At 44.6% G+C, this 1,073,606-nt stretch overlaps 19 protein-coding genes and 2 long non-coding RNA genes across 56 annotated transcripts; 10 read left to right on the top strand and 11 right to left on the bottom strand.

Moving 5' to 3' along the window:
* The first annotated feature begins 12,887 nt into the window (after nucleotides 1-12,887).
* On the top strand, nucleotides 12,888-21,634 carry LOC306808031. The gene is made up of 4 exons (XR_013775884.1): nucleotides 12,888-13,060; nucleotides 14,896-14,985; nucleotides 15,089-15,207; nucleotides 18,112-21,634. It is a non-coding gene; the product is annotated as an uncharacterized lncRNA (long non-coding RNA).
* A 149,685-nt stretch (nucleotides 21,635-171,319) lies between these two features.
* Nucleotides 171,320-187,594, top strand: LINGO1 (leucine rich repeat and Ig domain containing 1). 4 transcript variants are annotated; one of them, XM_079318375.1, is made up of 2 exons: nucleotides 171,320-171,812; nucleotides 185,693-187,594. In XM_079318375.1, exons 1-2 carry the CDS (start codon nucleotides 171,807-171,809, stop codon nucleotides 187,544-187,546), a joined length of 1,860 nt encoding a protein of 619 aa, XP_079174501.1. In that variant the 5' UTR covers nucleotides 171,320-171,806; the 3' UTR covers nucleotides 187,547-187,594. The 4 variants fall into 4 exon arrangements, with proteins under 4 accessions (XP_079174501.1, XP_079174503.1, XP_079174502.1 ...); XM_079318377.1 differs by lacking the exon at nucleotides 171,320-171,812 and adding an exon at nucleotides 172,044-172,308; XM_079318376.1 differs by lacking the exon at nucleotides 171,320-171,812 and adding an exon at nucleotides 172,436-172,591.
* Nucleotides 187,595-187,602: 8 nt separating this feature from the next.
* HMG20A (high mobility group 20A) lies at nucleotides 187,603-357,328 on the bottom strand. Of its 9 annotated transcripts, none has more exons than XM_079318427.1 (12): nucleotides 356,997-357,328; nucleotides 356,561-356,628; nucleotides 355,650-355,752; nucleotides 337,308-337,400; nucleotides 335,112-335,259; nucleotides 333,554-333,769; nucleotides 331,396-331,528; nucleotides 330,998-331,029; nucleotides 326,829-326,904; nucleotides 325,741-325,956; nucleotides 324,641-324,784; nucleotides 319,605-322,342 (listed from the first exon to the last, which is right to left on the bottom strand). In XM_079318427.1, the coding sequence occupies exons 4-11, from the start codon at nucleotides 337,394-337,396 to the stop codon at nucleotides 324,648-324,650; spliced, it is 1,047 nt and encodes a 348-aa protein (XP_079174553.1). In that variant the 5' UTR covers nucleotides 337,397-337,400; nucleotides 355,650-355,752; nucleotides 356,561-356,628; nucleotides 356,997-357,328; the 3' UTR covers nucleotides 319,605-322,342; nucleotides 324,641-324,647. The 9 variants fall into 9 exon arrangements, with proteins under 9 accessions (XP_079174554.1, XP_079174553.1, XP_079174552.1 ...); XM_079318426.1 differs by having other exon boundaries at nucleotides 356,525-356,628; nucleotides 356,997-357,286; XM_079318424.1 differs by having other exon boundaries at nucleotides 356,525-356,628; nucleotides 356,885-357,180.
* A 73-nt stretch (nucleotides 357,329-357,401) lies between these two features.
* PEAK1 (pseudopodium enriched atypical kinase 1) lies at nucleotides 357,402-461,643 on the top strand. 5 transcript variants are annotated; one of them, XM_079318352.1, is made up of 9 exons: nucleotides 357,402-357,560; nucleotides 403,231-403,398; nucleotides 410,546-410,615; nucleotides 418,894-418,983; nucleotides 428,206-431,469; nucleotides 437,717-437,833; nucleotides 439,642-439,838; nucleotides 446,931-447,679; nucleotides 456,801-461,643. In XM_079318352.1, exons 5-9 carry the CDS (start codon nucleotides 428,318-428,320, stop codon nucleotides 457,950-457,952), a joined length of 5,367 nt encoding a protein of 1,788 aa, XP_079174478.1. In that variant the 5' UTR covers nucleotides 357,402-357,560; nucleotides 403,231-403,398; nucleotides 410,546-410,615; nucleotides 418,894-418,983; nucleotides 428,206-428,317; the 3' UTR covers nucleotides 457,953-461,643. The 5 variants fall into 5 exon arrangements, with proteins under 5 accessions (XP_079174478.1, XP_079174477.1, XP_079174480.1 ...); XM_079318351.1 differs by lacking the exon at nucleotides 410,546-410,615; XM_079318354.1 differs by lacking the exon at nucleotides 418,894-418,983.
* Nucleotides 461,644-480,613: 18,970 nt separating this feature from the next.
* TSPAN3 (tetraspanin 3) lies at nucleotides 480,614-501,789 on the top strand. The gene is made up of 7 exons (XM_079318244.1): nucleotides 480,614-480,783; nucleotides 491,002-491,193; nucleotides 492,199-492,273; nucleotides 495,794-495,895; nucleotides 496,207-496,359; nucleotides 496,604-496,687; nucleotides 500,831-501,789. Exons 1-7 carry the CDS (start codon nucleotides 480,721-480,723, stop codon nucleotides 500,921-500,923), a joined length of 762 nt encoding a protein of 253 aa, XP_079174370.1. The 5' UTR covers nucleotides 480,614-480,720; the 3' UTR covers nucleotides 500,924-501,789.
* A 9,382-nt stretch (nucleotides 501,790-511,171) lies between these two features.
* On the bottom strand, nucleotides 511,172-555,263 carry PSTPIP1 (proline-serine-threonine phosphatase interacting protein 1). Of its 5 annotated transcripts, none has more exons than XM_079318406.1 (16): nucleotides 555,087-555,263; nucleotides 553,674-553,908; nucleotides 541,047-541,147; nucleotides 537,448-537,522; nucleotides 528,579-528,613; nucleotides 527,613-527,719; nucleotides 525,691-525,753; nucleotides 524,613-524,711; nucleotides 522,924-522,969; nucleotides 522,048-522,127; nucleotides 519,702-519,800; nucleotides 518,506-518,602; nucleotides 516,144-516,216; nucleotides 514,568-514,638; nucleotides 513,282-513,373; nucleotides 511,172-511,756 (listed from the first exon to the last, which is right to left on the bottom strand). In XM_079318406.1, exons 2-16 carry the CDS (start codon nucleotides 553,704-553,706, stop codon nucleotides 511,625-511,627), a joined length of 1,203 nt encoding a protein of 400 aa, XP_079174532.1. In that variant the 5' UTR covers nucleotides 553,707-553,908; nucleotides 555,087-555,263; the 3' UTR covers nucleotides 511,172-511,624. The 5 variants fall into 5 exon arrangements, with proteins under 5 accessions (XP_079174532.1, XP_079174533.1, XP_079174534.1 ...); XM_079318407.1 differs by lacking the exon at nucleotides 555,087-555,263 and adding an exon at nucleotides 554,417-555,051; XM_079318408.1 differs by lacking the exon at nucleotides 555,087-555,263 and adding an exon at nucleotides 554,275-554,360.
* A 3,891-nt stretch (nucleotides 555,264-559,154) lies between these two features.
* Nucleotides 559,155-569,634, bottom strand: RCN2 (reticulocalbin 2). Of its 2 annotated transcripts, none has more exons than XM_079318432.1 (7): nucleotides 569,426-569,634; nucleotides 569,207-569,312; nucleotides 566,340-566,536; nucleotides 563,828-563,929; nucleotides 563,019-563,115; nucleotides 561,206-561,348; nucleotides 559,155-559,957 (listed from the first exon to the last, which is right to left on the bottom strand). In XM_079318432.1, the coding sequence occupies exons 1-7, from the start codon at nucleotides 569,525-569,527 to the stop codon at nucleotides 559,805-559,807; spliced, it is 900 nt and encodes a 299-aa protein (XP_079174558.1). In that variant the 5' UTR covers nucleotides 569,528-569,634; the 3' UTR covers nucleotides 559,155-559,804. The 2 variants fall into 2 exon arrangements, with proteins under 2 accessions (XP_079174558.1, XP_079174557.1); XM_079318431.1 differs by having other exon boundaries at nucleotides 563,828-563,941; nucleotides 569,426-569,584.
* Nucleotides 569,635-574,070: 4,436 nt separating this feature from the next.
* Nucleotides 574,071-705,357, top strand: SCAPER (S-phase cyclin A associated protein in the ER). Of its 2 annotated transcripts, none has more exons than XM_079317865.1 (32): nucleotides 574,071-574,145; nucleotides 575,936-576,011; nucleotides 577,437-577,554; nucleotides 583,613-583,683; nucleotides 587,391-587,585; nucleotides 594,940-595,040; nucleotides 595,486-595,602; nucleotides 597,510-597,670; nucleotides 603,458-603,720; nucleotides 604,119-604,337; nucleotides 605,887-606,057; nucleotides 606,486-606,561; nucleotides 606,839-606,956; nucleotides 607,258-607,369; nucleotides 607,812-607,952; nucleotides 610,232-610,387; nucleotides 610,532-610,674; nucleotides 614,107-614,188; nucleotides 614,302-614,454; nucleotides 615,584-615,691; nucleotides 628,506-628,642; nucleotides 631,790-631,855; nucleotides 640,324-640,450; nucleotides 657,193-657,308; nucleotides 664,032-664,155; nucleotides 669,728-669,957; nucleotides 673,546-673,701; nucleotides 682,927-683,161; nucleotides 686,066-686,215; nucleotides 700,562-700,753; nucleotides 703,222-703,273; nucleotides 704,923-705,357. In XM_079317865.1, the coding sequence occupies exons 1-32, from the start codon at nucleotides 574,090-574,092 to the stop codon at nucleotides 705,015-705,017; spliced, it is 4,317 nt and encodes a 1,438-aa protein (XP_079173991.1). In that variant the 5' UTR covers nucleotides 574,071-574,089; the 3' UTR covers nucleotides 705,018-705,357. The 2 variants fall into 2 exon arrangements, with proteins under 2 accessions (XP_079173991.1, XP_079173990.1); XM_079317864.1 differs by lacking the exon at nucleotides 574,071-574,145 and adding an exon at nucleotides 574,163-574,332.
* Nucleotides 705,358-706,798: 1,441 nt separating this feature from the next.
* ISL2 (ISL LIM homeobox 2) lies at nucleotides 706,799-710,060 on the bottom strand. Its single transcript, XM_079318146.1, has 6 exons — nucleotides 709,965-710,060; nucleotides 708,740-708,929; nucleotides 708,286-708,539; nucleotides 707,887-708,170; nucleotides 707,631-707,801; nucleotides 706,799-707,507 (listed from the first exon to the last, which is right to left on the bottom strand). The coding sequence occupies exons 1-6, from the start codon at nucleotides 710,020-710,022 to the stop codon at nucleotides 707,391-707,393; spliced, it is 1,074 nt and encodes a 357-aa protein (XP_079174272.1). The 5' UTR covers nucleotides 710,023-710,060; the 3' UTR covers nucleotides 706,799-707,390.
* A 9,421-nt stretch (nucleotides 710,061-719,481) lies between these two features.
* ETFA (electron transfer flavoprotein subunit alpha) lies at nucleotides 719,482-748,693 on the top strand. The gene is made up of 12 exons (XM_079318281.1): nucleotides 719,482-719,592; nucleotides 725,739-725,888; nucleotides 727,580-727,661; nucleotides 727,766-727,848; nucleotides 729,284-729,383; nucleotides 730,624-730,734; nucleotides 731,868-731,969; nucleotides 732,750-732,818; nucleotides 733,784-733,866; nucleotides 744,400-744,465; nucleotides 747,697-747,777; nucleotides 748,580-748,693. Exons 1-12 carry the CDS (start codon nucleotides 719,491-719,493, stop codon nucleotides 748,616-748,618), a joined length of 1,068 nt encoding a protein of 355 aa, XP_079174407.1. The 5' UTR covers nucleotides 719,482-719,490; the 3' UTR covers nucleotides 748,619-748,693.
* Nucleotides 748,694-749,251: 558 nt separating this feature from the next.
* Nucleotides 749,252-801,805, bottom strand: TMEM266 (transmembrane protein 266). Of its 4 annotated transcripts, none has more exons than XM_079317871.1 (12): nucleotides 801,691-801,805; nucleotides 800,520-800,620; nucleotides 799,415-799,520; nucleotides 797,205-797,393; nucleotides 786,955-787,109; nucleotides 783,475-783,548; nucleotides 777,142-777,198; nucleotides 775,337-775,475; nucleotides 773,761-773,876; nucleotides 765,782-765,968; nucleotides 755,099-755,149; nucleotides 749,252-749,823 (listed from the first exon to the last, which is right to left on the bottom strand). In XM_079317871.1, the coding sequence occupies exons 3-12, from the start codon at nucleotides 799,426-799,428 to the stop codon at nucleotides 749,273-749,275; spliced, it is 1,533 nt and encodes a 510-aa protein (XP_079173997.1). In that variant the 5' UTR covers nucleotides 799,429-799,520; nucleotides 800,520-800,620; nucleotides 801,691-801,805; the 3' UTR covers nucleotides 749,252-749,272. The 4 variants fall into 4 exon arrangements, with proteins under 4 accessions (XP_079173997.1, XP_079173998.1, XP_079173999.1 ...); XM_079317872.1 differs by having other exon boundaries at nucleotides 800,520-800,558; nucleotides 801,691-801,757; XM_079317873.1 differs by lacking the exon at nucleotides 800,520-800,620 and having other exon boundaries at nucleotides 801,691-801,773.
* Nucleotides 801,670-845,970, top strand: NRG4 (neuregulin 4). 4 transcript variants are annotated; one of them, XM_079317895.1, is made up of 8 exons: nucleotides 801,670-801,791; nucleotides 829,078-829,251; nucleotides 830,234-830,288; nucleotides 834,218-834,311; nucleotides 841,751-841,821; nucleotides 843,282-843,359; nucleotides 845,556-845,635; nucleotides 845,732-845,970. In XM_079317895.1, exons 3-7 carry the CDS (start codon nucleotides 830,279-830,281, stop codon nucleotides 845,603-845,605), a joined length of 303 nt encoding a protein of 100 aa, XP_079174021.1. In that variant the 5' UTR covers nucleotides 801,670-801,791; nucleotides 829,078-829,251; nucleotides 830,234-830,278; the 3' UTR covers nucleotides 845,606-845,635; nucleotides 845,732-845,970. The 4 variants fall into 4 exon arrangements, with proteins under 4 accessions (XP_079174021.1, XP_079174018.1, XP_079174020.1 ...); XM_079317892.1 differs by lacking the exon at nucleotides 843,282-843,359 and having other exon boundaries at nucleotides 841,751-841,900; XM_079317894.1 differs by lacking the exons at nucleotides 801,670-801,791; nucleotides 843,282-843,359 and adding an exon at nucleotides 825,362-825,410 and having other exon boundaries at nucleotides 841,751-841,900.
* Nucleotides 845,971-852,386: 6,416 nt separating this feature from the next.
* FBXO22 (F-box protein 22) lies at nucleotides 852,387-857,494 on the bottom strand. Its single transcript, XM_079317881.1, has 7 exons — nucleotides 857,320-857,494; nucleotides 857,098-857,230; nucleotides 856,273-856,360; nucleotides 855,779-855,874; nucleotides 854,775-854,939; nucleotides 854,318-854,483; nucleotides 852,387-853,270 (listed from the first exon to the last, which is right to left on the bottom strand). Exons 1-7 carry the CDS (start codon nucleotides 857,421-857,423, stop codon nucleotides 852,841-852,843), a joined length of 1,182 nt encoding a protein of 393 aa, XP_079174007.1. The 5' UTR covers nucleotides 857,424-857,494; the 3' UTR covers nucleotides 852,387-852,840.
* A 106-nt stretch (nucleotides 857,495-857,600) lies between these two features.
* On the bottom strand, nucleotides 857,601-901,453 carry UBE2Q2 (ubiquitin conjugating enzyme E2 Q2). 3 transcript variants are annotated; one of them, XM_079317884.1, is made up of 14 exons: nucleotides 901,049-901,453; nucleotides 886,789-886,893; nucleotides 880,211-880,315; nucleotides 878,553-878,609; nucleotides 878,263-878,349; nucleotides 876,616-876,756; nucleotides 870,283-870,367; nucleotides 866,019-866,079; nucleotides 863,960-864,050; nucleotides 863,573-863,631; nucleotides 862,277-862,325; nucleotides 861,322-861,417; nucleotides 860,823-860,889; nucleotides 857,601-859,189 (listed from the first exon to the last, which is right to left on the bottom strand). In XM_079317884.1, exons 1-14 carry the CDS (start codon nucleotides 901,232-901,234, stop codon nucleotides 859,158-859,160), a joined length of 1,221 nt encoding a protein of 406 aa, XP_079174010.1. In that variant the 5' UTR covers nucleotides 901,235-901,453; the 3' UTR covers nucleotides 857,601-859,157. The 3 variants fall into 3 exon arrangements, 2 of the variants coding, with proteins under 2 accessions (XP_079174010.1, XP_079174009.1); XM_079317883.1 differs by lacking the exon at nucleotides 878,263-878,349 and having other exon boundaries at nucleotides 901,049-901,450; XR_013775844.1 differs by lacking the exons at nucleotides 857,601-859,189; nucleotides 862,277-862,325; nucleotides 878,263-878,349 and having other exon boundaries at nucleotides 860,852-860,889; nucleotides 901,049-901,452.
* A 186-nt stretch (nucleotides 901,454-901,639) lies between these two features.
* LOC306807888 lies at nucleotides 901,640-904,756 on the top strand. The gene is made up of 3 exons (XR_013775845.1): nucleotides 901,640-902,897; nucleotides 903,470-903,587; nucleotides 904,596-904,756. It is a non-coding gene; the product is annotated as an uncharacterized lncRNA (long non-coding RNA).
* A 64,780-nt stretch (nucleotides 904,757-969,536) lies between these two features.
* Nucleotides 969,537-982,937, top strand: CHRNB4 (cholinergic receptor nicotinic beta 4 subunit). The gene is made up of 6 exons (XM_079317876.1): nucleotides 969,537-969,793; nucleotides 974,489-974,634; nucleotides 976,382-976,426; nucleotides 976,549-976,658; nucleotides 979,091-980,063; nucleotides 982,111-982,937. Exons 1-6 carry the CDS (start codon nucleotides 969,739-969,741, stop codon nucleotides 982,249-982,251), a joined length of 1,470 nt encoding a protein of 489 aa, XP_079174002.1. The 5' UTR covers nucleotides 969,537-969,738; the 3' UTR covers nucleotides 982,252-982,937.
* Nucleotides 982,938-987,372: 4,435 nt separating this feature from the next.
* CHRNA3 (cholinergic receptor nicotinic alpha 3 subunit) lies at nucleotides 987,373-995,930 on the top strand. Of its 2 annotated transcripts, XM_079317870.1 has the most exons (6): nucleotides 987,373-987,719; nucleotides 989,636-989,775; nucleotides 989,843-989,887; nucleotides 991,108-991,217; nucleotides 992,317-993,328; nucleotides 994,744-995,930. In XM_079317870.1, the coding sequence occupies exons 1-6, from the start codon at nucleotides 987,455-987,457 to the stop codon at nucleotides 994,870-994,872; spliced, it is 1,701 nt and encodes a 566-aa protein (XP_079173996.1). In that variant the 5' UTR covers nucleotides 987,373-987,454; the 3' UTR covers nucleotides 994,873-995,930. The 2 variants fall into 2 exon arrangements, with proteins under 2 accessions (XP_079173996.1, XP_079173995.1); XM_079317869.1 differs by lacking the exon at nucleotides 994,744-995,930 and having other exon boundaries at nucleotides 992,317-994,084.
* A 1,905-nt stretch (nucleotides 995,931-997,835) lies between these two features.
* Nucleotides 997,836-1,012,700, bottom strand: CHRNA5 (cholinergic receptor nicotinic alpha 5 subunit). 3 transcript variants are annotated; one of them, XM_079317878.1, is made up of 7 exons: nucleotides 1,012,445-1,012,700; nucleotides 1,003,735-1,003,886; nucleotides 1,003,411-1,003,455; nucleotides 1,002,047-1,002,156; nucleotides 1,000,814-1,001,107; nucleotides 1,000,276-1,000,595; nucleotides 997,836-998,380 (listed from the first exon to the last, which is right to left on the bottom strand). In XM_079317878.1, exons 1-7 carry the CDS (start codon nucleotides 1,012,548-1,012,550, stop codon nucleotides 998,373-998,375), a joined length of 1,035 nt encoding a protein of 344 aa, XP_079174004.1. In that variant the 5' UTR covers nucleotides 1,012,551-1,012,700; the 3' UTR covers nucleotides 997,836-998,372. The 3 variants fall into 3 exon arrangements, with proteins under 3 accessions (XP_079174004.1, XP_079174003.1, XP_079174005.1); XM_079317877.1 differs by having other exon boundaries at nucleotides 1,000,276-1,001,107; XM_079317879.1 differs by lacking the exon at nucleotides 997,836-998,380 and having other exon boundaries at nucleotides 1,000,492-1,000,619.
* Nucleotides 1,012,701-1,018,519: 5,819 nt separating this feature from the next.
* PSMA4 (proteasome 20S subunit alpha 4) lies at nucleotides 1,018,520-1,023,838 on the bottom strand. Of its 2 annotated transcripts, none has more exons than XM_079317888.1 (9): nucleotides 1,023,685-1,023,838; nucleotides 1,023,402-1,023,479; nucleotides 1,023,182-1,023,224; nucleotides 1,022,309-1,022,471; nucleotides 1,020,940-1,021,017; nucleotides 1,020,623-1,020,711; nucleotides 1,019,638-1,019,768; nucleotides 1,019,304-1,019,427; nucleotides 1,018,520-1,018,923 (listed from the first exon to the last, which is right to left on the bottom strand). In XM_079317888.1, the coding sequence occupies exons 2-9, from the start codon at nucleotides 1,023,402-1,023,404 to the stop codon at nucleotides 1,018,769-1,018,771; spliced, it is 786 nt and encodes a 261-aa protein (XP_079174014.1). In that variant the 5' UTR covers nucleotides 1,023,405-1,023,479; nucleotides 1,023,685-1,023,838; the 3' UTR covers nucleotides 1,018,520-1,018,768. The 2 variants fall into 2 exon arrangements, with proteins under 2 accessions (XP_079174014.1, XP_079174015.1); XM_079317889.1 differs by having other exon boundaries at nucleotides 1,023,681-1,023,803.
* Nucleotides 1,023,839-1,024,493: 655 nt separating this feature from the next.
* HYKK (hydroxylysine kinase) lies at nucleotides 1,024,494-1,028,881 on the bottom strand (the record flags this gene model as incomplete). The annotated part of the gene is made up of 4 exons (XM_079317882.1): nucleotides 1,024,494-1,025,013; nucleotides 1,025,602-1,025,785; nucleotides 1,027,649-1,027,791; nucleotides 1,028,551-1,028,881. The coding sequence occupies 4 exons, from the start codon at nucleotides 1,028,879-1,028,881 to the stop codon at nucleotides 1,024,535-1,024,537; spliced, it is 1,137 nt and encodes a 378-aa protein (XP_079174008.1). The 3' UTR covers nucleotides 1,024,494-1,024,534.
* A 5,536-nt stretch (nucleotides 1,028,882-1,034,417) lies between these two features.
* Nucleotides 1,034,418-1,054,856, bottom strand: IREB2 (iron responsive element binding protein 2). Of its 3 annotated transcripts, XM_079317866.1 has the most exons (22): nucleotides 1,054,570-1,054,856; nucleotides 1,053,876-1,053,965; nucleotides 1,050,689-1,050,854; nucleotides 1,049,594-1,049,731; nucleotides 1,047,387-1,047,620; nucleotides 1,045,749-1,045,818; nucleotides 1,044,539-1,044,722; nucleotides 1,043,851-1,043,990; nucleotides 1,043,296-1,043,467; nucleotides 1,042,104-1,042,204; nucleotides 1,041,561-1,041,677; nucleotides 1,040,819-1,040,978; nucleotides 1,039,879-1,040,014; nucleotides 1,039,205-1,039,289; nucleotides 1,038,449-1,038,605; nucleotides 1,037,622-1,037,746; nucleotides 1,037,212-1,037,316; nucleotides 1,036,858-1,037,000; nucleotides 1,036,239-1,036,386; nucleotides 1,036,027-1,036,149; nucleotides 1,035,327-1,035,512; nucleotides 1,034,418-1,034,826 (listed from the first exon to the last, which is right to left on the bottom strand). In XM_079317866.1, exons 1-22 carry the CDS (start codon nucleotides 1,054,838-1,054,840, stop codon nucleotides 1,034,716-1,034,718), a joined length of 3,162 nt encoding a protein of 1,053 aa, XP_079173992.1. In that variant the 5' UTR covers nucleotides 1,054,841-1,054,856; the 3' UTR covers nucleotides 1,034,418-1,034,715. The 3 variants fall into 3 exon arrangements, with proteins under 3 accessions (XP_079173992.1, XP_079173993.1, XP_079173994.1); XM_079317867.1 differs by lacking the exon at nucleotides 1,041,561-1,041,677; XM_079317868.1 differs by lacking the exon at nucleotides 1,047,387-1,047,620 and having other exon boundaries at nucleotides 1,054,570-1,054,800.
* Nucleotides 1,054,857-1,073,606: the final 18,750 nt, after the last annotated feature.

Below are 1,073,606 nucleotides of genomic sequence, written 5' to 3'. Positions count from 1 at the left end.
ATGGATGGATGGACGGACGGACGGACGGACGGGTGGATGGATGGATGGATGGATGGATGGATGGATGGATGGATGGATGGATGGATGGATGGATGGATGGATGGATGGAGGGTGGGGATGCTCCACTCCCTGCCCTCCGGGGCCGTGCAGGTCCCACTGCCAGCTCGGGCTGTCGTCTCTCCCAAGGTCTAAGCAGGCGGGGACACCCTGGGGACCGATCCCTCTGCTCCTGGTCTGGCACTCCTGCTAATTTGGGAGGGTTTTACCTTGCTGCTACGTGGCCCCGTGTTGTCCATCTCTGCTATCCCTAAACCAGATTGGGAAGGTGTGCAGGAGCCTTCCCAAACACACATTTTCAGGAGAACAGCAGCAGCTCAAAGCCCTGGCTGCTGCTTCTCAGAGGAAGATGAAGGTGCCTTCATTACCTGGGAAGGTGCTGGTTGCTCCAGGTGCAGGTCAAGGAAGGTGCTTGTACTCCCTCTCTCCATCCCCAGCAAAGCTCATGGTGCCTGAAGCCCCCAAATCTCTTTTTCATCCCCATCTAATGTGTGGATAAACAAGCAGTGAAAGATGCAATGACACCACCTGATCCCCCCTTCCCTCCTTTCACATTGCTCCAGCTTCCAGTGCTGTGGTTTCCCTCCCAGCCAGGTTTAACCTGGGATTTCTCTCCCAGCAGAGGAGCCCATCTGTCTTGGAGCAGATTAGAAAGATGTCACTTGGCCAGCACAGCCATTTATCATGGCGGCTGGGGAAATTAGCAGGGAGCAGGGAAATTGGGCTTATCCTGCAGCTCTAACTAGAGCTTGTGGGGAATTCTAGCTGGACTATTTCTAGCTTGGCATTAGTTTGTCCTGGGAAGAACACCAGAGCCTTGGATTTCCACCTTCAGGTCTTGATGTGGCAGAGAGCAATAAATTCTATCAAAATTTACAGGGCAGAATAGCTGGGGTCTCTCAAGCATTGAGGTTTTATCCAAGACCTAATATCCTCCTTCCAGTTAACAATTCCAGGAGCCAGGGTGTAAATGAAGCCATAATAACAATGAGGGTGGGACAAACCACATCACCCTGTTGGGGTTTGTACCTGTACCTCTCTCTGGGATCAGCCTGGGGAGCAGCAGTGGGACAAGGGGCCTCAGTCACTATTTGCCAGCTGGAAACGTGACAAACCTCAAGAAAGGGAATAAAAACTTTATAAAAATGCGATTTTTTTCAGCCACAGTGCCGCAAACAAATGAAGAGTAAAATGCAAATTAAAACAGATAAAAATTCCTTGGCAGTGTCCCCTTTAAGCGTCATATATTTTTATCTTGCTCTGGTTTTATTTGCTGGAAAGAGAAACATAAAGAGAGAAACATTCAATTAAACCTGCTTGTCAGCTGGAGCCCCAGGCTGTGTCACTGGAGGAGGGGTCTGCTCTGCACTGTCCCCATCAGGAAGGCTGGGGGTGCCTGGGACAGCTCCCGGCTGTCTGCTCCCACTGCTGTCACCAGCAGCTGGTGGCACAGGGTGTATCTGCAAGGCAGCACTCATCACCATGGAAACAAGGCTTTATTCTGGCAGGATTTGTCCCCCTGGCTGCGTGGCACAGTGGGGCTGTGTCCTGCACGGAGCAAGGATGTGCTCGGGGATGCTCCTGTGCTCTGCCCCCTCCCTCGGTGTGACACAGCCTCACCTTGCCCATCACCTGCTGCCTTCTGTCCTGGCTCCTCTCTGTGCCCTTCCCCAGAGCACCTGGGCTGCTGCTAGAAGCACCCAGTCCTGCTGTGAGGAGCCCCAGGGGTCAAAGCTGAGTTTTTTGGGGCAGCAGATGCCTCTTCAGTTGCATTTGGGGACTGTGATGTCCACACTCCACTGACACACACAAGAGGGAGGTGCTTACAGGATCCTTTCTGCTTGGGTCATTGGCTTTTCCTTCTGCAGGGTGAAATGCTGGATTTTCCCTGAGCTGTTTCAATCCACAAAGATGAGCAGCAGATTCTGGGTGGAAGGAATGAGGATGAGGGCCAGCTGTGAATCCCAGCATGTGAAAGGAGTCAGAGAGAAGGTCCTGGGCATAAGTTTCTCCCCAAACCAGGCAGGGCTTGTGTGAACATTCCCTGCCCATCCAGGCAGAGCTGATTCCCGATAAAAACTGGTGATGTGCAGGATCCAGGTCATGTGCAGGTGGGAAGGAACCAGCCACTGGCTTTTTAAAGCACAAGGCAGTGGAGAAGATGCTTCCAGAAATAATCCCCTTGTGGGTACTTAGACTTGTCTTGGTGGGAAGGAGCCTTTGGGCCTGGGCAGAAGGTGCTGGTTAGCAGTGACAGCAGCAGCTGCAATGTGGACATCTGTCTCCTCATAACTAGAGTGAGACCAATGCTATATTCCCTGCATGAATTCATCAGCTGGCAATGACTTTCTGTCTCTATTGACCCTGGGCTGGAGCTGAGCCAGTGACATGGATGGAAAAGGGGCTGTTTGCCCATGAAAAATACTCCTGAGGTATCTGGAGCCTCTTCAAGTTTAAATACTGGTGAGACCATGGATGTTGTGCATGGGAAGGTGCAGGTGGCACTGGGGCACCCAGAAAGGTGCATGGAAACCTCAGGTGATACCAAAAATCTCAGGGAGAGTGGCAGCTGAGCTCAGCTCACCTCCTGCCAGGCCCAGCAGCAGCTTCACGGAGCCCCTGGAAAGCTGTCAGGCACTGACATGGCACAAATAGAGCTGTTTCACTGGAAAAAGCCAGACAAAGCCTCCTCTGCTGTGTCTCCACTTGGTGGGCTCCTGGTGACCCCCCTGTGTGCACTCAGGTCACACTGCAGATGGAGAGAGGGAAATAGGGATGACAGAAATGGGGCAGGAGCCACCAAAGACTGATCAGCTGGAGAAGGAAGTGGGGTGAAAGGTGAAAGAAGAGCCCCATCCCTGAGGCATGGGTTTGCCTCAGCCCTTCCATCACCTCCTCAGCCTTCTCCAGTCCATGTCCCCCCCTATTCCTGCATCCTCTGGATCTCTCCAGCTGGCCCCATGCATGTTCCCACCCTCTCTTACCCCCATCAGAGCCCCCAGTTAAGGGGCTGTGCCTGCTTCCACTAAATCATGCATCCCTCTCCTCATCCTGTCTCCTTAAATGAATGAAAATTCCCCATTGTGGCTGACTTTGCTCATTCCACAGACTCTCAGGGAGGCATATCAAATTTAATTCCTGTACAGATGATCATAGTTTTTATTTTCCAGCTTGTTAGAAGGGCCAGGTACATCCCAGAAGACTTTCCTGTGAAAGCCAAGGCTGCCAGGATGTGTGTGGAGAAAGGATCAAGAAATTTTTGTCTGGATGCTGATGATCCCCAGACCCTGGGGGAATTAACTACAAGAGGAAGAGCTCAAGTTGAGGGAGGATGAAGAAAGGTTGAGCCAGCTGTAAGGAAAGGAGGAGAGAGCATGGAGGCTGTGAGGATGGATTTTAGGAGTAGCTTTGGGTTGTGTTTGTTGGAAATTGCTCCTTTGTCAAACCAAGAGTGTGTGGGGAAGGTCAGGCTCAATAAATCTCCCCAGTTTGAAAGCAGGCACCCAGAAACGCTCCAGAATGTCCATTCCTGTGATTTGTAAGCATCCAAAACACTGAAGAGTTGGTTCAAAAGACTTCTTGCCTAGGAAATGTGAGTTTGCTGTGCAGCATCTAAAGAGAAAAAATGAAGCAAGCCCTGATGACTGAATCCAGTCAGGAATTCTGGTGGAGATTTTTGGCTCCCATTCTTTCCTTGCAGCTCTTCCTGTCTGCCTCTGTGTTTGCAGTGAGGACAGCATCCCTTTCTTATCATTTCTAGCAAAAAGGTGTCTGAAATCCAGACACCTGAAAAGGTGATTCAGGAAACCAGAAATTCAATCCTATTGAAAACTCAGTCTTGCCCAAATTCTGGTTTTGGGAGTGCTGTCTGTGATGCCCAACCCTGATTTTCCAGCAAGGCTCCATCCCTGGGATGTAGGGAACATCCTCAGTCTGGCACTGACACAAGGTAAGTCACTGAATTTGGGCAATCTTTAAATAATATTCTGTACCAGAGTGACTTGTGAGTGTTGTGTGGTTAATGGGGATTAAATGAGAATGGTGGAGAAGGCTGAGAGGACTAAACTGCATTGGGAATAGGCTGTAAGGGAGAAGTGTTACCTGGAAAGGAGGTGGCTGCTCCAGGGATGGAGTTGGGGATGGATGGTGAGAGCAGCTGGGGGATGATAAGAGAGAACCTCACCCTGCAAAATCCCTGGGGGCAGGGCAGGGATGCAGGAGCAGCCCCACAGTCCCTTGTTCCCAGAGGGGCTCAGCTCACCTCCAAGCTTGGCTTGTGGGGTTTTGTGTTTATGTTTTTTCATCTGGAAAAGTCTCATGGGGCGGCTGCTGAGAGGTAAAGAAGCTGAATTGGATTTTTGTGCCTGCATGAAGTAGGCTCTGGTTACATAGTCCAAGAGAATAGGATCCTAAATTGGATTTTGCTGTTCACTTGGAATGGGCTCCAGTCGTGTGGGATTATTGGGGATTTAAAGCTAACATATAGGAAATGATAATGAAACCATCACCCAGCCAAGAAGCTGGGGAGCTGCTGCATTCACAAATGAGGAGGAATCTCCCAATTAACACCAGAGCCATGAACAGAGCATTGCTTGGGATGCTGGAGTGTAAATCAAAATTTACAGGATCACAGGTGGTTATTATCTCCTCCTCTGATGTGAAGCACAGGCACATGTGCCAGCATGGCCAGCTCCATCCCCCTCATTTCCCTTCCACCCCTTTCCCAGCCAGCCAGGCCCTCTTGGGGTCTCAAGGGTTTTGCAGATCCATGGATGGGTCCTTCCAGCACCTGTCCATGGGTCTGACAAATCCCTGTGTTCTCTAGTAAAGTCAAGAATAGATTTTTTTTTGTTTGTTTGTTTAAAAGTGGAATTTGACATGTTTTACTGGCTTTGACACAGTGCTGAGATTTAATGTCTGATTTGTTTCCTCTGCCTCACCCTTGTTTTGGCCCCAGAAAGGTGAAGGCTGGCTCCTGGTGTGCTGGGTGTGAGGAAGGAGGCCAGGGGTCCCTCCTGCCAGAGGGGGCTGCCCAGGGACTCCAGCCCCAGGTTTTGGGGCTTGGATTGGGAGGGGGAGGAGGGCTGGGAGCAGAATTGGCAGTTTGCTTTCTGTGCCTTGGCTGGTAGGCTCTCACCTCTGCCTCAAATTACAAGTCATGTCACATCTTGGGAGGCTTGAAATTGTGTTTCTCAGCAATGTTCCCAAAGAGATTAGAAGCACTGAGATGGCTGAAATACCCTCTGAGCCTGGAGCAGAACAAGCCACTGAACAAGGAGTGGGATGGGGAAAGCTGCAGCATCCTCAGCAGGTGGAGGGCTGGGCTCAGTCCCCAAATCCCTCCTGGCTGGGCATTGTCTTTTCAGTGCTGGCTCATCCTGCTGCTCATGGGATGTGGGAAGAGCTGGGGTAGCCACCTGCCCTCTGTCACAGGATGGAGAGGCCCAACCACCACTCCAATTAGTTTCTGGTGTTCTTTTAACCCATGGAGCACGAGGTGCTGCCCCCCAAATGTACAGGTGGAAAGTGAGGAGCTGTGATTTATGGGAATGAAGAAAGGCCAAGCAGCCAGGCAGCAGCTGACCCTGAGCATGGAAGGATTTGTTTGCAGAGCTGAGAGGAGAAGGCAGAGATTCAACACTTCCTGATGTGAGGCAGAAGCTGCCTGTCTTTCTGAAGCTCAGCTGCTTATTCCTATGGGTGCCCAACTCCAGCACTTCACATCCTTTTTTTCTTTTTTTTCCTTTTGCTGCTGGAGCCCCTGCACAGCAGAGAGCTGTGGGTCTGCATCCTGGTCCCCACTGTCCCTCCCTCCCTCCTCCCCATTCCTGGGGCTGTGTGGAGCTGTCTGAGATGTCACCAGAGAGAATTGGTCCCAAGGTGCTGCTTGGAGGGCCTGGCTGCCAGAGTGATTTGTGATCAGCCAGCTGAACCAGCACATCACACAGCAATTATAGACCTCCTGGAAGGGGACACATCCAGCCAGGCAGGGATGGAACAGGATACAAACACTGGAGGAGCTGTTAAAGATGCAAACTTGTTATCTCCCAGGCAATCCAGAGCATCTCACAAGGAAATCAGTGCCAGGGCAGCACATGGGGATGATAGATGCAGCCATAGGAGTGGGTCTTGTGTTAGGGATTGGATGGAAAGATGAGCCCCATGACAGACATGTCTGCAAACATCCCAGTGATGGCCTGGGAAGTGCTACAGCAGGGGATGTTTGCACCATTTAATTAATCAGTGGTTTGTCTGGAGTCTCTTCTGTCTTCACTCAGAGCCAGAATTAAAATACATGAAGGAAACAGATTTTCTCATGTTTGGGCTTGGTTGTTTATTAAATCTTATCTGAAGTACAGAAAGTTCAGTGACACTTCCAGCCACCAGCTAGAAGTGAGCACAAATGGAGAGAGATCCAGCTGCTGCAAGGTCTCTTAAAGCTAAGCAGTCTAATAGAGAATTAACACCTATATTAGTTATACTTTTAACCCAATAACCAAATTCCCATTACCCTCAGTGCAGCACTGTCCAAGCAGAAACTACTGCCTGAAACCATGAAGAAGAGGAAGATGAGCACTGAAAAAGTCACCACCCCAAATCCTCCATCTTGTCCCATACCTATTACTGTACTATAAAACTCTCAAATTCAAAACCCTGCACCATGTGAAATCACACACTTTAATTTAACTGCACACCCATGATTTTAACTCCATCACTCAAATTTGGAAGCCTTCAGGTCCAAAGCAGTGTTCTCCAGGGGTCAGTGCCAGAAAGCTCAAAAATCTCAGGTTTCTGGGATCCAACAGAAGCTGCAGGGTGTGAGGAATGGGAATGGGGGTGTCAACAGTGGGACAAACTTGGGTTTGCTGCATGGAGAGGTTGGGGGAAAATCCAGAGGCTTGGTGAAGGAAGAGCTGGGATTGGAGGAGAAGCTTGAGTGGCTGGGTTTATTTGGTGAAGATCTGCCCCACACTGGGATTTACTGTCTGATTGTGCTGCCTTGTGACCTGTGAGATTCAGCTAAAGCCTTGCCTCTGAGGTCAGCAAAGCTAATTGAGCTGAATGTCCAGCGAGAGCATTTACGTGGCTCTTTTCAGAGTTGGCTTTTTCCACACCTCTGGAAAAATGCAAGCTGAGAGGGAATTGCCCTCTCCTCTGAGCCTGGTGGGACCTGCTGCTGCAGTCCTGGCTGAGCTGTGCTGAGGGGGAAGAAAATCCTTCAGCGCATGAAGAGGAGGAGTTGCAGGGCAGCACAACCCTAAAATTTTCCTGTCCTGGTGAGAGACCCCCAAACCTATTTTTATCTGCTTGTGCAGCTTTCTGTCTGCAATAACAATGTGCTCAGTGTGCAGAGTGAAATTAATACAGAGCCACGTTTACCTTGGGAATATCTGAGCAAGTTTTTAAATGAATATTCATTGGAATCTTCCTGCTCTTACATCTTGCTTGGCCCATCACTGGGCAGCTGGGTCAGCACTTTCCAGGGCACCACTTGCCATGTCAGGAATGTCCCAAAAGGCACCATCCACCTCTGATTTTCTCTGCAGCCTTTGAAGCTGAGGATGTGATGCAAAAGCTGATGTTGACAGCTGTACTGTGAAGGAAGAGGAGCTGTGCCTGGGGTGCAGCTCCTGTGTCCCATCCCAACAGTGCTGGATGGAGCAGAGGGAATCTGCAGCTCCTGTGTCCCATCCCAGCAGTGCTGGATGGAGCAGAGGGAATCTGCAGCTCCTGTGTTCCACCCCAGCAGTGCTGGCTGGCTGGACCAGAGGGAATTTGCAGCTCCTGTGTCCCACCCCAGCAGTGCTGGATGGAGCAGAGGGAATTTGCAGCTCCTGTATCCCATCCCAGCAGTGCTGGCTGGAGCAGAGGGAATTTGCAGCTCCTGTGTCCCACCCCAGCAGTGCTGGCTGGAGCAGAGGGAATTTGCAGCTCCTGTGTCCCATCCCAGCAGTGCTGGATGGATGGAGCAGAGGGAATTTGCAGCTCTGAGAGGGAAGGTGTCCAACATCCAGGAGCCAGGTCAGAGCTGCAGGATATGCTGGATTCTGCAACTGTAATAAAAGTATGTGAGCTGACCTGTGGCCAGCTCCATAGAGAGCTCTCAGACTGCAGCTAAATGAGCTGGTGGCAGATTTGGGCAAGACTAAAATTAAACCAGGTCAGGTACAGGCAGTTTTGTGGAGCCAGGAGCCAGAGTTTCAAAGCACACTTGCTCTGAGAGAGTGAGAGCAGGGAAAAAAAACCTTCCTGTGTATGCAGAGGACATTTCCAGAGCTCTAATACTTTGATTATAACAGATCTTAGGAGAAACTGTGCTACTCCTTGAAGATGGGAAGGGAAAAAAAACCCGTACCTATTCCAAACTGATGGAAGTGGAGCTGCTAATCAGAGGAGAATAATGATCTATTTATTGGATGTGAGACATTTAATAATGAAACACCGTCTCCCCTAATTCCTGTTACTAATGGAGAAGGACATGGTAAAAAGTGCTGGAAGACAGACTGAGGTGGGGCAGTGGGTGTTTAGATAAAGACAAAGAGAAAACATGAACCGAGGGCTGCCAGCAGCTTCAGGAGGGAGTGGGGGTTTCCAGGCTGTATTTCAGGAGAGGGAAATAAAAACACAGCCATGGATCCATCCCTTAGGCAGCCAGGGGAGCTGGTGCAGAGGAGAGGAGGAGAGATCCTGTCTGGGAATCTGAGTGGGGAGTGTGGGAATGGCTTGGATGGCTCAGGGGGGCCGTGCTTGGACAGATGAGGGGTGACAAGTGTGTTCTGCTCCATTGCTGGAGCTGCACGTGCCTGCCCCAGTGCAGTGGCAGAGCCTGTAGCTAGGTGCCACTCAGCACCAGGGCGCTGTTATTTTTTATGAGCCAGGAGAACGTTCCCTAATGCGCCTGGGAACATTATCGTAAATAATTAAATCTGAACTGCAGTTGTCACAGTAAATGAACAAAAGATTGTTCCGCTCCCCATGTGCAAAGTACAAATCACAGACTTCCAGTCGCCCTCAGTTTTTAATGCCAATTTAAGGAAAACGGCAAAGAACTGATATAAAGTTTCCAGGTTGGGAGAGAGTCCAAAATCCCTCCTAAAAAGCTAGAATTTGGGCAGATCCAAGCTGTTTTTCTTCCTGCAAGGGCTGAGGAGACTGGGAAGCTCGTTGTGATGGCTCAGATCATAGAATTTCAGACTGCCTTGGGTTGGAAGGGACTTCACAAATTGCCCAGTTCAAATCCCCCTGCAGGGACACCTTCCACTAGACCAGGGTGCTCAGGCTTCCTGGGATTTGCAAGTCCTGTCTTAAAGTAAGGCTCAAGTTGTTTTCTAGTTGAGGAAACTCTTCCCTTAAGTAAAAGGATGTGTCAGGGCACAATTAGGGGGTTGTTAATGAAACAAATTTAGCTCCTGGGCCATCCCACCACTTGGGTCTGCTCCTAAATCAGCTGCTAGAGCCAAGCAGAAAAGAGATGTTCCCAAAAGGTGGCACCAATAGCCTGGCATGGGCAGGACTTGGGGAGAGCAGAATAGAGCCTGCGTGTGGAAAGAAGGCTCCTGTACATCACAGAGACCCCTGTGGCCACCCAGGCTGTGCTTTGGAGAGTGTCTCCTGCCCCCTTGCCTTGCCTTGATTTAAGGCTGCTGTGTCCAGGGCATGGTTTGATGATCTGTGGTATCTATCCCAGGCACATCCCACCTCCTTAAATCTCCCTGCAGGTGTCACTGAGGCTGGGTGCTGGCTTAGATGGGATCCCCAAGCTGTGGCCACAGCCCTGGCCTCCAGCAAGTGAGAGCCAGTGGCAGAGTAATCACCTTCCTCTGCTCCATTCCAGGTTTATGATGCAAAACGTTTTAAAAGGGTGAATAATTGAGTGCTGCTCATAAAAAGGGCTGCTTGGCACTGCTGCCAGACTCCTCTGGCTCCAGGATCCCTGATCCAGATGGGGCTCTGCTGGGCTGGGACCCATTCTCTGCTGGGCACTGGGCTCATCCCATGGGCAGAGGGGGCCTAAACATCCCAATTTCCTCTGGAAAGAAAGGCAGAAACTTTCCATGTGCTGAACAGTCCCCCAGGGCTGAATCCATTCCCAGGCTGTCCAGTGCAGGGGGTGTTTCTCTTGGCAACATGCAGCAGTGGTAAATAATCCAGAATTTGTGCTTGATGGATGTTCCTTCCACACCAGTCTGTCTCCTGAGAGTTATATAATTCCCTTTCCTGCAACTCAGCTGTAAATCCAGAGTGATTCATGGCGGGTCCCTCCACCAAAAGCACTTACAGCCCTGCCACCCCTGAGCAGGCAAGGACAGGGCAGAGGACACAGGTGGCACTGGGCACCCTGGGTCTCCACGGGCTGGAATTCCTGAGAAAGGTGGCTCTGAGTGCCATCCATTAGGATGGGACATCCTCTTCCTCTGGCCAGCAGCAGCTTGTTTCTTTTTCCTGGTGTTGTGGTGTAGGTGAACCAACCTCTGTGCCTCTGGCAGGGTCTCATCAGCTCTGAAAGTCCCAGGGAGGAGGAGAAGCCAAATTATTGATGGGTTTTTGGGGGAACCATCCCTTATTCTGCCGTGTAAGCTCCTGCCTGGCCATAAGAAGGTTGAGGTGGTGGAGGCCTTTGGGATCCTGTGGGATTTATGGTCAGGTACTGCTGGAGGGGCTGTGGCACCCCAGGGATTGGGGAATGAAGAAGCAGCTCTGTAAATATTCCTGTTGCAATGTGTTCAGTGCTCAGGGGTGATATCCCCTCTGCAATATTAGCACAAGTGTAATGTGTATATCCCTGTTCCCCCCTTAAATCAGATGGACTCAATGGTGGAGGGAGCTGAAAAATTCCCCAGGCAGTTGCAAAGGCAGGGAAATTTAATTCATTCTTATCTCTGACAGAGGCAGCAAACAGCAGGCAGGAAAAGGCATCTTTCTGGCTTCTTTTCCATGCTGAGGAGAGTAAGGGAGGCTGCTGAAATCTGCCCAGCAGAGGGGCTCCCCATTCCCATCCTGATACCTGGATCTGCTGGGAGGAAACAGAAACCTGCCAGCCTGCTGCTCACAGGTTTGATCCATCAAAATCCAGGCACCAACCACGTCAGAGCACTGGGACATACAAACAGCTATTTCCAGGTACTGGAAGTATGTCTAAATAAAACCAGCTCAGCTCAACTGCTCATCCCAGACAATAAACACCTGGAAATTGTGAGGTGTCTGTGATGCACTGCTGGAGCACACCCATTCCTACTTGGAAAAATATTTTGGAATGGTATTTGGCTCTGGGGTTGGGAAATCATGGTGCAGTGAGGGGCAGAGGGGGAGCCAAGAGCAGGGCAGGGGTGGTTCTGGGGAAGAGCTGTCTGATGGTGGGATAGACACCCACTGAAAGGGTCACTTGCTGCAGCTGGTCCAGAAGCTTCAGAGCAGCCTGAGCAGGAGGTTTTGAGCAGATGCAGGCAGTGTGCTGCAAGAGGAGAGCTGCTCTGAGCACCCCAGCTGCTCACCTGCCCTGGGAAATGCTTTTTACCTTGGCAGAGGTGGGGAAGGGGGGAACCAGGTCTCAAGGACAAACCCCAGTCACGGTCAGGCTGTGCAGCTCTGGTGTGGGCAGGAGAAAAAGGTCCCTGCCCCGTGCAGGGTGTTTGAACTCCATCCAACTTCACCAACACTGATCAATTCCTCAGTTTTTAATGTTCCTGTCCTCCCAAGAAGCCTGGCTTTCTTTTCTCTCTTCTTCTCCTCCCTGTCACCGGCCATTGCGTTTTCATCTTCTCCTGCCGATAGTTCATTTTCATTTGACGTATTAATCTGTGCTTCTTTCTGTAAAGATAACTCATCCCTGCATGAAGGCAGGAGTGCATAACTAGCACCACGCCAGGAATATTTTACTCCCTTGGAAAAGACGGTGGAATAACAAGTAACCAGAGCTGAGCTGGTATCACCCATCCATTTTAAGGAGCCAGAGGTCCCTGGTGTAAGAGCTTTGAAGGTGGGTGAAATCTGGGACAGGTAGGGCTGGATGCTGGGCCCCCCTCTTCCCTACACATGCTGGAATGTTGGCACTGGATTCATTTATTTGCTGCTGTTAATCAGGCTTGTGGCTGGCTGGCAGCTTTAATGCTGTTTATATAAGGAACGGTAGCAGTGTACAAGAGCAATTATTCCCACCAATCTGCCCAGGGGTGGGAGCTGTGCTGATTCCACCACCCCATCCCTGACAGCAGGGGCATGGGAGGCACCACACAGGGTGGCAAATGTCACCCAGAGGAAGATTTGACAGCAAAAGCTGCCCAGCTTCTCCTGCACCCATCTGCATAAACCACACAGTTCTGGGGATGCTCCCGGTGCTGCTCCCTTAAATGCTTAAAAAGGACTCCATCTGGTTTTAATTATTCAAATGAGCTGACAGGGTAATCAATATAAATGGTTAAATGTGGCCAGCACTGGTGTCAGCTCTGCTGCAGCACCTATAAAAGCTCTGGAGTGGGGTGCTGGGGTTCCCCTTATCTGTGGCTGGGGATCCTAGGAAGGGTGTGTGTCCACAGCTACCCTGTCAGATGCAGGATTGAATCCCATAACCTGCAGTACTTCTGGCTCTGGCTGCTTTTTTATTGCTAATATACTGCTAATTGCACTCTGCTGTGTGGTGATACTAATAAAGAGAGATTTAGAAAGCAGGAGGCTGGAGAGAGTAAATCAAGGGCATGGCACAGCCTCAGCTCTCTGCATCACAATTCCCCACAGCATGGGGAAGGGGTGAGGGACCCCACCCCAGGACCTGCACCTGGGGTCCCCACAGCACCCCGAGGTGCTGGGGTGGGAACCTCAATTCCTCCCTGGAGTGCTTTGTGCCCTCCATGGCAACAGAGTTTGTCCTGACCCCTTTCTCCTCTTGGAGCTGTGGCCCTGCTGCTTTTTTTGTTGTGCTGCCATGGGAGTTCTGCCTGCATCCATCCCTGCTCCTGCCTGTGTCCTGTCTGCATCTCAGCCTGGTCCTGCAGCCTGTGACTGCCAGGTTTGTCCAGCCCTGGGTGATGGCAGAGCTGAGGCTGGGCTGTTCCTGCTCCTTCTGTTCCCAAACCCTCATTTTTGCCTCCTGTTATGACATGGAAATGTTTGACTTTACAGCCTTAGTTTATATTGCCAGGAAGTAACTTAACCGTGCTCTCTAAGTGTTGAAGCTGCATTTCTTTTTGATGATTTCAAAGATTTATTAAGTTCTCTCAGGGAGAAAGAAAAAAAAAAATCAAACCCAAACCACGCCAGCAAATAAGATTCAGTGGTAAGCCCAGCAAATAAACCCAAAATATATGTGCAGTGTTTAGAGATTTTGCTGGAGCATTCACTTGCTGCCAGCTCCTGTCTACAATAGGATGTAGATGTTCAATGCTGTCCTGGGCTGCAGAAGCTTTGATGCCTGGGGATGCTGTTTTCAGGGTTCCCCTTTATTTTGGGGGGTCAGATGCAGGAGGTAATTTAAGGTTTGCTGTTTGCTGACAGCTGGAGCACTGGGAATTGATCATCCAAAGCACTCAGCTGAAATTAAAACATAGTAAGTGCTTCCTGAGCTGGAATCTGGAGCAGTTCCTGGGCAGCCTGGGAACATGAGAGATGGGTCCAGTTCACCGCACAAGTTAGTTGCAATTAATTAATGAACTGGTTCTATTAATTTACTCCAAAATCCAATCACTGGGGGATGAGGTCACAGCTGGCAGAGACGTGCCAGCAGGTTGCAGAGTTTTCTGCAAAATAAATTAGCAGCATTTAATTTCAAGAATCCAGAGGAAAAAAATAAAAAGTGTTAAGAAGTGATGGAGGCTGGTAAATCAGCTGGGGCTGCAGCCAGGAGAGGCATGGCCAGCTGTGAGGTGGGTGAGACACACAGCCAGGCTTCCATCCAAGGGTGTTTATGAACCTGCTCCATCAGCCTGCTGCTCCCAGGACTGAGCCATGCACCTCCAGAGGAGAAATTCCTGGGGGAAGCCAGTCTAAATTACTGTCTCTCCCCCAAATAGATGTGATTTGAAGCAATTTTCTGAAGTGTGGGATTATTACAGGTAAGTTATATATTGATTTTGAAGGCTTTCAGGTGAGCAGAAACATTCTTGCCCCATCACAGAAAAGATGAAGGGTTGGGGTGAGTTTTTTTTTTTGAGGGAAGCAGAGGAAATGCACCATAGTGAGACCCAGGAAGACAGAGATGGGTTTGAGATCTCCAAAAGAGCTGAATTATCCTCAGTGAGAGGTAAAAAGCAGTGAATTGTGGTTCTCAAGGTCCCATGACGGTTTGCCTTCCTCCCTTCTCCCTGCACCCAGCATCTCTCCAGCCCAGAGAGGGGGCTGCTGCTTATCAGGGGAGTGCTGAGATAAATCCCTGTTAATCCATGCTCTCTGCATGTGGAGGGCAGTGGCTCTGCATGTTCTTTTCTCGCCTGTTTGGTGAGCTGATGGAAAATCAAGTCATTCTCTCTCCCAGCCCCTGCTCTGACAGAGGCCAAGCTGCTGTGTTTGGGGGTGGGATGCTGCAGGCAGCAGTGGGAGGATGTACTGGAGTAGTTACCCACAACATACCAGCAATCCACCTGCTCTGAGAGCTGCAAAAATTGCAGCTTTCCTCAATAAAAACTGCCCTTTGATGGGACCTGGGCTGCTCAGATCCTCCCCAGTGCTGCTGAAAAGAGAGTGGCTAACACCTAACCCGTGCCTTCTTCTCCTCTGGATGCAGGGACCAGGTTTCTCTCTCCCACTTTGCAGCCATCACCAGGTGTATTTGCAGACTCAGCTTTGCCCTTGACACTCTCTTCTCTGGGTTAAGCAACTCAAATTCATTCAACCTTTTGTGTTTCCCAGATCTTCTGGACTGACTTCATTGAATTCATTAGTGGGTTCTTCGGCCAGGAGGAGGGAAGGTCCTGCCTGAGCCCCAGGCTTGTCACTGAAGTGAGTATTCTTCCCCTGCCATGATGCCTTGGGGCTCTTTGGGAAGATACAGGGGACATTTTAAGAAGTTTTGGGGATGTTTTTGCCCTTACCTCTTTTGCAGAAAGCTGGCAGCACCACTTGCAGCTCTCAGCGTCTTTATCTCAGCACATCAATTTGGCTTTTCCTGAACTCAGTCCTGCAGGAGCACCTCGCTGCTTCTCCCTCCATGGATATATTTAGGTATTTTCCCATATCCAATTAATCCAGCCCCTGCCTCGATCCATCCTGCCTTTCATCCTCCTGCAATAAAGCATCTTTTGTTAGCAGCGTGCTGGTGAAACATCCCCAGACCCTGCGAGGCAGCGACATTCATTACCCTCTTCTGCAAACCTTGGTGCTGGCAAGGGCAAGGGAACAGGTTCATTATATCCTGAGCCCCCTAGATGAGAGGCAGCCAGAGGGGAGGAGAGCTCAAGCATTGCTGTGGTTAGTCAGAAAAAGTTGGGGCTGCAACCCAGGAACTGGCACTGATCTTGCCAGTGTCACACCAGGGAATTTTTAGCCCTGGACACTGTATTGTTGTGGTTGCATCTCAGTTTGGCTACCCAAACTGGGCCTGAGAGAATCTGAACCTTTTTCTCCCCTTCTTTTCCCCATCAAAACCCCTTTTGAGGTAATGGATGTTTTTTCCACTGATGACATTTTCATTTCCATTCTCTCCTCTCCTTTCCCCTCCCAGCCCAGGGATAATGAGCTCAGCCTGGCTGGAATGCTCAGGTGCCTTCAGGGAAGGAGAAGATTCTGCAGAGCTCTTCCTGTACCTGGTGAGGCTGAGGGTGTCCTGCCAGTGGGGTGTCATTCCCAGAGATTTAGGGAGATGGTATTTGGAAATACAGTTCTTTGCTGGCTCCTCCTGCCAGCAGCACAGAGGTGTTTTTGGGAAAGGTGCCACTGGGATTGCAATCACCCTAACTCTGCCCCATTTGAGATGTGTTTCACAGAGAGGGGACATTTTAGGGCATTTGAAGATGGCACAGCTTCTCCAAAGCCCTGAGGGATGCAACTCTTCTCCCTTCCCCTTTCCCAGCAGAGGCTTGTGAGCAGGTCATTGCCATCCCTCTCCTTTCCCTCCTGATGGATGCTGTGCTGTTCCAAGTTTAGCGTCAATGAGTCTGTCAGAAAAATTAATTTTTTAATTAAAAACATTTTTTTTGGTAGTTCTTTAATGTCTAGATCTGGAGTAATTATTAGTAGCTCCAGGGAGACTGTGCTTTAGAAAAATTGTTGGTGCTACTGCAAAGGAATTTATCTGATTAACGTCAGCCTTCACACGTGGCTGTCGGGGGGGATGGATGAGGGTGGGAGTCCTGCTGCTCTCAAGCAAACTGATTAATCATGGAAAATGAGGCAGGGCTCTGCAGGTGCTGATTTTCCACCTCAGAGGTGGGAGCATCAGCATGGAGCTCCCTTGCCATCCCTACTCTGCACACAGGTCTTGGGGTGTGGCTGGAATGACTGGAGAGGTGAGCAATGGGTTTGTCCCTGGCTGGAATGAAGAGGAAAGAAAACACAAAAAGAGAGTCTGAGCAAAATCTTGGATATTCTGGGTGGGAATCGAGGGGCTGCTGCCACCCCAGGGCTGGGGATGCTTGGTGATATCCCCCTGCTGCCCATTTTCCATGGCCAAATCCTCCTCCCAGCCAAAGATTCCCTGAGGGAACCAGCTTTTCTCCCAGCTTTCCCTTCCCAACTCCTTATTACAAGTTTATTCCTGTGTTGAAGTGTAAGCATTTAGATTGTTCTCAAAACTCAAAGTGGCTCTGGAGGTTTTTGCTGCTTTAATCTCTGCAGCCCTGGCTGTGCTGGCTGGTCCAGCTTTGGATTCTCTTGGCTGGGGGAGATTAATTGGGGAAAGTGGTGTGAGGGCACCTGTTTGCTCATCCCTCCCCTTCTGCAAGCACCTCCTGCTCATAGAGATGGAGGGATGGATGGATGGATGCAACAGGAGTCCAGAAGCAGGAGGGTCCAACCCCTGCCCTGCTCAGGACCCCCTTCCCCTCACAGAACCTGTTTGCCCAATTCCATCATAACATTACCAGCTGCTTCCCTAATGGGCTCTGCAGGCTCCAGGCAGATCCTACCCTTTGTGCCCAATTAACAGGCTGTACCCTGGAGAGTGGGAGGCAATACAAATATTTTCCATGTAGTAATAGGACTATTTTTTTAATTTCCTATTTTTAAAATTTTTTGGGCTGTGGTGCTGTCATTATAATATTGATTTGACATCCAGGTGTCAGGAACAGCTGGATGGCAGAAAAAATGGCAACTTTAATTCATTTTGCAGGCAGGGGAGTGGGGGGAAGAGTTTCCTCGAGGCTTTTCCTCCTCCCCAGCACCTTCCCTCTGCGATGCTCCATGTTCCACCCTGACAGGAACATTTATAAACTGCCACTGTGGGGAGTATTATTAACAGCTCGATTCCTTAAAGATGCAATTAATTATTCACCTGCTTCCAAATCAGTTTAAGCAGCTTCTAAGCTGCAGTGTAAATAAAACCTTCCCAACTCTCCTCTCCTCTTTTGCACACGAATTCCTGGTATTCATAAAGCCGAGCTATTTAAATTGAGCCAAACTAGCAGTTATTGTAAATTACTGCAGCTCCATTGGCTTCCCGGGCTCTCTGCTGAGTTACACCAGCCAGGATTTTAACTCATCCTTGTGGGGACGGCAACTGTCGCTATTTTCTCATTTGCCATATTTTTTAGGCTATTTTTACCTCGTTGCTAAATTCCTCCTGTTTGTCGTGCCTGTCCCCCCTTAGCCCCATCTCTCTTTTACCTGTTTGCTGCTCAATAAATCATCCCCTAAATGATCCCCTGACTTGAGCATCAGCTACAATGCCTTGGTGCAGGGTTTATTTATATTTTTTTTTTCTTCCCTCTTTGGAAAGACGTTGATTAGGTCTCAGCTGACTGCTGCCTTCAAAGGAGGAAATGCCGACTGTGCTCCGGGGGGGTCTGCAAGCAAAAGGCTCATTTATTGTGGTTAAGTTTCTGGGCTGAAATTTAGGTTTGGCAAATGGTAGATATTTGGGGAGAAAACATTTTAAAAAGAGGTTTGGACTTTTTTTTTTTTTCCTGTCAGGGAATGCTGAGACCTGTGGTGGATTTTAATGGGAGTGGATGGGGCACAGCTCCTGAAATACCTTGGTATCACCACCTTGAAATGTTGAGCACCCAGAGCTGAAGGGGCAAGGGAGTGAGCACGAATGCCTGGGGGTTGCTCACCTCCATAAATAGACTCTGAAAAGAAAAAAAAAAAAAACAAACTTAAAAATAATATTAAATGGATAAAAATCCCCTTTCTGCTTGCTGGGTCCATCTCCAGCATGAACACAGCAGCCGCCTCCTATGTTTCAAAGAGGCCAGGCCAAATCTTTGCATAGATTAGTCGTTAACAATGGAGTTAATAATGATAATGGCACAAACGTCCTGTGCCTGCGTGAGCTACACTTAGGAAAATCTGCCAGCACCAGGTAATCACCATGTTTCACACTGTCAATGAGATCAATCATGTCGAGAGCCCATTCATCAATCAGCTGTGCCTGGGGCTTAGCAAGCAAGGGGGGAGTGCAGGCAGCTCTCAATGCCTCAAATCCCAGCTCCTGCGGGAAAAGGGATGGAACACCGGCATTAGGGTGGGGTGGGGAGGTGGCAAAGTCCCGGTGGGCTCCAAACCTAGCTGGGTGCCAGGCAAAGCCCGTGCTCCACTCTCTGAGGTGGCTGTCGGGGCTCCTCTGCCGGAGACAGATTGTTTGTTGCTGGTTCTCCATCTGGCTGGAATCACGTCTGTCCTGCACTGCGTTATTTGTTGCCCCATTGCCACCTGTGAGCTGTCCTTTCTTTCTTGGCTTCCTGGCAAGGGGATGTCCTGGGCTGCATGGCCTCAGCATCGCCCTCAGCTCCCTCCACCCCACCTGGCATCCCACTCCACTAGTGCTGGAAATCCTGCCCCGAGGAGCTTTCTGCTCTGAAAAATAGACCTCAAAAATCCTGCCTGAGCCTGTAGTGCTGGCAGAAAGGAGCCGGCAGGCAGGGAATAGGCAGCTGTCCCTTCGCGGCTTCGCTCCAGCAAACAGCGAGAGCTATGGAGAGCCTGCCCCCAAGGCTGGACCCTGCCCCAGGGCAGTCAGCCAAGCACAGCCCTGCAGAAGGGACGAGAACAAGCTGCAAAGCGCAGGTTACAGCAGTCTGGGCTCTGCAAACCCTGCTGGACATTCCCTTATGGCTGCTCTGTTGTTAAGGGAGGGACCCCAGAAGGTCGATCTCAACCCCAAACTTTGTGGCACAGGGACACCCCGGTTCTGGGTGGTTCTGGGGTGGGCAGTCTTGCCCTGCCTGTGCCTCCACCCTGCCGGCTGATGGCTGAGCACTTCGGGAGTTGGGAAAGGGCTCCAGGTGCTGCCAGCTCGGAGCTGCCATGTCTGGCAAGGCTGTCACTCCTGGTCTGCATGAATTAGACAGCTGAAGGCACGGGGGCATGGAGGGGACACAGCCCTGCCTGTCACTGCTCTGGCCTCTCCATCCAGCCCCAAACCCTGCTGCTGCCAGCTCTTCCTGCTGGTCTCCAGCCTCTGTGCTAGACAGGGATGCAGCCTGGGGCCCCCTTGGCCGAGGGGCTTCTGGCTCACTGCCAGAGTAGGATTTTGAGCAGAGGACCATACCCCTTATTCTGCATCTTGGCGAGAAGAGAGCAAACTGTCCTACACACCTGACTTTTGTGCCAGGTAAGTAGAAGTGTTAAACTCACCACAGGCATTGCTGATGCCACCTCCAGGCAGCCAAGAGAATGTCGTGAAGGACCTGACACTCAATTTGAACTCTGTTACCTGCATGGAGCCCTTGTTTGTGCAGCACTTCTATAACTTCTGTAAATACTATTATTATATATAATTCCTGCAAATATTATTATTATATATAATTCCTGCAAATACTATTGCAGAGCACAGCCCATGAGCCCAGGCTCAGCACTGTGCTCTCCAGAGGTTGAGCTGAGTTTTCTCAGAAGCCAAAAACCTTCCTTGCAGTGCTGTGAACAGCATCCTCATCTTCCTCAATGTGGTACCCAGCTACCTCAGCATCTCTGTCGAGGATGCTGCAGATGTTTCCCAGCAGGTAACAGCAGTAACAGCATCTCTCTCCTCACAGCTGCACCAGGAAGGGATGCAGGGCTGGCAGTGGGGCAGAGTGAATCCCAGGAGCCCCCCATGTGGTTCTCCCCTCCCTTCTCCCAGCCTTGCCTGTCCCATTCCCTTCTTTTTCCCGGCAGCAGCCCCTTTCTTCCTTCTCTCTACTTTTCCCCTCTTCTGGGAGGCTGCTTGATTGCCTGGCTCCCTTCATTAGCATGATATCTCCTGGAAAATTGGTAAACAGAGGCGTATGAATGAGGTGTTGATTGCAATCAGCGGGGGAGAAGGGGGACTGAGAGCGCTGGAGAGCCAACGACGCTTCTCAATCACCCAGGGGTCCGGGCCGGCTGCTGGGGGGGATCCCAGCACACGCACCCCGGGCTGGGGAGCGGATCCTCCGCGGCAGCCACCCGAGCATCCATGCCTCTCCAGGAGGGTGCTCCCGCTCTGCTGCTTCCCTCTTGGGAATGTGGGACGCGGTCTGGAAGAGCCCATCCTTGCCGCGGGGATGGGTGGGGTGGGAGGGAGGGAGGGTGCCAGGACACGCTGCCCCGTGCGGAGCTCAGCGGGGAAGAACTTCGAGGGATAAACCCATCACCCATCCTGGCAGTGTCTGATTCACCCTGGGCTGCTGCCAACAGCTCACCCACAAGTGTCTGTCATTAAGCATCTATTTAGGCGTGCAGAAGTTGCCTAATTTTTCAAGGGTGCTGAAAGCCCCCAATGTCCTTGAAGTGAGTTGTTGCTGAAAGTACCTGATATACCTCCAAAAATGAGTCATGGGGCACGTGCATCCGATGGCCAGCAGAAATAGGTGGGTAAAGGGCCAGGCTGTGTTTGGAATGGACATTTTCCTATTAATAAAGGGGGTGTCAGTGCATATCAGAACCCTCCTGGGTGTTGGGGAGTGACCCCCTGATTGATGCCAAGGCAGACTGCAGCCCTGCATTGCTGGAGAAACCCGAAACCCCTATGGGAATGTGCCTTTCCCTGTGGAGCATCCTACTGCCACCCAGGCCACCTCTGCTCCCTGTCCCCAGCCCTGCTGCTCCCCAAAGGTGGCCTTGGCTCATGGGAGCCAAACTGCTTGTAAAGCCCTGCCTAGAAAAGGCAGCCAAAATAGGATGCCAGAGGACTATTCCCCAGTCACCCTCAGCAGGAAACACAACCACCAAGAACAAAGGCAGGAACTACAGGAGGACACCTGAAGGCAGGAGCTCAGGCTGGGAGAAGAATCCCTGCAGAAGGAGGTAAAATGTTAGTAGTACTTTTTTACTCCCCTGCATCTATTATTTGACCTTATAAAACTCTATTTGTGGAGGTGGTTGTTATTTTTTGTTAAAACTTTTAATCTAAAATCCCATTAGGCTCAGCGGTGTGTTCATTTGTGAGCAGAAGCAAAACAGTTCAGTGTTTGCTCATTCCTGTATCTTCCTCGCTTCAAACAGATGTAATAAAGTATTTTCTCTTTCCTTCTTGTTTTCCTTTGTGGTTTGGCTTTCTTTAGGAGCCTTCGAGGCAGTTCAGCCTGGTTTTCCCCATTCCCTGCACCGCACGTCTCTTCCAGCTCTGCTGCTTTCAGGTCTGCTGAAATCAAATAAATTCACAGGATGTCCTCTGAAGCAGGGACTTTTTCTTTGCCTGGCTCTCCTGCCAGTGGGGTTAAACCAGCCCATCCAGACTAAATTGTCTGACTTTAGGATAAAAGAACTTTAAAAGATACATCCAGGGTGTATTTTTGTGTGTATGCCCATCTCTACCAGGCAGCAGCACCCTGTGGAGGGGACAGCCTGGTCCCCACACCTAGGGAGGCATCACAGTGGCTCTTTACAGGGTTTTTTTTTTTTGTTTTTTTTTTTTTTTTTGTTTTTTTTTTTTCCCTTCACCCCCATTTCTCTGTCATCTTTATTTCAGGAATTGCTTTAAAACCAGGCTTTGAATAATTCACTGGGAGTACATGGCAGTCCACCCTGATTGCTTCGTCACAGCTTCCCTTGGCTTCAATAATTCACTTTCCCACCAGGAGCTGATGTGCTTTCCTTGTACGTGGGTTTGCTGCTGAGCACACCCAGCTCCCAGAGCAAAGCTGGTCACGAGGAGGAGTAAAAGGGGATTTAAGGCCAAATGCCTTTGTTTTAAGAAGGGCTACATTTCAGGTGAGGCAGAGAAGTCTCAGAGAGGCTTTTCCAGCTGTGGAAAAGGAAATACCAGGTTCCCCTGGGAGCAGAGGCTGTTGGTCATGCAGCCTCTTCCTTGATGTGAGGCTTTGGGGGCTGCACCTCCAGTGGGTCAGCATTCACCCCCCAAGAGCATCCCAGACCCCAAAACCAGGGATGTCCCCCAGCCCCACTGCCTCAACTATGTGAAAGCTGTGAAATCACACCTCAGTCTTCTTATGGGGTGTCTAGGGTTGTGTTTTCCCCCAGAAAAATCAAGTCAAACAGGCCAGTTAGTTGCCAATGACCAGGAACAGCAAATAAGAGTGGGAATGGGAACAAACCATGGGGTTTCAGCAGCCTCTGTATCCAGGTCCTGGTTATTTGGGTAATTTAGGGTTTAAGTTAAAGAAAGCACGAAGTTCCCTGTGGCAGTGCATTGAGAATGCACTGAGATGGGAGAAGGTATGATAGAGATGGGGAGTAAATATAAAATACATAATGCACAACTGTCTTGGTTTGCAAGACAGGTGGGAATCTCCCTTGGAACGGAGAATATGACCCTCTTCTGTCCGAATTACTGTAACTCTGAACTTAAGGGGCTTTCAGGCAAAGCTGTGAGGAAAGGAATGTCAGTTCCTTACTGGTGTGCCCCAGGACAGACAGATAGACATGGACACAGAGCCCAGGAGTGTGTGTGCCAGGACAGACAGACACACAGACAGACATACATAGACGGACAGACACACACACAAGCCCCCCCAGCCCCCAGCTCCCCCCGTGCCGCAGTTCCCGGCCCGGCCGCAGGGGGCGCCGCTGGCTCCGGGCCGGGCGGGCTCCCGGCCGGCAGGGGGCGCTGTGCCGCCGGCGCAGCCGCGCCTCCCTCACGCGGCGATGGCGCCGGGCGGGACCCGAGCGGGGCGGCGGCGGCGGCGGGGAGCGGGAGGCACAGAACCCGGGCAGCGGGGCCGGGAGCCGCGGGTGTGCGGCAGGCAGGGCTGTGCGGCCACAGGGTAGCAAAAACCCGGAGCAGCGGCAGAGAAACGGCGGCCGGGCAGCGGCAGCTCCCGAGCAGGGCCGGGAGAGGCTCCCCGGAGGGGGAAGGGGCCCGGGGTTCCGGAGTGTCCCCTGAGGCACCCCAGCAATGGGGAAGGGCCTTTTTTACAGAGGCCGGGTGTTGATAAGGCTGCAGCGCCCCAAGCGCAGCTTCGCTCCCGCTCGGAGCCTGGCAGTGCTGTGAGCTGTGCCCGCGGTGACCGCAGCCTGGGGCCGTGCGGCACCGAGAGAGCGGGAGCGGCACCCAGACAGAGCCGGACAGAGCCAGTGCCTGCCCTGCAAGAGAAACTCCCCAGCCAAGAGAGCAGCCAGCCGCACCCTTCCCGTGGCAACTTCTTTTGTCTCTCTTAAGTACTGGTCGTTATGAGTTCTCCGGACGCAAATCCATAAGAGAAAGGAACACGAGGAAAATTCCTAAACCCCAACAACAAGCTCTATGCACTGTTTCTTCCGTGGGTTTCTTTTCCTGCCATCTCAGGAGCAAGGCTGGCAAGGCTGCCAGAAGCCACGGCTATGAATAACCAGCAAACTCCTGGGAGGAGAGCTGTGTTCCTGATCCTGCAGGTGCTGCGGGATGTGTCTTTGCAGTGATGCAGGCTGAGGTAGGTGATGGTAAAGATACTCTGGTGCCTGTGTAAGAGTGTGGCATGAAGGAAAGAGCTTACACTGGTGCTAAGTGCAGAGGATTTAATTTCCTCACAGTAGCACTTTGATATTACAAGGCGCTCCAGAAAAATCAGAGAGGGCCTGGAGCGAAATGCAGCCGAGTCAATTGAAGTTAACTTCCCTGGGCACAGGGCCAGACCCCTCTTTAAAGGCTATTTTTCCAGAAAGGCTGCAAAAATGTATTTTGAGTTGCTTTTGATTCAGCTGCCTTGAGCCTGCTTGAGTGAACTGTGTGCAGAAAGAACCCTGAAAGCCTGGGCTTGAAGGAGGGGGTGCAGACTGAGAGGAGCTGTCCTCACATCCCCCCTGGATCCCTTGAAGGAGCCCCGTGAGTGCTATAGGGCACTGTAAGGGCCCCCAGCCCTTAGGGGGCTGCATCCCTGAGGAAGGCTGGAGGGAGGTGGGGGATACCTTACAGCCCACAGGGCTTGGAGAAGGGTTTGTCATCAGGAAAGGCAAAAGTCTCTCTGTGCCCAATGCTGACGGGGGGCAGATGGATCCCCAGAGCCGAGACACCCCTGGCTGGGAAGGGAGGCACCAGGAGAGCCGAGATTTAGGGACTGAGGGCCTGAACAGATGTGCTGCAGGTCGGGGCTGAGCTGAACTTGTCCAAGGTTGCTTGGGGCGGGGGGGATTGGGGGGGCTGATGAGACAGACCATCCTCCAGCTCAACTTGCAGTTTCTCTTCCTTAAGGTGTGGAGCAGGAGGGGTTTCCACAGCTTTTCTCCCCCTCCTCACTCCCCCTGCCTGCTGCTGCCGCTCCCAATGGCTGCCGCCTCTCTAATTGCGTTACAGCCAATGAGGGGAAGCAAATGCTGCTTCGGCTTCAAATAACGACGCCCTAACCCAGCTCATTAGCCACCTGACTGGCTCCCCAACCTCCTGTGACACTCCCGTATTTGTCACGCTGTTTTAGCACCACTAATGAGCACAACAGCCGAGGCTGTGGCCGGCGGCTGCCCCAGCACTGGAGCTGGGCTCTGGCAATGAGCTTGTGTCCAGAACCCCAAGGGGATGCTCTGCCTCTGCCGTGCTCATCCTTCTCTTTGCCGTCATCCTTTTTATCCACAGGCGCTTCTTCTGGCCTACTTGCATTCAGTTCATTTTCCTTTTGTTAAATAAAATCTGACTCCAGGCCTTATTTGGCAAATAGAGCTGGGAGAAGCTGGGCTTGCTCTTTCTTCTCCTGACAAGCCTTTCAGGGTGGAGGAGCTGAGATGGAAAGAAGGGCAGATGAATAGGATGCAAAAGCAGTGAAGAAAAATAAACAGGAGATAAAGGGGGTGTGGGAGAGAGAGAAATGAGGCAGATCTATAGCTTGGATGGGAAGCAGAGGGAAGGCAAGAGGGAGCCTGCTAAACCCCAACCAGCCTGGCTCCTGTGCATGAAGCAGGGGACCAGGGAGTTCCTCACACTAGTATAATACATCCATCCCCAGCTCCTCCTGGCCATGCTCACCTGGGGAATTTGGGGAGGGGGACCTGCTCTGATGGAGAAATGTCCATGTTTCCATCCAGGTGCTCTCCTCTCCTCTCCTCCAGTATCCCCTAACAATTTCCCCCTGAGGTGCAGGCCGTTCATGGAAGCAGATGAGCACTTTAGCCTGACTCTGTCTCCTGCTGTCAAATGCTGTAAATATCTGGGAGGTGGTTAAAGCTGGGAAAACACAGAGATGCTTTAAACACAGCCCAGAGCCAACCCCACTGCTGGTAGGGCTCATAAATATCCCCTCTGTGTTCCTGCTCTGTCAGGAGGCAGCAATAACAGGGAACAAAAGCCAAAACCCCTCTGGGGTGGCTTCAGCATTTCTGATGCCTCCTTACCCCTTCCAGGGCATGCTGAATAGCAACGAGGAGTAAAACTCAGCTGGGGGGAGATGGTGGCACAGGGGTGTCCTCCAGGCATGAGATGGTGAGGTTGGGAGTCAGTACAAGCAGCTCAGCATGGAAGTCATTGTTTTTCCTATTATTTCCCCATTTTCAGCCGGCTGAGTAGCACAGAACATCTGCCTTAAGGCAAGTCACCTGGCTCAGCTCTTGAAACCACCAGCTTCATTGGCAGCAAATGGAATCCTTGGCTGAAGAGAGAAATTGAGGACTTAAAACTGTCTGTGCAGGAAACAGGTAAGAGTGAATGCTGTTAAACAGGGCATGAGACAGGAAACAGGTATTTGCCAGCACAGAGCAAACCCTGGGCATTGCTGGGAAAGCCAGGGAAATGTCTCTCCTTTATCACCAGGCCACATCACCCCATCAGCCCTGCAAGCACAGGACCTGCAGGGCAGCAGGACCCGCTCTCGGGGAAGGTGGGAGCCTCATCTAGAGGCAGCACTGGCAGCATAGCTCTGCCCTAGTTGTGATTTTTATAATAAGCCGAATTCTCAGTTGGACCCAGCAGAAAATCAATAGTGGGACTTGAGAAAGCAGTCAAAATCCATGGAGCTAAATTGGCCACCCCGCAGGCAGCCGGGCCTTCTCGGGCATTGTGATGTTCAGCCACACTGAAAGGGGAAAAAATAGGACAATTTCAAAAATCCTTTGAAATAATTGCCTAAGATTATTGAATTCTCTTGAAATACCAGGGCAAGATGCAGAAGTGCTTTTTAAAAAGTTGGCAGTGGGAGCCGGAGGAGTGAGGGAAGCCACCTTCCTGCTGCCAAAGGCATTTGGGGACAGCTGAAGGTGGGTTTTTCCCTTTCCCAATTAGATCCAAAGAGTGCCTGCCACCCCACCTGTGGAGCCTTATCTGCAGAGCAGCACATCAGCTTTAGCAGAAAGCCTGTCTTTCTCCAAAGTCTCTTTAATTCCATCCTTTTAGATCTGCCTTTTCAAGCGCAGCCCCAGCGCCTTCCATCTGCCCTTACAATAGAGACGCTGGCCTGAATCGTTTTATTTTTGGCAGCTTTGCTTCCGCTCCTCGTTGGCAGGGGAGCAGGGAGCAGATATCCCCCTCACTGCAGCCTCTGAGGATGCTCTTGGGTTTGGGGATGGCTATTTCAGTCCTAAGCTCCTCTTCCAGCAGTGCATGCAGGACAGACAGAAGCTGCTGGGCTGTGTGAGCCTGTCCATGAATTACTCACAGCACATGGCTTTTGCTGGTTTATGGCCTGGTGACTCTAGGGACACCTGGCTATGCCATGTGCATCCTGTATCCCACCCCATGGTACCCCAGGGCTGGGCTCGCCTTTGAACATTGCCCCCTTGGGGTTGTGGGGGGCATGGGAAGCCTTGACCAGCATTTTCCATGCCTATTAATCTCTTCCAAGCTATAGGAAAAAAGGGCAGGAAAGTGAGGAAGAGCATAAAGAAATAATTTTCCTCTGACATTTTTCTTTTCTTTTTCGATGTGAGCCCTTACAGGAGGAGGTCTTTAAAATTAATAATGTTCTTTCTTTTCCTCTCTCTATTCCCGACACTCATGGTTTAAATTAATGAGATGTCAAATATTATTAAGTTCCAATGATGTGTTTGTGATAATGAAGGGACTGATTTTCAGCCAGTTTACAACTCTGATCTGTTCTCTCACTCCCTTCTCTTGGCTCTGATTAAAACTCCCTTTATTAGATTTGCTCTTTCATGGGCTCCCTCTGATTTCTAACCTTTGTGGTCCAAGGCTGGGGAAAGCCTTTTCATTGAGCAGATTTGAAGGCTTTTTAGTATTCTGGTATTTTCCTGCCATGTCTGCTCAGGAGTTGGTGGGTACTCCCAGGGATGTCACCTGGGGTGCTGCAGGGCACATCAGGACTGTACCCTGCCACTGGGATGTGGCTTTCAAAGCAGCAGGGATGCCAAGCTGGGTTTTCCCCTGATAGTGACTACTGGGACATTGTGAAAAGGTAAAAAACCAAACCTCTGATGGCCACAAACTGCCTTGGGGAAGGCCAGACAGGGATCTCCAGACACCCAAGTGCCTGAACAGCCTCACTAGGAACTGAAGCAGTCCTTGCTTCACTTGCTTCCCTGCCAAGGTCATATGGTAAGGGTTGTACAGCTGGTAGCATGTCTAGAGGGATGAATTAGGGAAGGACAAATGGATGAACTAACAGCTAGATGGGCCCATCCTCTAATGGATGGCCAACAAAGTGACAAGGTGCTCTTGCCAAGGGCTTCATTAGTCACCTGTCTGGCTGTGCTCCCTGGCAAACTGGAAGAGCTTGAAGGGTTAATCTGTAATTTAGGACTCAACACCAAAGATACAGTTGTTGGGAGAGAAGAAAGCCTGTCGAAGGCTTTGGGAAATAATTTGCCTTGGCACTTTCTTATAAGAGTGAATTGATTTTTGCTGGGCTGTGTCAGGCTGAATTATGAATGAGGGAAAGTAGGGCTGGTGCTCCTGGAGCTGAAGGTGTGATAATTAGAGGCACGTGTGGAGGGGGCTTGGGGGCTGCCTCCTTCCAGGATTTCCCACGTGAATCCAGGACTCAAAGGCCCTCAGAGTCCTTGGAGAGATGGGTTTGCTTCAGCCTGGACACAGAGGTGGCCCCCATTTTCGTGCCCCCCAGACTGAACCATAAGAAGCCTTTTCTGTGCCATCTGGGACCATCTCCTCTCCCTGTCCAGGCAATAGAGCAGCAGATCCTCCTTGCTGGAGGGTGAAACAAAGCCTCACCCTGGGAGGAGGTGGGAGTGTGCAAGGAGTGATCCTGTCACCCTGCCTTCAGTCCTGCCCTGCCCACCGCACTGCTGGGAAGGAACCGTGCCCCCAAGCCCCACTCCTGCTCTTAAAACTCCTGATGCTGTGTCACTGCCTGCATCTACCTCCATCAGTCAGCACACAGCCTGCTGCCCCTCAGGTGCATTATCCTGACCTGCTCAGATGCTGCTTTCCAAGGCAAAGGCATACAATTCCTGCAGGCTGCTGGGAACTGTAGTGCAGTAAAGCCAGCAGGCAGGAGTGGGGACAAAGCCAGGCTGCCAGCTGGCTGCTGGCTTGGCCTGTGCTGCTCCCCTGAGCAGAGCCAGCACCTTGCCCCTGGCACGCAGGGACCCCAGGAAACTTGCATCTGCCTCCAGCACCAGGCACCTCTCCAGAGCCCGGAGCATCCTGCCATGCAGCTTGGCTTTTGTTTGACAGCTCAAGAGGAGTCACTGGGTAGAGAATGAGGTCTGGGCTTTTTCTTTTTTCTGCTTGCCCTTTTATTTATTCTCCTGTATTAAGAAGCAGCTCCAGCTCATCAGTAAGACCTGGGAACAGCAATTCCTGAATGAGAGAGACGCTGTAGAAAAGCCTTGCCTGATCACAGCTACTTCCCAAACAAAGGGGCTCCCACTATTCACTTCCTTCCCTGCCTCTTTTCCCAGAAAATCCACCCCAAAGAACAGCTTGCTCAATAAGCTGTCTGCTCCGTAATCAGACTAACCCAGTAATAGCAGCGGGCTCATCCAGCTCGGCACAGCATCCCTGGTTCCTGGGAGGATGGAAATGCCCTGCTCCCCAGGGAAACAGGCAGGCACTGAGAGGAGGCAGCTCTCACACCGCCCATCCAGCACTCGGGGAGGGGGAGAAAGGGGGGACCTATCTCTGTTGCCTCCCGGAGCCGTGGTTTAGCCCTCCCCAGGTAATTGTGCATGGAAATGGATTCCCATTTCTCTGCTCAATGGTGCTGTTTGCTGTCACAGCCGAACGTTTTGCATGTGCAATTACCCGTCCCCACACATCTCTGCGGGCACGCTCAGGTGTCGCCCGCCAGCCTCGGGCGGCCGCCACGTTGCTGCCTCTGGGCTCTGATAGCAGTCAAGCAGAAGCCATTTTCCATATGAAGCTGCAGGACCTATGGGATAAATAAATGGGTTGGAAAACCAGGCTGTATAATGAGTTAATTTAAAACCTGCCTTCCCTTCTTGTATATTAATTTACTTGGCATTATGTTTAATCTTTCACTTTACTGGGTTGCATTAGTTTCTTTGTCTGCTTCCCCCTCCGGCAGATCCCTGGGATGCTCTGCCTTTGGCTGGAGCAGAAGGAAGCTAAGCCAGGGCTGGAGAGTGGGGACCAGACCTGGGCCAAGAGGAGCTACTGAGGAGCTCAGAGTGCCACCTTGAAGGCTTTTGTTCTTGTGGGTGCCCAGCAGGTGTGGGTGAATTCCCTGTGATGGAGGGGAGACCACTGCTGGGTATCCATGGTGTCATTCCCAGGGTGCTAATTCCTTTAACCAACTGGGAGGGTGGCACAGGGAATTAATCAGCTGTAATAAGGACAACTGGAGCTGACAAGGCAGCAGGAAGTGGAAGCAGAGGACTGGGTGGAGGAGCTGAAATTTGGCTGGGGATGGTCCTGCCCAAGCATCCATCATGCTTCTCCCATCCTCCTAGCAGCAGCCACGAAGCCTCGGGTGTGAGTGGATGACACTTCACATGAGCACCTCTCTGAAGGGCACGGGAGGCCAGCACAATGAATAAAAGGCTGCTGCAGCCAGGGAAAGCAGGGAAGAGCCGACAGCAGCAGGTCTGCAGTGAGAATGAGCAAGTGAACACTGATCTAGGGCTTTGTGTCACCATAAGGAAGGTTTGATGCTGCTCCATGCCCATGGCTGGTCTGGATCCCCACCGGATCGCTCGCTGATCTGGTTGGAGAGAAACTTGAGGGTGGGTGTTGCAGGCAGGGAGAGGTGGGGAGGGAGGGAGCAGCAGGCAGGGCTAGGCAGGGCTCACTAGCAACCCAGTGATGCTGCAGCAGTGAGTACCAGAAAGTGTGGCAGGCACGTTGATGGCATCAGGACGCCTCAGTGGGAGTATCCCCAGCCATTCCCATCACCTGTCTCAGCGGGGGATTACTTAAACTGTCTTTTAGAAGGACTGACCAAACATCTAAAAGAAAAAGAGACCATTGTGGAGCTTATTTAAGATAGGCTGACCGGAGAAACTGTCCCTGAGGCCATACCAGAGAGAGAAAGACGGATGCAGACCCTGGGGCTGCATCCAACCCAGGGAGCATGGGGTCACAGGCAGGAGGTTTGATCTGTGCCTTCTGCCTCTTCCGTGCTGGGGAGCATGGGGAGCATCACAGCAGCTGTTGCTGGGAACATCCCCTTCCCTCCCCTCTTGCTAACGAACGTAGGTGAAACTTGCTGTGCCATGACTTTAATCAGCAAAGAAAACTGCTAAGCTTTTTTTTTTTTTTTTTTTTCCCTTTCCCCACCTGCTGAATTCAGCACCGAATGCGAATTAGGCGGCGTTTGGGCTTGGCTGCGCGCCCGCTTCCCGTGCTAATGCAGGGAGCCAGACTCTCCCGCACCCCGAGCCTCCCGGGCTAATCCGAGGCGCGCCTGGATCAGCCTCTGGCATTTCACACTGTGCGCGTAACACCCGGAGCTTAAAGGCTGCTCGCTGCCGGTGCAGCCCGTGCCGGGAGCGGGACTGGCCCCTGGCACCCGTGGCTTGACTCCAGCAAGACCGCGTCTCACCAGCCTTGGGAGCCAAGTGCGGCTCTGGGGAGCGCGCGCTTGGATCATGCAGCGGCCGGTGTGCTCAGCGGCAACGGGCTGCCTGCCCCAGGGAGGGATGCAGGAGTCAGCGTCCTGGAGCTCTGCGTGGGTGGGGTGCCGAGCTGTACCTCCAGGCTCACACCTATGGGTCCACCAGCGTGGCAGGAGTAATTTGTGGCTCCATTAGCACTGGGAGTCAGCATAGCAGCCCTGCAGTGTGTCCATTTGATAAGAAGTAAGTTCCACTGAATAATGAGCAGTAATTGGATTTCAGGGTTAACCAGCTTGCAGCAAAAATAGAAAAGAACAGAAAGCCATTGGATATTTCTGTTCTGGCTCATCAGGCACTGGAAGTTTATCTCTGCTGAGAATAGCGCAGGAGAGGTGAAGTTATTAGTGACCATCAGAGCATAGGGATACCATCTCCCTCTTGCATTTAGTGGGATGAGTCTGTGTGTCCTCTGTGAGTTTCATTTAAGGCTATGGAAGTTTATAACCCCCTGCAGGAGAGCTCCACCCGTTCACCAATGCAGTGTGGCAGAGAGGGGAGAAACCAGCGCTCCTCAGTGTGCAGGAACACAATGGCAATATCTCCTGCCACTGTCACCTCATCCAGGTGACAGTCAGGTGGGGTGAAGGCCAGTAGATGATGGTGCAGCACCACCACGCCTGGAGCTGTGGCTGCCTGCTTTGGGGTGGCACTGGTGTAGGCAGGGTGGCACTGGTGGCTGTGCCAAGCACTGGGAGGTGCACACTGCCATGGTGGCCCATCTTCCAGCCAGATGAATTCATGCTGGGAGTGGTGCAGAGAAAGGCTGGATGGGGCAGAATGGAGAGCCTGTCTTGTAAGATGAAGCTGAAAGCACTTGGCTTGTTTAGCCCAGCAAAGAAAGGCAAAACAGGAATATGATTACTCTTCATAAATATATCAAGCCAGTAAACACCAGGTACAGAAAGCTAAAAGACTGCATTTAAGCTGAAAGACTGTTCTGGCACAAGAGCAAATAGGCTTAAACTGGTTAATGTAGGCTGGAAATTAGGAGACAGTTTTTAACCATGAGAAGCAGAGGAGAAAAAAATACTTAATTGCTTTTCCAAATGGAGCTGGACCACCATGTGAAGGAAGCAGAAAGCCAGCTGCCTACAACTGCAGGGGTCTGGGGTGAGAGCCAGCAGGGTCCTGCTATGCCAGGCTCCATCCAGGGTGCACAGTGCACAGCCAGCAACTTCAGAGGTCCCAGTTTCCCAAGGCAGGGAGCACTGTTCCTGCAGGCAGGGCCTGCTAACACCAGTCTGCCTCTGTTCAGGGGCTGGCAGGCACCTGGCACTTTGGACAGCCCCCCAAAGTGCTCAGGGTGGAAGGGGTACTGAACCAGAGGCAGCCAGCAGTGTCTACCAGCTTGGAAGATGCCACAGGAATTAAATCTTCACTGATCAGAGCAGGGCAGCTCAGAGCACCTGGATTAGGGCTGGGAAGCTGCTGCCATCACTGCTTGGTCTGGATTTTCACTGGGAATGGCACACAGCTGAGCTACCAGCTCCAGATTTTACCTCCTGCATGAAATTATTCTCAATTCCTTGTATATTCTAGGGCCTGCCTAAAGGATGGGTGAAGAATCTGCTGATGAGGGCTCTAATCAGTTTTGAGAGCAGGTAATTTCTCAGCTAGAGATCATCTCCAAACAGGAAATCAGATTCAGGAGATACCTGCTTTATGCAGCACATCATGGTGGACTCAAGCAAAGCTTGTGGTAATAAGCAGAGCTGGAATAAGAAGATCATTATTAACATCATGCATTAATTATTTTACAATCCTCCACCAGGTGTGTTTTCCTATCTCACTTATCTCCAGTATTAATGGAACAGGAATAATTCTAGACCCAATCCTGGCATCTGGGTGGGGTTTTTTTGGTGATGTTTCTCCATTCTGAAACTAGAGGAAAGATGTTCCCTGCCTTCATTGTGCATTTAGAGTTTGGCAGCGTGCCTGGGATCGTAGTAAGACACAAAAGCAACTGAAGGAAGCGGCCACTGGATGGAGCCTTAAAGGTCATAACAATTGCCGGCTCTGGTACAGATGGTGCTCGCTGATGAAAAACACCAAGCGGGAAAGCAGCGAGCACCAGGGCTGCGGGATGCTGCAGAGCCCAAATCCACCGCCCTGATCCCAGCTCTAGACACCTGAGGCAGCTGCCAGCACATCTGCCTGCCCCTGCCCCCGTGTCCTGCCCTCACTGCGATTGCACGGGGCAGGGACGCACTCACACCCAGGGATGCTCTGAAACACCTCACCAAACACCTTGCTTCATTCCGGCAAGACGAGTAGAGCTAAGTGACTGTGTGAAGAGAATTCCAGTTTTGATTAAAACTCACAGACCTGCAAGCCTCGGCTCCCGCTTGAATAAGGATGAGGATAATATTGGCAGGAGAAAATGAAAACATCTGATGATATCTGAAGCAGAAGCGTGGCGGGGTGTCAGCTTTGGGGAAGGGATTCACAGCTTTCTCCTGGACAGGGTCTGATGTGCCGAGCTCCGATCCTTGCAGCCCTGGGAAGGGGTAAGGCAAACTCAGCCGGTGGGATAAGAATTTTCTGGATGAGTGGACGAACGTGCTCACTAAAACAGGCTCTGCAGGGGGGAACGAGGGCCATCACTGGGTCCAGCTGTTGGGACTCATCCTCATGGCACAGCCATCCGCTCAGGGAGTGATGGAGAGCTGCGGGGACATGGGTACATCTTGGAGGGGATGTCAAACAGCGCTCGCTCTGTGCAGGCGCTCTCCCTTTAAAGCAATCCCGGGGCCGAGAGCGGGGAGGAGGCGGGGGCGGGCGGGGGGCGCGGCGCCTCGGTTCGGCGGCGGCTGCTGCGGGAGGTGGCCGGCGCCGCGGCGGCGAGCGGAGCCCGGCAGTAGCCGCCAGCCCCGGGGTATGCGGGTGAGCGGGAGAGGAAGGCGGAGGAAGGCGGAGAGCGGCGGGGAGCGGGGCGAGGGAGCCCGGCCGAGCCCTCCCGAGCGGCGGAGGATGCGCCGAGCCCCGGGGAGTCGAGCCCAGCTGCAGCGCGGCGCGTCCCGCCCGGCCGCCGCCCCAGCCCGCGCAGGTAACGGCGCGGAGGGGATCGGGGCACCGGAATGCGATTTTGGCGGGGGAGAATATCCATTCCCCCGGAGGCAGGTGGGACACCCATGGTCCCTGGGGAACTGCGGCTCTGCAGCGCGTCACTCGGCAAATGGGACTCGATCCCCTCGCAGCGGGGCTGAGATGAGGGAAGGGTCCCCCCGCGGAGTGAAGGGGTCCCCCGGCGCGAAGAGCTCCGTGGGGCAGGCAGAGACAGCGTCGCCGTGGTCTGGCCCCCCCCCAGTGCCCCGAGGGGCTGGAGGCCCAGCTCGGAGCGACGGCAGATGCTCAGTGCCAACCTCAAAACCGCCCCGATCGAAGCTCGGCTTTGAGGTTGGATGCATCCAGCAACCTCAAGCAGCTGGCGCGGGAGATGGGCAGAGTGTACCGTGAGGTGGCAGGTTCCCATCTCGCCTGCTCCCCGAAACCAGCCAACTTTGGGCTGATGCTGTGGGGCACCTGCCCCCAGCGGTGCTGGTGGGGGCAATGGGAGGCAGTCCTTACTCGAACTGTTGCTAGAGGAGGTGACAAGGGTGCCTGGAACATCTCAGCTGGGTCCCTAGGGACTGCTGGCTCCATGACTGATACCCCAGATTTAGCAACGACAGGGGGTCAATTTGATTTCAGACACTTTTCAGCTCTCTGTTCATTAGAGGATCTGCCCGGCTAGGGGAGCTGCCTGCGTGCTTCTTACATCTTGCTCCCCTGCTAAATTAGGGCAAATTTCCAAGCTGCCCCCTGCTCCCTTGCTTATGTCTCTATTGAGAAACTGAGTCTCATCTCATGTTACTCGACTTGTACAGGAGCAACCCACCACAACAGCGACTCGAGGGCCCCAGGGCTCTCCTTTTATCTGCTGCACTGCTAACGGGGGAGAGAGAGGTTTAATTATCCTCAAGTGTCAGTTCAAGAGAGATCTGCTGGGACACAGCTCTTGGCAGGTGCAAAATAACAGGACGTTTTCATGCATGGGAGGCTGAGCTGGGAACAGTTCAGTGGTTTAATTGGAAGGGTTCATATCAGGGTACAGAAAATGGGACGGTGCAGGCTCCAGCAGTGATCCCGGTGCTGCAGCTGTGGGAAGGGAAGATGGATGCTGAAGGCTATGAACTTTCTCTGGTGCATTGTTTTGTGGGCTTGGAGCACAGCGGGTGCTCTGGGCTGGTAACACAACCTCAAGTCCGTGCAGACCTGTGAGGTGCTGATGTGTTTTCAGTCCCACAGGTTTCTCAGCTTTTCAGGTGGCTCCCATGAGAGTCTTTGCAGGGTCACCGGGAGATGTGCCCTGTTTTATGGGGCATCTGAGAGCTGAGAATGAGTGAATTGCTGCAGAACCAGGGCACTCTGGGCTGTCTCCTAGGCAAGTGAGGTGTGATGGCCTCAGGGCTCATGGAACAGCTTCTCCTCCCTTCTCCTGCCAAAATCCCTGCAATGGTTACAGGAACTCTGGAGCATGTGAAGAGTTTCAGTTCTCTGAATCCATAGAGAAAAGCCCCTTCCCTCACCGAACAGCTGTGGCATGGGGATGTCTCCACCCTGCCTGGGCTGCAGTGCTGCTTGCACAGAGCATCTGTCTCCTCATCTCTTGTCCAATCCGTGCTATGGTTGTTGGTCCCTGGAGCCAGATTTGGATCAGAAAGCAGGTGTGGCATCCCACATTGCTACCACAAAATGAGACCTCTCTATGTCCAGAGCTTGTCATCAGCCTGGTGTGGGACACTCCAGCATGAGGAAGAATGATATTTTATTTTATCTATTTTATTTTTTATCCAGATTTGCTGAGCTCTTCTCTGTGCTCATTCCCAGGGGACCATGGGACAGATGTTGTAAAGAAACAGTGCCCTCGTCTTTGCTGGGTCCTTGGAGTGGATGTGGTATCTTGATTTTCTGGTGAAGTCACAGTGTTGTGCTATTGTAGTTAGGTTCCTTGTTTTAGGGTCCAAGATAATGGCTTGCTGCTTCATTTCAGTGCTGAGTACAACAAGCCAGCCCTCATGCAGTTCCTGCAGGCACGAAACAGCAGTTGGCATTAGAGGTCTGGGGTTGGTCCTGTCTCATCCACAGCAATCATGTTCTAGCTCCCTTGCTAATTGCTGTGTCTTTTTCTGACACTGTGAGAGGACATTCAGTAAACAAAACACGAGTTTTGTAGTTATGCTGAGATGGTGTTTTCAGGAAGACCCAGTTATTAAATGTCATTTTGGCACCATCCCCTCCATGCTTGTGCTTGGTGAATGCTGCCATTTGTTTGTAGCCATGCTCCAGTCCTGCCAGAGTCACATCCTTCCTTTGCAAATCTGCATTAGTGAAACTTGTTGGTTGTTGTTTGGGTGAAAACCTTGTGGATACTCCTGGTGCTGTGACCTGTGTGGTGCTGGCCCTGATGCAGAAGTGCTGGGTACCTGGCTAGTGATGGCTTGAGGGAGAGCAGCTCTGAGAGGAGGCTTTCTGTCCTTTGAAATAGTTAACTGTGCCTGAGTCTCTGACAAAGGTGTTTTGGAGGTGAGATTGAAGAGCAGAGGCTCCTCCTCACTTCTCCTTGGAGGTCAAGCATCTGGGAGATGGGCTGGACCAAGTAAGAGCAGAACCCTCGCTCATTTCAACTACAACAATCTTTGGTGCCATCTGTGTCAGGAACATATTTAGACTTGATATATATCCCCTGCCTTGACTTTGGGCTTTGGATCAAGGCATAAGAGCTTTTGATGCTTGCATACACAGTAAGGGGAAAAAAAAAATAAAACCACACTCCTCAAACTGTTTGCAAATCCAAGAGCTTATCCTCACCCTGGGTAAGCAAAACTAACCAAAGGTAGGATCAGTAAATCACAGAATCAGCCACTTTCATCATCAAACATCAGGACTGGGACACAGCTAGAGCACGGAGCAGCATAACCACGCTGAGTCCTCGGGAGGGTGCTCAGGATCTGGCACCATGGGTTTTTCCTGTAATACCTTTCCAGTGAGCAGCTTGGCAATCAGCAGGGATCCCAGCCATATGTGCATGGGGTTGGGCTTCAGATGGGTGTGATGAAGAAACAAAGGCTGCTTGTGGTACGGAATACATTCACTGAATGAACCTTTGCTGGGCCTCTGCGAAGGACAGTGGCTTGTTCAGGACCAAATGGGCTGAGCTAATGCAGCCCCCACCTTTTTCAAAGGGGTCTGATAACTTCAGCCAATAACTGAAGTGCTGAGAAGGGAAAACACCCACACTTTTAGTACAGGGAGGAGATTTAGGCCATCCCTGCAAAACTGAGAACATCCTATCTGCAGATCTGCACATCAGTGCCAGCAGTAATAACAGTAAAGGGGCTGGTTGTACAGCATCCTATCACTTTAGCCACTCTCCTACATCCACTTGCCACCAAAGCTCATCTCCAGTGAGGCCAGTCCCTGCTGCTGATGAGCAGGGGCTGTCCTCTCTCTGTACTTGGTGTGGTAGGGAGGTGGAGTTTTGTGGTGATGTGTGAAGGGGTCAGGCTGTCCTGGCATGTCCGAGTGCATGACACCCCAAGGCAGCCGCTGCTGAAGCTGGCTATGTGGAGTGTGTGTAGCAGCAGTGAGGAGAAGATGGGCTGGCATCTGGCCTTCAGATCTGTCCTTCTGCCCTGCTGAGAGCCAACTCAGAGCCTGAAGCAGGGCAGGTGGCATCTCCCTCACTTGTGTTGTGCCAGGCTGGTGTGTGCTCCATGGCAGCAGTGAGCCCAGGCTGCCCTGAGGAAAAGTGCCAGTGGACCAGGAGAGCACATCTCTTGGTAAAGTCAGCAGGGACTCAGAAACCCAGCCCACAGGGAGCTCTGCAAGGCTGGAGGGTTTTCCCAGTGTGTTTGGACCTGGGACATCAGCTGCAACAGCATAGCCCGAGCAGCCCAGTGGTGTCAGTCTGGGGTCAGGCCAGTCCATCTGGAGTTTCATGGCATTATCTCTTAAATGCCTTTAACTGCAATAGGATGGCCTGACTGATTGGATTGTGCTCTGTAATTAATTAGCTGGGTGCTCTGTATGGGAAGCAGCATCAGAGGGGAAGAATCTGCTGGCAAGAGTTGTTAAGCTTCAAATGTCCATTTCCCATTAAACCAGCCTTGTGGAGCATTTGTCCCTGGGCACAGGGGGATAGTTCTGGGGTCACAGCCCTTTTCCATATGAGAAAGGGTTGTTTTGCTGCCTGACCATTCCCCAGAACCTGTATCCTGAGAGCCCCAACCAACTTGCCTGCCTTGGGGACCACTAGGAGTGAAGAGCTTGTTTGGGCTGGGATGTTTTGGGGGTGGTGAGGGGATGCCCAGGTTTAGGATGGCTCCAGGAGTTAGGAGCTGCTGGGCATGGCTGGCAGAATTCCCATTGCTCTTCCTTCCTGCACCAGAGCCTCCCCACTCCCCTCCTGCTCCCAAACCTGCCATGCTTCTGCTCAGTTTCTTTGTCTACTTTTAGCATCCATTTGTGTCTTGAAACACACAGCATCCCCCTTAGGGTGTGCTTTTTCCTTTATGTTTACTGTGGGGATTAATCAGGACCTGCAGTGTAAGGGAAACCTGCAGCCTTGTTTATTGTTTGATTTGGGAAATACTGCATGTTTCAGGTGTGTGCTGTTTTATTTAAGGGGTGCATTTTGGGAGTGTTGTGGGAAGAGGGGGTGTCCCTGGGCAGGCATCCTTTAGGCCTGAGGTGGCTCACTCCTTCATTAGGTCCTGTAGGGGTGGAGGAGAGAGGGCTCTTCTCAGGGTGCCTCTCCTGGGAGGTGAAACCTGTTTTCTGCTCAGGTGCACCCACCAATCCATCCAACACCCATGGGTCTGTCTGCAGCTCCTGGGTTCCTCCAGCCCCCATTTGGAATGTGCTGAGCTAGGATGTCTGCTGCTAACAGGCATCTCTGTGCTCTTGTAAAATTTCAAGCTTGCTTGTGATGGGGAAACTGAATTTTGCCCATAAGTGCCTGCCCAAAATGGTCCCTTCACCTGTGTTTGGGGGTCTGGGATGGGCTCTCCTGCTCCTGGATGCTGCAAGGAGGTGGGCGTGGAGGAGGGCAGTGTAAAACTCCAGAGGGTTGTTGTTGCTGCCAAGCTGGAGTTGTAATGCCCTCTGCTCCAGAGGCTGATAAATCTTGGAGAAAAAAAAAAAAAGAAAGAAAAATCAACAAAAAAAGTCATGTGTCTGCTCAGCTTAATCCTCAAAGGAAAACCACGTCATTTAAAAAAAGAAAAGTTGTTAAAAATAGAATTTTTTAGCAGAGAATGACACTCAGAGGAGTCAATGAGCTCTGTTTCAAGAGCTGGGAAGCAAAATGCTCCAGGGGCTGTGAAAGGAAGTCTTTCCTTTTCCAGCTCCCTGAGTGTCAGGTGTGGCTCCTCATGCTTGCTGTTTTCCATCTGGCTGTGCCAGATCCAGCCAGGCTGTGGTGGTTGTTGGCTGCTCCCAGCTGCTGCTGCTCGCTGCAAGTGGGGAATTCACCATCTTGGGAAGGGGAGAAGCTGTGACTCAGACTTGTGTTACATCTTACCTTGGGTTTCCCATTCGGCAGCAGGGCTGAAAGGGAGGTGGTGAGCCCCACAGAGCATCCCTCCCTGGTTTATTTAATTTTTAATTGGCTAAGGAGCTCTCTCATTTGCTTGGGCTCTGACTAATGAGACGCGCCTTGCTTTGACAGCGTGTCACAAGCAATACATTTCTCAGGAGCTCCTGGGCTGTGTGGATGCCCTCCTGCTCTCCCCTGGCTCCCCCTCCTCCACATCACCCTGTGCTGCTGCCCCAGCCCGGCCCTGCAGTGAAGGAGGGTCGGGATGAAGGGGTCTGGGCGTGGAATTGGTGATCTCTTTGGGCTGGCCTCAAGGCTGGGCATTTGGGGGCTTCCTTATTGTTTGTCTGGGCTGGAAATTGGAAAGTAGAAATCTCAAGGACCCGGACAAGCTGTTGTTTAGCAGCATGACCTCTGTTGTGTTTTCCCAAGACCTCAGCTGTGCCTCAAGGTGTGAGCATTGTGCCAGGCTCCAGCTAATCTCACCAGGGGCTTGGGCTGGCTGGCAGTGAACCAGCATGCCAGTGAAAATCCTATGGAAGACTTTCATCCCCCTTAAAAATGCATTTTTTTAATTGGAGGTTTTGCAGGAGCATGTCTCCTTTGGTGAGGAAAGAAGGGGATGGTCTCCAACAGGAACATTTTGATTTTCAATGTATTTCCTACAAGGCTTTGCCAAAAGAGGCTTGGTTGCTGCAGGGGGGGGGGGTGCAGAGATGGAATTCTCCTTCCTTGCCATCCTGCTGAGGTCAGGATGTGGGGTGCAGCCCTCCTGGGATCCTTGCTCTGGAGCATCCTTGTGTGCATTAGGAGCATATAGCATAGGTGTTATGTGATGCTGATACAGGTGGGGAGAAGGGTCATGGATGAGCTGGGGGCTGCCACCCTGGGGCAGAGATGCTCAGCCACATCTGACCAGAGCAGAAGAGGTTGGGATGCTGCTTTGTTTGAGGGCATGGAGCCTTGGTGCTGCTTGTCACCTCTGGCTGGGTGACACTAACCTTCGCTCTCCTGGAGTCGTTAAGGAGTGCTTGAGGTTTCAAATCATTGATGGGAAGCACTAACTATTAGCACTTCTTCTCTTTGTATTCGTGATGGATTCTCTTTAGGCGTTGCTCTTAGTGGCTCTCCACTGTTAGCTTTTGTTTTCTCCTCAATAGCTTGTCTAATAAACGCCATTATCTTGGGCACAAATCTACTTCATGTCTCAATTCCACTTGGCGAGAGTTGGTAATAACAGCTGAACAACATCCTTTGAAAAGGGACTCTGTCACCAGCAGCCCTGGATGCCACTTCTCCGCTTCCCACACTTGTCCCCAGAGCAGATAAAGACAAGGGGAAGGCGCGTGGCCAGAAAGCAAAAGGGACATCCTCCTGATAAATTGGATGTCTGAGCAGTGCCGGCAGCAGTCAGTGCAGCAGCTCTGGGGATCAGGGCAGCTCGGGCCCTGCCACCTTGGTCATTAGAGGAGATGTGCTTGTGGCCTGGGATCCTTCCTAATTCCAGCAGATTAGAGGAGAAGGACAGTGGTGAAAGGTGATGGCCTGCAGGGAGGATCAGGAGTATCTCTTACAGCCTGAAGGAGCTTCTTATCTGAGGCCAAATCAAGCTGCTGCCTCCCAGTCTGAATCTGGTTCTGAGAAGGCTTTAACCGGTAGCTGCTGGGTGCTCAGTGGGTTTTGGGTGAGCCTGCAGGTCTGTGAGGGGAAGTATTAAGGCAACTCTGGGTTTTGGCTGAGGGCAGCACATTCCCAGCCCATGGAGATCTGACCCTGGTATCGCTGCAGTGACTTTTGTTACTGTCCCTACTGCATGAGCAGATGAAGCAGAGGGTGAACAGTGTTTTAATTAGAACAAACTATTTATTTCTGCTGGACCAGGCTGTGCTCAGCTGCTGTGTTTTCAGAGCTTCCCAAGGAGGATTTCCCATTCTCAGGGCAAAGGGGACCACTGATAGGAGCAAGCTGCCCCCCCTCCTCTCAGTTGTCCCATTGTTAGGATGTCTGGCTGCTTCTAGTATCTGTCCCCTCCTTGAGTTATAAATACTTTATCCTCTCAGTGCCTACTGCATCGAATATTTTTTTTAATGGCATTTTCTTTTTCTTCTTTTTCCTGACTCGGTTCTTGTATTTCAAAACATGCCTGCCACGCGCGTAGCACTCAGACATGCTCTCGGCTTCCCCCCAAATGTAATTGCTTTAAAACTGCAGATAGTTGGCGAAAGCAATTTTCTCTCCATTACGGAAGACTCCAGCTCCTCTCATCCTTCATGCAAGTCACTCTCCCCCAGCCCTGCTGTCTCTGTGCCACTGTGCAATGCTCAGCACTGGGGCTGCTGGTAGCTTCGCTTTCCCGAGTGAAGCTCTCGCTTCTCCGGGCTCCAGCAGTGCACGGTGGGGACCTCTCTGGGGGAAAGTGGCTTCTACCAGAGCTTCTGCTGAGCAAGGGCAACGCTGGCTGGCAGCAAAGCCCTTCCCCTGGCCGTGCTGATGTCCCTGGTGGGATGGGTACTTGTGCCAGGCACGTGTTCAGCGCGGTTTTGCAGCTCCACCGCGCGCACGTTTAACATGCTCCTTCTGTCCGCAGGACGTGTTGGGCTTTCAAAGACATTAATGATGGAAAATAAATTGGAATCTGAGGGAAATAATCTTTAGGCATTCTCTGTAGGCCTTGTCTTGCCTTGCCTTCCTCAGCCATGTTGAAGGCTGTGGCTGGAGGGGAATATAAATGAGGAGGAGCCCCAGGCCTCTCTGATCTGTTTTGATGCCTTGTGCTCAGTGGGTCTCACTGCAGGGAGTGTGTCCGCTCACTGGGGTGATAAACCCAAGGGGGGCTGGAGATGGTGGAAGTCATGAGAGGTGGCTGGACCTTCCTGGAGAGTTTGAGGTCCTGAGTTAAAGGAGGTTGAGGCACAGCAGGTTTTCTGAGGGTCTGTGGCCTGCTTGGGGGGTTTTAGTGTCACTGTGGCATGGGGCAGCGGTTGTCTTTGGTTCTGCACCCACCTGTCCTGGAGAGCCAGGCCCTTGTGTCAGCTGCCCACACTGCAAATGGCGTTAGGTCACAGGTAAACAAACTGGAACATGCTCCATGCACACTATGGCTGCAGTATCCCCTGCCCTGTGCTCAGATTCCCTAAGGTGCAGATCTCCTGCTTGGAGGGGAAGATCTGATCCCCCAGGACCACTGCCCACAGGAGGTAGGGATTGTGCTGATCATCATCCCTGAGATGTTCCTACTTAGGCCAGCAGCATCTCCAGAAGCACCCAGAAATGTCTTGTCTGGGCACCCTCTCAGCAGGAGAAGGTGCTTTGTCAGCATGAAAGCTTTTGGTCCCTGGAGGAGAGCCAATATGCCATAAAACCTGCTCATTTCTCCTGGCCTGCTCCTGCAAAGTGAGTGTGCAGCTGGCATGGGCTGAGAGTCCACAGGGAGCCACAGTTCACACTGGCCTCTGGGAAGAGGCTGTTAAAGCACCACTGCCTATCTTAGCTGGCCTCTGGGCTGCTCTTGGACATGAACCAGCCTTGTAATGAATGCTTTCTCTATGTCTCTTTGTTTGCTGAGCCAGTTTAATGTCTGAAAAATCCTGTTGCAGCAGAGCCCTGAGCACTTTAAAGATGCTTCAGAGAGGAGGGGGCTCTATAGGGAACCCTGCCTATGCTGGGTGTGGAGAGAAACCTGGCCAGCCACCTCAGCCACCTTCCTGCTTCCAAGGGATTTGGCTTGGTGTGTTGAAGGAGACACTGAGCTCTGCTCCCACAGCACAGACCCAGTGCTGTGAGAGCCTGGTACAATGTCCTTTCGGCCTTGGATATTTGGAGATGCCTATATGAAGAGCTGAGGCTTTGGGTGGGGAGGATTCATGCTCTGAAACCTGCTGTAGTTGTCACATTAGCGTGTTGAGTGGTGCTTGTGCATCCCTCTCTTCGGGAATAATGCTGGTGCCTTCCACTTCTCACTAGGATGGAGTCAAGGCTGCCTGGCTGCTCCAAGGTGCTCCACAGCTCCCCAAAGTGGCACTTCATGCAGTGGTATCCTCCCAGTCACATAGTTCTGTGTTGTCTTAATGGTGTCAAGCTCTGAATGAGCTTGGGCAATTTGCTTTATAAAGCAATGCACTAAATATGTCAACACTCAGTGCATGTTTTTAATATAATATTTCAGATTGTTTTGAAAGAAGCCAAGATCCTGCTTTCCCTCTTCATTAGGAACGTTTTATGTGAAAGAGATGAACAATAGAGAGAGTTTGCCAGAGAGAAAGCTTTCTCCAGTATTTGTAGCTGCTGAGAAATCAGCTGCTTTTTTAAAAAAAACCAAAAAAACCAAAACCCTCAATGCATAACTATCAGGGCAATTAAGCAGCTTGTAAGCTGCCAAGGAGGGTTGTAGAATTGGCTTTGCTGGAGATGTTGGAGGCCAGGCTGACCATTACCATTGGGTGTGCTTTAGGCACAGTAAATCCCAGTTTCCAGAGGGGGAATGGAACCGAATGACCCACCAGTAGCCCCTGGCCTCCAGGGAGTTTCACACAGACAGTCTGAGCTGCTCTGGCATGAGCAATTGCAGGCGGGTGGAGTGAGTGGGTTTGTGAATCTCATGCTGTTTCAGCCCAGAATTGATGGCTTTGGCTTTTAACTCCCTTCCTGGCAGGACCAGGGGTGGGTTCTGTCCTGGTTTCCAGCTGGAATACTTGGTCTCCTGCCATGGAAAGGGTAAGACCTTCTCCCTGCCTGGTGGCAAAGCTCTGTTCTGGCTGGTCCTACACAAAAGAAAAGAAACCAAAAAAATCCCACTGCCATACTTTCATCAGGGAAACTGGGTTTCTGTCTGTTCTCCAAAGAGTTTCTCTTTCATCACAAGTTAGAGGAAACTTAGAGGGAACTGAAAACTTCCCTGTTCAATGAGGACACACCTGGAGAGATGATGGGAGGAAGCTATTTCCAAAGCCCCTGCCAGCCCTAGCTCTCTTTCCATCAGACCTCCTCAGCTGAGGTCCCAAGAGGGGTTCTGAGATGACTTCCTCATGAAAGGGAAGGCAGCCAAGAGCCTGGAGCCTTCCTATCATGGAAAAGCCTGTCTGAAAGGCAGGGAGCCCCAGCCTCATTAGCTGGGGTGGTTGGCACTGGGGAAGTGGGCCCTGGAGAGGGATTTGAGTGAAGAGGGCAGTCCTACAGCCAGAATCAGCCCGGGAGAAAAGCTTCAGAGGCGAGACCGTGCAGATGCTGGCATGACAGCTGGCTGTGCTGGCATGTGGGCTGTGGTGGGATGCTCTGAGCCAGGGCAGGAGGGTGTCTGTGAGGTGAGACCTGGCTCAGGCCTGGTTTTGTGTGTGTGCAAGATGCTCCTGGGCCAGGGGAGAGGGTCCCTGGGGATGCTGCTGCCCTGCTGCACCCAGGACAGGCAGGATCTGGTTTTGCTTCACCTCCTGGGAGTCCTGTACTCAAATACTCTTTCTGCAGATCTGTTTGGGTTTTTTTTTTTTTTTTTTATTATTATTATTTTTTTTTTACCACTTCTAAATGGAGTGTTTAAGCCTATTCTTTTGTTTTCTATGAAAGGAGCAGTAAATCCTTTATCCTGCCTGGCTATTTCTGTGTGCATTTTCTCATTGTGCTCCAGCTTGTCAGCTGTGTCAAAGCCCGGAAACCTTGGCCTCTGTTGGACTTCAGGCTTGGATTTCTCTGTATTTAACAACACAGGCCTAACAGTTCTTTTTTCTCCCCTTGGTGTCCTTTTTTTTTTTTTCCTGCAAAAAATACCTGGTTAAAATAATCCCTGACAAGAGGGAGAGAGCAGAGTGGTTGTTGGGTTAATTCCCAGTACATCATGCCAGTGCTGGCAAGGAGTCACAGCCACCATGTCCTCCTGTCCCCCCCGTGCCTCTGGGGTACCAGGGCTGCCCAGGGAAGGGGAACCCCCCTGGGTGAGGGAGCTTTCTGGAGATTAGCTTGGGTGCCTCCTGCTCAGGCAGTGGATGTGATGAGCACAAAGGCAGGATTTCAGCTGGATTAGCCAGGGGAAAGGCAGATGGATGAATGGATGGATGGCTGCCTTTGTGCCGGGGCTGTGTGCCAGCTCCAGCTGCCTGCCCACTCCTGGGAGCACGTGTGGGGTGTCTCCCTGGGGGGATCTAATGGAGTGACAGCCACTCACCATGGCTGGAGAGAGGAAGAATGGGCTGTGGCACTGATGGCTGCAGGAGCCAAGTGAACTGCTGCCCACTCTGTGCCCCGACAGTGGTGGCAGCAGCCTCAGGAAGCCAAGGGAGGCTGTAGAATTTGATTTGCTGGAGATGTTGGAGGCCAAGCTTGATGACTAGGCATGCTTTAGGCACAGTAAATCCCAGTTCCTAAAGGGAGAATGGACTAAATGACTTTACAGCAGCTCCTGGCCTCCTGGAAGTTCCAGAAATATGGTCTGAGCTGTGCTGGCATGACCAATTCCAGGCTGGAAGAGTGAGAGGGGTTGTGAATCTTGTACTGTTTTGGGCCAGAACTGATGGCTTTGGCTTTTAACTCACTTACAGCAGGACCAGGGATGGGTTCTGCTCTGGTCTCCAGCTGGGAGCCCAGCAGCTAGTGACCCACATTCCCTGGGGTCAGCTCCACCAGCTGTGCTGGTGCTCCATGAATGCCATGGCAGCTCTCCACACCAGGCAGCATGGGTGTTTGTGCCAGAACAAAAGAGTAAACAATGGAAACTGTGATTAATTAGTGCAGCTAATTAGCAATGTGCTTGGCCTGGGCTGGAACTTGGTGAGGTGCCAAAATCAGAGGAGAAGCCACAGGAGAAACTCTGGAAACACTCTGGGGAGGAAGCAGGGAAAGCAGGATGCTTTCCCAGCACCTCTTTGCAACTTGCCACACAGACAAGCCAGCCTGGGACTATCAGTGGCCTTACACCCTGCAGGTGCTGCTGTTGCCATCCCCAGCAGCATCCTCCCATTCCCTGGTGCTGCCTGTGCTGGGAGATCACTTCCCCAGCCACAGTCAGCATCAGGAGCTGGGTGTTGCACCGTGCTGCAGTGTTAATAGCTGAGCCCTCGTTAGGGTTTGTGGGGTTGCCTTCCCCCTGGAATACGATCCTGCTTGCCCATCTTTCCCTACACTGTACAGCTGCCTTTTTCTTTGCTCTCCATTTGCAAATTAGTGCAAGGACCACGATCAGCAAACAAATTTGCAGCGATCTCATGGCGGGCTTGGAGATTTGGAAGAATCCTTGGCAAATATTTGCCAGCTTCCACTGCAAACCTTGTGAATACTTTTCATGACAGAAAGATGCTGAGCTTAGCTGCCAACTTGGGTAGGATGGCAGACCTTGGATAGGGGATGGCTGCTAAAAAATACCTGAGCTAAGAGGTATTTTTTACTTGCTTCCACCCCTCCTTCCCCTGCCCTCATGATGTGCCTAAATGCCATTTGCTCAGCAAGGTCTGAAGCACTGCCTTTTGGAGTAATTGGGAAGCATGGCCCCTTTTCTATTTTCAAGGTGCCATCACATAATTATTAATTTGTTAAACACTGACTGCTCAAAACTGCTTGAGATGCAAAAAGAGGATGTGAGTTCTGCCTTGGGGACCTCACCACTAAATAAATGTATTAAATCAAACTCCTGCTGGAGAGGAGAGTGCTGTATGTGAAGGTGAAGCTGGTTAGAGAGTGGGTGAATGTACCACCTCCATCAGCAAAGGGTCTTGCTTCCCTCTCAGTTTTGAATTCAGGAGTGATCACAGATCAGGAGGTCAAGGACCTGCTTTCTCTTAGCATTTCCCAGGTGCCAGTGGAACCCCTTGACTTGTGTGCAATGGAGAGAGCTTTGCTTGTCTTGTGAGACCCTTGGCTGGGCCTGTGGAGCTGGGGGTCCTTCCCTTGCATGTTCATGGTTGTGTGCATCAGTATGGGCCAGGTGAGCTTGTGCCTTCTCTCCTTCCCCACTAGACATACTGGAATCATGTAGCACCCCCTGGGAAATTACTCCCAAGAATCACCCTATGCCTGGCAGGAGCCTCTGGGGAGGGTGCTGGATCTCTTCAGGTATCCACATCTGCTTAGTGTCCAGATCTAAGCACATCCCACTGGTTTCCTCTCTTTGATGATGGGGAGGAGGAGAAATAAGAGTAATACAGAAAAATATCAATATAGTAAGTTCTTGTGTGCTTGAGGCTGTGTGTTTCCAGACTGACACCTTCTGTGCTTCCCCCCACAGCCCCCTGTGCCCAGGAGCCATGAGCTGCCCCCAGTGCCTGCAGAGCCGCCGGAGCAGCGCCCCAGCCGCAGCCCCCCGGCTCTCTTAGGCTTCCTGCTGCCCTGGAAGGTGCTCATCACTGGTGAGGAGAGCCAGCTGCTCCTGCACCCAGCTTCCTGCAGCCCTCCCAAGGTAAGGATGTCCTTGAAAAGCAAAGGCAACCCAATTTCACTTGCCAAATTCAAGTGAAATGGGGTTGTTGCTTGTGTTGTTCCATCTCCTACCTACTCCTCTCCCCCTCGTTGTGCTGGGAGGAAAGGTGCTGGCATGGGAATCAGAACTTCTCTTGCAATAAGAAAGATTAGCAAGAGATTAAAAAATCCCTTTGCACAAAAAAAGGTGATTTTGAAGGCAGGGTAGCTACTGGTGAAACCTGTTGCTTGCAGACTATATCCCATTGGAATCTGCTCATAGTTTTAGAAACTATTCTGCTGCTGCAAGGAGCCAGGCTTGGGTGGGACTGGCACTTTGTGACTGCCTCTGCTTCCCAGATGTATTTCTGATGATAATTGTCTATAATTTTCCTCTTAATGATGCTCTGGAGGCTTCCCAAGTATGAGCTGCCTTTCCTCCCAACTGTAAAAGGCCTTTGGGGTATTGGAGGCTTCCTGCAATAGGGGAGTAAAGGATGGCTGGGGAAAGGGGCCAAGTCCCTGCCCCAGCTCCTTGCACTTGGAGAGGGTAGGGTTTTTTTAAGGTTAAAAAAACAGGGCTTATCTTGTTGGGAGTGAGCAGGGGCCTAGGCTGATGTGGCCCAGCTGCCCTCCTGATGGGTCCAAAATCAGTATTCATAGCTGAGGAGTGGAAATCGGGATTAGAAACCAAAATTTCTGAGGTGGTTTTGGAGTTTGAGACTTTTTGGGCCTCTTGTTTTCAAGCTTCTCCATGCAAACAGATGTCAGCTGTGTGCAATAGCATATGAGAATAGCAGCTTCTCCATGTGTGATCCCCAGGGCAAGGGAGCTGGGGCCTGGAGAAAGCTGAGGATGCCACCAGCTTATCACAGGATGGACATGGGCATGAGACTCCTGTTCTGAGAGGTCTGTGAGAAAGTCAGAGTGGACCCAGAGAGCTAAAAGTACAAATCAGAACTATGATCTGCCTTGTCCTGGTTCACTTTGGGAGCTCCCTATCTGGAGCTGGGATCAGCTGGGATGCTCCAGCTGGAAAGCAGAGGCCAGTTAGCACTGGGAAGACTGATATCCTCAGGCTGTAAATATCCAGCCAGCTCTAATCCTCCCAGTAGCTCCACCACTGCTGTTTTCCTAAGAGTTATTTGACTCTTTGTGTTGCACTTCTCAGACAAATGGCTTTTAAATAAAACCTCTGCTAACTCGTTAGGCCTCCTGTCCAGGTCACTTCCTGCATGGGTGATTTATAGGGCTGCTTTTAACATTTTATTAACTTTCAATCGCTGGGGCCAGTCAATCAGAGCCTGTCCCATTAGCTGTGGTGAGTGGCTGCCCGGGGCATCAGCCTCTCCTGCTGCCTCCATCGCTTCTGGAGAAACTGTGGTGCTCTGAGACCAGCCCTGGTGAGAAATGGGAAAGAGCAGGAGGAGAATTTAGATAAGGAGAAGTAGATCTGGGATGGATAAGTGAATGCATAAGGGTTAAGGAGATAATGGGGCTTGTGATCATATCTGGAAGGTGGCTTATCTCCTGCTGTTGGTACGTGATTTCTGGGCTGCATCTCCCGCAGCGTGTGCTGAACCATGTGGTGATGGGAGAGGAGTGCCAGGGCTTGGTAAGGAGGTGGCTGCCCCAGATCCTGGCAAGGCATCACAGCTGGGTAGGATGTGCCTGTATTAAACTCCTCCTGTGACACTGCTAGAGACAGAGCCTTCCTCCTTGCCTAGTGCATTTGCAAGTCCCTTTAGGTCCTGGCATCCTGTTTCATTCAGTGGGCTGCCTTGAGCCCAGCTCCCTGCCATCTCAAACTCTCCTCTGCATCTTCTTCCCCCTTGGAGCCCAGCAGAGCCAAGCCCTACAGCCCTGGTGCAAAGGAGAGTGGGGCTGAGCAAGCAGAGACCAGTCCAGCTGGGAAATCTGAAGGAGATGGAGATTGTAAGTGATGTGAGGCTGCAGCAATAGCTATTATCTCTGGTTTAGTTGCTCCTCTCCCCACATGCCCTGTCTTTGTTCCACCTGTGCTCAGAGATGTTTTTCAGTGGAGTTTTCCAGCTCTTGGTAACAGGGAGAAAAAAACCCTGAACTCCTGCACAAGCAGAACTAATGAGCTCTCCCTGGAAATAAAAGCATCCTAAGGACAGCCTTGTGATACAGAACATCCCGTTCTCTGTAGCTGCTCTGGCCACTGCCTCTGAGCAGTGGCCCTGCACAGGGCTGTTGGGAGCTGAGCAGAGCTGTCACCTCCCATCCTTCCCCTCAGCCATTGCTCATGTGAGGCATTGAGAAAGCTGAGCCATGGTTTGCTCCTCTGGCAGAGCTCTGTTGTGGGGACAGGGATTTGGGAACGTTTCTCCAATACTGTGATGCAGAGCCCATCACCGTTGTACATCCCTGCAGGACAGGGCAAGGAGGGGTCAGTGTCTCCACAGGTCAGGACCAGCTCTTACTGGTTTGGAAAGGGATTTGGGGAGCAGCCTGGCTCCCCATCCCTGGCTGGAGTAAAGGGGTATAAGAAGGTAGACTCACTGCAGCCCCATGTGTCTGAGGGGACACAGACCTGCAGTCCCCGAGGGCTGTCAGGGTTGTCAGCCATTGCTTCTGATGTGCCCGTGATTTGCTGAAACCTGTGTCTCCTTTGTCATTTTTCTGTCTCTGTCTCAAATCCCAGAGCAAAGACAGAGAACTTGCTCACAGAGACAAGCAGGGTTTTTTTCCCTCCATCTTTAAATATTTATTCTGAGCTCTCAAGACACACACACTATGATCTCGGGGGTCTGCCTGTGTGCTGGCAGTGTCTCCTGCCTGGCAGAGCAGGGCTGGCTGCCCTTCCCTCTGATAAGCACAGGCAGAGTCTACTCCCCCTCCTAACTGCCCCATGCTGGGTCCCAGAGGAGTGACATGAGGTGTTCACCTCTTCCTACACACGTACTCCCATGAGAACAAACCCAAGACCCACAAAATGCTGTCCAAAGCAGGTGTAGGTTGTGAGCTGCCTTTTTGGGGCTGAGACAGAGGTAAAAGCAGCCTGGTCCATCTGGCGTGCTCTGTTTCTGGGGTGGCACATCCCAAAAGGCACCCATCCCTCCTGCCTGACTTCCCCTGTCTCTATTAGCACACAGAGCTGCCACTGGAGGCTTTCCTCTTCCTTCCTGCAGCTTGTCCAGGGCTCTCGAGGTCGTGCAGGCAACTGGAGCAACACTGCTAGCCTTGGCTTTGCAGCCTAAGCTGCACTGCTGTGCTCAGCTGTGGCTTTGGGCCCCCTTCCCTCCTTTTCTCCACTCTTGTCCTTCTCCTTGGTGCTGCTGCTTGAGTACACAGATTGTGGGAAGAGCAGCCCCATGCCACTGGCATGCATGTGCCTGGCATGCCAATGAGGAGTGAGGCTGGTGCTGGCTGCTCAGCCTGGGATGTGCCAAAGCAGAGCCACACTGCAGGCACTGTCCCATGGTTCCCTTGAAAACAAGAGATGCAATCCCATCTGGCTGCAACTGCCACCTTCCAAGCATTTTTTCTGGAAGTGACTCTCCTGCAGAGCTGTCCCACCTCTGCCCCTGCTATGGGGTTGTCTGGACCCAAGGGAGGGGGGATTTTGCATCTGCTCCTAGTAGCTGGATTATGGTGATGTTAAACTCCTAGGAAAAAAGCCAGGAGCTGGTTTCTCAGCAGCTCTGCAAGGGATGAGAGAATGTCTGCCTTTCCAGGTGAGCACACAAATCGCTACCTCTGCCCCCAGCTGCCTACAGCAGCCCAGGCATCCTACTCAGCAGCTGGCACTCATCAGCACAAAAGTCTGTCCCCAGCTGCCCCTGGCACTGCCAGCCACGGGCTCCCTAGGACTTGTATGGGTGTGGGCACAGATGCAGAAAGAAAATCCTTTGCAGAAGCCTAGGACTGGATGGCAGGTGCAGCTCTACCAGGAGGTGCCTTGAAACCAGCATGTAGCCAAAGGCAAGAGGAGGCAGAGCTGACAATAGCTGATGTAGTGGGATTTTTTTGTTGTTGTTGTTTTTGAAGAGAAATAAATTAAATCCAGCTCAGGAATACTGAGCTCCAGTAAAGCTGCAAAGTGATGAGGTTGGAACCATGGTGGTGGCTTCCTGCGCTGCTTTTCCCACCCCTGCCTGCCCTCTCTGCCTGCATCCACCATGGGCTGGCAGCAGCACCAGCTCTCTCAACCCTTGCTAAATGTCTGAACAGAATGGCCTCATTAGCAGGGAAACTTTCCCCAAGATAAGTTACTGCTACTGTAAGACGTGCAATTATCTCTCTTTTCTGCTCTTGCAACTATGGGCATTGAAGTTTCCTGCTCTTACACCATGTCATGGCCGAGCTCTTGTGCACAGGAGGGTGCCATCAGGAGAAGGAGATTATAACAAGGACATTTTTTTGAAAGAAAAAGAGATTTTTTTTCATTAAGGATTTGTTACTGCTTGGCTGTCTCACTGGGTCAGAGCTGCTGTGCCCATGCAGAGGGATGCCAGCCCCTGGCTCCCCTTCCTGGCACTTGCCTGTGTGTGGCTTGGTTGGGATGGTGGCAGAGAGTGTTTTGTATGGAAGGCAGAGGACCTGTGCTGTATGTGTTTGTCAGCTCCTACTCTGCCTGTGCCCTCACCTCCCTGTGGTGTCACCCCTTGCCCAGGGCTGCAACACCCTAGGGCTCCTCAGCTCCAGTGGGATTTTTCACTGAGCAACACATTTGCAGGAACAGCCAGTGCCAGAATTGTCTCCCAGGAGTGAAAATCTGTGGTCTGAGACTTGTAGGAAATATTCCTTCTAGATTCAAGCTTTTTCAGTCATTGGTCATTTGACCTAAGAGAGCTGCTTGTCACTCTGTGAGCCATGAGGAAGGCTGCCAGAGCACACACAGAGGATGTTTGCAGCTGGATAATGTAACAACTTGGTAGTGAATGGTTGGGATAAGTCATATTTCATAAAATTGGACAGGAAAAAGATTGGTGATTAATTCTTTTTAATAAACAATGGTGAGTAGTGTGGCTTGCTTTGAGCCTGACTGACTTTTACAGTGATTCATGGATTTTTCCACAGGAAAAACCACCTTTATGGTGATTGCTGTTGTGTGGGGTGCCTGCCTGCCTTCATGAGTAATTCCCCCCAGCTCTGAAAGCACCAGGGTGTGGAAAAACGATGAAGTTCCCTGCAGGAGCTGAGAGGGAGGAAGGGTATGCGTGGCTCCACCGCTGCAGCCAATGAGTGTGTCCCTTCAAAGAGCACCGGAGCACGTGGGAGAGTGGGAATGTCACTGCCAGAAGTGCTGAAGGAGGCGAATCTTGTGGAGAAATGAGTGGAGCTGAGGTGTCCGTGTGTGCTGTGGTGAGCTGGCCAAGAGGTCAGGTGGGGCTGCTAATGGCCCTCTTTTGCTCCGTGCTGCCCCACTCCTCCAGCAAAGCAAACACCTGAGCAGAGGTGCGTCCCAGCAGCCCATCCCTAGTTAAACTGGTGAAGCTGCTGTTCATCTTAGCCTGGATATTGGGATCGGTGGCTTCACGGAACTCGGTGACTGTGCAGGAAGAAAACCTGACCTGACTGTTTGGGAACTAAAAAGCTTTAATAGTACAAAAACAACAAACTGCAACTTGAACGGATTATATTGAATGAACTGAGAAAGGTGGTACAGGGAGGCTAATTCCATGCACAAGGGTGATGGCAAAAAGCAGAGACTAGGGCAAAACATGGATATTTATAAACTTGGAGGAGGGGAGAAGTTAGAGCAGAGTTTAGGGAGGGTATCCCATAGGGACGGGCGATTAGGAATATTAAAATTTTTGTACCAAGATAAAACTATTTACAACAAGGACAACAGGGAACTTTCTGGCAATGATTAACATACTGAACAGGAGAATTCTGGGGGTGATTTTTCTACTCACCCTTAAAGGGTTTTCCCATGGCCTTAAGCTGTGGTCATCTACTCTTTCGTTTGATCCAACCCCAACAAATTGGAGTTCGTTGTTTCCAGCCCCTGTGCTGGAAGCTGGCCAGGCTCCGTGGCCGCGGTGCGGCTGCGATTCGTGGCTCTGGGGCGGGAGCGTGCGGCCGGGGGCGTGCTGCGCGTCTGTGTGATGCTGCTTTTTAAAGCCCGCCGCGGTGGGCTGGGGAAATGCCGGGCGAGGCACTGTCAGAGGTGTGAGCAGTGCCTGCGCCTCGCGGGCGGGGCCGGGGGCGGCGGCAGCCCTTGCTGCGGCGTCGGGCTTGTTTTCTAGTTGGGAGATGAAGGGGAAAAAAAGCTGTAGTTCTGCTGAGACTAAACTTGAAACATGATTTGGTTCCTTGGTGAGGTTTTTTTTTGACTCTTGGTGAAAAATATAGATATTTGGCTGAAACTTCGAATTTCAGAGCAAGGGAAAAGAAAGGTGGCACAATGGTGGGAGAGGTTTGTGTAGAGATGCAGCTGTGAAGGAGGAAGAAGGAGCCTAGAGGTTGGTCCAGCCTCTGGCAGCAGCAGCCAGGCTGACACATCCCTCCGTGCAGTAGCACCCCATGGCAGTGTGACTGTGCCCACCAAATGCCCAGCCTGATCCCCTGTCCCTTCAGTCACTCTCCAGCACTAGAGGGGCTGCATTCTCCAGCCACCATCCCACTCCCTCCTCATCCTCCTTCAGGAAGATCCATCCCTCCACCGCAGTGCCCATCCCACATTCATTACGCTGCCCATGTACTTCTCTCAGCCCAATATACTTTGAATTACTGCTCATCTATTCCTCTTGACATCCTCATGCTCATAACTAGGGAGCCTACATTACCCGTTTGCACATCTGTCAAGCTGCGTGTTCCTTGGCCATTTCCAGAGATACATAAAATTGCCCGTGGTTATGACATTATTGACAACCCAGCCCGTCTCCTTCCCCCTCCCCGAGCCCAAATGGCTGCCTGGCTTTATGAGGATTGATATTTGGGCAGTAAATATTTTAGAGCCTCATCTGATGAGTGTGTCTGTGCGGGTGAATACATTTGTGGCTGAGGACAGATGTTGAAGCTGTCTTCATTGGAAATGCAGGGCCTTGTCTTCCTCCCTCCTGCCTTTGCAGCATCTCTGTCATCTCTCTGCAGCCTCTCAGTGCTGCCTGAGTCCAGTGGGAAGAAGGAGAAATTAAGGGAAAAGCCAAGCAGAGGAAGGACAGGGGCTGGCAGAGCTCTGTGAAGGTCGCATTGCTGCTGGGTTCCCATGCTCCCATGTACCTCAGCAGTGGGATTGCATTTCTGTGGCAAGGTGTTTTCATTCCTTGAACCCAGGGAATCCTCCAATTCCTGTTGTGCTGGAAAAGTAGCTTCAGCTCTTTTGAAAAGAGGACTACAAGTATCAGACTGTCTGTGGTTTCCAAAGGATATATTCTGACTCCTGTTCTGAAAAGCTGCTTCATCTCCCAAAGTTTCAAAATGTACTTCAGTAAATGCCAGTAAAGAGGAAACAACTTAGGAACAGCACAGCCTGGGTGATGTGAACTATTTTTTTAATCTTTCTGAGAAAAGCAAAGGAGCCCATTTTCAGTTCCTCAAAACAATTTGCTCTCTTTACTTTCAATCAGCAAAACAAAGAGTGATGCCTGATTCCTAGGGAAGAGAGCAAGCACACTCAACTCCTGCAGGGTGAACTGGGGCTGGGCTGAGCTGAGGTTTTGGGAGTCAAAGCTCTCCTTGGGCTGGATCTAAGCTGTGTGCACCAGGATCCATGGAGCTTTCAAAAATGTGTCTGCACTCTAACTCTCTGGGAATTTTGCTTGAGCTACCAAGCAGAGTTGTCCTTGTACAGAGATCCAAGCCTGGGATGGGACTCTGGTCTCTTGCCTTCAGGGAGTACAATGGCACAGGGATCTGGCCACAAGTCCTCTCTGCACACAGAATGGTTGGAGCATGTGCAAGGCAAGTCAGCCCTGCTCCATGATTTCTTCTTGCCATTTTGCTGCTTTTTTTCCTGTCCAAGCCTGGAGCAAGTGCATCCAAATGTGTAAAAATCAGCTGCCTGGGGTTGGCTTTGCAACCATTCAGTCCTTGCAATCCCTTGGAGTCTTTGTCAGGAGAGCAGGAGCTTCCTGGCTGGGTTCAATCCCTGAGTCTTTGTCAGGAGAGCAGGAGCTTCCTGGCTGGGTTCAATCCCTGAGTCTTTGTCAGGAGAGCAGGAGCTTCCTGGCTCAGTTCAATCCCTGAGTCTTTGTCAGGAGAGCAGGAGCTTCCTGGCTGGGTTCAATCCCTGAGTCTTTGTCAGGAGAGCAGGAGCTTCCTGGCTGGGTTCAATCCCTGAGTCTTTGTCAGGAGAGCAGGAGCTTCCTGGCTGGGTTCAATCCCTTGGAGGCTTTGTCAGGAGAGCAGGAGCTTCCTGGCTCTGCAGTGGGTGCTGTGCTGGGCTGGTCCCTACTGGCTGGCTGTGGGGTCCCACCCTGAGGGGTGTGGAGGCTGCTGGGCTGGCAGTCACCCCCTCCAGTCACCCTCTCCCTTGTGTCACCCAACGCCAGCTGTTCGCAGGTTGTGGGAGTCCCTTTCCTGACGGAGGGGGAGTGATGTGTTTCGGGGCAGGGAGTAGGAGGGAGTGTTTCTGGCTGCTGCAGCTTGAGGTTTGAAGCTGTTGAGTAGGCAGTGGGGGTCCCCAAGAGGACACATGGATTTCTACGGGTGGCCCATGGGCCAGAGAATGCCACCTGCTTTCTGGATGGCAGCTGTGTGGGCAGTTGAGTGGACCGTGGAATCCATTGTACCTTTTCTATCCAGTTTGCTCACTCAAGGAGATATCTGTGTCATCAAGGAGCTGTTCAGAGCAGCTTTGTGAAGGTGCTGGGAGAGTAGGAGGTGCCCAGCTCCATTTGCAAGGGCTGGGTGTCTCCATCTCCACAAAGCCTGGCTGCAGGAGCCACGTGCCGAGGGGAGGGGTTCAGTGGCCTCACTGAGCTCAGCGATGAAGGATGCTGCCCTGGCCCTGGCCAGTCTGCTCTTTTACAGCACTGTAGTATCTATTTATTTATGATTTCCGTGGGTGGTGTTTTGGATGATCTATTGAGCCAGAGTGAGATATTTTGAGGCACAGTGAGATATTTTAAAAACATCTCATCACTCTGGAAATATCCATGGTGCGATAGCTGTGTATTAGTCATTCGGAAAGGGAGTGATTTCAATGAAAGAAAAAACATTTCATCTTGTCAGAGCATTTTCACTCACTGTCTGCCAGGCAGCTCCTGTCAGTCTTCAGTCTCTGTGGCTGGTTTTACTCCTCTCAGCCTCTGCCTTTTTATTTTCTAACAAGAAATCAAATAAACCCTCTAATGGGTATTGGTAGCTATGAACTCATCAATTGTCAGTGAGAAAGAGCCTGTGAAAAGATGCAATAAACCCTCTTTGTACAGGATGATTTCCTGTGGGATTATTTCTCTCAGGGACTATCTGCATTTGGAAGGAGAAACTGCTTCTTCAGGTATTGGACCTTGGAAAAAAAAAAACAACCCTGCCCTCCAAAGTGATTTATCCCCCTGAAAAGTGAGAGTAACTCCAAAATGCCTGAATGTCAGCTGGAGATGCAGAATTTAGCTCACAGAGAGCAGGAGGAGAGATGGTTTTCTCCTAGGAGAAAAAAAAAAAAACAAACAACCCTGTTAGAAAACACAAATGATGAGGCCTTGTCTTGCAAGGGAGAGCAGAACAAAGCCGTTCAGCAAATGAAAAGCCAAATGAGCTGTGAAAACCTTACCACCATGGTAGGAGAGATTTTCTCTTGGAGGAAATCTGCCACAAATCACCTAATATTCAGCTTTGCACTGCCATTTGGGAAAATGCTCATCATATTCCACTGGTCTCTGCTCCAGTTTCTGGGGTTTCCCTTGTGCAGCCTGCACGCCCTGGGGAGGAGGTGATGGGGCTGAGATGCTCCCATACTTGGATCATTCTCCATAATCAGGCTAAGAGTAGTTGCACTGTGGTTACACTGTGAGTGCTGTTCACTGTTGCTTTGAGTGGCACAGTTGCCATTGCCTCGTGCAACAAGTAGATATCTGCTTCGATGACTCAAAATGATCCCTTTGTGGATAAATCATAGTGTTGTTATTCCAAGTTTTTCCAGGGTACACAATAATAGAATCATAAAATCACTTTGGGTTGGAAGGAATCTCAGAGCTCATCTAGTGCCACCCCCTGCCATGGGCAGGGACACCTTCCACTCCAAGCCCTGTCCAGCCTGGTCTTGGACACTTCCAGAGATCCAGGGACAGCCACAGCTGCTCTGGGAACCCTGTGCCACAGCCTCCCCCCCCTCAAGCACATCTAAGGACACCTCCCTGGTGGGCATGAGCTTGCTCTAAATGTTTTGGGGGATGTTTCTCTGCTACTGTGGCAGCCCCTTGGCCATCTCCTTTGACACTGGGAGTCTTGGCTGGGTTTTCACTGCACCACTGCTGAGCTCTGGCTGTATCCCTGTGCAGGCCCACCCTGCTTCCTGCCACTGTGGCCAGAGGAACTCCAGCCAGGGCTGTAAAATAGAAACTCTTAACTAAAGAGTTAAGGAGAGGAGAGGGCAGGAGAGAAGTAGCCCTGGATTCCCTTGATGCCTTTGAGCCTTTTCCCCAGCTCTGCCAGGACAAAAGGGGCATCACTCCCCATGAAAGCAGGAACTGGGGGATCAGGGTGCTGACTGCCCTGGAACAAGTGCCCATAAACCCCATCTTGCTGAAATCTGGACTTGCAGCAGTGACCTGTAACCTTTACACAGTAGCCTATTTTTTCCTGGCCAAATGAAATTTAAATGGCCAACCAGTGCCATTTGTTTCCTTTAACCTTTTCCCTTTCATGTCTACGCTTGACCCAAAATAATATTCTTTTGGTTTGCACTTGGTGCTCCCTTCTGGACACTAATTCAATTAATTCAGTTAATTAATTAACACAAGCTGACCTCTTGCATTTCTTGGCCAGGGGCAGGACTTACCACCCACATGGTGAATCCTCTGCTCTCCTGCCCATGTGGCATGGCATCTTCTGCATCCCTTTGCTGGTGGTGAGCATGTCCTCGTCCCGTGCCCCTGAGTCAGCACTCTGCTGCTGGTATGCTATTTCAGCTTGGAAAGAAAAAAAAAAAAAAAAAAGAAAAGAAAAAATAAAGAAGAAAGTTTCGGTATTTAAAGTATTTAAGCAGATGGAAAGCCACAAACTACAGTCGGTGGAGGGAGCGTGTTTCATGACTAACAAAATATGCCAGGTAGGCCGTTCCACTTGAGATATTTTCAGGAATATAATCACTTTCACACATCCTCATAAATTTGCCAAAGTGTTAGTTTTCCCCCATATGGATGGGGAGGATGCAGCATGTCATGACTGTTGCATGGCATCTTGAATGCTGTGTCTTCGTGGTGTATTTTTTTTTTCCTTTATTCCCCCCACCCTGGCTATAATTGCAATTAAAGTTTGATTCACCCTTCTTCATAATTAGTGTAGGCAGAAGGTCATCCTTGAACATTGTGCTGAGAGAGCTCCTTGGATAAAGCAAGGCAGAGGAAGCAGCAATTAAATCTCTAATAATACCCCCAAAAACAGACTGGGGTTGGACTGGAGCAGTGCCAGGGATGGTGTCCCCAGTGGGGTACCAGCAGGTGATAAAGGGATGCTCTAGGGGAGCCCCAAATGCTGTGTCCTTCCCACTGAGTTCCTCTGAATAGATGCTTCAGCATTGCACTGGGATAAACAAATGCAAAATATTTTGAAGTCATTCAGTCTCAGCATTGGATTCTTTCTTTTCTTTCTGGTATCATGGCAAAATTAAATAAAAGGACCCGTTTTCTGCATGTTATTGATCTTTCACTCAAAATCTGGGCCCTTTTCCAGGAAAAATGAGCCCTTTTGTGAACAAAGAGACAGGCACCTTCCCAACAAAAGTCAGCTTTCAAATCCAATGTTTTGTGTGTTTGAAATTTCATGTTTCTGATAGGAAAATATCAATTTCACTCAAATTTGCAGAGCAGTGATGTGATGGGGGGGAGACAGCCCTGAATGGATTGATGAGCACTCGAAGGCCAGATTGCTAGAGGGATTTAAAAGCAAAAGAAAAAACAGCCTTGTCACTGATTTTGAGCAGCTTGTGTTTGAATCCAGAGCCAGGCTGTTGAGCTGGAGCTGGCCCTGCTGTCCTTTTCCCTTGGGGAAAGGAGCCTTCATCGTACACTGTGCATGTGTGGGGCAGGAGGGCTCAGCCCATCTCTCCTGACCAAATCCCAACCTCAGTGGTTTCTATACCCTTTTTTTTTAACATGCTGCTGGCTGGAGCCAAGCTCTGAATTGGTGAGCGTTGGCCTTGCTCTGTTACCTTGCTTGGGTGCCCCACTGAAAGCTGCCTGCTGGTGTCTCAGACAAGCTGGGCTTTGCCAGCAATGTTTTACAGGTTAATTTGTCAAATCTCTGTAGCTCGATTATTTGCTGGTGGAGCCCTTGAGAATTGCTGGGGAGGAGATGTGTTACGCTCCCTTGGTCTGTGCTGCCACACGATGCTCAGCTGTCGGGCAGGGCTGCTGAGCTGGGTGTCCTAAATGTGTTCATAGTGCAGCCCATGACATTTCCCCCATGGTAATGAGGGTGTTCCCCTGCTGCTGCATCCTTCAAGAGCAAGTAAATTGGATTTTTTCATGTCTTCTCCCCGTGCCAGCAGTGGTGCTCCATCCTGGCTGTGATGCATGGAGGTAGTGCTGGTTCAAGGGCATTATTCCCAGGGCTGTCCATTATAGAATCATGGAATTGTTTGTGTTGGAAGGGACCTTAAAGATCATCTCACTTCACCCCCCCCAGCACCTTCCACTAGACCTGACATCCTGCTCCTTGTCCCCTGCTCCATGGGAAGTTTGCCTGGTGCCTGAGCAGAGAGGCTCCCCCCGTGCCCCGCTAGGAGTTGCTCCCAGGCTGCATGTGTAAGCTTGCTTATCTTTGGAAAGGCACGGTGGCGCTGACAAGCGGTGCAGGGGATGGGGGCAGTAGGTGGATCGTTTTTAGCAGCACGCACGCACGGAGCAGACAGCTTGGGCATGTTCCAAAACACTTCCCACGCCCCCAGGCTGAATTTTAAGAAGCTGGGGCATCTGCACGTTCAAAATGCTACGGGGTGGAAGGGAAAAAAGGAAAAAAATCCCCAAGGCAGGCAGAGCAGCCAGCGCGTGGAAGGTGCAGGCAGCACCCAAGGGCTGATGTCTTGCTGCGGAAGGGAGTTTGTTGCAAAGGCTGAGCAGCTCCAAGCCACTCTCCGGAGGGGCAGAGCACAGGTGAGCGTGGAGCAGCGGGTGCTGGCTGCAAGCTGGTCTCGCTCTTGGTTGAGTGGGGGGAATGGGAAGAGGAGCTTGAGTTTCCCAGGAACGGCGCCCGGGTGAGTGCCTGTTCCTCCCATCCATCTGGGGTGTTGCAGCCTTTGAGGAGCTCCACACATCTGGGGGCCCAGAGCCTTGCAGTGAGAGGGGGGATAGTGCGGGGTACTTCTGTCTTCCTTATGGTGATGGCAATGAGTCCTGTGCTCATCCCACTTTTGGTGTTTCCAGGGGCTTCCTGGGATCCTGCCCATTAATAGCAGGAGATGCTCCACTGATTTCTTTTTGTGGGGCAGCCCTGGTATGCAGGACCAGCCTCATCCCCTTCTGCATCTCCTGGGGAAGCTGAAACAAGCAGGCAGTGGGCAGGGATTGACATTGGCAACATACAGGCTCTGGACTTGCACCAGCTGGCTGAGGGCTATTTCAGCCCTTCCCGGGGCTCCCTGAGGCAAGGTGGGATATCCAGCCCGAGCAAGGAACCTCTCGGGGATGGAGGACAATCTGTGTGTACAATCCAGTGGAGTCTTGGATGCCCTGGAGTGATAATCTGAAGTTCCTTTCTGAGTCCTGGTGTCGCTTTGGATAAGTAGCTTCAGGCTGTGAAGGTTGGGAGGTTTCGGTGCTGGGTGACCAGCTTACATGCTGAGAACAGCCACAGTTCTTGCTGATGCTGCACTCTTGGGATCCAAGGTCCCTGCTCCTGGTGGCATGGGGTCTCAGGTGTCTCATGCTGAAGCATCAGGAAGTGATGGGTGTAAATCTGGAGAGCCCAAGCTGCTGTCCGCGTTCCGCAGATCAGCGATCCTGTGTGCGCTCTGTGATCCGAGGGTGGGGAGCGCGCCCGTCCGCACGTCCCAGCGAGCTCCCGTTGGCGCTGCTGGCGAGGAGGATGATGGCGTGTTATCCTGGCAGCCTGAAAGCCATCCTGCTAGGGTGCCTGGGCTCTGACAGCTCCCTCCCATCCCGCTGGGCCAGGCACTGGGGGATGCTCCTCCCGACGCATCACGTGCACGAGGGGCATCTTCCCAGCGCTCCCATGGCTGCTCCTGTGCTTCTCCTGCTTCCCATGGCAGCCTCTTGTGCCGCTCCTGCTTCCCATGGCCGCCTCCTGTGCTGCTCCTCCTTCCCATGACTGCCTCCTGTGCTGCTCCTGCTTTCTGTGCTGCTCCCGTGCCGCTCAGCAGACGCTCGCTCTGGCAGCGCACAGCTCTGCCCTTCTCCTGGCAAAGCCGGTGGCTTATTGAAATGTGACTTTTGCCTGGTGAGGAGCGAAAACTAAAGAAGTCCAAGGGGCGAGATGTAAATGCTTCCAAGACCAGAGCTTTTTTCCTTTAATTTTTGGAAGAGAAGACTTCTTAGGAAGCCTCCACTTCCTAAGTATCCCTCCAGAAGAGGCTGAACAGATTCTAAGTTATGCACTTTAAGTCTCTTGGTACCAGCAGGAGTAGTGCTCTCCACGGTGTCCTCATCTGCCTGGTAGCCTCATGGCAAGGAACATCCTCTTGGCAACGCGTGTTTCTGGGGGCCTTCTCTCCCTCGTCCCTTGGATGAGCAGGAGTACCTTTGCACCTCTGGCGCCCAGGGGAGGAGTACTAGGCCCTCCCAGTGCTAAACACAAGATGCTCTGCTGTGTCCCCCAGGGCAAGGAGGAGGAGGAAGAAGGCAGAGAGGGATGGGATCGACCTAGGGTGCCCTGGGGGACTGGCTTGTTTCTGCTAATTAGCAGTGTAACCAGCCGTGGCGCAGCCCGGGGCTCCTGGAAGATAATTACCTTGCTAGGTGTTGGGAAGGGAGCAGAAAGACTTGCTGTCCACAGGGACTTGAAAACTTCCCCATTCTTGAACAGATTTGGGAAAGGCAACTCAAAAAGAATAATATGGATATTTATTTTAACGGAGCAATTTCTGCCAGGCAGGCAGGCCAATTTGTTACTGAGGTGACACATTTGGTTTTAGCTGTAAGAATCAAGATTTTTTTGGCTTTTCTCCTTTTTCAGTCCCTAGAGCAGGGGTTGGCTAAGTCATAGGGAAGCTGGGAGTTTGCATGGGAAATGATTTGGATTTCTGGCGTCCTCCTGACTGAGCATTTATAAGGTTATGGGTGTTTCATAGAGCAGGGGGAGAAAAATAAATGTGGTAGTGCCCCCAGTCAGCTCACTGCAGCTCGGTGGGGTTTCCATTGGGTCGGGGTATCCTGCCTTTCCTGTGCTGTGTGTGGCTGTGCAGACACCGCCCCAGGGCTGCTGGGGGTCCTGGCCCCAGGGCTGGCTGCTCTGCTGTCCTGGGGACGGCTCCTGGAGCTGCCTGCGGGTCCCTGCCAGCAGTGCCAGGGCTGTGCCGGGCAGTGCTGTCCCTTGTGTGCTCCCTGTGCCCGACGGGGGGGATCGCTGCTGGCCAAGGAGCATCTGTGCTCTCCTCGCACCTCTCGTTGAGGCCAGGGACCTCATTAGCTGCCTCCATCTCCTCTCTTCTCTGTTTATCTCCAGTTTTTCAAACGTTTGCCTGATTTTTTTTTTTTATTATGTTTTTTTTTTTCCTGGCTTGAAGGGAGAAATGATTGTGTGAGTCATGATAGGGCCTGACAGTTCCCTGTGTGCCCCGCCAGGCTCTGTTGAAATCGGGGCTGGGGGGCAGGGCTGCAGTGACTGCTGCCCAGACAGGTCCTATTGCAGGGGGACACGGGGTGGGGAGTGGGGAACAGCAATCACAGTCTTTCCCCCTCAATCACCCATTAACCCTTTGGTCTGTGCTGCTTGGCAGAGGGTCTGGCAAAGTTCAGGCCTCCATGGAGGGATTGCAGGCAGATCTGTGATTCTCCTTGACAGAGTAGAGGGAGTGTCATGACCCTGGGTGGCAGGAAAGCAACAGGGTGGGAACAGCTTGAGCTGAAGGCCCAGTAGCCAGCCCTGCTTCTGTCCACTGTCTGTAGGGAATTTGGGGCTGTGCTGAGCTAGAGGAAAGCTCTTGGCCATATACATGTACCTTGTCCAGGAATAGGCTGAGATGACAGGTTTGTCCCCATTCCAGTGCACCCAGGATATCTGCTTCCATACGGAGTGGGGTCCCAGGCTGGTGCTCCCCATGGCATCTCCCTACTGAAAGAGCACAACCATTTTGTACTGAGCACAGAAGGATGCAGGGCATGGCAACTACACCTCCTTGGTCAGGGCTGGGGGTGCCAAACTGCGTCTCTCCATCTGCCAGCCCTGCCTTGTTGGCAGCCTCAGTCCCCCTTCCTCCACACCCCATCTCCCTCTGGAAAACCAGCAGTAACTCTTAGTCACTGCTGTCTCACGGACCATTACTTTGGAAATTCCAAGGAGAAGGGTGCTTGCCCATGGTTCTGTGTGGCCAGTGCCATCTTCTGCAGCCCATCATCACCCTAGCACTGCTGACGGAGAGGGCAGGGCCATCCTCACCTCTTCCTCGCTGCTCTGGGATGATCCACGGCTTTTTATAGCCCATGCTTCCCAGCAGGCTCACCAGCTGACCTGGATACAGCCATAACGCATTTGGGCTGAGCTCCCCTGCTCCCTCCTTGTGTTGGGGTGGGCTGGTTTGTCAGTGCTCCTCGGCACCCCGGGTTGCTCTCACAAAGACAGAAGCATCCGTCATCCTGCTCTTGCATCAAGCATTTCCAGTCCAGGCTGGGTAATGGGGATTGCTGCGAGCCCGCGCCGCCGGATCTCTGCTCCACGGGGATCCCTTCTCTTTAGCAGGTGCTTTTTCTCCCAGATGCTGTTCTGCAGAAAGGAAACAGGGACAAATTAGCATCCCTGGCATTTCTGGCTTTCCCCACTCCTTGCCTGCCAGCTTCCCCTCCCTTCTGTTTTTAAAGAGATTCAGGTCATGCCTGGAATTAGGGCTCCCTGAACTGCAGTGAAAGAGCATTTAAACTGCTTACCATCGATTAGATGGAGTAGTTGGGGTTTGGTTTGTGCCTATCCCTGTCCTCAGTTTTGGATGGGTGTTCACAGCACATTATTCCTCCTTTCAAGCCTTTTGCCATCATGGGCTGCTCTTCCCTGCACAGGGGTGGGTCTGGGGACCCTGGGGGCTGCTCCCCACTTTGCACTCCACCAGCAGCCAGCTGCTCTCGACACAGAGACCTTGCAGGAAAGCGTTCTATTTAGCTGGCTGCGTTTATCGCAGCTCTCTGGCTGGGATTAGACACAGATAAGACGATCAATAAATCCTCTTCTTGGCTGAGAAGTGCCATGAATTTTTTGGGAAAGGATAGGGAAAGGAGGGCACCCATTCAAAGGCAATAAGACTGGCTGGAGGTGAGGGAGGGGACAGCCAGTGCTTCAAGGTGGTGGCACAGAGGGGACCCCGCCATCATCCTGCTGACAGTTTGTAAGAAGACATCTGTGTGTGGTAGAGGAGAAAAGAAACCCCGCACTGCCTCTGCGGCTGGTGGATTGTACTGCCCGAGAAAGTAGGTCAGGCTGTGCTGCAGAGCCCCCAGCACAGCGGGACTCCCACCTCTCCCCAGATCCCCTCAGCTCTGCTCACAGCCTGCCTGGCACCAAAGGCAGCCGCTGTGGGGCTGGGTTGGCAGCAGCCCCTCACCCCGGTGAATGGGCGGCTCTTGGGTCCTGCTCTGGTCACTCTGGGTGAGGATGGCAGTGTGGGCTCTGTGCAAGAGGAGAGGCAGAGCTGGTGGGAGGACAATGGGAGGGAGGGAAAGCTATGCTGTGTCAACCCTGCCTGCATCCTTCAGCTGCTTTCCTGTTTCCAGTAAAGATTTGACTGCAGGAGGGAGGTAGGATGTAACCCTGGCATCAGAAAGGAGCAGCAAGAGTTTTGGGGTCTCCCAGTACCTGCATTTAGCTGGCTCTTGGGCCTTTCCTATACTCATTTCCACTCCCAGCAAGGTTGGCCAGAGGGCAGCACCCCCAGCCTGTGCCCCTGTGGGCAGTGTCCAGAAATGTCCTTGCAGCAGAAAGTGCTGGAGAGAGCCCAGGCCCAAAGAGTCTCTCCCCTTCAGGCACTGCTTCTTCAGTGCATTGAAATATTTCCAGTACTGCAGTGGCCCACGGGTGTTTCCTCATGCCACCCAAAAAGGAGCGGATGGTTGGATATTATTTGGGAATTGTTCTCAAGTTGAGCCTGGCAGGGGGTTATTTACAGGGAGAAGCTGCCTCAATAAATACCCCAATGCCTCCCCCAGGGTCCGTGTGTGTTTCAACACTCTTGGGCTTTCCTGACCCTTCTCAAATGAAAAGGAACCCCTAGGCAATCCTTTCCTTGCTGGAAGCTGGAGTTGCAGCCCGTTGCAGAGTGTGCCATGGATCTCAGAGGCCATTCCTGAGGCTGCCAGGGTGCTGCTGCTGCTGCTGTGCCTCCCAAGGCAGCTGTGCAGGGCCAGGGTCAAGGGCCAGCAGCTGGGTGGGCCCCCCGAGCACACAGCAAAGGTTGCTTTGCTGCATGTTCTCCAGCTGGAAGCAGAGGGAAGTAGGGAAGGGAGTCCCTGACAGAATCCTGGAGTGCTTCTGGCAGGAGCCTGCCCCTGGTTCCATCAGGGTCAGGATGAGGGAGAGGCGCCTCTGCTCCACTGAGGGTGCAAATGAGACCACAGGAGAACAACAAACGGATTTTATTGAACAAGAAATGGGTGCTAGGGACGTAGAAATATTTACTATTTTGTCATCTTCATCTAAGTCTTCTTTTTTCCCTTCTTCTCTATCTTCTTCTTCTTCTTACTTGCTTCTACTACTCTTCTTCAACTTATTCTTCTTATTCCTATTCTTCTTATTCTTATTTTATTTTTATTCTTATTTAGTACTACTATTTCTTCTTCTTTATCATATTCTTCTTATTCTTCTAATTCTTCTTCTAATTAACCTTAATCACTTGTTCTGCTTGCCGTCCTTTCTATCCTTTTCTGTATTCTTATATTAATAACTATTTTTTCATTTACCACAACTACTATTTCTTCTTCTCCGTCTTCTTATTCTTATTCCTATACTCTTATACCTACTTTTTATATTTAACTACTGCTATTTCTAAACTCTTCTTCCATTTGTTTTGGAAGAATGAGTCCAAGTCCAGTAGCAGCTCCTGTCGGTGCCTGTCTGATTCAATATCAGAAGCCCTTTTCCCTGGCAGAGGCATGAGGCGCTGCTAGCATTGTCCAGGGAGGTGCTGGCTGTCTGTCGAGCGTCGAGGAGTTGTGCAGATGTGGCCCTTGGGGACGAGGCGCTGTGGTGACGGCGGTGCTGCAGGGTGCAGTGGCACTGGGTGACCATCAGGGTCCCTTGGCACGTCGATGGCTCCATGGCATTGAGTGCTGAGCCCCCGGCACCCAGAGCGCCCCAGGGCTGCCGCTCGGGGCTGGGCACAGCGGTGACTCTGGGTGCTGGCAGAGGCCGTGGGCAGCTGAGGCTGCGGGGCCGCGTCAGGCCAAGGCGGGCCGTGCGTGTCCCTGGGGCCCCGCGCAGGCCCCGGGCAGCCGCCATCTGCAGCCGGCCTGGCGCCGGCACAGCCACTAGTGCTGCGGCCGTGGGCTCAGGCAGGGCCAGCAGAGCAGCGCCCGCAGCGCCCGCAGCGCCCGGCTGAGGCGGCCGGGCCGTGCGCTGGGGGCAGCCGGCTGCTGCCGGGGGGCCTGCGCGGCCCAGGGGCCAGGGGGGCTCCCCGGCCCTGCCCCGGGCCCCTGCTGGCCCGCGGAGCCTCGGGGCTGCGGGGAGGGAAGGGAGGCGAGCGGCGACTGCGCTGCCGGGCCCTCGGCCCAGGCCTCCCGAGGGGCCGGCACGGTCAGGCCGTGTGCCGCCAGAGCTGCCAGCCTCTGGGCCCTGCCGCCTTCTTCACACAGCTCCAGCTCGCTGATTGCGTCCCACTCATCCTCCTCCCGCGCCAAGGGACTGGCCCCGAAGCTGAAGATGCTCAGCTGGGACTCTGGGGTGCTCCTGTTGTCTCCCTCCTGCAGCTCTTGGCTGAGGGCGTCCCAGTTCAGGAGCGCTTCCGGGCACAGCTCGGGCTCGAAGCAGTCTTCCCACTTGGAGAGCTCTTGGCTGCTGGCTTCTCCTTGGGACAGCTCTGCTTCGGCCTCACCTTGCCACTCCTGCTGGTATTCCCAGCCTTCATCATCCCCAGCTGGGGCCCCCTCCTCACTCTCTTCCTGGAGTGACTCCCACTCTGCCTCCTCCAGCTGCTCACCGCGGCTCTGCTTTCCCCGTGGGCTGGCTGCGGGGCTGGGGGGACAGCTGGAGCTGTACGGGGCAGGGACTGGGCTCTGTGCCCCTGCTGATGGCAGCTTTTCTTCTTGGGGCAGCTCTCCCAGTGCCACATCTCCCCGCTGCTCCCTCTCAGCCACCAGGCTCTGGTGCAAATCCCCCGCTCTGCACGGAGACGCTTCCTTCCCGGGCTCCACATCCGCGCCTTGACACCTGCTGTTGTCTTCCTCCTCGATGACAAACAGCCCCTCCTTGTCCTCAGGCTGTGACTGTGGCCAGGGCGAGGCACCCACTGCCCCCACCCAGGGCCCATTGAGGGCCAGGTCTGGCCCCCAGCTGGGCAGGGGCCTGCGTGGCCGCGAGGACTTGGGCCTTGCCTTGCCACCCTCCATGGCTGAGGTCACGAAGCACCGAGAGATGGCGGGAGCTGCTTCCCTCTGTGAGAGTGGCTCTCACGGGACTGGGCAGCCCAGGGCTCTGCACCCCTTATATACCCCTCAGCCAGGGCGGGGCTCTGCCATGTCACAAAGGTCTCTGGACAGCACGTGTCCCGCATCACCGGGTGTCACAAAGGGCCACGCCCGTGCCCCTCCAGCAGCCCTCCCTGCACCTGGGCACTTGTAGCCCTTGGTGTGCCCAGCCCCCTCCCCCAGTGCCCACTGTGCCACGGGGCCAGTGGACAGCCTGACCCCCACCCTGCCGAGCCCTGCCCTTGGACAGTGGGCCACTCTGGGCACCAGCCATTGGCCAGCTGGATGCAGCCAGGGACTCGTGGCCAGTGGCTCCATGTGCAGCTGCAGGCTGGGGATGAGGGGTGTCCCTCAGGGCTCTGCTTTGGCCCTTTTGGGGCTCTTGTGGCTTCCCCAAGGACACAGGCAGAGCATCAAGCTCCCCCTCAGCACGTCCCCTGAGCCAGGGCCATGCACAGGGACCTGGGCAAACCTCAGAAGTGGAACCAGGAGAACCTCACAGGGGCCACAAGGCTGAGTGCCAGGTGCTGCTCTTGGCCCAGGGCAATTCCTGACTCCTGCATTCATCCAGGCCAGGAGTGGCCTTCAGACCTGTCAATTTGGTGCCACCTGCCTGGCTGCTCCCATTCCTCCAGAACAGCATTTGGCTGGCTCCTGGGCCTTTCCTGTGCCCATGCTCACTCCCAGGCAAAGCTCAGGGACATGCTCACTCCACCCCTCCTTCCCTTTTCGACTCTTTTCTGCATTGTCAGAAAGAATTTGGGAGGACAAGAAAATGGTGAAAGGCAGAGGGTAATGCCTAAATTTGCAGGGATTTTGGGTGTCTTACATGGGTTTCAAAGCCTCCTCAGAGGGGAAGGGGGCCAGGACAGGACAAATGACGGGGCTCCTGTGGACCAGGCTCAGACAGTGCTGTAGGATTTCTTAGCTTGGCTCTGGAGAAAGGCTCGTTCCATTATCACTTCCAGGGAAGTTTTTGGCTTTTGGGGAGCGGGAAAAGTAGGATGTGTTTTCAAGACAGAGGTGTTCCAAGCACAAATCCACAGTGATTCTCTTTCACAGAACTGTGCTGTAGCTGTAGGAACCCACTGGGAGATGGATGGGAACTTTGGAATTGCCTTTACCACTGGACACAGCTGCTCCTGGGCACTCTGTGGGGAGGGATGCTGTGGGGCTGGATCACTACCACAGGAGCATGGCTTGCTGTAGGTGTGGGCTTGGGACTACCAGGCTCAGGGAGGTGACAGCCCCACAGTAACATGGCTCTGGTGACACCAGTGTCACAACCCAGAGGTGAGCAGGGACACTGTGTCCTCCAGCAAGAACGTGACTGATCTGAGAGGGCTGGTGGTGAAGATGCAGTGAGCTGAGTGAGGAATAAATTGAGTGTGTACATCACAGGCAGGTCTGGGCTTTATTGATTTTCAATGAAAGGCTGTGTCATGAATTTTTCTTTCCCACTGTATTTGCTGGAAAGTTGCATCTCGTCTCCAAGCATTAACCACTAACTAGAGAGCTCATTTTTCGCCCCCCAGGAGATGACCTGGGGGGAGGCAGGTTTGCACATGGTCTTTTTAAGCGTGTGATGGATGCAGCAGCTTTACTAATCCAACAGCAGAAGAGAAAGCCGGAATTAGCAGTGGAAAATGTTATGTCCAGCAGTTCAAGTGACTTATTGCCAAGGGGATGCACATGAGATGCATCTTATTTGATGGGCAGCTCCAGGATCCATCTGGGAATGGTGTCCTGCTGTCCCCGAGAGGGACAGGGCATCATCTGGGTGTTGTCACTGCTTTTGCTGATTTGTCTTTCCTCTCAATGACAGGAGGACTCTCAAAGATAGGGAACATATTGCCTATGGTTAAACCCTTTTGGAAACTCCTGTTGCATCCTGCTTTTAAACTGGTGTTCAGAATTTGGAGCATCTCTTTAATCTTGACGTCATTGTTTTTAAACATTAAAGATCATTTGGGAATGAGTATAGCATGAAATGTTTTAGGAGACATTTCTCTCTATGTTCAGAAAATCTTACAGATCTTCTTTGCTTCCTTATGAATGTGTTGAGGACTTTGGGGAAAACATTGAAACCAACTGAGGGATTTAAAAACAGATAACCAATGGAGAAAGCTGGAGAGGCTTAGGATGGGTTTGTCTGGAAAAAAGGTAATAGGAACTGTTTGGCTAGAAAAGAGGTGATGGAGAAATGTTTTACCAGGTTTTGGGCAGCACTGTGCAGAAAGATGTGCAGCGGCAGCAGCTTGTGTCCTCACAGGGAGAGGCTGGGAAGCCTTGCAGGGTTGAGAACTTGGCTAGAAATGCCTTGGAAGGGTTAACTCTGGTGCTTGGATATGACTGGATGCACTGAAGCTGAAGTGGAGCAGTATGCAAATCTATCCACTTTCATAAACTGCTTAATTAGGCGAATGTTAATGAGACGTTAATTACTGTTGTGCCGGCGAATCCCACGGAACGGAGATTATGTTTCTCTTCAAACATCCAGTCTTAATTATAACTTGCACTTAATTCCACTGTCTTGCTTGGGCCGGAGCTGGGTGGGGAGGATGAGAGCCAGCTCCCATGGCTGCCCGCCTGCAGAGCATCCCCCATCCTTGCCTGTGCCATGGTGCTGGCTCTGGGAGATGGGGGATGGAGCCAAGGGTGGCTTGGGGACAGTGGCTGCCAATCCTTTGCTCACAGCCATCTCCTCGTGCTCGGGTCCAGCCTGGCAGCAAACCTTTTGTGGACAAAACCCTTTGTCCTTTGTGGGCTCGAGAAACCTTTGTGAAGTTCCCCATGCATTCCAGGGACACCACACTGCACTGCTCTGGAGGTGCTGCCCCAGACTGGTCAGACTGGGGTAGGGAACATCACCATCCAGCATGTGCCTTGTCCCCTCCGTCCTCACCTTCTGTTTCTACCTGTCTTGCTCTTCCCAGTAGGACTGCAAATGCATTCAGTTGTCTGTGATTTCTAGTTCCTGTATGGGTTTCTGTGGCAAATTGCCAGAGGTCTTGCTTCCAGAGTGCCTGGCACTCGAGTATTTTAAAGTACGGATTCTACGTGGATATCAGCAAGAGATCACAGCAGCGATGAGCAGAGAAATGGCATCCCATTTCAATTTGATCACCTATTATTATTATTATTATTATTATTATTATTATTATTATTATTATTATTATTATTATTATTATTATTATTATTATTTTACATGGGTTTTATGAAAGTTCAGGATTATATAACACCTTCAAATGAGGTATTACTGAGCCATGGAATCTGCATCCTCAGGGATTTTGGCTGGTTTTTCTCTGTGCTCTGGGCTAACCACAGTGCTCTGTAGCCCGTTGCTCATTGCTGCCGGCGGGGTGGCAGACAGGACAGCATCCTACGGCTGAAACATGAGATTTGGGCTCCATTAGAGCTTTTTTGGTACCCCTACAGAAGATTTCTTCCAGTGGCCAGGCCCTTTTTCCCCAGGGAGGTGTTTGCCACTGCTGGTGGTGGGAGAGCCCACGGGCTGCCTGCTCCGCTCCTGGCACGAGCTTCACAGGGTTTTAATCGCACTCACAGTGGCATCTGCGTGCTCAGGGCTTGTCGCCAGAAACCTGCGGTTGAGAGCAGTGACAGTCCTCATGCCAGGCCCTCTCTGGTGGCCAGCGGTGTCTGGGGAAGCTGCCCCGGGGTCGGAGTCACTTGGATTTCCTCTGCAGAACGCGTGTTGTCCCCCGAGCAATGATTCTCCGCATTGGGTGTTTTCAGTTACAAAGGGTGTCAGTTTAGGTTTCGTTTCCTGTGGTTTTTTTTCTTTTCTTCCCTCTGTTCTGAGTCTGCTGCTTGATTTCTAGACAGGTTTGATATTTCCTCTCCCAGCAACCCGGCAAGCCCTGGGGACTTTTGTGGGCGGCTCCTTTGATGGCAGGCAGTGTCCCTGTGAGAGGGATGGGCTGGAGGAGCTGATGGACAGGACAGGGGCTGTACCCATGGCAGCACCCTTGGGGGCGGCACCACCAGGGCTCTTGCATGCCTCCTCCAAAATCATCTAAACGGGAATTTTTTCATCTCCTAAAAAGCTTTTCTACCAGAAGAAATGTGTCCAGCAGCCAGGGAGTTTTGCCTTTTTTCTTCTCCTCTGCATTCTACATCTCTCAGTATTGAAGCCTCTGTTAATTCATTAAGAATTAATTAATGGCAATTTCTTCAATTTTTAAAAATGGTAGGATCTAGCCACGTACCCACTAGCAGAGCTGCCTGCTGCTTCCTCCTCCCCTCTTGCAAATCTCGAGCAAACAGAGCCCTGCTGCACAATCAACAGCTGCGTGGGAGGCAGAGCCAGCGCCGTGCATACGATTCCAACCAAATACAGCGTGTTTGGGAAACATGGGGACACCGAGGCCAATCCGAGGGGGACCCAGAGAGGTCCTTGCCTGTGTTGAGCCCTCACTGCTAAGATGCCCTCGTGTGTTGGTGGCTCCTGTGCTGCTTTTCAGAGCCCAGAAAATGCCGCAAGCAGGACCAGGGGCTCCAGTGCAGCACCCAGGGTGCCAGGGTGGGTGCCCAAGGGGAACATCACAGACAGACAAGCAGGCAGGAGAGGAGAAGCTTTCACTCAATGTTCTGCCTGCAGGTGCTTGTCCCTTCCAATTGCTGAGCCCAGCACCTGCTGGCTTTAAAATAAAATAAAAGGGGGACAGAGGAGAAACGAGGATTTGGCTAAACATCTAAATTAGCCTTATTGTGCTGGGAGCTGAACTGGGCATGGGGTAAATCCATTCCAGTGTGTGTGTACTAAGTGAGATGTTGAGGGATAAATGACTGTTTTTTATACATTATCATGGCCTGACAGCCATGAGGCAGATAGAGGCAGCTCAGAGGTGATAAATGAGAAAGTTTGAGTTAACAAAGTGTAGTTGTCTCTCATTAGGGGGAAATGAGTTCCCTTTACTGCCAGTCCTTGGGCTTGTGCAGTTGGGATCATTCCTGCCCTTAATTTTGCTTTTTAAAAAATGCTTGATACTTTTTTTCTTATTTCCCTTTGCTTGCCAGGTCAATAGTGTGATACATGGGTTGTGTGCTGGATGTGGGGCTCTCTTGCTAGTGCTGGGTGTGTGCTTGGGAATGCTGATGGGGGATGATGATGCTCCTGGGGATGTCAAGGCAGGGAGATGTGCAAAAGGGGCTGCTTGGGGCTGTGGGAGCAAATCTCTGCTCCTCTAGGCAGGGCAGGGGGAAGAAGTGTCTCTCTGGCAATCAGCCAGAACCAAGAAAGCTGGTCTTCAGCAGGAACCTGCAATATTAAATAGTCTTTTAATGAAAAATACATCTGCTGTTGAGCTGCCTCAGAGCCCGAGATGCGGGCGTGCTCTTTGGTTCTGCAGTAGTTGCTGCAGGACCTTTTATTCTACAATATTTGAAACAAAACTGGAATCTATTTTTAATCCTTTCCCTTTCCCCCCTTCAGTCTTCTCTTGTCACTCAGCCATCGTGCTAACCCTGCAAAAGCTCAGTAAGGGTTTGGGAGAGGCCAAGGGCCAGGTTGCATGCCCAATTTAGAGCAGGAGGACATCCCTGCATGGTCCCTCTGCCCAGTGACCCCGGCTGAGGCTGTTCTGCTCAGGGCTGCTTTGCAAAGACAGACAGAGCTTTGCCTGGCTGCCGTGTAGTAGCTCTAGTTTTTCAAGGAGGAGGGGATTTTGTTTTTAGTGCCAGATTTGGGGCAGACCAGGCAGGATCTCCTCAGCCTGGATTTCAGGTTGTCTTACAGCAATCCTGCCCAGAGGCAGAGGTAAAGGCTGGGTCACAACTTAGTTTGCTCTTTGCTAATGCTTTTCATGCTGGAATTTCTTAGACAAACCAGCCATTGCAAAGCCCATCCTGCTGGCGAGGAGCAGAAGGGGCTGGGGAAGTGGGCTGAGGTCCTGTGCAGGGTATTTGCTGCCATATACCTGCTGATGGGACATTTTAACATCCCTATTGGTGGTGTTTGTGTGTTTTGGCAGTGTCTGGCCCTGCCAGTGCCATGGGCAGCCCCCCAGAGCTGCTTTGCCTTTCCTGCCACCCACTGCCTGCGGCTAAAGGGGCCCCATTTACCTAGAGCAATGAGCAGCTTTAGAAAAATAACAATAAAGAAAAGGTATATGAGAAACATCTGTGAAATAATAACAAGATCCTGGGTATGGAGCTGCTTTCATCTGGGAGTTCTTTGTGAACTGCAGGTTGTTCCTGTCCCTTGTTAGAGAGGGAGCTGGGCAGCGATGCCCGCTCAGATCTTTTTTCCTTTCAAGATCTCCCATGGCATTCCACAGGCTGGCGAGCCTGGGCCTTGCCAGCACATCCCTCCTGCTGCCCACTGTGGAACTGGTTTTTAATCCTTTTAATCAGCCCCACATCCAAGCCCAGTGGCAGTGGGAGAGCTGGGTTCATCCGAGGCTGTCGTGCCTCGCTGCCATCATACATCTCGAGTGAGGAGAGCTGGCAGGGCTGGGAGCTGTGGAATGTGGAAACCCTGTGTCTGGCCTAGCTTTGTAAGGCTGAGCTGCCAGCTTTGCAGCCAGTCTCCTCCCAGCCAGAGTAGATGCTGCTTTATGCTTGTTCCAGGTCTGGTCCAGACCCTTGGGGAACACCCAAGCAGTGCAAGTGCTGGCAGGCACTGTGTGCCTTTCTAGTTGGCTGGAAAATGTCCATCAAAACTTCATTTCCTGGGAAAAATCTGGTTTGGCCAAGCTGAAACACTTGTGGGACTCTGTCTCAAAACCTGTGGAGGCTTTTGATGCTCCCACATTGGTGCAGAGGAGTGTGGACTCTCAGGGCTGGTCTAGAGAGAGCTGCCCCCATGAACAGCTCTGTGAGAAGTCCCAGAGCAAAGTAAAATATAAAATATGTATAAGTAAAAGATAAAATATATTTTATATATTTTATATATAAAATATATAACATATATAACATATATAAAATATACCACTGGCCGGTGCTGGGGAGCAGGAAGGAGGATGGGGGGTTTAGGATTACACATGGAAAGCCCAGTGCCAGCCATGCCTTGAGCAGAGCTGCTATTTCCACATGAAGCCCATGTTGCTCTACCCTGCTCCAGTGCCTGACAGGCTCTTAATGTGTGGTTATTTGCAGATGGCTTGTGAGGGCTTTCAGTGTGGTCCCTGGTTGGACTTTTCCTATAATAAAATAATTTGCTGCTCTGGAGAGAGGTGCTTCTGTGAGTGAGGATTAAGGTGTATTTCTGTGTTTGCCTCTTGGTCTGTGGCATGCAGGGATGTGTGGGTAAAAGGTGCTGTGTCTGGTTTTGAGGTTCAGGAGTTGAGATTCCTCATATTGAGCTCAGGAAAGAAGGGATTTCTGCAGATTGCTGGAGGAGGAATTGTGTCAGGCCCAGGTTACATCTGCAAGGTGGGCTGGGGGTCTTGCAGGCTTGTTGTCACCTTGGAATTGAAAGGAGTGCTGCTCTTCTGAGCCTCCAAGGGCATGTTTGGACAGCAGTGAAACATCCATTATGTGATTTCAGGTGTGGATACACGAGAGCAGGATGTGGCCCAGGGCCTCTGGTGGAGATGCAGGAGGCCCGAAGCAGAGTGCTTTAAGGCTAATGGAGACACCCTAGAAGATGACAGGCTTTGCAAGCAGCATTCCTGTGTGCTGGAAACAGGGGTATTACAAAGTTCACACTAAGCCCTTGGAGACCTCTGGAGCAGGAGTGATTTGTGTGTCACAGCTATTATTGGAAAGGGTGGCTTCTTTGCCATCATCTGGCTTTGCTGACTTAGCTCCAAACACAAAGCATCTTCTCCTTGGCCGTAGCCAACCCACCCACTTGGAGTGGGTGATGATTTGTTTGTTCCTCAGCTCAGCTGGAAAAATTAGTGTCCTTGTGGGAGGGTGGGAAGAGAGAGCATTGCAGGGTGGCATCTCCTGGCGAAAGAAGCGGGTTGCTGGGCTCGGGATTCAGCTGGAGCAATGTGTGCCACTGCCATCTCAGAGTGGTCCTTTTGGGCTCCTGCATAGCTGTGTGGGGCTGGGGCAGCACTGCCTGTCAGGTTTAGTCAGCTCATCCCCTCCCTGAGGGAGCTGCACACAATGGCAAAGTCCCCATCTTCATTCCTGGGGGATGTGGGGGTGCTCTTGCTTGGCCTGAAGCTGCCCAGAGCAGCCAAGCTCTCTCAGTGTGCTGCCACTTCCCCAGGCTCAGCCCAGCTCGGCTTTCCCAGTGCTGGTGTGCACAGAATGAGGCACAGTTCCCTTCTTGGCTTCTGTCAGGGCGAGAAGTGCTTGTCATGTCCCTGCTTGGGATGGAAACATCCTTTGGGCTTGGCAGTGTATCCGTGCATCCCTGCAGAGCTGTTCTCTCATGGGGTGGCTCCCCAGGGCTCCAGCAGCAGCCGTGCTGCCAATGCCTGTGGCTGCACATTCCCCTGGTGCCGGCACTAACATAAATCCCTGAGTCCCTCCTGTGTCAGACACAGACATGCAGTGGTTGCTTTGCAATGAATTTGGTTTTAGGGGCTTTTTAAAGAAAAAAGCTGAAAATCGTGCTTTGGCCCCACAACTGCTGCCCTAAGAACAGGAGCAGGAAGGAGGGGGAAGGTGCTGTGCAGGGAGAGAAGAGATTCAAATGGAGATGAGGGGTGTGGGAGGGAAAGGCTGCCCTGGCTGCCTCCCCTAGCAGCGAGCATCCCTCCCCTTGTGCCAGCAGCCTCACCACTTCCAAGGCTGAGAGGAGATTTGCATTAGGGTTGCTATGCTGCTGCCCTGCTGCCTCTCCCTGGTGGGAAAGCTGTGGAGCAACTGGAATTCTGATTCCCTGGGGAGCTGTGAGAGCAGCATCAGTCCAGGTCAAGGATTAAATCCATTACAGAGAAGCACTTGGGGGAAAGCCCTGGATGCTGATGCATTAAAACCATTTCCTGCAGAGATCTTCCACAAGACAAGCAGGGAGAAAGGGTCGGGCACAAACCTGTCCCTGGAACTGCTTCAGCACTAATGGATTGCCCAGCAAGCTGGGGGCATCCTGGTCATCAGCCTGGTGCTGGCTGGAGGGAAAAAACCCTCCAGCCCTCAGCCTGCAGCCCCTCTGAGGCCAGAGGTGGCTGAGACCCTTCCCCTACTGGCAGGTATCAGACCTGAGGAGGTTTTTCCAGCCCTTTCTGTTTCAGCCACAAGTGTGGCACAAGTGAAAAAAAAATCCATTTAGAGGGATCCGAGCCAGCTCTGACCACAAATGATATCTGGGTCCCTGGAAGGTCGTGCTTCTTTCCAGCTGGGATGGCTGCCTGCACACGAGGAACAGGCAGGCGTGCTGTGCCACTTTCTTCCTAGGTGTTGCCTAACAACTGAGGATGCAGAGAGCCTTAGAAACTTCCCAGATTATCAGCCCTTTCCCAGAATGGGTTCTGAAGTCGAAGCAATCAGCCATTCTGATTTGCTTTGAAAAACATGTATTTTCAGTATTCATGTATTTTTCCCTTCTCTTCCCTTCCATCTTGCATCCCCACACACTTCCTTTCATTCCCCTCCTTCCTCCTCCTTTTCATGAGCTATTTTCAAATGCCAGGAAGGGCGAGATCTGAGGGGAGGAGGAGTAACTGAAAGGAAAAAAAAAAAAGAGTGGTAAAATTATTTCACACTTTTATGGGAAAAAAAAAAAAAAAAAAAAAAGAAGGTGTGGGTGTGGGGAAAGAGAACAGCTCCATTTCCCAGAAGACAAAAAGCAACTTCATTCATTTCCCAAAGTAATTTTATAAGGTAGGAAAGCTTGGTTACATTTCTGCTGCCCTGCAGTTCCCAGAGATAGTCCAAGTTGTCCTTCCTGCTGTATTGTCCTGACCTGGCACAGGTTTGGTACTGGGGCTTTGGTACTGGGAAATTGGGGTAGGAGGATGCCAAATGGGGGAAAAGAGAGGATGAGCTGCTGGAAAACATGGCTTTGGTTAAGCCAAACCAGACCTGGGAAGGGTAGGGGAGATGTTGCAAATATCACCAACTTCATAGGAAGCATTTTTTCACACAAGGACAGTATGTTGGATGATTTCCCATGTTTAAGAAATAGGATTAAACCCAACAACAACAGCTTTTGCTGGGAACGAGGAGTTCGGGTTGTGATAAACTTTTCAGATGGCAAAATCTCCTTATGCTCAATTGTTTTTTCATCTCACTGGTAAAACTGAAAATAACTATTTTGGCTCGTCCAACCCTTTTTAAAACGTGATTTGTTTGTCTTACTGGCCCTCTGACTCACAGCTACTGGAAAAGGGAAATAACCCAAATCCTCAAGAAAGCTTTTCTGAGTAGCTCACTGCTGAGATGCTGGAGGTAATGCTGGAGGACTGATGCTCTGTCTGTCCCACATTGGAGTTCTGTCCCCTTTATGCCATGGAGCTTTGGAGAAGGCCCTGGCCAGGAGGAATTGGGAGATCCAGCAGCAGGCACTAGCCTGCCATCTCCCCATGGGTGAGCCTGGGATCTTGGAGTAAGCTGGCATTTCACACCTTGGCGAGGGTGACATTTTCTTTGCAGCTTTTCCATGCTCAGAAGATGGCATTTCACCCCAAGAGGAAGCTGGTATTTATAAGGCAGGGCACTGGCATTTCATTCATTGTTACCATCCAGTGATTCAGACAAGGTCTCTTAGCCGGAAAGGTCAGCTGGGTCTCTGCTGTTCTTTGCTGCTTTTCTTCCTTTTTCCTTTTTTTTTTTTTTCCCTAAGGGGAAGAGGGAAAAACAAAGGCAAGTCACATGCCAGAACTGCTGATTGCCATTTTTCTTGCCTTGAAAATTAAGGTGTGCTAAAGCTACATAAAAGATAGGACTTTCCAAAGTCCATCTTGCAAGGGTGTCTTTGGAAAGATCCTTATTTTGCTTCGAGTTCCAGAGGTTCCAGAGCCTGGTGCTGGGTTGATGTGAGTGTGTGGCAGCAGCATTTGCCCCAGTGCTGTGCCAGTGCTCACCATCACCACACTTGTCCTGCATCATCCTCCTCCTTGGAGCTGAAGCCCGCGTGAGCCTAAAACTCTATCATTTCTGGCCAAACACGAGGTTTTGCCCCCAGGGCTGAGGAGCAGGATGGGAAAATCAAGTGCAAGTTCCCTCTGTGATATGGGGTTCTTGTTGGACTGGGGCAATCTAGACACTACCAGGGCCTGGGAAACATAAATAAAATCAATAAGAAGCTGTTAAATTGTGCCTGAACCTCGCAAGGAACAGTGTAGGGAATGCTGGCTGCAGAGATGTATCTGCTGCCACTCTGCAGGCTGTGGCACATTCATTAAGCATCTTTAAGATGGATACACCCCCCAGTTCACCTCCTGCAAAAGCCTGGGAATTTATTTCCTCCTGAGCCGTGCCATCAATCACCGATGACGGCACCGCCTCAGCACCGCGTGGCTCAGCCGTGGAGCAGCCAGAGAGGCATCGGGCTGGCTGCCCTGCCCGCCTTGAGGGGCTGCCTCAGACCCTCATACCCTGCCTCTGAGGAGAGGGATCCCATTCCCTTGTTCTCCCCACAGCTGCTGGGGCAAAGGCTCTCACACCACAAATGCATTCGTGCACCTTTTCTGTGCTGTTCTGACCCCGCTGCCTTGTGCCACAGCAGCCTGCCCCTGCTTCTCTTGGTCATCCAGCACTGACTGCATCCATCTCTGACCACCAGGGGCCAATGGCTCAGAGAGGACTTGATGGTTGTAATGGTTTGAAAGCAAAACCAGGAAGAGAGTTCAAGTCAGAAATACAATTTAATAGGAAAAAAAAAAGAGAAAAATAAAATACATGCAATAGCACAAAAGAAAACCACTGACAGAGTCAGAAAACAACCTGATACCCCTCTTATTAGGGTGATGGTAGCAGTCCAAATGAAGTGATCTTGTTGAAGTAGTGATCCTGTAGAATGGTCTGGTAGTTCTTATCCTCTGGAAACCAGTGGGTAAAAGCTGCCTTGGTGTTCCAAAACTCATTTTTTATCTAGGTGGAAAATATTTGGTTCCTCCCCTCTGGGTGGAGCATCTCCCAATGGGATGATGTAATTTAATCAGTCATGCAGTGGGACTGAATGGCCCATTAACAGAAGATATCTTCCTGGAAGAAGGATGGGTTGTGGAAAGGATAAGGAACATTGCCCCATCGGTTTTTTAACAGATGGCCCGTTAGCAGAGGATATCTCCACAGAGATAAGAATGACTGCCCCACCTGGTTTCAGCAGATGGTCATAGAATACATACTTTTGGGCACATCTTAGGACTATGGTCTCACCTCCTTTCTCCCTGTGCATGTCCCTGTGATCCTGGCCCCTTCCTTGGCACACTGGCTCTGCTCCCAGCCAGTGCTTGCTGGGTGAATACTGGGAACTCCCAGGGCCCTGCACTGTGGTGTGTAAATGTGAGAGCCTGAAGTCTGAGCACAAAAAATGTGCTGTGCCTAACTTGATGCCTGTAGCTTTTATCACAGCAGCCAGACAGGAGCAGGACAAATCCAGCGATCAGGGGCAGTATGGGGGATGCCGGCTGATGGCTGAGCTGCTTTGCTTCCCCTCTCTTCTCCACCTGCTCTGTTAGTGATGTTCTGGACTGGAAGATGTGACAGGCCCACTTAGCAGGAGGAAAGACCAGCTGGAGGGGGCTGAGGGACCCTCCTGCCCTGCACCCTCTGTTCAGCCCTGCCCTAACCCTGTGGCTGTCCCTTTCCTTCCTGGTGCTGACATTTCACCCTCCAGTGCTTTCAGCTGTCAGACAAGCTGTACATTTCTTCAATTTATGCAGAGGCCTCAGTTTTACTTCTTCCTAAAATTTCTTCTGATGCTTTTAATTTTTTCCCTTCTATCAGCTGGGAACCTACAGATTATCCCATAAGAGCAGAATAAAGACTTGTCAACCTTTCTTAGGTGTTCCTTGAGATGAAAATAACTTCCTGAACCCCTTATAATGCTTTATTTTCTGCCACTTCTGCTACTCTGAGTGTGATTTGACTGACTAAAGGATCTTGAAGCTAAAGGTAAAAAAAAAGATAAACTAGACTAATAATAATAAATAGTAAAAACTTCTCCTGAGAGGCTGATAAGGGCCTGGAGATTCACACATTGGCATTGCCTGCCAGGGCAGGTGTGAGCCCAGCTTTTGTTCCCCAGCTCCATAAGCCAGTGCTGGGGGTGGGGACAGCTGGTCTCTGCAAAAATGGGATGTTTTTCAAGAGAAGAAAGGTATTGTGTCCCCTGTGATATGGAAATGAGCGGGGAGGTAAGGGCAGGGAGAGAGGATTTCTGATGGTAATGAGGTTTTACACTGGCTTTCTTGCCTTGCCTCCATCCCTCCCTTTCAACTGGAGGATGTTTTCAAAGGCTGTTGTATTCTTTTCCTTGGATTATTTGTCATGTTTTTTTTTTTTTAACCTTGCCTGTTGAGGTTTTTAAAGATAAAAGGTGGGAGCCACAATAAAGGAGAATTTTCCTTCCTCTTCATTGGACGGGCTGGGAGATCCTGCAGGAGTTAAGGTTACTGATGTAAGGATGCTATGAGCTCTTATAGGTAGGTTAGGGGCTTGAGAATGCATTTCCTCTCCCATCCTGTCCCACAGCCTCAGCATGGCCAGAGAGGGATGTGACCTGCTGGCTGGAGCAAAGGCTGGTGCCAAACCTGAGGCCATGGTGGCTGTGCCCTCCCCAGGCACCGTGTCACAGCTCTGTAGCACTGGTGGAAACCAGCCCCTTCACAGCTGTATTCCACTTTAACTCCTGCTGCTGCTTGTGGCACCTCCTTTGGGGAAACAGCCTCACTTTCCCTTGGCACAGCTGAAGGCTGAGCATTGCTCTTGTTCCTAACTCAGCTGCTGCAATATTCCTTCTGACTGTCCAGCAGTCAGGCTTTATTTTAGTCCAAGTTTGCCTAGAGTCTGTCCTCCACCCACTAACTATGGTCCAGCATTTATCTGCTGCCTTGAGGAATGCTCTGTTTTCTAAAGCCTTTCCTCATGTAGGAAGCTGTGCCTCTTGATGGAATGGACTGGACACAAACTTCCTGTGCAGACAGTTTCTGGTGGAATACTAAGGCTTGGGCTGAGTTCAATCTGTTGTGTAAAACACAGGCTCTTTGCTGAAAAGGTGAACTTTTCCTCTGCAAAACCAGTGCTGTGAGCCCATGGATGTAGCTCCTGGGGAACAGGGTGGGGAGCAGACAGCTCGGGTCAAGGGGAGGAGGGGGCATGGATGGATCTGAAGCTGTTTGTGGGCAGTGGCAGGGTTGCTGTTGGCTCTGTGGTGCCACTGAATTCCTGCACAGCCAGCAGCACAGCAAGGGCTGCCGGGCTGAGCTCCACTGTCAGTGCTTTTCATCTCTTGTTGATCTGGGGAACTTGACTGGACCTCCCAGGGGAGCTGCCTGCCCCTCCTGCCCCTCCTGTCTCTCGTGCCCTGCAGTGAAGGACCACTGAAATGTGGCTGCTGATTCAAATGAGCTCTACCAGGCTGCCGTGGGTCAGGAGGGCTCCCAGGTCAGCTCCACTCTTCAGGCAAGAGCTGCAAGCAAAGATGCCTCATGGGGAGCTGTGCTGGTGTTAATTCCCTTTCTAGCCAAAGCCCTTGAGCTGTTCTGGTGTTGCTCCCCCCCTGCCCAGCAGACATTGCTGCTCAGCTGTTTGGTTTTATCCCTTCCTAATTTTACAAGAAGTGACAGTAAATCTATTCCGTATGCACAGGACTGTGTGGGGTGTTTAAACAATCATTTGCATCCAGATGTGGTGATGGCTTTGGGGTATCTCCTGGCAATGTGGGTTGGTTCAGGGTATATTTTGGTGTAAAAGTTAACATTCAGAGTCTGATATTCAATGACAAGAGCAGGAGAGCATCTGGCCATGAGCTGTGCTGTGTGGGGCAGTCCCATCACCTATGGGTGCCTGGGCTGTCACCAAGGGGTGTCTCCTGTCAGACCTTCCTGCAGACACTGCCATTGAATGGCTCCTGAGCATAGCCAAGGGAACCTATAAAGCTTGTCTACACATCCAAAAAGACCAATAGCCTGGGAGGAGGAGGAGGGGGAGCATGAGGATGTGGCAGAGGATGATAAGGCTGTGGAGCAGAGGATTTGTGGGAAGTTAATGGACGTTGAATTGTCATTATGCCCCAGCAAGTTCTCATTTCCCTGGCTCTGTGCTGGCTCATCCCCACCCCAGAGCAGGGAGGGAGCAGGATGCACCCACAGCTGAGGGCTGTGCCCCAGAACATCATGGCCAGGGAGTGCAGGTAGGCAGAGTCTGCAGCCCTGGGACCTTGGGCACACAGCAGGTGGCAAAAGGAATAAAGCAGAGGAAAATGAGGTTGCTCACTGCTGCCCCGTGGGCGATGCTGAGGGAGATGCTCCATTTTAAATCAAACTCAGATCAAAGTGGAGATGGCTCCTCTGCTGCTTGGGGATGCATAAGGTTGTGTCTGAGCTCATAACGTAAGGGCAGCTTTTACCACTCAAAGCTGTCTCCTTGCTCTGCTTCACTCCTCAATGCCCTCACAACAGCCCAGTACTTGCTCTGCTTCACGTTCCATTGGCTTGGATGAGCTGGAGTGAGATTGCCACGGCTTCCCCTCCAGGCAGGAGTGGCACAGGGCTTGGCCTCTGCCTGCTCTGAACTGGGCAGGATGCTGTTTTTTTTGAAGTTTCCTTTTTTCTAGCACTGGGGTAGGGTATTCCCCCCTTTAGCTCAGTCTGCACCCCCAGGGTAGGTCTCTGATGAGGAGCCAAGGTGCAGCAGGGCTGGGGACTGGCAGCACAGTCCAGCCCTGTGGGAAGCACTGCACCTTCCCTTTCCATGGGGCAGAGAGGCCATCACCTTGGCCAAAGCAGAAATGCTCCAGAGTTGTTATTAGGTCTCTGGCTCAGGGATAACAGCTCTTCACTTGTGCCTCCTGAGAACTCTCAGAAGCAGCACTGATACCTTGGGTTTTAGCTTTTGTATTTTTCAGAATCTCTGCTGCTTAGTGTGTAACTCTGAAATTTGATATTAGTTGTTAGTAGGTTCTCTAGACAGGGTAGTCAGACAAAACAATTCCTTTCTACTTAGGAAAACAAGTAGAACTGGTACCCAAAAAGCAGAAACAACAGTGAGGGAATAGGGGCAAAGCCAGGGGCTGAGACTTCATAGCCTGGGGCTATTACACCCAATATGTAATGAACCAAAACTTATAAAAGTGTAAAACTGGTGACCAGAGTCCATCTTGGGTTTGATTTGGGTGTAGCCCTGGCTGGGCTCTTGCACTGCCCAAGGTGAATCCTTTCAATAAATAATGATTTTATTCCTTTTGCTCTGTCTAGTCACTGTTCCAGGTCAGCCTTTCCAGGCAACAGCACCATGACTGCTTAAGACCTTCCCTCTGTCCCCTGTGTCCTTGACACACCACCCTGGGGAGGGCTCAGCAGTCCAGGAACGTGACAGCAGTGCTTGGCATAGTGTCAGGAGCATCCTTGATGGGGCATGCTGGGTTTGGGAGTCAGTAGTGCTGGGTCAGCCCTGGGCATGTGGCTGCAGGTGCTTTGACCCCAAGCATCTGCATTTACTCTCCCTCCTGTCCCCCACAGAGCTCAGAGCTGCCTGGAGGAGGTCTGAGAGCAGCAGGGGGATGTGGTGAGATGGTCACCTGCAGGCCACACCCTGCTTGGTCCAGCAGTTTCTGCAAGACTTTTTCCCTGCTCTCATTGCCTTGCTCAGGCCTGGATGGATGAAATGGACTTTACAGCCCCAAATCCCTTAATCTCCAGTATACTTAGCAGTATTAGCCAGACTACAGGAGTCATATACACAGTAATTGCACTCAGTGGAGGGCACTCTCACAATTTCATGCTGGAAGAAAATGTGTTATTCATTTTCCCCTGTCTCCCACCCATCTATGCAGAAGTATGTTGGAGCCATGATGGGGATACGTTAAACATGCAGAGAAATGTCACAGCAAAAATACAACCTGCTCTCCTGGCAATTAACCCAGGCAGCTTTGCAAAAGCTGTGCAGGGTGAAATCTGCTCAAAGTGGGGCCTAAAGCTTCAGCACATCTTAGCTACTAATGCTAAGCAAGTTATGCTAAGCAATTAATATCCTTTACTTCTTCACATCCCTTCCTTTGTTTTTATTAAGCATCCCTGCTAATGCATTTAGCAAAGCTCGCAAAGCCTTTCAAAAAAGCATGATCAGCTTCCATAATCTTATATACAGAATGATCACAAGCACCAGACCTAATAGACTCAGAGCTAGTACGATTACCACTGGGTGGAGCAGGAGGTTATAAATTCCTGTGGCTGTAGGTGACCACCCCAGGAGAGTTTCCCACCAGTGGTGTTCTCCATCTCCTTTTCCTCTTTTGAACACACACTGCAGTTCATCCCCATTACGGTGGACAGTGATTATAGTTTTCTTCTATCAATTCATATATGTTTTAATACTTGATGTAAGTCATCATGTTGTGATAATTTCCTTACCAGCATTAAGATTAATTCCAGTTGAAGTAGGTAACAAGTCTTTAACTAGTGTATAATTAGACTGTAACAACTGGCGGGACGTAACAGGAGCTGTATAATTAAAATCATACCCTATAATTCCACTAAAGTTACGAATGCAAATATTCAAATGATTACTTGTATCTACAATAATATCACCTACCAACATAAAACCACAAAGAGTTCTTAAGAAAACATATCCTTTTCCAATATATACAAGTGCAGTTGCAGGGATTTCCTTGGCATGTGTTTCAAAATGACAAACATTTTGCTCAGTGTCAAGACATGTCTTGGGGTTAACAGTGTTACTTTTACAGTTGAATCCTTGTTGTTCCCATACACCCTTTGCCACTTTATGTTCTATGGGAAAGAGGATGATTGTATTGTGATTTAGTGTAACAACTGGCTATGTGCTGTATAATGAAGCATTATGTTATTAAGACAGAAATGGTGACCTTATTGTTTATGGGCTCATAATTGGCCAAATACCAGCAGGACTGAAATGGTCTTCCAGTTGTGTCATCCCAAGCTACTTTTCAAACCTCTGTGGGCAAGGTGCTGTGTTTGCCTACCTTGTATTTGCTGCCACTGTGGAGTGCATCCACAGTTGATTGTGGATGCATCTAAGAGCTGGTGAAAGCTTGCCCTGGACCATTCCAAGTGCCTCTACAATCATTAATTTTCTCCCACACACAGAGGCAATATATCAGATAAGAGCCATTGATTAGTCCCCAATGCTAACAGAGAGGATCTCTGTGGGTGTTCTAATTTGCTTAAATCATTTGTTGTTGCACTTAGTTTATTTAGGAGCACTTCAACATCTATACCATTTAGGACTCCCAATCCTGTCCCTGTAATACCAGTTGCATCCCTCTTTGTTTGCTTTGAAGGGGGATGAGCAGGAAAAGGGCAATCAGTCCTGGGTCAACACTTGACAAGTGATGTTAATTGTATACTCTTACTTCTTGAACTATTATCTGTCATCACACAACAACTGGTATTAAATCTTGAGCAGCAGCTGGTATTATCAAGGCAATGAGACCTGTCCTTCTGCTTACCTCTGCCCAGGCTAAATTATAAACCTTATGGGATGGACACCAAAAAGCAAGAGCCTTCCTGTCAGGTGTTTCAGGAATTGGGAGCCTTGTTCCTATACAATCTAGGAAAACTATCTTCCCTTTGGATTTGTTAACTATCCACTAATCCGGATCATCCATCATTTTTATCCTTAGCTATGCTGTAGCAGTAACAGAGTCAATAATACCAAAAGTACTGAGATGTCCCATTCATTCTTAGCTGATGTGAGAGTTTTTCCAGGAGTCACTCATTTGTCAGCTGGCTGGCTAGTTACCACCTGCTCGATGGCAGAATGGTGTATCCATCTTTCTTCTCCTAAACTTTCTAAAATAGAAACAAGATGTAAGTAAGATGGTATATGGTGCTTCCCACTTCAGTTCCAGTTTGTATTTTCATGAGAACATGTTAATTAAAATGTTATGTCCAGGTTGTATGTCATGGACCTGTATTTCCAGAGGTGTGGGCTGATAGTATTGAGTATATTCTGTTATTTTCAAACCCCTCCTTCATATATATGGTGTATTGTGTCAACCATTCATCAGATGAGACCAGTAGGTGCCTTAACTGGGTATTACCTTTTTTAATGAGGCCCTGTGTCAACCTTTCTTGTGGGAAAGGCTCCTACCCAGCCGGGTAACTGATGTATTATCACTAACAAGTGTATTCATTGCTGCTACATCAGCCAAGGCACTTCCTTCCTTAATTTCTGTAGTGGCCTTGGCATGTGGCTGGACAATACATTGCAGCAATTTCTCTGAGTACCTGGGCTGATTCCAGCACTTGTGTATTTCTTCTCTACTTGATACTTTTTCCCCCCATGATGTAAAAAATCCTCATTTTTTCCATAGCTTTGCCACTGTGTATCATACCCTGAGAGCATACCAAGAGTTTTTTGGCTCGTTTCCCTTTCCTCAATTGCTCTGTACATGTCAGGGCTACCAGTTCACCCTATCTTCGTTGGGAGTGTGCTGTGATTGCACTAAACAATTAATACCCTTCATTTCTTCACAAGGTGAGGAGCCAGTCCCTCATCTTTACAGCTGGGTGTTTGTACGTCCCACGCCTGGTGCTGCTCCTGTTTGCAGAGCCGATAACTGATGGCAGAGAGACTTTACTGCCTGAGGAATACTTATGCAAACAGGCACAATGGCTTAATAGGGAACACCCGGAGAAGTCTCCAAAGAAAGCGCTGTAAATTCCCCTTCCTGTGGATTTATGGGGAGATTTTTCACAGATATTTATGGTTTCCCAGGTGTGTTGTTGTGACTTCTTAGTGCAGATTTGCATGGCGTGCTCCTGGAGCTGATGAGAGGGGAACATTGATGGGGCAGCCCAGTGCTCATACCAGCATTGTAATGATGGAAATGGCTCCTTAATCCCTTGCTGAATTCCTCTTGTGTGTGGCAGCTGTAGCTCTGCCAGCACCAGCTGAACACCTGGAGAGTGGGGCTGGGGGGATTTAGGTGGCCCTGATCAATTTAAGATGGTCCTGATGCGATGCAAGGGTGGATCACCTGCCACAGTCCTGTCTGAATGTGCTGCCCCATGCACCCTGCAGGGCTAGGCCACACCAACACGCCCCTGCTGCTGTGCACAGCCAGCCCATTGAACCCCATCTCTTTTTCTCCTCCTTTCCAGGTTCCTTGCCTCAGCAGCAGGTCCTTGTAGGATTTCAGCTCTGGTAAGTGAAGTTGTGTTTTCTTCTCGCTGAGTCCATGTCTGTTGCAAAAGTGTTGTGTGGGGTTGGAGGTACACTGGGCTGGGCACCACCACTGCTCCACAGGCAGGTGGAAGAGCCTGAGTGTGCCCCTGTTAGGGCACCAGTTCCTGCTGCACCCAGAATTATTTCCCCTGTGTCTGAAAATACACTGAGATATGTCTATCAGTGCCCTCTCATAATCCATGAAGGGAAACAGTGTGGACATCTTTAATCCTTTCTGGATAAACTTTGTTGGATGGGAACTGAAAACTTTGGTGATTGGCATGATAATTGTAATAAAAACTGGGAGGTATTGCCCTCTTGATGTGTTCTCTTTAAAAAGTACACAGTTATCAAAAAAGCAGCCTCTTTGATGCAATCTGTTGGTTTGATAATTAAGTCCCATGGAAGGCACTGACATCAGCCTTGTGCTCAAGGATTTGCCATCAATGTCCCAGGTTGCATGGCCCCACTGAACTTGAGGGGTTTTCTTTTCTTTAGCTGCAAATGAGGCCTAACATTATTGAAGGGAGGGTTGTTATGGTGATCTCAGGGTTTTGGGGTGCTGCTGGCATGACCTTGCTCTGAGACAGAGCTGTTCTATGGCAGGCACAGCACTGTCTGGGGCATATCTAACCATGGCAGGGGCAAACGAAGGTTGTGGATCCTGGTGCCTAGGGAACTGCCCTGATGTCCTCTCCTTGTGCATCCATCTCACTGGAGGGCATCAGGCATAGTGTGAGCTTACCCCAAAAGCTATTCCTCACTGCAGAACTGTGCAGAGACTCCTGATGCGTGATGCTTTGCTCGTGACCTTGGCAGCCTCAGCTGGGAGCAGCTCAGGCCCTTGGGAGAAGCAGCACTGCCATACTCCAGCACATGGAGAAACTCCAGGCAAGAGATGAACCAATCAAGAGATTTTTCTGTGTCAGGGCTGTGTAACATTGGGAAGTGAACATACAGCTCTGTCTTCCCAGACAATTCCTGCGGGAGCAGCTCAGGCCACACTCCCTCCAGCAGCAAAAAGCAAGTGTCTGTAGCTGCAGAGTGGGGACAGGCAAGACAGGACCCATTGGTTCTCTGAAAAGGGGAGAAAGTGGAAAATGGCCTGGAGGAGGGGACAGTGGCCACGGTGGTAGAATTGCCTCCCCCGACACAACGTAATCAGCTCACGGCTGCTTCTCCTCAATCCTCTTACACCCCTCCCGTTGCACATCTCTCCCCAGACGTGGCCATGTGTGTTAGCAGAGATAAAAGCTCTCTTCCCATGCGGGCTCTTCTCCCCCAGCATGCTTAATCATGAGCCAAGGTGGCAAGCAGCATTGCCGAGAGAAGCCCCGGGCTCGGCTCTTCCCTGTGCCTCCTGCCGTGTGCCCGGGCTCCCGCTGTGCCCCGCACCCGGGCTCCCCGCACAGCCTGCGCAGCCGTCACGTGCCTCTGAAAAACGAGCTTCATCTGCACCCACAATTAATCACATTGTCATGCTGGCAGAGGATGAGGCAGCTGCGCCGAAATGCCTGAATCCCTGGCTAATTTATCACCGGGGCTGACTGCAGAGCTGCTCCTGCTGCACGGGGACACGCTCCCGAGAGGCAGATGGTGACAAGGAGCTCCGAGGCCCGGCAGTGAATGCTCGGGAGGACACATTCTCCTCCTCCCCAGAGCTCAGCCACTGATTTTTCAACCAGGAGAAGCTGGTGGGTGATTGCCTGTGCCCAGGAGGGCTGATGCTGCTGGTGACAGCCTGGCTCCTCGGTGCCACCTCAGACCTGGAAGCTGATGTGTCCTCCCGTGCTGGAGCGTGCTCGGGAACCCAGAGCAGAAGACTAATGAGGGAAATGAATATGAGGGAATTATTCCAGGATTTCCAAAGCCATGGTCTTTGTGGATGGTGGAAGCAGGAGGCACCCTGCCATGCTGATTTGTCTTGTTCACTTCCTTGCTCCAGTTTTGCTCATCAGAAGCAAAGTCTTCACCAGCTGTGCCCGTGCTGCCTCTGATGGGCTGGGATTAGCATGGAGAACCAGCTCCAGGGCCAAGGGCCTCCACTGGGCTGGTTCCTGCTCCAGGATGTCAAGGATGGGGACAAGTTGTGATGTTTGCTCCTGGTGTTCTGCATCTTTTTGGGATCCACATCATCCTGCTTGCTTGTTGGTTGCCAGCTCTCCCTCTCCACTTCACTGTGGGTTTGCTGGGCAAACTCTCATCTCCTAAATCCATACCTAGGACAGACGTGGATTTCTCCATTATATATTCACTCTTGCTTGTCTTGTGGTAATTAATTACTAATTCCAGACCAGACTCAGCTCTGGAGTGCTCGTTAACTAACTGGATGCCTTCCAGCAAATCCCAGCAGTCCCTCCACGATGGGAAAGTCATGTGTTCCTTGTCTGCTTCCTGATTGCTTCGTCCCCTCATAGTCGATGGGAGCACCTTGGAAGAGATCCACTGGAGCTGCTCCCCTGGAACTAGCAGGGGGCTGCTGACAACACAGCAGGTGCTTCCCTGGGGCTGCATAATAATGGACAGCAAAGCAAACCAACACATAGATGCCCCACACAGTGACTGGTGGCATCCTTTGCTGAGCTCCCAGCTGCTGGAAGCTGCTGGACTCTTTGTTTCACACTGACTCTCTTTGGAGATGTTGTCAGATGTGGGTTTTTTCCTCATAGCCTGGCAGAAATGCTGGAAAAGATTTGTCCTGTGCAGTCTGAAGCTCTGCATTGCTCACACTTTGCTATCATGGGGGGAACCGAGCCCATGTTTTTAGAGAAAAAAGGCTTTTATCAATAAAATTGAGCTGCTGCTGCGCCCAGCAGTTTGACCAGACAAAACAGTGAATGGCTTTTGTTAAAACTTTAAATCTTAACTTAGAAGGGCATGGGCCCTTAGATCAGCCATAAGCTGGTGTTCAGATAAACATGGTGCTTATTTTGAGGAGACAGAAGGGGTATTTTGGTCTCCTGTACCTGTACCCATGGAGTCTCTGGCCACCAGCAGTCACAGGCAGCTGAGCAAGGGACAGTGGAAAGCTCAGTCTGAGCATCTCTGAGCCTCCTGCTCAGACCCTGCAGCCTGCTGGGCTGACCCAGGAGCCCTCCTCCCTCCTCCCCTTACATGCTTCTGAGTGGATTTTGGGCTGGGCTGTTCTTGTGATTCTGTTTCCAAGCTCTTTGGAGAGGCAGATGTGTGCACGGCTGTGAGCAGGAGACATGTCTGACCTGATGTTCATCCTTATTTCAACTCCCCAGGGCCTTTGGGGGATGATGCAGCCTTCAGTCAGCACAGAGAATTACAGTTCTCTTGGCTCAGTTGCATGTTCAGAGTGAGCTGCTGCCAAGGCAAGACTCCCATGGGTGCCACCCCTAACCCTGGTGGCTTGGTGATGGGTCTTGGTGGTTAGCATTGCTCAGCATTGCTGGCATTGCCTTGTTTTTTCTCTGTGCTATTTTTTTTTTTTTTTAAGTCAGGGCTACAGCTGTGGTTCTGTAGGCACCCCTTTGCCAAAACATGACTGGCTTGTGCCCACTGTTGAGTGGAGAGGCCAGGGAGGAGCCAGGAAGCAGCTGTGATGTGACATGGGGAATTGGAGATTTGAGGTGACACCAGAGCAAGAATTGGTCACACAGCCTAGGAAGTAACAGCTCGGGTTTCCAGAGGGTGTGTTGGGAGCTTGGCAACAGAGGACAATTGATGCTGAAACCTCCAAGAGGTGCCTTTGCTTGGGCTGTGTGAGGAGCAGTGCTGGGGGTCAGACCCAGGTTTCACAGGGGTGGCTGGGCTGCTGCTGGTGCTGGGACAGGGCAGGACCTCCAGCCAAAGTGAGGCTCTGCTCAGCATTTACCATCCCTGGGCTGGGAGGGAGCCCAAACACCGCTCCAGGAACAGCAGAGAGGCATCCCTGGGGCACACAGGATGCTCCAGGGATGCTGAGACACCTCAGCAGAGGGAAACGCTTGTCTGCCCAAAGAAAAGGCTTTTCCAGACTCTGTCAGAGCGTGGGGAAAGCCTCTCGTGGGTATTTTGAAACACTTTGCAGTTGGAGGTGCCCAAGTCTTTTGGGACTTGGAGTACAGTTTCTGAAAGGACCTGTTCCCTAGAAATTCAAAGGAGCTGACTCTGCAGATCCCTGTGTACCAGCAGGCAGGGCAACACTCAGTGTGTCATGGCAGGGCTGACACCAGCCTGCTTCTTCCTAGGCACAAATAACTGTGCCACAAATTACGTCAGACTTTGCTATCCATTAACAATCTGCTCCTTTGATCTTCTGTCAGTGTGAAGGAACTGGAAGTGTTTCTTTAGGTTTAGTCCAGCCCCAGGGTAGTAAATTGGACATCTCCTGTCCCTCTGTCTCTTGTAGAATCCATATGCATGTAATGGATCTAGTGGCATCTTGCATTTTCCCCTGTCAAGGCACAAGTAATGGTATTTCACCCTGGCACCCAGTGGTGCAAAACCCTTGCATGCACAATTTGGAGAGGGCTGTGCTGTGAATCCCTAGCTGTGCTCCTCTGAGCTCAACCTTTGGGAGTTGGGCATGGTTTCAGAGGGGTTGTGCATGGTTTGTGTGGGGGTTTGGCATGGTTTGTGTTTCCTTGAACCACCACACTTTTGAACAGAGCTGGAAGCACCAGCCTCCCTGGCATGCTCCAAACACGGCTCCAGGGAGCTGAAATAACCTGGTGTGACTCTGCAAAGCCTGATTTCTAGTCCCTGTCATTAAACACACAGCTGTTGAGATCTTTTATATGTATTCAAATTGAGACTTGGCAGGCTTAGGTAGCAGGGAACTCGCCTGGTGACCAGGAAGATCTGTTAAGCTCTTAAAGCAAACTCCACCATAGCTCAGCCAGGATGGGCAGGGATCTGAGCACACCAGAGATGCTTTCAGGGGCTGAGCTGGTGAAACTGGGAGGGGAGCTCTGCTGTGTTACTGCTGGTACCCAGCCCATGGGCAAGGGAGTGGGGGCTTCCTTAGAGATGGAGTCTCCAGAACCAAAAGAATTACCCAGAGCCCCCTAAGGCACAGAGGGGCTACATTTTGTGCTGAGGTCTTGAAGGGAGAAGAGGGCTCAGCATCTGGAGATTTTCCAGGCAATGTCTGAGCTGAGCCTAAGGATAACTGTCTCATCACACTGGAGCTGGCAGGAGAAGATGGCTGCTCCCCTAAATTCCAGATTTGTCCATCACTTGCGATAATGCACCGAGAAATAAATGTCACTTACAAAATTTATGGGAGAGCTGCTTTGCTAGTCTCCTTTTTTTAAGGTTATACTAAAAATTAAACCACATTTTCCCCCAAGGGGGAGCGGCAGGCTGTCACTGTAACAAACGTCCTGGTGTGTCACAGAGCAGAGCACATGTGTGCGCACACAGCGAGAGGCAGGGCGGTGCAAGTGGCTGCTTAGCTGAGGAAAATCCTTATTTTTACACTTACACTTTAAATGGCAATTTCCTGGACACGAAAAAAAAAAAACAACCCCACAAACAAACGAACAAACAAAAACCCCCACCAAAAAGAAAAAAAACCAAAACACTGAGAGAAATGTCGAATTTGTCTTTACAAACGAGCTGTGGGTCTGCTGGTAGATAAAACCAGCATTGAGAGGGAAAAGAAACAATGGGATGGATTCCATTGATTGATGAATGGGAAAAGGTATTTGCCTTTACAAATAAACTGTAGGTTTGCTGATAAATGAAACTGGATATTAAAAGATGAAAGAAGCAATGGGAAAAAAACCACGAATTTTGTAAGAATTAAAAATTAAAAGGGAGGGTTGTACATTAGAGGGGATTCTCAGGTGTCAGGTGTTCTGGGAGGTCTGTGCCTCTCAAGTACCTCAGCCAGTGGGCAAAGAGAGAGGGAAAAGCGGCCGGGAAATTGGGATAAAAAGGAGGCTGTGTCCTCCAAAAATTTGCGACATCCCACGGGAATACCCCATGGCCTCTCCCTTTATTGGAATAAAGCAAAAAGGACTCCTCTGTCTCCTTTTAGGACATAAACCTCGGATGTTTGTGGATTAATTTTTCTGACACCGAAAAAAAACCCAAACAAAACCCTCAAACACCAAACCAAAAACAAAACAAAAAAAGCATGTGAGAGTTACACAAGCTCAAAAGCGAGTTCCCAGTATAAAATCTGGCGCGTTCCTTCTTTTAGCCGGTGCGAGGAGCAAAGCACCCGCTCATGTCGAGCATCCCGTCCGGGCGGGATGGCGGCCGGAGCCGCGGGGCGCAGCAGCACCAGCTGGCAGGAGGTGGTTTAAGGCTGAGCAGGGCTCGCTGTGCCTGTGGGGGCTGTTTCCCCCTCTCCCGAGCGCTGGGGCGCAGTTTGAGTGCGGCTCCCCCCGGCCGTGCCGTGCCGTGCCGTGCCGTGCCGTGCCGTGCCGTGCCGTGCCGTGCCGTGCCGCGCCGTGCCGTGCCGCGCCGCCCGTCTGGCCGGGGCGCTCCGGCTGGGGACGTTCATCAGCTCTGGCAGCGGAGCTAATGCGATTAAGGGCTTTTCTCACCCTGCTCAGTGCTCATTAACATTGCCCTGCTAAGGAGCTCTGGAGCGTCGCTCGTCTCGCCGCAGCTTTGGTTTGTGCCGGGCCGGGCGGTGCCGGGGAAGGCTCCCCGACCCTCCGGGTTCTGTCCCGACAGCGACAGGGCCACACAGGGGAGCCCTGCAATGCAGTGCACTGCCACCGGCAGCGATGCTTCCAGCAAGGAGTCCTATTTCTGCCAGGAATTGGGAGCTGGGGAAGGCAGATGCCCTGCCTGCCTGGTAACCTGCAAAAGGAGACCTACAAACAGCTTCTGTGTGGTGTCACATGTCACAGCCCCGTCCCCTGCGCAAGCAGAGAGAGAACCCGGTTTTGGAAGCCTCCTTCCCAGATCTCGCATGGAGAACCAAGAGAGATATTTTTATTTGGTCTTACAAGTAGGTCTTGAGACGTCTCTGAGTGGGTGCTTCATAGTCTGTGTAGAGATAAAACCCTCCCATGCGCCACACAAAGCCCTTCACAGCAGCCAGCCCGAGGCTTTGCCCTGCTGCCTGTGCTCTCCTCTTGCTCCGTGTCCCTGGCCAGCTCTCCTGGGGATACCTGGAGCAGGCTGACACGAGTTCTGACCCCTGCCCAGCAACATTTGATGCAGAAGATGCTTCTAGACTTTCTGTGGTGGGTCCCAGATGTCTTTTTAGTCACCTGAAATGTGTCAGTCTGTGTTGAACCAAAGAAGAAAAGTGTGTTTGATGATTTTTTTTTTCTCCCTGAATATTTTAATTCTTCCATCCAGAAAACCTGATTCTCCCATGGAAATTGTGTTTCCTGTTTGAAAACAGGTTGTTAACACACCACTCAGCACTTCAGAAGGTTGCTTTTCCAGGGGCTCATACTTGAAGATTGACTGATTTCAATATCTAGCATGCTACATCCTCTGATTCAGCCTTTTCCCTGCATCACCGGGGTTTTTGTGCTTTTCCTTTCTCCCATGTGGATGCTCGGTGTCTGGCAAGACCCAGGCTCCTGCTGCAGCCTGGCTCAGCTGAGCCGAGAAAGACCTTTCCACTCTGTCAGCCTGGCTATTTCCATGAAACCTCCAGGAATTTAATAACTCTGAGATTTTCAGCTGTCACTCACAAGCTGTTGAATTTGACTGCTGAGTCGGAGAGTAATTAGGGTAGACAGACAACACGTGGAGCACGTGATGGCACAAGATTTGTTTTCTTAAGGAAACCATGCCAACCAAAAAAAAAAAAAAGGATCTAAAAATACCTCTTTTCAAATTTTTTGCCCTGTTCCACTTGCAGATAGCTCTTGACTGGCAGTGAGGGAACGTGGGCTGCCTTAGGGTGGTGACACCCAGCAGTGGGTTCTGTGTGGGCAGGATGGGTGTTCTTGTCCCTGAGAACTCAGCATGGTGGCTTTGGTCCCTTTGAGATGACACTGGGTGTGAATGAAGGATGTGACACGAGCATCTCCAGCAGTGCTATTTCAGGGCAAACCCATCAACTCACAACCATCTTTTATAAATAAAGGAGATTTTAATTAAAACCACAAATTGTCAACAGTCTATTACACTGCACATTCTGCCAAATAGCAGAACATTCTCTAAAGTACCTGTTCAAATGCTGAATGGTGCTGTCATTGAGGGATTTGGGCTGGTTGCTGAAGGTGCTGCCTTCAGCCCTAGGGCTGTGTCCTGCTCCTGGTGGTGCAGGAGGTCTCAGCTGAAGCAGCCAACATCAGGTTTGGAGGTGATGCCTGATTGCATTGTGTGCCCCATCTTGCTCTTTGGAAGGGGAACATCAGCATCAGGAGCAAAGGGTGGGCAGGGCTGTGCCAAGGGAGCTACTGAGCCTCTTGCTCAGTGTGTTGGGAGGAATGGGAGATGCTGCCTGAGGCTTGTAGTGGAGCCTCATGCTGCAGGCAGAATCAGGCAGGAGAAGGACGAGGGCTGCTGCTGAAGGCTGCAGTTCCTGGTCAAATCACTGCCCTCCAGGATCTGGCTTTGTGTGGGATGCTCAGAGAAACCCAGACCCACAGAGCTGCCTGCCTGTGCCAGCTTTTACTCCCTTTACCCACTCCTCTCTCTCAGTGCTGGCGGGCAGCCCAGTGCCAGGCTTTTTATGGTTTTCTTTTTGTCTTTTTCAATGAGAATAAATCTTTTATCTGTTGACTGTGAGACTGTGCTGCAAACAGAGTCGTACAGATCTTGTGGTTTTTTTATAGCCACCTCCATCTTCCAGGTTGATGGTTTGCAGCTTGGTCAGTGCTCAGGGCTGGCAGCGCTGGCTTGGATGGAGATTAACCCCAGCTGCTCCATGCTGGAGACTGAGATGCAGGGATGGAGACCTGCCCTGCCACCCCCATGGCATGATGTTGTCTCTGCTTGCCTTGTACTGAGTGTAAGAGGAAAGGGGAAGCATGTGGCTGGAAGGAGGCAGACATAGAGCAAGGAAAACCAGCTCATTTTGCTTAATTATGACTGACTGTGACAGCCCTCATCTTTAGTTTGAAAAGTAACTGTGAGGTACGGGCTGCTTCTCTCAAACAGGATAATTATGTTAATTAAAATGCTTTCTTTATGGCAGTTCTGATTAATAAAAACAGTTCCAGTGCTCTCTTTAAACACGCTAACCTTCTGTTGTGCAGGAAAACTGGCTTTTCTCAGCAATTTATGACTTTTAAAACAGATTAGAGTGGGACAGCCTGCTGCTTTCACACAGTAACGCTTCCTCCCCGGGGGAGCCAGGCAGCCCACCAGCACAGTGCCCTGCTCGTGGGAACAGACGGAGCAGAGCACCCGGGCAGCCACGCCGGAGCAGGCAGCAGCATGTGCCCGTGTGGGAGCTGGGGATGGGAGGCACCAGAGAGCTCTGCCAGAGTGCCAGGGAATAAAAATACCACTTATTTCTCTAATTGCTGTTTATTTCCTCTGCAAAGTATTGCGATAATTAACAAGCTCCCAATTAAGAAAAAATTGTGTGAGGAGGAAAAGCAGGTACGGGTGCCAAGAGAGCTGGGTTTGTGCCAGAGCGTGGGGAGGGGCAGTGGTGGTGGTCCCTCTTGCTGACCACACGTGGGATGGGGCCCTTTGAGGACTCCAGCACTCTGGAGGATGTGGTAATTTCCCAGTTCCTCACCAGAGACCTCTCCTAAGTTGTGCTGGTTAGTTGTGCTTCCAGAGATTTGAAAGCTTAGGAGCTCATGTGACCACTGGTGTGGCTGCCTCATGTTTTGTCCTTTGGCTGATTTGCTGGTCTTTGAAGGGGTTTGTTTCCTGCCTGTGGAGGTTCAAGGCCCTTGAGCACAGTCTCTTGTGGATTTGGAGAGGGGCTGAGTATCCACCACCCTCCTGAGAAGCAGTGGCAAATTAAGAGGGCTTGGTATCTCTACAGGTAGCTCTGAAAATATAATCAGCAGGCAGTCTGGTGTTCATCAGGAGCCACCACTTGGTGTTAATAAGGAGGATGGATTTGCTACACACTTGCTCACAAATGCCAGTCCCCAGCTTGTTCTCACCGTGGCAAGGAGGGTTTGTGTCCTTCCCACCCTCCCTTTTCTTTTTTCCACATCTTTCCCCTGGCTTGCCACCCCTGATGGCAGATGGTGCCTTAAGCTGGGCCAGATGTTGGAGCAACATGTGAAGCAGTTCTTAGCTCCCACTTTCCAGGCCCAGCAAGGGATTCTTACACAGGGGTAGAGACTTATTTTGGGTCCCTTCCTCTGTGCCCAGGAAGGGACCAGCACCTGCAGCAGCCCATCCTCAGGTTCGGGGTGTGCTGCTGAGCACTCTGCTTTGGCAGGTGCTTTGGGCAGGGTGACTCCATCCTTCTGTCCTGCAGGTAGTTGCTCAGAGGAGTTTGGGTCAGTTCTGCTCCTCTAGGAGAGGAGGAAAGTGAGTGTTTGTCCCTGACTCTTGAAATGCTGCATGTGACCAGGAGCCCCTGCCTAAAGCATTATTTGCCATAGAGCTGCTTGACTTCATTGGGTTTGCTCAACCTGGTGAACTGTTGGCAGGCAGCCCCACTCCCCCTCTCTTGCCATGTCTGGAGTTTTTTGGGAAGGATTGGTGTGGGAGAAGGGGAGTAAACACCCCTAGAGGCTTTAGGATATGGAGTGCAGGCCAGGGGAGGGGCTGTGGAGTGAGGTTCCTGCACACATCCAGCAAGGCAGCTTTGCCCTTTGGTGTATTTGCAGCCTGCAGGTCTTGGTGAGCAGTGAGTCATTCAGGGAAGCTATCCAGAGCTTCCCTGCAGGTTATCCCCCCAACCTGGGGGGCTGCAGCCACCCCAGCATGGCTGCAGGCCCCTGGCACAGCCCTTTCCTTGCCCTGCAGGCTCAGCTGAGGTTGGCTCCTCTCCTCACTGCCCCGTTTACCTCTGCTATATTTACATGTCTATTTTATGATTTCAATTTTTAATGCTTCTGCTCTTTGAAGATGCTTAATGCTTTGGAGTGGAACATTTTCTTCTGAGTCCTGAGTGCCAACTGAGGACAGACCAATAAATCAACTAATAACTGGAACCTCATTTTCTGCTCCCATGGCTGTGAGTTAACCCTCCTTGTGCCTCTAAGGCTCTCCTGGTGCTTCCCATCTCCCTGGGCAGGAGAGCTGTCCGTGCCAGCTATGAACATCCTTTTGCTGGGGAATTGAGATTCCCATGCTGGGCTGTACCTGAAGTGATGGTTTCTGGGTATGTCTTAAGTCATGGTTTCCAGCTGCCACCTTCTTTCCCTTTCTGTCACCACTGGTCCCAACACCTCGTTGGGTCAGCAGAGCTGGAGATTAGGAAGGCAGCCTGTAGAGAGTGGGGATGCAGCATGGTGGGTGGGTCTGGCAAGTCACCCAGTGAGACCCAGGCTGTTCCAAAGCTCCTCAGGATGGGACAGCCAAGTGCTTGCTTTGTGATGCCACAAAATCCAGTTCCTCTAACTGTGCTCTGCAGGAATGACCTCCAGAGAAAGCCACTTCTTTGCTGCTTGCACAGGGAACTCTTGCTCTGCCAACAACTTGTATCAGAACTGGAGGAGCACCTCAGGAAGGCATCCCATCTCCCTTTCACTGGCAGCTGGAGCTGATGAATCCCCAGCGCAGGAGAACGTGCTCTGCACTACGAGTCTAACAGAAAGTGGCAGATTTTAGGTAAATCTTCTTTCCAGCTATTCAGCCTAGCTCCCAAGGGCTAAGGACTTTCCACACTGCTGCCTTCATTAGTCCAATTCTTATTTCCTGTTCTCATTCATCTCAATAACATCTAACCTGTTAAAGAAGCACCTGCTTTTACCTGATCCTGCAGCGAGGTCTGCAGGATGCTTGCAGGGCATCTGTTTCCCCCCTGCATGTCCACACCTGCAGGTTTGAGGATTCAGGTGCTAGCCCTGCTCTCATGATACCTTCCCTGAGACAGGCTGCTGGCCTTACCTTGCTTTGATACTTTATTGCCTGTTGAATTATGAAAGCACTGCTTGTATCACCTGGCAGATGGCCACAGAGCTGCCTCTCAGCTGCTCTTTAACTTCTGACTCCGAGGTGTTGCATGCATTAGTGTTGTCTGCTCTGCATCTGGAGCCTGTGGGTTGTGCTAATGTGGGGTGCCCAGGGCCCTGGGCTGGCAGAAATCAGCCATGGGCTCTGCTCCCCTCGGGGGGCTGTGGTACTGTTCTGCTGTACAGTGGGCAGGGGGCAGGCAGAAGAGGCAGGGAGGTCCCTGGGTCAGCAGCACATGGGGCTGGACACACCAGGGTCCTGTGGTGAGCCCTGCCAGGCAGGAGGGCTTGGCATCCCCATGTCCTGGTCCCCAACCAGGGGGCTAGAGGCTCTCTGGTCTCTCCACACCCTGCAACCAGCCAGGTGCCCTTGGCACTATGGATCTAGAGTGGGAATGGGCTTCACAGGGCTCCATGGCTGCCTAATGGAGTGCTAGACCTTCATTAAATGCTCTGTGAGCCAGGCACATCTCCTGGTGCCCTTCCTCTGCTGCAGAAGCACAGGGCTGCACAGCAGGACACCAAGGCCATGCTACTCCCCACCTTGTCTTTTGTCTCTTTGATGCTGTGGGTTTGCTCTGGGGGCTGGAGCCCCACAGATAGATCTGCAGGGGCTGGGGCTGCACTGCAGGTGCCCAGTAAACCAGGAAAGGGCTCAGCCAGAGTTTGACTCCCTCTTGCTGTCAAGTGATTTGTCCCTGGGGAGCTCTCACAGTCCTTGCCTTGGCACAGCCTGGTCCCCAGCCAGGAGTTTTGGACTCCTCCCCGAGCCAGGACTTGGTTTTGTCAAGCCAGGAGTGCCCAGGGCTGGTTGGCAGAGCTGCTCTGGTGCACAGCTGATGGCTCAGGCTGCCCAGTGCCATCTCCTTTGTTCCCAGTGAGTGCTAGGAGAGGCTGGGGAAGGGAACAGTGCCCTTCCTCCAGCCTTGTGCTGCTCTCTGATGGCCTGCCTTGTGTTTATCCAGAATTATATTGTGGTGACATGGCTACGGTTTCCAAACCCATACACAAATGCTTAATAACCCATGGGAATGCTTTCCCATTCGTTAAGGGGCGCAGGCTGGGTCCATTTCCCCTGCTCCTGCACAAGCCAAGCGTGGGGCAGCATCTCCAGGCTGGCCCCTCTCTGCTGGGGACCTGCCCTGAAGTGACACCACCTCTGTCCCCTGCATCATCCATCAGACACTCTGGAAATGGAGGCAGAGGGTATCAGGGGTAAAATTTTCCATTGGAAAATGTATTTTTTATCAAACTGCATAATCAGAATCGGCATGTAGCCATGGAGCCAACATTCAGGTGGGAGAATATTGAAGCAAATCATTCTAGCTTCTGTCTGTTGACAGTGTCCAGGAAATTCAAATGTGTCTCTTTGATTTGATGTGTTTTGACTTTTATGTTTTAATTTAATATCCAGGTTGTATTTAACATTTTATTATGGTTCGTGCTTGAGAAATTAAATACTTTTCCCCTTACTGCGGCAAAATTCCTGAATATTTCCCAGTGAAATGCCAGGACTTGGGTTTTTCCTGAGTCCTGTCCTGCAGGTGATTTTGATTCACTGAGTTCAGTGCAAGACAAAACTTCTCATTTAGGAGCCTTGCACAAATCAGATATTGGTTTCTATTAGGGAGTTCCTGAAAATTCCTGTCTTTTTGGTTACATGTGCCCTGGAAATACCCTGGAGCAGATTTGGGGATCTGAGGAAGTGCTATGTATCCTTGTCTGGTATTTGCAGGTGCTGCTGAGGCAATGTAGAGGTAGATTTATTTATTTGACCAGACCACCAAGAGTGGAGGTGCCTGGGGAGCTCCATCTCCTGTGCTGTTATGGGGATGGTGCTGGGAGCTGGCACTTCCCTCTGGTGGGATGCCATGGGTGCACGTGGGGCAGACAGACCACTCAGCTCTCACTGAGACCATACCAGAGTGGGGGTGGCACCCAAAGCCTCCTCTGCACCCCCAGTGACTCCCTGAGGGAAGGGGAGCTGCAGGCAGAGCTCAGGGTGAGCAGAAAAGCTGCAGCCGCCGGTGCTCTTGGCTGCTCCACGCACGTGAGCGGCTGTTTGTGCATGCATGTGGGGATAAAGCCACTTTCCAGGCAGTTCTTTTAACAACCAAATGACAGCTTGTTTGCTGCTAGGATTGCAGGCCTGCCTGGCAGAGGCTCCACAGTAGAACTTTGGAAGCTGCTGCCAGAGAATAGCCAAACATTTGTATGGGATCAGTTGACAGCGTGTTCCAGCCTCCAGCTCGGGTGGGGGGGGAAAAATCATCTCCCTGATATATGTGTTTCAGCACCAATTATCCAAGCCTCATTTGCTCTAGACTCACAAGACCATGTCCCATGACATCTATTAATTGCATTAAAGATCTCTCATTATGCTAAATCTCCAGGATGCCGGGTTGGAGTGGCTCAGGCCCAGGTTTTCAGGAGGGCACACGTGTGTGAGCCGGGGGTGCGGAGGAGGCACCTCATCCAAGGCAGGCAGCAGTGGTGTGTTCCTCCCAGGCCTCAGTCCCTGTTTATTCCCAGCTGGGCTGTGGCTGCTCCCTGGGGCTGGAGCAGCCTGGCAGAGCCTTTCCTGTGCTCCCTGAGGTGTGGGCTCTGGGAGGGAGCGATGCTGCCAGCACTCCGCACCACACGCTGCCAAGCACGAGCCCACTGCCCCTTCTTTGCCAAATACTTACTGTTCCTGCTTTGAACTTCTGCAGAGAGAGGTTTGCCAAGGCTCCAACATGAATCATTAATTAATTCCTGGAGGGCTTTTTTTTAATGTTGTTTGTTTGTTTTGAGGTTTTTTGGTTTTGTTTTTTTTTTTTGGTCTGTGTTGTTTTGCTTTCATAATTGAAAAGGGGGAGAGGAAAGCAGTGTAGGTGCAGGATAGCATCATTTCACCATCCATGGTCAGGAGGGTGCCCTGCTTGCCCTTTCTCCTTGGGCTGGGCTGTAGTTGCTGCTGGGGCTGTGGGCACCCAGATTCCTGCCCCTCAGCCCTGGCTCTCATCCTGCCTGCCAGGTTCTGTGTGAGCATCCCTCTCCCCTTGTCACCTTCCTCCTTTATGCCATATGTCATCTCCTCTGGTATTCACAGTTTTGGGGGTGCCATTTGCCAAGAGCCTTGTTGGGTGCAGTGACTCTGAGGTTCAGTATGGAATTGCATTGCTTCCTTTGGAAACATCATTCCTTGATGAGGCCCCTGGAGGGGCTGGTGGAGGCAGAAAGCTCAGCAGGGCACCAAAGAAAGGCTTGGAAAGGAAAAGGCAAAAGTAAAAAGGACAGAAGGGTCTCATTAAAAGAGAAAAATACATTTTTATTTAGTGGGGCAGCCTCAGGATTACGGAGAGCGGAGGAGGGCAGCGAGTCTCCTTGGGGGCTGACAGCCCAACTCCTTGTACACTGTGTGCTCCAGTCCCCAAACATCCTGGTTTATTCCAGTGCCTGTTGGACTGGGGACCACCTGCTGGGCTGCTCTCATGGTGCTGAAGGGAGGGATGGGCCTGATCCCAGAGCTCAGGGAGCACAGCAGGAATGGGCAGCATTTGCAGCAGTGCCCAGGCCCTCGAGCCTGCAAGAGCTCTTGCCATTTCCACCCTCTTTCTGGTGTAATAACTTGTTCCTTATTGACATTTTTATTCCGAACACAGGGAAAATGCCAGAATGGTAATTGCTGTACATGTAAAGCAAGGCACCGTGCCATATCCTCCAGATCATTTCCTTCCCCCTTCTCCCAGCTTGTAAGGTCTAGGTGGAAATGAGCAGTGGCTTGGCTGGAGGGTGGGGTACGGGACCCTGGTGCCGTGGAGCTGCCACCAGGTGGGTGGGGCTGCGGGCACTGTCCCCTCCTCCGCAGTGACTCACAGGGCAGCGGCTGGGCTGGGAATAGCACCGGGGCTAATTTCTCTGCTAAGAGCCAGAGCCTCTGCCTCCAGGAACACTTACATCTGCAGGTATCTTGTGGTTTCTAATACCATCAGAAATCTCTCTTGCTCTCATGTTTACCAGCAGGCAATTGCGACCCTTGATGTCTGCATAACAGCTTTCCATCTCCTGGTTCCCCACAAACAGTGACAGAGCTACGACAATCAGGAAGGAGGCAAACAAGAAGCAAAAACCCACTGGGATCCAGGGAAAATGCTGTGTCCTGCAGGATGTAAATCGAAAATAGAAATGCTCTTCCCTCCCTCCACCCCAAAAGCATTTGATAAAAGGATAATGTAGAAAATGTGGAATTTTGCAAAACCATGGTAGCCACATTTTTTTTCATGCAATAAGCCAGAAAATGTTTACTGCATGAGCAGAGCAGAAGCTGTAATGTTGTAAAATGATAGTGCTGGGGAGCCATCTGCTTATTGACTGAAGTCTGGAGCATGGGCTTTCTGCTACCGTGCCTTGCAGAGCTGGGTGTGCCCACGTGTGCCAGGGATGCACAGTGAGTGTGTGCTGCCAGCATGGTTCCTGGGGCCTAGGGGCTGGAGAGACCTTGGGGTGTTGTTGGGTTACACCAGGATGGGTGCTGGCTGGAGATGGCAGCCTCTGGGGAGCATCTGGTTCTCAAAGCAGGTAGAAAAGCAAACCTGGGGCGAACAAGCAGCTCCCTGGGGCTCTCAGGATGGCTTTGGAGGGGGATTTCACTGCCACAGCACCACCCAGGGGCACAGCAGAGGGCTCAGCATGGCCCTCCCATGGACCTCAGGCTCCTCTGCACGGCCTCTGGGCCACACCAGCACGTGGTGACTGTAGTGAAGTGGGGGATTATGCATGTCTGAACAGCTGGCATTGAACTCCTAAACTCTGGCAATCAAATTGTGCCCTGCAGAGCAGCCGCCCTGCTGCTGCCGAGGTCAGGGGGATTTGTGGCTGCCTGTAAGAGAGCCAAAGCTGCCTTTTCTTCCCCTGCTGAAGGTCGTGCCACGATGCCCTCAGCATCTGGCTCCTCCAGCTGGTGCCCTTCACCCACACACAGACCTGCCCATCTCCAGTGCCCGCCGAGACCACCCCAGCTCACAGGGGAGCAGCAGGGACCCCCAACACCCCTAGGTGCAACAGCCTGGCTGGGAGAATCAGTCTGCGAGTCTCCAGTGCTGTGAATTTGGTCTGTAGCATTGTTTTGATGACAGGAGTGGTGAAATAACACCCAGGGGACAGAAGGGATACCAAAATTATGATATTGTCCTTTGGAATTATTTCACGGTCAATGTAGCTTTCCTGTCCTCACGGTGATATTTTACCCAGCCATTGCTCAGAGGATCCCTGTCTTATATTAATCCATTTCTGTTGATGCACAGAATGAAATGCTATATTCCCCCCAGCCCTCCTGCTGGCCGTTTTGTTTCCAAGCAGCAGCTCGGGCAGCAGTGCTTGCCTGCTGCTGGGAATTCTGATGGGCTGTGGCAGAGCGGGGCTGGGGCAGGGATTCATTCATCCGCCTGCTCTCTCACAAACTCGTGTATTATTGATAACCCAGGGCTGAGGGATTATTACATCTATAAATTTGTTTTAATTTCTTATGATTGCTGCTGTGATTAAAGGATGTGCCAGGTTGTACGTAGCCTGGTAGTGATTAGGCACTACAAGCCATGGCAGAGATAATGTGCAGGGCCTGGCTCAGTGAGGCTGATAGATGAGACAGGACTGGTTTTTCCACTCAGGGCTTTGTCCCAGACCTGCAGAGGGATTTCAGTGCCTACAGTTCCTTGATTTCAGTTCTGGTGTGTCTGAGTGCCAGGATGTCCCCATGCCCTGGGATTGTCTGCTCCAAGCCAGGCAGGAGCACGTGGCTTTTCCTGGGCATCCAGAAACAAAAACAAACTTTACTGTTGCTTTTTTTTTTTTTTTTTTTTTCAGCCTCTCCCATTTTTCATAGAATGATGAACTTTGGGCTGGAAATATAAAGGTATCATACAACACCTTAGAGTATTCTGAGCTGGAAGGGACCTCTGGGTATCAAGTCCAGTGATCTTAGGTACTTAGGCAGTTAAGGATGGAGAGAGAAGCTTAGGCTTTTCAGTGGTCGTGCCCTCTTCACTTGCTCCATAGACAGTGGCCTGCATTTTAAATGTCTCAATATCTGGCCATTAGGGCCAAGTCAAGCTAATTGTGTGAGTAATTCTGTTGACTTAGTTATTCCTGTAAACATTGACAGAATCAGCTCTCCTATTCCTCAACAGAAAACACTTCCCAGCAGAAAATACAAACAAATTGCTCTTCATATCATAGCATTTAAAAATAAAAATATCAATAAGGAGCTAAGTCAAAACTGCATTTTAGATTCAACAGATTATTCAGCAGAAAACACGAAAACAATGAAGCTCCTCTGAGGATGGTAATCAGCACACACAGACGTATTGCTTTTTCAGATCACAAAATCTCAATACCCGAGATCAGTAGAAAACTAAGTAGAAAATGCTTTTTATAGGATTCAAATTCCAATTAAATTAGAGCAGATTATTCAACAAGAAAGCCTACAAAATGAAGTCTCGGTTTATGTATTGGAAAGCAAAATGCAAATATGTTGCTTTCCGGCTCGCAGGATTTCAAACCAAAAGACAAACTTACTTAAAGTAAAAATTATTTCATTCAAATTCTGGGGGAATCGACTCAAGTAACTGATCCTCAACTGAATTATTCAGCTTTTTTATCAACAGACTTATTTCTTCCCTCTTTATTCTTAATTTGCCTATTCATAAATCCCACTGCTTTGTCAGTCATAAGAAATACTTTCCAGTGGCTTTGACAAAGCAGAAATTAGCAGGGAAGGGAGCTGGCACATCACCGCCTCACTGCAGAACGCTTCCTTGCAGCGTAAGGTATTTTTCTCTTCCTGGAGCTTTAATGCCAGCAGAAATCAATGGGAGATCTCAGCTCAGCCTCCTGCCTGATGCTCACTGCAGGGCTTCAGCCAGGCCCCGTGGTGCCTGTGCTGGGTCTGTGGTCCCCAGGATGTGTGTTGGGTGCTGCTGCAATCCCCAGGGTCCCCGTGGCATCCTCAGGGGAAGAGCTTTGCTTTTGGCAGTGCTGTGTTGGCCAAGAGCTCCTGCAGGGCAGGAGATCCTGCTCTTCACTCAACAGCTCTGGTTTCCTTTGCTCTTAACCACTGGTATGTTCTTCCCACCTGGAATTGCCTGGCTTTGACTTGGAGTCACTGGATCTCATTCCGTGAGCCTGTGAGGGTAGTGGGTGTTCCTAAAGGAAACACCAGTGATGATAAATATTTCCTTTTGATCTGCAGGCATCAACCTCTGGTGATCTGAGGAAGATTACAGCAAGAGTTTGAATCAGAGCGGTAGAGCTAGATTAAAATCTTAGTTCTGTACTTTTACTAGGAAATGGGAAATATTTTAACAGGAAGATTAAATGTATCTTTAAATACAGAACTGAAAAAGAAGAAAGGGAGTTGTTCAAGTGACACACTGGAGGAGTTGTAGGAACCTTAGAAACAATTTGTAAAACCTCATTAAATAGGAGAATGTGCTGCAAATTATCCATTTTTCCTGAAGAACTTTGAACCTTCCTTCTCCCTCTAGTCTGCAGTGATTTATTGCTGTGTCCATAGGGCAGGAGCTGGCCTGAAGCCCCCAGAAGCTGCACCCTAGCACCCTGCTGATGTGATGTGGGATACAAAAGCAGTCAGGGTCCCTCCTCATAACCAACCCTGATTCTCCCAGTTCCCCCAGTTTTGCCCTGAGGCTCGTGTTAGTGGAAGGAATGGAGTGAGCAGTGGATGCCTTGGGTCAGAGGAGTGGCTTTGAGGGTGATGTTCCTTCTGCTCTGGAAACACCACCTTGTGTCTCTGCTGCAAAGCAGCTTATTTTCCTCACCTCCTTGTTTCACGGTGCCACTGGGATGGTTTTGCCATTTTCCCCTCTCAGGAGTAGTCTGGGAGAGCACAGTGAGGAGCTGCAGGGGCTGGGGGTGGTTGCCAGGGGAGGGGGTGACAGCTTGGACGTGGCACCCTGCAGTGGGAGCGTGTCCCCCCCTGCCCAGCCTGCAGCCCTGAGCCTCCTGGGATGTGAGAGGAACACGGGAGCTTTTGGAAGCAGCCCAGAGAGCAGCTGGGGTTTTTGGCACCTGGGAAGCTCTTGAAGATGGTTTACATGCTTGACAGGCACTTGGATGTGAGCTACTAGAACGGGGATGTCCCTCCACCTTTCCTCTCCCTTATTTCTTGTGTGGGGATGAGGGTTCCCCACTCTTTGGTGCTCCAGCTGTGAGGGAGACTCCCTGCACAAGGAGCCTGGGGAATGGCACAGCTCCAGGGTTTTCCTGGCAGCTTCCCAGCCTTCCCCAGCAGGCTGGCAAGGCGACCTTGACTCATCTCATGGAGCAGTCAGACCCTGTAGCTGCTTCTGCTGCTGCTTACACTGGCTTCATGCTTCTCAAGGCTCCTTCTCTCTGGTGGCAGAGGATATAGATTTGGGGGAGAAGGTTTCTTATTGACCCCCCTACAGACTGCAGTGTCCACCTGACACTGAGGGTGGCAGCAGGATGGAACCCCAGCCCATATCCTCTTTCTCATGTGGCCTCTGCCTTGTGCCCATCAGGAAAGGGCTGTTGCAGGTACCACACAGCAGAGGGGCTGGGATTCTCTGAGGATGGAGCTTTATCAAACCCTCAGCACTGCTGAACTGGTGGCTTTTAGGTCTTGTTTTGGGCACAGCTGGGAGACAGCTCAACTTTTGCTATAAGGAAGGGACAAAGCTGAGGACAGGGGCTGCCCATGGTCTGGGGGGTCTGGGGAGGGAGAGAGAAGGAAAGGGAGGGGAGATAAAAGAGCTTCTTCCTCCATCTCATTCCCCATGAGGGTGGCTGGAGCAGCCCACAGTGTCCCCTCCCTGCAGAGGGTTTTCTGCAGAGCTCCCTGCTCCAGCAGGAGGGAATGAGAAAGCAATGTCAAATGTATGTTTGAAATGTCAACAGAAGGGCCCTGCAAAATTGACTACAGTCTCGTGAAATATTTAATTCTTTCTCTCTTTATGAAGAGAGATGTTATTCTGGATGAGAGATAAATTCAGGGGGAACAGGGCAAGGGAGGAGGGGGGCGGGGGGGAAGAAGTGTGCAGGGAGAGGGAGGGACAGGCTGTCTCCCTCTCTCACTGAGCCCTAACAGGGCTCTTCTTACTCACCACATGAAATACAGGTTGTTGCTTCATAATCTTTGTTTCTTTTCTTTGTATCAGCTTATTTTCCCTTTCTGCTGCCTTTATCTCTGCATAGATGCTTATTGCAAAGCCCACCTACCCTCTGCCCCCAGCCCCAGACAGCCCTGGCACAGCCCAGCCCAAAGCACAGGGACACCAGTTGTGGCACAGGGATGTGACAGAGGGGTGGTGACCAGGACACCCTTCTTCTAGGACTGCAGTTTTTATGCTGCCTGGGAGTTTGGTCTTGCTTTCTGGTGTGGGGTCTGATGCTGCAGATCCAGGGGGACAGCCAGGCTGAGGGGGATGGGGAGGGCGAGAAGAGCATTCCCCTTATCTGCAGCAGAGATGAAGAATTCCAATAGCAGTAAAAAAAAAAAAAAAAGAAAAAAATCTTCAAAACCCCCCTTTTGATTCCACTGAATAAGAGGTTTTTATGCTTTCAAAACATTGTGATAGTTGCTTTTAGTTTCTAGTTCTTTTTTGCAAACTATAAATTACCTTAAGATTTATTAACCTAAAAAATTGATTCTTTCTTATTTCAAATGTGTCAAAAATTGGACATTTTGACTTTTTGAGCCTTTTCCCAGGATTTTTGTGAAGTGGGTAATTTGTCACAATTGATCCTTTTTTTTTGAGAGGCTTTGAATTTCAACAAACTGGTATTTACTGCTGAAAACACAGTGAGTTGACAAATTCCCACACCAGCTACTGTGATTTCAGGTTTCCAGAGCAGAGTAGAGGAAGGTTTAAGTATATGACAAGGAGCTCTAGACCCTGGGTGGAGATGAGAATGGGCCCTTAGACTTTTCCAGCTCTCTGTGCAGAGACCTGGATCTGAGAAAGGTGCCAGTGTCCCCTCCTGAGACCCCTGGGCCACCAGTGTCCCTGCTGTGGAGCAGAACAGCTCCAGGACTCCACTTGCAGCTCCCCACAGAAACCACAAGCACTGGCATCACTGGCATCCTTGCTGTTGGACTCACTGCAGCGTTAAACCTTGATAAATGCCTTTAATATTTAATTGGTCTTTAAAAAACATAAATAGGCAGGATATTAAATGCAACTCCTCAGGCAGAGTAAAGCGAGTAATGAATGTTACCCACGACTGGTGGCATCTGCAAAATGCACTTTTAGTGTGGTTTGAAACCAAGGGCTTGGGAGATGTTTCCTGCTCTTGTTTCCCAGTCTGTAGGTGCTCAAACATGGGACTTTCACTTTGGAAATGGGATTCCTTACACACCACCAGAGGTTCTCCTGCTCCAACCTCTGCCAAGCAGGAGCTGGGAGTTCCAGCCACTACAAACTGTTTCCTAAGGGCCCAACAGTTTTGGTGGAGTAGATAGGGGCAAAAAGCACTGGGAAGTTCAGACTGGAGTAAGGACACAGAGCCAGTTTAGGGGTCAGAGTCCCACAGCACAGTGCAGCACTGTGAAGTTGCATCTGCTCAGAATGTTGCAGGATTTGCCCACAAATTCCCATCTCCAGCTGTGCCAGGTTTTCAAAGGACTGCAACACCACGTGTCCTGGAGTCAGTCCATGCCTTAGGAAGTCAATTCCACTGCCCCACTGTGACACGAGATCATAGTCAAGAGCTTCAGCCTGGCCATGGGCAAGTTATGGACTCTGCAGTGGGTGTATGGGCAGGCAAGCCTTGGGGGAACTAAAACAAAGCCCCACTCAAATACCTTTTGAAGGTCACTGGAGGTTCAGCTGTGCAGGAACAGCACATTTAGGTTTTAGGGGAAGCTGGGGTTCAGTCCTGCTCCCCTAACCAGCAGTGCTCCTAGGGAAGGTGCAATGATGCAAAGAGCATCCTGCCCTGCCATCTCCAGCACACTTGTACGACCACTCCAGTGTCACCAGCACAAGTGGTGGGTGAACCTCTGCACGTCTTCAGGCCGATTTTTCAATCAGAGGAGCACTCAAGCTGCCCAGAGTTCAGGTACTTGTCTCTCTGATGCCACTCCAGTGTGATTAAGTGGGCTGCAGATCCCAAAGGAAGAAGATTTGCTGTGGAGTTGCTATTGCCTGGGGCTCTTGGGCTGGGGGTGGCACCAAAATAGCCACTCTTCTAGCTCAGCTCCCTGTTGTTCACCCACAGCAGTGTCTGAGCCACCATCAGCTGCTTCTAAATATGGAGAAATGCTGCAGGCCTTCAGCAGCTACACTGGGGAGCTGCTGCTAAACGCCCTGGAATAATGATCCTGCTGCTGGGAGCCCTGGAAGAACAGAGGAGACAGGAGGGAGCGGAAGCAGCAGCAACAGCAGTAATAACTGAGGAGCAATCCAGCAGGGAAGGGCTTTGATCTGAGGGCTGGGAGACAGGTCTGCTGTCTGCAGGGGATTTTTCCTGCACAGATTGAGGGAGGGACCAGGGATTTGTTGGGGGGAAGTAAAAGGCAGGAGCTACACCCCACCCATATGGTTATTGTGTCCATCTCAGCCATGTTCTGCGTGCAGCAGGGACATCCCTGCCTGGTCACAGCTTCTGCTCTCCCTCCCTGCAGATGGAGTGGGTGGGGGTGGCTGCAAGGCTGCCCCAGCCAGATCTCACAGCTCTGCCCTCTCCTGCTGCCTGCCCAGGACAGATCTGGCTGCCACCCTGTGCCAGCCAGCAGAGTGACCCTTCCAGCCAGGAGCTCCTTCACTCATGGAGCTCCTCAGAACCCACCCAGAGCAAGATGGAAGGAGCCACTGTATTCCTGCAGGAGCCGGAAGCATCCAACTCTCTGCCTTTTCCTTCCTCTTTTTTCTTCCCTCCTCCTTTCATTTTTATTTGCTCTCCTCTGCAGAACCAAAACATTTTGGAGACTCTGCACTCTGTGCTAGCCTATTATTCACAGAACCTCCTATCTCCCTGCTTCAGGATGCTGCCTGGATCCGACCAATTACCAGCTCCCTTGATGTATAACACCATAAAACCCTTAACCTCATTATAGAAAATTTCTTTTGAATGGCCTTTAAAAACCATCTCATTACACAGGAAGAACTGTAATTACCTTTAACGAGACTGAGATATTGTGCGAGCAAGTGCGTTTGGGCTGTCAAAACAGGAGCAGTGGGAGATCATCTCCAGCCGCTCTCGCCACCAGGGCGAGCACTGTGTAATTCCCTCCCCTGCGTGGCTCCTGATCCCGGCCCTCCCCCTGCCCCTCTCTCCTCCTTTCTCCACGCCTTCCCTGGGCAAACGCTGCTGCTCAGGTGCTCTGCTTCCCGAGGTGCAGCCCATCTTCCCCAGGACTTGTCTCTGGTGTCTGCACCACAAACTTGCCCTGGGTGCTCTCAAAGGGCCGCTGTGGTCCCTGCACTGGGGGCTGGCCTTGGCCAAGTGGGGCCAAGAAGGTGATGATGTGCCATCCTCACAGCTGAGGGATGACAGCTTTCCCAAGCAAAGCCATCTGCTGTGACGGGGAGGGCTGAATTTTGTCTTCACCATCTTCCAGTGAGGAAGAAAAACACCTCTTTTGTAGGGCAGAGCCATCTCTGCTCCTTCCAACTGTGGTCTCCAGTGACCTGAAGGGCAGGGGTCTGTCCCTGAATTCTATCAGGATTTGGCTCTTTGCTGACATGATACAGCTCAACCCTGGAGGGGGCCCAGAGGGGTTAAGTTGTTTTTTGTTGGTTTTCTTTTTCTTTCTGCATATATGTGACTCAAATAAAGATTATTTTTTCCAACCAAAATTTTTTCCATCCCATCTGTCACTAATGTCAAGGCACTCCTTTGCCCAGATCCCTTTTTCATTAAAAAAAAAAAAAAACAAAAAAACCACGTTATTTTAGAAAAATCTGAATATGTGTTTCCAGAGCAGTGATATGTTCACTTTCCCGAGAAGGAGCTGTTGCACTGTTAACCCCTTGTGTTCATCCCCGAGGCTACCCCCTCTGGGCGGCTCTGCTTCCTCCTCTTCTCGCCTGGGCTGTTTCTGACTGTTGCTTCTTCATTTCTGCCTTTTATTATTTCTACCTCTGGGTCGGGGTCTTTTTTTGGGGCGTGGTTTGCTATTGACAAAGAAGCTCAGGGCACAGAGAGCTCAGCTGGCACGAGTCAAGCTAATTGTTCACAGCCATTATTGCCCTAATCACCCTAATTACCCTAATCACCTGCACCTGCCCCACTCCTGCTCAGAGCCCTATTTAACCTCAGGACTGGCCCCCCTCATCCTTTCCTAGAGCTTCATTGTGGGTATCTCTGCTTGGGCTCTAGCCACTGGATTTTAGGGCCTCTTTTGTTGCTATTGGGGTACCTGGCTGCAGCTCCACCTGCTCCTGCTGTTTTTGGAGCCAGGGACATGTGCCCATGGTGGAGGGCACACTCTGCTCCTGGGCTGCCTTCCCTGAAGGACAGCCAGTGGTGCAGCCCTGTGCTCTGGGGACACATTCCTGAGGCCAGCTGGTGAGTTTTGACCCCATAACAGGGCAGCTCCTCCTGTCTGTGAGACAGGTTAATTCCTGTTTCCCATTGCCTTGGGAGCAGGCAGAGGGAGTGCTGGTGTTATACAGAGTGGGAGTCATGCTCTATTTCGTGTAGGATGGCTTTGCTGGACAGGAGTTGGAGGAAAGGCTGTGAGGGAAGCAGTTGAGCTGTCCCTGCTGCCTGCTAGTGGGGCTGGTGTTCCTTTCATTGCCGTGAGGGAGGCCTGGACTTCTGTCTCCTCTTACACCCACTAAAGATGGCTGATAATCACCTTGGGTAGCTGCCTTCTCCATCCCTGTGTGCCAGAGGCTCTGGGAGATGCTCTCGGTGCTTCCCTCTAGGAAAGCAGCAGCCCCAGGCTTTCTGTGGCAGCAGTCAGGGCCATTCCTGCAGCCTTGCTGCTGCTCTGGCCTCTGTGCTGTAGCAGCACACCCTGCTTGTGCTTTGCTGTGGAGTGAGGCTTTTATTGCAGCAGCTGTACCAGGGTGGGAAGCTCCTCTTGCAGGGCCAGTAGGTGTGTCAGGGAGCAAGGCTGGGTGTGGTGCAGGTCCTGCTCTGCAGCTGTGCTGGCTGAGGAGTGTTCTGTCCTGCTGTCAGCACCCTCTGGAGAGGCTCTGCTCAGCCTCCATGGCTCTGACCTTTTCAGTGTCATGCAATTGCATTGGCTGTGGAGCTGCTCGCTGTCTAATGAGCCTGTGGGGATTGGGGGGAAACGGGCAGCCAGTAAAAATATGGAATATTGAAAAGGTCAGAACTATTTGCTGGGGACACAATAAGTCACAAAACTTCTGGGGTGTTGCATGTCTGGCTGCCAGCCCCTGGGTGTGTGCCCAGGCAGGGGCTGTGGGCTGGCAGCATTGCACCTGCTCTTGGGCAGGGCTGAGCTTTGCAGGTGTGCCAGGACCTCTGTGGCTTGGCACACTGGCTGCACCTCTGCAAGAAGGCTTGGAGAAACCCTTGTCCAGAGGGAGCCTTCAGAACTTGTGCTTTGATTGTATCTCTGTGGAGGGAGAGGCAAGCCTGTGGTCAGAATATTCTCTGTCAGGCTCCTGCCATGATTCCAGCAGCAGGGAGCTGGGTGGACAGGAGCCTGTTTAAGGTTGTTTTGGTATTGTGCTCTGGATCTGTGCCCCAGGTGTCACAGGCAGGGACCACAGACCTTCTGGAGAGCACTGAGGGTGCATCTCTAATTGCCAGCAGCTGAGAGTGCATTCAGAGCTGTGGCTTTCCTGTGCCTCTCCTGCTTGCTGACAAAGCAAAGCTCTCATGCAAAGCTGTGAAACCTGTATCCAAAAGTTCCCAAACTGACTCCATTTCTCCAGTGTTAGCACAGAGGGGAGTCTCCCCTCTCTGTCTCTGACCCCTTGTAGTCCTCAGCTCTGTCCCAGCACATCTGTCAGCTTGTCCTCTGCCACAGGCTCCTGCCTGGTGGAGACCTCACCTCTCAGCCAAGGTGCATCTCATGGCCTTAGTGGTGGCAGAGCAAGGCCAGTGATCTTGCCATATGCCAGGTGCCAGGAACAGAGGGAGAAAAAGGTCTTTTAAAACCCATCACACCGTTTCACCGTACCAAAATTGTCATGACAATGCAACACTGAAGGCTTTGTGACAGCCCTGTGCTCCAGTGTTGGCTACTGGGAAATACCAAAGAGCACTTTGTGCAGCCCCCTTTCCTGTAGGCAGGAGGCATTTGGAAATGACAATTCATTGAGTTTAACAGTAAAAATTTAAGTTCTGGGAGTGAAACCAGGGCAGCAGGGGAAAGTGCATGTTGGTGCCAGGCAGGCAGCAGCCAGGACTGTGCACTGGCACAGCAGCAGGTCTCACCCTGGATCTGGATCTGCTGAGTGATCTGCTGAGTCTTCTGCTGACTCTGTGCTCAGCAGTTGTGACTTGGGCAAGTTTCTGGCAGAGGAGGCAGTGCTTTGTGCTGCTTTCTTTGTTTGGATGTGATGGTTGGATTATTTTGTGCGCTCCCCACAGCTGTGTTGCTGTGTACCCAGCTCCTGTATGTGCTCTGACCCCAGCTGTGGGCACTGTGGATGCCTGCCCATCCTTTTTACAGCCCTTGGCTTTGTTACTCCAAGTGTTGGTATGGTGTCCTGGGGACAGTCTGTGTGATGTGTAGTTCAGTAAATATGTAATGGGGTGTTTTAGGGCTTTATTGCTTTTATGCAGCACTAATGTAATGCTATTTAGAGAGCTCTGGCACACCCATCAGCAGCTCAAGTGGAGCAAAGGAAGGATGTTCTTCCTCTCCAAGCCCATCATCTTCCCCACTTGATGCTCTCAGCCATGATATAGTGGTCTAAAGGTGACAACTTGTCTCTGTGAGCACTCTGAAAAGCAGGCAGTGGGATCATTAGAAATGACTGTGGATTGGCCCTGTTTTAAAAGGGAGCAAAATATTTGGCCAAAGTCCCATTGGAGCATTTTCAGCTTTTGTGGAAACCTTCTGCTAGAAAACTTGTTTCTAGAGTTCCTGCTGGAATTGGGCTCCTGTGTTTCAGATGAGCTCTGTGAGGAGCTGCAGGTGCTCTGTAGGGCTTTAGCCAGCCTAGGAGGTGTCATCAAGCCTCAGCTGTGTGTATTGGATAGGGTTGGAAACACTGCCCTGCTTCAGGGCGGCACTTGGCTCTTGTTCCTACCTGTGCCCATCTTATCAGCTGTTCCTGAGCAGGGCTGCCACCCCAGAGCAGAGTCTGTTCTGTGGTGAGCCTTGTCCCCCTGTCCCACCCCACAGCACTGGGGGGCTGGGGCTCCCCTGTGGATGGGTGCTCTCTGTGGGTTGTGGAGGTGCTTTGTTCTGGATTGGCACCTCAACAGTTTGGGCCCCTGGCACTTAATAACTGCAGTACCTAATTTTAGTGTAAGAGCACTCATTCAATCTGCTGTTCCCAGAATGTGCAAGTGACATAAATTAATGTTACACAGAAAAAGTCAAGTTTCTAGTGTGAGATCAATAGATCATAATGTGGTGATATTTGAAAATACATCTTATTAGCAGTTCATATTTTGGCACTTTGCATGGATTCCCACGAGCTCCCTTCCCTGCTGCCCCAGGGAGCTGCTGTGCATGTGGTTGCTGACAGCATCAGTAGTCCTGTGAGATAATGTTGCCTGTGCTGGATGTCACTTTGTGGCTTTTATCCCATGGGACATGAATGGAGGAGGTTGGAGTGCTGTTGGTCACTGTAGGGCAGAGGCAGGAGCCTTTGGCATCTTGCAGCAGTGATGAGAAGGGTTTCTTTCTGAGCTGGCTCGGAGTTTCCAAGCAGGTTGACATTGTGCTGCTGTGAACCAGCCTGGACAGACAAGTGAGGCAGGGAGGGAGCCCAGGGCTGCTCTCCTGTCCTGGATAAAGATGCAGGTTCATTGGAAGGATGCTGGTCTGTATCTCTGGGTAGATGATGAGGCCTTGAGCTTTCAGAGCCCAAACAGCACCGCTGACCTGCACTGAGAAGGAAAATAATGTGAGGGGACCCCCATGGCAGGGCATGGCTTTGCCTCAGCACAATCCTTCTCAGCATATGGGGCCTCTGCAGAGGCCACTGTTTGACAGCTTAAAGTGACTTCTTGAGGCCAGGACTCAAGGTAAAGGCTGGGTGTGTTTGTCTGAGGACTGGGGTCTGCAGTTACTCCTGTGCTTGTCTCCTCCTCCCCACGTGCAGTAGATGGTGCTGGGTTGATTTGTCTGCATCAGTCACACTCTTTGGCAAGGGGTTCAGAGCCGAGTTTTGCAGCCAGCTGTAAAAATATCCCCGCAGGGCATGTGCACTGCACCTCTCCCCTCACATGCCTTGTGCTGCTTCCTCCTCCTTGGAGGAAGCTAATCTCCTCTGCAGAGCTCACCATGGAGCAGATTAGAGCAGCTCCCAGCTCCTCCGGTGCTGCAGAGGAATTGCCAGGATCAGAGGTTTGGATTGTAGCTGTGGGGGATGATCCCTCTTTCTGTGAGCCTGGATGAGAAAGGTGGTGTGCAGTCAATCTGCATCAGTGGAGTGTGCTGGAGGAGATGCACTTCCCTCTGCTCCCCAGAGCCCATGGAACTGTGCTGGGCTTTGCTCAAATGGAAGATGCTTGTGTACACTTCTGTAAGCAATGAAGTGACTCAGGTTGCCCACTCAGTCTTCTCTTTCCACAGACTGTTCCCAGAGTCCCTCCGGATGTGTCTGAAGCATCCTAAATAAGACCTGTGCTCCGAGGTGGAGGCTGCTCTGAGCTGCTCACTGGAAAATAGGCCACAGCTTTCCTCACGCAGGCAGCATTTAAAGAGCCTGTGCAGGAGGAGTGTGGGCATGAGGCTAAATCAGAAGTGAGGAGCCATCCCCTCCTTTGGCACCTCACCTGCCTTCCACAAAATGGGGCCACTGGGAAGCCAGGCTGCAGGCTGGCTGCCTTCTTTTGGTAGCTTGCTTGGTGGCATTGGCTTTGTGGTTGCTCCCAGCAGAAATCACTAGGCAGAAGCAGTTTGCTTTTTGCTTTGCCCTTCCCACCAGAGTTTCCAAAATGGCTCAGGTTTTTCTCCCAGAAAAGTCAACAGCAAAACCTGCTTGCCTGAAGTGGGATTAGGCAACTGCCCTTGCAGGAATCCCTTCCTTGCTCCCCTGATCCTGCCTTCAGCCAGTTGCCCAGGCAAAGCATCTATTCTCTGTCTTCCAACCTGAGATGTTGTCTCTTCACTAATTAAATGAGGAACATCACCTCTTTATAATTGTCAGTTGATTTCAAATTAAAAAGGGACCTGTAGGACCAAAAAGAACCTTATCCTCCCTCTGGAGACTGCCTTCCTTTTTATTTAAGGTTTTTTTTCAGGCTGATAATTCCATCTGAAAGTCTCCTGTGATACTGTGGTAACCCTTGGATGCTATTCAAGTGCATCCTGGCCCCTGGCGTGTGCTCATTGCCTCTTAATTGCTCTAAATAAGTTGGGAATGATGAAATTAAAGTGCCATTGATATGAAGCAGCCCTGGCATGCTGCACTTACAGGCATGTGAGGGATGTGGACAGATGGGAAGATGTTAGGGTAATAGGTATTAAATGCAGATTTTACCCTGTTTGGGATCCCCATCTAAGCACAGTTCAACTTCTTGGTGCAGCAAGTTTGGCAGCTCCTGTGCTGGTGCCCCAGCTGAGCATTTGGCATGGGCTGGTGATGTGCAGGACATTGTGACCTCCCTTAGTTTCTCAAGGTTCCTGAGTAATGCACTTTGCAGGGACAAGGACATGCAAAATAATCCTGAGTCTACACAGTGTCCCTGGGTCTGTAAATCCTGGGTTGCTCATCCTTTGGGCGATGTGGTTCAAACTGAAACAAACAGATGTGAAGTGCTGGATCTTTTCTGATTCATTGAATAGGGCTTGTTCTCTTCATTCCCTTAATGTGTCATTTTAGAGTTGGATTCAGGTTTCAAACCTGAAACAGCTGAGTTTGGGGTCCTGGTGTTGTCCCAGAAGTGAGTGGATAGTCCCCCTGTCCTGGCATGCAGGAAAGCTGGGCTGAGTTTCCAGTGTGCCTGGGAGCAGCATTCCCTGCTCCTGACCTTGCCCTGGAGTGGGACCAGCACTGGCAGGGGATGTGGGAGCTGGTGGGGCTGGGGCTGCCTTAGGCAGAGGCTGGGAGCTGGCTGGTGTCACTCAGTAGCTGCTCTTGTGCTCTGCTTACCTGGAAATGTTGCTGCTTTTAGTGTCCTTTGCTCTGAAAGAAAACAGGATATTTTTGGCATATGTAGTCACAGGGGGAGAACAATAGCTTGCTGGCTGGTGGTGTTGCAGTGTCCCATTGCAGTAGAGGGTTCTGGATAAGACCTGACTCCAGATCTTCAGCAAAGGCAGTTTTGTGACAATCTGTTCCCAGCCAGAATAGACTTATCACATCACCCACAGGGTGAAAGTCATCCCAGTCCAGCAATTCAACACTCATCCCCGTGACTCAGTATCCCATCCCTGATGCTACTGCAAGAGTGTCTGGGCATGGTACCACGATGCTCAAGGAGAGCATCTTGGCCAAACAGCCCATTTTTGGAGCATCAGGGGTGGCTGGTCCCAGAGCTGCAGGTGAGGATGAGCCTCATCAGCCTGCAGGCACTTTGGTAGCCCTACAGGTGTGCTTGCTTTGGTGATTGTGCAGTTAATAGTTTTGTGAAGATGGATGGCAGGTACAGCACAGCAGTTTGCTTTCCAAAAAAATGCCAGTCATTCTAATCACTTGCCTAAGATTTGGGTCAAGTCCAGCCACCTGGATTTGGATAATAACTCTCCCAAGTCTTCTTGAGCTAATCTTGTGAAGCATCGGCATTTTGAGGACAGTTGAAATGGATGGGAGATGCTCTAACATGGCAGCCAGCTGGCCTCCAGGATGGATGGCTGATTGCAAAGTGATGGAAAGTTACATTTGCTCAGTCTGAGCCAATTCTATTCCTGTAGCTGGCCTTGGCTGTGACTTTGGCTTCCCTGTGGCTCATCGGATGCTCACCCTGCGACGTGCTCACCTGGAGCCTTTGGGCTGAGATGGCAGGAGCCCTTGCTCTGGGCAGCCCTCCAGGCTCAGGGCTCATCTATCAGAGCAGTTCAAGACCTCTGAATTTTACCTGTTGCACATTTAAATGCCAGAGGAGTAGATTTATGACTCTGGTCTGACCTGCCCTGGAACAGAAGCCAGAACTTGTCCCTGGCTGATTCCTTTGTCAAGTGTAGCAGCCCTGGGCACACTCAGGCGTGTGGCTCCCAAAGCCACAGGAGCTGCAGAGTCTTGGCTCTGCTGGCAGGCAGCAGAGGTCTTCAAGAGGCTCCACCTGCTCCTGGCTGGGGTATTTGGAGTAATCCCTTGAATAAGAGGTTCTCCCAGAGTGCCTGGGCCTGCCTGGGGTGTCACTGCCTGTTTGCATGAAGGATCATGGGCACTGCCTGGGCTGGTCCTGGTGCCTGAAAGTTCAAATCTCTCCAGCACTGGCACCTCCGAGCAAACAGGAGGTGATTATGGTGGCTGTAAATCCCTAAAGGCAGGAGACACCCAGCATTTGGAGGGATACAGGTGTAAATTGATTCAGTTAACTTTTTGAAAAGGATCTGAGATCTGCAGGGTTCTCAGTGTGATGCCAGTTGTGCTTTCCAGTCTCCCTGGGGCCCAGCACCCTGAAGTGCCCTGCTTGTGTTCAGGGCTGTGCTCCCACCCTTTGCTGCTGCTCCCTCTGCTTGGAGTGCTCCCAGTTGTAGCCCCTCTAAAGGTGAGCTCTCAATACAGCATATGGAATTCTCAACAGGAGCCAGAATGTGTGCTGTGACCTTGACATCCACTCCCAGTGAATCCTTTTCTCCTCATCTTGTCTTTGCATGTCTCCTCATCTTTGCATGTCTGTCAGACCATCTCTGCTCTTCTTCTGCTTCCCCTTCCCTTGGCCACTTGCAGGAGGTGCCTCTGGGCCCTGTGCCTTGGGCAGGAATAGGTCGGTGCCAGCTCCCACCAAGAGCCATCCCCTTCCCTGCCTGGCTGAGCACAGTACAGCACGTCCCTGGACCTGCAGGGAAAAGCTCCTGGTGACTTCCATCGGGAAACAAGCTGGGTACTTCCACAGGCCGTGGGAGAGGGAAAGCACAGGGCAGGGCTGGCTCATCTGTGCCAGCACGCTGGCTTTGGCCTGTGCTGAGATTGGCTGTTCCTGCCCAGCATGGGGGAGCAAGAGGAAGGAGCAGCGTTGGGTGGAAAGCCCTGGTGAGCTGGGCTTGGCATGGCTGTGGGAGGAGGGAAGGGGCAGTGCACAGGAGCTGTCACCGTGTATCACTCCCTTTTTGGCATCCCCAGCCTGCATGGCCATCAAGTGCAGATATAAAGGCCGAGCAGGCACCAGGACTTGTTTTGCCACCAGAAGCTTCTTGATGCTATAGGCAGCTGCCTTCTTGGTCTGTGTCATGCAGGGATTGGTCTGGGGATTCATTTGGGGAGCAGACCCCTTAGAGTGCTGCCCTGGTGGTGATGGTGCAGTTTGTTGCACGAAAACTTTGCCAGTTGAGCCAAACTTTGGTATTCTGTGGGTTTGCATCCCCTCCAGACAGGGCAGTCTCAGACCCTGGCTGGCACTGAGCAGAGCAGGCTGCTCCTGGTCCCCACTTGCCCAGAGATGTCCTGGCATTGCTGCAGGGCAGGGAGCAGATGGAAGGATTTGTTTTCCCATCTCAATTCCTCGTGGGAAGATTTCTTTCAAAGAGCCTTTCACCCAGAGGTGAAGTCACTCACCATGGCCACCTTCAGCAGCTGCTTCTCTGCATTGTGGGTTGTAAATGTCCCCTTAATTTAGTGCCTGCAGTGCACTAAAGCAGCAACCTTAGCACAGCCTCTGCATAATAACCAGAGAGGCTCCAGATCCTGAGCTGTGACACACAGCACTCTCCTTGGCTGCTGTAGTCCCAGGGGCTGATGTCTCCTTTACCCTGGTGCCTCAGCCTCCCCACCACTTGCTTTTGAAAGATAACTCCCTGTAAAATAGAGAGATTTAGTCTAGTCCAGCTGAACAGGTGAGTCCAGCCAGTAATGCACTTACATCCTAAATGTTTCAGTTCTTTTGGCTAAACTTCCTGGTGAAAGGTGTTTCTCCTTCACAAAAGAGGATAACAGCTCTAACCTTGAGGAGAGAAATGATGAGGGTTCAGAGTTCTTTCTTTTTTGTTGCTATTCTTCTTGCAAAATATTCCAGTTGAGAGGGATTTTTTGCTTAAACAATTTATACCCAGTGGATAGATTTATTCCGTTCAGCTGCCAGCCACAAGAAAGCCTTGTTATTCCCTGTGGCATGGATTTTTTTTTTTTTTTTCCCTCAATGTTCATAAATACTCTTTGCTAAATCTGAATTTTTACTACTTGAAGTGTGAGGGACCAGGTACTCCTGCCCTGTTCTGATGCTGGAGGAATCAGCTTCCTTTGCTGCCCTGACCCTGGGTAACCTCAGTGGTGCTCAGGATTGGTTGTTAAATATTCCTCTGTCTCCCCATGCCTGATCCAATTCTGCTGCCTTGTTATTTCCATCTCTCAGGGATAAAGGATCTGCAAAAAATTACTTTTTTGAACATCCTGGAACCAAGAGGTGCTTTGGAGGCAACACTTCCAAATCCCACCTGGCTGCCACTTCCCATGCCTTTGCTCCCAGCCAACACCCTGCTGTTCTGGCTTTTAGCAGGAACTGGGCAGAAAAGTTTCATTATTTTAAGGGAGAAGAGGAAAATGTGGAGGTTTGGTTTGAAGTCATTTGAGTGAATGTGGCAGAAATGCAAGGACTTGACAGCAGAGTTGGTTTAGCATGGGATAGAAATGAGACTCAAAATGAAAAGTGGGCTCAGAGGGAGGGAAAAAAGGCAATGTTTGCTTTCATACACGTAAAACCTGACTGTTTTGATGCTGATGGATCACTTGATACTCTATGTGAAACCATTCCCTATGACAAAGCCAGTTTTCCAGTGGGATTGTTGCTGGTGGGTTTGGCTGGGGTAGCTCCTTGTACCCCAGTGCTGTGCCTCAGTTTCCCTTCATAAAATCAGAATGTTTTGGGTTGGATGGGACCTTCAAGGACACCTTGTCCCAAACCCCTGCCATGGACAGGGACACCTTCCACTGTCCAAGGTCACTCCAAGCCCTGTGCAGCCTAGCCTTGGAAACTTCCAGGGATCCAAGGACAGCCCCAGCTTCTCTGTGTACCCTGTGGCAGGGCCTCCCCACCCTCACAGGGAAGGATTCCTTCCTAATATGTAATCTATTCTTCCCTTGTTTGTAGTTTTCTGTAAGGTTTGGGGCACTTTAGCTGCCTCATCTCTCCCTTTACCAGAGTGGGCTGGTGCAGGGGACCCACATGGTGTTGGCAGCTCCTCCCTTGCTCAAGAGACTTTGTTGAGATCTCCAAACTCATTGCAGTGGAGAGCCTCAGACAGCATCCCTGCCTCTCTGTGCTTTAAATTTCTTTGGAGCTCAGCTTCTCAGCCCCCTTACCTCTCCACTAGTGCAATATTTTAGGAACAGATGGGCTTAATTTCCGATTGCCACCCCCTGAACTTGGAGGAGGCTTGAGTTTGGAGCCAGTCTGCCTCTTGTTCCCTGTGAGTGCATCCAGCAGGCTCCTGCCTGCCCTGCCCCTGTGGACACAGAGCCAAGGACCCAGCAAATTCCTCTCTCTGTCATGAGAAGCTCTCAGAAGGAAGATTTTCTCTCTCAGTGGATAAATCCGTCTCCATGTTACCTTTTCAGTGGCAACGACTGAGTGTCTTCTTGTGGGCTGATACTGTTGAGGTGCTTAGTCTAAGCTCCATCTAATCCTCTTTCAGGGAGCTATCGGGCTGGTGATCTCCCACAAACAGGTTTTCTGACACCAGCATTGGCATTTGGTGGTTTGTGATCATGCTGGAAGGGTGGTGGTCCTGCTGCATCTGTGCTGCTGCTCCTGAGCTGAACCAGAGGTGAAAGGGAAATGAAAATGAACCTGCAAGTTTCTAACATGAGCTCTGGTGGATTTTGAGTTTAGGTGTCTACTCCTGCTTTCATAGGGTTTTGTGGCACGTGATTTTCTTCTCCAGCTTGTGGAGCATAAATCAGAGTTTAAAAACTGATTTTGTGTTGGATTAAAGCTTTGGGGTGGCTTTTTTGAGAGCACTCTCGTGGATCTGGCCTGTTGTGCTTCTGCCAGTGTACCCTGGGAATCTTGTCACTCTTTGGGAAAGCAGATTTTAAATATTGCCATTCCCCTTCTATATCTTGAGGCCCAAAACTCAAGGCAGAATTTAGAGGTGCTGCAGTGTGCTTGAAAACTCTTGGACTGTTGAACTGGGCAATCAAAACCTGATTCCTGCTGGCTGTGTGTGGCTGCCCTCCATGATCCTGCTGATCAGCACCAGCCTGGTTGTTAGACCTCCCCCGGGTCTGCTTTTGAGCAGTGTTGGGATGCACACTGTCCCTCCTGGATCACAGCCCACTGTGCCACGGGGTGGGCACCCTAGAGAGCGTGGAGAGGGCAGATCCCTGGGCACTCCTGACTGTCCCTTCCTCCTGTCTTGCAGGGCTGTGTCTGGGCTGAGCAGGTCCATGAGCGGGGCAGGACCGCGCTGTGCCGCGCTGCCCGGGGCGCCCCGGCGGGGCCGCGCCCAGCTGCTGCCACGGTAAGAGTGTCCTGCCTCACCTGCAAAAGCACTTTGCAGCACAAAAACCAGCAGTGCCTTTCTCTGCTCCAAACCCATGGCAGATTCACAAGAGTTTGTGTGTGGGTTGCAGTTTGGATTATTTAGTTTTAGTTTTTTCGGTGCTGGGAAATGCTGCAGGCCAGGACTGGTGGGTTATTACAGGTGTGAGGTTTTGGTGCTTTTTTGCATTTTTGGTTTAGAACAGGTTTGGACAATTTTAAAAAGAAAAAAACCTACAGTTTAGGGAGCTTTTTTTGTTTTGGTTAGCTAGAAAAAGTAATTAAAAGCAAAGGAGAGCTCTCTCCTGCTGTCTGCTGCAGACAGCACAGTCTGTGTGAAGGATGCGGGGGGGCAAGTGCAGTTTCTGGTAACAAACTCTGCACCTCTCCTTTCCTCTTTCACTCCTGGAACCAGTTTTAAACCTGCAGAACTTAATATTGAACACTAACAGAACAGACAATTGGAGATATGTAAGCATCATAAAGTCACTCCAAGACAGATGTGCTCCAGGTCTCTGTTCCTGCTGGCTCCATGTGCATCCCCTGGCTGCAGCGGGGTCACAGTGTGGGGTGCCTGCCAAAAACTCTGAGGGAACAGCTTATGCACTAAAAAAATTCAGGTTTCAGTCAACAGACTCAGCTCACGAATTCAGGTTGTATTTAGCAAGTGGCTTTGGCTGGGGAAAAAAAAAAGTGAAACACTCAAAAGTTTGATTTTGACATTTTCAAAATGAAACCTTTCAGCCATCTGTTTCAAGATGACATTTCATTTTGATTTTTTCTAGGGGTTTTTTTTTTTTTCCAGGGTGGGGGGAAGCCACCTACAAACAAAATGAAAGCTTCACTTCAGCCCAAACAAAATGTTTAATTCAGCTCCACATTATTACAGGAGCTTTAAAATTTGACAAAGAAAAAAAAATCACTTTGGTCATCCTGAATTACTTTCTTTTCTCTATTTAATGACCAGGACAAAAGATGAGTGTGTGAGGGAGTGGGAGCTGTGGGGCCCATAGCACACAGCGTTGGGGATTGTGGAGTGGGAGTTTGGGAAGAGCCTGTGGTGGCAGAACATGTTGTGCCAATGACTTTGGTGGTGGCAGGAGCCTGTGGGAGCCAATTTTAGCTACAGCAGAAAACTTGTGCTGGAGAGGAGAGCGTGCTGTGCTAAGCCCACCTGGAGGCAGCATCCTTCCCAGCTCTGGGGGTGGCCCCAGTGTCCAGAGGTGTGGGGCAGGTCTCACCCAGTGCCATCCCCTCCCTGCAGAGCAGCACCTGTGCCTGGGGTCTGTTCTCCCCATCTGGTGTTTGGGAAAGCCCAGTTTGGGGAGATAAATGTGGTGCAGAAGGGACCTTCTGGTCTGTCCAGAACCTTCTTGTGGCTCTCTTTGAACAGGAGAAACCACTCTGGGGATGGAAGGAGGGGACTGAGGGGAGAGCAAAACCCTCCCTGTGGAACTGCAGGAGAAGTTGTGTGGGCTGCTCTTGGTCCCCTCATGGCAAGGAGGAGGTGATCTGACCCCTATGTCCCAAATCCCATCACAGTCAGTATCTGGGTGTATCTACCAGCACCCAGCTCAGCTGGAACTACCCAGCTGGAGAAAACAGCTGTGTTTTTCATTTACCACAGCCTGTCCACCCCCAGTCTATCCCAAATGTGACCCTATCCAGTCACACAGAACTGCTGGATGTGGAGGCACGTGTTGGAAGGGGCTGTGCTTGGTGGGGCTGCTGGGCTCCTTGGGATGGGGCTGTGCTGGCTCGTGCCCCTTGTCAGGAAGGAGGAATGGAGGGGCTAAATCACAGGAGAGCCCCAGAATCACCCCATGAACAGCATTTGTGCAGCAGCACAGGGGCTGCAGGGAGGTATCTGGGCTGGTTTCCTGGGAGGAGTGTGCTGCTGGCACATCCTGGCTCCCCACAGCCTGGGCGTGCAGGACTCCCACTCCAGCAGGAAGGCTTCAAACACAGCATTGCAGCTGGCTGGGAGCGTGGTGGGGCTGCAGGTGTTCCAGATCTGTTCACATGTGCTCCCATGCTTCTGTCACACTGGCTCCCTGCTAAGTGTTGTAGGGTTGCTGCTTTTGTTGAAGAGGAAAAAAAAAGACTGGCTGTTTGGAGGCACCTGAGATCAGAAGGGATCAGGTTGCTGAGGGTCTGCAATCAGTGTCTGCCCTTGTTTGGTTGTGCCCAAACCTCTGCTGGCTGTTTTACAGGTGGCCATGACCCCAGGGTGTGAGTGGCAGTGCTGGACAGGGTGGTAGGACCTTGTCCCTGTGGGTTTACCCCACAGGGAATCCCTTCACCCTGCTTTGGGAGAGTTTTTCCCCAGGCCCCTGTAACCCCCTGCATCGTGTACCTCTGCGTTTGCATTTAGTGTTCCCACCTTCCATTCTCTTCCTCTGTTTTCATTTCTTCCTCTTTTCCCCCCCTCCCTCCATCTTTATCAGCAGCTAATGAAACAGGCAGGGAGAAACCCAATTCGTACAGTAATTAAATTTACTTAGAGGGTATTCAGCTGGAGTAATGAGAAGTTTAATTCAATGATTAGTTTTTTCTTTCATTAATTAAAAATGGAACAACGGTGCAGTTACAGTGGGCTGCATTGATCCTCCTTGTGGAAAGCTGCTGATGGAGGAGGAGGAGGAAGGAAAGCTTCTCATTTTATCTTCTCTAGATCCCCTCCCCACACACAGATGCCTGTATTGTCCCCTGTTCCCAGCTGATCCCTTGGCCAGGTATCCCTGAGTGACTCTAGGTAAGGGGTGCTTGGGGTGATGGTGAGGAGAGCAGTGCCACTGTCCCCCACACAGGTTCTCTCCCTGATCTGTCCCCAGCCTTTCAGTTTAAAAATGGATTTGAAATATTTGCTGTGGGTGGAAGATTGAAAAGCAGGTCCCAGCCCACAAGAACTTTGAGGTGGGAGAGTTGTTTTCCATCCTTGCTGAACAGATTTTGATCCATTTAAATATGTTAAACTCATAAACATGTTTTTAGTCTTTTAAAAGAAGTGATGTGTGAAAGCAAAAAATAAACCAAATAAGTAATTTCCCATTTTTTCCAATGCCTTCTGCAGGATCTTGAGCAATGTTAAGACCTCAGATGTCCTTTGAAGCATGATTGGGCAGGTTCTGTTCCCCTAAAGTAGAGGCATTTGTGATCCCAGTTTTGACACAGACATGCTTTTTTTGGTAGCTTTGGGGATTGTTGTAAGATCTGCTCACGTATGAGTTCCTAAGGAGGAGCAGACAGTGACAGGAATAACTCCCCAAAAAACCAAGGCACCACTAATTGCTGTTACAGATCCTGTCTGTGCAGGAGCTGTGTGCAAAGGGGGCTGGGCAGGTGAGCAAGCACTGCTCCCCTCACCTGTGCCCTCCCTGCCCTCTGCTGCTCTGAATCACCCAAGGGCTGGGGCAGCAGCACCTGGGTTTGAAACCAGAGAGAGCCAAGAGCCCTCAACAGCTCTGGAAACCAGATGCTTTAGCTTTTCTTGGGTTACCTTGGGGGATAACTGCTTCAGGAAAGCTGGAGGGCAAGGAGAGGCTCCTGGCCAGCCCAACATGGTGTGCCTGTGCTGGGAAGACAGCCAGAGTCCCTTGTGGGACTGGAGCCTGTCCTTGAGGCTCTCTGTGCCCCCTGTTTGTGGAATGGCTCAGGATTCAGAGAAATGGCAAGAAAGGAGGAATACAGCCCCCTGCTTTGACCTCATCTCCTGAAACAGCAAAAATTGCTATGGGAAATGTGGATGTGGGGCACTTCTTTCCACACCTGCAGGAGAGTTCCAGCTGAGCTCTTCTGTCTCCAGCATGGCTGTGGTGGCACTGGGAGGGAGCCCCAGGCTGGGTAACTTGGGGCACCCCAGTGCTGGCAGCCTGTGCACCCCTCAGCTGGACCAAGCTCCTGGCATCTCTCAGGGCCCAGCCTGTTGTCCCCAGGACTTGTGGCAGTGTCCTGGGCTGACTCTGGCTGTGACACAGCAGCTCCAAATGCCAGCACATCCATGGGAGAGCCCCCAGGCCCCCTGGGTCTGTGGGATGCAGTGCCCCCAGATGGAGCCTCGTGCCTCATTGCTGGGGTCCTGAGCTGCAAGAGCCTTTTGCAGCTCAGCACTTTGGTGGTGTGGTGCAATTCCTGTCCTCTGTGAAGTGTTTGGCTGGGATACAGGGATGCAGCCACTGACTGAGCTGTGTGGGGAGGCTCCTGGAAGGAGCTGTAAGCCTGTGCTGACCAGTGAGTAACATCTAGACCCATAGTCAGCTGCAGCAGTGCCTTACAACAGTGTTTTTCCAAGGGGTTTTGCATGCATGTGCTTCTTCAGAGATCACTGCAAATGATTCCCAAGTGCTCTAGCCCAAATCTGTCCTGGTAGCTGTCAGCAGATCAATGCTCTACTAAGTACAGACTTGCTCTATTTCTGTGGGAAAATGGCTCTCTTAAGCAGTTCATTTTGGGCCTTCCAGCAGCAGGGCCACTACATTTTAGTAGTTGTGTTTTTCTGTCTGTTACAGCCTGATTTATAACGTTTAAATATCAGCTTGATGAAGATTAAGCTTGTCTGAGCTCAGTTTTGGGAGAGGGAGAGAGAGAAAAACATGCACAGCTTTTTAATTTCTCTCCTGCTCGCCTCTCAAATGCCAGGTTTAAAGCCCTAATTTTGGTTTCCATTTGCCCACAGTGCATGAGTGGAAAGCAGAGGAGAGGCCAAAGCCCAGTGCACACCTGGCATCTGATCCCCCAGCATCCTGCCTTCATCTGACCCAGGTAGGTGCACCTGAGCTCAGAGCATTGGTGTGTGTGATGCTCACATGCATTTATTGTGCTGAGTCCAGGGCTGGACTGATTTCCATTGTGTGAAAAAAAGACTTTTTCCTTCCTGCATAGTCTGGGGTGGCTTCCCAGCCCTCCTGGGGGTGGGGGTGAGGCAATGTGGCTTCCAGGATCTGGGGCAGGCAGGAAGTGTTCAATCAGTCCAGGGGAGTGTTTTATCAGGTCTGCAAAATGAATATTTGGATGGTGGCACTTCTGAGAAAGGGCTTTGTGATGGCTTTGTGTGGCACTGCCTAGGAGGGTTTGCTCCAGCTCGTGTTACATCAGGGAGGGACAAATGCTGCCCACGTGAGTAATTCAGCGTGGACAGGCAGACTGCAGCTTGGGAATGCTGGGCAGGAGTGGTTTCACCCTCAGCTTCCTCCCCACACTCTTGCTGGGACAGTTAGAAGAGACAGGAGCAGGTTTGGGCTCGTTGTGCACATCCCTATCCCCAGCTGAGATCTCGGAGCTGTCAGCCTGCTGCAGGAGATGCGTGAGACAGCAAACATCAGAGCTGGCTGGGCTCAGGCAATTTCCCAGGATGTCAGTCCTCCAGAGAGAATAAAAAGGATCTCTTGGTGAAGAGCAGAGTTTGGTTTCCTAATGAAAAAAAATTAGGATGATTCAGGCATCTTTCATCTGCCACAGCTGGGGGAGGGTTTGTTGAAACTGGATCTTGTCCAAGGTAGCAGGAGGTGGAGGAGTGTGCTGGGATCTCTGCTCAACAGGAGTGGTGGCACTGGGAGAGCACTCCTACCTGGGCCACAGCTCTCTTGGGATTGCCCAGGGGCAGTGCTCCATGCCTGGTTCAGGGAAAAGAGAATCAAAACAGCGAGGCAGAACTCTTTCACACTCAGATATGAAATTTCTCCCTTATGTTGTTCTTTGCTCAAAGCAAAGAGCAGGGCTGCATAGGCTCAACCTGGTGCATGCAGAAATGGGACCTGTCCTTACCTTGCCTCACCATCCTGTGTGAGAGGAGCCTGTGGAGAGGCATTTCCAGCTTTGCAGAGAGGTGTTTGTAGCTTCTTGTTGCTGTTTCCTGTTTTGTGGTAATCAGGAAGGAGCCCAGACATCCCTCCCTGCTCCCACAGGTGCTGGGTGTGGATTGGACCCTGGGAGAAGCTATGTGTGAAGGATGCTCCAAGGAGGAGCTCCCACTGTGTCAGGGCTGACAGAGCAAGCACAGGGACCGTGGAAATAGCAGTTTTCTGTGAAAATACCTTTTCAACAGCAAGCTCTGAAGTGCATTTATTTTTAGTGATTGTCTCTTAAAACAAGATTCTGCTGGGAAATGATCCTGCTGGTTAAAGCCCTCCTGAAAATGTAAGCACCGAGAACCATCTGCTCTGTGTTTGGATTTGGGTATTTTCTTTCAGAGTGCTCTTTGCAAAAACTGAAGGTTTTTCCTAAGAACACTATTTAGAAAATTAGGTGGTTTTGGTTTACCTTCTGCTTTTTCCTTTGAGAAAAAGGAGAGAAGTTATTTCCTAGGGAATTTAGAATAATGGAGGTGGGGTGTGGTCAGCTTCTCAGGCTCCTCTGTCCACTAAGTCGTGTGAGAAGAGGGCAGCCAGGCACAATTGGGGTTCCAGACATCTCACAGAGCCTTGCCCTGCCCAAAAGCTTGGGGGAGGGAAGCAGGATGTGGTGCTGGGAGCAGGGATCTCATCCAGTAGGCACATAAGCCCTCTCCCCATGGAGCTTGCAAACCTTGGGCTGGATGATGTGGTCAGAGGCTTTATTTAGTTCTGAGCCTGAGTGGATTTTTAATGCATGAATTTTTAGTGTTTAAACTGAGCAGATCTTTGAACTGCTGTGGTTTCTGAGGGATGTTTCTCTTCCTCTCTGACTGCCTGTGCCATAAATGCTCCCAAAAAATCCCCCATGTCCTCTCTGGTGATGTGGCCACAGACTTGCAGCAGGGTTTCCACTAAGCCCCTCTGCAATGTCTTGGATTTTCTATATTGAAAAGCAAGTTGTTGGCACCCAGGTTCCATCAAAAGCCTGGTGTCCTCACGAGGTGGGGGACATGTAGGAGTGGCAGCAGTGTTGGGGCTGTCCCCAGGGACACCAGGGCCACTCTTGTCTTCAGCTGCCCCAAATTCTGTGACTGGGAGAGCTGAGAGACAGAACTGGGCTGGAGAAGGAATGTCACAGAGGGAGGGGTTGGAAGGTTGGCTCCTTTTACCCCAGCAGGGCCAAGGGAAGCCCTGAATTTCTGTTCTGTGCCATACCTGGTTCCCACCTGGCTCTCTGGATTGAAACAGATTTCTTCTCAAGGATCTTCCTCCCAGGGCTAGCAAAGCTATTGAGAGATTTTACTGTTGTTAATTTTTTTTTTTTTTTTTTTTCAAAAATCTTCTGAGCCAGGCAGGGATCCAGGCTGCCCTGCCCAAGGGTGGCACCACGAGTGCATTTGCTGGATGCCACATCACAGTCCAGCAGCTCTACAGAGCCCACTGTGGGATTTTCTGCAGAGTGCCTGATGCTCAGGGCTTTCCAGCCTTGGTGGGGGCCATCAGGGACTCTTGGTGGCAGGAATCTGGGCACTGTGTTGGTGAGACTGGGAGGCTTCTGAGCTTTTCTAGCCAGCTCTCCCTTGTCTTAGGGTGGGAGATGATATCGTGTACACACAGCTTTGGGATGTCACATCAATGTTAGCCACAGGAAAGAAGTGAGAGTGGAGGTGGGTGTGTGTGGCAGTTTGTTTCTTTGGGTTTATGCGTTGATACTTTCTGCTTAATTGCACCCTGACATGCACCAAGGGGCAAGGAGGGGTTTTAAAGCATCTTTTTAAAAAAGAATTACCTTCCATGAAATATTTAGGATAGGCTGACTGCTTTTTAAAGGCTGTTCTAATTACTCCTGCAAGGATTCCACTTCTGATCTCACTGCACATGGAGAGAGGCAGCAGGAGTGTTTGTCCTGGTTAGCACCGAGGGGCTGGGATGGTTTGTTCCTGTGAATAATTGCTGGTGATGGACTGAGGGCTTGGGGGGGAGTGGAGTCAGTTTAGTGACTTATTAGTGTATGCTAGGAACAAAAATAATGTCCCTGGTGCACCCCATGGCTCCCTCCTGGATGTGTCCTGCCTCCCATGGCTGTGGAGACAGGCTGCTCTAGGAGTGCTCTCCCAGTGCTGTGAGGTGTGATCCAGAGCTAGGATCCCATTCACTTGCTCCTAGCTGTGTTAGCTTTGCAAGGCTAATAGGACTTAAAATAAAAGGTCTCTTGTCACTGAAATCAGCAGCTCTGACTCAGAACATGCAGAGGGAGCAGACTTGCTGATTAAGGCAATGTTGATGTTGTAAGTGCTCACCCGGCCACAGCAGGTCCCTGGGACTTGCCTGAGAATCTCTGCTGGAGCCTGGGAGGGGTCCTTGGTTCCCATCTTGGTGCCTCAGCCACCATGTGAGGAGGATGAAGGCGTGAGCATCAAAGCCAGCCAAACCACGGAGCGTTCCCAGTGCCGTGCCATGTTCCACAATTAATCACTTCCACCCACACTACACCTTCTCCCTTCCTTAAATCCTCCCTTGCCTGCTTCTGGAGCAGGGGATGGAAGCAGCTCCAGTTTTATGAATCAATCAAAGACAATGCCTGCTTTTGAGGGCTGCTGATTTAGAGAGCCCTTTGCAAGCATGTGTGCAGTATGATTTCTTATCGGAGCAGAGCTCTGGATGAGCTTGCCAAGAGGAGCTGTTCCAGCTCCTGGCCACATCCTGGGGAGACGGCCTGAGTGGTCCTTTCATCTACAAATAAAACAAACAGGAACAAAGAAGGCAATAATATTGACTTTCATCATTGATATTTCCATTTATCTCATACAGTTGCTAATAATTAGTAATTCTGTAGCTGGATGGGCATAGCTCATAATCTCAGTGTTTCAGGGGAGCCTATTAATGTCACTGCCAAAACCAGGCAGGCATAAAGCACTGGACAAGTGCCTAGTGGGGCGGAGGGATGGCAATGGAGCCGAGCTGAGCCTGGAGGAGAGAGAGGTGAGAGGCTGTGGGGCAGGGACCAGTGGGGCAGCAGGGCTGGGGAAGGGCACAATGGGCAGGGCCTGAGTCAGAACTGCTGTGCCTGGGGTGGGGTGGGAGAGGAGCTGGGCCTCATGGGGCCACCATGAGCCAGCCCCTTGCTGCATCCTCTGGCACAGCTGGTCGGTGTTCTGGAGGGAAGGGCAAGACTGGCACTTGTGGCAGTGGTGCTGGGATGTTCCAGGTGGAGGATTTGCTGAGATGCAACCCCACCACCCACCCCAGGGTGTGATGTGGCAGCAACACCCCATGTCTCCAGCAGACTGGGGTACGTGGTTCCCCACAGATTCCTGCTGGGTCTGTCCCCATCTGCCCCAGAGCACCCCTGTGGTTCATGCACACACTTCCCACAGCACCTGTAGCCTTGTTTGTTTGCTGGTGCTTCATTAGTCATTCCCAGTTCTCTTTTAAACCCACTTACTGTGCTTTGTGCAGGTGCTTTGTGCCTGTGTGTCCACATAGCTGGCCTGGATCTCCTCTGGGATTCCAGGGGAGGCAGCACGCTGAGGTTTCCGTGCTGGTGCTGCTGCTCTCCTGTGTTACTGTGAAAGCTTTGACACACACTCTGTCAATCATCCTGGGTCAGTCTGGAGGTCCATTTCTTGCATCTGTGTTTTTAATTGTCCTGCTAAGTGTGCATCCTGACCCCTCCTGTGAGGGCTGGCTTCCAGTGTGCAGCCTGCAGGCATTACCCATTCCACAGGAGCCGCTGTCACCGCAGCCGCGGGACCCGCAGGCAGCGAATGCAAATGCAGGGCGGTGGTTTTATTAGGATTTAAATGAGTTTAAGACTGCTCAGAATTACAATGTGATTTGAGCCAGGAGGGGCTTATAAAACTGGTATGAGTTCATATATTATACAGTAAACATGTCCAAGCCCATGACTCCTGCTAAGCACCGTCCTCACTGAGGTGGGGAGAGCAGTGGGCAGCTGCTGGGGCTCAGCCCTGCTGTGCCAACACCTTCCCATGGGGTAGGGCTGTTTGGGGTGAGAGATGGGCTGCAGAGGTGGTTGTGCAGGGAAGTGGTCCCTGTTAATAAACTGAGCCTGTGGTACAGTACAGGTGTGGTCTCTGGCTGAAAGGCAGGGTGCAGGAGGGGCTTGTGGGCATGTTTTGGGTCAGGGTTTCACTACTTTATCCGTTCCTCCCTTTATAGCTCCCCTGTGTGAAGGTGGCAGGGATGCCTCAGTGCTGGTTGTGCTGGAGGATGCTGGTGCACCATGGGGCCACCCTTCCCTGGGCTAGACCCATTCCAGGTATCTGGGAGCAGTGAGCTTTCTCCAGCTGGTCCAGGCTGTGCCAGACCCAGCTCGCACCTCCCAGCACATAGGTCACCTGCTGGTTGTACAGGCAGAGCTCCTAAAGGCTTTAATGGACATTAATACCATCACTGCCTGCACAGGCAGGGCTCTGTGCACAGGTGGGTGGTGTGAGAGAGCTGTACCTGTGCACAGGACTCCTGAGCCTGTGACACCTGGGAGCCACCACAGGGATGGAATTCTCATCTGCTTCCTCAGCCAGAACAGGAATGAAAGGGAAGCTTGAGCTATTGGCTTGGGATGTTCGTGCTTCGCCTCATTTCAGTGCTGTGCTTTGATCTCTGAAGGATACAGCTGAATATTTGAATGAGAAATACGGGGCTGTGTTGGAATCCTAGACAAAATGCCTTTTGTGCCTCCCTGCATGTTTATTTGCGTTAGAAAGTGTTTTGCTGGAGAAACACGGGAAGGAGCTCGAGGGAGAGGAAGGAAGGCAGCAGTGAGAGCATTGGGGAGCTCACAGCACAGTTTCAGGACACTTAAGAGCCTCTTATTGTCAGTGGTGAGGCAGCGACATCGGAGGCAGCTCAGGCTGCCACAAATTGTCTGAGACAAATTGCTTCGTTTGATGGCTTTGTTGGAACCTCAGTGGTTAAGTTCCTGGGTTATATATTTATTATTATACACAAAGCACAGGAGAATTACAGAAATGCATACATATGTATACACATCTCTGGATCCATAGTTATCTCCCATAAATGACCTTGCAGGCAGGAAATAATGTCACCAGCCTGCGTGCTGCCTCTGAGAGCTGGATGTTTGTTCTGTAGGTCCAGGAGTGAAGCAGCCAGGCCCCTTCTGGGGCTTCTCACACCAGGGAGCAGGGATGACACTGGGTTTGCCACAGGAGGGAGCATTCCCCTTGTTCCCAAAAAGAAAGGTTTCACTTGCTTCAGGAGGCACTGAGGGGAGAGCCTCTGCCAGGTAACATGCTGCTAAAGAAAGCTGCTTTCCCCAGAGAAGGAAAATTGCTGCTGGTGCCTGCGGGTGAGGTGAAAGTGGAGGTGTGGCAGAGAGCAGCCCTGCTGCTCTGTCCTGCTTGGAGGAGAGATGGCAAACCGGGATGGAAAGGCACCCTGGTGACAAGAGCTGCTGGGGACATGTGGATGGCACTGGAGAGGCTCAGCTCCCTGTTCCCGTGGAGCCCTGGCTTTGGGCAGCCCTGCAGTGCTGTCCTGTGGCTGTGGGTGTGGGAGGAGGGGATGTGCTCAGGGCTGGGAGATGTGAGCTGCATCCAGCTGCCCAGATCAAAGCACCTCAGCCAGCAACATCCACCAGAGAAAGCCTTTAATGCCCAGTCCTGGAGCAGGGAGATTTGCTCAAGGGACTCATTTCCTTGCCTGAACGTAAAAAACTGTGTCAACTTGACATTCAGGGAATTTTATTTAATACCTTTTTATTCCTTTAACAGTTTAGCTAATTGCAATGCTTTTTTTAGATTTTTTTTTTATATATATTTTTATATACTTTTTTCATTCACTCCAGCTTTGTCCTTATATACACTTTGTTCTTTAAAGGCATTTGATGATGGGTGTTTATTGCCTGTGCTGGTTCTCTGGGTGGATGGGGGAAAGAGGAAGGATGCCCCAGCTGCACCCACGTGCCAAAGCTGTCAATAGCTCTGGTGACACCAGCCTGTCTCAGCAGTTCAGGAAAAGATATCACAGAATTGTTTAGGCTGGAAAATACCCATTGAGTCCAACCACTAAACCATGTCCCCAAAGACCTGCCTCTGTTTTGCTGAATTGTTTCTTTGGGGCAGAAAAGCAGAAAAAGGATAATTTCCCAGAGTTTCATTGTGCTGTTTTCTCTAGGAATTAATTGCTACTTTCTTTTAGTAAGAAAACTTTGGTTGGGAAGTTCCTTGATTCTTATTTTAGAGAACTGGGTAAATCCTTGGAAATGTCCAGATCTGAAGTGAAATGTCGCTTTACTTCTCTGTTTTAGATTCACCAGCACTTAACAGAAAATGTTTTCTTCTGTTAAGTTAATTTTTACTGAATTGTCAAAAATACGAAAAGATGATAATTGCAATAATTACACTAATGGCAATGGGCTTTCACAGCCTTGGCTTTTACCACAGCTAATTGTGCTCATCCATTCCTCCTGTCTCCACCTCACTCAGACCTTTCCCCAGGCACAGTGGGTCCCTACACAGCTCCCCCATGTGTGACCTTCTTGCATCCAAACTTGCAGCAGCCCTGGCCCTGCTGTGTTCTTGTTGCTGTATGGGACTGTGGAATGGTGAGGGGACACAGTAAAGTGGCACTCTCTTGCATGGTGCAAGAAAGAACATTTATTGAAGAAAGCCATGGCTTTAAATAAAAAAAACTTAATGCAAAACAAAATAGAAAAGATTCACTGGTCAGAGAAGGAGACACCCCTTGTCCCAGGCTTTCTCACGGATCCAATAGGTTATAATTTGTTATAATTCTTTTGCTTATGTTTACATTAGAGAAAGGTCTCTAGCTTGGGAAAAAATCCTAGCTGAGACTGAGAAACTTAGATAGGAAAAATCCTCAAGATTTTCCCTGTGCCAATGTAACAGCCCCAGTGTACTGAAGTCACCAAGTCTTGCTGGAGCTGCCTGTGCCTGGTATTCTCCAGGGAGATGAGTTTGAGTTAAGCTGGACCTGCTTCCAGGAGGTGCCTTTGTGCTGGGAGCCCTGTGGCATCAGTACTGCAGCTTTGGCACTGGCCAGCTGAGCAGCAGATCCAGACCAGGTTTGTTGTCCCATTCCTGAGCAAGGCAGGCCATGCCCGTGTCCCTGTGCCCAGATGGATGCTGTCAGTGCTGGGAGCAGTTTGCATCCCTGTGCACTCCTAGCTCAGCCTGTGAGCACCAGCAAGGAGCACAGCTGGGCAAAGATGTCAAGAGCTGTTAGAGTGTGTGCAGGGAGCTTATATAAAAGGATCCATTTTGCTTGCTTGTCTGCTTCAGCCAAGTGCAGTGCCCAGCTGGGGGGGTGCAGTGTCAGGAGTGACCGCAGTGAGCTGATGCGGGGCTGCATCCCCAGAGCTCACCCTGCTGTGAGTCACAGTGCCACAGAGCTGGGCTCAGGCTGCCAGCCACAGCCCTGCCAGGGGCCTCTCCCTGCTCTGCCTGCAGCTGAGCCCGCTGCAGGGGCCCTGGCAGCAGCAGTCACGTCAGGGATCTCTCCCTGCTCAGTGACACGAGTGTGCACATGGGCACACTGGGTGCCCCTGAGGTGTCTGGCACCCGGCGCCTTCCCCTCCATTACTGAGAGGCTGTGAAGAGCATCTCAATCTGCTGTCACTCTGTGGGGCCACTGGGGGATAAGTGCCTGGCTGGAACTGCCATGGGCCAGGAGATGGTGCCTTAGGCAGAGGGGACAGTGGATGCTGGTGTGCTCAGCCCACCCTAGCCAGGGCAGGATGTCAGCTGTGTAGCTGAACTGTGCTACAGGTCCTTGGAGATGGGATGTGAGAAGATGAGCAATGTTTAGGGATCTGTGCTTCCCTGCCTCTTCTCCAGTATACTTTCACCCATTCCTTGGCAGTGCTTGTCTCACCTGGACCCCTTCTTTTTGGGCTGGACCCTTCATCCTGGGGACACCTGGCTTTTTTCTGCCACTATATTGGGTAGTAGACATGCTCTGTGTGGCTTGGAGGGAGTAATAGAAGTGCCCATCTGCCTGGACTTGGCAGAGGCTTACAGATGCTTTGGGCAAGCCTTTGCTATTGTATTCTCCCCCTTCTCCCTTCAAAGTCCCTTGCTTCTCCTCTGGAGGTCCATGCTGAGGCTGTGTGCTTGTGAGAGTAGAGGCTGAGCCGAGTTTGCAGCATCAGGGAGGGTGTGTTTGTCTAGGAGGTGGATGGGGAGGCTCTGCCCTTGGCCCTGCTCCCTGATCAGGCCCTGTGAGGGATCATCCTCTGGCCAAGGTACCATGTCTTTGTTCTCTGTCTGCAAATTTCTTCTTGCTGAGGGCTCCACGAGCAGGGCCTGGTACAGGAACAGGCAATATGAACCCTGAAACCTCAATGCACCCAGCAATTTTCATCAGAGGTTTTCACACCTTGCCTTTCTCTGCTGTCTTTTTCCCCTCATTTCTCCTCAGATAGGAAGACATGGAAGCAGATCTCCTGGGCTTTGCTGGGTAGCTAACCACCACCCCTTTCCTCTCATTGGCACAGGCAGAGCAGCTGATGGGGCTGTGGGCATGCTGTGGAGCTGCAAAGCTCTTCCCAGCACTGGCTGGACTGAGGCAGAGGCCACCAGCCATCTCCCACCCCATCCCCCTGAAATGTCACTTGCTTTTAAATGCACTAGTAGTTTAAAATAAGAATAACCTGCTCCGGGGCTTCTTAAACCGTGGAATTAAATATGGTTCTAGTCTCTAGGCAGAGTCTGACTCTTCAATTCTAAATCTGCTCAGCCAAGCGAAATATTGCAGGGGGAAAGAAATCAATATTTCTCATGCCCAGCACAGAGAGGAAGCTGTCTGTGTGTGGCTGCAGGCATGCAAGTGCAGATGTGCACACACATGAGGCTGGGCTGGGGAGGGCGGCAGAGACCTGGGATGGGGAGAGTTTGCAGTGCCAGGGCTGCTCCAGGAGAGGTGTGGGGGTGGGTCCAGCCTACTCAGGTGTGTGACACAGCTGGGGTTCCCTCCATGGGGTTCCCAGCACAGTCTTTTAGAGAAGGAAACACAGTTTTTCCCATTTCAAGACGTGTAATTTAGTGGCCAGTGAGAGGCTGTGAGCTTATTGCAGAGCAGGTGTGCTCTGCATGTCCTGGTTTCAGGTACCTGGTGTGTGGAGCCGAGCTGTGCAGGAGATGGGAATGAGCAGGGATTCTAGCAGACTGAAGAACTTTGCCAGTGACCCCAGAGACCCCATCATTTGGAGGATGGAAGTGGTTGGGATAGTGATGAATGCATGGGCTGCTTTGGCTACCCACCCCAAGGACTGATGTGGATGCACTGCAGTGTGGCCTGTGGCAGCATATCCTGGGCATGGCTGTCCTTGTCCTTGGAGTTTCTCTTGCCACAGGGCAGGCTGTGGGGAATGCCTCTGGTGTCTGCTCTGGGAGCATTGCTGGAGATTCCCATCCTTCCCTGCAGAAGGGGTTGTAGTTCAGGGGCAGGTGAAGCTGGTTTTGCCAGGTCTGAGTTGTCCAGGTGATTTCTGTCCAACCTCTCTCCTGTCACTGCTTTGCAGAGTTGTGGTGTTCTCCCTCTCTGCTCCTCCGTGGTGTGTGGTAGGAGGAGAGAGCTGTGCCACCGTGTCGGGATCAGGGGTGGAGGAGGATCTCCATCTGCAGTGGGAAGGACGAATGTTACTGACCTGCTCTGGCATCTGACCAAGCCACAGACACTCACCCCTCCCAAAAAGCCTCTCTGATAGCTTAATTTCTTAATTGCTGTCTGTGATCAGGATGTCAGCTCTGGCTCTCCTCCAAGATCTGTCACTTCCAGCAGGCTGGTGCCACCTTGCTTTGGTCACTATTTTCAGCGCACCTGAATAACTGGCTGGAGACTCTCTCATCTCCATGCAGGCCACCTCTGCTGCCCCTGAGGGCAGTGGTGAGTACTGAAGGAGTTCAAAAGAATGAGGAGTGCCAGAAAGCCAGGGTTGGAGCTCAACTGAGTGTTCTGAGGTCCCAGGTAGAGTCAAGCATAGTGCTAGAAGAGGTGAGGATGCCTGGGGGTGGGTGGGACCCAAAGGAGAGCTGCTCTCTGGGCTCTGGCACTGGGTGATGGGAATTCCCAGTGGTTCTGGCTCCAGTTAAAGCAGTGCCATGAACGTGTGCAGCAGGAGCTTACAAGCTGCAGCACAGCAGGCTCTGTATCTCAATAAGCAGCACTCCAAGGCAGACCCGAAAATAAATATTTGAAGAAGAAATAGTACTCTGTCTTCTCTTGTCTCTCCTCCTTCCCTTTCACTCTCTCTCCTCCCCCCCTTCTCCTGTCTTTCACGTATGACTGAACACGAGAGTTCATTGTTAAAGGGGGCTTGTTTTCTTGTGTTTTTTTTTTTAACTTTCTCTGCTTCCCCAAGGAGGAAACTCCGGTTGATGCACTATTAACAGCCCCATACAACAGCAAGGGCTGTCTTCCTGCTGAGTTTGTCCATGCCCAGGATGATGGGTGCTTGTTTTTTCTCTCTGTGCTTAGTTTGTTTGCCATGATAAAACACAAGCAGACGGCTCTTCCTTTGCCAGGGAACAGATCTGATGGGATCCAGCTGCCTGAAGTTTGTAAGGGCAGTTCAGCCCAGCACTACAATAGGTTTCCTCATTCTCAGCAGGTCCCCTGTGCCATGAGGGCTGACCTCTTGCTCCTGGTCCCTGTTCTTGGTGGGAAAGGCTAAAATTGGGCCAGAGAGGAGTCAGCTGGGCTTGTGCTCTCCTGGAAAAAAAAGGAGTAAGTGGCTGCTAAGCTGTGGATGGATGTGAAGGTCAGGGCTTGTGGCACTCCATGTCAAACAGAAGGTGAGCTGCTGAGGCAGAGGTGGGAAAATCAGCCTGCTGCTAGCTGGGCCACCAGAGAGAGGGGTGCCCATGCCAACATGGTGTGCACCCTATGCCAGTTGTATGGGGCTGTCAGGGAAAGTTGGGGTGTTGTGTGCAGAAGTTGGTCCTGGAAAAGCGAATGCAGAGTCAGCCCACGGGCTTTGCCATCTCCCACTGCATCTGAGGATCCGTGGGCTGGGAAAGGAGCATTGGCATCATCCAGAGCCCTCCTCCGAGCGCGAAGGGAAGTGTTAGGAGAAATCAACTGTAAAAGTAGAGGTGAGGAGTGGTAGTGAGAAGGGAAGGGAAAGGCTCCAAAGAGGAAATGGGACTGAAAAACGCAGAGGTGGTTTAAGGATATCTGAGACGTCACAGGCAGGGGAGATGGGCCGGGGGAGATGCAACTTTGAGAGAAGTCTTCTCAGACTGGCTGCAAATGTTTGCTGAGCTCCTCGGCTATATTTAGCAGGCTCCATGCCCTTTGGAGAGCTCTCCAGGCAGATGGTGGAGGAGTGGTTTGCCAAATGGTGGGAGCCGTGTGGAAGGGGGTGCCCAGGTTTGGGGGAAGGAGTTTAATGTCAGCGTTGCCCTTTGCACAGCAAAGCCGAGCAGTTCGCTTTGCTGGACAGGCCTGCCAGATGGCCAAAGAGCTGCTGATCAGTTAGCAATGGCAAACAGGCCATGCAAAGCCCTGAATGTAAGAAACCCAGGGCCTGTATTGGACTCTTCCTCCTGTGCAGGAAGGTCTCTGCAGAGCAGGGCTGGGGCAGCACAGGGAGATCTCAGAGCCCAGGCATGGCACTGCCATCTCTCCCCTCCTCCTCACTGGCACGGTCACGGGCCATTACTCAGGCGTGTGCAGCCTCTGGCTGTTTGCTTTAAACCAATATGCAGAGAAAAACAGCTTTTCTCTCTAGGTAAAAAAAAAAAAAAAAAAAAAAAATGCTGCTTGGTCTTGTATCTGTGCAGTATCTCATGGAATGGGATATGACTGGAATGAAATTTCCAGGCACTAATGCAATAGAAGTAATTTGTGTGTGTGCCTGTGTGGGCACAGGCAGTGTACCTGATCTGGTGCTGAGCAGCATTCCATATGGTCCTGCACTTCTGGAGCTCACCTGTGCAACAGCTCATGGCTCATTTGGGGTGTCTCTGCATCACACCTGAGCTGAGGCTCTGTGCCAGTGGGGAATTAAAGCTTGAGAAATGCCAAAAGATTCTGAGAGTAGGGGTATGGACAGGGACCACAAGGATGTACACAGACTCTCACCAGGGTAGTGCTAATGCTGCCTCTTGCAAGTCCTCCTAAACCACAGGACTGTCCAACACTCTGCTCTCTGTACACCTTCACCCTAGAGGCATAAAATTATTTTAAAAACAAGTAAATTTAAAAATAATGGCTTCCTTGTATTTGCTGCCTGGAGTTGGAGCTGGGTGTTTGCACGTTCCCCAGTGCTCCTGCACAGGCGGGAGCGCTGGCCTCTCTCCTATTCCACCCGTTTCTTATGAAAGCCAAGCTTCCTGTGTCTTAACTTGACTCCAGGGGCTGGGGCTTGGAGAAGCTCTACCTCTGTAATGCTGGCAATAAAATCCTAAGTGCTGGCCACGCTGCTGTAAAACTTTTATTGCAGTGGGAAGAGGTACAGCGAATCCTCTGTCTCTCTCTCCTCTCCTTCCGTGCTGCTCCCCAGCTCTGGGGCTGCTCGCCCTCCAGGGCTCTGAGCCTTTGTGCCAGGCAGCACTGAGTGCATCCCATTTCCCTCTGCTTCTGCTCCCTTTGATCCCCTCCCCATGCTGCCTCCCTGTGCCTGCTCTGCTGCTCTGGCCCCGTGGCAGGTGTGCTCGTGCCCCCTTCCTTGTCCCCTGGACGCTGTGTGGCTGTGCCTCAGCTCTGTTTGCAGCATGATTTGAAGGAGAGGACCCGTAACAGCTCCCTGTGCAGTGGGGCCATGCATGCATTTTGCATTTCATGGCGACTGGAAGCGTCGGCTGCCTTCCCACTCCATCCCTTACGTATTTATAGATCCCGGCAGCATTATCCGTGTGGATGCAGATCGTGCACGACGGTTTTCTATAAATACAAATGCTCTGTAATTATCGTTAGAACTATTTAGCCCAATTCAAAGGTAGATTAAATAATGAATGTGTGTGTGATATGCCTGTCGACATCAACAAATGGAAAGAGACATCTCTGGCTGCAGATCTGGAGGTTTCCCTGGTGAAGGAGCTGGGGGAGGGAGCTGAGCTGAGTTGCTGGAAGTGCCTCTTGCTCGAGGTTCGGGTGGTGCCGTGGGGAGCGATGGCCACACTCAGCTCCATGGTGGCTCTTGGGACGTGCCAGGGGATGGACAAAGAGGATCAGCACACACAGAAGCCATTGGTATTCACAGCTACCCATGGCTCTGCATCTCTGCCTCCACTTTCACTGCTCTTGGGAGCAGGGGGAGGTAATTTCAGGCTAGGCTGCTGATGGAGTGCTGTGGAAGGTGTGTGATAAGGCTTCCCAAAGCCTCTGGCCCCTTGTTTGGTGTGGTAATTGATTTCCTCTGGGGCCATGCATGCCCTGGCACATTCCCTTTCCTGCTGGTCTCCCACTGGGCACAAGCTGGTCCACAGCAGAGCTGTGTGGGGACTCTGGCTCTCTCCCCTCTCTTGGCTCCTGCCCCAGCCTTGGAAAAAGGAGGGGGAAGCTTTAGAGCACTTGCTCAGGAGCAGTCTCCTGCACGGTTCTTGCTGAGCATAGATGTGGCTTTGTTACCATCACAGAGGGGTGAAGCAGGGGAGGACTGACATGCTTGGGAAGAGCAGTGGGTTTAAAGGGATAGGATGGATGTGTGGGACCCCTAAACCCTGTGTGAGGGGAGCTTGCAAAGCCGATGGAAGAACGAGATACAGTCAGCACTGCTTTTAACACAGGAGCCTCTGTCTCCTTGCCTCTTGCCAGGAGCAGTGAAGCCTGAGCTCACAGGTCACAGCTCCATTAGCTCCTGTGTGGCTGTGCTGGGGCTCAGCCTTGCCCAGGCTCCATGTCACACCATGGGCTGCTCCCCTGCCCCAGGGACAGCGGCAGGAGCAGGGCTGGGAGGAAGGGCTCCATCACAGTAACTAATAACTGTGTGCTGACAAATTGAATTATACCTTTTCCAGTTGCCTGCACTATTGATCAGAGAAAAGGTTTGTGTTTTTGTTAGGCTATTTTTTTCTCTTTTTCTTTTTAAGTTACAGTTGCAATGTCCTGGGGGCTTATAATGAACTAAATAAGGTCAGGTTAGCAGAAGAATTGAATATACTCTGGCAGCAGAAGCGTGGGCTTTTCCTGGTGACTCTGAATGGAGAGGAAAACAGCAGCAGCTCCTGCTCCTCCATGCCCTGGTGCTTGCGGGTGTCCTGCCCTAGGCTGCTGCTCCCTGGAGGGCTGCTTGGAGAAGGGGTGATGTGGGTGGCTGTGCAGGTGTGGCTGTGCTTGGCCTGATCCCTAGCAGTGTGGCAGGAGCTGGGGGGCAGCTGGGGCTCACCAGGTCTGTGTGCCACCTGCCCTGCTGTGCTGCCCTGGCAGCTCGAGTGGCCCCTGCCCTGCCTGGGGGGGCTGCCAGGAGAGGCAGGAGATGCCCAGTGGCACACAAGGAGCCAGGACAAGGCCAGGCACAGGACTTGCCCCGTAACTCTCTGTGGGGTCCCTGCCTGGGGAAGCTGGTGCTGTTTGGTTCCTTGCTCCAGAGCCGAGATTCTGCTGTGAACTCAATGAAAGCTGTACTGGGGAAAGGGGGAATAAATTACCTGGATGAAAAGGATGAGCAAAAAAACCATGTGCAGAGAAATGCCAGCCCACCTTTGAAAGGCTTTATTGAACTTGGACACGTGTCACCTTGGCAGCAGAAGCTGCAGGGGAAAGGGAAGCACTCCCTGGTGTCCTCCTTTGTGTCCCCACTCCTGGGCTGGGGCTGGAGCAGCACAGGGCTGTTGCAGGAGATGCAGGGGGTTGGGGTAATGTCAGTGCAGGGCAGAGGAGAGGCTGCTCTCAGGTGAAGGTTTGCAGAGGTAGCAGTGTCTGCCTGAGAGGGAAGGACAGCTGCAGGTCCAGCAAGTGTCCCCAGCAGCTCGTGTTTAACCTGCTGCTCCCAAAGGCAATCCAGGGGATCTGTAGTGCAGTGGCCAGCTCCAGAGCCCTGGGGCTGTGCTCAGCCTTGGCCTCGGGTCACCTCTCAGTGAGCAGCAGAAGTAGGGACATTCACATCTTGTTTTTGTGTAACTGTTTACAAAGAGCTCAGCTGAAATCTCAGCTGGCCTGGGGTGGATCTGGATGCTCTCCAGAGCTGTCTGTGTGCTGGCAGAGCTGCTGTGCTGCACACAGTGGGTTTTCCCACTTTGCACACAAGTCCTCTCCCTGGTGACCCAGGAGCCCCAGGCTCTGGAAGCACAGGACCAGTTCCCAGCCTGCCCCACGTCCCTCCTGCTGCGCTGGGACTGGCTTCTCTTCTGGACCTTTCCATACAAAATGCACTGATTACAGGCAAGGACCAACGAGCTGTCACCCCGTCTCAGTGTATTGAGCCTGGGTGGAGGAAGAGTGGCTGCAGAGCTGAGTCCCATCCTGCTTGGAGTCCCCAGAAGCTGCCAAGGTGTGACCAGCAGCTGGGGATACTCTCTGGACACAGACCTTGTGTTTTTTCTCTTAATTGCAGCCTTCCTCCTCCTGCACTGCCTTGCTTGAGAGTCTGGCCACATCAGGTGTGGGATTAACATTCCTGGCACAGCATAGCTCCATCACCATTTCTATTAAACTCATTTGCTATCTAAAGGAATTCATTTTCCACTTTGTTTGCCCATGAGGAAAAAAAAAAAAAAGCCCTCTGAGCTGAGTCCCCTGTGTTTGAGAAGGTGGAGGGGGGAGAGCTGGGTGCCACATCCCCTCCTTCAGCTGGGAGAAGGGATGGCATTGCCACCATCCATAACAAGAAGATGCTCACCTCATGCTCTTGGAAGCTGGAGCTGCCCACTGCTGGCACCAGGGCTAATGCTTGCTTTCTGAAACAAATTATACTGTTTCACCCTAGGATGAGTCTTTGCAGAATCAAATTGTTCCTTTTGCATCAGGGATATCCCTGCACTTCCTGGAACTCTGCCCCCTTTCAAGAATCAGGTTTCATTGGAATCTACAGCAAGTTCAGGGAAGGTAGAGCCAAGCTGGGCTCTCTCTGCCTGCTCCCTCATCTCCTTGTGTTCCACATCATTCAGTCATTTGCTTTGCAGCAGCCTCAGGAGCTGGATTCCTGCCCCTGCCTGGGATGTGGGGCCAGCCTGTGTATTTGGGTGCACAAGGGAGGAGGAAAACAAGGCTGCAGAGGTGCCACAAGGAGAACTGTGTGTGTAGCATGTGAGGAAACCTCTTCTGCATGTGCATCCCCTCCAGGAATTGTGGGGCTCCTGTTGGCAGCCACCCCATGGACTATCACCTCCTGCCCAGGAAAAGAAGGGAGATGCTCTACAGCCCTCTGTGCTTCTGCTTTCAAGGTCAGAGGCTGCTGATTATTGATCTACAGCCTCACTATAAATCTGGTACTGAGGGAAACCTTCCCTGCTGCCTCTAGACAGCCGCATCCATCCTGCATGGCTCTGCCAGCCCAGCCACCCACAAGGGAAGGGGGGCTTTAATCACTCCCTGCCTCTGCTGGGCAGCATTTGGGTTTGCAGCTGGCCTTGCTGGCTCCCAGCTCTGCCACACCCCCTGTGATGCTTGTGGAGGTTCCTCCTGGGGTCGGTGAACCTCTGTCAGGGCGTGCAGCAGGGCAGGAGGGTAGAGGAACTGACATGGGATCTGGCGAGCAACTGCTGGGGCCAAGTGGTGGATCTAGCAAGTTTGGGATATCCAGCATGGCTTTGAGTGCCCACAGGACCCACTGTTCAGGGTAATCTCCCAGCAGATGGGAGATGTGGCTCCAAGGTAGGAGCAGTTGGAATCCAGCTTCCCAGGGAGCCTGTGAGCCATGTGTTACAGGAAGAAGGAAGGTGGTGATGGAAGCCACCAGCTGTGGAGCACTGGGCCAGCCTCCTCACATGGTGGCCAGCAGCTGGATGTCAGGATGGTCTGTCTGTGGCTGTGATCCCTCTGTCTGATGGACTGCCATGCTCAGAGCCATCGAGGCTGCTGTTGGCATGTGAGCTCCTGGGTGTAGATCACAATTTGAATTGGAGCCCCTGGAAAATGACAGCCCTTCGTAACTGCTGAGCATTTCCCTTCATCATCATCATCACTTGCAGCTAGACTGTGGCTCTGACAGGGATCACAGCAGTTTTCAGCCTGGAGCTGAGCTGGTTTTGAGCCCTCCTCACCTGCCACGGGCAAAGCTTTGCTGTGCCTGTCCCTTCCCATGGGATCAGCCCTGTTCCCAGGGCATATCCTGCTTCATCCAGAGAGAAAGCAGCTTCCCTCCACAAATCCTTTCTCAGTGGCTGATACTAATGGAGAAGAGAAGTAATCAAGTCAGTTTAACCCCCCTGCTACCTGTGACTCTCCTGCAAAGCTCATTAATGAGCCAGCTCAGGTTGTGCTAATTACTGAAGCCCTGGTAGGCCGGTGGGAGCACCAGGAGTTAACTAACACTCAATTAACCCCTGGTTGCTCGTGATGATTTCCTCTGTTTCACAGCAGCCTCGAAAAGCCAACAAGGAAACAGTGGCAGGCAGGAGGCAGATGAGCCTCTTATGCAGCTGGGGACGTGACAACTTCCCTGTGTGCTTCAGGAGCCACAAAGCCAAGGGATCCCAGGCCACACAGCTGAGCTCTTCAGCTGCTTTTCCCTGGTGGTTTGGGGCACCTCTTTGAGTCAGGAGTGTCAGGTCCCAGCCACCTCTCCATCCCTGGAAGAACTCAGCCAGATGGACGCAGGGAGAGTCCAGCCCTGGTGCAAGGGAGTGGAGCAGGTGGGACAGAGGAACCAGGAGGGGTGAGGTGATGAGGAATGTCCTTCAGCAGGAGCACAGAGCCCATCCCGTGGGTCTCTGGCAGCCTTTGACCATGGTGAAGCCCACGCCAGTCCCCCTGCAGGCTGCCAGGGCTCAGGTGTGTGAGGGTTGGAGCTGTCCCAAAGCCTTGCACCCCTGGCTGTGCAGAGGGGCTGGGGCAGCCCCAGCTCCTGACAACGCCTGAGCTGCTGCCCAGAATGTGCCCTGCAGTTGCTATGGTGACACTGCCGGTTTTTTACCTCGCTGGGGGAAAAAAGCCTCCAAACATTTAATTCTGCAGCCCACCTGGGAGCCTTTTAAACTCCCCATACGGTGTTTGACATGTAATAATTTTTCTGCTTTTAAGATTATCCTAAAATGCTCATTCTCTTTCTCTCTCTCGAAATCTCAGCAGTGGAGCCTCAGAAAGAAATCAGCATAAAAAATACCAATACAAGTTTCAAATGCCAATTTGTCACCATCACCAGGAACAGGCAGTGACAGGCACCAGGGAAGGAGACACAGCAGAGTGAGTCAGGGCTGACAGCGCCGCTGACCCGCTCCTGGGGGAGATGCCAGGTGGAGAGCTGAGCCCACGGAGGAGAGGGGAGAGGAGGGGATGGGTGGCAGTGAGGAATTTGGGGAGGAGAGCTGGTCCTGCTCGCTAGCAAGGAGGGCTCTGATCTGCTGCCCCACAAACACAGCGGTGCTATTGCTCAGGAGAGTCATCAGTGCAGGAAGGAAAAGAAGATAGAACCTCCCTTAAGAAAGCAAAGGAAGGTTTGGCTCAATTCCCCGGGCCTGCCTCGTGCTCCCAGGTGACCTGGCATCCCCCCGGATTTCCCGGATGGTGCGGGGGAGCAGAGCCCAGCCCTGCCAGGCTCCCAACCTCGAGGTGCAAATAAATAGAGTCAAAACTGTCAGGCGGTGCCAGGAGGCGCCCGGGTACCACCAGCGGGACCCCATCAGATGGCTCTTCATGCTTGGGTATCCACACACCTTCCCAAGCAGATGGTCTGCTCCACAGCACTGGGATCCAGCAAGCCTGTGGAGCAATTTAATCTCCAGAAATAATTTAATATGGCTTCCTCCAGAGTATGGTGGTTTGGGTTTTTTTTCCCCTGACCAGCCGTAGAATAATTTAATCCTGCCTTCTGTGTGAAGGTCTATTTTGAGCTTGCCACCTGCAGAGTGTTTTAATCCCACGACTCGCAAAGTAATTCAATCCTCTCCCTTGGTGAGTAATTTAATCCTCTAATTCCAGGGTAATTTAATCCCCTCCCTGGGGAATAATGGAATAATTTGATCCTCCATTTCCAGAGTAATATGATCCTCTACATGAGAAGCTTGAAACTTCAAACTAGCCACCTGCCTATCTGCAGGCACTGCCATCCCTGCAAAACATTCCTTGCCAGGTGGGGATCTGGGTGTTCTCCCAGTAAATCCATCCCCACACTGATCAGGGTAATCCATGCAGCTCCAGAATGGGCAAAACCATTCAGCACTGCCTGACCCTGAATGTGTGTGATTGCTTCATTTAAATTCCTCCTCAACCAATTAATTCATTTGCTGATTAATTAGTTTTAATCTGGGTCGGTGCCATGGTTGTTAAAGCAGGGCAGCCTTTGCCCCCACCCTGGGGGGCTGCTGGCATGAGGGGAGGGTTCCTGTGGGCTTCTGTTGGTCTGAGTGCTCAGTTTTATATATATATATATATGTATGTATGCACACAGATATGTATATGGATTGTATTCCCATTTACCTGGAAGGCAGTGCTGTGTCCCCTCAGGTAACATTATCTCCACCAGGACTGGCCTTTGGAATGTCTGAACCCCAGGTGCCATTCAGTCAGGACCCCATTGCACTGAGGCTCCTCAGCAGGATCCCAGCCTCCAACTCTCCCTGGGGAGCTGGGAGCAAGGCAGGACCCTGGAGAGCCCCTGCTGCTGGAGCTGAGCCCCCTGCCCTGCCACAGCATCCTGGGCATTGTGTCCTCTGTCCACACTGCCCACTCTCAAATGACCTTTGGCCATGTCACATGCCACCTCCAGTACGGAATTCCACCTTGGAATCAGTGAGACTCCCTATGGAGTGACAGGAAAGAGAGATTTGCTGCAGAAATCTGGCTGGTTTACACTTCTTCTCCCTCATTTCTCCTTAGCAAAGGCTCAATAGAGAAAGAGTTTCCTCAGCTGAGATGTTAAAAAGAGAAATCCCAATAATGATAGTGTCCATTTCCATGCAGAGGAGGATCTGTGGAGTATGCAGAACAGAAATATTTCCCCATTCCTCTAAAGACTGCAGCAGTTTGTACTCAGGAGTGGGTTTAGCATACTAGAAAGGAAATAACACCCTGAGAAACACTGTGAGAGGAGAAAAGGGAGTGGGGCAGGAGGGGAGACCTGCAAAGGGGCTATACTGAGGCTATGCTGGCCCCAGGTTTGGGATGCCAAGGCACACAGGGAAAGGAAGGTTCCCCCCATGGCACAGGGATGGGGTTGGAGTCCATCCCCTGCCTGGGAAGTCTCCAAGCCAGGCAGCCCCACCCACACTCTGTGGGGCCCTTTTGCACAGGGTAGCCTGTCCTGCATCACCTGTCACAGCCCCAGGGAAAAGTGATGAGGCTGAGACTGTGATTATTCTTTTTGTTTAATCCCACTGTCAAGTTAGTTTTTGAATCTTGGAAGCCAAAGGAAAGGCAAGTGGCTTGGAGGACCAGAGCCAACTTCCATCACTCCCTGCCTATTGCTCCCATCTGTAGTGTTGAAGTTAACATCCAGTTCTCCTCACCTTGCTGTGACCCCCTGAGAACACCCCATCACCCACCACAGCTCTCTGAAACCTCCCTCTAGGGCTACACTGGGCTCAGAGGTGCCAGTGATGATTGTTTATCCTAGGGACAGAGAATTCAAACAAAAATCCTTGCCCAGGCTAAAGAGAAATCATTGCTCGTCCTACCGTATGCTTTATATGCCCTGGCCTGCCTGGGACTGCTAAAATTCTGCTTTTTTAACTCTGCTTTGTACAAAAGTCTGTCCTGGATATGTCATCTCGCATTCTAACGTGATACATTAGACAAATAATTCTTTATGTGCAAAGCGTTCCTAAGTACCTGCAGGCCAGAGGGAAGAGAGAGAGGGGCTTGAATATCTTTTAAAAATCCCATTCTAAATGTTTCCACTTCAAAGTCTCATCTGCAAATTCTGCTCCATGCCACATCTCATGCCCAAAAGTCATCTCTGCCTTCTGTGTCGTGCTGATGCCCCAGGGCATCAGCTCTGTGGGGCAGTGGGGGGCTTGTGCAGGTTGTGCTGTGTCTCCCAGGTGTTGTAGCTTCTGGTGGAGTGGGGGAGAAGAGCAGGGGAATTACTCCTTGAAATACCAGCCACTCTGTTTAACCGGTCTTGGTGTTCACTCACCTCTCTTCCCCTCTAATGAGTCGGGTTTTGTTCTCCCATATCACGTCTGGATGCACATTGTGGGTAATTGATGGACAGGACCCGACCTCTGAAAGCTATCAACGTAGCCACTGTGAAATCACACGTCCAAATATGTTTATCTTCCAGCTTTTTGGGCCTGAGCACTCTTGGACATGGATTTCCGTACTTCAAGGAGGAGAGCAAATTTCCTTCCAAATGTCAGCATAGAAATGAAAGATAAAAGGGAAGACAAGAGGGGCTGCTTAAGCTTTGCATTCACAGCAGAGCAGAGCGGTGTGGCTCAGAGGAAAGGAGCTGGAGCTCAGCCACGGGCAGGCCACTCTGGGGGGCTGCTGGTGCCTCAGGGGTCTGGATGCTGCCCTGTGATGGGTGCACTTCCAGTGGTGATTTCCAGCCAGCACTGGTGTGCAAGCCGCCTGCTCTTCTGCACCTGTATTCCTCAGGATCCACCCCAGTGCATTGGAGTCTGGGTGTCTTCTCCTGCCATGAGCTGAGCTCCTGATGTTTGGCACAGGGGGTCCCTGGGGTCACACCAGGTGTGCCCCCCAGCCCTGGGGGAGGTCTGCATTCACCTGCTGTTGCTCTAGCATGTGAGGAAGCAGCCCTGGCTGCTCTGAGCCTCTTTGCTCTGCCAGGACCAGGCTCACTGGGAGTGCAGGCACTGACCTCACGGTGGTGGGCTCATGTCTGTGCAGGCACACCCTGCGTGCTCTCGGCGTAGCTTTTGAGTGCTCTGTGAGTAATTCTTGATTGCAGAAATCACTCTCCACTCAAGCAGCTCTCCAAAGCAGCAGCGGGTGTTCAGTGTTCTCCTCGGTCCCTCCCTGAGCTCCATCCAGGGAGCTGGGAGGATCTCCCCGAGCAGTGAGCAGGACAGAGACCATTCCTGCCACGCGGGCACAGCCACCATCTCCTGTCCAGAGGCTGGTGGGGTGCCACGAGCACGGTGGAGGCATTTCAGGGGAAGCACGAGCCCTCCCCCGCGGCGGCCGCGGCGCTGCCTGCGTGCTGCTGACTGACAGCCGGGAGCGCGGCCGCACGTCTTGTTTTCAGCAATCTGGGTGTTTGTGTTGGCAGAGCCTGGCTCACGCTCCTGACAGGAGCTGCCTCTCCCTGTCAGCAGCAGCTCTGCCATGGCTGAGCCTTTGCACACCCACCTCTTCCCTGGAGCTGCCGGCGGCTCCGCCAGCCTCTGCTCCTGGCACCTCTCGCATGCTGCCTGCAGCTCCCTGCCCTCCTGCAAGCTCAGGTTTTCCTCTCTTTTGATGTAGCCCTGTTGCTCACCAGTCCCCAGCCATCATCCCTCTCCCCCTGTCCTGGGGAACTCCTCATGCAACAGGATCGAGGCTTAGTGTACTTCAGCCTCACTCCAGAAGTTGTCTGCTTTAAATACCGACAGCAGGTGAAGTGAGGAGCCCTCGTGGATTTGCTGCAGAGCTCCGTGGGGATGGTGTGGTTTGTGCTAAGCAAGAGCTGGGAGTACAGGCTGGGAGTCGTCCCTCTGGGTTCTCATCTCTGTCTCCAGCCTTCTTTTCTTGAGGAGCTCTGTGGGATGAGGAGGAGCTACTGAAGCAGGTCCATGGTGGGATGTGGGTGGCAGCAGAGCCAGGGCCCTGCTGAGAGCAGTGCTGCCCACCCAGCCCATCAGCTGCAGCCAGTCAATCCTGCTTTCACTCCCAGAAACTCTCCAGGAGCACTGAGGCTGCAGCCCCTGGGATGGGGCTGCCTGCCGGGCTCCTGCTCCTCTGGTATTGCCAGAAAAAGGAGGTGGGGAGGAAGAGGAGGGTGAGCTGCAGCACGGGTGCATGTGGGGACATGAGCTCGACAGCAGGGCTGCGGGAGGGGAGCTCATGGGAGAGGAGGCTGAGCTCAGGGTGTGTGTGTGTGCACAAAGGTCATGTGTTCATTGCCTGACAACATGTCCATATAGCAAAATCACCTCTGAGCACCTCAAAATCACCCTCCCCACTCCAGGGACAGCAGATAGTACTGAGACATCTGTAGATGCTTCGTGACTCAAATGAGAGTTTGGTTGCCAACCTACTCCTCTTCTTTTTTCCTACTATTGCTAAAAAAACCCAAAGAGGGTTTTGCAGCCCTAAATCCAGCTCCTGGCCCATTTGCAGCCTGCCAACAGAGTATTAGGTTGGGGCACTTGAGACCTCTCTGGTAGCCCCAGAGCACTGTTTGGTTCTGCCATCAGAAATGCATCCAAAAAGGCACCTTTTTGATGGAGAAATGGGCATAGAAATAGGCTTCTGGACAAGCCACATTTCGTCCCACCCTCCCTGGAGCTCTGGAAGCCTCTCGTGCTGCCAGAGCAGCTCTTGCACAGGTAGCCCCTCTTGGGAGGCATGTACCCTCCTCTAGCAAATGCATTTACCATGGTGTGAAGCACAAACTTGTCTTCTCTGTGTGTGACTCCAGGCTGTATTGTAGATTAAAAGATTTGTCTTCCTCCTTTATCCAGCAGGTGGGTCTCTGGTGGCTGTTTCAATACTATTCCTGCATGGGCTCTGGGATGTCTGTGCTGAGGTTCTTGGGTAAACTCAATTACACCGTGGTAATAGCATGGTATTGACTCAGGAGCCTCAGCAACACAGGACTCTTGCCTTTTATTAGTTGTTTAATTATATGGCACATCAAGCCAAAATAATGTCATTAGCTAATTAGCCCATGTTGGGGGTATTTGTAATTTTTCTTAAATGAATGTTAGCATCAGTGAAAGGTGCCAGCTGGTAGCCCAAGAGTCAGGGCTCCTTTTGTGCATAGAGCAGGTTGAGGCTGATGCTCCTTCATGTGTCCCATGGGCACAAGTCCCCTGCCACCTCTGGGGACAAGATGCCCCTCTTCAAGGGTTTGGGTGAGCTACTTATACCAGCACTTTTTCACAACATGACTGGGAGCCCCAGCACCCTACAAAGAGCTCACTGTGGGCATAGCTGGGCCAAGCTCGTGTGCAGGGGTTGTTGAACAGCAGCATTTTGAGGATTTGAGGAGCAGCACAGTGGCATGGAAAGGCACAGCTCTGCAGGACTGTCACACAGCTGAGGCTGGACACTGCCCATGTGCTGCCAGAGCACCGTGAGTCACTGCCCCCATGTCTGACACCAGCCACGCTCGGCTGAGCACACTGGGGAGGGGAGCCAGGCACGAGCTGCAGTCCTGACACACCACAGGGGGTGACAGCAGCACAGCCTTAGGGCTGAGCCTTATTGTGCTCCTCCTGCTGCCTGTTTGGCCCAGGAATTCACCCAGTTACTCAACAAGGCCTCATTTTCCTCTGCCTGAGGGGCTGGGAAGGCAGAGCCCGTGCATCCCATGCAGGAGATGCTGCCAGGACACAGCCCATCCCATTCCTGTGTGCAGACTCCAGTGTGGACTGCCCTGCATTCCCAGACTCCAGCATGAGAGCTCTTGGGCTGGGGCTGTGTGCTAGGGATGGATCAGTCTGCCATGGGATCTGCTCCTGGTTTCACCCTGGTGACAGGGCACAGCTCAGCAGCATCCCAGGGGCTCACCCGGAGGGGTGGATGCAGGCTGCTGGGCCTGTAAATCCTGTGGGATAAATCCTGTGGCATTAGGAGTTCTACAAGTCACTTCTGGCTGTCTCCCTGTGGTTTCTGTGGCTTTTCTGAGAAGGAGGCAGCATTGCCATGTGAGAGCACTCTGGGCAGGATGCTGCAGGATGTCCATCAGAGATATTGTTATAATTAGCATTTCTTGGCTGCTCTATCCCACCAGCACCAAAGGTTTTCTGAGTGATGACTCCTGACTTAATGTTAGTCCTTCAGCTGGCTGCTTTGGGCCTGCAATGCCCAGTTGTGTTGCCCCCACAAGATTCTTACCATTATTTAACCCAAGCAGGTCAGCTCTGTGCTTTACAAAATACATTTGCTGATCCTGAAGATTTTTTAAATGTCTTTCAATGTGGCTGGGTCTCTTCCAAGCTCTGAAAAATTGCAGGCCCCTGCAGATGCTTTCATGTCCTTGAGGACAAGTTCTGCTGACTGGAGAACCTCCCTGGGGAGCCCATGCACTTCTGAGACGTTCAAGAGTCCATAGCAAATAACTCCAAAATTAACCATGCAGGCCTCCCCCAAGTCCTCAAAGGCACAAGTTCAGATGAATAAAATAAATTTGGAGTTAATAGACCACACTGAGTTTGAAATACAACATTTCTGACAGGGGGAGGGGGAATAGAAGACTTGTCCACTAGTTAGAAACTTTCCCTCTTTCACACCTTCTTATCTCCCCAGTGCTGTAGCTGCTTAATTGGAGACTCTCTCGAATAATTATACTCCAGAGTAGAGAATTCTTTGGTGGACAGATTTTTATTTTTTTTATGTTTTTTAAAGACACATTAGGGGGAAACAGCACTGGTCTTGTAAGGAGAATGAGTTACATCCTTGTGTTGGCCGTAGCTGGTGTGGTTCCACAGCAGTGCTGTGAGATAATCACCCATTCTCCCATGCTCTGCCGCTCACCTTAATAACTCTCCCAGGATTTGATGTAATGGTTTACATAACCTTTCTGAAGCATCCTGAATTCTGATGCATCCAGCACTTAAATGTGACATTGAGTCAACTCTGAAGTACTTTACAGCTGGGTGATGCTGCTTGGGGCTATGGCAGACGATGAATGGAAAAGTTTCACTTACCAGGATGAACTTTTTACCAGCTGAGCTGTGTGTCTGGAAGAAATCTCAGGGTCTCAAATCCCAAGCTGGGTTTGTGTCCCTGTCCTGCCTGTGGATGTGTGCAGCACCAGGGTGGATCCAGGGAGCTGCTTGGACTTGAATCCCTGTTACCTGTCTGCATGTGGCCTCTCTGTAGGTACCTGCCTTGGAGCCCCGTGGCTGGATGACATTTATAGTCAGCGGGGAGAAAAAAGGCACGTCCAGACAAAATCCATCTGACCTTTCTCAGGCAGCCACCTCAGAAGGAGATGAATCCTGCCCCTGAGAGGCCTTTTCTCTCTGTTAGCCATACAGCAGTTCATCCAGCTTGTCCATGGATGCAGGCTGTGTTTGGGCAGATGTACCCCCCTGGATCCCTGCCGGGCTCTGGGATTTGTGCCTGCCAGGGGATATGCTTTGCTCCTTCCTGGGCACAGGTGTGGGAGATGGGCAGCCCTGCTTCCCCCCAGCTGGGGCTCAGGCACGTGGCACCCAGCAGCCCAGGCAGAGGCACAGGCTCAGAGGGCAGGGATAGAGATGGGCATTTTCTGATACCTGGGGCTGATTCTGCTGCCTTCAGAGCCCCGCAGTAATTGCTGGTGTTGACTGTATATGTAAATCTGTATCTATAACAGTCCCTCTCATGTATGTCTGTGTATTTATATAGGCAGGCACACGTAGATGTGTGTGTGCCTCACATATGTGCTCTCAGCCCACTCACAGATGGGCTCTGAGCGCCGCTGCAGCGCGTGGCGCCCACGGCGCGCAGGGTGACATCCTGCCTGTGCCAGCCCTGCCACCATCCCTGCTGCCCCAGCCTCCCCAGCCTCCCACTGCGATTGGCACCCTGCACAGCATGGACAGGGTCCCACTGTCACTGCTGTCCCCCCAAAAAGGGATGTGGGGTGGTGGCACCCTCCCCTGCTCCCCAGCTTTTGGGGCTTGGTCTTTGCTGGGAGAGGGACGAGGCTTGTGAGGAGCTCCCAGTGCAGGTGGATGCAGTGGGATGAAACAGGCTCTGGGAACTCCCAGAGCTTCACTGTGGCTCGTTCATTAGTTCATGCGTCTTAATAAACCAGGCTGGCCCTCTGCCAGCAGGGAGTAACTCAGGCAGGGGAAGCACCTTGGGAATGGGAAGGAGCCTGTGGAAAGCACAGCTGTGCCCCAAGCAACAACAGGAGCCTATCCCAAAGCCCTTGGGCTTGTGCTACTCCATATTCTGGGCTTCTGGCTGTACCTTTCACCCTGCAGTGACATGTGGCTGCAGGGTGTCCCCAGCTCCAGGACACGGTGCTCCAGGTCTGCAGGGGGAGCAGGCTCTCCAGGGATCTGTCCAACACTCCAATCCCACAGCAGCTGGAGGTGCTGCCTGACCCTTTTCCCCATCTCTAGAAAGGTCACCACATCTCCCAGCTCTTTCTTTTTGCCAGTGTGTGTATTAAACACTGAGCATGACACCAGTACTGTGGGTCGCTGCTGGTCACAGTGAAGCAAAATGATTTGTGTGATTTCCAGCCCTGGAATATTCACAGAATATTCAGAATTAGTTGAGAGGAGCAGAGCTGAGGGAAGCAAAGGTCTGCAGGAGTGTGGGGATGGGGAGGGAGAGCACACCCAGCTGTGTACAGGCTGTGAGCACATCCTGCCAAAGCACAGGAAGCAGAGCAGGTAAGGGAGGAGAGGGCAGTGTAAGAAAATTCAGGTGTGCAGCTGGGAAAGAGCCTTTCCATAAGAGAGGTGTTGGTGTCAACGATGTTGGTAGTGTCACTGATGGAGAAATTCAATCACTTCCAATGAGGGAAAAATAATTGTCTTTCGAGGTACAGTAGGTTGTTGTCATTTTCCTATGACACACTCCATCAACTTTCAATTTCTAGTACAAAAGCCCTTCGTTCTTGCTCGGGTCTCTCTAATCCATTGCACTGAGCACTCATGGCAGACATGGCACAGGCTGGGGGACTTGTCTGGGAACAGAAGGTCCCAAATGGTACCAAGCTAAAAGGAACACCCTGACCCTGCTGGGTGCAGAGGGCCCAAATGGGGAAAACTGGCTTGGGTCAGCAGCCAGTGAAATTCCTCATCCCCTTGTGCCCCAGGTTCTGTAAAACAAGGAAAACAATATGGTGAGGGGCTCACATAGCTTGGGTAGAGGGGTTTGAGGTGACCTCTGGCACTAGGATCCCAGGCAGGTCTGGCACAGGGAGCCTCAAACCCTCTGGGCCTGAAGGATGCAGGTTCAGCACCGTCCTCCCCTCTGGCATCCCTGGTGGCAGAGAGGAAAGGAAGGGGAGAGTGGCCAGCAGTGATTTGGAGCAGAGCTGTGTGCACAGGAAAGCCAGAGCTCTGCACTTCCTTCCCTGCCACTAGGTGAAATAAGAGGTGATTAGCAAAATATCCCAGCATCCCAGCCAGAGAGCCTTCTCCTGTAGCACTGGAAGAGGAAATATGTATTTAAAAACACTGCTCTAACAGAGAGAGGTAATGATGTGTTTCAAGGCAGAGCTGGTATCATTCATAAAGCCCGTGCTGCTTAATTATATCTGCCCCATTTAGGAGAAAAATGATTTCCCAGTGAGTTTCTGGTTTGTTTTCTCTCTGTCCCGCTGTATCTCACCATGGCTCCAGCTGTTTGTCTGGCTCTTTGGGATCTCTGTCTCCTGCCACAGCTTGAAGCTGGCTGCCAGCCCTAGCAACTGAGGACTGTCACTGTCACCAGGTCCAGGCACCCAGAGGGGCCCCAGAGCTCAGGATGAGCAGAACTGAGGTGATGCCATCCTGCATTGACCCCAGGTGAGGTAGCAGGGCGAAGTCCTCTGTTCTTATGGGACAATAGTCAAGACCAGTTGACCCAGAGTCATAGAATCACCAAATATGCTGAGCTGGGAGGGACCCACAAGGATCATGGAGTCCAGCTCCTGGCCCTGCACAGGTCCATCCCCAGGAGTCACTCCAGATGCCCAAGAGCGTTGCCCAAACACTTCCTGAATTCTGTCAGGCTTGGTGCTGTCACCACTTCCCTGGGGAGCCAACCAGTGCCCAGCCACCTTCTGTGTGTAGAACATTTTCCTGATATCCAACTTATCCCCCTGCTGCTAGACACACAGCCCTGGTTAGTGCTGGGGACTCTTTGGGGACCCCAGTATTTTCCTGGCAGGCTCTGGCACGCTGCTGTCTGCCACTGGTTCCACTGCCCTGTGTCCCTGCAAGCCAGGGCTCTTCCTTCCAGAAAAGGGCTTTTCATGCTGCTTTTAAACAGCCTTAGCCTGTGGTGCCTTCCTTTCGCCTGTCAGCTCTAGCCTAACATTATTTGGGTAGAAGCAGAGGGGTGGGAGTGTAGAGAGGCAAAATGGTGGCTTTTTTTTATTTCTTGCATTCATAAGACATTTCAAGTGACACACAGAGACAATAACGTATCACTCAGCTCGAGTACAGCTTGAATGGTTTAAAAATACGCTTCTGAACTTTCCACCCCTATTCACACACAGGCACCATCCCTTTGGGGTCTGCACTTTGGCAAGAACAAGCAAGGAGTTAAGCAGCTCGGCAAGACGAGCTATTTATGGATGTTGCAAGCTCCCTGCTCTGCTCCCATACCCCATTCAATCCTCTAATTATGTGCAGTTGTTTCATGCTGTGTCTCACCGCGCGCTCTCCGGGGGAAACCGCTGGGGCTTTGCCAGTGATGAGGAGGGGGGAAGGGGGAAGAGTCTGCCACATGCAGCCTGGGAAAACAAGGGATGCTGTGAGGTTGTCTGGCTGTGGGCTGTGGGGACACCAGGGCATGGCCCTGGCACCTTCTGGACAAGGAAGCAGAGCTTGTAAGAGCAACAGCCCCAGTGGGGGAGTTAGCTGTGGGAAGGAGGATGTAGCAACAGAAGGTGTGGAGAGACTTCCTCCACCCCTGGGTTCAGTCCCCTGTGTCCCCAAGCCCTCCCTGTGAAATGGAGCCCAGAAGCTGCAAGACAAACATGAGAGAGCAGGAGGGACCACAGGGCTTGCCAGCCACTGCTGCCCTCAGACAATTCCTCTACAGCACTGCCAGCTTGGAGACAGAGCGCTGCTGCCAGGACTCTGAGCCTCCCCTGGTTCCCTGGCAAACCTACCCAGCTTCAGACTTGCTCTGGGGTAACTGCCCGTGAAAACTGCCCCTTCCACCTCTGTAAACCCCTGTGAAGATGCTGCTCCAGCATCATAAGAATTTTAGTTAATCCAATAATAGTCATTGAATAAGTCAACCAAACAAGAGACGAGACGAGAATAATCTCCAGTGCCTGGAGCTGCGTGGCTGTTCCAGTAAAGCAGCTCTGTGAGCATCCTCCATGCTGCAGCCTGCACCCATCACCCTGGTGTTTCACACTCCCCAGACACTCTCAGCAGCTTTTCTGGCACTTAAGAGTGGTGACACAGTGGTCTGGGGGAGACCAACGCAGCCAGTGCCCCGTGTCCCCTCCACACTGCAGGGTGAATGGGCACTGAAGGAAAGAAATGGACAAGCACCCCCTGCTCATCCAGAGGCTGGGCAGGGCCAGGGGGATCATGCAGATCCGTGTGGGCACAGGGTCCCATACCCTCAAGGCTGGCGTCTGCAGTCAGTGCTGTTGGACTGGTAAGAGCTGGGAGCTGTTGATGGTTACACTGGCCTCAGATAAATTGCTCATGGGATCTGGAGATACCCAGATTCAGCTTTTTGTGTGAGTCTACCAGGCATGCAGGTTGGTTATCTTCCCTGTGTATCTCTACTCATGTCTCTCCTTCTTCCTCAAGCCCTCTGCCTTGCACTTCCCTTCTGGTTTAGCACCAGTGATCCTGGGTCTCCTGGGTCCTTCTTCCTGTGCAGGAATGGCAGAGAGAGCTGGAATGTCTTTTTCTCCCTTTACCCTTCACAAGCTGGACCAAAGCTCATCTACCCATACCCTGCACTCCCTAGGAACAGTGCTCAGACCTAGAAGCTTTCACAAACCCATCCAGGTGAATTACCTGACCTGTGCCTCTGCTGTCAGCTGAGCCCTTCCAGCCATGCACCGTGCCCCCAGCCTACTCCCAAGCCCAGCAGCAGAGAAGAGAGGCTGTGGCCAAGCTCCCGTGGTCCCAGCAGGCAGCACAGGCAGCTCACATCCACCTCCATCTGCCACAGCATGCGGAGGCACAGGCAGCCCCTGCACCACACACTCGGGGAGGCAGCCTGTGCCCTCCATCTGCTCCGTCTGTGGGGAGTGGGGCTGCACCACCAGTGCCCCTCCAGCAGCTCAGTTCAGCTCTGCACAACCTTGCGTGAGGCAGGGTCCTGGCAGTCCCTGCCCGTGGAGCTTTAGATGCTGAAAGGGCCCCTCTGGACAGGCCCAGTGCAGCAGGAGTTTGGGGTTCAGCCCCTGTGACAATGAGGGGGCCCTTCCCCTGGAAGCCCAGTTTGGTGGGTGCTGATGGGGTGCTGGGGATCACTGCCATGGGGCCCTTGCTGTGGAGTGGGGAATGCTGCCAGGAGCTCCCCCTTCTTCCCAGCTCTACTCTGCAGGGGTTTGCTGTATTTTCACCTGATTATGGGATTTGAAATATAGCCTTTGGCTTTGAGACCCAAAATAGATGTCAGGTTGCCTTTACTCTGCCGAAGGCTCCTTAGTATGCAAATCCCTCCCCAACACAGTCGGTGCAGCACGGTGCTTCTGAAGGGATGGCACTCTGGGATCCCAGCTTTCCTGGGGATCCCCAGCTCAGTGCCCTGCTGGGCTGGGGCTTCCCCAGGCCCTGCTTGCCAGCCGTGGGGTGCTGGCCCAGCCCAGTGATAGGCACGCGTTAGGGATGGTGCTTTGCATCCCTCCTCCACTCCCCCTTGTCCCCCTGCACTACATGGGACCCGGCAGGTTTCCAGGGAGGCGCTGGGGCCAGCGGGCAGTGACATTTGTTTTGTCACTTACGCTGTCGTCACCAAAAACCCCTAAAAAATAGCTGCCTCTAGGGGAGAGCTGGGCCCGGTGACATTCGCTTCATCTCGCAGCTCCGGCAGAGCCGCGTTCCGTGCCGGGATGAATGAGCCCCTGCTGCCGGCAGAGCCGAGCTGGGGACCGGGCAGGACCTGCCCGGGGTCAGGGACACCCCCTGCTGCAACAGCCCCCGCAGCTGGGGGCTCTGAGACAGCCGGGAGCGGGTGTTCATGTAGTGACATTAATTGCTTGATACTTTTGCAGCGTTCCCTACCTTGTAAAGATTGAGTCAAAAAACCAGCGCCTGAGGAACTGCCTCTATTAAAGTGATGTTCATTAGAGCCGACTTGGCGCTACCTCATTAGGCTGTGGTAATTGAAGGAGTTAATTGATTATCAATAGTTTGAGTTCCCTCTCCTCATGCCCACAAGGCCCTTCTGGGTGTTCTTTGGGGCCAGCATTCATCATGAGGCTGGGACGTGCCTCAGTGCTGGCAGTCACAGCTCGGGCTGCTCCCTGCGTCCCCGTCTCCGTGCTGTGCCCGTCGTGATGCCGGCAGCGTTTTCCGCGTGGGTCCCTTGCGTTCAGCTTACTCACCCAGATCTGGCACTCGCTCCAAACTGTCTAAAATACTTCTGATGGCTCCCCTTTCCACGGCTGTTCTTTAATGCAGAATATGTATTCTATTTGGAGAGGCTGCGTGTGGGGGTTTGGTGACTCTCCTGGGTGTGAAAGCAAAAGCAGAGCCTCCGAAGCAGCTGCTCCCCGAGCGGCTCCGTCCCGCTCCCCACCAGGGCTGGGGGCACAGCCTGGGGGCCCGGCTGCCCGGCAGGGGCTGCGTGGCCGTGCTGGTTCTGCTGAGCTTGGACTGACTCCCTCGCACAGACACGTGCTGCTGACTCAGTCACACCTCTGCTGTTTTTAGAGTCGGCCTTCTAACACCCTGCCTCGTTCAGCAGAAAGCAGGGAGATGCTGTGCTTCCCCCAGCCAGCCTGAAAACACATCCCCTGCACTCAGGAGCTGCTCGTCCTGGCCCCTGGCTGCTGGAAATGGGACAGGCGTGGGTTTGGGGTGAGACAAGTCTGTGCTCAGCCCTCCTGCCATAGAGATTGCCTCCTGCCCTGTCCTGCCCTCATGTAGCCCTCCTGCCAGGAGCAGTGCCCACAGCATCCTTGGGTATCCCCAGGAGCTGATGGTCCATTGCTGCACCCAGAAGACCACGGGTGACATGGAAGTGGTGATGCTGCAGCAGGCAAGCTGGGAATGGAAAAAAAGGATCCTCTCCATACCTACATCCTCACACCTCCAGGAGGGCACAAGCAGGGTTCAGAAAGCCAGAGGATAGGGGTGCCACAGAACATTTATCTGCTGCCAGACCTTTTTTTAGGCAAATACCACTCCCCTGCCCCAGCTCAGGGTCTGTGCAGCATCACAGGTGACAGCACAGACAGCGAGGTGGGAGGTAGACAAGCTGGGAGGAAACTGTTGCTCCCCAACTTCGTTAGCTTTAACTAACGAGCTGTTTATAGGAGTGACATGACACCTGCTTTCCTCTTTATAAATTCAATAATTTATGAAAGGTATTAAAGGAAAAACAGCCTCCCGGATAAAGGCTGTGATGCGTGTACGCTGGGTATTAGCCAGATGGGACAATGAGCTACACTTGAATAACACACGAAGATATTTACCCTCTCCCTCTATAAATTATTAAGGGACTTTTTTGCACGTAATTACATGAGCTTTTATGTTTCTCACTCCCTGCCTTTAATCCTTTTTGGAAAGGTGCCAGTCATTTCTAACAGGAGCTGAGCAGACAGCAAACGCTGTGGCTGGTTTGGGGTTGGGTTTGGGGTCGCTGCAGATGGTGGAGATGCAGGAAAGGCCGTGGCTGTGAGCCCATCCCACTCAGCACATGGCACACCCCGCGGGGAGGGACACCACGGAGCCACCACTGCGGGGCTGGGCTGGGGTTTGGCCCCAGCATGAGGTGCTTTACCTCCACAGTGGGTTCAGGGAGGTGGCTGTGGGAAAGTGCAGAGCAGGCTCCAGTGTTTTAAACACCCTCCAACTGTGCATGCAAATCAATTCTATGCAGGTGTAATTGGGCATGCAAATGTCACTAGGAGCTGTGTGCAGTGTACATTAGGGGAGCACGTGTGTGTGCAAAGGAACACTGAGGACATCAGTAACAATTACACCCTGGGAATGTCCTGGTGCTGGGTCTGCTACTTCTGCTTCTCCAGCTCTGCCCTTCAGGGAGCAGAGCTCCCTCCTTGCCCTGCCCCACACCAAACCCTCCTTCCCTGACTGATGTGTTGTGTCCAGCAGTGCAGCTCAGCTCCTCCTGCTCCCCAGCATTGCTCCCCCTTTCCCTCTTGCTGGTATGGCTGGGGCCTGCCACACCAGGCAGAGGCCAAACTTCTTTGAAACATTGAGGAGCCCATTTCATCCCCTCCAGGCACCCTGGTCCCTTTCTCTTAGCTGCCAAGTGTTTGTGAGTCAGCCCCAGCAGAATGGCTCCCACATCACCTCCCCATCCTCCTTGCCCAGCCCAGCCTTTGGTTTTTCAGTGTGGGCAATTGACAGGACTCTCCTGTTCTCCATACTCACAGCTCTCTCCTAACCCTCTCCCTTTGTGCCAAATTCTTTAATCATTGCTCTTTGTCCTGTTGTGCAGCTCCTATTCTTACACCAAGCTGTTAAAAAGCTGTCACTGTCATAAATTCCTTGTCCCAGAAATTATCTTTCATCTCCAGAACGTGGGCTACAATAGGCACTGAGGTGCTTGGTATTATTAATACCTTCTATATATGTGTCAATGGGCTTAAGAACTTAATGGAGCCTTTTCCCTCAGCCCTTCACGCCGTGTTTGGGCTGCTTGACAGAGCAGTCAAGCTATCAGTGCTTGACTCAGGCTGACATGAGGACATGTGGCCTCTCTCCATTCCAGAACATTTCATAGAAAGGTCTAATTCCCACACCCAGAATTCAAATGGGTTGGGGTGGTGGGAATGCCCTGGCAGAGACATGGATGAGCTGAGCTGGGGCAGACCCTGTGTATCAGCAGCTTATTCCACTCTTCAGCAGCACTTGCTTGAGGGAGCCTACAGAAAGGCTTTTTTTTCCTCCTCTTTATCCCAGAGCTTCAAGGAGGTCACATCATGATTTGAGGTGTGCAAGGCATGAGCATCTCCTGCCTCTCACCTCGCTTTTAGCTGGACAGAGAGCTGGGGATGGGGCCAGCCACACACCTGCAGCCTCCAGCAAGCAAGGCTGTGTTGGGGACAGAGCAGGGATCCCCTCCATGGCCTCACAGCCACAGCCCATGTCCAGGGGGACATGCTGTGGCTCCTGCCACTGCTGTCCCAAGTGAATGGCAGGTAGTCAGAGAATTTTTGGATGATTCTGCTCCAAATCAATACACTGACCAGAGCAGGGAGCAGTACAAGACAGTACAGAGAGAAAGCATCACGATAATACTTGATAAGGATCCTCAGTTTCACTGAGGAGCAGCCATACAATGTGGAATTTGGATTCCCTCCAGCTGATAATGAGAAGCCACTGGACTGACTCAGCCTGCTGTGAGGAGGCATCAGCACACATCCAGATGGCCGTGGGGATGGGGGAGCAGGAATATCCTGCCTTGCCTCTTCATCCCACTCCCCCCACACACCCTGAAATGTCACCACCTCCAAGGGAGAACGTGATCTGGGAGCACGTTTCCCTTGCCTGCACCCGCAGGGGCCCGGCGGAACAGCCATTCCCGGGAATGAGGGTTCCTCGGGAACGAGGGTTCCCCGGGAATGAGGGTTCCCTGGGAACAGGTCCTGCTGCCAGCAGTGCTGAGGAGGCCAGGGGAGCTCTGTGTCCCCGTGTTGTGCAAGGCACACTCGAGACATCAGGGTGACCTTTCCTCGCTGTTCCAAGCAGCCAGGAGCTCATGGTGCCTTCTGCAGGGCCTGGGCAGGGTCAAGGCTGCTGGCCCAGCCCAGGGACATGTGAGGTACCCCCGCTCCGGATGTGCAGGGACAGACCCTCCCCCGCTCCTGCTGCGAGGGGAGGAGGCTGGAGGGGCAGACAGCCGATCTGGCGTTCCCAGAGCCGGCGCTGGCAGTACTTCAAGGTGTGGTACATCTTATCTCTGCCTGGCATTTGCATGTATTTTCTCAGCTCAGCTTGTTACGACAAAAGTGTGAAAATCTGAAAGAAAAGGGATGATAATAATAATGGCAGTAATTAAAATGCACCTCCCTCCTGCCAGCTCGGCCCTTCCCAGACCTACTGCGTTCCAGGACACGTGCGCTGAAACCGAGGGAGACGAGCCCGTCCCGGGCGCCTCCCCGAGGGGCAGCTCTGCTCCCGCTGCCCAGGCCCCTCATGCCGTGTGCAGGTGCCGCCTCTCCGGGAGGGAGCTGAGAGCAGGGATAAACTCCTGCCTCCTGCCAACAGAAGGGAACCATCTGCCACAGCCTGTTATCATCTGAGGATGGCAGTGGCAAAGAGCTGGAGCATCTGTCTGAGGGACGAGCCCCCGCAGATGGACACCCAAATGTTCTTGCTGTTCCCTGCAGGTTTTAAAGAGGAACATGTTCAATGAGGGCGTGTGAGCCGAGCTGCTCTGCAGCGTCCAGGGGCTGCACGCAGGGCAGCACAGCACAGCACAGCACAGCACCTGGAGGGCTGGGGCGCTTTGGGTCACTCCATGCTGCAAAAAGGAGGTTGATCCAGTTGAGGGGTTGACCCACAACAGCTGGAGTTGGTCTCTACAACATGGGGGAGGCCTCTAAAGGTGATGGAAGAGGGGAAAAAGATATATAAGCTGCAAGGCTGTCAGCTGCACATAGCTACAGGCTGTCAGTGGGGACAGGAGGGGATGGTACTTCCAGTGAGGCTTGGCTGTGTGCTTCTGACTGTCCCCAGCACACTGTCACTCATGCTACAGCACCTCAGGGACACTGGCAGTAAGCTCACCAGTCATGATGAGTCAGTAAATGCAGAAATGTGGGAGCCTTTGGGGCTTCTGAGCAGGGGTAGTGCAGTTCCTCTGGCAGAGATCAGCAGGGTTCATTGCTGCCAGGATCTGCCTTTGTCCAAAGTGTGCTTGAGGCTGTTGGATTGAGGAAGTGCTGCCCACGAGGTGGGCTGAGAGAGAAAAACCCAAATAGCAGTGCTGCTCCTTGGACAAGTTGGTTGTACTGTCTCCTCTTACACTCTGGCACTGTGGGCAAGGGCCTTGGGGCTCCAGCTGAGAAAGCAGCTTTTTGGTGATGTTTTCTTCTCCCTGCATTCTCTGTCCTTCCCATTGCCTCTCCCCACTGCTGGCCAAAATGCAGTGCCACTGTCAAAGCAAACCAGGGCTGTGCCCTACTGCCATTCCTGGGGTACCGTGCTGCTCTCACCACTCCTGCTGCCCCTGGTCCCTCCACCCAGGTCCAAAATCATAGAGCCATCAAATGGTTTGCATTGAAAGGGGTTTCAAAGATCCTCTGGTTCCAAACTCCTGCCATGAGCAGGGACACCTTCCACTTAGACCAGGTTGCTCAGGGCCTCACCTAAACTGGCTTGGACACTTCCAGGGAAGGGAATCACACGCTGAGGATCTGCAAAAGGCAGGGTTAGCACAGGGCTGTTGCACAGTAGAGGTGTGCACAGATGCCACGTTAGCCCAAAAGCTGATCCCTGCTCCTGCCCAGTGCCCCGAGCTCTGCCTCTCGCCTCGCTCCCAGCGTGCCGAGCCGAAGTGGAAAGACGGTCTTGGAAGGCCCCCTGCTTCCAGGCAGTGCATAGCATCACTCTCACACGCCACCAGTGCTCCGTGCATGGCGGACTTGCCTGTCTTTGTGGAAGGGCTGAGGTGAAATTTCCCCCCTCACACACCAACAATTGCAGGAATTATTCCCGAGCGTTACTGTTGAATATGCGGTGCCTGCACTTTAGTGGGGCTTTAACGGTACGGGGCGGAAACATTAGAAGCGGCATTCAGAGCTCTTAGCCTGTCTTTTGTCCTCTGTTTGTTTTTTTGTGGCCGCATTCAGATTGCCGGCTTTGTCCGTGTTTGTGAAGTGCTATTAACATCGATGGCATTGCTGCCATAGCCGTAACAATAAGAGGCATCGATCCGCACCGGGTAAAGGTCTGAGGACCGCTGAGGGGCCAGGCTGAGTTTCCTTGATGGCAGGAGGAGAGCTCGGGCAGCACACACGCGTTGTCACCCCACCGTGTTTCTTGACACGAGGATGCTGTGTCCGAGCCCACGCAGCGACACGCACCTGATGGGCACCCACCCTCCCAGCCGAGCCGGGTCTGTGCCGGTGGGAGCCGAGGAGTGGGCAGCAGCGGGAGCCGAGAGCTGCAGTGATTCAGCCCTCAGCTGGCGAGTTCACTGTGCCCACCCTTTGTTTGTTCCTCCTCTGCTCAGAAGCTCGCCTGTGCCAGGCAGGAGGATGAGGGGGCTGCGGGGAGGCAGCAGCCTTTGCCTGGGTGCCAGGAGGGGGCTCGAACTTCCCGGGGCTTGCTCGTAGCCCTCTGCAGGGACAGGAGCTTGGGATGGCCCCTCCTGCGCTCCATGGCAGGCACGGGAGAGGCCTGGGGCCAGCTCAAAAGCTCCCACTTGCAGAAAGAGCCGTTCGAGGGAAGGCTCGTGGGAGCCAATGAAGAGACTCGCGGCCGCAGCCCGTGCTGCTGCAGAGGGCCCTGGTGCCCCTGCCCTGGGCCCGCCTGGGCCGGCAGCCAGGGACAGCTGGGTAGAGGCAGCACAGGGCAGGAATCACCCCAGGAGAGCCCAGCCGACAGGAAGGAGGGGAAAGTGCAAATTGCAAGCAAAGTTTGTGTCCTTTACTGCTGGAGAAATCAGCCTCAGCTGCAAGAGCCAGCACAGGGCAAATGTAACGCTGCTCGGTAAAGAGTGTCCATCATGGAAAGGGGAAGGCGGTGAGCAGCGCTCGGGAAGTCGTGCACTTAGTCCCGAATGAAAGGCCACCAACTTAGCACGCACCGGATCCTCCGAGGGGGCCAAGTCCCAGGTCTGCCCGCGGAGGCGTCCCCTCAGCGCTTGCAGGCCTTTCCCTCTCACGCGCCGGGGTGGGGGTACAGTGTGAAGAGGAGCAAAACGCTGTGCTGAGGTTGCTGCTGTAGGACGGAGCCCCCGGAATCCCCAGGGGAGCCCGGCACCGTCTCTCGGCGGACGCGGGCAGGGCTGGGCACCGACGCGGCGGTAACGGGCAGAGCTCGGTCGGTCCGTCCTCTGCGGACAGCGAGGCTGCACCGGCGGGGCGGGGGCTGCGGGGGCCCTTCCACCGAGCGGCCCCGGTTGGCGGGGGTGCCGCCCCCGCTCCCCCCGCCCCGCAGCCCCGGGGACCCGCACCCCCCGCGCGGAGCGGGGGCGGCGGCGGGAGGAGGGACCGGCCGCGGTCGCCGCTGCCGCTGCCGTGCCCCGCCGCTCCGCGCACCGCCCCGCGCCCGCCGCCGGCTCCTCCCGGAGGGGAGGCGGGGGCCGGCGGCACCCAGCCCGGCCCCGCCGCGGCAGACCGGCCGGCGGAGCGGAGCGGGCGTGCGGAGCCCGGGCCGAGCCAGCCGCCCGCCCGCCCGCGGGGGCGATGCCGCCGCCCCGAAGCGCCGCCGGCCGCCCGGGCGCGGAGGGCAGGCAGCCGCCGGCCGCGCGGCCCTAGGGCGGCCCCGGCGGGGCCCCGTGCCGTGCCCGGCCCGGCCCGGCCCTCCCTCCCCCGGGCGCGGGACTGGGGGGCGGCCCGGCCCCGGGAGCGCCGCCGCCGCCGCCGCTCGTGCTGTCGCTGCGGAAAGGGGGAGCTGCGCTACTGCAGGTGGAGGTTTGGCGGGGGGGCCGGGGGAGATGCCATTTCTGACCGAAGGAGATCGCCGGCGAGGATGAGATGCGGGTAAGCGAGACGGGGGAGCGGAGCGGGGCGCGGGGCTGGCGGGACCGGCGGGGCGGGCAGCGGGCGGGGGCTCCGTGGCTCCGGGACGGCGCCGCCGCGCTGCCCCGGGGCCGGAGCTGCGCCGGTGCGGAGGGCGCGGGGCTGGGAACTTGGTGCGTGCCCGGGGTGCGGGGATCCGTGTGCTCCGGGGAGCCGTGTGCTCCGGGAGCTGCCGCCCTCCAGCCCCGCCGGTGCGGATACTGCCGCCTCCCCGCCCCGCTCTGCCCGGGCGCTCCCCTCTGCTCATCTCCTCCCCGTACCCCCGCCCCGTTCCCGCAGCCTCGGCGCAGCCCCTGCGGGAGCTGCGAACCAGGCGGGGCCGGGATTCGGGGCCGGGGTCCCAGCCAGGGGGCTGGGGCTTGGCAGGACTGAGGATGAATCCTGATGGAGAGTATCCTCCTCCTCTCCGGGTAGTTCCCGGGTGAACTGGCCGGCCGGGAGCAGATGCCTTGTTCAGGTAGGGAGCGGATAGTCTGGACAGCGCTGCCCTCCGGGACTGTCAGTGGAGCCGGGATCAGCCTCAAGCTGGCTGTGCCCATCTCCTGCCCAGCAAGGGTTAACTCAGGAGGAGGAATTGTTCCTCTGCCCATCCCCAAAGCAGAGGCATTAAGGGTTAAAGACGGGCAGGGAGAGCTCTCCAGCCCGGAGTGACCAGATCGGAGGCGGCAGTCATGGGGAAGGGGCGTTTTTCAGGGCAGGGGTTCACCTCTCTGTCACCGGCCCCCCCAGCCTGGAGATAGGTGAGTCGGGGATGTGGGGTGTTAATGCCGGGTGGGGTGATTCCTCAGGCTCCGGGAGGGCTCTGGGGGCTCTGAAGGTCTCCCCGTGCCTGAGCTCAGCTCCACAACCCGGAGCCAGGAGCCAACCCAGAGAACTGGAGATGCTGGGCCAGGGTCAGGCTGCCGGCGCCTGCCGGTTTGTGTCTGGCAGAAAAAAGAAGTGGTTAATGTTGAAGGAGCTCCACAGGGCAGTGGGGATTGCGAGGATGCCCAGGAGCCTGCTTGGCAGAAGGGCTCTGGGAGCTCTCCCGGGCGGTGCCGGTGCTTGTTGCTCTCCGTTACTGTGTACAGGTTATTGGATTTTTCACCTTGCGCCTTGGATGTATAAATAGCCCGAGTGACGGGTAGAGGCACGACTCGATCCAGGTGCTGGAGATGCCACCTCCAAGAAGGAATGGGAGTGTTGGTGCCGCGAAAGTGATTTGCACGAGGAGGGAGGGACAGCGGGTGAGCGTGGGCACCGGTGGGATCGGGTCTGCTTGGGCTGGTTGGCGTCGCCGAGGCTCCGCTGCCTGTCCCTGCCTGTCCCTGCCCCAGCTGCCGCCCCAGCCATCGCCATCCGCGGTCCTTGCCAGCAAACGCCCTTCCCAGCAAGCGGCTGTGGCCGCTGGCCGGCAGCAGGGGATCGCTGTGACCGCCCTGCTGCTCTCCGGGGTCTGACTCGCGGGGGAAGTTCGGGCATTCCCGGGAAGAGCCCCACTCCATGGATCTCCCTCCATCTCCCCTTCCTCTGCACCACCTCCCGGAGCCCGGCTGTGGCTCTGCAATGTGATCTCTTCCACAGCCCCATCCCAGCACTTCTGCCAGCTTTAACCCTCTCCTCACTGCTCTGCACCGTGCAGCAGCCCTGACCTGACCTTCACGCACGCTGGAGATGGCTGTGGAGCAGCAGTGTGCCATCTCCGACCATCTCCTCCAGCACGGGGGCTGCACGGACCGTACGGGACTGCCCCTATCCCAGCCCATCCCACCCAAGGCAGCTATCCCAGCCCCTGTCCCAACCCATCCCACCCAAAGGCAGCTATCCCAGCCCCTATCCCAACCCATCCCACCCAAAGGCAGCTATCCCAGCCCCTATCCCAGCCCATCCCCACCCAAAGGCAGCTATCCCAGCCCCTATCCCAGCCCATCCCACCCAAGGCAGCTATCCCAGCCCCTATCCCAACCCATCCCACCCAAAGGCAGCTATCCCAGCCCATCCCTACCTCACAGCAGCCTCACTGCCCAAACCTTCTTCCCCCTGCTTGTTCCCTGTTCCAGAGCTCTGGCAGGGGCAGGTGGCCAGAGCCCTGTCTCTGTCCCAGGTGCCCAGAGCAGTAGGGCAGCTCAGCTCCCTCTCCTCCCCTGGTGCCAAAGCCCCCTCAGCTCATCCAGCAGAGTGGGCAGAGGGGGCTGGGGGGCTGTAGGAGGACGTGTCTGGCTTGGCTGTGCTTCCTCACCTGCTGCTCCTTTCTCCTTCCTGGATCCTGCTGGTGCAGCTGCTGAATGCCATGGAGGAGAGGGGGGCCTCTGGAGCTCTCAGATGATGAGCAGGGCCAAGAGGGAAATGTGCCCCTGGGCTAAAGCCTCCATGTCTTCCTGCAGAGAGTTTTCCCCACAGAGTTTTCCCCATAGCACCTGAGCTTCAGTGCTCAGGCAGCCCCAGCTCCTGCTGGGTCTCATGGGACAGGCAGGAGGTGACTGGAGGAAACAGTGGAGCTGCTTTTACAGCTCCTGGGGAAGCGTCAGGTTTTCCAGGCCTTCTTGTGGATGGATTAATTACTAAACAAATGGCTGTAGCACTGTAACACTGTACTGTGCTGCAGTTACTCTACACCTGTAATGTAATTACTGTGTGATCCCTCTAATTACCGCTGTTTCCTGGAAGGTTAACAGCAGCACTGAAGGACTTTGCTTTCTTTAGTGTCCGGCTTCACACAGCCACAGCAGCACTGCTGAAGTTGGTGCTGCTCCATGTAAGTGACAAGTATAAAATCCTCTAACTTGAGGCTTTAATAGAGGGGGGGATAAATCACTTTATCATAACACCACAAGTATAGTGTAATTACAGTTGTTGAATTATGGGCTTGATGAGATATGTTGGATGACCACTGGGTGCTGCTATTTGGTGGGACCCTGTCCTTGGAGGCAGAGTTGGCAATGGGCACATCTCTGTGGAAACACAACTCACAGTTTGGCCAGGGTGGCTGTTTGGTCTCTCCAACACACCCAGTGCACTGAGTCAGCAGCTCTCCTCTGTTCTCTGCTGAACCTCGAGCAGGGTTCATCCTACCATGAGCAGAAATGGCTTTTGGTGGGAAAAGAGCCAGAAGAGCTTTTCAGGTAGCAGGGAAGGCTGGGGTGAGAGAGAAAAGGGCTCCAAATGCTTAACTCAAATCAAACAACCCAAGTAAAACAAAGAGAGAAAGAAACACAAGGCCGTGACCTCAATTTTCTCCTTAGTCAATTTTTTCCACTTTCTATCCATCCAGGAGAGCAAAAATGGGAGCTTTTGGCAGTGAGTGGCTACAGGGAGAGAGATCTCTGTGCCTCTGCTGTGTGTTGTGCCTTACTCTCAGCCAGTGCTTGTGGCTGTTTGAACCTGCTGCCTGTTGGGCAATGGCAGGACATGTATGAAATGGCAGAGGGGGAGAGGGGTGTCTGGGAATGGGGCTTACTTGGGGAAGGGGGCAAACACCAGCCAGAGTCCCCTCTTCCCAGTGCTTGCCCAGCCCCCAGGCACTGTCAGCAGCATGGAGTGGCCTCTGTCCCCTTGTCACCAGGAGAAAGCTGGGTCACACAGAGGTGGCTGTGTCTGAGCAGCGTTAATTGTCAGCTTAACCCGGGCGATTGAATAAATGCTGATAAATGTCACCCAGAGTGACATCATCATCGTCTCCCCTTCAGCCCAGGCAGGCAGTGTGTGGCACTCTCCATCCCTGGGGGCAGGAGGTCACACCAGTCTGGCTGGGGAAGCAGGGACAGCAGGGGGAGTGCCCAGCCTTGAGCAGAGACCCCAGCCATTGCTGGGTGATTGCCACCTTCCAGGAGCAGCAGTCAGGAGTGGCCAGTGGGACCTCTCGGGGCCTGCATGGGATGCAGGGACTGTACTGGTGCAGCCTCTGGCCTCACCAGTATTTTGGCCACCATCCCTTGCCCCCCCCCCCCCCCCCCCCCCCCCCCAGTGTCTCAGGCTGCCCACCCAGGCAGCATCTCCTACCTGAGTAAGGATCAGGCAGGGCAGCAGGTCAGGGTCCCTGTCACAGGGGCTGGGGAGCTTGGCTTTGTTTTGCTCATTCTCGTGGTTAAGCACAGAAATGGTTCTGTTTAACCATCCTGCATGGTTCTTTCCATTATTTTATTCACATCTCTGTAAGATGGTCAGTGCCTCGGCATCCTGCAATGGAGGTGTACAAGGACCATTCCTCTCCTGGGCTCCACACAAGTGTCCTGGTGGAGGCCAAAGGCTTTCCCTACTGAAGCACTTGTGTCCTTGGTCTCAGGGCTGAGGTCATTGTCCTGAGGTGGGGACAGTCCTTGGATGAGCTGGAGGGTCCCCACAGGGAGTAGGGGCGGAGTGAGGAGTGCAGGAATGGGCTGTGCCTTCTGGGACATGATTCCTGTGATCCAGCACTGGTCCAAGGGATGCTGAAATGGCAGAATGCCTGTGGTTGCCATCAGGCTGGGCTGACCTCTGCTCTGGGGGACAGGCTGGCCGTGGCTCCCAGGGGGATGTGCCTCTGAGCACTCAGCCCTGCCCTTGAGGCTGTAAGGTTCCTGATGCAGCCCAGTGCCTGCCACCCCACACAGCCCTCACTTCCCTGGCAGCCCTTCCCCTCCCTGCCCTATATTGCTCTTAGTTATATCTGTAGGACCCACAATTACTATTTTTTTTTGTCATTTCCATTCTCTTTCTTCATCAGAATGCAAAACATTAAATATCGCTCTGGTAATTATGGTTAATTTCATAACCTGCACCTTAATTGGATTGGTCTCTGATGGGGAATTCTCGTAGGAGGGAGAAGCAGAAATATTTTGACATGATCTATTCTTTCAGCTCTTTGTTTGGATTTGAGATGTCGAGTGTGAAATGGGAAACAACTGATTTAGACCTCAGAGGCAACCTGGGGGTGGTGAGCAAAGCCTGAGCATTCCAGAAGCACTTCTCACCCTCCAGAGCCAAACCTCTCCCTCCCATACCCAACCCCAGCCTTTCTCCACCCGTCCTTTGCATTGGGAATAGTCACAGAGACACAGATCCATCTGGTCTGCCCAAAATAGGAGCCTGAGGAGCTGGGGAGGCATCACAGTAAGCACTGGCCTGGTGCCTTGTTCTGCTGGCCAGTGCTTTGTGTGCTGTAGCACAGAGCAAGGCGCGGCACTCCACAGGCTCCCCATGGGTCCGGGACTTTAGGGATGTGAGGGACACTCACAAGGACACCCACTCTCTTTTCTGCTGGGAACTGTCCAGCCAACAATCCATGGCCATGCCCAGGGCTGGAGAGGGACAGCAGTCCCTTGTGCTGTGGTGGAGCAGGCTGTGTCAGTGCTGCTGCCCAGGGCAGCCTGTCTGGGGCTGTGCCATGGGGTGGCATCTCGCTGCCGCTTGGCCCTAGCTACAGTTTGCTCTGGGAGCCGCAGCATTGCGCTGCCATTAGGTGCTGCCATTAAACTGATTTGTGTTCAGCCTGTTTATCCTTCTCAATGGGAAACGGCACCGGAGCGGCAGTGAAATGGAAACCCCGGCCTTGCATTTCCGATTGCATTCCCATGCACTCTGTTTCCCCCTGATTACTTTTGTTCTCACGTACAGCCCAGAGCGCAGGCTCTGTGTCATTATCCACAGTGCTGGGAGAGGAGGAAAGGGCAGAAAGCATTGCTTTCAGCTCGAGCCAAACACAGCAAAGCCACCCACAGGTGCCTTCTTTGGAGGGCAGTGGGGAGCCACTCCATCCCCATGGATGGCATCTCTCTTGTGTTTTTCCATGCCCACGGGCTCAGCGTGTGCCGGAAAGGCTGAGGAATGGCATGGCTGAATCTGCCACTGTGCTGACACTGACACCCTTGGTCATGGGCATTAAAGGACTGGGCCTTGCACAGCCCCGTACCTGCCAAGGATTTCTGTCATCCCAAGCCCTGTCCAGGCCACATCCTGCAGCACCTCCCTTCCTGCAGGATCTGGGCTGGGAAGGGCTGGCAGCCCCTCGCCCTCTCTGCCTGGCTGTGTGGGTTCAGCTGGATGCAGGATGGGCGGGCTCAGCCACGGCTCGGCACAGTTTGTTTTTATCTAATCCATTTTATTGTTGAATGAAACAATAACAGCAAATACAGGCCCTGAAGACAAGCCATAAATAATGCAAAAATCAAACAAGTGAGAAGGGAGGAAAGAAAAAGGAATTACACATGTAAAACCAGCCCAGAGAAAACCAGGCTGGGAAGAGGAATCTTCCCTCTGCACTTGCTATTGCTCATGCTTTCTTTGCTTCCCTTTTTTCTCCATTTCCCTCTCTGGAAATTCCTGCAGCACCAAATTTGTGATTATGTGAACAAAACTTAATAATAACTGAGAGGGGGAGAGAGAGGAAGAGATCTGGCTTGCGGGAAGAAGTCGGGAAATGAGGTGGATGGAGCGAACTGGGGCTTGCATCTCTGGCAGTGCCTTGTAGCACAGCCGCTCTCCTGGCACCCTGCCCTGCCCGTGTCCCTGTGGGCTGGGGGGCAAGGACAGTTCTGCCAGTGGGAGCCCTGGCAGCAGGGCACACACAGTGCCTCGACCCTTGCCCCTTGTCCCACGGATGGGTGATCCCAGAGCCAGCTCTGCCGGGCTGGGCTGCACTGGGCTTCTCCCAAAGGCTTCCGAGGCCGCTTATTTTAGGCAGCAGTATAAAAATACCAGGGCTGGTCCTAAAGGGGGGGGTAAATCAGTAGGTTTCCCTGAGGTCAGCAAAGCTGACAGCTTTATGTCCTGTGTCCTTTGAAGTTCTCTTGCCACTATCCCAAAGGTTTCCAGGGGAAAATGCAGTGCTCCAGAGAAACCCTTGTGTTTTCTTGGTGTCCTGTGCTGGTTGTTGGGGGATTCAAGGGATGTGGCCTGGGAACAGAAGTGATGCTGTAAGTACAGTCTTAAATTAAATGTGAGGAACCTGACTGGTGCCTGGACCTGCTGTTGCCCAGCCTTTGGGACTTCAGTTTGGGGTTTCAGCCTTTGAGCAGTGACAGGGATGCAGTAGGGACACAGTGGTTTGGAGTGGTGGCATTTAGAGGGGGTCATATCCAGAGCCTCAGTGCTGTTCTCTTGGGACCAGGGTGTCAGGCTGGTTTGGCATTTGCTGTCCTGCTGAGGCAGCCCTGGGTAAATGAGGGTGGGAGGAGGCACTGGTGGGGGTTTCTGCCGCTGGAGCTGCTGGTGCCCCAGCCCTTCTCTGGGTGGTGAGCAGAGCTCTGGAGAGCTGTAGAGCCATGGGATGCCTTTTGGTAGCTGGATGAGATTGGCTGTTCCCAGGCAGATAGCACCATCTTTCCTGGTGCCCCCAGGTGTGGTTTGTGGTGGCCAGGAGTGGTGTCTCAGCCTGGCAGAGCTGTGTTCTCCTTGCTGCTGGGACACTGGCCATGGCACAGGATGGAGCCTGGGTTTGGGGGAGCAGGAAGCCCCTGTGCCCAGCCCGGCCCTCAAGACTTGCCCACACAGCCATGCCATCTGCTCCTGGCAGGAGGAGAGGCACTCAGGCACTGGGGTGACTTTGTTCCAGCTACTTTTATGCCATGTCAGGTGCTGTCCTGCCCTGCACACGGGGTCCAGCTCAGGCTCCGTGCAGCTGGGCTCTGGCTGATTCAGCAGCACTGGGGCTATGTGCTGAGCCATGCAGAGCTGCCCCAGCAGCATCAGAGCTGTGGGGAAGGATGGCTGCCTGCCGGGGCTGTGCCCATCCTCCAGACCCAGCCCAGCACTGCCCCTGTGCAGGGCCCTTGGGCGGTTCAAGGAGCTCAAGGGAGCACAGAAGGCATTTGGGCCATGAGCACGTTTCAGGGGATGTCTTTGTAATGTCAGACCCTGGCAGCTCTCCCAGCACACTCCTTGGACTTTCTTTCACCTCTTCAGGGCAAGTGTTTCCATTGCCCTGGGCAGAGCTTGGGGTTTTTCCATCCCCCTTTCCCAGCTACAGACAAGGAAGAACCATCTAGGGAGACCCTCATGCTACACTGGTGCCTCCTGTACCCAGTGCTTATGGATCAGAGTGCAAGGTGAGCTGGGTGCCTTCAGTGAGCACTTCAAACCTCCTGGTGACTCAGCCCATATCCACAGAGACAGCAATCCCAAGGAAATTTGCCAAAATAAAGGAAGAAGAAGGAGAATCCCCATTCAAGTGGTTGCAGTGCCCACCAGCCTCCAGCCATCTCTTCTTAACCCAGCCCTAGAAGTCTCCAGCCAATTCTTGAGAGCTATTCCCTTGGCAAACATAACTCCACTGCTCTTTGGCTCTCACAAACAATAAAAAATAAGCCTTCTCCAGGCTCACCTGACCTGGGAAGCGCTGAACCACCAGTTCAGGCAATGGCTGTGGCAGCAGTGACTGGTCCATGTCCTGGCCACCTCTACCCATGAGCAGGGCAGCATGGCTGGCCCTAAGCCCCAGCTCCACTCTGCACTGCACCTTCACCCCCTTGTTCATCTTGTGCTGGCTCAGGGCTTTACACCCCCTGACATCCACAGCTGCCTTTGCACTTACTTATTGATCCCTTGTCAGGATGTTTTCTCTGCTTATGGGGTGCTGAGGCATGTGCAGCCAAAGAGAGAAAAAATGCTCAAAACGAAGGAGCAAACGTATGAGGAGGGTGAGGAGCTCTTGCACAGATGTGATCGCAGCAAGAAACAGCCTCAGCAAAAACTGCTCTGAGCTTCGGCATCCTGCAGAGCCCACCAGCATCTCCTTCCCACTGTCCTGCTCCAGTAACCTGCCTGAAAACCACTTTTCAGGTTGGCTCTGGGCCACTGCTGGTTGTCCCTCCACTGTACATAGCTGTTCCTGCATGGGGCCAGGTAGATCCTCAGCCCAGATTTAAACCAGTACAGCTGGGCCAAAGCCTCCCCTTAGCAGCATTCCAGCCCTTCAGCCCATGTTGGAGCTCTTCTCCTCTCCTGGGCATCTCCCTGTATTTTCTGCTCTTCTTGCCCTCTGTTGGGTGCTTTCCTGACTCACTGTGGTGCTGGGGATGCTACATTTTGGGTGGCAGAGCCTGTTTCCATGAGGAAATGCCTTTGCAGGGTGCTCCCATGGACCAGCCTGGCTGAAATGTGGTGCCAGCCAGGCGGTGTCAGTGTCGGAAGGGGATTTGCATCTTCAGTCCTCCTTCGTGCTCTTTTACAGCTTCAGAGCAGCTGCCAGAGCAGATCAGGTTGCATCACACCTATTCCAGGCTCCCACCTCGGAGCTGCTGAAAGCAGATACTCCATACTCCGGGAGGCTGAGCAGGAGCTCCCAGCTGGAGAGCTGTGCCTTCCTGTGGGACGGGGAGTGGTGACCCTGGCAGCTGCTGGCTGGTAGGGCTGGGGTGGGCACTCCTCTGGCTGACCTGCCTTGGCTCACTGCCTTGCAGAACTTGCTTGTGTGTCCCCACCACTCAGCGGTCCTTCTCATCTTCTACCTGTTTCTCCCCCATTCTTTAACCCTCCTGAGCTGCTCCTGGATGATTCAGGGCCAGGCCAGGACACAGGACAGCCCTCTAACCCTTAGTTAGCAGCCCAGAGGAGTGTGGTGGCAAGCCTCCATCACCCATGCCAGTGCTGTGCCACCCTGGCTGTGCCCAGCAGCCAGCCTTGGCAGTACTCAGGGATCCCTTTATGCTCTCCCTCTTCAGTTTCTTCTTCCTCATGTGATGCACAGTGATTCTAGAAGGGAAACCACCTCCTCTGCCTGATTCTCCCACCCATTGCTGCCCATCCTTGAGTAGGGGGGAGAAGGGCAATTACTGCCAAAGCCTGCACTCTGATACGGAGTGGGAAAAGAGAAGGAGGAGGAGGGAGCAGATAGGGTGGAGAGGAGGGAGAGACAAAGCAAAAGGGCCAACAAATGCACGCTGGACACAAGGGAAATTATGAGAGAAGGAAATGGGCACAAGCATGTTTGGCAAATTAAGCTGCTCCCATTATTCTGTTGCTTTGCAGATAGCTACAGAAACAGTGCAGAGCCCGGGGTCTGGATAAGAAACTCCTCTAGCAGCAGGAAAGGTTGTTACATATTTATTTGTAAACCTGGAGTCTTTGTTTCTAAAACGTAGTCAATTCCAATAAAATGTGATTTAGTTGGAGCAGCTTAGTAGAGACAGGCGTGGACTCGAGGAGCTGTGTCTTGGTTTCGCATGAAGCCATCAGGGCAGAGATGGGGTGAGCCCATGGCTGAACTCACCCACACTGCAGCCCAGTGAGGGTGCCCAGCAGTGCAGGGTCCAGTTCACTCCTGTGCACAGCTGGGAGCAGCAGGTTGGCTCCTGCAGGGACAGGGTGGGGACACTGAGCCCCCAGGGCACTGTGGCCCCCCTCCCTGCTGGGATATGGCTTGCTTGGTCCTAAATCGCCTGTTGTCGCTCGATGCTCTAAGAAGCATCTGGTTCAAGGGTGAACATCTCCCGCCCTGTAATTTATGGCTGCCAGGTGGGCTTAGAGCTGACTCAGGGATTTTTGCCGCCTGCTCGCTCGCTGTCAGCACAGCAGATCGCTCTGCTGTGGGGTGGGGAGCAGGGGACAGCCCAGGGACAGCAGTGGGGCATGGCCAGGTGGCTGCTCACCCCTTAGGGCAACCTCAGGAACACACTTGGGCAGATCCTGGGCTCCCTTTTGGGTCATCACCCAAGTTTGTCTTTCCTGGGGTTGTTCCTCCCACACCAGGGCAGCCTGTGCCTGTCAGGCTGCAGCAAACCCCACGCACGTCAGCGCTTCAGTCTGGCCCCAGGCTGCATTTCCAGGCAGGCACAGGCCCAGAATGGCATCTCCCCTCCCAGCAGGGAGCCCAGGCAGAGGCACTGGGCAGTGCTGCTGTATTTAGCACCGAGGCAGCGCTCAGTGTGCCCATCTGCGCCTCTTGGGCCGCGGCCGGGCCTTCCCACGGGAAGGGACTGTTCTGCAGAGCGCTCAGCCCGGGGCGGCAGGTGCTGAGGACAGGGGTCAGTGCCTGCCATGGCTCTGAGCATCAGTTTTGCTTTGGCTTGCAATGGGTTTGTTCATTGCCTAAAGGCAGCCAGTCTGGCAGCTGCTGCTTTTTTTGTCGATTCTTTTTTTGTGATTGAGGAAGGAGAACCACGCTGATGCCGAGGGCTGCAGCTCTCGTGGGCTGGACTGAGCATCACGGCCACGGCCTCATCCTCTGCTCCAGCCTGGCAGCTCCTGCTGGGCTGTGGCTGGTACCCTGGAGGGGGGCTTGGGCATTGTTTCAGGGTCTTCCTCAGAGTACATCTGGGAGGGCATTGTGGAAAGCCCTTCCTGCAGGTAGCAGTTTTGCAGGGGCTGTAAAGCCATGCATGCATTGTTGACCCACAGCGCACACAAAAATCAGAGTTCGAGTTGTTTTTAGAAGGGCATCTCAATATCTGCATCACCTTGAGGCACAACTATTTCTCTCCAAATCAGGCAGAGGTAAATGGGAGCCAGAAGTGATTTAAAGCTCATCTTAGCTCAGAATTTTCCAGCTTATTTATTGTCTTTCTCCCAAAGCTCTTCTGTGACTCTGGCTATTAAGATTACGGATGTTTTTGTCAGGGATTGTATTTATCACGGATTTAAATTTAGCTGAGAACTAATAACGTGTGAGGTGTGTCTAGACTTTAATTCTGGACTGTGCTCGTCGGTAGTGCCACACAGACCCTGCTTCATTCATCTATTGCCTCACTGCTGCTACTTTACTGATTGATACCATACAGCTCTGGCTCTGCTGAGGCTGCAGTGGGGATGACAGCACTGGACAAAAGGTGCTGGAGAAGGAGTTGCCTTCCTGCTGGTGGAGAGGCAGGATTGAGCCTGGGGGAGGTTGGTCTGCAGGATTCAGCTCTGCCTCCTCCCCATGCCCAGCAGGGACCAGAACAGAGCAGCACATGCAGACAGAGTGGAGCTTTTGGCCCAGCACAAAAACAAGGCTGGTGCCTGGCACTCTTAATGAGCTGAGTGTTTTCAGTCCTGCTATAATTAAGCCCCTCAGACTGTATTTTGTTTTGCATGCCGTGTTTTGCTGTCTTTGATGGCTTTCTCAGCACGGCTGTGAGGAGCAGGAATTGGTTTCTGAGAAAAGAGGCTGCGGGCGAGCCAGCGCTCAGTAACAAGCATGTGGTGGGAGAGCAGTGCCCAAGAGGCTCCTGCCCATGGGGAGGGGTGACATGGGCACCCACTGGCAGCCCAGTCCCAGTGGCCTGGGGAACAAATCCATATGCAGCCTGAGCCATGCCAACCAGGGAGCCATCCTGGCTCCAGGGCAGCAGCCCCAGTCCCAACGCCCTCCCAGCAGCAGGGCAGTGGTAGCAGCAGCCCTGCTTGTACCTGTACTGCTGCCCAGCACCAGGGAGGTGATGACATGGGAGATGATGGATTGTAAATACCCAGCAAATGGCTCTTTGCAGCCTGGCTGGGGCTCAGGCACTCCCACTGGAAATGTTTCCACTGCACTGGGACATGCTGGCCCAGGGCCAGCAGGAGGGAGCTCAGCAGGACCAGTTCCCATCCCTGCACCCCTTCACTGTGGGGTGATGTGTTCAGTGTGATCCCCATTAAGCAGGCCCACTGCAGAGGGAGCAGGGAAAGGGGAGGTGGAAGAGGACAGGGAAATGGGAGGAAAGCACAGAGGGTTCCTGTGGGGACACTCCAGCCCTCACAGCCCCATCGCTGGCTGTGTGTGGTTCCCAAGATGGTCTGGTGGACATTTTTATGGCCAGTCCATCATCTCCCATCCTTGTATCTTACAAAGAAATTTTGAATAATTTTTTGGGAACAAAAGTGATCCTTGGGTCATATATCTGTATAAAATGATGAATGTGAGCAGATGCAATGGCAGGAATGTGCAGAATGTGTACCAGCCCCATAAATAGTGCTAGAGCAGGGAAAGTAATGGGCAGGATATACAGTGATGGATACAAACAGAGCCAATGGAAGTAATGGATTGGGTGTGTTCGGCGATAGCCATAAATAGCATTAGTGGGAGCAGCACATAGAGTAACATAACAATAGATATAAACATGGGCTGGAGTAGCCAGAGATCTAATATGCACTATTGATATGATTTGATTCCTCCTAACAGCCTGAACAAGGAAACAAATGCAACAATACAGCGTGACAGGGAGCATCCACTCTGCCGGGCCAGGATGGCTTTGGGCTGGGCATGAGCCCCCAGGGAGATCTCCCAGCCCTCCCCAGGGCTCCTCCCAGCAGCAGGAGGATGGATCAAGGCTCCTCATTATCCCAGAGCCCCCTGGACCTGACTTGAGGCTACAGCTTGCTCTGTAGGCAGTGCTTACCCAGTTGCTGTTTCTGGGGGGGAATAGTTTGGGTCTGCCCTTGCAGGCTGGCATGGTGGGAGGCAGGGAACTGGCCCTGGGGGCACACTGAGAGCAGCTGGGGCGAAGGGAGCACAGAGGGAGGGAGCTGGCTCCTGCTGAGCTGTCAGTGTTGCTCACCCCAAGTGGGGTTCCCCCAGACGCTCCATCCTGTGCTCAGCTCCTCTGTTTGCAAAGCAGCCTTTATATTCAGGCTCCATCTACAGGGAACGGAATAATTTCAAGAGCTTAAAATAGGATGTAGATAGATGTGTTTCGTATTAAATTATTTTTTTAAGAAGCAGAGGAAGCTGTCTGACACAGATTCCTCAAGGCCTTCCACTCAAAAGTCTGTGCACGTTCAGTCATGAAGTGGAAAGTCAGGGAGTGGGGAGGAGAGAGGGTCTTGAAGCCAAAGGGCTGGATTTCAGCTGGAAAATAAAACCCTCTGCTGTGCACCGGCAGTGCCTTTTGCCTTACCGTCACCTCTGGCAGGGCACCCAAGCTTTAGCCTTGGCCGTGCCCGTCGTTGCTCACGTGCCCCTTGCCTCTTGTCTCCCGCTGTTCCTGCAGGTGAGAGATAGGATGGTAGCTGGGGAGGCGAGTATGCGCAGCCCAATCCTGGCCTGCTGGCAGCCGATCCTCCTGCTGATGCTGGGCTCCATCCTGTCCGGCTCCGCCACGGGCTGCCCGCCACGCTGCGAGTGCTCTGCCCAGGAGCGTGCTGTCCTGTGCCACCGCAAGCGATTCATGGTGGTGCCAGAGGGGATCCCCACCGAGACCAGGCTGCTGGACTTGGGCAAGAACCGCATCAAGACGCTCAACCAGGATGAATTTGCCAACTACCCTCACCTGGAGGAGCTGGAGCTGAACGAGAACATTATCAGTGCCATTGAACCTGGGGCTTTCAACAACCTCTTCAACCTCAGGACGCTGGGGCTCAGGAGTAACAGACTCAAGCTGATCCCCTTGGGGGTGTTTACTGGACTCAGCAACCTTACCAAGCTAGACATTAGTGAGAACAAAATTGTGATCCTCCTAGACTACATGTTCCAGGACTTGTACAATCTTAAGTCTTTGGAGGTGGGGGACAATGACCTTGTCTACATCTCCCACCGGGCCTTCAGTGGCCTCAACAGCCTGGAGCAGCTGACCCTGGAGAAATGCAACCTGACCTCCATCCCCACGGAGGCCCTGTCTCACCTTCACGGCTTGATCGTGCTGCGGCTGCGCCATCTGAACATCAACACCATCCGGGATTACTCATTCAAGAGGCTCTACCGGCTCAAGGTCCTCGAGATCTCACACTGGCCCTACCTGGATACTATGACGTCCAACTGCCTCTATGGGTTGAACCTGACCTCCTTGTCCATCACTCACTGCAACCTGACGTCCATCCCGTACGTGTCGGTGAGGCACCTGGTTTACCTCCGGTTCCTGAACCTGTCCTACAACCCCATCGTCACCATCGAGGGCTCGATGCTCCATGACCTGCTCAGACTCCAGGAGATCCAGCTGGTGGGAGGGCAACTCACCACAGTGGAGCCCTTTGCCTTCCGCGGCCTCAATTACCTGCGCATCCTGAACGTGTCAGGGAACCTGCTGACCACCCTGGAGGAGTCAGCTTTCCACTCGGTGGGCAACCTGGAGACGCTCATCCTCGACAACAACCCCTTAGCCTGCGACTGTCGGCTGCTCTGGGTTTTCCGGCGGCGATGGAGGTTGAACTTCAACAAGCAGCAGCCCACCTGCTCCACCCCTGAGTTCGTCCAGGGCAAGGAGTTCAAGGATTTCCCTGATGTCCTCCTGCCCAACTACTTCACCTGCCGCCGAGCACGGATACGGGACCGCAAACCTCAGCAGATCTTTGTGGACGAAGGCCACACGGTGCATTTTGTCTGCCGAGCAGATGGGGACCCGCCGCCCACCATCATGTGGCTCTCTCCCCGGAAGCACCTCATCTCTACCAAAACCAACGGGCGGCTCACTGTCTTCCCTGACGGCACGCTGGAGGTGCGCTACGCCCAGATCCAGGACAACGGCACCTACCTATGCATCGCCAGCAACGCGGGTGGCAACGACACCATGCTGGCCCACCTGCACGTGCGCAGCTACTCCCCAGACTGGCCCCACCAGCCCAACAAGACCTTCGCGTTCATCTCCAACCAGCCCAACGAGAGCGATGCCAACAGCACGCGCGCCACCGTGCCTTTCCCCTTTGACATCAAGACTCTCATCATCGCCACCACCATGGGCTTCATCTCCTTCCTGGGCGTCGTGCTCTTCTGTCTGGTGCTCCTCTTCCTCTGGAGCCGTGGGAAAGGCAACACCAAGCACAATATTGAGATTGAGTACGTGCCACGCAAGTCCGACGCGGGCATCAGCTCTGCCGACGCGCCACGCAAGTTCAATATGAAAATGATTTAACCAGGCAACAATTTGCAAATAATAATGGTGTTGTTTTGTTTGTTTTTTTTTAAAAAAAAGAACAAATGAACAAATAAAAAATAATTAACAAACGTTGCTACAAACATACCGACCTCTCTCCTTCCACCGTGCCCTCTGCCCCTGTCCAAACCCACTGCGCCCGCACTGTCACCACCTCCTCCTCCTCTTCTTCTTTATACCAGGAAAACATTCAGCTGATGTCTTCAGGACTCCTGTGTTTGTAAGGACTTTGTCTGATGGACTCTGGTGTCAGATATAACTCTGAGAGGGGAAAAACAACGGGGGGGGTGGGAAAAAGAAAGAAAAAAGAAATAAAATCAATAAAAAAGTTACGAACTTTCTTCTGTAACTTTGATTTCAATAATTATGGATTTTTATGAAAACTTGAAATAATAAAAAAACCCTATTTCCTATAGATAGTTGGAATGCAAAATCTTGACTTCTTGATCTATCCAGTTTTGTACCTGGCAAGTGCTTGCTTTCTTGCCTTAGAGGCACTTCCCAGATGCCTTGCCAAGAGCAGCCCCAGGCCAGGGTGTCTCCTTCTGCCTCCAAAGGCACCTCCTGCAGTGCCTGCATGGCACCAAGAGCAGGCTGACTATTTTTTTTGGTTTTATAGTCAGTTGCCCTGCCCATCCCCGAAGCCTGTGGAGCAGGGCTGTGACACTCATGTTCATAAGCAGCATGGAGCAGTGCTGTGCTCTCCTGGCCTCTGTGTGGGAGGAGAATGCAGAACCCCACTGCAGGGTTGGCCCTGCCCGTGGCCTCCAGGCTGGGAGCCACGGGGGTCAGGCTTTGCCTGGGCAGGGCTGGGGATCCTACTGCTTCTGCCAGCCTTTGCAGCAGTACCAGGGTGTCTCCTGTCCCCATGGGCAGGGATGTGACACATCCATTGGCAGCACCCACTTGGGTGCCTCCAGCAAGTGGTGCCCAGTGGCTAAAGCAGCTCCAGCACTGCTCCCCAGCTGCCTGTAATTCAGGACTTGATCACTGGCAGCCAGACTCTCAGGCACCCTCAGGCACATCCAAGGGAATTCAGCTTCCAGGCTCACAGGGGAGCTTGTCTGAAAGTGGAATTCCATAGGTCTATAAACACAGGCTTAGGCTGAGGCAGAGAACAGGGACAGGCTGCCCTTGCCCATCACCACTGTGCCCATCATCGTGGGGTCTGGTCACAGCAACATCCTGCCTTTGCTCAGCTCTGGGACTTGGTTCAGGTCAGGAAGGTCTGTGTTGCCTCACAGAACCATGGAATGGGTTGGTTTGGGTTGGATTGGGTTGTGCTGAAACAGACCTTAAGGACCATCTCATCTCCACAAGAAAAGGGGAGAAATGGGAGTTGAATTGGCCACTGGGCTTCAGGGCTGGAAGCACAAAAGATCCCTGCAAATGGTGTCAATATGGGCACTAAAAGTTTACTAATTCTTACTGAATCAGCAGGTGCTTCTCAACCTTCCCAGCTGCCACCAAGAGGGTGACACCACACTGACCCCCCAGCCCACCCAGCCTTAGGGACACCACTGAGACAGACAAGCCCAGATTTGCAAGTGCCAGGAACCTGGAGCCCCAAGAGGGGAAAGACTGGATTTGCTTTTCTTTCAGCAATGTGCCAACCTAGAAGAACCAACCTGAAGCATCTGTACTATGGGGAGGGGGAGTTTTTGCTGATTGCAACTTTCTGTTCATCTTCAAACAAAACATCTTAGGTTTCTTTATCCACAGCAAGTTTCAGAAGCTTTGATTAGTTCTTCCCTCATCTCTTAACACATCTTTCCTTTGTAACTTTGAAACCAATACATTTTTAAAAAGCCTTTGGCTTTCGTTTTGCTTTGTAAAAGAGCGAAGCAAAATGCTCTTTACGAGATTGCCTTCCCACCAGTGTTTAACCAATATTCCAGCGAGCTAAACACAAAACTGCCAACAGCAACACACACACCTAGGAACCTCAGGCCTTGGAGGATGAGTCCAAGCCAAGTGGAGCCAAGTAGGCAAGAGCTTTAGGTACAGAAAGCTCAGTCTGAGCCTGGCTGCCAGGACTGACACAAACTCAGCCAATGGCTCAGCAGAGAGGTGGAAGGGGGAGTCTCTGTGACCCTGGACAGCTACAGGCACTGGCCACCCAAAAGAGCTGCTTAATTGGCTTCAGTTATCCCTTTTAATGCTGTAATGAAAAGAGTTAAGTCAACACACATAGTTTTAAAAAAATACTAGTAACCAAGTCCAACGAGCAATTTGTAACAGATTCCAGAGCCCCAGCAATCAAAGGGGGGAACCAAGTCTTTCACTATCAAAAAAGTTTATAAAGCAAAAAACAAAAACAAACAAACAAAAAACCCCAAAAAACAAGAGAGCAAATTATTTCTTTTCTGTAGAACATCTCAGGAATTTTGCCAGCCCAGCCCTGTCTCACAGCCCCACACCTGTCCTCAGCCCCACTAACTCCGCTGCCCAAAACCCTCCTGGGGAGGCCACACTGCTGCCCTAAATCCCAAGCTGCAGCTCAAATCCCTCATTAGTGAGTGTGCCCGATGCTCTGTGGCACTGCTGCCTGCCACACACTTTGTTACCCACACTGATTTTTTAATCTTCGATGCTTTGTGAACTGGATAATTTTTTTTCCAGTCACCATGGGATTGAAGCAGATGGATGGAGCAGAAGAAAAGCATGTCAGAGTGGCCAGTAACTAAGCTCAGCCATTTTCATAGTTGGTAAAAATGAGAAAAGAAACCCAAATCCAAAGAATAGACTCTCTTTCTCTCCTTTGCTAAGATTTACAGTGTGTTTCTATTGCAGTTTATTCAGGGGTGAGAAAGCAGAGGCTGGGTTCCAGCACTGCTCTTCAGGGAACCATGGCCCATGTGTCAGAGCCAGACAGGAGTTTCCACTTGTTTCTTCTGAATCACAATAAATACAAAGCACTTTATAAAACAGTTTAAAAGAGGTAGCAAAAAAAGACCAGGGAGCTGAGGCTTAGGGCACAGAGGGCAAACATGCCTTACCTCCTCTGCTTCCTAGACTGGGAGTCCCATGGGGGTCTTTGTGACAGATAGTGTGTGTGGGGACACAGCAGGGAGGAGGATGAGTAGTTAAACAGCAATTCCAACCTGGGAACATCACCCACCCCAGGCCCTTCCCTCCCCAGCAGCTCCATGTGTTCCCCCACTGTCAGGGCCATGGCTGGCAGGTTATGAGCACCCTGCAGGACACACATTTACACCCACCAACCCCCTGACCCTCCCCATCAATCTCTGTGCCCACTCAGTACCTCTCCATGGATCACCAGAGGTACACAGAGCATGTAGAGGGGCAAGGGTAATCAGAGAAGAGGGGGTCAGGCTGGCCCTTCACCTTCTGTGCTGCAGAGCCCCCAGCCTCAACCCCTCTGCTCTGCCCTCAGCCCCTCTGCTCTGCCCACAGCCCCCCAGCTCTGCCCACAGCCCCCCAGCTCTGCCCTCAGCCCCCCAGCTCTGCCCACAGCCCCTCTGCTCTGCCCTCAGCCCCCCAGCTCTGCCCTCAGCCCCTCTGCTCTGCCCTCAGCCCCTCTGCTCTGCTCACAGCCCCCCAGCTCTGCCCTCAGCCCCCCAGCTCTGCCCTCAGCCCCTCTGCTCTGCCTTCAGCCCCTCTGCTCTGCCCACAGCCCCCCAGCTCTGCCCACAGCCCCTCTGCTCTGCCCACAGCCCCCCAGCTCTGCCCACAGCCCCTCTGCTCTGCCCACAGCCCCCCAGCTCTGCCCTCAGCCCCTCTGCTCTGCCCTCAGCCCCCCAGCTCTGCCCTCAGCCCCCCAGCTCTGCCCTCAGCCCCCCAGCTCTGCCCACAGCCCCTCTGCTTTGCCCTCAGCCCCCCAACTCTGCCCACAGCCCCTCTGCTCTGCCCTCAGCCCCCCAGCTCTGCCCTCAGCCCCTCTGCTCTGCCCACAGCCCCTCTGCTCTGCCCTCAGCCCCCCAGCCCTGCCCTCAGCCCCTCTGCTCTGCCCACAGCCCCCCAGCTCTGCCCACAGCCCCCCAGCTCTGCCCTCAGCCTCCAGCTCTGCCCACAGCCCCTCTGCTCTGCTCACAGCCCCCCACCTCTGCCCACAGCCCCCAGCTCTGCCCTCAGCCCCTCTGCTCTGCTCACAGCCCCTCTGCTCTGCCCACAGCCCCTCTGCTCTGCTCACAGCCCCCCAGCTCTGCCCACAGCCCCCCAGCTCTGCCCTCAACCCCTCTGCTCTGCCCTCAGCCCCTCTGCTCTGTCCACAGCCCCCCAGCCCTGCCCTCAGTCCCCCAGCTTTCTGCCTGGCTTGCTGCCTTCCCCTGCTTCTATCAGGCCTTATCACACTTAATTTTACTCCTTCTCTCACTAACTGCCCTCTCTCTCTTATCTCAGCTTCAGAGCCAATATTTTACTCTCTCCCTTTTTTCTTCCTTATCACTCTTTTTTTTTTTTTTTTTTTTTTTAAATACTTTCTGCCTTCTGTGCTGCTCCCTTGCTCTCCTGCCATTTCTCTCTGTCAAGAGCCCTTCTCTCTCCACCAAAGCTGTGCTTCCTGCAGTCCCGTCTGCACACAAGTTTCTCCCCCATATTTCTGCCTCCCTCCTCCCCTGGCAGGATCTCATCCTGCTTCCACCACAGCAAGCAGCACACAGAGAGGTGCAAGGAAAAAAGATCTTTGGGCTTTGATTCCCTTTTCTCCTTTTTCCCTTCCCTCTCTTCCTCCATCTCCTGCCTTGTCCCTCTTTTTCCACCTCCACATGGGCTCTCCAGCCCTGCCCAGACAGTTTGCCATGAGACAGGGCAGGGACTTTGCAGTGCAATCCCTGCTTCCAGGCTTTTACAGGGCACAGCAGAAAAGGGCTTTGAGGTGGGATTGAGGCTCAACACCCCAGAGGAGATGGCTGGGGAGGCAGCCCTGCTTCCCCTTTCCCTGGCCCTGCCAAGGTACACACAGCTCCTCCCAGAAAAAGCCTATTGCTTTCCTCTCTTTTTGCTGGATCTGTATCTGCATGCTTATGATAGATTTACTGTGATTCTATCAGTTTATGATTAAAACACATAAATTTTGCTAGGCCTTTTTCTTATTTTCTATTTTCCATAATCCTCCGGATTCAAGGCAATCAAATTTCAACTGGAAATCTTGGGCTGGGCTGTTAGTCCCAGTGTAATGGGGAATGGTTCATTTCCCAATCCACCCCCATTACTGGTGGTACTAAAGAAATACTGTCCTGTGAAAGAGATTTTTCCTCAATTCCTTTTAAAACAATGTCCTTACCTGAGAAAAGAACTAGATGAACAGCACAACCTGTGACTTAAGTACAGTGTACCCTGCCACTGTGGTTTGTTCCCATCCTGAGGTTCCCAAACAGTTTCCCTGCAGCTTTGGGTGGGTGCTGAGGTTCTCAGGGTGGCCAGCCTGCACTGAACAGGGTGGCAGGTGTGGGTCCCTGTCAGCTGCTCCATGTCAGCTTCTATCACAGGCAGTGGGTAGCTCCAGCCCCTCTGAAGATTTCATCATGTGCCTGTTACGATACAGGTAATAAGACATTTCATTCAAATGAGCAAATTTATTCCAGTGGCACTTTAATAACAAAATCAATTAAACTACACTTCCCAGCAGGGCTTTATCATATGCTATAGCTACAGCATATTGCCTGGATATACTAAATTTTCTCCCTGAAATAAAGTGCAAAGTTTAGAAGACAGATGACACCATTTGCAGCACTAGTAGGATAATACCCTAATAAATCCATGGCCACCTGGGCACTTCAGAGTTGTCACACACTGCACTCAGTGGCCACTGGGAACTTCCCAATGACAGTGAGAATTGGAATGAGACCTTTGTGCTGCTGGGGCTCACAGTGCAGATGTAGGGAGCATGGGCTCTGGAGCAATGAGGCATCTGTGCACACAGCCGAGCCAGAGGAGAACGCCTACATGGGAACATTGTGGACCCGGGGATCAATGCAGGCTACCTCTCTGTGGTGGCTCTCTCTGAAAGAAGTGGCTCTGACCAGGCAGAACAGTGAGCATCTAACTTGGAGACCAGGCTGGCCTCTCCCAGCAAAGCTCTTTGGAGTCACCACAAAGGCAGCAAAATGATGGGACAGTCAGGAAAGGCTGCTAGTCCTGCAGACAGCACCCCGGGAAAGGCAGCTGCCCAAGGAAGCACCCACAGAAGGGGGCAGTGCCCAGTGCTGTGCTCCCCTCCATGCAGGATCCCACCCCTGAACCCTGTCCTGGGCTTTGTGGCTGCTCTGCCCCAGGCCATCTCTCTCACTCCCTCCCCACTTCCAGCCCTCCCTCAATGACCACCTGCCACTTCATCACTGCTGTTTCCCAAACTGTCACACTCCAGCATCCTGCCTGACACAGGATGATGGTTCTTCTCTCCTCTATCATCCTCCCAGATCACCACCCTTTAGCTCTCCAAACCCTGCTCTCAGCCATTCGTGTCTGCCAGTCAGCCATTTCCCACCAGCTCTCTTCTCCTCATCATCCCTTCCGCTTGTGCTTCCCAAGCCTATCAGTGTTCCCCAGCCTTGAGTGCTGAGAAACTAATTAGCTCACTACAAAGACTGAGGAATAATTAGGGACTCCACTGAAAGCACAAAACTAGGGCATCTCGCCTTAAATAAATGCGAGCCAGAGTCTCTGTGCCGCGCTGGCGGCCGCAATTGCTTCGGGCAGATGATTGCTCCACTCCCGTCCCCCAGCTCCCACTCCAGGGTGTTCACCAGGGCTGCCTCTGCCTCCCTCTCACCCTTCAGGCAGGTGCTTTCTGGGTTTTTTGGCTCGTGTCCCTGCACCTAAAGCCAGCTCCTCCCCAAATCTCCACAGCTAGCCAGGCATTAAAGCAAGCAGGTAGCATTCCTGGAAATGCTAGTGCTGCCTCCTCAACAGTGCACCACCTCCACCTCTCTCTGGGGGAAAGCTAGAGCCAAGCATGGAAAATAGCAAGAAAAACATTTGCAAAATTTCTTTTTCAGCTGCCTCTGCTGAGTAGAAGAGAGGCTAAAACAGTCTTTCCCCTGGGCAGCTCCACTGTGATGGGCAGGAGCCTGCCCTGCCCCACACTGGAGCCCCTACAGACCAGGGTGATACAAGAGGAGGATTTGGGGGCTGCACAGGTCCTTCCTCCTCACACACAGACCATGCTGGAGACTCCATGTGAGCACAGGGAAGTCCCTGGTGACACACACCCTCCAAGGAAATCCCCCCTGCCTCCACCAGGTAATAAGCAGGTAATGAGAGCTGAAGGCAGCCCAGCCTGAGGTGTCCCCGACCTTCAGCATTCACTCATCTCCTGGCACTGTGAACCATCCCTCCTCCAGTCACTGTCCCTGCCTGAGGAGCTACACACAGCTTTGGCACTTACTAATGATATTTAATAACAACCTGACACACAGCCTCTGCATCTCACCCAGAGACCTGAGACAGCCCGTTAATGTCCTCAGCCATTTGTGGAGAAGCAGGGGAAGGTGCAGCACGGCATGGGGAGACAAGCCTTGCTCTAAGTCTTTCAGAAGAGCCTCTCCAGGTCCTGCTCCCTTTGAACCTGCTCAATGCAGGCTGACCAGCCCCTCCTGCCCTCACCTGTGGTGAGGAATGCTGGTGGCCCAAGGGACAAGTTCTCTCCTTAGGGACCAACCAACAAAGGACCTCATGGACACTCTGGCACTTCACAGAGAGCCACAGCTCCATCAGAGGTTTATGGCCTCGTGGGTATGGTTTGTTTTCTAGTGTCTCAGATCCCCAGCCACAGAAGGGGCAGGGAAGGAGAAGTGGGAAGGAAAACTTGGCAGCCTACATCAAACCAACCCTCATCTGATTGCATTCTGTAATGTACTCATGCCCCTGCCTGCAGCAGGAGCTGTGGCAGTGGGTGCCACCCCCAGATTCTGCTTGCTGTCACTAGTGAGGTGCATTTACTCAGCACACCCAGCACTGTGCATATAGTTACACTGCAAATACAGATCCCTTTTCTCCAGCCCTGAAGGGTTAAGGATTTGCAGGGAGCAGGTGAAGCCAGGCAGGGTTGGATATGCTGTATCTGCACCCTCAAATGGACTGGAGCAGCTGCTCTCTTCTTCTGGGTAGCTGCTTAAAGGGACAATGCCGAGGTCAATTAGACCCAACCCTGGACCTGCCTTTTCTTTCTCTTTTTCTTTTTCCCTGGGCTCACAATGTTGACTATTCAAATGGATGAGAATTCAGGACAAAAAGCAAGAGAGATTCAATCACCTTCATCTAAGAACTTCAACTAAGAACCCAGGCTGCTGGCAAGGCATCTCAGCATTGCCTGCTCCACAACAGCTCACTGCCCCACTGCAACCTGCTCCACAACCACAAGGGAAGAGACCTAGAGCTTTTTAAATTCCCCTGCTTCTCTCTCTGTGTACCTGGATAGCATGTTTTCACACCCACTGAGTCTGCTCATAGCATGTAAATCCTCTGTGGCAGAGTCAATTTCAGGATAAAACCTCCACTATGCCACCTTACATTTGGCTGCGAACAGAGGCAGGGCCAGGCTATTTGCTCTGGAGCAAATCCCTTGGTTGTGCACCAGAGAAATCCCTGGGCACTGCTCCAGCTTGGCACAGGGCTGCCACCAGGCAGAAAGGTGCAAGAGTGGATGGGGAATGGCCTGCAGGCCCTCTACAGTAAACCCCCTGACATGATGCTCTTAAAGCCAACCTGCCAGTGTCTCCACACTCCTGGTGGCTCCAGCTGCAGGTGATTGAGCATTCAGCAAGGTTGTGCTGCCAGGACCCCAGCAAAAGCAACAAAGCTGACAGCATTCTTCAAAAGCAGAAGTGTGATGAAGAAGAAGAGACATAAAATCACCTCAGACAATCTTGTCCAAGGACAGAAGGATTCTGTTCTGGTATTTTTTAAGGAGGATGAGAAGTGCCCTGAAAGTCTGAGATGGGTTGGGATCTGTGTGGAACTGGAGGTTTCTTCTGGCACAAGGCCCTCACAGATGGATGCTCAAGGCAGCAAACAGACAGACGTCTTTATCCTGCAGTGCAAGTGGAGCTGCTCTTGTCTTTCAAACACACACCTAATCATTTTTAAGATCTCTGCCTCAGAACTATCTTTTTGATAAAACTAATCACAGGCTTAAATTACAGATAAATACCCGATATTAAAAGAACAGTTTGAAAAGGAGGAAAGGGGTAGTTTAACGGTGCTCATTTTCCCTGCTTTTCTACAGCACACATCTTGGGCTATTTAACTGTAGAGCTTAGGGAGCTTCATTCTGACAGCTCTCCTTTCTTTCAGATGTGGCTTCTACAAATGTTTCCCCTGGTTTCTTTGCCCACTCTGCCTCTGCTAGGCGAATCACTGCAGCAGTCACTGTACCTCCAGCTGAGCCTAAGAAGCAGGCATGTTAAGAGCTGTATGAACACACACAAAGGAATCAACCTGGTGCTTAGAAGGCTGGACCCAAAAGCATCTACACAGGGAATGAGGGACTCACAGGTGCCTGCAAAGGATCTGGGCTATAATAGCTCAACAAAGAAGAGAAGCTAAAAAAATAAATCAAAGCTGCAAGGGGCTCAGGAGGCCGGCTGAGGACAGAGGTCTGTGCCCACAGCTCTGCCAGCCCTTGTGCTGCCAGCCAGAGGGATGGAGCTGCTGTTGGGCTGGCAGGAATGATCCAGCTCTAGGTGCTTTTAAGCACAGCACAATCCAGGCTCACGCTGGCTTCTTCTGCTCTGCAGGGAACAATGGCTTTGATCAACAGAAGATTGCTGAGTTAATTGTAATGATATTCTAATAAAGCTGGGGAGATTAATTACGGCTCTTTATCAGCGCTGGCCCTCCGCCAAGGGCTGGCAAAATTGTTTGCCTCTGTTTCTTGTCATTTGAATTTAGGAGAAGAAAGGAGGAAGTTGGGCGCCTTGTTTTCCTGCAGCAATCAGGAGCGTGGCCTTGTGCCCTGCTCACGCTCACAGCTCGCTCTGCTGATGGAGGGGAGCGGGGGGCACGCAGGGAAAGCAAATGGAGAGCGACAGAGCAAACCAATTAGACATGATGCAGCACAATTACACTCCTAGTCAATAAGTGGGCTGGTGCAGAGAAGCACAAAGGATGACGTGCAGACCACAGACGTTGCTCCACAGTGGGCAAAGCCGAGGCATGCTGCACCTTCCAGGCTGGGGAAGACAAGACACACACAGTGCTTGCCAGGAGGGCTCACAAAAGCAGTGCTGACAGCAGGCAGAAAAGCTTCCTGGCCTTCACTTCTGCTCATACCACATCAGCACAGCAAAGAGTGTCCAAAGAGCAGCCAGAGCCCTGCTAAGTGGCCTTGGGGAACATGAGACCCAAACCTTCCTATTTCACTTGACAAATAGTTCTTCCTTCCAGGGAGGATTTAGCAGTGCCTAGGCAGGTGAGAGACAGAATTGCAGAGGAATGATCCGGGCTGGAAGGCAGCAGATCAATCAGGCAGAGCTGTCTGTCTCACTCATGGAGAAGGGTGAGGAGGCCTTTCCTGCATCTGGCCAGCACAAGATATTGCTGGTGGAACAGGCTGCGAGTGAAACCAGGGAAGGCAACGTGCTCCTCACACAAACCAGAGAGCTGAGGATTAAAATAATACCACTTGTTTTTCAGTAGGCAATACAGCAGTACCAGAAACTTCCTACTCATGGGTCAGGGCTTGCAGATTTAGGAGGAAACATGCTACCATCTAACCCAAGGGCAGCCATGGGACACGCAGCCGATCCAGAGCTATTTCCCTGGACAGCTCCAGGAATTGCTCCAGTAGCATTGCTACTGCTTGTGAACCATGAAGACAGACTCGAGTCTAGATTAAGATTTTAAGTATTATTCCTGCCAAACTGAATGTATCCAGGTTTTACATATCTCAGACACTCAGCCACTCCCTGCTCTCCCTGGGCAGCAGGGCTGGCACATGGTACAGTGTAAACCCAAATTATTCATCCAGGCTGAAAATCTGGCAAGAGCAGGCAGGGAGCACCAACTTCCACGTGCAACACAGCTCTGACAACCTCTGGCTGCTTTTCCAAATGCACTGAGCCCTTCTTGTCTGTGGAAGGACCAGAACATGACAGCAACATCCTCTCTGTGCTGAACCAGAGGACTCAGAGCAAGGTCATAACAGCCTAAGAGCAGGGTCTGTGTTTTGTACCATCACCCTGATAACAACCCAGATAATCTGTAGTGTTTTTGATGACCCATAAAATTATCTCACACCTGAAATGTTTGCTCTGACTGAGAGGAAAACTTGCTGATCTAAATACTTTTTTCCTGGAACATGACAGAAACAATTACTCATTTACGCTTTTGTAAAGACTATTGGGTTTGGCAAAATGTCGCTTCAGGGGCAAAAAAAATGGGGGGAAAACAGTTTAAAAAAAAATTTCAAAACCCTACTTCTACTTCTTTTTTAGATAAAGAAACTCTAGTTTTTCTATTTCAGAACAAATCCTTAACCTGAAATCAGAATTTGTCTTAAATACAAAGAAACAAACAAAACATTAAGAGAACAATTACCAAGATGAACAACACCAGAAAGCAAAGTGTTGTAGAACCTTCCATCACAACCTTGCATCCTAAGAAAATGTGTCTTTTTATACAGACTCTGGGCTACCAAAGTATTTCAGCAGCTTAAGACATTCCTTGAGAAGAAAATCTAATTTCCAGCTGCCTGGAGCCACTACCCCTGCCTGCAATGGATCTGGTACCAGTCCCTCTCAGAGGGCCAGGGACAGCAGCACCGCTCTGGCACGCAGTACCCAAGATTCCCCATAAATAAAATCATCTGCATCGGCTCCCGTGTTCATTTCACAGGCGGCTGCTCTGCTGACAGCTTTCACACGCTGCTACTGTGTCTTGTCAGCTTTATACTCTGAGGCCAACGCCAGCTCACCAGCTCTGATGTATATACATAAAAATAAACGGCTCAGAAACCCCAATAAAGTGACAGATAACATAATGGGACCCGGCTTCTGAAAATAAGCTTGTTTATGGAACCTCTGTGCCTCCAAATTTGATTTATGCCATACAGGCTGCCTCTGGGCAAGGGTTTGGGGAGCAGGGCTTGCTCCTGCTCACTTGCCATGGGCAGTGAGGGGGCAGTCACTGGCTAAGAGCTGCCTTTAGGGCTCTTGCTCTAAGACTGGCAGCATTAGTGTCAGGGGCACAGAGCAGAGCTTCTCACAGGATTTGGCTGATACAGTCTTCCTCCAGCCCCCACAGGTGCTCTGCATTTTTCCCACAGGCTGCCTCCACCAGGTCCAGTACCTGCCTACATGAGGGAAGCTCTCCTCGTCCTCTCTGATCCTCTTAGCTCCCCTCATTGTGTTTTCTGGGCTTCCCCACACTGTCTGCAAGCTGGAGGTAGCTGCAAAGAGCTCAGGGCTCCGGCAGCTGACAGAGCATATGAAGTGAAACCAGACAGCCCCTAAAGGAGACCATGTGGGCTTCAAAGGGGAGAGCTCCTGATGGCACAAACAGGTTCTCCTGGTAGCCCCTTTGCTCTGGGCTGCAGATGGTCCTTATTCAATCTTTCTCAAAGAGCTTCCTTGCAAACAGGGATAATCCTTCATTTGATGTTTGCTCCCTTGGATATCGCTGTTCACAGCAAGCACTGCAATTTGTGTTTATTCTTGCCAAGCCATGTTTATTCTTGAGCCGCTTTGATTGTTACAGTGAAGGCTGGGACGGCTCTTTCAGTCAAAGTGCCTGTTTTCAGGGGGCTAATAATGAGAGACTGTCAGTCTGGAGGCACAAGGGAAAAGATTGCAGCCCCTCCTCTCTCAGCAAACAATCAGCCTCTGCCAGACCCCACGCTTTGCTCTTCTCAATCTTTGATATGCAGCTGGGAGATCCTTGGCTCCAGCCTCGAGTGGAGGTGCCAATGGGATGCCAGCCCCAGCCCTATTCCCGCAGAGAGGCACGGAGACTCCCAGGAAAAGCTGCACACATGCAGTGTGCAAATGCCACGAGACCTGGGGCTTCAGGCAGCCCTGTGCGACGTGCCTGGCGTGGGGTGAGCCCAGCAGAACCTGCCTGGGACAGACACACACCAGAGCTCTTGGCCCAGCAATGCATTTCAGAGCAACCCATGGGCACAGAGTTCCCACTGCAGGGGGTGGGTCACAGCAGTTCACTCCCATGTCCTACCTACCCCACGATGGGATGACCCTGTCACTGCACTCCTGCCCAACTCCCAGGCTCCCACATCCAGAGCAAACCCCTGGCTAACTCCTGCTGAGCATGGACCACACCTGGAGAGGAAGAATTCCCCTGCAAGATGCAGGATCACATACACAGATCTGCCACGGCACAGCAAGGGGACCTCTGCTTCGTGTGACAACCACATGGCTCCCTGTCTCCTTGTTCCAATCTCCAGGCCCTCATACCATTCAGATTTTAATCAAACCTTACATTATACTGTCATTTGTCTGGGGCTTTCTACTAAGGAGGCTGTGGGAGAGGTTTCCCCTCAAATTAAATAATTTAAATGTTTTTCTCAGGCTAAATAATTTTAATTTCTCCCCCCCCCCAGCAGACCAGTGGCTATAAATATTTAATACATTGCTTGCTTCACTGCATCCAGTGTGTTGCCATTTTAGAAATCATTTTATTGTGTGTATTTTTCTTCTTTTAATTACAGTCATCTGGTATCAGACCACTTCAATAAATAATGAAAGTCGGGGGGGAGACAGGGCAGCTTCAGGAGAGGTGGGCTGTGCTAGCTGCATGGAGAGGTAGGAATGGAAAGAAAGGATGCATCCCATCCTAGCAGGCACCCTTGCTCCTGCTTGCTGCTGACCCCCACCTCAATGCTGCCATCCTGGCAGCTGATTTGGGGTTACCAAACTGTCACTCTGGGAAGGACACAGTGCTCATCCAGCTGCAGTGCAGAGGTGCATCCTGCCAAGCCCTCCCTGCAGGGCCAGCAGTGAGTGCCAGGGGTAGGTGTGAAGCTGGCCAAGCATGCACTGACAGCTCCCCAGGACACTCCTCCAGCTGCCGGCAATCTGCGGCTCACGCACTTCCTGAGTTCCGCATCCTAGCTCTCCTTTAACAGCCCTCAATGGATTTATTTTTATTTTCTTCCAGGAATTTCTCTGATTACAAGGATAGCCCAAGCACCTCTGCACCTCTTAACTGTTGTCTGTCCAAACCAGCCACTGATTTCCAGGTAGAAGTGCCCTCCATGTCTGCAGTGATAGGTGGGGTCCTGGTGACACTGGGTGCAGCAAGGGGGGGAATATATGGGACCAGAGGTCACAAACTGAGCCCCCATGCTATAATAAGCTGGAAAGCTGGAGCTACAGCCCTTCACTGCATAGCCAGATCCTGCTGTCCCCACAGCCACCAGCTCATGGCCCCAGCAGCCTGGCAAGGAGAGAGTTATCAGCTCCTGCAGCCACCACGGCAGCCAGCCTGGTGAATGGCATTAGCAAAAATGAATAGGAATCCAACATGAAGCTAATAGGATCTGAGGGGAGCTCCTTAGACAAGTTGATTTCCAAATTGGACTGACTTTAACCTCACATAAATAAAAATGAACGCTTATAAAATATGGTGGAAAAATCCATAAGGGCAGATGAAGGCATTGATGCGTTTTTCTCTCCCTCCTGCACTTGCAGTACAGAGCAAGGCTCTATGTGCAGCTCAGGATCACCCTCCCCCTGCTCCAGGTTAGTCCAGTAGCTTGTGTTTGGGGCCAGACTTGGTCTGCAACAGCAAATGCTGCCCTGAGGTGTACAGAGAGCAAGGCTCAAGACCAGGAAAGCTCTCCTGGGCCCACCACCAAGCACAGTGGAGCAGGCATCAAGCAAGATGGGGCAGGAGCCCATCCTGCTCCACATCAGCACTGAGCTGTACAAACGAAGCTTTCACACCCTGGCTGCCAGAGAAGGTCCCTCTCCGATATCTGGACACTGCTTCTTGCTAAACCTGGAAGGAGTAACATCTCCACCCAGCCTGCCAAATTCAGCTTGAGCTCAAACTGCTTCCACAAAGCAGGGCAGCAGGACAGGCACACCTCACACAGGGCACCAAGCCAGGAGGGTCTCATGAGTTTGCATTTCTTTAGGCAAACACTGCTAGAAAAAGGTCCTGCTCCAAAGCTCTTAAAGCTCCAAAGGTCTTCAACCTAAGCACGTAATGGAAGCAAGAGGAAACAGGGTCACTGTCTGATAGACAGGAGGCTCCCACACTTGCACCTGAGCCATTGTCACCAATTTGGGACAGGAACTGGCAAATGAGGGGCTCTTCTTGCTTGAAGAGGAGCTCCCAGAGGCAGTGGAGCAGAAAGCAGAGCTGGGAGCCAATGGCGAGTGCTGGCAGAGGCTGTCACCGCAGGGTGAGTGACAGTGAGAAGCCACGTGTGCAAAGGGACGACAAGGTTAACAGCAAAGAAAGCTGTGAAAGGGCTGGAGAGCAGAGACAGGTAGCTGCTGTTTGCCAGCAGGAATCAGCAAAAGCAAGTAAAGCATGGGTGACATGAGCAAAATGACAGGTGCAGAAAATGATCCTCGCAGCAGAGCTCTGAACAGGCAGGAGTGGGAGAAGATTGCATTTGTCAAGGCCAGAGAAAAGGATGTTGAAGGAATTGAGGCGTGAGATGATGACGCTGGATGAGAGTTTTAGGCACACCTTAGCAATCTGAGGTGAGGGAACAAGGCAGGCCAGCACAGCCTCCTCCACAGGTACTGCTGCACTGGCCCTTGGGACAGGAGGGGTAACCCTCAGGTACCCATGGGGTGCTTGCACACAGATGCCAAGATCCCAGATGGGATCTGTGGAGCTGTCCCTGAACCAAATCATCTTACTGGCATTATAAAGGTCTTCAGACAGACAAGGCAAATGAAGAGGTACATAGAAAACCAGGAAAGGTGACCTGGGTCGTCAAGGGAGGACAGGACTTCAAGATGTCTGCAGGATGAGGGAAATGTTTTGCCAGTGTGGAGCTGTTGCCAAGGAGAGCTTATCAGTATCAGAGAAAGCAGAGCACAGGGCCAGCCCTGTGCTGGAACCAGAGGACCAGAAATAGCCAGCAGTCACCAACAGCACATCCAAAAACCTACAGGAACTGGGGGGAAGAAAGGGGTATGTGAGAGCTGACAGGGTGTAACATAAAAGGAAAAAAACCCCAAGCCTATCTGGGAAGGGAGAATCAATGAGGAAAGATGTAGGAAATCCCAGTGAACGGAAAAAGTTACTGTACCCCCTCTAGAAGTTCAGCCAGGTCTTCCACAGGCACCAGTGAGAGGAATCAGGAGCTAAAGCCCTAAACCAGCTCTGAAACACTGATGACAGCAGCAGCTCCCCTATAAAAAGGGGTCTGGCATCCTGAAAATAAAGTGGGTAATCACAAAGAGGAACAGCCTTAAATATCCATTTCCTCTACATAAATAACACAGTCTATAACTCTGGCTTTACATGCAAATATTTACAGGGCAGAGAATCTACAAAAGATAAACAAGTTCTAGGCTGCTTGGCACAGAACCCCTCTCATAGATCTCAGTGTAAGCAAGGTCCCTGGAAAAGAGGATGGGTCCAGGGACTTGGGCAACCAGCTGACACTGGTTGGGAGCCACGTGCCACTCTGAAAGCACAGGTGCTCATGTGGTGCTTTTGAGATCTTTTCTCTGCTGCCACAGGCCAGATCAGAGCTGGCTGCATGTAGGATCTGACAGTCGGGGGAGACCTCAGCTCTGCTTCTGCCAGGAGACAACCTGGGGATGATGGAAGAACCAGGGTCCAGCAGTTGGAGGTCTGTGCTCACCCAAGAAAGCCACGCTTGGTCAACCCACCACCCTGCCTGTGTCAGCAGGTTTCAGCTGAAGGAGAGGGCAAACAGCCTTGTATGTTGTCAGGAGTGTCCCTTTCTCCAGCCTCCCTGGCACTCCTTGAACAAATACTGGAGAAACACATCGTTGCCAGACAACACCAACCCCAAGGAAGAAGTCTCAAAGCCATGAGCAGCCCTGGCAGCTGGGAAAGCACCAGGCACACAGCAGCTGCAGTGTTCTGAGAGAATATAGTGCATGATTATGGATCCATGAAAAAATGTAAAGCTTTTTGACCCATTTCAAAAATGAACAAAAACAACAAACCCAGACCCATGTATTAAATCCTCCAAGGTTTCTTTGGCACTGAAATTCAGGCTCAGAACAACTTTCTAGGAGTAAGGAATTCCCGCTGTGTCCCTCCTCTGCACTCACCACTCATTATCCTCAGTATGGAAATTTTTCCTAACATTTCCAGGAGGTGCTTTGAGCTGCTTTCAGCTCAAAACGTTCTGTGCAGTGAATCCAGATTGGACTTGGTAGGCAAGGATAACAGGAGGCTGCAAGCAGGAACAAAAATTCCTCATGACACACATACAGCATAAAGATGCCTCCAGCCTCAAAGGATTTACCACTTTCAGTCCAGACCCTGTAGCCTTCTCCTGAGCTTTCCTGGTCTAGTTTTATTGAATCTGGCAGCGTGGGCCAGTGCAGGATCAGGGCCTCGGGGAGGAACATGGACACCCAGGGGCTGGGGAGTGCTGCAGGACACAGCAGGCACCCAACTCACCTGTCCTGGTGTGTCAGGCCAGATCTGACACAAACCCACAAAAGGGTTCTTTCCTGAAAACACTGCCATGGCTATTCCAGAAACAAAGAACAATGACAAGGGAAGAAGCGTCCCTGTGCCCAGGGAAAACTAGACCACTGTTTCATGTTTGGACTGTCTCCTATCCACCTGCTAGGAGCTGGTGCCTCCCAAGTCAGCATGGCTGCAGCATGGCATGGACAGCTCACCCATGGCATGAATGGCTTGCCCATGGCATGGATGACTTGCCCATGGCATGGATGGCTCACTCATGGCATGGATGACTTGCCCATGGCCCTACTGAGGGCTTGGAAAAATCCCTAGCCCTCTTGTACAGCACAAGGTGCACAAGAAGGACTCATGGGGGTTTTGCAGCAGGCTCAGGCAGGGACACACACACAGATGTCCAAGGCAGACTGGGATGAAGACAAGGGAAACTGTTCCTCAAAGTGATGGATTTACGTTTTCTCACCTCTACACTTCAAAATGCAGGTTTCAAGTCTAAAGACAAACAGGTCAAATTTGAAGACGAACTTCAGAAAAAAGAAGTGAAAATTAAAATTTCAGCCCTGTCTTACTTTTCCTGGATGTTTCTAAAATAGAGCACTTTTCACTGAGGAAGTGAGCTGGTATGCACAAACAAGAAGGAAAATGAAATGACCCCAAACAAATGAAATGGATTTTCATGGTTTGTTTCTTCCTCGGGGTGTGTGTGAGGAGAAAGGGATCACTGTCAGTCTCCTAGAGACATTCTTTTAACTGTTCTACTTCAGACACCACACTGAAAAACTAAATTATTCAGAGAGCTCTAATTGCAGCTCCGAGGTACCCTTCCCTTCCCTGCTACAGCACCACACTGGGTGCAAACTGCTGTTTTTCTGCTGCTTTCCCAAGGGATACAGGCTCTATCCAAACCCAGAGATCATCATGGACCTATTCCCAAGAGCACATCACCCTGGGGGAAGAGGGCTTTACAGGCAGGTGTGCGCAGGTCTGGACATGCGCACAGGAACTCAGAGGGATGGGGAAGCACAAGGAATAATGAATCCCCCTGCACTCACTAAGTCCAAACAAATAGACTGAACTGGGAGCCTGATTTGCATTAGTTTGATTGAAGATGTAATTTGCTGCTGAATAAATGTGGTTGCATCCAAATCAAACCTTTAATCCCTCAGACATTATAACTCTTTCCTCTCTTCCCTCAGGCTTTGCCAACCTTTAAGGCTGACCAAGGATGATGCATTACAAGAAATAATGAACTTAAATAAGAGAAGGACAAGAATAGATTATAAGGAAAGACTTTCCATGTGGAAGGAGATGTTTAAAAACACCTTAGAGGAAAAGTGCCATCACTAGAATGACCACAGCCAGCCCAGCCCCATGTCCTATACAGCATCACCTCAGGATTGTGGAGGTAGTAATACCCACAGAGCTGGCCCTACATGCCAAGGGGCTGGGGCTCTTTTTTCAGAGGCCTCCTGCTTGAAGCATTTTGTATCTACCAGAGCTCCCCTTAGTCTGTCCCACAGTGCCCAGCAGTGCTGGCAGCTCTCCTGTGCCACAATGTCACCATGGCTGAGTACCTGACATCCTGTCCTCAGGGCAAGTGGGACATTGTGCAGGTTTCAGACAGCGCACATTGCTAGGATGGGCCTTTGGTAGAAACAGGAGCCCAAATTTAAAGCTATCCAAATTGGGAAGCATTTCCCAGAGCTTTTCAGGAACTTAGAGCCTTGGCCCTGCCATGTCTGTTCCAGTAAAGCCTGGTGAGATTCAGAGCTTTCCTCCTCTGCTCATATCTTTGTGGCTTATCACAGCTGGCCTGCTGCTGGAATTGACACTTGGACACCTTCCTCAGGCTACTGCTGACTGGTGAACCTGCTCCCCGTCACACACCCGCTGCAAGCTGAGCTCCCTCACTTGTTCTTTCCTCCCAATCCCATATTTATGAGATCACTCCATGGTCCCTATCAATCCCTTGAGCAGCCTTGGGCACGCAGCAGCTATCAGAGCAGCGAGTCAGGCAGGGAGCAAAGGACAGCCAGGGCCCAGGAAGGACAGACTGACTGGGCAGCAGTGGAGAATGTAGCACACACCCTCACTAGCCCTATCCCAAGGGACACCACAGTTATTCTCTGCCTGCTCCCAATCCACAGCACAGCTTCAGGCAGCTATCAGACAGCATGGTGCTGAGTAGAGAAAACAGAAGCCAGTACAAAAGAAAGCAGAATAAAAGAGCAAAGATGGAAAACTGGGCATTATAATCACCTGTCACTGAGCAGGCTTTGGCTTTGCTCTGTACCTGAAGCCATGTTCTGAACACACACCAGGGACAAGCATCTCCTGGGCATGAATTCTACCCCTGCACAGGCCTCACTGCTCCAACTGCAGCTTCCCAGCGGAATGCATCCCTGGGAAGAGCAAAGATGCTCATAGCCTCAATTTATGTGAGGGAAATCCATCACAAGGCATGAAAGTCTTTCACTGAGGACAATTTGTTGCAGGAGTTATAAACAGAAATGCTGGAAAGGCAGCTGTCAGGCCAGGAGCACTGCAGATTGGCAAAGCAGGGAGGACTGCCCCTGCCACAGGGATGAGAGTCACCTAATGAACTGGGCAGGTGGGGCTGCAAGCAGGACATCTGGGCACGGGGAAAGAAGGAGGCAGGGGTGGGCAGCCTTGTCCCTCGGTGCTGTTTGTAGCTTGGAGTCATCACTCAAAAGCAAGGACCATGGTGCAGGCAATGCCAAGGCCAGAGGAAGGGAGAGAGGCAAAGATTGATTATCCCATAAATCAATCGCCAGGCACTGATTACAAAATAAACCACCAGGGCAAAGGTCAAGTGCTTTGTTATATCACCCAGCCCACAAGATTTATTTACCCCTTGGGCCATCCGTCCCTCTGGCCATCTATTACAGGGAGCTGCAGCCTACGGACACAGCCAGCACAGCCTGCAGGCAGCAGCACAGGGCTTAGAAATCAGCTGCCAGGACCCAGCAGGCACAGGCACTGATCCTGTAGGGCCTACAGAGCCACATCCACAACACTGGGAAAAGTGAAAACCAAGCAGTCCATCCCTGCTGCAGGTACCAGCGGTGGCTGAGGCTGCTCACCAAGTCCTCCATCACCACCAGCCCCCATGGAAGTGGATCAGGTCTCCATAATGGGCAGATCAGAAGCATGTGCTCTCCTCTGGGAAGAGCCACCGGGCCTGGCTGCGGCCACCATGAAGAGATTGCCATGGCCAGGGTGCACTTGCCTTTTATTTCTGGGCTCCAGGAAAGACCAAACACTTTGAGAAGACCAGCAACTTCCCAGCAGCCAAGCAGGGCCTCACTCCAAATCAGATCTGTACCCAGCCAAGCTTTCCATGCCCACTTCCATCATCTGAGATCCACATCCTTACAGGGAGAACTGCAGGGAACATCTTGTAGCACTCAACTGGAATTCAGCCTAAAAAACTTTATTTTTTTCCTCCCTTCCCTCTCTAACTTTGTATTTTAAACACAGGCAGCAATAGGAGAAATTCCTGGAAGTATTGTTCATCTGTTTCCCATAAGCTGCTTGTCACTGACCATGAAAAAAATTTTCGGACTGGCTCCCAAAATATAAAAACCCTAAAATGGGCATTTTGAGTCCTTCGCAGCAAGCCAAGGAGAATAACGTCAGAGTGTGACGTGTGTGCGCTCGGAGGGTGGCACAGAAAGCGCCCGGGGAGGGCGAGCTGCCAGCCCGTGTGCCCTGGGCCGGGCTGTGTCCCCTCAGGGATGCTCCCAAGGACCCTGAGGCTGTCACCCCACCCCAGCCATCTGCCAAGATGGCTGCTGCTGCAGTTAGCACTTACCTGGGAGTTTATTTTTCTTTCCAAAGCACTGAATGCTTTAACCCCTATTTTAGCCCATCTGCCGGCACAGAGTGGAAGCTCCAGCTCACTCACACGTGGCTCAACCATGTCACCACAAGGCACAGGAGACACCAGTGCACAGAGGAGATAGTTGAGGTGATGAACTGCAACACATAAAATCACAGACTGGTTTAGGCTAGAAAGGACCTCAAGCACCATCTCATTCCAACCCTCTGCCATGGGTAGGGGACACCTTCCACTAGAGCACATGGCTCCAAGACATGTCCAGCCTGGCCCTGGACACTTCCATGCTCCAAGACTGATGCCAGTCACTGCTGGCACCAGACAAACCTCAGTGATTCATCCTCGCTGGGATAAGCCCTCACAGACACCTCCTACCCCAGGGTGGAATTCATCCATCTTTTGTAGGGCATCCACACCAGCCACACCAGTCCCTGCACTGCTCCTGCTGATGTTACCCTCCCAGAAAACTCAACCAGCACTCAACCTCAACTCCAGGCATCCTCATTCCCAAGAGCTAAAACTCCCATCTCTGCTTCTCTGAACTGCAAAAACCATCCCTAGTCCACCAGGACAATCCTCTGTCTTAGCAGATTCAGAAAAGCACAAGGGTTCACGGTTATTTCATAAGTCCCAGTTTCCCCAAGGACAGCAGCACCCCATGGGAGAAGTCCCAGCAGTGCAGAGATTTGCATCCCTACCAGGAGCTGTGTTGATCTCAGGAATCACAGCTCCCCCTCCATAGGTGAACTCCTTAGCTCATCTCCACAACCACCACCCTGACCTCAGTGGGAAGGGTGTTGGAGGTAGCCAGCCTCTCCTGCATCTTTTAAGGAATGCAATGGCAAAATATATTACTCTAAGCACTCATTCCTGGAGGCTTTTGCAAATCCCTTGAAGTCAACAGTATATTACTTTTAGGGCTTGGTATGTCTCTCCTCTCCCTCAGGGGTTCTGACCTGCATGGACATCCATCACTCCTATTGCTTGGCCCAGCTCCACATTTTGGAGTGCTAACAAACCCAGGTTGGGGTGAGGCAGTTACATTCCCAATCCCTCCCTCTGCTGCCTCCTGGCAGATTTAGAAGTTCAGATTTAATCTGAAAGAAGGAAGATGGAGAGGAGCCTCAGCAGCTGCAGTTTCTGTAAATGTCAGGATAAGGAGATCTTAGCAAGCCTTAATACACTATGCAAATCCTCAGAGCATGACCGTGTGCTACCAGGGCTTTTTATCCCCCTCCATGGTAATTGGAGAGACAGGGATTAAAAAGAGGAGTTGCACAAAACTGGCTGCTCCCTCTGCTTTACCAGCCATGGTTTATGGACAATACTGGGACATACAGGCCACAGGCTCTGTAAAGACCTCCAGGTAGAGGTGGGAGTTCTCCTAAAGGGCAGTGGCCAAAGACTTTTGCCTGCATAATGCCATTAGAAAGTGTCCAAAGGACAACCAAAGGGGCAGAAGGGTCTGGAGGGGGAAGCTGGGTGAATGGGGTGGCTGGGGTCACCTTTGTTCAGCCTGGAGAATGCTGAGGGGAGATCTCCCTGGGGTCTGCAGCATTCTCACAAGGGGCAGGCACTGAGCTCTGCTCAGAACATGCCTTGATTCCCTGCTTTGGAGTGTATCTGGTGTATGTGCAAAGGGATGAGAGATGTGTGCATGCATTTGGCTGCAAGTGAGACTGTGCTCCATGGAGACAGGAGGAAGAGAAGGCACTGTGTGGTGTCCAGGTGTGAAGCTCTGTGCTCCTCTTTCTACAACTGCATGTTTACATTGCATTTTTTCCTCTACATACTTTTTTTTTAATGGATCAGGAAAGCTCCATCACTTTCCTGTAACAATGTTGACCTGATTAAAATTTTTATTGGATTTTACAAAATAATTTCATACATACTGTTCCCTGGAGCACCGCAGGGTGGAGGGAAGCAGGGCAGGGAGAGAGAAGAGAGTATATTAAGAATGAGGTGGAAAAGGAAAATATTTTATTTTACACTGAAATGATGTTTCCTGAATGAATAATAGATTAGAAACCTCACTTTTTTTTAAAGAAATAGTGCTCTTACAAGTGCCCCTGCAACATGCAGTCATAAAAAGCATCAACACTTGAGCATTTTCAACCTATTTCAGTAAAAAAGCTTTGCCTTCCTCCAGCTCCTAACCCTTTCCATCACCTCTCAGCAAAAAGCAAGCCATGGTTAAGGGGCTGCCAGCACCTGGGAGACAGGCAAGACCACAAAGACAGACCCTCCTGGGTACCCACAGCCCTTCCATCAGCCAGCCCAGAGCATCCCCTCTAGTCTGACTCCTGTTTGACTTGATGCCTTAATGTAAACAAATGATGTGGGGGCACCCCACTATCCCTCCCCTCAGAGCACAGTGGTGTGGGGTGGGTCCTAAGGACTCTTAAGAGCTTCTCACTGATGAAATCACAGACAGGTCACAAACAGGACACACACATCAGGCTCCTGTCCCCAGCCTTGGCCAGTGAATGAGCCTGATGCACCCCAGGGAGCACATGGAACAGGGCAGACCCTGGAAATTCTGAAATGAAACACCAGTGACAAAGCAGGGTTTGAAAGCAGTGCTTGTTTTGCCATTTTAGCATTTTACTGCTGTTTTCCTTCCTTGCCAAGCCAATGCCCTAGTACTGATGTTTCAGGCACAGATTCCCACTGGTGTTTCACTCTGGTCCCTAGAAAGAAATCACGTCTTTGGTGTACAAGGAATATGATTTAGTACCCAGTTCCATTTTCATATATTTAAATTAGACAGGAGCCCCCAGGCCCCTGGACTCACTGTTGCCTTCCAGAAAAAGGTAGGCACTCCTGCCACAGGCTTAGGTCCCAATACCATTAAAAAAAATAAAATAAAATACATGATTTTCAGAGAGCTCAACATTTCCTTCAGTGTCCTTTCAAGAGTACCCCCACAGGGCTGGCTTGTTTGGATATTTAGTTTTCCTGGTGGATTCTTATGAAATAAATATTTCAGTGCTGCATCAATGGCTCACCAGAACCCCGCAAGCAGCAATAAGTCTCTGAGCTGAACCTGATGCCAGTTCAGTCTCCGATGACAGCAACAAAGTGAAGTCAGGGTGAGAGAAACAGCATGTTACTCTGTGGGTACTGCTAGTGGCCATCAGCTGAGACTGTCTGCAAGTCCCTTGCCCTCCAGGTGGTTCTCAAGGTCCCACTGCTGCAGGTATTAAGGTTGTCTGGTAACTCTTAATATTTGTGTTTTGGAATGAGTGTGCAGGGTGAGGGCTGAACTCTTTCCCAGCACCATATTCTCTAACAATTGCTGTTTGCCATTTCCCCACGGGCTCTGGTTTTACCCCCAGAGTGAATGTTCTGACAGGCTCCAGGTCTGAGCACCTCTGCAGCCCCTAAATCCTGCCCTCCTGCCACCTGCCTGCCTGGGACAGGGCTGCTGGTTCTACATAGGGAGCAGTACAAAGTGTCACATCCTCTCAGATCACAGGCCAAGCAGTACTGTGGATCACACCTGGCATCTCAGGGCTGGGATTTCACCTGGGCTCTGCAGTGTGCCCTCAGAGCACCAGCATCCCAAGGGCAACCATCTGTGGGATTTCAGGATCTGTCACCCAGCACATCCTGATCTTGACTTCACCACTCTGTGCTACTCCATTCCCACCTGAGCACCTCCTGGGCAAGGGCTGGAGGAGCAGGGGGTCCATCACAGTCTGTACAGGCTGTCCCAACCCAGAGACCAGCAGAGCAGAAATCTTGCAGCAGAAAGGGATTTGCAATGTAGTGAATAGTTAACTGATAGATGGTACACTGAGAAAATTCTAAGCTCTGGATAAAAGTGGCTTATGGCATTGAGCTGTGCCCATTGTCCAAGAAATGGAGGGCATCTGTCACCACTTTTACATTGCCCCATACCCAGCACAAACTCTTCATTCCTTCCCAACTGACTTGTATTTCAAGTTCCAGACAGTGACCAAGAAAAAAGAAGAATATAAAAACCCCCAAGAGAGTGAGCACAAAAATTTACCAACAGCCTGAGCAGGGTGAGACATGAAATGGCAGCTGCAGGTCCTGCAAGCAGGCAGAGCCAGCTCCAGCCTTGTGCTCCTGCACAGCTGCCCCAGCCCAGGAAGGAACAAAAAATCAGGGACATTAATTTCTACTCTGCAATGGGCAAAAAGACAAGCCCACAGGCTCTAACCAAACCTGAGTCTTTCTGGAACTCAGTCATTAATCTTTCGAAAGAAGAATAACTCTCTCCAAATATCCCCATTTTCCTCTTCCCGGTTTGTGAGGAGATACAAAGCAGAAGCTTCCCCTCTTTGCTGGCTGACCAGATCATGCAGAACCCCCAGTTCCAGGAATCTCATACATGATCTGCAGGCCCACTTCCAGTCCTCACAGCTTCACCTCCTCCCACGGGAGCTCCTGGGAAGCCTCCAGGCTTTGAAGCACATATCCTCATTATCAGCAGCCTCCATCCAGGCTCCCTGGAGTGTCTGCACCACAGCCAAGGGCAGCCACCAGCTCCCAGGCCACTGCCTTGGCTCATGTCTTATCCCTAAATCACACATGCAGATGGGTTTAAACACATCCATCGATTTCCTAGCCTCACATCTCCCTGGGAGCAGGGGCTGGAGCTGTCACAGCCACGTTAAGCAGGGCAAACAGGAAAGGCAGGAATTTGGGAACTGCTCCCAGATCAGTGAGGAGGGACAGGTGAACATCAGCTCCCACCAACCCCAGCTGTCAAAAGACATCTTTTATGGGCAGGGATTTGGCAGCCAGTGTGTAAAAGGAGCCTGTAGCCCACATCACAAAACACCATCACCACAAGTAGCATCTCTTGGCCTCCACTGAAGCAGATGTGCATTAACTTGGTCCCTCAGCACACACAGGAGGCTTGTGCTGCTGCTGCTGCTTCACCCTGGATAACTAGGGCTTTAATCTCCAGGTTTCTCAACTTAGCACCTTGCCAGAACTAGGACTCATTTTTAGCATTAAAAAATAATGCATATTTATCAAACCTAGTCAGGCAGAGGGAGGGGGAAACAGCTGGCAGCAGCCTCCCTCTCCCCGTCTGACATGTGCTTGCCATTTTTCACATTTTCAACAGCTCTCCAGCTCTAGTCCTTATAATTATGATGAAAAAACCCTCACACTCGACCACAGTGCCTCACAGCCAAGATGCCAATGTGTTTCCACATAAAAGCCTCATTGCAAAAAATCTGAAATTTCTCAGTGTCTCTGCTTTATTCCCATCCTCCCTTACATCATTGTATTCACATGGTGTTCAATTATTTACAAGCATACAAAACACTCCAGCCTGGATTCTCAACTGGTATTAATCAGTAAAATGCCAACTAAATCAACAGAGCTACAAAGAATTGCTCCAGAGAAGGATCTGTCCTGCTGTCCCTGAAGACCCCTTCCTCCCTTCACAGCACACACTGGGAATGAAAGGATAAAACACAGTTTTGGTAGGGTTTTTTTCATTCCCTGAGTCACACAAACATATTAATGCCCACACAAAGACCTGCTCCCCACTGGTGACCTAATTCCCATTGATGTGCATGGGACACACTCACCTCCCAGGGCAGTCCTAGGTATTCCTGGAAGCAGCTATCCAGCCCTCACCCAGCACCCTGTGGCAACAGCTGGAGCTCTGTGCATGGGGCAAGCCCCGGGGGGCAGAACACCCTTCACCTAAATGACACACAACGCTCTCGGATTATTCAGCCAGGCCCTTATTCAGCCAGGCCAGCACTTCCTTGGAGCTGGTGCAGCCCCATCTGTCTCCTGCCTGGTTTTGGGGGGCTTTTCTTCCACCTTTTTCAGTGGCAATACATCCAAAGAGGCCCAAAGGGAGGGACTGTGAGCTTCCCAGGCTCACAGACAGGATAAGCTCCCTCCGTGATGGTTTCATTTCTAGTTTTACAGCCTCCATCACTTTAATTCAATAGGACCAACTGAGCCCCAGGACACAGAGCACAAATCAGAGAGGCCAATACATTGGAACAGGCATAGGATATTTCTTCTAAAGCTGAGAGACAATCTTCAGTCGAATTATGGTTTTTAGGATCCCCATAGAAAACTAAGCCTTCCATAAGACCAGGCCCAGCACAAGCAATCCTTTGGTAAGTCTCTTTTCCAGGACTTTGTGATCACACAAAAATCAGAAACTGACTTCTGAAAGACATTTTGTTATTTGAACCTTCACTTTGAATCAGGAAGTGCAGAGTTATGAAAACATAATATGAGTGTAAAGAACAGGTCTGGTCCCTCAAGAGCATTTTCAGACAGGCTGGAGAACCACATGTGAAACCCTGGGGCGCTGGGCGCCTCATTAGAAGACAGGAGATAAATGCACTCCTATTTCCAACACAGGTTCACAGACTGGGGCTTCTCCATTCAAAACCAGAAGGCCAAGGAAATGCAGGAGATGCACACCAGGCTGGGTCTCACTGCACTGAGCACAGCTTACTCATCCCTTGTGTACCACCACCACAGCAGAGAGATGTCACAAGGCCTTCATCATGACTAGAATCATAATATCCATGATTCACATGGAATACTTTTTATACAAAGCACCAAGATAAAAATAAAATGAAGAGGGGAAAAACTTACCAAGAAACTTGCTTCATTCCCTACAAGATGGATAAACCAAGATGAATGTAAACAGCTCAACTTGACCCAAATATTTTTTCGTTGCTGAGTAACCTCGCAAAAAATGTTGTTATCTCACCAGCATCTGGGGAGATTAGATGGTAGGGAATTTTAAATAAACTTTCACTGTTGTGCCTTGTTTGGGGAATTTCAGACTGGACATGAACCCTCAGGACTTGCAGCACCCCAGCCCCTTCCAGGAGGGCAGGAAACATCTGTTACATCTCCAGTACATAGACATGTGGACATGCTGTTAACATGAAGGTTTACATGAAACATTTGAGCCTCCAGCTTTCCAAAGCCTTCCAAGGGAAGGATGCAGCTGCTCTGTGAAGGCTCCATGCAGGAAACAGGCTCAGGCCATGCCTCCAGCAGGAGGTGGGAGCAGTCCCAGCAGATGGCTGTGAGCCATTTTGGGTGGCAGCAGGCACCCACCAAGGGGCTCAGACTTCACAGCCCACACGGGCTGCCATATGTTGTGATAGTGGCTCATCATCACACAGGACCCAATTTAGAGCATCCTTTGTGGCTGCAAGCACCACACTACCTCACACTGCTCCCCATTAGCACAATCATCTTTCTACCAAGCCTCCTTTAGCAGCTGGCTATCATATTTACTGATTTTTTTTGTAGGTTTCCATAGGTGGAAGGAGATCTGAGAGATCCAGGTCTGAGGTTTTAGTCTCACTTGTGCTCTGGAGGTCACTCCTTCACTCTCTCCCAACAGATAAGTGCTATCTCAACAACACACAGATGCTTTTAGACATCACCTTGGCCACTGCTAAGCTGTGCAGCATTCCTGCCAAGTGCATCCCAGCAAGCAAGGCTATGCCTGTGACACTGGGAGCTCAGAACAGGGCAGCTGGGAGATTACAGCTCTGAAAATGGCAGCCCTTCCAGCAATCCCAGCTTCCTAAGTGAATTTCTCCTGGAGAGACTCACGGAAATGAGAGCAGCAAGGAAAGAAAGGCCTGGAGGTGGCAGGATGGAAATCAGGCTTCCATCATCCAGAGCTCAGAGGGAGGGATGCCAGTGGCACCTGGCAACAGGCTGCAATGGCAGGAAATAAATGAGGGGCAGAGCTAAGGCAGAGCATCATTGTGCTCCTGCCACACAGCAGCAACATAAACCATAAAAACTTCAGGGCTGTGGCATGACACAGTGCAGCCCAGTAGAGCCCAGGGATGGGCAAATTTGGGATGCCTTTGGCAACCTGAGAGCTGGGCCTGCCATCCTGGGATGGCAAAGCTCTCACAACTCTGCAAGACTCTTTGGGAAGCATGGCAGGCTGCTCAAAATATGTAGCACCAGCCACATGCAAGCTCATGGAGTGGGCTTTCTGCTCCATGACAGCAGTGAATGAAGACAGTTCTCCCCCTGTCACCAGCAGGAGCAGGGCACCCTGAATCATTACTCTCCATCTCACCCTGGCTCAGCCCAGCTGCCAAACTAAACATTCCACTTGCTCTGTAAGGGTCCTTAAAATATCACCTCAGCACAAGTATTGCAGCTCCCACCAGGGCTCTGAGGGAGGACAGTCATCCACACTTCTGCTAGGCAACTGTGATTGCATCCCTTGGATTTATGAAGAATCTAGGATATTTTTAACATTTTGAAAAAAAACAGCCACTCAGTGTTGGTTATTTTAACTCAAGAGTCCATGAATTCAGACCAGCCCTACAAGTCCATCTGCTGCTGTCCAAGCCATCCCTTTCTCCATGAATGGCTCTGGCCCATTCTGGCCCTCCCAGATCATGGCAGTTGCATTTTATGCCTCAGGTGATGCCTTATCTTCTCAACAGAGACGGCCAGGGAGCTTCCTGGAAGAAGCAATTACAAAAACTGAACTCACTTGACCAAAATGAAAGCAGAACAACAACAAACAAGCAAACAAACAAAAAGCTGAGATGTATGTGAAAGCCTCAATACTACACCTAGAACCTGCATCAGACCAAAATGCATCAGTAGGAGCAGACTTTGCTCTTCTCCAGGTGCTGCCTGGGCCTCCACAGTGCTGGCAGCACTCTGGGCTAGCCCAGAGGCTCCAGTTCACCAGGGAGGTCAGCACAAACCAGTAATCCTATTTAGACTGACCCAACCAGCTCCATAAAGAAAGTGGTACTGCTTTCACCAGTGCAGACTGGAGGCTGGGAGCACCATTTTCACCCCTGGAAAGCAGAGGCTTCTGTCTGCTCAGAGCCTGCTAAAAAGCTTTGTTTTTCCTGCCCTACCTGGCAGCTACGCACACAGCCAGCTCCATAATCCCCAGCAAAGCACATCTCAGCTGCAACTTAACCTGAACTTCAGCTCTCACTGACAGCTCAAGTGAAAATGAAAAGCAACTGATAAAAGAAAACCCACAAAATGCAGCAGGTGGTGAGGGGGCCAGAGGCAGGGAATGCGACTGGAAAGAGCAATTCACTGCTAGATCTGTGGTGGCAAACATTAATTGCTTTTTAAGTATTCCAGTGCTTTCCCTCCCTGGTGGCTGCAGAATTTCAGCTTGTTCTCCAGTGTTTAAGGAGGAGAGGGAAGCCAAGAGTGTGTCAGCCAAGCAAGCCCAGGGACCAAGGCACAAAGTGACCTCACAGGGGACAGCAGGAAGCTTCAGTGACCCTGAGGCTGCTGACATTTCTTCTGAGCACCACAGCAGGGCAAGTCTACCAGGTCACCTCAGCCATCTCTGGGGCAATCCAAACCACTGGTGCTACCTGTGTGAAGACATATCTGGAGCTTCTACTCAAGTGCACAATTTGCTTCTGATCAGAGATACGGGTAGGAAAAAGCATAAATAAAGCAAGCACAGCCCAGATGTTTAGCCCCAGATTCAGCTACATTTCTGAGACTCTAAAGAACAGAGGAGTGACCTTTTCATCTGCCCTGCTGCCCACCTGCCCCTGGATCTAGTCACTTCCAGCTCTCAGAGATGGGCTTCACTGCCTGCCAGCAATCCTCATGCTATCAACACCCTCATAATAATAAAGCTAGCTTTGTGCATCCCTCTGCTGTTCTGTCACCTGGAGAGGCCAGGACTGCTAAAGCACAGCCACATCAGGTCCCACCCATCAGCTGTATCATCTGCAAGTGTCCCCAACCCCTCCCTGCAACAGTCCTGAGCAACAGGCTTTAGGTTCAGCCCCTCAAGCCTTCAGCAGATCTCCTCCATGGGACTCTTACCCAGCACCACATATATTATCCCACAGCAGCCACAGAAGAGTAAGTAAATAACATATCTTAGCGAGACTTTCTTCTAAATGGACAGGAATTGGTGCTGCCATTGTCAGGAGTCACTTTCTGGCAATGGCTTTGCTAGGAAGTCAGACAAAGGGATGAAGGAAATCATGCCTCATCCTGCCTTTTCATAACCAAGCCTCTTCATGAGTGTGGGGGAAAAGCAGCATCTCTAACACAGGAGAAAGGAACTGCTGCTACAGCAGCACAAATATGCTCACCTTCCACAGGGCTCAGCTGTCAGCTGCCCAAGGGGTCTTGTCGCTGGGATAACCAGGCATGTTGTGAGCAAGAGGGGACTGAATCCCAGACCACTCTTCCAAAGGAAGAAAGAAAAGAAAGAAGCCTGTGGCAGAGCCACATCCACGGCCACTGTGCCATCAAGCCACTAGGGTATGACAGAACACCAGTGGGGGAGACACAGACAACCACCCACCCCATCACCACGGGGGTGCTGAGGAGCAAAAAGCCATCTGGGGTACAGCAGAGATACTTCAGGAGCAGTGGCCAGCAACACAACCCACTACTGCAGAGAGGAAGCTCTTGTAGCTTCACACACACTGCCCTGTTTCCTCAAAGACCCAATTCCAAGCCCTCCAAAAATCAATGCAGTAACGAGGAGATGAGTTGCAGCCAATATGGATTTGTCAAGAGCAAATCACATCACTCCCATCTATCTCCCTCCTCCAAGAGCCTAACAGGCTGTGGGCTCAGCACTCCCTGTCAGACACCTCCACTGCAGTAAGGCTTCTGACAGTGCCCAGGCTGCCACTCCCATCAGCCAGGGAATGTGGTCTTAAGAGAAACAGTGACAGGGCAGGCACAAAACTGCTCGGAGAGCCATGTGTAAAGAGCAGATATCAGCACTCTCCTCTGCTACAAAGGCAGAGCATATTGACAAACAGGATTTTGTAGGAACCTGTCACACACCTGCCTGCTTCAGAGCTTTGGCTACTGAGCTGGATGAAGGAGCAAAAACGAAACTCATTAAATTCACAGGCAGCATGGAGGTGAGAAGAACTGCAGGTTCTTTTAGAAGACAAGATTAGAAAATGTTGGTATCTCAAGAAATCATCCTCTTTTTTCCAGGGCAGATACAAGGACCAGGTTTTTCTCTCCAGCAGGAATAATCAGCTGTCCAAGAACAAGTGTCCAAATAGAAAGAACAAGTTTTCAGGGTCCTGCTTCACTACTCTTGCATACCAAGGGTTACTGATGCTGCAAGGAACTGAGACCTCTTACTCTTAACCCTTTGACAGTACCATGTAGGGTTCAAGGCATGTTGCATTAGGCAGGCATCAGGGATCCCTTCCCTAGCAGCTTGCAAACAGAATCAGTATCAAGCTCAAAGGCCCAGAACAAGATCAGAAAACATGAATTCCCACTCCCAGGCTGCTCTTTATCTCCTGCATCACTGTCACCTCCTTGCAACCGGCACACTGAGTGCCTCTTGTGAGAGCTGCTTCCAGCAGGGAGGGGTTGCTGTGCCAGCAGCACATCATGCTAATCATGACAGCCAAGCACAGGCTGCATCCCACTGCTGTGCACGCTGTACATGTTCCATCAAGTTGTCCCAACTGCCTGCTCTGTCCCTGTAACCAGCTGCACCCAGCTCTGCTGGCAAGGGTCCTTCCTCCATCCCTGTGACAATTCCCACCACTTTAACCCACAGACTACAAGTCAAAAACTTCCCATCTCCAGCTGGCATTGCCACTGGAAGCAAGCAAAGCACAACTGCCCCACAAGAATAATGAGCCAACATTTCCAGATGTGGTCTTTTTATGGGAAACCATGGCCAAGTCCCTGCAATGAGCTACATTTTTAGCCTGAAGGGAAGAGACACTTGCAGCCATTCTCCACATGATCCTTGGGCTTTCCCTTCACATTTGGTTTATCTCAGTGTGAGCTGGTGGGGAAGTGGACCTTGCAGCCCTGGGAACTCTGATGTTCCAGGTAAGTTCATTCACTGCCAGAATAGGAAAGTGGAGTTTCCAAATAAGTGACATTTCCTTTGGCAGCAATTGCAGGGAAGACTGCAAAGTAGCAGGGGATTGATCTGGCTCCTGTGGAGGTGACTAATGGGAACACAATCCCACAGAGGGCAGAGGACTCGATGGCATTGCCCCCACAGCTGCCTTGGTACAGAGACACTTCCCTCACATGTAACAGAGGGAATCCTTGTACCATGCTACCCACACGTACATCTCCCATTTTGCCACACTCCAGGAACCCAGAATGGGAAGCAAATACTTGAAATGAAAGCAGGAGAATCAGGTCAGGGAAGGCACTTCAGGTTCAGAAGTACCCAGTCAGCTGGCAAAACCCTCTCCACTGGAGCATCACCCAGACCACGGGCTTTTAGCACCCTGTGGAGCATGACTCAATGCAGTCTTATCCCTCCAAAATGAAGTCTGAAATAAAGTATTGCAGCAGAAATTAGAGAGACTCAGGGTCATCCCAGGGCAGGTCTTTTCATGGTGAGGGTCAAGACAATCCATGCATCAGGAAATTGATCAAATTTAAAGAAAGGTCCAAAGAAGAGACAAAGTGGATAAAGTGGCTTGTACTTATTATCCACCACAAAAGACAGCAACAAGATCAAGGTGTAAAAGCAAGACATTAGCACCTCTATGACCAGCATCAATCCTTGAAGCTCTGCCATCTCTCCCACCAGTATTTACTGTGGTTTCTCTCCTGAAGGATAGGCTGTGCATGCACACATCTGTACACTCTCCTTCAGACTGAAGGCTCACAGCATTGACAACCTTGGCACAGGTGTGCCAAGCCTGCCACTGCACTTTCTCCTTCAGAAGAGACTGGGCGTCATTAGTGTTGCCAAAAAGCCTGTGAAATTTAAAGCAGGATTGCCATCACTTCCATCATTCTCACAGATGCCAACACCACAAGGGTGCCTTAGAATTTACGTAAGATCAGCTGGGAACTAAATTGGAGGCACAGGCTATGTAAATTCACCTCAGAAATGGCCCTGAGCACTGGAAGGCAGGGTTAGCGTGCCACTGGCACAGTCAGTTCAGTTCTTGGCTTCCTCACATCCCTTGCTGCCATTATCTCCAGTCAGAGCCCTGTGATCCACACTATTAGCACCAGCATGTCAGCTCTCTCTGCCTGAGAACTGCAGCCAGCCACAGCTATCTGTGCCTTTTGCCACCTCTCAGCAAGACCACAGCAATCTGACAGCCCTGCAGTCTGTAAGGAGCTCTATCCAAAATATGCTCTGCACCCTGAGTGCTCTGTAATCCCATTTCCACACCAGGCTGGCCAGCTGCCTCCCAGCTCCCAGAAATCCAGGACAAATGTGACCCAAGGCTCTTATGTCCCTGTGGCCTCAGCAGCAGAGGCAAGGCTGCTTCCCAGGGTGGAGTGCCACAGGATCCCGAGGGCTGATCCCATCTATTTGCAGCAGAACTTCCTCAGCCCCTGCTGAGCTGTTGCTGCCTGGGGAGCAGAGGTTATCAGACATTTCCTGCTGCAAACCAGTGGGTTTCTTTGTGCTACCTGGTGTGACAGAAATGCACCACGACATGGATTTAAAGGAAATATCCTAGAACATGACTTTTCACTGCAGGCACTTAACCCCTGGGATGACACTGAAATATCCAGACCCTGACAGATGCAGACTCGTTCACTGTCATGCACAACTCAAATACCCCACACATCCTTAGAGCACAGGAAGCTCTGTCTGCAGCCCAAGCTAATAGTAAAGAGCTTAAAAAATTCTCAGTCAGACTGTTCAGCTATATCAAATTAGCATGGGAGTTGTTGGGTTCCTTTGTAACAGGACTGGGACAGGTTATTTGGAACAGGACAGGTATTAGAGACATGGAAAGGAGAGGTGGGCTCTCCAGTGCAAGCAATGACTATCATGGCCTGAAGTAACAGAAAGATATAGTCTCGGTGCCTCTGCTGAGCTCAAACAATTCCCCTATGGCTTCACTCCCTCATCTGTAGAGACAAGGAAAACTTGGCTCACCTATTAAACTCCTATTTGCATCAGCTCAAAAGAATAAAGGTCTGGTCCCATGAGGTTCTGATTCACTCTGCTGAAGGTGCCTTATCCTTTTACGACAAGTTAATGGGAGCTGTGGTACAAAGCAATCCACTTGTTTGGATGTGTTGGAACAGATGACTTATGAAGAAAGGCAGCCTCAACACCTCACCCTGCAGGCTCCCAAACATTGCTATAGACCTTTTCTTTACCTGCCTCTGCCAATTTTCACCACGAGCTGTACTGCTTTATTATCACCTCTCTAAGGCTCCTCCACATGTTCCAAGCTCATCCCAGACTACCTCAGCACCAGCCAGGGCAGGCAGAGAGCCATTAGCACTGCACTGCTGTTATTGCTGCTGCCTGGGCTGGAATTAATGCTGCTCAGCCATGGCACAGTGAAAATATTGACTTTCCAGCTAATCAAACCAAATTCCATGAAAGCTACAACTTCAAACTTCAAAAGAAATCCATCAATGATTCATAAATATTTGAAAGTGCCAGATTGATTGCATGTGGATTACTGCAGCAGAGGGAGCTGAGGTCTGGCTGAGGAGGAGATGGACGAGGCAGCTGCTCAGACCTTGATGTCATGGATCACCCTGCACTTCCAGGACTGCAAGGACCTCCCCAGCCTCAGCCAGAGGAACAGCACTCTATCTAGGGCTGTGTTACCTGTGCTGCTGCAGCAGCACTTGACCCAGGGTGCCCAGCCTGCAGGTGAGAATGCACCAATAAAGCTGTTGGCACCATGAAGATTCAAAGCCTAACAACCTGGCTGTTTAACTTCTGACTCTGGAATAAAAAAGTAAAGTAGACATAGATATTCCAACTTCCTCCACCCATTGTTGCCCACTAACAAGGCTGCTGGCATTCCCAGAGCATGCCAACCTTCAGCTGGGAAGCAAGGGGATTTGTTGGCCTGGCCTTCTCTCCAGCTAGCCCAGTCCCTCCATCTTCATGCCATTCAACCAGCCAAGGAGGGGTGTTTTATTTTCCCAACAACCTTTCCAAAGGGAGCAAATCCCAGGAAATTATGCAAGATACAACAAGTCAAAATGATCTATTTTTACTTCACCCCACAGAGAATCTCCAACTTTTCCCACATAAAAGAAAATGAATCTGCTGCCTAATAATTCAAAGTTGGACAGGGGAAACTTTTTGGAAAGAAGCACAACAAATAGCTTTGGTTGCACTACAGACAGTCTTTGCTGCACAGAAGTTGGTTTGCAAAGCCACTGCAGGCTGCTTTTGTCCTCCAAGTCTCTGGAGCTACATTTGTACACAAAAGAAGCCAGCACAAAGTCCTTGCCTGTGAAACCATATATCCAGCTCTTGAAGTCAAGAGGGGAAACAGAGGCTTACAAATCTTACTCTGAAACATAAAACTCTCCTTCATTAGCAACTGATGTGAGAGAGAGTCCTTCAGGGCAGGGCAGACAGGTAAGAGAAGAGGAGCAAGGCAGGTTCAGGGCACCGTGTTCAGCCCCATCTCCTGCGACCGCCTCATTGCTCAATGCCTGCCCTGGCAGCAAGCACAAATGCTGACTCAAGTGCTCCTGTGATTTCAGCATTCAGAGTCTCCCCTCCATAATCCTCTCTGTAATCCTGTAAGCTAACACGGTGCAGCTTCCCACTGCAGCCTCTCCCTTGGCGGGAGCACTCTCAGCTCCAGGGTCTGCAGAGAGAGCTGGGCGAGTGTGGCCTCTGCACCTGCACCAGCCTGGTCTCTGTGCAAGACATGCAGTAATTCCCCAGGCTGGCAGCACTGGCTGACATCCAAGAGATCCAGATTTCCCAGGAGCACCGTATGGAAAGGCATGGGCATGAAAACTTCATTTCAGCAAGTCAGGTACCTCATGCCCATGGTGTGCACAGAGTGCACTGCACACATGCTGATGGCAAGGGCTGTCTCCTACCATAAGGGAGAAATCTGCTCCTGATCCTTTATGAAGATCCCAGAATCTGCCAGCTACTCGACCACAGACCCTGACAAGAAGGGAAACATTTAGCTGCCAGCCTTCTCCAATTTCCAATTATCATCAAGCTCAAGATCTGGCAAATCTCTCTCTCCCTGGCATTAAATCATTGGCCAAGGCACCTCAGTACTCAAAACACTCCTTGCACTGGTTGCTTACTGGCTGGAGTTAAACCACAACACACTGAAATACAGCAATTCAACCACCCATTTCTTTCTCACCACCAAAAATAAACAGAGGCCCTAAGACAGTGCCTCTAAACACAAGATTAGAAAACATTCCTTGCCCATAAGCTTCCTGGAGCAAGCCTTCCTGTCTTTGTTCCAGATAAAGATACCTTTAACACAACTCACTCCACAGGACTATTGGTTCCTCCCCAAACATCTAAGAATAGTCTCATATATTTAAAGATTTTTCCCTAATCAGGAAAGAAACAGGATAATCACTTGAAGTAGTTTAGTGAACTAATTAAGAAAACCTCAACTTTTTTGGCAGTCATGGAACATGCATTGATCTGACGCTCAGTGCTCACGTAGGGGGTTTGAGGGCAGGACTGAAGCTCAGTTTGTGCCACTGCAGTGCCAGTGACTGGGGTTCCCATACCACAGATGACAGCTACCACAACAGCCAGCAAAGTAGCAAGCACACCCATGCTGCTCTGTCTGGGTTTTCTGCTGCAGCTGCCTTGGCCTGTGACACTGCCTTGTAAGACACTGCATGAGGAGGAAGAGAAGATGTCCCTGACAGTGTCCCACAACCAACAGGTCCACCTCCTTCTCCAGCCCTGCTGCTGCACACACACACACATCATTTCCTGCCACCCTCCACATCCTCACTCCCCAGGGTGAAATTGTTTCTTATGAAAATCAGAGGATCTGCTGTTTAAGAATTAGACCTCAGTTTAAGTAAAAGCTATTTAAAAAGAAACCTGTCCTCTTGAGTTTGCTCACAGAAATCAATGGCATGCCAGCAGATGTACCAAATATCTCCCAAAGTGCATGTGTCAGTGCATTTCTTCCTTCAGAGATCATTAATGGCTCATGACCAAGGTCAGGAGTCAAGTCTAAGACTTTGCTGCTGATATAGAGGAAAGCTTCTTTGCAGTGACACAGGGCACAACCTGCCCAGCTAATAGACTCACAGGAACTTGACTCCCATGCCTCATCCATCGCCTAATTTATAAATAATAAATTGCCATTTTGAAGTTGCTGTCTAGGAAGAGCATCCTAAGCCTTTGCGACCCCTTGGGGAGTGCAAACACAGTGACAAGACAAGAAACACACAGCAGATTAAAACAGCTGTAACTAAAATCAGCTTCAAAGCCAGAATAAAAGCCAAGCACACCACCAAAATCTTCTGGACGAAGCAAGGTTTTTAGCAGAGAAGGCCTAAAATGGGCAGGCCTGGGAGCAGCCCCCCCAGGCTCACAAGGGAGAGCACTCAGTCACCATAGAGACAAAGCACCGGTACGATTGCTCTCGTCCCCACTCCACAACCTCTGTCTCCTCCGAGGCTCCGGAGCAGATGGCAAGCTGCGAGCAAGGGAAGGAGGCACTGGTGAAATGCTGCATGTAAATAAGCCAGGCAAACACTTTCGCTGTGCCTCGGCAGCAGCCGAGCAGGGCTATTAAGGGGCTGCTGCAGGCGAGCGGCTCGGCAGCAGTAATGAGTTGGCCACGAGTGACTGATTCCGTGTCAAGGTTGGGCGGTATCGATCAGCTGTGCGGCTGCAGCCCTGCCACTCCGGCACAGACGCCGCTGATGGATCGCCTGCACGGCCGCGGCACCGGGGGAGGGCAAGGGAGCGCAGCGTCCCACGAGCAGCCAGCGCAGCGCCGGGACTGCGGGCTGCCGCCACCCCGGGCACGGGCCTGCTTTCAGAAGCAAACGAAAGCAGCTGCTGCTGTCCTGACAGCTTCAGGAGTATCTTTTCAGCACAATTCCCCATCTGGGTCTGGAAGCAGGAAACGGGACAGCTTTGTTCCTCGGAGAGATGTATGATTTGCGGCACAGCAGCCTCAGCCCTGTTGGAGACGCCTCCCAGGGACAGGGAAGGAAAGGTGAAGAGGCAGATGAATGCTGCCATGCTTTGACACAGGACACACTGAGTCCTGCAACTTAGCTCCCATCACTGCCCCAGCCCAGAAATATATGTTTGTTCAGGAGCCTCACCATGTTTCCCAAACATTCAGACTATCTGGTACTTTGTGTTCTCCTTTATACCTGAGAAATTTTTCCACCTTGAAATTATCTCAGTAAGGAACCTGTGTATCTCCTGGGCTTAGCCCACTGTTCCAAGAGAACAGCTCTGCACCTCTCTGATGGACTGATGCAGCCTCTCAGTGCTTGTGTGGTACCCAAAGCAGGTAGGTCCTTCCACACACATGCAAGGCCAAGCCATCTACACAGCTGCATCAGCACACTCCTGCCCAGGGTGAGAAAAGCAGGAACAACATCCACTTGGACTGCATTATCCCAGCAAGGCCTTGATGGATCTGAGCTGCAAAGGGCAGCCTAACAGCACGTGGAGACTCTGCCTTGGAAGAGAGGAGTATTCCCACTCCTGCTGCTAACTAGTGCAGCACATCTCAGCTCAGATGCAGGGCCCGGGGGTTTGAGGCAAAGGCTGTGCCCAGGATCAGTCATTAGAGCAGTCACCAGCACTTACAAATTTCTCTGGGTTTACACTCCTCCACCTTTCCCTTACACAGCCTAAAAAGACTAGCAATAGTCACAGCTCAAATACTCTATTTAAAGGCTGCCTTGAGGACTAGAAGTTAATTTTAAAACTAACTGACCTAAGCTCTCTGCCACAGTACCTCAGGAGGAGTCTGGAAGGGTGGGCCTAGTGCTAATGCTTGTCTAGAGAGTGTGTGTTTTACCTCCCAGCTCTTATTTCACTTTATTAATGTCAAGGTTTTTTAACCAAATTTGTCTTGGTCAATTAACTTAGATGGGGATGCTTGTAACATTCCAAATAAAGCCAACCACATCCTGTGCTCAGAAAGATGAGCGAGCATGGCTCAGGAAACAAGGGAATGACAAGGGCAAGGCATGACTCACACCTACCCCACTCCCACATCCCGGAAAACAAGGGCACAGACACCACCAGCCACCTGCTCTCTCCCCACAAGAGTCTCTCCGCTGTCCTGCACACCAAGGCTAACAGCTGCCTGTGGCACAGAAGACAAAAAGCCTGTTTTAAAGTATATTTGCCCAGTGGATCTGTAACAACAAAAGCATCACAAAGACACTGGCAATGACACTGTTGCACACTAAAAGCAGAATGATTCCTTTTCATAGGAAGGTGTTACTTGTGCATCAAAATACCTCTTGGTTTGATTTTTATCACATTTAATTACAGGGCATTGGTACAGTCAGACTGACCAGGGCCATGAGTGGCCACCCAGCATCTCTGCAGCCAGGTAAGAATCACACTGGGGAAGCTGGGGCCAATTCCCTTGGCTTTCAGTAGTTACACTCTGCAGTGGGTCACTCCACATGGTTCTTTTTTCCCTTGCCTGGATGACCACTGCTGTGGGGTTGGAAGGCAGTGACTGGTTGGCACAGAAGAGGAATGCAGGCAAAGCTATATTAATCCTTGACTGCTGAATGAGTATGTTTCCCTTCCCAAAAACACCTCAGGGTGCTCCCAACCAAAAAACATTTGTGTATCAAAGCATCCAAGTATTTCACCAAACTATGTCATACCCAAGAAAAAGGAGTAGTTCCAGGAAACTACTGTCCAGGGAAACCTGGACAAAAAAGTAATTTAGAAAACCTCTTCACAGATCTGAAACAAAGTGTTTTGACTACCAGAAATTAATCTCTCAGCTGAAAAAAACCTTTTACCAAACTCCTCTTGAATTTAGGGTCCTCACAGAAGCTGTACTTTCACATAAATAGAAGTCATTGTACAAATAGCAAGGAAGAATTTTTCAAAGCCGTCATCATCTGAACTCACCACTTTTTCCAAGGAACACATTCACAAGTATATTTTTTGCTACAGGAATTATAGCACATGTCATTTCCAACCAGAACATGCACTACCCATCTCAAATCTAAGATATGGCCAGAGCAGGCACAAAACCATGGGTGCCTGGGGCAGGAATTGCCTGGGGCTCCCCCCAGGCCTTCCTGATCAAGTCAACTGCTAATGAAGAGCTGGTAAGTGCCCATCTTAGGGGAGCAGCCCCACACGTGGTGGGGGCAGGGCAGACCCTGACTCAGACTGTGCTCTACACATTTGGTTTTTAGGCCAGGTATCACCTCAAAGATCTCAGCAGATGTCAGCTCTTGCCAGCCACAGGCTACAAATCCCACGGTGCAGGTCCAGACCATACCACTTTTGGCCATGCAAAGCCCACTGAAATTCCTCCCACAACCTCCCTGCTCAATCCCAGCCCCTCCAGAAGCTCCTTCCTGCCCTCATGTGCAGCTGTGCTGGTGCAGCTACCAGCTTCCAGAGGAACCAAGGGAATCACAGAGGACCTTCTCGAGCTGCCTTCACCACACATCCCTGCTCAAACACTTCCATGTGTGCTCCCTGGTTCAAGATTACCAATCCCAGCAGCCTTCCAGCTTTGCACTTCTCACACCTGTGCTGACTTCTGGGCTGTGCTTCTGACACAACACACCTCAGCCAGTCCCTTGCAGGGCCACCTCTGTGACACCCCATGCCAAGAAGCAGCCTGCTCACAACTGAACTGCAAGCCATATCAGTTCCATTATTTGCACCAGAACACATGAAAAGCTGTAGTTTACAAAGAAATAAATGCCAGTCTCCAATTCAGGAGTGCAGAAAGATAATTGCTTTGATTTGCAGTAGAAACCAGAACTTGAAGGAAAGCAAGACCAATTTCTACTAATTAGAATCATAGAATCCCAGACTGGTTTTGGTTGGAAGAGACCTTCAAGACACTGTCATTCCACACGTCCTACCACAGGCAGGGATGCCTTCTTCATCTAACCCAACCTTAAAAACACTTCCAGGGATGGGGCACACATCTTCCCAGGGCACCCTGTGCCGTGGCCTCACAAAAATTCTCTCCCTTTTAGTTCATTCAGCAGGGATGTGGGAATTACACGGAGCAGGACAGGAGCTGTAGCTGTGCACAGCTGTGGCAGGTAAGTCAAGAAGCAGCTGAAGCAGGTTTCTGTGCTTTCTGCTTTCCAGCAGCCCAAGAAAAGTTTTCAGGATAACCTTTCATTAGTGGATCAATCCTGCTTTGGGCTGCACAGCCCCACCTGTGTTGGATGGCAGCAGCATGTCCCCAAATGTCACTGAGGGCACAGCATCCATCACATGCTGCAGATCCCCAGGAATTTCCAAGGGAGAGGACAGCCCCCTGACCCAGTGTCCTCCTGCCTGCTGATGCCCAGTGCTGCAGATCAGTGGTGGGATCAATACCATGCTCCTGTTAAAACCAGTGTTGGGGGTGAGGATTTGACACTAACTAGAAACAGAAGGAAAACTGACCTCAATGATTGTCATTTTCCAAGCAAAGGCAGTGAGTAAGGAGAAGACTAGCAGTGCCAGGAGCAAAAGACTAATTTGGTGGGGACTTTCTATTTTTAATTATTTCACATTTAATGTCCATGCTCTTGATCCTACAGAGATTTATGATTTCTTTGGGCCTACACACTTGAGTGAGGTTGTGTGTGCATTTATGAGATTGCAGGATCTCAGCCCAACTTTTTACTAAATACTAGGTAAGCAAATTTGCTTAATAGGAATTTTAATTTGCCATTTCTCCTTTAAAAATGTATTTGTTCTCTGCTAAATGGTTATAAATTAGCCTAACAGCAATCATTTATATTTCTTTAGCATCTTGGAAGCATCTCAATACATTTTTACCAACCACAGCAGCCCAATGAAGCTAAATCAACCTGCCACATGTACATCTCACAGGGCTTGGTTTGAAGATGGGGTCTTTACAGTAGAAAGCCTGAATTTTTCACTAACTCACTGAAAAAAACATATTTATAATATCAAGTAGGAGGGAAGACACACAGGAGCTCTACAAGAAGAGTTTAATCTGCTGAAAGGAAGAACTTCTTTCAGCAGATTTTGTACCCTGCCACCTACCCATCCTCCCTGCCACCACACACCAGGAAATTCCCCCACAGGGAGCCCAGCCCTTCCAAGGAGGCTGACACAGCCTCCTGCACACCTGGGCTCAGGCACACAGGGACCAGTGCCTGCCCCTGCACCACACCAGGTCATCCCAGCTCCAGATGGGCACTTCTCCCAGTGCAGACATGCAGCAGACCCAGCCCAGGCACAAGAGCCCAGGGCTGTCTGTAGCCTTGGTGCTGGCTTCAACAGACAAGGACCAATCCTGGAGAGATCTGTGCTTCACAAGGACTACATAGCTTTTCTGAGGGGGCTTGCCTGCTTCCCGAGCTCCCTCCCCAAATGCAGAAGGGTATAATCCCCTGAGAAGAGGCAACAGGCACTAACTGGGCAGGCATCTCCAAACTGGAGCCCTCAAATATGTGTATTTTGGCATTCCTCCTCTCCACTGTAACCTGCAGCATGTATCACAACCCATTTCACCCCAACAGCACTGCAAAGGCAGGGAGGGGAAAGAACAATGACGCCTAAAGAGGAACTGAGGTAGACCCAGGTGGCACAGGAAAAAACACACTACCCCTCCCCAGAACAACCACGCTGTTGTCCCCTCTCCCCACCAAACCGAGCGTTCACTGGAGTGCAGCTGGACGGTAAGGAAGGACGGGGTGGAAACAGTTTTTGTTCTGCCCGGCCCTGGCCTGCTGGAGCCAGGGTTATTAGCCATGCACGGCAAGCAGGCAGCACTCCCTCATTAGCAGGCCATTCCTCCGCTGCAGCCACCTTCATTATTGGTTCAAAGGAGTGTGCCCAGCCATTATTCCCCTCTCCAGAAGCTCAGCCTAATTGGCTTAGGGAACGTACAGGTTAAGAGCATGAACAGCTCTGCAGCTAGCACAGTTTTGCCAAGTCATGATTTTATGAGTTCAGGGAATTGCATATCCTCAGGTCCTGGAGTCTTCGGCACTGCACTTAACCTCACTTTCTGCATTCACTGAAGGGGACAGGATGCTTCTAATCCTCATGGCTGCAGGGAAAAAGAGTGGCCCTTAAAGGACTGCAAGCCAGCTAAAATTTTTTCTCTTTATTCTTTGAACTTGCAGGCCATTTCCCAGGGAAGAGTTGGTAATATAACTTCCACAAACGTGGAAAAACAGGCGTGTTTGCTCAAAGCTGAGGAAGCAGCCAGCCCCAGAGCCCTTGGCAGTGAAACTCTCTTTATGCCATGAAGCCACAGCACAGGCAGAGAACCCCAAGGCCAGGGAACCTCTGTGCCTAGGCACCAGCCAACACCTGCAGCCTGCACCAGTGCTGTCTACAGGGGTGGTGTCTCTCCATCCATCCACCAGCTCCAGAGAGGGGAGGAGCGAGAGCCAGGAGGGCCCCTTATCCAGCCACAACCACCTCCAAAACACACCCAACAGAACGTACCTTCAGTTCCCGAGCCGTTCCTGTTCAAATGATCAAACATCCATACTGCTGCTGAGGCTTCTGCAGAGATCTCTCTCTTCTAAAGCTGAAGTAACACAGCAGAACTTGTTGCCCCAGTTCCTAAGGGGTGCACACTTCTCCCCAGTGCCCAGCCTACCTCAGGTCAGCATGGTGTGTTACCTCGGTATGAGTTCCAGGTGCTGAGCCTCCCTGTTGGTGCCATCTGTTTGCAGTTACCAGGGATGAGCCAGGGACATTACTGGTGGCCTATCCACACGATGGCCTTGCTGCCAGCTGAAACTTGGGCCCTAACACATCTCAGCTGCCTGCTCCTTTGCAAGCCTCTCAAAATCCTAACTGGATTTCAGCCTTGTCAGCCCAGTTTCCTGGTGCCTGTATTCTAGGCAGATACTTGCCTGGGTGTTTGCTGGGGGTTAGGATTTTTCCTCGTGTTTCTTTCTCTCGTGGAATTTTGTCCCATTTGTTGCTAAGAGACAATAACGACCAGTACTTAAGAGAAACAAAATATGTCCTTAGGAAGGAGGAGAGGACTGTACCGGGCTGCACTTCTCTTGGCTGGGGAGTTTCTCTTGCAGGGCAGGCACTGGCTCTGTCTGGCTCTGTCTGGGTGCCGCTCCCGCTCTCTCGGTGCCGCACGGCCCCAGGCTGCGGTCACCGCGGGCACAGCTCACAGCACTGCCAGGCTCCGAGCGGGAGCGAAGCTGCGCTTGGGGCGCTGCAGCCTTATCAACACCCGGCCTCTGTAAAAAAGGCCCTTCCCCATTGCTGGGGTGCCTCAGGGGACACCCCGGAACCCCGGGCCCCTTCCCCCTCCGGGGAGCCTCTCCCGGCCCTGCTCGGGAGCTGCCGCTGCCCGGCCGCCGTTTCTCTGCCGCTGCTCCGGGTTTTTGCTACCCTGTGGCCGCACAGCCCTGCCTGCCGCACACCCGCGGCTCCCGGCCCCGCTGCCCGGGTTCTGTGCCTCCCGCTCCCCGCCGCCGCCGCCCCGCTCGGGTCCCGCCCGGCGCCATCGCCGCGTGAGGGAGGCGCGGCTGCGCCGGCGGCACAGCGCCCCCTGCCGGCCGGGAGCCCGCCCGGCCCGGAGCCAGCGGCGCCCCCTGCGGCCGGGCCGGGAACTGCGGCACGGGGGGAGCTGGGGGCTGGGGGGGCTCTGTGTGTGTGTCTGTCCGTCTGTGTATGTCTGTCTGTCCTGGCACACACACTCCTGGGCTCTGTGTCCATGTCTGTCTGTCTGTCTGTCCTGGGGCACACCAGTAAGGAACTAGCCTTCCTTTCCCCACTGCTTTGCCTGAAAGCCCCTAAATCCAGAGTTACAGTAATTTGGAGGGAAGGGGGTTGTATTCCCTGTTCCAAGGGAGGTTCCCACCAAGACAGTTTCAGGGCTCTGTTTGAACCTTCATGACCAGTCCAAACTGAGCTGCTCTGCTGAGCATTCGAGCAGACTGAAATGGATGGGAGAACTGCCACTGTCAAGCTCATCTTGCAGCCTATTTCTTTTTTGCACCATTCTGATAAAATTCCCTGTAAACTGCTAGAAGAAATTTCATATTTTACATTGACATATGACGCAGAGGAGTGTGGTTGGAGATTTTTTGATAGTAATGGTCACGAAAGCTTCCCTTTGCTTCTTGCAATAGCTAATGTCTCATTCTCTGTCTAGAGACCAATATATAATACAGGCCTTGTCCATCTTCCTAGAGCAGATCAGAAATTTTTCATCAACAATTGCTTACCACCAAAATAAAATAATAAATTGTGTTCATTTAAATCAACACATCTTAGAAAATACTAATATCTTACTGTCTATTCAATAGATTTTCCATTAAAAAAAACAAAAAAACCAAAAAAACCAAAGCATTTTGAGAAGTCTAAAATGCCTTGTTCAAATGATTTTACCAAACAAAATCATTTGGTTTGTATTTTAAAAATACTGGCAAGCTGCAAAGGCTAAAATAGAAATGAAATGTTTAATTTTGGAAGAACATATGCTTCATCAGAATTTTTAACATTCATTTTGGAGTCAAGAGAAAAACTGACACCACAGAGTTTCCTGTCAAAAGGAAAACTCACTTCTTTGCTAGTCCTAATATTTATCACTTCTGCTCAGTGTTAACAAAATGCAGAAATACTTTTCACTTGCCATGTGAAAGAGGGGAGCTCCAGCCCAGAGGCAGCTGCACTTCAGCCCTCTGTGAATCCCTCATTGCACAGCAAAGGCTCTGGAGGTGACAGCAGCCCCTGTCACGACTGGCCAGAGCAGCAGCAATAGATCAGCACTGCTGTCACACTGCTGTCAGCGCCTGGCCCTTGGCAGGCAAAGGATGGATCTGCTGGGGCTGAATTAATTGAATCCCAATCCTACAGGCATCCTCCAGAGAGGGAGTTGGACACAGCTACCCATGCCTTGGGCACAGGAGCACTGCTTTTGTTTGAAAGCACCTCTTTCCCAGAATCTGTATAAAAGTGATTAGCAATTGGCAGGTAAACGGTGACTGAAAGCTGGGATAGGCATTGTAATTCAAATCTGGGGTTAGCACATCTCTGCTGTCCCTTCACACAGACCAAGGGAAGGGACAGGAATTCCTGGATGGGTGTGAAGCTGCTCTGCAGTGACAGGGCAAGAGCAAGCAGCAGGAACACGTCCTTCCCATCTCCCCCCAAAATACAGTCCCTGGGATGAACTGGCACATCCAGCTCTGGCTGCTGTGCACCACCAAGGTTCTCCAGCCTGGAAAAGCACCGATGGTTGGTTAGCCCCTGCCTGCAGGAGCACGAGGTACCCACCAACCTCCCACAGCCAGGGGATGGAGAAGAGGATGCCTCTGCCAGAGGAGATAACAAAATCTATGCCTGATTCTGTACAAGCAGCTCCAGCTTTCTCACCAGATAAGAGGTAATGAGTTTGCCTTTCATGTCCCAGTGAGCACCAGAGTTAAAGAGCTTTTTGGAAAAGGCATGTAGGAAGGGGAATGCTTAAAACGAAGCATGGATAAGAAATCCATCCCCATCCCTATCATGATCTTGTTGATGATGAAAATGCTAAATTAATAGAATCACAGAATGGTTTGGGTTGGAAAGGACCTTAAAGATCATCCATGCCATGGGCAGGGACACCTTCCACTAGACCAGGTTGCTCCAAGCCCACTCCAACCTGACCTTGTGGTTGTTTCAGGATAGAGGGGTGGGTTAGTGTGCAATCCTCACAACCTCTTTCAAGGGCTCCTGCCTCAAACAAGTGTGTTTGAGGTGTGGGCCCTGCAGAAAGGGGCAGCTCCTTCCAGAAAAAGAGGAGTGTACAGTCACCTAATAGTCTAACTAAATATAGACACCTAATAGTCAGGGGTAGAGTTGACACAACCAGAGCTGACTCACAAGTGCTTGGCATGTACACCACTTTCCTCACACCCCAACAGGCTGCAGGACAGATGAAGGACTGACAGTGTTTGCCTCCTGTGATATTTGCAATTTTCCCTTTTCCTACCATCTCAGAGAAGAGTCATGTTCCAATCCTTATACAACCATCCCCAAGCAGTGCCCACTGAGACCTGAGTATTTCTGTCTCTTTTGATAGTGCCTGTATCCCTCAGAAAGACAAAATGCCCCCAGCACGAAGCAGGCTCTGCAGCAGAGGCTGGAGCTTTGCTCCCAGCAGCTGGTGGCAGACACCAGCCCCAGAAATTCCCAGTCTGTCTGCAGGCACAGGCACTCGTGCCTCGGAGCAGTGGGGGTCCCCCAAATACCTGTGCCTGAGTCTGCTCTCAGGAGACAAACAGCCCCTGAGTCACTGCACAGCCTTCAAACACGGGCTTTGTGCGCTGCGTTATAAAAAGATGGGGAAAGAAGTCTTGAAAACATTAGGTTTTTTCATCTTTTAGTGAGGTGGCATGGGAAGGGGTGGGGATCGTGTGTCTCGGTGGTGGAGCAATTCATGAGGCCCACAAGCTTCCCTGAAAGGAGGCAAGGCAGCCCTAGAGAGATCAATCGCAATTTTATCTACCCTTTTCAAGTTCTCATTTCTTTTTATCCCGTACTGCCAGATAAAAATCTCTGCCTCAAACATGGGTAAGGAGATAGAGCTTTATTATACCATTCCAAAAACATTAGATATTGTAGGCTTCGCCCTTTTATGAGTTCACTTTGCTGGCGCTCTCCTCTCTGCCCCCCCAAATCTCTTCCCTTTAATATTTTTTCTCTCCAAATCAGAACAACAGGCACAAAACTAATTATGTGATATTTCAGATCCATGTTGTGTTAATGGCACCCGATTGCGTGTGACATTTCCGACTTGTTAGACTATTATTCTCGCTTATTGTTATCTCTGCTGCTCTGAATACTGGCTCAGGGCTTTATATCCCCCCCATGCACCAGGCTCTCATGCCCCCCTTCCCTCTCTTGTTCTCATTTATCAGTGTGTGAGGATCTGTGGAATATTAAACTGGGCCATGCTGGATTGCTCACTCTGCTCATTGTGGGCAGTGGTGGAAGGGAAGGTAGAGATGGCAGAGCAGAGAAGGTAGGGAAAAGCAAAGGCCAGAGGGGATCTCTGGGAAGAAGCCACCACAGCAAGAGTCAGCCCAGGGGAATCACTGACTTTAGGCATAGTTGTGTCAAGCTGTGAGATGTCCATTGCTCAGGTGGCCTTCCAGTGATGGCTGCCCATCTCACCTGCCTTGTACTCTCCAAGGAAATCCATGGGAGACCCTCTGATGTGGCTTCATCTCCCACAGGCCTTGCTTGAAGACACAAAATTGTTCCTGAGAGCTGTGGGTGGGGCCTTAGGCAGCAGAGGCAGAGGCTGAGCCTGGCCTTGAGCCCCTGGGTTGCCTCTCAGGGTGACAGCTGGTGGGACATGTCCCACCTACAGCCTCTGCTGAGAACTATAAACCCAGAGAGGGCCTTGAACTCTGGGCAGAGAGATGGAGGCCGAGGTCCAGAAGCACCAACAGTGAACATCAGCTGCTTTGCAGCTGCAGCACGAGGCAGAACAAATGGCAGCAGCTGATCGAGGGGTGCTGCTGCCACCACATGCCTACCAGGCAAATATCCCTGATGCCACCTCAGGGACTGGACTTCTTAAGGGAATATCACAAAACAGCTGTTTCCCCTTTAGGGCCAGTTCATGGTTCCAGGGGTTCAGGGGAACATGCAATCATTACACATAGTTCTAGCTGCTCCTTCACCTGCCTGCAGAGCCCCCATATCCCGAGGACTGCTGAAGGTATTGGCCTGAATGCTGCCATCCTTTTGTTTCACTTCCTGACTGATTGTGCTCCTGGGTCTCTTTAGTCACACAAACACAGCAGCTGATTTGTCTCCATACAGCACTCAGTGAGATGGTGGCTGCCAAGTTCTTCCTGCTGATACAGGCAGTGTGATCATGCCAGCACTGAGACTACAGGGAAAAGACTGAGAGGGTCCTCTTGCCTCCACTCCTGCTTGCTGAGGCTTCCCAGCCTGCCACAAATTACTCTCCCCTCCCCATGCAAACTCCCCAGCTCCCTTCCAGCCCCACCCTTGCTCCTGCTCCATATGTGGTAACCTGTGCTGCCAGTGAGCAGCACTCCAGACAAAGCCCACGTACCTGGCTCCAACCAGGGGGCCCATGAATCTCCTTCTGCCCTGTGAAACTGTGTCAGGAGAGATCTATATTGGTAACTAAGCCAGGGCCAGAGCCCAGGCTTTAGACACTGTCATGGCCATCCAAGCCAGGACATGCTTCCCTGGCCTGCTCCAGCCTGCACTGTCACAGAGGATCCTGGACACAGTTAGGGGATGGCATGAGCCAGGGACTGTCACCAGTGAACTCATGGGGGAAGCCAGAGTTTAGTTGTATCAGCACAAACCACACCACATCACACCCCTGCAGGACCAGACTGGATCCTGGCTCATTACATTTACCAGAATAGATACAGCCTTGGTACAAATGAGCTTTAGAGAGGACTCCTTGCCAGGAATATAATCTCCAGTTTTGCTCCTCTAGGGCTCAATCCAAGGAGAGTTTGCAATCATGTACTGCTCCCTCTGTGCCAAGGAGCTGGGAGGGGGTGCAATATCAAAACCTGAACATTCGAGCTAAATTGCTTTATATAACTCTGAGTTTCTGCCTTGGTTTAAGCCCCATCCAACTCTAATGCCACCAGCAGGGCTGGAAGTCACCTGGACTTCCACCATGGAACCCTTGTAAGGGCCATTAGTGAGGCCACAGACAGGCAGGGCTCTGTGAGTTGCCAGACAGGACTCTGCTGTCCCTGTGAGTCTGTGGGTTGGCAGCTATTTAGCAGACACACATGGAGACCTGAAATAAACTTCAGCTGGGAATAGGCTGCTTCCAGCAGCATGTGCAGGGATCTGCTGCAGGAGCAGCTTGGCGAGCGCTGCTCATGGGAACGCTGCTGTGCCACTGCCTTGTGCACTCAGGGCCCCAGGCAAGCAGCAATTTGTGGGATTTCTGTGCTACAATTCCCATCCAGAGACATTCTGTCAGCCCTCCTGGTTATAACTCACTGAAACTCACTCTGAGCAGCTCCAGGTCCAGCTCCATGACTGCATTCTCATGGGCTCTTTGCCCCTGTCTACAAAAGAGGGACTATGAGGCCAAAAAAGTGAACAAGCTGCCTCATTGCATCCCCAGCCCCTTCCCTGTTCCCTTCCTGCACTCCCTGCCCAAAGCACCCATCTGTTCTCTCTTCCTGCTTCCCTCTGCACCATGCCCTGGTCTCCATGTCACTGCTCCTCCCTGCAACAGCTGCAGCACAATATGCTCCACAGCCTGTCAAGGGGGAATGGAGAAGGAGCAGCAAGATATAAATAAATAAATAAAATAAAACAAAATATGTCTCACTTAATCCTTTTATCACTATACTTCTTTCAGTCATTTACAGAGATAATAATCGCCCAGACTCTGCAGGAAGCACTGATGGAAGCAAGCACAGAAATCTCATGGCAGCACCCTACTCTCTCATCTGCTGGCACTTGGGTGTGAGGCAAGAAAATAAATCTTTACAGCCCAAGAGTTAGTGTCAGTGAGGCTGGCTGGCAGGTGAGCAGGATTGGGGTCATCAGGACATGAAAAAGGGAAAAAGCCAGGAAGCAGAAGGGAATCAGAACTAAGCTACAAAGGAGGGGAAATGCAAAGAGAGGGGAGAAGCTAAAACAGCATCCTGGCATCAAGGAACAGAGTGAGAGTGGGAAGAGAAGAGGACAGAGCACACATCACTTTAAAGCCTATCAGTAAAATGCTGCTTTCCTTGGAGACAGAGCAAAGGCAAACCACTGCTTCATGCCAGGGTCTGGAAGCCCTGCCCAGGGCTCCTGCCTGCCCTGCCCCAGGGTATAGGAATGGATGCTCTGCTGTGCCCCCAACAGGGCCAGCGCTCCCCAGGGCTGGACCAGGCATCCTGCTGGCCACCAGGGTCTGCTGCATTCTGCAAGGAAGTGGGAGAGAAGGATGTCCCTCTGGGCAAGGACAAGAGAATCACAGCATGTTCCTCCTGGGGAAAGTGAGCTTTGAGCTGGCCTAAAGCCACCCAATCATGGCAGCAGGAAGAGCTCAGAATGTCACCTCTCAGCTCGTGGTGACTCAAGTGCTCCCACATAAAATGGCAGCTGTCTCCTCCAGTAAGCAGATGCCTTTGTGGCTTTAAAGGGCAGGGGGTCAAGGTCATCCTTTCCCGAGGTTTAGCCATCTCTTTCCTTTCCCTTCAGATTTGCTAACATGGTCCATCAGTCAGCTGGCTCCTCACCACATCTCTTCCAGGCACATTGATTCACACATTGATTTGTTAAGTGCAGCACCAGATGCAATCCCATTCTTCATGTGTTCTCCCCACCTTGGGGAGTCCCCTAGCAGACCCCAAAGGTGCCTGTCCTCATGAAGAGCCAGCCCCTGGGTGCCAGCCAGGCCTGCAATCTGCAGCAACCAGGAGAAAGGACTGTCTATCCAGGAAACATCACGTACCTCTGGGTGTGATTTTTAATTTCCTGCAACACTAAGATCTACAGTGCAATACCAGGAAAACAAGTTATTTTCTGCTGTGGCTTTATCCTGCCATAAACTGTCACCATGGGAAGGTGTGGGGAGCTGTGTGTACAAGGATGCTCATGCTTTGAAGGCAGATCCCTGTATGCAGGTCACTGGCTGCTGTCCAGGCTTCCCAAGCATCAGCTGGGCCACAGGGAAGCTGCCTCTGGCTTCTCTCCGAGGGGAAAACCTTCCTGGGAGGGTCAGGCTGAGATTTCCCTCTATCCTTGCTGAACATGTGGGTTTCAGCCTCTTCACTTCCTTCCCAGCCCTTCCATAGCCCAGTCAGCTACAGGCCAGAGGGGTAGTGGCCCCTCCACATGTCCTGAACAGAGCTTTGTGCATCAAGGTGTTTCCTAAGCAAAAAGTGCCAGTGCCTCCTTCTGCCTGTCCCCATAGAGAGAGGCAGTGCCCCAGGAGAGTGACAGGGGAAAACAGAGCTGCTTATTCCAAAGTGCTCCTACATGGGAGCGTTGTCAGTGCTGAGAACATTCCATGGAACCAAAGAACAGCTGAAAACAAAGCAAAAACAAATCCCCAGAGAGCAGCTTGCCTTCTGACAAGGACATCAGTTGATCACCACATGTCACCTCTGCCTCAGCCCTCAGGTCCCTTGGGCTCCTGATTTTATTCCCCAGCTTGGTGAGGAGGCTGTACAGATGGGTTTGGGGAGGAAGAGGCAGGGGAAGGCTGCTCTGGCTGGCTCTGTCCCCTGCCCAGCACACTGCCTGCCCTGGCTTTAGCTCCGTGCCAGGGCAGTGACACACAGCCATGCTGTGCTTCCCCCATGCATTTCCAGGGGACCCTCATAAAACCTGACCTTCATGCTATAAACCTGTGACTGATTGCTGGGTAATTCCTCCTGGGTGATTTAGCAGGGACTGTCCACAGAGCTGCAGTTTGTCTGGATTAGAAGCAGCATTCAGCAGCAGCAGCATGGCCCACCTGCCTGTCTGCTCTCATTCCCCTCTCCAGGCCATTCCCTGCTCCCTGCCCCAGCAGTCCTGCCCTCCTTCTCCCCACACACCTCTGAGCTGTGAGGAGGGGGAGCAGGGAAAGAGGTGCTGGGGCTTGCCTCTGCTCTTTGCCTGTCATAAAACTCTCAGGGCCAGCTCTGCAGTCAGGGGAATATTATCTCTCCATGCTGCTGTTAATCTCTTTATGGCATCATTTGACCCTTTCTAACATCCATTGATTTTTGAACTACCCTTTATGGCAACACTTTAGATCCCTTTGGTCTAAATTACTAAACATCAGTGCCCAGGGCAAAACATGGGAACAAAAAAAAGCAAAAGCGAAAAGTCAATTTGGGAACTGTGACTTCCTTGGTGCTTTTGGGGCCCCTTCTCCCTCCTCTGCCACTCCTCAGCCTCCTCTGTGTGGGCGCCCCAGGGATCCTCCTTCCCTGCCAGCACCCAGGGGCACCTCAGCCTGCCCCAGCTGTGCTCTGTGCTCAGCAGGGTGCTGCCTCCTGTGGCACACCTGGCAGCAGGTGCTGAGCACACCTGGCTCCATCTCAGATTCTCCAGCTCTGCACTTTCCCCAGGCACTGTCACTCTCAGGTTCTGCCTTTTGCCACCTGTCTCCAAACTCACACTGCCTCAAGTCACATCTAAAAGAAGCTCCTGGCCAAACCTTGCTAAGGCAGCCTAATAGGGCAACTCAACAAAAGGTAAAGGCTTCTGCTTTTAATTTACTGGATAAATGACTTTTTATTCCAGATTAATATGTTTTAATTTACTTCTGTTTTCCTGCACTCAGCCCTGGTCCAGCAGTGACTGTCTCCTTGCCTCATACTTGCTACTTGTCCAAATGAAATACTGAGGTATATTGTCTACTATTATGGTAAAATACACAATATATCACACTGATGCATTCTGTAAGTATGACATAAAAATGACAAATGTGCTCTGGCCAAACACTGAAATGTATTCATCCTGCATTAGTGCAAAATTAATATTAATACGCTAGAGAGTGGCTTGGGTGATGAGGGTTTTGTGTCATATTAGAGAGGACACTTCATTCCTTCCTCATTTTTTAGACAGCATCAGCCCTTAGTGCTGACAGGAGCCCCAGGATATCTACCACAGGCATTATTTTCACAGAACTCCAGCCAGGACCACAGAGGATGAAATGCCTGGACACGACACAGACCTGAGTCCCACAGAACAGGTTTAGAAGCCCGAAGTGGTACCAAAACTAAAATAGTCCCCCCCCCACCCCTGCTCTGTGCTGCAGATGCCTCATGATTTATCCCTGGTATATTATCATCCCCTCCCTCGATGTCTTCAATCACTGACTGTGTCTAAAACCACCATGAGGGGGGAGTGGGATCCATCCCCACGCATGGTGGGATCAGTTCATCACATTTGGATTTGGCTGGATTCACCTGCTGAGTGCAAGTCTGTGTCAGATTTTCATAATTACTGCCCTCCTCTATGAGGTGTGGTAGAATAGCTGGTGAATGCAATGCTGAAGATAATATACTTTACAATTAGGCCATTTAATTATTCCATTGTGTGATTTCCATAACCACAGGCATATCTCTGCAAATTTATTGACCACGTACAACAAAATATAGCAAGTGAAGAGGAAAAGCAGCAGTTTTAATGTATCAAACATAAAAAATTCTTTCCTCAACTCTCATCTGAAAGTCTCAAGCCCTGAAAGTGGCTCCAAATAAAGTCTGCACACCATGACTAATTGCCCTGCCAGTACCATATACATACATACTGTACACATAACATACTATGTGTACAAGACAAAGTGGGGAGAGGTGAGGGACATTTTCACCTTATCTACCCATATCTTAGGTAATGTTTCTTACACAATAGCTTAGTTGCTGCATCTTTGCCAGATTTCCTGGAATCAACATCCCCCCCAGCCAGGCTTGCCCAGTGTCAGCAGCTGAGCACAGCTCACCATGGCTTCATTTGCTGCCAGAGGATGAGCAATTCCAGGCCAGGTCTACCACATCCATTTCTCTCCCCCTGGCCAGGGCTTCAAGGGAAGATGAAACAAATAAGTGCTTTATCATTATGGGTACAAAATTGCAAAGCCAGGACAGCTCCAGAAACACAGACTTTCAACTCCACAGGCCCCCAGTGCAATCCCCTGTGCCCCCCTGCCCACAAACCCTCCCTCACAGCCACGAGTTTCTGAGCAGAAAGAGCCTCCAGAGCAGCCCCAAAGGAACAGTTTGTACCCTGCCTTTCATCTCCAGCACACAGGCCTTTCTACTGCACCATCAATACAGGATGGAGGAGGAATCGTTAGATGCAGCACTTCCATCAATATCCCTGAGAGGAACAGGTGACATGAAAAAAGGTGAACCTGAGACCTCTTCAGATTGGAGACAAAGAAATTACAAGGATCTTTTCGATGGGTTAGCATTTTGGTTTATATCTATATCTATACCTAATTTATATACCTAGAAATGGGGCATCCATTTTTCCTTTGTAAATGGGAAGTGGAGGCTGAAAGCTACAACCTTTGCCTAGAAGACTAAATGGCCTTTGGAACAGGCTGATAAGTGATAAAAACAACCTGCAAAAGCATGAATCCTTGCATCATTTAAGATGACCTTTTAGAAGGGAGATACAGGAAAAGGGGAAGAAAATGAACAGAGAAAAGGAAAAAATGCTGGGGGAAACAAAATTTTAAAACCAAACACCCGCTGTTGGCATCTGAAGCAGCTGCTACTAGAACAAGAAAATAAAAATAAAAATAAAATGAGATTCGACATTTTATTTCCCCCATCAAACAATATATCCCAGCTAATGGCAGTAGAATAAAAATTTACCCAATGCAGCCTGCAGGAGAGGCAAGAGAGGAAGAGGAGAGGAGAAGGTAGAGGGAGGGGAGAAAGGTTATTATAAATGTGTCAAGCTTGTTTATGGCCCTTTATCAGCAAGTGCAGTGGAAAGAGAGAGGCACCGTTAGCGCATTTGAAAAGTGTTTGGCAGCTTTGTTTGGGAATGTAAATAATCTTTATGGTCAGCAGCATTTATGTTTCACAGAACAGGCAGGCACGTGCCACCTGTGCCAACAGATTTTTGAAGGACCTGCTGACAGCCCTGCTGGGCTCTGCCTCCTGGTTCTGCGACATGGGTGCTTCATCTGAAGGTCTGAAACCACAAATGAAGGAAAAAGCTGCACTGGGAATAACCAGGGATTGAGGGGAGGACTTGAAATTCATGGAAATCAATCTGTCAAGGTCAGATGCCAGGCTGGTTCACCTCGTCCCTGAGCCAGGGGACTTCTAGTAGTGTTGCTACAAATCTGCAGGACAGCAGCTTTGATGCTCCATGCAGAAGACCACAGCTGTGCCCAAACTGCAGCCCCCTGGGAGCAGGGTCAGGCCAGCAGAGAATTTGGTCACCCCTTCCCCTGCTGCTCCCAGTTTCTACTACAATTAATATAAGTGATAGGCAAATTGCTGCCATTTATTTACATGGAAAATATATTATCAGGAATACCCATGCCCTGAAGGGAGCTGACATCTCATTTTTCATGGGGAGGGAGAGCCCTGAAGAGCAGCAGTGGCAGAGATAAACCAGGAGACTGCCATGAACAGGGAGACAAAGGAGGACACCGTGGTGCCTCTCCCTGCTGCTGCAAGGGAGATTCACGCTCCACAGATTAATTCTGAAGCAGTGTTTAACACATCTCCCTTTGGGGATGAAGGATTTGCCCTGCCTTTCAATGAGACATTCAAAATCATACTCATCACTCTCGGAAATGGCTCTTAGTTAAATTGTCACCTCTCAAGCAGGAAGGCACAGCTGCTGAGCCTGGGAGGAGAGCGGGGCTGCAGGGCCACTGCAGGGCTGGAAAACCAGCACAGGGCCTGAAAATCAGAGTTGAGCAGCTTGAGTCAAGGACATGACATACAGGCAGCCCATGGGATGGCCATGGGGCTGGCAGGGAGCTGGGGGATGAAGGGCTGGGTGTGTGACTGCCAGTGTATGGAGCAGAGGAAAAGAAACATCTGGAAAGGGGTAATGGCCAGAGGGCAAGGTTTTCCTTCTTGTGTGGGGAATGAAGAGTGGTCAAGCTAAATCTTTTCTTTCTCTGATCTCCTCTTGTATGCCTTCACATCCCCTGTTCCTTTCCTGCCCTTCCTGATGGACAAAAATAAGTCAAAATTCAGAGGGTACATGCAGCTTTGCAGCCCATGCACATCCTGGACTCCTACAGCCAGCAGAGGAAAAGTGGAGCAGACCAGAAGGATCAGCAGGTGAGTGATCCCCAAAGACCCAAAGCTACCATGCACCTTCATGTCCTGCTCCAGTGTCCAGCACACCCAAAAAGGGTGAGATGTACAGCCTTGGGAATGGCTCCATCAGCACAGCAGGGCAGAGCAGCTGCAGTGACAGCTCTGCCTGTGTGCTGCTCTTGCTGTAAATCCACTCAGAGCTGCAGGAGTGGATCCAAAGCACAAGGCTGGGGTTCCCCATTCCAGTACACCTGGCTGTGGGACAGTAATCAGAGAGATTCCTCTCCCACTAATCTCCAGAACTGCCAACTGATGAGTGACAACTTCAACTACTATTGACCTGAGGACATGTGAACAAAAGTGAAAAAGCCCTTTTTTACCCTCTTAATGATTTTGAGAGTATTCACACCTACTTTATGAAAAGGTGTAACTGCATTAAATTGAAGATTTTGAAGGTGTGAAGCCACTATAAGAGAAAAAGGTGAATTTTAATGAGCTCAGCACACCAGCACTTTCCAGGAGGCCCTGGAATACTGTGTTCCCCTCCTGAGAAGGAGCCAGCAAATTCACTTTCTCATGTGCAGCCAGGTACCTAGAAATCGTCATATAAAGGAATTTGAATGTAGTTGTGTGATATTTACTGCAAAGCATGACCTGTATGCAGGCAGGGGAAGGAATGCTTGAGCAGGAGGAGTAAATGACTATTGCAGGCAGAAAACCCACTGCAATTCATGCATCACACAAATGGTTGTGTATATTAAAGCAATGAGGACAAAGGGTATTGATTTAGCACAAGTATCAAGAGTCCCAGGTGCTAAAACCTGAAGAAATACAAACTGTGCTGGGCAGAATAACAACAAAACGAAATGATAAAAGGATATGAGTGTTTGAAAAGACGCTTTGGACGGGCTATAAATTCTAATAATCCATATTTCTCGAAAGCAGCAGCTATTGACTCAAAAACAAAAGAGCAGGCATTGTAATGTAACAAATGTCAGACGGGATAGCAGCAGGAATTCAATTTGCTCTGGCCATATATCAACTTGAAACTTAATGTAATGGCACATAGTTAAAGCTGCACCCTCACTTAATGGCTATTACCAGTCCTGGGTGGGTTTTCCAGCAAGCATAAAGCAGTGAGTAATTGGCCCCGCTCTGCCTGCATCACTGCTAATGAAAAAAAACACGCTCAAGGCTGGCGGGATAAGGGGAAAGCAGGGAACCCTGGCAGAAGCAGGCAGCCCTAGAGCTGCCAAAAGCCTGCCCTGCCAGGATCCCTTGAAAGAGCTTCAGGAGAGACCTCCTGGACTTGAGCTGACCAACCAATCTTTTGTAGAAGAGTCAGATCCTCAAAGCTGACATCCCTGTTAGCTTCCTAAATGAACAGCAGTCGGCCTGCTGGAAGAAGAGCAGGAGAGCCCCTGGCAGTGATCCCTCCCCTGGCCCCAAGCATGGAGTATTTAGGTCTGCTCAGGCAGGGGCTCTGCACTCGGCCAATTAGAGCCACTGTAATTACTCCTCTTCCATGACTGACTGCAAACGGTGGAGTTAAACGACAGATCTCCCATCCCACAGTTCCTGTGGCTGCTGGAGTGAGGAAGCAGAAGTGTCAGCATCACTGAGAACATGCTCTGACCATATGTCAGAGGCAAGAGACACTGAATGGGGAGGAGGCAGTGGGGAAGAGGGATGCATGTGGGACACAAACCTTCGTAGCAAGGAATCACAGAATGGTTTGGGTTGGAAAGGACCTTAAAGATCATCCAATTCCAACCCCCTGCCATGATCAGGGACACTTTTCACTGGATCAAGTTGCTCAGAGCTCCATCCAGCCTAGCCTTGAACACTTCAAGGGATGGGGCATTCATAGCTTCTCTGGGGAGCCTTTTCCAGTGCTCATCACTCTCACAGGGAAGAATTGTTTCCTAATATCTAATCTAAACATACTCTTTTTTAGTTTTAATCCATCCCCCCTTGTCCTGTCACTCCAGCTCTTGTAACAAAGTCCCTCTCTGAGTTTCTTGGAGCTCCTTCAGGTACTGGAAGGCCACAATTAGGTCACCCCTGAGCGTCCTCTTCTCCAGGCTCTCAGCATTTTCACACAGGAGAGGAGTTCCATCCCTCTGATCACATGGAGGCCTCCTCTGGAGTCACTCCAACATGTCAATGTCCTTCCTGTTCTGGGAAGCCCAGTGAGAAGCATCCAAAGCAATCAGGGAGGGCAAAGATGTAAAATTGTCCTAACCACTCCACTGCAGATAGGCAGGGCCATTCCCAATAAGCACATTAGACTTTTAACCAAGAGTAAAGCTTGCAAAATGTGAACTTTCCAGGGATATGTCACTCCACATTTCAGGACACAGTTTTGGAACAATCAAAAATAAATCAGCCTCTGGGAGAAACTCTCATGTTTGTCATTGAGCCTCACACATAGTAGAAGGGAACTCTGGAAGGTCAGTGCTGTGTGAACCTCCCTGCAGCACAAACACAACCAACTTCATTCCATATCATTAAATATGGAATTGTGGCCTTTGACTTGGCTCTTTCAATGCTTCTCAGGAGGCTATTTAAATACCTTCCACAGACTTTTATTAAAGCAATAAAGATACTCAGAGCTTGTGACTCAGCTCTGCCTCCTCACTTACCATGAACCATATCCAGAACTTGCCAAGATGTCCAAGGGTGGCACAGATTACCCCAAGGAAAGGTTGGCAAGCAGTGCTTTGGGTGGCACAATTGGTTTTCCTTGTGCTGCAGCACCAAGAGTTGTGGGTGGGGTTTCAGCACAGAAGAGCTGCTGAGCTGTGGGAAGCCCAGCACAAGCTTCCTGGGGGCCCAGCTGCTCTCCCCAGGAACAGGAGGTGCCTGTTTTGCTAAATTCCCAGCTTCTGCCCCTGGGTGAGGACACAGCCCAAACATCACATCCCAGCAGAGAACAAGGTCAAGCAAGAGCCCAGCTTGCCCTTGGTGCTCAGTGCACAGAGGAGGTCAGGAGCAGCTTTTGGTGTTGAGCAGACAGCTGATGAGTGCAAATGGAGCTGAGTGTGCTCATGGAAACCAGACCTTCTGAGTGAGAAACTGGAAGGGATGTTGTACAAACCCACAGTCCAGATTAAACCTCATCTTTAAGCCTTGAGTCCCAGTCACAGTATCTGCTGTAATGCCCACAGGCCTTGCTTTCCTCAGTAATCTCAGCATGCCATGTCAGTCTGCCATGACTGACACCACCAGGAGTGAATCTCTAGAAGCTGACAAAACTCACTCTGAACTGATTTTCTCTTGAGCTCTGTTTATCTGAGACCAAAGAAAGCAGCTCGGAAGCAATCACAGCTTCAATTTACTCCCCAGATCTGCACTGATGCAGCAAGAGCCACCAAGTGTGGCCAAGGCCAGTCGTGGCAAGTGCAACACCTGCCAGAAGCAGTCCTGCTCATTTCCTGTCCCCTAGCCCCTTCCCCTCTGGAAGCCAAGGCTGTGTTGACACATCTTGGCTGATTCCCAAGGGAGCTGGGGCACGCTGCCTGGCAGAGAGGGGACCCCAGCCTGACTCACAACAAAACAGTGGAAATATTCTGGGTGTCTGTTTACAGCCCCATAAAGATTTTATGCAGTGCATTTAGCCTCATGTCTCTGCACTCATCGTGTTAAATGCTGAGCGTTTTACTTTAATGCCACAGTGGCTACAAGCAGGAATACTTAACATCAGTAAATAAGAAGTAATCACATTTTCCCAGTGAATGGATCACAAATGGCCACTGGGAGAGTTAACCTTCTGAAGTAGAAAGGCAGAAGCTCTTGCTGGAGTTTCCAGGGGGCATCTCCAGGAAAAGAAAATAATTAGAAAAATAATGGCATAAATAATAAAGCTTCTGCATCTTTTAATTGAGGAACTGGTCTGTAGATTGGGCATGGCACACTCATGCCCAAAAGCCAATATTATACATTCAAATGCAGGCAATGGAGGGAAAGAGGGACAGAAGCAGACGGACTAAGACTCTGCATTTGTGAGTAAAATCTGCCGGAAAAGCACATTACAGCTCCTTGGAAACTGGAGCATTTCATGGAGAACCACACACACACAGAAGAGGGGCTTCTCAAGTGAGCTCAGATTATCACAGCAGACACTCAGGCACGACTCCTGCAGGTCTCTAACCAGCCCTGTCTGGGCTTTGGGCACACTTCTGTCTACCTGGGAACTCCAGGCTCCAGCACCAGCTGAATTCCCCTGGATGCAATCAGTCCTTCCTTGATGGGGGCACATGGGCAGCTCACAGCACCATGCTGCAGCCTCGGCCCTGCATGGCCACTGTGAGGAAGGGCTCAATGTCTCACAGGATAACAGCATCAGTGTGGCAGTAGATCAGCAATATATTAATTATGTTGGAGTATCTCAACTGAAATGATGTTTAACAAGTCATTCTGATGAGGAAGGTCAAAATCTAACTGCATGTCTCATGGTTTTACCTGAACTCACCTTGCCTTGCTGACAGGCTCCCCAGAGCATCTGTGGCTGCCCCACTCCTGGAAGGATCCAAGGCCAAGCTGGACAGGGCTTGGGGCAACCTGGTCTAGAGGAAAGGGGCTGATCTTTAAAGCCCCTCCCATCTAAACCATTCCATGGTAGGCTCACATTAGGTATCTACATTATATGAATTTCTAAACACACCTCTCCTCCACTCCCTGCCTCCGAGCTTCTCTCTGTTTCAATCTTCTCATGTAAAATTGCCCCCCCCCCTTGTTTCTTTCCAACATTTTGTTGTTATTCTACCACCCAGAAGACCACTTTAATTCATTTGCATCCCAATTTAACCACAATCTCAATCTGTCACTCAACTGTCAGCAGTAATGTTAGGAAACAACACCTCAACACCTTCCACACCACATCACTCCTAAATAAGCTCTCCTAAGTCTCAACTGTTGGCTTCTGTTGGTACCTGCTTGCATCACTCTGGTCTAAATCTAGTCCTTGGCTATAGAAAGGACCCCCATAAAGGGGTCTGGCCCCCAGGTTACTCTCTCAAGGGCATAGGTGGTGCTGATACCAGTAAGCCTGATGCACTGAAGCAGATGAGAAGGGTGGGGTAGGCACAGACAATGGCTAGGAGAAGACAGTCCATGTCCCTAGCCAAAGCACCCTTCCCAGCTGGTTAGATTCTAAAAACACAAAGATACTTATATATAAAGCTTCTTCATGGCTTGAGCTATCAGCTCCACTGAATTGCTCCTGAAACCTTCACAGTGCAACTCTGGAAGCACAGATGAGATGGGTGACTCCCAGCTGTGTTCTCCAGCTTTCCCAGCCACAGAGGGGCTGGCAGTTAGGTTGTGGGGTAGAAGGTGGGAAACTCATTTGCTTTCTCCACCTCAGTCTTTTTTCCTCTCTTGATAAGCTGTCTACAGGAAAATGGCCACTTTGAAGTTGACAGCCAGACACCAGTGCTGTCCCAAAACTGGTGGGCCACCACAGAACATGACAAGATTTTCAATTTCCTTCAGCAGTCAGAGAACTTCCAGAAGACCCTTGATGGGAACACCTCAAGTCTACTGCTGCTTGCACAACATCCCCCAGAATACCTCATGTGTCTCCCTTTGAAGTTGTGACCTGATTACCATAAGCAACGTGCTGCAGATGTACCTCTGCAAGCCCACAAGCACCAGGGGAAATGAATATATTAGTATTTATCATATTAATGCAGATCAAGCTGGGTATTTGTTCTGACATTTCAATAATAGCTTTTTCTATTTTTTTTAAGAAGCAGCTTGTATTTTCTTCTCCTTTAAATAATTCATTGTTACATTAAACTTATTTTAAATTGGGGTCCTTTTTTGATCAAACTAAAACCTTATTTGGATAGCCAAAGGGGAAAAAAGGTATAAATGAAAACTCCCTCTTTTCTCTCCTCCATTCTTTCAGTCTTTCTTTTTTCTCTCTTGTTAAAATCTTTTAATCAAAGTGACAATCTGTCTTTCCTGGGAAGGAATCTGGTGCCTTTGAACAGTGCTGCTCTGAGAGCTCTGTGCTTTGATGTGGGATTTAACTTCTGCCTTTAGCAATCTCCAGAGTCTGTGCATGGTGCACTGTGCCAGCCCATGTGTGCCCATGGTGTGTTTTCATGTGTCTATGAGCCCAGACACAGCCTCACCCACCCATGTGGGCAACAAAAATAAATAAAATGGCAAAGGGAAACAGGAGCATCAGAAGGGTGATGTGACCCACGTGGAGTTACAGCTCAGAGGGTCCTTGTTCTTTGCTTCCCCCACAGTGACATTGCCATGCACTTCATCTGTTACCTCAGCACACACAAAACAGCCTGTGAGAGGGCTGACACCCTGCACAAGGTCAGGGGTGTCCTGGGAGCCCTGGCCCTGCAGGTCCCAGTCCCTGGGCCATGGCTGCACCCTTCTGGCTGATGGGACACACTCCTCTCATGGTGCTTGCTGTCCTTTCCCCTCCTTCCCCTGGCTGTGCTCCAGGCTGCCCCTGCTCTCGTGACAGTCTCTCTTCTGCTTTGGAAATTGTTTCCCCCATCCTTTCTCTAGGCCCAGCTGACCTCAGCAGTGGCTCTGAGGGACAGTGAGGTCTTCACCTTGTGTCTTCTTTGAGGACACAGCACAATCAGCAAATCTGAGCTCAGGAGACACAAACCCTGCCTGGGGCAAAGGGGCCACCTTGGGAGCCTGGGCCCATCTTGTTTCCACAGGTCACTGCTGTCCTGGTGCCTCAGTCACCCATTCTGTTGTGGGATCAATGTCACAGAAAACAAAACCAGAGCAGAACTGCTGACATCTTCCCATTCAACAAGAGAAAGCTCCCTCCCTATCACACAAGGACCCACCATCACTTGCTGCTATGATTTTACAGCAGTTACTCATCACATAATTCCCCAAACCTCCTCTCTACTCCTGGCAAGTGCCTTCTGGGATTTCACCCAATCCTTCAGGGATCCCCTTTCCCATCAGTGTTGGTACCTTTGTCATCCTTAAGAGAAGATCTTTGTCTGAGTCTATCAGAGCTCTTGGTTTTGTGCACATTGAAGATTTTACAGGTGCTTCTACCTGTCATCCCCAGTGGTTTTCTGTAGCAGCAGGCCAAGTGCACAAATGCTTTACAAAATACTGAACAACACAAACCTCAGAACTACAAATCTCCAAAGCAGCTTCAAGTCAGAAAAAAAACAAAACCTTGACAACAACAGAATCCAGCACCACCTCAAGTTTCTTGTACCAAAAAGAAAATCTTTAGAGCAAAACTGGTATCAGTTGATAATGCCATCTATCAAGAGTCTGAGGGATTTTTGGAACTTTAATATTTCAGGTTTTCCCCACTTTTCTCCTCTGTAAAAGCTTATACACACACACACACACACACACACACACACACACACACAGAGAGAGAACTGTCTTCTGCTTTAAGAACAAACACATATGCAGGAACACATTAATTTTTTCAGGATCTTTTCTTTCTTTTATGTGTATCCCATTCCTCACCTAAGTAATAGTGAAGTTCTTGTTGGAATTCTATCTCACATTTCTGTAAGCTGTGGGGATAGTGTGGCAGGAAATAAAACTGATCTTCTCCTTACTTGCCTGCTCTGGGAACCTTTGCTGAGATATTGCAAATTCCTGCACTTCTAGAAGAACTCACACCTTGCCCATGGTGACCTCCCAAAGAGGGAGTTGCCAGAAGAGATCTACCCAGTTTCCAGTGCATTGCAAACAAGGGACTATAATCAAGACAGAAAATAATGAAAGTTACAGAGCAGCATCCATCTAAGCAATTGCAGCCCCTTTTTGGCTTTTGACTGAGACTCTCTGGCCAATGTGATCTCTGCTGCAGGCCTGCTTTTCTCATCTCCGTGGTACTTTTAGGTTCATCTCCCTCTGTTTTGAGGATCTGTGTTCTCCTGGGATATTTTCAGTGCCCTCTCAAGGGCATTATATCCCATTGAGCATATACTGCTTGCAGAATCTTTCGTTCCCCCACTCCAGATCCCCTTCACTGAATATCTATTTCTGTACATCTTTGATCAGCCACAACCAAGGGTTATATCCTTTCCATGGAGGAGTGAGGGAATGCAGCAGTTGACACTGAAAAACCAAGGGGGTCTGGAGAGGCCAGTGATGGGCTGCCTACATCTAGGGGTTTTGGTAAAGGACACAGGATAGGCTTGAGCTGGAGACCGAGGTCAGGCTGCCTGGGGAAGGGCACATAGAAGAGGAATAGAAGAGGTGAAAAGTGAAAAGATTGCAATAGGGAATGGGAAGAACATGAGGAAGATGCTTTAGAGTGGATAGGAATCATTTGTTTCACACAGAGTGGGAAGCAGGGAGATCTCCAGGAAGGTTTTCCAAGCATCTACTGTAACTAGAACACAGAGAGGAAATTTCCACTCCCAACCTGTGTGATATTTGATGTGGGAGGCAAAGCTCTGATCTAGAACTTTACCACCTCCTTGTCTGTCCTGACCACTATCATATGGACAGCTCACAATAGCATCCCAATGCACTTCCAGCATCCCAATACACTTCCCCTCTAAGCCCCTGCCTTCCAGAGGTGCAGAGCAACCACAGCATCCCCCCTGAGAACCAGCACACCTCTCAGAGCCCCAGAGCCAGATCTCTGTGCACAGTTTGGGAGATGGGGCACAAGAGGAGTCCTGCTGCTGCCAAGCCCACGCCCCGGTGCTGCCTCGGGTGTCAGTGATGCAGCTCTGCAATCCACAGTGCTGCCCGAGCACAGAGCCAGCAACAGCACCTCTGCAGAATCCCCGAGCCATTCCTAGCAGGCAAGCCAAGCAAAAGGGCAGGAGGAGCATTTCCAGGCACACAGCACCTGTGCAGGAGCCCTGGCAGCCCAAGGGCACCTCTACTCCTGCCTGGTGCTGCTCCCTCAGCCCTGCCGGCTGCAGTCACTTCGCTGCGTTTCACACCGCGGGTCCCTCCTGAGATTTGCCACCAGTTAATTGAGTGCACGCTGGAGAAGATCCCCCCGCCCCTACCCTCATGCATACCCAATCAGGCCTCCTGATTATGCAAATTAAATACAGCAACATCATCACCACCAATACACACCTCCCACCCCCCCCTCTCCATTCCAGCACAGACAGGGAGGGGGGTGAAGAAGAGTAACAAACCCTTCATTCATAACCAGAAACATTAATTATATGTAATGATGGGCAGTCAACTCCCTGAAGCATTTGCATAATTACTAATGCTAATGGATTCAGAGTGCCTCTCTCCTTCTCGTGGAGGAAATTTAATTGGAAAATGCATAAAAGCATGAGGAGGGTGCTCTGAGTGGCCTGAAGTGGCACATGCAAAGCACAGGAGCTCTCTGGAAATGGAGGAGGAAACCTGGTCACTCCCTCCCAGCTCCTGTGGCCAAGCTGCCTTTTCTTCCCTTGCCTACTCCAGTATCACCCCCATTTCTGGGGAGCAGGTACAGGAGAGATCAAGGTACAGCATTAGAGAGCATCCAGGTCATCTTGATCCCAAGGGGATTATAGAAATAAGATGTAATGAAATTAGGAAATTCTCACCTAGGTGCCTCAAAGACTGAGTCATAATGCATGCCACTTGCTTGGCAGGAGGATTCCTTGGGCCCTCTGGTCCCACAGATCCCCAGGATTCTTCCTCTCTTCCCCCACAGTGCTGGTGGCTGCTGAGCTCCCCTGAGGAAGAACTTGCTGCCTTCTCCCCACTGCCTCAGCTATTGCTGCCACAGGCCTCACATGGTGAAGGGTTTTAAATTTGAGGGGTTTATAATATAGTAATAGGTATGAGACAAAATGGAGGATGCTGTCTCCCTTTTGGTGCTCATCTTCCTTCTTCTTCATGGTTTCAAGCAGTAGTTTCTGGTTGGACAGTTAGTTCAGCACTGAGGGTAATGGGAATTTGGTTATTGGGTCAAAAGTATAAATAATGCAGGTGTTAATTATCTATTGCACTGTTCAGCTTTAAAAGACCTTGTAGCTAGCTAGGTTCACCTCCATTTTGCTCACTTTTAGCTGGTAGCTAGAAGTATTGCAGAACTCTCTGTACTTTAGATAATATTTAATAAACAACCAAGCCCGAACACCAGAAAATTAATCTCCTTCATGTTTTTTAATCCTGGCTCTGAGTGAAGACAGAAGAAACTTCAGACAAACCACTAATTACATGGTGCAGATACCACTGTTACCCTTGCTGGCCACCTAATAATGGCTAAAGGAGTGTCACATCTGGGACTGGGCCACCTCCTGTGTTGTCCTCAGTCCCCAGACTCACTCTCACAGTTCTCCAGGCCAATGCATCTCTATGGCCAGGATAGGGAAGGGGTGAACAAGAGTTCATGGAGCCATATGCTTGTTCTTCCACCTTTTCCTTGCATTTATTGCCCATCTCTCTGGAGTTTGGCACTTGGTCTGGGTCTGTCCTGCAGACAGTGCACAGGAGGTCAGCTGTGCACCCATTGCCTGTGCCCCCCTCAAGGGGCTGAGTTCCTGAATGGAGATAAGTTTTGCATTGCACTGTGAGCAGCTGGTGAGGCAGCAGATGGCTGAGAATCTGTAAGTTTAAAAAAAATTTAAAAGTGCCGCTGTCACAGCCCCAGGTACTGTTCACTCATTCTCAGTGCCACCAGTGCATATCAAACAGGGACGTGCCCTTGGAATGCTCATCACTGGCAACTGTGCAAAACAGTGACAGAGCCACTGGAATGTCCCCAGCCAGGAGGCCAAAGAGGACAGGCCTGACAATAACAGAGCTCTGCATCACCACAGAGGGACAATCAACCCTTCATCTTGCCCCTCTGCCATCCTTCAGAGTGGCGCAGCACCCCGAGGGACTGGACACCAGTCATTGCTTTATTGCACTATAAAGCACTGTGCACACCTTTGGCAGTGCATAAATAACAGCAATAATGTGGTCCCTTGAGCAAAGCAGCATTTCATCAGCAAGGAAATTGTCCTCTCTCTCCCTGTTAATGTTCCAGTGGGTACCACTGCAGTCCCTGCCCTGGGAGGGGTTTGCACATCTGCTCCCATTGCAGCCCCTTGTCATTCAGGGGAGGGCTTGGCTGGGTTTCATCTTTCTCTTGGCAAAAAATTTTTGGTTAACTTTTAATACTTGTGAGGACCAGAGCCAGGCAAAAGGCAACTTTGGCAACAAATCTCTCTCCTTCTGACTCCTGACTTGCCTCAGCAGCTGCTCCAAGCCTGGGTCCCCATTTTAACACCACCAGCAAGACAGAAAATCCGACTGGCACCTCCACACTCCAGAAGAAGTGCCTTGGGCAAGGCTGAGATGGAAAAATGTTTCAACTATCCTTGTCCTCTTTTGTCAGCTCACCAGGGACTTCACTGGAGACCTGCCAAATTCAGGAGAAGCTGCAGGTTTCCAGCACCTCCACAAAACAAATGAACAAAAGCCCTCCAGGAGTCCAGTTTATGGCATGGACAGCTGAAGGATTGGTGCACACAGACACAATATTTCATACTCAGGCATGTTTGAGTGAGCCATTCTTTCCCAGAATATTGGTTTAGCTTTAAGTGATTCAATGATAACAAATTCTGAATTTTACTGGTATACTCTAGATCCCCCAAACCTGGGGGGGTTTAAACTGTTTTCCTTATGAGAAATCCAAAGTCTGAGCTCTCAGCCAACATTTCCCTTTACTTTGTGTTTTTTTGTTGGTTTTTTGTTTGGGGGTTTTGTTTGTTTTGTTTTTTTTAATAATGGAACATTTGGATATATAGATATTTTGCCTGGATTACAGAACACTTTGAAATCTGGTGCACATTTGATCCATTTTCCCAATACAGTAGAAATGGACAGAAACCATGGGGTACATTTTCACTCCCTCCAGCTAATCTCAATGCAAAGAGTAGCCCAGCATCACTTCTTTTAGAAAATATCCCTTTCCAATTCATTTATCAGTAGAGAAAGGAGAAGATTGAAATAAAGAAAAAAAACTGCAAAAAACCCCACTGAGCAACGTAACTGCTGATTAAACCTTGTTTCAGTCGAGAGTTCAACCTGAACATATCTAAATTTTAGCAAAGTTAATCTACACATTTCCATGGAGAGAAAAACAAAGCTGTTGAATCATTGTGTGAAGCCTGCACCACAGACCAGAAATGAGAACCATGAAAGTGGCTTTGCTCAATACTACCTGAGAGCTCTGTTCTTGGCTTTGTAACCCCACTAAAGGCGAGGAAGAACAATTCTGCAGGAGTTTACTGAGACAATATGAAAAGCAAACAACTGCCACAGCAAGTATTATTTCATTTCCTTGCACAGATTTAATGCTGTCATGTGCAAAATGGGTTTGAGGGCTCTCAAACTTTTTAAATGAAGTCTGCCCCAGAGCCCTGTGACAATATTTGCCCAGCCTCAGCTGCCTCTGCGTGGAGGGAAGCTCCATCCCTGTGCTGGGAATTCCTGCCTGCTCCTGATGCAGCAGGAGAGCTGCTGGCAGCACAGCAGAAATAATGAGCTCTCTTATAGCTCAGGATGAGAAAAGGACAGGAGCTTTTGGGGACAAAAGGCAGGAAGATTTCCTCAAAAGCCAGCACAGGCCCTCCCTCCGATCCTGCAGCGAAAGGAGAGAATCAACGAATCCAAGTTGAAGGACTGGAAGTGACTGAGGAAGGTACTTCAATGCTCACTCCCCCAGAGATGTGTGACTCAGGCTGCCTTGCAAAGCCTGCTTCATTTCCCTAGACTTCCTTGTTGCTTGAGATTAAGGGTTGGGTAAGTGATCTCAAACAGCAGTACTTCATATTTGTACAATAACCTCTAGACTAATGGACTCTAAAAGTCTTCACAGATTTCATACAGAAATCACCTCAACTATCACAACAAGATTTTTAAAAGCTAAATTTACCCAGTTATCACATTTTATGAGCCTGTTGATCTCTAAATATTATTTTCCCTCCTATATTTACCATGGCCTGAATCCAAAGTCCCAATATCTAGAGGGTTGCTGGCCCATAAACCAGAATGACTCAGAACAGAAAACTGAGATCTCTAATAAAAAATTAATCTGAGAACTATTTACTTCTCTTTATCTTGCTTGGGTAGCAACCTCAATGGCACTGCCAGCAGCACTAGAGCAATAAGTCAAGGCACATCTGAAGATTTGGTGTTTTCTAAACTGAGTAGAGAAATGATTTTGCATGAATCATTGAAGACACCTGTAATTGTCACAAGACCCATGACAGGTTTTGCAGAAGTTCCTCTGTTGCTTGTGGTAGACTCAGATGAGAGACAGTCCAGAAACCAAACCTTGTAAAGGTTAGTACAGAACATTTCTGAAATGGATTATTGCCTGCAAATACAGAGTAACAAAGTGGCTTCTGTGAAACCACAAAGGCACACACCACCACTATTTAGTTGTTTGCAGAGATCTCTCGAATCGGTAGCAAATTAAATAACGTTGTTTCTACAAGATTAACTCGTAGCTAAAATGCTGCATCTTCATAAGGCAAAATCTTTGTTTATTGACAAAAATATATTAACTTCTTTTTCAGTACAGGAAATAAAAACATCCTAGAAAAGGACAATTTTATTTGCTGTCTCTACACTACAACCTTTGGAAATATAAAAGTATTTTCAATAATCATTTATAACTCCAAAACTGAGTAGGAAGCAATCCGTTGTCTTCATGATGACTTTGAAAGCAGTGCTGAAACTTCATTTGGAATATTTTTAAAAGTTAAAGATTTACTGTAATGCAATTATTTGAATATTGGCAAAGTGTCTCTACTTGTAACTGGTAAGGTTCATTTGTACACGGAGCTGTAATTCCCAAGGCCAGTGGGATACAGGAATATATCATGCAGCAAGCATCCCATGGATATATCATCCTTCCATCAAGGAGGCTGCATTGTAAACTTTTAAATCTTTTTAAACTCATCTCCCAAAGTGATTCAGCTTTCCCACAGGGCCCTTGCATATACTTCATTTGAAAAGGGTTTTTTTTTAATGTTCTTAAGCTGCTGGAAGTGACTTTGGTGCAGGGGCACAGGATCAGATTGTTCAACAGCAATTTTTAAGCTCTTTCAGGCTGTCCAACACAGGAAGGCACTTCCAGTACTCCACATCAAGGGTCCTTTCACAGCGTGCTAAAAGCTTTTTAATGATAGAGTTTTTTAAAATTAAAACAATGGCAAAACACATTAAAGCGAAGTTACTAAGGGGAGTTGAAGAGAAATGATTTGACCGTAACAGCAATTTTAATCCCAGAACACATTGTATCCAAAAGAAAGGAAAGGAGTTGCATTCAACATCATGCATTAGCTCTCAAATACCTGCCTTCACATTTCAATTAATTCTAGTGCCTTAATCCAAGTCAGCCACTGATAAAAACTGTTTACTTCTCAGGAAACCATGAGCATTACTACTCCAAGGCCAGCATTTCACAAAAAGCTCTGCAGAGGTGTACCCTGACCACAGCACACGCTGAGAGCAAGCTGGAAACACCAGCACAGGCTGCAGAAATCCAACAGTCACAGCTGGCCAAAGTTCCTGAAACTCTGGGTCTCCTCATGTCCTTCTCTTTGCAGCAACAGAAATAACAATTTCCTTGAGAAATGAGCTGGGGCAGATTGCAGAAACAGTGACTCTGTTAAGGCAGAGTTTCAAATTAAAGTCAATTTCAATTATACATGTAAAGAGTTTTGTGAAATAATTTCAAACAACAAAGTTACATTGAAATGCATTGGGACTGCTAATAAGTATTTTATCTTAGATAAAAATTGATGCTTAAGAAAATTGAATTTTGCGCTTGCAGACAACGGAAAAGCAGACTAGAAATGTTAAGGAAAATCGTTCTTTAAAATGTCGTTTAAAACAATTAGCTAAGGCAAGGTAGTTGTGCTAATTCTGTGATATTAGGGCCCCAGCTGTGTCTAGTTTCCAGTCAATGACAGACAAAACTATTGCACAGCATTTCCTCACCAAACAGAGCAGAGAACCCCTGCACTGCTCAGGCTTTCATCCCCAGGGAAGCCATGTCCCCACCCCCAGGTCCAGCACAGACACAGCCCAGGGAACTTTCCTGGCCTGGCAAAAGGGAGTTAATGGCAAGATCACCTTTCTTCACACCATTCTGGCAGAAGGAAGCTCTGCAGCACAGCTGTTTTTCTAGGTGGACTCTACTTCCAGCACTCACCATGGGTGGTTCCCATCACACATGAACCTGTGCACCTCAGAGTGTTTTTTAAAACATGTATTTTGTCACAACATTTCAACGTGTTGCAACAACACTTTAAACATTAGCTTTGATGCAGAATTTGAGGCTCTTCACTGCTTCTGAACATCAAGGCCCACACAACAAAGCACAGCAGCCACAAGACTGCTCTTCATCACTCTAAAATCAGAGCATCCCCGTGCTCTCTATCCCACAGGCACTGCCCAGGTTTGTGCAGCAGCCAGAGCCAGCAAGAGCTGAAGTGCAGCACTACAGCCTCTCCCTCCACCTTGGGGAAGGCTCTGTCCTTGGGCTGCTCACAGCTCTGCAATCCAGCTCAGCTGCACCTTGGAGCTGCTGTTTGCTCCTTTATTCCAGCACCCAGAGCTCCTCTCAGATGTGCTCGGATCAGGAGGTCACATGCAAATCCAGGACAGCCCAGAGCTGCAGGCAGGCTCACACACAGAGGCAGCATCCTCACACCTGCCTTCCCTAAGGAAGAGCCTGGCTTAGATGTTTAAGTAAACCCTGGGAAATCTGTATGCCAGGCATGATTCCAGCACAGGCTCCCTGTGTGACCTGCAGCAGGACATTTAAGCTCTTAGTAAAAACAAGACTGATAACACTTCTGTGTGCCTTGCCTGTTTGGACCTTAAGCTCCTCAGACAGAGACTGTCTTACATGCACTGAGCCTGCAAGAGCTGGGGCCTTTCAGGATAACTATCTGCCTTGCAGCAGTTAACAGCAACCATGCACACCCCACTGCCTGGGACAGGGATGCACCACCCCAGAAACACTGCAAAGGGAAACAAGCACAAGGCAGGAAGTTGTGGATGAGCAGAACAGGGATATTATCGAATGCAAACATATTTGTGAGCTCTGTGATCAAACTGGAAGGCAGGTTTTGGGCTGGAACGAAACAAATCACGTTATTACCCACTTGCACAGCCTGACAGCACAGCCCCATGCAGAACCCATGAAAGCTTTCCCTTTCTATTATGCTTAGGGGCTGTGATGGAAACTCATTTTTTCTTCTTTTCATAAATAAAACCATAAATGACTAGCAGTCTGGAAAGGCTAAATCTTGCAGGGGGGAGCTGCTCTCATGTTTTATCAATGAGGAAGCAGAGCACTGGGCATCATGATTTGTCTGTTTGCCTGTTTTCATTATCTTTTTAATGTTAACATTAAAGCCTTCTGGAGACTGTATTTAAAAATCTGGTGTCAAATGATTATTTGAATAGAGATGAAATGCACCTTTGAGAATAGCAGGTAATAGCAAGGCTTTGCTTCTGCCTGTGAGCTGAGAAATGTGTTATAATGTCAATGCTGGGTGTTGCTGAAAAATTCTTTCCTCTTCCAGCCTCTCTGTGTTGTCTTGTCTCCTTTGGCCTTTGCTCAACAGCAGCCAAAGGAGAGCTGGGGGCCACAAGATCCCAAACTGCAGCACTTTGTGGTGAGAATGAGCAAAGCCTCACTTCAGCCTGAGTGCTGCCCCAGGGCTCCAGGTTACAACCCCAGTCCATCCACTGGGAGCTCGAGTGCTCAGGGATGCTCTGAATAAAAGGGAGGTGCAGAGGTAAAAACAGCTCTACTTTCATGCCCCCTTCTAATGCTGTACAAAGTAGAGCCTGAAACCCTTAGGCCAGCTTTTGTTTTGTTGATTTTTAAACTTTATTTGGTTGTTTTCATTCCTGCTCAGGGTTTTTTATTAGACATTCAGGTCTTGTCAATCCTGTTTCACTGGAAGATTTTGTGGATGGCTAGAGAACTAATAGGTTTAGGATATCAGACGAACCAATAAATTGCAAGAGCCCTAAAAAAATCACAAACAGATTTTTATCTAAAATGAGGCAGTTGCTTAAAGGGTACCACAAAGATCCATTTTACTAACATAACAAATGTTCAGGCCAGCTTTTGCTTAGCAGGAGGTGCAGACTGCTTAGGAAATTTGCTTCACAGCCCACCCAAAAACGCTGATGCAAAGTGCAAAACCCATACACACATGCTTATGTGCACATATACCCAGGGATTTTCAACAAGGAGTAAGCAACTTTGCTGTGAATTCCTCAGCTCCTCTTAGTGGTCCCTGCCAGACTCTCCCTGATTCCACCAATGCATTCTGTGCAAGAGCAGCTGATCATTATCCCCTATTGGGCATCAAAGCCAGAAATGATGGGTGAGATCATTTGTGCCACATTCCCATTTTTCATACACACATATATGTTGCTTGTGGCACAGTTCAGCCGTTCTGTTACTGATCTGCTGCAGAAATACTGGCAAGGGGGAACAATTATCTGCTTGTGCCCTTCTGTCCCTCCTGATGGAAATGGAAAAAAAACATTGATAAGAGTGAAAAAGATTTACCAAACTCTCTGAAGCAAACCTACCACCTCTGAGCTTCCTGGAGCAGTTTTTCCCACATGTGCAGTATGCAGATGAAGGAAACTATTTGATTCCAAAGTCAAAAACCTGAGAAACTCTAAGGAAAAATGAAAACATCAGAGCCCAGAAAGTGAACCTTTAGCTGATTTTGAGTAACAACTTCATTCCTGTGTTTCTTCCTTGCCTTCTTTACCAAGATCCATCTCCAGACCCAATTCCTGTCCAGGAGCAAGGGTGCAGGCTGGACTCCCCCCTGACTCCACCTAAGGGCCAGGTGGTTATGGGGGTGCCAGATTCCTTATGGAATCTGTGATTAAAGATGCTGTACTCCAACTGCACTCAGGCAGGTGCTTATCTGCCCAGAGAACTCATTAAGCTGATAGTAAAACTGAAAGGGAAATCACTGGGATCTAAAATGCAGGCCTAAAGATGAGCACAGTCCCCAGTGCGCTCCTGAATTAGGGCCAGGGTAAGCAAAGAGCAGAGAAAAGGGAATTATTTCAGCTTTTTTCCCTTCTGGATGCTCCATATGCTCCAGCCAGCTGTTCTGGGTTTGCTTATACTCATTACAGTGGGTATGTGGCAGACTCTACTTCCCTTCAGAGTGACTCAAAGAGGGGCTCAATGGTTTGCTGGAGGCTTTAATGCAGGTTCTGTCCCCCCAGAGCTGCACACCCCCAGCTCTCCTCCTGTCTAAAGCCAATGGCTCTAATGAATCCCACCTCATTAGGTGTGCTTAGAGGGAGCTTTGGTGACTGTTCTGTCTATTCAGCCAGAGTTTCCTCCTTCACCCACTGCACACCTCCATCTTATACACATTTGGGCTACCAGAGTGAACACACTTCACTAAAACAACAAACTTGTTTTGAGCAAGTCAAATGTATAGCTGAGCAGCAATTCTGAGGGACAAATTCCCAGTCTTGGAGCTTTCCTGGCCCCAGAGCCTGACCTGTGTCACAGAAGCATTCCCAGGGAGCTCTGCCTCCCCCACTGCAGCCATGTCACTGTCTCCTGAGAGTCCCCAAAGGCTCCACCAATAACCCAGCACGAGCTTCCCACAGCACAGGGCCAAACCCTGAGCTCTGGGCCCAGGAGGACCTTAGACATCCAGCAGTGCTTGGCACATCCCAGGATCAGACCCCTCATTTATTCCCAAGGAGAGAGGCCCTCTGTTAGGAGAAGCCTTTGGGGTTTAGTATTCTGTCATTTCTTCCCAAAACTGCCGTGCCACTCACCCACAGTGGCTCTGAAATGTGATGACAGGAGAATTTGGCTGTTTTCCTGCTTCTGTCCCAAACAATCATATCTCCAAAACACTTGCAGCCTTCTCTGAGCCTTCCTTTTCTTATTATTTCACCCATTCAAACACCAGAAATCCTTCCCCATCATTTTTTTCTAGTAGATTTCCCCTCCAGTGGTTCAGAGTGGGTCCCCCCACTGTTCCCCCACATGTTGTCTCTCAGCTTTAATCAAAGTCACTTCCTTATTTCCCATCTGATTACCCAAGTGCTGCCTGGCCCTCAGCCACCCTCAGAGCTGGCATAAGCAGGTGCAGCTCTGACAAAGTGACATCAATCTGTGTGCACCCTGAATTGGAGTTGTCTTCCTGATGGAGCCCTCTTGATCCCCAGCGTTTCTGAAAGCACACTCGCATGCTTTGCACATGTGACTGAAGCACAGGAGAAGAGGCAGTTCTTGCCTCTTGAACCTACCCAAGCATCACCAAATGAAGAATCTGCCTCATTCTGCACACCTTCTCCCTCTCTTTGAAATGTAAATACACTCTTTTCAGCTTGGTTATCGGGTCAGAGGGATTGATGAGCCAGCTGAGAGCTCCTGTGGTATCAGCAGAGCCTTCATTTACATTTCTCACATTCTCTGTGCTCTCCCTTGTCCCATTTGAGTCCCTCCCCAGCTGAAAGGCTTCGGTGCTGCCTTCAGCTTCGGGCAGAAGTGCCAACCACACAATGAATGCCTGGCTTGTCTGCCCCGGCATTGCTGCAGCACTGCACAGGCAGTGGACATCCAGACACATCCTGTCCCTCACCCCTACAGCTTGGACCTGGCAGCAGGCACCTGTGGCTGCACTGCTGCAGTGACTGCAATCCAAGGAGAGGAGGAAATGAACTCACTCTCCTTTCTAGCCTGCTTCCCAGCATGACAAGAAATGCTGGCCTGCAGATTCATCTTCTGGGAACTCCCAGAGTCCTGGAGCCCACGCAGATACAAACCAGAGCCTGGTGTTCAGAAGCCTTGAAAGTATTTCTAAGCTACAAGCCACACTCTGCTGACTCACTTCCACAGAAAACAGTTTTCAGAAGCATCAATGATATCTGCCCAGGGACCTTCAGCTCTTTGAGTTATTAGGCTTGCTTCATTAGAGAAGCCAACACAGAATCTGGTGTTTTGACACCAACAGGATTTGAGCAGTGGAACTCGTTGTTTCAGGGGGCTGGAAGCTAGAAATTCTTGTAAGCTTAAAGAGTGAACAAATTCAAGGAGAAAACTCCACCTAGAGCTACTGTTTGTGGGAAAGGACATCTGGCTAAGAATGTAAAATCTCTGGAGATGGAGAGAATGTATTAAGAGGTGTCACTACATGCTTATCCTGTTCCTGCATTCATCCTCAGGCATCCACTATTTACCAATTCAAGAGAAGGAACACCTGGCTGGATGGATCCTCTTACTTGGGCTAACGCAAGTAAAGCACCCTCAAATACACCCGAACACCTAAAGTACCTGCACAAACCTTCACAAGACTGTCCATCATCACCACACTGCACCAGGAGCTACAACAAAGAGCCACAGTGAATGATTTGCCTCTTGATACACTTCATAGAGAGCTCCTGTCTAGGGTCAGAGACCTGCATTTATTTCTATTATCTTCAACACCCAAGGAAGTACCAGAGAATAGTCATCCCAAGCTCATTTTACAAGCAGCAAGTTGGAGAGCATGGCCAGAAGGCAAGTGGCCTCAGATGAGCTGATTTCTCTCTCCCTGAGAGCTGTGACTGCAATACCAGCAGCCACACACAGAGCTGCACTCACAGTTTATCTGCATCCCCCAGCTGGGATGGGATGAACCCCAACTTCAACAATATACAGAGAGAACACAGCCTGCACCTCATTGCTCTGTATCATGAAGTAATGCACTGCTTGAGGCTCAGTCTTCCATCAGAATTGTTTTTGAGGAATTACAGGACAGCATCTCTGTGAATACCCTGAGAAGTTCTCAAACACTCCTGTGTCTTGGGCCACTGTAGGCAAGTTTCTGATCAAAATAACCCCAGCATTTGGCCACAGGAAAAGCAAACAAGACCAGAGTCCCACTGTGATTCCAGGGAGAAGGATGTGCAAAGAAGGCCTCCCAAGGTCATGGCTGAGAAACCACATCCACAGCTGCAGCAGCAGCTGTCAGGCCCTGCTGAGATGCCTCTGCTCAGGAGGTCTCTGGGACATAAAGGACATCACTGAGCACAGGGACTAGGTATGGACAGCATGTTCAGGCTCCTGTGGCCTGGACAGAGAATAAAGCCCACCTGCTTATTCTCTAAACACAGAGCTGTGCACCAGCCCTTCAAATGCAATTCAGCCTCATGCTGGAAAAACAAAGGGAGGTGCTAAAGGCCAGGGCTTCTCCTTTTTTCTTTGACAGCTCTGAAACACCAGATATACCACAGCATCTGGCTAAGCAGCCTGGCAAATGCTGCCTCTCCCTTGCCAGGGAGACTGACTGACAGATTAGATCAGACACACAGATAATGGACTGGGACATCTCAAAGCTCCATTTCAAGCAGATTCTTGTCTGCAGCATTAATCTCCAGTGACAGAGGGCCCCCCAACATGCAGAAACCAGCTGTGCAGCCCTCTAAGTAGGACATCATGTCATACATGCTAAGGGGAGCATGAGGGATTTCTGAGGTGCCTTGGTGTGTGCTAGAGCAGAACATCCCAAGAAAAAACTCTGCCACTGATATGAGGAAAGACTGAAAGGGCTGTTGTGAACAGGGGAGTTAGAACAGAGAAGTCCCAGGATACAGATGGGAGGCTGGAAGTCTCCCTAAAGACAGACTGTATGTAACCCATCACTAAGAATCCTATCAGTAGATGTACAAAGCACTTTCCTGTCACTGGGAGGTCTCATATATCTCTAAAATGAATGCCAAAGAGCAGCACAAAATTAAACCTTGATCAGGGAGGGTTGTCTCCCCACCACCCACCCAGTGATCCATCAGCCCTGTCCCTCACAGGCTGCAGCCACAGCCTCTCCCTCTACCCGCCCATTCCAGGTGACCTCTGCCTGATCTCCACTTCTAATGCTCCAACTTTAGTCCCTCTGTCTTCCCTGGTGGAATATCCACCCTCTGCTTCTGCCACAGAGCTATGAATCATGATGGAATAAGAAGCTCGTTTACGAGCAGCACACGAGCCCAAAGGAGCAAAGAGTGAAATAAATCACTACAAAGCCTCTAAGCCGATTTCTTCATTCAACACTTCCTTGCTTTGACTCCAGCCTCCTCTAACTGGTGCCCAAACATCCTGGTAGTACCACAGGAAAAACAGCAACCTTCTTCCAAGAGGTTCATTGCTTTTGTCTTTTTGAGACCAAGAGATGAACAGGCTGGTAGAGGATTTGCAGCCTGGCCTGCCAGCTGCATGCATTGCTGCTCTGGCTGCCTCCCAGGCTGACAGTGAGACCTGCAGCCCTGGGTAATGTGTAAATGAACTGCTAACACAGGTTTACAGCTCACAGCCTGGCCAGGGAAAGATGCTGCTCAACTCCAGGGCCCCCTTGTCCTCAGGAGAGTGGATGAGGATTTAAATGTGGGCCTCTCTTGGGGCAGAGAGACTTCTGAAGTTGAACAGAGCTGTTTGTGGCTGGTGGTACAATAGTGTCAATAAAGGGACTTGGCCCTTCTTTCACACCAAGGATCACAACACTCAGCAGATACCAGTCCCCCCAGGCAGAGCTGCATCCATCTGATAGCTGAGAATCACCCACCATGTGTCATAACAGGAAACAGAAGCAAGACAGGCTGAACACACCAACCCAAGTTTGTCTTTCTAGGTAGGTACAGAGCTGGGACAGAAATCTTCACACTCCTCCTTCCTGTCCCTCACCATCTCAGCTCCCCTTTCACCTTTCCCCCAAATCTTCAGGCCAATAGCTCAAGTCATTTTTTTGCCAGGCCTGTCTGTCCTTCAGGCTTACCCATTCTTGGGCTTTCTCACCTCAGCCTCCCAAGGTAGGAAAGTTGTACTTCTGTAGCTTTTCCAGCCTTGTCACAGCTCAGGTGCAGAGAATAAACAGAACATGTGGTCACATAGGATTTTCCCTTTGAGCAGCCACTCACAGAAATCCAGGTAAGAATCCAAGCCTGGAGTTGCTCCTTCTCAACCTCACCATGAGAGGTTGAGAGTGTGATCTACTATGAGACAATGACCCAGCAACTGGAGATTCCAGACCTGTTTCTCTATCTGCCCTCGAATTACCTGAATGGTTCAGGTAAAAATAAAAAGGTGTTCTCAGCTGTAATAAATGCTTGCAATTGATATGTAAACTTTTTTTTTTTTTTTTTTTTTTTTTTTTGAGGGCGAGAAAATCTGTGCAATGACTCAATAATTCAGCCCAGTGGAACATTCATCTGGGGTACAGAAAAGGGTCAAGGTCCCATGGTAGACTCCACTACTGGTCCCTAAGCCTATCTCTGACTCCCAGGTGCTACATGAATGCAGAATATTGCTCTCCTATAGATGATTTGGCCAGGAACTATGAAGGGAGAAGCAGCAGGGCACAGCTGTAAGATAAGTAGGCATGAGATGGCATCTATTAGCAAGCATCCAATTTAGTGACTACCCATAAACCAGGCAGTATGAATAAGAGACATTAATGGAGCTCTCAAAGGCCTTTGCTATTACTTTTCCACAAGCATCACAGCAAAAAGGAAGTCTTAAAAGTAGGTTGAGCCCCTTGATTCATTACTCCCTCTAAAATCCTAAAAGCCCCATAGTGAGACAGAAAGCACCAAAACAAACTGCAAGCAGCTTTTCCCTGATCCAGAGGAGTTTTACCCTTTGGGAGGTAGTTGGCCATTTTTACTGATGTCCTCCCTGCCAAATCCACAAGATTTTTTGAAATACCTCTGCAGAACAGTTGGCTTTCCAAACTGTGTTGCCTTCGTGCTGAGAGTATCCCTAATTTATCTCCGTGGGGATGAGAGGAGCCAGGAGAAAGGAATCCAGTTCTTGTTCAAATGAATCCCCCTTTGCTTTTAAAAAAGCCCAGGAATCTCTCAGTTGGCATTTTTTGTCCATGACTAAACACTGGTGGAAGGTGTAATATATGACTTAAAGGAACAGCTCACTATCAATACAAACATGCCAGGCTCACATTGCCTCTGCCTTGCAGGACTCTGGGCCTTGAAAGGCTTTTACAACTTCCTCTCCTCTACATAACTAAAAAGTGATTCATTTTGCAATGCAGGATGGAATCACGTTCAACATCCTGTGGGCAGCAAGAAGCTAAAGCAGGGGAGAGACAGGCACATTTTACAACTAGAGGATAAATGGCTTTCAAAAAATTGTGGAGGAGGAACAGAAATTGCAAGGAAAGGAGAGGCTGGAAGTGAGATCTGGGGCTATCCAAGTTCTGTAGGGGTGCAAATTTTGGCAAAGTACTTGCTGCAAGATCAGGGTTGAGGTCCATTTAGCAGAGGAGTGGGGGAGAATCAAAACCAAATTAGTAAAGACAATAAATTCTTCCCTTTGTGTTGGGTGCAGGCTCAACTCAGCACTACTGCAACTGTTGGAAATCTTCCAAATGGCTGCACTGACCCTCAAAGCCTGCCAGCAAGGCCTGGGCTAGGAATCACCAGCAGGAGCTGTGCAGGACCTAACCAAAGCTGGAGTCTCTGGAGCCATCCCACCTGCACAGGAAACTCCTCAGCTCAGTGGGAACAGGCCAAAGCCTCCTGCTGGAGTGCAGGCAAAGCTGCTGATCAAGGAGGAAACTGAAAAAAGCAGGCTGAGCTCTGTGACTGCATGAGTGGTGGCTGTCTTCAGGAAGGACAATGCCACATCTTCCTGGCAAAGATGGAGAGCAGCTTGGCAGCTCAGGGAGGGCAGTGGAGGCTGTCACAGCACAAAACAGGGCACAGCTCACGTCTGTCCCCTGCTGCCACCCAGCCAGGCACACATTATCCCAGCACAGTGCTAATGTAGACCCAGCAATGCCTGAGCTGCCCACAGAACAGGCAGAGCCCACTCGTGCTGCCTGGGAGAGCTCCTGCAGCAGTGCCACCACTTGCATGTGAAACAGCCAATTTAAATTTGGCCCTTGCCTGTTTTCAAGAACAGCAGCCTCAGAGCGATCACACTGCACATACAAAAAGTTTTCTTTCATTTTTTTTAAATCTTTAAAGCAGCTCTGGCATTGATTTCAAAGGCATGCAGGCAGTATGGTGCTTCCAAGAATCCCTTGAATTCAAGAATCAAGAACCTGACCGTTTTGGGATACTTACTAAGAACCCACAAAGTGCTTTTAACAAGGGACTTGGCCCCTTGAAGGCATTTAGTTAGTGTGGATCCTACATCTGGATGGCTTCAAACTGGTTCCATAACAGAGATTGATCCAACACCTCACAGTATTCAGTTCAGACATTTTTTCCTCATTTTCGCAGGCAAAATAACCACTTAAATTTGACTTTGCATCAATAAATTGCCTGAGATAATAGGATAGATGAAAAGAAGAGCTGACTAGCAGGAGAACATAATAAAAAGGTGCTTGACTGTGTGAGTCAGTTCTGGCCTGTGTGTCAGCAGCACAATTAGTCCTCCCCTTGCAGGCCACATGGTTTTGTGTTGTATTTGACAGACAAATCAATCCTCCCCTTCTTTAAGCACTGTCTAATGAATAAATCAACAAGGTCATTGGTGCTGCTGCTTTGCCCTTTCCCTGCCAGGCACTGGAGCTGGACCTGCTGCCTGGCTCCATCTGCTGTGCTTCCAACAGGATCCAAGTGTCCTGGGGAACAAGAGGAGCAATTAGAACAATAACTGGGCAGCAAAAGTCCCTGGGTTTATTCCTGACTACTGTATTGTCTCAGACAAGTCACACCAACCCTTAGTCCAAACAATGCATTCGCTCAACAGACCTTGGCAGGTGGGGAAGGGGAGGAAATCAAGGAACAAGTAGCAGAGGACTTGATGCCACTGGTTGGGAGCAGCCAAAGGGGCAGGAGGGCACACTGCAAGCCAGCCCACATCAGCCCCTGGCACAGCAGCCCAAGGCTTTGCTGGAGAGCCCTCAATGGTTACACCACTATAAACAAATTGCTGTAATGATCTGGTCTTGTGCTGCTAAGGAGCCCTGAGCTATTGATGCAATAGTAAAAACAATGGCAGGAATTTCCTCAGCACCAAGCATTTGCAAAACATGCTGGCAGATGAGGCTGCTGTCCCAAAGCACTCACTCTGAAGGGAGAAGAGAGAGAGATGGGAAAACACACACAAGGGGATGGGTGAGAATGGCAGTATATCTGAGACCCAGCCCTGCCCAGCTGTGCTTGCTTTTTTTGTTTTACCCAAGGCTGTTCCCATGATGAATTTGCCTCAGAACTCCATAGGAGACCAACATCCCCTCCACTGCTCTCCTGAGTAAACTATTTCCTGTGTCTCCTCCAGCTCCTTCACTCATCCATCTCACCATTTAGCAGCCCTGAAATTCCAGCAGAATGCTCAGGACCAAAATGCTTTTGGAGGCTCACAGAGAGTGCTTCCCTCAGCCTGAGCCAAAGCCTGAGGTAAGAGGTGAACATGACTTCTGTGGCAGCCACAGGAGTGGCTGGGAAAAGGGATGCAAAGGAAGAGTCAGCTGAGAGGGCAGAGGTGAGTGCTGAAGGGGGAAGGGGTGACCCAAAGCTCACTAGGCATGAAGTCAAGCGAGGAGAGTGTCACACCTCTGCCCTTGTGGAGAGGATTCCTTGAGAGAAGAGCACACATCCCCTGCCAAGGCATGGGCAGCCTCCTTCACATCCTCTTCCTCATGGCCCCAACACTGCCAGTCCCTTCCCCAGCCCCTGTTGGACCCTGCCCAACACTAGCTGTCCTCCTTCCCAACCTGCTTCTACCCTCCCTTTTCCCTGCCAAGCTGACAGCCTGGGTGCTCCAGCTCCCAGGGAGCTTTTCCCCTCTCCTAGGCAGTGAAGACCCAGGAGAAAGGCCTTGCCTTCCCTCTGCTAGCTCTGAGAGCCTGTGATGCCATGGGAGCCAGTGGCTGCTCCATCCCTACTTCTCACCCACACATCCATATGATTTGTGGATGTGCTGGCACACAAACACTTAGGAGAGCTGTAGGAAACTCCTGCAGGGATAACCCAGCAGCCTGGAACAGCAGGAGAGCCCTGAATACAAACAGCTGTGAGGAAAAAAAAAAACAGAAAGGAGAACAGAAGGGAGAGCAGGGGCAGGAGGAAGAGACAACATGGACTTGCAGGAGGATCAGAGGGGTCAAGCAGTGCACCTCAGTGCAGGGTAAAGGATCCAGCAGGAGAAAAGCAAGATCCTGATGAAGTCCTTGGGGAAATGATCTGTAAATCAGTCCCTTTTCCTTGATATTAAAATGAGAGTGAGTTACCTACCACTAACTATTCCTCCTGGAATGGGCCAGGAAACCCTGGCCCTGAGAGAACATTGTGGTCTGGAGAAGTGTTTCACCATACCAAGTGCCCACCAAAGGAAAGAGAGATAGTCCCAGGAAAAGCACCAAACAACTCTTCTGCCTAAGCTGGGCTAGCCAGAGCAGACCTCTAATATTCTTCCTGAGGCCTTCATTGAAAGTTCCATTTAGATACAAAGCAAGGAGAGGAACACTGCAATGCCTTCTGTGTCATGCAGCACACTGAAACCACTTCTGCTTGAGCCCAAAAGCTCCCTGAACAGCTGACTGCCCTCACTGGATCTCAGCCACAACATCAAGGAAAGGCCCTGCCAGCTGCTGGAGAGAGAATGCCCATACAGTAATGAAAGATGACTAACTGTTAGGCCATTGGTACAGATATTAATTACAAATACAGCTTTCTGCCATGCAGGCATTCTAGTAATCATGTAAACAACAAGTTCAACTGCCTCTTTCCATCAAATTGATGGAATAAGAAGGCAGTCCTCTGGGCTAGTATGAATCACCAAAATGCAGCCACCCCCAGGGTGGGATGCAACTGTGTGCAGTGACAGCACCTAATCCATAAAGACAGAAACAAGCATGAATGTACCAGCCACAACAGGAGACAGAAGTGAAACAAGGCAGAGAGCCCCAAAATTCCTCCCTGCCACAACTTTCCTAAAATTAGAGAAGAGAAACCAAAAGCAGGGCTCTTGTTATTAACCCTGCCTCTGGCCTTGATGCACAATGACCCTCATTAGTGACTCTAAGGGCTAAAGACATCTCAGAGGCTCACACTCCACCTTGTCATCCCCATTACCAACCATTTGCACCTTCCTCACTGTGTAAGTGTGGCAGGGGGTTGAGGATGTTGTAAGGACAGAGCAAAGCACCAGGAAGATGAAGAGCCTGTCTGATTTGGCATGAGGCATTGCTCCACACACTGCAACTTGTAGCATCCCTCCCACACTCCAGAAAACAAGAGCACTGTGGGAGGAGAGATGTCTGCCTGCTGCTGCCTTGGCTTGGACTCTGTCCACTGCCTCCCTCCTCACCCCAGCATGGAGGAGTCACCTGCATGTGGACTCCAGGAGACCGAGGTGCACAAAAGCTGCTCCTTCTCTCCTGTGGGTCTGTTTGAGCATGGAACACTCCCCCTCCCATCTCCCCTTCACTGTCTTTTACAGCAGTCTGGCTGTACAGGTACTCAGCAGATGCTGAGCTGTAAATCCAGCTCCAAGACAATAAATTCAGCTTGCTGAAAACACACATTCATTGCCAGTGAGCACAGGAAGCCAGGGTTTTGCAGACAGCAAGGCTATTAAATGCTGCTGTCAGAACAGGTTTATTTGACTGCATCAGCTTTTGTAGATATAAGCAAAATGGAATTTAGTCCTGCTTGGGATCACCCCCAGCACTGCAGCCTGGGAGTACAGGCAATGGCCACTGCCTACCAGTTCACAGTTGCCTGCTCAGGGGCAGAACACACAGCACAATCATCAAAACAGTAGAAGAAGCAGAAGAGTAAAACCAGCCCCAGGTCCATGAGCAAGACTAAGCTTTATAGCTTTTTTTTTTTTTTTTTTTTTTTTGGTCCATATCTAACTTGAGAGACAGAACTACTCTGAGTTTAAGCTCTCAAAGTAGTGTCAGGAAACAGCAAGGTCCTGCTCTTCCATAAATGCAGACAAGCCTGGAAGCAGAGGTGTGGACAACAACCTCCCCAGCAGGATCTGGTCCCACAGCACTCGAGGCAGGCAGTTAAAAACAGGCCTATTAATAAATCATTGGGCAAGAGTAAGGTAATAAACCAGGTCCAGGGTCAGTCCAGGAAATCCAAACAATCCTCAGTTTAGGAAAGGGCTGGAAGCAGATACACTGAAATTCAGGAAAGGGCTAAGGCCCTAGACGGTGCTGCAGGGCTGATGGGTGGAGAGGTGAATGGAGAGCCCAGGTCAGGGTGATCAGGGCAATTAAAGCCTGTTAGAGCACACTGCCAGACAGGGAAATGCTGTTCTGGAGCACAGCTCTGCTGCCCTGCTCCTCAGGAAGAGTTTTCTGAAGGGAACAGGGCTGCTGGAACTTTCTCCTTCCTTCCAGAGCTGCTGTCAAAGAATGTTGAGCTGAAGGTGATAAGGAAGCTGCAGGAGATGGCAGACTGAAGGAGAAAGGGAAGAGAAGGGAAGAAAAAGGAAACTAAGAGACACAGAAGGCAGAGGACAAATTATAATCACTGGACAGCAGCAGGAAATCCTTGCTGCTCACACAGAGCCCAGTCCCTTCCTCCAGCCAGCACTGCCATGCCACAAAAGCAGCTTTCCTCTGCAGTGCAGACAGGACAGGCAGAGACACACAGCTGCTCTGTGACCCACTGATCCACCATTTCCCACTTCAGTACTGGGATTGAGAAAAGGGACAGCTTTCAGCAGGCAGCATAGTGGGAGCATCTATCTTGGGACCACAGAGGCAACATCTCCTCGGCTGAGAATCCCAGGAAGAAATTTTGCTGCAGGACATTTAGAGAGGTGACCCAGATCCCACAAGGATGCTGAGCAGATGCTCTGTTTTACAGTGACCAGCTCTTGCTGCAGATAGCTGAAGTTTATTCCTAGCAACTTCCCAGGGAATTTGAAGGAGATTTTCTTGTTTCACACAGCTTACTTCACTTAACTAGAAATAAATTGGCCCTTGTTTTCCTGGAGCATTCAAAACAAAGTCAAATTCCCCATGTGCCCAATGACCATTGCTTCACCTGCTGATTCCCATGCTTAGAGTGGAATTTGGTTTCTCTCTGGAAAAAGGATTTACCTTGCAGAAGCAGCCCAGCATCAGTTTCTATCCCAGTGGAAACCCTACAAAGCCACATCACTGCTTAGTTACACAGTTATGTAGCCCCAGGAGATTCACTGTCAGGTCCTCCCTCCCAAGCTATAAAAGCCAAGAAGTGATATCAGATCTGAGTGTGAGAGGACAATGTAAGAGAGCAGCATGGACTGAAATGAGTGACAGGTGAATCAGGCCTTGCATATGGGGCCATCACATTGTTTAGGGTCTCTACAAACCAAAGGAGCTACAGGCAATAGAGCTGGGCCCACAGGTGGGGGGCACAAGGAAGGAAACAGGGACAGCAGCAAGCACAACCCTTTTTATTTAAATAAATAAATAGCTACCTGGCTAAACACATCCAGCAAAATTCCTCATTTCTGCTTTCACGAGATTTCCAAAGTTGCTAGGGGGGGATTTCTAAATTCCACTTTAAATTAATGTAATCAAGTATTGAAAACCCTATGGTAACTTGGCAAATCTCTGCTTTAATATAGAGTCTCACTGTAATTAATGTCTTATTGTGGAGCTCTGGGATGTACTGCAAGGAGGTCACTGGAGCATCGCTGGCAGTTTCCTGAAGGCCTAAATTCAGGCTGAACAATGAGGAAATGGCACAGCAGTTCTGTGGTTTCAAAAGGACACAGCCCCCCTCCCTGTCAGCTTACACAAGGAGGGTTCAGCCAATGCTCCTCATGCCCCTGGGAGCCCAGGAATTACTTCTGAATCGTATTAGCAGGCCCACTGTCAGAAGTCTGGAACTCATTTTGCAGCATTCAACACCTCACTTACGAAACCTCACAAGGTGTACCAATCAAGAACCTGAAAGCTGTGGAGGAACACAGCCTCAGTGCATGCCCCTGCCACAGCAGCTCTAGTATTAGCACAGTTCAAGAGCCCAACCCCTCTCCAGCAAAACTGGCTTCATTTCTGTGTCTCCACACACAGTTATCACAGGATTGAAATGCCCCCAGTGACTTGTCAAAGCAGTTGCCAGGGCACTGTGACCCCTGCACCCAGGGCTTCTCCCCACAGCACGGCAGTGCTCTGAGCTGCCAGCCCAAGGCTCTTGCAGACAGCAAGGTGCCCCCAAAACTGCACTTGGGCCACCCCAAAAACAGCAGGGCACAGGCAGGATATTGCCAAGGCAGGAGTCTTTCCCATGGGAAATGGAGTGAGCACAGAACGCTAAGACACAGTCAGCTGTGTTGTGTAACTGCAGGCTACACTCACCCTGAACAATGCCTGCCTTAAATCAACAGAAAATAAGATGGTGAGAAGCAGACAGCAAAACAATGAGAAGTGGATGAGGAGAGACCAGGAAAGGAGTACTTGGAGCTTCTAAATAAATCTGACAGGGAATATTCGTCTTAAATCAGGGTTGCCACAAGCTGGTTGGAAATCTGCCTGGCCAATTTTCCTGTCATCTTGCCAGTTGCTGGGGAGACAGATGAATTTGCCAAGAGTGGGGTTTTTTTTTAATATCCAAGACCAGAATTTGCTGCACAAACCCAGACACACTGTACACGCCCAACTGCACTGACATCCTTGGTTCTGCTCATATTAATCTGCTCTGCTGACAGAACCACACAGGTTTTACATCCATTCCCAAGATAGGTTCAAACTTATTTAAGTGGAGTCAGGAGAGCTGTGCAACTAAAGCACGGACACAATGCATGCTGCACTCCCTCTGAGCCAGGATCTGGCATAAAATCACCCTGTGCCACCACAGCCAGCTCGCAGCCCCAGTCTGGACACATTTTTGTTGTGGGTGTGAGCAGAGATGAGATGCCATCTATTGCTTCCTCTCCACAGTCCAAATCACTCCCATCTTGGTAGCCTTCCAAAGCCTTTTCATAGCTTTCTTTCAAGAGACACATTTGCCCACAATTGGCCACAAAGCTCCCACAGCATCTCAGCACAGAGAACGATGTAAAAACCCTGAACACACAATACAGCAAGAGAGAGCAAACATGAAAGACTCAGGATTGCAGGTGGAATTTCCAGGATGGACATTTTTAGCACAGACAGCTTGACCCAGCCTACGTCCCTCCCAGGCCAAGCAAGCTGTGTCTCCCCTCAGAGAATTTTTAACACATGTCAATTAAATTTTGGCAATCGTGCATAACCTCGTGGAACTAAGGCAGTGGGTGTTTTAAGCCAAGAGAATGGGGCTACCAGCACTTAGAGCTGACCTCAGACAGCTAATCTGGGAAGATAATTATTTTAACTGGTCAGAAACAGATCTTTTTCAGGAAGGAATGAGATTTTTCCACTCCAGCTTTATTTAGCCACTGGGAAGCCAACATTGCAAGTCAGCTTCAGTAGGAGCAAATCCAGATAACCTTTACATATCCAGAAATCTAAGACCTCCCCAAAACCATGCAGAGCTCACAGAAAACAAGGGTTAAGAAGAAAACAGAAATTTTCTGCCTGGCATTCGCATAGTTGGATTCTAGCCTGGAAATCAAGGAATATAGAGAAACACTTGTAAAAATACAAACATAATGTGTTCAAATCATGCTTCCATTGACTTTGAGCAGTGTTAAGCCTGGAGAGAAATGGCTCTGTTGGGCTTAAGCTTGTCCTCAGAAATGCATTCCGAGTTCTCAGCAATGCCATGGGAACCACACGGGCATCTCCAAGGGAAGAATTTGGCCAACTCCGTTTAACTATTTAAAATTCCAGGGTTATTTGCAGAATACAGGCCAGAGTGCCATAAAAGCAAAACAATTTGAAGAGAAAGATATTCCAGAATGACTGTGAAATGGCAAACTGCACCCTCTCCTCCCATCAAAAGGCATCCGTTTACAAAGTGATCAGCATGGGTATTGATTCAGGCAAGGCAGAGGCAATATTTACCTAAGCACCTGCACTTAGCATGTGTCAACCACCAAACAGCCTGCAAGCCCAGCAATCATTTACCATGGGAGAGGAGTCTCTATCATTTCAGCCCTAAAAGAGCCATGAAGCAGCAGATAGCTACTCCAAAGTGTGCGTTTTGGCAGCGTGGGAATAACTCATTCTGTGCTACAGCCAGAGCCTTCTGTTTTGGGTCACATGGACTCAAATGAGCTGCTAAAATCCATTCTCACGTGTTCTTCTCCCTCTTATCACTATAGTCATCTCTTAAAAATCCCTGTGCCTGGGACTTGAGCAGGAATTTCTCTCCCAACTTTCTCCCAAGCAATAAAAAGCAAGCACAGAGCTCAGCAGAGAAAGCACAAGAACCATTTATGCCTCTTCCCACACTCTTGTCATGTTTCTCCCACAGCCCCCACCTGCTGAAGCCAGCCTGGGAGTTGTGAACAGCAGAGGAGGACGAGCAGGGGTTTCAGCTCATCCTGCAAAGTCCCCAGCCCCCCACTCATGTGCTGCTCAGTTCAATCCACCCTTGCTAACTAAATCCCCCTATTCCCATATCCCAGCCTTACAACCAGTTGTTTAACAGCTAACCCGGGCATAAAAGAATTGGGAGATGTAAGGAATGCCACTGGGACTCTCAGCAGAGAAATCTGCAATATCAGGGATCAGTTTAAAGGGCCTGAAGCACCTCCCAAAGCAGGTATTGGGAGGTGTCCAGAACACGGTTTCCTGAGCTGTCTTTAACAGCATTTTCCAGAATAACATCAGTGCTCTCAGGTGTGCTCACCAGCCCCAGCATTCTGCACTCCCTGCATATGTAAGGAGGTGTGCTGGACTTCAAACACCATTAATCCAGAACAGGGCTCACTTTGGAAATGGGGACCTGTTTTTGTGGAAATGTTTTTGTGGTGAATGGCATCTCCTCACCACTGAGAAAGCAAATCTAAACCCCAAAGAGTTCTCAGTACAGGGCAAGCAGGTTCCAAAAAGCACACAGTGCCCAGTGATGATTATTAGGATATTTTATGTGCCACTAGGTAATGTTTGGAGGTTTATACCAGAAAATGCACACAGGCAATCCACTAGCAGCACCTCCAGCCTCTGTGGTGGCAGGGGAGGAAACCCATGAAAGAAGATAGCAAATGCAGATTTAAAATGTACTCCTATTAGTTCCTTTTTGTCAGTGATTGGAGCAGAAAGTTCCTCATCCTGAGAGACAAGCAGCACGTTTTCCTATTCTGCTTACACAGAACCTTTTGGACTCAGCTCCACCTCAGTTTTATCACCAAATCAGGACTCACACAGACACATGACAGGACACCCCCCATTTACCACTCTCCTATGGCAGGGCTGGCTCCATGACACAAACACACCCCAGCAGAACAGGACAGAACCAGGCCACAGCTTGACAGGCAGAGACAGCATTTCAAAATCCCTCAAAAGAGTTTTAGACTTCATCCCCCTCTCTCAGCACAAGCACAAGCCCTTTTCAGGGCAAAGAATGGGTGTTTCTTTCCTGCCAGCCCTCAGCTGACACCACCAGGCTCAATCAGCCAGCTGGGCCACATGCAGAGGCACAGAACTGGCACCATCACAATAAAGACAGAATCGTCTCAGTGCCATTTGGTAGCAGGGATGTCAGGAATCCCAGCAGGGCTCTGGCAGAGCACAGTGCCTGTGGCTCCCAGGCACAGTTTGCAGCAGAGTGAATCCCCAGCAGGACAGGATTCTACAGGTGGAGCTGCCAGCTACAGCCAGGAGACACCTCTCATTCCCAGGTTTCTTGAACAACTGTGTCACAATGTTTGAATCATCTCTGAAAAACCTCTTCAGCTGCTTGCAAGTTACAGAATGATGAAAAGCACACTTTGGAGGGGAAAAAAACCCCAACAAATCTCAAAAGCCTTCCAGCCAGAAAGTGTGGCTGCTGCTTGAGACCTGACACATGGCACCTCAATGAGGAGCCTCTGCTTTCCTAAATTGGAAAAAGTTGGGCTTTGATTTAACCAAGTTATGAGTGTATGAAAATTACATACTTAGCATGCAATGTAGTAGAAGCCTTTGTGCAGTCTTAACTCTGCATTAGCATATTCTAAGTCATTTAATTAAGTGTTGCAAATTGTTTTTCTGTTAATTATTTCAGTATTGGACATTATTATTTTCCCTTTTGGAAGACAGAATCTATTTCATGAGGGTTAATAATCCTGCTAACTCTCTTTCCCTTAACTGTTCATTGCTGCTGATAAGGTTCCATGTGCTTTTGTCAGACTGTAGGCTTCTAGCTCATTTATAATTGGATACATCCTGTACCGAGTATCTCTAGAAGTGCTGATATGATATCCCAGATGGTAATATTCCCTCTTTTCTCTGCGTGTAATTTCACAAAAAGGCCCACTGACAGCTAGTGTTTAAAGGAAATTCGTGTAAGCAGACATGGTAGGTGATCTGATTTGCTTTGTATTAGGGATGGGTAAATCTATTCTGATGAGAAAGAAGCAAAGAAGAGTGAATCAGAGCCAGGGAGCAGCATCTGGGAGTCCTGGGCTTTATTCCCAGCACTGCCACTGATCTGTTACAGAACCATTAAACTGCTCCACCTCAGACTTCCTCATCTAAAATGTGCTTATTATTGACTGTGCCTACCTGGTAGGTGTCTAGTGGGGATTAACTAATATTTGGAAACACTTTGAGAACCTCTGAGGGAAGGTACAATATAAATGCAAAGCAGTGCACTGCTGCTCTATTAACTCTATTAACTGTTGACAGCCTGCCCTGCTCCCTTTGAACTGCCTGCCCACAGACCTGAACTAACAGTGAAGGAAAAGAATTAAGGTGAGCAACAGTCCCAATCCAAAAGCCATCCAGAGAGGAGTCCCCACGACTTTTCCAAGGAGTGTGTCTCCCATCTGCCTTGCTGCTAGCACACAGAAGCAAACCTCTTCATGCAATTAGGGGCTGCTCAGCAAACCAGAAAGAGCTGAAGGCATTATCAGGACTAAACACACATTAAATCCTTCTCCCATAACTTATTCAAACATTTCACATCTGCAAAGCTGAGCTGGGAATCTCAGAAGAAGGATCTCACTCTCTGTCCCATGGTACTGTGATCTACATCTTCTCGCAAAAATTTGTTTGCGACCTTTTAGCTGGTTTCATTCCTGAAACCTGAGACCACTCTAGACCTCTGCAGGAAAAAAAAAGAACAAAAAACCCAGTGAGGACAATAGTTCTCAACCTTCAGACAGCAACTGGTCCCTTCCTTCTGCAAAATCATTCACATACCATATACAAGAGCAACAAAGCATAGGACAGTAAGGCAATAATTTTTCAAAAGCCTATAGGCTGTGCCTGCCCTGAGAAAGAATAGCAGACATTGGACTAGAAAAACTAAGGTATTTTAACCTCAAAGCCTCACATAAACATTAACCTCATCAGCCTGATCTCTAGGATGTGATATTATTCTTTCCATTCTGTAAAACAGTCTAAAAGATTGAGGAGCACCTCGCTCTGAAATCCACTCCAAGCAGCCTAAAGTGGCACTGCCCCTCTTCAGCCTCCTTTCCTCTCTCTCCACCCAAAGGTGTTTATCTTTCTCTTAAACTCACACACGTCCCAAAGTAAATTAGAAGGCCAGGGCACCAGGCAGGGCCAAAGGCTAGCACATGAATTTACTGTGCTGTCTTCAGTCTCCCAGAAGCCCTTCCTGAGTCCTAATAAAGATATCTGAAACAAGATGCTAATGCTGGATTATCCAGGTAATCTGCCAGAGTTACTTCCCTGCTTTGGCTGGTTATAAATAATGAATTAGGCCTTTACTTATTATTTCTCCTGCCCTTTGGGGTCGCTGTGAGGCTGGGGAAGGAATACAAATTTAAGAATATTAGATCCATTTATTAATATCAATTTCTGCCAATCCTGCATGAGAGATGTCCCTCGCCCTGTGCGTGCTGCTGATACTCTGAAGGGCTGGGATGTTAATGGCATGGATCTAATAGCTACGAACTGGCCCAGCCTTACTCACCATCCCCAGAAATTGAATTTTAAAAAGGCAGATGGGTGCTTCATAAGTGGAAACAGAATCATGTGCCAGTTTTCATTTCTTTTCCATTCCTGAGCACTGGTGAAATGAAGTCTCCCCACTGGCTTTGTCCACACAAGCCTGTCGTAACAATTTAGTCCCCATCTTAAGAGCCCCTGTAATTCCCACACTGGATTTCTAAAGCACCACCTTAACCCTTTCTCTGCTGTCTTCCTCTGCAGCACCCATTCAGCTGAACACAGCCACAGCAACCACACAGGCTTCCAGGGATCTTTAGGCTGAGAGAACAAGATCTGTCCCACAGCCCCTTCACTTTCTCCCTCTTGCCTCATCCCATCTGCTCTTTGACACAAAGGTAATTAATTCCAGTCATAACTATAAGTATGCCTGCAGCACTCACTGTGCTGGAAGTCCCAAGCTGAGTCTTACTCAAGGGACTGGGATTAATTTCAGCTACATTCTGAGTGCTGGTAGACTCCTTAGTGCAGACAGCTTTCACCACCAGGCTCCTCAGCCTCCCCACAGGCAGCAAGAGCAACCACCAGGAGCTACAGCAATGTGCTCACATTGTCAGTATTTCCCCAAGAACCCAGACAAAATGCTGCCTCCTGCCTTCTAAGCATCAATGTGAACATAGGTGGTCACAGGGGTGCTCCTGGTAGCTTTCAACCCTGCAGTTTATTTAATTACCTTAATGAGTCTCATAATAACTTTGAAGGCCCCTCACTAAAGAGATCAGTCACCAGCCATCAGCTGAAGGGAGTAGAAGCCATGGAAGCAAGAGCATCAAGTTTCTATAACTTGAATGTGGAGATGTTTTTGAGACCCCAGGACTGCTCAGAGCAGGGCTGGGCAGGACAGGGTGGGATCACTGCAGGAGGTCTCCAGCCCGGCAGTAACTGAGACAAGGCCCTCATCAGTCCTCCCCTCTTTAGCACCAGGCTCAAAGACCAGGCCAGAGATCACTTCTTGAGGCACAGAGATCACTTCTGTGCTGAGGATTTTGGGACAATTCGAGTCTTCATTCAAGTCTTCAGGGTTTGTTTCAGTCAACTCTTGAACTCCAGACACATCCTCAATAAAGCCAGGCCAGATCCAGTCACTGTCCCTGGATGAACAGGGACATCCTTGTGAATACCAATTTCCTCTGGAAGCCTCACCTACATCTTCCTCCTGCAACACCCAAGGCTTGCCCAGTGAATGCAGCAGCACAATCCACCACATTCTCTCTTCAGACTCCAGATTGTGGTCATGTTGCAAAAATGATTGGAAATCTCAGCCAAAATACATGAGGAAAACAGATTTCACAGTGCAGAGTTTTTCTAGGTTTCAAAATACTTCTAAAATCTTTGTAGAGTCAAGAAATGTGCTGGTTTCTTCCTTTTCCACTTTGATGTTGTTTCATCTACACCTTTGAAACATGGATCTCCTTTCTTTAGTATCAACAAAGCTCCTTAAAGCCCTCTTATGCTTAAAATGCACCTTTTCAGTATCAGCCACATATTTGAAACAAAACAGAAAGTGTATGAATGAGGATTGTTAGCCCAACTAAAGGGAACAGGCCTGAGTGATCATGCCCAAGCAATGGGCAATTGTTACTGGAGGTATTTGCATAGAGCACATTTCATGGCCCTCAGCATCAGCAGAAGTTTCCCATTTGCTCATGGAGCCTCTGGAAGCCAATGACAGGTATCAGTGACTTCCTCTGCTACAGAGTGCAAGTGCTGGCTCCTGAGGAAAGACCAGGCTGCCACAGCACTTGAATTGGCAGCTGACATTCCCTTTCCTCCCTCGAAGCACAGAGCATTTGTTGCCCTTCTCATTCAGGTGGCACACCTGAGTTCATTGGGGAATGCTGCTAATGGAATGGGAAGTGAGACTGTGAGTGAGCAGAAAAGGCAGATAGCTACAGCTAAGGGATAACACAGATGCAGTTCTAAATTCTGCTGCCAAATGAAAGCCCGTCCCTTGAGACTGGGGGATTTCAGCAATGGCCTCACTGTGAAGGTCATAACAGTGGGTATTCTCTCTTTTGCAGAGGAGCTGTCTGATTACCACACCTGAGGCATAACTCCTGAGGATTGTCTGGAGACATGCTCACCACCCAGCCTAAAGGTTTCCTTGTAATCTGGATGTATATGGGATTTCTTCTCCTTGAATTTGCTATGAAATTGTTACCTTGCAGCCTTCAGAACCCACAGTAAGTTTGGGAAGGAGCAGGCAGAAGCGTGGAAGACATGGAGGGTAGAACACCATGCTGTTCATATCTTGTAGCCCAGAAAAAAGGAAAGTCTCCAGACCAGTTCTACATTTCAATGACAGCCAATACAAACATTTTAAACCTGGTGCTGGTCAGCCAGAGCTGGAAAAGAGTGAGAACACACACAAATGGCTGCTGCCTCTGGGAGGTGAATTTTATATGAAATGAGGTGATCTCAGAGGCCTAAGAATGATGTACTCAAAGAGCCAACCCCAGAAATGCAGAAGAAAGCAGCTAGATGCCCGTCCACTTGGGAAAACAGGAACAGGCTGAGCCTTGCCATGTTTCTGAGACAACTGAAAACAAAACAGGCAAAGGGAGAGAGATATTGAGAGAGAGGGGAAAGGAATTTCCTCATTGCACATTAGAAATACTACACAAAGGTTCAATTTTAAACCCACGCACCACAGTGTTTGCTGTCATTTTTTGTGGATCACTTGATATCATCCCACCAGCCACAGCACCTGACATCAGCCTCTGTAGAGCAGTTTATAGCTTACCAGGCTTCCACCTTCTCACAGTCTCAGAGAGAAGGATGTGAAAGATCCCTGTTCAGTCCTGGTGGGATGGGCAAGGTGATTATGCCCCTAATATCACTCATCTGGAGACAGCTCTCACATAGAGGAAAAGCCCCACTTCAGCACTTTCCCAAAAGACATTTAACTGCATCTTGTGTGGTTAAACTCCTGGAGTAACCACACCCAGCTCACAGCCATCCTTGTCACCTCAGACTGGCTACACCAGCTCTTGGCATGCTCTGGAGAGCAGTGCCAGCTCCCACCTCCCCATGCCAGCTGAAGGGATGAGGGGCAGGATTTTCTCCCTTCTGTGCCCTTCAGCCACATCATTCATCTCCTGCCCAAAAATGGAAATAGTGCAAATTTTCAGGCATAGCTAGAGTTTATCAGTGGCTGCATATGGCTGATGGAGTGATCCTTGCTGTGTAAGGTCTGTTCACTTTTGTAATACTGTGTCACACACCCCTCTCCTGAGCAGAGATCAGGTTTGAAACAAGGACAGAGGAAGTGCAAGTTTAGATGCAAAGGATAAAACTGAGGCAGTAGAGATTAGAGCAGCCAGAGGAAAGCTGAAAGTCACACTGTGGCATCCCATTGCCTTCTATCTGCCAGACCTGGCTTTTAAACACCACTCCTGGGTGTCACTTTGTGCAGTGACTGCTCCATGAATTTATTTACCAAGGCAATCCAAGAAGAAAACAAAGAAAGAAAGAAAAACAAACCAGGAAGTTACTCAGTTTACAAGTCTGCACAATTAGAACCTTGATGTTTCTGGCACTGTAAGACAGGCACATTAATAAATAATACTTTGCTCTTTTACAGCACTTTTCCTCTAATGATCTCCAAGCAATTTACAAGTTTTTGCTAGCTGAGCTTCACCAAACCCCTGCAAGGCAAGGAATAGATAAATGGAGTCCCTTTGCTCCCAGCCAAAGTTAAGATCTCTGGGAGGGAAGCAATGTAATACACCAAAGCAGCACTGCCAAATGCATACAAGTACAAAAATAAGCCAAGTGCAGCATTTTTAACTGTTCAGCAATACCTCAAACACCAGTTCAAGCTGAGGTTTCACCATGCTGGGCACTACCTGACACACAGTAATGATATTCCTCGAGCCAAGGACACGGGACATGAAAAGCATAAAAGAATGTGGGGTCAGGACAGATAGGAAACCACCTAAGAAATGTCTTGCATGCATTGCAGTGCTCTAATCAACACACAGCATGCCCTGGCTGCCTGGGGCTGGCACTCTGTTGCAGGAAGGATATTTTCTGAGCACCTGAGCTCTTGGGGTCTGGGATTCCCTCAGGAAGGAGCTAGGGAGGTGTCTTTGGCATCCAGGCCCAGGGCAGCAGATGGAAGCAGGGCTGGGTGGCAGCCAGCTGGCTGGGCTACATAAGCTCTGTGGGCAGCTGACCAAGGCCTCCAGATCCCAGGGATGTCACCCAGGTGAGGACTGCAAAGCTGAGCAGATTCACATCTAACCAGAGGAGCCTGGAGCTGATGTAGATGTAGGCTTCAGTCCCTGTATCACTCTGGAGTTCTTCCTTTCACTCTTTTATCCTTGTAAAGTGTGAGATTATTTCAGGCACTCTGAAAAAGAAAAGCCCTTCCTCCTGGGAGCAGAAAAAGCTGCTGGGTTAGGACAGGAGGACCCCAAAGGCTGGAGTGCCTTCAGGCCACAATTCCCTGACTGATCCCTGGGGGCCTCACACTAACACCATTATCTCCCTTAGCTCCTGGGAGCTGAAGAAACCTTCTCTGGCTGTTTTGCCCTTAAAGCTCAAGAGACTGACCTTTGCTTATTCTTTCCCAAGCTTGTTAGAGCCAGGTCCTAAGTGTGCTGACTAATGATGGCAAGGTTTAGGGCACAGCAGGCTGTGCTGCAGTCAGAACAAAGCCTGCTGCTGGTCCCACATGAGGAGGTGTGCAAAAGCAGAGAGACCCTTGGGATGTATTGCACAGGTTGGCTTTTCCAAGCCCAGAACTGCAGGGCAAGCACAGCAGAGGGGCACTGCACAACTACTGGGTGGGCTTGCTGCTCACTCTCTGGCCTACTGCCAAAGCCAGCTGATTTACCACCCTGTCAAAAAGAGAAATTAGATGCCCTGCTTAGAGGTTTATATTTATTGGAATAGAAAAAAAAAAATTTAACAAAGAACCTACTTGGTGACTGCTAGAAATATGTGTAAACCAGTTAAACACACTTTATAAAACCTTACAACAATAATACACTTTTACAGAAACAATCACAGGAGCAATTTCACCTGTACTTACTGTCCAGTCATCTGAGCACAAACAGCCTTGAGATTTATGTGCGAGTGGAAACATAATTTCTATTATCTCCAACATTAAACTTGGCAATGGAAAATCCCATGCCTGGAGTGCAAAATCAATTTCAATAACCAGAATAGCAAGAAGTCAAAGGCAGGACTTGGAAAGGACATGAGTTTCTCAAATAGCCAGCCAGCTTTCTTTATAATGGGAATGCCACTGGGATAGGATTGGATGGGCAATTCGACATTCTGGCTAGATTTTCCCTCTCAGCATGAAATATTGCTGTAGTTACATGAGGCAGGCTCTGGACCACAGCAGTGGCTCTCAAACTTTGTTTTTCTTGTCAAACCCCACACTTGGGGCACACAAGACAGGAAAGCAATGACTGAACTGCAGGATTTAAGACTGCTTTTCACTGTACCCAGGCCTGAAATACAGCTGGTCCAAAATGCTGGCTCTGAGGCAGGACCAGGTGTGTCAGAACAAGATGTGCTGATTCCACAGGAGGTGATCTGCCCCTATCCCAATCCTCGCTGCAGCACAGGCATTGTGGGAGAGGTTTCCTGGATAACAGGTGAGGGATACAGGTGGAGCTGATCCTGCCTGGGAGAGGACAGGTGAATTAGGTACCTGCCAAGATCCATGCCAGGCCCATTGCTGCAGTTCCAACCATTGCCTTAATTCTGACACATAAACTTTGTATCTCTTCCCACTGTTGAGGTTTGAGGGTGACAGAGGGGAGTTACTGTAAGTGTAACAACTCTGAATATTCCTTGTGCCAGCACCCCCTGTAAGGTCGCCCCAAATTGTCATATTCTGCTTTGGAGGCAAAATGCAGAGAGCCTGCTGAGCCCTGAAGCTACAGACACCTGGATCCGGGGTTTGCACCAGCTCAGAGGTGTGGCAGGAGCTCCAGAGGCTCCTGAAGCCATCCTGCCATTCCTAGAAGTACCAGCTGCAGACAGGGAAAGCTGCAAGCATGGGCTTAGAAGTGATGCCTTCACACACTCACATTTATGCATTCTCTTCACTGGGGCTGCTTTACAGAAAGCTGCAGGGACAGTACAGCTGAACCAAGTGCTCAGATCCTCTATGCACCCTTGTGCAGACAGCACCTCAGCTGCCCTCTCCCTCACTTCCTGTGCTTTCCAGGCAGTCGTGGCAGATTTTAATCCATTACTTCACCCTCTGGGAACGAAGACAGACTGGTACTAGGACACCTTTGCCCTGTGAAAGTAAATCTTTTGCCTGCACATTGCAAACACTGTAGGTTCCCCTCTGCAGTCAAACTAAAGATGCAAGTACAGAACCAGCATTTCCAGTCTATCAGAAAAGACACAGCACATACAGACACAAAAATCTTCTAAAAGAGGCAGTAAAAAATTAAATGCCATCTTCAGTGGAAGAATATTCACAAGTCACAAAGAGCTGAGCCTCGGCCATGAACTACAATCAAGAAATGAGCCCAAGGCATGAACTGCTCTCCCAGCTCCCCTCACTCATGATAACCAACAGCCAGTGCTGCAGAAAAGGAGAGAGGCTCCTGAGTGATCCTCCCTAATAGATTCATCTTTTATCATGTTTTCATGACCTTTGTAAAAGGCAATTTAAATTCTAATTGTCCTGTGAGCACCACAGGAATCAATTAGTGACAAGAGATGTTAATTGTGCAGACTGGGAGGAGGCACTGCTGGGCTGCTCAGCTCCAACACGGGGTGAAGAGCCAGGGGAATGCTGGGATGGTTGGGGCTTTAATCAGTCCTCCCTTTCTAATAGTTTCCATGTTGTGCTGCAGTTGTCAAGGTCCATTAGTCTTCTGGAGCACTCAACGAAGCAGTGGCATCCCCTGCACTCCCCAAGCACATGCACAAAGGATTGGAAGGAACTGCCACTGCAAAGGCAAATCCTAAAACCTCACCCTCTTTTTGTTCTTGCTTTGTCTCTGTGCAGACCCTGCATGGAAATCAGGTGTTGGGCACTGGCAATTACAAAGCAAATGCTTAATGGTGGGGGGCTGTAAGGGAAGTGAGCCTGGTCCTGTCAACTAAAGATCCAGTTTGGGCTGTGTGTGAAAAGGAAATCCTCCTGGTGTTGTACTAGGGCACAGTGCTTCTCCATGCAGACCCTGGCACTGATCACACTGCCCCTTGAAATGCCAGACAAAGGGCAGGCTGGATGCCCAGCATTTAGACTACACAAGCATGGACAGGGAAGATTTGTCTGAGCCAGAATGAGAACACGCAGCTCAACAGACTGTCCAGTCCATCCTGGCACAGGTACCTCTCAGAAAAGAGGACTTGGCACAAGTAATCAGGAGCACCCTGAGGTACAGCATTTGTCACCTCCTTCTCCTCAGGGAAAAGCAGTGCCACCCTCACCTGTACCCCCTGGCTAGCACAGTCACCCAGTGGCTCACAAGTCCTCAGCATCTCAAGACATGCAGCATGACTTCAGGCCAGGAAAGCTTGTGCTGTGCTGTCATGCTAAGTCTGGGAGAGTTAAATCCCCCAGACATAATAACCCAATCACTATTTTCTATTAAACCCCATCACAGGCCACTGTCACCACCTAAATCCCTCTACATTACCCACTTGGCCAGCCAGCAACCTTGGGAGCTGCCTTGGGTAGTTGCTGTGCCTTAATTACTTCTGTTCTGCCTGAAACAAAGTAAATGCCCTTTATTTCTCAGCAAATGTTGTTCTTGGGAATGTTCTTCCCATGGACACAGATTGATTTGGTTTTTAATTGTATCTTATTGTTTAAATGTGTCACATTCTCTAGCCTCTGGAATAGGTGTTGGGAACCATTTTCTAAGAAGCAGTAAACAATGGGAATGTCCTGTATAATGCTCCATCACATATCCTAGCAATATTATTGTCATTTTTTAAACTGAACTTTAGGCACTCGAGCCAGAAGAAAGGAGAAGCGAGAAGACTTCAGAGTCTGTGAAAGTCTCAGTTATGCTCCTCAGTGGTGGTGTCAGAACCTTCCCCTGATTTATGAGCATGAAGCTAAGCATAGCTTTAGCTACCTGTAATTTGGAAGAAACAGTTAACCTGCCTAGCAGAGATCCTAAATTTTTATTGCAAATCCCACATGCAGGAAGTTTGCAGAGGGCAGCAAGGCTCGAGCACACTGGGAGGGTACACGATGGAGGATGGTCTAGGTCAGAAAGGTTGCTTAGGGACTAAGAAGGCCAGAGGAAGCATGTGGTGTGGCCAGGTTTGATGTGCAAGCCAGAGGGGCAGGAAGGAGCCTGGAATTTGTGTCACACTGAAATTTCTGAGACATATCCTCTGCAGGGGACTCAGAGCTTCACACCAGCACAGCAAACTCCTGTGGTGCAAATGGGAAAAGAACCTGGCAGGTGTGAAGTGCAATCCCCATGTGAGGTTCCTCCCATCCCTTGCCAGAAAGTCTTTTCCAGCTGCCACATCCATTTGCCCGAGCAGTGGAACAAAGCTGGTTTCACTTCTGGCTTTGGACAGAATTAGCAATTTCTCTACTTACCCTCTGCCCAGCGCATCTACAGAGCCTTTGCTGAATTTCCATTAAAAGTAATAATGCATTTCGTTCTGCTTCACAAGGCCCATTGCTCACCTGCCTGTATCTCTTTCAGACTCTACTAGTTCTTCCTTTCTCTCACCAGAATAATCATTTTATGCTCTCATCTTTTCCTTCCATTATTTGGGTGACTGTGGACACGTTTTTATTGCTGAGATCTACAAAACAACTCAGCCAACCCTTACACAGCAGAGCTGTCCCTGCCCTAGCAGGGGGAAGCAGGGACTGTGTGAGTTGATCCCCACACCACAATGGAGGCTCCTGAGGTGCAGCTGCTCAGTGTCACACCTGGGGCTAGCTGAGCCCCACGTGGCATAGTCCAGGGCAGGCAGGCACAGGCTCCTGGCACAGATGGGAGGGGTTTGTTCTGGTGCATCGCTTCCTCTGCAAGGCTCGATGCCCTCCCACAAAATCAGCAAACAGTGAACCAATCTTTTCAAACCAAACAGGAAACAAGTGCCTTCTGCAGGGCCATGACAGAACTAAGTAAAGCAGGCTAATCCATCACGAGATTCCCTGAGGCACCACTTGCCCGTGCCTGGGGAGCAGCTGAGCAGTGAAACTCCCTCTGGAGGCTGCTAATGCCTTCCTCTGCTCTCTGAAAAGGATGGCAGAGGCAGGCTCGCTCCTTCCTTTCACTTTATTCATTCCCCAGCATCTGCATTGCGTGCTAGCACAGGCTGCACTATCCCTGAGCGTTCAGGGAGGGCGGGAGAGCTCCAGCCCAACCAAGCAAAGGCAGCTTCACAGCCAGGCACTCAGCACCACGGGAGCCTCTGCTGCAAGCTGCTCCTGGACAGCAGCTGATCTAAAGAGCTGCCAGAGGAAACCTTTTTCTTGGCACAGCAACTTCTAACACTTCCATAAATCCAAGGAATTAGTCTGCATAATATCTAATCTGCTAATGACATGGATATTGTATATTCTACGTGCAAATGCCATAGATATTAAAGACAGAGGTGTTAATACAAAGATGAAGTGTATCATACACACCTAATTACCAGCCCTTACTTCAGACAGAGCCAGTTTAGCCTATGCCTTTATCTTCAGCATTCACTAAGTGTGCCTTTAGGGGTCCCAATTTTCCTAATCCTAATCCTAAATGTAATCTTTAACCTTCCTTTTAACCCTCCAAAATTGCTGCCCTGAGTGCCTCCTGTGATGCTGTTACTTATTCACAGTTAAAGGCAGCATTATTTCAGCAGCCCATCTACCTCTTGCTCTCCTGATTCTCTATTCACAGGCAGCTTTGCTTCTTTCCTTTTTCTGTTCACCTGGAATAGGCTGTAATGGCTCCCCCATGGATCCCCACTACCCACCTGTCTCAGTCCAGGTAGGACAGCTGGAATCAGAGGCCTTGCTGAGAGCAGGCACTGGTGGTTTTCATGAGCTGAACTGTGCCCAAGGCAGGTGCTAAAGCTTCACCAGCTTTTGCTTTTTATTTCCTCCTCTGCTCCTGCAAGACTGGTCCTATACAAAAGGAGAGAGGCCCAAGCACAGATACCTTCAAAACCACACCAGATCCCACACCTCAGCAACCAAGCTTTTCTTCAAGGAGACACTAAAAGGAAAGAAAGGGAGTGAAAAACAAGTAGCAGTTATGAGAACTGGGCTACAGAGAGAGGCCATCAAGACAGAAATTTCATTTGCCAGGTAGGAATTTAAACTGATTGGCTTCTAGTAGTATGGAGTGAATGTTGACACTAATTTGACTTAAAAGACACTATTATTTTTCAAAGCTGTTTTCCCCAGCTGCCAGAAAATACAGCAACATCCAAAAGCTACAAAAAAACACGTCAAGTTTCACCAAGTGAATTGCAGCCAAGTTCCCATGATGGCACCTGGCATTGACCACATCAGAACGAGTGTGCCACTGAGTCCAGCAGCAAAAATGCTTCTTGTTTATTTTACTTATTTTATCTTTGTAGCACCAGCCATGCCTGTACCAAGTCCATATAGCCATGAGGCTACATATATAACTCAGCCTCCTGCTGCCAAGAAAAAAATAAAATAAAATAAAATGTAGCTCCCTCAGCACCAACTCTGACCATTTGTGTCTGGGCAATAACTGATGATGGAGCCTGGCACCAAGTCTTTGTCTGGCTCTAACACACTTGTTCCTGTGTGCCTTGCTGGGAAACATTATCATCCCTTCCAGAGCTCTGCTAGAAACTGCTGCCCTTTTGTGATCACTACAGTCTGATGCAGAAGAGAAAGCCATTGTGTTCCCTCTATGCTGGGGTGTCTTATTTTTTTTCCCAATCATAGAATTGTATAGGTTGGATAAGACCCCTGCAATCACCAAGTCCATCCATTTGCCCAGCACAGCCAAAGCCACCACTAATCCATGTCCCCAAGTGCCACATCCACACAGCTTTCAAATCCTTCCAGGGATGGTGACTCCACCACTGTTCTGGCAGCCTGTGCCAGGGCTCCACAGCCCTTTTGATGAAAAAAATTCCCTAATATCCAATCTAAACCTCCCTTAGTGCATCCTGAAGCTGTTTGCTCTTGTCTTGTTGCTTGTCACCTGGGAGAAGAGACCAACCTCCACCTGGCTACAACCTCCTCCCAGGTTTATTGATGCAGGGATATTGTAGTAACTGTTCACTTGCTTTTCCCTGTTTCCTGAAACTGAGTTTTCCCAAGGAAAACATGACATTGTGGCCAGCAAACAGTAGCTGTGCATCATAGGACTTGTCTCAACTCTGTGTTACACAAGCTCATGGTCTCTGGACAATGTTTAAAACAACCTTTCCAAAGCTGAGACACCCAACCTTTTTCTGGAATCCAAACTGCAAGGAAATGAAAGCACGGAGAGTTGACATGACCACAAACAGCACCTGGTTTTAAAGGTTCTTTTCCTTATATTTGCATAAATCTAAGAGTGGAGGAGCTTTCTGTGTTGCTGGTGGTGGTCCATCCCTGATAACATTCCTAGAACTGGCATTCTTTTGCCAGTTTGAGGGTCCCACATTTAGCAGGCACTCCTGAGCTGGGGAGGAGTGCTGGGGCACCTAAGCTCCATGGGGGGGCACTGGGGTCTGTGTCCCAGGGCAGGAACAGAGCAGCACCTCTGGGAGCCAGCCTGCAGCCCCAACATGCACTGCCACGGGGCAGAGAGCTGACAGAGCAGCCAGGGCTGCAATTCAGCTGTCCTTTGTCCCTGTGGGGGGGGACAGTGCACTGGCAGACCGAGAACATGGAACAAATGGATGTGAGCTGAAGCTAATGGGAGGAAACCAGATTGTTTTAACAGCGGCAGCCACTGGGTGGTAGAGTCTGCTACCGAGAGAGGTGGCCAAGGAGGGGCTGCTGCCAGGGGCCACGGTGGCCCATGGAGAGTAGGAGCTACTGGCTCAGGGCTGCCCTAAAATTCCTGGGGTCAGCTACAGCCCAAGGGTCCTGCCAGCCCTGCTCTCACAGGTCACATCAAATCAAAACACAGAAGCGTGTCCTTGGTCCTAAGGTGGGCACAGGGTTACACTGAACCCCCAGCTGAACTGAGGCAAGATGGATAACACAAAAATCAGCTCCAAGATCAATATTTCTATTCATTTACAAGCATAACAAGGTTAGAGAGGTGAGCAGAGTAAATAATTAACTCATTTACAGGATTTTGCTCTTTTTTTTCCAAACAGAGTCATTTTATTCTCCTGGGTGATTAGCTATGCAGTTGACATTAATCACAACTGCAGCAATTATTTGAAGTATTTGATTAATCAATCCAGAGGAAAAGGAGAGCTAGGCCAAACTAGCCTTGCTCACAGCCCTGCTGGTCAATCAGTCAATAGCCAGGTGCTGGCTCTCAGAAAGGTGACATGTTTCCTGCAGGCTATAACGAGTCCTCTGGCTGGCTGGATACAGCAGTAAGATGGATAGAACACCTCAGATGGGGAAGATGCAGAGCATGATGTTTTCCAGCTGAATTAAGAGTATTTAATAATGCTGGAGTTGCTGAATTGGGAATCTAAGCTTGTGGCACTCCAGCTACTGAAACACAAATACAATCAAACGCTTGCCCAGACCTGATGGTACATGTGAAAAATACCATTACAGAGCTGTGTGTGTCAGCCAGCACTGGCAGGAGGCTGAAACTCCCAACTCTTTCCTTCTCATCTATAACCTGAGAAGTGATCTCAATTAAGGAATAACAAGAAGCATAGAAGGTGGCCTGAGCATTATTATTAAAATTAAAAGATCAGGTTGGAAAAGATCAGGTGTATTTTTTATTTTTCTTGCTATTTTTCCTTCTAATAATCATTCCTGGAATTTCTGTTTACAACTTCTACTCCTGCCAGCAGTGATCTTCAAACTGAATTAGAAGAAACTCCAGACTTAGAAAACCACTGAAATCAAGTTTCAGCACCTTTTTGACAATTCTCACACCTACTGACAGACAGCTGGTAATGTGCTATATTATAATACATTCTCATCTGGTTTTGCTCTGGATTAGGCTGCTGCTTTCAAAAATGCAAATGTTAACTCCCAGAACAAACTTTGCTTGATGATGTTAAGCTTATGTGTAAACTGAAATGCAGCAGACTTCCATTACAAGAGCTCAACCATTTAAAAAGATGAAAATTACAAGATGGGGCACATTTTAAAAACAAATATTAGAACATTCAACCTGTATTTTATTGATTATGTTTCCCCATCTATCATTTCTACTGCTGCATATAAATGAAACTAATATTTCTTTAACAAAAAAACTGTAAAGGATCAAAAATCTTTTGGACTGCTAGAACTCCTGCTGGGAATTTTCCTCTCCTGTGTGCAAACAGGACACCAGACTGCCACACTCCCAAGGCTTTTGCACACAAAGCCAGGAGGTTCCCACTCTGGCAGAGGACATGCTGCAGGCAGAGAGGCAGGGTAAGGATAAGGCACTACATACATGCTTTTGGTAAGACCAACCACTCCAAGTTTTTTGTCTGCTCCTCAAGCAGCATATTTCTTACATCTGGCATGCAAAATACTGTAATAGTGAAGAACGTCCCATTTTGATTTAAATGAATGCATTGATTTCCAAAAGGGAGCCCGTAAGTTAAACAAACACATTTCTCTCTTTGCACATGAAAGCATTGTTTTGTCACAGATGTACAGTATAACACATTTATTTTCTCAATTGTTTTGTATTTGTAAGGCACTGCCAGTTATTTGGATGGGTTTGTAAGGATGAAGCAAATTGCTCTGTGGGGCTCTATTCAGGGAACATAATATTCCCACAAAAGCACCATAATTCTGCATGCAGCAACACAAACTGCCACCACACTGCAGCAGCTGGCAGGGTGGGTAGAGCTAGCATTATCAAAACCAGCACGACAACTCCCCTCCAAAAGGCCCTTACATGCATAAATTAATGATGAATGTGCATTGATTAGCCCCCACCCAGACTCCAATCACCCTGCCTTCCTGCAATGTAATTTGGAAGCTCACCACACTTGCTTTATTCATGTGGGGAGCACTTCAACTTGTCCTTGCCCAAAGCTCTGGAGCCCTGCTCAGGTGTGCACTGGGGCAGATCAGGTACTGTGACACAGCCCTGAGCCATGGGGACAGCCAACAACACAGAATGGCACCAGCACCATGCCAGGAGGGGCATTTTGGGAGGTCTGCCACACAGAAAGCTGAGAGGAAGAACATCCTGCCAGGGATCACGGCTGTGTTCCAGAAGCTGGATATAAATTCAGCTGCACCTATCCTTCTGACTGAATACCTCCCTTCTCCAGGCCTGCAGAATGGCAAAACAAGCTGGCACAGAAACACTTCATGAGATGATGTTTTTCATCACAACTACACCAAGCTGGAAATGTGCACAGGCCCAGTGGACATTGCTGCCCCCAACCTCTCAGGCTTCTCCAGCTACTTGCCAGCTTCCTCCACAGCTCTAACCAGTTCCCACTTGGCATACTCTGGCTTCCTGAAATTTGACCACAGAGGCCTTCATATCCATGTCCAAGTCCTTCTGGTTACACAAAATGGGCTTTAAAAACCAAGAAGGTATGTGTTCCAAATACAGGCTGACTAACCCATGTTCCTGAACTCAGGTTAAAGCAGGACTAAGACAAGGCAGGTTGACCTGGAGCCTCAAGTAAAACAACGTGGGAATTCACATATCAAGTCAACTTGTGTTGTTTGATATTGAATGAGTGCAAAGCTTTTAGCATGCACAGGTAAATAGGATTGTAGTGAGTATATAAGACAATAATAATGGTATATAGGCACAGTGAATACTAGATCCAGGAGTGAAGCCTCCTGTTCTACTGCTACCTCTAAAATATCCCTGCATTTTCCTATGTCAGGTGACTTGACCTTTAACTAAAGGCACTTCCTTCCCTTCCTGACTAGTTTTTGAGGATCATCTGTGGGGCTGCCTAAGCCAGGTTTCTCCTTGCACATTAAGGACTCCTCTCAGCCTAGGAATGTGCTTTTGGGTGCTGCTTCTGTTACCATAAACAAGCTCAGCTTGAGAGAACCCAGCACAGCCTAGTTTATATGAGCAGGTGCACTGAAATTGAGCAAGTAAGGAAAACGTGTCAGCAGGAAAATTAAGAGAGGAGCAGTGCAGAGGGCTTTAAAGAAACAATCACCCCTTGCTTTATACTCATTGTCTCCTGCAGACATGAGAGCTGGAAGTCTCATGAAGAGGTCCAATGGTGATTGAGACATTAACTTCGAGGTCCAGTGTCTACTGGAATCCTTTAAGTTGCCTGGAATCCCATGACCCCTCCAAGCCAATCTTTCCATCAGCTCTCTGTATACAGCATCATTAGCAGCTTGTAACAGCTCATGACCTCAGGAAATTTACTACTTAGAGCACTGACAGATAATAACAATGCAGAAGGGAATTTGGGCAGAAATCTCAGCTTTCTAGACTTTTTTTGCAGGATAGTGTTAGTTTTGATCAGTCAGCTCTAATTTGGAAGCCAAGAAAGAGCTGACTCAGTGAACAAACTAAGTGGTGATTTTGCACAGCAACCCAATGATGACAATGATGATGTTGTGGTAACCTGTGTACAGCTACTGTGCATCACTGGGAGAGAAAGAAGAGCCCTGCAATATATAGCTGTGATTGCTAATAGACCAGTAGCTTTCCTGTTGTCAGAGCCCTAAGGGAGGTTTTGAACCATTGCTGGAGCTAGGAGGTGGCAGAAAAAGGCAGTGTCAGCTGAGTTCTCTAAGCTCTCTGCAAAGGTGAATCAGACCATTATCCCTGTTTTGCACATCTCTGTGTGCTTGGCCCAAAGTGACTTACCCCAAATGAGAACCCCTCAACATGTCCAGCCTATGTTTTCCAGTTCCCAGCCCATCACTCATCTAGCTACAGCAACAGATCCCTGGAAGACTTCAGTCCCTGACCTCTAAAGTGGCAGTGACTAAATCCCATAAAGAGCACAAGAGCTGAGACAATTTTCCAGCTGCTGGCTGTTACCTAAACAAATTCTAGAGAACACTGTTCTCACAAACAGGACAGGAAGGCAGTGCTGCTGCAGGGCCAGGATGTATCAATTGCATGGGTGGGTGCATGTGGCTGCCAGCCACAGCAGAGAAAATAATTACACAGAAATAACTCTGATAGGAGGAAGCAGATTACCTGAGCATTTGCTAGCAAGCTGCATAAGGGTGTTGCAGAATCACAGAAGGGTTTGGGTTGGAAGTGACCTCAAACACCAATTCATTCCAAGTCCCTGCCATGGGCAAGGACACCTTCCACTGGAGCAGGACAATCCATGGCTTGAACACAGCCAGGGATGGGGCATCCATGGCTTCACAGGGTCTGTAAGACCCCAGTGCCAGAGTCTCAGCACCCCTGCAGTCAAGAATCAGATCAATTAATGGCATTCACTAAAGTCAGCTACACTGGGCTGGTGGGGAGCAAGGAAGAAGAGGCAGCCACTGAGGCTGGATGGAAGCACAAGGACAAGTCAGACAGATTTACAAGGAATTTGAAGTAGGAACTTCTCAGCATAAGGCAGAGGTTGCGACAAAATACACAAATATCACACAGAATCAATACAGATCGAAAAGTGTGCCAGCTTTACAAAGCACCTCCTTATTTCCAAGAGGATCATTAAGAAAAAAAAAGAAGAAAAAAGTGCAATTATTGACTGCAGTTAACACAGCTGAAAGTGTGTTTTATGTCTGGAGCTGAAGTCACCACATGACTTCATGTCTGAAGTGAGCGAATGGAAAAGCACACGTGGGGAAGATGGCTCGGGCTCGGGGCTCGCTGCTTCCCCGCTGCCCGCCAGGGGGCCCCCGCGCTCAATCCCACCGCGGGGAATCCTGTCCTGCCGGGACGTTTGGGGTTCCTTCCTTCCTTCCTTCCATCCATCCATCCATCCATCCATCCATCCATCCATCCATCCATCCATCCATCCATCCATCCATCCATCCATCCATCCATCCATCCATCCATCCATCCATCCATCCATCCATCCATCCATCCATCCATCCATCCATCCATCCATCCATCCATCCATCCATCCATCCATCCATCCATCCATCCATCCCCCCACCCCTGCTGCCCAACCATCCCACAGCACCCACTGACACCTCCCAGCTTCTCAGCAGGCTGAAACCCAGCGGGTAGTGACACATCTCTGGGGCTTTGTGCACGTAATCCCACACCGACCATTCCCAGGCAGGCTGAACAGACAATGAATCCATGATTTTTCTGCGGGGTCACAACATCTGTACATGCCTGAGACGTGTTCACGTGGGCCAAGCACATCTCTGCTTCTCCAAGGCTGCGAGCACGGGTGGGGTATCAGATTTCCCGGGATGGATTTGAGCCTTACAAACCCACACACGAGAATGCCAGTGGTTACAAAGCCTGGACTGTAAGTTACTGGTGGGTCATTATGGAGGGATGTGTCTGTGTGGCTCAGCTCCAACATCAACAGAGGGAAGAGCTCTGCCTGTTGAGTCACCAGCAGCATTTCCTTCCAGCCCTTGGGTTTCCTGACAGGTCCCCTCTGAGTTACTGCCCAGACCCACAGTGGCTGAGCTCATGGAAGCTGCTGAGCTCACAGCCCCAGGGAACAGGGCTCCAGGCCCCCACAGCCAGGAGAGCTGTGGTGCTTCAAGGACATGGTGCCTCACCAGCCTCTTTATTACAGCCAGTGAACTGAATACCAACAACATCCCAGTCCAGCCACCACAGAAGCTTCAGAGGTACCCTGCCATCACCAAACAAGGGCTGCAGGAATCACACAAGAGCTTTAGTGCCCCATCCCTTTGGTTATCCACGAGTCCCAAACTTCACAGCCCAAGAGTACCTGTGTAGGAACGAAGTCAGCATTTCCTCTGCAGGAAAATAATTTGGCTAATGAGAGACTGTTAAATGGGAGGAAGAAGTTTCTGATCAGAGATCAGATCTCATCAAAGATGGCAGAATTCACATTATCACAGGGGCAATGAATACACAGGCATTTTTATTTTACCTTCACAGTGTGCAAAGTTACCTGAATTCTTCTACACTTAGTTATTTTCTGCTATTTCCTATACACTTTTCATTCACTTTCTAATTTGTCCTACTGCTTCTTTCTGGTTTTCTTCTTTTTCTAGTCCTTTCTCAGTTCCACGTTTAGTTCTGTTTCTTCTATTGTCCCCATCCCTTCCAACAGAGGTGAACAGTGAACATGTGCTGATTTGTCTGCTCCATGCAATTCCCCACTATAATTTTCACTCAACAGATTTGTTAGCCCCATAAAACAGTCACTGAAAAGTTTCCAACAATAAGAAGGACTTGGGGCTCTACAAACCTCACCTCACTGGCTCAGGTGCCAGACAACATGAACAAGCTAAAGCAACTGGTTTGATGGAGACCAGAGGGTATCTGCCAGGGTTCTGCAGTAAAGCATCTGCTCCACTGCCTGTGGGCTTTGCTGTGCTACTGCAGCAGCACCTTCACATCTCTACCAGAGCACAGTAATTCCCCAGGTCTGTAGAATGTCTGAAGACATTTCTGAAGACCAGATAAGAGGAAGATGAAAAAATCAGCTTCAGAACTGCGTGTATCTCTGAAACAATAAATGTTTTGAGTGATCAGCATTTCTAGGCAGTGAAACAAATGAGCGTTTCCATTCCCGGGGGAAGTGGGAAGCAAGCAAACTCCATTCCTCTGTTCTGCAGCGAACAGGAAATCGGAGTGATTGATGGCAGCAGTAGGGAAATGCACATTCAGCTTATATTTCCAATGTAAATGACTTGCCACCTCACCCCTCTGCTTCCTGTTCCTTCACGTAGCCCCCACACTCTGGCTGGTAGTTGCAGTATGTGTGAATCAGGGAGGAAAAAGGAAACAGGGCTTATTAGACTGCTTCCCCCTACCCCAATTTAAATGAGAAAGATAACATCCTAAATCCAAGGGCAAACAGCTGTTCAGGTCTGAGCTGGTTTTGCCCACAGACCCAGGGTGGTGACACAGGGACAGACTGAGGAATCCTGCAGCGTAGTTGCCAGACCTCGTCTGTGCCAGGTGCACAAGGCCCTGCTTACAGAAGATCTCCTTGCATTACAGAGGTCAAAGAAGAAGGCAGAGAGGCTTTTTAGGATGCTGCACAGCATCTGTGGGACCTGTGCATTCACAGGGATGCTGAGACACAGTGAAGGCAGGGCAAGAGAAGGAAGGGAGGAATGCAGGAACATCGTGGTGGGAGGCGTGTCCTGCTCTTTCCCAGGCAGCTGATGAGAGGTGCTTATTTTTACAAAGCAGGCTCTGAGATCTTAAAGAACCAATGTTGTCGTGGTGCCCTAAACCAATGAGTATGTGACCTACCCGTTCCCACTCTGTCCCTTGACCTTTTCCCATAGCATTCTCCAAAAGCATCACATGAAAAATAGCCCTTCTCAGCTCTCCAGAGGCTTTGGAGACAGCATCAAAGCTCTGTGCTTATAAACAATTCCAGCTAGGCCAAAATACCATTCCAGCGTCAGGGGTCCCAGGATTTCTAAGCCTGTCACAAGGAGCTGGAGGGAGAGGGGGCAGGGGAGAGGCAGCTTGTGCTGCCAAGGGAAGGAGGAAGCGAGGGCCAGGCAGCTGGAGTGGGAGCTGAGCTCCAGGAGAGCCCTGTGGACTGAGACAAGATCTGCACACACATTTGAGGCTACGCAGGATCCTTTTGCCTTTTTGCTTATTACAAAAACAGCTCTCTTAGCACAGGCTGAAGGATCTTTTACCTCATTGATCCTACAACCTAATCTTCTTTTCCCCCTTCTCTCACCTTGCTCATCCACTAACACTCCAGCATCCATTCTGGAGAGGAATTTACAGGCCAGGTCAAGACAGAGAACTCAGACTGCAGAGGGGCAGTCCCTGAACATCAAGACTAGTTACCTGTTAACTCTTCGGGCTTTGAATAGCAGCTGTCCAACAAATACCGACAGGAATTCCTGTCAGCTCCCTCTGGTGTCTCACGCCATCCTTGGCACACTCCTACCTTTTGCTGAGGAAACTTCAACTGTTCCCAGTTTTTGTGTTTCCTGATAGTTCCAGTTCTAACTGCCCTTGCAATAGCTGTACACACTCCTTAAACACCTTCTAAAAAGCAAAGGCCACAAAAGATGCTCCATAATTGAGACGTTTTCTCAACCATCATCCTATACCTGTGACTTCCATTTTGCCTGTATTTGTTCCTCCACAGAATATTAAGAGCTGCAAGGCACCCAACAAGGATCCTCAAGTCACACTCTTCAGTGAATGGCCCATACAGGGTGCAAACCCACAACCTTGGTGTTATTAGCACCATGCTCTAACCAAGTGAGCTGATGATCTCAGGGGTTTTGTCTTCCTGTTCCTGCCACAGACTACAGGCAATGCCTTCAGCTGGGCAACCCAGCAAAGGCTGTTCAAGGACTAATTACAGTTCACTGTCCCTTGTTTCAGTGCACTACTTTTGGCCATGAAAAGGGAGGCAAAAAAGAGGTAAGTTTGTAGCCATCTACCGGCACATGACCACCTCACTCACCTGCACCTGTAGCTTTGCCAGTCCAGTGTGGGTCACTCCCCAGTATAACCCAGCAGCCAAGGAAAACCATTTCTGTGTCTGGGTACGTGGGCTGGTGGTGGTGGCAGCCAAGCAGGTTTGTGTTTGGGTCTCTCTTACGTGGCAATAGGGACACTGCCCTCTTGCAGGGCAATAATTTCAGTCCCAACAAGGAAACTGGATAATTACAGAGAAAAGCAGCAGGCACTTCAATCATTCCTACTGTGTCAGGTCTTTTAAAATGTCATTGAAAAGAAATGGTGGGATAATGAATGCCTTGACTCACTTTCAAAGCACCTGGCAGGATAGACAGGAGGAAGCAACAAGGTTAAGAGGGCTCCATCATCCTTCCTGGTTCCTGGGGACTGACCCTAGAGGATGGGAGATGTGGGACAGGATGGTGTGATCATAGGGTGGCATAAAAATAGCAATACAGTCATGTGAGTTCTATTGCAGTAGATGTCTTCAGTTTAAGAGCAAACAGCCTGACTTTATTCTGGTTGATCTTGTTCATTATGTATTTTAGTTGTGGCCCTTCTTCACCATTTTCCCTTTTATACAACATCAGAAAAGCTTTAACTCATGACTTTGTTTCATTCCACTGACATAACTGCTTAAATATCCTTCCTGATGTTTTGACATATATCACTTGGACAGACATTTAGAAATTTAAACCGTGGAAACTGTAGGACATTTTAAAGAATTAGAAAATATGTGGACAATTCTTCTGTTATTTTAACAATATGAAGACTCAACACTTGTGTAAGTCAGCCAGCAAATGCAGGGAAATATGTGCTTACCTGGCACAAATATTAAACTGAGCACACAGATTCTTAGAGCCACACATTTACTACACACCCTGCACACATACAGTAACCCCCACATTCACAAAAACATATTTACAGCACATAAGGCAGGCACAGATTATTTTCAGTGCAAAGCACCTTTTTCTATAGGCAACAGAGCACATGTACCAAGGGAGCACACATACACTGAGCATGCAGACAAAACATCCATTCATTCCATGTAACAGATTTATGTCCACCAAATGAAGAATTGCACCTGTATATCCATTTAGAATAAATTTGACATTGCAAATGCACAATTGCCATGAAAGGAAATAATACATCTGATGCACTCCAAAAACCACCCTTAATTGTTCAGCCCAGAAAACAGGAAAACAGAACAATCAGATGAAATGGCACACACACAGGCACAGTTTGTGCACAGAATGTGCACTGGAGAAAGCACACCACCATAAACAAACACAGAATTCCCAGAAGATTTCTCCAGACACTTATGTTGTGCTCAAATGCACATAGGCAGATCCTTAACCATAGACTCACCTGCACAAATTTGTATCAGAAGAACAAAAGCCCATTGCACATAAAGAGGAGTCAAAAATGCACACTTTAGAAATGAGGAATGCACTACACAAATACCCAGCTCATGTATATAAGTGTTATATATGTGCTCCACAGAAAATAATTCCTAAGTCTCAAATGCAGGCTGCAGTTAATAATCCTGCATTTCACCCTGCAGTTCAGAGCACAGCACACACAGCAGTGGGGCCGAGGCCACAGCTGGCCCCACACAGGTTCAATGCCTACAGTTCATGTGTAGAATTGCATCTTTTCCCAGAGAAAGCACCTGCACTGCTCCTGTAACTCCCCAGAGCCATCCTTGAATTACATATGCTACTGTGTCTGAACTGCCCTGTTGCAGCCAAAATCCACTTAGAGATTCATTGGCAATTCTCCCATTTTTCTCCCATTTTCTCCCCATCTAGGAGACCCAAGAATTCGATGTTATGGAGGGTAAACTACTGCAACCCTCACATGGGCATTTCAATTAATGTGCCCTCTTACCTTACTACCTCTACAGCTGCAGTGGAGGGCAGCTACTGGCTCCACTACAGCACCAGGCACAACCTGAGCAACAAAGCAGCTGCTGGAGGGGGAGGATAAAGGCATTTTATTCCCTTTTATTGCCCAGATAAGACCTCTGATAATTTTGCAGTCAGACTATCGAGTAGCTGAACAGAAACAAATGCACCTAATCAAACGCATCAGTGGGCAATGCCAGAGCAGGCAGCCAGGCATGTCTCTGGCATAAATCAAAGGCAGGAGGCAGAACTCTGCTGCCTGCCCCAGGCCTACAGCAGCCTTCTGCCCCAGAGAGGGAAGCACACACACCAAACCCTCCTGTCCCACAGCTTCTGTCCACTCCAGGCTAATGGGAAACCCCACTGACCCATGGGGAGACACACTCTGGCTTGCAGCTTAAACATTAGACTCAGCTTCAGCTGCTCCACATTCCAAACCTACCCCAGCCATGGACACACAAAGAAATTCTGTGGTGGGTGATTCATTTCTTCTGTTGCACATTGTTTAAAAGCACCCAGCCTAACCCCATCATAAAGGTTTAGAAACAGCAAGGCACATCGACAGCACGTTTGCTTCTGCTTCCAGAAATGTGCATTTCCCTCTGCTGTGATGAAACCTAGACTTGCTTAGATATAGCTGTCCATGTTTAGTGAAACAAAATGCCTTCCACATCTCTCCTTTGGTCCTTTGTCAGGGAAATAGGAATCAGCCCTGCTCCCTTAGCTCTGCCAGAAGTTGCAGTCTCTGTAAATGCTATAAACTTGCTCAGTACCCCACATGGAGAAGGATCCTGTCCTGCTATCACAGCCCAGCCTGATGGCACAGCCCGAGACAGACACAACCTGGGCTCTGCCTTGTCCCTCCCAAACCAAGCAAAGGCTGTGGAAACCCACAAAAATGGGGAGTATCTTTTTCTCCAGGTACTCTATGCGGTAAGCAGAACAAACCAAAAGAAAAACAAAACAAATCAGGGGAGACTAATGAATAAAAATAACAGACTCTTTGCTTTTCTCCTTGTAATTTCCCCACCCCAGACAGCTGTAATGTGGAAAGTATTGAAATTTAAATCACACCTCAGCCTAACCTCAGCTGACAGGCTGCCAATGCAATAATCTCAGCCTGGCTATCTTCTCTCAGGGAGAACGACAAACCAACTAAAGCAAAGTGATAAATTTTCAATTTTATTTTAAAATATACCAGATGGGAGATTTTATTGGAGTCATAAATATGTCAAAAGCAATGTTGGCATATGATTGGAGATTGCCCCCACCAAGGGAGCAGCTCTCCTTGTTTAGAAGTGCCATCAAATTCTTAATAAGAGGCTCCAGTTACACTGCAGCAAAAGAGTCCCTATATTAAGCCAATTGAATGTCGATTTGCTAGATGTCTTTTTTTTTCTCTTCTCTGCCAGCTTCAGCTTCTTAAACAGGAGAAATGAGGGTGCTGAGGTCAGATCTAAGCATCACCAGTTTGAGTTCTCATTTTGTTGTTGGAAAATGGCTGAAAAGTATTTGATTTCTCACCAGTATTTGAAAACAGAATTTCATGTCAGTCAATGAAGCTTCCTTTGATTTCCTAGAATCCCAACCAGCAGGTGTCAACCAAGTTCAGCCTCAGATTTAAAGCAAATCGAATTCAAGCCCTTAATCCTAGCCATGGGTCAAACTCAAATTACGGAAATAGCGTTTGGCCTCGGTCCCAAAATTTCATGTGAGCTAAAGCCAGTTCTAAATCCCACCAGCCAATTCCAGAAATATGAGCTGCCTTTTGTAGCCTCTGCACCTCTCCTCCTTCTACCACTGGTGCTGCGACAGATCACAGCAGTCTAACAGGAAGTATTCTCATATTTATGCCTTTTCATCATTTCAAAGGTTTTATGGACTGGCTCTACCAGCTTTGTCTCTGAGCATGATTCCCACCTTCCAGCTTACTCAGGAAATCCTCATATTCTTACACCAATAAATTCAAGCCAACCAACTCTAGCACCCCTCAGAATTCAGCTCACTGAAACTTTGACACTGAAAACTTAATGCAAAGCAAGTGAAAAATACCAGTAATCTGTTATTTTATGGTTTTTTCATATAAATGCTTTGCAGATTTAATCTTTTAGCCACAAAACTGTAAAAAGGGGATAGAGAATTACAAAGACAGCCAACACATAAAACATTACAAAATAATATCCTGCAGTTAGAGAGAATCTAAAGTATCAGCACCACAGAGGGCAAGGCAAGAAGGAAATGTAAGCAAAAAGTGACATAATTTTGCATAGGTTAGAGGTCTGTGGTCATTTTAGACATTACTTATTCCTCACAGTCAAAGGAATGCTAGATGCTCTTTCAGTATTCTCTCTAACAGATTGATCATTTGCTGTAGAAGGCTTTTAAAAAACTTTGTGAACATAAAACACCATCAGGTACATTTATCACAAAATATCATCCTCCTACCCACAGCCTCCAGTTCTGGACATGCCATTCATTGGTCTTGAAGCAGCAGATGCATCAAGACAAGCTGAAGCTTTTAGCAGTTTTTTAATCTGAAGGAGCAGATTGAAATAGAAGAATCATACCCATCAGTCTTTCAGCTTAAAATATTTTGACTTAATGTACTACACAGCGAGGCTGGCATTCCTCTGGCTTCTGCAGTGTTTTCGATGGGGACTTGTACAATTCATCATTGATTGGCACAAGGTCAGGGAAAGTGGTGAAGTACAAAACAGCTGGGAAAGAATTCAGCTCGCATTGTAACGCTTTCAATAAAACAGAAACCCATGCTGGGGCTGTGAAACAGGATGGCCTGGCTCTACTCTCCCACCCTCAGGAGGACTCACTGAGAAAGTAGAATTGGCCAATTCCAACCACATTTGAAACCGTAATTTCCCAAGGTTTTGTCTAACAAGCACTGATAACGATGGAAGAGCTGGACAAAGCTGAATTGAGGAGCACTGCTGCCTTCACAGGTTAAAAGGTCTGTGAGGCCATTTCCATCACAGAACCTGTGCAACTATTTGGGGCACTAATGCTTCTCAGGGTGCTCTAATGGGTGATGTACAATAGCACAGGCAAGCTGTAAGTCCTCCAGGACAGAGACTGCAGCTGACTGCATGGCTGTGCAATATTTTAGCACAATTGAGCTTCAGCTCTAATAGCAGCCTCTAAGTGTTACTGTGCTACAACAATGGGCAGTGATAACTCAGATAATAAAAATAACATAATGCATCAGGAGTATCTATGGCATAATTACAAGGTTTATTCAAAGCACCTAATCAAATTGTTCAGCAACTTAGCATAAACACGGACATAAGAGGCAGATACTCCTAGATGAAGGAGCAAATTATGATTAGTGCAGGTATAATTGCCTTGGAACTCCCCACACTTTCAGTCAGGCCAAGGACTAACAACAGCATGTTCAGGCAAGCACATATTTCTCCTGTTGGAAGATAAGCCCCAAACACTTGCTCAAGAGCAGTCTGAAAATGCAGGGGTCTGTGAATACTACACCTCTGAGCCCAGGAGGACCTGACCTCAGGCAGCTTGGTTAGCTTCAGACTTACTTGAGATGTCTTTAGGGCATTCTCTAGTCAAAATGGTGGACTAGTGAAGTCTATTTAATTATCTGAATAAACTTCACTATTTAATAAATCACTTAACAAAAGAGTGAACTCATTTAGGTTAACCTACCTGGCAAACAAGTAATGTCCAGGCAGCTAGGAATGTTACTTCTCCAGGTTCCTCAGTTCCCAGTCCTTCCAGTAATGGGCAAACCTGCTGTCTCACTAGAAAGCTGTCCCATCAAATCATTGCTGCACACAGTAACTACAAGGGTCTCAGAAGCTTTTCCTGTACTCTCACATTTGGCAGCCACATGATGTCAGTCCATAGAGAAGACCCTAATATAATCTCAAGAATATAAAATGCTGACATTCAACATCACAGGATCCTATCTAGAACAGGATACCCTCCTTTCCAACACACCTCTGAACACCTTCCAGTGCTGTCAGATGTCACACAAACTCCCTTGTGCTCCTGCTGTATGTCTCTACACCTTCAGGAAAAATCCAAGCATTGATTCACATGTAGAGTAGGAGGCCTGAAAGCACACAGCCACCTTTATATGAAGCAGCAGCACCAGGAACAACCCACAGGGTAGGGGAATCAGCAAAAAAACCCTCTGCAACCAGGTCAGCTCTCATAGTCCTGCCAGGACCTCTCCTTTTTCTTTCCCTGATCCTCTTCCCATCCTAGCATCACACCAGGACCTGGACACATGAGCAGATACAGGCTCCCCTCTGATGCAGCAGCTACCTTATAAACTGTGTAACAAATTTAAATGGCTTTATGACAGTGATAACACCATCATCTGTAGTGTTCATGGGTTAATAAATTGTGTCCATGAATGAACATGTGCTGACTCACTAACTAAGCTGAAAACGCTGTTTGTCTCCTTTGCAGTACCCTGAAAAGCAGTGTCCCTCCTCTGCCAGGGAATTCATTTTCCCTGCTTTGGACAGGGGAGAGGGAGGGAATTACTTCCTCTTGCTGGCTTCCCGAATTAGTAAAGCCCTGGAGGTTATTTAAATGGGAACTTCAAAGGAGGTGTATGATGGGCTGTTTACTGCTGGAGGAGGCTCATTTTACACTCAGATTTAAAAGCCTCTCTGACTCAGAGGCAAACAGCATCACTTACAGGCTTCCAGCCTCTCAGATACAGCCAACTCATGTGCAGGGGGCCAGCAGGAATGGGGCAGAGAAAGGATTCTTTTTTTTTTTTAATGTTGGACTGGGAAGGTTTTCAGGCTCGGTGGGGAGTGATGGGGAATGGTTCTCCATGGATAGAGCCTAAATGCTCCAAATGGGGACTAAGAAGCTGTTTGGTCTTTAGGACAGTAAGGGAAGGGAATTATGAAAAGTGATTGTGAAGCACACAGACAGTTATAGAGGGAAAAAAATCAGAGATTCTCATGTACTGAGCCTCCTGCACACTTACCCACCATGTCTTCTCATCAGGTCTTGAGGCTACTGTGTATGAGTGCAATTGGCTCCTTCCATCACTCTTCCTGGGGATGGCTGGGGATCAGGCAATGACTTACCTTGAGAAGCCTTATTAAGCAAATTCACCAATACAGAAGATTAAAAGAAAAAACCCTGCTCCTGGCACTTGGAGTGGAAGCTGCATTTGTGATGTGTCTTTGTTTTCCTAAGCACTGATTTCTCAGTCTGACAATAGGGTGGATTTGGAAAGGAGATGAGGTTTAGAGATAAAGTAATTCTCCCCCCCCCACCACCAGATTAGATCCAGGCAGCACAATGAGCAGTCCATGTCATATCAAGGCAGCTTAACTGCACCCTTTCACAGTTCCACTTAGCTCTGGCCACTGAGAACCTACCACACATGTGAAATTTAATTGCTTCATTTTAATCATGTTTGTAAGTGTGGAGTTTGGGGTTTTATTCCTGGAAGCAGAGAAAATCTCCTCACCTCCATCTGTTTAGGCAACCATGCACATGGAAGAAGCAGGCAAGATCAAAGAAACCATCTCCCTGGAGAACTTGTAAGCAGAATTTGTAAATACAGGAGCTTCTGTAGTTGGGCATATGAACTTGCCCCTAAAACTCATGCTGGTCAAACCACAGAACTATGAATTTTCAACTAAATCTATGATTTTTTTTTTCCTTTTTTTCCCGTGGGCATAACTAAAATGGAACCTTCAGAGAAAAAGCCATTTTGACAAATTTTCTGACAAATTCTCCCTAATACTGCCTACAGCAGGAAGCAGCAAGATTAGCATGGTAGAAATATCACCTTGTGGGAGAAATAAGCACCAGGTAATGCCAGCACTTACATATGGTTGACTATAACTGCTCCAAGCATATTTCAACTTCTGTCTCCATCAGGCTGGGAAATTATTGCATCTATATTCATCTGATACAAAGAAAGTGGGCCCTTGGAAGGACTTTTTTTCTCCTCTGAAAAATAAAAAAAGGTTGCTTTAATTAGAATCTACCAGCTAAAAGCCTGTTTTTGGAGCAATTGCATCAATTTTGTTCCATTAGCCACTATATGAAGCCGGATCAGGAAATAACTTGATATGTAGTTGAAAAAAGAAAGTAAATGAGAACAGAACAACAAAACCCACAGCCTAGAAGCAATCAAGCACCCAAGAGTATTGGAGGGGTCGAGGAATGCATCCCCTTATTTATGTATTTCACTTCTTTTCCCTTGATGGCAATGCACAGGAAAGCAGAGGAGTGCCAGCCATGGAAAATGGGCTCAGAAGGTCATGAACCACAGCACTGCAAGCACTGGAGAAATCCATCCATCCCAGCTGATCCCTGCAGCTCCCAAGCAGCCACTCCAAATGCCCCACATCTATGTGACAGATGTGTTTGCTCTCTGCCAACTTCACCAAGAACTTTCTGTACTGAGAGCACTGCCTGGACTGCTTTAGTCTCTTGAGGCAAAACTGCATTATCAGTTCCACCTGCACCTCCACCAATTACAGTCAATGTATTCAAGGGTGCACAGATCAAACTTCTGCCCAAGTTTTAGATTATTCAGGCTTGCATGTGACAATGGCTGTGCCTTCAAAGTGTTCTGAAAGAAAGTAGCTGGAGGGCACGGACATGTTAAACAAGGGACTGTTTTTGCAAAAACTTTCTGCCAGTTTATTCAGACAGATGGGAAGGCTGTCCTCTGTGAAAGGCCCTGTTCTAGGAGCTCAGAGATGAAAAACAAAATGTAAATTCAACAAGTGAATATTCATAAGATGAAAACTTCACAAGACTATTTTATATTTAGAAGCCTTTGCTTGAGAACATACCTCCCAACACCAGACATTCAAACTAATGAACCATCCAGACTGACAGTACCCCTGAACCTTCTCATCACACCAGCTCAGCAAATTACATCTCTTGGGAGATCCAGAGTTGACAGGAACCTTTCCCTCTAGGGCAGCAACCTAGCCAGCTCTAGATCTACCAGTGAAGCCCAAATCTGATCTGTTCTCTTCTTCAAACATCAGGCTGGGCTAATAAAGCAAGATTTCTTCAGCTGAGGCAGCTCTCAGTGCTCTTCCCTCCCCAGTCAAACCCCTGGGGTCAGCCTGTCATTTGTTCTAAAAAAAAACAAACAAAAAAACAACAAAAAAAACCCCCAAAAAACCAAAACCAAACAAAAACCAGTAGAAACACATTTCACACTGACTCAAGTGAGGAACAAGACTGAAATTCTGGAGAAATTAAGTAGCTCATGAAGAGAAAATATAGATTGTGGAGACTGGTTAGGACCCTGAGAAACAAATTTTTTGCAATGGTTATTATTTACCATATATATATATATATATATATATATATATATATATATATATATATATATATATATATATATACTATATATACTACTGTCTGTAGACATCAAACTAGACAGGGCTTATTAGTGTGCTAAATAACCACCTTTTAAACTGATACAGTTCAATAATGTAAGACTATATGGCCACAGATTTTTATACTGTTTTTTATACTTTTATTAACATATCCATGCCAAAATTAAGAATTTTGACATAAATATATGTCTAGGCAGACTACACTATTATGGTTAAGGATGGGGAAATCACATTTCCATTATATTGATAATTTCGGGTGAAGTGAACAAGCTCAGGCAGGAGGTTATTTCTGCCTCCTGCACTCAGTCTTGTCATTCATTTTCTCTTATCCACTATTCTTTCCTGATACATTTTCTGACTACTCTGTCATGCAAACAAAAACAGGGCTGTTTTCAGAAAGCTACACAAGACCTTTGCCACCTCCTTGTATAGATACCAGTTCCACTCGTGTTCTTAAAGGTCAGAGCTTGAGAAAGAATAATGAAACTAAGATTCAACTGCAAGATTTGCACTCTTTCAGGCAGTACAGCTCAACCAGAAAAAAAGATATCAGAAGTCTACTACAAATAATAATTAAAAAGCCAACAAGACATTACTATTTCCAACCTCAAATCCTCTTAATTATATCCAAAACTATCAGTGGAGGTAGGTGAATTAACAGAACAAAGCCTATAGATTCCTATTCAGTTCACATTGGTAGTTCCTGGTCACACAGGCTAAGACAGCCCCTTTTTCAGGCAGCTCTAAATGGATGATGTTTACTCTTTCCATTTGCACAATGAAGAACTGAAGCAAACCAAAACCAGCCCACTGCCCAAGAACTCTGTCTCTATCAGTTCTTTTAACATCATCATCATCACTGAAGTGAGTATCTTTCACTAATATGTTGACTGAAGCATGAAGCAGAAATAGAATCTGTCACACACAGAGAGCTTGGAAAACAAACCCAGACCCTCTGGCTCCAGGCTCAGTCCTACCACCCCACCCTGAGAACCCCTCATTGCATTTACCCATGCTAGTGAAATACTGGATTGAGAGAAATTGCTAGTGGAGAACTTGGGAATCCAACTGAAATTTCCTATCATAAAGAAAAAGTAGCAGCAGTGACAGAAAGTAGCAGAAGTGTTTCTTTAAGTGACAGGACTGACATTTTGGTGATGTGAAGCCCTCTCACTGCTAGGATTTTGAAGTGCTGATATTTTATCATCAAATTGGAACCCAGCTAGTAAGTATCAATAACATGAGAAGCTCAGCAGAGAAACAGTGACCCCATTATATGTGAAAGAGCACTGCTATTTTAGCTGAAGAAACATATGCTTTGTCAGCCTGGTAATGCATTGCAGGAGTTCCACTTGGATTTTCCTTAGGAAGAACCCCCACGCAGATTCCTCTGCAAAGCTGCAGGATTACAGACACTGGATAAGTCTAGGAAATGCTGGAGACACAGTTTCAGCTTCCATATGGACTGATAATCCATAACCACATATACAACTGCTGAAGACTGCAGATGAAATCCTGACTCCAGCAAAATCAATAATTAAATCTTCAATAATTTCATGAGGGCCAAAAACTTTCTACTGAAGCTTTGGCTTTAGAAAACAGTTGATCTAATTGTGAAGTGTTTCCCACTAGATAAATAAGTCAAAACCACACAACAACAAACTGAACTGAGACAAACCAATCTGATATTTCATATTAGTTCAGGCCAAAGCTGTGCTTCAGGAGAGTTTGAAGAAGTTACTGCAGCCTGTTCTCCAAAACACCAGGCACAAGTGACATTGTGTCTCACACTACACACATACTGCCCAGTAATTTAACATCCAAATGCTTTTCAATGTTCATTAAACTGTTGTCTGTGCTTTTATCACACAGGAGTTGGAAGACCACCTGTAAGAGGACTGAACAATTGAGCTTTGTGTCCTAAGGCATCAATGCTGATCTACACCATCCTTCCTCACAAAATTGCCCCATGTGACAGAAGTCTTTATAAAAGTCTGTCATTCTGCACAGTTTGCCCACTTTAAGATGATTTTTTATCTTTGTCTTTGATTTTTCCCCTTTGTTCTGTTAGTGCTTCAGCATTAGAGGAAGCCATTTCTTTAACATTATAAATGTCTTGGACTGTAATTCACTTTAGGTTCTGCTGCAGTATCACTGAACTCAACTACCAAACAGCCTCATTTGTAAATTCAGAATCCATTACTCTTATGCTTGCCTGTACTGCCAAGAACATTTGACGCAGACTTGGGAACAGATGCAGTGCCTATGGATCTGTTCCCTCAAAGAAGGAAGATAACCCCCAAACTCAAAGCAGGACTACCAGGAAAATACATGCAAGAGATGTGATGAAGAAAACAGAAACACCAGAATAAGGAAAGCATGTCCAGACATCATTGCCAAGCTCACCAGGTATGGTACAGAGCATACCTTCACTTCATCTGGCTTCAAATTGCTCCTTTTGCAGGCAATAAAATTACTGCAGAAATCCCAGGGAATAAACTGAGTTAACACCCCATTAAATACAACAGACTTCCAACCCAAGGTAAGGACGTGCCCAGATTAAGCTACCCCTGCACAAACTGGCCCATGGGTAACATACATCACTTCTGCTGACTTATGGTCTGAAAGAAAGAAAGAAAAGAAAAAGCTGAGATGAATTTCTACAAGGTAAGAAAGGATTTGTTCTTTGAAGCACGCTTAAACAGCACAATGTATTCTTCCATAAACATTCTTTCTACAGTTGAATGCACACCCCAAGGGAGAAAGCCTGGAATTTGTTATTTTACATATTTTCTTTTATCAGTAATGTGATCTTGCCCCTCTCCCAAATTAAGCAGCCTTGATTTTATCCCTTCAGCTTTTGTCAGTGTCTGGCTTGGAAACTGGTACCAGAGAGAAGAGCACTGTTGCTGGGTTGATTTGTTGCCCCCTCTTCTCAAAAGACAAGATAATTTAAAATACTCATTTCCATAATTTTGCCTTTTCTAAAGACTTCAATTGCAGTAGCTGTGAGCCCCTTCTAAATCCACTGGAGAGTGACATTCCAGTGACATTCATAAAAAAGACTTTATTAAAAATAAAAAAAAAAATCTTTCTTGGTGGAGCCACCTAAGTCAATTTTAGCTGGTTTTACGCTGAAACAGCTCAGCACAAAGGAAGAGGGCAAGAAAGGGAAAGAAAGGCAGGACAGGAAAACATACAGATAAGGGCAGCAGCATGAAGCCAGGAGTTATATTTTGATTGTCATGTATTTACTGACAGCTCTAGGTGCTGAAAAGGAGATAATTCTCTACAGTCTGTGCTCCCACATCAATTCAGTGTGCAGTTTCACAAAACCGGGAGCCAAGATGCAAGCAGGATACCTCCAGAAAGGAGCTCCTGCTTCTCTTCCTCTCCTCTCTGATCCTCTTGCTCACTTCACAAAAACCCGGGTGCTTGCCAGACTTCTACAGGAGCTCAGCCAGTTCACAAAACACAGAAAACTTTCTGCAACAACCAAAAGCTGTGTATTTTTTTCGCATTTTGATGCACTAGTGAAACTCAGGGCTGGGCAGGGCTGCTCCTGGCTGGAGTAAGACCATAGAGAAGCAGCTCCCACCTTGCTGTACACCCCAGAGCTGGTGGGGCTGATGAGGTGTGAAGCTGTTGCAGGCTTCCAGAACAAAAACCAGCTCTGCAAAGACACGGTGCTGTGTAAATACCAACAGCTGCAAAGCTTCCATTCCATGCATTTCTGTATTCACAGCTCCTGCAAGCTCCAAGTCAGCTGTGCTGACTTTGCCAGCCAGAAATCTTTATCACATCCAGTCCTTGATGGCAGAACGATGACCTCAAAGACAAGCTAACTCAGGTCATGTTTTCTATGCTGCTCTCCTTGTAACACAGGAATACTTGCTGTACCACTTCCCCCCTGACCAGCTCTCAAACAGTGGTAGGAAAAGAATAATGTATCTGCATGAAACAAAGATATGAATTTATTAAAAAAAAAAAAAACAGACACCAAAGCCCTAAGAAACTGCCATCTGCTTAGAACAAAACCAGGGAACTGACTTAAATTTTCACATGCAGAAGCTCTGGCCTCACTGCCAGGCTTTCTCATTCTGAGCTACCAGGATGGATCATCAGAGGGCACTGCTCCCCCCAGAAGGAAAATGTTTAAGTGGATAAAGATTTCAGATATCTGGAAATGTACATTTACTACATAACTGTGAAGCCCTGAAAGTAGGGTGCAGCTGGAATTTCATTTTCACATTTGCTACTTTTCCTCCTCAAAAGCACTTCAAGAATGTATGGAATTTGCAGGTCTGAATTCAAACTTACTGAGGCTGAAAACTCAACCATTTCTCTATTGGCAGTAAGTGAACATTAACCTCAAGAATAAAGGCAAATTCTATTCTTGTATCCTCCTCTTCTGTCCTTACCCTACAAAGTCCTTTCACAGACTTTTTAATGGAGTGAAGATGGAAGGCAATTCTTGCCACCTTCATCAAAAAAAAAAAAAAGAAAAAAAAAAAAGATTGTAAACAGAACTGGTCCATGTGCACTTACACATCCCTGAGCCACTCATCATTACTGCCAGTAAGTAAAAGGAAATTTAGACCCTTCCTCCTGCACACCGAGCTCACCCACGTGCCTGAAAGCCACATAGCACTGTACAGCAATTACTCCTCCTAGAGGAGCAGATGCTTTGCTTGGGTAGAAGTGATTTAAGAGAACTGAAATCTTTGGATGACAGTGTCAACACTCTCCATAGCCAGTTGTTAAACACAAGGAATGCAGTCTGTGTTCTGCTGCATGTACAACATTCATCCTAGATTAATTTTCCAGAGCTTTTCACTCTCCTGGACTCAGCCATCCTGCTGGCCTGCACTTTTGATAAACTTCCTGCTAATCTGCCCCCAGACCAAACAATTTACTTCTCTTCCTCCAATATTCAAGACACAAAACCAGCATATGCAGGAATTTGAAGTGTTACTGAGGAAAAGAAACTTCCTCTGAGAAGCATCAAAATACTGATACAGTTGTTAACACCCATTTTGAAAGGTGAGGGGTTGAAGCAGTGCATTCAGAGGCCTCGAATTTCAGCTGGGGATTTCTTTGCAAGTGTCTTGGGCTTAAGCAGTATTTCAAATAAATTAGATGAGGGAATTCTCTCTTGATTAACACTAGAGCAGATTTAATAAAACTAGAACTGCAGATATGAGATAGAAAGAGAAATCCCACTGGGCTATTGCTTCAAAACAAAAACTAGAACTCTCTCTCTGACTTCCAGCCAGTCAGGTATTCAGTGGATGTAACATTGTTCCACTCAATTCAAGGAAACCAGATGGTATCTAGCAGCCAAGGATTTGGACAGGCAGAACTCTTTTTCATTAAGTGTTTAGAAACCAAATTTCTAAGCAAAAAGATCACATAAACTTCAATGCAGAGACATATTTCTAGGGAAAAGTGAGAATGCCTTTTGCCTTCCAGAGCATGCATGACCATTCAGTAAACAGAATATATAGTATTTAACAACTTTAGGAGAGGAGCCATTTCATCAGCAGGAAAAGACAGCACACACCCTTACAATTACTTTACATCTTAGAATAACTTGCCTTTTTACATCTTCAGACACACAAACCATTAGTGTTTGCACAGTAAATAGCAAAAAGTCCCAAATCTCCACAGTATAAGAATTACAGGTTAATTAACAAAACCCATAAATCAGTTTGTGTACATGCTATGCCTTGTGTTACATAATGGATGTGGATACTTCACCACACACTGAAATGGTACAGTTCATAGAAAATCCAGAGGTTTTGCAATGAAGATAGCAAATAATAACTATATTTTTTAAAAAACTGAAGTTTAAAAAAACCTCAGTGCTATCAGCAATGAAGGATAAAGAAGCAGCAAAACTGTTCAGGGCTCACAAGCAGAAAGATTCTATGGTAAAAGTAAAGGAGAGGCATCAATGTACTGAATGACTCTGAATGATTCAACTGAAATGAAGCAGAAGGTTCGAAAGACCCAATTGCAGATTCCAAATGAATTCACATTCCACATTATCAACAGGAACCTGGCTGAGCAAAGAGGAAGTGATCTCTTCCTCTTAAGAGCCCGAAGGCCTCAGGTCCCCCCAGCTTCCCTTAGATGGTAATTAATCAGCAGCCCAATTGCCCAGGTGCAGAGTAAACAGGGAGAACAAACAGGAACAAACAGAGGAAGTATTACACTGCACTGTCTCAAATTGAGCATGATTTACCATCTGCTCCTGGTGCCACAACCAGGAGCACAGGTCACAAAGGAATGAGGTTTTGCTCTTGTTATGAACTCACTGCTGCTTTGCTCTTACTCTTTCCTCAGGGTGTGCACCTGTCTTGCTGCTCCTGTGTCCAGCTCTAAACCAGACAGTGGCACATGGCTAATTCTCCTACACAGGTTTTCCCTACATTCCTTCTACTTTTAGGATCTTTACCATTACGCAATTAATGTTTTTAAAAAAATCTCCAAAGCATTCTAAATCTCAATAAAGTCTGTCCCACAAAGAAGACAGTACCAAGCCTATTGCTACAGACAGACCAGGCATCCATCTGGCAACCAAAATAATGTGACCACAAAAGTAACAAAGACACAGCTGCTCACAGCACTGTGGCCTCAGAAAGAGCATCAGTAGAGGTAGAAGTCATCCAAACTCCTCCACAGAGCACCCACACCATGTACAAACATCAGGAAGCTACAGTTTGCTCCATTCTCAGCCAGCAGGTAGCTAAGAGAGGATAAAAATCTAGTAGGGGAAAAGAAAGTCAAGTGAGGAGCAGCACTGAGGATAGAGAAGGTTCTTGAAGAAAATCATTATGATGGTGGGAAATTAGAGAGGATAAAGGAAGACAAGGATGTAACCAAAGGGTTGAGTGAGAGACATGACATTTTTAATTAGTCAAGCTGGGGAAGGGCCCTGACAACTCTTTAGCTAGAACCAAAGATTCTGAAGCTGTCACCACCATAAGTAATAACCTAAATTCCTTTAGCTTTTCAGAGGAAGACACTTAGGACAGAGAGGTGGAAGAGGCACATTTCCATTCAAAGGCTAATGTTGCCAAAATCACTGACAAGAGATCAATGTAGTAATAGCTCTTTCATGAAAATGCAGTTAAAACTGAATCAGAATGGATTCAACGTTGAACAATTTTAATGAAGCAGTGTCAAACAAGCACATCAACATCTTAAAAACCAAGGAGCTCCAAAGTTTAATTACAAAAACATTGTACAGAAAAATTGGCATTTAAACAATTCCAAACACGTTAATCCAGCAAATGGATTCTGCTTTCATATATTTCTCTTAACATTTCTTTAAGTGACAAAAGCATTTTATTCTGCTCTTCTCCTTGACACCCACTTCATTTTTTTTTAATCAGTCAACACTGAAAACTGTAAACTGAAGTGACACTCTGAAAACACTGGAAAGACAAAATCCATTTTTATAGGGTTAATCAACATAAATAAGAAGCTTCTTAATGAGACAAAACATCATCTGTCACACCATCAGTGAGCAAGACCTCAGTTTTCCCCCAGATGCTTCAAGATGGATAATCCACCCCGCCTCCTTCCTTGTGTGAAAATGCAAGAGATTTGTCAGCCCCCAGCTAATAATATCACCTTGGATTTCCTTATCCCACAACACTTGCATGCTTCTCAGTAGAGATGGATGAGCAGGGTCCACAAGCAGATTTCTGTAAGCAGGGCAGCCCAAAGCCATCTGACCTTACTGATGAATTGGATATGATACAGCCTGGAACTGCATCCTATATAACATGGAATTTCTGGAATCTTTATGGAATACAACTCCAGGTATTAGGTAGGATGCCACAGACAGAACTTCAGGAATTTGTAAATCAGTTTTGGCTGTGTAGTGCATTTTGGCCACTTCAACAGAGTCAAACATGACCAGTTCTAAAAAACCAAGACACATACAGGAGATGAAGGTGTAGGTGCTTCTTCTGGAGGCATTAACAACCCCTTGGATTTACAACATTCATTACAGAACCCACTAAAAAGTCCATGGCAGCATCAGATGGTCTCATCCACATTAAGGAGAGTGGAAGTCAGTGCAGCAAACTGAGGTTCCTTTTTGTGAAATCTTGAAAGCAGAACAGGTAACAAGAGAAAGGAGTTTTCCCCCCTGAAGGAAGACTTGATTCCCTTGGAAATCCTTGCTACTTGGCTACAGCAATAACCCCAGAAGTAAGCTGAGACCTGGCATACAAGGTGCTGACCCGAAGATGGCTCCAGGCCAGCATGAAGTCCATGTGCACAATGCAGGAAAAGAAAAAAACTGCTTTTTAATCTTCAAAATATTTGTCATGGGTACATTAAAGTGATGCTGACAGCAACACACAGAGAATCCTAACACGTCTTAAGCAGGAGCAAAGAGATTGTCACGGGGGAACAAGAGCATTTCAACCACCTCCATAAAGCCCAGAGATGCCCAAAGAGTGCTGAGCCAAAGTCAGAATGAACAATTTGACAGGAAGCAAAGAGCAGTGAAAGTTTTGCATAAGGCAGTGCAGACAGTGGGTGCCCCAGCTCTGCCAGGAGGAATGGTGTGGCTCAGCAAGATCAGACTCAAACATGCAGAGCTCTATTCAGTGCAAGGGAAAGGCCATTTAGGTCAGATGAACTTAAAATGCTGAATGCTATGGGCTCTATGGGCAGTACTTGAACTGAACAAAAGGTGAGAGCAAAAAACAAGCTGTGATGCTGAGCTCTGTAGGCTGCTATGTGGATCTAGTTACTAATAACCTTTTCTGCTCTAATAATTCATGCAAAAATGAATGTGCTGCTTCCAGACACATTGCTTCCCAGCACAGCAATTTCAGGAGGGCAGTGAGGGGAAAAAAAATGCAATCCCTGTGCCCATGTCTCTTTTTATAGAAAACTGCTTTCCCCATGAGATCATTCTCCCAAAAACAAGGAAATAACATTAAATTAGACTGAACAATATATCACAGAAAGGGTAAGCTTTGTGGGTTTAGTCTAAACCAAAGAATCCCATTTTCCCTGCTGAGGAGAACTAATGTTTCACTTTCTACCGTGATTTCCACTGATCTTTGTGACAGTAAAATGCTCCAGCAAAGGTTTTCAAGAGATAACAGGAGACCTCCACAGAAGAGCAGGATGCAATATGCAAGAGAGGTGCTTGAAGAGAGGAGAGAGAGGAAGTCTGTCTCATAGTACAATCAAGTGACAAAGCACCAACCACAGCCAGTCTCTAGCAGGGAGCAAACTCACATTATAGGAACTGCAGGGTAACAAAAGAAACAGGATTCTGCTTAAGAAAAGCTCCAATAAACATAGCAGGAGGCACAGGACAAGACAGTGCACCAAGGAAAGCTCCCTGTTAGAACAGAGAACACCAGCGCTGCCACCCAGTACTGCGAGAACCAGGGAACAAGATCAAAAGAAGAGAACTAAAGTGAAGGAAGGTAACCCCACAGAATAAACACAAAAACAAAATAAAAGACACTAGAAGACATCAGGCAATAGAACACATCCAAGTTATTACTACAACGTATACGCTGACTCCATTTCACAAGGTGAGATTTCATCTCCACAGTCAGCCAGTCCACAGAATACAGGCACCCTCACACCCAGCAAAATCCATAAAAAAAGTCGATTGCACAAAAGTTGCATGCTCTTAAATGTTCACACAGAGGACAGTTCCAAGTGTTTAGTGGGCGGTGTCCGTGGCTTCTTAAGATCTCTGAATGCATTGATCTGTTTGTCTCCCTGACAGAACACACAGGCAGGACCCAAACCTGCCATCCTGCCTCCCACCCCAGGCTTTCCCTCATGGCTTCTTATTCCACACTGGCCAAAAAAATTTTGTAAAGCTTCCCTGGGTCACGAGACCTGCAGATGAAACAGAAAAATAAGGGTTAGAAGGCTCCAATGTGCCAGGATTAAACAGGTACTGCGGTGTGGGGTTTTGGAGGTTTGATCTGAAAACAATGTTTAGCACAGTAAAGCAGCCTCTAGAGGCACAACGAAACTAAGATGCTGTTTCCATCCAGTGCTAAAGAACAAAACCTTTCCTCCTTCTTCCCACACACTGTTTGCACAAAAGTTTTTACCATGCAGCACAGAAAAACCAAAATATTCAGCAGTATGGTCCAACAGTCCCTGAACACAATGTACTAAGCCACCAAACCCACTCAGATCTGTGAAAGAGGTGTTTTCAGGAGCATCATGGCAGAGTTTTCTGGGGTATTAATTTGTGATGTGTCTCAACCTCAAACAGACCACTTGGTAGACAGAGATTACATTCAGAATTAATATACTTCATATGCACATTAACAACGGGACATTGATGATGACAGTTTGGTGATGCCTTTATCACGTGCCAGTTGAATCTTTTATCCAAAGCTTCCTTTCTAGGGAATCTCTACCATTTTCTAGGTTTGCATCCAACAAAACCCAACTTTCTTCCTTCCAAAATTTTATCTCAAAATATAATCATTGCCAAGTGAAAGTCAGTGTAATTAACAGTCTCATTAATTACTTGATCATTATATTCAGTTACATGCAGTAAGTACAACAGCACTTACTGCACTATCCAGTGAAACTATGTGATTATTAATCACATTTTTAATTGCCTCACGCTGTTTTGCTGCTGAAAAGAAGGAAGGCATTGGTAGCAAAAGGACAGAAGGGAAAGGAGTACTATTTTTCAAACAGAGGTTAGAATGAAGAACTTAAAAAGCAAGAATTACTTTTTCTCAATTAATTACAGCCAAAACCAGCTAATCCAAGAAAATTGTATCTGTATGTTTCAGAACACAGAAACTGTCCATCCTTCAGGAAAGATGAAGCCACCTGGCAAGAGAATGAAAGTCTAGATTTTAGTAGCTTTGAGGTATGATTTTTCTAGCAAGGTACTTAAAGGACAAATATCCATTTCTGGGCCTGGCATAGCCTTCTAATAACTGATGGATGAGAAACTGCTTTACCTCCTAGTCCTTCTGTAAAACCTCCTCTCCCAATTCTCTTTCTGAGCCTAAGAACTAATTGAAAACAATGTACAATAAGGAGGGGGTTGATGAGCTGCTGAAAAATCCCAGACCTGGATCAACAAGCTGTTCCCTTCACAAATAGCAGCAGTAAAGGCATTTCTTTATTCTGCTGGGAGCTCAGTCATCTCTCAGAACTACAGTCCGTTCCATCTGGCTACCCTCTGGAAGGACAATGATCTCCCAGCTAAAGCCACACTATAATGGGAAATGTGTAATTAACTGTTCTACACAGCACCACAAAAGGTCAGAATCAGAAAGGATGAAAAGCCCTGTCTTCATATTTGCAGATGGCACAAGGCAGCTTTATTTGCATTTCTAAACACTATTCAAGACATGTACAGTAGATCTCTACATAATAAATGTTTAAAGAATGAAGGTATGTACTTTGTTAAAATAGAAATAGGCAAATTCCTCATGGCTGCCTAGTGCTGTGCATCATGGGGAAGTGGGGGAGTGAGAGGTGTGGGAAATGCAAAGCAGCACAGTAATGCAGAAAGACTGGTATTTAGTACTTTGTTAATTTGTTTTTCTACTCTGTTCTCTATTACAGTTTTCTAAGCTGCAGCAGAAATACAAAATCATGAGCTCAATAATAATCTATGCACAAGCCACATAAACATTAGTCTCAGCAAATGCTATGTACAGCTTAAACCATACCTCAGTGTTCCACTTGCATCTAAACCTTCCTGATTAGAACAGCTTGACTACAGGTGCTGCAGAGCAGAAGTAGGGTATTTTCAGTTTATAACAGAATTGAGATCACCTCTAACCTCTTGAGACAAATAGAATTTCCCCATGGCCATCAGTTTCTACAATTACTGCTGAAATCCTCAGATTTACTTCACTCAAGAAAGGAACCTTCTTCTAAATTAGTCACCCTGTTACCATTCTGTCAGAACTCTTACTCACCTTATACAAATACATAAAGATCTTGGAGCTAAAGGGAATTTCAGAGCCCTTTAATGCCGTGGAACACTTTCGACCCAATTTGACTTTCATTAAGACAACCTGCTCCTGCAGCTTTGAGGAAGAAACCCTTTTGAATGTACAATGTGGTGATCAGCACAGGAATCAGCAGCAGGAGAGGTGCCAGAGGCATGGAGCAGGCACCAAGAGCAGCCTGGGAGAGAGCACTTACCCCGTCACTAACGCTCCAGCCTGTTCACCACGTCCCGCACCGTGGCGATGAGGTTCTCGTTCTCCTGTGGGTTGGCCAGGATAATACTGTGCAGTCTGTTCATGTAGGAATCAATGGTTTCCATCGTGGGGGTTTCCCCACTGCCTACAGTGAGCACAGTGAAATGAGCCACAAGGTATTTTGATGACCACAGCAATTCAAAAGAGTTAACACTATGCTAAAGATAATTTGTGCCAACACAAACTGCTATAGGACATTTTGCTATGTACCACCTCTCATGACAGATTCTGCTAAACAATGTCCTCCTAACTCCACAAAGTGAGCAGTTCCAAGGATATCTGGACTAATGAAGCATGGTTCTCTTTGATTTGGGTTTCATAGCTGATTATAACAAACTCTTTTCGCTGGGCATTCATAGAATCTAAGTGGGTTCCCTGGCAGCTGACAATACAGACACAATCTTTATTTTAATCAAGGAACTTGCAAGTCCTGTCTATTCTATTCAGCAACATTTTCATAAAACAAGTCAAGGAGAGCCAGGACTGAATACGTGTCTCACTTTATCAGGAAGAGTAAGCAATAAGAAAACAAATGCCTGCCAGCTAGGACAGTAACTGTACCACAGGAGAAAGGTGTCTACAACCAAAAGAACTGTTACTGGGCTCCTGTACTGTTTGTTGTTAATTTTGTAGTTGTTGTTGTTTTGTTTCGCCTGCTTTATATATATATATATCAGTAAAAAACTGTTATTCCTACCCCCACATCTTAGCCTGGCAGTGCCTTTAATTTCAAAATTATAATAAATTAAAGGGAGGGGAATTTCTTAGCAGATATCTGTCTTTTCAAACCAAGAGAAATTTTGGCGCCCAACATGGGGCTCAAACCCATGACTCTGGATTAAGAGTCTCATGCTCTACCAACTGAGCTAGCCAGATTGTTGTGTTGAAATAAAGCACTGACTCTACATTTTCCCCCACCTGCACTTCAGTATTTCATTATCCCATGCAACAGAAGCTCAGAAACACCAGGAAGCACAAGAGCAGCCAGGTGTTCTCAGCTGCCCGCACACAGGCAGGAGCAGTCAAGGCTGCTGCTCTCACCTGGCAGCGGCACCCCGGCGAAGCTGCTGGTGAGCGCCTGCCGCAGGGTGTCCAGGTGCTGCTGCAGCACCGTGTTGCGGCTGCGCTCCTGGATCACGTCCACCTCCAGCTTCTCCACGGCCGTGCGCATGCTCTCCACGTGCTTCTGCAGCGCCGCGTTCCTCTCCTCAAACTCCATGTTGGACTTGCGCAGCTGCCGCAGCTCCGCCTCGCGCGCTGTGAACATCAACCGCCCCAGAGAGTCACAACGCTGCTCAACACACCTCCGGGGGGGCAGGCAATAGGGGACAATGCTCTAGAGCTCAGCTGCTAATTACAAACGGTGCAGGTGTGGTTTATAGACAAAAAGTATCACACTGTGGAGTGACAACAGCACCTACGGTAGCACTTTTAAATAGAGATCACTCCTAGAGAGAGAAATATGAAAACATCCAAAGCATCAGAAGGGAAGTGAATGGGGGAACTGATCAGGGAGGAAGATGGTAAGACCGATTCCAAATGCAATCAGAATGACGAAGTTCAGCAGCAGTGCTAAGAATCCTGCAAATAAGACACCAGTTGCAAAAATAATTTTCTATTGACCATGAAAAGTATCTGAATCTAAACTCTGTTCAGTCAAGAAAGTCTTCAAGAAATCTGGCAAAAAATATTTGACTCTTGAGACACACAGATATGAAAACCAGAGTTACAGAAAATATATCAGTGTAATCTTCCCCACATGGGGGGAAATAAAATACTGCTAACCAGCCTGAATCACCATCAAGATACATCTTAGATATTTCTTAGTCCTATAGAAGAGTGGACACAGCTTGGACTGGCTGGAATAAACATCAGAAACAGTCTCAAAAAAGGCTAATTTGGGAAGACAATGCCAGGAAAAAAGTCCTTCTCAGCCCTTCTGTAGATACAGAGGTATGGTAATAGCAGAAAGGATAAACTTTATAAACTAAGGATAGTATAGTAAACTATACCTAAGTACAGTTTACTTGAGCTGAGATGGGAAACTGCAAGGACTCTTCAGCTGGACAGCATCTGGCAAGAACTTTGGAAAAACAAGGAGGGAAAGGTCCTGCAAAAGTGAAGCTTACCTTTACTATGATTCAGGAACTCTTCTGTGAAGATTGGAATATCAAAGACAGATCTCTCCTTTGTATCTGCTTCTTTCTACAACAGAAAGAGTAATAACACAGCTAAACAGTTTGTTTTCAGGAATTCATTTAACTGTTTTGATCATGAGAATAAAAGGCCAAGGAGACCAAAACCTGAGGCAGCTAAAAGCTGTATGGATTAAACACATTTCCAGCTGATACCAAGAAAGGCCCATGGATATGTCTTAAATTTTGAAGATACAGGTTTAATCAAACATCATCATGCTAAACAATTTGGTAAAATACACTCTTTCACTCCAATGGAATTATACATGAGAATTATTCAGTTTTAAAAACTATCTAAATGCATTTATATTTTCCACCATCAACCAACTGACACTTTCTGAAACAATTTTTACAGGAAAAATCAACAAACAGAGGGAGTGAGCAAAATGCACAGTAAGTGTTGTGGTTCTTGGCCTTTCACCACCTAAGCAAAAAACACTTTCAAATCAGGAGATACTCTACAACTTAGCCAAAAAGCTGTACAAAACATGATTTGACTCAAGGCAAACACCTCCTTCTATAACATACTTCAGTCACCATTTCTAAATCCACGGGAATTAATGCTTGTTTTAGCACCTGAGTCATTATGGACAAAGTCAATGCAAATTTGGTTTGATAAACTGCAGCAACTACAATCATCCTGTAACCTAACACAAACAAAGTTAAGCAGGAAAGAGTGTGGAGAACAGGAGCATTTCCCAACTCCCAGACACCATGGCTGATAATGTGGCACAAACTCATCAGCCAGAATTGCAGTGCTACACAGGACTGGTGTCCTCTGGCAGACAACCTCCATGTCTGCCAGCTGAGAAGGGAATTCTGGCCCCTGAGTTGAGAGCATCACAGAGGTGTCTGCCACACAGAGGGGCACATGGGGTGACCTGAATGCCATCAGACAGCCAACCAAGACAGACAAGACTAGATGGAACTACAGCTACTCTGTCTTCCCTAAGGAGTCAGCCTGCCCTTTGACTGCTTTTAAAGATAAGCTGGTTTTTATTGTCTGGCACAATTACAGTTGAGAAGCTCTGTATGTACTGAGTGAGAACTCAAACCTCACTTGGCCTGAATCAACTGGAGACACATGAGAAACAGGCAAGACTGGAGGGAAGGAAAACTCTTCCCAGCTCTGAGGCACAGTAGGATTTATCTGGGGTCCATGACCACACCTGCTTTTCAATTAAATTTTTTGTGCTTGGTACAACAGGGCAAATGTCTCAACAGTATATTTAGAAAGAGAAGTCATACACAGAAGTGTGAATAATGCATTCATTTTGTCTGAGCACTGCCTAGATGGTTGAGAATTAATTTCACCCCAAAACCTAGAATCTCAGTATTAATGTACACTAAGAAATGTTGGCAGTTATGAAGCTTGGTTAGAATACTTATAGAACATCCATCTTAAACATTCTAATTCATGCTGTTAGTTCCTGAGTGCAAAGAACCACTGGCTTGGATCATCACTGGCTCCCACAGAATAGATGGTGGAGAAGAGAGTATTGCAAAGAGAAGTAGTATTCTCTTTGCAGCCCTAGGATACAGGTTCTTCAGGTACAAACCAAAAGATATTAAGACTTTAGATGTAACTGTCCAGCTTCCAAAAGGCAAGAAATTCTACTAAGCAGAAGAGTGATCATTAAAACCATCAGCACTCTCCCATTACAAAATACATTACCCAGCACATAAAAGATCCTCTTGAGAACCCTGAAGTACTTAAGCCACTCTGAGGTTCACTGAAGATTAAAATCCTAAGGCTTTGATTACCTCCCATTGAAAAGGACCCAGTCTGTTCAGTTCATGTATCATTTAGTCATCCCTCAAACCAAAAGAAATTCAAAATTGTTTCTATCATCTACCTTAGAGATGCTTCAAGAGTCAACAATCTCACCTGGTTATTAAAACTGAGTTTGAACTTTGAAGATTCAGCAATTAATTAGACTTGAAGCTCTTAGAGACTTGGTAAGGTATGATAATGAGATAGCTGAGATTTGGGGGGTTTAAGCTCACCTTTCCTGCCACAGTCAGGTTGCAGACAGTGGAAGGGACAGATATAATAAATGTACTACTCCATTAAATGTTCTTAGAGTAGGTACCACAAGGCAACCCCAGCTCTCCTCAACTTGTGTGCACAAACCTTTGAAAGCTTTCCAGTAACAAGTCGAACTGAGTGCATGATGCCAGACCTGCTTGGAATCAAACAGCTTGAGGAAATAAACAATAACAGAACAACAGACAACAACTATCCAGGGGGTTAGTCACTGCTGATGAAAATAGTTCCATTGTACATTGCTATATGTCAAATTTATAAAACTACAATTTGAAAGAAATGTTCTGTTCCATGCCTATAGTTGAGCTCAGGGGACAGTGTGTGCATGTTTTTCAAGGCAATATCTATTAAAAGTTCTCTCTCAACCTTTAGCTATATTTTATTATAATTAGTATTTCAATTGCCCATCATGAAACTCTAATTTAGAGGTCAACTTTGTGTACAAATGTTTAAAATAACTTCAACACTGACTCACAGAAACTACATCATAAACATGTAAGTGGAGCAAGAGAAAGAAAAGAAGATTTCATTGACCTTATTTTCTTATATTCTCTCAAGAAATAATTTCATGAGCTTGTACTTGCTAATCAAAAAAGTCAGTGTGGACAGGAAAAAGCAGCTAGATGACAAAAAGCTTTAGCCTCACTTCCAGTAACAACTTGAGCAGACAATTCTAAAACAATCTAAGTTTTTCTGCTTATTCCCTATCTATACAGGGTTATAACACTTGATGTCCCTGCACAAAAGATGTGAAAGCACATCAGGTGATAAGCACGTGGGATTTTATAAATATAAAGGTGAAAAACACCAAGAAGTCAAAGGCACAATTCAGAGTAGGATGTCTGATTGACAGGGTGATGTTCAACTGTATCTGATGAACCTTAAACATCCCACAGGGTGAGAAGTCATTTTTAACTGCATTTATCATGTGAAAAAATCAGCAATGATAGCTTGAATTAGAAGGGTAAGACTCCAAATTTGTTGTTTGTCACCTGTATATCTTAAATGTTATGTAATAGTCACAGTCAACCAAAAGTTGAAGCCTTCAGTTTTTGTACAATTAAAGATAAAACTGGACTCAGTGACTGTAGAATCAGAAAACTTGAGGACCATGTACTTCTAATAGATAATCTCACTGCAAGCACTTCCTTTAGGAATTAATAAAAGGCATATAAAAAAACATGCTATCAATACATTTTCCTGAAAGTGAACCTTACTTTCCTTCAAGACCAGTAGCTGCCTCTCAGCAGTGCTCAGCCTTGTCACTATTGTAATGAACACATTAGAAGCCAACTGGATTGCTTCCCCAAGGCAAGAAACCTCACAAAGAAAAACAGATCTTTCAGAAAGCCCTATTGCTTACAAGTGAAGAGGCTGTGTATAAGCAAGATTTTTTTCATTGCTCTTTGTCTGCAATTCATTGGTAACCATGAAAGAAGCTCTGTGGCCCTAGGTAATACAACTGGAGAAAGCTGCAGCATTCCAAGGAGAGGGAAACCACAATCAGACAGAACACACAAGATTTGTGGTAAGATGCCCATGCTGCAGTTGATGAGCTCTATCTCCAGACATTATCACTCTTTTCCAATATTTAAAAAACACAGAGGGCAAGGGAAGGCAGAAGGAGGTTTAAGCCAGAGATTTTCCAATTATTTTGTTGCTTTACTCATTTCCTCCTATAAGAAGGCACAAGCATTTGTGCTCCAGCAAAAAATCAGTACCTGAAAACAGCACCTAAAGGTGCTAACTTGGCAGATGTATTGAGGTCTCACACTATTTTTAAGTTCTTAACATGGCAATACAAAACAGACTTATGTTTTAAGTGTACCCTTATGCTCCATTTCATCTATCATTTGTACCTGCACAAGACTTAGCAAATTTAATTTTGTTATATCAATGAGTGTCAGAATACTCAGTCATTTCTAACTTTTCAAAACTTTTATTAGGAAGAGAAAGAACTCACATTCAAATTCTGATAAACTGGTCTTAACTTCACAAAGTTTTTTTTCACCTGAGAGTCTACCTACTGATGTAAATGCAGAATTAAGAAGTTTACCTCATGATCATGAGCTGGCTGTCTTGCTCCATCTGAAAAAGAAAACAAACAAGAAGCCTCTCAAAATAAACAAAGTTTAAGAAAACAAGAACAAAAAAATTAAGGCAGTTACACAACCCTAATTACACAACAATGCTTGACATCATTGTGCAGCTCTCCTACAAAGCCACAGAGAAGCTGGGCCTAACTTGGATGCTCTTAAAGCATATCTTCCAACACAGTCAAATTCAGGTAAGTCTAATTCCCTTTACACACAACTGAGGTAAATGCCATAGAAAGAACACATTCACTTTTTAACCAGCCTTTAAATCCAAGGCTTTAAATGAGTGTCAGGCCACAGACTGGCTGGGAATCTTCTATTGCTCTAGCTAGGCATATACTTGTGTCCCATTCAATACCTTGTCTGTGGGATTTGCCTTTTTGTCTGTCCTGTGCTTTCCTGCTGAAGACTTTGTAGGCTTCAGTCTTCTGGTACTGCTCCAGCTCCCGCATGTAGCGCTCCTTGTCTCTGTCTGCTTCATCCAGGTAGCGCTGAAACAAAAGAGCCCCAGAGTTACAGGCAGTTCCCTCCCCTTCGGGAGGAAGGGAAGGAAAACAACTTGTCAGGTGAAGTGCTGATCCATTCCACCTACACAAACAGGAGAAGAGTGAAGGAACAATGAGGTGCAGAGACATAAGATCTCTGGATAAAATTACTGTACTCTGGTGTCCCATTTTCTCTCTCTTTTTTATAATAACTATTCTGGCAATTTTTTTTTTTTTTTTTTTTTGCTAGGCCAAGGAGTAACTTGTTACTAAGCTACTCTACTCAACTGAGTGTTACCTACACATTATACTTCAGAATTCCTGTTCAGTGTCCAGGATGAAGTGCTGCTGAACAATAACATCTTATCAGATGGTGCTTTATGGTTCAGACACCTAACAGTGGAGCTGCAAAAACACTCTCGTTTTCATGCTCCACAGACAAAAAGCACCACCACACATTTGGCACATCTGAGAGGTGAACAAAACATCATGGCTATTGCAAAGAGCAGCTAAAGATAAAACAGCCTGGTATAATCTCTCTGCATTTTGGTTAATAGAAACCTTTTTAAAATTGATATAATCTCCCTGCATTTTGGCAAAGAGAAATCTTTTTTTTTATTAGCCTGAGGGTATTTCACACATCTGCATGACAGAATGATCTTAGTGGGAAAATTCTTTAGGGAAGCTGATGAACTGAAAAACATTTAATGAATGGTCACAATGCTTACTAATGAAAAAAAAGTTGCCTTCCCAATTTTTTCTCCAAATGAGTTTAAAATACAAAGAATGTAAGAATTAAATCAGTGAATGTTAGTCACCTGATATTTTCTTTAAGTCATCATGACAATACATATGAGTAATGATTTCCAACACAGTTTTGACCCTGCTGATGACAATGATAACACTCTGGACTGGGTGCAAATTTGGTGATTCTGGGTTGGCATTGCTTTTGGACATGTTATTGGTCTCTAAGATATTAAATCTTTTTTTTCCATCTCCAGCAATATGCTGCTGAAAGGGCTCAGCAATCTTCCTTGACCTGCTGTGAGTTAGAAACTTACAGCTTTACTCAAGGACAGATTCCTCAGGGATTTAAAAAGCAGCATACAGAATAGAGATTTGAACTCAATTTCCTTTTCCCTAGGTTAAAAATCTGCCTGAGACATGATAAGAATACATGAAAGTGCAGGGGACAGAGGGGCAGATGTCTTTTTCCCTTCTCTCCCAGCAGACATTTTCATCATTGCAAGACATCCTCTCCATGGATGTAAATTTCCAACCTTACATAGGAACAATCGTGACTTTTCTCTAAGCAACCTCATTCTCACTATCCCTGCTACCAAATCAACTGCTTTGCCTTGCCATATATTTCCCATTACGGTTAAATCACAGTGCCTATGCACCATTTTATAGCATTCCTGTAAGTTGCATTCTACAAGCTTAGTAAAAATCTTGGTTTTTTCATTCATTTTTCATTACACCCTTAAAGTATTTTTCAGAGTTCAAATACGAAGCTTAAATTCATATGAGAGCATTCAGTTGCACTGGGATTTAAAGACTGCTTTGCAGTAATCTCAAACTGGCAATCAGGTGTTAGACACCCATTAGCAATTGATTCATTAACCAGGTCCACTCCAGAGGGCCCTACAAACAGCCTAAACATGGCCTTGAGTTTCATTCACTTACCAAAGAGTGCAGAAGGCCACAGGACCCCCAGACAGGAGACACCACATGCCAAGACTTTGGCCTTCCAAGTCTCAGATGTATCTGGTACAGCAGAGTTACATCCAGATGGAACACATGAAGTGTGGGATGTCTCATCAGACTATCCCCCCATTCTGGATATGTTCTTGCATTACCTAGGGATACAGTTCTCTCCAAGTCACCCCTGGAGGAGATGCTGTGGCCCTGCCAGGGTCCATCATGTGACCCTCATTTTGGAACACCCTTAGCCAAGAGCCTGCTCCTCCCTGAGCAGCCCTGCCAGGTAAGAGCAATCCCATGCAGCAAGGCCAGGCAGTGCAGTGGTACCCGTTTCTCCTCGGGAGGCAGCTTGCTCCACTCGTTGCCCAGCATCCTGGTGATCTCTGGGAAAGGCACTTCGGGCCTCTTGGCCCGCAGCTGCTCGCGGCGCTCGTTCATGAAGCGCACGTAGCCCGTCAGGGGCGACTTGGGGGCATTGCTGTCCCGCAGGGGCTTCTTCCTCTTCCTGCCTTTGGCCCAGCCCCCTCGCTTGGTTCTCTGCTGCTGCAAAATGGAAACAGAAAACAATTCACACTGAGTGAAAATAACCACCCCTGGAAGCAATAAGCAGCTCCATCAGGAGCAGGGGGCTGCCATTCTCTCCTTGGATGCAGGTTTCAAACCCTACTTTAGCACTATCTGGACTTTTGTCCAAACAAAGCCAAGCAAGTGTCACTGTGAAAAGTAGCTTACAGTTTCTCCTAGTCCACAAGGACAACAAAATAACATTGGCATCAACTTCTGATCGTCAAATCACAGGGACTGAATCTACAACATGATCATCTCAAAACTAAAACAATTGCAAATATTTTTTTATTACTTGTTTGCTTGGTTTCAGTTATTCTCACCCTCACATACCCTCCTCTGCAAGTCATTTACTTCAATAGGTTTTCTGGAGATATTTTGTGTATTAGTTAATAATTGATAACTAGTTATTCTGCACCTTCCAGATCTTTGTCCTTCATGCACAATGTGCCCAAAATGTAGGTGTGAAGACAGTACACAGGCTTTTCTACTCTCATCTGTTCAGTAGATTGCCTTTCCCACTAATCACCTCCAATGGAGCAACAAACAAACTCCAAAGGAGGAAATACTGTAAGCTGTGTTTGGGGCACACTGTGAGCTCACAGGAATAATACCATTACCACTCATCCTCTTGGCTTCAAACTATTTCCACAGCAATCTCTGGACAACACTATTTTCTAATGCTACATACAACTATATACAGTACTTCTAATCTTTCCCCAGATCAACATGTTCCTGCCATCGTGTTACTTTTTGTCTCCCTCCTGGAATTTTGTTACTTAATTAAAAAATGACCTCATAGCTGAAAACAAACTACAAGGAGGAATATCAAACACATCTATCAAAACAAAACAAAAACAAAATCCCAACAGAAAACCCCAAAACCACTTCCTAGTCCAACTTCAGGTCTTTCATGATTTAGTTACCAGAAATCAGTGCTGGATGGTACATAAGGTATAGTCTAAAGTAAAACCATAATGGTTTTAAAGACATCATACTACCAGAACAGTACAATGTTCTCACTTTGCTGGCTCTCAAGAGAGAAAATCAGTTGTGGCAGTTGAACATTCAGTCCTGATGCAGCACCAGCTCGTGGGCCCCTCTAGCTAAGCTGAGCCCAAGGGCTGCTCTCTGTACATTCCAAGTGCCAGCTGTGCAGCCGTGCAACACGGGAGAAAATTAGCAAATCAGAAGTTGAAAATGGCAAATGGATAAAAATTTGTGATCCTACTAAAAAAATAAATCTCAGCAGGTAAGACAATGTAATGACAAAATTCCATTGCCTTTGCTTCATTGAAAAGTTAGTATTGTTTGATCTCACCTCCTCCTCAGGCTTCTGCTCAGTGGTTTCAGCAGCATTAGAAGACTCATTTTGCTGCTGCTGAGGCTGTGACAAGTCTTCCACCAAATCTGGGTTATTCACAGGCTGTGAAGTTCCACCACTGAATGAACTCTCCGAATTAGCTAATCTGAAAAAGCACAGAAGTGGAGAACAAAAAATTTAATCATCATTCCTAAATCACTTCCTCCCTAATCTTCTAAAACATGCAAAAATGTTGCAAATATATTCATTCTTATACTAGCAAGAAAAAATGGGATTTAAAAGTGATTTCTGAAGAACTGTCTGTTCCATTCAAGCAACCACTATAACTACCACAGTTCCTATGGACTTTCAGACCTAGTTTGATTTTTACACTAGTATTTTGTTTCATTTTTAGTGAAGCATTTGATTACACAAAGAACTTGAAGGTAAGTGTACATTTGGATCAGAAACCAGACAGCGTGAATCTACCCTTCCCTCAAAAGTACCAGAAGGAATTTAAATTAAAAGTTTCATCATCAAAGATACACTTTTCTTGTGTTTAATATATTTCTCCACAAATACATATAGAGGTCTGGGATTGTGTATGAACTTGGATTGAACTTCATTCCACACCATCTCCTGTTCATACATGTGGGTATTTAAACACAAATATGACTAGGTCCCAACAGGCTCCAGAATGGCCATTGTTTAATTTTATTGTAAGAGCTGTATCAATCTACCTTACTGCAAAAACTGGCAAGAAAAGAAGAGCAAGCGTGCAGAAATACTTCTGAAGGTAGACTGACAAAAAGAACACACATTTTGGGGCAGCAACCCCCTGGACATTCTCAGCACTGTGTTCAGTAGGCAAATTAATATAAGATTTTTGGACTCAGATTCTAAACCTTTCTTGAGGCTAAAGAATATTTGGCCTTACCCAGTTACATTCATGAAAATTCCTTTAACAGCAGGGAATGCTTCAAGTCTCCTTTGTTCATTTATTCCAGTTTAAAGCTATTCATGTCTATGGCAAATTTTAAATTTTGAAAATAACTATTCCTATTGATGTAGAATGCAGCTATAAAAATTTGATACATATTAAAGAATTGTTATTTGAATGCCCATGGGAATATCTGTCTTCAGAGAGAACAGCATATTTTCATTACTCACTACAATCAGCAATTGTGACATAATTACTGGTAAAAACAAAAGGGCTGGAGAGATCCATGGCTGACTTTGAGACACCAGATTGAGCTCATATTACTGACAATTAGAGAGGGAGCAAGGGAACAAAGCAGACATCCTCCCCTAAGTTAATTATATTTGGTATGTGTTAAAAATAATAGGAACAACACAGCTCTGGATTCACTGCTAGGAGTTGAAGAGTATTCCAGTTTTCCTCTCCAAGCCCCCTTAGCAGGGAAGCTCTTTAAACTAAACCTACAGGAAAAACTTCATGTGATGCATCCATTTGCAGCCAATATTGATGAAAGTTCAGCCAAAACATTAATACCTATTAAACACAAGCCTCATTTAAACATGGACCTAATTTGGCACCAACAAGTTTGAAGCCCCAAATAAGTAAATCAAAACTCAGACCCATTTGAATTGCAAGTGTTCACATGCATCTTTACAGAGCTTTACCTGACTGCAAAGTCTGAATTTTGCTGTTTGGTGTTTTGTAAAACAGAAAAGAAGCTTCAATTATCAAAACACAACAAAAATTCCATGTATTCTCAAAAGAAATCTTCTCTTGGCATTGTGATTTTAAGAGGCCATTGTTGCAGTTTGTGAAAGCAGAGCTGGACTGACAAAAATGAGGTATCAAACTCAGATCACTGATGAACAGTGGATCTTTAACTGAAATCATTTACTTAGCAGGGACCACTATGGCCAACAGATGCTTCCACCCTCTCTGTCCCCTGGATGTCACTTGTCCCAAGACTGAAACTCTAGGGATTTACCTTTTAAAGCTAAGAGATACTAAGGAACAGTTTGTGACCACTTCCATCAGTTCAGGAGAGTTCTGGTTTCTCCTGGACAGAGTCCTGTGATCTTCTATCAAGGTCCAGGGAACGTTGCAAGATGGAATTCTGTCGGGTTTATTTTTCTTTTTAAAAATTCCTTAGAATGCCCTCCCTCCCACTGAAACAGTTTCCCTGACAAGAGCAGAGATAGTATCTACCAGCTGAAGGTGAAAAAAGAGTGGCTTACCCAGTTACATTAATTTCACTACCTTCCTTAGATCCATCCTCATCTGTAAAAAGTGGAGGAAGATTGGAGCCAGCTACCAAGTTCTCCATACCTCTGGGGGAAAAAAATAAAGGTAAAAAAGGTTAACTTAACTATGTCAATGCTTCTCTTCAGCAGCACTTCAAACATCATACACATCAGGAGTTTTTTACCCCATGGACCACTTGGCCAGGCACAGCTGAGTGGCTTCAGGACAGATATGTCTAGGGGCAGAGAACAAAGACTATAACTGACACTTTAGTTCTGAGTTTCCATTTTAACTGAGCCCTGTGCCAGTGCCACAGTGTTGCTGGAAATCCCTGCAGTTCTATTTTATCCCTCAAGACAAACCTTTATTCACCATGCTCAGCACACAGGTAGGCAGATCCTGCTCTTCCAGTCCACCTGCCTGATTATTCTTCATGGTGCACCCTTGTGTTGATCCCAGAAAAAAAACTGAAACCCCCTTGAAGTTTCAAATTAAGACTGCACTAATAATTCCTTGTCCAGATTTTCACAATTAATCTATGTGTGCAGGTGAGCACTAAGTAAGAGAACACAGCTATGTCCAATCCCATAGAACAGTTGCTGAAGCAAGTGGTTTAAGGACTGTATTTCTCATTGAACACTAACTGCCCCCAAATTAGAAGCAGTTCCATTTGTAACCTTGTAGCCTGTCACAGGAATTTAATGTGAGAGATGAAATCCAAAGCTTAATTCATTTACCCCCTTCCTTACTAAAATACAAAACTGTGGCACTTAAGTGGAAAAAAAATCCAAACAAAACCAAAAAGCCTTAACAAACTCACTCTACAGTTATGATTTGCCAGTTCAGGCCATTTATAAGGGCCATCCTATTTAAATTCCTGTTCCTTCAATTTCAGAGTCACCCTTGATGAGCAGTTCAATTACTGCTGTCCCAGTACAACTCAGCTCAATTACTGCAGTCCCTTTCATCCAGTACACTTGGGCTTTGGGCCTCGAGGAGAGCTATCACCCTGAACTGCTTTCCCCTTGGGTGGGTGTGCTTTCCACTCTGCACTGAAATCCAAGAGATCTGAGAATAAAATCCTGTTCCAGGTTCTGAATATTAGATGTGTTTTCTCACACCCCAGCCCAGTTCCAAAGGTAGATGTTTTCTAGAGACAAAGGTCACTGCTTCTTGCATCTTACAGATTTTGTAGTTCTTTATCACAAGTACAACATGGATGACACTCATCCTTTTCTTTCCTGCTTTTCCAGCTGCTGAGATCCTTACAGCACCCTTAAGGATCCCATCATTCTGACTCCTTATCTAAAAAATAATTAAAGCTAAGCAGACTGCTCCTAGATGGTACACACACTCATCTCTAGCAGAGGAACACCTTTACTTGTGTAGAGGAAAGGCTCATCCAGGAGTGAAAAAACTGAATTCTTGCTCTGCCATCACAAACCAGGGACTGAGTACAGTTTTGGGGGCACTGTTAGCACAGCTGGAGACTGACCAGCAAAGGGCTTCCAAGATGCTCAGGGATCTAAAGCACCTGGCCTGACAAGGGATGGGGAGGGAATCTGCTCAGCCCAGCTGAGAGGGCCAAGGGCCAATCTGACAGAGCCTAAAGCTACTGAATGGAAGTGGCAGAGATGACAGAACCACATTCTCCCCAGTTACATTGGCTTTGCAGGGTCAGGCTGGACACCAGAGTGTTCCCAGAGAGATGGAGTCTACCCTGGCAGATTTCAAATGCTAAAACTGACCTAACCAGTGTTGGCAATAGTCTTACTCAGAGTGGGAGGCTGGACTAAGATGACCTCCCTCCAGATGTCCCTTCCAAGCAACAGCTGCAGTTCTAACTCCACATTATTGGTTTTTTTCAAACACCAGCATGTCTGACAGGAAAAGAAAGATGACTCAAATAATATAATGCTGTTAGGAAAAGTAGTGAGATACTCTGGTGAAACAAATAGGATGTTAATCCTTAAAGAAGGCAGCACAAATAATATTTCCTCACAGATGGATTAGAATCTACACACATAGAAAAGAAACTATATAAAGGCTGGGACTTCATGTATCACAAGAAATCTGAAAATCCAACTGATTTGAGAATTATGCTCTTTTCTGCCCAGGGAGCTGTTTAGGCACAGCTTCTAAACATACAACATAAATTCATGCCGTTATCATCTAAGAGGGAAATGAAGTTCTGCTTCATGTCACAATATTCATCAGTCGAAAATCCTAAATAATGATTTTCAAAAAAGGAAGCCTAAGCAATTATGCCCACTGTGACCTTCTCACCAGGTCCTGATCTGTCTGCTCACATCTGGCCCAAGCTCACTTTCAAACTGCAGGGAGGCAGCTGTACACCAACCTTAACAACATCTAAACAGAACACAAACACAGGAAGCCAGGAGAACATACACTTTTTTATTTAACCCGTATGTTTTAGATAGTAACTCTTTCACATAATGCTGACCCACATCCTAAAGACAAAGTTACATCAGTGAATTTACAATGGCTGCTAATCATTGCCAGAGAGCAGGAAAACAGAACAGCTCCCCTAAAACTGAGAGCAGATGGGACCTACACAAGTCTTTCAGCCCTATTTCTCAGGGATAACCCTTCCATAACTCTGCTCCAAAATCACTGCCCACTTGGTTTCAACACACTGCAGAGCTCCATGTTTACTGAAACACATTTAACTGAATTCAAGGCAACAGAAACAATGCACACTTAGTTTTCTAATGGCTCCCTCATATATCCTATTTTCATTTTTTAATGATGTCTACCTAAATGCAAAAACAAAACTGAAGCTGCTGATAAACTCTAAACCCTACCAGCCCTACAAGGAAGCAGGAAAGCCTCTCCTCCCAATGAAATCAATTCAAACTGGAGCAGCTCTGAGTTCACTGTACTGCTACTGGCTGTGCTGGCTCAGGAAAGCAACTGGCCAAGCAGGAATAGAGAGACTGATTTATTCATTAACAGCAGTATTTGATAAGGTTTCAAAGGTTCAACTAACACACACACTAGCATTAGTTAAACCTCTGTATGAACCTAGAAAAAATCCTGCATTATCCAAAATGCAACTTAATTTAGCTTTTCCTTTCCCTCCCATCTCTGGTCAATCATGACTTCATGAAACATAAAGTGGACAATAGTATTTTGTAGGTTTAAGTTTCAGTTTTTCAGCTGGATACTGGTTGCATGCTGCAGAGATCATACTTGTACAAAACTGTACAGAGTGTACCAACATGGTCTGACAGAATTACGCAGGAAATGAAAGTAAAACTTTTACAGCATAAAGATCTAAGTACTACTACACACTTCAAGGATCAAACAGTGGGTAATTAAACACCATTCAAAACCAGAATATGGTTTAAATACACTTCCTTAATTTCTTCTCACATTACCTTTTGTAGGCCATGATATGTAATTATTATTCCAGCAGTAAAGTAGCTGAGTTACATTTTGCATAGACTGAAAGCTACCATATGATCAAATTTCTAATGACATTTGTGCAGCAGAGAAAAACTCAAAAGCAGGTAGCTTTAAAATCAGGGTGAGAACAAATCCATGGCTGGAGTTAGACAGAATGACTCATTTCTCTACAATATTACTGTGGCTGCACTGTTCACAGCACTACTATAGGGCAGCACATGTAAGGACATGACAAAGTTCAAGGTAACATTATAAATACATATTATTTATTACGGTTAAGAATATTTAAATATGAAGTCAGCATCAGAAATCCAACTTACAGGCTGATTATGAAACACTGCAGGAGTTCCAATTACCTCATCACCAGCTCTAGTTTTAGAAATGTTACTGCTGAGTGGAGAATTTTTCTCCTCAAGTCTCTCATCCCCCTTGCCAGAGTAAATAAGTCAAATTTTACCATTCAGAGGCTAACAGATTACAAAAAAAAAAAAAAAAATCACAGAGGAGTCACAGTATTCCTTATCTCAGCATCAGAATCCAAGCACTTCAGAATGCAAACAATCTAAATTCAGATGATTTACTGAGAGAAAAACCCACAGGACCATCACTTCCTCTGCCTTTCCAGATGGAGCCAGAACATCAGAAACAAAACTGAAGTAAGTCCATCTCCTATTAAAACCACAATGCTTTTGGAGCTGGCAGAGGAAGTTCAGATTCCCTCTGACTGAGCCTTTTCTTCCATCAAGCTGGAGCAGAAGCATTTTATCCAACATACTTCACTGCAAAAAATCAGATTTGACATTTTCCTGACAGGCAACTCATTAGAAAAAGGTTTTTGTGACTAGGGAAATTGCAAACTCAACCTAATGGGGCGAAGGTTTTTCTGTCAAACTAGAAAATATATACCAGAGAATAGCCAACTGCTTTTATTTTTACTTCTTGCCAGTAAAAACAAAAAAACCACTATAGACTAAAAAAGAGACTTGCAGGAAAAAAAAATAATCCAGAGATCCATTGCATTTCTAAGCAGTTTAAGGAAAGAAGGGAAAAAGGTAAAGTTTAGGTTTAAGCTTAGTTTAATTGGGTCCTTGCAGCAAACACTAACAAAGCTATTCATACTCTGACCTTAGAAACAGCTGGCAAACATCTGCAAACGTGTCTTAAAAACACAAGTGTTCAATTCTGTATTCTACTCTCATTTGCATAAAAGCTATAGGATGAGGTATATACAAGACATCTCTCATATATATATATATATGTGTGTGTATATATATATATATGTGTGTGTGTATATATATATATATATATATATATATGTCAAATCTTGCTGCTCTCTAGAATGAAAACCACAGGAAAGGAATATACTCAACTCTCCAGACAAAGGCAAGAACAGCCCCACATTGATTTACTCCCTTCAAATACATGAGTGAAATTTTGTATTACCAATAAACCAGCTTTTTAGATCACTTCAGGGAAAACAAAAGCCCCCAATGAGATGCAAAATAATTGTGCTATAGATCCCTGGATAGCTAAAACCAGTAACTGTAGTTACCTCTGGTATTCAGAGGGAAGGCTTTGCTATCTAGCCCTTCACTGCAGGTATTGCTTACCTAGGGATTAGGACAGTTCATTTTATTCTGAATTAACTTTGTTCATGACAGCATCAATTGCCATTTAAGCTAACACCATTAACAAATACAATTCTGAAAAATTAATTGAATTCTCATGCTACAGATCTCACATGAGAAAACCATTCAGATCACAAAAAATAAGTCTCAAAATAAACCCAGGGAATTTTTTATTTTTCATTAATCACTCTACCTAAATTAAGTCCAGTAGGGATGGGAGCGGGTTTTGTAATCTGCCCATAAAAATTTCTTTTGAATTTCCAGTTACCTTAGGCTATTTAGTCTACTTCTTCACCTGCTCTGCCATTTGAAAATTTCTCTGGGATCTGAGGAGCTTGTATATCACAGGACAAAGTTTCCAATAGCTCCACAATACCCCACAGCCAGCATGAGTGTCACAAAGGGCTCCTGGAGCACAGACATTTCTCAAACCTCAGCACCCATAAATCACCCAGGACCTCAGCAGACCCCAGTGACTTCCCCAGCAGTGAGCAGATGGTTACTTCCCTTCCAAACTGGAGTAACATTCCTCTGATCATTTATATCTCCAAGACTCAATCACTCACTGTTTGTGCAATGCAAACATAAAAGTGCCATGAGCAAAGCAGTTTATTAAAAAATGTAAATGAACAGACTGAAGTTTTTCATGGTGTTTACCCAGTTCAAACATTTACCAGCATCACACAAGTGAAACAAGAAACAGTATTAATTAATGCTTGAGGAGTACTTTGATTTAAAATGCCAAACAAGTATTCTGAACTAGAGATAACTGAATGTCAAGGAACCCTGATTGTGACTGGCCAGTGAAATGCAAAGTCACATATTTGAAGATAAAATAATTGAAAACTGCATACACCTGATGAGATTGGAAAGTTGCTTTAAAGCTATTTTAGCACTTTTGCTCTTGCTCAAAGCTTTATTCATCACAAAAGCTGTCAAGGAGTTGAGCATATCCTCCAAGTTTACTTATTTTCTGTGAGAGGAAGCTCTGGCTGCTCCCACAGAGGAATACAGATTGGAATTTTTCATGCACATACCCACCAAAACAAGTCATTAGGGCCATTTTACAAAATATGGGGTCGAATACTTTGGATGTGAGAATACACTGAGGAAGAGATTGAGTATATACTTAAAAGAATGACTCACCACAGGCATCATGACCCAACACAAAAGCATCTACTCTGACCTCCAAAGCCACAAAGACAGCATGGAACTGGATATTTTAAATGCACTGATATGGCTACAGGGACAAAGGTTAGAGGAAATGAAGTGTGGGAAGAGTCAGTGATTCTCACACAAAACAAGCAACTCATTCTGTCTGTCTTCAGAAGATCCATCTTTAGAAAAAAATACTGTCAGCTTCCATACATTTTTGTGCTACATTTTCTTGGTGTTGCTGTGCATTATTCCAATATAAAACAAGTGAGTTTGAACACTCAAACTCATCAAGTAGAAAAAAAAAAAAAAAAATCACAATTTTTACATAGCCTTAGTTGTGCAAAATAGCAGGTATGTAAACCTGAACAACAGAACAGCTATCAGCAAATCTTTTCTAATAGCAAGAATAGTGAAAAACTGGTTGGGCTGCTTGTTTGTAAGCTGGCCTTAAAACTCTCTAGTAACAGTTTAATATCTATCAGAAATTTAAATTTGGAGGTACATTGCATGAAGTGTACCAAAATCCCTTTTCAGCCAAGGCTCTTCCTGCAGTCCCACATGGTACCATTGGCATCACAGGATGAAAGTTGTAAAGGCCTTGGAAACACATTGATGGAAACACTAATAAGGAAAGTGAGCACAAAAGAACAGACAGGAGGTTCATGTAAGTATCAATGCTTCAGTGGGCACTGTTTACAAAACCTTGTTGGATTCCTTAAAAAAGAAGGAAGAGAAAAGACTCTCCAGGAACAGCAGACAGCTCCTTTGACCACTGTTAACAAGATTTGAAAACTAAGTTCACAGACAAAATGTGTTAAAATGGATAGGAGAGGAAAAGACTACAGCACTTAAAAAAAAAAAAAATCAGGAAAATTTAAGAATAAGAATTTTATGCTCTAAACTAGGCACATACCAGGATACCCCTTTCATCACGAAAGGGAGAGCCCACAGAAATTTTAAAATCATACATAACCCAGGTACTTCCAGGTTCTTCCTCCATAAAATAATTAACTTAAATCAACAGCACAATGAAGATAAGTCAGAATAAAGCTTTCCCTATACTCCTCTTCATCCAAAAGCAAGAGGTAATGACAATATTTAGCATCACAAATGGAAAAGAAAGGGAAAAACCAACGAAAGCATAAACCCACTGGAGTGGTCTGGCTGCTTTCCAGTGTCAAGCAATACCAGAGAGGCATGTGAGGGATGGGAATATGCAGGCAGAAGGCACATTTTTGGAACACCTGTAGCACATGTAGCAAAAACAGTTAATTTTGGAGCTGAAGTAGGATTGAGAAGAAAGCATGAAATGCATGCCAGCAGTGTGCCTAAATATCCTACCTGAGTGCTTGGAACAAGAGTAAAACATTTGCAATATTGCACCTGACCCTCAAACCATCCCCAGCAGCTCAAAGAAACTGCTCTGAGGGCAATGGTGAACTTCCTCCTGCATCCTCTCCTTTGTGCCTCTCCTGTCATTTCACAGGCAAGGAGGCAAAAGAAGTGAGGGAAAAAGCTTAAGAGCACAGCATCACTGCCTAGGGCTTGGAGCCAAAGAGCAAAGAAGAACCTGGGAAAAGAAAAGCACGTCCAAAACTTCATCTGCTCTTCCAACTTCCCTCTTCCACAGCTGCTCCTCATATGCAGGAAACAAGAAACTGCAGGTGGGAAACAAGCACAGGCTTTGAAAAATAAGAGTTGATCTATGCACTCAATAAATTCAGCCCTGAAAGAGAATGCAAATCTTTTCAAACAAGTTGATGATTGAACAGACAGGAGGATGGAGGTCTCACACAGCACAATGTCTTCAACCACTTGCACTTGGAAAGATTCCTAATTTATGTTTAGTTACAAGTGTTCTGAAAAATATCTGGCATTCAGGTTTGAGTATTTACCATATTTAGCAGACAGCAGATTTATATTGCTTTTACATTTCATTTGCAAGATTCCATTTCTATATATATTTGTTAAGTAAATGTGGTTCCTCTGAGCTAAAGCAGAAATATTACCCCAATACCCCTATACATGGGTAGAGGTGCACAGCTGGTTTAAAGATGATAAAGGAATTACCTTAAAGCTAAGAACACAACCAAACTTCAGAAACAAACTTTGAAACACTACCAATCTTAACCTTTTTTTGGACATCTCCAACTAATTGTTAGTCTTTGCTTGGTTTCTGAGATCTCAAGTTGCTCTGAGACTCTGACCTGAATACACATCATGCAATTCTTACTGCAAAGAGAAATAAGAACTGAAGTCTTTGTGATCCTTGCAAAAGGTCAGCAACACTCTGCTTTACACAGCATTTAACATGGGAAAGTGGAAAAACATTTCAATTTTCAAAAGGACTACAGCACAGATTTCACCTCAGTATAATATCATAACCTGAAGTTCACTGCCTTGAGCAGGAACAGACAAAGCCAACTGGTGGAAAATAAGAGTTCAGGCACCACTGTCTTTTTTGATTTGTAGAGCCTAAACACTTTACAAGAGAAGTGCAAGCACAGAAAAGTTACTTTCTTCGATTACCTTTTGTACTCTGTTAGAAGCACAGATTAGCTGAGGATCAAATACCACATTTAATCTCCAAAGTTAACTCAAGGGCTTTCTGAGTTAGACAACTGCCTTCTCAGTCACCAGGACTCCATTTGCATTTAAAAAGACTCCTCTGAAAAATCACTCATTTATATTTTGCTCCTCCCTACATCTCCTAAAACAAAGGCAAAAAAAGTCATATTGCTTTTTAAACATTATATTTTTGAAAGCAAAAAAGTCTTTAGATTTTATGAAAACTTCAATCATATTGGAGCTTATAGATGTCCCAAGATAAAACATTTATTACGGTAATGGAAGCCTGTTTTTCCTGGTTGTTAGCAGTCTGCCAAAACAGCTAATTCCCACCCTGGAAAAATTTCCTGACCTCTAGAAAGGGTCATCTATGTATAACTCCAGACAAAATATGGCCATAGCATTCCAAAGCTGCGTGGTAAGATTACCAAAAAGAATCCAGCAGGTTCAGTTCCCATCATCCCAGAGCTGAGCTTTGTTTTTCAGGAGAGAACAGACATTTAGAAGAAAGTTTTGAGTGAAGCCTGTTGCTGTGAGCAGCACACACTGACCCTTCAGCAGGGAGGACACCCTAAAACACAAGTCACCAGTCCCATTGCTGCCTGATCAGGAACAGCAAGGAGCAAACCTCAGAGCAGGCGGCACTGTGGAAATAAAGATTCCTAGGAGAAGACTGCACCTATCTCTACTTAACACCTCCCATCCACAGCACAGCAAGCTCAGGTCTTGGAGTTCAGCATGGAAGAAAGAAGCAGCTTATTATTTGAATCTGTGTCAAGTAACCAAGCTGAAGAGGAGACCCTGGTTGAAATTTCAGTTTGTAAAAATTGTGGCTTTTGACAACTGAAGTGTATTTCATTTACAGCTAACAGTTCAATTAACAAGAAGCAAAAGCATTCATTCACTTCACAATGAAATTTTCTTCCACTCAAGTATCCATGTCTTAATCAGCATGAACTCATTTGTATTCCTATTTAAAATGCTTTGCTGGCATCACCCAATAGTTACATAATTTATTCATAAATACCTCCTAAGCATACAAAAAAAAAAAGGAATTCTGAAGCTCCCAACTAGTTTTGCTGATTAAGATGCATCCAGCCAAGCACATGTCTAGTCACCAGATTCTTTGTTGCCTGCCCATGCCTGGCTGTAGGGGTAAAAAGGAAACAATGTGAGAAAGGTCCACATTTTCTGCTACAGGGGATTAAACCTACTCCCAAAAATCAAGAGGTACATACATCTCTAGCATCACTCACATTTAATGATTCCATGTTTAGACTAGAAGTGGCCTCTAAATGTCCTTTGATCCCAACACCTACTCAAAACCAAGGTTCATCTTCATGGCAGATGCCATGTTACACTGGTTCAAATCCTGAACAACACTGACTTAAATCATCAAATGCCCTCAATTGCTTTGGGTTTTTTTTGCTAGGAGGGTTACCAAGAGCTGAAAAAATGAGCACTGCTTACTCTCTCTTACAGACAGTGATGGATGGAAGACAGGACAAAAGCAGTTGAAAAAGCCCTTACAGTGGCCACAGGAACAAAGTGTATCAGACAACAGCTCCCCCAGTCCTGACAAAGCTGGAGGGACAGGAGAATAAAAGAACACTGGAGGAGAGAGAAAGTTTTCACTTTATTAATCTATTAACTAGAAAATCTATTAAGAACAACCTTAGCAAGGAATCCAGGAACTTCTATTAGTGAAGCTGGAGCTGGACTTCCACTACTGCCCCTAATCTAAGACTCCCTCACCTTTGAATTGAGCTCAGATTTACTCTCAACTCTGAGTACAATAAGCAGTAATTACCTCAACTCAAACCATTTCAACAAACTGCAAAAAACAAAGACGAGGTGCCATTCCCAAGAGGAGTTCCGTGTTAGGCTCACTTCACAGAACCCAATTTCAAGTAGGTTTAATTCAGAAGCAGCAGCTTTAAGCAGGTTTTCTTCAAATGGAGAGCTTAGCTCAGGGCTGCTGTGTTTGCCACTCCACTAAACCAGTCCACGTGTCCAATGTGTCCTTCAAGTGGAGGGCACAGCAAAATGAACTGCACACACTTTCACAAGATTATAGGGACAGATGACTGAGGGACCCAGAAGATACTGTAACATCAAGCCCTTCATGGCATAGGAGCGAAGGAAGTTCTCATTTCTAGCCTGACAGAGGATATATTGTTATCTGCATGACAAAAGGGCTTTAAATCTTAAAAGAAATAGTCAGCACTATATGAAAAATTGAAGAGACATTCTGTGCCAAAGCTGGATTATGAATCACCAACTAACACTCTGCCACCAGCAGCATGAAACCATCTTTGCAGTGGTACCCAAGCCCTACCTGAATAACCACTGCAGTGGTTAACATATTGCAACCCCCCCCCTCTACATTCAACACCCAAAAAGCAAGTGATTTGTCAACTGTTTCACTGATTTGACACCTCTCCATTCTTTCAATAAACTGCGATTCTAATTCTTGTCTGGTTCTGTCGATGCTGTCATGCCTCTTTGCATTTCATTTATGTTTTGAACACTAATTCATTCAGCAGTCACAAGTCACAGCAAATGCCAGGCAACTCCTTTATTTCATCTGCAAAACCTCCAATTGCTCAAATGTCTGTATTTTTAATTGCAATGGTATAGAAATACATCCACAGAGCTGAGATGCTACCAAGCAGTTCAAAAGCAGAGACACTCAAGTCTCAAAACTATAAATATGACAGACACATTTCCTATTACAGATTGACAAGTGATTTGAGTAAAATTTATCTGCAGGTCAGACCTTTTCTAAGTTAACTTCCAGGGAACATATTGATGCATTACCACAATCCTGACTCATCACAGAGTCTTTTTCTGATCAGTCACTGATCTACACTGGCACATGCTGGAAGGAAACACCCAACTATGCAACAGAGTTAGAGACCAGTAGGTCCCTACATTTATACAGCATTACTCAAATGTCTCCATAAAAAGTCAATTATAGGCACTGAACTGACAAACATTACTGATCTCAGACTTGAGAATAAGGAATTTTGTATCTATAAAGAAAAAACACTTTTCTAATATAATTCCCACAAGTCTATAATATAAAGACACTGAGATAAAACTGAAGGCTTTATTTTGTTTTTAAAATATACCTTCAATATGCATTTGAAATCTGTCTTCCCACTCTTCCTCACTTTAAAAATGCAAACCCTTTGTATGTTATTTGAATATCAGTATTTTTCCATGCAACAGCAATGTGAGAACAAAAACTCAAGGAATGTGCTGAAAAGTTCCTTGTGATCAGTTATTATTATTTTCTGCATGCCTTGCAAACCCCTCCTGATAAATGTCTGTTCTGTAATTCCCTTAAGAAATGCTCTGTTGAAATGACTTTGGGACAGAATGTATGTTTTTACAAGTGGCAATAAAATTATATAAATAACTTGTCTAAAAAAATCCAAACACGTAAAGTGCATTTCTATAGAGAAAATACAAGCAAGCCATCTGTAACAGAGTTCAGTTTTTCATACTTGCAATGAACTTCAAGTTTTTTAAGGTTAAAATAATATTAACAGAAAAGATTTCTCAAGTAAGAAAAGTATCTTTGATATTTGGAAAATGTTCACATCACTACACATTCAAAACAATTCACATGAAGTCTCACAGTCTAAGTTTAACACACAGTTAATCATTCTATAGCTTTTTATATCCAAATGTAAACAGAAGAGCAATCAAATCTTATGTCAAGACAAAGACAACTTGGGTCAGTTTATTACAAATACCTGCAAAGTTTTTGTACTTTCCAAAGAGGGGACGACTGTGATCACTGTGACCCATTTAACACCAGGCACAACCCTCTGCTAAAATCCAGAAACAAAGAGGATTTCAAACCTTCACCATGGTCACCCAGGCTTGTTTTTGAAGTAAGAAGCATCACTACAACAGCTGTCCTATGTAACACTTATGCACACAGTAATTTGGACAACTTCTTATTGCAGCAGTCACATAGATTTTGTTGTGATTTCACAGGTTAGACCCTACAAGCTAAGAGCCTGTATCAATAAACTCTGATTAGGTTGCTAGTTGATAAATGTATTATTTCAAGAAATTAAATAAAGCTGCACCTGCATGTATTTTAGGAGTTAAAACCTGCCTTAAACTCCTGTTCAAAGTGATCTTTTTCCAGCAAGCCTTTCTGAATTCTGAAGTAGCTGTAGCAGTGCCAGTGCCAGCTGCAGGAGACGTGTTACACCTTGCCTGCTAAGATCTTCCTGTACTCTTATTTAGACCTAAGGATTAGCTGCTCAAGCTTCACTAAATGCTCAAGCTCCCAAGCTGGATTATCCAGTCACCTCCAACACCTCTTCATGTCAATGCTTCCAAGGAGGCTTTCCCAGCCAACCCCATCCAGAGTTATACTTGTTTTAATGTGACCAAATACCAAGTCTGGTTTGCTTGAGTACATCCTTTAAAAACAGAAAGCTGAACCAGGTTAGTCAACCACAACTACTGAAAAAGCACTTGTCACATTACCTCTCCATAAATAACCAGGAAGTTTTAAATTGATGGCATTTTGTTCAAAACCATCAAATTCTAGCAAGCAGTATGAATCATGCACTATTTGTTAGTTGAAATTGACATTTTAAAAGCAGGGATCAAACTAATATGATTCAGAAGCTTTTCTCTCACTTTCTTTTTCCTATATTCAGAGCTTTAAGAAAAAAAATAATTGTGCTTCTTCACGTCAAGTAAACGTTTGGTGTTAGTGAACAATTTACAGAATCCACACAATTTATACACTGCTATCAACTGACATAGAATGGGAAACTGGCAAAATAGTGGTGGCATAAGTTAAGTTGGAAGAGGCCTGAAAATTGTATTTCAGCTCTGCATATTTGATACAACCTAGATTTAAGGGCAGCTTACAGAGCAGTAACTTGCTGCTGCAAAGAGAGGAAGATCTTGCACCCTCCCCCTTTCTCAGCTGGTTACAGCAATCTCCACATCTTATTGGACATTTTGTAGAGCTACTCAACTCCCTGACTCTTCCCTTTGGGAGAATCCCAGGAAAGCAAGGAGGCTCAAAATCTTCCATTAGACACCTTAAGAGAAAGGACTCAAAGAAATACCAGAGCTTATTAAAAAAGAATGTGCATAGCAACTCCTACTGCCATGTGTGGTAACTCAGTTAAGCTTTAGGAGCCACCTCCAAATCACCCAAGATAACTTTCTGGAGTCATTCTGCCAGCAGTGGGCTGTAGTTTTCACAAGGCATCAAGAGAAGCATCCAGAAAGGTCCTTCATGCCTGCATGAAGAGAAGCCAGGTGCTGGAAGATGCAGACACCAGCTGTCCACTGCCTAAGGCTATGGTTCCACTGCAGCCTAAGCCTGTTGAGCTACCAACCACTCCTAGAGCATCATCTTTCAGCCTGGCACCTGCTCCCTGGACAAATCACACAGTGGCTCAGCATGCTGAAGAAACAGAAGAGCATTTCATTCATTTACCAAATTAGTTTATGCCAAATGAAAGAGTGAAATGGCTTAGCAAAGGATCCAACAAGCAGCTGGCAGAAGAAAAAGGGATGTGAGTAACACAGCCAGGAGTTAGTGATGTACATGGCTGTAACTCCACAGGCTGCCATTCAACTGTCCCTAAAATTCTACTGCTGCCAGAAATGAAGAACATTCAAAGCTATTCCAGCAACAGAGGGCCCCAAAATAGTCTTAAGTGGGACAAATATGATTACTGGAAAAATTTTTTCCCCCTTTCCAACCTAAAGCAAAACATTTATTCTCCTGATGAAAGATGAGATTCTTCCCTATAAGTCTGGAAAAAGAACTTCAATTCTACAATTCTGATTCATTTCTTCTTATTATTTATTATACTGGCTTGACATATCTTACATGAATTGCAGCAATTTCTTATCTTAAGCTCAGGAAAGAGTAGCTGGAGTCTATTCTGTCATATTTCCTACATATTGAAACAGTGAGGATTTAGTCAAATATTGGTTATCTCAATTTCATTTCAGCAGCAGCATGAGTCATATGCAATAGCAGCTATAACACACTGCAGTAAATGCACTCTGATCCAGCACTCTGCTTCAAAAACTTTACTAGGCTACCTATGATAGTTACTGACTAGATGTCAGGGCTGGAAAAAAATGCATTCCAATGTGCCTATACTTCAGGACTTTTGGAGACTCTGAAGATTTGCTCCTCTGCTCCAGAAATCCCACAGAATTTGTGATTATTGAGATATTCCAACAAGATGTTTGCATATTTGAAGAGATAGTAGCTTTAAATGGAATATCCTACTTCAGTAAGTCATACTTTTTTATCCCTTAAGTATCAGAAGGTGTCTTTGTCAATGTCCTGGGTAAGTGAAAATTCAAAGAAGGCAGACTATTCTTAAAGTAAGATGGAGAAAACTGGGGCATAAGAGCAGCAACATACCCAGGGAAAATGTTTAGTATACAAGTAAGGAAACAAAACCCCTAAAACTGCACTGTACTCCAAGCTTTCTTCTCTCACCTCCACATACCATTATCCTGCACTGGGAACACCCTCCTGGCTCCCCAGTTTTCCTGGCAGAAATGTTATGCTAGCAAATTCCAGATTCCAAAGTGTGAGAGAGGATTCACAGTTTAGTGTTTCCAGTCCTTTGCTCAGTGTTGATCTGTTTTCTTCCCTATACAGTCTCATGCTATTACTAGAACTTGGTTTGCCACAGCTCTCTCTCCACTGCTCTCACAGCTATGGAGACTGACACACTCCACACATTGTAAGGCACAGCACAGCCTCAATACTGGTGTGGGACATTAATTCTGTTACATCAGAAATTCAACCTTTGATGAACATATAGTTATGGCCCAGACATCAGCCTGAGATTACTTAGCCTATTCTTACATAAAGTCCATTCTCTCAAAATCTCTTTCATTTCCATTACTAAATGTTTTGTCAATTACTAGATTTCAGTAAACAGTATTCCAAAATTAAGAAGAAACACAGCACCTTATGTCCAAGGCTTCAAAACAGCAGCCAAGGGAATTCTATGAGGAGCAAGAAGTTCCAAGAGGTTACTTATTTCTTAAGTAACAAACAGCAAAATTCACAAAAACCCCACTAATTCATGCTATACCATATACTTGAAATAAAAGGAACTACAGAGCAGACACAGCCAAGTCAGACCTGCTTCAAACACCATTTGGTTAAGGCTGGCTGAGAACCCCTCCAAACAAAGCCTGACAAATTCTACAGATGACATTTTGAAGGGCAGTTAAAAACTGTTGAATTTATTTTGGCTGCAAACAATCCCTCAGACACCACCGTATAATTAAAACAAGGAATTTATCATCTTTTGGTATTTGAACACAATCAAAAAAACAAAAGTAGACTTTTCCCCTGCTAATTCACTAAATTGCTGGGAAATCCTCTGTGTTTTGCACTTGTTAGGGGAATAAAAAAATTGAAAGAAAGGACCCAGAAATAAATCCTGCCAGTCTTAAGCCTCTTGAAGTCAACTAATAACCAACACTGACTATCCTCATTCTCTCATGCACTTCACACATTTCTGTTGTCAGTAACAAAGCCTTCTGCCACTCAATGTTGTGGCTAAACCAAAAGGCACATTCCAATAGCCTAGATTTACCTTCCTTTTTATGTGAAGAAACAGCATAAACAATCCAAGCCATAAGAATTTCAGAAACAGAGAAATACAAGGTTTCTTCTGCAATTCACTGTACGCCAGGTAAGATGTATGGTCCAAAAGACTGAAATCAGTCAGCCAAAGCCAGCTCCTGCCACAGCCTCCTGCAAAACAGTGCAGGATTATTTGTTTCTAGGATTAAAATCATTAATAAGACTTCTTGGAAGACAACACAGCACAGCCTCCTTTTAACATATTTACTGTTAAAACACTCAAGCCAATAATGTTCCTCATGTTTCTGAAAGACATGTTTTTTCCCCAAGTACAGCAGAACTTGCAAAAGTAAGGTCAAGGAAAAAGGAAGATCTCCTAATAAATTTAGAAACTTGGAAGAAATTCAGGTATTCCACAGTTAGGCAACTTTGTTTCCCTGCAACACAGAATGAAGATTTCACCCAAATAAAGAGAATCCCTCGAAAGTAGCTGCAGCTGCAATTCATCAAAAGCTGTCCTTGTCAAACTGGTATCAAGCAGACCTTCAGAAATCAAATGTCAGTCTCAGCTTTGCCCCTAACAGCTATGAACAATGCAAGTTATTCCTTTAACAAGAATTACTCCTCTGTGGGATTAACGTGCATACAAATAGCTTTACCATATACATCCTAACAATCCCATTATGCAAGAGATTAAAACAGACCAGTCTGGTAATAAAATGCTTATCACCAGACCTGTCCCACTGGCAGTGCATGCACAAACTCAGATCTGGCTGGTTTGCCTTCAGAATTCAAGGCCCAGCCACAGAATCCCAGAATATGTTGATCTGGAAGGGACTCACATGGACCATGGAGTCCAACTCCCAGTAAAAACTCACAGCTGCCATCAGAGCCAAAACTTGTGCTGCTGAAGCCCCTGGGAAAGAAGAAGCCACTCCTGGAGTCAGACAACAATACAACACTGGCCAACACTACAGATCCTGCCCATGGAGCCTCACCTACCCAGTAAAGCTTTAGCTAGCACTTGACTGTGTATTCCAAACAGCCATCACATAGCCTTACCTCCTTTCATAAACTAATCCCCTGGAAAAAAAAACAGTGGCCCTCAAAAAACAAATTACACTTAGTAATTCATACCTCGTGAACACTTAAGTGTTGAAGTGTTTCTATTGATCACTATTCTTGTCTTAAAAACAGCAGAAGTTTAACAACTCCCATGAACAAAAGAAACATTCACCCTCTCTTTCTAAGGGAAATCATGGAAGTAAAAAACCAAAAAAGCTAGAAGAAATGCAGAAATTAATTTCATTTTAGGACTCCCAAGGCAATTCATGATAGATTGAAACAGCACTGTATTAAAGGCACATGAACAACTAAGGGGAAAAAAAAGAAGACAACTTTTCTGTATTCACCTACTGTCCTCAAAATTGTTAAGGCATGTTCCCTTGATCACCCATCTCTCCCACAGACCACCAAGAGTGTCCCCACTATTTTAAGTGCAGCCTCTTCACCTGTGCTCTAACCACTCCTTAGAGCACATGTCACAACACTCAAAAAAACCAAGCACAGCTCTGTGTACACTGCAGCAATGGTGAGAAGGAATGCTAAAATTTTTCACCCACAGCCTGGAGAAGGCAGGAAGTACAGCAAGAATTCAGAAACTTGTATGAGCCTGTAAGCTTGAGAAAAATCTCACTGAAGAACTGATGCTAAAACACTTCCTAATTAATCAAGGAGAAGCAACTAGCATGGAAAGCTGAGGCAGGTGAGGAGATACACCTTGCTAATGGGGCACACTTGGATACTGAGTGACCCTTTATTTAACTACACTGGAAATGGGCACACCAACAAAGGTTACAAAGTTAACCCCAGCACATCAGTGCACAGTTTTCTCCATTCCATGCTCTGACACAAGCAAAACCGCAGCTCACAGTCAGGGCTGGCATCCAGCAGTGCAGCAGCTCAGGGAAATCAGCACCTCTCCCTTCTCGGGGCAGTCCTGGCCATCCATACACAGCAAGCCTGAGCTTGGCCCTGCAAGAGCAGAAGGTGGAAAACAGTGAGAATGTCTCTCCTTGGGCTTGCTTCATTGCAAAGCACCAGAAATTGTTACAGTCCCCTTCTAACAGTCAGGCACACAGGAGCCAAACCTCAGGGACTAAAGGAACATCATTCTCTTCTCCCTTTTCTGAACCATGAAAGGTTATCACCACGTACTCTCTGTGTAGCCCACCACAGCACACAACCAAAGGAACAAAAATCCATTTATAACGAAAACAGTGTGGCCAGATCACACAATCTCTCATTTTTCTGACTGAAAACTGATCCTCTACAAAAGTTAACTTAGGATTTTAAAGACTATTCCAAATACTCTGTTTTAGACATGATTTCTAAACCAAACTTCTCAACTTCTATTTCAAGACATGCCAGATTTCTAAGGACAGGCAAAAAATAAAAATAATGTTTCAAAACACTGTTTCATTTTTGTTTTATCATTTCTTAATTTCTATGTCTGTTTTATAATGTATGTATCAATACAGTACAGATATATTATATATAACATATAACTCAAAAAACTTACACACATGAGAGATGCAGTATGAAAAGTGTTCTTTATTGACAGGAATGGGCAGCCAAAAAAGTTGGAGGCCACTACTCTAGAGAGCAGGAGCTCTTTTATTTATACTTGCCCTTCCTCCTTGTCACCCTGGTTTTCCAGAGGACTGGAATGAATGGCGCCTCACAAGGCACATGGTCTCGCTGTCTCCAGAGTCGGGGCTTCTTTTGCCACCTCGAAACAAGATACTCCGCTCCCCAGGAAGGGGGAACTGAACGTGGAAACCTGGACGGAGGTACCCGAAAACTACGCTATGATAAATCACCTGCTTGACAAGGGAACATTAAGAGGACCTACAGAAAGGACAAATAAACAGAACTAAGGAGCCATGAAATACCGCTTTGGGGGAACCGTGGATAAATATATAATGGAGAACACCGAAAGCCAAACACTTAGACCCTCATCCGGTTCTTTCCCCTCACCCCCCGTGAGCTGCGGCGGCGCCCCCAGCCCCCGTCACGGGCGGGCCACAGCACCCAGAGCGGCCCGGCGGCCCCTTGCCCGCGGGGGCCGAGGAGGGGCGGAGGGCCCAGGGCCGTCCCTACTGACCTGCCGGCGGCGGGTCCCGCGCAGGGCCGGGGTCGCCGGGGGTGGCCGCGTCCCCTCAGCCGGGTCCCCTCAGCCCGCGCAGCCGCCGCGCCTCCCGCACGCGCATGGCCACCTTACAGCCCCGCCTGCTCGGATCCCTCCGCTCCCGCCTCAGCGCGGCCCGCTCTCCTCCCCTGGAGGAGCCCGTCGGGAGAAGGCCTCGCCGAGCCGGGAACACTCCTGGCCCAGCGTCCGCTGTCCCACTCCCCTCAGGTGCCAGCGCGGGGCTGCAGCTCAAACCGCGCAGCGGGACTACTTCGCCATGCGGAAGCACACGCTTGTTCTACACACGCGCGCGAATTGACTGTACGCTTTTTAAAGGGCCGCGCGCGGTGCACGCCGGGAGTTGTAGTCTTCGCGCGGCGGTTCCCCTGGCCGCCCAAGGGCCTCGTCCCGCCCCGCGGTTCCGCCACGCCCCCTCCCCGCTCGCAGCCAATGGGCGAGCGAGGGGCGGGGCTCCCCTCCGCGGTGCGCGCGCGGGGGGCGGCGCCCGGAGTTGGTTGTTGCGCGCGGGCGCGGCGGTCGCAGCCCCGTCCCGGGAGCCGCGTCCTCGGCGGGGCCCGGCGGGAACGGGAGCCCGAGCCCGCACGGAGCCTGCTGGGCGGGAGGCGCCGCGGGGCTGGGGAGCCCCTGCCAGGTGAGCGGCGGGAGGGGGCGCCGGCTCCTCTCGCCCTGAGGGGGTGCCGGCCCCTCGCGCCGTGAGGGGAGGCCGGGGGACGGCGGCGGTCAGCTTTCCTCAGCGGGGCCGCGGGCGGGGGTAGCGAGCGGGGCTCCGGGGGGGCGGGGGGAGTCGGCGGGGCGCAGCCGCCGCCTGCCCGTCACTCCCTCCCCTCGGGTCCCCCCGGCTCCCCGCGGTCCCGGTCGCAGCGGCGCCCGCAGAGCCCGTCTGGCGCCGCAGCCGCGCCGGGGCCCCCGCGGGGCGATGCGGCGCCCTGGCCCCCGGGGGCGGCGCGGGGCCCCGGGCGCTCCTCGGCAGCTGCGGGCGCTGCCCGAGCCCGCGGCGCGGCTGGAGCGGGCGGCGCGGTCCCGCGCCCTGCTGGGGAGCGCCTGCCGCCGCGCTGACACCTTCGAGGAATTTCCCGGGATAAAGCGCTGTGGGTGCCAGGTGGATGCTGTTCCTGCCGGGACTCTGCCCCTGCTCTGTTATTACTGCGAATTACTGACTTGGAAAGCTTTTCGAGTTAGCGTGTACGTGTGTAGCTGCATTCAGTCCTCTCGGTCCTTTTTCTCGAAGGTTGTTTCGGACTTGTAGGTGGGTCGGACTGTTGGGCAGTTTTTATTGCGGGTGAAGTTGAGGCTGGGCTGGGATTTGCGCTGGGACAGCGAGTGAAACGATGCGAACTGTTTGCAGCGCTCTGTTACTTGTGGAGCGGCTGATACCTGATGCAGAATGGCCAGGCTGCTCCGAGGTGAGCACGGGGACACGGGTGAACGTCATCTGGTGGATCTCTGACCTCGAATTTAATAAGGGTTCCTTCTCAGGGAACACAATTTCTGTTTGCTGTAGGTCTTTGCCATTTACTTTTTGTAGAGCTCATTCTTCTTTAATCGCTTCATAAATGCCTCCAAAGTTTTTTCCCTATACTCGCTGTGCTTTAAAGGCTGTCTGATGTCTGCTAAAACACTTTACTCCTGGATATTTACAGAAAAAATAATATACGGAGATATATGGGCAGGAAGGCAAGAACACACAGTTGTTTTAGGAACCAAGACTTTATGGCATTCCAATAATTAGGTTCTATAGTTAGAAGGTTTACTTTAACTTGTTTAAAGTTGCCAGCTGAACAACCATTTTCGTGACAAACTGGCTGTACTTTCTTCTGTATGACTTTGTTTGACTTACAACCCACTCTAGACAGTCTGAATGCAGGGGTGTAGCAAGAGCAGCAAGTCCTCGTTGAGATTTTGGTTGTTTGGACTCGTTAGAGCTCTTAATCTAGTTTCATACTGGCTTAAAAGGCTGTGTCTGTAAAGTAGCTAAGATGCTTTATCCAGAAGAAGCATCTTCCTGGCAGAGTTACTGCTCAGTGTGTTTTCAGGAAAACTTCATTTTGTTCTCTAAAATACAGAACTATGCAAGAAGGAACTACTGCTTTTTCCATGAGTAACTTTCCATGATTAATCTTATGTATTCATTTCTTGATGACTTTACCTTATTGTTAGGATATCCCATGTACATAACTTAATTCACAGACTTCCTAAGTTACCTTTTTGGACAGATCTCTTTGGCTCAACTGCACCTTCCTCACCTGGACAGCAGGTAGGGTGTGATTCCTGAGCCTCACAGGAGGTCCCAGCTGCAGAACAGGGAGCCAGCAGACTTTGCTGCCTGGCCTACCTGCAGGTAGGGGCTTCACCCAGCTGCAGTTCATAATGGATGCAATGTTTGCATTTTCTTCTACTTTAGGGCATACAGTTGGCTTGAAGCAACAGCATTTCCTACCAATCTCCAAGTCTTATGGTGGTTTTGTTGAAAGAGAGAGCAAAGAGACAAAATACCATTTCAACCTCTTGGGTAATTTGTGTTTCTCACTTTTCGGCTCTTTAGAAAATCCATTTCCAGGCTTGTTTACTACCTTAAGTATTCTTTCCTGTTTACTTTCCAAGGAAAGGAATTGGTTGGAGTTAGTCATTCAAAGAAAAATAAAGGGGGATGATTGGCTAAATGACTCCTAAATGTTGACTTTTTTTTTTTTTTTTCCCTAAACGGAATAGTAAAATATTAGGAGTAACTATTGTAATCTATTGATTAGGGTCACAGACATTGACAATTACTGCTAACCTTCTGTGTCAAGCTTACTCTAAGTTAACAAGTTGTAACTTTTTTCCTTACCTTGTTTCTGCATTTACACTCCCGTGTGTCTCCTTTCCTTTTCCCTTTTCCTGTTTAGTCTTTGCTCTTAGGCTCCTTTTCCCTCCAGCTGCTCTCATCCCGGTTCGGGATCACACTCTCCCATGCCTTTGCCTTTTTCATGGAGGGGATTTGCAGCTTTTCTCCCTGTCATTGCTGCCTGTCCCTGCCCGCTGGGGTGAGGTGAGCGCTGTCGCTGGCAGCTCCGCACTGCTCCCACTTGCCGTGCTGCTGCAGCTCCCGAGGAATCAGTCCTGCCCAGGAATCCTGCCCCGGAATCCTGCCCAGCTGCTCCCTCCCGTGCAGGTGCGGTGGCAGAGCTGACATTCGGCTACGGCAGCCCATTGAAATGCAAATTCCTCTGCTGTGACGAGGAGATGGTGCTGGAGAGCACGGACAAGGTTGTGGAGTACCTTGGTGTGAAAGGAAACACCTGACAGGGAAACTAAAAATGTAACTTTATCTTTCTGCTGTTAACACCTCCAGATGTTTTTAACCTACTTTGGGTACAAAAATAATAATCTGTAGAACATGTTTGAACTTAGTAGTTGAAGCAAAGTTCAGAGAGAGAATGTCAAGTTATTTGCAGCCATATGTAGAATTTATTGGCTGTTAGTGGCAGCCAAAAAACACCAGTGAGGGAAATTCCACTCTGTGTATATAAAGTACCATGAATTTTGGAAAAGATATGTAGCCCCAGACCCATGGGAAAAGGTTTTGGATTCTCCATGCTGATACCTGGAGAGATGGATGGAGCACATTCTGTGAGTGCATTACTAATGACAGGGACCTTGTCTGCAGATCTTTTGGTGACATTGCCAGCATTCCCACCTTCCTGTTCTCCCACACACAGCCCTGTATAAGGACCAGGAGCTGCACTGGGATTTACTTTGGCCTAAGGCTGAAATACTTCCATTGTTTCACATGGATCAGCACAATAATGCAGAATTTCCATTACCATATAGTTTTAAATCTAGAGTGGAAAAATACAGGCTGCAGACTGGAGTAAGAGTTTCTAGTTGACTTTCACTGTTTTAAAGCAGGGTAAAGTGGAGCAAGTCAACAATGTACACTGAGGAGAATGTGACAGCTTTGGAATTTCTGTCACAGCAGTGACAAGGATAAATGACTTGGTTTTACTTGGTAACAATTCTAACTAGTTGTCCAATATTTGAGCTGCAATTTCCATAAATTGTGGTTTAGCACTGTGTGCTCTGTTTTTTAAATCAGAAATTATCAACTGTAAGAAATTTTCAGTTTTCCTTTTGCCAGAGATAGATAAGTCGCTGAGTGACTCAAGCAATTTCTTTCCCCACACCTCTTTAAATGGATTGAGTTGATTTGAGATTGCCTGATAGTGCAAAATGTGGATAGAGGAAAGTTACACAGTGGGTGTAACTCTGAGGTCACCTCCTTTGAATTTAATTTCTTTTGGGACCCCATCAGCTATTACAAAAGTTACCATGTTAACTCACCAAGTTACAAAATGGTTTTACCACAAATGTTTTTGGGTTTGTGTGTTCAAATGACAACAAGAACAACAGGATTTCAGAATCCCTGGATCCTAATTCATCATTTATCTTCTCCTAGTAATCACCTATTGCTGTGCAAGTTGAGGACAAACCCAGTTTTAAACCACTTACAGAAGTGCTTTGTAATCAATCTGTAATGGATTTCCTATTTTAAGTCTTTGATTCTGGGGAAATGGTGGGGGGGAAAATATTTTATCTGCATGAGGTGCAAAAGATATAAATATTATCTGGGAAATATAAATAAAATCTTTGCATTTGTGGACTTTATCCCACATTCTCCTTAAGAGTAATATTTCAGTTAAAAAGCCTTATATGTGCCTAAACATAAATGCTGAAAAATGCTCAACTGTCTTAAAGCAGTCACTGTTGACTGCAGGAGACATTTTTAGCAAAGTTTTTGAAATCGCAGTAAACAAATGGATAAAAATCATGCCAGGCTAAACATTGTAGGCTTCTAGCAATCCTTGTTTTAGTAACATCTTGTCTGAGATGCCAGTTCAGTGTGGTGCTAAAAAGTAAGATCACTGACTTGATAAAGTTGGTGCTATTTCAGAAAATACTGCTACTAGCAGAGAATTTGCCAGAGCAACATTATTGGTGTTCAGGCAGATTTGGGTTATTGTATTGTTGGCTAGAGGGTCTGTAGGAAGCTGTTTAGTGTTCACAGTTTGACCTTCCATGTTTTTGTAAAACTGATCTCAATCCTAGAATGTTCCCTCTTGGATGCATGCCTGTATTTACACAGGCCTCTCCACAGAGCTCCCCAGAGGAGGAAATCAGTCTGGAATACAGGAGATGTAAATTCTGCATGTATATATTTACATCCAGTCTTCCAGCTCTGAGGGTCTTACAGTCAGAAAAGCCTTCAAACACATTTAAAAGGCATTTAAATCTTACACTGTAAACATGAACAGATATAGACATCCTTCCACACTGACTTCATGTATATTCCCTCTTAGCATAAAGTCTCTGTACATATCACAGATGCTCTTATTGTTGTCTCAGCTGCCAAATTTCCTCTCAGCGAGTCTCATTGTTCTGCTTTTGTACTTGTTGGTGTCCTTTCTGGGGGCTTTTGTGGTGCAGCAAGAAAAAGGAAGAACAATTTTAAAAATGTGTCATCCTCCCCCAAACTGGCCAGGAAATTCAGAAGCACATGTGTCTGAAGGTGATGGAGACACTTCCAATTTCAGTGCCTCTGGAGCTGAAGCTGTCCTTGGGTAACTGTTAAGTCTTTTAGCACCTTTCTTCCCCCCCCCCTCAGTTCTGCATTTCTCTCTACTTTGTTTTAGCCTCAAATAGTCTTCTGCAGAGTGCCCTTTTAGCCTGTTTGGCATCCTGCAAAATCACTGATCCCCTCTGTAAAGGCTCAAATTTGCATCAGCATTGCCTTAATAAAGTTTGAAGTTTAATGCAAATATATACAAGCTCAGAGAGAATAAATGTTGGTCCAGGAGTTTTCCATGGGGGAGTAAGTCCTGTTGTGTAATTGTTTTTCCATTTGCTTTAAACCTTGCTAATTGTCCTTCTGGGCCTTCTTCATCAGGATTGGGTGGTTTTCCTTAAAAACAGGTTGCACAATATTCCCCAGTCTGAGACTTTTAAGTCTGTAACTATATGGTTAAGGAGTGTGACTCCTGCCACTTGGAATGATCTTTGGAGGAGATGGTTTACTTAATGACTTTTGTTCTGTAAACTGTGGACATTCTGAGTTTGTAGAAGCAGGGAGACAGCTCCTAGTAAAGATGTAGAGAGTGGGGGGCACATGAAAGCTGCCAGTGTGATCATTTACACATGCTGGGATTGTGCAACAGCTTGTGGTATGTTGTACTCAGTGGAAGAATTCACTGAACTTGGTGTTAAGCACACATCCAACGCAAAAATGCTGACTATTTTAGAGCTTTATAGATATAAAATTCTATTTTCATAATGTGACTTTCTAACTTTTTTTCATTTGGAATATCAGATTATTAGCAACAACAAGTCTCAGACCTGCTCTGCTGCTAATAAAGCTGTCAGTGACATACCTTTCAATTGTAACAACAAAAAAATTGAAAGTGTTATTGCAGAGGCAGAGCCAGACTTAAGGACAGTATTTTTGGCTAAGAGAAGATTGCTGGAGAAGCACAGAAAATGAAGGCGTGTTAGGGCAAAGCTCTCTGTGCCTCTGAATTTTGCCTGGTAAGTATTTTGTGTGCAGTAAAGGCAGCAGCATCCCTGTGAGAGAAAATGTCAGCAGAAGCAGAGCTCAGAGTTTGCCCTGTATTTCATTAACCCCAGAGCTGTGCCATTTCCTAATTGGCATCTTGCTCCAAGAACCTGTTAGCAGGCAGGCTGCTAGGTCGTGCTTCCTTGCACTTATCTTCCCAGAGCAGCAGCAAATCTCTTCCAAAGGTAGTCCTTGTAGCCGACTTGTTTAGTAACAGGTGCATCAGGAAGAGTGTTGCACCCTGGTACACAAAGTACCTGTTTTCAGCAGCTGATAGAGAGACTCTGTTAGTTACAGTTGCCATGAAAAACCTTCTGCGACAGCATGAAGGTGAGATTGCACAGGGCTTTAGATGGAGATTCCTCAACCTCACTGGAGCTTTAGTGGTGGTGAGTTCTCCGTGTTCTGCATAATTATCTGCTGTTCTGCTTGTTGGAGTGTGGGAAGTGTGTGTTTGTTGCTTTCAAAGAGAGAAGCTGAACCAGGTTCCTTACTGATGGGTATTGCCATCAGCATCACAAGGAGATTCAGTAAATACATTCTTTACGTACACAATTGCAAATCATATTGCATTACATAATATTGGAAACAGCAAGAGGTGCTGCATAAAAAAGGTGCCCACTTCTCACCCCCCATCTTTTTTTTTCCACAAGGCTGTAATTTTTTTCTGCAGTACATAATAGTGATAACATTGCAGGCTTTTTTCCTCCTGCGTCCTTTGCAAATTAGCTTCATTGCTTATGGTTGTACATTATCTTTGTTTATCAGTGTAAATCAACAGTGCTGTTCCTGACCGATGGAGATAGCAACAGACAGACCTTTTGAAGGCAAATCTGCAGAGTGAGAAGCAGTGTTGTACAGAAACATGGTGGAAAAGATAACCAGCACAGGTTATCAGGGTGTTCTGCTCAGTCCCCCAGAGGGGATGATGGAAATGCTGTGGAATAATGGTGTTTTCTAAAATATTCCTGCACAACTGCTGGGGCAGCTGGAAGGTTCATGCATACACCAATAACTCTTAGGAGAAATAATAGTAAACAGGTGATATAGCAAGGCAACAGCATTTAAATAAGTAGGAATTAGATTTAATACATCACATGTTACATAATTGGGTTTTCCCCCTGGAATTCAGTTTTTGCAGTTCTTTGCATATTAAATATTGGTCTGTCTACATAGAAAGCTAACTTGGGGTGCTTTCATTTAAAAAGTATTTAAACACCCAACCAGACTGAGATCTGTAGAACAAAGGAGGAAATAGGAGTCCATATAATGAATATTGTTGTCTTCAGCAGCAGGCACAGCTTGCTGAAGGGGTGGCAAGTTCAGTCAATAGTCACAAAATTGTATTGCATGGATAGCACATTGAATTTCTTTGTGTTCTGCTGACTGAAAGAGTTGGTGTACATTTTCAGTCAAGTAATCAAAATAGAAGTTTGAAAATATATTGGAAAAATAAGCAACCAGCACTCAGTTCATAGCTGCAGTGATTGTATTGGATGCAAATATCTAAACTGTGGATAAAAAATTACTGAGCAAGTGAAATTGAAAATTACTATCAGTTTTTAAACCAGGGTAAGCTCTGCTTTTCCAAGAGTGATGTCATTGTCATCAGTGTAGACACTGCAGAGGAGCACAGTCCCATCCTCAGTCTCTCACAGCAGAGGGATGTGGCTTCTTGGGTTTCTCTTGCTGATAATAAGTGACATACTTGTCCATTCAAATTGGTGTTTAAAATAAAATGAGAAGAGTTATAATTTTAAAACTTTGGGGTTTTGTGAATGTAAGGCAAGAGCTGGGTTGTTTTGTTGGGTTTTTTTGTAATTTTTTTTTTGGCTTTCACCTGCCAGTTTACAAATGTCTGTCACTTAGGCTATTTTAAAATCCACAGATTTCAGCTACTTGTATTGAATTGACTTTGCCACGTGGGTCACTCTTTCTTTTCCATCACTATTTTTCCATGACTTGTTGGAATAATTCTTTTGCAGGCAAGGTAGATTTGTATCAGACATACAAATGTTCATTGGATGGGGTAAAATGTCATCCCCAGCTGTATAATCTGCTACAAGATGCTGAAAAATGACAGCCAGAGGACAGCTCAAAGCTGTACACAATGTGCACATACAGGGGACGTGGTCTCTTTTGCCTCTCTAAGATGTGTTGGAATAAATATGCTGTTTTGAAAGGGTTTTTTTCATATTTTTCAGATGAGCAACTCTCTTGAGCTTTGTGCTTTTTATTACATAACATTTAAGTTCTGAGCATGACCACAAGTTTTTTATTTTGCATTCATAAAGTATTTGCTGCTTGTAGCCATGGAAAAATGGATAAATTTCCCTTTATTCTAGCTCTGTAACTTTGGGAGCATTAACACTGCAGTGTTTTGAGTAGAAAGTATTTTCTTCAATCTAATAGAATTTAAAATCATTAGAATTTGCTCTGTATAAAATGATGACTTTCTGGAGAAACATTGACACAAACTGGATGCTGTTAGGTTTTTGGAACTTGTATTCAAATTACTCATTTTCTCTGCTTTATTTCTTCTTTTACCTCATAATTGAAGGCTGGAGGACAAAGTAAACTCAGGGCTGAAGGACCTGCTTTGGAATCTGACAAAAAGGCAGTCACTTAGAAAAGAAAGTATGTCTTTTGGGTGGAGAAAAGTGCCTGAAGTGAAGAAACAATTTTAGGTGCTGTGGCCTATTTTGTTGTTTTCTCTGCAGACCAGGCATTTCCATGCACAGACTTCTGTGATTTCATATCTTGTTTGTAAATAAGTTTATAGTTTCATAGGAAACAGTTACTGATCCATTTTAGTATTTATGGAAGTTAAGCTATAAAATTGCCGTCAATAGTTCAAGAGGATTTTCTATAAATATCTTTGCTACAAAGACTTGGACAAATGTGATCATTCTACATTATGTTGCTCTTGAATCTTCAGCTTAGAAAATATTTATGTCTCAAAATGAACTTCTTAGTGTTATTGAGGAAAAATATGTTTTGTAAAATATGTACAAACTTTCATTCAAAGAGGAGACATTTTTTATTTTCATCTGGAGAATGGTGTGTGTCTTTGCTCAGATTTGTCTGAATGTGGATATATATATATGTATATCTTACATATATATATTTGAAGTTATTATTAATGCTGCCTTAGGAAGTAGTGTTGAATCTTCTGCTCTATTCATGTTTTGGGAAAAGTCCATTTTTATCTTCAGAGTAGTACAGTAGAAGGTAGGGCTGATTTAAAAACATTTTGCTGTCTGGAGAGTGTGACTGAAGTTCTCATCTTTCCAGAAATGTGCTGGGACTTTGGTTTGCTAAAGTATTTTTTCCTTTAAAGTGCTGCTTGAGGAGGCTTTTAATCAGCATCCCAGCTGCCTGTGTGTTGGAAGAAGAGAGGCAGCAGAGTGAAATGGCTTTTTAAGTCAATCCTATCAAAACCCAGAACTCCATAATTTACTGATTTTACAAATAAGAGAACTAAAAGCTTGGCCTGCCTGAAGTCAATTACTCTAGTGTTTAAAAGTGGACCCAGAGCACTCTCATGGTCTTACTCACTTTGCTAACCCAGCCTTTTGAGAAGAGCCATGGTAAATATTTATTTAGTTGCCATAATAGAGTATGGGAATGTCTTCTAACCTCAGCAGCGAGGCTGCTGCTTCTAAAAGCTTCAAGTCTTTAGTTAGAATGTTAAAGATTTATGGCTTTACATCACAAATTGTATTTCCAAAGGCTTATCCTGGCACAGCTGTATTTTGTTTTTGTAACTCTGTTGTATTGTCATCTTTCTTGAATAAGTTGCTGTCAGAGCACATGCCAGGTCATGTGTTACAGTCAGTTCAGAGCAAACACACATTTTACCAGTTAAATATTTCTCTCTGGGAGCTGCAAGAGCTGCCTTGCATATCAGAAGCTTGCAGTCCAACCTGCTGATGAATATTTGCTTTGTTTCTCACCAAATACTTAATGTGTGATTTGGGAGTCATCTTTGGAATTAATTTCTATATTGTTCAGCAGTGGGAAACACTTGGGAACTGGAATAATGCTTGATTTGTTGCTCAGTTTTCAGATTATTTAATCTAGGTGGTCTTCTCCCATCTAAAAATTGAAATTTTGGATTAAAACAGATTGTTACTATTTTTAGTACATGCAAGATCCTGCCTTTAAACTCCAAGCCAGAGACTGAATAAATACTTTTATGTCAGGAAGCCTCCTTTTTACAGTTTTCCTTGTTGACCTCAGGATCACATTTTCCATCATTTATGAAAAGAGAAAGCAGTCTGCTTGCAAAACAGTAAAACACATTCAAGTATTTTTGTATTGTCAAGGCATGACAAAAGCTTAATACAATGAGAATGATTGGCAGAATGACATGCACTCTCTATTTTTAACTCTTCTGTAAAATACACTGAAATCTGTAATGGGGCATAGTATTCTCAACAAAATGCAGAGAGTGACAAAAACTTGGGCAATGCAAACATTCTCACATGTGGAGCTGAATCAAGTGGAAATACTGTTGTCTGAAACATTTAGTAGCAATGGTCTGCATTAAAATACTTTCTTGCAATTAATTGGTGCTTTCTATAATTTCTTTTGCACAGCAGTTTTCAAGTGTGCACCATGGTCTTATCTTGAAGCAAGAAAATGAGGTTCTTTCTGAGCTGGCTGCTGCTTTATTGCAGAGATTTATTTCTTAATCTTCATTGGAGATTTTGAAGTACTGGCTGGTTTTTAGCAGGCTCATTAGGTTCTTGTTTGATTTGAAAATATACAAAATAGGACTGCTGTAATTAAAGCTTTTGGCAAGTCCTGCATTATTTGTGCAGTAGCATTGTACTGAGGACACGATGCATTTTAGGGAGGGGAAATCAGAACAATGTGCTGATTTGCTTGTGTGGGCTAATATGACTCATTTAGCATGAACTCCTTTAAAAGTCTTTTTTTAGGAAAAACTGACAGGCTAACCTCAAGTTTCAAATCAGTTTTAATCTGGAAGTCTCCCTTCGATCTGCAAGGCCCTAGCAATTCTCCATGGTTGGGGTCAGCAGTTTACAAACTCTGCCTGGACCAGTGATCTGTGAAATCAATCTCTGAGTCTTCCTGCTGCTGCCTTTGAACAGTTTCATTGATGGCAAAGTAGAAATGACTCAGGCTTTGGGATGTGATTATACAAGTTCTAAAGCTTAAAACATACTGAAGACAAAATGTTGATGCTTGGAAAGTTTGTTTACCCTTGGAATGAGAGAGGATGTTTGGTCCTAGCATTTTCTGGAGGTGTGTCACAAGATCCTGAACAGAATTATTTTGGTGATGTGTTGCTGTTCCATAAATATATTTGAGGTATTTTGCTCACCTTTCAAACTGAAACTCTAGTATGAATGAGTCAGCTGGCTGTTTGCACATTAAAGCTAACATTTTGTGGGTTCAGATACTTAACAGCTTTTATTCTGTGAATGAATAAGATGGATTAATTTATATACAGCACTTCCTATTCAGAGAGAAGTCAGAAGGTTCAAAGCCCAGTGAAGCAGTGGTTATAGATGCCCCAAAATCTGCTCCTCTTGTTGAAGGCAGTTCTTTAAAGCTGATCTGTCATGGTTCCTCCACCTGGAGCTCAGTACCTCTGTTAATCAAACACGCTTTCTGTTGGTGCTTCAAGCAGCAGCAGATGTGACAACTGGCTTGTTGTCCCACCCAGTACCACGTGATATTTCATATTAAGTCATTTTTTTTCTCCAAAGCAATTGTTTTGGGTGAAGGTCCTTGCATTCTGACTCCAGCTAGCATGCTTCACCCTGGCAGTGGATTCAGATATCCCTAATAAGATGAATTCACATCTTTGATTCATCTCTCATCCTTTGCACTTTTGTATTTTCTTTATTCTTTCTTTCAGCACAGCATATCTGTAAAATACTGTGTGTTCTGGCTTGTAGGATTCACCTGAGTGCAAGTGAAAACAAAAGTGTTGCAAAAACCATAGTTCTGTCAGTGCTGAAAACTTTCTGGAACCTGTGGCAAAGTCTGGTTTTGTTGGCTCTTGCCAGAGGAACAAACGGATGCTTTCAGGTCTGGGGAGCCCAGGGGTGCCTCGCAGGGAGCTCAGGCTCTGGAGCTGTGAGAGAACAAGAGCAGCTGTTGGAAGTGTCCCAGCGCTCGGGCTGTGGCCATACAAGGAGCCCTCGGCACAAAGCTGGGCTGGCTGATCGTGTGTTCCATGTGTGCTAAAGTTCATGGGGCTCTTGGTCTGGTGTCAGCCTCGGTGCCTCTCACCCCTGAGATGCCTGCAAGCATCTCTGTGTTATTGGAGTGGTACAAAGGAAGTGGAAAGGAGGGAAAACAGACTTACTGAATATTTCAGCCTGTCTTTGCCAAATCACATTTTGGGATTCATTTCTATTTTAAATACTGCAGTGGCTGCCAAAGCTGGCAAACTGTGTTCCCCTTTGGAAGGGGGAGGAGACTTCATGACTCCTCTGTCAGAGGAGGAACATCACTTCATTTTCCTGTTGCTTTGTTTTTCCTTTTGTAGCAAACAAATTCTCCGAGAGAAAAGTAGAAAAAGCCATTTTTCAAAGCTTCTTCAGAAATTTTACAGAACAATGGGTTTGATTTACACTTTACATGTGGTTTCCTGTCTTCTCTGACATTATTTGCATACCTTTAAGAAATAGCTTGGTTTAACTTTATTTTATAGGAATGTGTCCTTTCCTCTGGTAGTGCTGGTAGGGGTGTTGTTTCCTTGATTATTTTTTGTGCACATAAGCAAGAAGTGATCAAATTTAATCATCAAACAATTGGCCAGATTTACATAGAGAAAAATTGATTAGAATCACCAAAAAAACAGGCTGAACATAGAATAATATCTATGCTTAAATAGCTAAATCCCAGAGTTCAGGAAGATAAGATGACTGAACAGCGATTAAAAAAAAAAAAGGAAAAACCAGAGCCAAAAAATATCTGGGTTTTCTTCCTGCCTTTGTCATGCCTCACTTGTAGCCTTGGAAACTGAGACAAAGAGGTTAAGAAACTTGCTCATTCTTAAAATGGAGATAAGATACAGTGTATACAGCTTATTTTAGTCTCACTTATTCCTCTGCAAAGTGCTTTAAGTGAACAGCACTGGATTTATAACAGCATATATCTATTCTGTGAAGGTGTGTATTTAGGACCTGAGCCAATGAACCATGTTTGGTTGTGTTTCCTGTGCATACCTGTTAGTGATCCCTTGTTTGGATCGTCAGTCTTTGCAGGTTATTCCATCCTCTGGCTGGAGGGTGCTGGATTTGGTGAAACCAGGCAGTTCTGAGCAGGATGCCTGGACCCAGCATTTGGGCACAGTGCAGGTTGGCTCCAGGATTTTCAAATAAACTCCTCTTTTCCCTCCGGGTATCTAAACCAGGGATTCAAGACTGTGGGATCAAAACATTGGAAAAGGCTTCTTGGCAAATTGATCAACTGTGAAGTAGTTACAAGCTCTTATTTTTTAAATCTGAGTGGCACTTTTTAGTTGAGGTCTGTTCCAGGGGCTTTTGTTTTATAGGCTCTCTGGACATTCACATGCTGTTTATATTAATGCAGCTCATTTGTAGGCAGTGCAGACACTTTTAGGAATTGTAAGACTGTGCAGACATTTAATGGCTGAGGATAAATTGCACAGCTGTGGACACTATTTATACTCTCCTGTATAGAAAAGAGTTTGTATCATGAAATAAGCATAGCTCAATGTTGTGAGTTATTTTTCATGTTTTTTTAAATCTTGGAGAGGGCTTGCCAGCTCTTGGGTTTGCATGTTAAAAAGTGTTAGCATGTCCATATCCAAAGAAAAGAGATATAGAAGAAAAGAGAGAGAAGGTAAAATGTTTAAAAATCTTGGTAAGGAATTCTAGAAACAGTGCATAAAAATTCTGGGCTGAGGAGAGTAGTTCCTAAATATGCAAAGGGAAACTAAATATGATTGCCATCTATTAAATCCTGCTTATTTTCAAAGTGAACAGTAACTCATGCAACAAGTTAGCTTACAGGTCAAGGATCTGAAACCTCTGCAAAGCACACATCCCTTCCTAAAGAAAGAAATGTCCAAGCCCACAGTTTTCAGTGAAAGAACAATTTAAAGCAAGTTCCAACTTATTAAAATCTGTAAGGAGAAATAATTATAACTTTAATAATTAGATCTCAACCAAGGAACACAGAGAGCAAGTTGTTTGTTCCTTGTAGATGTGTTAATGATGGAAATCCTTAGAAGTCAACTTTAAAGGACAAAAGGACAAACACAATTATAGGATGTGTAAAATGGAAATTAGGCACTGAGGCAGAAATTGAATTGCTTCAAAGATAAGAGGATAGGATAAATTAAGAACTAGTAGATACCATCTTCGAAATAGTGGAATCTAATATCTTTGACAATTACTTTGAAAAAAGTTTGCTGAAAGGAACTGCAGACACTGTATAGTTCTGGGCTCCTAGTTTTTATATCTTGCACATGGACTGTGGCTTATTTCAAGTTGTCCCCATATTTTATATCTGCAAGGTTCCATAAAATGATTCTGCTATGTAAAATACCTCCAAGCTGCTTCCACATCCTCCAGAGATTTAGTTGCAGCACTGCAGTTTGTTCCCTTTTTTTCCCTTAATGCCCTAAAATCCACAGGCTTGTTCTGTCTCAGATTGCTGTCTGTTATGGGAACCAGGGGATAGGGTTAGTGGGTGAATTATGAAGTAATTTGATCAAGGGCTCAGGAGATAGGATCTTTCCTCTCTTTTCTTCCCTTGTAATGTCAACACTGTGGTTTTTAGAAAATAATAACTTGCACGTATGCCCTGAAATTCCAACTTTGGCTCTGACTTGTCCTAAGCTGTTACCCTTTGGGGTCGATCTGATTTCACAGATCTTGTCCCTCTAAGAAACTAATTTCCAAATTATCTGTTACGAAAGTTTGATCAAAAGATAAAGCTTGAACTAATAAGATGAATAATTTACTGACATCAAAGAGAAAATGGAATGGGGCAGAGCTGAGAGCCTGGAACACTGATGGGTTCCCAAAATATTTCTTGTGGATGAGTTCTGCTGACCACTGTGTGTCTCATTGCCACTACTGTTTCTGAAAATGAGGCCCAAAAAATCACATTTTGTTAACAAAAATTTTTTCTGAATATTTTGTACATTGATAATTTTATTTTTGATTCAGAAACTTATGAAATCCTTAGACCTGCTAGCCATGTTCCTGTTCAACACTGTTGATGCAAACTGATAAATTCTTTCTAGGTCAGGTTGGGATCCTTGAAGGGGCCCTTGTCCCTCACCTGTCAGTCATCCCTCAGTACAGATTACTGCCCCTGCTGCCTCCACGGTGCAGGACAGAGCTGCAATATTCTTACTTGATTTTGGTACAGAATGAGGCAGATTTGTTAGAGATTCAAACACCTTAAATCTAAGTTGTTTTCCTTTGCACTGCAGTGAGCTTGCACATGCATTCTCCATATCCTTGCTGAGAGACAGCAGCTTGATAAATCACTCCATCTGACAAGAGCAAGTTTTTACTTCTTGACTGCTACCTTCAGCCCACTCACAAGTGAGGTGGGTTTTTTTCCATTCTTCAGATGTCTAATTATGTGAGAAAAGATTGTGGATGCAGTGGTAAAATCTGTCAACCCCCTCCCAAAGGCAAGTGTCAGGCTGAGGGAGCAGCAGCTGGCTGTGCCCCCTGGGGACAGAACTCTGCTGAGTGACCCCAGAAGGGACCCCTGGGCCTCATCCCTACAGTCCTTTGGGAAGAGTCACTTCAGCATGGTGCCTCACTTGAATGGCACTTTCTGGAGAGATTTCTCTGCCACTCTTAAATGTGTTTATACATGTGTGTCTCTTTCTTTGCATATTTAGCTTTTTCCATTCTGTGCATTTTAGTCCAAGGATGCGTGTTCAGGGAGATCAGTGCAGATTGCTGGCTGGCTCTGCAGCCTGCTGGGGCCCTGCTGTGGAAAACCTGCATCCCCCAGATCCTTCTTAAATTGCACACTGCTAAGTGATTTGTGATTCCAGGCTGAAAAGCCCTACTGCTACTTTAGACTTCTTGAAAGTGAGACAAACTCGTGTTTTTCTTATTGCTGCCATGTTAGAGAGCAGTGTATGACCCGTGCTGCAAATGCAGCTTGTGATTCACAGCAGCAGCTCTTTAAGCCTCAGTGTCCTTCAGACACAGGTAACTGTGGCAGCTCTCGGTGCAGGAGCAGTGCTTCTGCTTCCTGCCATCACAGAGGAGAGAAGATGCACCAGTGCCACAGCACAAGGTAATTAATTTCCCTTTAGATTCTTTTATTACTTAAATTGTCAGCATTGCCCTGGTGACTCTGCACAAGTACATCACCAGAATATTGCAGCTGTACTTGTGAGGCTCTGTGTTATCACATTGCAGTCTGAGCAGCTCTGGCATGCAGAACCTTTCACGATGAGCTCCTGTTTCTTGATTTACTTGCTCTGAAGCACTAAGTGGGAATATTTGTTTCAGACTTGTTGGTTTTTAAAACATGGGAGGTTTTTATTGAATGTATAGAAAGTTGCTCAGGTTGTGAAAAGACTGTAATACCAAGTGTTCAACAACTGGAAGCTTGCACTGAGTGAGAGAATTTAATAAAACTTGGAGCTAGCAAAGGAAGGGATATCACCTCATGCTACACTGGTTTCCCAACTTTAAGTTGGGTGTGATGAAGCACCAGTTAAACGCAGACTGCAGCCTAGTTTCAAATGCAGCCATAGGCTGGGCAGTCAGACTTCTACATTATGAAAGCTCTTCAGCAAAGGTTTTCCAAGTCAGGTGGCTTGTAAGAATACCTGATCAGTCTCTCTCGAGGACAAAATAACTTAGATGTGTTTGGGAGGAAATAAGTTCTCAATAAACATATCTTTTCATAATCTTTTATTAAATTAAGGAAACTAGAAGTATAGTTTTAAAGCAGTATTTTTTAATGGGAATTTAAGGTATTTGAATTAAGAAGGGATATCACTAGTTGCATAAGAGTGTAATTAAACACTTATGGTACTGCAAAATCATACTGTTCATGTGCCTACATAAAGCCAAGCATTCTTTTGGTGTCCTTCTTGTTTCTGTTCTGAGATTTGGGGTCAGGATAAATGAATGACTCTCATGTGTGTCCAAGCTCATAAGCCCTGTTTCACCCTCTTCCTGTTGTGCAATCTGTTTTCCCAGGAGTTTGTCAGTCACAGTGGAGCAATGCATTTACTCTCTGAACTTGGGTTAGCCAGGACTGTTGGGGTATTTCATGACTCCCTTCTAGAGTGTGATCATGTACAGTCCATCAGTATTCCTTGAAATCCCTCATATCCAAGGTAAAAGGCAGTGCCAGAATCAGATTGAAGATCACATCATTGGGGGAAAAAAAACCAAATTTTTCTCTAGAAGGATTGTGTAGGCGTTTAATACCATCTGAACTTGATGATGTTCGTAGAGAAAAATGTAAAAGCTGCATATCTGAAGGAATGGGATCTATAATTGGATTATTACACTTATATTTGCCACTAGGCTGCCAGACTGGCTAAATCTAGCTCAGGAGCCAAGCCCTTCACCATAACTTGATAATCCCACTGAGGTGGGTTTCACCTGGGAATGAAAACCCTGCTGAAATCCAACCAGCCTTGTTATCCATGTCTAGAAGTAATAAATTATGTTAGGAGTTAGAAATAGATTAAGAAGAGCTTCAGTGCATTATAGTCTGAAGAATCCATAAAAGTCAATGTTGCAAGATGGCAGTAAAACTTCCTCACTGCCTTCATGCTGAGCTCCTGTAAGCAGATGCCAAATCCAAGAGGAGGAGGATTGTTTTTATGGCATGTGACTGTTGCCATGAGATTCTTGGTTGCCATCAGTAAGGTAATTTTGCTAAATGGCTGTGATCAGCCACCAATTGAGACATAGAAAAGTGCTGCATTAAAACAGCATTCTGTCAGATCCTGTGCACCCCTCATCTTTTATCCCAAAGAGCTGTTTGGCTACCCAGAGCTCAGAAGCAAGAAAACAGGGCCTTCCAAGGCTAGAGCTCGTCATGCTTGGATAATGCAATTCAGAAGAGTCTAAACACAGCAAATCAAAATCTGTGAAATGATGCATGGCTTCACACTTCTGTAATTTTGAAAAAGTACATATAGATTTCCATTCTTCCATTGCAGAGAGCCCTTGAAGTATGTCAAGTATTTATAGCCTTGGATGTCTCACTTGTACATGGGAGAGTTAATGACTCACACCTTTCCCAAACAATTGAAGTGCTTCCTGAGTAGCAGAAAAAACATTCCCTCATCTGCTCCACTACTGATTCACATTCTGATTCACATTTGTTTGTTGTGTGGCAAACACCATTTGGCATGTTTACTCCTAGGTCTTAATTACCCTGCAGCAGTACTTTGCTCTTTATAGGACTTATTTCCTTTCCCTCTCTCAATTGTAACATGAAACAGCACCTAAATTAATCCAAAAATAATGGCCTAGTTCTATCTTCCCATCTCTGCCCAGCTGCCTCTGCTTCTTCCCCTGCCACCAGCACCTGTGGGCCCTCCACTGAACTTGAGTGAACTTGTCAAAGCAGCAGGGAGTTACTCCAGTGGAGAAACAGGAGCTTTAGCACTAGGTTTGCAGTTCAAGCTGGCTCAGTGATGGGCTCATAAACATCAGGAGCAGCACACAGGAGGAAGCCACACTGGCACCAGGTACGTGGAAAGGGACCTGTGCAATAGCTCTGTATTTAACACAGTGAAATTAATTAAATTCTTCATTCTGCTTAGCTGTAACTTTTGTTAAAGATTTGTGTTGCTTTTTGTCCTTAAAAGAGCTTATCCTGAGGCATGTGAGAAGGAAACAAAGCATTCTCTGGGGCCAGGAGAGAAGGGAATGGCTCGGGCATCCCTCTCTGTGTAATCCTAGTAGTTACCCAAGTCCTCAGGTCAGGGCAGTGTTTTGGCAGGTGTCTAGCCATTTTAAAGAGCTGCCTGCACCTCCTGTCCTGTCTCTTGGTCAGCACCTGCACTCACCTATGTCCAGAAATGGGTCCCAGAAAAAATGAGCGTGAGGCAAGTGCTTATTCAGCTGAGTTTGTTTGCCCAGTGAGTTCAACCTGTGGCCATGCAGAAGGATGTGAGCATCACCAGGAATGAGTTATGTCAGACTTCTTTGTTTCCAGCCCCTTGGCCATATTGCATTCCATCTGCTCAGCACAAATCTGTTGCTCTCATTTGTGCAGAAAACAGCTTCATAGGAAAGCAGGCCATGGAAGCCTTGTGGGCTTGGCACCTGGAGTGGGGAGGTGCCTGTGGAGCAGCAGATCTGCACAACAGCAGCAGCAAGATTTGGGAGAGCTGGGTGGGGAGGTGACAGTGTTCAGAGTGGAGTTTGTCACTAAGTAAGTCTTCATTGCCCATAATCTCACATTGAGTACATTTCTGGTGCTTTCATTGGAAAAGGTCTGAGGTATAGCCAGTAACTGATTGTTGAAAAATGCAATGAAACATTTATGGGCTGAACACAACCTATAGGATGTGCTTAAAATAAAGTTATTTATTAGGACTTGGTCTTTGTGAGGCAGCATGCTTTGAATTTTCAGTCCTGTGGACTGTTGCAAAGGCTATCTGTGCTTTGCAGAAGAATCTAGCAGCCAGATCAGATCTCTCCAAGATGGTCCTCTTTGCATGGGCTGTTACTCAATCACCCTTCATTCTCCTCATTCCTCTGCCCTTTATGCCTCTGCCTGCTTTTCTTCCTCACTCTTACATGCTTGATTGTATTTATATTTCCCTCAGTGTATCTCTGCCATTCAAATGTACCAGTGGTACTTATTCTCCCACTCCCAAACAACACAGATTTCTTTCCCTTTTTGATATTTTGTTAATTATATTATATCCTTTATAAAAAAAGGATATCCTTTTTTGATATTTTTTTGCTGTTGACAGATTACCTTGCTGTGTTATTTCTGCTTCATTCATTGCACAAGTTAAATATTTTAACAGGTAATCAATACTATAGAGAGTTGAGCAAAGCAGTTTAATAAGAACACTGGTAGGAAACCAGCAATTGTCCTCTACCCAAATAAACTAATATATAAACCCAAAGTTTTCCCTCCACATCCCACACAAATGTCTATCTTCACACACAAATAAAAATACTTGAAATGTTTTGAGATTCCTGTGGGTTCTTTAAATGAAATGACCTTCTCTTGCTATCCCAGGTTTAAAAAAAATAATCACTAGAAATCCAAAATGCTCTCCCTCAGCTATTCTCTGACTAGACCACACAGATTGCAGTTTGTTGTGAGGACAGGGCAGGGCTGTGCTGTAATGGAGTTTTTTAGGGAAGTCTGGAGTGGAGGCATCCGGGACCAGATGGATTAGGAGAATCACAACTGGAAGCTTTCTTTCTGTCATCCTTCTCTGCAGCATTTGAAAAAGAAATTGAACTAATAGCCCTCATACCTCAAAACTGTGCCTTCAGGGAGCCATTATGTTCACTCCTCTTTGCACAGAGGATAAATTTATTTTATAATCAAGTGTTGTTAGTGCACGGAAGAACATCTGCTTTTTAATGCTGGAAAATGAGCAGAATTTGTCTTCTGAGTATATTGCAAGTGGTGCTGCAGTTCTGAAAAAATCATTTTTGTTCAGGTTTTGGGAGTTTAAAATAATTCAAAATTTTAGGAGTTTTGTCTTCATTGAATTAGGAATACAACAGAAAAGATGTGTTAATTTTTAAAAACTTAGCTGCTTCTTGGGGTACCTTTGACTTGTTCTCTGCTGTCCACCAACAAAAAAAAAAAAGAAAAAAATTGAAGCATGTTAAACTGTAATCCCTGTCTTGAAAACCACTCTTTCTCCCAGGCTGCATTGTCCATCAGATGATTTTGATTATTTTTGTAGCCTTGGTAATGGTTGATTGTAACAAGTCAGGCTGTAACTTGTTGCAGTATTGGTTGGCCTTGCATTATTAATGACAAGCAGAATAAAAAGCCTGTCTGCTTTACCACCAGGTTCTCATAAAGGGAGTTTTGTCTCCAGAACATTTTGGCAGGATTATTTAGTGATTTCATTCTAATGTGTCAAATACACTCACATATTAACAGATAAATTTGGCTAGGATTGCAAATATTTGTTTATATAATGTATTGCAGCAGTTGTATTTTGGTAACTTGCTATTCTTTTTCTTCCCTTCCTTGGTTCTTAGACATAAATAGAAATGGGTTGTCCTTTATGCATATATTGAGAAATTCAGTTTCCACCTGCCTCCAGGTGCTAAATTGTCCTTTTCCAACAAGCTCAGCTTAGTTAGTATGGGAGCTGGACTTAGTGGATCTCTAATGACTCAGTCCAAGCTCAGAACCACATAAATAAATTCCAGTCTGGAATCCTGTGTCTGGTAGTGCCTGCATCCTTTTTGTGAGAGGCTTGGGGGAAAAAGGGACAAGAACTCTGCCCAAAAGAAGAAAGTTTCTTTAGGGGCCAACTGCTGGTTTTTGGGTTTTGTTCAGAGAACTAATCAGATTGGATCTTCAAAACTGAAAGCCAACTATTAATGTGGATTCAAGAGACAAGCTATTGCCAGTCTAAGAAAATTACTTCCATTTTTCTAGTCAGAGTGAAAAAAACCCCAAAACAAAGCTGAAGTGACCAGTTTAAAATAGTGTGAGCATTTTTTCTTGTTATTTTTACTCTGTTAAAAAGGAGGGAGGAACTAATGAGGTAATTCTGTCAGAACTTTTTGATTATGTGATCTGGCAATTAACCAATTATTCTTCTACAGATTGATTATATTCTAAATAAGATGGTAATTAAAAACATACCCCAACTTCTTGTGAAATCTTGGAATAATTCTTGCAAGAAATATGACCTTGGACCAAACTGCCTAATGAACTTGATGGTGTTTGGTAGCCACATGCCAAATGTGGATAAATATTTCATAGTTATGGATCAGTTCTCCAATCCACTGTACAGTAATGGATCTGCTATCTGCTCAGCTGGAGCTTTTATGCTGCTGATTATCCTTTGGGGACTTAGAGGAAAATGGAAGCACTTGAGGTCAGTGGAAAATTTTCAGTGTCAGGGTGGGAAGATTAGATTTATGGTGGAAATACAAGTCTGGTCATGTTTGAAAAAGGTGGAGAAACATTTATAAGTGAAAAGTGTCAGTTTTATGACCAAAACAATTCACAGAACTCCATTAATTGTCCTGAGCTACTTTACACTGTTTTTATCTTTTTTTCTCCAAAGGAGTTGAAATACATTTTATTGAACCTGTTAACTTCAGATTGTTTTGTGTGATGGTATCACTCTTTGTACGCACTTTGTGTAAGCTGAAAAAAAAGCTGTGGAATATCTAATTTCTTTGAAAAAATGTTTTTACTTCTCTCAGTTTGGGGCAGAAAACAACTTCTTGGGAAGCTGGGGTTTTTTTAACCATCTCTGAGTAGAGGAGAGAGCTGAGTTTCCAATACACTTTCCTTGTGGCTCCTCATTTTCCTGTCCTAGTCTGTTCCATACCACCATCCCCTTGTCACATCCAGTGCATCCCTCAGTGGCCTTTTGGTCACCTCTGCCAAGGACTGAATTTGAACTGTCAAGCCTTCCTCAGCAGTCTTCATTTACTGGATTTGGGGTGCTTCCCTCCCCAAAATGTGCAGATTTTAACACACGGTAGTTCTAACACTCCTTTTATTTGGCTGGCAGTTGTTAAGGGAGAGCACACATTAATAAACTTCATTTTCTCAGAATACCAAGATGGATATGCAATTTATAGGAAATTAGTCCAGTGGTGTATTAGAGTTTATTAAGAGTATTGTTATATCATGCCCAACTCAGTTCTTACCCAAGAATTGTCACAATTCTGAAAGAGCATTTCTCTAAATGTGTCTCTATGATAAAAAATAATTTACAAAAAAAAAAAAAAAAAAAATTAAAAATAAATAAATAAAGCGATGACCTGATAGGAAATTAGAGTTGCCTCTTGTATACAATCTTGAACTGAAGTAATATGAAAAGCATGAAACTGAAGTTTTCTTGTGTGGGGGATTAGTTTCCAGGCAGTTTAGGGAGCACATCTTTCAGGCTGATTACACAACCCCCAGCACTTTCATCAGCTCCAGCTGCCAGAGGAGTGCAAGGATAGTCCCTTCGACCAAAAGTGCAGATTTTTATCTTCTTACACAGATTGTAAATCCCTACCTTAAGAAATGTTCTATTAACGTGCAGATGGGCTCAGAGTGGCTCAGCTGCTTCCTTACCCTTTAAAGAGAAAAACAAAGCTCCAGAAGCTTTCCTTTAAATGGAGTTGAGTAGGGAGTAATCGATGGTTTTGTGAGTAAACTAACTACTGAATAAATTCGGATGTTTTGGAGCAGAATACCTTGCAAACATGTCTTGCACCTTAGCAAAGTAAAAAGGCTTCTTCATAAAGTCTGGTACACTGCTGTATTCCTACTGCATCAGTTTTGCCCAGTTTTTAGCTTCAGATTAAAAGTTTGAGGCAAATGTCTAGACTTGTAAGATGCTGGAATCAGAGGTGTCAGTATGACACAGCAAGCTGAAATGTGGTGGATTAAATTGTGGTTTTGTTTTCAAGCTTCCTTTTTTTTTTTTTTTTTTTTAGTTTAACCTAAAACAGTGATACCTTTAGATCTAGTCTGTCATTCTAGATCCTTAACTTCCATTCCAGTTGATTTTCCAGGTTCATTTTGGAGGATGTATCTTTGAGAGCACGGAGAGGGAGGTGACGAGATGCTGGTGATAGTGGCACCACTCCAAGAGCTGTGAGCTGTTTCCTGCTTTGTAAATTTTCAGGACCAGTTTTTAAAACTGGCATTGGGTTTCTGTTCCTGTTTCCTTAGGAAAGCACTGCTGAGGCTGGACTGGCACAGAGTGCTTTTGGCTCAGCTCTTTTCACTGCTTGGCATTTCCTCGTGCCAAGGCGTGCTCCAGGCTCAGCATTCACTTGCTGCACGGAATAACTGAGCTGATAAAGGCTCTGAGCACTTGCTGCAGCAGGCAGGGGCAGGGCTGTGTGCTGATTGCTGAGTGCCTGATAAAAAATGGTTGAGAGATTATGTGCCTTTGTTTCTCAGTTCCTTACTTCTTGTTCCCTGTGTAATGAACTTGTCTAATTTCCATGTGTGAAACAGTGTCTTGTCCTGCTGAATGTCAGTCTGTTTTTCACTGGGGATTACTGCAAAGATGTTTTTAAAATGTTTAGCTTACAACAGGTAATTAATCTTTTCTTAGTAATACTGTTTGTATTCTCCTGCCCCTTTGAGAAAAGGTACCTCATGGGTCTTGAGTGGATGATAAAGCAGTGATAATGAATAGTTTGCTTTTATGGACCTAATTGAGAAATAAATTTTGCCCTCTGACATCCAGTACATTTTACCCTGTAGTAGTTGCTCTTCAAGATGATTTATTTTTTCCTTGCCTGAGACAGACTTTTGGTGAAAAGTGTCCTGTGGACCATGTCCATGTACAATCTGCATTGCCATCAGCTGCCATCCTCATCCAGCCAGTCACACTTGAGGGAGCTCATTTGAGATAATATCTAATGCAGAGAATCTCCAGCCTGTGCCCAGCTTGGAGCTTGAACACAGTAATTACACACATTTTTAGCCTCTAGTGAGCATCTGCACTAGGAAAGGAACAGATCAAAACTGAAGAGAGCAGGCAAATCGAAAGTGAGCATCCTTCTTGGGTAAAATACTTTTGAAATGTTCATATTGCAGGAATGATCACTTAGGTGAATGTTTGAGCACTGATAGTTTGAACCCCTGGGAGAGCTGTGTGGCTGGGGGCTGTGCAGGAAGCTGGGGCTGCACTGTGCTTTCCCTTCCTCCAAAAATACCAGAATTTCCCTGGGAGCCTGTGCAAATTACATATCCACAGAGAAATAAGTGACTGCTGCATGGAGGGATGGGGATTTCAACAAAGCATTAGTAGCTTATTAAAAATCTCCTCTGCAGAGGGTAGAAGTTTTATGTTTCAGGAAGGCTTTTAGGTTGTTGGCTGCTGCAGTGCTGCTTGTTCTTACCCTGAAAGTCCAAAGAAAATGATGCTGAGTTGTGACAGTGTAGCCCAGATTTTTTAAGGATGCCCTGCTTAAGGGAATATTCATAGGCTTAATAATGTATTATTCAGCTTTAAGGTTTATTTGTGGAGATTTGAATTCAGGAAATGGCATTGTTATGCAAGAACTGGAGCAGCTAAAAGGAAAGGAGATTAATATGCTAAGATTTGGGAGGGGAAGCTGTGGTTGGAGGATTATGTTAGCTCAGGCACTGATTTTCATATTTAACTATGAAACTTTCTCCAGAACTTATTTTTCTTCAGAGCTGAAGTGAGATTTAGAATCAAAAATATATTACTGATGCATAGAAACTGAAGATGTTTCTAATCTTTGTGCAGAACTTTTCCCACTGATTCAGGAGATCTGGGCATGCTTCACTGTTGGCATTTCTTTCCAGGGACTCATTAAAATGAATGCACAAGTAGCATCAGATCATTTTTATTCAACTATGTTATTAACAAAATGGAAAGTTGGAGTGATTAAGCCATGAAACTGTAACTATCCCTTGGGAACAGCTCAACAATTGTGCTTCAGAATGTTTCCTATTTGAATTCAGTGCTTACTTCAACAGGGGAAAGACTGGCATTTGTAGAGGAGTTTGCATTGTTATGTTAAAATTGAGAATTTAACATCAGACTTTTTTTTATGAACTTGGTGTATATTTTATCTATTTCATTTTGTTGTCATGTACAGTAACTGCAAATCATAAAAGCTAAAAAATTTCAAAGTTCTATAAGGTCCCATGCCATAAATTGTCACAAGTTACCATTCAAAATTCCAGTATAAAAGATTTGGTATCTCCACATATCACTTTCTCTTACTACTGAGAAAAGCACAGCATTGCAGCTTCAGTGTTATGTTAGTTTTTCAGGGGGTGGGAAAATGTCTTTGAACAGAGGAATAAAGGAGTAAGATTAGAGAAAATTAATCTATAGCAATGAAGTAACTCAAGATCCTCAGGGAATGCATACCTTGTCCTGTTAAAAAAAAATAAATTAAATCTCTGCAGTTTCAGAAAGGAAAATAAAGCTGGTCAATAACTTAATGAAGTATCTAATAAAAAGTTGGTACTGAAAGCTCCTGACCTGAAGGGGAGTGAAAGAGTAATTTGTCCATGTAAACTTTCTCACCTGTCTATAGGAAAACCTGGGGCTCTTCAGGCAGAACTTATGTCCTGTATTTATTGTGTGTGCACCTTGTAAGTTCATGTGTCCATGCTGGAACTTTCAGGGCAAGAAATGTGCAGTGGGAACCTTATTTCAGCTGGTCTGAAATGGGGGATTCTGGCACCCTCAGCTGGGCAGGTTCTGGAGGGGCTGAAAGTGCTTTGTAATTTATCCAGCAGCATCTCAGCAGCTCCCAAACACCAGAGCTGTCAAGCTGAGCATTTGTGTGTGGTCTGCAGGCAAAATGTTCTGACCTGTAATGAATGAGAAAGTTGTTCTGAAACTTTTAGTGCCTGAGGAGTGTGTGTGAAAAATAAGGCTCCCAACTGCAGAAATCCCTGCTGAGCAGTGTGCAGGCTGGGCAGGGCAAGGTGAGATACTCTGGTGCATAATTACATCCCTTCTCAATAAGTATACATGGTATGTGCATTTCCTGACTGCATTGACCACAAAATCCCTGGTGTTTATGGCCTATCATTGTGTTAGGAAATGCCTCACAGGACTGTGTTGCCTTAAGATTTTAAATTCAAAACTTTATAATGGGATGTGCAAATAAAATTTACTGAGGGCTGAGACTTTGAGGTAGAAACATCAGAACTTTGGGAAACACTGATTTTAAAAATTCTGGGTAACATTCACATGAACAAATATGAATTTTTAAACTGTTAACATAGATAATCTGTCACTTGTAGGTAGCAGGTCTTTAAAGATCTGTGACAAAAACCAAATAGAGAAAGGCAGTGTGTCTTAGTAGCCCAATTAAAAAAAAAAAAAAAATCTGGGCTAAACCTTTGGTAGCTGTTATTCCAGAGAAAGCATCAATAATTTTTACTTGTTCAAACTTCACTGCCATTAAAGAATAGTTCTTGGTTTGCTGCTGTTCCTCCTTTAGAAGTGTTTGTTGCTTTTGGCAGGTGAGAAAGCTCAGGATGGTTTGGTTATTTTGGAGGAGCTGGAGCTGTTAGAGAAGATAGGAATTTCAGTTTAGAATGGAAAACTGATCCTAATGGTCTCTTTGGAGACAGAATGGTCTTTCAAAAATTCTTTTACTTCTGGATATTAGAAAAGCATTTTTCTGTGGAAGAAAGGCATTTTGGGACTGAAATATGGCACCACTGAACATGTGTTCAGATAAATGACACCAGGTACTGGTTTTAAATTTGATTAAAAGTAACCTTGGGGATGTCTTCTTGTTCACCATGCAGTGTTATTCTGGCAGCACTTGCTTTTCTTACAGTATTTTTACTTCATCCACTGTTGAGGCTCACTCAGTGCCCATCTCAGGGGGTGTGGAGGGTGGGTGCTGCCCCAGCTGAGCAGTCAGGAATTCTGTCAGGAGACTGCCCCAGTCCCCCTCCAGATCATCCAGAGCTGGAGCTTTTCCTTTTACAACAGGGATACTGTTTATTTAGCCAGAACTGTGTGGGTCAGGGAGTGCTAATTACAGGCTGAGATATTGTTGTGTTGGTCTGACAAGTTGATGCACACAAATTTTTATTTTGATGTATTTAAGTTTTTATACATAATTAACTTGATGTAAGCTCATGAAAGCCAGAAGGAAAACTGTTTTTGTTAACATGCCACATTTTATTTTCCTTCCATGAACATATGATGCTAATATTTAATTTTCAGCATGTCCCAGATCATGCACTGAAATAATAATTTTGCTCTATCAGATAACCTTTCTTCTCAGATGGGGATTTTTTTATTGCCTGGAATAAGCATTAAGGATACACTCTACTTGCAAAAGAAAGTTTGAAAAGATGCTGCCTTTTCCTTCATCTTTGTGTCCTATTTCAAAAGGACATGCAATATGAAACCTCAGTAAAAACTCTCTTTACAGGAAGATAATAATTATTCTTTTGATAATTTCCATCAGCACTATTTATGGAATGTATAGTTACCTATTCCTTGTTTTTATTAATTCATGGTTCTGTTTTAAGTCCTGTTTTCCCTCCTCGTAGTCCCAAAATGTTACCAAACAGTTTAATACTGCCCATGGCACTGTGGAAAATCCTTCAGGGGAAGGTGTTGGTGTGGAGAGGAAGAGCTTTGGGAAAAAACAAGTGTCAGATTTGGTTTGACAAGGCAGCCCAGGGCTGTGCTTCACTGCTTGGGATAGAAGCTGCTGTGAGTAAAGGGCGTTTTATAAAAAGGAAATTGTAATTAGGGAAATAACAGGTTCCTTAATTGCTGCCATTTCGGAATGATCGACAGTAAAATGGTGCTTTGGTAAAGTGTCCTGCTTTTTGAAGGAATGGGATAGTCATGGGCTTTAGGAAACACTGGTTTTGAAGGGTTTTTAGCCTGTATCATGTAGCAATTCTGCATGTTGATTTTGTAGGTGGAAGGGAGAGTTCACTTGGCATGTGGAGAGGGAAGGGAAGGTACAGCAGCTCATATGCAACGTCTGGAAAAAATCTCTGTTCAAAACCCACATGATCTCTGTAAATGGAGTGAGAAACAAGGTGGAGCACCTAAAGCCTCCAAGCTCCTGTTCCTGCACCTGCTTAGCAGAGCCAGGGAAGAGCACAGGACTCCTCCTTTCCCACAGAGCACGACTGGCTGTTCCAGCCAGCTCCTCCAGCATTTAGATTATCTCCTTTAGGAAGACTTCAAAGCAGGCACAGGAATATGGTAACTTGAGTGTGGGATCTGAGACAAGAGGAGATGCCACTGCAGAGCTTCCCTCTGGAGGCAAACCTCATGGCTGCTGGCTGTTTGTGCAGAGAGAAAAGCAGTTTTATAGCAGTAAGGTGTGTATTTGTAGCAGGAGACACCATGAAAACCAAGCCATTTGTGTTGTGGTTGTTCCTGTTGGTTTTCAGACATGAACTGCAGATCTGGCTGTCACAAGTAGACCAAAGTACATCATCATAATTCCTTCCCACCCGCTCCTACCAGTCCCTGTAATGAATGCCTGGTGGGAATATGGATCACCTGCTTGGCCAGGTACAGAACTGAGTGTTTAGTCCCAGGACAAGACCCTGGGCTGGCTTTTCCCTGCTCCTGGTTCTGTGTTGTGCTGCCAAAGTGAGTGTTTGATGTTGGATGTGAATCTGTCTCTGGGCACACATGACATTTGTAGAGGGCTGGTGTTTGTTCTCTGCAGAACCAGACTAGACTGGTTTTGTCTACTTAAAATAGCAAATTCGAAAGATTTTTAGCATTTGCCATATTGACTAATTTTCAAACCTTTTCGATCTCATTTTTAGCAGTGCAAGTTTCTTAAGGTTCCTGATGTTGTGTCTCTAATAATACAGGCTTTTAGAGATGGATGGTTCTTTGGCTGCCAGCTTATTCCACAGAAGAACATTAGGAGAGTATTTATTGACTGATACATCCTAATGGCTTCTGAAACACTTTATCTTGGTTTGGTCTGGAAATCTGAGTAGATATCACATTCTTTTTGTTTGCCTTTTGGGATAAGGTTAATGAGTCTTGTAAATTATTAAAGGCTATGCTCTCATCTTCCAGGCCTGATTTCTCTGGATAGGTGCTGTGTGCTAGAACTGCTCATTAGCAGGTGGACTGATGCCTGGATGTATTATTGATCGTTTAGTGGGAATTTCCCTGTCTGCAAAAGGGTGGAAGGCTTATAGAAACGCTTTGCATAGAAAGGTGATGTTAAAATATTTGACACTTGGTGCATTTATTTCTGAAGGTGTGTTTGGCCTCATGCCATGGGCACCCAGCATGCAAAGTTCTCCTGGGAAGCAGATGGAATCCTGTCTTGCAGCTCTCTTGCTGTTCTTACAGACCCATGGGATTTTTGTTATAACTTTGATATAATCTGGAGTATATTCTTGTAAAAGCAATACAGTTTTATTTAGCGTGTCTTCATAAATATATTGCCATTTCTGCTACTGTTTTACCACTCAAAAATGGGCTGTTAAACAAAGCTGAAGCAATGAAGCAGAAAAGATTCCTGGAATTGAGTGTGGCTACTGTGGTATCCTATGTCTTATCAAAACCAGCTTCCAAGTGTTACTGCCAGCCATCAGGCAGGGAAAACAGGCATTATCCTGCCTGAACTCATAATCCTTGAAGTTTGAATCTGCTCTTAAAGATCTAGTGAGACAAAATTTCATTGCTATGTATCCCATTAAGAGAATATATTACCAGTATCTGTAGGATAACTTTTCTGCTAATGTACAGGTTTAAAATGTTTTAGGGACATCAATCAATACCTTAAAATGAAACCCAAAGCTCAGAATGCCCATTTCCTTTAAGACATAGCTCGTTCAGGATGATTAATAACTCTTAGTGGTACACCTCCACTTAGGCCTGTCTAAATCTGGATTGCCACAACTTTATCTTGTGCCATGTCCTCTGTCACTCCCACTCCCTCTGGCTCCTGCTGGTGGCACTGGCCTGCCTTCCACAGACACATCCTGGGTCTGCTCTCAGTGGGGTTAGGCAAGCACAGGAAAGGGCAGAGGCCAGGGACAAGGGCAGGGCAGTGCCAGCCCAGGTTTGGATTGATTTAAAGGCTTGTAGGTCCACACCCTTTGAAGCATCGCTTGTTTGGAATATATTTTCTTCAAGTTTCCACTGAGCCTGGAAGTTTCTAGTTGAAATGGATTTTAGATTAAGCAGAGAATTTACAAAACAATAGAAGAGAGAAAAATGGCAGTGTGAGTCATAAGCATGGGACCTTCCCCCAGTGTCTGCTCAGAACTGCTGAGATCCCCAGGATTAGCTCACAGAAGAGCTGTATTTTCCAGCATGCAATCACCACTGTGTCCATTGTGCTTTCAGTTTGCTGGAATAAAGGAACCAGATTAGTCATCAAAACTCAGGTTAGCATCAAACTCGGTAGTTTATGACCACTTTTTTGGACAGCACAGCTTAGGTGGTGTGCTAAATGCTGCTATTTATTCAGTGTTTTTTGGTTTGATGTGTTGGCAAAGTGGCTGTAGGTGTCTAATGGATGTGGGGCATTTGGGTCAGTCTGTCTCAATGATAAATGTGTATTTATCATTGTGCAGCTCAGCAGTCAGACGTGTTCTGCAAAGCTGCCAGATTGTCATGATGTCCAAATGTCTCACTGGAGTCCCTTTAATGTGAACTCTGGATGAGATTGTGAAGGGTTTCTGCCTGGACTTATTGCTAGATCATTTCCTAAGTGACTCGTACCTGTGGGCTGTGTCCACAGCCTTTTTGAGAAGCAGGGAATTATGGAAATGTTTGCATGCTGAGCTAATGGGCATTTGAGGACTCAGAAGAGCTTCCTTACAGCCTGGCTGTCCCATCACCCTCCCTGGGGGACTGCAGCAGTCCCTGGAAATTGGGAAATGCTTCCCTTTGCAGGCTGCTGGTGTGGAACAGCCTGGATGGGGCAATGCCAGGATGGAGCTCAGCTCTGCTCTAACTCAGCCAGCACTTTGGCATCCCTCAGAGCATTCTTGCAAACACCAAAGTGTATTGTCTCCAAAAATACAAAATACTTAATTCCACATCCATCCCTATCTTCTTCCAAAGCCACTTTTTATTGTAAATGAAGGCATTTTCTTGAATTCTGCTGTTTAGCCAAGTTGATATTTCTTTGCATGGATTTTTGGAATTATACCACTCAGTACTGGCATTATAGACAAAAGAGATATTTCTTGCTGTACATTTGGGAGGATAATGTGGCCAAACTTGGAATTACAAAGCCTAGAAATGGTTTTGGGCATTGAGGCCAAATCATTAGTTTGGGCAACTCTACAAGGCATTGTTCTGAAGACTGATATCAAATAGTATATTTGCATTGGCAAAGTGAAGTGTGTTTAAATTTTTTATGGAACTTAGAATTTGTGTGACTTGTGGGATGATTAAAAGATATAATTTCAAGATTTAACCACTTAAATGCTGCTACTCTGAATCTGTTCCTTACTTGTGGTTGCCAAATCCCTCCCTCATCTTTACTTTAACATCACTCTCTCCCATTTCTTTCTGTGGCTTATCTCAGGTGTAGAGCAGAAAGCAAATTAAAGCTGGGATTGCATCTGTGGTGGCACTGCAGCCCAGTAAAGCTTGACTTTGTTTCTTTTCCTGGTCATTCCTCTCTGTGCTGTCTCCTGTGCCATGCCAACACATGTTGGTGAACCCAACCAGGGAAGTGATTCAGCTGGAGAAAGAAAATCCTGCCAAAAAACCAACTGCCAGCATAACCCACGTGGTCTTAGGTGGTTGGGCTGGCATTGGGTCAAACAGCTGGGGGAGAATAGGTAGGAGTTGTTTAAGTTTGTTCTCCTGCTGAAAAAGTTATATAATGGTGCCACAACCTAAAATTTAAGGTTTTGCCTAAAAGTGATATATAAATGGGACACACACAACATAAGAGACAACAAACACCATCAGGGTCTCTTTTTTCAGATGTCTATGTTGCTTTAGCCCAGGCCAGGTCCTTACTAAGATAAATTAAATCAATACTCATATGGCTGATGCTGCTGAGGCTCAGGCAAGTTCCATGCTGAAGTTCCATGCAATGAGGTTTTTCTGGTGCAGTTTTTGGGAGCCAGGTTTGCAGTTGCAGCCTCTTTGAGGAGCACTATAGAAGGTGGTACTTGAACTGCAGGTGTTGGTCCCACACCAGCAGCTTCTGTGTCTGTGTGCACATTGTTCCACTGATTCAGCTTTGGGTGTGTCAGGGCAAATGAGGAAGATGAGGATTCCTCCCTTGTGGATCAGGTATTCTACTTGGTTTTCCCTTTTTCTCTAGTGCTAGAGTCAGCACCAGGCAGTTGGGGTGTGTACCAGTGTGTGATCCAGATGGAGCAGAGCAGTGGGAGAGCATCCTCAGAGTCTCTAAGGATATCATCCAGTGCAGATCCTGAGCTCTCTTCCTCCCCACCCAAGCAGTGCTGCCACCTCTGGTGTGTGCAGCCCATTTCATGCAGGAATTTAGGATCAGGATGGTGTGGCTGACACCAGAGGCAGGGAAAGGAGTGAATCCTGCCTTTCATCTGTCAGGACAGCCCTGTGGGACTTCACTGAGTGCCACAGCTGATGAGATAGGTCCCATCAATGCCTTCACTGCTCTGTGTGCCAGCTCTCAGCTCTTATCCCAAAAGCACAGGCTGCAGCACTACCTGAGCTTGTGCACAGCTCAGAATTCCAAAAGGAAAAATGACACTCCCTTTAGCTTACAAACCCAAGCTTGAGGACATCTTGCTAAAAGGAGAAGGACCCTAATGCATGTCCTGGATGTTTTTGGTGCTTGATTTTTGTGGTGAATAATGAAGCTGTATTTGAAGTGTAACTTCTGAAACTCACAAATAAATACTTGCAGTGAGCAGTGAGGTACAGACACTGCTGCTTTGGCTAGGTGGCTTTGTCACAGTGCTCCAAAGTGTTTTTTTTAGGGAAGCATATTGTGATAGCATTTGCCATCATGCTGCTTCTCTTCCATCTCACATACAAGAAAAAATGTTAAACTTGATTACTTTCCAACCATTTTCCATTGTCTTCTGTTCTGTTGGTTTCCTACAAGAGGTTTTCAAACTGCAGTCAGCAAAAATACAATTCTCTGTAGCTTCCTAGTGAACAATTTCTGTTTGACTGTGGAGTTGCAGTGTGTGTGACAGCCTGTGTGGAAGCTGCCAGGCTGCACAGGACCTTGTTAGATCACTCCAAATAGGCTTTAGGAAGCAATCCTGTCCAGGTCATGCTCCCTCTCAGCCCTCTGGCGTGGAGGGAAGTGCTGACAAGTGTGATGCTTTCATTCACAGAGCTATCTGGTACAGGGAAAAACTTCAGTTCAAAATGCATATGCAGATATTTAACTCCTAAGTGCCACCTTCCTCAAAGGGCAGGGAATAATCTGTTTGATTCCCTTATATAAGGAAAATCACCTCAAAATTTCTTAAATTATAGAAGCTTTACTTTAATATACATATCTAAATATTTTTACTTGTTATATAACTGTTTTCACATAGTATACATGTTTTTCTGTGTGTAGAAAGTTTGTGCAATGCTCCAAATTGTGTGGAAAGAGGTCTGAGCCTAAAAGGGAATAAAGGCAATGGCTCTCTGAGCTCTACTTGGGCTCCCAGGATGCTAATGCTTGTGTCAGAGGAGATAAAGTGAAGGGAGACTGCATGAAACCCATCAGAGCTGTTAAGCTGTAGCAATGCAAAGCTGCTGGTATTTTAAATAATGGTTAAAATAAATTCCTGTCGGTTAGTGCTGGACTATTTGAAATTCCCCTAGGTTTAAATAAAAAGGGAGAAGGAATTTTAACCAGCTCATTTGATAGAAAAATGACCTGCAGATGGGGTTTGAGAGAATAATAGGCAGCAGATTACAGTGAGGATATCACAGTAGAGCATCAGGCTTTGATGGGTTTATGCAGAGTGGGCAGTGGGGAGATGGGAAGAATTCCCACTGCAAACCAGCACAGCACTCATTCCATTTTCACTGCCTGTAGCTCTTCATGGCAGCATCAAGTTTGTGAAGTCAAATGTGCTGAAAAGCTTTTAAATATCACAGGTGTTACATGATATGCAAATATCAGTGATTTTCCTCCTGTTTATGTGCCCATTTTCAAGTGGAATAATATGTGAAAAACCTCCTCTTTCTTCCAGTCTTGACCTGCTATGATGGAATACCCCTTCCCTAGTTCCCCATGTCCTGAATGTATTTATTAAATATTAGATTTGATCAACACTTAAGATAATGTACTGAAAAGATAAACATAGTTGTTGTTTTTTTTCTTCAAACCATCATAACTCTGCCAAATTGGAATGATTTTACGAAGAAGACAAAAATTTTACACCTGACAAAATGCAATTCTAAAGTGAATTTCTAAGTAGGGAAGCTCTTATATATGTGAACAGAATACCACTGGAATATCTTTTTTTCCCTTTCCTCTGTATTACTCTTGGGGAAATCTAAAATACACTTGGTGTAACTTAACAACAAAAAAATTGGGATTGCTGTGGCAGACTACAAAAATTTAAATATTCTCATGAATGATACCTGGAGGAATTCTTTGTTAAGTAGTGGAAAGCAACATTTCTAATGCAATTCATGAGCATTTAGGAGAACATTTATGATCTGAAAAAACAGACTGTAAAATTGCTGTGTGGGCTTCTGCAGCCCAGGGATGCAGGAGCATGGGAAGTTGACCTTACCTGACCTCAGCTGGGGTTCACTGGGTGCTCCTTTAGTCAGGAAATGTTGCCAGGAGCTGTTTCCTGCTGTGCCCCCTTGTCCTGGTCCAGTGTCCATGTGCAGCCAGGTAGTGGTGAGAAGGTGAGAAAAGCAACTTCACCTGTAACAGCAGCTCCAAAGTGCTTCTGTGGGACCTGAGGGGAGCCTGACCTGGCTGCTAGATCAGTGCTGCTCCAGTGTTTCAGGAGTATTTTGTACTTTTGGAAGTGAGTGATAAAGATCCAGTTGGTTTTTAATACTGGAAAAAAAAATTAAGTTCCAGGTATTACTCCTACAACATTCAAAGTTTATGATGTCCAGTAATTATTTTTCAGCCTCCTTTACCACCACCCACTGTCTAGTTCTTTGCAATCTGTTGCACTGCCTTTATTTCTATTCTTTCAATATATTCATACAATTAGAATACAGCAGCTCATTAGTGCCTGCCTCTAGCACGGGTGCCCCTTTCTAGATGAGCTGGGAAGTTACAAACAACAATGAAATGCTCATTTGAAGGGGAAACAGAGCACACTGAAATTATTTCAGCTCTGTAAAGCATGAAGGCACAGAAAAATAAGGAGATTTCTGCTACAAATCTTATTGTTTGTTCCCTATTTCATATCTTTTAATAATGCTTGAACAGTTCTGCTTGCAAATATATACCATCATAGTGCATCTTCTTTTATTTCCTATATTTTTCCCTAAATAAATTCTCTACCTTCAAAAATGTCTCTTTGTTCTCACTGCTCTAGAATCCTTTCATCCTCTTCTCAAAAGCTTCTGAATATGACACACAGACTCACATGAAAAGAATGCAGAAGAGGAATGCAGGGTGGGGAGCTGGAGGCATGGAGCAGCACACGAGTACAGACAGCAGGACACTTCCACAGGCTGAGGGGGCCTGTAAGAGAAATCACAAATCATTATGGCAAAGGAAAAAGTAAATAGAGGTGATAAAGGAACCAAGTTTCTTATCTGTTTTCTTTTTTATTTTCTGACACGAACCTGGCAGCTCAAAACAAATGCGCAAAGCCGAGAAGCTGTGGAATGTCCTTCCACAGGATGTTGTGGATATGGGATTGTAAATGGGTTCAAAAGGTAATTGGACAAATTTATGAAGGAAAATTCCATGCAAGAATATGCAATCCAGAGAAATAAGACAGTTCTTTCCCAGGAGATCTCTGAACTGCAAATGGAGATTGGAGTTGGAGTTTGGAGTACCCAGTGCTGTTGGTGCCTCCTGGGCTGGAGCCAGAGCAGCTTAAAGGACCCACTGGATTTGGGGCTGACCTGCCAGGCTGCTGCCATTCTGTAACCACTTCTGTCCTCTCTGGGGCTCTCCTTGGGCTATGCATGGTCCTTCTGATCTTCTCTGCATCTTTGATATTTGGCACTTAGCTAAATCTGCAGTGTGTTACCTCTGCTGTTTCAAATGCCAGCAGCTGAATTGCATCCTCCCTTCAAGTCCATAACTTATCCTGCACAGATGGAGCACTCCTGCTTTTCCATGGCACTCGATTCCTCTGTCCTGAAATTTGTGTCTAGGAGAAATGTGTTTGAAAAAGTAACTTGCTGCTTCAGCCTTTGCAATTTGGAAAGCCAGTTTGGAATATTATTCTGAACTAAGGTATTAAATCATTTTCCAGAGGAGCATTGCAGAGATTGCTCTGTGGCTTTGGAAACTGTTATTGTAGTGTAACACTCCCTGAGGTCACCTCACCCTGGGCAGTTGCTTTAGCACACTGAGCCATGTTCCTTTGGCCCTGTGCTCTGCACCAACCTGGCAAATCCTGTTCACCAGCAGCTCTTAGCTGTGATCCAAGATTCCCCCCTTACTGCTGATTGCTGTTTCTCCTTTGTGTATTCCCTGTTTGTCAGCTGTTGGTTTTCAGCTGTGGATGTTCTCAAGTGTCACCATTTGCATTATTACTCTTCTGATAGCCCTTTACTACCCTCTTTAGATTTTGTCTCATTTTTCTACAACTGCAGGTTTCAAACAGCCACTTTCCTCTGGCAAGTGAGTTTAGAATTAAAGCTTCTCAATCTCCATTTCCATAACAATACTTATCAATGCAAATGCATAACTCTTATAATGATCTTGATCCTAAATTATAGTTTTGGTTTGTTTTTTTTTTTTTGGCAAATTCTCTGCCCTTGTAGAAGTGAGGCTGCAGCAAGGTCTCCTCTGTGTCTAATGACAAGCCAGAACCAGAGCAATACTTGCAGGGTATTGTTCTCTGTTCTTGCCTGTTTCCCATTGCTCAGCACCAATTGTTTCCAGTTGCAGCTGTTTTATACAGCTGCCAAAACCACTAATGCCCAACCTGTCTCCAGTAAGAGAGAGTTTGAAGAAATAATCTCCCTTTTCCTCAGTGTTTTGAAGGATTTGGGTTATGATGTAGTTACCCAGTGGTGCAGTGGGTTAGTGCTTGGTGCTGAGCAGTGCAGTGCTATGTATGCAGCTCAGGCAAGAGAATTTCACATAACCGGGGAAAAAATCTGGAACCACTCAACACTTGCTGAATTTTGTGCTATTTAAATGCATACTCTGTATCTTAATACTTCAGAAATATTAAGTGCTACTTGAAGTTCCCTATTACAACTCTAGTTGTTTTCCATCAGTATTTTAAACTGCAGTCAGAGCGAGGGAAAATGCCTTAAGTGCTTGAGGGAGAGCAGTAGCCCAGGCAGGAATCACAGAGACTCCTTCCCATGCCCTCAGGGCTGTGCAGGGAGCACTGCTGTCACCCCAGAGCTGTTTGCCTTAAGGAGGTTTTTCAGCAAATAGTCCTGGCTTTGTTAAACTTGTCAGTGTCTGCTCAGGTTTTATATTCAGCACACTGTATGTTCTGACCCATCTTAAACTCTTATTCCTGACCCTTTCACTGAGCTCCATCTCTGACCTTCTCTCACCTTCTGGATATTTCAACCAATTGAGTTTACTTTCTGATGAAGTTTCTTCCTTTAGATTTACATAGTATATGAGTGCCTTGCTCATTGCAAGGTCAAATGGTACTTCACCGAGAAGTCAAAATGTGTGGATTGGCTCTTGTCACAAGCTTAATTTAACCATCATTTATGTTCCTGGAAGTATTCCATTTTCGATCCATTTCATTTATCTTAATACCTGCTTTTAAGCAAAACTTTGACAAATGACAGCAATATGGGAAGATATTTTAGCACAGTCTTTTGAAAATCACTTTCCTAATATGTGAGTTCTCGTCCAGACCAGACTTAAAATAATAGCATTACAAAATGTCAAACCTGATAAAACTATTAAAAAAAGAGCAGGAACTTTGACTAATGGCCCATGTATATGGCTTAACATTTAAGTAAAGATTGCATTTCTGACTTGAGCGATGAGAAGAATTCAGCTAAAGCATTTCTCTCCAGCTTCCTGCTGAAGGGAGCTTTCTTTGTCTGCTGTAGCTGTGGGAAGAGCTCAGTGCCACACATCTCTGGAATTTTCCAGCTTTGTCTGGGATGCTGTTCCTGCCCTGCCTGTGGCCACCAGCCCTCTGGGCTCCAGTTTGTGTTCATGCTGAGCTGGCTTCCTGGGCTAAATCCTTGTGTTTTGGGAGGGCTGTTTGATGAGCAGGGTCAGTCTGACAGAGCCGTGCAGGTCACTGCTCCTGACTGAGATACAGAATTGAGGGTCAGGAGCTGGATCCTGCCTTAGCCCAGGAAAGGAGCTGGGGGTGCCTCCCCAGGACAGGGCTGCAGTAACCAACCCCAGTCCTTTGCAAGTGCTGTGCCCAGTTGTTAATGCAGGGCTGCCATTCATCCTGCTGGGTTTATCCTGGCAGAATTCTGCCTGGGGACTCTGAATCTGCCTGTGTGCTGGCCTGAAGCTGCTCAGGAGCTTCACTCTGGAGGAGCAGAGTGCAGGAGGAGAATGCCCTGCCCAGGTGCAGAGTGCCACTTTCTGCTGTAACCCCAGCTCAGTGAGATTTGCTGATAAGCTCTGTCCTGCATCCAGTGTGTTTGTTCCTGTGGGGGGGAGCATTTGAGGCTGGCAGCCACAGTTTTCATGTTAGAATTGTTTGGATGCAGGCCTGCACTTGGAGCAGGAAATCCACTGCCATTTCACAGCTTTATTTGTTGAATGGAAACCAGGGAATTGGCATCACGCATCCAAGAGCAAGAAAAATGCCATTAACAGCAGGGTGTAATTTTTTTTATGGTCCCAAGCCTTCCTTTGTTTGCAATTTTAGCTTAATATATTCATGATACCTGAAACAGTGGTATGCATTGAGATGGGGGTTTGAAATTGCTTTTGTGGTTGTTTCTGGCTTATATAAATGTATATATTCTGGAAAGACCAAAAGTGACTGGAAAAGAGGATTTGGAAGAGATCATTCATCAAAATAGTAATTTTTTTTTGCAATACATTGGGGGGAGGAGGAAGAGAAATTTCAATCTCATTCTCTCAGACTTTGGTGTTGTTCAGCTTTCTTGCTTTCACAAGATGTCTTATTTTTACCAAAATTTCTGAAGTATGTGCTAACAAAAGTAATGTTACGTCTTTCAATAAAATTCCCTCTGTTGATCACAGAACCACAAACTCTATGGTTATTCTGTTGTTTCTCCTGAGAGATTCCAGGACACTTTTTTTCAAAAGCAGAACTACTTTTTTATTATACTATTCATTGAAATATATGGATTTCTTTAAATATTTTTAGGTCTGTGTTTTTAATTTTTTATTGGCATATAAAATTTATAAAGTTAGATTATGATAATGCTGTTTCCAATGTTTCTGAAAATACTTTTAAAGTCTGTCTTGCATGATCTGTCAACTCAAATTATTACATTTGCATCTTTTTTTTCTAGAGTCTGTGCAATTAAAACCACTTAAATTGTGTTTTATGATAAAGTTCAAGGGAGAAGATAAGCCACTTTGTTCATGGCAATTTTGAAATCCTGCTTAATACTTTCATTTAAACCCAAAGATGTTCTATTAGGATGGAAAGGAAAGTGTGGGAAGAAAATGGTAAATCCCAGTGCAGAAGTCTTGTCAGAGTGCTTGAGAAACTTGAAATGGTCTTGTTTAGTTAAACAAGGAATTAGGAATTTGCTTGGGGAAGGCGTGGGCTGGAGGATGTGTAAAACAGAGTCAGAAGGTCAGGGGAGAGGGGAGCAGGGCTGGGATGTGATTGAGAGTTCCAGCAGGTCAGTGCACACCTGGACAAAGTTATTTCCAGCATGGGGAGATTTGAAAACATCCAGTCCATGTCAGATTCTTCATATTTATACATGTACAAACATTATTTGCTGGCAGTTGAATATTGTCTGTAGTTACTTGTTACCTTTTACATAGCAGCAACATAAGAAAGAAAGATTGATACAAAAATTTTCTAAACTGGAAAGTAGGAGAGGTGTTCCTCAAGGATTTTGTGTTCATACTTGATGTGAATTTTCTTTATTAAAAATGCTTTATGAGAAGATTTGGAGAAATGTGGAAGAGAATTCTCTGTTAATCCCCAAAAGTGAAGGTTGTGCCATTCTTCTGCAACGAAGTGAATGCTTCTGCAGAAACAATTTGGAGAAGAAAAATACCCAAGCCAAAGAAGGGCCCAGGATTTGTGCCATTTTTCAGCAGTGCTGACGTGCCCTGTGCTGCAGCAGGAGCTGTCCCATCAGCAGGGACAGTGTGGTGACAGCAGGGCTATCTGGGCACTCCAGGGAACAAAGATCCTGCAGGAGCTTGCAGAGAAAGGGGGGAACTTCAGCAGCACCATGCACATGCTGATGGAGGGGATTGCAAAGCATGCTCTAGTCAAAAACTCAAAATACTTGTGTCATCTCTAGAGGAAGTCATTCCAACTCTACTACTTCAAGATTCCTCCTTCCCTTAGCACTCCCCCCACTTATCTTTTGCCAAGAGCTCCTGTAAGGAAATATTTCTGTGCGTTTCTCTTGTTCCTGTCAGTAATAATGGGGAGCCTGAAACTCTTCTGCAGTGGCAACTTGCAGTACTTCAGTAAATTGTGGCTTTTCCCAGATAAATCGAGTTGGTAACATTTTTCTTGATCCCCAAATCCCTCATTTATCTCTCCATAACAAAAAAAAAAAAAAAAAAAAAAAAAAAATATATATATATATATGTATGTATTCCAGCTTCCATTCTTTTCCTTCAATCTGTAACGAACAGCATATGATGTGGTTTCTGTGTTGATTTTCAAGATAATTTTTAGCCTGTCAAAGGCCTTCTGTCTCAACAACTTTGAAACAAAGATTTTTTTGAATAGACGAGAGTGCAGCTGCCAGATGAACCAACACAAGGAGCTGGAAGGGGAGGAAGGATCTTGCAGATGGTTCTAATAAAACTGGGCAAACAGCAAACGGGTGGGGGAGAGTGGGCTGAAATGCAAATTGCAATCCCAGTGCAAGTTTTGGGGTTTGTTTGTGAGAGAAAGTTGCATAAAGAGTCCTTTGAGGGTCTGGGACTGGGGGCAGTTTATTGTTGCTCTCAGTTTTCCTTCTCCCTGTGTCCATGCTGCTACCTGAGCTTGTGTGGCTGTGCCAAGAGCCCTCCTCTGGAAAGCCACATTCAGCTGCTCATAGAGCCTTTGTGAATGTGAAATACCAATAGAAGTCTAGGCTTGCAGTAGCTGTTGAGAGAAGAAATTGTGCTTTTTTGGAGCACAGAGCAGTAAAAATGGAGCAGAGGCTTGTGTTGCTTCATTGTTGCTGCCTGCTATCCCACAGCCAAAATTGCATTTTGGCCAAGCCTTGATAATCCCTGTGTTTGAAGTTTGTGCTGCATGGTTCATTCATAAGGATGGAGGGTGACTAGTAGTAATTTCTGTCTTTTCTGCTAATTTTCTCCTCTTCTTAGATGATATTGAGCCTGTAACATTAGGCCAACAATTAATGAATAAAAATTTCAGTAGGAGAGATGCAGCTGAGGGCCTGGATAGCCTCTGATGGTCTCAAATTCCATCACTGCTTCTTGACATGATAATTTGGGGTCCTTTGGTGCTTCTTCGGGCCAGAAAATCTTATTGACACCTCATTTCTAAAGCCAAAAAACAATTAAGTCTTTATTTCTTTTCTTCCTCTTGCTAATCTTTCCCTTCTTCAATGGAAGGAAGAGTGAGAGCACACAGGCTTTCAGCTCACACAGCAGCCCTTGGGGATGTGCCTTCATCTCACTGTGTCAAAAGCTTTTCAAATCAGTAGTTGGGGAGTAGCAAATCCTTCAAATGTATGAGTAACAGATACTTGTTTTATTTGAGACTCCTTAAGCATGAGCAAGTCATTAAGCACTTCCTTTCTCCCCATGAATCAGTTCTATTTTAAACAGTCATCATGTATTTAGTATTTTTTAGAAGTATCAGAAGTTTTGACTTTTAAACTTTTTTGGAGTCTCTTGTGTACCTCTATGAATTTGTATTAAAAACACATCTGTCAAGGGCTGCACATTCTCTGCACTGCTGCATTCCCTTTTTTATCTCCTTCAAGTGTGGATATGTTCTGTGTGCATCATTTCTTTGTCAAGGAGACAGTTTAGAAGTGATGAAGTTATTCCTCTGAAGGCAGAGCACATCTCTCCATTGCCTGCTCCGTGGCTGGGTGATGCCACCAGCTCAGCAGCAGCCCCCAAAAATGTCCCTCATGCTGCCCAGGGCTGGCAATTCCTACAGGGTGCTCTGTGCCAGGGGGCAAAGCTGAATGCACTGGGGGCTGTGGAATTCCACTGGAGGGGATCCCATGGTTCATTGGAATGCTTTGGGTGTGAATATTGACCCTGTGATGCTTCATTGCTTTGCTGAGTCAGTCCATTTGGACAGAATCTGTTTCTCCTCTCCTTACTGTATCATGCAAAAAGGATAACAAACATAAATATTTATAATTTTTGCAGGGGTTTGTGTCCAAGATACAACATGCTGAGATATTAAACAGAACAAGTGTTGCCAGAATCATACCAGCTTGGCAAATCTGACAGCCAGCTGAAGGCAAGGACGAGGTTTTGTGATAAAATCAGGCTGTGAACTGAATTTTAGCATCACCAGTTGTTCCCAGCTCGAGAAGAGTTCACTTGCAATCAGCATGAATAGGAAAATCCTTTCCCAAATGCTGCTTTGTTTCCTCGTGGATTTGCTTCTGGTTTTGCCTCCTTACACAGTCAGTCATAATTCAGCTAAGGGGCTGGAAGCAGCCTTGTCTTGGGGGGAGACACCCCTTTACCCTCAGGCTGGGGAGTGCTGAGAGCCTCGATGTTTGCAGGGATGGTTTGTGATTCATTTGTGGAGTATCCCTCCTTTTGTGCTCCAGGACAGCAGAGGGGACCAAGTCACTGCAGCTCTTTCCATCCTGAGCTTCTTCTGCCCCAGCCCCTGCAAAAAGCCAGGGGAGAGTGGAGAGAGCCTCATCTGCAGCTTCATTGTGTCCATCCCTGTGCATTGCCTCTTTGCAGCAGCAGTGAAAGGATTGCACATCATCTTCATCAATTAGCTTCAAATGCTTTAAATTAACCTGTGGTGCCAAAGTGAATATGGAGTGGCTTGAGTCCTTTCTTTGTGAGTGGCAGATTGTGGTTTTAAGTGCCTGTGCTGCTTGTGAGCACAATGACAACTGTATCTGTGGTCTCTGTGCCACCTGTTGCCTTAGCTACCGTTTAATGTGCAATATGCTGATGTTGGAGATAAAATGTTTTCTGTGGCACCTATAAAACACCTCAGTGATCCTCAGAGCCACAGGAACACCAGATTTATATCCAGCTGTGGCAGTGAATCTCTGCTATCTCCAGCTGTGCCAGAGCTGTTGGAGTGCAGCTCCACAAGCCAAGGCAAATGCAAGGAGAGCCCTTTGTACTGCTGGGCAAAGCCTGCAGAATTTTAGGACAGAAGTACAAACACCTGCATGCAGCTAAAATTTAAAAATGTGTGTAACTGTTGATATCTTATTGTATAGACACAGCTCTGGCAATGTTTACTGATTTGGTGTTCCTTATAGAGATGTGCCCAGAGGTGCCCACAATTTGGGAACAAAATTACAGGCTGATGGACACTAAAGGAGGAGAAATCCATCCCCTCTCCTCCCCTGGCCAGTGCTTGAACTGCAGCATCCTGCCTGAATCCATGAAGTTCCCAGTCTCTTGTTCTAGCCAGAAAGAAAGACATTTTGGAAGGGGTTAAAATTTTGCACAAACGCATCTCTCTGTGCAGAGACTTTAAATAATCTTTCAGTGCAGCCATTCCATGCCATGGAGTGTTGGCTGGTTTTTCTTCAGGGCTATGTTCTCTATTTCAAAGAACTTGATAATATGCAAATAAAGTTTTTGCTGCTGTGTGAGGTTCTCAAAACTGGGAAGGATTGTGGTGCTCCCTCAACATTGCTTCTGGAGGCTTTGCAGGGCTCAGTTCTCATTCCTTTCTTCTCCTGCATCCTATTTCTGGTTAATCCCATCTGCAAAAGCAAATTGGTTGATAACACTCAAATTGGTTGGGTTAGGAGAAGATTCAATCTTCTCCATCCAGAGTAAGCTTTTGACTCATCTCTAATATCTCTGTTTAGACAATGAGTCACAAGTTGAAGGCTGATTAGTGGCTGTTCCCCTACCTGCCTTCAGTGGAGGGTGCTCACTCTGTTCATTTAGTCCATTTTAAGCATTAATTTGTGGTTTCTCTTAGGATGGTTCTTATTCATCTCACTTGTTACTACTCTTCCTTTCAAATGTCCTAAAAAGTCCTTCTGTGGTGATAATGTTGTCAAGGTTCTGGTTGTGCTGCTCAGCCCTTGCCCTCACCAGGCTGTGTTTGCTTTGCACAGAAGTTTAAGTGCTTTGCTCCTTGTTATATGTGGCTTCCTTATACAAATAATTTGTGTTTGCTTTCTTTCTGCCAACTTTGTCACCCACAAATGTGTTCACACTTGAAATCACAAGAAGCAGAATACTAGAGGAGGGAAAAAACCAACCCCACAAACAAAACCCCAGAAGAACTGCACAGTGCTGTCTCCTTGAATAACTCCCAAGAGCTCTGCTCCTTTGCCCAGGAAAATCCTTCATTCTCCCAGTAGGTTCTAGAGGCTGTTCCTCAGCCTGGGCCTCCAACCCCTCTTCATTGCAAAGCTGCAGCCTGGCTCTTGGGCAGGGAAAATTCAAGCAGCAGTGTGCTTCTGGGGCATGGAAGAGAAATTGGAACATCAAGGGCAAAAGGCTGGGTGCCAGCCATGCAGGCAGAATTCTGGAGAGAATTCAAGTGTCTTTTTACACATCTCCTGTTGTATGTCAGACAGAAGGAGGTCCCTCAAGGAATTATTTACAATAAATCAGATTTGAAATTTGTTTGAAATAATCTTCTTGTCTGTCTTTCACAGAAAATGTTGCTGCCCTGACCTGCAGTCATGAAGAGAAGGGGGTGAAGCAAATTTGTCCAGAGAAGTCAGAAATTTTGAAATTTTCAGCAGGACTTGCCAGTGGCTGCAGGAGGTTTTGCCAAGCCAGCCATTGACATGAGAATGGATTCAATGCTTCAGACTTAAGTGGTAACTCATTTTTCTGTCTCATTTTTCTTATTTCCAATGCAGTACCATAGGATAATTTGGATAATAGATGATGTTGTTTTACTACTACCAGAGTTTCAATAGAGAAATCTTACAAGAGCCAAATGTGATTTTGTGAGCTTCATTCATTAGCAAAAGGTTGGAAGTTTAGTATCTGGTGCTTTGTTCAGTAGTTGAAATTTCTTCCTGTGGGTTCTTCCCATGTCTCCATCATTGAAAAACAAAAAGATTTGGCTGTTTCTCCATTACTGTCTCCCTACCCCATGCCCAGCAAACTGCAGTTTGGAACCAGTTGTAGAAGCAGCTCTGACCCTGGTTTCTGTTATATTTTAAGTACTTTGTGTGACTCCTGTAACATGTGAAAAGACACACTTATATGGCACACTAAGAAGTTTGTTCTTTTCTGCTGATGTTCAGTATTTCTTCAAAAATCTTTTTCCATTTTCTTCTTTTCTTTGCTCTTCTTATTTGCTTATCTTTTTCTCTGCCATTCATAGCTGGGTATTAAATATCTGAAATACTTCTATGCCTGTCTTCCTAAGGTCAGTTTACTAGTCAGGAATAGAAAACTGTGCTACTTTTTAAAGTTAAGTTGGGAGCAGAAAGAGGCCCAGCTCTGTCTTGCTGTCCCATTTTGGGCTCTGTACCTTTGTAATGATGTAGAACTGGGCACTAAAAACAGCAGCTACTAGAAGGGTAGAGGGGAGTTACCACATCTTTAACACCACACCAAGATGATGTTTCCATGTCTTTTGAGGCAAGAGAGTGAACAGAGGTGTTTGTGCTCTCCTCAGAGCCTCCCTAAAGCCCAGCACAATCAAACCTGCCATAGTTTGAAGCCTGTAATGTGACTGCATATATCAAAAATGACATCTCACCACGTTTCTTTCATTTGTCATGAATAAAACAAAGGGAATCTGTTATGTGCTGTGGTTTTGTTTGAAATGCTTCTTTCTTCTTCTACCCTCTGTTTTTTAGAGGAAGAGTGAACAGATCTGACAGTAGTTCTATGTGAGTGATGGTAGAAAAATTAGACCTGCTTTTCTGAACCTCACAAATATACCTGTTCTTATTTACCAGGCCAGGTGAGGTATTCATTCATAGGCTGTGTTAGAACTTCAGTGGGAGAACAGTCAGTGCCCCAGAAGGATTCTGTCCTAATTTCTGTGGGATTAAGGGTGGGATTTCAGAAAATGGTCAGCACTAATGTAGCAGTTCTGTCTGATATCCACACTGAGGCTCCTTGTGTGAGAGCACAGTCAGGCCAGTACTTAGGAGCCTCCCAGCCAAGAGCTGAGAGCTCAGCCAGTGCATCAGGTGCTCAGGAGGCTGCCAGGTTCTTCCCTCTCTGAGTTCCCATCTTTAGGAGTTGTCTGGTTTGTTGCCAGAGTCGTTTCTATACTGTGTCAGTGTCTTCTGCTGCATTGGCAGGAAGGGAGGGCTTGCAGATTCCATCTGTCTGCAGTGGTGACAAATGAAGCTCAAAAAGAATTTAAAAGAAAAGTATTTTTCTTCTTTCAAGTTTTTCTATTTACTGTGCTCTTGTTAGTGCCTTTTCTCTGTTGTTCCCTTAGCCCTGCAGTCCTTTCTCTTTGAAGATGTGCACAGATCCTTGGATCTGATTCACTCATGTGTCTAATGGGAACAAGAAAAAGACAGTTCTAGCTCTCATGTCTGTTCTGCAAGAGTTTTGGAGCTGGAGCACTTCAGTGGGGTGTTTGGTTTCTGTAGGACACTTTAGAGCCAGAAATATGAGCAGCACAAGTTACAAAGCAGTCCTAGTCACAAGCTCTTGCCCATTCTTACTGAGGAGAATGCACCCCCTTGGCTTGTCTGTATGCAGGAGGTCAGGAAAGGATAAAACCAGGTTGTAACCACCATTGTTAGAGGAGGCACTTCTAGCAAACTGGAAGGTGATGTTTTGTCTGTTCCCTTGTACATCATTGCCTGGCAGAGCAACTTTTTCATGCATCCAGCCTTTGACAAAACAGCACCAGCTGTGAATCTGCCAGGGACAAGGAGCTCAGCTGAGGAAGTAGGTTCCCATAATTGTTCCTGCATTCAAATTACTGTTATTTAGCTGATAAAAGTGACAATCAGAGGCCCAGGAACAGGGAGAACAATGCTATGGGATGGATTCCTCTGCTGGCACAGGAAGAGGTGTTTGTAGATGAGGGAGGTGCTGGGTGTGATGAGGCCTGGGAAGAGGCAGGGGTTGCTGCTCTGGGCAGATAGATCTCTTTCCTGCTGGCCTAGGTGGGAGCTGATTGAGTGCACATATTCTTTCTGTCTCTGAGAACAGCTGGAGGATGTTGCCTGGGAGGTGCTCTTGGCTCAGGGAATTTAAATGGGAGGGTTTTCTCTCAGCTTGAGAACACATTTTTTCCGCTTGACTCACTGACTAAAATCTGAATGAGTGATAAATTTCTAAAAGAAATGTTGAATTGGTTGGAATAATAAAAAGTGCATTTATCACCAGGAAGGAAGAGCAAAATAAGGGGAAAGATTCAATGAAAAGGAAGTCACCACCTTCCCAGCAACAATGGGAGGCTGTGAGCAGCTCACACACCTCAGCCTGCCTGGCTCTGCAGGCACATAGCAAAGCTGCCATCACAGAGGATTCTTCTGGAACTCCTCCCAGGCTCCTGTCCCACACACAGGAGCCTGTTCCACACAGAGGACCCACACACATTCCAAGGGATGCTTTCCTTTGGAAAGGCTGCACCAGGAGCATGTTTGCAGAGATTCCCCCTCATACAGAGCACGAGGCTGTGTGTGCATGAAAGGAGACTGCCCAGTGAGTCCTGCAGAGCCCCTTTTTTTCTAGGAACAACACCAGCCTTTGTTGCTTCTCTTTGGCTTGGCAGATGGAACAAGGAAGGAGCAGAAAATGCTGGCACTGAGGAGGAGCTCGTTGAGATCCATGTGAGCTGGACATAAAGCAAGGTATCTGCAGGGGCAGGCAGGGGCTACTGGCTTAGATGGATTTGTAGGATAATAACCATAATAACATTCTTTTAATGATCTTGCATTTCTGCAGTGCACTTCCTTTGTGCATTCCAGTTTTGCTGGCCCCACGTGCTGTATCAGTTTCTCAAGCACTGGGCACAGATGAGAGCTGGGTGTGCTCCCCATGCAGAACAGGCACTGCTTCCCTCTCAGGGGAAACCAGGGAACACACAGGGGAACATTTGAACTGCAATTACAAGTGTACAGAAGAAAGATGCCAAATTGAGGATATTTATCTCAAAAGAAGCAGAAGATACTGAAGTCAGGATGTGTTTGAGTTGGGGGTTAAGGAAAATAGACTTTTTTCTTTCCAGAGACATGGCCTGTTCATTTGTCAGGTTCAACCAGGCTTTTCCAGCTGAGGTTTTGATGGCTGAAGGCTGATTCAAGATGGAAACATTGACAGACTAAGCAACAATAACTTAATAATATTTATTCCATGTCCCTGTATGCACTTCTTTCCAGAGGGCAGTTGAGATTTTTCATGCTTGCAGTAGTCTCTCTTTTTACTTAGACTTATCTCTGAAATGTGCCCATCACAGGTGTGTTAAAAATTCTGTCCTTGGCAGTTTAGCTGATAGAAAGCAGCTGGTGCTGTGTTTGCTGATTTCATGCTCCTGTGAGGGCTGGAAATCTCAAACAAACAGGACAAAATGGAAAAATCACCTTGTAAATGTGTGGGGCTCCTGCTCTTCATTTTGGCCATGCCTCCTGTGAGTTCCATCCAAGCAGTTCTGCTGCTGGGGGTCTTGTGGCTCCTTTTGTGATGGGATGGCAGGAGTGGATTTTCAGTGGCAGATTACTCATTGCAGGAGGAGGGAATTTTGAGTGCTTGGGAGTTGAGAGGCCTTGCTTATGGTGAGGTCTTTTCGTTTGCTCAATATTTGTAACAAGTTCACTTTCCCTGAATTTCCATCATGTGAAACTTATGTATTTTACTCTGTCATTTCTTTTATCAACTGCTCAGTTGGTGATAATTACATTGTATTTTCATGCTGGGTCCTTTCATTTTTCTCTAGTCTATTATTATGTGATGTGGCCTTGGCAAGAAACAAATTCCCATTCTTCCAAACAAAAAAAAATTCCCAAAGCAAAAAAAAAACCAAACCTGCATACAGTTCAGATCCTGCTAATTAAAAAAACTATGAACTTCTAAGTGAAAAAGATAATTAACAGCAGGTTTGAGCCTGCTGCAAGCAATAATCATTTCCCTGGAATGCAGGCAGTGCCACTGTCCCCAGGTTCTGGGCACTGTTGGCTTCCCTTGGGTCAGCACCCACCTCATCCAGGGAGCTGCTGCAGCAACACTTCTTCTGCCCCCTTTAACAAAAAATAATTGGAGTTTTGGAGGCTTCTCAGAATCAAAAGGTTTCTTTAGTATATCCAGAAGCAACTTTTCCTCTCAGAAGTCCATTTCCCTGGAGTTGGACTAGATGACCTCCAGAGTCCCCTTCAACCCTAATGGTTCTGTGATTCCTTAACTCTCCCCAGGATAAGTGTGAAAATGCACTCAGAGCCAGCTGCTGATGGTGCACAGTCTTTCTTCCTTTATTCTTCCAAAGAGGAGTTCTTTCAGCCCAATCATCACTATCTCTAACATGAACATTAGCATATCTATATTTTAAGCAGAAATACTTCACAGGCGAAGAGGAAGGGCTTTAAAGAGACTTCAAAATATTTCCAAAAATACCTGCCTTGCTTTCTTTTTCAGCCTTGTCTTATGTATCATTCTCTATATGAGTTAACCTACTTTTTTTGCTGAGCTGTTATTTTTGTTCTGTTGCTTTCCATTTCTGGTGATATAAATCCAGTGTATTCTCTTGGGGAAAACTGCAGGTTACACTTTAACTTGCACTGTGGTGGCAGTGCTTTGTGATTTACATTACAGTGGCATTCCAAAGATATTTCACAAAATTCAGACTTTTCCTACTGAAGGTAGGCCATGTGCAAACATAACTGGGATTGTTTCTTTTTCCATTACTAGATAAGAAGGTTTGAGGACAAATAAAATACAAAATGAAAAGAATCCCTAGTCTGGATTCTTTAGATTCCTGCCTCCCCACCCAGATTTTTGGAGAGCACTGCAGGCTGCTGAGATGGATGTTGGTTATCTGCTGCATAGCCCTACACAAGATCTGACAATTCCTGATTAGTTCTGTTTCTCTTTTACTATGCTGTATTGCTGTTCTTATGAACCTCTTTACCAGGTTAAAATATTTCCAGTTTTTCCTAGTGATTTCTTGAATTAGTAACTAGGAATAAAAGTACCACTTGATAAAAAGTAGTGACACCTTGTTTTCTCCTATCAGTGCAGCTGTGAACCAGTCAGAGGGATTGAATCTGTCCCAAAACCTGTCTTCAGGGAAAGCACTGCTGAAAATGGAACTAAGACACACAACTTTCTCTTGCTGGAGTTGACTTTCTCTTTCAGGTTTTTTGCTGAAAGCACGGTTCATGTACCTCACAATCTAAACATGCATTTTTCCATGCAGGAGGAGAAGTGCATCAGCAGTTCTGATGTCTTACAGACATTTCAGACTTCTTGAGTACTGTCTCTGCTGTCCCCCCGTCATAGTTTCAGGTATATGCACTGGCAGTCAAATCAGGATATTTGATTTTCAGCACAGCACTGTTTGCTTTCATCCATATAAAGCTTACTGAGAAGGATACACACACCCACCAATTTCAAGATGCCATCCTATGAGAAATAAGCAGGTATTACTCCAGTAATGCCCACTGGAACAGTTGGGGTGTATTTTATTACATCAGTGTTGTAGTTTCAGTGTATTTAAGTTTAGGGCTTTAAGTGAGTGAATTTACAGGTATTAAATGGATCAAAATTTATGAGTTTGCCTTGTTAATGTTAGACATTTCTGCTGCAGCTAAATAAAAATGACACCAAGCTCACTGAAGGAAAAATAGTCCTTGCCTGACTATGACTCTGTGTTACTGATTTTCAAGAGCTGAGCTGATAATATCCATCAAGCTTGATGTTGGTGATGGATACAAAAATTAACCTTGAATATCTGAGTGGTAGTGACATACTTGAGTCTTGCATCAGTCAGTATTCAGTTAATTATCTAAGTATCAGTGCAAAGAGAGCAGGCTCCAGCTGGCTGTAATTAGGGCTGGATTGTTCCATGCCTTCAAGACAATTTTTACATTCATGGGATCTGCAGCTTTCTGTTGTCCTCATTTCCTGCAACATAAAAGCACTTGTGTGTCAAAGAATGAAAGGGGGCAGAGAGTGAGAGAGACTGTGAGGATAAATCTCATTAACATCCCTGACAGCCTGACTGAGAAATAGGCATTACAAGATCTAAATAATTTAAAAAAAAAAAAAAAATGGAAAACAACATCCGGGGCCATAGACAGAAAGTGTTATTTCAGTTAACTGGAAGACACGGTGGATCTTTAGAAAGCACAGTGAGTTCTATAAAAGCTGAAATCTGCTCTGCAAATTTTGGTCTTAATGAGAGACCACCAGCCTGTGCAGGAAGAAGTTGGATGGCACATGAGGAGTGTGTGTCAGAGCAGTGGATGAGGAGCCATGGGTGCAGCACTGCCAGTGCCATGGATCACAGCCCTCTCTGCAATTCAGGCTCTGGGTTTTGCCCTTGTGCTGCTGAGTTACCAGCACTGGCTCCCAGGGCTTGGGGAGACACTCCTCAGCCCCCTTCAGCTCTCAGGTCATCATCACCTGTGCAGCCTCTTGTGACCAGCCTTGATTTTAACTCATGAGCAACACTGGCAAGTTTTCAAATTATTGCTCTGTTTGGAGAATGTAGTAGTAGTTTTGCTGTGGTTTGCATGTAAAATTAGGTGTTGGTATTTCAGTGGGATGCAGTGTGGAAGGTCTGTGCCAGGAACTGGGGTGGGGAAAGGGCAGTAAGTGTGTGCCCAAGAAGTTCAGAGCAGGATCTGTTCAGGCCATGGTGCTGCACAAAACCTGCTGTTCTTCAGCTGCTGGAACCTCCCCTGAGCTTCCTGGGGAGCAGAGGGAGTCAGAGCTCAAACAGGGTCCCTGCTGCTCATGGCCCCAGCCTTGTTTCTCTGGCTCAGTGTTGGTGCTCACTGCTCCCTGACCTGCCAGAAATCCATCCTTGCTCTCCACCCACAGGTGCAGTTGCTGCAGTTTGAAAGCTGGGGCTGTTCAGAGGTGTCAGGAGAAGTGTTGAGGGTACATGAAGGTGAGCATGGCCATCTAAGTTTAGCTTACAAATGTCTTACAAGCATAAAGGCCTAAAGGAAGTTAACAAAGCCAAGAAGTTGATACTGAAAGGTGTACAAGTTAATTTCCTTCTTGATTTAGTGTAAATTAAATCTTGTCATAAGCAGTAATAGTTGCATGTGTGTTTCTGTCCAGGTTGGCTCTATTCAGACAGGCATCCCCAGCAGTGGCTGTGCAGATACCTGAGCTGCATTTAGCAAATGCTTTTGCCATGTGTCACAGAACTGAAGTACTGAGCTGTGTCTGAGCTATCATCCTGCAGTGCCCTGGCACTGGGTGAACACAGACAATCTGTGTGTCAGAGCACTGCAGTGGGGCAAGGCTGAAGTGTGGAATATACACTAATACAATGTGGAATATACAATAATTTTGTGTGCTGAAATAAACTTTCTTTTGTGCACTTGATTATTAATAGAGAATTAATGTTTAGCTCTGACAAGAATGCTTTACTTACTGACCTGCTTGGGTGAAAGTTTATATTCTCTGAGTATAGAATTGAGAATCACAATCTGTTTATTGACTGGAATGAAGTCTCTCAATCCTCAGTATCTCACTAATTTCCTTGAAACTTCCCTATGACAGCTGTGCAAAAGCAGCTGGACAGATAAGAAGCTGATTGCAGTGTGTATGCACAGACCTGCTTTGGCTCTGGCCATGCAGAGTCACTTAGCCATGGTGTGATGTTAGTGATTCAGCCTAGTGAGGAGCTGTGAGCAAGGGCAGTTGGTGAGCTGTTCTCTGCCATTACAGAATCAGAGAATTGTGAAGGTTGAAAGAGACCCTCATAGTCATTGTGTCTGACCATGGACCCAGCATTGCCAGCTCCCCCACTGAGCCATGTCCCCAAGTGCCACATCCACAGGGCTTTAATCCCACTAGGGATGGGGACTCCACCACTGCCCTGGGCAGCCTCTGCCAGGGCTGGACTACCCATCCAGGGAACAAATTTTCCCTAATATCCAACCTAAACCTCCCCAGCACTCCATGCTGTTCTTGTTGTGAGGGGCCCAACTCTGCCCCCAGGATTTGAGGTGTGGCCTCAGCAGTGCCCAGCACAGACAGAGGCCACTGCCCTGGTCCTGCTGCCACCCACTGCTGGTCCAGCCCAGGTGCCATCAGCCTTCCTGCCCACCTGGCACATCTGGGTTCATGTTCAGCTTTCTGCTGGGGAGCTGCAGCACTGCAAGGAGTGAGCCAAGGACAGGACCCAGCTCTTCCCCTGTTGAACCTCAGTCAATTGGCCTTGGCACATGGATCTGTCCTGGTCCCTCTGCAGAGCTCTCCTGCCCTCCAGCAGATCAACACTCCCACCCCACTTAGCATTGTGTGAGACCTGGCTGAGGGTGCCCTGGATCCCCTCAGACCAGCCCTTCTCCTTCCCTGCAGCCTGGGTTAGCACTTAGTAGCCAAGAACAGGGAGGCACAGGGGAAGTGCCAAATCCTCTCCTCCCCACAGAAGTTCCTGTTGCTCAGTTTTGATTTCCAGCAGGGGCCTTTGCTGCAGGGCCCCATAAGCAGCAGTGTTGGCAGCACAGCTGTGCAGTGGCTCCGAGGTTAAAGGAGCAATGGGACTGTGACAGGTTCCATGGTGTTTGCAGGACACACAGCCACAGTCTCCATTTTCATGTCTGTATTGCAGTGGTTTCCAGAAAATCTGAAGATATGTTTTCCAGGAAATTAAGAGAATTCAGTTATGATGACAAAATGTTAAAGGTACAAATTGCAGCAAAATTCAGGAGCTCTTCAGAAACTCCACCACTCTGTTTTGTGGTTCAGCAGGTGCTTCATCTCAGGGACCCTGCATTCCCAACTGCCTCACCTCCTCCAGAAGTTTAAGCCTGTGTCTGCATTGCAACTTCAGCATAAGGGGTAATGGTTCCTAATTGTTGAGTAGCACATTGAGTGCAGTAAGTGCTGACCTCTCTCTGCAGCACTGTGCCACAGAAGGAATGGCTTTCATGTAGAAACCCAATTGGAGTAGCTGTAATGCTTCATGCATCATTTTAATGGCACTCTCAAAAAGCCTGGTATCTCGGTATGTCATTATCTCAGACTCTGCAGTTGTTGTTTCTTATTTAAATGTCCTATCTCACTTGAGATTTAATGTAATTAGAACCAGCCTGTGGAAAAATCTTTTTCTATTATGTCTTAGCTATTGTTCCAGTCAAGATGGTAAAGCAAATCAAACAGGATATAATGAAAATGATAAAACCATTTGCAAGAGGCAGTTTTCCTGAGGGAAGCAAAAGGCAGCATCACTTTTCATTTTGCTTTGTAATTCTAAACATGGCATGGGTCTGGAGTGAGTCCACAGAGACTTGTCCAGTACACCTGAGAGCAGAGACAGGTACAGCTGGCAGGAATCTGCCTTGGCTGGTCCAGCAGGGAACCAGAAGCACCACAACAATGATCTTCTTCCACTGTTATTGCTGCTGTCCCAGCCTGCTCAGCAGCACTGGCTCTGCTTGCCAGCCAAGGTGTGTGTGGAGCAGCTGGGCCTGCACTAATAAACATCTTAGATTGCTCTTTTTTCCTCGAGCTGCAGCATCCTGGCTGGGGAGGTGCATGCAGGGTGTGTGCAAAGGCACTGGTACCCACAGCCTGTGTCACACATGGAGGGATAGGGAGAAGTGTTGCCTTGGGCTGCCTTGGAGGCCACATCACAGCCAGGCACTGCTGTCTCTGCTGGCTGATTTCTGAGCAGTTCAGGTGTTACTGCTCCACATCTCTTTGCTTTTCTTCTGGGTTTATAATTTGATGTTGAAGCTGTTTTGCAGTAGCTTTTCTCTTCTGTACACAGCCACTTGTGAACAGGCTTTTGTATTGTCAGCATGTGTTACAGAAATCTATATTAATTCTCAGCAGTATTGATAAGCTTTACAGCTGAGAGGTTTGATGAAGGGCTGTTTGCCATGGGCAGAGCTGGACAGGCAGTGCTTGCACGGGGTGCTGACAGGGCTCCCAGCCCTGCTGTTTGTGTTGCCAGCTGTGAGGGGATGGATAGGTGTGCAGTGGCACAAAGCCTCTCCAGCCCTGCTTGGCTGCTTCTCTGGTGTTGGGCTTACCTGGGACAGGGGGCTTTGGAGTGCAGAGTGCAGCAGCTGAGTCTGTCTTCACATAAATGTCAGAAGCAACACATCAGGCTTGTTTTTAAAAAACCAATTATGTAAAAATTCAAAGGATCAAAATGCAAGTAGTTCAAATGATCAAAGAAATCATTAGGTTAATGCCTGCAAACTATTGTGTAACTTCAGATGTAATGAAAAAAAGAAAAGCAACCAGAAAAAATTCTCTTTTTTTGTAGGTTTCTGATTTTGGTGCTGACTAATTTGTAGATCACCTGTGCACAAGTTTGCCTCTTCTGTTACCTTGATCTCTTTGGAACTGAAGAAACAGTCATTTCTTCTTCTCCCCTTCTCTCCCTGTTCCTTTCTTGTAAAGAAATGATTAAATACTCAGAGTACAAATGCTGCACATGAATATTTATAAGAACTTTTATAACATTTAGTGAGGCAATGCTTCATGGCTGTCTCTTTCTGAATGCACATAAGAAAGTACCAGGCTTTCTGAAGCTGCACTGAGTCCTTATTTGCTACTGGGTTGGCAGGAGCTGGAGGCTCCTCAGGGCTGCAGTCATAGATGATGACAAAACACAGAGATCATTAGGGTGTTTCCTGCTTTTCTGTTAAAGCACTTGGCTTGGGTTTAATATCTCATAAGAACACATTTTTGATGCATCATTTACATTTAAGTTCAGCAAATTGCTAGATAGAAATCTTGTTACTGGCATTGGATAAATACCTGATTCCTGTGTTGATGCTTTGGTCTGGGAAGGAACAGAGTTAAATGTCGTCTGCTTGGAATAGTGACACTGTGGGACAGTTGAGTGGCTCTGGAGCACACTCTGCAGAGCACTTGTAGGGTCCTCCTGTTAATGCAGAAGTGTTTCAGCCTCCACTTCTCTGCATATTGTCTCTCTGGAGCAGGGCATCCTGTGCATACCTAATTGCCTGTGTAATGCCTCAGAGTGTTGTCACACACCCACTTCTAAAAAGCAAATGGAAACTAGTAGCTCTTAATAGCAGATTTATCCCCTTGACATCCAGAAAGAATTCAGATCAGATTAAGCACAAGAGGAGAAAGAAGAAAGGCTTTAGGAATAAGCAAAAGGGAGAGGGAGTTAGAGTTGTGATTTGTTAAAGCTGAAGATAATTTTAGAACTGGGTTTGGAAGTTCCTTGATCATAATTCTATTATAACCTCTCCCCTTCTCCCTTATAAAATAATTGCCATAAATTGCATGTTCTCGTGTCCACAAGGTTACTGTGTGAATGGAAGACTTGCAGTGTTTTTTAAAAGATGGAGTTCATGATGTGTATTTTTAAAGAAGGCACCATTTAGGTGACTTTAACCCTTGGACTACTACTGTACCTAATTTTCAGATAGTGATTTTGATCTCCTTCCCAGATGTTTTGGGCATAGTAATTATTAGAATTATTCTCATAATTAGCAAAGGACAATTGAAGGAGACTATCAACAAACAGTTTAGTTTACATTTCAATTAAAACTGTACACTTGCGGTGTTACATTTCTCAATAGAAATTACAGTAATAATATTGAAAGGCAGTAATGGTCTCAGTTGTGCTTTACTTGTGCAAAACTTTTGAACCTGATGCATGACCTCTGAGCATGTCAGTCAGAGCTTGGTTACCTCTGTAAGAAAAATATGTACTCACCTGAGCACTCTTGGAGTGTGTTTAGCAGCAGGCATAATGCAGGGTATTGGAAAACAATCCCATCTTTGCATCTACAAGGAAACAAAGGTATTGTTCACTATGGTGTGGAGCAGCTCAGCAAATCCACCCAAACAGATTAAAAACACTCTAGACCTTGGACAGTAATAGCTACAAGAGATTTCAAGTCACATTTTTCATAGGGAAGATTGAAATTGGACTTAAAAAAAAAAATTAGTATGACAGCTCTTCCTAATTTATTTCTTTGCACTGAATTTTTAGCAAAAATGAAGTGTGCAGCGGGGAGTGCATAGGCATAGCAAGTGGTAAAATTCCAGGGAACTTTGGAGATTTTCATTTGTTCCTGGCATATTAAAGGTTTGTGGAGATGTGAGGCAGAATTTATTTTATTACTTCTACAGAGCCTCAAACTGAAACCTGTGAGACAAACCCCTTGACTCAGGTAGGGAAGCTGCTGCTAGGGCCTGGTGCTTTACTGAGCCCAGTGGCTGCAGCTGCCCCATGCTGCCCTGGAGGGGTGAGGGGCCTGCTGCTCCTCCTGTAGCTCAGGCTCTCAGCAGCAGACAGCCATCTCATCCTCTCTGTGCAGTCCCTCTGCCCTTTCCCCTTCTTCTTCCTCCAAGTGTAGCAAGTAGTTCAAAGAGTACAGTGGCTGAGGAGTGAAAATGGAATTTTTCCAGATGCTGTTCCTTGTAAAATGTAATCCATCGCCCACACATCCCAGGGCAGTGATTGAAGATCTCGTCACATTTGTCTTACTTGAGATTTAAACAAAATCATCTGCTGAACATTTCAGTCTATCCATGTGCATTACAATCCATCCAGGCTTCCTGAAAAGAAAAATGGGAAAATAGGACATGGTTAATGTAGCAGCCTTTATGTGGAGAGAACAGATTTAACATTAGGGATAGAGGCTCCAGTCTTTCCCCTGACTCCACAAAGCTAATTAGCATTATGAGCCCAGCCTGTTGGATTATCTGAGCCTTGGGCTGGAGCAGCAGTGCAGGGAGTGGGGCTGCCTGGGCACTCTGTCCTGGCAGGGCAGGGCAGGGGCTCCTCTGGACCCACCCAAGCCTTGGCACAGCCACAGGGGAACAGACCTTGTGCAGAACTGCTCCTTACAGCCACTGTCTCTCCACTTTACTCCTTGCTCTCCCTGTTCCTGCAGTACCATATGGAAGTAAGGAAATTGCTTTGCTCTACAGGAAGAAAGGAGAAACAAGTATTTGTATGTACAGAAATGTTTGTATTGACGTGTATTTTGAAGACCTGTGCAGCACAGAGCAGATCTGCTTCAGTTACTGAGCTCTGATGTATGAAGCAACCAAGAGGCCAATCCTACAGCTGTGTCCTGGCAGCTGATAAATCTCCTATTATTGAACTTCACCAGTTTTGATTTTTCTGTTTTTTTTTTTTTTTTTTTTTTTACATACAGCATTCTGGCTTCCAAACAAGTCTTCTGCCTTTATTGAGTTTGACATACTGCAATTTCTCCCAAAATTAAGGCTTTGGGATCCCTGTTGGCATACCAGGTTTCAACAAAAGGCTTTATAAAACAGCTGACTTTAAAAGCTGAGTGATTGTCAGATGAGAAATGATTTGTACTTCAAATAGCCATAGAAGGTGAAGTTAGTAGTGACTCATTTTCTGGTTATGCCAAAAAAATATTTCTACAAATCACTGAAATCCAAAAGATTAAGCATTTAATCTTTATTCAGATTACTGAGACTGGTTTTTCTGTCAAATAACTGCTGGATACTATTGCAAACAGAAGCCTTCCTTTTTAAAACAGTTTTAAATTAAAGCAGAAATTCATTTCATTTTTCTGTTATTACTGAGAAACCAAAATGGTGAAAATGCAGTGGATATTCTGTGGGTTAGGCCTGGCTGTAGGTGACAGGTCTGAAACTGGCTGTAGGTAGGAGGCTGTTACTGAGCAGAATGCTCTGTATTAATTTTGTCCTAAAATTAGTCAGGATTTTTTATGAGCAATCTGAAAGAAAATGTAAATAGGGCGAGATTTGAAAGTAGAGATATGCACTGGCTATACTGGGGAAAAAAAAGATGGAGGAAATACATTTTATTTATTATGTACTGTAAACTGGAAATAAAAGATTTTAAGCCTGATTGCAGTGAAAGAAGTGAAGCTGCTCAAAAGCTTGTGGAGGGTATGGGCACATGATTACCATGAGTTCTGGGTGGCAGTCTGGACTGCAGAGGAGAGTGCCTGGACTGAAGGTGTGGAGGGATTGCTTCAGCAGGGACAGGATTGCTGTGCTTCAGCAGGGACAGCGATTGCTGTGTTTAACCAGGGGAAAGGATTGTTGTGTTGTGTTCTGTTTGTCCCCAGTGTGAAGCTCCAGAAACCCTGTGTTGTCTTTGGAGAGCAGCAGCCCAAGGTTGCTGCTAACAATTCACTAATGGCACTGGTGGTTAAAGGTTTGGGCAACCTGGTTTCCAGAGAAGGCTGGAGAGCTCCATTTATTCACATTTGAGTTTGAAAATAGCAAAGTAGAGCCAGAAGTGCTGAAGTAGGGGGGCAAAAGCGATGAGTAAGGCAGGGCTGATGGCTGTCACAGTTTCCATGGCAATCCCTGGCCACCGGCTGGGATCCCATCCCTGTTTATGTAACCAGCACAGAACATATGCCACCACCGCTAATTAAGCCAAGGTTGAACCCAGAGCCTCAGAATCTGCCATGGCTCTTTTGTCAGTATGGGCTGTGAGGTGAAACTCTGCAGAGAGTGTGAGGTCCCCTCTGTGGCCATGGGGGGCTGGCATGAGCTTCCCTCTGTGTGCAGAGCGGTGCTGAAGCAGCAGCAGGGAGCCTGAGCTGTTCCTGAGTGGTTTCTCATGCAGTGGGAGCTGCTGGTGTCTCCTGCCCAGTCCCCAGAGACTGAGCCCAGCAGCTCAGCAGGGAGCAGTGGGCAGAGCTGTGCTGGTGCTGTGCACCTTGATGCTGCTGCCCCGGCTGTTGTCTCAGACTGGTTCTTGTTGCAAACAATTTACTTCCAAATGCCACAGTGTTGCACATGGCAGGAATAAACTTCCCTGCAGACCCTCCAAGAGGGCAGGTAATAGCAGCCTTTCCCATTTTGCTGGGAATGGCAGTGACTAAAGGTAATTGCCCTGGGCTTGGTGTGGTTCCTGGTGTGGGCTTGTAGCAGCTCTGTTTGCTAATAAAGTGTTCTGTCATAAAAGCCTCGTTTGAAAGGCAAGGAATTCAGATGAGTGTGGTTCTGCTTTCACCTTCAGACCCCTGTGGACTGATATTGAGTCATCTCAGCAGTACAAGAGCAGAAAATTCACTTTGTGTTGTTTCCGGCTGCAAAAAGCTTTGCATTCTCAGAATTCTGTCAAGCACAAGTAGCAAAATTTATGTTTGGAAATCAGCTCCTTTAGGAAAACATTTCTATCTGTAAAGAAGAACTAAAGAAAGAGAATTGAATGTTGGTGGTGATTTTCTTTCTCTTTCCTTTGCTAGAGCTCGTTTGCTGTGCTTCAGCTTTGTTGTTTCCTGCTGTGTCCTGATCCAGGAGTGAGCCTGGCTGGGCTGCAAGCTCAGCATTCCCAGGTAAGATCAGCAGCCTCTTCATTAGCAGGGGTGTACTAATTAGCTGGGCAGGGGTGTGCCAGGCTGGGCTCTGTGATAAGCCACCTCTGGTTTTTGGGTGGCCAGATGCAGCTGCTGCTCCTGCTGCCCCAGAGCTCATGGGCAATGGGGGCAGGGCTTTCCTGCCTGGAGCAGCAAGTGATTCCTGCTTCCCCTTGCTCTTCTTACAGCACTGGCTCAAAATTACAGTGGTTTACACACTTGATAGGTTTAAACATCTGTCTGTGAAAATGCAGGGTATTTCTTCTCTCATGGAGTATTGAGCAAATTCCCCAGCTGCAAAAACCAGTCATTGACTATGAAAATAAAAGCTAACACAGGATTTCTGTTGCATTTCCTTTCTGATTCTGTCCTTGATTATATTTAATGATGCCTTCACTGCATAGTTTTCCATGTGTGGATTATTTTAAAATATGCAATCAGATTTTGGGAACTAAAATAAATTACTGGGGTTTTATTGGGTTTTTTTTCTTGCCCTACATCTTGTCTCTTTTGGTAGCCTAGAAAAGCTGATTACTGACTGTGAGAGGCCCTGGGTTTGGGTTTTGGTCCTTTTCTGTCCCCATGAAGGGGAAGGGCTGCCCCCACAATGTGCCTGGAACACTGGGCTGTTGTGGGCAGGCAGGCACAACACTTAATCATCAGAATAAGGAAAAAATCAATTCTTACTATGTATGCCAAAAGCATCCAATGCCACTACCTCCTAATTCCTTTCCTGAATTTCATCTATGCTGGTGCTTTTTATCCCTAATAACATTCTTATCAGTGGTGGCTTGCCATTTTATGGGGATGGATTTTAGGCAAAGCATAAGCAGAATAAGCAAAGAAATTATCTGTTGTAAACTTCAACACTAGTAAACATTAATATGTTTAACCTTTTGACTTGGAGCTCATCACTCATTTCATTGCTCTGGCTTACGACTGCAGATTAAAATTTCTTACATTCATCTTGCCTGCTGAAGTGGCTTATTGGGATGAATAAATGACACCCTAATTAGAAGAGTAGCCTGAGTGAGAGTAAGCTGCTGGAACCAGCTTTGATGGTCAAAAAATTACCTGTAGCTAGTTTCTCAAGATTATCAAAGAGGCCCTCAAATTAGAATGTCTGTCTTTGATCATAGATGTGAGGAATGAGGCAAAATGAGTGCACCAAGCAGATGGCAGTGGGAGGAGATGGTTGCTGTGGAATGGGAAACTGGAGGAGTTTTTACAGAGATTCAGGCCCTTTCCAGGCATTGCTCTATCACACAGTGAATGAGATAGCAATATAGGGTTTATTTTTATTTATATTTTCCACCATAAACTAGTAATGCGTGTGTCTTCAAAAGTTAAAGTGATTAGGTTATTTTTAGAGAAAAATCCCTCTTCTATCATTCCTGTGTAACTTTACCCTGGTTTTTCTATCCCATGGTGTGACAAACTTCAAACAGTACAAATCTTTAGTAATCTCTTTCCAGCTGGCTTCCTTACCTTGCTAATCACTAATTGCCTCTGCCTGAGCTGGGCATGGCTGGGGTTTGTGCAGATGCCTGCAGGGGCTCTGGTGTGCCACAGTCCCTTGGCCAGGTACCTGACAGCCTGAGGCCCCTGTGCCCAGCAGCAAGCACCAAGGCACACAGGTGGAAATGGAGACAAGGGATGACCCAGGAGTGCCAGAGTGTGGGAGGAGGAGAGAAAGGCCTGACCTTAGCAGTGGGAGATGATGGGGTATCAGTGTTCCTGCACCATGGCTTCTCTGCTGTGTCAGACTAAAACCAGTGCATGTCAAGAGCAGCAGAGCCTGCTCTTCACCCTGCCCAGACTTCTCCAAGGGACAGCAGGGGAACAATGTGGTAATTAACAAATCCTCTTCCCCAGTGAAATGCTTAATGCTGCTTTTAAACACTGAAACTGGGAGCTTTGGGTTTGCCCCACCTCATACCAGTGGCAGTGCTCATCCCATGGAGAAATGTCTGGTTGTTCCTCTGAACCCATTGACCCATTGATCTCAGTGCAGCTTGTTTCAGGAAGTGTTTTACGTGGAATAATTTTCTTTTTGGAGATATAAATATGCTGCATTGAGCTTATTGCTTTTTTTTTTTTTTTTGAGATAGACACTAAATGGGAACACCCAGTCTGTCTTCCTTATGTGACGGATCATTTAATATACTATTACATTATTTTATTTGTCTCAATTCTGAACTAAACTATCCTAATCTTTTTGTTTCACTGAAGGGATGAAAAGCTTTCCATATTAAAATATTTTTGTGGCTGTTTTATGCAGCATTTCTTCCTGAGATGTCATAAATAGAACTGAGTACAATACTCAGTAAATCATGTCATTGATTTTCTCACACAGAAAGCATGTAATCTGCTGGTTGCCTGGTGTTTGCTGTGACACCATTTGCATGCCCTGCCATTAGGAATTGTAGAGAGCTTCTGAAAAGCTTAAAATAAAATTGTGCTGTTTCTCTTTTGCCCATTGCTTCATTGTTTGGTAGGAAGAGCAGGTTTCCTTTCCAGAAGTCATGATCAAGAGCAGGTCCCTTCACCTTGTGCTCTACTGATGCCTGGCTCTGATAAGGGACTGTGGAATTTTGCACAGCTCAGCCACCTGGTTCCTGATTTCTCCACAATTCTTGGCTCTGCACAGTCCAGCCCTGCTGTGCTGCTGCTCGTAATTTATCAGTTATTTTTAATGCCTCATTTTTTTTTTTTTCCCTAATGGCTCATCGTGGTTTATTTTTATACTTAATCCTACTAAGTCTTTATTTAATGACTCCTAAGGCTCCCAGGGGAGACTGGGACCACTGGAGGGTGCCCACTGTGCTGCAGCCTGGAAGCTGTAGCTGATCTTCCCCTTCTGAGTTTCCTGCCCTGACATCTCAGTGTGTCTTTGGTTACTGCTTAGTCAGTTCTTCCCCATCCTTTCCAGTGCTGTTTTGTATTTTGCTATCCATAAGTTATTTGCTGAACTGAAATGGGGTTTTGGGGGGGCTTGGGGGGTTGGCACCTGTGAATTTTGCTACATCAGCTGTTCAGCACTCAGGTCTTTGGAGCCAGGAGTGCAAGGGGGAGAGGTTCCAGCAAACACAAGTTGCAGAATTGCTGGGCTCCACAATCCAGTGATGATCCACCTGTTTTCCTTCTCAGGCTGTGCTCAGCAGGAGGATAACCACAACTGTCCCTGGGTTTCTGACTGTAAAAGCACAATAATGTTCCTCAGGTGTTGCTTTTTTGTTTGTTGTAAGCACATTCTGGAGAGGTTTAGTAAAGTTCATTCTTCTCCACAAGTATTTGCATGTGCTTAAGCAAAAGGAAAAAAAATCAAAGGGCAGAATTTCAAGTGAGCCCAAGAAGGGTAAATCAAAGATAATTAGATTGGTCAAGATACAGTCATACAGGTGCATTTTTAATATGCTCTAAAGGGCTTAATTCTCATAGTTTTCCTTAAATAGAGTTGGGAGAAACTGAAACTCACTGGAACTGAGGATACTTTTTGAAATTGTGGTTACTGTGCTTTCTTCCTGTCAGCTGATATGCTTAACCAAAATTTGCTGCTAGATCTTACAATGTTGTACAGCAATTTTCAGAAAGCAAATAATTTATAGTTTGGCTTACCTCACTTTTTTAAAAGTAGAAAATCAAAATCAATTTTCCATGTAGGTAAAAAAGTCTTCCTAAAGAATATACTGTGCAGCCTTGTCTGAGTGATCATCATTATAAGAATTTATATTGTGTAAATGTACCAAATTAATTTAAATGTTATTAATGCTAAGTGATGGTTTCTTTTTCCAAAAGGAAAAAATCAGTTAAGAATGTCAAGAATTCTTATTCTTGGGACTCATAAGAGTTCCTATTCCTATGCCTTGGCTGGCTTGTGGTGCCTCAGCACCAAAGGGCAGAGCTTGGCCTCATTCCAGCTCTGTGTGTTCCCAGGTGGTGATGCAGAATCTATTCAGAGTACCTGGGCACATCCTGAGGATATTCCTTGCCTTTTCCTTGCTCTGTGGCATTATCTCTTTGGGTTAGGTAAATTGCACAGAAATGCCTGTTTTCTTCTGAAGCATCACAGATTGTCTAGCCCTGGGCAGGTTTTTGCTCCAGTTTATTGGTTATTTCTATCATGTTTTATCCTTGCAAGTTTTAGGGAGAGTAAAAAACCTCCACATTTAAGCTTTTCCTTCACTTACTGAGTATTATGAAATATTTATGTCATTTGAGCTCTTTTTAAAGGAGAGAAGTTGCAGTGTGAGATAGTAAAACAGGAAAAAACCCGAATCTGCAGCAAGATAAAGCTTTTCTTTTTTAACAAAGTGGTAATGCCCAGCATTTATGGAAATGCCCATCTGTGCTCTCTGCCAGAGTCAGAGCTCTGGCTTGGTACTGCAGTGAGCTGGTATTTAGCAAATATCCTTCACTTTGGGAATAAAGCTGTGCCAGTCCATAGTGCTTCTTGCCATTCTTTAGTTCCATGGCTTTTCCTGGCATAGCCTGAGTGAAGTGAGTGCTTGACACTCTCTGGGAGCATTTCCACAGCCCACTGCCACCCAAGCAGGTCCTGCATGAGTTTTGGCTTTTGAAACAGTCTCTTAAAATGTTTATGATTACATTAAAATTTAAAAGAAACAGATATTAGATCCTGACAAAGAACAACCATCACTCTTTCCCTGCTGTATGAGACTTGCACCATCGTTTGTGATGATCAGTGAGTGTCCAGATGCCTGTAAGTGCTTCAGACAAACCACAAAGCCCTGGTGGTTTTGTGGCCTTTGGGCACTCCTGTGTAGGAAGCCCAGGCTGAATTCCCACTGCTGATTTTTTCAGTCTGAGGACAGGCCTGGCAGTGGTGAGAGGTTTGTGGTTGTGCAGCAGCCCTGGCTGGACGGGTGCCCAAGAAGGCTGATCAATGCAGTTTATTCTGCAGCACAGAAATTGCAGCCCCATTGTCAGGGACAGGAGTACTGAAAGTAAATGGATTTTCCCTGGAGGAGGACAACCCAAGGAATCCTGTGCCAGGATGGGGTGATCCCAGAGGAGACCAGAGGGTGCTGTTGCAGCTCAGGAAAATCCCAGCCTTTCAGTGGGGGCAGATTTTTGCAGCACACAGCATTGCAAACACTTGTCTAATAGGTGCATTCATTTTCATATGCTGTTCATTGAACAGGCCTGATTAATTAGTGCATGTCACCATCTGGTACTTACCGAGACTATTCATTTTTAAAATGTTGAAATTGTAGGGAATGTTGCACACCAATTAAGTTCTTTTTAATTGGATTATTTTAGTATAAAGTATTACTGGAGAAGGCCTTCATTGTGATTCAGCCAGCATGCATCCAAAGGAGACCTGCCAGCCTGAAATTACCTAGAACAAAAGCAAAATGCCTGAAATGCATGTTTATTGCTACCTTCATGCACTCAGCAAAGATGATGTCAACAAATAAAAGAGCCAGAGACATTTCTGCATTGCTGTGCAGGCTTCCTGACATGAGGGTATCTCTGCTGATCCCTGCTTCATCTTTGCACTGCAACTCCCAATCTGTCATCTTCTCCCTTTGACCTGAAAACTGAAATATGCTTTTGCCTTCTGACTGCTTGATACCAACTCAACAGGGCCAGGCTCAGCCCCCCTGTGCACAGCCATGTACCTGCTGGAATGAGGAGCACTAGTCTCATATACACAAAGAATGGTTTGGCCTTTAAGGCTGATAAATTATCTGTGCTGACTCAACCATTCAGTGAATGAGGTATCACGATCTGCTGTTGGGAGCAGAAGTTGTCTGTCTGTACTTGCTCCTGACACTGACTCACTGGGTGAATTTTAGTTCCTTAACGTCACTGCACTGCAGTGGTTCCCTGTATAAATTGTGAATAGTTCTGTTTATCAACTTACATAAAAGGCTCTGAGATACAGGGATGAAATGCAGACTGTTGATGTTATGTATTTGCTATTAATACCTTCTTTACAGTCTGATGCGGTTCTGTCAGTAACATCCTGTCATTGCCTTGATTTTGCGTAGATTAAGCATCTTCAAGTAAGTTTTGTCATCTGAACTGCTCATTTCAGAAGAGCCAGGAGCTGTGCAGGGTGCACATTCCTGTTCCTTAGCAGCTACATGGAGTGTCAGTGGAAGGAGGGAAGAAAAGACACCTGGTCACTTGCAGCTGGAGAGATCTGAGGTGTCACTGCTTGGATCTCTCGTTGCCCTGCTTTGGAGATAGTGTAGGAATCCAACAAGGAACAATGTCAGGGTGATGTGTTCCTTGTATTTATGTGCATTTTCAGTCCCTTCAATGGCCTCTGCTGCCCCCTGCCATGCTGCAGCTGCTGGTGACAGCCATGGGAGCCAGAGCCTACTGAAAGATTTCATTTCTCTTATCACTGCTAATCACTCTCACCATAATTACAACACATAATAGGGAATCTGTAGTTGAAAATGCAATTCTTTTTAAAGGAGAGGAAAGCAGCAGAAAGATTGCTTTTAGTTGTTCAGCAAGGAAAAAACTGACTTTTTTTTTTAGAATGCAAATGTTCGCTTCAACATATAAAGGTCACTGTGGATTTAATTTGAAATAGCGTAGGAGTGCTTCTGATTTCAAAGTACAAAAGTAGCACAGTGTTGGAATTGTTTTGGTTGTTTTCTTAAGATCCATTTCCTCTAGTTGGAAGGTGGCTGTTTCCTCTGTGGTGCAGCTGCAGCAGTGTCAGGGCCTGTGACAGGAACTGCTCGTCCTGCTGTGCCCAAGCCAGTTGCAAACCCAGCTGGGGCTCACAGAGCTGGGCACTCAGTGGCTCCTCTGTTCCAGGCTGTCACAAATCAGCCTGGGGGTCAAGGCCCTGTTCAAACCACTTCTGTTGGCTGTGGGAGACCAAAAGAGCTGAAATATCCACACAGGGATTATATATAGTCAGTGTCCAGGTTCCACATGTGCATTTCCACAATCACCAGGTGTGATTCAGTAAACTGCTGCAGGCAGCACTGCTAGTGCATAGGGAGTGTTCTGGGATAAAGCACAGAGCTGGAGCTGTTACTCCCTCTGGAGAACTGTGCTTCTGCTGAGTTTCCTGCAGTTCCCATTTTCAGGTTGAGTGTAACCCTCCTCTGGCTTAGAAGAAGTGTCAGCATCAGTGCCAGAGCAAAGGAGAGTGACCAGTGTGTTGTGACACAGGCAGAGGTAACACATCAGGAGGGCAGGTGGGCACTGCAGAGCTTTCCCAGTGTTCCCCTGTTTCCAGCAGGAAATGCTTAGCCTGGAACACCATAAAACTGTTGCCTTGTGAAGGGATTCTAGAGCAAGTGCAGCTTATGCCATTTCAGAGAAATAAAATCACATGGGTAAATCTTAAAACCCACACACGAGCACTAACCCTTTTGTTTAAATTGGTCGTTCAAAGCTTTTATGTGATGGAGAAATATATTTTCCAAGAAAGCATTTAGTTTAGGTTCCCATTAGTAACTTCACTGCTTTTGTTTGTTAAAACATGAAAAGAGGGAGCTAACCAGAGTATAAAATTCTTGTGCATGCTCTCTGTCTGGTTTTAGAACTATTCCTTAATGTAATTTTTCTGCTTACAGTATATGGCTTTGCAAGGTGTTGAAACAACAAAACTTGAGAGAGATCAAGAAACATTCAAAGGCATTTTACTCTGTATATGTAAAATAAAGTCTAAAAGTTTGGGCAGATCTCAGTCTGGCAGGGTTTCTATCTCTTAGGTCATACAGAGAAAGCTTTTGGCAGTGGCTTTTTTGGCAAAAAGCTTTGTCTGGAAACATATTTAGTCAGCATATGAAATGTGATAGCCCTGGTAGCAGGGCTGTGTCTGCAGGCACTAATAGAGTTAGGCTCCAGCCCCATCTGCTGTTGGATTGGGATTGCTCTGTTGGTTTGCCAGCACAGGACAGCCCTTGCCAAAACACAGAGCAGGACGTGAGGAGACTGACAAAGCCCTCCTGGTGTCAGCTCTCCCCTAATGATGCTGTTTGCACGCTGATGAAAGGCAGTGGTGCCCGTGCTGAATTCCAGCACAGCCTCTGTGTTGCTGGGCTCCCAGCACAGGCTCTGTGGGAGCTGCAGCTGAACCTGCCAGCAGTGCCCTCTCAGTACACCTGGGTGAGCAGCACGGATGTTTGCACCCCAAGGCCTGCAAGAATAGAACAGGATTGATTTCCAGGACCTGTGTTTACAAAAGGAGCAGTGGACATAGAAATCCCTTCACCTCAGTAAAACGTCTCTGATAATTTGAGTTATGCAACAGTGACGAAGAGAACAGACTTGCGGATTTGGCGCAGAAGGCTTAAAATCTTCAGGCATTAATTCATGAAACTCTCAAATCCTGGATACTCTGGTGACTATAAAGCACAGCAGATTCATGTTTGATTTTTACTTAAGGCTGATTGTTTCAGGAAATAAAAAGATTCACTTTGAAAGAGATTTTCAGTTCTTCTTCAGTTGTTATTTCTGGAGGGGTTAGGTAGAAAAGCTACTTTGAAACAAATCAGGGACTAAAAATCCTTAGCTTTGTTTTGAGGATTTCAGAGTGGTTTATTGCCATTGTGGTAAGCAAAAGGAGGAAAAACAGTGACTTTCTAAAAAGTAGTTCCACTGTGTTTTTATCTGACTCTTTCAGGACATCAGAACAGCCTATCTGTTCAGCCAAAATACCTCTCCAGTTATCACTTAACTCTGATGAAAAAAGTGCTAAAATGGCAGAGCTTGGGATTGCTTGAACATATTTTCTCACTTAAGCTGAGCTTGTTCACATTCAAAGCTAAAACAAATTATCTCAATTGCATTTAGGAGAGTAAACATACTCTTGCTTTTCTATCTCACGTCTGAGTAGTTACGGTGAAAGCATAATGTGTGGTAATCTTTGGGTTTATGTCCTCTTCCTGCATTTGTTTTATTGGACAAAATTAAAGGTCAATGGTCCTGAACTAGTCAAGAGAATTACTCTAAATTCTCAGTCATTGCCATTTTTCCCTCTCTCTGCTTTAAGTAACATAGGGCTTAGCTGCCAAAGTTTTAATTCTTTTTGTATGAGAAGAATGGTAGTCTCAATTTGGTTTTGCAGTTCAGTTATGTAGTTTTGTAAATGAAGACGTCAGCAAAAGGCTACTTGCTCCTTCTACATTGTCCCTAGTGTGGAAAATATACCGATCAAGCAGATTTTGCCCATTCTCATTGTGTTTTGTTTCCTTCCAGCATGATCACTGCCCGAGGAGGTGCCTGTACTACGTGAACAGAGCAGAAGCACATGGATGAGACTCCTACCATGCACTGAGCAGCAGGGCAGCAGGCGCAGAGCTCTGGGAAAATGTCTGCTTGCAACACTTTCACTGAGCACGTCTGGAAACCCGGTGAATGTAAGAACTGCTTCAAGCCCAAGAGCTTGCACCAGTTACCCCCGGTGTCGGAGAAGAAGCCCCTCTCCCATGCAAACCTGAAAGCCAATGCAAACCAAAGCAGCGGGCAGCGCGGGAGGAGCAGCAGCAGCTTCCGGCCGCCCGTGGCCAAGAAGCCCACGATAGCCGTGAAACCCACCATGATGGTGGCTGATGGGCTGTGCGGGGAGCTCGCTGTGCTGGAGCAGTGCGAGAACAAAGCCCTGCCCGCGGGCTGGAACCGCAACAAGGCGGCCTTGAACAAAAAACCACTGAACAACAATAACGAGGAGGAGATCGAAGGGTACGGCCATGTTCCTAGGCCTTACGGCAACAGCGAGAGCGTGGGTAAGGTACCAAGTAACAATAATAACGGACTGACAGAAGTTTTGAAGGAGATTGCGGGTTTGGATAGCGCACCTCAGCTCACTGGAAATGAAACCAACTCAAGAGAAACCTTCTTGGGAAGGATAAATAATTGCTACAAAAGATCCTTAGAAAGGAAGATCCCTCCGAGCTGCATGGTGGGTGGAATGAAGGATTCACAGAGTAAGCACGTTATTCTGAGTGGAAGCACTGAAGTCATAAGCAATGAAGGTGGACGTTTCTGTTACCCAGAGTTCTCCAGTGGAGATGAGAGTGAGGATGACACGTTTTTTGGCAGCATGCAGGAAGAGCACGAGAGCTGGGATGAAAGTGATGAAGAGTTGTTAGCAATGGAAATCCGCATGAGGGGCCAACCTCGCTTTGCTAATTTCAGAGCTAACACCCTGTCTCCTGTTCCGTTCTGTGTTGACAAAAAATGGAATACTGTGCCCCTTCGGAACAAGTCTCTGCAGCGGATCTGTGCCGTGGATTATGATGACAGCTATGATGAGATTTTAAATGGTTACGGAGAAGAAACTGTGATTCTTTATGGGCAAGAGAGCATGCAGAGCATGGTATCTTCTGATTCCACATCTCCTGATTCTTCTTTGACAGAAGAGTCTCGTTCTGGGACAGCCAGCAGTTCTTCCCAGAAGCTCTGTAATGGAGGGTTATCTCCGAGCACTCCTCAGGACCTCAAAGTGATTGAACCAGAATACGAAAGTCTTTGTGACAATCAACAAGCGAAGGATGTGCCAAAAGCACCCAGAAATGCTCTGAAAGGTCTGGAAACTCACAAGGCAGTCCTTGCGCTTCGCCTGGAGGAGAAGGATGGCAAAATTGCTGTGCAGACCGACACGCAGGAGAATAAAAGTTCTTCAGATGCCACTGGTCAAGCCGTAACTATTAATTTGGTGCCTGTGGAGGAGCAAGCTAAACCTTACAGGGTGGTGAATATGGAACAACCAGTGTGCAAGCCATACACCGTAGTGGATGTCTCAGCTGCCATGACCAGTGAATGTAAAGAGAATCAGACTGAAACCTCAGAAACCAAAAAGGCATCGTCTAGCCCGAGCTCACCCGTAACCCCAGGCACACCTGTCGCGTCCTCTGCAGCGTCCCCGGTGTGTGTGCACGCTAAGCTGAAAAAGTCCAGTGCAATCAGATACCAGGAAGTGTGGACTTCTAGCACGAGTCCCAGACAGAAGATACCTAAGGTGGAACTGATTGGAAACAGCTCAGGACCTTCCGTTCCTCCCAGAAAGACAAGCTACAAGTCAGCTCCTACTTCACCTACAGCTACAAATGTTTCTTCGAAAACGATCCCAGTTAAGTCTCCTAATTTGTCTGAAATCAAATTCAACAGTTACAACAATGCTGGCATGCCACCTTTTCCAATTATCATTCACGATGAGCCCACTTATGCTAAGAGTTCCAAAAATGCTATTAAAGTTCCTATTGTAATCAATCCAAATGCTTATGATAACCTGGCCATCTACAGAAGTTTTCTAGGGACCAGTGGGGAGCTGTCCATCAAAGATAAAACTACAAGTGTGATAAGCCATACCTATGAAGAAATAGAAACTGAAAGTAAAGAGACCGAAGCCATAGGCAGCAAACCCACTGAGTTGCCCCAAGCAAAGGGGGTGGCCAATAGCTCTGAATGCAGGCTGGGCTCTGTGGCTCAAAAGGTCCAAGAGTTCAACAGCTGCCTCAGTAAAAGCCAGATATCCCCAAAGAGAAGTCACAGTGCTGACCACAGCTCCCCATCCAGAGTTCAGAAGGCAACACCAGAGCCTGCAGCCAGAGCAGACGTGACCCCAGATGGTTCCATTGGCAGCAGCAGCGGCAGAGAGAACGCAAGCACGGTGCTCTCACAGATTGTGGCTTCTATCCAGCCTCCACAGTCTCCTCCAGAAACACCTCAGTCTGCTCCCAAGTCCTGTAGTGTAGAAGAGCTGTATTCCCTACCCCCTGAGGGAGATGCTACTAAAAGCACCCTGGTACGACCCAAGTCTCTGTTTACATCACAGCCTGAAGTGGAGTCCCCCAAGACAGAGAACGCTGGCACTAAAATGCAGAAAGATCCCCTTTCACAGCCAGCTGCCACTCCCTCTCCAAAGCCGGCGCGAGCCACCCCGAGTGCCACCAGTCCCCAGGCAGAGCAGGCGCCGCCGTTCCCCCCTCCACGCTCCACCTCCTCTCCCTACCACGCCAGTAACTTGCTGCAAAGGCATTTCAGCAACTGGGCCAAGCCCAACAGCCCCACCAGGTCGACGGAGGCCGAGTCCATCCTGCACTCGGAGGGGCGGCGGCCCGATGCCAAACCCAAACGCTGGATATCGTTCAAGAGCTTCTTCCGCCGCAGGAAAGCTGACGATGAGGAGGAGAGAGAGAAGGACAGGGAGAAGGGGAAGCTGGTGGGTCTGGATGGAACTGTCATCCACATGCTGCCCCCTCCTCCGGTGCAGCGGCACCACTGGTTCAGCGAGGCCAAGTCGGAGTCGAGCGAGAAGCCGTCGATCGTTTTCATGTACAGGTGTGAGCCGGCACAAGCGGAGCCGAGAGCGGAGCTGCCACACAAGGCTGGCCTGGAGTCTGCAATCGCAGAGGCACTGGCCAAGGACAGGGGGGAAACGCAGGAAAAACCTCCAGAGAGCTCGGAACAGAACACAGCCAGCCATTCCTCACCTCCTCAGGCTCCCAAGAAAATCCCCAGGTACCACTCTGCTCTTTTAGTCTCTTACTCAGTTGTGAACTGTCCTGTATATGCGGCTCAAAAGGGAAATACTGAGGAGTTTTATTACCTTAATGCAATTCTTTCAAAGTATATTTGTTTTAGGTAACTTAGGGTATATTTTAGGTTATGTTAGATACCAGAAAAGATGTGAAACATACATTTCTTCTTCTGCTTACTAGAAGCAGTACCTGATATTTAGAATTTTTCTTGCAGACTCACAATAGCCATGTTCCATTGAATCAGATCCATTTTCTTGAATTTCTACTTTAAGCAAGTATTTCTGTGTTATGGGAAACTTCAGAATTTCTCAGCAGAAATAGAAAGCAACTATTGAGAAGTACAATAGAAATTAGAAGATCTGTGACTTGTGGAAGGTGCTGTGCTAACTTTGCCTCTCATGCCCAAGAATTCAACAGATGTTAATTAACCACACTGCAACATCACTGCAGCGCTCCCAAAATAAAACCTGTAAAAAAGTAGTAACAGAATTAGGCTACCTACAAAACAGTGTTATCTCTGTCTTTCAAGGCCTTTAGCAGTGGCTGTTCTTTGTCCCCTGACAGTATTGGATCCAGTAAGAGCTGGTCACATCAGCTGCAGTCAGTCATGCAGGCAGAGTAAAATTCCCTGAGTGCTGGACCACAGCTGTGGATGTGATAGAATTTGTTTTGCAGTGTTATTGCATAAACCAATTCCAAAGTAGCCTCAAACATGAATTATTTATTTCATTATAACAACAGCATAATGGGAGGAAATCAAAAATTTTGTGAAGTGTGAGCCCCAGAAAATGTATAATGACAGTGGTTTTTGGTTTTCTTTTTGTATATTCTGTACAAGAAAACTGCTGTGTATTTTAGCTAAAACCAGTTTTAACCTAATAGAAATATCTATGTGAGCATAGTTAGAGCTTACCATGAACTGACTGCCACATGTCCTAAAGTGAAATAACTTTATTTTCTCCACTGTCTATACAAGAAAAGTGCTAGATAACCCTTGATAGGAAAGCAGTTTCTAGATTTATCCTAAATGAATTGATGAGAAGCAGCCCACCAATAACCAATAGTAGTAACCTTTAGAAGGCACATTAAAGGATTGCAGGAGTTTGTGCTCTCAAGCCCCTTTACAGGAACCTGTTTTTTTTTTTCTCCTGTCTCTGGGGAAGGCTGGAGAAAGTGAGGCTGATTTTGGTTCCAGTGCCATCAGGAGGTTCCCTTGCTCCCACCTCTCAGGGCCCTGCTCTTGTGCTGGCAGGCCAGTTCCTGTGCTCTGGTGAGCCAGCAGAGATCCAAGGGAGAAGGAGCTTTGCAGTCACTGTTCAGCCACATCAGCTGGGTGCTGTGCAGGGATGGGGCAGGAGTGCCCTGGGTGGTGCCAGGGCAGGAGCAGCCTGGCAGGGATTCCTGCACTGCCCTGGAGATGGTGCTGTTGGAATGTGTCCTGTTCTTGCACTGTGGCTGGGATTCCTTCTGCCCCTCCTTTGGAAGGCAAAGGCTCACTGATCTCTCATTCACTTATTCCAAAAAGCATCTTTACTCTTTAGTTATCTTCAAGTTACAATGATGTTGGTTAAAACTATGTCTCAGAATTTTCTCCAGTGAAAACTGGAATTTTCCAAATGTTAGAATTGGAATTTCCTCATTCTGCCAGTATTGTTCCCTGGTTTCTACAAATTTCAAAGAAAATATGCTGAGGTGCAGAGTTGTGGGAGCACTGGGCACTGGGGTAGCTTTATGTTTCAGTTCTTGGTATCTTGAGTTATTTTGGGTTTTTTAATACTTTTTAATGCTGCTAATGAGACCAAGTGAAACCTTATAATGCCACAAAATTGAAGGTTTTTATTGTTCTTTAAGGGGTTTGGCTTTTGTTTTTAATATCCCAGCAGGTGAGAATCAGGATTTCTAAATGCCATTTTTGCACAAGCAGGAGGCATAACCCATGAGAAGCTTGTTTTCTGTTAACCCTGCAGGTATTAGTACAAGGTTAGGTGTAATTCAGGCTAAAACATGTGCATGGAAAAGAGTTTAGAATGTTCAGTTAAGCCTGAAAAGGTTGAGAAGAGAATGGATGACCTGAAGATAGCAATCAGTGAACAGGACACTTCCCTAACTCAGAATGCCAAGAACAACCAGCTCTCTGAAAAAACAAACTGATGACCTGGAAAATAAGATAAGCTTTAAAAATGTCAAATTACTGGGGGGTCTTGAAAGTAAATTAAATGAAGATCCAGTATTTCCTTACTTTGCCATGGATTATAAAGCTGCTGAAGATTGATAACACAACCACAAAACGGCCAAAGGTATTTCAAGTTATCACTAGAAAGGTCAGTTTTCCCTTTGAACAGCACTTGCAAAATAGTCAGAAAGCTGAAAATTCTCTCTCTGTTATACAAAGGAACTTGGTTTTGGTTTCTCAGTGTGATAAATTCTGTTTGATGGCAGGATGCACATAAGCTGGTTCAAAAGGAGCTAGTAAATAATGATATATGTTAAATTTACCAAAAATTTCTAGATAGATTAACATTTGCTAAAAATCAGCAGTCATGTCAGTTTTATCATTAATTAGAATGAGAACACCTTTAGTTCATGAAGCAGCAGTTGTTCTCAGGCACAAAACCTAAAATTGACCAAAAGATAACATTGTATTTCTGGCCTGAGTCACTGTAATTGATGAAGGTGGTACAGCGCAGCTGCAATCCACTCATCACAAGTTGAAGAAAAAGATCCTTCAAAGGCTTTGTTATCTTAGAGATCAGAGTGTTCCTATTGGAGTTTCACAAGATAAAGGCTTCTCCTCTCCCTCACTGAGACATCAGTGCTCATACCCAGCAGCAGCTTGTTAGATTGAGACATTTCCTAAAAGCAAAGTGCAACACAGAGTCCTGCTGCTTCCTGGGCTGTCTTCATAAAGCACATCAGAGCTGAACTAATCTGATCTGGGCACAGCCATCTCCATTTCAGTCACAGGTTAAACTCAGGAGTTTCCTTTCACAGCTGCAAGTCAGCCATAACTTTCCTTTATGGGATCTGTGGGCCAGTCTTGGATGATGTGAAGGTAAAACTCTTTTTCCTGAAATATTTCCTTCAGGTAGTGAGGTCTGTATATTTCTTTTGTTCTGGTTCAGATAAGGAAGCAATTCTTCACAGCTAAATTTGTGTTCACCAATCTGATTCCTAAGATTGTGTTAACTTTTGCAAAAGGATTTATAACTGATAGATCTGACTTCTGTATAGAGGAGTATGAGTGCTGTAAAAGATCATTTCATAGAAACAATGGGAATCACTGTTCTTCAAAAATGTGCTCATACATTAAGATCAGGATTTCATCCAGAGACAGGCAGGAATAACTGCCACTGCCACATTCCACTTTCCACTGATCGAGCCCTGCAGATTCCACAGCTGCTTCAGAAGCTGCTTGGGAAGATAACAAAATCTGTGAAATCACAGTGGGGCTCTGTTTAAAGCAAAGTCCTTCCCAATTTGGAGGGTTTCTGGTACAACTCTTAGGGTGAGGTTCTCACATGAACCCAGAACCTTTTAGGTACAGCCCAAGTAAAGTGATGAGAATTCACTGATGTTAGAAATGAAAAGAAATTCCTTGCTTGAGCAAGTTACTGAAATGGGAGAAATTCTCCCTGAAAATTTAAGGTGGATCAGCTCTTCCTTTTTGTCAAACACATGTTAGGGCTCTTCTTATCTAGGTATCAGCAAGCCTTAGCTACCTAACTCAGGAATGCTTTTAAAAGTATTAACTAGATATCTTCTACCATTTCATCAATTAAAAATTGGTGAGATTTTTCTCTAGAACATTTTCCAGTTCTAACAGAATTGGAAATTCTGCATATGCATGTAGTTTGGTAGCATTTTATGTGAGAACTTGTAAACACCAAGGGGTGTTAAAGATCCAAGTAGAAGGTACTTTACCATTTATTATTTTATAAATCTAGATTAAGAAATGGTAAATCATATATTATTGTTCTTAACTCCTCTAATACAGTCTAAAATGGAAAGGCTGAGAACCTAAAATTGATAAAGAAAAATATCTTCTTTATAATGCACAGTTAATCTGTGAAACTCATTGCCATTAAGTTTCAGTGACACTAAAGAGCTTAGCAGGATGTCTTTACTGGATTATCAAGTGTACTCCCTTTATCCGTGCAAACATCACATTATACAAGATCTTAAAAAAAAAAAAATTCTAAAGCTTCAGGACTAAGCCAGCTTCTCAATAATCAGAATCAGGAATAAACTTCATGGCTTAGTTGTTTCAGGTTGTCATTTGAGAAGTTTGTTTCGCTTTCCTCTTCAGTGACTCTTTGTGGTGATGAGGAGGGGCTGAGCTGCAGGAGCCACTGGAATGTTTTCTATATCCATAGTGCCCTGTGACTGAAACCTGGGCACTGGCTGTCTCTGCTTAGTGTTCTGCAGGAATAAAGTGATCAGTGTTGTGAGAAGTTCCTGGGGAAGGCAGCCTCTGACCTCCCTCCAGCCATTAACCTCTGCATTTTTCCTCCAGCATCATTCAGTCAGTTTAGGCTTTATATTGGCTTTATCAGCTTAAAAGTGCAGGGCCTGAGGGCATCCCAAAGCACTCCCTTTGAAACTAATATAGCTACAAATTGCACAGTTGGGTTTTTGTGTGTGTAAAACACAGTCCTCTTCCTTGTCATCTCCAGCTGTACAGCTGCCATTGATGGCTGCTGTGCCAATGTCCACTTGGGGAGCAGATCAGTCTGTGCTGGCTCCAGGGCCATATCAGCTTTTCTCTGCTTCTGTCACTAATTCCTGCCACTGGGATTTATGTGCTGTCTTGCACAGAACTGGGCTCCCTCACCTTGACCTCTGGATCTGACCCTAATTTAGGAATACACACTCACAATCACTTCTTCTATGTGTTCCACTTTATCTCCCTCATATTCATTTGCTGTTTTATTAATCACTCTAATTGAGCAGGCGTGCTCTGCATAGAGGAGAACGCAGGTCACACAAGAGCTGTGATTCCAGTGTCCTCACCAAAATTAACTTGCTACACAGGCAGCTTTCTGGATCCTGCTGTTCCCAAAAGACCCAGGCGAGTTAGGCCACATCATCTTCTGGCTATCCTCCAAAAACCGTGCAGGAGGAGAGCCTGAAGGAAAGAGAGGCATTTGTCCCTGCAGAAAAATAACATTTGTAAAAGAGCTTTGAGTCCATGCACACGTGAATGTCAAGTGTTTGATTTCAGTGGGGTGTTGTCTGAAGGACAGTCATTTTTATGGCAAGTTTTGTTGCTTCACATGATCTCAGCTGCTTAGGAAAACAAACACGTTCTCTGCGTGCAGAGGGCTGCTTCCTCCACTAACTGAATAGTTGTTTAGCTTCAACCACTCGTGCCCAAGGAGCAGAGGTCTCTAAGATAATTAATTTCTGTGGAGTTTGTTTTTGAAATAAAAAGGGAAGAGGAAAAGACTTGGACAGAGGAGCTGCGCCCACTATGGTAGATGCTAAATATGTACTCTTATGCAAGGCATCAAAGAATCCATCCTGGCAAAATATCTATAAATATCCCAAATAAGGAGATAGCTTCAAGTATGACTTGCTACCAACAAGCAGATAGAAGGTTACACAAAATCAGGCTTTAATGGTTCTCGTCTGAGCTAAGTGCCTGTTTATCAGCTTTCCTCAAAAAACCAGTCATTTTAACTCTTTAGTTCATGAAGGAACTGGGGATTTGGTTCTTGTAGCTCCCTGAGTGAGGATGGTTCCCCCTTTTATTCCTGCTGTGTGTCCTGCCAGCACCACTGAAGGGTTTGACATTTGCACTCAGTACATAAGCTCAGTCTCTGTGTCCTCAGCGTTAAGATACTGGGATGCATTTCCCCATGGCTTTCATGGCCTGACCTCTAATTGCTGCGGTTTAAAATGTATTCTTTTGAGGCACCCAGCACAGATTGGAGATACTCTCTTACTCCTAACAATAGGTTAGTGTTACTTGCTAGCACTCCTCTGGAGAGCTGGCCGTGCTGCAGCAGGGCAGTAGGCATGAGTAAGGCCATTCCCTCATTCCAGAGCAGTGATGCAGCTGCTGGCCCTGCAGGGAGGCAGTGCAGGAGTTAAGGAGGCAGGGCGGGATGTGCCCGGCTGCGGGGCCTTGGCAGGGCCCAGCCCCCGAAGGTAAACACTAAGGTGCAGTAGGTGTATCACTCTGTGCAGAGTTCAGCCCTCTTGCTCACAGCTTGCACAACTTGTAGCACACCAGAACACTGTGGAATCAATGGCTCGCCAGAGTTTCAAGACATGATTAAAAGACTCAAGAAGGCCCTGAAAGAATTTCCTTTAATGGGGAATTGTGTGAGTGAGTACAGTGGGTGAGTTGGTATTTTTTTCTTTCTTCCTTTCTAGCTGTTGGTTTACTTTGGCAAAATGCTTCTGAGCTTAGGTTTAGTGTATGTGCTTGCATGTGTCTGGTTTGGAGAATGAGTATGTTCTTACCTCACCAAGTGATACTAAAAAAGTTCCTTTGAGATGGTAATTCCTGGTTTGTGGCAATGGCAGAACTGTGGAGCTATTAGAACCTATTTCTTCTTAAAGAAAACATTCCTGTTGAGGAATGCAGGTATGTATATTATTTACAGCAACTACAAGTCTTCAGTTAAATTATCCTGAGAGCCTTGTTACTGCTTTAATTTTACGTCTGCTTTACTCTGAAATTCCCGAGGTGAACACTTTCATGTGGATATATTTATGGCACATGGAATGTTCTTCACACCATTCCTATGCATGGTACTAAAATTGAACAAAAAATGAACGCTGATTAAAGATTACATCTTTTTGAACTTATGCCATTTTTTCTCTTTTACTAACAAGTTCTAATGAGTTTGGTTTGTGTCAGCCTGCAGTTAAAATCCATGACTCTGAGCAGAAACAGCATGTGCACACTGCACCGTCCTGGGTCTTGTCATGCAGAGCATTGGCATGTTTGAATTTTGTACTTGGGATTGCTACAAGATTGTGCCCCAGGATTTCCAGGATTTTGGCTTTGCCACAGAAATATACCTATCATTTATGTTAACTCTTTGTGGAAGTTTGAAATCCTTATCACAAAAAATAGCTATCTCTACAGATACCCGATGTGCTGATCATTTTTTTGGTGGAAGTGTGTTACTCCTGTCCCTAATGAAAGTCACAAGTAGTTCAAATTCTTGCTGTTGCATTTGTTCAGGCTGTAGTAATGAGAACTAGCAAACAGCACATATGCTCCTGAGATTTGGCCTGTAATGAGTATTTGTTTCTGCAAGTGAGAGAACATAAAGGCATGAAAATATTTTTGCTCTGACATGTTTTTGTGGCATATTATTGATAATTGCTGCTATATTTTAAGTGTGATTGTGGGGTTTTATTAAATCTCCACATTTTTTTCATGCATATAATGCTCAACTTTTAAATTATACTGCAATAAATATATCCATGGAAACCATCTGAGTGCACGATTTTCAGATTCTGTGCTGTAAGTCATCACAGTTTGATTAAAACTTCATAGCTAAGAGCAGGCACAGAGCAATGTCTTCAGTGCCTTTTGCAGTTGGCCTAATGCAGGTGGATTTTAATGGTAGATAATTTTATATGGCAAAGAGATTATTGGCCTAAATGAGGTCTATTTCCCAGTGTTAGTTCCCCAAATCCTACCAGTATGTGAAAATGTATCTCTGAAGTTTTATGCGTTTATTGGGACTTAATCCTCCTTACTCTACTTGTTATATTTGAGGCATAATTGTTTGCCCTGGTACAAAGCACCTTAAACTCTGCTGCTGTCCTGAGTCCCACACACTTCACTCAGAATCATGCTACATATTTATGAGTAGGGATGTTGTTGGTAGCCAAGCTGTAAAACATTTTATTGTACCTTTCATATCAAAGGCATGAACTATTAAATTATATTAAATTATATATAATCATGATAATAGTAACTGGCGTGTTGCTATTTCAGTCACAAGTTGTTTCTTCTCATTCAGGAAAATAAAAACTGTAGATAATTGTTGTTAGAACAGGAGGGTGAAAGAACTTGTTTCTTTCCCAGTTCATTCCCCTTCCTGGAGAGGCTGAGTGCCTGGCGCTGTGCCAGCAGGATCCCGTGCCCAGCTGGACTCTGCAGGTGACTCTGTTGTGTCTGTTTCAGTCAAGTGCCCGATGACCCCGCCCTGGAGGAGCTGTCCCCTCGTGTCCCCAGAGCCGTGTTTGTGAAGCAGGACAATGGGGGCAGCGCCTCCGTCATCCCGGCCTCGTCTGCCCGCGCGCCGCCGGCCCCGGAGGAGAAAGAGGAGACCCCAAATTCTCCTGATCTGAGTGCCTGCAGTGCTACATACAGCAATCTAGGTGAGTGGACTCTCACAGAGCAACACATGAACTGGGTCACATCTTCTGAACAGCTCAATGCATCTTCATAAGGGGAGCTTTTAATGTCTAACTGTTTAATATTGATTTACAGAAAATAAAGATACAGAGTCTCATTCAGAGATCGTAATCAAGAAAGTGAAGATTCAACAAAACAAACCCAAAGGTTTGTTTTTCTGTAATTTAAAGCAGTAATTTTAATTTTAACTGTCCTTAGTGATAAACATCTATAATGATTTTTAAAAGAAAGGTTCTTCTATCTCTTTGGAGGAACTTTTGTCAAAGAGGTTTAAAATAGAAAGCAAACTACCTAATTTCTTTAGTAGGAGTAAGAAAAATTCAATATTTTTCTTAACTTCAGCAAAAGATAGGGCTTTTTATTTTAGAGCATCAATAACTGCCAAAATATTTGTACCCATCTTCTTTTGGCTGAAAGTGTTCTTATCCTAGACAAAGAGTTTACTTTTGCTCCTTCCCAATGAGATCTGAATGTCCTGCAGGTACTACTCACAGATTACTGAATTCCCGACTCATTAAAGAGATCCATGGATGCAGGGCTTCTCTGGAAGATAAGGGAGCAAGATAAACAGCATCTCCTGATGCACAGTGTCAGTATTATCAGCTGAATTTTCTCAAGCATTTTGATTTTGCAGTACTGTGAATTCAGGGATTCCTACAGCCAGGTTTTCTAGAACAACAAAATCTCTCATTTATTTACATTCCAGGATATCCGCACACATGTTTTTTGAACATCCCAATCCTGTAAACACAGCAACTTATTAAGCACTTGGCCAAGAGTAAACTGATTGTGTTGAGATGGTTCATGAGTACAGGGGCTTTGGCATGTCCACACAGGTTTCAGGGATCAAGGACTAAGCTTTAAACCCTTAGGTGCATGCATTCCTTAGACATTCAGTGAAAAGTGTTGCATTTTCGAATGCAATTCGAATTAGTGGCAAGCTTATTAGTGCATTCTGCTATTAAATCATTAATTAGGTGTTGTTTATAAAGTGTGGGGAGGACAAATATCCTAAGTGCAATGCTAACATCTACAAACTCTTCCTCTAAGGAGGAAAATTAAAATCTGTATCTTTGTGGTGAATTACTCCTAAATCTAATCAATTATTTTTGATTTAGTGAGATATATATGTATATCTCTGTATCTATATTTGCTGTATTTAGAAGACAGGGACACTGCAGACACAATCCAGGCAGTTAAGGTCTAGCTACATCAGAACTACTTGTACCATGTTTATCCCATGCAGCAAATACCACCAAACACTGGAACAGCCTGCCTAGAGAAGTTATGGGATTTCTGTCTGTGGAGATATTCACAGATGATCTGAACAAGCTGCTCCAGCTGACCAGGCCTGACTGTCTCCAGAGATCCCTTCCATCAGTCCTGGCCTGTATTAGTGCTGCTCCTAAGTTTGAAAGTTCCTTTTTAAAACCATAAAAGAGTAGACCCCTTAGCAATTCATTCAAAATCTTCTCCTCATTGTGGGTTCACTTTGAGCTTTGCTGTCTCCAGAGTAACCTTTTGTTGTGAAGGAGTTAAGTTAGCTCTGGGGCTTGCCTGCCTCTGGCTGGGAGAGCTGCCTGCTGTAGGAGCAATGCTTCCCTAAATGGCACTGAGCTCCCTGGCTGCCCTTCAAAGGCTTCCTGCTTTACTCCAGCAGCCTCACTTTCCAGTTCAGATGGCAACAGAGAGATTTCTAGGTAGGGACAGAGAATAATTCCTACTTGTTTCCACATCTTGCATCACCTAGGCAGCAAAATCTTATCTTTTGTAGAATTAACAGCTACTGGTGTGTGAAACTGGAAGAAAGGATAATATGAGAAGTTACATCACATTTGACTCTTGCCTCACCTGCAATTAGAACCACATGCTATGGTTTGTAAAATACATCACGTGAACATCTCAATTTGCAGCATAATGCATGATGTTCACTTTTTAAACTAATCTGATACATGTTCTATGTATTTTATTTAAAATCAGATTATGTCTCTACTCTGATAAATGGCTAATCTTCAGTTCTGACATATCATGAACAGAAATTATTGCAAGCCTTGGTAAATCTTCATCTGCAGTCAGGTAATACTTTATATCAGGTACTGCCCTCAAATATGTTTGGTTTGGCCTTCCAAGAGACAAGCCTTACAAAACAGGAGTCAGGAGGAATTCCTCCAGGAATCAGGAACAACAGAGAAGATTTTGGGCTTTTCTGAGATCCCACAATGATGATAGGATAAGGTGTGTTTCTGGTGTAGAATCAGGAGGAAACTTGAGTAGGAGGAGAGAGGTTCTTCACTGCCGTGGTCACAGTCAGGCTCTGGTGCCCACAGTTCAGGAAGAATGTTTTACAAATTGCACAGGCTCTAAAGAAAAGCTTTGCAAATGCCTGGTATTGTGGCAAGCACTCCATAGGGACAAATTCAGAATCTGAATCAATTCAGTTTATCAAAGTAAGAGTCTGGCTTGATCAGGTGTGGGTGCTCTTGTGGTGAGCAGAACTATGATGAGGGAGACCTGTGGTATCAACTATTTAACAAAACCCAGAGGTTGCCACTTGAATCAAGATGAAGAAACAAATGTTCAAATGTATAAGGCATGTTTCTTTTGTGAGGGGTTCTTTTATTGTTCCAGAAGTTAATTCAGGTAAGCCCTGTAACTGATGATAAGGAAGACAAAGCCTTTTCTTTACAAATCATTAAATTGTTCTGTCTTTGTCTGAATTTGTTGGGAAAATTGACTTCATTGAATTTGCATGGCTGTAAGTAGATTAAGGTATTCTCAATATACTCAGGATAGTACTTGTGCCATTGAAAAAAAGAATAGGTTATTTCATTATCAGCTGTTTTTCTCTTTACACCCAAAGAAATGGGGAAAAAAAGGAGGCTGAGTTTCTAGGCTTTGTGATTGCTGACATTGGAAGAAAATCACAGCATCTGCCATGGGACATTGCCTGAGTCAGTGAGTTAGACCAGGGCAGAAAACAGTGCTTTACCAAGCTGTAAATAAGGTAATGAGATCATTGTTGATGAAAACTGACAGTCCAGTGACAGACAGTGATTATTGCATCAGTCTGGTGCATTTTGTATAACACTTAATTAGCACAGGTAATGTCTAACATGGTGTAATGGAGGGTGGGCAGCAAGACCTGACAAGTAACCAAGCAAACAGAGTGAGGCTTCTCTTACCTGCATCTCACAAAAGACCTGTGCCCAGTCTCAAACTATTGCTGAGACACTGCAGGTGCATCACCAATGTTACCTGAAAAAGGTTTGCTTTCCTTTCTCATACATATCATCATTCTGGTGAGATTTTTATATATGAAATTGACAATAAATGTGTAAACAATGCAGGATTTAATGCAAATCAGTGCACAGGACAGTTTTATAGAATAGTGATACACATGGACAGCATTTATTGGAATTGGGCTGTGAAGCATGCTGGTAGCTTTTGCAGTGGTTGGAAGGTACCTGATGCATTTGTGGGTTTTTTTGTGGTTTGGATATTTTTATTAGTCAGGATAAGTGTTTATTAAGGAGTGATGTCAGATTTGATAGTTTCAGCAGCTAACATAAATAGGCTGCAATGCAAAGTCTGATGATAAATCAGTTACCCAGAAAAATTAAATTTAAATGCCTTTCTCAGTGGCCTGTCAGAGTTTCATAACTCTGCATGGTGTCTGGAGACTTAAGCATTAATATTTAAATAGTATAGTGAGATTCTATAATGGAAGATCTTATTGAACTGTAGAATTATTTAAAGCTCTCTAGAAATCTGCTGTTTGTAAAGAGTTAATTTTTTTTTGTCATTGAGCAGTCTGGAATCCACTTCAAAGGTCTCTCAAAGTGGTAGCTTGATATAGTCCCTGTTCTTCCTTTTTATTTTGCCTCCCAAGAGTGTGGCTAGGGCTGAACTTGCAGTGTTGGAGAGTCTGTGCAGTAGGTAAGGAAATGATGAGTTTAGGCATACAAGGGGAGAAGGAAAGGATAGGCAAGAAAAAGAAATTAATGCTCTGCTAGTATTTCTATGCAAAAGGACATTCTTGTGCCTTTCACAGGGCCAACTTTTAAGACAACCTTTTTCTTGCTAGGCAATGAATTTATAAAAATTGGGCCGTGTAGTTTCCTGCCATGAGTGGGGAAAGCTGAGCTGTAAAGGCTGGCCCAATGGCTATGAAAGAAATGTACAGTGTTAGAACTCAGCATAGAAACAGTGCAGACATGAAACTTTTCAACTGGATAATACAGATGGTTGGATTTCAATATGGAAAACTTGTTCTTGTGGGAAGAAACTACACTGTAACAGAGCATGTTACACAAACTCATTTTCTCAGCTGAGAGTACTTGAAACAGTAACTACAGACTGACTTGTACATTCAGTTCTCTGGAACCTGCCACCCCCTCCAGACATCTGAAAAAACAACTTCTGGTTATGAAAACCTTCTCCAATTCTGTTTGGATGTCACAGTGCCAGTAGCTATGCAAAAGCAACACTGGTTGCAGTCTCAACACTCTCATCTGTGAATGGCTTTTGGAGGACACAGCCATTAAAGCAGACAGAAAATAAGAGAATGGAGCAGTAACACTGTTATAAATCTTACCTTTCCTGGAGAGGGCTTCTGCTGCTGCTGGGATTAGTTTCCTTGTTTCCCTCTAGCACCGGTGCATCCCTGGGTTAGCAAGTCCCACAGGCAAGGCAGGTTAGCCAAAGTGCCTCCCAAATAATGTCCCTGTCACACCCCAGCAGTCTCAGCAGAGTAGGGAAGAGGGTGAGGAGGAGAAAATAGGCAAGTTGATCTTTAGCACAGAGTGTTGCTGGGGAGGACATAGGTCACAGATTTTGTAAGATCGAGCAGTTGTGGAAGAGGACACGTTTGCATGAGAAGGAGAATTGGATGCAAAGTAGAAATGAACATGTCAGAGGATTAAGCAAAAGGCTCTGGATGTGTGTCTGGCCTGCAGACATCAATTCTGCTCTTGACTTGGAATGTTACCACACTTCACCTCTGCAAAAGAATCTTCACAACAGAGTTCCTGTAGTGCCCAGCTGGCAGCAGAATTCGATGCTGCAGCACTGCAAATACTCACATTACAAAGTAGCAGTAGGGTCCCCCAAGCCCTCCAAGAGTTACATATTTTTCAGCAACCTTTACAATGATTTGCAGTCTTCCATGAATATCAGGTATGTATAAAACTGATAGAATTTCCTGCTCAAAACTGGGTTTTTAAAGCACTGGAATAGCCAGGCTTGTCATTAAATCCATAAGGCTCTTCTGAGGGTTTCTGGAGCTTAAACAAAAGATAGGGATAGAACTTTCATTTGGGATGTTGTCTCCTTGGAACAACAGAAAAAAGAACAATTGTTCAGAAAGCAGGCTGCAAGGCTGTTTTGTTTGTGGATACATATAAAAATATGATCCCTTCTGATCTTCATTCTAACTTAGCTCTGCAGGGTTTGGCACATCCTGCCAAATGGATTTCAGGTTCTGTAGTGTTCATAAAAACTGTAATAGCATGCTGAACATGCAAAGGAAGCTAATGTTTCTTTCTTTTTGCAAACTGCAAAGTCATTAATTATTAATTACAGATTGAGGTGATGTCATTCAGATCTGAATCTTAGATCCCCTTAGTCTGGTTCAGCATTCCAGTTTAGTCCTCTCTTGATAAGGACTTGGTGGGCTTGGCAGTGTTAGGTTAACAGTTGGACTCTGATCTTAAACGTCTTTTCAGCCTAAATGATTTTATGAGTCAGCACCTAATAAATAGTCAAATACTTACAGTGCCTGTTTCCTTACTAGGAAAGATGCTCAGCTGCAATCATTCAGAGCATCCATCTCAGATCTGCTGTTTTCAACTGCCAGAGTTGGCTTTCTACCTCACCATGATAGTCAGTGAGCCTCCCAGAAGTAGAAAGCTTATAAAATAATTTTTCAGGAAATAGCAGTTGATTGGAAAGAACTCATTTTGATACGAGTAACAACAGTTTAATTGTCCCAGAGCAGAGAGTTGGTCATTTGTATTATGTGTTTATTAGTTTTTATTCTCCAATATATTATTGTAATTTATTTATTCTGCATTTCCAAGGACTCTGGCACTTATGAAACATAAATGCCCTTTAAAAAAGCCATTTAAAACACATAACAGGAAGTTTATCTTGCCTGGATTCACACAAATGTCTGAAACTAGAAATTCCAAGCTTGTGTGGATGTAACTTGCCATTTGGAATCTCTTGAGTGAAGCCAGGTCTGGTTATCTCTGAATGTAACATTGCCAACAAAGGTACCCATGGCAAGTAAGGAAGGGAAATGAAACATTAATTAACATTAGAGAAGTTGCAGTCAGGGGGAGGGCATGAAAGTTTTAATTGCAGAGTAGAAATTATTTCTGTCAAAATATGATCCTACTCTTGATGGCAACGTACTTGTCAACTTGAGTGAAAGTTGGCTTAACTTCCTTGATTTCATCCTGTGAATGTGCTGGGGCAATCCTGAGTGCCTGATGTGACCACCAGAGTACCTAACTAACAGTGTCTAAATGGTGTCATTAGTGTCTGAGTTCCATTCTGAAACAGGGTTTTCAGCCTGCCTAGTGCATTTCCCAATTTTTTATGGACTCTTATCCACCCTTAGCTGTAGCACATTTGAATAGAAAGTAAGGAATAATATTACAGTCAGTTGACTTCAGAAGAAATTATAGGACACTGGATGTAATTGCTGAAACTGGACTTGGCCAAATTGTCAAATTGAGGTTTGGTTCTTGTCATCGACCTGCTGGATGTAAAATGGCAGCACTGCTAGCTCTGAAGCTGATTTCAGTATATATGCCAAAGTCAAATCAAGACTGGCTGGATGTAATTAGATATATATGATGCTGATTTGGTCTTTTACTTTCTAATTAGTTCATATTTTCTTATGTGTATCTAGGGATTTTTGAAACATTTGGGGGGCAGGTCCTGGTTAGGATTTTGGGAGGTTTTTTTGCCTTCAACAACTTTGCGGAGTTGCAAAGGAGCAAGCACATACGAAGCACTTTAATCTTCTCTTATATTACCTTATTCCACAGGGCAGTCCAGAGCAGCCATGATCCCTCCAAAACAGCCGAGGCAACCCAAGGGAGCGTTGGACGATGCCATTGCCTTTGGAGGACTGGCAGAGCAGGAGACGGTGAACAACCTGCAGCCGACACCGCCTCCGCTGCCGAAGAAAACAATTTTGAGAGCTAACACAGAGCCAACTCCCCGAGATCTGCAGAAGCAGGCTCTGGAGAACAACCTGTGCATCATGGCCAATCCCACCTATGACATTGACACCAACTGGGAAGCGAGCAGCGCCTGCTCCTCGGTCAGCCTGGAGCTGAAGGTCCTGGACAACGAGTCGGGAGACTCCTTGGACAGGCCGGCGGAGAAGCCGAGGGCGGCCACGTCAGGCACGAGCAGCGTTGGCAGCCTGAGCGCGGGCAGCGCGAGGGAGCGCTGCTCCAGCAGCATGGAGTCGCTGGCCGGCAGGCGCCCGGCGCAGCCCCGGCAGGCGCGGGGCGTGCAGAAGCCGCAGAGACAGGCGCTGTACCGGGGCATCGAGAACAGGGACGAGGTGGTGGGCAGGATCCGCGGCCTGCACGCCGACTCGCTGAGGAAGCTGGCGCTCAAGTGCGAGGACCTGTTCATGGCCGGCCAGAAGGACCAGCTGCGCTTCGGCGTGGACAGCTGGTCGGATTTCCGCCTCACCAGCGACAAGCCCTGCTGCGAGGCGGGCGACGCCGTCTACTACCCCGCCTCCTACGCCAAGGACCCCCTCAACAACTACGCTGTCAAGGTAAGAGGGGCTGCAGCAGCCCCAGCCCCCCGGGACAGCAGCCACGCTCTGATCCACATCCAGTGCTGGTAGGGCCCGCTGCTGGCACGGGGCTGAGAAGGAAGATCCCCAAGATTCCCACCCATCTGTGGCAATGGTATCTGCTGCTCAATTCATGTGTTTTTATTGCAGCTCCAAAACGACTGAAAGAGAAATCAACACGTCCTAGTCTTTATTGTGGCCACTGCTTAATGACATTTTGAAGGAAAAGCTATATTGTTTTAATGTGTGTTGGCAGTTTTTTGGAAACTCGCGATAACAAAATCCTTTGATTCGCTGCATGCAGAGGAAATTAAATCATCATTCCTACTTAGGAAAGTTTTCCTAAAAAATGGAAAAGTTCTCCATTTCAGGGCCATGTAATGCTAAATGTGAGTTCTAGGGTAATAGACCTTTCTGTTCCCATACAAGGTCTTAGATTTTCACCAGTGCTCATTATCAGCCTTTCAAATGCTCTGAAAGCCATCAGTGTTTGCCTTATAAATTCTTCAGCTAACACATTAAAGAAATAAGATTTACTAGATTTACTGCTAATATATGAGTGCCTAGCTGGCAGCTATCTCACCAGTTATTGTTATTTCATGGACTTTTATATAGGTAGTTCTTTCTGAGTGCTTTATCTCTGCATTTCTCAATGCTTATCTGGTAGGAAGATAGGGAGACTCATAGCACTGTCAGGCTTCCTGTGTGACCTTGAGTAAGTCACTGAACTTCTGACTCCTCCTTGTTGAAACTGAGATAAAACATTTATTGCCTGACACAGATGTGTGAGGCCTGAGCTGTTATTCCTTGCATTTGACATTCTCACAAGGGTGGTGCTTTACAGGAACAAAATGTTGTTACCACTCCTGCATGACTGTTTACAAGTAAGGTATAAAAAACTGAAAGGTAGGATTGGTGCACCCATTATGTTATTCTGAGACCTGAAAAGGTATCTTTTCATTGCAGATATCTGGGTCTAGCCATTTATATTGCATTAATTATTAAGGACTTCTTATTGGAAAAGCTGTGAAATGAAATATAGATGTCTTGGAGCTGCCATGTCCAAGGAAGAACCAGACCATGAGCATATCTGACAATCAGCTGTGGTTCAGAATTAGCATCTGGCATTGCTTGGAGGCTTTTGCTTTAATACAATGATTCAAAATGATTTTCTAGGGCCCAAAGTGGTATTTTTCTATATAGGCAGGTTTGAGTTATCACTAAAGTGATATCTTTTTGCACATCACAGATGTGCCTTTAAAGTATTCCCTGTGTCATTGCTCTGCTATCTCCTGTCCTCCAAAACACATTTCCCTTGTAGAAAGCCAGAAGGAAAAAAGAACAGCAGTGCAACATGGTCAAATAGGTGCTAGCTAAATTTTGGTTTTCATAATTCAGGTGTCTTAAAAATAGTTCTCTGACTAACAAGGTTTATTACACTGTAATAGATGAGGGTGAATTATCCACAAAATACCCTTGAGCTGGAGGGCAGCAGGAGCTGTTGTGCTGTTATGAAAGTTCCTCTTGGAAATACCCTCCTGGCACTTCATGTGATAGAGAAAGGTGTTGGCCCCAGGCTGATCTTTGACTCAAAAGCTATCACTCCAGGATCAGATTTGTCCAAAAGCTCATAACCACAGATTGCTGTTTCATTTACACAGAGATCTGGGGATTTTTAGCTTCAACAAACATGCTGGTTTTTACTACCAGGTGTATCTTTTGTGTGAGCCAAATTACACAATAATCTACCTTCAACAAATAAAAATGTCTTCCTGCCACTTTAAGTCCCTCGTCTCCAAAACAGGGTGAAAAATCAGTGAGATGAAAATTACTGGTGTGCCAATGGAATCCAAAACAGTCTTCCTGTTATTTTGGATCAAGTCTTAGAAATACACTTTGAAAGTGTATATAGAGCCACATCTCTGGATGGTGTAAATCAACGTAGCTCTTTTGAGTTTTGCAGAACTACCCAAACAACACTGGCTAACAATTCAGACAATTCTTAAGTTTTATGATTTTAATATTAGATCTGAGAAAAAATGTCATAATGAGATTTTTTTTTTAAATTATTATTCTCTTTGTAGAAAATTAGTGATTCACCCCCAAATAGTGTTAATAGTCTTGATACATAAAATTACACATTTTAATATTCTATCTCCAAAAACAGAATTACAAAAACATTGTTAAAAATTCAGCTCTGACCATTTAACTACTGCTGAATTAAATTTAGAACAATGACTGATTTGTAGAGGTGAATGTACCAGTGCACTTTTACATTCTGGTGTTTCACCAGTAAAAGATGTTCTGATAAATTTGGTGGAGAATGAGCACAACTTGTGCTGTTGGGGTGGATATAAGAGGAAACATTCATAGGGGTGTGTTCTTTCACAGCACTTTATTATGCTTTTAGCTTCAACTCTCACCTAATCTGCTAGTAAACACTCAGTGCAAAAATAGCTGCAGGAAGCCACGTGGAAATTATTTTGACTGAAACATTAGAAATAGCCATAATCAGAAAAGTACTTTTTCAAATGGAAAAAATAAAGGTTCCCTTTCAAGAAAGATTTCCATTAAATTCCAGACCCTGAGGTGTTTTTCTTTCACTTAAGTGCAGTACCACCTTTTAAGTAGTTGGTAGATCTGGGGCAATATGGATAAACATTCCCCCGAAACCACAGTCTTATCAGTAATTCCAAATATGTGGTGAAAAGGTTACACCAAAGTAGAAGCAGCACAGAGCACCAGCTCTTTGGCCACAACACATTGGATGAGTTCTGTTTTTAGTGTCCTGACACAGAGTGAATAAGGCACTGATGTGACAGCGACATCTTTCATTTAAAAATAAATAAATAAATTTGATTACTCAGAAGGAATAACAGACAATACAACTACTGAGTCAGTGCCATGAACTACTTCCACTTTCAGTGTTAAGCTCTCAAAGCAGACACTGTCCAGTATGACAGGCTGACTCACAGAAGCCATGATTCAGACAGAATCACCTAGAACAACAGCCATAAAACTCAGCTGGCTCTGGCCACAGGCACGTGTGGCAGTGCTGGGCAGGTGGGGTAACAGGAATTGCAGAGGTGCAGACAGCTCCCAGGGAGCAGTTCAGGTGTATTGCTTTGATTGCTCCCCTGGCAGTAAAACCTTAGGATTCCTGGTAGGGTTCGTGTCCCAGGTATAAAACAGAGGAATGCAGAAGTAAGCAGCACTGGGCTGAACTTGGCTGGCAGTTTCATATTGCAGCTGACAATTATTTTCTAGTCATGTTTAGTTTGTCACAGCGTGCTAAGGTGGTTTTATTTGGTAATTCACTTTCCTAGTGGAGCTTCCTGTTGATGGTTGTCCCAGAACTTTGTGCTTCAGATCAAAACAAAGCAATGTACATTCAACTTCCAGCCTGCTCCCAGTTCAGTCACAGCAGAATAGAATTCTGTGTTTTGGCACATCATTAAAAAGTCAAAGCTCTATTCCAAGGCCAGATGAAGAAAATGAGGTCAATCAGAGATCAAACTGGCCTCCTTGGAAAACAAGGTTTTGCCAAGAACAAGCTATCAATTTGGGATTAGCAAGCTTTCATTCTACACAGAATTTCATTTGCAGTTGTCCCTCTGTGCAATACAACAAAGTGGCACAGATGGTACAGTCTGTGTGATCTTCTGCGTTCCTCATTTCCAGCCCTTGGAAATCCATTTCCCACAATATTTGTCCTGCTTTAAGTTCACTGATGCCGTGTAAAACGCATAGGACAGAGTGGAAATGAGATTCCCTGCTGGGGACTGAGAGTCAGCTGATGGAACAGTAGCCTAAGGGACTCATAAAGGGAAAAGTTAACACAGATCTGAATCATTCAAATCCTGCTTCTTGGGCTGGGAGCACTGAGGAAATCTGAAATGGCAGCATGTAAGGAAACCTGGCCTGTCCCTATAAAGGTGACAGAGTTTGGGTCATGTGGATCCATTAAACAAAACATACATGATGACAGAGCATCCAGTGGAAAGGAATATGGATACTTTGCATTCCTTCCTACTTGGACTCTCCTTTTTTCTCATTGCTTTCTTGCATCACGTGGAAGGGTATTTCACCAACATTGCTTCATCTTTTGAACAACCAGCTCTTTATCAGCTCGTGAAATAAGGCTGGCCAGGCTCTTATCAACACCTTCCTTTCAGCTGTTATCACATGCCATATCTTCATAGCTCAGCTGGATGTATTTCATTAAAGCAAATGGTAAATGACTCATTGATCCTATTTTCTGTGTTAGTGTCTTAGTCAAAGTATTTTCACTTTTTCTTCCTGTGAAAAAATAGCACATAGCAAATTCCTGTGCCTCTATATGTAAAAGCCACTAGGATTTCTACCATTTTGAGTAGATGACTGGAACACACAAAAGCTTTAAAAATGTAAAGGAAACTAGGCTGTGTATTTTTTCCCAGGTTTGACACAGAATTAACCATCACAAGCAGAAAAGCAGCTCTGTGTGCACTTTAGGAATTCATCACCAGCAGTTGAAAATACTAGCTAGGGAACCCAATAAATTTCACAATTTGTGTCCTAATTTTTTCCAATGTAAATACTGACTTCAGTCACGTAACTTAGACTCCAACTCAAACCATTTTGAAAGTTTTAAATCTTGGTTGTAGGTGATAGTGAAGCTATTCCAGTACAAAATGCTTGGGTGAGAATAATTGCCCATTGATGGTATTAAACACCAGTATTCACTACTCTCTTGCAAGATGGTAATATAAAATAGACTTCTGAGTAGAACCTGAAATGTAAAAGAATCTCAACAGTGCAATGTAAAACCCCAAATGTTACCTGAAGAGTGGCCAGACACTTACAGGAACATCAGATTACTGCAGGTCTGTCTTCTAGAAGGTGCTTTATGAGTTCAGACAGGTGTGTGATTTGTTATCACACTGTGAGTGTGGGTGCTGCCTCCAGACAGCCCAGCTTTCCCTTCCTCCTGGCAGTTGCAGAGTGCCCAGTGTACAGATTTTAGTGTTTGTGTAGTCAGCAATTTAATCAGCCTGAAATAACCCAGCTGCCTCTTTCACTTCTCACTTCATGGTGTTTGTAAACAAAAAGCCAGAAGCAGAAAATACATCTCTAATCAGAGCTCAGCTCTCTTCTCTTTGTAGATATTGAATGCAGGTTCATGTACCCATCTACTTCTCTGTATTAAACAGGAGAACTGGAAGTGTCCAAAAGCCATTTGTGGGATTAGAGATTTTTTTCTCTGTATTGGATAGATTCTTTAGCAGCACAACAAGGAGGGAAAATCTCTTTTAATGGATGCAGTAATTTTAGTATCAGTCTTAACCATGATACTATTTAGTATTTAGTGTCTGGTTTGTTGATAACTTAAGTTCTGTTTCATTGATATGGAGAGGAGTCTGAAGCAAGACCTCATGTTTAAGAACTGATTTTGGAGAAAGTTTGGCCCTGTTGTAGCTTCCTACTTTAGAGTGGACACTGCTCTGAATGTTTTCAAGAACACATGGAGTTAGTAGTGTAATTTATTCTTCCTGTGAAGTGTTCTGAGGATCACTGTGCACAAAGCTCTGTGCTGCTGAATGCTGGAGGGGTCTCAGCTGGAATACTAAATTCATTATCAGCTGCCACTCTTTAAAAAGATGTAATACATGGAGAGAATCCAGAAAAGAGCAACACAAATCAGAGGATCGGGAATAAAAATAGAAGTAAGGGCTGGGTATTTTCAAAAATAAAACAAAGAAGATGGGAAAAATTACATTTTCCCCAGTTGTAAAGGTAGTATTGTGTTCAAGGATGGGGATTGGGAATCAATTTTTAGCTAAACAGCAAGGAGAAGGGCTGTCACTTTAATGTGAAGTAAAATTAGGATTGAATATTGGGAAGAAAGATAAAGGCGAAGCAGAACCTTATGGGTGGGTTTAGTAGGCTAGAGAGACATTTCTCAGGGATGACCAAACAGGTGAGACTGGCCTTGCAGGCCAGTGGCTCAGGAAGAACATCCTCTGCACCAACAGCTGGATGCCTTTGGATGCAGATGTGCATGGCCAGTCATTTCTGAAATAGAAGAAAGCATTCCCAAATCCATAGAGCATGGATAGAAGTGTGCTTCTGTACTCTCACAGTTCAGGGATTGGCCATGCTTTCTAAAATGAGGGAACCAAAGGTGATTTTGAGAGATACAGATTCTATCTCCAGTTTTAACTGAAATAGTAGTAAATTTGAGAACATTCTCTGAAATAAGTAGGAAAAAGAGGCTGCCTAGGGCTAAAATTAGATACTAGGGAAAAGACTTGATTTCTTTGCTTTATTTTTTTTTGGTGGCAAGGAGAAATCCTTTTCATAAGCTTTGTAAAAAGCCTTGTATTTACCAAACTGAGAAGTGCATATTGTTTTCAGAGCACATACTTTGTGGATTATGTATTCCTAGTAGAATATCAGTTTTAGCTGACTGGTGGCACTAGAAATCCTCTGTGGATGAAGAAATAGAGTGCAGTAGCTAAGGCCAAGTGTGATTCTTAACATTTTTTATCAGCAAGTAAACTTGACTTTAAAATTAAACTCTTTCAGAATGAGGTTTGTTTTGTTCGGTTTTTTGGGTTTTGTTTTTGTTTTAAATTAGGTCACTTAAGTATTTTTAAAAACTAAAAGCTCAGTTACAACATGCTGAACGTTTTCTTGCAGTTGGAATTGAGTATTCCCATGGCTTGCTGTGCCAGAAAAAGGCCATGGGCTTGAAGGGCACAGAAGAAGGAACAATTTTGTTTTCCTTAATAGCTCTTCTCCCAGTCAGATTTGATACACACCATGTGTGTAAATTCAACACATATATATGTGTCTGTCTATATAGCTTCTCTAGTTCTGCAGTATTAAGTATTTAATCAATCTGGGGGCTTCAGTCCCAAGACAATCAGCTGGCATTTTCTTTTCCTATAAATTCAAAGGTTATTGCTTTATTTTTGTCTCTCTAACCCTTGAGAAGGGCCCAGGGGGCACACATGCCACTAGGAACTCACTTCACCTCTAACAAGGTAAAATACATTTGAAAATTTAAATGAGCAAACGCCACTGCATAAACAGGGCAAGGATCAACATTTCCTCTCGTAAATAAAATTGACTAGAAAATGCATTTTTCAAATCAGTTTTGTGTGTTTGTAGCAGTTATAAACAGGAAGTTTTCATGTACATAGTGAGTAGGGAAATGTAAGTGCTTGTGAAGTATGGAAATACACAGACTCTCAAAGACAAGAGGACAATCAGAATGTTGGTACTTTTGTCTGAGTTCCTGTGGTTATCTGACAATGCAGTTTTCTGATCAGCTACCATAAAAGATTAAATCTCCCATTTCTATTTCTCAACCACATATAAAATATGAAAAGTTGATGTGTGTGTGTTGCCTACAGGTAGTTTATAACTACCTGCAGAAGTTCTGAGAAGGGGAAAAATGAGAAACAGGAAGAAAAGTCACCTAATGCTTACATTTGGGCTAGGATGAGATCTGGGTCTCTTGGTGGTGCTGATGGTGTATAACAAGTGTTGACTTGTACTAACCTTGGTTATCTGGCTTTCCTTGGTTTCAGAGATGAGCTAAAGGAAGCTGCAACTTCATCTGGAGATGACTTCCTCTTTTTTCTTCTCTGAGCTTTGCACTTAAAAGCTGTTGATGAATTATAGCAAGTGAATATTTAGACTCTAACCATGTGAAAGATTAAAACATACACTTAACCTTACATGCTTTGAATGATCTGAATTTAGTAGAACTAAGGTTAATATGCGAAGATCAACACAGCTGAGTCTCTGTAATTTTAATCAGTAAATGCCTTAGAGGCTCTAACGGGGCTTGTCCAGTGACTTTTGTCAGGGGTTGGAGCTGCCAGTTGTTATGGCAGTGCAAACAATTAGTAAGGATAATTACTATGTTGATAATGTTCATATCAATAAGATACTTCTGGACATAAACACAGCTATATATGGCAAAAAACCAAACTGTATGCTTTGGATGTTGATAATTGATTGAAAGCAGTTAAGGTACCATTCTGCTGATTGTCCATTCATCACCTGGGGCAAGTGTGCCTAGCAGGAGTCTGTGCCATGCACACATGCACCCCTCCCTGCAGACACTGCTGCAGCTCATGGATTGCAGTTCCAGTTACAGTGGGCAAGGAGCAAACATCAGTCACCCAGCTGACAGTCCTTGACTTGTTGTGACATGCCAACTCAGCCATGTGCAAGCGTTTGGTCAAATGCTTTATGCATATTTCTTTGTATCCCCTATTGCTATTGATTATTTTTATTATGTTCAAGCTTCACATAAGGCTGGTGAAGGGCTTGGAACACAAGCCTTATGAGGAATGCTTGAAGGAGCTGGGGTTGTTTAGCCTGGAGAAGAGGAGGCTTAGAGGTGGCCTCTTAGCTCTCTACAACTTCCTGAAGGGAGGCTGTAGACAGGTGGGGGTCAGTCTCTTCCACCAGGCAGCAACTGACGGAACCAGAGGACACAGTCTCAAACTATGTCAGGGAAGGTACAGGTTGGATGTTAGGAAAAAATTTTTCACTGAAAGAATAATAAAGTACTGGAATGCTTTTGCCAGAGAGGTGGTGGAAACATCATCTCTGGATGTGTTTAAGAAAAGGCTGGACATGGCACTTAGTGCTATAGTCTAGACTCTGAGTTGAGGTGTTAGAACATAGGTTGGACTAGATGATCTAAGAGGTCTCTTCCAACCTCATTATTCTGTGATTCTGTAAAGCTGAGAGAAGTTGCAATAAAATGATACAGACAAACAAGTAACTGTAAAACAGCTTTGCTGTGCATTTACCATGTGTCAGCTGTTGTTCTGATTAAAAACCAGAATTTTATTTTCCATTGGCTCCATCTATGCAGAGGGGGAGTTGCTTGCATGTATTGGTCTGCAGTTGCTTACTAGCCAATAAAAACTCTTTGGGTGCCTTAAACAGTCTGCCAAGGTCAGCTCATTGAAAAAAAGGTTCATTGTTCATGTTTAGGCCTAGACTGGAGATCCCATCAAAAAAAACCAAAAAAAAACATATATATAATTTCAGAATGAAAGAATGATGCCTGTTGTGTTTGTTTTTTCCCCAGATTTGTAAGAGCAAGGCTAAGGAGTCCCAGCAGTATTATCACAGCCTGTCTATCCGGCAGAGCCTGGCTATCAACTTCAACATCCAGCAGGACTGTGGCCATTTCCTGGCTGAGGTGCCCGTTCGCCTCCTTCCGTGGGAGGACGACGAGGGGGCGGATGTGGAAGAAGAGGAGCGGGAGGAGGAGGAGAAGGAGCCGGAGCAGAAGAGCAGGGCCTGCAGCCCCGAGGGCTCGCGCGGGGGCAGCCCGGGCAGGCAGGGCACGCTGAGCAAGCCCCGCAGCCGCGTGGTGGTGATCACGCGCGAGGTGCCGCACCTCACCGTGGCCGACTTCGTGCGCGAGTCGGCGCCGCGCCACGCCAAGAGCCCCGACCTGTACGAGAGGCAGGTGTGCCTGCTGCTCCTGCAGCTGTGCCTGGGCCTCGAGCACCTCAAGCCCTACCACATCACCCACTGCGACCTGCGCCTGGAGAACCTGCTGCTGGTTCACTCCAGGCCGGGAGGCGGCGCCCCGAGCCCCGAGGCCACGGAACCCAGTCCCAGCACCGCCTGCCCGGCCAGACTGATCGTGAGCAACTTCTCCCAGGCCAAGCAGAAGAGTCACATGGTGGATCCTGAGGTCCTGCGGGATCAGTCCCGCCTGGCTCCAGAAATCATCACTGCGACGCAGTACAAGAAGTGTGATGAGTTCCAGACTGGCATCCTCATCTATGAAATGCTGCACTTACCCAACCCCTTTGATGAGAATCCAGAGCTGAAAGAGAAGGAGTACACCTGTGCTGATCTCCCCAAGATTCCTTGCCGTTCCCTCTACTCTCAAGGGCTTCAACAACTTGCCAGCTGCCTGCTGAACCCCAACCCTTCGGAGAGGATCCTGATATCAGAAGCCAAAGGAATCCTTCAGTGTTTGCTCTGGGGTCCACGTGAGGACTTGTTCCATGCCCTCAGTACATCTTCCACCCCCTCACAGAGAGATGCTATACTTCAGAACTGGCTCGATATAAAAAGGACGCTGCTGATGATCAAGTTTGCAGAGAAGTCCTTGGAGAGGGACTGTGGAATTATTCTGGAAGACTGGCTTTGTTGTCAATATCTGGCTTTTGCCACTACAGACTCACTTCACCGCATTGTGAGACTCATGAAGCAGCACTAGTTGTAGAGCCTGTTGCTTTTTGTGAAGCATCCCACCTCTGCCCCAGCCCTCCCTCCAGCCTGCTCTAGGGCTCACACTTTGTACAATGTTACAAAACAGCCTAGACATCAAAGTCAGCAACTCTGAGCAAATAGGTTCTAACTGGAGAAATTGCATCCTGTACCAAGTATGACAGAAACTTTACTTTTTTGCCAGGCCTGCTAGGGATTGATCACACACATGACTGCATTGGGATCAGCCAGTATGAAACTTTATTCATATCTGGCTGAAAAGGAGAGCAAGCTTTGATACCACTATTTCTACCACTGTAGTAAACAAATTGCCCTCCTCTTCTGGGTGGTTTCTGTCATTTCCTACGTAGCATTGATTAGTGAACAGCAGTGACCAGAGACAGATGAGTGGTGAACGTGAGATGAATTATCCACCATGCCACAAAACACTACTTTGCTTTCACTCCACACACCACACATTTCCTCTCAGCTTAGTCAGTCAAAAGCAGGCTGTGCTCCTCTTTCCTTTGGTCTCAACCAAACAGATTCTCATCTTTCTCTTACACTTTACACCATCTGTACTTTCCCCCCAGATGTAGTTTTTTCACTGACCATGGCAAGTGTCAGTGAGCACTGAGCACCTGTGTTCAGTCCTCTGCCCTCCTCCTCTGCCTCACTGCCTGCCCATATCCTTTCTAGCCACGAATCCAGGATTCATCAAGGCTGCCTTAATCAGACCATTACACTTAGCTTGAGACCTGTGCATTAAAAAGCAAAATATGCACATTTTGTCTATCCCATTTCCTAGGCGACTTTCACCAGTCTGGACTGTTGATGTACTGTAGCCAAAACCACATTTATACAAGAAAAGTACAACACATGGTGGGCTATTGAAATTCCCCTTCCATCACAGAAAGCACTAAAGCCTGACTTGAAATGGATAGGATGTACATAACCTCCTTTGACAATCACTGCTATGAATCAGGGATGAAAATAAAAGCCACCTCTTCTGTTTTGGTCTGCTCTTGTCACTTATGCCATACTGCAATGTGAGACTGAAATTGGCTCTGCAGGTTTGTTGGCAGGAGATAGAAATGTTTAGAGTTTGTCTATGTGTAGCAAACAGGCAACATGGAGACACTTTTACTGCAGACACAGTTCTCTGAAGGGTAAAAACAAGGGGGCAAAAACACTGTTGTTTAATTATTGAGGGAGCTGTCAAGTTTGGCAGCCAGCACCAACACCATCATGATCCACATTTCCTGCAGCAGTGCTTGGCTGCCCATCTCTTGTCTGTTGTAACCAGCGTCTTCTGAGGTTGCTATAGACAATACCCTGAAAATGGAATGTTGTGAGAAGAGCTCGAAGAGCATCGCAGACAGAGTTTTGGACTAGAGCAGGAATTAGCAAGGAGTGAAGAGTCAGAATTTTTAAAACCTCAACTTGAAGGAGCTTTTTCACTTTTAGAGGCCACTGCTGACTTCCTTGCGTGCCCTAACAGCCGTTTCCCATGGAACCTCTGTACAGACAATATCTTTGCTCAGTATTGCTAGGCTAGGAGTTGTTTCCTGAGTTGCTCTGAAGAACGGTTCTGGATGCAGGGGGAAAAGCGATCCCGAATATTCTGACCCGGGTGATGGAAAGCCCTAGTAATGAGCCTGTGCTTCTCTCCTATGGATCTATGTGCAATCCTTGTATTGTTTTTTAAAGCTGTACATTACAGTGTTCACTTTACACACCAGCCTTTACCCAATGCTAGATCTGCAGCCCCTTCTTTTACTCTCCTGGCACATAAATGCACAGATATCCATGTGTTCTTTTTATGGATTGGTGTTCCATTTTAATTGTCAAAACTGTGAGGAATCCATTCACTTCAGCCTTGAAACAAATAGCCACTTTATACAGCATATGCATTCTTGGACCAGATGAACAAACTGAACAAACAGTCCTGCAGGCTTAAAGTCAGCAAAAGTCGGCTCTGGATCCACGCTGTACATCGAGGGGTTGCCGTGTCTGTGTTCTTCTCTGGCATCTCCCAGAGCTCAGCTGAATAGCGTGTGGAAGCCTACATCAGTTGTGCCATAGCATAGACTGTCTTTGTGACCTTCCTAAATTTTTTTTTGTAAAGTTCTGATGATTATTCTTTTGTTTGATTCACCTGTATCAGTGAAGGATCAGGCAAGGATAAGGATAATATATTTTAATGTGATATGTATGTTTTTCTTTCTCTTTTTGGCAGAAAGGTGAGGATGGCGGCATTGATGCAGAAAAACAGGACAGTGCATTAAAAGCCCAAGTGCAATGTATGTAGTTGAAGTACTTCCTCTATATCAGGAAAGAAAGTTTCTACACTACTACTGAGCAGCTCATAGAAGAACCTTCACTAAGAATCTCCTGTTCAGTGCAGCCCTGCTTTATCTGGACACAGGAGGGCAATGCTCCCATAGCTGACATACACCAAGCATGCAAGTCACTCGTGTACTACCTGCTAGCTATTAGTGACAGTGTGCTGAGCTGCCAGTGGGGCTCCTCGTTCTCTGTGGTCTGGTTTTGTGTTTGTTCCGTAGTGTGTGTGTGCACCTGACTTTTCAGCTAGCTCAGATAGGCATAGGACTAACCCTTGGACCACCTGGCATTGCAGTGGGGGATCCCTGGAAGCCTCTGGGTGTTCCCTATTTAGGGACACGTGTTCCCACTGCCACCTCGATGTCAACATGCACATGCAGAGTTGGATTTGGAATGTTGTACAACTGTACGTATTAATGCAGCTGGTCCAACGCCTTTGTATCTCTAGCTATCTAATTTCAGTTTGTATCTTTTGTGATGAACCAATACTCATTTTAGATCTGCAGTATAGTCAAGCATGGATAGATGTTCACTACCAATCTCTTTCTCGTGCAGCACTGGGTAAACTTTAGCAATTTGTAATGTTGTGTGGTTTTTTTTCTTTAAAAAAGAAAGAATGGTCAATGTGGTCGAACCTGATCTGGCCTGAGCTCTTCCTTGAGGAGCTTGAGGCCGACTTTGCAGATCTGCCCATAACTGATGATTGCAACTGTGTTTGTGGTGGTTCTCCATCCTGGCACCAGATTGTGCCACGTAACTACACAAGAATGTATGCATTAAACTGATTGTAAACAAATCTTACGAATGCTACAGCATAATTGCTAAGCAAAAGGAAAAAAACCCGCTCTGTTTGTAACAGGATCCTGTGTATGGCAGGAACAAAACCCCTGGCTGTGCATGTTAGAGCGTACTTGAATACGTGCACAGATCTTGAATTTTTTTTTAGCAATGTCGCACTTTCAGTTGAGCTCAAGAAATAGGAAGAGCTGCAAATCTAAGATAACAGTATTGACTGTAAATATATATTTTTCTATTAATAAAAGCTGTCATTCAAATATTTTTAACATGAACTCTAAAGATTTTTCCAGTGTAAACTAATTTCTGGAGAAATCAAATGCTTGTTGGAAGAATCATGGTGAGTGGTTTCTGATCCTTTTAGAGCCATTAAAACCCTCTCTAATATTACAGAGAGAGCACAGTGATTGGATTCACAATGTTTAGTGCCTTGTCAAAAACCTGAAATGTAGCTGGTCAGTTGGTGGAAATCTTATTCTTTTCATAACAGCCCTAGAAATAATACTGCCCATGTAAAGATGCAGAAGACTTTACAAAATGAAATGCTGTACTTTGTGTGATGCTGGGTTGATCTATTCCATAAGATGTGTGTGAATGGGCTGCTTTAAGTTGCTTGTAGTACAGCATACAGGTGAGGTAACAGAACTGTGGGCTTTCAAATTTGGGATCTGCACAGGGAGAGTAACAGTGGGTACCAAGTGAGTTGTTGCAGCCTGACCTGGCACCAGGAGAAGCCTCTTGCTCTGACAATCTGCTGCAGAACTGCATTGCTTTGGGAGCAGCGGGGAGGGTGAAATGTGCTGCTCCTGCTGCAGGTGCTGCACACCACCATGGGGCTGTGGTGAGAAATGCAAACTCTGTTCAAACAGGAGTGCTGAAAAAATGCTCCTGAGATGCAATGGAAAGTGAGTTTGTTTTGTATTTCTTAAATAGGAATTATTGCTAATTATCTGTCAAACCTCAGATCTGATCCACTCAAAATGCATAAGGTGAATATAAAAGACTCTACTTGTAAAAGCTTACCTACAAATTTTGAGGAATGAGGGAATCCAGGCTTTTCTTCTGGAGCCCTTGGAATGCCCAAATAGAGAAGCCTGGTCTCACTTCACTATTCAGACTGATGAAATCAGTAACTCCAGCCAGGATACCACGTTGCTGCCCCACAGAGAAAAGTGCAGGTAGCCTTTACAAAAATTGTTCCACCTTAAATCTTTAATGCTCCACACATCCCACCCACAAGGTATGAATGGATCATCTTGACATGTTAACACAAGAGAATTCCTACATGTTGTAGAGAAAAATATATTATTTAAATAAACTATGTGTGTTAAGGTTCAGCTACTTGCAGAATTTATTCAGCAGCTTCACACTGTAGGTGCTTAATTTTAACATGTATTTGCTGCTGAAATAAAATGTATCTGTTTCTGAATTCTTGTGCTGAGATTCCCACCTAAATTAATTTTTTTGTTTGTAATAACAAATCCATATGTAAATATAAATTAAATGATCCTGTTTTTATTTAAATCAATTTTAAGCTTTCTGAGGGATATGATAGAAACTGAGTCAGACCTTTTAATGCACTTTCTTTTCCCCCTTTCTCCAAATTGACTCTTTCTCAGTACAACCAGTACTTAACTGCATGACTAGACCATCAGTTTTACTCTGATTTTGCAGAGGTGGTGTTGGTTCTGCTGAAACTCCTGTAAGAACAGTCAGAGCACAGAGAGACATGTGATTGTGATTGAGTTACGCAGTAAGATAACATCAAAGAAGTACAGAATAGAATTCTAAATACCTCTATAAAAATACACCTGTGGAAATATTCTGTAAACAATCATGTGGATTACAAAGAGAAGATGACACAAAAAAATACTTCTTAAAACACTGGGGAGAAATTTCTTAAGGGCACCCTCAACTCCAAACGAAGGAGCAAGTCTCTTTCCCTGTTGTGTTGCAGAGAATTTCTGGTAGATATTTGTGTGGATTTTCTTATTCACCTGCAGGCAGTATTAGAAGGATGGGGATTTTGAGTAGGTGTAGAATGTAATTAATTTCCTGCAAGTCTCCTTGCATTGGTGCTCCACTCAGCATTTACCTGGAAACCACAGAATGTTTTCAGATCAAGCAGAATTGCCAGTGAGAAATTAAATACTCAACTTAGCTGTACATAAGCATTTTACCACTCTACAGAATTTGAGAATTTGGTTTGTACTTCAGACTATAAAGATTTTTTCTTTTCCCATAAATTTAAGGGGAAGATTTCAGGGATTTAGAAGAGGTTGAAGCTTTTGTTTTATATGGGAGAAATATTTGTTCATAAATATATATATATACATACATATATATATACGAGTGCATGTGGCCATGTTTTAATATATATGTATGTATATGAATTTTGTATCCCAAAAGTATTATTTGCCCCTTTTTGCTTGAAAAAGTATATATATTATATATTGTATATATAATATATATTTTAAGAGTGTGTAAATTTTAATATAGTCATTTCATAAGTAACACCTCTTCAAAAACTACTCAAAACTTCTGTTTCCTTGACCTTTGGATTGTTGGTATTAGAAGGTTTTGCAGTTGAAATCCTTGGGTTTTTTTCTTTTAAAACTTGATTATGCTGAGCATTTAAGAATATGTTCTTGTTTTTAATAAGAGGGGGAAATTTATTTTTAAATTAGGGATTCAAAAATCAGTGGACTTTTATAAATGGGATTTCTTTAAATGCCTTGAATAAGGGAATTTTTTTTTAATTTCTTTTTTCAGTTCCATTCTTGTGGGCAATTTGTATTTGGAATTCCTGGTTGCATTGCTTTATCTGGTGCTTCATATTGATATTTACACATTTTTATATGAATAAATATATAAACTTCAAGCCTTCCTTTGTGATCAGGGGCAGTTACACTCTGGTTTGCTGTGGTACTTTGCTGTGTACTCTGTGGCATTCATGTTACTGTGTAAATAAACTAGTTTTATTACACTCAACATCAAACTTGCAGTTTGATTTTTCTCCCTCCCTAGGTAATTAGACAAAACTCTGTGTTTCTGAGGCAAATGCCTGTGGCCAGTGCAGCACAGGATTTAGTTCCCAGAGCAGGGGGCTTGCAGCAGCAGTGAGCTGTGGCAGCTGCACGCCTGGGCGAGGCTGCTGCCCCCGTGCATCCCAGCTGCAGGAACTGCCAGGGCTCTGCACACTGCCCCAGCCCCACCTCTGGCATCTGCCCTGGAGCCTCACCACGGCTGGCACTGGTTCAGCTCCATCTGGACAAGTGGCAGCAACAGCCCAAAAATAAACTGGCCACCAGTGGCTGCTGTCAATGGAAGCAGTGTCTTGTAAGGGCTGCTTGGAGTGAAGTGACCTGGCACGTCAGTGACAGTGGCCACACTGGGGACAGCCCTTGGCATGTAAGGAGCTGAGCCAAAGTTAGAAATTTCCCTGGAGTGGGCAGGGTTTAAATGACCTGCTGTGAAGGAATAAAATTACTCTTAAGTCACATTTTTGCATGCAGTGACAAAGCAGGAGGATGCCTCCAAGGCAGTCTGCAATGGAATTCATTGTGTCTGATCTGTTACCTTGAAGTATCCGACCTGATGGAGGGTCTGTGGGAAACAGATGGGATAATGTGCATCTTCCTCAGTCCTGCAGACACACTTCAGTGGCACTGAGATCAAACAGCTCCATTTATACCCACATTTGACAGGCAGCAATGGTAGCTGCAGATGCTAATTTATTAGCATAGAGCAGACGACACCATCCACGTCGGAGCAGCACCATGCTCCTGCATGACAATCACACTGCTCACAAATACTCCTGAAAGAAAAAATAAAAACAACCTAAAAAACCAGCCTGCAGGCTCTATCCTCCCCAGAGTCACAGTGGTTTTGCACAGGTATGTCATCTGTTTCAACAATCAGAATTAGTCGAAGTGTAACTACTACCTGCCCTTCACATTTATTCCTCAGACACTGTATGAAAGCTTTTCAAAACCAGTTTAAGCTATTGTCCTCATCCTTTTGAAAAGTACAAAGCTAACTGACTCCAAAGGTGTCAGTAACTACACAACACATTTAACAGCCTGACAGATACTCTGGCTTTGCCAGAGTAATCCCTGTTCACTTCAACAAAGTGCCATGGACTTCAGCTAAACAGAGTTCGATTATGCCATTCATCAGTGGCAATCATCACTCTGCAGGGAAAAGATATGCAAAAATAAACTGAACCCTTGTCAAGACATGATAATTATACTAGTTTAACTAAAATCTGTTTGAAATTAATTTAGTTCTGTTAGTGCAAACTCTCTTGTGGGTGTCCTTACGCAGTGGCAGTCTGGCGTTCTCATTTCAGCTTGTGCCAGACAAGTGGAACAGATGCCTGGTTTCAGCTGATGCAAAAATGTCTGTATCAGATTTTTCACCAGCTCAGAAACTCACCCAATTCTAGAGCATGATAAACCTTTCTTTTGCAGAAAGCCTGCCTGCATCACGAGCTCTGCAGGCTGCTGCTTTTGCCCCAGTTAATGAGCTTCTGTGGTGCCCCACAGGAATAACACTCCTTACCCAGAGGTGCTTTTAGCCAGGCTCAGATGGAAACAGTTCCCAAGGAAAATTGCTCAAGTGAAATATTTGCCACAACCCTCTCTGCAGAGAGAGGCTGTAGTTTCAGTTCTGAGCTAAGACTCTGTGGAGATGGATACACATTAAAACACAGTGTTGGGCCTTCAAATCTACTGCACATGGTGCTGCTGCTGCTGTCTCAGGAGGCAGCACTGGAGCCTGGTGCTCAACTCACCCCCATGAAGATGGGGACAGGCTTCCTGCCATCAGTTCAGTGCTTCCAAATGAGCAAAAAGTCAGTGTGTGGCAAATACACGCCAGGGGAGTCACTGGGAGAGCAGCTTGGAGGCTCTGAAGCAGATTTGCTGGTGTCAAATCGGAGAACTCAAAGTAATAGCTACCAAAGGTGCATTTTCTATAACATCTCCTGTTCTCACTCTTTGTTCTGCTGGCATGAGGGTGCTATTTTTGTTACATTGCAGCTGGCAGACTCAGAACATGCATAGAAAGAAGCACGGGAAGTAGCAAACAGTAATTGAAGGTAAAATCACAAAACTCTATTTCTTATCCTCCAAAAAGAGGAGGATTTGGAACAGACAGGTTTATTGCTCAGGTATTTAGCTATGCCTGCTCCTTTTGGTACCAGCCCTAGTTCAAGAGATGCACAGAAAACTCCTTTTCCCAGCTGTTGCCTGGTGTTTTACAGGTGCTGGGAGGAGCCCATTCTCCCCTGCACAGTACAGTGAGAGGCAGGACAGCCCCAGGGACAGAACTTGTGTGCAGTGAGGCTGGAGGGACACTTACAGATCTCATGTCAGATGCCAGATTTTGCCTGATTTCACTGGAGTCTTAATGGTCCAGATAAATTGCAGTGAATAGCAGACTAACTGTAAAAACCAAGAAATCCCTGCAGTGAATCTACAAGAAGCAAGCTATTAACTTTGCACGTCTCCAAAGTGCAGAAGGACATAAATGTTCTTCTAAAGAAAATGAAGAATCAAGCTAATAAAATTCTCCTGGTTCCTACATGGGCACTAAATTTGAATCAAGTTACTGTTGGAAATGGGCCAGTATTCTGCCCATGTACAACCATCACTGCAAACATCAAACCAAAAGGAACTTCCCATAACCCATGAGCCACTCATGCAGCTTCTCTTGGCCAGGGAAGTCTCAAGTCTTCTTTGAAACGTTTTTCCATTTACATTACTGGAAAAAAAAGTTTTATGTCATATTAACACTTCATCTTACGTATTTGTGTTTGTGCAGAAATCATTGCTGCAATCACAGGACACCAGGGTGTGCTCCAGCTTCAAACAAGAAGGCACAACAGAAGTCAGAAGACATGACAAATGTCTTAATGGCATTAGTTACAAAAGTTTAAATACCACCCAGATCCAGAGCTTCACCATCCCGGGTCTTTGTGCAGCAGTGACCTGCTCAAACAATTTCCCTGTGGCATGAAGCATTTCTCCCTGTACCTTGGAGCCCCAACATCTCTTTCCATAGGAACTGCAGCACACAGTCCTGATCTCTTCCTTGCTGTGAGACCTATTTTGGAGGATTTTGAGGTGATTTGGCTCAGACTGAGGGGCTAGAATAAGGGAGTCAGCATTCTGTAGAAATGGCAGAAGGTATTTCATCTACAGCCCATCAGTGTCTATTTGCTTGTCCTGGGCAGACATGTGCCTAGAGTCTTAACTTGAAAACTCTGGATATGTAAGGAAGTTCATATAAGAATATTGAGTTTATTTTTTACTAGGAATTAGTCTGTGTTCATCCAACTCAACATTCCCTCTGGGTTGTTTTTTTGTTGGTTTTTTTTCCAAATAATTCAAATCCATCTGGAGTCTTTTACAACTTTCTGCAATTTATGTTAATCTTGTACAGATTTCACTTTGTGATTAATTACTTCTTCCTGCAATTCAGCAATTGTAAACACTGAGCTAAGACTAGTTCTTAGGCAAGTTGTCTGTCTTTCCTAAAGAATTCTTACTTGTTACATTGGTTTTGTTCTGTCACAATTAAAAGGGTTTTCTTTTTCTCCACTCACCAGAAGTACAGTAAAAATACAGTGTGAGTTTTGTGCTGATCCAAAAATACTTTACAAGAAGGGATTAATTGCTATGCTACAGATCCAGGAACTGATGGACAGCATGGCAGTATATAAAAAAGACACAGCATTTGGGGCAATAGTTTGCAGGAATCCAGGGCCTATTCAACTAAACCATCTCCTACAGTATTTCTGTTTGCATTCTATTTACCACTGACTCACAACTATCCACCATGACTTGACAGCCTCCATCAATTAAATCTATTGCAGAATAATTTTTATAGAATTATAAATTTGTTTTGTCAATTTTAGTAACGGTTGCTCGAACACAAAAATAACAAGATTACAGTCCCAAAAGAAAGGCATTCAAAGCTATAGCCAGGTGAAGCAGCTCTGACACATTGCAGCTCAAATATACATCTACACTGAGACTATGTCCTCTGTCACTTTAGCATCCTCTTCTGTCTCCCAGGGAGGTGTCAATACCTGTGGTTTGCAGGAGACAACTCTGCTTTGGAGCATCCTTCCCACTTGGACCAGCCTAATTCCCAGGCAATGCTGAGCAGCCTTTCTTACAAAGAGGCCATTGGGAATGAGCCTCATTAACATGAATTACAGTCCAGTGGTCAACTGCCTTGGCACCCTGTCAGCAATGGGAGTAACAGTCCCATCTCTTAACTCCCAAATCTGCTGTGCTAATAGTCTCTGCTGGAAGCTCCGAAGGCCCTTTTGTGATGAGCACATGCAGTTCATATCAGCCCCAGAGGTCCCTTCTGAGATGGCATGACACCTTTCCTCACCACATCAGTGTAAAACACACAGAACAGAGCCCCAGAGCACGTGGGCAGAGAGTTACAGCCCACTGGAAGATGCCAGTTCACTGAGTAAATCTCCCTTTTGCTATTGGGTAACTTGCAAACAGCAAAGTGTCAAGGCTCTTTCTTCTGCTGTAGCCAAAAGGTGTCTCTGTACCAGCTTGGGATCCCTCGTGCTGTGCAGGGTACCCTTCCAATAGTGCAAAATGCCATCTGTGGGCAGCACAGCATGGGCCCCATTCAGGCACCAGGAGCAGGGAGAGGGGAGCCAGGTGGAAAATGGCAGTCCAAGCCTGCTTTAGAGCTACTGGCTCACTAGGAGGGCTGTCATTACAGCACTGTTGTCAGTTTGACGGGAAAAGGCAGTGGCCAACAAACTGCCTGCTTCAAACACAGACCCAAAGTGGTGTTTGTGAGAAAATGAGAGATGCAGCACTGTCCCCTCAGCCTAAGCCCGTCAGCATCTGTCAAGCACTGGCAGTCCTGCAGCTGGCAGCTCCCAGTCTCCAGAGAGCTGGGGACCTTGTGACAATCAGAGAAGTGGCCAGGGAGCCTAAGTGGTGGCTTCCCCACCAGCTGCTATGAAGCAGCTGCACACTGTTCTGTGCACAACCTGCATTTAGCTGTGCATCACAAGTGTTCTTGCATGACAACAGGGGCATTCCCAACATCCTTCCCCTAAAAAGGCTACTGGGCAGGCAAATGGTATCTGCCTACATTGAGAAAGAGAGGGTTGCAAATGGTGTAGCCAAGGTTCAGTGGAGCTGTGCCTGCCTAATACCTCTAAGCATCTAACCCCCAAATCCCATTAGTAAGTTTAAATAAGTCTAAAGGGACAAGATGTCAGACTTACCATAGACCTGACTCTGGAGTACTCTCCCTGCTGGGCTGAGCCTGTCACCCATGGCTGACACTACTGGTTGTGCATCTTAGAGGCTTGTACCAGTAACAATCACCAGCAAAAATAACTTTTTCATAATACTTTATTTGTAAGGTCTCTTCTCTTATCCCTCCTCCTCTTTTTATTTTTTTTTCTCCTTTAATTGTTTCTCAGATTTTTCCCTGTTAGTTATTAACTAAATGCCAACTCACTGTGTATTTAGTAATCAGATTATCTGCTAATACCTGCCTAAAGCAGACACCATTGATTAAAAGAAAGAGTGGTCATTATGTTATTTTTCATACAAATTATTTAGGTCCTGAGGCTGAGATTAAATTAAAGGAGAGATCAAATTAATAAGGGGGTCAAATTAAATTAGAAACATCTGATTGCAATATTTCCTACATCTCCAAACTGCAAAAGAAGACAGTGCTACGGCTGTGAATTTATGTCATTTCATGAAAAAGTATGAACAGCTTGTTTTAATTGCATCTGAGAAGTGTGCCTTACCATGGATATAGCTGGGTAAGTGCTGAAAATCCACAGCAATTTTGAAAGAGGATATAATGTAATAGCAGAAGATTTAATCAGAACATGAGCCACAAAATCTCTCCTAATGTCTTGTTTCACACAATGTAGGGCAGATTTCCAGGTGCTCTGTGCACCCACTGCCTCCCCCACACGTGTGTGATCACCATGGCAGGGAACTGCAGACATGGGTGCACACAGCCCCTGAAAGCAAGGCTCCAAAAATCCACCTTTTGGATGCAGGCAAATTTAATACATTCCTTCAGTCATTTAGATTGCTTTTGAATAATTTTATCTTTTCCTCCTTCCCCAAAGTGTCTTAATGAGGGATATGATGTGAAAGCACTTCCCTTGCTTCCAATTTGGATAAATTTATTGGTTCTAAATAGCACAGGGGATGAAGATTTCGAGCTTGCTCTCTACAGAGAACAACCAGTGGGCTCAGGACATTGTCTGAACTGAACTGAGCTCCTCAGTTATAAAAGTGGTCTTTCTAATCCTACTTCTTATCCTACTAATCATCAACAATCCCATTGCTATTCCTGCCCTGACTTCATCACAGCAGTACTTGTGTTGCCCTGCATTTCAGTCACTTTAGTGAGATTCTATAATGCTGGTGAGAGATGCTTTAACTGACTTGATTGATTGTCTCCTGATCATAAATGCTAATTACAGAGCTGAGAAGATTGGTTTATCTTTATTGCCATACTTCCACATAGAAACACATTTTTTATGATTTCAATGAATTCCCTTTATACTTTGATCCAGTGACTGCAGAGGGCAGATTATTCCTTCCAGTGTGAGATTGCTTTACAGAAGCAGTAAGCCAATCAAGAGAAAAATCTTGGCAGTATGAAGTTATGCTCTAATTCTATCACTGCATTTCCTCCTCTCTCCAAAACATCCAAAGTTCAAAACAGCTGCCCTTATACAGAACAGTTCTCTACACTCAAATAGGTCACTTACAGAATAAAGGCCATAACTGCACATAACCCTCTCAAACACAAACCAGAGTGCTTCCCTGAGCCATGCATGGCTGGGCTCTGGGATGCTTCACATCTCTGGAGAAGGCCTTCCTTGTGGGAAATGCAGCTGTGTTTTCATCCAAGACAGAAAGACCTTACCCTGCTGATTTTAAAAACCAATTGCAATTACAGTCAGAACAAATGCCCAAGTCCAGCATGTCACTCTCTGGATTCCCAGAGTCAGAGAATCCCCCTGCATATGGCAGAGCCCTGTACAAGGAGGCTCCATTTGGGAGGGAGAAGTGCATTTTGCAGAGGTGCATCTTTTGTGAGTGCAAATTAAGAAAATTCCACTGCAGGCCACAGAGCTAGCCTGGTTCAGGACAGCTGAGCCCTGTTTGTGGCCTGCAAAGGAAAGGCAGGAAAGGAGCAGCTGTCACAAAGGGTGAAGCAGCATGACTATGAGCCTCAGAACAACTGTTTGGTGACAACTATAAAAACTCAGAAGTTGGAAGCTCTTCATAAAAAGGCAGCATATCCCTGGCAAAGCTCCCATGGGATGGTTGGAGGTACTGAGGTTCAGGGGCTGGACACCCTGAAGCCATTTGCCTCATAAATCCACACAAATCCAGCATGGTCAGGACTGGCCTTATCAGTGGGACTGTTACTACAATTGGAATTGGAAATTTCAATTTACAATTGGAAATTTTCAAATTCAATATTTTGCTTCTCTTTTCACTCTGTTTTATTGTTGGGTGTTTGGTTTTTTTTAATGCAAAGGGAAACAATACCAGCAGTGTAGCATGTTCTCCCTATTGCTTACATATAAACATCATTTAAAGGCCTAAACTAATGTATGCCATGTCTTTCACTACAGAGATGTTCCCAAGGGATTAAACCTACAAAATATTAAAATATGAGCTTTCAAATGATGAAATATTTACATCCTCAATGGTTTACAGAGCTGCTGGCTTCTGTATTTACAATAGGACTCACCCTTACTGAATTAAACCTCAGTACAAAGCTGTATTTTAACATTCAGCAAGTCCTGTACCCCTCCAAAATATCCTCACAGCCTCCTTGCAGGTTTCAGAGTCATGCAAGTTCATCAGAAAGCCAAGGTCTTTGGGAGCTGTGGGAAGGAGGTTTGAAGCAATGCAGTATCACTGTGGAATGTGATCTCTGACCCTCAACCTCACCTTCCTGCTCAGGCACAGACACCTGCCTGCTCCAGCAGAACAGGGCATCAGCTAAACTGCTGCCACTTCTCCCTTTCTCACATACAACACTGACTGATTTTGGAACCAGCCCACTGTGCTCAATTATAAATAACCCTTTTCACTAAGGAATTAAGAAAGTTGCCACATAAAAAAAAAAAAAAAAAAAAAAAAAAAAAAAACCCAAAAAAAGAGCCTTAATAGCACATTTCATTCCTGAAGTATTTGTGTGATTACTGCTAGAGGAAGCCCTTCATATGCTGTATTTAGACTCAGACATGTGATCTTTTTGCTAAGTCTGTGGGCTATTCTCCTGAAAAAAAGGAGATACACTTTTTCAGAGGTAAGGTGATTCAGAAATCCGCAGGTGCTGAGGTGATTGCTTGAGATATGTGGGATATAGAGGATTATGGGTTGAAAACATGATATTCCAGTTAATTACCTTGAGTTTAAGATGAAATAGAACTGTACTGAAATCTATAGTGCTGTGCTATAATGCAGTGCAGAATTAAGCTTCAAATCTTTTTACTTGCTCTATGCTCACAGGAAAACTAAAACCTCTTGAAGTCTAACTGTTTCTGTAACAAGACTGCTCAAAATCCATGTATCCACAAATAGTTAAGGCACCCTGGAATGATGCTTACAACAGGATCATCCAGTTCAGGGGTTTTGTGGAAATAAACACCGAGCACCAGCAGCTGCACCACCCCAGCCCACAGCCAAGGGGCGGGGCAGACACGTTTGTCCCGGGGTTGCTCTGGAGCAGTGACTGTGGCATTCCAGGAGAGCTGTACAGAGAGCACAGAGCAGAGCAGGGGCAGCAGCAGGGAAAGGCACAGGCTGGGGACATGTCTCAGCCAGCTTTGTAAATCCCTGCCTTGGGATCCTGCTGTGCACGAGTCACCAGATGGTGCTCTACATACAGACTTGAAAGTTCTTCATCTTAATGGAGGAACTTCTACAGCCTTTGAGGAAATAATGATGTTATTTTTGTGAAGCCTTTCCTTTAAGGTTTAATTTGCATCTTAGTCTTCTCATCTCAAATATTTTGGTTTTGTTGTTGTTTTTGTTGTTAAGCTGTTTATTCACAACAGCTTTGGTGCTGGGATTTTTGAGACAGAATTTACAGGCATGAGACTTCCACCAAGGTCTGCTGAAAATATAGGAGTAAAATACAAGCTGCAATAAGAAAATATTTAGTCGTGTAATTTTTACATCACTTATTTTGCCTGCAATTTGAAATAAATATATAGAACCTTCTGCATCACAGTGGATATGACATCACAGAAGTGGTACTATGTAAGAAAAGAAATCTGAGGATGTGGTGAGGATGAAATAGTAGGTAGAAGACTTTTCAGATTAAAATAGCTACAGCATAGTAGAACATAATTATCTTCTAGAAATATAATGCTGAGTGTATCTAATCCTACTCATCTTCCCTCTGAAATCCTACACTCATCCTGCTTCAACTCATAGTTTGAAGACAATTAACATAAATACTGAGAATATGGATGCCCCTTTTCCATCACCTCTTAAAAGTGGATTCCACTCATGAAAGTATCTATTAGAAGTCACGTTCACTACGACTCTGGCGATCAGGACAGCAGCAATTTGTTAGGGCACGCGTTTGATTGCCTCCTTGAAATTTTGGGAGGCGCCCAGGAGATGGCAGCAAATGGCACTCCGGGGGCAGGAGCCTCCGGCTGAGCTGCGAGATGCTCAGACCAGCGCCGGACCCAAAATTAAGCGGGGTTTACCTTTTACCAGCACGAACTCAACTCATTAATTTTGTTCTTCGCCGAGCGGCAGAGAGAACAAAGCCACGTGAGACTTTCACAATGTCTCACTCAATCGGTGTGTAACATTGTAAAAATATAGCAGCGCTTTAAAGTAACTTGTCCTTTTCATAAAATTTATAATTACTCGAATCATTTATTTCCCTACATGAAGGCTATTAAAAATAGTTTCAGGGGGAGTGCAATTTGTTATGAAGTGAAGGTCAATCTCATTAGATCACTGTAGCAGGGATCCTAATAACATCCTGGCAGAAAGAGGTATCTCATTACAGAAGTTGTATTTTGTTTGAAATATTAGGTCGTCGTTAACTGAGCATTAAAATGCACATAATATTGGATGACATAAATTATTCCCCTGAAAAACTGCGGTGGTAAGACAATGATGAGGGTACAACACAAAGCTTAACATTTTCTATCTTTTCTAGTTGGATTCACCTACTTAATATCAGTTTGGGTTGCTGCTGCTTCTAGATACTGAGCCACAGTTGGGTTGCTAGAATTATACACAGACTGTGAAACTGCAAACTACAGCTAGTAAGAAATATGTTTGATTTTCCTTGTAACAGCTGAGTAAGCTGCCATCCAGGAAATACCAACATTTAAAGGGAAAAAAATTAAAACCAGAGAGAGTCCAGAAGTAAACACTGCTTTTACAAATACAAGAGAGGGAGTTACTTTCCCTTTAATTACCTCTACCCATTTGGAAAGAACCAATTGGTTTTTCTAGCCTTTAATTCTACTGGAACCACAGCTGAAGGTGTGGATGTGTTTAAATCTCCTCCTGGGCTGTATCACAGCCCTTAACGCCTGGCAGGATCATGCTGAGCATCTGCTCCAAGCCAGTCAACAGCACCCAGAAAGGTATCAGGGATTATCCATGGGAGGCAGCTCAACACTCACAGGAGCCCTGCTTTTCAGAGCCTTCACACCCACATGGTATCACTACAATTCCTAATATACCTGTGAGCTACTTCAGCAGCCTCAGGAAACTGTCAGGAAAGCAGAAAAAGAGGTTATACGGATTTCCCAGCACCATGGAGTGGATCCAGGAAAGGTTCTCCACCCATGGAGGGTGTGCTGTAACAGCAACACCCCTTCTTTCAGCAGAACAGGTTTAACCATGGGTACAGTGCAGAGGTTGTGGTTAGAAGGTGAGTACAAACACAGACACTCCACGTGGAGCAGCTCACAGCAGCCACAGATGGCACTGAGAGAATGCTTTGGTAGTGCTGTTTTGCAGGAGCAAAGGCAGCCCTGCTGGTTTGTGACTATAGCTTGGGTTTTTTAAAAATTCCCAACTGAAATTCGGGGCTTTTTAAAAAAATATTGATCAAATTTCCAGGTAGAAAAATGCTAGTTTTTACAAGAACAAAAGATTCTAATTGCATTTTCAGCTGCAGATTATGTAATTAACTCAGATAGTAGTGCTCAGCATCTGAGGAGCAGAGGGCCCACACCACCTTAGAGAGACCCTGTGCCCCCCAGGCCATGTCCCCAGGGTGTGCCACCACACCACCAAGGTGAACTCCTACCCATCATGTAAAAGGGACACAAGGACATACACTTTGGATGATAAGCCCATTATGCAGTGCTTACACAGGAAGTCTATTTTTTTTTAAATTTCTGCCTGCCACTGACTTACTATATTTACATCAGCTTTAAAATGTTCTTTTTCATCAGACTTCTTTGTGAAACACTTTCTTAGTAGGTAAAAAAAAAAAAACCATAAATAACTACAGTGAGAGAATTGTGAATTGGTTTGAGGTGGGTGCTGCTAAAGGGAAAAGGCAGTACAGGAATACAGAGCATGTGCAAGAACAGGCACGGTGATGCCTTGGGTTTCAGTTTTATATTTTTCAGAATTTCTGCTGCTTAGTGTGTAACTCTGAAACTTCATATTAGTTGTTAGTAGGTTCTCTAGACAGGGTAGTCAGACAAAACAATTCCTTTCTACCTAGGAAAACAGGGAGAACTGGTACCCAAAAAGCAGAAACAACAGCGAGGGAAAGGGGGCAAAGCCAGGGGCTGAGACTTCATAGCCTGGGGCTGTGGTTGGATAATTGACCCCAATATGTAATGAACCAAAACTTATAAAAGTGTAAAACTGGTGACCAGAGTCCATCTTGGATTTGATTTGGGTGTAGCCCTGGCTGGGCTCTTGCACTGCCCAAGGTGAATCCTTTCAATAAATAATGATTTTATTTCCTTTTGCTCTGTCTAGGCTCTGTTTCAGGTCAGCCTTTCCAGGCAACAAGAGCACTGTCCTAAGAGCAAAAAAGCTTATAGAAAATGACCTTCACAGCTGAATTTTGAACAAAAAACCAGCAAGTAAACAGCAAGTGGTGATCAGGTAAGGCAAAACCCTTTAAGGTTCTTGGAAGGTGAAGTCTCAAGAGCATTTCTGCTGAAAGCAAAGCCCACACCTGCCCACTGTTCATTTCTGCCTGTGCATGGCCCTGACAGGCAGGCTGGTGCACATTTTCCTGAGGACATCAGGTGAACAGAGTGGATAAAAACCCAGGTTAAAAATACAACCTTCTTTTGCCTGAGTTATTTTTTTCCCCTAATTTGCTGCCTCCACTTGGTCTCCATGGTAACACAAATACTTCTAGTGGTACCTTTGCTACTGTCATGCAAAGAAGGGTTAGGGAGAATGGAGAAGCCAGCAGAAGGCTGCTGAAGCTGACACTGCTGCAGAAAGGAAATCTCATCACAGGATGCTCTGAGATTTCACAAACCTTTCCTTTCCAGCAGGTCTGATTTCAGAATTCCCCACCCCAGTCCTCTCTTCAGCAGTGGCCAGCTGTTTGTGAATAAAACAGTGTCACCCTCTCCTCCAAGAGTGCCTTGGTGCAGTGCAGAGGATGCAGGGCACTGCAGACAGGAGGGATTTAGAAGCAGCTCTGCTGCCATGGGAAAAGCCATGGAACACAGAGGCCATTTTCCAGGATACAGATCCTGAAAACTGAGCTGAGTGGAGCTGGCAGAGAACTCATGCAGAAAATATAATGATGGGGGAGTGAGGAGGGAGAAAGTGCTATTTGTAGTTTGGTGTAAAAGACTCCAAAGAACAGAATGAACAGAGCTGTGATTTCTCACTTTTTCTTACAGCATAAAATGGATTATTTTATTATTTATCCAACTACATGGATTAGCTCCTCCCCAGCATCAGAGTGGACTTGGAGCCCATCTATACCTATTTCCTAACAGAAAGAATGTTAATGTACCTCTGGGAAAACTGCCAATGCCAGTGATGTGTCTCTAAACAGAACTTCTCATATCTTGTGTTTTGAACTATTATATCAGTCCTTCAGATCTGCATGCAGAATTGTTTCAGAGTTTGTCTAACATCAGACTTCTAGCTCCAAATTCTTTTTCTGTGGTGCTTCTCAGATCTGAAAGGTTTCCTTCCAGCATGCCAACCCTTTCCAGGACACAATGACTGCTATCAAATATAAATATAGAGTATAGAATAGATTAGAGCACACAAACATCCTTTATGTATTTGAACAAGGATATGCTATTATATGAATTGAAAATTGTATTTAAATGCAGAGTATATAGGTCGTTATTACTCAAAATTGTATTTCATGTAGGTTAAGTCAGATGATAAAGATATAAAGAAAAGATAATGAACTAATCTCAAGCTATTTTCTTCCCCTTCCTCAGCCATGAAGGTGCTCCTTGTTCCTTGTACATCCCTTCAGTAGCAATAAAATGGACCTTTGCTTCTAACACTTGATCATTACTGAGAAGTTCACAGTGCTCAAGCCCATCAAAAAGTGAAGAAATGCACAGAGTGACTCCTATGAGATCATTTACTTCCAGTGAAGAGCAATTAATGGATTGCAAGTCATGACTGGCATTCCTGGGAACTACAAAATTAGGTGGGTGGGATCAAAGTGGTAAGAGATCTCTCCTGCTCCAGAACACAGCAGACTGGATTTCACCACTGCTGCCCTCCCTGCCTTACACTGACATTCCCACTTTCCCCCTCTATTTACTGGTTTACAACACTCTGATATGGGTGCTCTCATTTTCTAACTGTACTTCCAAATGTTGAAAAGATTGACTGAGAAAGTGTTTGTCAGGTAATCAGTCATTTTTACTATGCATCCTTCAGTGTTCATGGACCTTTCCATGCTATTACACACTTCAAAGAAGCTTATGATTACCTCCTCAGGAGCTGGAGAAAAAGCATGAGATTATTCTTTACTACCTGATTCATTCAAATGGAGTTAACTCATTTTTATAACATTTGCTAAATTATTTGTCCCAAAAGCAAGAATACACTTCTACTTTTGTAATGCATGCCTGCAAATGGAAATTACTTCTGCTGTGGAATTGTCTACAGGCCTTGCTAGATGAGTGATTTATGACAGCCCAGACTCAATTGCACCAATGCAAAGTGCACAGTGTCCACAGACTTAAACTCCTGCTGTTTAAAAAATCTGAGAGTTGAATCAGGCATAATTAAACAGCAGGTCAAACTACAACACTATTGTATTTGTTTGCACATTTGTCTCTGCTTTTCTGAGTCTGCAAAACAGCTTCTGCAGCCACTCACCTTAACCAGGCACCCAGCCAACCTGCCCAGTGTGTGCCACGATGCACTGAGAGTCAGAGACTGAGCCATTTGTGACCTGGTGAGGTCACAAATGTGCATCTTGCTGGCTCACATCCTGCACTTGAAAACCTTTGGGCCAGTCTTGCCCTGCACCCATCCCAGCCTTTGATCCTCTCCCTCTCTCAGAGGGAGTGCAGGATATCCTTGTATTCATTTCTGGTACATCTTCTTGAAAATATTGCTATTATGACAGTCACAAGCAGAGAAATGCTGAATAAACGTTCTCTGAGGAATTTCAAAGAGGTTTAAACCCTGCCTACATTCCCATATGAGGAGGAGGGGCAGTTTCTGATGGCATCCTACTATTCATCCCATTTTTCCCCTAAATGTCACTTGGCTGGTATGGCATGCTTGGCCAGCATGAGATGCCAGCACAGGCCCACACCTCATCCCAGACAGAGCCCGTGGATTTGAAGTCACAGTCTGAAGACATCAAAAAGTTCTGCATGTGTTCCCCAAAGAACCAAGAGTGTTTCCCTGCACAAGAGCCTACAAAGCCAGCTCTCTATGCATGGGAGCAGCAAGGCAGCACTGCAAAGAAGAGTATCAGGCACTGCTGCATTCATATGTTTTTCAGGAGCTGTGCTTAGAGGAACACTTGGCATTTCTCCTCCAGGCAGGGAGAGTGCAGCCCACACAAGCCCTGTGCCAAGCCTTGATCCTTTCCCTATCAAATTCTTCTTAAAAAGCCTTTCTTTCTATCTACTTTTAATGGCTTTTTTGATAGTATCATCTATATAGGCTTTTAAAAATACCATATGTCACAGAATTGTAATATAAAACACATATAAACAGCATATTAAAAGCAGAAATTACAATACACAATCATACCCTCAATGCCATAAATTCAGTGCAAAACCTGATTAATTGTGCAACCGGCTTTAAGCACATCTTCTGGGTATATAAATTAATTTTTAGTGCCAGAAAATGGTCTGATAACACTTGCAAGATTGGGAAGTTTCATCCATGAGCATACAAGGACTTGAAATGAAAGCTGAAAAAACACTTACTATCTCCATGGTATCCAGAATTGGGTCTTGATATAACTCCCCAAACTGTAGGAAGAAAAAGAAGTAACTTTGCTACCATGGAAACAGAAGAGTGGAATATAAATGATTGTTACTTGTCTGCCTTTACAAGACCAATTGCTAAAATGTTAATTCAATGACATGGGTAGTTTTGTTTCCACCTGAGAAGTAAATCTGCTGGGAAAAGACCAAATTCACCAAACAAGGAACCCAGGGATGACATTTCTGGCGTTTCTAGGAAAAGTGGAGGATTAGAGAGGAGAAGGAGAGTGAGAGGAAAATGGAGAAGGAATATCCTGGTGCATGAATAAAACGGGGAGGAAGGGTTTGCTTTGATTAGTGAGACAGGAAAAAAGGCCCTTACAATGAAGGGCTGGTTCCTGGGGCTAAAATAAACCTTATGTATAAACTGGGCAGCAAATCCTGGATTGGCATTACTGCTTCTAGAAACCATGCATGTCTTTAATTTCCTAATTTACTTTTTCTTTGCTCTTCGCTGGAAAATGCCACCCTCTTTGAATGTGTCCAAAACACCCAACGATTACCACCGCCCGCATTTCTTCACAGTTTGTGAGGTTCTGCAACATGTCATTTATTTCACTGGGAGCATTCCTTCTCCACACGAGACAAATGTCCAGGTTGTAAAACGCTGGATGTTCCCCTCAGGAGCCCTCCTGCTCTCCCTGCCGGCCGCGCAGCTCTCCCGATCTCACGGCCCCTCAGCGCCATCACACCGCCCCTCAGGCGGCAATCGGGCGCGTTTCCACCGCCCTCAGGAGCCGAGGGTCTCCCGAGGATGTCACCGGCTTTATAGGGCAGCTTTTAGAGGAAGCACGTGAATGTTCAGAGTTCTTTGAAACCTGTTTTAGGACTGTAAAGTGGTCGGGAAATTACCGCTGCGGGTGCTGAACGCGACACAGAAAGGGCATTTGTTGCACTCTGTGGGCTGGAGGGCAGTGCTGGCCGCCCCCACACGGCACCGCGGCCGCCCGCGCGCGGCGCCTCCTGAGGGCGGGGCCGCTGCCAGGGGGAGCGGTTCGCCATCTTAGGTGCCCCCGCCCCCTGGCGCCACGTGAGGCGAGCGGCCGCCATCTTAGGCTGCCCGCGCGGCCGGGCGGTCACGTGCGGCGGCGCTGAGGGACGCGGGGCCGGGCCGGGGCTCTGCGGCGCCATGGGGCAGTGCGGCATCACCTCCTCCAAGACCGTCCTCGTCTTCCTCAACCTCATCTTCTGGGTGAGTCCGGCGCTCCTCGCCAGGGATGGCGGCTCCGGGCTTCCAGGTCGGAGCCTGGCCCCGAGAGCGCTGCGGGCCTCGCTCAGGAGCCGGGAGATTCTCCTCACCCCCTTTCACGGGTTCAGCTCGTATTTAAACTCTTTATGTTTAATCGGCCTTCTGAGCCCCTCGGCGGGGTCTGGGGGTTCCGTGCTGGGCTCAGTCCCTTCCCTCGCAGTCCTTCCCCCGAGTTCCGGGGTGGGGGGGAGGCTGAACCTGGCATCGCAGGTTTAACGAGCTTTAGGGATCTTGGTTAGAGGCTCTTGTGTAAGCGAACACAGCTTCTCTCTGTCGCGTTATTGAGCTTTTCAGGTCACTGGCAGTTCAATTTCTGTAGCCAGTTGAATTTTTGTGGTGTTCTTGTGGCCGTCTGGGGTTTGGCCGTCCGCTGCGGGACAGCCCAGACGCTGAGCGCGGCGCGCCGCGTCCTGCTGCTGCCGGGAGCACAAAAGCAGCGCTTGCCTCCTGACCTGTTTGTGCCTCACGTATCGCACTAGCCACGGCTGTGTCCTGGTATCTGTGCATCGCCGAAACCTCCCACAGCTACAGTGGCTGTAAGATAAAAGCTTACAGAAGGGGGACAGTAGGTTGCTGTAAATGACCTTTTTCAGGATGAACGTACAGGCTTTAGCTCGGCATTGTGTTCACTGCAATAATTGGCTTGTCAGAACAGCGTAACTCTTAAATAAATGAAATCAAGTGGAAGAATGGTCTGTAGATTTTTAAGAATTCCCTTCGTGCATTTAGGTACTGCATTTTTACTGCTCTGATCCCAGCTCCAGGAACAGAGTATCTGTTGTCGCAACTGTTCAGAGATTTCATCTTTGAAAAAAGTAATAGTGGGTAACAAGCTGTTGGAACACAAAGTGTAGCTATATATAGCTGCTTCATTTACTATTGATAGTTATATGTAATCTTACTAACCTTACGGAATGACTGTTCTTGTCTCAATTTTTCCAAAGGAATGCTCCTTAAGGGTGCCTGGAAATGAATCATGGTCAGGGAAAATGCATCTCTGTGCATTCTTACCGGCATTTGCCTATACAGCTTTTTGGGACAGGAGCAGTGAAGGTGAGGCTGATTAAGTGGTGCAGATTAGAATTCTGTAATTGTGGCTGAGGTGGCCAGGCTCCATTCTTTACTTTTAAAGTAAAAAGTAGTGACATCAGTCTCTTAAGTGCAGCCCCAAGGTTGGAATCTGCTTTGTTGGGTGTGGCTTTTTGTTACATGCATAGTTGCCAGTGGCGTTTTAAAAGCTCGTCATACTTAAAAGTTTTTGACTGGGCACGGTTTTTGCGAGTTGCCTTCTTGATGGCACCTTGAAGTAAATTTTTCTGTGGCTGCTGATACAAATGAGGCTCTGTTTGGAGTAAATGAGCACAAGTTCTATGTACAGTTTCTCCTCCCCCCCCCCCCGCTCCAGAAGCTTAGTGATAGGTATTGTTCGTTGTCTGCCGCATTTAGTAATTTAATTCCACGTTGGAGTTTGCAGTCTCATACAGTGATGGGGTCAGAGTTATTTTGTGTAATGCTGAACTTTGTGCTTTACAATTTTTGATTACTTTTGAGACAAACTTGGCTTGATTTAAAATTGATAGATTGTATTTAGATAAGGTGTATTTCACATCAAATTAAAATGTCATCGGTCTTGTATTCTGTAAACCACCTCCAGCCTAAGAAGTCAGCTTGTGCTGATGGCTTTTTGGCAGATAAGTGGCTGGGTTGCCTGTGTTGGAACAACCTTGTGGGCCATGAGCTGCATGTAGAATGAGGCAGACTTTCTTCAAGTGAGAGTTATAGAAACTAGTGGTTTTCCTTTCTTTCACAAGCTGGAGTCAGTATCTTACTTTTTGACTGAGCTCTGTAAACATTTGGTGCCTATCTAGTTGGCAGTGGGAGTGCTTCTGTGCTGTTACAGAAATCTTTTTCTTGTCATCCTTATGTAGTTCCAATATTGATAATTAAATAATTTGGATTTCCTCAGACTTGACAATAGACAAATGCCTATAATTGGTCAAGTAACTATGAAATCTCCTTTAATTGCTTTTGTAAATTTACTCTCTAAGGTTTCATGTACCAGTCTTCTGTGTTATCACTGTCTTCATGGTCACCTGTAGGAATAGCAGGTTGTGACTGCACAGTGGGTTGGAACTTCCCCCCTCGCCCTGTGGGTATCTTACTTGTGGGAGGATGTGAATCTTCAGAGAGACTTTAGATCTGTCTTATGACTGAGATGTTCAGAAAATTATCAGTGCTGCGAAGAAATAGCAGAGATATGCTTGTTATGCTTTGGAGTCTTGGTTCTAACTCCTACAAATCTCTTTCAAGTCTGAAAGAGGCAGATCAGACTTTGCTGACAGGTGACAGGCACTTACCATCTACAGCTACTGATACCACTTCTACAACTTCAGCTCATTTTAAAGTCTTGGTGCTACTTGTTAAATTTTACTTGGTACTATAAAAAGTCATTTATTGTCTTGTGAAAAAACTGTATAAAATTCTTACATTAACTGTACTTTCCTGCATGTTGGTAATACCATAGGATCTTTATTTTTTAAAGAAAGTAGGCTGTGGAAGCTGTTCAAAAGCAGGGCAGGTATTAGTTTATCATGTAGAAAGCTGAAGGAACTTTACTTACCTTTCCACATTATTGGTGTGGTATTTTGACTGTTCAGCTGAGTTGTATTTTCAGGGGTATTGAACATTCAGTGCATCTTCTGCAGGTGCCCATATTGCCTTTAAAATACAGTTCTGTAAGAAAACAGTATCAGGACTGGTAGTCATAAAGAGTAGCAGAGTGTGAATTTTCTGTGGAATGCATGCTTGAGTTTTGGATAATTTGTCAAAGAGTGCTGAAGGACAAAAATACTTTACCAAGAAATGCATTGATATGAAGTATCAGTTAAAACTTGCCCTCCTTAGACCAGGGAATAGTGATCTGATTAATGTGTTTCTTAGCCTCTCATTGCTATGAGTTCATTTTTGAGTAGATAAAACAAATGACAAAGGAAAGCCAATCCTTCTGCTGACCTTTACCTTGAGTTTGCACAAGATTTATTTGGTCAGCTGATGACTTCACTTAGGGGATGCTGAGTCTGTTAAGGAAGGGTATTGCATAGGAAGTAATTGTGAAGTGAAATAAAAGTAATGTAACTTTTAGTACACGTATCTTCATAATCAGCAAGATTTTTGTTACCTTGGTGACATGTCCATAATGACTAATTGCAAAAAAAAAAAAAAAAAAAAAAAGGTACTTGAGAATAGCATGCTCTTCAGGAAACCTCCTAAATTTGAAGTCTGCAGAATGTTGAAAGAGGAAGAAATATATTTACCTGGAACAAATACCTAAAGACTGCTGTCAAATCTGTTTATTTGTGTACCCTTAATTTAAGGCTTCATGGTGTGACTTGCATAATTCAGTTGAAACCAGTTTGAAGATGAGATGAAGAGAAAAGTACTAAGGAAACATTTTCAGTCTTAGTTTAGTTTGTAGGATAAAATATTCAGAGTTCTATGTGGTGTTGCTTCAGAAAAGGGAATCTATTTTATATTCTCAAAGAATCTGTGTGCTTTGACAGCCTGCTCTGCTAAAGTAGTGCCAGATATCCTGTGCTTGCTGAGGTTTTTACCTTTCACATCTGTGTCCTCCTCTTTGGGGAAAGGAATGAACTCCACTTCTACAATATCTTCAAGCCACTAGTTGCCAACTATTTAAGTTGTTCTAGTAGTATTTAGCTGGCCTGAAATCATTACTTTGAGAGTTCATTTGACTAAGCTGTTCTAAAAAACATTTTTGGTATGATTGTTTAGAGAATTCTCAAGTCTCTACTTCTGTCGAGCACAAACACTTCCTGCGAATCTGTGCTCACCACAGTGCAGTGGCCAGAGGATGGGAAATGGAGGATTTTCTAGAGGAGCTGGAGCAGTCAATGTGTATGTAATGTCTCTGGGGATTTCTGATAGGAAAAAAAACAAAGAAAATGAATCAATAGGAAAATTCATTCCAATTGAGTAGTAGAAAGGAAGATTAGAGCTCATTTTCTCTTACACATAGTAATAAACCCAGTAATTTCTCTAGTTTATTGTGAGCTTGAGAACAGTTACTACTCTGGACTTTAAAACAAACTTCTTGAGAGTTGGTGATCAAAGACTGACTGATGGGTGATCCCAAAGGTAACTTTGCAGCGATTACTTGGCCAAAGCCCTTTCATCTTGAAAGACAATTGCTTCTGTGTGTAAAACTAATGTTTTCTGCTTCTACTACTATGGCATTATGAAGTGAGTGGATCCTTCAGAATTGTGTAATGTTTTGGAATTCTGTGTGTTAAAAAAATTAATTATTTTAATGAAAAAAAAAGGTTTGAAAACTCTCAGGTGTTGTGCCCTCTGAGTGATTTTTCTTAAAATATTTGAATGTTAATTTTCAGATAGCAAGCAAGTGCTAGGTCCTGAATTTTAGTAATGCTTTGATTTGCTTTTAAGCAACATAGTAGTGTCTTTACAGGATGAGTTTCAGGTCTTTGCCTGGGATTTTTCAGGAGTTTTGGTGTCTTGTCTTGAGCTTAAAAGATACAAAACCACGTTTTAAAGCTAAATGTGATCCCTTTGAATAGTGCAAGGAATTTGTAATATCACTTTACCTGGTGAACTTTAAAGCACAGAGTGATCATCATTGTTGTTCTGCAAAGCAAGGAATCTGGGAACAGCAGAGCACCGGCTCAGGTTACAGCCCTGGTGGCTAAATAGGTGTAAAAGAATGGCTGTATTGTTAACTTGGCTTCTAAAGAGGTGGAAGACTGCAGATGCACTGCATCTTGCAATTAGTGGCACTTCAGATATGTAATCTGAATGCAAAAGCAGCTGAGCTCAGCCTTTTGCTTTAGCCCAAAAAGCCTTTGAATTTGAGGTGTTTGGGCCCTGTGTTACAGAACTGAATGTGACTATTGCAGACAGAGCAGTCTGGCTTGCTTCAATTTTACAGAGCTTGCTTGTTTTAGAAGCCTTTAAGATAGCTTTAACTGTGTTATGGAGCTGAATGGAATTGCTGTCTTTCTTCTCCCAAAAGATTTTGTAAAGATAGTTATAGCTCAGCGCTCGAGTGAAATTATTACTGATGAGAACAAAGGGAAGAGTGTCAGGAAGCCATTGGGTTCTAAGCTGGTTATGCATCAGTATCAGGAAGCAGAGAAAATATCAAGCATGGATGTGGGTTTGTTTGGGAGGGGAGTGGAGAGAGATACACAGCAGAGAAGTGCTGAAAAGACTATAAGAGAAATAAAGCCCAGAGAGATCCTGTTGGCCCTTTGAGGTTATGGAAATACATTTTGAAGAACAGAAGGCTAAAAGGAGGACTTAAAAGTTTTTTGTCATCCCCTTCTTTTTATGACATTAATGAGTATGAGTACTGTAGTGTTGGAAAGAACAAAAAATATCACAAATACCCTGGAAGTCACATAATGGAGAAATGTGGAAAAATATTCCACTTGTTCAGGTACTGTTCTAAGAAGCCCAAAAATTTGGAGGCAGACCACAATACCAGTGTTTCCTGCTTGTGTGTAGGAAATTGGCTGGAGTTGGTGGGTATGGACTAAAGCAACTGTTAAAAAGGATGAAACTGATATAATTGTAGACTCTGAAAAATCTGTCAAGTAGACCTGTGTTTTGTTTTTTAAAAAAATGTGTTAGGCAGTGAGAATAAAGATACACTCACATTTAACATGAGGGAAGTAATAGGCAGGTTGGGAAAATGGTCCTAGGACAGGATTCAGACAGAAAAGCTAAGGGTGTGTTAGTGTAAAAGGCTTTTTTTTCTTACTTTTTCCTTTGATTCTTTTTATCAAGGATTATGTAGATGGTCTGTCAGAATCTATCATGGGTGTAGTTATCAATCCCATGCATGAAAGATATTTATTTCCATAGTGGAATGAATAGTTAGTTTGAGTGGTGTCTGCATTGCTATCAACATTTACCAATCAGCAGTGTGGCAAAGTTGGCAGCAGTAGGAATTTAAGTAGGAGTCCTTAAAAAAATGTGAAATACTCCTCTTGCCTAATTGAATATCAGGTGTGTTTTATCCTAAGATACAGTGCTTTGCTGCTACCTTGATTTTCTTGTTCAGATAGTACCTGTTCTTCTTAAAAGGTGAATAAAATGTAGATTCTAAAGGGACAAATACTATTATTTAGATGAGTTAATTGAAACAGCACAAAAGAAATTCAGAAGTTCTGGTAAATTTTCTATTAAGTTCCCAAAGTGAAGAGAATTCTGTAGCAAAGTGAAGAGTAAAAGGATGAACATAAAAGTGTTGATCAGATCTCTTTGGCAGTAACATGAGTAGGGTGGTGTAAGGAAGAATTTGCTTGTAAATGAAGCTGCAGTGTCCGTGGTTAATAAATAAATGATCAGTGGAACAAGTTTGGGTATCTTACACTCGTCATCTTGGGTAGCCACAATTTTGGCTTTCAAACTGCTGCAGTGTGTGAGCATTACTGAAAACATGGAAACAGTTCTTGGTGTGTTGCAGCCTACTTGGAAAAGGAAGGAGCAGATTGAATCCCTGAAGGTGTTTCAAGGTGCAGCTAGCCAGTGTCCAGCCTTGTACACTTCAGGGCTTGTGAGAGGTGGAAGCTGCCTCTGTAAAATAGCCCTGAGTTCGCAGGCTGTGTTACAGCAGCACAAAGACTGCTCAGAGAACCTCGATTTTCACCTGAGCTTTCCTAGAATGTGATCAGTGATGCTTAGCATTGTGGCGTTGGATCTTCCAGTTTTCCCTCCAGGTCTTTGCATAATTGTTGAGCTTTTAATAAGTCCATAGAGGTTCCAGCCAAAGCAATGAAATCAGTCATTTTCTGAGCTGTGAGGTCTACGTGTCTTTGAAACTTGCTTCTGATGAAAAGGATGTTGGATTGCTCAAGCCTTTTGCCACAAACTGTCTTTGTTGACTTATATCAGTGTTTTTAAAGGTTAATTCATCTTAAAATAAGAGTGTGCTGCTTCAGGTTCAGAACCGAGTTGGATGCAGATGACTGTAAAAGGATGTGTGAATGCTGAATAACCAGCCATGTCTCTAGAACGTGCATGTGACCTGGCACACATTCAGGAAATGCTGCCATCTCTATTCAGAGCATTGAGCAGATTAAGTTGGAGAATTCTTCCTTCAAGCCCTGTTTATCAAAGGCTTGTTTGAACTGTGTGCAGTTCATATATTTGGCTTCCATTTAATGATAGGAAATACATGATTGTAAACACAGTAGCTTTATATTCGATTGTGTTTGACTTGAGCAAGTTCAGACTCTGCAGATTTTCTGTTTAGTCTGTAGGATGGTAAGCACTGAGATCTGGATTTTTAAATGATTTTTTAAAGTTATCCTTGTGTCTATAAAGATTTTTTTATTCCTTAGATGATTAGAATTTTGAGATAGATGGTTTGAGCACATAGTACTAGCTCTGAAGGGGGAGGGACCTCAGGCCGGTGCAGTCCCATTGACCGAGCACCTCTGAGCAGCCAGCACAGGAGCTGTGCTTGTCTTCTGGCTTAGTTTCACCCAGAGTGACTCCTCTTACACACTCCTATGGTTATTCAGTGATGCAAGTCACAAGTAGTAAAAGAAAATCCATCCAAAGAGGAGCAAAATCCCAGCTAAAACACTTCAGAGACCTCCCTCTTCCTGGTTTAGGGCAGGCTGAAATAAACACAGTGTCCCGTGATTGTGATACCGGATAGTATTGCTGTTTTCATTGTTCTGTGATAGACTGAATCCTGTACCTGTTCAAAAACAGTGTATAGCTCTGGTATGTGGGGAAGGAGTTTTAATCTTCATGGCTTTTAAACCTTGTGCAGGCTCCAGCAGGTACTCTGCTCTCAGGACCTGCCCCCCTGCAGATGACTTGTTGAAGAGGTAGCAACAGTAATTCTGGAGAGTATGGTCACTTCTTCACAGAGGCAGTGTCTGTTTCAGAACCACCAGTCCTCAACATTGTTCAGAAGCAAAACCTAAAGCCCAGTGCTGTCGTGGATGATCAGTCAATTTTGTACCATGTGTTGAAGGGATTTAATGAAGTCTTCAAACCAGGCAGCTTGTAATCTGTCTAAAAGCTGCAAAAACAATGTTTCTTAAAATGCATGAGCTTTTTGAAGTAGGGAAGATAACACCTGTAGAAAGATTTTTTTTTTTTTTTTTTTTGAGGCTAAACTTCTTTTACTTCAAATACATTCTTCAAATGTATGTGCTTATGCAGTTTATGATCCAGATTTTTCTTAAACAAGGAGGAAGCCAGTTAAATTGCAGCAAAACAAGAATAAGGGAGTCCACAAATGGCTTTGATTTCAGCTTCGTGGTATATTTTCTGTGCTTGATGCCAGCCACAGCTGTGGTTTTTCATCTGCCACCTTGTAACATACCATATTTCTAACAAGCATTTTAGCTCTTAGAAATAAGAGATTACATCATTGGCCTGCCATTCACACGCTTCATTGCTAGGCAACAGTTAATGTAATTCCATTGTTCAGTGACACTACTTTGAATCTTTGCTTTGTGTACAGAAAGTGTGTCTGCATTTTGCCATGTTGTACCTAATATGGCAGGGTTTGTACAGATGGATTAGCATTTCAACATCTTCTGTGCAATAGCTTGTTCACTCTTGTCTGGGAAAGGTGTCTTGCTCTTAGTCTTTGTTACTGGATTTTCAGGTTTCCCTCCCCTTATATGTACATAGCACCTTTTATTGGATGAATGTGGTGCCTTTAAGATTCCTGCAGAGTACACAATTACGTTTGCTGCAGAGAGCTGGAGAGGTCAGATGTATTGCTCAAATCCATGCAGATGATGATACTTTTGAGCTGGCTCATAGTATCTTTTTGTTTGACATAGTGTTTCTGTAGGAAAGCGCTGCAGGGAATATTCTGTTAGTGGTTTGATAGAAGGGGGTTGCAGTGTGCAGTGGCAAACAGGGCTGAAATTCTGGATACCTTTTGTCTTGTGGCTTGTCTTGTTCTGTGCCACACTGAACAGCTTCCCAGGGAGGACTTGCAAGACTGGAGACAAAGCCTTAGACAGCCTGGTCTGAATTCATTGTTGGTCCTGCTTTGTGCAGACACCTGGGCTAAGTGATGTCCTCCAGGCTGTAACTGGCATGATCCAGCCTTGCAGGAGCTGTACTTGTGTATCCTCCTCACAGTGCAGGGAGGGGCAGTTGTAATGCCAGGGATAAGAAGGAGCATTGGCTGGGGGCAGCCTGAGTGTTCCCCTCAGATTGGAGCTGCAGTGTGTCACATTCCAGCTGAGTGAGCTCTTGTGCCCAGGGTGTGGGCTGGTATGTGTGACAGGGACACTACCTTCACAGCTAAATGAAATTCCCCAGCTCACAGCCTAGCCATTGCATCTCCTGAGTGCATTGTTTTAGCTCATCCTTGTGTTGGAAGGTTGGAAAAGCCTGTCATGAAACATTCTGATTATATTGTCCATCATTGCAAATTGATACTTCATTCTGCAGCGAGAGGACAATCAGGAAGGACATTTGTAAAGCACAAACTGATAAGGCCCGTGTATTTAAAAAGGAGTGTGTGTTAGTTCGCTCTTCCAAGCAACAGTTGTCTCTCTCTCACTAGCTGTGCTCAGTTTAAAGATAATGAAGGTATTGATGTGTTGGCATTGTTGTAAATGTAAGGGAGGCAAGGTCATGGCAGATGGATGTAAGAGCTTTGTCTGACTGTTTATCTAGTTGCAGATTCATCCTACAGGGCTTATTTTGCAGTAACCTTAAGTAGGCTTTTTGTTTGTTTAAAAGGACCATTTTGTACAACAGTCCTGAGAACATCAATTGTGCAAGTTTATGGCACCATATTTGGTACCAAATACCGTATTTCTCTAGGTATTTTGTTCTGCCTTTTAATAGTTGGTAGTTTGTGTTTGTTTCTGCCTGCTTTCTGGTTGGAATCAGATTTTTCCAGTGCTGTGAACCCTTCAGAAATGCTGTTGTTTCTAGCAGTTCATCTTTCCCTAGCAGAGGTTAAAGTTTACAATGTGTGCATCTGTTTTATTTAACAGCAGGTCATAGATAGTAACTGGCAACATTTCTGAGGAACACTACTTCATGATGTTTGGTAAAGTAATTGCCTTGCTGAGGAAGGAAGGGCTTGGTGTTCCAAGGAACTCTACCATGTTTTTATGGCTGTTGCAGGCAGCAGCAGGCATCCTGTGCTACGTGGGAGCCTATGTGTTCATCACATATGATGACTATGATCACTTCTTTGAAGATGTCTACACACTAATCCCAGCTGTTATCATCATAGCTGTGGGAACGCTGCTTTTTATTATTGGACTTATTGGGTGCTGCGCCACCATTCGAGAGAGTCGCTGTGGGCTGGCCACGGTAAGTGCAGAGGCTTGGCCTGGTGGGTATTTGGCTGCCTTCTCCCTTCAGAAACTCCTAAAATATTACTTAAAGTCTTTTCTTTATGGCCTTAAAAGTTTCCTGCTTAATTTTGTTAGGAACATCTTGTTTCGATTTTCTGTTCTGAATAAAGGTGTTAAATGAAACAGTTCTAGCAGCAGAAGGCATCTCAGTTTTACCTTTTTTAGAACTGTGGTAATCTCATTAAAAAATGTAAAACCATATGATTAAGTCATAACAGTTTTTAAGTCTCACTTCTATCTGTTGTGGTTGAAAAGCTGAATTGGAGGGAGAGAAAAGTGATTCAGGAGCCATCTTGCATCAAGGTTAACTGAGGGCTGTCATAATGCCTGATTATTTTCTTCATGGCTCACTTGGGGCACTTGGTTTGCAGTATTTTATGCCCTGTGTTTCCAAGTGTTTGAACTATATTTTTGGCTTGAAAACTAGGTAGGAAAGAAGATAGGGTGGTATCAAACTGTCCCCTCAGGGGGATTTAGGGCTTCTTTTGTTGAATGCTGTGTAGACTTCTTTAAAAGTGCTCTTAAATATAGCAAGACCAATGCATAGCTTGCTGTCTTTCCCAGCTGTTACAGGGCTTAATCTGAAGAAACATTCTCCTAGTCCATCTACCACTCTAAGTAACTGCCTGGGTAGCCTGTTTGATGAGGCATTCCTATTTATCTAACAAAGAAGATTGAAAGAAACACTTGATTAAAGACCTGCAGAATGGTATTTTCAGTACTAATGACAGCTGAGCTTGCCTAACTGGGCAGCTTCTTATTACTTGGTGAAGCTGTGAATGCTAAAGTGTCTTGTGTGAATTCTGGGCCCATTTGGTCAATTTAAGTGCCTGCATTGAATTATCTGTTAAATTAAAACCTTGCCTCAAAAATAACTTTAAATAGCAAAATCTGCATGGAGACTTTTATCAGGCAAATGAATAAAACTATTTGTACAAACACTCTTGATTCTATTTTGCAGTTTGTGATCATCTTGCTCTTGGTTTTTATCACCGAAGTTGTGGTTGTGGTTCTTGGATACATTTACAGAGCAAAGGTAAGAATTTCTCCATTTCAGCAAATGTTTTGTTGTGAGCTCTGACCATAGAATGGAACTATAATCTTTATTGTGCTTGTTTCTGTGGTACTGTTGGTATTTAAGGGAATAAAATCAAGCATCTGAGCGGATTAATTTGTGATACCAGTAACTTAAAATTTAGAACGTCAATGCAGAGAGCTATCTTATAGGAAAAAGTTACCTGGAACATATCATTAACAGTTAAACAGGGGAAGCGAGTCACAGTAATTGCTACTTTTACATTTTCCAAATGGTCTTCTCATTTATTTATGCTTTGACTTTGTGAATGATTTAGGCTACACAGTGTTTGAACATAGGGCATATATTTTGGATGTGCAATAGCTTAAATGCTGTCACATGTTTGGTGTGCAAACTAACACTGCATAATAATAAAATGAAATAGATTGTGTTAATGTATAATTTCTAGCTTTACACAGATTGTTGACAGGGATTATAGCTAAACAAATTGCAACTTTTCCTACTGTTTGTTTAATGGAAATTAAGAAGCAGGACCAGAAGAATTTCTACCAGCATAATATATGGTGGAAATATGCTGCATGGTATTAGAGATGCCACAATGTAGCTTGAAGAAATCTCTTAACAGTTTACTGGGTTTTGATATGTCTGTATATGAATTCTGGAAAAATAAAAAACCCAAAAGACTGTGATGGGCAGTGTATTTGCAGGACACTCAGATATCTTACCAGCAAGCTGAGCTACAGTACCATTCATCTTTCTATGGCCTTTTGTGTCCTGTGAACAGCACAGGTCTCACTGGTTCAGCATTCTCTCCTCTTTGCTTTCTCCTGCTCTCCTGGAACCAATGGGGAGACAGCCTGGAAGTAAAAGTGGTGGTTTTGCTTGGGTCCCAGGGAAGGCTGCTTGGAGTAAGCAGCTGACACCACGACCTTAAAGTGTTTGTGTGATAGACCTGGTGCATAATACTTAGAATAGGCTGCTTCATCAGGAGTGCTCTACTGGCCATGCTTGAACTCAGAATGTGTTTCTCTCATGCTTTGCATTTGATTTCTGGTATCTTGGCAGTGAGCTGAGATGATCATTGGGGATACTGAAGTTTATAGTGGAAGTAGACCTTAGTGCTTTCCTCAGTGGCTTCTCCAACTCCAGGGGAGTAGGAACTGAGTTCTTTCATGTTGGTGGGAATGGATTCCTTCTGTTTCAGTACTCTGAGGGTGTATTTCAGTATGTGCAGGAATTACCACAGATGTGATCTGGACTAAGCTATAGTCATCGTGTGGTCTTCCATGTTCCCATCTTGAAGGGGTTTGCTCATTTTCAGTGAGTAGTATTCACAGCAGATACAAGCAGATGCATGGATATTCCTTGCCCAGCTGTGTGTTCTTGTTGCTTCTTTTTTTCTTGACCTGCCCATGCAGTTTTTACTGCAGTAGGTGATGCGGGGCTGAGCTTGGGAGAAGAGGGAAGGTAGTCTGGTTTGATGGCAGTGTGATCTTGTGTTAAGCTGTTTGTGGAAGTCAGTAATTGAAAACTGAACCTTAAATCTTTGGAAAGGACAGACAGGTTTTGTTAGTAAAAATGGCAATTTTCTAGTACTCTGCAGTATCTAGTATGTTAAACTATTGTTTCAAGTGCAACAGAAATAAATCTATTACCAGTGAGCTGGGAGGGGAAGTCTGCTTAGCCTTCTGATTATTTTTGCCAGGATAAATAAGTTGGCTTTGTCCTTTTGTTAATTTTGGTCTGTTTTTTCTGACATGGTGTCTATACATCTGTGGGAGCCTTATTTTGGTTTTTATAAAGGCACCTGAATCGTGTTAGAAGTACTTTGAGTTCATTGTGCACACTTCCAAACAAAAGGAAAGATTGAAGTCGCAGCAGCTGTTGGTACCAAGTAACATTGAGCATAATACCTTAAGGAAGTGGCACAGTGCTCTGGCAAGATACCATTGTTGATCTTGGAATCAGCTTGTTTTCCAGCCTGCCTCTGTAAACCTGTGTGTTGATCCTGTTCAGGCTGTTTCAGAGCCATGTGGAGCATGCCCAGGCTGTGCTGAGATGGGCTGAGCTGCTGCAGAGCCTTTCAGCATTGGTCTTTAGCTGTAAGAGTCAGGCTTGGAAGTGCCAGGAGGGATTAAACAGGCTGGGCTGGTTGAGGATCTGCTGGCTTGTTTCCTCTGAGTGGAGGGGTTCACTCTATTCATTTTTCATTAAACTTGCCAGCTAACTAGAGCTAATGATTTCTTGTTGGATCTTATGGAATTTGCATTATTTTCAGGCATGATGTTGCCCCAGTTGAACTACAAGCCAAATGATGCACAAACAAGCACTGAAATACATTATTTTAGAATGTGACAAATTGAACAGCTGTTTTGTTATGAGTTGGAGGTGTAAATCAGATTAGCTAAATCATCAAACAATTGATTTTAACCTGGTCTGAAACAAGCTGCCTCTGCAGGCCAAATTGACTTTTATGCATACCTATCTGGAAATAGGCAGCATTCCTGAGGAGCGGGTGGTGGTGGAATTCAGCTTGTGCTATTGCTGCAGAAAATTCTTCTATTGAAGTATTTAAAGGAAGGATGTGTTGACAAGACCTTCCTACTGCAGCTTTCAAATCTGAAAAATATGCATGCTTAGTCCTAAAATTACATTCCTTGCACATCATGTTGAATGTGACAGAAAAAAATCAAATCAGAGCTAATCTTAAAATTGCACAAAAATTGCACTAAACTGTGTATTATTTAAGCAATAATTTACAGTGAAATATAGTACTTAGAAGGTTCTAGTAAGATTTCCTCTAAACTAGGCATCATAGAATGCCTTTTGAGGAGGCAAGTGGTGGTTCTTGAGTGGCATACATTTCTAACACATGTACTTGACAGCATCTTGACTCACTTAGTTCTGAGTGAGTTCTAACGGTTCCAAGACCTATTGCAGTAAATGTTGCTGTACACAATGTACTGCCCTTGGAAAGCCCTGGGAGACTGAGGCTGAGCAGAGAGCTTGGTCACTGTAGGGTCACCCTAAAGGCATCTTTGAGAATTTATTCACCTGTGCTTCAACCAGAAGAGTAGATGGTATGTACCTTTTGATCCCAATATCCTTGTAATCCCAAGGGAAATGAGTTAGCCCAGATGGTTGTACTGGTTTTGGTTTGGAACTTTAAAGTAGAAAGGTGAATACATACTCTTGTGGAGGACCTGTAACTTCATGAAATGTCTGCCACAGTGTCACAAGAAAAGCATGTTCCTTTTCTGAGAGACAGTGCAAAGCTACTTTGCCTAAAATCTGGAAGGGAGCTGCCTGAATTTTCCTTCTACCTTAGATGCAAGCAGCCAACATCTTTGTAAAAGTCAGGTTCAAACTTTAGGAGGTGGTACCACTGAATTATGCTGATTTCAGATGATGGGGAGTTACCTTGGTTTCCTGAAATGCTGTAGCTGGAAGCAAAATGATGTTACCTGAGCTGTGCTATTTCTGCTGGTGAGCTAATGCAGTGCTTCCCTTCCCTTGCCAGGTGGAGGATGAAGTCGATCACAGCATTCGGAAAGTCTACAACGGGTACAATGGGACAAATCCTGATGCAGCCAGTCGTGCTATCGACTATGTACAGAGGCAGGTGAGACACACAGTTTACCACTCCTTTCTGTCCTTAAAACTCAAGATGCAGTTGCTCTGCTGCTTGTGTAGATGGCCTTCCTTACTTCTGACAAACCTAGGAAATTGCTGAATTGATAATAAATAGATTGTTGGTTAAAATTAATATTATGATATTGCTGATGGGGAGATAATTTTTTATATAATCAGCTATCTATCAATCTGTGTTTGTGTGCAAGTACCACCTAAGTATTTTTCTGCAATGGGATATAATATACTTGTTTTCTTGGTATTGCAGTTAGAATTGAACTCTTTACCTGTCTGATTTTCCAGCTGCGCTGCTGTGGGATCCATAACTATTCAGACTGGGAGAATACTGTGTGGTTTAAACAAACTAAAAACAACAGTGTGCCCCTCAGCTGTTGCAAAGCAGCCCTCAGCAATTGCACTGGCAGTTTGACTCACCCCATGGACCTTTATTCAGAGGTAAGGCAGCCACATGCTTTCAATGACCATGCATTTTCTTGGGGGAAAATCAAATCTTGGGTGTATTTGCTTTAACAGAAAGTAGATGTGGTTAATCCTCTCTCTTTTACCTGCAAGTAATTTTCATCTATTTACTTTTTTTAGTAAAAGCATTATCTTTCTGTTCTATGTGATGTTTTTGGGGTTTTTTAGTGTGTCTAAATATGGTTGCCAGATTGAAACATGAGACTCCTACTTTTTCCAGGGTTGTGAGGCTCTGGTTGTAAAGAAGCTTCAGGAGATCATGATGTATGTCATCTGGGCAGCACTAGCATTTGCTGCTATTCAGGTAGGAGAATGTTCTTTATTTGTTAACTTCTTTCAAATGAGATCTAAACTGCTGTACCTATAAGTACAGGTATTACCCTATAACAATGTGGATGTATATTCTGTTACAGCTGAACAGTCAGTGCTACATGCAGTAATCCACTCTGATGTTAATGGTAAATTATTTACTGAAAACTTAGTTTTCTAGGTATTAAGTATTGTAAATGTCCTGTGATGGCATTTAACACTTGAAGAGTTGGCATAGTGTTTAATTTCTAATTTTTAAACAGCTTCATGCTGTTTTAGAGGTACATCAGCTAACTATGCTTCATGGGTACAAATAAAGTCAGGACCACCCAGGAGGCACACCAAGATTTTTGACAGTGTGCTCTGCTCATGTGCAACTGAGCTTTGCCATGTGTCTTGAAGATTTCTTGGGTTTTGGACTTAAACAAAGAGGCTCTAAACTGAAGACCCTCCCATAAACCTTGTTACAGTTACCCTGGTTATAAATAGGTCACTGAGGAAATAAACTAACATGTATATTAGTATTTGTTAAATTTTAAGGAAGAAAAAGCATATTAGAACTGTCTCTCAAACATATTTCTAAAATTGAAATTTTGAATTCTCATCAACTGGCAGATGTACTACATTGATGACATTATTTTCAGACTGTGACTGAATGGTCTCTGAGCAATGTAGTACATATGCTGAATCCTAGGAGACTTAAAAAACTAATTTCAAAGTTACTTTAGTGCTCTTAATAGAATTTGAATTCAGAAAACATACCTGTCAATTCTGACAATGTGAGCACTTTTGTGTTCAAAAGCAGCTTTCGAGCTGGGTTCTATGTTTGAAGGTAAATAATCTTTAAATAACCTGTGAAAATAGGGTTCCCTCCGTATTTCAATGTTACAAGGATGTACTCATAATACTGTATGCAGTCATGTTGGACTGTTCAGACCCAGACTGCTTCAGCTATGGAACCTCAAATTTGGTGAGATCTGTGCTCAGTCTCCTCAAGGAAAAGTATAGTTTTAATTGTCTTTCTTAAAACTTTGGTTGTTGAGGCTTAGTCTGTTTGAACAGTGAAATGTATTTGTGTACTGAAATTTCTTTTTCACAGCCATAGTTACTGTGACAGATTTTTATGTGAGGAAAGAAGTGTATTTTATGAAACTGTGAATCCCAAGAGGAGGCATTATTCTTAGTTTTGGAGTTTACAGGCTGATGAACAGGTCTGCCCCAAAATGCAGCACAGTTATAATCCTTTCTGGCCCTGGCCCAGAGTTTCTGACACGTGCTTGCAGTGGCAATGTGGCTCCTTGCACTCTTCTGTTCAAACTGTTCTATTATTTATCTCCTGAAATTTGAGACATCAGTTCTGATATCTTTGTCTTTGGCATGCAGAATTCAAGTAGGTACTTGGCCCAATTCTCAAAAAAATGGTCTGTGGGCTAACTGAAAGGGAGATGGAATGTAAACTTCAGCACATGGCTGCAACTTGTAAACTTACAGGAATAATTATGTTTTTCTCACCATTTGGTGAATTTTGCAGCCTTCCCTATGCTGGCTGCACAGTCCCCTCTGAACAGATTATTTTGTTATGCAATGAGGCTGTTCAAAGTTTATTACCTCTCATAGCCTATAGTCAACAAATTTAACCTTCAGTAATTGCTTTAAAATTAAAAGACTGAGAGGAGTATTTTTGCAAGGCTTGAAATTTATGAACAACTTAGTCTTTTCTGCATAGAAGTAATTTTTGGTATGTTCATATTTCAGTTACCATGGGGATCTTCCAGTGTGCAGTAATTTCCTGATCCCAGCCACAGTGACAGCACAGAACTATTAATAGATAGGAGGCAAACTGAAGGGAGCAAAGCCACAGCTTCTGTGGCTGGTGATTATTTACAAAGGGCACATGTCTATACAGCCAGTGAATGGTTGTACAAAATTGGTTGGGGGAAAGAGTGAATAGTTACTGCTAGCAGGCAAATTAAAACCAAAATTAATAAAAACTAAACAAACCTGAATGTGGGAGATGTCTAAACTTTCCTGAAAGCTGTTGAAGAGGAGGATGCATGGATCCTTCTTCAACACAGATGTCTAAAATTGCTGTTCACAATATTAAATAGCAGCTCAAGAGAAGCAGACTCAAATGCCTTAAAATGTTTAGAGGTGCTAGCAGATTTTTTTTTTAATGACATAATGTTCTCTACAAACATTATTTATTGAGATATGCGAGTCACTTCTTTGTTTATAGTGAATTCTAGGAATATGCTCAGAGACCTAAAGGATATAAATGATTTAAATAGTAACTCAGAAGTTAATTGCATGAGGTTTTACTGTAGTACCTGAATGTTTGAGAGTTAACACAACTGTATAAATGAAATGTCTGGAGGGAGTCATTGAACGGGGTTGTCTTTGTGCAAATAACTGATCCAGCACATTCTGGATCTACTTTTATTGATGATATGTACATGGCTAGAATGAATTCTAGCAAAAGACCGAAGGAGGTGTTGCTCTGCATCACACTTTTCATTTTACCCTAGCTTTAAGCAGCAGAGAAGTTTTTGTACTTGCAGGCTTTGAGCCTGCTTGAGAGTTCTGTAGCTACTGGCAGCTATCATAAACTCCTTGTTTTCCAAGCTGACTGAAGTGGGTTGAGCTGTAGATATCCCCTCCTCACCTTGAAGGGCTGTGTCCACGAGGAGTCACTCTCTCATTGTTTCCTCTTGCTCTGGCATGAATTTATCAACCTGAGCACCCTGCTGTAGTTGATGTCCCTGCTTATTGCAGGAGGGCTTGACTGGATGGCCTCTAAAGGTTTGTCCCAACCCAAACCATTCCATGATTCTGTGATAACACATTTAGGAGTCAGTCTGTGAGCTGGAGGGACCTGAGTGAAGAAAGAGGCTGTTTCTAGCAACAGCTGAAGTGCCATCATACATTACTCTCCATATGCTTTTTCAACCTGGGCTGGTGTCTGCTATAGATCCAAAGTAGATAATGCCCTGCAGACAAAGAGGAGTATTGATCTTTACAGCTTGTTCTTTTCCAGGAAATTAGAAGCTCATACTAGAATTTCATATGCCTCTTCCCAATCACTGCATACTTAGATTTAGGATTTTTCAATGTTCTGTTTTTAGTCTTTCAGCGACTGGAGTACTATATTGTGTGTATCATCATTTAGTTTTAAAACGTGTTACCCATCTGATGTTTGTATTTGTACTTTAAAGAAGGCAGTAATTTTGTCCCAGTACTATTTTCACTGGGCTTTTGCTGTATCAGAGAGGAAGATCTACACTTGATTATCTGCTCACCCTTTTCATTCTTGTTTGCTTTTTGTCCGAGGGGATTTTCTGTGGTGTATTTTTGGAGTGGGTTTTTCATTAAGAAATCAATTTACCTTCAGCGTGGTGCTTTATAATCCAGAGATAGGACAGGAGCCTCCTGAAGTATTTGCATCTGTGCATAAACTTCTATGCATACAGCCAAATCAATGCAATCTCGTACTTTACCAGAAGCTATTGCCAGTTAATGCAGACCACAGAACACAGCACTGTACCTGCTATTTTTTAGTAGGTACAGTCTTATTCTACCTTCAGTAAACATGCAACTTCTTTAAAATATCATGCCCTGTACCTCTGATTATTCACATGGCTTAAGTCTTGTAAGTGGACATAGGGTGATCATACCCTATATCCTGGCAAGCATGCCAGCACAGTTGTGATACTGTGAATTTTCACTTCTAAAAGTGAATTATTTGTCTTAGATTTAAGTCTTCTAATATGACATGTTCACAGAGAGAGTTTTATGAAATCTCTTTCAAAAGTCTGTTCTCATCATAGCAGTTAGGCTGATGAATTTGAGTTGCACTTGGGTTTTCCTTACCAGATATGCTATCTAAAAATCTGAAACTTTTATTAAAAAACAGTAGGAGTTTCTTCCATCTGAATCTGAATTATTGAGGTAGAATGCAAGTGGCAGGCCAAAAAAAAGTTTTGTTTTAGATGTCCATCATAGTGTTGTAAAGAAGATGAGGCTGAAGCTTTCAGCAGGAGCCAAGGCTCCTTCAGAGCAGTTTTTGTTGGCATTGATGTTAATTACAGTCTCAGAGCTGAACTTTCCTTGTACTCAAGCTTGTTCTGTTTTTTCTCCCTAGCTTCTGGGCATGTTGTGTGCCTGTATAGTCCTATGTAGGAGGAGTCGGGATCCTGCCTACGAGCTTCTCATTGCTGGTGGAACCTATGCCTAGAAGAGAATTCCAACGTGCAGTTCAATCTTCCCCCCTTCTGTGGAAGGTGGATGGGCCAGGCTGACTTCCATGGCTTTCTGCCCCAGGCTTACTCCAAGCACACCTTCAGACATGAGGGCAGCAGCACTGTGCACTGGTGACGGGCAAAACAGCAGCTTTACACAAACCCATAGAATTACCTGTGACTTCCACTGTTTTAGCCAGCTATTCATGTATCTAAATGTTTTAGTATGCTAGTAAACTTTCTAATTTCAGAGCCATTTGCAAGTTAAGTGTGATTTGGTTGATATGAAAGTCAAAGGATATGTGCCTCTGTTGGTAGGTTATCTCTAAGCATTAACTGGCTGATTCTTGCATATAGAGAGGATGTCTTAAACCTTCACTACATGGAATTTTTCTGGCCAAAGTTGTACAAAGGAAGTCAGCTTTATTTAATTTGAGAAGAAAAAATGTTTTAATCTTGCCCCTCACCAGTGTCACTTTTAAAAAAGAAAGAAACACTTAAGTCCTGTATGCTTTATATATAAAGAAATTGTAAAAAAAAAAGAAAAACCAACAAAAAAACTAACCAATTTTAGGATTGTGACTGCAGTTTTGACCTTCAGAGATTCAGTCTTTCAAACATTAGTGGTTTAAAATACAAGCTGGCTTTTCAGGAGTATAATGTATGCACTACTGTTCTATAATGAAATATTTCATTTTTCTATGAAGAGCGTTTTATGTGTTGAGTGAACTGTTAGACTGTAGACCTTCAATTGGTTTGGAAACAATGTAGCTATGTAGAGTAGCAGAGTAGTATGTGAAAGTGATCTCAACTGTAAATAGTAAACCTGATTAAATAAATCTCTGTATATCCTCCCTATAAACATGTCTTGTTTTCTGTTTAAGATTCCAGTGTATTTGGTCCAGTGGAGTCTGGGTGTGCCAGACACACAAATTGTGAAAACAACAGTTTTGAGTGGCTTCACTTCAACAGATCTGTATTTATGCTTTCCTGGAAACCTGATTGCATTGTATTTGTTCTTTTTATTTGAAACAATTGCAGCAAAACCCAGAACAACAAACTTGGCTGAACTTGCTGGAAACTTAACATCTTGTGCATACAATTAAGGAAGAATCTGTTGCCTCTAAAAGTGGGTAATGAATAGCTTTACTGTAACTGCTGTATGTTAATTATGCTTTAATGTGTCTTGCATTATTCAGATGCTTAGTCACTGCCCTACTTTCAGTGTCTTCAGGTTCCTTCTCCTTTGCAGAAGCCAGGAGAATTTTTATCAATTGCTTATGTACAAAGCAGACACACTCAGCTAAACTGACATCAAGACAATCTCAAATAACTAAAGAAACATCACCGAGAAAAAGAAAATCCTAATGTGTGCATATTGTTTAGGCCAATGTGGCTCGTTGGGGGATTTTTCTCAGTGCTGTTACACTGCTGTAGAAGTGTACCTTTGGAATTCTTTTAACTCCTAAAGGTGAGTTTCAAATGATACTTTTGGAACTTAGATTTTCTTTCTTATTACAGCATGTGGCTCAACCCAGAGGCCTCCTGACTGTGGCATCAGATTTCCCAGATATGGCTGCAAGCCTGCTGACTGAATTTGATTATCTTCATATTGTACTGCATATTGTAAATGTAACTAATAACATTGAGATGAGCCTGGCTTGGTAAAAATCGGTGTGGAGAGATTTTAAGACAGACCTGTGTTGCACAAAATAAGGCTGAGGCTGCTGAAGAAGGTGGTCAGCTCTTAGCAGCTGCAAGGCAGAAAGCAATTCCACAGTCATGAGCCTGCACATACCCCTTTGAAGTGAGGATAGTCTGGGGGAGATAACAGTGCAGTGCTTGTTAATCTTGCTGGAAGGCATGGACTTGAAGTACAAGTGACTTGACTTTACTTGCATGTAAATGTAGGAAGTCTGTTTCCTCTTTAAAATGCAGAGTATTTGTGCTGGATTGTGGAAACTACTCAATATTTTACAACTTTTCAAAAATCTAAGCAAAGCCCAACTGAACTTTTAACTGCTGTGAATTAGGTTTTTTTCTAGGAACCAGTGACCTTCTTGCATTGCACAGTTTGTACTAGGTCTTGGATGTGTTAATAAATTTAGGGTGGTGGTTCTAAAATACAAAATCAAACTTCACACACCCCTCACACTTCCCCCAAAAAGCCAACCAAGCACAGACTTGCAAGGGTCTAATACACCATGTTTTGTGTGATTCACTGAAGCTGGGAACAATGAATAAACTTTGGTTTGCATTAGGCAGGACTGTTGGCGTGGCTGTAGTTTGGCCTTCCTACTTAATATTCATATCTGCCAGTGTGTTTTATGGAACAAGGGATGATTGAGTTTCATTTTAGCTCTTGTTTTCCCCTGATTTCTGTGTCTAGTCTTTCAAGTTCCTGTATCAATTTCTCCTTGGCTATCTTGCAGCTGAAGAGTCTGAGAGGGCAATTCTCATGAGCCTCTTCTTCATGTGCTTGAAAGGCATTAAAGCACAAGACTTGCACTGCACTGTACCTCAGTCACTTGAATAGCAGTGAGAATAAGACAACCCAATTAAAAAACCCTGGAGGCAATTCCAATTTGTGTTGAACCCCTCTGGGTCAGGCACGGTTTACTGCTCCAGGTGAGCTCCATGCAGATTCACTCAGTCTGAATCATTTCCTGTGCACCGTAAGAGGCTCATGAGAACTGGAGGGTCTTATTCAGATTGTAGTGAAGCATGATCATTTATATTTGCCTTATCAAACAGAGAAGAAGTGGTCTAACAAGCTCAATTTAACAAAGTTACTGAAAAAAAAATTCTGCCTTGATAGCCAGAAGAGGACAGCTCATGAGATTCTTCAGTCCTTGCAGCTCTGGATGAGATTTGAGATAAGTGCTGGTGATAACAGCATCAGTGATATTCTTGAGTACAGTTAGTGGGTCTTGTAACTGACTTAATCTTGGGCCTGAGACAAATCCCTCTGCAATGCACCACAAGTCTGCAAGTGCAGTGGATCTTTGTTCCCTGTGCTGTGTCCTGCAGCAGCAGCTCTGGGGTGACTGCAGTGTTTGGAGAATGCAAGAGGCAGGGCAGAGGCTCAGGTGGCAGTCTGTGCTCTTGGGTGTCACCCTACTGACTGGGGCAGCTCTCCTTGCTACACATAATAGGTTTAATTTTACTTCCATGGTCTTTTTCAAAACACATGTTGGTAATCATTCCTTGCTGATCTCTGCAGCCTCTTAACAGCTGATCAGTTTCCCCTGGAGCTGCAGTGAGCAGTTGGAAATCTCTCTGGGGGTAGCATCTTTTAAATCATGATGTCTGCTTGGGCTGTTGCTGAAAGGCACAGAGCAGACTTCCCTCTGTGCTGCATCTGATGGGAGCACAAAGCTTCCTCTGCCAAACTGTTGATGTGATGCAGTGCCCTGTAAAGTGGCAGCAGAGCTGGTTGCTGTAGGCTGTGCTGGCTGTGGGAGGGTAAGGTGCTGGCAATCTTAGCCTGTTTCCCAGTACTGCACATCAGTCTCACATTCCTGGACTGCTTCAGCACCAGTCTCTCATGTCTGTTGTGAAAAATGGGTTTGCTGTTTTTCTATCCAGTTTTGGGGCTACTCTTCACTTAACGAGATTGAGGAGGAGAGAGCAAGAGTGGCAGGTAGCAGAATTATGTTGCTGCTGATCTGTTGAAAGTCTGGGTATGATCTGATTTTTTATTTGCCTGTGCCCTACACAGCAGTAGTGTAAACTTTGCCCTTCTACCTCCCCATTAATGGATTATCTGCAAAAAACCTACAAGATAGTCTGAGGTAGTCCTGCAGCAAGTGGTGTTTCTTTCTGTGCACCACAACAGACAGTTTGGTGTTTAAAACAAGGCTGATTTGCAGACCACTTGTAACTAGGAGGAGGTGCTGGGGAAGCACAGCTGTACAGCTGCTCCATGGCCTTGTGCTGTACCCCAGACATTTCATGTCCTGGCAGCTGCCTGGGGTGGCACAGGTAAATACTAGATTTGTCAAACTGCTCCTTTATTTCTGGCAGCTGCTTTCACAGTACAGGTTTTGTACTCACAATACATATTTAGTCCAGGCATATGCCTTTGATTTAGTCCTTGTTGTGACTGCAGTAATCCCTGTTGGCTCTGTGCCTGGCAGCAGCTGTTGCTTCTTTTGGTGCCTGGACTCCAGGACAGGAGTTCAGTTTTTTTGTATGGGATATTTACACTGTAGATGAGCACAAAGTACACTTTATTCATCATTTAAAAGCAGGGCTGAGTCTATAGATAAGTGTGAACATGAACTTAAACCTGCACAAGTGAGAGCAAGCAAAATCTAGTGATATGCACTGAACCTCAGATTTTCTCTCTCCTGCTTCTCTTGACCCTGAATGCTAAAGATACGTCACAGCTTTTGAGTTGAAACTTCTTCCTCTGCCAGAGGGAACCTGCAGAGTGGCTAATGTGAGCCACAGCAGTGTAGGACCATGGAGCTGTTCCTGTTGCCACTCCAGAGGACAGACAGACAAAGCCTTGCTTTCATTTGGATGTTTGGTGCTTCAGGGACCAGCTCTTTTCACCCATTTCAAACAATAAGCATTTTCCAGGATAGCTGTCCTGCCAGACCTTTGCTAGGTCGGGCCATGACTGAACAACTGGAATACATTTCCCTCATGTAAATAAAACGCTTAAGCAAACCACTGGCAGTTGTGGGGCTTGACAGTATCTAGGACGCCTTGCACGCAAAAGCAGTCTGGTCTAGAAAACTGCTTCTGAAATGAAGCTCTGAAGTTTCTCCCAACTGGACAAAGGAAGCAACAAGATCTGCTCTTTTCTGAATGAGTCTGCCATTGGATTGCACCGAACAAGTCTGCCAGCACATGAGGTGTGTGCAGAGGTACTGTTCACACATGCTCAGCTGAGAGGAGAGGGATAAATCACCTGTGGCGTTGAGTCCTGTGCCAGCCTTTCCCAGGCACCGTTCCCAGTACATGCTGTAGAACTAAGCCCTCCTTGTACTTCCAGGGCTTGGAGAATGCCCCAGCCTTGGGAAGCATGCTTGTTGCTAGTAGCCTTGCACTCTGTTTTTGCCCTTTGAGTGCAATGTCCATTTTGAAAGTTTAAATCCAACGTTTATCCTGATAGCTTTGTTTTCCCCTGTACAGTAATACCTTCAGTATTAAAAAATGGTGCTTTGAGGATACGTTACAGATACTGAGGAAACATAAGTTAAATTTAGAGCTTGTGCCGATAAGTGCTGTGGTTACAGAAGCTGACATAGGACCCTACAGAGCAGGGAGGATGCGTTTCTCCAGCTGCCTTTTCTCCCTCTTGGGTTTTGAACCCTCCCATGGCGGCTGAATTGAGCAGTGACCTAGTAAAACCTTTAGCTGCCATTTAGCAGAACAAAGTCACTGTCGCTTTAGTCTCTTGCTCACCCCGGGCTCAGACACAAGAAGGGCTGTGCAGCTCTTCTCCAAAGACAAAGCACTTCTCAAGTCTATCAGTGCATTGAAAGCTTTCCCATTCACACTTACGGTAGCGTTCTTATCCTGGGAAGGTTAAAGTTCACCAGTTTCCCAAGAAGTTCCTCCATGGACTGTTTTGGCTTAAAAATTCAGAACAATTCATCTTTAGATGCAGCTGTTGAGCATTTGTGCCCTTGCAGCGTGGAGAGGAATGCGCTGAACTCCCCCACACGCTCCCTGCACTGAGTGTATCTCATGCGTGCAGCCCCTTCCTCAGAGCCGGCCACTCCTATTGCAAAACAAGCACTGCGTACACAATACAATTTGTCCTTTGGTACGAGATTTTCCAGCAAATATTGATCCGACCACCACCCAGTGCTCGCTTGTTTAAGGCTGGGTCTGGAGTTGAACAATCACCAGAATGCTGAGTGTGCCAGGAGGGTTTCCAGCTCGGGGTCAGAGCGGATTACAAGCTCCCCGTGATGAACGGGGAAACTCCAGAGTCACACCTTTGCTTCACAAAGCCATTGATTTATTCAAGGGTTTAGCCTGGGCTGCTTGAACAATCCAAGTGTGTAATCCGGCACGCAGGACATTTCATTCAAGTTTAGGCTGGAATGTCTTGAGCTGTGCTGTGTGTCCATTTACCCTGAGGCAGAGGCTGCGGCGAATGCCTGAATTTCAGTCAAAGAGAATTCAAGTCAAAGCACCACTCATGCAGCTGTACCTCATTCGGCATTGCACCTATTAACACGCTGCTTACTCGTTAATTCTCTGTGTCTGCCCTGGTTTGGTGATTCGGGCAGCAAAGCTGGGATACGTGTGCTGATTTATGTTTCCAAATCTGGTTAACACTGGCTTTTTTAGGTCTGCTAAGAGAAATTCCTCCTGCTTTCAAACACCCTCTCGGGCTATCTGTTCCCACTTCACCTCCGGTTCTTTTGTACCCTCAGTCCTCAGGATGGATGATATGTAGAGGCCCAGGTTATAAACTCGAAGCTGTGCTCCAAGTTGAGTTCTGTTTGCCTGGTGGTTTTGGATGATACTGTCTTTCCCCTTAGAAATTTCAGAGATATCAGTTCTGATTTCTGCCGATTTTGCTGGGAGGTCACGGTGATCTCTATGTAAAAGTGAGATTCGGTCCGTGCTTTCAGTCAGAATGGAGCAACGCAGTAAATCTACCTTTTGGGCCAGTGTGTGGGACAGACCGGCTGCAGCCACATGGCAGGCAGCAGTGATAGGCTGTAAATGTGCTCTTAATGGTGCCCCAGCAGCTTGGTGCCAGATCAGGTGTCAGCCGTCCTTTAGCAGCTGGTACAAGGACAAGTTGAGCACTGTACCGTGTGTAACTGGCTAATTTGATGGAAATATGATTATCCAGCTATTCTAGAAACAGACCAGATTTGCACTGTGCAGGATCCAGGAGTGCACAGATCTGGAGATAACTGTAGCTCTGAGCAAAATGTGAGCTGGCTGCTGAATTTAGGTAATTGCTAACAAAGAATAGATGATGGCTAACAGTTTGACCAGTTCTTTGTCCTCTCAAGCAAATGCAGTGTTGGCATTTTGTTAAATAACGATCATAGGCAGGACACTAATTCCTCTTCCAGAATCTAATTCTCCACACAAGTATTCTTCCCCTACAAAACCCAGCCCATTAGCCCCTGTAGTCCCTCAGCAGACATTTGTTTTCCAGAAGGCAGATAAGACTCAGCATCACAACTTTGTTTCCTTTCTTGCTCACTAGCTCTGTGTGTTCCTGTTTGAGGACATGGGAAATTCTGGTACTTGTGTGGCTGGGACTGTTCTTGTGTTCAATGCCCCAGCCCTGCAAAATGGAGAACAAGAAAGCCAGGGACAAGAGATGGTGTTGAGCAGTCCAGGCTGCTGTTCAGGGCTGTACAGTTTGTCGTGTTCCACACAGAGCTGTTGCCACTCCACACTGAAGGTTAACAGTGACTTTTCATGCTGTGTTTGGATAGCAGTGATGGAGAGTCCCCTGTGCTCTCCAAGCCTGCACAATGATACTGCCAAGAGGTTCTGTGGTACCCCAAAGCGTGTGTTACCCACCAGTGCTGAGGCTGGGTGCTCCTTAATGCCCACCCAGGCTCCTGTTAGACACTCACACCTGGTGCTTGGCTTGTAATGTGCTTCCACTTCAACTGCATTCAGTAATCAGTGAGGTATGAGCTGCAACTAGGAGAAAATTACCTCTGCTGAGGAGACTCACACCAGCAGCTCACCTCTGGAGACAGGAAGGGAGCCAAGGTAAGAGTTTCTACTGTTTATGCCTTCTGTCCATGGTCTGCCACCACTTTGGCTGAGTGTGCTGGGGCTGTTCACACTACAGCTCGAGCCAGGGCTCCCTGGGGAGGTGGTGAACACTTCAGACCTTGAACAGTCCCTGTGCTCCTGCTGTTGCCACATGCTCAGCTGGGAAGATGTTGATTTCTTCCTCTTATCTGCCCTTGCTTTTAGTTGTTGGGAATGCTGGAAGCTGCATGGCTCTACAGATCACTGAGCTTGGCAGGAGGCCTGACTGTGTTGGCTGTCCTAGAGCTGGGTCTGTTGGATCTCTCTCTTTCTAGTCTGATACTACTTTGTTGTTACTTGTGGGTTCTTAATGTGCAGAAATCGGTTCTGTACAGAGATGGGCCTCACCTGACACTTGCAGACACTTCCTAATTACATGTGGTTAAATTGGTTAAATGTTGTTTCATGCAGGTCTTCCTGTTCTTCTCCTTAATTGGTAGTAAATTATAAAAGAGAACAATACACGTGTTTTGACTTTAGTACAAGAATGCCACTGCAAAGGGCCCATTTCAGTTTCCCATTTTAGCTGAAAATTTAATAATAACTTGATTGTGTCAGTTTTATTGCCCAAATGTTACCAAACTTGAGAGGAAATGTTGATAGGGGCAATGTTTTTAAGGCAGTAACCTACAACTGCCCTTCCTGCTTTTCCTGCTCATGGGGGTGGGTAGATGGATGACACCTAAAATGTGGGTGTTCTCAGAGGGTGTGGGTATTTCTTGATATCTCTGTTCTATTTGTGGCAAGTGCTGCCACACAGATAGGGCAAACTGAGAATTTGGCTGATAAGTAGTTCCAAGCCATATCTAGACCATGTGAAGCAGAGGATTCATGAGAAAATATTGCTGCTGCTTTTTCATTTCCTGAACAGTCTGGAGTTAGCATGTGGGACCCAAATGCTGTGACTGGGGAGATTTTGAAATACCTATAGCCTCTTGCCATTCAACAGTGACCACTTGGCAGAAGAAGAGATTGGTGGAAAGGAAATTTGTTTCCTGACTTCAACAGCAAAAATATGGAATGATTTGATGGGAGAGAAAGAGCAGCCCCCATTCTAGCAGCTGTCTGTTGGTGATGTAGATCATGTGCTCCTTGGAAGCAAAGATGGTCTGCAGTAGGGATTCAGGACAATCAGGACTGGGCCCTGCAGTGCCTTGTGTGAGGTTGGGCCCCCAGAGAAGTGAAGAGTCCTGCAAAATCTGTGTGGCCCACCCACATCATTAGAGAAGGTGCATCTCAGTGGTTTTGGGGGGTTTTTTTCTGTTTAATTAAGATCATCTGCAAAATATCTACCTAAACTTATTTATTTATTGCTTTAATACAGTCTTCTTTGTGGATTATTGAGTGTTCCAGAAGTAAATACATTAATTCTCTTGTGCTTTTGGTTTCCTCTCCTGCTGTAGCTCACAAGGGATGCTGTGGTTGTCCACTCACAATGTCCTGGCCAAGCTGAAGCCATTGTGCACCTGTCCCTTGAGGTGTGTTCTCAGAAACCTTTCCTCCCTCTCCAGCCTGGGCCAGCACTGCTGTTGTTGCTGTGCTGCCTCCAGTGCCAGCCCAGCCCCTCCCCAGCCTGTGCTGATGCCAGGGCTGGAGCCCTCCAGCCCTGATGTGGATGTGCTGCCTGGGAAGGACAAGGTCCTGTGCAAAGGACTGCAGGCAGCCAGAGGAAAAGGGGCTGCAGCAACTTCTGTTCCATTCTTGAAGGAAGAATTTGATTAAGATACTGCAACTGCCTCTGAACTTCACCGTGTTTCATTTAAGAACAGATTGCATTGACCATTGCAGTTTCTTCTTTTGTCTAAATTTCTCTTGCCTTTCTTGTGTGTCTGAGCTAACAGTGGCTCTCTCCTCCATGCCTTTTGGGCAGCAATAAGATCATTGTCTTGATTCAGTTTTATGACCTGAAACCTTGGCAGATGGTCATTGTGCCCCCAGAAACAGTTTGCTCTGATTCAAATTAAATCACTAAGTTTTAAATTTTTTTTAAATTATCTTGAAATACTGAAAAGGGAAGAATGGCAGAAACTATCCATCAATCCCTTGTACATTAGAGTAACAGAAACAATCTTAAATATTAAACTAGAAAGACTGATAGAGCTGAAATCTGTGCAGTAGGGTGAACCTGAAGGGTGCAACATCTCTGAAGAGGTTTTGTTGAGGAGTGAGCACATTACCCAGGAGGTCCCAGCTGTCTCAGAGGTGTAGAGCTGCAGGCAGCAGATGGAGCCAGAGCAGCCAGTGGCAGGACAGGAGAGGCTGAGAGGTGGAAGGGAGGGAGGCTGCCCTGCTGACACTGCAGGGCAGCTCAGAACCCAGTGCAAAGCAGAGCCATGGCTGGCATGGATTTCACTGTGCTAGGACATGGCTGTGATGGGGAGTGCCTCATGTTTCCTACCAGGGATGTGTTCTGTTCCTTCAGGTGCACCTCTGGCTGCATTCACTGGTTTTGTGTTTTCATCCATCCTCTGTCAAAAATGGCCTGTGCATGGAGAGAAAGAGACCCATGGCAGAGAATGTGGGGGTTGTGGCTGTCAGAGTGGCTCCCAGGCTGGATGGGGACAGTCCTCCCTCCTGGAGAACCTGCACTTGCTTCTGTGATCTTTTCCCTTTGCACAGCTGAGATCTGGGCAGGATTTTCCTGCCAGGAAACGCTGCTGGCAGCACAGTGTGCTGAGGGTAGGACTGTGCCAAAACATGCTAGTCCTAATCTCTCAGGAGTGAAGATGTCTTTTTCAGATAGCAGAGGCCAGGAAAATAATGGGATGAGGCAGGAGCAAGGGAGAGAAAAACATGGTCAGTTGGTAATTTCCTGACTGGTAGTTGTAGAAAATGTTATTATTGGGATGCCCTTGGTCAGCTAAAGCAGACCTTGTGTGCTGGGTGTTTTCAGTAACAGAATATTTGTACAGTCTGAGGACTGGGGCTTCATTTCATCAAAGCTTTTCCAGGTAAGAGCCTGGCACGAAGCCTCGCTGCCCATTCCTTTCTGCTGTCCACCAGCCATCCTCATTTTCTGCAATCACAACCACAATGTCTCCTTCACTGATGTCCAGCTCATCCACGTTCTGAAAGGACACAGGGAGAAGAAATGTAGTTAGCCTGAGGGTACAGGAGGACCCAGGCAGGTATCTGTTGGGGTTTTTTTAGTCCTGCTCTTCAACAGTCTGCCAGTGTCCTTTTGGTTCTTAAATATCAGACAGTGAGGGATTAAGCATTTGGACAATTTCCTTGAGATCCTCAAATTTCCCCAGCCCCCATGGTGTCTCATCCAGCACAACCTGATGGTTTGATCACTGGAGAAGTCCAGAAAGGGTTAAACACCACTCTCCTAAACCAGCTCATTGTAACCTGCATAGTCTGCAGGTGTTGCTAAATAAAACAGAGCACATCTTGATTGCTAAGGGGGATAACAGTGCCTCTGCTAATCCATGCCTGAAATAGGCCTCTCAGTTCTTTTAGCAGGGAATGCCAGTGACCAGTGGGGAACAGTGACTCTTGGACAGCAGTGACTTTCATCCCCAGACAAATGCAGTAGTTGCAAATAAGCTGTCCCTGAGCTCCCAGGCAGCCAGCAGCATTCAGTAGTGCTGTCCTACTTTCCATAGGAAACCACTTTGCTGCCCACAGTGTAGTAAATAGAAAACAGCATAAGGGAGGCTTCCAGAGATGTTTGAGGTGTCAGCTAAAACTAAATTTAATGCACCTGAGTAGGTAAGAATGGACTCAAAAAATGAGAGGCTTGATGTACAATATACTAAAGGTAGTAACAGGCTCTTTTCTCAGCAGGGAATATCCCTGTGTGGCACAGATTTAAGGGACTCCTGGAGTAATGAGGTGATCCAGTAGTCTCCTTAGAGGAACTGCCATAACACTGAGGTGCTTGCAGCTGTACTTGCATGAAATTTCATGTAAATACTAAAAGAAAGTTTAAAATTAACCAATCCTCCTCAATATTGAATAAAAGGTGCTGGAATACTGCTGTACCTAAGGAAAAGTGCTCCTTTTGAGCACTTTCTCTGTTTTCATCATGTATCTGGCTGTCTAATTTGTCACTGTCACATTTCTTCCACGTAGGCTCTTTGTGGTCCCTTGGTGTGAGGCTCTCTCTGCACTGAGACAGAAGACCTCGTGGATGCTGTTTCTTCTGCTGATCTAAAGCTAATAACAGGAACATTTAAACTGATATGGGGTTGGAGTCCAGGTTCTGGAGTCCATCTGAATTAGCAAATATTTATAACCAGTCAATTCACAACCTTTTACTAATGGCATTCTGCCTGGTCAGGACTGGAGCTGGGGAGAGTTCAATATCCCACTGAAGGATGCAGGTTGTTCTCTTTAACAGTCTTTTGTTGGCAGATGAACCTCATGCACTGTGATTCTGAAGCTTGCAGCATGGAAAGACAGAGAAAGAAAGTTCTTTATGGGATTCTGTCCTCTCCAGCATGGAGAACTAGCTCAACTGGAGCATGGTGTCCCTGGCTGTAAAATGACAGTAACATCTTCATAGAATTTACACTTTCAATATGTTTCAATCAGCATTGCTTACTTTAAATGTGATGCTATGAAGTACTTATTTTGAATCCTTTTTACCTGGGCTGTGTAGTCATAAAGCACTCTGTAGTCCTGTGATGTCCCAGGTTTTTCATTTATTAGAAGGGATGCATAGACTCCGTCTGTTCCCTCTGCAAGGGGAAAAACAAAAAGGATGAAATACCCCCCAGAAACAAAGGGTTCAGTTGGTTATAAATGCGTGGGATCACATGCAAGAGTTCACAAATACAAGGGTTGTGTTCTCTCTCTGCCTGGAGATGCACATGTATAGAAAAGCTGCTGTGAACTGTAGGTAAAGTCCTGCACAAAAACTGTCTCCCATTCATGAGATGACAATACACCCATTGAACTTTGTGGGAGGTCAGAAAATAGCTCCAACCTCAGGTTGGGAAAAAGGTTTTTCCCTGGTAAAACACAATCCAAGTCATCCAGGGAGGGAAACACTCTTATTAAAATGGTTTGTAAGTGTTGCTGCTGGGAGTATAAAATTCTAGCAGTTCCATGGCTCATGTAGGACTTTTCCCCTTGAGAAAAATGGAAAATACTGTGCCAATGGGTCACCAGACATTTTCCAGTGGTTTCTATAGTTCTCACATAGCTATTTGTCATGGACATAACTTTTTGTGCAGGTGTTTTGTTTCAATACAGCTTGTTGCAATTAGGGAAACTTCTCATTTCTTCCCACCATCTGTCTGGGAGCTTCCCCTGCTGAGCCCCAAATGCAACAAGAGAGAGTCTGGGCTGTTCCTGGGTGCCCAAGCAGGCAGGAATGACAGAGGCATTCATTTTAAAGCTGTTGGAAAGCAACTTTTCTTTTGGTAAGAACTACAGTTAAAATGCTTTTGTTTGCTATGAAACCAATAAAAAATGCCATAAACTCTTACCTTCTACATCAAAATACTGTCTTTTAAATATCATCTGATAAATTCCCAGTTATAAGGGTAACAAGACAGCAGTGTAACTGTGAGGTGAGGTGGATATTTGTATTCATAAGCCATGTGCATGCTCTGCTAAAATTTTTATGTGTTTTCTGGGGCTTTTTAGTGGTAGTTATGCTACACAAGGAGAAAACTAATATCTATGTCAGGCTGCTGCTCTGAATGTACAGCCCCCCCCTGCCTAGATGGAGGTTTTGAAGAATGTATGGATTATTCAGCTTTAAACTGGGAAATTTGTTTAATACACATCCAAGCAAAGTTCATTTCCAGACTACTCTTGCCTGCCAACATGAATATCTGCTGTACATTCTGCTCCATGTCAAAGCCTGGTTTAGCAAGTGATGTAAAACAAACACATCTGGTGAAGTGATTTCCTGCAGAGCATACCCAGAGGAGGGGCTGAAGGAGTGGCAGTTTCCGTGTTGTTTTTGCTGCTCCCATGAAGGAGTCCAGAGAATCTGCAGAATCAAGAGAAGCCAAAACCAAAGTGAGTGAACAGGCCTGGGTATGAGCATTCCTTCATCTCAGCTCTCTGACTTAGCCTTCCCTCCATCTGCTTCACAGAGTAGATGTCACCTCTTCCCATGGCCTTCTATTTTCTTTTATGCTGTAGATGTATTTATCTTCCTTTAAAAATGTGTTTTTAAAAGTGCAGCAGACTATTGAACCATCAGCCTTCACTAAATTGTGCATGAAATGCAGCAGATAATATTTTTTTGCAGAGCCATAGGCCCATGGTGTGAAATTCCAATTATTTCACAATGTTAAAATGATGAAAATTGTCAGTTGCTTGTAAGAGATTAACATCTCTTTGTGTTTAAGGAAAACCCTGATACAATTTAAAATGCAGAGCTTGTGTAACAAGCCTTTCTAAAAGCTGTGAGTTTAAGTGAATTTTTATTTTAATCTATCCCTAGTTATTTCCTATATCACAGCTGTGTACTGAAGACTAAGTAAAGTGAGAAAATGGGTTGGGATTCTCAAGCAGAGATAGAAATAGCACTGCATGCTTAAGGCATCTTTGAAGAGTCTGATTTTTCAGCTAGTGAACATACAGTTTTTCTGGAAAATGGATATTCTATCTCAAGAGCTCCTGAAAGACTCAGGAACTCAGAGACAGACTCAGGCTGAGCCTCTCCAGGCTCCTTGCCCAAGCTGCTCACAGTTGTGCTCTGAATGGCAGTACAATTGCCTTATGTAACTGCCAGGATGCAGCACTGAATTCATTACCAGAGAAGATCCAGTTTCCAGCTGAAAAACAAAGTGCTGTGTATAACCCTGAGCTGCTCACTGCCAAGCCTGGACCTCATTTCAAATGGGAGATCACTGCCTGCCTCCTGCCTTTGCCATGTCATAGGGCTTGTTAAATTATAAATCTCTTCTGCTTTAACCGTGGTGCCCTCCCCACTGTGAATTTGCCATTTTACTATAAAATATTTAAACCAATAGAGCCACCATGCTCTTCTGCTGCTCTAACTGCATCTGTGTTCTAACATTTACCAGCAGAAATGGATCAGAAAAAGGAAAACTGCCTCCCTAATCATCAGGGCTTTCCCACCCTGTGTTTTCCCCCCTTTGATCCAGATAGAGAGAGCAGCTCTTTGTTGTGCTCAGCCGAAGAATGGAGGAATTGCCCTGAAGGACACCTCTCCCAGCCAGATTCACCTTCACCCTCCCTGGAACAAACTGGTTTTGTTGCTACGTGCCCTGACTCAGTGGGAAAGAGGAAACGACCCTTTGCTGGCTGGGTAACTGTGATGGACTCATCCCGTCCCTCTTCCACCAGGGCGTGGCAAAATCACTCTGGCTCCCTTTTAATACCTTTACCTCTTCTGTCAAGTCCCATTTACTGATACCTAGCTGCCTCTTGCTCCAGTGAGGAGCTTCCCGTGAGTGTTTTGCCATCAGCCGTGGCAAAAAAAAAAAAAAAAAAGAGCCGTGGTGTGGTGAGCTCTGCACTCACCTCTTCATCATGCCGCAGGACTGCGTGGGGCTGCTGCGCTCCCGGCTGTAGTAGTTCTCGTACCCTACGGCAGCTGCAACACGGCCACAAAAATGAGATGTTCGAACAGAAACGCTGTTTTCTCCCGGCCGAATGTGACCTGGGCTGCTGGAGCTAAGTGTTATTGCCTGCAGCAATAACGAGCAATTTCCTGGTGTGTGCTTGTGTGTTTCCCCACCTTTCACATCTCCCCCTCCGCCTCCTGAGAGCTTGTTTGCTGTTTACTCAGAGATGTTTGGGTTTTGTTCTCTCAAACACATTTAGGCTGCAGTTCCTCCACTCTCCCCTCTGGTGTCATTAAGGGTGAAATTGAGACCATTTCCGAGTGTAACTTTACAGATGGAATAGTTACAGATGGATTTGTTTGTCCCCAGTGCAGTTGTTTACAGCTGCTGGCCACAGAGCCTTTCTGCCTGCTGGCTGTGAGAGCCAAACAAACCAGAGTGAAGCCTGTGATGTTTTATCTCAGCCCTGATAGCAACAAGTTAAGGAAGACATTGGACTTGGCCTAAAGGTTATGTTGACATTCTCACACTGGTCAGCCAGGATAATAAGCAGAGCAGGCACTCAGAGCTAGAGAGTGTGAAGAATCTCTACAGATAAGACTCACAGTAATTAGGGAGTTTTCTGACCAATTTAAGGGTCTCCTGTTGCCCTTCCGCATTGTCACCTTGGTGCAGTTCCCAGTCCAGAGGGCATTGTAAGATTGGGTAGAAAAGGAAGTGAGCAAGACCATCAAGAAGGTTGGGTCAGGATGAAAATCTGCCACACAGTGCAAAACTACATGTGGGATTCCTCCTGCATTTTGGAAATAATAGCACAGATCAACAGCTCACCAGGTGCTACAGTGCAAACTCATTAGCCAGAGCTGTGGAGATATTGGGATATTGCTTCCAGAGCATGCCATCTTCTAGAAGGTGGCAAAAATAAAAACTACAAGAGAGCAAGTCAGGTTTTTCTATGCCTTTCATAAAGCTCTTGGGGGTTTATTCCACCTAGTTCTTATTAGAAATGACTCTGACATGGCCAAGAGCTTATTGTAGGAATTTCCCAGGTGACTGGAAAATGACAAATCTCAAATAGGGAAAAAAACCCAAAAACCTAAACCAAAAAAATCCTAGCTGAGAATTACACATTTCTTAGTATACTGAAGTTGTTTCACACTATTGCAAGGCACAGTTCTCCTTTCTGCCACTGAAAATGTAATTTTTCCTGGGTAAATTCTCCTGTATCAGTGATTTTAAATCCCCTATGTGAAGAAGACTAAACTGTAGCAGCAAAATGGCATCCAGTGCACCAGTATCAAGATATTAATTTCAAAAATTTCCCCAAATCCCAGTTTTTAACCATCACAAGAGTAATGGCTGAGTGAAAAGCAGGCCTCAGATAGCTCAGTGCTGAGCTAGTGGCAGCACCCAGTTCTGCTGAAGAAGGTCCTGGGGTGTAACTCCTGCCAGCTTTGAGCTCTGCAGTGAAAATAAAGGGGTGGAACTTCTTCTTGTATGAGATAACCACCCCCAGAGATCAAGCATTTCACATTTTGTACCTGTACAACTTTGAGCATGGAAGCGTTTTATGGAACTGTCTGGTGTTGCCTGTTGAAGTGCTGGGGTGGGGTTTGTGGCCATCCATGTGAACATTAGGCAGCTCCTTTCCTGAGGAGTGTTTGCAGAATTCCTACCCTGGAGCAGCAGCTTTTCATTTTACAGCTGCACAAGGTCAGTCTCCATTTCAGCCCAGAGGTTCTGAGCGTTGAAGTCAAGGAAAAGGCAGCTTTGGCTTGAATGGGCAGAGCCTGTGAACCTGAGAGTTGTGTGGGCTGGGACAGAGCCAGTTGCATTCAGAATTTCCCCCAGACAAAGTCTTGGCTTACACCAACAACTTCCTGAGAGCAGAAAATTGGTTCTTCCCATTGGGCATGGGGAACAGAATAGGGAACTGGGTCTTCTCTGTGCAGCACCTCTGTAAGGGGACACTGGGGTGCAGTCATGGGGTAAGTTGGCTCTCGCTGTCACCACTACAGGAAGCTGAAGTTGCCATTTCTGCAAGGCAATTTGCCACCTCCTTAGCAGTGTCAGTTCAGCTGTGCTGTGAAATGAGCCTGGCTGCAAAGCCAAAGCAAGTTTTTTCTTCATTGGAGGGTTATTTTTAAGCTGGATCATTCTGCTATCCCACTTAGAGCCCCACACAGCAGCACAGTGTGGGGGAAGTGAGCCACAGCAGGTGGGAATGAAAAGCTGGAGCAGGAACTCCTCCAGCTGGTGTCACCTCCAAGGGACAGGAACTGCACAAGCCATGGGACAAGAGCAGTAGGAATTATTACCTGGAGGTTGTGTTCCTGTCATTTTTGTCTTAATGAAGTAGTCTATGTCTGACTCTACGACACAGTTCTCCAAGCTGACCCGAACCTCTTCATACAGCTACAAAACAGAATCCAAGAGTTTAGTTCAACTTTTAACATTTCACATTGAATTGGCAAACAATGCTCTTGTAATAATTGTCCCCTTAAGAAACACTTTATACTTGGTGCATGTCTGAGCTGGCTGATCTTTAGCCTGTCCCCTGTCCCAATATTCCAGTAAACACACCTGTTTGTTTGTGCTCTGGATAGCCTTTAAAGAGAGCAGGACAAAGGCAGTCCAGGACTTTTCAACAACAGAGAAATTAAAAGCAGGAAGCAACCATTCAAAGTCAAACCCAGAGCATTCTTTACATCTTCCAGTTCTGAGGCCATGACTGGATGCCTTTTTTGAAATTGTGTCAGAGCCTAGATGTACTCAGCTGAGTGTTTTGGTAGCAGGAAGCATTCCCCAGCAAACCAAGGAGGTGACAAGTGAGTGCCAACAAAGTGTCACAGCCTGTGTGCACCCAGCCACGCATCTGGATGAACCTAGAGGGAGCAGCAGTGAGCCTGCATGGCAGGGCAGTCAGGCAGGGCAGGGCAGGGCAGGCAGGCAGGCAGGCAGGGCAGGGCAGGGCAGGGCAGGGCAGGCAGGCAGGGCAGGGCAGGGCAGGGCAGGGCAGGCGGACTGGGCAGGGCAGGGCAGGGCAGGCAGGGCAGGGCAGGGCAGGCAGGCAGGGCAGGCAGGCAGGCAGGCAGGCAGGGCAGGCAGGCAGGGCAGGGCAGGCAGGGCAGTCAGGCAGGGCAGGGCAGGGCAGGCAGGGCAGGCAGGCAGGGCAGGGCAGGCAGGGCAGTCAGGCAGGGCAGGGCAGGGCAGGCAGGCAGGCAGGCAGGGCAGGGCAGGGCAGGGCAGTCAGGCAGGGCAGGGCAGGGCAGGGCAGGCAGGCAGGGCAGGGCAGGGCAGGCAGGCAGGCAGGCAGGGCAGGGCAGGGCAGGGCAGTCAGGCAGGGCAGGGCAGGCAGGCAGGCAGGCAGGGCAGGGCAGGGCAGGCGGGCAGGGCAGGGCAGGGCAGGCAGGCAGGCAGGCAGGGCAGGCAGGCAGGGCAGGGCAGGGCAGGCGGGCAGGGCAGGGCAGGGCAGGCAGGCAGGCAGGGCAGGCAGGCAGGCAGGCAGCTGTACCTCATCATCCTTCACACACTGCAGGGACAGCTGGTTGCAGTGCACCCACAGCGAGTTCCGCAGGATGGTGATGCGGTCGCACTCCTGGAGCTGGAACACCTGCAGCCAAACAGGAATAGGGATGGAGCCTCTGCTGCTGAGTTATTGGCTTTGCAGGCTGGCACAGGGCTGGGGATGCAAACCTACTCTGAAGGCACCATTGTAAAGGATGTTTTATCAGTTGGTGGAGAAACTACATCTATTGTTTGTGCTCAAAAATCTGTTCTAATTGATTGCACTAAATTAAAGTTATATTTCAGAGACAAAAACAAAGCAGGGGAGAAGAATCTAGATCTGGATTTGACTGCTACCTCTGGATTTCAGAGTAAGGGTCCTGTCTGCCCATCACACTGAAATCTTGATGTTTAACAGATCAGTAGAGTACTGGCATGACAGGGTTGTATTTATGTTAGAGGCACAGCCAAAACCATCCACCTCTGCCATCTAAAATGTCTCTGAATTTTTCTCTTCTGAAGGTACTTGAGGCACTCTGGAGTTGACTCTGCATATAAGAGTTATTTTTGTGGTAAAGACAAGGTATTTTTCTCTCTTCAGAATTACTTCCCTCATCTGCCTGGCTTCCTCATGTTGCTGCACTGCTTAGGAAGAATGAAGGGGGCAGAGAGAGAAGTGTGAACCGCTTTGGGGGAAGAGGCAGATAAGCTCTTTCTTTAAAAACTTTTAAAAAACCAAATCACTGGTGTCTACGTGTTACTGTTAAAAGTAGAACAAAAAGTAGAACAAGGTTTTGGTTTTCTATGAGGTGTGAAAATCTCAGATGCTTCCAGCCATCTGTCTCCATCTCTATTTGCTAGTAATTATGTCCAGAACAGCATAAATGTATACAACATTCAGCAGAACACTCAGATGGGTATGCTGCCTGCCATCTAATAACTTACTAAAAAAAAGAAAAACAGAAAAAAGAATCTGTCAAGGGACTAAGCTGCTGTGGGGACTGGTTTCTGAGAGTAAAAGCTTTTAAAGGGAACCTGCAAGGTAGAGATTGAGAATTTCAATACTTATTCTGAACAATAAGCCTGAAAGGCTGCTGAAATAGCACCAGAGCCAACAGGGAATTTTCCAGGTAAATGGTGTCCTGTTAGGAAATACAGGAAATCCAAGAGGGAAGTGTGGTGACTCTGGGATTCTAAGCCCTTGTCAGCACCCAGAAAAGCACAGCTGGGTGTTGTGTTCACCACATCCCTTGTGCTGCTGGAGAACCAGGACACTCTGTGACACTGTGGCACAGCCCCTGTGACAAAGGCCAGCCCAGTGCTGCCACTTGCCAGCCAACATTTTCAGGCTATGGTTGTCCAGTACTCAGAGATCCAAGCAACCCCAGCACTTCCAGATTCCCCACTATGCAGCCACAAGTATAGGATTTTAAGCTGCTTTTTGCTAGTTTTAAAAAACCCCAAAGAGTGTCAGCTCTTCCCTCTACAAGCACTTTTAAAAGAAGTCATTAAAGATGCCCTTCCTTTGTGAATGGCTGTTTGGATTAAGCAGGGGGGCAGGTCAGGATTTAGCCATATGGGGCAAAAAAGAGTGTGAGGTTGTGGAATGATTTGCTGGTTTGTTGGCTTTTTAAGAAGGCAGAAAATAGCATCTTTGGAAGGGGAAGGCTTGGCATAGTATCTGTTTGTGCCACTTGTGGAGCTTTTCAGTTCTCTCAGATAGGGAATATTTAAGAGGAAGCAGAGAGCTGGAAAGGTATCCTCCTGGCATTTTATGTGGAAATAAAGCCTGCAACAAGTAAATATAGCAGAATCAGATTTTAGCAGATGGGGAATGTACTTGAAGGATTACTGTGATCAAGTGTGTGGCTGATTTGGATGCCAACCAGTTCTTGTAAATTATTGTGCAAAACTTAATAGCTAAGTACAAATCTCCTTGTCCATCCTCAGTAAAATGGAGAGAGACTTCTCTATCACCACCTTTCAACTCAAAGATAATTTCATGGCAGAGGACAAAGATTCCTGCTGGTGAATTTAAAGTGCTATGAAACATAAAGAGTGACTGGGGTATGTACCAGTTCATATATTTCTCCACCTCTCCAGCTCTGCACTTATTTCCCTCCTTTACTTTTACAGAGCTATGCTGACCAAGCAAGGAGAATGTCAGTGAGACAGGAGCAGCTATGTCTAAATAAGCTCCAATTTTTGCAGCAATTTTGCAAAGACATCTGCTGAGACTCCACATAAAGCAAACAGCAAACCCCTTGGGATGGTATTTCAGGCCTTAGACTGAAATCTTCCAATGGGATAAAATAAAGAGTGGGCAAACATCTCTGCAAAAGTCAATGTTTACCTCACAGGTTTTGATGTGCTCCTGTTCCCACTCTGTCCTGACCTTATCCAGCTGCTCGATGTTCTGTTTGTACACGTTCTCTGTGAACACAGAACAGAAACCCAACAGTCAGGGAAAAGTGATACAGCCTTTCTCTCTTTCCTCCTGTTCTCTTTTCCTGTGATTCCTACACATCAGGCCTGTGGTCTGCTTGAGAATCACGGGAATATGAGCTTGGAACTGGTGGGGCACAATAATAATTGGGGTTTTTCTTTGTAGCTGTGTACTAGAGTCAGGATTCTCTCTGTATGGTTTGCAGGTCATTTATAAACTTTATGGCAGGGATAATGCATCCAGAGATGAAGAGCCTGGGCCATGCTTGGGCTCTGAGCATCCTTAGGCTCTTTCCTTTCCAAGGCAGCCAGGTGAGCCATGGATTTGTTCCATGAGCAGGGAGGGACAAGCCCGAGCTCCTGAGCCAGCTCAATGTGTACTGGCCTGTCCTCCTGGCCATGCACACATTTATGGCTGGAGATCACTACTGTGCTCATGCACAGGGGCATGGGGGACCTGATTTGGGCTGTCTCAGGGCAATTTCAGTATCTGCTGTGCTTTCAAACTTGCTTCAAGGAGAGCTTTTCTTCCCTGGGTGAAGTGCCTAAAGGAGGTCCCTGTAAATTCTTTAGTGCAAGCAGGACACTGGCATTTCCAGAGAGGGGAGTGAGTGCCAGTGACTGTCAGGTTCTTAGGCTGCTCTTTAGAGGCTTTTTCATTAATCTTTGGATAGGTGACTTTGGGAGCCTTGACAGCCTGGCTGATTTGGATGTGTTCTATCCAAATCCTGTGCTGGCAGACCTTTGCTGAGAAGAATCATAGTTCAGCTGCAAACAGCATCACCTGCTTCATTTGCTGCATCTCTGCATTGCTTGGCTTTGTTCTGGCTCTGAAACAGGAAAAGAAACACCCCAAATTAATTTCTGACATATTTTTGTTTCTGCGCCATTTTTTTTGTGCTGCCTGCTCTCTTTTCCCCTCTAGATGAAAGGTTCTAACTTGCAAACACTTCCTAGCTGTCCCTCCTGTATGCACAGTTCTGCTGAATGTGTGCTAAGGAGCAGGGACCAGAATTTCCCAGGTGCAGCCACAGGTCCAATGACTTCAAGGGAAAGATTTCCATTCACACATCCCTGCCAGAGGAGCTCAGAGCCAGCATGATCCAGCCTGAAGCTGTGCCTGCTGGCTGAGTTGTTTTTTCTCAATTGTTTGATGTGCTTTTCTAATAGATATTTATAAGTAGAAATAAATGGCAGTTAAAATTCTTAATCTTTCAAGCTCCTCATGTAATACACAGATGAAAAGCACACAGCTTTTAAAATACTTTGCAAATGCCAGATTATTTCCCATAACAACTCAGAAGTCTGAAAGTGAATTTCATTCTAAGTAGAAGTTCTCTGTTTTAAAAAGCTGCAGCTTTTAGCAAATGAGAAAACAGCAAAACAGTCATCACTGACAGGTCTGTACTCGCAGGTCTCTCTGCACAGATGGTGATGACAGCACAGTAATGCACTGCTCCAGACATCAGTGTATTACATTCCTCCACCCTGCCCTTGAAGACAAGGCTCAGGTAGGGGTTCTTATGATCATATTCCTCATCACAGCTGGCTGGGAAACGTGTAGTAAGCTGGCAACAGAAGCTTCATTCTTATTTGTTTCCCAGCCCAAACTGTTTGCAAATGCTGAGCAGAATTAAACAGCTTGTGAGCTACCTCTGTGCATTCCCAACGTGCTGGCATGTGTGGGGAAGAAATGGCAATGGAGCACCCTGGGATCCTTCTGCTGGGTCAGCTTCAGCTGCCATTGAAGCTGTGAAATGTTCTGGTGTCATTTTGGCAGGGCTGGGATTCCATCCCCTCTTTGCAGCTAAGCTGCAGGGCTTTGCTCATCAAAGATTAGGGAATGCTAGAAATAAAATGCAAAGTTCTGATGCTGTTTTTAGAGTCTCCACACCACCCTCCCACAATCTCCTTGAGATGATTTTTGATCCTTTTTGCTTACACTGCACTGATTTTTATTGAGCCAGAGGGAGTTCATTTATTTTGTTTTCTCCATCTGTTTCACTGTAAAATGTTCCCATTAAAAGTTAGTGAATTGTCAGATACAAGTATCAAGACGATGCAATGAAGGACTGCAGTGTCTTAATTTCCAACGATTTATTTTTGAATCTGTAGATTTAGTTGAAGTTAAACCCACCATAAGGAGAAAAATGTTGAGGAAAAATACGCATTTTAATGTAAGATGCTATGCCTACTAAGTGTAAGAGACCAAAAGGCAAAACTAACTGCATGACATATTTTTGACTTGTTTCATTTTCTTAATGAATAATTTCAGAGAAAATTCTCATTCAGTTTCCTTTAAGGATTCACAGAGCAATTGGATCACAGCCTGGGACAGATGAATTAGATAACTCAGTCCCTTCCCAGAGGATTCTTTGGGGTTAATTTGAAGACAAAGCCCCTGGCATTGTGTAGAATGGGTTGGTGAGTTGTATTCTCCTGTAGCTCTGCAGAGCATTCCCACCTCAGGTACCTTTTCTGTTTGTTTGGGGTTGCCTGAAGCGCTGGTGCGTTCCAAGGACTGCTCAGCCTCATCTGCCTCCCTGCACTTCTGCTCGTAGGTCTTCTTGGACTGGGGGAAAAGAAACCAAACATCAGCCTCTGGGGATAACATGGCTGGGATCCCCCCTCTGAGGTATTCCACCACTTTCTCGTTTGCAGATTGGGGGAGAAAATCAGTGCTTGGTTTGGGCAATAGAAAAAAATCCCAATGACACCATAAGGAGTAAAAAATAGAACTGAAACATTGGAGTAGGGCTGACAGCATAAATGGTTCTCTTTTCCTGCAGCCCTGAAATTGTTTGCTTTGTACAATTTGTACAATTGCAACTCCCTGAGGGGTCAGGGATGCACAGGCTGCTCTGCCATCACTGGTGCATCAGGCATCTGCCCAAACAACCAAGGAGGGATGAAATTGGGAGCCCAGGTTCCCAGGGTGGCCCTGGGGTGGGCTGTCATCTGTTGCCTTGGCCATTGCTCCTCTGTGAGGCAGAGCCAGCACCCCAGAAGTAACAGTCTTGGTGTAATTCTCAGAAGCAAGAGAAATCTCTTTATTTGCACCAAAACATCTCTGTATCTTAGAGATGCACTTAGAACAACCACATTTCAAAAAAAATTGTTAGTGCACTCCCAGCTGCAGCACTGACAGGCCTGCCACTCCTTCCCTTTGAGACACTTGCCTATTGGAAACCAAACCAGCTGCCTCTAGTTTCTGTACCTGCAAGTTTTCCAGCTTGGAGAGGATTCCTCCTGCCTACAAGATTCCCTCACTGTTCTCAAAATTGTACTTACACACACTGAAAACTTATATTTACTTCTCTAAGCACCCTTGCCTAGAAAGAATGAAATCCTGTCTGACCTGGGGCACTGTTCATCCTGTATTAAGCTTCTGGAGCCTTTTCAGTGGGTGCAGCAGGGAAGATCAGCTTCCTCCTCACACACTCTTGCACACTCACACAGCTTTGACCTTTCTTTAAATAGAGGTACATGTGATGGAGATTTTTCTGGAGCCAGTTTGCATTAGAAAACATGCCCAAGCTCTCCCTGCTTACCTCCATGGTTTTCTTATAGTGGGACAGTTTGCTCTTTTGCATCCTCTCCATTGCAGACTCATACTGTAAGAAACAAACACACACAGGTCAGCACTTCTTGCTTTGAACTCCTTCCTCTCCTCTCCAGCAGCAGGATCAGGAGAACCACAGTCAGGGCCTTTCTATAAGCCACCCTCCCTGTGGGCAAAATTACTTTATTCTGCTTTTTGCTCAGGTTTCTAAGTGATACAGAGAGTATCAAAGAGCCAGGCAAAAAAATAATCCCAGATAATTCTGCTTCAGTGGTTTCCATTAATAGCAGAGAGGACAGATCTTAATTTTCTTCCTCCCCTTATTTTTTTTTTCTTAAGGAGATGACATGCTGCAACACCCAGTGCCAGTGGGCTCTGCCAGAAGGTTCCTTTGCTGGTGCCAGAGCCTGATCCCACATCTCCGCAGACCAAACCACTGTCTCACCCACATGAGCACAGGTAGTTGTCCATTTCTGATCCAAACAATTCCTGTCTCATTTTTATTCCACTGCTTCTGGCAATTTTATGCTCAGTGTGATTTGATTCCATGCTGGAGTCATCTGGACAGTGTTGGAAGGACAGTGCTGGATTCTCTTCCATGGCTCAACTTGTGCTATGCCCAGCTTTATGTGACAATGAGATATACTTCTGCTGGCACAGGATGGATTTCTTCAGGGGGACTTTTGGTCCTTTAATCTTTACAATTCTGCTCTAGCAAAACTCTCTCTGGGGCTACCCAGCAGTTGTTTCACATTGGGCACAGTCCTGAGACAGCTACAGTCCAAATCACAGCATTTTGGGAGGTTACCAAAACTGTTGACACCATCCAGCACATCCAGTGTTGGCTTCCTCACAGCCACATGCTGGACAGAGAAAAAAGCTTATCTAAGACTCCAAAGCTGATTCTCCTTTTCATTTTTTCCTAGGCCTCTCTAACTGTTCCCAGTCGAGTTACAGGCTTATGGTTCTCAACAGCGGGGAGCCTCTCTGCACACCCCAGTGACAAAGGGAATGGGGCACAAACACTGATGAACGTGATGCCCGCTGTCTGTCTTTTAATGCCTGATTTGCTTCATCAGATCACTGGCAATCTCAAATCTCAGTAGCAGCACTGGTTTCACCCACTTTCATATTCAGAATTCTTTGCTATTCCAAGTTTGTTTGTGTCAGGTCTTGTAGACACATGATTTTTGTGGCATTGGATATTGGTTATATGCATTTTCACCTGTTTAAAATTAGCAAAGAAAGGAATATTTATTTTACTCCTCCATCACTCAGTGCTGTCAGAATGTAGAGATGGTCCTGTCTATGCCTTCAACCCCATGGACCCATAGAAGGTGTGGGAGTGGTCACTGCTGTCTCTATTGAGCTATTTTTCAAGAGACTTAGGGCTTGATAAGGTCATAGGAGATGAAATGGCCCTAAATACACTCAATTTTTTTATTATACAACATCAACTATATGCTACTTATTCCATGTATTTGGAATTCAGCACATATTGCTGTTGCATTTAGCATGACATTAATTTGCTTTCATGTTTTTAAACATTTGTGTTACAGCTTTATTTAGTGTGTGTTGGAAATTGTGCAGGGTCATATCAAAGAAACCCAGTAAAAATAAAGAGAAAAGGAAGGATTAAGCTCTTACAGAAATAATAATAACAACAGCATCTTCAGTTACACCAGAGAGAGTAAAAGGGACTAAAGCCTCTAGCTCCTGAGTTTAGAGCACTACTTTATTTCCAGCTGGGATCAGAAAGAGACTTTTGTTCCACAGCCTCATCTCCAGAGGGAACAGGGCATGCTGGCAATGCTTTATCATCTCCTGCAGAATTCCCAGCCTGTGCATGGAGACAGGTCACCAGCATGGACCATTGACCCAATCTGTTTCGACATCTCTCTGGTTTCTCACCTTTTTCCTTTGCTCCTTCTGCCTTTCTCGGAACTCCTCTATTCCTTTCAGTTCTTCCTTCAGCATTACTGCCAGCTGGATATGAGAGTTTCCAACACTTTCAATTTCTAAAGCAAATCAGAACTCATATTCAGTCAGTGGGAAAGTCTTTAAAGATAAAGTCCCATTTTTTAGGATATGTTTCTGTGATGTGGCTGCCCTGTGAGTTGTCACAAGCAGGGCAGCTTTAAGAAAGGTCTCCCTTGTGTTTCTGCATGCACTGCCATTGCTGAGGGCTCAAGAACTGTGGTGCAGAGGGAGGGAAGGAGCTGTGGCCTCCATCACCCCCGTGTGTGCTTTGCCCTGCTGTGCTGCTGGGCTGTCACTGCCCTGGGGGCTGCTGCCAGCACTGGCCAGTCATTAGATGAGGTGGCTCACTGAGAATTTCCAAGGATCAGCCAAGATGGGTTGAATTTCAGAGCACCTGGCTGGTGCTGTTTGAAATGGTTGGGAGCTGCTCTGCATTTGTCAGCTTCAGCACCTCTGAAATGGAGCCCTGCATTTTCCAGAAATGCTCAGCTCCCCTACCCAGGCCCTAAAAATACCTCAGTGCAGCAGCTGCTTTTCAAGAGGGAGTTTTGGTGTAAACAGCAGGTGCCAGTGACCAGGTACAGTGTCCTTTTGGCTGTCCTGCTGCTGCTTTTTGTGTATGTGAAAGGGTTTCATTGAGCCATGGGCACATTTAGGAAGCTGGTTTGGTGTCAGTGGTTTGCAGAAGAGGGAACAGAGTTCATATCTTGTGACTTGACCCAGATAAAATACACTCCAAGAACAAGCCACTTTTTCCAGATTGATTAGGCATCCATTTTCTCCTCTCTTTACACTCCATGCTGTGAAAGAAAAGCTGGGAATGGTGTAGGGAGCAGGATGAACACACTGGGTGCTGTGTTTCCCAGGTCAGAAGGGAACAGGGATTTAAATACTCACGTTGCTTGAGCATCTCAAACGCTGCCTTCAGTGTGCTGTGGGGCAGAAACAAGACATTTTATTACAGGGGTTGTGAATCCAGGGAAAAAACTTTCCCTCAGAACCTCAAAGATCCACATAGAGATAAAACCCTTAATGGCCTCGTAGTAAAAGCTGACTATGCTAACAAGCACAATAGCATCAATCTGTTACCATTAGGAAACGCAATAAAATGCTCCATGGAGCAGGGAATTGCACCGCTGCTTCTGGCACTGTGTGTGACCGGGAGTGTTTACAGGCGTTCCTCTGCTTCTGCCCCGCGCAGGGAGACGGGAATGGAGCGCTGCCGGCCGGGGGAAAGCGCGGGTGTGGAGCAGCGGCCTGAAGGGGAGAGCGAAACCGGAACGGGGAAGAACCCGCGGCAGCGCCCGCACAGCGCCTGCCGAGCACCCCCGTGCGGAGCCTGCCACACCCCGCACACCGAAATCTGCTCTGCCACACCCGCACACCCAAATCTGCTCTGCCACACCCCGCACACCCAAATCTGCTCTGTCACATCCCGAACACACCAAATCCCTGCTCTGTCACACCCCGCACACCCAAATCTGCTCTGCCACACCCCGCACACCCAAATCTGCTCTGTCACATCCCGAACACACCAAATCCCTGCTCTGTCACACCCCGCACACCCAAATCTGCTCTGTCACATCCCGAACACACCAAATCTCTGCTCTGTCACACCCCGCACATCCAAATCTGCTCTGTCACATCCCGCACACCCAAAATCTCTGCTCTGTCACACCCCGCACACAATCCCTGTTCCTGTCACACCCTGCACACAATCCCTGCTCCTTCACACCCCGCACACAATCCCAGCTCCTGTCACACCCCGCACACAATCCCAGCTCTGTCACACCCCGCACACGATTCCTGCTGTGTCACATCCCGCACACAATCCCTGCTCTGTCACACCCCGCACACAATCCCTGCTGTGTCACACCCCGCACACAATCCCAGCTCCTGTCACACCCTGCACACAATCCCCGTTCCTGTCACACCCCGCACACAATCCCAGCTCCTGTCACACCCCGCACACAATCCCTGTTCCTGTCACACCCCCCACACAATCCCTGCTGTGTCACACCCCGCACACAATCCCAGCTCCTGTCACACCCTGCACACAATCCCTGCTCTGTCACACCCCGCACACAATCCCTGTTCCTGTCACACCCCCCACACAATCCCTGCTCTGTCACACCCTGCACACAATCCCTGCTCTGTCACACCCCACACACAGTCCCTTTTCCTGTCACACCCTGCACACAATCCCGCCCGTGCCGTTCCCCACCTGCACACCCAGCCATGAGCCCCCCAGGGACAGGGAACTCTCGGGCCATTTTATGATCCTCATTTCCCTGTGTTCATTCGGGCTGGACATCTGTTTGCTGATCGAGGCTTGCTCTCCCAGCAATGAGGCTGCCTTGCCAGGCAGGAGAAAAATGCACAAATGAGGGAAAGTTTGGGCCTGTCCTCAGCAAAAACTGACTGGAAACCCATCCCAGCCCTAAGTTTGTAGAAATACACATTTTCAGAAATATATATTTTCAGACAGAAAATAATAGCTGCTTGATTCTTTATTTTTCATATTTCAATTAGACTGTGTTGACTCTCCTGAGATGAGCTAGGGAGAACATTCTAGATGTTCTAGATTCTATTTTTAAGTGTTTTCCTTACAATGCTTATATATTTGAAGGTTTGCTTTGTAAAAAGTTAGGCTGGTGTGAAATTTTGATGGAAACTAAATTTTCACACCACAAAGGAAACAAGCAGTATTAGTTTCAGCTAATTAAAAGCTTGACATTAAAAGACAAGTTGAATATCAGCAGCAGAGATAACTATTCTCATCTAAAAAATCTAAATGATATTTTGAAAAATAAATATATAAAAGTAATAGAATTTTCTTTTCCAGCTGGTAATTTCCAATAGGAGGTGGGGAGTGTGCTAACACTTCATGTCTGAAACAGGTAAATACTGGAATTTTAAAAATAGAGGGTACTTGCAAACTGGGCATACTGTTTGCATTCTGTGTTGATTTATCTTTCTCAGATACGTTTTTCCCTTTCCTGTTGGTGATTCAAGTTGTGCAAAAACTGGCAAAATTGCTGTAGTGGATAATGAAAAACTGCACTTTCTCAGTATATACCAAGGACAAAAGCAATTTGCTGCTTTTTTTGTTTGCAGGCACCTGAGCTGCCATGGTCACAGCCACCCCTGGAGCTGCTGTCCTGTTGCTGGCCCTCTGCAAGGCCAGGGGGTCTCTGGTGCAACAATGCCCTGGCTGTGACCCACAGAGGGATCAGTTTGTCCTGCAGGGTCTCTAATGGCCTTTTCAGAAATCTCTGGCCTTCCTCTCCTTGCATGAAGGATCTGTCCAGCCAATTCCAGAGCTGCTGACTGGTGCAAGTAGATTGAAATAGACTTAAGCCATTTCCTTCCTTATTTATATAATAATTTTCTAAAATCAGTGAATTGAATACTTACATCCTTACAGGGCTTAAGGGAGCAGCAAGTATGTCATCATGCCATGTTATACATGTGGGAGAGAATAAATCAATCCAATTTTGACCTGTGGATCCATCAGGACTCCCTTTATGAGTCCTGGGCTGCAGCAGCAGTGCCAGAGATTTGCTCCTGGATGTTCTGATTATATCAGTGAAATATTTCAGTGCTTCACAGGGTTTAATGGAAGTGAATCCTGGAGCTGAGTTTTAGTTCTGCCTATGCTGGTGTGGATGCACAGCACCTCTTACCTATTGCTTCTGGGTGGGTTTGGCTTTCTAGTGGGATTGATTGATTGATTGATTGATTGAGCTTTACTCTGAGGCATCCAAAGTGAGGACATTCACTCTCCTGGACACTCTCAAAGAGTGTTTTATCCTCAGTAGATGCTGCTGCTTAGCATTCTGGTAGTAATTGATTTTTTTTTTTTTTTGTGTTTGTCCTGTGGCTAAATTAGAAAACCAAGGGTTGAAAACAATTCAAGCAACACTGAAAATTTGGCACATTTTTTTTTATATATGTTCTGGAAGACTGTTAAACCACTCTGGCTAAAGACAGAGCTCCAGCCTTCCCTTTGGGCCCTCCCCCATGGAGAATCCTGCAGGTGTCTCCTCTAAAACAAGGCTGCACACAAATGTACTCTGTGTTTGTTAAACGACTCCCTGCTGTACATTTAAAGATTTGGTTTTTCAAAATTCATTCTGAAACAGGAAACAGGAGTGCCTGGCCCTGGGATGAGAGGGAGCAGCCAGAGCCTGTCCACAGCCATGCAGCAACTTTGAGGGGGCTTTGCCATCTAGTGGCTGCAATATTCTTACTGCCTTGCTTTGGCTTTTTAGGCTTTTTTCTGCTTTCTCTCTCTTTGTTTTTGGACCTTGTTTTTTGCTGAAGCACTGAGCTGCCCTCTGTGCTGCGGGGACCATCAGGAATGGCTCTGTAGGCTGTTTCACAGCCATCAAAAGCTGAATTCTGTGGCACCAGAGATGTCATGAGCAGAGCCCTGCCAGTGGCAGTGCTATTCTCACCACATACACTGCTGCACCACACTCTTTTGTCTGTTTAAACTTTTTCAACTTCAAGCTTGATAGTTTGGGCATTTTTTCCCAGTACTTTGCCTTTAGGCACTGGGTTAACTGAGTAATTTAGAGAGTCCCTTTATATCTTGCACACAGGAAGGTAAAACAGGTTCTTCTAACCGGAAAACCACAGATCGTTTTTTATTTCCTTTCTTTTCTACCTTTGCCTGGTGAAGAGAAGTGTGAAATAACCCCACCTTCCTTTCTGCTAGGTTTCTATTTTGACATTGGTATGCTCCACAATGTTCAGTTGTTCTTGTGATTTTTAAAAATACCTTTTCTGAAAGTGAGAGAAGGCTGTGCCAGATGAACCCTACAGACAGTTTCCAGCAGTCCTGCCTGCCCTCAGCCTTGAGCAACGTGGATCCCAAAAGCAGAGTGTGAGACCCTGCAGTGACAGTCCCCTCTGAGGCCACCCTCAACACCTGCCTCAATCATCTGGTCTCAAATAATTCACTGCTGGCAGAAGAGAAATGGAGGGGGAGGAGTTGTGCTCTTCTAACAGAGAGGTGGCATTCTTTAGTGGGCATATGGCAAAAACACTGAAGGATGGATTTTACCAGGATGTTTTCTTGTCCTCAGAGGACCTACAAACAGAAAGGCAGCACCCTTCAGTGGAAGGGTTTGTGCCCAGGTCCCAGCTGGGCTGTGATATGGAGGTGTCAGAGCAGCTGCTGCAGAGGGTGCACTGTGCACCAGCCTGGGCTCAGTGACAGCTTTGGGATTTTGTGGCTTTTATGGAAGCAGCAGCCTGTGTGCAGGGTTCTTCTCGTGCTGTGGGGTGTTCACACCCATGTTCTGCTGCTTGGATATGCCCAGGTGTGAGTCAGGAGTGGCACAGCCCTGAGGGGAAGGGGCTGTGTCATCACCCCAGGGCTGCTCACTGGCAGCACAGTCACCCCACTCTATACTGAGGCAGGAGAGCAAACAGGAAGACATCTCCTTGTTCCTTCTCCTCCCTGTCAATCTGTGCCCATAGGCAACAAATCAGATCTCCAGAAGGAGCTGTGCCATCCAAATCAAAGGTTAAAATAGTCAAAACAAATTCTGTACCTTTAACATAAAACTAAATTTCCTCACATCTCTCAGAAAAAGAGCAGCACTGCTCAGAAATGCCTGTCCTCATCACCAGAGAGCTTATCTAGACTGACTTTAACAGGGACTGAGCAGAAGCTTAGGTCCATTTTCAGACTCCTGAAAGTTCAAAGTGCTAGTGTATAAATTCTGTGTGGTTTCAGAATATTTGGGTGGAGAATAAGCAACCATGGAAGGATGTGACCTTCCAAACTGTCTTTTAGCTTCAGTTCAAAAATGCCTGCTTTGTGTGGAATAATACAGAGGATTCTGTATATTAAGTGACAGATGCACTATTTTTATCCACAGGAAGCACCAATTGGCATTTCATTTCAGATGCCCTCACCTCACACTCAGTGAAATGTTCTATTTCAGGCATTGCAGAGAAGAGCAGAGCACACATGGGCTTGAAGGAACAACCCTTTCCCAAGGTCCTAAGGAGATGGTAGTGGGAAAAAGGGATGAAAAATGTAGGAAATCATAAACATGAGAAGAGACAAGCAGAGCAAATGACAAAAATAGCTCTTGTCAGCCTAGGCAGAATGTAACCAGTCAGTGTTTACATCAGTCATTTTACAGAAGAACAGAGCTCCCAGAGGCCCTGGTTTGGCTGAAGCTGAGAATTGGGCTCTGTAGCATATTCTGCTTTCATGATGCTGTGCTGAAGAGTTGCCCAAAGCCACTGCATGGAAACTCACAGGCACCTTGCACAGAAAGGTGTTTCCTCCTAAAGGCACAAGCTCTGCTGAGAATCATCTCCAGTGTGAGAGGCATCACTGCTGTGTACTCCCAGCAAACTGTGATTTAGCTGAAAATCCCCTGAAAAGCTGTACATCCTCTCCCATGTGTGCACCACAGAGAGTACAAATACTGCACTTCAAACTTCAAAACTTGTAGCTCTTTCTCCCCTGCTGGATATGGGTATAAGCTGTCATTTGCCAAGAAAACATGGCTATAGGTTTGTCATCACCTTTTTAGAATTTCTTTTCTGAGTAGGGACCAGGAAATGGTGATGCAGATTTAATTTTTTTTTTTGTTTAAAAAGTGAGATAACAGGCATACATTACTTTACCTATTGACTCAGTGGATGCTAAAATGTTTCAAGGTTTTAAATAAGAAAAAGAACAAAACCCTGGAGGCTATTCTATAGAAAGCTGCTGCTGGTGTGGCATCCTGTGAACTTCCTGACTGCTGTGGTTAGAAGATAATTTAAAAGAAACATCTTCATATGCTTGCCCTGTTGTTCTCCCCTTCCCTTGGGATCTAGTGTTGAGGACAGAATATTAAGATGAAGGGTTAGTCTGAGCCTGTGTGATCCTTCTTGCAATCTCAGATTGAAGTGTGAGCACCCTGCTGTGCATTGGGCTTGCCAAGGCCTGTGGCAGCTGCTGAGTGAGAGCTGTGCCATGGGAAGAGGAAGCTCCCCTCCCTGTGGAAGGATTTGTACCAGCTGAGCTGCTTTTGGCAAGGACAAGCAGCTGGACCATGGAGTGATGGGGTCCTTTGGGTGATACACTTAGAGGGAACTTTTATTTCTTGAGCTGGAAGCTGGTGTGTTTGCTTGCTCTGTCAGTGGGATCCAACACCAGCTTCTTTTAGAAAGCCCATCTTGGCTTTTTTAGAAAACAAGGAAAGGTGCAGAGAGTGGTCCCAGAGCTGCTGTTACATCCCACTAAGCCTTCCTTACAATCTTTCTTTTGAGCAAGCAGCACATTCCTTCATCTGTGTCTTTGGTGAACAAAAAAGGGCAGTAGAATCTATTTATACATTTAGCTGAGTTCAGCAAGTTGCTCCAACTGAAGCAGAATTTAGGGTGAGAAGGAGCAAACCTGAAAAAATGTTGAAATGGTTCTTTTCTTTGATTCAAAAATAACACTTTTAAAATATAAGACAGTCTTGGGAGACAGTAATTTTGTGCAGCAATGGCCATTCCCTGGTGCAGAGTGCCTTCTCCAGGCTGCTCTGGTGCTTATTCCCTGCACCTTCCTTTGTGCCTATCCTGAAACATCATGTTGAAACATCAACCCTGGCCTTGCAGTTGTTTCTCTTAAGGTCTTCTGGGAATTTTCTCATACTAGAAGATTTTGGGTGTTTGTTGTGGATGCATTTTTTTATGTCCTTTTTATCGATTTTTTGAAAGGGTATCAGGTACCCTTCTGATATTGGGAACTACTGGAGTATGAAATAATTTCCCAGAAGGGACAGAAAGCCTTAGTATCTGAGATATTTAAAAGGTGGCTAAATTTAAGACTAGAGGATAATAATTTTGCATTAGCAAGAAAATGAGTGATTTAAAAATAGTAATTCCTGCTCCTCTGCCATGCATAGTACAGCACAAGAATGTCTGCAAAATGTTCTGCAAAAAAACCCTAAAAGCTACTTTTTTTTCCTGATGATTGTCAGATGGAAGTTTAAAATACAAACACGTTAGGCTTTAAGAAGTACTGCTACCCAAAGCTGCATTTGAAGATATGAACAGCCCTGTTCAGCCTGTCAAGTACTCTATTAGGACCTAGTAGTCTGGATGATAATAGGGAGTGCTATAAAGAGGAAACACTTGCAAAAATGCACAGGGAAAGTTGCAGCATAGTCCTTTCAAGCTTTCCTTATTCTAGGCAGTACATGGATTCCCTCCCTCAGGTCTCCCTGAAGAACTGACCTTGGGGCAGCACTGCTGCCAGCAATCAAAAAATATAAACAAACAGAAACTTCACACCGAGGAGAATACACAGACCAGGAAAATTCAACAATTTTAAGGGATCAAAACCAAACACTGCATTTTCTTGTGTTGTTCCAGCCCTGGACAGACTTTAGTTTTCTCTGATTTTTTGTTTGTCCTGGACAAATGCCCTGTCTGTGTAATTCCTTAAACAATCAGAGTATGCTGAATCAGGGAGAGATAAGTGTCTCTCTGCCTCAGAACAGGCACAGTGAGACACTTGCTGTGATGAAAACATCAGTGCCAGAGCTCTCCCTGAGCAGGTGTGGGTTATGCAAACACAGCAAATCAGCTCTGCAGCACAGCTTTGTTCCTGTCTTCAGCCTGCCCCCCACGCCAAGCTACAAAATCACTGGATCAAAGTGGAGCTGGGCCCAAGTCCAAACTTCCCCCAGCTTGAGGGGAACTTGGATCCATATCCCAGTACTGGCACTTGGCTCTGCTTCTGAATCAAGCTCTCATGGTCTCTTGGGAAAAGGCAAGTGTCTGTGCCAGCCTGGTTGTGCCACCATGGTCACAGCAGTGACACAGCCCCAGGGGTGCTGGCACCTGCCTGCCAGGGCAGGGCAAGGCTTTGGGGCCAGGCTTTCCACAAAATATGGACAGCAAACCACTTGCACTGGAAGTGATCAATCAGTATGGAAAGGAGACTGCAATTAAGAAATGAGCTATGGGATGGAGGAGGGGAGCAGCCCCCAGGGATCAATAGAGCTGCTTTGTGTTTAGATTGAGGTCTTCTCTTTCAGGATTGTCTTCTGTGACCCCACATCTCCATCCTCTGCCACCTTATTACTGTATTATTACTTCTTCCAATAATGACAAAATGTCTCACTATAGCTGCTGCTATCAATAATAGCAGCAGTTTATCAGCAGTGTTTATTAAGTTAAATTCCATACCAACATCTATCTTCCCCTCCCAACACAATTTATACATAATTTAAGATAGTAATGGAGGAGACAGAGAAAAATATATGTCATCTTAGTATATTTCAGTAGTTCCATTGAATTATTTCAAATTAGGTCCCTTCAAAGAGATTTATGTTTTGTACTCCTAAGCTAAGCTTTTTTCCTGCAGAAGCTGATTTTGGGGCCTTTTTAGTTGTTCTGTCACAATTTCTCAGTGTTCACCATCTTTCCAGAATTGTCAAGCCCCCATCCTAAACATTTCAGAACCTTTTCCTTTCTCTTTTTTCCCCACCACTTAGTCTGCTTTTGGAAGCAAATATTAAACATTATGAATTAAAAAAAAAAAAAAAAAAAAAGAAATCTCAGGAAAGAACATACTGTAGTTTCCAAAGAGAGACTGTGAATCCCACTGTGAAGGGCTGTGGTGTTTCCCTTGTGAAGAGCTGTGTAATGCACTGAAGTGAGTGCTAGTGACCCCATCCACAGGCAAAACACAGGACTCTAATATTTCTTCCAAAACCATTTTGTTTGCAGTGATAACAAAAGAATTCCTTACTTGATTTCTGTTTGTCCTCCTGCTTTTCGGGCGATTTGAACCAGCTCTTTCCCATATCTCTCTTCTGCTTGTGCTCTGTTAAAAGAAAAACTTAATTTCTCTGTGGTACCAGGATCACATTCACACAAATCTTGCAAGTGTATCTGAGGTGCAAAACATCAGAAATGCAACTTATTTCATTTCTCCATCTCCTCAATCCTAGTGCTGTTAGTTAACCTCTGAAATATTTTGGGTAAGTTATTTCTGGAAGAAATGAGATAGAAATGAAGCCCATCTTCATGCCTTTGATTACTGTGGAATGCTGTGTGCAGCTCTGCCCCCAAAGGAGGTGACCAGAGATGAGATGAAGGTGTTCATAACACAGCAAAAGGAACCTAAAAATGACAACTGACTCCATCCATAAAACACCAGATGGGAGGAGAGTGAAGAGCAGGTTCCAAAGGATCCGTTCAAGAGATGTTGAGAATAAATGGGAACCAGGGGCAGCAGGAATATTTCCATCCATTAGAAAGATGAGGCAGTGCTGGAAGAGCTGCCCTGGAGCTGAAGGGAAGGAGCCCTGGTGGTTGTGTGGTGAGGCTGGAGCAGATTTGTGGAAGGGACAATTTGTGGCATCTCACGTAATGGGGAACTGCAAGTGGTGACTCAGGAAAGTAGTTCTGTTTCTATGGTTAATAAAGAAATACAAATATTCCTTTGCCTTTGCCCCAGCACTGCAGGAAACTTCTATTCTCTTTTAAAAAAGTATTTGTACTAAATGTGTTACTTCCTTTCTCCTGCAAGACCAGGGTGGAACCAAGTTGTCAGCTTTTGAGTAGCTGCTAAAAACTACTTAATGGTCAATAATAAATAATGAACAGATAGCCTCGTGCTAGCACCTGGGGGAGGGATGATTTTGGTTAGGATAAGTCCAGTTCTCAAAAGCAGTTTCAAAGCATTTCAAACCCTTTTGCCCTGAAACTTGGCACCTTAAAGAAACATATTCTTTGTTCAAGAAATGAATTTGATGTGGGTGCAAGGCCCTACAACGCTGCTGGGTTTTAGTCCCATCAGTCTTCCTACTTGGCCAGGAGGTGCTTTGTATGTCTTTGCTGAGTTCCAGCAGATTGAGGGCTGCTCTTGCAGTTTTGCAGCTGTTGGAGAGCTGGGAACTCCCCAGCACCCTTCCTGCTGGCCCTGGGCTCTGGGAGCTCCTGGCCTGTAGCCCAGGTGCTGTGCTGCAGTGCCCCATCTCCTGGGACCTGAGACAGGCTCATCCCGGGGCTCTGCCAGCCCAAGGAGATCAGACAGGCTGCTGGAGCAGCAGTGCTGGCCCTGCAGCAGGAGCAGAGAGTGCTCCTGGCCTCTGTGTGTGGCTGCCATGTGTGGAATCCTGCTTGTGCTGCCCTCCTGCACTCAGAACAGCTGTATTTTAGTGGGGTGTTCCTACAGCACTGCTTTGGCTTTCCTGCTAAAGGAACAAGGCAAAATATGGTCACAGGCCACACAGAGGCACCACTTCTTTCTCATGTGAGATAAATGACATTTCATCAAAATGCAAATGCACTCCAGACACATGCAGAAGAACACATTAATTTTCCTCAGATTTCAGTATCAAGAAACACTTCTATGTTAGAGGCTTTGCATAGACTCAGTGCATGTGCAGATGACTCCAGTGCTGCAGTCCCACTTTGCTTGCTCAATACACAAGTATATAATGGGAAAACCCATGGCCAGCTTTTAAGCCAGTCCCAGCTCCTGAAACCTCAGCATGGACAGGACTGGACTAGTCCAGGGTCAGAGGAATTTGACAGGAGGCTGATACCATCCCTTCACACCCACCTGCTGCTTTTCCCACTTTCCAGTACTCCTGCACTCAGCTCAGGTTTTCCTGCAGCCATCCAGAGATGGAACATATTTTGTGTTTTAACCCTGGGCTTTGTTCTGAAATACAGAACAAAGTTGCTTTCTCACTCCCAAACCTCTTGAGCCCTTCTCTGGGCCAGTTAGGGGGATTTGTGGTTGGAAAGCTGATGGAGTGTTAGTGTGGCCAGGGCCAGGGCAGTGGTTTCAAACTGCAGGAGTCCTTGTAGAAATTCCAACATGAACCACATGGTATGGGCAGGAAGGGAGATTTATCCCATCTGTGATATTCTGCTGGGTCATTCCTATGAATTATGTGACGATGAGCTGAAACAAGCATGTGCCAGCAGTAAACTGGAAATCCCATCTTTGACTCAGTGCCCACTTCTCATCTCCTTTTCCTCACCCCCACCAAACACGTACACACACAGGAACACACGTACTCACACTCTGCAGTGTCCTGGGGTGTAAAAACCTCATGGAAACATTTGCAAAATGACTGTCTACTTTTTCTTCTCTATGGAAAGAATTTTGTGTTTTCACCATAAACCAGGAAAAACCTCATCCTGCAAGGTTCAGAAGGCTCTGCAGTGTTTTGGAAGGATCACAGGCATGTGCAGCCTCCGATGCAGAATTGCACCGCCCGAGGCCGGCAGAGCAGCTCTGATCTTTGAGAGTTCTGAGGCACAAAGGAACTGTTTTAAACAGCTGCAGCTAAGCTGCCATCAGGCAGATGTGACTTCAGGACTGTGTGATGTGTGCCAATATAACAGGTTTCCACTGGTGATCGAGAAAAGCAACTTAAATAGCTGCAGGTTTTGTGTGAAACAGCCATCTTTGAGTCTGACAGCTCACCCTCTTCAAAGTCCCAGGGCTTTAAAATTAGCCTTCAGAAAACCACCCTAAACCCAAAAAAAAACTAGATGGGGACAGTATGGGAAGAAAAAGCAGGAAAGCAGAGCAATATTCATAAATTGACAGTGCTGACATGAGCTGCTCTGGGATTGCCTGCTGGATATATAATCCATATTTGTGTGGTCTTTCCTACACGTCAAGCCTGAGCAAGTGTGTGCTTCATGCTGCATGCTGAAACTGCTGAAGCCACTTCAAAATAGAACCAAATTTCAGAGCTGTTTTTTGAAGGCACAACTACAAAAATGAATGGCAAAGGAGCCAGAGCAGCAGCACAAAATTGTCAGCTGTCCATAGCTGCTGTTGAGAATCCCCAAGAAGCATGTAATCAGAAACATAAATCTACAACATCCTTACTCAAAGATTGCTAAGGTTGGTGAACAACAGGAGCTGGTTTGGGCATCTGGGTAAGGCTTTAGGCAGCATTTAAAGTAGCTTTGTATTTTAAAAAGATCTCATTTTTGGTACTGGCAGGAAGCTGAAACATGCCTGTGGCCACAGCATGTTCAAAGAGAAACAAAAATGTGCAAGTCATTTTTGCCCTGCAAAAGGGGAAACTTGAAAATGCTGCTTGTGGATGTAGGTGCTACTGTGTGATTCAGGACCCATAATGAGGTGTTTTAGTGGAGCTCAGGGTTTCTGACTCTTTCAACCTTCTCTTCCCTTCTCAAGCCTTTGAGATTTCTGTTTATCTACTTTCACATCACAAGGCTGGGATTCAAATCACTCAGGCTTGTCTATGTAAGCTCATAACAGTACCAAACTGAGAAACAGCCTGCTAGTCCCTTCCAGACACCAAATGAGACAAAAAAGGAGGCTGTTTACACTTTGTCTGATTTTCATACCTCTGCTTGAGCAAATCCTCCACATCTTTGCACATCTTCTTCCCCTCCAGCAGCCGCTGTACGAGCACCTCGTAGCCAGTGTGGAAGGTGAACTCCTTGCACTGAAGACAGAAAAAGTAATAGCTGTTAAGAACATCAGTTCCTCTTCCCTTAATTCTAATTCTTACTTCTTAATTCCTCTTAGCATATTTCTCAAAAGAAGGATCAGAGTCAGCTCAGTACACATATCAAGCTGTGGGGAAGTGACTGTGCCACCTGGTCAGGTGGTGTTTTCATGGGAGGGTTCACAGCACAGGGACACAGGATTTCTGTGTTCTGCTCCTGGTCCTCACAATAGCATCAGGACAAGCCATTTTTCCACAGAGAGCCTGAGTTAACCAGCACATAGTGATAGCATTATTGAAAATGTAGTGGTGAGTGTTCTCTGAGCTTTATGTTCCAGCATTATGGTAAAATCACGAGCTGTGAAAGCGTAAAGAGTGAGTGTGTTCCTTCCCTCAAGCACTTTATCTGCAATACAAGCCCTTCTATATGAACTGAATGCAGTTTATACATCCCTCTACTGTCCCCTAAGCAGTTACCATCTAATAAATGGGTTACTTTATTGCCTTCCACCACCACTGTGAAGAAGACAGCTGTTTGAGTTCTGGTACTTGGAAAAGATTCTCTGGCAAGCAACTGCTGGGCACTTGAGCTTGTGCTTTTGCTTCCTTGTTGCCGGGACTGGAGAAGAGCAGGGGAGCTCTGGGGATGAATGGTGGGGGTTGATGGCAGCCTTGGTGCTGCTCACACAGGCCTTGGGTCTTCTGTGGAGATTTGCAGATCTAGGAACAAGTTTTTTTGGTTCTTCAAGAGCTAGGATAAATTTCTGCAGTCAAACCCGGTAAACTACAGCCTGTAGTAACATTCCAGTGCTACAGTTCATTGTAAAAGCCATCACCCCTGAAGAAACAGGATCTCAAGCCCAAAACACTCATTTTCCTAATGTTTCCAAGGGCAATTTACACACACATCGCAGAGAGGGATCTTGCTGTGAAATAAATGAGAAGCAACAAGTTTTGCCATTCAGAGAGAAAAGTAGGAAAGGTTCTTGATAATATCCTGATAATGGACTTAGCACTTCCCCTCTCTCTTTTTTTTTGAGGATATTCCAATGGCAGAAGTAAAAATCACTATAAATGGCTCCCTCTTCCTGGCAGAAACTCTGGTCAGATGCTCCACAACCAACTCACACCCCCAGCATTTTAACTGTATATTTTGAGATGCAATTAGCTACATCCCATAGCTTTCTTGTCCCAGAAATGCTGTCCATGAGGTAAGTGGAAATACACCTGTAGGTGCCACCCCAGCAGTCAGCCACTGCCACAGGCACCAAAGGCAGAGTGACAAGCTCACTGTGAAGTCAGTCTGCCATTCTGTTCAATATCTCTTTGTGTTCAATAAATGCTAAAATTCCCTTGGTGTCTTTCCTCACCTCTTTTAAACTGGCACAATTGTTACACTCAAAGGATGATGGATCATTTATGTCCCAGAGAATGCTCATTAAATTCCCTGAGCAGAGAATGCAACTCCAACTTATTATCAACCCAAATCCACACACAAACACACACAAAACCCAAAACCAAACACAACAGACTGAGTCCATGGGGCAGTCTCAGCAGGCCCCACTGCCTGCCAGGTTCCTCTGGGTTTGTTCCTCTGGCTGGTCCTTGGAGAGAGATTTGGCTCCCAAGAGAAACTCCTACCACAGACACTTATTTAACCTATCTTCATTTTGGAGGACATTCATCTCAAAATGTTCTCAGGGTCAGAAATCCAAGCCAGGGCTCACAGGCAGCAGCTTTGGCTGTGATCTGAGCAGCTCGTGCCTCCTGCCCAGGCTGCAGAGGGAGGGAGAGGAAACACCACAGCCAGGCTGGGACAAGTGCTGGAGCTGCTCTGGTCACTCATTCTGCAGCACTGTTCTTAATTTCCAACCACAACAGAGCCATGAATCACTTAGGCCTCAACTTACTAGCACAAAAGTTTCCCTTTCATCTCAACAGCATTATTTCTACTTCATGTGTTGTACAACTGCATCCCCTCTGAACCTCTCCTTGCATCCAAACAAACCTTTGCCCTTTCCTGACATTCTGCCTTTCATCTCATTTATTCCCATGTGTTGTTATAGCACCTGTTTAAGGTTGAATAAATCCCTGTAGGACAAGGATGATGCTTTACCACTCCAGTAAAGACTAAGTGATGCTTTGTAGCATGGCATAAATGTCAGCTCTCTGAGAATCACTTGTGGTCCATCAGAGACCAATGGGACCATTGTTTGTCTTCTTCCACTATCTAATCACAGCAGTGGCACTTAAATGAGCTATGATCTCCTGCAATTCTCTGCTCTCCTGTTATTTTATTCAACAAGGTCTCAGAGTATATTCGATTTTTTCACTAGTGATCTCTTACTCCCATTTTGTACTTTGAAACTTTGATTTTTATCTGTTTTCTGTTACCCCAGGCTTGAAGGTTATCAGACACCTCCTGCACAATATTTCATTCTACCTGTTTGTTTCAAGCACAGCTATTTCCCACCCATTCTTCATGTCTCATGGCAGGATCCAGCACTTCCCCCAGATCAGTGTCTTTGCTCTCTTTAGAGCTCTTCCCCTGCTTTGTCTGTTCAGTTCCATTTTGTTTTCATCTAGTGTCTTAAGGATTTCCTGTGTAGCACCAGAACTGACCCCACATTTTCTTTGTCAAGACAATCAGACAGCAAGATTGGATCTCATTAAACAACTGTCTAGCCTCGCTAAGCTGTCTTGCCTCTATTCTATTTTCCATTTACCATTTTGTGTTATAATTAGCACCCACATTGAATGTTTTTGCAAAAGCTGTTAAGCTGCACTGCTCAGACAGTGCTTGGTACTTCTCAAAAAGGATTTTGTGATGATTCTAAGAACTAATGAATAGCCAAATAACTTTTTTTTTTTTTTAGAAATTGGAAAAAATGCTTTAATTAGATAATAAATATAATCATTAAATGTGTAAAACATCATTTACTTATACTAAAATCTAGTTACTTGGAAGAGAGCAATTTGACTCACCACCAGTAATTTCTCTCATTGCCAAGAAAGGGATTCTGCTTACTCAAAGCATGTGTGGCTGTGAAAGAGGATTTAATCCTTGTTACTAAAAAAGATTAGTTATTCCTTGTTGTCCAACAGGCCTATAATCACCAATAAGAAAGTGCTTGACAGGGATTTCAATGTTGTGAGCAGAGTTGTGCTGTCCTGAAATTCACCCCTAACTGCTCCTGTGCCCTGCTCTCTGCCTGGGGATTTTCTTCTTGTTTTTTTCTTGAAAATTGCAGGTAAAGGAGGGGCAGCTTTTCCTCTCCCCTGTCCAGTGACAGAAGTTGTTTCCCTCCAGTGCAATGAGCAGCACTGTTCCTCCAGAGACAAAAGGAACGTGGAGGTGAGTGTATGACTGAAACCCACAACTCTGTGCTCTAGTTGAAGCAGAACAGCTTTTCCTAGAACACTTGAAAGGAGGCATGGAAGCCTGCAAGCAGAGATGATGACAGTGAGCACACTGAGATACCTGTTCTCCTTTCCATTTCTTTTTCCCTCTGAGGATTGTCAATGCTGCTCCCTCCCATCAGCACTTTCCTGTGAGATCTGTGCCTTGGGACTGTGGCCTGTCCCTCCTGGTAGGGGTTTCTCCATGGGTAACCACCCAGGCAAATATCAGGAGTTAATTGTGGGAGAGACTATTCAGGGCTGGCTCTGAGCTGGCTCCTGCAGCCATTAGGGAGAGGATCCCAAGATTTGCTTTGGTAATGAAGTGCAAGGAAAGACTGGGAGTTCCCTGCCCGAGGGCAGAAAGTACCAGGATTGCTGGGTGACATAATTTCTTCTTACCTTCTGGTGGCACCATGCTGAGTAACCTTGTGCCTTTAACAAGTCACTGAGAATCAGCCTGGTTCCAGAACATATTCCTGTGAGCCTTGTGCAGCTGGCTGCCCAGAGGGAACTGCAAGGCCTTTTGAAGTACAAGAGTTGACATTTTGAAGTGACAAGGCTACTATTGCAATGATATCAAAGACTAAAATGCTGTGCTCATTACTGATCAGCTTTCAGTAAATCCCTTTTCCAATGGACTGGACTGCAGCAAAGCCATCCAAACTCCTGTACAAAGCACTCACTCCACGGTGCATCCTGCCTGTCCAGCTGGTGATGGTAACAGTGATGTGAGCTCATCAGCTCATTGTGGCTGTGCCATGGCAGCTCTGGGTTTTTCTGCTGTGGCTCCTCTCCTTGGGGCATTTCTAACCATGCCTGCCCATCCAGGACTTTGTTTAGAGGCAGTTTACACAGCACAGCTCAGAGCTCTCCCTGCTCCTGCAGGATTAGCTGGCTTGGCAGCACCTCAGCATCTCCCCCAGGGCAGCCTCTGCTGCTGAAGCTGTGTGTCCTGTCTGGGGAGTGCCAGAGCTGCAGCTGGGCTTGCTGCAGGGCCCTGGAGCTGCAGGACTCTGGAGCTGCTGCTCTGCCTCTCAGCAGGACAGGCTCACCCCAACACCTCCAGCTGCAGCACCTGCTCACCTGCTTTCTGTAAGGAACCAGCTGGGAACAGGGACAGCAACCCCAGGGCACAGCAGGGCAGTGGCACCACCCTGATGAGGAGCAAGGGCTGGAGAAGGAAAAACTCCACAGCAGACACTGGGTGCATTGCTCAGTGCCCAGCAGGACAGTGCTGAGCTGTTGTGGTGATGAACACACCACCAAAACCCACACATGGTACCTGCTCTGCACCTCTCAGGGAGCCTGGCACGAGCACTGACAGCCACAGCAGAGCTCCCAGGGGTTCCTTCAGCCTCATCTGCCCTCATTCAGGAATTATTTGAAATGTATTATCTGCTAATATTAAAATTAAGTAATTTTTTTTTTAACCCACACACTTAAATTTGAAAGTACTTAGTTAGAAAAGTCAATTCCTTGTCTTGATTCCTAATGATATTTTTCCAAAGCTTGTATCAGAAGTGTTCTCACACAGTTTTGGGCTGAAAATGCTAAATGCTGCAACAAAAAGCATGACAAAAAACTAGGAGTCCATTCAGGAAATCCAAATAGAACAAACTTCTGGAACACCAACGGGACAGCAAGAATCCCTCACCAGTTTTTAATGGGAGCTTGGTGTGGCTACATGACCCACATGTAAGTTTGAGGTGGCAGCATCCCTTTGTATTTTCTCTATATGACTTCAGACAACAGCTGAATCCATAAATTAAAGTGGCTTCTCCTTGGGAGCCAACAGAGAGGCCAGAAGTGAGGATTTGCACCTGTCTTTCAGAAGGCACAGCACAGTTGCCATGGTCCTTCTGAAACACAACAGATAAACGTGTCAATGGTGAAATCTGCTGTTCCTTCAGTCTCCCACTGAGTAATATTAGCTACACAAGAGAAACTGGAAGAAAAATAAGGAGAAATAGAATCTTACAAGTAGAGGATACTTCTGTTTTACACAAAATAATGGTCAGAGATTACTTCTGTTTCTATTCCTCTTTACTTCATCCGCTTCCAGTTTCCTTCTCTGTTACAAGAGGGCTCCTGTCCTTCTACAAGCACTGTGGGCTCAGTTCCCAGACCACGGTGAGTGAAACAACCTGAAGCAGCCCTGATTTGCTCAAGCACAGACACAACTGTCCATCAGGTCTTACAGAGCCCCTGGAACCAGACCTGCTTAGATAGTGCATTAATTTATTAAAAAATAATATGTGTCAGGAAATATCCCCAGAGTTTTGCTGTACAAGGGAAATGAATTAGAGATTTCCTTCAGTTCTTAGTAAAGGTTGTTTCAATAGCTAAATGTCACCAGTTCCATTTCACAAGAGATCTTTGCCACCTAAATAATCATTTTCAACATATCCGATTACTCAACATGATGCAAGGTTCTTACACTGCATTAGCATCTGGTTGAGACACCCCCTGCCACAGCTGCCACAGCACCCCCCACGTGCTGCCTGTGCAGGGAAGGGGAATTTCATTTGAGCCTCTTTCTCCAGCAGTTTATGTGGGGGTGACCCCTGTGGCAGGAGGGAAGGGGTGCCTGGACTGCAGGCTCCAGGCAGCGGCTGCAGGCAGGGAAAGCTCCAGTTCCTGTTCCAGAATGTGCCTTCCCCTGCAGAGCTCCCACAGCCACAGAGGGGTTTATGAACCTGCTCTCCTCCTCTTTGGTTACAAATGCATCTTAATTCTCCCCCTCCACAGAAAGCCTTTACCAGGTGTGAACTTCTTCAAAGCCCAGCCTTATCTTCCAAAACAGCACCCCTACTTCCAGTATGTATTTTGCACATAAGAGATTGTTTCAGAAACCCAAGTCCTAACCAAATGTGCAGGGTCTTTCAGTGGCAGGGCCCTCCTTTCCTTCTCCTGCTGCTCCTGGGGATTTTGGTCCCACTGAGCAGCAGCCCCAGGGCTGTTTGTCAGTCCTTACTTGTGAATAACCCTTCAGCCATTACAGCCCCTACTGCAAGGAGCATGAGGTGATGAGACTCAGACCTCAGGGCTGCTGACCACCTATTTCCCTTCTTGTCTTTGTTCCCACGCTTTATTCTTTATTTTTCATTCATATTATGAATACAATAGCCTGGACAAATTGAGAGCAGCACAGAACAGCTTCTTGATTTGAAAATCTCTTACATTAAAGCAAAAGGCTTGTGATTATTTATTTATTTGCTCTGAAAGGAATCACAGGAGTGGTATCTCTAAGCTAGCCCAAGCTGGTACATTTTCACTTAATTCCCAAGACTGTTGCCTTTCATAAAGTTGCATGAGGAGCTATGGAACTTTTCAATTCCTCAGTCTTGTTCAGTGACTTTTTTTAGTACTAAAGTACTAAATTTCAGGTACAGTAAGGGAATAATTCTCTGGGGAACTGAAAAGCTGTTGGGGTCCAGATGCATATTTTCAAGGTAGGTGTTTTCCTTCACCTTGCCACCCCTGAGCAAGGCTGAGTGATCTCCATGCAGAGCTGTTCCCCCAGCCCTCACCTCATCCCAGCCTCAGGTCCTCAAACTCTTACTGAACAGAACTGTGGCTGCTGAGAAAAGTTTTATTACAAAACCTAGATTAAACTGGAGATGAAACTCCAGTGTTTTCTGTGCCATCTGCCCACTGGAATCTACCTTGCTGTGGCAAGGAAAATGAAATTAGAAAAGATTTTCTTGAGCTAAAGGAGCTGAAATATAACCAAGCAGCCTAACTTGCCTTCCATAGAAGCACTCAATGAGTGTTACTGGATGGAAATTCCAGGTGCTCCCCTGTGCCTGTGAAGCAGCACAAGTTCAGTGTCCCCAGCCAGTGACTGAAGAAAGAGAGGCAGCTCTGCTGCACTGTCAGCCTCCAGGGAGGAAAGGGACGGGTGTGAATCACCCAGCCCTGCCAGGAAAAAATCGGTTGAAATGAGATTGGTGGGGACACTCTGAGATCCACCTGAGAAGCTGTGGTGGGAGGGGAGGCCGGGGGGCTGGCACTGCACAAGAGGGGCCGGGTGTGTTTCAATTCCTGTGGGAGGGAGCAGAGCGCACGCAGCCGGGGCTTCGCAGGGCCAGGGACAGGGCAAGAGGCAATGCCCGTGGAAATCCAAGAAGTACTGGCTCAGCACAGGAAGGATTTTGCTGGGAGGGTGGTGAGACACAGGATCAGTTTGCTCAGAGAGGCTGTGGAGCCTCCATCTGTGGAGGCACTGCTGTGCCTGCCCTGTGCTGGGGGAGGGCTGCCTGGAGATGCCCAGAGACCCCTTCCAGCCTCAGCTGTCCTGTGACTGTGCCTCAGAAAATGCACCCCTGCTTTAGCAAGCCACAGGACTCCCTCTTTGATCTCTGTGTGAGGCTCCATTTCAAGCTGTGTGTGACACTCTCAGTGGTGTTGGTTAGATGTGGCTGTGTGCATGCGGGTGAAGAGTCCATGACTCACCTATTCCATATTTAAAATACAGACTCATGGCACACTTAAAACGGGCAGAAATAAGAATTTTCCCTTTCTCTGAGCCAGGCAAAACCAACCAACTTTTGCAAAGCAGGATGGATACAGCTGTGTAAAAATATTAAGAAAGTTGTCACAGTAACTTACTTCACTGATCAACCAATTTTAATAGTCAAACCCCTCAGTTGCAATGTGGTCATCAGAAAAATGTAATAAAGTATTTAGACAGTATTTAACTGTCTAATTCTTTCAGTCACTGACCCAAAATGAACTTTCTGTAAATCCATTCATCTAGGATTAGTTCATCTGAGCTTCATTTTAGCTGAGTTCTGCTCAGAAGTGACTTGTGAAGCACCAGTGTTTCCATAGGCACGATGACTGCTGAGGTTTTCTACTTGTGATTTCCTCTGTTTTCAATGACTGTTGTGACTGCCCCCCTTCCACCCTCCCCAGGTGCTTCTCATTGCCTCAGTGAGCAAAGTGTCCTTCCCAGAGCAGCTGAAGGAATGGAGGAAGAAATCACATTTCAAAAGAGTAGAGCAGCTTCTCTGTGGAGACAAAACTGACCTCACAACAAACACAGACATCAGCTGGGCAACCAGTTCAACTTTTCCAAGCTGGTTCCCCCTTTATTCCCCATTTCCACACACTCCCTGCAGTGATGACTTGGCCTGGATGTGATCAGGGCTGTGGCCATGGCCATTCCTCTGGAGCTCAGGGTGAGGCAGGACAGGACCATGGCCACACCTCTGGAGCTCAGGGTGAGGCAGGACAGGACCATGGCCACACCTCTGGAGCTCAGAGTGAGGCAGGACGTGCTGACAGCAGAGCTCACCTGTGTGCTGTTGTGCAGGGAGATTTATCTTAATCTGCCTTTTGTCAGTAGGGTCAGATGTAACTGGTGACATGCCATTCAAATCAGCCTGGGTGGAAGCCCCTTGCAAGCTGGGATGCCAGGCTGGAAGGTTTGCCTTCCCAAGCTCAGCCTTGGGGTGCTGGGCTGCCAGGAGCCTCCTCAGCTCCAGTTCCTCCCAACAAACCTGCCCAGTCTCACTTCCTCCTCACAGACCTGCTGCAAAACAACAGGCCCTGCAAAGCTCAACCTCTACAGGAAAGCAGGGGAGCTCCTGGTTTAAAAACTTCCTATTTTGAGTAGAACAATTGATGCTATAGTTCTTCAGCACGTTGCCTAATAAGTTTAGGAAATAGCTTTACTATGACTTTTATCACTATAGAGCTCTTGTTCCACAGTTAAGTCTCATTAGAAGCTAAATTATTTGTGAAGTTAATGACATCTTTTTCGGCATATATAACAGACCATGGTGTGAAAAAGCTATGGCAGAAGTTGAGAGGCTCACCTCTCACAAAGTCAGCTTTGCACTGAACCTGAGGCTGAACACAGCCTGAAGTCAAACAAGAGACATGAAACATCTTTGTAACAGTCCCTGTTCTGAGCACTTCCATGGCTCCCATGTGTTTGAGCACAGCCAGGGTTCCACAGGCAGGGATGTGGGAAGGACCAGCCCACTGCAGGGCAGGGGAGCAAATCCTGCCAGCTCGTGTTCAAGGCCTGCTTCATACTTGCTGGCCTTCATCTCCCCCACACTTCTAAATGTGAGCTCTGAGAATCCATCAGCCCCGAGCACATCCCACAGCTGAGAAGGAACAAGCATTTCACACTTCAAGGGTTTATTTTTAAATCCTAAGTACCTTAGGAGCCCATGACGTATTTTCAGAATTGACTTGGCTGCTTGAGTTTGATTCAGAGCTGTCCAAGGGAATAGATTTGCTCTCCCTTGACTCTGGGCACTTTGGAGCCTGCCCCAAAACTAACCAGCTCCTGTGAAAGTTTTCCTCATTCCCTGTTCCCAGGTGGGTATGGCAAAGCCAGGAAGTGGTGCTGGCACCTTCCTACCTCTTGGCCAGAAATTGCTGCATTTCAGGGGCTGCAGCTGCACTTTTGAGCAGCAGGTTGGAGGGATATTAAATAGAAGAAAAAGGCATTGACAGGAATTGCAAAGGAAAAGCAACAATGAGTGCAAGAACACAGAAAAACACTCTGACTGAGGGGAAAGATTTTCTTGGATAGTGGTTTTGGTAACAAAATAAAATTACTGTTGCTCTGCCTGTTAACGTAACCCTGTTAACGTGGAACTCAGCTGGTGCCACACACCACTCCTCATTAACATGGGAATTTCCCTTCCTCTCACATGATGGCAGGGAAGACAGGTAACATCTGTCAGGCTTGTACAGCAGCCCAGCAGAACATTTATCCATCAGCAACTGCCCTGTGCTGGCTAGCAAACCCATCTGAATTTTCATCTCACAAACATTCTCCAAAAAATATTATCAGAGGATAGAAAACTTCTGTTAAGAAGCACATTTTAGTACAGACTTTGAGCAACTGTCCCTTAAACCACTACAGAGTGTGTGGAGCATATAGAAATAAACATTGTAATTTAAAAATACACAGGATTTTGCTCAGGCCATGCTACAAAGAAAATAAAATTGAACTAAGCGTGGAAGTTTTAGAATAGTACTATCACTGCTATATTTATTTGGCAAAGAGAGGCTAAAACTTAAACCTGTTATAAGGAACAATTTGCATTTTCCTGGAAGACAGCACATCCTGTTCTTATGAAGTCTGGATAACTCTGGGGAGGAGCTGGGGGAGATCTCCTGCTTTTAGGTTTCTTTACATATTTGACATTGAGGTAGGTCCTGAGGAAACCCCTGCTTATCCAGAAGTTCCTGCTGGTGGAGCAGGGAGGTGCTGCTCAGGGACAGCTGGCCAGGGTGAAGCACAGGGAGGGGGTGCAGTGATCAGAGATCAGGGCTCTGTGCTGAGGCCCCACCACAGGGCAAACACCTTTTGGGTGTCAGTCAGAAAGGCAGTTCCTGTTCAATGTCCACACCAAATACAGGAGATAATTGTTCACTGAAGCAAACCCCATTTTCTTCTCAAACAGAACCTTATGAATGCAAAAATAATTGCTGATCTTGTGATCTGGGGGGCAAGCTGCACACTTGTGGGGTGTTGTGCAATATCCTGTAAGTTTTCACTTTAAAAGACTTATTGCATAGCTAAAGCTTCCGTCCTGCAACCAGGTATATTCCTGACCTCTTAATCAAGCTGGGCAATACATCTCCAGCCAAAAAATATGAAATCCAAAGGTGCCTTCCTTTAAATAAGGTGTTAGCTTCAAAGCTAAGCAGGGATTTGAGTCATGGTAACGTGACTAAGCACAGGAGAGGAGTTTAGGGAAGAAGAGCCACAAAGAACCGGCCTGGCCAGATCGTCAGCTGGCATTAATCACCCTCACACTACTCCATAGCTTCATTTACTCTCCTAAAGACCCAGGCACTGAAAAGTAACTCTCCCAAATGTCTCAGCTCTAAAAGTCAGTCAGTCTGAAGGTGCCTTGTTTTCCAAGAAGTTCAGCAATGGAGGGCTGAAGCTGCCAGGCTAGCACTGGCCCCAGCTGTGTGGCAGCCTGGCACTGCACTGCACTCAGTGATGCACAAACCAGGAGAACCTCACCTAGGTATGGTCACAGTTAGCCCTAGCACCAACCCTGACTTTCGTGTTTCCTCACTGTTTATATTCTTTTTAACTGTTCAAATCTAGTGCTGCAGTGGGGGTGGAGAGGGCTTCCTGGAAGTGCCCAGAGGATGGTGGTTCACTGAAATGTGTTTTTGCCTCTGCCCTTCTGTTTTCTACCAAGAGAGGGTTTACCCTGAAGCGGGGGTGGAGAGAAAGAAAGCACGAGCAGAAGGAACAGCCAGGCAATGGCAGGAAAAGTTCATATAGCTTCATGTCTTTCTTTAAGTCAGTCCTAGATGCTGGATAAATGATTGCCCAGAAAAGAGGCAACCACATAATATCCTGTTTACTCAATGTTGCAATGTTAGAATTTTGATTTTGAACTTTCATTTTCCAGTTGCAAGAGAATCTCAGATTACCAATGTGAGAGAAATTACAGAGGTCCTTCTACTTTGCAACTGCAGGGAAAGAGTTTGAAAACAGGAGACCAAAAGGATTTTGAAACAAAAGTCAAATAACAAGTATGGAGCAGATCCCCTCGTTTCAGTATTTGCTGGTTTTAGGTCAGCTGGGAATGTTTGGGCTTAGGTGTGGAGTGTCTGTGCTGGTCTTTTCTAACCTGTGCTGTCTCACAGATCCTGAGCTCTGCATGCCTGGGAATGCTTCTGGCAGCAGGGTGGGAGCCTGGAGCTGAGCAGGAGCATTTTGCTGGCAGCTGCTGGCTCTGCTCTTCACCAAACAGGAGGGAATTCAGCCTATAATTGGCACCAGCTCAGCCGCTCTGAGAGCCACTGGTAGAGCTGAAGACACTCACTGCAAGCAGGCTGTGAGACAGACAAATCTGTGGTCTCTTCAAAAGCAGTTCTGGCCCTAGCACTGGGAGTGTCAGGGGTTTTATGGGGACTGGATATATTCTTTACACTGCATCCTTCTGCCCAGGATTAAACACTTCCACTCCCAAACTATGTTTTTGCTTGGAGACAAATTTGGATTTTTACTAAACTAAATTTAGAACACAGAACAGCATTAAGTTAGTTTTAAACTATATATAGAACCAAGCTAAATTTTAAAATATTTTAAAATACAGAAAACACATAGTAAAAGCTCACTTACCCAAAAAGCATCTTTAAACTGCAGCTGGGTCATGATTATTGCTCTGTGCAGAGGTAGGAATCCTTCAGCAGGTCCGTTGTGGGGCGAGTGCAGCAGCAGGCACAGCTCTGAGCCTTGTCACTGCACCCCAGCCCAAGCAGAGAGTGCAGCACATCCACAGACCTGTCCCTCCTGAAGTCAGGCTGGTGCCAATAGCACAGGGTTGTCCCAGGCAGCTCAGAGAAATGACCTGTGGCTGTGAGGGACAGAGGGCAGAAGAGCTGTTGCTCATACAGAGAGACATGCAAGTGCTCAGCACCCGCACCCCAAACCTGTTTCTCTTCTGGTAAACAGTTAATATTGAAATGAGGAAGCAAGGAGATGTCAAATGGTGTCAGGCTGCTCCTTGCCTTGGGTGAGTCTGAGCGGACAGGAAAAAAGAGGGGAAAAAAAAAAGGCATTAAGTTCAGTGATATGATACGATCAGCTGCAGGAGGAGAGAGAGAAACAATTACAGTGCAAAGGAAACCAGCACAATACAAAGAGATAAGCTATTCTCTAATGCTGTGTCTTGCAAAGGAAAAGAAACAGAAGAAACATAGGTGCCCCATTTCTGCAGCACCTTCTGGGGCTCCCAGAGCCCATGCCTTTGCACACAGGAAGCTCAGCTCGAAGCTGCATTTTGCAGCTGAGAAGGCTTTTCAGGACTCAGGGTAAATGAAGAACCCTGAGAAGTGTGCAGATGTCTGCACACATTTAGATACCTGGATGTCAATGTAGAGAACACTCCTGATTTGCATGCCCTCATATAAATGTTCATATGAATATGCAAGATATGTGAAATTTAGAAGTAAAATTCAGTCTTGAAAAAGAAGAGAGCTAAGAGTTTGTTAGCAGCAGGACCTGAGTGAAGCCTCACAGACCAGTGAAGCAGCAACACTAGACCACACCCAGCACCCCGCTGACACCAGGTATTGCAGGCAGCTCCCCAAATCAGCTCCTCCATTGTTATAACACAGCTGCAAGTACCTGAGCACAGGGTAACACTTCTATGCTTCCCTGAAATTCTCTCCAAAGCACCTGTCCTTCAGGTGAGGTTGCCTTTGTTTACCTTCTTAGAATGTTTCAAGCATTCTTAAAGAACTGTTTTTAAGCACTCACTGGCATTTTTGGGCTGTTGGGAAAAAAAGAAAAACAGTCCTGTGATGGCTGTCTATGCAGGAGCTGTCTGTCCACACCACGAGCACATCAGGACTTACTGATCTCCAACCCACTGACTGCTCTGGGTGTTGCTGTTTTCCTGCTGTCCCACAGCAGCAATTCTGCCCCCCAAAAACATCATCCCCGAGTGGGGAACTCTTACAACTTCCCTGGGCTCCAGCAGGACTCGGGGCTCTGCTCACAGAGCTCTGCAGCAGATGGGGCTGCACTTACCCTGCTCACTGCATGGGTATTTTGGAGCTGGTGCTTTAAAGAATTTGCAAAGTTCCTTCCTGATGGTCTGAAGAAGACAGGGAATGGGCAGGGACTTTGTGAGAGGAAAGTCTGGAGGGTCAGAGCATCATTGCAATGAGAGCGGGAGAAAGAGAAACCCGAGGATTCACTTGTAGACAGTGTAGCTTTCTTCCAGAAGGGAAAATTCCTTGAAAAATGTATTTTGAGGCCATGGGCACTAGTCACACTTGATCTGTATGCAAAAAAGATTTAAAAAAAGGTCTTTTTTTAGAGTGTTTTATCTCAGTTCTTCCAAACCTAAATGTTTCCTGTTACTATTTCCAAGTTACAGCTGTGTTTCAAAACCATCTTTGCTGCTGTTGGGGTTCATAAAAATGCACTGAGTGCATTTGAGCCCTCTGAAACGATATGCTACTTTTCTGCTATTTTTAGTTTGGCCTCCAGCCACAAAACCAATTATTTGACTGAAACCTCAGGCTGGGCTCTGTGCCTGCATCCATCCCACCCAGGAGCTCTGGTGTAGCACAGAGTCCCCAGGGATGCTCTCTCATCTCTGGGTGGGTTTCTCAGAACTGCCCAGAGCAGGTCTACAGTTTGGGTAATTTGATGAGCTGTCAGAGTAGCTGGTGTGAGTCCCAGCCCAGGCTCTGATGAAGCAGATTTGGGTCCCTGCTTCCAGGTTCTAGTGGTGCTGGGTTATGTCCATAGGTTGCTGTGCCATGCAGGGGTAGCCAGGCTTTGCAGGCCTTGAGAAGAGGGACACAATTCCCTATTCCCCTCTGCTCTAAGCAGGAACAGCCTCCAGCTCACAGATGCTCTGTCTCAGGATTGGGTGACTATCTTGATGCGGGTGGCTAGAGTTCTATGAAGGGTGGAAAGGCTGAGCCTGTGGGGCTGAGGCAGGGAGCACAATCATTGAAGTTCACCAGCCTGTGAATGCTGTGATGCCATCTGCTGAAACCCCCTGAGCATCCTGCAATCCCCCCTGCAAGTGATGTCAGTACCTTCGAGCCAAGAAGCAGCATTTCAGTGGGCAAGGAAGGAGCTGAGACTTGTCAGGATGCTCTGGACACCTGCAGGGCCTTTCAGCTGCCCTTTCTCCCTCTTTTAAAGGGGATTTTAGCCTGACCTAACAGGCTCACTCAGAAACTCAGCAGTGTCAACAAGGAGCTTTAAGTGGAACTCTTTCCTGGCAGCCACTGCATCTCCTTCCACAACTGGTCTTCGAGGTTAAAAATCAGGTGTTCTGTTTGATAAGGCCAAGAACAACTTCCTGAGACTTTTTTCCCCCCAGTAATTAAATTATTTAGCAGCAGAATGTACCATTTGAATCCATTCTGTAGTAAAAAATGAGGATAAGTCTGATTTAAAAAAAAAAAATAAAAGCCCTCAAAATTTTTCATTCTTTAGAATGGAAGTTTCATTTAATTTTTAACTATATACTACTTTGAGCAAAGCTGATCATCAGATGCTTGGGTGACAGGTTTGGATTTGACAGTAGGCAAAATATGTAAACAGCATCTATAAACATTCTTGTGTTCATCTAGGATGCCAAGCAAGACATTCTTCAGAGTAAATGTTTCTGATTTTGGGGAGTCTGATCGAGCAGACAGTAAACCTTTTATTCTACATAGCAAGAGGATGAGAGAGTCTGTGAAAAGAGTTAAGGCAGAATATAAAGAAATGCTGATCAGATAATCTCAGAGCTGGTTGTAGTTTTCAGAAGTCCTCAGGTATGTTGTGGTCCCTTGGAATGGTGTTTGGGAAATGCCAATGGAGACAGGAAGGCACTGGTGCAGTCCTACCCAGCCTCCAGAACTGCTTCCAAACAACTGCTGCAGTGCAGCCACGTCCAAACTCCAAGAGCCCAGCCCCTGGTGTATACCTGAGCCCCAGAGCCTGGGGACAGCAGCAGCAAGGAAACACTGCCAGAGGAGATCCATGGCTAAAACAGACACAACTCAGATGCTGAGCTGTGCCCAATGTTCTAATCCCACACCAACAGATCTCTGAATTTCCATGCAGGAAATGTCAGGGGCTTGCAAACTGTCCCCAGTCATAGCCATTAAAAATGTTGAAATCACCTTTTCTGTGAGGAGCCAGTCTCTGTTCCCATGGAAACAGAAGCTGCAGCCTCTGAACACCTGGCTTGGATTGTTCCAGCTGCTGTGGCTGTGGCTGGAGGCGGCTCCAGCACAGCCCAGACCCCACACCAGGGCTCTGCTCAGCTCTGGAACTCAACTCCCTCTGCTCCTCTAAGAGGGAACTGCTGCAACAGCCTTCCAAAAGCACTCTCACAGCATTCTGCTTCAGTAAAACCCAGATTTAATATAAAGATTAATTGCACAGGCTCTGTTCTTACCCCTTATCTAACATTTCATAGCAGCTTCTCACAGAGGACATCACTGAAAGGTGGACCCTGTTCTGCTGTTTTACCCAAGATCATCAGCCTTTGCTATAATCACAAAGAACAGGAATGGATTTCCTCTAGAATTAATACTGTGATACTTTGTATATAATAAAATTGTTTGTATCATAGAAATATGGGGTCTTTTTGTGCTCGCTATGTGTCTAAACTATCCTTACCTCTGCAAATGTTCCAAAGGCAAAAAAAGGAAAAAAGGAACTGTGGAAAAGTGCAAAGTCATTGGGGCCTTGAATAGCACACAGGATCGGGTTGTTTTTAGGAGAAAAGTACAAGTACAGGAGAAAAGTACAAGTACTTTGGGAAAGAGAAAATGAAATTATTTGGTTTTTATACCCCTCTTCTTGCCATAAATTCAGGTACCTGCTGAAAGATGTTTTTAATTTCTCTGACACCTCTTGAATGCTTTATCAATACACTGGCTTTCTCCAGGTCTTAATTCAATACTCATTTGCAAGTACTTCACATCCACTGGCCAAGGAGGTTTCTGTATCTCAAAAGCACCCTTGGATCTTTGTCCCAAACATATCATCTGCAGCAGGTCTGCCCCTGGACCAAATGCCCCTTCTCCAGCAGTGGTGACTTGTTTAGCATGATGAGAGGCAACACTTCAGCTTCCTTCAGCATATTTTAGCCAATACTCTGCATATGTGCTCATGTGGAAACATCACCACTCAGTTTACAATTTTTCTGTTTTTTTTTTTTTTTTTTGTTTTAACATTCCCAGGCACACTGGATTTATTAGACTTTTTTTTTTTTTTTTTTTAAACATCAGATCTCATCACCACTATGGCAAAAGCTGTAGCCGTTCCCAAGGAACTGACATAAAAATAATATGGTTAGAAAAAAATCCAACCACTAAAATTGAAGAAGTTTTGAATTTCTATTACTATGATACCTAAGAATGTAGTGTACGTGGTTTTGCTCTGAATCAAAATTTTTAACCTTCTGCTGGTGACACATCAGCACCTACCCTGAAAGGAAATCCATTTGCTCTGAGCATAATTAAGAGGTGGTATCCTGGGAAAAGACCAAGGCAGAACTAGCTGCTCTTACTCAATAGAGCTGGGAGGAAGGAAAACATTAGTCAAGAAGAACATTTTGAGAGCATTACAAGAGTTATTTATGTAGGAATTAAAAAACCCTAACACACTCCACACAAGCTGTTCTGTGAGGCTTTGTCTTTGTCTGGAATACTCAACTCATTTCTTTTCAGGAGACAGAAGTGATTATTTGGACTTTCCTACACTGAACCTGTCGTGCCATTAACCCTCCAGACTATTTCAAATAATCACAAAATGGGACTCACTTGTGGAGCTTTCAGCTGAGGTTAACTTTTAGAGGTTATTACTACAAATATTATTTATGTAATGCCTTGATGATTTAGCCTTCCATACACCAAAAATCAAAAAATAAACACAATTGCTTTTGCAAACTTGTCCAGAAAATGTTAAATGCACACCTTGCTCTTTTTGAATCTTCTTTATCAGCCAGATAAGGTGACACATCTCTGGTTGATAAAGCCAAGAATGTTGCCACTGGACATTATGCACATTGCTCACATCTCCAGGAGCTGCTAGGGTGACCCGAGGTGAGAAATAAATGTACAAAACACAGAAAGATAGAACATTGTAAGTTTTAATCCAACAAATGAAAAGGGTCTCGACACAGTAAAATACCACTGTATTGCTAATGCTCTACAACTGTACATTAAAAAAATTTCTTGTCTATAGATGTAAAAATAGCAAGTTTTATGATAGAGTAAAACAGAGTATAGAAACCATTCAAAATCAAGTAGAAACCTCTTCAACAACTGAGGCATTTATGTAAGTATTTTTCCAAATGCATTAAACAAAACACAGTTAATACTAACTCTAAACATCCCCCCACCTTCCCCACACTCTGCACTAACTTAATTGATTAGAAAAATAGTAGTCTCACTTACTATATTTTGCATTCTTTCAGAACCATCTAGATTCTCTATTTTCTTCCAGTACAGCAGAACAATTCTTCACAATACAGTACTACCCTGAAGTAACTTATTTCCCAACACTACAGAATTTTGATAGCAAGTATTTCAGATTAATTTTGAAGGCTCAAAGAGGCCCAGGAAATTTGCAGGAGGGCAATTAAATTTTGAATGCAAATTATTTACACAAACATTAGTGTACTGCAATTACAGCATAAAACTTGCAATGCAGCTGATGAGTGCTTTTAACAAAAGCTCCAAATGAAAGAAAGGGAAGAAAAAAAAGATTACTAAATAAATAATCTAAAGTTCTTCATGGTAGAAACGTTCATCATGAAGCTGCCTACCATAATCTGTTGCTTCACTGTTAAGAAACAAATCCTGGTTCTTAAGAATTTCTGCTTCAGAAAGTTTTTTATCATCATTCAAATCCATCTCTTCAATGAGGTGCAGAGCCTGTAAAAGAAACAGACCACCACATGCATCAAGTTAAAACAACACTGATTTTTGCTTCTTTATCTATTACAAAAAGAGGGAAGTTTAGCAGTAAAATGAAGAACCAATTGCAGAATATTTTACTTGCAGCTTATTCACCATTATTTCATAGCTCAGAGCTAAAGGGTGCTCTACTGCACCTCTTATTTCTGAGAAATAGGAGTCCTGATATTACATGGGCTTTGTTTTAATTTGCTGAACATCTCCAAATACAGTGATTTAGAGAATCCTTCTGTTCCTGCTTTTCCTGATTGGTTTGGCTCAATGTAACTGAGCCAAAAATAACAGGGACTAACGTCAGCCAAGGGCATTTTAAAAGCACTCAGCATGGCAAAAGCTGATAGATTAATATAACAAACATCTTGGCCAACACATGTCAATTCCTGAAAATGGAAGAGATAGTAAATTTTCTGGTTTTTATGGTTTTTAGCCACTATCACAGTTCCTCAAGTAATTCTGAAATGGAAGTGTGATATTCTGACTTCAAACAGCAGTTTATGACTTAAATCAATGCTACCTTCTCTTTAGGACAGGTGACTTTGCTAAGCCTTTATATTACCCAAAGGGAAATCTAGCACATTAGGGAAAAAATAAAACCTTTAGAAGAAAGGCATAAGTCTTCTCTGCCTCAGCCAGGGACTGGAAACTGCCACAAAAAATAAGCTAAAATGAGAATCCACTTAAAAGCTATTATGCTGTTCTACCCCTGATTAAACCATTTTAATTAGCATCATCAAAGTTTGCTTTACACAATCTTGAATCACAGAGTATTTCCATTTTCTTGTACTTAAAACAAGTTTTTAGTTCTATAAATTATGATGATTTATCCAGTTAGAATTACAATCAATTTCTCATTTCAAAATTACGCAGCTTCTTTTGGTAGTGCATCTCATTAGATTTACCTACAACTAAAAACTTTACTTATTAAAATTCTGTACTCTTGGGTCAAAGCAGATAAGTTATTTAAACATGCACAAAAGCACTTAGTTAATTTACAAACATTTACACAATTAATAGGAACTTCACATTTGCCTAATGCAGTTAAAGGACCTGCATTTCTTGTCAAAGTGAAAAGTGAAAAATATATGCTACTGATATTCTTTTTCAATAACTGAGACATGATAATTCTGAATGCTTCTCTCATTTTGCTGTGACCCTTCAAAATTCTCCTGCAGTAACTAAAACCTAACCAGCAGTCAAACCACGAACCTCCTCTTGTGCAATGCCCTGGTTGTTGGGTACTATCCAAGACAGCAGCTCTTGGGGGTTGAGTTTTCCATCGTGATCCTTGTCATAGTCATTCACAAACCGGTCCTTCTCAACCAGGATCCATTCTGGATCTTCCCTTGCAGCTAGTAAGACACAATTGTCAAATTTAAAGCCATCTTCACTTCAAAGCATAGGTCTTCATCTTTTCTCCTAGGCAAATTCACTTATTCTCATAATACATCACCTGAAAGTGATGGCACTAAACAAAAACAAACCTTAATGGGCAGAGGAAAGTAGGGAAAGCAATTTCATTTACTGTCAGAATTTATTTGCACACCTGTACGATACTTACCCAATGTACAGGTACTGCATCCTGCAGCAATCTTAGACTTGTCCTTAACTCTTCAAGGAATTGAGAAGTAATTCATCAAAATTATAAATACTGCAGACAAGCATGAACTGGCTTTCTAACCCTCATGAAAGTCAGAAGTAGCAGATATCACAAGGAGGTAAGCAACAGTTTAAAAATAATTACAATTTTATTATTAAAGAAGAAGTGATGTCTTTCCTTCTTTTCTAACACTTGGTTTTGCAAGATTTTCCCTTTATGTCACAATTCAGCATTCACTATTGCCCCAAACCATGAGGTAATTATGAAATCAGAGCCCCCATGCAGCCTATTAGCCATTTTAAAGAGTGCTGCAGGAACAGTGTCTGCAGGAGAGGAAAGCTGAAGCACTTTGTACAATCACAGCTGATTCTCAAGCCTTGCTAACAAGTTGTAATGACAGAGCTGTTATCTTCTCTATTACTGCAACAATGTCACTCCTTTCCAACAACTTTTTACAGACTGGCTTGGAAAAGCTTTCTTTCATGTTAAAGCAGGAAAAAGATAAAGAACCCTATAGTTGCATCAGAGATCTGTTGTTTTTACTGTCTCTGACAAACAAAGATGGTTATAAAACATGAGATTCCAGGTGGCTGATTAGAGGGAAGAAAAACAGATTATTCCCCTGGTTCTCCATATCCTCATGTGGCTTACACAATTCTCCCCAGCTAGGATGCCATTCAGAATTAGCACTCCTTTGGGCCAGGCAGACTTTCCACAAAACTGAAGTTACTGGGCATTCTGGAATGGCAAAAATTATTGGCCCCAGCTTTTAGCAAATCAAATACAGTGCATAAAATTCAATTAGAAATATCAGTAAGCACCAGGTAAGTGCCCTTCTTGTCAAAGAAGGAACAGATCAAGTTTAAACAAGGACAAGATTGGAAAAAACCAAATCCAAGCAAAGTAAAGAGTGAAGGCAGCAATCAGGCTTCAGATACCTGGAATAGGGAAGCGACTCCTCACACCTGCCCTCCATCCGTCTCCCAAAACACTTAGATCTGCCCTTCCAAAGCAAGGCTGGCAGCTGCCTGCTCAGGCTGAGCAAGGCCAGGGCAGTTTACTCCCACATTCCTGCTAGCTGGATCTGCAGATGTGCTCAGCTGGCAGATAGGGCTGCACCTTGTTCCAGCTGCATCCTTTGTGGTCACGAATTCACTTCAGTCTTTCAGAAAACAAGAAGCAACTTGCAAAGAAACTGTGGGATGGGCTACAAACAAACCACCGCCAAATACACGAGGCAGACTGAAATAAGGAGCCTACTATGCCCAGTTCCAGAAAACAGAATTATTCCAAGACAGAAAATCTTACTCAGAATCTGTAGGTGTAAGTGTGAAAAGCTGAAAATAAAGGTGCGTTCAATTCTCCCCATTCCAAAAGCTTTTGTTAGTTCCCTCTTTAATGCCCCTTCCCTTTTTTCCTTACTTGGGTCTCTTCTGTAATCACCAAGGAATTCTTCCAGGCTAACAAATCCATCACCATCTTTATCATGTTCTTCTAAAGCCTCCTGAATGACAAAGTCCTTTTGTATACATACAAAGAGCAAAATTAGCAACTCATGATCAAGAGAAACAGCACTGAATCATTTTAGAGCAATGACGTATTCCTTAAATGAAAGACTCCCTCATTTCAAATCTCTTTTTGTGTTTTATGCAGACTAGTGCAGTAATTGCTTCCTGTGCAATGAAACAGATCTGTCCTTAAGAGTTTAGAATGTCAGATTTCATGAAAACCAAATCTGAAAGGTGTCCACAGAGCTGGACAACACAATTCAAAACTGCAAAAGCAGCTGAGAAACATGAATATGTACAAAGCTCTATCGTCTCATTTCACTTTTCTCATCTGGTAGATTCACTAACTGGCATTTCTGCAACTTAACTGAATTGCTAGGAAAACCGGTTGGTCCACCAGAGAGCCAAAACCAAAAGCTATAATCTCACTGATGGATTTGCAGCCTAAAAGAGCTGAGAGGTGGCTAAATCAGTCCAGTCCCCAAAGCTGGAGATATTTATGTAATCCTAGTCCTTGAAACAGATTTCAAAAATAAGCACTGAACTCCTGCTCCAGCTCCTGCCCCCCAGCACTGGATGCACAAGACATTACCTGAGTTTTGATTTGGGCTGCCCAAGCCACATCCATAACTGCTCCACCTCCTGTGGTACTGGGGCTAAGGGCACACACTGCAGAGATCTACACACACACTGGCTGATGAAGCTGCTCCCCCTCAATCTTACCGTCATGTACTCCACTTCTTCAGGATGTTCAAATGCAATGTATTCATCCACATTGAGAGCAGGAACATCATCTCTATTAGCTTTCTCAAAACGCTTTTTCTCCTTTAAATGAAGCTTAGAAAAGAGATTTAGTTAGAGTCCTTACTGGAAAGGAAAAACAACATAATAGTAGCTATCTGTAAGCTCATTAGAATATTACCTGTTTCGCATTACCTACTCATACGGATGTTAAATTTTCACTCAAAACAGCTCACTGAAAGCAATATGAACAACACTTTTAATTGAGGTGGTTTTATTCTAAGAATCACAAAAACCCTGTTTTTTTCAATTTAAGGAGCCGTTTAAAGCACACTGAGGAGAGGTAATGAAATGACCAAAAATTCTCATTTTCATGTGTGCATCCTCTTCTAAAAGTCACCAATTCCCTAAATAACAAAGTGGAGTACAATGGTTTTAATTAATGGCAGCCATTGCAAATTCCAAAATTTACATTTTAAGGACACTTAACTTTCTGGATCTACATCTACGGCTGTCCGTAGTTCAGAGAAGGTTTTGAAAGATCACGCATTTAAAATGTCTTTTCTGAAGCCACTTTAAGGCCAGATTCCTTTACTACAGGACTGCTGTCTATTACACGTGATCATTTAAACAGAAGTCACTTCTCTAACCTATTTTAAGTATATATATTAGCATGGCTTTAAAAGATAAATAATATCTGATATAAGCAGGCAAGTTCTTATTTCTGAATGTCTTGCACTTTGTATTTCTGTCTTCCGGATATGTAAAGATTTCCTATTTTTTTCTTGTTTTATTTTGTACAATCTCTTTGCACAAAATACAGACCCACACCATTGACAACCAACTTGTGGTCAAACTGCTCATGGTGTGAACTACAAAAAACTTGGAATCCCATCCTTAGGTGTGCTGTGCTATCAATGTGAGTGATCTGGGTATGGGAGCAGTCAGCAAATCAGAGATCATAAACACAAATAACCGTTTGAACTTGTAATTCTGATTTACATCTTACCTATCAGCACTTCTCTCAGTATCAGGTAAACTGATGAACACAGAGCATAACACCTAACAAATACAGTGTAAAATCTTAACTATTCTGCAGCATAGTTAAATGTCCTCTCAGAGAAAAGCTGACTTTAGCTGGGAGTTTAACTAGGAAGGCAATCCAGAAGGATTACAGAAAGTATTATACTGCAATGTAAGCTTGAACCATTCAGGGATAAAGTAAATTTTCCAGGTTTTTTGGGAAGTGATGAGCAAGGCCGCCACCTTCTGGCAAATTCCTGTAAATTCTGAACGTTATCTTACTCCTTCATCTTGATCAGAGCAGGACTATTAATTTGAAAATATAAAGAAAATGCTGAAGATGACTGACCTGTGCTGCTTGTACAATGCTGCTCATTTACAATCTACCTTGGAGAAGTCAGCAGGCAGGAAAACCCAGCAAGCAGTCAAGTCATAACATGACCAAGCAGCTCTATCCCAGCTCATACATCCACAGCTCTCTAAGTATCTATGATGGCAATGTCTCAAACATGGTATCAATATTTTGACTGGAAGTTTCTCTGGAAGTCTTGTGGTATTTAAAAGCTATGTAGTTATTCAGTCTTGTGACATTCCAAGCTTTACAGTTTGTTTCTTCACTGTGTAATCCTCCGTTCACTATATTAGTTTCACTTCTGCTAACATCCTGTATTATCTACCGCTACTTAACTAAAAGTAGAAAAAGTAATCATCACAGAAAAAATAAACCTCTGGTCAAAATAGTCTAAAAACACACTTAATCTCTTTGTAGGAAACATTTACATGTACTTAAAAATGTGGAACTTGAAAGGAAGCAAGCTTTGCTACGTGGTAGCTCTTGGTAAACCTTTTCTCCCTGTCTCTCTTGCCTCTTTCCCTACTTAAGCATCTGCTTTTCATAGCTGTGATTCACACACAACTTCTGTGTTTAAACATCCATTTTTAGCTGTGGGAGTTGCATTTCCATAGCTTAAAACTGTTTGAATTGCTATTGCAATTTCTCTGTGAGTCTCTAATGGACAGGCAATCCTGAGAGCCCACACTGAGTGCTCGAGCAGTAACTGAAAGAACAGCTGGAAGTGCAACCAAGGGATTACAGAGCTTCCTTCTGCTCCAGCCCCAGTGCTGCTGACACCCTGCTGAGGGCAGGACCCTGCTGGGCTGCAGACCTCACCCAGTGGATTGCAGCCTGGGTTTAGGGTGGTGGCTGGAGATCATGTTCTGCTGTAAGACTGTCAATAGACACAGACAGCAAAGTACACCCAGGAGGTACCATTTCACTGTGTCTTTATTTTGTCAGTAGCAGCTTTAATACTCCACTACTTTCCTTTAATTACTCCCCTATCTCAGAGAGCACAAAGTGTTAACATACACCAGCTGCTCTGCTTTCTCTACCCATCTTGTTCCAGCACAATAAACAAATATTGCTGCCTTTGGCCAGCAGCTCACAGGGGCTGCTGCTGAAACATTTTACCTGGCGAAATGATTCTTCTTCTTGATCCTCCAGGACAGCGTTCTCATCAAAATCAATTACACGATCATACATTTGCAAGTTGTATTCCTTCCAGGACACCAATCCATCACCATCTTTGTCATAGTCACTGAAGTGCTGCTTAGCTTCTTGTGTAACATAATGCTTAAAAGACTGCTGTATCCAGGAGCTCAGCTCATCTGTGAAAAACATTAAAAATGTAATAAAATAAAGAAAATCAGAATCATCTGCACCATAAAAACTGTGAAGATCCCACAGATCTATTCTGTCTGGAACATACTTTGCAATTCAGACAAAAGCATATAGGCAAGAGATCACTAAAAGCAAACGAGTCTCTTTGCTCCATGCTGTGGCTTTTTCCAAGATAACTGAATGAGGGAACAGATCACAGCTACAGACTTCAGGGGTGTTTTTAACGGTTATGTGACCTTGTCTTTCCAAATCTGAAGGAAATTAACACTATAGCACCATTTCTTTCTTCTCTAGAGCTTTATGAAACTGATGCTGAGTATGGTTTAGATGGACAACTCTACATGTAATCTGGTACCCCAAAAAAACATTTTTCCCATCACTCTGGGGCTTCTTTTGAAAAATCCACAAACTGAAATAAAACTTAATTTTATTACCATTGCCTTAACTACCCAAAATAAAATATTAACTGCTTATGTAGAGCTATTTTCCCTTTACTTGGGGCTGAAATCAAGCCTCACATAGTTTGGAAAGGTTTTTTTAGCTGCTTGTTTTTATAGAAATGTAACTAAAAGAAATAAAACTTAATATACCAATGAACTGACAGAAATACATTAAAATCACTTCATTTAGAGAAGATTGGGTGAACATATTCTCCCAGTATCTCTCAGTTATTTTCAGGTGCCTGGAAGGGAAAAACATCTTACTCTGCATTGCAAAACTTATACATCCTAATCAACTCAACCGAAATCCCACTCTGAAGAGTCATGATGACTAATAAAGAGTCCTACAGAAATCACTACTTTGACGCAGAAAAGTCTTACATGATTTTAAAAATACTAAAGTATCTTCTTGGCAGAGGCATCAATATAACTTTATTAGGTTTATTTAAATATCCTTGAAAAGCAGCAAGGGATTTTTAAAAATACATTTTGGGTACTGAATTTATATTAGCCAAGGGACCAGCTTGCTCACAGATTCTGTGAATTGATTGAACATGCAGAGGTGTGTGTGCCAGCAAGGCCTGTGCACAAACCAGCACTGCCTTACAAGAAATTGCAACATTTCTTAAAGGTGGGCACCATTTTATTTCCCAGCATTTAAGGTGTGAGGCACAGCCATGTGACCACATAATGCCCAGTGCCATGAATCAGAAATATTTAATACTCCAACATTAGAGAAGCAGCATTAATATATTTCATCTTCTCCTACCAACGGCCTCCAAATGAAGGTGCCACTAATAAGGAAAAAGTTCTCAAGAGTTTTACAATACCCTGAGGAATAACTGAGTTCAAAAAGCTTTAGTACAGTAAGTTTCTTAGTGTAAAAACACATTCCACTGTGAGTTCCACTGTGAGTGAAAGGAAGGCAAGTTTTCATTAGACTGAGAATCAGCTGCAATATATACACCATGAGGATGGAGTATAGGTGGAATTCCTATACTTTATGTGGACTTTTCCCCTTAAAGCCTTTATATTGCGAGCTGTCTGTGGTGCATGACAGGGATTAGCCATCCCACTGAAGCTACAGACTATCTCGCCTCTACACAGTTCATGCAGGAACACTGAAATCAGAGTGGAATTGATTAAATTCAGCATGAAAGGCAAAAATTGAAGAGCATTCCAAAGACAGTTGATCTTGTCTTTAAAACAGCATTTTGTCCTCTCACCTAGAAAGCCTCCAGCATGTTTAGTATAATTTTAATGTAATATTACTGTTCTGGCATTTGACCAAGGATTCTGCTTGCTTTGTCTGTGCACATGAGAGACTTTTCATCAAAATCACAGCAGAACAAAAAAAATGTTCATAAAGAGGTTTAAAATTAAGTTAACATTATCATAATGATGAGCTAAAAGAAAGGGCCTGAGTTTACCATGGAGTTCCTAAGTCTGACTGACAAAAACCTGTCTGGGAAGAGCCATTTGATACTGTATTATGATGAAACATTATCCCTCAATGTCACTTGGTGACACCAGGTACTGAAGCACATCTGTGTGGTATTATGGCTCTCTGATTTATACACAACAGGATTACAAACACGGAAAGCCACTTGATTCCAAGTAGCTTCAGACATGCACTGAGCAGGTACAAGTGCAAAGGAGGTACTTTCCACTTGATACTGCTCTTACACTGACTCTTGCTGGCCACACTCCTCACAGAATGGGTCAGGTTGGAAGTGACCACAGTGGGTCATCTGATCCAACCTCCTTGCTGAAGCAGGGTTATCCCAGAGCACATGGCACTTGAGTACCTCCACAACCTCTCTGGGCAATCTGTGCCAATGCGCAATCTCTGCGCTGGAAAGAAGTTCTTCCTCATACTGAGGTGGAATTTCCTGAGCATGAGTTTCTGTTCATTGCCTCCTGTCCAACCAGTCGGCAACACCGAGCAGAACCCGGCTCCATCCTCTTGGGACCCTTCCTTTAGGTGTTTATACACATCAGTGAGGTCCCCTCTCGGTGGTCTCTTCTCGAGTCAAACAGAAACGTTAGGCACCAAGATAACCTCTGTATGAGCCTGTCAAGTGTTTCTAACTCACTGTGCAAGGGATCGTGATGTTTTTCACGGGGATCCTCCCCAGCACAAGAGCCACGGGCTGTTTTACGGGTAGAGCGCCTTTTCCTCCCGGAGCAGCCCTGCCCGCCCGGCCCCCTCGTTACCCTCGCTGAGCAGCCCGTCCGCATCCGCATCGATCTTCTTCACGATGTTCCTCAGCCGCCGCTGCTGCTCCTCCGGGCTGAGCCGCGCGTACTCCTCTGCCTCCTCCTGCGGAACAGCAACGCGCCCCCGTCAGCGGCTCGGCTCGGCCCGGCCCGGGGAGCGCGCCCGCCCCGCAGCCCCGCCGGAGCGGCAGCCGGTCCCGCCCGGCCCCGGCCCACCTGCCCGCCGAGCAGCGCCTCTCGGTCATACTCGGCGCGGTGCTGCCCGCTCGCCGCTCCCAGCGCCAGCGCCAGGCCCAGCGCCAGCAGCAGCGGCCGCATCGCGCCGCCCGCCCAGAGCGACCCGCGGCGAGGGGCGGGGAGAGGCCCGGGGGCGGGCGGGGGGCGCGGCGGAGGGTCGGGCCCTCGGCGGGGGAGGGTCCGGCCCTCGGCGGGGGAGGGTCCGGCCCTCGGCGGGGGAGGGTCGGGCCCTCGGCGGGGGAGGGTCCGGCCCTCGGCGGGGGAGGGTCCGGCCCTCGGCGGGGGAGGGTCGGGCCCTCGGCGGGGGAGGGTCGGGCCCTCGGCGGGGGAGGGTCGGGCCCTCGGCGGCGGAGGGTCGGGCCCTCGGCGGGGGAGGGTCGGGCCCGCGGCCGCAGTCGCCCGGAGGTGTTGCTTGCGCGGTGTTTGCGATTTAGAAACGGGAATGGGCCTCTCTCGCCCGGGCCTTTTTGGTCTACCAGCGGAAGGCACCAAATACCGTCAGCATATACTGACAATTCTCAAATTTTTAAACATCAGTGAGGCCTGGCAGACTGAAGTGACTTATCACAGTATGATTGAGATCGAGGAACGTTTTACATGGCAGGAGTGACTCTTCGAGATGCTCTGCACAGGACGAAGAATTGGGCTGCTGGTCCTGATAGGTCCCCCTCCAACTCCGCATATTCTGTGATTCTGTGGTTACCAGAATTTTATGCAAGTATCAACAAACCCTGCAAGGGAAAGATAATAAGGTGTCCAAAAGGTTTATACCGAAAAGGAATAAGCATTAGTCTTGCTTAAGGGTGCAACTCACAAGTAATGCTTCTGAGACAAAGAGAAAGGGAAGCGAGGCTTTGTAAGAGTTATTAATAAGTTGGATCAATACAAGTTTTAATAACTGTTCAACACAGATAATAGAAAGCTGTAAAATAAATTTAACCTCATTGACCTCTCAGACAAAGTGAAAATACATTCAGTAAATGAGCAGGTGCATCCCCAGGAATATCATTCCTACCAGTTGTCACAAGAAATTGGGATTTCTGTGATCCCGACCCCACTGCGGTCAAATTAATCATTGTTACTTGGTTGAGATTTATGTAGGACCATTAGATCTGCTATTTCTCCTTTCAATACAAGGGTATTTTCAAAATTCCTCCTTTAACCAGAAGGAAGTGAGGTTAACCTACCTGTGTTTGCACAAACACAGTTGTTCAGACAGAGCCCCGGGGTAGTGAAGTTGCTGCACTGTCCAGTCCCTTCTGTGGCGATAGCGATGGACTGCTCCAGTTCACCTCCAATTCTATTAACTCTGAAGAGCTACGACAGTTCATTTTGAAGATCCAAGAGTAAAATATTGCAATAAATCAGTAAATGTGTTATTGCAATTTCCTGCCCATATAAGAAATGTCTTTCCATTAAAAAATCTAATAGTGGGTTAAGTCTAATATGTTTTATTGGTTTAAATGTCAAATTTCCCATCAGTATTTAATAAATCACATTTACAAAATGTGAATTGAGTCCTACTACTTGTGGCATGTGTAGACAAAGCAAATCCTATGAGCAATCAAAACAGAAATAAGATTTTATTAGTTTCTCAAATGGCACATGGGATGCTTTGTTTTCTTTGTCTGATGCATTGCTAACACCACAAAAAACCTTTTTGCTGCATATCTCAAGGGCTGACAAGTGTATCAGATTAGACATTTCAGGGCCTACACATCTTGCAAGACCACATTTATTATTATTAAATTCATTATATCCTATACATTAGGAAAAAAATCTGGATTGCAGTAAGAGGGAAGGCAGAGGGAATCATTCTTCTCCATGCCAAAATACAATCAAGAGCCTTTACACAGGTAAACCAGTGTAATAAAATTCAGGATCATCCTATGAATGCAGGGGGAACAGAGAGGCTTTTCTGTTCCCTCCATTATTTTAACCATGTGCATGGTAAATGCATCACTTAAATGCATCACTTAAAACTTAATTTAAAACATAACTTAAAAGGGAGTATCAGTGGAGCTATTTTTAAATCAGAATACAAATGCTATACAAAATCTTTTTAATGTGGTGAACTTCCTGACCTTTCCGGAAAATCTGCCCTTCCCTCAAGCCAAATTACATGCAGTGTCTCACAGATCTGTTTGGAGCCATTCTTTTGGTTACCAAAAAAATGAATGTTAGAAGGTCATGTTCAACAGAACTTCTTCTCTGAGAGATCTGCAAGTGTAAATCGTGTCTGTTGGACCATCAGCATGAGAACAGTTGTCCAGTAGCACAAACACCAGTTCCTGAACAGTTATCTCTAAAAAGTCTAGTTATCCATCTGGTGTTCCCTGTAAGTTCTGGCATTTCTATATTTCAGTTTTATAAATCACTGCCCGACTTGAATAAGCCTTAATTTGTTTTATTCTAATGCATGTCATTATGCACTGTCAGAATAAATGGATTGACAGCAGCTTTATTTAGGTAGGCTTCCATTTTGACATATTCCTCTTATTTTATTATTATTACATGTCAACATTTTAAGCTGCATATGAGACCGTTTATCTAAGACCAGCATGCAAAGATCATAATTCTTTTTCCATTACAAAAGGTGTTGATTTTGGCACATAGATTTAAGTAAGGGAAAAAGCTGAGCAGCAATTTATTTATAAAGATCATCACATTTAAACACCTTGTGTTTGGATTTCAAAATGACATTTGCTTTAGTAATACCCAAATATGACTTCTTGAGTGTTCTAATTATTTCGTAAGACTTTGCAGAAAGTATTTTATACTCTACAGACATTACTGACCTGTTTTTCTAGTTCTTTGAATTTTGAGCAGTTATTAATATCTGAGGAAATAGGTTACAAAAAGAGATTCTTCTGATGCTGTGCCTGCTTTGGCATAAAACCAGAACAGCAGGATTTGATGTGACACAGTATCAGGTCACTCAGCGCAGCCACACACTGAGGAGGCAGCTGTGGGAACGCTGACTGATAAATAATAAACAAGAACATTATCAAAGGATGGCAGTGTGAGGAATTTGGGTGAGACCTTCACGGCTCAGCTCTGCTCTGAACCACGGGTGAGTGATGTATCATTTCTGAGAGATGCTGTCAGTGTTGCAGATCCAACTGATCTCCCAAGCCAGCTATTCCCAACCTTGCAGGACTTTTATTGTTTTAGAGATGACAACCTGAGCTGTCCAGGTTATCATTTAGGTCTCTTTCTTCTCACTGTTCCTGTCACACTGAGGAAAAGGGATTATTCTCTTCACATCATGCTTTTACATGCTTGAACACTCCTATCACATTCCCTTTTGTCTTCTTTTGGTTTAATAGAGTCCACTTGTCCTGTTTCCTCACAAAATACATTTCCCAGGCTTCAGACTCCATGAGGAAGGCTGGCCTCTTCACAAGACCCACCTGTCCCCAGGTACAGGCTGGACACAGCAGCCCAAATCATATCTCAGTGTTACACCCCAGGATTCGGTGTGACATGTATGTATTATACCTACACCCACACAGTTATTGACTATTCCCTTTTTCCCAGCTCCCAGCAGTGGGGCAGGGCTGGATGCTGAGGGGCTGACTGCCATGATCCCAGCAATCACACTGGTGCAGGAAGCCACGGCAGGCTGACAGCAGCGGGACGTGAGCCCAGGTGGGCACCTGGGCTGGACCAGCCGTGGGGTGGCAGCAGGACCAGGGCAGTGGCCTCTGTCTGTGCTGGGCACTGCTGAGGACACACCTCAAATCCTGGGGGCAGAGTTGGGCCCCTCACAAGAAGGAAGACATGGAGGGCCTGGACCGTGTCCAGAGAGGAAACAGAGCAGGGGAAGGGTCTGGAGCATCAGGAGCAGCAGAGGGAGCTGCACGGGTTCAGCCCGGAGCAAAGGAGGCTCAGGGGGATAGTGTCGCTCTCCATGACTTACCGGCAGGAGGTAGGAGTTGATCTCTTTTCCCACACAATCATGACAGGGTGAGAAGGCATGGCCTCAAACTGCATCACAGAAGATTTTGGGCTGGACATCTGGAGGAATTTCTTTACAGAAACAGTGATTGGACATTGGAACAGGTTGCCCAGGGAGGTGGTGGAGTCACTTTTGGAGGCGTTTAAGGAAAGACTAGACTTGGCACTTGGTGCCGTGGTCTAGGTGACAAGGTGGTGTTCGGTCGTAAGTGGGACTCGATAATCTCAGAGGCCTTTTCCAACCGAATTGATTCTGGGATTACACCCCAGTGTTTCCTCAGGGCTGTGGGCAGCCCCGAGCTGGCCCTGCCCGAGGGGACGGGGGAATCGCCTCAGCGACCCCCTCAGGGTGGGGCAAGGCCGGGGCGAGGGCACCGGCAGGAGCCGAGCATGACCCGAGGCGGGGCGGATGGAAGGTGTGGGGATGGTGAGGGCGAGGTGAGGGCACCATTTCACCGGCGGGAGCCGAGCATGACCCGAGGCGGGGCGGATGGAAGGTGTGGGGATGGTGAGGGCGCCATCTCACCGGCGGGAGCCGGGCATGACGCAAGGCGAGGCGGGTGGAAGGTGTGGGGATGGTGAGGGCGAGGTGAGGGCAGCGCCTCAGGGGCGGGAGCTGCGCATGCGCGGGCGGGGCGGGCAGGCCCGGCGCGGCGGAGGGCGGGCGGGGCCGGCGGGGTGCCATGACGTCAGCGCGGCGGGACGCTCGCGGACGGGACGGCGCGGCGCGGCGGAGAGCGTGAGTGGCCGGCGCGCGGGCCCGGCGCGAGCAGGCAGCGCGCGGCAGGCGCGGGCAAGATGGCGGCGGGCCGGCCTCACCCCCCCTCAGCCCCACAGCTCCGGGCGCTGCCCCGGCGGGCGGCTCCGCCGTACGGCCCGGCGAGACGGGGCAGGGATAGCCTGGTTGCTACAGGCGACCGGGAGCGGTGGGTGTGGGTCAGGCCGTGCTGTGAGGGGGAAACGGGCTGTCCGTCGGAGGCAGCCCCTGCCGCCGTTCCCGCAGTGCCGGTGGGGAGGCTCGGGCTCGGCCTGAGGGGGATCCCGGTGCCTGTGACCCCGCCAGTCCTTCAGGCTGTGCAGGCCCACCCGTCCAGAGTGGGAGTTGTGTGGGGGGGGGGAGAGGCACCCGCGCTGAGGGCGAACTCACTGAACTCGTGTAAAATGCCACATGGTGTATGACTTGTGCATCTCAGAAACTACTGATGTCGTTCCTAGCTTAAACCCGTGGTCTTCCTTTGCTGTCAGAGATAAAATCACGGCTGACAGCACACACAGTCTCGCAGTGTACCCAGGGTCCGTCTTCTCAGTGCAGCTCTCTAGAGGTGCTTGTTTATGCATTATTTCCAAATGTACTGCACTACGGGGGACAAATACGTGGATCCTCGTGTTTTCTCCTCAAATGTATATGTCAGTTTAATGAGCTTTTATTTTCCCTCCTTTACAATCAAGTCAGCTTGGTCTATGAAAGATGTTTTCTAAGATGTTTCAGTGTTTGAAGACTTAGTGGTGAGTCTGTTCTGATGGTTGAAGTGATCCAGAATTACAATATTTGTTTTCAAAAACTCAACTTCCTTCATCCAAATGCAGAACATTTTCATTTATATGGGTTCACTAGGTTGTCTTAAGTCATACAGACACCTGTGGTCTTGTTGACACAGACTGGGCTATATAATTTTAGAAAATTCAGCCATTAATGTAATGAGAGAACAGGTGAACAGCCTGCTTAAAGCAGTGTCATTCATGATAAAGGCAAATAAAATTTGACTTTGGATCTGGTTAAAGGCCAATGCTGTTTTTTTACATAATTTCAGATAATTTAGAAGTGTCTTTAATTTCCATTTAGCATCTGATTCTTCAGACAAGTCTGCACTCAAATCAGTAGCTGTTTAGAATTTAACAACCTTAAAGCCAAGGGTTTAACTTCATTTCAGAATTGTTAACACTGTTCCTGGCAATTCCTGATAAACCTATAAATACTTACTCCTGTGTACTTTGTTCACTTGTGGCAATGGTTCTGTGTTAGAGCTGCATAAAATACTCACTCTGTAAGAGCTGACTTGTACAGGAGCCTTCACATCTTACACTTAAATGAGAACAGAAGTCTCAGTTTTATTTTGCTTCATCAGTAATTAGCTGATGCTGATTGTTAGTGCATCTCTGATTAATTTTTCTTTTTGAAATGATAACCAACTTGCCCAGTTCTCTGTCACAGGAAAGGTTATTCTACATGCATCACTATTCTAGAGCAGTCCATGCAATGGTTTGAAAGTTTTGATAGTGTTTGTATTATTTACTGTCTAACCATATATAAAATTAGATGTTCCTGTGGTGTCACTCTCTTTTTGTTTTCTTCTCGGGCTTTTGGCTGTTTTTAGTAAGGAGCAATGCAAACACTTTACAAATAAAATTATCTTCTGACAACCTTACTGTGTTCATCTGATGTTCATGACCTAAATGCTGCTAGCAAGCTAAAAGTAGTTTTATAAGTGGTTTAGGGTAGAATAATTAATTGCATTTATTTTGACACAGGTGTGAAAACTCAATGGGGTCATCCAAAAATGTAATAAGTGAGCCTGTTGATGCAGAGGAAGGCTATAACATGATGGTAAGACATTCAGTAGCTATAATATTAGATGGTAGAGTATTTTTTTCAACAGCAAGAAAAACTGATTTTTCATGTTGGGATTCATTCATGAATCGGCTCATTTGTACCTTTTATGAAAGTCCAGATTCTAGGAGCTTAGTAAGTGTTGTTCATAGACACTGTAGAGAGGAACCTTCCAAAAGGAATTTTATGGTAGAATAAATGTGAGTATTTCTTCAGTTTTACATGTATGTAATGTATGCAATTTGCTGCTTCCCAAATCTTCACAGATACAGCAGTGCTATTTTTTCTTGTGTTATGTTGCCTGCTTGTGTCTCTGGGCAGGTCTGTGGAGCACTAGATGGCACACTGTGACTTCCAAACAGGCAACTGAAGACATCTGGATGAGAGGAACACAAGTTAAAAACTGTTAGATTAGCATTAAAGTAAAAGGAGTTTCTCATTTGTATTGTGTTTCATGCTGCCTTAAATTCTGGCCACTCATCTTCGATATTTGATTTTAGTGTAATTTTACTGTATTTTCTTTCTAAAGATGTAGAAGTGGTTACAGGCTTGAGCCATCTGATGGTGAGAATAAAAGGAAAAATGTAAATCCTGATTAGTCTTATAGAAAATCAGTCTGTTCATTCCTCAAATAATACTTAGGTTTATTTAACTTCTTTGTGGCTTAATTTGCCAGTGTTTAAAGCTAATGTGGTCAGCAATTTTATGCTATCACAGTACATAAGTTTATAATCACCATACACAGTTTGGCTTTGTTGCAAATTATTTTCTGAGGATTAACTTTTCTACACTGTAGAAGAGGCAAGATTGACATCTGTCAGTTGATACAAATACTTCTTAGTGTACTTGGCTTCAAGTATCTTGTGATGGTGTATTTTACAAGTGCAAAGAATTATGTTTATTAGGTAAATGAGGTGCATCCCCAGTGTCTATAATTCTGTCTTTGAGTGGTTGTAGCTTTGTAGCAACAGCCCATCATAGTTGCCAGGGAATATTTTGTAGGTTCAGCTGGGAATTTTTTCGTGTTTGAGATGGTTCCCATACAGCTCGTGCCTTTCTTCAGCCAACACATATATTTTAGCTTGTATAATTAGTTCTAATTGACACAGGGTAATTAAAACATATATGAAGTGTGCTGTGATACTCCAGCAGCTTTGACAAGCAATTGAATGAGAGTGATGTGATCTAAACGTACCCATATTGAGGGCTGGCTAGTGACTCCCATGACATGCTGATGAATAAATCTGCTTCTGTGCAGAAAGGTGGGGATGAAAATGAATGCATACACCTGCTTCAGGTAGTTGAGACAAATTCAGCACCTGTGCACCCCACTTTGGATGGTGTAACCATGTACTGGGTGAAATCAGCATGTCAAACCAAAGGTATATCTTGTGTGCCCATGCATGTATTTCTTGTTTCCAGGCCTCTTTCCAGCGCTCTAACAGCCATGACAAAGTGAGGAAAATAGTGGCAGAGGAGGGACGGACAGCAAGGAACCTGATTGCATGGAGTGTCCCACTGGAAAACAAGGAAGATGATGGTAGGTGTTCAACAGTCTTCCACCTTTGCACTTCCATTCCTCTGGCAGCTGGAGTTGCTCATCTGGAAATATTTTCCTTATGTAGAATTTCTCTATGTTTAGCATCCTTAGTATGATTTAGAAGTTTTTTCCAAAATGTGCCTTGCAGTTGCCAGATCACTTTATAAAACCTTCCAGTTACAGATTAAGAACTGTTCTAATTTGTCTGCAATTAGTGTCTAAGACTCTTTTCTTCTGCTGATATTATCAGGATAGTTGTGTAACACAGTTATGTTGTCCTGAAGTGATCTCTTGAAAGTAGGGAATTCAGAATTGTGGGATGACTTAGAACAATCAAACAAATTCCTCTCTGTGTTCTAAAACAAAGAAATTTGGAAGTTTCTTTTGGGATCACTTCAGCTCTGGCAAATGCCAGTGAAGACTCTCTAAAGAAGGGGATCTGTGGGGACAGCTTTCTGTAGTGCAAGTCCTCCGAACAGTTTTGTTACTGTTGTAATTCTCTCTTGTGGTATGATGTCTTAAGGAGCCAGGAATTGACTTTTATTTTTATCCTACTCAAGCTGTTCCAGATGTCTGAATGATGTTTTTGAGAACTTAATCTCAAATATTTTTGGAACTGCATGTCCCTGTCCGGGTGCTGCAGCTTTTGAATGTCAAAAATTAAATTTTTTTATGCTGTGAAGGTGGTTGAGCATGGGAACCAGTTGCCTTTAAAAACTGTGAGCTTCATCTTCCTTGTGCTTCCTTCAGCTCAAAACCTCCTTGGCCATAGCTCTGTGCAGCCTGGAGGTTCCTTCCAACATCAGCTATTCTGTGATTCTGCCAGTGGAAAAGATACTTCCAAGAATTGTGATGTCTTTAGTTGCAAGATAATTCACCCTGTGTCTGATGCAAAGTTTAAACTGTCTTTAGGCAGAATTAGAATTGGGGCCTTAAAATATTTCCGGGTTCCAAGTGACACTTTTGGGGAAGGTAGTGATATGGATGTGTGTGTGGTAAAGGAACATGTAGTGTATTTCTAGCAGCATTTTTGAGCAACTTGTGGGTTGATTCACTTTCTGTGTAGAGTCTGTTATTTTTTATTGCTATCTTGCTTGTGATATTATTTTAGAAATGTTAAGACATTTTCTTTAAAAATGTCTGGGTTGTAGATGAATGTTTGCTCTAACAATTTCTGCTAAATTGTGATAAATTAATGTAAAAGTGAATTTTTAGCTTTCATTAAATAGTAGTTATGTACAATAATTAAAATCCAAGTAGCTGTATTAATTTCCTTCTTTTGGTTGTGTTAGACTCATTGTAATTTTTAAATTTTGTCAGTGGTGCTTTCTTGTTAAAATCTCTTGAATTATAGGCTGACCTTTTTGCACAATGCAAAGGATCTGATAATTATTGCCTGATGGAAAATTTCCCTGTGAAAAGGTGCTTGGTTAGTGAAAGCCTGGCAGAGCCAGGTCCTTTATCTCTTGACCCTTGTCTGGCATGGAGGGTGTTCATGTCACTGAGCTCTGGTTCAATTTATGCTGATCCTTCCAGATGTGCTGTGTCCCTGAGGGATGGTACAGCAATATTATGGATTAGAGATTGTGTAAATCTGACCAAAGGTTCAGGGTGCCTGAGCCAATCCTGCCACTCTTCTGTACTGAGTAGAATTCCCTCTTTGGCCAGTTTCTTCTGCTTGTAATGTTCGGAGGTATTGATTTGACAGCACCAGTGTGTGTCTTAACATTTTAAATTATATAATGTTGTTCATGAGATTTTTTTTTCCAGACACAGTGAAGGTATGAGTAATTTTTTATTACTAGAGGTAGTTAGGATTGATTAATTAAAATGCTGAATTTACCTTTTCAGTTTTCTATCTTTTCCATTTAAAAATGGTGTGCTTGTGTTCTTCTTCCCATTTTTTCCTCTTGCTCTGAAAAACTTGTGTATTTTATATAGCATGCATAGATAAAAGAGAAATCAAAACCTTCTGATTCCATTCTGTAAATACATAGTTCCTGCCAGTGAGCCGTACTTCTTTAAAAAGGAAAGAGATTTCTGGACTGGCAGGTGATACATCTGTTGTGTATTTTGGAGCAGTGTGCACCCCAGTTATGTCAGATCTGAAATTCCAATTATGAATACAGATCATTGCCATGACAAAATCCAGGGTGTGGTGGTGATGGTCTAGAAGAGACAATGATTTTTGACACTTTTCAGCCATTGAAATTCAAATTCTCCTTCACAGAATTCAGTAGTACACAGCAGATTCTGTTGGATAAACTAATCAACAATATGACTTGGTGTCTTAGAAGCCTGAGTCTTGAAACTGTGACAAATTCTCTATTATGATATTCTCTCTTCAGAATGGAATTTGCATGCCAAACCTGCAGCCACCAGTCACCAATTGCATTCACCTTGCTTTTGCCCACCTTGGAAAGCTGTAATTGTTCCAAGGGAGGGTTTCAGAATTTTTCCCTTTTCTTTCCCCCCCTAATTATTTCACCTGCCTAGAATGAAATTTAAGGCACTGAATGCAGGTAAGCAAATACACACAAATTTTATTACAAAATCATAGGTATTATTTTAGCAACAGTTAAAAATGGCAGAGGCTTTACATTTAAATGTTTATAGATGGTAAGACGCCTTTGGAACTTTGAGATGTCTAGAAAAATTGGAAAATCTTGTATTTGGGACTGTTCCCTTCTTATTTCCTATTTGTTTAAAATCATCTGGGCTCTTGCCATAGAGAATTCATTTGCAGATTTAGCATTTCAGGGTAAGGAAAACCTATTTGATTGGAGCCTGCAGCATATTCCACTGTTTTAGCAAGAGCTTGCTGCAGAAAATAGGTGTGGGATGTGGTCAAAGTCATGAAATTTGGCTCTTTTTGGCCATGTGAGGAGTGTGAAAGTCCTGACTGCACACGTTGTGTGTGAGCCCTCGCAGCCCAGGTCCAATGGGAACTGGCAGAATGTAGTGTGAAGGGAAGGGCTTTCTTTGAGGCTCAGGAGTTTCAGACCTTGAATTTCACTGGAATGAATGGCAATCCACTCTAGTACAGGTAGGTGAATACTGGGCCATTATGGATGAGACACTGACAGTAATTTCTAAAAGTAATTTGTGCAAAATACATTGCTGTAATTCAATCTGGAGGTGGGGAAATGTGGAGGATTTTGATTATATTCATACTCGAAGGCAGTAATTTCTCCAGATCCTTAGCATTGTACAGTTAGAAAAACAGCATCTACTGCTGCTCTACAAACTCATAAGAAGATGTGGTTCATGATAGGATAAGAATCTTCAGTGTGCTTCCTCAGTTGAAAATTATCATTTCTGCTGAGGGTGAGATGATGAACAGTGTCAAAGACATTGAACCAACATGTGCTATTGATCTCTGCCTTAGCCAGAACAGAAATGAGAGCTGCAATTAGCTACTAAATGTAAAGGTAATTCCTGCTTTCCCATACCAGTAAAACTATGCAAAAGAGAGAGATGAGTGGGATGGTTGTTGAGGTTGTTAGGTAAAAGATAACTTTTGGAAATAGGGTACCAGTGGGGGCTTTTGGCAGGTATTGGCACCTCAACTTTTTGGAGAGGAAGGCTTCACAAACCATAAATCCTGTGTGCTTCATATTTAAGCACTACACAGGGAGGAAATGGACTTCCAGTGTAAGATATGGCTGTAGCTCCTGCAGTGCTGCAAAACTTTTATACTTCATGTATTTCACATGAGCAGCGTAATACGTAAAGGAGATGATCTTCTTGGGTCACAATTGTTTTCTGCTTACAATTCAGTAAAATGCTAGCAGGGGCTGCCCTTCAGGTGTCAATTACCAGAGCCATTATTGCAAGGAAAGGAGTAAGAAAACTTGAAAATGTGGCTGCTGCTGAAATGCAAAGTTTTCTCGCCCACACACCTCAAGAAAAAGTTACTTCTTGCCCCACATCATATGAAGTTTGCAAAACCTGCTATTTTCATCTAAGTGTTTGTCCTGTATAGGAAGTGCCTGGAAATTTGCTTTTGTCTTTAGAAGGCACTTGTTCAGACTTTTCACAGATCTTAGATGATGGATTGTTATTCTGGATTTTATAGAATCTAAAGAGTCTGCAACTTGATGTGTTCCTCTGCACCTTTTAATTTTAGTGTACCCATATTTGTGGCAAACCTTTTCACTGTGCAAGTCCTGTATGCCATTGCCTTCAAACCTTGTCTTTGCAGAGTGTAAATCACATCAGAAGAGAGACTTGGGTGATTGAAATACTTCTGTTATCAGAGGTCTGCCATGGAACTATTCCCCAGTTCAAGCTTTTTAATGACTAGGAAGGTTTTATGCATGCAGTAGCTGAGTGATTTTTTTTTTCCCCTGAATGCTGCTAAATTGAGTTCAATATATTAGTTTATACCTGGTTTTTTTTGGCTAATGTAACATTTAAAAAATGAATTATCAAGCAAATAATTTTTAATTTGTTTTAAATTAAAAGCCTTGTTGCCTGGAATAGCCAGTGATCCAAACCAGCTGTGCAAACCAGCTGTACAACTGTTTGATTAAGACAGGTTTGCAGCTGCTTTACATAACCAGAGCAATGTAGAACAGCTGGGCTGCATTTGGGAATTTGGCCTCAGAACTGTAGAAACTCAGCTGGACAATTCTGAAATTCAAGAATGATCTCCATGGTCTGGGGAGGACCGTATTCAACTAATGCATTGATTTGCTTGGCTACCTCCAGCTAAATAATCTTGAAACTTCTCTTTGGATGTAATCTGTGCTGGAGAAAACTCTGGCCATAGTTACTGTTTTGTCTTAGCTTGCTTACATTTTTGGTAATTGGATCCTATAATTTTCATGTTGTGCAAGTTTAGATACTTGGAGAAAAGATTATTTTTTTTTTTACATTACCCCATAGCAAATCTCAAAGATTAAGCGCAAACAGATCAGGTTGATCTAGGGTAACGCAGATTTTTCTGTGCAAAGGTAACTCTAAATCAGCTAATTGCCACCACTGCAGCACTGAGATGTGCAATCACCCCTTCTGACTGGGGGAATTTAAAGTGATTTTAGAAGCATAGTTGCTAAAGTCGCTCTGTGTAAGCAGTGGAGGAAGACAGGTATGTTTGAGAAGGGATTTCAGGTCTTAAGGACACTGACTTGTGTTTTGTTTTCAGGAAAGGGAATGAAATCTTGCGACTTCAATGAACATTATTTGGACAAGCACTTCTTGTCATCCCATTCACTTTTAGTGTTCTCACTTGGTTTCCGAATTTTCCCTTTATTTTTCTAACCATTTCATTTTTTAGCATCTTCTCAACAGTCTTTTTGTTTTGTTTTGTTTTTCCCTTTCTTCTGTGATTTCAGGATTTTATTTGGGGTAATTTTAGCAAGTTTTGGTGCATTTCACTGTCCCTCTTACGATCTCAGTCCATTTCTTTGCAGTCACCCCATTTCCAAATATCCAGATATTTTTCCATTGCATTTTATTTAATCATATTTCCTTTCCAGAGGGCTTGTTAGACTTTGTCCTCTGATTTCAAGATTTCATTCCCTTTCCTGAAAGGAATCTTCTTCTCTCTTCCTTTGCATGTCTAAATGTTGAGGAACTAAATCTTGACCTAACTTCTGTTTTTTCCCATCTCTCTTGGCAGAACAGTTCAAGAAGAGCTAAATCATTACATTTGGTTTTCCTACCAATTATATTTCTTGTTTTAATTCTGTAATGGCTGATTGAGCAATCATTCAGAAGCAGACTTGTTAAAATATATATAGAAAACTGTATCATATTTGACATCTAGATTGTAATGATATTATTTTTAAAGCTACTGAGAACTGAAAGCTTACCTTTATTTAATGAAGTCTGTATGTCTTGCCTTTCTTGTATTATTTCATTTTCCAGTGTTTTCTGGTGTTATCCACATTCCAAATGGTGGAATATATATTTCGAATATAAAATTTGCCAAACCTCTTAATTCAGAAATTGTGCCTCTCTCAGTACATTGCAAGATGAGATATGTGCATTTTAGAGTGCTCTATTTAATTAAAATCATTATTGTTGATTAAAACAGTTGCTTCTCCCACAGGAAAATCGAAATGGCAGTCTGGTGGAAAAACAAAAAGGGTGACTCAAGGAACACACAAGACTGCAAAACAGGTAGCTGCTTATTTTTTATTGTGACATAAAATTGATGACATAACACTGTTTTTCTTTGAGATCACTGATACATTGTTGGCTGATTAATACTTCTCTAAAACTGTGCCTACATTGTATTTTTAAAGCATATGAATTTCCAAGTCAAGTACTCAGAATTTAGGTTATCTTCCTCAGCCTTTCCTTTTGGCACTTCTCAGCCTCTGCACACATGACTTATTGGCATTAAAGTTATTTTAAGGAAAGTGCTGTTCAATAAAATGATATAGGATATTCTTCCTATAAGTGTGCTGCTTATGCAAGGGCTGCCTTTTTCCCAGTTTCTAATTAAAGGAAATTTCTTGACCTCATGTGTTAGTGGCTCAAGTCAGTATATCTTAATTTGGAAAAAAGTCCGGGTGAGTAAAAGTTCTGAGAGTCAGGACTGGAAAGCAAGTTTGAATGACAATTGTAAAGAAGAAGCCACTCCTTTTTTTTTTTTGTGAATGACAACCTTTATTACCTTAATAAAGTAATACCTCAATCTTTCCTCATGTTTAATACTTTCAACCACTGTATTTCTTTGATTTATCGATTTAGCCATTAGTACAGTTTTAGCCATTTAATGTTTTGAGGCAGCTGTCAGAATGTGGTAATAAAGCATATGGAAGATGTTATTTTTTTAAAAAAGAGAAAATGTTGTGCTTCCATATAGATGTATTTGCATCTTTTAAACCTGGGCATGTTACTTGGCCAGTTGAGTTTGGCAGCTGTTACCCTCTGTTACTCTCTGTTCTCTCCTCTGTGCTGCATTAACACACAGGCTGTGTGCTGGTTCTACTGTGGCAATGGTGCAGCTGGGGCTCCCTGGCAGGGTTTGCCCTGCAGGGCAGTGTGCAGTTTGGGTTCTGTCAGGGGCTGGGGCTCCCTGGCAGGGTTTGCCCTGCAGGGCAGTGTGCAGTTTGGGTTCTGTCTGGCTGGGGCTCCCTGGCAGGGTTTGCCCTGCAGGGCAGTGTGCAGTTTGGGTTCTGTCTCACTGGGGCTCCCTGGCAGGGTTTGCCCTGCAGGGCAGTGTGCAGTTTGGGTTCTGTCTCACTGGGGATGATGTGAGCATTGAGTTTTCAGAATCCTTGGTTGCTGCTCAGTGTGGGATTGCTGAACTGAAGCTCTTGCCCAGGCAATGCATTCCTGGTGGCTTCAGTGAAGGGCTGAACACTGCTGAGTGTCTGTGCATCTTGGCATCTCATCAATTTGGCATTCAGCACCTCTATTTTTTTCTGCTTTTCAGACACTGGATACTGCTGGAATTGATGGCATTTTTGGTTTAGTTTTGTTGAGCTTTCACTTTTAATTTTCCTTTACATATAAATGTGCTACTAATCCCAAGAAAATAAACTTACAAGAGCTGTTTCATGCAATCTTACCAACCTTATGTTCTTTCCAGTAGGGTGCTAGCAAATATACATTCAATAAATTTTGGCGTCCCAAGAGTATAAATATACATTGCATACTTTCCACAAGACCAAGGCAAGTTACTGAATTTGTTAGAGGGAAAGAAACCCCAAATTAAAATACATCAAGAGAGATTCAGTTTTAATGTGGCTTTCATCATGCATTCTGGATTACCTGGGATGTAAGAAGTGATATTCCCATGTCTGTTAACTTCAAAGGTCCATAAGCTTTGCATCTTATGTAGTTGAAGGTTGGAACTATAGCTGGAAGGTAAAAAATTTTTTCTAATAACAAACCACTGACTTAATGCTTACCTGCTTGTGTGATAGTGCTTGCAAGAAATCAGGCAGTTTGGAGGGGTTTATCCTTTCAAAGGTGTTCTGGTGGAACACTGGTAGCTGTAAATGTTGCTTAGGTTTTACTGAGACCCTGAAAGTCTGCTTACAGGGTAATAATGAAACTACTGTAACTTACAGAGTCTACACATGGTGTTTTCCTCATTAAAATATGGCTGACATATAAGAGAGAAGATAAACAGCTGCCAAATACAGCAGATTGATAACATTTATTGCTAAATACCAAAACATATTCCATGACATTGTCTTTTAAATATAGGTTTGAAAATGTATCTTTCTTATAGTGGGAATCACGCATGTTTCCCATTCCAAATTAACTGATCCTTTATGTCAACAGTATTATCTGAATGACTGTAAATCTAACCACTTTCCTGAGGTCACATTTTATAAATACAGGCAGCAACAGGTAGCACTCTTATTTTCATGTAGCTATTTATGTTTCTGTAGTTGGGCTTGTGTCATTATAAACTGTAGTTTCAAGGAGCTATAAATTAGCCAGTATGCAAGCTTTGGGTTAAATGTTTTTACAGAAGGCTTCAGCCTTAGGAGCATCTTTTCTCCCAGCAGTTTGTTAAGAGGCGACTTATGTCATGGAAGAAAAAATATGAAACCCTACTGAAATTGCTGTTCCTTGGTTGTTTATGCCATGCATCTTTCTGAGTGTGACTCTTGTGCATACATTAACTGGGGTTCATCTGGAGTACACTTGGAACACTTGGAGATATATGTAAGGGTAGCAGAGATGTTGCTGTGATCATAGTAAATCAGATACCCATTCTTCTGCTTCTTGCAGGAAAATTAGCATCTCACCCAAACACAGGTAGAGCATAACCATTCTGACAGCACTGTGCCTCCCTCCCTAAGTGCAGAGTGGAATTTGTTTAATGATGTGTGGTACAGGACAAAGGCTTGACTCCCAGCCAATTGTTTTGAAAATTACACTGTTTCTAGTTAGTTATTAGATGGTCTAATTATAAACACCGTGTGTTGATATAAACGTGTGCTGATGGTTTTGGTTGTTCTTTCTCAATCACCAAAGTAGAGCATTTAGAATGGGATTTTGCATTAATCTCTGCAAGAGTACTCCAGTAAGAATTGATGTGTTGGCAACACATGCCTCAGTGGACCAGTGTATCAAAACTACATTAAAGGTGCTATTAAATACATGAATGAAAAAAGCCAACCCAAACTAGACTACCTTAACAGGTAGCTAATACTCATACCTTCATGACAAAGTAGCAAACAGTTGGATGTCACTTGGTGTTTACTGGGAGTGCTTCTCCACTGGCTGTGGCATGCACAGGCTTGTGGTAGCAGCATTTTACAGTTTGTTTTCTTCTGTGGGAGAGAATTTCAGCTTTAATCAGGGTGGTGTTGGCTGTCCCCTGCACCTGTGCAGCAAGGCATGACTGGGTCAATTAAGTCTGTGTTTAGGGTGAGCCACATCAGCATTTCACTGGCATTAACACCTTAGCTAGCATAAGGGTTAAAAACAATCATGTCATATGTAATTTCTTGGTAGTAGAACTTCTCTGTGGTGGAGTATTGCTGATATGTTTATTAGCAAAATGCTATTTTCACCTCTGAATAGACATACCTGTCAGAATAAGTAATCCAGGATATGTAATTAGAAGATGTCTCCTGAAAGTGGGCTGAGAGCTAGAGTGTCTCATACTGTTGTGGAATGCAGATATTATAACTGTCAAAGAAACAGAATCTAGTTAAACATGAGTGCTGCCTGTATTCAAGAAAGTGTATGTTAGAAAACTCAAGTCAGTGCAATGATGTAGCTGTCTTCAGTGCAGAAGTTCTTGTTTATGGGTGTTTCAGTATTTTGATAAAAGATATGTTACACAGGAGGCCAGCTCCTTACGACACTTGTGTTTGTTGTTCTCCTTTCCCCTTGTACCTCCTTGTTTCCAGAACACCTTGGACTGTAAGTTATCAGCAGCAGGAGCTGGAGACAAAAGCTTTGACAAAAGCCCGACGAAAACCAGGCAGCCGCGGAAGGTGGATCTGCGGGCTCGCTACTGGGCATTTCTGTTTGACAACCTCCGGCGGGCCGTGGATGAGATCTATGTCACATGTGAATCAGACCAGAGTGTGGTGGAGTGCAAGGTAAGGCTCCAGCTGCTCTTGACCTGTCTGGCTTTTTTTTATGTTTTAGGAAAAAGGTAAATGAGGAATTAGAGCTCAGAAACATGTTACATTTTCATTTGCATTGGCTTTTAAATAGGAAAGCTAAGGACGTGTATTCGTATTTAAGAAAATGCTCTCTCATCTTGGGCAGGGACTAATTTTTGAAGTGTATAAAACTTGTTGTGTTGTACATGATTTTATTAGAGCTCAGTTTTCTGCTGAAATCAGATTTTGTTTATTGAGTTCTGATTTTGTTACTTTTGTGACTAAACACTGATTTCTTTTCCCTGTTAATGTCCTTGACTGTAGGTGGCAGTGTTGCAGTTCAGCCTTTTTCACGTTCATTTGCTTCCTGTTCAGTGGCTTAATTACACACTGCTCCCTTTCTGCAGTGATAGTTATCACTCTTCTCATTCTCCCTTGGTTGAGAAAGTGATTGGTGGTCGAGTGTAAGCAACGTCTGGTTGGGATGTCATTGTAAGACACTTCCCAGTTTCAAATAACCTGGATTTGTAATAGCCTGTGCATCTGGTTCACATTTTATTGTGATTTTCTAGCAGATCTGTAGAAATACCCTTGTTATTTAATAAAAATCACTCATGCTTTGGAAATGGAATTTATCGCAAGCATTAAGAGAAGTCAGAATACATTATAAAAGAAATGTTAAAGATATGACTTTGTTTTCATATTAAACATGGCTGGAAACTCAACACATTCTGGAAATGATTATCTAATCACTGTAAAAAATTTCATATATCAATTTAAGTAAACTTTTTTCTTATCCTATGCATCTCACTCTCTGCTGTAATCAGACACGGCCAAATTGCTTCTGAGATTAGCGTACAAATACTTTTCATTGAAAGCAGCTTTGAGAGTTGAACAGTAGCTCAGAGGCTTCCAAATCTCTGGTTGGTCTAACACAATTTAACATTTTGTTACTGAACTGTCTTCCTGCTCAGGAAGCCTCTCTGTAGAATTTTTTGGTATAAGAAAGCCAGCCAGCCTTGCGTTGTAATTAAATTAGCATTTTAAACTTTTGTGACTGAACGAACAGAAGCGTATTTGTATCATTATCACATATTTTGGGGGTTAGATATCCCTCAACATTTTAATCAGACTACTTGATCTGCTTTTGGAAGGGGATATGACATAGCCCAAGTGGAAAGTCTTCATTTTAGGGACCCTTGATAGTGATGTATCTATGAGGATCAGGTTACTTGTTTGCAAAAGAGAGGTGAAAAAACCCCAAAATGAGCAACCAGGGCAGTCCAGTGTCAAATGTTATGAAACTTATGTAATGTTCATGGTACTCTTACCTTTCAAAAGATCTTTTTTCTCAGCACAAAAGTGTGCCTTACCTGAGCAGCTCAAATATGTGTTTGTGCTGTGGGATTTTCTTTTATAGGCTACATGATGATGATTCTTTTGATAAATTACTGTAATTTCTGTTAATTAAGTTATGAAATGTGAAACTGCTTAGTGTTGCAAATTGTTTTTACTGATAATGTGTCTCTTCTATAAATTCTATTAGTTATTATTTTATGGTGATTTTGACAGACATGGTCCAGTTTTGACTGCTGGACATTGGGGGGAAATAATATTAAATAAGAAACCAAAATGGTCCCACTGCTAACCTTCCCTTCATTTTTTTGTAAGTGGTATTTTGGAAAATCCTTTCAATTAAAATAAATTCACTTTATCAAAAACTTCCTTAATTGTCACTTTTTAAACTTCTGTCTTGGTCAAATGGGCATATGCTAATCTATTTTAACATCATAGTTTGTATAGAGGTTGTCTTCTAAGAGGATCCACATGAAAATGAAATGTGACAACCTCTGGCATTTAAAACCTTCTGTTTAACCTGATATAAAAGCGTTAGTTGGGGTTTTCTTGGTGTTTTGTGCTTTTGCTCTCCAGTGTCCTTTGGAGCTGTTGCAGTTTTATTGATTGCATTATCACTGAAGATGTTTGATGCTCCCCAGTGGAAAAGGGCTCTGGTGGCTCTTTGTGGTTGAAACTGCAGACAGAAGGGTTGTGGTGAGGATCCAAACAGTGGCAATGTGTGTAAGAGGATCAGTGCTTGTGTGTATTTTCTCAGCCCTGGGCTCTGCTGAAACTGGTATTCTGCTATTGATTTGGAATTGAGAACTCTCAAATTATGTATGTACATATATAGATATGACTTGGATTCTTTGTGTGCAAAGGTGGAATGAACATGGTTGAAATATTTCTGAAATAAATGAAGAGTTTTGAAGTTCAGGCATCATCTTGCTGTACATAAATCAGCTTGTACAAAAGTGATTAAAAGGTTAGATATATCCTAGTGGATATGACTGTAACCATCAACATTTGAAATACAAGTTGTGTGGATATTCTGTAGATTGCTGGATTTCTGTGTGTCTGACATTTATATTAATATTTTACCTACTGTTTTCTGAGTTTGAATAGCGAGTGTAGGCAGAGCAGAAATGGTATAATGGCCTTTAAATTTGCTGTATGATAAAAATTATTAAGACCAAAAGATTTGTAGATGGGTGGAGGCAGATTCTGTAAGTCAGTTTTGGCTTATGCAACGGATATCCTCAGCTGCCATTCTTCTATGGTGTTTTCAGGTGTCTCAGCAACTGAGTTTGTATTTATATATGTGTGTGTGTGTATTTATAAAAAGAAACACTACACACTTATGTAAATCCTTTATTGATAGAGTTTGAGCAACTGGATCCAACAACGAATGATACAGTAAAGTATAGAAGAATACCACACTTCATTTAATTTTCAAGGGTTTTTTCCTCCTAGAATGAATTAACAGCTTCAGCTGTTCTTTTCCTTTCAAAAAAGCTGAATTTTATTGTGTAAAAATTGAGTTCTTTTTACATGTTCTTTTTACATTGTTGTTTGGCATTACTTTAAGCTTGTACAATCACTTGTCTTTTCACCTAACATTAGTTACTGATATAATTCTAAAAGGTTTTGGCCAGGGCAGATTCTCTCTTGTTTCTAAAGCTTACAGTTACATTCTTACATCAGTCTGGTTCAGTAAAAACAGTTTAATTTTGCTTGATATTCTTATTCCCTCTTATGAAATGGAACATTCAGCAGTGGAGTTCTGTTGTTCTGCTTCTCACAAGCAGCACAAGGTGAAGAGGTGGGTAAAGACTCGTTACAAGTGTAGATACATTGCATGGTGTTCCTCTGTGAAAGAACCAGCTGAATCAGCTACAGTGAAGGCCTTTAGGTCAAGGGGTATCTGTGAGAGGGTTCCAGTTGGTTGAGGGCCCAGAGAAGGATCTCTGTGAGCATTCCTGCTGCCTCTTTCTGGACATACACTTTTTCATCGTTGCCATCTTCCATGGTATGCCAACAGAAGGGCAGGAAAATGAGTTCATGATCAAGCATTCGGCCTTCAAGGTAATAAGGGATGAGGTCTTTCAAAGCAGTGATCCATTCTGAAAAGCCAGCATGTAGTTGCCAGTCTGGCTATCCCTGTTCCTGCCTCTTCATCCATTGCATCTGACATATATTTGTATGTGTGTGTGTGTATTTAAGTAGTGTGTGATTAAGGCCCTGCATAAACCACTGCATTAATTCTTCTGAAGAAAACTTCCTTTGGAAGTGGCTGTGGTCCTTTGGAGCACATCCTTGTCAGGCAGGGGATTGTGGCTGCCACGTGGAAGGTTCATCAGTGAGGAGCAACTGAGGCCAGGTGTGGTGCATTTAACACTTGAAATTAAATCTAGGAGATCATGTGCTTGCTTAAAATACTATTTGCCACATGCTGAAGTTGATATAGGTGGAGTCCTTAGTCTAGAGGAACTGTTTCCTTTCATCCTTTCCCAAAGCTGTAGGAATCACTTTGACAATTACATTGGTTGAACCAACCCCAGAGCTGGCTTTAATTATCTTTAATTCAACTGTATGAAAAAGCTACAAGGAATTTTTTAAAGCGATTTTTGTTTCAAATTACTGAAACACCCAGTTAACCTTGAAAACGTACATTACAAAAAAAAAAAACAAACCCAGGAACTTAGTTTGTGTGCTAAAAGCATGCTCCAGTGCAAAAAAAAAAATGAAAATACTAAAATATTCGGTATAGATAATGAAACAGCATAAAGTAGGCATGATTTGTAAAATAGAATCCATATTTCTAGCTTGGCTAATAAGCTCAAGTACAGATTTGGTGACTGAGTTAATATCTGGTGCATGTGCTACTATTTTGGGTTGGAGTAACCTGAAAATCCTGCAGTCTTGCATACTTCCCTGTTTGCCTTTTCCTTGTTTGAGAATGGGAGAATAAATGCATGAAACAGCATTTTGAAGTGGTTAAGGGATTTCTGAAATGAAGATTTCCTTCATAATTTCTGTTCTGAAGGATTACAGTGACCCTGTCTGGGACCGAAGTCTGAGGATTTTTCTGATGTAGCTACTCTTGAAGATGTTTGTTAATTATAAGGTAATTACTAGGGTAACCCAGCTGGAGAGACTCAGTCCAACTTTGAGATAAATACATGGCAACCAGGGTAATCAGTGAAAGCTGGAGAAAAGGGAAAACAAAAAAGAGACCCAGAACAGTTGATCAGAGAATTGAGGGGAGCAAAGAGGAAAATGTAACAGGAATTAATTACATTGTGCCTGGTTTGAGTTTCATGACACTCATTTTCCTCGAAGGGTTGTTTTTCAGCAACATTGCTTTGTTTCTTAGTTCAAGCTGTCTCTTTAAAAATGGTAGGGGATGGAAGTGACCTTGAGAAATAGCGAGATATAAAATTGTAGTGACTCCAGTGCAGCCGCAGCGTGGCCCATGAAGTTTCCTTTTAGTCAGCAGCTGCTCGGGTGGCTCAGCAGCGGGCTGAGAGCCGCAGGTAGCGCGGGACGGATCCTGTGTCAGGGGACAGAGGGACAAGGGGACAAAGGGCCGGCGCCGCCCGGCCTGCCCCGCGCCGCCCGGCTCCCTTACAGACCAATCGAAGGCGCTCAGCCCATCGCGGCGCTAATTGGTAATTCTAGCTGGACATCTATATGGAGTTATCTGCATGCCTGCTACGGCGCTCTCAGAGCCACTTTTGTTCTGCTCCATCCTGCTTGACAAAATGGCCCTCATAGCTTTAGGGAGAGAGATGTGCATCAGTGAGTATGGGGCCGCTCCAGCTGCTTGTCTTGTTTGTATTCCCTTGTTCAGAAAACATGGCTCGGGTTACAGCTGCATGGGTCTGCTCTGATCATCTCTGATAATGTGGAGCTAAACATTCCTTAAAATAGGTTAAACCATTTATTGCCTTTTTTTCCTGTGCCAGCCAGCTTCAGAAATATAACTCATATTCACATTCATTCTTTTTTTCCTTTTTTTTTGTGAGCAATATGTCAGTGGCTGACTTGAAAAGTAAATGATTCAGAATTAAATTTTGCTTTCTATGTTCTCATTGTTAGTAAGAGTCAGCACAACTTAGCATGGGCTAACCTAAATGGACATGAATTGGATTAGAAAGCTGAAATTTTATTAGTGGAACTGAAAAAAGAACTGGCTGAAACACTTGACTGCTTCATTTCTTGTAGCAGACTTTACTTAAGAATTATTTTGATGCTCTAAACCAACTGCTTTGTAAGAAAGATTTCTGTTAGCATTTTTGGGGAATATTTGAAAACAAAGAGCAAATTTTGCATCAGCATTGGGATTCTGTTTGATTTCCCTGTGTCAGACTTTGTGGTGCCTTTCCCTTGCAGCAACCAGCACATGCTCTGTATGTGTCATATAGAGTAGTTAAAGACATGCTTATGTCAAAACTGAAGCTGAATGTCAAAGCTAAAAATTAATGTTAATCCATATGATTTTTTATGAAAAAAACATTGTTCATGTGTTAGAGGTCCTTTTTTTGTTAAAAGGACAATTTAAAATAAATATGTATGGGACGTGATGTTACAAAAATATGCATTAGTTACTTTCTAAGTAATAATTATTTGCTTTGAGCAGAAAATAGATCTTATTACAGCAGGAATGACTTTGACATAGTAAAGAACTTGGGAAACAGCAACATTTTGTCATTAGTGTTTTTCCTTATACCATAAAGTTATGTCTGTAGTTTACATTTTGCATGTGAAGCTCATTGGAGTTTCATAGAATTCAAGCTTCATTCATAGATTTTGATTATTTTCAGCACATTGTCATGGCAGAGAACAGGACACATTTTTCTTGTCTCGGATGGAGTAGTTCTGAAAGCTCTTCCTGACTGGCATGAGCTCAAACTCTCCCTTAGAAAGGCATTCATGTGCTTTGTTGGTGACAATTAGCTTGGCTGAGGAGGTGCCTCATGTCTGGGTGTGTTTTGTCATGTTCAGTCCGTGCTGTTTGAGTTTTTATGTGGAATACAAAGAATTGCTCCTTTCCCTGCCAGGGGCAGTAGATAACTGTAGTTTGCTCAGGGAACACAACTGAGAGTTCCATTATATTGTGTTTTGCTCTGCTTTGCAGTGAAAAACTGGTGCCATTAACTGAGTAGAGGCAACTTACCTCGACTTTTTCATTGCTTCTGGATGTAATCTGACCTGACTATAGGCACTACACTCATAGGTCTGTGCCAGCTGGGCATCCATCAGTCAATAATTTCTCAAACTTAAGGATGTTTTAATCAGAAACGAGTCTCTTCAGCCACTGCCCTTTTGTCTGTGACTTTCTTCCTGGTGTAGTGTGAAGATAATACATATGTCCTTTTGTAACAGTTAATTTTATTTGTTAGAGACAAACATGTGGTTCCAGATTCAAACTACTTCATCAAGATTCTGCATATTCTGAGTAAATCTCCAGATTCCCACATAATTTCTGACAGTGAAACAGAAACAGTGTATGTTTAAGCCCACCCAGGTTCTGATGCCTTTGTGTAGTTTTCTCTACTTTCACTCCACTTCACAGATTAGTTGTGATATTTTTAGTCTTCCGCAGACCTGTTAGGTTTTGTAGAATTTTGCCTTCTTGGTGATGTATGTCCAGCATATTTTGAAAGATAACTCAGGCCAGAAAAGGGGCATAAATAATGAAATCAGTATTGTTATGTGTGTTAAGAATTATTTTATTTCAAATGTTGCCATATTGTCCTTATACATTGATGCTTGAAAAATATGCACTTTCTTTTTTTTTTTTTTTTTTTTTTGGGGGGATAAATGTTTTAATGATTGTTCACATAAAAATCTTAATTATCTGGGCCTCCTTGTTTTCTGGGGTTTTTTTGGGTTTATTTTTAGTGAGAAAGCTAAACAGTAAATGTCCTTCTTTCTTTTCAGTTCCTTTACTGGGATGGGGGATTGTTTTTTAAATAGAAAGATTGATGTGATGGTTGCTTTTCAGGAAGTCCTGATGATGCTTGATAACTATGTAAGGGACTTCAAAGCACTGATTGATTGGATACAGCTACAGGAGAAGCTAGAAAAAGCTGATGCTCAAAGCAGGTAATTAGATTTATACTTTTTTAATCTACACAGAGAGTAAAGTTCACAGTAAATTTCATTTTCTAGTAGAGATTCAGCAAATAGAACCAATTTTCCTTTTGTACAAAATGGGTGTGAGGACATTTTATGTGCATTGTCACTGTCACTTAGAAGTAGAGGATATTTCTAGTCTTTCCCCATCTTTTCCTTTTAAATGGTTGGTTTTGTGCTTTGCTCTATACTGGAATTTGAAATAAACATTGTAGTCTTGAGCAGAGGCATTATTTTTGATATGGGGTCTGGCTGATAGGGTTTGGAGTTGGGTAGAAACAATTGCTAAAATGAATGATTGAGTTCAGCAGGGTTCGTTAATACTAAGTGTTTGTCAGTTCTAGTTTGGTTTAAGATGATAGAGGAAGAGTTACTGTGAATTGTATTTTTAAACCTTTCTTTCCTGGATTTGCAGACCCACTTCACTGGCTTGGGAAGTAAAGAAAATGTCTCCAGGACGCCACGTGATCCCGAGTCCATCCACAGACAGGATTAGTGTGACATCAAATGCTCGCAGGAGTTTGAATTTTGGGTATGAAACCAGCTAGGAAGTTTGCTGAAGCTAAAATAAAGATTCATTTGACACAAAGCTCATGAATGCACTATTTTTCTGTAGTAACCAATGTGTCGTTTTGTTGTTTATTAAATCATATAAGCAATCATTTGCATTCCTAAAAGAAAATCCTATGGTCTGTAAAGAAAAATCCTATCAAGGACTTACTTCTTCCTGACTTAGTAATATATTTAATTATTGGTCATTGCAAAGACCTGAAGATAAAATACTGTTAGCTTGTGATCTAAACATGTGACCATGTTTAGTACTCTCTTCTCTCTACAAAACAAAGGTGAAAATGTCTGTAACTGCATTTTAAAATTTCCAGTGTGTGCAATGGCCAGCTGAGTGAGCAGAAGTAAGTACAGGTCAGAAAGAGTGAGTGTAAAGTGAGATGATGGTGACTCTGATGCGTGGCAAAACTGATACTCGTTCAGATGTAGAGGAAGTTGTGTATTACAGTAAAGTATCTTTTATTTGTTCAAAGGAAAATGTCTGAAAGAAGTTCAACAGAAATATGCATAGATTGAGAGCAGCACTGTCTGGTGATGTCTCAGTCTGGAGAACACAGATGTGTCCAGTTGAAATCTTCCTCAGGCTGTGTGCTGTAGTTCCTTCAGGTTTGGGAGGATCTAGGGAGCACACTGCCCAGTTTGCTGAGTGCTTACAGTGTCTTCAGCAGAGATGTGATTCTGGACTCTTGGGTCAGCACCTCTGAGGATTGAGCTCTCTCAAATTGTGCATATCAAATATTTCTACAAAAGTAATACAGAGTGTGCTGGTGGAAAAAGCAAAGTGTGCTTGGTGTAGGCCCTGTGTAGGTGAATCTCTTGATTCCTACCTAACATCTGAGACGTGCCTGCTGAAATGCCTGGTGCTGGGGAGAAAATATGCACAAGCACTCAAATGAAACACTTGAATCTGGTGGAAATCAATACTCTTTATTTTTATTAGAACATAAGAGCTCTCAATGCTCTTTTATTTTTGTTAGAACGTAACAGCTCAGGACAATTAGCCTTATTTGGCTGTAATTATGTTGCTATTGCTGCTAGAGCTGTTTTATTCACAATCACAGGGACATGATGGGCAACTGCGTGTGTTAGAGCAGGGAACAGCAGGATGAGTTTTCTATCCTTCACACTTGAAAACTTTATTCCACTGTCTTAGTCCACTTGTGTATCTCAAAGCAAGGCAACCCCAGAATGCTACAATATTTTGTGTGTGAGAGAAAATAGCATGGAAAATAAGGGCTGAGACATATTTGGTACTGGAGGCATTTTTGGTAGCATACTAGGAGTTACTAGGAAAGGAATAGGGGAGAGAAGGTAGTGGTGTACCTCTGTAGAATTAATGATTCATATCTGTAGTCATCCTCATATCTTCCCCAAAGCAGAGTAAGAAAAGTAGAGAAACCAGAAACAGGGACAATCAGAAGTATACAACAGCGTTGATGCAAAAAGAAAAAAAATTTGGAGAAGAGTAACAAGGAGGATATAAGATAAATAAAATCACTTACATGGAAGATGAGTAGGAAAATTCTGTTCATTATTGTTAATGAAAAGGAATAGGGAGCACTAAATGGTCAAACACCTGGCTGAAAATGACAGTATTTATCAGGACTTCATATGTAGAATTTGTTATTATGTGTTGCTTTGGTAGCCAGAAACAGTAATTAGTATCATAAAGATTATATTTGATCTTGTTTATTAAAAACAAAGATTTGTTGAGCAAATTACAGCGAGTTTTGAGTGTAAATTGCTGTAACCTGAAGAGTTTGCCAAGGGAGAGGTAGTTCTGTATGGCACTGTTCTGACTCTGATAAAGCTTTCTAACAAACTGTTCTGTTACTTGATCAGACACTAAACAGAGCTGTGGCTTTCATTTAGGAACCCTGCTGTGACAATTTCTGCAACACGCCTGGCTCCTTCTGGTGTAAGTTGGGCCGATAAGGTAAAAGCCAACCATGGAACTAAAGCTGCCAATCCTGAGCTGGCAACAGCACAAGCCTGCCTGGTACCTCCAGCACAGAAGTCACTGCGGAAAAATGGCAAGTCACCTTCACAGGATTAAATTATTTGCACAAACTCTGTGGTTTAAAGTGAATTCAGAACGTGATGACCTGTGTGCTAAGCAAAATTAAACCTAGCTTTGCAAAGTACAATGTTTTAATTCAATATAGCGAGAAAAGATTCATGCAGCCTTGCATTGTAATAGTTAAGTTTAAGACAAAAGTGTGTTTTCATATGTAGGTAACATTCTGTTGTATTTTCACTAATTAGAATTTGATCTGTTCAAATACCAGTTTATAACATCTGCCACAAACTGCCAATCTAACTGACTGCAGGTTGGGATGGCTTAACAATGTAAAGAATAATGCATGTCTAGGAATCTGGGAAGAGCTCAAGATAGTTTTATATGTCCTGGGAGAACATGCTGTTAGAACTGTGCTGAACTAGCAATTGATTTTTTACTTGGAAGACAAGAGTTACCACATACAGTTATGAATTGTTTCTCTAAAGATGCTTCTTGGAGAATGCTCAATTCAGGGTCTTTTGTTCTAGAAGAGATTGGTTTAATTGCAGACATAAAAAACTACCATTTCGTTTATAAAATTAGTTTCTTTGCCCTTGATTTTGAGATTGTCTTTGGAAATGCTTTTCTTTTTAAATTTATTTTCTTCATATGTGGGCTCAGATGCCTTTCTGCAAAACCATCATGCAGGATGTAGAAGTGGGTATTCTGAAATAAAATTAAAATGGCTTTTTTATTTAAAAAAAAAGTTCCAGGAAGTGCATGTATCAATTGAAGATAGTTGCACGTTCATCCTAGAGTAGTAGAAGCCATGTGTGGCGACTTGCAGACTTGCTGTTGCTAATGTACCTTTATTAGGTGTTCTTATGCTTATGGAGAATGTTTTTAGCTACACAGGGAGTAAAAGTGATCTGTATTTCAATATGGATGACATATTTTAAGAGGCTAAGAGGAAAACAAAAGATTGCATTTCTGTGTTACTTTCTGAGGCTTTTAGAAGGCTGAAGATTTCAGTGTTGTGCTGTGTTTTATTGAATGTTACTTGCAGCTGATAGGCTCCAAAAAGAGAGAAGTCCCTTAGGTCCTTTAGTACTGGACTTGAAACATTTTATTTTAAGAAATAACAGTCATTCCTGTAGACTTTGTTTATTCTTAGGAATCTCTAATTGCTGACATTGAGCATTGGAGAATTTCAGTGATTTTCTCGTGTCTGAATTGTTACGTGTTTAACAAATTCTCTGTAGGAGCATGTTGTCCTTTGTGTGGGAGGTGGAATCACTTTGAGATCCAATTATCCCCACTGATGAAAGCACAAGGAAATCTGTGAAGTTTATGTGAAGGGAGCCACAGCAGCTTTTCACATGCATTATTGAAGCAGTTCTGAGGCTCGTGTGTCAGCTGCTCTGCCCCTTGCCCAGCTAATGCACTCCCAGCTGTTTGTGCATGTGGGCCTTGGGGAAGGATTCCCCTGTTCCTGTAATGCTCCCTTGGCCACCCAAAGCCCAGCTGGGCCTTACAGCCACAGCATTTCTCCAGACACCTTTTCTCCAGGGATTTCCAACAGCACTAGCATTAGGCTCACAATGGTTTTGTGATATGGATGAGTGGGATGATACCGTATCTGTTTCATGGTTGATGCAATTTCCAAATTTAACTAAGTAAGCCCTTAGGCAGAAAGAAAATGCATTATTTTTCCATATAGTTCTTTAATGTTTTCTTTTCTGGATGCATAATTAAATGAGGTTAAATAATCTTATCTAATTTCTTTCATTAAACTTACTGTTGCCCTCAATATTTTAATGAGTTTTTTAAAATTCCTTCATGTTTGAGTGTTTTTTACAATATGAAACGTAGACTGTTCTTGCTGTCTAGGTAGTTTCTGGTCATGAATTCCCTGGTGCATGTGGTAAAAAGTGAGATGGGTTTTAAGTTTAGAGTATGTATCAGAAATAGAAGTAGGTGTTTTTAGTTAAAGTAACTGTTACAGAATTTAGGACAAAGAGCAATCTAGAACATGTTTACTTCTCAGAAACACTTCTTTTTTTTCTGTTGCCATACTGGAAATCTGGTTGTTTTTTATTGTTATTGCTATTATTCTCATTCTCATGTGTCTTGTATGAATTGCTCATGTCCATAGCTGTGAGTAGTTGTTCTGTCATGTGGCTGAGACTGGAGACCTTGCAGGATGTCAGGCCCTCTCAGGCAGCTGTACTGACTTGGGCTCAGATGGGGCTGAAGTTTAATTATGTGGGGTTTGGCCATGATGGTAGGTAAGGTTTTTAGAAGGGCCGTGCATCTGCTGAGGTAGAAGCCCCAGGAGTTTGCACTCAGGTGCTTGGATTTCTGCTTGTCTTGTTTCCAGTGAGCTCCAGTTCTTCCAGATGGAGCAGCTTCCCAGGAGCCTGGTGGCTGGGAGGGCCTGGAGATAACAGATGGCTTGTCACATCCATGTAACACTAGAGCAGGCAGGGACAGCCAAGTTCACATGAAACTAGAGAATGATCAGGGTAGGCACATGAATTATTCATTTGCAAAGCTCTGGGAGTAATCAAACCCAGCATGTGATACTCAGCTGTGGAGATGGCCACTGGGCTGTAAGAATTCCAGGGAAAAAATATGGAGGAAGATTGGTGCCTTACTGAGTGTTAACTTTGTCTTAGATGTGATCTAATGCCAATAAACATATTAGCTTTGCAAACTCTTAGTTAAAAACGTGCCTGGAAGTGACTGAATCCTTAACTGCTTGGTGAATAAAAAGGAACAGAATCTTCTGGTGCACTGTAATTGTCAGGTGGCATCACACTGTGTGGTGGTTTGTAAAGTTTTTTTTGAAGTTTTTATTTGTAGAGACCTGAGTAGTTTATTTTGTACTTGATAAGGACTGATTAGTGTCTTATTTTTAATATTGAGACATTGTTATACCAATGAGAAAGTTTATATGTCTTTGTGAAACACACATGTAAAGACAGCCCTATCTTACAGCAGAAGTTTTCAAATTGCCAAACCAAGACTACTACACACTGCTAAACTGACTCCAGGTAGGTCAGGAGTCTGAATACACACATGCATTAGAAACTGCTTTGTGTTTAAAGTCACATACAATATTCTTTCAAATGCAAGTATTTCTGGGCTTGCTAGAGTCTTAGGTAATAAATATGAATCTGACAGGGAGCAAATGCAAATTAAGAATTGAACATGTATGGCTTTTATGAAAAGATTAATTTTTACTTTAAGTGTGATTATGGTTTTTCTATGCTCTGAATAATTTTATTCTGATTAATTCTGTCATTTTAGACTACTAAGAAATATGCCACGAGACAAAGAACAACTAGGCAAGACAGGCAAGAATATTCTTTTTTGGTAGAATAAACTTTAGTAGATATTAATAAAATATATTAGTACAATTATTAGACACATATATATGATTTATATAGCTTATCTAGATGTTAATAAAATTCTGTTTAGATAGTACAAAAGGGTATCTTCTGATCCTTTTAATGTAAAAAAAAAGCTTTTATGTTAGAGGTGACTTCAATTTTCAGAAGAAATGGAAGTGAAGTGTTTCAATAATCTTGTTTTGCAAATGACAAGCAGAAGGAATTGCCACCCAAAAGTTGCTGCAGAAAAGCAGTGGTGGGTTTTTGATTGATTATGGCAGTAGTTTTGAACAATCTCTGTTGTCTCTTACTTGCCAGGGAAATTTCTTGGCCAGATTTTGCCCTAAGCCAGATACAGCAGAGTGTTTGTGGTCCCATCAGTTACTGAAGTGGGTGGGGTGGGGTGGGAGACAAGGGCCTGAGCAGTCCCTGTCCCACAGGCTGCAGAGCCAGATGCTGCACAGGCTGTGAACTTTCTGGTTGTGATTCCTGGGGAATTAAACCCTGGAGAATTGCCCTGAGAGGGCAATGTGTTCTCATCACTAGGTCCTGTAGGCAATATTTTTTCTAGATAAAGATGAAGAAATGAAAAGAAGGCTGGAGTTGCCTGCAGGGGTCAAATGGGGAGTCTGTGGCAAAGCACAATGTAATTGGTGTTTTTTTGACTGCTGTTCCCATGTCTGGTCAGCAGGACACACTGAAATGTGTGCAAATGCACAAGAGGGAAAGGCACACAGACTTTTTGGAGACTCTGATACCAGCAGTGATCTGAAGCGATCAGCCATATTCATTCACACAGTTTGGTAATTTTGTTTACTTTAAAATGCACAGGATTTTTTTAGAGTGAAACAGTCTCAATAGTAAAATACTAAATTATTTTTTTGCATCTGACATTACCAATATGACTAAGGTTTGTGAGCAGTTATATAGTTATGTAAGAACAGTTGTTGCTTGAGCTGCTCAATGGAGTTAAATTCCAGTACAGTCCTGTCCAGTTCCCTGGTAACTCAGGATTTACACCAACTGTTGGGCCAGACTGCTGTTCTTCATCCTGGGATGTTAAAAGAACCCAATAGTTAAATGAGCAGTGTTTGTAAAATGCTGGGTGCCAAGGGCAGCAGAGGATGGAAGTGCCATTAGTTCTGGTTTTGGCACATTTCCAGTTCCCTGGTCACTGCTGCTGTTCAAATCCATCTCCAGGCTCTTTATGTGTTCATGGTAAACCTTAACGTGTGAGCTCCAGTTGTGCTCTTTATGCCTGAGCTACATGGCCATCTTTATTAGTAAAAATGTTAGAAATACCCAGAGAACTGATTTTTTTATACAGGTTGTATTCTAGGTTATTACCCTCTGTAAGACAGTGTTGGGATTTTTTGCATCTCTCCTTCTCCAGGTAGAAGTCATCTCCTGTGCCCTTCTCCTCCTTTCACGAGAACAATCTTAAAAGCAGCTTTTCCCAAAAGTATGTTGGACAATATGCACATAGTTCTTGAGTTTTGTGCAAGGATTTTTGTTCAACAAATAGACAGCCCTGAGCTTTCCTTTCATACTTGTGAGCTGTACTGTCAGGCTTCAAAGAATCACTTACAGTTGTTTCAAGATATGTGAGAAATTACATGCTGCAGTTAATTGCTGGCCACAAAAAAGTTATGTATGGAGAAGGGGTTCACCTTGAAAACTAGAAATCTGGAATCTGAAATTACACCTATGACCTGATGCTTCAGGCAGACACATATAACTTTAAATGATTTTCAAGTACATTCCAATATCAGATAGTTATGTGTAGCAGCTATATAGAAATCAAAGTAAATTGAAGAAAACTGCTTTTCTATTTTCTCCCTCAGTTTACAGTCCTATTGTAGCAATATTTTGCCATTTCCTGGAATCTAGGAAAAGCAGTTTTCTAAAAGCTGGCATTAATTAGTGTATTTTGTTATCAGAATGAAACAAATAGAAAGAGAAGTAAAGAAAGCACTGGCTAAATAGTAAGGGTAGTAAGCCACGTTTCTGCTTTGTGCATAATTATGCAATTATGTCTGTACTTGCACTTTTACAAAAGACCTCTAACATTACTGTTGCTGCACAGAAAAGCAGATGTGGTTTTCTTGCTGTGCTTTACCTTCTCCTGAAATAGCAAGGAACAAGCATGGCAAGCTGAAGTACACATTGCCATTTCCCACACCTTTTGGTGCCAGAATAGCTTCATTCTGCAGAAACAGAACGTGTCCCACGAATATGTCTGTAATACCAATAGCATTCCTTGAAGTAAAAAGCTTTGCTGAAGAATATTTCATTGATTTTTTGGGTATTGATTTTTAAAGAGAACATTTTTCTCCCACAACTTGTGTTATCCTGTAATAAAATAGTTGTTTCTAATGCTTCTATTTATAAGTGTTCCTGAGAACAGAGGGTGTTTTTCTCACTAGATCGAAAGGATGCGGAGGGCTGGGAGACTGTTCAGCGGGGAAGGCCCGTTCGATCTCGATGCACAGCTCTGCCAACAAAAGCTCCTGCAGCTGCAGAATCCCTGAAGTCCAGAGGTGACAGTGACAAAGAAAATGGGATTTCACCCCCAGCAGAAAACCAGCACGGGAGTTCAGCCCTTGGCGGTGCTGCGTCCGAAAGCACCGAGCTGGTGCAAAAGGATTCTTTACATCACTCCGAGCGTCCCCTTACTGAAAGGACTCAGGTCAGTGCAGCATTTTGAACCTTTTTATGACCTTAAATCTGGCAACTTTTTCTGAAGAGCATTTTCTTTAATGAACTAACCAGATTGGAAAAGGCTTTTTAAGAAATGGATATTTTCGTTACATTTGTGGAAAATACAGTAGAATGTCAGCACAAACAGGCTAATTAAAATTATGCTGTGGACAGCTTTTCCATGTTTTCCAAAAAATCAGCATTCAGCGTATCTCGTACATAGGTTTCAGGTAGAAAGATCCAACTTTTGCAGGTTAATGAGCACCTGAAATAAGAGAAGTTTTTTGCATCACTCATTGTTGTTGCCAGGGATTTCTTTAAAATTTGACTCTGACTTTAAAAATCAGCATGTTCCATTTTGTTAATTTTGCAAATGCCTCTTGTTAGTTCACAGCCTCAGAAGCCAATGGGAGCACTGGCACAGCATTTCAAGGGGATTGCTTAGAACCAGGTCCTGAGACGCCTCCAGTCCTCACCAGTACAGACTGCAGTTCAAAAAGTCTGCACATGAATGAAGCTTCCCCCCAGAGCAATGATACTACAGACTGGCATCAAACAGAAAAAGCTAAATCTGAAACTGAAATGGATCCCTCAGATATTTCAAATGTGAGTGCTGCCAGATTGGTAAGAAACCTCATAAGATTTGTGTGTGAATAACAAATCTAAGCCTTCGTTTTCTGAGTCTGTGTTGCACAACATTTACTGTTAGCCTTATATAAAACTAGAAGAATCTATGAGGTACTTACTATAGGAAAAATAAATTGTTGCACAGCTTCTTTTTGTTATAGAATTGTATCCCAGTAAAGTTTCAGAACTTGAAATAGAAAGATAGAAATTTGTTGTTTGGAATAAAGGGGTCTGTGCTCTCATTACTTATTTTAATAATGTTTGTGCTAGGTTTTCATTTCCTTCCCCTAGCAGTCATTTTAAGTCACACTTTAATTAAAGTCTTACTTCAGTTTCGCTCATCATTCAAACTGGAAACACATGGGATATCAAAATTCTGTTAGAAACAAAGTCTGCCTTTTTAAGATTCACTGAGCTGCTCTGCTGGGTCTTCCTTTACAACAAGCACTTTGGAAGAAGGCCATTCTTAAAACAAAAAAAAAGTGAAGTCAGTTTTCTGTTTTTATCTGACTTCCCAAAAAATGTGTCCTTTCCTGTCTGGAGGATTCTGCAGGGTGTGTGTGCTTCACTAGGATTCTGTGAGTGGAGAGTTGCAGTAATGTTACATAAAATCCAGATTATACTTTTAGGTGCTCTGTTCTGGTTTGGATTTTTAGGGGTTTGTATTTAGTTTGGTTTTGTCAGAAACTAGATTAAAATTCTGATTTGCAGAAGTTTTCCGGTAAATTACTTTAAATTTTGGAAACTGGAGTCCTGCTAGATAATTTCCAAGCCAAGTACCTGTTTGCTTTTAGAGCAAATTTCAAGCATCTCACCCACTAACATTGTTTCAGTTATTAGCAGTTCAGAATGCTGCCAAGTTGGTGGGATCTGTGTCTCTTGGACGCATTTTACTGCTCTGGATCAGTCTGGTTTAAACACCAGTTTGTGTATCATGGCACTTTGTTTGGTACTGGAGTGGAACAGGTTAATGCTGGACACTAGAGAAGGAAAAGACAATCACCATTTCCAGGCTTAGATTTTTGCTCCACTCTTTTGTCATTCATGTTGGAAAACAAGTACAGCCTGAGATTCCATTGTATTAACTGTGGTAAAGTTTCCAGATGCAGTTCATGCAGATAATTTCTATCTTTAATTAAACTTTGGAGCATAAAGCATAGGTAACAGCATGGCGTGCACTCAAGTCTCAAGTATGCCTTGCTGGATCCCTAAGAGTAACTATTTAAACAGTAATTACAGGAAAACTCTCTTTGTGCTTTTAATGGCAGAATTTGTAGAATAAATTTTTGAATTATGTGAATAATTAATTTTGTAAGTGTTTAATGTAGTTATTAAATGAGGTAATAGATGCTAACACTTTTAGTGGGGTTTATATTTTCAACTACCTTCACAAAATATATCAGTGAAAAATCTGTAAGTAAAAAGAAGTTGAACAAAACATCATATAATTCATGTTAACTATGTGGAATACTCCTTTTTGTGCCTGCTACTGATTTTGGTTTTTTTCCTGCTGTCATGTTTCCTCCAGTCCATGGCAGAAGTCCTTGCTAAGAAAGAAGAGCTGGCAGATCGGCTGGAGAAGGCAAATGAAGAAGCCATTGCCAGTGCAATTGCAGAGGAGGAGCAATTGACCAGAGAGATTGAAGCAGAGGAAAACAATGACATTAACATCGAGACTGACAACGACAGTGACTTCTCTGTGAGTGTCCAGTTCATTTTACTGTACCTAGACACAAGCTCTGTTGTCAATAGAGAATGAATACAGAATTTGTTAGTGTTTGTTTTGGCATTGACATAACTTGTTTGATATGTGAAATAGTGCCATGGAATAATTATCCCATACTGAGGGATATTTAGTCTTACTAAACTCAGTCAGTTAGTCCTGCTGCCTTTTCTGGGTGCAAAATGGGGGACCTGGGACTTGTTACATTCGTTGCTGTGGTGGAAGAGTGGGTGAAGCAAAAGTCTTCATTTTTACAGTTGGAGCAGGAGCAGCATCTGCCTTTGGGGTGGCCAGTTCTGTTTGGAAGCATTGCTGAATATTGCTGTGTTGGCACTGTTTCATGTGTGTGTCCACCTGCAAGTTAAGGTTTATGTTTTTACTGTCTGGTTCCTATTAAATTTCAGGCTAATATGGGCAATGGAAGCATATCCTTCTGTGGTTTGTCTATGGATTGGAATGATGTTCTGGCAGATTATGAAGGTAAATTTTTATATATTACTGTGTTTATATGGAAGTAACTGCACAAATTTAGAAAAATGCCCCTTTTATTCATGGCCAGTTAAGGTTTCAGAAGTTTGCCCAACACATTCCCAGTTATTTCTGTTGTTTCCTGAGGAAAGATGGACTTTGGGTTCAAACTGACTCTGTGTCTCTATCCTTCACTTCTCTTTCTTCATCTCTCTATGAGAATTTTGCAGTTTTTGTTTCTGTAGAGGAGTGTGTTTAAGCGCTCCCCGCTCTGTTTCTGTGTGCGCAGCTCGTGAGTCGTGGCGCCAGAGCAACTCGTGGGGAGACAGAGTGGAGGAGGAGCCCGCGCGCCCCCCCGGCCACGGCATCCACATGCACGAGAAGCTCTCATCCCCATCACGCAAGAGGTGTGCACTGTTACCTGCCTGCCCAGCAGGCAAAGCAACAGCCAATCTCATGGCTAATGCTAACTCTTCCTAAATCTACTCTGCTTAAGTCTCTGGCTGGAAAGTGCTACAGAAGGCTCTGTATTTTTTCATCGTCCACTAACTAAAAAGGTCTAGAAGAGCAGTATTCACATTTACAGGAAATAATTGCCCTCCGGTGGCCTATTTGTTTTCTATTGGTGAAATGGCATAGAAATATTTGCTACACTGTCAGTTAATATTGTCTAACTTGCTTTTACTCTTCTTTGGTTTTTATTAAAAGAACAATAGCAGAATCCAAAAAGAAGCATGAGGAGAAACAAATGAAAGCTCAACAGCTGAGAGAAAAGTTACGTGAAGAAAAGACACTGAAGCTTCAGAAATTAATGGAGAGGGTAAGCTTTCTGTAATATTAAGGGCTGCTCTGCTGCCTTTCAGAAAAGGATTTTTTTTCCACATAGTAGAGATTCAAACTAGTGGTGAAATGAAGTTGTCATCTGAGTCTGAGTTTACATAGTTTTCACAGCTGACTTGTGCATCACAGCTGTTAAGGAAAGCATTATTTCCCATCATGAACTTCTTGACTGTTTTATAGGAGGCAATCTCAGATTCAGGGAAGGTGTGTCAAGAGTAGAAATGTATTGCATGTATCCAACAGAAACAATAAACTCACCAAACTGAAGCAGTGTACTTCGAGTTAAACTTAAGGCAGGCTTTGTGTAGGGCATGCAAATATTTTGTTACTGTGAAGAAAGCTTCAAGGATTAGAAAATCTTGAGGAAAATTCAGGCCCTGTTATCAGATGCTGTTAGTAATGAATTGACTCATTCTGTGTAGGAGAAAGATGTGAGGAAATGGAAAGAAGAATTGTTAGACCAAAGGCGCAGGATGATGGAGGAGAAGTTACTCCATGCAGAATTTAAACGTGAAGTGCAGCTACAAGCAATTGTCAAAAAAGCACAAGAGGAAGAAGCCAAGGTAAATGACTTTTTCAAGAGGAACTGTTTAATAGCTATGCTTTTATAAATGTTGTACCTCAGAGTGCTGCTGAGTTGTTTGTGAGGGACAGTGCGGGTTAGATACAAACACATGTGAGCCATGAAGCAGGTATATGCTGATGTCTAAAGGTGCACTGTTTTCTAATATGACTTAAAATTAATTAGATGTTACTAGACATCATAGTGGGTTGATGTGGAAGAAAAGATGGGTTGAAGTTAAGAATTGATTGTTAGCTTGCTGCTTTTGTTCCTCCCAGAGGGTGGCAGCATTTTTGGTGATACCTAGTCCTCCTGGAAGGACTAGAAGATCTGATGATCAACACTCTGCTTTTCCAGCACCATGGGGGAGTTTGTTAAAAAGCCATTCCAGAGCCAGCATGGTGTGTCCTTAAACAGTAGTTGTGTTGCTGTGTTTTGTACCACTGATGTTGAGCAGCTGGGAATAGACAGAGATCTGCAGTTAGCATGTGGCAGTTACTCTAAATTAAGTATGTTTAGTGCTCTTCTGACTTAATACAAAATTCCATAAGGCAATCACTAGGTGGATGCTTTTTGGTTTGCTTCATTCATACTACTTTGATACAGTTTTTAATAGTTTAAGCCCACAGCCATACACTTACTCTGCCTCCTGTCCCATGGGATGGGGAGAAGAATCAGAAGTGTAAAGGTGAGAAATCTCATGGGTTGATATAGAAACAGTTTAATAACTGAGCAGGGAAAATCAGTTCTAAGAAGGAAAATAAAAGAGGTAAATGATAAAGACAGACAAGTGATACAAAAGGAAACAATTGCCAGTCCCTGAGCAGAGGCCCCACACCAACCTTCCCCAGTTTTGTTCCTGCACATGGTGGTCTCGAATATCCCTTTGGTCCCTTGGCCTTGATGCTGTGCAAGCCCTGCTCAACAGTAACTAAACCATCCCTGTGTTGTCAGCATTGTTTGCAGCACAAATCCCAGACACAGCCCCGTCCTAGCTACTGCAGGAGAGTTAACTCTATCCCAGCCATAGTCAGCATAAAAGAAATGAAGTGTTTATTTTAAAGGCTGTTTTTCCCAAGTGAGGATACATGCATCTCCTCAAAACTTCCATTTTATGATGAGCATGTATCTCAGCTGTGACTGATGCAGCTGTTCATTTGTGTTTCAAGATAAGCACAACAAAACTGATTGCACTTTTTTCCTTAGTTGCTGTTTCTGTCTTGGATTAAAAGGATTTCTAGACTACCTAATTCAGTCTACCATACATTGATTACTATTCCATTACACCAGTGTGACTTCTGTAATTATATTAACTAAATCACACTTGCCATAGTTCCCCAGATAAGCAGATGTTTCAAATATTGTGTGTATTTAAGTGTGTGGGATCTGCTGCCTCACAAGGTTCTTGTGTTCTGAAAATCAAGGTTAATTGGGCCAGGAGGCTTTAGAGAAATAGCTGATGGGTAGGATAACTGCAGACCATGGTAACTGTTGCTGCCCAGTTGGTTATCTAAATTCCCAGTGCTTGCTTGTTTACTGACCTGTAAAATCCGTTCTGTAGATGGATTCTTGTCAGTAAACAAAGTTACAAACATGATGCTACCTCTCTTTTTCATGATTTGGTTTTGCCTGTATGTGTGTTCTCTTTTCCTGTTTTATTTAGTGTACACATTAAAGTTCTTTTAAGCTAAGCTTTTCTTATTTTTTTATTCTTATATATTGCATTGTCCTGTGGTTGAAAAAGATAATATGTGTTCATGGAACAGGCTATACGGATAAGAAATATTAGACCACAAGCCTGTTTGGCTTTCTCTTATTCATGCTATCTGTACTTTCACTTTTTTGATCAGTAAGTACACATGTATTTAAAATTAGCTTAAAAGCCCTGTTGGATTCTGCTAGCACTTGTGTATTTTATTGATTCAGCCATCTGGGTTTTAGCATTACACATTTTGTGACTGAGAGAACGGACTGATGAAATCTCGATGCTGATAGAATTGAGAGAATTTTTCTATGTTTTACCTAAAGTTTCTTGTTTCTCTGATACAATCCAGATTTTATTTTTATATTCCATGGGCTGTCTTGTTTAAAACAAACAAAATAAAACAAGAAAAAGTCATTACAAAACCTGAAGACTTATTCCCAAGTTTGTGATTTTCCAGCCCATTCTGGAGGAATGTCCCACAAGTTTAATTATCAAGTGGATAATTAACAAATGGATGAAATTCCCTAAACTGAAATGTATTTCACATTCTTGGTTGGTTTTCTGATCGTGTTCAGGTCAATGAAATTGCTTTTATAAACACTTTGGAAGCTCAGAACAAGCGCCACGATGTGCTGAACAAGCTCAAGGAGTACGAGCAGCGCTTGAACGAGCTGCAGGAGGAGCGCCAGCGAAGGCAGGAGGAGAAACAGGCACGGGACGAGGCAGTGCAGGTACGAGGGCCCTGCACCTGCAGGGGCACACTGAAATGCACCTTGGGGTTCCTTTTGGCTCTGCAGGCATTCAAGTACAGTTTCTCCTAATCCTGCGTGTTGCATGCCTGAAAGAGCAGTGATAATTGGTTTTTCCCTGGCTAGGAGCGCAAGAGAGCCCTGGAAGCAGAGCGGCAGGCCCGGGTGGAGGAGCTGCTGATGAAGAGGAAGGAGCAGGAGGCACGGATTGAACAGCAGAGGCAGGAGAAGGAAAAAGCACGAGAAGATGCAGCACGGGAGAGGGCCAGGTAACTTTGCAATCATTTCCTTTCCCTGGTATGCTCCCCAGCAAACTGCACCTTCTCTGTAACAGCAGTACCTTCCTGCTTGTCAGGCTTAGGATTTTAAAAAGTGGCATTAATAAGGATTCTTGATGAAGGGCTTGAAAGGAGAAATCAGGTGAGTCACCATAAATTCTATGGTATGTTTCTGTATTTCTTACATACATGCACAGTGTAAGCTGTAGGGCTGTATTTTATTATATTCATCTTAGTTTTATTGCAGACAAGACCTTGTAATAATTTTCCTTTTTCATATTTCACCCTAGTTTTCAAAGGAAACAAGATTAATGTACCCATGTTCTCCATTTCCTCCACTCTCCAGAAACTTGTGGACTTACTGGCATCAGTTGGATTTCACATTGTTGTAGACACCAAAGATTGCATTGGTGAAGCACACAGCTGGGAAATCAGGCTTCATTAATTCTGCTGCCTGTGGACTGCTTGGTTTACAGTTTGCCCATAATTAAAAGTTCATAAAGAGAACTTCACACAGACTCTTCTCTCTCTTCCTTTTGAGCCAAACATGAGGTGCAGAGAGGATGAATGTTGGTGTGTGAGATAGATTTACTTTCTAGTCTGATACATTCTGCTTGTTTAATTTACCAAATTCTCTTTGTATTCACCTCCTATTTCTCCCTCTTTTCCTGTAGTTCCCCTGCCACAAGCATTTCTTAAAACCTTGGTAAAAGTTAAAGGGTTTTTTTTCTATGATGGGTGTTTACTAATGGTTTTGGTTTACTAATGGTTTTTAATATCATGACTTGTTTTCTTCAAAATTGTCATGAAGAGGATTTTTTTCCCCCCAAGTAAAATATTCAGAAATGTATTGATCACTTCTCATATTCTGAAGTCCTGAGTGACATAATAGATTCAGTTTTCTGTTAGATGTGTAATGAATTCTGGGCAGGATCTATGGCCTATTCCTGGGACTTCATGAACCTTTCCTCAGTGTATTGAGCCAAAATCACACTGAGGCAGAGCAATTTGGAAGGGATCCTTCAGTATGTTATTCTCATTTGGAAATACTCAAGGAAGATTGGGACTAATGGAGGATTTGGTTGTGGTGTTTTGGGAAGGTAGACCCTGTGTGTGTAAGGAAACCCTTAAAGCAGGCAAATGGCCAGAAATTGCCCTATTGCCATCTTTGTCTTCTAAGGCCTGCTACAGTTAGATCCTGGTGAAAATCTCCAAGCATGCATTTCCTAGCTCTTTGTGTTTAGTCAGAGTTAAACCTGCCCCATCCCTTTGTTGCACCCCATTCATTTCCTTGTGACTGGTGAGGAGAAGCAGTTTCCATTTGCATTCTGTTGCTATTGTGTGTCAGCAAATCTCTGTGTTTGTTGCTCTAACACTCCACTTTCAAACCCTTTGTACTTGATATTGCAGTACTGTGCTTGCACTTGTTTTTCTTTCTTTTTCCTTTGCCAGATGTTGATTGCATGAGAGATTTTTTTACTTTTTCTCTTTTCATTTGTTTTTTTTCAGATAATTTTGGGAAAGAGTAGGAAAGAATGTGTGTGGTGCCTTACAACGTGGTGATTTTGTTATGTCAGGGTCATTACATGTCCCTAGTACCAGTTCTGAGGTTTCTCTAACACAGCAGAGTGAGGGGAGGACTCGGTGTCCTGGGCTTGAAGCTCGGGGGGGGGGTGATCTTCACAGGAATCTGGCTGTCCTGTCCCTTCCATCCTGGATTGCAGTGTTTTTTGGTGGAACCTTGGGGGTATCATTTGGTGTTTTGTTGGGCTTTTTCCTGCTGCTAGGACTTGGTTTGTATCCTGAAGATTTAATACTGGCTGGAATGAGCAATTTTTGCAGTATCTGCTTAAAGTTTCTTCAGTATAAGCTTTACTATGTGCATCTGTTGGTGATTAAAACATCTGTATGAATAGAATAATGTACTTAAAACTGACTTTAAAAGCCCCTCTGCCCTTAACTTTTTTCCAGTAAAGTTTTAGTTGTAATTTCAAGGTATTTTATGTTCCGGAGTTGAAATCCACAATACAGACAACGTTGAAATCATGAAACTTTATAATGTACCCTAACCATGGAAAAAGAATGCTTTTCAGAAGGGCTTGTGCAGGAACTGTGTTGATACTCTATAAATGGAAACCTGAGAATTTTGTTTCACAGAAAAAACATTTTTAACACAAATTATGAAATGGTAATAATCTGTTGTATTTTGTAGCAAACAAATATGAAAAAATGCAGCCTGAAAGAAACAGCTAAAATGAGCTTGTAGTTCAGTTTTCCTTTCTGTACCTCAGGGACAATAACTCATGAAATACCTGATGCTTCTCATCCATAATCTCCTCCTCACCCCTCCCATGCCCACTATGATTGGAAGAGTTCACTTTTTCTCTCTGAAAGAACAATTTTTAGTGTTTTTCATTTGATTTACTTCCTCTGCTGTCTTCTTTCCTATCCACTCATATTTTCTGTGGCTTTTTGTTTTAAATACATTACTTTATCTGAGCCTTCTATATTTATGAATCTGATTTTGTTTTTTTTTGTCAGATTTGTATTTAAAAGCCCAGACAAACAGGAATCCACATGGGATGAAATCCATTGCAGTTTGGGTAATAGTCCTATGTCAGGCTCTCAAGTTTTGTCACTCAGGTTCCTTCAATTTTGGGATGTTTTTTGAAAAGGTGGCTGATGGCTTTGATTGACTCCTTCATAGCTCACTTTTACCCAGAGCTTTCATTATGTCTTTGGCACTTCATAGCTGCCAGGCTTCTCTTCCATCACATTGCACAAATTTTATTTGTATAAACAGCATAAGTAGCTGACTTTCTTCCCCTTGGCTTACTGATCACTAGGAAGTTGTTCTTGATGAAACTCTTACCTTCAGGTTTCTGCTTAATGCTCATGGTTTATAAGTCAAGTTACACCCCTTATTCTTTTCCAGGAAAAAAATCTAAATCTCTTCAGCAGGGTGATGCTGTTGGTCAGAGTTTTATCTGGAAGTTTCATTATTTAAATTTGTACTAATGAGCATTTTAGAGAGCACTGCCCTCAGTGCTACAAGGGTTTTTTTTTTAATTTGTTGTCTGCGCCTCCCCATTGGTTCACTGACTGCAGTCCTTGGCTGAGGAATGTAAGTGGTTACAAGGTTTCACATCCATCACACTTTTTTGGCATCTTCAGTGCTCTGATTGGGACTGAGGTGTCATCCAGGTTCTGCTACAAAGTTCAAGTGTCTGTCTTTGTCAAGCCATTCAAATGAAAACATCTTCATTCTCTGTTATCTAAGGTGCTTTTTGTTGTTTTTCTTTTTTTTACTGAACAATCTTATTTTTGGGTTTTCTTGTTCTGCATTTCAAACATAAATGTGCCAGTATTATTCATGCTTTACATTGATACAAATTCTCCCTGTTCTTATTATCTTTTGGTTAGAGATCGGGAGGAGAGGTTGGCAGCTCTTACTGCAGCTCAGCAAGAAGCCATGGAAGAACTGCAGAAGAAGATTCAGCTGAAGGTATAAAAGGATACATTAGCTGAAAAATACATCAATATTCCTTTGCACAGTTCAATTCCATTTGCTGTGTTCAATGTGTTTTCTCTTCGTTGCTTTGTTTGTTTTCCATTCAGCATGATGAAAGTATTAGAAGGCACATGGAACAAATAGAGCAGAGAAAGGAGAAAGCAGCTGAGCTGAGTAGTGGAAGACATGCTAACACTGACTATGCACCAAAGCTCACTCCCTATGAGCGGAAGAAGCAGTGCTCCTTGTGCAATGTCATGGTGAGTTGGGCAGGGGGGATGCTGCTGCAGTTGCAAGACCAACCCAAGCCAGGAAGCTACAAGTTTTGCTTCATTCCCTTGCACATTTACTGTATCCCTGCTCTGCTTTTGTCAGAAGTGCAGCTTACTCTTCTGTCCATAAATCAGGTGGGTTAGGGAAGATTTAAAAGAGCTGTAGAGTTGTGGGTAGCCTGGAGACTGTGGGCACGGCTCAGTTATTGGCTGTCTCTGCTGAGAGAGGCAAGAGCTCGGGAGCATCAGATGGAAGAAGGTAGTTAAAGGACAAATTCAAAGCGAAGTGAAGAATGAGGTCCTTTACACAGCAGGCAGGTGAGCTGGGAACATATTGCTGTAGGATGCTGTGGATATTTGAATTTATTGTGAGTTCAGGGGCTGATGGGTTAAGTGTTGTTGGTCTGAAGTTCACAGAGAAACCACATCAAGCTCAAGAAGTTCTCAAATTGAGTTTGGTTGGATGCTTAGAAGGGTTGGACAGGAAAAGGTGTGCTCTCTCTCTTTGTCTCCTCTTCCTTTGGTGTTTGATTTTCTGGTTGCTCTTGGGAGCCAGGGACATTGCTTGGCAGAGGCCCAGCCTCAGCAGGGGCTCCCTGTTCCAGGAATGGTGGGGGAGAGAAGCCACAGCCCCTGGGCCAGAGCTGAGGGATCTCATACTGGTAACTGCTTTCACTGCCTTGCAGAGACTCTGCATCATTGGAGCCTTACATGCCACTGAGCATTATTTCTCTTTAATTGCTGCATTAAGCAAGATTGCATGGCATCACCTCAGGCAGTGCTGGAACACAAACTCACAGGCTGGAGCCTTGTGCACTCACTGATGATGCATTTCAGAATGAAACTCCAATATATGAGATGAGATTGAAGTGAAAATGAGAGGAGAGTCTAACATTTTTTAATCTATTATTACACTGCTGGCTAGCAAATAATTCTGTAATTTATTGTTAAGTCCTGCATAAAAGATGTTTATGTAAATGAGGTTTTCTTACTGTGCTTGAATTTCTGAACATACCCCTGACAAATTGACATATTTTATATGAGAGTTAAAGAACTGTTATTTATCCATGATGGAATTTGCAAAGGAAAAATAACTATGAAGCTATTGTCATTACAGATTTCATCAGAAGTGTATCTTTTCAGCCACATTAAAGGGAAAAAACACCAACAAGCTGTGAGAGAAAACAGTAGTATACAAGGACGAGAGCTTTCAGATGAAGAAGTGGTAAGTTTTATAGTATTTGTCTATATTACATCTGGTTTTAAATGCCATTCAGCTGAGTAGCCTGTGAAAGTCTTGAAAAAGGAGTTGAGCAAGACTTTCTTTTAGCATGGGAATCACAGCAGACTACCAGTGAAAGAAACAGTGCAATCACATACTGCAGGCAATTGCCATTTGAAGCTGTTTCTTTATAAAATGTGACTAATTGCTTTTCTGTTAATCAAATGGATTTTTTGTGTCACTACATTTATCTTTTCATCCTGAAACTCTTATAAATTACAGTTGTCACCATCCTGCTAGTTTCTGTGTTTCTTGTTGCTTAAAATCCCTTAGTCTGTTTTAGGTGAGCAGATGTGCTGTTCTGTGCATAATGCTGAAAACTGTAAGATCTGAAACATTTTGGAAGTATTAATATTGCTAAGGAGAATAATAGTTTTTCAGTAGCTTCTTTAGAAGAGTTGGCATTTAGAGGGATTTTGAGGAAGCATTGAGGACATTTTGTACTAAACCAAGAGGCTACTCTTTTAATGTCTTATCTAGTTTTTTGTTGCTGCTGCCAGAATTCAGCTACAGTATTAAGTCAGTTCTATGAGAGTTTGGGTTCTGTCCCATCCAAAAAAATCTGTGAATGCACCTATGTTATATCTGTCAGGTGTTGGGAGGAAATAGTGTGCAAGTCAGTTCTTCAGCACTGATTCAGATTGAACTTAGTTTTGTTTGGAAATCTGTTTCCAGCCAAGCTGATTCAGATGACGCTGTCCAGTAGTTCTGATTCTTTTACTTTCCTTCACAATTCTTTTACTATTTTTATTTACTGAAATATTCTCTTTGTTTTTAGCTTCTTGCATCTGGTTGTAACATGTTTTCCTTTTTAAAAACTTTCGAGAGTTAGGTCTCTGAAGTACTGAAATCTACAGAGGTTGTTATCACTGAAAAAACAGAAAAAAGAAACTGGAGAGGCACAGTAATCTGGAGGAATAAATATTTGTGGAGTTGCACCTTCCTGCCCCTTCCCAGCTGTAATGAAACTACGTAAACTGGTTTCTCAGTTTCTTTTTTCCTCTTGGACAGTGGTTAGTGGGAGTAGTGTAGTTTTGGATTTGCATTTTAGGTGCCAGGCATACCATGTGAGAAATCTTCATGCTGCAGCTGTTTGCCTGGAAATACCAGCTGTGAGATTTCCCTGAATCTGTGCTGTTGTGGGCAGTCCCAGGTTTTGATTGGCATTTTCTCAGATCTCTCTGGCCTTTGCTGGTCCCTGTCTGGCCACTGATGTCTGAAGTGTGTTCTTACTGGGAGCTGGCTTAGAGGAGTCTGGAGGAAAACCAAGGAACTGCATTTCCTTGTGGCTGGGCATTACAGGCTCTGCATATTTAATCTGATCTGATAGCTGAACAATTCCAGTTCCTGGAAATGGGATCAGTATACATCCAGCTGCTGAAAGAGAAGTTCCACTAGAGGGCACAAAGGTCCTGATTTTTGTGCCTAAATCCAGGGATTCTCAGCAAAATATTTTGATGAGAACTTAAGACATAGCTGAAGGTTAAATGTTGCATTTCTTGAATGCTTAGTGCAGGAGAGAAAGGAGAGAACCACTTTAACTGAATGAACAGCTTGAGAGTTACTATAGCTGATTGCAGTATCCTTTATCAAGGTGGTGCACAGTATTTGGCACACTGGCAGTGTATGGATGCTTCCATTGTTACATGTTTTATATATTATTTATGGCTATATTTCAGTTAGTCAAAGTATAAAATTCTGAACTGTATTATCATAACATGAAATTTCCTAGGTCTGAGGCCTTCCCTGCTTTTCTTACTTATTTTTTTTTCCAAAGAGCAGTAGTAAGACACATTGTAGATCTGGGCAGTGTAAAGTAGGAAAGCAGTTTTACTAATCAGAACAATCTGCTTTGTGTATCCTTTATTCAACATGCACAGTTAATGCCAACCTCACAACTGAAGCATTCAGTAACATCTCAGGTTTTGAAATACTTGAGGAAAAAATTCCAAAGTATTATGCAGAAGTGAACCCATATTCCAGGAAAGCTTTGTAATAGTCATAGTTACTTATATATCACTGTTTTCAATTTTTCAGTCAGTGAAGGTAACTCTAGTGAGAACACAGTTGTGCTACTTAAAGTTATTACTTGTCATCTGTGATGTCTTTAGATTATATATGTCCCTGTGACCCTTCTTTTTTGACATAAAAGATTTTATTTATATCACCTTTGACCTAATAAAATTTCCCCTTTAACCTTGTGCACTTGACACCTCAGATAACTTACTCTTGATCTTTGACTCATTTTGTGTTCAGCCTGTTCAGTACATTAGGTAGCTGCCTGGAAAGAGAGCTTTTATAAAATTCTAATCTGATCATAGAGTTCCTTTACTATTACTTGAGAAACCACAGGATTTTAAATACTTTAATTTTGTCCATATTGTTACCTCAGATTTAGGTGTCTCCTCAAGACTTTGGAAACTGATTTAAGCAAATGATTGTATAATTTCTCTTTACACAGTAAAGATTTTTCTTGGTTCATTTGACTGTGAGCAAAAAGTTAAAAACTTCTTAATGGTCATGGACACTGATTCCTCTGGGCCAGGTGGATGGTAGGAGTTATCTTGCCAAAAATAAAAAGAAGCTGATGTATTCTGGGGGCTTTCTCTTTGCTGTAGTGTCTATGAATTCTGTAATTTTAGAGACATTTTCAGAGGTAAAAGCAGACTTCGTGTTGGAGCCATGTCCCACTGATTTAGCATTAAGTGCTTATTGTGCTTAATTCCAGCATGTCTGGTGCAGGAGCTGACAGCTGGGATTAGACTATCAGGAAGGTGAATTCAGCACAAATTGATGTGATGTGAATCACACAAAGGAAATAGTTTTGCTATGAATGAAGATACAAAAATGAAAGAGCATGGAGTTCTTTCTCAGATTGTGTGGCAGCTTCATTGCACGTCAGGCTTTTGGGTTTTCTTCATCTGGGGCTTTGTTAGTCTCCAGGTGAAACAGTTGCAGCTTTCTCTTACAGCAAAGAGCTCTTCGTTTTCTAACAGTGGTTATCCTGTAAAAGCAAATTAAGTTCTGTTCACATTGGTTTCTTCCTTTGTAACTTTGCTTTTGTCTGGCCTCTTAAGGATACATTAATTCAGCTAGGTGGTAAAACTTGCAGCAGGCTAAAATTCACCTTCAGTGTATTTCTGAAGCTTTCAGTGCTCCTACTGCTCCACACCATTTCAGCATTATCTCAGTGCAGTAAGAGCATCCTGCCTACATTATCTCTGTGCTCAAGTGCCTGGCTGCTCCCATCAAACTCTCAGCTTCGCCTGCTCTTGCAATGCCATTTTCTGTGCTATTGATTTCCCGCCCCCTCTCTCAACATCCACCTTGCTTTTAGTTCAGCAAAAGATGTAAACAGTGTAAGCAATTTGCTTTCATTGACTTCACTGAAATCAATTAGTGTGTTGGTAGTCCTGACTAATTGCTTTGCTGAATTAAATAAAGCCTGTGTAACACAAAGGCCTCACTGAAAAGGTGCCTGCAAAAGCCATAGGACAACACCTGGTGATTTCATTAGGCTGAGGAGTCTCTGCAAGGACTTTGTAGATGTTTTCTCCCACTTGTAGCTCCTACAGATTCACTTTTATGCTCCTCTGCTTTCCCTTTTGTCTTTGCCTTTCTTGTCTCTCCTGGTTTGTTTGGAGAAATAGACCCAAGAGCTCCCTTTGAACCATTGTCCCAGCTTGCTCTGCATCTCCTGGCGTTTAAATGCCATGGTTTAGAGGGACTTTCAGAATATAAATCATGTCATTCCATGTGGTCTATGAATGTTTCTAATAAGTGAAAAGCTCTTCTAAAAACCAGATGCAATAGATAACTTGGCAGGGCTTGGTTAATTTATATAAGGTGCGTGCTACAATTTTATGTATTCCAAAGAAGGATGGAGGAATATTGATGAGCTGTTGTTTGCCTATGTGAAAAATGTGCTTTTTTTTAATAGGGAGAGAAAACTGATTCTATTGTCATTATATAAAGGCAACAAAGAACTTCTAAGAGTGAATTTAGATCAAATGAAAACATAATCCCATGATGGAGCAGAGAGGTGATTGTTGTCTGAAGACTGACAGTGTTAAAATGTGAGGATTTATAGAGACCTGGTTGGGTGAGCCCACCCACGTTCCTTTGGAAAAAGCTGCTGGCCAGTGACTAAAGCTGCCTGTGGAGTGTGGCTGCCCAGCTGGCTGGGGCTGCATGGGAGTCTGTCCTGGGCCAGCTCTGATTTACAGAGTGCCTCCTGTGCTGGCAGCTGCCCTGGGTACAGGCAAGGAGTGCTGAGAGCACAGAGCTGGGCTGGTACCAGTGCTGTGCCAGCCAGCTGAGCTTTACTGGGCTGGTACCAGTGCTGTGCCAGCCAGCTGAGCTTTACTGGGCTGGTACCAGTGCTGTGCCAGCCAGCTGAGCTTTACTAGGCTGGTACTAGTGCTGTGCCAGCCAGCTGAGCTTTACTGGGCTGGTACCAGTGCTGTGCCAGCCAGCTGAGCTTTACTGGGCTGGTATCAGTGCTGTGCCAGCCAGCTGAGCTTTACAGCCAGCACCACACACAGCCAGAGCTCATGTTCACAGCACTTGGAAGTTCTAAAAGATTTTTAGATTTTTTTTTTTTTTAAAGAAATTGAACTGTTTTCCTAGAGGTGTGTGCTTATCCCATTATTTCATGAAGAGGAAATTACTGAGGGTAAAAGATGTGGGAATAGTTTAATGTCTGAGCTTTGCTGCTCTTCATCTGTATTTATAAAGAGCTTTCTTGTCTAGACACATTGTGGTGCCAGGATTTTGCTAATTATTATTCTTTTTAATAACTATGTTTTCATTACAATTCAGTTATGTATAACTACTGTTTTATTGCTTTAGCCTTCACAATATTGAAAAAAACTTTTGTTTTCCTTTCTGAGTCAGAGCATTTTCAATTTCTTGTATTTAAATGAATAATGGTGTTTTATGAACTCCTTGTCTAAAACACAGGATTAAGCAAAGTGGAAAATAATAGTAAGTATGGTCACTTTTTGTTTCATCTAATAGAGGAGTTTGAAGTGTTTATACCTGTGGTTATGTAGCTTTTAAAAATCATTATACACAATTGATTATTCTCTTTTTGTTTCTGGAATATTCATATGTATGTTACATGTCTAGCTGTATTCACAGAATCAGACAGGTTTGGGGTGGAAGGGACCTTAGAGTTCTTCCAGTGCCACCCCTGCCATGGACAGGGACACCTCCCACTGTCCTGGGGTGCTCCAAGTCCAGTCCAGCCTGGCCTGGCACCCCAGGGATCCACTGCCCACAGCTCTGGTCAGTGCCCAGTGTGTCCAGCCTTGCTCTTGCCCTGCTGTTTGCCCTTCACCTCTCCTGGCATTTGGCTGCTGCGCTGTGACCATTACAGCCCAGGGAGGTGACCCTGACCCAGCTCTGGGGGTGCTGCAGCCATTTCTGGACTAATGTTGATGCATGTGTTTTGGTCATATGTAGAACAAGATTGCTGTTTGCTTTATTCACACACTTCACAGTAAATTCATTTTTTTTCTTGGCATCTGTTTATAGTTCTTCAACAGTAGCCCATTTTTCTTCTCTGTTGCCCAAGGGAAACAATCTGTAAATCACTTGCAAACAAGAACTCCCCATCCCAGTAAAGCCTCAGATTCTGGTTGAGTTGGCTTTACTCAATTTTGGGGTTTTTTTCCTGAGGAAGGAAGGATCTTTTGTTTTTGTTTTTGTTTTTTGTTTTTGTTTTTTGAGCAGAGTTGCGTGTTACTAGAGGAGTGGAATTACAGCAAGTATCTGTGGTCCTTTTTTGGTTTGGGATATTTCATCCCTCATGGATACCTGTGATCCTTCCAGCCCAGGAGCTCTGGTCATTCTGTCATTCTGCTGTGAATACTTCTGTCCTGGAAGACATTGTCATGAACAATCAATGATTATAAAGTCTAATCCATGTTGCAGTTTGCAGAAGGTCTCTCAGTACCCCATACATCAATTCTAGTTTTTTGTACTTTGCATAGCAATAGCTTCTTACCTTTAATTTATTATAAAGTGTTGTTTTTCTTGGCAAAAATGGACATGATTAATTGTTTATTGGCTGTGCCTTTAATTTTGATAGATCACTGCCAGCAGCTGCACCCTTCCTATTTTTGGCTTGGATATCTTGAATATTCACAGCCAGTAAAAAACTACTGCTGGCAGGCCCAAGGGCACTGTGATCCCCCCTTTCTCTCAGCTGTCCTTGCAGCCAGGTGATAATGTCAGTGCCTTGCAGCTTTCCTCCCTCATCTGCAGGGATGCTTCCCATGGCCAGCATGCAGAATTCTCATCCTCACACAAGAGACACCTTTACTTTGCCTTCTGTTCCCACATTTGGAGTCACAAGTGACAATGAGATTAAAAATCTGAAGAAATACTTAAAGCTCCTATTAAGAGTTTTATATGTTATTTATTTTAGTGGCAGAGTGTCATGTCATTGAATCTATGGACAAGCAAGGTGACTGGAAGTGCAGTCACTATTAGAAGTAAAAATAGCTTTTAGTTGGGGCATGCTTAAAAGCAGGATTAGTTCCTCGTGGAAAAAACCCCTAAATCCCAGACATCAAGGAAAACCTAGCTGTACAATAAAAGTCCCTCTTCAGTTTGGAATGAATAGTAAAATTTTTTCAATGCTCTCAACACATCTTCTGAAGTACAGTCTAGCATAGAAATGTGAGTAATTAGAATCTTGATTTTGAGAAAATAATATTTGAAAATTCATTGCATTATAGCCTGTTTCTTATACATGTAGCACTTCTAGTCACATTTATTAATTCATATTGATTAGGAATACCTTCCTTTTTTTTATTCTCCATATTTTGGAGTGGATCATCTCTTGTGGTCCTATAATAGTACTTGATCTCTTCATGATGAAGAATTACTGATCATTTGTGTTTCAGGCTGCCATTGTTTAAAATGGAAGTGTGCTTTTGATATAACTTATAGTCTGATGCAGCATCTGTTTTCCATATTAAATATTGTCCTAGGTTATGAGGAAAAAATAAAATAGTGAGGAGTTATGTTGAAACACCTAGTAAAATCATGAACAAATATTCCTGTGGTAATGTGATTTAGAATTGAACCTCAACCCTTCAAAATTTGGCAAATATCCCTTAAGTGATTATATACACAAATAAGAAACCATTATTCCTGACATTGGTAATAAATACTGAAAACATTTTTAAAAGATTTTCTGCAGTTACAGGATATTGTTTGTTTTGAAACAGGTAGAGATATAAATCCAGAAGATATATGTAGGCTTCAGAATAGTTACCTACTGATTTGCTAGAATTTATTCCTTATGTGCCTTTCCTCTGTGGAAAATATTCAGTTTGATATATATTTTTTATATTAAAATGGTAAATGAATGACAGCTATTATGTGATATATGCTACTACAAGTATTTCTTTATAGTCTTCCTCATGTTTATATTTAATGCTGATGGGAGAGGGCAAGTAACAACAAGTGTTTGGATGTTCTGAAGACCGAATGTAGATAAATAGCTGGAGGCAGATGTTTTTCAGGTTGCCTTGCTTTGCAGATTTGGGTTATGAGAATTGCTTTTCTTTCAGAACTTGTGGATTCAAGATTGGAAAGAATACAAAAATAACAGAATAACCAGCCTTACAGTATTCTGGCATTTCTGCTTCAGTTCTGGCCAGAATCCAGAAATGTGGAAGGGAATGAAAATTAAAAATAACAGAGGGAAAAAACCCTATAAACTCTTGAGATTTAGCAAGGTCGTTTTGGCTCAGTTTTTTTTGGGTGAAAGTCCAGTAGCCAGAAGGTTTTGCCCATCTGTGACTTGATGAGTTTCTAAGGATGGAGCCCTGGGTGGCCGTGCTACTGCCAGCCCTGACCTGCCTGTGCTGGGCACAGCATCCCCCTGCAGTGCTGCCTCCCTGATGGTCTGGCTGCTGCTCCAAGGGTTCCAGAGCTGTCCTGCTCTGCTAGGGGAGGACCAGGATCTGCAGCCAGGCTCCCCTTCCTGGCTTTGCTGCAATATTGTCCTGCCTATGCAGCCTTGCCCCAGGCAGAATTCATAAAAAGGCAACACTCACTTAAAAAGAAAGGGACAGGAAATAAGGGTTTCTGTTATGGTTACCTCTAATTTTAGAAGGAGGGAATTTTGTTAGGGAGAATTCTGTTTGGCACACTTCACAATTTAATAAAGTTCCTATTAATATTTTCTGAGTAGTGAAATGGATAGTAGCATATATGTAATACAGGGAGCCAAGAAGTGTCACAGTCAAAGAGATGGGGTAGGAACATGATTTTGCAGTTGTGTTCTGGTTTGATAAATAGGTATCCAAGGCTTCATCTGCCAAGGACACATCCATGGATGTTCTTGCTGTAATTAGGACACTAAATGGGAAAAGCTGCTGGAGAGTATTGGTCTTGTGAATGGCTATTGTATGAAGGGGATGTCAGTTGGGAAATTTCTTGTCCAGCTGCTCTATTTTGTACAGATTACTGAGGTTTAGAATCTGGTTTAAGGTATGGTTTTCCTCAGCCAAGTAGAAGTGGACCCTGCTCAGCTATATAGCATTTCAGCACTTTGTAGCATTTGTTGCACTGTCCATGGAAAACTTTGCAATTATGTTTGTTCTGGAGTCTGAAAAAATTGCTTTTGTTTCAGGGGGTATTGATTATAATGCTGTTATCCTGGTAGTGGAAACATGTCATGTAAGAAACAGAGAAAACATTGGTTGTAAGAAGTGCCTAGTCAACTAAAATTATCAACTTCAAGATATGAGATTAACAGGGTAGATTTTCTGGTTCGGGCAGTTGAAGGGGACTAGGCAATAAGCAGCAGGAATGTGACTTCAGGGGTGACCTTACTAGCTTTAGCTTTAATGCTTTTGGCAACTCAATTTCTCATGTAGTTTGTAGATGAGGCCCATCTGTTGCATTTGGAAAGCTTCAGGATTTTCAGTGACTTGACTAAAAGTCAGAAGAGTTGAGAGAATGGAGGGAGAAGGAAGGAATAACAAAGACATTTTTTGTAAATAATCTAATTTCTGTCTGCTTTGCGGCGACTGCAGTTTTACATTTAGTATTAGTCTTTATCACCTTGCTTGTAAATAAAATATTGAAACTTGTACAGAAATTTATGTCAGTTGTTCTAAAAATTACATTAGTGCTCTATAAATGTTTAGAGGTTCCATATTGTTGTCCAGTTACAACACATGTGACTATACAAAATGCCATTAAATATCCCATGGTGGATGTTTTCTACCTTGCTTTTATTTCATGGCTTTTTCAGCTGGAGACTGAGGGTCTCCCCCTGAGACAGGTTCAGGAAACTTTGGGATTTTTAACAGTAGTTCTTAGCTTTGGAGACTGCATGGAAATAGCACAGGAGAAGATGGGTAACATCAATAACACAGATCACAAGATGGGTATCAAGGATGAGAAATGATGGCAGAAATCTGATATGGAATGGCCATCATAGCTGGCTCTGGTTTAATCCTGAGAAAAAAGGTGTCTGGTAGGGCAGAATCAGCAAAATTGGTATATTGTACATAAGCCTTTAAAACTGATCTTCAGAGAAATTGCACAGCTAAAATTGGTATGTCAGAAACTGAAACCACACCAAACATTTTTGGTAGGGCTGAATACAGATGATAATGACAGTAGCTTCCATTTAAAAAGATCCTCTAATAATGCTTTGCATTTATGATAGCCTGAATTCTCCAGAGATCTGGTGGTTTACCAATATCTGGGGATTTGGGGCCATAATGTGCTCAGTACAGCACAGGACCAGACCAGTGATAACCCTTAACATTGCCATAAGAAGAAACCCAGAACGCTTTTAGGGAGAGGATAAATTAATTTAGTCTCAGAAATTCTGACTGCACTTGGCATTTACTTATATAAAAATAATAATTTTTAAAAAGTGAAAGGCTTTCAGGAAGAAGTGTCCAGATTACCCAGTTATCCTGCATTACATTTATTAGACATGCACCCCAAATTGATGAGTTTCATTCTTACTTAAATGAAAGGATGACAAAAGTTTGCTTTGAAAATACTGCACTGGTCTCACACCCTTTTATGGTTGTTATTTTTGTGGTGTGTTCACCTGCCCAGCTATGGCTGTGCAGGTAAAATTACTCATAAGTTTAATTATTTAAAGGATTGGACTTCCTGTACTTCAGTGTGACTCAGTGGTTCTGAAACCTTCATTTTTTTTTTTTTTTTTTTTAGATAACTGGAGCTTAATAAAGCACAGGGATAAATACTGTTCCCCTGCTCTGGAGGTGATGCAGCAGCAGCTCTCCTCAGGTGCCAGTTGTCACCCAATACCAAGCTATTTGTTATTCTTGTTTCACACCTGAATGGTGTCGATCTGCCCACGGTGATAATCCCAGGCTTTCATCTGTACCTTCAGAAAGTGATTGTTTTTGTGACACAAGGTATTATTCCTGTGGTCTGCCTTTAATGAACTGTGTAGATGAAGTCTGGTATTAATCCACACTGCCCCGTGTGAAAGCTGAGAACGCTGAGAACCGTGGCTAGAGGTGCTCAAGTTGCTGTGAACAAATGTGTGCAGCCATCGTGGGGGCTCTCCTGGCCCCACAGCCTGGGCCATGAATGTGCTTGTTGAACCCTACAGTTCTCTTCAAGTCAGCAGGAATCACAGAGAAGGTGATGAGAAAAAGAGATGGATGTCTGTGCAGGGGCAAAGCTTTGTCTCCTTGCTTTGTGCCCAGCACAAGTGTTAGCCCACGGTCACAGCTGCCCTGGGGTGGTGTGGTGACCATCCCAGAGTGCAGTGGGAACTTTACTTCACTCTGCTGTCACTTTGGAGCAATGACAGTTTGAATATGTGCAAAGCAAAATCCCAGCTGCACTGCTGAAGGAAGATGTAGAAGTGCAGTAACAGCTCTGCACTCAGAGTACTCTGTATACTCAATTTTGAGTGTTACCAGTGCTGCATCCCACTGGACAGACCAGAGTTAGGCTCCTGGAGGTGCTGACTGTGCCTTTGAAAAGTAGGGATGTTCATCCCAAATGCCATGGAAATCATTGATAAATTCTTTCTCAGTAGATGTTCCAGGATTCTGTCACCCTGAAGTCTGGTAGGCAAGCAGCAGTGCCATACTATGCTCTGAGGAAGTCCTTTCTTAATCAAACTCCAACCCACTTGTAAACTGTGCTGTTTGAACTAAGGACTGGATTTCTGGTTGTAAAAAGAAAATTAGTGGAAAAGGTATTTTCAAGTGGGATTTAAGGTATTTTTGAGAGATACATCTCTCTGAGAGGTAAATTTGAGCTGTGGGTTCATAACCAGGACAGGGATGGTTTATTTTGCACTGCAGCAGCTTGGTGGAGAGTAACTCATTGCAATGCACTCCTGCTCCCAGGGCACAGCATCTGCAGATACCCTGAGAAGGTTTTCTTTAAAGCACTTCTTGCTAAAATGAAATGGAGAATATTAAGGGCAAGGAAAAAGCCTCCAAAAGCTGTTAAAATTACCTTACAGTGACTGTAGCACAGTGTGTGGGGTTTGAACAACTTGGACAATTCATTGAGGAAAATTCAGGTGTGTTGGGGCTTAGCCATGGTAGGCAGAGGAGCAAAGGGAAAGTCAACATTGCCTTTGGAATTTTCTTAGAGGATAATGGTGTATTTTTTTATGTCCAGTACTCACTCAGTAGAACTAGACTACTAATTCAGTATTCATTTTGCATTCCTATGATTTAAATTAGGTATTTCATTTACTGTTTCCACCAGATATATATTCCTAGGTTATACCATGCAGCACTGCTTTCCAAAAACTAAATGGTCTTTTTCCAGGAAATTTCACTGAGATTTATTTTATTTACAACAGATGCAGTATTTTCCTGAATCAATGAAAGAAAATATAGGTTGTTTTTTGGAAAATACATTTTTTTAAATAAAATATTTAAATTTTATCTGTAAGTTTTCTCTATATCTTTTTTTCTAAATCTTTGTCTATACATTTTTTTAGCACTTCACCTTAAGGGTACTTACCAAAAGGGAAGGAATAACTACATCTGATTGTGGCCATAACTGTATTCAAGGATAAATTATCATAATAAGCTATGGTGACCTGTACTTTATAATAAGTTTGGTATTTTGCAAGAAAACAGGTACAAACCCCAGTATTTTAAAAATGCTTTAAATACATTCTAATAACTGTAATTTAACTTGCTGTTTAGCATTTCTTCTGTGAGGAACTGAAATTTTACCAATATTTTGCTTAAATTCAAAATTTTTAATGTGGCAGGAAAGGAAATAGTTTTATTAATAAATGGTAACGTTGTAAGTAGTGAATAGTAAAATACATTTCCATATATTGTAATGAAGATTAAGACATGTTTAGATTGTGATGAAGAATTAATATAAAAACCAAAATGATCTTATTTAATGTAATGAGTTATGTTGGTAGGGCAGGTTTCCTGTAGCTGTAAGAGGCAGCTCAGAGGAGAGGAAGGATGTCAGCTTGGAGCCCATATTTGTTAGGTAATAATTCTTGCAAAAAAGGCACAGAATTTATTGTTCTTCTTTGAAGAATTTTTCTCCCTTTTTAGAAGGCACACATTTTGTTCTCTCCAGTGTGAAATAATCTCTTTTCCAAGATTCATGTTAAATTTTGGTTTCATTTTCATAACCTTCACTTAAATATTTACCACTATTTTTTTTTTTCCCTGGGAAGATAATCTATGATCTCCATCACAAACTATACCATTAAATATTATTTCAATACTTTCTGCAGGAGCACCTGTCATTAAAGAAGTACATTGTGGACATTGTGATTGAGAGTTCTGTTCCTGTGGAACCATTAAAGGATGGAGAGGAGAAACAGAAAATTAAAAAGAAAGCCAAAAAGCTGAAGGCACGGATGAACTCCAGGTACTACAAATTTCCTTTTTTTTTTTTCTTCAAGTTTTGTTCTAAACTTTACCTTCCATCCTCTAGTATGAGTGCAGTGGAAGGCTGAAAAAATGGAAAAATTATTTGCTTTGAGAGTGTCTTGAAAATAACACTGATGAGCCTAATTTATGGCCACTTTCTCTGATTGAGAAAGAAAACTGAGTATCGATCTGGAGCCCTTGGTTTCACCTGTTAAGAGCTTTTCTCATAATTGGATGCCAGTGCCCTGCCAAAACTGTAGCCTCTTCTAGCATACAATAGCATGTTTAAATTTGTGTAAACCATGCCTATTTTTCTTTCTAGCTATTGATTTTTAAATGAAGTATCAAAGAAAATCAATAGTAATCAACAAATAGAAGTCAGCCTGCTGTAGTGTCAAATCCCATGACTAAATTTAATCATTTTTTGTTGCCTGTCACAACAAGAAGAAAGTTAAAAATATCTTAAAGTGGAAAGTGAGTTGTCAGACGTGCAATTTGTTCTTAGTCTAAAAAGTGACATCTGCAAATGGGTGTGAGTGCAGGACATCATTATATCATGAGCTGGCAGTGTCACTCCTCGTGGCTGCATGGTCCCCAGCTCAGATTAATGCTCAGCTGAATATCGTAGCTTATATTATTATTAATAATAATGCATTGCTATTAATGCATTTCTCTCTAAAAATACTTCTCAGCCAGGTAAGAGTCATTGTTACACATTTCCTCTGCCTTTTTTAAGCAAGAAGGGTTTCAAATAAGAGAGAAAAGCTTGCACAGATTTTTAGAGCTGCAGTAGAAGTGAGATGTTTTATTAACTCCTAGCAGGTGCATTAGCCTTCAAATCCCCAACACTCTTACAGTGTGTTGTTGTTGTTTCTGACTGCTCTCCTCTTTGCATGAGCAAATCCATTAGCTGAATATCTCTGCTGGAACTGGATAATGTTCTTCATGTTTCTGCTTGCTCAGGATGCAGAGTTATTCATATGACCTGTTGATTTAATGCAGCTACTGGGTCCAGTTTTAATTACTTCTCCAAGGCTGCTTCTGTTGAATTTAGTCAAAGATTTGTCAGACCTTGGAATGCAAGTTGAAATAATAATTTATTGTTGGCACAGATAGGAGAAAAACTTTTTCAGAACGTTTTGAGTTTGCCTATGTCAGACTGCTGTGTGAGTCAGCATATTCGTCATCAAAAATTGTGATTAAAACAGTAATAAAGGGCCAGCATTTTAAAACAGTGATGTACTATTGAAAACTACAGTGAAAGTTTCAAAATCTTTTACACTGAGGAGACACAAAGTTTATGTTCATTAAGCTTGGTTTTAATTTTGAAGGGTGGCTAAAGTTTCCAATGGCTTTGCTGCCCTCTAAGATAACTCAGAGTTAAATAGAAGATTTTTCTGATTTTAACACACCAGACTTACTAATAAAAATGTCAAGTAGCAGCATAAAGAAGAGGTATTTTGAAGCTGCTAATTTCACAGTTTCATAGGTGTTAGCAGATAATCTCCATACCATGTTTTACTAAATATTTGCAGCTCTTCTTTAGGAAAATGAATAGTTACAGTGAGTGCCCTTACACCTCAGCACTTGAAATGTCATGTTCGTTTCAGTTTCTAAGAAGCTGTGATAATTTAAACTAGGAAAAAATAAGAACTGCATCCATATAGGTTCCTGTTACACTCCTGAGTTTCCAGATCTTAAATCACTCTTGCAGTATCAAAGCAATGAAGGGCAGAGGTGAATGAGGGGACAAATGGTGATCAATGGGATATTAGATGTGTTGAGAAGTTTCGTTAGTCTTATTAATTATATTTATAACCCTAAGCCATTTAACTGGTGCTATCAGTAACAGCGGATATATAGGTAAGTAAATTATCTCAGGTTATCATGTGTGTGCTGCTAGGAGGAGGATATTTGGATACTCACACAAGCAAAGCAGGGTTGGTGAGAGCTGAATGGGAGCATTAGAGCTGTGCTTAGCAGAGAGGTGGTCCAGGCTTTGCACGGATTTGAAGCACTGCAGCCATGAGCATTGAATAACAGGGTTTTGGGGTGATAATTCAGCTTTGACTGACTTGTCCCTACAGAAGCTGAAATGTGTTGTTTCTGGATAAGAAGGCAGAAGGTTAATAAAGGAATCTCACCTTCATGTTTAATACTAAATTCAGCTGTGATAAATGGCCTTATTAATGACCCACAAGTCAGAGCTGGTGGTGATGTAACAATATTTGTGTGGATCATGAGTTGGAATGGTGAAGCCAATGAAAGGACAATCTGAGTAGCTTTGGGAAACTTGAGCCATTTGGGTGAACAGAAAATACAAAGAGAAGTTTGATCTGTGTATCTGAGGGAAATGTATCTGCATCACTGCAGTGCCTGCATTAGTTTGCTTTATGTGTGTGTTAGAAATGGGTGTAGGATCATTACTGTGCCTTGCTCCAGGAGGGACTCATGGTTTGCACCTGTTGGCACAGGCTGGCTGCAGGGAAGACAAGCAGTGGAAAAAAGTCTTGTCTCGCCCTTCCTGCTTTTTGGCATATGGCCAGTGTAAACAATACTTTTAAGGGACTAAAGAGGTTGTGTTTCTGTTTCCAGCAGCAAAGAAGTCAGTGGTGGAGGTGTTCTTGTGCTGTTTGCCTGACATTCATTATGTTACATTACATAAAAAATGCTCCTGTGCCTGCAAATACAACCAGTTATTTATATGTTAATTGTAATCTCTCTGTACTAATCTGTCTGCGCTACATGTCTAAGTAATTAATATTTTAAATAATAATAATATTGCTTATGTATTTTTGCATATTATTGTTATATAGCATTAAATCACTAATCATTTTATAATTGGCAGAAGATTACTACAGTTGTATATATCGCTTGTGAAATTTTCTACCGTTTGAAAAGTCAGTTTAAATACATCTTTTGTGTACTGATGTTATTCTAAAGTAGCCATGTTAACCATAAATTGTTAATGGCCATTGGCCAGTAGTTAAGTATCAGTAGCTTATGGATTGTGACAGGGCAGCATTGACGGAAATGCTGTGCTTTACTATGAAGCAGAAAAACCCAAAGGTTTGAACTCCCTTGCTCTCTTACATCCTGTGCACTTTAGACAATAGTCAATAATAATGAATATTTTCTCCTCCAGGGCAAAGGAATATGAGAGCTTGATGGAAGCAAAAAATGCTGTGTCTGATTCCCCATTTAAAGCCAAGTAAGCATTTATCTCTCTATATTTTAGACATAACCTTTTTTCCCCTGTGTGTCACAGAAGTGCCCCTGAAATTTCTGGTGGAGCAGGTGTAGAAGGTTTCCCCTCAATATGGGGTATGTTGGCATCCCGAGTTACAGATCAATCTCTGATACAAAAGGTAAAAGGTAAACTTTAATAAATGCAGTTTTTTTCTGAAGACACTGTAAGTCCTAACCTGTGTAAGTTGCAATAGTAAAGAGAACATCTACTTAACCTTTTTCTTACCTGGAAACAAGGAGATTCCGGTCTTGTATTTCAAGACTGATGGGTGAAAATTCAGCACTGGAATTTTGGGATTGAAAATCTTATGCTTGACCTCCATTTGGTCAGAAACAAAGGTTCTTGTGGTAGAAACAGAGATGCTTTAATGTCTTAGACTGACACTGAGCTTTTTAAAGACTAGACCTTTTTATTGTCAAGGATAAGGCACAGATGAAAACAGCTGGATGGTAAGATTAAAACAAGGTCTGTGATCACTGATAAATTCCTTCTGCTTGGGGTGAAAATGAAACTTGCTCAGCTTTTGTTTTCTGATTCCGTTGAAACCAGTTGGGAAAAGATGCAACATTTTATATTTCCAAAATTATTTTGATAAGGTCTATTACCTAAGATTTTAAAAGAAACTGTACAGCTGTAGATTAAGTGGAAAACAGTTAAGAAATTGGAAAGAGGTGGAGTTTCTTCAGTCCTTGGGAGAACAGGGAGGTTACCAGTAGAGTTCTGCAGTTCTGTGATGGTCAGCATGTTCTCAAATGGCTTGGATAAACAGGGCCAGCAGCGAGGGGACAGTGTGATGTTCACAGAGATTCAGGACAGCAGGGACAAGAACTGGTGCTGAATGATAATTCTCAAGAGTGGGAGTGAGCAGGCAGTAAAATGGCAGGTGAACTCCAGAGTGTATTGAGTGCTGCCCAATGGAGGGGGAAGACAGAACTCAATTATATCTTCACATTGAAAGTGTGGACCTTGCATTTGCAGATGGGATAATTCCTGGAAAATACAAGCTCAGTACTCAGCAGCTCATAAAAATCCTTTGTTAAAATTACTTAGAAACAAGTGAAAACAGAGCAAAGAATGTCATCAGGTACGAATACTCAAGTCATTTACATATTTTGAATAGGATGTGAAGTTCTAGTTCTTTGTCTCTGGACAGATAAGCTATGATTGCTAAAGGTTCAGAGACAGCAGAAAGGGAAATATGTACTGATTTAAGGTATATCTTATGTATTAGGAAATAAGTGAATTAATACTACTCCTGGAGAAAGATAGGATAATGGGAGAAGTTCTTGTGGGGTTATGTTGTAGAGATCTATTACTACAGTTGTATATATCACTTGTGAAATTTTCTACCATTTGAAAAGTCAACTTAAATACACGTTTTGTGTAGTAGTACTCCTGGTGGAAAATGTAATAATGGGAGAAGTTCTTATGTGTTTGTTGTAGCTACCTACCATGTCACAAATGGCATGGAGAAGATGGAGGGTGGTTGCTTGCTGCCCTCTTGGACCACAGGGGAAAGCTGGAGGCAGGTCCTAGAGAAATCAAACGCAATGTTCTCAATGCAGCATGCAGGGAGATGTAGGGAATTCCCTGCTAGGATTCACACAGGATTCACTGACAGCTCACCTGCATTCCTGCAGGTCTAGGAAAGCACCAAGAGACTTCTAAGCCCAAAGTGGGGAAACAAACAGATTAGTAAAGAGGATTATGCAGCCTGCCCTGTTCTTAGTGTTCCTGAGACACCCATTCCCAGTGGGCAGATGGTGTGTGTGCCTTGCTGGTGGCTGGGCTTAGGGGGTCTGTAACATCAGTCAAAGGGCTGGGAGGTCTCAGGAGCTGGAGACAAAAATCCTCATCCTAAAATTGCAACAGCTTTCCAGACTGGGGGTATTTGTCTTCAGACTGAAGTAATAAGCTGTAGCAAATCCTATATATTTTGTGGTACCATGACCCATGAAGTGCTGAGGAAGGTAGCATTTTGTACAAGTTGCTGATGGTTAAGCAGTTCAGATGCTTGCACTTAGACCTCCTTGATGTGCATACCACTTACCTGTATGCAAGTATCTTTTACACAGGCTTTTCAAAAGCTTGGAAACTGCTGCTGAATCTTAGATGTATTTTAAAATAATAAAAATCCATCACTGAAGTTTGACACAAGAAAATGACCCATCTCCAGCAGATGGCACACCTGCATAAACACATGGGAAGAAGTTGGCTTCATTTCTTGGTCATCAGCACTTCCATTTGCAGATTGATTTCATGGGATATTGAGACTTCTAGCTTTGTAGCTTTTCTGTTTTGTTTTATTTTTCTTTGCTGGTAGAAAATATAAAATTAGGTTCTAGTCATCGGAAAGTTTAAACACATGTATTTGACTCTGAAGATATTAATGAGCTCTAGTGTCTCAGTGTTAAATACTGAGTTTATCAGAACTTTGTCAGTTCTGTCTCAAACGCAGCAAGAGAGAAATTCCGATTTTAATTTTTTTTTAAGTGTTTTCGAATTTTTCGACTGATCCTGAATTTGCAGTTTTCATTTCTCTTTATGTAATTAATTGCTCATTTACTTTCAGGCAGAATCTTCTGCTCCATGTGCTTTTTTAGGTTCTTCTTTTACTGCCTCTGTTAGGGCCATACCCTTTTAGGTGTGAATAGTGATGACCACTGTAGCTCCCTTTCATCACAGATCTCTTTGCAGTCTTCATGTAGAAACCTAGAATCTATCAGCTGCTAACATCTAAATTCTTAAAATGTAGTTTCAGGTACCACAGTTATTATTTCCAAAATTTCACAACTTTTTACCTGCTATGAGGGCTTAAATATTTGTGAGCTTCTTTGAAATCAAGGGGTTAAAAATGAGAGCTCAAGTCTGAACTGGCTTTTTAAGTAGAGGAGTATCTGTGAGTGAACCAAAAGCCCATTTATTTCTATTAAAATGTGTTTACTTTGCACAACACATTACAAAATGGAAGAAGAATAGGGAAGTATTCTCTCTTTCTGTAAGAGAATAAGAGAGCAAGAAATTTTATGAGGCAAGAGTTTTAGCTCAGACTGCATCTATTTACATTGCACAACTTAGTTTTAATATAGAGAAAAATAATAGGAAAACACATACAAGATCCTTCTTAACCAAGGCCAGCAGGAAGGGGAGTCAGCACAAAGAAAGAAACAGTAGCAGGTGTGCAGCATTATTGCCTGGGAAGCTATGCAAGCAGAGGTTTGATGTACTGAGATTGTACTCAGAAATTTGATGTACACAGATTGGAGTGGAAGTATACCAATGAATAGAAAATATATTCTGACTTAGTGGGCTGTGGAGCTTAAAAACTGAGAAGTTCCTTTTTATATTCTGTTTAAAATGGGATGCAACTGGTAGGTTTATTTATTTGCTTAAGAGAAGCGATATGTTTTAGAAAAATAAAGATATCTTTCTTTTATGCTTCCTTGCTTATGCTATATTTCTTTATCCACTCCTCTACCTCCCAAACTGAGTGTCTTCACAAACAGCCAGACCCACTTATGGAATGTAACTTCTTATCTGATTTTAGTTCTTAGTCATGTTGTCAGTTGTTACAGAAGAATGACAGAAACCAGAGTTAGTCTTTGGCAGGTAAAAAGCTTTTTTAGATCACCTTTTAGATTAGGCCACTTTAATATCATGAGACCACTGATTTCCTGATGCAACTGATAGACTGTTTCAGTGGTTCTTATTAGCTGAAGGTTTGCAGATTTACAAAACCTCCTGCACTAAGGAAGCACCAATCCAAATGCTTGCTAAGCTCTACACTGGTACTACACTGATAGCAATAAGCAGGCAGGCTTTACCCTACTGTGGTTAGACAGTGTGCATCCCTTTTTCAGTGGCACAGCACTGATTCATGGCTGGGATTGTAAATGGCTCTGAGGAGTTCTTTCTTAGAAGTGACTTCTAAAAGATGGCTGGGACAGTTGGGTTTTTTAGTATCTGTTAAAAAAAATTGTGTGCATTGGACAAAGGGGTGGGATAATTCCCAATATTGCTTTGTTTGGTAGGTATTTTGGTCTCTGAACTATTTCATGTGCCTAGGGGAACATTGAAGGAAAGACTGTGGACATTGTCACCCAGAGCAGCCAGGTGTTGCTCCCTGCCTTTCTCAAGTGCACTTGCTGGTTGGTCCCTGGTGCACACAGGGAATTTTGTAAGTGCTGGGGGACTCTTGGTGGGTTTGTAGTATTAATTCATATTCCCTGGGAATTGATCTGAGTCATTATTTAGCATCCAGTGTACTAGGAGAATGTGGGCGTGTCCATCAGAGCACATTTTGAAAAGGGAAGGAAAACATTTTCACAAAGTTAGAGGGCTATTTACATCTCTTTAGTATCTTCCAATTCAGGGGTGAGGCCACGCATTTCAGTGTTAAATATCCAGGTAGCAAAGTATAATTGTCACCCTTCAATACAACAGGGAAACTAAAGTAATGAAGGATTGCCTGAAGGGAATTAGCAGGTTTGCAGGGTAAAAGTTAACCCCTCAGTCTAATATTTTATCTAGTCTCTCCTCACATAACAAGGAATTGTTTTAATGTATTCTTTTTATTTACTTTTTTTTTTTTTTTTTTTTTTTTTTTTTTTTTTTTATAACTGTAAAGGGATACTTCAGATAGTATGGAAATTGGAGCCACTGTTATCCTGGAAACACACTGCAGCACAAAAAGAAGAGACAGAAAAAGAAATACTATTTCCTGTAAGAGTCTGCTGCAGAGGAGATGGGAATGTAGTGTGAAGTTTGTTCTTTCAGAAGCCCAAAGCTAAATGTCTGTACTGATACAGTACTTTCTTTCTTTCATTATGATATATCAGTGTATTCATAGGATAAACTCACCTTGTAGATTTTCCTGCAGTAGTAGGCTTAGAGTACAGTTAGGTCAGTTATAAGATATTATACCAAAATACTGATTACTAAGGAAAAAACCCAGATACTCTCTGAAATTAGAAGTACTTGTACAAAGTTTAATTTCCAAAATGTTGTGGAAACTACAGAAGAGACAGAGTGTAAATAAAATAAAATTCAGGTAAACTTTAAAACAAGATAAATACCAGGGGTACAATTGGGTAGGCGATGGATTTCCTCCTCAGAGAGTGGCTAAAATATTCTCATGGGAATGCAAAGAAATATATTCAGAAAATAGAATTTCTAAGGATTGTTCATCATATTTCAGACTTCCATTTCAAGGTGTATGAAGCTGCAGCTGGTTTGTGTCTGGCAGTGTTGGGGGCTGTGTCCAGCTATGGGATGTTGGGACATAGATTGTAGTACAGGAGTGGCACTAGGGACACAGGGAATGGGTAGGGATGGCACTAGGGACAGGGATTGTAGTGCAAGGGTGGCACTGGGGCATGGGGAATGGGCAGGGATGGCACTAGGGACAGGGATTGTAGTGCAAGGGTGGCACTGGGGACACAGGGAATGGGCAGAGGTGGCACTAGGGACAGGGACTGTAGTGCAAGGGTGGCACTGGGGGCACAGGGAACAGGCAGGGATGGCACTGAGGACACAGGGATCCAGTTAAATCTGCAAGTGCTGGATACATTGGTGCTACTATTTCAAGGCTTTTTCGCTTTTTCTGGAGAGGAAATGTGGCCTAGAAATATTGACAGATCTTTTTCCTTTAGCCCATAAAATATATTAAACCTGCTAAAAATATTTAGCCCATGTTAGAAACCTTTGATATGAATATCCCTTGTTTTCTCATTTGCATTGCAAAAAGATCAGATACTGTATTTATATTTGCTGAACACACAATTTATTGGTTTACATTATGGGTATGTTCCAAGACAAATCAGTGCCTTATAGTCTTCTGATATTTCTTCTGCATTCTAAATTATCCATTTGTGAGGAGTACTGAAATAAGAGAGATGTAAATAAGGGAAAAATCATTAACTTTCTCTTTTATCCTGCACAGTAAGGTTTCAGTCATTTATCATTCCTGTACGGCTTAGTAAGCCTTGGAGGAGTGAAAATTGGGGTACAGAAGGAAGACTAATTAATTGTCTTGAAATGTTTGGATTTGGGTTCAGTGGTATTTCCAGAGTGCCTGGATCAGGTGTGGATGCCATGTCCCAGGAATCCCCAGTGCACACTGAGAGTGTGCCAGGAGCCCAGTGTGTGTACAAAGAGCTCTCTCTTCCCAAATCCATTCATAGCCATTGCAAGTTCTGCATCTAAGCACAAGTCCTCTGCACAGATTTCTACTCCTTTGAAACAGTCAAAAAATGATTCTTATTTCTCTGACACAGCCAAGAAGTCATTTGAAGGATATTGAAATAATTTCTCCAAGGTTCACTGGGAAGGAGGAGGCAGTTTTTATTTCCCCTCTCCTCCCCATGTGATCACACAACATCCCTTGACTGGTTTTGGCAGAAGACTCACCCTGCAGCAGGATGTGAGGATGTGAGAGGTAATTCTTTAATGTCGCAGAATTGGAAATTCATTCTTTCAGGTTCTTACTCTGTGATGCTGAACACATGCTTAGAAAGTTGGAATTTTGGTAAAAGTGTCCAGAAAGACTTTTAGAAGAAATGGAAAGCTGGAGGCTTTTCCTGGGGAGTCAGTACTGTGCAGGTTGTTTGTAAAGTGAGGACAGAAACTGAACGTGATGTTTAACTTCTGGAGCATCTTAAGAGACTGAAGAGAAAGACACTTGTGTGAGTTGTGTCTGCTGAAGGCTCAGTGTAGTGTGATTATGTTCTCTTTCAGTCCTTGTGAGCAGTGTTTTGATAAACCTTACACATTTTGTATGCTGATGCCTGATGGAGATTAGGGAAGTGCCTTTCTTCAGCCTCTGTGGTTAATCCTGGTGGAATTCCATTCCTGTGATGTTAAATGAAGCAAATGGAAACCTGTCTTGCTGTCTTTTGTCAGATGAAGTTGCAATGTAGGGTGATGGGCATTATGTATGCTTTAATCGTGGGATTTGGGCAGATACACCAGAGAAATAAAGTGTTTTTTGCTTAATGTGCTAGGATATTGCCAAGGCAATAGCCATTTTAAATCCCACTCTGTGAGAGCACTCTGCTTGTGGACTGCAGCAGTTCCACTTCTCATTGGTGCTGTGGTCTTTTGATTTACTGTCCTGCAGTTATTTGGGCTTTGGCTTTTAATTTTGTTTCCCATTTTAGCTTGTGGCTTATGGAGATAGACAGAGGTTTCCTCCAACCTCATTTTCCACAGAGGAAATAGCAGTGCAAAAAAATCTCATCAGGATGTAATCTCCTTTTATTTTTCTTGTCATAGAAAAATCCTGGTTGTTTATTAGTAGGCTCAGCTGACCAGATGATAAGAAGTCCAAGACTCAAAATTCTACAAATCATTTTTATTTGTACTTCAAGAACATATATGTATCTTCAGCATGTCTTTAAATCTATTAATGAAAGTTCCTAGTGTTTTCAAAGAGAGGACACAGAGTTCCTGTTGTCTCTTGATAAAGTGGAAACTTTCCCTGTGTGTCCCAGCAGTGTCTGCCACTGCTCCTGCTCAGTTTCAGCTTTGTCCCACTTCAGTGCAGATTGCCCAGAAGATGAAAGCAAAGGTCCAGCCAGCCCTGAGCCTTGTCACTGTGAGCAGCCAGGAGGGGACACTGAGGCAGTGTCACCAAATCAATCCATGGCAAGTACAGTGACACATCCTGCTGGCTGCTCTGTCCCCAGCTAAGGGACAGCCTTGTCTGCTCTGCCTTGCTGCTCCCACAGAGCCAGAAGGCTCCACCTGCACAGTCAGGGCACACAAGGATGAGCTTTGAGTGTGTTTTGGACTTTAGGGTGAGAGAATTGTGCCCTGCACTGTGTATTTCCTCTCACTGCTCAGCGGGAGAGCCCAGGTGCAGATGTGAAAATTGAAAATTGAAATGAAACCTAACCCATGTGAGTGTCTGCATGGCTCCCACCTCTGCATTTTGGCTTCATTGCTGACCCTTGTTAATCAAATGCCCTTTCTGAGTAGGCTGCAAAGCCACTGCTTTTCTCTTACTCAAATAACCCTGAAGAGCCATTTCTTTTATGATGCCTATAAGAAATCAGCCAAGTGGTCCTGCTGTTCCATTTCCCTTACTCATCTTAAACAGGGTGAAACCATTTGAAAATGAGGATGGCAGAAACTAGCAGGATAAGATGTGGAAGGGGAATAGGGAAACAACAGAAACAAATGTAGCTGATAAAGCACCTTTATAGTTCACTCTGGTGTCTTTGCTGTTTCCTTGGAAAAGTAGATAGTGAATTGTCACTGCAAGCTGACTGTACCTCCTTGGATGTTTAGTGTCCTGTTCAGAATAGATGATATTAATATTTGACAGATTTTCATTATTCCTTCATTGTTAGCAGGGGTTCATTACAAAGATGTACATTAATAAGGGAGTTTTTGCTTTAACTGCTCTTTGTTTTTGTTTTCTGTTGAAGGTTACAGCGGTTAGCAAAAGACCTTGTGAAGCACCTCCAAATGCAGGATAGCTGCTCCTTGGGGAACAACAAAGTTCCTGGTCTGGACAGGACTTTAGGAGAGATCTCCAGAATTCTGGAAAAAGAGGTATTGTGACTTATGATTGACCTGTAAATTGTTTTGCCCTCAAGTCTCATCAGTTTGGATTTGGGAATGTTTAATGTGAGATATTGAAGAGTAAATGAGCTCCATGTAACAAGCAGTATCTGCTATTACACTTTTCACTTTTTTCCTCTGTTTTCATGAGGGTTGTTTTTAAAGTCATCTGGTTTGTAGTGCTTACCCACAAACAGCTTTTACAATAAGGACCCAAACAATTGGCAGAAAACAGAGGGAAGAACTGGATTCAGGTTTGCTGGAGCAGCAATCTGTTGAGTTTTTCCAGAGTTAAACAGAGTCAGTGAGTCTTTGCTGGAGGAGGAAGGTATGATATGCATGTATGTGGGATATTTGTAGTTTTTATACTTTTCCAAAGTGATATAATTATAGAGCATGTTTTCATGTTTTGCTTTATAGAAATGTTGGATTTTATCTATTTTTTTTATTGATAGCACTGCCTTTGCAACTCTTCTCCTATTTCCTCATGGCCAGTCTGCTGCCACCATGCTTTGTGACTTGTGTGGTTTTTTGCTCCATTAGGACCACAGTATTTGAGTTTTCAGCTGGGACATTATGTTCTGTTCTCCCTTGAACCACTAGGAAATACTTTTCTTTCTTATCTGTAATCAAGACATAATGAAAATTAGCTCTGGAAGAAACCAAATTAATGGAATCTGAGGAAGGGGTTGCATCATTGTGGTTCAGAGTTGACATTTGTGAAAATGAGAGCTCTGCTTGATGCTTTTCACACCTTAGTCAGTGTGGAGAACACAGTTGTTAATGGCACATGCTTTTAAACGCTGGAGGCTGCCTGGGATGCACAGGCTCCTCATGTGTGTTCTGCTGCTCATCAGGCTAATAATGTGTTTGAAAGAGTTGTGGCATTTTCAAATTTTTCAGTGTTTCCATTAATTATTGAAAAGTTAATTTTTTTATTGATTACAAAATACAGAAATCATGTTGTTGCATGACTACTATGAAAAGATTAATCTATTTGGAAGTTATCTAAGTGATCCTTGGAAACTCTTTGGAATGTGGAGTTGTATCCAGCCTTTTACGAATAGTTATCTGCTGAGATTTTTTAAAATGAGATGTGAACTGCAGCTGAGTGTTACTCATTAATTGTTTACATGGTTTTGCTGGTTGGAGACTGCAGTGGGGAATTAAAAACTACATTTGATACATTAATAGACATGGGCTGTTTTGTTGTTGATTTGGGGATTTACCCCCAAAACATTACTGAAGCACTGGAGAAGTATTTCTCTCTGAGTGTCCTGATCAATAAGGTCAGGAAGGATTGATTTCAGTAGCTGTTGCTGTGTTTACAGCACAGATCATACATGGCCATTTGCAGCAGGGGATGGGAATTCTCTTGTTAACCTGGAGTGAGAAATCAGCAGACACATCTTCCATGTCGGTGGGCACTGAAAAGAGCCCTGATGGTGTCAGTCATGGACTGAGAGGAGGAGACTAACACTGTTAATTGAATTTCCCTGGAGAGCATAAAAATATAACCTAATGTGGGGGAGGAAGGGGGGAGTGGGAACCACACAAGCTGTCAGTGTGTGTGAGCTGATAACATTGATTTACCCTTGCTAATGGCCTGGCTTGAATAAAGAATTGCCCTGAGGGAGGACAGGGTTCACTACAATAGATCCTTGCCACTTACTAGAAATTCTTCTTACTCACAAGAAGTCCTGCAAAACTATTACAAAATAGAATTGATCCAAAGCCCCTCTTTTCATTCATATTGTGAACCCTTGGATTTTTCTTTTGTTAATAGTTTACACTGCCTGAAAGATATGTGTATTCAGGCTCACCAGGGGAAAAACAAAAAAAAATTGGTCTTACAGATCATGAATTTATCCTGAGTTAATGTTGGTAACAGTAAATAAGAAAAATATATACCATTAAATTTCTCAACAGAAGGAAGGGCTATTCCACTCATTAGAAATTTCATGACTGTGCTAAAACAGACAGAAAGAGTGGGGTGTAATATTTATGCAAACTTGAATCACAAAAAAAGCCTCACACAAAAGATTTGCAGCCCTGTCTCAATGGATTTGCCTCCATGTACAATCACATCACACTGTAACAATTTCTGTTTGTACTTGGCCTTCATCTGAATGTGTTCCACTGTACTGAATAAGGCTTTTTTCACTTCTGAACCTCTTTCATGATGTGAGAATATCCTAGGGTGCTGCCTGCCTGCATGGTTATTGTGCTCACCCTTGCTCTGGTTTTTGCCTTCCTGCTCTGCTGGGCACTGCCTGTTCTGCACCTGGGGCCAAGTGATTCCACTAATACAGCAAGAAGTGTTTGTTTAATGCAAACAGAAAGGTTTAGATATCCTCTAGATACTCAGGTTTGAGAAGTCTCTCTCAGGCAAAGATGCATCTTGACCACTTTTGGAGTCCTGGCTGTTTATTGTGGCACCTTCCCTGCTCCTCATTCGCTGCTGCTGGATCCCTGTGCAACACAGCATATTTTGATTGCTAACAAAAGAGAATGTGCTTTGCTGTGCTGCAGGTGGTTGTTAGATCTCTGGGCACTTCTTGATATGCCCACACTGTCTTGGTTGGATGAAGCTCTACAAAAAGTTGGAGCTTTGTGTCCCTGGAAAAGGATTTGTGAATAAGCAAATTGAAGTGCAGATTTTGAGGATCTGACTTAGAGCCTGGCCATGAGCTGCATGAAACATGTGGCTCACTTCTTTAAATTAAATATGCCTAAGAGGTGCTCCAGAGTCATGAACCATCACATGGTTTAAACAGGCTTATGCCCCTCAGGCCATGTTGGTAGGAGGCAAGGAGCACAAATCCCAGTGTTATGTGCCTGGTGTTCTGTCCCCCAGGTGTGTCCAGCAGGTACTGCTGCTGCTTTGGGCGTGCTCTGGGTTATTGGAATGCAGGCCTCGGGTTTGTGTATCTCATCCTTTCTGGCAGAAATTCTGGAAGGAAGCTGTATTAACTTTCACCTCTGCTTTGTTTAAAAGTCCATTAAGAAAACAAACACACGCAGAGCCACAACAGCAGAATGCATGCAAATGTCACCAGAAAGCCCTGGCCTGAGGTTGGCAGATGTCATGTGGGACTCTTCAAGCTCTTAATAAGATCTGATAACCCTCAGTTTAAGATCTCCTATGAATGGGCCTTTGATGCTAAAAGAAAATCTCTTACAGAAGGCAGAGCTGATGTTTGAAGTGGTAGGGCTAGAGCACTTGTCCTGCTACAATTCTTTTGATTTGATGCATGTTCATTCCTTGGTGGACTAATTTTGCATGTCCATCACTCAGGGCAACTGTGTGTTTCAGATGAGTGAGGAATCCCAAGGTATCTGCTGGAGCCTGCCTGGAGCACTTCCACAGAAATGTCCTGTAATGGGGAGCTCTTAGGAACCAGGGCATTGAGAGCAGCATATCCTGTTAGTGGGACTGCAGCTGCAGCTTGAACTTGCTTAGGCTTATATCATGTATTTCCCTATTATCTAAAGAGGTGAGATTTACTGATTAAAAATTTCCTAATTAAAAAAATCTACTGATTAAAAAACGTCTGCTGTATAGAATGAGGCCCTAAGCTGACTGAAGTCCATACATTTCTAAGGCTGTGACACAGACCTGGTTATCCAGAGGTCTCTGCCTCTGGGATGGTCATCCTTACACTTGCTGACAGAACATCCCTTCCCTAAAGTTCTTCCTAAAATTTCTCTGTAGAGGGTTGGGTTTGCCTTCAGGTTTCGGATGTTAGAAGTGTCCTGTGTGGTTTTGGATAGGTGTGTGTGTGGGGGCAGGGCTGGCAGACACCCTGAGGGACATGCAGGGTGTTGCCATTGTGAGGATGGTGACAGCAGCTGAGGGCAGTGGCCTTTTCACCTGGCTCAGCTGCAGCTGAAACACTGCACTTAAATCACCCCAGTTAAATGCTTACAACCTCACATGTGGCATTTAGGCAAACCCTTAATGTGTCTTGTCCATCTGAATGGGAATATGGCACACAGATTCAACAGGATTCTCAGGGAACCTCATGATTTTGGAATTCAAGGCTGACAGTTCATCTGCTTAACTGGAATTGCTTTTCTGTGGTGCTTTGCACTGGTCACTAGTTTGAAGATGTCCAGCACAGCAGAGTGATAAGGTTCCTGTAACTCAGTAGTTTGGCTGAAGCTCCTCCACCTCTGCTCCTGAGGAAAAGGCAGCTTTAATCCCTGGCCCAGCACAAACACTACAGCTCAGGCTCCCACATACTCATAAAGTCCTACAAACAAGATTTCACTGCTTCTGTTCATAAAACTTACTATGATTTTGAACGAGTTTGAGGATAGCTGTGTTCCTGATCTCCCTCAGGCTCTCTAGGTGCTGTAAAAATCTTAGTAAATGATAGTGAGTGCAAAAGAAATTGTTAAACTGTGCAATTAAAATGGAACCACAAAATAAAACAGGAGGCTTTTAGGCCACAGTGCTTATAGTTACTTAGCAGCTCTCTTCATGCAGATGTAGAAGCAGCTGCCTTTCAATAGGTAAGGTTTAAGTATGGTTGTTTACATTACTAATTCAGAGTAATATTCTTACTGGAAACAGATTTCAGGGGGAAAATATACTTCCTTAGAGAAGAATATAATTTTGTAGCTGGAAAATGTGTGAATATGAGCTAGTAATTGACTGCAGTGGTTTAATCCATTTTCTAAAAATCGGGTCTCAGTGCTCAAGATGTCTAAAACATGCTCTCTCAGTGACCATTAATGGTTTGTTTTGTGTCAGACAATGTTTTGGGGTTTGGGATTTTTGGAGAGATTTTTCAGCCTCCTGTTTGAGCAGTGGTGATGTCAGTTATTTACATTTCAGTAAAATGTTTGTCATAGCTTTCAAATACATGGGGACTGTAGACAGACAGTGTTTATCCCATTGTAAAGACTGTCAGAAATGGCTGGCTCTAACAACACACTCAGGCCCTGTATTTATATTTTATTCTCTAAACTGTTGGGCCCATTGGGGATGGTGACCATAGCCAGGGTGAAGAGGGACAATCCCCCCAATAATATAAACTCTTTATCATCAGAAACAATAAAATTAAAAACTGTTGGAGAAATAATGTATGGAGTAAAAGCAGTGTTCAATAGAATATATGATAAGAGTCTTCAAATATCTCTACAGAGATTTAAAATTATCCTGTGTGTGTATATGTGTGAGTATGTGTATATAAATACATATGACATATATATACAGACAAAATAGATTTTAGAAGTAAAAACTCTGTTATAAAGACTCAGTATTATTGCTTAAAGTATATTCAAGAATATGTTGAGAATTATGATTCCCAAAGCCTTGCACATCTAGTTTTGGTGCTGCAGATATTTGCACCCAAGGAGCTGTGTGTTCCCAGTGTAGCAGTGATGTGGCCTTCAAAGAGAGAATTGGCAGCCTATGTGTCACCACCTTGCATAAGTCAAAAAAAGCATTATATAATAAAAAGAGTGGCAATTGCTGTCATAGTGAATTTACCTAAATCATGAACCAGTGGCTTGACCCAGAGTGTATTTTGTGATTCCATGCATGCACAGTGTCTGTACACAATTTAACATACATTATTCTCTTTAGCCTCTCAGCAGATTGATTTCTTAGGCTGCCGAAGCTTTACAAAGTTTCCCTTGAAGCATTATTGTAGCAATGAAAAGCCTGGCGGGGACACAGACCTTGGCAGGCAGGTTTGTGAGTGGGAGCTGTTCCTGGCAGGGTGGCTCTGGATCAGCCCGTGCCTGTCCCTGCTCACTCAGCTCTCCACTAGAGGACACCACTGGCAGAGACATCAGCGTTCCTTTCAATCCTTTTAGAGTCAGAAATCTGTTTAGAATTTCTCTCTGACAGCAGGTTCAGCCAGCACTGTGCTGGAAATCACCCAGCTCTTGCCCTGTGAAGCTGCTCACAGCAGCTGTCCCCTGGTGTGACTGCACAGGCACTTACCTGGATAATGGCTGAGCCTGACCAAACTTCAGCCTGCACCACACGAGGAAAAGTGCAGCACACACAGGCACAGCACTCATTTCAAAAGGAGGCACATGCCCAGAGCCCAGGAGGCACCCTGCTGGCCAGGGCTGCTGGTGCTGTGCTGCAGGGCTCTGTGAGCATCCCGGGGTGTCTGTCTGTCTGTCTGCAGCAGCCCTGACTGCACTGACTGCAGGCTGAGCTGTGCCACAGCTGAGGGCACACCCATGGCTGGGTGCAGGCAGCTGCAGAGCCCTTGGTGCTGGCACAGAGCAGCCTCTGCCTTTCTCTCCTGTGTCTTTTGGCTCTGAGCCAGGTGAAGATTTCCATGCACGCTGCACTGCTTTACACCCAAAAGCCTCTTTGGTATCATGCAGTGGGCATTTCCTAGCCAAAGTTCTAAAAACCAAAATAAACAACCAAATGCCGCCTTAACTGTGCTTTCATCCTTATGGGTTTTGTTCTCTGTGAAAGTAATTGCTGCTCTTATTTGTTACAATGGGAGGTTAAAACTTTAAGGTTCGTTTTAGCTAAATATATGATGTATTTCTATAGTGGATTAATATTTTAATCCATCCATTAATTTTTCAACTCCAGATACCCCTGCAGTAGCCAGTTCCAAAGCTACAGTGGTGTCAACATGAAGGGAAGTAATTAATCAAATGTAAAATTGAATTATAACTGTTTAAAAACAATTCAAAGTTCAAAATCTAAACTTTAGGAAGGGTATTAAATTACAAAACATAAATATAAGTTTTAAAACATAAATTTTTATTTTGTAAAAAGTAAAAAAACTAATAAGTTTAAACTAAAAAGTTTTACCAAATAAAACTAGAATTTAGACCCTTGGAACTCTGTATACTACCACTGAAAATCTAATAATTTTGCCAACACAGAAGGTAACATAGGGAATTCTGCATTTATGCTTCCTTTGTTGCAAGTGTTAAGTACAGAATCTGAATCAGAGCATGAACTCCAGAAAGGATAAAGCAGATATAATTGTTGGAATAGACAAAATTAATTCACTTCTTTTAAAGCCTGTAACAGTGAGAATGAGAGAATTCTAATGTGCAGATAGTCAGCACTGAGTGCCACTCACACACAGCTTGGAGGAGGTTCAGCAGTGCTCAAAGCCTGGGCTCTCAGCACTGTCCTGTTGATCTGCACATGGGCCAGGCTGCTGCCAGACTGAAACTCCTTCTATCAGCTGCAGCAGCAGATTTGATCATCCCAGCACAGGGGCTGTGGGCAAAGCCAGCACAGCTCTTGGGCCAGCATTTCCCACCCAAACAGCCTTTTCCTGTCACTGCCTGGAAGAAGTCACCAGGTCAGGTGTGTGTTGTGTGCTGCAGCTCGGGCAGGCAGCTTTGGCTCATCAATAATTCCTTTGCCCAGAGTTTCTGTAATCTCTGGATTAACCTTTTCCCCGAGATGAACATATAAATAGGAACTTGTTACTAGGGGTCAGTCACAGAATATTTTTTAACTTGTTTGCTGGAAATGGTATTAAAAGGCAAGTTGAGTTCACAGATAAGCTCTGCAGTGTTCTTATTCCAAGATTATTGGGAGGTTAATTTCTGTGCACAGTGGGTGTAGTTGAGAGCTGCTGCAGGATGTAATTAAATGCTGTCAGCTTCCAGTGCTGTACTAATTGTGCCTTTCTGCTGTCAGATCAGGCTTCTACGTCACTTTAGAACTAATACATCATATCAAAGTGGATATAATGGATATTTGTACATTCCAGGGTATGCAAAGTTCCTTCACTACAAGACAAGAGATATGTTTTAGTGTTGTTAAAGCCCAGGCACAGAGTTCTCAATGAGGAGAGCTCACTACCCAGGCACATTTCTGCCAATAGCAGAGGCCAGTTTAGAAATCACAAGAAAGTAATGATTAGTATGATTTCTCAAGAAGTTTTGGTTAATTTGGTCTGCTGGTGTATATATACATATATACACTCATATTTGTCTGCTGGTGTATATATACATATATACACTCATATTTTCTTCAAAGTATTTTTAAGTTCAGCAGTGATTTGAGACCATCACTTCTGACTTGAGAGCCTCTTACCCAGAGGCCTTCATGGTCTGTTCTGCTGTTTGCAGCAAACCCACCCTGTGCCAGTGGCCCAGTGCTTTGTGGCTGTCCTGTAGAAGAGCTCATGGGCAATGGTCTGAGGTGGGGTACAGGAGAGCACCCAAGGCAGTCAGGGTGAAAGCTATGGTTAGAGTTCAAGTGCTCTTGACTTCGTGCAAGGTCTTTAAACAGCCACTGCTCCCTCTCCATACATACTCTCCCACATCATTTTGGTGTTTAACCTTTGGCTGGTTGCACTGGCTCTCATGTTCTAGGTTCAGCTGCTTTCTAGTGGCTGGCAGCTCTCAGCAGTGACCTATCAGGTTCAGTGCTCAGAGACCTGATTTGCTACTTACAATTTGTTGTCCAATAAATATTGAGAGGGGACAGGACAAGACCATGTCATTTTGCTTTCTGTTTATCTGTTTGGGAGCTTTTATTTGTGTGATTAATCAGAAAAAGTCAAATTGGCCTCAGCTAATGGAGCCATCTATGGAGATCCAGAAGTAGTTGTTCCCCTTATTAAAGCTCTGTTGTTGCTTTCCTCCTTTAATTGATGCACTTACTAGATGCCCTGTTATTTATAAATAGACCAGACATTTATTTTTAATAAGCACAAGTGCTGCAATGCTCAGTGCTGTCTCTCAGGATATCTATGAGGATAGTTCTTACTTTCCCAAGCAATATTGTGTGTTTCCTGTAATGATTCTTGGCATGGCTGAAAGCAACTGAACAGAGAGTGGAATTCACTGGTTTACCTTTACCTGCCTTTGCTTTATGGCTTTCACTGACTCTTGTGGCTTCACAGTTAGGATTGTGAGGCTCCTGTCCTTGCCAACAGAAGTACAGCACAGTGCCTCTCCGGGGCTTTGCTGCTGAACTGAAAAGCCACTGCAGAATCAGAAGGAGATTGTGTAAATAAGGCTCATCCTGTTCAATTAGATCACACAGTGAGTCAGTAAGGAGTCCTATTGAATTTGGTTTGACCTGACAATGTGGGCAGATGTTTGAAGCAGACAAATGAATTAAGTATATGATGGCACAGACAGAAATTAAGTTTATGTGCACGAGATGTTCAGTGTTTTTAGGACAGGCCTAAGAATAATTTTTTTTATATTGGTGTTGTGCCTAGGCCTGAAAAATTTTAGGTTCTTTGTCAATAGTAGACTTTCAGAGGATGGTCAAAAATGTCTCTTCTTCTTTTATTTTTGATACAGTTAGAAATAAGGTGGGCAATTGTTTTATATTGCATTTGAATGCTGTATCAAGTGCTTGCTTTTTCACCCTTTCTGTTCTTAGATATTTGTCTTCCTCTGTGCTAAGTGCAGGCTGTGAAGCTGTGGAGGAAAGCTGGTGCTCCCCAGAAGGCTCAGGAGGCAGAGGCACCTTTCCCTGGCTGTGAGCAGGAGCTGAGCTCATGCAGGAGCCAAACACCTTCCCCAGGTGCAGGGAGCCTCTGCTCCTACCTGAGCAAACACACACAGAGCAGCTTTTGCCTTTAAGGCTTCCAAACCACCTCCCAGGCTTCAGGATCTGCACTTTGCTGTGCAGGACCAGGTGGGATGGAGCATTTCTCAAGACTTCCCTTCTGGGGCTTGAACTCAGGAGCAGTGCAAGGGGAAGAGATGGATACAAATCCCTGAGAGATATTCCTTGATGTGAATTAATGCCTTCCTCCAGTTCAAGCACCTAGTCAGTTCTGGCTCATGTTTTACTCCTAAACAAGTTTTCCATTGGTATTGAGTGGTTGAAATTTTATTGTGGCTGAATTCACTCCTGTTTGAGGTTTTGACATTGAGGGGGGATTATTATAACAATAAATTCACCAAAGAGAAGTGTTGCAGGGAGCAAAGGTGCCTATGTTAATAGAAAATACTACTTTGGTGTAATCTCCTGGAATTTTCACTGTATACAGTCTGGAGAACTACTCAAAGAATGTAGATTTTCTACAGTCACAAATGTATCCATGGGTTTGTATGTGCATGTAGATATACTTGTGTATTTATTTAAAGGGAGTGGAAAGGTACAAAAAAAGGGAGAAGCCAGCCCAATATTCAGTTGTCTGGTTTGTTTTTCTAAGCAAGCTTTGAACTGCATTTCTTAGCCCCTGGCATTTTCAATAGAATCTTCAAATACTAGATAAAAGGAAAGAAAAAAATTCTTAAGATGGATTTCAGCTATATTTTACTAATTAGTTATTATTTCTTCCATCAATTAACAGTTTAGAGTTACAAAAGTGTGTTCTTTCAGAAATAGAAGTCAGCATGTTTTGAAGTGTTTGGGTTCCATTCAGAAATAATTTCTTCTGAAATCCTTCAGTTCTTGAGGTCTGTTCAAACGGGTTTTCCAGATCAGCTTCCTAGTCAGACATTCTGCAGGAGAAAACATTCTTTAGGTTAATGAAGGAAAAATAATTGCTCCAAATTTCCTTTCTAGTCTATATGAAAATACTTAATTTGGAGGTTTGTCTTTGAGGGAGGGCCTACACCAGAATATTTCAGTTAGTTCAAAAATATTTCAAATAGTTAAAATGGGCTAAAGTCACATAGAGCAGAGATAGCAAAGCTGGCATTAAATCATTTCAGCTGTTAAAGCTCAGCATTATTTCTGATTCTGCTCTACTTATTAACTAATAATAATACTTTAACAGGAGAAATGTATGGAAGTGAGTACTTTGGTCCAGGACATTGGATTTCACCCAATATCTCTTGCACCAAATTAATAAATTATGATTTAACTGGGATCATATTTTTCTAGGAGATAATCAGGTTTGATTTAAAAACTTGAAATGATTGAGAGTCGACTATATATGCTAAGTATATTATGCTCATCATTAATTACTCTTGGCATTAAAAAAATCCCATTTTATTCTCACCTGAATTCATTTGGTTTCAGCTTCCAGATTAGCTGTTCCTGTATATCTTCCCATTCAGGTCCTTCCACACTGTCATCCCAGCATGTTTTCACTGTCTGCAGACTAAACTGAGTGACACTTGTGTGGTGCCCCTGGTGAGGCAGATTTCTCTAAGCCCTGCTGAGTGCTGCAGTTTGGCAGTGCCCTGTGTAGAGGGGGGAGCAGCAGTGCAGGGCAGGGCTTGGCCTCACTTCTCTCCTGGAGTGTTGGACACACAGCCCAAAAGCTGCTGCAAAGCAGTGCTGGCTTTATTTCCCTCTGTGTCACTTTCTTACCCACTGACTTGTATAAATTGAGCAGCATTTTTCCCCAGTCTGGTTGTATTTATTTCTGAAGCACACAGCTCACATTGTGTGACTGCTTTGGTGAGTGCAACAAAAGCCAGCCAAGTACCAGCAGAGGCCAGTTGGCCTTTTCATGTGTTCCTTTGTTGGCCACGTTGGGTAGGATGGGGCATATGTGTAAACCTCTGGTTTTGAGCTGTGTCTATTTTTGTGTACCAAATGTCAGATAATGAGATGAAAACACTATATTGAACTTTCTATTTAGCCTGCTCCTTTTGAAATTTGCCAAACATACTTGTGTCCTTGGGTAAGTGGTGCTTCTAAGGGTGCCCCAGATGCCAAGCCCTGATAAAATCTACCCTATCTTGTTAATGAACACACAAACAGTTGTTCCCCATCTGCTGCCTCTGTCTGAAAGGTTAGGAAGCCCTTCCTTCTTGATCACAAAGGACATGATTATTGTCTGTGGAGGAGTCAAGTACAAAGACAGTCCATCCAGTCTGACCGCTGCTACACTGCAGGCCACCAAAGATTAACAGCTGCTTCTCCTTTGATTAGGTTAGGTAATAACAGTTACTTTAGTTAATAATTGGATGGATTCCCAGGCCATGTAATTCAGGTTTAGGCTGTCATTTTTTGCTGGCATGTAGCTGAGCTGTATTATTGGAACAGAGCCTGTAATCCTATTAGTCAGTTGTCACTCAAGCTGTAGGAGAGAATGGAAATTCAGACCCATTAAGGTGTTGTAACAGGTAGGTAAATAAACCAGCCATGCTTGCCCACTGTGCAGGGAGCTGTCTTGATTGTTTGTCCATTTTAAGGATTAATTTTAAGTTTTTTAATATGTTTAATTCATAATTAATCCATAAAATGTTTACATGGTTTGTCTAATTTATCACTTTTTCTGTTTACTGTGCCACGTGCATTAGTGTACACACACTTCCCACCGAGTTACTTTATTCATGCAGTGTTCTGCCTAAATTAGTGGCTGTGTGCTTCAAATGACAAGTTTGTAATGGTCTGGAGATTAAATACCTGCTTCCTGTCACATCAGCTGGGTTGGCTTTCCTCCTGTGCAAACATGAGCACTGTAGTTCCCAACGATGGACTTGGGAGGGATAAGGAAAACAGACTTTTCATGGCTTGGGTCTGAGTGCTGTGTCTGCTCTGAGAAACTGCATCTCTGTTTTTGTTTTCCTGATGTTTAAGACACATCTAGGTAGCATCCCCAAGGTTTTTGTGCATCCTGATCTCTGTTAAAAAATGCAGAGATGACAGTAATAATCATTTTTGCCTACTTGTTCATTTGTCTCTGCTCTCCTGTGTCACCAGGTAACTTCAGAGCGTAGAAATCCTCTCATGTTTAAAAAACAAATTGTTTAAAAATGTTACTTGAATAGTTGTGAATTTCTGAAAGTACATATTAGCAAATCAAATTTTTACACACTGTTTAAAAAACAATATATAAAAACATGTTTATATATTTTTTTGTTGTTCAAGGAAGATGAATCCCATGGTATCTATTGCAGAATAACCCTCCCAATCTAAATGTGCAGCTACTCAAAGAACAGTGCCTACAGTGAAATTATGAAACAGGTTTCATAAACAGGAGAGCTAATTAATTTGGGAGGCCAAGTGAGAAGTCTAGAGGCTCCTTTTGAGCAGCAAAAACATGCAATGCTGGTTTATGCTCTTTTCAAATAGGTATACAATATTTATTCCCTGTAGGATCTATCATTTTTCATGCTCCCATGATGCCTAATCTGCTCAGAGCTTTGGGTGCCCCCAGAGTAAAAGTTGTGAAAAAAGTTACCTGAAGGGGTCTTTCATTGTGACACAGGTTCAGGCAGGGATCAGTTTAAATAAGAAAAATATGTGAGCAAGGGCTTTGAGTAAGTGAGATGTCTCAGTCCCCTTCTTTTGAATTCTTACTGGAATATGTATCAGCTAGTGTCAAGCTTTAGCACTACAGGAGATCATGTTTTCAAGGATATTAGTTCATTTTTGAGAGAGAGACAATCTGGGTAAGATGTCTCGCTCACATATTTTTATGATCCAGGTAAGATTTCTTTAGATCAATATTAAAATACTTTAAATTTGAAAATTGCCTCAAGTAGGAATTAATTCAGGCATATTTTAAAATAATCTGGTGTGATTTGGCTGCTCCAGAGATAGAATGACAGTATGTCTCCACACTGGGGAGATTTTTTTTTTCTAACAATTCACCTGTATGCCTCTGGTGTTTTCCCCAGTCCTATGGTGGTCACCCTGCAAACATCAGCAGTGCAGTATTCAAGTGACTTTTCTGCTCCTTGGTGGGTTGGGCACTTTTTCCTGTCAGGTCTCCTGGCCAAGCTCCAGGAGCTGTGCCTGATCCTGGATTCCTGAGAGCTGGACACGGATGGGGACCAAGGGCATCCACACGTGCCTGGTACCAGCAGCTCCTTCAGCATCAGCACTGCCTTCCAGGACATGGATTAGAAGCCCTGGTTGTTCTCCATCTTTAAATAATTACTGGAGATACTATATTAAAGTGCTAAAAGCCATGTATCCCTACAGGGCAGCTTTACAGACCTCTGTGAGCACAGGTAACAAATGCTGTGCTGGTTGTACCTTCCTTTTACAGGGATTTATTTTCATTCATAAGCATCAAAATGCTAAGGAATTTTATGAGTAATCTAGAAAGAGGAGTGATAGGCCAGGTAAGTAAATCATATAAAATCAGAAGAAATTACAGCCTCCCTTCTGCTTGGTAGAAAACTGTAACAGAAGGTTTTAGAATACAAATTTGTGTTTTGACAAGTAGACTGGTATTTTAGTAAAGTATTAGACAAAACTTAACCAGGCACTCTGAAAAAAGTCTGCCTATAAAACAAGTGATGCTTCAGATTGAAATGGAAGGAGAGCATATAGGAAATGAAACAGCTTCAAAATATTTATATGTTTTTAAAATGGATACATGAAAAACCTCTCCTCAGAATAGAAAGACATTTGCTTCTTTCAGTGTGGCTCTAGTGACTGATTTGGGATAGGAGGAAATTCCTTTCTGGACACTTTATTACCAGGTATTTTTGGAGAAAAGAGAAGTTCTGGAAAAAAAAAAAAAAAGAAGATAAGAAAGTTCACATGAAAAAATATAAAAGGTGGAGTTTTGCACTGAAGAGAACATAGAGTTGAGAAACAAGCCAAGGAGGAAAAGGAAGCAGTGTACTAGTTAAAGAATTGCTGAGGGGGCAAACAAAATGAGCACAATAAATCAGATATAACTCTGAGTAATGGGATGAAATAGAGAAAGGGCATATTTGGTCTGAATGACAAGAAAGACTTCTTGCCACAAGAGCTAATAGGTTATGGCATAATCTCCCATGAGAAATAGGGAAAATGAGAAGTGGCAAGTGCTGGGCACATTTGGAGCTGGAGGAGCACTGGCAGATAAATCAGCCATTTTACAGCCCTGCTCTGAGCTCCTGGTGTGCTCCTGCTCTGCAGTGCCAGGGTGTGCCCACTCCCAGGGAAGGGCACTGTGCAAAAACCATCTCTCTGTACACCTGGGGGCTCTGAGCTCCTGCTCTGCAGTGCCAGGGTGTGCCCACTCCCAGGAAAAGGCACTGTGCAAAAACCATCTCTCTGTACACCTGGGGGCTCTGAGCTCCTGCTCTGCAGTGCCAGGGTGTGCCCACTCCCAGGAAAAGGCACTGTGCAAAAACCATCTCTGTACACCTGGGGGCTCTGAGCTCCTGCTCTGCAGTGCCAGGGTGTGCCCACTCCCAGGGAAGGGCACTGTGCAAAAACCATCTCTCTGTACACCTGGGGGGGGCTCTCAGCTGAAGTGACCAGGGAAGGCAGACAGCCCTGGGCTCTGTCTGGGGGTGCTGCAGCACTGTGGGAGCAGGGCAGTGAGAGCTGTGGCTGGGAGCCAAGGTGCTCAAATAAGGTCAATAATGATGATTTATGGCAGGAATGCTTCTTTGCTGTTTTGGTCTTTCCTTTATGGCTCTACCAGGAGATGATGGAAGGTGTTATTGGGAGCCAAGGGAGCTTAGGAGGCAGGGGTTGGAGATTTTTGTTTTAGATGGGAGGAGGAGAAACTAGAAGAAGAATATATGAGTGAAACTCAAAAATAACTCTGCAGTTCACTTACTGGGCTCGCTGGGCTCAAATTAACTGCTAGAAATTTGACTTATCAACAACCTGTAGGAAATCACTGGTTGATTTTTTTACTGCTGGGTGAGTTGGCACACAGATTTCCACTCATTTGAGGCCAATTATTTCTTGGAAGATAAATCTTTTGGTTGTCTAAAAATCTAAGTGCAGTTCATATTAATTGTGGAAAATGCTTCCTTTTCGAATATGTGACTTCTGTGAACAGTTTTTCTGTAGCTTGTAAGTTAAATACAGTATAGTTTAAACTTAATGGAGAGAAAGTTGCATGATTTAAATTGAAAGTAAGATATGCACTTCTGTGTATAATGTCCAGTCTCACAGGGAAAAATGTTGCCCATCTAAATCATATTACAGTTGCTTAATTATTTTTGTAGTTGTTCAAATAAATATTTTATTGTCAGAGTCATTAGGATGTTTTTCTGTTACACACTCTGTTACAGTAGAATGCATTCTTTACAGACTAATAATAATTGGGTTTATAGAGAACTTCCCATTTTTCCCATATGTGAGATGCTTGCAACACTGGGGGAAAAAAAGAAGAAATTATTTCTTATTAGCTAGAATATCATCATCATTCATCATTGAAAAAGTCAAGATGATAAAATATAAGCTGCCAATAAACTGTACAAAATTAGCAGCTTAGAAGTAGAGAATAAGTAGATCTTTCTTGCTTTGTTGTGAGCAGAGGAGATTAACCAATTTTACAGGAAAGGAATAGAGTGTAAGTTGTAAAATACTGGATGTGCTGCAGCAAAACTGCAGTCATTTGCCAACTGTGAGAATAATGACAGGATGGTATATAACTGTAAAATTCTGCTATGTGCAAGTTCCAAGTGGATACCTCAGAAAAGGCATCTGCCTGAGCCGTTTTATACATCTTTATCCAAGCCTGGAGATTGTCTGTTGGAGAGGTTTGTAAAAAGGAGGAAGTACCCATCTAGAGATTGTTTGTGTTTTTAAATTCATATAAAGCAGCTTAGCTCCAAAGATAATAGCAACAGATAAAGGTGAACTTTTTATGGAAGTCCCTATAATTGTATGTCCTTACAGAAAACATGGTATTCAAGTTTACCTGTGTAGTACTGGATATGTATTTATGATGATTGAAAAGGTAACACCTGAGAGTCTCAACTCCTGCTCTAGAAAGCCTCTTCCTTGTGCATGGGCAGTGAAAGGCTCTTTTTCAAAGGTGTCCAGCATGATAAATAAATAAATTAAGGACTTTCTACATTGACAGAATCCACAACTGTTAGATGTACCCTTTATTGAGACATTTCTTTAATTTCTGTTGGTTCTCTTCTTTGTGTTTTTTCAGAACACAGCAGATAAAATTGTATTCCGGGCTGCAGGAGGACTGACTGCTCTTGAAAATGTTCTTCAGATGGTGACTTCTCCCACCAACCTGAATGCAGCTGCCAGGGTTCCCTTGAAGTGAGTATGCAGCACTTAGAGTCACTGGAATATCCATCTCATATCTACTGCTTCTTCTCCTAGTCCTGTGCTGGACTTCAGTGCAAAAACCCTGCTGTTCTCTGTGCCACACAAGGTGAAAGATGTTTCCACTCACCCTCTGGTTTCATAACGTGGTGGTTTTATTTTGAGCTGTCTGAGCAGCAGCTAATTGTATAAAAAGAGGAAAGATGAGACTGTTTAACAGAGGAGATACATATCTTCCTTCTGAAGTTAGTCTGCAGAGATCTCTAGTGGGAAGCAGGGGAATTTTTTAAAGGGTTGTAATTCACTGGAATCTGTCTGCTTTTAAAATTAAGTAGTTGTAAGATACTGCTAGCTGAAAGGGCTCCTACAAACAGGTGAATAAAAATTCTTGTGGATTAGAGGAATTCCTCTTTACAGAATGGAAGAATGGAAGGGTTTAAATGTCTAATCCCTAAAAAAGAAGGTGGTGACTAAGCAGAATTCCTGCAAAAGCATGCTCTTTTCCCTAATCTTTAACTGTAGGTTTTATACAGTCAAATCAGATAGGTGCTTTCAGAGCAGAGCTAGGCATAGTTTCAGTACAAACCTAAAGTGTCCTGGTGTGTACCATTGCCATAATTTGATTGTAGATATTTTGTGATATTAGTATAATTGTAATTTAGGCACTACAGTGTGAGTTTGGATTAAAATGGCCAATAATATACTATGGGACATAAATAGGAAGTGCTGGGAAAGAGCACTAAGAAAAACCATTCCTTTAATATCTCAACTTCATGCTTCTAGGAGAATAAATGAAATTCCAGCCTTGCCAAATGCACTTGGTGCAAGTTCAACCAGCTCCACTGGTGAGCAATCCTGAGTTGGGCCAATGGTGAGCAGCTCAGGGACAGCCTTGGGGCTTCTGCATTTGTAGAGTCTCTAATTTTGGGTCATCTCATCAATGTGGGATAAACTTCACAAGGGACAGGATTCCACTGTGTACCCACAGTGCCAAGTTTTAATTGAGCTTTAAATTCTTAGGATGTGTACAAGCCATACATCTTTGATTTTTGTTCTTTCTTTTTAGAACAGTCTTGCTTTGGTAACCTTTGTTGAAAAGGTTTGAGAACATTATGTTTGCATTACTGAAAACATTGTGTTTGAAGTTTGTGAGGATGTATTAGGTCTCAAAAGAATTTGTGTGCTGATGAATAAAGCCCCATGTGTGTAACAGAAATCCCATCCAAAGAGCTGATCAGAGGTTCTCCTTTCTCTGACAGTCACTGTCTGTCTCACACCCCTTTCAGACCAGTGGTCACTCAGATTCCTGAGCCTGTTCATGACTGAGCTATAAAAAGAGTTTTTGCATCTTTGAAAAATTCTCTAAACATTGTTTCATTAGCACAGATTTTCCACTAGCAGTATTTCCAAAGGAAATATGGGGGCAGAAGGGAGATGAATATAAACTGTTCTGACAGCATTGTATGTTAAAAACATCTTCTGAAGAACTTTGCTCCACTCCTGAAATACAGCATTTCATTCAAGTTCACAGCAAATTGCAGTCTCTAGTTTGTAGGCACCTGAAAGGATGGAAGTTGGGAAGTTATCAATCAGCTTGCACATAATTTGACACAGGATCCTGCTCTCTAAAGCAAATTGCTCTTGCAGGGCTGGTCTGTGAGAGCCTGACTTAGAGCCTGGAGTCTGCTGGAAATGGCCCAAGGAACTTGGTGTTGCTGCATGGGATGCAGAGCCTCCTCTCTTGGTGTTTCTGTGGCTTTTTTGGTGGAGAAGAATGTTCTGTACAGAATCTGCAGCTCAACTGTCAAGAGCAGGCAATAGTTCCAGAGGGTGGGACTTTCTGTGAGCAGTTTGAACCAGGCACAAACCATATTCATGGGTATTGGTATGGTCTCACTGAAAGGACTTAAGAAATTACTCACATACTGTGTTTGAGGGGGGTTCAAAACCAATGGCAGTCATGGAATATATTTAATTCTTTAAATGAGGAAGAAAATTCAGATCACATTTCTTATGTAATGTTGAAACAAGTTTGAAGTTACTTTATTTTGTGCAAATGTCATCTACATCCTGATTTCTTGAACTTTGAATCTAGTGAAGCAGCAGTTTTCTCTGTTTAAAGATAAAGCAAAGCCCTGTGGAGAGAAGTTGAATTAAGACCTTTCATGAATTGCCCTCCAGTCTTCCCCCCGCCAAATATGCTTTGCTAAAGGACACTACAAATTGTTTGTGGGTTCTTGCAGTGTTCAGCCATTTGTACTCATCTTAAATTGGGAATTTGTCTGTTGCTTTGTGATGAGGATAAGCTATTTACAAGTAGGTGAGGAGATTACATGGGCTATTATCTACATCTCTCTTTCCCCAAAATCCTGGCTGTATGGTGCAGCTCAGAACTTTAATCCCGTGTCTACAAGATGAAGCTTTATTATCAGAAGATTTAACAATATGCCTGTTGTTTTGGACCACTGTCCAGCTCTGTAGTCAGAGCAGCAGGATGGGAAATGCTCTGAAGAAGAGGTCACATTTGTGAGACACATGATACATTTGGTTTTGGGGCAAGTTTTCTCCCCTTCAAATTAATCACTGGGAAAGGGAAAGCAGTGGGTTATAGTAAGTTTTGGTTTTGGTATTAACATTAAAAGTGATGTCTAGCTGTACTATTTCTCAAAGCAGCATGTAGTAGTTTTCCAGAATTTGTCCACATCTCCACAAAACAAGACACAGGCAGCGGAATTTTGAAGGTTTTAGAGCCCTATGGTATTGTAGAAAAGCAAACAGGAGCTGCCCAGCAGAACAAGGCAATGCCTTCAGATGGAGAGCAGGAGATGAGGCTCATCCCCTGGGCTGCCTTGCACTGTGCAGCTCTTTTCCCATGACATGTTGGTAACAAACCTGCTAACAAATGAGCCTTGTAGGGTCTGCTTAATCAACATCTGGGAAATGCTTTGACTTGTTGAGTGATGAGTATCTTAGAAGAGAAATTGGCAGTAGCTGTGTAAGGTACAAAGCTGCTACAAGTCAAGGTGGGATTGAAGTCAAGTTTAATGTATCTTCTGTTTTCATACAGTTCCTTACACCATTTATTTAAAGCAAATATTATCAGGTGAAAAAGCTCAAACCGTGTTTACATATGTAAAAAGAAGAAATTAGTGCCCCCATAATATTGTGCATAGCATTGACACAAATTACATTTTTCAGTAAGAGTCATTTTTAACTGAGAGCTGGTTTTTAGCTTGTTCTCTGTAATTTTTACTTGGTTTTAGGAGCATCCACTTCTTAAGTTGTAGTGTTGTTGTTCATGCAATTTTATTGTTGTTTCAGTCCATATTCTTACCTTGATGGTTCCTTACCCATTCTACTCTACAGCCATTCTGTGCAGTATTTTCAGTAAAATTTCACCTCCCACTTCTTTGCAGTTCAGCAGGTAATTACCAATACTGATCCCCTTCCCTATCAGACTGCTGCATAATATTCAAACTGGTTAAAAATGAGCAGTCTTATACTGAATTAATGCATCCTAGATTGGATAATATTTAGTTCTGTATTATTGCACTGCCAAATGGAGCTTTTAGGATTATTCATTGGTAATCAAAGTGCATTCATTTGGAATGTCAGAAGTTGTAAGAACAGGAAGAAAGGAACAGCTTTAGACTTGAAACAGGTGAATTGTTGTATGTTGATGATGCCCTGGTTTGTGTAAAGCAAAAGTTGAGTTCTTGCCTTTGTGTCCTGGTGCATTATCATGGATTAATTTTCCATGGTTGCATACTGTTAATGCCTCAGTATTTTTAATAAAATAAGCAAGTTTGTCAACTCTCTTTTATCAGGCAAATTGAGGAAATGAAGATGAGCTAACATTAAAAAAAAATCCCATGGAGATATATAAACTGTTGAGATCTAGCTTGATGAAAATGAATCCTCCTCTCCTCCTCCATACTTATGTAAAATAAACATAACATACAGATGTGTATTTTTGTCTAGTTTAAAGACAGATTTCTTTTTTGGCTCCAAGCTTGTGTACCATAAGGAGGTTTTTATAATTGGATTTACTCTGGAGGAAAGCCTTGCAGCCTGGCCGTGGGGTGGAGTGAACGTGCTGGGGCCAGAGCTGGAAAGCTGATTTGTGGGTGTGATACAAAGTTTAGAGCACATGGGTGATCAATAAACACCTGCTCTGCAGAGCCTCCTGCTTCAGCTGGCTGGGGCTCTCTGCACATAACACATTTGGAATTCTGGGAGAAAAGAAGAGCTCCAAAGGGAAGAGAATAGTGGGAAATGCATTGGGTTTTTCATTCCAGAGTTGAAGGTGTGGGTAAATAAAGTTGTGGCTCTGCTGTTCACAGCCCCTCTCTTGTATCACAGCCTCGTGCAGAAATGGTGACACGTGACAGCTGTTGTTCTCTTAATAAGATTAAAGCAAAGAAATTAGTTGTGCTGTCTCTAATCTGCCATTTAACACTGCCAACCACCTGGGGACACTTCTGTGCTGACACTCCTGGTGCTAGATTGCAGTCAGGCTGTGGAGCCCGGGCACAGCCGTGATCAGAATGTGTTCAGATGAGCTGCTGTTAGCAAGCTTATGGTATCAATTAAATGAAGCCTCTTTATTGTTGTGAAAAATTCATTTGACATCCATTTGCTTCCAGCACCTTTTCAAACGCATTATCAGCGTCTCTGGAAACTCTGTACTCGTTGTGACGTGAGGTTCACTTGGGAAATGCAGGAGCGTGATGCATTCTTACAGTGGAGTTTGGTCTTGGATAAAGTGGGAAGTTTTTGTGTTTCCAAGTGCAAAATAAATGATCCTCTTAGGAGTTAGGAATCCCATATATCAAAAAGCATTTATTGCAGTGAATTAACTAAATCACCTCAGGACTCTGAAATGCTGTCTGAATTAACCTACAAGTTCATATTTGACACTTTGGATGAGTTATAATGTTTATATTTAAATAGAATTGATCTTTATTTTAGAATAGCTGATAAAATGACAGAAGCTGATTTAAAGCATCTTCTTAGCAGAAAATAGAGACTGCCAATACTGTTTCTTCTCTCTCCCCCTTTAAACATACCTACATAAGGGAATAATCTTCATGAAAGGTAGAAGGAGGTGCCCAATGAAAATATTTTTCAACATTACTGAGAGAAGGAAACTAAATCCCCTTCTATAGTCAGAAAAGGAAGAGAGAGAATAGTTTTACAAGACAGATTTGTAAAAATGCATGTGAGTTATCTCTAGGTGTTATCCTTGTAGGGTAAAAATCAGGTGAAATAGATGAAAATTAGCCTGCCCTTGGTCAATTAGTAATTATTTAATATTGTTTTTATGTCATGTAAGCTGTTGATTGAAATTGATTTATTTAGGTACTAGAGTAAAATTAATTACCAGTACAGTTTAAGTAATATTACTGGTAATGCAGTGATACTCAGGAAAGGAGAGAAAGTATCAATGTTCATTCACTTCTTTTCTAAATTCTCCAGCTGAAGAGAAGACAATCCAGCCATATACAAATGCAAAATTTTGCTCCACTTTTTCTGGTCTCTGAGCTTTTGCAGCTTTGCTTTGCTTGACAAATGCAATGTATGTATGTGAGAGGCTTCCAGTTCAGCTCTGGGGAGCCAGGCTAGGGGGCCAGATGCCTCAGCAATGAGCCCAGCATCAGTAAAGCCACAGTCCTTGCTGTGTAAATAATTCTGTTGTTCCAAAAAGTATTTTAGGAGAAAGATAAAGGGTAAAACTCAACTCCAGAAGTATGTTGAATTAGTCTGCAGCTTGTTCTGTTAAATTCCAGCTTTGATGATTTCGGTGCAGTAACTTAGTGTTTGTTGCAGTCCCACTTTTGTATGACCTTTCAACAGTGATCATAATTTATTTTCTTCTTTGGAGCTTATTTGAACTTAGTCACATTTTTTCACATGTTGAGAAAAACTCAACAAAGTAAAAGTTCTTTTTATTTTGGTTTACTTTAGAGAAACAGCTTGAATGTCTAGCCATCTGTATTTATTATTGGATGTATTTATGATGCATTTGGGTTGTGTGTGTGCTTATGAAGTAACAGTGATGGCTTTTATAGTAAGCAAAGCTCAGGAAACAAACCTTGTGTTGATTCTGAAGTAGGGTTCTCTTTGGCAAGATTAATCTTTGTGAGAATATTTTCTAGGACTGGTCCCAGCTTCCCTGTTTTGAGGAGAGCACTTGAATTGGAGCAGATGGAAATGACTACCCATGGTGCAGAGAGCAGTTGTGCATGTGGCTCCTTTTGTGCAGCTCCCATTGCAAAGCTGTCTCTCTCCCCAGCACAGCTGGAGCTGCACATCAGCACTGCAGGCTCTGTGAGGAGTGGGTGCTGCTGGCTGTACCTCTCCTTGCTCGTCCCTGCTCCTTGTGCAGGAGCACAGGCACTGCTGGCAGCTGCTCTGTCAGGCTGGCCCTGCTGTCCTGGGAATTGCTGTCAAATACTTCTCCCAGGGCTTGAGGGTCCTGCCAGGAGAGAGTTCAGTGTATGCCACAAAGAAATACTGCCTGTCCAAGTGATGCAGTTACTGTTTTGAAGTTATTTAATTGATTTCATTTACGGTATTAGTTCTGTTTGGTATCCCAAGTTAAAAAAAATGAATGCGAAATCCTGCAAGTTTGTTTTTTGATGTGCTGCCTCTTATTTGCTTTTAATTTATTGAAGAGAATAAAATTCTAATTTTTCTTCCCTTCTGACTTTTTAGGTCACTGTGCAGTACAGTAAATGCTTACAGCCTCACCTGCAGCAGCTGCATAGAAAACTGCACCTATGTTCTCTTTAGTAATAAGATCACTTTTCTGATGGACCTGTTGATACACCAGTTTACGGTAGGGAAAATAACTTCTTTAATAAAAAATTTTTGCATGCTTTACAAACATATTAAAGTATTTAGAGTATAAGAGCACCAGGAGGTAAATAAGAATAAAGGCTTTAAAGAATAGAATTCATTTGTTGTTTATTTTATTTGTATTTGTTGTTTGTAGCTGTATCTACTATACTTTGTAGAAATTGATGTATTTACTTCTAGTAGTATCTTCTGCAAAAGCATGTGTACCAGGAACCCTATGAGTGGATATTGTTCTATCTTTTTCTGAGGTTGTTTTCTTTAAAATTTACCCTATAGGAATATTTAAAGTGTAGGCTATAATGAATTGTCTCTTTGTCTTTGATTCTTACTTGTTTCGGTGTCAGGAATCTAAGTCAGGTCAATACATTGCCAGAGTCTGATTTGCTGAAGTGCTTAAATAGGACTCTTTAGCAATGAAAGTTTTAATTTTCCAATGTTTCATTTAATTTGAAATGTCATTAAATATTTTATTTGAAAACTCATTTTTAATTCATAGTGCCCTGCTCATCATAAGATATTTAGTCCTGGTTTTTTACTTATAAATCGTGTGTATGTATTTTCATGAGCCAAGCAGTTTGTTAATTGAAAAGTTATGTACATACTTTTAATAATTTAAGCAGTGCTGTTAGAATCAACAAGCCCCAGGACTGTAGATTGAGGAGCCCAGTCCGAGCTGTGTGACACAAAGAAACCCCGAGCTGTGCTGTGCTGTGAGCAGCTGCAGATCTCTCCAAGAGGATTGCAGCTCTTAGTGCTCAGTGAAAGGTGTGCTGGGCACTGCCTCTGGGGAATTACCCCTGGGAAATCCTGCAGCACCTCACCAGTGACAAAGCTCACTGCTGCCAAAGCCCTGCCCTGCTCACAGGGCACAAGGACCTGGGAGTTCCTCAGGGAGCACACAGGGCATTTCTTAGGCTGAGCTGGCCACCTAGAGCTCACAGATGCTACAGAAGGAAAATTTACTGCACTTAGAGCTCTTCTCAAGCTGTTGCCAAATCCTAGCCTTGAATTGCAGCACAACTGTAATTAAAGCTTAATGTTTCCCATGATCCACAGTGGACTTTTCTTTGCTATACAGAAAGTCTCTTATGTTCTCTTCATGCAGAATTGGCCCTTAAACTGGGATATCTTCAGAGTTCCATGAAGTGCATATTTGAGTACAAAACCCAAAAACACTGCTGCTTTTCTAACCCTGATTTTTCTCTCTTGAAAATATAATAAATCAGATCAAGTTTGAATTTTTCCTTTTTTTTACCAAAAAAAATGTACAAACTGAGAGCAGTTCTGAATACCAAAACACTAAAATATAGCCCCAGAGACTTTTAACTGCTTCCACTTTTCCTGGTTGGATGAGCTGTGTGATGCAGCTTTTGCCCATGTCATATGTATTTCCAATTACTGTTGGAAAATAAATCCCAAAGTAATACCAGGAGTAATAAATGAGAATGTATATTTGCAAGGTTTTAACAAATTATTAAACAAGTACACCAATATTTGCTGAACACAGAAACAGTACTGTTTTGAGAAGCATTTCAATATAATCTTGAATGCATCCAGTATGAACCTTATTTCCAGCTAGTTTCACGTGGATTTAGTTTTGATTTGGGTTTTTTTTGTGTGTGTGACATTCAGCCTGTCCAGGTTAACAGTTTGAAGTGTCCTGTTTCAACCTTTCTTTGCCTGAAGGGACTGGTAGGAAACCTTCTGTAGCCTGACTTACCCTGTTACCTTCCTCAGCCTCCTTAGCTCAGGTAATGCCTAAATCAGTGTCTGCTGAGGACAGCAGGGCTGTTTCCTGATTTCCATGATTAATGGGTCAAACCTTCCCACCTACATTCATAGAGGTCTTGTGCTGGACTTGGAGCTTTGTTTATTTACTGCTGTCTCTGCTCTTCTTTGTCTGCTGCAGCCAGAAGATAGCTGCAGAGTAATTTTCTAGCTGTCCGTTCTGGAAAGTTTCATACCAACAAAACTAAGTAATTAATGGAGCTCTAAGCATGTTTCATATTTTGGGGGTTTTTATTTCCAGTCAAGTGACAGCTCTCATGTACTTCTGGGAAGCCATACACCTAAACCACACCTGTCTGTGTGATATCATGATCATTGTGATTCTTTTGTAAGGCAGTCTTAAAATGTATAGTATCTGGAAATTCTAAGTAAGACATCATTAGTGAATGTGCAATGAATATTAGGTGAAGTAGCCATCAAACAAATGTAGGGATCAAAACCCAGTTGTTGGTTACTTTTTTCTCCTCCAAAATACAGTGCTAAAATTTGGACATATTTTGGGTAAGTGGCCTATGAAATTTTACTGGAGTTTAGTTAATCTGGCTATTTAGTCACAGGAAAGTAATTTTTCTCTTCCACTTCTTGCCTGGAATGTGCTGCCATTTAATTTGGGCTCTTCAGAAAGATAGTATACATCCTACTCCAGTTTCTTCACCATTTGTGGTCAGTTTTTATAATCTTCTGTGCTGCATCAAATAAGGCAACTCCACTGATGATGGCAGGAACTGTGAAATCCAAGGCACATCTGTGCTGCTGGGCTCTTCCAGTCCATTTTGAAATTACTTTTGTCTCCATGGGGTTCAGCTGTGTGGCACTGACAATTCCTCAGTCCCTAATAACAAGCCCATGTGGGGAGTAGTAAATCCTGAGAACAGGGCTGGAGTAGAAGAGGTAATGAATGACATGCTGAAGTGTTTAGGGGTGGGGAATTTAACATTGAAATCTTCACCTGCATCATCTCAAGCCCATACACTTCCTGAGCCATTTCCATTTCTTTGGTTCACTAGTTACCACCTAGAAAGTCTGACTTCCTACTGAGACTTCTGAGATGCATTTTCCAGAATATTTTTGAGACAAGCCCAATGGCTACACATGTACAAAGCACAAAATCACTATTGGTAATGGGAGAATGATGTGAAATAATTGACCAAATGAAGACAGACTGTTTCCAAAGGTCTGAAATCTTTCTGTTTAGGCTTACCAACTCTACATTTAAAATTCTTCATGGCTGTGGAGGACTATACCTTTTATAAATGAAAACATGAATGAGTTGTCAGTGCTGGAGCTCTGTGTTGCTAACTGGAAATTGTTTGGTGTTTTTTGTTAGCACAGCAGTTAGAACGTGCTCTGATCTGCAGAGGTATTTTGGTGACATGAGTCAGAAGAGAGGAGCATTTTCAGCTATATTAAATGTGTGCCTAAGTGCTTTACTGGATTGGGGCCATATTGTGCAGCATCTTACAGGATTAGCCCAAGATGCTGGGCAGAGCTGAAGAGCTTATGGCAGCTCTGCACAGGCATGGGAACCCCTGCACAGGGGGAGTTCTCTAAGGAATAGCTTATCACTTGATGGAGACTGTACCAGAGCTGAGAGTCAGCTCACCAGAGTGTTCCAATTCAAGAACTGACTTAAAGAAAGGAGGAGTCTTGATTAGGCCCAGTGAAGTCAGCCATCAGAAAAGCTAAAGTAGCACTGAGATGTTGGATGGGTCAGATATTTGGACAGTAGTTACATATTTCCTGATTTTCTATTGTGATTTAAAAATGTTTTATACCAATTACTCAACAAAACAGTTTAAGGGTGTAATCACACCTGTAGATTTGTATCATATAAACTGTTAAACCTCAGGAATGTGGAATGTTGTTACATTTACCCATCCAAAGCCCTTGTTCCACACAATTTCTCTGAATATCATTAACTCCTTGTGTAATCAACACAAAGAAACCAGAGTTTGAAAGCTTTCATAATGACACTATTAAATCTTAAGATTTCCTACCCCTTTGCTTGATATAATAATCAACAAGCAAGCACCCCAATTAATTTTGCTTCGGCAAGCACACTAATTCATTCTGAGCATAAATCTCAACACACTGTCACAGTATTCCATTAATTCTTCAGTAAAAGAGCTGATCTGTTGTCATTCATTTGAGTTAGTATAAAAGGAAAATATTCAAGGAATTAAGTTCAAATTTACCCATTTTCTGTCCAGCAGTATTTCCTTCTATCTCTTGTTTGGCTTAACATGGTTTAAAAAAACACACTTGTTCTCACTTTATATTAATTGACATGCACGTGTTTTTCCAAACAATTGAACATGAAAAGTAAGAGCCAGATCTATTTATTTTACAAATTAGGAAGAGCAGTTTTATTTTCAAGTATTAAAAGCTTTTATAGCTAAGGATTATATACCTAGAATATATATTTCTCCTATGTACATTGAACTGGAGGACAAAAACAGACATTATCCACTCATAGTACTGTTCATTACAGCAAAAAGGCTCAGCTGCAAGAGTTTATTAAATCTTTTAAGAAATAGCACATACAATTTTTTATCTAAGGTGAAAAAAGTAAGTAACTAGCATTTACTGGCAATTTTGAAACCTTAATGTTCCGAGCACAAAGTCACCACATTGAAGTTGATTTACACATTGCAAAGCTCAATCCTTCTGTTTCAGTGAGCAATTGGTATCATTAGGCATGAATTATTTTAGTCAACAAATGTTACTGGAGCAACCTAGTATTGTTTTTCCTATTGAACTTGAATAAGCAGCTAAAGGCTTCTCACTTGCTCTCTTGGCTCAGCACCAGGAACAGACCATTACAATGAGTTTTAAGTACCAGCACAAGGCTCAGAGCTAATGAATAATAAAGAAATGTGCATGTTGTTCTTTGTCACCAAGTGTTACCAAATCCCTCCTGATACCTACACGAGGAGCAGTGCTTTTCTCTGGCCTTGCCTGCATACACTGAGTGTAAATGAATTTAACCTGGAAGGAAAATGCCCTTTCAGCCAGTATTGATCCTGCTGCCTGTGTGAGCCCTCGAGCCGTGGCAGAGCAGAGGCTGCACAGAGGGATGTGGGGTTTGGCCCAGCAGCATCAGCCATGGGGCTGTTCCAGGAGCCCTGAGTGCTGCCAGTGTCTGCCTCCAGCACTGCAGGACTTCACACACACTCCTCTTACTGTTTGATTGGAATAGGGCAGGATTTCAGCTGGATAAATCACCTTGGACTGCACAAATGGAAACATTAAATGAATTTTTAAAAATTTATACTCTCCAGGAGGATTTCCTTCCAGATCTGTATCCTGCATATAGATTTGTCTTCAGATTTACATGTTGTACAGCTTGACTTCACCTTTTTAGGATGGGCTCTAGTTAAATGATGTAGAAAAATGAGATTCCTCTGAGAGAACTGGGTGTTGTGCTTCTGACATGGTGGACAAGTGAGGTGACCTCTGATGGACATGTGGTCACTGGTGATGTTTTATGCATAGGAACACAGTCATACTGATGACATACTCTGCTGCTATCAGGCTTGGTTCTCAGATGCTGCATTCTTGTGACTTGATTTATTCTGGTCCAGCTTGGATTATGTGCTTTACCTTATTTTGTGCCTGAAATGGTTTCCTGTCCATCAGCACTGCTAGAATGGTACTTTGTTGTTACTTTAGTGTAGGCCTATGCAAATTTGTAAATGTTTCTCTACAAACCTTGGCTGGCTTTACTGATTGCTGGTTGTTTATGGCTTTTTCTCTTTACTTAGGTTAGTGTTCCAGATGACCATAATGCTACTGCAGGCAGAAGTGTAAATAAGCAGGTATTTGAAGGTTTAACAACAGGACTGCTGAGGGTGACTGCTGTGATTTTCAGATGTCTCATCTCCAGCTTCCCAGATGGTAACAGCCATTCTACTGCACTGAAGATATTACAGGAGGTGAAGAGTAAATCCTCACAAGTGGAAGCCTTCAGCAGCAGAGTCCAAGACCTAATCAGGTTTAAAAAAACATAATGAAACTTTTCTAAGTATTCTTTATAAGAGAGAAAGCAAATTGTACTGATTTAAAAGAGGAACAAACTGCTTTAAGGTTAATGCAGTGAGAGTAGTTTGTGTGGGAAGTCAGGAAGACTATTGAAATACTATATTCTCAATCAAAAATGTTCTTCAAAAAACTGCAGACAAAGAAATACAAAACCCAAGATTCTTTTCTTTTTGGACTACTTGTTTGTGTCCTTTCCATTAATTTTCTGTCCTGATTACCTAGAAGCCAGCTTCCATATATTTTCCTCTCAGTTCTCTGTACCAGCTTTGTGTGCCCATTGCCTGTGGTCATACATGCATTCACGTAAGCTTGTCATAAAATACACATTTCCTGTTATAAAAAATCACCCATCATCCCTAGAATTTGATCTTGTCATGTAGCTGCATTTTAATAGCTGAACCTGAATGTATTAGTACATATATAGTTACATATACATAGTTAATACATATTTTAAATACATAAAACTAATACATATCCAGCAGTATATTAGACTTGCTATAGTTTCACTGGTAAACTATATCAATAGTTATTAAGAAATTATCATATAAATAGTTCCCAGTGTGTCTTCAGCCCTCTGAAGAAATGAAATTCTTCTTTATATGCTGCTGAAACATGTCACAATGAGCCTTCAGACGTTTCAAAGTCTGGTATGATGCTAATGGAGACAAAGAGGACATCTGGAGGAAGAAAGCAAAACAAGTAGTTGTCATAGATACCAGTGACCTCTAAAACTTTGGTGTTCTCATGTAACTCTCCTTCTCCCCAAACAGGTTTTGAAAGAGTGTGAAATTTCAGGATGTTGTATTCTGCCCACTTATGAATGGGAGGGTGGGAGGTCTGTGCTGAGCAGACATCTGACACTGGCTGGGCCCAGCACAGGCAGACCCTGGAGATAAGGAGAGACAGGAGAATCTGAGCAGGTCCCTCACCTGAGGCACTTTAGGGGATCTGGTTATAGATGGGGAATGAAAGGCATGATGACAAGGTAATGGTGCAATTAGGAAAAAAAAGAGAGGGGGCATTTTAAAGCAGTCAAAAACAGACAAATTCTGTCATTAATGAGAATCTTTCACCTCCAGGTCATTGTATTGTATGTCATGGGGAGTTGATTAAGTGAGAGTTTTGGGAAGATGGGGGAAGAAAGAGGAACACTGACTTTTTTTTTTTCATATTTGGGACTATTAGACCTGATGCATAAACACCAATTATCTATGTGCTATCTGGGTAGCCAGGTTATTTCAGCTGTGCTCCTGTGGGTGAAAAGAGATGGAGGCAATAGATTAGAGAGCTTTGACATTCCACTTGTCTGTGTGCTCAATTCCTCAAGGAAAGGAGTGCTCCATGCATCTTGCTGTTGTCTCCAGATGCCAGTGAAGAATAGTCCCAGCAGACTGAAAGCTCTCATCCATTTCCTCTCTGCCAGAAGAGCAGCTGCTCTGTGCCCAGGTGTGGGTGAAAAGGAGGGGCACAGTGAGCACAGCTTGCAGGTGTCACACTGTAGAGATGCTGCTGGGGAAGAGAATGTTGATGAGAAAGGTTGTGCCTTTTTGTGAGCCACCATCTATCAGCATTAGCTCCATTTTATTTGGTTCTTCCTCTCCCCTCCTATTTCTCAGAGCTGTTTCCAGCACTCAGCATTTCTCTGTGACTGTGATGTATCTTAACATCGAGCTATGTTCCTGGAATTATTCCACTAATAAAAACAGGAGAACTTGTTTATCACCTCTGTGATAATCAGGTGGATTGCTTAGATCAAAATCTGCAAGAAGTTTAATGCTAGTAACCTTTCATGTTGCTAAGTAGAACACACAAATTTACCTGCACAATGAGTGTGCCATTAATAACCTTTGTGCATCTTTAAGTGTTATTAACTGCTGTACTTCAGCAGCTTTAAAAATCTTCCATGCAGTTCTACTTCTTGCTTTGCATCCACTGTATTTTTATTCTTAATTCCTTCACCTCTTCCAAATACTTTGTGTCAGTGGGGTGGACATTGGCAGAGGGTCTCTAACCCTGAAGAGAAATCTGTCTTTGAGCAGCATCAGTGTCTGAAAAGGACAAGGTTTTCTTCCCTAAGTCAAAACCCCCTGTTCTTTCAAAATCAGACTGTACACATGTTGTGAGGGAATAGTTATTTTCAATAAACAGTTGTACTTTGTGAGAACCATTATCTAATCAATAACCTTTATTTGCTAGAATCAATCTTATTTGATAATGTTCCCTATGGAATCAAGTTTGGGTGGTCTAGTCATGGTGTAAGCTTAAAGCCAGTGGTGTTCCCCTCTCTCTCAAGGAGCCTCTGTTCTAAAACGTCTCTGCCAAGTGACCTCAGGAGCAGGAGGGTTGGTGGAGACAGTCAGGGTGGGAACAGTGGATCATTTGTTGGTGTCTGAAGGCAATTGCTTCCCCTTGTCTTTTAATCTTTTAAGCACAGGATAAAACACCAGTTCTTCTGATTTTTACAAGAGATTTCTCCCACTTTGTAAGAGTGGAGGAAAACACAAAGAAAATTAGAGGGAGAAGAAAGGGAGGTGATTACAGTGGGACCTTTGTGTCCACAAAGAGAGTTGATCTCACCTAAGTCAGCAGAATATGGTGGCTGAGATGGGCTTAAGTCTGAGAAGCTGGAGGGTTGTGGTGGAAAAGGAAAATAGGTGAACGGAGGTGATATCAGCAAAGTGACCTGGAAAAAATACATCTGTGCACTGTTTAAGTGGAGTTGATAATGATCAAAGTATGAGAGAACCTGCTGGGGACAAGAGAGATCTTGGTACAAGGGTGAAGAGCAGATTTTTTTGGACATACGTTTCTAAGCTATTAGAAATTCAAAGAAGGAACTTTAGCAGTTGTGATCAGAGGAGCAGTGATGATGATCTTGTCAACTCTCATATAAAAAAAGGAGTTTTCAGTTAAAAAGAAAGTTATCACATGGTTTTCTATATATTGGGTTGGAGTCCTGAAGAGCTTTTTTTGATCTTGATCCTTCTGTACTGATGGTAGAAGGTTGTTAATATTCTATTGGTCCCTGAGCTCTTGGGTATGTATTTATAAGAGGGGAACAAAGCCCAGCAATTGGGCAGTGGTTGCTATGATGTATGTATTGCTATAAAACATTGTCTGGGTATTGTCTCCTTGTATTAGTGTGTTCTACAGAGTTTACCTCTTCATACTAAAAAGAAATTGTGCTGTTGCAGAGCTATCAAGATTATTATAAATCATCTAATTATGGCAAAATTCCATTGTTCTTCTAGCAGTATGCTAAAATAAACATTTACACTCATCTTTCTTGTACAGTATAACACAAATTATCCTACAACTGACGGCTCTCGTAACAAGAACTACTGAGAGTCACAGAGAGCCAGATCTGAAGTTATTGTAATTGGAATTGTTTTACTGAACCATTTCAGAAAGAGTTGTTAAATAGTCACAACCTGCTTTTTGAGTGGCTTGATAGCAGAGAGGCAAAAATTACTTCTTTTGCAAAGTTATCTAAACTTTTGTGGAACTGGTTTTTGTAACACACTTTTTCCTCTGTTTGTAGTTACATGGTGAACATAGGTTTGGTGGACAAGCTGTGCAGCTGTTTCCTGTCTGTTCAAGGCCCTGTTGATGAGAACCCCAAAATTGCAAGTTTCCTGCAGAATGCCACAGCCGTTTTGCACGGGATTTGCCAGCTGTGTTTCGCTGTCAGTGGAAGGTGGGTGCAGTGGCTCTGTCAGCTCAGAACGGGCTGGCTGGGCAGGGGCCTGTGCTGAGGCTGCCAGCCAGAGCTGTGGGGCACACAGGGGCAGAAGCAGTGCTGGGGATTCCCTCTACTCACCCTCTCACCCCCAAGCTGGGAGGAGTTACCTGCACCCAGCTCAGTCCTTGCAAGTCATTTACCAGAACTGCAAACTTTACCTCCTCTACTCATCATTCCACAGACTTCTGTCACTGATAGCCTTTAGTGTCCAGTCTCAAGGGCTTCCAGAGGTTTTTTATTATCAGCTAAAATCAACTCTTGATTGATTTGTCTCTGTGATTTGTCTCTAGAGCAACCTAATTCAGCTCTTGTTCTTTAAAATACCACTTCCAGTAAGGGAATTCTATTTTCCATAAAGAAAGCCATTACTAGATTTGTCAGGGAGTTTTCTAATGCAAAATGCTTGTTGTTGTAACCTAACCAAGGCTGTGGGAAGTGTGCATGAGCTATGTGCCTGCCAGCAAATCTGGACTTCTGTGGTCTGCAGTGACACTCATGTGAGTCAAAATTTCAGGGCTTTGGGCTGCACTTACTATAACCTACCACACCATTACTGTTATACATTTCAGGAAAAAACAAGGCTGGCAGAGCTTCACATTGCATTCCTGAAGGGTAAAATGATGCTAGGGTTGAAAAATTAGAGCTAATAAAACATAGGATAAGAAACAAAGCTGTAGGTAAGAGCTGTTGCTGGTAGCCAGGGACACAGACACATGGAAAAAGAAATGCAAGACATATGAGCCCAAAGAGACCATCCCAACTTACTGAAATTTCCCTTGCTGAAAGCTGCCAACTTGGCATTTTAAATTCCAGCAGAGCACTGCCAGAAGTCAAATACTCACTAAATATAATAATAAAAAAATCGCCCTTCTGTTAGTGGAATAATAGTTCTAGCTCAGAGTGAGTAATACAATATTTGCAATTTCTGTAGCAGGCACACACTTCACCAAAATATTTGAAATCTTTGTACCCCAAGATAGAACAGCACTGCACAAATACATCCATCAAGAACATCTGCTCTTTGTAGCACCAGAATAATTGGGGGTGTTGAATGTTTTCCTTCACAGTTACACCAAGAAGTACCTGATCCTACCACCTCCATAAACAGCAGCGCTCTGGATTTTATCCAAAGGTGCTGGTTGGTTGTGATTTCCAGGTTAGATTGTTCATTTGAGCATGAAAAGAAATGAGAGGAATGAACCTGGAGATTTCAAAACTGTTGTATTTCACTTTCAGATCAAAAGCTTTGATGTAACTGATTAGAAGGGCAGTTTAAATCACATGTCTTTCATCATCTGAGCCCACTGTCATTTAAGCAGTGAATGCAGTGTGTAATTCTGTCATGTTACAGAAGTCCTCAGTTTTGGAGGTGATTTTAATGGAAAAAGGTACTGCCAAACACAGATTAAGGTGGCAGAAACAGAGCTCAAATTTATTGAATTCTTAAATATGTCACACTGCAGTAATACATGATGTGTGATACCTGATCTGCAGCACAAAAGGCAACCCCTCTGTGAGAAACACAGATGCCTCTTTCATTCCTGCTGAATGGTGGTAGAGGCAATGCAGCCTTTCCAGTCAGCTTTTCTCATTCTCCAGCTCAGTTGATCCAGGCTTGAGCACCAAACCAGTCTGCCTGTTACAGCCCTCTGTCCATCCCAGTCACCAGCCCCTCTCATCAGCCAAAGGCTGAGGTTCTTATGAGATTTGAGAAGCCCGGGAAGTGTTTCAAATGCTCTGACACTTTAGCATGAAAAGAAGTTTTGCCAAATTAATGACAGGGTTTCACCAGTGTTGCAAGAGCAGTTTTGAGATGTTCTTTTCATATATCCTATATAAGGTTCCAGGTCTGAAATTTCTTTATGCTGCTCAGTGGTCATCGAGGGATGGGGATACAAAATCAATCTGGCTTTTTTAGTAGAACTTTTCCAGATTGTTACCTGTCCTATAGAAAAGTTGTCATTCCACATTAAATTCGTGAGTGCACTTTCATAGAGTGCTCTCTGCTCTGTGTGCAGATCTGAGCATGCAGCATTGAGTGGCACAGTGGGAAGCTGACACAGGACAGTAAATGTTGGCTGGGGTACCAGGACCACCTTGGGGCTCAAGAACAGAACAGGGAGATCCTGGGTGAGCTGGGGGATCCTTCTGCTGTGCTTTCAGATCCCACCAGCTTGTTGGGAACTGTACTGCTGCTGCTATCTGCCTGTCTCCAGAGGGCCAGAAGTTCTTGTTTCAAACTCAGGTTTTAAACAATTCAAAGATCCTGTCCTGTGAGTACGGAGGATGTTGGGCCATTGATTGAGCTCTGAGGTAGGAAGAGCTGCCAGTCTGGACTTTCCTGCCTTCCTCAAAAGCACATCTCATAAAACTCCAAATTCAGCAGAGCATTTCTAAACCAGCCTCTGAATTGATACCCAGTATGTATTTGGACAGTTCCTTCATGGAAATAATTCTGTAGGCAGTGGGGAAATCTCAGTCCAGTCCCTCTCTCTGCAGAGGTCACAACAATCATGATTATTCGAGAATAGGCTCAAATTATTTGAGATATATATATATATATATATATATAAAAATCAACATGTTTTAAATGAGGTCTATGGTTGAGATAATGTAGATGGTAAAATTTTAAGACATGAATGAAGAGACTTCTTTTATTACTGTGGTAGACTTACAGAAAAAAAAATACAAAATCATGGAGTTAGATACAGTAAAGTCTTACTAATATAGAAACATAAATTGGAGGATTTTCAATTTTAAAATCATAAAATGTTATTGAAATAAGGGACTCTATTCTGAACATATGTTATAAACATACCCTATTAAAAGAGAGGGATTTTCTTTCCATTAATGATCAAGGTCTTTAAAAAAGATTTAACTTTGCTATTCATCTTACTTTTAAAATTATCATTTTTGCTACTGGCTAATAAATGCTTGATTGATTCTTTTAATTGAAATTTTGCTGTGGATGGAAGAGCACATTTTCCAAACACTGTGGAATGCATATTAAAGATCACTTGTTGAAAACCTTGCTAACTTGTTACCCTCTTTCAGGCTTGTTTTGATACTTTTTGTCCTCTCTTACCTAGTGAGAATCATTGAGGCTGACTTGAGCCCTCCAGCTGGAAGTCCCATTTTTCTGATGCTGTATTGCATCTGTAGCTAACAGTGGATGTGAGAACTCCTTCCTCCCTGATGAGTTAGAAAAAAAAGTGTGTAAGAGCTAAAAACTCTCAATGAGGGCATTGTCCCTTATTGTTTGTAGGGAGAAATGAGAAAATGCAGCATGTCTGAATATTGAGTACTCTCTGCCAAGCAGATGAACCTGACATTTGATACTTAGGCTTGAAAATTGTGGCCCTGGTAATACTTAACTGGTTTTTGCTCACCCTTAGGAGTGACAGTAGCAAGAAATGAAGACACAGACATTTTTATTAACCTGAAATAAAGCAAAATGTTAAAAACATTTTATATAGAATAACAATGGATTGTGTGGCCATAGAGATCTCTTGAAATCTGTGTGGAATTGCAGATGCCCAGTAGCAGTGTTCAAGATGACAGCCCTGTTTTCCAGAGCGAATCACTGTAAATGTGAGAGATACAAGAACTGTTTTGGTCCTGACTACACATCTGTAATGTGCTTGTCTTGTACCCACAGGACAGAAAACAATGAGCAGGCTTGGAATGCAGGGAGCATTGATGGAGGCATGGCCGTGCTTCCTCAGCTCAGCCTTCCCCAGAAGCAGGAGGGAACACTGAGTGAGAATCTCCATGGCAGGTCCTTCAGCAGCACAGCAAAGGCTTTCTTTATGTTCCTGTCTTCTCCTCTACTGCCCAGTGTTCATCAAGCCTACATTTTCTTTCTCCCTATTTCTCTCTGCACCTAAGTCAGCGAAGTTATAGCAGTTTGGTTGTTGCTGTGTGGAGGGCTGGACTTAATGCCTTGTTTCACTTTTGCCCATGAGTATGAGAGAATAAACTCACACAGAGTTAATGCCTTGTTTCACTTTTGCCCATGAGTATGAGAGACTAAACTCACACTAACACAGAGTTGATGCAAGGAACAGGAGGAGACCAAGAGCAATAGTGCAGTGGAGAAGTCAATCACAGAGGCAGGATGTTCTCCCCAGGAGCAGTGCAGTGGAGAGCAGTAACACACATACAAGGAGGGTACTGCATTGTGCACAAGGGGAATATTGCAGATAATAGTCCCTCAAATTCTGGGAACACCAGCTGTTTAAAAATGCTACAGTGTTCTCAGTTTAAGAAATGCCTTGACACTTTCTGGTCAGCCCAGGAAAAGGCAGTGTGGGACCGGTGCAGTAGTTAAACTGTTGCTGTATTTCTCAGAGCAGTGGGGGTAGATGAGTGTGTGTCAGCAGCTGATGAAGCTGTGGGTGCAGGCTGCAGTGGCAGAAAGCTGCAGAGGCAGGGTCTGACCCAGGGAAACAGTGCCTGTCATGTCACACGTGCACACGGAAGTGGGCTGGGCTGGGCTCAGTTTTATTACAGTAATTAAGATAATGTCTGTTTTGGCTGCTGGGTGGTGAATCACATGCAAGTCTGCCTGAACCTTGGCTTTGCTTCTCACCACTTCCAAGGGACAGCAGCTCCAGCAAGTGCTGTTAAACCAACTCCAGCTTGTGTCTGAAATGACTGCAAGGTTTCACTTCATCACTTCTGTGCTGACTGCAATCCCTGCTGGACAGTAGGAATTGTAGCAAGGTCTGACAGGTGCTAAATACTTCTTGGTTCTTCTTTTATCATTATTTTGCCTCTTTATTTTGACATCTCTTTCTAAATAAAGTAATTTAGGAGCAAAAAGTACTGATGGTAGTCTTTAAATCCTAATAATAAAAAACCTCAACAGATTATATTCTAAGCCTCTTGGAAACTCATGTTTCCATTTCACTCCATGTTTTTAATCAGGAGTATATATTTCAAATACACAAACATTATAATGTATACCCTTAGAGAGGCTTGTCTGCTTGTTAGCTCAGCCAGTTTTTAAAACAATATATTTTCAGATATAAACAGTTTGTTCATATTGAAGCTTGGAGAAATTGTAGTTTTATATTTGTTCTGCAGACTATGCTGTTTCTTATCAAGCTGTATTGAATTCCTGTTTTTAATAAATAGTGGTGTATTTCAAGCAGTGAAGTACCACTGTTTAGTATCTTTCTTTCTTTCTTGTGATGGATATATCCATATTTTTTAGTTCTTAAACCCTTTTTGTAAGTCATAGAGCACATAGCAATTCCTGAGACTCCTTGATGGCCAAGCTGAAAATCAAAGTGGCAGGCCATAATGAAAATTCTGTGCATTTCATTAAACCCTTTTTTTTTTTGTTTTTCATGATCCTGCAAGTTGTTTGACCATAATATAAATATTTGCCTGTTTTTCTATGTTTATAGTTAACACATAATTATTGTGACTGCTGAAGTTTGAAAGCCTGTTTGTTTTCCCACCTATATCAGCCAATATCAGAAATCCAGTGGGTCTTGCTTCCCTTCAGGGATTAATGGAAGGGGTTTTGTCCATAGTGACTATTTTACTTTTACAGCTGTTACAGACTCAGAGACAAAGTTTCTTTAAATAAGAGAATTAAGAGGAATTGCAGCTATAACAATCTGATCTCTTAACTATGTGAAGTCTGATTTTCCAGTGTGACGTTGTCATCTTATGCTGTGAAGGTTTTTAGGGGTTTTTTCCTCAGTCTGTCCCAACAGCACTGAATTTTCATTGGGACTACATTTTGAAGTGAACTAAAAATCTGCTCAATGTATGAAACCCAGTGTTGTGCAGCCTTGACAAAAATCAGAGCAGTAGAGACAGAGATTCATGCTTTATTTTCCATCATTTCATGTAGGTTTTTTTCTGTTTTAAAGCCCACAGCAACTACAAATAACTTCTTTTACCTTTCTATTGTAAACATTTAGGCTTATAGTGATGTAATCAACAGTTCAGCTCAACAGCAGCCAGTGGTATGTTCACATACACATTAGCTGTAGTACAGGCAACATCGAAAATAATTTTTTTCTGGCAGTTCCTCCATCCATTCCTTCAATTCATCCAAGTTCCAAAAATGTAGAAGACAGATTTTTAATTTCTCTTTAACAGTTTTATTCTGTAGTACAACTTCAAAAATGTTCATCTTTTCTGTGAAAAAACTAATGCTTGCATTTAGAGCTGTTTTACAATTGACTCTTTTTTATGTATATTTTGATTCATTCTCTGCTCCAGAGCAGCACAAAATGGTAAAAGGATTTCATCCAGCGATGTAAGCTTTCTCATATGGAATTGTTTAAAAATAATGATGGAGTAAGAGCTGAAAGCAAGCTAACTTTAACCTTTGGTAAAATTGGTCAATCTTCTGATTGCACAGAGTCAGAAAAAAATTCTGTGAGGTATCATATGCAGTAATTAATTTGGGGTTATCATTTGACTGAGAGAGTACTTTTCTGTTTTGTGCAGCTGAAAAAGCTGAGAGTGAAGTTGGGAAACACTGGTTGGCAGGAGGAGCTGTGCTCATGCGATCCTGTGGCAATAAGCGTTCTAGTTAGTTGAGTGTAACTAAGTGATGGTTAGCACATTTTGGCTACTGCACCCTGCAGAATAAATCCTTGGACATCAGAAGGCATTTTGGAGTGGGGAATAGCAGGGAGCCCAGGCTCACAGCAGGGCTGTGCTCAGGGTGGTCCCTGAGCTGCCAGCTCTCCCTCCTGCTATAGCCATGGGGCTCTGTGCCTCCCTCCCAGCCAGGCTGGTGGGCCAGCAGGAGCTGAGCTCTGCACCAGGGCTCTGCCACAGGCACAGCCAGGTGTTGGGCAGGACGTGTCTCTGCTGAATCCATTCTCACATACTCAGACACCACAGAGCTCCAAAGTGAGGGTTTGGGGCACAGATTCCAGGCACAGGGAAAGCAAAGCCCTGCCATAAATTGTACAGCATAGCCCCACCCAAACACGCTTAGAACTCCAGTATTTGTTCCACTTTTTATTCTTTGTGGAGTAAATCTTAGGGTCTTAAGGAAAACAGACACAACTGTGTTGCATTTGTTCTTACTGTGTTTTACTAGAGTTCTGATTCTTCTGTCAGAACTGCTTCTGGAGTAGTTTTTGTGCAGCACAGGTATCCCTGAATCAGGCCTGGGACATTGATCCTGAGGAAGCCGCAGAGGGTACAGCACTGGAATGCTTTTTCAGTGGCATTGGATATTCACAGACTGCAAATAGAACTGACTCAGAAATGGTACCCAAAGTGCAAATTTCAGATGAGATCACTCCTTCCATCATCAGACCTACTGCTTTGTAAAGGTAAAGATGTGATGGGACAGAGCTGCAAACAGATGGGTGCCACCAGAGCAAGTTGAGAGCCCAAGTACTGTCCTGTCCTATTCACCTGAGTTCAGGGCTGCCCTGGGACCTGGGGATGCAGGTTCATGGTCCTGCTCTGCCTCTTTCCCTCCCTTTGCTCCAAGGAAGCCATGGAGTGCTGTTACCAGAATGAAATTCTCAGGGACAGACGTTGGTTTAGGTAGGGTGATGCTTTCTTGCCTGCTTTATTTGCTTCACTAGGAAAAGGGAAAATAACCGAACAAGGTGATGGTTGGCAAAACGTGGTTCTTGCTGAGCTCATGGTTTAGTTTCTCTGTTGAGGAAGTCTGTCTGTCATTGTAAAAAGCAGGATTAGTGAGCCTGCCCAGAAGCTGTGTTGGAAATGTCACTGGAGGCAGTGTTTGTAGCAGGGGTGCAGGGTGCTCCTGGTACAGATACAGGAGAGATTGCTGAGAGCAGTTCAAGTCAAGGGAAAGCTCCTTACTGCTGTGCTCCACTCTGCTCTTTGCTGCCTTAAACTGAGCTCTTCAAACTTAGAGATTATCTTAGAAAATGCTTCTGGTTTTCACTTCCATTTCCTTTGCTTTTATTAGTTATAAAAGGGGAAAATACTCTCATTTAAGTTGTCCTTTTATAATGTTTTCTTGTATAATCTGTCATATTTTCCTTTGATTATAAAAAGGAATTACATATACCCTCAATTTTTGTAGTCTCTTTTGATATTGACATGTCCTTCTTTTTTATCTTTTTTCTATTTTTTAAAGATGGAAACACAGTAGATGAGGTAAAAACCAGACCTTGATGCAGTGTATTTTCATTGTTACTGTTTGCTGTGTTTTATTATTTAAGTGTTTTCTGTGATTACCAATATTGACCAAATGTGTTTCCAAAATGGAATTCAGGTAACTTATGTTATGGGTTTGAATTAGAATTCAGAGAATGTAAAACTTGCTGAATTATTTTGGGGCTTCACTTTGTGCTTGTCTACCTTCCACATCATTTAGCCTCCAGGGTAGTGATATTGTGAGTTTTCCTTAGTAGTTGTCCGTTTCATCTTCTGGATTATTAATAATGTGAGAAAACATGAGTAGTAAAAATCATGGAGGATTATGTTAAGTATTTTTGAAAGTCTGGATGTGAGAATGGAAAGGGCAGTCCTGAGTTGTTTGCCTGTCTGTGCTGATGTCCTAGATAACCAAAAACCTTCTCCATTATTTTATGTACATTCTCAAAAGATGGCAGAGAAACCCATTTCCCGTGTGCTCGAGCTGTGCCGGTTTGTAATGACCTGTGCTTTGCTGCCCTGCTGCAGTCTCCCATAACAGCATCTGACTGAAGGAAGCAGCAGTGTGTTTTCCTGCTGCTCCACCACTTCATTCTTAAATTCCTGCAGAACCTTTTGATTAAGATCATCTGTTCCCAGTAACTCCATACTTAGGTGGGCAGTTTGTTCAGTGCCTGCAGCCCATCTCTGTGGTAGGAGAGGCTCCAGGGAGTTCTCCCACTGCTGCTGGCTGCTGTTGCACGCAGCAGAGGTGAGAACAGCAGGCTGCTGACCCGAGGCAGGGCTGGCATGGAGCCCCTGTGTGCTCCCACAGTGCCCCCAGACCCTGCCTGGCAGCACGAGCACAGGCAGAGGATGAGAAACAGGGTCCTGAACGATCCAGCTGCGCTGTGAGTACAGAGAATGAGATAGTGCCCTAATTATTGAAGTATTTTCTGGAAATGCTGTGGTTTCCTGGCACCTGAGGCATCAGGTTTTCCCTGCTTCCCCATGCAGTTTCTCTGACACTTGGCCACTGCTGAGCTCTGCTCTCTCTCACCGCTCGCTGTTCCCCTGCAGGTCCTGGAATGTTTTTGACACAGCACGTCAGGACCCCACAGGACTCACAGCAGCTCTGCAGGCCACGGATCTCGTGGGAGTCCTCCACATGCTGTACTGTGTCCTCTTCCATGGCACCATCTCAGACCCCAACACCAGTCCTAAGGACAGCTATGCTGCCAGCACAGTGCAGGTTGCCATCCAGAGTTTACGTTTCTTCAATAGTTTTGCTGTTCTTGACCTGCCTGCCTTCCAGGTAACAGATGTTTTAAAACTTCTCTTACTGGGGAAATGCTGATTGTTGATTATATCTTTGGACTAAGTTTTGTCTTTAAGATCTTAGTTGTTGAAGAAATTTTTAAATGTTAGGTTTTGTGCATAACATTTGTAACTGTTGTTATGTCTGTATAGCTGTGGCTGACGAATTTAACCAAAAAATGAAAATTTAGAATGCATTAAATGCTGAATCCCATCCATTATGTCTTCTAACTTCTTTTTCACTTGTTTCTAGCATAGTACTTTTTATATTTATTGAGCCCCAAAAGTGTAAAAAGAAAAATCTTAGTCAAAAGGACAAAATAGCAGTTTTTCTTATGTAAAAGGGTTTGCTTGTATTATAACCATGTATTACATTTTCCAGGGCTTTCAGGGGCCACTTGCTTTAAGATTGTGCAGCTGAAATTGATAATTGCTATTATTTTTTTAGCAAGTAAAATTTTGTTGACCTAAAATCGGAAAATATGTTTTCATAATTTTTATTAAATTAAAAACTAAAAAGTGCTGAATTTTGAGTACTGAGAAGGACTGCTTGCCTCTGTCTGTGAACAGAGTTAGAGTGTAAATGAACGATTTTGCCATACAAATACTGTTTTATTTCTCAGGTAAGTTGGTAAAGTTGTATTGTTAATATAAAACACCTGTCAGAAAGCATTGCTTTGAAAACACATTTAGCAGTATCAGTCTTACACAATTCAACACAACAGGTTTCTTTTTCATTTAATGTGTAATTTGTCTATGTTGTACTACACTGTCCATCTGAAATGCATTAAACTCAGCCAGAGCCTTTCCCAAGTGAAGGGTTTGGTGTGGCTCCTGCTGTGGGTTTTCAGTAAATCTGTAGCAACAGCAGCAAGACCTCTGTGTGCAGCAGTGTTCATGTGCTGCACTAGTCAGGATTCTTTACAGGGACAGGAGCGGGGTGTTGATGGAGTTTCACTGCACACACCACTGGAGTTTCATTGCACACACCACTGACCCCCATTTCTTTCTGTAAATCAAGGTAATTCCTTGCTACACCTCATTCAGCACCTCTTGCTTTGAGGCTGGTTGTTCAGATGCTGCTGTAGGTGTTACAGGTGTGTGCCAGAGTCAGGCCTGAAATGGAACAGGTACAGTCTGCTGGGGACATGGAGCAAATCTCACTGGCTGCTCCCTGATATCCCAAGAAATCACTGTTCATTTTTAAAACACCATCTCCTGCTTACCCTGTCTGTATTTATCCCTGTGCCAATGCCATTATATCTCAGCAGTTATAATTAACAGTCAGCATTACCTTCAAATCCCATGATCTGTGTTAGTCTGCTCTACCTGAACTGCTGCAAGTCAGTAACTATTGCAGTGGGATTTGCTTCCCTCAGCTCATGGAGGTTTCACTCAGCTGGGCTGTGGGCATGTTGTTCTTGGTGATGGACAGGCAGCTGGGGTGGCCTCAGCAGCTCTCCCTTCCCCTGCATTAGTGGGATTTGTTTCTGCAATGTTAAAAGTAACATCCACCTGAGGCAGTGCTGGACACTGACCCTGTGGGTCCTGGCAGGCAGCAGAGGGAAAAGTCTCCTTTATGCACTGTGTGATCATTATCTCTGAGGAATAGTTTTATCACAAATTAGTAGGACTGTGCAATAGGGGGTTCTGATTAGCAGAAGAGGTCTGGTATTCTCGAGTTTGTATTAGCACAGATGGCTCACGGGTATATATTTCATTTAATTTGACAGTCTAAACAATTGAAAGATGGTAGTGAGAAACAGCACAGGGTCCTGAGCTGATATAAATTCTGGCTAAAAAGGAAGCACAGTTTCCTTGAAAAATTAGTTTAACTTTTATACACAAACTCAGGTGCACTTTGACCTGTTGTTATCAGGGGAGGTTAAACCCAGAGTGCTGGGTCACAGCATGCATGGACAGCACTAATTAAATAAGGACAGACCTGAGAATGTGCATTTACATGACATAAAGCAGTAAATGGTGGCTGTGCTGGGCATTAAATTTTGAAAATGCACTGCCTTACCAGAATGCTTGAAGTTCAAGATCGAAAGCATCCACAGCTGAGCCTGCTTTCATTGCCAAGGATCCTGCTTTTGCTGGGTGCATTTGGAATTCAGTGAGACTAAACCACGCCACAGCCTGGGATTTATGGATATGTATTTACCACAGGCTGCAAGGCAGAAAATGAAGAAAACTCTGAAATGAAAGAGATTTTCTCAGGCCTGCATTGCTGTTTCATTAGAGTTAGGAGACTGTCATGCTCATTCCTTGTGCTTTAGTTTTCCCCTTTGACCCTGTGTCGCTCTGTCTGCTTGACATGTTTATTAAATAGAAGCTGTAGGCTGCACAGATAAAATCTAATTCTGAATCTCCACGTTACAGCAATTTGCCTACTTTTAAAAACATCCCAAGAAGCTTTGCAGCTGAGTGTTCTCTCCTTTTGGATGTTTCTAACTTTTTGTAATGTTTGAAAAGCCATTATTTGTTATTAATCATTGTATTCCATTCAGAGCACGAGTTATTAATGAGAAATGCAGAAATGAAGATGGTTTGGTTTCTTTTGCTTATTTCTAAGAGATATTACCGAATTTTCCTGGAGCATGTAGTGTATGTCAGATTAAATGGTCAGCCTAATGCTACACTGAATGTCAAATAAGAAGAATCCAGCTTTTCCTGAAAACTTGAATTTATTCTTGCTTCTGTGGCTTTTGATGTTATATTCCAGATGTGAACAGTAAGCGGCTGAAAAAAAGAGATCTGGTTCTGGCCTTGCAGAGCAAAGAGCACAGTCTGCACTTGGCAAACAAGCCCCAGGAGGTGCAGTTGGTGTGCACACAGCTCACACAAGTTCTAGAGCACACTGCTGTGTGTAATGTCTGTTTCTTGGCTTGTTTTTCAGTCTATTGTGGGAGCTGAAGGACTGTCCCTGGCCTTCAGGCACATTATCAGCTCCCTGCTGGGGTACTGCTCCCAGCATACCTGCGAGGGACTGCTGCACGAGGTCATCATTTGTGTGGGCTACTTCACTGTAAACAACCCAGATAACCAGGTAAGGCAAGTGGAAAAGGGGATCACAAGTTATCAAGGGCACATTTAGTCATGGAACCCTCCAGGAAACTCAGCCCCTGAGCACAAATGGATGTGTTTGCAAAAGAGAAACTGAAGTTGTGTGTTAAGACAAAGATATTTATTTTGGGTGTCCCTAAGCAAACTCCATTTGGAGTTCTTATGCTACCATTGCATTGATTTGGACTGCCAAGCTCTACTTAGCAAGTGATATTTTTAATTCTAATTTAGCATCACATCTTCACACCAGCTTGATCAGATGATTGTAGCACCCAAGGTAAACCTTTTTAAGGCCAACTAAGCTACTCTCCCATGAAGGCTTATCCTTGGATGCCAGTAGAACTGTCTCCCTGCTTGCCAGTATTCAGGTTTAAGCCATTCTTCTCCTCAAGTCTTTTCAGTCATCAACTAAATGACCTGTGCAAGAAACAGTGGAAATTTCCCTTGAGCTTCCATGGTTGTTGTCCACTTTTCCACTGGACTCTGTGACCTCCCTTACTGGCTTATAAAGTAACACAGACCCAAAACTAAAAAAATATTTCAAATACATTGGTCTTAAAAATCTCCTGGTTTCCTCAGCTCATATGTAATATCTCAGGGTGTATTGGGCAGGGCAGGGCTTGGCACTGGCTCTTTTAATATGGATATGAATATTAATATATTTTTGAAGCTGACTCTGAATGTGTAGGTGCTGCATTACACATGTTGGGTATGATTCAGTTGAGTCCTGCACTTTGTGAAGGTGCTCACTGTGTTCTCTCTCTGCTTCTATCACCTGACTCCCTGTTGTGCTCAACTTTTGGGATAGGGGTTCAGGGTGAGGAGTTCAGTGCCCTCAGTTCAGCTGTTGAGCAGGAGGAAGTGTTACAACTTGTCAGGAAAGGTTTTAGAGAAAAGCTGCTCAATAACATCCTTGCAGTGATGGACTAGAACTGGAACAGTGCAATTATCTTAAAGCTGACAATGTTGTCACAGTATTATAATACTCTGTAGTGATGTTTCTGTGGGATTGGCCACAGCTGGAGAGAGGATGCTGCAGCCTCCCTGCCCTGTGTGATCAAATACCTCTCAGGATCTGGAGCTGCCTGTTGGCAGCACTTCAGAATGGTCATTTTTAAACCCCATGTGAGGGTGCTGCTGTTTTGAGTCCCTGTGCTGCCCAAGCTGGCTGCCAGCAAACCATGCTGTGTTCTGTCTGCAGGTCAGAAATCTCTGTTGTGGCACACCAGTCCAAACAGAAGTGATGGATTGCCTGGAGGGCTGGCACTGCAGGAATAGTGAGCAGAAGGGATTTCCTGCAGCAGTGCCAGCCTGCAGTGCTGCTGCCCAGGGAGCCTTTGGCTGGGCTCTGCTCCCCAGCTGTCCTGGAGCCTTCAGCTGGGGCTCTTGGGGCTGAGGGTGGCTTCTGCAGCTCTCAAGGTCAGGCTGGGGTTCAGTCAGCCAGCCATGCTCTGTCAGTCCTTCTCATACCCTTTAAGCTCTCTTTTAGGGTGGTTTGCTTTGGAGCTACAATCTCAGATGTCATGACATGCTTAGCTTTTTATGTAACCTCTAATATTCCTCATTAATAAGATTTTAACTGGGGAAGAGGCATTTGGGTTTGGCTTTTTTGTTTAAAAAAGCATTTTGAAAAACTGAAGCTTTTCTCACTCCGGTACTTGAAAAATCCTGGGAAGGTTTTTTAGTGAAAGGAAGTAATTTTTCTTTTACTACCAGGCAAAGCAGAATGACTTGCTTATGGTCATTATTTTAAGGTGCTCCTTGTGTTGTGACTTCCACTAGACAGGCTGCTTTTCATGAAGAGGGAAGTGCTTTCTATTCATTCAGTTATGGTTTAATTTTTTATTATGTTAAGAGCTTCCAATTTTTTCTTTCGTTGTTGATCATCTGGGGAGTCCTACTAAAAATAAAAAATTGGTCTCACAATGAAAGTTTTCAAATAGTAGGCTTGAAGTCCTGGCAAGTACAGTGTAATAAAAATAGATACACTAGACTTGAGCTATGAAAACAAGTTTCTGTAAAGCCAGATAGCTCTAGTTAGTATTTGAATCAACTTCAACTGGGTCAATAACTGACGGATTCCAAGGCAGCTTCAGGTTTTTTTTGCAGTCAAATGTACGTTTGTTTGGAAATGTTTGTAATTTAAAATTGTTTCTTCTAAAAATTTGTATTTCTTATTACAAGCAGAGGTATGTTTTCACTCCTTTCAATTTCCAAAACAAAAAAGGGCAAACAGTTGTTCAGAGTTTTCAGTGTCTCTTTTTGTGGTTCCTTTGTCTATCCACATCAACAGATAAATATCCAAAGCTGCATACTGGAAGAAACTAGAAAAAGGCAACTTTAAAAGGAAAAGAAACACCAAACAAAAAACAGCCAAGCAGTTCCCCAGTTTGGAGAACAGATAGATTTCTAAAACAGAAATTTTACTGCCTGCCAACCTCAGCATTGACCTTCTGTAGTAGTACTGTGATTTAAGTAAGTGAACTACTACCGCTATGAAAATCATAAGAGGGCAATTTCCTAAATATTTCACAGGACAAAATATTTCATAGGACAAAAACTTTCAAGAGCATCATATGCCAGTCATTTAATATAATGTAGGTTTGAGTTCATTTATTACACTGTCTGTAGAAGTGTTTCTAGTTAGTTGAGTAGCAAATTAAAAAGGAAGGAGGAAAGAGCTTTTCTCCTGTGCAGCCTGGAGATTCAGGTTTCCCCCAGCCCCTCCTGGTAGGTCCCACACACAGAGGCTCTTCTGGGCTCCCACTTGGTGTTTCCACCACGCCTGGCTCCTGGGCCAGGCCCAAGTGATTCTGTCGAGGAGCTGAGAGGACAATGGATTCCTGAGGAACACATTCCTCAGTGTTTTGATAGTGCTTGCTCTGTTTATTTTAGAAAGGCTGTGATTTTGCTGACTCTGCCCACATATAATATATTAGTAATATTCCTTTCCTTCGTTCCTGTTTTGTTTGAACATTCATAAAGCTCTTCCAGGGCAGCTGCTGTCACTGAAGAAATAAATCAGTTATGAAAGTGGGAATTGCAAAAAGCAAGGAGTGTTCCTTGAGTATTTGAAAGGCTCCAAGGCCAGGGCTGAGCCTGAGCTGCCCTGTGTGTTCAGGTGAGGCTGTGTTTAGTGCAGAGCAGCCCTTGCTGCACAGCTCAGCTTTGCTGGGCATCTGGGAGGGGGATTCTCTTCTGCTGGCCACCATTTAATCTACTGTCCTACAAAAACAGATCCCATGATAGCAAGGGTGGACGTGTCAAGCTGAATTGTGTAATAAAAATAATGTCCAGTCTTTCCACAGCCAACCCTACTATATCAGACTGTAGAATTACAGTTTCTAATTAAAATGTTCTTGTTAATTAAAATTATCCTTCTATTTCATTACATTTTTATTCCCTTTTATTGTTTGATTTAATTAGTATAATGAATATAATTAGTATGTGCTGTCAACTCACCTTATTTGCATATTATATTGAATAATTGAATGTGGTCCTGTAATTAAATTAACAGGAGTGACAGATGATTTGCTTTCTTTCACATTGCTGCATTGGGAATAGAAATCTTTCCATATTCATTGCAGTTAGGGAATATTTTTCATCTGAAAAGTCCTCACAAATCAGATCCTTAGACTCAGGATCTTGCTGACAGGCTCCAAAAGAAGTTGCATTGTTTGTTTGCATTGCTATGGCTTTATTTAAACAAAAATAGCTTTTGTTCTCCCACTCTTGGGTACACACTGTTTTTAAAGTGTTCTAGGAGAATCCCACCAACTTTAGGGTTTGTAAGATATGAACTATATGCTTCTAGAAGACACTATTGTTAGACTGCAAAACAAAATATCTGCTGAAGGAGTTGGGAAAAGGTATGTGCAGCTTTTCAGAACTTTGTTATAAAATTAGGCTTGTAGATAGAAGTAAGAAGTTCTCTCAGAAGTTTTTTTTAAATTTACATGCACACTGTGTATCCTTTTCATTCCCAAAAGTCTTCCAGCTGCATAGGTCTAACTTATTTCTCTGTCCAAACCCTCTATTCCCAGACATTGGTGTCCATAACAAGGTTCATTATTATAAATTCATAAATCATTGAACTGTTAATATCTAGTAAACCCTATGCTGAAAATAGAAGCACACGGAATTAGATTTAATGGTATCAGTCACTCACTAGAAATTACTCCTTGCTATACTGCTGTGGAAAATCTGTTGCAAAACATGTTTCAAGCATCCCAGCTGACTCCAGGTAAAGGAGTAAGGAGCAGTGAGATTCCAGGATATTTTGGGAGGGAATTAAATGTTAAATATGTAGGACATCAGACAGCAGTATCACAGGTAAAAATATAATGTGTAAAGAAATTGAAATATTGTATGGTAGGCACAGTTCTGAAAGGATCCTGAAATTTAGGACTCAGTTGTGGCACCCAAAGTTTAGTAGTTAGTCCCCAAGAAAGGTTACATCCCAAGACTATTTTCCCTTATTTGTTAAATGATTGACTTATAGTCATATTTTCTTCTAAGCATTTCCTTTGTGTGGCAGTCCTTGTGTCATCAAGTAGCAGGAGCCTTTGATATAAAATAGTAAGTGTATATCACAAATCTGTATCCTAGCTGTGGTTACAAGCATTGGGCTGCAAGGGACATTTACAAAGGGACTTCAGATTAAAAGGGACCTTCTGGAGGGAAATAATTTTGTGCTTTTGACAGAGTTAGTACATATTGAATTTTAGTGTGGGGCCAGTTTTCTCCAGCATTAGGGGGAAGGAAGGAAATTACTTCTAAAATGGAAAAATTGTGAAAATCCGAAGTCAACAGGAACACTTGTAAGTTATAAAAATATGTAGAGTTTCCATATGGGTTGTTTACTAGGGGCCATCATTAAACTGCCATCATTTATGTTGCTCTTGGGTCTTTGGAGGGACTGGAGCAATTTTGATCTGGTAGCTGGACTTTATAAAAGTACAGCACAAAGACTAAAGACACAGGAATTGGTAGTTACCATGCAGTTAACATCCCTATATCCAAGTAAATAGGATGTGAAATTACTTAATTCTGATTTTGTTAATTTTTTCTCAGACAGGGATTTTTAGGAATATTGATTTCATGTTGAGGTTATGAGCTTTTTCTTTAAAACTTCTTTGAAAATCCCTACACCCAGATGTTTTAAAGCTTTATAGATTTGAACAAGAAATATGCCTGGTAAATTTTGTGGAATAGCTGATTTTGGCAAGTGAGTGATTCATGTGAAGTTGTAGTCTTGACTCCCATTTAGAAGCACTTCAGCTTGTGAGCAGAAATCCCCCGAGGATTAAAGTGGCCGAGCTGGAGCTGAGTACATTAAGGCAGCTCTGTAATGTATGCCTTGGCTCTGCAGCCTCACATCCCCAGCCACATAAATTCACTTCAGTGAACCAGGAGAGATGGCATTCCTGTCTGGGCAGCCACGGAAAAGTGGGGATGCCTTTTAGGTAATTTGTCAGACACCTTTGTTGTTGTTTGAGCTTCCTGATGAACTTTTTAAGGATGATCTATGACAAAGCAAATCAAATATGTCAGAAGCATTTGGGACTGTCACATCTTAATTGTATTTCTGGCATTCCAGAATGCATCCTGAGTTTTTGAGAGGATGTGGGGAAGGTAATTTAATATGAGCAAAGACTTAGCATGAAGTAAAGTGTATTTAGTTTCAGTTCACAATGACTGGCTGATTAGGGAGGAGAAGAGATAGTGAATAGGAATTTGTATGAGAAATTCATGCATTTGAGTTTATCTTACCATCTTCCTCTCAAACTGTAAACACAGAAGAATAAATTTATGTTACAAAAGCTGGTACTTTCACAGCCTTCAGGCACAGTCCCCAAGTGAGGCTTGGAATAGAAGAGAGGGAGCCGTGGGCTGATGTTGCCTTTGGAGAGCCCCGTTCTAAACTTACTCCTGGGTAAGGATAAAAGGGGTTTGGTGGTCTCAGCCTAATCCCCAGTGCAGCTTCGTCCACATCGTAGAAACACCACAGAGTTTGGTGTAATCCTGCCTAATAAGCAGTTTGTTCCCAGCTGGGAGCCGGGCCTGGCTCTGGAGGGAGGCAGGAGCTTGCACAACGCCCGTGCTGTGCCCGCTCCCGCCCTGAGCTTGGGAGCTGCTTTTCACACTGCCCTCAAAAGCAGCTCGAAAGCCTGCAGATACTCAACAGCCTCGGGAGCTATTGTGTGGCTGGCCCGTGTGAGGGAACTCCCTGTGCTGCTCTCATAAAGGCTGGGCTCTTCGGCAGGGCTCTGCCCCATGCAGAGGCAGCGCTGCCTGCTCTGTGTCCCCAGCACTGACAGCTCCTCCTTGGCTCTGCTCGGAGGCTCAGAGCCTGCAAGAGGCCCAGAGAAACCTCTCCAGCCCCTCGTGTCTTGTTCAGCTCAAGTCACACTTGTTTGAAGCGATACTGAAACATAAAGAACAAAATGCATTCATGGAAAATGAATCGGCTTCCTCTCCCCTTCATAAAGGGTGAGTTGCAGCTCATTTTTCGTGGCAGAAAAGCACATTTTCTTGCTCTCTGTTTGAAGCTTTGTCTCCACCAGCTCTGTGATATGTCCAGTGGCTCAGTGTTTCACAAGCTTTTTAGTTGATGATTGGATACTTTGACAAACCCTTTACGTTTCTTGCGGAAGCTGTAAGACAAGATGTGCTAGGAATAATAATTCCAGGACTGTATAACTTACTTGGGAGTAGAGTTCCAGAGTGTGACAGAAAACGTTTGCTTTTGAGGGGAGAAAATGCTCTGAGACACACAAAAAGATTTTATGTGTTTTAGACTGTAATGTTTGAATTATTCACACCTTCTGGGGATTTTGACCCAAACCAGCTCTGTTTCCAAGGATGCTGGCAGAAACCTCAGCCAACAGTTTGCTTGAACTTCTGTTGACTGGTCCTGTTTCTTCTCTAGCCTTTAAATCATCTCCATTCCAATTAGTTGGATTTCATTGGGAAATGACAGGAGAATTGTGCCCAAAGCAGCAGCCTGAGTTCAGAAGTGGTTCATCATCAAAGCTGAGGATGTTACCTGAGTGTGAAGATAATTCTTCAAAAACAGTGCAGGTCTGCAAAGGCTAGAATAATACCTGAGGATCTGAGATGTGCCATGATGGGATTTTTTAAATTTTATCTTACAATATATGTATTTCTCATCTGTTGGATCTATAATAATATTTTCTGATTAAAAAATTATTAGGACAACACTTAAACATATAAATCTTCTGTTACATTATGGTGCAAAAAATGAAACTTAGAATTTTCTAGAAAGCAGTGATACCCTTTGGTTTAAAAGGGTCCCTAAGTTTATGATTAACATGAAGTGTGAGAACAAGCTCACATTTAAATGCTTATTTATATGTTAATAAATGCTAAAATGCTATCACTTCAGAAGTTAGGCTTTTCCTTCATACCTTTTTCAGGTCAGATATTAGGTTATTTTTTTCTCCTGCGGCCTGGACAAGTACTGAATTCACAGGTAACTTCAATGCATATTGCAATTGCTTCCATTTTCTTTTCATCACTTTGTAATGAAGTTTATCTTTTACAGTATGTGTTTAACATTATTTATTTATTTATTTATTCATTTATTTATATTTAATTTGTCTTATAACTAAGGTGACTTGTTAGTTGTCATTTTGGGTTGCATTTTTTCAAAAGCTTTATGTAATGGACTTTGGCTAGGTTTTGCACTAGCATCACTTTTGATAACCATTTTTATATTTTCAGTGCATCACTGCCTTGGTGGTTGGCCCTTGTCTTATCCTAAATGTTCACATGTCTTAGGATGATTACACAAAAACTGATGCAAGAAATTTTTTTTGTGTGATGTTTTCTTCAGAGCACCCCTGAATCTCCTGAAACCACAGAGCTCTAAAAAACAGTGCTCAGAATGTGGTTTATAGGAAGGCTGATGTTATTCCTGAGCACCCTTATCTTCTCTCTGGAAGTTTACACGTTACTGCTAAGAAAATAAACACCGGAATTTTTCAAATAGACAAAATTCTTATTTTAAAATTTGAATGTAGCATTTTGGAAGTTTCTTTTTGCATGGAAATGGTGCTGTGATTCCTGAGAAATGCTAGGAGGAATTTAGAACATTCTTTGCTCAGAGCTTTGCCAATAGTCGAGTTTGCAAAATGGAAAGAAAAGAGCTTGACCTTAAAACAGAAGAAGAGCCTAAGTGGTGACATATTCTGCTGATTAAATACTAGCAGTATGAGATCTGTTTATATAGAAGCAAAGAAATAATGCAGATCTAACTTTGAAGAGAAACTCTGGGCTACTAATATAAAGACTTATTTCTTTTACAAAGTTGTAAATAACCTGACATCCAACAAAGGGATTTAACTGTTTGATGGAATACTGTTACAGAAATTAGATGCACAGTTCCTGTTCAATGAAGTTATTACTTGTTAGTACAAATTAGAATTGACATTTATATAAATGATAAATACATGGATAAGAAACATTAGCGCTTCCCATACTGACTACCATTTTAGGATCCTAATGTTTATAATGGCTGTGCTGAAGTTTGGAAGCACAGGTCATCTGAGATAGCAGGGAAGGCAGGGAGTGCCCCTCAGAGAACCATTAACTTCTTAGGCTGAGTTGAGTTGTTCTAAGAAAATTGCCTCTGAACATGAACTACATTATTGCAGAAGAGCACAGGCAAGTAAAGGGCACATTTTAATGCTTTGTTTCATAAAAATGGAAGGAAATTCTGTTGGGAAGGATGTTTTTCTAGAAAGTGAATTCAGCTCCCAGTGATAAGCACTGGATTTGTTTCTCAGTACCTGTGGAACACCCCATTTCATTGCCAGGTTTTTCTCCAAGAGCTAAAGAAGGTTTTGCTTCAGGAAGTTCTGAATTTTCCAACTGCTTGTTCCTGGATCCACATTAACATAACTTTGTCTCAGTTTTCACTTGAGAAAAGAGCTACAACTGCTAATATTTGGTGCAAATTAACAAAAACCATCATCCTGAGTGCAGAGTACTAAGGACACAGATTTTTCATGCAGGGTCAGTCACGCAGGAGCGTGCAAGGTTTTGTTCAAACTTGACATTTGGGTTTGGGCCTACAGATTTCAGTTCTCTCCTTGGCAATCTCTTTCCTTTCTCTGCTGCCCATTTTCCCTTTCCTCTGTGGATGATGGTGGTGGGAGGCAGTGCCCAGGGCTGGGTGCTGTCTCCACCTTGTGCTCCTGCCCCTGGGGCTGCCCTGTGCCCCAGGCACTGCCACTGCTCCCAAAGTTTCTTCCCTAAGTGAAACACTTCTCAGTTCTTCATTTTGCCCTTCCACACACAAGAAGTTTGCTGCTGGCTTACTGTTCTTCCTGACTATAAAATGAATTAACTTCTTTAAAAGATAATTCTGGTGGGTTTATTGCATATATTGACAGAAATAACTGACATGAATGATGTCTTTACAGAGCTACAAATTTCCAAGTGAAGCAAGAAAACCTAAATCCACCAGTAGAACTAGACTAAATATTGCTCTGAAAATCAGCACTTCCAGTCTGCAGTAATCCTGGACTAACCTTGTGTAGTACACAAGCAGTGAAAAAGTTATTGGTCTGATACAGGACCATTTATTTTGTTATTTCCAATAAAGTATCTGATAATATTTGAAATCCATGCGTAGAACCATTGCAAACCAATTTGGGATCATAACCTTCTTTAAATCTCTGGAAGATTGCAAGCTGAGTTTTAAATTACTTTAGTTCCTCTTTTTGTGAATGCAGTTACAACTTGGAAAAAGAAACTCAGATTGTCACCAAAAATGCTACTCCATAATAAATCTTCTTCAGGGCAGTTTAACTGAACTGCTAGTTCTTGACAAATGACTAGCATGCATCTCCATTACATGTCTATTCAGAATGTATGAATATATGAATACATGAATAATCAATTCACTTCAATGTAACTAATATTTGTTCAGTATTTTACATACAGTCATTCTTCAACTTTCTAAATGACATTTTAGTTTTGTAGATTAAAATCCCATTTGTACACTCAGTTACCTGATCATGAAAATATAATTTCAAGGGCAAGAGGATTGTTATTTTAGTTTTCTGTAAAATTGACTGCTGAATTGGTAAGATTTTACATCTGATTTGACAGGTAACTGCTGAGACATTCTGTGTCCTTGTACCATTCCAAAGTTCTGGCTCCTGTTGGTTATGAGGATTTTATTACCCTCCTTTGACAAAAATACATACATATGCATTTTTAAGTAATGGTGGTTTTCACTGATAAAAGGAATACGGAGAAAGATGAAGTGAAGTACAAATATGTATATGCAGTATATGTAAATAAAATTAGGAGGTGTTCAGCAAAGCATCTTTCTCTTCCTAGTTCCTGGGCAGAGGTTGCCCCTGTGTTTGTTACCCATTATATCCCTGCAAGGAAGGAAAGCAGCTGCACTTTAATGATTCTTATTCCTGCAACAGCATCAGAACATTAATTCTGGCACCCTTGGAACTCACTGAAAAATGCAGTAAGCTGCAGCATTCCTTTGGCTGCCCAGAAGAAAATCATGCCCGAGTTTTTTGGGTTCATGTGGTGTATTGGTTCCTTGGAAAAACCATTCAGTCCTGCTAAGTTCTCCTTTGCAAGGTGCCAGGAGGTAAGAGAGTGAAGGCTGCTGTCCTGGTGGGTATACAGGGAAAAACTGGATATCCAGGATGGAATGTCCTCATGGAATATCCTTCCTAGCCTCAGGTCCAGAGCAGCACACCCTACCTGAGTGGCAGGGGAAGCCTGGTCTCCCAGGAACGATGAGTTCCCCTCATTGCTTTATTAGTGCTTCATACCACATGGAGCTTTTAATTTTTTTGATTGATTGTCCTATTTTATTGCTCAAGTGGTGTGTGGCATATTGCTGGCTTTTGTCATTGGAGTCTGTTTTGAAAGACTGACTTTTATGCTGCTTCAGGCTTTAACAGTGACAGCTGCAGCAAATGGCCAAGCAATACACTCTGTAGTGAATATTGGCCCAAGTGAACGTGAGGAAAACATGGATTCCATCTAGAGACTTCAGAAATCATGAATCATGCTTTCCCAAGTGATAAACTTCAGAAATACCAGTGCAGTGGAATGGGATGATTATTGCACTTGTGAGAGCAGAGTGCACTTCCCAAAGAGTCACACGGGAGCATGGATTGCTGGTAGGGCACAGGAGAGAGCCTGACCTGCTGGCTAGTGGAGATTAAGCAAATTAGCAGGACCTGCAGAAGGCTATAAAGTGGTGGGAGTGACAGAAGATAAGTGATAGGCAGCCCTGAAAGGTGTGGCTCAGTGGAAAGTTCCCCCAGGTCACCACATCACTCACTCACTCAGCTGTGGATGCAGCAGGATGTGCTGTGGGACACCTGGCAGAGCACAGGCAGGAGTCGAGCCCTGAAAGAGAGCATGAGTTGCTGCAGCCTCTCCTCAGCAGCCCTTACACTGAGAGCAGTGTTGGCCACTGCTTTCTGCTGTGCTGAACCTGAATTCTCACCCACTCTAGCAGGGACTCTGCCTCTGAGATGGATCAGGGCCTGGAGTTAGCCTCAAAAGAAAGCTTCCTTCATTCATCATGAAATTGCATTTCAGAAACCTTTGCTGTGTTTGCCGTGTCTCCTACCCGTGTGCAGTTTGGGTCTTCTTCTTGTTCCAGCATTTAGTGCCTGTTGGCCCATAAATAAGATAAACCAAGCTAGAATTTATTCCAGCTGTGCACAGGCAAAACCAATAAAGTTGTACCAACGTCTGTAAGTTTTGAGAATAAGCAAAATTTTTAAAGGAAATACAGAAAACATCAATGTGAGTTGCCTGCTCTGGATTAAAAAAAAAAAAAAAAAAATGAAAAAGTAGTAGCTTGGACTAATTTGATAGGTCTCAGTTCAGAGAAAGAAAACCACAAGCAAATATTAATGGAACCTAGCACACAGCTGAAGTTAAGCAGGTGCTTAAATGCTTGGCTGTACAGAAATGCAGTGATTTAATTAGGATCTGGTTACATTTGACAGGCATATCTGACTTGCAGGCTATAGAGAGACCAACAAGAAAAGCTCATTCTAGGTAAACACATCTGGATGCCAGTCTGTGGCAGTTGGAGAGGCAAGCTGCAGTTCAGTGAAGAGTTTGTGCCTTATATGAGAGGTGTTTGTAAGATGAATATTCCATATTCCAGGCCTGCAAAACTCCCTGGCATTATTAAGCCAAGTAACTGTTCAAAAAGAAAAAAAAAAAAAAAAATCGAGCAAGAGAAGTGCAAGGTTTTAATTTATTTTCTTTGTTTTTCATCTGCTCAGTCAAGTGCTGGCCTTCACTTTCTCCACCCATTGACAGTGAAACAAGGAATATGTGCTCTGCTGCAGGTTTATTTGATTGGGTTTTTTTCCAGTAAGGGGTGACTCATGGTTTTTCTCTTCAGAGTATATAATATAGTGTATCAGGTTTAGTAGCTGCATTAGTACAATGAGCTGAAATCATTAAATTGATTCCACATGTGATAAATACCAGATTAAAAGTCAGCCACCCCTCTATATACCTTCCTATCTTTAATGTTGATAACATCATAGTAGTAAAACTGTTGAAAAGTAAAAGAAATAATAATTCCATGGAAGCTGTTTGTGTATCTGCACTGTGGGTTTGGCAGGACTTCACTAAATATCCATGGCATTTTTGGGACAGGTAAAGGAAGTGAGCTGTGAAGTGAAAAATTAAAAAAAAAAAATAAAAAAACTTCTTTGCCTCTGCCCGTTCATCAAGGGTATGGTGGCCATTAAAAATATATCAGGAGTTCTCTTGTTCTGTCCTTGATCAGAAATGCCAATTGTAGTTATTTTAGTACCAATTAGGATTGACTTTAAATACTTTTCTGATTGTAGCATTTACCACAGAAAAAATAGAACAGTATAATAACCACTCTGGTTAATTTAAAATTTCAACAGTACTCCCAGACTTGGGGGGCAGCTCTTGCTTACAGGGTGGGAGCTGAGAGTTTAGAATCATCCAAATGCTTCAGTGATATTTTCCTTAAAACAGTGTCTGAACGTGTGTTTAATTGTCACTGTTTTTGGCCATCTTTTAAAAATTCCTCCTGTCTTTTAGGACATTAAGACCTTGCTACCAGTATTTTGAAAGGTTTTCATTGTCTTTTTTGACTGGTGAACTGAAAAAAATGCAAACTATGATTTTGTTCGTCTTGTTTTTAAACTGAAGTGCATTATCAACTTAGCGTGTGCTCTGAAGGTATTGTTAAAAGTGCTTTGAAAACTTGTAAATCCCTGTAATTTATGTTCCTGTAGTCTCAACTGCTTCTTTCTGTCCTTCTGGTTTTAATTTGAATGCAGTCTTGTCTGGGTGGGTACCTGTAAAATTGTGTTTTTCCAAGTACAATTTACAGTCGTGACCCTCAGTTTTACAGTGTTCCAACCTTATAGGAGCTTCCTCCTATGCCAAAAAGCCAACTTTGGGTCAAACAGCTCTTTCATATTGTAATTGTCTAATCAAGGTTACTTGGAACAGATCCAATTTGGGCATTTTTTAGTTTATGGCAAAGATTTTATAAGAATATCAAGTGAATTGGAAAGGTTCCTTTGTAGGAGACCAATGATAGCATTGCCTTATTTCTTCAGATGTATACAGTTGTAAACTTAGCCTGCCTCATGACAACAGTCCCATTTATCTAAACAATTCTCCTTTTAGAGCCAATGGCACTGATAGAAGCCCAGATAAGGAATACAGATGGGAGGATCTCGGAGTCTCTCCTTACAGAAACTCCTGGCTGGGCGGCTCACAATCCCCTTTTCTTTTTGGTGCCTGAGAATGCGTGGCAGACATCTCCCATGAAACACAGTCCTCTCGAATTGCCAGCTCCAGGAAAGGATGGTCCAGCTTCGGGAGGGGTTTTGAAATCCTGCTGATTTCTTCCTGGAGGTTTTTCCCCTCGTCCTTAGTGTGTTGAAATGGCAGGCATTGGTGGCTCTAACTTAGAATAGTCCCTGAGCTATAATTATTTGTCTTTTAAATTAAGGTACTAAATTACCTATTTTACTGTAATCTGTAAATTCATCCCTTGCTTATTTGCTGTCTTTTTGGGTGATACAGAAAAAAGAACCTTCAGAGCTTTATGTTTTTTGTATTACTCCGCAATAAAACTAGTACTTGCACACTGAAACAGAAGTTACTTGAACTAAATGTTACAGGCTTTATTTTTAGTATTTCTCATTTTTTTAGCATGACTTCAGCACCCTCGGTGGTTAAGAGGAAGAGAAGAGCAGATAGATGACGTGGTTAAATTTTGTTCTGTTTGTGTTTTCAGATCATTGTACAATCTGGCCGTCACCCCACGGTGCTGCAAAAGCTCTGCCAGTTGCCTTTCCAGTATTTCAGTGATCCTCGTTTAATCAAAGTGCTCTTCCCTTCGCTCATTGCCGCGTGTTACAATAACCCTCAGAACAAGATCATCCTGGAGCAGGAGATGAGCTGTGTTCTACTGGCCACCTTCATCCAGGTATGGCTCCACTGCCCTGCTGTGCTCCGTGTGCTCTCAGGCTGGGGATCTTCACTTCAGTAACACAAGCAAACAGCACTGAAGTGCTTCCAGATTCTCTGCAGCTCTTCTCAAACCGCACATTATGCCTGTGCTTGAGGCATCTCATCCCACTGAAAGGTTACTGAGTAGTTCAGGTTCTCACTGTCCCTGCAGATTCCGGTTTTCATGAACGTTACTGCATGTTCTGGGAAGATCTGATGTAGATCTTAAAATATTTATTTTTTTAAAAAATTCCTGCCCATATAGCATATCTGAAATTGGTTTATTAATGTGTTTACATATATATGTACAGTTGTATACTGTGCACCATAGATTTACAGAGAACTGGGTAAGTGTATATATTTTATGCAGAAAATACACAAAACATATGTTACCAGTCTAGTCTTGCAATCTTTATTTTTGACAGTAACCCACTGAGGTCATTACAAATACTGTTTTGAATAAAAATTTGCATTGGTTTTTTTTCCCTTTGTCTAAGTTTATATGCTGTTTTATCTATCAGATTTTTTGCATTTAAAAATTTCACCATTTCCAGTGAACAAATGCAATTTTCATAAATGCTCTGCTATTAAAGATAATATGCTTTTAGGAGTCTGTAACCCTGTATCAGTTACCTGAAAGTTACTGTTGTTGATAAAGAAATGCTCATGAAACTCCTCTCCCTAATGCTTACAACCAGTACAAGAATAGGCTACATGCATCTGAGAAAGGACAAGAACTAAATATTTACTAATAGTCTTTGCATAACATCAAACTTAGGAGTGCAGCTACTTTTTATCCTTTTAATAGTAAAATGATTGCAGAGCATTTTTTTAAAAGAAGTTTGTAACTTAAAAACATTTGCCATATAGTAATGAACTTCTGGTTAAATACACTGCTATATTTCATTGTCTTTGACTTTCTTATAATGAAAATTAAAAAAATAATTTATGCATTATTAGTAAGTGCGGCAAGTTTCGTTTGGGGTTTTTTTTTCTGCTAAAAAACATGAGGGTGGAGGAGAATGTTTCCTATATGAGTAATTAGGGTTGTTTGTCTAGATTTCTGTTCTGTAAGAGATGGAATGGCACTAAAATCCCAGGTAGCTAAGGTAAAGCGTAAGCATAAGGGTCAACATTACTAATTTGATTTCCAGTTAGCGGTATCCTAGATGGCAAGTCCGTGTACTGTGCCTGCAGGCTTCTAAAGAAAGGTCTTCTATTAAAAAATGCAAGAGCTGTATGTGCTGTGAAGTGTCCTGTCCCTGCTGAGCTCACTGGCCCTTGAGCATTTTTCCCATTTGAAAGTCTAATCCCGAACGTTGCGCACGCAGATGGGAGAGCGGTGCTGGCAGGATCCAGGGAATGCCGAGGTCCCGCACACGCACGAGCAACTCGCTGCTCCGCTTCTGTGTCAGCTCGCTGCTGTGTGTCAAGCAGATCTCTCATTTGCTTCAGCAGAAGGTTTGGGAAGGACTGCAAAATGTTGCCCTGTCAGTAGAAAATGAGATTCTTCCTTTGCCAGGGAACACAAAAAGAGGTCCCGTTTACGTAAAAGTTTGGTGGTGTGTACGAATATAACACTTAAATACAGTGTGTTAAATGTGCAGTCAGAACCAAAGGAAGAGCACTGCTGCATTTACAGTGCTCTCCCTACCGATAGACTTACTTCCATCAGCCTGTTTATTTTTTGTTCCTTCTGTTTGGAGATGAGCAGAAATGAGTAGAAACATTCAGGAGTATCCATGATTTGCTGTGTTCTATCTTATCTCGGGTAATCCCTTCTTCAGATTTCTGCTGGCTGCAGGCTCCAGCAGAGGACAGGAGCTGCAGTGGGGAGCTGGCTGGTGGCAGGCGAGGTCAGTGTCCTGCTGGCTCCCAGGATGCTGCAGACATCCCAACGCCCAGCAGCAGTGGGATGGTGCTGGGGGCACAGCTGGGGCACAGCTGCTGCCAGGGCCAGCAGCGCCGGGCAGCGACTCCACGTCCTTTCTCCCAGGAGAGCAGCACCTCAGGCTCCTGGCTTGCTGGGAAGCACAGCCATTGAAATTGGGATCAGTCATGAATTTTGTAAAAGTGTATTTGGAGTTGGAAGCAAAAATCTGAAACAACATTTATTTTACAGAAAAGTCGCTATGGTAAATAAAAATCACAGTAATAACTATTTCCTAAGAAGACATTAAAGCCTTGGAAAGCGTCTCTGTTGTGTACTAAAAAATATATATTTTTTAAATAAATATAAATAAATCCACTGTAAATGACAGAATTTAAGGGCTGGTAGTATTGTGTTATGATACGTAGCAAACAAGACTAGGTTTATTATTTTACAGATTACATGAAGTATTAGTATTTTTTAATGACTGTGAAAACTTTAAAATGTTGCTTGAATTATTCAGATGTAAGATCTGAAAACCTGATGTCTATTTTTTTGTTTGTTTTCCCCCACAGGATTTTGCACAGAGCTCAGGCCAAGTGGAAAATCAGTTATCTCAGCAGAGGGGTACGTTCCCTGCAGTGTAACAGGGTAACAATTGGGTAACAAAATGTGTGGATACTGTGATTTATCCTGAAAAGAAATGCAGTAAATTGCAGCAAAGAAACACAATGAATTGCAGCAGGATTTTACAGTTTGGGGGTGGGCTCCCTGGTTTTCATCCTGACCTACACATACACGTAGGTGTCTTCCAGTCTGCTGCTCGTCTATCAGGGATTCCAGCTCTTAATCTTTATTCAATGCTATGTGGCATTGTGTCTTAAAATGTGATACTGTACCTGCACACATTTAATTAGCTGACACAAAGGCTGCCTTCAAAAGTTTTAGGTTGCAGAAGCTATGCAGCCATGCCAATACACCCAGAGAGCCAAAAATCTCTAAAATACTGTCCTGTAATTGTCCTTTAAAGTTTGTCAGTTTGCACAAGAGTAGTGGTTTTGCCCCCCCTCAGTTATTATAAATATTACTTTAAATGCAGTCAAGCTTTTTAGCTAAACATTTGAAAGATTCTCAGCTGAGATGGCTGTTACTTGCTAAACACTGAATCTGAAATTCAAGTGTTAATGGGAATCTTGAGTGTTGTGCATAAAATGCGATGCTGGGACAGTTTTTTCTGCCTCGTAACAAGTAGAACTCCATCACTATTTCCTCAGTGTTTGCCAGGAGATGAGTGGTTCTAGGTCTAGAACATAAAGTTTTTGTTTAAAAATAAATTATAAAAGTAAGGTAACTTTATGGAGAGCTTTACTATCAGACATCTCTGATCTGAAGCAGCCTCGTGCAGTGTCTGCAGCACCAACTTTCCAGGATTGTGTTTGCATGAGAATCTGCCTGAGAAACATCTAAAATCCAAGTGGAAAACTTGTTTTTTATTTTCACTATTCAAACCGGAGGAACTTTTAAACAAAGATGTGGTAACATGTGACTGTGATTTCTAAACATTCCCCAGTTGCAAAAAAGTTGACTTAATAATAGTGTAGGCAGGATTATTTTTATCTCTTCTATCACTTGAATGTGAAGGATGGTGTCTCCAGAAACAAATGGGAAAAATAACACTGACGGGAATAAAAGCACAGATTTCATAGTTGGATGCTGTGTGAAGGGTCAGACCCTCAAACCTGTGCACAGTGAAGTCCTGGCCACGTCACTGCACACTCCAGGGAGTGAAAGCTGCATTTGTGCTCGTGCTCTGAGCTCTGGGGAGTTGGGAGCACAACTGTTTCTGCAGCCCTGTGTGGTAAAAAAAAGAAACTGCTGAGCAGAAAACGCTGCTGAGGCTGCCCACGGTAGAACTGGGCTAAGCTGGTCCCCAGTGGGTCCAAAAACGGGAAGTGTGCAATGTTACACACTTCATACAGAAAGAATATAGTATCTAAAGATGTATAATGTTCCTCTGCAGAGGGCAGAGAGCCTGATCAGCTCTCAAATTCCCAAATGGGAAGCCTTTGCTCGTCAGAGCCTCTGCCCCCCTTACAGCCAAGCGTGGATGTCCCGAGCTCCACACGAGTGTCACCCCATGAGAAGATTTGCATAGGAGGAGGGCAGTCAATTACTTAAAAGTATCCCAAATCGGCTGCACGTTCATTATTCTTGTATTATTGCTGTCTTATCTTAAGAGGGAATAACTTGGTAATTTTATGTTCTGTCTTCAACAGAAAAATTTTTCAGTTCTCAAGATTATCTCGAGCTCTCCAACAGATTCCCCCGGCAGTCCTGGGAAGAAGCCCGACAGTTCTTCTTGAAAAAATAAGAGTTGTATTTAGTTTTTGAATCCCTAACACCATCACGCTGACCAGTTCCTGCTGACTACTTTCTTTAAAACGCTGTTCCAAAACGGTTTTGATACTCTAAATACCTATGCTGTAGATACATAATTTGCACTATTTATATAAGTACTGTAGATACTTCCAAGTTCTGTTTTGTAATTTTGATAATTTGAGTTTGTTTCGTTCTTGTATCCAACGTCATGATTTTGGTGTTTCTGCCCTGTGGTGGGACTTGCAATGGCAGAACTGCTGAAATAAGGTTGCAAATAGAGAAAATATGTTCTATATATCTTGTAATAAAGTAACTTATTCTGTCTTGCGTGATTTCTGTGTTAAAATCATCAGTGTGTTCGAATTACCATAAGCAACACGGTTTAGAAAGAGAGGGAAAAAACACTCACAAGACGTCTTTCTCGTTAATCAAGAGTCAGTCAGAATCAAATCGAAGTAATTTGTCAGACCTGGCCCCGGGGGAAGTTTGACTGTAATTTTTGGGTGATTGAGGGTACGTCAGCTAAGCAGATTTTGTACCCTCGCGGTTTGAGGTCTCGGTGCAGCTCTCGGTGCTGCCGCCCGCTGAGGGGCCGCGTCCCGCGCCGGGGGAGCCCGGCCCCGACCCCGATCCCGCGGGCACCGGCACCGCCTCACGGGCAGCGACCGCCACCGGTGCGGGAGCGGGGAGCGGCACCGAGCCGCGACCGGCACCGGATCTGTCCCTTCTTGGGGCCCGGCCCGGCCCGGCCCGAGGCGGCGGCGGTTCTGAGGGGAGGCCGCGCGCCTCGCTCCGCTGCAGCCGCGGGACAACGCGCGGAGCTCCAGCCCGAGCCGGACGGAGCCAGGTAACGCGGGGGCCCCGCGACGGGATCTCCATCCCCACCAGTCCCCAGCCGGGGCATTTCCCGTCCCGGCGGTGCAGAGGCGGCCCCGCAGCCCGGGCCGCTCCGTGCTCCCCGACGGCAGCTCTCTGGGAGCCCGCTCCGTGCACGCCCGCTCCGCTCTGGAAGCTGCGGCTCTGGAGCCGCCCCCGCGCCGCGCAGCCCATGCCCTGCAGCCAGAGGGGCTCTGGCCGGGCCCGGCTCTCCCCGCGCTCCCCGGGTGCCGGGGATGGGGACGGGGCTCGCCGTGCCTTGAGCTCGGCCGCGCCTGCGGTGCCACGGGGAGCTGGTCCGGAGCAGCCCCGCGGGAGCTGGAGCGGCCTCGCCGCGCTCCCAGGTGATGCCAGAGGCAGATAAGGAAGGAGTCGCCGCTGGGTCTGGCCGGGGGATGGATACGCGGGAGGGTAGGGCTCGCCTCGCCTTGCCGCCCCGCGGAGCCCCTGCCGCCCCCGGGAGGAGCCGAGGCGGCCACGCAACGCACCGCGGCAGGTGCGGGCACGGCAGGGCGAGCCTGGGGCTACTCCGAAAGGGAAACCTGCCCTCCGCCTCCCCTGCTATAAATAAGCGGCCCCGGTTCTGAAAGCCGATTAGCGCAGTGCGGTGAGGCCGTGCGGGAGAAGCCGGGGCTGTGCCCGTCCCGACCGCTCTGTTCCGCTCCCCATCCGTATGGCCGCGCCGCTCCGCGACTGCCGTGCCCCTCCGCCGCCCTTCGCAACTTTTTTTAGTTCGCTTTTGATTTTTTCGTTACGATCCATTTTTGGTTTTTTGTTTTTTGTTTTTTGTTTTTTTTTATTAAGTCCAAAATATTTAATCCCACTATTCAACCGCTGACTCCGACAATAAATAACAATAACTTACTTTTGATCGTTAAAGGCGCAAACAATCCGTCCTTCGTCCATTGATAACTTAACATTATTAGTACTGGTTTTCCCGTTAAAAAGTCTCGTTTCAGTGTCCCATTTTTCCAGCGATCGTGCGGGGCCGGGCACGGCGGCCCGGGAGAGGCATCGGTGTGAGATGAGGCTGGACGGCGCGGCTCCGCGGAGGAAGGTCCAGGCCGGCTCCGCGGCCGTACGCCGGAGGAATCTCTCCCTCTTTTGTATTTTTTAATTATTATTTATTTTTCCCTTTCAAAAAGGGAAGAAAAACCGTCCCCAGCGCAAGCGACGGGCGAGGCAGCCTGTCACCGTGCCGGGCTTCGGCGGGGAAATCCGCGTTTCTTTGGGAAAAAGAAACATCGAAATCCGCAGGGAAAAAAAAAACAAAACCACGAAATAACCAGGGCGGGGGCTCTCTCTCCGGTCTGGTGAAGGCAGCGAGGATCCCGGTGCTTTTTTGGCCCTCAGTAACATATTTTTTGTTTGTTTTTAAATAAGAATAATTAAAAAACAAAGGCGTTTGTCCGGCGCTCTGGGAGCGGCCCGGGGCCGGGTGTCTCATGCAGGGAGCGCAGGCATGCGGAGGTCCCGCGGCGGGGCCGCTTCACGTCTCGGCCGGGCTGGGTACCATGCTGTTGGGGGTGTCGGGGAGCTGGGAGGACAGCGAGGTCACGTCGCTGCCGGAGGAGGTGCCCAAGGAGCCGGACTCGGAGAAGGAGACCTGGGGGAGCAGTGGCGGTGAAGGGTGAGGGCCCGGCGCGGCCGCCCCCTGCCCCGTCCCCCTCCCGCAGCGCCAGGAGGTGCCCCTGCCCTGCGGCCCGACGGACGGCCCGGCGCGGCTCACCAGCTGCTGGAAGGCGGCGGGCTGCTCCAGGTCGCTCTGCAGGGCGAACTCGCTGAGCGCCTTCCAAGGCGGCTGGTAGGTCTGGACCTCCACGGCACTGCCCTGCACGGCGCTCTCGTGGCGGATGGGGCTGCCGGCCACCAGCGGCGTCCCGGTGAGGCCCTGCAGGCTCTGCGGGCACACGGGGATTCAGCGCGGCTGCCGCCCGAGCCCCCCACCCACACCTCCTTCCCCGGCAGGGAGGGCGGGCGCTCACCGTCTTGTCGCTGTGCTGCTGCTGCTGGAGCTGCTTCATGAGGATGGACTTCTTCTTGTCCTTGCAGCGCTTGTTCTGGAACCAGACGCGGATGACGCGGGGACTGAGCCCCGTCATTTCCACGAGCTGCTCCTTCATCAGGGCGTCGGGGCGCGGGTTGGCGGCGTAGCAGGTCCGCAGCGTGTGCAGCTGCTTCTCGTTCAGCACTGTCCGCACTCGGGTGGTCTTCTCCGCCGCCTTGTGCGCCGGCGGCCGCGGGGCGGGCGGCCGCCCGGGCACCGGCTCTGTGGCGGGCGGGGAGGGCGCGCACCGTCAGCGCCGCCGCCCGCTCGCCCGCCGCAGCCCCCCCGCCACCCTCCCCTCCCCGCCCGGCCGCCCGTCCCGCCGCGGAGCCGGTACCTGCGAGGTGCGCGGCCGGCGGCAGCGCAGGGCTGCGCGGGCCGCGGGCGGCGGCGGCGTCGGGGGTCGGCCCATGGTCGGCGCGGCAGAGCAGGTCGCGCTCCCGCAGGCAGAACTGGTCCCCGGGCAGGAGCTGGCGGCCGCAGGCGGCGCAGCGGAAGCACTCCAGGTGGTAGACGTGGTCGCGGGCGCGCATCACCAGGTCGCTGCTGCTGAACGCCGCCCGGCACTGAGCGCACTTGATGCCGAAGAGCCTGCGGGGACGCGACACGTCAGGGCCCGCGGCCGTGCCGTCGGGGCCACTCCAGGCGGTGCCGCGGGGGCGGACAGCGGCCGAGAGTCGGGTTTTCGTTGGAGGAAATTCGGGGGAGGCTTAAGGGGCTTTGGTGCTTTTTCGGGTCTGGGTAATTTTTTTTTTTTTTTTTCTAACGAGCGTTGTCGCATTCGGGGTCACCTGCTGTAATCCCGTTTGCAGTAGGCCTTGCCGTCGCGCAGGAAGCATGTGCAGGTCTCGTCCAGGGGCTGGCCGCACTCGGCGCACTTGAGGCAGGCGACGTGCCACTCCAGGTCCGGCGACACCCGCAGCAGGAAGGGGTCCTGGATGCGGCCCCCGCAGCCCGCGCACAGGGCCAGCCCCGGCCGCCCTGCCGGCAGCCAGCGGGGAACGGTCAGAGCCAGCACCGAGCCCCAGCGGAGGCCAGCAATTAGGGAAATGCACTTATTCTTTTTTACACTTTATCCTTTTTTTTTCTCTGATTTGTTTTGTTTTTTTCCAAAGTAGGAAAAAGAGAAATAAAGACAGACACACGGAAAGAAATGATGGAAACACGAAAGGAGACAAATGAATACGGCCAGGGAAAACAAAAACAAAAAACCAAAATCACACAAAAAAAACCCCAAAAGACACCAGAAAATGAAAAAGAAAGAAAGAAAAAAAAAAAAAAAAAAAGGAAAGAAACTTGATCAAGGCAAATAAATTCAGAAAGACAGAGACGTAAAAAGTAGGATTTCGGAAAAGGAAAATAAAAGCAGAAAAGCAAAAACAGTAAAACAACGGCTGAGGAAAACTTGAAAAAGAAAGAAAGAAAGGAAGAAGGAATGAAAGAAAGAAGGGAAAAAATTAAAACAGGATGACGGAAAGAGGTATAAAAGCATCCAAAACCCAGAGACGGTTAAAATGAGGACATGGACAAATGAAATGAGAAGGAGGCATTGAATCAGAGACAGAAAGAGAAATGAAACAAAACAAAAAAAAGAAATAAAATTAAATTTGAAAAAAAAAAAAAGCAACTAACGGAAAGAGACATTTTAAAAGAGACAAACTGAAACTCGAAAGAAATAAAGAAAACGGTAATACTGGCAAAGAAAGGAAGGAAGAGGGAAACCGAGAAAGAAATGGAAACAGCCGAAAGAAATGAGCTCAGCGGCGGGGACAGCAGAAAGGACATGCATTCGGTAAGGAACGGGGCCAGCGGGGCCGGGAAGCGCCGGGCACGAACTGGAATAGCGGCACCGGAGTTGCCGCGGGCCGAGCCCGCACCCGCCCGCGGGCCCGCAGCGCTTCCCGGCGCTGTCAGCCCGTGCACCCGACGGCAGAGGTGGCGCGGAGCCCGACCCGCAGCGTCCCGCTCCCGCCCGCCCGCCCCGGCTCTGCGTTCCGCTGCGCTGCGCGCACTTACTCTTGGAGGGCTCCCCCATGGCGCCCGGGAGCGGCCGCGGGAGGAGGATGTCCACCATGCGGGCGGCCCCCTGCGCACCGGCAGCGATGCGGGATGCGGAGCCGCCGCTCCACCACTACCCGCGCGGCGCGGGGCGGGGGCCGCGCCCGCCCCCCCGGGCCCGCCCCGCCGGGCCGCGCCGTGATGTCAGCGCGCAGCGGCGCTGACCTCACCGCGCGGCCCCCGGAGGCGATTGGCGGCCGCGGGGACAGCCCGCGGATTGGCGCTGCCGAACAATGGGCGCGGAGCGGGGCGCACGCCCCGCGGGACCCGGCCCGGAGCCGCCCGACGCCGGCACGGACGGGGCTGACTGCCCCGTGCCCCGCGGGACCGGCTGCTCCGCGCCCTGCGCCCCGAGCGGCCGCGGGACGCTCCGGCCCGGCCGCCTCGGCCCTGTGCGCGCAGGCATCGGCGGCATGGGCCGCACGAGGAGAAGGAGAGATTCACTGTAGCTGGTTTTCCTCCTCTCTTTTCCCTGTTATTCTTCTGGAGTTTTACTTCGCCTATTATTTTCTCTTTTTATTTCCCCCTTCCTTCTCTTTCTCGTCTCTTTTGCGTTTTATTTCGTTGTTCTTTTCCCCGCGTTTCGGCGCGCCGCTGGCAGGTGCCCGCGGGCGGGCGCGGCGGGACAGTCTCGGCGCTGCGCAGCGAGCATCTCCGCGGCACACGGCAAGGGGCTGCGCGGCGGGCACAGGGTCCACGCTGCGCACCCGCGGACCAGCTCCCTGCCGAGGGCCCTGTGCAGGAGAGCCGCCCCAGCGGACCCGAACAGGACCGACCGCAGCGACGGGGCGGCCGTCTCCGGCAGCAGCCCCGTGACGAGTTAAAGTTAGCGGAGAAAAGCAGTATTTTGCCGCATTTCCATACACCGGATTCCGCGATTCAGCCGAACCTCTCCTGTTGCTTTTTTATCCTTCTGTTCTTTTTTCTTCCCTCTTTCCCCCCAGTCTCCATGGGCTTCCCGTGCATTAGCAGAAAAATAGGGAAAGCACTTCAGTGGCCTTTGACTCAGTGTTAAATTCTCAAAGACTTTGCAGCACAGCAGCACGAGTGCCTCGTAAGGTCCAGGGAAGCTTATACATGCTGGAATTGAGACTGCCGCTGTCTTGGGGCTTTGGTCCTTCTCTTCCATGCAATCACCATTTTAATTTTACGCATGGAATTTGACAGGTATTTGCCAACCTGTATGGCTTAGGAAGGACACGGTGACTTTCGGTGTTGGCTCAGGACGGGCAGGCTGCGCTCATTTTTCTCAGAGGAGCGGGGCGGGATGGGTTTTCCAAATGAAGCACTTGTCTTTTGTGCGAGTCAGGCGCCCTGCAGGTATGAAACCCCAGAAGCCGGAGAGGGGGAGAGAACACTTTGGATAAAGTGCTTCACTCTTTGACCCGCTCACCCAGCCTGACCACAGCCCCTGCTACCCCTTTGAGGACCCCAAATGTTGAAAGCAAGCTTTTAAATTTGTACGATAGCTGCGGGGGAAAGGAGGATGGATGGCATTTGAAGCAGCCGCTTCAGCAGGGACGCATGTGACCGAGGGATTTCGGTATCCCTGCCTGCCCCTGCATGTGCGAAGGTGCAGAGGCGCGGTGCAGCAGTGACATCCTCAGGGCAGGGTGAGCCCCTGTGCTCCTGCCTGGGTGGCGCTTGCTGGGGTTGCGGTCGGACTGCTGCCCGCCGCTAGCGTGGCTCGCTTGCCAGCGGCACGGCTGGGTGAGAGGTATGAAGGCAATCGGTGAAGTTTGGTTGGTTCTTCAAACTGGGGTGACCCCGAGGGATGGGTGATAGGAACCTCTGCAGCACTGTGGTCCTCGCCTGGGCATCTGGCAGAAAAGAGGGGACAAAAGGGTGACTTCAGCCTGAGCCAGAATTCAGAGCCCTGGGTGAGTCAGTATCTGCATGTGTTTACCGCAAAATGCAAAAATGCCAGAGTGATAGGAGAATGAGGCATGTCTAAGAATACAGCAGCTTGGCGGGGATTCTCTGTGTTGCATCACCCTTTTCCCACTCAAGGGCAGGATCCTTTCTGCTCTCCCAAACCTTCCATCAGTTTAGGATTTAGTAAAGTTACAGCTGAGCCAACCAAACTTTTCCAAACCTATGCAAAGCTGTGCTGCAGCCACACCTGTACCCGAGCAGAGCAGAGTGCTGACACCAGGCAGGTATGGTTGGACTGGACTCACTTCACAACCAGACAGGTAGGAACAGGGTAGGCAGTGCTGAACAGGCAGTTTGGTAGAAAAGCCCAAAAAATTACTTGACAGGGAAATGTTGTAATCCCTGCACCTCCTCTGTGTGATGTACAAAAAGCTTTAAAATTACTGTAATGGCATGAGGCACTGAACCAGCTCAATGCTTTACAAGCAGGTTAATTGTTGGTTCATCTGAGGGACATAAGGGAAAGCACATCTTAAAACCACAGAATAATTCAGTCCAGGGAGCACCTCTGGAAAACTGCCTTCAGGTACCTTGGAACTGCTGGAAGCATTTTCTAGTCAAAGCCAAATGCAATCTCTCTTGTCACACCGAGTACTCCTTGCTCTCCTCCACCCAGGGTCCAGAGATCCCAATCTCTCTTGTGGCAGTTCTGGCTGGGTTTGGTGTGAGAGCTGCCAGGGGCTGAGGCTGGTTAAGGGCACTTCTGCTCTCTGCAGAGCAACTCGAGGCTTTGCTCCCAAATAGAAATACAAGTTCCCTCTAGAAGGGAGAAATAGTAACTTTTTTATTTTGTTTGCAGCAGATTGCAAAGGCAGTAAACGCTGATTCTTTCAGAGCCAGCCATGGATTAAGTCCATTATAAAATTAAAACAGATGGAACGCAATTTCACTTACATTATAAAAAAGGACAGGAACCATCTGCAATAAGATTTAGCATTGCAAAGCTATTGTTATCATGTTACCATTAAAACCTTTGATGAAGAGTTTTCTTTCTTTCACAAATTTGTTCACATGAAACAAATGTTTTATTTATCCATCTTCCTAAGATAGTCATATTTTATTAAAAAGATGATGGCTCACAAAAAGAAACCTCCCTTGGTCCTAGCAGAATATGGTAAAACAAAGAAATGTTGTAAAACTCCAACATTGAGACAGTGGGAGCTTCAGTGGGGCAGATGTAGCAAAATGAGAATTCCCCATCCATTTTTCCTTTAAAAAACATTTCCTTGTGTTTGGGCACAATGTCTGATACTGAAAATAGATAATTAATGAGATAATGGGATACTGCATGTCACCTCCTGTCCAATGGGATTATCTGATGGCTAATTATGGACAGATTGTGATTAATGTGATTATGGATTGGATATTAATCTGATTCTGGATTGATCTAGTTATGTTTTAGTCTGCTCCAAATGGTTAATTGGATCTGAGATAATAGAAATGCAGCTTGCACCAGATTTTGCCACATCAGTTGATGAAGTATCTTTTGATCTGGGTGGGTTGCGAACAATAAATTATTTACAGCTGTTGAGAAAATGACTCTTCCTTAGAATGTAGTCATTCATTTTATTTTTGAGAGCCTTTGAAAACAAAATCAATATCCTTTCTAAAAGGAGATGTTGACAAAAGAAAGGCACGTACATAACTCACAAACAAATGTGACGAAATTAAACAGTGGTTAACCCGGTGGCCTAATGTCTGGTGATGCATTTGAATTGCTATGTGGAGCTTTGGGCTCAATTCTTCTGAGACCAGCAGGGGTTGGGAGCATTGCAGGGGAACAGGGCCCTGTGCTGGGGAAAGTGGTGTTGCACAAGAGCTACTGCCAGCCCTGCTAGTGATTAAAAATCAGCCATGGTAACATGGCAAAGGGAGCCCTTGCCATTTTTCCCCTCCGGATAAGAAGGACTCAGAAAGTTCATGAGTGCAGAAAAGACTTATTGGCCCATCTCCTCTGGTCTCCTTCATACCATGCAATTGGACACAGAATTATTATTTTTTTCCCTCACAGTGAGCCTGTTAATTTATGGTTGACCTCAGTCATCTCTCCCTGAGATGAATCTGGTCTTGGGTGTCTCCTGGCAGAGCAGGAGAGGCTGCCTTGCTCTCATATCCTGCTTGCAAACTACTTTCACTGGAATGGACATCTAAGTGTAGAGTTTAGGTTCAACCCCCAGACAGACACTGGATCTTGCTATGCTGCTATCGGCAGAATTAAAGGCAATGTGTAAATTGCAGACTTTATGGACTTCATCTTAGACTTTGTGACAGGGCAAGCAGGAGGCACATTAGTCTTTGTCACCAGGTGCTATAAGTGCCAGGTAACTCCACCAGAAGTTTCTTCTCCCTAGTGGGCTCTGCAATAAAAATATCAAAAATTAAGCAGGTCCCAAAACACTGAAAACAAGGCCTACTGCCGCTGCTGTGCTTACACAAAGTGCTATTAACTGAGCTGAAATAGAAAGAAAAAAGGGAAAAAAACAACTTTCTTTGAAAAGTCCTTAGAGGCTTGGAAAGAGCTGTTCCTCTGGAGTGACTGTCCCTGACGCTGTGTGAATGGGAGTATTTTGGCATCTGGATTCCTTTCCAGCAGTGTAATGGGCAGGAAAGTGCAGATAGCCCTTTAAAAGATAATGCTGGTACAACCTGCCAGAGAATTTCACACACATCTGCCATTAAGGACAAGGCAAGGAGGTTGGCAGGTCGCAAAACCCCACCCAGGTGTCTGCTCAGGGAGGGCAGCAGAGCTCTTCTCACCAGCATTGCTTCCCTTGTCCTCCTCAAAGCACCATCACTCCTGGGCAGGACAAGTTGCCTTCCAAGGTAACCTGAGCCTTTGCTTTCAGGAGGTTATGAGGGTCCCGTTTTGCCCCGATCTTGGTAGAAAGGGTTTCTTGAACTCCTCAGGTGATGTTATTCTTTAGGAATATGCAGCAAGTGTGATGTTAATCCCAGGCTCTCTTGTTACTTGACCGGCCCACAGAAATTATTAGCAAGAGAGAGCAGTTTATAAAGAAGAGAAAATACCTGCCTTGGTGGTTTTGTAGGCTCAGTATTAGAAGGGTTAGTCCTGCTGTGGGGTGGCTTTGGGGGAGCTCTTTCCTCTGTCCCCCACTTTGTAAGCAGGGCTTGTGGCACTGTTCCTCTCCAAAGGCTTCAGCAAACAAAGAGCCTGTGGTGATCCATCAGAAAGGACCTCCGGTGTCTGTCTTTGTGCCAGTGAAGATGAGGGGCAGAGAGCAGGACTTTGGGGACACCCACCCCTCCTTGTGTCCAGCTGGTGGCTGTGGGTAAGGGGTGAATGCAGGAGGAATGACAGGACCATGGGCAGGCTGAACCTCTCGGACCCTGTGAGCTCCTAGCACCAAAATATTTCAGCAGCAGAAATGCTGCTGCTGGCAAGGTGGGCTTTGGTCCTGTCTGCGGCTGGGCTGTGGGTCCTGTCCATCCTGTCCATGGGTTTGGGGGTGCTGCTGAGCTGTCAGCAGGTTGCAGTTGCTTTAACATTATTGGATTTTGACAGATTAGGAGGCGAATCCTTTCGTGTGTTGGGGAAGCTTCCCAAATGAAGCTCTTCTAATTTATCTGAGTCAGCTATCCCCAGGGTGATTGCAGGAGGAGTAAGCTAAGGATGACCTGTGACAGAGGGGATCATCATAGCAATAATAAAAAAAATTCCTGCTCTTCACTAAATCCCTTAGTCATGAGGCTGTATTAGCTGGATTCCATATGTTTTAATTAGGAATTATGTATTTTAAGGAAAACAAAATCCGATTCTAGGGAAGACATCATTACATATTTGTAATGGTCCTTGTTTCATTTGGCTTCTGTAGAGATACCAGTACAGGTATGGTTGTTTGCAACCATATTTTTAAAAGTTTGAGTAATCTGTGTTATTATTTTTTCTTTTCCCCAATCCCAATAGTGTGAAAAAATGTAATTCTCTTTCCAATGAAATTGGGTCAGCAGATCCTAATGAAATAATCCTGGATAACAATGCACCATACAAGGATCTGCTTCCACTAATTAATGACTAATTTTTCTTTCAAAATGCAAATTAGTAACTTCTGCCTGCAGTGGACAGTGATTCAACCTTCAGTGGCACCTGTTTGTTGCATGTTTTCCATTTTTGTTATTGTCATGGGAAGGTCAAATAGAAAAAAGCTTTTTGCCATGGTTCAGCCTGTATGGATCATGCTGATATAATTCCTACCTGATTACAGTTATAAGCTCCTAAAACACTGGCCATAAGTGATAAAGACTTCCTTTGTGCTTCAGGCTGTAATCCGCATCAAGCCAGTTTCAATAAGGATTTGTGCATCTGAAGTGTTGCTGAGGATTTGAATCAAAATTATAAACAGAAAATGGAATAAAAAGCCTGTCATGTCTCTAAATTGGTGATGCTGCACCTTAAAATGTGACCTTAAGAGTGGAGATGTCACTCTGCTCATGAAAACACAGTATCTGTGCTATGAAGCCAGACACCCAGTGACAGGATCCATTTATTCTTGGCTATGATGCAATTAGTTAATTTTGATAGTAGATCACACTTGTTTTAGTGTGAGGTAGCAGAATCCCAACTTGAACGTGATCTCTTTGTTTATTCTTGTGGTTTGGGGTTTTTAGGTGCACATTTGTTGTAAGGATTTTGTCTGCACGAGATGTGCATGATGGAAGCTTAGTTTTGGAGCCTAAAATAGGATTATGAAATTATATGCCAGCTTTTAATGAGTAAAACACCCCAATTAAAAGGACATAATGGTCAAATTAAGGGTGTCTGGGATGTTCTTATTTTCCCTTTGGTATTGTTCTTGTTGGATTACCTAGGGTGCAGGTAGGGATTTCTGTACAGTATAAAACTCCACATCTCTGAAGAGTTACACTGCACCCTAACCACCATTCAAACTGTTGATAAAGAGCCACATCAAATATTAATCCTCTTTTTAAACCCCTCTCAGAGTACTGTGGTTTCTGCAAAACCATTTCCCCCCCTCATTTTCATATAGACAATTGGGTTTTTTTCACTTGGTCATTTGCACAGACCAGGCGATGCACAGGCAGCTCTAAACACTCATTTTGTTTTCTTTCTTTTTTGGGGACTGAAGGGCGGAGCCAGACCAGGCAGAAGTCAGAGCAGCCCTGGAGCTGCTTTAATCCATATAATCAGGCCCAGGCCCTGAAGGAGGTTTGCCACCTCCTTTAGCTCTGCCCTTCTCAGCCCTCCTTTGGGGCTGGAGGAGTTAAGGTAGTGCTCTGGGGCCAGGAAGCTGTAACATGCAGGACAGCTGGTTTTCTTCTATCCTAGGGACATTTGAGAATCGAGACAAAGTAAATTGTCCATTTAGATTCTTGAGTTGCTGGACCTGGTTAGCTTTTGCTGTAAAGCAGCACTTTTTGGCATCTGATGTGAAAATCATGTGGCAGAATAAATTTAAGTGGTGATCCTGTGCCAAGACTGTGGCAAAGTCAAAGAGCCTTTTTGATCAATGTGCCTTTTGCTTTCTTATGGACTGACTTAGCAATGCAGAACGAATCACTGACATGCTGAAGATCACCGCTGATTCTTGGAGGAACAATCCAATGGCCATAATTGCTGGGGGGATGGGGAATGTTTGGGGTTTTTTTACACTCTAAACCACTTCACACTGAGAAGGGAGAAACTGCATTCGTGGCTCACTATCTTGCTATTTCTGGGATGGGAATTCCATTCTGGAACATCCCAAATCCACATGTGCTTGGGGTTCTTGGGCTGGCAGGACCAGTTGCTCCAATGTGGCAGCACCTGCCAGCTTATCCAGGACACCAGGTTTTCAGAGAGCCATAGCACACACTTTAGCAGTGAATTTGGCCTGAAACATTGTGCTTCATTGATTTTTAAATCCCTCTTCTCGCTACCCAGAAAAAAATCCAGTGGTATGGAAAAACAGCAAGTCTCAGTCCCGTCCCTGGGGTATCCTTGTGCTATGTGAGGGGCAGGCACAAGATGTCTTGCCTTGGTTCTGGGAAATCAGAATAATAATAAAATAGATCTATGAATTATTCATATTGTTATAAATAATAAAGAGATCAAGCCGAATTAAATATGATCAAAATAAGCGATATTTATTTCGCGACTGAAATACGGCCCTCGATGGCCACAATCAAAAAGGGACAGCACCCAGCCCAGGATCAGCGCCGGGTGAGCACACTCCGATCTGACCCCTATAGCATCAGATCCCCCAAAGTTCACCAATGGCGTCTTGGTCAGTCCTATATAGTTTTTCCTACCTTATAGTTTTTCCTAGCCTGGAGCAGAGGTCCTCCTTTCTTTCCGCAGTTTCGCATATTCATGTAGCCTTCTTTCTCTTCTGGGCTGGACAAAACCATTTCTGGGAAGCGATGAATTTCGGTGAATGCAGATTTTTGGATTACAAGAACCAAGTATTGAGATGTAGTTCTCCCCTGACGACTCGGGTTATCTTGATTATTGATACTTCTCAAGTGTTCATCGCCTGGGTGTTCCCTGGACATTTTCTGAAAGAGCCATCTCCGCAGTAGCCATTTCTATTAACTTGATAATATAGGTTCTTCGGCTTTTGTTGACAGCTACAGTGTTGCAATTCTCACGTTTCTCCCTCTGCAGGTTATGTTCTAAAGTTTCCATATTATTTTATTTATACAAACGTGATTTATTTCATATTAATTACAAACCAACACGAATTATTTTATATATTACAAGAGCTTATGAGCTATTGCCTAATGTTGCTTGGGGCTAAGCACAGGGGTGTGGGTGACAGCCAAATCTGTCATGATGAGAGGATGCCATCCAGGGCTGGTCTTTGAAGTTCAGGTGTGTTTAGACAACTGGTGGGGCGTGACATTGGGAAGCTCGGTGACATTTGGGAAGCTCGGTGACACGCGGCCTTTCCAGTGTGCCACACGTTCCGTCCCCACGTTCTCCCTTGTGCTTCTGCTGCCTCGTGGTGTGGGGAGCGCGGCCGGGAATGCGGCAGCCCAGGGCAGCCGCCGGCGCGGGCCGCAGTGTCCCAGACTGCTGTTGGCTCCACAGCCGTAAAATATGACTTTTCCCTTCTTTTTCTTTGTAAGGCACATTTCATTGGCTTAGGATAGGATCTGGTAAGGAGCACCGGCATTTGAAGGCATAACTCTGCTTTCTGTTGTTTTCCTCTCTATAAAGGCTTTAACCCTTTGCGGAAGCAGCGCAGGGGAACCGCGCGAGGGCGGCCGGAGGAGGCTGGCGCTGGTACCGGGTCAGTTTGGGCTGGAGGGGATCCGCCGCCCTCCCGGTGCTCCGCGGGAACCGGACGGGGCCCCGACGGCAGCGGCAGCTTCGCTCTTACTCACTGGTACAGCCCGGGCGGACACAGCCAGAGCCGGCTGTGCGGGGGGACGGCGGGCGGTGCTGGGGCACCCAGCCGGCTGTGCGGTGCCAGTGGGCGAGTTGGAGCCAGCGGGGCACACAGCGGGGCACGCACGGAGCGCCCAGCCCAGCCAGCAGTGCGGGCTCAGCTCCGCTGCGCTCCGCGCGCATTGGCGGGCGCTCGGGCCAATGGGGCGGCGGGGCGGGGCCGGCCGGGTCTCGCGAGAGCGGGGCGCTTGGGCCGGCGGAACCATGTTGCGGGCGGTGGCGGCGCAGCGGCTGCGGCGGGCGGTGAGTGCGGGGCGGGCGCGGCGAGCCCCTGGCTCCGAGCGGGGCCTTCCCGCCGCCCGGCCCTGCCCCGCGGGGCGAAGGGGGCGCGGGCGGGGCGCGGGGCCGAGCTCCTCCCGCCCGGCAGCGGTGGTCGAGGGGGTGTCTGAGAGGCGAGCGCCCCGCGCCGCTGGGCTCGGACTCCTCCGCTGGACTCCTCTCCCGCTCTGCCTGTTAAAAATAAAGTTTCCGAGTGGACAGAGGGTGTTCGGACGCCTGTCCGGCGGTCACGGCGGGCACGAGTCGAGGACTCTGAGTTGTTGTCCCGTGTGGAAGGCTGTCGTAGGCATCAGGGAAATCCTGAACTTCTGGGAGCGCTCGCTCGCATCCACCCTCCAGCAGGACAAGCTGAGCAACAGGTGGAAAAGACTTCTAAAGTTTTCTAAAGTTTAAGTTTACTGTAAACTCTTAAGAACACTAGAAAAATATTTGTGAGTCAAAGAGAGGCTTTCTGCGGTTTTGCAGGTTAACCCGGCGTTTCTCAGTCCCACCTGAGCAGAAGTGTGCAGAAATGTGATTGCCTCAATTCTCACAGCCCGTGGGTGTAACTTACACAAAGCTCCTGTTGCTCCTGCAGTTTGACCTTCGTGTTGCTCAGCCGGGAGCAGTGCTGGCCGTTCGGAGGCCATTGGCTGCTCGCTGTGTCATTGTGGCTGTGTTACCAAGGTCTAGGTGAACTCAAGGTTAATTGGAGTAGATGACTGGGGAGGTGTCCCGAATATCTGCTCAGTCTCTTATTGTGCATCAGGAGATACCCTCTCCGTTAGAATTGTGTATAAATAGCTCTCGTAAACAACTTTAAATATCACAAGTTTCTTTTTGAGCTTTCCAAGGCTTTTACAGCTATTGCAGGTCAGTACAGCTCTAAAACAGTAGTTATGCATGTATTAAATAATTTCAGGTGATGAAATACCTTAAAAGGTGAGCAAAGGTAGACTAGGTGGGATATAATTGAATTAAGCAGATAATTCTACGTGTTACAGTCACGGGCATGTCTCAGCTGTTGTTAGGCTGCAGGCTTTGTAGAGCAAAGGTCTTCATGTCTGAATCATATGGTGCTGCTGTGTAAATAGTACTTTACTCACGTGCTTACTGCACAATTCAGATTCGTGATCTGCACTCGTGAGTTCAGCTCCTTGCTTGTCAGCCGTGCACATCTAAACCAGTAACTTTATAAAATGAAGCCAGTAAAACATTGTGTGCAGATCTGTGTATGTGTAACAATGTAGTCTGTGACAGAAGTGAAACAAACAGTTGGGTTCACTTTTTGAAAAGTGCAAAGTTTACACTGCTAACACTTACAGTGAGTGGAGTCTATAGAGAGAAGTTGAGAGAAACCTGTGAAATACGAGCAGGAAGGAAAGTTGGACTTTTGTATAACTTAAGGGAGTACTGAGGAGGAATGAGGCTGCAAGTGCACAAAAAGTTGGTGCCGGGGTGGGAATAAGCTATTCAGGGAGTTTACTGTGTTGAAATACACTCAGTGTTGTGTGTATTTCAAAATAGCTTTGTTGATTTTTATTAATGGTTTGCAAGGAGTGTACTTGGAGAAGTTTATTGTGTATGACATCTTTCTCTTGCTGCTTCAATCCCTTTGTAAGGTTAAGTCTTTATTATGATTGCAAAATCCTTTTTGTGAAGTGGTTGTATATTTTTGTTGCTGTTCTTTGCTGCAGTTATAGCTCCTTTTTAATTCAGGTGCCTTTAGTGTTGTTTTTCTTATTAGTAATCCCTGGAGTTATAGAGCTGTTGCTTAGACCTCTTTTGTAGCTGGGTCTGTAGAGAGGTTCTAGAAGTATATGCTTTATTGCAGGAGTTCCCTTCTCTCCCTGAGTTTACCAAATTTATTAGTTTAAAGTTTTATAGCTACATGACTAGGATTAGGCATTGCTTTGTTGTTTAGGAATGTAGCCCTTATCTTCAGTAATACCCCAGTTTCTAGTTCCTGGGTTTCCTTCTTGGGAACTTTGCCCAGTTCTTCATGAGATCCAGAATTCCTAACAAGCAGTTTTAAAATTTTAGCTTCTGCCCAGTTTGCTTTTACAGCTAAGAAGATCAGCTCTAGAGATACTTTAGGAGGTTCAGTTGTTTGGTGCTGTGCCTTGTGAATGTTTGTTTTGGTTTTGTTCCTGTAAGTTCCAGTGTTTTTTCTAAAGGGAGACAAACTTCATTTTCCCAGGTGAAGTTTCTAGCACCCTGTTTTGTATTCATGCATATTTGGAGCATGGGGCTATGTAGAATTCACCTGCTGCATCTCTTGCATTTCTTGGAACAGGATTTTGGCTGAGCCATCTTGTGTTGCTGTGCCTGCCACATGTTTTAGTTAGATCTGATTTCCTAATTCCAGTGTTATTAATGAGTGTCCTTGGAGCAGGCTGCAGGCAGTTAGCCACCACTGTTGCCAGCAGAGGCCACAGATGCTGCACATCAATCCCACCCAGCAGCCAGCAAGCATTTAAACACTCCCCTCTGGGTTTTTCCAGCTCTGGATAAAAGTATTTTTTAGCATGCAAGCAACAAATCTGTATTGAAGAGGTGCTGGACTTGTGTGCTGAAGGACCAAGAGATGCTCAGTTTGCAGTGGCTTTGTGTGCTGGATGTGCCCAGATTGCTGATGCTCTGCTATGACAGTAGCAGTGACCAATATCCAGTATTTTATTTGAAGCCTAGAAATCCACATGTTGTAGTTACATTTTTTGTGCTCTGCTTGGGAAATATTGATGGTTTCTCAGTGGGGGGCAAAGCACTGCTTTGGGGAAACTTGAGACAATCAGTTCAGTGAATCCATGGCTATTTTGCAACTGGCTTAATTGATTAATACTGCACATCAGAGTTAATCTTAGCAACATTTAGACATCTGGAAGTCAGAGGCCAAGTTTGCTCTACAGTAAATACTGGGGAGAGAAGGGGAAGTTGGAAAATCTGGGTGGTTTTCATTCACAAATGTTAGTTTTGGTATAAACGGAGTCACTGTCCAGGGTTTCCACCAGAGAGGAAATGCAGATGTTTCTGTAGGGGTCTAGCTGTGTTTTAGACCTAAACCTGAGGAAAAGAAACTTCCCAGTTCTGTCTCCCTGTTGCTGGCATGTTGTCATGCTGCAGAAGCTCCTCAGTTGCCCAGGTTGGTGTGTGTAAATGGGTTAATTGCACCACTTAATTGTTTTTATTTTCTTTTGTCTTTACTTAAAGTTAGGATTTAAAACACAAAGGAGACGAATTTCTTGTGTTCAGACTTGGTTGCTTATTAAATATTATCTAAAGTACAGAGAGTTTTGTAATACTTCTAGCTACCAGCTAAAAGTGAGTAAAATGGAGGTGAATTTAGCTAGTTACAAGGTTTTTAAAAGCTAAATAGTCTAATAAAGAACTAACACCTATATTATTTGTACTTTTGACCTAATAACTAAACTTTTGTGACTCGCAGTGCAGCACTGACTATCCACCTAAAAACTACTACCTGAAATCTTGAAGACAAAAAGAGACAACATCCAAAAACTTCCTTCTTGTTTCATACTTATTACTATGTTTTAAAAATCCTAAATTCAAAACCCTTCCCCATGTGAAATCACACACTTCTATTCTAACTGCACACCTGTGATTCTAATTTTATCACTCCAAGCTGGAAGCCTTCTCCAAGGCCTTAAGTCAAAAGCAGTGTTCTCCAGTGTCAGAAAGCACAGAAAGCTCAAAACTCCCAGCTTCTGGTTCCAGCAGGTGGGATTTTTATCTACATGTGATTTCTGTGGGGAGCCTGGTTTTCAAGAGCTTGGTTTTCACCAGGAACCTCCCATGGCACAAGCACTGAGTGCTGTTCCTTCTTAAGGCATTGTTTTCAATAGTTTGATCAATCTGTCTTATTCCTTGTGCTTTCTTTTTCTTCTGCCAGCTGGTTAGGTTTATTCTCTACCTTCCTATTTTATTTGGGCTTCAAAGTAGACATCCTGCCCAAGTGCAGAAATGATGTCTGTGCAGCTGGACAGTAACTGCATCAGAATAATTGCCTGTCCTGTCATTGACTCATTGCAGGTTCTGAGCTTTCAGGACCACATGACTGCATGAATTACCCTCTGGTTTTACTGCAGATTATTTTAACAAACAAAAGTCAGTTTGGTTTGATTTTGTTTATTGAGAAAATTATTTAATGTGTCTTAGTATATAAAATTCAGACTCTCATAGCAATCTTGTCATCCCATAATCTTTTTTACCCATAATATATAATGTGACTTTAAATTTATTTTGAATCTGGTTTTGTCTTTATGTTTAGAAATGTCATCAATGAAGTAACCCTCTGGTGTGCATATTGTGTACATTCCCACAAATATAAAATGTGGGATTATTGGTTTAGAAATAATACCTGATTAATTCTGTAATAGCCAGTGTGCTCAAGCAACTTACATTGCTCATATTCATTTTGGCTAAAAAACAATTATTTCTCAGTTTATTTTAGAATTGTTTGACAGAATGATAGTGCTGGTGGTGCAGTGCTTATTTAGGGGAAAAATTGATAATGTAGGCAGAAATAAGTATGTGTTTAAAATGCGTGTGTCTCCCTTAAAACTTGAGGATTTTTCAGGACTATGGTGCACTTTACCCCATGACACAACTGTAAATCGTTGGAGAATGGGCTTTTTGCCACAAAAGCATGGATTTATTCTTCAAGTGGTAACTAAAATTTCTTAACTTTTATTGCAAATGATGTATGAAACATAATCAAAAATACAACGTCTGATCTGTGGTGGCAGTAAATATTTTGTTACTGGCAATTGGTTTCAAAGGAACTTAGAATATTTAATCACAGCAAGTAACCTTAAGCATCAGATTTTAAATGCAGAGCACTTATACAAGAATCCTTACTGTTTTAATCAAAAGGACAAATTATGTTCCAGATTCTGCAAAAAACTTATTTTTGTGTTTTTCTTTGTGCACTGTGATTAGCTTCAGGGAAGTCCTTGGGATTTGATTTCTGTGTTTGAAATTCAGTGTATTAGTAGGCTTTGTGGGGTTGAAGTCCAGATGCTTATTTTAGCCTCTCATATTTTCTGAATATTTTTTTTTATTTCAAGTTGTAGGCAAGTCTATGTTTGGCATGAGGGGAAATGGAGTTGGAATGTGAGTTTAAAAAGTAGTGTTTGGCTGTGCATCTTCAGAGTTGTGCTAGTGTTTGGTCCCTGGTTATATTAATGAATTTACTTGGTTTTCCATGTGTTCCATCCTACACTGATTATAATTCAAATCTTGAGTTGGGCTTTACGTAGGGTAAACAAATACTTGAGAGACAATATTCCCATCCAAAATGTTTTTCCTACCCTAGTATTAGTTTTGGAGGAATGATGCTTTTCACACATACAGCCCAATATTAGAGAGGAAGGTCTCAGAATTTAGAATATTTTGGTTTGGTTTTATGACAGCTTTTTGACTTTTTTTTCTATCTTCTTGGTTTCTTTCATTGTTGCTTTAGAAGTTCAGGTTTGTGTATGGATGGTGAATTGGTCAAAATTATTATTTAAGGACAATTAAATTGTGGTGGTAGACTAAGTGCTCAAATGTTTTAAATGAAAAGAGGGAAAAATGAACCTGATGCCTATAAAAAATTTCTCCTAGTGTGTTTTCAGGCTGTGAACCCCTGCTGCTTTATTTTCATCCAGCCACTGCATAAAATTTTGCCTCTAAATGTATCTAAATATAAAAGTAGGTTCTGTAGCTAGATTTTATTTAAAACTTATAAAACACTGCCACAGAACCACCCTAGAAAAGCAAGTAAATATTTATTTGCAACTCTTGGTTGTCTAATCCTCACTCTTTAAGGTACTTGGTTAAATTGATCAACTGAGCTTGAATGTAATGTGTTAGAATGCTTTTCTTAGTTTAGTTCAGTATTTTCCTGTGGAGTTTCAGGTTAAGCACAGCACGTTGCAGACAGGCTGAAGCCAAGCGGGTTTGCTTTTTACTATCACTCTGTGTATTTCTTTATCAAAACTGTCTAGAAGAGGCTGTTTTGTTTGTCAGCAGTGTTTGGGGTTTGTGCAGTGCTGGGTTGGTGAAGCCTGGGCTGCTCAGAGGAGCAGTTTTTCTTCAGGGCCAGGTTTCCAGCTGCTGTCCCTCCCTTGCAGGCGGCGGTGCTGCGGAGGTGCCAGAGCACCTTGGTGGTAGCAGAGCACAACAACGAGTCCCTGAGCCCCATCACCCTCAATGCCATCACTGCCGCAAGGCGCCTGGGAGGGGACGTCTCCTGCTTGGTGGCTGGCACCAGCTGTGACAAGGTAGGAAATGCTGTTTTGTACAAGGGAATAAAGAACGCAGTGAAACAATACTTGGGCAGCCTAGAGAATAATCTGTAGTGAGGAGAAACCGTGCCAGGAGAGTCCTGCACTTGGAACTGCTTCTCTTCTAAAGAGAAAATGGAGATATAGATTTCATTTCACAGGGGACGGTATCAATAGCAGGTCTTACATGCTTGAGCAAGCAAATTTTTATAGGACTAAAGGACACTTAACTTTTAAAAAAGACACATCTCTGTAAGATTTTAATGGCAAATATTGCAATGCTAAGAACTTGGAAAGAAGCTTGTGTTTGTTTAAATGGAAACCAGCAGAAGTGAAACAACAGTGATAAACTGGGCTTTTGAGCAAGTTGCCTTTACTAACCAATCACTAGTTGTATGGAGAGTGTTTGTAACCTGAAATTCTGAAATCAGTGCTCCTTGACTTTATCACACAACTCGTGTATGTAAAAAGTTCCTTGTATGTTAGCTGTGTATTTTAGTGTAGCTTTTATGTGCCAGTTTTGGAGACAATGTAGTTAGTACATAGGTGGCACTTTTTTTCCAGCATGACTTGGTATTGTGTGAGCAGTAGAAGTACAAAAAACGATGCCCAGTGTTTACATACTGTTCTTGAATTGTTATTTTGAAACCAACGTGTATCTCATGAAGAAGGCAAACTTGGAGCAGCTTACTCACAAACTGGTAGAGAAACCTCAGTAACTATTCAAGTGTTTGAGATGAAGCAAATATTTATCTAAATCAAGAAAATCAAAACGAAAAAAAGAAAGAATTGCCTGACGTGTGTCATTAATTTTCCTTATTCTATGCACTTGCATAGGAGAAAAATGATTGCGAATGTTTTGTTTGTTTTAATGCTAAATACATGGAGTCTGTATGTTAGGGTGGGAAAAAGTATTTTATTACAAATGAAGGTTTAGAGATTTTTATTTGAGAACCAGTGACTCAAACAGATCTTCTGGAACAGCTATTAGGGATTTTTTCTTTATTTCCTTTTGTTAATTTTTGAGGGTAAACTGATACTCATCAAACTCAGTAAAACTCCGCTGGTTCTCGGACGATGCATGTGGTCTCCAGACCTCGCTGTCAGTCCTCTTCTCTCTGATCTGGAGTAACCCTTTTATCATTTCAACTTCACTTGTGCCAATTCAAACGAAAAAAATGCATAAATATAAATTGAAAATACACATTGCTTCAGTAGGCAAAAAGTCAGATGCAAACAAAGGGTTGCTCCTAGAATTTGGACAAAAATCACAGCAGCGTTGTACATTGGTATTTGTTCATGTGGTAGATGCTGACTGATCTGAAAGTAAGTGGGATTGGTTTCTTGGTGATTTTTGGAATACTGAGCAGTAATCCTCCAGGGTTGTTGTTGGCTGCTGTGAGAAATGCAGGGATCAGTGTGGAGTCTTGCATGCAGGAGGCGAGTTTTGCTCAGTTTGATTTGCTCTCTTATTCACAAATTCATTTTCATTATTCCATAAGGTACTATGCTGTGGCTCAGAAAATGTACATTTTATTCCATTCAGCTTTGTTCTGATTTGGAAATTCATGTACTTTTGGTGCTGGTTTTACTAATCTATAGGCTGTGAGCTATTTGCAGTGGGGACTCCCTTGTTACATATTTACCTGTTAAAACACAAACTAATAACAATTCACTTGCAATCACAGGTAGCATCAGAACTCAGCAAAGTGCAGGGTGTTGCAAAAGTTCTCGTGGCTCAGCATGATGTGTACAAGGGATTTCTAGCAGGTGAGAGTTGTTCTTACTTATTGACAAAAGAAATTTATATGTGTATTCTTATTTTTGATCAAAAAGTAGATAGTAAATTCTGAGCAATGTATTTTTATTTTCAGAGGAGCTGACTCCCTTGATTGTGGAAACCCATAAAAAATTTAATTACACCCACATTTGTGCTGGAGCGTCTGCCTTTGGGAAGGTAAGTAGATAAAAGAGCATCAAAAAGTTCTTGAAGAAAAGAGACACTGCTATATGTAAGTGTGAATCAAGGGCCTGAGAGAGATCAGCCATGGACAGTTTTGCAAACTATTTTACAGCAGTTTGATGAAGAGGTCATTAGTTAGATTTCATGATTCATGTTTGAGTTCTTTTATGAGCTGATGTGAAAAAAAAATAGCGTAGAAGAAATATTCAGTGGTAACCTATGGACACAAGGCAAAATGTACAATGAGGCCAACAAGAATAAGTGATCTGAAAGCATGAAAATTGTAAGGAAAAGCACAACAAATCAAGATGAAAAATCTGTTATTTGCATGTTGAAATGAAAGTGTGCAGACCTATTGGGAGCAAACTTTTTTTCGAGTGGGTTTGCATCTGTGATACAAGTCATGTACATTGAAATGTCTGTAAACATCTATAAATAACACAGATTGTGTCCCAGTCAAGATGGTTTTTAATGAAAATACACTTTCTTAAAACTTTGTTCTTAAGACTGTGTTTACAAGTACATGGAGAACCTCAGTACTAAGAATCTGGGCAACACTGGTGCAGCTAAATGAGAGAAAAAGGATCCTTCAGAAATTGTATGGGTAGTGACATCAGCCTCCATCTGACTGCTTTCACTTCAATCAATACCAATCCATATGCTTGCATTTCTGCTAAGAGAAATCTTTATGGATCTTAAGCCTTAGGTTTTTTAAATTTATTTTTTGTTCTTTTAAACTGCAGTGTCATAGTAGGAGTTAATGGCTTTTGCTTTAAAGCTTACACTGCCATTTTTGAGTGCTTCGTGTGAGTGAAGATTTCAGAACTGGCCCTTTTTTCTTGTACCAGATTAAGAGGCAGACAAAAAGCAAACAATCATCATAATACTGATTTCTTCATCATTTCTGCTGCACTTTGTGTCCTTCTTCCTGCTCCTAAAGGTACTAAATTTTCTAGAATAAATTTTGGAGCAAGAAGATATATATTTTAATATAAAATGATTTTTTTTTTTTTTTTGCTTTGGAGGGAAGAGTGCAGGATTTTTCCCTAAAATTTCTGGCATCTAACTTCCAAAAGCACCTTTTTTTCCCCTTGAAGTGCCAAGAGCTCAGCAATCCATAACTGTCAATTTTCTGAGTAAATGGCATCTATATTCAGTTTTAGAATATTTGAAGCAAATAAGTCTCCTAATTTAAGACATTGAATTAAGGGTTTACTTACAGTAAGTCTCATAAAATGTCTAATGTTATTACAGTAATGGGGTTTTATTTGGCTGCTAAAGCTACATAAGTAGCCCTTCAAAAATCTTAGTTCTGTATGTCTTAGAGACAGCATTATATGAAGCTAAAATCAGGTCAGCAGTGTTCTTTTACTGACATGTACATTTTACTCAGTATTTACTTTGCTAACTTTTTATCTCTAACTTCTAGAATCTTATTCCCAGAGTGGCTGGCAAACTTGATGTTGCCCCTGTTTCTGACATTATTGAAATTAAGTCCCCAGATACTTTTGTGAGAACTATCTATGCAGGTGGGTAATCACAAAAGCTGTGTGCTATTTGTCCAGTGAAGAATGCAGTACTGCTAATTTTTCTAAATGATCCTGTTGTTAAAACTTTGAAATATGATAGGAATCTTCACTTTACAATCTCAATTCCTGTGATTAATATAAAATAAATCATATAAAATGAAGTCTGGGGATGGACATAATTCTCCCTGTGTGAGAAGGCAAATAATTGCAAGGGCTTTGGTGGCAGCATGTCAAACCCAGGTCTGTCACCTCAAGGAACAGGATTTGGTCACATCCTTTCTGTGCACTGTATTTGTTAATGCTCTTCTGATCAGATTTTGGAAAGAGTGAGACATTAGGTTAATTGTCCAGCTTTATTTAATAGTACTAGCATTACTTCTGATTTAAGCTACCACAGGGTTATTTTTTCTAATTATGAAGACATTGAACAAATTATTTATAATATTTAATTAACTTAATTTGTATTTATTTTTTTCAGTCTTGTTTCTGTAATGCTTGGCTGACACTTTGTTTTATTTTAGATATGAGCTCATTAGCTTGTGTTTCTTAATTTTACTGTAAAGGTTGTACCACACGTACCAGCAGGGTATTGCATTTTGAGTTATGGTACCAAAATGTGGTTTTGTGCTGCACTTTTAAGTTGCTTCCCAGTAATTCACAGTTTCAAAATGACTTTGTTTATAAATAATTTATTTAGAAAAATGTTGCAGCATTTTTTTTTTTTAGCATTCCCTGCAGCCTCCAGTGTGAAGTATTGTATTTTATTATAGAGAGAAACACAGTCCCACAGATAGTTGGGGGAGGCCTCATTGTCTTCAGTTCTGATGCATTCATGCAACAGGATAAAAGATCTACTTTGAATTATAGACATTCTTTATTTTCATTTTATTCATTTTTTCATTATTCATTCATTTTATTTTCAAAGTTGTTTTTTTATCCCTTCTGAAATTTAAAAGCCCATCCATAAGAGATAATCTGAATGGTTTGTACCCATTAAAAATAAAGAATTTATTTACATACTTTAGAAACACAGGGTTAAAATGTAAATTAAAGTATTTGTAATCTCTATTTATTAAGTGCTAAGTTTTAGTAATCTCAAACTGCAATTTTGGGAAGCACCTTGATGGATGTTGCATATTCTAGTACAATTGCTAACGAGGTTTTGATGCTAATTTTATTTGTTTTTTTTAAAGCACAGTATGTCTGATAATCTTTAAATTTTTGATGTGGCTTTTTTTAGGAAATATTATTTGCACTGTGCAGTGTGATGAAGCAATCAAAGTGTTTACTGTACGGGGAACTTCATTTGAGGCTGCACCAGCGAGTGGTGGTAGTGCCAGTGTAGAAAAGTGTGAGTATTTGTTCTGGGATGCTGTTTTATTTAATAGAGCTAGTTTTGCTCACTGCATGGTAAAATTTTGTGGGGGTATTTGTCAAGCAAACTGATGGTAATAAAGTTATAAATGTTAGCTTTATACTTTTAATTACAGTGTTTGCACTTTTTAGTGGTGTCTGGGAAGAGGAGATATGGATTATCTGCATAATCTGAATTATCTATTCCTTTTCTTTGGCCAGAAATGGACATTATCTGTGCTGAAATCCGTGCTTGTTCCACTCACTGCCTAAACTTCTGCCATTGCAGTCTTGAAACTTTAAGGACAGACAAGTTCCAGCTGTTTGAATAACCAGATTGGTTTTCAAAACAAGACTGAGCAAAAATAGAAGTGTTTGACTTTCTGCAGTTTTGGTTTAATCATATTGCGATTGAGATAGGTCGTTACATCATCAAGCTAAATTTGTGGCAGTTTAAATTGATTTGAGAACACTCAGTTGTTGTTTTGGATGAGTTTTAACTATATCAGTTTAATTTACAATTTAATGAAGCCAATGTAGCTCTGATATTGAATTGAGAAATCCAGTCACAGAAGGACAAAGTAGTTGAGGTTGGAAGGGATCTCTAGAGATTGCCTAGTCCAGCTCCATGGAGCAGGTTGCCTAGGATTGTGTCCAGTCAGGCTTTGGGAGAGTCTCCACAGGTGGAGATTTCACAACTAGCCTGTTCCACTATTGGTGAGCTCTGTTTTTCACTGTGGGCCTTTTGCTTTGTGGCTTAGTCCCTCTGAGCCATCCTGTGTTTCCTAAGGCCTGTGGATGGTAGAAGTCAGACATCACTGGAGTTAGTGCATTGCACTGTTGGTGCATTGCCTGATGCACTTGTCTGCTCACACCAGTTCTGCTGGGTGGGTAGCAGTGTGTCACACTTGTACAGCACAATTCCCTCTAGTGCACTTTGTACTGGAGGTTCCCTAAACAAACTCCTGGTGAGCCTCAGTACTCGGAGCAGGAGCGACTGCCGAGACTCAACAAAAGCTTGTGGCAGAATTGGTCATGGAATGAGCTTTGAATTCAGCCTGAGCTCAGATTTCAGCTTGAAAACACATGCTTTCTTATTTTCCTGCTGGGTGCCTGGCTCGTGTGGTGCAGTGACCCCTCCACCACCCGTCGGCATCTCGGAGTGGATCGAGCAGAAGCTGACGAAGAGCGACCGGCCGGAGCTCACCAGTGCTAAAGTGGTTGTGTCAGGGGGTGAGTGGGTCACTTAAAATCTCTGATCTTGCACTGAACTATGGTGCCTCTTGGTAAATCATATCTGTAGCACAATGCTGTAATGTGATACATTTGAAAAAAGGGATTATGATGTAACTCTGAAATATTCCACAGGGCAAGCACTCAACGTGGGGATTTTGTAAAGAGGTAAAACGTGAATTTAGCATGTGCTGGGAGGCTGTGTGAGAACACTAATATTTGGTGAGCCTCTTCAGATTTTAGCAATATGAAGTGGTTTTTAGATGGAAATTTATCATGTTTAAAATTACTGCTAATCAGTCAGTCAGTCTGAACATTATTATGTAATGGCCTTAATGATTTTTAAACCTTTATTGATTGTATTCTGCTCCTTAGGTATCGAGTGATGGACTGTGATTTTTAATGTGTGCCTACAGCTAAAGTGATTTCTTACTAATCCCACTAGAGTGTTTTGTTCCTGAAACCAGCAGAGGGAGCACAAATTAGTTAAAAAATGCTGTTTCCCTGAATTTGGAGAATGACCTTGATGGTGCTGTGTGCAGGAAGTAAACAAGACAGAGTGGTGTTGGTTTATACATATGAAATATTAATGGCAAAGACAAAAGCTAAATCTCCAAATATTAAATACTAGTTAGTAATGTATCCAAAAATACCATATGTAAGGTTATCTTTGAGTCTTTGCAAATGCTAGTACACATACAGAAAATGTGCATAGACAGAAAAAAAATCTTGAACCACATGTTCTTCTTTCTTGATCATGTTTTGTTCTTAATTTTTAAGGGAGGGGCTTGAAGAGTGGTGAAAATTTTAAGTTGTTGTATGAACTTGCGGATCAATTGCATGCTGCAGGTAAACTTGTTTTCCTCCTTTTTTAAACCTTGTTTATTATATGTGAACAGGTCATATTAAAACCAGAATTCATCTTAAGTCTTTCATTTTCATATCTCTATCAAATGGTTAAAATACTCTTAGTTTAGTAAGAGATGAAGTTTTGTCAACCTGAAGCAAAATACTGACCTGTAATACTCCCTGTGCTTCTCAAATCTCCAGAACAGAAGCTTTCAAGCAAAAAGTGAAATTATCTTAGCTCATTTTGAAGAGCTGGTACTTTCTGCATACATCTTTTCTACTGCTTCTTTAGAGAATCCCACTCACATTGTCCTAGTTGGAATGGCTCTGTCCTTTTGTATTAACAGAAGATCAACCATATACAATGTTTCAGTAAAGTATTTTGTATAAAGGTTGGGAAAGAAGGAGAAACTTTTTGTTTTCATGTTTTAACTCCATTAATTTTAGCATTCACATTTATAGTTTTACATGATTGGCCTAGTTTTTAAATTGGTGGTTTTGCTAACTAAATGTCCATATGGCATTTTTGAGTTTACTTTGTTATTTTTCTTTGCCATGCCTGACTTTTGAGATTCACAGCAATACAAGATGCCACATATGTTCCATTCAGACTTGAAGGAACATTTTGGAAAGGCATTTATGGGAAAATCTTCTTTTGACAAAGCAACAAGAAAAAATCATGGAAATATGCCAGATTGAAATCCTTGGTTTTAAATATATGGCCCTTTGCTGCTGGGAGTAGGGATTTCCTGTTGCTTATGAAGTGCATTAGCACTTAGTATTTGGAAGTTTTTAGCTAGTGGTATAGAGAGGGATTACCATAAGAGCTTTTAAGAGGGAAGTTTTTAAATACGTGCCCTTAGAGTGTGGGACTCTTCAGTAAAATACATGGGCTTTTATGGTGATATAAATTTGGCTCACAAATATGTTAAAAGAAAACATTGAAAATATTTTCTTTCAACTAGTTGGAGCTTCCCGTGCAGCTGTTGATGCTGGCTTTGTTCCTAATGACATGCAAGTTGGACAGACAGGCAAAATAGTAGCACCAGTAAGTATGGAAATACCTCTCATCATAGAGCTGGGGTGGTTTCTAGCATGGTTTTTCCTTCAGAGCAAGCACTTAGAGATGAGCTGAGTCTTAATTCCAGACCTAGCAGGAACAGCAGTGTGCCTACTCTGGTACTGTCACTTGACAATGTGTTTGTTTATAAAATGACAGAAGCAAGCTGGGACAAAAATCTCTCCTTTGGGTCAGTGGGATGTGTTCTGGCACAGCTTTGTCAGGAGTTTGCATACTGCAGTTTTTCATAGCTGCCTGAAGCTTTTTTAGCTTCCTAGCAGCTGGCATTGATATGCTAAAATATGTCATTACTGATATAAAATTATATCAATCCATGGCTTGATCTCTTGCAATTGTGTGTTCTGGGTTTTTTTTTTCAGGTGATGATTTTTAAAAGAAACTTTTAGTAACTGTTACTGGATTATTGCAGTACAGTCAAAGCAAAAGTTTTGTAAGTGCAAGAAATTTAAGAGAGGAGTAATCTACAGATTGGCTGCTGTATAGTGGAATACCAAGAAGGATGTTCTCTGAGTGGCTTGATATTGGGCAGTAACATGCTGCATATCTTTTTCTGCTACTTCTGCATCCCAGTATCACAGGGAGCTGATTTCTGTGCCTTTTCGTGTCTGTGTGGGGCTTCCTGTGGTGCAGAAGAGACTTTTCATTGTTCTTGATGACCTGAGGACACACAAGGAAAGCTGTAGGCAGATGAAGCAGGTGTGAGTGTCTGTAAATAGGGAGGTACAAATAAATGTAGCTCACCTCAGCTCTCCCCTGCTGAGATGTGATGGTCTGTCAGGGGTACACTGAGCTCCAGGGTGGAGTAAAGCTTTCATCTCTCAGTAAGCAGCTCTTTGTGTGTGGCAACAGAGCCAGGGAGCAACTTTTTGCTTGTTAATGGCTTCACAGGACCAGAAGGGAAGGGTGAGCTGAAACTTAGTAGAGAAACTCATCATATTTCAATTGCTGCATTTACCAAATAGTAATAATTTAAATAATGCTAAAAAGCAGTGCATGTTCAAAGCCTTGATAGGATCCTGAAATGTTTTGCCTTTGCTGCTAGTTTCAGAAATTCTAACCATGACCATTATTTTTTCTAGTAATACATCCAGCAGGATGGAGTAATATTTGGATAAAGACAGGAACTCGTGATTCTGTTGTCAGCTCTGTCTGCTGGATTTTCTTGAACAAGATGTTTTGTGCTTCTGATCTCTTCTGTCCTGAGTTGTGGATGGGATTTGCCACTTTTTTTGAAGGCCTCATCAGAAGCCATCTGATGATAACCCTGGGGGCTGAGTGGAGCTGTTTCTAGGCATGTTAGTGTTTAAACCTGGAAATCTATATAATAGTCAACTGCTACAAAACACTCCTTCTGAGAAGATAGGACTAAGGTCATCACAAAATCTTGATAGTGATATTAACCTCTGCTGTGTAAGGAAACTGGGAGGTTCTGTGCCTTACAAAGCAACCTCAACTCTTTCTGCTTACCAGGGTATAAGCTAAGTATAATTTAAGTGTGTATTTTTAGAGCTTGAGATGAGACTAACCATCCTTAGTTCTTCACTACCCAATTATCCATTAATGAGGTGAAGAATATTAATTTGAAGACAGTTCAGTCTGGTTTGTGTGTTAAGGCTCAACAATGAACATTCTTTCCAGAGTCAAGGGCACATAAACAATTATGTTGAAACAAAAAAGGCTGGTATTTGATGATGGCACAATGCTGTCTTTTGCCACAGAGGGCCCATAGCAACATGTGAGAGTCATAAGAACATAAAGCCACATCACAGCACCACACCAGTGTCGTCATTGTCCCCTTCTGGAGGACTGTTAAAAAGCCTTTAGTCAGGAATGAATGGTAAACTCTGGTGTCATAAATGATCTGAACTGGCACAGTTGCATGGTCCTCCCTCTGTCTGCAGGCTGATGCATTTTTCTCTCATCTCACTTCTTAGCAAGTGTTTATTAAATAGTGAGTTGTGCAGAGTGCTCCAAATTATATTGCCTCTTCTTTCACATTTCAGATATTTAGTCTGGATTTAAAATATATTCATTCAGTGCCTTAAAAATATAGAAAATATTAAATGGTAATTGCAATGAAAGTGCAAGTTGTATTGATACTAAACCCACAGAGTTGCTGACTAGAGGTTTTAATTTTTCAGTGTGCTGGATAGGCATCTTAAATATGAAGCAATTGAGAGCTGCAAATTCTTAATTTGACATTCCTAACTCTACTTCACTGTCTTTTTGGTATTTCAGCTAGAAAATTAATCTCTGCAGTGGAAAATAGAGTTGACTTGAAGAAGAACTGAGCTTTTTTGGTCAGGTCAAGATGACACTGGCTATTTTAGCAGTTCTCAGAAGATGCTGCTTTTCCCTGTATGTGCTCAGCATCAGTCCAAGGAGAGCTTGTGATGTTCTGTCTGGAGAATTGCAAAGCAGGTTTGACCAGTGGCCAGGTAGAGGAGCTGAGACCTGAGTTCTGTGCTCAGCTGTGAGTTGACATGGTGTGTGCCCTCTGGGTGTGTGGGTTTGAAGCAGGGGAAGAGTGAGACACAAGAAACTCTGGGAGTCTGAGCCATGCTTGTTCTCCTGTGCAGCTGTTGGCTTCTGATGGGAAAGTATCTTAGTGTGTGCTCTTACTGCTATTAATAGTGCCCTGGCCAGTCTCAGTGGAGGATTGGAATGCATTGTTTTCCAGGATATGGAATTGGGTCAGTTGGAGACTACAAAGGACAAGGGTTAGTTACAAGCTCAGGAGGAGGGGAGGTGCTTCTGCTGCTTTTTCTGTGTGGCATCAGGGTTTGTGCTCATTGCTGGTGATGAGATCATGATCTGAAAGGACTGCTCATTTCTTCCCTGTGCCTTCAACTGAACATTTGGGTAGTTTTGGTCATTGGTCATTCATAATTCTGTGTCTGGCTCCAGTTTTTAAGAGTGCAGCCCAGACAGTGCATGAGAGAACCCAAGAACCCTGACAGGCACAGCAGTGTTCCCAAATGCTGAAGTATAAATAACAACCCCACTGCCACTCAGGGAGCAACTGCAGCTCATTTTCAGTGATGGAAAAATGCAGTTGATTAAAGAGCACAGATTTCACCTTGAGTCTGTTTGAGCTCTGCTTCTACACAGCACATCTGCTCTTCCAAAGTAGCCTTGGACTGCTAAACCTCAAGGTTTTGTTCATGTTGTTTATGCGTATTGCTGGGTTTTCACTGGAGCTTTGGCAATTTTTCTTTTGTACAGTTTTAGTCCAGTTGTTGAAATATTCAGTGTATTATTTTTGTTTCTCTTAGTACCTTTTTTTAACCTCTTGATTTCAGGTGATTGCAGCTCCTGTTTGAACATTCTGTCTTATGAAAGAGAAGACTGATTTGTATTATTTGATGAGATGGAAGGAAGGAAATTTTTAGTCATAAGTGGATATATTAAAATATAAAATGTTTTCTTCCTAATTAAAAAGGCAATTTAGTATATTCAGTGTCTTTAATCAGTGACAACCATTTTAGCATATTTTTTACAATTACAAGTCAGTTTTTCCCAGTATTTCTTGTATGCAGGTGTTCTGCAGAAAAGTGAAATTTGATTACCAGGTTAAGTACTGTATGTAGTTTCTGTTTAAGGAAAAAGCCCTTGTAAGAATGTTCAAATTAGCTGGTTTTGGATAAAAATATCCTTCCTATGAGTTCCTTCTGCTAAATATAAGTAAAGTATATCCAGTCAGAAAATTCTAAATTCCCTTCAGATATCAAGCCTACCACTATTACCCCAGAGTAACTGCTGTTTATAGGTAAGAAATTTCAAATAGTCAGGGGTGTTAATTTCCACAGTAAAAATCTTCCCATTTCTTTCTCTCACATTCACAAAGAAAGAAACAAGAGCAAACAGGTGTGGAGGAGAAAAGAAAGGAAGTAAAAAGTGGGGGTTTTTTTTTAGTTATTTTAAAACTTTTGTAAATGGAATGATTGCTTCATTTATTAGTTCAGTATGAGCTTCCCTTACCCAAGGCACAGTGAGCAGCATTTCTGACATGCAGAGCAGTGTGTAGTGGTGCAATGTGTGTGATGTTCAGCCAGACAATAAACTCAGACCTGTGAGAAGAGGAGAGCACTTGCTCTAAAGCTTCCCTGGGTCTGTGGCTGAGCTGTGTGCCAGGGCACTGATGGAGCTGGGCTCTGGGAAGGGCATTCCCAGGGCTCTGGGCACACTCCTGGGTCTGCAGCTTTCTCTGAATGCCCAAGCTGTTCTCATGGCTTCCCAGGTGCTCCCCTGCAGCCTGTTCTGATTAATTAAACCCTTCCCCTGGGTTTGGAGGGAAGGTGGCTTGTGCTGGGGTTATCTCTCAGTGAACTGCTGTTCTGTCCCCAGAACAGCCTCAGTGACACTGAGAGGTGCTTTTTTTGGTAAGCTGTGTCTGTACTGTTACCCCCTGACCTTGTGAAGGATCAGCTGCTGCCTGAAAGGTGTCCTTCACCTTTATTCTCTTCAGTTTAAATGTTCACTCTCTAAAATTCATGCTCTTTCAGGGTCTGACTCTAGAACTGCCTCAGTTTCTGCAGCAGGATTCCCTAGCTGGAAAACTACTTTTTTTAAATTTTTATTTTTTATTTTAAGATGTTCAGTTGCTGGTCTCTTGTTACTTTCAGCATTGGATACAAAACTAATAGACAGATACTAATAGATGACAAGAAACTGAGGTGGAAAAGTCAGGAAGGCACAAGTCAAGAAATAGGTGATGTAGTAATAATTGACAGTGGATTAAATGATTGTGCTGTAAATGGGATTGAGTGCACAGAAGAGAAGCCCCGGGTGGGCAAGGCAGAGGGGAATTCAGTGTAGGTCTGATATGATGGCCAGGAGGAATCTGCTGGGCTTCACTGCCTCAGTTTGATGCTAGAGGATCTTTCTGGCTGTAATAGATTGCCTCTCTTTGAAATTCTTCAGATTTGCAACTGTCACAGTAATAATGAGGGGAAAAGAGGCATGCTGGAGGTGCAGCTTCAGAGACACTGAGGAGTGAGGTGTTGGTTCACTTGAAAGGCACCAAAGCTGTGCAAGAAGGGTGAAATTCTTGTTCCCCCTCTTCTGCAAGAGGATGGGATCCTGTCTGAACCTCTCTATGCCCAGTATTTTACTGAGCATCCCTTTCACTGCAGTGAGTGGCTTTTGAGCACTTAGTAGTTGTCATCTTGCTTTGGGAGTAACAGGAAGGGAGAGGCACAGAATCACATCACTGACATAATTCCTGTATTTTGTATTTCTTTGTAGTAAGTGGATGCTAACTGTCCTTAAGTGTTACTTCCCATGGCTTTCTTAGGGATCCTTTGCTTGTTCAGATTAGTTTATCTGCTGTTTCCCTTTACTCTCTTGTGAGGAAGCAGAAGGAAAGTGAAACAAGGCATATTTTATTCTAGTATTTTTATTTTTTGTTCTCTGGTCCTTACCTAAAATTAGTAACAATAGAACAAACTAATCAGTTCCCTTGACATCATGAGAATTGTCACTCCTCTTTTCTGGATTGTACTTTCCTAAAAAAGTGTTCTACTCTTTGCTTATCAGTGATAAGATCTAAATTACTTCCTCCTTGGTTGCACATAGAAGGGAATATTGAGATACCAAAGTTTCTCTCCTCAAAAGCAGGGTACATGATTCCTGCTCTGTTCAGCTCAGGGCTTTGTAGGAATGTGTTATTTGTACATCAGGTTTGTGGGTGTTGTGCACAGACCAGCAGGTGCCTTCTGCATGGTATAAATGGTTGGGGCTGTTGGGTAGGTAGCAGATGGGAATAGCATTGGGAAAACCAACTGTGCTCAGGAAATTGTTTTTGGAATATCTCCTCTGATAATTCACTATTGTTGAGAAGTAGCTTTATGGTGGCAAACTTTAGAGAGCTGTTTGTATGCAGCTGGGACTGAATTTACAGACTGTCTTTCTCTGACTTGCTAAAAAGCTGAGGATTGACAACCCCTTTCATCCTGCATTATCCAGTGTAGCTTTTAACTCCAAGAAAACTATGTTCACAAATTGATGCTCTGCTCCTTTGGGGTTGGTGCAGAAACATTAAATTGTACTAAAATATTCATATGTGAGTGCATTTAGCTGAAAGCAATTGATGTGCTTTTCCCTAGAGAGAGGGGGGAAAAAAAATTGCTCTATGGCCCTGCACTCCAGCAGACACCCTAACCATGCTTAAGAGTAATTACAGAGCTTGGCTGATCAAAGGTTCTTAAAGTGAAAAAGAAACTGTAGTTGGGTCAGTTTAGTGATGTGTGCTTCTTGAATGGAGTGGGCTGAGCTGCATTAAAGCTGTCCATGCTGGAGAAGTGTGTGATATACAGTGCAATAGAGATGAACTAGTGTCAAGGCAGAGAATATTTTATGGGTTTAATAGCTTGTGATTGGAAGGAATCTCTTGTACAAAGTGATTTTGATGACAAGGATTTCCTTCTAATTTCGTTGTCCTTTCACTCTTGCAAAGAAAATAAAATATCTGAGCTGCCTTTAAAAATAGTGTGTATGCCAGAGGGGTTTATTAAACTGGCCTGTTTAAAAGCATGCCATTGGTAGGATGATAAATTGATGTGTGTTGCAGGTTTTCAGCATAATTCAAGAATTGTCATAAAAATCAATAGCAGCTGACAACATGCTTACAAAGCAGCTCCCTCAGCTTGTGGGGCACCTGTGGCTGCCCTGTGCTGTCCCAGCACCATTCAGAGGCTCTTGGAGCTGAAATAAAAACTATTCTTGGAATTCTCTTCAGCAAACCTCCCTTAACTGCCCCAAGGGCAGCCTAAGGCATATTTAAATATTCTCATAGCTATAAACAAAGTAATATCATATGGCACAAATTAATCTGTAAATAATTGCAAGAGTCTGTATGTACAGGAAAATAACTGCATTAGTATATTAGCAATTGCAGTCATCCACATACAGCACTCCTGTGCATTTATCCAAACAGCATGGACTGGCTGTATGGATTCAGGAGCCAGAGGGGCAGATTGGTGCATGTGAAGTCTGCCAGTGTCTAAATTGGCTATGTCTGAAGCAGAAATAGAGTTTAGTGAATGGCTAAGGAGGATTTTTTCTTTTTTTTTTCATTTTAATGATTAGCATGTAATGACTAAGACATTCCATGGTTGTTCCTGTTGGTAAAATAGTCTAGATGAATACTTAAACTAGAAACTGAGAAGGTGAATTTTTGATTTGGAATCTTGACTTTGAGTAGGATAAATTTGGGGGTTAGAGTTGTGGGGGTTTTTAGGGTGGTTGTGGTGCAAATCTGAACTTGGAGGTGTCTGTCAGGTCCTGTGTGGTAGCAGAGTTGTGCAGGATGTTGTGTGGCAGCACAAATGAAAGCCTCTGGCCTCTGTGCCAGTTTTTGGCAGTCCCCTTGGCTGCTGCTGTAGCCCTTGTGAGAAGCCCCTGGGTGCTGGTGCCCCTTCACACCTGCCCCACTGAGGTACTGAGCCCACAGCAGCAGCACATCTGGAGTGCTGGTGCTCCCTGTGCTCTGCTTGGCCCAGTCTTGGCTCTGGTGTGTCCTGTGCCATGTGTCCCTCCATCCTGCTCTTCCTTGCCACCTGCTCTGTCCCCTGGTGTCCTTCCCTGTGCTCGCATCTGCCACTGACTGCATAAAAATACTTGTGGCATGGCTGTGATGTTTGTACAGTATTTCCTGTGTGAGATGAAGTTCCTTAGAGCCAAGACAAATTTCTCACCTGATGTCATGTCCATATACACCAAAGCTTTCACTTCCTTGCCCTGAGCAGCTCTTGGCAGTTCATTTGTTCCAGTGCTGTGACCCTTTGGTGTGGAGTGTGTGTGGCACAGTGCTGGCAGTGACAATGTGCCTGTGCCCAGCACTGGGCCATTGACACATGCTGCTCCACGTGCTGGACTCTGCTGGAAGTGCCTGTACCTGGGGCTGTGGATCAGCTGCCTGACAGCAGCAATGGGAACAGCTTCCAGGGTTCCAAAAGCTGGAACTTGGTGTGAAGCCATGTCTGCCCCCTGAGAGGAGTGGCCCAGCCTCAGATTCATCTGTTGTGTGCCCTGCCCAGAGGAGCTCTGCAGCAGCCAGGGCTCCTTGCAGAGGAGCTGCTCTGTGCTGCCATGGCCCAGCCACTGGCAGGGACTCTGCCCTTTCTGCTTCCCTCCCTCCCCTGCTTCACAGGGCCTGGGGCTGCAGTCCTCACCTGGGACTTGGAACTGTGACACAGCAGGACAGGGCTTAGCAAAAGTCCTGACAGAAGTTAGTGATTTCAGGGAAAACATCAAAACAAGCTTATTACTCTGAGAATAAATAAGGATTTGAATTTCTGAATGCTTTATGTCCTCTCTGGATGACCAGTTGAATTCTCATCAGGACAGCAGTGAGCAGTCCTGAAGCTTTGTCATTTAGACATTGTGGGTCCTTTGGGTCCTTCTTACTGAAGTGCAGAATAGATCAAAACTAAGATTTAAGCAGTCCTGTCCCTTTTCCAGCACAGAAGTGTTGGTAAGGGCCCTGCTGTCCTGTGTGCTCTCTGTATGAAAACCTTGCTGAGGTGATCTCCTGTCAGGGTCAGAGGACCAGTTGTCTGATCCAAGGAGCCAAAAGCACATAACCTAGAAGGCCTGGGCCCAGATGCATAATAAATGCTTTTAGACAAGCCTGGTGATTTACAAATGTCCTTTTAATGAAACATCCTTGTCTTTCCAAGATATTTTAATAGAATATATTCATAGGCATCTGGCTCCTGGTTAGCTGGATTCTTTCCAAAGATTGAACTTCACAATGTTAAGCAGGCTGATAAGAGTATCTGGTAGTCTGGATGACTGGCACTTAATGAATTGCTCTTAAAAAAAAAAAAAAATCAAATTATAGTAATGTGTCTTCAAAAAGAGCTTGTATTAAAACCAGCATGATGTTAGAATAATTTCTCCTGTAACATCTGTTCTTTTATTTGGTATAATTAAAATATTGCATTCTTACCATGAGTTCTAATGTGGACATATTATGTTACATTGCAGCTGTGGTTGAAATGGATTGACCTGCAGTAGTAATGCACTTGGTAAAAGCTGCTGAGGCCAAGGAGTTGGAGTGTGCTCACCGGCTGTGTGGCTTTGTGGAAATACATGGACCACATTCTGTGTTTCAATTTCAAAGGAAGCCGCTTTGATAGGAAATACTTTGTTTCTGCTTTATTTCTCCTCCCCTTCAGTTTTTACAGGAGAGAGTTTTTGTATAAAAATACAGAAAAACTTCCTGAATTTCATTTATCTATTCCTATGTACAAAACAGTATAGTGAGGAGTCTGTAGCTGTGGAAACATCAGAAAGCAATCTTCCTTTTTTTCTTTAACTGGGGTGATGACTCTGACTCAGTGGGTCTGTTTGAACACCTTGGTTTGCCACTCTCCTCTGCAGGTCTGTGCCTGTCCCACAGCTGGGCTGGTCTCAAAGCCACTAACTCTAGAGCAGTTTCAGCTGCACAGTGATTGCTTTTGACCCTCTTATCCTTCCTGGCCCCCAAATATTATTTATTGAGGTAAATTAGATTTATATTTTTCTTAGATATGGAATACCCTTGATATTTTTGAATTATGATAGTATTTGAGGTTGTGTCTTTTCTAAGCACATGTGAAGTGCCACCTTTTGAGTGCTTTTGGAAGATGAACCCCTGACTAAATTTATGTGTCAATTTTCTGTTTTCTTCTGTAATATTAGTTAGCTCTGACTGCTTGCTTGGAATTGTGGTGCTGCAAAAGCTGCCAGGGAGCTGAAATGCCCCTGGTTTTGGGTGGATGGTGGAATGGATGACTTCAGCCCAAGGAGAAGGAGGTTTTCAGCTGTGAATAAAACAGCTGATACAGATCTGTTTACCTCGACATGTTCATCTCTTTTAACTGTGAGGCTCAGGGAGGTGGAAAGGGGGGAGCCCCAGGTGCAGAGCTGCTGGTGAGCTGGGGCAGCCCTTGTGCTCTGTGGGGCTGGGCAAGGAAGGCTCAGGCCCTGTGCACATGGAACAAGGGCTGAGGAACTGCAGCTGGGAGTGCCCCAGCCCACCTGGCTGCCTCAGAGGTTTATCCTGCACTCTAGGGAACCTTTCAGAGGCCTAACACCCCAATTTCAGCTTTGTGCTTTCTATCTTGGGTAAAGACTGAGGGGTTTCCAACAAAAGGCTTGGTTTGCTTTGGCAGCTGCAGTATCCATCTGTAGTATCTTCCTGCTATTTGCACTGGCAGTCTCCAGGGTCATGGGCAGCATGGAGTGCCCTGGCCTTTAACTGGGCAGCACTGCATGCTTTTGATGCAGACTTTATTTTTTGCCCTAATCTGTCTTTGCTAGATGCCCCTTTGAGATTCTCCTGCAGTCACTTCATCCCCAGCTGGGAAGGGAACCAATCATCAGTTGCCCTCTTTAGTTTTGAAAACTACTGTGATGTAAAAACTGCTGCATGTAACTGATTTGAGTTAAGGTTTGTGAGAGCTTGCTTACACTGTGGTGTGAGGATCATAAATGTCTCTTGTTTTTTCCTAGGAACTTTATATTGCTGTGGGAATATCTGGAGCAATCCAACACTTGGCTGGAATGAAAGACAGCAAGGTATGTGAAGGTGGATGTGTTAGAAAAGATTTTTGAGAAAGGAAATAAGTCGAATTCCTTGCTTTTTCATCACTGCTTTAGATGGTTTTTGTATTTCCTGCTGCTTTAAAACACTCTTTGACAGAAAAAAAAGGTACTGTGGCAAAACATCTCACACACTAGAAAAACCTTTGCATCACAACCCAAAGTGATCAGCGGAAGCAGCTAATTGACTTTGTTTAAATAAAACCCAGCCCAAAGCCCATAAGCCTGAATTCTATACAATAGTTCCATTTGCCTTTATTCCAGACTATGACATATTAATTCATGCATAACAATGTGCAATTTGAATTATGAACTTACTATTCCATAAAGTAAAAGATGTCTCTGACATTCCTGCATTTAGCCATTCAAATGGAAACCTGCTATAAAATGGCAGTAAAACTTTAAAAGGTTTAACTCATTAGTTGCCAAAGCAAATAATCCAAAATTGGAATTGCCAGTTTGGCCCACAGTGCAGTGTTTGAAAAGAGGAGCTGAATTACCTGCTGGTTGATACTGTCAAATGCCAGACATCATAAACTGGAGATCCTGCAGTTACTTTTTAAAAAGGATATGTATTTTTTTCCTATATTCAGGAAATGAACTTAACCAAGCTACAACTTTGAATAGTTTATAAAGCTAAGGAAAAGGGTTGCAAAGCTTTGCAGATAATTTCTTGTGTTTAACCAGTGACAGACCAGTGAGTTTGTGACTGGTATTGTCCTCACAAAACAGCCTGTGTGGTAGGATGATCTCTGCTTTCTTACCATTTTTACCCCTCATGTATTATATAAATATTTTGGGGATGGAAAGAATAAGCTTTCTAAAAGCAGGGACTGGAGTGGTGTTACCATTTGTTGATGCAGTGGAGAAAAAACAATCAAAATTCCCAGTGTTGGGGGTGTGTAATGGGCAGGGGTAAAGGTCTGTGTTGAGCGGTGGGAACTGTGGCAGTGTATTCCCAAGAGAACAGCATTGCCCCAGTGCAGTGCAGTGCAGCAGAGTCCAGCACAGCACTGCTGCCATGGCCACCTCACTCCTCTGGCACTGCCAGGCCACAGTGGCACCATTGGCTTTGTCTGGAGTTCAGTCTCCACCTGGGGCAGGTGGGGTGAGCAGCAGCCACTGACTGGCAGCTGGGTACTGGATGCTGAGTAAGACTTGGTGTGACCCCCTTTGTGTTTATCTGCTGCCTTCTCTCAGTTAAGACTTCCAGCAGCACTGGGAACCTCTGACTTGAAGTGCCAGAATTTCCTTTTATTACAGAAATGATAATGTAATAAATTTCCTTTGTTACTGAGCACTCATATTACCTGTACTGTAACAGCAAAACCTCTGCTTTTATGGCTTTTCCAAAGGCATGTTTGATATTTTGAGGTACTCTCCTATAAGAAATAAGGACAGATGAAATTTGTTGATATGAGATGCTTATTTAACCCTTCCCATTCTCCCATATCTCTGTTTTCTTAATGTAAGCTAATGTGTCTGTTGTAAAATTCAGATTTAGTTACTGGTATTTGGAATGTGTTCTGCCATCCTTTTAGCTAAAGCATTTAGGTGGGGTAGTTATGGGAAAGATTCAGTTTTCCCAAACAAAGAATTCTGCAGCCATGGGAGCTCTCTGGAGCATCCCCTGTCCTCCCTCAGCACTCTGAATTATCTGGCATTGTGAACTTGTACACTTCAGGATGTGTTTTCCAAAGCAGTCAGATGCTTTCTACCAAGTGAAATGTATAATTTATTTGTTCTTTTACAGCAAGGTAGAAAATGCAGCTTTTGAGGAGACCTGGAAAATCATTGTTGCTTTCTTTCCTTATTTCTAGTTCCCTCATGACATTTCCCTATCTTTTCTTACTCAGAGATTTAACTCACAGAATTCTGTTGTGAGCAAGGTGATGCTTTTGCTGCTTACCTGAGGTAGCAATGAGGTAGGGAACCAAATCTCACAGAAGTTACTTCAGCTAAAGGAGGCAAAGGAAGGACTAGGCCACCAAACCAAAGCTTCAGACACTTTTGCAAGTATTTTGTGAATTATTTTTGTGCTAAGGATAGAGCTGGCAGCCTGTGTGGTGCCATCAGCCCCTGTGGATGGTTCTGCAAGGAATGGCAGGGCCTGAGGAGGGTCAGAGAAAGTCCTCACTGGGCCAGTACCCTCAGGGATCACAGCCTGGCTTTGCTTCCTGCACTGCAGTTTGTCAGGAGGGGCTTGCATTTGCAAACAGGACTAACAAGTAAAACCAATAAAGCTCTGGGGAGAACATTTCAGGAGCAGCATTGCTGCAGCACCTGCACATCCTTGGCTCTGAGCTGGCCACAGGGCAGGGGCAGTGCTCTGGGGACTGCCTGCTTGCATGGGTCCCTTACAGGGACTCTCAGGGGACAAGTGGCATGCCCAGAAATAACATTTTGGTGGACCTAAAGCCACAGGATTTGTAAACCTTTGAGTTAGTGCCACTAGGCCCCTGCTTAGTGAGCCATGAGTTGAGCAGAGCCATGGAGTGGGGCTCCTGGCTGTGGCAGGGGAGCTGCCCCCAGCCCCAGGGTTGGAGCTGCCCCCAGCCCCTGCTCCCACTGGCACTGCCTGCTGCTGTGCCCTGACCCCTCTGTCAGCTCTTGGGTTTGCTTGAGGATTCCTTTCCCTTCCCCTACGGAGTGCCCCCACCCTGCTGCAGATTTTGATGAGGACACCTGCCCATGCTGGTCTTGCTGGAAGCTGTCACAGGCAATTCAGGATGATTCCATGTATGGCAGAGCTGAAACCAAGGTGTTTTCTGGATCATTCTGTTGGGATTTCTTGTGCTGTTTTCTGCTGTGTGACACACTAAATGCTATGTCCATTGTAAGTACAGGGGCCTCTGGGCAGGGCTTTATTGTGCTTGTTGTAGCTGCTGCCTCCAAGTTGGTTCTGCAGTAGTGCAGTTTAGAATCTGCAGGTTATCCTTTGTAGTAATTTTTTCTAGGCTTTTCAAGAGGGAAGGATAGCAGAGATGTGTATGGCGAGTAGGGAATGGAGCGTTTTCAGGGGGATTGTGGTGTATGTGGTGGTGTTTGGTTGTGAGATGGAAAAATATTAACTGCCCAGGTCAATCTTCTGCTTCTGGAGGCTTGGAGAGACTATAGCCCATTTCCTGGCTGAGACCTGGCCCTGTAATCCAGCCCCAGAGGATGACCAATATTTGGACTCATATGGTGCTTTAATTTTGCTTGCAGACCATTGTTGCTATTAACAAGGATCCAGAAGCTCCAATTTTCCAAGTGGCAGACTATGGACTGGTAGCAGACTTGTTTCAGGTGAGGCTAAACTTGATATGCAGGATAACTTTGGGAGGGCTGACAGGAGTTTACATAATATAATCTAATGAGTGTTAACGATGTGTGAGGGTGTTTAGGTTGTTGTTTAAAAATTTGCTTTCTGATGTCATGATCTGCATACTTATAATGGAATCCCTGCAAGTAGGTTGTACTGGGGAGTTGTCATAGCCAGCTTACCACAATTCTGGTTTCCTGAGGTTGAACTGTTTTGGAAATAAGCACACACAGGTGCTTGTGTGTGTTTTTAAGCCTCATGAAGTTTGGAAGTAGAGAGTTGGCAGGATTGCTTCTGCCTGGGCTTGCTGCCTCCCTGGCTGCCCAGGAGGAGGCTGCAGTTCCCTCTGGAGCAGCCCTGTCCCAGTGCCCGTGTGTGGCCACACGTGTGAGTGTTGTGGCTCTGTGGAGGCACAGGCAGAAACTCTGCCAGCACTTAATGCCATTCCTGAAATAATGCCCGCTGGCTCTGCGGTGAGCACGGGCCTCTTTGTGGGCCAGAGACACAGTCACATTCTGAAGAAACACCATGTAGACAATTTCCTTAATAAATTTTGTACGAATGCATTATTTCCACCTAATGGAAATGTAGCTCTCTTAAATAATTAAGAGGCTTTATTCAGCAGGAGAGAAGTGGGGAGTGCTGTGAGCTGGGGTGACCCACGGCCCCTCGAGTGGTTGTGCTGGGTGGGAGGGTGGGCAGTGTAATTGCAGGGCTGGGAACTGCACAGGGTGAGTTGCTGGGGGTCAGAGGGAACGTGCACTACCCTGGCACTGGTGTTTGCAGGCGGTGCCAGAGATGACGAAGCTCCTGAAGAAGAAGTGAGTGCTGGTGATGGGACCCGGCGCTGTGGAGTAAGGGCAAATAAAGGATTTTACTGGAAAGAGGTGGGGTCAGTCACTGTGGTGTTGGCATGGCTGTTTTTTTTTTTTTGTTGGGGTTTTTTTGTTGGTCAGTTGCATGGCACGTGGAGCGGTGGGTGGAAGGAAGCAGGGAAGGCAGGTAAGAGAAGGCGAGAGCAATACAAGGCAGGAGGCTGTATGTGTTTATCAGAGTTTATTCCCATCTGCACACCCCTCCCAGCCGTGCTCAGCCCTGGGCAGGTCAGGCTGGGGGTCTGGCAGGGGCACCAGGCTGGGCCCAAGCTGTCCAGCAGCTCTGTCCTTTCCCCGGCACTGTGGGGTTGTGCTGGCCCCGCACTGGTGCGAGTTCCCCGCTGTTCCTGCAGTCCCCGTGTCCTCCAGGCACTGCGGGTCCATGTTGGCCCGTGACTGCTGCAGGTCCCTTGGTGCCACAGGGCCAGCACAGGTCCCCGCTGGCCCAGAGCTGGTGGCAGGGCAGGCGGGTCAGGTGCCGCAGACACTGGTGAGCAGAGGTGGCGCTGGCTCTGTGCTGGTGGCCATTGCAGGAGCTGCCGCTGTGTCCTCGGCAGCGCCACCCGGCCGGCGTGGCGAGCGTGTCCCCCGTCCCCGGGCTGGCCTATGCCTCCGGAACCCTGCCCAGCCGCGCCTCGGGCGGCCCCAGCGCCCCGTACTTGTCCTCGATCGTCGGGGCAGCCTGGGGGCAGTCGAGGAGTGGCTTGAGCTGGAAGACATCAAGACTCTCCTGGTTCCGGCGGTTGTAGACAGCGAGCCGGTGGCCCAGGTCGGGGCTGGCCCCCAGGGAGCCGGCGGGGCTGGGCAGCTTCAGGTTGACGGGATCCAGCCCCTTCTGCGCCAGGCAGGCCTCCTCCGACAGGGACGAGAGCAGCTCCTGCACCACGCTGTGCGGCACGCCCGGCCGGCCGGGCCCCGCCGGCTCCTCGCTGCAGTCCGGGGACGAGCCCAGCGTCTGGCTGCTGTCGCTGCAGCCCCGCGGGCCTGAGCTGCCGCTGGAGCGCGAGGCGCTGCCCGACAGGCTGCCCGACGTGCCGGTGCTGCCCAGGCGCGGCGGCGCCTCCCCCGCCAACAGCTCCGAGGCCGCGCTGGGCCGGTGCACGTCGATGGCGGCCGTGGTCACCACGCAGAGCGCGGCCTCGGGGACTCCGCTGTCTGCGGGACAGAGCAGAGAGAGCTCAGAGCCGGGAGGGGCTGCGCGGTCATTTCTGTCAAACCTCCCGCGAGCTACACAGAGCAGCGGTGCTGCACTTGAATCCATGTCCGTGCCTACACAGACACAGAGTAACAGCCCTGCCTCCATCCCCCGCTCTCGCGGTGTGTTTGCAGGGGTGTAACACACTGTGCCTCGCAGAGCTCAAGGGCTGTCTATGTGTGCACAATGACCTGCATTTATCACCCACATATGTGTATAGGCCACAGTCCCTCCCTTAAACACCTGCAATTAGCTGCTGCCACACAGGAGCAAGATTCAACCCTCCTCCCAAATTGTACTCACAGGGATACACACACATTTATACCTACACATTACCAACCTCACTCTCTCGAGCCAGTCTTTAAATAATGCACACATCTTTTATGTATCCCCTGCTCTAAACACGGGGGATGTATAGGCAGAGATACAGCCACGCTAATGCCACACAGCTGTATATACATCCATGAGCACGCTCATTTATTACACACACTACGTGGGTGGATAGCTGCAGTCCCTCACTGCTCCCCACCCCATTTTACATACACATGATCTTACAGCGAGATGAGGAATTGTGACTGCCTGAACCCCATGTAGAACACACTGTACACAGACCTCCTCTTACATTAGATACAGTGCCCCCTTGAAAGACATTTACCTACCATTAAATAAAAGATATACAACCCCTCTACCTTTCTGTAGAAATGTATGCATATTGCTCTGTGTATGTGTATTTATAGGCTAGATGTCTGTGTAAGAGATAATACCTCTCTAAACACACCTTTGGCCAAAACAGAGATCCATGTATGATACAGTGCACATGCATATCACAGAGAGACTATTAACCCATGTTTTCCCTTTAAATACATAGAATTATTCTCTATGGAAAGAATTTTGAAAATTTTGAAAACATAATTGTTACTCTTTAGAGTATATACAATTATACGCGTATGCTTACCTTATGAATATTTATGAATATTTATGTCATGGTGCGTATGTATAAATCTGGAATGTATATATGGGGATTATCTATCTATCTATCTGTAGATACAGATATATATAACACATATATCCAATAATATATACATATAATACCTGTATGACACTATAGCTATACATGACACCTCTTCCTTTCATATACACACAGTCTACTCTCCTTAAATAGAACACACGCCCACACACATGTATACACACACACACACACACACACACACACACACACACACATAAATCTCTGTGTACATACACAGGGATTGCAGATATAAGGCTATCCATATATAACACATCATACATAATACCAATGATACATACTATACATATAAAATTATTACTCCCTTTTAGCATCTCTTGATGTATGTTATGGGGATATAAATCTACAAACAGTACCATATACTGTGTGCAGTACTATACCTGTGTATACCTCACACAAATGCATAGGTATATCCAGGGTATCCTCCCAGATTTATATATACATTTGTCCATATAGATGGGGAATATGTGTGTATATCTGCCCCCCATATAGGATATAATGTATATATCTCTGATGCTTACACACACAGACATGCACACATATATGAGTATCTCTATAGACATGTGGAATGTATGTATGCATATATATATATATATATATATATATATATATATATATATATATATATATGTCGGGATATACCTCTGAAATGCATCATTGCTATAAGGGAACACACACACACACACATTAGCTATGTATATGCACAGACATGGTTCCCTTTTCAGCTATTCTGCACCTATGTATAGATTCATACATCTTTATATCTGTAGTTCTGTAGAGCCTGGGGATGGATGTATGTATGTACAGGGATAGACACAAATAAAACAATACTTTATCCCTCTGTGTGCATGTGTGTTCATTTTCAAAACAGGTCTCTGTATAATTCATGTCAATGGATACATAGGCTTCTCTGTATCACATACACATATATACACAGATTTTATATACCCATATACATAGCTTTATAGATAGACATCCATATTTATAGAGGGAATATCTCTATGCATAGATCTACATTTCCCCTTCATAATATATCCACATATGTACACATATTTACATAATACATATATATATATATACACTCATGTCCTTTCTAATATATAAACCATATATGTATTTAAAATATGGCTGTCACATACCTACCCACATGTACATCTCCTTTTATCTAGATATGTATCTTTATATATATTTATACAGCTATAAAATACCAATGTAGTACACAGATCTTTGTATCTGTCTGCATATATATGCATAAACAGCCTCATTTATAGACACACAGATATAGGATCAGCCTATATATAAAATTCCATGTACTTATATAATTATAGAGAAGTATATATTTTATCTGTAAAATACATACATAATAATGTGCATAAAATAGATTAAAAAGAGATGTATATGCAGACGGTCTTATATACATTCCTAAAATATATATAATTATGTTTTAAAATAAAATCTATAGACACATTTTTTTCTCTTTGTATGTGTCCATGTGGGGAATTTGTATATAGGGATATAATTTAACATCTATATGTAATAATGATACACACAGAGATCGATCCATGTTGTTTGTCATACATATGACACCTATTAAAACAATACATGTATATAGTCATTCACACCCCCTTGATTTATATTACCTAAGAAATAAAAAAATATATTAATCCAGTTTCTCTCACATATCTGTGAATATATCTATCCCCATATATATGGGATAGCTACACACATGCCACACACTTGAAGTATCTTCATACAGACTGTGTATATACACAGTTGTATCTTAAGTGTATGGCTCTCCAGATATGAATATGGCTATAGATACATAATAATTACAGCTGTATTTGGTGATGCAAATAGAATACAGACCTGTAGACACAAACATGTACAAATGCCTTTGCAGATCTAACATACATGAGCCATATTCATATGCACATACCCTGGCCTGTGGACAGACAAACAAAGGGCTCTTCAGCAGGTGTGTCCATCTCCCCATGTACAGAGTGACACAATGTATGGACACTATACAATATCCATGTGCTCACAGAGTCATGGTTGGAGCTGGGAAGGACCTTCCAGCCCGTCCAGTGCCACCCCTGCCATGGCAGGGACACCTTCCCCCATCCCAGCCTGGCCCTGGGCACTGCCAGGGATACAGGGGCAGCCACGGCTGTGCCAGGGCCTTGCCCCCTCTGCACTCCCAGCCTGGCCCAAGAGCAGCTCTGCGACCTCCTCTGGACTCCTGCAGCAGCTCCACATGCTGCTGCTCCTGTTGCTCCTGCTGCTCCTGTTCCTGTTGCTCCTGCTGCTCTTGCTCCTGCTGTTGCTGCTGTGGTCCAGGCAGCCGGAGCTTGGGCAGCTCTGCCCAGGGGCTCTCCCAAGCTCCAGCTCCGTTCCTGGGGCTGCTCTCCATCCCTGGTGCCCAGCTGGGGCTCGTGCTGGGCAGTGCCTGCACACAGGGCCAGCACCTTCCCCTGCTGAGAAGGATTCAGGAGCCCCTCTCCAGCCTGCCTGGATCCCAGGGATGCCAGACACTCACACTCCCTTCTGTTTAGCATTTACAGAGCTTCAGCTACACAGAAACCTATTTCCATGTGTGGATGTATATACATGATTAAAGATGTGCATTATACAGAGATACACATTTTCATTCCTGTAATATATACACATGTATTTCTATAATATATACACATAGATTGTAACCATCTCTCCTCTCACAGTCCTTTATACATTTTATGCATTTAATATATGCATTCTAATACAATATCTCAGTATGCACAGACACACAGCCTTTCACGTCTTTATATTTGTACCAAGATGTATCTATGTGTACACAAATACCTTTATATATGTATAAATCTGCTCACATAACATCCACATGGGGATGTGTGTATGTTAGAGAGAACATATTTGATGCACTATATACATACATGTACATGTATGTTTACTTACATATTTATCTGGGTTTGTGTGTATATATGTGGGATATATAGAATGCACTATAGATTTATATACATATACATTTTATATATATACTAGACATCCTTATACAGATAAATATTTCTATAGATATACCTATATTCCACTATGTATGCATACTATACATAGGGATAAAGTAAGTAACACATTATATATATATATATGCACATAAATGCATATATATGATTATATACACCCATATACCTTGTGTATATTCTATGTACATGTATGTGCAGGCACACACACATTGGGTTTATCCTATAACCCTGTATATATACATATATATATATATCTATATATGGTGTATATGTATGGAGAAGTATATGTGAGGAGATACATTTGTAACACATATTTAGGCACACCCACTTTTTTAATACACCTACAAATGTTATATTCATAAGGAGGGTGTGCACACCCTCACCTGTCAGAGCCTGCCTTGTTCAGCCTCCCCTGGCCCTGCTGTGCCAGCAGCCAGAGCACAGCTGGGCTGGGCTGGGGCTGTGCAGAACCCCCAGCACAGGCAGGAACCCCCAGTGCTGCCCAGCAGGGCCGTGCAGAGCCCCAGCACAGGCAGGAACCCCCAGTGCTGCCCAGCAGGGCTGTGCAGAGCCCCAGCACAGGCAGGAACCCCCAGTGCTGCCCAGCAGGGCTGTGCAGAGCCCCAGCACAGGCAGGAACCCCCAGTGCTGCCCAGCAGGGCTGTGCAGAGCCCCAGCACAGGCAGGAACCCCCAGTGCTGCCCAGCAGGGCCGTGCAGAGCCCCAGCACAGGCTGGAACACTGTGCCAGCAGGATGCCTGCCAGGAACATCCATTTGAAGGCTGCCCTCAGGTCAGAGCCCAGCTCCTGAGGTTTCCTACCATTCAGTTTTACCTTTCTGAAAGGTTCCCAGCATGGTGCTGGGCTAAGCTGTCTCCCCACTTCCTTTCTCTTCATTTATTTTGTCCCTACTGTTCATTCTCAGATCCATTTGAACTGCTCTGTGAGCTGGACAACCCAGCCACAGGGAATTAACCCCTCCCAGATCTCCAACCTATCCTGAGTGCCATCAGCAAGAACAAACATGGGACCCTTCAACTTTCACAGAGTGACTATTGGCACACACTTCCATGAACTCTGTGGTGGGTTTAATTTCCAGGACAGATGTGCAGCACTGCTCAGTCCCACCTGGTTTACAGCACACAGTGCAATGCAAAAACACCTCTCACGTTTGTGTTTGCAAGCAACACTCACCACTGCTGGGCTCATTGTAGTAGCGGCTGATGTAATTGTTCATGTCATCCTCTGAAAGAACACAAAGGCATCAATTAATTAATTAATTAAAGACCATTCATTTCACTAAATGGATGAATCCCACCCCGTGGAAGGCTTTCCTCTCCCTGCATGCCCAGTGCCACCTGCTGTGCATTTTTAGGGCACAAGGCTGAGTGCATTACAGCCCATCCACGCTGTGGCTGCAGCCAGCACAGTGACTGTGCTATCCTCTGTCACAGTCCTTTGCAGCACCAGCCAGGACTGAGGCACTCTGGGCTCCAAAGGAAAGCTGCTCTGTGATCTTCCCAGAGGCAGATGGGGCTCTGCACAAACACAACACTGGCCTGTCCCAGCCAGCAGGGCTCTCCCACCCGGGGCACACAGACCCAGCACTGATCCTGACAGGCAGAACCAAGGGCAGCAGCACACACAGACCCATTGCTGCTGCACACTGACATCCCCAGAGGAGAGAGGGAGGCACCCTTAAAATCTGTATGATTTTAATATGTAATTCCCTACCTTCTAAGACAATGTCTTTTCCATTTTGAATGAATGGTTATTTTGGTATATACAACATATGCATATAAATAAACACAGCATAGGGTTAACATTACAGTATTTTTGGCTTAAAACCTACTATAAAGAGTTTTACTAATGAAGGGTGTAGTAGTAAACTTGTAGTACATGCACAAGAGCTACACTTGAACTTCAACAACAAGTTAAAAATGAAGAGGTGACCACAGAAGGGAAAGCAGCAGCAGCTCTATTGCATGTACGGATTGTAGATGCTGCAGAAGTCAAGGGGATTTACTGCTCTTACAGAAAAGCAGAACATTTTACCATTGTGGAAAAAACCATAAACTTCTCTTGCACTGAGCAGCAGGCAAACACTGCTGCTAAGATGCAGGAATGTCAGGCTTCCAAGCAACCTGACCTGCCCAATTTGTGGTGTATCTGTGCTCTAAAAGCATTCTCTCCTTTTAAGTGCTCTTTTTGATACCATGTTTCAGAAAGCCGTGCTCATCCCTTTGAGCCAGATTTCCTTCGCCCCCTGGGTCTCTGTGGCTGCAGTCCTGCCTCATCACAGCACATTGCGGTTTGCAGGTGAAAGAAACAGATGTTTTCTGGGGAACACTTTCCTCACACAACAAGACCCAAACCACCAAGCACTCTGTACCTGAAATAGCTGCACTCATAAGAAGGCAATCTAACCTGACACTGAAAGGCAACGTGGTTGTTTTCCTGGTTTCAGTGGATCTTAAAAGCTTTTTCGGCCCTTGTTGATCTTTAAATGCCTGCAGTCAGAGGTGTGCTTTGTGCTAATGTCTGAGTTTAAAAAAGAGGCCTCAGAGTAGCTCAAGGCGATGCTGCTGGATTAGGAGTACATTGCAAGGCTTTTCAGCTATCTGCTACTAAAATACACTTCATTTCAGTCATGCATAATTGATACTGTCAGTGCCACCAGGCCTGCCAGCCTACAGACACAGGCTCTGCTTCAGAGGATGCCTGTGCAGCCCTTCTGGAAGGCACTTCCAGCACCCTGGGGTCCAATTCTGAGCAGACAAACGAGGAAAACAGCACAGCATGGCTGGATGAGGATGAGGGCCACCCTCCCTGACACCTGACAAAAGCCACCAACTTGGGTGCTCCCAGTCACTCCAAATGTCAGACATTGTGCATCAAAGACAGGAAACACTTGGAGAAGTTACTCACTGCTTTTCATCCTTTAAGGACAATGCTCAAGGGGAGGCTTCCTCAGGACTGCCTGCCTGTGTGCCAGCTGACACAAGGCACCAGGCACTGCTCCCAAACAGCAGAGTCCAAACCAGGTTAACAGAGAACCTGCTCTGCATGGCACTGCCAGACACCTGAGAGGAGCTCCAGGAATGAGTGCACTGCCCCTGCTCCCTCTGAGCTAGGAGCACAATTCCAGCCTGGCTTGGCCCTGTGTGTGATTGCTGGCACACACTGGGGGAGCTCCCAGCTGCCTCCTTCAGTGTCATTCTGTGATGGCCTTATTAATGTCACTGCTCACCACTGCTATCTATTTAGCTGTAAATATGGATATATAAATATATCCATAAGTGCATGTGTATGGAAATGTAAAACATATATATTCAACCTTGAGTAGTTTCTTATGAATAAAAACCATAAAGAGTAATGGAATAACCAGCAGCAGAATAAATATTTCAACAATAGATTAAGTTTTGAATTGTTACATTAAAACAAACTGACAATTAACAAACTCATCTGAGTCATCTGGGAGTCTCAGCTGCTTTGGGCATAGGTTATAAACAATTCCAGTTACCTCCAGTTGTATTCTACATTGCTCAAAAAAAGAGTTGAAAACAAAGCAACAAATAGCCAGCTGAAAGCGTATTTCTGTGCAGGTCAGATGTCCTGGAGTGGGACTCCCATGGGATCAGGATGAGCTGGTGGCACACAGGGAACAGCAGCTACACACAAGGGCCAGAGCATTTATATTATTTACATTCTACACAGTGTTTTCTGCTGGCAGACCTGTCTCACTCTGCCCTGTCCCACTCTCTGCCCTGTCACTCTCTGCCCTGTCCCTCACTCTGCCCTGTCCCTCACTCTGTGCCTTGTCCCACTCTCTGCCCTGTCCCTCACTCTGCCCTGTCCCACTCTCTGCCCTGTCTCACACTCTGCCCTGTCCCACTCTCTGCCCTGTCCCTCACTCTGCCCTCTCCCTCACTCTGTGCCCTGTCCCTCACTCTGTGCCCTGTCACTCTGTGCCCTGTCCCACTCTCTGCCCTGTCACTCTCTGCCGTCCCACTCTCTGCCCTGTCCCTCACTCTGCCCTGTCCCACTCTCTGCCCTGTCCCTCACTCTGCCCTGTCCCTCACTCTGCCCTGTCTCACTCTCTGCCCTGTCCCACTCTCTGCCCTGTCACTCTCTGCCCTGTCCCTCACTCTGCCCTGTCACTCTCTGCCCTGTCCCACTCTCTGCCCTGTCCCACTCTCTGCCCTGTCCCTCACTCTGCCCTGTCTCACTCTCTGCCCTGTCCCACTCTCTGCCCTGTCCCTCACTCTGCCCTGTCACTCTCTGCCCTGTCACTCTCTGCCCTGTCCCACTCTCTGCCCTGTCCCTCACTCTGCCCTGTCACTCTCTGCCCTGTCACTCTCTGCCCTGTCCCTCACTCTGCCCTGTCACTCTCTGCCCTGTCCCACTCTCTACCCTGTCCCTCACTCTGCCCTGTCACTCTCTGCCCTGTCACTCTCTGCCCTGTCCCTCACTCTGCCCTGTCACTCTCTGCCCTGTCCCACTCTCTGCCCTGTCCCACTCTCTGCCCTGTCCCTCACTCTGCCCTGTCCCTCACTCTGTGCCCTGTCCCACACTCTGCCCTGTCACTCTCTGCCCTGTCCCACACTCACCCCACCTTCCTGCACGGCCCCCAACCCCTCCAAGGCTGTTCCCTGCACTGCAGACCCATCTCTGCCTGCCCAAATCCCAGTTATTGGAAAAATGTGTGGTTCTTAGTGGGGCCTGCCTGACAACTGCTGGATTTTGTCTGATGAAGGTTTCCAAGTTATCTGCTTGTTCTTTTCCTGCAGGACTCCAAACACACACTGCAATGGTTCAGGGAGTAATAAACTACTTAGAGTACAGTGCCATATAATCTCATCTGACCCACGAGACAACATTGCAATCTCTCTCTCTTGGCCCCATAAAAACCTAATAAATTTGGTGAAACATATAAATAAAATTCCACCCAAGGCAGATCTCTTTCAATTCTATAATGCCTCAACAGTGATCTTTAATTGTTTCATCACTGCCTTCAGTGAATGATCTGCAGCTACCCATACAAGAGAAGGCCTTAAAAAGGGGATTTTATTTTCGAATGTTTCATTATTAGAGTATTTTACTTCATTTTTTATTGCCATTGGTTGTACTGCCTTCTATGTCTTCAAGCTGAATTTTCTGATCTGAAAGGTTATTTTTCTGCTGTGCAGCCTCCCACTGAGGAAGTGAGTCCTCAGAGTAATGTCTTAGCCCAGCTTCCTTCCAGAAAACAATCTTTACTAGGAGGTTTCTAAAGAGACAGAGCTTTCATCTGTTTCAACAGGAACCAAGAGCAGCCAGCTGGCACTTTCCAGGAGACTTCCCCTGCCTTTGGTCTGAAGACAGATTGCCACATTAGTGCAAGCTGCAGTACTCACCCCTGCTCAATTCACACACACAGGCAGTCCCTGCAGAGGCTGGATAGATGCCTGGGCACATGGATATTCCATCTTGGGAGCAACTGTGAAGTCAGCTTGCACAGAAAACACAGCAACATCTCCAGCCTGGTTCTAAGTCAGAAATCAACCTGTGGTCAAAGTCACTGTGCAGAAGGAAATCTGGGATGTGCAACAGGCTCCATTATCAGCAGATGCTGCTGTGACAGAAACCCAGAATCCTGACAACACATGGGGGCCTCACTGGAGCAGATGATGCAGCAGGAGCTGTGTGAGCTGACTGGAGCAGGCTGGGATGCAGAACAGCTCTGTCCAAGGGTGGCTGTGGCACAGGATGGCCTTGGGGGACTCTCACCCTTGTTCCCTGAGCATGGATCACCTTGTTCCCACCCTCGTTCCCTGAGCATGGATCAGCGGTTCCACATCTGAGTTGGCTCAGAGGAACCTGGGTCCGTCTCTGTGAAACAGCAACATTTGCTGAGTCTAAAATACAAAGCTAAGGAAGAATTTGGCTGCCACCAAAACAATCCTCAAGACAAGAAAAAACTAAGCAAAAGGATTCAAGAACAAACTGTTATAAACTGGCAATAAATAAATGTAATCTGAGAATCAGGAAAAGACTTGTAATGCTTTAGAAGCTGAGCTGCTGGAAGGGTGGCAGAGGGCAGAACACATCACTGCTGTCCCAGGCAGCACCATCTGCTCATGAAAGGGATCCTTATGAAAGGCTGCATGCTTGGACAGTGGAAAACATTCCAGATCTGTGTTCCTTTACCTGTCAACAATGTCTTCACACCTCCTCACACTAATGATGAGAGACAACCTCACCCTCCCAGCCGTGACTGCAGGCTCACCCCTTCTGGGAGGGAGCATTTTCCACCCCACCCATTTGGTGACTATGAAATACAAGAGCCTGACTCCACTAACTGCACACACATTTCTCTAAGTGTTGCTTAAGGTTTGATTCCTGCCTGGCTGATCAGTGCACAGAGAAGCACAAAGCCTGAAAGAGGCACCTAGAGAACAGCCAAGCTGAAGTGCTGTGCACTTAGATACTCCATTTCCAGGAGCAGACTTCAAAGTAGATACATTTCAGCATTTGAAAACAGCCATAAACTATTTTTTATCTATTGTTTTGCACTAACAGGGTTCTCTTAGAGCACTAACAGATGATCACCAAAGGAACTGGCTTAGAGTTTAAAAGCATCCAACCAGCTCAGACTGCCTTGCAAGGAACAACTGACAAAATCTTTCCCAGTGCCCTGCTTTGCCTTCTCAGACAGCTTATGAATAATCTTTAGGGAAGCCCTCTGAAGCTCCAGAATTTTTCATGCTTCCCTCCGAATATGCTACTTTCCTCACTTACAAAGCAGTGGGTACCTAAGGGGAGGGCAAGCTTTACTTTTCTTTAAAGCATGATCATAAATTGCAGCAGTCCCCCAAAGCAAAAGACTTACTGCTAACCCCATAAAAATGGAAATTTGACTCAGAACAGTTAAAAAAGGGTTTTTGGCGATTGGAAGTTCCAGTTCTTGCTCAAAGGAACAGAAGGGTGGTATATTAATCTTACAACATGGCAGTACTGCAGAATTTCAAAAACTGAAATGATATATGCAGGAAAAAGAGGAAATTCCACTGGGGCCTCTAATTCATATGTTATGGGAGAGATTAAAGAATAATAAATTTTGGAAGGAAGTATTAATGGCTAGAGGGGGCACTGTGAACCTGGCATTCCCTGAAGCCTGGAACTTTGTATACCAAACACTAAAAATGATTTGTGCAGAACAAGGAAACATTAGCTGTTACTCTCACCATGACCAGTTACATACTGTACGAGGCAAGAAGTCCTTAATAATTCAGAACTTCGTTTACAATTTAGAGATTAATAGATGGGATGGTATTTGCCATTATGTGAAATGGCAACCATGTCTGGGAAGAAGAAAGGAGCACTCAGGGTATTTCCCTGCTCTCAGAGAAGGGCTGACCACAATGGTCCTGAACATCATTAGTGATGCTGCTGTGCACTCACAGCAGCAGCTTTCAGCCCAAGCGCTTCACAAACAGAGCTGAAGTGCTCTGAGTGCAGCAAATGTCAGAGCTCTGCCCTGGGTCTGCAGCTCCTCCAGCCCTGCCCTTCTCTGGGGTCTATTTGTTTCCTGCTGTTGACACTGGTACCCTTTGACTTGCAGGCTGAAAACAGTTTCAGCCTTCACATTTGTCTGTTCAGGAGATAAAATTCTTGGCAAAAGAAATAAAACCTCAATTCAAAGCAAATTAAAGGTGAAAAAAATTCCTGCTTCTTTACCATATTAACTAGGAAATGCCATATATCCATACATTTTCCACAGAGTTATTCCTGCTGTGTCAGGAGGTCTCTTGATGAACTGGGGAGGCAGAAGTGTGAGGCAGCAACCAGCTCCTTGTTCCCAGAACTAGCACAGGACTGGTGTTCAGGAGGAGGCATGAAATGTTAGCTGGGGAGTGATGGGATTCTTTCAGAGCCCACTGTCCATCTGACCAGAGCTCCTGCTTCTTCCAGTCTTGTACCTGCACTTAAGGCACTTTAAATGCAAAGAGCAGGAGATCTGCTGAAGGAAAATCTGGGTGCAAACATGCAACTGAAAAGTCCCAAATCAGCCAGCACACCCACACTCTCCTGCTGCAGGTCACTGTGTGTCCCTGAGGTGCTGCATGTACCATGGGATACTGGGGTTACCTGACTTATTTTACTGAATGCTGCACTAAATGGTTGCACAAAGTCCTGTGTAAATACCAGAGTACAAGCTACAGCTGCCCCTGAGGAGCTTTAACTTATGCACTGTCCCATAAAACTTCCAGGTAGGGAAATGAGTAAAAAGTCTCAATGCTTTCTTATTCCATCAGCCCTTCCTGGTGAAGAATTCTGCACTGAATGTTTCCATTGTTCAATATAGATGGGGGAAATAAGATTAGCCTGAGATGGAATATCCCATTTTCTCATGCAGTATGTTCTCTAGCCAACTCAAGCTTGCTGGTTTGGCAGAATTCAGAGCTCTCTGAAGACACTGATTTTTTGAAGGCTGACAAAGTTTCATTTGGCAAAAACACATGCATTCCATTCCATCCCCCAGCCTCAGGTGTTCTATGTAAGGGCTAATGTTCTGCCAGAGCATAAAGAACATCACATCAGAGCCAGTTGTGCCAAACAGCTCCATCGTGGCTCTGAACTGCTGCTTTCCCCTGGATACTGAAGTGACCTGGTCCCTCATTTCTCCTCTCCCCAGAAGTGCAGTTGGCCATGGCAGGTTTGTTCCAGAGCACACAAGTGCCAAGTGGCACTCAGAATGATCAGCTGCAGCCCTCCCTCTGGAATCTCTAAAGCACAGCTTAGAGAAAAGCCTGCAAAGCAATCCCTAATGTGCTCTTACACACAGGGGAACTTACAAAATACAACCCTTGGCCCTGTGTTATAACACTGGGGCTGGAGTTCTGGCAGAGCAAGTGGTGTGGGCAGCCCTGAAGGCAGCAGAGCCAGAGTGCCTGCAGAGCAGCAGGGCACAGGAACTGTCCTGCCTGCCTGTGCTCTGCAGAGCCCATCTCTGAGTTGTACACATGCCTCAGCAGCTAGGGAGCTGGGACACCCCACAGCAACAGCACTCCAACACACAGAGACATGGAGGCACCTCCAGCCCTGCATGCTTCCAGCTGGCACAGCACAGGCAGCTCTGGCTGGCACTGCACTGTCAGAAGGTGCAGAATGAGCAGACACTGCCAGCATGGCACAGGAGCATGGGCAGAGCTGCTGCAGCACTGCCAGAGTAGCACTGGGAGTGAGTCAGTGCTGATAGCAGGACAGCACAGCCCCAGAAGAGGTGGGGAGGGAGAAGAGTGAGGCAGGGCTGGTGAGGATTCCTTATTGCTCAGAGGGAACTGCCTTCTCCAGCTTCATCTGAGATTTGCAAGGTACACAGAAGCAATCCATAAGCCAGCACTGCAAAACAATCTGGGGAATGCCAGGTGAAATCCTGTGTCCTGGGCTGTGCTCACTGACCCCACTGCTGTGGGTGGTGTCTGTGCTGGCAGCCCCATGTGATGACAGACCAGACTGTCACAGACTGCTGCCCTTACTGTGACACACAGGGAATTTCTCTCCTTGTCCAGCTCCTGCCTCATCCCACAGAAACTACCTGTTCAAATACAGCCACCCAAATTCAGTGCACTGACAATGAGCACTCAAAGATTTTGTATGCAATATATAATACACTGCAAGGAACATTTCCTTTGGTACTTTTAGATGATCTGCAGGAATTGGGAATTTATTCTGCATAGTCAGTAGAAGTATTTAAATATATCATTACACCTTACCCAGTATGTGAGTAGAAGTATTTAAATATATCATTACACCTTACCCAGTATGCGGGGCAATCCATTTTTTCTTATTTGCTGAATGTCTTTTTTTTCAGTGAAAAGTACAAATCCCTCTAGTCATGTAACCTAAGCACAGAAATCAATCCTGAAGATTTGGTATCTGCTTTGTTGCAGGAGTGGGCAGCATTATAGGAGTAATGAGTAATGAGTAATTCTGTTAACCTGGATGTTGGAATGAATACCTTGGACAGAAGAATTTTTAGATCAACCTCCAAAGCACTAAAATTTCAGCAAGGCTCCTTACAATGTGTGCAACACTCCAGTTCCAAATGTAACCCGCAAGGAACACATGCATAAATTATAATATATCCACTGGGGAAACCTCTGAAATACTATAAAAAAGAGGGAAATGCATTTTAGGGGTCAGTCTGCTCAACTGTCTGCTTTTAAATACAATTTCATATCAGGAATAATTAATGGCTTTACTGTAGTTAGTGCTTAGATATTACAAAGAGGAAAAAAAACAAAACAACTTCTACATACTTTCACTACTCTGCAGAGAAAAGGAAAGGATTATAATTTGAAAATGTCTAACAGCTTTTAAAGTATCTGTGCCTTGAATTCTAAGGAAGTTTGACCAACATAAAAACACTGTACAAACTTCTAATTCCAATAGATTCACAATAATTGAGCAAAGATGCCCAAGGAAGACTAACATACCACTAAGGCAGAGAGTGTTGTCTCCTCTGCAATATTACATTAAACCAGGAGACATTCTGCACAGGATCACAGGAAAGGAGCTTTGTCTTTTCCAGAAAAAAATTGATGTCGAGCACTTAGATAACAAAATCTGACACAAGTAAATGTGAGAGTGTTGTTATCCCCCTGAAGCACAGAGCTGCCCAGCAGACACCCCAGGCAGCAGAGTGCTCCTGGCCACAGCCACGTGGCACTCAGACCTGCAACACCCACACTGCACCTTCTCCTCTCCTGGCACCAGGGCTGCCCTGCCCAACACTGGCTGCTTTAGGGTGAGAGCACAGCCTCCAGGCAAGGCAAGCCCCACCTCCCAATGCAGGAGTCCTCTCCAAACCACAGAAATGCAAGTGGCCAAAGACCAAGTCTGTTTTTCAATGTTCTTCCCAATTTCCCTGCTTTCACCTCTGAGTGATTATCCCCTGGCCAACTTTCACTTGGCTGCTGCTTCTCTGGAGTTTGATGGATCTCATCATGAGGACACTGGGAAGGTACATCACGGCCATTTTCTTCCCCTGTCATTTCTTTGGCTCTGGTTAGAACCTACTTCCACAAACACCACAGCTCCTGCCACTTGAGAGCAGAAGCTGCCTCTCTGCAGCCTGCAGGAGTGGAGGTCCCCAATGGGACTCTACTGTGCAGGGATGGAGGCGCCCAGTGGGCTCTGCAGGTAGGGAGCAGCTGGCACAGCAGCAGTGGAGGTGCCCAGTGCACTGTACTGGCAGGGAGCAGCTGGCACAGCAGCAGTGGAGGTGCCCAGTGCACTGTGCTGGCAGGGAGCAGTGGCACAGCAGCAGTGGAGGTGCCCAGTGCACTGTACTGGCAGGGAGCAGCTGGCACAGCAGCAGTGGAGGTGCCCAGTGCACTCTGCTGGCAGGGAGCAGCTGGCACAGCAGCAGTGGAGGTGCCCAGTGCACTGTACTGGCAGGGAGCAGCTGGCACAGCAGCAGTGGAGGTGCCCAGTGCACTGTACTGGCAGGGAGCAGCTGGCACAGCAGCAGTGGAGGTGCCCAGTGCACTGTGCTGGCAGGGAGCAGTGGCACAGCAGCAGTGGAGGTGCCCAGTGCACTGTACTGGCAGGGAGCAGCTGGCACAGCAGCAGTGGAGGTGCCCAGTGCACTCTGCTGGCAGGGAGCAGCTGGCACAGCAGCAGTGGAGGTGCCCAGTGCACTGTACTGGCAGGGAGCAGCTGGCACAGCAGCAGTGGAGGTGCCCAGTGCACTGTGCTGGCAGGGAGCAGCTGGCACAGCAGCAGTGGAGGTGCCCAGTGCACTGTGCTGGCAGGGAGCAGTGGCACAGCAGCAGTGGAAGTGCCCAGTGCACTCTGCTGGCAGGGAGCAGCTGGCACAGCAGTACTCACCTCGTGCAGGGCGCAGCTCAGTGATGCTCTCGGTGGCTTCGTCGTCCGAGTCTTCGGTGGCCACCACCTTGTACCTCTTGCTGCTCTGCTTGTTCAGCACGTGGGGCACCTGCAGTGCAGCCTCTCTCTCTGCAGCCAGATCCAAATCCTGCTGGGCAAGGTGGGCCCTCAGCTGCCTGATTTCAAACTAGAGGGAAAAACAACACCACAAACTGATGTCATGTAAGCACGGCCAGAAGTTTCTATGCTACAGCTGGGGACCTGTGACCATTTTATCACTAAACAGTCTGGTAAAACAAATAGTGTGCCTGAGCCAGAACACGAGTCCAAGCTGCTGGTGCCCTCCCAAGAGCCTGTGTGAGCTGGACCATTGCTCACATAATCTAAAGACAATGACTTCCTCATGCTGGTCTTCTATTTTGCACAGCTGTGTCCTGAAGGTAGGATTTTGGACACTTTTAGCAAGTCTTACTGCCCAAGCTCATGTAACCTGGATGGAAAGAGTCTGCTTTTAACAGGCATTTAGGGAGCTAGGTTCATGACAAATATCCCTAACCAGACTTTGGAATGGGGCTGCCAGTGGAGGGGAGGTTCTCCGAGGAGCACTCCCTCACTAACCAGACAAGTGGAGGATGCTGTAGTCCTCTGCTGAGATCTCCTGTACTCAGCAGTGTGCAGAAAACCCTGGGGAAGGTTTCCACCTTTCTGGCCATTCCTCTCAAACATGGTAAAGAATTTCAGATGCCACAAGGGGATTTGCTCATGACTGGTGCTATAAAGCAGACACCTGACAGAAGGAAGCTACTGGGTACAATGTGACTGAGGGATACAGCAGATTTCTCTTGTTTTTGATGGCCATGCATATTCCACAATGCAGGAAGGAAAACAGTTCTTTTGGAGAGGCTGCAGAGACCCTTCAAACCCTCACAGAAGCAGGACAGAACTCCCTGTGCCACGCAGCACAGCTATAGAGCTGCAAGGAAGAGTTTCTCTTTAAAAGAGTAACTCTTCAAAATCAGTAGTACAACAGTGACCAAGGCATGTCTAATTCCAGAGTTTGAGAGGGAAACACAAATGAGGTGAATTTAAATTTAAACATTTAAATATGTCACTGCTGTGCCTCCTCTGGTTGAGGGCCTGAAGAAACAGGACAGAGCAGCTGCCACTACACACTCACAGCACACACAGAACTGCCTCCTCCACACTGGAAAACTGGTGTAGAAGGGCCCTGGCTGTGCCTCTCACCCCTCAGATGTGACCCAGATCTGCTTCCCTGACAGATTTTGGAACCCATCACCACACCCTGCTCATTCTGCTGCAGTCAGACATGGTGCAAACACCAGGGAGGGGAAACCAGACAGAATTTCCACAGATTTAGGAAAGAAAAAGGCATTCCAGTTTGCCACACCTGGAGACTATCTGCTTTCCTGAGCATCTGGGAAAGAACCACAGTACTTGGAAGGGCCATTGCAAGACTCAAATCTAAAAAGCCAAAGGGCAGTTCAAGCTTTCCAGATCCCACTCAGAGCAGCTAATCCAGGGCTCTAACAAAGCCCAGAGCTTTTCCTCCATCTGCAATTCAGTGCACAGAAGCCTGGCAGCTGCAAACTGCTGGATGCAAGCACTCACTGCTTTTAACCAAAGGTCTTCTGGCAGTGGCAGGCAGGAGTCAGGTGGAATTAGCAATGCCAAAATACTGCCCTGCTCCCTGATTTCCTGCAATGAGGCCTCCATGGCAGATTCCTGCAGGTTGTTATTGTGTTAACCTATTGCTAGGAAGAACAGGCACTGCTGATCTGCTCCCATCCAGCCTGAAGCATCCTAAGGCTCAAGGTACTTTGCCAGTATGAACATAGGGAATTTCAGATTTTATCCTGGACTTGGAGAAAAACAAACAATCCGAAGGAATACCTTACATTCCACCTTTAAAGGGAGAAAGATACCCTTTCAGACACTCCCCTGGTTTAAATGGAAGAAATGCTCAAACATGGCAGGTAAAAAATAAATTCTGAGATTTTTTTTTTCCTGTAGTCTACCTCAAACATAATTTCTGCTTTTCTACATTTCACCCTTCAAAAGCATTCACATGTGTCAAAAAAAGAAATAACTGTTATTAAAATGCTTAATTCTGGCCTAGAGGTATGGTATAATTTCCTTCTTTCACGAAAAACAAAAAATTTGGCAGATATTTTTTAACACAGATAGAGCTAGCTAAAAGTCAGCTCAATAAACATGTCTGCATCAGACCCAATTTAAGGAGCTTCAGCATTTACAAAGATTTGCTGAGCACTGTAATAATCAGAAGCCTGAATGCATCACAGCGTTGTACAGGTGTGAAGGAGCAGCAGCCCAGAAGAGAACGGGGAAGAACCCGGCTCCTGCTGCCCTGCCCAGTTCGTGGGGACACAGTGGCCATTGCAAAGGGCACAGCTTACGGGCAGGGCCCGTGAGTCGTGCCGGGCCGTCCGTCCGTCCGCAACCGGGACACGCCGGCCCGCAGCGCCGCTCTGCTGCCGCCTACCGAGCAAAGCGGGAACCGCGGCCGCGCCGCCGACCTGGACACGGCGGGCACGGGGACACACGGCGGGCACGGGGACACACGGCGGGCACGGGGACACACGGCGGGCACGGGGACACACGGCGGGCACGGGGACACACGGCGGGCACGGGGACACACGGCGGGCACGGGGACACACGGCGGGCACAGTGGGCACAGGGACACAGGGGACACAGGGCACCCTGTCACAGACACTGAACCTGGGCACTGGTGCCACCCTGTCACAGACACCGAACCAGAATTTTTGTTCATAAAATGCACGGACCTACAGAGGAGATTGGCTTGGTAGGAACTGTTTCCTAATAGTTATCCCAGGATCCTGCAGATGCTGGAATACTCAAAGCAAGCCCCTAAAAACACAGGTTTTGATCTAACCCTTAGGGCGTGTTCCTTACAGGCTCTTAGATTGCACGTGTTTCTATCTACTGAACACTGTATTGCACACTGACCTCAGGCAGCTCCAATGTGTACAAGAGCTGATCAGATTGCTCTGACTGCATTCAGCAGCCCAGAGCAGCTAAAATAAATCACGAGGAGGTATAAAATATAACAGTCTTTCCAAGTTAAAATTCTGGGCCAAGGTAACACATGAAATTCCTATTTGCATTAGGAGCTGATATAGGGTCTGAGTGTACACCTGGACCAGAAGAGCCAGACTGTGGAAGCCACAGCTTGTATTTCCAGGTACACCATCCTTCCCTCAGCTTGCAGAGCAGGAGCATACTGCACGTATCATCACAGGACAAAAAAAGACATAGAGACCTGAACACATGCTTTGATTAGTTTAAATTAACTCATAGCTATCAGGTCTGGAAAAACCTTGCATATCTCACAGAGAGCCAGTGAGCAAAAAAAATGTGGTGTGGAAGGGAACTTGTGACCCAGGAGACAAAGGTAAACCACCTCCTGACTCAGGGTAATTACAAATAGAGCACTCGTCCACCTCAAGCTGCTACTGCCTCTATTTACCAGGACATCTATGACATTTGTGTTCCTTAATCACACATGCTTTGGTAGCTTTTGGTGGGTATTTACCAATAAGTTCCAACATACTTAGTAATGAAAAATGTATTTTTGAAAACTTTATAGAATCTCAGCATAATCTAAGCTGAAATGGAACTGGGAGAATCATCTTGTCCAACACCTGGCTAAAAGCAGCTCCATTCAGCTCAGGCTGCTGAAAGCCTGTCCTCTCCAATTCTGTGTCTACACAGCACCACCTCCCTGCCCTTGCTCCAGTGCTTGCCCATTCTCCCCATGAAAATGTTCTTGTATTTCACAGGAAGCCTGCACATTCTGTGCTGGTGCACTCTCACTGTGCACCTCTCAAACTGTCTGGGTTCACCCAACCACCACAGAGCTGAGACAGCAACAAAGCTGCAACACATGTGGCTGATGTGAAAACACACTTCTTGCCAAAGAAATGGGAGATACAAAATGTTTTCTAGAAAATGAGTAACTGGATTGTCTGATATCAAGAGAAAGTTTATCAATGGGAAATTTGAATTTATCATTTTCAAAATCTGTTACATGTCCTCTTGCAGCACAAAGCTGGCAGTATTTTGTCAGGAAACAAACCAGAAAGAATTATGGGGCACTCCTGTGCACTTCCTCACTCAAATAATGCCCTAGGTGATTATTTCTAAGCAGGTAGATTGACAGAGCTACATCTTTCACATGCCTGGTTTTATTAAGTGGGCCACCCATCCTAGCTGGTATTTTACAATACACATGTAAAGGACTTACATGAGTGAATCATGGAGTTCTCCCCTTTAATGGTCTAACAACAGAGTGGGATTGACATGGCTTCAGAGAGATCAATGAACATTTTAGCCTGAAGCTTACTCGTGTCTAATGCAGGAGCAATAATTTTGCTCAATTCTATTAGTGCTGTCTGTACAGAATGCCCTGCCCTAAAACTCATCTGCCATTGGGATACAATCCAATGTTTATTTCCATTAGTTTAGTCATTGTTGGTAACAATAAAAATCAGGAGACAGTTGCAAACTAATGATTTATGGGTAGAATAAAACACAGGATGACCTTGGCTGCCTTCCATCCACCAAGAAAATGACTGGTAGTTAGAAATAAATTAAAATTATTGCAAGAGGATAGCATACGTTATTTCTCCAATAGGTAATTTTACCAGCTAAATACTCCTGTCATTAAACTGGCAGCTGTTGCACAAATTATATTCCAAGATAAAAAAAGAAATTACAGCTTCCATAGCTTGTGCAGTGTTCAGAGTGATGAAAGCCCCAGTTCCATAGGAACAGACAGAAAAGGAGCTCTGCTGTGATAAGGCAGAGCACACACACTCTTGGCTGGGCTGTGTTCAGATGAATTATTCTTATGGAAACTAAGCAGAAAAGACCAGGTAAGTGTATCTATTATCACAAATGGAAATTCCTTCACAGGTGATTCCAGAGAAAAGAAGCCATCTTCCCTGACTGGAATTTGTAGCTAATGAAACTTTAGAACTTTGGTTTGCAATTTAAGCTATTCTGATAAAACAAAACTATCAGCAATATACTCTGTATTTTTGGTAGTGACTGCAGTGAGACTTTTTTTCCTTTTACCTTTACCCATTTTCAGAAATCCCTCTTGCTCCATCCCTATTTAACAACCTCTTTTTTGCCAACTGAGAATAAATAAAAAGCAAACTATTCAAAAAGTTGCACTGGGGTACTACAGAGAACACAGTGGTGGTCTGTGCAAATATAATTTATAAATATATTCTGGTTCTCACATGCACAGCTGACCAAAAAGCAACATGTGGAAAGAGTTTCCATGTTTCTCCAGTGTCAGTCAGGAATGGAAATGTACTTTATAGTCGTGATACACCATCACCGGTCCAAAAAACCCCACAACTGACAAAGAGAATTCAAAAAGATAAAGGGAGGTTGTATCTTTCCTGATTTTAATTTTTAAAACAGAAATTCTGGTTTTGTCTACCTAGCATTAAGCACCAGCTTCAAATCAGCATGGGGATTCTCAGAGAATCGGTCACCAATTATTTTTGTTTTAAATCCCAAGCAAAACAGGCTAATTATTTTTCCAAATTCCTCTAATGAAGTAATTAATACTTTGCTTGAAACTTTAAAGATCATTTCATCTGCAGAATAAGCCAGACTCCAAGAATTCTAACCCCAAGTGCCTGAGCGGCAGCAAAGCAGAAAGAAACCCAACACAGGATCTCAGAAAAGGAAGGAAACCTGTCCAAGAGGAATGTTCTCAGCCCCATCTCTCACTATGGAATATATGCACATCCCCAGTGTGGTCACAAAAGTGCAGCACATGGTGGATCAGTGTCTGCCTGCACTGCTGGGGTTCAGGGAACCACGGTGACTTGACCTGCCCTGGCACAGCTGGCAGCACAGACAGGGCAGCCTGGAACCCTCCTGGCTGCTGCTGGGCTCTGCAGGCAAAGCTTCCCTCACAAACAGACAAGCCCAGGGAATCACCAACAACAAGCAATCCTTTAGAAAGCTCAGGAAAGATGATCAAATGAAAAACAGAGAACCTGGCAGAATTTTAGACTTTCCATTAGAAGACACTTTTGCATCAGATGCTGCACACAACATTAATGTGAATATTATAATGCTGACAACTTGTTCTTGACTGAATTATGAAGCTAATAATTTACAAATAAAGGATGCAGTACTTGAGTCAATGTCTTATGCTGCTAACTGCAGCAAATTAGTACATTTACCTGACATTATACAGCTGAGACAGTTGTTTGGCAGCAAGTCAGGCCAGTAAGAGGGATTAGCATCTTTCTATAGACTGTATTTTTCCATAGCAGATGACGCTTGAAAGCTGCAAGAGAACCTGCTCTGTTTCTCAGATTTACTCCTCTCCCAATGCAGTATTTCTTTCTTTAATGTACAGGTGGTTGTAAACATCAGAGCTTGGATTTAGGGCTATTCTGGTCACACTTTCAGGAGCACCTGGCTCAGAATAAAGCTGCTCCTGAACCCTATGTGGGATAATGCTCCCACCTTTACACAGATCATGGAACAGTAACACCAACAATTATTTAGAGATTGAGAGTGTTATCTGGCTATACAGTAAAGCTCCTAAAAACTCATGTTTTATGATTTATGATTCTCAAGACCTTCAGTATGGTCTGACAGACAAAATACTGCACTGGGACTCAAGAACTCATGACTGCTTAATGGGTTTGGTGAAGGGATAACCCTTCCTTGCAAAATGGGGTGTATACCACTCACCTGGCCATTCCACAACCTTCACAGAGCCCCAATCACTAAGGATCATTGGGCAAAGGGGTTATGAAGAGGACTGCAGGTTTATCACCAAAGACACTTACATAGTTGGCACTTACTAATTTTTGGCAGAAACTTTGATATGGTTAATATGAGTGACTCAAAACCAATGCTATGGAATTCCACAGTGTCTACAGCTCTTCCTCTTACATCACACAGACAAGGTAATTCACCAGAAGCAGCAGAATCCCAGGCTGAGATCCAGGAGACCTGGATCTAAACCTAAAAATCCACTTGGGGACCTAAATATCGATGGTTTTGTATTTCAAAAGTACCTGCCACAAGCCAGGATAGGTAGTTGAAGCTAGAAATCTCCAGGATATATTTGGGCTATATCTCACAGCTCCCCTTTCACTGAAATAAGAAGCAAATCACCTGGGGATCATGCTGTTGTGGTCTGATGGTCACCTCAACACTCACTCATCCTGAACCTCAACATCCATCCCTGCTTTCTACTTCAAAGCAAGTTAGTCAAAAACTCATTTGCATAAGACAAATGGCAAAAACTCCTGGCTCATTGCCCCAAAAATGGTTTTATACCTTCTTCATGTAAAATATATTCATTTGAGATAGTTCAAACTTTACCTTCCCTTGTCTCTAGACTGAATCACTGAACATTTGGGGGCCCGGGAAGAGTCTTAAATCTTGACTTGCTTCCAGGAACTAGAAGCTTCTACTGCAACATTCTCAGCTTGCCAAGAGTCTGTGACTGACCTACAGAGAAGCTGCCTTTTGCATTTAAAGCAGGGAAATTAAATTGTTTTTAACTGCACATCCTTTTCCAAGGAATACTAGCTGCAGTCTCCAACAATGGCTTTGTATGTTAGTCCTATGTCAAGCTGGCTGTATTCATTCAATAAATGACACACTGGAACCATTTTTCTTTTCTGTTGCTCACATTTGTTTTCCTCACCTCAGAAAACACAAGCCCAGCAGCAGAGGCAGCTGACTGCTGTTTGACAAACACCATGCTGACAATATCCTGGCTGCAGCTAATGCTTCCTTAGCACTGAGACCTGTCACCCCACAGCACAAGTCCCAGTGGTCCTTCTCAAAGCTCAGCTTGCATGAAGTACATGAACTGTTTGATTTGCCTTGACAAGATATGCGTAAATAAAGACAGAACTGAACTTTACCCCTTGTTCTTGGCAGATCTGGGTTAGTCTTTCCAGCTGCTCATCTTGAATAACTTTTGCCTTCTCATATTGCTGAATCATCATCTCCATCTCCACTTTCACTGGAAGGACGTATGCTGGAAAACACAAATAACACTTAAAGCAACCCAGCTGTGATTTGGTTTTTTATCAGAAAGAAAACCTTTACAGGCCAAAGAACATCACCCCTTTCCCTTCCATCCAGAGAACTGGAGTATTTCTAATAGAAGCAGCACTGGAGCACTTTTTTCAGGGAAGGGTTTCTGACACAGGAAATGCAGGGCTAGGTGTTGTTTGGTCAGACCTCCATCTGCCTGGCTGGACTGAAATGCATGCTGCCTGCTCTTCACAGATTCCATGCTAGCACAGCTCTTCCCCAGTGTTTACCACAGATTTCCTGAATTGCTGGGTAGGAGGATTTCCTCTTTAGAGTCAGTCCCATTCCTTCTAAACCTGAACAGCACAACTCCCTCAGGAAAATAACTATTCCAGAGCCCTAACCATTTAATTCCTAGACTTTGTATGAAATCAGTCCTTAATGGACACAACAGACTAAGAAAGATATTTTGAAGAAACAAAAAAGGCATTTATCTTCTACGGCTTTTCAAGCTACAGACCAGTTTTCAATATGTTTTCTGACTGGCTCCAGAAATTTTACTCCTGTCTTCACCATGGCAAACTCAGACTGATCAGAAAAGCTGGTCAATACATACTGTAATTAATGTTTTCTGAAGGTATATAAAATCCAGAAATTTTATTTCATGCTTCATTCAGAGGGCTATGATCTCTCCTAAACTCTGAATACAGAGTTTTCTGGGATTTAAACCCAAAATAACAACTTAACTCTGATTTTTCACACATGAGCAAAATTTATTTCTTTCCCCTAAGCTGCCTGAAGTTGCTGAGCACACAGTAACCTACATTGAAGTCCTTGCTTCCAGGCCCAGCCACAGATTCTGCCCTCTGCAACCTTGACTTGCTGGGGCCTCTTCATCTCTCCTGGCACATCCCCACAGAGGTCTGTGCAGAACACCACCAACATACACTTCATTTCCAGGATGTACAGCTCTGCAGAGAGCACCTCTAGCTGGGAATCCCCAGGGCAAGAAAATCCTCCTGACACAAAACTAATTTACTGACAAAAACTTAGAAAACAAAGTCCCAAGGCAGAGCTGGCTGTATGGTTATGGGAAGGGTGCAGCAAATATCAGCAATGCAGACTGGAATCAATTATTTTGCAGAATCAGGAATGACATCTGGTGGCAAGAGATATGAAGCAGGTCAGAGCATTTACTTTACAGGACAGGGGATGGGAAGATGCCTAACAGGAAAACAAACCAATGAATCATAAGGGCTCCTAGGAAGCAGGAGGTACAGCCATGATCTCCAGACCTACTCTCCTTCATGGGAGTCATAACTCTCTCCTGTTCAGTGCCAGCAAAATGTAAGAGAAAGGACAATGACAGGAACAGTGAAGCAATCAATCTTTCAGTATCTTAAAACCTCTCTTCCCAGGCTGGCAGGTGATGCTTGGAGTCCCAGGTGATTCCCCACTCACCATCAATGATCCTCTTCACTCTCCATATGCGCAGAGTGATGATGAGGCTGATGGCATCCCAGGGGCTGCTGGGGCCATTGGCCACTGTTGAGGCCACCATGGGTGCCAAGGACAAGATGATGACAGCACCATCAAACACCTGGAGAGAAATCAGCTTTTTAAACCTTTCCTTAAAATCACAGCCCTGCTGCTCCTCTCTGACATCTCAAAGGACTCCCTCTTTGCCCCAAAAAAATGCAACCATGGTATCTGTTTGAAAGGGATATGAGAGGTGGCCAAGCCACAGAAAGGCTGCAACCTTTTTAGGTAGCACAACAGAATTCCTCAGTGCTTTTTATGAGGTGAGGAGAGATAAACTGTGGTGGAAGGGCAGGGGAAGAGAAAGGTATTTGGAAATACTGGCCAAAATCCCCCAAGGAGAAGTGATAGTCTAAATGTTATTACAGCCAAAGAGTTTTATCGTCACTGGTATTTATTACCTGTTACTTGGCAAAATGTCATCTGAAAAAAAAGATGCAGTCCCTGCCCATAGATCTTACTGTCTCAATGAAGAGATCAAGCAGACAGGTAGAAAAAGAGGGAGCCAAGGGATGGATGGCTGCTGCCATGCAGTGGCTGCACACCTTGTGTGGGAACGGCTGCCCGCTCGCTACGGGGCAGCTGGGACTGCCCAGGATGATGCATGTGACACTGCCTGCACTGGGGTTGGACCAGAAAAGCAACTGTGCAGAGCATTAGACAGGAATGAGGCACTACATGTGCTTCAGAGCAGAGTGGCAGCAGGCAGTGTGTGTCCCACACTGGCCTAGAGGCAGAACTGACACCACGTTCTCACTCCTGCAGAGACCCTCCCTGCTGCCCTGGACTGTCTCAGAAAGGGGCAGGGCATGGATTTTTGCAAGAGCTACTTTTTCAGAACTGTGTATAACTATTCAGTGTATTGAAAATAAATATTTCTTACTGCAGCCACTCAATGGGCAGTAAAAATATATTACTAGTCCAAATTGCCAAAATTAATTATCAGAAACTTAAGGCTGTACTCAGCCTTAATAATAAGAAACCCTAAATCAACTATTTAAGTTTCATTTTTTTTAGCAAAACAAGTTAAAATGTTTACAACCTCACTACAAAAATATGCAAGTCTCTAGATTAAGCTTCAAGAACACCCAGATTGTGTCTGGCTCTTCCTGAACAGTGGTTGATGAAGCAGCATCAAGAAAGACTTTTTAATTTTCCCAATATCCAGATTTGTGCTCAGATTAGGATTATGTATTATTTACAACACACAAATTTCCTTTTCTTTCTCTACAAGAATATGCACATTCTACCTTATTTTTAATTTGAGGTACTAATTACAGTGTTTATCAAAACAATTTCACAATAAAAATGGGGGTTTTGCCAAACTAGTATTTACTGACAGGAAACTACATGCAATTTTTCAACTAACTCAACTAATTTCAGCTCAATTATGGCAATGGGGATATAAAACTCAGGTGATAATTTTTACATCTCAGGGTAGCAGTATGACCAGTTAGACTAGCACAGCTCTATCAACAGAAGGCACACATAGAGAAAGAAGGCCAAAATCCCTCTCTTCATAAAATATTTTCAAATATTGCAATCTTCTGAGACTCTCATGGAAAAAGGGACTGCACCACTCAGCTATGGGTAATGCACATAGTGAGAAGGATGTGTGCTCTTATCTGCCTTAAAAGACTGTATTGCACAATTAAAAACAAAGCCATCCAAAGCACTTTATGGTCTTACTGGGGCTGCCTGGAAAACAGTACCAAGAGAGAGCTTACCTCTATTTTGTTTTCAATGTAATCCCATATGCCAAGGACCACAATCCTCAAAATAGTCTAGTAAAATAGAGTAGGGGGGAAAGAAAAGATTATGAATGTTGCTGCAGTCTTAGATAAACATTTAGTCCTTACCTATTAAGGGAATAATTTTTTGTCTTATTTAAACACTATACATTCCTTCTAAATAATCATCAGGTCCTAGAAATAGTACGTTCAAATGCTCATCAGTCTTTCCCTCTTCCTAAAATGATGATTTCATATTTATGATTTAGATTACAACCCTCCCCACTCTCCTGACCCAAGCCTATATAAGATCCACCTTGGGGTCCCCTCAGTCAAAATGGGGGAAAATTCTCTTTTCTGGCCACCTTTGATATGCCAGTGCTCACTGATTCTCTAAGAGAAGAGGGCCTGTCCTGATGCCTAAAGATACTGACATTTCATCAGCCTGAGGAGCAGATGCTCTTCACTGGAGTCAAAGGCAGTTGTTTTATTATAAGATCCCAGAAAGTCATGGGATAAGGGAGTAAAATATTTCTGTGATTTTTCTCTATGAAGCAAAACAGCAATAAGTAGCCTCAACAGCTAAAAACGAGGAACAAAGAAAGAACATAAAATGAACCAATGGTGAATTCCTATTAAAAAAACCCAATGACACCTTTCCTGATTTTAATTTGGCATTCAGAAGACACAGGAAAAGAAAAAAATCCATCAGTCAACTTGGGATTGATATTTGAATTCACATAAAATTGGTAGGGATGTTTCCTGCCAACAGTAACAAGGTCAGATTTTGACAGACATGAGGAGCCCACCTGCAGCTGGGAGCCTTACAAAGAGCACCAAAATGTCACTGTCTCCATGAAAGAGCAGAATGACTTAGGTGACCATGGCCAGAATTGTGCAAGAAAAAGTGGCTCTGATGAATACATGTATCTCCTCTTCACGACAAACACAAATATGAAATGCCAATCAGCTCTGAATTCATGACAAGCACACCAGCAGTATCTAACTGCAGAACAACACTGAAGGCTCAGCAGGGCTCCTGTGTGTGGTTCTGCCAACCCCATGGCCCAGTGGGATCCCCTGGCATGACTGACTGTTCTCCATTCTTCTGGCACTGCAACCCTGGATCACTGCACCCAGCCAGGGACACTGCTGGGGGCAGCTGGTGCCCCCAGAGCCCTGCAGCACAGAGCAGGAGGGAGGCACCCACACCTGCCAGAAATGGGGGATGCAAAGGCACAGGCAAGGCTGCCTGAGGGAGGGAGGCACCAGCCAGAAGACAAAATGCAGCATCCTCTTTCCTCTACAGAAATTGATGGTACTCTACACAGACACAAGATCTGCCAGTGCTGCTGCTCTCTACTCCTAAAAACAATGTACTTCCACAGCACTTTACAAATGCAGCACAGGAGCAACAATAACCTATATCCCCAAGGTTTGTTGATTATGTGGAGGAAGAGATGCACAAAAGCAGGTTCTCAAGTCCCTTCATGATCCCAAACTGGCCAGTACAATGTGATGTGACACAGGTTGTGAATTCCCACAACCTGCATTTGTCAGCTGACTGCACATTGGTACATTAGGTAATTTTAAGTACTTTTCTGTTTGCACAGTTAATATCCAATTTGCTATTCTGAGTCACTGTGTCAAACCCCTCTGTAGTGTGAAGGAATCAGCAGGAACAGCACAGGAGGGGAAGCTGGCCCAGCAGCACGAGGCAAAGGAGAGCAACTGCACTTCAGGGTGGGGTAGGGATTGGGCAGGAGAAAGACAGGATGGAGGAAGCTGGAAAATAATGTCCTTAGAAAAGCCCTCCCTCCCTTCCACTGCTACAAAACCAATCTATCTGTTACAGAGGCTCCAGAAACTCTATAGATTAAGTTTTTGCCTTTTGGATATATCCCATAAGACCAAATATTTATTGAAAACTTTCCCAGAACACCTTGTACCCAATTTGTAATTTATAACCCCTCTCATCAGGGTCACCCACAGAGGCCTCAGCTCACCCAGTGCTTAGAAGAACCCTCTTTTGTCATCTCCTGGTGTGTCTGTACCCAGCTCCAGCATGAGCTGTCCTAGCACACACAGAGCCCAGAGGAACTGCTGCCATGCTTAAACCAACACATCCTCCTGTTCCCAGGCTACTGGCACTCTCCCCACACAGATTCTCTCCACCAAGGCTCTGAACTACAGACCCCAGGTCACCATCACCAGCAGAACCCACCCCATCCCTGCCCTCTGGGACTGCTGGGGCTTCACCAGGAAATCATTTCATGGCCTGGGGCCACGAACAGACACAAACACACTGTGCTCTCTCACTAACACTACCAGCACACCACATACCCAAACACATCTGTGCATGGACTCTGCACTTCTATTTCTTCTATACTCTCACCACCTTAATTCTTAGCATACAGGGAAAATCAGAGAGTTTTCAACTGGCAATTCTGTGTAGATTTGAAAGGGCTTTTGAGGCATGGGAATGGCTCATGGAGACTACCAGCCATGCAGAGTGGCCAGGGAACCCTGGGCAGCCCTGCACCACCAGCTGCCTCTGGGCATGGTCACACAAGCACTGACAGTCTCTGTGGGGCAGCTGTGCAGGAGGAGCTGCCACTGTCAAGGGCTGAAAGCACAGATGAAGCACTGTCAGAGCACACTGTAAGTCAGGGGTACTGCTAGAAAGGAAATGGGCACACTGGCACTTCAGGCAGATGTCCAGCTAGATACCCAGAACTTTACAGAACCTTTTGCCGTGGCAACTACTTCTTTGTAAAGCCAGAAAATTGCTTAGTAGAGAATTTTACCTATATATTAAGGTTTATTTTATACACACTAGCAAAATTTACCTTTATAAATCATATTAATGTATAAAATCTGTATCTTTGTTCCTACACCCCACTACTCAATCTATTAAAAAAAACCCCAAACATACAGCAATGAAGTGCATTTGTGCATCATGAGAAAAGTTGTGTGTACATGGAATAAAAGTAAACACACAGAAGAGAAACCACAGCTTACAGATTAACAGAAGATTATCCTCTTTGCTCTCAGCTCTTTGAAGCTCATAAATAGTACAACAAAAGCAATGTAATTGAGTTTCTAACAGAAATTATGAATTTGTTAAGGGAGAGACATTTTTACTTAGTTCTGCCATTTAGAATGTTTTTCTTTTTTAACAGAACCTTAACAGCAGAGTCTCCCTTTGGAAGTTTTATGCCTTTCAAGGGTTGCTGTTACCAAGCAGTAAAGGAGCAGGTTACTATTAACACCTCCTTTAAACATATAGGATGAAGAAAGCCTTGGAGTTTTTCCTCCTGTGAGCCACAGCTCCTGAAACAGATGGTTTCTCAGCTGGGAGCACAGACTAGCTCTACTCAATCTGAGAGCTCATTTTGTGGACACAGATGCTGGAGAAAAGCTGTGATTTGGTGCTTGCCTGATTTTGAGCACACCAGACTTGGTTCCTCCCAGGGAAAGCTTCAAGTGCTTCCCTCCAGCAGAACACCTGTGTGCAGAGCAAGGCAAACAGCCACTACCAGGGAGCTCCACTCTTGCACTCATCTCATCAGCCCCACTGAAAAGCAGAACTGAACAGCAGCCACAGAACCACAGACTTGTGGCAATGGGATAGAACTGTTAAGAGCAGACTTCAATCCACTTACCAAAACTCTGGGGCGTTCCCCACCTTCCTCTTCTCAGCCAACTACCAGCAAGGCTGAACTTGCCCTCTTGAGAGGGTGCAACCCCAGCCCTGCCTTGCTATTGACATTGGGATTTCCCCCCAGTGCCTCTCTCTTCTCTTCTGTCTGGGTAACATTTGGTGCACAGACAAATCATAGTGATGTATGTAAACACAGACAAACACACAAAACCATCACACTAGTAAATCCTGCTCAAATACTTGGAAAAAAGCAAACAAAAAGCTGATGTGCACTTCACTTGAATGTGGATATTTTAATGCTGGAAAGTCACTGAAAGTGACAGAGAGCATAAAATGAGCAAAGTGCCCTTAAAGCTTGTGGCTGTAAGACAAGCCTGGGGAAGCAGGAAGATGCTGTGAGAGCAACTACTCAGCTCTGCTGGCAGCTGCTCTGATGGCATTTGCCAGCTGCTGGCATGTTTAGCCCCCTCATTTTAACCAAGCAGAAAGTCAGTGCCTGTTTAACTTCAACTCCACTGCAATTACCTGCAATGCTTTCAGAGCACCACCTTTGATCAGTTGTATTCTTCCCAAATATTCAGATTTGGTGCTGAAAGTTTTATGGGTCTTATCAACTCTTGAATAACTTTCTTTGTTCTTTAAGCTGAAGCCTTTCTGAAGAATTGTGTACCTATATTTACAACTAATGGGAACCAAATTACAGAACAAACATTAAACATCCTAACTTAGAAGAGGGTACCTGCTATGGAAACAACTTTTTTTAAACACCAGAAACCCTGAATCCTTGCTTTGAGTAGAAACACAGTAACTTCAGGACTCATCAATTCTCAGCAGCTGCCTGTTACATCCAGGTAACCTAATTAAATCTGCTCACCTCTGGAATATCATTCTGGCATGAACAGCCACAGACTGCAGAATCTCACTGTAACACATCATCTTCTTAACAAATGATCCCAAAGCTGACTCATGGTATGGAACCAGAGGGAAAAAAAAATCCCCTGAAGGGACCAAACAAGTAAATAAAGATGGATGAAAAAAAAAAAAAAAAAAAAAGCCATTTGCAATTTTTGCAGTATTTTGTAACCTCTTGGGAAAAAATTACTTGGATGTCAGAAAATTACACTCTCTGTTTTTCCTCTCTTAAGACACAATTCAGCATGAACTCAACCTGGCACAAGGCCAACCCCAGCAAACCCAGCAGAAAGTACACCTGAGCTCTTTCCCAAACTGGTCTCTTGAAGCACATCCAGTTGCTCTGTGGAGCCACCTCTGTCTCTGAGCTGCCAAATGAATCCATATCCAAAAATCTACCCTGCTCTGTGCAGCTCACATGGTTGTCTTGTGGCCTCATTTTTCTTTGATCTAAATTCAGAGCATAATCAAATAGGTGAAGGAAGCTACTTCAGAAGACAGCAGCAGATAATGAAGTGAGTGATAAGTTTATAATTAATGAGAATAGCAAGTAGATGAAGTAGCTCCAAATACCTAATAAAGACAGAAAAGCCAACACAGCTTCAAAATGAGCATGGTGAGACAAGGAACCTGTTTTGGTTCTGTGAAACATTTCTGTTATTCTTTGCCTGCAAAATATTTCTGAACCAGCTCATCCCATCCCAATTCCTTCCTTGAGCCAGCAGAGTCCCAGCCTGAGGATGTGTCTGCAGTGCCACAAACCAATTACCAATCACATATGAGGAGTATGAATTCAATACAAGTGATTCAATAAATCATTTGCAGATATAGCTTTGTTTTTTGATGACTGGTTTTTTGTAACCTTCACCTCACAGCTATCTAAATTTCCTATAGAATGAAGTCATTAACAAACCCCTCTGCATTATATTTTCTCCCATGGAACCAGAAGAAATATTTTAAAATATTCCAGTCCAAGCTGTCTTCCAACTTAACAGACATAGAACTTGTTTTTGTGACAAGTAACATATTAAAACCTGAAAAATAGCAATAGAAGCATTTTGGAATACTTCAGGATTAGTCTAAATGTCTCAACACCAGTGGCTTCTTTCTGGAACAAAGCTGAAAGCTCAGAAAGGCAGATTATCCCAGTTTGGTCATTTGTTACACCACGACTAGAGCCTTTTCCAGTGCACACACATTTTCCATTCACATACATTTTGGCAAAGAAATTCACCATTTGTTTCATTCTCTGACTAGGTCTATATGCAGCAACCTGGAATATATAAACCCCCATAATAAACTGTGAGCAGAGATAACTCCATTCTCAAAACAGGTATTTTTGTACAAAACTCCCATGGATCTTTATTCTTGAAGAACATATTTTCATCATAATCCTATACTTTATACCCAGTGACACTGATAACAAATGGATCAAACCATCCTGTCCAGTGCCTGTAGATTCAGAAATTATTATTTCTTTCTGCAGCTTTCAAATTATAATCTGTAAGCCAGTATCTTCCCTTCCATGTTTCCTTACCAATTCTAAGCAACAGATATACAGTGTTAATCTAAATAACATTTTTTTTAGTTTGCTAAGTAGAAGCAGCAACAGTACATGTTTACTTGTTTTTCCTTAAAATACACTGTGCTACATCATTTACTTTCAAACTACTGTAAAACTCTCGCTAATTCCAGTGACAACATAAAAATACTTTGCAGTTCTGTATGTAGAGGAAGACTTTGGTTATACATACCTCTGAAAAGAAAACAGAGAGGATGACTAGGCTGATCCAGTGAATTACTCCTGCAAACTGGGAAGCACTTGAAACTGCAATTAACATAATACAAGGAAGGGTCATTAGGGTAGCAGAGTGTAACTTAGGTTTAGCATAATTAGTAACCCACAAGCTATGTATGGTAAAGCTTGCTTGCTTAGATTTTGCAATGGAAGTACCAGAGAGAGGATGGGATGCAATGACATGGAACTCCAGCCCTGGCAGCTGCTCAGCCCCAGTCAGTATGTCAGCAGCTCACTGGCAGAGCTCAGGTCTTTGGTGCTCTGCCACTGCCTCCTGTTCTCACCCCATGTGCTGCTTTAGCATGAGATGTGCAACTAAAAATCCAGATCTAGGACCCAGCAAGGAAAGAGAATGCTCTGCTACCCCCACATTACTCCTTGTGTTCAGTCTTTGACAATTCAGCTCACATTATCAGTATTTATCTGGAGCAGGTGCTTAAAATCTAGTGCTCAAAATGGGCTTAAAAATCCATTTCATGTTGACAGAAAAATGCAGGACGTTGGCAGGGTCCACTAATTGAACTGCTAGTGATTCCTGCTCCCAGCAGTTTGGGCTAAGGGAATGAGGAGCAAATTCCTGCAGGGCATGTGTGAGTCTCCATCTCCACAGCAGCCAGAGCAGAGCAGAGCAGCCTGTGCAGTCCCACAGTGCCAGACAACTGAGTGTGTAAGGGAAGCAGTGGTTGTGCAGAGTGCAGGGCTGTGGCACACTGCACTATGGCCCAAGAACACACAGGGCACACACTGCATGAAGAATTGCATTTTACAATCACAATCGATTCATATGGGAAAGAGAGGAGAAGGATGTAGGAAGAAATCAGGATACAAATAAAACTGAGTGCTGGAACTCCCCCTGCTCAGCCCTTTTGGGGCTTGATGAGAGCTTTGCTGTGCTGCAGCACAGGAGCTACTTAAAGGTGAAACAAATGGGCAGAAGAAGAGCTAAGGAGGTTTCCTAAAGCACTTTGTCCCTGGGGCAGCCTGAGGAACAGGAAACCTTGGGATGCACAGACAGGGCTCCAGCTGCCCCCCAGCGACACACAGAGACATAGCAAGCAGCAATTTGGGATGGAACCCATCCTGCCCAGCTCCCAGTGCTCTCCCGAGGAGCTGTGAAGACACACTATAAAACCTGATTGCAAAACACACACCTAAAACAAAAGACCTATTATATGTCCCTTGCTTTCTGGGGTTTCTAATCCTGGTATGAATATGCTTTGTGCTGAAACACCCTGAAAGGTCTCTGACCTTTTCACATGTTTATCCTACAGTTTGCAAATGTGGTATCCACCTAAGAAACCAACAGCTTTGCCTGTGCATCATGCAACCAAAGACTACACTGAGAGCAGGAGAGAAAAAATATACTCTAAAAATGTCACAGCCAAAGAAAACACCAGGTTTCTTTTGTTGTGGTTTTTGGGTTTTTTTGGTTGGTTGGTTTGGTTTTCTTTTAATAAAGGGAGGTTTCCTAAGTAATTACAGTCTATAGCATGGATTAGCAATTGTTATTATGGACAGAACTGGCAGTGATATGCTGTAAGGTATCCTAATGCACTGCTCAGTTTTATAAAGAATAAGGAACCCTTTAGAACTGTAATTACATTTTTGAGAAACACAGTTATGGGCTAATGGCTTTTCAAAACCTCAGTATAAGTGAAACACACCCCTTACAAGGCACAGGTGGAAAACTTAGATCAGCCTCACCATGACAGCCTTTATCTGATTAAAAACAAGACAGAAGGTATTCTAACTTGGCCAAGACAAAAAACCTCATGGCAAGATTCATTAGTTGAAATGTAAATCAGTAACACAAATGCAGTGGGCCCTGAGCAAATCCATCCAGCAGGGGCCACCTCTGAACAGTGGAGTCACCTGGCTGCACCCAACACCTGCAGGTTGTGCACATGGTGTAAACTGCAGAGCTTTCAGCAATGCACATGCACCAGACACACAGGGGAGCACCAATTCCTAAAGTAAAGCTTTCTTTAGAAGGGTCTTCAGAAAATACATTGTGAGAAAATGGCTGCTTCCAGAGGAGAGTAACCAAAACTGTTAAAACTCAGAGAAATCAGCAGTCTTTAAAACCCTGTCTCTAGAGGAAGTGAAAATTCTCTACACAAACAGAAAGAAGTGACACCTCAATAAATATTGTAGGAAGCTTCTTCCTCATTAAGGCCTTATACCCACAATTAGCATTCCTGACTTTTTTGAAAGTGGCAGACTTGTCCAAATCCTGGGCTTTCTCATCCAAAAATGGTGAGTGACCAGAGAGCAGAGAAAGCAGCAGCTGTAACAGAGCAGCCATGCCCTGGCAGTGTGTGCAGAATGGACAGATGGGTGGAAATGGGGACCAACAGCATGCAGTGACACACAGTCATTTATTCATCTTACAGAGTTTAAGGAGCAGCTGCAATTATCAGTGAAGTCGCTTAAAGTCATCTTAATACAACTGCAATCCCTGAATCTTGACTCCACTACAATCAATTGACAAATTACAACAGTAAAAGGACTTCAACAGAATAAAAATTTGGTTTGTTCAGTTCAAAGTTGCCACAGGAGACACGAGACACTCCTCTGTGAACTCTTGCATTTATGGGATTGTCTGCAGCCCAGCTGCCATTTTTTGCATGGAGATACCAGAGGCTGCTCCTCAACATTCAGCTTAGGGGACAGTGTAGGTGGTGTCTGTGGCCATGTCAACTTTGTATCATAAAACAAAAAAAAAAGAAAAAAAGGGAAAAAAAAGGGGTGGAATGCAAGAAGAGTAGAAGAAAAAAGGATGAATTAAGAAGCAAAACAGCAGCATTAAAATTTCCATTGTGGAACCTGTGTAGAGTGAATTCAGATAAAGCAAAACTCCATTTAAGCCATTCATTGACTCACAGTGTGTTAGCAAAGTAGAATGAAAATCTGTCTCATTTCAGAGCATTACAAGCTAGAAGGCAACAATTTCAATTCCTATCCACTCGAGCAGAGGTATATTAGTAAGAGGTTAACACCAAGTACCTTATTTATTTATGTATGTTCATCACTTTTGTCTAGCCACATGTGATGGGTATCAGAGATTAGTGATGCACAGATTTTTCTCCTGTGCATATGTAACATGTCTGTAAAGGACAGATCTTTTCAAGCACTAATGACACCACACATGAATCTCTGCATGTATCCTTCGAAAATTTGTTATTTGACTTAGCTTTGCTCAGAAGAACAAAGAAGAGACTGACTTCACTATACCAGGATTCCACAAGAACACATTTCTTACCTAGCCTAGTAATAATTTAAATGGTAGGAAAAAAACATCCCCAATATCCTCCCCTTTCACAAACCTCCCAGCAAGTTAAGCCTTTATTTCATCAAAATTAAAAAAAACAAAAACCATAAAAACCGAAAATATAAAAAAAAAAAAAAAAAGAAAAAACAAAATCCTCCTACTCACACTGGAGAAGCTTTATATCTATTAGGAGTTCCAGAGTCAGAAGAATCACCACCAATACTACACAGGCTACCAGGAAACTGTTGAGACTTGCACTGAGCAAAAATACCTGCCACACAGCTGCTCGTCTCCCACAGCACGGTTTTAGCCAGTTAGATCTAAGGAAATAAAATCAAGGGAAAAACAAGAAAAGAAAAGAAGAAGTGAAAAAGGAAAAGAGCTAAAGAGCAGTGAACTCAAAATTCTAAGTTCTGTTGTTTTGGAGACACTCAGCAATAATGCCCAAAGACTTTGCAAAGTTCAGGTTCATTGGTCTCCTTACAGAGAGAAATGTAAGAAAACCCTTCAGCCTGGGATCTCCCAGCTCTGGAGTGTGCTGGTGTCCAAGTGCCTTCAGTGCACTGAGTCATGCAGCCCTCATTACCACACACACCCTTCTGCCCTCCTCCTGTCTCTCAGCATCTCATGTGCTCTTATCTTGACATACATGCTGCATTCCTTTATCAGTGAATACCAAGGCACAGCAGGACTCTGCTAGTTAGAAGCTAATGACTCTTTAAAAATCATTTCTCTGCTACTGAATTTTCTGGTCATGCACCTTTACCCCTGCTCTACTATGAGACAAATCTGACAAGGGCTGCCAAATTTAGGGTGCAACCATCAGTCCATGACATCATGGAAAAGAACAACAGGAATCTGGAGAACACCAAGTGTAGCTCAGTGACTCCACAGCTACACTTCATAGGGCAAAGGGACATAGCCTCAAAGTGTCAAGCCTCTGGCCAAGGCTCTCTCCTTGGCTATTTGTCCAACTCTCAACAATCTGTTTGTGGATCAGGCCAAGAATTACCTTGTTTGGGGGACAGCATGCACCAGGGACCGCTCCCAAACCTGCTGTGGATGAGGTCACCCTTTTTCAGAGGAAAAAGAAGGTTTAGGCAGGATGCAGGAAGCTGTGAGGAGGCTGAGCTCTGAGGACCAGAACTCTGAAGGGAAGCTGATGAAGCAGTAAACATTGAACTAGCATTTTGCTAATGCAGATACATATTTACAAGAGGGTTACTAATTTTTTTTTTTTTTTCTTTTAGGAGTATTGGTAATATAGATAATCAGAATAACAGTAGGATGGATTTCAGAAGCACAAAACCCATCCTGATAGTGTTCATCTCACAACTCCTCCCTCCCAGTATCACTTTGATGCAGTATCACATCATTTCTCATCACAGTGTTCTGCAAGGTTGCTGTACTGGCTCACCTCAGAAAGTTCAGATGAGATGATTGCCTGACACTTCAGATTTTCAAAGCACTGTAAATACACATTAGGTAATGAAAAGCTGACACGATTTATTAATCAGGGTTTAAAAAGCTGCAAGTGTGGTGCAGTAACCCCCTGCTAAAATAACACTACACAGAAAGCAGGGATGTACAAGAAGATATGGTGATACTGATCAATTCCTAATAAACAGCTCTAGACTCACTAACACTACAATCAAACACTTGGAAAAATACCACAAAATGTTCTCTGACATACTCACAAATGAGGGAGAAAGAGATGCCGAGCACTGCTCAGAGACTCGACACTTTGAGCAGCTTCTCAGAATTAAGCATATCAACAGCACTTGTAGTCAGATTGCCTGATTGCATGACTGCAAAAGATCTCCTCAATTGACTCTCAAAGCTTCAGAGAAGATTTGACAAGTGTTACTATCAGCAACTTGCCCTTAGGTTAAACTTTGTTATGGCTCCAGCCTGAATACAGAATGCATGAGATTTCAAATAGGTTGTGTTAAAACATAAAGCAAAAAAAAAAAAGGCAATGGGATAGGGCCTTTTTGCCAACTTGGTCTTTTAATGGATTTTATTTTACATCATCTCAAAACAGTAACTTGTTTTTAATACAACTACAATTTTGGGATTTTTTTAGATATTTCTAAAAACAGTGAGGAGGGATGGCTCTGTTTGAACAGAACAGGCTTTAGTTCTAGTCTCTGCTTACATTTGTCTTCCCTTTTCCAAAAGATCCACTATGCCAGTATTTTAATATTGCAGGGCAGCTTTTCCTATGCACAGAATCATCAGTAGAGGGCCCAAGTACCTGCCTCTAAAAGCTCTGCATAGTCAAGATTTTCAAACATACCAAATGTACCATTAAGAATAAACCAGTTGTAATACTTGGCATACAATACATATAACCATGCTAATTATTATTCAAGCTGTTAATTTGAGTCCTAAATAATGAGTCATTACTCTGTCTACTCAGTATTATTAGTCAGTAACACCAATTCTAAAAAGCTTCTGAGTGAAAATACCAGTTTAGAATTGAAAAAACAATCAGCTTAAGAGGTCAAGTGCAGCTCATGTGCCCATTTCCACCTGTACCACACTCATGAAATATATACATTGATTTCAAAGACACAAAAGGATTTGAAATTTAAGCACTGGAGAAGCACCTTCAGCTCTTCAGCAACTACCCTGACTCCTAACACATACAAATCTCACCTCTGTAACCCTGCAATTTGTTTGAGCAGAGAAGTCTCCCTCCCTCCTTTCTGACATGCAAAGGCTCATCTATTGAGATGAGAAATCTGGTGTTTGGAGAAAGACAAACCCTACCAGAATTAGTGTGGTTTGAACTTACCTTCCCAATTCTGGTCATTTCACCTGAGACACTGCAAAGCTACTCTTAAAATTTTAAGCTCAGATTAAAAATTCAGCTACAGAGAATTTTCAAAAAACCCAAAAACCAAAATATAACTTACACAGCTAATAAATGTGTAAAGAGATTTCATACTAACAAGTAAAAGACCTTTTTCCCTCGCTTCAGACAAAAAACCCCAAACCAAACAAACACAAAAACAAATTACCAAAACCCCACAAACTAGTAAAGAACTCCCCTATTCTGTTGAGAGAATAAGTACACATTCTGTTGATGTCCTGACTGTGTTTGCTTGAATTCACAGACAAGTGGGACTTGGGAAAACTTTCCTGCATGACTTCAAACAGGTTTATCAGGTATTGCAGCTAGAGACTTTGTCTCTAAAACAGAAGTATCATTTACCTTTCTTGCAATGCCTGGATGAAGTAAATAAACATACTAACACAGGTAATTTTCAATTGTTGGTGACACTGAGCTGTAAAGTTTTGTCCTAAGACATTAAAATGTATTTAGTGGAATTTTACCGGGGTAATTTTTTTTAAAGATACTTTCACACATGGCTTTGTGCAAAAGCAATCTGTCATCATCCTGTTAAACAGCTTGGAAGAAAAAGAACATAAGGCAAAACTGGGAAAGGTAGAACATATTTATCTGGTAAGGAACCACTACAAACAGTTTTTTCAAGCTCTTAACAGCTGTCACTGTTTCTATTTTCTGGTCTTGTAAACAAATACCCCAAAATCTGCATTACACCTTACCCAGTCTTTTTTTTTTTTTTTTTTTTTTTTTCCTTTCTTTTGGCTAAACAGCAAGTGTTTGCACCTCACAAGATGGTTCTGATCAGAAAACAGAAGGATGGATGGGATCCAAATTGCTCTCTGAAGGAGCAGAAAGGCCATGCTCAGGAAGTGACAGGCTAAATAACAATACAAAACCTGGCTGAGCCACAGAGACAGCAGAGCCTCACAGCAGGCTACAGGCCAGGGAACACACAGAGCTCTGCACCTCCTGTCTGCACTTCCACCAGCTTCCTTTAACTACACAGCTTCAACTCCTGACAACGCTCATCTTTTTTCCCTCTAAAACTTGTACTGTTTCAAACCCCATGGCACTTCTTGGCAGACTCCTGCAAAACTCTGCTGCTCAAACAGCAAGAAAGATTCCCCCATTTTTCTCCCCAGACTCACCCATGGCCAGTTTATACACACTCTTGTGCCAGTATTATTCTTCAGCTTGATTAGGTCTTTTCCCTAGCTGGCATTTTGTCCATGATGCATTATGAACAGTAATGGCAGCCACATGTGTAATTCCATTAAAGTTCATTCTTTTTGTAGAACAGACCCTCAGTTTCTGTAACTATGCTAGCAGCCTCTTCTGCACACGAATACAGACAACTGGAGCAGTAGATAATATTTTAGAATAGGCTTAATTAATTACATGAATGCTTCCCAGCTCCATTTGAAGTACTTGAAGCTTTCTAGGATGTGTGCTTTCTTTAGAGGTGTATATCACACCATTTGCACACAGACATCCTGTGATTACCAGGCCTTTTACTCCTCTTACTAGAAAATTGCTTCTTAGGTTTCTCCTTTTCATGCTAAAATCTTTAGTGCAATATAATATCAGCATCAAAAATTCCCTTTAAGAAACATGAGAACAGCCATACTAGAGCATACTGAACATACAGCCTGGCATCCTGTCTCCCACAGTGGCCATGAGCAGATGTCTCAAGATAACTAAGAACACAGCAAACATAAATCCTTCCCCTGAACCTTCTCACAGCATCCAACCAAACCTTTTCCATGTGGCCACTTCCTGAGACAGATGTGTTTTCTCAGGTTGTACTTGGTAACCTTCAATGAATTTCTGTTCCACAAACTTGTTCAACCTCTCCTTGTTCAACCTACTCTACTCAACCACACATCCTTCAGAAAGCATCTACTGCCCTTTGTGCCAAGAGCAAACTCTTTTTGCTTCTTTGGAACTGAGCCTTAATCTATTAATGTACCTCAGAGACTGTGTTGGGAGGGGGCTGTGTGGGTGTTAAACCTATTTTAACCTCTCTGTGTCACAGACTTTGTAATATCAATCAAATCTCAATCAACCTGCTCTTTTCCAGACTGCAGTCCCAGTTTACACAGCAATCTCCAGTGGAAGATGTATCACATCTTTGATCAGTTTTGCTTTGATTCTTTTCCAGTTCTTTGATATCTACCATCTCCTTTCTGACAGGGATCAGACCTGCACTTGTGTTCAAGACGTGGGCAAAGCTTGGATAGAGAGAGGCACAACAACAGCCTCTTTTTTATTCTCTGCTCTTTTTCCTAAGCAATCCTAAGATCTGATTTGCTTTTACACTGCTGCTCAGCACTTAGCTGGCTTTTTTACATACCTGCCTTCCAGACAAATATTCCTCTTTTCCACATTTCCCCTTTGTTCTATGGCTTATCCATACTTCAATTTTTGCCCCAAGCCATATCTTCCCCAATTTAGACAATTAATTCTAGTGTCAAGCCAGACAAATTAGACTGATGTAATTTCCAGTCTCTAATAAAGAGCTTTGTGAACAGTGATATGTGGGCTACAAATTCTATCCTCCAACCTGGGAAAAGCAACTTCTGTTGGAAAAATACAGAAATATCTCCAAACTGAAAAACTCTTAAAATCACTGAGCTAGAAAATGAATTGTCTTATTTAGAGTACTGATCTCTCTCCCAACTGATAAAAGACATGAAGGGACACCTTCCAAGCACTAAGGTACTGGAATAAACAGAGTATTGAGGCACTCTGGAAAACATTTACCAAGAGAAAATCTTAAAAGGCTGTGCACAGAAACAGGAATTTCTAAATCACTGAACACCTCTGTAACATAGGCCAGAATTTCCTACTTTCTCTCCTGCAGAGCTCGAGGTTCTGTTGAGCTGGATGCTCCTTTCCTGCTGCAGTGCAGCTCAGTGTTGGACCACAGCACCGAGAGCAGCAGTGATGAAGTACTGCACAAAGAACAGATCAGCACTACAGCCTCAGCCACTGCATCCTCATGGCAGGACTTTGCACCATCCTTCTGGATTCAGACTAGGACTGCCAGCTAAAACTAAATTACAACTCACTTCTGTAAATAGGAGCTTGTTCACTACATTAAATTGTTGTACCCTCCAAAACCTTTGCACTTCATCTTGGGCTTGGACCTCATTCTTCACCATTATTCCAGATCCAAGATCTGCAGAGGTGCACAGAACTTTTCAGAAAATGGACTATTTTTCCTTATGGCACCAGAAAAAGACAAGAAAAGCAGGAAACTAGAGAAATGTGAGAACTTGATTTAGTTAAATTCTTTTAGATAAAGCACCTTTAAGATTTGTAGAAAGCACAAGTAAAATACCCAAAAAAATCAAAATAATATCTGAAAGATGAATCTGAAAAGCAAAATAATGGCACCTACAATTACAGGAGATTGAAGGAACAGACATCTTTTTTCCCAGGATGAGTGAATACATTCACCAGCAAAGTCTTGCAACCAATTTAAAATGAGAGCTCACAACTCTTCTCTGTGTTAATTTCTGCATCTCTGTAAATCTCTGTTCAGTTTCGGTTTCCCTTCCTTTCTCTCTCTCTCCTTACGGTTTTCTTTTTTTCTGATATTCCCACTGTTTAATGCACTTTCCAGCTGTGACCAAACAAATCTAAGGCTATGAACAGAAGATCATAAATTATTAAATAACAACAGCATGACTATTTACAGCTCATGTCAAATGAGTTGCATTAACTGTGAACTCACAAACTTTACAGCTTTTGCTGCAGAACACTGCATTTGAAAACACCTTCACGTTTCAAATGTTTAACATTAAAACTCAAGAGCTGCAATTTAAAACAAATACAACAGATAATTGAGAAGTTGGTGTACATCTCTCCCCCCTTGTTTCTCAACTCCAATAAACACAGATATTTATCAAGAGAGGGTTATTGTATATCTGTATATCTGCACAACAAAATATGCTCTATAGTGTAATTATCTGTCAAATTTTTAAAATTTATTGTGATTGATACCTATTAACTGGAACTTATAGAAAATCTAGGAAGGAGAGCTTTTCGTAAGCCATGCACTACTTTCTGCACTTTGTCAGTTTTCCTGCTATTCTCCATCACTTTTATTTGACTTGGTGCAAAGGAAAAAAAAAAAAAGGAGGAGAGAGAAACTATTTTTTGAAAAACAGAATATTTGACTGGAAAAAAACTAAGAGTGGCATTTAAAGCAATGTTAGCATTTAAAAATCATCTCACCTTTCTGGGTGATTTAGCCTCCTTAAAGAAATGTTGGCATACTCTTCTCATGCAAACTGAGTTCCATGCAGCCACAGCCTCTCCAGGAAATTCAGGACCACGTTTTGTGTTTTGTTTGAGGGTTTCAGGTAGAGCAGAAAGGTTTTTCTTGCCTGATTACCCTTTCACTACTTACAGGTGTACATCAGGGGCAGGCTTAATGTGCTCCTAACCTGCAGTCCTTTCTTTGTTGCTCAGCACGGAGATCAGCATTGTCATCTAAATATCTGACAAAACCAGCTCAAACTGTCCATTAAATTCCTTCAACAGCATCAACAGACAGGAACCCACTGCCCTGAGAATCTGATATGAAAAGGCAAAGACCTTCACATCAAACTGCACAAAGTAAGACTTGTATGCCAGTATTAAAGCCACAGGTATGTCAGCTTACATACAGTCTGTCTAACAAGTTAAAGACAGACCATAACTTCATTTCCTTTTCCTTCTCATTTCTTTCTTTTCTTGTGGGAGTGCTAGCAAGTGTGATGCTACCTGACGTTTCCAGGCACACAACAAGGGTTATGATCCACCTATTCCTGATCACCTATTAATATCAGCTTTAGTAAGAGAAACATTCCCTCAAATGAAACTAAAAGCTCTACTACATAGCAACCAAGTCAAATTTGTGCTTGGACCCTGAACCCCTTATAGCCTTAAAGAACAAAAGGTAGAGGAAAACCTTGTGGGCACCTCGGGGTGCACACAACCAAACCATTAGATCAGAGAGCTCCCTTCTTGCTCTCTTGTTCATCTCTAGTCTGGTGTCTCTCTTGTTTCTCCATGCAAGGAAATGCAGACTTCCTGGTGAATGGCCAGAGTAACCAGGACAGTTACATCATCAACCAAGGCTGTGGAGAGGTGCAGCTTGTAGCAACCACCAGTCTTGTCCAAGCACAGACATGTGCCAGAGCCTTGCAGTGAGAACAGCTCCAGCCTGCCTACACCAGCTGCAGATCTGGAGTATCACACACAATACATGCAGGTCCATGCAGGCTGGCACCTCCCCTGGCATTCTCTGGGAAATGCATGCAGAAGGTAACACACGGACTCTGCAATAAAAGGCAGACTTCCAGGGAAGCAAATCTTTTACTCCCTGCACAGCAGCACTGGGGTACCAGGGAGAGCCTCAAGCACGAAGATGGATGCTGCAGGGATCTTTGCCATTTTCTGCCACCTCCTGTGCAAGGTGCCTTCCCCACATCACCCTCTTTGCACATAAGGGACACGTGGCTGCCAGTTCCTGTATCAGACTGATCTGACCCATCCTTCCTCCTTCTCACTCAGATTGAAGCCAGTCACAATTAACAAGGCCACGTTCATAAAACCACACATATTCCCCACAGTGCTACAAGGTGGTAGAGGGACAGTAATTTACTTTGCTGCTGGGCTTCTGAAACCCAGCTCTGCTCCTAAATTTCTCAGGATGCCTCTCAGAGGAAGAGGCCACCATTCCCACATGGCAGCTGAATACAGCCAAAATGCACTGGGATATCCAAACTTAAGCTCTGAACTTTCTTCAGATAATGTTCTCTACAGCTGGGAGGTGTGGAGGGCACCTGCTTATTTCCATTCAGACTGACAAAGTCACAAAAGAAGTGTGAGTGAAGGGAAAGATCTCTGCTGAGGAAAAGAATGACAAGCCTATTTCCATGCTTAAGACTGCAAAGCTGCTCAAATAGTTACAGTGAGAGACCTGTGCCCTTTGGCACAGTGAAGAATTGAGTTTCAGATCATAAAAATCTATAAAAATGCATATTTGAACTAAACTGGTATTGACTCAGCACCAAAATAGCCTGAGGGTTACACCTGCATACTCAAATTAATTTTCAAGTGCCTCATTTGTTATGCAGGGTATTTTATGTTACAGTTGTACTGTACTTATATAGCCTACTCGAAATGTATTTCCCCTTGTTTGGAGTAACAACTTTTTGGAGAAGTCTCATAGAGTCCAATTTGGAAAGAAATTAAAGGAAAGAGCCTTCTCCACATCTTGCTTCCTGAGTACCACCCAGAATACCTGCTGAGCTGAGATCAAGCAGGTTTCTGCTGATTACAGAGCACAGGTTAAAGCACTGAGTTGTTAGGAAATGGAGGCTTGTGTAAAGCCTTTCAAAGTCTTCAACAGTGAGCATCCTGACTGGGCAGTGCTCTCCCTGGACCTCTTGGATAGGGGAGCAGGTCTGTGCTCTGTGGGACACCCAGGGAGGGCAGGCACCAGCACTCAGCCCATTTCTGTCCTGAGGGATTTTAAATACAGTGCTCTCATTCCTGACAAAGCCATCTTCCTGCAGACACCCAACAACTGTACCCTTACTCCCCTCCTTCCCACACACACTAGCAGTCTACCCCAGCACTTCCCTGCCCTCACTGCTCTCTGCTGCAAGTCAGGCTTTTCACTTCTTGTCCTAAACATCACAGAGATCAATAACAGGCTGTTCCCTTCCTCACTGAAGTCTCTCAGAAGCTCTCCTCAAAGTCTCTTGTTCATGTGAAACACAGTTATTTCAATCAGTACTCCACAGCAGGTTTTCTGAGTCTCTAATCATCCTCACTGCCCTCCTCTGGATTCTCTCCAGCTGACCCAAATCTTTCATAAAGAATTTAGTGCAGCAGTCCACCTACAGCCACTTCAAGCCTGAACCAGGCATAAGGATGACTTCTAATGTCCTGTAGGACAACAGTGCTACATAATCTGACATTGGGCTATGTTTGGAGAGATGCTATGAACTGATTACAATCTTTTATTGCAATAAACCTGAACCACCATTCTGTGCAAATAGGAGCAGTATGTATATACTGTAAACATTATGAAAGACAACATTCTCACATTAGCAAACTACACAATTCAAATTCCTAGGTGACAAGTATACTATCTGTCCTGGAATCAGCAGTAGCAGATGTTACCTCTCAGTCAGGAGATGCACACTTCTGTACAAGAATCACACCAGCCAACTCTGGTCATCCTGAAGCACCTTTCTCAAGAAGCCTCCACCAGACCATTCTGCTTGTCTGATAGCCAGGTATTTCATCTGGTTTTTCCTGAGATAAAGCTTCCAGACTGTGGTCAAACAGTACTATGAACCACTTAAAATGATAAACAGCCCTAAACCAGCCCAGATTAGTGATATTAGAAAAAGTCTTTTCTATCCTGTGACAATGATTTTACACAGAGTTTGAGGACAACTGGCTGAACTTAAGCTTAAGGCTTCCTGTTTTACAGGCAATGAAATTCCTGTAAGCTAAAACTACATGACAAAAATCTGCCCCTTGTACTTACCCCTCTCTTTGGTACTCCTCATCCAAATTTGACAAAAGCTGGGACCCAGCCACAGACAGATCAAGGGCAGCTAAAGGTAGATCTCGATAAGCAAAATTAACAAGCTGCACAGGAGCAATGCTTTTGGTCTCTTCTTCCACTTGTTGGGAAATGATCTCAACTTCTGAAACACCACCTTCAACTGTAGGTCTGAAAATGTAATAAATACATGTATACACAGAAAAAAATATAAATAAGCAAGCAAGTAGAGGGAAGCTAGACACAAATACTTCATAGAATCCTAAAGAGCTGGCAACTTAGAAGGCCTCTGCAAGGTCCATGAGGAGGTGCTGTCATTAAAGAGGCAGATCAAATCTCTCCAAACTTTCGTAGATCTCACTGCGATCAATAGAAACCTCACAAAGGAGAACAACATTTCACTCTGCTCAATCTGCTTTGAAGCACCAAATATGAATGGCTTTGTTATAAACAGAGAAAAAATGCATGAGCCCAAAAGGAAAATATTTATGCAAAACAAAAAGAAGGCATGTAACTATGCCAACTGAAGACTCACTGCTTTCTGAGTTAGATTGGTGAGCAATGAACAGCTAGGCTTTTTCACTATTATACACAAATCAATTGTTAACTACTAGGTGCACTTAGACCTTTCTTCCACTGCAGATTTGAATACTGATTCAAATAGTTTTGACAGATGGCAGCTTTGTTACATTCACCTAAAAAGGATCATTCTGTTACATGTTATTTCAAAATAGTTCTGAAAAGGAACAGTGATTCAGAATTATGACGTCCTCCATAAAGATGATCTTAACTAGCCTTGTGCACATCTTCTAAATCTGATTGAGTATTCTTACAGCAGCCCCCTACACTAATGGGAACTCCACACAGGTAAAACCAGCCTGACAATGTGTGTATCTCCCAGATGCAGAACAAGACACTGCTGCTGTAGGGATCCCATCTGTCACCAGTACTGCATGCACAGGATGCCTTGCCTGTAGGACACAGCTGGCACATCAAGGGCTGATCTTTGCAGTGCCCAGAAAAGTCTGATTCCAAGGATGTGCAAGCACATACTTCTCCAGCTTTCTTCCAGGGGAGCCTGATAACTTTGGAAGAACTGTCAGGCTACTTTCACAGCAGGTGTGAAGATACTCTTTTTCTTTTTTTCATAGGGACATAGTTAAAAAGATCTTAGCACCCTTTGTTATTTGACCACAAAAACTGCATTGCTGATTTTGTTTTAAAGAAGCTTATTAAAAACTTCCAGCAATTTAAGCAACCTGATTAGCAGTTCCTTTCTTTTCCCTGAAAATAATAGACTACTTTAGAAGACCACTTAACTGGTATAAGGATACCATTTAAGGATGTGGGTGAAGAAACTAAAATTCTATGTTGAAAGTTTCCACTGGTCAGTCTTACCATTAAGGCTAATTCTTTCAGATGGAAGACATTATTCTTGAATTAAAAGGAGCTAAGTGCTGCTAGAATTACCCAAGAACATAAAATGCTGCTATATGTAGAGCATTTGGCAGGGAAAGGCTACAGCTGTGTCATACTGTGGCAGAAAAAGGAGATAAAAGGAAATACTATTTGAACAACCTAAAAGCTTTTATTTTATTCACGTGTAATTAATAATGGAACGCAATGAGATTCTTTAATTTCCAACAGAACTGTATTCTTCTGTAAACAACCTGAAAACAGAAACCCAGAGGTAAAAGCTAAATTTAGCAAGAAGTTTCTTTGATTTTCACCTTTAGTGCCATCCTCTGGACATTTACCTTTATAAGTCCAAGCTGGTTCAATTTTGCATAAAAGAGCATACAGTGATCCAATTTCCAGCATTATAAAAGGAGAAGGAAATGGGTTGCTGCAACCTTCTCTCCCCCAACAATACTGAGTTTCTGTATTCTTAGACAGACTAGATGACAGATAAAGTCTGATTGGGCTGAAAAAAACCTAAACAGACTGGTGTTGGCAGACAGTTTTGGTGCTAGGAAAAAGAAACATAAACAGATCTGAAAATAATATAACATGCTAGTTTTCAGCCAGTGCTGTTAGTAACACATCAGACATGCTTACAGCATCATTCATGTATTTTCTACTAATTCACACTGTTTAGACAAATACAAAACCTTCCTGAAGTCACATCATTGTTCTCCAGGTAGCAGACTGCTCCCTTTCATTTGAAGTAATTTCTATCACATGGTACTTACTGAGGATTGGTCATGTTGGAGGATGCAACCAAAGCAGCAGTGGTTCCAGGACTTAACTACTTCCAGCTGCTCTGCATTACAATTCTAGCCTTGCAAGATTAGGTCTCTGCAAGAAGCAAAACAAGGTTATCTAAAACACAGCTGAAAGAAATCCAAAGGGCTACACTGACTTCTGCTGTCATGCTGCAAATGTGTCTAATAGTTTAAGTCCCCCTCCCATCCAAGATTCTTTATCAAAGTGCTTTTATTCCAGGTTAATAGCTCCATATTATAGAAACTGTGAAGTTATAGTGCATTTACTTTTACACACAGATACATACATAATTCCATAAGAACACAGGCCTTCTTTTAAACCAATAAATTGCTGAGAAAATAAGGAAGATCAGAGGGGGAAGAGGATTTTCAGAGAAAGCTCATGGCTTCAGGAACGTAAATTCTATTGGAAGACAATTTTTTACCATTTCTATACTTTATAGACATAAGCATTAATGTTGTCAATGGAGTTTGGGGGTTTGTTCTCCATTCTGCAGTTTGAACTGTTCCTGACTCCCTTTGCTATCTCAGGAAGTCTCTTCCAAAAATTAAATCATATTGTCAAACGCTCTAGATGGGCTATTATCAGGATAGTATTTTGACCAACAAAACCCAGTAGCACATTTGGAAAAGGCAAAACCGCCACTTGTCCTGTACCTGGAGCAATGCATGGCCATGAGAGCAAAGGAAGACAAGTGTGAGAATGAAACCTACTGATACACAGTGGGCTTTGGAAGCAGGAAAAATGAGGAATACCACACAACAAACAAAAGCTCTTAAAAATCAGGAGAGATCTTGTGAAGCTATTGTGAAGATTAGACACTACAAGATTTTTTAAAGTAACATAAAAACAAGACTCTTATTTTGATTAAAGACTGGAAATAAACATCAGCAAATTAGAATTACTTACAATAACTCCAATGATCACAAAAAATGCTCTTACACCAAACTTTACCCTAGAGTCATCTAAAGGTTGAATTGTTAGTCAGGCATTTATAGTGGAAACATGCAAATGCAGCTGCATTAAGATCCTTAACAATCACTTAATATGAAAAAATAAAATTGAACTTACATATTTTGTAGAGCCATTTCCAAGGCTTTATTTCACGTTCTGTAATTTTACAAAAATGCAAAATGTGGCCAATGCATTTTCACATTTTCCAGATTATGTGCCTGGGTATGCAAGAAAAAAGTTCTACACTGTGATCAACCTCCTCAGGTAGGTAAGTCACCCAAAAGCAATTTAATTTCATATGAAGAGGATAACTTTAGAAAGACACACACCCTCCATTTATTTACAATTTTGTAATACTTCTAAAGACAGAGTAAGAAGCAAATGTTTATCTGATAAAGCTTTGCTAATACAGCAGAAACTTGGTTTGATATCCATTCAAGTATCAGTGTGAGTCTATTCCCTGGACTTTGTATGTCTTATTTTATTTACTATGTTCCTAAGGCAGCAAAATACTAAAACATTTTTGTAAAATTAAGAATATTTCAATCACATAGAGCTTTCAGATAGCAATTGTTGCACCTACCAGCACAACAAAACTCAAATATAAGACTCAGACTTGTTTTGCAATGCTAGCTCCCTAAAATCTCATTTTCACTTGACATTTTTACAACACGAAACAACCCCAAACAATTTTCAATGAGCAATTTTTCCCAAATCAGTTGTGCTAAGCACTCAGTATGAGAAAATGGCCAAGGCACGAGGTACAGTGCACTGAGAAAACAGAATCCTGCTCTCACTGCTCTTGCAGACCTGGAGAATAAGAAGTACATGGGGATACTGCTGATTTAGGAGATGGAAACTGGCCTTAGAGGACAGACAGCAAATGTACACATGGAAGCTTCCTAACCTAGTAAAACCTCACCATTTACTGGGAGACAGCACAGGGCTGGTAACCCCAATTCCACTCCCAAAGGGGACTCAGAAAACAAAGCAGCAACAAAAACTGTACATCTAGATTTTAAGAAATCTTATTTTTTTTAGATTAATCCTAAGATTCTAGGGAACGTGCCAGGACCCAAATCTGAAATATTTGTCCCTCCAGAAGAGGCTGTTGCTTTGGCAGAGCTGGAAGCAGATCTGCAATGGCACAGAAGTGTGTTTCCCGGCTGGCCCCGCTGCAGCTGGCAGCCCCACAGGTGAAGTTTGCTCAGGCGGGCCAAGGAGCCGCTGGCAGCTCCGTGCAGGGAGCAGAGTCCAGCCGGGATCGCACCATGCCACAGGAGCTCACCGCGCCGGGACCAGCAGCGCCGCGACACCCGGAGCCAGAGGCGGGGACTCGGCCCTCCCAAGGACTCACCGCAACCCTCCTGCAACAAAAAGGGGCAAATCGTGAGTAACCGCGGGTAAAAATGACTGGGAGAGCTGCTCGAACAACTAAACAGACAGCAGAGTCAGGGAGCGCACTCAGAGGGCAGAACAGATGTAACAGGCTTTGTATATGTATCTATCTCCTGAATGCATCACCGTGATTCGTGCTTCTTTCCAGGCTTTATACAAGCAACAAAATATCTTAACACATACTGGTATTCTGGCAAAAACGTTTTACTATCCACTCTACCTCATCTACCTGTTTTTACTTCAAGAAAAATCACATTTTATAGCAACATAAACCACTTGCAACTTCCACATGAAATTTCTGTGTAACTGAGTGGCGTTTAAAGGCAGCAGGGATGAGCAGGGCAATCTTACTCTTTTAAACTTATCCCGTGCTGGGATTCCTATAGGATTTTCCTGTAGGCAAAGTGGAATGATGTTACTCTTCTCCCTGCTAACAAAGATAGGCAGAGGGCAACTTTCCAGTATTCCATCATCACCTGAGGGAAAATTTTTCCATGCAGCCCTTTCCCCACCTAACACACTCAATGTTCAGTAGACAAAAATGCCTCATCTCCCATAGTCTCATCTGATAGGATTATTAACAGGCCCGGGGGTTTTGGGATTTCCCCACTTTATAGAACTGAGAGTAGGCAGCACACAGCATTTGCTGAGCTGCCACGTGAGCATGGGCAATGCCCAACCCCTGAGAGTTCAGCAATTCTGTCTGGTCCATGGTGTTTTCCAGGTGAGATGGTTTTATGTAGCAGGAACAGTTTCCAAAGTTTAACAGAAGCAGTTTAGAAGGGAGATAGGGCAGAAAGGAAAGAAATGTCCCACTAATTCCCAGTGCAAGCTTTCAAGCAGTGTAACAACCAGAAACATTCACTGCATAAATAAGTGACATTTCTATGTACCAAGAGGACAGTGCAATCTGATGGGAAGCATCTAAGTTTGCAGCTGGTAGCCCAGCTAAAAACATGTGGGATCACAGCTCAAATCTCAGCCAGGCTGATCAGCTCTGCACCCCTCTCTGGCACTGAAGGAAGCTGCACCCCAACCACTGAGCTCTTTCTGAGGGAAGATCTTCCAAATGCTTACAAGTGTTGTCCTTGTGTTTGATGCCCTTCAATTTTGCTGTTCTCTGCATCTCACCAGCCATGCCAGGGCTCCCTAAGGCTGCTGCAGGTGCCCTGGGGCTGGTGTGCTGTTCCCTGTCCTGTGCAGGGACACTAGGGCTGGTGTGCTGCTCCCTGTCCTGTGCAGGGGCACTGGGGGTCAGTGTTCTGTTCCCTGTTCTGTGCAGGGGCACTGGGGTCAGTGTGCTGCTCCCTGTCCTGTGCAGGGGCACTGGGGTCAGTGTGCTGCTCCCTGTCCTGTGCAGGGGCACTGGGGTCAGTGTGCTGCTCCCTGTCCTGTGCAGGGGCACTGGGGGTCAGTGTTCTGTTCCCTGTCCTGTGCAGGGGCACTGGGGTCAGTGTGCTGCTCCCTGTCCTGTGCAGGGGCACTGGCAGCACCTGCTCTCAGTTCTGGGCTGTGCTGGCACTGTGTCATGTGCTGCACTGGAGCAAAGGTTCCTGCTGCTGGCCTTGCCCAGCACACAGCCTGCCCCAGGGAATTTGTTAATGTTTACAGCAACCTTCTATTGTCAGTCACCACACCTTGGCTGCAGCTTGCTAACAGCAGATAAAATCCAGCTGAAACAACAAAAAGCATAGAACAGAGTTTGGAAAAGACAGGTATGCTAAAGCATAGCACATAGTGGACATACTCTAAGCTAAAATATAAAACCAAACTCCAATATCAAACTTAAAAACAAAAAAAACTATAGTCCACCGGTGCATGAAAAGCATGGCTCTTAGCATTGATTAAAGCAGTCTTAGAAAATGTGTCACAATGCAGTGGGCCCAATTGGGGGTGGGGAGTAGGAAGATGATGCAATTTAAGCCTTTTGCACCCAAGTCCCCACCAACTTGTACCCTATTAAGCTGAGCTGAAGCCAAGACAACGTGATTCAGAGCTGTTTGCTGCACTTGCTCATGTTCTGAGGCACATTATGATGAATCTGTAAGCTCCTGTACAAAACTCAGATGCTAACTGAGGTATCCAAGTTTGTGTCCTTACAAGGCATCTACAAAACCAAATTCTGACATGTTCTTCTAAAAAGTCCCGAATAGCACATAAGACACTTGTACAGGCTCTGAGTTTGCATTCAAAGGAAATGCCACAGGGTCCATTCAAGGAGACACTGCTGTGGCTGCAACGTGGGGTTTTGTGTTCTCAGCTCTGGCTCCTTCCTCAGCCCACACCCCATCCATTAAAAAAAAGAAAAAAAAAGGCAGGATGGCTTCCCTGATACAGGTCATAGTACAGCTCCAAAAATAATTGTGTCAGCAGAAGTGAGAGTGCAGGGCAAGGAGCTGTGCACAGCCAAAGGAACCAGGCACACAGAGCAGGAAGGCACGACCAGGAATATCAGGGACGAGGTGCAGAGCCCTGGCCATTGGCAATGGTCAGCTGGAGCAAACACTGCCATGGAACCATTGGAGAGATGGGAATGGCTGCACAGGAGGAGGGGCTGCTGTGAGGGTTTTTCTCCTTCTGTGTCACACTGGAGCTTTTTACTCTGAATCTAGTCCACATCAAGAAACTGAATTTTGCTGCCTTTGTGCAAACCAGTTACATTCTTATTTCAGTCTAAAAATGGAAAGCCTTATACACTTTAAAGTGTAAATGCAAATGATGGCTGCTCATGTGCCACCTGGGCAACCCTAAGAACGTCAGGGAGATATTCAGAAAAACAGGGAGAAAAGGAATAATCTGAAATAAGAGTAATAAGAGTAGGGGAAACACCTAAACATACATTACCCCAGAAGCTTTCAAAGCCAAACTGCAGGAATGATTTATACATTCAGCACTTGGGAATTAGCCAAGCCAAATTTTTTGGTGATGAACAGCATAGATATTATCCTGAGAATCACCACCAACCTGATGTGATCACTCATTGCTACTACTGCAAGTTGCATTTCTTCAAGAACTGAAATTCCCAGGCCCCCTGGGATCACAACTGTTTTTGTCCTGAGAATTGTAATTAACTCAAATCGTCCACATTTAGAGAATTTTATTGGCTATGTATATAAAAAATGTTTCTTTCAGGAATCCAGCAACTTGTACTCCTGAAGGAGAAAAACTGAAAAATTTGCAAGCATGGTTCCAGCACTTCTTTGCTTTACTTTGGGTTAAACAAAATAGTTTTTTCTTTTTTCCCCAACAGAAAAAAAAAAAAAAATCACTGGTTATGTTATTAAAAAAATTTCTTTTGATTTAACTGACCCTCCCTAATGCCTTGTGTAAGACAAGAATTTGAAAAAGTATTAGATTAGTCACAAAATTATGAATGCAGACATGCCACACAGAAAACAAAAAGCAAATTAACTTCCTTGATTTTTTAAGATTCCTATGCAGTGTCCACAAAAAAAAGAGGCACAAGAGAAGGAGCTTTTTATTTCAAGGGAGAAGGGACATTGGATTTTGCATCTTTTTCATGGAGAGACTGACAGCAAAGTTTTAAAATACACCACATTCAAAAAAAAAAAAAAAGAGGAGAAAACTCCTCCATCATAGGAAAAGTATTTAGATGGGGGGGGGGGGGGGAAGTCAGGCATTCAAATAGGAAATGCCAGATTTGCACTTGCTCATGCAGTCATAATTCTATCCCCTTGTGGAATCATCCTGTATGCTGAAATTAAGCAGAACACTGTTCAAGGGGAAAAAACCAGCATGTAATCATGTAACTAAAGACCCTCATTATTCCTAAGTGTAACTAACACTTTCTAGAGAGAAGTCTACATGGGTCAGAAAAGAGAAGAATTATCTTGTGCACAATTACATTAATCTCTTCACAAACGTGATCTCTGGTTGAATCCTGAACATTTCAGTATTACAAATGTGGATACAGAATGAGTAAGAGTGCCTGGAACCAAGCCTTCAGAGCAGGACTAATCCAAAGCAGGCTCTGAGGTGAGCCCAGCCCAGCCCAGGAGCTGGCAGTGTGCAGCACACAGCACTCCCAGCCCAAAGAAACAGGAGGAGCTGCTCTGCTTGGGAAGGTTATCAAGAGACTGCTCACACTCCTTCCTTGTGCTCTCTCTTCACAGGAGGCTGGGGAGGAGGGCAGGGCTGTAGTAGGTCTCCAGACAGGTTCTGTGACCTGCAAGTACTCCAGCATCAACAGGCTTTCAGCACAAGAGCTGCCCACAGCTCCTCTGGGCTCTCATTCAGCTCCTGCTACACGGTGCACACTGGCACTGCTGCAATCCATGCTCCTCACACACTCCCAAGGGTTGCCAGAACAGGCACAGGTCTGCAGGTACTGAAGCAATCCACAGTGTTGCTAATTCAGATGTCACAGGGCAAAGAAAAGGTGATCTCTGCACTGAGGGCCTCCTCCTTGAGGAAGTTTAATACTATAGCAAATACTGGGAGCAATATGGATCTCAAAGATGTGCAAACCTGTCCATCTACAAAGGCTATCCAAATAGCAACTTTGCTCTTAGCTCCTCAATAAACAACAGGCATTCATTCAGCTAGAAGATTATTCATTTGATCTCTTTCTCTGGAGTAATTCCAAGTATGCCATTTCCCTTCTCATTTTACAAACCACTCTTACTTAGCTGTAATAAAGTGGTGATTCCCACAGTTATCCATAGCTCCTGCACGTGGTAGGAAAAAACCCCACACCACAGGGCTGTTAAGTTCAGAGAACAAACAAAACAGAACAACCACATAGCCAAAAGGTCCCTGTAGAGATCTGGCTGCTCTTCCCAGTGGGGGTCCCAAGCAGGCTGTTCCCAGCAGGGCTGGGCACAGCTCACAGCACTGTCCTGCAGCCCTGAGCACCCCCTGCTCTGCTCCCTGCTGCTGGGACACCTTGTCTGGGACGGGACAGAGCAGCTCCTGGCCACACAGGGCTCCCAGGGAGAGGAGATCCCTCTGGGCAGCAGGACAGGGATGCAAACAGGGAGGGCAGGCTCAGGATGCTGCTCCTGGCTCACTGCTGCAAGCTCAGCATCAATCTGCTTCTGGAATGTGCCACTGCACATGCTGACAGCACAGAGCCTGGCATCAACAGCTCCACTGGACTGAGCATCTGACTTCTTCTGCTCTGGGAAGCTAAATTACTCTGGGCTCAGTCAGCATATAGTCAGATGAGCATTTAGACAAATTTCATAACACAGGCACCCCCCCACAAACCATGATTTTTCATGTCATTGTTTCTCAAAAACAAACAAACAAATCCCCTCAAACAAACACACACATGCACACCCCTCCTCAAATCTCCACTGGATTATATATTAAAATATTAATTTTGAAACCCAAAGCTGGGTTCACATTTCCTTGGCTAAAAACAATTGCATTTCTGAATTTAAACATTTGGGAATGATACTAACCTAGTCAAGTTGTATTAAACCAAATCATTACTACTGGAAGCAAATCAAGTACTAATTTAGTTTCAAAGAAGTTTGGTTTGCTTTTGTCTGTCAAGCGTCAGCTCTTGGATGTCTTTAGCTCCTGGAAGTGCAGTGAACAGCCAAACCAGAAATCTGCAGCCACATCCTTTTGTTTTCAAGCCAAGCAAGATCAGATCAGCTGCTCTTCAGAATAGTGAAAAAAACACCAGCATCCTTTTGGACATGCTAGAATTAACATTTTAAGGTCTATTTAGATCCCCGTCAGGTCATCTCTGATTAGATTTGGGTTTATCACACATAAACCTTATTTTTGCAGCCTATTATTGGCTCTTGAGGTTAGAATATGAGTCTTTTTGAACCCAACAGAAAATTTTATTTGGAAATTGCACTCAGGCTTTTAACAGCAGAGCAACACAAATCCTGGAGACACCCTAAGTACAAGGCATGTGTCAATCCAAGGGGGTGACACTGACAATCTGTCTTAGTGTCACATGAAAGTATCAGTGTCTGTCAGAAAAACAGGCAAAACTCACTCCATTTTAATTTTTATCCACCTTATATGCTTGCCCATCTTACTTGGAGCTTAACTCTCACTTGAGTTTCTGATCATACACTTAGATTAATGTAACTTTGGGATTGTTTCAGCCATTAGCCTTCAACCTTAACACTCTTCCTCAAGCTATTAATTTTAATTTCCTTCAGATCCTGGGCTTAATGGATTCTGGAATGAAAGGCCTTTAGAAATTTCAGAAGTATCCTCTAGTTTTCTGGAGAATGTAATGCCAACCAAAATACAAAAGATTCACAACACTACAATAAGAATGGGAGAAAGTACAGACAACATCTCCTTAGAAATTGTTGGCATCTCTTGAAGCTGAGGATTTCAGTGCATCTTGCCAATTATGACTCTGTGAGGCCCATGAATATTATGTTTCTAGTTGGGAGGGAGAGTGAGAAGTTCTTTAGACTAATTTTGTCTCTCACACAGTTACCAGTACAGAATCAAAACAAACCTAACTAGGCAGGTACTAAATCCAGTTATTAGACAAATAAAAAAAAAAGCATCTGGAACCAAAGATGTCATTCTAAGAACCAGCAAAATCACAAATATATTTGTGAGAAATAACTATGTTTTGTCATTCCTGGAAAGTATTATGGGCAGCCTTCCAGACAAAATGCAATAAATTTATATGCATTTATGGCTTTACTGTGTATCTTAAAAGCAAGTGTATAACAATTAGCCCATTGATGTGAAATTTATTGCTCTTCTCTTGGACTGTGTTATGCTTTGTAATTCAGCTTTTGGAAACAAATAGCCCAGCTGTTCTGAATGCAAATTTACAAATAGTTGCAGCATTTAATCCTGGTGGTGTACATGAGATAAACTCCACTCTGCAAAAACACACTAAAATTCTGGAATTCACATCTGTCTTGTACTTCAGAGGCAAGTTCTCATAGAGGCATGGGAACACAAAATAAAAATGTCTAATTTATCTTTTTCCCCTCTCAAGAATACCTAACATCACCATCCCTGCCCAGTCCTCATCTCTTTTAAACTCTGCAAGAACAGAGAGGACAGATATTCTTGTCACATGAGGAAATGCAGAGCATCACAAGCTACTGAATAAATTTCAAAGAAGATGCAGGAACACCCACCCATGAACTCCCTTTGATTTAGAGGGGAGAACTGTCATCTTGTGCTCTTCCACTGATAACATTAGCATCAAGATAAACTCAACTTCCCAGCTGCTAAAGGCTCACAAAGTTCACTCTTCACTAGGAAATTAACCTTATTATGATTCAAAACTGTGAGCCCAGAACCAGCTTTTCCTGTGGCACACCAGTTTAGTGCTACTGCTTACAAACTAAGAAATCCATGTTTGAGCAATGAGGATAGTACTCTGGGACCAGATATAAAATTTACCTCAGTATTCCCTCAGGCTCCTGCAGTGCACTTTGAACCACAGCCCTAAGGACACGTGGTAGAACCACAGCCCCAGAAGAACAAGGCAGAGGCACTGAGCAGTAAGAGCAGCAATACCTTGGCAATAAAATATGCAGTTCAAACACAAGTCTTCATGCTCTGATGCTGTTTCAGCTGTTTGGACTTTGCTGCCTGAATGTCACTTCAGGTGCCTTCATAGGACTAGACCATGGCTTACTGGATCCCAGCTTCTCCTTCATGAAGGAGGAAAAGAATGAGGAGAGAGAAAAAAACCCAACCAAACCAAACCAAATCAAACCACATCTCTGCCTCAGAAACATTTTGGCAATAAATTTCAAGAAACAGTAGTGATAAGAAAATCAAGACAGTTACGCCCAGTACTTATCAAATCACAGCAAAATGGGAAGAAATAAATAGCATATACAAACCTCTCACGTATTTTCAATTAACAGTCATGCATGTTAATTTCTAGGCTGCTTTTTCAATATACAGCCATGGTAGTTCATTTGGGAGATGATGGAAAAAAGTTATTCTCATTTAAAATGCTTCAAATCAGACCTCAGTGGCTTTTGTCAGAGTATTAAATAATTATAACGAACATCTATTAAAGGAGATACAATAATTTTCTACAAACACTTCTATCATACATGACAGTGCCTACTGGAGAAATGTACAATGGAAGCTTATGCAACAAACTCTGCTACCCTAGAGCTCAGCACAGGGAATATGTAAAACATGTTTTAAAAAGCACTGTTTAGTAACTACTTTCTTCAAAACAGAAGATCATAAAGAAAACAGGAAACCCCAACCACACTGTCCCACAGAAAAACCCCAAGTCCTCCATCCTTCAGTATTCTGTGGCCACCCAGGCAGAAAAGCTTTGGGCACCGTGTGACCCAGCATGGCAGTCATCCTGCCACCCTCCTCAGCTCTATTTCAGCACTATCTTATTTAGTACTTCAAGTCCCATGACCCACATCCAATAAAGAGGTTCTGTCTAATACACTGAGCAGATAAAAGGATGATTTTCAAGCAAAGGTTATGCAAGAGATCCATACTGCAATGTAAGCCCCAGAACAGTAAACAAATGACAAGGTACAAATAAAACACGTTTTTGCTCTTCAACCTATAACACGTACCAGTCACCTGCTTGTAACAGAACTGTCTGTTACAGCTGCAAACACAGGCTTTGTTAAGATTTATCAATTCATCTTTATTAAAAATAAAAAAAAAAAACCAAAACAACCTACTAGTCTAGTCATTAAACACTTTCAGGAGATAGGAAGCTCAGAAAAACATGTTCAAAACAGATGAGAGCAAAGAAGCTACATCTGTATTAACTTCTGGATTAAAATCCTGAAGGGCTGACGAAACAGCTCTCAAAATTTTCAGAAATATTTTGTGTATCACCATTGCAGTAACCCCTCCAACCCAGCCATTATCTGCTAAACAATCTATCAAACTCAGCCAGACTCCCCAGCACCTTCAACAGATTTTAAATAAGTTACTCAATACATATTCCCCAACTAAACACAAAGCCCAAGACCACATAAGAAACACAAGCTAAAATCTGAATTAGTATTCAAGTTTCTGACTTTTAGTCTAGCATTCTGTAGGGAAAAACCCCACCACTTTCCAATAGAAAAAAAGCCTCCAGTAATATAAGTGTAGGTCGTTGAGGTTTTTTCAGATACGTATGAAAATATTCAAAAAATAAAATTGTTTTTGAAATTTATTTGGATCAGAAATATAAAATCAAAACCAATACAAATTTTCAAAAAAACCAATATCTGCGAGGAATTAAGATGATACTGGCATCAGGTGAGAGATTTACTGCCCTTGTCACTGTAAAAACAAGCACTAGAAATGAGACAATCTGCTGCAAAGACCAATATGGGATTTAAAGGGGTAGTATCTTGTGAGCCTTCATTTCTCATCTCCATAGCTCCAAACCACTGGTCCTTAGTAAAATACTCTCTTGTATAATTCTTGTCACTCTCCACATACTCTTTTAAAAGCCAGTTTTGCCAATTGGCAGGTTATGAGCTGCAGAGCTCACACTCAGGAGTTGGGGGCAGAGAGGTTTCAGATGGTGCTGAGCATCTGCTCCCAGTGAGAGCTGACACTGCCAACCCCACTGCAGCCAACACAGCAGAGGCACCAGAAGGACCAGCAGAATCCTGGAATTTTAAGGTCCTAGAAATGAACAGAAATGAACACAGAAAGCTGGCCCACACTTTAGCTATTCACATGCTACTTAGAGACACAGTAGGTGATTTAGAAGGTGGTTTTTAAAGTGATATAACCCCTGCTCTGAAGTACTTACTTTGAGGCATTGTTTGCAGTATTAAGATCACACAGTTTTGAACAAACATAGATTAATACCTTATCAACATAAGTTATTTTAATAGACCTACCATACTGATGCTGAACAGAGGAGAAATTGCAGGACAGACAGCATGAGAAACAGGGAATGCTTCAGCATAGGAAAATTGCTGTCTTGAATCAAAGATGAATAAGGTTTTGACAAGATACTCCATTAACAAGTAATTTCAAGAGCTGGTAATATTGGAAACACTCTTCTACTGAGCACCAAACAGAGAGGTACCCAAAGCAAGTGTGATGAGCTTCAGAGAATACTGCCACTCAGAAGTAGTGTCAGGCAGCAAGGCTAAAAATACAGGCAGGCCAAACCACAGTTCACCCTGAACCAAGAGCAGAATCCTTTGGGAATGTGATAGGACCAAGGCAACCAGTGAGATTGGATCAGTTCAGGCAGCCCCACACTTAGCACACATTTCACCACTGCCCTGTCCACTGCTGCAGCTGCAGGGCAGAACTATTTCCTCCTGCTTTTAACAAGAAAGTGCCCCTTTCCAAATGTCCCAGGGAACAGCTGTACTCTAGTGTGCTATGTAACTGCAGCATGCATCACATTTCATTCACAGAAGGAGTCAACCCATTCATTTTTATTAAATTAATATTCTTCCCTTTGTTCTGGTATAAAATATATGGCGAACCATAAAAACTAAACACACACACACATTTTTCCCATCTCTGCTTTCAGAGGCCATGGCTAAGTGAAAGAAAAGATTGCTTTGCTGTGTCCAGGCCAATGGCTTTCCTCTCTGCATTAGCACAGCTTGTGCTGGGCTATGGGACTAGTTGCCAGGCTGCCCAGTTCAAAGCCAACTCAGGTACAGCTGCAAAACTGTGCTCTGCAATGCAGCACCAAATTAACTATTTAATTTAAACCCAGATCCATTTTCCCTACTTAGTGAAAAACAGCAGCTGATGAACTATGGATCTGGCATTCTCTCACATGCAATAAGATTTGCTGCAAGTATCTAAAAATACCCTCCCTGGCTGGCAGCCCAAGGAACCAATCAATGAAAGTTCAAGAGGTGCATTTCACAGTCCAGATGTTCTCAAACTCTGCTCCATCAACAACTTAGAGATGGCTGGTCACATTATGCTGACTTTTCTCCCCTCTGCTGTACCAGTTTGTGTCCAGAAGATGAAAAGCATGTTTGAAATTCTTAAAATATTTCTCCTTAAACATCTCCTCTTGCTACTATCAATATAAAAATATCACAGCAAATCAATGGGATAAGAGGCTATCCCAGAGACAACTTGGTAAAAAGTACAAATCAAACTTGAAGCTCTGCAGCAGGATGAATTTAATGAGAGCCCAGAAGGCAGAAAAATTGCAGGATCCACATGTACATACATACATTACAGATAATGACAAAAAGTCCACCTGGCTGAAATGCTTTTCCTAACCCCACCTACTCACTTCATCAGCAGACACAGTGCTGGAATTTGTGAAAACTGGGGAAGGAAAAGAGAGCTTACCTGCTTATTTAAGGAAAAAACTTAGTAGGATTTTCCAGGCAAATAAATTGTAATCATGAACAGTGTTTAGTTTAATAACAAAACATGCCTCAATAATTTCTTCCAACACTTCAGTTGCATAATATATAATTTATAACAATCAGTTATAAATTATTATAAAAATGCAAAACTATATATCAGAGATAAGATAAAAACTAATTTAAACACACACTTACCCAAGCACCAAAACAAACACAAAACTATCAAAACTGACAAAAATCCAAGCTTGAAAACACTGCCATACTCCTTGCACAGGGGATACACAAACTCAAGCAATGGACATACAAATGCTGTCATCTGTCCTTCCATGTGGATGTTAAATTAGCAATTAGCAACTCTCACATCTTTGACAGCACACACAATAAGACAGGCAAGAAGGGAAGCAGCTCAGTGGACATGCTGCTGCTACATACAGATCTGTCTCTGCTTGAATCACTAGAGTGCTTATAGTTCAGTCCTTAGAGGGAAAAACGAAGGGAATGTTTAGCTTGACATGAGGAAAATCGTTAGAACTTACACATGATGCAGCTTCATTGCCCTTAGCAGAGAATTGAAAAACAGGTCATGTATGGCATCTTTTATACATCATTTTTTATTTTGATCTTGCCTTGCAAGTCCTTTGTTTCTTCTCTTCTTGCAAAGGCACACAAATCTGCGAGCATACCCAGAGCAGCCTCTGAGGCTCTTTTGCTGCATTTTCCAGGGAGCAGCCCTAATTTTGCCAAGTCAGAAGAATCACCAATCCATCATTTTTGCTACGTGTTATAGAGCAAAGGACTAAAGCAAAATTCTAATATCCAGTGCTTTTCCATTAAAAAAGTGCTTTGCAACTTAAGTCTGCTCCATCTTTCCTTCCCTGAATAGAACTTTTGCCCTTGCTTTTATGTCTCTGCTTCAGTCACAGGGCTGCTTGATGACAGCAGAACACACATTACATTCTGTGCTTTTTTCAATCCTAAATAACCCAAACTAACTCCCTGCTTTTATTAAAGCAATTCTATGCACTACAATTTTTCCTTGAACACCAAGAATTCCAACCCTTGCCCACTCTGTCATTTAATCTTCAAGTAACCATTTTTAATGTAAGCCATGGCACTCTATTCAGGTACTCAATTTCTGGTGTGAACAAGAATTTGCTTTCACCTGCAGGTTCATGTGTCTGCAGCACAGGTCAACAGCTTCATGCACTACACAAACCTTTCAGCCAATACCCTGATAGCAGATTCCTTTACACATAGGCTTCTAAATCAGCCCAGCTCCAAACTATTGCTGTGGCTAAATATGAGGCTCGGGTGAGAAGGGGAGCAGTGATTTCCTTAGTTCACCATCACTCTTGTTGTCTGAGGGGTTACTGAGATCATGGATGCTGCTGCCTTGGTCTCTATTTTTCACATGTCTTTTGGCAGATATATAGAGCAAGACAGATTCCTTTATGTATGATAAATGCTACAATCACTGCTATCTCCTTAGGGAAGGCAGAGTGCTGATCACAGCTCAAATGGGCATTTAGCTCATAAGGAAAATACAACTCCTCCACTGCAAGGCAGGCTGATCTTCTGCAGGCTAAATAGTCACAGACAGAGAACATGTGTTCTGGTTAGCTGACTATGCTGCACCTGATACAAAAAACCATTACTTTAGTGGGCTTGATCACTTTTGTTGTCCTTTAAGGCAACAATTTTATCACCTTACTGCTTTTCTTTTAAATTCCATCTTGGGAAAAAGAAAGTAAGATAAAACCCAGATGTTCCTCATCACCTGCTCCCCAACCTGCACAAAACTGAGTTCTGTGGCACTGGGGATTCTACCAGGCTCACAGTCACCCTCAAGCATCAGCTTACAGAAATGAGTACCCAAGGAACCTGCACACTTACTTGAGCTCATATTCTGACATATTTGTAAAAATTATCTGCTATTGACACTGCAGCCAATAACTTCATATTCCACCTTGGGATCTTTAAGGATTAAAAAGCCTAAGTAAATATTCATAAGGCAGAAATATTTTCTGTCCTCTAGATAAGCAAAATAAGGTGTGGTGTGTGACACACAAAGACATGGCATTTCTCTCATAGATCCCATTTGCTTTTCATACTCTTGTTCTCCCTCACTATTTATTTTCTTCCCTTTCTGCCCACCAGCAGTTCAGAAAGCTCCAAACTGTTTTATTCTTCAGGGCATTTTCTGTTTGGTTTTTAATACAGTCTACGTTTAAACAGTCTATATGGTCTCAAGCACTGCTGCAAACACCCATACAAAGTTAAATTCAATAAAACAAAAACAAAGCAAACAAAAAAACACCAAACCAAACAAAAACAAAACAAAACAAAAAATATATCTCTTCAACACCTTCAGAACTGCAGTTATGATACAGTCAGTGAGAGATGCACAGCAGAACAGGCAGTCTACCATCCTAAAAGCTTTTACTGAACTCTGTTTTATTTAGTTCTTACATCAGCTGGATAACAGATGATTTAAAATACAAATATTCTATGTCATATACTTCAAACCTAGGCTCTGAATGCAAACAGTGCCATTATCTGCTTAACAAAGCCCAATTATTCACTGAATAATCAAGCTACTGTGCAAGTTCTGAATGTCTGTAATATGTTATTTGATAATATGGTGTCTTCTGACCTAGACAGTGCTGCCTACAGTATATAATTAAAGGTTTCAGATATATTTTGCTCCTCTTCTGCCAAATGTTGTTCATGCAGTGTGCTTTATACACTCAGGGAAACTAAGAAAAAACCAGCCTTGCTAAACCATTTAAACATAACCAAAAGCCCCAAGGTCAGATGTCCATCTAGGGAAGGCAAATATGACTGCTATCAGTTTTTCTTCCAATATTGAATCCTCTGTTTTTATACCTCAATATTTCAAACACTGGCCTTCCCTTTTTTGTACCTTCATTCCAGGAAAGGACACTTGGCATCACCTTATGATAGCATTTAACCAAGATAAGTATTGAATTTCATTAGACATTGCCAGGAGAGAAAGCTCCTGCCCCATACAGCCATCAACAAAAAGGCAGCATGCTTCAAAGTGATTTTTTTAAGCTTGTGAAATACACAGGCACTAGGGTATAAAGTCCTCCCTCTCTTGACAAAATGAACTGTGCAAACCTGTATTTGCCAGTCAATTTGTCCCACGTACCTTAATCCTAATTTGGAGGCATGAAGCAGAAGAAAGCTCTCTGACTTGCTGTGCTCAGTCAGTCCATGAAATCTCTGCATCAAGGCAGTGAAAGCACCAGTGAAGTGTTCTTAGATGGGGCTGTGGAACCCTCCTCATAGAGATACACTTCTCCATTTAACCCAGCAAACATCAGCACATCCCAGCTGCTGCCAGTCACACGGGCACTCTGCATTCCCAAAGCTTCAAACAAATAACCAATCACTCTTTGTTTGCTAGTTCACTGTACCCAGTGCTTGGCAGGTTACCAGTTACACGGACTGCAGTCCCTGCCCCCAAAACCAGGAAATCATTTCATACTGAAAGAACTTCTCCAAAAGCAACAAGCCTACCTACGCTTCAGAATGAAGGGAGCACTCAGATTGGGTAAAATATCCAACTGCTAATAGAAAAACCACCAAGTTTCTGCCATCACTCCCAAATTTCAGAAAAGCTGACAAGGAAGCTGCTGCTGAGCATTTTTAACCAGAAGCAAGTGTAATTGAAAAATAAACCAGACAGCACCCTTACAACTGGACAGTCCATAGCTCGAGATTCAAAGGGCTGTAACAGTTCCTGAGCTCCTATTCCTTGGGCTCCTGAGGGAATCCTTTGCCTGGCACTCCAGGCCTTCCCAGCATTTCAAAGAATACCTTCATTTACACATCAAAACTCCTACCTTCTGGCAGGATACGAAGCCTGGGTACCAGCCTAAAAGCAGTACTTCAAGCCAGCTGTTATAGTCTTTTCCTTAGCTAGAACCTGGCTTTTTACCTGCACAGCAGTTACTTCTTTTTCTACAGCAGAGTAATAGATGCAGGAAGAAGGCCAGTATGACTACAGTAAAAACCTTTAGAACCTTTAACTAAATATCATCTTTTTCAAATGTCAGTCTCAGGAATCACTATGGTGACTATTCTGACTTCTAAAGCCAGAGAGAAACTGCTGTACCAGTCACCTCTATCTCATGAGAAGCAAACTACTAAAGGAATTCTCCCTCATTTTCACATTAAAAGCAATAGCAGGGAGACAAGTTTGGTGAAAATATCCACGAATCTCACTCAGCATGTCATATCTAGATTCATCACAGATTTATCCACAACAAACTCTGAAATAAAATATTTTTCAGAAAACTTCAATCCAAGTCATATGACACCATGCATTAAAAAACCCTCAAACACTACTCAGGAAGTACTCTTGATGTTCTGAACTAAAGAACTGGGGCTAAAAGAAAAGCTTTGAATTTTTCTGTGCCACTCTTCTTTTTTTTTTCCTTCTTCTTTTTCTTTTGAATGGGATAACAATTCCAGAGAGCACCAGTCACTGCACAGAGCAGTGCAAGGTGCAGCTGAGCCAGCAGAGTCCTCAAGTGCTGCTACAGCCCGTGCCTGGCTGTACATCACCACAGCTCTCACCACACTCTAGGAAATAGTATGGAATACAGACCAGAAGCCATGAAATATTTCCTCCTCCCTACATCTACTCAGAATTCCCACTGACAGCTTTGTTTCACTGCTGTGTACTCAGAGTTGAATTCCCAGTTTAAAACACTTGGAAGACATACTAATGCAGAGAATACCTGTTCAACAATAATTAACAATTAACAATTCCTTTGGAGTAAATCTCAAACTCAGGATTTTCTTTTGAAAACTTAAAATGAACTTTTCTCATTGCATGTTGCAGTACAGAACAAAAGTTTTTCAGAAAGCTATCTACAGTCCTTTAAATAGGTACTTGCAGGAAAAAAGGCAAAAAAATCTCAATACTTATGATGTTTAAAAACTTTACAGCACTTCCGTTCAAAACAAAATAAAAACTTTAAAGAATGCAGTGAACAAATTCTAGCCACTCTCCTCCACAAAGACAAAGCTTTTTCCCAGTCCACAAGCACTTTCATATCACATACCACAGTGGAATCACTGCAACAGTACTTTATAATAAGTATGCATGTAACAATCAAAAGTGAGGATCCCTGTTCTAAACAGCAAGGATGATTGTTCTAGATAAATAACTTTCTTCTAACTTATTTTCTACTTGTATAGCCACATGTTCCAATTGACAAAAAATGTAAGCTTTTCCATGTGGCTGCATGAGAAACAGACTCTTAACTTACACAATAGAAAATGTACAAAAGTTAACTCTCCTAAGTGTAAAATAAATTGAATTTAAAAACTACTGTAGCAGGTACTCTTGTCTGCAGATAAGGTATCAGAATATTACAGCATAAACATCACCTAATTGTTTTTTTCAGTGGTACTCCTTTAGACAACTAGAGGAAAACCAGGTTGTTACTATTTCCATGTTTGCAATGTGAAATGTGATAACAAAATGTACACGTGCTCATGGTGCCAAAGACAATAAGATTTCTCTTTGCCAGTGCTGATCCTTGATATGCAAGTAAATAAGAAATATTGGGCATACCCAAAATGCACAGGACCTGAAATAACACCTGCTGTGCATTTTAAGAGACAACGCGACAAGCTTGTGCTAGGATGTAAAAATGCACAAGCAATTTTTCATGACACACATACAGTATTATCTCTACAACTAGGGGGTTCCTCAGCATCGCCCACCATTCACTATATTCTCTTAGAAAGTGTTTAGACTGCAAATCCTCCAGGATAGGACTTGTCTTTTATCTGTACTTGAAGACTCTACTGTTCACAATGAGGATCCCAGCCTTATTTGCTTTAAATACTAGCATAGCACAAGTTGGGTTTTTTTTTTTTTAATGTAGAAGATTGAAAATATTCAGAAAGAGCCCTTTGTGTTCATTCTGTGCTTAATTCACATTTACAGCTCAGTATAAACACTTCAGCTGTCATTCTAGTAACAGTTTTACCTACCTAAGAAATTCAAGATGGGGCCAAATCTGACTGCATAATGATTTCACAGTAAGTGGCAACCAGATGGACAGCACACTGCCATATGCTCCCCTTTGCTCAGAGGTGGAAAAGTCTGCAAATGCGAGCCACAAAAAAAAGAACAGAGAGTAGGGAGAACCATCTCTCTGCGGTGTGCCCGTCCGCTCCGTACAGACCCTTTCCTAGCAGGCGCACGCAGCCGCTCCCCCGCTGCCGTGCCCGGGTGCGCAGCGAGCGCAGCTCAGCGGAGCCGCTGCCCAGCACAGCCCCTGAGAGCGAGCGCTCCAGGACACCAGCACAGCGCGGGGAAGAGAAGCTGCCCCGGGAAAGAGACGGAACGAGGATTTCCCCCCGGGGCAGCCCCTCCCAGCTGAGCCCCGAGGCTCAGGAGCTGCCACTCTGCAGCCTCCTCTCCATTCTTCCTGCCCAGGGACAACACGTGTCAAAAACTTCTAAGTAAACTTCGCTGCTGCCCGTGTCTTGTACTGCTCTTTAGTTGGAGGAGACAATCTGGCCATATTATAATGTCTTCAAGGAGTACCTGCCCTTTTGAGCTAGTCCTAAAAATAACACCTTTCCAAGTTAAACATATCTATTTAATTACACTACTGCTCCTGCTCTCAAAATCCTTCTTAAGACTGAACAGAAAAAAAAAAAAAAAAAAAAAAAGAGAGCATTCAGATTTCTGGAGGAGGCAGCTGGTAACAGAAGAAAAAAAAAAGTGCAAGAAAAATCTTTCAGACTGGCTTTTTTCAAATACACTTGTGCAATTAACATGTGAATTTTGATCCACATCTCACTTTCCTGTTAAAAAGTTGCTTTCAAAGCTGCCTACTTTTATAATTGCAGATAAAAATGCAATTATTTGCTATATGTGGGCTGTAAAATGCAGGCAGCTATTATATGCAGAGAAAAATTATGCACTGCTTGCTGAGACCCACCACATGCCCCATGTTTACATCCTGTATGTTTGCTAACTGTGATTATTACAAACAGAAGCTCTTTAGTTCACTTGAAGAACTTTCTTTACATTTGTATCATCAGCTAAATTGATGTAGTAGTTGTAGTTGTAGCCCAAATGGCTACTTTTCTGTAAGAAATTTTTTTATAAACTTGAACAAAAACATTGAAGGAAAACTACAAAATAACTAAACAGTAGAAGCATCACTAACTTCAATAAAACTTGTATTTTGCTATTTTTATACACAAATTTTCATTTTCTATTAATGGAAAAACCTGGTAGGCACACTTAAATATCAGAGACATAACACTTTCCACTACAAAGACTTTCACAACTTTTTTGAAAAGCTCTGACACTTGCCTCTCTGCAGGCAGCCTTTGAAGTTCCCTGGAAGAGCAAAGATGCTCTTTGTCTCATGGCAATCCATTCAAGTTAAACTGAAGTGTTTTCCTCTGCCTGCCTGCTTTTTTTAATCAAGTATTCAGTAGCCTCTCCAAAGCCATTCCGTAGGGACACAGACTCCCTGTACAGGGCTGGGCCCCTGGTACCTGGTCAGAACAGAGCCTGCTGTAAGCACTGGCAGGCTGCTGAGGTTAAACAGCACAGGACACAGAGCAGGATGAAAGGAGGATGAAACACCTGCTGTTCCCCTACACAAAGCACAGAACCCAAAGGTGCTTCCCCCGGTCATCCAGTAACCTTATTACCAAGTAAGGCAATTACCTGAATTAGAAATCGCCACTGAAGGCTCAAATCCCATTTAGGGATTTTTTAAAGTCAACAAGAGAAGTTTATACCTCCATGTAGTGTAATTTTACAAAAAAAAAAAAAAAAAAAAAAACAAAAACCAAAAAAAAAAAAATAAAAAAACAAAAAAAACCCCAAAAAAAACCCCAAAAAATCTAAACAACAAAACAAAAAGGACTAAACTGCCCAGTACCAAGAGATTTCCTGTTAGAAGCTAATTTACAAGGTTATTTGGGCTGAAAGCAAAGATTTGGAAAATTCGGAAGCATCACATTTAAACTAGCCTATTACTTTAGCTCCATTTGCATTAATTCTCCCCTCACCTATTAAGATCACATACTACTCTTCCTGCAAACCACTGCCTCATTCAGTGAGCAGATACACAGAATTGTATCTGCACAATCCCAAATCAGGTATTTGCTGACTTACAGGTCTAACTCTGCCACCAGTGGATTTGAACATACATTTTCAAAGGCAGTTTCATTTGTGTGTAATGCTATAGGCACACACAGTGCTTTACAGATGCAAGAAAAGACATAAAAACTGCCCCAAAGTAATTTTAGTTGAAACATATCAAACACTGAACTCTAGTCATGATAAAATGCAAGTGGGACAGAGTAATAAAGTGAGAAACAAGCTGATGTTGCATTTTATAATGCTTAGTTGATGAGCATTAACATTATTAACAAGTGCCATTGGAAAATCTCCACTGCTACTCGAATTTGACTTCACTCAATTCATGCAAACCCAGTGATTTTAACGGGATTATATGGAGGTTACAGGCTTCACCAGGACCTTATAACTACATTAAGAATTAAACCCTAATACATCAACTTGTCACACCAAATCCTAAGCCCAGCAAATGGGTGGGCTGAAATATGACAGAGACTGACCTAACTCTGCTGCTGCCCACAACAAACCACCTAGAATTTGGAGGAGAAGAGGTCACCTTGTTCAGAAGCCTCTAGAGACAAAGAATGAACTGCAAAGTTCTACCCCAGAGCAATAAGAAGCCAACTTTTTACTATTTTTTCACTCTTCTCTTGCAAATGGCATTTCACCAAGTGTGCTCATATCCACTTACACTACAAAAATATTCCCAAAAGCTCAGAAATTTTTTCCAAGTAAAAAAATCCAGAACTCCCCATTTTTCGACACTGTTCATTCCAGATTTATCTCTCATATTACTGAGCCTAACAAGAGTGTGGCAAATACCCTGCAGCAGCACACAGGATGACTCTAGGACCAGTGAGGAAAGGAAAAGGAGGAACCAAACCTCAGTGCTCCTCTCATATACCAACTAGCAATGTAGATTCTTCAAATGGCACTGACTGGACACTTTTGATGTTAACATATGTGGCAAAAAGGACTCCAGCTCAGTCTCCTATGTCAATATTGACACTGCAGTGCTCATAGGAATAAGGCATTTTTTCCTGTTAGTTAATCCCATTGTCCAGGAAGCAGTTTAGCTGAGCACCACTATAAATGAAGTAACACCCCATTTGTTGCTCTAATAAAAGATGCAGTTTTGTCCTGCTAACACAATTCAATTAATTCTTGTGCTATTGCCAGGTAATGCAACTAATTTAAACGAACACTGATGATACAGGTAAATTTTAGTCATGACAGGATCTCACAGGGCAGTGCAGTTTCTCCTCCTAATCTGGACCTCATCATGTGTAGTAACACTGAAACCACGCACTTGATGATGCTGGAGATGTGGATAGTTCTGTCCCTCTGTGCTAAAAGTGATCTGTGATGCAATACTACTGCAGCGTGACACTCGGCAGCGTAGAGCCCAGCAGAGACAACAGCCAGGTAGCCAGGTTTGGGGCAGGCAGCCCTGAAGCCAAGCTGGTCTAACAGCACACCAGTACTGGGGGCCAGGAGAGGCAGAGCACAAGGAGCTGCAAGCACCTTGTACAGGGCACCTTCAGAGCTGCCATCACACTTATCCCAACTAACCTCTGGGAACAGGCACAGGGAGAAGGGAGACAGCTACACTGCGTGTGATGCTCTGCATTTATGCTGCCAGTCACCTCTGAAAACACCTCAGCTGAGCAGCAGGCTTGCACTGCTACTCACACCACAAGCATATGTAGTTCACATCTTCATTTTCTGACTGGTCTTTTCATAAACCAGCATGAGTTCAGATCTCTATCTCACCTACTACTCCAGTTCTGTGGCTGAAATAGCCGATGTGTACTCTTGCTTTATGTCCTCATTGTCCACTGCTGTCTTTAGCATAATTACACCCTGCTAACCACATCTAACTTTGTATGCAACTTCCACCTCTTTCTGCCCTTCAGGCAAAACCAGCATCTTGCCCTAAACAATTCTGCAATCCATAGCATCAGGACAGAGCTGCAGAAACTGCCCTTAGTTCAGAAGCACAGAGGAATGAGTAAGATGAGTACACACACACACACACACACACACACAGCTTTGGGAATGGGCTCCTCGCTCACGCTGTCCCTTCACTGACAGAGGCACACTCTGCCCAGCATTTAGGAACCACAGCACATTTGAAGCAGCACACGCTTCTTATTCTGCATTCTCTGTAAATGAGAAGTATTCCTACCCTTCTCTTCACGGAGTATTCTGCATCACAAGACATTGCTCACAACATCAAGACTCATGTTTTCCCATACAAGATACTTGGTGCACAATGCTAACTGCAATACCTTGTTGCAAAACATCTATGTGCTACTATTGTACAGTCTAATTTACAACCCCCACCTAACGTGACAGTGGTAGCAATAACCCTTTCACAAGTGTCCTGCAGGAACTCACAGCATCCTCACAGGAGCTATCAAAAATGATTATCAGTATTGTTTCATCTAATCCACACTTGGTTAGTAATGTTATCAGAGCATATTAAAAGTACAGAGGTTGCTTACCCCTCCTTGCGCAAATCCCAGTAATAAGAGTTGCAAAAATAGCAGGATTCCTTAGAGTAACAGAGCAAAGCAGCAGGTTCTGACAGTGTGCCTGTGACAGGTGCCCTGCATTCAGACAAATGAGCCTTGTCTGCTGATGGCACTCACAGCTGTAAATACCCCTACACCATTACTTCTTTTACACATAGCATCTGCAGCTGTTACAACTGCTGTCAGGTGCATGCTCTAATACACAGCTTGTAGATCAGTTTGCTCTTAAACCTGCATATAAGAACCAGCAATTCTGAAGATGTACTTTGCAAAACCTTTCCCTAACTTCACTATACTAAGAGGATCAGAAAGCATGCATGTTCATGTATTATTATTTTTAAGAAAAGTTATTACGACATGTCGGCACGTTATAGCTCATAAACCTCCACAATTTAAATTTCATCTCTACAAATCTAACAAAAAAGGCCTATTAAGTTTATTACATTATATGGAAAGCAAACCGAAAATTCTCTAGTAAGGAGGACTCTAAAGGGATTTCAACTCCAGAAAAGAAACTACTATTCCCTTTCTCTTTGGGGCAAGCAATGATGCTGCCGCAGGACAGGGAGTTTCCGAGAAGCGATGCAGCACCTTACAGATCCACAATGAAGAAACTGCCGAGGCACCACCGTCGGGTGGGTTTGCACACACACACAGACAATAAAAGCAACTTTCACGCTCAGGCGTTACCGGGGCTGTTGGTGTTCGGGGTCCGCACACGCCAACTTGTCCGGCCGGGCCCGTCCGGCGGGGCGCGGGGAGCCCCCTCACCCCGCCCGCGGGGCTCCCGGCGCTCCGGCTGCGGCAGCGCGGCCGCGGCCCCGCACACCGGCGGGCGCGAGCCTCGCACCGCCCCGGCCGGGCCGCGGCTCGGCTGACCCCGCCGAGGGGGGCTCGGGCCGCAGGCGGCACGGCGCCCTCAGACCCCAGCCCCACCGCCGGCAAGTTGGCGGGAGGCGGCGCCCGCCGCCAAACTTTGTCCGCCGCCGAGGGGCTCCCCCGGCAGCGCGGCCCCCGCCACCGCGGCGCGGGGAGCCCGCCGGGCCGCCCTGCCCGACCCCGGGGGCGGCGGAGGGACCGGGGTCCCCGAGCCGCGCGTGGCCGCGATGGGGCACGGCAGGGACCCGCCGCCCGCGCCGGAGCGCGGTGCGGTCGCGCGGCTCGGCGCGGCAGAGGGGCAGAGCGCCGCTGCCCGCGCCGGGGCGCGGCACGGACCGGGGCTGCCCGCACGTACCTGCTGCTGCCCGCGGGACCGGCGGCCGCGCGGGGAGGGACCCGGGGACCGCCCGCGCGCGATCCCGCGCGCGCCTCCCGCCGTCCCCGCCGGGTCGCCTTGGAAACGCGGGGCCGGCGCGCGGGGCGCTCCGCGGGAGCGCAGGGGGCGCGCGCGCGCGCGCGTCCGGCGCGCGTCACGCGGGCGCGGCCGGGCCAATGGCGGCGGGCGGCGCGCGCTGTAGTACTACGGGCCGGGAGCCCCCGCCCCGCCCCCCGGGCCCGCGCGACCCCCGCGCCCCGAGCCCCGCGCCCGCCCCGAGCCCGGATTGCGTAAGGGCGGCGGAGCGAGCGGCTGCGGTCACACACAGCCCGACCGGCCAGCGCCTGGATGCAGCACATCCTCCTGCGCCTGTCTGGGAAAGATTACACCAGCACTGTTAACAATACCCGCTTGCTGTGGTAAACCGCAAAATTAAACCCACAAAAAAAAAAAAAAAAACAAAACAAAAAACCAAAAAAACAAAAAGAGGAAGTAAAACATCCCAAGGTTAAGAACGTGCTTTAAATGGGCAAAATGAGAGAGAGACTGAAATTCAGGTTTTGACAATTATTGCCCCTGTGCTTTGGAACAGCTGCCGTTAGCAGAAAGCAGCTATTAGCGCTGGATGAATCTTTAAAAGTCAAATTCGTTATTAGGAAGAGTCGTTACACTTGATTCCTGACGGCTGCCACATGAAGCAAATATCTAAGCTCGCAGGACATACATTTTTAGCAACTCATGGTTATTTAAGTGGCAATGGTCTATTTTATTGTGCCACCGTGTGCTAAACTGGCTCCTTGTGTGTTAGTCTGTAATATGGATGTTTTGAGTTCTGATTACTGGATCTGAGATTATTTTAAAGCTGACTTTATGAGGGACACCACCTCTGCCGCTGAAGTCTAAATAAAAATTAACCATGCAGAGACAAACTTCACATTAAAATTCATTTCAGTTGATTTCTTACAAGAGTTAGGGATGAAACTTGGAAACAAAAGTGCCACAGAAGAAATCAGTAAGCACACAGGATATAGGGTTTGTTTTTCAAGACTGATAACGATTTTTTTTAATGCACAGGTCTTGTAAGGTTCAATAATTCTCCTCCCATAAGCACACACAGGCTTGAGACTGGAATCTCTATCTCAATAATACAAATTTGTAGCATGACTACAGTAGTTACATTGGACAAAACCCTCAACTTTGTAGCTTTGCCAACAACTGCATGAAGATCTCATACAATAGAACTGGGGTTTCAGATGGAAATTTACAGTTGTTTGCAAACTGCTTAGGAAATTTTGGCAATGGAAAGTTTCCCTGAAATTCTCTGTAAATTTCAACACCATGACACCTGCTTTAGTATATAATTAATCCTAGATATACTTTAGTGGATAAAAATGTAAATGTAGACCCTAATTTTTTGCTGTAGGGATTTCTAAGATAAGAGGACTCAGTCATTTGTTGTCATTTCAGAAAACTGCAATGGAAAGAATTTTGAAAAACTGTTTTAAAAAAATTACCCTGTCAAACAAAGCAGGTTGAGATTTGTGAGCTATTTGTCATCTATCTTTGGTCAGAATTTCCTAATATTGTAATTATCCCATCCTAAAAGACACTTCCAGTGTGTAAATTTGAGTAAAACATTGTTCTTACACAGATTTGCTACAAGATCTCTTCCTTATAGAGATCCTCATTTGTTTCAGGCAGTTCAATGGATTTTTTTCTGATGCCTGATGATTTTCTGAGCTCAGATCAATTATGAGCATCAGATACTGAAGGTATGAGAAGTTAAACCTAGGTGAGAAAAAACAGACTCCTTTTAACAAAACTTCAGGACAGTTCCTGGCTCTTGGAGAAAGTACAAGGTGCAGACTACTGAGTGCTTGACAGATATCAAGGACATCTCAGAAGAAAATGTAAATTTAAACAGCATACTAAGCAATTTTAATTTTTTTTCCCCCTTCATTGTTTTCATGACACAAATATTTGAGCTCAATATTGTGGCAGAATGAGATTTTGCCTTTTTTGATTTTTAGAAAGAATACATAATGCAGTAAAATCCCATTCTCAAAGACAGCTTGTAAGGTGCAACTTAATCTAAATGTACAAACAATGTATATTTGAAATAGCCACATGACTGAAACGATCTGCTTTAATTTGGGGGAGAGTTTATACGGAGATTAATTTTAAGAATGTTTGAATAGCAAAGATCCATAAACCAAAACCCAAATCATTGTTCAGTGCTTGTTTTTTATCTGCCTGTGCTCATTAAGACTTAGAGGTGCTGTGGGTGCTTAGGCCAGCTACCCAGTAAAAGTGCACAAAACCAAGAGGCAATAGAGATTCTGATTGAAGCAGGCGGCGAGTACAGCACACATGTTCATTTAAAGACAAATCTGACAAGTTCAAGACTTGTTGCAATATACCTCAGTGTACACAGGAGACCTAACTTTAATGTATAAGTATTTTAAATAATGCATTACTATTATTAATATCAGTTTAGATGACAAAGATGAGGGAAAGGGATAGAACTGATAAGAATATTTTTCAACAAGCCGGCACAGAGCAATGCAAGCTATATTTAAAATTTCAGATTCAAATACTCTTAACTGGATATCCAAAGTAACCTTTCACAAATTTCCAAGATGCATAGAAGATAAACATTTGACCATTCCTACAACAGGATTTTTAGTTTCTGTGAGCATAGGCTACATCTGCATCTAGAGGAAGACTCAGTTTGGAAAATGAAAGGAAGGTGCACAGATGATCTTTGTGTTTCACGTATGAACTCAGTGCACACACAGGCCTGAGGGAGAATTAAGTTAAGCAACAATTTTTGCTGTAGTTCTTCCTTTTCTTTAAATATGTTATCTTATTCTCTAATACGTTAGAGAGTCCAGTTAATTCTCTTTAAAACAGTGATACATACTTGAACTTCTGTTCAGAGTGCAATACCTTAAAGAAAAGCATCTAAATACATAATTACCTAATGATGTACTTTTCAGTCTTAAAGAAGTCAAAACTGTGAATGCTGTCAGCAACACCTCTTTCAAAAACCATCTTTAGACCCATATTGTGATCGTTATTACCAGAACTTAAAAAATAAACTCATGCTTTCACATCGGTGAGGAAGTATTTTCACTCCTGTCCTTTGTCACCTGCTCTTTCCTTGAATACACAGACAACAAAGTTTGAAAATAAGTAACCAGCAGTCCCACTGCCTTCCTCGAGCCATCTTGCTTTCTGCACTCAGCTTATAAACAATTTGTCGTACAATTAGTTGAACAATTAGTCCTGTTGCATGGCACATCCATTTGACACGCTGATGCAGCAGCAATCCTTCAGCTTCCCCTAAGGGATTTTCTGCCAGATCCCTGGATTTAAGCATCTCCTGGAAAAGTTAAACTTAGACCAGGAGCAGGACCAGAGGTACCGAGGTACATACTGACAGTAAGAGGAAGGAAAGGAGATGAGAGATCTCCTTTCAGCAGTAGCAAAACTCAAGCTATTTTGTCAATTCAAGGACTCATATCCTAATTAAATCTAGTACAGGAGCTAGTCTGAAATTTAGTTTATATATCCTGTTTATATTTTATGACAGCTATGGGATAGTATACAATTTTGTGGAGCTTTCTGTGAAAAGAGAAACTAAATGAACAAAGACTGTTTGCTCCAATAAAACACAAATTTAAATCAAATTTTTGATGCCAGTGTAAAATATACGTATGATACAATTTATATATACTACATTATGTGAGTATTTTGAATTCAGCAATAAACTCTAGTACTGGTAACTCTAGAAGAATATACAAGTGATTCTGTGAGCATGAGGGGGTGTTACCCCACTCTGGCCCTTGTACACGTTTGTTGTAACCTCACCCATTCTGCACTACAGGAAAATTTGAAACCTTTTTAACAGCACATATAGGATCCAGATCTTGACTGTTAGAAAAATGAATCTCCAGGATGATTTATTTCTTTCAAAATCAGGATGTTAGTTCTGAAGTGGCCCTGTACATTTGTTTCTTATGCCACAGGCTATGTTAATTGTTCTTGGTTCTGTTCACAGAGCAAAGTGTAGCTGTGAGCCAGCTCAAGAGGACGCCTGTGGGTGGGGACCTTGCTGTCACAGCCCAGTGTCACAGGGAGCTGCCATTTCAAATTTTCTTGTATAGACAGGACACTTAAAAAGCTAGAGAAGCCACCTGATGTCCCATGAAAACCAGAACCATCTACTTATAAAGTAAGTAAAAATGCATTACACTTTTTGAAATGGGCCTCTACAGAAAGCCAGCTTTCTGTTAGTTAAAGCTGCAGTATAGGCAATTATTTCTCATAAAGCTGATAATTTATTTTATTTGATCATTTAATGGGGAAAAAATTTCTTTCTTCCAATATAGGACGGTTTGCTTAAATATTTACTTTGCATACACTCTGAAGGAAGAAAGAAAGAGCAAACATGAAAAAATGATCTATTATGTTAGACTTGTTCAGTAACCTATTTGGTACAGTAAACTTGACTATATCTAACAAGAAAACAGAATAGAGCTAAGATACATGGTTATAGAGTTGGCATGTCTACAGAATAAGTTTCTTTTAGCAATGTCAAGTGAACATTGGTTTCTGTCCAGGCAGAGGGTTTCTGTTGTAGATTTTAAAAATCATTGTACAAGTTCTGATAAATTCACAGCTTATATTACTAATTTCACCTGACATCCAGACATGAGGAACACTCAAGTGAAACACGTATTCTCACTGAGAAATGACAAATGGGAAATTTCTTTGTTAGTGTAATGGAAGAATTCCACCACCAGGATCTACCTGCCTACTTAGCAGTCTGAGGAATGGTTCAGTTGTGTGCACTGTCTTTCAAGGTGCAAGTGTCAATCTAATTAGCTAGCTAGAATCAATCAGACTGCCTAAATGCATCAGGTATTACAATTCTGAATAAGCATGGCTGTTTTTAAAAAGCATTCATTGTTTAAACATGCTTTAATCTGAATTTAGTTTTACTCTGCCTTCAGGGATTCACTGAACTTGACAGCAGACTTGAATGTTTGCCATTAACTGTGAATTAACAGAACTCACTTATTACAGTACATTACTGTCAGAGTGCAACACATCTTAGCAGAAACACTGAAAATTGCATCCCTATAGCTATTTCTTCAGGGGAAAAAGACACCAGGTTCAAAAATTACATGCTTAATTTACATGTTTGTCTTTAGGTGCTGTTGCCTCTGACCAAGAACAAAAATTGTTGTCGGAATAATATGAGAACAGGTAATTTCTGCCAAGTCTTTACTTGGACCCATACACCTATATCATTGGAATTCATTACAATTGCATTGATTTTGATAGCTGCCACAACTGATTGTCACAGCTGTTCTGCAGTGATGCCATCCCTCACTAGAGCTTACCAGCCAGTGGTACAAATTCTGTAGGGACATGCTTGCTTTGATCAATCCTAATGTTTCAGATTGTGATTGATTAGCGTGCAGTCCAAAGTTGCTTACAAGTGAGGAAGCAGCCACCAGCCCCCTTTTATCTTCTGTCAACATTTCCCACTCCTCTCTCTTCCTTTTTTGTATTAGCAGTCCAGTATTTCAGCCTCTGGACTAGGCAAAACAGCTGACCCAACAAGGCTGGCTTGGCTCTTTGGGGTTAAGATGGTATTGAGCCTGCATTTGGGGTTTTTTTAATAGTCAGGACTGTAAGGTTAGGAAGTTTAAATGCAAACACACCAGGCAGTTTAGGGACACAGCACTGTACCAGCTACTAGGAAGAAACTTAACTCTATCCCAGCTTAAACCAGGACACCTGCATGTCCTCAAAAAGAGTAATTAAGAAAAAGTGTATTTAGAGGTTGCTATTACCTATCAGTTTTAAATATTCAGTCTAGCATTAGAAAGAACAACCTAATTTTATTCCTCTTCACTTCTTCCGCCAAAACCCAACTTTTTTAAAAAGTAACTTTTGTGTCCTACTTCTCTTTGATTTCTCACATAGAGGGGGGTATCAAAATATATACTTATATGTTATGTACAACATACATTGATAGAGTTCCATTAATTGCAAAGCTAAATCTTTTGTATTTCTTAAAATGACCATCATCTCTTGACTTGTTAAACTTTTCTGTCTTGATTATGGAGTCTGACTGTAGTATACATTTGACTTTCAAAGCACACAATTTGCATTTTTAGATTAATATAATGTATTGACTTACCTCATGAAAAATCATAACACATTCACCAATGCTAATGCAATTGGGTTTTGGCTTGTATTGAACCCCTTCTGATTTTCCAGTATACTGTTTTGCATCATTGACTATAGATTTGAAAGGATAAACTGGTGTTTTCACACTTCCCTGTCTACAAATACAGAACTGTAGCTTTGAAATTTGCAGCAAGTTACTGCATTTCAATACCATAGGTGTGGAGTACAATAATTCCTATTTTCGTATTCTAGCAAATCACAATTTGTTAGTAATATTTTTTTCCTAGTGTTAAAGCTTCCTGAATTTAATTTAATTTAATTTTATTTTATTTTATTTTATTTTATTTTATTGTATTTCATAATTCTAACACCTTCGTTTTTATACTGTGTTACTCAGATAGTTTTACTAATCAGTAGTGAAGTGTTAAAACACAAAACAGAATTAATGGAAATCACAACTGGATGGAAAAAGGGATACCTGATCTAAGTGGACATAGAGATTTCTTCAAGTTTCTCATTACTGCTAAAATTAAGGTTGCCATTTTTCCCTTAGTACTGAAAGAAAAGTCTGTCTCTAGGAAGAAATAGCCTATAGAAAAATTGTCTGTAATTACAATCAAAAAGGTTTCAAAGGCTTCCTAGGCACTTTTTGTTCTCTCTCTCCACCTCTCTCACTTTTCTCTAATAGACCTAAGAGAAAGTGCCTGAGGTATTTTGGCAGAGCAGAAGTGCCTTGCCTGGGCTGCAGAGCTGGTCCTTGGTACAAAGATCACACCCCGACAGTGCTCACTCTCCCAGATGTGCCAATGACTCCAGGCACTCAGCATTCCTCACTGCTCTGCCCCATGTCAGTGGGAGACACCTCTAGTTCTGCATAAAGAGGAAGAAACAGAACCAATAAGGCAGGATTTTAGGGAGGATAACAAATTCTCATTAATTCTCATGAGAATTTCTTTGAAACCTTTCCATGAGCTGTTCAAAAGGATTTTTCTGCAGGGCCTACCTTCTATCCTCTTACCTTTCCATCTGGCAGAATTTCAACAGTTCACTCCCTCACTTAACAGACTTGAGAGCAGGTCAAAGTTGAGAGTTTTGTTTTTCTCACTTGGTTCTTAAAATGATATAGGTACTCTGATACACTGTTGATGTGTTCAGTGGTCTCTCTTCCTTTAAGGAAGGATGTAGCCTTCAAATGAAGTACACTCTCACAGGAAGTCCACTGTTATACTTGAATAGAGTAAAACCAACTAAGTTGTAGTTCTTCTTTAAAAACCTCCTTGTTTTCTCCTTTTACCATTTTATTCCTATTGCAATTGTACAGTTACCTATACAAAATAATTTAAGAAGTCTTTTAATTGTGAACTTGCAGTAAATGAATTGCAAATTTCCATTTAACTTCTAACAAGGTAGGACAGAACATACATTTCTGTGCAACAAGGTCAAACATCAACAGTCTTTCTTCTCCCCTCCTCCAGCTTCCTAATTTATCTGCACACAGGCAGGAAGGTCCAGTTACCATTTGGATGCTGGCACTTTGCTAACAGGAACATGCAACTGAATTCCTCTTAGGCCCTGGGGTACAACTGTATTCATCTTAAAATAATGTAAGGATTTTACTCACACTCCTACATCACTGTGCTGTCATAGAAAGGGAAGAATGTAGGAAAAAAAAAGGGAGAGTGGAAGTGCTAGAGCTGGCCTAGAGCATAGCAGGATGCACAATGGTTTTGTTGCACAGAGGTAGAAGTAGCTGAGCATTTCTGCCACTCTTGAAAAAGCCTGGCTTATTTTAGATAAGAAGCTGTAGAAGGTCTCTCTAGGGTAGAATGTCTTATGGCCACACTTCTTACTTTTTTTTTTCTGCAGGAATGAAGGGAAACTCTGGCCCTTTTTCTTGAAGGACAAATAAGTAAAGTAAAATCTTGATTCCCCTTAACTCTATGTTATGTATAGAACATGTCTTCTATGCATAAATAATGATACAGCAGAATTCTTGTTTTCAGAACTTCTGGGAAAAATAACAGCAAGAACACCTAAAGTGTGAAGTAACACATGACTATCACCCCTGTGATGTCAGAAGACTGCTCTATTTTTGTTTTGATTGAGATACTGTGGTTTCATAAGATTGAAGAAATATATAAAAATATTAGATGCATATATATGAAATGAGTTACTGATGCATTAAATGTGTCATAAATATATTCAGTCCAACTCCAAATTTAGGCTGCTTTCAGGAGGAGTGAAGTGGTACAGTTAGATATGCTTTTTAAGCACAAAATGGACAAGTGCTGCTACAAGTGCCAACATTAGTGTCCTGTATTTGGGGTGTTATTGCAATGCCTAATTATGTTTAACACATTAAGAATTCATCTAAGAGTTTGGAAAAAGCCTTTTTGAGATCTGTGGAAATGATATACTAGCCAGCAATGCTGTACATGAGTGCATGGCTGTGCCCTGGTGTGGCCACTGAGAATTGGGGTGGGGAACACCAGTGGTGCCCCAGGGTGCCCCAGCTCAGCTTCAGTGCAGCCCAGAGCAGTCTCAGAACGTCCTGGCCCTTACCTGGCACTGTTCTGGGTGCATCTGGACTGACTGACTCCACTGCAGGAGCTGGTTAAGCTAAAGATAGCTCATGCCACTGGAGCAGGACAGGGCAGCCTGCACATAGGTCATCATGTAAGTCACTGTAGCCACTAGGGTAAGTGGTCATGAAAGGCAAAGGAAGCAATGGAGAATTCAAAAGTACCTCTTACTGCAAAAGAAAGTTTGATTTATTCATCTAATTTAGGTGTTTCACATCTGATACAGTGATAAGTTGGTGAGCTTTTCTGCATATTGTTACATGGAACTCAGTGCTCTGTGTTGCTGGCCTGGAAGGCAAGACCTGTACCTTTTTTGCTTATTAGGCTGGTTTCATTATGTGGTGGTTTATTTCTGTGGGTTTTGGGTTTGAAGTCTCTATTTTTCTCAGTGTTTGTTTTGGTCTTACTTTTCAGATCATGAAGAACTCTGTGGCACCAGTTATGGATCTTTTTGTCTAAATGGAGGGATTTGTTATATGATTCCTACTGTATCCAGTCCATTCTGCAGGTCAGTGAAACTAAAGTTTGTCTGTTTAATTATTGGACAGTAGCTGTCTAAAGTCTATTTCTCCATTTGCCTTCTTTAAGGAATGACTGCTAAAGCATGATCTAAAAGAAAATACTGATTACCTATTATTTACCTAGCTTACAGGGACATGGCAATACGAGAAAAATAAAGGTGTGTATTTGGTGTATACTTGCTTGGCAGGTGGAACAGTATTCAGTTATGTATGCATTCAGGATTATATCTATATTTAGAGCCACATTTTCTCATTACAGTAGAGAAAGAATGAAATATCCTTTACCTCATGGAATATAGACTGTGGGAAAGGCATTCAGAAAGACAAAGTACAGTTTTTCTTACAAATTAATTATATTGCAAACAATTTTGTAACATTAAATGGCCTGACCTGAACAAAATGCAGACACACACACACAAAAATCTTTTAAAGGGAGAAAAAAGAATGTAATTCCAGACTTACTATGCTCTTTGAATCTTGCTGAAATACTCAAAGAGCAGCTTTATAGTGACAGCCAAAGACTTCTTGATAGAGAAACACTGAGGCAGCAAACACAGACACTCCTTACAGCACTCCATAACAGAACCATTCTTCCTTTTGAAACCCATGTAGCAAACTGGAAGAGAAGCACTTCCTGGTTTTGCATGTGGGTACATTCCCTGCACAAATACTGCCCTATCTTTTTATTCTCTTTTTATTTACCAGGGCATAAGATGCTAAATAAATCTGTCACTTTTCAGGGTCCTGCATTTACTAATTCTGAGTTATCATTCATCAAAATAAATTATGGTTGATTTAATGGGTTTGCTTAACAAAAAAAATAAGCATTAAGACAAGTATTACAGACACTTGAGGCTATTACCTTTTTTCTTCCATAGCAACTTCTGTTCCCTCTTCTGTCTTGAGCTATAACTAACGATAACTGGATAAAACAGTTGAAGAAAGAAACATCTTTTCCCAGATGCCTAATTATACTATTACTTTCTTTTGTTTGGGACAGTCCAATCTAAATACTTAAGCACATAAACTCATTTAGTTAGACAGTGAGAAAAGAGGCAATTTTATGGTAAATGCTCATTGAAAAATATACACAGCCTGTCACTGTCACTGTTCAGTGTCACAATGAATCAGATCCAGAAGTGAGATTAAAGCTCTGAAGTGCTGTATGATGATTTATTCTATCTGCTAAACCTCTCAAGCTTATGCAGGATAAAATGAATATTACACAAACAAAAAGTAAAACTTTTTGAAGTACATGTTTTTTCCCTAGAAGGAGTCCTGTATTATTGTACATAAATGAAAAATGAATGGTTAAGCTAAAGAACAGCAGTTACACAATGTCAAAGCACCCTCTCAACTACTGCTGGATTGTGTAACAAGGAAGATGTATTCAATGCCATAACTACAACTATGAAATAACAAATACTCAGAAAAATTCATTCTTTAGGAGCACAAACTAGTCAGCATAGATAATTTCCACTTTAACAGCTCCAGATGAAGTAATTTTCAATTCAGGTACTATAGGGTTTTATAATCTGCTGAAGCAGAAAAATAGCATCTTAAGAGCATTTTTGTTTTACTCAGGCAATCTTATTGCATTTAAATTATCAACCATTTTTTTCTGTATCTAGTGGTTGATTATGAAGTTAGATGGGTTTAAATAGCAGCATTCTATTTAAGCACATCCTCATTCTAAGCATGCTCCTTAATCAGTCAGAGAAGGCTAATTATAGATGAGAAAGGTTTTGTTTACACACAGATATCTTAGTAATCAGCAGTGATGTGAATAGAAACAACAGAAAAAATGCATCACTATTCAGCAGAATTCAGAAAATATTTGGTGCTTTGGAACTTCATGACTGGCATCATCACACAGTTGTGCAGTTTCTTTGATGAGGGTTTCTGCTAAATCCCACCCAAAGCTCCCCAGTGTTCTTAAAGGATCATCTCCTACTGAAAGGAAGCTCAAATCACTTTTAGAATCAAGGGCTGAATGATTGTTAATTAAAAGCAGGAGATGGAGAAAGAACAGACTAGCAAACTGTAAAATCACCTTAAAACACATTTGCCTTGACATGGTGGTTAGTTACACAAATGTGTTGTGCTCAGCAGAGTTAGTCCAGATTACCCTGTGCAACATCCCTGGAAACAATTTCACCACGTGACTGAGAAAAAATGCATAATTCTTTAGAAATAGGTGTTTTGTAACATGATGAAAATGAAGAGCTGCTGTTTACCTTTGGAATTTCAGTTATTTTTATCATTCAGGAATGGATATATGCAAGGCAGAGATTTAATACCAACAGAACAGTAGTTGACCCCCTTCATGTGCAACAGTAGCAGATTTTAAATGCAGCTGATGTGTGTTAAAACATGAGGTTGCCCAGCTGCCATCTTCTCTCAGTGCTCCCCTAACAATGAGTTAATGTTCTCAGCAGCAGAAGGCACACCTGTCACCATAAACCAGATGAGCTCAAACCCAGGAACACTCCAATGAACTAAATAAACAGGCAGCAGGACAGAGAAGGATGGCAAAGTATCTGCCTCAGGTGTGCGATAAACCACAAGGCTGAAAGCTGTTTGTCTCAGCACCTGATGCACAGCTGACCCAGAACCAGTAATTAATGTACTGCAGAATTCAGTGAAGATTTTGGTTTCTGAGGGGAAACTCTGGTACTCCCATTTTTTTCTTTCACTTGGCAGATTTCTGGGAGCTTTTTTCTGTATTTCAAGCAAAATACAGATGGTATAAGACAACACACATAGAGCTGAGCTTCAGAGGGCAGTACATACAGAAATGAGCAGTGAATGCTCTCATTTTGGGACAGGGAGGGCTAAGTACTGCAAGAGGCACAGGCACACCTTGCAAATCTCCTGAAATTCCTGTGTATCTTTCAAGGATATCTCTTCCTTTTTCCCTTCCTTGCTTCCATCCTAATGGAATGTCTCCTCCACCTGTCTGTGGTAATCCAGTAAATGCCATGCAAACTCCTTCTACCACTGTACAGTCCCTCAGTGCCTGGCTCTCTGCCATGGGCCTCCATTCCCCATTTCAGACATCCCCACAATCCCCACATCCCCACTATCTCAGGCTCTTCTGAAAACAAGCTGTCCAATTAGTAGTTTTCAATTCTGCTTTTGGCTTGAAAGGTAGTAATAAAAGTTAGAATACAAGCCAAAACTATAGCTAAAAAGAGTCAATAATTAAGATTTCTTTTTAAAGGGACATAAAATATAAAACAAAACACTATCTTATGTGTTTGAGAACTATTAGCAACCCACATTAATATAACTGCCAGATATGGAAAACTTGCCATAAAAAACACATAGCTAAGGGAGGGGAGAATAAGCCATTCTTTTAGGGAAGAATAGCCCATTCTTTCAACTTCTCTCCAGTAGGAGCATTTCATTTTACTCTCTGTGTATAGAGAGTAACAGTTCTGAAACTTCTCTAAATGCAAAACTTTTTTAAAAAGCTGCTTAGGTGTCCTTTTGCCATTACTTATTCACTCTGGCTCTAAATTATTTTTTGTACTTCCTAGATGTTCTTAGACTGTATGGATTAGGACAACTTTTAGGAGTCTGCTACAGACTGAAGACTGTTGATTTTGAAGTTATCATCCATGTAATCTGAATTGCATTGACAGGCAGATATTTCCTCGTCTTTTTCTGCTCAGAGCTCTCTATTTACGTGCAAGTAGTTTTTATACCAAGAAATATCCAAGATTTTTCTGACTAAAGGAAGACTAAATGAAAACTAAAGTCAACACCCTGATAGCATACTGCAAAGCAGTGAGAATCTGTGTGCATATTTGACTCAAATTCTATTTTTATAGTCTGGCAGATACTTCCTTACGATGCCCACCTTACAGTCTGGCAAAGAAAGAGACTTTACCTTCTTACTAATATCAGTGCCATAGGATCATGTGCACTGTCCAACAAGCAGCATCTGAAAGGAGACAGCAGTGTTACTGCAAGGCCATTATGTTTTAGTTACTAATCAGATTGTAAAGGATCAATGTAATTGCAGCCCTGCTGCTCATCTCCTGACATCTTATCCAGTGCAGGCTGTTTTCTTCCATCTGGCATTGATGCTGATGTGATTAATACCCTGTGCTGAAAGGTTCTATGGATTTCTTTTCATATGCTGGTGTTTTGTGTGGAGCTCCTGTAGGACATTTGTGTACAACAGTTAAGGCTGGCTTATTTCATCTGACAAGAGGTGTGAGTGTTGTGCATGTGTGTGCAGCCATCTAGGAGAGCAGAAATCTGGATGCCAGCTGAAAATGGGAAGTTTTAGTCAGAATTTCCTCAAACATTGAAGGCTGCTGTCTTTCAACTCTGAATTAGAAATTCTAAGAGGCTTTTAAAAATCAGCTCTGTGTGCTGCACAGTAGGGCTGTTTAAAGGCAGCAGGTTAGCCCGTGCAGGTGATGTGCTCCAGCAACATCTGGCAGTGAACACTGAGTGAGTGAGTGAGTGCAGCTCCTCCTGAGTGCAGCCTGCACAGGCTCCTCTGGGCTCATTGCAGTGCAGCTGCACCAGTGCCTGCTGTGTCAACAGCTGCTCTTGACTCGTGCTGTACTTTTAGACACCCAGTATAAACAAGGTAAAGGAGCTGCTCCTGGCCTTTAGGGCTGTGTCTAGTAAGACTGAGTGCCTCTAGGAGATGCTACAGACACCATGGTTGTGCCCTGTGTTCAGCCCCCACCCCGTGCTTGTTAGACACTGTCTGCACATGTAACCCCACTGAAATGACTGCAGCTCTGCTAGTGCAGCAGGATAAGCAGGTCTGAGAGAATCCCACTGCTAATTACTGAACTCTGCTTAGTTTTTCTCACCTATTTTAGCAAAGGACTTCCAGAAGAAACCTTTCCTGTTTGTCTTAAAGCATCAGTTGCTTCTATCTTTAATACAGGCCTTTACCTATTTGTACACCAGGAAAGGTTACTTCACAAAAAGCTCATTCAAGCAATATTTGAACATCTGGATTTTCAGACATGCCCTAACTTTAGCACAGTTTGATTGCATTAGCTGTAATATTATTATTTAAATGTAACCCAGAGATATTGAATCAGTATCGCATCTTATCTTTTCCTGTTTCTATGAAAACCTACATAATTTTTAGGTTATATGACAGCATTTTCTAGACAGCATGGAATCACTTTCAGCAAGTGTGTCAACAGGCCAGCCTAGAGAAAGTGGATGGGTAGTTTTGTAATCCCTAATGCATTGGTCACAGTTAAACAGATACTATCAAACTAGCTAGTCATGTTTCTACAACTTGTTTTTGTTACAAACATGCAGAATTAAAAAGATCAGCATCCAGGATATTTTAAGTTAGGGGCGTGTTTCTCGAGTATAAATTGTTTTTCTCTTTGCTATAGCCTTGAATTCATATCACTGTAGCTTTCCCCTTACCATCTTAGGCCTTCAAGCTCTTTTCCCTCCTTAAGACTTGTGACTACCTTAAGCATCTGGTTCTGTTTTCTGTTTTGTAGAAAGTACTACAATCTCAGTGCCCTTTTGCTGTGCTGTCAACACATTCCCAGTTCTTTTCCTCTGGTCTTTGCAGAAGATGAATGCAGCTTCTGTGCACTGTTCACACCACCTCACTCTCCTGTATCACAGCAGTTCAGCAACTCTCACCCTTTGCCTGATCCTCTGTGCAGCTCTCTGCAGCTACAACTGTCTTGTCTTCCTTCTGCTTCACTCTGCTCTTTAGGCTACTGACTTACTCCCTTTACACTCATTCTTTAAAACTTTTCCATGAGCCTTAATTTGATGCCAAAACCTATTTTTTTCCTTCCTGTATCATTTTAGCCTTGTATTATTCTCCAGTTTTCATTGCTATTCAAGAATACTCCTATGAATTTCTTATTCCATTTTCTTTCCCTGTTATTCTATTCAGCTCTCCAAAGAATTTCTCTCTTAGTTGCTAGAGAACAATGCCCCACTCAAACTACACTTCTATTCTTAAAGTATTCTACAGTATTTCAGAAATAGGCCACTGAAAAGCCACTACACTTAGAATAAATATCTGGAACATTATCTCAAGCAATCAGAGCAGTCTGCCTACCCTTGCTTCTCCCAGCAGTGAAACATCATGACTTTGAAAAGCCTCAGATTGTCCTTAGTAAATGGTGTCTGTTTGATCAGTTGCACAGCTTTAATATACGATGATAATTACATATCTTTTTTTAGTGTATAAATCTTCCATTATATTTCCAAAGACAAAGAATTAAAATAAAAGGGCAGTAAGTGTTTATGCAGTGGTTTAGGCCAGCAATACTGAAATACTGGGCCATAACCTACAGAAACTGTAGTGGGAGTCACATCAGGAACCACGTCAGAAAACTCACAGAGATCCTTTGGTATTAGTTAGAAATGCTAAACATTCTTTTCTGGCAGTTCCTCCCCCCTCCACCTTCTTATCTCTCATCAGAAATTATACCTTGCAGCTGCCAATAGCAGTTGAGAACTTCAAGTATGTTGCAGAGTTTAGCCCATTTTTCTCAGCTGGAGCCTGAAATTGCTTATGTCACAGATTATTATGACTTCAGTGCCAGAAATAGCAAGAAGCAGCAAGATCTTTAGTAATACAAATAGAGAGAAGCAAATTTGCATATATAAAAAATACACACAGAAAGTAGATATTGATAGGAGTGCTTTTCATTTTCTGTAATGAAATCAATTCCTTAAGAAAACTTAGCAGAATAAGTGGAAAACACATAAGAAACGATTAGTTTAGCTTCAACCCATTTTTGACTGAATATGAATTACTAAGCCATTAATTGTATTTCTTTTAAATAAAATATACCATTTTACCACGGTAAAATACCATATTTGTTTTAATCCTTTCTTCAGAAGAAGTTTTCAGTAGCTCAAAACATAAGTATAGTAGAGAACACTTCTACCTAGGTCTCTCCAAGAGGGGGTTATTCACCAGGCATGTAACATGTTCTGGCATGAATTATTACATTGCATAAATGACTTTTGCAGTTTAAGCTGTACTGTGTCTCAATGAATTCCCATTTCCTTGATCTCTTTAGCTGACAGTACTATCTTCAACAAAGGTACCCAGAAAGTTACCTGAAACAGAAAAAAGGAAGCATGTGTGAGAACCAGTGGGATAACACAGTTAACACTAAAGAAGTAGGCTTAATTAATTAAATTTGTCAGTGATGAGTGTTTTAAACCTAATACATAAAAGCAGTGTGGATCAGAATGTAAACTTGATGCCCAACATACCTAATTCCCTTTGTTCCAGAAATACAAGGTGAGAGGAAATGCTGTAAGAAAACTTGCTGTGAAGCAAATGTAACCTTTGAATTGTGTCAGAACAAGTTCTCTGCCCAGAAGCCTTTGTGCTTTTCACTGTAGATAACAAGTTGCCATCTAATCCAAATACAACTTGGTTTCCCAGGTGTATCGAGAGTTACACAGGAGCTCGTTGTGAGGAAGTTTTGCTGCCCAGCATCAAATCCCAAACAAAAGGTGACCTGTTTGCAGCTTTCTTGGCTTCCCTTCTTCTTCTAGGAGTTCTTGTAATTGGAGCATTCTACTTCCTTTGCAGGTAAAAGTGATTCATAAGGCTGAAGCTATTCAATCAAGTAGAAATTTCTTCTGGTAATCATGTACTAATTACCTGAATGTAAAAGTATGTAATGAATTATCCATAAGGTTTTATGGTTATTCAGCATAATGAATGTGGATGTCTCAACTTGTTGCTTGTAATATTTGCTTACTGGCTTCAAGTTTTCTCAGTGTCATTTCTAAGCTCTTACTTACAATTGCTTTGTAAAAAATACACCCCTATCTGAGATTTTACTTGGAGTTAGTGCTAACATTTTAAAACATTAGTCTACCTTATGTTGTCCAATGACTGAGAAGTACAAGTAAATAAACAAAGTGCTTAGGGATAAGAAACTGTTCCTACTGAATTGGCAACCAAAGCAGCTGGTGCCATTAACTCCTAATTCCACTGCCACTCCTGGTCTAAAAAGGAAAACTAACAAAGAATGAAATTGAAGACTACTTCCAGGTAGATGTTTCCTAGCATTTAGGACAACTCAGAGAGCTAAGTAATTTGTCCAGGGTGATCCATGCTAGAGTAGAAGGCAAACACCAGTGCTAGACAGCAAGTGCTGCAGGGTTGGTTTTAGTAGCATTTTAGACATATTAGGACTTGGAATGAAAACACAAAAGCTGTTACTGGGATTGAAGCAACTCTTTGATGCTGTACATATATCACTACACTTATACTCAACCCAAACAAACTTACCATCTTCACCTGCAATGCAGGTTAACTTCCTATGTTCCCTCTCTATTTTTAGAGTACAGCACTTTCTGTAAGAACTCATTTTGCCATATACCATTAATATGTGTTTATGCATCTCTGTGCCTGTGTAAGACAGCTGTAATTCTTTACCATCACAGACTTGCAGCCTCTTCTCTTTCCTCCTATACTGCATTTCTCCTTGGTTATGATAACTAAAGGTTCTTGCAATCCTGTTCTTTGTGCTGCCATGGTCACATAGCCAAATCAACCTTTCTGATCTGTGCCTTTCAATGAGCGACCTTTGGAATAGCTGGTCTGGTTTTACCTCAGCTGCTGTCATGGAAACCCACTGAATGCCAGCTTCTCCCACAGCTGAATGTATTTAGAAAAGATAGAGAGCATTTGATAAAACAGTTGGTATAAAAAGCCCCTTGTAAAGGATACCCCCCACATTAGCAATTTTAATTAAATCTTGCTTAGCCATGGAATCGCTCAAAAATTTGCAAATTACTATAAACTTAGAACAAAAAACGGCTTAAACTAACTTAAGAAAAATTCATTCAAGTCTCACAGAGATACAGACAGCATTTCTTTAGAAGTAAAATTGTCTCTGAGAAAATGTAAAAAAGTCTTCAGAGAATAATGTGTTAAAAGATCCCTTTTCCCTCACATACAGTAGAATCAGAGGAAGCTGGAGACAATCTACTGAGTTTTATGGTCCAAGTACAGAAGCTTAGAGTGACAGCAATGACAGGTCTGTGAAAATTCTTTTATTAGACAGAATATCAATTTATCTTTACTCAAGCTTTACCTAACTGGCAGAACAAGTAGTGGTGCGTCTTTATTAGCAAAATAAAAAGGACAACTCAGTTACAACATAGCTGCCCTTGAACCCTATCTTACACACCAGACTAATTTGGGAAATCTCACAAAATCATTATCAACTTCTCTAGTACAGGTAAAAGAACCTAACTGGCTAAAATGGTCTTGTCTTACCTTTACACTTCAGAGGTGATGTAGGATGATCATCTGATCTCAGAGAACTCATCTATAAATGAGACACTTTACATCTGTAAGTTCTTATCTCTTGGCTGAAGCAACCAACACATGAGGAGTCTCAAGTGGATACTTTAATCTACTCCCCTCTTTTCAGCTGAGTGAATGAGGATTATTGCTAAGAGCTGTCATTAATCCAGATTTTTTTCTCAAGCTTCATCTATCACCTATATCTTAGAAGAGGGTGGAACTAGGGCTTATAAGGGTTAGCTGAGAGTCTGCATCATCTTTGATTTGGCCTCCTGAAAGGATATATTAAGTTTAAAATGTTAAGAGACATACTGTGCTAAATTTCCACTATTCCACTTTATTAACAAAACATTTGATCCACAATCAGAGAGCAGAAAGCCTTTTCCCTGAACATGTTTAGTGAACATTTCCATGGCTCTATCAGCAGAGGGTTCCAGTGGGGTTTTAGTATAAACAGTAATGTAATATAGAGGGGTGCAGAAGAGGAGATACTAACAGAAGTTCAGGACAAGGAAACTGAATCCTAAAATTATACATCAAACCCTTTGGAATATTGAAGTCAGTGCTCTATTTTCTTGTCTGTATCATCGTACCTCCCTTTCTTTCCAACTTTTCTTTCTCTCAAGCTGTTTGGGGCAAATTTGAGGACAAAGCATGTGCAAGTGCATTTCATACTCCCTAGAAGCAAATCCATTCAACATACAAGGGTAGAGCTTCCATTGCTCTGCATATAAAACTACATCATAACTAACAGTGGAAGTAATCCATGAAAGAGCAGGGCTGCACATGAAAGCTCTGGGTAAACAGTGGGAAATACTTCTCCTTTTACATTTAGCTGAATCATCACATTTTTATCAGCTGCTGATTTATTTTTTCCAATCTGCAGAGCACATGGAGGCAGGGCAAATGCAGATCTAGCCACTCTCCATCTTGAAACAACCCCTCACCCTCTCCAAAAAACTGTGCTGATAAAGCTTCTCCTTCTAGCATGGGCAAAATAGGGAAGTGTATAAAAGTCCTTGCTCTTACACTGCTGCTGAGGAACAAATGGCATATTCTGATTCCAGCAATTCACCCATCAGACCAGGTCCATCTGGTCCTCTTCCTCCAGAAACATATTGTACTAGGGTTACTGGAAGAAGAATAACAAAGGTAGCTGATGAGAAGAGATGCCACATGAGCTAGCTTTTCTTTAAAAGTAATAGAGAAGCCTAAATGCAACACATACAGCTTAGAAGAACAGAGCAAACCCTAGGGAAAATCAAAATAAATCTGCAATTAATTTCTATATTTCATCCTAAGTGCATACTGAAATGCCAAATTACCTGTAAGGTAAGTGTAATAGGAACTCAGCCAGCCAAAACAACAGGGTCTAGGAATAAAGCCATTTAAGCTGTCCAAGACAACAGACTTTGTGGAGGAGTTACATCACCACAGGACACAAACTGGACAGAACAGAGAAGAGCTCATGACTCTTCTCAAGAGAGCAGATGTCTGATTACTATTAAAAGAAAGGGAACTAGACAGCAAATGAGTAGTTCCATATACAAGATTTGCTTCTCCTCAACAAAGTATGGAAGATTTCACATCCTTTCCAAACACTAAGAGAATTGATTATAATTCTGTGCTATTTACTAATTGTTTAAATAAAGACCTAAGAAATCAGACAAACAGGAACATTACCTTCAGGAAAGAAGCCATGTAGTTCCAAATGCTGTACTGCCCTCTGATCTCTGTTCTTTTCCCTCAAATACATGTTTCTCAAAACCAATGAGTATTAATTACAAAGTAACTGGAGAAGATCCATGTCACTTTTTTCCAATGGAAAAATAATTTCATTAATTTGTCTCTTCCCTGATAACTTTTTTCACTCTGTGTGTATTTTTCTCTCTCTGTTGTCTCCTTTTTGGTTTTTTATGGTCAGGAAAGTTTCCATTTCAAGGACAAGTTCTTCAGAGTGTGGTGCCAACCTAGTTGAAACTACAAGCAGCAATGGCTGCCACAGTGAGTACAGTCTAAAATGAAATGACCAGACTCCACAAGGGGTGTAGGGGAGGAAGGTTTTGTTAATTAAAGTCACGTGTTTTGTTTATTTTTCAGAAATAATAACAGCCTAAAGCATTAGAGCGGAACAATGGTGGGGAAACAACATGCAGAGCAAGTCTAAGAATTTAAATTGAAGATGGTGACATGGCAAGCAAGATGAGGGAAGAAAGTTGACCGAAACAGGAGGCTGACATGTTGGAGAAGATTACATCTAAAACTTGAACAGTTGCACCTAATGGAGTTTCTGTGTACTTCAAAAGCTGTATCAATTATACAGAAATGACTATAATTTATGTTTGAATTCTGTGAGATTTTTTATGGTTTTCAATAATGCACAGGTAGATGCATAGAGAAGTTTGGGTTTTACTACATGGGAAATAAATACAGGCTTTTTTTTCACTACAGAGAATATGAGATATCACAGGATTTTAGCGTGAGGTGATACTATGAATTTTTGATAGGGGTTTTTCATTTTTCACAGGATTTGCCCAGAGGAGCTGAAGCTTGTCTTGATTCAATGGTTTCAAAATTGATATTTGTGATGTATGTCCAGAATCTGGCTTGTTTCAGATACCCATAACAGATGTAGGGGAAAATCCCCAACCTTTCTCCTAGCTAATATTTATGGTTTGTTTTTTTTTTTTTTTTAATTGTAACACATCATCAGCATCAGCTACCATTGGTAGTTTATTACCACACAATAAACTTCCTGGCACATGAATTTATACAAATTAAAGGGAAATATTAAGAAAAGAGTTATGATGGTTAAAAAGGTTTTTTAGGCAGAGTTTGGTGTACATTCCTAATACTAAGTGAGATACCTTCCTTGATGGTTTTTAATTTTGTCTGGCTTTCTTCTGAAAATCTCACTGCTGAAAATCTCACTACCTTGAATGTTCCAGTTGATTTTTCAGATAGCAGAAATCAGGAATTTTGTTCGTCAGGTCAATTTCTGATACAAAGGATTATCCAGACAGATGTCTTGGCTGAAAAAATGCTGCTGTCTCCAAAGATTTATTTCCTTTATTCACATAAGCCTCTGTTGATCACACTAATATATTATATACCACACTTTGGTCCCTTACAGGATTCTCTTCCTCAGACAAAGAGAGGCCACCTGCCATGGTCCATGTCTTTTTTTTTTTTTGCCTTCACAACACAAAGAGAATGTCTGGTTAGTCAGAGGCATAGAAAATGTGAACTGAACAATTTTCTTTTCAACTTATTTCTAGCACTGAAGGCTGAAACCAGCAAAAAAACCCAGATATGTTTCCATAATGGCACATTACCAAGCAGGTCATTATATGGGATTTACAAGGTTGTATTGAAGGGAAGATTAGCTGAGAAAATTAATGAATTGAAAGGAGAGAAAATTCAGAACAGAGATTTCTCATCTCCGAAAGAAACAATCTGAAGATCTATAAAAACAGAGGTGCAGAGAAAATGCTAAATAAGCTCCTATTGAAAACTCCTGTCAGAGAGGTCAGTGTAAGTCAGTGCTCAGCGTGTGAAAGGAGAATCTGAGGGCACCACAACCAGGTAGAGGACCTGATCCAGAGACTAACATATAAAGCACTAAAAGATGACTTTCTCCCCAAATTATCCAATCTTACATGTTATTTTCTGGACTTCAAATCTTTTGCAGATAAGCTGAAGGAAGCTGATAATATTGTTTTAAAGGCTAAGAAGGGTAAAAGTCCTTTTTCATCACATAGGCCACTGCTGTACAGTTCAGAAGATGTGTAGCAGTACTGACAGCTACATCAGAATCAGTGTTACCTGAAGTACTTTGCACAGCCTCAGTGAAAATCAGAGATGACAGCTGGTAGATCACTGCTGTGTTATTGACCATGAGACAGTTGGGCTTACAGTTGGATATACTGTCTCCACTGAAGGAGGAAAAGGCTTGTGGTCATCTTAAGAGGCAATTCAGGAAGGAGATACTAATAGAAAATATAAGAAATAAATGGACTGAAGTTATTAAAAAAGAGCTGTATAAGCTCTTTGAATCTCCTCTCAGCTTTCTAGACAAACATGGAATAATTACTCATTTTAACTGAGCGTGGTTGCATTGTTTGGGAAACAACCTGTATGAAAAGTGGGGCTGAATAAACTGATCCCAAGTTTAAATGCAAACAAGCTGATTTATGCAACACTGCTGTCTGTGAAGGAAATTATACTGGCAATTCTGACCACCTCAAACCCATTGCATCTGAGAACATTTCAGCTGCTAAAATTATTTTAGTTCACAAACTTTGTGACTATGATGTTCAAATCAAAATGACATCAGGCTAGAAATTCATTTAAAGTGGTCAAATGACACACGAAGTACAGGGTAGGCAACAGTGTATATACAATTTAATAAAATAGTACAACACTCTTCAGCAATGATTGGTTACAAAATTAATGAAGTAGTCAGTCCTGTGAGTGATTAAGTTAAGGAAACTCCAGTTCTAGTGGATCAGATCTTGCAGTTGGAGTCACTGGAGTCTTAAAAATTACTACATGTTTATAAAAGGGTGAGTAATAAGGGCTCTCTCCTGTCTGACTCCCATTTTCATGAAACAGATGATCTCGTCTTTGAAATTAGCTCCCCATCTGCTGAAAGGTTATATAGGGAGGAAACTGGAAAAGACTAATTTCATAAGAAACTCCATCACTATGATTACACAACAATCTATTAGAGTGTTACGGCAAAAATTCTTTTATACCTGGGGATCGTGTTATCCTGCCAGAACCTTGTGGTAAAAGTATCTTCATAATTTATTGCAAAAACCTTTTGATCACTTAGCAGAACTGACAGCCATTAACAGGAAATCTCTTTACAAACCTATAAGTGAGAGGTTGCTTATATGTTACTCAATATAGAATTGTTTTTCATTAGCAGCCCAAACACTGGAACAAAGTACAGTTAAAGTTACAGTTAAAGAAGAAACTCAAATGGTTTTTCAAAGAAAATGAGGGTTTCTCTGTGCTGCATAGTCTTCTGATTTATAATGTTAAGTATTAAGCTGAAAAACCAACAGAAGTCCATTTGGTAGCAGTCCTCATTTATAGATAACTTCAATGTAGTGCAACTCCAGAAAACATTTTTCCTTCTGGCCCTGAATTTTTGAAGAGCTGTAGAGAGGCTCTGAATGTGTGTCTCAGTTATTTGAAAATGGAAAGCCAAGAAATGTGGGATAGACCTTCTCACAGCAGAAATGGTCATTGCTCTGTGTAAGTTATCTGCTTATGCTCATCCAAGTCTGTTCTTGCTCTCCTGTTCAACATAATCTGTAGGCAAGAGATCCATTTCCTGATAGCAGAGCAGGCAATACAAACCCTGTGAAATACCAAGTCAATCTCCTGCTCAGTTCCATCTTTGACATTGATACTCCACTGAACAAGAAGTTCTCTGCAGGTGTTTTTTAGAGTTGGGTGTTTTCCAACCCCGGGGTCTGCAGCCCTGAGTCCAGGTACTTCTGAACCCCAGATGCAGAGTCCTCAGCTACTCACTAGTGAAGAACAAAAGGCTTGAGATCGTGCTGCAAAGTTCCAAGGATAACTTTATTGTCCTTGAAGGGAATGCTGGCAACGGTCTAATTGTATCAGATAACAAAATACTTTATATAGGTTTCCAAAGGATTGAGTTTCTAACCAATAAAAACTACAACTTACAAACTAACCAATTATCTTAAAACTCTAAGTGAGAAAAGAACCAATTAACTTGTAATTTTAAGAGCCAATAGAAATCCTAAGAGATAACGGGGTTTTCGGTAGAGGAGGGGGGATTACGTTTGAAGGAATTTCTTTGTTTCATGGGATGGCATCCCAGGGATATGCTTTAGGGAGTGTAACATCTTCTACAGTTCTCCATTTTTAGAAAGAAAAAGTAGAAATTAGGAGGGGGTAATGACACTGACTTTTAAGGTAAAATTTTAACTAAAAATTAATTCAAAATCATATGTAACTATTTGTTCTTAAAAAATTTACTCCTCTTTGCCAATTTATTCTCATTTTATTACAACTACATATTACAGAAACATCCTATGAGATCTTTGGATAGTAACTTTAAAATAGAAGTATCAGTAATAGCTTCATGTTTGGTAATTGCTACTTAGGTGGTGTGAGTACAAGGTTATACATCTTGCCTATTGTTTTTTGTGTTTTTGAAACCTACAGATCAATTAATTGGATGATGCATAAAGAACAAATGTGCAGCAAAACATTTATATTAAAAACACTGGAAAAAACAATGTCTTTACCTTCATCAGCAAAACTATTACTCCTCCCTGCAGGTCTTTTGACTTAGCAAGTTTTAGTTTTTTTGTAACAAAATCAAAATCCAAATGTGGTCACTTAGGGACTCTGTTCTCTTGTTGGAAACACCTTACTATGAGCACTGTAACAACTGCAGATAAATTTTATCTTTATATCTTTGGAGCAGTCCCACTATTCACATTTGTCTCAATCACTGAATGCTCATTTAAGTAACTCTACCCACTTTAAAACCTCATGCTTGTTTCTTTTGAGTGGCAGAAGTATGGATTTTGGCACTGCAAAACTCTATCAATTATCTCTGCCTTTTGGTACATGCACTTTGTAATCAAATATATTTGGGGTTTTCTCAGTAGTTGTTGTGGTTGAAGAGCAAATAACAGCATGGGGGCAAAATGAATTTGGATAGCAAAATACTTTAATCACAGATGTTGCAATTTCATCACTTACACCACTTCCCTGTCACATGGAAGGCATGATGTGGCTGGGAGAGACAGTGTCGTGGTTCCAGCCATGTGCATGGTTCTAGGGTATTTTGGGCTCATCCCCACGCCTGGTGCTGGAAAGAATTGCTGGTGTCTGATGCAGACCCCCCCAGCCCTCCACCCCCTGTTCTCTACTGTGTTTACCTCTGAAGCTTCCTCAGCTCCAGCTCTTCCTGTGCCCTGCAGACCACCCTGGCAATTCAGGTTTAGCTGTGCCATTGTCTGAGCTCACCATCAACTCCTGTGACCTTCTGGCTAATTCTGCAGTGCTACTGAGGACACGTGGCTGATCACTCTCCAACTGTTCTAACACAGCAACCTGCTAACCTTCCTAGACTGGTCAGCATAGCTGATAGCACCAGGAATCTCATCTGCATAACATCTGTTCAACATGAAGGTTATGCAGACACCAAGGGCCAAATGGGACATTCTGGTTATGCTAAAATAACACAGTCATCTCCCACCAAGGGCTTCTCTGAAAATTCAACCATACTCCACTTCCAGATAGATTGCCTTCTAAATGAAGTAACTGAATGTTGTCCAACTCACACCCACACTTACTAATCTCCCATCCACAGATGGCCACTGGGACTTCACAGCTCATCCTAGCTTCTAATTCAAAAAACGTCATCAATACAGCCATGGGGAAGTGCTGTCTGCACTCAGCACACACTGACACCAACAGTTAATGCCCAGGACAGATACATCCCTACTAAAGCTTGTCAGGCCAAGTTCAGGAAAAGTTTTAACTAGACATGGGCATAAAGCTGCTAAGTTTTCCTTGGTACATTTAAAGCAAAAAATGCTACTTTGTTGTACAACATACAGTTAAGTATTTTTTGTACTACACTGAAAATGGTCCAGCTGCCTGATTTTGTATTTAGACATCTGGTGATATGGTGCAAAATTAATCTTAGTTTCTTGTCATTCTACTACTAAGTGAAAATAAAAGGGAGAAAAGAATTTTAAAAGCAGCAAATATATTATTAGCTATACTGAGACTATGCTGAATTTACTTAATTGACACTGCATGCCAGCTGCAGCAATCAAAACAGGTGAGTGATGTAAAAGCATAGGAAAAACAGAAGCACAACTCTCACTTAAAGTCTCTATATAAATATCATATAGCCAGATATTCTGTGTCCCACAGCCCCAAATTAAACAGAAAAAAACTTTCTAAAGAAACTTATAGATAGACTTATTTCTAAGCATTCTGGATTTAAAAGATTGTAATCACACTACAGGAGAAGAGGCAACCACTACTCTATTCTGAACCACACTGTTAAGTAACTGAAATTCAGTTCAAGGTGCTGAGTCCAGCTGTACTCTTAGCTGGACAACATCTTTAAATCAGAACTTTTTCTCTAAGAATAGAAGGCAAGGTATTTTGACATACTTCTATCTTTATTTAACAAGTACTTTGTTACTTTTCTCTAAAAATTTTCATTGATTTTATCTAGTAAAACTGTTCAGTTTTGTAAATAGGACTCTGGGAAAGTTCTGCATCTCTCTAGAAATAAAATCCAGGAATGGTAGATTTAACGTATCAGTAGTTTTCCTAGAGTGTTTTACATACACAGAGCACATCAAAGTACTGTTTCTTTGTACATTTGGGTTTGGGTTTGCCATTGGCACTAAATGGGCCAGGAGGGAATTGTCCTGCTCTACTCTGCTCTGGGGCAGTCTCCAGCCCTGAGGGCAGTTTTGGGCACCTCAATATTAAAAAAAGACATGAAGTCCAGAGGAATGCCATGAGGAAATGAAGGATCTGGAGGGGAAGCCTTATGGAGTGGCTGAGGACAACAGGTTTGCTCAGCCTGGAGGAGACTGAGGGGAGACCTCACTGTGGTCTTCAACATCTCTCTCTCATGACCAGTGACAGAACTCAAGAGAACAGTGTGAAGCTGAGTCAGGGAGGTTTAGGCTGGGTACCAGGAGAGTTTTTCACCCAGTGACTGGGCACGGGAACAGGCTCCCCAGGAAAGTGGTCAGAGCACCAAGCTCTGCCTGAGCTCAAGAAGAGTTTGGACAATGCTCTCAGACACACACTTGGTGGGATTCTTGGGGTGTTCTGTTCAGGACCAAGAGTTGGACTCAATGATCCTGATGGGTCCCTTCCAATTCAGCATATTCTATGATTTGTAGAAACCATTTTCATTTTGGAAGAAAGAAGCTTTCTTCAGCTGCAGAACTCCATCAAATATAATTTCTTGCAATTCTGATATGTACAGGGGATTACACAAAATGCAAGGTTTTCTCACAGATATTACAGTAAACTCTATTGCAACTACAAGACTCGATGATATTACCAAAAAGATGTTTATGTTTTGGAAGGGGCTTTGATTGCAAAATGTCCGCTCTTCCAGACTTCCCAGCTCTGGAATGAAACAAACAGCTCACTGAAGCATTAAACCTTACTTATACTTGGTTTGCTTTAGTTGAACCAAGGTGAATAAGAGTCATAACAGTGGTATAGCCATGGAGCAGGTCATCCTTTATGTCATTACATTCTCTTAATACGAAATTCCCAGTAACTATCCGATCACATCCTATTTCCCCGTGTCCAAAGAAGCCGAAGAGGGGGACATTTGGAAAAAGCTTCCTAAAAGCATCTGCTTCCATATTCTTTTTGGTTTTGTAATGGCGATATCCTCTGCCAACACAGGCAAACATGAAGCCAATGGTGTTGTGCTCGGGGATGTTTGCTGCTTTGAGGCGCTGCATGGCGGCTTCCGCTGTCCTCTCATCGGCCACGTTCTGGTCTAACAGGACAGTGGCACTCTGGATCTGGGCGCCGCTGAAAGCCAGCCCAACCACGCCGCAGGCATCGCCGGGCTGCGCGTGGCTGCTGAAAGGCAACAGGCACCGAGTTAGAGACCGTCTGCGGGAGTGCTCCTCACCTGACTGCACTACTGCTGCAGCACACGTGGGCTCAAAGCAGCCAACACTGCAGTGACTCTGATACCATCCAGAGTTAAAAAGCAAACCAAGGATTTAATATTTTAGTGCTGTTTTTGTGTAGCAACCTTTTGCAAGGAAAAGCTTCCACATCCATTACTAGGTATGAAGCGTAAACTTGTTTCACTCATGCCAAATGCAGCAGTTGGTGTATGTCACAGCTCTGTAATTCCAAGGAAACCACCAGTTAAACTAAAGACAAGCAAAGGCACTGAGGATTTATACATCGAAGCAGGGCAGCAGTCAGTAAACGTTTTGGATTCATGTTGCTTTAAATTGGTTGGTTGGGACACACGGGGTTAAGTAGTTCTGTACTTAACCTTTATCTGCAGTGACTTTATTTAAGGTCAGCTGTCAGCTCTGTTATCTGGGACAATAGTGCACCAGGCAAAATCAGATGCAAGAAAAACGTTGGTATCAGAGCAGACTCCTGATCCGCAGTGGCACGTGGAGCCCACAGACATGGCTGCACTGTGCTCCACAGGATGGGTGCCATGTCCTTCAGCAGCCAGGATGGCTCAGGTGAGCTCCTGGGACACAGCCCTGCTGTGTGTGCAGCTGCTGCTCCGTGCCCTGAGCCAAACCAGGCAGCTTCACAAACAAATCCTGGGCTCCATCACAATTGGAACTCATTTACCTGTGCTCCAGAGAAGAAATGTTGACTGCCACAAACACACAAAGGTATATGAAGCTGGGAATCTCCTTTTCGGTGGGTTTCCCCTAGCTGGATTTCCAGAACCCTAATTGTATAAGAGCCATACAAAGCTTCCAGCTTTTCTGGCTATATTACAGTGTAGCAGTTGGGACATTTTTCCCTTTAAGAAACTTATTTCACTACTGGTGAAGGGGATTTTCAATATAACTAGAAAGCTATGGATCTGCAGTGTTTCTCTCATTTTAAATATTTTTCATCATTTATCTCGAAAAAAATACCTACTTCTCAGAGGTCAGTGATGTAAAGCTCTCCACTTGTCCCCCAGCCAGGATGATGCTTTTCTCATTCAACGGATTGACTATTTGATGAAGAAATCGAGTAGCTCCAGTCTTCCAGGAGTTATAGCCAAACAGAAGCACAACACGAAGATCTGGGTTATTCTTCAGACCTACAAACAAAAGCCAATACTGATCCCCTTATTTTTAAATCCTGCATGCTTAAGTCCAACCATAGTTTCTCCTCAAACAATGTATGACACCTCAAAGTGATACACAGGGTAATTTATTCTTAGTACTCCAGCGACTGGGAGGAGCAGAGGGGCACAGTCACCAGCTGGAGCCCCACAGAGGCTCCTTGAACTCTGGAATGGAAGCTGCTGGTTCTACACAGAACTCTGGACTGGCACCTCAGAGAGCAGCACCTCACAAAAGGCCACGTAAAGGAGAGAAAAATGACATACCTGCTTCAGCAAATTTACTTTCATCAAAGACCCTGTTCTTCACATCTTTAGAAAAATGGAAGGTATGAATTTTCACCCCATCAATTTTGGGAAACAACAGAGCAAATCCAGCTTCACCCTCTTCAATTTCTTGAGGCTGATTGCTGCTCGAACCCATTGGGGTAACTAGAGAGACAAAACCAAGCATCTTGTGTTTGGAGATTCTAACACTTTCATTTACACTCTGACATGGGCAGAAAGAGGTTGAACAGCTCAGGTGATATAAACACGATAAACTATTTCCATAATAACTTATCAAACTGAAAACTGGTGCGATATTTTAATGTTTTGGGAGGATGAAACATGTAAGTCTTGCTGGCTACTGATGACATTGAAGTCAGCTTTGCACAGAGACATGGATATATTTACAGATATCCCTCCAGGCACACCAAATATCAAATATCAGGAAAATAAGAACAGTGCAATACAAGCCTTCCTTCCTCCTTCTGCAGGCATACAGTTTTTAAGGTGTCCTATAAGCATGTGATGACAGTAAAAAGCAAACTGACACAAAAATTTAGAGTATATTATTAAAATACGGCAATGACAACAATCAAATATCTTACTTATGATGTGGGAAATTAATTTAGAGGTGAAAAACTATAAAAAACCAACTTTTTAGTGATAAAAGTGAAGCATGAGAAAAAGCCTGCCACCAGAAGCTGTGAATTTTCTTTCCAGTTCTTGCATATGCTAGGCCATTACAAACAGGTATACATCAGGACAGTTAGTCACAATATGACTGAAACGTTTACACAAACCCAAGCAACATTCAGTAAGTACATTAAGGTGCCAGGGAAAACTGCCTGCCCAATTAAATTTAATTATAATTGCAATACGTGAAGTAAGCACCATGTCACTTAGCAGAGACACTGTGAACTTCTTAAAATCGAAGCCAATCTGAATAGTGTGGGAAATGACACCTTCAAGCTGACCTCTCAAAAACCCACGTGTTTTGCTCCTACCTACAATTCCTGGGGTGACCAGTCCAAGAACCTGGCATCGCTTTGGCAACAACTTTTCAAGTGCGAGTGCTGTTTCTTTACTGTTTCTTTTTCTGGCTGTTAAAATAAAAAAACAGTATCACCATCAGTAAAAGCGTGTTGTGAGCAAATCCCAGAGGCAGCCCCGTCCTGTTTAAGCAATGCTGCCCATCAGTGGCCGCCCTGGTAACAGCAGGCAGGGTTGTGCAGCTCCCTAAGAGCACAGGGCTGCAGACAAACACACTCAGCATCCTCCACAGGAGGGAAAGGACAGGGAAAAGGGAAAGTCCGTGCACGTTAACACATCTGTGAGCTGCTTCGTAGCACAAATGCAATACTACACAGTCATGGTTTCTGCAAAACATTTCCTTCCCACTGAAATCAGAACTCAGAGAATTAATTCTCTTTCAGCTGACTATGCTCTACTTACATCCCAGCATATCTTTCAGTGGGAGTGAGTTTGGCCGAGGCTTTACCTTTCTTTTGCTCATGGCACTCCTCGTGCCCGCTGAAGGTCTCTGTATCGGCGATGTAGAGCACGGTCTGGGGCAGCACGTGCACCTTCTGCAAAGACACAGGCGGAGGAGTACATGAGAGGGACGGAGTGGAGGAAAACTAGGGGCAGAAACCGAGGAGAAACTGCTCCTGCTCCACCGCCAGCCCACGCTGGTCCCTCCCCCTCACCAGGCTCCTGTCAGCCAACAGACAGCCTGTCACTAGCCTCAGAAATACCCAGGTTTAGTCAGTGAGTAGGCAGCGCAGGCGGGAAGCTGACCCAAACCTCACACGAGCAAGAACAGCTCTGCAGACTGGCCCCATGACTCTGCTCCTTTTTTTTCGCACTCTCTAAACTCCTTGCATTTGTGGTTGTCGGCTACTGCTCCATCTGTGTTGACGCTGGGAAACAGTGCACAGGTGCTTCAGGTCCTCCTTGTCCCAGTTAGTTTAACACTGAACTGCTGCGGCCTGTCTACCGCTTAAAATCCCGCCATGAATCTTTGTGTAGAGAAGACTCAGCACCAGGTTAATAGTGGAAAGAAATCCTGGCAGACAGAGAAGCCCTGGAGTGTTTATTCAGTGTCTCCCAGCCTATGAGGGTTTACCTCTTAACAAGATTGCCGCGATGAACAGATGTGCCCTGAACTGCAAATCCTGGGCGTTTTGAGCGGCGCATTAACACGCAACACTTGAACTGTCAGAACCACCTACGGCTCCAAGCACGTCCCTTGTGCGGGCGGGAGGAAGAAGCGCATTCAGTGTTTAACGGGAGGCGCCGAGCCCGCGCCCCTCGCGCCCCTCACCTCGAGCTCGCGGGCCAGCGCGCGCACCAGCGCGTGGTTCTCGCCGGGGCCCGGCTCCAGCGCCGACACCCACGCGATTCGCTGCCGCGTCCGCAGCGTCCGCCGGGCACACTCCCTCCATAGCCGGCACACGCTGCAACACAACACGGACACATCGCGTCGGCCGCGCCGCCCCCGCCAAGCGGAGCCGGCGGCCGCCCACCCCACGGCGCCGGCCCTTACCAGGCGGCGCGCAGCAGCGCCTTGGTGGGCAGGAAGCCGAGGACGCGCTCCACCACCTCGGCGAGGTTAGCGAGAACGTAGCCGCCCTTGGCCGCGGATTCCATGGCCCCGCAGCCTACCCAGCGCCCTGCGTCACCCGCGCGCCGCCGCGCCTGAGGCAACTTCCGGTCAGCGAGCGCGGGCACAAGCCGCCGCACGGGCGTCGCCTAGCGGCCGGGAGGAGCCGCTTCGCTCCCACCGCCCCCCTTCCCACACCCCACGCCCCAGCACGGACACAGCACTTCGTAAAATGCTTTTTATTCATAAACTTGATGCAAGTTTACAAATTACTGTACATTGCCAAGGAACTCTGCCAGAAGAAAAGGAACCCAAACCGAAGCATGCGCCGCAGGGCGGAGGCCGGCGCAGCCCCGCCGCACCCGGCACTCGCCCAGCGCCCCGGGCAGCAGCACGGGGCAGCGGCAGCCGTGCCAAACCTCGCCCCTCCTTCCCTTCGAGCTAAAAACTGGATCTAGAAGCAAATGCACAAGGACCCGCGGGCGCCTGATAGAGAAAAGAGCACAAGTTCGATAGTCAACTAAAATAAAAACCATAAAAACATGCTTCTGCACTTCTGGAAGTGCTTAATCCATGGAACACAGCCTTCGCTCGGGCCCGAGGGGTGCACGGGCCTAAGGACTGGAACTACAACCAAAATAGAGTCGATTCTGGTAAGGCAATGAAATTGTGTGAGTACACAGACCCAGATTCATCTCCTAATAAAGAACAGTTCCCATTAGTCTTTCAATAACAAAACCACCGTCATGAATATGGCAGCATTTCTTATACCTCTGAATTGGATGATGTGTTTTTGTACTTTATTGTAGCTTTTATATAAAAAAATTTCTTTCAAGGACTTTCATCTCAATTTGTGCCAATCGCTTTATAAGTTCATTAGTTTAGAAATGATTGCAACAACCCGTTAATAAAATGGAACACCTAAAAAGGTTTTTAGTATTTTAAATAACTTCAAGCTTCATACTGTGGCTCTTCTTGTTAAGGAGGTTGAGCCAACAAGTAGCAGGAACAGCCCAGCAAGTTCTGATGCCCCAGTGGAAGTGACTAGTTACAAGGTTTTATTGGCACAGCCTTGCTCTGCATAAAAACAGAAAACTGAAACAAAATAAAGAAAAAAACGAACAAAAAAAAAAAAAGATAATCTAAACAAAGAGCATCTTTTCCAATAAACAGTTCATATTCTCATACAGCCATGAAAAAATGTTTAATGACTTAACATACATGTGTTTTTCCTATATCATTAATTTGGAAAATACTACAAACGCTGTCATTTTAGACCAGAAAAACTACTGTGATTTGCAAGACCTGACATTTCCTAAAACAGTATTAAACAATGTATTAAACTTCTTGGCTTTAAATGAAACAATACAACGCAAGTCTCTGCAGTCTGCATTTTGCAAAAAGTAAGAAATACACACAAGTGTGTGAACAACTCACTCTTATTGTATGATCTTTAGTAAGTCAATAGCCTGCTGCAGGGAGAGCTTATACTTTCAAATAAAAAAAGGGAGAAGGGAGGGCATGGCCCAGATCTGCTTAATCCATAAGAACAAATATGGTAAAGGCCCAAACTGCTCAGTCCAGATGCCTAAGAAGAGCGGAATGGTAAGGCTGTAACTTATACTGTACGTGTCAGTTGACAGATTATCCACTAACTTATCTAATAGCTAAAGTCCTCAGTACAGCTGTTATAGGGGCACTCATAGCTTGAGTCTGTGTGTTGGAAAACATAAAGAGCTTGTTTTGTTGACATTGGTCCAGGTGTACAACAGTCCTCGGCATTAGCCATCTTCTTTAGGAGGAGTGTACCAGCCTGTGGAGAACAGAGACATGTTAGGCACCGATGCTGCTGTGTCCAGACCATCCCACTCTCCACCTGTGGGAGAGGGAAGCCTTCCCTGGCTCACACCTTCCCTCAAAGCAGGCCAATCCAGTGCCCTAAATGTGAGCTGGCAGCAGTGGAGACAAATCATGTGGCACATTCCAGTAGCAGACTCTGAGTTTGGGTGTGCACACACAATTTCTGTGGCAGCAGCTACCCTGAGCTGGACAAGCTGAACCCCAACAAGAGGAAGCTGCTGAAGGAGGAACACTGCTCTACCCAAACTTAATAGAAGAGATGTAAAACCCAGGTCTTCAAGCTACTTAAAACACAGACATACAAGCAGACTGCACTGGGACACTTACATAAATCCCATTTTGTGTACTGCAGAGCAAGGCAGGCACTAGCAACTGAATAGTTTATCCTACTTCTGCAAATTCTACTGTAGGAATAAGCTCAGAAATGTCAGTTGAATAACTGGTCTCCTGACAATTTGGCATGTTTAGCAGCTGAATCATACCTGATCAAATGTGCACTGCTTTTCCTAGAGACTTCCAGAGCTCCAATCTCAATTCTCCCAGCCCCTCTTGTAACATTTCCTCTAATGTGTGTACAGTGACAGGGCCTGTTTGTGCTGTCCCAGACAGCATGTAGCAGCTCTAAGCTCAAAACACCTTTCACAGCAGCACTGAGTACTGTGAATGCTTTGTGTACAGCTCCTGAGGCAGGACTGATCACTTGTAGCACAAACTAAAATAGCAAAAGGCTCAGTTAACATCAAGATCAAAATGCTGTAAAATTGGAGAGCATGTTAAAGTCACTCTTTGATCTTCCTGCCAAGAGTACAGTGTTATGTTCTGTGTTAGCAGCAGGGAGGCTGAGGTGCTCACTGCAGTCACAACCACATTCACAATAACCTGGATACCTTGAAGACACTGTCCAGCCCAGAGTACAGAACATCACAGGCTCCCTCATCACAAGACCAGGGTACCAATTCTGCTGACTACCTTTATGTAACAGGTAAGCTACTTAAACCTTTTATGGCCTCAGGCTTCTCACAGTGCCACAGTAAATTCAATTACAGCTGAAGCACTTGCACACAGGTTTTATGCAGCAGAAAGACTTTAAATAGAGTAAAAAAAGCTCAAACTGAAACAGGTGTCTTCCAGCTAGCACACCTCACTTGGACTTCTTGTACTTTTTTCGTCTCAGGTTTTTTCCCCCTACTTCCTCTCTTCCTTAATGATTATTTCCACTAGGTTCTTGACACATTGAAACAAAATCTTTAATGGAAAGGGATAAATTTCCAGCAGATACTTCACCAATATTAAAGAGTCCTTAACAATGAAGTTTCTAGATCAATTGGCTGAAAATGAAATGGAGCTGCCTTTCAAGAAGCAGCAGGAACACACATACAGCAATCAAGAAAGCTGGTAAAGTTGCAATGATTGCAGTCAAGTTATTTGAACACTACTGTTTTTCTATTGCAAAAAAAAAAGGAAGAAATATTTATGGTGTTCCCAAGCAAAAGTAAAACACTTCTTCACTTCAAGTTTCTCTGTGGCCAAGCACCAATTCCCAGGGTGCTGTCCAGACAAGAACAAAGCAGCAAAAACATACATACCATTTTTCTCATGTATTTGTACTAGTGACTTATATGACTGCTGTGCTCTTGCTAGATTATATTGATTCTGAAAGGAGAAAAAACCAACATCAAAACTTGCATCTAGACACGCAACACTCAAGAACAGTTCTAACAAGGAAATTCTACAGTGGGCTTAAAAATAAAGTTCATGCACAATGTCAGAACATTGTTGGCTTTCAAGATTCCCTTCTCAGAGCCACAAATTCCAAATCCTCCCAATTACGATCCTCCCTCCCTTGCCCATACAAAGATAGCAAAAGCCTACCTTGCCCATCCCAAGGCTTTATCCATTTCATATGTTTGTAATTATATAAACAATTTCTAATTGCCAATAAAATCCTCACAGAGGCACCAGACAATTCAAAATGCATATATATTTACAGTAGCAATTCTGTCATTAAGCACCTTCTGTGCAAGTCAGCAAGGAAATGGATGCCCACCATCAATTATTGTAATTGATAAAACTCAGCACATTTACCTTATTGGCTCCAAACTGTACTCTGGCTTTTCCTTTGACTAAAGTGGCATTGATCTGCATGATGACTGATTCTATTGAGTAGGCACTGCTCCAGCCCTGGAGGAGGAAAGGAATATTAACACACAACACGTACTTGCTTCTTGTGCTCACCTTGCAAATCTATTTTGGAATGTGTGCTTTGGGACTCTCTTTTCTGCATTCTAGTTTTAACTACTTCTTTTCAGTTAACTTTTATTTTCCACAGAAAATCTGTAAAATGATATACAGTCCTAGTACTAGAACTTGTAAGAAGAACGAAAAGGCTGAATCACATTTCCAAAGACAGAAACAAAAAAGCTCCATCCTTACAGCATTGACATATTTTCAGCAATTCTGTCACAACAGAAATTACAACTCACTTTTCCAAGAAGCAAAAAAGACTGATGTCTAATGAAGTCAATTCATTAGAATTGGAAGAATTCCGCTCATCTCTGGCATTGCTTTACCTTCCAGAGCTCACAAGAGTTTCTGCTAGAGCCTGCAAGTTACTTCATTCATTTACTTATTTTAGGGAGAAAAATCACTCTGTCTACAGAAATCATCTATGACTGAAATTGTCTGCATTCCTCACTTTTCCAGAGCTGACTTGATGCAGTTGAAGAGGCTTCTAGAAAAGAAAACATGTCTTGCTCCCCAGAATTCACTCTTCACACTGCCAATTCACAGAAATTTTGAGCTCCAAGCTGACATGCTTGCACTTCCTGCCTCTTCCTCACATCTCTTGTGAGCCATCCGAGGCAGAAAAGATCTCAAAAAATATCAGCAAGGCAAATCTTGTGGGATTGAGGTTTTCCACCACATTTCCTTTGGAGTGTGCAATTTATTCCACACAGGGATCCTTGAACTCAAGGAGAAGCACCAATTGTCATTATTTTCAGGCATGTTTTATTACCCAGATAACAGAGCTCATATTCACCTGTTTAGTAAGAAGTTCCATGCATAATGCACCTCCACCTAGGACATACCTAGAAACAAATGTGAAAGGAAATATACTTGACATCAGCAGTCAGTCAAAAAATGCAAGTGTTCACAGCACTTTAAGCTCTTGCCACCTTGGCTGTTCAATTCTTAGTTCATAAAGCTGAAATGCCCTTTAACCAGCAATAAATTGTAACTAGTTAGCCTTGTTATATGTAAGCAAAGAAAATTAGCACTGTGAGGCAAAAAAAAAAAAAGCTGTTTGCTAACTAGACTTCATTTAAACCAGTGACTGCGCTGGTCTGCACAACTGCAGAGACCATGGAAAAAGGAAAGTTAATTTTTATGTCTATTCTACATATATGTAATACTGATGTGTAGCTAAAAGAAACCAACAAAATTCAATTCTGTAAAGAAGTTTAGCACCTCTTCAAACAATATAGATGCGCTTGTAAATATGAGATAACCAGATCTTTTCTTGATCTTTTCCTGCAACTAACTTTTAAAAATTTCAGAAACCCTTTATCCATTGTGCTGAGGTTCAGCAGAACACCTGAGCATGACAAAACCTACACCAAGGGAAGAGAATTTACCACTGCCAAAATGTATTCTCCTCCACAATCCAGACATTTAAACCTCATGCATCCATATGACATTCAGAGGGAAATGACCACTTTTTTCATTCTAGAAAGAAGTCTGAGTATAATCAAATTAGAATTCAATGAGTTTTCTGGTGTTTGAGTCCGCTTGTTTAGTTTTGAGAGAGCAGCACCCCTCATGAAACCTATTTAACTGCACTAACTATTTACTGAATTCAAGAAGAATATATGGCAATTCAAATCCAATCAGAATCAGCATCAGCTATCACAGACTGCATTTTCAAATGCAGATATCATTTCCTGTCACCAGGAGATGCATAAAAGTCTTGGAAGGTGAATTTAATCATCTCTCCATGGATATATATAAGTGGCACAGACAGCACTTTAAACATGCTTTAGATGACATTTGGAGCATGTTTTGAATTAAATTTAGTGGGTTTGGATTAGCATTTGAGCAATTTTAAAACAAACTTTATGGCAGTGTTACCAGAAGAGAGAGAGAGAGCTCAGACTTTACAGCAGACTGGAGGCAATACAGAGCTCAAGCCCCATTCAAAGCACCCTACAACAGGAGAAGGAACAGCAATGTTCACCCCCTAGGGGTCATGTCTTACACATTATGGCAGGCACAGAGCTTTTCAAGTTGTGACACTTTTACCACAAAGCAGAATTTCTGTAGAACACCTCAAACCTACCCTCCCGTGAGCACAGGAGACACCACTCGCACAAAGGGAGGATCAAAAGGGAAGTTATCCTGAAAAGAATAAAAAAACAGACTAAGGAAAATGCTGTGACATTGCTTCCCAAACAGAAAATATTTCTATAGCCTTATTTGTCAAGTCAGATTTGAAGTACTACAATTTTTCAGTTCTGTAAAAATTCACTTTCCATAGTACTGGTTAAAAAGCATTTTTTTGGGACGCTTCAGTGCCAAACTTAAAAGTTAGTTTTCTTTTTTTTTTCTTCCTGCTGTTTAATGCTACAGACCCATTATTACACAAGTAATAGCTGAGGATCATTTCAGTCACTTTCTATAGTAAGCCTCAAAATTAACTGCAGCTTTTCATCCCACAGACACTTACCTTAAAAGAAAAGTTCAGTAAAATGTATTCTACACCTTCTTTTTCTTTTAAGACCTGAAGATCACTATGCAGTGGGCTATCAGGATCAACCCTATAAAAGCAGCAGGGGAGAGATCATGGATGAAGTTAGTATTTTCAGTACCTGCAAACAGTAAATTCCTCTTAAAGACTTCCTATGTACTTGTAGTTTAAGGGGAACTATAGGAAATTCTTGCTCCTTTTTTCCAAGTAAAAACTTTGCCATGAGATCAGGATGAAAACATGCTAAAATGTACTACATTTCCAATGCTATCAAGTGTTGCTTAAGCACAGCACAAAATAATGTTTGTTTGAAAAGAGTAATTTTAATTCTCTTCAGTTCAGTTGTGTTCAAATAAGAGGGGAAAAAAAACAGGAAAACTGTAGTCATCTATTTTTCAGCACATAGTTAGTGAATCCTTTATGGAATATGTAATTGTAGTTCTGCATCAGCTGTTGAAAGTAATCAGCATCAGCAGAAGTACTAAAGCCAGCAGCTTCTGCTCAGCAGAATTTCAACAACTGTTTGTTCCAAAATGCTGGTGGTGAGCAGCCTGGCCATTAATTCAGACATGACTGGGTTAATCCCACCAAGCTCTGATACCCCATCAGCTTGTAAATACCAGAGACTAGTCAAAAACACCTGCAGCAAGCCAAAAGCAGACATTAAAAGGGACTGAAAGGCCTTGGCTACAGCTGAAACTACAAAATTATTAGATCTCATTTCAGAACTTCTGTCCCTATCCTACCAGTGTGAAGTTATTTCAGAAAAAAAATCTTGCAGTGCTTAGGAACCTCTCATTTCAAGCCATGGCTTTTGCTGGGCCAGTTGCAAGGGACTTGTTCTAGTAACAACACTGGTTCTTCTTCCCACAGGCTCATTCATTTGACATCTACCCCTCAGCTACTCTGCACACACTGCATTTGCCTCCCGACACTTTTTGCTGCAATAAACAAACACAATACTTCTCTTAGACTTTCTGGAAGACATTTGCTACATGCACTCCACTTCCTCTTTTCTTATGGCAGAAAATGAGACCTGTTCACAGCATCTGAACAGAGGTTTCAAATCACTGCACATGGTTTGAGCACTTGGTTACAGAAGTGCACAATAGGAAAGGCCTCCAATAATGTGACACAGATTTCTGTGATGTGCCATTTCTGCCGTTTTCAGCTTCAAAACATGCCCATGGTTACACCAAGAAGGAAACAAAACTATTTCAGCAGCTGCTGACTAGTTTGCACAACTTTCACCCCTAGGACAAGGCATCAGTTCCGACAGGCAGGTCAACTACTGTGCTGAAACAGCCTCTGTCCAACTCCTCCCAGGCTGAACCCATTGAAGCTCTTTCCTCCATTCCAGATGTTGCAGGCACCCAGCACAGTTTGGGTAGGCTGTTCCTCTCTTTAGGGTACTGTATAGGGATCCTTCTATCAGGAGGAATTTCACTCTAACACCTCTAGGATTGAAGTTATTGGACTATGGACGTAACAAGGTGAGTTATGTATTGCTTTTTTCACTTTGTGTATTAGGTCATGACAGAAGACAAGGTACGTATAATTATATAACTCTCATTTATGTGATAGCTTAACATTGCAGTTCTATGCATCTTTAACTGTAGAAATAAACTAACAACACTCAGTTCTATTCTTTCCTACATCTTAAATGAAACTAGAAGCTGGATTTTCCTGTCATTAAAAAAATAAAATAATGTAAAAATTCTTGAAAAAAATTGTCATTTAAGGCTGCATATTTTGGAGCAGTTTTAGAATTGAACAGTAATGACAGTTAATACAATACACAGTGTTGGCAGTGAAAAGCAAGTCTGTCTTTTTGCCAGCTCAATTCCTGAAGTTCCATCTCTACACATTTCTATGTATCAGAATTACAGCCACCATTTAGTGGCTACAATTACCACTAATGCTACTACTATTGTAACACATTGTTATATGCTCTGGCTAGAGATACTCATTCATCAAGAATCTCTCCAGCAATAATAAAACAGATTGTTCAGAACATGTAAAAAGCTTATTAACTTACTTGAGAAGCTTAACATGCCACTCATACAAGCTGTCATTTACCAGTTCCACTGAATATATCCCTGTAGAAACAGTAGATGGAATTAATTATGCACTAAAAGTGCAGATAGAAAACTTAGCAGAAACATTCTTTGTTTTTAAATATGAGTACTGTCAGCAGATGTAAGCAATGGGTACAATACTGATTCCAAGGCACATCCTTGCTCCAGAAGCAGATGCACTTCTGAGCAACTACAAGGAAAGTGTTTTCACTTTTTTTCACTGTTAAAAAATTCCATATTAATCACATTTTTTCCTGATACTTAACCATTTCACCTTCAAACTTTCCACAACTACAACTCCAGCTTGTTTATTACTCACTATATTTTACACCCAGTACACTCCCAATGTGTTTTTAAGACACTTCACAACACAGTGTGAGTGTGGAGCATTGTTTCACAGGTTCTCATGAGTACAGGCACACCAGGACAGCGTATGCAGCACAAACCCCCAAAAAAGGGGATCCTGCAGTGGATGAAGCACATTCCCAACAGCTGAGTGAGGAAGCCAGGAAACTGCATCTGAAGAATGGAATGGGCTGTGGAAGCCAGCTGGTGACTTTCAGCCTGTTTATTTGAAGTATAGTAAACAACAGTTGTGCATTTCACTCCCAGGCAAGGATGGAAATGATCTGCCATTTTCCTGTATATTCAGAGCTTCCTCTCTGCATAAATTCACAAGCAGCTCTGGAAAAAGCAATAAATCTTTAACCACCAGACAAGATTTAGAGCATGGCATCAGTCATGTACAAAAGTTAAACCTCTCTTTCACAGAATATTCATGCATATGGACTAACCCATTAGTATTAAGCTTGTTACTTGGCCTAATATTTAGCAGTATCTTTGTTGCTGACCTAATCAGTTGGAAGCCATATGCAAATCAGGAACCTGCCTAGGATTTCTGATGGCAATACAACCACCAGACTGCAGTCACCACATTCTGCCCAAGGAACAGAGGGTATTAATTTCTGAGTTTTATTATTCTAGCATAAAAATAATCTGGCACTTGAAACTTATAAGCATTAGTACTTGGAGTACAGATGACATTTCAAGCTGTCCAGACACCTTCACTTCTAAAGCATTTCAAAACCTGGTACACAAGTTAAAGTACCCATGCTTGTTTCTCCTTACTGAGTGCCACTAACAAGTGGGTACCACAGCCAAGAGCACAAGTTCTAATTTTTCTATGTCTAGAATAACAACGTAGGCCTGAACACATACTCACTGTGCTATCCATGTCCCTTTTAATCAGCAGCTACTTCAGAAGCATGACATCTGTTTGAGGATCAACCAAAGGAGCTATCAAGGCCTTTTCCCATTCCCCAGATCCAAGGACACTATTTTCTGAACTGACCCTGGCGTTAAGTCAAACTGTAAGAATTTCAATTTGTACTGCTCTGATGTAACAACAAGAGTCAACACTCAGAACTCTGCTCATTGTCAGCTCTCATTAATGAGAAGTCTATTCCATGTTTGTACCCAGAATATTTTCTCCCACCTACACATGGAGAGGAGAGAAGAATACTTACTGCAGACAAGGCAATAAGTTCCAGCAAGGCTCCTGACATGGTGCTAAACAATGGAAGATCACAAGAGCACTTCCATCCCTTTGTTCACTCACTCAGCCTGCAGCCCGACTCCTGTCTTCCTTCCACCCTCCTGGGCCTGCTGCTCTTAGCCACAGCTCCTGTCCCAGTCCTACAGTTCCCAGGCCCACACACTTTACCCACAGAACCATGAAGCAATCAAAAAAGTAAGAAATTTAAATGTAGAAAGAAAAGCAATTCCTTTCAAAACAGAGGAAGCACCTTACTTAGGGTAACATTATTATATCAAAAAGTAAATTCCATACAGCCTTTGGAAAAAGCAGGGAATTGTAGCTATATGAACTATACATGAATAAAACAGATGCTAAAGACAAACAACAAAAATTCATTTAATATCCCCGAATTCTTTGTCTCTTGTCCTCCTTTCACAATCCCCTAAATTACATTAAGTCCTTTATGAAACGCCAATCTGATACATGGAAATGAGAATCTTGCTTTGCAGAACTTGTGGCTCCCACTATCTGAACAGGTTAATGAAACTGCCTAATTCACAGCAGAGTATCTTAATTTGCTGGAGTATTTTTTGCTTTTGCTTCAGCTGGTAAAAAAATTATTTTCTGGTTTAAGGGCAATTCTTCCCCTAAATTTCCCAGGTAGATAAGCAACTTTGCTGTTGAGAGCAAGCTTGTAATCTTTTGCTTGAACTCGAGCAACATTGCTTTATTTGATAAAGGAAATTAATTTCTAAAATAGATGCTACCTTGAAGCACACCTACAATTGAAGCCACTGTCATTTAATAGTACTTTCAATCAAATGGGGAAGAAAAATATTTGAAGACGATTGCTACAAGTATTAGTCACTTCACAACTCCCAGTGCTATCCTACAGTCAATCCTAAAAACACTTAACCTCATGCAAACTAAAGTCATCCTTACCCAACTAAAACTCAGCCTTAGCCTTTCTGACTTGTGTTACAAAAAAATGAACACAGTGTTAAATTACCTTGCAACAGTTACCAGAACATGGGAGTTTCACAATGGTTCTCTTTGTGCATCAGTAGAAAGAAATTAAATTTAGGGTAAAATGGACCATGGGGCAATACTCCATACAAAAATAACATTAAAAAGTCATTATTCGCTGCCACAGCCTGTGCACATGATGCCAGTTACCTGACAAAAGGCAGAACTGGGCTATGGAAGCAGGAGTTCTGTGCAAAGGAAAAGAACCGAGAACAGAAATTCACTCAAGGTCAAAGAACAAATGAAAGCATAAGGAATGAATCTAGGTAAGTTTTATAACAAACAGTATCCATTTACTGGCAAAATGGAGTAAGTGTGTCAGTAGGACAGTGTTTCAAAGCAGAATTGCCATCATCTTTGTAGTGTCAACCTCCACTTGACACTACTTCATTCCCATGCTTTAGAAATCAACACAAGCCATCCAGTAGTGCAATATTTTTAGAAACTTCCAAAGTCATAAGCTCTAAGTTAATGCATTCACCCTTTAGAAACTCAACATTCTGTAAAGTTTAGCAAGATTTGCTCTTGTTCATAATTTAGAGTATGCTTTCCTACATGGAGATCAGTCTTTCAGCTCATTAAGATGCGTTTATCTAAAGCCAAAAATGGCATTACTAGAGATCCTAAACCTCCCCTCAAACCACAGCTGCCCAGTGCCCCACCTGGAGCTGACTCCAGGGGCCCTTACAGTCTGCTGTGTTACAGCCAGCTTAGCTCTAATCACCAAAACAAGCCCTGAAGGGCACAACTGGGCAGTAAAGCATCCCCTATGACTTCACACAGATCTGCTTCCAGCTCCTCCCTGGAGCCACAGACCCACTCCTTCCCAGAGATGTGGTTGGGGCATACTGGCAGCACTCAGGGGCAACAAAGCTAAAAGGAGGAGGCTGAATTAGATCAACACTAGGTTACCTCATCAAATTTATATCCCAGACATTATACCACTGTCCCCAGCACTTCTATGCATGAAATTGAATTGTTTCTGTGCATGAAACAATTGACCTGAAAGTTAAATATGACAAATCGAAACAGGAACCTATTGTCTCCTCACCTCTGCTCTCTTACACACGATCAAAATTGCCAAGTGAGATTCAAGACCACTAGAAATAAACATGGGCAGAAGTTCAGAAAAGTGAAAGGGTATTTAAGTTTATACTGATTCTCCAATGAGGCATTTCTCCTGCTGCCACACCTGGCTGCAGTGACGGAGCTGTCTATTTGCAGACCTAGAGGAACACAACTTTCCCAAAACCTATATAATTTCTATTTCTCATATGGTAACATCCAGACAATTCAATATGCTGAATCCTTCACTGAGACAGTTCAGCTACAGCTCCTATAAGGAATAAAGGAAACAGCCATCCACTACCTAAAGATAATCACAGATCATTATTCAAACTAATTTAATATACAAGCTTGCTTTTCACTGTAATTCACATTACTATTCCAAGGAATATATGTTCTGACTTTTCTCCACAAATAAACACTTTATAAAATTAGAATATATAAAATGAATCTATGTATTTTTACATATGTGCACACACAAACACACATGTATATACAAACACAGGGCAACACAACACAGTAAAGTTAGCAGGAAGTATTTCCCTAGAAAATTCATTTAAAGTATATATTAAAAAGGGAAATCTAAGGCATTTTACCTGTTTTATAACTCTGTGATCTATATATATCCCTGAGTTCTTTCATAAGTCGATCTGAAGCCTGAACTGACCCAGAGACTGCACCCTGAAAAAAACAAAAAAAGACTCCAAATAAGTAAAAAGTCATATTCACAAACAGCTTTACATTACAAAGTTACACTAACTAGAAGGTATTAACAATATATTAATTTCTGAAAAATTAAATATTTTAGTGAGCAAAGTTTACTTCAAAGAAGCAAGGCCCTCCCTCCAAAGAAGCACATTAATATATGCTATTAAATGCTATAGGTGATAAAACTTTTAATCCAGGTACAATGGGCATTTTTCCATAAAGGACCTAAACCTTCAGCACTTTAATTTCCAAGATGGATGCACAGCACATCTCAGAGCAAAATCTCATTTTACATTCTGCTTTTACACATTGGGAAGTAGAGTAAGCCTAGTCCTAAGAAGGAGCTTTTACATATAAGGCTTCATTGCTTTCTCAGAGGTATATTTTTATTTGGTTATTGAAAAAGGCACAGGAGTTGGGAAGTATCCACTCTAGAACAGCAGCTTCCAGAGGAATAAAACCAACCAGTGAATTTAGAAAATTCAAACAAAATGGAACAAAAGTAGTATTTATTGCAATTGAGTGAAAAAAAAAAAAAAAAATCAACACCTACACAGAAGACAAAGGTAAGTAAACCTTAAAATACTAAATATTTCTTGTGACTTGTTATAATTCTTGCAATTTACACAACCAGGGCAAAATCTCTTTTGTTCTTTCAGAGCTCAGTTTTGTACTGGTCAGCCTCCCAAAGTGAGAGGAAACTTAAAACACAATTTTCTTCTACGTTATATGATTTCTCTGCTTATATATCCCACCCAAAATACCACTTCAGGTTCAAGAGTTTTGATAACTAGAGAGATACAATTGAGCATTATAAAATTTAAAATACAGAATAGGAATAAGGACTCCAAATGAGCTGAGGCAGTTCCCACCCCAAACCCTGACCCTGTGACACTTGGGCTTTCACCAGCAGTGTGTTTCCTAAGGGTGGATCATTCCATTGGACCCCTGCAGTTCCCTGCTGTTCCTATTCTTCAGTCACTGCCACTGAAATGCAGGCTAACACATTGGTGCTCGTAAGCATGGCTGGGGGAGAAATCATAACAAAAAACTGCCCCACTACCAAACAAAAAAAAGACTCACCTAGAATAACTCAGCCTGTCTGTATCAAGTACTGAATGAGTAAGCTGATGAGGCTGCTTTTTTACTCCATCTAAAAATTCAAAGATACTTATTTCTTCAGTTTCTTTCCAGACACTATGAGCACCTACAAATACATCCTTTTTGGACAAAAGTGTCAGAAAAGTATTTCTGGAAGAATATGAAGAAGCTATGACCATTGCCTAATACCTGAAATATCATCCCTGTTTGCCTGAAGTCCATAATGATGTAGGATTAAATTACTTCTTAATAAAAATTAAGTAACAGTAACAGTTACTTGATGGTAAAGCTCCAACATAGTGCTCTGTCTTCTCTGTCCAGTAGTATCAAATCTTACACTTAGCTTCATACTAGAATCTGTAGAGACTTTTCTTTTAGGGCTATTCATTTTCATACACCTTGGGATTTAATTATGTAGATTTCTGAAATTCCACTAGTTTTTTCTTAACAGACCGGTATGAAGGATGAACCTTGTAATTAAACATGCAAAATACAGGTAACTGCTTTCATCTGATTAAGCAAAAGCTACATAAGGAATTTCTCCATTTACTACACCCCTCTCTATAGAGAAGTATCAGACAAAGGAGGGATTTCTTGAACACCAAGTACATGAAATGTCACGGGAAAATGTTGTTTATATGCAATCTCTCATATCACTACTATTTATGCCCACTATTTAGAGATTAGCTGAAAAAGGAAGCATTAACCAGTTAACACAGCAGTGTTCATCACCATTCTTGGTATGGTTGCTGTGCTTTGTGAGCATTAAGACTAAGACACATCAGTATGTTGAGTCTGGTGGAAGGATTTCACAGACAAGTGTCAAGACTTTGGTTTTCTTCTGAGCAGAGATGTACAGATCCTTGAACCTCCTGCTGTAATTTCTTACTGAAAAATAATTCTTACACTTTTCACAGATTGCCAACTTATAAGTATAGGCAATTTAAAAGCAAGTTAGATGGTCAAAGACATCCTGTGGAAAGCTACCTCTCTCACCACATCTGTTTCCATTCAATTAAACTACTGAATTTCTATACATGATGTTGGAAGTTCACCTCAGCAAATGAAAATTTAAGTATATTCTGTACTGGAGACATTTAAACCCCAAAGCTTAACACACCCACAATACCCCTGACTGCCATTAAAACTGCTGATAAATGAGGTGGTATTGAAAAGGTCAGCTGCAGTGTGTAAGCAAGTCTCAGCACACTTTGTCTGTAACAGTGTTTTTCACCCTTTTGTCCCTAGAAGTTTCTGGTTGGGCTGCCCACTCCTTATATAGCAGCATTAAATATAGTTACTTGCTACTTTAAAGAATGGATGGGCTGTAAACCAGTAACCTACAATCAGGAGAAAGAGGATAGCAAGCTTAACTTAAGCAGTTTAGCACAGGAGCTTATTTGATGTGCTCTGAACTACCCTTGGAGGAGCTTGCAGAGGAAGGTAACAGCTAAACTGCTAGGAAGCCTAATGCCAGCCACACTGCTCTGAAGCACGTCTCCATCCTAGTGTCAGCTGAGGCTTTTGGGGCTCCTGGAAAGTGCAATTTAGAGGAGAACATGACTTGCATCCCATCACTGCACGATACAGAGCATTGAGGTCAGTTTTGACTACAGCGATGCTAAAATTAAAAACTTTTTCCATAACTCACTACATGCAAGTTATCATTTCAAAGACTGAAGCCAGATATAAATAACAGTATCCTTCTGGAAAAGTGGGACTTGACACTCCAAGGGAGATAAAGTTCCCGTTTCTCAAATGGTGACAGCAAGATTTATAGGTGCAACTGCCTCAGAGAGAAGTGGTCAATCATGGGATCTGACAGGTATCTGTCACATGGGGCTGATGCCAAGAGCAGAAAGGCAAAGCCATTTCATCTGAAGTAGCTAAATCAGCTGCCAGACCCAAGTGACCTTTTTTTTTTCCTAATAAGTAATCAAATAGGCACAAGTCTCACTGAATCATCCTGTCCTGTACCAGCCTATTTTGTGGCTCTCCAGAACAATGAGCAGGTAAGCTGGAGAATCCCTGCTACATGAGGCAAACGTCTATGCTGACAACAAGCCAGTTGCTGAGAGATGCAAATAACAAATATCTGATGCAGGAATTCTCACAGCCAAAACTGTTGGACATGAATAATATTTGAGATGGATCACTACTGTCCTGTTCTCAAACTCTTGCCCCAAGGATGAGCCACTGCTGGAAATAATGAAACTTGTGGTGCAGCTGGACCAGCACTTGCTATTGCCCTGCTGTACTAAAGCCAGAGACATCAAGGCTTTTTTTTCCCCCCTTTTAACCCTCAAAATGCATCCATAGCCTGCTCTCCACCCCAAGTTATAGGTGATAGGAGGTGCAGTTCACTGCACCTTTATATCAAATGATCTGATTGATTGCTTTATGTCTGATCAGAAAAATACTGTGAACACATCAGAACACTACAGGAAACCTCCTCACTCAATACATTTCAGAGGATTTAGCCAAAAAACCAAAAATTACCTGTTGAAACAAAACATGAAAACTTCTCCATGATAATAAACTGAAATCTAAAATGACCCAAAAAAGAGATAAGAACAAGTTCCATTGTCACTGAACTTTCTCCATATTTGTGTAGATGCATGTTCATTCCTAGAAGTTAAAGTAGGTTCATACTTCCTTCAAGGATTAGACTAAAAATAGAAATGACACCTTAGATTTCATAAAATCTGAAGATAAAAGTAGAAACATTGGAGACATCTAAAGAAAAGTGCTTAAACTCCTCAGTATGAAACAGGAAAAGCTAATAGCATTATCTAAATAAGAAGGGCATTAATCTCTAAAATGACTGTGGGAAGAGACCTCTGAAAAGCAAGCAGCAGCAAGTTGTTAAATATTTGAAGTTAATGATTCCAGTTCAAAGACCTTTTTTAACTCCAGGTAAGCAAGTGGTTTTTTAAAGTTATTACAATGTTAAGAAGAGGATTAGTTCTTGCTCCAAGTTACATACTGTACAAGAAGCCAAATTTATTTCCTGATGCCAGCAAGAAGAACAGGATTAAAGATACTGCCAAGGAAAGAACTCATTTACAAAATTAGTAAATACACATTCTTAATTGTACAACACACAAACCCTAAACACTCCTATGACAACAGCTTGAGAGTCAGAAAAATGTCTTTAAGCTATCAGGAATAGATGAGAATGAGAGTGCATGCACTGCTCAGCCATGAACAAGCCTTGAGCCTGGTCTGCAACTGCAGTCAAGGGAGACAGGACAGCCCATGGACTTGGGCCAAAGGGCATGCAGAGGAACTGAAAAGTCTTTCAGCTGCCCTGGGCACCAGTCAAAGCCCTATATAATGCTACACACTTTCTTTTCCAACCAGCAGCATGTAAATGGCATGGGTTTGTTTTACTGGCCTCAGCTGAGGAAACAGAGCATCCCAAAAGGCTGCCTGGCTCATGTGAAAAAACAGGTCAGCTTTAGCCACAGCATTTAGGTTTGTGAAACTCATAGTGCCCTCTAAGAAACCTATTTGTGAATTTAAACTTTGCTTTGTGTTAGGACACTTGGCATACTTCTGCTCTCTTAGAGAGCACATTCTATTAAAATTAGCACATTCTATTGGAAGCCCCCTGTTTCGGCAGTATGGAGAACCAATAAAGTGCTACTGGGTTAGCTCTTTCCTAGGTCAGTAGCACAGCTATAGCTTTTGGTTCTCCAGCACCTAAGAGCAAACCCTGACAAGTCCTTGGAGAAATTATTTCAGCAGCACAGCTATTTCTGGTGACCCACAAAAATACCACAATTCCTCAGCAGCAGTTGAATACTCTGTTCCTGTACTCAGCTGACCTTGTTTATGCACCAGCATCAACCAGTCTCTTGGCATGAGTAACAGCTATTATGTAAGTTGAATCTGCTGTTGTCAAACAGAAAACCAGCAGTGCTCATTTCAGCTCCACTAAATGTGGAGGGAAAAAGCAAAAGGAAAGGCAGTATACGCCAAATGGGAAAAGAACAGATGGCAAAAGAAAATCTGCAGTTTTAAGAGGCTTTCTGAACCAAGGAAAAATGCTGACACTACAGAAACCTTTCTTCTGGTCTACCAAATTTTAGGTGATTGTAAATCAGGCCATGTCTTTCAGGCTGCAAGAGGACTTTCTTTAACAATTAAAGACTCTTTACTCTTAGGAGCCGAGTTAGACACACATAAACACACAAAAATCTCACTAGGTACCTTCTCAAACTGTGAGCATTCAAGTTTAAACAAAACTAATTGTGCTTATGGTTAGCCAAGTCACAGAACCTGACTTGGCTATACAGCCAAAACACTTTGGGACCTTACATTTTACCAGCTTTTAAACCCTGCAACACCCATCAGGTTTGGGTGCTTAAATTTTAAAACCCTTTGGATGAAGCAGATCATGAACAGAAGTATTACATTTTTTATACATTTTAAGCCTTTATGAAACAAAAGCTTTGATTTCTTTGGGAATCAGGGTAAATGAAATTAAGGTTGTATGACATCATCACACCCTCCTATACACACCTTTGAGAAGGAGAAGCCCCTCTGGAACCTGGCACTAGGGATAGAACACTTCTAAGCCTCTGGAGAACAAGCACTTTTTCTACAACTGCCTGCTGGCAAGATCTCTCAGAAAACTGACAACAAAGCTACAGACTGCTGAAGGCCCCTTGCTTTACACATGGCAATAAAAAACTGTATCTACCACCTGTCAGTAATTTACAGGTGGCACAGCTATTACTGAAAATAAACTCATGCATAAAATGGATTTAAAGCACAGGTTTACCAAGTATTTTAAATCACCCATGGCTTTCAATACAGGTAATTTTAATTATGGCTGTAGTTTTTTTACTTTAGTAAGGGTTTAGCAACAAAATCACACTCACAGCCCAGATGCATTCTGCTGATTTTGCAAGGAGAACTAATGTTGGTTACAAAGGCACCAAGCAAGAAACAGAGGGCCAATCACATGGACACCTCTGGAGGTGAGCAGTGAAATTGTCAACTACAGGTTAATTTATGTCTAGGTGCATGGCAGTGGGCTTTCTTTGCTGAAAACCATCTTTATTTTAAAGTAAGAAGTATTGCAAAGAAGAAGCATGGAAACATTAACTCACATTTAAGTGATCTTGCCTTTGATTTTTTCTGATTTTTTCTAAGATTGCAAGGTTTTCTTTTTCAATGCCTTCATCCTCAGACTTCTTCCCATCAACGGGTTCCTCCTCCTTCATATCATAGTGATCCAGATCTTCAATGTCCTACAGGAGAGAGAAGTTAATTGTAAGTAACTGTCCTGAGCCCTTCATTCAATGAAACTCTCTCCAAGGACATGTGGGATACAGTCACATACTACACAGCACTATGGATTTGTGATTGCTGGATGCCATTTCTGTTTTGTTCTAACTTCACCCTCAGCCAACATATGCACTGGAAGCACAGGGAGCCTTCATAATACAAATGAAACCTGAATTCACAATGTTTCTGGTCACAGAAACAAGCACAACCTCTGCAAGAAGATAATACTGTAGAGAATTAGCCCAGTGAAGCAGGTGGCAAACAAGACTAGAGAATCCTAAAGCACACCAAGTTAGGGTGGCTCCAAGAAATTTCCAAAAGCAAACTCTTGCTATTAGAATCCTAGCTATGCTACACTTCTCCAAGCAGTGATTAACATATCTGGCAGGGCAACAGCAACCCTTCAAGAAAGTTAAATATTAGAAAACGAAATGTACTTTATTCAAGGTTAACATTTCAGCTGAAGATTAGATACAGTAATTTTGGAATCAGGACATAAGAAAATTCTGTGGTCAAACATTCTGATCACACAAGCCAACACTTCAGTTCCATGCTCTGTTCCAAGGCACTAAAACCTCTCCACTGTATCCTGAGACAGGATATTTTGCATGACAGGAAAGCTCAAATTCAGGGATGCCATGTGTCACAAGAAACACACCTGGTGCATTTGACAACAGTGTTTCTTTCAGCTGTAACAGACTTTACACTGAGTATTCTTCAAAATGTTCCTTCAATGACAGCTGAGGAATTGTAAACAGATTCTCCATATAGAACTGGGACTAGGTTACAGACACCACTGCCACACACAGTGCCCCCTGAGAGTTGATAAATAATGGCAGACCATTTCTTTTCTGTAACCCAAAGAGAATGCAAAAGGCTACTCTAGCAGTCTGCAAGCAATCAGAGCCTTATGGCAGCAGGATATGGGACACACCATCTTTACAGTAACATCAGCTCCAGCAAACTTAGTCCAGATCAGGCTAAATATGGTGCAAAAAAGGCTGCTTCAAATTAATTTAAGAACTTGGTAACATCTAGATCCTTCCTATAGGAAGATCATTTATTCAGAGTTGATCATTCTTACTACACCTTCATTAAAGATCTAAATCAGAACAGTAATCAGAACAGTTCCACTATAATAAGGAAATCTATAGTGGTGTAGAAAGCAAGCATCTTGGAACAATTCTAACACGGAGCAAAAGCAAGCAAAAAGGGTGGTTCTCACAACCAAAAAGCTCCTTAAAGAGAGCACCATGTTGCCAGACAAGAACATAAAAATTTAGTGTGTCTGTTTCAACATCCTTCCATTTCCTTCAATTTATTACACTCCAAAACTAGCTCACCCACTTAATGAGTCAGCAAACTGATTTACTCTTAGCCAGTCTGCTTCAATTTGGGAGGCACTTGCAACTGTATCAGAGCCAGTTCACATGCTGCTTGAAATAGGAGTTAACAATGCAAAAACTTACTGATTTGGCACACAATGTTATGTATTGTTTGACTAAAGCACAAACAGATGTCCAATTCTCTGTATCCAAGTACCTCACAGCTGAGATCTAGGTTTAAGAAGAAAATTTCACTAGTTTTCTGGTTGAAGGGAAAGCTGACATTCAGATTAACATCCAAATTTTAATGATCTTTTCTGTTGAGCTCCAGGGAGGTTACATTTTACAGTTTGGTTTAATTATTAGCCAGATATTGCAGAGCAAAATGCCAAAATTCTACTGGATTAGGACAACAGCCTCATATATAGACATACTTCACCCATATCTTCTTCCTCCTCCTCCTCTGATGTAACTTCTTCTGTTGTTCCATTCTGCAATACAACAATGAAGGTTCTGCATAAGTTCTGCTTCTTGCTTTCAAAATCAGCAAGTAAACTCTCAGTGAATATACAGTAAATACAGTAAATGCAAAAGTTACATGATAAACTTCATTCCTTTACAGACAAGGGTAAGATGCATAAAGATGCTTTCCTGGAGTATGACAGTGAAGAGACTTTTGTATGAAGCAAAAATGAATAATGTCTCAATTTATTCCAATTAAGTTATAAGTAGAAAGTTCAGATTCAGATAAGGAACATCCTATTCTGAGACAGTGACAAATGCAACAAACACACTAAGTGGGTCACAACCCACGGACCCTTAACTATGAAATCAGATCATGGCTCTGACTAGAATCCATCTACATCCTACACCCTAGGAAGAAAAACTCAACCAACTTTAGACCTCTAGAGCTTAATGGCTTCTTTTTCTCAATAGAACTTCCATGCAGCCACTACTGTCATCACGTAGCTACTGCTATAAGACTATCTCAGGAAATACCAAAACAACACACTGAGTTCATTTTTATGACTTTCTCTTTCAAGATTCCACTCCAAGCTCAGTAAGTCTGAGCTGCAGAAATCCTCAGGAGCATTCTGGTGTGCTTGTCCTCTGCTCACTTTTCCTCTGGCAGAGGACGAATGACACTGCTCTAGACAATACATGGGACCAGATGAATCTTTGGTCAGAGTCACTAAGGCCCCTCTTATTTAACTTGAGACTCTGACATTTCTGGCTAAGAAACCCTCCATGAGTTTGAGTTTCACAGCACATGTGAGACCCTCCACAAAGCTGCACCCTAACAGCACAGCTCATTGCCTAACAGCTGCACTGCTGAGTGGGTAGCTCACAGAAAAGACCTATAGGATTACAGTTTGGCAAGTGACCAAAAATTAAGCAAGTTATTTGTCATTACCATAGTACTCTCACCACAAGAATGCCATCTGTTACTCTACATGAGCATTTTAGCTATCATTTCACCTTAATGTGTGCAAGCAAAAGAAGATCCCATAATCTTATTAAAAATGCAAAAAAGAACAGCTACTGTTGGTTACCAGTTCTGTTTTCAGCACAATACAAAGCATTTTGGTTAATAAGAACACCTCACAGGCCTTCACAATTCTCAATTTCTCAAGTGCACTCCCTACCCAAAATAGCATATGGCCATGATACCCCACATCTCTGCAAGGCATTGAAGAAGGAAAACATCAATAGGAGTTCATCCAAGCACACACTGTGAAACACTCTCCAACAAAGAGACAAATATTCCAGAAAAAGTAAGTTTGGGAAGCACTCCAAGTGCAGAGAAATTGGCTTGAACAGTGTTTAGGAGGGAATTAAACTTGACAGCAATGGTATCACAGACACACCATTCAGTGATACAGAAACTTCAAAGGGAATTGTGTAATATTATCATACCATTATTAAATTGATTTTGCAAACAAAATTCAGATTAAAGACACTAAAACAGAAGTGCTCCATATCTCCGTTCTGGTCACACAGGGTTTAATTATTGTCATTATCTTCTTTCTTGGGGTTAAAAAAAGCAACTCCTTTGCTGGCATAAGAAGGTGTCCCCAGATTTTTAATTTACCTGTCCAGCTGGCAATGGCTGATCTAACATTTCAACATCTGGATGCTGAGGAAGATTATATAATCTGCAGAGGTCACATATTAATCGCTTCAGCTGCTGAAGAAGCTACAAAACAGGAAAATATGGATATGTTTATGCAAACCAAAGCACACAGAAGTGTATTTTGAATTTTCTTCACACATTAATATTGAACTTGAAGTCAATATACAGCATTTAAACCTGCTCAGGCTGAAATATAATTTCCTCTGTAATATTTGCAGTAAAATCCCCACAATAGAAACTCAAGGACATGGCAAGTTAATGACGACTCCCATTCATCTTCCTGTGCCTATGAAAAAAGCCATGAGCAAAAAATAATTTGCCCTGACAGCAGCATCTATTGCAAACACAGGTCATGTGTTTGAGCCACACATCACTATGGAATAAGCAAATGGTCACATTCCATGAGACAAAGTGGGCCATTCTCATTTCCCAGCTTAAATAACCCCATCTTCAAAAAGCCAAGGAGGAGCAGTCTGGTTTTCCATAGCTGGAATTCCATTAGAGGGCACACAGCAAGGCAGCAGGAGCAAGACAAACCCTGTCCAAGTCCCAGGAGCCAGGCAGGCTCTGAGCTGGAACCCAGGCACTGTGCGTGCTGGATCTTGGGTCAGGGTGAGGCACAGTCTGTCACTATCTCTGACCTGTGTTTCCAACCTGCAGCCTCTTAACTGCAAACTATTCAACCTCTCACACTCACAAATGCAAGCCAGAAAAAAATTTACTAGTGCAGAAACAAACCTTCAGTTTTCTCTTTGATTACCACACTAATTCAGTTCATTTCTACAGCTGTTCACTTTCTCTAGGCAGCCTCAGATTCCTAGTTAAGGCCAAGACATGTATACTGCTGCATTTTCTAACTTCCCTGTCTTTGCACAGCTATGTCAGGAAAATAAACAAACAAAAAAAAAAGGACTGCAAAATCCATTTGTAAAAGTGTCAATACCTCATTATTTGCAAAATAATACCCTAGATGAAGCTTGTACAAATTATACATCCATTTATGGACATTTCTTCCAGATACCAAGGATATTTGTCTTGCCACTTGTCGAGGGCAGTGTGCAAGACAGTCATTTCTGCACACACATTCCAAAATAGATGCCTAAAGCCTTGCTCTGGCCAGTTTAAATGCTCTCACCTTACCCCACTGGAAGTGAAAAATTCAGTCTCTCCAGGGTTAAAAGCTCATTTCCAAGCCCAAAGCACTAGCAGTGATAGCATAAGGGCATTATTTGCAATAATAGCTTCAGTGCTTTTCCCTTCTACAGCAGAATTCCACACTGTGTTTCATAGGAATGTTATTTATCCATCTGAGGCCATGAACTGAGATACCAGCCTGCATTACAACACTATCACACCATGTCTGCTGCTCCTGCATTATCCATGATAGTCACATCAATCCAAAAATAAAGCAGATAATCAACCTAACTCAAAATAAAGCAGGAATCACCAAAAGGACTGGGGCACCAGCACCACCTTTCTTAGGAGTATATACATGAGAGGTCTTGACAAAAAACCCTTCTGTAACAGTTACATTTCTCATCAACATTAAGACTCTACACTTGTTTGAAGCTTCCTGGGTATCTGGAGCATCAATAAATCTTTTAGCAGACAGGAATCAGGTTAATCAAAAAAGTTAGCTGCCAGATAGAATCCCAGCTCTTAGAACTATTATTTTCCATATATGCAAGATGCTTGAAGCTGCACTGCTACATATGTTAAGAAACTTGTTCTCTGCATAAACATTGCCTCATGGAGAGCTGGAGCATTAACCATACAATTCCAGGAGCTGCAATTTTTTCCAAAGAGTCAATAATTTGTTTACATCTTTTGTGAATCATATAAATAAAAAAAAATCTAAGCAGTGAGGGAAGACTGCCACCATAGGCATTGGGCTGGAGAGCGCACTGGCCTTGGAAAAGTAGATGAACTCAGTATTGCATGTGCCTTGACAGAGAGGCAATAAGGGCTGGAGAGTTAAGAAATGCTTCTTGCCCTGCATCCTCCCCATGACAGGTCCTGTCAGCTGAACTAAAACTCAGAAGGGATTTCTGCAGCCAGGATCTAACACAGTGTGAGCTTCCCTCGGTCCCTAGTGCAGCCAAGGAGCAGCAGCACCCTCAGGACAAGGAGGAACTGGCACAGCCTGGGCTGAGTTACAGCTGTGCCTGGCAAGTGCCCCCAGCAGCTTTGCACCTTCTCATTCCACTGGCACCACCCTGTGCCCCAGCACTATGTGGCAGCTTATCAGCTTGGTGGCAGATCAGCTCCTGTGTGCTTCAGCATCATCTCATCATGGAGGGGAAGGCAGAGACCTGCAGAGAGCAGGGACCCCCTTCCTTGGCAGGATTCCACACTGCAGGGTTAGCTTCATGCAACTCGTACTGCAGCTCATTTCTCTAGATCAGCTGCTTTGCTTGAAATCAGTGTCTACAATTTGCAAAGGTGGTGGCAGAGCAAGCACCTGATCCTGTCTGTACAACCCTTCTACCGTTCTTCCTTATTGCTACATTTTTTTCTCCACAGGAATTAACTGAATGCCATTGATCTTTCTGCCATAGATCACTACCACTGTTATCCCTTCTCCTCTGCTCATCTGTATGAAAAATCACAGGGTAATTTGAGCTGAAAGGCACGTGTGGAAGACACCTGATCCAGCCTTGTGCTCTAAGCAGGGTCTGGCATGGTTTGGTCTGTGTTGGTATGTACATGAACAGACTGTCAAAAGGAGAGCAGATTTCTGTCATGTATCAATAGTTTAAATGCATTTCCAGGGTAACTTCACAGGCTTGACTAATGTAAAAATCAATGCTTAACACACACACTCAGGAGGCTACTGAAGAGAAGTGAGCTATCAGTGCACCAGTAGCTTCCCTGGAATACAAACTGCCTAAAGCACAAAGCAAAGAGCAACCAGAACCCAGAACTCACAGGGTAAAGGAGCAGTGTGATCAGCCTGCAGAAAAAAAATCTCCAAGTGCCCAAACACAACATATTAATAAATTTGCTAGAATGACCATAATCAATATCAAAATAATAAATTACACCAGTAGAATACACATCCTTTGTAATTTTTAATGCTTCAGGAGTTCTGAGAAGCTGGTGGTTTTCTGGACACTGTAACACTGGCTAAAAAAAAAAACTAAACACCTCTTGGAATTTTGTTTCCTACCTTAATCTCCTGCACATCTGGTAAGAGTTTAGAACAATTTTTTCTGAAACCCAGACAACCTAGGAGGGTGTTTTATGTATGAAGAGACCTTCCTAATGCAGTATGAAAGCATTTACAATTTTAGGATATCTTTGATAAATTAATATCCTGCTGGGTTCACTATGAAACACCCTGTTTCCTGATTACCAAAGAAAACTGTGCTTCCTAAATTCATTTAAGCATAGAAAGACTTAATGATTCTTTGTGTCTCTACTTACACCCACAACATCTATATAAAAATAAATGCATCAATAAATCTTAGCCTACCACTGAGAAAGTGCTCAAGAAGGTACAAATGGAAACAGAGGGAAGCAGTAATTGTCACTTGGAGTGTGGCCACTACCTGGCTATCAGGTGGCAGTGACAGCACCTCCCCTGGCCTCCCCCACACTGCACCCTTGGGCACTTTCAGAGCTCAGCAAAGCTGATTCCTGCATTTGCACTCCCAGTACAGGAATAGCTGCTGCCACACTGGGAGCTTGCAAGAGACAACATTCTTCCCTGAACTGCCTCCATGTGGGACTTAATGCGAAATATTAAAGCAGCAGTGTACTTCAAGACAGCAGCTTACCCAAGCTGCAAACATACTTATGCCAGGAACTGTGTACTTACTCTTGACATCTTCCATGCAAGTTTAAGGTCTAGAGTGTGAGAATTAAAGCTGTCTCTCTGAATTTAAACTCATTTCCCTATTTTCTTTAAAAAGCAAACCTCCAAATAGTGTGGAGTTATAACATCTCATGAAATAAGGTTTGAGGCTTCAGACTTGCATCATGTAACTTCCATTATAGTAAAGAGAACAATGGAATAGCAGAAGATTTCTTTTGCATAGCACAGCCACTAGAAGGCAGATGGCAGTTTCATACTTAGAAGTCTAAAGCATGGCTGATTTTCAGAAGGAAATTCAGGAGACACTAAGGGCTGAAAACTCTGTAGCCTCTTTATCTGCTGACTAGAATTTGCCCAACATTGACAACCAAGCAGCTAAGCTGTCCAAACTTGATGATATCCATGCTGATCACATTTTTAATAACCTTTCAACACTTTCAGTGTTCTGACAAATTTTCATAGCAAAGGCAGCATGCAGGTACAAGGTAACTAACAGTTTCAGACCCACCGAAGATATTCCAGGAAACACATGTATGATTTCAACATCATAAACCAGCCTTCATTTTGCCATGTCAAATGACAAGGTTTCCACATGTCAAACATTTATGCCTAAAGAGCATGTTCCCAGTTTCCCAAGTGCTGACACCTGCCCCATGTCACAAAGCACGTAGAAAGGGCAGTGCAATACCAAAGGCTGATCAGGCTACATGTGCTAGCACTGCTTTAGCACAGCTGAGCTCCCAGAAGAGTCCAATGCCTTTTCCATTCAAAATTTGATTGCTCCAGTAACTTTGAGTTTAGAGCAACACAGCACTAAAGATTCTACACCTGCAGTAAATGACATGAAAGCTAGTTTGAAACATTCTAGATTATTCTAAATTAAACAAAATTAATTTTTATGAGTCTGTGATAAAGTAGAAGCCTTTGGATTTTTACATGTAGTCCCCATCCCTTCCTACTCTGCTGCAAAAAGTCTGAGTGAGCTGCTCCATGCTGTTGAAAGGGAGGGAGTTCCATGGGGAAGAGTTGCAGGGAGAAAAAATTAAAAAGTTGCAAGCCTTGTCTTTGGAGCAAAAAAAAGAAGTTAGATTTTGCAGTGCATCTATTTGGCTCTTCAACCACTCCCATATGCCTTCAGCTTGGCATAGCCCAGTGCAGGGTGGATTCCTGAGAAACCAATGGGCCATCACAGGTGTGTATTACATCAAGCCAGCAGCTTTCACATGGGCAAGTACAATCTTGACAGTGGGAGCTGTTTTCTTACCAGCTACACGATCAGCCTGTGTGCATGTGCAATTCAGCACAGCAAGCCCCATGTATGTTTACAGCACAGCTTTCAGCCTCTTACAGGCAGCTGCACACAGGAAATATCTTTCAGAACCTTTAGGCTGAACATCAGCCACACCAGCTTCAGGATGCACAACCTGGAAAGTGTCTTTAAGCAAAAAGCTCATTTTCTGCTACTGCCGCTTTCTGTATCTTTCTAGACAAAAAACCTGAAGACTAAGATTTATAAACTCTTATGAATGTAGTTCAGTCTAAGTTGAAGAAGAAAATACAGAGATGTACATTTTGTGCACTCAGATCCAACAAATTGCATGAAAATGCTAAAGTCCCTCTACAATTATTTTTAATTATGTCAAGGCTCACAAAGACCCTCACTTTTATTAGTTTCCTAATTATTTCTTCTAAAAGTCAAATGCATCCTAAACTATCTTCAGAAAAAGACACTTGCACATTTCTATTTAAGGCTGAGTATCCTAGATGAACATTAACCCAGTAAACAGAACAAGCAGAGGTTTTCCTAAGGAAGAACGTTTCATATTTTTCCCAAACCAGACAAATGCTAAGCACATAACCCATGCAATAAGCAAAATTCTGCAGACTGACTTGTTCTGTATATATCACATTCATGCCCACCAAAATAAACACAAATTGTTCATATCATCTATTAATAAAGATCATCTGAGTTTGTCAGCATGCTGCAATACTCCTTTTTGTGGCACAAACTTCATTGGAACTGAAATTCATTTCCAAGCACTATTCAAGGACAGCTTCCTACACAGAATGGGAAGTTAATTTTTATATTCATGTCTTTCCCCTGAGCTCCCATTGCTACATGAAAAGGGTATTTAAGTAAGATAGGATGCTTGAGAGTTTTCTGAAGTACAAAATAACCATTAGAATCTGTATACAAAGATTTCCCAGAAGTAGCAATTGTCCAAAGTCACAACACTGCTTAAATGTATCAGTACCTAAGGAACATTCCAATGAACTAGAAGCTATCAGGTCAAGAAAGAAGGAAAGCAAGAAACCAAGAATTCTTGGTATTGTAGTCATGTTCTGGAGAATATACATTGTCAAGAGTACAAGGTGTTACCTCTGCAAGTAATTTCTGTGCAAACAAAATGCTACAACAGCTGTTTTAATGTTTTCATCTACTTTACTGTTCAATTATTTTCAAAAATCTTCACACTGTAATTACTGGGACTGAAACTTTACTTCAATGCTTAATCTCTAAAAGAAGTTATCTTTTTCTTCTTACCTCAAATTTTTTTGATTACTTTTGGCTCATAAGTTTTTTTAGAAGAGAATGTTGTGTTTATAAAATACTCCAAATAACTAAAACTGAACTAGTTGACCTGCTTGTTAATGTGACAAAGCCAAGCAAATGCACAAGCCCAAGTGAATGTCCAAAATAGCCAAAATATTCACTCACCAGAGTATTGCTCTTCTTAATATCTTCTAAACGCTCTAAGACTGAAGTCAGGTTTGGGTCATCTGATTCTACAAACCATATTGGTGATGAAGAGGGGTAAGATTCCTGTTAAAAAAAAACAACACAAGACCCAACAAATAAACAAAAAATCCCAAAGTCATTTACCCCCAAACTTTCAGGAAACAGTATTAATATCATCTTTTAGCTTACTCTATGTCAGGTAACACAGAAGCTTTTAACATCACATTTTTTGACAATGCAATGGAAATTGAAAGAAATCCAGCCAACTGGTTCTTCTAGTATTTCCACCTATTTTTGTCTCTCAGATGATGGACATACATAAGAATCAAGTGCTGAAATGTTTAAAACCCTGGGGGTAGATGGAGCAGGAGGGAGAAATTTTAAAATGCAGTATGGGTGATAATTAGCAAGAAACGGAATCACAAATAGTACATGTCAAAGAATAAAGCTGATGCTGATTTTTCATATAAACACAGCTTCTTGCAAAGGCAAGTTGTGAAAGCAATAAAACCTGGGGTGTTTAGATTTTCTCAAACAGGATTATTGAAACTCTTCCAGCACTGACCAACAGATGAGAGCAGTACAGCTCCCATGTCCTGCCCTGCAGGACAGTTTCACTGGCAGGTCACAGAGCCAAAATCTCTTCCCCAATTCCAGTGTTCTCCTTACACAGGTTTGGTAACACTGTGACGATGGAAGATACCATGTAGCTTCCAACTCAACAGTAAGTGTGCCTCCATATTCTTGGTGAGTGTGGATTTTAGGTATTTAATATTTAAATAAATATTTTAGGTATTTAAGGCATCCTCCACTTCTCACCCTTTCAATTGAATTTTAGTAGCTGAGGACAAATTGCTGAACCTTGGTTTTCTCACCTAGGTATTATCTTCATATCCCCAGGTCTTACAAAATAGTAAGAGAATTTTAATTCATTTCCCTCACTGCAGTTGAAAAAGGGGGAAAAAAAAAAAATCCATCTTTCTCATTCCAGGGACAATAAATTATGCTTTGTTCTTCAACAGTTAACAGGCAAGGTTTGAAAACTGGAGAAAAATACAAGCATGTCAGAACTGGCTTTTAATAAAGTGCATTTCCTAAGTGACCTCCTACCTGAAGTGCTGAACACCATAAACAAAGCCAAACCACCAAAAGACATCAGCTTTGGCCAAACAGACTGATACCATACTCCAGAGAAGTTATACACACAGAGCTCTAAAATTCCCACCTGCAAACTGAAGCCTTGGCATAAACATTTTTAACAAGCTCAATCCCTTCAAGTATTTATTTTTTCTAAATCACAGCTAAAACTTCCTTAAAGAATCCATGATATTCCCAGTGTCTTTATGAAAAGACAAAGTGTTCACATCTTTCATCCTCACTTCAAAGCACACTATACACACTACACTATACTTTGCTTGCTCTTTGGATTTCTTGATGGGAATGTTACACCAACATTCCCATCAAAAAATACAAAGAGCAACAAAATCCATTCCAGGATTCACCAAGCCATCTGTTTCTTAAAATCCTCAGTCTCAATAGAATAAAAATATTCTCCAGATACAGTCACATTTGGACTGTGCACACATGCACCATTCTGCTAACATGTATTTTTGGTTGGGTTAGTCCAGGCCTATACAAGTCTACTAATTGCAAAGATTTATAGAAGACAACCACCTGCTAGTCCTCTCTTCTGAATCATATCTGGAAAGTGAAGCCTGCTTAGAGAGTGCAACTCAACTCTTCCCTGTCTATATTTTTTCTAACAATTTTATTTCTCCTTTCCCCACCTGAAGAATTTAAGGAACAACCCCACAGTATGACATTCCTTATTGCAACCAGTATCTATTCCAGTCTGGGGGTCTATATAATGATCTCCTCCAAAATACCTGCAGCATGTCTGTCACCAGCCAGGGACAGGACTGACAGTGCAGATCTGTGACCAAGCAATCACACTGGGAGTTTAAATACACTGCAGTGGCCACTTGAACTCTTACTCCATTTCCTGGCCTGAAAACAAACCCTCCTGTAGGTGAGAAAACCTACAAGGACTCAACACTGCCTGGATTATTAGGGTATAGCACACATGAACAACTGTCCTAAAAACTATTAATTATTCCAATTTTTAGTCTGATCTAGCTTTTGAAACATGAATGGAAAGAGTGCACTTCTCAGAAAGGCTGTTCTTTAACACTGCAAACATATTTACTCAACTGTATCACAAAATACTTCAAGTTTTAGATTTCTGGAATATGACTATTTAATTGCACATTCCAACTTCAGCACAAGGGATGCCTAATAGTAAAATACAAATTCAATCAAACTTCCATTTTGTTGTGACACTTCTGAATTCTTCACACCTCCCAATAAATATATTAATTTAATTTAAAAACATGAATGGCATTAAGTTTCTTTAGATCTGTAAGCAATCCATATTTTTGGAACAGCTGACTTCCACGCGGATGTGAGTCACTATATTTTGAAATACAGAATTCACACAGGAACTTCAAATGTTCTGGACCTGAGATATAAAAAGGCTCAGGGGTTTGTAATAAACCACAGCAGGCAACTTAAAGCTAAGCTTGTGGCTTGTAAGGTCAAACAACTGAACTTCACACGAGCTAATTCTGCTGAGAGAATTAAGGCAGCTTTTTCCCCCCCTGTATCTGCATGCTGTAGAGATAAGAGGTGGATTTGAGCTGTTGTGTCATGTAGGGAACACAGGCTTCCCAAAGACATCATTCCATGAAAGGAGCCCTAAAATAACAGTTATTTCCCTAATAATTGTCAGTGGCTGAAAAGCCCCATGACTGCTGCCTTTCAGCAGAGCTGCCATGCAGTGATTCTGTGCCTGTGAAGTCTCTCAGCTGCACAGCTCTCACCACACTCAGAATTGGAGAGGTTTTATGTAACTGCTGCTTTTCTGCTGCTCTCCACCAGCCAAGGCAGCGCTCCTGCCCAGAGCTGACATCACAGGCAGCATGTTTACAGCAGCACAGACACAATCACAATTCACAGCATCATCACTTCTAGAGACTCTTTGTATCAGCACAGCACAGACAGGGATCTTTGGCAATGCAAATGCTTCTGTCACAGAATGCAGCAAAAGAATTCAGCCTGCTAATAAACACACAAAATACAAAGAGAATAAAGCCCTGCACTCCTGTCGTGGGAACAATTTCAAACCTGATCAAAATCATTTAGGAAAACCACTGTGTTAGAAGAATACACATGGGACCTCACTGCTCAGACATTCCATTACATACTCTGTAAGAGCTCTACTTATATTTAACAATTGTGCTAACTAAAGGAAAAAAAAAAAGCAGCAAAATATGACAGAAGATTCCAGGAACACACACATTAAGACAGCTTTTCCTGGGCAGGATCTGTCATCTAAGTATATCCTATCTAAGCTTTCTCATCCTTAACAATAAGGCTGTTTCCTTGCAACATTATATAATCTTTATCCTGCTTTCTAAAGCTACAGTGACACAATTTTGACATTAGTAAGAGACTTCTAAACGAGACATTTCCAAATTACTACAATAGTGTTAGAATTACCAGAATTGCTAAATCAAAACAACACATTTGCCCTCATCCTTAACATTAGAAAAACCTGTACCTGCAGTTTGCTACAAGGCAAAAGAGTAATCATCTCTCCTTGTACACATCTGAGCCATTTTATCACAGCTAAATGGTAGGAAAACACATTAAAAGACATGGCTACTGCATCATGATTTAAAATCACAATTATGTGGAGACAGTTCTTAATTTTCTTTAATTTCCCAATCATACTAGATGGAAAAAGTGTGGGGATGGTTTCTTTAAAAAATCCTTAGCATACTGTCTGAACAAGTTTCAATTTTTCAAAGTCCCCACCATAGACAGAATCTAGTTCTATTCTTTTTATACCACCTACAACCAGAACTTAGCTAATTTTCCTAACAATCCTTCTAACAATAATTTTCTCAGTCCAAGTTTTCTTCATCCTCTTTTACTTACAAAAAGCAGATCACCAAACTTGCAGGTCTTTTAACCAGCTCAGATACCCTGAGAAAGCTGGAAAGAGACCATTCTTGCTCACCCAAATCTTGGTAATGAAGTAAATCCTAATGGAACAAGACATCTCAGAGACCTAATGCAATCCTCTCAAGGTGAATATATTTGCAGCTATAAACACATGCCAAGTTATTGATTTCAAATCTCAGATGGCTTTCCAACTTTGGCCATTTAATGAAACAGCAGAATCAGATCTTTATTAAGGATCATATACACATCCTACATTAACATTCAATAAATACTGAAGAATAAACAACAATTAGCTACACTTCAGTACACATTATTTGCAATTGTTAGTCAATCATTCACCACTTATTTTTTCACCTGTATCAAGCTGCCTTTAGAGGAAAAAACCCACAAAGTTAATATTAACAAAAATATCAGGATTTAGGAAGATATTCTTAAAGCTAAAGTTTAGCTTGGTGACCATAAAACACTAGTACTTACAGCTACTTAAAACAGCATTAGTTGTGATTACACAACTGACAGATTGTTTCCCACTATTAGAGGCCAAATTTTCCAAAGGCAGCTTAAGAAGCAGTAAGCATTTTCTACCAACTCAAGTGTCAGTGAAATCCGCAGGCTTAAGAATCTTTAAAAGCCAGCAGATTGTCATCTACCCTCTCAAGCAATCCTTTAGAATAAATAAGAAAAAAAGAAAGCATGAAGAATCGCTTAAATGAAAGTACAAACTTTCTCAGAAACCTCCAGTTATTTAAACCCCCCCAATTTTTATTTTCAAACATTCAGACACCATCATCTGCTGTGTTGTACAGATCAAGTCATTGAACATTACAATGTCCTAACACTTGCACTTTTAAGTATGAAAAATTCATCATTTCTAAAAAATCCAACATGCCAGTGACCCAGAGTTCTACAAGATAAGTGTTTGCAATGGAGGGTTTAAAATGAAATATAGTATTTGTGGCAGCAAGGAAGCAAAGTGAATTTTAAACATCACTACTAAACAAGAGGAACTTGCTTTAACTTGCTTTTCCTCTTGAATTTTAGAACAGTATATAACATGCTACTAACCTGCCCAAAGGCAAGCCTGTATAGCTTTCCTTGTCTTGCCTCCCTGAAGCCTGCCAGGCTCAGTTCACTGAACTCTGGTTACAAGTCCTGGGCTTGGGAAGGCACCGAGTTCAGCTGTGTAAAGTACACATCTCTCCACAACACACTGAATTAGTGCAACTCTACTCTCAAATTTCACGGCTCATTGACAGCTACAGCCTCTACACGAGGGTCCCAGATGAATCCCATCCTTTGGTAGGATCCCTGGGACTGCAAAAGCTTAATCATCTTGCACCTTTAGGGAGGAAGGTGAAAGAATCCCCTAATCCTGTTCTGAGTCAGTTCCGCTAACACACTCAGTACTGCAGAGGCCAATACCTCCAGGAGCACATTAAATCAACACAATAACAGGGTCACAGCTGGCCTCTCCCACACTCTCCAGGGAAGGAGGCAAGTGTAGCAGAGCACCTTGCTTTAGAATTGTTCATGGCATCAAACACAGCCACCCTAGAAAAGGGAGGGCCAAAGGTATGTGCCTCGTGGAGTAGAAAGAGCATAACAAACCACAGTTCCATAGATGCCAGTAAAATCCACTCTGCAACCACAAATTTTCTCAGACAGAAAAACAGATCTCTGTACAAACAAATCCTACAGATTGCAGAAGGTACCACAAAGTAGCCAGGAGGAAATGTTTGCTGTGAGAATACAGAATGGCTCTGGAGAATCCTTTTGTCCTTGTAAGAGCAAAGCCACTGCCCTGCTGTCACATCAGGTGTCACAGGCACAGTGTGGGGTTTTGACACTGCACAGGGATCACAGCACAGCTCCACATCAGCTGAGATCTTACACCATGGAACACATTTTGTAAAATAGGGACTATTCAGCAGCATCTCTAAGGGCCAATTTTCACTGACAGCCACCAGAGAACTTAGGAAGTATCATCAGGGATAGTATTTCAATGACAATTCACCTGTGTACCAATTACTCCAAAATCCAAGCAGTTTGTAACCTGCACTAATTCATTGGCTCAACCTGAGCCCACAGAATTCACTATAAGTTAAGGAATCTTTAATTTAAGATTTTTATACACCCAAGACAGAAAATAACATTTTGAGAAAAAAAAAAATCCTGAAAACTTCAGCAACTTCTGGTTTCAAACAGGCACATACAAGAGGCCAATAACTTCAACGTTTGTGGAATGTTCTAAGACACTTCAGTGTTTTACTTCCATATCTCTGACCAGGCACACACATCTCTCACTGCTCAAAACATCACTACCTGATAAGAAGCCAAAACATCTACAATCAAAGCAGCAAAGGCACAGAACACCACTTCAAATGTTCACAAACATTAATGCAAATGTGGCATCATAATTCTTACATTTCTCCTGACCAAGTTTTTATGGCCAGTTGTTCTTCAAATCACCTAATCTATGCAAAATGTCCCAACTGCCAATTGCCATACACTAAATTGCACATAACCCTGGGAAAAACAGGTTTATCAGATTCTCTTATCAGTTGCCACCACCTCGTTCTCTCTCCATACCAAGCAAAAGGCAGGAGGCTACTTGTCCAGTGGAACAAAACAACACAGAATTAAAACATGAATTCAAAACATAAAAGAAAAAAAAATGCACTCTTCTGATAAAACAGGTACTGTTCTCTGCTGTGAAGCAGCATTTTACTCTCCACATCATCATAATGCAGTGTGTAATCTTTCCACTCAAGGAAATTCACAGAAAAAAGACACTCTTTCCACTTTCATCCAGACCCAAAGTAAAACTCCACCAGATGTCACAGAACTGCTGCTCCAACACAAGCCAACACTAGAGGACTGCATTAACAGCAGAGCAAGTCAGCTGTGCAGTCTCTGAAAACGTGCACTGTCGTGGAGGGCCAACCCAAGGGAGCTAAGGAATATTGCTCTGCCAATGTTATCAGCAACAAATGAAGTGAAACATCCTCCACACTCCAAACTGAGCAAAGCACACAGCACTGCTGGAGACTAGGTCACTTGCTTATTGGGAACATGGCTGTAGACCCAAGCCTGTGTCCAGGTTCTGATTACAGCACCTCAGAGCAGCAGGATCAAGCTGTCCTGCTCTTCACACACAAAAACTTACAGTGTGCTTGCACCCTCAGCTGGACAGGTGTCAGAGGTTGGTTTTGGGAGCCCTCACACACGAGGAGGTCTCTAATGCACACCTTACACATGCACTCACACTGGCAGTGCTTCATTGAGAGCAGCTACACACACGGGCTCAGGAGAAAGGCATTTTGTAAATCTGATTCTACAACACTCTCTTACTACCAGTACAGAATCTGATGTGTCCAAATTCCTGCAGGAAGTCTGGTTACTTGAAACAAATTATCAACTCCTTCTAATAATCAGGAGATATTAATTACCCACCTCTGCAACTATACAGGCCAATTATCATCAACACAAGTGTCACAAAGCCAGAGTAACAAGAAATGGCTTCTAGGATGGCTAGAACAGAACTGGTTGTAACTAAGCTATGACATAGTCCTCTTTCACCAACTCAACTCCAGAAAGCCTCCTTGCAGACCTGCTCTCACCTTTATCACTCACACAGTTACTCCACAGAATGCAAAGCCTGCTAGCACCTCTGTTACCACCCAAAAAATCCAGGCTTCTCCTTCTTCCTTTACCTTCAGGAATTCACATCTTTCAAGTGTTCAAATCACTCAGCATTCCCTTCTATCTGTGCCCTTTACCCTTCCTGAGAGCAATCTTCCTCCTTTCCATCCCTTCCCTTTGCAGACTTGCTGGACTCCAGACCCACCTGCAGGTAGAAGTTTTCATTCTCACCCATGGCTGAGAGAGGTCCTGCTGCTCCTTACAGCTGAAAGCATTCCAGCCACCACTCCCAGCTCTCCCCTCACAGTAACATGGACACAGCTGCCCTGATGCTGCTCAGCCACAGCCCCTCAGATTGGAGCCTTTTGGATGGAATTTCATCCCCCACACACAAAATTTCAGTACCACGGAGCTTAACCAGCATTTACCATTAATAAGTCAAATACCACAACTCTTACCACAGTTATTTCCTACTTCAAAAATTCTAGGAAGCCTGTGGTATCTTGAACACCACTGCTCAGAAACGCTTTGATTTTTTTCTAATGCCACTATACAAGTTCTAACAGAGCTTATGTTCCTGCCTCCCTGAATACACACTGAGGAAGCTCCTGCAAGATCTCCAACTGCAATGAATTCTCCTGCTCCAAGGGAGCAAAAGACTATGAGGTCAGAGAAAAAGGCAAATGCAGTTCATATTAAATCTTCAGAAATCTATTAGCTGCTCTACAGCACTTAGTGCACCAAGATGTCTTGTAAGCAAGAGATAAGGGAAAAAATCCCCAGATGTAAGGTCAATATTTTCATACCATGCTTAGAGATTACAGCTGGACACAGCATCAGTAAGACAAGCAATAGCTGGTATGCCTGATTCCACCAGAGATCAACTGGGAACTACTGCAATCATATTAGCTTCAAGTGCACTGCATACAGGCAGACTGACTGAAAATATAAATACTAAATAGTGCCTTCTTAATATAATCAGTCATTCAGTTTTCCAGTTGTCTTCCAGGAGCTGGTGAAAGGTCATTTTTGCTTCTCCTATATAACTTGTAGCTGAAGAAACACAGTAGAACACATATTAAATCATCAACTGTCATGTCTCTTAAAAATGGAATATTAACATTTAGAGAAAAAAAGCCCCTAATACTTTTAGGGGCCAGGAATTCAGGCATTTACAACCTTTCAAAATCTCAAAAAGCAAACAACCTGACAGTACTGAACAGTAGTCCACACTGAGGCACAACTGGCATAGTAGTAATTTCTCTTAATTTCTACAAACATTTGTTCCTATCAAGAAATTTCACCTTTTTTTCCTAATAATAATACTGTTTAGAGAAGCATCCCCATCTCTGCATCTTGCAGTGTCCAGGAAAGTGAGATTTCACAAGTACACAAACTCCAGTTAAGCATGGAGCAGCTGTCAGTGTAACAAGCAGGCAGGGTGCAGGCCCAGGGGCCTGGTGCCACCCCAGGCTCTGCAGCCAGGAGAGGTCAGTGCCACCACACAGTGCCACCCTGGCTGCAGCTCTGCTGGATCCAGCAGCTCCCACTCAGTGCTGTGCCCCTGCTGTGCCAGGACAGCTGCTCCTGCAGCTAAACCAGACTGGAAATAGTCCAGACCAACAAGAAGTTGCTAAGAATTTTAATATGCCAGCCAGCAAACCTAATGCAGCAAACTTGGATTCAGCCACCTCCCAAGGCACACAGCCTCTGCACTATTACACTATTACAGAGTGCTCAGGACACCATCACACCTCCTTCTTACCAACAAGGGCAGTTTTCAACACATGTTCAGGATATCAACAAAGCATCAATACACAAAACCTCCTGAACAGCTCACAGGAGGAAGGCTATTGAGTAAAAAGAATGCAATTTTTTCTACAAACCTTCTTGAATTATCAAAGTGCACAGAGAGCTGTTTCAAGGACCACAACAATCCCAGCTCATGGTTACTGTATCATCAACTCACATGAGCAAGTCCCTGGAAATGAGCACAATCTATTGTATGTTGAGACCTCAACATATGTCAGCATTTCTATTTGAAGCCCACCACTGTGGCTTTCTAGGATATTTTAGGAGCACTTCATAGCTTGTAGGGAGGACAGAATATCTTTAAAGTCCTGAAGTACTGGGTAGAGCCTTTCACACATCACACAACCAGACTGTGGTGTCAGAAAGGTCTTGTTTCCAAAGAAGATCCTTCTTGCAATAGTCTTTTTCCAATTACAGTTTTGATATAAAAAGAAATCAAAACCCTCACTACTCTTTTAGTAATTTTTTGTTAGCCTAATTTTGATTTGCTAAATAAAACAATACCAAACCTGGTCAATTCCTCTTGCATGTTATGTTTGATAATAGTTGCATGAGTGTCTTTTTTAAAAATCAAGTATATCTAACCCTGGGTAAAAAGTACATATTATCAAGATAAAGCTATGCATGCTTTCATAAAGGCTTGGCATCCATATGCTGCAAGATAAAAGTCTCAAACTCACTACAGAATGTCTAATGACGTACAAAAAAATTAAACCATGGTCAGAACAGAACGCCTCATTCATTGTGTGGCCAGCTCTGTGTAAAAATAAATAATATTTTAAAAAGGTTACCAGCTGTCTAAGCATTAGTGAGGAGTGAGTTCAATATGAACATCTTTTGCCTTTGAAGAACTGTCCCAGGTTCCAATACACTCATTCTCTGTATATACCCAACTTGTCAAAAGCTTCACAGGTAATAGCTTTTCATCCCTTCTGGTTTTAAGGGAAAATAAAGTCCTCTCCCATCAATTGCAGCTACCTGCAGCAGCAACCTTTTCAAGTCTTTCATAGCAGCTTCTAACTCCGATTTAGCAGCAGGGTATTTTTCAGCAGAAGCTGCTCCTTTCCAACAGAGGAGCAGGAGTTTACTGGACTGAATTGCTGAAGTATGAAGGGTATCACTGCATGTCACAGCCCTGTGTCCATATAGGGCAAACCTGCTCCCACTCAGGATTGGCACAAACTCTACCTGCAAGGGTCACTTGAGGATACAGAACTTCAACAGGAATTTTATGTATGGGTGGAGAGATTAATACCCAGTTTCTCCTTAAAAAGATAACAAAATATATAAAATGTTTTACAGCCATCCAGACTAGTCCTTTTCCTTGGAACAAGGAAAAGACTTCAGTGTAGAACAGTTCTAACACACCCTTTACAATGCTATGACCTAAGTCTGATAAGGTACCAAACCGAAACCAGAGATTGCACTGAAGGATACTCACCTAAAGTCATGCTCAATAAACACACTCCTCTAAGTAAGGCCATAGGATTGATACTATTTCAAAACACAGGAGGAACAGGACAAAGTTTATTGAACTTGATCAACTGGAATAGTGCTGTAAACTAAAAAGGAAACTTGAGAAAAGAACTAAAACTCCAAATGGACTCACAGCTGTTGGCATAACAAAATGGGAATGCGAAGGTACAGAGCCTGAACAAGTTCAATAATTAGGCAGCTCTCAGGAATAAGCAGCAATGTTTCTGACAGGGGTGACTCCACCCTGAAGTGCCTCTTTTAAAATAATCTGATTAACCGTGTAAGCTCTAATACAGGTCACTACCAGAAATAGTGAAGGACAGACTTGGACAAAGTTGGATGCAGAGGAGCTGTCAAGCAAAATGTGTCTTGCTTTAATTTCAAGCAGCCCTCAGTGTCACAGATACTGTATCCCTGAGATGCTACAGCCAATACTAAACTTTGGTAGTTCCACAAACTTACACTACAGAGACAATCAGCAAATGATCTCAGCAAGAAATGCCAATGGCAGACTTCTCAAACTGTGAATTTTACTCTAGAAAACTTGTGGAGATCCACACACTTCCTAAACATGTATGCTCCCTCACCTCTCCAGTGGAATATTTCCTCTTCCCTCTAGGCTGGAGAGAAAAGAGATTTGTTGGGAATATCAGAGCCAACTTAGTTATCAGATCTCTTTTTAGCTACTGAAAACTTACTTCCCTACCTAACCTAACACCTAACCTCAGCATCTCTACACACTGCTAGACAGCTGTCATTTTATGTCAAATACTGAGGTATGCTAACAGAATCACAAAGAAAAGAAGTGGTGATTGAGCTCTGTGCTCATTCTTCCTCCTTAACAGGATTCTTGAACATCCAGACACAACCCACTGCATGCTTTTGCTGAGAAAAGGAAATACCCTGGCTAGATCAGTTTCCTAGGGGTTACACTGGCTAGAAAAAGCAAACAGTTAAAATTCATATTTGCTCTGCAAATCCAGAATGCTAAGACAGCAGCTCCTGATGCAGAGTCTTCCAAAAAACTGTATTTACCAACAATTTCATAGCCTTACCTTTGCATGCTACAACTGCTATCCAAAGTTCTAGTTCCCCAGTACCTACAGCCACTGAAGCACAGTAAACAAGACTTAGGCTCTTCTAAAAAAAAACCCCTTAAATACCCGGAGGCAACTAGGAGTTAGGGTCAAAAGACTCCCATTCAATGGGAAGAAGGGGAAAAAACCAAACCACACAACACTTTAGTGACGTTTAAGAGTTCTAAAATGTGTGTCAAAGAACTAGGACAGAAGCCCAGAGACAAGCTCTCTCTTCTTGGCTCTATCACCTGCTGCCCATTTGTTTCAAGGGAGCCACCTCTGTATCTTGGGTTGCCCTGTCACATTTATTTTTAACAGATGGGGAAAACAGCCACCTGTCTGGAAGAGCAAAAAAATGAGTCAACATTGGAAAGTACCAAGCTGCTCACACACAACTGTAAACAGAACTTTCAAGAAACTCAGACACAGCCTTGCATCAAAGCAGAAGTCTCAGCTCTGAGGTTTCAAACAGCACTTTTCCTGTTCTTTCTGCAAGTTCATACGCCACAAGTGTAATGGCATGTGAAAGATCTCCTGACCTTTGGGGCAAGTTACTGTAACAGCAGATTGCAGACACTGTTTCCTCATTAACACAAACAACAGTGGCCTCCCTGGTTCCTTGCTTGCTCAGACACATCTCAACCAAAGGCCTACAGCTGAGGGGGCACAATCCTCCCAATAAGAATTGCATAGAAAGTGGTTACAGTGAACAGTCTCAGAAGGAAATAAACACCACAGGGCAAATCCTGGGCACAACTTCAGGCCTCACTGCTGGCTCGGCTGTTAGCTAGGACTTGACAAAGAAGAAATAACCCATCAAATTCAACTGGCAGCTAAGGGTGCACAACCATCAGACCTTCAATTTTATTGTTTAGAGAGACACTTATGGAATAATCATGTTCTGTGGAAACAAAAAGCCAAATTTCTCTGCAGTGGAACACTCTCTACTGAATAAAAATATTTATAGGAAGTCACACAATCCATCATCTGATGGGTCATGGAAACAAGAGCACTAACACATCTTGTTTATTTTATCATAAAACCTCAGAAACTTATGTCATACAAGTGTATAGTAAAACAAACAAAGACTTGTCCCTTGACCACAGAAGTGACTCCTCATAACAGTTAACTGTGAAAAGTGAAAGATCCACTTAACAATTCACCTTTAATTTAATAAAGGTTAAAGGCAAATGAGAATCTGGTCATCATTATTATTAGACCTGTCTGGCTTGCAGACACATTTTCATCTTTCAGTACTGAAATAGTCACACTCAGACGAATGTTTCAGCCACCATGGTGTTTGAAACTTTCATACAAAGACCAAAAAAAGCAGCAGAACTTATCTTCCTTAAACAGAAGCGTGCTATTTTCACCTGAAGTTTTTATATACGTCACTGTTCAGTTGAATCTTGATAAGGTATTTAAATTCACTTATAACTGCAACCAACCCAACGAAAATGAACCTCCAGCACTTTCCAGTACATGAGTCACAGATACCAATAAATCCAAATCTTTCGGCAAATTTAGGCCCTAAACTTCTAAAGAACCAGAGGACTGTGACCATGTCACACAACACTGAAGGCATTATTCAGCTTCTCTTCCACCCATTTAAATAATATTAAGCCAAGCGAATTTAAGGGGGGGGATACCGCCCAGCAAGGCGAACCTTCAAACCCTGGGCAGGCAGCCGCAGCTGGGACACGGCTGCTCGTCCCCGGGCGAGTTTCAAGGCACGGTTGGACAGCACGGCCCTCGGGTAGCAGAGCAGGGCTCGGCGCTACCCTCACCACGGACAAGTTTGGCGTGGCCGCGGCCCCTCGCGGAGGCCGGGCCCGCCCCAGGCCGCGGCCGTGTGGCGCACTCGGTAAAGCTCCGGCCCGCTCCTCGCTGCGCTCGCACCGCCGCTGTCCCGCCAGCCCCACGGGCTGGCCCGGCCCCTCCGCTCCCCCGGGGCTCTGTGCCGCTACCCCGGACCCGGCCGCCCTTTGTTCCGGCTCCTGGCCCGCGTCCTTCCCCCGCGCCCGGGCTCTCCGGAGGAGCCCCGAAGCGCAGAGCGGAGGCCGGGCCGCAGAGCCCCGTAACTTTGTTACGGCGGCGGCGGGAGCGGCCCCCGTGCTGAGTCACCCAGCGGGGCTGCGCCCCCTCCCCGCACCCCGCGGACAATGGCGAGGGCGGGCCGTGCCCGGCCCTGCCCGGCCCCGCACCGTGATGTTGCAGTGGATGGTGAGCGGCGGCGGCGGCTGCGGGCTGGAGCCTGGCGGCGGCGGCAGGAGCACGAACTGGCAGTGGAGCTCGTCCAGCTTCCAGGAGACGATGCGGAAGCGCTCGTGGTCCTTGTCGAAGATGGACTCGAGGAACTTCAGCTCGGCCTTGAGCCCTGACACCGACATCCTGGCCTCATCTCCGGGCCCGGGCCTGCGCTGCCGCCGCCTCGCTCCGACTCGGCCGGCCCGACCCTGGCCCCGGCCGCGCCTGCGGGGCGGAAGATGGCGGGGCCGGGGCAGCCCCAGCCGGCGGGGCACGGCGGAGCTCCCTTTGTACCGGCCTCCTGCGCCCGCCCGCCTGCTTAAAAGGGCAACAGCGCAACGCGCTCCCCTTCCCTCCCCTCCCCTTCCTCCCCGCGGGCCGGGCCAGCCGCGCCAACCGCCCCGCCCTCGCCCTGCCCTCCTCCGCTAGCCCGGCCCCGCGCCCCGCTCCTCCCCCGGGCACCTGCTGGCCCCGCCGGCCCTGCCCGCCCGCAGCCCCGCTCGCTCGGGCCGCTCCGCCTCCCGCACCGCTCGGCCCTGCCCGGGTTGCTTCCTCACCGCGCTTCTGCTCTGCTGAGAAAAATCTGCAGCTTTGGCTTTGCACTTGTTATCTTAGAGTCCTGTCAGACCTTCAGTAGTCCTCGGGGCTCCGTTGACTTAAGCCAGAAATTCCTGTCCTGACATTTCTGGCCCATCCATACACATAAAATCTGGTGTCAGTCACTGCAGGCTGGAAATCAGCAATACAGAGGCTAAGAAAAACTGTTACCACTCCATTTAAGCTCCCCTGTAATTGTTTGTACAACATTTTATCCCCAGAAAAAGCATCACGATGCATGAGAGCATCGGTGGTGAAGTGAATGCTTGCTACATTCAGAGATCAAGAGGTACTGCCTCTTCCTGACACTGTAAATGCCATTTCTGCACCTTTATTTGTCCCTTCCCATCTTGGTTTTGCATATAGATGGCTGTCAGCTCTTCGGGAACACGGAGCAGCTTTCACATGGCATGAAGTGTGATTCAAGCAATGTTGTTGCACCACGTCCTTCATGTTTCCCAACGGCTAATAATTAATGCAGTACACACATAAACCTGGAACAGGGAATTGCCTTTTTTAAAAAAATGATATTTATATAAATCTTTAATTCCAGACAAACTGGCAGCACTTCACAAACCACAAGCTGAATCTTGTCAAGTGATGAGAACTCTAATCTTGATCCAGAAAAACAGTTATGCACATGCCCAACTCCAAGCATATGGAAGTCTTAGTGATTTGTGGGCTTGAGATTCCTATCCTTCCCAGCAAAAAGAGCTGCAAAGAACATGCTTTGCTACAAAAGGACTTAGGAAGGATTGGCACTGGTTAAATATTCTGAATGAAAGGTACCAGAAAGTCCACAGGATTTTTTAGCTGTCATCTGAAAGACTGATTATACAGTGTATGCAACTCAGCTCTCCCAGACAGTCTGAACTATTGCTTAGGCTGTGCAGCAAAGTGAAGCCAGAATGGATGTAACTGTTGTGTGTCAATACATGCAGGTAGGGCAAAGAACCTGGAGATAAGGGATGATTTACATGTAAGGGCAAACTAGCTATAAATAAGCAGCAAAAAATGACTGTACCTATTAGAAAGGAAGGATTTGGAAGAGCCTCCTGACAGAAACCCCAGAGACAAAACCAAACCAAGCAGACTTTGTCAGATGTTGCATGGTGTGATGTATGGAGCAGCAGAGGAGTGAATTTGGTGACTCAGCCCAGTTTCCCTGGTACGATGGGATTTTGGCTGGAACGCCTCGCTGCAGTGAGGGTGAGTAGGCTTAGCAAGTTCAAACTGCACCTTCTGTCATACCTTACCAGAGCTGCCTCTGCCACTCTGTCTGCTCTCCCACCTTCCTCAGCTGCCTTCCCTCTGCTCTGCCCCTGCACTGACTGTGACTTTTGGGCAGCTGCACAGCTGAGCTGTGTGCGTGTGCTGGCTGGGAGGAACCTCGCCTGCAGTAGGTGAAGGCATGGGGAGCTCTCTCAGGCACCCACTCATCCCAACACCACACTCAGGTCCCCTGAGCACCTGGCAGGCCAAACAAATTGTTTAACTGGCCAGGTGTGTTCTGCAAACCCGGCCTAGAACTTTCCCCAGCTCCTTCAGTCTGCCTTTTTGTTGCAGGCTTCCAGAAGTGACATGCAGCTGCACAGCCACCGCTCCTCTGAATCTCCTGCTCTTCTCAGTAGTTAGTAGGCATTGTGCAAACTGTGAATTAGTTTCCGTGATAAGACCTTGAGAACACATCGGGGCTGTCTCCTTTTCCGGAATTCAGAGGCTGCTTCAGAGGTGTGAAGAGCTGTTTGACATGTCTGACTCATTCCTGTTTCTTTCTTCAGGACTTGCCACGGGACATTGACACGAATCTCAGGTTGGTCATAAGATGACTCAGGAAAGCCCAGAGTTTCCCAAAGTGGTTGTACACAGGGCAGGACCTGACATCTCAGGTTAATAAAGGTAATGAATCTTGGTACAGCCCCTCAGGACCACTCTGTCAGATTCCAGTAGTTACAGTTGCTCTCAAGTTCCTTGATCTCTATTTCCTGGAAGCACCATTTTTTAATAACTTGCATGCACACCTTCAACATTACCTCTCTCTATCATCCAGCTAGATTAACTCTCTCAGGGGCTGAACTTTGGCCAAATTCCTGTTTTGAAGATAACATACCTTCATAATCACCTTTACTTCCTTTTCCTCCTTTTTATTTAAATATAGGATATTTTGTTAGAGTCTTTAACTGAAACTCTCAGAAAAAACCCAGCAGATTCCTCATTGCATCTGTGGGTAGAAAAGGAGACAACCAGTTAAGACGAAAGCTGTCTTTCCCCTTAGCATTTACTGCCAGCCCTATTTCCAACAGATCAGACAGGCATGTCCTTGGCAGGACAGAAGGCAGCAGAAAGGGACAAAGGGAGCTGAAGGAAAGATGAGCTCAGGATGGGCCATTAAGAAGGAGATGAAGTACAATATAGGATTAATGGGCTTTGATGAAAGCAATAGTTGTCTGGGGCTTGAAGAAAGGATATTCCAGAGCAGAGATGAATTTCAGTTTGTGTTAGTTCTTTTCTTCCTGTGAATGCCTTTTCTAGGTCTGCTGTATTTCCCCCTTTATCCCTGAATGAAGCTCCTGTACATTCAGTGGAGTGTGCCTATCAGAGGATTGATTTGTTTTTCTGAGAGTTTTGTTTTTTGACCTCACTTCTCTCATTTACAGCCTAGCACTTAGAAATGGTCTTTCTGTTTAATTCTAATGTCACTTTCCCAAAAGAAAAGTCAGACACCAAAAAGGAACTGCCATTCAGAAATAGGGAACGACCAGATCTCTTGTAACCCTGAACTTCAGCAGACAGAGAAAGTAAAGAATAAAGTTAATGAGATAGGAGGAGGTGTAAATTGATTTTACTGATGGATGATGCAGTTTGATAATAGCTGATACCCAGTTAGACTCTTGAACTTTTTCACAGATAGCAGCAGAACCCCAGACTAGAATAGACAAATAATACCTGACACCCATAAAGAGAAGGACAAGAGAGGGACCCTACCTGAAACCCTGGACAAAGGCAGACAGAGTCAAGAGGATCCTGCTTTACCAAGATACAAGTCAAGCTGTCCTGCTTGCCAAAGCCAGGCTGGGCTCAGAGTACCATTGTCATTGCTTCAAAAATGAAGTCACCTCCAAAGCATTGAGAGAAAAACCATATATCAGAGCATGAAAGCGGATGAAATGGCTGGTTTCAGGATGTATCATGTGCAGTGGGTGGGGGATTGATGAGTCCCTCAGACACCAATTTCACTTTTAAAGGCTTTAAGAGTTAAGGACTGTCATTACAAAGCCAATCTATCCTAAAGCAGCTTGGGACAGAGAGGGATACTGTTGCCCAGATGTTCAGTAGTGGGTGTCAGGATGTCTGCAGGCGCTCCAACACCACGGCCATGAATTGAACATCCAAATATCCAAGTTGCATGATTTTACCCAGGATGGGCAGAGCAGTTTTAAAGTCCAGTTCTTCTGAGTCCATCCCTGTGGCTGTCAGCAATTAAGTCAATTGTGTCCCTTGTCTGGAGTGCTTTGGCTCATCCACTGAGGAGTGTTTGCAACTCTGTAAAGAAACAGCAATAACCTGCTGGTGGAGATGGCGTTACTGTTTGTGGATTTGTAGCTCTGGCTGTACTTACCTCTATGGATGAACAGTGAATATTTCTGAACTGTCAGAAGCTGGATGGTGTCTGCAAAGCAAGGCAACTTATGTGTTTTTATTCTATAGGAAAGTTGTGCGAGTTAATTTATTAGGAGAAAGGTGCCCCTGGAAAGCCAAGCCATACTAATCACAGTCTTGCAATGCTGCAGATAGGGACTAAAATCCACTGTACAAACACATCAAAACAAAACTCCTTGTGCATACAGGGAGGGAACACATCTACTTCTCTTCTTAATGGCTCAGACAGCTTCCTGAAAACAGATAGAAACCACATCTCTGAAAGCAATAAGGAGCCATGCAGCCATATCTGAGGCATTCACCACACCAGGCCCAGGATGCAGCCTCACCTGATATGTAGGGAAGGGCAGACTGGGGAGCTAAACCAGTGGTTTTCAATCATCTGCTGATTTGGAAACCACAAGTGTCCACAGGCCACAAGTCAACATCTACCAAGCCCCATATGAGATTTTTTTACATAATCTGCATCTGCTAAATTTTAAATATTAAATGCAAAAAATTTATTTTGGTAGATACAACACTGTAAAAAAATTTAAACAATTTTTAAAAAGTAGTGAAGTACATCTGGAAAACTAACCCATGCAGCTTTATATAAGATTTTTTCCCATTATAAAGCTGACTTGAAGTCATCTTTCCTCAGAATGACTGAGAAAAAGACAGAAAACAGCAATCTCAGAATCAAGTGCAAGACCAAACCTCAGAAAAAAAGACTGATCATGGCAATTAGTTTCTGTAAATCTGACTCTTTTCCTGCTACAAACAAATTCTAAGCACAAAAAGCTGCTGAAGCAGGTGAATGATAAGAGACTCAAGCAGTTATATGTGCCCTGGAGTTGATAAAGAAGGGAACTTCCTATAGACTTAGATCAGTGAATAAAAGGAAAGTAACAGAACCAACATACTTGGCTTTAAACAAACATTTGGAAGACTGAATCACAGAATTCTGAATTTAACTACTTCACATCATTTTTGACATAACAGCACCCACATAATTTGAGAACCGGCACAAAAATTATGAATAAGGAATAAAAATAGTGAATTAGTGATCAGGAAAAGGTACTTAATGTATTTAAAATGGATCATGGTAGTGCTAGAGTGTTAGAGGTCAGATCCAGACTTTCACTGTGATTTACAAGAGACTGTAATTGATAAAATTATCAGATGACATAGAGATCCATTTTGAATAGCAATGAGGACAACAAAATAATTCCAAGAGGTGTAGAAAAATCAATTTTAAAAATCAAGTCCTTGATCTATAAAGCCACAAATGTAGTGATTCCTGCTGTCCTATAGATTACATTTTTATATCACCATCACACTGGATCTCACTTGGGCTCATTTTGTAACACTCCCCCCACCTTCCCAGTTCCTTCCCATGCCTCCACACTTCTTATTTTCCACAGGATTCTCCATATTCCCACCCACAGTCACCACCTGCTTTGGCTAGGGGAGGCAGCAGCTGCTGTTGCTGGTTTCTGAATCTGCCCTGCTTCGTACATTCTATTGTGTTCTTTACCTAGAACACTGCAGCTGTGATCTTGGCAGAAAATTATCCAAAATCACAGCAGAGCGTGGGACTTGGAGGACAGATTTCTGATGTGAGACTTAATAACATGAAACATCAGAGCTAGATTCCCTGATGCAGCCAGTGTCCATTGGGATACTCCTTTACACACCCCAGTCCTAGCCCTGGCTTGCACTTTAGCTCCAGGCACAACTGAGCAACCTCAGAACAACATCTGTGACACCTGCAAGAATGTAGTATGGCAATGTATTCACCAAGGTGATTTTTTTTTCTAGACAAGAGTCTTAACTTGTCCCCTATCCAACTGAGATTTATCTGGCTTGAAGAACCAGTCCCATATGAATGGTTTTAGCTAGGCAATAGGCAAATAGGGATACACTGTCTTCCCACAGGGACAGGGGGAGAGGAGCAGGACTGGAGGGAAGGAGCTGAAGGACCTTAATCATCCTCCATTAGTGCATGGCTGTGTCATGTCACCAACAGCGCAATGAGTTTAGCACAGGCCTGCATTTGTGTCCTGGCTCCCCAAACCTGCAGGCTGAGAGCCTGTGGAAGGGAGTATTTAGTACTGATGCAGAGAAGAAGCAAGAAAAGTTAAATTAAGTCAGGAAGAGGAAAACAACCTGAATGTTGGCCCAAAGCTTCCTGGCACTCTGACATAAGAGAGCCTAGAAGGATTGTTTCCTGGAGGAAGCAATGCCATCGGGCAGAGGAGCTGCCAAGGGTGGCCACCAAACCGGGCCAAGGGTGGCCCAGGGTGAGCAAGGTGGGGAAGGCCGAGGGAAAAGGCCACGGGTTTACAGTGGGGCGGTGGCTGGAGAGGGCGGAGTGCGGGACAGCGCTGGGCATTGGAGAACTGCCCCCGCTGCGTGTGCCCGGGGAGCTGCCGGTGTGTCCCGGGTGTGTCCTGGCAGTGTGCCCGGGGAGCTGCCCCATCCCGATGTCCTGGTGTCCCCATGTCCCTCTGTCCCCATGTCCTTCTGTCCCCATATCCCCCTGTCCCCATGTGCACCTGTCCCCCTGTCCCAGGCGCTCGCCCCGCAGCCCGCTGCTCTCGCACGGCGCCCCCTGGCGGGCCCGTTCCCCGACACTGCCGGGCATTTCCCGGGTATTTCCCGGGTATTTTCCGGGCATTTCCCGGGTATTTCCCGGGTATTTTCCGGGCATTTCCCGGGATCGGCAGCAGAAAAGAGCTCCCTCAACGCCGGCAGCCAACGGCCTTGAAAGGCAGAGAGCAATGACAGAGGCAGTGGCGTTCCTCTGTGCCCTGAAATGGATTTTGTGTATTCAGGACGGTCAGACGCGTTTTGTCCATCATCTGCGATGGACTTCAGGGAACACTCGGAAGAGCGACAAGCTCTTAGACACAGAGGAGATGTGCAAAAACTGCACTTAAGCTCTGCTTAAAAGAGAAAAAGTAGCTTACTGTCCCCTCTCCCTACCTTGTTCTCAGCTTAAATTACATTTATACAGCATTATTAAAAACTAATCCAGGGCACTTCCCCTTTGTGTGTCTGCTAGAGAATATGGCTGACCATAAATTCTTACTCATTTTTTTGTGTGAGCCATGACATTTCATAAAATTTTTTTAGGGAGGAGATTCTTTTTGTCCAGGTACTCTGAAATCAGCAAAATCAACAGTACACTCATCAATTTATCTTTGCAGTCAAACAAATGTTGATACCTTCTTCTCCAGGCAAGGAGATTAGTCAGAAACATTTTAAAACCCTTTTTCCATTCACAAAATGCAAACTTTTTACAAAAAGGGCTTTTTGAAATACGCAGTCACTTACCAGCTGGTGGAGCTCAGTAAGTAGCAGGAAGATTTGTCCACAAACACCCCCTGAATTGGAAGAGAGTTGCGACTCAGCCACCTTTATTGACCTTCTGCTTTAATTTCCACAGAAGCTGCTGCCTTTGGGATATTGCTGCTTGTTCTCTGCTGACAGAAAGCATTACAAATGCACTGAATTACTGTGGAGTTGCTACCACCTTGACCTACTGAAGTTCTACAGAACAGTTTCTTGGCACAAATGCAAATGCATAATTTTGTACAGAATAGCTGTAACAGATGTGGGTAGGCCCTGCTATCAACTGCTGAAATTGGTCAGAGCATTACCCCACGTCTATCATGAGAGCAAATGTGAGTTATAAACCAGGCTTATGTAGACTAAAGCACCCAATTCTGATAAAGAACCCATTGAGCTCCAGGGCAAAGCTGTCCAATGAGTCTCACAGGCTGGAGTTTTCCCCTGTGTGCAGGGGAACATGTGGTCACTGAGAAGGCACCTGAGCATTTCATTTGTAGCATGAACTGGGGGAAAATACTATAGTTAATGTAAATGAGAGAAATATCAAGTGTCATCTTTCTAATGCATTTGCAACAGAATTGAATAGTCAACATGGACACCTGCTCAAAGACCCAGCTATAAGATGCTTTGAACTCCCCAGAATTTCAAACTTTTCTTGGAAACACAAGGAATACTTTCATACTTTCCTCAGTGCTTTGAATGCTAAAACATACCTTAAAATTAAAACAGAAAGTGTTAAACATTTAAATCAGAAACTGAGTTTTCAAAGAAAATATAAAATTCCACATGAACAGCTGCAATACAGCTGTTATTTATACAGGTTATTTAACTTGGGAGCATGAATGTTTCTGTTAGAAATTATGATTGAACTTCTATATGTTCTAGACTAATCGAAAAAAATATTCTCTTTATACAATCAGTAGAATTTAGAGTTGTCCAGTGTCCTAAGTACTGGAAGAAATTGTGCAAAGCATTATTCTAATGCTTTTTCAGGCTGCAGAAGCAGAGACAGTGATGTGGTCTAATCAAGCATTTGCCAACACATCTTCTAAAAATGTTCTGCTTGAACTCTCTTTAGACCATTCCTGTGCTAGTAATTTTTCTGATTGTGAAACATGCACACTGTTTGGGCTTAATTAAAGAAACCAGGAGGTTTTACTGGACCACATTACTCTCACACAGGAAAAAATAAAGTGTAGGCTTTGTTCTACACATACAAGCAGTTCTACAGAAATAGAATTTAAGCACATACTTTATATTAAAAGCAAATGCTCAACTGTTTTCAGGATCAAGAGCTGCAAGTCTTAGTGATGCCATGGTTTCTATGACAACTAAGTGTGATATTACATGAAGGATTATGATTTAAAGGAACACACATCTGGCCTTTTCACTGACGTGGTCCGAGTTTATCCTGTACGTACCTTGTGTACAAATCTGCTCATCTTTGTGGGGTCACTGAGCCCATGGCCAGGAAGGGCAGCCTCAGCAGACCAGGCAGAAAGGGAGTGAAGTGCACTCTATCCCCACAGATTTCAAGGAGAAGAAATGAATTCAGGCTTGGGGCTGCATTATCGTTTCAGGCACAGGGGCTTGCTGGTAGCTGAGGGCTCCTGCAGCAGCAATGCAGGAAATGCAGTGCCTGGCAGGAAGCAGCAGGTGCTGTGCTCCCACACTCCCTCACTTCAGAGCCCTTGCTGCCCTGACATGGTTTTCTGCACCCCAGCCTGTCCTGGGTTGGCTCCATGTCCTGTTGAAGGCTCGAGCAGTGGAATTGTTAGCCAAACCCTGCTCCAGCAGGTCACAGAATCCCTTCTCCACCCCAGCAGTGATCTCTGCTGGCTCGCTGCTCCTCTCAGCCCTGAGCTCTGCAGAAACTCCACCTCCTCCCTGCTTTCTGATTAACTTATTCTCCATTTGGCTCAGTAGGGAACACATTTGATCTCTTGGAGATACACTCCAGCTGTCTCCATGGTCCTCAGTGATCTCTACAAACATAACCACAAAGGTATTTTTCATCCCTTGGGAGCAGGTGCCAGAAGTAATTCCATATGACTTAGTGCTAAAAGCTAGCCCAGACTAGCTAGATTGGAACAGGATAGGAAATACAAAATGAATTCTCTGCCTGTCCTTGGTGTAAGAACAGCAGTCTGCTCTCTAACTGAGAGTGCCTAACCCAGCCCTGCAGCCCCCCAGCAGCCAGGAGGCTGCAGCACATTCTTAGCTTCTTGTGTGCTGCTGCCAATTCATCTGGGCAGTTGAGCTATTTGGGGTAGGATTTTGGGTAGGAATATCTCCTCTGTCTCACTGTCTCATTTCCAGGGAGCAGCCTAGCTCTGGGCTGCTGTGCATTCAGGACACACTGATTCACCTGCTGCTTTTACAGGCAAATGACTGCCAGTGTTACAAATTTGTACAATGGCCCTTTTAAGTACATGGCTGGCTTTGCAGCAAACAGCTCCCTTTCGATTAGGATAAATGCTTTACCAGGAGATTAGTGCCACTGCACCTGTGAAGTCATGATATTCCCTACAAATAAAATCAGTGACTATAAATAGCCAGAACATCTCCCATCCTATGAGATTATGAGCTTCTTCCTTGCAAAACAGATGAGCTCATTGAGAGATAATTTTGTGATAGCTAGATAGCTTCAACATAAGATTGAGCCCATCATCATTAGTCCAATTAAAGCTCCTTTTTATACCAGTAAAATAATTGATGTGCTGATAAACTGCTTCAGCTCATTGTTACTGCAATATCCACAGCTGCTCTGAACACATCCATGTAATCAATATGGCCCACTAAAAGGTTTCTAAATGAGTTAACTCTTCCAGGAATCAGCCAGATCTCTGAAAGACTATCATGCTCCTTGTTGGGTGTTTCTTTTATTTACAGAGGCATTGAGTCCAATCACAAGCTGATCACACACTCCAGCAGAGCAGAATGTGAATGTCCCATGCTGTTATTGTAATGGAAGTTGAGCAAGAGAACCTGGCCTTGGGGCTACTTTTCCCATATAAAAAAAAATACCTAAGCTAACCTGCATCATTCTGACAGAACTAGGTTAGGGAGTTGCACTGGCAGAGCAGGACGTACCATGAGGGATGGCAGAACAGGAGCCAAGACAGGCAGCTTTGACTCCAACTCAGCAGCAGCCAGAACAGCACCTCCCAAAACAGCACCTTCCAGAACAGCACCTTCCAGAACAGCCTCAGCAATGTGACCAAGAGGGCCCATTTCAGCACATGCCAAGCTTCAGCCAGATCTGGAGGAAACTGGGGCTCCAGGCTTCCTGTTCCTCATCAGTGTCATTGCCCTCAGCTCCTGTGCTGCTCTGTGCAGCTCCCAGGGCAGCTGAGAAGGGAATTCCTGTGTGAAGGTGTGGCTGTAGCCAGCAGGTTCCTGCCCTGCTCTCTGGGATACATTAGAAGCATTCTCAGGAGCCACAGGACATCTCTCTAAATGCTAAACTTTACTGCAGGTTTCAGAAGAAACAAATCCTTCAGGTCAGCCTCTCCCTGCCCTGCTTCAAGGGAAGGACTGTGGGGAAGATAAACCTGCACACATTTATTTATTTATTTATTAGGGGGCTTGGAGCTTCTGTTGCTGGCTGCAATTAAAAACCCCAACTGAAACTGCCAAGCCCTTTCAGAAGTTTTGTTAACCTGCTGCAAAACAAAGGCTTGAATTTCAGACTTACTCATCTGCAAATCTCTTCTCTGAATCACCTACTTCATGCACTTCCCACCTTTGGGAAACAATGGTTTTTAGCAGTTGCAGATAAATAAATAAATAAATAAATGCAGAAGCAATTATTTCCTCCTGATGTCTGCAGCATTCCATGAGAACTAGCAATGTGAAGTGCAAGTTGCCAGTCTCCTCTCAAGGTTCACAGCAGGCAGCCTCATACCAAGCACTAATGCTGGGTGCTGTACATGCACTCCAGAAGCTACAGAGATACATTTTTCCAGAATTAGAAGTAGTCATCACATGCATACAGCTCATTATGGGGGCTAGGCAGTGACCTAAACAGAGCTTTTCAGCTGTTTGTTGCTATCTCCTGCTGATAAAATGCAAAAAGGCAACTCTGCATTTCCCCAGCTGAAACACAAACCTTTAATGAGTTTATTTTGCATTGTGTCTCAAAGAGCAGGCAGAGATAGGTAGTAGACTGCACAGTTTTAAACAACCTGTCAAAATCCTTTTAGGAAACAAAATAGCATACATCTTTTGAGGGGCTCCCATCTGTCTGAATTTCTAACTTGATTTTTGCTGCTCACACAGTTCAGATGGGATTTAGCTGAGAACACATAACATGAAACTGGTCTCCTGAAGTTTTTTTCATACCAGAATGACATCTGCATAAAAAAATTCTTAAGCTGCTCAGGTGCATCTCAGGCCCTGAGTCTCCTCTCTGCCTTCCTCAGGTAAGGAGGGTCCCCCAGCCCCAGATGCCAGTGCCCCCAGTGCTCCTGCTGCCAGGTACAGCTGAGGGGAGCAGCTCAGGTGTAGCTCTGAGCTCTCCAAAGTGCCTCTGCCTCTGGCCACCTCAGCCCTCCACATTCCTGCTGGCCCTGGAACCACCTTTTGTTAGTTGGTTTGGTGTAAAATCCCTTTGGTTTGTTTACAAAGGATCATGAGAAGCACGAGGCCCACTTGGAAAGGGTGGTGTGCCCAGAGGCAAGGAATTCTACATTGCTTCTGTTGTAAAACTCCACCTTAGAGTTCCCATCCAGGCAGGGGAAGCTGAGGATAGCTGCCTCTTCCAAAGACAGACCTTCTGGAGCCTACATCACCCCCTGATGGTTTGAAATTTCCAGTGAACCACATCAGCCATGGTGAAGTGAGAAGCAGCATTTACACTCAACCCTCCATCATCTGTGTTGAGGATACCATCTTGTTTCAAAAATCCCTTAGAATCCTTTAGGCTCCTATTATAGCATTCAGTGACTAAAAATAATTGCTTGTTTCCTGGTGTTTCAGTTAGTTTGCTCTATGTGTGCCTGGCAGTATTTTGCAGAGTTTCACTCTTTCCCAAGGCTGTCAGTCAGTTTTCCCTGTTGTTTGTGTGGGTTTCTCACACACAACATCAAAGAGGAAAACACTAAAAAAAACCCCAGGAAAATGTGATTAAAATGCACTTAAAACAGCCAGCAGGGGGATGTGTAGGACCAAGAACTCCTCTGGCTTTTTGAAAAAAGTGAATGCATCTCAAATTTAGTATGCCTAGTTAGCTGTAGAAAATATAGTCTCTTTCTATAACAAAAGAGCACAAGTCATCAGCCTATCACTGTCTGGCAATTTCATAATCAGCTGAAGAAACACAATTTCACCTCTACTGATTAAATTATATATGGCTATGTAGGTTAAATGAGCATAAGAAGTCAATGATCAACTTCTGCCTAGTACTTATGTTTTTAGAAACACAAGCTGGGTAACATGTTGCTCTTCTTGGAAAAAAATACATAGTTATCAAGGCAGGAAAGCCAGAAATTTTGGATTCTCCCCCCCCCCCCCCCCCCCCCAGTTATCAGTAATTAGCTCTATTATTTAGATCTTTAGTTTTATTTCTGTTGGTTTAGCCAGTTGTGGGTTCCAGTCCCCAAAGGTGAGATGTGCACACCTCCAAGGAGGGGCACCTGCTTCCAGCTGTTCTGTCCCAGCAGCTGGAGCTGCTCCTCTAGGCAGGGATCTGATCCAAGAGGCTGCACCTGAGAGCTGAGGCAGCTCCATGGCCCTCAGTGGGGGCAATTACCTTCTTAAACTCCTCGGTGCTAGTTTTGTCACCTTTCACAGAAGAGCTGCTTTAAGAAAAACCAACCATGACATGTAGAGCTGCTATCTGTATAGAGATGGAGCTCACAGTGGTTTTTGTGACTGTCGTGCCCGTGAGCACACTTGGTGTTTGATACAAGCAGCTTTCTTCACACACCTCAGCCAGCTGCCATCCACATCACGCACGTGTGGTCCTTCACGAGGCAGGAAAGCCGCAGGAACGAGAGGGACAGAGCACGGCGAAGCCTCTGCCAAAGCAGGGATTGTGTCATGCTGCATCACTGTGTGCAGCAGCGCGGGTAGCCGGGCCAGGAGCTGGCCAGGAGATGGCGAGAGAGGAACGCTTTTGGAAGCGCATCCCTGACCACAACCCGCACCCCCGCCCACACCTGGCTATTGACTCAGTGCTGCCCAGGAGCTCTGGGCTACACCCAGGTGAGGAGGCGCCCAGCCCCCTGCAGGACCAAGCCCAGCAGCCCTGGAGCTCCTGCTTTGCACTGGGCTGCTCCTAAGCCCAGACACCGGGGATGGTGCTGCCTGATGGCAGGTCCTGCAAAGTCCTGCTCTAGTGAACTTTGCCAGGGAAGCTTCGGGTCTCTTGGAAAACAGGCAGAGCCACCCATCCCCAGAGATTACATGAGCAGTAAGGCAGTGTTACAGACTGTGTTTTCCCCTGTACACCCGATGTTTGCTTTGCTACCTGGGATCCATCTGTCACACTCAGGATGGAGCCAACTGCTTGGCAGGCTGCTACAATGCTCTTCGCTTTTGTTTGCTACTAACCTTCTGTATTCATGATTTAGCTGCTGATTGACTGTGTTTTTTATTGCAGAACACGGTAGGAAATGTTTGGAAAACACCCTCTCAATGACATAATTACCCGCCATTTCAAGGTGGTTTTGTCAGCACTACCTTACATAAGCAGTCTGCAAATATCCCCAGCTTTCTCCACTGGGAAACTTACAAGACACATCTATTTGTAGAAAATGACAGAGATGGACATGGGAGATCCATGCTAAAGACTCTTCAGTCACACTAGCAAACAGTTAAAAAAGAACCACTCTGAACACACAGCTTAGGAAACCAGCAGCAGAGAAAAAGCACTTGATCAGCTGTGAGTTACAGAGAAGGAACACAGTCCAAGAGGAAAGACTGAAAATAGCCTCCAGGTAGGTTCTCTGGGGAAGTTCAAAACTCCATCCATATCAGCAGGCACTAAAGATTTAAAACAGGCTAGAGTGTTTCAGCAGTTCACCTCCAGCAGCCTGTGCTGGCCAGTTCTTAGTGGCTGGTTTTGCACACACACAACCCTGGCTGCTCTGGGGGTAGCCTAACCCTTCCCAGCCACCAGCCATCCCATACCATCCTGGCACTCTCCCTACCTGACCTTGGGAGTGTTTAAGGCAGGAGTGGAGGCAGTCCTCCTCAGCTGTGGTGTTTTTATTGCCTGCAGAGGAAAGGCAGCAGGGCCAGGGGTTGTGGGGTGCAGGTGGCACTCCTCAGGGGCACAGTTGACTCTGCTCTCCAGCCTCTTTCTTTGACAGCTCCTCTCCTCTAAGTCCTACAGAGGAACAGCTGGCTGGGAGGCAGCTGTGAATGTGTGCCCAAGGGAGAAAACACCCAACCATGCTGAACTGCACCTGCCCATAAGAAGTTCAGCAAACAGAAGTACAAATGCACCCTCCAGCAGAGGAAACATGATGAAAACTGATCCAAAATACTGATGCTGCAGTGGAAATCCCCTAGTATAGCTGATAATCTCTTCAGCTTATTTCAGTATGAGTCTTCATTTCCAAATAAACAGATGATTTCAAGTCTACTTCTTCCCTGTACAGCACCTCTTTGCCACAAGAGTGCATCCTTGCAGCTTGCACCAGGCAGCCCCTCTTGCTGCAGCATCCAGGTACCTTAAATCCTGGGTTGCCTTGTACCAGCAGCCCTGAGCACAGCCTCTGCTAAGCAGCTGTTTGCAAATGCTTAGTTTGATATAAGATCTGGTTAATAGCATAGCAAATCAATGGAATGGTAAGAAAATGCCTTGTAACTAGATTTAAGATAGGTATTGTATATTGGCACACTAACAAAAGACTGCTAGAAAAACAGTATCCAAAGCAATATTGCAATATCTAAAGCTGTATCTCTGGCAAACTTATTAAGATTTCCTTGCCATATTACCCTTTTCCTTAACATGCTAACAACAAAAGTAGTTTAGTAGTTTAACTCACAATTTCTTACCAGGTACTGGTTATGTTTTTGTCAGGATTACAAAAAAAGTGTTTTTGTAAATTAAACTTCCCAGCACATGATCTCCAGGCATGTCTCTAGGAAAGGGAACCAGGGTGAACAGAAATAACATAGTATCTGAAGTGTACTCTGGATATTACACAAAGTCTTACACACCCAAGGCTATGAGGTTTGTATGAAAACTAGGCAAAGGGAAAGCTGATGAAAACAGAAGTCTCGTCAAGTTTCCCTTTCTAAAAGAAGCTGTTCCATCTTTTTTGTGGGTTTTGACTTTCCCACCTGTGCTTGCCCTGTACAGTTGGGTACAGAGCTGGAACCTAAAGAGAACACTGAGTTGAGTATTTCCTCCTTTGGCCAAAGCACATTCTTGCTGAGACCCCGTGAATTAGCAGGAGCAGCATGGCTGATCCCCAGACAGGCTATTTAATTTCACAGACATCTTCCTGGAACTTCACTGCTCTCTTCCCAGAAACCACTCCCTCTGGGAATGTTCTTACATTTCACAGAAGTAGATGCATCACTTCTGATATTTCCACGATTTCTCAGTGATGACTGCCATGTAAAAAAGCCACTATAAATAATCCCTAGCAACCCCATTTCAGACATAAAGGCTCTACAGATTATACACTTACTCCTGATAATTTTTCCTGGGGTGATAAAAAGTTGCACTGTTTTGATTTACAGCCACACTGCCCTGTTGCACTCTTTGTAAGGTCTCACTCCCTGACACTTTGGAGACTGAAGCTGTGCCAAAGCCAGGGGGACCCAGACAGCTGGGTCACTGCCTTGGGGTCACTGACAGCCTTGTCACACATCCTGCACGTGGGACCTCACAACTGCCACACGGGGCCACAGAGCCCCAGAGCCTGCTGGTGCCTCCCTTCCATTGCCACCTGTCATCTGTCTCATCTCTTCAGACTGCCAGCTCTGCAGAACAAGGGTTTCTTCTTACAGAAAACTCCTTCAGGATCACACCTGTGGTTTGCAGACACGACTGCAGCACAAAGGGGAGCACAAAAGCAGAGCTGAACTATTGTCTGAGACTGTCCCCAGCACGAGGCTGGGGAGGTCTCAGGATGTGTCAAGGGCACAATTCATGACAAACAAGATTGCTCATCTGAATGTCTAAAAGCAAATGAGTGTGCACATTACAGTCATTAAATTCACTTAAGAGGCAGACAACTAATGTGATACACACAGTTGTGGATAAAGAACAGGAGGTGTAGTCACTGAAATGATCTGATTAATAAATACCAGTGTCTCTTCTAAGTTTCTCAATGACCTAAAAAATTTTTGTTTTCACCTTCTTAAAAAGGAAGAAAGTGTGATTAAACAGGGAGATCAATGCCCTTGGTTAAACAGATACATGTCAGAGAAAAATACTTACAGTAAAAAGTGGTAGTTATAAATATGGAACAGTCTTGCATGTGATAAGAGAGGCAGGATATTGGTGTGAAGTGGTGGCACTCCTACTAGCAAGAAGACAACAGCTCCTGGATAAAAAAGCAAAACGAAGCAACAGAGAAGAGCACTTAAAAAACACTACAAAAATCCTGAATTTCTCATAGTTGCAGAGGTCACCACTAGAAAATATGAACAAGAATCTGAGCTCAAAACAAATGTAAGTATGTCCAAAATCTCACACAAGCAGCTGATTAGTACCAGCCCTGGGCAGGCAGGGACTTGTCACTAGAAGAGGACGTTAGACCTGAACAGAAGGCTGGCCCTGGGCTGGAGATCACAGAAGGGCAGCAGGCCTTAGGCTGGCCAGGAAAGGCCAAGCTGCAATGGTTTTATTGAATTATTGAACTGAACATCTCAGTGAGTTCTCACTCTCAGCGGACAGGATCTTTGTCAGTAAAACAGGCAAAACAGCCAGTGGAGGATGAGGAGGTACTTTAAGTTTAGAGTAGTCTAATTAGTAAAAGGAGGATTTCCTGCATCTCAACAATTAAGAATCAGCTGCTACAGCTGTACCTGCCAGTTACTGGCTTTGGACTTTTAGGAATTAGGAATTAGCATTCTTTACTTTTCTCTCACATCACAAATGGATCAGTTAATCCACACCAACTTCTGGTTGTATGCCTGAATGAGCACTCTCAAACAGAAACTTTCTAACACTGAGGTTGATCCCTTTGTTTGAAAGAAAACTTCCCTCCTACAAGTCAATGTGCAGCAGCACAGTTATGTTCTCCCTGCATGCCACCAGGCACTGCTTACCATCTCTTTTCAAGAATTTCTGGCAATAGGTCAGATCCTGTTTTCAGGCATATGTGATTAGCTGGGGATCAAATGAATCACAGGTGAAAACATAGCTAGACAGCCAGGTCAATGGGTGTGCACATATCTGTCTTTGGAAGTCCAAACATAGTAAAATTGTTTTCAAAACTTGGCCTTAGTTTTCCCATGCTTCTAATAAGCTGAAGTATAGTCAGCTAAGCTATTTTCCATGATTTACAATGGGATCTCCATGATTTACCTGTGGAAGAAAATGTCATGCAGAGGGACAGGTTTCATTTTTCTACCCTCTTCTGGGCTCCAAAGACATCTGAGAGAAAAAAATTCCACTCATTTTTGGCAATATTGCTCATTTGTGAGCAGAGACAGACACCCAGCAACAGGACAAGGACAGCCAAGGACATTGATGCATGAAAGAGGGACCACTGTGACCTGTTCTTTGGTCTGGGCATCCTGCAACACCATTCTGTTACTACAACAGAATTTGGTTTTATAGCCATTGCTAAGAAGTTCTGAGCTGCCCCTAAACCTGCCCAGTGGAAGTGGCACAAATTTTGACAGTAACATTACCTGTGGAAATATCTGGAAATGGTTCCTGGTTTCCCCCATGTCAGAGCAGGGGGAGGAAGCTGAAGAGCTCACACTGGAGTGTGCTGGACCTGGTCAAAGGGACAAGAGAGGGACCACAGTGCCAGGTTTTTGCTGGTGCCACTGCCAGTGCACATGGAGCAGTGTCGGAGTCAGGGACTCTGGGCTTTCCCTTGGCTCTGTCCCACAGCTCTGCTGGGCTTTGGTGGGCAGGGAAGCCCTCAGTGCCTGTCAGCAGAATCTCTGAGACAGGTCTGGAGAGCTTCATGTCAGCTGCCACTTTCCTGCTCCCCTGGTTTTAGGAAAGCCAAGGAAAACAACAACTTGTGGGCCAGGAGCCTCCACTGCCAAACAACACAGCAGGACAATTTGTCCTCCTTGTTCAGGCTCCCTCTGTCAGTGATTGCTGCTGGTATTTTTGATACCCAGGTGGATAAAGGAATGACCTAGCAGCAGCCAGGGCTCAGAGCTGTTTTTTCCTTGCAATACAGGTTTAAGAGGCCCAGTCCTCCTCCAACCCCTGCAGCAGGTGCTTAAAACAGGCTCGAGTGATGAGTCACGCCAGCAGCAGCAGCAGCAGCAGCAGCAGCAGAATTGTATTTATTATTTACCAGTCCCTGGGGCTCTGTGCTGCTTGGAGATGGCCTCCATCTCCTCTCAGCAACTGAACACATTCCATTTCAGTGCAGTTAATACAGCTCAGAGCACAGATCTTGTCCTGAAGAATCTCTCACTTACTGCTCTTTTTTGTGCCACCTCCTCCCCAGCTTCATGTTCCTTCACCAGCCTTATAACCTCCTGGCAATGCTTTCCACTTTAAAAATTCATCTGGTGCTCACTCAAAACTGCAGCCTGATGTTGTCCCAGACAGCAGGCACTGCAGGTACAGGAAGCTTGTGTTGTGTGGCACTGACCTGACAAAGCAGCTCAGCCCTTTTGTGTGGTGCAGTCTTTGGAGGTCAGTTAGGTACATTTACAAACGAGCTCATTTCTCACCTTTGAGCTGAGAATGTGCAAGATCCAGCCATACAGAGTGGGACTAAACATCCCTCTGGCCCTGCATCTCCTGGTGCCCAAGCTAGATGCTCAGGGAAGAAGGCAAGAGGGAAGTATCCAAATACCCTTCTACAGACTGCAGCTCAGAGCCTTGCTGGGTTTGAGGTATTTAGTGGTGCCTAGACAGTAGGAATGGCTTTCCCACAGACTTGTTCATGGAAGTCTTTGGCATCTGCAATCCTACAGCAATAATCCCATGTTTATCTGCCTGTTGCAATAACCCTCTTATTCTTTTCCCTGTTGAGGACCTCCTACATGAGGTTCACATGACCGAGAAGAGAGTGATAATTGCTGCCTCATCTGCCAGTGGCCTGCCCCAAGACACAGGATGGAACACTGCTTATCTCTGCAACTCTGCTTTACCCAGGTCAGAACAGCAGTTAAAACAAGCAGGCTTTTCTGGGACAGCTCTGGATGAAGAGGTTTGTAATGTGCATTTTTGCCATGAAGTGACCTCTGGTTATAGCCTAACAATCAAAGTCAAACCACCAGGTCATTAAATGGTTTTGCAATGCACTAATCTGGAGCAAATACTAAACACACAGTTCCAAGGAGTCCCGGAGCTCCTTTCTGATCCTCCCTATTGATGCCAGGGCAACCCCAGTGCAGCAGTGCTCTTGCACCACCAACCCTCTCAGGGAAAAAGCTGAAACCCCTCTTGGGCCCCCCTTCAGCATTTCTGGAAGGAAGGTGCACACTGAATATTTACAGTGGCAACTTGGAAAGCAGAGCAAATTAGAAAGGATTTAAAAATATTCAAAATTAAAGACATGTCTTACATATTTACCAAACACAAACAAGGTTTCCTGGGAGATGTTTTGAGTTTTCATTGCAAACCACAGTGGCTTAAGGCAAAATTGTAAATACAAGACTTCAGTGTTCCCCCTCTTCATTTTTGACAGAAATATCACTGCATAGAAATATTAATAGCAAGATTGTTTAAGTTTACTAAATCTTTGGTAAAACTAATCTTTGCTAAACCAACTCAACCAACCCTTCCTAAAAACCTTTAACAAATGGAAATGCCAAGAGGTGATGAGAGAGAAACAAAAATGAAAATTTTGCCATTTAGAAGACTTGGTGAGTTAAAAAGAAGATAGAAAATGAATTATGGAAGACAAAGAAATTGAAAGAATTTTTTTAAAGATAGAATCCTATAGGAAATCCAGTGTCATGTACAGGGCTTTAAAGGGACAGCTCTGTGCCTGAGCACCTTGGCATTGATATATGTGAACAAGGAAAGGAGCTTCTGCTCCTTCTCCTGGTGCAATTCCAAATTGCTCAGGTTCACTGAAAAGATCATTGGTTGAGTCTTTCCCAGGCAGAGCAGAGAAAACTGACAGTGAGGGTATTTATTCTTCAGGGCTCTGGACAGAACCAAAGTGCTTTAGTCTGCCTGAGAACAGGGAATACACGTTTTGTAGATAATGACTTTGGTAGAGTTTTCTCAAAAAAAGACAAACATGGATTACTCCCATGTGAGGTTCTTGACCTCCAGTGCTCTCAGGCACTAACTCCAGAGCTCTTGGTTCCTACATGGTTGAGTTATCTTAAATAAGCAAAGCAGCTGATAGTTGCTAAAAAGGTTATTTATTACAAAGAACATCAGTCTCAAAGGCATGCAGACAAGCAACGGCAGAAGCAAAAGCAAAAGGCAAAAACCTCTGGCAAAAGCCAATGGCTAAAAGCAGCAACTCACCCAATACAAACTCTTGTACAGGATTTTCCCAACAAGCAAAGACACAAGCTCAGACCACCACTCCTTAACCTATTAGAATTCTAGTTTCTTAGCACACCAGGTTATGTATAGAACTACACATACAATCTATCTTGTTCTATCTGAAAAATGTAAGCAATGTTATTACTATAATTCTATTATGTCTAAGTCCTGTCTACAACCATGGTCCTGGAGCCCCTACTGAAAACATCACCATGTTTATTAACCTTCACTAGAACTCTCACTGCTACTCTGGCATTTGAAACCTTTCACTTACTAAAAGCCCTAGAGCTCACCCTAAAACTTACCAACTTACTTCTACTTAAACATCTGCTTTGTGTGTTTAATATACTTCAATGCATCCAAAGGTCTTAATTCAATCCCTGCATTCTGATTTCTTTCTGAAGAATTCAGAGAGACCCTTGACTCACTGACTCCAACACTCCCATGGAATACTCAGTATTGCACAACCACAGCTTCTTCCTTAACTCATTTCTGCAACAAAACCCAGCAAAGCACTTCAGACAATACCATGGGCTGGTGTTTGCCTGGGCTGAGTCCATGAACTCCAGCTGACACATTAGCAAGTGTTACTACTTGTGCCCATTTTCTAGCCAAATATTGTAAAGAACTCTGGGGATGTGGGTCTGTATCTGCTGGAATACAGCATGAAAATAAAGTATTTTTCTGATAGCTTTGGCAGTATTTCTCCACACTATCAATCGTGACAGGAACTTTCATTTGTTGCCCAGACTTTCTCACAACTTCTTTATGTGCAGCTATTCTTGAGTCAATGCATTCCTCATAATCACACAGGAGACAGACTGGCAAATGGCCTGTATGAAGCAATCAGCTGCAGCAACCATGCTCCTAATGGAACATGACAGCTCTTCACTCAGCAAGTTTGCAGAAGAAGCTCTGCTATTTAGAACTGTTCTTTTTATTTTTATTTTGAGCTTACACAGTAAGAGATTACGCCTGAATTGTCCTCAGGCTAAATGAACACAAAGTCTGTGCAGCTGGAGTACACAAAACCTTGAGGGTTTTGTTTTCCTCTGGGTGAACTGGGAATGACACCCACCTGGCCAATGGAATCCAGCTCGAGCAAGTAGAAAACTCTCATGATTTTACCCACCTTTAAGTTATAAATATTCAGAGTATAGACTGACAGTCAGGGGATAGTTTGGGTTGTAAGAGACCTTATAGGTCACCTAGATCCAACATCCTGCCATGACCAGGGACATTTTCCACTAGATCAGGTTGCTCCAAGCTGGCCTGGAACATGTCAGGGATGGGGCATATACAGCTTTTTCAGTTTAAACCATGAACATGAAAAGCTTCATTGTCTTAGATCCAAAAATCTACCACCTTGCTCCACATGCAAAAAAATTCAATTATGACCCTATGCAGTAGAAAATAGTAACACATTTATATTTCACAAAACAAAAGGTGGGGGGAGATTAAACAGAATGAGCAAGAGCAAAATATTAAAGTAATTGAAAGAGAGAAATGAATCTCATTGCATAAAATACTTGGGGTAAATGTAAGATTTGAATGCAAAAAGAAAATACCCTGCCACCTATGGCTCAAACAGAGCTGCATCTGCAATGTGGTGAGTGAGCAGCATGTCAAATCCAGCATGGCTCAGGCTGCACTTCCATTCCACATCATTTCTTCAGGGAACAGAAGGGCCAATACTCCTCATCTTCATGCTTATTCACAGCTCTTTACATGCACCTGCCTGCTCTCCCAGGACTGCCACAGATCAGCACATGGCTCATTTTCCAGTTGAGAGAGCTCACAGAGGTTTCTGAGCTGGGCACAGCAGCCTCCCTCGCTGCTGGCCAGTGCTGCTCGTGTGGACACTGATGCTGCAGGCCCTGGGGCAGGGCAACTTTGGAGCTCTGTGCTGCCAGACCTCAGTCCTGCCAGCACCCACAGGACAGAACTGAAAGGCAGCCTTGGGATGAGTCTGGAGGATTGGACTCTTCTGGCATCCAGGACACACCATCCCCAAATCTGGGAGAGAAGTGAACTGGACAGGAAGCCTTGGCTGTACCGACTTTACCCACTCTGTAACTTTCCTTCTCAGTGCTTTCTGCTGCCTCTGATCCCTTAGAAGCTGCTGCCAAAAGCTGCCCCATTCAGTGCTGTTTGTGCTGGCTTCTCCCTTTGTCTCCTACCATCCAACACTTGGATGTGGTTCCCCCTCTTTCCATGTCCATGTTGTCCTGCAGGCCCCCTGGTACAGCAGTGCAAACACAGCTGCATCTGCAATCTCCAAGGGATCTCATGCACAGACACTCACTCAACTTCCCTGGCACTGAGCATGAAGAGAACTCAGCAAACTTTTTAAAATAGCATTCTACATGTTGATATCTTACTTGAGTTCATCATCACATCAGCATGGGAGTCTTTGCTTGACTGACAGCTGGACTGAAATTCACGCAGCTCCATTTTTAGGGTGCAGGAGTGTTAAGAAAACCATGAATATTAATACACTTTATAGAATCTGAGTGCATGAACCAAGACAGTTTTATGACTCATCTGTGACACTATTTAAGCATTCTAAAGAGTGAGAAGTTGAACAATGCACAGATGGTCTACTTCACATTGAGAAGAAATTTGTATTTTCGTACTTCATGAGAGTAATTTGAATTCAGTGAAGCATTGTAACAGATAAGCTGGAAGTGCTGACATTTGCAAGCAGTGAAATGGCTCAATATGGAGTGCTGCAGCTGACAAACCAGCTCCTCTCAAGTTTATTGGGAGGTAAATATAGGGTGCATTGTGATGATAATGCTTTCCAGATTCAGTCCTTTGTGGAAAGGTCAAGCCACAGCACAAATATCCTACAGACCCCAGCACAGCCAGAGTCACTGCAAGTTAGCAGCAACTGTAATTTCAATTGTTGCATCTACTAGTGGAAGTAGAGGTCATAGGTTAAACAGCTTCTCCTGGATTCTTACTGAGCATGCTACATTTGTTCCTTCATAAGCCAGGCTTAAAACATGCACAGCATGCAGCCAGGAAGGCACAATGCACGGGTGGATGTGGTTTGGATTTTTTGTGGTTTTTTGTTTGTTAGCTTGCTTGCTTGGTTTTTTTAATACAATGCAACTCAGAAATATTTACTACAAGTATTATTCAAGCCTCTATCTTAAGGATTGAGGAGGATGTTTGTTTGCCATAAGTGGAAGAGGATCTCATGATGGCCAAAAGAAAAGAAAAAAGTTTTCTAATTCCTTTAAGAAAAAAATCTTCCAATCCTGAGGTACAGATAATTTTCTAATTGTCACTCTTTCTTAACTCTTCCAAACTTAAATGCTAGGTGTTTTTTCTAATTAATATTATATATATAGTACATGTAATTGCCACATGGAAGTAAAGACATGTTGTCTGGATTCTACTGATTCTAATTCTGAAGAAAAAGCCATGTGAGACCTGGGAAACTTGGACCTTCAATTCTGAATCCTTTGATTCTGAATCTTTTGATTCTGTTGGATTCTGGAATGTTGTACACATTTCTTCTGATAGATCCCTCCTTTTTAGAAAGTTCTGAAAGCATAAATACATTATAAACTACACCACAGCAAGGCTGGCACTCACTCCAATCATCATCTCTGATGCAAAAGTAGTTGCTCAAACTGTGAATCTGGGAAACAAAGATTAAATATCTGTTCTTAAAACACAAAGATCTTGAGCCCAAATTTTTCATGATTGAAAATTAAATTCTAATTATTGCTTACTTTTACCATCATTTCTCTCTCATGACTGAGAAATTTCCTGACAGATTTTGACCAAACGTTTCCAGTCAGGTGCAGCTGTAATACTTTGCAATGAGAAAGTTTTCATGAAAACATTCCCAGCCAGCTCTCCTTTTAATACAATTTGCTCATTTAATGATCAGGCTTTTCTGGCAGCACTAGAAACAAAGACACTGAAAAGCCAGACCTCACTCATTATTGTGTTACTGCTTTTCTTCCCACCTGCAGCCACAGCTCTGTAGCTGTGTCCTGAGAGTGGCTCTGGGACTTGAAGAGCTGCCAGACCCAGGGATGTGCATTTAACAAGCCAAGTCTGGGATATTTGCTAGCCAGGCTTCAGCACGCCTCAGGCATTGCACCAGTACCACTGGAGACAGAAGGAAGTCCGAGCAACTCTCTTACAAGTTTTAAGCACACAATAAATAGAAAGATTTGAGCCAAGGCAAAAATACCATCTTTGTAGCCCTTGGCATAGGGAGAAGCAGAAGAAACAAATCTCCTAAAAACCCCTGTGACTGTGGAAAAGTCAAATGACAATGGAACTAAAGAAAGCACAATTTCTTTTCCACCTGAATAGCCTTTCAAAGACAGAGCATTGGCAGCTGCTATTCTCAGCCTCTGGGAGCCAAAGCTGACAAGGAGAAGCAGAAGAGAGGGAAAAACCCCCAAAGTTTACAATTAGCACTGGACTTCCAAAGACTACCAATGCACAGCTTTCACAGTGAAATGGCTACAGGGATTTCTGCTGAAATTCATGGTAAAGCATAACTTAATGTGATTTTAACACATTGCAGTCACATGGTTCTGTAATCATATTAAGTGTGATATGAGTGAGAATTCCTTACACAAATGATGATTTAGAGGAAGCATAAACTAGACTAGAGGATTACCTACCTCACACCAAACAGGAGTAGCTGGCTCCTACATATGCCAGAAAAATGCCACCATTAGCTACACTGTAGCTACAGGCACATCCAGCACAGACATTCTAAAACCTGTGTGCTACCACACTTGCACAAGTCATTCCCAGTGGTCTCTAGCCATTGTTTTTCTAGCAACTCTCTCTACTTACCTCCAACCCATCAGTCTTGTACTTGACCTAAAAAAACCATCTAGGACCAAATCTGGATAATTGGTCAGTATCAGAAACAGACTTTCCTCATGGGAAAATCTCTTTCATCAAATTTTAATGCTGGCTTCCAACCCTGCATCTTTAGCCACAAAGCTCAGGCAATAAAATGAATCTCCATCATCATTAAGTGTACAATTTTGAAAGTTCAAGAGTGCTTATAATTCCATTTGGATTTCCATTTAGGATGAGACCATTGTTCCACAAATTACACGACCTATCAAATGCACAGCTTTTGTAAAGTGACACTAAATCTCTTTCCCTAATACTGTCTCAGTGATCTCATGTTATAAGTACAAGCACACAGACAGAGAAAAACAGGGAAGCAACTTTTCAAAACCCTCTTGATGATTCTATTATGCTGCTTCTTCTACCAAAAATATTATAAATTTGAGAAACAGACAATTTGCATCCTGCACGTCTATTAGCAAAGTCATTACAATCCCATTATTATATAAGAGAACAATATAAAAACAGCTTTAGTGCAATGCAGAGGAGGCCCACTGATGATCCTTCAGAGTGAAATTATAACAAGCTCCCTCTGAAGATGAAATCACAAAGAAAATTGGACAGTTTTAATACAGCTTCTACAGCTTTTCGAAAGAACATAAGGAATTAAAGAGTGTGATTTAAATGAGTGCTGTATTGGAGGCAATAAAGCCCAGCAGCATGTAAGGCACATGCTTTTGCATCAGCCCAAGTGTCACCATTTCAGTGTCTGCTCTGCAGTGGGTGATGGCAGCTGAGCACAGCTGACCTCATTTGTGTGAGGTGAGCACATGGCTGGACATGGACCCCCTGAGTCCCAGCACTGCATCCCAATGGACAGGAGAGCAGCACAGAAACACTGCAGAGCTGCTGCTGGGCACTGCCAAGCACCCAAAGGTGCCAAAGGAAGCTCTGAAAGGAAACATCTATAACTGCTCATGAGCCACCTGAATTTCCACATAACTTCTGAACAGATGTTTTGTTCTGAGTGTGCATTCAAATGTTGGTACTTTTCCAAAAGTGGGTGGGCATTAGTGCCAGGTCCTAATGCAGATGGAATAAATGCTTTTATGTAATGTATTTACATATCTCTGCAGTCTGAGTAGGCAAATCATGGCTGGATTATTTAACCAAAGAAAGATTGTTATTGAGGTAATAAATTTCTTAGCCCTTTAAAAATAAGCCAATCAATAGTCCTTGCATTTCCTCTCTATCCCACTGGACTGCAGCAGCAAGATTATTTTCTCCCCCAGTATTTATCCTAGTTTTCCATTAATGTAACATTCACCCTCTGACTAATCCCTGAAATAATCTACTCTCCTCTTCAATACTAGGATCCTCTAACATGATAATATGATAAAACACACTCTATAGCTGTTGTTTATACATTTTTTCAAAGATAAACCCACACTAAAGCCTAGATACTGCCACTGCTGAGGAAGGTTAGATGGACACAGCTCAGAACAATCCTAATTCTTTACCTCCTTCTGGTCTCAGACCAGCTTTCAATCAATGTCTCAGGACCCTCCAGTGGCCCAAAATAGAGCAGAACTGGGACAGCTGTGATTTGAAATGCTATAAAGGGGCAGAGGTGCTAGCACAAAGCAGTGCCTGTAAAAGCTACATTCACTTCACTGATTACAGAGAGATTTGTGTGAAATGATAAATGCTTAGATAACAACCTTCCATCCAACCATAAAATGTAGCTTATGCCCAGATGCAGCACTATCAATAAAGAACATCAACAAAGGTCTGAAAGGACAGCATCCTGAATGATTCTCAGAAAATGCTCTGGGCATTTTCAGATAAAACATCTGCAGCAGGTGTATAAATAGAAAACAAAATTGAAGCTTGAATGTTTATTCTAGAACTAGAGTTTGCTCTTCCAAACTCTTCCTGGGAGAAGTTTCTATATGAATAGAATACATATGCTAAGACATAACCCAAGAAGGTATGCTAAAGAAAATAATGCCCTCTGTGGCTGACAAGGTTACTCAAGCACAGTCCTTGTCACAAATCCTGCAAGCCATCACATTCAGTGCTCTCTTCTAGACATCCAGGGAGCTTCAGACAGCAGCTCTGAGCTTTCTGACTAGTCACTATTTCATTTAAAAAAAAAAAGAAAGTTGAATGTAAAGTTTAAAATTGCAAATCATGTCCCAGCTGAATATTGTACTGAGAAGGTCAGCTAGAATGCTCAAACCCAGCCCCAAATCATCATGAATGAGCGCCAAAAATCCCAAATGTGTCCCATTCAGCTGCCAACAGTTTCAGCTGGCACTGCACATCTTGGTCACAATACAAAAATCTGTGGTATAGGAAGTGCTGACAGTGCAGCACAGCCAAAATAATAACATCCATCAGTATCACAGGTCTAGCAATCTGCAGAGTAAGTGCTACGTCTGTTGAAAGCCTCATGCTCAATCTCACATCCCAATCATTAGAACCCAGGATGGAGAAAGGTTAGGAACAATATTTGTCACTACAGAAATGTCTCCAGATGATTTGGAGCTCTGAGAGGCATCATGGATGTGTCATAATTTCCTATAAAGCACTCTGTAGTCAGGAACACTGCCCAGGCTAGACTGGCTTACAGCTGCTGTACCCTTGTGTTCTGCTCAGATTTAAGGTCCCAGTACTGCAGGATTTAATCCCATGTTTTTCCTTATATCTGCTCAGTTCAGGCAAGTTCAATGGACCTGTTTGCCTCTGAACACCAGAGCACAGAGGAGTCTTTGCAGGACCAAGAAAGGACAAGTTAATGTACTGTTATTGTTAGCCCATGGTTTTTTTTAAACTGATCCTGGCCCAAAGATAGAGAAAAGTGGAAGAGGTTTGAATTATGTTTTCAGTGTCACACATCTGCCACATTCCAGTGTATAAAAAGTCATGGAGATTGAGAATATGGTTTGGCAGCACCAGCATAAAATCCCTGTTACCATATTAAACTAATTGACTTTGAAGAAGGAAAAATAATTAGGAGACAGAGAATTCTCACAGTAGAAAAACACATGGCATTAATGAGCATTTCTATTTATTGCTCATATTCCTGCCTGTCTATTCTTGATACACAAGTGCTCTATTGCACACCAGTTGGAACTGCTACATAAAAATGTAAGAATGAAAAAATACTTTCTTTAACTTCCATCAGATTATTCAGAATTTAAGTAGAGAAGGTGACAGCAACACAGATCAGACAAAGAAGACGACAGCAATCCAGATTAGAAATGAACAGGAAATTGCATGATATGATGAGGAGCAAGACAGGGACAAAGGAATTTAGCAGGTAAGGAGACCAGGGTTAGGGCAGCTTCCTCTGGAGGTTTCAGAGGTTTGCAGCAGAGAGAAGCAAGGCCTGGGCTGAGGACCAAGCCTTTGTGTGAGACACAAGTGCAGTGTCTGCCTGCCTGCTGCCAGGGCAGCTAAACAGAGCATCAGCTGAGCATCCTCACAGTCTGAAGGGGTTTGGTTCATGCTGCCCTGTCTCAGAATCCCAGAGCAAACCTGGTGACCCCACTGAGCTACTTTGGTGGCACTGAGCCCCCTCCCCTTAGGTGACAGCAGTCAGGAACAGCTCCAGTGAAGCCCATGGAAACACTGCAGCAGGGCAGAGTGGAGAGTCCAGAGCACAGCAAATGGATGGTCAGCAATGGAATCCTGGGAGGGAAGTATCACAGAAGCCTGGTCCAAGTCAAAGAGAAACTGCAGCCTTCACTTCAGGCACCACATGGCCCCAGCTCATGCCTGGGAACGCTGCACAGGCAGGCAGAGGAGCTGAGGACAAGAACCACTCCCTAAGCTGCAGGCAGAGCCTTTCCCAGGTAAAGCAGAGCTGGCAGGATCCCTTCCAGGGTTCCTTCCCTCTCTGCCAGCACAGCCCCAGGGCTGCACATACACCAGCACAGCCCACAGCTTAGCTCACACAGCCAAAGTGTCCCAGGAAACTCCTCTCCCCCACACAGGACTCCTTGCTCTGGATTAACAGACCTTTAAAAACTTGACCCTACTCTCAATCCATGGCAGGAACAGTTTAAGTGTTTTAAACCTCCCACTTTGAAGTGAGAAAGGGAGGGAAAGAGGGACCAGGAGGAAAGAGTTATTCCAAAGGGAGATTTTGATACAACAGAACAAAACTCTTTTTTCTCTGTGGAAGAAAGAGATTACACAGACTATTCCTACACTGTGTGCACAGGGAGGACAAAAGCAGCATTTTTTTTTAACTTTGGTAGAAGTGAGATCATCAGTCACACTGCAATCCAGATTTAAAAAAAGTGGGGGATCAGGTGAGGGGGAGAACATACACACATAAATAATTTCCACTCAAGCACAAGACTTAACCATGTCCCTTTTTTCAGTATAGAGTTTATGGAGTAAAATAGGAAAGACTGGATTAGATGAAACTGAAAGACAAATAAATGATGCAATAATTACTAGAATTAACACAAGCACTTTCCTAGCTGGGCAGGCAAGAAATGGAATTTGGAATTTTCTTTGTGTAACTGAATGAAATTTTTAAGTTAAGTCTCTCCAGGCATGCAAACCCCATCATTCTCTGCTTACATTATGTCTGCAGCAAAAATAGCAAACCAGAAAATTATTTTTTGCAATATAAAAGCTCCCTAAAGGAAGGCACTGCCAATCTGAGCTCCTGTGGGAACAAAAGGCAGATTTAGAAGTGTTGGACATGGAAACAATGAGTTAAAGTGAAGTGACAGATTATTCCCTGTCCTGCACCAGTGACAGAAGAACAGCAGAAATAGTATTTCCCAAGAGTCAGGGATCCAGCTGCTTGTTGCTCTGAAGTTTTTGAGAAGCAGTTTATTTCTGAATGACTGGAACTGCTCTTTTCCCTCTGCCAGGAGCAGCTGGGTGCCAGTGAAGTGCAGCTGCTCCCCAAGGCTTGCTGAGCTAAAAGAAGCTACAGGCAGTGTCTGGGTCCTGCTGACAAAGACAGAGCTGAGCACAGTTCCACTGAGCTTACCCCAGGCAAGTGTGAGCCAAGACCAGGAATGCAGTGGGGGACAGTTCCTGCAGCAGATGTGCAGCACCCAGGACTCTGGGGACAAGAAGAGCTCCCACTGCAGGCTGGAAGTTCCCCAGCACAGCTGCAGCCTTTGCAGGCAGCCACAGTGCCTTGAGATTCCCAGTGCTGGCAGAAAAAAAAGAGAGAATTGTTACAGGGTGAGTCCATGAAGCCTCACTTTCAGGTCACCTGCTCTGCTTCCATTTGAGTAAAGTTCTAAATTTAAACCAGGGGCAGAAAGAGCAAAATCTGCCTGAGAACAACTATTTCCATTAGCTGAGCCAACAGGAACCATTCCAGTCACTTCTGGCCCATCTGGGACCCTCAGTGCTTTTTGGTCCACCATAGTTTCTTTTCCAAATGTGCTAGGAAAGCTTCCCAGGACCTGCCATCTATGAGCTGAAACCTTCCAGCACTCCGTGAGGCCCAGTTAAACTGGGTACAGAGGTGGGCATTGGTTTTTAGATGGCTCATAAGCTCTTTAGATCTTTAGTACTATTATTCCTAGTGGCTGATTTTATAACATGATTCAGGACCTCATGAGGAATTGCTCAAAATCATGCAAGATATTATCAGCATGTGTCACGGCTGGAAAACTCCTTTGACTGTGCTATTTTCTAAATGTGAAATTCTTCACTGTTGCTCTATTTTCAGGAGCGCAGAGTTTTCGAGGGTTCTTGGAAAATCTCAGTATTTGACAGGAAACAGATTTGTCCATGTTATTTTTGCCACCAAAGACGTAAAGCACACAAATTCCCTTCTCAACACAACTCTTCTTTCATTTTAGAAAAATTTCAAGATTCTTACAAAAAACCCCATGTGGGTATATAGACAAAGAGCAACTCAAAGTACAAGTCATCACCATAAATCAGACACCAAGCTTTTTTGTCAGCTTTCAAAGCAAATAAATTTATCTTGGTAGAAGTAACCTTCACTGCCAAGGTGAACTGTTTTTTTACTAATCTTTGGAGATATTGAATAAGAAGTATGTACCCTTTTAAAATCCTCTTACACTATTAGCATACATTTCACAAGGCCAATGAGGCAAAAAGAAAATCATAAAATGACATTAGAGTATTGCCAGAAGCTCTGCAGATACAAAATTTGCAAGACTTGCATATCCAGACATAATACAATCAGCAGCAAAGTTAGAGCACTGTACTCAGATCTGCAGCTGCTTTCCACTCCATAAGGAAATGAAGGCAAACATAGTTATCACTTCCTTCCTTCCTTCTGCATACTAAAAAAAAAAAAAAGTAAACTCCAGTGGTTTCTGGATTATAAGAGTCCAAGGAAGGCAAAATCCACAATACAAAATAAAACCCCATCCATTTTCTAGACACAGAAATGGCTCAAAATGTGATCTATTTCAAGCCTAGTGCAGTGGTTAGACACACTGGTTAAATACCTGCTTTTCTGCTGGGGCTTTCTTTATGTGTCTCTGAAAGAAGGTTCCTCAGACAGACTCCCTTGGCAATGAAACGAGTCCTTAAAGAGAGTATAAATTACATGCAAATATAAATTACATAAAATGAAACTTGGAGAAGTGGAAGGAAATGCTGTCCAACTGCCAACTGCAGTGCTCAGGCTGCAGCTGCAGTTTGGGAGTACCCAGAGAGCAGCTCCAGCCCTGCCTGCAGCTGAGATGTGGATGTGCCAAGCTCTGGCATCACCAGCCCTGCTCTGTGCCAGCTGCTGTGAGGTCTCTGCTGCACTGCAGACACAGCTGGTACCTGCTACACACAGTGTAGTACCTGCACTCCCCACTGAGGGCTGGTCCACAGGATATAGGAGAATTTCAGTCTCTGAATCTCTCATGTAAGTCCCATGCTTGCCTTGGACTAGCAGCTACTGCTTTGACTATCTAACTTACTTCAGTTTGGAAGGATTGCTCATTATTTTCCTTCCAAAGTTAGGTTTGTCCATGTGAATTTTCCTCCTCTTCAAATGCTGTTGTGAAAAATCAGTGTGTAAAGAGAATGCATCACCCCACACAACCTGCAGAGCTATGGTAGCCCTTTTTTCTTTGAACTGTGCCTCTGAACCTGTTCAGCTCAATGCACATATCTTCACACAGCAAACACACATTATATGCCCCCCTGCAGATTTAGCTTTTCTTTCTTCTCTGTTGTTAATTTAACAAGACTAAAAGCTTACTCTATTGTTCTGTGTAAAAGGAAACCATATAAACCTCATTGTGCCCTGAAACTATATAAACTTCCTCATGCAGTCTCTTTAGCCTAACAAAAATATTAATGAAGCTCAGTTTCAGCATCTGTGTTTGATTCTCTCACTTTGTTCAGCTCAGATATTTTTTCTTAATCCATCATTTTCTGTGTATTTATAAATGAAAAGAATAGAGATCCTATGAGAGCTACAGACTTAGTTCCTGGTATGAAAATCTATGCATGCAGAGAGTCTAAAAATGCTGTTCTGAGAGGAATGATCTATTCAGTTCCAAATTATCCCCTACCACTATCAGTCTTAGAACTTCTGCTTATCCAGATTCAAATTGCACCTGTCATACCCATGACCATTTTCTTCTTATATGTGAGGATACACAATTTCAGAAGCCTGCACTGCCTCTGGGATTGGCATGTGGAGTTACACAAATAGATGGATCTAGAAACAGTTCTGTTCCTGTGGCTGTGGGAGATCTCACACATACTGCTGCTTTTGGAATTGCAAAGCTACAGCATAGGGATCACACATAACTGTTTCCATAAAATTGGAAGGAAAGAATTAGAGCAGCCAGCCTTACTGATATAAAAGCTGATGGCAACATGTCCTGCAGGTGCAGAAAGGAATGCTGACTTGAGAGAACACTTCATTTGACAGTAAAGGCTGAGAAAGAAATAATCGATCTTCTCTCCCCTCCATCAAAAATTCAGCTGCTGAGTGTTTTTGTGAGGAAAAGAAGGCAGTGGCAACTCTTCCTCTGTTTATTCCCAACAGAAGACAGCAAGATGCTGCTTTCCTTGTCCAAATTGCTCCCTTTGAACCTCCTGACAGAGCCACATCCCTCTTGGGCTGTGAGCCATTTTGTCTTTCAGTTTTACTTTTTGGCCTTAATGCCAGTGTTAACAAAAGGACACGAACACCCAAGTGTTTCCCACAGGGAAGTTTAATGAGGACAGTGTACCACACCCAAATTACTGTCAAACAATCACTTCAAACAAGATCATAACCCAAGCAAAGAAAACCAAACCAACACCAATTCAGCAGCTGAAGAGGCAATTCTTGCCTTACCAGAGAACTTCAGTACACAGAGATAGAAAAAGAAAGCAGAAATGTATCTAAAAGTATCTAAAATGTTAAGAAGAACCTTATGAAAAACAAATATAACAGGAGGCACTACCACTCTTGCCAAACCAGCAGGAACAGTTATTTTGTAGTTTCTCCACTTTACAGCCATTTAATATATCCCCTCTTTGGAGACCACCTCCCCACTTCTCATCATCCTCAGACTCCTAAGAGAATGAACCAGGCAGAGAGCACTGTACAGCACCCAAGCCTGACTGGAATGGAAGAAATGGGACACTGAGAGAAGGAGGAGATGAAGGGAAGTTCAGGAATTAAGCTTCTTTTCAATCCCAGGTAGAAGACATGTAAGCCTTCTCTGCTTTTTAGTCTTCCTCAGTATCTGGCAAAAAAGAAAAAAAAATTGATGCAAACTACAATGCCAGGCTGGCACCTTCAGCCCAGGGTGCCCAGGGACAGCCCTGGGTCAGGCTGGCACAGGGCAGCACAGAAGGAGGAGATGTTGCCAGGGCTGGGCTCCAGCACAGCCTCAGGTCCACTCTTGCTCTGCAGTTTGGATGTACCTGCTGACAGCCCTAAGCCACCCCTGGCATTGCAACTTCATTTAATTTATAGCACCTTCATTAGACTCTGCTGTAGGGTTGTCAATCAAAATGACAATCGGTCCATTAAGGCTGCCAGCAGTCAAAGGCAATTTGGGATAACTCAGAGGAGGTGAACTCACTCACTGGATGAATCCTGACAAATTGGCTATCACCTCTTTCCTTCCTTTTGTATTTTTTTTTAAGTCACCACGTGAGCTGTTTCTAGCATTCCTATTAACTTCCAGAGTGATGCAGCACGGGAGCCAATCAGGCAGTCAGGGAGAATTAATGGCCAGTGGAAAGGCTGCCTGTGATAGATTGAGCTTTCATGCAAAGAAAATTGGAAATACAAGTGAAAGAGTCAATGGAGTAAGCCGCAGTAGCCTGGGGCCCTGCCAACAACTGAGTGAAAAATACCCTCAAAACACACTGTACAGCTCATTGCAATAACCTGACCCTCACTCATATGCCAAGCAGATTGCTCAGGCCACAGAAAAACAAGGTCTGATGTCAACACATTGTTACCAACCCCAGGTGAAGCTGCCAACTCATTAGTGAATGAATCTGGGGAAGGAGAAGATGATGCACTGTGTTTTGGGGAACATCCAAACTATCTCCAAGCCTTTTACATGTGGGTGGGGAGGCTTGTGAATGGCCACAGAACACAGAGTCCTTCACCACAATTCACTGTATCTGCTCACCTCTGAGGCAGTTAATAGAAACTGAGAGCAGCTTTTCTAGCAGAACACACCAGAGAGAAATGCAGTTTCCCTTCTTTTGGCAGCAAACCAGTGTTTCATCATCCAGGATCTGAGATGGAACTTCAAGGCCTCAGTCAAACTGAAGGGATAAGGCAGTTTGATTGCAACTCTCTAGTCCTCTGCATTTGAAGCAAAAATCTCCCAGTTTTGGCTGCTTGATGCATTCTGCTTCTATAAAAGTTTTTCCAATACCAAAGCAAAAATCTCCAGATCAGACAGGTGGTTCTGGAAGATAATCCTCCTTCCAACAGGAGTAATGGGAATAAACCTAATCAGTTCAGATGCACAAGCCCTTAGAGGAATGCTTGAAAGCCAGGATTTGGTCATCTGCAACAACACAGGATAAGGTGTATTAGTTTCCTAGGGTCACATGTAGGCAGATCACAGTCATGAAGTCATGCTAGAGCTTTCATTGTCCCACAAAATCAGAAACACAACTGAGCTCATTCTGAGCCTTCAACACTGTTCTTTAATAATTTGTGATGCTTGATGCTGTGCATTAAAGCAGTGCACACGGTGCCAAGAACACAAGGACCAACTTTATCACTCTCACAATTAAGATTTTCTTGGCCCTGTAATGAAGAGAAGCAGATAAAGATGGCTTGTGATGCTCCTTAGTCCTATGTACCACCTGCATTACCCAAATGTCACACAAACTGCTTACTTGTATCAAAGCACATCTGGGGAAAATTTTTTTCACTGACATAATCCAGTATGCTTAGATTCCACAAACCAAGTGCACACAGGTATCTGCTCACTCAGTTACATCTGAAGAGATACACTTGTATCCAAGAAAAAGTTTTCACCACAAAACAAGCCAGTCGATAATAAACATATTTGCTTGGGTTTTTTTTTTTTTTGTTTGTTTGTTTGTTTGTTTGTTTTTAATTATTATTATTTTTTTTTTAAATCTGCACTTTCCAAGTGATTTCAAACAAGAGATGTAAATAATCCACTTCTGGAGTCTAATTTCTGTAGGAGTGAATCAAATTACCTTTTGGAAGAAGGGATTCGTGGCTAGCACTCTACTTAATTCATTCTGTCAGCATGTACTTCAGTGCCCTGTGTGGGAGACTGACTTTTTTGATGCTCTCTGCTCTATAAATTGAATCCACTGATGCATAATTGAGCCCTTGACTATATCAAGCATTTGCTTCACCAGACCCTCTTCTTGCTTACTTTTGCTATATTTACTCTGTGAAAAATATGCTGTTTTCATTCTGGGGAATGAAAAATTGAAAGCAGAGCTGAGCACCTTGGAGCCCTGCAGAAGTAGGTAACATTTGATACATGTCAAGTAACCCCTCTGATTTCTATTTTGCTACTTCTTTCGTTTTTTACAACACGTTTTTAAGCAAGTCTTGTAGGAAGTAAAAAAACAGTGTTTGTGTTGAAACAGTAATTATTCTGGTTTTGGAAAGACAAGAACCAAGCTGACTCCATAGCATCTGAACCTGTGTATATTACGAAGCTTACAGGGCTGCTCTTGGGGAAGTAACCCAGTCTGGAGCCTTTTGTCAGCATTCTGTGGTGTCCAGCCCCATAGCACACACCCTGTCACACACCTCAGGCACTTCATCTGCAGAATTAGGGAACATGTTTTTACTTAATGAGTAATTGTCCCTGGGGAGGCCAGTCTCCTTGTTCCTCTGTCAGCACTCATTAACAGCATCTTGATTGGTTTTTGCTCAGAGAGAGCACAGAACTCAGAGAGAGGCACACAACAGCAGGATTGCCATGCTGAGTGCCATTTGTCTCTGTTGCTGAACTTGCTTAGATCCCAGAGATGTTTGTGAGCAGCTGCTGTGTGACAGGCACAAGTGTCTGAGCACAGCAGGCTGAGGCAGGTGGCAGCAGCCCCAGCAGAGAGCCCTGCCCCATGGCTGTGTTGTGTCCCAGTGCCACCAGGCTCCCCAGAATTCCTTGGGATTACTCGGCTGCAATCCCAGTTTCTGCTGCATCTGAACTGTCAGGAAGTTTGCCAGCTTTTGTGTGTATGGGGAAATGTGGAAAGGCACCAAGCTGCCACTAGCACCATGCAAAATGGATCAGATAACAAGAAAGGAGGAAGCAAAAATCAAGTTTTGGCCAACACACCTATTTGGAGATGCATATTTGTGTCCAAACATCACTTTTGACAAACGGGTTGGTGTGTGGGCCAAGAGGACAGAACAGCTTGAAGTAATGGTACAGGGAAGTCAGACCATGACTACAGGGATTGCTTGTTACACTCCTAAAACTCGTTTTGCAGTAACCAAGAACTATGTGAGTATGTCAGCCTGGAACAGAGAAGCTTATTCCACAAGCATATCATAATTACACCTCGCTTGGATATAGTGGAAATTCTGATCCTTTGAGGATCGTGTTAATCTTTCCTGGCTTAATTTACAACAACTTTGGAATTCTGGAGACTTCCAAACCTAGTGTTTGAAAGAGAGGACAATGCTGAGCTACCAACTCTGATGCAGTTTACCAGCTCAATTAAAAACAGGTTTTATCCCAGACTTCCTGCATGAGCTGCTCCCTGCCCATCCTGCAGAGAGAGAAGAACATTTTTCCTTCACCAATTGGTGTCCCCATGTAGGACACTACAAATGGAAGCTCCTTGGAGCAGGAATCATGTTCCAGAGTGTACAGCAGCACGCAGTGCAACAGGGCTCTGATTTTAAACCCTTTAAACCTAACAGTGTGTCATAGTATATAACAACAACCACCTCTGGATGGAGGATTTTCTGTTTGGAAAATCTCTGCTTATTAGCAGCTCTCATTCCCACCAGAAGACATGATTTAGAACCTTTGAATAAAAGAAGTCATAACAAAGAAAATTGAGCAATAAGTAGAAATAATTTCAAGTAAAACAACCCATAGCTAAACTTCTAGCAATAACTGTGCTGGGAATTCTATGTTTCATATACAGAAGTTTGCCATCATTGAACATTTTTAGGTTTCCTTTGTTGGGTTTTGTCAAGAATGTATTTGTGGTATTTTTACAACACTGATGTCACTGGCATGTGTAAGCTGTCTCATGATTGTCATTCATAACAAAATGCCAACAGGTTGTTACAAGTTTAACTCTCTCTGGGAGCCCTTGGGTGTCTCTGCACCACTTAGGCAGATTGGTTTTGACATGTGGGCTGCACTTGCAGGTGCCAGTCACAGAGCAGCAGAGTTTCAGAGCAGCCTCTGTCATCCCTCAGCTCTAGAGGTCACTGCACAACCAGGATTACACTGAACACTGCATCCAGAGCCTGTGATTCACCCACAGCTGAACAGACTCTGTGCTGTCATAGGGCAAGGCCCACATTCTTACATTTCACATCTTCACCCTACATGTCTAATTAACATCAGGTTCTGCACCTTGGTTTACAGTAGTCCTCAAATAATGCAAATTCAGAAGGCATTCAAATGAAGACTGGTATGAAAAATAGTAAGAATACTACCTTATAATACAATGTTCTAAATTTTCTGAATTTTTGCAAAATATTATAGGATTTTTGTTTCTTTGTTTTTGTTTTGATTTGATTTGGGGTTTTTTAAATGAAGTTAATGCAGAGAAACTTTCTGCATGTATAAACAGCAATAACTGTATATCAATACAATATCAGCCTGGAATAACTAGATCAATATGTACTGGAGCAGGACCCTAGGATGCCATTTCCAAGTCCTGGAGCACAAAGGAGTAAATTATTTGCAAACATATTGTGTAAAATTTGGCTGAAGTACACTGCAGAAAATCTGCTCCTAAGCTCTTAAAAGCCCAGTAAAGGTCTTTACAATTGATTTATTGCCATCCTTTGCTTGCTCTGTTTACACCTTAAAGAACTGCACAGAACCCAACACAGCAGCAGTTGGTGGGGAAAATCAGATGAGACCTTTCCTAAGAAGGCTGAAACACAATCAGCTCCATTCCCCATATTCAGAAGCAGTGGTGAATATGAAACCACACCTTCATGTCTTTGTACACATAGAAGAAACATTCATGTGAGTCTCAGAAGCATTTGGAAGGATCCAGAGAAAACGAGCAAGCTTCCAGTTTCCTCAAGTATCTTTCCACTGTGTCTGCTGTGATGAAGATGGACAGTCCTGATGCATTATTTACAGTGCTGTTGGGAATGCCCAGAGCCAAGGAACACACTGGAGCAAGAGAAGTGCTGCTGCAGAGTTTGTGCTGTGGAGCCAGTGAGGAGCAGGGCATCCCTGGCTTCCCATGGCACCTCAGCAGCAGGCACACCTGAGGATTTTGGGGTAACAGAATTATTCTTTCTGGAAGGAATCCAATACTCAAGAAGCAAGATGTTTCTCAAAGGCACAAAGAAGCATACAGGCTCAGCTCCCTCCTTTAACAATTCTAAATTTCCATTATTTCCTTTATTTCATGGGCCTGCCTATAGGCCCAAACAAGCCTCTTCTCTGACCAGACTTTCCAGCTTTCTTCCAAAGCTGTCCTCTTACCATTCCATGCACCAGCACTCACCTCTACTCAAATCCAGCATCACTCTCTCTTCTTTCAAATCTACCATGTCAAATACCTCACAGGAAAATGCTTTCAGATCAGCCCCAAGTTAAAAAGCACACTAATGTCATGTCTGTAGGTTGTCTTTCCCTCAGTGTCGCAATGTATCAGTATCCAGTGGCTTGGTAAGGACCAGAAGCTGCAATGGTTTTGGCTGTGACTACAAAGAAAGCTGAAAGCATCAACAAAGGCTGTACTGCTCACAGAGGTGGCACTCAGATTTTAAACTCAAGATAACAGTAAACATCCACCTCCCCCTGGCACAGCATCAAGAAATCTGCTGTCACCTGACAAATAAATGCAATGACACCATCAACAGCAACTTCATCAGGAGGGACCTGCCTGGGCTTTTGTGCCTCCTTCTGCCTTCCCTGTGCCTCAGAACCTTGTGGGAGGTGAGCCCTGAGGCAGCATCACAAACTGTGAGCAAAAGGCTGAGGATTCTGAGGGAAAAGCTGAGGGAACAGCACTTTGCATATCTGTGAGTACAGACCTAGCACACGAGTCCAGCTCCCAGCCAGAGCATCCAAGAGCTGCTGCAACAACCAGCAGTGCAGAGAACTCTCCTTCAACTGTTTGCAGCCTTGGGATAGTGAGAGAAGAATAATTTCTCCTTCTGTATTTCCCTACTTAATTCCTTATTTTCAGGCAGCTGTTTTGAGACATGGTGCCTTGGTAAATACAACAATATAAAGTATTTCAGTAGGACATTGCAATGAATGAAATGACAGAACAATAACTTAAGGCTAGTACATAGTTTCCTCTCAACCACGGCCCCAGAAGGAAAGCTGGAGCAAATCATAGCACTGTAATTCATGCTCTCAAATGACTATGGACTGACTGCACACTGAAAGTTGTAAATTATAGACTAATATTTTAATGCCAGTAGCCAATATGGATTTATTTACTACTCAATTAATTGTGGCCTTTTCTGTATAGGTCTGTGAGCAGTTGATGTAGAGCTGCAGGGTATTTTGAAACTAGAAATTTTATCAAGTCTATATATTTGGGTTCTGAGGTTTCTTAATTGGTATTTTGACAGTAAAGAAATATTTGAACCTGTGTGTGGGAAGGCTCTCTCAGCCTTACTGACATTTCCCTCCTCAAGATCACTGCAGGGGTTTGCTCTCAAGTGAACTGCATGAACAAACCTAGCACAATGGACAGTCTGCACCTCAGGAGCAGGTGCAGCTGCAGCTCTGCACGGGCCATGCAAGAGCTGAATGGGCAGATGAAAGCCTGCAGCCCCAGTGAAATGAAGCTCTAATGTTGCACTTTGCCATTAGGCAAGTCCTTCTGGTGAAGCTGGCCAAAGCTTTCTGAATGTTAGGGCATTTCTGCATGTTGATTAGCAGCCAGGAGCTGTAAGCATGGAAATGCCATTTGAAACATTCATAGTGTAATTTGCACATATTTGTTGCAAAACCTAATCAGGATTGCAGTGCTCGAGACAGTAAACTGAAGACAAGTCATAAACTTCTCCAACGAGTTCATGTGGAGCATTTGGCAGGAGCTGGGCACACATCAGTGCTAAAATAAGAGTGCAGTCCAATGTGGGTTCTCACATGCACAGAACTAGCACAAGTCCATTTATATTCAGAGGTGGATTGCACTCTGGAGTTCATCTGTTATGTGACATATGAAAAAGCTGCCTAGTGAGGACTGACCTAGTTTCAGGAATGGCGAGAGCACCCTCAGTTTGCTTCTACCTTCACTTCCCCTGCAACAGCCCCTGACCAAACCAGTACAACACATGGCTGATAATGGCATTTTATTCATTATCCTCTAGGATATTATTGGATAACAGTAACCCTAAATTCAACAAACACCACCAGCATCCTCCCCTGCACCTGAAGCTCAGGGGCTTCTTGATTCTTGTCCTCATAGCAGGGGCCAGAGGAGTGTTCAGAGCCCCTAGCTGGGGAACCTGCTTGAAGAGTAGAGACTTCAGTAGCATCAATACACCTTAAGGAGGAGACAGCATTGCAAAGCAAATTAAAATATTTCTCTGATTGCATTGAAAATTCAGCATCAATTAGGAATCATTGGCACTGGGGAAAAAAAAAAAAGGATCTGCTTGTCTCAAATGGCTCCTAAATTAGAAGTCTGAGAGAGGCCTCTCACCCAGGAAGATGTAATAAAATATTACTTCAGAAGCAGAGATCATGACTGCACAGCAAAAACACTTAATCAGATGGAATCTGACTCATAATGCATCTACATCCTAAACAGAAAAGACATAGCCAAGGTCAAGGGGGAAATGAAAGCTGATGGGTGCAGGCAGCGTGCCCAAAATCACACTGCAGACCCCAGCCAGTTCCACAACTGGTGCCCTAGCTCTGCTCAAGCAGTCCTGAAGGACTCACTGCATAATCCTCCTTTAGCTGGTCACCTGTGGATTAAACTAACCCCCTTACATGCAATTTCTGAATTAAAATCCCTTTTTTTGTCATATAACCAATGTCCTCCATATATACCTGGAAAAGTTACATTTACCTGGAAAACTTGCATTTGCTTCTGTAAAAATTCACCACTGGAAATGTATCACACATCTTTCAATACTCAATAAGTTTTAAGTTTTTATATGTCTATTTGTTTTCTCTACAATTTCTATGACTTCTTTTACAACACAGATACAGTATAAAGAAAAAATAGTAAAAGCTAATATCCTTTAGTCGTGGAATGATAAAGTTATCAGGATTGGGGAGCTGGTGAATTGTCTGAAATTACTTAAGTTCTCTCTTCGGCATGTCTCAAGTAATTCTCTTCATGGTATACACAAAAAAACTGCAGCTGAATCAGACTCATAAACCAATAGTTGCATGAAAAGCTGCTGATTAAACAGTCAATATTCAGACTAGTAATGCAGAAAGGAACATCAGTGCATTTTTCACTGCCTCTTATTACACATGTAAAAAACAGGGTGGTCTGCTCATTTCACATCTGCCAAAAAGGAAAATTAACAGAGTTATTGTAGTATGAATGCAGCTATTGAGTAAGACAGCTCTTTCATATTTATAGGCAAAATTTAAAACACCAAAACATTCATATTAATCCTGTGGGCATCAAACCTCTAGATACCAGGGTGAGCACTCATGTAAGTACCTCTGTAAAAGATTGTGTGACTTAAATGTGCTTGAACTACAGCCAGCTGAAAACTCTCAACTTTTTCCACAGAAACAAAGAAACACCTTTTTATTCTGAACTAAGATACACAGTGGAAGTCCACATTCTCTGATTTTCCTACTGAAACTCCCTGGCCTGCCATCTGAAATGACATGCAATTGGCAGTGGATCAAGCTGCCATCCTGAGACCTTTTCTTTCCCTGCTGCCTGTGCTGCCCATGGACTGACATTCCCCACAGAGACTAGCACCCAAAGCCCCTCCCAAACCCCTCAGCCTTCCCCAGCCTTGCACTTCAAGGCAAATCATGCTCAGTTTTGCCTCCCACTCATGTTTCAGGCTGCCTAGTGCTGATTTGTGGCCCATGGAGCTCCTGGCACAGGAGAGGCAGAGCAAAGGGTCACAACTTCTTCATGCCTTCCAGCTCACTGCACTGCCAAGGGCACATCAGTCCTGAGTGAGCTGACATGAGGCTCAGCCCTGAAAATGGACTGTGGCCAGTGCCATGTCACGGTGATAATTTAATCCTGGCTTATTTACACTGACTACTACATCATGGCTTTCTCCAGTCAAGCAGGCTTAGCTGCTTGCAGTCCTGCACAGGAGCTGCAGGAGCAGCTCAGGTGAGCTACTGTGGGTAAACAGTGTTGAGTTTGGTTCACTGGCACCCTCTGCCATCACTGCTATAGGCACCATCTACAAACCAAGCTAAGAGAAACAGATCTGCCTCATGTGCATCTAAAGCCTCTGGATAGGTAATGCCTGTGGTTTGCACACCCCAGGCCTGAGGGGAAAATCAAGTCCCAATTCTTAAGGTAAAGCATTCAGTGTTAAAAAAAAAAAACCAAACCACAAAAGGAGCTGGCTAAAATCTTCCTGTCTTCTCTGCTTGTTTTATGCTCTCACATGGGTAGACCAGAAGTGGAAGCAGGCCTGCATCATGAAGCAGATAATTAAGTCATCCTGCATTATTTCAGGTATGATATTGACCATCCACAAATATAATTGGCAGCTAATGGTGAATTAGCGCTGCCAAGTCATCTTCTCTCTATTTTTCTCAAATAATTTTCCCTGGAGATGTACTAGACAGGAGACATTCCAAACCCCTTTAATAGGAGTATATTCAATACAGCCACTGACTTTCAAATGAAGTAATAGAAAAGGACAAAGCAGATACAGTGACTTAAATCCCTGAATTAAGTTCATAGCCTAGAAAATGGATTTGTTCTCACATCAAGTGAAAAAGTACTTGATGGTCTCAAGAAGGCCTTCCTGGGTTTGTTCAGGTCACAACCTCACTTACAATGCAAAAAGAAAGCCCAGAGCTATTAGATATGCAAATTCCAGACAATTCACACAAGGGCACAAACTCATTTCATGCACCATGAGCCACCCACAGCTGCCATGGGCACAGCCCCCCAAACACAGCCCCCTCAGGGAAGAATAAAGTAGGTTCTTGTCCCTCATAAATGAAAGCACTGTTGGTATTTGCACTTTTCAGAGAGTTTGCAGTGAGTCACTTGAGCTTCTTCATCAATTTCTGTATTTATGAAGAGTGGTCAGATCTGTAGTGTACACACAGTCCTCCCCATTATGGGAGTACTCCTACAGATGACTATGAACAAAAAAGTGCAGGTCATTCATGAGAGGACTTTTTGGTACATATTTTATAGTGCTGGTAACAAATGGGCTCATTGATTTACCTCCAGCCTGGTGCACACACCCTGCAGGGCCAGACACCATCCATTTTTGCAACACTTTCCATTGTCTTCAAGTAGGACAGTATCCTAATACCTAAATGCATTTGTGGAGTGAGTAAATGTCTCCATTCCCAATACTCACTGACTTTTCATTCAATGTCCTGCAAGTCCCAAACATTCTGAAATCACCATTGACTTCTAAAATAAACCTAAAATTAGATCATGGCAGAAGCCTAAAACCATGAGGATGTGCTTTCAAAACCCCTTTGCTTTGATTCTGCATTTGCTATGCAGAAATTAACTTTCCAATCCAGACAGTGAGATGTTCTGGCAAACAGGCAGAAGTCAGAGAGATGGCATTATCTGATACCAATTCCTTTTCTTGGGGCCAGTTCTTCTATCTCAGAATTTTTACCAGGACAGCATTGCAGTTCTACCAGCAATGCTGGGATAGGAAAGAAAGACTGAAAGAAACTGAATTAACAAAGAAAATAAAAATAAAAAATAAAAAAGAGACATCGATGCGACACACAGTGTGTCTATTTTCTTGCTGGTGTCTGAGATAGCATGATCTATCACAGCATGCCTTCAGCAAAAGTGGAACAGAAAAGATATATATAATTAAATATTAATAACTTTTACTGCTCTAAAGCATTAGAAACAGCTCTGCTCCCTACACACTAGAGAGCTGATCCCAGGACCAGAGGTATAACCCATCATTATTTTCCTAATGTGGGCAACATATTGATTTTTGCTGTTTTTATTCATGCATCAAGGCTCCCAGTGAGTGCATGTGCACATCCATGTCTCTTTGTGTGGAACAAGGGGCAGAGATGGATGACATTCCTTGGAGATTTCAATCCATGTCTGGACACAACAGCTTTTGCCCTAACATTTTTCATTTCCTTGCTCCTTCCTGTAGGAGCTGTTGTTTCTGTGCTCACCCTTCCCTGTATCTTATCACTCACTAGAAGTATTTCTTCCTGTTTAAAAAAAAAAAAAAAAAAAAAAATTAGAAATGTAGCAATTGTTGCAGTTCTCCTGGCATTTTACCGATGTAGAAAAAGGAAGAAACTTTGCCTGATACTCCTTACTCCCTGTTGGCCAGGGACCAATCCTACATTTCAGAATAAATTCTTTTTTGCAAAAGTAGAACTGGCCTCAAGCCCCAGTGCACATTTGGTGCTTTGACATGTCCATAGTTCTTCTTGGAAAAGAACAAGATTTTTCCTGAGGGGAAAGGCAGAAACCCCTGAATGTTCCGGAACTCTGTTTTTGGGAAAGTGAGCATTTGTTCAGAAGATTTTATTGCAATTGCAGGACACACGAGGTGTGAATGGGAGCACCAGGGCTCACCTGAGGTCTGCCTGCAGATTCTAGCCTGCTGTATTTCAGGAAAGATATAAATAGCACTTAGCATGCTGGCAAACTGAGCTGTGACAAATTGCTGGGCTCACTGTTCAGTGGCATCCTGAAGGAATCAGCACTTCTTTTAGGTTGCTACTTTAAATCTTAATAATTGGAATAGATTGAAAAGATCGAGTGTGCCAAATACAATCATTCCAGTACAGAGCAAAATTGTAAATACACAAAAATCAGGGCCATAGAAGGAAAACTCCCTCTAGAAATAATCTCTTTTCCTTTCACTTATCTAATTTAAAGGGATTTAGCCTACTACTTAATGTACACACTGGTTAGAGAAAACAATTTATCCAGCATTTAGTGCCTTCCATGGCATCTGCTGCACAAATCCAGTGTCCCAGAATACTCCCAACATACCCACACTGGTTTGGAGTGAGCTCATGGACAAAGGCAAGAGGAAGAAATGAATACAGACAGATTGGACAGTAAATCCATTTCCAGAAAATTCAGTCTCATCTTTTCACTGATCTCAGGGAGACTATAACAGAGATAATTCTGCTCCAAGACTAGCATGGTGATGACCTTCAAAGACTGTGCCAGCTGGCAGGAGAAACAGAGCAGAGTCCAACAAGGAGGGATGCTTGGAGCATGTACAAGCCCAGAAAGGTTTTCCTGACTTTGTCCAGTTAGAACTTGGAAAGTACTGAAGAAAAAACAAACCACCCCTTGCCTAGAAGCTTGGCTGGACTCACTTTCAACCATAATTCCTGTTTACCTAGGCCTTTCAAGAGCTGCTTAAGTAAAACCAAGGTGACTTCCCCAGCCACCTCACTCTCCCATGTATACAGAAGGACCATGTATTCCTCTAAATTCCCCAAGAATAACCTCACTGGCTGGCAAAAAGCCAAAGTATTTCTTTTATTGTACACCTCTCTCAGACCCTAACATAAAGACACTATATGATGACAAACCCAACAAGGGAGGTTCTAAAACATCATTCCAGAGACTTAGATAAACAAAAGGATGGTCCAGCCCAGACTTCCTATGAAGCCCTGCCTCCAAAGGAGACAGCCTGGGACTGCAGGCACTGGATGCTCCTGCTCAGACTGAGAAGGCCTCAGCAGGAGCTGTCCCTGCTGTACCCACCTACACAAGCCTCTCGAGCATAAGAAAAGGAGTGGAGGCTAAAATGTTCTCTTTTCCTAGGTCTGAAATCAATAACCATTTGCCAGGATGTTTGCATCTAGGTATTACTCAGAGGTCATGAATTTCAGTGTGAACTCAACTGCCTTATTATGCTGGTAATGAGCTCATAAATGTCTGCAGGGGACATGCAGTGAATGTCACTTTGAATTTCTGTAGATGCCAGTGGATTATCCTGGCCCAAATAGAGTAAGGTGCTACTTGACCTACTAAGAAGCTGACTGCATGAAGATTCAGGCTCAGGAGCTTCTGTGCATAGATGCACTTTTCATGCTCTGTATACTGCAACTTACTGGGTATTTTTGCCTTACTAGAATTAATTATCTCTCTTTTCCGTCAGTTTAATTCAATCTCATAGAGCAAAATAATTGGCCTTTACCAAAGCAGACATCCAAAAATATAATTGAAAGGTATACTGTCCAGAATTCAGAGTTTTCCCCCCATTCCTCTGCCTGTATTTGTGAATTTTTCTGTTAAAAAACAATCATACTCTGACAGAACAGATTCAAAAAAAGGATGGCAAAATCTTCTCTCCATAAACCCAGTGGGACTGGGAGTTGGAATTTCTATTCTCCTCAAATACAAAACACCTTAGTTTTTACCCCAATTTTTTTTATATTGAAGTTGCTGCACATAGCTGATTTTGGTCTTAAGAAAGTGTTGTTTGCATAAACCCAACCTAAAGCAGACACCACTAGCAATTTTTAGAAACAATTCTAAAGCAACTGAATATCCTGGGTGAAGTGAAGCTCGACTGGCACAAGAATCAAGCTGAATGGCTAAAATTCACATTAAGACATTATATAATGCACATATATCATCCTTGTTAACACAGGATTTAACAGCTTTGTAAGTCACTTATCCTCCCAGCATCCCAGTGAGGAAGCAGAGAGAAGCTAAGGGACTTGTTCCAGCACTCAGAAATCATGGAGAAAATGAGGAATGGATCCAACCTAGACAAACCAGGTACAGAGCCTGCTCTGCTTGTGCCACAGAGCCAGTAGCCCTGCTGAATTCTCCATGCAGAAAGGAAAGTTGTGAGAGAAACCACAGGAAACATCACACAAGAACCATATCTTGGGCAAAAGCAACATTTCTGTCCATGGCTCTCCTCCCTGACTGCTGGCTGCCTGCTCCAGTGATTCCAGCAAGGCTCAGGCTTACTCCAAATGCTCTTAATGAGAGACCAAGGAACCATCTGAACCAACTTTATTCTCTGTTGCATTCAGTTATAAAGAATTTTTATGCTTCTAGGACAAAACTCCTGGATATAGAAAAAAATAATTAAGAACCGTCTCACATTTTGCTTGCTAAATCCTCCTTTAAATTAGATGACTTATTAAGTAAATTATCAGAAAATCTAGCCAGTTCATCATCCTTTAAAATGGTAGATTACTTTGACTTTTTAATTGCTGCAAGATTAAAAACAGAACTCCCAAATTAATGTGCACACTCATGAGCCAAACAGGAGAAGCTCATTGTATGCCTCCCCCAGAGGCACACAGTCCCTCTATAGCAGATACACACCTGGCTGGGCTCAGCAGCTCAGGAGCTGTGCTATTTGTCACTTGCCTGACAAATTATTAACTATTGCTATGCTGCAGTTACCAGAAAATTCCCCTGCAGGAGCCCAGTGATGGATCCAAATGGTTCTCTAAGTGGTGAGAGAAGTAAAAAAAACCACAACTTCTCTTTTTTAAATTATTTAAGCAAATAATGCTTGCAATACATACTGATCCAGTAATCAGGAAATCCAGTATCTCACTGCCAGACTTAGAGCACACATCTGGCATCCCACCTGATTAAGGTGACACTGATTGTACACAGGTTAGGATCTGGGTCTGCAGAGATGGCATCACTGATATCAGAGGGGGAAGAAATTTCAGACAGTAAAGTAAAAGTAAAATTCAGCCTTCCTCATGTGGAAAGCTACAAGTTGCTGCAGCTGAAGCTTTCTGAACCCAGCCTCCTTCCTCCTTTACAAGAGCACTTGTAAAATAACAGGTGAGCAATAAAAGGGAAAAGCTCCCACAGAACATTTCCCTGCAATTCCATGCCAGCAGAACATGACAGATGATCACCCTTAGCTCCACTGCCCCTCCTGTCTACCAAGTGTGCACAAAACCAGCTCGAGGGCTCTCTCAGAGTCATGACAGGAAGGAACCAGCTGATGCACAGAAAGCACTGTGTGGTTTGGATCTCACAGTAACATGAAGTTCAATGAAATTAAACTGTATCTGGCTTACCAGCATTTAGTTCTCCAGCTGGGTTCTGGCAAACATAGCAAGAACCATCAGTGAAGTGGTTTAATGCATTTGCCAACTTGCCAGTCCCCTGGTGCTGTGATAACATTGGAGGAAGAACCAGCTGATGTGCCAAGCAAAAGAGGAGAAGGTGGAGAAAGGCAAGGAAGGAGTAAGAGGGTGCAAAGAGTCAAGTTAGAGAAGGAAAAAATGTCCCAATAAACTCAACAGTAAAAGGGGTCTTGTGGGTAAGTAATTCACAAAAACATTGGGAACAACAAATTGTGAGAGATTTAAAGGAGCAAAATCAGAGGGGTTGGGAAAATAAGATTCAATGTAACTACCATCCTAATGTGAAAACATAATCTCAAGAGCGAAAAACAAATAAAGCAAGGAAAAGCCAATCTCAACTGCTGTGGGTAGTGGCTTTATGCTTTATAAAGCAGCCCTGTTTCGTAGTAAAACAAGAGTTCTTATTGATGTCACATTGTAGGAATACAGTTAGAGAGCAGGACTTGGAGCACTGCTCAGCTTGTAAAAACCAAGAGGGATATGTTAGCCATAGCAGGCCACAAGCCTTGGCAAGAGAAAGCAGGATTCTGAAGGAATATAAGAGATAAGAGAGTGCTTGGTACGAGGTGCTTAGTGTGCTGTTGTGTGGGGCATCATGCCAACACCATCCACATCTGGTTTGCTTGGAACCAGACATTGGTCAAACAATATTACTGAGTTACAATATAGCAATATAGCCCAGTTACACGGATATTATTGGTGTGCTGTTTTTAGCTATGGCTGAAAAGGTATATAAACTCAGTGTATCAGTAATGGCTTCACTCTTCACCAAGCTGGAGACCCTGTGTCTTTATTACCCTGCTGTCAAATGGTGTGAGGAATGCCACAACCTGCCCAGCTGGCAGCAGGACTGATCCTGTAGAACAAAACTCCGAGAGGAAGCAGGACACTGGCCAGAGACCACTAACCCCTCTGGAAAAGAGGTGAGCTACAGGGGCTGGATCCCCTGAATCCAAATTTGCTACAGGGAATATGGGACAGGCAATGTCCAGACAGGAAAGAGACATTTTTGAACTATGCAAAAGCTGTTACAGCAGCATGGCAAACCTCTGCCTCGGCATGATTTAAAGATCTTATTGAAACAGATAGCACTTAAACTGCCAGGAGTCTCCCAGTCCACAATCTTTATGACAGATTTGTGGGACAAGGTGGGAATGAAACTTTGGAATGCTGTAACCAAGGGAGACAAAGCAGTTGTAAACATGCTTCCCTCTTGAAGGGTTGTCTCTGAAGTTTTAAAAGCCCAAGAAAAATCTCATGCTAAAGAGAAGGGGGATGCTCCGTGCCCCCCCTCCACGGCAGAGGCTCAGAGCTCTCCACAATCTGAAGAGACAGAAGAGACTTTTTCATCCGTCTCAGCACTCCCCATGGCCCCCCTGCTTACAAGTAAAGGGGAGGGGGGTCCCTCACAATCTCTGGGAGCTTTCTCTGCTGTCTACTGTCCAGAGGACAGCAAGGAAGGAGGAGAGGAGGATCCCTCTGATCCTAGGTCTGTTGATCTTGACAAAGAGCCAAATTTATTTCCCCCTGACCCTCATGAAAACTGGGTCCGCTTAAAACAACAGGCGTTAAGGGAGGGGGACCTGGACATTGCTGAAAGAATTGTCACTCTGGTCATATACTTGGAAGAAATCAGGGAGCTCCAGCAGGCAATCACAGACTATGGCATTAGATCTCCATTTTTAAAGAGCATTCTGGATTCTGTGTTTCCTGCTCACACAATGACGCCGCATGATTTAAGATTGTTTGCTCGGTTGCTGCTCACACCTACTCAATTCGCTTTATGGGAAAAGGAGTGGGGAAAAAGGTGTGCAGAATTTGATCGTATCTTTTGTGGTTCATACTAACATGGCCCTAGCAAATCTCACAATTAGACAACTCATGGGAATGGGGCCATACACAGATCCTGCTATCCAAGCCCGAGACTGCCCGAGAGAAGCCTTAGATGGAACTGGGCAAGCAGCTTTTCCACCCTGTACTGTCCCTAAGGGGACCTGCATTGCACAGTTAATTCCTTTCCCACATGAATCAGTGCCTACTGCAGTGGAACATAAAGAGCGGGTGGGAGGATTTGGTTCTGTGGAAACTCCACAAATATTATGGGTACATACAACTTCTAATACACATCCTACCTGCACATGTACCCTGCCACTACAGGGGCAACAGATCACACTCACTAGTATTATAGACACTGGGGCTGATGTAATTAATCTCTCAAGTTAAGTGGCCTCCTCACTAGGCCCTCACTGAGGTACCCCAAGCCCTCACTGGAATCAGGGGGAGCAGTCACAGCTGTCCATGTCACAATCTTATTCAAGTGACAGGACCAGAAGGCCTCATAGCTTCTGTTAAGCCATTTGTTTTGCCTGTACCTATGGTATTATGGGGAAGAGAGGCACTCTCTCAATGGGGTTTCAAAATTCAGTCTGATTTTTGATGGGGCCATTGAGGTGCGTGGCACCCTGAAATTAACCTGGAAAACCACAACACCTGTCTGGGTGGGTCAGTGGCCCCTGCCACTGATTAAATTACACACACTCATTGACCTTGTCCAAGAACAACTCAAGAAGGACACACAGTCCCCTCCACCAGTCCTTGGAATTCTCCTGTGTTTGTAATCAGGAAACAAACTGGCAAGTGGCATTTGCTCCAAGACCTCCACAAAATTAATTCTGTGATGGAGGAAATGGGGGCCTTACAGCCCAGTCTACCATCTCCTACCATGATCCCTTGAGACTGGCTTTTGATAGTCATTGATTTAAAGGATTGCTTTTTCGACATTCCCTTGCATCCTCATGATGCTCCTAAATTTGCCTTTTCTGTCCCTAGTACTAAGATGCAGGCACCCTTGCAGAGATATCACTGGGTTGTACTTCCCCAAGGAAGGTAAAACAGCCCCACTATTTGTCAGTGGTTTCTTGCAAGGGTCCTCAGCCCCATTCCTCAAAAAATGTCTGCTGCCTTGCTATGTCATTATATGGATGACATTCTTCTAGCAGCAGGAAAACAGGAGGTCATGGAGGAAGCCTTAGCCCTTGTCATTGCTGCTGTAACCCAGGCAGGGTTTAGCCTTGATTCAGAAAAGATTCAGCAACAACCCCCTTGGAAATACCTTGGTTGGCACATTAGGACCTAGTCCATTTCCCCTCAGCCTTTGTAAATGCACATAAACATTTGGACTCTTAATGATGCTAAAAAACTTTTGGGGACAATTAATTTGGTTTGTTCCTAATTGGGAATTGCAAATGCAGACCTGAGCCCCTTGTTTGCTCTTTTAAAAGGGGAGCCAGATCTCCTGTCCCCTCATCAACTCACACCAGATGCTTGCCAAGCTTTGCAAAAGGTAGCTGATGCTATCTCAAACAGGCAAGTGGCCTGATGGGCCCCTGAGCTGCCCTTTCCTTTGATTATCCTGAATCCAGCTAAACAACCCCAGACTTTAATTTTTCCTAAAGCTCCTGACCCACTGATGATTATAGAGTAGATTTTGCTCACACCAGATGTCTAAAACTATCAATATCCAACATGAGATGATGGCATTGCTTATTATAAAAACTCGGGAGAGACTCACCACACTTGCAGGTGTGGATTTGAGTTTAATTTGTTTACCTGTTACTACTGTTTATTTGCAATTTATTGCAGGTCTTAACTCTCTTTATAGATGGATCTGGCCACACTCACAAGTCAGTGCTGCTTTGGTGGGATCTTAACCAATGGAATTCAGATGTTATTACTGTTTCAGGTTCTCCTCAGGTTGCTGAATTGGCAGCTGTTGTGTGGGCCTTTCTACCCCTTTTGCTACCCCTTTCAACTTGTTGATAGACTCTGCTTATTTGCACGAATTGTCGAAGGAGCAGAAGCTGCTGTACTCAAGGAAGTACCTAATGCAGAATTGTTTCAATGGTTACAATAGCTTGTTTTTCTTTTAGATACAAGGCAACATCCACATTTTGTGATGCATATTCATTCTCACACATTACCTGGTTCTACTACAGAAGGGAATCTCCAGGCAGACTGACATACTTTACCAGTTCAAGCAGCTCAGGCTGTATTACCAGACTGCTTTGCCCAGGCAGAACTCAGTCAGTCATTTTTCACCAAAATGCTGCTGCGCTCACACACACTTTCGATTTGACCACTCACCAAGCCAAGTATTGTGGTGTGTGCCCAGACTGTCAAAGGTATTCATTCCCCTCCTTTGCTGCAGTGTTACACCTAGGGGACTCCAAAGCCTTCAGATTTGGCAAACAGATGTTACTCATTTTCCCAAATTTGGCTCACTGACCATGTTTCACTCTTTATGAATGTCCTGGTTTGAAAGGACAGGTGTCTGCCAGTAAGGGCAGAAGTTTCCCTTTGGAATAGAGACTTTGGTTCCACTCCCCCCCCAAGTATTATAATTGTTTGAATCAAGGACTCTGAGGCAGAGATAAGGGGGGTGGGAATAACAACTCTTTTACTAATATATCTAACTATACAAACAGAAAACAATAACAGTTAAAATTGCTAACAGAACGAAATAGATAACTCGGTGTCAGTCCCTTTAGATGCAAGCACGCTGTCTCTGTGCTTAGTCCACAGCCCGGATCTGCTGAAGGGCAGGCGGGAACGGAGGCAGGAGGGAGGGGGGAGGGGCAGCAGCGGCCATGCCGGTCCCAGGCGGGAACGGGCTGGAGCGGCGGCTCCTCGCTCACCGTGTGTGTCCGGGGGATCAGCTGTGTCCGCAGAGGCAGGAGGCTGGAACGGGGCAGATGCAGGGCAGGTGGTCGCAGAGGGTCTGGCTCTCCTGTGCTCGGCCGCGTGGCTGAACGATCCCAGGCGTCCTCCTCCGAGCTCGCTGGAAACGCGAGTGCCCTCCCGGAAGCCTCAGAGGCCCCTCCGGGAGCCGTTCCCACCCATCCCTTTGGTCTGGTCTCATCAGAGATCCTGAATGTAGCCCGGCCAGCTCCATTGGCATGATAATGGGAAAAATTCTTTCAATTGACACAGTAACAGAAAACACTCAACCCCCAGCAATGAAAAAACTTAACAGCTTTGCACAACTTAGAACAAGCAAAGTGCAGCATACATGCTGTTGGGGTTTGTTTCCTTACTGTGCCAGTTTGAAGAATTGTCTGGTTAGATGTATTAGTAAAGAGCTTTTATTCCTACCCTCTTATCTCTGCCTGCAGAGTTCCTGATTCAAAAATTATAATACTCAGAAGGGAGGGGGTTTACATTCTCTGTTTCAAAGAAGAGCTTCTGCCTTTATTGGCAAACACTTGTCCTTCAAACCAGGACACATACCTATAGCCAGAACTGTGATGGTAATGTAGAAGCTTGGAATACTGGAGCTCGAATATTTGCCTCAATTATCCCATCCATTGAAAACCCTAAATAACCTTGGCTTTTGGCTTGCAAACTAATGCTACAACTAGCTAATGCTAGCTCCTCTCAAACAGGTTTATTACCGGACGTTGATGTAAGGCATGCTACACTACAGAATAGAGCTGCTCTTGATTTTTTGCTTTTAGCACATGGGCATGGTTGTGAGTATTTGGAAGGCTTGTGCTGCACCAATCTTTCTGGTAACTCTCAGTCTATCCATGCTAAGGGGGCCCTCCCCTCCAAGACAGCATCACCAAACTAAGAGTTGTGGATGATAGCGACTGGCTTGGACACATACTCGGAGGATGGGAGCTTATTGGCTGGCTGAAAAATTTTGCAAATACAGGAATTTATATTTTAGCCATATTGTTACTTTTGATGATTTGTTTGCCTTGTATTTTACAATGTGTTAAAAAACTGATAGACAAGTCTATGAAGAGAATCTTACTGGTGAAACAGAAAGGGGGAGATGTGGGGGTACAATTAGGCAATATAGTTACACGAATATTATTGGTGTGCTGTTTTTAGCTGTATCTGAAAAGGTATATAAACTCAGCTGTGTGTATCAATAAACAGCTTCAGTCTTGCATCAAGCTGGAGACCCCATCTCTTTATTACCACCACTGCCGTCATCACATTCCTGCCCAGTTGGCCCCAGTGGCTTTGGAACTTCACAGCTGATTGAAGCTGTGCTCACCAGAAGGGCAAGGCTTCCTACCACTTCAATACCTCTGCAGACAGACAGCACAGACAAATCCCAATATGCTCATCTTGATTAATCAGGGGACCTGTATTACAAACAGCCTTGTAAATCAGACTCCATTTTCAGCCAGCCCTGAAATTCCTGGGTCTGACCCACTCATGACTGCAAACAATTAATTAATGACTCAAGCAACCAAAGAGAATAAGGCTGGGTACCAGAATTTCTGAGGTTTCTTGGTGTTTTTAGGCAGTGGAATCTGCTTAAATTATTATAATTACATTGCATGTAATTGGGTGCTAGCCCCAAATAAAATACTTAGCTTACTCTATATAGAAAACTCATGTACTATGGGGGCTGAGAGCCTTAATTCTCTGCACGACCTGAGGCAAAGCGTGTAAGTTTTCAGATCCTTTGAAGAGCTGACAGACAGTAGACAAAGGATTCTCCCCTGGGTACACACAGATATCCCCCAAGCACATTCTGGTATTCAGTCAGTGCTTCCAGCTCTCCCCTACAGCAGTGTCCTTTCCTTGGCAAGCTGGCTGCCTGCAGTTCTGTGGAACCTGTCTCCTCACACACCTGCCTGACTCGTGGCATTGCCGGGGTCTAAGCATATGCTCCAGATCCTCTGTACTTCTGCTTTAGGTCCCTCAAAGCCTCTCAAAGTGCTCCTGATGGCAGCATAGCCATGAGCAGGTGGTACAGCAGCCTTTCCAATGGATTTAAAAGCACTGCATCCTCTCCAGCACTTACACACATTCTCACAGATTCCCTCCAGAGTATCTCTAGTTTTGGAGTGTGGTTCCTAGTTAGTTCAAAGCTATCTGTTGTGAAGACTGCAACATAAAGTGAAGTATCAGGCATAGCCTTTCCAGCTGGGAGTCGTTTATCCTCTGTACCAGCTTCTATGAGATTCCATCTCTTTTTATTGCAGCTGTCTGAAAACAGCCTGTACAAATCATATTAATAAAATACTAATCTGCTTTCACTGAAGTATTTTTCAAGTGTACACAATAAGGTAATGTGAAACACCCTGAAGACATTTTTTTTAAAAAGCATTGAGGCCAACATAAATCTCAATAATTGCTTGGCAAATCATAAGGAAGGAAAGACCTGTGGGATCTGCAGCTTCCTACAGGCTCACATCCATGCTACCCTCTGCTCAAACACCATACATGGGCCAGGACAAATGGATTGCACTGACATTTCCAGTACAGCTGGGCTTTGGAGAGTGTAACTGCAATATAAACAGCATGGCTCTTGGTTTAAAGCAAGCAGCACTTCCCACTAATGGTGTGTGTGCTCAGATCAGCTCTACTGCTGCAGCTTTGGAGGTGTTCCTGGCAAGGGAACCCACACAGACATGGGATGGGTGTAGGAAGGAAGACATCAGGCAGGAGAGGCCTTTGAACACAAGCTGGCAGAGGCAGAACTTGGATGTGATATTTTCTCCTACCCAGCACACAGCAGCTGACAGAGAGGAATGTAAGGAAGGGGGAAAAAAGCTAATACATGACATGCAAATATTCTGTGCTCCCTCATGACCAACCTTCTCTGAAACTGTTTTACCAAGAGACCCAGCTGGTTACAGAAAGTCTGGGGCAATTCCTCTGATTCCTCTGCTCCATACAACATGAGTTTCCCAAAACCACCTCTTGAAAGCCTTGTGCACTGATGAACAGCTCCTTCCTCTCTCTCTCTCCTCAGCTCCAGATAACAAACCCCTACAGATATGCTTTGAGAGCAATGGGAAAATTCTACTCGCTTGAAAATCCAATTTCATTCCCAGCATAGATATTCCTATCTTCACAATCCACACATTTCTGCTCTCCCTGGCCAATCACTCACTTTCTGCAGCCTCCCTGATACCAATGTTGGTAGCCCACAGCCACAAAGAACCACTAGGCTCAGAGAAACACAAGACAGTTTGATTATAAGTGGATCATAAATTTTGCATGTTAAAAAAGAGCTTTTTCTTGTGAGAATTAGGCAAAACCAAAGGGATTCATCTGAGAGAGGTTTTGAATCTTGGAATGATACACTTTATCAAGGTTAGCTTCCCTTGATGCTGCTAAAGCCACCTAAGAAAGGCCTGTGGCCTCTTTATTAGCCATTCCATTAGCCATATACTAAGGGATGATGATAAATCTTTAACAAACAGCAATTTAAAATTCTTTGTCCCAACACATTTAGCCTTTATAAATAAATCAAGGCTGTCTGAACAGTTTGTCCCCCTTTCTCAGGCAGTGGAACTGAACCCTGAAGAAGCTTTTTCCAACACCTTGATTTCCAACCCCTTTCATGTCACATTCTAAGACTACTTTAGCTCTGTGTTTCAATGCCAGCAGCCTCAGGGACATCCTCTTCTCAAGGTGCAGGGATAAAGGAACTCAGGTCACTGGTAGGGCTGGGAGGAGTGTCTGTCCTCTGGAAAAACAGCTCCAGTGACAAAGGATTCACCTTTCTCTCAGGTGCTCACATTCAGCAGCTGTCTTCAGGTGAAAGGTAACTCCCCACTCACAACTGTTACAAAAACTAATTGCTCTTAGAACTAACTGAAATCTCGACAAAATGGTATTTAGGCAGAGAAGAGTCATGTAAATCATAAGGACACATCTGTCAGACACAAGGCAGGGGCAAGTAGAAGTACCCAGCCTAGCTCGTGCACATGCTTCCAACCAAGCCCCTTTCTGCTCCCAGTGGAAAGCAGCCATTTAAACAAAAAGAATTTTAAAAAGAGGAATGTGAGTATTTTTAAAACTCTGGGAAAGGAAATTGGTGGCAATCAGAGACTAGAAGCATTTCACCTCAGGGTGTCTCCAGTTCAGTGCCTGCAATACTTATTCACAATCAGAGCATTTTGACTGGGACAATGGCCACACAAAATGTTTATTAAAACATTTTCAGCAACAAAAAAACAAAATTAGTTCAGTGTTGATCTGACCTAATCTGTCTGGTTTTGTGCCAGCCCCACTAAATCAATTACTCCTACTGCCTCAAATGGGACTGTAGCAAGAATATCACAGATACAGTTCTAGCCTCATCAAAACAGGATGGCTTTTGTCCCTTTGCATGCTGGCATGCTTCAGACTGCCATAAATAAGGTGCAGATGGAATACAGATTGCACTGGTTAGGACTCAAAATAGGTTTTGGGCTGTGGAAGACACAGTCATTTCTGAAGCCTCTCAAAAACATGTAAGAAATTGCAAGGTTCCAGTTGAATTCTAAAAATACACCACCTTTACTGACAAGCAAATGTATCCCACGTTTATATTTAGCTCATGGCCACATTCAGAGTGACTGCTGCTGAGTTTTATGTGACAATAGGGCCACTATTGTTTTTGACCACACACTGGGATAGACATACCGCAAACCAAATTTGACAGAGATTTTATGGACTGCTAGAGAGGAATCACACAGACATACATAAGTTAATTATACAGGGTGAAAAAAAAAGAAAAACAGAACATGTAGCAAGCCAGATGCTTTGTTAATCACTTTATATGGCTACTTAGGAAACAAATAAATGACCCAGTGAGTCAGATCTATTACCTGCAGAATCAAATGTTCTACTACTCAATCAGATACCTCATCTCTTCAAACAGAAACATAGCTCCTTAAACTAGAGGCCATATACTTTCTTGTATGTCACATAATGAGCTTTCCACCCACTGAGAAAAGCCACAGGAGCAGCGAGGTGCACATGGAAGGTAAAGACAAGGTCACAGATGCTGCTGGGTAGAGCTGCCCCAGGGAGCTCAGGGTGGCTCAGGGACAGCAGGGCTGGAAATAGAGAGGAGATGTGCCCCCCTGGGCACTGCAGCTGCCTGCTTGGCAGGGCTGTGCTGAAGGCGGGGCCAGCAGCACAGCCCTGGCAGGTTAACAACCACAAATAACCCACAAATGTCCATCCATCAATCTGGGCTGTCACAGGAGTTTGCTGCTGGGGAGGAAGACTCAGCTTTTTATTCACCATCAGCACCTCACCACCACTAACACCCTGAAATAGCAATAATCTGTGTGGGTTTCCTTGCCTGTAAAAATAAACTCTCCTGAGTTCTCATAAGCATAACTGCTACAAAGGATAATAAACCGCAGGAGTGGTTACAAAACTGAGGCCCTTGTAACGATTTCCTTTCAGTCATAACAGATTAAATGCACACAACAGAATCCCAGGATGTCGCTAATGATAGTAGAATCTGTCAGCATGTGAGATGCCATGAGACTTTGTGAATTAAACCCCATTATTGCCTTAAATTATGGATACATTTCTTCCTTTCCTTGGTGATATGCAACATATTTTTTCTTCAGGGCAGTTAGATGATGTCAGCACATATTACTGCTTTCCACATAGTGCAGATGATAGAACCAGAGGCATTAAATGAACTTACACAAGCCAAATGTGAAGAGACAGAAGGAACTGCTTCCTTTGACTTGGAAGTAACAAATTCTGCTGTGGTGTGATGGGTAAGGCAAATGAAAAAACCTTTAAAAACCTTCAAAAGCTTCACATACTTAAAAATCTGCATTCAAGTTTGGATTCTTGCTCTAAATTACCAAAAAACCCATAAAATAGAAGTGTCTCTCTTTAGATACTCATGTCTCTCCATTAAATGTATATTGATGTGTAATACTGAGAGACTGGGTTATTATCTGGCAAACTAAGGAGCTCTGTTTTCATCTGGGAAAAATAATGAATACGCAATTAGAGTGTTTTTCTAAATGGCTTCCTATTCTTTTAATTTTTCTTTGATACCAAAGTTGAAGGAAGGGCAGAGGAAATGCTAGTGGTTACATGACAGGTTCACAAATTCTATTAATGGCAAAGTTTGCAGGCAGCAATAGGATCTTTTACTAAATCAAGTGAGATAAAAAACTCCCAACAGGTTGTCAGACATATGACTCTATAATATTTTTGTTACCTGAGATAGAAATACAGAATTTTCAAATCCAAGCCCTGGGAATCACTTCATTATCCTGCATAATATCCCCATATTCTGCTTCCATTACTGCCCTCCGTGCACCAGCAGCCAAGCTCTTGGTTGCCATCTGCTGTTCCTGCTCACCACTCTGGGCAGCACGGCCAGCCCAGGCAAGGAGTCCCCAGAATTGTTAGAACAGGCACAGCTGCTGCTTTCACACCCAGCCTGGGGTGCAGCTGGTCCCACGGAGAGGAATCAGTGCCCTGGCAAACCCAATGCAGAGCACGAGTGAGGACTCCAGGCTCGGTAGCAGCAGATGCAGATGATTGGCTATGGATCATTTGGTGACCAAAGGCCTCCTTGCCAGGGCTGCCTCCCTTGTGGCCAGCTCTGTGCTCACCATCAGTGTGACTGGCAGCACACTCTGCTGCCACTCCCTACTGCCACTCCCTGCTCCTGTCCCTTACCTGGCTGTGCACAGAACTAAAACTGATCCTGCTGACACTCCCACTTCAGCTCTGGCACCTTTGCCCCTTGCATCCAAGGCAGAGCTCCATCTCCCAGCTGTCTGCTCTGCTATCAGACCTCTGGCTTCCAATTCTCCCAGTGCCTGCTGCTTCCCATGCTCAGAAGGTACAAAAGCCCTACATTTAAAGAATTAATTTTGGAGCTTCTCTCTAGGCAAAAATTAAGGCTGTACCTGCTTCTCCACCTGTGAGACCTTTTCCACCTGTGTTTTCAGTTCCATCTTTCTTTGCAGAGCAGCAGGAACAATCTGACTTGTACCTAAACATTTTTGAGTGACCTTGAAAAAATATTTCTCTCATATTGAAAACTTTTTGCATAGTGAACTCCTATATTTATAGGACCAGTTGCCCTGCTAATCTGTCCTGGCCACATTTCTTTACATTTAACATGTTTAATTAATCAGTTTAGAGAGACCAAATTAACTTCATGACAGACAAGCCCAGTATCCATTTCATTTGCTTGTTAAGGAAAGCAAAAGCCTCTTTGGTAGTAGAAGTGTGAAAGCCAAAGAGCTTCCCTCTGTTTTCATGATTCTTTTTCATTCATTGCCATCCAAGCCCTACACAAACATTAGTTAATTCTTTGAAAATCCTTATCTTTGCTTTACACCTGGGGAAAATGAAGCCCTGAGCAAGGATGGTACTTATCTAAACACAGCCCTAAAGACTTGTGGTAGAGCTGAGAACAAAGCCCATGTCTTTTGGCTCTCAGTCTTGTATCCTAAAGGTCTCTTTTTTTTAGTGCACTTTTTCAATTTTCTCATTTTGAAATGAAGCAGTTCTAAATAAAAAGGTCAAGCTCAAATAGTACAGTTGCCCTTCACTCTTCTCCTCCTCCTCCATTTGTAGAGATGTGCAGATATAGGAGTTAGGATTCCCTCCACCGTGGGTGCAAGAGAAAAACCTTTGCACTGTGCCATGAATAGTTGAGAGCTTATTTCTTTTCTGGCACACAAGTGGTCTCAGTAACAGGAGATTAATCCACAAATGCCAATGTGTCATCCTAAAAGCCCAGTGTACAAAAGAGCCATTACTACCCTGGCATGGGCCCAACATGAAATCAAGGAAGGAGGCAGCAGTGGGCAGGTCTGTCTCACTGAAGAGCAGTGGTTAGAATCCAACTGAAACTCTTCACAATTTTGCAGTGAATGTGCTCTGCAACACAGCACTGCTGGCTTTTCCAGGTGACCAGGTATGAACTCATCTATTGCTATTTACATCCTGCAGCATAGAGAGGCATCTTGACAATGAAAATAATTTTACTGCCAAAAAAGTGACCCTTCTTGTAGAAGTCTGGCCACTACAAAATTTGCCAACCTCATGGATAAAACTCACCTCACTCTGCAATCCAAGCAGATCTGCAGGTCTCGCCCTGCAACATTAAATTCCACAACAGCTTGAAAATAACATATTTTATTTATTCTTAGCTTCTGCTTTTGGTAGAGAGTAGAGCTTTTCTCAATAGCTTACCAATTACTGCAGAAAACACAGCAGTAAATGGTACTGTAATTTCAATCTGCATAGGTGACTGTGCCTTTGCCTCAGCACAAGTTGCTTACTCTCTACTCTTGGGGTAATAATGTTCTATTTCACAGCAATGTCATATGCATTAGAACTTGTGCCACCCATGGTAAATAGTATTCTGCTGTAGGTTTTTGTTATAGGGCTTTCCTCATATTTCAGTAAAAAGGTGTAAATACTGAAAAAGCAGGAAATAAATCCTTAGTAACATTCTTAGGCTTTGTTTGATAATAAAGAAAGTGGTGAGGATTGATGTGATGGTTTGAAAGGACAGGTGTCTGCCAGTAAAGGCAGAAGTTTCCTTTTGAAACAGAGACTTTAATTCCACTCCCCCCAAGTATTATAATTGTTTGAATCAAGGACTCTGAGGCAGAGATAAGGGGGTAGGAATAACAGCTCTTTTACTAATATATCTAACTATACAAACAGAAAACAACAGCAGTTGTTAAAATTACCAACAAAACTGAACAGATAACTCGGTTCTAGTCCCTTCTTTAGCTGCAAACACGCTCTCTCTGTGCTCGGTCCCGGTGCTCCAGACAGGCAAAGCCCGGATCTGTCGAGGGCAGGCGGGAGCGGAGGCGGGAGCGGCAGCGGCCACGCCGGTCCCGGGCGGGAACGGGCTGGAGCGGCGGCTCCTCGCTCACCGTGTGTGTCTGGGTGATCAGCTGTGTCCGCAGAGGCAGGAGGCTGGAACGGGGCAGATGCAGGGCAGGTGATCGCAGAGGGTCTGGCTCTCCTGTGCTTGGCCGCCTGGCTGGAGATGGGGGGGGTCTTCCTCTCGGCTCCGCGCGCCGGAAACACGAGTCACCCTCCGCAAGCCGCTGCCACCTTCCCCTTTTGTCTAGAGTCATCAAAGGTGCTGGGGAAAATTCTTTAAATTGACATAGTAATAGAAAAACACTCAACCCCCAACAATTGAAAGGGGCAATTCTACTGAACCTAGAAAACACTGTGAATGCCAAAATCTTGTAAGTGAACTTTCACCAAGAGATGTAATATACTTCAAAGCTGGAAACTGCACAGCAATTACATTGATTTACCAGGTAAACAAGCACAGTTCCTTAGTTAGAATAATGCAGCAAGGTAGATTAACTTAGGAAATTGTTTCCTACTCCTGGAATCTACATTTAGAGTTTTTAATTCAGAAAGTAAGAGCACACAAAAATGTTTCTAGAACACACTGATACTGCCAAAGATGTGCACACATTTAGTCCCTTTTTAACTTCATACAAAATACAGGCATTACAAGTAAGGCTACAGCTTCATTTCTAATGTTTTCAAAGAATGCCTGACTGTTTGCCCGTCGTATATAGGGCACTCAACAGGTTTTCATGCAATAAATCTCAGAGCAAGTAGGAGGAAGCAAAAGAAAACTAATAAAATATAAGAATATCAGCTCCAAAATAGCATAATGACCTCCAGCTGATGCCTCTGCTCTGCTTTAGAGAACTCTCTAGACTCCTTACACTTGTGTACTTTGATGGTTAAAGATATTGAAGGTAATAAATGAGTGTTAGAAGCTTTAATTTTATTGACTAGGAAAACCACTACAAACACAGCACACCTCTAACTCACAAAGCACATGGTGACAACTTCCAAAATTAACAGGAAAACAAAAGCACTGCTTTCCCAGGAGTGACTTTGACTGCCATCAGTCACGTTCCAGAGCAGAGAGGTGGCTTCTCATTTATCCATAATAATTTATATTTCAAGCATGAAAGCTGGAATCCATTGCTACTGAGTCATTGTTGTTATTAACCTCATCCCTGTGCTATGAGTGGCAATTCCCTGGAGCATTTTGGGGGTTTGGAGCAGATTCTGATGGGATAACATATAGTGTCACCATTTGAAACCCCCTAAAGGAGTGTTATTTACCCGATAATTTGGTATAATCCACAACTGTTTTGCACTGGCCTTTGCAAAAGCTTGATGGCATTTTTCCTTGCCTGAAGACAGCTTATTACAAATACTTGCACAAATTGGGAAGGCAAATGCATCTACAGAAATGCATCTGTAGGAAACAGACTTTATGACATGATTATCCACATAGACACAGTTCATCACTGCAGAGTAAGCCTCTGGATGAAAACTAGTTCTCCAGTATAAAGCATCTACTAATCCAAAAAAAGCTTACTAAATTCCAAAGCTTTAGATTACATTGGACTAAATGTTCCACATACCCTTGCCCTTCCCACTGATTTCTGCTAGCAGTGAGGATGTGGCTAAGCTCATCCAGCTGACAATTACTGGAACCACAATGCCAGGGTTTTGTTCTGCCTTGCAGATTTTAAGTCGGACCACACTACAGTACTGTGAAATGAAGCAGCAGCAGTACAATTTAACCCAAAAACGTTAGCACCAGAATTTCTGAGGCATCCCATTTCTCTAACAGGACTGTAAGTGCACTTGTAAAGAAAGAAATTCCAGGAATGCAAAACGTTAGCTCCAGTATAGCTGTTCTAATGAGCTCATCTAGGTAGTGGTCAGTAGGGAAACCCAGGATTTTACCTGCAGAGCCCTCTGGGTATTCGTAGAAGTTACCTATAAAAATTCAATTTTTCAACCCAAGCAACGTAAGCCTTGCCGCTGATGACATGAGCCAGGACTTTGCCAGAGATCATTAACTACACACCTATAAGGAGCTAGGGGGAAAAAATGCCATTAGTTGACACTTTCTGTAGCAATTTTCAACCAGAAAGTGACAGCTGTTCTGTTAGTGCAACATTACGTCAGTTTTATGTTTTCTGAAACTTCAGTTTAGCATCACAACTACTGGAAAGTAACTGTGCCCTTGCACCCAGAAGCATTTATTTTTGCAGCACACTCCCTGTACCTGGACTTGTGTCATTAAGGAAGCTGGCTCTCCCCTAGGTTGCTTCCGGAATTCCTGAGTGGTTCTTTCCTAATGCAAACAGCAGCTGGAAATCACCACGATAAATCCACAGAAGGGACTGCCCGTTTCCCTGGACACTTGAACATCTTGCATTCCTCCTGCATCTGAGAGCTCTAATACCCTGCGGCATGGCAAGCATCACAGCACCAGCAACAAGGCCCAGCCAGTCCAGCGGGTGCTCCCCACCGTGCATTAACATGCAAATCCACAGTATCACGTATGCTAATGTCTGCTAAAATGGCTTTTCATTGCGGGACCTCGATTCATGAACAAATGGAATCCTGCAGCATCACTGTGGGGAAAACAATTGCAGAGCAGGAGAGATGAAGGAAGGCCTTGAGTGCTGTGTCAGAATGAATGAATGAACGCAAGTGGATGGCAAAGGAAGGGACACAAAAACCAGCTGTGGGAATTCCTCCCTTACACCTCAGCCTCCACAGGATAACCCGAGCAATCAGTGCACCCTTTGGCTCTGTGAGGGCCCACTGCTTTGGTGAAACACTCCCAGCCTGTTTTGTTCCACCCTGAACTGCTACTCAGCTCTCAAGCACCAAGCAGCCTAAGATGGTAGAAGCACAGTGACTTCAGGGACCACACATCTCTTCCTCCTACAACCCCTGCTAAAGCACAGAGGCTGGGTTGGCAGATGGAAGATTTGCCTTTGGGGAGAAATGGGTCAGATACTAGAAAGTTACAACTGAGAAACAGATGCAGTCTTTCTTCCCCATCACCCTGTGCTTTACTCAAACACACCCTATTAACTGAAGGTTCAGCTCTGTGAAAGCAACTCCCTGCACATGAGAAGAGACAATCGTGCCCAGCAGGCTCAGGAGTGTAGTCAGGTCTCAATGTAGCAGCCTCTGACAAGGCACGACAAACGTTGTGAGAAGCACGAAGTGGAAGGCTGGGGTAAGGACTTTACTGGGGACACACTGCCTAGGTTTTTTGACTGTTGCAAGAGAACAATTTTCTAAGGTCTCTTTTTACATGCTGTTGATTAAACATAAGAAAAACAGAGAAGCAGCGTTATATTTTCATGCAGTTTGTCTACTTACAGGTACTCACTGGGACTGCACTGTTTTTTTTAGATTTCCCCACCGTGACTGTTCTGTTTGTCTTACTGAAACCACTCACAACCCCCCTCGGGTCCCACACTATTTAGAATCACAGAATAATTTCAGCTGGAAGGGACCTTTAAAGGTCATCTAGTCCAACTCCACCCTGCAATAAGCAGAGACATCTCCAATTAGACCAAGCTGCTCAGAGCCTTGTCCAATCTGACTCTGTCTCCTTGGATAGGGTCTCTACCATCCACCACTTCTCTGGGCAACCAGTGCCAGTGCTCCAACACCTTCATTGTAAAAAATTAATTCCTTATACCTAGGCTGAATCTGCTTCTCTCAGTTTAGAAACATCACCTGTTGTTCTATTAAAACATATCCTCATCTTTCTTACAAGCCCCTTGAAGTACTCAAAGACCACATTAAGGTCCCCCAGAGCCTTCTCTTCTCCAGGCTAAACAGTCCCAAATTAAACCAATTCTAGCTAATGGATAGTGAGCAGGAGAGAAAAGGGAGAGATGAAAGCAGAAAAAAAGACTGAAAATAACAGGCAGGAACTTGCACAGGTGACCCCTGATGCCAGGCTCAACTTACTAAGATCTGCAGCAAATCCAGCACACTAATGTTGGTATGCTTAACAACAAGGCAACAGTGTACTGAGAATTTTTTTTTTGAGTACACAGAGTCATCAACCATCAATTCCACTACATAGTCCACAGGACTTTTTATCATCTGAGACATTTTCATAGCATAAATACAATAAATGCACCTGTAAACAAAATTGATTACATGTACGTATAGAAAAGTTCAGAAGTTACAGGGCATCAAAGCTGGTTTGTTTTTTTTTTTTTTTTTTGTGTATGGTCTTCAACCTGTCCTACAGAGCTTGCAAAGGGCACATAAGATCTTCTTGTCCCCTCCTTCTACACAAATCTTCCCACAGCAAGTCCCAAAACACAAGAGACTCTGCAATCTGCTAAATCCTTCAGTTCTAAAAGATGAACTCCACAGAATTTCTCTAATGCTCCTCTGGAGTGTCTTTATCCTTGCTACTACTTCACCACAAATTGCTTTAGCTTTCTTTAAAAAATCCTATCAGATGCTAATGACAACAATTTTTCTGTTCCTCTCTTGGTGCTCCCAAGAAGTTTTTTGAGTTCCAGTTTGCAGAGCTCACATACATGGGCCTTGGAGTGGAAAAGGGCTGGCAGGAGGTAATAAACTTTCTCTAGACACAGAAAATAACCCTCTGTTGGGGCTATAATTTATTGACACTGAGAGGTTTTATGGCACAAAGTTACAACCAGCACTCCCCATACAGCTATTCTCACACACTGCACTCATTAATCAGAAAGCATTTTAAATGTTATCTAGTAGCAAGAATTAAGCAGTTGTGTTTTGCACATCATGTCCCTTAGCTTGCTCTTTCATTACCTCTTTTTCAACGTTATCATATTATGTTCACTCTTCTTATTTGCTTTTCCTCTTCACAAAGCTCTTTAAACAGCTGCAAAGGGGGAGGGACCACTACGCTCATGAAAATTCCCCTTTGCAGAACGCTTGTCAGGTCCTACTGTCTGTCTCTTTCCAGGCATTTCATACCTCCAAGATCCAGGTTTGCTTTTCCATCTCTTCCCTGAGCATCCCTGCCAGCAGAGCCCACTGCTAGCTGTCTAAGCTGAAGGACAGTAAGCCACATCTTCCTACTGCCATGAGGAAAATGTACACCCTCGTTCTCTTTGTGGTGGGCTCCTTTTGTCTGAACGGTAAGTGACCTTTTCTTTCTCACTCAGCTCCAAAACAGGGAGAGCTTCTGGGGGTACGAGGTGGGACAGTGAAATGAGCTCGCAGACAATTCACAGCCATCACCTTGGGAGGCTGCTGACTTTAGGAGGATGTACAAAATTGATTATTTTAGTATTGTTTTGGGCTTGTTTGGTATCAGCACATGCACTACAATGGATACAGACAGACAGTTAAGTTGGATATAAAATTATATAACTGTAGGAGATGACAATGATAATAACTAAATAATATCCCTTTAGATGCTCCCAGGATCATCTGTGCTAGGAAAAGCAGATATTGTGCTGAAGGTGAAAAAAAACCGAACCATTACATGATCCATAAATATGACAGATGTCATCCCTCTACCATTATTTTCTCAAGTTCCTGTATTTTGCGAAGTTCATGCTTCCTAATTTTTAAAATTAGAATGGAAGCAGTTTAAATTAAGTTGTCATATGTAAATATATGCTACAAAAAGCATGTATTTATGCTTTTTATGCAAGAACATTTCCCTCAGTCTGTCAGGATTTCTTATGTATGTTTTAGCCAACACAAACAGCCTGACAGCAGCATGAAATAAAGCATTTAGCATGGGAGCTTCTTCCCATGGAGAGGCTCCACTGAAGTGCTCCGAGAGAAAGTAGCTGAAACTGAACCAAGATCAGATCACACACTTCCCATTATTACCTATTCATTCCGCACTTGTTTTGTTTTTTCTGTCTCTGAAAGGCAACTTTAGAAAACATCTGCTTTGTAACAAAAGGAGAGTGAGGGCCCACTGAAGATTTTTAAATTATACACTTCTAAACCCCTGAGTATCTCCTTTTTTATTTGTATTAATTGCAGTGTGAAAATTAGAAGTCTTTAAAATACAATAAACTCACTGTTACTTCCATTTGAACAATAAGCATTCCAAATAAGCTTGTGTTCTTCTAAGAGGTTATGAAAACCTTTTTGCTTGAGAGTGTGTTGAGAAGTAACAACACCATGAAGTAATTTCAGAGAAGATAATGGGACTGTTTGTTGCTGCTTTTTACTTGCTCTTTACTAATTACAGATGGGAACTTATTTGTGAGAGAGTAAAGGACTAAAATAGTAACACATGCTACAACAGTACTTGTAAACAAAATATTATTTCAGTAATATAGTGAAATATACTAATATTTCACATTTATTACTATAACTGAATTCGGAGAAACACTAGAAATATGTTTTATGTTACATTTTAAAACGCAGATGGTGATAGCACTGAACTTGCTTGTATCTCACAGCATTGCTCCTTATTATTTTTGGTAGAAATCACTCCAACAAATTTGTCATTACACTGAAATCAAAAAGCATAACCCAGGATGCCTAGTTACTTCATTTTATGTATTTAAATTGGGCCATGCTAAAAGGAAAGTCTTCACAGCAGAGTGAATTAAACCTGTGGTTTAGTTTCTTCTGCTGTGAAATCGGAAGCGTCTTGGTGCAATTTTTTTTTTTAATGCTCATAGTCCCACAAAGAAAACAAACTTACTGAGGAATGTGCACTGCAAGTTATGTGGCAATTGCTCTCCTTGTCACAGAGCAGATGTGCAGCATGGTAGGTGAAGCTGAAATGATTTCCCCAGCTCGGGATCCACCCCAGTGAGTTTTATTTATTACTGCTTTCAGTACACAAAGATACTCCACTCCCAAATTAGGACTGCCTGATCATTGTTGTTAAATTCATTTGTTAAAAGCATCAGTCTACCCTCTGCAACATCTCTGGTGATTACTGCTATTTGGAAACAAAAGAGTTTGTGGGGGAAGCTGCATTTCCATTTCTTCCAGCCCTGAGAGGAAAAAGAGAAATTTCAAAGGCCTGGCTACGGACACACAATGCACATAAAAATGAAACTGGATGCCTGGTAACTTTGTTCTCGTTAAGTGCCATCTGGTTTATATGTGGATTGTTAATGGAAAGTAGACTATAAAAATTAGACAAGAAACACTATTTTTTCCCCAGTATGTACAGAGATTGGTTTTAACAAGTTTTAAGGCAGTGCAGGGCTGACATCTAGTGGTGTGTGATACAGGCTTCTGAGTGAGGTGAGCCCCTTTATTTCTGATTACTAAATTCCAAAGGCTGGAATGGAATGGCAATTCTGTAAAGGATTATCCCTAGTGAAGAAATTCCTTCACTAAGAACAGGTAATAATTTCTCAAAGGTATTCATTGTTGAATAATTAAATATAATTTTTATAGTTATATAATTAAATTATATAATTAAAGTCATGGCTTGTCATTAATCCCCATAAAGTTTCCTGACAGTCAGTACTAGGAAATCTGACCTGTTCTCATCAGACATGCAGACCCCACACCATGTTTGGATTTGCAGACCAGACAACTGCAATTGCTAAACACATGTTTCAGAGTCAAAACTAATTACAAATCCAGAATTAGCTTTCTGCAAATATTCTACAGTTCCTACTTCTTACTCCCTGTTTAGCAAATACTCCCTGTGCTGGAATATTCACAGATAAAGGCAGCAATGCAGTGAAAACATAGTTACCAATTCAAACAAGAACTCACATCTTTGCTTACAGTTTCATTCATTGAATGAAAGAAACCAACTGACAATTTATTTATATTTGAATTATAGCCATGTGCTTACATCATTCACATATGCAACAGTGGGAATGTCTACTAAAAAAAATCTACTACAAACAAACCCAACTTAAAACTCCACCAAGCCACACAGCAAAATAACTTTAATAAGGATTCTCTTGAACTACCACAGGAATTCTAACCTATCCTCATAACTACAAGAAGATAAATTCCTAGAACATTGCTCTCTTCACAGTATCAAATTTAGCTTTTCCTTGATTGCTATACACAAAAAAAACCCCCTACCCCAGAATCTGAAGCTTAGCAAGACTCAGCATAACTCTAGCTTGATAAACTTTTGATTAGGCACCTTGCATTGAAAACAAATGTCATGTTAAAATATCACATGGTATAGGGCTTTTATAATGACTTGCTGGGAGGTACAGAGCAAGTGTGAATCAAAAAGCAAACTGACCCAACAAACACATACATTCATCCAAACTTGTTTTCCCAAATGCCTTGGAAAGTATTTGAAAAGCCTGTGCTGAAGAACAATGTTATCATTAAGTATAAGTGATAAACTGGGGCTATGAGGCCACAGCCCATGCTGGCCTTTCAAGAAGTAAATCAAGCCTGGTGTTTGTCTCAACCTTTCCACGGAATTTGAGTAAAAGTTGTTCTTAGATCTGAAATCTCTGTGTGATGACCTTTACTTTTACCTCACTCCACTTTCTCACTGGATCAGAAACAAGAAGGTCTTAGGATGTTTTTTTAACCTGAGCTGGACTCAGAAGAATGTCAAGTTTCAAGAGAGACTTCTTCAGCCCAATAACTTGCAGCCCAGTTCACAAGAAAATGTGGCACCTTCCAGACATACACACAAAATTGGCTGCTAATTTGATCCTGGCATTTTGGTGTCTGCCTTTCCCCAAGCTTCATGGATATGCTACAACATAAAAAAAACCCAAAAAACCCAGAACAAATGAATACAACACAGATTTAAAATACTTGCATGGCCAGTGTAATTAACTGTGTGGAATTGTTCTGGGAAATAATGAAGCAAGTGTGCTGTAAGGACACTACCCCATTTCTGCAATATCTAAAGCTGAATTAGGTGACCTTTTCTATGGAAGAGACATTCTATCAATTGCATTGGAACCTGCTTTCACTAACACTGTAATTTCATCAGCATCTCAACACAGAGCTGCCCAACACACAGCACAATGTCTCAGGTTCAGTTCTGCTGGCAGGATGTTACCAGGACCTTGCTCATCAGCATTGTCAGGTGGTCAACACTGGTTTGAAAAGTCCACAGGGATGACTTTAAAAAGCAAACAAAGAACATGAGAAGAGAAGAAACAACTCTGGGCTTGTGCCAGAAGCTGCTTTACTCCAACAGGAATGTTCAGGCTTGTTTGATACTAGTCTATACATACTATATTTTGTAGTCACTGGACTCCAGCTTTGGCAATCAAAGATTTACAGTGTTTTTACTAGTCCACCAGTCAGGTTTTACTTCCACATAAAATAAATCTAACATACTGCCTTGTGTTTTCAAATTTTGAAACAGAAACATCACTAGTTACTAGAGAGCCCCCAGTCATTAAAAAATCCTTTATGACTCCTACAGCTTATGCCCTGGTTTTCTCTACATAAATCAGAGTTTTTAAATTTGTATATGTACCTGCAACTCTGTCTTCTACAGCACTAAAGAGAGAAATCACAGCTGGACCCCTCCCTTTGGATCATAGAATTATTCTTCCCCTGTTATTAAGAGGGTGGTTTGCTCCCAGTTTCTATTTCTGAGTGTAATCCCAAAACTATCTACAAATTTGAGCTTCACATTTTATTGCAAAAAAAAAAAAAACCCAAAAAGGGTTCTGATTTATCTACTTTGATCTGTGCTCTGTGAAAGGCAGTCAACTTCAGCAGAACAGGTATCAGTGCAAGCACCATATCCTCCTGTTCACACAAACCTACAGCCTTTAGAAAATCAAAAGCTGTCATTTTTTCCCAAAGATGATGTGATGCACAGATACTCTGTGACTTCTACCTCAGTCTCTCTTTAGTCTCTCTTCCATAATGCTGTTTTGTGATGCTTCCAGGAAGCTTGGCAGCAGATGCTGAAGAAAAGCTAATGAACCACCTACTGAGTCCTGACAGATACAATAAGTTAATTCGACCAGCAGTCAACTCCTCCCAGCTGGTGTCCATAGAGCTGCAGGTGTCCCTGGCACAGCTCATCAGTGTGGTAAGTTCAAATTAGACTCTGCCTTTACATTCACTATTACCTGCACAGCACTCCAAGTCACAGTTGTACTGGTATTGCTGCATCTCTGCTCTTTTCCCATTTGTGTAACACTGTTAATAGGCAGAGCCCTTACAAGCAATTTACTGGTTTTATACCTCACCATGGAGACACAGTGGGGAAATCAGTCTATGCCTAAGCATCAAAGGACTGGGGCCAGATCTCCAACCAACAGAATTCCATCTAGCTAAAATCCAAAATCATTCCACTGATTTCAGTACAGCTACAGTAACTCAGGTCAGAGCCTATCCTGGACTGTGCACACCATCCACTATCAGTGCAATGCTAATCCATCTTCTGAAGTGGTCCAGTGGCCTTAAAACAAGCTACAAAGCTACTTCCAAATCACATGACATATCAGGCATATCAATAAATAATACTGGAATGTTGTAAAGAAAAACACACATTAGTTGTGGCTGGAATAGCTTAATATGGTTAAAACAATCCTCATGAAGGCAACTCCTCATATTCAATAAAAACTACTTCAGTGGGTCTAAAAGACTAGGTTAGTGTGTGTTTCCAAGTTATTCCAAGGTATAAACACATCATTACTAAGAGAAGTTAACATTAACTGCAGTAGGAATGACAGCCAGCATGTAAGTTGGAATAATTTCCTGAACTGGGGCTTTCAACTGTGCTGCTCTCTCCCTGGATAAAAAAGAATACAGATGACTGCCTCCCTGTCAGAACTGATGTAAGGGCTAGTGACTGGACTGCTGGAAACTTTTAGAGACATTGAGAATTTATGTTCTGAAATTCCAGAGGAAATGAGAGACTCTGTTGGTATGAAAGGCAAACTGTACAAAGAGCTGAGGTTCCATACACACATGTAGACTGGATATAGCATATATATAGAGACACACAGATACATACATGTATACACACAGAATTCAATTCCATGTGTACCAGATGAGTCTGGTTAAGTGCTCTCTCTCTCCTGGGGAACTCCAAGGCACAGACATGCCTCTGTATCTCCTACACTACCACCACGAGCACAGTGTCCCCCCAGATTGCAGATTCTGGGGACAAAAAGGGAGGTGTCTTGCTCCAGAGGCCCCAGTGATTAACAACAGTGATCAAGCAAGGTGGATGAATGAGCCAGGATCAGGATCAGCACAGCTCAGTCCCTATCCCTCTACAGCTTCACTCTTCCAGCAGAACAAAATTAGGCATCTTGTAGGCTCCAACTATCTCAAGCATCTTCAGGATCATTTTCCTGCAGAAATCCTCCTGACTGATCTTCTACAGGGAGGTTTCTCTTCTGGACTGCTGTCCAGAGACAGTAGTTAATGAAGCAGAGCCTGCCAGCTGAGAGATTACATGGCAAACCTTACACAACCTCATGTAGGCCTCCTTGATAGTCAAATGTCCCTCCTGTTTCAAATCAAAGGTGGAGAAGTGGAGTGGGGTGGGGGAGAAAACCAGCTTAGCAAGGTGGTCATTGTTTCCAAACAATTACACTCACTCCTACCACAACTGTTTTTATTAAAAGGCATTTGGAATTCTGCATTTATGGGGTTACTATTTATCATCACTGTGTGTACAAGACTGGCCATCTTACCTCAGAGAAATGTCTGTCTTGAAATTACACTAGACAAAATCATGCTCAAAACCCCACTGAATAAATCTTATTACTGCAATAAGGTGAAACATTTTAGAGGCCAGTTCTTGTCTCTGTTTTTCCCTGCAGAATGAACGGGAGCAGATCATGACCACGAATGTCTGGCTGAACCAGGTAACAAACCCACAGAAAAAAGGCTCTTGCAAAGCACAGATGTGACTGTTTTGACTCCATCACACTGTTTTGTCAGTGCTGCTCTGGAACACTCCCATCACTGCTGTAAATTCTTCTCTTAGGAGTGGATTGATTACCGGCTGTCTTGGAAGCCCTCTGACTATGAAGGAATAAATAAGCTGAGAATACCTGCAAAACACATCTGGTTGCCAGACATTGTGCTTTACAATAAGTAAGTAAAACTGGTATAGTTTAAGCAGACAATAAACAAAATTTTAACCAAGGAACAAACATCAGAAACAGTGAAGTAGGTCTGGAAAAAATTTAAAACTGAATTTTGTCACTTTTAGATTGCAGCAAGTGTATCTGACTGGGCTACTGGGCTCAAAGGTAATTTTAGTAACATCAGCACTCCAGTTGAAGAAATTCCAGCAGAGCTGGAAGATGTCTGCAGTATGAGCAGTTACAGCAGAGGATCCATGATGGGGTTCACAACTGAGACAGATTTATATGAAAATAGGCTTTATGGAAAGAATAAATTGTATGTCTAAGTGCAGTTACAAGAAGACATCTGAAATCCTATCAGACATCTTAAGGTCTGAGATACAGTTTTGTCTCCTTCTTCCCCCCCCCTCCCCCTTTCTTCTACCACAGTCCCTAGGACATAAATCTGTTATAAAGTTCACACATACCATAATTGCAGAAGCTTATATTCATGTAGAAAACCAAATTATATTCCATTTTCATAAAGCATTGAAAAAAATCCATTCTGTGAATACATAATAAATCTGTCAACATTTGACCCTGTTACTTTATAGTGCTGAGAAAGATATCATACTTCAGTTCCTCTTTCAAACAAACAGCTAACTGACAGTTTTGTTTTGCTTTGGTTTAAGTCTTTAGCAAAACCTTGAAGTGGATTATAAACTTTTTTTAAAAAATCAACATTTATACTTTTATGATACTTTGAAAACCAATGAATTCATGAACAAATGATGATTTATGAACATATGCAGATCGGAAACCCAGGAAGTTTATATATAACTGAGTTAAGTCCTTGGAATCCTACTACTGGAAATCAGATTTGATGAACACTTAAAACTAATATATTAGTCACAAAATAACTCAGCCAGTGGATTAGGATGTACTCTAACTGCTCAAAGCTTGTTCTGGTAAGTTGGGCCTCTTCCCTCTGTTTCTTTTTGCTACTGGCCAAGTGATACCATTTAATAGTTTGTAAAAATAGAAAGGAATACTTTCAAAAGGTTTCTTAAATGCAGAGGAACAAGCCTCACCATACTGGATTTATACATTAGCAAAGCTTCAATTAAATTTTAGCTAAAGAACAGCTCCGTGTAACTTTCTGCTGCTGGAGCAGTGTCATAGGCATCAGTCAGTTCAAGGTGCTCAGGAAAACACAAAACCTGTCCCTATGCCCACAGCTCTGTCTGTGATTGTGCAGAGAGCTCTGAGACTGCAGCCCAGCCTCTGCCCACAGCTGAGACAGGGCACTTGGCAGCAGGACTCACACATCCCCAGCCAGGAGTGTGCCCAGCGAGTGGCACGGCAGGATGGCAAAGCTAACTCAGGGAGTACAGATATGTCACAACTCAGATCCAATTCATTTCTCAAAAAACACCTGTTTTATTGGCAATGAGCTAATCACCCCTATTAGTGGCTGTAGCCACTCACTCCTGGATCTGGTTGTTTCACTGCCTGCATGAATTAGCTGCAAAGTTCTCAGCTCAGTGCCAGGTACTCATTGCCTCACTCAGGTGAGCCCTTCCCAGAGCCAAACCTAAGTGATCCAGACACATGTGTCAAGCCTTAGATATTTGTAGCATTTCCTGCTTAGGAAAAAAAAAAAATCACCCTTAGCACTGAAATAACTCTATTTTCCATGATGCTCTGTCAACAAACACAAATACTACCTCAGGATACTTAATGGCTTAAATAGCCCTACCTTGTTTGCCCAGAGTGCTGGGCAGGAGAAGATGCTGCTGACTAATACTGATCTTCTCCCTGAATTAAAGGGCCCATCCCAACACAGAAGACTCCCTTGGTGGAAGTTCAGCAGTTGGAAGAGATACAAAGCCAAGATTAATTGTGGGCACTAAGAATGCCGTGGCTTGTCTGTTCTGGTTTTATAATAAGTAAACATTAACTGGAGTGACGCAATAAATTAAAATATAATTACATTTCCTCTGCCTACACTCTCCCTGCATTGCTAACTGATGCTGCTCATCCCTCTCTCCTTGTCTAAGTAATTTAGGAGTGTTGCTCTGTGTTCGTAGCAGTGGCTATGTTCCAGATCAAAGGTACCTCTGTTTTCATATGGCATGATCTCATTTTTGCTCAGCCTTCATAGATGTAGGAAGCTTTAATTACTTGAGCAAACATTTACAAAATACATTGATTTCTTCAGATGAAACAGGTGTGCACTTGATATTTAATAATAATTTTATAACTTTTTTTCTCTAAGTATTGGACTAAAACTCAACTCTCTGACTGGGAGAAATGCATACAGCATAGATTTCAGAATGAAAGTGTTATTAAAATTTGATTCTTGAAACAACTGGGGCATACAAGACCAAAAGTTTTCTGGTTTAAACTATGTTTTCCTCCTAGTATTTCATCACTTTCTCCCTTCTCCCCTGTGGTTAGTGCGGATGGCACGTACGAAGTCTCGCTGTACACGAATGCCATTGTAAAGAACAATGGGAGCATTCTCTGGTTGCCCCCTGCCATTTACAAGAGTGCCTGCAAGATTGAGGTGAAGCATTTCCCTTTTGACCAACAGAACTGCACGCTGAAGTTCCGCTCCTGGACCTACGACCACACAGAAATTGATATGGTGCTTAAGACTTCCATGGCAAGCATGGACGACTTCACGCCGAGCGGAGAGTGGGACATCGTAGCTCTCCCAGGAAGGAGGACTGTGAATCCTCTGGACCCCACTTATGTTGATGTGACATATGACTTCATTATTAAAAGGAAACCACTTTTTTATACCATCAATCTTATAATTCCTTGTGTGCTAATTACATCCCTAGCCATCCTAGTATTCTACTTGCCTTCAGACTGTGGTGAAAAAATGACCTTGTGCATATCTGTGCTGCTTGCCTTGACTGTGTTCTTGCTGCTGATCTCCAAAATTGTCCCTCCAACATCTCTAGATGTTCCACTGATCGGGAAGTATCTCATGTTTACAATGGTGCTGGTGACCTTCTCAATAGTTACCAGTGTGTGTGTGCTCAATGTGCACCACAGATCTCCAAGTACTCACACCATGCCCCCCTGGGTAAAGCTGGTTTTCCTTGAAAGGCTCCCAGCCTATCTGTTCATGAAGCGCCCAGAAAATCATTCTCCACGGCAAAAGCCATGCAACTCCAAAAAGACAAAGGCAGAGAATCCTTGTATGGAGCCATCAGACTTCTACAAGAACTCTACCTATTTTTTGAATACAGCTTCTGCCAAAAGATATGAGATGAAAGCCTCTGAGACACTTGACAATGTCAGCAATCACCGAGATTTTAGGTTAAGAACAGGCGCGAAATTTTCTCCTGAAGTGCAAGAAGCGATCGATGGAGTCAGTTTTATAGCAGAGCACATGAAAAGCGATGACAACGACCAGAGTGTAAGTAAAAATGAGAAATCCCTGTCCTTCCAAACTCCATCTCCTGTCCTCCTCTGTAACATGCTGCTCCTCAGAAAGCATATTTGAACTCTCTAGCTATTGTCAAGATTTTAGAGAGATTCTAGATATAGATATAAGAGGAAACAATTGATGCCATTAATGAACAGCAATTTGGTGACTGCAAATACTCTCCTGATATATAACATGGCTATTTCTACAAAAAGAGCTTGCTGATTGCCCAGTAAGTCATGAAACACTGAAAAAAAGCTTTGTTGTCACATTCAAGTGGTGATTGGTAGGGGAAGAAAACAATATTCAGTTTAAGGTTAGAAAGAGAATATTTTTTACCACTGGGAGTTAGTAAGGCTACGATTTAACCCATGGCCAGGCCAAGTTAGCCAGAAACAACTAATACCTGCAGCTCATGTATTTATTCACCTAAATGAGCACAGCAGGAGGAATTAGCAAAATTGGCAGAATGCCTTTGCAAACACCCTCTCTGGGCTAAGACAGCAAACACTATGGGTAGGATTAAAAACCTCAGCAGGGCTGACACTTCTTGCATTTGAGTTGTTTATATACATATATATATACCAGACTCACTACTGGTTAGGAGAAATACTTCATTTAAGCAGTGCTGCTGCTGCTGCTCTATTCCCCTGCCCTACTCATAGGCTACTAGTTAGCACAATAGGGCTGATAGAAACATGCTGTGAATAAGGCTTGCAAAACTCAGGTGGGTCATCACAGGGTTTTTTAGACAACCACCTACAGTTGGAAAAAATCATCCTCATACCCACCATTGTCCTCTCTCTAGTCCAGACCCCAGTGAGACTCCAGGTTCTCTATTCATGTTGTGCTTCCTCTCCCTCAGCCAAGCAGATTAAATTAAGTCTGGTTTCTAATCTTGCACCAGTCCCTAGAGGAGCGTGCTGCTGAGTAGTTCATGTTTTCTATTACGTGAAATTACTGTCAATATAAATAAAGAAGTTCAGCTATTAACATTAGACATGAGCTTGTAAACATTGACTGAACAGAAGCAGACTTCATAGGGCAGGAAAAGGTTTTCTAATAGCTCAGAAATTCTTGCAAGGATGTGTTGCACATTAAAGGATCTACAAAGCTTCCACTCAATAGTAAGAAAAATTTTCAGGAGTATTTTATATATTGAAAATCCACTTACTGTTTTCACATAGGGTCCTCTGATATTACATATAATTTTTCTAGATTCATAACTTTATTCTCTGCTTCCTTCCCCCATCACAATGGTCTGGCAACAACTGTTCATGTACATTTAAGAGGTCTGACTGCAGAAGCATTCAATTCCTGTTAGCAGCAGTGGGAATTAAAAGTGTGCAAAGGAGGAAAAGAATGTAATATTCTAATATCAGACATGATTCAAGTGACAAGGATGATAAAGTCACCGATGTGAGGACATCCCATGGATAACTAGAAACAATGAGAGAGAAAAAATTATTCCTGAAATGCAAATGAAGATTGATACATTTCCCCTCTACAATAATAGCCCCATTAGTCACTTCAATCTGAGACAGAATCTAAGGCCATGACTTGCACAGACAACACATGCAAGGCAAAAAGGGATTTTAATAAAAGCAACAATATTAATATGCACTAAACCCCATGAATAAGATGACTGCTGATAAGAACTCTGAAGCTAACCTTGTTTAACAGCAGTAAACACCATCTATTTTTGCCCATTGAGATTAATAACATTTACAAACTAAATTGAAGGAAGAAAAGCCCTAATTAGATTATAGTGTGGGTCCTTCAGGGCTGGCACCACACCAGGCAGCCACACTCAGTATCTGATGTATTCAAGAAAGCTAAGAAATATTTCCTGTATTTTTCTCCACTGCTCAGACGGGTTGTAGGAGAAAAATCTCTTACCAATTGTAAAGCCAGTTCATTCTCTGAACCTTGAGATCTGTTTCCTTCTATTTTGATAAACTAAACCTCAGCATTAGCAAGAGGAAGACCAAAAGAATATGACAAATTGCTAATATCTTTTATTGGCTTTTTCTTCCAGGTCATTGAAGATTGGAAGTATGTTGCCATGGTAGTGGACAGGCTGTTTCTCTGGATATTTGTCCTTGTTTGTGTCCTGGGGACTGTTGGATTATTTCTGCAACCACTTTTTCAAAACCACACTGCTGCTATAAACCCTTAGGTATTACTGGAAATTGTCAATACTTACACAGATATTTGGTCTCATTCTGCTCTCAGTTCCCCTTTGTTAACTCTACAGAGATCCCAAGTGAGTTGCACATACATCCCTTGGAGTAGGGAAAAGGAAAGCAGAACTTGACTTACTAGGATAGGAAAAAAAGCAAAACAAAACTTTTTTTTTTTTCTGCCAGTGAGTCCAGTACTTCTGGTAATATCTTGCCCTTTTAAAATTATTTGAAGTCTGAACATTACAGTGAAAGATTTTTACTTGATGAAAGTTGTCATCCTGGCATCATCATCATCATCATATTATTATTATTACTATTATTATTACTATTATTATTATTATTATTAATTTAAAATATATTGCCTTAGGAAAGATATTTTCTTTCCTTAGAATACTACAATTTCCCTGTTGCAAAGAAGGTACTGCTGTGAAATTTACTTTCTTCAAATGCATCAAAACTATTTGTGTCTGAATTATAAAGAGCTTTGCAAGTGGGTTTGATGCTTAAATCTGAAGTGAGTAACAAAAACACTTCTGAGGTAACCACTGAAAGGTTTCTCACCTTACCATCTATGGTAGCCAATGCATCGACAAAGGCCAAATTAATGTATGGTAAACAAACATGTAGATAATACTCTGTTTCATGATGAAATGGAAATAAAACATAAAGTTTTCCTTTATACAGATTTAGTCCTCAATTTCCTGCAAGTTTAACAGCTCATATATCTGGGGCACAAACACACTTTAATGAGTCTGAGGCTACGAGCACATGAGAGCAATGGGAGAACACAGGTGAAAGGCAGCAAAATGAGAGGACACCTGAGCACACACAGACCTGGGTGTTTTTCTAGGAATATTTTAATGTGGATTTAAGTATAACCCTCAACAAATCAGCTAGGGAAACATGCAGAGTCTTAAAGCCTTTGGCAAAGGACAGATCGAGGCCCCAGACCCCCCCACAGGACAATCCCACCACAGTTTGTTCCAGGTAACCTGCAAAAAGAGAAGTGGCCTCCTGGCACTTTTCAAGTTAAACCAACCTCAGTTTTTGCTTGGGGGGGGCTGTGAAGACACACAACAATTGTACCACTGCTGGTAAGTATAATTAATGCCTGGTGAACAAATTTGAAATCCACTATTACTTGTGAAAGGGATTTGAGGCTCACCTGTCCCAGAGGGATTAGCTGACACCTGAGCAACAACCCACAGCTGAAGACAGTTCCAGCACTACTTGCCTTCATCAAGACCAAGCTACATTTCTGCTTTGATTGCCATTCCCAGTTAACCCTGGATAAGTACACAGATTTAGCTGTGCCAGAACAGCTGCATCCACAGCTTTGCAACAGTTCAGAGCAGGACTGCACTTGCTCCCTCCCAGCCTGTGGCTGAACTCCCCTGCACCAGTGGCACCCCTGAGGCCTGGGAGGGCTCCCCAGGGAGCCGGAGCTCTGAGCAGGGCCAGGTGCCAAGCAGTCTGAGGAGGTGAGGGAAAGTATCACAAGTGGGCTGGGTGAGGCTGTCTTCAGCCCCACTTTAGAAAAAAGGACTCACACTGCCACCCTTCCTTCATTCCCCTTCCTCTGAGCACTGTAATGTTCCTCTCAGACAGGGCAGGGAGGTGAGGGATAACTGTAGCACTGCCTGCCCTACTGATGCAGGTACACCCCGAGATCACCACATGCTCCTCTCACAGAGGGGGCAGTCTCTGGCCATCTCTCCAGACATTAACTATTCCCATGGTGTGTAAAGTTTAAATGGGTCAAACAGGCTTTCCCTACCTTAAATATTCCTTTACCTATTCAGACCTATTGAGCAGAGCTACTCCTGTGCAGGCAGCTGTAACAACAGCTGTGAGGTGAGATGGGCCCTCAAGCAGAGTTCTGCCTTCCCTAAATAAGGAGATGCTGCTGTATGTTAGGTATATCCCCGCCACAGGTGCATACACTGCCCTGCTGCTCAGCAGCTTTTTCTGCTTGCAGGGAAGGCACACAGAAGCCAGAGAAGCTGCAAGCACTGTGCAGGCAGTGTAAAGGTGAAGGCCCTTTAAATACCAAAATAACCCTGAACAGGGAATCTGACAGATGCAGTGCATACCTAAATGCTGTGAGAGCTGCTGCACACCCTTCAGGGCAGGAGGGACAGGGACTCACCCAGCCAAGCAGCAGTGGATGCAGCAGGGCAGCTGCAGCCCCCCTGACTGAGCACACACCCCCTTTCTATTGTCTTCACCCAGCAGCAACAGCACTTTGGGCTCTGTCCCATTCTGACCCTCACTCCTCTCCCACCCTTCTCCCTGTATCCTCCCCACCACTGCCTGAATGTAGCTGAAATGAGCCCCCAGGTGCTCTCATCTCAGAATTAGCCTTATCTTTATGAGCAGTAGAGACTGATAATGCTTTGCTCTGTAACTTCAGCCTTCAGATGAATTATCCTCAGCATGGACAAAACTTTTAGAAAGGATTTGGCAGCTCAGTTAGCATCTATCACAGAGCCTAGGCAGATGAAGGCCTTGGACTTGACAAACCCAGAAAAAGCTTTCAAGAGGCACGTTGCTGGCCCCAGGGAGATCCCTGCACAACCAGAGCTCCTCATCCAGGAAATGCTGGGTTCTGGTGCTTTCCATACACTATGACCCCCTTACTCCTTTTGTAATCATGAGTGAAACAATATACTCCTTCCTAGTTATGTTCTTGGAAACCATCCCTGTATCTTCAGCATTTCCAGATATCATTTAATCCATAGCAAACTTCAGAATGAAAAATTTCACCTAAAGTCCTAAAATTCCAAAAAAAATTGACATCCTAAAACTGCATTTTTCAATTGTCAAATGCTATTTTTGCCTAACCCTCAGCAACTCCACCTACATAATAGATAGAACTGCTCCCAGTTTAACTTGTCAAAGAATTACAGGCTTTCCGGCTTTGATTTTTTTTTGAAAAAATTTTAAAACTAGAGAAAAATAAACATTAAAAATGTCTTCTTGCATCCCAGCTCGTTGAACAAGATAAACTTCAACATTTCTGTTTTTCAGGAGTTTTACCATAATGCTTTCCATTAAAAAAAGGTGAACATTCAGAATGTATTTTACACTAAAATTGTTTTTGAAGGGTAGTGTGCAACCAGCCTTGGCTTCCCTACCAGTGAGGAAAAACCTCTGTTTGGTGTCTCTCCATTCCCCATCATTACAAAATGTTTTAATCTTGAACCAATTTTGCCTTCCATGGGAGCACATAGGGATTCCAACACCATCACTCACATGCACCACCTGCACTCAGGTGAGTTACTGGGGATCCTTTCTGAACCCCTGCAGCCACAGCAAACTGGGAACAACTGGGAGCCTCAATACCCCAGACCAAAGGTGGGAGAACATTCTTTTCTTCATCACCTGAGCTGATTAAGATTTGATCTCAACAAATCTAAACAAAGCAAAACCCCTCTAATAGCAGCATGTTTACTGAAGATCAAAGGCTGCACAGTTTATCATTGCAGATCTTCCTGGGCAGATCAGCTTCCCCCTACCCAGACAAATTCTTCTTCTGTGTAGTTCTGCAATGCAGTCATGGTGACGTGTTCTCATCACATCACCGTCCCCACCCATAAAAATAATTCTACCACAATTCTGACCTGATTCCACCAGGAGATCCAGCATGGGATGTCAGAAACAAACCATCTGTGCCATACAAACACCACTGAAAATTTCAGTAACTAGGCACATTAAGCTAAAATACCTATATCTCTTGATGCTATGGCTCTTTGCTTCCTCTGCAGACCTGTGTTTCCAAATTATTCAGGTTAAACACTGACTTTTGGGGAACACAGATTATGATCTGATCTTTGAGCTTTAACTCATTTCTAGTTGGGATTAAGAAGAACTAACAAAATTCTCAGTTGTAATGCTACCTGTAGCAAGGAGACAGAAAGGGAAAACATTTAGCCTTAATGCCTTGGAAATGCAAAAACAAAAGTATCCACAAATGGTTAACCTAAAAATCCAAGCAGCCGAGTTCTCTGGGAAAAAAAGAGAAATAAAATCAAATGGACAGTAAAGCCTATTTCCTCCACGCTAATAGAATTACAGAAATTATCATAAGAGCATGTGTCTGGGGACAAAGTGAATGATGCTCTGAGAGATAGGGCTAAGAGGATAAACAAGCTCAGTGCCAAGAACTGAACCCAGCCTGGTGCACTTTCTCCCACTGCTCTCTCCTAACACAGCACCAAATGGGGTCACTGCTGATCCTTCCCTAAGGGCAGGCAGTGAAGCACCCCTTGGTGCACTCCTGCCCCACAGGTTCTAAACATGAGGGTAGAATCCCATATTCTCTCTCTTCCCCCTTCCTCCTTGTACACATATGTAATGTACACCACTGCATGAACCTTGCATCACCCAGTCATTCCAAATGGGGAGGGCAGTGCAGAAGGTGGCATGTGAGTTAACAAGGAAGATGATGGACACCTGGGAAATGCCTCACTTTTCAAGTCATGATTTTATGGTTAAACGTCAACTCCTCTTTCTTTCTAGCCCTTTCCCATAAACAGTAAGGTTTTGTGGGATCAAGTTGGGATCCTGTGCTCATATTCCCCTTTTCAAATTTCACCTTTCTGATCTACAAAATAGGAATGGTCCAAAGACAGTTATTCTCAAGGATTTGGTCAACTCTGATTTCCATTCAAAGCCACAGATTCTTGCCAGATCCCAGCTGCTATGTTTACCACTCTGGGCTCCAATCCCACCAGCAATTGTACATGCCTTTAATTACTCCATGGGAATAGCACACCCTTTTTACATGGTCAAGCGCCTAGCACATGCTCTTGTGAGATGAGACACAAGCAGGAAAAAAATCTCAACAGCATAATCGGAAATCAGGTCCCACCATCTCAGTTCACTGCTAAGTCAGGCATCCCTAATGTCAATATTCATTTCAGAACAATTCAATTACAAGATTTGTATTAATTAAGCTTTCCCTAGCAGATTGGCATGAGCTTCTGATAGATAAAGATCCTGTATAGCAGCTGGCTGGAAAAGCGTTGTCAGATTAGCTGGGCTCATTTAAACACCATTTTAAGGACTCTTGCCCACTATCTGTGCCAGAAGACTGCTCTTTGCCTACAACATCTGCTTTCGCTGCACTTTATTTGCCGTTTCCAAAGCTCTGACAGCCCGGGTAGCTGGAAAGGGGGCAGCACAGCAGAGCTGATGGGAGCTGAGTGCGCAGAGCGCGCTCAGGGTCCTGCCGGCTGCCGCTTGCAGGCGTTTCACGCACCGCAGGAGCAGAGCCCTGCCCGCTCCCCGTGCTCCTACATTTCTGGCAGCAGCCGAGCCCTGCCCGCTCCCCGCGCTCCTACAGTCCTGACAGCGAAATTCAGCCTCAGCAGCCCCTGGCCACAGGCAGTCATCCATAACACCATGAAGAGCCTGAGCACTCTCCTTCTAACTGCTGCTGTCTGCTTGCTCTGTCAAGGTGAGTGATCCTTAATTTGTTATTCTTTGATGGTGAAGGGAGGGTTGGAAAGGGAGCAGGAGATGGTTTTAGTGCAAATTAATTTTAAGAAATGCAGAAGCGCTCTCCAACCTAAGGGGCAAATGTACAGAATTGTGGTTCAGCTCTTTCTGCTATGTAGCTTGTTGTTCAGTGGTGGGGGGGGGCGGGTGTTAAGTTTATCCTTGCAAATCTTTAATCAGGTAGTCCTGATTAAAGATGCCAAACAGGTCATATAAAGCCATTTTAACAGGAAAGAAAAGCACCTCGAACATAAAGGTTTCACATATTGCAGAGAAGATAAGAAAGTGACAATGTTAAAGATCTTTAAGTACGTGCTGCAAACAGCAAGTCTTCTCTTTGCAGATATGGAAAGCACAAAATATTGAAACAAAAAACCACATTAATGCACTTCTCTAGAAACAGTGGATGCTAGATTTAATTGGAATGCTGGTGACATGTAAAAAAGCTGGCAGCTTGGGATTGACTAGAATAGTTGTTAAAATAGATTTAAAATTATTTACCTAAAAGACTGCGGGGTATTTATTCCAAGAAATCTCAATCTAAGAGATAGAAGATATCAAGAAATGTTATGGGCAAGACTAGCAGTTAAAAAGTTGTTTTTTTTTTAGTTAGGAAGTTGGCTCAAATGATTTCACTAATCTGAAAATAAAGTTGCACTTCAAGTGAACAAGAGAAGGCACAAAGGGTAAAAATCAACCAAAAAAAATCAAAGAGAAGACCTTTTAGCTGAATAGATCACATGAAGGGAACCCTTGTCTTAGGGAGAGGTGAGGTCTCACAGATTCGACAGTAACACCTGCTTTGTGTAGTCTGTCACCTGCACTTCTGCCTCACCCCTTTCTCTACTAAAAAACAACTGGCAGAAAATAAACATTTCCTTGCAAATATTCATATTTCATATCCATCCATATTTCTGTTTCAAAGGAACTGTAGAATATATTCAACTGACTTCAGTTTGTGCCTTTGCCAAATTTACATAGTGCTATCCATTAAAACAGACCTTTTCTGGTGTTTCAGTTGGAATTCACGAGGATGTGCTGCCCAGAAGAGAGTTTAAGAGACAGCCTTCTAAAAATAAAAGGCCACTGACTTCTAATTGTGTTAGGATGGTTATTGCCCAGATAGTTTGATAGTAAAATGGCAGTGTAAAACACAGGCTCACACCTCATCCTGAAACAGGTGAAGTACCTTGTCGTTTAGGAATTTCAGTTTGAAGGTTTTGTGTTGGCCACAGGGTACCATGAGCTGCACTTATGAGTGGCAAAAGGACAATATGAATCTATTATAAATAAAAACTATATAGAACAACAGAGGGGTAATTAGCACGTTTCTTTGAGTGTGCTGAAAAGTGTTTGAATATAGCAGTTAATGAAATTTTAATCCTATTTTAAAAAATACCTATTTGAAGAAGCAGGCTGTTATCCTCACTGTCATCATGCCTTCATGACTCAGACTAGAAAGCAGACTTCTCATTTCCTGGGACTCTCCTATTGCCAGGTGTTCTGACCCCTTTCCAGAGGCCTGCTCTGTTGGCTGCACTTTCCCTTTCCTCTGCTCCACAGCCCTGTGGCCTTGCCAGGTCTGGGGGACTGGGACTGTGAGGGGAAGGGCTTTTGAACACCCAGTTCTTCAGTAATTACCCGAAACTGTTTTTTAACTCATTTGCAGATGTGTGTTAGAAAGCCTCTGTGGTAGCATTACCTTTCACTGCTGTCCCTCTGGCGGCCCAAGCAAATGTCCCCAGGGCACATTGCTCATGGGGGCCTGGGGCTCTGCTGAGCTCATGCTGAGCAAGCCAGGCAGTACCGGGGCTGTGCCCAGCGCTGTCCGGGTAGTACCGAGCTGGCCCTTTGCTCACCCCGTGCCCTCCGCAGGCTGCGGCGGCTCCGAGGCCGAGCACCGGCTCTACTCGGCCCTCTTCGAGAGCTACAACCAGTTCGTACGCCCCGTGAAGAACGTGTCGGACCCCGTCATCGTCCAGTTCGAGGTGTCTATGTCGCAGCTGGTGAAGGTGGTGAGTACCGCCCCGCTGGTTACCGCGTCAGGCCAAGCGCCTCTCCCGACACACCTCTCTTTTCCAGGACGAAGTCAACCAGATAATGGAAACCAACTTGTGGCTGAAGCACGTAAGTAGCGCTCAGTGACAGGCCAGACGGCACCGGCTCACTTCCCTCCGGGGCGGTGAGAGCCGCCTGCGCAGCCGGGCGTCTGCGGGCTCCAGGTTCGGGTCCTCGGGGCACAGAACCATCCCGGGACAGAAACCCGGGAAAGCAGCCCTGGACAGAATCCCTGGACAGCACTCCGGGACAGCAGCCCGGGATAGCAGCTCTAGACAGAATCCCTGGACAGCACCCCGGGAGAGCAGCCCTAGACAGGATCCCTGAACAACATCCCCGTACAGCCTCCCACGACAGCAGTCCCAGACAGGATCCCCGTACAGCATTCCGGGACAACAGCCCCGTCCGCCCCGCTGGCGTCGCCCGAGCCCTTCCCCGGGGCTCTGCCGCCCCCCAGCGGCCGCCGGACGGCCCGGCAAGCGGGGACAGAGCGGGAGCGGAGCGGCGGGAACGGGAAGGAAGGGACGGGACAGGGAGGGAAGGGACGGGACAGGAGCAGAGGAAGGCTGCTACACTTACTGCAGACGCTAAATACAAAAATAAAACGCGCTGCCTTGGCAGACACCAACGCAAGGGAAGCACCGCGGCACGGAAGTCCCGCACAGCTGCTTAGCTCTGGTAAAGTCACAATAAACCAAAAATGTGTACTTTATGTTAAAAAGGCTTTGTAAAAATGCAGTTACTCACTGTTGCAGTCAGCTTAGTAAGCAACTTAGCTCCCATCTTTAGCCCGATATTCAAAATGCGGTTTAACAAGCGCTGGTGCCAATGTTAGCTGAGCCATAACATGCTGGACCGCTCTCTGACCCAGGGTCCCTGGATTAATGCTCACAACTTGCACCACAGCCTCCAGGAACTTGCTTTCACTGTCCCACTGACACCTGTTTATTTGAGATCAAAGTTATTCCAATCTTACATTCTCTGAAAAGAGAGTGGCTTATTCCTTCTTCCAGCTCATTCCAGCTACTGAGTAGACATTCCTGGGACAGAGTCATGTATATTTAAGTCATTTATGAATATGACCAACAATGTCTAGATAGCTAGGCCCACCTACAAGCTGCATAGGAACAAACACCACACATATGTGTTTGCTAAAGAAACAGCTAAACACTGTAGTATCCAAAATAAATCAACCCAGGAAGTGAAATGACAGGACTTGGTTCAGATCTAGTCCACTGAATTTCAGTTTCTTCACAAACCTAACACAGACTCATTTCTACCGTAATTAGATCTGGAATGATTACAAGCTTCGGTGGAATCCAGCAGACTATGGAGGTGCCGAATTCATCCGAGTTCCATCAGGCCAGATCTGGAAGCCAGATATTGTTTTATATAACAAGTAAGGCTCTTGCATATTTAACTTCTTAACTCAGGGAGACAGGGGTGATGTTATCAGTTCTTAAAAGATCATCATCAGCAAGTTCACAGATGCACTGAAAAGCAGTTTTTAACACACCTGTGTCCTGCATCCCCCACTGCTGTTCTCATCTTCATGCCAGATGTCAGCATCACTGGGCAGGAGCCAGCTCTAACCTGGAGCTGCAAGTGGGTGGGCCAAAAAATTGGATTTTCCCCTTCACAAGTGCCTGAGAGTGACAACTTTAACTGAAATAAATGCAAATTCTAGCCTTTCAGCAGTCAAATTCACAATTTGACACCTTTGACAAATAAAAACCACATATAAAGTTTACTTTAGATGTCAATTTCTGAAACTGTAAAGAAGCAAACCATAACTCAATTTATCTGTAAGAAAGCAATTCTCAATGAAATGGACTCAGCTGCACAGATCCAAAACTCAGGTCTGTGGGTCAATAGTGATGACACTCCTTTTCTAACTGGGGCCTTAAAACTTCAAATTACCCTTTAATTTTACTTTTTCAAATATTCAGCTGGATCATATAAGTTAGCAAAGTGGGACTTAAAAAAATCTCTTACCAAATACACTCCTTATGCAAAGATACACCCCAACCCTAACCCCTCCTTCCATAGTTAGTAGCTGCACTGTCCACAGAAGAGGTGGAAATACCAGTAATATTCTTATCATCCCTTGAGTTCTGATGTGCTTGATCAATCTAGAATAGAACAGAATTAAATAATTCAGTTGGGAGGGGCCTACAAAACTCATCTAGTTTGGACTGCCATTTTCAATCTGCTATTTGCCATTTTGTATATTGATTGCAGTAAACCATGCTATTAATAAGGGAGAATATATACTTTGAATTCCTCCCTGGTGAGTTTATAGAGCCGTTTGTTTCAGCTTAACCATGCAAATTTATAATGGTCACTGACCCTGTCTTGCATGAGTAATTCAGCTCCAAGTAAACAAATAATTGCTGACTTCCTCAAAACAGATTAAAGAGTTAATGTATACAATCTGAATGCATGAAACTACCTGGAGCAGATCACTCTAACTTTTGTTATTTTTACTTGCTTTACAGTGCAGTTGGGGATTTCCAGGTTGATGACAAGACAAAGGCCCTTTTAAAATACACGGGTGATGTGACATGGATACCTCCAGCGATATTTAAAAGTTCATGTAAAATAGATGTAACCTACTTCCCATTTGATAATCAGAACTGCACCATGAAGTTTGGCTCCTGGTCTTACGACAAAGCCAAAATTGACTTAGTTCTAATTGGCTCTACAATGAACCTGAAAGATTACTGGGAGAGTGGAGAATGGGCTATAATTAAAGCTCCTGGGTATAAACATGACATCAAATACAACTGTTGTGAAGAGATATATACAGACATCACATATTCTCTTTACATTAGGCGTTTACCTTTGTTTTACACTATCAATATGATTATTCCCTGTCTGCTGATTTCTTTTCTGACTGTATTAGTTTTCTATTTGCCCTCAGACTGTGGTGAGAAGGTGACACTCTGCATATCAGTGCTTCTTTCTTTAACAGTGTTCCTTCTTGTTATCACAGAAACTATACCTTCCACTTCCCTGGTAATTCCCCTTATTGGGGAGTACCTCCTTTTCACCATGATATTTGTGACTCTATCAATTGTCATCACAGTATTTGTACTCAATGTGCACTACAGAACACCCAAGACACACACAATGCCCGTGTGGGTGAGAACCATTTTCTTGAACTTCCTTCCTCGGATCATGTTCATGACAAGACCTGCCAGTGATGAGGAGAACAATCAGAAGCCAAAACCATTATTCACTTCTGAGTTTTCAAACTTGAATTGCATCAACGGTTCTGAAACCAAATGCTGCAAAGATGGCTTTGTTTGTCAAGACATGGCGTGCAGCTGCTGTCAGTGTCAGCGCACCAAGTTCTCGGATTTCAGTGGCAATCTCACTAGAAGTTCAAGCTCTGAATCTGTAGATCCTATGCTTTCCTTTTCAGTTCTGTCACCAGAAATGAGGGATGCTATTGAAAGTGTGAAATACATTGCAGAAAATATGAAAATGCAAAATGAAGCAAAAGAGGTAAGAACATATTTTACTGTTACTCAAACTGCAGATACCTTTTTGCCATTAGAGTGTTTGGTAAGAAAAAGATTTCAAACAAACTATAAAAGAGACCATTATTTTATGCAAGTAAATTACACAAGCTGTATTACAAATATGTGCAATTTTGAACTTGTATAATTGACAAGCAGCTCTGCTGCACAGTGATCTCTATATTGACAATACACATACTGAGTGAGGGCATATTATGGTAACCACTGCTGGGGAACATACCAGAGCACCTATCCAATGAGGGCTGAAGCTAGGATTTTCCAAGTTATAATCTTAATAGTGTAATTTGCTGACCCTATGGCCTTTAGAAAGTTACAATCTCCCTCCCACAGCTTACCATTAGCAACAGAAATGTCAGAGTGAATGTCCCTCACAGTGATGATGGTGCTCATTCTGTTGCTGCTGCACAGTGAAGTGCTGGATCTAAATGAGGCAACTACTGCAAGACAGGGACCAGCATCTTTCATAAAGCTGCATCTTAATACAATAAAGGAGAAAAAAAATGAAAAGGTGTTTTTCTACCATGTTCCTCAAACATATTATGAGCAGTAGCTACACCATCACAATTTTTATATTCCCAAACCATGACACTTCATTCTAACTTCACTTTTTTAATACTGAAACCAGAACTCTACTTAGATTTAGTTGGAACAGAAAATACAGGGTTGCTTTGGGTTGTTAAGTTTCCCTTAACAAACAAGTTCTAAGCTAAAAAGAACAAATTTCAAAAACAACAAATGCATGATTCATTTCTTATCATTCTTGAAGAAAAAAATAGTAACTAAAATGATCACTGAGTTACTATTAGTACATAATATACAGAATAGTTCATTGTCCCTCTTGCTATAAAATTCACTGTAAAAAAAAAGAAAATTAGAAAAATCAGATGTTTTTTGAAACTTGGTTTCCTTTTTACATGAAAGGTACAAAGATGAATTTTACATCATACATGAAAACAGTCAAATTTCAGTACCACATTATAAAATACCAAATAATTATATACCAATTAATCTTTGCTTTTTACATACTCCCTAAAGACCAGTAGGAAGAGTCTGTTTCAGTAATGCTTTCTGGAAAAATCCATTAATCTAAGAATACAAAGCTTTATTTTTGGAATAGAGAAGTTTCATCCCCTCAAGTCCAGTGTCTTGGTGAACAACTTTTTGGATTTGAAGCAGCAGCTTTTGGCATTGCTGCCAAGAGCATATTCAAATAAAGCTCCTTCAAGATGAATTCATTTGTCAGTGAAAACAGATGTGTAAGTTGTGCATTCATAAGGATATCTACATACAGAAAAAAATGTTTCTTATATGAAATGATATTATTGCTAATGCAACTTATTCACCTAATAAACATGCCAATTTGCTTTTTTGTCTTTTCAGATTCAAGACGATTGGAAATATGTTGCCATGGTCATTGATCGTATTTTTCTATGGGTTTTCATCCTGGTATGTATTCTAGGAACAGCAGGATTGTTTTTACAACCTCTGATGGCTGGAGATGAAATGTAGCGATTAAATAAAAAGTTGTGAAATCAAATAAAACTGCCAACTAACTCTGCACCCTCCTCCCAGCACCTCATGTCTCTTCCATGTGTAGTAGAACAAGGATCTCTCTTGGCTTCAGCTTTGCTTGGCCAAGGCAGTTTTGTTCAAAATGTGGAAAAAGAAATTATTTGAAACCTTTATGACAGCTAATCTCAAAGCTCTGCTTTACAGCTACTTCCTGCAATAACTGGAGAAGATGGAGGCAGTTAAACTTTATAGGAATTATTTAAGAAGGGGTTAATAAAAAAATGGAAAATTATATGAATATTTGGAAAGTCAACATGGGTTCAGTGCTTTGGGCTGCTAGGTTTGTTTCATAGTCTGGTGCCAAGCCTCCTCAGAGCACGTCAGGATCTTCTGGAAGGAGTTCCTAGTGAGTTCCATGAATGCCCTCTCGAGGCTGGAAGTGGGAAGCACAAGTACCAAAGGGCTGGAATGCAGACATGGCCACCTGCTGGGCAAACTGACCCACACAGAGGCAAGAAAGGACTCCGAACAGGTTTATTATGAAAGGAAAACAAATAGGTAAATAACAGATGATAGTAATAAAGCAGCCATAAAGCAAACTCTGTGTGTCCCCAGGCTGCAATGTATATGAAGGATGTCAGGAAACAAAGCTGCTCAAACCAGATGATGTTTAGAATTGTGTACAAGTAAAACATGTAACAAGACAAACTGCAAGTGATGCAAAGAATCAAAAGACTCTGACAGGATAGTTTGGATACAGAGGCATCCTGCTGTAGTGAAGTGTTTCATGCCAGGGGAAGGCAGGAAGACAAAAATAGTCCTGTAAAGTGTGCTAAAATTGTTGCTTAGGCATATATATCTTCTCTTTTTTTTTTAATCAGTAACTGCAGATTATTTAAGAGCATGAATAAATAATACAAAACGATACTGTAATCAAATCACATTTTGTAAAAATATGAACTGTTCTATCTGTACCAAACTGAAAACTTTGTGGAAATACAGTGTACCAAGTGATGTAACATTTATGAAAATAAAGAGAATCAAACTGTTGAAAATTGTGCCTTTTTTTTCATTTATTTTGAGCAAGCAACAGAAATCTAGATAAGGTACATTCAGCAGTAAGTTACAGAAGTAAAAGTCCATGCTTCTGAGTATAGTAACATTCTTGTGTTTCAGACACACTTGATAAGCAGAAGACTCCAAGGATTCCAGTATCAGCTGTGTTATGTCAATCTATCATGATCAGACTAGAAGTCACTAAAAAAACCCATGCATTTGCAAAAACAGTGAGTTACTGTAGTAAAGAGAGTGACTTCACTGGGCAATGTGCTGCCCATCATGATATAACTGGGCAGCCTGGAGACATCATTTAATAGGGGGAAATAGATTAAATAGAGAGTTAAAAAAACAAGATATATATCTAATCTACAGTTGTAGATTGTTGTTTCTCTTCAGGTAAATCTCAGTTATTCAAACCTGTGGAAGACTTTCAAAAGAAATGTTGTATTTGAAGAGGAAATAAGCTATCTGAAGTACTTCTACAATTTGCACAGAGAGAAAGTCATTGATACATTATTTTACCCAAGTAATACTGAGAAGTTAAAGCTCTTATATTAATGAATTAAATCAGATAATCTTTGCAAATTCACCTTTAAAGTTATGATGGGAATAGAGGAAACATAGATATCCAGTGTCAGATGCAACTGTCTAATTGAAGAAGAGTGACTTCCCAACTGCTGTTAAAAAAAAAAAATTTACAAAAAGGCCTGCCTGACATAATTTCCCCACCTGTGAGTCTTTAAAAGCTACACAAAACCAAGAATATCCTGCAGATTAAAGCACTTTGAAATAAATAATTTAATTATACAGAAGTTATGACATAATCACTATTATAATCAGTGCAGGGCTATTCTAAAGGGGATGTGGGAGGGGGTATGGGAGAAACATGTATCTGTTGTTCAAATTTATAATCACTATAAAAACTTAAAACCATTGAAGATACCATGGTTTACAGTAAAACTTCTCACCTAAACATGTTATTATTCATGTAGTAATTTAAGTAAACAAAAACTTCCTAAGATTTGCTGTAGCCTGGCACTCCTGTATTAGGCCTACAGGATATTATGAACAACACTGAAAAAACTTTAGTGTAGGAAAACACCCAACTTTTTACAGTCTTTTCCAGAAATAAAACTACTAAGAGAGGAAGAAAGGTGACATTGGAATCAATGAAAAAATATATCTTAATGGAATAATTGAAAAATGCAAGTTTGCTTTCAGTGCTCTTAGGGAAAAGGAAATATCAAAAACTCTTGAGTCCTCGCTGCTGAGAGTTACATGTGGTTTTCTAAGTGAAAGAACTAATCCAAGGTAGCTGTCTTAAGTTCAGTTTAACAAATGTGAAAATCTTCAATCATCTCCATTTGGTTCCACAGCACAATCATTTATAACCCATTTCCTTCAGAAAGATGCTCCACAGATTCCTTCGCCCTGTGCTTAAAATCTTAATTCTGAGAAGCACTCAAAGACAGGAAATATTGAGAATGTCTGCAAACTCTCACACTGTATCAAATTCTTTATCAAAAGAAAACTGAATGTTCCAGCCCCTTAGAATACTTATGCAATTTGGGAACTCAGTTACCTGCCTTTGCCTTCCTTTCCAAACTGATGGAGACATCAATATTCACACATGCTTTAGGCATTTTAAGGCTTATTAAATGCTCATTTTGGTATCACAGCATTAAAAAGCTTGAAAATTTAGCAGCAAATTCCACCAAAAATTTATAAAGGCCAAACATGGCCAAATTGCTGTTCTTAGTTGTATATTACATACACAGGAAGTTTAACTTGTATTTTTATTATTTTAAATTATTCTGGCAAAATTTCAGACTTCTACAACAAACTGAAGAGAACTGATAAAAATTCTCCTTTGTATACTAAATCGAAATAAGCAACTCTACTGTGTAACTGCAAATGTTTAATATTCAGTATAACAATTTATACAGTAATTAAATAATTGGACTACAGTGATCATCATTAAAAAACTGAAATCCTTCTATATCACAGTAGGTGTCAGTGTATGCTTTTTTGATAAATCATACATGCCATGGCTTAAGCAGGTTCTTTTAATTCTGACCTGTCTTAGCAGTAGCTCAGTAGACTGGCAATAAGCAAATTGACTTCTATATGTCCTGAGAATGCCATGCTTTCAGAAAAACCTAATTTTCTAGTTTGGGATTTTTTTTTTCTCTCTATCAGAAACATGCCTAAAAAGAACATGCATGGAAACAGAGCTACTACAAAACTTAGAGCCAGATCAGTAGGATGTGGCTCCAAAAATATTTTATGCATTTGTACTGCCTATATGGGTAGGTACTATTATACTTGCCCATTTATGAATTACAGGAATAAATAACACAAGGGATCCAATTATTGAAACCAGAAGAAAAGCCCATAGGAACATTCGATCAAGCACCTGAGCAATGTATTTCCAGTCTTCAACAACCTAAAACACAAAGACCACAAAAGTTGGTCAGTGTTCGCAAGAGCAGGTAAAAACACAGCACCAATTCCTGCAATTCTTAGTTATTTCAAAGTACACTTTTTTCAATCATGTCCATATGATAACCCTCTTGAACAACATTTTATAATTATAGTGTGAGTTAGAACAGAAGCAAGCTTCCCTCTGTGAAGATTGATAAGCAATGTAGATTTTGATGCAGAACTTGACCCCAAACTCTAGAGATGAGACTGGCCTGCCATTTTCTAACATACTGCAGGATTCATGGCACACGACGTCAAAATGTAGAATTCCCAAGCAGGAGATGGAAGCAAAAATTGTAAAAAAACTCCAACCAACAAGAGCAACCCACAACAAAAAAATAACAAGAAAACCAAAACCAAACCTCCCAAATCATAATAATTTTTTTTTTTAAATTGTTAATATAGAGCAGTTGTTGTGTTACAAACAATGACTGAAAGCTGCACAGAATTGTACACTGGGGAGAATACTCCCAGTAGTTTCAAGACTCCTTTTTGATAAAATTATTCCCATCTATACACAGTTTTGCAAGTACCGCAGATATAATTGTGCAAGCAAATTAAAACCTTGCCAAACAATTGTCTTGGATTTGAACTGGAGCTATCTACATTTACCAAGCCTAACACTTCCTAAAATGTAAGGCTACAACAGCACTAGCTGTCTAGTGTTAATAACAACTTTTGCAATTAAAGCTTGCATTGTCTGGAGCCCAGTAATAATAAAACAAATGAGTTGTATATTAATTTCCAAGATTTATAGTAACAACAACATTACACTTGAAAAACAAAATGCTTACTACTTGTTCACTCACGGTCACCCCTCAATTTACAGGAAATAATGTATTTAATAGCAAAAGATTCTATTTCTGTTGTTCGTACAATGCAGGGGTATTAGATGCTGCTTTAACAGTGCAGTAGATACATTTATTACAAATCTAGGCCGTGTCCCTTGTGACAATGTCAGAATCAAGTCCTGAGAAGGCACATTAGAGGAGGCACATCACTCCTAGTCTCGTATGGGAGAACTCTCGGAGGAATCAGAGCCTTCTGAAGACTGCAATTCCCACAAAGACTGAAAGAGCCTCAGGCTTTGCCATCAGAAACAGTACACAACAAACTTCTGTATTTCTACAAACTTCTGCACTAGACTGGAAACTGCATTTCAGACTGATGCAATGGTGCTAGCTTAAAAAGCATGTAAGGAACACAGATTTCTAATGCTCTTACACAAATGTTGTAAACATTCTTTAAGGATAACTCAAGAGTGCAAATGCACAGACTGAAAAAAAGCCTCTGACATCTTTTGCTAAAACTTAGGGACAAGTAATAGTAAGGGTAGAAGAGAGCCCTTACGAAGTCACTGAGTCCATGTACCATCTGAGCACAAAATGACCAACATATGGCTATAGCGTGTATTAAACACAACTTGGAGCACTGAAACTGCTTCTATTTGGAATTGAAAGCTGCAAGATAAGTCTTGGCAGGATTTAATTGGAAAATGTAATGCAAATGCATTTTTCAATATAGCCTTCAGGTATAACATTAAAGTGAAAAAAGAGCTGCTTCTCCTGTCATCTCAGCAGTGCTGCAGGGAACAGTTACACGTGCTCTTGTCACAGACAATGTGTAACTAATGACAAGATCCTCTAGAAGAAAGCAAAAGACTTTTTAAGACCCCACATACTGCACTGTATCAGGTGAATATTCTCAGTATTGCACCATATTTGCACATTTTTTCTAGTGGGAACAGCTCCACAGCTCTGTAGCACATCTGTAATATGCAACTGCCCAGCAAAGCACTTATAATTTTTTCACTCTTCCACTTGCAGAAAAGCAGTGCAGCAGGACGAACACACCCACCTCGCGAACCTCGTTCTCCTTCATGACATGTCTGGTGATGTAGCGGATGGAGTCCAGAGCTGCTTCCAAGGTGTTCCTGGATGACTCTGAGCCGTTCATATTTGCTGTCTCCTCCTTCTGAGCAAAGTACCTGTCGACATGGCTCCTCATGCAGAGCAGCTTGGGCAGCTTGTGCAGGAATATCTTGCGCACCCAGGGAGCCATGGCATTGTGCGTGGACGAGGAGCGGTGGTGGATATTGATAGCAAAGACAGTGATCACGATGGACAAGGTCACAAATATCATGGTGAACACCAAGTACTCTCCTATGAGCGGGATAACTTTAGAGGATGATGGAATAATTTCTTCAATAACAAGGAGAAAAACAGTCAAAGATACAAGTACTGAAGTGCAGAGTGAAATTTTTTCACCTTCATTTGAAGGAAGATAAAAGACAAGAACAGTTAGAAATGAAAGCCCAATACAAGGAATAATGAGAAACAAAGTGTAAAAAAGTGGCAAACGTCTAATTATAAAGGAATATGTAACAAAAGGATACCAGCAGCATCCATCAGTCCTGTTTCCTTTGCTCCCTGTTGCAGTCACTATTTCCCATTCTCCATTATCAAAAAAATCTCTTTTGTCAACGTCATAATCTTCAAGAATTAGATCAACCTGTGAGCCATCGTAAGTCCAGGAACCAAATTTCATTGAGCAATTTTGAAGGTCAAAGGGGAAGAATGTTACATCAATAGTACAAGAGCTTTTGTAGTTTGCTGGTGGAGTCCAAGCAATGGTGCCATCATATTTGACCACAGTTTTTGTAGATGTTCCCTCAAAACGCCCATCTGCACTGAAAGAAGAGAGAGAAATGCAGGGAATTACAGTGGGGTGTGGGGCTGTATTTAAAGAAGATATTATGCTGTTATTGTCATTCCAGCTGTCTATCTCCTGATAGCCAAAATTTTGTATTTTCTCCATGACCAACTTTCTTCCCTCAAATCTGAATCTCACACAGGTAAACAGCTTTGGAAGACTGAAGAATATTTTCAGGTCCTGAAAAGATCTGTGCAGCTTTCTATGGTTCCAACGATTTATGAAAGGATTGTAAAGTCCTGATCTTCAACAGCATGACTCAGCTCTGGTGTTTCCATTAGTAAGACAGGATAAGTACTTTTAAATTTGGCCAAACCATAATTATTGGATAAAAAGAGTCAGGAAACAGGTAAAATAATACCTGTGTGCAAACTTAAATTTACTGCAACAGCCTTTTATCCTGACTTGACAAGTCAGGACATGTAAAAGCATGGTATGTGCATCTGAGCTGTGCAGAAGGGCTAATTCAAAAGTTATCGCTCCTGAGGTTTGTTAATTTTCCAAAGGAAAAACCCAAAAACCAACCCAACCCATCCTTACAATTAAATGTATCTGACTTTAATTCCATGCTGAATATGACCTACAACACCATAAATCAGTTGCTTCCCTCCCATCACTCTACACTATTTATACTCGGCATTGTGCAGGACATTTTTTTCTAATTAACAAAAAAGTTTACACAACAAAATGCAAATAACCTTTTCAAAGGGAGTAGAAATCCCATTCAGAAGTAAAGCAAAACATTTGAGCATTTAACATGGCAACAAAGTCCATTTGCATTCAGAGGCAAGTTCTTCCACAGGTTCTTAGCCCACTCAATGTAAACATTATGTCTGCCCCATGAGCCTCCTAGAAGAAGATTGGTCAGTGAAGTTATAGAGCAAATGCATTTTGTATGAAAAGATTCAAATCTTACTTGTCATACAGCACAATATCTGGAATCCAAATAGAATCGGATGGGACACGGATAGATGTTATTCCAGCATAGTCTTCAGGATTCCACCTCAGTTTTACATCTATCCATTCCTGTGGATATGTGAGATGTAAAAATCATTATTATTATTGGGACTTGGATTTAAGCAAGGTGACACCAGATGAAAACAGATAACAAGGCCATTAACAGCAATCAAACTGGTTTCTAAAATTTGCATAAAACAATGAATTTGCTGAACAGGCACGCAGTTACCTCACTCAGCGTTTGTTTTCTGTTATAAGAGCTACTTGATAATGTTTCTGTACAGAACGTAAGATATGATGTTCCTTTTTCAGAGCATGTATTTATAAGTAAGAGCTATTATAATGTAATTTAATCGTATAAATTAAATTTAAAGAAAGCTTGTTCTGGATGAATACCAATGACTGGAAGCTAATCAGAAGCAATTTAGATATTTTCATTACACAAAAAACCCCATCATGCTCCAACTCTCAAATCTGGTTCAACTTCAAGAAGATCTGCAGAAATTATTAAAGAGGGCAAAAAGAATCATCATCCCACACAACCATCTTGTATTTGCTGACTAGTCTCAAAGTTTTCCTAAAAATAAAAACTTCGCCTAAAATTACAGTTATGGAAAAGAAGGCAATGGGAAGCAAAATAAAAAAAAAAATAAAAAAAAAAAAAATTCAAATAAACAAACAGAAAGGAATTAGCCTGAACAAAAATAATTTCATAAGCTAGTAAGTACACCCAGCACCTGCAAAGACCCTTCTCAGTTAAATCATGAATGACTTGTGAGCATTATTATACAAGTAAATAGTGCCAATTAAGTCTAGCACTGGACTCTTACAATTACAAAGCTTGAGGCTTTTTCCTGCCCAAACCCAAATAATCTCAATAGAAAAAAGTATTTTCTTCTAGCAAGAGTATTTAAGTTTGAAACTGGAATTCTTCAGCAATGTATATCCAATAATTTCAAATATCCCACAGGAAAAAGGCTTCAAAATTATTATACAGAAGAATACACCAACCATGCTTTTCTTAATAAAGCTTTTGAATGAAAACTTTTGTACTGAAGCAGCAATTTATAGTTGGATATATACACCTTGGTATATTAAATGGCCATGCAATGCTATATAATTTCTTTTAATTTGGTGAATTTTTATTTACCTTGTTGTTACGGTTTTTTAAGAGGTTTATCACAATTCTGTAAATACTATGTGAAATAAATTTTCATGTAAGAACTAAGTTTTTTGAATATACAATTAACTAGAAAAGTTTCTCCCAAATTTTGGTTCGCAGTTATGAAGCTTCAGAATTCTTCATCAATATTTTACACATACCTGTTTCAACCATACATTTGTTGTCATCAATTGATTTTTCTCATCCTGTAAAACAAAGCACATATCACAAAAAATAATATATCCATAGGAAATAGCTGCTTTAATTCACAGAGTTCTGTAACTAAACATACAAAACACACTCTGAACACATTCCAATCACTATGTATGTTTATATGAAAACATTAAACAGCCATCTACAGGCCATTTTTATTACACAGAAAATAATTTAAGATGTTTCATCTATTGTGTTTAACAGGCATAATTATCTCACACGAAATTATGCGCCTTTTAAAGTTAATGGAAACAAGAATTTACTGTACATACCACATCTACCAGCTGAGAGATTGCAAGGCCAAACTTGATTTTTATTGTGTCATTCAGGCGTTCCACTGGACGAACCCATCTTTGATAGTCTTCAAATAAATGCTTAAACAAACGATCTTCACTTTTAGCAATAAAAGAAGGCTCAGATACAGCTATATTAAAAAGAATAAAAATATTGATTCAAATGAGCAGTGTACATCTGCATTCTTGTGTCCAAACAGTCACAGCTTGTTTTTATGCTGAGTTCCATTTCTCATCTCAGCCCCTTCTCTCTAGAAGCACGCCCAAGGTCATGGAAGCAGAATTTTATAAAGTCACTAGGTTTTATTAGCATCCTCATACCATCATCACGCTTTTAAAATTGAGGACTCAAGAACATTAACCTAATCTCAGTAGGGAAAAAGCTCTTCTATCATTTACCCAATGCCACACAACTATGGAACTCCTCAAAAACTGAAAGCTGATCTATGAGGAACTGAAGTTCTGTTGAACTTCACAGATTATACACCTGTATATATTGCATAACTTGCAATCTAGTTTGAAACTTCAGTCTCTCCATGTTTAATGTATTTCTTCTAATGTTTGGGCACATTTATCGTGTACAAATTTTGCTGCACTTGTGGAGTACTTAAATGCATCTGCCAAACTATTTAGCAGTCAACTCTACCTATTCTAATGTTTCACTGACTGGAATGTACCTTTCTAGCTCTTTTTCATAGCTCTCAAGGGGTCATTCTGGGGAAGATGGAGAGAGAGGGGAGGCAAAAAGGGAAGATCTGTGTTTAGATAAATAACTTGAGCAATAACAGCTTTCAAAGGAGGTGTTAAAGTCCTGAAGATGGCCACTGCCTCAAGAAGCACAAACTACACGCATCACCTTGCATGGAAAGGTCTCCAATCCCCAGACACAAGACAGGATGACCACCAGAAAAAAACTGACAGATGTTCTAGACATAGATTTTTACTACTTATCAACGAAATTTGAAAGGGAACTACTGCCAAAAAAAGACCTAGCAATGATTATCATCAGTTTATGCGACAGCATAAACAAAAGAAAGGAGATCATCACCATTTCTTTTTAATGCAGACTTAAAATATTATGCTATTACATAAATCTGTGGCACGACCTTTCTAGAAATCATGTGCTCACTAACGGCACCCATCTAAAAAAAGATATATCAGAAGCAGAAAATCACCAAAGAATGTCATAAACAGATTAAAACCACACACAGCCATCCATACAAGGAAAGACTTAAAAGATTAACATTACTTTGTTTGGAGAGGAGGTAAATTTACTCAACATAACAGAAGTAGATCAGCTAGAAATGACACAAGCAGAAAAAACATTGGTAGTGTTTAATCCTTCTCATAAAAGAAGCTAAAGGAAAGAAAGTATCAATTAAAGGCAGCATAAAGAACGTCTAGTTGAAGTTCATTATCATCAACATTCAGTAAATCACTGATTCACAGATGCTGAAGAGGACTAGGATTTTAGAATTGCCTGGGAAGACCCAGTATGCCAGTGTCACACCTGCATAGAGGATCAGCCCTCATTCTCAGAGCTGACATGACTTGGCATTTGTGGCAGAGGCTTGGCTGACACCACTTGAGCCATTAATTAGAACAGACCTAACCCAGCCCCACGTGACTGCAGCCTAGACAAATTAACACAGGTAGCCTAAGGTTTAAGTTCCTTTCCGTTCATGAGTGGATCCCTGCTGTACTGCAAAAGGCTTCATGTACAGGGCCTTTGGACAAACACCCAAAGCACTGCAGAGCCCATCAAGGCAGCTCCCTGCCTCTGGCACTGCAGCTGTGAGCCAGCCCAGTAGAAGAAGAAATAATAATAATAATAATGATAATAATAGTATTTTACACACACAGAAGTTTTCCCTGAAGTGCCACAGGAGCAGCAAAAGCAGAATGTAGCTTAAGTAATAGGATCAGCAAAGTGGGAGCAGCAGCACCCCCTTTTTCCTGCAAGTCTTACCCTACATCAACGTACTGCTGAGTGGTTCTTGCTGTGGGCCAAATCAACATTTGGGGTGTAAGACAGGTCACACTGTTTCTGTCTAGAGTGCATTTCATTTGCTCACAAACCTACTGATTTTTGAGACTGGTTATTTGTACTTGTTCTACAGTTTGACACATCTCCATTTCAAGACTGTGGATTTGTGGGATGTGCAGAGGTGCCACTTACACTGTACTGCTGGGAGAGCTCAGCTGGATACGGGAAAACTCCCATCACATAAGAATTGCTGGCAAAAAGGATCCAGCAACAGAATGCTGCAACATGTCAAGTTATCTTGTAAATCTACAACTGCCAAAAACACATTTAACAGGTTCAGTATATCCTCATTAGACAAGGATTTTTTTTTTGTTTGTAACCATATACAGATTTGCCAAGCCCTACATTTTACAGACACTAAAAGAATGCTTCCTGAAGACACAACTTAATTTCTCTATTTATATTTCCCTATTTCCTGAATTATGAATGACTTTGTGTATATTTCAGCCTAATATTTCATAAATACTTGATTTTTATATTAGCATTAATTACATTTCCCTCCTCCAGTTACAACCCTCAACTGAATTTTTCATACAATTTAAGACTGACAATGTAGCTGGATATTATCTCTCCATTAATTGACCTTGAAGCAATGCAGAGGCAAAATTGCACTTTCACCATTCCTGTGTTCCTGTAAGATGACCTCTTGTGCAAAGATTCAGCATCTTCAGGGTATATGCTGTTTCCACATCAGGCTTCTCTTAAAGCACAGCATTTCCTGCTGTGCTAAAAGGGGATGCATTCCTTTACTGCTTTTATATACTTACAGATTATTTTTCAAACATTTCATACTCGGACCTATAGTATACTCACTTATCTATTACAGTGACTGTTATTTACTAACAGTATAGTTCAATTATTTCTTTCTTTTTTTTTTTTTTTCTGATCACAAATGTATCCACAATTTTCAGTAATTCTAGTTTATTCTGTTTATTAATACACTGGGGTAAACTGGTACAGAAAACACATCTTCAACAAAGGAGAGCTCCTTGAGGAGGCTGGGAATGGTAACACTATATTAAGACTTGGCAAAAACAAAGCAAGTAATCACCACTACCTTGTACATTTAACTTAATATAGCCATCCAAATAATTTGCTACACAGACTGCATATGTTTTCTATCTCTTTTCCACATATCTATGATTTTAAGATTGCAACAAGGTGCTGTGATTCTTAGTTACTCCTTGTATTACCATGAATAAAAAAATTGTTTAGAGCAGGCGACAAGTGGGAAAAATGCAAAGAGAAAAAAACAGGTAAAACAGTTTTAGTGGCTTAAGGCAGCAGAGTAGCTGTGCTGGCTGGAGAAAATCAGAAAGAGGTTAAAACCTGTGACTAGCAAGATTAACAAACAAACAGCTCCGATACAATCTCATACTAAATCAGATGGCAAGAGATTATGGCAACACCACCCCCCTGGGAGGATCTGCAGCCTTTGAAGGGCAGTTCTGAGCTTGCCTGAATTTGTGTCTTCATTTTTTATTGAGGCCAGGTAAGCTCTGCAGTTTTAATCAAAGGTAGCTCTCTGCACTGTTCAGTGGTAACTTCTAATGGCAATGTTTATTTTGTTATTTGTAACTTAAACTCTTCTCACTGCCACCCAGTGTGCTGGGTTTCCACTTAGTACGAGTCCATATTACCAGTCCAAGAACCACACCTAAATCACATTATGATGATGGATGGCCTAAATTTTAATTCTGCACAAAGGAGGCAAATGTTTATGCACAAAGCAAAGTTTTTTAAGCAAAGTAGCCGGAGAACACTTCTGACAAAAGGCTAAGTAAAAATTCTAATGAAACACATGACCTTGAAAACACTGCATTTAAAAATTCGGTTCTACCATTTCCTCAGTAACTGTTAAACAATTTTTTTTATTAAAGTACTTTGGAAGAACTAGTTAGAAAATAGGATGAAACATTTCATGGGTCTCAGATGCATGAAAAGCATGAGGAAGCATGTACATATATATTTATTTCCTTAACATTCTCAAGTCAAAATTCTGCATGGGCTGCCAATGGCTAACTTTTAAAATGTTGTAGATAAGAAACAAAAGGTGGGTTTTACAAAAGAATAACACCGTACCATTATGGGATTAAATTTCCTCCATCTTAATATGATTTAGCAACATTATTCCTTTTATAAGAATTACCAGTGAAATGCTTAGTGTTACAGGCTTGATCCCAGATATATTTTCATAAATCTTTGTTTTCAAATAGGAGAACATCACAGTCCATGTTCCACCAAATAACAGGCTGTGGGAATCCAGGATATTCCCCTGGCTTCCCTGGATGCCCCGAGAGCCGGGCAGGGGGCTCAGAGGCCTTGGCATAGTGCCCAAGACCCCTGTTGGGTTTGATTTCAGTCCCTGGGAAAAGTTACCATCATTACAGGAAGAATTACAAGTCACAAAAAAATAAGTACAGCATAATTTAGATTGTTAGAAGGTAAAAAAGTGAATTTATAAAATTGTTTACAATAAGGGGTCCAGAGCTAAGATGGAGGAATTTGGGTATGGTATGTCTTTCTTTCTTCTTCTTCGTGGCATCCATCTTTTGGGTTAGATGGCATTTTTGGATTGGTTTGGGAGAAAGCTCCCAATGTACAGTGCAATATAAGTGTCATGTATTGGAAAGTAATTGTAAACATCATGTAATTTATAGTATAAAAGATAAGACCTGCCCAGAGGGCAGGCAGTGTGCCTCTGACTGACCTGCTAGACAGACCTCTGTAGGTCAGGGAAGGAATTCCTTAGATAAGAAAGTATAAAAACCTTGGAAACCTCAGAAAACGGCTTCTGATTCGTTCTTTGGTGCTTGAACTGGAAAAACAAGAACTCTAAGACCACCAAATACTGTGTGGTGAGTGATCTCAGGCTCAAAGAGATCTCAATCTCAACAACAAGCTTTCTTGGAACTATGTATTCCTCTCAGCTTCCTTAGATAAAGTCTAAGAGCCAGACTGGAGTGCAGGTGTAACACTGGTCCTTACACATTAAACAATGTAGTTCAAAGCATTTGCTATTTAAACAGAGCAACTCAAAGCATTTTCTAATTGACAGAGCTGAGTGTTAATGATTTCAGGTTTTCTTCACCTCACTACTGGGCACAGTTTGAAAGGAGGCCCACAGGGCACTTTTTAGAAGTGTAATGTTAAGGTGTTATTACTAATGCCTGTTTATAATCATACACCATTAAAACAAACAAACAAAAAAAAAACAACCAACCAAACAAACACTACTAAGGACAATAAACATTGCAAAATATCCATACTTTGCAGTTAACATTATATTCTTTAACTCTGGGCTTTTATAACACAAACTGTTATCCACAAAACTAACTGCTATATACTACAACTAAGAATTTCCTTACAAATCTGGAAGGTGAATGACTATATGCAGCACATCTGCCTGCAGTACTCTAGATTTATTAAGATGATCTCCCATCATTATTTCATTAGGTAGAAGAGACAGGTAATGTATTAAATTGAAGTTTTATTTTAATACAGATTCCTCTGACCCTTTGAAAAGGATCATGAGTCATACTTCCTGCATGGTCTTTAATTTTTTGTCCTACTTTTCCTTCTATGCATTAGCAATTGCCCAGAATCCAATCACAGTCAAGCCTTTAATTAACAGCAAGCATTTAGAAAGATCACAATCATCTTAACTAGGATGTCTGTAAGTCAAAGCAGCAATACTAACACTATTCCATTTACTGAACAGAGTCAGAAAAACCAACAACCAATTCTGAACTGCCCAGAACTCTCTTTTCCTCCCCTGTTTAAAAAATAAAGGTAAACCCCACCAACAAACCCATGAGCATGCAAAAGGTGACTTTAAAATTACTGGGAGGATTTGTGCCTTCTCTCTTACCTAGCCCATCAACCAGTAGCAAAATGAAATTACATAAATTGGGCAGGAAACTGTGAGGAATTTTGAACTGCAATAGTGCTTAGGACTTACCAATACACACAAAGGTACAAGAGCTGCCCACAGAAAGCAGGGAAGGTGCTTCTTACATCCAACTCAAATTTAAAATGCTAAAGTTATAACTTGATAGCTGTAAAGGAGAATGAAACTATCCCCTAACAGCTGAGCAACAATTATAATTATAATTATATATACTATAATATATATTATATATTATATATATATTATAATATATATATAACATATAATATTATAATATTATAATACATATTTGTGAATACAAGTTTGGTTAGTAGCCATAAGAGACTGCCATGTGTTTTGTAAACTAACCAAGAAATAGATGTGAACTGGCACTTTTTAGATTAAGAGCTAACTGGACCACAACTCCTTCCTTTCTGAGCACCTGTGCTGTAGATAGCTTTAATAAGGCCATTCAAATAATTTGTTACACAGGTTGCATACATTTTCTATTTCTTTTCCACATATCTTTGATTTTAAGATTGTAACAAGGGGCTGTGATTCTCAGTTAGTCCTTGTATTAGCATCAATTAAAAAATTGTGAAGAGATGGTGACAAGTGGAAAAATGTAAAAAGAGAAGAAAACAGGTGAATGGAAGGCAGATTGCACAAGGAGCACAAGTATGCAGAATCATCTATAAATTTAGAGGCTATGTGTCATGGAATTAAACAGAAATACGAAATGTATCTAAAAAAGACCTTATGGAAATAAGAAACAGGCCAGGGCTTCTCACAAGCTGCCAGTGCAGCCCCGGGTGCTGCATACATTGGGTTCTGGCCTTACCTTCTGCCTCAGGAGCATTTTCCCACTCAGCTCCATTCCAGGCTTGGATACACTGGAGCACAGAACCCTACAGCTCACAGAAATCAGCTACATTGCTCAAAACCAGACAAACAGGAGGAGATTTCAAAACCTATAATATCACATAAACCCCATAAATACCATTCTAAAAAGTAGGAACTATGCAAGTATTTCCTTCTACAAATCAATACAGACATTTCTCCATGAATCAATGCTCACATTTATCCCCCTAAAGATCTCTAAAGAAAGCATAAAATATTTCAAGAGAAAAATCATAAGAAAGTACAAGCAGGAAGGTTTGCAGCTTTCTGTTGGGTAGGGAGAAGGATTTGATCCGTTAAACTGAGTGGAAAAGCTTAGGTGGAAAACTTATATACTCTGACTGTGTTTTAAATCAGCAAGTATTTTCTCCTGACAATTCAGAGTTATCCAAGATAAAATATTAGTTACTACTAACAAAAAAACCCACCAAATTAATTTACAAGCACTCTTATAGCAAATTTCATTTTATTTTAGAAAAAACAAGCTGTGAAAAGAAAACTTTAGCCTCACTATATATGATCAGTTCTCAGTGAAGTCAAACTGCTTTTGGCTTGTGCCAAAAGGCAAAACTTGGCTTACCCTGACTGCAGGTAATTCCATGCAGTCATATAAATCATATAATGTAACATCATGATATTTCATCTTCTGTCATGAAAACATGAAAAACACTACTTTTCCAAATCCTGAGATGAAGAATAATCTTTCAAATCACATTCAGCAATAACAGACTGAGAATTTGTAGGCTGAATTAAAACCTAGATGTCAATACAATCAACTTTTCATTAACCACATTTACAACCACTTTTGCAATTTTCAGTTAATATAAAAAAAGAAAATTAATGAAAAATAAATTTGACCTTTCTGCCTGTAATTATTGCAGTTATGGTTTCAAGATATTCTGCAAAACTCTTGGCAATGTACTTACAAATTATGTAAGTGCCATGTTTTGAAACAACCATTTCCAAATAAATCTGTGGAAGAGCAGCGATTTTGCTCCTTTAATCTTCGTGTAATTCTATAAATACTCCAGCTTCACATGCTATTTTACATCCTTCAACTCGGAAAGTTAAATCCTGATTGAATTATCAGACTGCCTCTTTTGAAGCCAAAGAAATAATGCACGACCAAACTAAAGAGAGATCTGTTATCAATTCTTAAGAGGGTTGTTTTCATGTGCAGTCACACCGATACACGAAATTACAGTTATTAAAATATATTCTGCAAGTTTACCTCTGTAGCAGGTGCAGATGCAGAGCACGCACCACAAACCTATGACTGCACCTCCTCTCAAAAAGTGAGCAAAACTCTAAGCTGTGGCAGCTGAGATCTCTGAAGTGTTATATATACACACATTTAGGAAGTGTATGCAATACAATGAAACGTGAGGCAGTCAAGACTGATAATACACCTAAAACGCTGTAATTCAGCAAAGACATTTTCGCCCTCTTGTGTGAAGGAGCAGCCCTGGTGAGCCTGTCTGACAGCGGCCTCCGGAGGTCCCGCTCTTTCCTCAAAGCCCTGCGACGCTCCCTCAGCAGCCACCACAGGACCCGGCACCAGCTTTACCTTCACCTCGTCCGGGAAAAAGTTGCTGGTGATGAGGATGAAGCCGGTGCGCTTAGGGAGGAGCCCACGGCCGGCAGCGCTCCCTGCTCCCCGCAGCACCCGCCTCACCTCCCCTCACGAAGCGCTCCCGCTGCCCGCGGTACCACCGCTCCACCCCGGCGGGCTCGGAACCCCCGGCGGCCGCGCCCTCCCCTCCTGGCTCCTCACGGAGCGCCTCTCACCCTTCGCTCTTCTCCCCAGCGGTCCCGCCGACCCTCACCCCCGCGGCCGACCCGAGCCTCCTTACCCGCGTGTGAGGCTGCGGGCCAGCCGAGCAGAGGCGAGCAGAACCAGGTGAGGAGGAGCAGGGACGGGGGGCGGCCGCAGCGCAGCCGCGCTCTGCTCCCAACCATGGCTGGGGCACGGCCCCCGCTGCCTGCGAGGCCCGCGGCAGCGGCGGACGGCAGCGGCGGGAGCCGAGAGCAGGGGGAGCCGGGCGGCGCTAGCCCCGCCCCGCGGGGGCCGTGAGGGGAGAGGGGAGGGAAGCTCGGACAGCGCGGGGCCGTGAGGGGAGAGGGGCGGGAAGCTCGGACAGCGCGGGGCCGTGAGGGGAGAGGGGCGGGAAGCTCGGACAGCGCGGGCCCGGTACCCTCCGCGGAGCAGGAGCCGCTCCCGGCGCGCTGCGGGAGCCGGTGCCGCCCAAGGGGCTCCCGGCAGCACCGCGGGGAAGAGGCGGCAGCGCCCAACGGGCCGGGCTCCTGTCCCGCGGCTGCAGCGCTCGGTGACCCCGGCACATCCACCCCGGTAACCCCTGCTGCTGCACTGTGCTTTTGGGAGGATGCACGTGTAAGTGACTGCTGGGGGAAAAAACAACTTCTGATTTCCATTGCGTTTGAAACATTCGGTAGGTGTTTAAGTTTCTACATCAGTACGATTTTTTAAAAGTTTCTAACTCAGAATATTTTGGAACTTTTAATCTAAAATAGGTGAACTGATGCAAGCTAAAGACTTGGGATATTTGCACATCTTTATGTGTATTATAGACGTGCAACATATATAATAAATATTCTTTACAAAACACCACTCTTTATCAAATAAATAAAATCTGTTAAAAAATACAGCTTTCAACATACAAACTGAAATTTAATCAGTGATTTTTTTTCTAAATCGTCCTAATGGAAATGTACAGTGTACACATTGCCACAAAAAATAGAAGCAGCTGGCACTAATGCATTTTTTACATCTAGGACAGTGTTTAATAATTTATAGAGAGAGAAGACTTTGAAAGAAGGGCTATATGACTTTACAGTGTTAATCAGCTTTTACATGAAAAGTGCTGGATACTGGATTCTTCAGGAAAATGGTCCTTATTTAACTCAAATAATTTGAGCAACTTTATAGCTTTCTAAAATTAGCACTATCCAAACAAAAATTTCATTAAGCATGTTGTCAATTGTCAAAATTCTTTTATACCAATTGTTTATTTTACAGAAAAACTGCATCTCTCTGTAAACGCTGAATCTTTGCAATGACCAAAGCAGAATACTGGAGTATCTCAATCCCTTTCTTAATTTTTAAACTGGTGTTTTTCTGTATTATCTTTCCCTGCAGCCATATTTGGATTGTGCAAAACATAAGGCAGTCTGCATGAACACACAAAGAGCACAGGAGTTTCTTCCACCACAGTTTTAGTGACAGGCTGTATTGATCTGAATGCTCTGCAGTAAATATCATCATTTGATATATTGAGAATCCATTTGTATATGGCATATCTTCCACAATCAAAATACTTGTGTAAATGATGCAGCATGACTCTTACTTTTAAATGCTCAGTGTATATGCAGTAGCCAAGATTTTATAGCAAATGAAAAATATATTTTAGCTCAAAACAGGGCGTGAACCGAACCCCCGCCTTTTCTCTTTTTTTTTTTTTTTTTTTTTGGTAACACTATGTAGCTCTGGTATTTTCTGAGTGCTTCAAGAATTACAGGGCAATAGTAGTGCTGAAATTCCAGCTCTGTAGTTTTTGATGGAAGCTGGTTCACTACTGCACCTGGTGTTCCTAACATGAGTTTATCAGGTAAAATCTGCATTTCTGTCCAGTGCAGTAGATGCATTTTGGAGCCATAATGTGTCACTCCTAATGTTGAACAAAGCTGCCACTAGAACGTGCAGGACATGGGAAACTGGTTTTATTACATAACTGTGGATTTGTGTGCAGCTGGGTCCTAACGAGGCAAAACAGATGCTGTAGGCTATAAAAGGATTAAACTGTCTGGGTTACATGCCTGACGTTTTGCTAAATATTTTATGTAGCATCATATGGCACATGTTAATTATGTTGTGTTATTAGTGCTTTAGAAAACAGTAGTTATAAATAAGTAGCTGCTTTTTCCTGCTGCTTTGAACTTGGACCAAAATGATAATAGTATCAGCAACGTGTCAAGTTTAATATTTACCATTGAGTGAAAGCCTAAACAATTCCATGAGTATTGCTGTCTTTCAGAGGACCCTTGTCTGCAGGAGGTGACATTTGAAGGTCCCTGCTAAAGCACACTCTGAGAATCTGCCATAAATTGGCTGATGGCAGCTTTTGTTGTGCACTCAAGGGTAGTTTAACTGGAAAGGCAAATGCCAAATTAAACCCAGATAAAAATAGCCAGCTGCTCAGTTCTATTTGTAAAATGAGAAATAGTCTAACAACTTTGTGAAGCTGAATTTTCTCCAGATTAAAGCCAGTGAAGGTTACTCTTAGATCCAGTAACTTTAATGGGTTTTTATATTGCAGTAGAAATAACTGCAATTAAAACTTGAAAATGAGGATAATTTTTACTGCAAAACTGTGGTGGAAAATATTCTTTAAAGAAAATGAAAGACTAAGTCTTAAATAAGTCTTTTCTTAAATAAGTCTAGAATCTCCTCCAGTCTGAAACGACACAATTTGTCTCATGTATGAAGCATTTGAGTGCACCAGCTTCTTGGACTTACATGTCCTGTGTACTTAACTGTATTAATCTGTGTATCACGTACAGTCCTGAGCCTCTGAAACCACTGGACACCATTCAACCATTACATTCATTTTCACAACACAGTGGAGAAGTACTTTTCTGTAATTTTAAGGTTATGAACAGAAAGAATAAATAATTACTTTGGAAATACTTAACAAACCAGAAGCAGCTGTCAAATGCAACATTAAGAGTCTTTTGCTGTCTCTTAATTTGGGCGCTTTTGTAACTGACAAATAAAATATTTGGATAAAGAGGGAAGCATACCTAAAGGAGGTCATATAAGAAGCAGTATTGGAAGTTAATTTGACTTTATTTGAACAGAATACAGCCACCTAGAAAACAAGCTAACTACTTTTAAACACTGACAGATGCAACAGACAACACAGGTAATTATTGGAGAAGCAGTAGTTTCATTATCTCTTAAGCTACTTAGAATAGCAAACCACATTACAATTTCTTAGGACAATCTATTTGTGAATATTTGCATATTTGCCCTAACAAGTTCTATCATGCACTCAAGTGAGATATAAGCTATCCAGATTTTTAAGTTTACAAACATTATATTATGCAAACAACTTTAAGTAAATACTTTTACCTAATTTGAAAAATCTGTCACCTTCCACAGCACCACATGAAGTTCTTATTTTAAAATAACATTAAATCCACAGCAATAGCTTAATATTTTAAATACTATGTAATACACTGTAAACTCTACATAAACACTACATACACCAAAAAAAAAAAAAAAAAAAAAAAACATACAAAGAACAGGAAGATCATTTTGATTAGCAAAGATACCTCAAATGTATCGCCAGAATCATTTTTCTGTTCTTACGACTTATCCCCAAACCACTCCCAGGAAAGGCACAATTGGTGGTGATTTTTTTTTTTAATTTTTTTTTTTTTTAAACACACAAAGCCAGAATCAACACAATAGGCCAATGCAGTCAAACACTGCTCTTGTTTCTAGGAAGAACAGGTAAAAAACTTGCATTAGTGTCCAGGTGGCTCAGGAAGAGTCTAATCATGAAAGATCTCCAGCATGTGCTTACTGCCCTAGGCTCAATGCAGAATGAATCACAAATGAAATTTTGGTTAGGAGAACTCAGCTGTACATCTTGGACATGACTGCCAGCTAGAGTTACTTGCCTGTTCTAAGGCAATGCTGAGGCTCAGCTCACAATCAGCAATTAATGGCACTCAGGAGAGATGATGATTTTTTTAAATCTAATTGGTAATTACTGTTCAAAGATTATACTCATGAAGTATTAGACAATACTTCTTCTACTTTGTGCAGACAAAACCTTTAAATAAATATTTTAAAACTTATCACAATGACTCAATGCATTTATTAAAGTAATTCCAAGTTTTTATTATTACAATATCTAAAAAGTTCTCCTTTACCATCAAAAGATGCCACATTTGGCAAAGAAATGATATTGGTAATTCTTTAAACCAAGATATGCATATATAAGTTATCCCCATTTTTTTAGAAAAAAGATGCTTCTAAGAAAAATATTTTAGTCAGTCTATTTTCTAAGCTCTCTGATAATACTTACACTAAACAAACTGCCTTTTATGAACTATATACACTGATGAACACAAGCTCGGATGCTCCAACAGTTTCCTAGAAGACAGAAAGCATTGCTGGAATCTATCACGGATTGTTGCAAGTAATCTTTGAGAAGTGAGAAAAAACTCCATTTTGGCATTGCTGTTTTTAGAGCATATTCCAAGTACTTGTATAACAATCACCAGCGATCCAGAAATCTGCAAAAGATGCTGATATATTGCATTAATGGTATCAAAAAATAGAAAGATTGAGCACTGAATTTCTGCATAAAATGGAGATTGAGGTATTTATACAATCCTTTGTAATGAAGATTAAATATTACCCATTGCATGTTGTCTGCAACTATTCAGGACTTGTTATATGAAATACCATTCCTATGTTTTTATTTGGAAGACCTACCATTGCACAAGGTGTAAATTAAAGTCGGTTGAACTGTCATGAGCTGTAAAATTCGAGTATTAACAAAATGCTAAGTTCAGTGCTAAAGACTAAAGGAATTGGTGTGCACCAGGACTCAGGAAATGAGCAGTCAGGTCATGCAGAGAACCCACAGCCTCCCCCCTCTCTGTACAGAGACTGCCAGAGTGAGTGCAGCAACACAACTACACAAGCTGCAGCACAGACATCTTGAGTCAGATTCCTTCCCTCTTCTCAACAGTGACTCTTACAGCAGTGAGCTCAAAAATGGGTTTACTCAAGAGGAAGGGCCATTTCTGGCCATGTTGACAAAGTACATTTTAGCAAAAATGTCTGAGGATTAAAACCAACAAAACACCATATGGATTCACTCTGTTTCTTTAAATGGTCATATTAAATCATGGACACATCAGATATCCTTTGGGGTAAGAAAACCAAACCAATCTACAAGATCAATCCAATCCAGGGTGGGCATAAGTGGGCTGGATCACCACTATCATAGTTAGAAATTCAGCAAGGCCTCACTTTTAAGCAGGTCCCTCAGGCTTTTCACTTCACTTTTGATATCTGAATGGGTGCACAGTAATCTTCAGTTACTTGTTTCCAGTTCTTTTGTTCACTCCAGACCACTTTTTCTTTCAGAAGAGATTTTTTCCTAATGTGACAATCATACTTTTTTGCACTCAGGTTAGAGGCAAGCTGGACAAAAATTACTATGATTCCTAATTCATACAATTATGATTTCTTAGTGGTTAACTGGTTCATTTTCTTGACCATTGTGTCAGAGAAGGGAACCAAATTCACTGGGGAAGTAGCAGCAACACTAAGCTAAACACAAAGCATTTCAATTCCTTACACGATAAAATGTGAAAGAGTCAACATGGCCTAAAAATCATGCACTATTTTACTTACCTATTTGTACTTTGACAAGATAGATAAAGGATTTTCACGTGGCCTTAGTAAAATGTCTTTCTAGTTTGTGTGAATATAACTACTGTTGTATGGTTAATTCTTTAGAAAACACATGCACTTGTGAAGGCTATGATAAACTGAACACATTTGCTACAGGGCATTTTTAAAACACTACTGCTTGCAAGACCATCAGTTTGACAGAGCCTGTTATAGAACAAAATAGGCCAAAACTAAAACTTGGCATGCCAGCACACTTTAATTCTGTATTTGTGAAATGACTTTTCAAACTTAGGAGCTCTTTTCACTACCTTAAAAGGAAAACCCACACATACACACAAAATTCTAACAATTCTAACACCATATTTGCTCTTCACCAACTAGCATATACCTTGTTTTAATGGTTTAAAGCAATTAAAATTCCTCAAGATTGTGCATACCCACGCATTACTGAGGAAATAAAGACACCCATCACTATTCTTCTTCAATTTTATTCCATAATAAAAAATAGAAGATGAAAGAAAAAGTGTTCAAGAATTAAAGCAATTATTGGTCAATGTAAGGAGCAGTAAACTAATTATCTAAATGATGATTAAGGACCTGGTTCATCAAAAGTACTTCTGGGTCCTCCATGCATAACTGTAGGCTTCTACAGCACAGAAATGCAGATTATCTTTTGCTGAAGCAGGTCCTTTATTATCTATAGAACACTTGAATTCATATTCTATTTATCCTTCTCTTTTTGTTCTTTCTCCTTCTTTTCACGTTCAGCTTTTGCTTCCTCCTCCTCATGTTGTTTTATCAATTGTTCCACCTCCTTTTGCTTCAGAACCCTTATTACTGTCTTTCCGTTCTCTCTGGTCAGTGTTGCAATTTCAACTGAAACACATGGAACAGACAGCAGCGTTTAGGCAGAGCAATCATCAGCAGGGCAAGGTGTGAGATGACAGGTGAGGGTGAGGTAGGAGGCTGCAGTGCTCCCTGTGCCCCACAGTCCCCTCCTGCAGCAGGGGAGCTCCTCTCAGCCTCTGCTCCCACACACGCAGGCTCTTCAATCCCCAAACTGCAGCCTCGCCTCTAGCAGGGATCAGCCTGCACTGAGCTATCTGAATGCCCCTTGGGCTAAGGCTGACAACTGCTGCATTATCTGAAAACATTTTTGGTGACAACTAACACTCCAGTGAGCCACATCTGGAGTATGTGCACTCACTGCTCCCTTGGTTTGAGCAGAGGGTGCTGTCCCGTCAGCCAACGCTCACCTTTCTCGGCAGAGAGCTTGCTGACATCCATGGTTTTGTTTAGAACCTTAATGGCCAACGCCAGGGCAGTCTTTAAGGTCATCTCCCCTTCTTTGTAGTCCTGCTTCAGCATTGACACAGCTGCCTGTAAATTCCACAGAAATTAAAATGGTGTCTTTGGGCAATCAACAACACAGTTGGGGTTTTGCCAGATAATACCAATACATGAGTGAATAGCAGCATTTCTACAGTTACCTGTAAATCTCTCCCACACTAATAATCAGCAACTCAATTAATACAGTACAATGTACACTTTTTAACTTGCTTTTTTGAGAAGAAAAAACCCAGAACTTACAGCGCTATTATTCCCAATGCATGTGGCTTTCCACCCTCCATAATTTCCACTAGGATCACTTTGATACAGCTGAAATCCATAATGCTTATCCCAGCCAATATAGAGCAATGAAACACCAAAAGGACGTTTTCCTGTTGAAAAGAAGGCTATTAGTAACCTAAATTTAGTAACAAGATTGGCCATGAGTGACAATTATTTTCTTTGATTTCGTTTTTCAATCTGTTCTGTGAAGTAGGATTTAACAGACAGTTCTGCACTTCTGTTGCTGAGATAAGCTTGCCAGCATTTCCTTCTAAGTCATGGGGTGGAAGGCTGCAGAGATTTATTCCATTTAACCTTAAGAGCAGTTCATTTCTGTCCCCACAAATTGTAATCTTATCATCTCAGGACTTTAAATCAAAATTTAATATTTCAAGTATATAGCTTAGTCATTAAACCATTTAACTTAGCAGTGTCAAAAGTCAGGTAAAAGGTAATTCTCTCCCACCACATACACATAAAGCAACAGAATCATCAGTTCACATACTAAGCAACACTACTTACAATATCATGTTCTAACATGTTGCTTGAACCACACAAACAGTATTTTTTTCAAGTGTTAAAATACTGATACCCCTACATACAGTCCTGGTTTTGACTCATTGTGCCAATGTGCTGGATGAGGCCAAAATGTTGAAAGGTTGCCTAAACAATTCCCTGGTGGTCTTTTGAATGCATTCATTAAATGCAAGAGCATTCAAAGCATTCTATGCAGTAGGCCAGCATCTCAGCCATCAATTTCTCAAGCCATAAAAAGTAGAAGCCTCAGCAGCAAAAAACAGTAACCATGACTACCCATTCCCCTCTTAAATTAGGCTATTTTTCCCTAAGTATTACTTTTTAAGAGAATTCAGTAGAACTATCCACCGACTTAGATCCTTCTTATTACATAAGAAAATTGTTCTTGAGACATTTAGTAACACAATGATTCATCAGACTCCATTACCTCCAAACTGTGTATAAGCCTGCTTGATATCACACAGTGCTGTCACAAGTTGTTCACAAGGAATGGGCTCTTGATACTGTAACAAATACCTAATATCACAGAGGAAGAAAAACAGTTTTCAAAACCTGTTTTGCTGACCATATCCTGCACAACATTTAAGAGGAAACAAGTTCCCAAGTTAGAGCCTCTGTGATCTAGCTGTTATATTTCAACCTACTTCTGATCAATTAAACGCATGTTCATTCTGATCTAATGCACAGAGAGCCGAATGTGACAGCACAGGCGAGTAAAACCACATTAGCTGTCAGCACACCTACCTCTGTGCAATCAGTCTCAGCTCATTGGTTAGAACATTGGCATCTGAAGTTATTCCTGCAACGCTGCACGCCATATCCCTGGGAGAAAAGCATACAAATTAACTGAATTCCTGTCAATCTCCAACCAGCACTCACATACAGGGGTTCCAGCCAAGCACCTGCTGTCAGGCTTTTCTGATCAAAACCAGAAATGGGTTCATCACCTCCTGCCTCTAGGATGCACCAGAAGTATCAGTAAACTTTTGCTGAGAATAAAGGTGGACAGCAGAAGTCAGCGAGTCAGTATGTTAGTTACACATCTATCTCTGAGATGAGGGTCATGCCAAGGATGATTAAGTTCTGAGTGGTTTTACCACAGCCATTTTAGGCACATACATAGAGGTGCCTCTCAGGGGGCTGCCTGACACAGCACACCCTGCACTGCAGGAGCCACACAGTGCCAGGCCTTCAGTGGGAGCTGCTGGGTGGCACATGGCATCTGTGTGACTGAAACTTCATGGCCTTCATAGGCCCCTAGGAAAAGCAAGCACTTGAATCCTTGATTGTTCTCTTTGATCTTAATTTAGTACATCTTCAACTCAAACTGATAGGCTACAAACTTTTGCTACACAAAAAGAATTTGTGAAAAGATGGAAGGGCTATTCTAGGTGACTAATCCATTGTACTGTTACACTGCCTCCTTGAAAATCCAGTACTTCCTACCATTCCAGGGGCTTTCAGGATAAACATGGAATGGGAGGCAGACAGGATGGAAAACTATTTGTGTTCATGTGCAGCTCCTGTCAAGGATGAAGCTCTACCTCCCTTGCAACAAGAAAGCATAATCCATAAAACTCTTTGCTCTGACATCACAAATTTAACTTCCAGGAGCTAAAATGAAAATGGTAATAGAAGGACATTTAATCTCTGCTGTAATTGTGGCAAAGAAGCTCAAGGCATGTTTTACCCAGTTACCTCGTACTTTTCAAGCCACCAAAGAAAAAGAGAGATTTGGAAGGGGAGCTGAAATAGCATGGCAATTTCTGTATGTATTCTTTATTCTGTCTCACCCCCTTCCTCCCTGCCCCATGGTATTTTGTAGAACAGATTTCACAGTTCTCTTAACTGCTACAATACCATTATTTCGTGTGGTGTAGTACCAACAAACAGGCTATTCCACCTAGAAAATTATGCCAGAGATTAAATAAATAAATACTTCTACTTTAGAAGGGGAACTACTAACGTGAAAAATGACAGAATAATCATACTTGTCTAAAACACCAAGCAAAAAGATTATTTACACTTCCAACAAACTAAGACCAGGTTATGTGCAAATCAGCACTTTGTTCTTAGTAACATCATTGGACATTTAATCACCATTTCAACTTACTCATTCAGTTTGTATATTTTCTCAGAGAAGAACACTTCATCAAGTAGCTTGTGAATGTTGCGCCGCTCTGCTGCCAGCAGAACTCCATCGTTTGCTAGAATTCCCAGGCAGGTGCCCGCATGGCCGATGGCCTCCATGGCATACTCCACTTGGTACAGGCGACCTGCAGCATGGAATTCCCACCATCAACAAATGACACTGAGCCACACAAGGCGACCTAAAGTTCTGCCAAGAGCTCATTGTCCCCTCTACTCCTTCAGTCTCTTACCAGTCAATTGTAAATTAATTGGCTGAAAAGGAGGGAGTCACAGAAGAAAAATAAGGTAATACTGGACATGGCCACTGGGGGGAGAACCCTTCTATTAAAAGAAAAATAATAAAAAAATTTTAAAGAACTCTCTGCTGCAGTAGAATAAACCAAGACAAATTTTCCATAGACAAAATATACTGTGTTTCTTGGGTTCAGCCCATTTAAGAAGTAAGAAAACGTGGTTTGTACGTACTTGTTTCAGCATGTGCAAGAATAACAAGGAGAAGTGTGACTGCACCAGCAGGGTATTATCCATTCTCAGGGAATAGTGACAAAATCTAACCATACTCAAACGAGAGATAAATGGTTATTTAAAAACACGGCAGGTGATACTACTCACTAACTGGACTCAGTCTCATTATTGCTTCAATTAGAATGAATTTGAAAGTGTCTACTTTGGACCCTTGCTGTCCCTACAGAACTAGGCGTGGGTACAATATGATTTTTGTAACTCAGACAGAAACATGCTACTAACAATCACCCTCTGTGCAAGTGTTTCGCTAGTTTTAAGAACATAGATAGAACAGTCAGAGTTTACTTGAAAGTGCCGGGTTAAAAAATACCTTCCGGAGAAAAAATGGTAGTTCTGGAGTCATATCTTCGAGACTGCAAAAGGAATAGCTCAGTAAGTATCACCGGTCTCTTGTCACCAACGCCCTAAAGCCCCTGTACACCAGAGGCAGCCTCTCGGTGCCCTCGGGCTGGCGCCCGCCGCCCCCGCCCGGGCCGTGACTCGGCAGGAGCCGCGGCTCAGCACGGCTCCGGGGAAGGCGGGTCACTCACCATGGTGCCGGGGATGCGCCGCGGGCAGCGGGCAGCGAGCCGGCAGGAGGGCACGGGGCACGGGAAGCGGCAGCGGGCCTGCAAGGGAGCACAGGGCACGTGAACCGGGAACCCCGGGCAGAGCACCGAGCGCGCCCCGGCACGGCCCCAGGGGGCGCTGCGGCGGCGCCCGCACTGCACAGTCATCCTCAGCGCGGCACAACGCGCGGGCCGCGCCGCCTCCCGCGCCCCGCACACATGCGTCCCGCGCCCCGCCGCCCGCCTGCCGCCCGTCCTCACTCACGGAGTGCCGCACGGAACCGCTGCGCCGGGCGGGGGGCGGCGAGGCCCGGCCTGCGGGCAGGAACCGGGCGCTGCGGCCGCGCCCGAACCTTCACCGCCGCGTCGGAAATGGCCGCCGCGCCTGCGCGATGCCGCGGGCCGGCCTGGGGCGGGGCCTGCGCCTTTTCCTGCCGCCGCGAGGCGGGGCTGGCGCGCGCCGCCTTCAGCGTCACGTGCGCGTGCCCGCGCTCCGCCGAGAGGGGCGGGAAACGGCCCCGCCCACCCTGAGGGCAGGGAACGGCCAGAACACATGGTGTGAGAGCAAGGAATGGTCACAGCTCATCCCTGCTGTGTGAGGGGAGGTAATGGCCACACCAACATCCCTTCGTGTGAGGGCAGGGAATGGTCACACCTCATCCCCTCCGTGTGAGGGCAGGGAAAGGTCACACCTCATCCCCTCTGTGTGAGGGCAGGGAATGGTCACACCTCATCCCCTCTGTGTGAGGGCAGGGAATGGTCACACCTCATCCCCTCTGTGTGAGGGCAGGGAATGGTCACACTGCATTACTGCTGTGTGAAGGCAGGGAATGGCTACACCAACATTCCCTCTGTGTGAGTGCCGGGAAAGGCCACACTGCATTACTGCTGTGTGAGGGCAGGGAATGGTCACAGCCTGTGCCCGCTGTGAGGGCAGGTGATGGTCACACCTCAGCAGTAATGGTCACACCCTGTGCCCACTGTGAGGGCAGCAATCCATGAGGGTTTTCTCTCCCCAGAGATAAGCCAGGTCCCGGCCCTGCCCGCGGACGCCCCATGAAGGCCAAGCAGCGCTGCCTTTGTTGCTTTATTCAGTGCGGTGTCACCCCGGCCCCTCAGCAGCCTTGCACTGACAGGACAGGGGTGGGCCGTGTGTACGTCTGGGCAGTCTCAAACCACGTCCTCTCCACAGCTTCCTGGCCCACCTCAAACATCGTCATTAAGTGTTTCCAGCCAGTTTTGGCCGTGATTGTGAGGTACTCCTTGTTCTCTGGGTAGAGCAGAGCTGTGTGGGCGGCGATGACAAGGGACTGTGCAAACCTCCCGCTGACCAGGAGAAAGAGAGCACCTCTCTCCTCGGCAGTGAGCGGCAGGACACTCTCAAACCCTGCGAGAACGTGTCCCCCAACACCCAGAGGCTCCGGGCTCTCAATCATCATGTACATTATGGCTATCGCCACCTCAAACACGTAATACCCGTAACTCATGTCGCTGAAGTCCAGGATGCCAGACACTCTGTACTGGGGATTCTCCAGGGAAGCACAACTGGAGTCTACTAGAATGTTGTGGTCATTAAGGTCTCCGTGATTGATACCTAAACACAGAACAAACAGAAACAGCAGTTAATAATTATTGAACGGCTGAAACAGCTTTGGGAAGATGCCTGTCAAACTAACACTGAGCTGCAAAACCCCACTAGTCCTCTGTAGCATCAAGTGCTGCCTTTCCAAGAGGGAGCATTCCAAGACTGCACTCCAGGCTGCTGGGACCTGCCAAACACTGCATATTTGCAAATACACAACAACTACAGAACTGTTACACCATCAATGGCAATGTCAATTGGATTTTCAAAAATTGGAGTAAGTGCTTGTTTGGGCCTTTGTGAAAGGTAGTACTGTACTCCATACATGTTTAGGAAGCTGATATAGCAGCATGAAAATCATAAACTTAACTAGGAGCAAGTCCATCAGAAAGATAAAAAACTGACTCTGACTGGACAGAACATTCCTCTTGGTTTACTCTGTGCTGTGCACATGCAGCACAGTATTTGTCCATGTCAAGGCCAGGGAAAAGAGATTTACTTTTTTTGCTATTTTTGTTTTCCTTTTCTACAGAGCCAAACTCCTGTAAGAAAATTCTGTGTCTCAGTTAAACATAATAGCAATGAGAATAAAATACTCACAGGCTCGGAAGCTGCTTAGCTTGGGTATTACTTTGCCTTTAAACTGCTCAATAACTTGCTCCACCACTGCACGGTGTTTGTTCTGGCCCAAGGCATAAATGTACTGATCCAGAAGAGGAACATTTGCCAGGTTCCAAATGAACTGTCCTCGGTGCAGACTTTTTACTGATGGATGCTGGAATTTCTTTGGAAAAATCACACAATAATATACAGGCATAAGAAAAATTACTGACTTTATGATTAAAGGGCTTGATGCAAAACCCCTATTAAATTTAACAGATTTCTAATAAGACTCACTGAAAAGCACCATAACTTGGACTGTTGTTTTATATCAAGTAAAAAAAAACCCTGAAGAATGATTAAGGTAAGCATCTTAGTATCTACATACAGCCTGAATGGTTTTCCCCCATGTTTCAGGTACAAGGATTACCTTCAGTCATTTGTCACTTCAGTAGTGTAAAATTGCTGTTGACTGTCCACAGGGTGATATTAGTACCAACTTTGAGCCTCTGCCAAGGCCAGAGTCCTGCTCTGGCAGAGCTCAGCCTGCACAGCTGGTGCTGCAGAAAGCTGTGGGAGCACCAGAGACACAAACCCTGCCAGCAGGCTGGGAGCAGGCACACTCTGTGCTTTTAAAAGTGGGACCTCTGGGGGACAAGCCTTAGGAACAGCTGGTGTGTGAAAAATCCTGAGCACAGAAGTTTACGGAGACCCTGAACATGGCTTTATGCCCATGAAAATGTGCCTCTGTACACCCAGGCCTCACTATTTTAAACATACAAGGTCCTTAACCCCTCTGTCACTAGCAAAGGGAAGGGCTGGCTTGGAAAGTGACATCAGGGCAGAAAAGCATCTCTGCCACTGCACACCCCATGCTTATCTTGCACTCCTCAAATGCTTATCAAGGTCACTTCTGGGCCAGATTGGATCAGTGCATAGGAAAAATTAAATAAAAAAGAAAAACCTTGCCACAAGAGTAGCTGGCTTCCTTTTAATAAAAAAAAACCAAAAAAAACCAAAAAAAAAAAAAACCAAAAAAACACCCCAAAACCAAAATCTATGCTTGTAATTAAGGCTCTTAAAGATTGTCAAATAGCCAGACAGTCAGATATATGATAGTCAAAAATGGATGGTGCATATAAAAGTAAAGAAGAAGATCAAGCCTAAATCATATTGGTGGATGATAATCCGTATGTTAAGGGAATAAAGAGCCTTTTCCATCAGAATTGCTTCTCATTAACTATTTCCTCCTTAGCAGAATCAGTCAGAGGCGTATTTTGTGTGTCAGAAGGCAACAGTAAGTTATATTTCACAACTGAAAAACGCTCTTGTGATTTAAGAATGTGCTTAGTAAAACTGGGAATTCACATTTCATAACTGAAGCTGGTAGCTTGAACATGAGAAGGAAAGGTTAATGAAAGGTTAAATAATGTGAGATCTTTCATGCATCAAACTTACTTACTGGCTGATTGATCAGGTTTATTATTCTGTGTAACTACAGAGTAAAGACAGAACTTGCTTTGCATTAAGACTGAGTGGAAGTGGTGCAAATGAGAAGTGTCACAGATCTGTTTGTTGGCACAGCTGGCACTGTAGGGAGGGTACCAATGTAAAATGCTCACAGTGCTAATGACAAGAAGAAAGTCAGCAAGTCAAAAAGAATTGAAAATAATGGGTCAGCCAGCTGTGCACTACACAAAAATCCTTTAAAACAAGCTTGCCACTCTTCTAATTTGGGAACCCTAGGTTTTATTCTCCTTTATTTGCCAGGTTTGAAACATTTAACAGTGAGCTTCACAGAAGTGAAAAGAACTCCTTATCTCCCTATTCGTGGTACAAAAATGCCTTGCAGAAAGATCACCAGTACCATGTTACTTTAAAGGCTTTCGTAGCAGCCAGCTTGGAACCATGAGTCCAACTGACATCTGCAGTCACCAGCTTGCATTTTGCAGGTCAGGAAAGAAGGCAGTAAGCACTGAAAGACAGTGAGCAGATGCTGCAGACATTAATTAAGAGAGAAGTCTGAGGCTGAAGAACGAGAACTCACCTCTGAGAGCACTTTATCCATGCTGGCAGCGAGCTTCCCAATCTCATAGAGAATCTGAGCATTGGCAGTGATTTTTGCTACTGGTGTACCTGGCAGGTAAGTCAGCAGTCTGACCATGTACTTCTTGCTCCCAGGTCTAGTATCTGACAAGGAGAGATGCAGTCAGTCACTCTGCTATGTGCTATTGAGTATTAGTTACTGCAAGAGGCAAAAAGGGTGTATTCCAGTGCAGAAGTTGTCAGATACAGCTTGTAAAACCAGTATCATGCAAATATTTGATTTGCATTGTATAATAATGTACAAACCTTAGCACACTTAGAATATCTATGCTGGATTTTTAATCCTGGTGTTTGCACCCACCCCAGCATCAAGCAGGGTTTCTCCAGTGCCCGCACACACCCACATAAAATTTTGCAGCAGAACAGGTCTCAGGAATCCCAAATGTTGTAATGAAGTTACAGTGACAGTAAGAGCTAAATGCCAACACATTTTTTCTTCCAAACACTGTTAAAGCAATTTATTCTGGCTTCAGAGATGGGCTAGAACTGTGTTTTACACCACCCTAAAGGCAAATAATTTCAAGCACCATGTAGTCAATGGGGCATTTTTAGCTTTTTCTGTGCATGGACACAGATGTCAGACAAATGTTTTCTCCAATTCCTTAAGCTGAAGTGTCTTCCTAAGAGTTTTCCTAGTTAATTATTATTCACCCTGGGTTGCTTTGCTTCTGGTATTCTAAGTTTGGACTATGATGGCTGGAATAGAGGTCAGCTGGTGCATATCCTTCCCATTGAGACACAGGCCCAGAGAGTCCCTTTAGCATATCCATGGCATGCCATCCAGCAAGCTGGTGCCAAGCTAAGGGTGAGAGGGGGGCAGTGAAGGTGCCCCCAGTGGCTCACCTCCCGACTCCAGAGACATGATGTGACCATCCTTTGTCAGGTAAGGAGTAGCTGAAGGGAAGCCCTCAGCACTGAGAAACATCATGGCCCGGGTCTGTGCTTCAATGAGGTCAGGCTCCTGGCTGTCTTCTGAATTGGTGATTTTGAGGACATACTCCTCAGCACCTGCAGCTGACACACGCACGTGGAAGTTCTGGTCGTCGTAGCTGGGGAGTGACCCGATCCAGGACACCTTCAATCCAAACACCCTGTCAACCAGTTCGGCTGCCTCCCTCTCCCCAAGGGTGGGTTTGTTCAGGGGCTGGGGCTGACAGTCATTGCCAGAAGACATTGTGTCTAGGAGAAAAAGAAAAGCTGCATGATCTGATCCGTATTCTCACACCAGAAGCAGTAATTACTGCAACAAAATGCATTCGGCTACTGGAGAAGAGTTTCCTACATTTATTAAACAAGTAAAGAAAACCAACCCTCTGTAACAGCTCGGGTTTCTTACATCATAGCTTGTCAAACACTTAGGCTGCAGCCCCGGTTATTGAAGAAACATTTCTAGAGAGATGCACTCAGTCTGTTCAGAATAGCACACGTGAGGAGCTTATTAACCGAGCTTTTACTGGCTCATTCCTAGCGGCAGCCTAACCTGGTATCGTTGATAAGCAGGAATGACTCCCTCAGGAACAGAGCTGCTGAATCCCTGATCAGGAGGTCTTCAATTCGTGCCTGCAAAAGGCAAGAAATATTTTAGTAAATCAGAGCGTTAAAGCAGATTAAATCTTCCCGCTTGGTCACGGCCTTCCGAATTCCTGCGCTAAGAAAGGCAGCACAAACCTGCAGACGCTAGCTCGTCTCTCGCCGCCCAGCTGCAGGAATTTCCTGAGCCCAGCGCAACCCTTGGACTCTGCGGGAGCCGCGCCAACCTTTGCCCGGCCCGGGGAGCCGAGGAGCGGCAGGGGCTGCCCTGGGCTGCCCGGCCAGCCCAGCCCAGCTCCGGCCAGCCCAGTTCAGCCCAGCTCAGCTCAGCCCAGCCCCGGCCGGAGCTGCCCGTGCCCGGCGGAACGCCCGCCCCGGGCCCTGAGCTTTGTTTTCCAGCATCACCAGAGGGGAGGAGAGCTGCGTCTTCCTGTCGCAAAGGCAGAGCGCTTGAAATCCCTGCGCCCGCCTCGGGCGGGAGGGAAGACATCCGTTTTATTCTTTTGTTTAAACTCTTTTATGAGCACAGCACATCAAAACCTCTGCCAAATGCTTCGACTGAACACCTTATATAAGTATATATAACAAACCTGAGGCGTCTTGCTCAGGATGTTCTTTAGACTGTCCCAGTGAAAATTTTCACTGGGATAATAGGTACAGCCCTAGAAAATTTCACCCTTAATGAAAATAATTTTAAATATTAAGATAGAAATATATTCTGAAAACTCCTAATGAAAAAATAGTAATCTGCCATAGTTGAAGTCCTGCTATGACAGAATTAGGAACCTAAAGAAAAAGGAATTTAGGAAAGGCACGCTGAAAAACCCCCAAAACCCTAACAAGCCCCCCTCCAACCCAAACAACACCACCTAAATCACCTTGATTTTAAGTAAATCAGTTAAAAATCCTCTATCACAATTGTCCCACGTTTAGGACAAATTTGGGGAAAAAGAGCTCCAAAGGCCCCCCCCCCCCCCCCCCCCCGTTTTCTTTTTCACAATTCCTTCCTTCACTGAGCTCAGAAAGAATTGTTCTTCTGGTGAAAATGGAAAAAAACTTTTTTATTAACAAAAATACAAAAGAAACACTCCCCAACCCAAACCCAGATGAGACGAACCCAGCCGGTCCTCGCCGGGGAGAGCGGCAGAGCCTCCCAAGCCGACCTCCAGCAGTGGTTCCCGAAGTCCAGATCCTTGTCCTCCGGAGTCGGTGCAAAACCCTGGAGCAGGGAGAAGGGAGAGAGGGGAAGGGGCAGCCGGGAGCAGGCCCAAAGCAAGCCCAAGACAAGCTAAAGCGAGCCCAAGACAAGCAAAAGCAAACTCAAGACAAGCCAACACAGGGGCACAGACAAAACAGCTGGGGGAAAAAGTAAAAAAAACGGCCAAAGCAGCCAGGGGAGGGGGTCACAGCTGAGCAGACGGCAGAGAGCAAGACACAGCCCACAACCTAAGCGCAGCAAGAGAGAGAGAGCCGGAAAACACCAGCCTAGATAAAACCGTCCGAGGGCAGCTGCACGGGGGAAGCAAGGAGAGGAGCCAGTCCAAACATCAGCCCATAACAACAATATTTCAGTATTGCTTGTAATTTTAAGGACACAGAATTGAAAACAAATGATTATTTTAATCAAATCGGGGATTTAGAAAAGGGAAACTATTTCCCCAAGAAACAGGGTTTTTGCTCTTCATTTTCAGAGTAGACGTTAATAAAAGTAATCAACCACCTCTTCTCACTAGAAACCACAAAATTAAGGCTTTTTTTCAAAAAGAAAAGAGCTCTGTAAAATATTTAGGGCTTTCTCTCCTGATTTCTGAAGCTTTAGCTCATTGGAATAAAATCAACAGAGTAGGAAAGCATTCTTGCTGTGGTTTGGCAACAGAAGAAGTACAGAAATGTACTCCTGCTCTCTCAAACAAGATGCCAATGGACTTTGCACATCTGTACTCCTTACTCTTGCTTCAGCTGCCAGACTGGAGTGCCAAAACCAAAGACTATAAACTCCTCCTGCCTGCCTGCTGCTCTGGGGGAGGCTCACTGTGGTTGAACGTTGTACTTTGGCCTGTCTCAATATCTGCAGAAAGATGCTAGATAATTTAGCATCCATGAGTTGAACACCAGTCTAATGCCTGTGCTGAAAGTGAGGGTTGAAGTAGGGTAGTGCTGGACATCCCCAAATCACTTCTGAAGATCCTGTCAGAGTTGTAACCTTGGCCAACAAATTGCTTTAATATAGGATTTCATCTAGACTCTAAATTAGACATTTTTCAGAAGGGAAAGAAAAAATATTGATAAAATATCCAGAGTGGTGTCTGGAGCACAGAGAATATTCTTCTACACCAGCTAAGCATGCTTTGTGAGCCCAAACTCAGTTCTCACAGGTAAATGGAACATGCATTATTATATAATAGATAATACATAATATTATCCCCTTCCTTTATTCACCCCACCCCTTCACACACACTACCATTTTCTATGTATTCCATACTATCTGTTAAAAATAGACAGTAACATACAAGAACTGTGATACAATTTTCTTTATTAAAAATAATTTACAGCATTGGTAACATTGTATACACAATTTTCATCAATTGAACTTATGATATATCTATACAATACTAACTGAACTTAAAACTTACACTGTTCTGTTGGCTTTAAACAGCAGACAATGATTTGCAGTTGCTTAAATAGGATTAATATATATAGATTCTTGTCCTTATACTTAGATGTAAAATGTATAATCAACACTATCCCAAAGCTTTGTAGTTTGGGAAGGGGAGGAAGAGGGAAGCAAAAAGAGAAGACATTTACAAAAATTTCAACAAGATTCTCCCCCCAAATCCAAATGGAGAGAGATCTAGGTTAAATATATCTAACACACTGAGTCACTTCTCAAACAGGAACATGTCCTCCTAGGCTTTAGGGTACTGCAGAGAGGTCTCAGTGAAGGCTTGGTGTGTGAGCAGTGATCCTGAGTGCCCCGTGCCCTGCCCCTGGGCTCCTGTCACTCCTGCCCCCCCGAGGCTCTCAGGGCCACAGAGGAGTGTGCAAAGCTCAATGTCTCCAGTGCCTGCCCTTGCCCAGGGCAGGGAGCAGGGCTGAGCCATGGTTCAGCAGCCAGCTGTTCCCCAGCACTGAGCAGCTGGACCCAGGCTGTGCTGCCCCACACAGCAGCCCCAGCCTGCAGGGCACAGCTGCAGGGCCAGGAGTCAGCCTGCACACCTGGGAGCTGCCCCTGTCTGGGGCTTGCTCACAGCTGGAGCCTTCAGCTGAGCAGCCTGTGCCTGAGCACAGCTCAGAACCTCTCTGTGGACTACAGGACACAGCACTGCAGCAGAACCAAAGCAGCTGCTCGGGTAATAAAGCCCTCTGTGCCTCTAGAAAGAGCTGAGTTGCTTTAGGTGACAACTTGCAGGTAAGCCATGTGCCTTGAAACTGCCCTTCACCTCATCAGCCTGCCCTGATGCATGAAGAGAGGGCAGGGGGCCGTGTTTCCTTCAAGCATTAGTAGTTACACAAGCTGTAAATAGACATGAAGTTGCGGTTGTATGATTTGCATGAGGCATCATTATGTACCAGCACTGAAATCCCATTTTCTCCCCAATAACATTTGCTTGAGCTAAATCAAGAATATACCTTCAAGCTAGGAAAAAGCAGCATTGGACACTGTTGTGCAAGAAGTGGGATGTGCCCAGTAACTGGATAGAAATAACCGAAGTGTACCACAGAAGAGGAACTCGCTCGGCATTCAGTTGAATAGAACATTCAAAACTGCATTGATTTATCCCCCTTAGCAGTGGTGGGAGTCACTGGAATGGTTTTCATCTCACCTAAAAGAAAATCACATCAAACTAGTGAAATATAAAAACAGATTATACATAACTTCAAACTTTAGTGAACTCTAACAAAACAGAAAAATATATATCAAATTTACGTCAACCAATCAGCCTTTGAACTGTGAAAGCAATAATACATTGTATTGATACAATTATGCAAGAGGTTTGGGGTATTTTGGTTTTGGGGCTTTTTAAAAGTAATGTCAAACATACTATTTAAAGATTTGAATAGTGCATCTGTTAGTTCACAAGTCAACTGTCTCAGTGTCTGGTTAAAAATTAAAAGTACATGTAAATGAAGCTGATAATAATCCTCTTGAGTGTTTTGATATTTAAGACAATATTGATCAACAACAAAAAAACCTTAAAGCAAAATCTTGACAATTTATCGGCAAGTATTGCAGTTTTGTTCTCCAGCAGAAATTGATCTGCACAAGCTGTCAGTGGAGTTATGAAGCTTTTCAAGACCCAGGAGCACAGGAAGAGCCTGCTGGAGCTGCAGACACCACCAAAGCTCTGGGAGGCAGGAACACAAGCCATGCTGCAGCAGCCCTGCAGCTCCTGGCACTGTGAGCTGTGGAAGGGGGCTGTACCCTGAGTGTGCTGACAGTGCCAGTCACAGCCAGAGCAGTGCCATGAGGGTTTGTTCGGGGCTCCAGCTCCTCCTCAGGGGGGATGCTCTGTAAGAGCATGGAAAGCACTCAAAGGCACTGAGGCACCTGGCTTGGACATCTGACCAGTGTAACGTATTAGACAGAGGCTGTATTGATGGCAGACGAATTTAAACAACCATAGCAAATGCCCTAAAAGGTTTTTAAAGGTTAAAACACTACCAAGAGGTACTTTGATGATATTGCAGAGAGCACAATAAAACAAGGTGTCACAAATGTGCATCCCTTGAAGCAGACAAACTTCAATTGAAGGGCATGAAGAAACATGGCTTAACTTGCATGAATGAAACAACGGGGAGGCTTGGTTTTAAATGCAGAAATATTACCCATATTTCTAAGCACACAGTATTTCACCTATTTCATAGCTTAATCAGTTTATATTCGGATCCAGATGAAATATAATCCCATAAAGGTAAGGAAGTCATCATCTGTGATACAGGATACCATGGGCCTTATGTGGACTTCTTTTTGTTCAGCCTAAAACCTAAAGAAATTGAAAACTCAGTATCTTTTTTAAGCTCTGAATGAGAAAAATAATTAAATCTGTTTGGCCTTTAAGATTCCATGCCATCTGCTACCCTTAAACCAACTAACAGCAGTACACAGATTTACAGGTGCAAAAACTGAGTGGAAACAACTGGAGGAAATCTTCTTACATAATAATCTTCAGCACAATCAGTTTCAATTTCGCATAGTTTATTTACAAAATGGTCTGATAAAACATCCCCTCCATACTTACAGCTCTCTTGTCACAATACACATGTTGATTTTAGCAATGTTTAATAGCACCATTAGAATATTATTTAAAATCAGAAAGGATTTCGTTGCAGTTACAATGATTCACAATCTTTTACATCCATGGACGAAGTAACTTTGAGCACACTAGGACTGTTTGCAGTTCCACAGTACAGATTCCTGGGTTCACACAAGGCATGGCTGAGTTACCAGTTATGCAGGGTACCCAGAGTCAGTAGCTACTATAAGAATCTTCGAGCCACAAAGTTCAGACTTCCACCATTCTTGTATAAAGTTATCTCCATACTGTTTTCAAACAAGGCAATCACGCTGAATACTTTTCCAGTGCTTGTCTTCAAAAGAAAAGCAAAAAAAGAAAAACCAATTAAGCTTTGCTTATTTATCAGACAACATTCTAATGGGAAGGAAGGGAAGGAAGGAATTGGGAGCACACCAGGGACCTGCTCGTAACCAAAGAACACCATGTCCCTAAAATGGCACACACTGTGTTATGGGCTTGTTCACAGAGCATGGAGAGCTGAAGCCTCTCTCAAATCATCACACCTATGAGAGACAAACTCAGTTCTAACCTAAGACTGAGCCCATGAGGGGCAAAATACCACTCAGAATGATCAGAATATCAGGCTGCACACAAAGTTGTGTACAAAGAACATGTTTCTGTGTACTTTGGGAAACTACAACAGTCACGACAAACTTCAGGCAGGACTATAAGCTTACCTTCCCAAAGAATTAAGTCTTGCCTTTTCTTGCTTTGCTTCCTATCATCAGAATTAAGGTTTTTTTCTCTGCATCAGAACATTCAACAGAGAAATTAAAAATATTGCAAAGATACCTTAACATCCAAAGTCATTCTGGGCGACAGGTCTGGAGGGAACATTATAGAGAATTGCTCTCTGCCAGTGAGTCCCAAAGTAGCTGGATTTTCCCCAGGACGAAACTGAAGAGGAGCAATGCCAATTCCAATCAGCTGACTCCTATGAACCTTCTCATAGCTCTCAGCCAGGACAGCTTTAACACCCTGCAACAATGCAAGCACAGTGAGCACAGAAGCAACCTTCAAACAGATCATGTCCAACATCTCACAATTCAGACTCCAGAGCAAAGAGAGTGCTTTGCACAGAGTCCTTCAGGTACCCTGTTAACATCTTTCAGCTTCCCAGCTAGCTGGAAGCAAACAGCCAGAGCAGGCCCCTGCAGTGTGAATGGAGCTTGTCACAGACTGACCATGCTGGGCTTAACAGGACATGGATCAATGGCTGACTTGGGATATATTCTCAGTATTAGTGAAATTAAGTCTCCAACGAGATACTGAATACCCCATGGAGACCAAACACAGGTCAGCATAAACAAATGCCTGATTTGTCTCAAAGTCTGGTATCCAAGACAGTAAATTATACAAAAAGGAAATTCAGATCTCTCCTGACCTGTGATTCTCTCCCATGAAGATTCTAACAAATAAATTATACAATGTGTTTTTAAGTATTTCCAGAAAAAAAACAAAACATCCCCAAACCCAAACAAACCAGCAGTACCAGTAAAAAAGGTCCTTTTGCAGCCCAGTCTCTTGAGCTACCCAGTCCATACTTCTTTCCTGCTAGAATAATGACAGGAATGCCTTCCTTCTGGTACAGCTCTGCTGCTTCAAACACATCTAGCTGTGGATGATAAAAGTAACACATCTTGAGTGAGTTCTAAACCTGCACTCCCCTCTCCAGAGTAGCTGTGCAAACAACTACATTCCTACCGTTTGTCCTGATGGGAAGTGAACTGTTTTAGGAGCTGGTTTTCCTATGAACTTATTCAGAAGCTTGATATTTGCAAAGGTGCCTCTTGTCATCACAGCATCATTACCTCTTCGAGCCCCGTAAGAGTTGAATTCACGAGGTGTGAGTCTGGAATATGAAGAAAATAGAAAGAAATCAGTTAATTATGATATGATTTAAAAGGATACTAAAAGGAGGGGTTTTTTTTGTTATTATTGCAGCTTATCTAAGTCTTCAGTGAAGATGTAAAGAACTGGACCTCCAACAAATGTCATTATTATAAATCACAAACAATGTGCAAACTTCTGCTAAGTTATTAATGAGAAAAGCTGCAGCTTTAAATTAATTTCCTACAACTTTTTAATGAAGTGCTGCAAGCAGTGTGGTACTTAGAAAAGAATTATGGGGACACTGCTCTAAGAAACAACCCCCCTTACTAATCCTCTTACCGTTACCGAATAGCACATTTAGTAACAGTGATTGAGGATTTTGCTTTTCCCCAAGCAGTGTCCCCTTTGTGCAGTGGGGTGTTTCCAGAGGAAGGTGCAGTACTGCTCAGAGCTGAGCACAGGCAGCAGCCCAGTGGCACAGCAGGCTCACCCTCTGCTGCTCAGGTACTTGGCAGCAGCGCTGCTCCTGGCGATGCTGCCGGCGGGGGAGATGTGATCCGTGGTGACAGAGTCTCCCAGGAACAGCAGCACGTGCGCGTTCTCCACTGCTGCTGGGGGAACTGCTTCTTTGGCCTGGTGAGGGAACACAGGAACATTAAACACTTCCTGCCAGGAACAGAGACACAAAACATAGCTGCAGTACGGGAAGGACCCGCTCATTCCAGAGACACAAACAGTATTTGGGATCATTAAATCTGTCAGTTCAACACTGAAGCTTTGCTGTAATAGCTAGTCCTTTACTTAAATGCAATGCACATAATCTGGTGCATAGAACTGTACTTACAAGTTTATCAAAAAAGGAAGGACATCTAATATAAGTAGATTTCAAATCCCAGGGAAATAAAGTTGACTCTGGTGCTTCCAGTAAATTCCATCGCTTGTTTCCTTTCTACAAGAAAGAAAATTAATCAAAAAGAACAGAAGTCAGTTTTTACTATTTTTATTCTCAAAAAGTAAAGACATACTGGTGATTTTATTAATTACTATTATTTAGTAAATAATTTTCTATTACATGTCACAAGTTACAGCACTGGTTATTACTTAGGAATCGCTTTTAAATACAAGTACTCATCTCAGTTAAGCCATTCTTACCATAACAGAAATAAATGGCAAACCATTCACATTCAACTGCAAGATATTATAAAGCTACAATGAAATGCAACCTTTAAATTACACAGAACAGACCACTCTTACCTCCATCTTTTCTTTCAATTCCCTAAACATGGATGATATCACACACTCTTCCTCCACTGTGTGAAGTTCTTGGCGGGTGGGCCAAATGTCTCGTAAGTAAATGCTTTTGCCATTAAAGCCGGTGCCTGATAAGATTTTAAACACAACAGTAGTTGGGAAGAATAAAATATCAGACTTGAGATTTGTGTGAGAATGTAGATGTGTATATATTCAGGCCTGCAGAGATCGTACCAGACAGGCAAAGAATCTGATCAGTTCAGTGAATGCTTTGCTTTAGCCCTGAGCAAACCAAACTTGGCTGTGCCTTCTATTCAAAGAGATTGGCTGTGGGTGCTGAAATCATGTGCAGCAATCTGTGCCCACATGCACAGCAGCATAAACAGGAGCTGCAGGATAACACTCACCCAAGGGCTGCAGGAGAACACTCACACTCACCCAAGGGCTGCAGGAGAACACTCACACTCACCCAGGGCTGTAGGAGAACACTTCCACTCCCACTCACCCAGGGGCTGCAGGAAAACACTCCCACTCCCACTCACCCAGGGGCTGCAGGAAAACACTCCCACTCCCACTCACCCAGGGGCTGCAGGAAAACACTCCCACTCCCACTCACCCAGGGGCTGCAGGAGAACACTCCCACTCCCACTCACCCAGGGGCTGCAGGAGAACACTCCCACTCACCCAGGGCTGTAGGAGAACACTTCCACTCCCACTCACCCAGGGCTGCAGGAGAACACTCCCACTCCCACTCACCCAGGGGCTGCAGGAAAACACTCCCACTCCCACTCACCCAGGGGCTGCAGGAAACCACTCCCACTCCCACTCACCCAGGGGCTCGCTGTCGAAGTCGATGCGCACGGTGCCCGCGATGGCATAGGCCACGACCAGCGGAGGGGACGCCAGGTAGTTGGCACGGACACAGTCACACAGGCGACCCTCAAAGTTCTTCGTGCCAGACAGCACCCCACAGGCAACGATCTCACCCTGCAAGGCACACCCAGACACAGCTCCAGCCTCTCGGGTACTTCAGCAGCTGATGCCATTTCTGCTGACTAGCTCAGATGTGCTTTCAGAGTTCTACTTCATTTACTCTTAACACTACAACTGAAAGGCATTTTGCTCTCTCTCACCACTGTTCTCATTTCCCCTTTTGACCCTCTGATGTGCTGTCCTGTCACTTCAGTCAGCTCCTCTCCTGCCATTTTTTTCTTTTATTTTCCTTCTGCTTCAAAAGAGGAAGAAGCTATAGCTGTTTAGACACAGCTGGTTAAAATTATTCAAGCCCGTGGCTCTTTAAAACCCTTCTCTTTACTTACAATACAAAATCTACACATTGCATCCTCTGCAAGATTAGAACACATGTTATTTATCTTGTAATTGATAATTTTATTCTATAAATACAACTTATTACATTTATTTCACACTAACGAGTTGGCATGGTGTACCTCTAACAGGCAAAGATGCCAACAACATCATGGTAAGTCCAACCCAAAACTGAAGTGTATTTTGCATGGATTACTGTATTTCTTGACTGCTTAACTGAGTGAGAAATACATTTCTGTGTTCAACAGCTAGAGCTGTACCTGTTTTATTGCATTCCTGATGGCTTCTGGCAAAGGGGTCGTGTTCCCAACACACGTGGAACACCCATAACCAACAACCTCAAACCTACAGGGGAAAAACAATCGAGTCACACGTGGTCAACAAGTAATTTGTTAGCATAACTGCTTTTTCTTTTATGAACAATCCCCAAGAATTTTTTTGTCCCTTGACAGTTAAGATATTTTTGAAAATGAACAGCAGACACTATATGTCCCTGATGCAAACCATAACTGGGCACTATTACAGAATACCAGAGCAACTAAGAACATACTAAAGACCCTTGACAATAATAACAAAAGACTAATAGACTGTCCTGACAAATCTGAACCCAGCTTCCACTTTTAAAATACATCATCATAAAATACATTTAAAATACATACATACATAAAATACATCATACATTGAAATACTGTCCTGCAAGTCACTGAAAATGAAGTAATTTGTGACTGGAAAAACAGCTCTGATGTATTACAGCTACACATCATAAATGTTGAAGTGGGAATACAATGAAGCAGAATAATTTTAAGCCAACAAGTAAAATATCAGTCTATGAAGGCAGGAATTAGCCAACCCCAAACAAACAGCAACCCTGTCTAGCAGCCTGTACAACCCCTGTGGACTGCCTGCCCAGAGCCAGCCTAAAGCCAGGCCTTACCCGAGCTTGCTGAGGTATGGCAGCACTCCACTGGAACTGAGGTAATGTGTAACCATGCCACTGCCAGGGGACAGACTTGTTCTGATGTAGGGCTTCACTGCCAGGCCTGCCTCAACAGCTTTCTTGGCCAGCAGTCCTACCAAACAAAAAGGAAAGGACACAGATTATGACTTGTATATCCCTTCATAGGATACCTGCTTCCTTCTACCTTAGTTAAAGTAAGCATAAAAAACCCCAGAGGATTAGACAACTTTCAGTTTATTCAAGCAACCACTGGGCTGAATAAAGTTTCTTAACTCATAACAATACCATGCATGGTTTTATTCCCATTCCTGGAAGGCAGACACCCATTTTACTTTCTCTAAGATAAATCTCTCTGCCATGGTCTAACTCACATTGCCAATCCATTCAGTCTCCAGAGACTGAGACAGGCCACACAGCCCTAAGGGGAAGCTCACCTTGGCCACAGAGGATCTTAAAAAGAGGAGAGCAAGGTCTGACAGGTGAGCTGTTCCAGCAAAACCATCTGCAGCTTGTGAAGCTGTGGCAGATACTACTGAAGCACTAACAGACCAACTGCTTAGCAATACAGAGCTTCTGCCCTGGCTGTGGCACCAGAGCTTATCCTCCAGGACAGGCTGGAAGCTAAAGTTCACCTCCTGCATCAGCTGTGTGCATCCACCTGACAGGAGCCCTACAACTGCATTCCTGCTGTCAGACTACAAGTGCAAAGATTTTATAATGACTCCTCTTAATACTGCTGTATGGGACAAACTTAGATTGTATTATGGAAAAGCAACTTTCCCGATGTAACCTCCAGAACTCACAAGCTAAGGATACAAGTCTGCAGTTTCAAGCCTGTAAAGAGAACCTACAAAAGCAAAGGTGAGGGCTGTGGAGCATGGGAGCACCACTCAGATGCTGTCTGGTCCCAACATACCTGCAGCAAGCATGACAGATGGATTGCAATTGTTTGTACAGCTGATGACTGCAGCAATGACAATGCAGCCGTGGGACAGCTTGTATTCATTTCCTTCATACTGAACAGGCACAGTGTCATTCTGCTTCTCAGCTGCAATCTGAAACCCTTTGACACCAGACTGCATGACAAAAATACACGTTAGCAGTTGTTACAGTACAGAAAGGATGACTTTACAGCAAGACCAAGAGAACACTGGTTTTGAAATAGTACTCAGCTGTGCCACTAGGAGCCCTTACACAACTCTAAAAGCAGCCTTCAGTTCATGTCCCTCTGTCTGAATTCTGGTCTCAGCCTGCTTTCTCCACAACTGCTTTAACTTTGCAACAGCTGTGAACAAACACCAGTCTAAGTGTGGCTGTTCCACAACTCTCTTCCCTCTATCCATGGAACAACATCCCCTTAAGAGTAGACATCCAATCTACACAACACTTGTTCTTCAATTAGAAGCATGTCCAAGACTTTAATTGCAAGAGGGTGGCTAACTAAACCAGAGTAGGTCAATTAGCGTTTTCCACACGGCAGCACTCAAACATCCTCCAGAAGTCCCTTCCAACCTCATTCTTGGTGTTCCATCAACAGCTACAATCTCCCTCCAGCACGGCTGAACCACAGCTCAGCACGTATGCAAGGACAGGTAACATAACATTTATTCATGTGAATGTTAGAAAATACCTTCTGAAGCAGCATCAGCAATACAAACCTTTTCATTTAAGCAGGCTTGGAAGTCACTTTTCATGTTATTAACAGCCACTCTATCTTGGGATCTCTTGGGGCCACTGACATATGGAATTATAGAACCTAGACTAACTTGCACCACCTAAGAAGCCAAGAAACAGAAAGTGCAGGCATTACCAACCCCAGCCCAGCAGTGCATGGAACATATTCCTGACACACCCAGGAACTCTTGTTCCAAATGTCAATGTTCTCAGACATTTACAGCTCTGGGATTCCATTTTCAACATCACTCACTATAGAAAGCAATTCCTCTTATTCCAAACATTTAAACATTTTTTCCACCATTCACAGTCCCTGGGATGACTGCAATTCAGTATCTGTATTGACATAATATTACCATGCTTCCCTTCTTATCCCCACCCCCTCCATGTTCTACAAACTCTGCTTTCTCTGAACTGTGGGTTAATAACACCTTGGCTGAAAGCCATGGAAGTTCAAGTGGGAGATGAGAATGTGAAATCATCAATAGTTATTTATGAGAAGCAAACAAAACTCCTTTCCAGCATACCTGGGAATACTCAGGCTCTCTGGAAGAACTCTCATCACTTCTAAATAACTTCACAGCTTTAAGATATGCTTCTGTGACTTCAAGTTTGGCCTTATCAAAACCTAAGGAAAGTAATTTCAAACATGAGAAAAGTCACATTAAAGACATAAATGAAACAAATCACAATTTTAAGACACTCAGGCTCTTTTAAGTGTAACATTCAAAGTACTACTTTTTCAAGTACACCACTTCCATATCCCAACTTCTATTCAGGAATGACACACAAATTAAAACATTTACAAATTATTAATTTTTTTTTTCTAAATTAGCTTGCCTTTTTACATCAAGGAACAAAATAAGCTATTCCAGCTCTAGCAGTGGTAATTCTCACTAAATTGACAGTTGTGTCCCTGAAGTCCTGTGGCTTTTCTGTGTCAGGGTTTCCTTGTTTAGTACAGACCCTGTGCTCAGCTGACATTAGGCAGTACTGCTTGCTACTCCTCCAAACCCATTCATCTGCTCTGCATTGATCAGACAAAAATGTTTGCCATTGAAAGCATTTCACTCTTATTTGAAAGTGACAAATTTCAGTCTCAGAACATCTTATTCATGAATGAGCTTTTTTTGGCATCTGTCACCCTGTGGTTTTCTGTTTGCAGTAGCTTGATAAGGAATTGACATCCTCCTTGCTTAGCTTGAGATGCCAGTGAAATCCTGCACTTCAAAGGGAAACATAAACCATTGGGAAAAATCAGAGATGTGTTCGGATTTGTTATGCAGTTTCACTTATTTCTAGTAATAATTTAAAACTTTGATTCTGTATGGAATCTCCAGGTGGTTATGGGATTCATTTCAAATCAAGAAGACTTACATTCCATACCTATATCAAAATGAGTGAAAATTTCCTTAATATTTTTATAGGCTTACATATGCTTCCAAAAACCAGGGTTCTGGATGCTGAAAAGCAGCATCATGTTTGTAAATCAGGCATTAGAAAATGGACCATATTGGACACACACCTCAAGCACAAGTCTAATTATGCATTAAACCCATATCACAACTCTGCAGAAAAACATCATGTAAGAATTCAGGAGTTTTGAGAAAAACTCAATAGCTCTTACATTGGATTTTTCTGCAGAGCAAAAAACATTTATTACCACAACTGAAAACCACAATTACAATGAACCTTTGCTTTATTTAGTTTAACATTTACCTGCATGCTTTAAGTGCTTCAATGTCACATTATCAACAGGGAAAAAACTCAGAATAGCACCATATTCAGGACACATATTTGCTATTGTGGTTCGGTCTGCTACGGACAGTTGGGAAACACCACTCCCAAAAAACTCAACAAATTTTCCAGCGACATCAGCTTGTCTAAGATGCTGTTGGAAAGAATACACAATACCTGGTATAGTGAAGAGGTACAGGGCAAGTTGTGTCTGTCACAATTCACAAGTCATGTGCACTTAAAATAAGAAGTTAAAATACTATGTCCTATGTTTGCCAAAAAAAAAAAAAAAGAAAAATTAAAGTATTACGAATTATTTTTAGTTAAAGAGGGTCTATAAGCAAACCACTACAGAGGGGAAAGAAAAAAACACCCCACCACTTCCAAGAACTAGCAAATACAAGTGGTGAGAGATTATTTGGACCTTTCTGCACTGCCATGATTACAGGTATAGTAAAAGCACTCCCTGATGCAATTCCCTTCTCAAGCAGCACAGGCAGCAATCCCTCTCTGGCTTGCAGAGGGCTGAGCTCTCACCTTGGTGATGCTGAGGACGATGTCGATGGAGGTGGCCAGGGGGCTGGGAGTGCCCGTGAGCTCACAGCCCACCACATGGGGCAGGGGCAGGCTGAGAGGCATCCCCAGCATCACCGCCTCCGCCTCGATGCCCCCGACGCCTGCAGGGACAGGGACAGGACACACCTCGGCACCTCGCTCACGGCTCCAGCCCCAAGCACAACCACCCTCCCCACCACACCCAAACACCAGCACAACAACACACTGCTGCTCTGCCCTCACCAATGGAGGGCATCGCCCCATTTCCACAAAGCACACAGCAAGAAATGGAGAGGTTTCATTACATATTTGCACATCAGAAATAAAATCAAGCAAGACTACTGCCCAAGTTAGACATCACAGTCAACTGGAAAATATTTTATATCTAAAACTAATCTTCTGTGAGAAAAGAAACCTTCTCACCAATTTCCGCTGTACAAACAGCACTTATTTGAGTATCAGCCGGTTTTTGGTTGTTTATTCTTTAAATTACAAAGAGTGTTTCACAAGGGAAAGAAATGTTATTCAAGATTACTTGTAGACAAAAAACACTCAGAACAATAATTCAAGACAGTCTGTTATGCTTGAAACACAAACATACAGTAGGAAGCAATGTTTTTTAGTGAAGCTTGAGTTTCCTAAAGAGCAATGAAGTTGTGAGTATACTTACCCCAGCCCAAGATACCCAAGCCATTGACCATGGTCGTGTGTGAGTCTGTGCCAACCACGCTATCGGGGTGCAGCAAATCCTTCACGTCAAAAACCACTCGGGACAAATATTCCAAGTTCACTTGGTGTGCCATTCCAGTCTCGGGTGGAATTATAGAAATATTCTCGAAAACTTTTGAGCTCCACTGTAATTTTTCCAAAAGAAGAATAAAAGAGTTGCATTTTTTCAGCTATATTCAATTCTTAGAACATAACTACAAAAAAAAAAAACCAAAGACACAATAGAAGAGTCCTTGCTGTTTACCCAAGTGGTTTTTTGTCCCTTTGTCAAACAGAGGTGTGTGATCTCCTTGGATACATTCTTAACCATCAACAGAAGTTTTCACTCAATTCCTCTGAAGGCTGAATTAGTAATTCCTGCCAACCTTCCAAAAGCAGGGCTGCAGAAATGTCTTTCCTTCCAGCTCACACAACTGATTACCAGCCCATCTAAGACTGGTACTCAGACAACAGAATCTAAGCACCTGTATCTATAGCAGGATTTCTATTTATAGCAGAACTGAGTCTAGGTTTGAGACTCCAGGGTGAAACTGCTTGCAAACTCAGGATGGTACATTTAATAGAGCTGATGTGGAAACTTGTAACAAGATTCAGCCTGGCCATCTCCTTCTTCAATAATGTAAAAGCTAATTTGCAACTTGCAGAAAGAAACCACTAGCCTGCATGTACGAAAAGAGTTTTAGATCACTGAATTCCTAAATCACGTCAAAACAGTGGATCAGGATCAAATAGGAATGTTGCAGAGCCCTGCCCAGCAGCAGAGAAGACGATGTTCACCACAGGACTTCTGCTGCCCAGTTTGAGAGCAGCCATGCCTGAACACTGGTCTCCACTTAACACTTCCAACTTCAGGAACTTTTGTTAACACAGTCATGGATAAATGACCCTTTCAGCCACAAACTCATTGTGTCCTAAGGCACTGAGCTCATGAAAGGAATTGAAAACACTAAAGCTTCAGAAATCCCCACTGACAAGAACCAAATCAGAGTAAACTTTTTCAACTTACAAAGTCAATTTTCTATTCTTATTTAAATTCAGATTTGAAAACCTGACACTTCCAATTGATTACATTTAATTTATCATCTAAACCTGAATACTGGTAGACAAATGACTCTTAAAAAAGCCCAAACCACAAAGGTACACAGACATACCTTAAAAAATTGAAGCCTCTCTCTATTTCTGCCAAATTCCATCTCTTGATTTTTCAATACTGTCTCAGGCCTAGAAAGAAAACAAGTTTGCAAGAGTCATAATTTATTTCAAATTAGAGAAGAACAAGTTGCAGTTTTAGTTTGTTTGATGAAAGACTTAAGTAAGCCTGCAGGACTCTTTGAAGAGGTTTATTAGAACAAAAGTAATTGCTTCCCTGCAGCAAGCTTTCTGCAAACAGTGAGAAATAGCTGAATTTTGTATGTGCTGTGTCTGAGAACTTATTTATTCTAGGTATGGTTTGCCTAAATTGTATGATCTCAGAAATACTATAGGAGATCTTTTCCCAGCATGTGCTACAACACCCAGAAGCTTTTTTACCCTCACCAGCTGACTCACAGGCTGCACATCTGGAAACTCCATATATTAAAGAACCAAGATGTTCACTAGCTTGATTGCAACTATCCTGCATTTTTGTATTTCCCTCCAAGCCAAGTTTTTCTTCACAAGGACTCATTAGTAGTCTCATAAAATGAACTATGTTTTCTTAGTATGTGTTATTTATTAAGACACCGATACTACTTGTAACAGAGTAATGCATAATTTAAGAGGAATCATCTCTGCTTTAAGCAGCTGGACAAGGAAGGGAACACACTTGCTTTGCACCAATTTTTAGAAGTATATTTTACAGACATCACCCTTTCCTGTCTTCCCTGCCGCAGGTCAGAAGCTCTCCAAGCCCTGAGTGACAGTCAGTGTTCACACTGCAGCTTCATAACTACCACAGCTAGTGTGCTGCCAGAACTCCAGCATTGTTGCAAACACCACTCCTGCAGCTGGACTGAGCAGGAGCTCTTCCATATCTGTAGGGTTAGCACAGCATTCCACAGGTATCCCTGTGGATACATATGTGATCAGATCTCTCCCTGCACACCTGTCCCTGTGGATACAGATTTGATCAGATCTCTCCCTGCACACCTGTCCAGCACGGATAGAGATCTCAGCAGTGCACCAAAGAGGAAGCAACCAAAGAGATAATTACACAAAACTGGCAGAGATGGAACTGTGCACAATGATCGTTCGTAACACAGACACGAGGCTCCCCAGCTACTACACAGGCAGGATGTTTCCTGAATTTACCTCAGTGACAGATGGACTGTGAGATCCTGTGCAGCCTGAGTCATGATGTATGAACTACTTCTTAGTTCTTTAAGAGCAAGACACATCAGAAAAGTTGTTACAAAAATCTACGAGTTACTTCTAGAAAGAAATTAATGCTTCATTGAGTTATTCACTCAGGCATGCTTGGCAACAGACAAGAGAGCTGCCCCTATGCTTAGCTGTTGTTGTAAAAAAATGAGAAGTACTAATATTTAATTTAAATGTCACAGTCATGAGCCAAGAGGTGCCATCTACAGCGTGTTCAGCAAAACTCTTCTTGTAAATAGAAAAATTTATTGTAGACTAATTCTCATCTGCTGCATCCGATCTACTTCTAGATACTGAAACAACCTTTCTATGGCATGAGTGGAAACTACAGAAGGATGTTTAAAGCAAGAAGAATCCCCTTTCCCCGAGCTGCCACAGGCAGTGCCCCACAGAGCAGAGGTACAGCACAAGGCAGCAAAGGAGCTCCATACTCAGGCACGGGCTGCAGGTGGAAGGGGCAGAGGATGGGCGTGTTCTCGATCTGTGCAGAGAAGGCTCCCGAGCTGCGGCCGGCCTCCCCCGCGCCGCACGAGCCCCGGCAGCCGCTCTGGCCTCCGCTCTGGCCCCGGCACGGCGGCGGCTTCCGCAGCGGCGGCTTCAGCGGCGACAGCCGGGCCGGCGGCTTCTGCTCGCCCCCGCCGGGGTTCGGGGCATTCTGGATTGCACTGCAACATCAAACACAGCGTTCACTGAGACACGGCAATCTGCCCCTCCGTGCACGTACCCCACCCCCCGCCCTGTGTTTTCTGCAATCCCTTCAACAGATTATAAAGTAGTATCTGAAAAAACAGTTATTTCATTACAACCCTGTTGCAAAATAAACTACCACTGGATAAGCTTAAGTAAGTAATGTAGAGTGGTAAGAAGTGAACAGAACTGGATTGTCTGAAAGATTAACACCATTTGTTTGCAACAGACCAAGAATCTTTACAAACAGCATTGCAAAGGCTGAACTCAGAGTTTTAAACTTGGAACATGTGGGTAGAGTCTCATCCAAATGGTAAGCTGAACTTGTACCTTTTTTTTAAGACAGTGCTGTACATGTTCTGTTAAAACCATACAGGAATGATTACAGGCAAAACTTTCTCAAGGAAATAAACATAACCTGATCCTAATTAGGTTTTTTATACAAACTCTCAAAGGCACAGATAAATTGTATATACTATTCAAGCCAGTAAGAAGTAAGAAAGAAAAACCATGTTTTTTTAAAAAAAATAAAGTCCATATAGCACACTATCCTCTATTTGTGCAACATTCAGTCTCTGCAAGAGAGCAGAGAGAGCTTATTGTGAAAAACTAATTACTTCCACCTCTCTCCGTAATGATTAAATCACCAAATTGCAATTAAAGCCACTGCTTTCCCCTGCCTCAGTAACAGCAGATCCTTAGTTCCCAAAGTGCAGGGTGCTGCCTGGCCTCAGGACAAGTTGGATAAATCCCCTGCAGTCCCCCAGGCTGTGACCCACGGATGGAGCACTGTGCAAGCAGCACCACCTCCTGCAGGGAAGGGCTCTTATCACAGGCAGCAGCTGCTGAGCCCCGCAGCTCTGCACAGGGCGCTCCAGAGGCAGTTATCATCACTCAGCAGCATGTGGGCACCTCTTGCCAGCACTTGCTCTGCCTGATAATTTTAGGCTGGCCTAGTTGCAAAGGAATCAGCTGTCCCTCTGGACACAGGCATGGACAGAGCACAGAACTGACACAACACATCATCTGCAGCTCCTTGCTCTTCTGACACTCAGCAAATTGAAATAGTGTGAGTGTTTGGAAGGTTGACAGAAATGACTCACACACCCATGCCCTTTGACCACAGGCTTTTTCCCCACAAACTTTTAAAATTTCCAAAGAGCCTGACCAGTTTATGCAATTCTGCATGGGTTTTGGAAGGCTCCACAATCGAGAGGCAGGGGAGAAGGTAAGCTGCATTATTTAGTATTTACTTCAGCAAACACTAAACAAAAGCTCCCAAGTTTTCCCTCTTGTGCAGTATTTATGTGTAAAGCAAAGGAAGCCCCAGGCTGTATTCATCACATCTGCCTGTCAGACAAGGAAAACCACACTGGTAGCTTTCCAGTCCCCTTACTTTTCAAACATCTCCAACCACACTTATCTCTCTGAAAATATCTGCAGCCTCATTTATCTGGTATTAAATCAAAGCCCATAAAAATCCCAGAGCAGTCACCAGCCAAGGGCTGCAATGAGAGTCTCTCAAAAGGCCCAGCAGAATTGTAACCCCTTCTCTGGAACTGTGACAAGGCAGCCACGTTTGGAAATAAAGTTCTGTTTAACTTGAACAATAAAATCAGAGCAAAGCAAAATAACAAACGCCCTCTGCCTCTTTCTCTTGAGACATGTTATTTTCTGGAAATCATGCCAGATTCCATTATTTCAGCAAAATCTTGCCCAGAATTTGGATTATCAGTCAGTTTCACCCATAAGGCCTCACAAACATTCTTTCTCTCCCTCAAGAGTCCTTATTCATTTTTATCCAGCCCTTTTTCAGATACCACCAGGTCTTGTTCTAGAGATCCACACATGGCAAATGACTCGATGGGACAGTAACAAGACCTGAATAAATACACGCTTCAGTGTCACACAAAAAAATATGGCTTGTAAAAATAAAAGAAAGGTATGTTACCATTTGCTGAAATCAATCTGCAGAGAATGGTCAACAGTGAGATCAGTTGGGCAGGCAGGATTGACTTTCACCGGATCTCCTCCAGCATTTCTCACAGCTTCCCTCATGGCAGCAAAATCCACCATTGCTGGAATCCCACTGACAGACAGAAAATCAAAACAGTAAAACATCATGAGACATTAACTCACTGAAATGCACAAACTTGTTTTTCATTTTATTCAGGTCTAGAAGTAGCTATGTCCTATTCCAGAAAATACACCTGTTATTCTTTCAATTTTAAAGGACTTGAACCATTTTAAAGTCATTGGAGTTGGTACACTGCATGTCTGAATGCAATGTACCAAACAAGAACATGGGACCACCTCAAAGATAACCACACTTCTCTCATGTCCTTTGCTGCTCAGGTGTGATGGTACTTCAGCACAGAAGGGATCTTCAGACACTCCTTACCTTTGCAACAGAACCCTGCTATGCAAGCAAAGCTCTTGTACATTTAACATGTGTATCATTTGTCTAACAGAGCCACTTTTGAAGCTCGAGGCATTTCACAATATTGGTATTGCTATACCAAACAGACAAAGGCAATGCTTAAAGAACACAGTACTACGTTAATCTTACTGGCTTTGCCTGCTAAGCAAATGTTACCTCATTTTTATTATCATCATAATTCCTTTTCTTAATTATCTCACTTCTTAATAAATATACAGAGTCAGCAAGACAGCTTAAATTGAGTATTTGCAAATTGCTGAAGGACTGCCCTTTTAGCTATGCCACAGCAAATCACAGAGAGAGTTAACATACTAAGAAGCTGCTTTTTCAATATATGTATTATTCATGGATTCAACTGGATTGTTCATTGTGGAGTAAGCAATTTTTAATCTTCAGTTATCTCAAGGAAGAACTGTCAGTGACAGTGTGAACTGTCAACCATCTGGCTACAGCCAAAACATTACCACTTCCATTTGTGTTCTGGCTCTTATCCTGGGATGTGCTCCTTGCAGGCCAGCAGTTTCAGCCTTGCCAGCCTGCTCCAAACAAACTCTGAGTTTGCACAGGTTCTTCTGGGGGTTTGCGCGCGCACACACACACGCTTACGTGAAGTCCTGAAGAACAACTCTGGCAGGGCAGAAGGGCACTTCCACATGGCTCTGTTTTGTTTTCCAGTCCAAGATGTTCATAGCATCCGTTTCTTTCACCAAGAAGCCGTCGCAGTTCCGGACACTGGACTCGAACAGCACTCGGATGGAGTAAGGCAGAGTGTCTGGGGTGAGGAAGGGACAGACCCCATGAGTGCAGCACTTGCAGCTTACACAGCTTGTTTTAAATTGCAATCTCACATTTCTAAGGAATTCCACTTTTAGGGGTTGGAGGCTGAGACCTCCAGGAGTCTGCTTCTCTAGCTGCCTTAGTGTTTGATCTTCCCCTACACAGTAAGGAACAGAGCTGCACTATGCACACATGGATGTGTTATCCTACGGGATTTTAATGGAACATCCCAATGCCTTGGCCACACTGTTCAGACACTGACATTTGATAAGGTACGTTGTGCTGGCAGGGGACAGATGAAAGGAATACAGACCTGGGACAGGTCAAAAACAACAACTACTGGAGAACTACAACCATTTAAACTGTAATTTTGCCATTCCATTACTCAAGATATCACGCCAAAGCAACCAATGCCAGAATACAATTTTCAATGAACAGTGATACAAAGATCAGAAACTATTCTGCCATACATTCCTTTTAAAAGTATCACACTCCATAAAATATAAAGAACATTTCATTAAATACACTTAAGTTAGTTTGCTAAATATGAATCAAGGTACTGACAAGCAGAAGTTTCCTTCACAGAAAAAAAAAGGGAAATGGGAATGAAAATTAAATAGGAGAAAGAGAAAAAAACCCAATGTCACTATTCACTGCAAACAAAACAAAATAATCAATAAGAAAAAAAAATCAGATTGATTGACATTTGTCCCCCAGATCCCCCTGTCTTCCGCATCATTCAAGCAGGTAAACAGCTTCAATTAGACCAGTAGAATCCTAAAATAGTTAGCTGGAGTAAGGTGAAACAATTAAGTTCAGTCTTTAACAATCCAAAAAGAAGGAAAATTAGAAAAGAAATTTTTGGTGGTCTCAACCTAATCCAGTGGTTTGTTCACAAACTATTAATATAGAACTTGTTGACTCTGTTCTCACTGTGTCTTTATGAGATTATATTACTGTTGTCTAGTTAGCCAATCACTATTTTGAGTTTAAGACTTAAGTAAATTTGAATATAAGGATGCCATCCAAAAGTCCCAGGAACATTCGCCACCACTCCCTCGACTGTAACAGCCAGGCTCCAAGAGAGAACAGCTTTTGCTTTCTTGTGAGTTACAAATCTCCCTGCCCCCGCGGGGCAGCTCAGCACAGCTCTGGAGAAGCAGCTGCTGCTCTCCATTGAGGCATGGGCAGCTCCCAGGCACAGGACAACTCAGAAAGGAGAGCACCTGGGGCACACAGGAGCTGCAAGGAGCTGGGCTGGCTCCCTCGAGGGCACACTGTGACCACACTGTGACAGTGGCTCCCCAGGACCTGCAGCAAGGGCAGGCTGGCTCAGCAGGAGTGCCATGGGAAGCACAGCACCAGTCCCAGAGTGCAGGGAGACTCTGGACTGAGCACAGGGAAAAGCATCTCATAGGATATGGGAGGCACTGAATCTCTGTCCTCTCACACTGGTACAGCATAACCAGGGAAGATTTCCACATCAGCTCAAGCCTGGTCTAGATTCTCCATGTCCTCTCTGCCCTAAATCCTTTAGAGCTTTTCTCATTTTCCCTATAAGTCTAAAACACTAGAAAACTGGCAACTAAACCAATTAACATTTATATTAGCAATCTGATTAACATCAGCTGGCAATTAAATTACAGCCAGAAGCCCCAAAGGCAGAGGGCAAACAGGTAAAACTAACTGTTCTAGCAACAAATGCAAGGAGCAATTCCAGATGCTGGATTTGGTACCACTGCTGTTCCACACTGTGTCTAAAATGTTATTTAGTATTTTGCTGCCTTGAAGTTAACATGAGGGTTCAAGTTTCTGCACAGAAGTTTCTGTTGGAAGACAAAGACCCTCTTAGTGCAGTGTGTTTAGATTCCTGAGAACATCTCTAGGAATACCCACTGCTGCTGCAAGTCTTATGGTACATTTTAGCAGAAAGCTGTATATTGTTGTTTTATTTCCTCTTCTGTCAGGAGGCTTTCCACAGAACTGCTGAGGAATTGCCTGGTTTTGTTACTAACACAGCACTGTTCCTCCCTGGACCAAGCCACCAGCAGAAGCACTGTGTCCTTCCCTTGTGCTTATCTGAAAGACTGACTTTGTTACTACGAGCAGGGGACATTTGCAAGAGCATGCAGCTATTGCACAAAGTTTCAGCAGACACTGTGGCCCCCTCTCTCTTCTCTTAAAACAACATGGAGTTAACAACTGTGGTCAAATACGAGTTTAAAGTGAAATATCCACTGACTTTTTTTTTTTTTTTATTCAAGACACATATCACAAATTCTGTGAATACAGAAGAATTCAGACCTTGCAAAACTGAAAAATAGCCCAAATGCCTTTGAGAGGTAGCCCATGTAAATACTTCAGTTTATCACTAAGACAAAGGAGAGAATAATGCCAGAGTGCTTTGATTACCAGCAGGACTAAAGCCTGTTCCAGCTGGCACTGAGCAAAGCTCCCTCCCCTGCCTGGACTCCCCTCCCACCACATGTACAACATTGTGAAAGGCCCTTGGACACAGAGACCTGATGAAGGAAGGTCTCCTCGACACAGACAGCCACTGCATACTAATGACAAGCTGAGATTAAGCAACAGCATGAGCACCACAAAACCTCACCCTGCAGCAGGAGCCATGTTCTAGCAAACAGTCACCCACCATGTGACACTGCTGGGGAGGAAAACTAGAACATCACAAAGCTGTACAAAACTACTGCAAAAGCTGCATTTACTTCTGAAGTATCAAATAGGAGTTCTTAGTCACTTCATTTTTTTCCCAAAAGTGTAATTCTTCTGATTTGGAATACTGTTGAAAACTGCAGAAACACCTGCACTTTCTCCCTTACTAAAAAAAACCCTACAACTATTATGCCTGCCAACTCCATTAAGCACTAAGGAATTGGGATATGATCAGCTCCCAAGCACAGCCATTAGGAATTCCCAGCTGCACCTCCTGCCACCGAAGGGAACCAGGGTGCAGTTTGCTGCTGGTACCACCCCAATACCCCAGACAACACCGTACCGTACTTGGCGCCTCCGAGCTTCGACACATTGTAAAACTTTTTCTCGGGGTGGCTTTCCAAAGCTTCAATGGCGGGCTGGTAAGGGTTTCCTGCGGGACCAGACAAACAAAGTTACAGCCACAAAAGAACGGGTCGTTTCAGTCCTGACTGCGGACTCACAAAAAGAGATTTTATTTCTTACTGTGCCAGAAATAGCGTTCCTCTAGACTGTAAGCAGATGCAATATGGAAAGGTTTCTAAATGGATTGACACAACTCGTGATGTAGATGTGTGACTAAGGTGAATTTTAAAAGCATCACTAATAGTAAGTCCGTGCAGGTCAATGCAGGTCGCCAGCACAGCCCGAACACACCTGACCTTTGTTGTCTCAGTCTGCCATCTACACACAGGATAAGACACCTCACCAGCGCAGATAAGAGACATGGGTTTTAATACAGCAGGAAGCACAAAGCACTGACTGCAAAGCCAACGTCAGAGGAACAGGACACAAAAAGAAACCTCGTAGAAGCCATTAGGTGCTGGAATAAATAACTCCCGAGAAGGAGCCGACAGCGGGGCGGGGACGGGGCCGCTCTACCCCCGGAGGGACCCCTGCGGCCTGGGACAGCGCCGTTCGACGGCGCCGAGGGCGAGGCGATGTCCCGGCCGCGGTGTCCCGGGGGGTGGGACGGCCCCGGCCCCGCAGTGACCGACCTGTCCTGGGAGGGTCCATCGCCGGCGACCATGTCAGCGTGAGGGGAGCGGGCCGGGGGGCGCCGGCGGGCCGGCAGCTCTCGCGAGACTGCGCCCCGCGCCACGCCCCACGCTCGCAGGACGTGTAGCTCTCGCGAGACTGCGAACCCCTCCCGAGGGGAAAGGGCAACGAGATCTCGCGAGGCTTCTCGAGAGGGCGGAAGTAGCCAGGAGCGGGCAACTCCTCTCTCGCGATAACAGTGACGAACGCGCGGGCGGAGCTGCCGGTCATGACGCGCTGGGGACGGCGCCGTGCTGGGGCGGGACTATGTGAGGGACGGGGCCGTGCTGGGGCGGGGCCGTGCTGGGGCGGGGCCGTGTGAGAGACGGGCGTGCTGGGGGCGGGGGCCGTGCGGGACGGGCCGTGCTGGGGCGGGGCCGTGTGAGGGACGGGCCGTGCTGGGAGGGGCCGTGCGGGGGAGGGGCCGTGTGAGGGACGGGGCCGTGTGGGAGGGGCCGTGCTGGGGAGGGGCCGTGCTGGGGCGGGGCCGTGTGAGGGACGGGGCCGTGCTGGGGCGGGGCCGTGTGAGGGACGGGGCCGTGCTGGGGCGGGGCCGGGCTGGGACGGGCGCACGGGAGCGGGGCCGCGGCCCCCGCGCGGTGGCGCCCCCTGGTGGCCTGGCCCATCCCCGCAGCGTGTGGGGCTGAGGGATGCAATGGGCCATAAAGATCATACGCTGCCATTTCCAGCTCCGTCCGACCTGACATTGAATGATTCCGGGGACGGGCCATACACAGCCCCCCTGGACAGCCTGTTCCAGTGCCTCGCTACCCTCACAGTAAAGAATGTGTCCCTAATACCTCATCTCAATTTCCCCCTTTCCGTTTGTACCCGTTCGCTCTTGTCCTGCCGCTGAACACTCCGTGCTCTGCCCTACAGCTGTGCCTCACCTGCCGCTTCCTCTTAGTCTCTCATGCTAGACTTCTTCAGAAGGCTCTTTCTTTTTCGTACCTGTCTTCTTTTCTTCCTCTTAAATAAGAGGGGTTTTTTTCCTTTGCTGGAAGAATAATGGAGTTTTATTTTTGTCTTCCATCTTTAGTGTAACAGTAGCAGTACATGAGGCTACACTCAGTGGTGAACAAGCCAAGCAAGTCGTTTGTCCAGGCTACAAGACATAGATAATACTTGGGGTTTAGACACTAATGCAGCCAGAACTCACCACCAGGCTCAGGCAGAAAAGAGGATTACTAAAAAGTTGTCTGCATCTCAGCTTCTAATCAATCCGTTTTCTGTTTTGCCTGCATCTCTTTTGACCTAAACTGCCATTGCCCTCCTGAACAGTGGCAGAGGGACTTCACACACTCATTGCAATAGTTTTTTTCAAAACTGGATGGGCAACCTTAATTGTGGCCTCTTTTCCCGTGTTCCAAGCTGCAGTGATGCCGGGCCTATCTCTGACAGATGCAGGAAGAAGGAATGATGTGGTGGAAAGGTGCTGGAGAATGTGGCCAAGATGTGTTTAGAGGGGCTTCCCAAATTCTGCTGTGTGAAGCACGTTCAGGGTGCCCAAAGCTGTCTGTCTTTGACGAGATGACTCCGGTGTGATGTCTCAGGGGCAGCTTTTACCCTTGCTGGGTCAGTGCAGTCCTTTCCCATGGCAGAGCCCAACACACCAGGCTGTCTCCTGTGACGGCCATGTGTGAGCTCCGTGGAACCGAGCGGGGTGGGGCTCGCTGCTGGCAGCTCTGATGACAAGCACATGAGGTGTTGGCAGACAAATGCTGCAGCTCTGTCTCTTGACACATTCTGATAAGCAGCATCTCCAGGGGATGCTGCTGCACCATCACTCATGTTGTTTTCCTTCACCAAAGACACTCCAGTCTGGAGGACTCAGTCCTCAGTGAATATACGGCTGCTGGTTATCTCCCTCTGTTGGCTGAAGGCCAACTTTGGTGTACTTTGGTCAGGTACATCCAGGGAAAGGAATTTTAGGCATCATGGAGTATTTCTTATTCACATGCAAAATTTTTAACCCCAAATGTTTAGAGGTTTGTGCCCTTCCTACATACCAGTCAGATTCTTGGAAAGCAAGTTGTGTATATATTTGGCTTTAATACATGTTTGGCTTTCAATATATGCTGAAAATTTTGTTTCTTTTTCCGTATTACAACCTGAGCTACTGCACTGTCCTGCTTACTGTTCTTTATGTGATTCTTTTAGAATTAAGTCACTTAAGGAAATGTGTAACTGTCTAGGAAGAAAGATGGTTTTTCAGTTTCCAGAATGTATTTTCCATTTCCCAGCTGGCGTCCAACATCCTGAAATAAGTCAAATTCAAGGGCGAGCTTATCCAGAAGAAAGCAAGGATGGGTATTGCTGTTTTGTAATTAGAGCTGACAGAAGCAGGCTAAGCAGAGTTTTAGTGAAGAAGAGAATGTGAGTAGAGGGAATTATGTTGTGCTGCTTGTGTGAAAGGCAATCACTCCATAGAGAGAATTTCAATATTGCTGTTCACCATATTTCAGCCTTCAAGCAGAGAAAGCAGTTTTGCTGTGGAAAAAGCTGAACTAAATATTGCTCTCAGTCTGTGTTCCACAGCACTGTCACACAGAAGAGATCACAGCAAGCCAGAGAGGACCCAGAGCAGTGCAATACACTTTCCTAGTTATGTCCTTCTTTTGTCCTCTTCTGTTTTCCCTATAAAGACAGATGAAAGGATAACAGTGACACCCAGACAGCACCCACGCCATCCATTCCTTTGCAGGAAAAGCAGGTTGATCCAGGAGTTTGAAGTACAGCCCTTTCAATCAAATCACTTCTAATCCTGGCTTCCATATGACTTGAAGCTCAGACACACTACATCTTACATTGTGCTTGTAAAGTAGAATGAGATCTTCAGAGGAAGGGAGTGAAACTGTTCATAACTACCTAGAGACAGAAAACACAATACAGCAACCTGGTTTTATTCCACTGAATAAATACATGAGACTTAGAAAGAAAATTTTGGAAATCTCTTTAAAATGTATAAGAAATTTAGGTCAGTCCAATCGAGTCTAAAATCCACAAGTGAAGATACAGAGTGGGTAAGACACACAGGAATCTACGTGTAGTCCAAGCTGGGGCTACTGGGGCAGCTGATTAAAAAGATCACAAAGATATTTTGACATTGTCACATTTCAGTAACAAATGGAAAAAAAGGGTTTGTAAAATTCATATTGGACAATTTGTAAAAAGAAAATCACATTCTCCTATGTCTTGTGCCACAGCAGCAAAGCCACAGAAATTAGGTGAGCTGTAAACTGAGAACATGGCAGACTGGATACCTCAGTAAAACATGACTGAATATAGTTTTGAGACCACATGTCTGAGATACAATCTTCTGTAAATTATTTTTTTTTGTAATACAGTATCCTCAGTCAGTGCTACTATGTCATCTTCAGTAATATGAATGTAAGCTTTGCTTTTTGTTGCACATTGCTTAAAATCTCTATACAAAATCCCTTATGTCAAAAGTAAGTAGATTCATAACTGCCAGAGGAAAAAGCATTTCTTCCTGACACAAGGGTATGGCAAAGAGTCTGTGCTGTGTGAGCCTGTGTCATGAAGAGCACTGAAAGTCAAGTTCCTTACCCATGCTAAGGCTCCACTAAGAAATAACACTCCCTAGATTTCTCATATCTGGAGTATTTATTACTCAGACTGGTGTTATTAATTGATTCACTGCTTGCAATTCAAGATGCTGTCATTTTTCCTCTAAAATGCTGGCACTCAGTCTCAATCTCTTCTTACAAGAGCTGCCATTTAAACAGAAGTACACAGCTCTAACACCCCTCTGAAAGTCTCTCCCCAGCATTCAGCAGACTTTTAGTAAATCAGATGATAATGCTGTCTTGTGAATATCTAGAGCTAGCAGCACCTGAACTCTTCTAAGGGTCAGGCTGAGTGCATGAAGAGGCTCAAGTATCATGGAAGCTGCTTTTCAAAACTTATTTCTTGGGCTCAGTACGTTTTATTCTCCAGGTGAAAGAATGGTGTTCAAGATTACTTGAGAGAGAAGTGCTTGTGTACAGAATCCTGCAGAAACTGTGTTTGGGAGAAGAGCCTTGCTGAAGAGTTTATTAGTACCAAAAGTGAAATTAAGTAAACATGCTTACCTCCAATTCTATCACCTAACAGAGGAATAGGATGGTGAACTTTTGCTAATCTGAAACCAGGCACCTATTTTCAGGTTGCAGCACTGTTGGTCCTCCTGTATCATTAGGGAGCTTGAAAAATTGCCTTTTCCAGTTATTCAACAGAGTGTAAGTGAGTGAAAAGTCTTTTCCCAGAGATGTCAGGAAGAAGAAGGACTCTTTTGTGCTGATGGCTGATTAACTGAACTCTGAGTTGTGTGCCTGAGGTCTTCATTTCAGGAAGTGCAACAAGTGACTGGGGAACCTCAAGCTACACTGCCCAGCTCTGAGAGCAGTCTGTGAAGTATCAGGCTTAACAGCCCTGGAGATCACATCTGGTTTGGTTCGGCTGTGCTTGTACTGACATGCTTGTTTGAAATGGATGGCATCTGTTGCCTTCTTTCCTCAACGCTGCTGGAAAGGGAGAGGGGAAGCACAGTTCAGTCTCTTACCTCAGCATTTCTTGCAGCTCAGGCCCTGCTGCCCTCTGGGAACAAGTGTTTTCTTCTCAGGAAGGCAGTGTTTGGAAGGAGAGCCCAAATTGCTTTCTTTCCTCACTCACTGCAGGGGAAGCTCATTTGGTAAGTACCACTATGGGCATTTCTCACACCTGCAGGGAAGGAGGTGACAGGGGATGGAATCTGAGCACCACTGTTGGGTGATCCGGACTGCAGAGAGCCCAGGGTTCCATCCCCTCAGAGAGGGGTGGCAACAGGGAACCCTGCATACATCCACAAGAAAGAAATTTGGGGGATCTAGTTACAGATGGCAAGAGCAACCATTAAGTAACTCCCTTCAGCACTGGGCACTGCAATTCCCTAGTGCATAGGGGAAGTATGGATGATGTTAAAACTCCTTTTAACTGCTGATTGCTATTAACTGCTTCTAATATGATAACAGCTCATTCTGACAGTCCTCGATCATCCACAGAAACCTCCACAGCAGGACAAGCCACTTGCTGTGCTTGTTTTCTGGAGACCTGGGATGTGGTTCACAGCACTGTGCTTCGAGCTCAGTCATTGTGGCCCTAAGGACAGAGGTATGTTGGAGGTATGCTCAGGACTGCTTTGTATACTGCACTGTTTGCAGCTTTTAGCAAAATAACCCTCACCTCCTGAAGCTAATGACCACTGACAACCATACCACTCCTTCCTACAAACTGTCAGCAGTGTGAGCCAGGAACACAGTATCCTCTGTCTGAGAAATTCTCCTCAAGTCAGCCCTGGGAAAGAGTCCCACAGACCTGTGTATGAGGCATACACACAGAGAAATCTCCATGGCAGCAGACAACTCCAATCTTTCTGCCTAATTACTACCAGACACACTTTTACTGGAGGTGGGAAGCCCCCAGTTCCACAAAAAGAGACTTTCAACTTAGAACCTAAAATAGGAAGGGTGCCTGAGCAAACCAGTCTCCCCCACCCTGGACCCTGGCTGAGAGAGGCATTCTCCTGCCACCCACCATTGCAGCTCTCTCCACAAAAAGGGGCTGTGCTTCCTTTCTGGGGTGCAGGCAGGGAGGCACATGGAGGCTCTCTTCTGTCACCTCTATGACTGCTAGACTGAGCTCTTCACTTTGCAGCCCTGTAGCTTGCAGGAGGCTGGATCGAGTGTCTCCTGCAGATGGCATCTGCAGCCTAGGGATGGAGTGGAATCTAGGCTAGAGCATGGCAGTGCATTAGAGAGATATCAGAGTTTAGACAGGTCTGAACTCTACTTCTGTCACTGTTGTTCAGCATCCCCCTAGGATCACCCATCTGCAGCTTTTTAGCAGAAGAGGAGCTGCTCCAGTCCTACTGTGTTGGCTTCTTCTGCACAGACACTGAACTACTTTCTTTTAAATTTACACTCTCTGTTGCTCACTTCCAAGTGCAGCTAGAGTCTTCCAAGCCCCTCTTCATCCCTGCATTACTACCAGAGATTTTTGCTCCTTCCCTTTATCCACAGCTTCACCTCCACATGGCCTGTCCAAGGAAAGCTGTCCTGCCTGTGCTGAGCAGCTCCCTGGCCCACAGAAGAGTTCACCTGTCTATCAGTTCAGGGAGAGCCAGGTAGAGCATCCAGCCCTGGTGCCCAAGCCCAGTGTATAGAGAAGAGCAGAGCAGGAGTAATCTGGCATCTCCCATACTCACAACCCCACTTGTACTTGTGGGCAATTCCATTTCCTTATTAGTAATCACCACCAGCCCACTCATCAAAGTTGTGCTGAAGGTAGTGCTGGGAAATGCGGGGTGTATAGGGATGGAGACTGTTTGGTCTAAATCCAGCACACAGGGAAGGAGGAGCAGAAAGATGAAGAGGAAGAGGAGGAGGGAGTAGAAGAGCAAGTATTTCAGCTAAGCTGAGCAGGATGATGCTGCTTCCAGAAGGAGGGTCTGGAACAGCAGGAAGTGGCATTTACTGGAAGCATTTTTAAAGTCAGTTGGGGAACAGCTGTGCTGATTTTAATCCAGCTGGACTGAAGTGGCTCCAGAAGAGCCGAAAAGCCCTTTGATACCTACCACCCAGGCAATAAAATGTTAATCACAGCTGAAAGTCTTTGTTCTCTTAGTATTTTTCTGTTTAGCAGAAATGTACTGTTGCCTTCAGTCCCAGAGCCCACTGGAATATGGACTGTGCACATGGGAACAGAGACTTCTCTGGCTGCCATGGCCTCAGCACCCAAGAACAAGCAGGGAGCTCAGGGTGCCAGAGCTGGCAGAGAGCTCAGGGTGCCAGAGCTGGCAGAGAGCTCAGGGCACCAGAGCTGGCAGGGAGCTCAGAGCACCAGAGCTGGCAGGGAGCTCAGTGTGCCAGAGTTGGCAGGGAGCTCAGGGTGCCAGAGCTGGCAGAGAGCTCAGGGCACCAGAGCTGGCAGGGAGCTCAGTGTGCCAGAGTTGGCAGGGAGCTCAGTGTGCCAGAGTTGGCAGGGAGCTCAGGGTGACAGAGCTGGCAGAGTGCTCAGAGTGACAGAGCTGGCAGGGAGCTCAGTGTGCCAGAGCTGGCAGGGAGCTCAGGGTGACAGAGCTGGCAGAGTGCTCAGAGTGACAGAGCTGGCAGGGAGCTCAGTGTGCCAGAGTTGGCAGGGAGCTCAGGGTGCCAGTGACCATGTGGAGTGGTGCCATGGCCCTGGTACTCTCACAATACTGCCGTGTGTGCCAGAAGCTCTTGGCCCAGGCTGGTTTTCAAAAGACAGGTGATCTTGTGACTCTGGGGGTTTTTGCAAATGTGTGAGAGTCTCAGAGAGCTAGCAGGGGGAATTTGAAAAGGAGCAGGGTGAGGTTTCACGGGCAGGTGTACACTAGATTCTCAGAAGTATTTGAAATGATGAATCAGCAGAGGAGAGGCCTTGAAGGGCCCCATTTCTAAGCCATCCTAGTGAAGTTGGCAGTGGGTCTCCCTCTGGGAGGTCACAGACTCCCATGATACATGTATGTGCTCTCCTTGGATTACAGATTAAACCTTATTACTATAGGCTGCCAGCTGTTCTTTCAGCACTGATCTCTAAGTGCAGCTATTCCAGTGGTGCATGTCCCTTACACCGACAGCCTTGTTCTTACCAAACCTTAGTGACAACTTTGTATGTTTTGTACACAGAACAGACCTACCCTGCTGCTCAGGGCTCACGAGGGCCCGGCAGTGCCTGCATTATCAGCCAGGAATGCTGTGAGGAGTTTGACAGAAATGAACCAGGCTTCCTCCTTCCCCAGATGCTTCACCCTGTCCTTGGATTTTCTCAATACCCTCTCTGGCTCAAAATATGGTTTGGTTTTTTTTTTCTATTCAGTTTAATTTAAATTATGTCCCAAATATTCTTAAAAATGAGAGGAAGTAACACAAAGACACTCCAGCCTTGCTGTGTTATCAGATAGCATTGTGTGAGCTGACAAGGTGACCAGTATTCTGTTTTAAAAGGGCATATAGTTTAGATTTCTTTCTATCAGATCTTTTCATCACTTTCAGGGATTAAGAGAGTCTCCAGGCTGTCAAAAAGCTCTTACCAAAATCAGGCATCTTCCATATCATCTGACTAAAGCTCAGGCATCATCTGAACAGGCAGAGGAAATTGGAACAAACTTTCCATGTCTCTTGCAATACTGTTGAGTGCCAAAAATACTGGGATGTTTTCTATAAGTGGCTGCTTTTTCAGTAGAAATCCTGCCCTAAAACCGACTGAGTTTTCATAGTTAATCTTCCATTGCTGATAGGAGAAGTTTGGGGCCTGCCTGATGTTTCTTGAAAAAAAAAAAGTGCATTTCTGGAAACATTCTGACTGTTTTCCACTTAATGCTGAAATACCTCATTTTGCAGAGAGAACTCTCTCTAGAGAGACATGCTATTCCTTCTAGATGCAAATAAAGGTAGAGAGGTGATAAGGGATTTCCGATATCCATCATGACTGTTGATGCTTTCATGGTCTCAGTGATGATTTCCTGCCTCAGATTTTTGCACACATCTCTTGAAGATTCTATGTAACCCTTCATCTTGCATTTTTTGTCTATTTCGACCTCCTACTGTATTAATAGGCTCTTTTATGCTATTACCTTTGTTGCCATCAGAATCTAAAGCTGAGGTGAATTCTAGGCATAGCCTTTTTCCATCATCATTATCTTTATTTTGAAGGAATCATTTGTCTTCATTGTCTGCAGCTGCATCCTGTAGGATTTTGGAAAAGTACATATGATATTTTCCCCTTATGGGAGCTTGGGCTCTATGCAGGGCTTTCCCCTCCTCCCGCCTGTTAAAAAAAGAAGTTTCCGCTCCACTACTGGTGTGACAGTGTAGAAAGTGTCTCGCAGACAGACTGTCTCTCAAAGAGGCAAGAATCCTAAAATCCAGCAGATCCATGTCTAAACCTTATTCTTTCCCTGCTGCATTATGAATCAGCGTACCCTGTTGCACTTTCTTTCCCTCTGCACTTTTCAGCATACTCCACCTTTTTAATTTCCTCTGTAGCTCTGCCTACAGCTGGCAAACTAATCAGTTTGCATGAGTAGTGCACCTCAAAATATTTGTTTATGTGCAGTGAATCTAGCTGCATTTTCTGTTTCCCATCATCTGCTGGTCATCTTAATCTCTTTCAATGTTTGGTTCATGTACTGAGCTCAAAGAACAATTATTTTATTCAAGGCAAGGAAGTGAGGCACTAGAAAAAACAAAATATGAGCTGGCTGTGAAAATGAGTGTTTGGCACACATTTAGCATGAAGAGAAGCAGAGACTTCCAGCAATAGCGCAGGTAAGAGAGTTACGAGGTCATTGTATGGACTTAAAAAAATGTATAAGGTCTACATGGCTACAGACTTCTGTTGCCACAGAGTATTTAACGTTGCAAACATCTGGCTTAGACTTAGACAGCTGTTGAACATAGGTAATTTAAGCTTCATTACTTTGCCTTCAGTCAATCCCTCCCACAGCCTTTGTTGCTGTGACCTACATTGTGAGCAAATGCTTTCTGATGGCATTTCAAAGGAAACTAATCTTGCACTCAAAGTGAATCATGGCTGCATTCATCTGTGCTCCATATTCTGTACACATGTAAGTTTATTTCTGCCTCCATTCTGGAGCAGCAAATCCTTAATGATCTGTCCTTATACACAGGCTCACCTGCAAGTCAAAAGTGCCTGGAAGGAAGACTCCCAGGGCTTTTCTTTCTCCAAAAGCTAAGCTGCTGCTGGCTACAGGGACTAAAGATTTGTTAATGCTATTCAATGTTTTTCAAAATTCTAATGTGCAAAGGAAGACAAAAGCTTTAATTAATAACTGTGAAAACATGCCATAAGACTTACAATGGTAATTACTGCAGTAAATACCACATACCCTGGTTTTACTCGGCTAACCAAATTCCCTATCCAATTTTACTGTCAAAACACCATGTGGAGAGCACGATACCAATGTCAGTGTTTTCCTCATAGTGAGGTGTCCTCACAGCCTCCAGAGCTCTGGGATCAACAGTGAGACAGAGGGAAAGAAAAATACAAGAAAGGCAGCTACTCAGAGAGCTTAAGTTAAAGAATGTGCTGATAGATTCTGCTTGAAAATGGTGGCATTGAAATTGGTCCTTTGATTATGATGTATCAATATTAGTCTCCTAAATGTGTACCTACATGTACCTACACCCTATGAAGCAACTTCTTTGTTTATTTATTTCTCCAAAGTACACTGCCCATTCCCTTCCTGTTCAAGGTGCTGAAGCATCTACTGCTGCAAACCTTAAACTTGTCCTTTCTGTTTTCACACAGTGCAATTGTCCTGTCCAGGCTTTATTAAAGCCTTGCTATTACTAGGGGACAGTCTGATTCAGGCCTTGCTGGCACTGCCACATTTACACAAGCACTCACTGCATAAGAGGGACTGCTGCAGAGAAAATACTATATTTACAGACTTGAACCATGCCCTACCCCCCTCTCTGGTGTGGAAGAGTTAGAGTTTGCACCCCTCTGAGCATTGTCTCATAGACTAAGAGCAATAGCATAGAGTAGCAGCAGTCTGTCTGTTTGCTGTTCCCTCCCAGGGCTGGGATTACCCCTGCAACCATAGGCTCCTTTACCAGGTGAAATGCTTCACGCTGCCACTGAAGCTGCAAAGGGGAATGAAATCAGCTGCAGTCATTGCTGGCACTGAGGCCCAGGGCTGATGGGCTTCCTTCCAGGGACATCTGGTCATTAACCCTCACAGAATAAGGGCTTTTAGGTCCTTTCAGTCAGGACAATGGGCTATATGCTAGGAAACGTTAACTTCATGCAGCAGAGACTTAATCACACCTTTTGGGACTTCACAAGCTGGTAGCTATTGATTGAGGCAAGGGTGATGAAGCGAGGTCACAGCTGCCTTCATCTTTCATATGGGGTCCATGGAGACCACACGTAGTAGCATGCAGAGTACCCTATTGATTCAAGTGGCTTGGCAATTAAAAAAACCCTGTTTTCATCTTCTCAGTCATTTACCTTCCACCAGATGAAGCCAAGAGGCTCAGCCAACTTCAGCCCATGGCTGCCCAAGCAAGGTGGATGCACTCAGCTGTAACTGCAGATAAAGCTGAGCACAGCTTCATTTCATGCAAGTGAGAGTTGCCTGAGACACACACCCCCCCAACAGATGGGGCAATGTTTCCCAGACACAGACTACGGCCAAAAACCCTCTAAAGTGAAAATGGTGTGGGTCTGGAGAAAGGTGTGTGCAGAGCTGAGAGGGGAGGCACTGATGCCAGGCTGTGTGAATGATTTATTTTCTGTGCTGCTTAAACTTCCCTCCTGCCCCTCCAGCTTCCCACTGAAATTTAAGAGATGACAACCTTTGCGTGAGTCATTTGGATCCCATGGGGAAGAGGAGCTATCTTTCTGTCCCCAGGGCTATTGTCCCAGGGTATTTACAGAGGCTGAAGCTGGGAGAGCCTCAAACCATCTTTATTCAGTAGAGATGGGGGCAGTAGAGGGGTTCAGTCCTCCTGTGCACTCCAATAATACCTGTGCTAACAACTGTAGCAAAGGCATGGTCCCAGCCCAGTCAGCTCTAGGTTTGGATTAAAGCACACATGGACTTCCCATCAGGGAAGTGAACGTGTCTTTTCATAAATCACTTTGTTGCCTAAATAAAATAAAAGGTTATTTCAATTTCATAGCCACAGTTTTATAAACAATAGCCAAGAATGCCCAGTTTATCATGCACATGGATCACAAGACAGCAGAATAATGCATTCAAGTTACAAGGATTCCCAGAAACAATAGAGGGCTTTGCCATGTGTTGTGGAGAAAACATCTCTGGTGAAGGCTCATGTAGGCTGAATGCCTTCTGGCTGTTCTTGCAACACTAGTCATGAGAAGACAGTGGATATTATACCAATAGAAGACAAATTATGCCCTTAAAGTCATATATACGAAAGGCACTGTTGCTATTTTTACAGTTAGAAATGCAGCTGGCATTCTCCAAATGGACTTTGAAAGAAATCCTTTGGGCCTATACCAGTATTTTCCCTGAGCAGCCCCACACCAAGATCTGCTGGTGCTGAATGAAGTATGTGTGTGCTTGGACAGCACATCCTAAGCAGCTTTTAGCAAGGAGCTGTCTTGCTGTCAGTTGAGCAGGACTGAGCTCAGCTGGCAGGGCTGAAACCTCAGCTAGGTAGAGTGAAAAAGCTGTGCAAGACATGCTTAGCTGTAAGGACACCCTTGCATCTGTTTTGAAGGGCTAGAATTGTGTCCCACAGACACCTTCTGTTCATGGCTGCAGTTGCTGACTATTCACCTTCCTGTCATTTCCTCCATTCCTAAGCCTTTTTCCCAGACTCAGACAGGAAGACATATCCTGCCTCTGCTCAGGCAGGGCCAGAGGAGGAGCAGGAGCTGCTTCCTTGACCAAAAACAAGTTTTGGGTTGCTCAATGGCACTGTCTGTGAATATTGCATCCCTGTTACTCCAGGAGCTCTTACATTTTGTTGCTGTGGATAACCCTCCAAAGCCAGCTAGTTCCTTTCATCTTCTGTGCAACAATACTAAACTGAGCAGTGCAGAAACTCAGTGGACACTACTGGGAACTTTTGTCCAAACTACAGAAAGAAAATTTTATTTAAAAAGCACCTTTGCATATATGTGGGTAACTATGGTAGTAAAATCCTTGCAAAGCAGCAATGCAATTTCATGGGAATAAGTTGAAGGTTGCTGCCCGGAGAGCAGTATGGCAGGGTGATTATGTGCCTCCAGCCTGGTTAACTGAGGCACATTCACACCATTCCCAGGCGGTGAGCACCGTGCTGTCTGGAGGTTCTCATCCTTTCCTTGGCACTGATCTCATCCGTTTTCCAGCTCTGTGAGCTGTTGTCTTTTCCAGCTGCATGTCAGTGGCTGCCATCAGAGGCTTATGCTGTGCCCAGGACAAAGGGGGTGTCCCTGCCGTGCCCAGGGGCTACCTCTGTCCCCAGCAGTGTGACACTGCTGCCTGCCAGGGGCACTGTGCCTCTCCTGAACCGCCTCCAGAAGCTTCACACTTAACTCCTCTCCTGCTTGTAGGGAAATGGACTTTAAATTCTCATCCCGATATCTTCTTCTTCAAGATACCAACTTTTTCTCCTCAATTTCCCTCTGTATTTACTTTGTGTTATTAGATGATGAAAACTGGCTAATGGGCACCCTAATTATTACAGCATACAAATGACAGGCAAAATGATAATTACTTATTCAAAAGTATTCATAAAATTAACATATCCTGAATAAATTCAGGCTTAATTTAACAGGCCACTGCACATATTACAAGCATTTAGCACATGCAATTGTTTAAACGTAGTAGAGAGCAACTTGCTCTTTCAAAAATATCGGGTCAGAATAGATGTAACCATAATTTGCCCTAACAAGAGCAAATGTCAAACACTTTAGGGAGCTATACAGCAATTTGTTCAAATGCATGTAAGTTAAAAAGCCTACAAATAAGCTCTTCCAAGGCTTTTAATGTTGGCAAATTATCCAAACCCTTCCTTACATTTTGTTTCTCAGCCAAAATCAAGAAGGAAAACAGTTATAGAAAAAGTTGTAAATTCTCTTTGTCTCCTTCCCCTACCTTGGAATAGATTCAGGGCTTTATGCTGAGATCCTTCTATGGTTCCAAGTATTATATTTGAGCTTTTTAGACTTTTATATACAAGGCAGATCGTTCCCCACTGACACACTAACACACTAAATACTGGCTGTGGTGAGAGGGGAAAGAGCTATTTGTGTTCACATGAAAAATCTCATGTGCCACAGCATCAACCCCCATGGCAAAATCAAAAAGATTTGGGAAAATATTGGAATGGTTTATTTCATAGCACCATTCACCCAACCTGCAGGAGTGCTCAGCATTCCTTCTGTCACTAAAACTGTAACACACCCATGCATGTCTCACTGTATTTCAGCCTGGTTTCCCAAGACTGGGGGGAGGTCTTTCAGTCATGCCATCTCTCTATTTTTCAGTCAGGTGGAAGTGAATAACTTTTGAACAAAATGGGTCACTTTCCAATAAATTGAAGGAAAAGCAAATGAGCACTGTATTCATCTTTAGCTAGAGCTACTAGAGCAGTGTGAAAAGCAGGTCCTGTGACAGGATGGCTACTTCACACACACTACACCTCTCTTGCCTCCTCTTCTCTTCCTTGAAAACACAGTTTTGTGTCCATACCACTTGGGACCCTGACTATAAGATCAGGAGAAACATTGCAAGGTGTGCCCCATCTCAAGTACTGGAGTTTATTCTTCGATATTTTTCTATCAGAATGAAATGTGGACAGTAAATCAGTGGATTAAATAATTCTCCTTACTTAAACAATAGCAAAGAAGAAAACGCTGTCCCCTTTTACAGCACTCTGACCATTCCCATAACTGCCCTGTGACCTGTTTTGAAGATTTCTTTTCTTGCTGCAACAAAATCAACAACAGCAACCTACTGTATAACTTGTACTAATGGAAAGCATTACAGATCCTTACTGTTCATTATTCCTGTTCATCAGATAGTATTGATATCCAGTTCATTAAAGGAATTATGGAGTAAATCACACTTGAAAGAACATGATGCCAGTCAGGTCCAGATGCTTCCAATTTACTTCACTAAAATACTTCTGATTAAAACACATTACTAGTGACGTGCCTTAAAAGGAACTTGGACTTCAAGCTCCATAATAACTGCAATATGTTCTCAGTCTCTAGCCTTGCCACATGCTTAAGCTCAGTGTTAAAATTTCCTGCAAAGAGAGTTATTAGGTGCTTACTTCAGAGACAGGTTTTCTCACTACAGTCATTGCTGATGTCCTGGCACACCCTACGGAGGATCATGCAAACTAATATCATTATTTAGATGTTCCAGACTCATAATGATGCCATGCATCATTATGGCATAGTGTCAGTTCTACAAAAACTTCCACATATGGAACATTTTAAAACTCTCCCAACTGCAGCAAGAGAAATGGAAAACAATGGCTTCAGCAATCATCAGTGTCTGAAAAGCAGCAGAATCTCAGTGCTGACGTGAGCTCTGTAGTGGTGCTCAGAAGACCTTTCCCAGTAACTTTGATATGCAGGCTCCTAGGAGTCTCAGGTAAGAGCCTTATGCACTGAGCTCTGGAGGAGAGAGCACCTTTACACTGACCCACTGTAGCTATTCCTATCTGCAATTCTGCAAGAGCACTGCAACTCCAACTGCACCTTTGTCTCCAGCACCAGCAGCTCTTTAGACACCGAAGCTTCAGCCCTTTGAAAACCCTCTGTGAACTCATCAGCCTGGTGAAATCAGTCCCCCAGCTCCACACGAACATCCTGAGAAGATTAACTTTGAGATACATATCTGCAGGGCTTTTAGAAAATCTGTAGTTCAGTCAGTCACCTTGGCTGTCACATCCTTTCTGCTCAAGCAACTGAACTGCCTCTCCCTGTGAGCAGCTGGTTTGTGCAGGAGAGAGCAGGATCTGGTAGAAAACTGTGCTATTGTCTGCTGCAGAAACCATTTCAAAGCTCACCATCTTCTCTGGCTGCAGTGCGTGACCATATAGCAAATTCTAACAGCAAATCTTACTCAAGCTTGTACAAGAGTTTAGCTGCCATGTTCCTCTTTGTTCTGAGAATATGGCCAAAGAACTGTGTGCCTGCCACAGATCATGTCAGCAGAGCATCAAGTGTTCTACTTCTGACATGGCAGTGTTCTGAAAGCATGTATTCTAAAAATATTCAAAGACTGGATTCTGCAGCCATGTGGGATTTGGGGCTTCCTGTTAGGAGAAATGTTCTTTGCACTCAGGGTGCAAGCAGTGATCACTTGAGCTAAAGCAGCACTAGGTCTCCAGAGCATAGAGCATGCAATGGGACAGCTCAATCCACACAAAAAGAGCTGCTGAGGTAGGTATCTGTGAACTATTCAATGCATTATCACATTTCTGGCTGAGAATTTTTTTCACATTTTGAGTTTCTCAGAGTATATTATTTTGAGTCCAACTTCACTGTCTGATCTGTTTACTGGTTAGGATGTTTATTTTTCCTGAAGAAAAACAATAAATGTTTTATGAAAGCAGCTTAAGATTAAAGTATGGAAAATCACAGGAAAATCCCAAAATGAACTCTTCTTGCCTTAGGACAGAGAACATGGCCTCTGGATCCTAGTGTTCCACTCCTGTGGGCAAGTGTTGTTGTTGTGAAAGATTATCCATGTGCCAAGTTGCTGCAGATCCCCATGTAACCCTTTCTTGGTCTTGCTGTAGCATTTGCTTATCAGTGCTCAGCCCCAAGCCTGCAGGCAGTGAGGCTGGCACTCACTTGCCCAGTCACAGCCACCCCAGCTGGGATGTCCTCAGGCTTTGTCCCTGGTCTGCTGCTGCCCTTTAAAAAAAAGGTACAGCTCCCCTGAAGATCCTGCTTTGTGCAGATGGCTTGGATACAGAGGATATCTAAAAGAGCTGTAGAAAGTTATGTTTAAGCATAATACTGAGTACTCACTTGTGCTGTATCCACTGAAGGACTGTATATGTAACACACTCACAAGGAAGGTTCCCTCATGCATTAATTTCTAGGGTTAGAAAGTCCTTTGGCCATCAGTCCTGAGCCCTGCAGAGCTCGGCAGTCTGGCTTGCAGGCACAGGGATGCAGGGCAGCAGATGGGCACTGGTGTTTGTGCATCCAGGGTCAATCAGCAGCCATCCAAGCAGCACTGGGCCATGTTTGTCACCAGCCAGTGCCTGGAACCTCAGAGGGTTTCCAGCCCAAGTGACAAAGTGCTGCTTAAAACAGCAACATGAGGGGAAGTTTCTGCTTGCCCACCCATACATGTCCCTGGCTCATTCCCCAGAGTCACAGACAGCATCTCTTTGACTTTGAATCTGGAAGACAGTAACTGTGAAATCCCTGGGGCCCTTTGCAGACATCCACATGCTATCAAATAATCAACAAACCCCTTATGTAACCCTTAGGTGCTCCATTGTCCTGGCACCTTTGCCTATAAAAATCCCTCTCTCCTGCATGCAGAGAGCTGGAAGCTTTCAGGACTATTCTGCTAAGGAAGCATTTAACACTCAGTCAACATGAGACTTAATTTTTGTGCTGAATTCATGACTTTTTACACAGAAAGTGGATAAAACTCTCTGTTGGCTGCCATGGTGTTATTCAACTTCCATGTTCCCTAAGAAGCTTAATCTCAGCAATGAAAAAAAAAAAAACAGGAGACAACTGCAAGGCTTTTGGCCAATAAATTCACTCCAAATCCTTGAATTCCTAGATTTGAAGGTTTTTAAATCCAAGAGGACTCATAAAATGCAATTTGGCCTTTGCACTTTCAACAATGAGCCATAAAACTAACACCCTGGACCAGTTCTAGTCTCTGTTCATAGGAATTTACCCATGCACTAGTAAGTTTATTATAACTTCACGAAAGTCAATCAGTGGTGAAGCTCCCACACTGAAATTGTTAAAGAAAGGAACTTCTGTCATGCTAGACTGCAAACAAAGCTTAGGGGAACAGCTTCAAGCCTGGAAGAAGAAAGTTCCCAGTTACTCAGGGTAGCTCATATCTCCAGAGGCTGTTTTTAATCATAACTCCTACAAGCTCATCACATAGCTCATGCTTTACTACTTGGATAGGAGTTGCCAACTGGATGGAAACCTGATTTGGTATTTTCCTGTTGATGGGAAAGTTTTCTGAAGGACTTTTGCTTGAGCAGCTTAGCATGAGCCTTCCTAGAAATGAAACACAGCAATTGCTGCTTCCATGAAATGCTCTCCCTTGCTTTAGACAGTGAGAGGCTCATGCTGAACCTTGCTGAACCCTCACAAACTGTGCATCAGGACTGTTTCACACACAGCTGGAAAAGGTAATTGCTAAGAGCGGCATCCTCTCTTGGAAGGGCAAAACAGCCCTGCCACTCACTGGCTTTGTCTCTCCTCCTTCCCTCTTCAGCTTGTAGCAGCCCCACATCCACCACACACCTTGCTGGAGGTGGAGGCAAAGCCTTTGTGGTGTTGGTGGGCTCCCGGTGCTCTGGGATATGACTTGTGCCAACATGTCCTGCAATACAGCCTTACTGACTGCTCAGCTTTGATGTGGCAAGACAGTTTTGTCTGCATCCCTGAGCAGCTCTGAGCGAGCTCAAAGTCTGGCACATTTTGTGGAGTCCCTTTAGCACAGCCGATTGCACAAGCAGATGCAGACACTCCTGAAGTGGAACTTGTTTATAACAAAACACCCAACTATTTTGATTTGAATCTTAAAAGAAGAGAGACAATAAAGACAGATCTCTGCAATCCTCCCTCTTGGTTTTGTTCTTACTGGGGGTATCCAAACCTTAATGAATTAATTGCTGCCCTGCCTCAGTGTGGGCCAGCACACACTGTATTTAATTGTTACCAACAGAACCAAGGTCTTGGAAACAGCATTTGGCTTAAGGTTAGAGTGTGGAAGAAAAGAACCCTCTTTTCAGCTGCAATGTTCTCTACCTCTGGCAGAGAAAGCAAGCATGACCTGTCAGAGCAGAGGAGACACAAACAGTGTTTCTCTCCTCTTGTGATTCTTTAGGCCACACTGCAATAAATGGAACAGCTGGCTCATTTCTCCATGGCAGTTCAGCAATCCTATCAAAGGGGATTTCTCTGCACAGCTATGTGAGGGATGAAGACAGAGTAATTTGTCATGGATGTCCCAAGATGAGTGGGTTTTGGTCCTATTTTCCTGTGAGTAGTGAGCAGAATCTAGTGAGCAGGGCATATATTCTGCAAACACTGAATCTCTTAAAAATCTTATATGATTGTGTGACATGAAGAAGAAAAATCATTCTTGCAAAGGTAAAAGCTGGTCAGATAAAACTGGATATTGCAGTGAAATGAGAGGAGTTCCTAGTCTCACTCTTCAGATACTTCCAAGGCTGAAGAACTCTAGACTATCTGGTTCATTAGTGGAATGTCTGTTCAG

This window comes from Erithacus rubecula (assembly GCF_903797595.1).
Source record: "Erithacus rubecula genome assembly, chromosome: 14".
Lineage (NCBI taxonomy): Eukaryota > Metazoa > Chordata > Aves > Passeriformes > Muscicapidae > Erithacus > Erithacus rubecula.
This window is presented reverse-complemented; position numbering and strand designations above follow the sequence as displayed.

Excerpts from the sequence above, each read along its gene's own strand:
- LINGO1 (XM_079318374.1), top strand. The coding sequence starts at position 178,694 with ATGTGGCCTGGGAACAGAAGTGATGCT. Across the intron at positions 178,721-185,692 it reads CTGGGAACAGAAGTGATGCT|GTGAGAGATAGGATGGTAGC; the intron begins GTAAGTACAGTC and ends CTGTTCCTGCAG.
- HMG20A (XM_079318427.1), bottom strand. The coding sequence starts at position 337,396 with ATGGAGAACTTGGTAGCTGGCTCCAATCTTCCTCCACTTTTTACAGAT. Across the intron at positions 331,529-333,553 it reads TGCCTCCCGAGGAGAAACGG|CGCTACCTGGATGAAGCAGA; the intron begins GTACCACTGCAC and ends CTTTTGTTTCAG. Across the intron at positions 326,905-330,997 it reads AGCCAGCTCATGATCATGAG|AAAGAAGCAGATACAAAGGA; the intron begins GTAAACTTCTTA and ends TTTCTGTTGTAG.
- PEAK1 (XM_079318353.1), top strand. The coding sequence starts at position 428,318 with ATGTCTGCTTGCAACACTTTCACTGAGCACGTCTGGAAACCCGGTGAA. Across the intron at positions 437,834-439,641 it reads TGTGTGAGTGAGTACAGTGG|TCAAGTGCCCGATGACCCCG; the intron begins GTGAGTTGGTAT and ends TGTCTGTTTCAG. Across the intron at positions 439,839-446,930 it reads TGCTACATACAGCAATCTAG|GGCAGTCCAGAGCAGCCATG; the intron begins GTGAGTGGACTC and ends CTTATTCCACAG.
- TSPAN3 (XM_079318244.1), top strand. The coding sequence starts at position 480,721 with ATGGGGCAGTGCGGCATCACCTCCTCCAAGACCGTCCTCGTCTTCCTC. Across the intron at positions 480,784-491,001 it reads TCCTCAACCTCATCTTCTGG|GCAGCAGCAGGCATCCTGTG; the intron begins GTGAGTCCGGCG and ends TGGCTGTTGCAG. Across the intron at positions 495,896-496,206 it reads TCGACTATGTACAGAGGCAG|CTGCGCTGCTGTGGGATCCA; the intron begins GTGAGACACACA and ends CTGATTTTCCAG.
- PSTPIP1 (XM_079318406.1), bottom strand. The coding sequence starts at position 553,706 with ATGACCCAGCTGCAGTTTAAAGATGCTTTTTGG. Across the intron at positions 519,801-522,047 it reads AGCACATCAAAACCTGTGAG|GTGTTCCAGCTCCAGGAGTG; the intron begins GTAAACATTGAC and ends GTTTGGCTGCAG. Across the intron at positions 513,374-514,567 it reads TCCTTCAGCCCCTCCTCTGG|AGGGAACAGACGGAGTCTAT; the intron begins GTATGCTCTGCA and ends TTCCCCTTGCAG.
- RCN2 (XM_079318431.1), bottom strand. The coding sequence starts at position 569,527 with ATGCGGCCGCTGCTGCTGGCGCTGGGCCTGGCGCTGGCGCTGGGAGCG. Across the intron at positions 569,313-569,425 it reads AGGCGCTGCTCGGCGGGCAG|GAGGAGGCAGAGGAGTACGC; the intron begins GTGGGCCGGGGC and ends GCTGTTCCGCAG. Across the intron at positions 561,349-563,018 it reads TGATTACAGAAGAGACCCAA|CTGCAAGGGAAGATCCAGAA; the intron begins GTAAGGAAAAAA and ends GTGTCTTACTAG.
- SCAPER (XM_079317864.1), top strand. The coding sequence starts at position 574,205 with ATGGCGGCGGGCCGGCCTCACCCCCCCTCAGCCCCACAGCTCCGGGCG. Across the intron at positions 614,189-614,301 it reads AGAAGAAGATTCAGCTGAAG|CATGATGAAAGTATTAGAAG; the intron begins GTATAAAAGGAT and ends TTTTCCATTCAG. Across the intron at positions 703,274-704,922 it reads TCAGTTATCTCAGCAGAGGG|AAAAATTTTTCAGTTCTCAA; the intron begins GTACGTTCCCTG and ends TGTCTTCAACAG.
- ISL2 (XM_079318146.1), bottom strand. The coding sequence starts at position 710,022 with ATGGTGGACATCCTCCTCCCGCGGCCGCTCCCGGGCGCCATGGGGGAG. Across the intron at positions 708,171-708,285 it reads GCCGGCCGCGCACCTCGCAG|AGCCGGTGCCCGGGCGGCCG; the intron begins GTACCGGCTCCG and ends CGCCCGCCACAG. Across the intron at positions 707,802-707,886 it reads AGCAGCACAGCGACAAGACG|AGCCTGCAGGGCCTCACCGG; the intron begins GTGAGCGCCCGC and ends GTGTGCCCGCAG.
- ETFA (XM_079318281.1), top strand. The coding sequence starts at position 719,491 with ATGGGGCGGCGGGGCGGGGCCGGCCGGGTCTCGCGAGAGCGGGGCGCT. Across the intron at positions 729,384-730,623 it reads TGTGAGAACTATCTATGCAG|GAAATATTATTTGCACTGTG; the intron begins GTGGGTAATCAC and ends GGCTTTTTTTAG. Across the intron at positions 747,778-748,579 it reads TGGTAGCAGACTTGTTTCAG|GCGGTGCCAGAGATGACGAA; the intron begins GTGAGGCTAAAC and ends TGGTGTTTGCAG.
- TMEM266 (XM_079317871.1), bottom strand. Across the intron at positions 755,150-765,781 it reads TGAGCTGCGCCCTGCACGAG|AGGATGACATGAACAATTAC; the intron begins GTGAGTACTGCT and ends GTGTTCTTTCAG. Across the intron at positions 749,824-755,098 it reads CTACAATGAGCCCAGCAGTG|ACAGCGGAGTCCCCGAGGCC; the intron begins GTGAGTGTTGCT and ends TCTGTCCCGCAG.
- NRG4 (XM_079317892.1), top strand. Across the intron at positions 834,312-841,750 it reads GTATCCAGTCCATTCTGCAG|GTGTATCGAGAGTTACACAG; the intron begins GTCAGTGAAACT and ends TTGGTTTCCCAG. Across the intron at positions 841,901-845,555 it reads GCATTCTACTTCCTTTGCAG|GAAAGTTTCCATTTCAAGGA; the intron begins GTAAAAGTGATT and ends TTTTATGGTCAG.
- FBXO22 (XM_079317881.1), bottom strand. The coding sequence starts at position 857,423 with ATGGAATCCGCGGCCAAGGGCGGCTACGTTCTCGCTAACCTCGCCGAG. Across the intron at positions 854,484-854,774 it reads AAGTAAATTTGCTGAAGCAG|GTCTGAAGAATAACCCAGAT; the intron begins GTATGTCATTTT and ends TTTTGTTTGTAG. Across the intron at positions 853,271-854,317 it reads ACATCACTGACCTCTGAGAA|CAGCCACGCGCAGCCCGGCG; the intron begins GTAGGTATTTTT and ends GTTGCCTTTCAG.
- UBE2Q2 (XM_079317884.1), bottom strand. The coding sequence starts at position 901,234 with ATGTCGGTGTCAGGGCTCAAGGCCGAGCTGAAGTTCCTCGAGTCCATC. Across the intron at positions 861,418-862,276 it reads TGGAACTTCTTACTAAACAG|GGCTGGAGCAGTGCCTACTC; the intron begins GTGAATATGAGC and ends TTCCTCCTCCAG. Across the intron at positions 859,190-860,822 it reads ACAAATACATGAGAAAAATG|GCTGGTACACTCCTCCTAAA; the intron begins GTATGTATGTTT and ends TGTTCTCCACAG.
- CHRNB4 (XM_079317876.1), top strand. The coding sequence starts at position 969,739 with ATGAGGAAAATGTACACCCTCGTTCTCTTTGTGGTGGGCTCCTTTTGT. Across the intron at positions 976,427-976,548 it reads CGAATGTCTGGCTGAACCAG|GAGTGGATTGATTACCGGCT; the intron begins GTAACAAACCCA and ends TTCTTCTCTTAG. Across the intron at positions 980,064-982,110 it reads GCGATGACAACGACCAGAGT|GTCATTGAAGATTGGAAGTA; the intron begins GTAAGTAAAAAT and ends TTTTTCTTCCAG.
- CHRNA3 (XM_079317869.1), top strand. The coding sequence starts at position 987,455 with ATGGGAGCTGAGTGCGCAGAGCGCGCTCAGGGTCCTGCCGGCTGCCGC. Across the intron at positions 987,720-989,635 it reads TGTCTGCTTGCTCTGTCAAG|GCTGCGGCGGCTCCGAGGCC; the intron begins GTGAGTGATCCT and ends TGCCCTCCGCAG. Across the intron at positions 991,218-992,316 it reads GATATTGTTTTATATAACAA|TGCAGTTGGGGATTTCCAGG; the intron begins GTAAGGCTCTTG and ends CTTGCTTTACAG.
- CHRNA5 (XM_079317877.1), bottom strand. The coding sequence starts at position 1,012,550 with ATGGTTGGGAGCAGAGCGCGGCTGCGCTGCGGCCGCCCCCCGTCCCTG. Across the intron at positions 1,003,887-1,012,444 it reads GCCCGCAGCCTCACACGCGG|CTGTATCTGAGCCTTCTTTT; the intron begins GTAAGGAGGCTC and ends TTTTTAATATAG. Across the intron at positions 998,381-1,000,275 it reads AGGAGAACGAGGTTCGCGAG|GTTGTTGAAGACTGGAAATA; the intron begins GTGGGTGTGTTC and ends TTTGTGTTTTAG.
- PSMA4 (XM_079317888.1), bottom strand. Across the intron at positions 1,019,769-1,020,622 it reads GGCTTATACACAGTTTGGAG|GAAAACGTCCTTTTGGTGTT; the intron begins GTAATGGAGTCT and ends TCTTTTCAACAG. Across the intron at positions 1,019,428-1,019,637 it reads GCATTGGGAATAATAGCGCT|GCAGCTGTGTCAATGCTGAA; the intron begins GTAAGTTCTGGG and ends TGGAATTTACAG.
- IREB2 (XM_079317866.1), bottom strand. The coding sequence starts at position 1,054,840 with ATGACCGGCAGCTCCGCCCGCGCGTTCGTCACTGTTATCGCGAGAGAG. Across the intron at positions 1,050,855-1,053,875 it reads GCTCGGAGGCGCCAAGTACG|ACACTCTGCCTTACTCCATC; the intron begins GTACGGTGTTGT and ends TCCTCACCCCAG. Across the intron at positions 1,034,827-1,035,326 it reads GAATGACTTTGGATGTTAAG|ACAAGCACTGGAAAAGTATT; the intron begins GTATCTTTGCAA and ends TTTCTTTTGAAG.